This window comes from Hemitrygon akajei, chromosome 5, assembly GCF_048418815.1.
Source record: "Hemitrygon akajei chromosome 5, sHemAka1.3, whole genome shotgun sequence".
Taxonomy (NCBI): Eukaryota; Metazoa; Chordata; class Chondrichthyes; order Myliobatiformes; family Dasyatidae; genus Hemitrygon; species Hemitrygon akajei.
Genome location: NC_133128.1, coordinates 71,628,911 through 72,782,343, shown reverse-complemented (window position 1 = coordinate 72,782,343; position 1,153,433 = coordinate 71,628,911). Strand labels below are relative to the sequence as shown.

General features: G+C 41.6%; 6 protein-coding genes across 26 annotated transcripts; 3 read left to right on the top strand and 3 right to left on the bottom strand.

Annotated features, from left to right (window-relative positions):
• The first annotated feature begins 328,654 nt into the window (after positions 1 to 328,654).
• cnksr2a (connector enhancer of kinase suppressor of Ras 2a) lies at positions 328,655 to 889,561 on the top strand. 9 transcript variants are annotated; one of them, XM_073045754.1, is made up of 25 exons: positions 328,655 to 328,761; positions 478,757 to 478,920; positions 483,977 to 484,179; positions 497,206 to 497,293; positions 555,401 to 555,442; positions 604,628 to 604,747; positions 605,959 to 606,018; positions 647,569 to 647,637; positions 674,789 to 674,935; positions 689,779 to 689,912; positions 696,613 to 696,648; positions 703,607 to 703,818; positions 713,595 to 713,684; positions 727,660 to 727,889; positions 783,315 to 783,360; positions 784,304 to 784,327; positions 786,086 to 786,258; positions 789,824 to 789,897; positions 792,642 to 792,713; positions 807,956 to 808,026; positions 811,879 to 811,979; positions 814,608 to 815,118; positions 867,551 to 867,744; positions 881,422 to 881,654; positions 888,397 to 889,561. In XM_073045754.1, exons 1-24 carry the CDS (start codon positions 328,698 to 328,700, stop codon positions 881,641 to 881,643), a joined length of 3,147 nt encoding a protein of 1,048 aa, XP_072901855.1. In that variant the 5' UTR covers positions 328,655 to 328,697; the 3' UTR covers positions 881,644 to 881,654; positions 888,397 to 889,561. The 9 variants fall into 9 exon arrangements, with proteins under 9 accessions (XP_072901855.1, XP_072901854.1, XP_072901859.1 ...); XM_073045753.1 differs by having other exon boundaries at positions 881,422 to 889,561; XM_073045758.1 differs by lacking the exon at positions 674,789 to 674,935 and having other exon boundaries at positions 881,422 to 889,561.
• Positions 889,562 to 897,240: 7,679 nt separating this feature from the next.
• klhl34 (kelch-like family member 34) lies at positions 897,241 to 900,467 on the bottom strand. Its single transcript, XM_073044587.1, has one exon. It carries the CDS (start codon positions 900,167 to 900,169, stop codon positions 898,343 to 898,345), a length of 1,827 nt encoding a protein of 608 aa, XP_072900688.1. The 5' UTR covers positions 900,170 to 900,467; the 3' UTR covers positions 897,241 to 898,342.
• A 28,168-nt stretch (positions 900,468 to 928,635) lies between these two features.
• Positions 928,636 to 933,382, bottom strand: smpx (small muscle protein X-linked). 3 transcript variants are annotated; one of them, XM_073045751.1, is made up of 5 exons: positions 933,006 to 933,382; positions 931,766 to 931,827; positions 931,510 to 931,596; positions 931,174 to 931,309; positions 928,636 to 929,192 (listed from the first exon to the last, which is right to left on the bottom strand). In XM_073045751.1, exons 2-5 carry the CDS (start codon positions 931,799 to 931,801, stop codon positions 929,179 to 929,181), a joined length of 273 nt encoding a protein of 90 aa, XP_072901852.1. In that variant the 5' UTR covers positions 931,802 to 931,827; positions 933,006 to 933,382; the 3' UTR covers positions 928,636 to 929,178. The 3 variants fall into 3 exon arrangements, with proteins under 3 accessions (XP_072901852.1, XP_072901853.1, XP_072901851.1); XM_073045752.1 differs by lacking the exon at positions 933,006 to 933,382 and adding an exon at positions 932,354 to 932,957; XM_073045750.1 differs by lacking the exons at positions 931,174 to 931,309; positions 933,006 to 933,382 and having other exon boundaries at positions 931,766 to 932,203.
• Positions 933,383 to 976,432: 43,050 nt separating this feature from the next.
• On the top strand, positions 976,433 to 1,005,556 carry gtpbp8 (GTP binding protein 8). 6 transcript variants are annotated; one of them, XM_073045744.1, is made up of 8 exons: positions 976,433 to 976,573; positions 980,240 to 980,632; positions 981,035 to 981,133; positions 989,469 to 989,599; positions 996,477 to 996,576; positions 998,863 to 998,981; positions 1,001,090 to 1,001,232; positions 1,004,802 to 1,005,556. In XM_073045744.1, exons 1-8 carry the CDS (start codon positions 976,520 to 976,522, stop codon positions 1,004,807 to 1,004,809), a joined length of 1,047 nt encoding a protein of 348 aa, XP_072901845.1. In that variant the 5' UTR covers positions 976,433 to 976,519; the 3' UTR covers positions 1,004,810 to 1,005,556. The 6 variants fall into 6 exon arrangements, with proteins under 6 accessions (XP_072901845.1, XP_072901848.1, XP_072901847.1 ...); XM_073045747.1 differs by having other exon boundaries at positions 976,521 to 976,592; XM_073045746.1 differs by lacking the exon at positions 976,433 to 976,573 and adding an exon at positions 977,061 to 977,298 and having other exon boundaries at positions 1,001,120 to 1,001,232.
• Positions 1,005,557 to 1,057,315: 51,759 nt separating this feature from the next.
• zdhhc23b (zDHHC palmitoyltransferase 23b) lies at positions 1,057,316 to 1,084,807 on the top strand. Of its 4 annotated transcripts, none has more exons than XM_073045741.1 (6): positions 1,057,316 to 1,057,464; positions 1,058,994 to 1,059,119; positions 1,065,809 to 1,065,968; positions 1,077,481 to 1,078,179; positions 1,080,028 to 1,080,195; positions 1,084,218 to 1,084,807. In XM_073045741.1, the coding sequence occupies exons 3-6, from the start codon at positions 1,065,832 to 1,065,834 to the stop codon at positions 1,084,483 to 1,084,485; spliced, it is 1,272 nt and encodes a 423-aa protein (XP_072901842.1). In that variant the 5' UTR covers positions 1,057,316 to 1,057,464; positions 1,058,994 to 1,059,119; positions 1,065,809 to 1,065,831; the 3' UTR covers positions 1,084,486 to 1,084,807. The 4 variants fall into 4 exon arrangements, with proteins under 4 accessions (XP_072901842.1, XP_072901841.1, XP_072901843.1 ...); XM_073045740.1 differs by lacking the exon at positions 1,058,994 to 1,059,119 and adding an exon at positions 1,057,604 to 1,057,696; XM_073045742.1 differs by lacking the exon at positions 1,058,994 to 1,059,119 and having other exon boundaries at positions 1,080,115 to 1,080,195.
• Positions 1,084,808 to 1,090,554: 5,747 nt separating this feature from the next.
• Positions 1,090,555 to 1,151,172, bottom strand: ccdc191 (coiled-coil domain containing 191). Of its 3 annotated transcripts, none has more exons than XM_073045737.1 (17): positions 1,150,901 to 1,151,172; positions 1,137,165 to 1,137,203; positions 1,136,898 to 1,137,036; positions 1,134,774 to 1,134,929; positions 1,133,462 to 1,133,640; positions 1,132,932 to 1,133,155; positions 1,131,974 to 1,132,142; positions 1,130,222 to 1,130,412; positions 1,123,584 to 1,123,806; positions 1,109,343 to 1,109,824; positions 1,108,689 to 1,108,792; positions 1,107,685 to 1,107,767; positions 1,105,808 to 1,105,909; positions 1,096,768 to 1,096,911; positions 1,094,418 to 1,094,570; positions 1,090,988 to 1,091,142; positions 1,090,555 to 1,090,886 (listed from the first exon to the last, which is right to left on the bottom strand). In XM_073045737.1, the coding sequence occupies exons 2-17, from the start codon at positions 1,137,195 to 1,137,197 to the stop codon at positions 1,090,754 to 1,090,756; spliced, it is 2,670 nt and encodes an 889-aa protein (XP_072901838.1). In that variant the 5' UTR covers positions 1,137,198 to 1,137,203; positions 1,150,901 to 1,151,172; the 3' UTR covers positions 1,090,555 to 1,090,753. The 3 variants fall into 3 exon arrangements, with proteins under 3 accessions (XP_072901838.1, XP_072901837.1, XP_072901839.1); XM_073045736.1 differs by lacking the exon at positions 1,150,901 to 1,151,172 and adding an exon at positions 1,150,449 to 1,150,585; XM_073045738.1 differs by lacking the exon at positions 1,150,901 to 1,151,172 and having other exon boundaries at positions 1,134,774 to 1,134,924.
• Positions 1,151,173 to 1,153,433: the final 2,261 nt, after the last annotated feature.

Below are 1,153,433 nucleotides of genomic sequence, written 5' to 3'. Positions count from 1 at the left end.
TCCACATGCGCCACGTGTCGCTGCTGTCCTGGAAGTGGCTGTGGATTAGCCGGGTGTGTGCATGCTTTGCCCCTCTGATGGCTCGGGACAGTTTGGCCCTTGCTGTTGTTAAAGCTGCCTTGTCACCTGATCTGAAGGTGGAGCGACGGGTCCTCAGCAGCGCACGCACCTCCGTGATCAGCCATGGCTTCTGGTTAGCGCATGTAGTGATGGTCTTGGACAGAGTAACATCATCAATGCACTTGCTGATGTAGCTGGTCACTGATGCTGTGTACTCCTCTAAGTTGGTAGAGTCGCCATCGGTTGCAGCCTCCCTGAACATGTGCCAGTCAGTGTGCTCAAAGCAATCTTGAAGAGCAGAGATGGCTCCTGCTGGCCAGGTTTTCACCTGCTTCTGAACTGGTCTGGAGCGCCTGACGAGCGGTCTGTATGCTGGGATTAGCATAAGAGATGTGGTCTGAGTAACCGAGGTGGGGGTGGGGCTCTGCCCGGTACGCGTCAGGGATGTTTGTGTAAAACCAAGTCCAACGCGTTTTCCCCCCCTCATTGCAAAGTCCACATACTGATGGAATTTGGGGAGCACTGACTTAAGGTTTGCATGGTTAAAATCACCGGCAACAATAAACAGTCCATCAGGGTGTGCGTTCTGCAGTTCGCTAATGGCCCCGTACAGTTCACAGAGCGTCTCCTTAGCATTAGCGCTGGGGGGAATGTACACACCGAATATAAGAACAGAGGTAAATTCCGGTACTTGTAATCTCCTCAAAGAATTCCAACAAGTTCTTCAAGCAGGATTCTCCCTCAGGGAAACCATGCTGACTTTGTCCTATCTCGTCTTGTGTCACCAAGTACTCCATCACCTTATCCTTAACAATTGACTCTAACATCTTTCCAACCACTGCGATCAGAATAACTGGTCTATAATTTCCTTTCTGCTGCCTTCCTCCTTTGTTAAAGAGTGGAGTGACATTTGCAATTTTCCATTCCTCTGGCACCATGCCAGAGTCCAATGATTCTTGAAAGATTATTGCTAATGTCGCCACAATCTCTAATGCTACCTCTTTCAGAACTCTAGGGTTCAGTTCATCTGGTCCGGGTGACTTATGTACCTTTAGGTCTTTCAGCTTTTTGAGCGTCTTCTCACTTGTAATAGTAACTGCAGTCACTTCTCTTCCCTCACAGCCTTCAACATCTGGCACACTGCTAGCATCTGCCACAGTGAAGACTGATGCAAAATATTCATTTAGTTCATCTGCCACCTCCTTGGTCCTCCGTTATTATTTCTCCTGCCTCATTTTCTAGCGGTCCTATATCCACTCCCATGTCTCTTTTAATTTTTATATACTTGAAAAAGCTTCTACTATCCACTTTGATAATATTTGCTAGCCTGCTTTCATATTTCATCATTTCCCTTCCAATGGTTCTTCTAGTTGATCTCTGTAGGCTTTTAAAAGCTTTCCAATCCTCTATCTTCCCAGTAATTTTTACTTTGTTGTATGCCTTCTCTTTTGTTTTACAGTAGCTTTGACTTCCTTTGTCAGACAGGTTGTACTATTGCGTATTTCTTCATTTTTGGAATACAAATGTCCTGCACCTTCCTCATTTTCCCCAGAAACACACACCATTGCTGCTCTGCTGACATCCCTGCCAGCAGCTCCTTCCAATTTACTTTGTCCAACTCCTCTCTCATACCACTGTAATTTCCCTTACTTCACTGAAATACTGCTATGTCAGACTTTACTTTCTCCCTATCAAGTTAAACTCTATTGTGATCTCTGGTTCCTAAGGGTTCTTTTATCTTAAGCTCCCTAATCACCTCCGGTTCATTACATAACACCCAATCCAGCTGATCTCCTAGTAGGCTCAAAGACAAACTGCTTTAAAGAAAGCCACCTCTTAGGCATTAAACAAACTCACTCTCTTGGATCCATTACCAGCCTAATTTTCCCTATCGACCTGCATGTTAAAATCTCCCATGTCTATCATAATATTGACCTTTCGACACACCTTTTCTATTTCCTGTTGTAACCTGTGGTCCACCTCCCAGCCACTGTTGGGAGGCCTGTATATAACTGCCATCAGGATCCTTTTACCCTTGCAGTTTCTTAGCTCAACCCACAAGGATTCAACATCTTCCAATCCCATGTCACATTTTTCTACTGATTTGATGCCATTCTTTACCAGACCACACCATCCACTCTGACTACCTTCCTATCCCTCTGATAACATGTGTAACCTTGGACATGTAGCTCCCAACTGCAACTATCCTTCCATCATGATTCAGTGATGGCCACAACATCATACCTGGCAATCTAAATAGTGCAACAAGATCGTCCACCTTGTTTCTTATACTCCACGCATTTAGATACCACACCTTGAATACTGTATTTGCTGCTCTTTCTGACTGGGCATCCCTAATGTTCTGATACTCACCCTGTTGGCTGCAAATAAGTCCCATCACCTGCCTGCCTTTCCTGACAATCTGATTGCATGCTATCTTTATAATTTACCATCCATCCTATCCTGAGTCCCATCACTCCAGTTCCCACACCCCTGCCAAATTAGTTTAAACCCTCCCCAACAGCTCTAACAAACCTGCCCATGGGAATATTGGTCCCCCTTGGGTTTGGGTTCATGTGCAACCTGTCACTTTTGAACAGGTCATATCTCCCCCAGAAGAGATCCCAATAATCCAAGAACTTGAAGCCCTGCCCCCTGCACCAGCCTCTCAGCCACACATTTATCTGCTAAATCATCCTGTTTCTACCCTCACTGGTACATGGCACAGGCAGCAATCCAGAAATCACTACCTGGGAGGTCCTGCTTCTCAGCTTTCTACCTAGCTCTCTAAAATTTCTTTTCAGGACCTCTTTGCTTTTCCTTCCCATGTCATTGGTACCATTTCTCCTGACAGTCACCCAGCTACACACCTCTTGTAACTTCGGAGTGACTACTTCCCTGTAACTCCGATTGATGATCTCCTTGTTCTCTCCTGTACAAGCCCAAGGTCATCCATCTGCTGCTCCAGATCTTCAAGGAGCAGCATCTGGATGCACCACGCAGATGTGGTTCTCCAGGAGACTCTGCGTCTCCCAGGACTCCAACATTCATCATGAAGAACACACAACAGCTATTTACTATACTGAGTACAGTACGAACAAAACAAAAAGGAAACCTTAACAGAAGCTTTCCCAGAGCCAACGCTTCCTCTGAGCCCAAGCCTGACGCTTCTACTCTCGTCACTGGTCTACTCCAGACAATGGCCGCTCCACTTGTACCTCCTGTACTGTTATTTAGTTTGCAGTGCTCTGCTTCCACCGCTGATAGGGTCTCTGCAATGGCCAAATGCCCGCAAAGCTCTCTTTTTAAACAAGCGTCAACCCACGAGAAGCCTCTTCACATTACTCTGCTTCCGCCGCTGATAGGACCTCTGCAATAAAAACACGTAAGTACAATACCTAGTATTGTAAACCTAACAGTCACCTCCCAGTATAGTCTAGTACTCCATCAGCCCCACTCTGGCGTGGAAGAGCCAATGAGCTGCTCCCCACGTTTAATTTTATACACCGACTGAGAAATGATCAACCAGGTGAGGAATGTTCACCAGCCCATCAGGAATGTAGGTGCAGCATTCTTCACCAATAACAGTACAAGTGCCACCTTCCTTTGTGAGCAGGTAATCCAAGGCATCAGTTCCTGGGACAGTCTGGTTGTTCCATGCTGAGAAAGGTTATCACAACAGCATTTGAAATGGCAGAGCCATCCCAGGACACTGTTCCTGCTCACACTTGCCCTCCACCTTGCACCTTGTACCTGTACTCAACGTTCCACCTGCACCACACTCTGTCAGGAGGGGAAATCACTTTAAGAGTTAGGACCTTCCAATTCAACAAATGATACTTAGCCCTTAATAATAAATACCAGCCTTTAAATCACTTACTCCACCAGGGCTATTAAGACTCAAGCCCCTTAAGGCTGTTACTATACTCTAGGTTGAGGTTGGCTGGAATAGACTACCCCCCTTCCAGCTCCCGCAAATCAGAATGCCAAAACCCGAGAAGCTGGATAATTTCCCCCAACACGTTGGTCCAGTGTGCAAATTCAAACGCCATTCCCAAGATTGTATCACAGGATCTCCCACCATAAGACAGCATTCACCACTTTGCCACTCTGTAATGCAGGGAGACACAAATGCACCCGCTCCTGATTAGTCACCAGATATTTAGAAAACACAAAAAGAATAGAACTACTGGCATTGCTCCCCAAGTGCTCAATACCTCTGAAATATGGACATCTCATATCCAGAATAAATTTGCCCAAATTTCTACTCAAATTTCATATGGCCACTAGGAAAAATGAGTCATCCCTAAAACCAATTACAAAAACCGTGGGGAAACAAGGAACAAAGTAACAGATTAAACACAAAACACAAATCACAAAGCCCGGCTGTACTCTTCTTCTTTAAAACTTCCAACGGAACAGCAGAAACTTAAAACAGACAGTTAATTTCTCACAGAAAAACAGCACTTAAGAGAGAACAACTGATAAGTAAAAAGCAACAGTGCAGGACCCAACACATTCACTGAGTCTCTTAAAGACAAAGTCCACACACACACACACACACACACACACACACACACACACACACACACACACACACACACACACACACACACACACACACACACACACACACACACACACACACACACACACACACACACACACACCTCACATTTCTCTGCTTTCAAATCATTCGCACTGTATTTTCAGCAAAGAGGGATGCAAGTCGAATGACCCCGATCCGTACAACAATGAGGCGTAAATGCACTAGCCACCCATCCAATTCCCCACTGCTGATGAACGGTTCTTCATCGCAGGGAACCCTGAATGGAATGTGCAGGCTCTGGCAGGGGACAAAAGGAACCCTTTTCTGCAGAGGACTTGAAAGAAGACCCTTCCACCTTCAACAGTCTCCTTTTATTGCTCTTCTGTACAGAACCTCCTCTGCATTGCATAGAGAGAGGGGGTAGGAATCCCATTTACCTGTTCCTCCAGAACCCCAGCTTTAAGCAATGCTAAAAACATTTCTTTATGGGATATGCAGGATCCCCCCACTCCCTGTCTGCTTACCTAACCTCTGTCCCTGGCTACGTGCACCCTTTTCTTCATACTCTAAACCCTGTAATAAATGAATCACTGTACCTATCGGATGACCAACATCTGGCGCGATTAAAGACAACACCACCCCTTTATTGGGAAAACTGTGGCCGTAATGACATGACAGCATCTATCATCAAGGATCCCACCATCCGGGCCTTGCTCTCTTCTTGCTGCTACCATTGAGCAGAAGGAACAGGAGCCCTAGGTTACATGCTACCAGGTTCAGGAGCAGTTATTACCCTTCGACCATCAGCTCCTGAACTAGAGTGGGCAAATTCACTCACCTCAACGCTGGACTGATTACTGAACCCAACCTATGGGCTCACTTTCAAAGAAACTATATTTCATGTTCTCAGAAGAGTCTCAGCCCGAAACATCCACTATCTATTCATTTCCATAGGTGCTGCCTGACCTGCTGAGTTCCGCCAGCACTCTGTGTGTGTTGCTTTGGATTTCCAGCATCTGCAGAATTTCTAGTGTTTACTGTTTATCTATCTATTTATTATTATTATTATTATTATTATTATTATTATTATTATTATTATTATTTTCTGCACTTGCACATTGGTTGCTTGTCAGTCTTTATAGCTTTTCATTGATTTTATTATATATTTGTTCTACTGTGAATGCCTGCAAGAAACTGAATTTCAGGGTGGTACTTGTTGGCTTGATAATAAATTTACTTTGAACTTTGAATTGCCTTTTTCTTGCTCTCTTGCAGCAGCATTCAGTGCCTACACTTTGTCACAATGGCCTTTTATATTAAAAATATTATTTGGAAAAAGAATAATTCCATTCCTTCCATGCAGGCTATGACTCATGTACCCAACTGTACATCCCTAAGCAGCTTTCGTAGCATCTCGGATCTTCAGCTGCAATTTTATCCAGTTTTCCGTTGTGATGCTGTACTCAAGACTCTCTGTGTTTAGCTCATCTATACTTACAGTCTACCTTGCTAGTGAAATCCAACGCTGCCTCCTTTCTGGGTTTTTTTGCTGCTGTCCAGTTCTTCCCACATACCAAATGCTTTCATGCCAGTGGAGAAATTGGATACTGTAAATTTCCCCTTGTAGGTAGATCAGTGGTAAAGTTTGGGGGGAGTTGACCGAAATGGGATGAGTGGAAATTGGTGGTTGGGGGTGGATTCAGAAGGTCTATTTCTGTGCTGTACAACTCTGTGTTTCTCTGACCATTCTAGTAATGAAGGAACAAATTAATTGAATTGTTGTCAAGAGACCACTCCAACTAAACATGAAGAAAGAAGTGCTAAAGAATAATTTTGCTTAGTTTCCAGCCAGAAGGTACTCTTTCATCATCATGAAGTGTTTCGAGAGGCTCGTCATGAGGCACATCAAGACCCTGCTGTCCCCCTCACTGGACCCCCTGCAGTTTGCTTACTGTCCCAACCGTTCAACACCATTGTCATCAACCTCTACCTGGCCCTAACCCACCTGGACAAAAAAAAACACATACGTTTGAATGCTGTTCGTAGACTTCAGTTCAACATTCAACACAATTATCCCTCAGAAACTGATTGGACAGCTGAGCCTACTGGGCCTGAGCACCTCCCTCTGCAACTGGATCCTAGACTTCCTGACTGGGAGACCTCAGTCAGTCCGGATCGGGAGCAGCATCTCCAACACCATCACACTGAGCACAGGGGCTCCCCAGGGCTGTGTGCTCAGTCCACTGCTGTTCACTCTGCTGACCCACGACTGTGCTGCAACACACAGCTCGAACCACATCATCAAGTTCGCCAATGACACGACAGTGGTGGGTCTCATCAGCAAGAACAACGGGTCAGCTTACAGAGAGGAGGTGCGGCGGGTAATGGACTGGTGCAGAGCCAACAACCTGTCTCTGAATGTGAACAAAACAAAAGAGATGGTTGTTGACTTCAGGAGGGCATGGAGCGACCACTCCCCGCTGAACATCGACGGCTCTTCTGTAGAGATCATTAAGAACACCAAATTTCTTGGTGTTCACCTGGTGGGGAATCTCACCTGGTCCCTCAACACCAGCTCCATAACAAAGAAAGCCCAGCAGCGTCTCTACTTTCTGCGAAGGCTGAGGAAAGTCTATCTCCCACCCCCCATCTTCTTCACATTCTACAGGGGTTGTATTGAGAGCATCCTGAACAGCTGCATCACTACCTGATTCAGAATTTGCACCATCTCGGATCACAAGACCTTGCAGCGGATAGTGAGGTCAGCTGCAAAAATTATCGGGGTCTCTCTTCCCACCATCACGGACATTTACACTACACGCTGCATCCCCAAGGCAAACAGCATTATGAAGGACCCCATGCACCCCTCACACAATCTCTTCTCCCTCCTGCCGTCTGGGAAAAGGCTCCGAAGCATTCGGGCTCTTACGACCAGACTATGTAACAGTTTCTTCCCCCAAGCCATCAGACTCCTCAATACCCAGAGCCTGGACTGACACCTTACTGCCCTCTACTGTGCCTATTGTATTGTTTATTATTTATTGTAATGCCTTCAGTGTTTTGTGCACTTTATGCACTTTAGTTCTTTTCTGTGTTGTTTTCACACAGTTCAGTCTAGTTTTTGTACTGTGTCATGTAACACCATGGTCCTGAATAACGTTGTCTCATTTTTTACTGTATCAGCAGTTATGGTCGAAATGACAATAAAAAGTGACTTGACTTGACTTGACTTGACTCTGAGAAAATTAATGTGGAACATTTGTGGAGGTCAGAAAAGAAATAGAAGATAGGAATCTAACTTAGTCTGATTCAGTACCTTACACAGCCAGTAGGACACTGATATTACGGGCTGTGCTCTTACTATGATGAATTTATTCATAATAACTGATAGCCTGATCAAAATAAAAATACCAAAGACTGGAAACACTTGACAAGGATGGTGAATGTTTATGGAGAGAAAATAGTCAGTGCTTCACATTCCAGATCTTTCATCAGAACTAGAAATATTGTAGGTGAACAGCAAAATAAAAGCAAAAGGAAGTGGACAGATGGTATTGTGCAATAAAATGACAGATCTGGAGTGCAATACTGAAGAGGGTGACAGAGGTATTTTTAGATGTAAATCTTTTATAAAGTCAAAGCCTTTTTGAAGAGAAATAATTTGTAGGACTATGAGGAAAGTTGAACTAATTGGATATCTCCATCAAAAAGCCGGTTGAGGCGATGGGCTGAGTCATCTCCTCTTTTGCTATCTGACTCTGTGCACAATATTTTGGCAGATACAAGGAACAGGAAAAGAAAGGCAAAAGTAAGGTCTGTGGGGCAGAGGACAACAGAAGATTAAAGGACATGACTAACTGTGCAAAATGAAAGAAGCGACTGTGGGGAAAATTCTGGAAATAAAATATAGTTGCAGAGGACGTTTGATTGATGAGGATAGCACCTGCAGAGTTGGAGGGACATGTGGAGCCTTTGGCACACTATTCCATTGCTGAAGAAATTGCTTGGGACAGGTCCTCGACTCTTTGCTTTAATTTCCCTCCTGTGCATGCCACAGGAGCCTTCTCTGCTCAGCAGATGTTTTATTCTTCCTTGTCAGGATTTCTACATCTGTAACAATGCTCTGAGTTCTTGTGCTTTGAAAATGAAGGACTCACATGGAGGTATGGGTTAATGTGGTCTGGCTTTGTTTGCTGTGACAACAATCATTCTACCATCAATTAACATTGTATGTATTTACTGCATTTAGTTGCATTCCATTAAATATAAAATTGAGTTAGCAGACACACTAGAGCCCAGTATCCACTCCTTAAGTGTCAGATCCCTTTCAAAGTACTTATTATTAATCTCCTCCACATGTTTTCATTGCAAGGCAGATTTAAAGATTAAACAGATGTTGTAACTACTTTTTCCAAAGCAAGATCCAAACTATTGCAATGTTTGACTGTATTTCATGTTTAATTTATTTTGATTACTTGCTCCACGAGCTTTTTAAATTTAGGTTGCCATCTCTAATTTTCCTTTTGATTTCATGTAGTGTTCGTTTTGAACCTGCTGACAAAGGAGGAATATAATAAGGGAGCCAATGTAATTAATGTCAAATTAGCAGACAGAGTAATAAATCCAGCATTTCACACTGTCACCTTTCTTTGTAAAGCCTTAGCAGCTTCAGTATACACTTAATGGCCACTTGATATTTTGTAAGTGGTTTATTATTATGACATGTACTCTGATAAAGTGCAAAGCCTGCCAACCCCACAGGTCACTCCATGCATAAGTACATTGAGGTAATACAAAAGCAAAACAAAATATAAACTCCATGGCACTTCATTAAGTAACTCCTGTAACTTATAAAGTGGCCACTGAGTGTAGGTTCACAGTTTTCTGCAGCTGTAGCCCATCCACTTCAAGGTTCAATGTGCTGTACATTCAGAGATGTTCTTCTGCGCACCACTTTGTAAAGTGTGGTTATTTAAGTTACCGTTGCCTTCCTGTCAGCTTGAATCATTCTCTCTAATCTCTCTCATTAATGAGGTGTTCTCACCCACCGAACTGCAACTCACTGGATGCTTTTTTTTGTTTTTTTGCCCCACTCTCTGTAAACTCTAGAGGCCGCTGTATGTGAAAATCCCAGGAGATCACCAGTTTCTGACATATTCAAACCACCCTGTCTAGCACCAAAAAAATCAATCGAGATCACATCTCTTTTCCATTTTGATGTTAGGTGCGAACAACAACTGAACCTCTTGACCAAGTCTGCAACCTTTTATGTACAGAGTTACTACAACATGATTGGCTGATTAGATGTTTGCATTAACCAGCAGGTGTACACGTGTACCTAATAAATTGAAGACTGAGTATATGTAAAATTGCTTGTTGATATTCCAGATACTTATGGGTTTTGTGTTCATCTATCAGTTGTATTGTATCCTGCTGCTCTGCTTTGTACTTTATTAACTCTATTGCACCTTTCTTTATGTTTAATGCTCTGCACTTATCCAGTCTGAAGTTCATATTTATAAGGTATCTTTAGAAAATAGTTCTGCTATTTGAATTAATTGCTTTAGCTTTACTGATGAACTGCTCCACCGAGAAACACCTGCAGCAGCCGCAGCCTGTGATGTTGGTGGGCTACTTTCAAAGCCGGCTGTATCTTTTTCAGGTTTCCCAGTGCCTGCCCGCCTGTTCAACAGTACACTACTAGCTGTTCACTTACTGTCACGTCCAGCCCTAGCTCCAGACTCTGTCTCTAAAACTGGATCAGGCTTGCATCCATAGAGAGGTATGGTGTCCTTTATGAGTTTGTATTTTAAAGCAAGATATTGCCACTTAATTGTGCCTGTGTAAGTAATCAGATTGAGTTAAATTGCTGCAGGATCCTGTAATGTGTTGGATCGGCTTCTGGTTACTCTTGGCATATCTGCATTTATCATCATGAATGTGTTGATCTTCTATTATGTATTTTTAAAATTTTTATGTTAACCACCTGGTCCTGTTATTATTATTATTTTCTTTCTCAGCTCAAGCTGTAAAACCTAAAGTATGGGCACAGACAAGCACACTCATTTCTCAATTGCGAGGAACTTCCGTACTATTCTAGTGGTGTTTAGTATTGTAGCTTTCTGGAGATTTACACAGATATTGCTGTGTAGGCCTAATTGCTTAATGCTATAGTGTAGTGACTTTAGGATGATACCAGTTGTAGATATTACTACTGGGACAATGTATACCCTGTTCATGTTCCAAAGTCTTTCAATTTCCCATTTTAATTCAGCAAATTTCTGTTGTTTTTTACTTATTGACCTCTGTATTTTATGTGTGTTTGGAATAGCTATATCTATTAAGCAAGTTGTTCTTCCTTGCAATATTATATCCACACGGTTATTATGGATTGTCCTGCAATGGATCGATTGTAATATACTTTGTAGAACCCTGACTCTAAAACTGGATTAGACTTGTATTTATAGTAGGGTATGATGTCTTTTATAAGTTTGTATTTTAAGGCAAGATTTTGGTGAATGATCTTTGTCTCTTGATTGTGCCTGTGTAAGTAATCAGATTGAGTTAAACTGCTGCAGGATCCTGTAATGTGTTGGATTGTTTCTGGTTTCTCTTGGCACTTTCTACATTTATTGTCTGGAATTTGTTGATCTTTTATTATGCATTTTTGACAATTTTTTGTGTTAACCAGCTGGTCTTCAAGGAACCTCTCTGTTTCTGGAATGAGTTCTCCAAATATGAGCCAGAGGTTCTTTGCTTTCTTCTCGACATCTAGTTTGCTCAGATTGTGGGGATGTCTTCCATGGAGGGTCATGCTCTTCCATTGGTTAACTTTCTCTTCTGTAGTGATAATTTCTTCGTTTTCTGGGTTATGCTTTCATTTAAGTTCAGTGGTGTATATTCTTATCAGAATTGCATATACCCGTGTGGAGTGCTGAATCCTGTTGTTGTTCAAAATATATCCTCAGAAGTTTTATCTGACTGTTGTGTGATTGCTTTATGTCTGTTATTCCTCTTCTTCCTCCTGTCCTAGGTAGTGTTAATTAAGTGTGTTCACGTGTAAAGAGTGCTTTGTGAAACTTGTCATTTCAGTATTTATTTTTCTTTGAAAATTTTCCAGATTAATTTTGGACCAAGATATAAGAATGAGTAAAATAAGTATAGTAGGTGTTTATTGCCTTTGTTATATTTTTACTGTTGAGCTCTGATTGGCTGATTTTCTTAAGCCTTGAAGTAAATTATGTCGAAAGTTTTTCCTTCATTGAGCTATGATCTATTTTCTTTGCTTGTTGATATCCCAAATACTTAGATGTTTCATATTCATCCATCAGTTATATTGCATCCTGCTGCTCTGTTTTATATTCTACTAGCTCAAGTTGCTATTAATATTATTATTTTGTATTTGCACAGTTTCTCTTCTTTTGCAGGTTGGTTGGTTGGTTGTCAGTCTTTGTGTTTAGTTTTTCATTGACTCTACTGTATTTCTTTATTCTACTTTGAATGCTGTCAAGAAAATGAATCTCAAGTTAGCATAAGGTGACAATATATGTACTATGATAATACATTTACTTTGAACTTTGTCCTTATTCAACAACAGATTATTTCAGAACAAAAGGTAGATTTAAATGAATTGCAGATCAAGATGAGAAAGTTCTCTACTGTGTAACTTTTCAGTTTAGCTAGCAGCAAAAAACAAACAGTGCCAACACTGTACTCAAATCCTACATCAATAGAAAGCCTCTGGATAACCTTAAATCGCTTTTCCATCTTCACTTAGATCTCAGCAGAACACTTAGCCTTTTCCACGGCTTGCTCTGAAGAAATTGGGCAAAGCTCTGCCATCTTTGGCAAGCTTGAATCACTTAAACCATCCTGCCAACCCAAAACCCCGGTAGACTGCTCCTCAGTAGTGAAATCTGAAATAAAAATTGAATACCTCTCACTTCCAATGCCTCAGAACATTTCTGGAGATGCATAAGATTAGCTGGTCATCAATACAGAGATTATGAGGAGAGCTGGCCTATAGTTTACAGATTCTGCTGATGCTTGAAGGTTTTACTGGCTGGGACATATGGAGCACATGCCTCAAGGTTCTCTCTTGAAGCTTCTTTTGAACATGGGGAAGGCCAGAATTTTACTGTATGACAATTGTGAAGCTTGGAGCTGTGATCCTGTTACAGGTTATGTTAACAACAGCTAACAGGTTGTTGATAAATTGAACCCAATGGCACCATCAACAAACACTTCTGTTACTTTGCTAAGAATCATTGGGCAATAACTGGCTAATTTGCATTTGTCATTTTTATATATGGTGGCCACTCCTGGACAAGTTTCATGAGTTAGATAGCCAACCAGCGAGGCCAGAGGAATACTAGTTCTGAAGCTCAGCTGAGGTCTTGACAGGACTCACACCCTTGAACTCAGCCATTTCTAGGAATCCTGAATGAATCCAAAAGGTTGAAGACTGACTTTGACGACCACAGGAGAGGACGTGAGCAGATTATCCAGCTAGCATATCTGGCTAACATTATTGCAACATCTTCAGTAATGCCTTTTGCATCCAGATGCTGGATTCCTTCATCAATGAGTATAAGGACTATTGTGTCTCCTGCTTCTCTAATTGATGACTGGACAAGGCAGGATGGCAAACTTTTAACCTGATGTGTTGGTGTGGGACCAACTTGCTCTGTGTAGACCATGCTTATTCTATCATTTCTTTGCCTGCAGTACTGCACTTTTTCACTAATATTGAGGGAGATTTGAATATATATGAACAGACTTTTTTGCGAATAAGGAAGAAAGGAACCAGAACTGTGACATATTCTCAGGCGAAATGATTAGACTGGAAGGAGAAGAAACATTTTAACTCAAAGGACTTTGGCAATTCTTTACAACACAAGGCTATGGATATGTCCTTCAGAATTTGGTAAGTGGTTTATTATGTACTGAGATAAAGTGCAAAGCATGCTAACTCAACGGATCATTCCATGCATAAGTACATCAAGGTAGTACAAAAGCATATAAAAAAGAAATATAAGTTCAGTGGCCACTTTATTAGGTACCCTCTGCACCTAAAGGAGTGGCCACTGAGTGTAATTCCAGGGTCTCCTGCTGCTGCAGCCCATCCACTTCAAGGTTCGACATGTTGCACATTCAGAGATGTTCTTCTGCACCCCACTGTTGTGTCGCGTGATTATTCAAGTTACTGTCGCTTTCCGGTCAGCTTGAACCAGTCTGGCCATTCTCCTCTGACCTCTCTCTCATTAACAAGGGATTTTCACTAACAGAACTACCACTCACTGGATTTTGTTGTTTGTTTTTCACACCGTTCTCTGTGAACTCTAGAGATTGTTGTGCATGAAAATCCCAGGAGATCAGCAGTTTCTGATCTCCTCACAGTCAAGGTCAATGAGCTCACATTCCTTCCCCATTCTGATGTTTGGTCTGAACAACAACTGAACCGCTTGACCATGTCTGCATGCTTTTATGCATTGAGCTGCTGTCACATGATTGGCTCATTAGGTGTTTGCATTAACGAGCAGGTGTGCAGGTGTACCTAATAAAGTGGCCACTGAGCGTAGCTTTACAATTACAGATAAAGTGCAATGCAGGGAGAGAAATAAAGAGCAGGGCCATGCCAATGTATATTTAGAGATCAAGAGTTCATCTGAGTATATAAGGTCTATTCAAGAATCCTCTAACAGTGGGATAGAAGCTGTCCTTGAACTTAATAGTATGTCTTCTCAAGGTTTTGCATCTTGTGTCTGATGGGATGGGGAAGAAGTACTCGAAGTTAATGTGGAGTAAATATCCAGCAGAAAAGCAGAAAAGAGATCGTCTTGCTGAGGCCTATTACTCATACTGGCTGGAGGTGTAGTGGCATCTGCACCAGACTTTGAGTTGAGTGGTCCCTGCATTGAATCTGGCCGGTTCATCTATGATCAGTTGAGCATTGAGCTAGCAAACTGGCCTTGTAAAAAAAACATGTCAAAAATGCTAAGTAAAGAGCAAGATTGCTGCCCGATGTGCCACAAGGCATGGAAAGGAACGATGACTGCATAGAGCATCACTCACAGCACAATTTGCCACCACGGTCACATAGAAAGTAATACCATGTAACATGAGAAATAACAAAAGTACTTTCATTTCACAACCAGGTTTTATAAATGGTGAAAATCACCTCATCATGTTAAATAACATTTTAAATGTGGTTCTACTGTATATTATCCCTGCAAATTTTACAGAAGACTTGCAAGATTCTTGTTACCAGTGAGGAAAACAGCCAGGACACTGCGAATACTGCGACTGAGCTGGAGGTCAGGTCAAAATAAATGTCAGGGAATTGTAAAAAATCAATTTGTTCTGCTAGCCTCCTGTGAGGAGTAGAATTTTATATAGTACATCAGTAAAAATTGAATAATGGACTGTTTCTGTGTGATTGTTGTAAATCATTAAAAAAAATACAGGAACAATCAATGCCTTCCATTTTATAACCTGGCTACAGAGAAATTTCATCTGCTCCCTGAAGAAGGTTCCAGCTCTGAAGTTTACAAAGATTTACCAGGATTTGAACAAGTGTCTTGGTTCAGAGGTCTGTATAAATGGGAAGAGGATAATATCACAATTGTTGCAGGCATTTACGACCTGTAATTCATTTTTTAAAATTACTCTGTCAGAATTTTTATTTCTCTGTCATCCTTCATACAAGTTTCAAACAGTTGACAGGATAGAATACCTCATGGGAGATTCCATGGTTAAGTTTTTTTTTAAACACCTAATATTTTCCTTTCTGCTTCATATCTCAAACTTATCAAAAGATGTGATCAGAAAGAACATGAAGCCCTGGAAAACTGACTTCCCAGGGACCAAGAAACCCTAAAAGCTACCATCCTGTTTGTGCTATCTGCAGTAATCATACAGGAGCTGGGTTTGACAGCAGAAGTACATGTAGGCAACATTTTAAGTAACAGGTAATGCAGGTAAAGGTAGGTCCTATCCTTCATGCAGAGCTTCTATTTAAGCCAAAACCTTTCTTTCAAGAAGGTAGGAATTATTTGGTAAAAATCTTATATTCTTTGTGTCAGGATGACTGATTCACAACTAGGATGAGAAGTGGCAGATGGAGATCAACCGAGATAAGTTTGAGGTCATTCATTTTGGTAGGTCAAATTTGAAGACAGAATATAATATTAATGGTAAGACTCTGTGGACAATCAGAGAGATCTTAGGGTCCATGTCCATAGGACACTCAAAGCTGCTGCGCAGGTCCACAGTGTTGTTAAGAAGGAGTATGGTGTGTTGGCATTCATCAACCATGGGACTGAGTTCAAGGGCTGTGAGGTAATGTTACATCTATATAAGTCATTGGTCAGACCCCACTTGGAGTGCTGTGTTCAGTTCTGGTCACCTCACTACAGGAAAGATGTGGATAATATAGATAGAGTGCAGAGGAGATTTACAAGGATTTTGCCTGGATTGGAGCGTGTACCTTATGAGAATAGGTTGAGTGAACTTGGCCTTTTCTCCTTTGAGCAACGGAGGATAAGAGGTGACCTGATAGAGGTGTATAAGCTGATGAGGGGCATTGATCATGTGGATAGCCAGAGGATTTTTCCCAGGGCTAAAATAGCTAACATGAGGGAGTATAGTTTTAAGGTGCTTGGAAGCAGTTACAAAGGGGATGTCAGTGGTTAAGTATTTTACACAGAAAGTGGTAGGTAGATGGAATGCACTACCGGCGACTATGGTAGACATGGATAGAATAGGATCTTTTAAGAGCCTCTTAGGTAGGCACAAGGAGCTCAGAAAAATAGAGGGCTATGCAGTAGGGAAATTCTAGGCAGGCTCTAGAGTAGGTTACATGGTCGGCACAACATTGTGGGCCGAAGGGCCTGTAATGAGTTGTAGATTTCTATGTTCTATGTTCTAACATAAACTTGCATCACATTCCTGTTTTTCATTCCAGTTTCTGCCTTGGTTTTGCACAAAGGCAAGGGTGGGAAGGAGCAGGAGGCTGCAATGCAAGTGAACCAGGAGATAAATATAAACAGAGGCAATGGCCACAGTGAGAAAGGGATGCAGTCCATAAGCACACAAGGATGATTTGTTCAAATGTGATATCCAGATTATTTTAGAATTTGATGTTCTCATCTTAATGCCTTACAGTATGAGGCAATAATAGGGTTGCCTTGGAGCACAATGCTGTCATTATATGGCTGAGCTCATTTTGCTCGATAATCTGAGAAGTGCTGCTATTTGCTGTTCCTTTCACTACATTGAGTTCAAAGCATCACATTGAAAGGGATAGCAATTTCAGGGAGCAGCCATCACTGGCAGAACTGTTTCACATTTCTTATCACTTCAAAACTGAAGTGATAGCAGGCAACAGAGAGAAAGAAAAGGGAGACAAAGAGAAGACATTATAAAATCTTTTTACTGGGGCTTTTTCTTTCTCACTAGGGACATTGGGTTCCTTAAGGTTATTATAGCTGGGGTTAGTAGTGGTGATAAGATTATTATAGCTGGGATTAGTAGTGGGGATAAGGTTATTCTTGTTGGGGTTGGTAGTGGGGAAAGGTTATTATAGCTGGGGTTGGTAGTGGGGAAAGGTTATTCTTGTTGGGGTTGGTAGTGGGGAAAGGTTATTATAGCTGGGGTTGATAGTGGGGATAAGGTTATTATAGCTGGGGTTGGTAGTGGGGAAAGGTTATTATAGCTGGTGTTGGTAATGGGGATAAGGTTATTATAGCTGGGGTTGGTAGTGGGGAAAGGTTATTCTTGCTGGGGTTGGTAGTGGGGAAAGGTTATTATAGCTGGGGTTGGTAGTGGGGAAAGGTTATTATAGCTGGGGTTGGTAGTGGGGATAAGGTTATTATAGCTGGGGTTGATAGTGGGGATAAGGTTATTATAGCTGGGGTTGGTAGTGGGGAAAGGTTATTATACCAGGTGTTGGTAGTGGGGAAAGGTTATTATAGCTGGGGTTGGTAGTGGGGAAAGGTTATTATAGCTGGGGTTGGTAATGGGGATAAGGTTATTATAGCTGGGGTTGGTAGTGGGGAAAGGTTATTATAGCTGGGGTTGGTAATGAGGATAAGGTTATTATAGCTGGGGTTGGTAGTGGGGAAAGGTTATTATACCAGGTGTTGGTAGTGGGGAAAGGTTATTATAGCTGGGGTTGGTAGTGGGGAAAGGTTATTATACCAGGTGTTGGTAGTGGGGAAAGGTTATTATAGCTGGGGTTGGTAGTGGGGATAAGGTTATTATAGCTGGGGTTGGTAGTGGGGAAAGGTTATTCTTGCTGGGGTTGGTAGTGGGGAAAGGTTATTCTTGCTGGGGTTGGTAGTGGGGAAAGGTTATTATAGCTGGGGTTGGTAGTGGGGAAAGGTTATTCTTGCTGGGGTTGGTAGTGGGGAAAGGTTATTCTTGCTGGGGTTGGTAGTGGGGAAAGGTTATTCTTGCTGGGGTTGGTAGTGGGGAAAGGTTATTATAGCTGGGGTTGGTAGTGGGGAAAGGTTATTATAGCTGGGGTTGATAGTGGGGATAAGGTTATTATAGCTGGGGTTGGTAGTGGGGAAAGGTTATTCTTGCTGGGGTTGGTAGTGGGGAAAGGTTATTCTTGCTGGGGTTGGTAATGGGGATAAGGTTATTATAGCTGGGGTTGGTAGTGGGGAAAGGTTATTATAGCTGGGGTTGATAGTGGGGATAAGGTTATTATAGCTGGGGTTGGTAGTGGGGAAAGGTTATTCTTGCTGGGGTTGGTAGTGGGGAAAGGTTATTATAGCTGGGGTTGATAGTGGGGATAAGGTTATTATAGCTGGGGTTGGTAGTGGGGAAAGGTTATTATAGCTGGGGTTGGTAGTGGGGAAAGGTTATTATAGCTGGGGTTGGTAGTGGGGAAAGGTTATTCTTGTTGGGGTTGGTAGTGGGGAAAGGTTATTATAGCTGGTGTTGGTAGTGGGGATAAGGTTATTATAGCTGGGGTTGGTAGTGGGGATAAGGTTATTATAGCTGGGGTTGGTAGTGGGGAAAGGTTATTATAGCTGGTGTTGGTAGTGGGGATAAGGTTATTATAGCTGGGGTTGGTAGTGGGGATAAGGTTATTATAGCTGGGGTTGGTAGTGGGGAAAGGTTATTATAGCTGGTGTTGGTAATGGGGATAAGGTTATTATAGCTGGAGTTGGTAGTGGGGAAAGGTTATTCTTGTTGGGGTTGGTAGTGGGGAAAGGTTATTCTTGCTGGGGTTGGTAGTGGGGATAAGGTTATTATAGCTGGGGTTGGTAGTGGGGAAAGGTTATTATAGCTGGGGTTGGTAGTGGGAATAAGGTTATTATAGCTGGGGTTGGTAGTGGGGAAAGGTTATTCTTGCTGGGGTTGGTAGTGGGGAAAGGTTATTCTTGCTGGGGTTGGTAGTGGGGAAAGGTTATTATAGCTGGGGTTGGTAGTGGGGAAAGGTTATTATAGCTGGGGTTGGTAGTGGGAATAAGGTTATTATAGCTGGGGTTGGTAGTGGGGAAAGGTTATTCTTGCTGGGGTTGGTAGTGGGGAAAGGTTATTCTTGCTGGGGTTGGTAGTGGGGAAAGGTTATTATAGCTGGGGTTGGTAGTGGGGGTAAGGTTATTATAGCTGGGGTTGGTAGTGGGTACAAGGTTATTCTTGTTGGGGTTGGTAGTGGGGAGAAGATTATTCTCGCTGGGTTTGGTAGTGGGGATAAGGTTATTATAGCTGGGGTTAGTAGTAGGGATAATGTTATTATTGCTGGGGTAGGTAGTGCAGATAAGCTCCCACTACCTATTAAATGCTCCTAATGGGGTACGTTCTCAAATAGCCTCTGACAACCAAGTCCAGCTCCTGGCCTTCATGTATAGCTTAGCTACTAAACCCTGGAGAACCATTTGTACTGCTAGGAGAAGGGACAAAGGTGGGTTACTGGTTGCTTTGGGCAGGTGGAGCTTGTCAGCCCTGGTTGGCAGCTCATCTCGGAGAAGGAAATCTCTGATCTGAAACCTGCACTGTCTTGTGACTATCTCCATTCATGGGGAGCAAACGCTGTGGAAAAATCCAGAGCTGGAGTCCCTAAGGCAATCCTACATTGAGTTTAATGCTGACAACTCCTGCGACCCTGCTGGTGCCAAACTGTATTGGTCTCCGCTGTTCTGTTGGATTCATCAGCTGCATGGAGAGGGGGAGCCTGCTACATGGGCAATATCTTGCTCTCCATATTGGACTGCCCTGGCTTGCGTATCACGTAGAAAGCTAGGACGCAACACCCACGATCGAACCCAACTGAGGGAGAGCAGCAATCAGGCACATTGGAACTTCCTGGGCTCAGCACCAAGTTCAGAACTTTAGAAAGTCAGCATTTTGATCTGCAGATTTCCAGCACTAATAGAATCTTCTTCAAAACTCTGCCAATGTGGCCTTTTGTTCCCGTCCTTTCCCTGCTACCCTGTACTTTTTCATCACTTAACCGTTCATCTCTGCTCCCTTCCCATCACTTCCTTTGCATCTTATCTCCCGATAGTCTATTCCCTCCATTTGCATGTTAGACCCTCCCAAACAAGGGCTGCCAATTAACCTAACTGCACATACTTGGGATGTGAGAGGAAACCAGAGTGCCTGGCGTACACCCACAAGGTCACAAGGAGAACATGCAAACGACACAGACAGCACCGGAGATCAGGATTAAACCCTGGTCGCTAGAGTTCTCATGCTGTGTACTGCCTCACCACCCTCTTGGCATTCTGCAAGATGGGCCCCAGCTCTGCTGTAAAAGATCAGTGTAGTGAGTGTGCTTCCGTTAACAAAACAATTGTCCTGTTTTTGGCCTCCCTAGTATTAGCTAACAGAAACAGAGCCGTCAATCTTTTCCTGACGGCAGTAAACTTCCAGTTAATGGCAATGTATCAAAAGTCACACCACATGACATGCATAATTCTTCAAGGAACACTGCAGCATGGAGCAATTTATGGTCGTCATCAGGATTATTTCCACTTGCTCCAAGTTCAAGGCGAATGGCCAAGTCTACTCTGAGCAGTCAAACTTGCCACTGTACAATATGTGTCACATTTCACTGCCTATGATCATCAGGCTCATGCTTAGAAAACTCTACTCTATACCTGCTTTGCAACAGTACAACAAGGTAAGTTCTTTAAAGGTAAATTTACAATAATCTACCCTGCAATAATGATAAGCTATTATAAAATGTTAGGGAAATAAAACTACTTATTTCATAATCAGAACATAAGAGAATTATTGAGAGGAACCTGCTGAGTTCCTCCAGCATTTTGTGTGTGTTGCATAAGAGAGTTATTTCTCTACAGATTAGCAATGAAACAGTTTTGAATATTTATAGAGCATGGAATTAAACAAAGTGCATCCAAGAATGAAAGCAGGGAAGATGTGACTGAGACATCAGTATTAATGGGTCATGGTAAAAGATTAGAAAATGGCTACTAGTATTGTGTATTTTTAAGATGAATTAAAATCTGTATCCTGAATTAATGTTTCATGCATGAAAATGTTGGTGTACTGTGAATAGAACAATTTTCAATGATAATAGGTGCGCGACAGCTAATTCATGACTGGTCCTTTTTGAAAGGAGTCCTTTGATGTGTCAAGATTGGCAGCTGAGTGCAATGGAGTGGATGTTACAGATGTGATATTGATTTTTTAGGAGTAGTTTGATGCTTGTCAACAGGATCAGAATCAGATTGATTATCACCATCTAATATGATGTGGAATTTGCAGCTGAATGGTGTAAAGACATAATGTTACTACAAATTACTAAATAAATAGTGCAGAAGAAAGGAATAAAGTCGTGTTCATGGGTTCACAAACCATTCAGCAATCTGATGACAGAGGGTAGAAGCTGTTTCTGAATCATCGAATGTGTGCCTTCAGGCTTCTGTACCTCCTCCCTGATGGTGGTAATGAGAAGTGGACATGTTCTAGATGGTGAGGGTCCTTCATGATGGATGATATGCCTCCTCGAGGCACCGCCTCTTGAAGATACCCTCAATGGTGGGTGGTGGGGGCTGTGCCTGTGATGGAGCTAGCTGAGTCTGCAAACCTTAGAGGCTTCTTCCGATCCTCTGCATTAGAGCCTCCCTACCAGGCAGTGATACCACCAGTAATCAGTCAATCAGAGACACCCAGCTCCACATGGAAGCTTACAATCCCCAGAAAGGCACGTGCTTGGTCTGCTCTGTGCTTCCTGTTCCTCTCCAGCAAGTGGAAGGAGAACGAAGCTGTGAGATCAACACTATAAATGGTATCCCTTGTGGAGGCAAATCTTCTTTCACATTCAGTTTTTGAGATGCCGGTGCCACTGGCAAAGATGGGATTTACTGTCCGTCCTAAGTGCCCTTGACAAAACGATGGAGAACCTGTTTCTTGAATCACTTCCTACCTTTCTGGTGAAAATAGCCCATCATGTCACTGAGTATTAAATTGGAAAATTTGGACCCAGCGACAGTAAAGCAACAGAACTATATTTCCAAGCAAGGATGGTACATCACTGGGAGGGAACCATGCAGGGGATCGCATTCCCAGCACCACGTCATTCTCGGTGATCAAGGTTTCTGGTTTGAGAGGTGGCAGAATAACTGCTGTGCAATTTTGTAAGCATGGTGTATCAGTGGGAAGGGTTTTGTAAGAAGGAGGGTTGTCAATCAAGTGAGATGCTGAAAAGCTCTAGTTGGTACCATTTATAGTGTTGATCTCACAGCTTCGTTCTCCTTCCACTTGCTGGAGAGGAACAGGAAGCACAGAGCAGACCAAGCACGTGCCTTTCTGGGGATTGTAAAAACTATGTGTATACCTGTCTGGACACGCCCCTCTGCTGACTGCTCCTGTGGCTCCTCCCACAGACCCCTGTATAAAGGCGATTGGAGGCACTGCTCCTCCCTCAGTCTCCAGGATGTTGTGTGATGGTCTCTTGCTGCTGACAGTGCTTTCTTCCAGCTAATAAAAGCCTATTTCTCGCCTCACGTCTCCGAGAGTTATTGATGGTGCATCAGTAAGGCTCCGATGCATAAATGTTCATGTCTATGATGGTATTGTCAGCCTGTAGGAAGTTAGTCGTTATTCAGCTCTGTTATAACATTTCAGCTACAGGGCTCAGCTATCACTGAAAACGGTGTTACTGAGGCACCCCGTGCTGAAGGTCAGACAGGGGTCCTGATCCTCAAACATCTTAGATAGAAATGGACTCTTGCTTGGAGTCTCTCGCTTCTTCCTTTCTCACTCTTCTGGTAGTTTGGCCTCTTCTCCACACTGATACTGAGTGAGGCTATAAACCACATTGAATACCTCCATTTGCGAACAGATAGCTTGTGCAAAATTCATGACAGAGTCTCTCAGCTCCTGCCACACCTCTGTCTGTAGACTTCACAAAACTTACCCAATTCAAAAATCAGTTACACAGTGTTAACAACATTCAAAATTCAAGATTGTTTAATTTCATTTCTAGTGCACAAAGGTAAAGGAGGCAAAATGATTGATACTCCGGATTTGAAGCTGCACAGAAAAATATAATCAGTTAAAGATCACAATGATAATAAAAACACAATAAATATAAATCCATAAGATAGCTTATATACATTGAATAATTGTATGTCGATAGAGTGACGCTAGGCTCAGGAGTTTCTGTACATAAGGTGACTGACAGGAAATGATGAAGTAGCAGTGGTTGGGGGTGTGGAGGGGTGGGTTAGTGGCTGGAGGTGTTGATCAGCCTTACTGTTTGCAGAAAGTAACAGTTTTTGAGTTTGGCGGTCCTGCCATGGATGTTATATAGCGTCCTCCCTGATGGGAGTAGGACAAACAATCTATGAGCAGGGTGTGTGGGACCATCCTGATGTTCCTGGCCCTCTTCTGTATATATGCCCATGATGGTGAGTAAGCTGGTGCCAGTGATGTGTTGGACAGTTTTGACCATCTGTTGTAGAGCCTTTCTGTCCTGCCACGGTGCAGTTTCCACACTATACAGTGATGCTGCATTTGAAGATGCTCTCTACTGCACATCTGTTGAATGACATGACTATAGATGTGCATAATCCAGTTCTCTTCAGCCTTTTCAAAAACTAGAGGTGTTGGTGAGAATTCATGATTGCGTAGATTCTGTTCAGGGACCATGAGAGGTTGTGTGGGATGTGCACTCCCAGGAATTTGAAACTGCTCACACTTTGCACTGATGTAAAGAGAGGAGTGAGTGATCCGAGTTCTCCTGAAGTCTCCTTTGTCTTGTTGACAATGAGTAAGGCATTATTTGCCTAGCACCAGGCCTCGAGCTCTTCCATCTCCTCTTTGTAGATCGCCTCATCTGTGTTTGTGATGGACCCTACACCTGTGATGTCATCAGCAAAGATGATGATGTGCTTACTTAGATATTTGGCCATGGACTCATGTGTGACCAGAGTGTTCAGCAATGTGCCCAGCACACAGGTCTGGGGAGGGGCACACATGTTATGGTGATGGGGAGGGAGAAGCGGTTGTGCATCCAGTCTATTGGTTAGGAACTATTGTCTGTTGGTTAGGAAGTCCAATGCCAGTAGAGTGGTATAATTAGACCTTTGTCTGTGGGAGAAGAGTATTGAATATCGAACTGACATCTAGAAGCAGCATTCTGACATGTGTCCTTGTTTCCTCGGTGTGTCAGGGCCAGGTGCATGACAGAAGTCTGTCAGTAAGCATATTGCTGAATGTCCAATGTGCCAGGAATGGAGTTTTTGATATGTGCCATACAAACACTTCATTACGATTGGTGTCAGTGCCACCGGCTGGTCGCCGTTTAGTTCTGAAGGTGTAGAGTTCTTTGGAACAGGGATGACGGTGGCTGATTTGAAGCATGTGGGGACAGCAGCCTGGATGAGAGATGTGTTGAAGATGTCAGTGAAAACGTCAGTGAGCTGGTGTGCTCACTCCCAGAATACTCAGCCTGGGTTGTTGCCTGGTTCGACCACCTTACAGGGGTTGACTGTCTGTAGAGTCCTTCTCACGCCTGCTGCTGGTGCAGACGGTGGCTGCTCACCTGGGAGGTGGGAGGTGGATAGCTTCTGTGACCAGCGTGGTGTTGCATCCTTGAAGAATGCATAAAAGCTATTTGGAGCATCGGGGATGATGGTCAATGCTTATCTTCCTTGTGTAGTCTGTAATACCCTTAATGCCCAGACACACATGCTGGGGATCATTATTGGACAGGCTTTACTGATTTTTTTGAGCATGGACAGATTTCGTCCTCTTGGTGCCTAAGATGAGGTTTCTTCTGGCTGGTCTGAGAACTGTTCTGTCTCCGGTCTTGAAGGCAGCGTCCCAGGCTTTCACTAGGGAGTGGATGTCAGTGTTCAGCCAGGGCTTCTAGTTGGGCCATGAGATGACTGCTGTTAAGTAAGGTACTAACATCATCTACACACTTCCTGATGTTTCTGATGACAGATGAGGCATATTCCTTGAGGTCTGTGTCTTCTCTGTTTGTGGTGGCCTCCTTGAACATCTGTCAGTCCATTCAAAACAGTCCTGAAGCATAAATGTCGCCTCTTTAGGCCATACAGTGATGGTCCTCTTGACTGGTTTCTCCATTTTCAGCAGCAGCTGGTACCCTGGGATTATTCTGGTAAGATGGCTTTGCAATTGGATGCGGCAGCTTCTACAGGGCCAACTGAAGGTGATACTGTCTTTTTTAAATGTGTATTTTCGCAATTGCAAGACCCTGCTGGATATTAAGTAGTTAAAGTAATGCAGGTCTACCCCAGTGGTGAGCTGCTTACTGCCAGGGAAACTGGAATCGGTGCAGACCGTGCTGCTGCCTGCAATAGAGAGGAGTTGGTGCACATCCCCTCTTGCCCTCTTCGGCTCCTAGGGCAAGGGGTACTGTGCCTTATGGAACGGTGGAGCATACGTGTGGATGGTCACTCCACACAGCTCAGCTGTGAGCCTCTCACCAGTTTCATCTGGCCGGAGATCCAAAGTTGCGATGGGACTTTGGAGTGTGAAGGTTCCACATCAGCACTGAACAACAACCCTCCCAAAACTTCCAGTTTCAAAGGTTGTCTCCACTCCCAATGTACTCAGGAGCCCTTACTTCCTTCCAATCACCACAGACTCCATCCAGTTGTCTCCAAAACCTTCTGTTGTGGCAGTCCTCGAAGACCCTTGACCACTGGCCCAAGTTCCTTTGCCACCTTACCTCTGGAAGCTGCTAGAGTTAGATGGTGTTCCCTGTTCTCCTGATCTTGTACCAGCCACTGAAACTCATGGGGGTGGGGGAGTTGCGCTGGTGCCACAACATTGGAATCACCCACACAAATTGAAAGAACAGTTCACAGAATGATTTCCTTCACAATACGGGGGTCCATTATCTGATGCATAAAATAGTCATTGCCAGTATAGACAATAGACAATAGGTGCAGAAGTAGACCATTCGGCCCTTTGAGCCTGCACCGCCATTCTGAGATCATGGCTGATCATCTACTATCAATACCCGGTTCCTGCCTTGTCCCCATATCCCTTGATACCTATCTAGCTCCTTCTTGAAAGCATCCAGAGAATTGGTCTCCACTGCCTTCTGAGGCAGTGCATTCCAGACCCCCACAACTCTCTGGGAGAAGAAGTTTTTCCTTAACTCTGTCCTAAATGACCTACCCCTTATTCTCAAACCATGCCCCCTGGTACTGGACTCTCCCAGCATCTGGAACATATTTCCTGCCTCTATTTTGTCCAATCCCTTAATAATCTTATGTGTTTCAATCAGATCCCCTCTCAATCTCCTTAATTCCAGCGTGTACAAGCCCAGTCTCTCTAACCACTCTGCGTAAGACAGTCCGGACATCCCAGGAATTAACCTTGTGAATCTACGCTGCACTTCCTCTATAGCCAGGATGTCCTTCCTTAACCCTGGAGACCAAAACTGTACACAATACTCCAGGTGTGGTCTCACCAGGGCCCTGTACAAATGCAAAAGGATTTCCTTGCGCTTGTACTCAATTCCCTTTGTAATAAAGGCCAACATTCCATTAGCCTTCTTCACTGCCTGCTGCACTTGCTCATTCACCTTCAGTGACTGATGAACAAGGACTCCTAGATCTCTTTGTATTTCTCCCTTACCTAACTCTACATCGTTCAGATAATAATCTGCCTTCCTGTTCTTACTCCCAGTGGATAACCTCACACTTATTCACATTAAACATCATCTGCCAAGTATCTGCCCACTCACTCAGCCTATCCAAGTCACCCTGAATTCTCCTAACATCCTCATCACATGTCACACTGCCACCCAGCTTAGTATCATCAGCAAACTTGCTGATGTTATTCTCAATGCCTTCATCTAAATCGTTGATGTAAATCGTAAACAGCTGTGGTCCCAATACCGAGCCCTGTGGCACCCCACTAGTCACCACCTGCCATTCCGAGAAACACCCATTCACCGTTACCCTTTGCTTTCTATCTGCCAACCAGTTTTTTATCCATGTCAATATTTTCCCCCCAAAGCCATGAGCTCTGATTTTACCCACCAATCTCCTATGTGGGGCCTTATCAAATGCCTTCTGAAAATAGAATAGTAGAGACATAGTAAGCCATATAGTGAAGATTACAGTGTCAATTACTGAGTTTTCAGTCTAAGCAGAATCTAGAGAAATCTCTGATGGCTTTCAAGGTTTCAGATTCCTTGATAAGTGAGTAGTGAGTAACTGCCATTACTGAACTAGTGTAGACAACAATGGCTCTCTGATATACGTACACTAAATCCCTCAGGAGTGCAGGTATTAGTAGCTGGCATTTTGCACGATAAATTTCTCACAGCAATATCTACTATAAGCCTACGGACTCTCACAGCTACCTGGACTATTCCTCTTCTCACCCTGTCTCTTGCAAAAATGCTATCCCCTTCTCGCAATTCCCCTGTCTCCGCTGCATCTGCTCTCAGGATGAGGCTTTTCATTCCAGGACGAAGGAGATGTCTTCCTTTTTTAAAGAAAGGGGCTTCCCTTCCTCCACCATCAACTCTGCTCTCGAACGCATCTCTCCCATTTCACGTACATCTGCTCATCCTCCCGCCACCCAGCTCGGGATAGGGTCCCCCTTGTCCTCACCTACCACCCCACCAGCCTCCTGGTCCAACGTATAATTCTCCGTAACTTCCGCCACCTCCAACGGGATCCCACTACCAAACACATCTTTCCCACCCCCCCTTTCCGCAGGGATCGCTCCCTACGCAACTCCCTTGTCCATTCATTCCCCCCCATCCCTTCCCACCGATCTCCCTCCTGGCACTTATCCTTGTAAGCGGAACAAGTGCTACACCTGCCCTTACACTTCCTCCCTCACCACCATTCAGGGCCCCAGACAGTCCTTCCAGGTGAGGCGACACTTCACCTGTGAGTTGGCTGGTGTGATATACTGCGTCTGGTGCTCCCGAATTCACACCTTATATTCTGTCTGGTATGAATCAATATCCCCCTCCCCCCTCCCCTCTCTCCCCCCCTTCCCCCCCCCCCCACCTCTTTTTCTCTCTCTCCAGCCCTCTCACAATTACTCCTTGCCTGCTCTCCATCTCCCTCTGGTGCTCCCCTCCCCCTTTCTTTCTCCCTAGGCCTCCCGTCCCATGATCCTTTCCCTTCTCCAGCTGTGTATCCCTTTTGCCAATCAACTTTCCAGCTCTTAGCTTCATCCCTCCCCTCCTGTCTTCTCCTATCATTTCAGATCCCTCCCTCCCTCTTTCAAATCTCTTCCATATAGGTTTACAGACACATCCAGAGAAAGTAGAAAGGTACGGTATAAATCCTGGTCTCCTATGCTAACTTCCTCCAGGTCTGATTTCGAGACATCAATAGGCTGTTCTTCTATTCCAGTTACACAAACATTGTCCTCACCAGAGTATAGTCATCCTCTTTCATTATAGAATAGGCGGCTCCTCTGTCCACCAGAAACGGTTTGCATTGTCCATTGACATTCAGGAATATGGTGAGTTCATGAAGGGGAGGGGTAATAAGCAAAGGTGCCTGAATAGATAATCATGCCTGACCATCCTGGGGCCTTTGCGGTCTGCCAGGTCTCCCCCATGGATTATTGATGGTAAAGGCGGCACTGAGGTCCATCTGTGCACGGTGGATTTGCCTGTCTACTGGGGGATAGGCTGTCTCTCACCCAGTGTCCTACTTACCCACAGACAAAACAAACATTTCTTCCTCCCTGGCATCTCCCAGGAGCTCTACCTCTGCCTGTATAACCTCCTCTCCTCTTCCCCAGCCTGGTCTCAGTCCCTGATTCTGCTGGAAAGGTCTTAGTAGGAGGACACGGCTTTTTCCCTTGCACTCCTTTTTTCAATCTTTTGGACCTTTTAATACCAAGATTAATTCTACCAGGGGTTTTGTTTGCTGTCCTGAACAGGCCAGTTTGAGGATTGATTGCAATTTTGGCCAAAGGCCTTTACAATAATAATAATGGTAAGTCCCATAGCCTGCTCTTTTGGCAGTCCAGAATATTGTTCCATTTTCTGTACTATCTTCTGTATAAATTCTTCTACAGACCTCTACCTTGTGTCTCCATAATCTTAGACCAAATAGCCTTTTTAGGAAAGGCAGCATGTAATGCATCGTACGTATTTTTACAAAAATCTTCATTTGGCTTGGTCACTGGCTCATTACAGTGATCTACAGTGAAATTTAATCTTATAACATTCAAATTGTGGTATAACAATGCCTTCACTAAGGTTTCTAAATCCATAATACTAGGTTTGTGACACAAAACAATAGTCTTAAGTTTCTGAATAGCTTTATCCAAACCTGTTTCCAGGTCAGGCAATTCTTCTACAATGGCCCATAATTCTCCTGCACTCAAAGGTCGACAAACACCCGTAAATTTTCCCATCTGCCCCAGCAGGGAAAGGCAAACACTCCAGGAAGTGATCCCAGTTGATCTGGTTGTCCCTCCAGATCCTGGCCCTGGTTGTCTCTCCAGATCCTGACCCTGGTTGTCCCTCCAGATCCTCACCCTGGTTGTCCTTCAAGATCCTGACCCTGGTTGTCCTTCCAGATCCTGGCCCTGGTGTCCCTCCAGATCCTGATCCTGGTTGTCCTTCAAGATCCTGACCCTGGTTGTCTCTCCTGATCCTGTCCCTGGTTGTCTCTCCAGATCCTGGCCCTGGTGTCCCTCCAGATCCTGACCCTGGTTGTCCCTCCAGATCCTGATCCTGGTTATCCTTCAAGATCCTGACCCTGGTTGTCCCTCCAGATCCTGATCCTGGTTGTCCTTCAAGATCCTGACCCTGGTTGTCCTTCCAGATCCTGGCCCTGGTGTCCCTCCAGATCCTGATCCTGGTTGTCCTTCAGGATCCTGACCCTGGTTGTCCTTCCAGATCCTGACCCTTGTTGTCCCTCCAGATCCTGACCCTGGTTGTCCTTCCAGATCCTGACCCTGGTTGTCCCTCCAGATCCTGACCTTGGTTGTCTCTCCAGATCCTGACCCTTGTTGTCTCTCCAGATCCTGACCCTGGTTGTCCTTCCAGATCCTGGCCCTGGTGTCCCTCCAGATCCTGATCCTGGTTGTCCTTCAAGATCCTGACCCTGGTTGTCCTTCCAGATCCTGACCCTGGTTGTCTCTCCAGATCCTGACCCTGGTTGTCTCTCCTGATCCTGTCCCTGGTTGTCTCTCCAGATCCTGGCCCTGATGTCCCTCCAGATCCTGACCCTGGTTGTCCTTCCAGATCCTGACCCTTGTTGTCTCTCCAGATCCTGATCCTGGTTGTCCTTCAGGATCCTGACCCTGGTTGTCCTTCCAGATCCTGACCCCTGTTGTCCTTCAAGATCCTGACCCTGGTTGTCCTTCCAGATCCTGACCCAGGTTGTCCCTCCAGATCCTGACCCTGGTTGTCCTTCCAGATCCTGGCCCTGGTGTCCCTCCAGATCCTGATCCTGGTTGTCCTTCAAGATCCTGACCCTGGTTGTCCTTCCAGATCCTGACCCTGGTTGTCCTTCCAGATCCTGACCCAGGTTGTCCCTCCAGATCCTGACCCTGGTTGTCCTTCCAGATCCTGACCCTGGTTGTCCTTCAAGATCCTGACCATGGTTGTCCCTCCAGATCCTGACCTTGGTTGTCTCTCCAGATCCTGACCCTGGTTGTCCCTCCAGATCCTGACCTTGGTTGTCTCTCCAGATCCTGACCCTGGTTGGCTCTCCAGATCCTGACCCTGGTTGTCTCTCCTGATCCTGACCCTTGGGTGTCCCTCCAGATCCTGACCCTGGTTGTCCTTCAAGATCCTGGCCCTGGTTGTCCCTCCAGATCCTGACCTTGGTTGTCTCTCCAGATCCTGACCCTGGTTGGCTCTCCAGATCCTGACCCTGGTTGTCCCTCCAGATCCTGACCTTGGTTGTCTCTCCAGATCCTGACCCTGGTTGGCTCTCCAGATCCTGACCCTGGTTGTCTCTCCTGATCCTGACCCTTGTTGTCCCTCCAGATCCTGACCCTGGTTGTCCTTCAAGATCCTGGCCCTGGTCGTCCCTCCAGATCCTGATCCTGACCCTGGTTGTCCCTCCAGATCCTGATCCTGGTTGTCCTTCAAGATCCTGACCCTGGTTGTCCTTCCAGATCCTGATCCTGGTTGTCCTTCAGGATCCTGACCCTGGTTGTCCTTCCAGATCCTGACCCTTGTTGTCCTTCAAGATCCTGACCCTGGTTGTCCTTCCAGATCCTGACCCAAGTTGTCCCTCCAGATCCTGACCCTGGTTGTCCCTCCAGATCCTGACCCTGGTTGTCCTTCAAGATCCTGGCCCTGGTTGTCCCTCCAGATCCTGACCTTGGTTGTCTCTCCAGATCCTGACCCTGGTTGGCTCTCCAGATCCTGACCCTGGTTGGCTCTCCATATCCTGACCCTGGTTGTCTCTCCTGATCCTGACCCTTGTTGTCCCTCCAGATCCTGAACCTGGTTGTCCTTCAAGATCCTGGCCCTGGTTGTCCCTCCAGATCCTGATCCTGGTTATCCTTCAAGATCCTGACCCTGGTTGTCCCTCCAGATCCTGATCCTGGTTGTCCTTCAAGATCCTGACCCTGGTTGTCCTTCCAGATCCTGGCCCTGGTGTCCCTCCAGATCCTGATCCTGGTTGTCCTTCAGGATCCTGACCCTGGTTGTCCTTCAAGATCCTGACCCTGGTTGTCCTTCCAGATCCTGACCCAGGTTGTCCCTCCAGATGCTGACCCTGGTTGTCCTTCCAGATCCTGACCCTGGTTGTCCTTCAAGATCCTGACCATGGTTGTCCTTCCAGATCCTGACCCTTGTTGTCCTTCAAGATCCTGACCCTGGTTGTCCTTCCAGATCCTGACCCTGGTTGTCCCTCCAGATCCTGACCCTGGTTGTCCTTCCAGATCCTGACCCTGGTTGTCCCTCCAGATCCTGATCCTGGTTATCCTTCAAGATCCTGACCCTGGTTGTCCCTCCAGATCCTGATCCTGGTTGTCCTTCAGGATCCTGACCCTGGTTGTCCTTCAAGATCCTGACCCTGGTTGTCCTTCCAGATCCTGACCCAGGTTGTTCCTCCAGATCCTGACCCTGGTTGTCCTTCCAGATCCTGACCCTGGTTGTCCTTCAAGATCCTGACCATGGTTGTCCTTCCAGATCCTGACCCTTGTTGTCCTTCAAGACCCTGACCCTGGTTGTCCTTCCAGATCCTGACCCTGGTTGTCCCTCCAGATCCTGACCCTGGTTGTCCTTCCAGATCCTGACCCTGGTTGTCCCTCCAGATCCTGACCTTGGTTGTCTCTCCAGATCCTGACCCTGGTTGGCTCTCCAGATCCTGACCCTGGTTGGCTCTCCAGATCCTGACCCTGGTTGTCTCTCCTGATCCTGACCCTTGTTGTCCCTCCAGATCCTGACCCTGGTTGTCCTTCAAGATCCTGGCCCTGGTTGTCTCTCCAGATCCTGACCCTGGTTGGCTCTCCAGATCCTGACCCTGGTTGTCCCTCCAGATCCTGACCTTGGTTGTCTCTCCAGATCCTGACCCTGGTTGGCTCTCCAGATCCTGACCCTGGTTGTCTCTCCTGATCCTGACCCTTGTTGTCCCTCCAGATCCTGACCCTGGTTGTCCTTCAAGATCCTGGCCCTGGTTGTCCCTCCAGATCCTGACCTTGGTTGTCACTCCAGATCCTGACCCTGGTTGGCTCTCCAGATCCTGACCCTGGTTGTCTCTCCTGATCCTGACCCTGGTTGTCTCTCCAGATCCTGACCCTGGTTGTCCCTCCAGATCCTGACCATGACCAATGGCTGATGCATTGCTTCTTGACTCTGTACCATGCTGAGGCTTAGGGGGATGTGGTTTGGGCCTTCAAGGACACTGGACGTTGAGTTTTTCTGGGTGAAACAGTTGGACCTCAACTGGGATTAGGGCCGATGGACCTGGGTCAAAAACCTCAATGCTGGGTGACATGGCACCAACACCCTGCTTTTGAGGCGGCACAGATGGAGGAGGGGCAAAATCCCTATCATTGTCCTCCTCAGGAGTGTCTGATGCCAAGGCAGCACCCTTTCCTCCTGTTTTCTAAACTGACTAGCAAATATACTACAGTGCTTACTTTTCTCATGACACTTTTCCAAATCCTGCTCCTAATTATCGAACACTGGCCATCTTACATGCTTAATCCCTCCCTTAAAGGGTTCCTTTTCTCCAAAACAATATTTGATTGCTGAATCCTATCCCAGTTAAAGGGCTCTTCTGGTGGGAAGGGTTTGTCAGTAATCCCTGTCCACTTAACCCATTTAGGCAATTCTTTCACTGATACCTTCCCATACTATACTGTATTCAATGCTGGCATCCCTTACTTGGGACAGGGAATGACACCCCTTGTCCCATTATTACCAATTTCTAGTCTCTCGTTCTCCTGCTACTTACTGAATTTTCTTTTTCTTTGGTTCACTGCAGTGCCTTTTAGGGATTAAATTTATGAGCTCGGTGTCCACAAGCCCTACTCTTACTCTTTTTACCAGTACGTCCCTGATGCCAGATTTCAGCTGTCTCTGACACTCTTACCATTCAAATCTAATCATTGATACCCTTGTGTTTCCAATCGCTGTGCTGAAAGATCAGAATCACAGAGGGAAACTGATCCGCTCAAAGGTCAACAGCACAGATGGTAGTGCATAGGATTGGAGTGGGGCACTCGTGGTATTTGGTGCTCCCTGGAAAGGCAAAACAGATTGAAAAGCAAACTGACTTCTTGGAATCTCACTCGGTCCACTCCTGCACCTAAATTGCGATCTTGGTGGAACCTCCAAGTTCTGTCAAGCACCTTTTCACTACATCAGAGTGGATCAGTCTTAAACACATTTAGTTTACTTGCAGCAAGGGTAGACTATCACTGCACAAGAGTTGGTGATGGTCTCCAAAAAAAACAGACAGCATAGACACTCCTTTATATGAAAGTGCAGCAACCCATGCCTCAGTTCAAGGAAACGGTGTATTCTGTCCTTCTGCTTAATCAGCATAGTTGGCATTCTTCCAGTGATGCATATGCTTCTCTGCAGTTTGTCAGGCACTCAGGTTCTATCAGCATAATGTTGCACAAACACTATTAGCAGAGCATTCTGGTACAATACAGGTTCCATTTTGTTACAGATAAAAATGTCATTTTGTTACTACAAGTAAAGTACATTTTCACACATTCAATATATAACTATTATTAAGTAATTAAAAATTTTATCAACATTCATCTCATAAAGCATGCTTTGAAAAGTAATGTAAACATTGTAGCATTTAATATCTTCAGACTGAATGGGAAAAATTCCTTTTGCTTGGTATCTACGGGAATTCCAACTATCTTAAATGTTACATCAAGCCTAATACTGAAAGCCTGCAGCCATCAGTTAGATCAACTTCAACAAGCCTTCCTCCACTGACCCTGTCTGCACTCCCAACTGCCTCGAGAAAGCAGCCAATATGATGAAGGATCCTTCCCCCCCAGTCATTCTCTCTTCTCCTCTTTCCCCACAAGTTACAATGTACCACCAGGTCAAGGACAGGTACTATCCTCACTGTTAGCGGACCTAGAGTTATCAAGTCAAAACATTCATATTGTCTTCAAGTTAATACATTCTATTCATCAAGTACCAAAGACACTCATGTCACCTCTTTGAACAACACATCCATCAACTACTTGAAAGGTTGTTTACAGCTAAGCCTCTCAGTATTTAATAGCAACAGGGCCTGACATTATAGTCTTTCCCCACAAAGCCTTTGTATTGACTGAGCCAAACTTCAGTGTCTTCCTGCAGCCTGGGATCTGCCAGTCAGATCAGCCTTTCTTTCAAAATAAAATTTTAATCATAGATACATGTACAGGAAATACAATATAATGGCAAATCTTTAGTTAGTTAACCTCATTTCCATGCACTGTTCCAATCAGACAGAGTTTGACACACTACATTTCTTCATAGAAGAGTTTCTGCAGGAGAACATCTTTGACCATGTCTATCGGGCACCAGTCAACTAGGACTTCACCAGTTAGCCCCAAGACCTCACTTGGCTATCAGTGAGAGAGGCACTCCGCAACAGATCCATTTTCTACACATTCTCAGTCACACAGACCGCACACTGTCCTTGATAAGATCGCGATAAGGATGGGATGATTGCCTGCCTCTTTATGGACAGTGCATTTGCAAAGAAGATCCAGAAAGGAATGTGGGGTGGATCCTTGTTGAGGTTCATCTCAAACAGCTGCATAACAGAGGATTCTCTGATCTTTGGGTTGTTCTCTTGGAAACCAAGACAGACGTAAGTTGCTGCACAGAAATCATCAGATCAATGAAAGATTCACTTTGGTCAGCCTCTAACTTGATGATGTTCCAGTGCAATGGGATATTAATAAGTGAGTACAACCTCCTGGCCATTCCAGGACACAAGAGTATGTGCTAAGGGACACTTTGACATTTTGGAGCATCCTACAAATGTTCTGAGGAAAGGACTTCAAGCAAGAATCCTGCCATGACTGGAAAGCACCTAGATCCTGTGCAGCTAACAGCTTTACAAGCACTTGATGGATATAATATCAAAGAACCCACATGAGTGACACTCATGTGCACATGTATATTGAAACAACCAGCATAGCACGGTAGCATAGTGGTTAGCACAACGCTTTACCATGCAGGAGTCCCGGGTTCACTGCCTGTAAGGAGTTTGTATATTCTCCCCGTAACCATTTGGATATCCTCCAGGTGCTCCCACAGTCCAAAGACATATCAGTGGTAGGTTAATTGGCCATTTTAAGAGCGTCAAGGCTCAAAGGGCCAGAAGGGCCTATCCCGCACTGTATCTCAATAAATAAATAAGAATTATGATTACTAAACAGAATGCATTGACTTCATGATACAATCAAAGCAACTAAAGTCACAGAGTGAATGAAGCAGAAACAGAAACTCATCTGTTCCTGTTGTGCATCGAGTAACAAGCAATGATCTGGAAATTTAGTAGATGTTTGAAGGGTTACACGTTGATGGGCACTCATGCGATGACCAGGTTTCAATAATACTACTCAGGGCAGGGACCTGATTCAATTAAGTTCAGTCACTTATCTTCTCCTTTTTGGGCATTTCCACACAACTCTTCCCTCTGTGGAGCAACAATCTGCTGGAAGAGCAAGTAACTTTAGCAGGAGGAAAGGTATTGTCGATATTTTAGGTGGAAACACTGCATCAGAACACATGCATCCCGATGCAGAGTTATAACCTGAAGCATCACCAGTTCCTTTCCCCTCACAGATGCTGCTTGACGCTCTGAGCTCTTCCCACAAGCTGTTTGTGCTCCAGATTCCAGCATCTGCAGTCTCTTGTGCCTCCATTGCACTTCCCGGTCTGTGCTGAGTGTCAGTTCCACTACACTCTAGCCTCACCCTGAACTCTGATTGAGCTATGACCTGTTTACAAATGAAGATGAAGAGTAATGACAGCTGATTAGTGTAACACCATGAAAATATCCGTCTGCCCAAAGGCTTTGAAATTTCTCATTTGTCGTGTAATTGCTCCCAGCAGGGATTTTGCAGAAGGTAGCTGGCAGATTAAACTCAAAAGTGGACTTAGTAAAATTTCTAATTAACCATATTAAATAATCATATGATTACAAACAGAGTCATTTGACTTTTAATACTTACAAAATTACAAATCCAAAATTATTCAAAAGGAGATTTTGGCCTGATCATAGATAAAAGTGCAGCAGAAGAGGAGGCCATTTAGCCAATTAAATCTACGCTGACTCCTTGCAGAGTAAATCACTCCCTTCCAATCCCATCATTTCCCCTACAGCTCTGCAAATTATTTTCTTCCATGTCTTTATCCAATACCCTTTTGAAAGTCTGAACAAAGACTACTTCTTCAAAGGTAGCAACTTTCAGATCACAACCACCCTCTCTTGGTTAACTGTGAGACATAATTTCAAAGTAAAAATGCAATGAATTTATTGAAACATAACTTACAGGAGATAAAACATTAATATGAAAAAATTATATTTAGTGTCTAGTTGCTGGAAGATGCAAAGCTAATCATTCCAGTTCATATAATTCTGCATCTCATTATGCAGAGGATCTGTTGTTCTTGGAGTCTAAATGCCCACCAGGCACACCATGTCCAAGGTGTAATAGTTACTTCAGTTGAGCAATAAATCTAGTTGCTTTAACTTGCATTTAAGAAAATCATCTTTACACATACTTAAATGAGTGCTGCAGTAATGGTGGTTATTTACTCCTTCAGCAGAAAGCTGTTGATGTAGCATGAATGAGATGAAAAACATGGCATAAGATTCGAATAATTGTAAAGTCTGACAATTCTGACCACTTAAAATGAGGCTTTGCTGCAGCATCAAAATAACATCAGAGGCCAGGAACAAAATGGGATTAAGGGAATAATCGTTTGTATGGATATCATTTGTTAATAGCTGGCACTCAGTCTATAAAGAGGTAGAACTTGGGTCATCTTTAATCTTGGAACAAAATTTTACTCCAAGGCTAACTTTACTGTGCATTGAAATATGTAATAAATTGAGTCATTTCAGCTAATAAGATTCATAAAATTCCAACATTTTACACTGTCAGGCCAAGAATACGATGAAAACAATTATTCAATGTTAATTGATTAATGAAGATGATACTTGTTTAGTGCATGAAATATTGAAGTTAAGATCTTATCTTTTTTTACATATCGGTCATGTCCTATTTCAGCTGATCACTAACAATGCACAGGAATTGAAGAGTACACTGCATTGCTCCAAAGTAGTTGTCACCAACCGTTTTAAACCCAAGATCCCCTACCTTGACCTTAGTGAAAGGCGAGATCGACCCCAGATCGATTAGTTAGACGCATGTGCACCGAGGCAGAAAAGATTGGAAGTAAAACCCACAACCCGGAAGTCGAAATAATATATAAACACCAGGAGTACCCACCCTTTTTTGCACCGTGGACTGGTTTAATATTGAAAATATTGATAAAGATGACAATAAAGATGAAATAGTGGCATATCTAGATAGCAGTGATAGGATTGGGCCGAGCCAGCATGGATTTACCAAGGGCAAATCATGCTTGACTAATCTATTGGAGTTTTTCGAGGATGTAACCAGGAAGTTAGACAAGGGAGATCCAGTGGATGTAGTGTACCTTGATTTTCAGAAGGCATTTGATAGGGTCCCACATAGGAGATTGGTGGGTAAAATCAGAGCTCATGGCATTGGGGGGAAGATATTGACATGGATAGAAAACTCGTTGGCAGATGGAAAGCAAAGGGTAATGATGAATGGGTGTTTCTCGGAATGGCAGGTGGTGACTAGTGGGGTGCCACAGGGCTCGGTATTGGGACCACAGCTGTTTACGATTTACATCAACGATTTAGATAGATAGATAGATACTTTATTCATCCCCATGGGGAAATTCAACTTTTTTCCAATGTCCCATACACTTGTTGTAGCAAAACTAATTACATACAATACTTAACTCAGTAAAAAATATGATATGCATCTAAATCACTATCTCAAAAAGCATTAATAATAGCTTTTAAAAAGTTCTTAAGTCCTGGCGGTAGAATTGTAAAGCCTAATGGCATTGGGGAGTATTGACCTCTTCATCCTGTCTGAGGAGCATCGCATCGATAGTAACCTGTCGCTGAAACTGCTTCTCTGTCTCTGGATGGTGCTATGTAGAGGATGTTCAGAGTTATCCATAATTGACCGTAGCCTACTCAGCGCCCTTCGCTCAGCTACCGATGTTAAACTCTCCAGTACTTTGCCCACGACAGAGCCCGCCTTCCTTACCAGCTTATTAAGACATGAGGCGTCCCTCTTCTTAATGCTTCCTCCCCAACACGCCACCACAAAGAAGAGGGCACTCTCCACAACTGACCTATAGAACATCTTCAGCATCTCACTACAGACATTGAATGATGCCAAACTTCTAAGGAAGTACAGTCGACTCTGTGCCTTCCTGCACAAGGCATCTGTGTTGGCAGTCCAGTCTAGCTTCTCGTCTAACTGTACTCCCAGACTTTTTAGATGAAAGCATTGAGAATAACATCAGCAAGTTTGCTGATGATACTAAGCTGGGTGGCAGTGTGACATGTGATGAGGATGTTAGGAGAATTCAGGGTGACTTGGATAGGCTGGGTGAGTGGGCAGATACTTGGCAGATGATGTTTAATGTGAATAAGTGTGAGGTTATCCACTTTGAGAGTAAGAACAGGAAGGCAGATTATTATCTGAACGGTGTAGAGTTAGGTAAGGGAGAAATACAAAGAGATCTAGGAGTCCTTGTTCATCAGTCACTGAAGGTGAATGAGCAAGTGCAGCAGGCAGTGAAGAAGGCTAATGGAATGTTGGCCTTTATTACAAAAGGAATTGAGTACAAGAGCAAGGAAATCCTTTTGCATTTGTACAGGGCCCTGGTGAGACCACACCTGGAGTATTGTGTACAGTTTTGGTCTCCAGGGTTAAGGAAGGACATCCTGGCTGTAGAGGAAGGGCACCGTAGATTCACCAGGTTAATTCCTGGGATGTCCGGACTGTCTTATGCAGAGAGGTTAGAGAGACTGGGCTTGTACACACTGGAATTAAGGAGATTGAGAGGGGATCTGATTGAAACATATAAGATTATTAAGGGATTGGACAAGATAGAGACAGGAAATATGTTCCAGATGCTGGGAGAGTCCAGTACCAGAGGGCATGGTTTGAGAATAAGGGGTAGGTCATTTAGGACAGAGTTAAGGAAAAACTTCTTCTCCCAGAGAGTTGTGGGGGTCTGGAATGCACTGCCTCAGAAGGTAGTGGAGGCCAATTCTCTGGATGCTTTCAAGGAGCTAGATAGGTATCTTATGGATAGGGGAATCAAGGGATATGGGGACAATGCAGGAACCGGGTATTGATAGTAGATGATCAGCCATGATCTCAGATTAGCAGTGCAGGCTCGAAGGGCCGAATGGTCTACTTCTGCACCTATTGTCTATTGTCTGTTGTCTATAATATTCTTGTGGACCGGCCGACGGGTGGGGGGGGGGTGGGCGGGGTGGGTTGGTGTTAAACACGACGGGAATACAGCGGTACTTGAAGGTTCCTTATGTCCAGTCTATTTTGCAATTTAGTTTTCGCGGCTCTCAGCACTTAGCTTCTGTCCCGCTTGCTCACGTTTTTTCTACTGAAAAAATTCAGCGGGTTTGTCTTTAAGTGCAGGGTGCTTGGACTCAAGGTGCCGAAGCAGTTTTGAGGGCTTCATTGCCTCATTAGACAGCCTCCCAGCTCGAGCTCCAGCCTCCCGCCCGCCCGCCGCCAGACGCCTTGGCCAGGTGCGGCTGGTTGTGGGTGAGGTGAGAGGACAAGATCAGGCTGGAGGTCCCTGTACCTGGGCCGCGGTGGTTGCCGTTTGGAGAGGGCGACTGACCAAGCAAGGTGCGTCCCCACCCCACCTTGTGGGATCTATCGGCCGATAAAAGTTTGTTTCAGTAGATTGCGGTGAGGTAGCTACTCTGCTAATTACAAAACCCTGAGCCTGAATTAGGTCGTCTGCAAATATCTTAGTACCGGGTTCTCCACGAACGTTCGGTGTGCTGAACAGGTTGAGAGGCCCATCTGTCTGCACTCCAGACCAGTACCAATGGCACTTCCCGCCGGCCGCGCGAGGCCAACCAGTGATCTCTGGCACGAGGGTATCACTGCATTTAGGCGACTGATGACCTCGTGAGTGTTCAAGTTCAACAGTGCATGACAGGGAGGAAAGGTGCAGCTGAAGTACACTGTGTAGTGTGGGGGAAGCAACACGCGTGCACACTGGGCAGAAAGAACAGAACTAAAACCCCACAACCCGGAAACAATCTCCCAACCGTACTTGTGTATTTCTTTTTCTTTTTTTTTTCAGGATCTACTGAGAAAGTCTCAAAGATCGACCAGTCGATCGTGATCGACGGGTTAGTGACCACTACTCCAAAGTTTGTTTTGATCATACAGTAACCACTTAGACTGGAATGGTAGATCCTTTATATTAATTTATTCTGCACAGATATACACCTGAGTCTAAAGCCGGATAGTGTTAGTTATCCCAAAGGCATCCTTCACTTTACTGTGGTATGGTGAAACTGCCATAATCCAGCAAATTTGGTAACTTGGTTATATTGGAGAGGCAAGTTTTTCCGAAATAAAATAGAAATGTTATTTCTATTAATACCTTTTAATTCTCCTTCTCTTAGATCTTGCACAGTGCAGTGATGAATTTTCCAGTGACCCAGATAGATTGAAACGGACCGCAGAGTGGAGGTGACAATGAGTTGAAAGGGAGCCCGGTAACTCGGGGCACAGTGAGTGGAAAGGTGCATGTTAAACATTACCTGGCGAGCCAGGTAACAAAATATTAGGACTCTCAAATAGTTAGACTGCAGGTTATCAATATCTTACTGCAGCTGAAATGCAACTGGAAACTCTGATTGATGCAGCAGGCACGTATCGCAACTGCTCTCAGAATACGCATGCACTGCGTGTGGTCAAATACCAGATGGATTCTGCAGGACTGGAACCCTTTCCAGCTGTTATACAGCTCTGATTTGACATGCAGTTCCCCTTAGTAATAATGAAGTTTGGCACAGGGAGGATCTGTATTTACTGAAGAGTACCTAGTTCACATGCATGTGAATTTACAAATTAAATACCTACAGTATGTGCACACCTTCTAGGTTTCCCTGACCCTCCACAAACAGTAAAAAAAAGGTGATACCCAGGAAAAAGAATCTATACTGGCCAGACATTTCTCATGGTCCCATTTTAATCTCCACATGTCCAACCTGGGCCCTCCACATCCATGATGGTTGGTCTCCAGACTGTTGTTACTGCTTGTGCTCTCAAACTCCTTCATTCTTTTTCCATTCCTTATCAGATCAATCAACGATGTTTCAATTTTGTTGGTTCAGGGTCATTTGACTGACCTGTGTCAAATTTTCTTTGGATGTAGCCCAGGGCTACAAGCAGTACTGCTTTAAGTCCTTTCCTCTAGTCTAATGCCTTAGCTGGTTTACCTTGCATGTCTATCACAGACCGGTTCAAACCAGTCTAACGAGGCCACCCAAACACTGGACCCAGCTAACCAGATCCCAAGCTGTCCCTTCTGCAGACCCGCTATTTTACATAACAAACAGCTTCTTATCTGGGAATGGTCTCAAATTTAGTAGATCATTAGCAGAAACTCCTTGTGTCTACATTCAACTGCTCAAATTTAATTATCCCGGACCAAGAATGAAATCACCTGAGAATTCACAAAAAACTACCAGGGCAGTCTCTCAAAATGGCCACCTCCATTCCTTTCATCACATGGCAAGATCAAAGTCTTTTTACTTAATCTGTTTCTGCCACCCTTGCTTCATTCCTGTTCACTGATTTGTAGACTATAGTTTTTTTCTAGCCAACCTGTAAAATGGTACGTATGAAGCCAATATCATCCTACAAGTATCTGGGAGTACAGTTAGATGAGAAGCTTGACTGGACTGCCAACACAGATGCCTTGTGCAGGAAGGCACAGAGTCGAATGTACTTCCTAAGAAGGTTGGCGTCATTCAATGTCTGTAGTGAGATGCTGAAGATGTTCTATAGGTCAGTTGTGGAGAGCGCCCTCTTCTTTGTGGTGGCGTGTTGGGGAGGAAGCATTAAGAAGAGGGACGCCTCACGTCTTAATAAGCTGGTAAGGAAGGCGGGCTCTGTCATGGGCAAAGTACTGGAGAGTTTAACATCGGTAGCTGAGCGAAGGGCGCTGAGTAGGCTACGGTCAATTATGGATAACTCTGAACATCCTCTACATAGCACCATCCAGAGACAGAGAAGCAGTTTCAGTGACAGGTTATTATCGATGCAATGCTCCTCAGACAGGATGAAGAGGTCAATACTCCCCAATGCCATTAGGCTGTACAATTCTACCGCCAGGACTTAAGAACTTTTTAAAAGCTATTATTAATGCTTTTTGAGACGATGATTTAGATGCATATCATATTTTTTTTTTACTGAGTTAAGTATTGTATGTAATTAGTTTTGCTACAACAAGTGTATGGGACATTGGAAAAAAAAGTTGAATTTCCCCATGGGGATGAATAAAGTATCTATCTATCTATCTATCTATCTATCTACAGCAAGTCAGGATGCAATTCTTCAGCACATGCCATATCACTAACTGGAATATCTAGCGACTTCAGAAGAAAAAAGATCTAGTGCTTTCTCAGTGTATTTGATGAATAAACTCTTCTCAGGCTTCAAGCGGGGTATAAGTATTGATGCACCATCAATAACTCACTCTGAGACATAAGAAGCGAGATATCGGCTTTTATTGACTGGAAGAATGAACAACACTACATCCTGGAGAATGAGGCCGGGCTCAGGCCTCAATCGCCTTTATACAGGGGTCTGTGAGAGGAGCCACAGGAGCAGTCAGCAGGGGTCTGTGGGAGGAGCCACAGGAGCAGTCCAGACAGGTATATGTAGTTCACCACAAGTATCGATTACAATCAATGTTTCGATGACAAACTCTGCCATCTTCTTCAGCAATGATGCCTGGGTAAGTCTAGTCCAGTGGTTGTTATACTCTCATACTGCATCCCTTCTGATTGGTTAGCCCTCATCCAATCAAGTTTCTGGTCTCCCACCTTATTTACAATCAAATTGCTTATAGCCTGACCTTCATATCTGTTAAAATTCTTTTCCTCCAGTTTTATTTCAATGGTTTCCTTTAACGGGAAATCCCAAAAACCTTTGGCGTGGCACAGTAGTTTTGTGTCTTCAAAGTCAATCCTATGGCCTTTGTGAATGCAATGTTCGACTACAGCTGATTTTTCCTGGTAACCCAAACAGATCCACCTGCTGTGCTCCTTGATGCAGGTTTCTATCATCCATCCCGTCTGGCCGATATACGCTGCTCTGCGTTCACAGGGAATCCTGTAAATGCCAGCCGACCTAAGTCCCATGTCACCCTTGACCTGTGTAGCTGTGACTTGAGCTTCCTTACAGATGTGTGGTTGGTAAATGGGATTAAGGGACTAATCGTCTGTATGATTATAATTTAGTATCTAAGCAGGTAGAATTTGGGTTATTGAAATGTCAGTTATAATCGATACCTGTACTGGGCTTGAAGCCCGAGAAGAGTTGAATTTCAGAAGTCTGAAAAACATTACTAACCTCTGATAATCACAGCTAATACCTACAGCAATTCATCAGCAATTGACTGCCAAGCGGTTAATGATTCCTTTAAGTAACTCTTGAAGAGGCCATGTACAGATTAATAATGTGATTTTGCTAATCTACAAATAGTATTTCCACCAGGGATTAACAACACGCTTTGCCACTGTTATATTGGCATGAATTATGTTGCAGTTGTTTCTCTAGGAAAGGACAAATGTTGGAACCCAGATTCTGAACAGTTTCATCAAGTTTACTGAGTTTGTTAATGTGACATCCCAACAAACCTGTAGTGGGCAGTGGGCTACGTGTCTAATGGACATGGGGTTTCAGAAAGGAGCTTTTGATTGATCCAAACAACTAGTCGATTCAAACCAGAATCAGTCGAATAGGTTCAGTAAACATTCAGTATAAAAGGCCTCAAATAACAAAGGGGGTTTGCTTTATTTCTCTGCAACAGAAATTGTGACAATAGAACAAGTTTCAACAAGGAATTACATTTAATAGTACACCAGGTATTCACAGCCAGGAAGCAGCACTGATCAGCTAAATGAACAATTCAGAGAGTAGCATGTTATTTATTTATTTATTCAGTGGTGTAACACAGAATAGGCCTTTGCAGCCCTTCGAGCCTCAGCACCTCAGCATTTCCTGACAACCCAATTAACCATAACCAAATCACAGGGCAACTTACAATGACCAATTAACCTACCTGGTACATCTTTGAACAGTGGGAGAAAACAGGAGCACCTGGGAAAACCCATGTATTTGACAGGGAAGCTCCTTTCAGATGGTGCCAGAATTGAACTCCGAACTCCAACGCTGCTAGCTGTAATAGCGTCGCAGTAACAACTACGCTACCGTGGCAACCATTTAGTTCCAACGTTGTATTGTACTCATTGGACTTAGGACAGAATTTGATTGAATGATTGTACTCAAAATATTTCATGGTAAGTCCATGTATTTTAAACAAATGCACAGCTTCAATGCATGTTGGAAACGTATTCTTTGTCTGATTAATAAAATCAGAGAGCCATCACGGCATAAAAGGAGACTATTAGGCCCATGGGCTATACTAGTTCTGAAAAAAAATAGTTCAGCTTGCCTCAATCTCTTGCTCAGTCTTTTCAAATACATGATTATTTTTCAGCGCAATGGATAAGTAATTCATACCAAATAAAAATGCTGGTAGATGTAGCTGGAGATTTAAAGCAACTGCTGTTAATTTACAAAACAGAACATGATAGAGCGAGTTTGGAATCTAATAAATTATATCTGCTTCACAAAATTATCGTGGATATTCTCATAGATTTTGCACCCATATATACACAAAATAATTTATTGTGAGAAGTGGTATTCGTCATTGCCAATATCTATCACTTTATAATAATATCTGCAGTATATTTCACTGTGAAAACAATGGAAACCCAGAACGTTTTTGTGGCTCACAAGTCTCTTTGCCTTGTTATTTTGTTAGATAAATTGGCAATAACATTACTGATTTACTGAACTCTTTGTTTCAGACTAAACAATTTCAATTTCTTTCTCTCACTCTGTCTCGATCTGTCTCTCCCTCATACTCTATCTTTCTCTCTGCCTTTCTGTACATTTCTATCTCTTTTTCTCTACATCTCTCTCCGTCCCTCTTGCACTTTCCACCTTCCTCTCTCACTCCTCACTCTCCATCTTTCCATCTTTCCATCTCTCTCTCTCTCACTATTTCCTGCAAGAACGAGAGGGACAGCAAAGAAGAATGGGAAGACCCACACCATCCAAGGCAGCAACAAGCTACAGAACTGAGACTGCCATGTGAAAAGGAGGGATGCACAATAGAGGGAGCAGAGGCTGCAGTAGACCCTTTCCACTGAGGCTCTCTTTTATTGACCTTTCTGAAGCTCAAAGCTTCTATCAGCTGAGGTGTTCCCATAGGCAGCAAGATATTTCTGCAGCCTACCAAACAAAGATCTTCACTTTGCTGGATTATTCATTACCAGTGACTCTTTGTGTGCCTTCAGTTTAGTTTAATCTGAACACCTCTTCATGTACACATTAAAACCAGCCCACATTTCCTTATATTTGAACCAGACGTCCCCTGCTTTGGGAAAAACAGGCAAGGAAGTCTGGTTCTACTGTATAAAGGCATCTAGAACCCAGCTCATGAGCAAGAATGAAGTGGCAGTTACCCCTTCAATCATCACAGTGAACAAATGACCTGTGATTGGACAGCACACCACTCCCCAATTCTGTACCACCTTGTCAATTTCAATTAACTCCACGACAACAGACTAAAGAATCTCTCCCTCACCCACATTCTGATCAATGTCCCTTCAATTTTCTACAAATCCTCTCCCCCCAACATTCACCAACTCTATCAATAACTGCACTTCTCCCAGTTCCCCCTACTCTGACAATAATCCTTGCTTCTTCCACCCCCATAGTGTCTTTGCTTCAATCCCCAATACTTCTACTAAACTACATACACCCTTCCTGTCAGACCATGAGGAGATTGAGCAATGTGGTTAAATAATTCCAAAGCAACCATGAGCAAAAACTAAAGGAGGTCCTCCTTTCCATGTTTTCCAAGTCTGATGATTCCCTTTCACTCTCAAAGTAATTTGTAACAATATTTTAGTATGTTACAAAATCCTCCTGGAACAAACAGTGAAATATCCTCCAAAGTGACAGCACCATTAAAAATGTCACTAACCAGAGAGAGGAATTAAAACTCAGTCTATTGTTTTTATCATCTGGGGGTGTCAGTCACTTATTCTTAATTGTATTTGGATCTCCAGAGTGAAACCTCAGAGTGTAGCTTCCTGTGTGGAATTGTGCCAAATGCCTATGTAAATACTTCACTCCATGTTATGCCATGCCCAAGGTAATCTAACTCCACTGAGCCAGGTAGTTATTGTATTGTCAATCCTTGTGTATATTCTCTGATAATTGATTCCACAGTATTGCACGGAATGGGGGAAACAAGTGAGTATAGCATTGCCATTATTTGTTTTGCTCTTACCATCACGAATAGCCAGTAAGGCTGCTTCCCACCTGGAGATCGCTGGGAGTGTAAATTATTGACAGTGTCTCACAAATCTAATTTCTAATCTCTTTGAGAAACTGTAGGAAATATAATTACCCCTGTGAATTTTGGTGTTTTTAATTTGTTGAAGATTTTCACTTGTTTATAGCTATTACTTTAAACCAGGTCATCAATGCTTGAAGAGGACAAACAGTAATCTTGTGAATACTTGGTAAGATTTAATCATTGTGATAGCCTTCTATCGAAGTTGACACTTTTTTTGGTTCACACCATCTCTTTCAAAGCACTGTTATAGTTGTCTTTGCTATTATGCTTCACGTCGGAGGTTGTCCTGCCCTTCCTCTTGGTGCTTCTCTGATCACCATTGAAATGTACAGACCTCATACAAATCTCAGAGAAAATCTTCCACCTCCCTGCAGAAGCCATTTCACCTTATTTTTCTGTAAACTATTATTTTTTATATAGTTTGAACCTCCACATTTGCACACCAAGCTCAAAGTACATAACTTTCTTCACAGGTTTTCTATATCTCTGTCCCTCCATCTAAACCGCAACAGACGTGATGTAGATTTTCTGTTAATTACTTTTCCCAGAAATTCGATGACTTTTCCAAAGTTTCATTTCAAAACGTTTTTCCATTATTCTTCATTTAAAATATTTTGTACAACTTCATTCAACCAGTTAGTTTCTATTTTTCTGCCATTTCTTTAAATCTTTTCCTTCAAACACTACCTTCATCACCTGGATTTCAGACCACATTGGCATTCCCTGATTGCGGTCCCTGAAGCATGCAGAACCTCCACTAATGACCTCGTACCTTGAAATTTCAAAACTAAAGTGACCAATTTCAACCTGGTTGATCGAGTCAGAAATAAATTAGGCATCTACGTAAATGGAATAGTTTTTTTTAGCCCGATTTATGTTCAGTTGAGTTCAGACATCTATGAAAGTAACTTGAGTGTTCTGAGGTTCTCTCCGTTTGTTTTCAAAAAGGAAACTTGTCTTCTTTTGATGGCTTGCTGTCCAGTGGTATGCCTGCAGCGCCTGGAATTCTACATGGAAGAAATTCTGATTTTGTTCAATGGATGGTAAAAGTGCGTGCACATTATAGTTGTTACTATTTGTTTAAAGCATATTGAGAACCTCTGTTTGTTAAGATATGTTAGCTCATTATTATAAATTAAATACTTTATTAATAACACTTTTTCTGGTAAAGTTTACGGTAAAAGATCACCACAAACAGTGGAGAGGCAAGCATCGGCGAGGCTGAGTTGAGGGTTGAGTCCAAGGCGAGGTTGAGGCGTGTTTGAGGCAAAGCCGGGCTGGGCGTAGATGACCAAATTTGCAGTGGAGTAGAGGCAGATCTGAGGTCTGTCCGCCTATTCCGAGAGCGAGGCTTGACCAATCTAGGCACCAGGCTGATTTGGAAAGGTCAGGTAAAAGCCAAACCATGGCAGCGGGGTCCAGACCCGGAGCGTATCGATGAAGCAGGGCCCGGGTCCTAGTGCAAGAAACGACCTGATGTTTCAATGACTTAAACCCCAGGCCAGATGGATTGAAAAGGCAGGGTGTTGTGACAAGAGGTGAAGATCAAGCTGGTTCTACTCGCTGCTCTGTGGCATTTACTCAGCTCTGCGCTGGGCTGAGGCTGTGGTCTGCTCCGGCCACTCCCAGCTTCTCTTTTGTTCTGAATGCTTCTTGCTTACATTTATTGCTTTGTTTTGTTATTTTTCCTCTCTCTCTGCATATTGAGTGTCTGACTGTCTTCTATTGGTAATGGGTTCTTTCGGGTTTCTTGGTTTTGTGGCTGCCCGAAAGGAGATGAATCTCGAGGTTGTATCATGTATACATACTTTGATAATAAATGCACTTTGAACTATGGGTGAACTGGTAAGGTCATCTCCAGGATCCCATTCATTGGTCCTCTGTGGATGACCTCAGCTGCACCCAGACTTGGATCCCTGTCAGGCGCTTGTGGTGTGCCTCCGAAGATTCTCTCATAGGCCAGCTTTAGACTGGCTGATGGCCACCCTAGTTATGCTTGTGCTGGGGAAGGGGTGTGAAACAGTCCTTTAGATGGGAACTGGAGAAATTGAATCAGCAGATGATGTCACAAGGTTAGGAGTGAAATTGGGAGCAGGGGATAGTTTAAGAACAATGCTTACAAGGTGAATGGTCAGTGTCAAAAGGAAGGTCTGAAGGCTGAAACTAAGTAAATTGCTGAAATTTTCCCTGTATGACACTGAATTTGCTGCACTTGTCCAAAGACAAGCATTCCCAAGACAATGTGCTTCAAGTTCTAAAGGATTGGATGCAAGGGGAATATTGTCATCCAGCCATCCCTGACTGACTGGAGGCTGGAATTCCCCAGGAAAATTCCCAGAGTGACCTACAGATTGTTACTATTGTGTGTCACTCAGAAAAAATAAGGTTTTCAAATGCATGAAGGAAATTAAGGTTATGTAATGGAAGAGATACTACCGTAACATTTTTTCTCAAAGTTCCTTTTCTCCATAAGTAAATGTTAAAAAACTAATCACTGTTCCATTCACTTTGGATAAGAATTGTCACATTTAATGACAGATTCAAACCTGCTAAGATTAGTAAGTTTAATTTATGATTTCCATATCAAGTTCCTCTGGTGAAATATTAGTTTATTTTTTCCATTTCTAAATTGAAAGTTGAAACCTCAGTGCAGCAAAAGGTAGAAGCGATTTCTGACATAATTGCTTGCCACATCTATACTAAGTAAATCTATTCAAAATAACTCATCATCTTTGGTACATCAGCACTTTGTCTCCCTTTCTCTTCACCAGCTACACCTCGGACTTCAACTACAACACAGAGTCTTGCCATCTTCAGAAGTTTTCTGATGACTCTGCCATAGTTGGATGCATCAGCAAGGGAGATGAGGCTGAGTACAGGGTGAAGGTGGGAAACTTTGTCACATGGTGCGAGCGGAATCATCTGCAGCTTAATGTGAAAAAGACTAAGGAGCTGGTGGTGGACCTGAGGAGGGCTAAGGCACCGGTGACCCCTGTTTCCATCCAAGGGGTCAGTGTGGACATGATGGAGGATTACAAATAGCTGGGGATACGAACTGACGATAAACTGGACTGGTCAAAGAACACTGAGGCTGTCTACAAGAAGGGTCAGAACCGTCTCTATCTCCTGAGGAGACTGAGGTCCTTTATCATCTGCCTGACGATGCTGAGGATGTTCTACGAGTCTGTGGTGGCCAGTGCTATAATGTTTGCTGTTGTGTGCTGGGACAGCAGGCTGAGGGTTGCAGACACCAACAGAATCAACAAACTTATTCGTAAGGCCAGTGATGTTGTGGGGGTGGAACTGGACTCTCTGATGGTGGTGTCTGAAAGGAGGATGCTGTCCAAGTTGCATGCCATCTTGGACAATGTCACCCATCCACTCAATAATGCACTGGTTAGGCACAGGAGTACATTCAGCCAGAGACTCATTCCACCGAGATGCAACACTGAACGTCATAGGAAGTCATTCCTACCTGTGGCCATCAAACTTTACAACTCCTCCCTTGGAGTGTCAGACACCCTGAGCCAATAGGCTGGTTCTGGACTTATTTCCACTTGGCATGATTAACTTATTATTATTTAATTATTTATGGTTTTATATTGCTATATTTCTTCACTATTCTTGGTGCAGCTGTAATGAAACCCAATTTCCCTCGGGATCAATAAAGTATGTCTGTCTGTCTGTCTAAGATCCACTCTTAATAGTATGAATAATAATATGAACAATATGCATTTTATAAAAAGGTCACTGGGCTTAATCCTGAATTTCTAAACAAACATCAATTTACAATATATTGCTTGACTTTTCAGTGCTTTGTTCCAAGTTGAACAGTTTTTTTAATAAATGGGAATATTAGGCAACATATTTAAAAACTCAAATGAAATGAAATATAATATTCCACAACAGAGTTGTGTGTGTGTGTGTTCGGCTGTATATTCCATACTAGAAAACATAATTCCTTAAGTGTTGTTGTTAATTAGGGGTTAATTGCTGTTATGAAGTCTTAGAGTCATAGAGTACTACAGAACAGAGAATGGCCCCACTACCCAATGAGCTCATGTTGACTTCATTGTCATCAAGCTAGTTCTGATTTCCTGCAATTAGTCCATATCCCTCCAGGCCCCTCCCCTTAAGTGCTTCTTAAATGCTATGATTATATGTCTTTCAACCACTTCCTCTGGCAACTCATTCCATATATGCATCACCTAGTACATCATGGGTAAAGCTCTCCCAACCATTGAGCACATCTACATGTAACATTGTTGTAGGAAAGTGTTTTCCATCCATGATCAGAGCTCCCTACCACCCAGGCCATGCTCTTTCCTCGCTGCTGCCATCAGGTAGAAGGTACAAGAGTCTCAGAACTCACACCACCACATTCAAGAACAGTTACTACCCCTCAGCCACCAGGCTCTTGAACTAAAGGGGTAACTACACTCATTTGCCCTTCCATTGAGATGTTCCCACAACTGATGATCTCACTTTAAGGACTCATTATCTCATTATCTCATATTCTCATCATTTATTGTTATTTCTTTATACTTGCACTTGCACAGTTTGTTCTCTTCTGCACTCTGGTTGATCTTTCATTGATCCCGTTATAGTTACTATTACATAGATTTGCTGAGTATGCCCACAGGAAAATGAATCTCAGGGCTGTATATGGTGACATATAGGTACTTTGATAATAAATTTACTTCGAATTTGAAGAGTCTATGTAAATAAATGTTCCTGCTTTTTTCCTACCCTAGGGAAAAGACTTATCTATGCCTCTCATATCTTTAGACACTTCTGTACGGTACCCCTCATTCTTCTACATTTCAAACAATAAAGACCTAACCTGGCACCCACTCCCTGTAACACAGCCCTCCGGTCTTGGCCACATCCTTGTGAACTTTCTCTGCACTCTTTCTTGTTTAACCACATCTTTCCTTTAACAGAGTGACCAAAACCATACACAGCATCCCACGTGCAGCCTCACCAGCAATTTATACCACTGCAACATAATGTCCCAACAGCCATACCCAATGCCCTGACAAAGTTCAGAGTGACCTGCCTATCTGTGATACTGCTTTCAACAAACTATGCACTTTCCCCTTCTACTCTTAGGCCTCAGGGTTCCACAACACTCCCTTGTGCCCAACCATTCATGGTATTTGTCCTACCCTGGTCTCACTTTCCAGAATTCATCAACGCATGTGTGCTGAAATCCATTTTTCTCTCCTTGGCCCACTTCCATAAACGAACCAGATCCCCCTTTAATCGACAACAACCGTCTTCACTAGCACAACAACTCCCACATTCACGTGAGTCGTATCTTGTTGTTGAGCAAAGTTTACAAATCATCAGATTCTCATTTGTTATTGCTGCATGTCAGAAGAAATCAATAAGAAATTACCTTTTCATTCATTCTATTAATATTAAATACTAAGAAACTTGGAACTTTTAAGTAGGACAACCGTAGTGGGCATCTATTTATGACACAAAGCCTCAGAGGTATACTTTGCAATTATCAGGGAATGTCCTACATAATCAGACTTGGGCATTCGAGTTTAATGGAACTCAAGAATATTTCTTCAACCACATTAGTTCTCCCCACCTCCACAATTTATCTTTCTAACACATTCCACACAGCACAAATCATCTGGTAAAATTTTGGGGAGTAGAACAATAAGGAGAGGAAGAAAAACTGACCCATCATTAAATCTCATCAAAATGGTTTGTTGTCCGTAGACCAGATTGTTAAAGACAATGACCTGATGGCTGAGTTGCATTCTTCTTGAGCATGCCTCTGTTAGAAGTGCTCCCTGTAAACCGGCCCCATGTACTTGTAATTTACAACAACAATACAGTGAAGTCCTGGTCAGAATTGGCTGAGTTAAAGGTATGAGAGTGCTCAGCATCAATGCATCATTCAACCGTGTGTGGAACTGATAACTTGCAGCAAAAATAGGGTTGTTAGGAAAGTTCTCCAGTTGCTAGTGGAACATGATTAAAAATGGGAAATGATTGTTGGAGCCTCAGGACATTGACACTGATATTCCTTGGGACAGGGTCTGAAAGGCCAATGGAACAACAGACACTCATCTATTACCATTTCTCTGACATCACTGTGACATCAGCCAGCCAGTGGTGTAGTGGCATCAGCACCAGTCTTCAAGGCGAGTCGCGGGTTTAAATCGGGCCGGCTCCCTGCTCACTTTCCGCTCGTGCTGGGTTGAGCTTCAAGCTAGCCACTTGGCCTAGTAAAAAACCAGACAAAAAATGCTAAAGAAATGTCAAGGCTGCCACCTGATGTGCCACAAGGTGTGGAAAGGAGCAACAACAATCATGACACCAGACAACGAACTGTTCATTGGGTCTTATGCCTATTCTCAAATTCCGATCGGAAAGAAATTATTCAACATAGAGAACCAGACAAATACTTGTAAATTTATGTAATGTTTGTACCACATGTACCACCTTATTAATACTTTATTTGAAAAATATGTATCTTCCTGACTTTTGAATCCATCACGGAGTAATTGATGGCTCTGGGTCTATACTCTCTGGAATTTAGAAGAATGAGGGGGGATCTCATTGAAACCAATCGAATGTTGTAGAGAGGAAGTTTCCTATAGTGGGTGAGTCTAGGACCAGAGGGCACAGCCTCTGAATAGAGGGACGTCCATTTACAATGGAGATAAGGAGGAATTTCTTTAGCTAGAGGGTAGTGAAAATGTGGAATTTGTTGCCAAGGGTGGCTGTGGAGGCCAAATCACTGGGTGCATTTAAGGCGGAAGTCCTTGGTTAGTCAGGGCATGAAAGGTTACAGGGAGAAGGCAGCTGAATGGGGTTGAGAGGGAAGTAGATCGGCAATGGTGAAGCAGACTTGATGGGCTGAATGGCCAATTTCTGTTCTGTTGTCTACTGCTCTTATGACCTTAATAACTTGTTTGGGGTTGGCTTTAGGATGGTGGTTGTCAATGATCAAATACATAATAAGTAAACAAATTTAGACACTTTGAGTTATGTCTGCTGACCTCTCACAGCCTCTCCATAATCAGTGCTGCAATAATCCACTCATATTCACAGTCAGTAAGCTGAGCTCCAGACAGTCTGCTTGATTGGAGTTTCGTTGATGGTTCTAATAAGTACCTTCTGTTAAAAGCACCATTACAATTCAACATTTTTTTAAAAAATAGCAGCTCATAACCTTACGATCTCTGCAGTCAATGGAGCAATAATGGTATTGTCTTAGAAAGTCAGAAATCCTTCTGACCCGTTATGATATCATCATTCTTTCACAACTTCCAACTTCCTTTAATTTAGCTGTATACAATGCACACGAGCACAGGACTGCAGTTGCTTAAAGGGAAACCATGCAATCTTCTCGGGTCTTGGAGGCAGCAGCCATTCAGAAGGAATGTTTAATGATTGGGAGTAAGCAGTCCAATGACAGTTTTGCTTAAAATGGGGAGAATTATAAATAAAGTTGCAAGAATTGCCTTTCACTTTGGGAATTATTCAAAACAATTTTGCTAAATTCATTGTGTCTGCAAATCAGCATCCCCAGTCATTATTTTTGTTGCTTACCATCTCTGCATGAACTTGAATAACCTTCAGTGAGTTTATGTATTATTTCCCAGTACTTTTCTTCTCCTCTGTTGGGGGGAATGGCTTCGGGCTTGATGCAAATATTACTTCTAGGAAGTGACTATTTCTCCCAAGGAGTAAGACAAGAAATGGTGGTGGGCTACTCATCCACTGTCCTTGTGGAAGAGAAGTCCAGACACCTCCTTGACCAAATGTCAACCACGTCTTCTAATTGCAATCCCAATTTGCATTGATGTATAAAAAGCTAGAATTAATTATTTCTTCTCACAGCCTTAGCTTGACCCAAAGCATTGACTAGCCACTTTTTAAGTGAAACAACTACTGCAATGTAGGAAACAGGACAGTTAATTTGTGAACTGCAAGCTCCTATAAACATCAGGATCAGAATCCTTATCAGTTTTATTATCACTAATGAAATTTGTTTACTTTGATAACAACATTTGCAAATGTTAGTATTGTGCTTCTACTACTAAGGTTTGAATATTTCATTTGGATGTGAACGCTGATATTTGTGAAACACCAGTTCTTCTATTTCCCATTTGAGTACTTACTTCTTGTTTTCAGTTTTGTGGTCAGTTTTTCATCCATCTGCTCTTCATCCCCGATTCTGCATACTGTGATCTATTGATCCTGTATTGATGTTTTTTAATAAGCTGAAATGAGGTAGCTCATCCCAGTGGATAGAAAAGCAAGTAGTTCTTAATTATGTACTAACTTTCATGACCTATAATATTTTACAGGCAATAAAGATTATTGATGTCATCATCACTATTTAATGAACCTGCCTACCAAAGCGTGCAAATTCTCTTATTACACATAGGCCAAGAGATGTGAGTCAAGAAACAGGAACATCTATAGGGAGGTGATCATCTTTGATTTGCACAGCAGAACAGTAATAAGATAAAGATTCAAGATTCAAGTACATTTATTATCAAAGGATGTCTATTATACAACCTTAAGGTTTGCTTGCTCACAGGTAGCCACAAAGCAAGAAATCCGAAAGAACCCAATCAAAGAAAAAAAAGAATGAAAATAAAAATAAAAGACCAACATTCAATGTGTAAAATAAAGGAAAAAAACACAAATCATGCAAACACTACATCAGTTTTTGAATATATATTATTTCTGTTTTTGCATGATTTTTAATCTATTCAATATACATTGTTACGAAAACCCCGTAACCAGGTAACTTACCAGCAAAGATAGATGGATCAGATGAGTCGGATGCTACTATTTTCAAACGTTTTATTCAACAAGGGCACAAACGTATGGTTAATACAAAACATTCAAATCGTCAAAACTCAATCTAAAACACCGGTGTAACCATAATCAATCAGAAATAAGCTCTACAGTTGTCTAGGGGGGTAACACTGAGTCCAACGGAAGTCTTAAGAGTCACTCAGAAGTTTGCAGGCTTTTTCCTTTATAATTTAGAAAAGATGCACACTTGCCCGTCGTCTTGGCAGAGCAAATCCTTGGAATCAGGGGAGCAGACTTCCCCGTTGTTATTTTAAAAGCAGTCTTTCGTCGGTTTTAGCCACAGATTCAAAGTCGGATTCTAGCGTACGTGGCTTCCTTCAAAATGGCGTCCCGCTCCCACGGGAATCGATCTCGTGTCTGCTGGGTGCATCTGCTGGGTGCATCTGCTGGGTGCATCTGAGGGTCCTCCCCTCAGACCCGCCTTTATACTTCTTCACGGGATCGCAGGTATCAATCAAGTTGCAGGTAATGCGATCTCTCTCTCAACCAGCCCACTTTGCCCGAGGGCTTTTCAGGTGGTCTCCATGAGACAATAGTCAAAGTCACTTTTATTCTGCTTCTTGGAAGAACGTGGTCTTTCGCACGTCTCTCTCTCTTGGGTCAGTTGACCCCCCTTAACTAGAGTTCTTGCGATTTTCACAAAGGAGGGGGCCAACGGCATAACAACATATACTGTAATTGATTTACTTATTTATTTATTATTATTATTATTATTATTTTCTTCTTCTATATTATGTATTGCATTGAACTGCTGCTGCTAAGTTAACAAATTTTATGACACATGCCAGTGATAATAAACCGGATTCTGACTCTCAGTTGAAATGAACAAAACAACATTACGAACCAAAACTGAGTCCTCAGGTCCAAACCCCAGAGCAGCACGGAGTAGGCCCAAAGCCTCCCTTATCAGTTCATTATGTAAACCAGCACGGAGTACAGCAGCCAGGGCAGTCTTCATAGCCTCAGCACCATGGAGATGACCATCATGGAGAACAAGTGAACCAGCACGGAGTACAGCAGCCAGGGCAGTCTTCATAGCCTCAGCACCATGGAGATGACCATCATGGAGAACAAGTGAAACAGGCTCTCATCCCGACCAACACACTGACTTTTCAGTCTGTCTGGGCTGGCGTTCAAATTGATCAGACAACAGAACAGTGAAAGGCCCTAGCATCCTGGAGAGAGGAGTGAAGATCGCAGAGTGTGAGCAAGATCGGCTCTTGCCTCCGATTTGTCCGGCATTTAAATTGTCTAAACAGCATATCATACTTAGCACTAGGACCCAGGCACTGCTGCTGCGATGGACTCACCACCCAGCGACTCACTGCAAGCCCAGATTTTGCTGCCCAGTGCGAAGCCATTTTAAGCTCAGCACCCAAAGTGATCCAAACCTCGCACATGGGCCAGTTGTACGGCCACAGAATCTCCTCTGCCTAGGCTCCAACTTCTCCTTTCGCTGCCCAGAGTGATCCAACCTCACTCCTGGGCCAGCTGTATGGGCATCGGAACTCCATCAGTAATGATTCTGCAACACACCCATCTTGGCTCATCCTCCAAACTCTCCTCACCGTCGCTCGCCCCCCCTTTCTCTGTTTGTGATGATAATTTAACCCAATTTACCTGAGAAAAGGTACTTTTAGTGAAGTTTGGAATCGGATTTCTTAGCTTTATGATTACCTGAAGCTGTTACACACATTTGGTAACGTCATCTTAACCAGAACACTAAAGCAATAATATTACTGATGTTAGATAAGGACTAAAAATTAGACAGGATGCCAACAGAATGCATTTACTTTATAAAAGTACAATGTAATCTTTTGCATACAGTTAGCAGAAGGAGTCTCAGTTTAACAACTCAATTGAAAGATAGTGCCTCCAAAAATGCAACACTCTCCTTGTGCTGGACTGCAGCATCAACCAAGGGTTAGATATTCACATCTCCAGTGTGGAATTAGAATTTGCAACCTTCTACCATTTGCTATTGAGCCAAGTTTGGCACCAATAAGTTAAGAAAGCTGCTTTTCAGTAATACCTTATGAATTTCAAATTATTAGGGAGTTAAATGCCCTTGTGGGAGAACCCAGGGCATTAATTATTCTTTCAGTTACATTATTTCCACATTACAATTTTTTTAAGGGAAAATTTGTGCTACTGTGAATCAACCTTATTTCAGTAGAACAAAGGGTGAGCATTACTCAGAATTTCAAACTGTTAGTAAAATACCTTTAGAGGAGAGCCTAGGGTACCAAATATTCTCTTTCAGTTGCATTATTTTGACATTACAGTAATTTTTAAGGGAACTGTTGCATTACTATGAATCAAATGTATTTCAGTGGAACAAAAGGGTTAGAATTACTTTGAAAAAAACATTAATGTATGGCAGTCATTAAAATATGGCCAAGGAAGATCTCTAGGATGATGAATGGCATTGCACTGTGTTCACTGATTTTCTCGGTTTGAAGGCCGTTTGTTGCTTTGGTTTCCTCAGTTGACATATGAGATTCTGCAGACGCTGGAGGTCTTTAGCTACACATGCTCGGCAGGTCAGGCAGCAGCTGTGAAGGGAAAAACCAGTCAACATTTTTGGCTGAGATCCTTCACAGTGCTGTGCGCTTTTGCTTTTCCTTTGTGGATTGCTTAATATGCTCTGATGTGCATAAGAATAAAATCCACACATAAAAGATGAGAGGATCAAATTACAGGCTTGGGGAAAGCTGGCAGATGTGAGATGTAGTAATTTAATCAAGAATCTCCTTGTGAAAACTCTGTTTGGTACAACAAAGATCTTCTGAATTTCAGTTTGAATTCTAACAATATGAACTGTTTTAGTGATCTGCATAATAAAAATAAAACTAGCTATCAAATGCACCTTAAAATAATAAAAATTTGCCTATTTGGACTTTACATCTCAATCAGCATTCAGAACTCTGTCCTTGTCATAATATTGAACCAGCCTTGCACGAGTATGATTAAGCGTATTATTTTTTCACATTTTCAATGCTACCCTGGACAATTACCATGCCAGATTCCTGCATCACTTCCTCTTGTTATCATATCCAAGGGTCAGCACAGGTTGATTCTGAGCTTACATTTTGATCATAGATGTTCTCTTTTCTGCCTTGAACTTGCACTGATCTGTACAAATCTAACTTGCCTCTCTCCTCTATATGATCTCTTTTGGTAAGGTCTGTGGTGAACTACATATACCTGTCTGGACACGCCCCCTGCTGACTGCTCCTGTGGCTCCTCCCACAGACCCCTGTATAAAGGCGATTGAGGCCTGAACCTGGCCTCTCAGTCTCCAGGATGTAGTATGGTGGTCAACCACTGCTTGTTCCTTCTTCCAGTCAATAAAAGCCGATATCTCGCCTTTACGTGTCTCAGAGTGAGTTATTGATGGTGCATCAAGGTCATTGATGGATGAACATTAACTTTCACATTCTTATCAAGGAGTCCCACACCTACCACTTAGCCACCTTTTGAACCTTCTGCCGTTTGTTGTTAAGTTGCTAGTGTGATGTACAAGCATGAATGAGATGTCATTTTCTTTGCCTGTTTCTACAGTTCCCTTCCTAGCTACTGTTTAGCCAGGCTGTTCATAATCTTGGCATCATTTCAGTTTTGTAAATGTAACTTCACTAGAGAGTTCTACCATGTTCTGAATGTTGACTTTCCCAACTCACTCCAGTTCCTGCTGCCCTTGTAACTCCCCCCACCTCGGTGATTATCTTGTTTTCAAATTCATTTCTTGCCATTTCCTCCAATTCCACAAAAAAGGTTCAAAGTTCAAAGTAAATCTGTTATCAAAGTATGTACACCAAATGCAACCTTGAGATACTCCTTCTTGCAAAAGCCCACAGTAGAACAAAAAAGTATAATAGACTCCGCGAAAAACTAAAGGCCGACAAACATCCAATGAGCAAAAGAGGACAAACTGTGCAAATTATATAAAAAAGAAACAAATAATACTGAGAACATGAGCTGCAGAGCCCCTAAAAGTGAGACCACAGGCTGCAGAGTCAGTCGGCGCTGAGGTAAGTGAAGGCCGGTCCAGGAGCCCAGTAGCTGCGGGCCAACAACTCTTCCTGAACTTGGCGTTGTGGGACCCAAGACTCCTGAACCTCCTGCCCGATGGTGGTGGTGAGAAGAGAGGGAGATGGATCAAACAGAGGCAGCTGGAATGGGCTTAGGTGGGGAATTTTTTTCTGGCATGGAGTAGTGATGCTGAGCACCGGTTTGCTTTCCACTCTCGGGCCTCAACGCTTTAATCCGACTTGCAGTCCGCCTGGGAGCGCATAAACATTCCTATTTATGCACTCTGGAATCTCCTCCCCAAACTCATCTGCATTTCCCCCACTTCAATCTCACACTGAGACCAAGATTCTGATCATCTCTTCTGGGGTTTGAAAAGTTTGCACAGAAAGGAGTATACTTTTCACCAAATGATTGTCATTTCTCTCGCACCCTCTCCGCAATCCCCACCCCCCGATTAGAGGGAAGTATATGATTGGTACCATCAGTGTACCTGAAAATGTCTTCATTACCTTTACGGCAGAAGGCTCCACTTTCTCTAGGTCCATACTTTGCTGAATGAGCTGGCATGCCGCCCCTTGAGGAAATGTGGTTAATTGGGGTCATTCACGAATTTCTTGATTTCATTGTGCACAGCAGTAACTTGCACTTGGAGTTTTGTTCCTGCAATTGTGTTAGATAACTGGCAGACAACCAGCCAAATTTAAGTGAACCATTTTTTGATGCAATTATTGTGGTGGAATAGAAGGTGCTCTCAGAAAACCTCTACTGGAAATGCCTTTCCTCACAGTGTTTCAAATACTGGTGTGGTTCCAGGAGCTCAGGGTTATCATCCCCCGTCTCCATTTATGGGGAAATGGAGGGGAAACTTTCTCACACTAAGGGCCCTGAGAGTGTGGAACGAGCTGCCAGCACAAGTGGTGTATGTGAGCTCGATTTCAATGTTTAGTAGAAGTTTGGATAGGTACATGAATAGCAGGGGTATGGAGGGCTACAGTCCTGCTGTAGGTTGATGGAAGTAGGCCGTTTAAATGGTTCAGCACAGACTAGATGGGCTGAAGGACCTGCTTCTATGCTGTACTTTTCTATGACTCTATGACTACACATTGGGATCACATCCGTCTGTCTCTTACCTGCTTAAGAGTCTGTTTAAATACAACGTTGACATGTTTCTTTCCTTTGCATTTCATAGTTGGACATAATTTCCCTGGTAACATAAGGGATATGTTTGAGGCATGAAACTGCATGAGGTAGTTATTTGGGTTGTAAAGAAATTATATATGCGTTACTGTGGTTGATTTTCATTCATTATGTAATGGCATATTTACACTGTTTGAGGAGATTTGGTTTGTCACCAAATTTCTACAGACGTACTGCGGAGAGCATTCTGACAGACCCTTAAACTTTTAAACTTTTCACCTTTCATCATTAAGCCATGACCTCTGGTTGAAGCCCCACCCAACCTCAGTGGAAAAAGACTGCTTGCATTTACCAAATCTATACCCCTCATAATTTTGCATACCCATATCAAATCTCCTCTCAATCTTCTATGTTCCAAGGAATAAAGTTCAACTTGTTCAATCTTTCTTTATAACTCAGGTCCTCCAGACCTGGCAACATCTTTGTAAATTTTCTCTGTACTCTTTCAACATTAATTACATTTTTTCTCTTGGTAGGTGACCAAAACTGCACACAGCACTTCAATTTAGACCTCACCAATGCTTTCTACAACTTCAACATAACATCCCACCTCCTTCCTTCAGTACTTTGATTGATGAAGGCCAATGTACCAAAAGTTTTCTTTATGATTCTATCTACTTGTGACAACACTTTCGATGAATTATGAACCTGTATTCCCAGATCTCTTTGTTCTACCACACACCTCAGTGCACTACCGTTCACTGGGTAAGACCTACCCTGATTGCTCCTCCTGAAGTGCAAAACCTAACACTTGTCTGCATTAAATTCCATCTGTCATTTTCAGTCCATTTTTCCAGCTGGTCCAGATCCTGTCGCAAGCCACGTCAGCCTTCCTTGCTGTCCACTACACCCCAAATCTAGGTGCCATTTGTAAATTTGCTGATCCAGTTAACCACATGATCGTCCAGATCGTTGACGCAGATGATAAACAACAATGGACCCAGCATCGATCCCTGCAGCCTCCACCAGTCTCTGGCGTCTCCCACAAAGCCAATGTCTAATCCAATATACTAGCTCATCTTGAATGCTGAGTGATTGTACCTTCTTGACCAATCTCCCATGTGGGATGTCAAATGCCCTGATAAAGTCCACGTTGACAATACGCACTGTCTCTTCTTCATCCATTTTCATGGTAACTTTCTCAGAAAACTCTATAAGATTGGTTACACATGACCTACCTCTCACAAAGCCATATTGACTGTCCTTAATCAGTCCCTGTCTATCCAAATACTTATATATCCGGTCCCTCTGAATACCTGCCAGCAATTTTCCCACTACTAATGTCAGGCTCACTGCTCTATAATTTCCCAATTTATTTTTAGAGTCTTTCTTGAATAGCAGAACAACATTTCCTCTGGTACCTTAGCTGTCACCAAGGATGATGTAAATACCTCTGCTAGGGCCCCTGCAATTTCTGCACTTGCCTCCTGCAGGGTCCAAGGGAACACCCTGTCAGGCCCTGAGGATTTATCCACCCTAATTTGCCTCGAGACAGTAAACACCTCCTCCTCTGTAATTGGTACAGAGTCAATGAAGTTGATGCTGCTTTGCCTCACTAGACTCTGTGTCCCTGTGTCTATCTCCTGAGCAAAACATTTTTTCAGATCTCCCAGATCTGTTTTGGCTCCACACATGGATTACCATTCTGATCTTCTAGAGGACCAATTTTGTCCGTTGCAATCCTTTCGCTGTTAACATATCTGTAGAATCCCTCAAGATTCTCCTTCACCTTGTCTGCTAGGGCAACCTCATGTCTTCTTTTAGCCCTCCTGATTTCTTTCTTAAGTGTTCTCTTCCATTTCTTATACTCCATAAGCATCCCATTGTTCCCACCTGCTAGGCACCTCCTTACTTTTCTTAACCAAGGCATCAATATCTCATGAAAACCAAGATTCCCTACACTTGTTACCTTTACCATTGATTCTGACAGGCACATACAAGCTTTGTACTCTCAAAATTTCACGCTTGAAGGCCTGCCACTTACCAAGTACACCTTTGCCAGAAAACAGCCTGTCCCAATCCACATTTGCCAGATTGTTTCTGATACCATCAAAATTAGCCTTTCTCCAATTTAGAATCTCAACCCGCAGACCAGACCTATCGTTTTGCATATTTACTTTGAAACTAATGGCATTATGATCACTGGATGCAAAGTATTCACCACACAAACTTTTGACACTTGCCCTGTCTCATTCCCTAATAGCAGATGAAGTGCAGATCAGTAGCACACTCTCTCGTGGGTAAATAAGATCAGTATAGATGGATAAAAAAGGTTAACAAGGGCAAAATGGATGAAAGTGATCATTTCTGTGCTGGATGACTCTGTGTCAATGACCTTTTATTATGTGAATATTAAAACTGTGTGTATTAAAATCCATCATTTGGGCATCAAAATGTTTTATGGCATATGCGATAATTCACTCCATCCCTTCTGATTCAGTTAAGATTACAATTCAGCAGGAAGACTGTGGTGAACTACGTATACCTGTCTGGACACACCCCCCCTGCTGACTGCTCCTGTGGCTCCTCCCACGGACCCCAGTATAAAGGTGATTGGAGACACAGCCCCGGCCTCAGTCTCCAGGATGTAGTGTGGTGGTCAATTGCTGCTTGTTCTTTCTTCCAGCCAATAAAAGCCTATATCTCACCTCACGTCTCCGAGAGTTATTGATGGTGCATCAAAGACATCAACGGATGATTAAAGTGTGACAAGTGATCAAAGAACATAGAACATTCAGTAAATTCACTGCACTTACTGTGATCCCAGCACACAAGTAGAAATGATTACTGATCAATTTTCCCATAATACTAGTTAGTGCATTTGTATTACATTTTTACAAAAGTATCAGATAGTAAACTTATTAGAAAATTATGGCCTATTTACTCATAGAATGGAAGCAATGAGACTGGTTCAAAGCTATATTGTAATGCTGAAGAATTCTTTTAAGACCGGGATCAATTGCACTGTGATGTACCATCAGGGACAAGTACTTATGGACCAGTGCTCATTTTGGATCATCTTGACTAGGATGTACAGGGCACGATTTCTAACTCTGAAGATGACACAACACTCAACTGCTAAGAATGAGGAAAATAACTAGATTCCACGAAGACACTGTTGAAATGGACAGATAAATATCAGATGAAACTGAAAGAACTGCAGAGAAGTACCTTTTGATAAAATGATGATGAATGCAAGCTAAATTGTACCATTTTAACTTAGATGTCAGTAAGACAGGGATTTATAAACATAAATCTTGAAGGAGGCAGGGTAAGTTGAGAAGGCTGATGAGGCTACATTAACTTTATACTTAGAACCAAAGAACACAAAGATATCAAGGAATGCTAATCTAATTAGGTCTCAGGTGCAATACTACTTTTAAATCTGGGCAGATACAAAAACGTAAAGATGTTGGAATCTGAAGCAAAATAAGAGCTACTGGAGGATCTCAACAGGTCAGGTAATCTGCATCTCTGTCAGATCCACCAAGGTTGTCCTCCTCCCCAGATCTTCCTACTCCCCCTCCCAATCCCCCTTACCCATTTTTTTACCCCTCACCCAACTGGCTCCATCTGGCCATTATTCCTCCCCTTTTCTGTCTTCACAGATATACAGGGTGGTGAAGAAGGCAGTTGGTGTTCAGGCCTTCACCAGTCAGAGTATAGAGAATATGAGTTGTATTATCATGTTACATGATGCTGGTGAGGTTACACCTTGAATCTGGTGTACAGTTTTGGTCATTCTTCAATAGGATGGATTTTCAAGCATATGGGCAGGACTCTAGCACCGTAGTTACAGAGAGAGGTGGGCAGGCTAGGACTTTACTCCCTGGAGGCTAGGAGGCTGAGGGGTGATGCAATTGAAGTACTTGCGCCCTCCTTATCCGCGAATTCCGCATGCGCGAATTCAACCAACCGCGAATCGCGAAAACCCGCAAGTGCTTTTACATAGCATTTACACTGTATTAGGTATTATAAGTAATCTAGAGATGATTTAAAATATATGGGAGGATGTGTGTGGGTTACCATGGATCGGGATCGAAAAAAATCGGAAGTTCTATTACTCAGTAAGTCGGAACAGGTACATCCAGTATTATTTAGCGTCAGTTAGTCAAACGTTTGTCTTAGTATATAGCATATATTTTACCTTTCTATGCATATAGAACACTTAAGAACATATCTTTCAGCACCGGACTGGTGAACTTCTTCCCGAGTTCAATTCAGTGACAGACCGCTATCGAGTGCGCTCTCCATCGTGCCGGGTTGATGTGGAGGATCAAAAACCCAAAACCCCAAAACCAAATAATTAAACCACTGCATTGCTTAGTAATCATTGTAGCTTTCATCGGGGCAGAGCCTTTCTCACTTCATCCTTTAAAATTGTTCCGATCGTTGACCAACTGTCGCCTAACGCTTTTCCAATGACCGATGGCATTTCACCTCTTTCCGATCGCTTTATTATTTCCATTTTATTTTCAATCGTGATCGTCATTATTTTTGTGAACAGAAACACTGCAGATTCAGAGTTCTGCCGCTGGGTCCTAAGATCCACCGCATTGAGACAGGTTGAATAAGGGACTTGAGCATCCGTGAATTTTGGTATCCACGGGGGGTCCCGGAACCAATCCCCCGCGGATAAGGAGGCCCGACTGTATATAAAATCTTGAAGGGCATAGAGAGGGTGAATGTAGATGGCCTTTTTCCTAAGGAAAGGAAATCAAAAACTAGAGGGTATAGGTTTAAGGTGAAAGGGAAAAGGAGGAAGTTATGCGGCCAGAGAAAGTAGTTGAGACAGGTACAATAACTGCATTTATAAGATATTTGGACAGGTACGTGGATGGGAAAGGTTTGGAGGGATACAGACTAGACATGGGCAAACAGGACGACCTTAGATGGTTGTTGTGGATGGGTTGTGCCAAAAGGCCTGTTTCCATGCTGTAGTTTTCTATGAATTTACCTGGTTCTACATCGCCTTTCTTATTTATCAGATTCTGCAATTTGTTGTCTCTTCATCATCTCCCAGCCTCTTTCTCTAACTGTTCCTTCCTCTTGCCCCATCAACCCTCCCTCACCTTGTCCCACCTTTCACCTCTCAGCTTCTGCCTCACCCCTCTACCATAACTCTTTATGCTGACTATTTCACCCCTATACTCTCGATCTTAGCTCTCAACCATCTCTTGGCCTCCACAGATGCTGCCTGACCTGCTAAGTTCCTGCAGCAGTTTATTTTGGGTTGATCCTTCAGGAGGGTTCTTAAGAGATTTAATGAAATGTTACCAAAGATAAGGAGATTCAGTTTTGTAACAGAGACACTGGGAGCAATTTTTCAACAGCATGTTTGAAGTCTGAAAGAGTTCTTTTTAAAGATGAATAGCAAATAACCAAAGGCAATATGGGAATTATCATATGTATACAAATTATTTACATGACGTGCGCTAAAATTCATAGCAATCCCTCAGATTTAGTTAGTTTGATTTTATAAATGATTTCATCTGTATTAAGTAGTGGTGAATACATTCAAAAACAATCTTCAAAAAGGAATTTGATAAATCCTTCAAGGAAAACCACGAAAACATAAAATGGGACAAATTAGGTAGCTCTGACAAAAATCCTCGCTAGATCAGGTGGGCCGATTTGAAAATGTATTTCAATTGAAATGAAATGAATTAATATTTGTCCTCAAGTTAGGGAGAATTCTGAACAGGGAAGGAGCTGCTTATATTTGAGAAAATTAGAGCTCGATATTGTTTCCATATGAACTGCCTCGAGAAATATATAGTCTAACATGGTGAAACTCTGTTGCATGTTAGCAATTTAAAATCATGTGCGTGCTGTTTGAGTGAGATAGCAATTGTGGAGGATGAAGTTGAAAGAGATCTTAATTCATTTGTTGCCTCATCACTCATCACACCTGGTGGAAAACAACAGTAAACAAAATTAATGAAGTTTAACAGAGCTAATTGGATAGTATGTTAATTTCCTAAATCAGCTCGTTCAAAAGCCCTGGAGGTTATGTCTATGATTGTGCAATAAAATCATAGACTTACAGAAAATATAATTAGGCTCATCTCTCAGGATTGATTAAGGAGCTAGGGTCAGGTCAAGGTCAGGTGAGAGTAAGCGTTCGGCACAGACTAGAAGGGCCAAGATGGCCTGTTTCTGTGCTGTAATTGTTATATGGTTTAAGGACAGGGATGGGGAGGAGTTAGAGGTCGGGTTCCAGTCTAAACCCCTGCACAATGTGAAGGACATCTGGAATCCAGGCCTCTCCCCCACATTCTGCATTTGAAAAGCAGCATGGTGCATATGTGAAGAACATCTGGAATCCAGGCCATTTCTCCACGTTCTGCATTCAAAGACCAGCATGGTGGACACGTGAAGAAGGTCTGGAGTCCAGGCCTTCACACCACACTCTGTGCTCAAAGGCCAGGATGATGAAGGATATCCACGGCCGTCAGGCCGGCAAGAGCTGCGGACAAGAGCTATGTCTCCCCACGTCAGCGAGTCCACCGAGTCATCAGATCCCAGGATTCGATGCATAAGGGCCGGTGACAGCCCTACGAATGCAAGTCAGCAAGTCTGGAGTTCGGGATCCTGTCATTGATTCGACATGGGGTCGATACCAAAGCTCTGAGTCCACGAGTCAGAAAGCCCACTGTGGAAGCCCGAGGCCTGTCGTTGGTGAGTTCACTGGAGGCTGGAGGCCTGTCCTGCGGTTGGAGGACTGTCTGTGTATGTGAGTGGGAAGGTGGGAGGGAGGAAAGGGTTGCTTTGCTGTTGTTGTTTTGTTGCTTGTTGTCTTTTCTCTTTTGTTACGTTCTGCGTTGTTCTGCAAAGCATTGTGGACATGTTATATTGGTGTTGGAATGTGTGCTGACACCTGCGGCCACTGCCAGAGCATCCCTAGGTTGTGTTGGCTGTTAATATATATACGGCACATTTCACTGATTGTTACAAAGTACATGTGATAAATAAATGAATCTGAAGCCTTGATTGCAAAGGAATCAAACAGGAGAAACTTTTGATATAAATGCCAATACTGGATACATTCTGAAGTTAAGGCAGCTTCTGAGGAGGGAAAAGTTCTTTGGCTTTTCATCATCAAAAATAAACTCTCACATAAGGTACAAATTATATCATGCAAGAAACATAGAAACATAGAAAATAGGTGCAGGAGTAGGCCATTCAGCCCTTCGAGCCTGCACCGCCATTCAGTATGATCATGGCTGATCATCCAACTCAGAACCCTGTACCTGCTTTCTCTCCATACCCCCTGATCCCTTTAGCCACAAGGGCCATATCTAACTTCCTCTTAAATATAGCCAATGAACCGGCCTCAACTGTTTCCTGTGGCAGAGAATTCCACAGATTCACCACTCTCTGTGTGAAGAAGTTTTACCTCATCTCGGTCCTAAAAGGCTTCCCCTTTATCCTTAAACTGTGACCCCTCATTCTGGACTTCCCCAACATCAGAAACAATCTTCCTGCATCTAGCCTGTCCAATCCCTTTAGAATTTTATACGTTTCAATAAGATCCCCATCAATCTGCTAAATTCCAGTGAGTATAATCCTAGTTGATCCAGTCTTTCTTCATATGAAAGTCCTGCCATCCCAAGAGAAACAGCCAACGTGCCAGAGGGCATAAATTCAGAATGGTTCAGGTTAGAGGTTGTGAAATGAAGACATAGAACAAATTTCAAAGCATATTTCATTACGAAGTAGCTGTTCACCAGCTTTAATAAAACACCACTAGGAGCCACCTTGGAGGGCTTTGGGATTATTTTAAGAAAAGCTGAAAGCTACTCTAGTAAACAATATTATTTTGAATGAGAAGTGTCACAGCGTCTTCTGGATCTGAGATTATTTTGTTACTTGCACATATTGAGCATGATTTCATTTTGCTAAGTGCTGAACAGATTTAAAGTAGTTCTCATTAAGTATCTTTTCAACAATGTACTGTTAACAGTAGCTCCTTTTCTTCCCCACTTGTGGTACAACTGGGTCATTCATTCCCAGCAACAGAAATTACTTATCTTTGTAACTACCCCAAGGTCAGGCATCTGTATCTTAATTTATTTGCATGTAATGTAAGAACCCATTTTGCATTTTGCTCCGCCTCATACATCCTTTGTCTTTGGGAAAGAGCTGTCAGTGCCATACAGTAGATGTCTTCATTGGAACGTAGTGTCTGGCAGTGCCCAAATCGTGCCTTCTTTTCCCTTGACCAAACCACAATGCATTTCCACTGTTTCATTTAAAAACTACTACTTCAGTTAAAAGCACTGATGACATACAAGGTTATAGAACAAGTACTGGTAAATAGGCATGAAGATATTGCACTAATATTTTCTGTATCATTTATGATCCATTGAGTAAAGCTAGGTATGCAATCCTCTGCTGAAAGGGGTGCGAGAATGATATGAGACAGCTATGTTGCATTATTGCATCCATAATCTGATAGGTTATTTTATTGTTTGTGTTACGGTACATACCTGACCACGCCAGCTTTCAGGGTTTGGGCACTCCATTTCTCTGGAATATGGAGAGCTGGCACTGTCCCTTTAAAGAGTCAGGCCTACTCCACTAAGAGCTGTGTTTTGGCTCCAGGATTATGATATTTAAAGAGCACCTGAACTCAGTTTTGGTGCTCAATCATCAGCTCAGCTCAGCATTCTCATCTAGCATTCTTGTCAGGAACCCTGTCCTCGTCTCATTCTCATATTGTGTCTCGATTCTAGTCTCAGACACTCCAGCACTTGGGTCCTGACCATCCTTACCTAGGTCTCTCGTCAGAGTTTGTTCGTAATAAAACATATTTATGTCACAAAGGATGAAACAACTACAACTTCCTGTCCTTGTACAAAGAAAATCAACATCTCAGTTTCCATTAGTTAAAAGTGAGTGTTTCTTTGACCGTGCTTCTAATAATTATAGTTAAAGTAACTTTTAATTTCAGAATAGCAATTGTGTACTATTACAGCTCCAAGTTTTCTCATCTTTTTATCCCTCATCTCTTTATCCCCTAACCACCCTTTTATTTTCCATATTCACTCTCTATTATCTTGAATTTCATACTCTAGTGTATCCTTCCTTGTTCAAACATAGCATTGCTCATTAACGAGTCTTGAATCTGAAAGATCAGGGTGACAGACTTGTTGCTTACCTTACTCATACAAGTCCCAGAATCACAATGTTCTTTGGATTCCAGGCAGCTGGACACTAGCAACAGAAGTTTACAGAAATTTTGTGGACAAATACATCTCTAAGAACAACCAACACCATTTAATTGTCACTCCAAACCATACCAGCCATAATCCATTAAAGCAATTTGACTTGCAATGGTTCTAAGATCAGTCAGAGCAGCTCTGGTAACCAGAAATTACTTCCTCAAGTAACTTGCTACCATGAGATTTTTAGATGGAGTTATGCAGACAGAGATAGTTAAGACAGGAGACATTCTTTTTCAACAGCACTTGAAGTAATTTATGTTACAAATTTAAATATATTCTGAACTTCATAGTAATTATAATTTAAATGCAATATATCAAAAATTAAAATGAGCAGTATCAGGAGAAATTCCAGACCCATCAATATTTCATACCCTGCTTGCAATTTGAGCATTATTTCCTTTCATTAAGACAATCTGTTCTCTAATGAGACATGTAGATCCTTGGGCTGCAATTATTTCTAAATTTGATTCATTCTGTAAACTTTATATCTTTTTTTTGATTTTGTGTATTTTGATATCTATATAGTCATTGTATTCTGACATTAGTTAAAAACGATTAACTACTAGAAGATCTGGCCGTTGAATGCAGTTTTAAAATCTGTCAAATAGGAAATGGAAGCTTAAACTTATATCCAAGTAGAAAAGTTCTCAATGCAAGCAAGCTTTTCCACATCACTAGAGCTAGAGGTCATGGGTTAATGGTGAAAGGTGAAATGTTTAAGGGGAACATGAGGGAAAACTTTTTCACTGAGAGTGTGGATCGAGCTGTCGGTGGCTGCAGTCTCAAGTTTAACATTTAAGAGAGTTTGGATAGTACATGGATGAGGGGAGTATGGAAGGCTATAGTCTAGGTGTGGGTCAATGAGACTAGGCATGGACTAGATGGGCTGAAGGTTCTGAGCTGAGGTGCTCTATGACTCTATGACTCATATTCCATGTCCTTGTGATGGGAAAGGAGGCCATTCGGCTTATTGAGACTATGCTGGCTCTTAAAGCAGCCCCATCAATCCCTTTCCCCCATTTAGATATGTCATGCAATGTTGTAATGGACTAAAGAAACCAAGAGGTCACTTGAACTGATCCTTGGCTATCTTACTTGGGAAGGCTGAAGAACACACAAAGCAACCATGTTCTGACAAGAGGAATGGTCCACTTGGAAACTAAGGATGTCAACCTGATTGGCTCTCCCATAGCCATTTCCACGGTGGATTTGTCTTCATGTATGTTTACATTAACAGGAGCCATTCAAAGAGCAGTCATTAAGTGAAATGTGAAAGGATTACCAGCACTCCAAACAGGTCCTCAAGGAGCAAAGAGCAAAAATGGAAAGATGTATTGACTAACACTAAATTAACATTTAAGTAATCGAGGTGATGCTAATCATTTGCATGCGTTTGCTCGGCGATGGTAGCAAAGTGAGTTTTTTTTGCTGGTGGGGGAGGGTGGATAGTTTGCTGCCGCTTATGTGCGGGAGGGGGAACTGGGGGAGACTTTGGGTTTCTCACGTTTAACTGTCATTCATTCTTTGGGGCACTTCTCTGTTTTCGTGGATGTTTGCGAAGAAAGAGCATTTCAAGATGTATATTCGCAAACATGAGGAAATCTGCAGATGCTGGAAATTCAAGCAACACACACAAAATGCTGGTGGAACGCAGCAGGCCAGGCAGCATCTATAGGGAGAAGTACAGTCGACGTTTCGGGCCAAGACCCTTCGTCAGGATTAACTGAAAGAAAAGATAGTAAGAGATTTGAAAGTGGGAGGGGGAGGGGGAGATCCGAAATGATAGAAGAAGACAGGAGGGGGTGGGGTGAAGCTAAGAGCTGGAAAGTTGATTAGCAAAAGGGATGCACAAAAGAAAGGGGGAGGGGAGAACCGGAGGGAGATGGAGAGACTGGGAGACCATTTTGTTGAACATCTACGCACTGTCCGCCAGAGAAAGCAGGATCTCCCAGTGGCCACACATTTTAATTCCATGTCCCATTCCCATTCTAATATGTCTATCCATGGCCGCCTCTACTGTCAAGATGAAGCCACACTCAGGTTGGAGGAACAACACCTTATATTCCGTCTGGGTAGGCTCCAACCTGATGGCATGAACATTGATTTCTCTAACTTCCGTTAATGCCCCTCCTCCCCCTCTTACCCCCATCCCTTATTTATTTATTTATCTATGTATCTATTTGTTTATTTATTTATTTACTTACTTACTTATTCATTGCCCCCCCCTTTTTTCCTCTCTTTTTTCTCTCTCTGCCCCTCTCACAATCACTCCTTGCCTGTTCTCCATCTTTCTCTGGTGCTCCCCTCCCCCTTTCTTTCTCCCTAGGCCTCCCGTCCCATGATCCTCTCACTTCTCCAGCTGTGTATCCCTTTTGCCAATCACCTTTCCAGCTCTTAGCTTCATCCACCCCCCCGCCCCCGGTCTTCTCCTATCATTTTGGATTTCCCCCTCACCCTCGCACTTTCAAATCTCTTACTATCTTTTCTTTCAGTTGGTCCTGATGAAAGGTCTCAGCCCGAAACGTTGACTGTACTTCTTCCCATGGATGCTGCCTGGCCTGCTGCGTTCCACCAGCATTTTGTGTCAGGATGTATATTGCATACATATCTCTGACATTCAACTCGACCTTTGAACCTTTGAACATTGGAAATGTGTAGTTTGTAATATCTGAAGACAACTATGAAAGACATTAAGAATAGTCTTCATTCTATTGTTCAACTTGTTTCAGTGATTATATGGTGACACAGAACGAAGTGGCCTCACACAAAGAAACAAATGGTGAACACTGCTAAACTGAGCTTTTTTTTAACTCAGAACTTGCATACACTAAGTACTACCATTATGACAATTTGCAGCAGAGGACGAAAGAAAATTGATCAGGACAGCTAGAACCATAAGTGTTAGTTTCTTTGTATGACATTTGGACTGAAGCAGATTGGGTTTCTTGATACTAAATTGACTTGCACTAATTTAATCCTTCAAACTTGCTCCAGTGGTGTAATGATGTAGTACAAGTCAAGATAATCCTTTCACTTTCTTTCAATACTTCATAGAAATCATTGATTACGTGGAAATGATGGAGCTTTTCTGGGAAATGACTTTGTAAAAGGGGAGAAGTCCACTTTTCAGACACCTGCAGGTGCTTGGAAGTAGAAATTGATGAAAAGTAGCAGTGTTAGTGACAAAACATTTGAACGATCACATGACTGCACAAATTGAGAAGGAATATTTGCTATTGACGAGACACTGGAAGCAGCATCTGAGTAAATGCACAATTTGTAATTTGGCCAGTGAGAGCGCAGTGTGTTTACAAACTGTGACCTTGAGCTAAAGCATTTATAGACAAAGGAAGAACCACTGAAAGCAAAATGTTAATATTTCTGGCAGATAACATCATAATAAACAGTGTAGATTCAAAATATCTGTGTGTTATAACTGTAATATCAAGGGACACTTGTTAGCAGTTTGCTCATAAGCAAAGCAAGACTATTGGAAACCTTGGGAAACTATTCAGTGCAAAACCTTTTGGATAGAGTTTTAAAGTATACTGAACACCTGAACTAAGAGAAGAAGCTAGCAATCTAGGTGGATGATGGAAAATCAGAACCCAGGTTAAGTTTTCTGTACAATAGTATCCATTAAAGCAGCATACACAAAGTGCTGGAGGAACTCAGCAGGTCAGGCACGGAAATTAATGAACAGTCGACTTTTCAGGCCAAGACCCTTCATCAGGACTGGAAAGAAAGGTGGAAGATGCCAGTATAATAATCTAGGGGAGGGGAAAGAGGACAGGCTAGAAAGTGATGGGTGAAGCCAAGTGGGTGGATGAAGGGAATAAAGTAAGAAGATGGGAGGTGATAGGTGTAAAAGGTAAAGAGCTGGTGAGGAAGGAATCAGATAGGAGAGGAAGAAGAGGAAGGAGAACGGGTACCAGAGGGAGGTAAGGAGAAGAGATAGGAGGCCAGAGTGTGGAATAGAAGAAGAGGGAAGAGAAAAAAAGTACAGGATGGAGAAATCAATGTTTATGCCATCAGGCTGGAGGCTACTTAGACAAAATATGAGGTGTTGCTCCTCCAACCTGAGAGTGGCCTCATTGTGGCAGAAGTTGAGACTATGAACTGACATGTCTGAACAGAAATGGTGATAGGAATTATAATTGGTGGACACCAGGAAATTCTGCTTTTTTGTGGATGGAGCAGAGGTGCTCGACTGCATTAAAGGTTAGAGTGCTAATAGGAATTGACACTCATGCTACAGTACAGTAACAGATGAGAGAGAAGTTGGGGAACATTGGCCACATCAAACAATAAAGCTCAGAGAGTCATTCTCTTCTGATTGCACTTTGGCTATGTAAAGAATCAGGATGATCGGGAGTTGTAAAGCTGGAGGTGAGAAATAGAGAATGTGAAGTGTAGTTTCCTCTTTTAATTGATTGTGCCACATCAAGGATCCAGTTTGATAGATAAAGATGAAGCTGGATTGGAGGGAGATCAACTGTACTTGAAATGCACTCCAAATTATGAAAGCCAAGACTGAGCTGGAGTTAGCTGATATATTGAGTTTCTCAAAGCAGGAACTGTAGCCTGAAAGAAGGTGGTTGGGAATAGCTGAGAAGATTACAAGAAACAGGTATCATTGAACTAGCTGGGTTTTCTGCTTGGGATTTTCCAACCATTCCAGCAGTGAAGACAGATGATACCATAGGAAACATGGTGATTATAGGACCGTAGGTAAGTGATTATAGGTAGGGATGCTCCTTACTTCTGAGTAATTATTCAATTTTGCTTAGCTAGGAGGAAGACAGATCTCCACAATCCTTCACATGTCACATGGTTACCCACAGATCAGGTTGGACCTGAAGTGCTCAACAATAAGTACTCACCATTTGCTATTCCAATGATCCAGGCTTCCATTTGACTCCAAACATTTCCCAGGAAACAAATTCAAACATTAACTGAGCTTCTGTATTATTATAAGAGCTCATCTGGTTATGCTAATGTCCTTCAGAAGAGGAAATCGGTATTTTTGTCTGGTCTGTCTTGTGTGTGATCTTAGACCAACTATGCCCAAGCGATGTCGAAGTCCTGAAACTAAATGAAAACAAGAATAGTCCTCTGTTACATTTCCTGGTGGCACTGGTATTATTCGATCACCCAGTTTGGAGAACGACGAGAGAAACTGAAAGGTTTTGCATTATAGTCCCTATCCAGAACAGGGAGATGATAAAGCTAGACAAAGGTATTTTCATCACCATCTGTGGAGTGACGAAGGTGATATTAAATGAATATAACATTGTTATAATCCCATTGTTCCTCCCTGCTCTAGTAGATGGATAATGACACAAAAATAAAATGGCCTCACACAAAGAAACACATGGTGACAGCGCCAGACTGAGTGTTTTAAATTAGATTTTTGCATGTGTGATGTTATAAAAGGCTGGTTATGCTGATGGCAGTAATTAAACCTAAGGACTCTTTCATTCATGTAGTTCTATTTACAACTTCAGGATATCTGAAAGTTCTTTGTCATCAGTGAAGTGTAAACACTTCTGTAATTGAGGATGGTTCAGTACTAAATAAATGGAGTAGATTAAGCAGTCTTGACACCAGGAACTGAATAAAACAATCATTTCAGGACAAACTTCTCCCACTGTTAAGGGCCATTAAGTTCTCACTGAAGTGTATCTTTCTCAATTGGCTAATGCAATACCAACGGTTTGACAGAGCAGAGTGCAGGTTACGATATTTCATCAAAAGAGAAAATATAAACACATGACCACAGTCTCACTGAAAAGTTGTCCTTAAGACAGTTCCAGTTCAGCAGATAGATATTGAAAAAGCTTATGCCAGGAACTGAAGAGTAAATTACTGCTAGGCTATTTGAAAAAATGATGTTGTTTCTGATGTAGTGCTGCCGGCTATGCACTATATAATAGTGCATTTGGCCAAATCATAAGCATCTCGACTATAATTCTTTTGCAAAAGACTAACCAATAACAAAGCTCTGATTTGTCACTGCAGCAAATATTATTGGTTGACCACTACTCCATTAACCTCCTAATCATTTAACGTAAGAACACAGTTGCATATCATCAAGCAGAAAGTGGCAGAAAATAAACAAGACAATCATTCAAAATGTCACATGGTTATTTCCCATACAAATAATTGTCTAACTATAGTGAATATTCAGGAGTGTATAATTCCTGGTAAAGTTAATATGAATGCCAGAAGATTTTTAATTCAATGGTTAAGGTACCTGGATGAAAATCATTCCTTTGATTAGTTTACCAGGATTTGATGATTGTATATTTTCCCTGTTCCTGCAAATTTGAAGCATCTGATGGTTTTTTCAAATGTGTCTGTTACTATTTTTATTTACTTACTTAAATTGTGAAAGTAGTTATTTTGTTTTTGCATTAAACAGTTACTTAGTTAAAATGTGAAAAAGTAATATTTTTCTTTTTTTTTGGTATAATTATGAACTTACTCCTTTCAGTTAAATAGGAAGAATGCATCCTTATTGCAATGCCTACCATTGGCTTTCCACGTGATGATGTTGCTGCTTTGAGAACCCTACAGTGACTGATGTCTGTGACATCTTCACAATTCTGTTCATATCTATTTATGCGCATAATTTTCTGTTTCTAAGATCACCAGGTTGACTTCTGAGATGCACAACTTTTATCAATTAATATTATGGTCAGTTATTTCATGCAATCTCATTTTTAATATCAGAATAATACCCAACAGATTTTGAGAAGCGCACACGAAGTGCTGGAGGATCTCAGCTGGTCGGGGAACAACCATGGAAATGAATAAATAGTTGACTGTTTATTCTTTTCCAAAAATGCTGCCTGACCTGCTGAGTTCCTCCAACATCTCATCAAAGTTCAAAATAAATTTTATTATCAAAGTACATATATGTCACCATATACAGCCCTGAGATTCATTTTCCTGTGGGCATACTCAGCAAATCTATAGAATAGTAACTATAACAGGAATGAAAGACCACTCGACTAGGGCATTCAATCACACATTCCATGCTTGTTGCCTTGGATTTCCAGCATCTGCAGAATCTCTTGTATTTAAGACTTAACAGATCTTAGGGTATTTCATCTTCAGATCAACATGCAATTGCATTTGTTACACTACTGGCAAGAGGAGCTATTTTATTAAAATGGAAAGATATTTCTTTCCCTACATTAATTGAATGGTTTTTTCAAGCAATGTTATGTCTCAGTTTGGAAAAAATTAGAAGTAGAACTTTTGATCCTCGATTCGATTTTGAAAGAAGATGGGGCTCTTTTGCCAAATATTATCATTTGATTTGAATTAAGCTATATGGTTTCCTTCCAATTTTATTTTTTATATAAATATGAAATGGCAGTTGATGACTCTTTTTTTATATTTAGATGATGGTCAAACGTATTGCTCCAGGGGGTTGATTCCTAATGGTTTTATTTTCCTTTTTTTTGTAGTTAGTGTGTTTTTTTTCCTAGTTAGACAGGGTTCTTTTTTCCCCCTTCTTTTTCCTATATATATAAAAAAAATTCTATTTTTATATTTTACGATCAGCTTTTTTTCTTCAGCTTTATTAATTGTATACATATTAATCTGTTGAAGTTTTGTATCATTTTATAGCTGTAGAAGATTATGTACCAATAAAAAGATTCTAAAAATGAAAAATGAAGACTTAACAGATCTTGTAGGGATCGATGATTTGCCTTGTGAGAGAATCCAGTCATTATTTAAAAATAAGAGTTCACCTATTTAGGACAGAGCTGAGGTGAAACATTCATCTCAGAGGGTTTTGATGTTTGAAATTCTTCCTCATTGGGTAGTGGAAGAAGGGCCTTAGAAAAAGCTTAAGGAAGAGACAGATACTTTGAAAAGTGAAAGGGTGATATATTATCACAGGTAGCTGCGAATACAAATTTGAGATTACAATAAGATTAATAATGTGCATACTAATGGGACAGCAAGCTGAAGGGCCTGAGAGGCCAACTCTTACTTGTAATTTGTACATTCATATTTGTATATTACTACTGCTCCAACTACTCTTGCAACATACATGAAGCCAATATATCTGTATATCTACAAAGACCACTTGAAGCTTTGAAAACTAGAATACCTTTTGTATAAATTTCAGCTATCTAATTTTTTTTACCTGTGATTATACCTGTGCCTGTAACCATGTGGCAATTAATCCATGTTGGTGCTTCCAAATGAAAAAACTGTAAGTTCATGATATCTATAGGCTTAATTAAGATAGGCATTTCAAGTAAATACTGAAGAGGATGTGGACTGCCAGAAGTACGTAATTATATTGTAACCTGTTCTCTGCTGTGAAAGGTCCCAGTGACACGATTTCCTATTGTCAAACCAACAGTTCCCTTAAAGTAGAATATTCACTCTCTCGTTGTTGCTTTGTGTGTGATATGACTGTACAATCTGGCTGCTCTATAGGCCTTCAAGTAACCAGACTCTGTCATTGCAGCTTTATGATTTGGTGGGATATTTCATGAGTGCAATGTTTTCTTTATAACCTAATAACTGTTTGAAAATGAAAATGTTGTCACTGTCTCCTTCATGCTTCTACTGAATATTTATCCCCTGTCAACTTTTGCTTTTAGTCCTAACAACCCTTTTCAAATGTTAAGCAATTCTACTACATCTTCCTTTCTCAATCTCAACAACATAAGTATAGCCTACATGTACAATCCCAGTAAATCAAACCATTCCTGAGACACCATAATTTTCTTTTCACTTGATTATGCAAGGAAATCAAATTCTTCTGCAGATTGTCTCCTTGTGTTTCTACTTCTCGATACAAAGTCCAAGCTCTCCTCCAAATTGCTTTCAACATTTTCTGTTTGCAGACCTCCATTTGTTTTTCAATCTAGACTCATAAATCTTTGTGCTAGTTTAAACTAAGATGTATTTTCATTTTCTATTCTCTTACCAGATACAATTGCTGCATTTAAGAGGCACTCAGACAGACATTTACATAGGCAAGGCAATGGAGAATATTATCCAAAAGGGATCAGTGTCGATGGACTAAAAGGTTGACATGGATATGGTGAGCCAATAAGCCCATTTATGTGTTATATGACTAGCATTATAAATCTACATTAATCCTCTGTTTGTCTGCTTCTTTATGTCTTCCATGACCTTAGTTCCACAGGATGTACACAGATACTTTTAAAATAATGTTTAATGTTCAGTACAAAAAAAAAGTGCTAATCACTTGGGTTTTCATGGAAGGTTGTGTAATTGCATGGTATTGATTACCTGAGCAATATTAACAACTCTAGACAGTCTAATTTCATCATGGGTTAGAAATCCACTGTTTGCTCATGGAAAATAGATCTTGTATTTTGCTGCTGGAGCAGTTTGTTTCTGAATATAGCTACCGATCTGAGTTTAGTAAAAAAAACACTGGATGGGAAGGAGGAGCAATGGTGTGTCAGCTTTGGCCTTCCAGTGGTACTGGTGTAAAGTCCAAACCAAAGACTACCTCAGATTTTATTATCTTGAATCCAGTGCCAATCACCATCTCCAGCTGTATTAGCTTCACACGTTTCTGGCTGTCACGAGCAGAGCTCCAGGTTACTAGGAGGCATTCTGTCCGGGTCACTCTTTTCAAATTGAACAAGAAGGTGCATTTCTGACCACCTGGATGGAACTTCTAAAGTCCCTTTGTAGCAGTTCCCCCTGCCCCCACCAAGTTTCCTTTTCACCTTCTGATGCATGGTTTGTCCAACCCTTGCATTTGGTCACACACTAGTGTGGGGGTACAGCAGTCACTGCTGCTGTCTCAAAGCTTCAGAAACCCAGTTCCAACCCTGAGCTGAGGTACCTGGTACCATCGATGCACAGTTCGCATGTCTCCCTGTGGTCACTCTGGTTTTGACTAGGTTTTCTGCTTTCCTCCAAGAAAAACACATGAATAGACTAATTGGCTACCGTCAGCTCCCACCTGCTCCAGGTTACTGCAAAAGAATCAAAAGGGAAAGATGCTATGAATGTGTGAGAGAATGTTGCAGACCCACAGAGGAATAAGGCAAAGGACTGAGGAACTGATAGGATTAGTCTGTTGGGAGCCAACATCAATTTCATGGGTTGAAAAGTCTCCATGTGTCACAAACAAGAGAAACTCTGCAGATGCTGGAAATCCAAGCAACACACACAAAAATGCTGCCAAAGGATCTTGGCCAGAAAAGTCAACTGTACTCTTTTGTATAAATACTACCTGGCCTGCAGAGTTGCTCCATCATTTTGTGCGTATTTCTTAGGTTTCCATGTCTACTTGAATATGAACATTAAAGTAAGCTGAAACCTATTTCATACCCGCAGGATTTTTTTTTACATGACTCCCTAAGTATTGAAACAAGGGTTTCAAAGATCAAAGCAACCAGGCGGCATCATCCCCAACTCTGCCTGATATTGATCTCCTTGTCACATGTGTACTAGATTAGAATTTGGCAATGGTTAGTTCATTTCTTTCCCATTCATCAGAAATATCATAGGCTTTGCCAAATTATAATCAGAATTCAATTTTACTTCCATTATTTGCTTCCAATGGGAACAATCAATCAGTATCACACAATTTGTTACCTAAGTTACAATTCCTGCAGCCAGTTTGAAATTATCAACATAGCAACTAATCTACCAGTAATATTACTGAAGGATTAGGGTTATGTTCTAAATCACTGAATGTGGGGAAGGAGGATTTGCCATTAAAGAGTCTACAGAACAAAATGGTAATTTTAAACTTCTGTACTAAAAATGGACTGATGGAAATAATTCTTGTCTTTTGTTCCCTGATTGCAGATGAAACACAAAGAACATGCCAGAAAGCGGAAAAAGAAAACTGATGGAACATATGCTGCTCTACAGGAAATGGCCCAGTTCCTTGTTCAACAACAGGAACAGGAGCAAATTCTTGAATGTAAGAATGTAGTTTGCACTGAAGGAAATGGAAACATTAAAAATCCACTAATTTGAATGAGGTGGAAAGATGACATGTACACAAGCTTGAGGGAGTAAGGTTGTTTCTTGAGCTTTACCAAATGGCTGGAATTAGAGAAGCTTTAAACACAAGAGATTCTGCAGATGCTGGAAATGCAGAGCAACACACAGACAATACTGGAGGAATTCAGCAGATCAGGCAGCATCCATGGAAAGGAATAGAGTCGACATTTCGGGCCAAGACCTTCATTCGGACTTAGGGAAGATTAATTGAGTTATTGGTCTGTTGAGGCAATTCACAGAATCCACAAGGAAAGTCATAAAACCTTTTCAAGATCAATAAAGTTTTAAAAATTAGGTTGACTGCATCTCTATCCAATGATTGAAGAAGTATTGTGGTGATATCAAAGCTGCTTGGAAAGTGACCATGGAATTATTGTGAGCATAATTCAGAACCACAGGATTCAAGACTGTCTATTGGTTGCAGGATAGAGTATGGAGTCAGACCAATAAATCTTAGCTCTCATCAAAACACTGGAAAAGTGCAAGTAGTGTGAACTTTCTAGCGGTGCAGAAGATGATATTGAAGTCTGCTATCATCCAACCAACAGCTGCTATTCTTTACACAATCTTTGCCAGGCATTTATAGGGTTCTGTAAGTGGTCACATTGCCCCTAAGAATATTGGCTCAATCTTCAAAAATTAACTTCAGCCTGAATCCCACATTCAAAGACTTCATAGTCCTCAAATCGTTCTTCCAAGATGGTAATGATTTTTGAGTTGCATGTCCAGCTTCTTAAAGGCTATCTGTATCACACCAACCAAGGAATCAGGGTGCTTCAGGGAAGCTCTGCTCTGCTACAACTACTGAAAGTTCAGACGTTGACCTCTCCTCTCTTGTAGTACTTCCAGTGGTTCAAATTTCTTCAGATGTGAAAAGTGCAGTTTGTTTTCACTCTCTTCCACTTTTTTCTTCCTTATTTTCTTCTCAGTTGGCATAACAAAATGAAGATAAAAGAAAAAAAAACTTTTGCTGCTTGAATGATAATGTACTGTGTCTGGCTGGGTTTCATTCTGAGGCTTCAACTTTCTAAGACAATAAAATTAGCTGAGTAAGCTAAAATAACTGTGCAAACTGAGAACCAGAATCTCCTATCAGTGGGAAACAAAGGAATGTAATGTTTTGTGCTTCGTGGAGACCTGGCAAACGGAGGAGATTCTGGATCAGCCATTGAGCCCTCTGGATTCTCCCTGTTCCAGGCAGATAGGTCTGAAAACCTCTCTGGGAAGAGTAAAGGAGGTGGGTTATGCTTCAGGGTCAATAGTGCTTGCTGCAGGCCCCAGAACATGCATGCCCTCAAATCCTTTTGTTCCCCAGATCTGGAGTACCTTGTGCTGCTGTGTAGACCTTACTGGCTGCCTAGAGAGTTCACGGTTGTTGTTATCACAACTGTATATATTCCACCACAGGTTGATACTGACCTGGCTCTCTAGGAAGTACGAGACTGTATGAGACCATCAGCACCCTGGAGACTGCACACCCGGAGGCTGCTTTCATCGTTGATGGAGACTTTAATAGAGCGTCACTGTCTAAAGTCTCTCTGAAGTTTTGTCAACACATCCATGTAAGCACATGGGGAAATAGCATACTTGACCACTGCTACTCTCCGTTCCACAATGCTTACAAAGCGCTCCTCCGCCCACTGTTTGGGAAGTCTGACCACTCCTCCATCTTGGCAGAAGCTGACGAAGGGTCTCGGCCCGAAGCATTGACTGCTTGTTTCAACGGATGCTGCCTGACCTGCTGAGTTCCTCCAGCTTGTTTGTACATGATGATTGGTCACTTATCATCCGGACAGAACTATTCAACATATTTACAACGACCCTCGTCTGCTCTTTCCACTCTCCGTAGCTACTCCTCCTCACAGGCACATGGTTTGTTTCCATAACAATATTTGCCTTCATTTTCATCTTTGACCAAAGACACTCAATGTACAATGTAATCGCAATGGTGTTTTGTCCCCCAGGTTGGAGATTCATTCTGTTGTCTTCACTGAATGATTTTCAGAGGCAGAGTACAAGGCAGGAGGCTACTGACCGGGGATGAATTCAAGGTAGAAAATGTCGTGTCACTTTCTGACCATTCAGTGGGAGCCTGGTCATGTCAACTCTCTGTTAGTTCTGTTTCAGGAGCTATGCACCAGAAATATTCCCTCCATGCTCCCATTCCAAACTAATTTCCCCTTTGGGCACTTCCCCAGGTGGCAGATTGACTCTGCAGATATGTGGGGCAGGTGGAAAATAAAACACCACCTGTGGACCAAAACAGAGTCAAATCCAGGCATGTCTATACCCAGGTTGTGCAGGGCTGTGGTCAGCATCTTTTCTCCACGTTAGGGGCAGCTGAAACCAATACCCAGCTGCAGGTATAAAAAGCAATACCCTTTCACTTTAGAAATGGAGAGATGTCTACGGAATAGAGTGATACAGCTACCACCTGGGATTGCAGGGTGTCAACAGAAACAAAACTAGGAAATTATAATAAGAGTTATTATTATTACAGTATTATTTTTATTTATTTTCAGCTCCAGCTGGTAAAACCTGAGGTACAGGCACAGCCAAGCAAACTCATCTCTCAATTGCTAGGAACTTTCCAACGATTGTAGTGGTGTGTAGTACTGTGACTTTCTGAAGATTTACATAAATACTGCTGTGTAGGCCTCATAGTTTAAAGCTATTGTGTAGTGACTTTGGGATAATACCAGTTGTAGATATTACTTGTGGGGCAATGTGTGGCCTGTTCATACTCCATAGTCTTTCAATTTCCTCTGTTTAATTCAGCAGATTTCTAGTGTTTTGCACTTATTGATTTCTGTAAGTTATGTGTGGTTTGGAATGGCTATATCTGTAAGTAAGTTGTCCTTGCTTGCTTATCCTGTAATATTATACCTGGACAGTTATCATGGATTGTCCTATCTGCAATAATAGATCAATCATAATATTATTTGACTCTAAAACGGGATCAAGCTTGTATTTACAGTAAGGTATGGTATCATTTATGAGTCCATATTTTAAAACAAGATTTTGGTGAATGATGCTTGATTGCACTTGTATAAATAATCAATATGATTTAATCAAGCTGCTTAACTCAATCTAAACAGCTGCAGGAATCTGTAATATGTTGGATTCTTTCTGGCTTCTCTTTGCATTTTCTACATTTATTGTCTGGAATTTGTTGATCTTTATTATGTATTTTTGATATTTTTTGTGTTAATGCATCTAGTCCTGTATTGCCACAAGGAACCTTTTGTTGCTGGGAAGAGGTCTCCAACTCTGAGTCAGGGGTTCAACGCTTCCTTGTTGACTTCTAATTTTAATAATAACAATAATAATGATTATTTTTAATATTTTATTCAAGAAGAGCAATAGCGATAATCATGGGAACTATAGATCAATGAATCTTGCATCAGTGGTGAACAAATTAGTGGAGAGGATTGTTAGAAACATGACTTCTGAGCATATATTAAGGAAAGTCAGCATTGCTTTCTGCGGGGCAGGTCACGCCTCTCAAGTCCGACTGAGTTTTTCAAAGAGGTGACAAAACAAATTGCTGGAGGTAGAATGTTGAATGTGATGTTTATAAATTTCAGTAAGGTATTTGACAAGGTTCCCCATGGTAGGCCCATTTAGAAAGTCACGAGGCATGGTATCCATGGCAACTTGGCTGCATAGGTTTGGAATTGGCTTGCTCACACAAGGTAATAGATGGAACAGAGACTTACTCTGCCTGGTGATCAGTGACCAGTGGTGTTCCGCAGAGATCCCAACTCATTATGATTTTTATAAATAACTTGCATGAAGAAGTGGTAGAGTGCGTTAGACAATTTAGACCATAAGACACAAGGAGCAGAATTAGACTATTCAGCCCACCAAGTCTATTCTACCATTCAAACTTGTCTGATTTATTTTCCCTCTCAGCACCATTCTCTTGCCTTCTCCTTGTAACCTTTGACACTCTTACTAATCAAGAATCTTTGAACCTTCTCTTTAAATATAACCAATGACCTGGTATCCTCAGCTATCTGTGGCAAAGACTTTCACAGATTTGCCACCCTCTGACTAAAGAAATTTCTCCTCGTCTTTGTTCTAACAGATTGGCCTTGTATTCTGAGGCTGTACCTTCTGGTCCTAAACTCTCCCACTATTGGAAAGAACCTCTCCACGTTCGCTTTATCTGAAGCTTTCAATATTTGATAGAACTCACCCTCTCATTCTCTTGAACTTCAGTGAGTACAGGTCCAAAGCCATCAAATGCTCCTCATGCATTAACCCTTGTTTCTGGGATCAGTCTTGGAAGCTTTCTTTGACACTCTCCAATGCCAGAACGTCCTTTCTTGGTTATGGGGCCCAAAACTGCTCACAACATTGCAAATCTGGTCGGGGAAGCCTTTATAAAGTTTCTGTACTACATCCTTGTTTTGATATTCTGGTCCTCCAAAAATGAATGTTCTAGCTGCATTTGCCTGCTTTACTACCGACTCAACCTGCAAGTCAACCTTTAGGGTACCCTGCATCAGGAGTCCCAAGTCCCTTTGCACCTCCAATTTCTAAATTTGCTCTTCGTTTAGAAATAGTCTATATCTTTATTCCTTCTACCAAAGTATATGATCAGACATTTCCCTTCACTAGGGGAGGGGAATTAAGCTAGAATAAGAATGTATGGGGAGGGGAGGAGGACGAGCTAGATGATAGGTGAAGCCATGGTGGGGGGGAAGGGTGGGTTGAAATAAGAAGCTGGGAAGTGGGAAGTGGAAATGGCAAAGGGAATCTAATAGGAGAAGAGAATGGATCATGAGAGAAAGAGAATGAGGAGGGGCACCAGTGAGAGGTGATAAGCAGGTGAGGAAAAGAGGTAAGGGGCCATAGTGGGAAAATTAAGAAGAGGGAAGGGCAGGGAGATAAAATTACCAGACATTGGAGAAATCGATTTTCATGCCATCAGGTTTTAGGCTAACAAATTGGAAGATGACGTGTTGCTTCTCCAAACTTTCCCTATTCCTGTCCCAAAACGTTGGTTCATGGCCTCATTATGGCAGAGGAGGAGGCCACGAACCAACATATCGGAACAGGAATAGGGCTGGCCACCAGGAAATTTCACTTTTTGTAGATGGAGCTGAGGTGATCGACAAATCGGTTCCCCATCTACACTGGGTCTCACTATCAAATAGGAGACCACACCAGGAACGCTGGATACCATAGACAATCCCAACAGATTCACATACGAAGTGTTGCTTCCTTGGAAGGACTGTTTGGGGCCCTGAATAAAGGTTAGGGGGGAGGTGAATGAGCAGCATTCTGCTTGCATAGTTAAGTGCCAGGAGGGATGAATGGACAAGGGAATCATGGTGCGAGCAATCTCTGCAGAAAGTAGAGAGTGTGGGAGAGTTGAAGATGTGTTTGGTGGTAGGGTCCCATTGAAGATGGTGGAAAATGCGGAGAATGATATTTTGGATGCAAACCTTGTCAAAAGCTCTCTGAAAATCCAAGTAAGCATCTTCTGACTCTCCTTAATCTAACTAACCTGATATTTCCTCAACAGATTTGTCAAGCAAGATTTCCCCTAAAGGAAACCATGCTGACTTCAGCCTAGTTGATCACGTGCCTCCAGGTACACTGACCTCATCCTTAACAATGGACTCTAACATCTTGCCAACCACTGAAGTCAGGTTAACTGGACTATAATTTCCTCTCTTTTGCCTCCCTCTCTTAAAGATTGGTTCAAAGTTCAAAGTAAATTTATTATCGAAGAACATATATGTCACCATATTCAACCCTGAGATTCACTTTATTGCAGGCATACTTAATAAATCCAAAACAGAATAATAACAATAATTGAGTCAATGAAAGGCCACACCAACTTTGGCATTCAACCAGAGTGCAAAGGACAACAAACAAACTGTGCTAATAGAAAAAGAAAGAAGTAATAATAAGATTGAAATAATCAATAAATATTGAGAACATGAGATGAAGAGTCTTTGAAAGAGAGTTCACAGATGGTGGGAATATTTGAATGATGGGACGAGTGAAGTTGAGTGAAGCTATCCCCCTTTAGCTCAGGAGCCTGATGGTTGAGGGGTAATAACTGTTCCAGAACCTGGTGGTGTGGGTCCTGTACCTTCTTCTGATGACAGCAGCAAGAAGAGAGGATGTCCTGGGTGGGTCAGTGGGGGGCTTGATGATGGATACTGCTTTCCAAACACAATGTGCTTCGCAAGGATGTGCTCAATGTTGTGGAGGGCTTTGCCTGTGATGGACTGGGCCATATCCATTACTTTTAGTAGGATTTTCTATTCAAGGGCATCGGTGTTTCCATACCAGGCTTTGATGCAGCCAGCCAATGTACTCTCCACCACACATCTATAGAAGTTTGTCCAAGTTTTAGATGTCATGTTAAACCCCAGCAAACTCCTAAGGAAGTAGAGGTGCAGCTGTGTTTTCTTCGTAATTGCACTTACATGCTGGGCCCTGAACAGAATCTCCAAAATAATAACGCCAAAGAATTTGAATTTGCTGACCTTCTCCACCTCTGATCCTCTGATAAGGAATGGCTCATGTTCCTCTGGTTTCTTCCACTTAGGGACAATAATCAGCCCCTTGGTCTTGCTGACATTGAGTGAGAGCTTGTTGTTGTGGCACCACTCAGCCAGATTTTCAATCCGCCTCCTCTATACTGATTCGTCAGCACCTTTTATTCAGCCTACAACACTGGTGTCATCAGCAAACTTGAATATGGCATTGGAGCTGTGCTTAGCCACACAGTCCTTAGTGTAAAACAAATAGAGCAGGTGGCTATGGGGTGCAACACTTATGATTTTCCAGTCCTCCAGAACCACTGCTGAATCTAGATTCTTGAAAGATCACTCTTAATGCCTCCACAATCCTACCTCTTTCAAACCCTGGGGTGTATTCCATTTAGTCCAGGTGACTTAACTTCCTTCAGACCTTTCAGCTTTCCAAACAACTTCTCCTTAATAATAGAGACTACCCTCACTTGTGTCCCCTGTTACTCTGGAGTTTCTGGCATGCTGCTGGTGCCTTCCATGGAGAAGATTGATTCCAAATATTTATTCAGTTCATCCATATTTCTTTGTCCCCCTTTAATACCTCTCCAGCATCATTTTCCAGTGGTCTGATGTCCAGTCTGGCCTCTTTCTTGATTGTGGAGTAGATTAATACAGGTCAGCACAACATCTTGAGACAAATGGCCCGTATTGGGCTGCAACATTCTGTGTTCTAAGCTTACTGTGAAGCCTGGATCTCCCTGGGTAACATGAAAGCACTTGAATCGTGGCGGATTCTGAGAAAAATGAAAAGCAAAGTCTAAAGGCAAAAGTCACAGAAATATAGAAACCATATGGACTTTGTGAAGAGTTTTAACAAGTAGGATCACCTATTAAATCCACCACAGGACTAGAATAATATGCAAGCCATTAACTTGCCTGTGACCTTGGATAGAAACTTTGAATTTAACACCTGGCCAGGATTATGCTGGTCTGAAGTAATTCCCAGCATCTAGCTATTGTGAGCATTGTTTTTCATGCAATTGGAAGTTTCAATATTAAACATAAAATTAGCCAAAATGATTGAAAATGACAGCTTTAATACTGGAGAGAAATCATTTTCCACTTACACAGGATATTCAAGTATAGAAATTGACAATACATAACAAGTTGAAAGACAACCTGTGCCACTGGCTTTATAAGTGGTGAAGCCAGCGGTACATCAGGAAGTAGGATCCAGTACCTCGGCTCCCAGGCTTCAGTGACATGAGATTCATAAATGATAATCAGAGTGATTTCAGGCCAGGTCTTTGACTTCCTGAATTTCACTGGTTAAAGTAAGGAGCCACCTCTGCTACCCTGGTTTAAAGCTTAGCTGAGGACTGAGCTAAGTAGCACAAATGGTGTAAATTTGCTTATCACCGACCACTAACAGCCCACCAGAAGTGCGACAGGGCGAACTGGGAAAGAGGGGTGCACCTCATTTGAGGCTGTACCACTGAAGCAGGATCTTGAGACAGAGGTTCACTTTAGATGTCAGGTGCTGGAAGATGTCTACAACTTGTGACAATCTGACCAGGCTTGCTGACCACTGGCCATCATTCTTAAAATGTTGCCTTTACACTCTGCTGAAAATGTAATGAAGACCTCCTAGCTGGTGGTGCAGGAATGTGCCGATATCTTGCTTGTTTGGGCTGCCGATTATTTCAACTTGATACTTGTCAGTCTTGTATGGCTGGATTTATGACGTCACTTGACTTTGTACAGATGCAAGGTGACATTAAGCACATGCAATGACACTCCCAAAACCCTTCAAATAAGTAGGACTGCTCATCATCTACAAGGGCTTTCACTCAATCCATGCATAAAAGGGTTACGGGCTAAATGCAGGAGCGACTAGCTCAGGTAGATGACTTGGTCATCATGGACTCTGTTTCTACTCTGTATTACTCCAAGTCTACGTAATGTGTGCAACCCTAGAAAGATCCGCACGGAGTTACCAACTAGTTGTCATGCATTTGTCCTGCAATTGTCCTTACTCCTTGATGGTTTCATACCCACAAAAATGATTAAAGATTGAGTGATGGGTAAGGAGTCATGTCCACTACAGACTTGGTTTAGCATGCTGCTCAGAAATGCTAAAGCTGAAATCTGGCAGTGAATACAGAACTATCACCTGTTAATGAACAAGCCCTACCTGGGCCGAAAGTATCTTTCAGAGAGCTGGATAGATCTGGAAGTGCCGTTCAGTGCTCAGCTGTCAAGTGAAGACCCAATGTCATTGACAGTCAAAGAGGGAGGAAGATTTGACCTTTATTTGCTCACTTGCTTGCACAGGAAGCCAGGAATTCCATTACAAATACACAGCTACACCAGCAAGCAGGACTACCCACAGCAGCGCTCCCACCCCTTGTAACACACATGCCTCCATCTCTGAAGGTGTCCAGTCTAGTGAGGTTATCAGAGGATTTTGTCAACACTGACCGATGCTGTGAGCCATTTATTCTACGTAGCTCAAGTGGAAATTGGAATCATTTGAGATGTGGAATCACTACGAGACAGACAAAAGCTCATTTGTTTCAACTTTGCTAACAGTTCTAATATTGCACACTATCTTATTATAGATAAATCAATTACTATTTTGAACCCCAAATGAATAAATGACTAGTATGCAGTACATTTTGCCTTTTTGGCTACTGTACCACCATTGCTTATGGATTATATCAAGGTCATTCCATTGACAATGAGGGCTTTTTTTTTGTAGAGGTTTAAGGTAGTACTTTCAAACCTTGACCTGACCACATTTAAACTGAAAACATTATGCACCCACAAAATGACGAGGTCAGCATGTCATAAAAGATGTATTATAGTACTTGTTAACAAACAAACTCATCAGCTCAGACATTATCTATGGAGAGGAGTAAGCAGCTGACATTTCAGGTCGAGACCATCAGGACTGGAAAAGAAGGGAGCAGGAGCCAGTATAAGAAGGTTGAAGTAGAATTAAGATGGGTGGCCACTGGGAAATCCCATCTGCTGTGGCAGACAAAGCAATCCCCCAATCTACGTCAGGTCTCACTGATGTAGAGGAGGCTGCACTAGGAGCACTGGAAATAGTAGATGACCCCAACAGACTCACAGGTGAAAGTGCTTCCCCACCAGGAAGGGCTGTTGAGACCATGAATGGCAGTGAGGGAGGATGTGAAGAGGCAGTTGAAGCACTCGTCCCGTTTGTCTGTGTTGCTCTGAATTTCCAGTATCTGCAGAATCTATAATGTTTAGTACTTGTCCAGTATCTTTTGAGGCCTGTGTTTAAATCTCTGCAGACCCCAAACTGGGATGCACCCCCAAGGTTGGGAGGGAATTGGCTGGTAGGACCCTCCAGGCCTATCCTCTGCCAATTGACTATTGTTGGTCATTTATCCTGCAAGAGAGAGGAGAACGTGCTGTGAGGGTGGTGCAATGTGTTTGGATGATTGAGTGGCTGAAATGAAGTTACAAAACTTAGAGTGATATAAAAGTGTGCAAGTGGAGCACATGGATGTGAGGTCCAAATCCTGATTGAGATAAACTAATACTAGGCAAATGCCATCATGGCTTGAGCTGTGCGTGAAAAGTACATTCTCTGATCCTGGCTGATATGAGGTTATTAAACTTCTTGCGGCACTGTATTCAAGTCCTCAGGAATTGATGCGGTACTGCAAGAACAACCAGCAAGCAATGGCTCGTCTCCATGCTTGTTGATTGTGTCTTGAGTGGTGTCCTGTCCTCTTCCTCCTCTACCGACAACATTTGTGGTATCAGGTTCTTACCTCGATCTTGACGTACTGCCTGCCTTTGGACCACCTTCAACTGGGGTTTGTCTCTCTTAAAAACAGTAGGGCAAGCAGCACCATGGTTGGAAGTGGCTACATCCTGAAATCATTATAATCAGCTGTACTCTGGGTCTGTACTGCTCATACCAGGCTGAACAGGCCTGTGTTAATTGGAAAGCATGTTCCCTATAATTTCAGGTAGCTGTGCATTCCTAATTTTAGACCCTACTGATTCAATGGTTCAATTCAATATCAAAGAATGGATACAGTATACAACCTGAAATTCTTACTCTTCACAGACATCCACAGAACAGAAGTAAAAACCCAACAGAATGACTGCAGAAAAGTGTTAGAACCCCAGAGACCACCCCCCCGTCCCATGCACGAGCAACAGCAAAAGCACCAACTCTGCCTCTCCCCCTCCCCCCACTTGCTCCAGCAAAAGGTATCAACCCACCCCCCCACCGCCAGCCCCCACCATGTAAGCAACAGCAAAGCCCCCAGAGACCATGATCTGGAGTCCATCAGAAACTACTGGTCTATTCCAACACTTCGACATCTCAGACAGGCTCTCTCTCACCAGCAAGGGAGAAGGAGATATCGCTCCTGCAACAACGAGAGGGTAGGCCTACAGCTTGTTGTTTCGATGTTACAATCTGTTGCGTCGTTTGTCTGAGCTGCCCTGACCTGGAGGACCAACAGATTCTCCCTCACCATTGAGACAGAGAGAGAGAGAGAGAGAGAGAGAGTGAGAGATCGCTCAGGCACAGGGGCCTCTGAGAGCTGTGCACACCGCCCGCTGCCTCGATGCTTCAGTTGGCGACATCGGTGAGGAATCGGGTTGTCCACGGTGCCACACACCAAAGGAGCACTTCTATCAGGCCTGCAGACACCGAAACGTCAGGCTGCTTGGCAACTTTGAAGAGCGGGAACACACCCCACCCTTGAAGAACAGTAACCCAAGCTGCAGCTGTAGATCTGACAGAACATGAGCAACCCTGAAAAGGAAAAAGAGACACGAGAAAAGAAGAAAATAAATTCCAAATGAAAACTAAAATGAACTGCAGTTAGCACTTAGATCAACTGTGATGAAGTGCTTTGAGAGGTTGGTCATGAAACATATCAACTCCTATCTGAGGAGTGGCTTGAATCTGCTTCAATTCGCATCCCATCACAACAGGTCAAAGGTAGATGCCATGATATTGACTCAGGTCTGGAACATCTGGACAGTGAAGCCTTTCATTGACTACAGCTCAGCATTCCACACTATCATCCCCTCAAAACTAATCAATTAGCTCCAAGACCTAGGCCTTGATACTTCATTGTGTAAATAGATCCTTGATTTTCTCACCTGCAGACCCCAGCCAGTACAGATTGGTAACAACATCTCCTCCACATTCTCCATCAGCACAGGTGCACCACAAGGCTGTGTGCTTCGTCCCCTGCTCCACTCGCTTTACACTTACAACTGTGTGGCTAAGTGCAGCTCCAACGCCATATTCAAGTTTGCTGATGACATCATTTGTCGTTGAGCTAATCAAAGGTGGTGAGGAATCGGCATATAGGCGGGAGATTGAAAATCTGGTTGAATGGTGCCACAACAACCTCTCACTCAACATCAGCAAATCCAAAGAGATGATTATTAAATACAGGAGGAAGAAACCAGAGGTCCTTGAGCCAGTCCTCATTAGGAGATCAGATGTGAAGAGCGTCAGAAACTTTTAATTCATTGGCATCATCATATCGGAGGATCTCTCCTGGGACCAACATGTAAAGGCACAACAATGCTTCTACCATCTTAAAAGTTAGATTCAGCATAGCATCTGAAACTTTGACATATTTTTATAAACACGAGTATCCTGACTGGGTGCACACCACAGCAATGCCCAGGACAGAAAGGCCTACACAAGTTGATGGATACAGCTCAGTCCATCACAGGCAAAGTCCTCCCCACCGTCGAGCACACCTATAAGGAGCACTTCCACATGGAAGTAGCATCCATCTTCAAGGACTCCTCCATCCAGGCCATGCTCTCTTCTCACTTCTGCCATCGGCAAGAAAATACAGGAGCCACACACAAGGTTCAGGAACAGTTATTAGCCTTCAACCATTAGGCTCCTGAACCATCATGGATAACTTCACTCACTCAACTCTGTACTGATTCCACATTCTATGGACTTTCTTTCAAGGACACTACATCTCCTGTTCTCTGTCTTATTAATTTACTTTTAACTTTAAATTTATTTACTTACTTTTTTCCCTTGCATTTTGTCTTCTTTTACACATTGGTTGTTTGTCAATCTTTGTATGTAGTTTTTATTTCATTGATTCTATTGCATTTCTGTGAAACCATAAGAAAGTGAATCTCAAGGTAGTATATGCTGATGTATACATACTTCGATAATAAATCTAATTTAAACTTTCACCTTTAAAATAGTAGAAATCTGAATAAAAACAGAAAATGTTGGATAGCTCAGACAGCATCAATGAAAAGGAAAACAGTTAGTGTTTGAGATCTTCCAGCAGAACGTCTGATGAAAGGTCTTGGACTGAAATGGTAAATGGCTCTCTTTCCACAAATTGTGTCTAACCTGCAGAGTGCCTCCAGCATTTTCTGCTTTTGTTCCAACTTAGTCCAGTTTAGCCTCTGTAAAGTTTAATCAAACAAAAGAGGCCACCAAAAGTAAAGAGGGTGCAGCAACAGAGACAAAAATGCTCCGTTTGAAGATAGTGTCCTTGAGGTACTGATCCAAGAATTGAACAGGAAGAGTACCACACCAAGAAAAAATCAGCAATGTACAAAGTACATAGCTAGAGGGAGTAGTTGAATAATTTCAATATTATCTGCACAATTACCATAATAACAGTCGTATAAATGACCTTCCAGGGTCCTAAAACAATACTGTGAAGTATATATCCTCTACAAAGTTCACTCACAGAGTGTGCAGAAAAGTATATAAGATACAAAGAATTCAATACAGGTTATCTAAGAGCTGGAATTGTCCGTTGATATTCTTGAAGCCCAGAGCACAGTTATTCGGCAAAACTTTTAAATAAGTAACAACCTTAAAGGAACAATTATTCATTAAAGACAATATTACAAATTCCTCTTCTTAGGCAGGTTCTCAGGATCGGGGATGACTTGCTTCTAGACCAGTTTTGTGGGCCCTGAGACAGCTAATGAAACCAATTAGGGAACTGCAGAGTCTTCCATAGATAGGATGTTGGTTGCACATAGGGGTCAGGAACATAGGATGGGTATGAGGCAGATAGACGTCAAGAAAGTCAAGAAGGATAATAGTTCTGGATGTATGTTGTAGAGTCTGGATGCAGGTGAGGGAATTCCAGTGAATGTGGTGCATGGACTTAAAAAAATGCTAGAAAATTAGAGAAGATTAATGATGTGGAGTTGCTATTGCTGAAAACCGAATCACATTCAATGAGAAGTCAAAAACAAAGCCATAGGGAACCATTGCAGATCAGTACAATTCCAGCCCAGTATGGTTTGAATAAAATCAACAGTGGTAATAACATCCGGAATGATATCAGTGTCAGTCTTCTGGAATATTGAAGGGGTTGGGTTAACAAATTTGTAAAGTCTGCACTGCAGGTTATCATGGTTTGAGAAAGGTTTGCAGAATTTTAAATTTAATCATTAGAGAGGGTAAAGCTAAAATCCAAATGGTGACAACACACACAAACTGCTGCTGGAACACAGCAGGCCAGGCAGCATCTATAGGGAGAAGCACTGTCGACATATCGGGCCGAGACCCTTCGTCAGGACTAACTGAAAGGAGAGATACTAAGAGATTTGAAAGTAGTGGGGGGAGGGGGAAATGTGAAATGATAGAAGACCATTAGATGTAGCGAAGGAAAAGAGGGGGACGGATTCCCGTATAGACTTGGACCCTGGACTGTTCCACAAAGCCAACAAAAAGGCAGGCATAACTGGGACCCATGCGGGTGCCCATGGCTACACCCTTGGTTTGGAGGAAGTGGGAGAAGCCAAAGGAGAAATTATTGAGAGTAAGAACTAATTCCGCTAGACAGAGGAGAGTGGGGGTAGAGGGGAATTGGTTAGGTCTGGAATCCAAAAAGAAGCGAAGAGCTTTGTCCGGGTGAGGGATGGAGGTATATAGGGACTGGACGTCCATGGTGAAAGTAAGGCGGTGGGGGCCAGGGAACTTAAAATCATTGAAAAAATTCAAAGCGTGGGAAGTGTCATGAACATAGGTGGGAAGAGATTGAACAAGGGGGGATAAGACAGTGTCAAGGTATGCAGAAATGAGTTCGGTGGGGCAGGAGCAAGCTGAGACAATAGGTCTACCTTGACAGGCAGGTTTGTGGATCTTGGGTAGGAGGTAGAAACGGGAAGTGCGGGGTGTGGGAACTATGAGGTTTGTGGCAGTGGATGGGAGATCCCCAGAGCTGATAAGGTTCATTCCAAGACGAAGGAGATGTCTTCCTTCTTTTAAACAAAGGGGCTTCCCTTCTTCCACCATCAACTCTGCTCTCAAATGCATCTCTCCCATTTCCCGTACATCTGCCCTCACCCCATCCGCCCGCCACCCCACTCGGGATAGGGTTCCCCTTGTCCTCACCCACCACCCCACTAGCCTCCAGGTCCAACGTATAATTCTCCGTAACTTACACCACCTCCAACGGGATCCCACTACCAAGCACATCTTTCCCTCCGCCCCTCTTTCTGCTTTCCGCAGGGATCGCTCCCTACGCGACTCCCTTGTCCACTCGTCCCCCCCATCCCTTCCCACCGATCTCCCTCCTGGCAGTTATCCTTGTAAGTGGAACAAGTGCTACACCTGCCCTTACACTTCCACCCTCACCACCATTCAGGGCCCCAGACAGTCCTTCCAGGTGAGGCAACACTTCACCTGTGAGTCGGCTGGTGTGGTATACTGCGTCCGGTGCTCCCGGTGTGGCCTTTTATATATTGGTGAGACCCGACGCAGACTGGGAGACCGTTTCGCTGAACACCTATGCTCGGTCCGCCAGAAAAAGCAGGATCTCCCAGTGGCCATACATTTTAATTCCACATCCCATTCCCATTCTGATATGTCTATACATGGCCTCCTCTACTGTCAAGATGAATCCACACTCAGGTTGGAGGAACAACACCTTATATACCGACTGGGTAGCCTCCAACCTGATGGCATGAACATTGACTTCTCAAACTTCCGTTAATGTCCCTCCTTCCCTTCTTACCCCATCCCTGACATATTTAGTTGTTTGTTTTTTTTTCTCTCTCTCTGCCCATCACTCTGCCTGTTCTCCATCTCCCTCTGGTGCTCCCCCCCCCCTCCTCCTTTCTTTCTCCTGAGGCCTCCCGTCCCATGATCCTTGCCGTCTCCAGCTCTGTATCACTTTTGCCCATCACCTTTCCAGCCCTTAGCTTCATCCCACCCCCTCCGGTCTTCTCCTATCATTTCACATTTCCCCCTCCCCCCACTACTTTCAAATCTCTTAGTATCTCTCCTTTCAGTTAGTCCTGACGAAGGGTCTCGGCCCAAAACATCGACAGCACTTCTCCCTATAGATGCTGCCTGGCCTGCTGTGTTCCACCTGCATTTTGTGTGCGTTGTTTGAATTTCCAGCATCTGCAGATTTCCTCGTGTTTGCTCCAAGTGGGGACCTTGGTTTGTGAGCTGACTTTATTACCTTCCTGCATCAACACTCAAAATGAGATGAACTAAAGATAAACAAAAATAAAACAATGTGCGGATGGGAAAGGTAGATGCTATTAGGACTAATCAGCTGGGTGACAAAGGCAGTCAGAAATTGGGTGGACAAATGCTCAGTTTCCTTGTTGGTAACCTCTATGCCTTTTTTTTTAAATTAGAGTGCAATTGATCAACTATGTTGTTTGAGAAAGGAATGATTCCAAATAGTCTAATCTTGTAGATCATGTTATGCTTACTCTAAAATCTTGCACTCAGAAAAAGATCACAGAACAAATTGCTGGAGGTCAAATGGAAAATGTCACAATCAATTTCCAAATACATTTTGTTACCTGGTGCAACATTTTTGGTCTAGGATTAAAGTGGGCAGTTCCAATCAGACTTCAAAATTTGCTTAGTTTTCAAGCTTCATAATCTTTACCTTTTTAATTAAAACATAAAATATCACTGCAGAGTGTGTTCTCCAAATGCAATGATTGGGAAGTTATTTCAGAATAGGATCCTTCCAAATCTTCAATCACTTCCAAAGCTTTTGGTTTGTGCCTGCCTTTATGCACTATCAGCAATGGTATGAATATAATGAAGCTTTGCTGGATTAAAGTTTGACAGGGAACACTGAATGTGAGCCAATGATTTCCACTGAAAATTTTACTCCACAATGCAGAAATGTCACCACTACAGAAAATTTCAGCCTTAAAGACCAAATACATAGGGTTTTACATCAAAAATCCTTTCCTCAAACTACCACTGAGTGTTTGCAAAAGTAACTAACTATAGTAATCCGAAATTAGTCTGCTGCTGACCAAAGGTTTTCTATGGGTATTGGCATGTTTAATTTCCAAGTTGTCCATGTAATTAACCGAACTGAAAGATGTTTCGTTTGAAGTGGCAAATCTAAATGACTGAGAGAAGAATCCTAACTACAACTGCATTTAGATTGAGATTAAATTATCTTGGTTTAATAAGGAGTTCACTTACCTATAGGGTAGGTTATTTTTATCTCTCATGATCTAAAGAAATCTGTGGAGAAATTGTAAAAGCAAGTGAAACTTTGGTTTAATTGATGCAATAGGTAGATGTGCTCTCCTGCTTTAAAATGAATGCATTAGTCTATGAGGGTAAAAGGAAATTTTAATTATTTTGCCAGAAATATGTCAACATTGAAATAGTGGTTAATGAGTTTTTGGGTATCTTCTGCAACTGTTCCAGTATTATTGTGAACCTTTGAAATGTTTGAATTTAATCCTGATATCTGTAAGAAGGAAGGGGATGGTGAGAGATTGTGTTAGCATGAATAATAGATCCTCTGTAATCATGACTGTTCACAGCAGCTAATGTTAATGTCTTTGAGCTGACCCTGGTTAAGCTTTACTCCAACAAAGAATTGTTAATCTTTAGAGGAAACAGTAGAAAATAGTTTAAATGTGGCATACATTGCTGTGTGGACTGGTCAATGAGAAAAACTTGAACATATTTTAGGTAAAGTTAGATAGAAGAAGGAAAGAAGGTACAGATGAAATAAAGTGTATACAGAGATATTAGAGTATAAACACTGGAGGTCTTGTTGGGCTGAGTTGCCTGGTTTGGTGGTCTGGAATCCTATGCTATCTAACCCTGACGTATGCCGCAGGTCTGCAGAGTTACCCTTCAGGGAATGGATTCTGAAAACATTCCACGGGAATAAAGACTTACATTTATTCAACATCCTCCATCACCTCAGGACACTGAAGTACTTTACAGCCTTGAGAAGTTTTTGATGTACCGTTTTAATGTGGCAACCAATTTCCACACAGCAGCTTCCTAAACTGAAAGAAGAATTTGACAAAAATTTGCAAGATGCATAAAGAAGCGGCAAAAAACAGCAAATATGAAAACAAACCAACCTCAAGACATTGTTAAAAACTGTAAATGCTGGAAATCATTATTTAAATTTATTTAAATTTGCATATGTACAGTTTGTTCTCTTCTGCCCCTGGTTGATCTTTCACTGATTCTATAGATTTGCTGACTATGCCCACAAGAAAATGGATCTCAGGGCTGTATATGGTGACATATATGTACTTCGATAATCGTTATTAATTCAGCCTCGGGTGAAATAGACCTGCCTAAGGAAGGCTGGATAGAAGGCTTGACATGGATCGTAAGGAAAATAGTGTTATTACAGATGATGATATCATTTCAGATGAAATAGCTCAAAGGTCCTGAGGTGACAAAACTGCCCTCATTCATATGATTTGGAATACCATCAGAAGACAGAAAGCTCTCGAGCACTTTATGCAAATGACTGGAAGTTAAATGGAATGGCAGTCTCCTGGGTGTCGAAGGCAGTCGCAGAAGAACACCTGCAAGAGTTTGCTTGCTGTTGTTAAAAAATACATCCAAAACCAGCCAAAGAAAATATGATAAAAAACAGAGGATTAAAATAATTTTAAGAGCAGTCAAGAAAAGGAGGTGTCTCATAAAAGGTAAAAGGTGGAATTGGCAATTAAGAAACTCTATAAGTGAATAATGTTCTTTCACAAGAGAAATAATGGCAACATAGCTTCTGATGGGAACACAGAAGTAGCTCAGGTGGTGAAACCAGTATCAGAAGCAGAAAATAAAACTGAACTTAACAATCATGTAAATCTGTAGTAGATTTGTATAGTATTTCTAAACATATGTAATCAATATTCAAGTACTCCTCACCTCATTGAAATTTGCATTTGAAGTACATATTAACATGAAAAAGACCTCTTCAGATTCTCATTTTTTATATTCCTAATGGTGGTGATAGTATATTAACTAATGAATTAAATTTTTTACTGTTTCAGTCAAGTGCATAAATAATTGATAACCTTGCTATACTCAACAATATTGCTAAGGATATAGTCCGAAGTAACATATTCACTCAAGCAAAGAGGATCAGTAGTTTATCTCCTGTCAATACTTGTAAGTTTAGCTATCTTGGGGTACAACTTAAATTTTGACAATTTCAAAAAGCATTTTAAACAGATTTAAGTGGAGATACTCTCTGCAAAACAAAAACACAAGTAGTCAGTTCCCACAAGCAGGAATGAAAGAAGAGTTGAAAGTCTCATTTGATGATATTCATTGAGAGGTAATTATTTTACAGTACTCCATATCTCCAAGCTGCAAAACAGCATTTCCAGTAGTCCAGTACTCTCTCAGTACAACATAATGTTCTGGAATGGAATTCAAACCCATACTATGCTAACAAAATACAAATAATGCTCTCTAAGAGATTGGTCGGATGCTCTATATTACATCTGCATTGAAATAGGCTTTAAAGAGCCCTTAGGAAATAATGTTGTCCTTAAGAGAGGCAGCAGCTCTCTGGATAGGATTTGGATGATAATCTGCTGTGAAAGCTATTTGTTCACTTGCAATTGTTCAATGGTCTAATTTACTTCTCCCCTGCATCTCATATTTACAGCCTCATCGACTGCAACTACTCCCATTCATATTCACTGATTAAAGGAGCTGATGTCCTTTCCGTACTGTGTCAGTGAGAATCGCAAAGTAGTGTCTGGTCCAGGAATCAGTTGTGGTCACCGGATCCTGAACCCTGGACTCTGTTAGCATACGAGTAAATGTAAGAATTACCTTCGAGGAGTCTTTTAGAACACAGGTGACTGTCATCATCTGGCAGGTAAGTTGAAAAGTAGAGCTGTCATAGACTATATGTATATTTGAACTGCTCTATGGACGATCTGGCATTGGAATCACTCATTCTTTTGCAACTGTTTTCTAATGAAGATCAGCATATGTAACCATTGAGACAGCAATGTCATGCTAAAGTACATATATGCCATCATATACAACCCTGAGATTCAGCTTCTTGACGGCTTGCACAGTAAATCCGAGAAACATGGCAGATGGCGCCCAATGGTGTGGACAAACAACCAATGTGCTAACTGGGCAAATACAAAAGAGAAAAATAAAAATTATAATAAATAAAAAGGCAATAAGTAGCGGGAACATGAGATGAAGAATCCTTGAAAGTGAGTTCACAGGTTGTGGAACCAGTTCAGTGATGGGGCAAGCAAATTTGAGTGAAGTTATCCCCTTTGCTTCAAGAGCCTGATGATTAAGGGGTAACAACTTCTCCTGAAGCTGGTGGTGTGGGTCCTGAGGTTCCTGTACATTTTTCCTGATTGTAACATCAAGAAGAGAGCATGACGGGTGGTGGGGCTCTTGATGATGGATGCTGCTTTCCTACAACAGTGTTCCGTGTAGATGTATTCAACGATGGGGAAGGGTTTACCTGTGATGGACTTGGCCATATCCACTACATTTGTAAGATTTTCCGTTCAAGGGCTTTGATGTTTCCATACCAGACCACAACACGAGATCCACCCATCAGCGTACTTTGACATATCAACAGTTGTTTTTACCTCACTGTGAACACTGCAAACATAAGGTTACCCTGAGCTGGCCATCCTAGTATGGTGATTTCATAGACTTTTGACAATGTCGGGTCATTCCTTGTTTCTCTTTGTATTTCAGAATTTGTTACCAGCAACTGGTCCACCAATGCGGTGTGAAACACCTCTGCTGGGTCACAGAATGAAGACTTCTCTTCTTCATTTGCCAACAGTGGAAGACGTGACAAGCCATCAGCGTTGCTGTGTTGTTTGGTGCCCTTGAACTCTATGTCATAAGAGTGGGCTCCTCGGAAAACTGCCCAACATTGCAACCGGATAGCAGACATCACTGGGATTCCCTTCCTGGGATAGAAGATGGACACAAGGGGCCGGTGATCAGTCACTAGAGTAAACTTTTGTCCAAAAAGGTAGTGGTGGAACTTCTTTAATGCCCAGACTAGACTAAGGGCCTCTCGGCTGATCTGTGTGTAACTGCATTCTGCGCTCATCAGTGATCTTGAAGCAAAGGCAATTGATCCATCTTTCATAGAGTGTGAGAAAATGGCACCAATGCCATAAGGGGATGCATCACACGCCAGTCTGATGGGCAGAGATGGGTCATAATGGGTAAGCAGCTCATCAGATATTATTAGTCTCTTTGTTACCTTGAATGCTCTTTCACATCTTTCTATCCATTCCCACTTTGCTCCTGTCTGTAACAGTGCATTCAACAGGTGCAGCACTGTAGCAATGTTAGGAGAAACCAGTGGTATGACCTGAGTTGTGACACATTTTCCGGTTTGGGTGCCTGTAGTACTGCTTCAATCTTCTATTGTGACTTACGTTAAGCCATGCTTGTTAATGATACATCTATAATATGAGATTTCATTCTAAAAAACCTCACATTTCTCTCCCTCTTTGCGTGTAGTCCATACTCACTCAGCCTGATAAGCACTTTACCAAGGCCCTGAAGGAGCTTTTCATTATTCTTGCCAGTCACAATGATATCATCAAGGTAACATTGTGTTCCAGGGTCTCAATGGAGTACTTGGTCCATTGCTCTTTGCCAAATTGCTGGAGCTGTTGTGGTGCCAAAGAAGAGATGATTATGCTGGACAGTCCCTTGTGAGTGTTGATTGTGAGGAACTTCCTGCTTGACTCCTCAATCTCTATTTGCATATAGGGTTGTGACAAGGAAATCTTTGAAAAACTCTTCCCACTTGCCAAAGATGCAAAAATGTCTTCTATTCATGGCAGGGGACACTCCACAGTACACAGCAGCAAGCTGATGCTCATTTTGAAATTCCAACATATGCCAACAGCTCCAGCCTTCCTCTTCTTGATCACCGGGACTATGGGCATGGCTCAATTGCTCCGCTCAGACTTGGTGAGAATGCCAGATGCCTCCAAGCTCTGAAATTCAGCATCCACTTTAGAATGTAGTGCGTAAGGCGCTGGACCTGCTTTATGGAATCGTGGTGTTGCTGCTTCACTCAATTCAATTCTGGCCTTCATGCCTTTGAGTTTACCGATTCCTTTCTCAAACGCCTTCTCATTAGCATTAAGCAGCTGTGCCAGTCTCCGGTTAGTGCCACCATTTGGGTTGCAGTTGCCTGTTGATGCCACATTGAGAGCTTTGATTGAGTGCCATTCATGTCTGAACAGTACTGGCCCTCCACTGTTCACCACATAAAGCTCTAACTATTGTGTTTTGCCTCCATACGTCACATATACTTTCAGTTTGCGTTTGGGACTTTTAGACCTGTGTAGGTCTTTAGCATCACTAAGGTCTTTTCTAATGGTAGCTTAGAAAACAGTCTGTTGTAGTCAGCCTCTGAAATTATAGACAAAGCTGACCCTGTATTCAGCTCCATTTTCAGTTTTACACCAGACACACCTATTGTGATCCATATTATTTGAGATCTGCTTCAGTAATGCTATGCAGTTCTAGGCATAACAGCTCCTGTGTCAGAATCTGTGCTGTCTGATTCAGTTGCACATTGAATCACATTGTGCATTTGCTTTGTTTTGTGTTTGAAGCTTTTCACTCTGTTTTCTCGTTGGTTGTGCTTTTTGTCTGACTTACACATTCTCTTTACGTAACCTTGTCTGTAGCACTTTCTACAGACTTCTTCTTTGAACAAGCAGTCTTTTGCATCATGGGAGGATTTGCCACATCAATATCATTTTTGGCTTTTTGCACCATTCAGAAACATAACGTATGTTTCACATCCTAAACTCTTTATTTAGTGCTGCTGTATCCTTTGCTATAGTCCCTAACAAAATTTCAGTGGTCAGTGCCCGTTCTAAGGCTAGGTCTCTTCCTGCCTGTAGTCTCTTTTGAGTGTGCTGACTATGCAGGCCACATACAAGTCTGTCCCTCAATGCATTAGAAAGTTCATCCATAAAATCACAGTATTGGGAATGTTTGCGCAGTTCTGTAATGTATTCAGAAATGCTTTCATCCCTTGACCGGTTCCTTTACGAGACCTAAATCTTTCAGCTATTACTAGTGGTTTAGGGCCTAAGTGATTTTGTAAAATTGCAATGATTTCATTGAACGTCTTGCTTGCTGGCTTTTCAAGTGTTACTAGCTTGCATAAGAGCCTGTACGTTTTAGCACCCATTAAGCTAAAAAGAGTGGAGACTTTGTTTTCCCCATCCACGTCGTTCGCATTACATGCCATCACCACGTTAACTTCTCTTTAACTCTGCTAGCTGTGCATCTCTCTCTCTCTGTACTATGCAGTTACTCGTGCATCCACTTGTTAGCTTCTGTGATGGTCTTCTCTGTACTGATAAGCGCTATCCTCTCGCTGTCTCTCTTCCTTCCTTAGAAGTCTGTTATCCCATAACTGTCAGTGCAGTTGGTGATATTCGTTGACATTCTGGTTTGTACCCGTTGCCAATTTGTTGTGTCAATTAATTAAAGGCACACATGCAGATGTGGCTTTAACTGATATTTTGACATTGCAGAGAGAGAGAGTGAAAGAGAGCAGATCAATGTGCATGCGTAGACAACGGGTCACTGCACATAGTTAAATTATCAGTCCATATGTAGTGCTAAGGGAAGTCATTAACCTAAAAGATATAGATTCACGCAGGTTCATATAGGTTGGTATGTTGATGGAGAAGATCCTGAGAGGCAGGATTTATGAACATTTTGGAGAGGCATAATATGATTAGGAATAGTCAGCATGGCTTTGTCAAAGGCAGGTCGTGCCTTACAAGCCTGATTGAATTTTTTGACGATGTGACTAAACACATTGATGAAGGTACAGCAGTAGATGTAGTGTATATGGATTTCAGCAAGGCATTTGATAAGATACCCCATGTAAGGCTTATTGAGTAAATAAGGAGGCATGGGATCCAAGGGGGATATTGCTGTGTGGATCCAAAATTGGCTTGCCCACAGAAGGTAAAGAGTGATTGTAGACAGGTCATATTCTGCATGGAGGTTGGTGACCAGTGGTGTGCCTCAGTGATCTGTTCTGGGATCCTTTCTCTATGTGATTTTTATAAATGACATGGATGACGAAGTAGAGGGATGGGTTAGTAAATTTTCTGATGACACAAAGGTTGGGGGTGTTGTGGATAGTGTGGAGGGCTGTCAGAGTTTACAGCAAGACATTGATAGGATGCAAAACTGGGCTGAGAAGTGGCAGATGGAGTTCAACCCAGATAAGTGTGAGGTGGTTTATTTTGGTAGGTCAAATATGATGGCAGAATATAGTATTAATGTTAAGACTCTTGGCAGTGCTGAAGATCAGAGAGATCTTGGGGTCCAGGTCCATAGAACACTCAAAGCTGCTGTGCAGGTTGATTTTGTGGTTAAGGAGGCATTCAGTGCATTGGCCTTCATCAACCATGGGATTGAGTTTAAGAGTCGAGAGGTAATGTTACAGCTTTATAGGACCCTGGTCAGACCCCACATGGAATACTGTGCTCAGTTCTGGTCACCTCACTACAGGAAGGATGTGGAAGCTATAAAAAGGGTACAGAGGAGATTCACAAGGATGTTGCCTGGATTGGGGAGCATGCCCCATAAGAATGGGTTGCGTGAACTTGGTCTTTTCTCCTTGGAGAGACGGAGGATGAGAGCTGACCTGATAGAGGTGTACAAGATGAGGAGATTGATTGTGTGGATAGTCAGAGGCTCTTTCCCAGGGCTGATATGGCTAACATGAGAGGGCACAGTTTTAAGGTGCGTGTAAGTAAGTACAGAGGAGATGTCAGGAGTAAGTTTTTACTCAGAGTGTTGAGTGCGTGGAATGGGCTGCCAGCGGCAGTGGTGGAGGCAGAAACGATAGGGTCTTTTAAAAGACTCCTGGATAGATACATTGAGCTTAGAAAAATAGAGGGCTATGGGTAACTCTAGGTAATTTCTAAAGTAAGTACATGTTCAGCACAGCATCATGGGCTGAAGGGCTTGTATTGTGCTGTAGGTTTTCTATGTCTCTATGCTTCATACATTACACGTGACAGACACTAGTTCGAAACAATGGTAGTTCCAGAAAGTGTTGAGTATAAAGGATAACGAATAGTACGTTCCCCTTAGCACCAAAACTATTAGTTGTAGACTCTCTGGAGTATTCTGACCATGCCAGGTGCAATCAGCTCTCATCATTGAGATCACAGGCTTTATGAGGAGGATAATTTTAATCCTAGTACCAATCAAGCATTTCAGTCAGGCTACCAGTGAGATCTTCTATGACATATTAGGGGCATTTAAGAAACTCTCAGATAGGCACATGGATGATAGGAAAATAAATTTGGAGGGTAGTCCTTCTACGCTTCAGGCATTATTACTTGAGTATCTTCCACAATGCCTTATACAACTGCAGTTGCAAGGTTTCTGTTACTGAAGCAGAGCTTGATCATTTTCTTTGTTTTGCTTTCCCCTTTCCCAATTACATTCTGGGGAAGTGGCTTTGGTAAACAGGAAGACAAAACCTCTGTGTTTCCCACTACATGGCAGCAACTCTTGGAACTTTCAATAAGATGCAAACAAGAGCCAGAAATGTGATTACAGGGGACTGTCTCCCACTTGATTCCATTGCATAGAAGGAAATATATGCTCTGGTTTATTTAATGTATTTCTTATGTTTTTAATATCTGCCGCATCACCAGGCTCTAGTGTAGATGGAATTGGTTTCAGGAAAAAAATCCTCCATTGAGTAATTGTAAAGGTAAAACTTGTAACATAGTCATACAACGCGGAAAGAAACTTTTTGCCCACGTCCATGTGACCATAAGTATTGTCCTTGATCATTTGCAATCAATGGCTATCCATGAATTGGCTGCTCTTTGCAACTCCACAGATTTAAAACATCCACTTAGGTCTATTGAGAATAGATTTTGGGAAATAAGATTTTAAGGGAACAACTGAGAGTCAATACGCTTGTACATAAAACCAAAGACAAATTTTCCCCAGCCCGTTATTGTCAGAGAAGTTCCTGTATATAAATACATTAAATGTAACAGTATGTACTGTACAGCTGTGTAGGTTCCCATCTTGAGGTTGCTCTTTGACAGCATGGAAATTGGCTACTTGAGCCAAACAGTCCATGTCAATCTTTATGCCGTATGCAGCCCACTTTCCAGCTTCGTTCAACTTGTGAGAGGGTTAAACTTCTACGGTTATAGATCCCAACTATCTACCTGTCTTCAGTGGTTTTGTTTTCATGGTGAGCATGATTGGGAGGTCAAGTAATTATAGGCAGTGGGCTTGCGGTTAAATACTATATACTGAGATATTAAAAAAATAAAACCTCAGTAAAGTTCTTCTATTTCTTGCATAAGGACAAAAACAGGAATAATCAGGGAATGGGCATGTCTGAAATTATAGTACTGTGCAAAAATCTTAGGTAGATGTAAAAAATACTGTAAAGTGAAGTTGCTTTCAAAAATAATGAAATGAGAAGTTTATAAATATGAAAAAATATATATAAAGAACAGTAAACAGTGAAAAACTAAATCAAATCAATTTTTACGTGACCACACTTTGTTTTTAAAACTGCATCAATTCCCTTAGGCACACTAAAAAAATAGGCATCCGTTAGACTCGCGAGACCATGGATTTGCCCCTTGGGAGGTTCCCAGGGTGTAAGGTTGTAGGGTTGTATAGGAGACCGACAGTTGTCCATGTTGCAAGCCTTCCCCTCTCCACGCCACCGATGTTGTCCAAGGGAAGGGCACTAGGACCCAAACAGCTTGGCACCGGTGTCGTCGCAGAGTACTGTGTTGATAAGTGACTTGCTCAAGGACACAACGCGCTGCCTCAGCTGAGGCTCGAACCAGTGACCTTCAGACCTGATGCCTTATCCTCTAGGCCATGCTGTTAGGCACACTGTTGTGCAGTTTTATAAGAAAATCGGCTGCTAGATTGTTGCAAGCATTTTGGAGAACTTGCCACAGTCACACTAACGGAGATGGGAGTAGACTCTCACATGGTGGATTGGATAGTGGACTACTTGACAGATAGGCCTCAGTATGTGCGGTTGGGAGACTGTAGGTCTGACACGGTGGTCAGCAGCACAGGGGCGCCGCAGGGAACCGTACTCTCTCTGGTCCTGTTCACCCTGTACACATCAGACTTCCAATATAACTCGGAGTCCTGCCATGTGCAGAAGTTCGCTGATGACACGGCCATAGTGGGGTGTGTCAGGAATGGACAGGAGGAGGAGTATAGGAAACTGATACAGGACTTTGTGATATGGTGCAACTCAAACTACCTGCGTCTCAATATCACCAAGACCAAAGAGATGGTGGTGGACTTTAGGAGATCTAGGCCTCATATGGAGCCAGTGATCATTAATGGAGAATGTGTGGAGCAGGTTAAGACCTACAAGTATCTGGGAGTACAGTTAGACGAGAAGCTAGACTGGACTGCCAACACAGATGCCTTGTGCAGGAAGGCACAGAATCGACTGTACTTCCTAAGAAGGTTGGCGTCATTCAATGTCTGTAGTGAGATGCTGAAGATGTTCTATAGGTCAGTTGTGGAGAGCGCCCTCTTCTTTGTGGTGGCGTGTTGGGGAGGAAGCATTAAGAAGAGGGACGCCTCACGTCTTAATAAGCTGGTAAGGAAGGCGGGCTCTGTCGTGGGCAAAGTACTGGAGAGTTTAACATCGGTAGCTGAGCGAAGGGCGCTGAGTAGGCTACGGTCAATTATGGATAACTCTGAACATCCTCTACATAGCACCATCCAGAGACAGAGAAGCAGTTTCAGCGACAGGTTACTATCGATGCAATGCTCCTCAGACAGGATGAAGAGGTCAATACTCCCCAATGCCATTAGGCTTTACAATTCTACCGCCAGGACTTAAGAACTTTTTAAAAGCTATTATTAATGCTTTTTGAGATAGTGATTTAGATGCATATCATATTCTTTACTGAGTTAAGTATTGTATGTAATTAGTTTTGCTACAACAAGTGTATGGGACATTGGAAAAAAGTTGAATTTCCCCATGGGGATGAATAAAGTATCTATCTATCTATCTATCTATCTATCTATCTATCTATCTATCTATCTATCTATCTATCTTCTGCAGACTTCAGCTGTCTTGCTTGCTTCCCTCTCTGTAAGTAGTCCCAGAGATTAGGGCTCTGTGAAGGCCATGCCTTCTGAAAGCATATGAAAAATATAAGGGACTTGAGACTTTTGCACAGTACCGTAGATGTCAGAGCAAGGAGAGAAATTCTAATCTTATGCTTTTGTCCAATTGAATGTTAGTAAACTTGGTAGGGTTGGGCATCAAGTTGTGTCATCATATTCACTTTAAATGACCCTCCCAAGTATCATTAACATAAAGATGCTACATTTTCTTAATTGTAAATAACACCTGTGCTTGGATTTCTGATACACATAAACATCTTTCCATGTGTTAATAATGTTACCTCCATCACCATTTGTGCTAAATTAAATAAAATATCATTTTCCAAAGGATATTACAATTTTGAAATGCAAATCAATTTTCAAAACTTGTACTTCTTTGGACCCGATTAGTGTGAATCTTCCAGAGAGATTCCCTGGAGAAAGAGGCAATACTTCAGCTCTGTGAAGAGATAGGAGTGCAATGTAAAATATTGAACACCCCATGTTGTCAGTGACTGTAAATTAATGGTGCTTTCTCAGACTGTGCTCTGCCACTATGCCAGGATTCAGCTTGTCTACTCGCTGGGGCTGGTATTTATTTAAAAGATACCAGCTCCAGGCCAGGATTTGCAATCTATGACAGATCCAATTTACATCGTCAGCTCCCATGTTCCTCTCTGCCCTGGGACGATGAAATTCAATGGACTTTTTCATATTAAGGAAGAAATTAGTAAGACTGTACATTTGCCCAAGATCTTTTCAACATTTTTTTTAAAAATCTGCCATCACTGTCCTGTCTAGCAGCCATCTGATTGTACTAGATTACAATATGTAAAATCAACACTAATTTTAACGGTAAATGATGCTGAATTAGGCTGCATGAGACTCACCAAAATGGTTTGTCATTCCTTGCAGGTGAAAGATTCTCTCCAGTAATAATAAGCTGAGCTCTCTGGAAGGTCAGCATTGAGGCAATGTATTCACATAGGCTTTCTGTGTATGTGATTTCATGTTTCTGACAGTTTTTATGGTATCAGAATCATAAACAGAGATTTCCCATTTCTCTAGTGTTTCCTGTGGGCTCAAGTACCTAAAGGCCACTAAACTAAGTTGGGAAATTCCGTATCCGCAGAGAGGTATTACTTGAAGCATTGTGTACAAATGTGCTGCCTACATTAGATTAAGTCTTTATGTCCACCAGTTTGCCCAGAATCTGGTGAAGAGGATTGTTTTGCTCATTATATACCTCAAGTCATTTCACTGACGTCAGCTAAATGAAAATCCAGAATAGGGCTGGGGACAAAAGACCTTTCTTCATGTGATAAAAAAAGATGTTGTGAAAGACATGACGAGCTGGCAGGGAACTGTAGTATCAACCAAGAATTGAGAACATTATTAAAGGATAATTAATCAAATCAATTTTGATTATTTTTTTTAAATTACAAAGAAGGTTGTCATTTTCATTTTATTTATTTACATTATAATCTGAAATTAAACATGCAAATCCATGTACACATACCCTTTTTTAGACTCTTAAGCCAATAAGTAAAGTTACAAGACTCAAATAAAAGCTCCAAGAGCATAAAACATCATGTTCAATTCTTTCCAGTTATATTCCACAGGTGACCTTTCTGGGGCTCTGGCAACGCAGGAACCATTATATACTGCAAAGATTTGATTATCTGTCCTTTAACAGCAACTCTATTCTCACGAAGCGAGCGAAAAAAGGATTGGTTCTCTCATCTAATTTACAGAATCAGTTGTTCCGTTTACCTGTTAACCCCTTTTGTTCTGGTTGCATGCTTAGTGTTTCGCAGTAATACAAATGTACAAAATGTAGGTGAGAAGCTACTTGGAGTATTGTGTACAGTTTTTCTCCCATCACAATTAAACTGGAAAGACAGTAGAGGAAATTAATGAAGATGCCACTAGGACTTCAGATCCGAGGGAGAAGTAGGGACTACAGTATATTCCTTGGAATGTAGGAGATTGAGGAGTGGAATTCAAGTCAAGTCGCTTTTATTGTCATGTTGACCATAAACTGCTGGTACAGTACACAGTAAAAACGAAACAACGTTCCTCCAGGACCCTGGTGCTACATGAAGCAACACAAAACTACATTAGACTACAGACCTGCACAGGACTGCATAAAGTGCACAAAACAGTGCAGGGCAATACAATAATTAATAAACAAGATAATTGGTACAGTAGAGGACAAATTACAATATAATAATGAATGACGTAGATGTCAGTCTAGACTCTGAGTATTGAGGAGTCTGATGGCTTGGGGGAAGAAACTGTTACACAGTCTGGTCGTGAGAGCCCAAATGCTTCGGTACCTTTTGCCAGATGGCAGGAGGGAGAAGAATTTGTGTGAGGGGTGTGTGGGGTCCTTCACAATACTGTTAGCTTTGCAGGTGCAGGTGCGGTGTAAATGTCTGTAATAGCCGGAAGAGAGACCCCTCTGATCTTCTCAGCTGACCTCACTATCCACTGCAGAGTCTTGCAATCCGAGATGGTGCAATTCCCGAACCAGGCAATGATGCAGCTGCTCAGGATGCTCTCAATACATCCTCTGTAGAATGTGATGAGGATGGGGAGTAGGAGATGGATTTTTCACATAAAGTAGAGATGCTGTTGGGCTTTCTTTGCTGTGGAGCTGGTGTTGAGGGACCAGGTGAGATTCTCCGCCAGGTGAACACCAAGAAATTTGGTGCTGTTAGCAATCTCCTCGATGTTCAGCAGAGAGTGGTCGCTCCGTGCCATCCTGAAGTCAACAACTATCTCTTTTGCTTTTTTCACATTCAGAGACAGGTTGTTGGCTCTGCACCAGTCCGTTAGCCACTGCACCTCCTCTTTGTAAGCTGACTCATCGTTCTTACTGATGAGACCCACCACGGTCATGTCATCGGCAAACTTGATGATGTGGTTCGAGCTGTGTGTTGCAGCACAGTCGTGGGTCAGCAGAGTGAACAGCAGTGGACTGAGCACACAGCCCTGGGGGGCCCCCGTGCTCAGTGTGATGGTGTTGGAGATGCTGCTCCCGATCCGAACTGACTGAGTTCTCCCAGTCAGGAAGTCTAGGATCCAGTTGCAGAGGGAGGTGTTTAGGCCCAATAGGCTCAGCTTTCCAATCAGTTTCTGAGGGAAGATTGTGTTGAATGCTGAACTGAAGTCTATGAACAGCATCTGAACGTATGTGTCTTTTTTGTCCAGATGGGTGAGGGCCAGGTGGAGGGTGGTGGCAATGGCATCATCTGTTGAGTGGTTGGGACAGTATCACAAACTGCAGGGGGCCAGTGATGGGGACAGCATGGTCTTCATGTGCCTCATGATGAGCCTCTTGAAACACTTCATGATGATGGATGTGAGTGTAACGGGACGGTAGTTGTTGAGGCAGGACACTGAAGACTTCTTCGGCACGGGGACGATGGTGGCAGCCTTGAAGCATGTTGGAACAATGGCACTGCTCAGGGAGATGTTGAAGATGTCAGTGAGAACATCTGCCAGATGCTCTGAACATCCTCTGAGTTGTAGAGTTGTATAAAATCATGAGGCCCATTAATAGAGTGAAAACACATAATTTTTTTTCCCAGGAAAGGGAACTAAAAGCTATATAGCATACAATTAACATGAAAGTGGAAAGATTTAAAGGCATCTAAAGCACATCTTTTTCATACAAAGGGTGGTGTATATATGGAAAGAGCTCTCTGAAGAAATAGTTGAAGCAAATACAATATCTTAAAGACATTTGGACAAGTATAGAAGGGTGTGGGCCCAGCACAGGTCAATGGAACTAGCTTAGTGAGCACCATGGATGAGTCGAAACAAAAGACCTGTTTCCACACTGTATTGCTCTGTGAGTCTATGACTTTATAACTTATAGAACTGCTGTCTCACTGTTGCAGGAGCCCATGTTCAGTCCTGACCTCCAGTGCTGCCTGTGTATTCTCCTAATAACCACATTTTCTCTCAGATGCTCCTTCCATATTCCAAGGAGGTACAAGCTGATTGGCTAATTGGCCATGTCAAATTGCCTCTAGTATGTAAGTGAAAGAAAGTGGAGAAAGTTGATGGATATTTGGGGATAGTAAATCAGGATTGGTATAAATGGGTGCTCCATGGTGGGCACGGATTCAGTGGATGAAGGGATCTGTTTCTGTCCCATATGACTTTGTAGCATCCTTAGGATATCTAGCATTAACATGGAGCAGCCCATAAAAAGAATTTGGGCTATAGACTGCAGGTTAAGGTGGAATAAAAAGTGTGCAATTCCACAAAAAGTATTCACGTCGACGACTTTCACATGTAACAAGAGTCAATCCAATCCCCTCAAAAGGGACAGGTATTAACATATTTCAATAAGTACTTAAACATTTTGAGATTTCCTGGTCTTCTTGAAACTCAAAATTGAAAGCAAGGCAAGGTCTCTGTGCGCTTCTTAAAATTCATGAAACGTTAGGCGGATGTTCTGATTACAACGTACACAGTAGTGTAGCCTCGTGGGAGAGGGTTTAGTGAACAGCTCTTTTGCTGGAAATTTTTTAAATGAACTTCCCTAATTTTCTGATTCAGGTCAGAGGGAACGACATATAAATTACCTTAAGCAAAGAGCAAAAGGCCAGTCAGGAGCAGCAACGGCCAGCTGTTGAAAAGCCTCTGGCTGGACATGGTGGACAAAAGCAGAGAAAGGAAACTTCCCCCTGCACCCCCATTTCTGAGCAATTACAGAGCTTTCTCTCTGATTATGTGATAGAATTTGGAAGCAGTCCAAGCTCCAAAATGTCTTTGGACTTGTAACATTTAATACAATTAGAAATATCCTCCTTCAGATTTGGCAGATGAAATGCAAGACCAGTGATGCTCGGATAGTCTCCACATGTTCAATCGAGGCATAGGTCAGTACATTTAAGATAGATTCCACAGGTATGGAGAGCTTCAATGTGCATCAGCCTAGCTCTCCATAATGGCTATGATGCACCACTCTCTGCCTGGTGTTATACAGTGTCGAGGCTTGGACCTGCAAAGCTCAGATCTAACTTAGAGGTTTCAAGAAGGAAAAGGTAGATGAGGCAGAAGGAAGTAATGATGTCACTGAGATGGCAGTACTGGTAGGAGTGCTCGAATTGGGCAAAGTTCAGCTAGTGATATTATTGGATCAATGTTAGAACTTTTGCTCCTCTCACACTTTGCAGTTAATCCACTTCGTGCATTGAATTAGGAATGAGACACAGTGTTCCATCTATGGACATTCTGGCTCAATTCAGCTCTTTACCAGTTTTGTGGAAATTTGTCCCTCCTGCTACTGTCTTTCTCTAACTTGGTCCTAGTTCCACAGCAGCACACAATATATAGGGAGGCATCTTAAAGTGGGAGACAGCTGACTACCCAGGATCTATTATAACGATTCTTCTGTCATTTTCAACATGAAAAATGGATTTTGGCTTTGCTATTGACTACTTACTTTCTCAAGTGCATGTAAAGGCAAGTTCCATATCCCTTAGAGCAAAGTGAAAAATACACTATTGTTGGTGCAACAACCTTGAACTCAACGTCAGTAAGACCAAAGAACGGAAAGGGTAAGGTATGGACTTCAGAAAGGGTAGGATGAGGGAACCCACACTAGTCCTCATTGAGGGATCAGAAGTGGAGAGACAGTGCAGTTTCAAGTTCCTGGGAGGCAATATCTCTGAGAACCTACCAGGACCCACCATATCAATGCAGTTATAAAGAAGGCAAGAAAGTGGTTATATTACATTATGAGTTTGAGGAGATTTGGTATGTCACCTAAAACACTCGCAAATTTCTACAGAGGTAGCATGGACAGCATTCTGATTGGCTGTATCACCGTCTGGTATGGGGGGGAGGTGCTACTGCACAGGATCAAAGTAAGCTGCAGAGAGTTGTAAAATTAGTCAGCTCCATCATGGGCACTGGCCTCCATCGTATCCAGCACATCTTCAAGGAGAAATGCTTCAGAAAGACAGTGACCTTCATTAAAGACCCCATCACCCAGGACGTGCCCTCTTCTCACTGTTACCATCAGGTAGGAGGTACAGAAGCCTGAAGGCACACACTCAGTGATTCAGGAACAGCTTCTTCCCCTCTGCTATCCTATTCCTAAATGGACATTGAACCCTTAAACACTGCCTCACTACTTTTTGATTTCCATTTTTGCACTACTTATTTAATTCTATTATCTTATTATATATATAAATTCACAGTTTTCTCTCTCTATTATCATGTATTTCATTGAACTGCTGCCACAAATTAACAAATTTCATGACATAAGCCAGCAATATTAAACCTGATTCTGACTCATCTTCATCTTTGGGCTTTTCAACCTTCGCAGAACCTTTATCACAGTTCCAGTCTTTGTTATCATAAGCAACAAAGTAAGTGCATCTCATATTTTGAATCCTGTGGATTTTTTTTTATCAAACCTGGATTCCCCATCACAATAATATAGAAGCAACTGCCATTGTACCTTAACTTACATGTTACAATTGAGAAAAGCAGAGATTAAATGAATATTCAAGGGATTTTAAACTTCATGTGTTACCAATCATAACTTAATCTGACAACTCTTCTTGATAGATATCTGTAACTGGACATATAATTCAGTTACTTTCAGTATATGTAACCCTTTTATCAACAGAGACATTCTTGTACACTAGATCTTCATTTGGTTTGTTCCTTTTCTCTTTCTTAATGCTGATATCAGCCAGTCTTGATGCCGATCTCAATGACTCACTGCAAAGCTTTTCTCTCTGATTCACGGCGTAGTTTTGTTTGAGCACATTGTCTTCACTTCTTGCAATGACTCACTTTCCAGCCTAATTTGCAGCAACACACTAGTTCTCAGAATTCACAGGAACTCTCACTTGTTCAAGGACTTAACACAAAGCTTTAGTTTGCAACAGAGACACAACAGTCTTTTTACAGAAGAGCTCAGAACAATGCTTTCATCATTTACAGGGCTTTGCCACAAGAGTCATAACTCTTGCTACAGCTGAGTCACCTCCATTTGCTATTATTTTCCTGTTACTTTTAACAATTCATCATCAACTCACAAAATTCTACTGTGATTCATATGTGATTTTTATGATATTAGTGTCCAAAATACTATGTGCTGTGTTTGAATTATTCTCCTTTTTTGATATCTTAATTAAGGTATCATGTTTGTTTGTACATAGTTCTGGCTATTTTATATTTATATTGCATGATAATATGGAATTAATTATTGATTACTTTGTGATTACTAGTTAACTCCACATCATCATAAAGTGTTTACAGTAAGATAGAATTTTATTCAATACATGTGATAGATACAATTCCAACTTTCTGCAAATGCTTCAATTCCATATCCTTTAAAATAGTGTTAAAATACATTATTGTTCATCATTTTCAATTTTGGGCTACCTAATCTTCACAGAAACTTTATCATAGTTCATGTATTTGTTATTCTAAACTCATGTGAATCCAACTTCAACAGAAATCCATTCTGCAGAGCTTGTAGTAGCTGCTGCTTGTGGCTGGTAGCACCAGATTTAAAAAGCAAGTGGGGCCTGTCAAGTTTGATATCCTTTAGGTTATCAGTTACTTGTTAAGGGCCAATAAAAAGATTGAGAAGTCCTGGGCCAAAGTTGAATGTTGGCAGCCTGATGTTTGCAAGTCTGAGAGTCCAGGTCTGAAGACTAGGAGCCTGGAGAATGCCTGTCCTGCTGCTGGAGGATTGTCTTTCACTCTCTATGTGAGGGACGGGGTCAGTGGGTAAGAGGCTTGCTTTGCTCTTGTTGACATGCTCGGTTGTTATTGCCTACGCTCTGTCCACCAAAAAAAGCAGGATCTCACAGTTTAATTCCACTTCCCATTCCCATTCCGACACATGTATCAATGACCTCCTCCACTGTCGTGAAAAGGCTACATTTCGGTTGGAGGAACACCTTATATTCCATTTGGGTAGCCTCCAACCTGATGACATGAACATCGATTTCTCGAACTTCTGATAATGCCCCCCACCCCACCTCTCCTTCACCTTTTCCCTCTCTCACCTTATCTCCTTGTTTGCCCATCACCTCCCTCTGGTGCTCTTTCTTTTCTTTCTTCCATGGCCTTCTGTCTCTTTCACCAATCAACATCCCCGCTCTTTATTTCATCCCTCCCCCTCCAAGTTTCACCCATCACCTGGTGTTTCTCTCTCCCCTTCCTCCACCTTTTAAATCCTCTCCTCAGCCTTTTTTCTCCAGTCCTGCCGAAGGGTCGACTGTGTTTTTTCCCTACATGCTGCCTGGCCTGTTGAGTTCCTGCTGTGTGTGTTGTGTGCGCTGTTATTGTTGTTGCTTGTGTTGTTTTGCTGAAAATTGTGGGCATGCTATGTTGGCACCAGAACGTGTAGCGACACTTGTGGGCTGCTCCCAGCACAGAAGCAGGCCTTTTGGCCCTTCTTGGCTGTGCCAAACCATTTTTCTGCCTAGTCCCACTGACCTGCACCCGGCCCATATCCCTGCACCATGCCACCTGATTGGCTGATTAAATATTTGCATTAACAAGCAGGTGAACAGGTGTGCTTTGGTGTGCTGGTTGTTAATGCAAATAGTGCGTTTCACTGTATACTCCCATGTACAGGTGATAAACACACTCAGTGGCCACTTCATTAGGTATAGAAGTGGAATCCGGTGAGGTCTCCCATGGCTATAGCCCATCAACTTCAAGGTTCAATGTGTTGTGTGTTCAGAGATGCTCTTATGCACACCACTGTCATATTGCATGCTTATGTGGGTTCCTGTCACCTTCCTGTCAGCTTGAACCAGTCTGGCTGTTCTCCTCTCATCTGCCTCATTAACAAGGCATTTTTGCCCACAGAAATATCGCTTACTGGGCTTCTTGTTTTTTTTACACCATTCCAGAGATGGTTGTGTGTGAAAATCCCAGGAGTTCAGTAGTTTCTGAGATACATAAACCATGCCATCTGGCATCACAATCATTCCACAGATCATATCCCTTCCCTAATTGTGTGCAGTTTTGGTCACCGAATTACAGGAAGGATATTAAGAAGGTTGAAAGAGTGCAGAGAAGGTTTACAAGGATGTTGCCAGGACTTGAGAAACTGAGTTACAGAGAAAGGTTGAATAGGTTAGGACTTTATTCCCTGGAGTGTAGAAGAATGAGGGGAGATTTGATAGAGGTATATAAAGTTATAATGGGTATAGATACAGTGAATGCAAGTAGGCTTTTTCCACTGAGGCTAGGGGAGAAAAAAAAAACAGAGGACATTGGTTAAGGGTGAAGGGGGAAAAGTTTAAAGGGAACATCGGGGGGGGGCTTCTTCACACAGAGCGTGATGGGAGTGTGGAATGAGCTGCCAGATGAAGTGGTAAAGGCAGGCTCACTTTTAACATTTAAGAAAAACTTGGACAGGTACATGGATGAGAGGGGTTTGGAGGGATATGAGCCGGGTGCAGGTCAGTGGGACTAGGCAGAAAAATGGTTTGGTAAAGCCAAGAAGGGCCAAAAAGCCTGTTTCTGTGCTGTAATGTTCCATGGTTTTATGGTTCTAGAGTGTTGTGTGGTATTAACATCAACTGAACCTCTTGACCACATCAGCATGCTTTTATGCATTGAGTTCCTGCCACCTGATTGGCTGATTAAATATTTGCATTAACAAGCAGGTGAACAGGTGCCTCCGATTGTAAATCTGACTCCTAATCTGAGGTTGAAGCAGAGTTGTCATTGAGGGAGCAGCCGACGTGTGAATGGGCAGAGTTAGTGTGAGGAACTGATGCTTTGGCAAGACAGGCAGAGGCGAAGTTCAGGTTTCTCTTCCTTTCTTTATTGGTTCCTAACTACAATAGCAAGAATATATCCTGGGGCATTGTGTGCTCCTTTTGCAAGATGTGGAAGCTCTGGGAGACCAGCTGGGTGACTGTCAGGCTGAATAGATGGATAACCCCTGTGGCCATTCCCCTTGATAACAAACATATCACTTTGGATGCTATTGAGAGAGGGATGACCTACCATGCGAAAGCTGGAATGACCAGGTCTCTGGCACTGAGTCTGACTCTGTGTCTCAGAGAGGAAGGGGGAAGCAGAGGAGAGCGGTGGTGATAGGGGATTCAATAGTTACGAGATTCTGAGGACAGGAAAGAGCCTGGTGGATTTTATGTTGCCCACATACATTTGAGATGTTTAAGAGCCTCCTATATATGCACATGGATGAAAGAGGGACGTAGGGCTATGCAGGAAGGAGGTGTTAGAGTTTAGAGAAGGTTAAAAAGCATTGGCACGTCATGGGCTGAGTGTTCTGTACGATGCTGTATTGTCCTATGTTCCATCTTGTAATTCAATTCAAAACAAATTTTGAACTTCAATACAACTAATTATATAGGATTAAGGACAAATTCTCTGTAGCAAACTGAGACATTAGAATACAAGGTTTTCCACTAGTACAGAAGGAATGGAAATGTTTCACAATATTTGATGAATTTACATTTATTTAATTGAGAAATAAAGCTTCATGAAGTATTCTATTTCTGACTGAATAGGCAGCACTAAAAATAGTATTAATTTAAAAGAAGCAACTAACAACTTGAAAAGAGAACACACAAGACTGGAAGACTGCTGAAGAGAGCAAAGACAGACAATGAGAGTAAACTAGAAAGAACTATTTTTAAGATTGTATGCACTTTAACAACTTCATTGGTGGGAAATAAGTATTAAAAATAAATGTGCATCATTTAGAGGCAAAGGCTGAAGATACTATAAAGGGAAAGGAATTTTATATCTGCCTTCAATGTGCAAGATATGATAAAAATGTGGAAAATATATTGATAGAGACGAAACTGTAATCATTAACACTGATAAAGAAAAAAAAATCCAGAAACATTAAGTGACATATTCCTTGGAAGAGATGGCGTGAATCAGTTTGAAAGAGTGGCTGCAAAAAGGGCATTTGCAATATTAACAACCTGCCAAAACTACCAATAGTATCAGCAAACTGGAAGGTGACAAATGAAACATGTCTTAAGAAAAAAGAAAGCAACAGTTCCCTATAGACATTGTATTGTGTAGTGGGAGAGAGTTCAAAAGAAGCAAGTAGGAGCAGATAGAACATTCTGAATGCCAAAGTTCCCACGGAAACGTTGAATTGTGCATAGTTAGGTACTTGGCTAGGGCCAATAAAAAGAAGTTACGTGCAGGCGGAGCGGCCATTGTGTGAGTGGGCCAGAGAGATCAAGCTTTAGCTCATAGAGGTTTTAATGGGGAGAGTCAGAGGCTGTAGGTGGATTTTTTCTTTAATATTCCTTTCTTTCTTATTACACAGTTAGAGCAGCGGGAATGCCTAAGGGGAAAGTGGAATACTCCTCTTGTGGGATGTGGGAAGGGAGAGAGACCTTCACCGAGTTGTGGCAGAAAGAAGATCATAATTGGTAGCTTAACATCCAAGTATACACATTGTATCCAAAGGACAGGCAGGTATGCAGATGGGATGGGGTGACTCTGCAGTAAAAAATGAAATTACATCATTATGGATTGGAGATGTGGAATCCTTGTAGATAGAATTAAGAAACTGCAAGTGTAAAAAGCCCCTGAAGGGAGTTATATTCAGGCCTCCAAACAGTAGCCAAGACATAGGTACAATTTACAACAGGAGATGAAAAAGGCAAGTAAAGAGTGCAATGTTATGATAGTCACGGGGGATTTCAATATGCAGGTAGATTGGGAAAATCAGGTTGCTGCTGGATCCCAAGAGACAGAGTTTGTAGAATGCCTATGGAATGGCTTTTTAGAGCAGCTTGTGGTCGAACCCATAAGGGGAAAGGCAATTTTGAATTGGGTGTTGTGTAATGAACCAGATTTGATTAGGGAGCTTAAGGTAAAGGAATCCCTAGGAGGCAGTGGTCAGAACATGATAGGATTCACCCTGCTGTTTGAGAGGGAGAAGCTAAGTAACATAATCTGAGTAAAGGGAATTACAGAGGCAAGAGAGAGCTCATCAAAGTGAATTGGAACAAGACACTAGCAGGGATAACAGCAGAAAGTCAATGGCTGGAGTTTCTGGGAGCAACTTGGAAAGTGAAAGATAGACACGTCCCAAAGATGAAGAAGCATTCTAAAGGCAGGCTGATGCAACCGTGGCTGTCAAAGAAAATCAAAAACAACATAAAAGCAAAACAAAGGGCATAGAATATAGTAAAAGTTAGTGAGAAGTTAATGGTTTGAGAAGCTTTTCAAAACCAAAAGAATGCAACTAAAAAAAACCACAAAGAGAAAAAAAGATGAATTATGAAGGTAAACCAATAATATTAAAAAGGATACCACAATTTTTTTTTTAGATATATAAGGAGTAAAAGAGAGGCAAAAGTGGATATCAGACCAGTGGAAAATGACACCGGAGAAGTAGTAATGGGGGACAACTTAATAAGTATCATGTGTCAGTCTTCACTGTGGAAGACAATATGCCAGAAATTCAAGTGTCCGGTGGGGGGTGGGGGGTGGGGGTGGGGAGAAGCGAATATAGTTGCAATTACTAAGGATAAGGTGCTTGGGAAGCTGAAAGTTCTGAAGATAGATAACACCTGCATCAGATGGATTACACCCCAGTGTTCTGAAAGAGTAGTTGAAGAGATTGTAGAGGCATTAGTAATGATCTTTCAAATATCACTAGTTTCTGGGATTGTTCCAGAGAAATGGAAAATAGCAAATGTCACGCCACACTTTAAGAAGGGAGGGAGCAGACTTCTGTGGTTGGGAGGGTGTTGGAGTGGATTATTACGGATGAGGTTTCAGGGTGCTTGGAGGCACGTGATGAAATAGGCCGAATTCAGCATGGTTTCTTTAAGGGAGATCGGAGGTGTTCCACAGGTAGCACTTCTTTTCACATTATATGTCAATGATTTGGATGGCAGAGTTGATGACTTTGTGGCTATGTTTGCAGATGATATGAAGGTAGGTGGAGAAGAAGGTAGTGTTGAGAAAGCAGGGAGTCAGTGAAGGTCTTTGACAGATTGGGAGATTGGCAAAGAAGTGGCAGATGGAATATAATGCAGGGAAGTGCGTAGCCATGCACTTTGGTAGAAGGAATAAAGATATAGACTATTTTCTGAACAGTGAAAACGGCCCTGGGAGTATTCACGGAGGATGCCTTAAAGGTTAACTTGCAGGTTGAGTCTGTGGTTAAAAAAGGGAAATGCAATATTAGCATTTATTTCAAGAGAACTAGAATATAAAAGGAAGGATGTAATGTTGAGCCTCAATAAGGCATTGGTCAGACAGAAGGTGAAGTATTGTGAGCAGTTTTGGGTGCCTTATCTAAGAAAAGAAGTGTGACTTTGGAGAGAGTTCTGACGAGCTTCATGAGAATGATTCCAGGAAAGAAAAAAAAATAACATTTGAAGAGCGTTTGACAGCTCTAGGTCTGTACTTACTGGAGTTTTGAAGAATGAGACCTATTGAATATTGAAAGGGCTAGACAGAGTGGATGTGCAGAGGATGGGAATCTAGGACCAGACAGCACAGTTTCAGAATAGAGGGATATCAATTTAGACAATAAGACCATAAGATGTAGGAGCAGAATTAGGCCATCTGGCCTATTGAGTCTATTCCAGCATTCAATCATGGCTGATCCTTTTTTTTCTCACCTCCTCAACCTAATTTCTCGGGCTTCTCCCCATAAGCTTTGATACCATGTACAATCAAGAACCTATCTATCTCTGCCTTAAATATACCCAACAACCTGTTCTCCACAGCTGCATGTGGTAACAAATTCCACAAATTCACCACCCTCTGGCTAAAGAAATTTCTCCACATCTCTGTTTGAAAGGGCACCTTTATATCCTGAGGCTGTGCCCTCTTGTCCTAGACTCTCCCACCATGAGAAATGTCCTTACCACATCTACTCAGTCTAGGCCTTTCAACATTCGAAAGGTTTCAAAGAGATCGCCCCTCATCCTTCTGAACTCCAGTGAGCACAGACCCAGAGCCATCAAACATTCCTCGTAAGATAACCCTTTAATTCCTGGAATCATCTTTATGAACTTCCTCCAGACCCTCTCCAATGCCAGCACATCTTTTCTAAGATGAGGGGCCCAAAACTGTTCACAATACTCAAGGTGAGGCCTCACCAGTGCCTTATAAAGCCTCAGCATCACATCCTTCTTGTATTTGGATCAGCAATGAGGAGAAATTTCTTTAGCCAGAGGGTAATGAATCTGTGAAATTCTTTGCAACAGACAGCTGTGGATGTCAAATCATTGGGTATATTTAAAATGGTGGTTGATAGGTTCTTATTTAGTGAGGGTGTCAAAGGTTATGGGGAGTAGGCAAGAGAATGAAGTTGAGAGGGATTGTAAATCAGTTATGATGGAATATTAGAGCAACTTGATGGACTGAATGGCCTCATTCCATTCCTATATATCATGGTCTTAATAACTTGGGAATATTAGCCAACAAATTATAGAACAAGGGATCAACAAGCATTAAAAGACTTCCAGAATGTGTTAAGTACAGGGCGTTGAGATGACACGTGCGTTGTTGATTCTCCACTAGAGACCTATTTCACTTTGCCAGATGCCTTGTTACTTGTGTGATAGAAAGAGCCATGAGGTTGTGGGTTAGTAGCCCAACACAGCCTGATCCTTCCATCCAAGTGAGTAGCTGGAGTGGATTCCAGACAATGGAACAAGGCCATAATGATCCATAATCTGTTTGAGAATGTAACTTGGCAGGGTTAGAAACAATGGAATGAGTAGAAATGACACCAAAATACCACATTAGACTTGTTTATAATAAATAGGGTTCCAAAGTATTGAAAAGAAAACATCAGCATTTTGATCAAAGCAATTTGAGCAATTTGATCAAAGGACAGAAAATAGAGAAGAGGAATAGATATTTTCTGCTTTTGTTTGCAAGGCTGCGACCAGCAGTATGCCTCAGATATCGTTACTGGACCTGAATCTGCTTGTACTTTTAATTACTATCTTGGATAAAAGATCAATATGCACTACAAATAAGTTTCCTAATGATACAAAATGGGGAGAGCCACCACATTGATGGTGGTGGACTTTAGGAGATCTAGGCCTCATATGGAGCCAGTGATCATTAATGGAGAATGTGTGGAGCAGGTTAAGACCTACAAGTATCTGGGAGTACAGTTAGACGAGAAGATAGACTGGACTGCCAACACAGATGCCTTGTGCAAGAAGGCACAGAGTCGACTGTACTTCCTTAGAAGGTTGGCGTCATTCAATGTTTGTAGTGAGATGCTGAAGATGTTCTATAGGTCAGTTGTGGAGAGCGCCCTCTTCTTTGTGGTGGCGTGTTGGGGAGGCAGCATTAAGAAGAGGGACACCTCACGTCTTAATAAGCTGGTAAGGAAGGCGAGCTCTGTCGTGGGCAAAGTACTGGAGAGTTTAACATCGGTAGCAGAGCGAAGGGTGCTGAGTAGGCTGCGGTCAATTATGGAAAACCCTGAACATCCTCTACATAGCACCATCCAGAGACAGAGAAGCAGTTTCAGTGACAGGTTGCTATCGATGCAATGCTCCTCAGACAGGATGAAGAGATCAATATTCCCCAATGCCATTCGGCTTTACAATTCAACCGCCAGGAGTAAGATATGTTAAAGTGCCGGGGTTAGGACTCAATGTATTTAAGTAAACTACTTAAGAACTTTTTAAAAGCTATTATTAATGCTTTTTGAGAGGGTGATTTTAGATGCATATCATATTTTTACTGAGTTAAGTATTGTATGTAATTAGTTTTGCTACAATAAGTGTATGGGACATTGGAAAAAATGTTGAATTTCCCCATGGGGATGAATAAAGTATCTATCTATCTATCTATCTATCTATTGGTGTAGACAAGTCAACAAAAGGGCATTAAAATTGAATTTATGGGGCAGTGGGTGGCAGATGCAGTTTACTATGTAAAGATTTATGGAAATGTTCAGCAGGTCAGGCAGCATCTGTAATGAGAAAAACAGTTAATATTTCAAATCAATGACTTTTCATCCCGATTAAAGATCTGAGGAATTCTCATGAAAGATCATTGGGCTGAACTGATGAATTTTTTTCTCATTTAGATGTTGTCTGACCTTCAGAGTGTTTTTAACATTCTTTGTTTTCATTTTCAGTACCAGTATTTGTCTGTTTTTCAATTACTACGGAGGGGAAAACATGGGTTTATTCATTCTGGAACAAGAAGAGGAAAATTGAATGTTTCTTACAGAGTCTGAGGCAAGTAATTTTGGTGTGCATAAGAATACTCAGTATACATGAAAATCAGAACTCGTATATGCCAGGAAACAAACAATTGGCAATGTAATGATATATTGGTCTTTACTACAAGGGGCTTAGAGTTGAAGTGAAATGAAGCCTTGCGCAGGTTGCACAGATCCTTGAGGCCGTACTTGGAATATAGTATGCAGTTTTGGTTTCCACTTTTCAGGAAGGGTACAGTTGTCATGGAGATGGTGCATCCTAGACTTCTGGCTTATCCAAAGAAGAGAGATTAGGTAAGTTGCTTGATTGAGTTTAGAAGAATGGGAAACGTTACCATTGATAGATTTTGAATCTGAGAGGGACTGAGTGCTCAGTTGTTGTGAGGCTGTTTCCTCAGCCGAGGGACTAGAAAGAATGGAGTCAGGACAAGAGGCCAAAAACTTGGCACTGAAATGCGGGAAGTTTTCTTTTCACAGAGAGTTATAAATTTCAAAAATCTGTGCATGTTCACTCACTGAACTTTTTCAAGATTGAGGTCTATAGAGTTTTGGATGCTAAGGAATTTTGGAGATGAAAGAAGGTTCAGGTTACCTGAACAACAGAGTGGTTCAAGGCTATATGATACACTCCAGCTTCTTTTTCAACACTGACTTGCCTAAAGGAAATGGGGTTTATCACAATCTCTTTACCCATAATAACGGAGAGGTTTTTGACAAAAAAAAATTCATTAGTTCTATTACTTACAGAGAATTAGATTTTTATTTCTCTTGCCTAAAGCAAATGGGGTTTACCATGATCAATGTATACATGATAACTGAGAGGCTTTGACAAGAAAATTAATTAGCTGGTCTCATTTCTTACAGAGAATTACATTTTTATTGCTCTGTAATTTGTTGTTCTTTACAGTTATTACTAAGGGAATTGTTTGTCCTAAACATCCAGGGCAATTCATGTTAGACAAAAACTTACTAGACCAGGACGCTTTGAGTCATGCACCAGTGGTGAAAATTCACTCCTGCACCTTTCAGATCATATAAAATATTGGCAGTATTTTGCAAGAAGCACAACCTGATATCGGAGCAGCAAGGTGAATATCAAATGAAGATAAAGTGAATATCAAATTGTGTACAGGAAGAGAAATAAACAGGAACTAAAAATCGATTGGAAGAGAACAATAAAAAAGAAACAAAGTTATAGAAACTGAAAAACTGAAACCTTTGAAAAATCTCAAAAGAATTTAATGCATGCATGGACAAAATTCAAAGGTTTAAATTGTTTCTTTTCTGAGCTGTGATATTGATGGGGATTGCATTAGCAATTATTCTGTGGTTGAAAGATTGCTTAATTGTTAATTATGATGCTGAGCATACTATATTGAGTTTATTTTGTAAATAGTATGAAAGACAAGGGCATCATCTGTGGCAAGACAAGACATAAGAATTAGTAAAACAAGCAGAACATTTGGAGATTTCTATCTCATGCAGTTTTCCTTATACTTTCCATAGAGAAAAGGCATTATTCAACTCACAGACCTCTGTTGATATCCCTGTCCCCGTCCCCCCCCTTACCTCCATCCCTATCTATTATTTTAGTCTGGTTCTCTTTCTCTCTCTTTTTCCCCCCCCTCACTATAATCTCCCCCAAGCCCTACCTTTCTTACTCTTTTATTTCCCATAATTCTCCACCTTCCCCCTAGCCCATTTCCCTCCAGCCTATCACTTCCCAGCTCTCTACTTCATACCTCCCCCCACTTCTTATCCCCCCTCGACCATCCCATGTTACTCACTCCTGATGAAGGGTTTCGGCCCGAAACGTCGTCACTACCTCCTACCATAGATGCTGGGTTCTGCCAGCATTTTGTGTTTTTAATTATTTTATTTCATTTGTTTTTCAGAATGGGGTCTTCCCCGAAGAAATGGAAATGAGCCCCCTCTCAAATCCTTGCAGTGTTTCTGTGAACCTATTCAGTAGAATGTTCCACAATGATGAAGGAACAGTCATAGACTAACTCAGGGTAATAAGCAAATGAAAAGGGAACTTGCAGGTAGTGATGTCTCAATCCACCTACAAACCTTATCCATTTTGATGGCAGAGTTCACATGTTTGGATGGATTCACCTTCATTTCCCATTTTAGTTGAATGACAAAGACCATAAAGATGACTTTTGCCATTTATAATGTTTGGAAAGAATGTTAATGGAGAAGTGAGTCAACTATACACGTTCATGGGGAATCATTTGGTGACAACTATGATGTCGTACTGTAGGATTATATGGCTCCTGAAAATCTTCAGTAGGCATGTCCAAATAACACAAACTTCCTCTTAGAGGTTTTAGGTTGAATCTGATGTCTGAGTTGAGATTACTGACAAAATCATACACTTTGCAATCATCTACCAAACCAATATCACCCCAAGGAAGGGATATAATTATTGATCTTTTAGTATACGTGTGCAGTGTATTGACATTGATAGAACCAAACTACATTGCCATACGCATTTGATAACTAATTACTGCATTTTATGAGCTTTTAGGACTCAAAATTCTCAACTGAAATATTCTGTTATTGGAAGTTCTATGATACAAAAATCTGTATTATGAGTTTTCTCTGCCTCTGTTTTATTCTGAAGAAATTTGAACCAGAGCTATATTCTAAGATTGCCCCAACAGATGATCAATTTATTCAGCTCAATGTTTCCAGCAGTGAAAAAGTATTTCTCCACAGGTACTTAAATTAAATGAACATTTGAAAGTTCTCCCCATAACTGTGTGGGCTTCTCCAGGAGCTCCTGTTACCTGCCACATTCCAAAGACATAAGGTTATGGTTAGTAAGTTGTGGGCATGCTACGTTGGCACCAGAAGTGTGGCGAAAAAAGTTGCATTTTCTAAAAAACACAAGTTTATATTTGAAAGCTATTGCAGAGTCTGTCACAGTCCTGATCGTTATTCCCTAGTTTCCTCTAATTTCCTTTGATTGTGCCATGGTTCTGACCGTTAATTTCCCAATTGCTTCTAATTTTCTATGATGACTGCACACCTGGTTTCCATCAGGACCTGCGGTATAAGAACCCCGGCATTCCAAACCAGGGTTGCCAGATCATTGGTTTTACCTGTGTGGTGATTAACATTTCCCGGCCGCTTAGGACCGTGTATTCCAAGATTTGCTCCAGTTTCAAGGTTTACCTATGAAACTCCGTCTCTCTGTGTCAAGGCTCCGTGTCAAGATCCCTCCTGTTTGATGTTCAACGTTAACGTCCACATAAGCATCCTAACTCAATCTCCGTGCCTGTGTCCTGCTTCATTCGCTCATTGCAACAGAGACATGGATGGCTCTGGCTGGGAGAGCAGCTAGTATGGTACTTCCCTTTCCACTCGTACAAGGATGTTCAGGCCTAGATGCCCCTTGCTGTTTGACTCATTACAGTACAAAGCTGAGTGGATATATCTTTTTTTAAAAATCTATTCACCAGACATTAGCATCACTGGTAATGCTGTCACTTTGAGTAAGGATTTTGGGAAACAAGCTTCTTCTGAACTGAGAAAGCAGTTCAGCAGTTACCATCTTGGCAAGTCTGGAATTATGTATAGACCAGTTTGGAGAAGGAGAGCTGATTCCTTCCTGAAGGACATTAATAGACCAGATAGCTTTTTTAATGATAATCTGGTTGTTACATGGTTATTGTCAATGAAACTGGCATTTAAAGTAAAATTTAGTTAGGATCTTAAGTAGGCCATTTGGTCCATCTGATCATGGGTGTATTTCCAGTTCAACACTATTTTCTTGCCCCATCCCCAAATCCCCTGATTAATTTAACATCCAGAATCTTTCAAACTCTAGGTTGTAAGCAACCAACACCTCAGCCTCCTCAGTACTTTAGGTTAGAGATTTCCAACCTTCTGACTGAAGAGTTTCTTTTCAGTTTTTGACCATAAAAGGCTTTCTCCAACAACTATGTTTAGATTCAAACTTAGGTCTCTGGGTGAATGGTTCGAGTTCATAGCTGTCAGTCCTGAAACACAACCATTGTGTAATCATGCCTCTCAAATTTATTAGGAAGGCCTTCTTCATTATTCTATACTTTACACCTTAACTTGTAAAGCACACATTAATGTTGTGGCTTGTGATTAAAATTATTCACATTGACTTTTTAGGTGGCCATTAAATATTATGATTCAGGTAAGTCAAGTCACATTTTCTAAATACAATGCAAATTATGCAATAACAGGGAGATTTCTAAAGGATGTATGAAGACTTGAATAATAATGGGATGTTTGTTAGTATTTTGTAGGAAATGACTTGTATTCTGTCAAAATTTGCTGCTAATAACCAACTCTTATTGCATCAGATACCATTTCAACTCCCGCAATGGAAAAACAGAAAATCCTCATTATGAATTAAGGAGCTGGATTTTAAGATATTTGTTGGAGAAAGGGTACATATCTGATCTTAATAAGAGCTCACCTGATATCAGTCCCTTCACATTAAAATGATTGCAATCAGGTCAAATAACAAAGAAACTGAATGTGAATATATTTCATTAGCTAACTGAAAAGCAGCATCTAATAAAAGAATAAGAATTTGCTGCCCTTTTTTGGTATATATCCACTTTTATGCATTTGCTGCTGTTTTCTGAAAATCAGTCAAGAATTAAATGGACAATCAAGGATCCAGAGTCCCATGCTACTGATCTGGCAAATTCAATAAAATGCTTGGATTGTCAAGTTCGACAGAATAGTGATTACAGAGTAATTCTACCCCCTTTGAAAAGGTACCAGTATTGTCATCTTGTAGAAAGAGTTATACAATGCTTACAATAAAGTTAAAAACCTTTTAACAGTTTTCCCCAGCAATATATTTTCATTTGTAAATTATTGTACAGCAGCACATTTCCCTCAGTGCTCTGTTTATTTGTCTTTTGAAAGAGTAGTAGTTGTTTGTATCAGATATATGAAGACCAGAATTTACATATGAAAACATTCCAAGAAGAATTTTGGTCACAATGTAAAACACAGGAAAATTTTCTAAATCAGTATATAGAGGTACCAGCTAGAGAGGATGCAATATTAGATGTCCTATTAGGAAATGAGTTAGGACAAGTGATGGAAGTGTATGCAGGGGAACACTTTGGGGCTAGTGATCATAATGTCATTAGTTTCAAATTGGTCATGGATAAAGATAGATCTGGTCCTCGGGTTGAGGTTCTAAACTGGAAAAAGACCAAATTTGAAGAAATGATAAAGGATGTAAAAAGCGTGGATTGGGACAGGTTGTTCTCTGGCAAGGATGTGATTGGTGAGTGGGAGGCCGACAAAGGAGAAATTTTTAGAGTGCAGAGTTTGTATGTTCCTGTCTGGATTAAAGGCAAAGTGAATAAGAATAAGGAACCTTGGTTTTTGAGGGATATTGGAAATCTAATAAAGAAGAAGAGAGAGATGTATGACAGGTATAGGCAACAAGAAGCAAAGTACATAAAACAAGGAGTTTTATGTACTCAGGAAAGTTAGCTTTACAGTATTATTTGAGATCTGTGTCTCCAAGATACCCTTAGGCTGTTTGTGTTAAAAGAATGTCCGAGGAAGCACCAAATGCTTCTGAAGTTACCCGAGTGGCAGAAAAAGTTATAAATGTAGAGAGGAGTTCAGGCTTATTAGGAATGAGTAAAGAACGTCAAGAAATATAGCAGAAACATGACGTGAACTAGAATCCATACTTCTAGCTTCAGTGTCAACAATGGACAATTCATTCATCTGCATTTTTAATGTCTTTTTAGTTTATAGGAATTGTACCTGTGTTTTAGAAGTCCTTTGTGCAATGTGTTTTATAAATGGTTTGTAATTTGAAAATGTTTCAGATAGAAATCCTCTGTGCATTTTAAATGTCATTGAAGAATGTTACCTGGATTTCAGTGGGTATCATTGAAAATAAATGAATTGTATTTTAAAGAATTTTGTTGTCTGGAAATATCTTCTCCTTGGTAGGGAGAGGGGAATTGTTGCTCAAAAAATGGCTTTTAGCAGCTAAACTGGCCATAGGGAATAAACAGGGAAGTAAACTAAACTTTGAAGTTTGGGTAGTTATATTATAATCTCTCTTCAATGAGAGTACCTCTGGCTATTTATATTCCATAGGGTTTACAGTCTTTATTTGAGTTTAGGACTTCACAGCTAGCGAACTCAATACTGTCACAACTTGGTCATACTTTTAGTTTAATTACTTTAAAGTAGTAATTTTTTTAAGCTTGTCAATTGTCAAAACCATTTTTCAATTTTAGTTTATAGATAGATATATACAAAGTAGATACTTTATTAATCCCAGAGGAAATTGCAGTGTCACAGTAGCATTACAAGTGCACATACATGCAAATATTAGAAGAGAAGCAGAAAGAGTAAAAAATAAGTTACCTCAAACAGTCTATCAGGAGGGGGTAATTACTTCCTGGCTATAGGTTGACTCATTATAGAGCCTAATGGCCAAGGGTAAGATCGACCTTGCATAACGCTCTTTGGACCAGCACTGTTATCTTAATCTATTACTAAAAGTGCTCCTCTTTAGCCAAGGAGGCATGCAGAGGGTGAGAAACATTGTCCAGAATTGCCAGGATTTTCCGTAGGGTCCTTTGTTCTACCACAGCTTCCATTGTGTCCAGTTTGACTCTGATAACAGAGCCAGCCTTTCTAATCAGTTTATTGAGCCTGTTGGCATCATCCACGTTGATGCTATTGCCCCAGCATACCATTGCATAGAAGATTGTACTGCCGACAACACACTGGTAGAGGGAGCGACCTGCATACTCTAAAGGACCTCAGTCTCCTCAAGAAGTAGAGGCAACTCTGGCCCTTCTTGCTCACATCCTCTGTATTGCTGCTCCACTCAAGTCTGTCATCCAGATGCACTCCCTAGGTACTTGTAGATCCACACCACATCCATGTCCTCACCATCAATCGTAACAGGGAGCAATGCAGGCTTAGTCTTCCTAAAGTCCATCACCATCTCCTTTGTCTTACTAATTTTAAACATAGAAAACCTATAGCGCGATACAGGCCCTTCGGCCCACAAAGTTGTGCCGAACATGTCCTTACCTTAGAAATTACCCTCTATTTTTCTAAGCTCCATGTTACTATCCAAAAGTCTCTTAAAAGACCCTATCATATCCGCCTCCACCACCGTTACCGGCAGCCCATTCCATGCACTCACCGCTTTCTGACTAAAAAACTTACCCCTGACATCTCCTCTGTACCTACTCCCCAGCACCTTCAACCTGTGTCCTCTTGTGGCAACTATTTCAGCCCTGGGAAAAAGCCTCTGACTATCCACACGATCAATGCCACTCATCATCTTATACACCTCTATCAGGTCACCTCTCATCCTCTGTTGCTTCAAGGAGAAAAGGCCGAGTTCACTCAACCTGTTTACATAAGGCATGCTCCCCAATCCAGGCAATAGAGGATTAATGACAGTTAAGCTGCAGAGGATTTAGTTTGCACCATTTGACAAAGTCCTCCACCTACTCCAACTGTGCTCTGTAGTTAATCCACCATATCTGTATTCTTACTATAGATTATGTTCCTGTGTTGGACTTCGTAGTAATTCCACAGATATTCTTACTGTGATCTCTATTAACTTTGCTTAAAGTATTTAGTGTAGTCCTACATTCATCTTCAATCAAAGTACTTTTACTGAGGTTAATGTACTCATACCGAACTCTCCTTGAACAATCTCTGGAGGTGGGCTTTCAAGCCTGGAAGCACCATTTTGTTTTAAATTAACAGTGCAGGCTGTTCAAACTGACAGTATAAGCCTTTAAAACATCACACGATTATGCCACAAAGCGATAAATCAGCTGCTGGTTAATCTCAACATCACCATATTTCAAGAACATAGCAGAAAAAAATTCAATTGCTTTTTACAAGATTAGATGTTCCCTTGCAATTTTGGGATATTGCACTATTTTTGAAAGCTGCAGCTATTGCATATTGTCAAATTGCCAGAAAGTGACTGATACCATTCTGAGGTTGCTTACCAAGAGAAAAGTAAAGTATACATGGACTGCAAAATATCACAAGGTAGAACTCAATAATTTGAAATAATTTAACAAAAGACTTTAAGTATTTGGTCAATAATTGAATAAAGGCCAGACCTCCATTTCAGCGACGCACCTTAGTCCTCCCAGTTTGTTAATATCATAGTTTTACTGCATTATTAATTTATTGACATAGTGATTTAAAAATGGTTTGTTGATATTATCCCACACCTACTGGATTACAAGCCTCAAAATGTATTTCATCAATTAAGCCTGCTTTTGAGATAAGAAATTCATCCTAAACTTAATTTGTTTCAGGTTCTTAAAATAAAAATATCAGATGCAAGCCTCCTGTGTTACTGAAGTCTATTTATATATTCTAATCATGAGTACAATGCATACTGTGGTTGGTAATTTTAACCACTTGTAGTGACTTAGGTTTTCCCAAATAAGTAAGAAAAATTGCTGTATGAAATTCTAATTGCATTATCTTTCAACTCAATGAATTTCTATACATCTGTTTTAAGATCTTTATAAAATTCATAAACCTGGGAATGATTTGAGTTATGATTAAAATGGAGTTGACAAAATGACAGGAAAAAAATCACAATCAAGTATAACAGCAACGATAAATTCTGCGATATATCTGGAAGATGAATGACATACGATCTATTGAAGGTTTCAGTTCCAACATAAGTTGACAGTCCAATTTGTCCAACTATATATTCATGTGACAAGATCATTTCCTGGCTGTAATAGTTTATAAAATATCACATGCTTGGGGAAGTAGAGTTGATTGGTTAGGAGAGTCTGCTGCGTTCTTTGATATCCTCTGTCTGTAACTGGGCAAGGGATCTGAGACCTGCTTTGGGTGCTTTCCTTAATAGACCAGCAAGTAACAGTAGATGGATGAAAAACCAAATCATAGGGAGATTTGTGAAAGTGCAGTGATACCAATCAGCTATTTAAATATATGTTGTTACTTTCAAATATAGGAAAACAGTTTTACAATTAAAAACAGGAAATCACTGATTAATGTGCCACCTGAGATTAGAGTTTCATTGTCAAACCCACAGTGATGTGAATCAAACTGTAACCATTATATTGTCAAATTGTCCACTGAATAAAAAATAAATTTGTGCAATTTGTAAAATAGGAATATGGTCTGTGCATAAGACAAAGTAAGAATTAGCTCTGCGGAATGAGTCCATCTTCTGACCCCGGAATGATTGGTTGGTAACTTCTTGCCATGATTTCCTTGCTCGGTGTTGTTTGTTGTCCAATTCCAGCCGTCCTGGTTCCCCGTGGAGTGCAGAAGCATGGCCTTCATGATCTCTCTCCTGACTGGGAGAGCCCTGGCCTGGGACAATAAGCATTGGGAATGGAGGTTGGAGATCTGCTCTGGTTTGGAAGAATTCATGAATGTCAAGAAGAGGGTGTTCCATCATCCCTCCGGAGCTAACAGAACCTCGGACCGTCCAATGAATGTGGCCTGACTACACTAATGAGTTTCAGACTTTGGCCGAGGAGCATGGCTAGAATGAGGAGCCTTGGCCACTCTGTACCTCCACAGACTCTGAGGTAAATTAAAGGATGCCCTTGCCTTGGGAGAGCAAGTAGAGGATCAGTCTATCTGCCTCGATAATCGCCTGGCAGAGCATAACTGGGACTATCTCAGGAGGTCAAAGAGAGCTAGCCCGAACCTGGCCTCAATGCATCACAGTTCCACTTCGCAACACTGGACAATGACCAGCCCATCTTCTGAACAAGGTCCTGTTGATCCAAAGCAAATTGACTGCACAGGACTCTCCGCCAATGAGAGCTCCTGGCGTCAGAGTCAAGGTTGTTGTTATTATTGTGGGGAAGCAGGTCACCTGTAGGCCAGATGTCTGAAGTTGCAGCCATCGGAAAAACTCCTAACACCATCTGGTGTGGGAACGACTGTGACGGTAGCTGTGGCTCCCAATGACTGTGACTCCCAACCCTACTGATTCTGGGGTCACACTGAAGGCAGAGGTCTCCTAGAGAAAGAACCAGTGAGAGGTGAATGCCTTTGTGGACTCCAGGGCAGCTGGTAATTTCCTGTACTTGGGGACAGACTGTCAGCTCAACATATTTCTGCAGAAGTTGAGCCAGAGCATGACCACAACTGCCCTAGACGGTCACCCTCTTGGGTCTGGACACATCCTGCAGCAGACATCGGCTTTGGGAATGAAGACAGAGGAACACGTGGAGGACATTTGTTTTCATATCATCAGTTCACAAGACAAAGGAGCAGAAGTAGGCCATTCGGCCCATCGAGTCTGCTCCGCCACTCCACCATGTGCTAAACTATTCTCCCATCTAGTTCCAATTTCTCGCTTTTTCCCCATATCCCTTGATACCCAGACTAACTAAATACCTATCAATCTCCTCCTTAAACACCCTCAATGATTGGGCCTCCACAGCTGTATGTGGCAACAAATTCCATAAATCCACGACCCTCTGGCTAAAAAAAATTCTCTTCTTCTCTGTTTTGAATGGGTACCCTCTAATTCTAAGACTGTGACCTCTTGACCTGACAAGATCACAAGATCAAGTTCTCCTCACATACCCTGATCCTCGGGCACCCTTGGCTATCCAGGCATAACCTTTTGGTGAACTGGGAGAAATGGAGAATCATTGCATGGTCAAGCTTCTGCAAGAGAGAATGTTTACATATGGTGTCTGACTCCCAGACTCTTCCATAACTGGCGGCCGATGAGGAGGCAGACTATTGCTCGGGGTAACCTGAAGCCTTCGGAAGACCCAGCCTTGCCTCCAAGGGCAGACAAGTCAACTCCTGTCTAGTTGGGGTGTGCTGGAACTACAGAGGGAGGGTCTCTAGTTCAGGAGCAATACAAGAATCCTGTCAAGGAGGTACTCAGGGACTCTGGAGCTCCAGCAGTCAAACCTGAGGGAACCAGTCACCAGGACATGTTTAAGGGAAAGGCTCCAAAACATAGAGCCTAGTCCCAGGAGGACACAAACTACTCATAGCACCTCATTGCCATCATCTGAGGATACCATTGAAGATTTGGACTCTGTTTCAACACAAGACCTATGGAAAAGACTCTGTCATCTGCCGAACCACCCCGTTATCTAAGGAGGCTCAGGAGTCATCCTCGGAGGGATGTTCTGGAGTAGTTGCAACTCCCAAGTTGGTCAAAATCCCTTTCACCTACCAGGATTTGTAAGTGGTCTTCAGCAAGGGAATGGCCTCAACTCTTCAACCACACCAACACTATGACCATGCAATAGATCTATTGCCTGGTACCTGCCCTCCACAGGTTCCATTATATGCACTCTCAGACCCGGAGAGAAGTACATAAAGGAGGCTCTTGCCATGGGATTCATTTGGCTGTACTCCTTAAATGGCTAGCTTATCTCTTCTTTGAACAGAAAAAGGACCGGAGCCTGTATCCATGTATTAATTATAGAGGTCTGAATCACGTAACAGACAAGAATCATTCTCCCTTTCCACTCTCGAACACTGCCTTCTAGATTCTCCAAGGGACAAGGGTGTTCTCAAGGGACAAGACTTGTGGAGTGTGTACAATCTGGTCCGCATATAGGACTGTGACAAGCGTTCAGCACACCAGGGCTCCATGAGTACTGGGCCATGCCAGTTGGCCTTGTTAACAGGCCAGCAGTTTTCCAAGCCTTTATAAATGATGTGTTCCAGGATGCTCTCCACAAGTATGCCTTCATCTGCCTGGATGCCATCCTGAAGTCCATGGAGGAGCACGTCACACACATCAGAGATATCTTGAAGAGGCTTCTAGATACGGACTTTATGCCAAGAAGGAGAAATCCAAATTTCATGTAACTACCATTTCACTTTGGATTTTGTCATCTCTAAAGGCAACCTCAAGGTGGACCCTACCAAGACCCAGGAAATCAGAGATCGGCCAAAACCATCCAATGTGAAACAGGTCCAATAATTCCCGGAATTTGTCAACTTGTACAGGAAGTTCACCAGCAACTTCAGCTCAGCAGTAGCTCTGCTGACAGCACCAACTAGAAGATCCACAGGCAACACAAGTGAATCCGCAGATGCTGGAAATAAATAAAAACACAAAATGCTGGCAGAACTCAGCAGGCCAGACAGCATCTATGGGAGGAGGTAGTGACGATGTTTCAGGCCGAAACCCTTCATCAGGAGTGAAGTAACATGGTATGGTCAAGGGGGGATAAGAAGTGGGGGGAGGGATGAAGTAGAGAGCTGGGAAGTGATAGGCTGGAGGGAAATGGGCTAGGGGGAAGGCGGAGAATTATGGGAAATAAAAGAGAAAGAAAGGTAGGGCTTGGGGGAGATTATAGTGAGGGGGGAAAAGGAGAGAGAAAGAGAACCAGACACACGCAGGTTGATGGAGCAATACCTTATCTCCTGCCTAGGTAGCCTCCTACCTGCCGGCATGAACATTCATCTAACAGACCTCCGTTGATACCCCTGCCCCCCTTACCCCATCCCTATCTATAATTTTAGTCTGGTTCTCTTTCTCTCTTCTCTTCCCCCCTCACTATAATCTCCACCATTTCTTTTCTATTATAGGTGGCTCTTCTCACACAAATTCAGATTAACTTTCACTTTACATTTTTGTGCAAAAATGGGAAAAAAGGAACTACATTTCAAATAACATATCATATTTTTCAGAAGCCCTAAAGTGTTGAATGTTTGACAAATTACGTTTTCAAAAGTTGCTCAGCAGATTTACTTTGAAACTATAACTTGTACAGAGACCCCACAAAACAGAATGGTGTTGGTTGAGGTGAGAATGCACCTCAGCAAGAATAACTGGGAGAATTCCCAATTCTCCATCAAATAGTTCGGTAAGAACATGTTGATTAGCTTTTGGCTCAGATTTTCATCAGAAGAACACAGTACTTGTATAGCTGGGTATTGAAATATTGGCTTACACGTCCAAATCCTGGAGTATGACTTGAAATTAGAACTACAGTCAGGGATTTGGTGACCAGTGGTGTGCCTCAGGGATCTGTTCCGGGACTCCTACTCTTCGTGATTTTTATAAATGGCCTGGATGAGGAAGTGGAGGGATGGGTTAGTAAATTTGCTGATGACACAAAGATTGGAGGTGTTGTGGATAGTGTGGAGGGCTGTCAGAGTTTACAACGGGACATTGATAGGATGCAAAACTGGGCTGAGAAGTGGCAGATGGAGTTCAACCCAGATAAGTGTGAGGTGGTTCATTTTGGTAGGTCAAAAATGATTTCAGAATACAGTATTAATGGTAAAACTCTTGCAGTGTGGAGGATCAGAGGGATTTAGGGTCCGAGTCCATAGGACACTCAAAGCTGCTGCGCAGGTTGACTCTGTGGTTAAGAAAGCATACGGTACCTTGGCTTTCTTCAATTGTGGGACTGAGTTTAGGAGCCGAGTGTCATGGACCCTTCTGGCAATTGCCCACCTGGCTATTTTCCTCAGGAATTGGGCCTCAATCACCTCGTTTAGTTCCAATCATTCCCAGGTTCCACTAACTACAAACACCTGCTTTCCATCAGCAACTGCAGTATAAAAATCCTGTGATCACAGCAAGGAGCTGCCAGTTTGTTGACTCTGGTGTGAGTAACCTTGTTTCATGCTTCTGGGGACCACCAGGCCTAGGTCTGGCATTGCTCCTGGATACTGACTCCATGTTTGCTATGTTAATAATGCTTCCTGACTCTGCCTGCATGCCTGTGTCCTGCACTTGGGTTCTGATCAGTTGCTTTGTGCAATAGAGAGGTAATGTTGCAGCTATATGGGACCCTGGTCAGATCCCACTTGGAGTATTGTGCTCAGTTCTGGTTGCCTCACTATAGAAAGGATGTGGAAATCATAGAAAGGGTGTAAAAGAGATTTACAAGGATGTTACCTGGATTGGGGAGCATGTCTATGAGAATATGTTGAGTGAACTTGGCCTTTTCTCCTTGGAACAAGGGAGGATGAGAGGTGACCTAATAAAGGTGTATAAGATGATGAGAGGCATTGATTGTGTGGATAGTCAAAGGCTTTTTTCCCAGGGTTAAAATGGCCAGTACAAGAGGGCACAGGTTTAAGGTGCTTGGAAGTGAGTTCAGAGGAGATGTCAGGGGTAAGTTTTATGCAGAGTGGTGAGTGTGTGGAATGGGTGGCTGGTGATGGAGGTAGATATGATGGTCTTTTAAGAGAGTCCTGAACAGGTATATGGAACTTAGAAAAATAGAGAGGTAATTTCTCAGGCAAGGACATGTTTGGCACAGCTTTGTGGGCTGAAGGGCCTGTATTGTGCTGTAGGTTTTCTATGTTTACAGTATATAATCTTTATAGGTCAAATTTCCATCAGGAGCTTTTCAACAATGTGTGGATGTAAATCTAACCTTATTTACCACCAATTAAAGAAAATCATCTGTTGTGGAAATGAGAATGGGATGGTTCCCATTGCAGGTGATCAGTGCCCAAGTCATGAGTTCTTGGTGCTCTGTTGTAATCAGGTAGTTTACTGACAGTTGTTATAGCCTAGAAGCAATTCATATCCAAAATCTGAGTATTTGACTCCATCAAAAACCTGTAAATGGCAGAATGTTTCAAAAATAAACTGATTTTGATATCTGTTGATACAATTTACAGTACAGATGTCCTGCTGCTGTCTGAGGAGTTTGTACATTCTCCCTGTGACTGTATAGGTTTCCTCTGGTTTCCTCCCACAGTCCAAAGACCTACTGGTTGGTAGGTTAATTGGTCATTATATGTTGTCCCATGGGTGGGCCAGGATTAAATCGGGGTTGCTGGGTGCTGTGGCTCTAAGGGCCTTATCTGCACTGTATTTCAAAATTAAGTAAAATAGTAAAATCTTCAATGCTGCCTGTAAATTTGCCACATAGATGTTTTACCATTCTCGTCTCCTCTGGCAAGGTAATGGCAGTGACGTCATGAATAAAGTTTGAGGTACCGTTGTAGAGAAATGCAAAGGATATGCTATAACAGAAAGGCAGTGCCATCTGCTACCTTCATATCATCCCTGTGCTGTTATCCAGCATCTTACAATGTGAATCTGAAATAAAACTGGTACTAACATGTTAGATTAAGAATTCCTGATTTCTTCAAAATGTTGATTGCATATAGCTTATTATTTGGACATTAAATTTTTGAAGTTACCTACAGGTCAGTGACAAAGTACAGAGTTTTTGCAATAGGCTGAGACTTCCAGCAGGTGGCCTTGTAAAGGAGAGGGACTGTGCAACCATGAAGATTTTGAGGTTGATAGATGGAAATAGCTTAATTGAAGCATCACTTCTGGTGTCCTCCGTTCTTAAAGTTGATCTGTTCTTCTCGTGTGTGAGTGGGTTTCCTCTGGGTGCTCTAGTTTCCTTCCACTGTCCAAAAATGTGCTGTATAGTAGGTAAATCATTATAAATTGTTCCATGATGAGGTTATTGTACCAGCTCTTTGGGCTAGAAAAGTCTATACTGCAACACACAAAATGCTGGAGGAGCTCAGCAGGCCAGGCAGCATCTATGGAAAAGAATAAACAGCTGACATTTTGGGCTGAGAACCTTCATCAGAACTGGAGAAAAAAGATGAGAAGTCAGTAATAAGGTGGCAGGAGGGGAAGAAGAAATGCAAGGTGATAGATGAAACCAGGTGAGGGGGAGAGGTGAAGTAAAGAGCTGGGATGTCGATTGGTGAAAGAGATAAAGGGCTGGAGAAGAGGGCATCTGATGAGAGAAGACAAAAGGCCATGGAGGAAAGGGGAAGGAGCACTAGAGGAGTGAGAGGCAGGTAAGGAGAGAATGTGAGAGGGAAATAAGAATGGGGAATTGTGAAGGGGGGGCCATTACCAGAAGTTCAAGAGAATAATGTTCATGTCATCAGATTGGAGGCTACCCAAGGTGTTGCTCCTCCATCCGGAGTGTGGCCTCGTCACGGTGGTAGAGGAGGCCAAAGACTAACATGTCGGAATGGGAAGTAGAAGTAGAATGGGTGGCCATTGGGCGATCCTGCTTTTTCAGATGAAGGGTTTCAGTCCAAAACGCCAGCTGTTTATCCCTTTCCATAGATGTTGCCTAGCCTGCTGAGTTCCTCCAACGTTTTGTGTGCCGCTTTGATTTCCAGCATCTGCAGATTTTCTGTTGCTTGTGGAAAGTCTTTACTATGTTGTATGACTAAATTAAAAATAAAACAGTGCATCAGCAGCCCTTGGAGAAAAGTCCTGTATTGTTATGACCCTCTTTGCATGCTGTTCCAGAACTGTTGTGGCCCTGCTGGGTTTGTGGTGGACTGGAGTTCCACAGCAACTCTAAGACCACGACTGGCTCTGTTGCCTCCCAGTTGCAATGACCCTGATTCAGTCCTGACCTCCAGTGATCTCAATGTGGGTTTCTTCCTACATTCCAAAGTCATGCACACTGATAGGTTAATTAGCTACTGTATGGAAATGAGTAGAGAATCTGGCAAGAGTTCACAATACTACACCTAGAAAGTGTTACCTCTATGGCAAAAGTAGTTACTCTCACCTCTGTGGATTATGTTTGGATCAATATTGTGATGAGGTCTGGAGATGATCACTCCTGGCAACATGCAAACTGGGCATTGGGGTCTAATGCCACTTGATGATATTATTAATGACATTTCCATCAATTTGTTGATGATTGAAGGTAGACAATTGGATAGTAATTAGTTAGATTGGATGTTCCCAGCTTTATGAAAGGTGCAATGTAAATATTATATACTTTTATGATTTGGAAAGTCCATGAATGAGTAGTTAATTAAAAATATGAGTAAAGAAGATGGAAAGATGCTGTGAAATTGAGGAGAAATTAGATGGGCATAGTTGGATATCAGAGAAGGCAGATGATGGGAAAGAAAACTGGTCAGGAGTGGTTGATGAAGGAAGAAAAAAGCAAGGAGTGACTCAGGGAAGTGGATGGGAGAATGGGTTCATAAGTGAAGATGGATGATTCATGAACTTATAAACCTGAAGCAATATGCTGAAAAGAGACCCAATAGCCAAGAAATTAACAGGGTGCAAATGAATGATGTGTTTAAAAAGAATGAGAAATTGTCTTTTTGGGGAAAAACAGAAGTAAATGGGCTCTGATGTGAGCTCTAGAGAATTGTTTCTTACCTTAAACAAGGTGGCAGGTTATCTTCTAGAAATATACTGTTACATAATCATTCTATGAATAATGTTAAACTCTGTAAATAGAACTGAGCTAGAGGACTTGAATTCCTTTGATTCCTGTGTGCTGGAATTCCTGTGTCCATTTGTGTGCTGAATGCTATTAAATAAAATCAGACTGTAAACAAAATAAGAACAGTGGTTTGAGGGATATGCACAGCTAACGTTTGAGGATTGATTCAAGATTGTTTCCTGTCATTTGCGTACACAAAGGTAATGGAGAACAAAATAATTGTTACTCTGGATCTGATCCAACACAAAATACAATTATAAAAGGACACAATCATAAAAATAAACAAAATAGGCTATATTATATAATTATGTACATTTATTGATTGTCCATAAAGTGACACTAGGCACAGGAGTGTCTGTACAAGAGGTGAATCTGAAAGGAAATGATAAAGTCGTGGTAGGTTAGTGAGTGGAGGTGTGAAATTCCAATGGTCCAATCAGCAGCAGGAGCAGGCCACAGCTGCACGGTTTCTCATAGGTCAGCAATGCTCGTTTAAAAGTTCAGAAAGGACAAATGGGATGGCCATTGTCAGTAGTAGACCAGAGGTGAGAGTAGGAGTGTCAGGCTTTGGCTCAAAGGAGGCTTTGTCTTGAAAGAGGCATTGGCTCTGGATAAGCTTCTGCTGAGGTTCCCTTTTTTTCCTCTTACTGTACCTAGTGTAGTAAATGGCTCTATGTTCTTCATGCTGGATGTTGAAGAAGTGGGAGACTCTGAGTTACCCAGGGAACTACATATACGTGAAGTGCATCCAGCTGCAGCTCCTTGAAGACCATGTTAGAGATCTGGGACAGCAGCGAGATGACCTTCGGCTTGTATGGAAGAGTGAGGAGATCATCGATCAGAGTTACAGGGAAGTAGTCATCCCGAAGTTGCAGGAGGCGAGTAGCTGGGTGACTGTCAGGAGTAATGGTAAGATGAATAGGCAGTTGGTGTGATGCACCATCAATAACTCACGCTGAGACTTAGGAAGCGAGATATCGGCTTTTATTGACTGGAAGAATAAACAGCACTACATCCTGGGGAAAATGAGGGAGAGCAGCAGCCCACAGTCGCCTTTATACAGGGGTCTGTGGGAGGAGCCACAGGAGCAGTCAGCAGGGTCTGTGGGAGGAACCACAGGAGCAGTCAGACAGGTATATCTAGTTCACCACATTGTGCAGATCACCCTTGTGGCCATTCTCCTCAATAGGTATACTGTTTTGGATACTGTTGTGGGGGGCTGACCTCCCAGGGGAATGCTATGGAGACCAGATTACTGGCACTGAGCGTGAGTCCATGGTGCAGAAGGGAAAGAGGGAGAAGAGGAGCCAGTAGTGATAGGGGACTCAATAGTCAGGGATACAGACAGAAGATTCTGTGGATGTGAATGAGTGGTATATTGCCTCCTGGGTGCCAGGATTAGGAATGTCTCAGATCACGTCCACAACATGTTGGACAGGGAGGGAGAGCAGCTAGATGTCTTGGTACATATTGGTACCAATGACATAGGAAGGAAAAGCAAAGAGGTCCTGAAAAGAGAATTTAGAGAGCAAGGTAGAAAGCAGAGAAGCAGGACCTCCCAGGTAGTAATTTCTGGATTGCTGCCTGTGCCATGTGCCAGTGAGGGTAGAAACAAGATGATTTGGCAGATACATGTGTGGCTGAGAAGCTGGTGCAGGGGGCAGGTCTTCAGGTTCTTGGATCATTGAGATCTCTTCTGGAGGAGGTATAACCTGTTCAAAAGTGACGGGCTGCACATGAACCCTAGGGGGACCAATATCCTTGTGGGCAGGTTTGTTAGAGCTGTTGGGGAGAGTTTAAATTAATTTGGCAGGGGTGTGGGAACCAGAGTGAAGGGACTCAGGATATGATGGATGATTAAAAAAAAAACAAAGATAGTGTGCATAAAAACACAAAATGCTGGCAGACCTCAGCAGGCCATGGGAGGAGGTAGTGATGACGTTTCGGGCCGAAACCCTTCATCAGGAGTGAAGTAACATGGGATGGTCGAGGGGGGATAAGAAGTGGGGGGAGGGATAAAGTAGAGAGCTGGGAAGTGATAGGCTGCAGGGAAATGGGCTAGGGGGAAGGTGGAGAATTATGGGAAATAAAAAAGAAAGGTAGGGCTGGGGGGAGATTAGTGAGGGGGAAAAAGAGAGAAAAAGAGAACCAGACTAAAATTATAGATGGGGGTGGGGTAAGGGGGGGTCAAGGGTATCAATGGTGGTCTGAGTTGAATGTTCATGCCGGCAGGTAAGGGGCTACCTAGGCAGGAGATAAGGTATTGCTCCATCAACCTGCGTGTGGCCTCATCTTGATTTTTCAGAGGGGGTAAGGTTGGAATTGGAGCAAGGGGTGGTGAAGTTGAGACGGTTAGATAGTGTGCAGTCAGACTGTTAGGAAGGGCAGGCAGATGATAGGACAAAATTGCAGCCAGCAGGGTGAGTATCAGTGGATTAAGGATGCAGAATCAAAAAAGGATAGGAAATACAGCACTCAGTGTTGTATCTCAATACATGGAGGATAAGAAATAAGGTGGATGATCTTGTTGCACTATTACAGATTGTCAATTATGATGATGTGGTCATCACTGAATCATGTTTGAAGGATGGTTGTAGTTGGAAGCTGAATGTCCAAGGTTACACGTTGTATCGGAGGGACAGGAAGGTAGGCAGAGGGTTTGGTGTGGCTCTGCTGGTAAAGAATGGCATCAAATCAGTAGAAAGATGTGACATAGAACTGGAAGATGTTGAATCCTTGTGGGTTGAGATAAGAAACTGCAAGGGTAAAAGGACCCTGATGGCAGTTATATACAAGCCTCCCAACAGTAGCTTGGATGTGGACCGGAGAATACAAGAAATAGAAAAGACATGTCAAAAGGGCAATATTATGATAGTCATGACAGATTTCAACATGCAGGTTGACTGAGAAAATCAGCATGGAAATAGATCTCAAGAGAGTGAGTTTGCTGAAAATCTATGAGATGGCTTTTTAGAACAGTTTGTCATTGAGCCTACTAGGCGACCAGCTAGCCTGGAATGGGTGTTATGTAATGAACCAGGGGTGATTAGGGAGCTTAAGGTAAAAGAACCTTTAGGAGACAATGATCACAATATGATTGTGTTCAACTTGAAATTTGATAGGGAGAAAGTAAAGTATGATGTGGACGTATTTCAGAGGAGTAAAGGAAATTAGTAGTATGAAAGGGGAGTTGGCCAAAGTAAATTGGAAGGAGCTGCTGGCAGGGATGACAGCAGAGCAACAATGGTGTGCATTTCTGGGGGGAAATGAGGAAAGTGTAGGATAGATGTATTTCAGAAATGAAGAAATACTCAAATGGTAAAAGTCAACTGTGATTGACAAAGGAAGTCAAAGCTAAAGTAAAAGAGGGCATACAACAAAGCAAAAATTAGTGGGAAGATAGAGGATTGGGAATTTTTTTAAATCCTACAGAGTAACTAGAAGAATCATTAGGAAGGAAAAGATGAAATATGAAACCAAGCTAGCAAACAATACCAAAGTGGACAGTAAAAGCTTTTTCAAGTATGTTTTTTTTTAAAAAAAAATGATGAGAGTGGATATGGGACCACTAGAAAACAAGGCCAGAGAAATAACAATGAGGGACAAGGAGATAACAGATGGACTAAATGAGTATTTTGCATCAACTTCACTGTGGAAGACAATAGCAGTGTGCCAGTTGTTGAAGGGTGTGAGGGAAGAGAAATGAGTGCAGTTACTATTACAAGGGAGAAGGTGCTCAATAAATCACTAGGACCAGATTAACTGCACACTAGGTTTCTGAAAGAGGTAGTGCTAGAGATCATGGGGGCATTTAGTAATGATCTTTCAAAAATCATTGAACTCTGACATGGTGCCAGAGGACTGGAAATTTGCAAATGCCACTCCATTCTTTAAGAATGGAGGAAGGCAGCAGAAAAGAAATTATAGAACAGTTAGCCTGAACTCAGTGGTTGGGAAGATGTTGGGATTTAATTGTTAAGGATAAGGTTATGGAGTACTTTGTGACACAGGACAAGATAGGACAAAGTCAACATGGTTTCTTTCAGAGAAAATCTTTCCTAATAAACTTGTTGGCATTCTTTGAGGAGATTACAAGTAGAGTAAATAAAGGGGATGCTATGGGACTTTCAGAAGGCCTTTGAAAAGGTGCTGCACATGATGCTGCTTACCAAGTTAAGAGGCCATGGTATTACAGGAAAGTTACTGGCATGATTAGAGAATTGGCTGTTTGGTAGGAGGCAGCGACTGGGAATAGAAGGATCTTTTCCAGTTGGCTGCCAGTGACTAGTGGTGTTCCGCAGGGGTCGGTGCTGGGACCGCTTCTTTTTATGCTGTATATCAATGATTTAGATGGTGGATTAGTGGCTTTGTTGCCAGGTTTGCAGATGATACGAAGACTGGTGGAGGGGCAGGTAGTGTTGAGGAAACAGGTAGGCTGCAGAAGGACTTGGGTAGATTAGGAGAATGGTCAAGAGAGTGGCAAATGAAATACAATGTTGGAAAATGCATGGTCATGCACTGTGGTAGTAGAAGTAAATGTATGGACAATTTTCTAAATGGAGAAAATCCAAAAATCTGAGATGCAAAGGGACTTGGGAGTCTTGTGCAGAACACCCTAGAGGTTAACATGCAGGTTGAATCGGTGGTAAGGAAGGCACATGCAATGGTAGCATTCATTTCAAGAGGTCTAGCATTAAGAGCAAGGATGTGATGCTGAGGCTTTGTAAGGCACTGGTGAGGCCTTCTTATCTAAGAAAAATTTGAGCTTCTTATCTAAGAAAAGATGTGCTGACATTGGAGAGAGTTCAGAGGATTCCAGGAATGAAAGGGTTATCATCCAGGAATGAAAGGGTTTTCATAGAAGGGTGAAGGGGGAATCTCATTGAAACCATTTGAATGTTGAAAGGCCTAAACAGAGTAGATGTGGAAATGATAATTCCCATGTTTGGGGAGTCGAGGACAAGAAGGCACAGCCTTAAGATTGAGGGGTGTCCTTTTAAGAGAGATGCAGATAAATTTCTTTATCCGGAGGGTGGTGAATTTGTGGAATTTACTACTACAGGCAGGTGTGGAGCCCTGGTCACTGGTGTATTTAAGGCAGAGCTTGATAGGTTCTTGATTGGACATGATATCAAAGATTATGGGGAGAAGGCTGGCGAGTGGGGGCTGAGGAGGGAGAAAAGGATCAGCCGTGATTGAATGGCAGAGCAGATTTGATGGGCCAAATGGCCTAATTCTGTCCTCTGGTCTAATGGCCTTATAAACTTTACTGCTTGGGGAAAGTAACAGTTTTTGAGTCTGGTGGTCCTGTCCTGGATGGTACATAGCCTCCTCCTACTGTGAGTGGGGCAAACAGTCCATGTGCAGAGCAGGTTGGATCCCTCATGGTGTTTCTGTTCCATTTCTGGCACCTTCCTGCATATATAGCCTGGAGCCAGTTGTGTTGGAGTAATGGACAAGTGGAATAAGCAGAGGATTCTTCGATTAGAAGTTCGTACAATTATGGGCGTTATAAGGATCAACAGTGGAACTCCATCTACAGATGAGCACAGGCTGAGAACCTCCCCATACGATCAGAAAGTTTGCCAATGTTTTGGATAAAGCGGACAAAGTGCAATATGGACAAAGAAGTTTGCAATGATTCAATGCTGGGTGGACGTGCGGGCTGTAAGGAGAGTGTAGGGAAACTTCAAAGGGATATCAACAAAATGACAAGGTGCTTGGTGATGGCCCAAGTGCAGAGTGACACGCACAAGTGGGATGAACAGTTCACTGAGCTTTAACAAGAACTGTACAGAATAAAGGGAAAATAATAAACGCTAGGCCAACAGGGCCACTTGTGAAAACTCTCAAGCTGACTAAAAACTAACACTATCACTGTGGCTTAGAAATACTAACGTAACACTAAATTAACACCACTCCTTTACAATGTCAATTTAAATTGAAATCTTCTTTTCCAGAACGTAGGATTAAGGTAAATAGGGAACTTTGCCTTTGTGCTTCGGTCAAGACTCAACAAGACTGAAATGAAAGGAAGGGTGTTACATACAACCACCAAAACAACCCTAACTGGCTAAAATGTGCATGCTCACAAGTGTGTCTTCTGACCTTTTCTCAGCTCCCCACCTGCAAGGGTGCCTGCACTCCGCAGCAGCACCTGTGGTAGTAACACAATGAAGTCACCCACTTCGGTGGGAAAAAATAAAGTAGAAACATTTTTAAAATTAGAAGTCAATTTTATTAATGCTCCGAGATCTGGTGTTCTTGCAAGCAATTAAGAAACCCAACAACAGGTTGATTCTAAATGGATTGGTGGAAGTATTTCAAGGATGGTAGTGGGAGGGTTGGTTTTCAGATTGGAAGCTGTGATTGATATTATGCTGCAAGAAGTAGTGCTGGGTCCCTGCTTTTTGCCATTTATATTAACAGTTTGCTTGAGAGTTTCAGTGGCATGGTTAGTAATTTTAAAAATCATCACCAAAATTGCTGGTGTGATGCACAGTGGAGTAGGTTTCTAAGGTTACAACAGAATTATATCATCTGGGAAAATGGGTAACGGAAAGGCAGGTAGGATTCAACCCAGACAACTGAAAAGTGAGACACTTGAGGAAGTTGTGCTCAGACAGTACTTGCTCAGTAACATGACAGTGTCCTGGGGAGTGTTGTAGAAAACAGACCCCAAGTGGTACAGGTTCAAAGTTGCTGGAAGTGGCAAGGTGATGAAGAAGGCTAGTAGCACGTTTTCCTTAATCGGTAGGGACGTCATCTTACAGCTGTTCAGGATGTTGATGAGAATGCACCTGGTGTATTGTGTGCAATTCCGAATCAGGATCATGTTTATTATCACTGACCTGTCGGTTTGTGGTAGCCCTACAGTGCAAGACAAAAGTTACTGTAAGTTACAATAAAAATATAAATCGTGGTAAAGAGGAATAGCGAAGTAGCGTTCATGATCATTCCCGAATCTATGGCAGAGGAGAAGCTAATCGTAAATCGCTGAGTGTGCATCTTTAGGCTCCTGTACCACCTGTTGGTAGTAACGAGAAGAGGACATGTCCCAAGTCCCAAGTAAAGGAGCCATTAGGAGGTAGTGATCATAACATAAGTTTTTATCTGCAATTTGAGAAGGATAAGGGCAGCTCGGAGGTGTCGGTGTTGCAGTTGAACAGGGGAAACTATGGAGCCATGAGGGAGGAGCTGGCCAAAGTTGACTGGACAGACATCCTAGCAGAAAAGACAGTGGAACAGCAATGGCAGGTATTCTTGGGAATAATGCACAAGGTGCAAAATCAGTTCATCCCCCGGAGAAGGAAGAATTCAAAGGGGAGAGGGGACACAGTGGTTGACAAAGGAAGTCAGAGATTGCATAGCATTAAAAAAAAAGGAAGTATGACAGAGCTAAGGTAAGTGGGAGGACAGATGATTGGGAAGTTTTTAAGGAACAACAGAACTTAACTAAAAAGGCAATACGGGAAGAAAAAATGAGGTACAAACGCAAGCTAGCCAGGAATATAAAGGAGGACAGCAAAAGCTTTTTTAGGTATGTGAAGAGAAAGAAGATAGTTAAGAACAATGTTGGGCCCTTGAAGAATGAATTGGGTGAAATTGTTATGGGAAACAGAGAAATGGCAGAAGAATTTAATAAGTACTTTAGATCTGTCTTCACTAAGGAAGACACAAGCAATCTCCCAGATGTATGGATGGGCCAAGGACATAGGGTAACAGAGGAAATGAAACAGATTGACATTAGGAAGGAAACAGTGATGAGTAGACTGATGGGACTGAAGGCTGACAAATCCCCAGGTCCAGATGGTCTGCATCCTAGGGTACTAAAGGAGGTCGCCCTGGAAATTGTGGATGCATTGGTTATCATTTTCCAATGTTCCTTAGATTCAGGATCAGTTCCCAAGGATTGAAGAATGGCTAATGTTATCCCACTTTTTAAGAAAGGAGGGAGGGAGAAAACAGAACTATCGTCCTGTCAACCTGATATCGGTAGTGGGGAAGATGCTAGAGTCCATTATTAAAGATGAAATAGTGGCATATCTAGATAGCAGTGATAGGATTGGGCCAAGCCAGCATGGATTTACCAAGAGTAAATCATGCTTGACTAATCTATTGGAGTTTTTTGAGGATGTAACCAGGAAGTTAGACAAGGGAGATCCAGTGGATGTAGTGTACCTCGATTTTCAGAAGGCATTTGATAAGGTCCCAGATAGGAGATTGGTGGGTAAAATCAGAGCTCATGGCATTGCGGGGAAGACATTGACATGGATAGAAAACTGGTTGGCAGATAGAAAGCAAAGGGTAGCAGTGAATGGGTGTTTCTCGGAATGGCAGGTGGTGACTAGTGGGGTGCCACAGGGCTCGGTATTGGGACCACAGCTGTTTACAATTTACGTCAACGATTTAGATGAAGGCATTGAGAATAACATCAGCAAATTTGCTGATACTAAGCTGGGTGGCAGTGTGACATGTGATGAGGATGTTAGGAGAATTCAGGGTGACTTGGATAGGCTGGGTGAGTGGGCAGATACTTGGCAGATGATGTTTAATGTGAATAAGTGTGAGGTTATCCACTTTGGGAGTAAGAACAGGAAGGCAGATTATTATCTGAACGGTGTAGAGTTAGGTAAGGGAGAAATACAAAGAGATCTAGGAGTCCTTGTTCATCAGTCACTGAAGGTGAATGAGCAAGTGTAGCAGGCAGTGAAGAAGGCTAATGGAATGTTGGCCTTTATTACAAAGGGAATTGAGTACAAGAGCAAGGAAATCCTTTTGCATTTGTACAGAGCCCTGGTGAGACTACACCTGGAGTATTGTGTACAGTTTTGGTCTCCAGGGTTAAGGAAGGACATCCTGGCTGTAGAGGAAGTGCAGCGTAGATTCACAAGGTTAATTCCTGGGATATCTGGACTGTCTTACGCAGAGAGGTTAGAGAGACTGGGCTTGTACACGCTGGAATTAAGGAGATTGAGAGGGGATCTGATTGAAACATATAAGATTATTAAGGGATTGGACAAGATAGAGGCAGGAAATATGTTCCAGATGCTGGGAGAGTCCAGTACCAGAGGGCATGGTTTGAGAATAAGGGGTAGGTCATTTAGGACAGAGTTAAGGAAAAACTACTTCTCCCAGAGAGTTGTGGGGGTCTGGAATGCACTGCCTCGGAAGGTAGTGGAGGCCAATTCTTTGGATGCTTTCTAGAAGGAACTAGATAGGTATCTTATGGATAGGGGAATCAAGGGATATGGGGACAAGGCAGGAACCGGGTATTGATAGTAGATGATCAGCCATGATCTCAAAATGGCAGTGCAGGCTTGACAGGCCAAATGGTCTACTTCTGCACCTATTGTCTATAAGTGGTGAAGTGCCATCAATGTAGGAAGAATGTGATTAAGCCATCGATGGTGCAGAAAAAAAATCACAAGGACATCGTCAGAAATGGAGGGCTGGAGTTGTTAGGAGACTGGATAGGCTGGGATTGCTTTCCCTTGGAACACAGGAAGCTGAGAGATGGCCTGATGCAAATTTATAAAATCACCAGGGGCACAGATAAGGTGGATGTTCATTGGCTTTTTCCCGTGGTAAAGAAGTCTAAAACCGGGGGACATTGGTTTAAACTGGAAGTGAAATGATTTTAAAGGGATGTGAAGCAAATTGAGGAGGGTGGCAATATGGAAAAAGATGCCAGGGGAAGTGGTGAGAACAATTACAATTTCTGGAGTATATAGATTACTGAATGACAGGAAAGGTTCATGGACAGGAAGGGTTTAGAGAGATATGGGCCAAGGTCTGGCAAATGGGACATGCTCAGGGAGGTACTTTAGTCAGCATGGATGAGTAGGGACAAAGATTGGGCCCTAGTTTGTTTTCACCCCAACAATTCAGGGTGGACGTTCAGTAGTGTTGGCATTCACACTACGCGTTTAAATGAATGAGAGTTGATCATATTTAACAATACAAAGCTGTTCGGGATTCGATAAGATGATGGGACTGCTGTCTTTAAAACCAAGGACCACTCTTTATACAAAAATGCGGAGGTCATGCATTCAGGACTGAAATAAGATGAAATGACTACATCCAAGCGTAATTAATCTTCGGAACTCCCTACTCAACAGAACTGAAGAAGCTCCATTGTCGAACGTATTCAAGAGAGGTCAGTAGATTAATGAATGTTGAGGAAGCAAAGGGTAAAGGAGAGTAGCATGAGTTAAAAGATTATGAAATTATTGAATGGCAGAGCAGGCACAAAAGGTCAAATGACATGCACATGTTGCTATTTCTGATTTTATGCTATAATGCTGTTAATAAGCACAATACCATTGGAATATTCAGCATAAACACACACTTGGTGGAGGCATAGTGTATTCTTGCAGTACGGATTCAAAAGAAACAAGACAAAAGCTGCACATTGCAATCTCAAAACCAGCAGGCAGTTATACTTGCATCCTAGCAAACTCACATGGCCACTTCCCATTTTAAATGTGGATTTGGGAAGGATGGCACCATGTTACATTGGGACTTTTTTTTAATAACCAGATGCACAAACATAATACTAGCTGTCCCATTCCAACCTATCTGATGCAAAATTTATTCGGTCTGGGCCTTTGCATCATTCACTTATCCTTTTCTGCAGAGCAACTTTTCTTTTCACAATGCAAAGACCCTGATATTCAGGAAATGGATTAGCATTTTAATATGTGGATGAATGCTTACCATGAAGTTATAAGCAGAATTTAGCTTATTCGTCTTCAATAGCATTCACAACAACCAAAGAGGCTTGTTACAAAGTCACCTCCAGTCTGCTAATCTCCTTTTACATGGAACAAATATTTTGAAATCCCTTCAGGTCTGTGGAATGCACTTTGGAGAAAGAGTGGTCTAAGTTGCTGCATGAGGTGAAGTGGTGAAGTTTTTGGAAATCTGGAAGCCTGTTGGAATCATCGATTTAACAGATCTGTCCAAATTTCACTGAAGAGCCTTGATCTTATCTAGGAACACCATAACAATAATCACCCACAGAAGATTTCATTGCAGAGTTAAATAAGTGTTTATAAACAATTATAAACTAAACTCACAAATCAGTGTTATTTAAGACAAAATCATACATGATTCAAATGCAGAACATTCCATAAGAGGAGCTGCAAAACAAAGCTAAAGCTTTGCTTTGAAATTGTTGATTTATTATTGATTGTGAGACAATTTCAATCTGTACTGCAAGCACTCACAAGGCTGCATTTCATTGTAGCCACCATAGTCTGATTATGTTATTAGTGCAGTAAAATAAAAATCAATGGTGCTTCAGTGAATGAATTATCCAACTCTCAGCAAAAGGCCTTGCTTAGCCACCAGTTCTGTATGGGCCTAGTTCTGGTTAATGAAGTTTACATGTCAAGTGGTTCAAGTGATGTGATTGCTTTTACAACGTTCACCAGATTATGCACCCTGTTGCTCGGCTGAGCCATTCCATTAATTTGAGTTTAGATTGTAATGTACTTTTCGTCCATTTAAACAGATTCTGCTTATGGCTTGCACATTAAAGCATATCATCTGTGGTAGTGAGTAAGCATACACAACACTTATGTACACAGCTATTAAACTTAAAGCCAAAATTACACTCCATTGTTCATTTGCAAAGGGGAGGAAATGTCAGGGCTGAAGGTGGAGTATGTTCCCACTTTAGTCACACAGTGCCAGCATCAATCACAGACAAGTTAGTCACAGTACTGATGAATACAGAACATTTTACTTTACCTTGCCAATAGTGTTTCACAACTTCAATCTCAAAAACAGAGAGGCTTGAATATTTTACTTCAATTTGCAACTTCTTTTGAATGAGATTACCGGTTTAATACTGAAGTTTACTGTGGAAATTGCATACTTAATCCAATTGCCTCTAGCAAGAAGACAGTATCTTTGTCACAACATGACACACTGCATGAACCAAGCAAAAGATTACAGCCTGCTCACCTAATCTTGGCAGGTATTTCTGGTGCAGCAGATTGTAAATTCAGATTTTGTGCACTGGCTGCCAATATGGACTAATTTGGTCTTGTGCACTTTGCATTGGTGCAGTACACCGATTCACATTATTTTCAGAACTCTACAATGCTTCAAGCAACTCTTTCTTACCTTTCATTCACCACCCCCCCCCCCCCTCACCGCCCCGGTATTTGTTAAACCTGATTTTCCTCCCTCCCTTCCCCCAATCAGAAATAGCGTCACTTTGAGACGCTATTTAACTCATTAAGTTGAAATTTGTTTTAATAGTTAACAACTCTGTCTAACAACTGATCCTTTACAACTAGTTAGCTCACATTCATTACTATTGCATTTTGAGTAGCACATGCACCCTGTCAATAACTCCAATTATTTTAAAACTCTTCAGGTCCAGCATCTTCCCCAAATAAACTAAAAATCATCTTTCATTTCCAAAAATTGCAACAAACAAGCATTTTTTAAAAAAAGTGATAGCAATCTCTCTGCCATCTGAGACCGACCATCATCCAGTAATTCACCTATGTACATCTGAAGCCACAACAGAATGCTCTCTTCACATTCTTGTCTCTCTGGTTTTCTTCTCCCTGTCATCCCCTCCCCCTAACTATCACCTACAGCCTCTGCCTCAACCCCATTCCCTCCATGACTGGATTTGCCGATCAACCCCTCCACATCTGTTGCACCCATCACCTACCAGCTTCTATCCCCTCCGCCACCACTCGCTGATCTACATTGGCAATCTTCCCTTTTTCTCCCCTACTACAGGATCTTGACCTGAACTGTCAGCTTACATCTTTTGCCACAGCAGATGCTGCCTGATTCATTGAGCTTTTCCCCGTGTTCAACTTGTGTGTCTGTTTATGTTCTTTGCCCTGTGTCTGCCTGCCTACATGCTTTCTGCTTCTGTTTATCTGGGAATTTAATATTCTCTAATTCTTCCCCCTTGCCCTTTACATAATAAGCAGGAACAGCTCAGTTTTTGTTTAAAGCTCCTTGGATTTAAGAGGCTCATAACCTCGATTAACAGGAACAGTAGATGGACTTCTCTCAGTCAGCTTCACTTCATCACTTGCAATACCTGACCATTACATTACAAGTGCAGGTGGAATGATATCAATCTGCTGTCACTGTAAAAGAATACACTGTCATCCTCTGTCAGTTCAATCTGGCTCTATGCTTACAGTGTGTGTTGACTTATTGAGCAGCAGACCTAGAAACAGCAGGGATATGGGCAAAATTCCCATCAATTGTTCTCTAGATTCAGCTGAACAATCTATGTAAACTTAAAGAGCCATGGTATGATTGGGAGCTCTGCTGGATAAGTCTTTATCCACAGATGGCTCTGCAGATTTGGTTGGGATCCAAGGAGGAAGCCACACTTTGAAAAGTCTTTCAGCCTGAACAATCTAGAGAGGTCTGAAGACCAGCAGGCAGGCCTCTTAATTAGCATTTTCCTCACTGGCTGTGCTGCAACTGGCCTTCTTTAGAAGACAGACTGCACTCTATAGAATCGTTGTAATGGATTGCACCCAAAATTACAAGATTTCTGAATCCCATCTTCCAAGTTTCAGAACCTGGAGAGATCTCTCAAGAGTGCAACAATTAAGTAAGTTTCCTCTTTACAAAGCCTAGGCTCTCTGGATCTGACCTGCTATGCAAGAAGCCCATGAAACACCCTGGGATCTCCTCATCCACTTCCTTCGACTCCAACCTCCAACTCGATGTGAACTAATTGCAAGCTGCTCCTGAGGTATTGTTTCTGAGCTATTTCTTGTGTGTGCATCTGTCGAAGTGTTGCAGGAAGTACCTACACAATGCTCATTTGAGTTTTGCACAACTCATTCACAGCCTGAACATACAAATGTCTACATGGACTGGTAATGGGAGACAGCTAGGTTGGAATCAATTCTTATCTATTGGTATGATGTCAAATAATACTTGATTTATGAAATATTCCCTCTGGTTAAAGCACTGGAAGATAGCGCCCAGCTCTGTGTGTGTCCTCACTCTTCGTAATTTCCAACCTCCTGATAGCATCAGATTACAGGATCTCCAGGATGCTCCCATCAGTACAATTGGATTCAATGTTGCACTGGAGCAGCTTTAAATTCAGTTCTTTGCAGACTTTTCTTGTGGATAACAATTGTTCCTCCAGCTTCATTGGACATACAGTCTGCCAGCCATCCTGTGATGAGGATGATTAAGCTGGGTTGCTTAATTAAAAGGTCCAATAATTAAAATGTTCACAAGTTAACATTTTCCTTCATGGGGTGAGGAGAAAGGCTAAGGTTGAGTGCACAGATGTATTAATGTTCTATGGTAAATACAGATGGCTTCACAATCCTAGAAGTTCATGCGATAGGAGTGAACCTCTACAGCTAAGACCAGACCATACAGAAGAGAGTTCTTGCTCTTGCATAACTAATCTTTTCTCCTGACATTCCTCAACCTCTATTGGCACCAGAGACAAGTTTTGTTCACTGTTCTCTCACAGCAACACAGTGTCCCATCTGTTACCATGAATCACCCACTTAGCATTTCCATCTCATGATGGTGCACAAAACAAAACTGCTCCACTTTACAGGGTACCATATCATTTTGTTCACTGTTCATACTTCTGTGTCAGCCTTGGAAACTTCACTTTGTGGTGAGCAGAAAGGACTGGCATCCAATGATTTTCTTCCTCGAACAATGTCTGCTTTCATCCTCAAGGAAATGCTACCCTGATTGTGCCAATGAAGCTTCTAGTTTATGGAATTTGTACACTAAAACATGCAGCTCTATACAATTCTAAGCTACTTTGCAATGACCTGGTAAAACACCCTGAAAATGAAGGTAAACAAGAGCAAAGTGAAAAATCAACTCCACTTGTTGAGGGTGAAATGCGCCCTTAAGATTTGTCCTGGAGCACCTGCTTCAGGGGCTGTGCACAATCACACAAAGCTCACAGACAGATCCAACAAGAAGTCTTCATTGGAAAGGGGCTGGAATTTCAAAAAAAAATGTTTTCAGTTTTACATGGTATTGATGAGGCCTAACCTGGAATATTGCATACAGTTTGGTTCTCTCATCAAAGAAAAGATATGGTGATGTTGAAGATAGTATAGGAGAGTCACCAAACTAATTCCAGGGATGACAAGGTTATTGTTAGATATGTGGGTTATGACCAAATGACAAATGTCTGGTGTCACTTGGATTCAGAGCAAGGGTGTTCAGAAATCAAACTTACAAAAATTAGCAAAAATAGTGAAAAAGACTGCCAATATTGACAAAAAGACATCTACCAGAAATCACAGTAATAGCTTTATACTTGTTCTTGTTTGGTGTGAACTCCTGCCAGACCTGTTCTTCCTCCGCTACTGAGGGCAATCACCTTTTTTGTTTACACACACTAGGGCATACCATCTTTCATCACCAACAAAGTTAACTTAAAGCAAATGAATTAGAATGTGATACAGCCCACAATGTAGTTACAATCATATCACAAAATAAACAGAAATGTCTAGCTTAAATACAGTATACAAACAACAGATAGATATTTACACATCTCCATTACTAAAGAAATTGAATATTCCACCTTGTACGCAGGAAAGGCACCATAAAGCCAGCCAGAGCGCATCAGCCCAGTTCAGGACCCATTATGGGAATATAACGGGGGCGGGGGGGAGATATTGAAGTGTGCACAGTCAGCGCAGCAACAGCAGAATGTCAAGAGTGTGAGTGTGTAAGTAAAATAGAGGGCTATGGAGAGGACCTGAGGTCATTGCAGATCAGCCCTGATTATATTAAACAGTGGGGCAGGCTTGAATTGCTGTTCCAATTATTTTGAGTTCTTGTGAAACTGCTGGACACAGTGACAATAACACGACTTCCTGCACAAATATTAACACAATCCAGGCTCTTAGGAAACCTACAGCACAATACAGGCCCTTTGGCCCACAAAGCTGTGCCGAACATGTCCTTACCATAGAAATTACTAGGCTTACCCATAGCCCTCTATTTTTCTAAGCTCCACATACCTATCCAAAAGTCTCTTAAAAGACCCTATCGTATCTGCCTCCACCATCGTTGCCAGCAGCCCATTCCACGCACTCACCACTCTTTGAGTAAAAAAAACTTAACCCTGATATCTCCTCTGTACCTACTCCCCAGCACCTGAAACCTGCTTCCTCGTGTGGCAACCATTTCAGCCCTGGGGAAAAAGCCTCTAACTATCCACATGATCAATGCCTGTCATCATCTTATACATCTCTGTCAGGTCACCTCTCATCCTCCGTCACTCCAAGGAGAAAAGGCCAAGTTCACTCAACCTATTCTCATAAGGCATGCTCCCCAATCCAGGCAACATCCTTGTAAATCTCCTCTGCACCCCTTCTATGGTTTCCACATCCCTCCTGTAGTGAGGCGACCAGAAATGAGCACAGTACTCCAAGTAGGGTCTGACCAGGGTCCTAAATAGCTGCAACATTACCTCTTGGTTCCTAAATTCAATTCCATGATTAATGAAGGCCAATACACTGTATGCCTTCTTAACCACAGAGTCAACCTGTGCAGCTGCTTTGAGTGTCTTATGGACTCGGACCCCAAGATCCCTCTGATCCTCCACACTCCCAAGAGACTTACCATTAATACTATATTCTGCCATCATATTTGACCTACAAAAATGAACCACTTCACACTTATCTGGGTTGAACTCTATCTGCCACTTCTCAGCCTAGTTTTGCATCCTATCAATGTCCAGCTATAACCTCTGACAGCCCTCCACACTATAAATAACACCTCCAACCTTTGTGTCATCAGCAAATTTACTAACCCATCCCTCCATTTCCTCATCCAGGTCATTTATAAAAATCACGAAGAGTAAGGGACCCAGAACAGATCCCTGAGGCACACCACTGGTCACTGACCTTGTTCTGACTCCCAATAAGTGCATTATAGAGTCTCCCTCAGGAAATGTCCTTCCACAAGATTTCTGCTGAGACGATCATTCAATTCCAATACAGATCATTCCTCGGTAACAGAAGCGTTCCATTTTAACAGAGATCCATAAATCAATTGCATTTGCAAGCTGGAAAATACATAAAAACACTCAATAATGGTAACCATACCTCTGTAGTATTGTGATGAATGGCATCACAAACACAAAACTGATAAGAAGGAGCAACTAGTAAAAGTGGGGAGAGAGAGTGAGGAATCTAGTTCTGCCCTTCATAGGAACAAACGTATGCACATATACCAGACTTGTGAATGTGATAATATGGTGGGAGTTCACTCTAAAGTAGGGCTGTCAATAAGTCAGGTATTCATAACCCAGGGATGGCCTGTACACTGTTTATCCTATCATAGGCTGATTTACTGAAGGAGGGCAATAATTGTATTACTATACCTTGATAAAGTTAAGACTAACTCATGAAAGAGAATTTGCTACAACAAGGGCTCTCGGTAGCTATCATAGAGTAGTGGGGTTATACAACACAGAAAATGGTCCTTTGGCCAAATCACGCATCCTGACCGAGATATCTGATGAAGCTCGTCAGACCTGATTGCTTGTGCTGGGTTCATATCGGTCAATATCTATCTACCCAAGCTCTTCTAAACATTGTAAATGTACCTACCTCTGGAAATTCTTTGGCAATTCATTCCACTTAATAAGAAATATGCTCCTTGGACTCCCCTTAAATCTTTGCCCTCTCACCTTATAGAATCAGAGACATCCCAGCACAGAAACCGGCCTCTCAACAAACCCAGTGCACACCAACTATCAGCTGCTTCTTGCGCTAATCCCAGAATCTTTTTATTCTCCCAACATTTCCACCAGTTCATCTCAGATTTTACACTCACCAACACACAAGGGCAAGTTACAGTGGCCAATTAATGGACTAGCCTGCAAGTTTTTGGGACAAAACATGAAATGAGAGCAGGCAGAGGAATCTAACCTGTTCACTGGGAGACATACAAACCTCTCCCAGACAGGACCTGCGGTCAGGATTGAACCTGAGCCCCTGTTACGATGAGACAGTGGCTCTACCAGCTGCTTCACTCTGCCACTGAGCTGTCCTTCCATTCGACCTAATTGTCTCAGCTTGTCGGAATTTTTCCTCCAACTTGCAGGTCCTCCAATTCTAGTGTCAGTGTGATAGAAGTGAACTCTTAATCCAATCCACCCTCCAGTCTGTTTCGAATCCCAATGGTTCAGGTGCTAAATTTCACTGTGGGATGTATAACTGGAATGAAAATTACTTCAGAAGCAAGGACGATTTATTAAGCTTATTTAGTTTTTTTTCTCCTTGGAAAACTGACGACGAGTCCAAATTAAACAGTGAATTATGAATATATTCAAAGGTATATCTTTCATGGCCTCAAGCAATCAGTCATCTATAGGAATCCACAACTTGAGCAAACTTCTGCTTTTTGAACTTCTATGTGAAGCAGGAGTTGTAAGCTATCCTCAATGGAACCATGTAATTCATCATAGTCCGTTACATTACCCTTGCATTAAGTAGGGACAGTCATTCCTTTTATTTCTCTTTGAGGCTCTCCTTGGAATAGTTTTCTTTGATGAATGTGGCAATGGTTTATCAAAATCAATGGTGCTCAGTGTGCAACACACTTCAAATACTGACAATCTGTTTGAACGTCATCACCACTGTTCAAATATCAGAAATCCATTTAGCAGGCCTTCTCTTCAGTTAGTGTAGTTAACACTAGACATCAAGTGCTGCAAGGCTCATTCTGCCCATGCAAGTGTGGCAGGAATAAAACTTTATTCCCATACAGGCCCCAGCCTGCCTGAAATCCCAGTTGGGACCTTTTATGTGACTGGCGTAGGTGGATTATACCTTCAGTGGTCTTTCTCTGACAAGAAGCTGGCTTAATCTTCTAAATATCGTAGCCAAAAGGCAACCTCTGCCATGGAGCCTCTGACCTCTCTGAGAAACTAAGGGGGAACTCTTGTCAGTTCTCTGCTGAGTTTCCAGTGGGAAGTTACTACCCAGTGATCCACCCTTGGTCTGTAGCACTAGCCCAAGTCAATAACAATGAAATTAATTTTAGGGGCAGGCAATAAGGCACTATCGTACAGTAAATGCATGACTGAATGGGGATGAATACCCAGGCAACAGTTTGTGCAAAATTTTAATAGTTGCAGAAAAGCACAGTTACTGATCTGGTTACAGCCACTGGATAAGTCACATTCAAGTGTGGGAAAGTTTACTCACGGCTCTACCATTTGAACTGAAAGAGCTAAATAGGATACAATTCTTCCAGAACTGCAAAAAGTAGGCACAGTGAAACCTCTGTTTCAGGAGGTGCTATAACTTATGACTTGTTAGTGTTGTAATCTTGGTTGACAATAATAAACAATACCGAGATAGAACTATATATTGTCTGGGAACACAAGCACATAAGAAATAAAGACAGCATCAAGTCACCTGGCTTTTCCAGGCTTCTCCATCATTTACTCTTCTCCTTCCACATTTTCCTGTAATACCTCCATATCCTTTGATTCGTTTCATGTCTGGAAATCAATTGATCTCTGTTTTGAATGAACAATACATGGGTTCCACAATCCTTGGAGTGGAGAATTCCAAAGGTCGACTGTCCTATGAGCAAAGAAATTTCTCTTTGATCATAAATAGCATAATCTCATTAGCCACTGGCGCAGTTCCTGAAGACTGGAAGGTGATTTGTTATTTAAAAAGATTTTACTTCAGTGAAGTGTGAGGTAATACATTTTGGAAAGTGAAACCAGCGTAGGACTTACATTATGAACAGTAGGGCATTAGGGAGTATAATGGAACAGAGGGATCCAGGAATGCAAGTGCATAGTTCGTTGAAAGCAATGTTGCAGGTATTCACGGTGGTGAAAAAGGCATTTAACATTCTGACCTTCATCAGTCAAGGGATTGAGAACAGGAGTTGGGGCATTATTTTGCAGGCCTATAAGTCATTGATGAGGCTGCACTTGAGTATTGTGTACAATTTTGCTCACCCTGTTGTAGGAAAGCTATGGCTAAACTGGAAATTGCGCAGAAAAGATTTATGAAGATGTTGCCAGAACTAAGGACCTGATTTATAGGAAGAGATTATCCAAGCTAAGTCTTCATTCCTTGGAACATTGGAGAATGAGAAATGACCTTAGAGAAATGCTTAACATTATGAGAAGCATAGATACAGTAGATGGTAACTGTCTTTCTCCAAGGAAGAGGAGACCAAAACTAAGGAGCTTAGATTTAGGGCAGGGGTCCACAGATTCCTTGGTTAATGGTAGATGTCCAGGGCATAAAAAGGATGGGACACCCCCCAACCCTTATTTAGGGTGAGAAGGAAAAATTTTAAAGGTATCTGAGGGGGGATTTTTCTTTCTTGCAGAGGATGTTGAGTCTGTAGAATGAGCTGCCAGAAGAAGTGGTTGATGCAGGTACAATAGTATCACTTAAGAAGCACAGGGAGAGGTACATGAAGGGGTGGGGCTTAAAGGGATATGGGCCAAACACTGGAAATTGGGACTAGCTGTGCGGACACTATGGTCACATGAACTCGTAAGGCCAAAGGGTCTGTATTTGCTGTATTGCTCCATGACTCCATTACTCTATGATCCTATTCCAAAACTGCATTCCCTGGTCTTAGACTCCTCAGTCAGGGAAAACCTTCTGTCAAAACCTTTAACTTTTTTGCATGTTTCAATGAGATTTTCTTTCATCCTCAAGGAAGTCACAGGGGAAGGTGTATCGATTTAAACAAGTCAACCTGGATATACTTGCATGGGAAGAATGCAGGGGAGATTCATCAGATTGATTCCTGGAATGGTGAACCTACCATTTGAGGATATCACCTTTCCTGTTTTTACTGGAGCTGAGAATGAGAGGGGATCTCACTGAAGCCTATAAAATTCTTATTGAAATAGCACAATGTTTCTTCTTGTAGCAAGGCTAAGAAATGGTGGTGTAACATGAGGGGTCACAATCCCAGGATTGTGATGAACCTGTGGAATTCTCTTCCAGAGAGCATGAAGGAGGTGAAGTCACTATACCTATTTAGAAGGAGAACACTAGATTTCTGGACACAAAGAACATTAAGGCGTATTGGTAGAAAAGAGGAACATAATATTGAGAGAGAGGATCAGCCATTATTTTGTTGAATGGTGGAGCACAGTCACATGGTCAAATAGCCTTTTAATGTTCTGTTTACAACTTTAAGCATACAAGTCCTAATTAAATACACAGGGTGACTAAATGTCAATTCACCCACTTCAGATATTGTTGATGATACCTTAATATCAAAAACAGAGCCTAAAGGGAAGGTCCTACATTTCTATATAATCATAACTTGGAAATATTTATTCCAGCAGCCTCCGAGGGCACATTTCCAAAGTCTGAACGGTGATGACAAGGTTGAAACAAATTATCAGCACTTGAAAAGGATTAGCACATTTGGGGGTAATCCGAGCACCAAACTTTTCTAAACAGACTATACAGAAAGGATCACTTAAATGTTTTCCTTAATTTCTGGTTCCACGATTTCTGAGGATTCCTTGAGAGTTCTAAGTGCATTTCTTCACCATGATTTACTTAAAAGCAGATGAAACCAGTTATTTATTTCTTAAATTTGTGACATCCTTGTCAATAGTATTTGTCTTGCATATCTGCATGCAAAAAAACAGTAGCTGAAGAGCAGAAATATTTTCATATGGTATGGAGGCTACAACAATTGAAGTTACACACACAGAGTGCTGGAGGAACTCAACAGGTCAGACGGCATCTATGGGAAAAGGCAAACAGTCGAAATTTCGGGCCAAGACACTTCAGCGGGACTGGAAAGGAAGGGACGAGAACTCAACAGAAGGGTCTCGGCACAAAACATCAACTGTTCAGTCTTTTCTATAGATGCTGCCTGACTTGCTGAGATCCCCCACTATTTTGTGTGTGTTGCTTTTGATTTATAGCATCTGCAAATTTTTGCTTGTTAATAATTGAAGTTGTTTTCTTTAACCCTTCACAAAGCTGCCCTGTTAATTCCTCAACATGCTTTCAAGTTCCACATTAACCACTGCATAATAATACTTAACAACAGATAAAAATAGCATTTTGAGTCACATTTTAGGATATAAGTACATCTTACTGGGGAGATAGTTTAGTAGCGTGTGTAACAATGCACTAAAAATCCATTAATGCATCTAATTATGACCCACAAACATATACTTAGCTTCCAGATTGGATTAAACGTAAAGAACAAACTGAACCTTGAAGAAGAATATTTTCTGGAAACCTGTAGAGTTTTACATCACATTACAGAGGAGAAAATCATTCAGTCACATCAGTCAGTGGAGTTATTTATGTTCCTCACTCTGTCCATAACTGCTTCAGTCACTTACCTTACAGTATTTTACAATCAACTACTCTGTCCAACTCATTCTTATCCTCATTTATATAAAGAGGCTTTGAGGAAAGAGAAACAGAATAAAGGGTGTAAAGGTAGTAAGGTAGAAGGGCTAAAGTGTGTGTACTTCAATGCAAGAAGCATCAGGAACAAAGGTGATGAACTGAGAGCTTGGATACATACATGGAATTATGGTGTAGTGGCCATTACGGAGACTTGGCTGGCACCAGGACAGAAATGAATTCTCAATATTCCTGGAATTCAGTGCTTTAAAAGGGATAGGGAGGGGGGAAAGGGGAGGAGGATTACTGGTCAGGGATACTATTACAGCTACAGAAAGGGTGGGTAATGTAGCAGGATCCTCTTTTGAGTCAGTATGGGTAGAAGTCAGGAACAGGAAGGAAGCGGTTACTCCATTGGGAGTATTCTATAGGCCCCCTGGTAGCAGCAGAGATACCGAGGAGCAGATTGGGAGGTGGATTTTGGAAAGGTGCAAAAATAACAGGATTGTTATCATGGGTGACTTTAACTTCCCTAATATTGATTGGGACCTGATTAGTTCCAATGGTTTAGACGGGGCAGAGACGGATTCCTGTCACAGTATGTTGACAGACCGACTAAGGGGAATGCCATACTAGATCTAGTATTAGGTAACGAACCGGGTCAGGTCACAGATCTATCAGTGGGTGAGCATCTGGGGAACAGTGACCACCGCTCCCTGGCCTTCAACATTATCATGGAAAAATATAGAATCAGAGAGGACAGGAAAATTTTTAATTGGGGAAGAGCAAATTATGAGGCTATTAGGCTAGAACTTGCGGGTGTGAATTGAGATGGTGTTTTTGCAGGGAATTGTACTATGGACGTGTGGTCGATGTTTAGGGATCTCTTGCAGGATGTTAGGATAAATTTGTCCTGGTGAGGAAGATAAAGAATGGTAGGGTGAAGAAATCATGGGTGACAAGTGAGGTGGAGAATCTAGTCAGATGGAAAAAGGCAGCACATGTAGGGTTTAGGAAGCAAGAATCAGATGGGTCTATTGAGGAATATAGGGTACAAGAAAGGAGCTTAAGAAGAGGCTGAGGAGAGCAAGAAGGGAGCATGAGAAGGCCTTGGCGAGTAGGGTAAAGGAAAAACCCAAGGCATTCTTCAATTATGTGAAGAACAAAAGGTTGGCAGGAGTGAAGATAGGACCAATTAGAGATAAAGGTGGGAAGATGTGCCTGGAGGCTGTGGAAGTGAGCAAGGTCCTCAATGAATACTTCTCTTTGGTATTCACCAATGAGAGGGAACTTGATGATGGTGAGGACAATATGAATGAGGTTGATGTTCTGGAGCATGTTGATATTAAGGGAGAGGAGGTGTTGGAGTTGTTAAAATGCATTAGGACGGATAAGTCCCCAGGGCCTGATGAAATATTCCCCAGGCTGCTCCATGAGGCAAGGGAAGAGATTGCTGAGCCTCTGGCTAGGATCTTTATGTCCTCTTTGTCCACGGGAATGGTACCGGAGGATTGGAGGGAGGCGAATGTTGTCCCCTTGTTCAAAAAAGATAGTAGGGATAGTTTGGGTAATCATAGACCAGTGAACCTTTCATCTGTGGTGGGAAAGCTGTTGGAAAAGGTTCTTAGAGATAGAACCTATGGGCATATAGAGAATCATGGTCTGATCAGGGACAGTCAGCATGGCCTTGTGAAGGGCAGATCGCGTCTAACAAGCCTGATAGAGTTCCTTGAGGAGGTGACCAGGCATATAGATGAAGGTAGTGCAGTGGATGTGATCTACATGGATTTCAGTAAGGCATTTGACAAGGTTCCACATGGTAGTCTTATTCAGAAAGTCGGAAGGCATGAGATCCAGGGAAGTTTGGCCAGGTGGATTCAGAATTGGCTTGCCTGCAGAAAGCAAAGGGTCGTAGTAGAGGGAGTACATTCAGATTGGAGGGTTGTGACTAGTAGTGTCCCACAAGGATCAGTTCTGGGACCTCTACTTTTCATGATTTTTATTAACGACCTGGATGTGGAGGTAGAAGGATGGGTTGGCAAGTTTGCAGATGACACAAAGGTTGGTGGTGTTGTGGATAGTATTGAGGATTGTCGAAGATTGCAGGGAGACATTGATAGAATACAAAAGTGGGCTGAGAAGTGGCAGATGGAGTTCAACCCGGAGAAGTGTGAGGTGGTACACTTTGGAAAGACAAACTCCAAGGCAGAGTACAAAGTAAATGGCAGGATACTTGGGAGTGTGGAGGAGCAGAGGGATCTGGGGGTACAAGTCCACAGATCCTTGGAAGTTGCCTCACAGTTAGATAGGGTCGTTAAGAAAGCTTATGGAGTGTTAGCTTTCATAAGTCAAGGGATAGAGTTTAAGAGTCACGGGGTAATGATGCAGCGCTATATAACTCTGGTTAGGCCACACTTGAAATACTGTGTCCCATTCTAGTCACCTCACTATAGGAAGGATGTGGAAGCATTGGAAAGGGTACAGAGAAGACTTACCAGGATGCTGCCTGGTTTAGGGAGTATGGATTATGATCAGAGATTAAGGGAGCTAGTGCTTCACTTTTTGGAGAGAAGGAGGATGAGAGGAGACATGATAGAGGTATAAAAGATATTAAGAGGAATAGACAGAGTGGACAACCAGCACCTCTTCCCCAGGGCACCACTGCTCAATACAAGAGGACGTGGCTTTAAGGTAAGGGGTGGGAAGTTCAAGGGGGATATTAGAGGAAGAGTTTTTACTCAGAGAGTGGTTGGTGCTTGGAATGCACTGCCTGAGGCAGATACACTAGTGAAATTTAAGAGACTACTGGACAGGTATATGGAGGAATTTAAGGTGGAGGGTTATGTGAGAGGCAAGGTTTAAGGGTCAGCACAACATTGTAGGCCGAACAGCCTGTACTATGCTGTATTATTCTTTGTTATCCAAAATCCAGCATAACCACTGATTACACACCTGAAGCATTTGTCTATGATTGATGGCTGTGTGATCTGCAACCTTCAAATCCCATACTGATTTAAGAAATTATATTTTGCTTTTCCCCAGTCTGTCTAAAATTCTACTTTTGAACAGGAAGGCCTAATTTCTTCTGTGTTACCAGATGGAAATTAAAAAGCAAAATCCATTCACTCAAAGTGCAAGTTTCAGTATTAGTTTCGCAGTTTCAGTCTTTGACTTGACATGGAGACTACTGGACATGGAGAATAACACAAATCATGTGCAATACTAGTCTTTGCATTTCTTGATCAAAATTATACCTGAAGTATGCCAGTCACTGAGCTTGGTCTTAACCAACTCTGACTTGGATTATATGATGTATTAGTTGTTGATAATCACTCAGCCTCCCAAATTCTTCTGTCCTTGTTGGTGACCTCAGGCTCCTTTATACCATTCATTGCTAATCATTTCTCCAATCCACAAACCCCATCTGTCCAGGCATCAGCAGAAGCTACATCAGTAGCCTATCTGGCCTCCATCCTCACTGAATGGCTGCCTCCCCCCACCCCTGCAATCATGCACTGACCACCTCATCATACCCAGTCCCACCCCATTAACTGGATTCACTCCTCATTCCCCATTTGCTTACATCCCCCCAAGGTTTAACCTTCTAGACTTCCCACTTACACCGTGTTATCTGGAAAAGCAGATGGAGTTGGATGGACTTGGGATGGTCTGAGATGCTGAGAGCATCATAGACAAGAGTTTTAGTAATGTGATCATGCATAAGATATAAGCTGCAGACAGTTGGGTGACCACCAGGAGAGGTAAGGGCAAGCAACAGACAGTGCAAGCTCCCTCTACAGCCATTCATCTCAGCAACAAGTACGCCCATTTTAGTACCTTTGGAAAGGATGACCTATCAGACACAGCAGCAGCTTCCTGGTCAGTGGTACAGTTGTCATTCTTAATGTCCAGCAAGGAATGGTCATCAGTCAGAGTAATAGTGATAGACACTTGATGGGGGCGGGGGTGCAGACAGGAGATTCTTTAGCCATGCAACTGATGCCAGGATGGTGTCTTGCCTCCTCATTGCTAGGTCTAAGAATGTCTCGGAGCAGCTACCGGGCATTCTGAAGGGGAAAGCGTGAGCAGCCAAAGGTTAATACTAATTATAATTAATAATAAGTACAATTAATAATAATACATGTTAATACTAATGACATTGGGAGAAAATGAAGGGATTGGGAGGAAGCTAGATGTCAAGGCCAATAAGAACAGGCAAGGTAATATACCCATGGGACAAATGGGTTGAAATATATGGATTTTAATGCTAGGAGTATCGTGGTTAAGGGTGTTTGACAACTGATCCACATGTGTCAAATGTCCTGTTCCTGTGCTGTATATTCTATATTCTATCATTTTGCTTTCTCCACTTTAACCCACCTCATTGAAGCTCTTAGACCATTCCCCACTCACCTAGAAAATAACATAATAAGCAGAATTACCAGTAAGGCAATATCCCAAGAGCCTGCTCTGCCATGGCTGATCCTGTATGTCAAGTCCACTTCATGCCCAGTCCTCAAATGCTCCAAATCTCTTCATGTCTAACAATGTTACCCTGAACTGAAGCATTAATCATGATAGTGGAGAATAAAATGAGTTATGATACATTCAATGTTAATGGAAGCTTGATGGTTGGAATGAAGGGATGATGGATCTATGTCTGTGTGGCACCTTTCCAATACTCAAGGACAGCACCAAAGTTGCACCTATGAACTTAGGCAAGAATAAGAAAGAGCTTGAATGTGAGAACAAGGATTGTTATTTCTACCACTGGACAGACAGGCCAGGATGGCTCAAAATGATGAGTGAGGAAGACCGTGTGCCAGGAAGATGCAGGTCATTTATCTGCTGTACAATCGATCGATTGTGGAAGATTCTATAAGAGGTGCACATTGTTTAGATTTTGCTGATGCTCAGTGGAAGAGAATTTTAAGCCAGCATTTTTTTAATATTGGAAAGTAAGCACAATCATATGGAACCACAGAGAAATGGCCAGATGCTTCGGGCAGGCGGGGCTCGTCAGCCTTGGACGGCAGCCCGCTGAGGAGAAGGAAGTTTCCGATTTTAAATCTCCACTGCCTTGCGGCCACCATGGGAAAGGCTTCGGGAGTAAAACCCAAGGAAGAAATCCGGAGCCGGGGTCCCTAAGGCAGTTTGATGTTGCTTATAACTCCACTCTGGCAACTTCTGCAGCCTCTGGTGTAAGCTGTATCAGTGTTTGCCCTTCCCTTGGACTACGTCAGTGATGTGGAGAACAGGAATCTGCTGCACGAGCAACAGCTGGTTTTTCAAATTTTCCTGACCAGGCTTGCACACTAGAGAGGGCACAGTCCACCAGAGGGGCAAACCCATGATCCCCTGGGATCGACGGCTGACTGCTACTCCATTAATATAGATGGTAAAAATAATTGACCCCAGTATTGAATACCTGTGGCACACCACTGATCACAGACCTCCTGTCAGAGGGCCAACCGTCTATTACTAATCCTTGGTCTCTGTTGCTAAGCCAATGTTGAACTTAATTGGCTACCTCAACCTGAATGTCAAGCAACTTAACCTTGCATACCACCGTCCCACGTAAGATTTTGTCAAAGGCCTTGCTAAAATTGACCACCTACCTACCCTCCTTCTTGACAACTTAAAAACTCTATAAGATTAGTTAGACATGATGTACCACACACAAGCTATGATGACTATCTCTAATCAGACCCTTTCTATCCGAATACTTATGCAACACTCACTTCACCTAGTGGCTTGATCTCGGAGGTGATAACCCCCTGCCCGGCCATACTTAAGAAATCTCGTTTGTGTGGATGCTGCGCGATGTGTCCCCTGTTACAAATCAGGACCCCGAAATAACAAACAGTACACAATATGCAATTAAATGATTAAACTTTATAACTTTGACTTTGACTTTGTGGTTAGTAGAGAAACAAAACATAAGAGAAAAAGGGCACCAATTTTATTAAGTAGTCTGTGCACAATCATTGGAGCTCACTCAGTAGTCTGCCTTCCACCACTCGATCTCCTCCGAGCGTCGCTGACCTTCGGACCCCCACTCGGAGTCCACTCCGTCTAGTGGCCTACTGAATCTCTCCATTCGCGTCTTCTCTCTTCATCCCTTTCTCACCCTCTGGCAAAAGCCCGCGAAACAACAGCTTCCAGACACACAAGAAAGCATAACTTTTCTCCCATTGGAGAGCCACTGAATTCCAAAATCCCGTTATCTCCAGTCACAACCCAAACATTTCAGCTACAGAGAAACCATTACCTCAGTAGTAACATTACAGAGAAGCCATTACACTTATATTCCAATAATTTACCTGTAACAGACATTAGGCTTACAGCCCATAATTTTTACGGCTTATTCATAGAGCGTTTCTTGAACCCCAGAGAAACATCAGCTGTCCTGTGATCCACCAGCACCTCACCTGTGTGTTTTGTTTTGCAATTCCAAAAGGAAAATTTGGGACCCCAGGAGAACATGTCTTAGTTTCATATTTACTTTAAGCGAGGTGCACGCATATGACATGGTGGAGTGATGACATATGCCATTCATGTACTTTTACATATAAACCAAAATGAATTATTTAAGTGAACAAGAATGCTTAATCAAACAATATATTTACAATATTACTCAAGTATTACTGAAATATTAAATACAGAGCTCTTCTCCCTGCTTCGCTCTCAACTCCAACTCAATATAGAATGCATCTCAGCTTATATAGAGTACATATATATAAAACAGTATACAATACTACAGTGCCTATAAAGGTATTCATCCCTTTTGGAAGTTTTCATGCTTTATTGTTTTACAGCATTGAATCACAGTGGATTTAATTCAGCTTTTTTTGACACTAATCAACAGAAAAAGACTCTTTCATGTCAAAGTGAAAAGAGATCTCTACAAACACTCCAAGCAACTCTGGAAAAAGTTTATTGGAAAGCATAAGTCAGGAGATGGTTACAAGAAAATTTCCAAGTCACTGAATATCCCTTGGAGTACAGTTAAGAAATCATCAAGAAATGGAAAGAATATGGTACCGCTGTTAATCAGCCCAGAGCAGGCTGTCCTCAAAAACTGAGTGACTGTGCAAGAAGGGGACTAGTGAGGGATGCACCAAGAGACCTATGACAACTCTGGAGGAGTTACAAGCTTTAGTGGCTAAGATGGGAGAGACTGTGCATACAACAACTGTTGCCCAGGTGCTTCACCAGTTGCAAATTTATGGGAGAGTGGCAAAGAGAAAGCCACTGTTGCCTTTTTTAATTGCTTTCAGTTGACTCTTGCAGGGGATGTGGCATGCAAAAGGTGGATGGATCTCCAAACATATAGTAGTTGTCTTAGCCAATCATAGCCCCACAATGTTATGTCCCCCCTCACTGTTTTTACCACATGCCAGCCCAACATGGCTTGTTGTTTGTTACATTTCACTGTTACCAATGTCATTCCCACAGAAGTTATCTTTTCACCAGTGTATGTTCTCAGTTGGATATCCGCAGTCATCAGATCGGTATCTTTGAAATGCCATTCAAACTCATTTTGTGTAATGACTGAAACAGCTGAACCAGTGTCCAATTCAATCTCAATTAATTTTCCTTTACTTCTTCTGTGAGCCATATTGAATGTTAGCTTTCATATGTAAATCCCAAGGCTACCCAGTCCTGTGTTACTCAGATTTTTCATCAACAGCATGCAGATTAGAGTGCTTTTTTCAAACTGCAACTTGGCTATTTGTCTTTTTCTATTCCCTATGAAGTCTTTTTATATTTGTCTGCCCGGCATGCTCTTTGTATGTGTCCTACTTTATGGCATTTTCTGCAAGATTAATCTTTAAAGTTGCATTGGCTTGGTGTATGGGAGCCCCTGCCACAACTGTGACACAATTTGTTCAGCCAGTCCAGTTTCTGCTTAGATGTTGCAATTTTGTTCACGCTTACTTTCATTCCTGATTGCAACTCAATTGTGATTCTGTCTGTTGCTTCCATTGACACAGATATTTCAACTGCTCTTTTAAATGTAATCTGTGCTTCAGTTTGGAGCCATTTTTGAATGCTTGCTTGTAAGATTCCACAAACTAAGCAATTCCTGAACTTACAGTGCTCAGACAATCTCTTTTATTCAGCCTTGTACTCTGAAATGAACCCCTACTTTTAAATTTATGATTATTATCAACCTGTATTCACTGTTTGTGAATCTGTGAATTTGTCTGTTCCCTGCCCTTTTTTTTAACTGGACCACCTCTCTTTCCTGCTTCTGAAGAGAAACATGCTGTGGTGCTTTTATCTAACTCAAACATGTCGCTGGTCTACAACAGGTAGGTAGCCAGCTCAGGTTCATTTAAAACTTCCTCGTTGACAATGTCATGTTTTGTAACTTTAAAACTTCAAAGTAACTGAAAGAAAAAGCTGGGAGCCCAGGAAAAAGTCTCAGTTTCGGTTTTAATTTAACAAAGGCATCTGAAAATGTTGTGGTGGCATAATTTGCATGCTATTCGCGTAGTTTTACAAATTTAACCTATAATGAATTATTTAAACAAATAAGAATGCTTAATCAAACAATATATTTACAATATTACTGAAAATATTGTGGCGAAGGAAATTTTCAATATCTCTGCCAGGGTCCCTGCAAATTTTGCACTAGCTTCACACAAAATCTGAGGGGACACCTTGTCAAGTCCTAGGGATTTATCGACCGTAATTTGCTTCAAAACAACCAGCACCTCCTCTTCTGGATATGGTCCATGACCTCACTACCCTTTTGCCTCAGTTTATAGACTCTGTCTCCAGAGTAAATAAGCTGAGAAAAAAATCATTTAAGAGCTCCCTTACCTCCTTCATCTCCGTGCATAGATGACCACACTGATCTTCAAGAGGACCAATTTCAATAGGTACATTTAACGTCAGAGAAATGTAGACAATATACATCTTCAAATTCTTCTTCTTTGCAAACATCCATGAAAACAGAGGAGTGCCCCGAATAATGAATGACAGTTAAATGTTAGAACCCCAAAGCACCCCTCAGCAGCAAAGCAACGACCCTCCTCCCCCACCAGCAAAAAACCATCAGCACCCCCACCAAGCACTCAAGCGTGCAGCAAAGCATCAATAAAGACAGAGACTTACGGCCACCCCAAAGACTACTCGTTCACCCGGTATTTGACATACCACAGGCTCGCTCTCTCTAATAAGGGAAAAAGAGGTGACTCCGTTTCACAGCAAGAGGGGAGACATAACAGAAACAACTCACCAGTTTATGGTGTTAAAAGTCTATTGTGTCACTTCTTCCCAGCTCTTTGCCCAGAGAACCTGTTAGCTTTGCCTTTTGTTCTAACAGGAACATAAAGGTTGTATACACTCATTTAAAAAAAAATTTGAAATCCTCCCTGTTACCAAGCATCGTTGCCAGAGATCAGCCTATCCCAATCTAGCCTTATCAGATCTCTTCAAGTACCATCAAAATTAGCCCTTCTCCCATTTAGAATCACAAACTGAGGCCTAGTCCTGTCCTTTGCCATAATTATCTTGAAAGTAAAGGAATTAAGATCACAAGGTCCAAAGTGTTTCCCTCCACACAGTTCTGTCCCCTGCTTCGTCCCACTCCTAAGAGGACATCCAGCATCACATTCTCTCTACTGGGGCTTTACATATTGTTTAAAGAAACCTCTCTGAACATGTTTGACAAACTCTTTATTAACCAACAACTTTATAGTTTACATGTTCCAGTGAGCATGTGGAAAATTTAAATCATGTACTATTATAACTTTATTTTCCTTGCAATTGTCTGCTTTCGCTCCACAAATTTGTTCCTCTAAGTTCAGCTGACTATTAGGAGGTCTATAATATAGTCCCAGTAATGCCACCATCCTTTTTTATAACCTCAGTTCCACTCATATTGCCTCAGTAGACAAGCCTTCCTGTATGTCCTCTCTGAGCACTGCCATGAGATTTTCCCTGATGAGTAATGCCCTTTAATAATACCCACTCTATCATGAACACAATATCAGAACCCTAGAATATTGAGCTGGCAGTCCTGTCCCTCCTGCCACCACTAATGACTACAACATCATAATGCCTCAAGTAGCTCCATGATCTAATGATCACAGAACAATCGTTCCAATATGCTCAACCCATTTGTCCCTGCCTTTGTAAGTTGGGTTAACATATACTTCCCCACAGCCACTCCACTAGTAATGCTGGCACAATAGTTCCCACCGCCATGCAACTCGCGTTTTAAACCCCCAGAGCAAGACTAGCTAACCTCCTGCAAGGATATTGGTCTCTGTCCAGTTCAGGTGCAAACCATCCCAATTACCCTGGAAGAGAACTCAATGTTCCTAAAGTTTGAAGCTCTCTCTCCTACACTGTCTTCTTAGCCACCTGTTAAACTGTATTATCATGCTATTCTTTGCTTCACCAGCATATGACATGGGTACTGAGATCACCACCCTGAAGATCTTATCTTTTAAGATAGTACTTAAGTTTCTGAACTCACCTCATCACCCTTCTTGCCTATGTCATTAGCACTGATGTGAGCAACAACTTCTTGTCGCACTCACTCAACCTTGAGAATGCTGTGGAGTTCATCCAAGATCTCTGACCTGGCAGCTGAGTGGCAACATTACATCTAGGAGTCTCAATCTCATCTTCAAATTCTCCTGTCACGTCCTCTAACCAGTGAATTCTTTATCACTACCACTCTCCTCCTTACCCCCTTCGCTTCTGAGCCACAGACCCAGACTCAGTACCAGATACAGGGCCGTAGGTTGCTCCTGCTATCCCCGCTTCCAAAGCACTACACGATATTGAGGGGAACAACCACAGGTCTACCCTCACTGACTGCCTATCACCTTTCCCTTTCCCAACAGTTATCCAGCTACCTGCAGCCTAGATCTGGGTCCTGAAACTCCAGTTTATGTACTCCTCAGCCTCCAGAATGATGCAGAGTTCAAGCCTGCAGTTCACTACCATTATCGGTAAGGAGATGCATCTGGATGCATTTCTCACAGGGACAATCAACATGGACACTGCAGACTTCCTAACTTCTCACATCCTGCAAGAGGAGTATATCACTGCCCTGAGTGTCTTTTTCATGCTCCAACTGTGCAATACAAAAGATAGAATATAGCAGAACCTCACCTTTGCCTCTGATAATTTCCTCCACCTCTTCATACCCAACTCTCTTAAGCCAAAGCCTCAGATCCCCACTCTAGCACTGGCCAACTCCAACAATGGTCACTCCATTAACCCAAACTTCTTTTTATAGGCTACTGCATATTTGCTGATAAACCAATTGACTTTCAACTAACAATTTCAAATGTACTTCTTTTAGGTAAGGGAAATCTTTTCCAGACATCTTCTGGACACAATCGGATAAGAAACAGATTTTTTTCTCAAGCAGTTCTTCATGTTGTCAAGTACAGAAGGATGACACATAAAGCATTTCAGTTGTTGAGGAGAATAATAAAGGATGGTGTACTTCGGGTGGTTATTCAAAACTTTCTCAATAAGGCAGGCATTAAATTGAGTGACATATTAACAGATACATCATTGATCCAATACACATCCAGGAGGCGGAGTATCCTGTTGATATAGAACAGTAATCACCAGAGAGGCTGTGACAGGTGGAACAATCTATCACAAGCCATGCTTTCTTTTGTTCATTAATGAGACGTGGGAATCACTGTCAAGGCTAGCATCTTTCTCAACATCTTTCATTGCCTTTGAGAAGGTGGCTGTCAACTGGTTACTTGAAGCACTCTGCAGATTCTCATGAGGGTACTCCCACAATGCACTCAGGGAGGAAAGTCGAGAATTTAGATCCAACAGTGATGAAGCAATCACAATATTTCTCCACAAGTCAGGATGACGTGTGACTTGGATGGGAACCTGCAACGATGCCGTATACGGTATCTACTTCCCTTGTCATTCTTAGTGGCAGAGGGGCCAAATTTGAAACAAGTTATTGACGTGGTTAAGTTACTGCTGTGCACTTTGTAGATGTTGCACAGTGCAACAAAGGTGAGCTGCTGGTGGAGGGAGCAAATACTTTAAAAGATGGATGGTCCGCAATCTGGCTGAATGTACTGAACCTACAAACCCTGGAATAAAGTTCTAAAATTATTGAGAGGAAAAATGAAAAATTACAATAAATTAACGTCAAACATGGAGGAAAAAGTGAAAGGGCAATAAAAGATAGAAGGAAGTTCAAAGATAGAAAAAAGTTCAAAAATACAACCAAAATGAAGAGCTGTGAAAGTGGTAAAAATAACAAGATGATAGAGAGAAGAGAAGTGGGAAGAAGAGGAAGATAATAAGTTGGGAACACCCATGAGAATGAGGTTGCCAAAGGGACAGAAAGAGATGAGTGCAAATATTAAATTGGGAATTTGAGATGAGGAGAAATGTCCTCTTTTAGGGGTTAGAATTCTCTATCCCAGAGAATTGGGAAGTATAGGATATATTCACTGATAGAAGTTTGAACAATAAGGAAGTCAAAGGGTATGGCGGAAATGGGAAAGTGGTGCTGAGAATAAGAAAAGGACTCATTGGCTTCCTCGTACTCCTATCTCTTATGTTGTTAATAAATCTAGTAAAGAATCTTGAAGAAATATAATTAACCAAGAGCAGTTAAAATGTGGAACCTGACTCCACATGGAGAGGAAGATAAAAAATACATTGATGAGTTTAAGTAACACACACACAATACTGGTGGAACACAGCAGGCCAGGCAGCATCTATAGGGAGAAGTGCTGTCGACGTTTCGGGCCGAGACCCTTCGTCAGGACTAACTGAAAGGAAAGATAGTAAGAGATTTGAAAGTAGCGGGGGAGGGGAAAATGTGAAATGATAGGAGGAGACCAGAGGGGGTGGGGTGAAGCTGAGAGCCGGAAAGGTGATTGGCGAAAGGGATACAGAGCTGGAGAAGGGAAAGGATCATTGGACAGGAGGTCTAGGGAGAAAAAAAGCTCTCCAGCTCTGTATCCTTTTTGCCAATCACCTTTCCAGCTCTCAGCTTCACCCCACCCCCTCCGGTCTTCTCCTATCATTTCACATTTTCCCCTCCCCCTGCTACTTTCAAATCTCTTACTATCTTTCCTTTCAGTTAGTCCTGACGAAGGTTCTCGGCCCGAAATGTTGACAGTGCTTCTCCTTATAGATGCTGCCTGGCCTGCTGTGTTCCTCCAGCATTTTGTGTGTGTTGCTTAAATTTCCAGCATCTGCAGATTTCCTCGTGTTTGTTGTTGATGAGTTTAAGGTCAGGCAAAAGAGTGAAGGGAGAAATGAATGAAAAAATATGCCAATAGACTGGAGTAGAAAGAGGGATGGTCTCCCTGAACATCACACTGGCAACTACACTTCAACAATGAACTTCCTTGGCTTTAATACAATGTTCTTAGGCACGTCCTCAAATAGTATTCCTCTGTAAATGTAAGTCACTTGCTTTCTGTGAAGCACACATGACCTAAATGGGCCAAAACATCACAGTCTCTGTTAGAAATTCATTGTGACCTTGGAAAGCAAAGTAAGACGTGTGATTACAAATGAAATTACATTAGTAATTAGTTTTTTGAAATAGCACAAATATATGAAAAACTCTTCTTGGGCTTCTAGCCGGGTCTAGGTATCAATTTTAATCGACATTTCAATGAGAAACTCCACCATCTTCATCATGGATGTTGCTTGTCTATTCTGGTGGTATTTATACCCCATCGTCCATCCTCCTGATTGGTTAGTCCTCATCCAATCAGCTTTCCAATATCCTACCTTGTTTACAATCAAATTCCAGTTCTTAATTAGAGCGAGACCTTTGCCTCTGTTAAAATTCTTGTCCTCTAGTTTTATTTCAGTGGCCTCCTTCACCAGGCAATCCCAGAAGTCATTGGTGTGGTACAGTAGTTTAGTGCCGAAGTCCATCCTATGCCCATTGCGAATGTAGTGTTCTGCTACCGCTGATTTCTCTGGGTAACCCAAATGGATACATCTCCTGTGACCCTTGATGTGGGTTTCCACCAAAACGTCAGTTACAATCAATACCTGGCCCGAGCTGGAAGCCCAAGAAGAGTTGTATTATTCATTATATACGCCACAAAAGCTTTAGATCCTTTTACAGCATAAATATATTTTTGATTCTTTTCATTGGCAAAAGGCATATTTAGGAGATGGAGTCTGTGATACTGAGAGACATTTTGCAAGCGCATTTCAAAATTTTAATGATCCTAATGTCATTTTATATTGTGAAATGATGATAAACCAGCTTTCTAAAAAACACAGAGTCAGAGTACACTTTGCAGCAGGATCTGCCGAGCATTTATGGAGGCATGTGATATTAAATTGACACTAAAAATAGGAACCTGAAATAGTCCTCAATGTATTTTAAGTGGAAGAACATTTATGACGAGCTCCAGTCAGCACCATTACTTATTCTCAAATGAAAATGACAATTAATTGGCACAATTACTATAAACTATAATAAGTCGGCTGGAGCTTCCCAAAACCACCCTCAGTGACTCGGTAATGACATTATACAGGTAGCTTCTCATAATTTCCATTATGTACAAGGGCAACGACCTTTTCTCCTGAAAATCCTCCTCCACCCTCTCTTACAACAGAGTGCTGTTTTGTCATCCTACAGAAGGAACCTTAATTGACACACTTGTCAGAAAGTACTTATTGAAAAAATTCTGAAAACTCAACAGAAAATAAGGCAGATGGAATACCAGTCACTGGAATATCCCCCTTTGCTACATTCCCTCAAGCACCTAAATGTCCTTGAAGCCAAAGTTTACCAAGAGGATTTAATTGATGAATGTGGATCTCAGCAGCAGCAGGGGTGAAAATATGATTAGGGGAACATTTCAGCCAAGTGTGTAGGAAGTGTGGCAATGGATGTATCTCGCTTGTCACTCTCATGAGAGTTGCACACTGCAGCATCTGACACACTTTGCCAAATAGATCTTGGTCACACTTCCTTTTTAAATCTTTTCCCAGATTACACATTCTCTGAACTACAATTACCATGATAAACGGTTTTGTGCGTCATCTGCCTGCGTGAATCATTATACCCAGGTAATTATCATGAGAATTATAATTTACATGGAGGCATTAGAAGAATATGTGTGTGGGTGGTGTAAGTGTGAGTACAAAGTGGGAGGGATAGCACATATAGAGATTACACTGTGAATGTGTCAAGCAAGTGACTGTGCTGTCATATCTAGTCTGAGGATGCTTCGAAACATTCCATTTATTCTCTTTTCACTCTTACCATTAATTTCTGTACTTTAACTGCTGCAGAATTATATTATCTGCATCTTTCTCCATGTTTGTATTAAGGTGAGGTTAACACATTGCCTGCACTGGTGTAGCAGCAATTATTTTCATGCAGTCCATTACTTATCTAGTTTATTTAAATGTGAGGGGTATATTGTTAAATAGAGTGGTCCTGGTTACCAAATGGTAACCAGACACTTTATCTTTTGTGCCTCACTTAAACTGGTGACCATGCAGATTATGAACACTGTGGAGAGACAGCAATGCCCTATTGTGTACTGCAGTTGGTGAATCAATATTCTCTCCAGTTAGACTACTTCATGTCATTATGTTTGCTTGATGCAAATGATAGCTATTTCGATCAAATCATTTCCACGCATTCCTAGGCACAGAACAGCTTTTCCACAGATGAGTTCTGCTGTCTTTTACCCAGTATTTTACCAACGGCAGCAACTGTCTGAATTTTATCGCTGCTTTTCTTATCAGTCCTTGCACCTTACAGTTGATCAGTAAGTTACTGTAGTAGCTGGGGCTCAGGATTTTTCACTTCAATGAAGACTAAAATATAGATTCCTACACTGAGTAAATTGCAGAGAGTATTAAAATTAGTCAGCTCCAACATGGGTACTAGCCTCCATAGCATCCAAGACATCTTCAAGGAGTGGTGCCTTAGGAACGTAGCGACTATCATTAAGGACCCCTATCACCCAGGATATGCCCTCTTCTCATTGTTACTGTCAGGAAAGAGGTATGGAAGCCTGAAGGCACACACTCGATGATTCAGGAACAGCTTCTTCCCCTCTGCCATCTGATTTCTAAATGGACATTGAACCCATGAACACTACCTCACTACTTTTTTTTCATTTCTGTTTTTGTACTACTTATTTTAATTTGACTATTTAGTATACATATATACTTACCATAATCCATTTATTTTCTATATGTATCATGTATTGCATTGTACTGCTGGCGCAAAGTTAACAGATTTCACAACATATGCCGGTGATATTAAACCTGATTCTGATTTTGATTCTAAAACTTACTTGATATTGCTGTGAGTTTTTAGATCGGCTATAAGCTGTGTTTACTCTTTTTGCTTTGGTTAGAGGCTGCAGGTTGAAAGTTACAGACCAGCTATATAGAGAGATGGATGTTAGTGTCCAGATTCGAGTCTAGAAATGATACCATCACTTGAATAATAAAATAGCCAGTGTGCCTTTCCATCTATCTGATAGCTGACTAAAATACACAGCTGTTATATCTGGTAAGGTTCCGCCTCACCCCAGCCCTGTGATATTCCATATATGAATTATTAAAGCTGTTAAATATTATTTGTTGCTTTAGAAGTTTGTTGGAGGTGTTATGTGTTAGTGCAGTTGGAAAGGAAACGACCAGGCAGATTGCTGGTATTTATAACAGAAGTGGTGGAATTGGATGTTTTTCTTGAAATGATTGCTTATAGTTTGGAAGATTTTGGATGACATTTTTACTTCTTTAAGATGAAGAACCATTTCATGCTTCTTCCAAACTTTAAATGCTGCAGGAGAGTGCCAAAAATGCACAAAGTGTCCTCTCCACTTCCAAAATTAGCCTTCATCATACGATTGCAAGCAGGAAGAACCATTTGAAACTGCTGGATTTTACCCATGCAACTGAGCAGAAGCCCAGAACTGCAAACCTTCTGCCCGTCATCCTGTGGCTGTGCCATTGAGGCCAAAGGAAGAACTTGAACCACTTCAGATTTCCCAGTGGGAATCGTCCCTGCAGAGTCCGTGACAACACTCCTATAAAGACCTACAACACACACACACACACACACACACACACACACACACACACACACACACACACACACACACACACACACACACACACACACACACACACACACACACACACACACACACACACACACACACACACACACACACACACACACACACACACGACAAGTGGTTGTCCCGAGAATGAGAGTCAATCTCCACTTCATTTAAATTAATCTGTTAATTTTGATGCATTTCAAAGTTCAAAGTACATTTATTATCAGAGTATATATACAGTTTACAACCTTAAGATTCGCCTTCTTGCAGACAACCACAAAACAAAGAAACACCATCAAACCCATTTAAAGAAAAGCCTACACAAGACCGTCAGATGTGCAAGGGAAAAAAAGAATAACTCGAACTAACAGCAAAAAGTGAACAGATAACACACGAAACATTAAACATCAAATGGCCCACAGCCCCGGGCCGCCAAGGCAAGTAAAATCAGTCCAGAAGCCGATGGCCGTGGCCACAGCCACCACATCAGTCAGTCCAGGGCTCTGTTGATGGCTGCAGACCACAGCCGCAGATCCAGTTTTGTGCTGAAATGCCTCGATAAAGTTGCACAGATAGTAAAGCACGTTCAGCGATGAGGGCAGTAAACATCAAACCGTAGCCAGAAGTGAGTCTACAGCCACAAGCTGCAGAGGTTGCAACTTGCGACCCCAGACTCCGGCACCTTCTGCCGACAGCAGCGAGAGGGAGACCGGTGAATCGCAGGTGGACAGCCCCGAACAGCTGCTCATTTTCCGTTCACCGCCTCGTCGATTTTACTCTTGCTCGACGCTTTAATTGCTGTGGGGTAATGAAGCCGAGCACGGGTTTGTATTCCATGGAATCCATGCAGCATATGCCCCCAGCGATGGGCGAAGCAGCACTCCACGCCCGAATCCCCCAGCAGATTGCGGAAGCATCCGATCATTTAGGATCCTTTATTCGGCCCTAAAATACATTCTTAAAAGGGAAGTTACAGACTGCAACCAACCCCCGTTCAGAAGAAGAAGTATATTTAGAAGAAGAAGAATTATTTTAATTCTTTTAAGTGTGCTAAAGTTTTTCTGGAATTTTATTAGTTTAAATAATCTTGAGAATTTGAGTATGTCCTGAACATCCCTCTATTACTCATTTTTACCGGACAGCTCTAATGACCGGTGATGCTGAGAACAGAGTCCCACAGGCGATCAAGAATAAAGCCCTACACTTAAACTCACAGAGACACTGGCCCCTCTTTGCTTAGCTGACACCTTTGCTTTCCCCGCTGCTCACTTGAAGACAGGAGACCCAAGTGGTCATAATGCTTTTCACCAGCCTCTTCACTTTATGAAGTTTTGTTTAACCAAATGTTTTCAACAAATGTATTCCTTTTGTAAGTCAAGGAATAGCTGTATTTGTATTCCCTGTTATTTCTCAAATAAATGACTATCTTTCTACTTAAAGTGATTATAGTTTGTGTGACTTTGCTATGCATAAATAGGCTGCAGAGTTCTGACTGCACTTCAAAAGCACTCCTAAAACATTCAACATACTCCGTTCACAAAAAAAAAACAAGATGCTCTTTCTTTCTGGATCACCATGAAGAAGTGCATGATTGAGCGGTGTCTGAGAAAACATGTCTTGTTCTGGAGATAACTGTTATCATATGCATTATTACACAACATATTAGTCTGGTCCAGAGTCCCTCACATGTACTGTACCCTCATCCTGAGCTGGACGTGGAGAGACACTCCCCGTGACTGTCCTCATTCTCAGCTGAGAAAGCAATCTTGAAAAGGAAACCAAGCTTTTGGTTTTGCTCCTGGAAACTCCAGCAGTCTTTAACAGGAGGCAGAATTTGAAGCTTTGACTGTCCAATTTAACTTCCACTCTCTGCAGGCTAAAATATTCAATTGAAATCAATGATGTTTTCTATCCTGTACCAGGTCTGACCTGGTCAGGATCTGAGAGGTGATTTCCCCCAGTGTAATGACCTATAAAATAACATAAATAATTTCACTTACTTGATGGTTGTTCAGAACCTTTGAGCCCCTGAACTAAAGTGTGGTTTCCAATATCTCTTGCACTCTTGGCACAAGAAAACAGGAGAGAATAAAACAATTGTTCAAACATGGTGAATGTTGACTGGTGGAGCAAGAATAATTCAGATTTCATCAATGTTAATAGTCAAAATGAAAAAGCATCTACAAATATTATTGGTAGTAACTGCAATCTTTCCCCAATATCATGGATCCTGATTGAGGCAACAGTCTGATGTCTTCTGACTGTTTAGCTGAGATAAACATAATGAACTAAACTCATTTCAAAGTCAGTTCAGCTATTGTCTACCAGTGAGAATGATCTTGTGCTCTTATTTTCTACAGTATGTTATTAGTCTGCAATTGTGCAGGGTCTAATATTTGTTTATGTTGCTCAGCCATCACCCTGAGAACACTGTTTATTAAAAAAAATCTTTAATTTGGATGTATTATCTGTTTATCTGCTTGGAGCTGAAAGTACAACTATGACCATTAATAAATGTACAGTTTCACCTTCGGAAGAAAGGCCAAGTAAGATGAAATTATGTGCTTCTCAGACACAGCAGCAGAGTTTTCCACGTCCACAATTTCTAATTCAAATTTCCTATGTGACAACATTTTACTTTGCTGACCCCTCTTATTCAGTCTGAATCATTCATTCCTGAATGCTGACCTGTTGCAATTGATTCAAGACTATTCCACCCTCTTTATCTGCACAAAGATCTACCCAGTGATAAAAGGAACTCACCACCCTACAGTTGGGGTGAGAGCGACTGGCACATTGTATCATCATCTTTGTGGGAGACAACATAACTCTGTCAATTCTCTCTCCTTTAAGTTTCTACTTGTTTTAGTATTTTGAACCACCAGATAAAAATGGGACTAGAATTGAAAAAAGGACACTCTACCTGAGGAGGAATACATGCCCCAAATGGTTATCCTTTCTATTAAATACACCTAACAGATTCTGGCACCAGTACTTTCTCTCTGATAAATATGTGCAGGGTGTCTCTCAAAGACATAGAGTGGAGAGCCCTACAAGCAGCAGTTGAGAATTATTGATCATTGATCATTCTGGAGGTCACAGATGACCATTGTTTTGAATGGGAAATTGCAGCCTTTCAGAATATTACTCCTTTTCCACACAGGTGTGTGGTCAGCCTATTCATTCCAAAGGAAATGCCTCTTAAATAGAAAGACCATCTTATCAGAAAATCACAATCTTACTGATAATTTTCAATGCTAATGAAAGAACGAAGAGTTATTGAAATCGGAACTTTTCTTGCGCATAGCAGAATTTTCACAGAAGCAAACTCAATGGGGCATTGTTCTGGAAGATAAAATAAGCTATATTTTTAAATGGAATAGTTTTTATGATTACTAGGAATATACCCCAGAAAAGTGAATATCATTATTGCGGGATGCTATTTCTCCACTTATCAGTCTGCTGCATTAACTTTTTGTCATGTCACTTTTGCAATATTTCATCTGTTCAGCTAGCTTTAGCCTTTTTCTTGGGGCCTGAAGACATTTCATTTTCTGTTTCCTAACTCCGGCTTTCTTCAGTCAAGTGGGTTAGGACTTTACCTGTTAATCTGCAGAAGGTCGTAGAAACAAACCTGAGTCCTCTGCTTTGCATCTACAGAACAAGAGCAAATGGAGGAAGAACGCTTCAGTCAAAATTCATGCAGTTTCTCGATCGTTTCCATTGATCAAGCATTCACATCAGGCTGAAGAGAAAACAAATGCCTTCCCTCCTGTTATTTCTATTTTCCAGAAAACTTGATTCCCTATTTCTCTGGCAATGTTTCACTGAATGAATCAATTAACACGCAAACTAAGAGTATTGTTTAGCAGGTGTCTATTCTGTGATAGAGTTCCACTTCAGTTGATTTTTCTTTACCATTGCTCCTCGCTACAGGAAATTAACCTTTCTCCTTCCTACTGTGCTACAAACTCCAGGCAATTACACCTGGGCACATGGGAATACCCCTGCAGCAATATTCTGTCTGACAGAACACCCCGGTCACAGTTCCAGTTTGCTGCTTTGTCAGTGTGATATCCTGCTGTGCTTATACTTAAAAACAGTTCTGTTCCTTCACACATGACAATGTGTAAATGCATGTATAAATATAGTGGTGTGGAACTATATGTATATCCCTTGCATGTGACACTATCACTGAACATTTACTGATATTTTACCTGCTTTCTCAAAGGCAATACTTTACTTTCTTCAAAGGAATGCAGGCCTGTTTATTGTCTTTTGCACCAACCTCAAGATGGCACCGAGCTGCAACCTCCATTGATTTACTGTTTTTTGGGTTGATTAAATAATTTTGGAGACAGAGAGTGGAGTTGAGGATCTGGTTAGGATTTAGGGACAGGGATGTGGGGGAATTAGAGAATAGGCCAGAGCCTTAAGCCTGCACTCTACATTCAAAGACCAGTGACGTGGATATGGGATATCTGCAGGCTGCGATGTCAGACCAGCAAACCAGTGTGGATGAACCCTAATACTCCTCAACTCCCCCTCCCCACTCCAGAGTCAGTGAATTATCGGAAGGCTCCAGAGTTGGAGGTCCATGCAGGCCCAAGGAACAAAGTCCAATGACCCCCTTGGCTCATGAAATGGTGAGACTGCAGTCTGAGGCCCAGTGATCAGGGTCCTGTCATCGGCAAGTCCAGCACTCAAGGCCTGGTGTTTGGTAATCAGTCAATGCTGAGGATCTGCGCCCAAGGTTCAAATGGAAACTCGGGAAGCCAAGACCAATTGTCCAGAGCTTGGGGTCTGTGAATCACTGCAAGTCCTCTGCAATAGTTGAAAGCCCAATCTCTGTGTGTTCGAATACAAATCCAAGTCTGCTGGAGGTTGGAGGCCAAAGAAGATGGCCTGTTTGGAGGTGGAATGGAGGAATAGAGCTTGTTTTGTGTTGTTTTGTGGCTTCTTGTGTTCTGCTTTGTTCTGTCAAGCATTGTGGGCATGCTATGTTAGCACTGGAATATGCGGTGACACTTACTGGGTGACCTCAGCACTCTCTTGGCTGGGTTGGATGTTAACACAAGCGATGCATTTCACTGTATATGTCGATGTCTACGTGATGAATAAACTTGAACCTTGAATCTTATGTTTGGTTGTTCACTGGAGGCCACGCATTTTGTGAATTGTGAATTGTTTCTCATTGTTCAACATACAGCTCCTTATAGCAAGGTCGCAGGAAGCTGAGTAATAGGAAATGGGCACATCACGAGAAGCTTCTTCATTATCAAGAAAGAGTCTATTTAGAGCTACACAGGAAGGTTAAATGAGAAATCAGATCCATCAGCACCTGTTTTTCTAATGTACAAACACTTGGTATTTGACATCATTCCACGGGTAGTCATAGCCCTACTGATGTCACTAGTTGCACAATATACCTTTCTTTCCCTACCAACATAAAATGGAGAATTTGAATCCAATGCACAGCCTTCATACAACACTCATGGTAAAACTGGGAGTGCAATGCCCTGTTTAACTGCTGTCTATTTAATGGGATAATCTGGTGACAATGGGACAGCTGACTAGTCAGCTTCAGAACTAAATGCAGCTTGTTGAAACACATTCCAATGTTCATAGATTCTTTTTATAGTGTGTGTTTAGCTACATCAATGGAGAAATGGAATGGTGATACCAATGGTAGCACTCTGTTATTGCAAACTCCGGTATTCCAGTGGGTCCCTCTCAGGTTAGTGGGTGATTCAGGTTGGGGACAGTGGGGAACACATACACAAAATGCTGGAGGAACTCAGCATCTTGTGTGTGTTGCTCGGATCTCCAACATCTGCAGATTTTCTCTTGTTTGTGGTGGGGTGGGGGTAGCGGCAAGACCAGCTTGCTCAAATTCTACATAATGTATCCACAGGTTCAAGTTTCCAAGACTATTATCACTGACATATATCACTTTTTGCAGGAAGTCCTTCAGTCACACCCTCATGCCAGAATTGGAAGTCAAGATCTCCTTGACTCTAAGTCTTCTCTTTCCACATCTTCTGTGTTCCATAATATCCTGCATTAGAGAGGTTAGCCAAGAACTATGTTAATGTGGAAGTGCATCCATAAGCTTTCATTTCATAGAACATAGAACATAGAAATTTACAGCACATTACAGGCCCTTCGGCCCACAATGTTGTGCCGATCATGTAACCTACTCTAGAGCCTGCCTAGAATGTCCCTAGTGCATAGCCCTCTATTTTTCTAAGCTCCATGTAGGCCTTCACCACCACTGCCAGCAGTGCATTCCACATACCCACCACTTTCTGTGTGAAAAACTTACCTCTGACATCCCCTTGCTACCTATTTCCAAGCACCTTAAAATGATATACCCTCAGGTTAGCCTTTTCAGCCCTGGGAAAAAGCCTCTGGCTATCCCCTCATCACCTTATTCACCTCTATCAGGTCATCACCTCTCATCTTCTGTTGCACTAAAGAGAAAAGGCCAAATACACTCTACTGTTTCTCATAAGGTATGCACTCCAATCCAGGCAACAGTGATGACTGGCTAATATTTTGGGCAATGGGATTTGCTCGCATTATGGACTTCCCACAACTGCTCTCCTGCTCATTAATAACCTGAAATATTCATCAACAGGAAAGGCTTCCACTTCCTCAAAGAATTTGGCCTTGTAAGTCACCAGGATATTTTCCTGTTGGTGACTGCCATGTTACTGGCAAACACACATACCTTTTTTTAAATTTCTTGGAGGGTCCACACTGAGACACTTTCCACAACTGGGATGAATCGAAAGAGCCCAGAGTTTCCATCATTTCTCTAATGCCAGTTTCCTGTCCTGTCACAGCTGTGGACCACTATGAGCCAGGATTATTGCGGGGAAACACCGCTGGTTTTCTGAAATAAGATCTGAGTGACTGCGTCAGTCCGAGTCCACCCTACCGTAAATGCCCAAAGGTGTGAAGCCTTCAGCATAACGTACTGTGTGTCACCGAAGGCAGCAGCTTGTTGCTGGAGGAAGAGCAGACTACGTACCTGGAGCCTGAGTGAGATGAGACAAGTCTGGAGAACAACAGGAGCAGGGGTTTGAGGAAGATTAATGTATAGAGTTCCAGCAGAGTCCCATCAGCCTTGCATCCCAGCTGAGCCCATCCAGTTCATCCCAGCAGAACGCTACCTGATTTTCCCCAGCAGAATACTCCCCACCTCATACCTGAAATCACATCAATCACACATGGAACTGGGAACATGCTCTATGCTTTCAAAGTTATAAAAAATGTAGCAACACCATATAGGAATCTCTTGTGCAACAAGACCATAACGAGCAAGCAGAGAATTCCTACATGTGCTTACTTATGTCAGCATTTAATGGGGATAGTCACTCATATTTTCAAACCCTGCCTTTTATAGATGGGGAATTCCAAGACTCTGACATTCACACCTTATTGATTTGTCTTAGACAACAAATATCTCGATTTCTCTGGGAAAGTTTTATTCAGTTTTTGGCTGCAGGTGTAAAGAGTTGGGTTTAAAAAGTCCAAATTTTATAAAAGCATTGCTCACAGATTAAATTGCAGATCAAACTTTCTAAACCAAAAAAGCGCAACAGGAATAATTATTCATCCCATGCTCCGGGAACCACAGAATGTATGAAGATTGTCACTTCAGTTAAAGTTACAGAGTCCCACAACACAGAAACGGGCCTATTGGTCCACTATGTCCTTATCAACTACACTAATATTATATACCCATTGCAACTTGCACTGACATTGTTATGTTTAAGCTGTGCATAATTTATGTTAATTTATGTTTGTCATGTAATGCTCTGTACCGCTGCTACAAAAAGCTAATTTTCAGGACATTTATATTCTGTGTATGCCTGCCTATGAAGATGAAGTTTGCTCTGTTTGGAATCAAATAAAATGCTAAGGCTCACAACACCAAGTTTTTTCTGTTTCTGAAAGGCATCAGGAATGCAATATTTTGAGAGATGAGTTGTGCAAGATCTCTGAAAAATATCATTGTTGAAAAGCAAAACAACAATGCCTTCAGGATTGACTTACTGCCCAAGAAGGAATTTTAGTCTGTCATTATTTATTCAGGGCATGTATTTTTTGATGACATGTATGTTGGTCAGACAAAATGAATGTGGTTAAGTGTGTAACACACACAAAATGCTGGAGGGACTCCAACATTACCTCCAGCATTCTCTGTTCTTTGCTTGGATATCCAGCATCTGCAGATTTTCTCTTGATTGTGGTTAAGTATGTCATGTTGTGTTAGATTAAATAAAATTTATAAACATTGCATTCACCATTGCAAACAAAATTTGACAAAATGTTTCGGTGTAAAACCACCTATGCATTGACATTAAGAACTGTAAGGCACAATTCATAATTACCAGTTAACTATTTCTTAACAGTTATCTCAAGCAGCTTCATTTTAAACATGAACTGAAGCTTCTTCCTCCTATCTGCTCTTGAAGATGTTTGCAATGTTACTAAGATTCTAAAGGGCCTTTTACTGTGCCATAAGACTGTATGACTCTAATTCAAGAATCGTTAACCTGGGGATTCCAGGGGGTCCGTGAACTTGAATGGAGAAAAATTTACGTTTTTATTTTCACCAACCTCTAACTGAAATTTAGCATGGACTTCAATTATGAATGTAGGCAACAAACTACGGTAGCATTAGCAGTACCTGTGGACTTAGTCACCAGTAGATATCACAGGTATTTTCATATCAGATTACAGTTACTGCAAATGCATCATTAAAGAAGCACCTGGAGGAGCCATGCATCAGTTCCCTGTCTGCATTGTATTCTGCTTTGCACATTTGTTATGGTAACGAGTCACATGAGTGGAGTGTGGTAAAAGTGAAGGGAGTAAGTTAAATATTTGTGCTTTGTTTGGGGCAGTTTGCAGGTGGGGGCCGAAGCATGTCATACCCTTTGATGACAGCTTAGTTGCACTTATGCATATTTAAGCACACTTAAATTGCATCACCTCAAACTGTACAGTCGGCCCTCCTTATCCGCGGATTCAACCAACCGCGGATCGGGAAAACCCGGAAGTTCTCTCCAGCACTCATTGTTCGAGCATGTACAGACTACTTTTTTTGTAATTATTCCCTAAACGATACAATATACCAACTATTTACATAGTATTTACATTGTATTAGATATTATAAGTAATCTAGAGATGATTTAAAAGTACAGGCAGTCCCTGGGTTATGAAGGAGTTCTGTTCCTGAGTCCGTCTGTAAAACGGATTTGAAGTCAGAACTGGTACATCTGGTATTATTTAGCGTCAGTTAGTCAAACGTTTGTCTTAGTATATAGTCTATATTTTACCTTTCTATGCATATAAAACTCTTAAGAAATGTATGTATTTCAATAATCAAACCACTGTGTTGCTTAGAAATAATTGTAGCTTTCATCGGGGCAGGGTCTTTCACATTATCCATTAAAATTGTTCCAATTGTTAACCGACTGTAGCCAATGACCGATGGCATTTCACCTCTTTCCGATCGCTTTATTACTTTCACTTTATTTTCTACTGAGATCGTGATTATTTTCATGAACAGAAACACTGCGGATTCAGAGGTGCACTGGGTCATAAGACCACCGCACTGAGACAGGTTAAATAAGGTCTGGGGTTCTGCTGGGTTCTAAGATCCACTGTATTGAGACAGGTTGAATAAGGGACTTGAGCATCCGTGTTTCTTGGTATCCGTGGGAGGTCCCAGAACCAATCCCCGCGGATAAGGCTGTATGTTTTGCTAGTCGCTAATAAAGGATCAAATATATTTCTTTGACTTTTGGAACATCATTACGGGTGCATCATATGAATATAGCAAAGCTGTGGGGGTCACCAGCAGTGGCAATTGCCTTGTTGGAATTGGCCTCAACGATTACTATATCACAAATTTGATGTTTTAATATTTTGATAACTGTATTTCAATATAATTAGTTTCTATTTTAATCATAGGTATTTTATTTTATAGATTTAAACACATTATTCTGAGAAGGGGCTCATAGGCTTCACTGGACCATGGCATAACAAGGAGGGGTCCATGGCATAACAAAGATTAAGCACCTCTGCTCTAACTGAAGCTACCATCTTCTGTCAACTGCAGGGAATATCACAAACTTCAGCTAATGTCTGTATGAGCATGCTCCCAATGGTATGTGACAACCTTTACTACAGATATAACAAAGCTACTTTAGAAAGGAGGGTGTGATGAGGACTACAGAACCGGGTGTATGACACTCATCCTTGGCAATGATAATTGGAATTTCACAGAAAGGGTAACAGGGCATTGTTAGATAGTATGATCAGGAAGGGAAATATTTTGAGAATGTGACTAATAGAGAGATCCAATGGTCGTAATGCATTTGGATTTTCACAAGGCATTTCATGAGATCCAGCAGAAAAAAACTTTCTACATAAAGGGCTCGTGGGATTGTTGGTAGCATATTGTCATGAATAGAGAATTAGCAGAAGGGCAATAAAACTAAATGCTGCTGTTTTCAAGTTAAATGACTTACCAGTGGGAGACCACATGGATTAGGACCGGATGCTCGGTTATTTTCACTTCATATTTAAGTCTCAGGTGAAAAGGCGGAGTGCAGTTTCTCCATGTTTGTTGATGCTGCATAGCTGAGAGGGTGAGTGAGCTGTGGGAAAGCCGTGAAGTGTTTATAAAAGAGGTAGAGACAATTTTTGCCAGCGGGCAATGAACTGCCAGACGGAGTATATGTGGAAAAGTGTGCGATCACTCACTTTGGAAGGAAGGACAGAAAATGAGTTTGACCAAGTGCACCAAGCTGGCAGTGAGTACTAGGATGCCCAGTTACCAGAACTAGTCTTTGGCAGATTTAAGAAGAGCTGTTGTGGTTTCTCGTGCCCCACAAACGACCAGGAGACGCAGAAGATTCTTCAAGAAGGGTTAAACTTTAATTTGCAAATCAAAGCTGAGACAGTCATTGAGCTAGTCGCTGATTGCCCCCCCCCCCCCCCCCCCCCCCCCCCCCGATCCTTTGGACAGCATTCTTTATAGCAATCTCCTGGTCTCCTGGTCCAGTTGCATTAGCATATGCAATCGGTCTATAGTTGCGTATCACACGTACATTCTGCCACTATTGTTTCTACTCATTGACTTAATCATGTTCTAATCTACATCTCTTAGCTACCTCTCATTAACACACCATTGTCTTCTACATTCTTAAGATTTCGTGACTTAATCATGTTCTAATCTACATCTCTTAGCTACCTCTCATTAACACACCATTGTCTTCTACATTCTTAAGATTTCATTCTCCTACTAAATTGGGTACATGCATAGCAAATAGCAAGTTTCAAAACTGACTACATAGTTTTGGTTACACAGCAAAATTTATACTTTTATACTCCAATAGAGCCTGATAGAAAAAGATCTCATGGACCCCTTTGACAAGGCCCTGTACAATGTCAATATCACCCAAGACATGAGCCTCAGAGACTGATCAGTTCAAACCATGCCTCAAGATGGCTGAAATGTGGTTCTCACTGTCTAAGCGGGTGGTGGAAGCAGTTACGTTCACAATGTTCCACAGCGTTTCTAGATGAGCAATTGAATTGTCAAGGCATAGAACACTACAAGCAAACTTCAACTTCATAGGCAGACATACACAGAATATAAATATCCTGAAAATTAGCTTTTTATGGCAGCGGTACAGAGCATTGCATGATAAACATAAATTAACATAAAATTAAATTAACATAAATTGTGCACAACTTAAACACAACAATGTCAGTGCAAGTTGCAATGGGTATATAAGATTAGTGTAGTTGATAAGGACATAGTGGACCAATAGGCCTGTTTCTGTGTTGTGGGACTCTATAACTTTAACTGAAGTGACAACCTTCATACATTCTGTGGTTCCTGGAAGGTGGGAGAAATAATTATTCCTGTTGCACTTTTTTGGTTTAGAAAGTTTGATCAGTAGTTTAATCTGTGAGAAATGCCTTTATAAAATTTGGCCTTTTTCTTAAACCCAACTCTACATCTGCAGCCAAAAACTGAATAAAACTTTCCCAGAGAAATCGAGATATTTGTTGTCTTGACACAAATCAATAAGGTGTGAATGTTTTACAAGAAAACTGCAGTTTCTGGAGCACTATGATTTGTTGTGGAAATTCATAAATTTCATTAATCCTGTGAATATGAGAGCTTTATCAAGAAACTCTCACTTACACCCTGCTGACATATGCTAAATAAATTAAACTGAAATTAAATGGTAAAAAAAACGAAGCCCAAAGTCAGCTCTTCTTTTAACAATTTCATTAGCAGAAATTTTCAATATAAAACTCGAGTGGAAAGCAAAGTTATTCTCTTGTCACTTAAATGTGATTATTATATAAAGCTTGTTGGTAAAAAATTATATAGATTTTTGTTAATGGTCTCTTACTTCTCTAAGACTTTAAGTCAAACTTTAAACTTATATTATGACATTTATATCAGCTCTCAGACTAATTTTCAAATATGATAGGTCTGACGTTTGTTGCACTGCTGAGAAAATTTTACGTGACAAGATACAAATTAAATTGAAATGCCCGATACAATTATATAGTGCCAGGATTTCCAGTGTCTGCAGATGTTTTCTTATAACCATATAACAATTACAGCACAGAAACAGGCCATCTCGGCCCTTCTAGTCCATGCTGAACGCTTACTCTCACCTAGTCCCACTGGGCTGCACTCAGCCCGTAACCCTCCATTCCTTTCCTGTCCAATTTTACTTTAAATGACAATACTAAACCTGCCTCTACCACTTCTACTGGAAGCTCGTTCCACACAGCTACCACTGAGTAAAATTACCCCTCGTGTTACACTTAAACTTTTGCCCCCTAACTCTCAACTCATGTCCTCTTGTTTGAATCTCCCCTACTCTCAATGGAAAAAGCCTATCCATGTCAACTCTATCTATCCCCCTCAATTTTAAATACCTCTATCAAGTCCCCCCTCAACCTTCTACACTCCAAAGAATAAAGACCTAACTTGTTCAACCTTTCACTGCAACTTAGGTGCTGAAACCCAGGTAACATTCTAGTAAATCTTCTCTGTACTCTCTCTATTTTGTTGACATCTCTCCTATAATTCGGTGACCAGAACTGTACACAGTACTCCAAATTCGGCCTTACCAATGCCTTGTACAATTTTAACATTACATCCCAACTCCTATATAAAGGCCAGTATACCAAAAGATTTCTTCACCATCCTAGCCACATGAGATTCCACCTTCAGGGAACTATGCACCATTATACCTAGATCACTCTGTTCTACTGCATTCTTCAATGCCCTACCATTTACCATGTATGTCCTATTTGGATTATTCCTACCAAAATGTAGCACCTCATACTTATCAGCATTAAACTCCATCTGCCATTGTTCAGCCCACTCTTCTAACTGGCCTAAATCTCTCTGCAAGCTTTGAAAACCTACTTCATTATCCACAACGCCACCTGCCTTACCAATGCATACTTACTAATCCAATTTACCACACCATCATCCAGATCATTAATGTATATGACAAACAACATTGGACCCAGTACAGATCCCTGAGGCACACCACTAGTCTCCGGCCTCCAACCTGACAAACAGTTATCCACTACTACTCTCTGGCATCTCCCATCCAGCCACTGTTGAATCCATTTAGATAGATAGATACTTTATTCATCCCCATGGGGAAATTCAACTTTTTTCCAATGTCCCATACACTTGTTGTAGCAAAACTAATTACATACAATACTTAACTCAGTAAAAAAAATATGATATGCATCTAAATCACTATCTCAAAAAGCATTAATAATAGCTTTTAAAAAGTTCTTAAGTCCTGGCGGTAGAATTGTAAAGCCTAATGGCATTGGGGAGTATTGACCTCTTCATCCTGTCTGAGGAGCATTGCATCGATAGTAACCTGTCGCTGAAACTGCTTCTCTGTCTCTGGATGGTGCTATGTAGAGGATGTTCAGAGTTATCCATAATTGACCGTAGCCTACTCAGCGCCCTTCGCTCAGCTACCGATGTTAAACTCTCCAGTGCTTTGCCCACGACAGAGCCCGCCTTCCTTACCAGCTTATTAAGACGTGAGGCGTCCCTCTTCTTAATGCTTCCTCCCCAACACGCCACCACAAAGAAGAGGGCGCTCTCCACAACTGACCTATAGAACATCTTCAGCATCTCACTACAGACATTGAATGACGCCAACCTTCTAAGGAAGTACAGTCGACTCTGTGCCTTCCTGCACAAGGCATCTGTGTTGGCAGTCCAGTCTAGCTTCTCGTCTAACTGTACTCCCAGATACTTGTAGGTCTTAACCTGCTCCACACATTCTCCATTAATGATCACTGGCTCCATATGAGGCCTAGATCTCCTAAAGTCCACCACCATCTCCTTCAATATTAATACTACTTATTCAATATTAATATTACTACTTCAATATTAATACCTAATGATTGAACCTTCCTAACTAACCTTCTGTGCGGAACCTTGTCAAAGGCCTTACTGTAGTCCATATAGACAACATCCACTGCTTTACCCTCATCAACTTTCCTTGTAACCTCTTCAAAAAATTCAATAAGATTTGTCAAACATGACCTTCCACGCACAAATCCATGCTGACTATTCCTAATCAGACGCTGTCTATCCAGATAATTATATATACCATCTCTAAGAATACTTTCCATTAATTTACCCACCACAGATGTCAAACTGACAGGCCTATAAATGCTAGCTTTACTCTTAGAACCCTTTTTAAACAATGGAACCACATGAGCAATACACCAATCCTCCGGCACCATCCCCGTTTCTAATGACATTTGAAATATTTCTGTCAGAGCCCCTGCTATTTCTACACTAACTTCCCTCAATGTCCTAGGGAATATTCTGTCAGGATCTGGAGATTTATCCACTTTTATATTCCTTAAAATCACCAGTACTTCCTCCTCTTTAATCATCATAGTTTCCATAACTTCCCTACTTGTTTCCCTTACCTTACACAATTCAATATCCTTCTTCTTAGTGAATACCAAAGAAAAGAAATTGTTCAAAGTCTCCCCCATCTCTTATGGCTCCACAAATAGCTGTCCACTGATTCTCTAAGGGACCAATTTTATCTCTCACTATCCTTTTGCTATTAATATAACTGTAGAAATCCTTTGGATTTATTTTCACCTTACTTGCCAAAGCAACCTCATATCTTCTTTTAGCTTTTCTAATTTCTTTCTTAAGATTCTTCTTACATTCTTTATATTCCTCGAGCACCTCATTTACTCCATGTTGCCTATATTTATTGTAGATATCTCTCTTTTTCCTAACCAAGTTTCCAATATCCCTTGAAAACCATGGCTCTCTCAAACTTTTAACCTTTCCTTTCAACCTAACAGGAACATAAAGTTTCTGTACCCTCAAAATTTCACCTTTAAATGACTACCACTTCTCTATTACATCCTTCCCATAAAACAAATTGTCCCAATTCACTCCTTCTAAGTCCTTTCGCATCTCCTCAAAGTTAGCCTTTCTCCAATCAAAAATCTCAACCCTGGGTCCAGTCCTATCCTTCTCTGTAATTATATTGAAACTAATGGCATTGTGATCACTGGACCCGAAGTGCTCCCCAACACATACCACCGTCACCTGATCTATTTCATTCTCTAACAGAAGATCCAACACTGCCCCTTCTCTAGTTGGTACGTCTATGTATTGCTGCAAAAAACTATCCTGCACACATTTTACAAACTCCAAACTATCCATCCCTTTTACAGTATGGGCTTCCCAGTCTATGTGTGGAAAATTAAAAACTCCCACAATCACAACCCTGTGCTTACTACAAATATCTGCTATCTCCTTGCAAATTTGCTCCTCCAATTCTCGCTCCCCATTAGGTGGACTATAATACACCCCTATAAGAGTTACTACACCTTTCCCATTCCTCAATTCCACCCAAATAGTCTCCCTAGACGAGCCCTCTAATCTATCCTGCCAGAGCACCACTGTAATATTTTCTCTGGCAAGCAATGCAACACCTCCCCCTCTTGTCCCTCCGATTCTATCACACCTGAAGCAGCAAAATCCAGGAATATTTAGTTGCCAATCACACCCCTCCTGCAACCTTGTTTCAATAATAGCTACAACATCATATTTCCAGGTATCAATCCATGCTCTAAGCTCATCCACCTTTCTTACAATGCTCCTGGTATTAAAATAAATGTATTTAAGAAATTCTCCACCTCTTCCTCTCTGTTTATCTCTAACAGTAAAAAGAACTTTACTGTCTTCTTTTTCTTCCTTCTCCCATACATCTGTTCCTACACTCTGGTTCCCCTCCCCCCTCATATCTAGTTTAAATCCACTGGAGCCTCTCTGGCAAACCTACCTGCAAGAATACTTGTCCCCCTCCAGTTCAGATGTAAACCGTCCCGCCAGAACAGGTCCCACCTTCCCTGGAAAACTGCCCAATTATCTATAAATCCGAAGCCCGCCCTCCTGCACCATGTCTTCAGCCACATGTTGATCTGCACTACCTTACTATTTCTAAACCCACCTGCACGTGGCACTGGTGGCAATCTTGAGATTGCTATCCTGGAGGTCCTGTCCTTTAACTTGGCACCTAGCTTCCTAAACTCACCTTTCAGGACCTCCTCAATCTTCCTACCCACGTTATTGGTCCCTCCATGGACCACGACATCTGGCTGCTCACCCTCCCTCTTGAGAATACTGAGAACTTGATCCGAGATATCGCAGACCCTGGCACCAGGGAGGCGACAAACCATCTGGGATTCTCGATCTCTTCCACAGAACCTCCTATCTGTCCCCCTAACTATCGAATCCCCTATCACTACTGCTCTCCTCTTTTCCCTCCTTCCTTTCTGAGCTGTGGGTCCAGTCTCGGTGCCAGAGACACAACCACTGCAACTTGTCCCTGGTAGGTTGTCCCCACCAACAGTATCCAAAACGGTATACATTCTTGTTTGTAATTCTACAGTGTTGTTGTTCCTCTTTATCAGACCCTGCTTTACAGTAGTAATATTTGCATGAAAATAATAAAGATTATTGATTTAAATCAACTACAGAACTATAAGTTTTGTATCATGAAAACAAAAAAAAATTAACTGGCTATATAGGCTGAGAATCAGTGAGCATAGGGTGAGGGTGAATAGCAGGATTTGAAAAGGATTCCTGGATTAGTATTAAGGTTTATTCTGCTCCTAAATTTGTGTTACGTCTGCATTCCAACAATTAACTGCAGTGTCTGAGTCATACAAAGAAACTATGTGACTCATGATTGCAACCGGGAATCCCATCGGTTGATGCTGCATCTGACTTTTGCAATTGATGTTGATAAGAAATAGACTTACTCATGAGCATGTAAGAATCCAGAGGTACTGTACATGTGGTGAAAACTTCATTAAACATTAGAATGAGGCCATTCTCTCCTTGCTGGGATAGAATCTTTGAGGTACATATTCCATCTAAGATGCAGTCTGGTGCGGCTTAGAGGAGGTTGCTATCAACGTTAAAAGTAAACTTCCAATGCCAGAAAAATTTGCACTTGTGTCATTCAGGAAGATAAATAGAAAATGTATAGAATCATATTTGTATCATATTCTTACAATATAGAAGGAAGCCAATTGGCCCATCGAGTCTATGCCAGTTCACAGAACGTTTCCACTGGTGTTATTCTCTATGGCCTGTTCTAACATACTAGACCATACATATCACTTTCCACTTTTATCATCCCAGTTCTCTTATTGACTATCTATACTACTTGCAGCAGAAAATTTACCTCCAGTGGGTCTTTGAAATGTGTGAGGAAACTGGTGCACCCACATGAAATCCATGTGGTCACAGGGAGAAAATGCAAAGTCCAGACAGATAGAATTGGAAGCCAGAATCAAGCCTGGCTTGCTGGAGCCATGAGTCAACTGCACTATTTGCAGTGTCACTCTGAAGAATGATGTGCTTCAAACCAATACACACAAAATGCTGGAGGAACTCAGCAGGCCAGGCAGCATCTTGGAAAATAGTACAGTCAACGTTTCAGGCTGAAACCCTCCAGCATTTTGAACATGAGGCTCAGATTTCCAGCATCTGCATATTTTCTCTTGTTTGTGCTCCTAACTAATTAGTATGCAACTCAATATGCTGCTTCTTACATCTTACTCACGTATATCAGAGCGCTGGTTTTGGAAGCAACATTCTGAAATATAAGTGTAATATTAAGGCTTTATAAGGACTCATTTGGAGCAGTATTGAGCCCTTTATCTGAGAAAAGATGTTCAGTCATTGGAAAGGGATCAATAGAAGCTCAGAAAAATTATTCCAGGATTGAAAGGCTTATTATATGAGGAGCGTTTGATGGCTCCAGGCCTGTATTCACTGGAGTTCAGAAGAAAAAGGAGAACCTCATTGAAACCTATTGAATGTTGAAAGACCTCAATAAAGTAGATTTGGAGGGGATGCTTCCTATGATGGGAGGGTCTAAGACCAAAGGACACAGCCTTTGTGACTTACATTTAGAGCAGAGATGAAGAAGAATTTATTTAGCCAGAGACTGGTGAATCTGTGGAATTTTTTGCCAGGCAGCTGTAGACCAAGTAATTGGATATACTTAAGGCAGAAGTTGATAGATTCTTGATTAGTCAGCACAAGAAGGGAGAAGGCAGGAGACTGGGGCTGAGAGGGAAATGAATCGGCCGTGATGAAATGGCGGAGTAGACTCAATGGACCAAATGGCCTAATTCTGCTCCTGTACCTAATGGTCTTAACTTGATGTCAACTAAGTCCAAATAAGGGGTCCCATCAGAACAATTTGCAGTAGAAAATGTACAGTACATGTCTTTGAGATGTGTGAGGAAACTGGTGCACCAAGTTAGGGATGTTAGGCTAACTATATGTTAGAGATGGGCTCAGATATAAATAACAGATTTCCATACCCTAATCCTCTCTAACTCACTTTCTTTCTTATGAAGCTGTGTAAAATCCTATTTACAAGTGTTGTCATTATTCCCAGCTGACTATGCAACCACAGATGTGATTTTTTTGTGCCACTGAGGAAGCACTCAGAATAATCAACATGAAGAAACTTACTACGGAGAGAAAGAAAGAACATTAACAAAATGCACACCAGTTCTACTGTGAGCTATAATAAGTTCATCTGGTTCTGCTATACATTATAAATAAGTTCATCCTTCTTGAATCAAGTAATTTTGTTCTTCTCTGATATTTCCTTTCCACAGAGGCCTTTTGGCCCAAAGAGTCTATGCATTTCTCTCAGTGCAATTCCATTAGTTTCAACGTGAAATCCTCTCTCTCCCAAACTCATCATTCCCACCCTGATTCTCCGAGCACTTATCTACACATAAGATGGTTTACAGGAACCAATCAACCTACTGAACAGCGTATCTATAGATGTTGCAGAAGCACCCATAGGAGATCCAAACAGACACAGGAAACAAAACCAAACTGTACACAGACACCACTGGAAGTCAGGAATGAACCAGGATCAGAGCAGATGTGACTCAGTAGCTCTTCCTACCACTATGCCACCCCCTATTATTTTGCCATGCAGAAAACACAATATTTTTCTAAAGGACTAGAAGACATTTTAACTCCCAAGGTGGCCCTCATAATTCCCCTGATGTTCCAAAGCTTGAAAGAGTGGTGAGCATGAGTTGTCATCTCCTGACACCTCCAAAGCTTCTCCAAAACCAGATGAAGAGTCTCCACCTAAATCGACGACTGCCATTTGCCCGCACAGATGCCGCCTGACCCGCAGCATCATGGTTGCTTCTCTACTTCCCAACACCTGAATTCTCTGGTGTCTCCTCTCCAGTATCTGCAAGGCATGTCAGGCGCGTGACGGAATATACTCAGCTTGCTGGACGGATCCCGCTGCAATAGCATTCAAGAAGCTCTACTTTCTGAACAACACAGCAGACGTGATGAGAGTCCACCTCACCATCATTCTGACCCATTCAAGCTTTGCCCATTCAGAATCAGGTTTAATATCACCGGCATTTGTTGTGAAATTTGTTCTTTGTGGCAGCAATACAATGCAATATTTAATGATAAAGAAAAACCTGTGAATTACAGTAAGTATATTTATATTAAATAGTTAAATTAAATAAGTAGTGCCAAATAGAAATTAAAAAGGCAGTGAGGTAGTGTTCACAGGTTCAATGTCCATTCAGAAATTGGATGGCAGAGGGGAAGAAGCTGTTCCTGCATCATTGAGTGTGTGCATTCAGGGCTTCTGTACCTCCTTCCTGATGGTAGCAATGAGAAGAGGGCATGTCTTGGGTGATAAGTGTCCTTAATGATAGATGTCACCTTTTTGAGGCATCGCTCCCTGGACCTCCCATATAGCAGAACTGAACAAAAGTGGCTGATACAAAGTTCTAATTGTTAAGCTGTTCACTTCACAGTGAATGAACAACTGGCAATCCTTTAGATTTCCCTTTTAACACACCGAGAGAAGACGGTGAAACTCTTCAGCTCCCCCACATTAGAGGTTGGCTTGCCTGATTCAAAGAAATCCATTCTTTAAAGTTGAATTGTAGCTTGTTCAGCGCCCTCTCTAGGACCTCAACTTCACTGTTTTCTCTTCAGAGAGGTCTCAATTGCAACACAGTATCCCAGTGCCAGTTTATGTCCAACCTGTAGTAAAAGTAAACAAGGCCTTTTTCAGTGAAATGATTGTGAGCTATTATTTGACTGCCAGTTTATGAAAATAAATGAGCTATTAACAGCCCATATGGGACTGACACCAACACCAGCTCTTCATCATCTTCATGACATTTCAGTGCAACGCCAGTACTTAACCAACCTCCTGGCACACTGTGCTTTGTAGGCAAGAGCCATTACCCTGAAGAATAGACAAGTACACTGCTGCAGAACTAGCTGGGCTGTGCCAAAGTGGACAGAAGTGCCCATGAAGTTAGCACAGATCCAGCCTTCATATATGATAAAGAAGGAAGGCCCTAGTTATCCTAATGCCCCCCACTCAACCTCTTGCACCATCTATGCTGTAAAGTCATTTCAAACCATTTTGCCCATCGAGTCTTTTCCGCCATTCAGTCATGGCTGATTTATTTGCCCTCTCAACCTCATTCTCCTGCCTTCTCCCCATAACCTTTCAATATCCTTACTAATCAAGAACCTATCAACCTCTGCTTTAAATATACCCAATGGCTTAGCCTCCAGTTATTTGGGGCAATGAATTCCATAGATTCACCATCCTCTCACTAAAGAAAGTCTCCTCATCTCTGTTCTAAAGGGACATCCTTTTATTCTGAGGCTGTGCCCCCTGGTCCTAGATTCCAACAGTTTCTGAATGCACCCTCTCCACGTCCACTCTATCTAGGCCTTTCAATATTCAGTAGGTTTCAATGAGATCCCTCCTTATTATTCTAAATCCCTGCAGGTACAGACTCAAAGCCATCAAATGCTCATTATACATTTGGATATCAATGTATCAAATCAAATCCTTTCATTCCCTGGATAATTCTCATAAGTCTCCTCTGGACCCCCTCCAATGCCAGCACAACCTTTCTTAGAAATGAGACCCAAAACTGCTCACAATATTTCAAATGCATTCTGCCCAATGTCTTATAAAAGCCTGAGTGTTACATCCCTGATTTTATATTCCAGTCCTCTTGAAATTAAGGCTAACATTGCATCTGCCTTCCTTACCACCGACTCAACCAGCAAGCTAACCTTTAGAGAATTCTGCACCAGGACTCCCTAGACCCTTTGCACCTCCAACTCCTGAATTTTCTCTCGGCTTAGAAAATAGCTACACCTTTATTGCTTAGCGGTGTTGTGGATAGTGTAGAGGGTTGTTATTCGTTACAGTGAGACATCAGCATGATGCACAGTTGGGTGGAGAAGTGGTAGATGGAGTTCAATCTTGAAAAGTGCAAAGGGATACATTTTTCAAAATCAAACTTGAAAGCAGCATACAGAGTTAATGGCAGAATTCTTAGCACCAACAGAGGGCTCTTGGAGTGCAAGTCCATCCGTTCCTCAAAACTGTCATGCAAGTTGACAGGTTGGTTAAGAAGGCATTGTAGTTTGCCAGCCTTCATTAATCAGAGGATTGGGGTTCAAGAGCTGCAAAGTGATATTGCAGATCTATGAAACTCTTGTTAGACCACACTTGGAATACTGTAAACACAGGTAGGTCACTACCTCCTCCCATAGATGCTGTCTGGCCTGCTGAGTTCTACCAGCATTTTGTGTTTTTTTTAATTTATTTCCAGCATCTGCAGGTTCACTCGTGTAGGTCTGTAGATGCTGGAAATCCAAAGCAACATACACAAAATGCTGGAGGAGCTCAGCAGGACTTCCAGATGAAGAGGCTCGGCCCGAAATGTCGACTGCTTATTTATTTCTGCAGATGCTGCCTGACCTGCTGAGTTCCTTGGAATATTGTGTGTGTTTCTGGTCTCCTCATCATAGAAGGAATGTGGAATCTCCAGGGAGAGTGTAGAGGAGATTTACCATGGGTTAGAGAGCATATCTTATGAGGAAAGGTTGAGCAAACTAGGGCTTTTCTCTTTGGAATGACAGTGGATGGAAGGTAACTTGATGGCAGTGTATAGAATTATGAGAAGCATAGAAAAGCAGACAGCCAGCAGCTTTTTCCCCACAACAGCAACAGTGAATACTGGAAGACATCTGTTAAAGGTGAGTAGAGAAAAGGTCAGGGGAGTTGTCAGAGGTACGTGTTTTTTTTACAGAGTGTTACGGGTGTCAGGAATGCACTGCTAGGGATGGTTGTGGAGCCAGACACCATAAGGACATTAATAGACTCTAAGACAGGTGCACGAATGTAAGAAATGTGGAGAGTTATGGGCTGCATAGGAGGGAGAGTTTAGACTGATTGTGGGGTAGGGTTACAGTGCATTGATAAAGTATTCAGTCCCAAGACTACTTTCACATTTTTACTGTCTCATTTTCTAAATTTAAAATATATTGAAGTAGGATTTTTTGAGCGAATATTCAAAACATTGTACATGATGTCAAATTAAAAGAAAATTTTCAAAACCTGTCAACAATTCACTAAAAATCAAAAACCTAAATTGTAACATAGAGAATTATTCATTCCCTTTGTTATTACTATGCTAATATTCCTCAGGTGTGATATATTATTACCATACCAACTCACCCCATTTGCTGAAGTAGAAAATTGGAGAATCATTTGTTTTCAATGATTTCAGAAGAATAAATATCCATTCTGTCTGTAAGATCCAGTGGTCTGGTAGACTTTCAACAGACCAAACCAAAATGAAGACAAAAGGAAATGATAATAGAGAAGCATAATCTGGGGAAGGATACAAGATCATCTCAAAGGCACCAAACATATTTTGGTACGCAGTGCAGTACATCGTGAAAAAGTGGAATAAACAGCCACACTTCCTAGGTCAGGCTACCCCCCTAAACTTAGTCCCCCAGAAAGAATGGCACTTGTAAGAGAGGCTACTGTGACGCCAACACTGAGATGCAGAAGTCAGTGGCTGCAACAGGAGACAAATTTCATGGCTCAACAATCTCTAAGGCCTTGCACAAAACGGGTATTTTATAGAAGAGTGGCAAGGAAGGAACTCTGGCTAAAAATAAAGCATATCCTTGACTGTAAGGATTTTACAAAATGTTACTTAGAATATACTGTAAAGATGTGGAAGAAAGTCTTGTGGTCAGATGAGGCTGAAGTGGAACTTCTTGGCCTCAACACTAAATTGTGTATGTGATGGAACCTAATACAGCACATCAGCTAATTAACACCATCCCTACTGGAAAGTATGGTGGAATGCTCTTCAGCAGCAGGGAATGCAAATCTGGTCAGGATTGATGGGATGATGAATGTTGCTTAATACAAAGAGATACTGGGTAAAAATGATGGGGTCAGTTGTGCTGTGAGGATTACATTCCTTGACTTCTCTAGTGCCTTTAACACCATCCAGCCCAAGATCTTAAGGCCAAACTAACGGAGATGGGAGTAGACTCTCACATGGTGGATTGGATAGTGGACTACTTGACAGATAGACCTCAGTATGTGCGGTTGGGAGACTGTAGGTCTGACACGGTGGTCAGCAGCACAGGGGCGCCGCAGGGAACCGTACTCTCTCCGGTCCTGTTCACCCTGTACACATCAGACTTCCAATATAACTCGGAGTCCTGCCATGTGCAGAAGTTCGCTGATGACACGGCCATAGTGGGGTGTGTCAGGAATGGACAGGAGGAGGAGTATAGGAAACTGATACAGGACTTTGTGATATGGTGCAACTCAAACTACCTGCGTCTCAATATCACCAAGACCAAGGAGATAGTGGTGGACTTTAGGAGATCTAGGCCTCATATGGAGCCAGTGATCATTAATGGAGAATGTGTGGAGCAGGTTAAGACCTACAAGTATCTGGGAGTACAGTTAGACGAGAAGCTAGACTGGACTGCCAACACAGATGCCTTGTGCAGGAAGGCACAGAGTCGACTGTACTTCCTTAGAAGGTTGGCGTCATTCAATGTCTGTAGTGAGATGCTGAAGATGTTCTATAGGTCAGTTGTGGAGAGCGCCCTCTTCTTTGTGGTGGCGTGTTGGGGAGGAAGCATTAAGAAGAGGGACGCCTCACGTCTTAATAAGCTGGTAAGGAAGGCGGGCTCTGTCGTGGGCAAAGCACTGGAGAGTTTAACATCGGTAGCTGAGCGAAGGGCGCTGAGTAGGCTACGGTCAATTATGGATAACTCTGAACATCCTCTACATAGCACCATCCAGAGACAGAGAAGCAGTTTCAGCGACAGGTTACTATCGATGCAATGCTCCTCAGACAGGATGAAGAGGTCAATACTCCCCAATGCCATTAGGCTTTACAATTCTACCGCCAGGACTTAAGAACTTTTAAAAAGCTATTATTAATGCTTTTGAGATAGTGATTTAGATGCATATCATATTTTTTACTGAGTTAAGTATTGTATGTAATTAGTTTCGCTACAACAAGTGTATGGGACATTGGAAAAAAGTTGAATTTCCCCATGGGGATGAATAAAGTATCTATCTATCTATCTATTTAAAAAACCTGCTAGCCTCTGCAAGAAAGCTTAAACTGGCAAGGAGGTTTGTCTTTCAGCAGGACAATGACCCCAAGCACACTGCCAGAGCAACCAGGGAGTGGCTTCAAATGGAGAAGATTGATGTCCTCGATTGGCCCAGTCATTCCTGACCTTAACCTGATCGAACATCTCTGGAAAGACCTCAAGATTGCTGTCCATCACCACTCCCCAACTAATCTGGCACAGCTTGAGCAACCTTGTAAGGAGGAACAGGCAAATCTTGCTCCATCACATCGTGCAAAACTAATAAAGAATTATCCAAAAAAACTACTCGCTGAAATACCTGTGAGGTGGTTCGACTAAGTACTGAGCAAAGGGGAATGAATATCTCTAATCTGTTGACATTTGACTCTTCGAACTTTTAGTTTTTTATGCTATATATTTTTTCCTGTTAATTATCCTCTACTTAGGCATGTGATTCACAACTATAAAGTCGCAGTTAAATTGATCAAAATCCAGAGTTGTAATTCTCATTTATGTGAACAAAGAGATGGGACTGAATACTTTTTCAAAGCATTGTATATAGTTCGGCATAACATTTTGGGCCATAAGGGCATTGTGCTCTACTGTTCTATGTTCCATGTTCTAGAATCTTTGAGTAAGATCCCTATTATGTATTTAAGATTTCAGTAATATTTGAGTAATGTTGTAGCTAAATTTGATTAAGCATTCTTGTTTGTTTAAATAATTCATTGCAGGTTATATGTATAAATACGTGAATTGCATATGTCATCTTGGTACCAGGTGATACGTGCACGCCTCGCTAAAAGTAAACATCAAGCTAGACTCACATTTCGGACTCTAATGTCTTCCTTTGAATTAATTTGATGATTTGAAGTTACAAAACATAACATTGGCGATGCAATATATTTTTTAAATAACCCAAGATAACTACTGACTGTTAAAGCTCAGTGAGGTATGTTAAGCAAAAAAATACACAGCCCTGTCAAGTTTAGAAAAAGGAGAGCAGTACATGTTCTTTGGAAAGGAAGACATGATCCAGTTTGAAAAAAAAAAGTAGACACGGAATAATCCATAGGTTATTAAAGAGTGGGTACTGGGTGTTAATATCATAAAAAAGCAGAAATGGTTGTATACATTAAAAAAAGATTGATTACACAACAGGTAACTGGCTCATGTATACTGAGTTAATTGAACAGTATTTTGAAGCAAATTAAATACTTAAGAAACAAACACCAATTTTGCTGAGTGCATTGAGTTTAAAGGCATACAGTTTGTTCCGAAGTTTAATTGCTCCAACCAAACCATCAGAAATAAACTTTGCTGATATTGTGAAAGTGATGCAGGAACACTTAGAACCAAAATATTGTTGATTGCAGAATTCTTTAGGTTTCATAAGTGGAATCAAAAGGAGAGGGAGTCCATTTCCATATATGTGGCTGAATTGAAGAGATTGAGCATTGTAGGATCAGTGATGGGCTGAATGATGCACAGAGAGACCACTTAATTTGTGGAATTTTACAAGAAAGCATTCAAAAATGGTTCATAACTGAAGTACAGTTTATATTTATAACAACAGTGGAAAGAGCTGTATCAATGGAAACAGCAGACAGAGACGCAATTGAATTGCAGTCAGGAATGAAAGTGAGCATGAACAAGATTGCAGCACCTAAACAGGAAACTGCCTGACTGAACAAATTGTGTTACCATTGTGGCAGGGGCTCATGTACACCAGACCAATGCAGGTTCAAGGATGGAACTTGCAGAAATTGCAACAAAGTAAGACACTAACAAGAGCATGTGAGACAGACAACAATAAATGGACTGCACAGGGAAGAGAAAAAGCTATAAGGTCAAGTTGCAGTTTCTATAAGCATTGATTTGCATGCTGTTGATGCAAAACCTGATAATGATGAGAATGACACAAGACTGATTAGCCTTGAGATTTATAATATGAAGACTAACAACAGACAAGCCATATGGCTTACATCAGAAGTGAACGGAAAATTAATTAAAATGGGATTGGACACTTCTTGGTTGTTTCAGTCATTCCACACAATGAGTTTGAACAACATTTCAAAGATACTGAACTGAAGCCTGCAGATATCCAACTAAGAATTTATACTGGAGAAAAGTTAACTCCTGTGGGAATGACATTCATAGCATTGAAATACAAAAACTAACAATCCACATTCAGCTTGTGGTAAAAACAAGGGGCCAGCATTGTGGGGGCATAATTGGCCGAGACAACAACAACTTGATAGGAGATCCACTCTCCACTTGCCTGTCTCATTCCCTGCAATGAAGCCAACTGAAAGTGAATTAAGAAAAGTACTGGATGATGCCACAACTATCTCCATGCCAAACACCATGAACTGTTCCCCAGCAGAGGGCAAACAGGTACTGGTGCCAACTACTGTGCCTCTGTTTGGAAAGCAATATTGGAACTAGAAAGGAGCATGCTGCTCAGAGGAATTGCAAAAGTGTTGAAAGCAGTGGTCCGACTACAACAGTTTTTGCCGGCAACGTATCTGAGAAAGCTTCTGATATGATAATCTGGCAGTTACTTGCAAAATATGGTTTGGTTTTAAGCTGGAAGAGAGTTCAAGAAGCTTCAGGAAAGTTGCAAGCATTCAGCCGTTGTGAGTATAAAGAACCAGAATCTACTCTAAGTGCATTAAGGTTATTGCATGAACTTCAAGTGGGAGACATAAAAAGCTGCTTGTATAAGTAGATACAAAGACCAAAGACCTGCTGGATAAATGGAAGGCCAAAAAGAAAGTCATCAATGCAGATATGAAAACAGAGGATTCAGCAAATGATCTTGTGGATGAGAAAACAAAGATCGTAAAGGAGCAATAGAAAGGTCAATCAGAGAACACTCCAGTGAACTAAATGCACCTTCCCAAGATCAAGATGCACAAACTAGAAGAAGAAAAAGGAGGGAGAAGAAATGGTGTCCAGAGCTGTCAGAACCACTTCAATCTGAGAATCAACTCCTACATCCACCATGGAGGAGGTCCCAGAACCTGAGATTGCTTTCACAGCCAGGTCTCGCCTGCCAAGCAGAGTGATCCCCCTTGACAGGAAAGACATTATCCCTCATGAGTAAGAAATCTTCCACAGCAATTAAATCTTTAGGCCTGAATGGAACTACTTAAAATTTACTGTGCTGTGAATGTCTGTATATAGTATTTGTATTATATAGTGTACTGTGTATATAGTTGAGATGCGTTCTATATTGAGTTGAGTTGGAGTTTATAGCCAAGCAAGTAAGTGTGTGTGTGTGTGTGTGTGTGTGTGTGAGCGTGCGTGTGTGCGCGCGCGCCCGCTGCTTTGACGTTATAAAACATAACCAACCTCTCTATTCCTCTTGCGGCAAAGGCCATTATCCTACATACCTGACTAATTGCTTGCTGCACCTACACACTTAACTTTGTATTCCAGGCTGGGAGGTGATCTGCATCACTGCCTTCCCTCTCCACCTTGATCTTGCAGTCTTTTCCATCCACTGTCCCACTTAATCCCTGACTCTCAAATCAAGCTCTATTGACGGCTGTGCTGAGCTTTGGTAATAGCCTGAGTCATGCCAATAGGGCAAAGGAGAAACTCGAAATGACTCAGCATCACAGAGACACACTGAACCCCTTGTTGAGTTCAGTGTGTCTTGACGGTGCTGAATCATTTTAATGGCAAGCGTGATGGAAGGAAGAAACAATATCACTAAAGTCTCTTTACAGCAGTTATCCCAAGCTCTTCCTTTGTTCTGTAGCAATATTTTTTTTTCAATTCTTGCCAAAAGCAAGCCTATGAAAAATATTTTAGAAAGTTTGCGTCTAGTTTGCATCTCTACAGCTAAATCTAGAACTTTTACCCAAAGGAAAAGTCAACGCAGTAAATTGCCCAGCAGTCCAAGCTGTCAGAAAATAATCATCCTTTCACAAACCATGCAAGCTTTACTAACAGGCTCCCAAGGACATTACTTCCACCTGAAACCTTGGTTCTTTCATCAGCCAACAGTTACTATTTCACTATGGTGTACAGAGGAATCTATGTCCTAACTTGACACCTTCCCACTTAACAAGTTCTAGCTCAATACCTCATACAGTGTTGCTAATGCAACCCTCCAGGACTCCAACATTTTCCATTTCTAGCCTCATAAGTGTCAGCAATGTTGATTGTTCTACCATGGGCACCCCTGCTTTTATCTGCCATCTCTTTTAACATGTCCTTGTATGCTGGAGAATTAAATGGTGTTCCCTAATAGCTCTTGTAAGATTCATTTGTACAGCTACATTTTGTGAGATGTTAAACACATACTGTTTTTGCTTCACGGGGTGTTCTAGACCTGTACAAGCTGTCAATTTGCTGAGTTCACTTCAGCCATGTCCAAGTCCAGAAATCCAACATGATCACAGTGTAACATCAAAAGGTCCAGCTGGAGTAAACAGATTATTTTTAGACCGGTCTGTTTCAAATGTGCATTTGTAATTCTGCCAATATTAGAACATCTTTTTGCCATTCTTTTCTGTGGTTTATACCTTTTGGAGCAAATATAATTTTCTTCCTCACCAGATTGAATGTAATATGTTCTCCAAGTTCAGTTCTAAGCTATTTATAGCAATGTTGTAAATTATACTATATTTGAAACAAGGTCTGTCACAGATTCTGTAAACCCTTAAATGCAATTCAACACACCATCAAGAAAAATACTGGAAAACAATTAAAGGGAACTCTTCTTTTCGTGCTTGTCCTCCAGCCCAAAAGACTTCATTTATGAAATGTTTGCAAGCCCATCTCAGAGGAAATGTAGTGTAGTTCATTACATGTCTCCTGACAGTGGCTTACTATAAGTATACTGGTCTTTTGGTACGGTTAATATCTTTACAATCCTGGACAAATAGGCAGAAAGTAAGTGCAGAGTGTGTGGATTGATGATCCTGGACAGGAAGGGAACTCTCGTCTATTTACTCTGCAAAATGTTGAACTACAAGCAAACAGCTGATCCTTGCACTCCTTTATAGTCGATGTTCCATTCTAAGAACAGTTATAAATATATTGACTAAGAGTCATGCCAAAGGAAGACAAACTTGTTCCAACCTTACCTTTTAGTGTGAGCCAGAAGGAAGAATTTGCTGGAGGAAAGTTCCCTGAATCTAATTGAGTCTTTATACAGCACCATGGACTTACAGTACATGATATAATCGGCCTATCTGGGCAGACCAGAACAAGCCTTGAACAACACACAAAATGCTAGGAGTAAACAGTCAGCAACATGGCGTGAGATCCTTCATCTGGACTGGAAAGGAAGATGGAAGAATGTGTAGGGAGGGGAAGAGTACAAGCTGGCAGGTGATTGGTGAAACCAGGTGAGGAGGAATGTGGGTGGGTGTGGGAGGAGGGATGAAGCAAGAAGCTGGGAAGTGACAGGTGGAAAAGGTAAAAGGTTAAAGAAGAAGGAACCTGATAGTAGAGAACAGTGGACCATGGGAGAAAGGGAAGGAGGACACCAGAGGCATGTGATGGGCAGGTGAGGGGAAGGGAAGGGGTAAGAGGGAATCCAGAGCTGTGAATGGAAAAGAGAAAACAGGGAGAGGGAAGAAATGACCAGAAATTGATGTTCAAGCCGTCAGGTTGGAGGCTACCCAGTCAGAATGTGAGATGTTGCTCCTCCAACCTGAGAGTGGATTCATTGTGGCAGTAGAGGAGGCCATAGTCTGACATGTTAGAATGAGAATGGGAAGTAGAATGGGTGGTCACTGGGAAGCCCTGCCTGTTGAGGCAGATGGAGCAAAGGTGCTTTACAATGCAGACCCCACAAATTTAATGAAAGTCCTTTGGACAGATCACAAGAAATGGAGTAATCCTTCAGGTCTAACCAGGCCTACTTTAGAACAAAAAAGGCCTTTTATAAAATCCATGTCTCTTTTTCACTATCATAAATAAAAGGAGGTGGAATTATTTGCCAGACTAAATCACCACAGATAACATTGTAGCTCTGTAAATCTGCCACTAGGAATTATTTCATGGTTTTTAGATGCTAACTCATCTAAAATGATGATCTAATTCTAGGATGCACACAGTAACATACCAGGTATTAAAGCACATTCACATCATAACCAATATAACAGATATCATTGCAAAACAACTCATGAATATGAGGTTATTGGAATTCCATATTTATTTATTTTATTGAGATACCACATGGAATATGCTCTTCCAGCCCTTCAAGCAACACTGCCCAGCAATCCTACAATTTAATCCTAGCCTAATCATGAGACAGTTTATGATGATCAATTAACCTAGCAACCTGTTTGTCTTCGGACTGTAGGAGGAAACCAGAGCACCTGGAGAAAAGCCATGCAAGCACAGAGAGATCATCCAAATTCCTTACAGGCAGCAACGGGAAATGAACCCATGTCGCTCTACTTAAAGCGATGTGCTAATCACTACGCTACTGAGCAACCCCAAATGTAAATGAACTCAAAGCAGAACATTATTTTAATCCATATCTTTGAGAAGCTCTAAATGTTTTCTGCCAGTGGGCAAACTAATGCAAATTCATCTGGAAAACAGAATTTCCACTGTTCTACACTGAGGCATCTGAGATCTGCTGGTGGTAATAGTTTTAACCCCTTCTACACTAACATAACCCATCCCTAGGTTACCATAGGCAACACACACAATATTAGCATATCTATACAAAATAACACTGGGTTTGCAATAATTTGTCAGATCAGAAATAATGTATCCAATATGTGGAAAAGTTCAATATAACCATATAACCATATAACAATTACAGCATGAAAACAGGCCATCTCGGCCCTTCTAGTCCATGCCGACGCTTACTCTCACTTCGTCTCACTGGCCCGCACTCAGCCCATAAACCTCCATTCCTTTCCTGTCCATATACTTTATCCAATTTTATTTTAAATGACAATATCGAACCTGCCTCTACCACTTCTACTGAAAGTTCATTCCACACAGCTACCATTCTCTGAGTAAAGAAATTCCCCCTTGTGTTACCCTTAAACTTTTGCCCCCTAACTCTCAACTCATGTCCTCTTGTCATTTAATCATGTCAACACTGATTAAACGATGAGACTGTTCGAAGAATGTTCTCTATTTCATAGAAGTTTATGGCATGGAAGAAATAGATGAAGACCATTGCCTCTGTTCCATTGTAAAGACTAGAGTCACTACTAAAATATTAGACATATATGCATAACATTTCCCTGCTTACGGTTTTAAGGAACTGTTGATTCTGGCAAAAGCAATGCTAGAGGCCAAAGTCTGTCTGAAGAGAAGGCAGAACAATCAGATAATAACCATTTCAATGCAAACCCACGTGGTATTCTCTTCAGTTACAGCTTATACAGGGACTGATCAAAATACTTTAGTATTTTTGAAATAATATTTGTGTTTGCTCGGAAATTTTCATCAATCGTCATGATATCTTTCTCCATAACCACACTTCTTTTTTAATTAGCTATGCCAGGATGCCAGCATAAAAGGAAGTGGTCTCAACACCAGCCCCTGTGGAACATCACTAGTCACTGGCAGCCAACCAGACAAGGATCCTTTTATTCCCACTCGCTGCCTCCTACTGATCAGCCAAAGCTCTAACCATGCCAGTAACTTTCCTGTAATATCAAGGGCTTTTAACTTGGTAAGCAGCCTCATGTGTGGCACCTTGTCTGACAGATATTCCATCTGGGTAGCCTCCAACCTGATGGCATGAACATTGATTTCTCAAACTTCCGGTAATTGCCCCCTCACCATTTCCCCATTCCTGTTTCCCCCTCACACCTTCTCTACCTACTTGCCCATCATCTCCCTCTGGTACTCCTCCCCGTTCCCTTCCTTCATGGTCTTCTGCACTCTCCTATCAGATTCCCTTTTCTCCAGCTCTTCATCTCTTTCACCAATCAACTTCCCAGCTCTTTACTGCACCCCTCCCCCTCCCGGTCTCACCTATCGCCTACCACCTTCCTCCCCTCCCCGCACCTTCTTACTCTGACTTCTCCCCTTCCTTTCCAGTCCTGATGAAGTGTTTCAGCCTGAAGCATCGACTGTTCACTCTTTTCCATAGATGCTACCTGGCCTGTCGAGCTTCTGCAGCATTTTGTGTGTGTTTGTTTGGATCTCCAGCATCAGTATATTTTCTCTTGTTAGTGATACCATGGGCACAATCAAAGTTGTGCTATCCACTTTCTGCATGACTACCATGGCACATTTTCATTTCCAAAATAGGTCTGGGTAAGAAACTTTTGAAAAGAGCACAGGCCTGTCATACCTTTCACCCCATTCTCCTTTCTCTCTGACACTCACTGAGCCTTTCTGCAGCAGGCCATTTTATTCACAAACACGGCCCTTGCTAGTCATAAATACAAGAGATGCTGCAGATGCTGGGAACACAGAGCAACACGCACAGAAAACGCCGGAGGAACTCAGCAGGTCAGGCAGTATCTATGGAGGGAAAAGCAATCGACGTTTTGGGCCAAGACCCGTTATCAAGTCATGGACTGTCTTCAGTAGCTGGGAGGTAAACCACAGATTACAACAAGCATGTCAAAAGGGCAATCTTATGACAGTCATGGCAGATTTAACATGCAGGCAGCTTGGGAAAATCAGGTTGGTAATGGATCCCAAGAGAGTGAATTTGTTGAATGCCTACGAAAGCAGTTTGCTGTTGAGCCTACTAGGGGATCAGCTACACTGGATTGTGTGTTATGTAATGAACTGGAGACAATTAGGGAGCTTAAGGTAAAGGAACCCTTAGGGTTAGTAATAACAATATGAGTAATATGAGTAATAACAATAACATCATCATCCCCATGCTGAAGAAGTCTTCAGTGTCCTGCCTCAATGACTACCGTCCCGTTGCACTTACATCCATCACCATGAAGTGTTTCGAGAGGCTCGTCATGAGGCACATCAACACCCTGCTGCCCCCCTCACTGGACCCCCTGCAGTTTGAGTACCGTCCCAACCGTTCAACAGATGACGCCATTGCCACCACCCTCCATGTGGCCCTAACCCACCTGGACAAAAAAGACACATACGTTCGGATGCTGTTCATAGACTTCAGTTCAGCATTCAACACAATCATCCCTCAGAAACTGATTGGAAAGCTGAGCCTACTGGGCCTGAACACCTCCCTCTGCAACTGGATCCTAGACTTCCTGACTGGGAGACCTCAGTCAGTCTGGATCGGGAGCAGCATCTCCAACACCATCACACTGAGCACAGGGCCCCCCGAGGGTTGCGTGCTCAGTCCACTGCTGTTCACTCTGCTGACCCACAACTGTGCTGCAACACAAAGCTCGAACCACATCATCAAGTTTGCCGATGACACCACCGTGGTGGGTCTCATCAGCAAGAACGACGAGTCAGCTTATAGAGAGGAGGTGCAGCAGCTAACAGACTGGTGCAGAGCCAACAACCTATCTCTGAATGGTAACAAAACAAAAGAGATGGTTGTTGACTTCAAGAGGGCACGGAGCGACCACTCTTCGCTGAACATCAATGGCTCCTCGGTAGAGATCGTTGAGAGCACCAAATTTCTTGGTGTTCACCTGGCAGAGGATCTCACCTGGTCCCTCAACACCAGCTCCATAGCAAAGAAAGCCCAGCAGCGTCTCTACTTTCTGCGAAGGCTGAGGAAAGTCCATCTCCCACCCCCCATCCTCATCACATTCTACAGGGGTTGTATTGAGAGCATCCTGAGCAGCTGCATCACTGCCTGGTTTGGAAATTGCACCATCTCGGATCGCAAGACCCTGCAGCGGATAGTGAGGTCAGCTGAGAAGATCATTAGGGTCTTTCTTCCTGCCATTTCAGACATTTACAATACACACTGCATCTGCAAAGCAAACTGCATTATGAAGGACCCCACACACCGCTCATACAAACGCTTCTCCCTCCTGCCATCTGGGAAAAGGCTCTGAAGCATTCAGGCTCTCACGACCAGACTATGTAACAGTTTCTTCCCCCAAGCTATCAGACTCCTCAATACCCAGAGTCTGGACTGACACCAACTTACTGCCCTCTACTGTGCCTATTGTCTTGTTTATTATTTATTATAATGCCCACACTGTTTTGTGCACTTTATGCAGTCCTGGGTAGGTCTGTAATCTAGTGTAGCTTTTTTCTGTGTTGTTTTTACATAGTTCGGTGTAGTTTTTGTACTGTTTCATGTAGCACCATGGTCCTGAAAAAAGTTGTCTCGTTTTTACTGTGTACTGTACCAGCATTTATGGTCGAAATGGCAATAAAAAGTGATTTGACTTGACTTGTCTTGATCTGAGTGGGTTCAACTTGGAATCTGATAGCGAGAAAGTAGTTTGACATAGCAGTATTTCAGTGGAGTAAAGGAAATTACAGTCGTATGAGAGAGAAGTTGGTCAAAGTAAATTAGAAAGAGATGTTGGTGAACAAGGAGTCTGCCTCTTTATGGTTTTGTACAGTGTAGATAAAGTTTACGAGAGTGTGTTTTCATTTAGCCAGTTACACTCTAAAGGTGAAAGGTACAAAAGGAAGTGTATGGCCTCAATTTGTCCATTAGGAGAGAAATTATTTCCACAGATGGGGAGTTGAAAATGACCAACAAGCTATTGATTCTCTTATCACACCTTATAGTTTGCCGAATGTAATTCATGTTAAAATTATTAGACACCTTTTTGTTAGTTTGTCAGATTACTCATGAAAATCAACAAGATACTTTGTCAGTTTTGCTACCCTTTGCTCAGAGAACAAAAAGGATAACAATAACTTTTTTGTAGTTTTGTATCTTTTCTATTAATTAATAATTTATTGACAACCTATTAAAAACAGGATTTTGCTTATATTCATTTAATGAGCATAGTTAATATCCTTTATGATAGCTAAATGAATTCACATTCCATGATTGTTATTTGACATTAGTAACTGACAGAGATCAGAAATTCTGGTATCTTACCCACCTTCTCTTCGTACAAGGACTAAGGAAAGTAAATTATATATACACTACCAGGAAAGCAAATTAAGTAGTAACTTCTCAAGTTCGATCATACCTTCTTCAAAATAATTTTGGTCAGTCACATGGTATCATTTCCTCAAAGAGAAGTTGCGTTGATTGGTGCTATAGAAAGGCAGGGATTGATTTGGGTTAGTCAGCATGATTTTGTTGAAAAATATTTTGTCTGACTAATCAGATTTTTTCAAGGAGATGACTGATAGTGATGAGTCCAGTGCAGTTGATACATTAATTTGGTTATTGAGACACAGCATGGAATAGGCTCTTCCAACCCTTTGAGCAATGTTGCCCAACAACCCCCCATATAACCCTAGCCTAACCACCAGACAATTTACCATGACCAACTAACCTACCAACCCATTTGTCATTGGACTGTGGGAGGAAACCACAGCACCCGGAAGAAACCCGCATAGTCACGGGGAGAACGTACAAACTCCTTACAGGCCGCGGCGGGAATTGAACCCAGGGTCACTGGTACTGTAAAGTGTTGAGCTAACCACTACGCTACTGTACCATGCAAAGCTTATAAGGACTTCAGCAAAGCCTTTGACAATATCCCACATGGAGCAATGGTCCAAAAAGTAGGAGCTCATAGCATCCAAAGAAATTTGGAAATTTGGATCACAAAGAAGCTTGGAGATATGAGGCAGAGGGTGATGGATGAAGCTTGCTTTTGGGATGGAAAGCCTGTGACTAGTAGGAATCAGATCTGCTTCAACTATATGCATGAACAATCTGTTTGCAAATGCACAGATTATGAATGTATGTTTGCAGATGAAGCAATGTTTAGTTATGTTTTAGACAACGAGAAGCATCATCCTCAGAACTAGAATCAGATTTATTGTCACTGACATGTGAAATTTGTTATTTTGTGGCAGCAGTACAACGGTGATTGTTGTGAGTCATGTCTGGAGATGACAAGACATAAAAATTACCAGAAGTTACAAAATAAAGAAATAGTACAAAAGATGAATATTGAGGTAATATTCATGGGTTCATGGACTATTTGGAAATCTGATAGCAGAGAGGAAGAAGTTGTTCTTAAATCATTGAGTGTGGGACTTCAGGCTCCTGTGGTTCCTCTCCAATGATAGTAATGTGAAGAGGGTATGTCCTGGATAGTGAGGGTCTTTAATAATGATGGCACCTTCTTGAGGCATCATCTCTTGAAGATGTCCTTGATGGTGGAGAGGATTGTGCCCATGATGGAACTGGCTGAGTCTGTAACTCTCCACAGCCTCTTGTGATAATATGTTTCGGACACTCCATACCAGGCTGTGATGGAACCAGTCAGAATGCTCTCCACTATACAGCTATAGAAATCTTCAAGAGTCCTTGGTAACACAGCTTGAATGCTCTGTGTAATTCTAGTTACCATGTTAGAAGAGGGCATAATTGCATTGAGATGGATGAAAAGGAGTGTCAGTGAGATATTGCCTTAATAGCAATATTTCTCTCTGAGAAGAGCTGCAAAGGCAGTTTTTATCAGATGATGAGATCCATGTTTAATGCCTTGGTTTGGGCAAGCACAAGCTCTCGATCTCTTTCGAACAGTTCTGACAAAGGGCATTGGACCTGAAACATTAACTTTTTCCTCTTTCCTCTGATGCCACATAACCAGCTGAGTGTTTCCAGCATTTTCTTGGGAAGTGTGAGTGAATTAGTCACAACTTTTGTGAGATGAGTCCTAGCAAATTTACATTCACTGTCACTGCACTGTCCAAACTCAAAGGGTTCTTCACCAGAACGTGATTCCACTTGCAAACCCAATGTTCAGGCTCTAAGGAATTGAATTTTCATCCTCCCTAAGTCACACATGAGTGATATGAAGTTAGTTTTACTCTCTGCATGAGTATAGCCTGAACAACACATTAAGCAACAAAAGGAACATAATCTGTCACTAATTGCCTCCATCGTCCATTTCATCTACCCACATACTTCGGCAGATATTCCTTTTGCCCTAACTACCCTGCTGCCTGCCTTCTCTGCAGCTCAAGTCTGATTTACTTTTCTCTCTTTCCCAGTTCTGATGATGCGTCCTTGACCTTACACCTTATTCCTGTTTCTCTTCCCACAGTTACTGCCTGATTTGCTCAGTGTTTCCACCATTTCCTTTTGTCTCATATTGTTCTTGTCCTTGCTTCTATCCCACAGGTAGCATTTCCCAAACTTAGTGGTTAGTATTTTCTTATTGCATTGAAGTCTCCTGGCAAATAAAAAGCATGTGGGACAGTTCTTATTATGATACTCTTTTGAGCTCAAGTTAACCTTAAGGTGATTCCTGAGACTCTGAAAGAAAGCTATGCACTTCATAGTCCACTTCATTGTCCACTTCATGGACAACGTACATATTTAGACCATAAGATCACAAGAGATAGGCACAGAATTAGGCCATCAGCCCATTGAGTCTACTCTGCCATTTTATTATGGCTGATCCATTTTCCCTCTCGACCTTATTCTCTTACTTTCACACCCCGATTAATCAAGAACCTATCAATCTCTGCCATAAATACACCCAATGACCTGACCACCCTCTGGCTCACCTCTGTTCTAAATGGACATCCCTCTACTCTGATGCTGCGTCCTCTGGTCTTAGAATCCCCCACTATAGGAAACGTGCTCTCCTGATCCACTCTATCCAGGCCTTTCAATGTTCAATAGGAGTCAGTGAAATCCCCTTCATTCTTCTAAATTTCAGAGCCATCAAACACTCCTTACACGATAATTCTTTCATTCCCAGAATCATTCCTGTGAACCTCCTCTGGACTCTCTCCAATATCAGCCCATCCTTTCTTAGATAAGGGGCCCCAAACTGCTGACAATCCTCAAAGTGAGGCCTTGTCAATCCTCAGCATTATACCCTTACTTTCTTATTCTAGTCCATTCAAAATGGATGCTAACATTTCATTTGCCTTCCTCACCACTGGCTCAGCCTGCAAGTTAACTTTTAGGGAATCCTGTGTGAGGACTTCCAAGACCCTGTGCACTTCAGAGTTTTGAATTTTCTGCCCGTTTCAAAAATAATCTACACCTTTATTCCTTCTATCAAAATGTACGACCATTCACTTTCCGATACTGTATTCCACCTTCCATTTCTTTGTCCATCCTCCTAATCTGTCTAAATTCTACTTCAGACTCCCTGCTTCCTCAACACTACCAGCCCCTCCTCCTATCTTCGTATCATCTGCAAACTTGGCTACAAAGCCATCAATTCTGTCTTCCAAATCATTGACATAAAATGTAAAAAAAAAGCAGTTCCAATGCCAACCCCTGTGATAACCACTAGTCACTGGCAGCCCAAATCATCCCCTAGATCTGGCCAAACTGTTTACTATTCAAATATTGATGCATACTCCAGGTCTGTGAGATTTTCAAAATGAATCAACCAATGCTAAGTGTTTCTGCAACCATCTAGCTGGCATCAAGCTGATGTGAGATGTTTCCTGTGAAACCGTCTCGTTCCCCTCAGGTTGTATAGAGTCATTTGCTGCTTCCTTAGGCATTATGTGTGCTTTTATTCTCTTCTTTAATACAGCACTGAACACGCTCCTCCAGCGCCACCCAGCAACCCACTACTTAACACTAGCCTAATCACAGGACAATCTGTAATGACCAGTTGACCGCCTAATCGGTAAGTCTTTGGACCGTGGAAGGAAACTGAAGCAGCTGCTGGAACAGTGAGAAGGTACAAACTCCTTACAGACGGAGCCAGAATTGACCACCAATCTCCGATGCCGCAGGCTGTAATAGCACCCTGCTAACCGCTATGCTACCGCGGCACAGAATCGAGGGACAGCATTGGCCAACAAATGTGTTACATGTGTCTTTTTAGACACACGCATCATAGGTTTGCCATCCCTGCAGGAATTATGCCATCTCTTATTTGTATTCAATAACTTATAATTGCAGAAGAGCAGCTGTCTATTGCTCAAGAGCTACCAGCGCCTGTAAATCCGTCCTCCAGCTTATGCCACCTTTTTTAGAAAAGGAAGGATAGAAAAGTTATTAATTCTGATTGTAAAATTTCAATTACAAGCACAAGACAATTTGACCCAGTTCATCTGAAATTTGCTTTGGGCACACTTTCAGTTGTTATTACTTGGTAATCAGTTTTCCCTTATGAATCAACGAAGAGTGGAACTCGGTGTACACTTGTAAGACTCCTTGTTATGGATTTTCAACATCCTAGTTGCACTCTGAGGTGAGTGTGCAACTGAATCCTTGGAAAATATCCGAGTGGAAAAAGATTACCTTTAAACATTTGATCCACATTTCCATGCTGCTCGGCTGTGAAAAGAAAAATTAAATAGCTGTAGAAGCATAACGTAGTTTGCAAATAATACCAATGTAATCAAAAATAATTGATGATTTTTGAAACTGTAGCCTAAGGATTAAATTGCATGCTATTTTTAAGCACTGTGCGATTAAGATGTAGCATAAAATTGTTAGCTAAAGCATTTGGTATCTTATGAGACATAGAGAAATGCAAGCAATTTCCCATGGGAACTGTTCGATCTTCTTTCATACTTGCAGCAAGCTCAGATACATGTATAGCTGTGCAAGCACTTAGTCTGAAACTTACTAGCAGCTGTTTAACAGACATCTCCAGACTGTTCCCATTGGTCCAAAAATGGGGCAATTCCCAAATTTTGGTACTCTTGTGTTCCCTTGTAAATACTTTCCTTAAAGCAAGGGGAAAATCTTACCTCAGAAATATGTTAAATAATTTTATTCTAAGCATTATGGAAGATGTATGAGCCCGTATTTTTTTTTATCATTTCTCTTTAGATGTTGAATTGCAACCTTATTGGTAGCACTTAACTCTGTATCATACACTTCAATGTGCCTGTTTATCTCCTACTACCATCCTTTCATCATCTGAGCTAGCTTTTATATCTGCACCCATCTCCACCTCCTACTTCAGATGCATTTGTTTTATCAGGAGTACTATTTTACTATGTCAACAATCTTAAAATGATTCACCATTGTTTCAGAAATGAATACAACTCATCCTTTGGGGTTTGCTGTTGCAGTACCTTGTCTTTCTTTATTCATCTCATCTATCCAAAATATAGTTTCAATTGTAGACCAACTTCAAAAGAGTTAAACATCACAAGGCACTTCAGGAAACTGTGATCAGTCCAAATTTATACACCGAGTGAGCATCATATTTTTTCAGTCCTACAGACCTCTCCTTTTTTCATTCATTGGGTGTGGTGAAGCCAGCTTTTATCCTGCCTCCTAATTTCCCTAGGAGACAACCATCTGCTTAAACCCTGCCTATCAGTGCAGTGAAGACACAGGTATAAATACAATATAAATGAGGCACCAGCTTCATGAACTGGAGAAAAGCTAAGAACCACGAATTATCAAAATCGGTCTTTTTGACAGTTTATTTTCTACTCTTTGGGACCTGTGTATTATCTAATGTCCATAATATATATATTTTTTCTTTAATGAAGACATCTAACTCTAATACTTTTAAAGCCACACTGTTGTCAGTAATCATGAGTCTCTCTTACAGTCAGACTTTGGCCATAGTTGTATTTTTGACCAAAGCATTTCTTAGCTGAATCCATGTGATCTGTTTTAAAACTCGAGCATTTTTTCAAAATAACTAAAAAAATACGTTAATGGGCACAAGTGTCCTGTTTACTAAAATGACAAGGCTGCACACTGTGTTCATTTTCATAACTTTTTTTGTAATTTATTTTTTTATTGAAGTTCATCATCAAACAAACATTTCCATAAGATGTATTTCAGACGTTGTACATATATATCATATAATCATATATATCACAAATCTCCACAAAGTATTTATCTGAGGTATACACTTATAGAAAAAAGAGGAAAGAAAAAACAAGCAAAAGGAAAGAACTATGTACAAGTAGGGAGTGATCTTTTTTTTTACAACAGATTCAGTGATTTGTGAGAATAAAATCAGGTCTATGAGGCATTATGTAGTTAAACCATTTTTCCCAGTATGAATCAAATTGTTCCAGCTTATGGTTAACAGATGCTGTTATCTTCTCCGTTTTGTAAATGTCCATTGTAATTTCCATCCATGTATTTAAAGTTGGGCTCTCCTGTGATAACCATTTCCTAGTAAGAGTCTTTTTACCAGCCACCAACAACATATTAATTAAGTATTTATCTCTTTTCAACCATTCTTGAGGTATATATCCAAAATATATGGTCTTACTCTCTAAGGGTAATTCACATTTAAAGATGTCTTGTAGGGCATTGTGTATCCCCCTCCAATAGTTTTTGATAACAGAGCAGTCCCAAAAAATATGATAATGATTTGCATTTTGATTTCCACAATTTCTCCAGCAAACAGGGAGGTTACTATCATAATGGGATTTCTGAGAGGGTGTAATAAAATATCTTATCAAGTTTTTCCATCCAAACTCCCTCCATTTCTGTGAACTGGTATCACTTCCATTGATATCTCCATATTGTTGTCCATTCTTCCTCAGATATAATTATCCCTCCTGCCTTCTCCCATTTTGTTTTAATGTATGAAGTCGAATGTGTTTTAAGATTTGACAACCCCTTATACATGCTTGAAATGATTCTACTACCATTATCTGAATTATATGCTTTTCTAAAGAGCTCTATCAAGCATGTATTTGCCTTGGTTACATTTTTAAATGTCTTATTAACATATTGTCGCATCTGTAAATACCAATAAAAATCTTGTTTTTCTAATAAGTGTTTCTCTTTAAGCATTTCAAAACTGAACAGCGTTCCTTCTTTCATTATGTTGCAAAGAACTGTTAGTCCTTTAGCTGTCCAGTCCTTAAATCAAGCGTCCAATTTATTTTGGTGTAAAATCCGAGTCATATGCACACCATTTAAGATAACTCTTAATATTAATGTTGGTAATTAGAACCAGAATCAGAATCAGGTTTATTATCACTGGCACGTGTTGTGAAATTTGTTAACTTAGCAGCAGCATTTCAATGCAATGCATAATCAAGAAGAAGAAGAAAAAATAAATAAAATAATAATAAATAAATTGCTGTATACATATATTGAATACAGATTACAGATCATGCAAAAAACAGAAATAACATATACCGGTATTTAAAAATTTAGTAGTGTTCACAGCTTCAATGTCCATTTAGAAATCGGATGGCAGAGAGGAAGAATTACTGCTGTAAAGAATTAGAAGTATCATATGCACTGGAGGAACAGAGTAGAAGTGAGTGATCATCATAGCCTTTCACACATGGAAGCCAACCTTGTCTTAAAAATGGTAAGAAACTTAACAAATTGGACATTTTTGCTTTGACACTGAATACAGAAGCAACAGTAGGCCATTCTGTCCCTCAGACTGGTTCCACCATTCAATAAGGCCATGAAGCTCATCATTTACCTAACGGACACCTTGATGCGATGACCAACAACACCTTTGACCTCCAATGACTCTGTCTCAAATGAACACACAGTGCCTGAGTCCCCACAGCCCTTCTGGGATGAGAATTCCAAAAAAATCCCCACCCACTGGGTGAAGAGATGTTTTCTTTCACCTGAATGACCAACCCTGTATTATGAAACTGCGACCTGTTTTCCTAAATAATGCACCCTGGAGAAATATTCTCACTGCGCATACCCTGCCACATATTTTGCACATGTTAATGAGATCACCCTTCATTTCTTTAATCTCTATTGACCAAGTCTGCTCAATCTTCTCTATTAGGACAAAATTCCATCCCAGGACCTAGCCTCTCCATTGTGTGTATCTTTCCTTAGTCAGGGAGGCAAGACCTGTACACAATATTCCAAGTACAAGTTCATCAGTGCCTCTCTAGGCTGCAGTACCATGGCATTGTTCTTATTCTTAAATCCTCTTCCAATAAAAGCTGTTGGGCCTCCAATTTGGTTGGTATGCATGTAATTTCAGTGATTTGTGTACAATAAAACCAGCTCCTCTAGTAAATGTCATATTTCAGGCCCTCACCTTTTAAAATATAGAAACATAGAAACATAGAAAACTTACAGCATAATACAGGCCCTTTGGCCCACAAAGCTCTGCCAAACATGTTCTTACCTGAGAAGTTACCCAGGGTTACCCATAGCCCTCTATTTTTCTAAGCTCCATGTACCTATCCAGGAGTCTCTTAAAAGACCCTATTGTTTCCGCCTCCACCACCTCCACAGGCAGCCCTTTCCACGCACTCACCACTCTCTGTGTAAAAGACTTACCCCTGACTTCTTCTTCTCCTTGAAGGAGACTAGTTTTGAAATTGCAGGGACCCTGGCAGATATATTTAAAATGTCAGTATTTACGGGAGAGGTGCCGGAGGATTGGAGGATAGCTCATGTTGTTCCATTGTTTAAAAAAGGCTCTAAAAGTAATCTGGGAAATTATAGGCCAGTAAGTTTGACGTCGGTAGTAGGTAAATTATTGGAAGGAGTACAGAGAGATAGGATCTACAAGTATTTAGATAGACAGGGACTTATTAGGGAGAGTCAACATGGCTTTGTGCGTGGTACGTCATGTTTAACAAATCTATTAGAGTTTTTTGAGAAGGTTACAAGGAAAGTGGATGAAGGGAAGGCAGTGGATGTTGTCTACATGGACTTCAGTAAGGCCTTTGACAAGGTCCCACATGGGAGGTTAGTTAGGAAAATTCAGTCACTAGGTATACATGGTGAGGTAGTAAATTGGATTAGACATTGGTTCAATTGGAGAAGTCAGAGAGTGGTAGTGGAGGATTACTTCTCTGAGTGGAGACCTGTGACCAGTGGTGTGTCACAGGGATCAGTGCTGGGTCCATTGTTATTTGTCATCCGTATCAGTGATCTGGATGATAATGTGGTAAATTGGATCAGCAAATTTGCTGGTGATACAAAGATTGGAGGTGTAGTGGACAGTGAGGAAGGTTTTCAAAGCTTGCAGAGGGATTTGGACCAGCTGGAAAAACTGGGCTGAAAAATGGCAGATGGAGTTTAATACAGCCAAATGTGAGGTATTGCACTTTGGAAGGAAAAACTAAGGTAGAACATACAAGGTAAATGGTAGGGCACTGAGGAGTGCAGTAGAACAGAGGGATCTGGGAATACAGATACAAAATTCCCTAAAAGTGTCATCACAGGTAGATAGGGTAGTAAAGAGAGCTTTTGGTACATTGGCCTTTATAAATCAAAGTATTGAGTATAAGAGTTGGAATGTTATGGTGAGGTTGTATAAGACATTGGTGAGACCGGATTTGTAGTATTGTGAGCAGACACTGAATTACAGGAAGGATATTAATAAGGTTGAAAGAGTGCAGAGAAGGTTTACAAGGATGTTGCCGGGACTTGAGAAACTAAGTTACCGAGAAAGGTTGAATAGGTTAGGACTTTATTCCCTGGAGCGTAGAAGAATGAGGGGAGACTTGATAGAGGTATATAAAATTATGATGGATATAGATAGAGTGAATGCAAGCAGGCTTTTTCCACTGAGGTTAGGGGAGAAAAAAACCAGAGTTCATGGGTTAAGGATGAAGGGGGAAATGTTTAAAGGGAACATTAGGGGGGGCTTCTTCACACAGAGAGTGGTGGGAGTGTGGAATGAGCTGCTAGATGAAGTGGTTAATGTGAGCTCACTTTTAACATTTAAGAAAAGCTTGGACAGGTACATGGATGAGAGGTGTATGGAGAGGTATGGGCCAGGTGCAGGTCAGTGGGACTAGGCAGAAAAATGGTTTGGCACAGCCAAGAAGGGCCAAAAGGCCGGTTTCTGTGCTGTAATAGTCTATGGTTCTATCTCCTCTGTACCTACTTCCAAGCACCTTAAAACTGTGTCCTCTCATGCTGGCCATTTCAGCCCTGGGGAAAAAGCCTCTGACTATCCACACGATCAATGCCTCTCATCATCTTGTACACCTCTATCAGATCACCTCTCATCCTCCGTCACTCCAAGGAGAAAAGGCCAAGTTCACTAAACCTATTCTCATGAGGCATGCTTCCCAATCCAGGCAACATCCTTGGAAATCTCCTCTGCACCCTTTCTATGGTTTCCACATCCTTCCTGTATTGAGGTGACCAGAATTGAGTACAGTACTCCAAGTGGGGTCTGACCAGGGTGCTATATAGCTGCAACATTACTTCTTGGCTCTTAAACTCAATCCCAAGATTGATGAAGGCCAATGCAGAGTATGCCTTCTTAACCACAGAGTCAACCTGTGCAGCAGCTTTGAGTGTCCTATGGGCTCGGACCCCAAGATCCTTCTGATCCTCCACACTATCAAGAGTCTTGCCATTAATGCTATATTCTGCCATCATATTTCACCTACCAAAATGAAACACTTCACACTTATCTGGGTTGAACGCCATCTGCCACTTCTCAACCCAGTTTTGCATCCTATCAATGTCCCGCTGTAACCTCTGACAGCCCTCCACACTATCTACAACACCTCCAACCTTTATGTCATCAGCAAATTTACTAACCCATCCCTCCACTTCCTCATCCAGGTCATTTATAAAAGTCACGAAGAGTAGGGGTGCCAGAACAGATCCCTGAGGCTCACCACTGATCACCGACTTCCATGCAGAATATGACCCATCTACAACCACTCTTTGCCTTCTGTGGGCAAGCCAGTTCTGGATCCACATAGGAATGTCCCCTTGGATCCCATGCCTCCTTACTTTCTCAATAAGCCTTGTATGGGGTAACTTATCAAATGCCTTGCTGAAATCCATATACACTACATCTACTGCTCTACCTTCATCAATGTGTTTAGTCACATCCTCAAAAAATTCAATCAGGCTCGTAAGGCACAGCCTACCTTTGACAAAGTCATGCTGCCTATTCCTAATCATGTTATGCTTCTCCAAATGTTCATAAATCCTGCCTCTCAGGATCTTCTCCATCTTACCAACCACTGAGGAAAGACTCACTGGTCTATAATTTCCTGAGCTATCCCTACTCCCTTTCTTGAATAAGGGAACAACATCTACAACCCTCCAATCCTCCGGAATTTCTCCCGTCCTCATTGATGATGCAAAGATCATCGCCAGAGGCTCAGCAATCTCCTCCCTCGCTTCCCACAGTAGACTGGGGTTCATCCCGTCCAGTCCCAGTGACTTGTCTAATTTGATGCTTTCCAAAAGCTCCAGCACATTCTCTTCCTTAATAGCTACATTCTCAAGTATTTCAGTCCACTGCAAGTCATCCCTACAATTGCCAAGATCCTTTTCCGTAGTGAATACTGAAGCCAAGTAATCGTTAAGTACCTCTGGTTCCATACACACTTTTCCACTGTCACATTTGATTGGTCCTATTCTTTCACGTCTTATCCTTTTGCTCTTCACATACTTGTAGGATGTCTTAGGGTTTTCCTTAATCCTGTCCACCAAGGCCTTCTCATAGCCCCTTCTGGCTCTCCTAATTTCATTTCTTAAGTTCCTTCCTGCTAGCCTTATAATCTTCTAGATCTCTATCATTACCTAGTTTTTTGAACCTTTTGTAAGCTCTTCTTTTCTTCTTGACTAGATTTACAACAGCCTTTGTACACCATGGTTCTTGTACCCTACCATCCTTTCCCTGTCTCATTGGAACGTATCTATGTAGAACCCCACGCAAATATCCCCTGAACATTTGTCACATTTCTCCTGTATGTTTCCCTGAGAACATCTGTTTCCAATTTATGCTTCCAAGTTCCTGCCTGATAGCCTCATATTTCCCCTTAATTCTATTAAATGTTTCCCTAACTTGTCTGTTCTTATCCCTCTCCAATGCTATGGTAAAGGAGATTAAATTGTGATCACTATCTCTAAAATGCTCTTCCACTGAGAGACCTGACACCTGACCAGGTTCATTTCCCAATACCAGATCAAGTACAGCCTCTCCTCTTGTTGGTTTATCTACATATTGTGTCAAGAAATCTTCCTGAACATACCTAACAAACTCCACCCCCTCTAAACCCCTCATTCTAGCGAGATGCCAATCAATATTTGGGAAATTCAAACCTCCCACCACAACAACCCTGTTATTATTACTCCTTTCCAGAATCTGACTCCCTATCTGCTCCTCGATGTCCCTGTTACAATTGGGTGGTCTATAAAAAACACCCAGTAGAGTTATTGACCCCCTTCCGATTCCTAACTTCCACCCACAGAGACTCAGTAGACAATCCCTCCACAGCTTCCTCCTTTTCTGCAGCCGTGACACTATCTCTAATCAACAGTGCCACCCCCCTACCACTTTTGCCTCCCTCCCTGTCCTTTCTGAAACATCTAAAGCCTGGCACTTGAAGTAGCCATTCCTGCCTATGCACCATCCAAGTCTCTGTAATGACCACAACATCATAGCTCCGAAGTGCTGATCCACGCTCTAAGCTCATCTGCTTTGTTCATAATACTCCTCGCATTAAAATAGACACATCTCAAACCATCAGTCTGGGTGCGTCCCTTCTCTATCACCTGCCTATCCTCACTTTCGCACTGTCTCCAAGCTTCTCTATTTGTGAGTCAACCTCCCCTTCCTCCGTCTCTTCAGTTCGGTTCCCACCCCCAGCAATTCTAGTTTAAACTCTCCCCAATAGCCTTAGCAAACCTCCCTGCCAGGATATTGGTCCCTCTGGGATTCAAGTGCAAAATGTCCTTTTTGTACAGGTCACACCTGCCCCAGAAGAGGCCCCAATGATCCAGAAATCTGAATCCCTGCCCCCTGCTCCAATTCATCAGTCACGCATTTATCCTCCACCTCATTCTATTCCTATACTCACTGTCACAGGCAGTAATCCCGAGATTACTACCTTTGAGGCCCTGCTTCCTTCTTAACTCCCCATAGTCTGCTTTAAGGACCTCCTCCCTTTTCCTACCTATGTCATTGGTACCAATATGTATCACAACCTGTGGCTGTTCTCCTTCCCACTTCAAGATATCGTGGACATGATCAGAAACATCCCAGACATTGGCACCTGGGAGGCAAACTACCATTCGCGTTTCTTTCCTGCATCCACAGGATCACCTGCCTGACCCCCTAACTATATAGTCCCCTATCACTGCTGCCATCCTCTTCCTTTCCCTACCCTTCTGAGCCACAGGGCCAGACTCTGTGCCAGAGGTGTGACCACTGTTGCTGCCCCCCACAACAGTATTCAAGCAGGAGGACTTACTGTTAAGGGGGACAGCCACAGAGGTGCTCTCTAGCCTCTGACTCCTGCCCTTCCCTCTCCTGACTGTTACCCACTTAACTGTCTCCCCAGGCCCCAGTGTGACTACTTGCCTATAACTCCTCTCTATCACCTCCTCATTCTCCCTGACAAGACGAAGGTCATCAAGCTGCATCTCCAGTTCCCTAATGCGGTCCCTAAGGAGCTGCAGCTCAATGCACCTGGTGTAGATGTTGCCATCCGGGAGCCAGGAGTCTCCAGGACCTCCCACATCTGACACCGAGCACAGAAAACTGGCCTCACACACATTCTTTCTCTCTGTATTCTAAACAGATAACTTACCTCACCTCGACCTGTTATCGCCAAAGCCCCGTTGAGCCAAATCATTCCTACTCCGTCTCCCTCTACTTTGTCACCCACTCTGTAAAGCTGAATTCTTTTTAAACTCTTCCCGCTGTTCTCACTGGCCGACCTCCACGCACTTGTGTATTCGTGCCCCGTTCAAACAGCTGAAGACGCTCCAGTTTTTTTCAGTGCTTTGTCTAAAGTGCATGACACACCTTTCCACATGACTGCCTGTCATGTCTTCAGGTTCTCATTTAGCTTGTCTGCATCCCCCTGATGCTCCTCACTGTGTACATTCTCACCCAGCTTTATGATGACAATCAGCAAATTTGGATATCTTTCCCTTGGTCCTCTCATCTAGATTTGTGATACAGTTTGTGAACAGTTGGGCCTTCAGGCCCACTTCCTGCAGAGCACCATGAGTCATGCATCTCAGCCTGAAAATTCACTACTCATTACCACACTTTATTCATTTTGTCCCTCAACCAATCCTCAGCTTATACCAGGGTTTTATAATGGCACCTTACCAAAGACCTTCTGAAAATCTAAATGCTTTGCATCCATTAGGTCACCCTTATCCACCCTGCTCATCAGGAAGATCTAACAGCTTTGTCAAAGTCCATTTTCCTTTGATAAATCCATGTTGATTTTCCTACGGTCATTTCCTTCCTGCTCACTTCTCAGCTTACCATGGCCTTAATAATAGATCCCAGCATTCTCCTCTGAGGAGCTCCCATGGGTTAGAGAATTATGAGATGCAGAGGCGGATAGTGAGCCCAATGGGAGGCATTTCCTCAGATGGGCTGGGGCCAGGTGATTTGTGAGCAGGAAAGTGGGCGGTTTGTGAAGTGGTGTACTTTTCCATCACTTCTGCAGGACCTCGTTGACACATGAGCTTGCGTTTCTCAATAGCATCAATGGTGCCTCTTTCACCATGCGTTGCCATGGGCTAGGAGTTCCTGGGAGTCAGGGAGAATGTTGCATTTCTTTTGAGAAGCTTGAGCACAAAATCAAACTTTCTTCTGTGTGCACCTGGTAATGTGTTCCACACAGCGGAACTCCGAATACAGTACCTGCGTTGGGAATCTGGCTTTAGGCATATGAACAACAAGCCCTGCCTGGTGTAGCTGATTGAGTCTTATGTCTGGGAATACAAGAGGATTTTTATTAGTTTGTTTATCCTTCAAGTGAGTTTGGAGAATTTGATGGAATCCAGTGCCTTGAGATACCTGGCACATTTAGTCCTGGTCTGAGAAGGCCAGAAGAGGGCAGGGATCTTTGCTTCCCTGTAGGTGCTGTCTAAACTAACTTTTTTTTTCCCTCCTTATCCAGTTCAATCCAGAGTCCTGAGTGAAATGTGAAACATTTCTCTTTCCACAGAGCCCGAGTGTTTCCAAAATTTTCTGTTTTTATTTCCAATTTTCATTACAGGTCAAATTTTAAAAAGTTGAATTATAGACATGGCCTCTACATGCAAACCTTCTTGGCTGTACCAAGCTTCAGTGCATCCCTCAGCATGTACTCTTGCAGCCTGGAATGTGCCAGTTGACGGCATTCCTCCACAGACATCTTGATGTGCTGGCAAACCACAGTTTCTGGGCAGACCAAAGGGCGTCTTTCACTGAGTTGATGGTCTGTCAGTAGTACTTGATGTTCACCTGCGTGTGTGTCCCTGGGAACAGCCCGAACATAGATCAGGGAGACCTCTGTCATGCACCTGCTTGAGATGAACCACAACACAAGCCTTGCATTTTTCTCCACCCTCTTTGCAAACACACAGTCAGTAGCAGTAAGCATGAGAAATGGCAAAATTTCAGTATTCAGCAAATGGGAAGGAGACATTGATAAGGTAAGAGAGGGCAGGGGGTCTGGGTGCAAGCATGTCATATATGTTCATTACCCTATCTGCATTGATTCTTTCAAGGAACTAAGTACTTGTACCCTTGTTCAATAGCACTCTTCACGGCACTGCCATTCATAGTGAATGTCTTTTTTGATTTAACTTTACAAAACACATTGCTTCATATTTATCTGAATTAAGTTTCATCTGCCATTTTTGTATTTTTGTCCATTTTGTCTCGTCACTCTATACCATACCAACTATTTTGCTTTATTAATCTGTCCTCTCTACACCATGCTGCCTTTTGACGATGAATCCTTAAGACAAAACCGCTTCTCTTATCTCAGGAGCCACCTCTCGGTAAAGGCAAACACTGATGATTTAGCCACTTCCTTTGAAGAGCCAGGACACACTTTGGTCGATTGAGAGAAAGAGTAGTTAACGATTAAGATGCTACTTTGTAAATAATTATTTAAATATTTGACATAGATTGTATTCTATCTCATGTTTTAGTTGAATGTCTAATGCTGTAGCTAGCTTATTCCTCACACCTTTTAGTTAGCTTTATTTGAGTTTAAACTTCAGTTTCAGATTGAACAGAATCTCCTTCAATCTTTATATTGAATTCTATCGTATTATGATCACTTCCCCAAAGGCCCCTTCACTACTAAATTATTTATTAACCTTGCCTAAATACACAGTAGGAGAAAACAAAGTTGTTCCTGCATTGGTTCTTCAGTGTACTGATCCAAAAAGCTTTTCACCATACACACATCGAATTGTCCTCAATAATCTTACTGCAGATTTGGTAAGCCATTTCTGAATATAGACTAAATTCCTCTAATTACTATATTACTATTGCAATATCAGAATCAGGTTTAATATCACAATGCCTGAAATCTGTTGTTACCTTGCACTCAACGTCAGTAAGGCTAAAGAGCAGTTTGTGGACGTCAGAAAGGGTAAGATGAGTGAACATGCACCAGTCTTCATTGAGCAATCAGGAGTGGAGAGTGAGCAATTTTAAGTTCCTGGGTGTTAATATCTCTGGGAACTAATCTGGTCCCAGCATGCCAGTGCAGCTATAAAGAAGGCAAGACAGCGGCCATATTTCATTAGGAGTTTGAGGAGATCTGGTATGTCACCAAGAACACTTGAAAACTTTTTCATGTGTACCATGGAGAGCTTTCTCACTGGTTTCATCACCATCTGGTATGGGGGAACTATAGCATAGGATCAAAGTAAGCTGCAGAGATTTGAAAAATCAGTCAAAATGGATACTAGTCTCCGTTGTATCCAAGACATCTTCAAGGAGTGGTGCCTCAAAAAGGAAACATCCATCATTCAGGACCCCCGCCACCCAGAACATGCCCTCATTTCATTGCTACCATCAGGAGGGAGGTACCATTTAAGAACAGTTTCCTCCCACCCGCCATACAATTTCTGAATGGAAATTGAACCCATAAACATTACTTCACTACTTCTTTATTTGTTTTTGCACTACTTAATTATTTTAAATATTTGATAACACATGCATATACTTAGTGTAATTCGCAGTTTCCCCCCATTTTATCATGTATTGTATTAACTGCAAAGTTAATGAATTTCACTATCATGCTGCTGATATTAAACCTGATTCTGATTCTGCTATGCAGCAGCACATTCCAATACAAAATAATGAAAACTGTAAATGACAGTATGTATATATGAATAACCTCCAAGAGGACCAAAAGCCTGTTGTAGGCTGTGGAAGCTTGCGTGCCTCAATGACCTGGAGTCAGGGCTTTATGCTTCGACTCTCGGTTGGGTCAGCCATGCCAAACAGATCAAAGGATAAAGGTCAGACCAATCGTGATCCACCAGTCCTCCAGGTATGGGGATTCAGCTCAAGGCTATCAACCCTGTTTCCGGAGACAACAATGATGATTCCTTCCACATCTGAGTGCGACGGTATTCCTGAATCTCCACCCAGGTCTTGCACGATGGACGGAGTGAAAACCGAGAGGAAACTACCGACGTGATGAAGGAAGCACTTAACTCTGCCAGAGATGGAGGAATTGCTGCCCCGAGCACCAGCGGTGTCATGGTCAGAATGTAAATGTATAAATAAGCTTAATGAAATGAGTAGTGCAGAAAGTGAAAAGGAAAGTAGTGAAGTAGTGTAAGTAAGAGGAAAAGAAGCTATTCTTGAATCGAGTGTGTGCTTTCAGGCTTCTTTACCTCCTCCCTGATGGTAGCAATGAAAAGAGGGCATGTCCTGGGTAATGGGGGTCTTTAGTGATGGACATCCCCTTTTTGAGGCATCACTTCTTGATAATGTCATGGATGCTGAGGTGGCTAGTGCCCGTGATGGAGCTTATTGAGTTTACAATTTTCTGCAAATTATTTTGCTCCTGTGCAGTGAACTCCCCGTAACCCTCGCCAACCCCCCGCCCATACCAGACAGTGATGCAGCTCTCCACAGTACATCTGCAGAAATTTCTGAGTGTGTTTGGTGACATGCCAAACCTCCTGAAACCCCAAATAAAATACAGCCTCTGCTGTATTTGTAACTGCGTCCGTACGTTGGCCCAGGGTAGATCCGCCGAGATATTGACACCCAGGAACTTGAAATTGCTCACCCTTTCCACTCCTAATCCCTGGATGAGGACTGGTGTGTGCTCCCTCATTTTACTCTTCTGAAGTCCACAATCAATTCTTTGGTCTTACTGACGTAGAGTGAAAGGTTGTTGCTGATACAAGCATCTAACTTCCTGATATATACTATGCCAAAACGTTTCTATTTGAAGGGAGGCTTTCCATATTCAGTTCTGAATATAGGATTTAAATACAAAAGCAATTCTTAAGAAGCATCACATAGCATTTTATGTTGTTTTGAAAAGCAGATTTGTTCATAAAAGTTACTGGATATATGATTTATGTTAAAAATATAAAGAAACTGACTCATAAAGTACATATTCATTTTTCTAATAATCATGATATTTGTTTTACATTGGTTTTATATACCGTATATTACATTTTCCAACTTGAAAATGACCAGTGTAATGTTCCTTGTTGACCAAGTGATTTAAAAGAATAATCCTTTTTCATAAGGCAGCAGATATGCAACAGAATCTCCTTTTGGATACGATTGATGGCCTTTTACTACTGGGACTTGCATTTCAAATTCAGCCAGACTGTTCAGATGAAAGCCTTCTCTGTATGTAGTCTAGAAGGATTAGATGTGGAATATGCTTAAATAGACAGAATCCAGTTCAAAGTAAACAGGATCACAAAATATAAAATTTACACTAAATTAATTGCCTTGCCAACAGCCGCCACATTTTCACAGATGCTGCATGTCCTCCGGTTCTATGTGCAAAAAGCCAATCTTCATGTGTAGCTATTGATAAGAGTACTGGGAGTCCATTTTCCTCTGACCTTTTATGCTCAGGCATTTCTATTTTTTTTTACCTGACATCCACCCACACACATTGTACATTACTGTCATTATGAGGCAACCCAGGAGTAAGAACGGCAGCAGATTATTTTTTTCTTCTTTGGCTCCAGAATAATAAAACCCCTGAGAGAACCTTAACTGTCAACCTGCTAAATTAACAAAATGCAAAACGTTGACCCCGTGACCTTCTTTTCTCTATGTGATTCTTACTCACGCTGGTCAGTATAATTACCAATTAAGCCAAAAATATAACTTCCAGTAACTTTAAATTGGATCTTGACAATGTTTCACAGTTAGAAGGAATCACAATATACACTCTCTTTAAGCACATTTGCAAATTTTTTAGAACTAAATAAGGCACCTGATCTAAGTATAATTCTTATAATCAAAAAAAAGCATTAGACATAACTTTAATTATTATAGTAACTTGAAAATATCTGCTATTCTTCAAAACTACAAACTTCATTTATTTTTAGAGCTTTAAATGTGAAATATATAATGTATCCCAGGAACTGGTATTATGGTATTTTACACAATACTTCAGTAATAGTTATCTTAGTTAAATAAATGGTTAATGCTCTTACTGCTTAATTTCTTCTATGAAGCCCTGTGGCTTTAAAGTATGTAGAATGGCAATTTGTCATTTTTCTCCTCAAATGGTAACTGCTGTTTTATAACCGAGATATTTGCATGTTGTACTTCAGTGTAAGAGAAATAGTCTTCCTCCCACTCATGCCTGCAGTTCCAGGTAAGCTGGTATTGAATGAATGACATATGTACATAAATAGACGGGTGGGAGTTTGCATTTTCACTGGGCTCTGAAGATGTCAAAAGCCCAAAATGAACCTGTGAATTATATCTGGCATTTGCACCCAAAGTGTCTATCTGCTGCTAATTCTGACACTGATATTTTCAGGATATTTCAACAGCTCTCCCTTCCCATTTCTGCTTTTCTGAATTTCAAGGAAGTTGCTGAATCTGAACTATAAGAAAGCATATGCTTTCTCATACACTAAATTGCTGTACAAGGAGACCATTTGGCCCTCTGATTTTGTGCCATTCTATCAGTCCCTTCCCATACTTTACCCCACTTCACCCACTTGTAGCCAACCCTCTCTCTCATCCATGGCAAATAATTCCTCCCCAGATCTCCTGCCACTCACCTGCACTCGGGGGTAATTTATAATGGCCAGTTAAGCTACCTGCACATATTCAAGATGTGAGAGGGAAGCAGTGCACACAGTCACAAGGAGGAAGTGCAAACTTCATTCAGACAGCAAGCTTGCTCAGGATTGAACCTGTGTCACTGGAATAGTGTGGCAGCAGTGCTAGGTGCTGGACCAGCCTCCAAGAGCACAGATTCCATTAGATCCATAATGCCACCCACCTTCCCACATTTACCCCCAAACTAATACAGTGCAACTTACTGTTTTTTGGCATGTTGATTTGGACTATGACACCGCTACAGTAAAATATTTGTTGCAATACTACAAAAATGAAGAAGAGGTGAATCTATGGATGGAGGTTTGCATGTAAGTACACAGTTTAATGCTTCATGCGTGATCTCATAATGACACAGAACAGACACACACACACACACACACACACACACACACACACACACACACACACACACACACACACACACACACACACACACACACACACACACACACACACACACACACACACACACACACACACACACACTACATACTGTATAAGTGAATGAACTTGACCACATCTGTTTTGTTTTGGGATGTACTATCTAGCCGCTCAACTCCAATGCAGTTAAAAGGTTGAATGAAGTGTTTTCCATGCTAAACATGGTTGGTAGTGGAGGCTGCAGGGTGCATTGTAGAGCCAAGTTCATAAAACTCCAAAAAGATTATGCTAGAGAAAAGAGATGGGAAGAATATCTAAGGAAAAAAATTATCAAAGGTAATGACTTGAACAAGTGTGCCAAAATTGAAATAGTAAGGCATGAAGTTGTGGATGGTACAAAACATAGAACATAGAAATTTTCAGCACATTACAGGCCCTTCAGCCCACAATGTTGTGCCAACTATGTAACCTACTCCAGAGACTGCCTTGAAATTCCCTACCTGCATAGCCCTCTATTTTACTAAGGTCCATGTACCTATCTAAGAGTCTCTTAAAAGGCCCTGTTGTATCCGCCTCTACCACCATCACCGGCAGTGCATTCCACACACCCATCACTCTCTGTGTGGAAAAACTTACCTCTGACGTCCCCTCAGCACCTATTTCCGAGCACCTTAAAACTATGCCCCCTCGTGTTAGTAATTTCAGTCCTGGGAAAAAGCCTCTGACTGCCCACATGATCAATGGCCCTCATCATCTTATACATGTCTATCAGGTCACCCCAGAAGGTATAAATAAAATAAAATTACTCCATTGGTCAGTGCACAGTGCTGGACTTCATTTGCTCGACTGGACGTGTCCCTCATCCTAAATTGTTGTGGTTCTTTGGTGGAGAAACGCTCTCTCTCAAACTGCACAGTGTTGTTGCTACACAAGCGAAAGGGCCAGCTGGAATAGTGTTACCTGATATCACTTTGAGACAGAATGGAATCTCACACTGAAACATCACTTTAGCCTGGTCTTAGCAGAAGATTTTATCTTGAAGAAATTGTTGCACTGGGAGCAACTGCTATGGAAATAATTGTTCCCTAAGTTGTTTGCTAACTATTAGGAAGGCTTTGTGGTATTTTTGGTGACTTGTGAATTGTTGTATATAAAAATCTCTCAGCTCTGTATTGCAGAGTGTTGAATAAATTCATGTTGGGTCTGGAGCTCAGAGGAACATGCCTGCTTGTAGGGACAGATGTCTTAACTGCTTCTGCATACAGTACCATGGTTTGGAGCACGGCTGCCTAAAGGAAGTAGCGTCTTAAAGCAGTGACCGTCACAACCACAGACGCTGTGGCAGGCCTGGGTGCTCCTGCAGGCCGGCTGTGGTACAGGGTCAGCAATCACGCTTATAAGTATGTTCCAGCCAATTGGTGTTTCATTGTGATTATACTTGATTGTGATTGTGATTGATCTAGGAATAATGGTGCATAGTTCACTGAAGGTGGAATCCCATGTGGATAGGGTGGTGAAGAAAGCTTTTGGTATGCTGGCCTTTATAAATCAGAGGATTGAGTATAGGAGTTGGGATGTAATGTTAAAATTGTACAAGGCATTGGTGAGGCCAAATTTGGGGTATTGTGTACAGTTCTGGTCACCAAATTATAGGAAAGATGTCAACAAAATAGAGAGAGTACAGAGGAGATTTACTAGAATGTTACCTGGGTTTCAGCACCTAAGTTACAGAGAAAGGTTGAACAAATTAGGTCTTTATTCTTTGGAGCGTAGAAGGTTGAGGGGGGACTTGATAGAGGTATTTAAAATTGAGGGGGATAGATAGAGTTGACGTGGATAGGCTTTTTCCCTTGGGAGTAGGGGAGATTCAAACAAGAGGACATGATTTCAGAGTTAAGGGGCAAAAGTTTAGGAGTAACACGAGGGGGAACTTCTTTACTCAGAGAGTTGTAGCTGTGTGGAATGAGCTTCCAGTAGAAGTGGTAGAGGCAGGTTCGATATTGTCATTAAAAAAAAAATTGGATAGGTATATGGACAGAAAGGAATGAAGGGTTATGGGCTGAGTGCAGGTAAGTGGACTAGGTGAGAGTAAGTGTTCGGCACAGACTAGAAGGGCTGAGATGGCCTGTTTCTGTGCTGTAATTGTTATATGGTTATATACTTAACACCCTTCCTCTCGTTTCAGTCTTGTCAAATCTTGACTAAAAGCACAGCGACGTCATTGCTCCCTGCTTACCTTTGTCCTTGTTCCGGGAAGGGAGACTACCATTTAGATTGACACTGTAATGGAGCGGTATTAATTCAATATTAAGTTACTGCTTCCGAGCCACAGTGTCAGCATTATCTTTCAGTTTGAGAGTTTTAGTTAAAGGCCCTACTGGTCTGGCATTTATTGTTTTTCTGCCTTTAATTCTGCATGATTCATTTTAAAAGCCAGTGAACTGTTCATCGGCTTCAGTGTCTCTCCCTCTGCACCTGGGTCATGCCTGCACAATCCGAAAGTAACTACTAAAATTAATATAACCTGTACCACACGGATGTTTGAAAACCCTTCCCTGATGGAGCCGTTGTCTTGGATTGAACAAGGTATGGATGATGATTTCAGATGATATCTGAAGGTTTACTCATCATTCTATATTCGTTTTCTGCTGAACTTATAGAAAGGACTTCTGAAATATAACAGGAGGCTTCCCGGGGTGTTACAAAACTTGACCAACTTTCTGGATATTTATGACAGAAGTTTGTTAGCAATTCCATTCACAATAAGTGATCCTTTACCTTACTGGAGTAAGTGTGTGCCTGGTCCTGGCTACCTTACTGAGGTGCCACTTGCCGTGGATGAGGAGGAATAAAAAGCAGACACCCCAGCACCTGTCTTCCTGTTTAACATGTCCGACTTGCTGGCAACAAACAAAGCTACTAACATCTTTATTAATCACGTTTTATCAACAATGATCACTACAGTCAGTAGCCTGTAACTTCCATTTTGGAGCTGAGCTTTCCCACCGACTTGTATGACCTGGCATCTTGGCGATGTGAGCTGAAGTCTCGGAGGTGCAGGATAGTTGCGGCGTTACGTGCATGGATCAAATCGAGGCGGCGGGGCCTGGGCCCGGGAGCATGGAATAAGCCAATGTTGGCCTTTGCTGGAGTGGACTTGGATCACTTCAAAGTGGCAGAACCAAGCCGAGGCGAGGCAGGCCCGAAAACGAGGATCAAGCCGATGTCTGACTGATTTAAACGCAGGGCTGAATTGGAAAGATCGGGTACGGGATGGATCGAGGCAGCAGGTCCTGGGCCTGAGGCCGTATTGAAGCATTGGGTCCTGGGTCCAAGAGCGAGGATCATTCCGATGTTTGGCTGATTTAAGTGCAGGGCCAGATCGAAAAGGTCAGGGTGTCAGGGCTGGAGGCCAGGGACAGACTGATGTTCAGCTTGCTGCTCACGAGGTTTACTTGTCTCTGTGCTGAACTGAGGCTGTGGTCTGCAACTGACTGGGGACTCACTTTTGTAAGCTTCAGTTCTGAATGTTATATGCCTTTTTCTTGTGTTTGCACAACTTACTTTTTTATGCATATCGAATGTTTGATAGTCTGCTTTTTTAGTAGGTTCCACTGGGTTTCTTTGTTTTGGGGCTGCCTGTAAGGAGACAAATCTCAAGGTTGTATACAGTATACACAGTTTGAAAACAAATGTACTTTGAAATTTGAAGGAACGGGCAGGATGTCCAACTAACATTGAATGTTCTCCCTCCAGGGCCTCACTTTACATAATTGACATACTGGACGTAATTTCAGTGCACTCCACACCTTCAGCAGAAGTGGATGGGAAATTTCCAAATGATCTGCCTCATGAAAGTTCCATCTGGTCATTATTTGAGTGATAAACTTGCAGATCTTTTGATTTAGCAATTTAGAGTCAAGCAAATGATGATCAACAACTAGAGCAAAAGTCAGGCGGGAGCCTGGCGTGTTTTATGAGTACAGCACTCATTCCTACCCTTTGGTCAAAGTAAATCCACTATGTGCTTAATTCCCAGACCAAAATACACCATTACTGCCACTCCTAGACTAAGTCCGTCCCTCTCTCGCAGTCGCTTTCTGATCAAGGTCAAACACACCAGGAGATGTCCAGTCTGAATGCCCAGGAGATTCAGAATGTGTGCTGAATTGATGGGTGGTGCTTTTGTGCACCCATTATACGTTTGTAATTTCTGAATGCTATTTGCATGTTACACTGTATTTTAAGACAAATAACTATGATGAGACCATATAAAACATTTTAAGGCATTTTAGATTCCATTTATTTATTGGATTTGTTAATATTCATAAATATTTCTTGAAGAGTTGGTTGCTTCAAAAACGTTTGCTTTTGAAGCCATGCACAACCTTGCTGGGGATTCTCAGCGGTATCACTGGAGAAGTGTAGCGAACTGACCAAATGGTGACCTGGCACCTCGTAGATAGTGGAGATTATTGAAAGGGCATCGAATACACCAGATGATTTCCCCTCTGAAATGACTCTTGACACCATCTTTTTAAAAAGGTTCATTCCGAATATTATCAATATCTACGGTACTCTCTGCTGTAACAGAAATATGTTTCCATAAATTCTTTGTGCTACCGGAAAGGATCATACACATCATGGTATATGTCAAGGCTCCCAATGTAGCTTGAGTCCAAGCATAAACACTAGAGTGAATCTGAAGATGCTGGAAATCCAAAGCTACACACGAATTGCTGGAGGAACTCAGCAGGCCAGGCAGCTTCAACGGAAATGAATAAACCGTCGATGTTTTGGGCTGAGATCCTTCATCAGGACAGGAAAGAATTGGGGAAGACACCAGAATAAAAAGGTAGGGGGAGGGCAAGGAGGACTTGTGAGAAGGTGATAGATAAAGCCAGGTGAGTAGGAAAGGTAAAGGGCTAGAGAAGAAAGGATCTGATTGGAGAGGAGAGTGGAGCATGGGAGAAGGAGAGGCACCAAGGGGAGGCGAGGAAAAGAGGTAAGAGGCAAGAGTGGGGAACAGAAGAAGAGGGTAGTGGAGGGGAAAAAATTACCGAAAGGAAAAATCAATGTTCATGCCATCAGGTTGGAGGCTATGAGGTGTTGCTCCTCCACCCTGTGAGTGGCCTCATCATGGTAGGAGAGGAGGCCATGGGCTGGCAGGTCAGGACAGGAATAGGGATAGGAATTAAAATAGTTGGCCTTAGGGAAATTCAGCTTTTGGTGGATGAGGCAGAGGTGTCCGACAAAGCAATCACCCAAATTACGTTGGGTCTCATCAATGTGGAGGAGGCCACATCTGGAGCAGTGGACACAGTAAATGACCATAATAGATTTGCAGATGAAGTGTTGCCTCACCTGGAAGGACTGGTTGGAGCCCTGAATGGAGGTGAGAGAGGAGGTGAATGAACAGGTGTAGCATTTCTGTCACCTGAAGGCATAAGTGCTGTGAGGGAGATTAGTAGGGAGAGGCAAATGAACATGGGAATTATGGAGGGAGTGATCCCGGTGGAAAGCTGAGAGGGAGAAGTTAAAAATATGTTAGGTGGGAGGATTCCATTAAAGATGGCAGAAGTTGTGGAGAATGATGTATTAGATGTGGAAGCTCATGAGGTGGTAGATAAGGACAAGAGGAACTCTATCCCAGTTAAAGAAATGGGAAGATGGAGTGAGCGCGAATGTCTGGGAAATGGTGGAGAGCAGGTGAAGTCCTGAGGTGGAATTTTGACATCACTTCCCCTCTCCATTTAAATTGACACACTAAAAACAATAGGGGCTATTGAATGATCTCAATTGTTAAGGAAATGAACCTCCTGATTTCCTCCCAACTTTGTGGTTAGGGTGATTTGGGATTCTGAAAGCTGGTGGTGGCATCCGTTAGTCACGCGAGACCATGGACCTGCACCTGGAAAGACTACTGGAGTCTCCTCTCTAGGGCACAGGTCTGGGCAAGGTTATATGGAAGACCAGCAGTTACCCATGCTGCAAGTCTCCCCTCTCCATGCCACTGATGTTGTCCAAGGGAAGGGCCAATGCAGCTTGGCACCGGTAACATCGCAGTAGTTGCCAGAATGAGGTGAAAGGCAACGTCGGACTGCCTTAGGGACTCCAGCTCTGGATTTGTCCTCAGGGTTTACTCCCGAAGCCTCTCCCATGAGTGCGTATGGCGGCAAGGCGGTGGAGGTTTGAAATCAGAGTTTTCCCTCTCTTAGATGGACTGCCTTCCCAGGCTGACGAGCTTCATCTACCCAAAGCACTGGTTTTAAGGCACCAGGACCTGCCTTCGCCCCTTCTCCTGTCAGTAGAAACAGTTCCACCAGGTTTACAGGCTAAGCCACACGAGAAGGCCAAGAGTTGGACTTGGTTGTCAGAGGCTATTTGAGGTGTATGCTGTGAAGAGCATTTTTAGGTAGTGTGGAGCTTGTCCCCACTACCACTCCTCGGCTTGACAACCTTGGAACCAGAAGCTGATGGTAGGGTTAGCTTCTTGATGTAGCAGCTCCTGATTGTCTATTGATGTACAGTAGGTTCCCTGAAGAGTGAGAAGTTTCAGCAGTGAAGCTGACTGCTTGTTGTCACCTGGAGATGTGGGTGGGGCCAACATCAGTGGTGGAGGAAGGGAAACCCCGTTCTTTAAAGAAGGAGAACATCTCTTTTGTCCCGGAAAGGAAAACCTCATCCTGGAAACAGATGCGGTGAAGGTGAAGGAACTGAGAAAAGGGAATTGCATTTTTACAGGCAACAGGTTGGGAAGAGTTATAATCAACATAGTTATGGGAATCGGTAGAGTTATAGAAGATTCTGGAAGACTGTTTGTTTTCAGAGATGGAAACAGCGAGATTAAGAAAGGAGAGAGAGGAGTCCGAAATGGACCAAGTAAATTTGAGGGTAAGGTGGATGTTGGAGGCAAAGTTGATGAACTACACAAGCTCCACATGAGTGCATGAAGCAGCACCAATGTAGCTGTCACGGTAGCATAGGAAGAATTGGGGAGCATTACCAAGGAAGATTTGGAACATGCACTGGTCCACATAGTATTCACTCAGGCTTAGGTACCAAGTGTTGCAAATGTTTTAGATTGTGGACATACCCACCAACACTGTAGGGAAAAGACATGATCCAATTTTTATGCTTCGTTTGGGGTCTATTCTTTACATCCTCATTGCAACCTTCCACCATTCATCTGGATGGTGAGAATTGCAGAGGTGTGAACTGCAGTAGAATCTGGTATCCTCATGCATCATTTGCAAGACACGAGCACACAGATACAGCAGGTGAAAGGGAAAACTCACCAGAATATCACTGTTTATTGCAAGAGGAACTGAATATGCATGCGTCAGTTATGAAGATCATCGGCAAAACTACACCTGGAGTATCGTGTGCAGTTTTAGTCTCCTTATTTTGAAAGGAGGCATTGTAAATGCATTGGATGTAAATCTAAGAAGGGTTATTAGAGTTTGTCTTATGAGGAAAGGTAGGACAGACTTCACAGGGCTTAGCTGGGGTGGGTGGGTTGAGAGAAGTCCTTGTTAGAAGCATCTTAACAGGGTTAATGTGGAAAGGGTGCTTCCTTTTTTTGGAGTAATCTAGAACTGGAGGCCGCTGTTTAACATAAGGAGTCACCTTTGTAAAATAGAGTATAGAAACACCCTACGTCACACCACATTCATAACATCCATCCATAATAATCCCATTTGTCTTTTCACATTCCCATTACCAAGCAATCAGCACAAGGAGAGCACATCAGCTCCATTAAGAAGCCACCCGAGGTTAGGATTGAATCCAGATCTTCTGACCGGTGAGACGGCAGAGGTAATATAAAACTGTAAGATGTGGGAGAAGAATTAAGCCACATGAAGTCTTGTATCTTGACAGCTGCCTGTGGCAAAGAATTCCACAGATTCAGCACTCTCTGGCTAAAGAAATTCTCGCTCATCTCCATTCTAAATGGATGCCCCTCTATTCTGAGGCTGTATCCTCAGATCTTAGACTCTCCCACCATAGGAAACGTCCTCTCCACATCCACTCTATCAAAGCCTTTCACCATTTGATAGGTTTTAATTAGGTCACCCCTCATTCTTCTGAATTCTCATGAATACAGACCCAGAGCCATCATATGACAAGCTGGTCAATTCTGGAATAATTTTTGTGAACCGTCTCTGAACCCTCTCCAGTTTCAGCACATCCTTTCTAAGAAAAGGGGCCCAAAACTGCTCACAATACTCCAAGAGAGTCCTCACCAGTGCTTTATAAAGTCTCAAAATTACATCTTTACTTTTATATTCTTGTCCTCTTGAAATGAATGCTAGCATCTCATTTGCTTTTCTCACTACAGGCTTAAGCTGCAAATTAACCTCGAGGGAATTCTGCACAAGCACTCCCAAATCCCTTAACGTCTCAGTTTTTTGTACTTTCTCTCCATTTAGAAAATATTCTACCCTTTTATTTCTTCCACCAAAGTGCATGACCATACATTTCCTGAACTATTCCATCTGCCATTCTTTGACCTAATCTGTCTAAGTCCTTCTGTAGCTTCTTACCTTCCTCAAAACTACCTGCCTCTCCACCTATCTTCATATTGTCTACAAACTTTGCAGCAAAGCCCATCAATTCCATTATCCAAACCATTGAGATATAATGTAAAGAGAATCCGTCCCAACACAGACCCCTATGGAACACCACTAGTTACCTGCATCTTTCCTGTAATGCCATGGGCTCATAGCTTGTTAAGCAGCCTCATGTGTGGCACTAGTCAAGGGCCTTCTGAAAATCTAAGTATACAACATCAAATGATTCTCCTTTGTCTATCCTGCTTGTGATGTCTTCAAAGATTTCTAGCAAATTAGTCAGGCAAGATTTTCCTTTGAGGATACCATGCTGACTACAACCTATTTCATCTTGTGCCTCCAAGTGCCCTGACACCTCATCCTTAACAGTCGACTCCAACATCTTCCCAACCACTGAAGTCAGACTAACTGACCCATAATTCCCCTTCTTCTACCTCTCTCCCTTCTTGATGAGTGGAGTGACATTGCAATTTTCTAGTCTTGCAGAACCATTCCAGAATATAGTGATTCTTGAAAGATCATTAGTCATACCTCCACAATCTCTTCAGCCACCACTTTCAAAACCCTGGGGTGTACACCATCTGGTCCAGGTGGCTTATCTACCTTCAGACCTTTCAGTTTCCTAAGAAACTTCTCTCTAGTAATGATAACTTCACACACTTCATTAGCCCGAACACCTGGAACTTCCACGATACTGTTAGTGTCTCACACAGTGAAGACTATTTAGTTCATCCGCTTTTTCATTATCCCCCTTTATTACCTCTCCAGAATTATTTTCCAGCAGTCCGCTATACACTCTCAGCTCTCTTTTACACTTTATGTATCTGAAGAAACTTTTGCTACCCTTTCTTTGGCTTTTATGTTGGCTTGGTCTTCTCTTGTTAGACACAGTAGTGTCAACTTGCCTTTAGGATACTTCTTCCTTTTTGAAATGTATATAATCCTCTGCCTTCCAAATTGCTTCCAGAAATTCCAACCATTGCTGCTCTGCCGTCATCCCTGCCAGTGTTCTTTTCCAATCAATTCTGGCCAGCTCCTCTCTCACGCCTCTGTAATTCCCTTTACTGCATTATACAACACCCAGTCCAGAGTAGCTGACCCACAGTTGGCTCATCCACGAGCTGCTCTAAAATGCCATCTCATAATCATTCTACAAATTCTAACTCTTAGAATCCAACACTGACCTTATTTTCCCAATCTACCTGAATATTGAAATCCTCCATGACTATTGTCCTTTTGGCATGCATTTTCTACCTCCTGTTGTAATGTCTAGGCCACATACTTAAGACTGTAAACAACTCCCATCAAAGTAATTTTTCCCTTGCAGTTCCTTAGCTCCATCCACAATGTTCAACACTTTCTAACCCTATGTCACCTCTTTTTAATGATTTGGTTTCATGTTTTACCAACAGAGCAATGTTACCTCCGTGCCTTCCTGCCTGTCCTTTTGATACAATGTGTTTCCTTCGACATTAAGTTCCCAGCTATAATCGTCTTTTAGCCATGATTCAGTGATTGCTACAACATCATTCATGCCAATCTGTAACTGTGCTACAAGTTCATCTACCTTATTCCGTATGCTGCACGCATTCAAATACAACACTTTTCACCAGTTTTGATTTTGTCCACCTTTTAGGTTGCAGCTCATCCCGTTGACTGCAATTTTGCCCTGTCAACAGCCTTTCTTCACTACACATTGCCTCTGTTTGTAAACCAGCTACCTCATCTTCAGCACTATCACGCCTATTCCCATCTCCCTGCCAAATTAGTTTAAACTCTCCTGAACAACTCTAGCCAAACTGCCGGCAAGGATATTGGACTGGTGAAGTGAAAGCGAAAATTTGTTTTCAGAAAAAGTTGTGAGTTTTTAAACACTCTTCCTTTAAGCACAATGGAAGCAGAATGTCTGAATGCTTTTAAATCAGAGGCCGATAGATTATTGATAAGAAAAAAGATAAAAGGTATTGATCGAAATATGGAGTTGAAACAATTAAACCAGCCAAGACCTTATCAAATGGTGAAGAGGACTTCTGAGTCCAAATGGTCTACTCTTGCTCCTATCTCCATATGTTTCCATTCCAATTGTTATTTTAAAATTTAAAAAGTCCACTGACCTTTTGAACATGAATATCCGAAGTCTAGTTCTAACAATCCAATCCCTTCACAATTCCATTGGATTCATTCTTAATTCAACCTTTAAAATATCCTCCTCCTGATTTATAGTACATATTCTTAGGCTGTAGCAATATAATGGTCTCATTATATGAAGCCCCAGGTGGAGTTTCCCTCTCTATTTAAATAGAGGTACTAAAAGCAATAGTGCTATGGCAATGAACCTCCTGATTTCCTCCCAACTTTGTTGTTAGGGTGATTTGGGATTAAGAAGCAGATGGCCAGGTTGGCTTAATAACGCAGTGGCTCCTGATTGTCTATTGATGTACAATATGATCCTTGAAGAGTGAGAAGTTTTAGTAGTGAGGCTGACTGCTTGATGTCACCTGACATACCTGGTGATTTGGTTGTGAGCTTGGTACAGTAGGTTATCATGCAGGTTGAAGGGTTTGGGGAAGTAAGGGGCTACCACTTGGAGAGAAGTCCACAATCCATTGGAACGTCCAAGTTGGTGCAGTTAATCATTGATTCTATTATGATTATTTTCTGTTATGGCTGTATTGAGTATGCCCGCAAGAAAACGAATCTCAGGTTATATACAGTGACGTATATGCACTTTGATAATAAATTTTCTTTTAACTTTTGAAATATGAGCATCAAAGATGGCAGGGAGAGAGAATGGTTGAACACTTTGACGGTTATAGAAAATTGTGTTAAACTGGAGACCAAAGCTGTAAGTTGGAGATTTTAACCAGTGGAGACACGAGAGACTACAGATATTGGTCTTAACAAGTGGATGGATTTTTCCTCCCTAAACTGGATGCAGAAGGAAACAAGAATGAATGGAGCATCATTGATTTCTTATTGTCTGACAGAGACAGCAGGAGCATTGGGAGATGGAGGGAGCAAAATATGGAAGTGGCTCAGGATAACAGCCTCCAATAGATCAGCCTGGGTGAGATTATCAGTGAGGAAGGAGCCACTGTTTACAGGAGAGAATAATGGTGATTCAATATCCTGTGGAGATGTTGGGGGCAAACAAGGTTAACCATAGAGAACCTCCTTTCCCACTCAAACTGATTAACTTGGACATAACATTGACAGCCCTTCATTGTCCTAAAATAATAACAGTTCTACATCAGCACCACTCAGATAGGACTAATCTTGCTGCAGTTCACGCAGAATATCAGCTATCCCACAGGGAAACCTGCAGAAGGCAGTTAATTCAATTCTGCCCACATCACCACTTTCCTTTTTTTGAAACAATAGCTTACACATGAAGGAGGGCTATGTGTGGGAAATAACTGTGGTATCCTGCGGCTACAAATCTGCATACTGAAGGAATCGGTACTTTTGCAACAACGGTGGTGAAAACTGGAATTAAAAAATAACAAGCACCAAGAGAAGGATAGCGAGCATGATTTATCTTTATAGAGAAACAGCTGGCGATGAAAAGAAAGCTTCTAGCACGCAACAGAGTGGAGAAAGTTAGGAAAAAGGAATTTAATCGATCGTTCAGCATCTGTTGATGCGATATTGTCCAATTGGGTGTTCAGCACAATTGCATAATATTTCAGATTTGTATCCCTGTTTCTGTCCATTGTTGTAAGATTTCTATTTCAAATATATTCCACACTTTACCTTTCAAAGTGGACATCTAGAAATTGAAGATTAATCTTAAATGATTTTCCAATGCATTTACATACATTTTTCCCCTTAAACAGTGAGCAATGTATCATAATCTGTTTCCATCTTGAGATTGGTTCATGTTGCAGTTTCTATGGAAACAACAGAACAGTTTGTGCTATTGTTGCTATGGAAAAGGAAGTTCAAATTTGTCACAATGATGATGATGATAAGGTATTGGGCATTATGGGTGGTTCCTTTGAACATTGTGATGAAAATATTCTCCCTTCTCTTGCTTAAAATTATTTAAAGGGACCATAGTTAAAATAATAAATATGTTCAATATGAATGCTTCCAAAATGCTTTAAAAATGTTAGAATCATTTTCTCCTGCAAGAGATCAGTTGTTTTTCTCTCAGAAACGGCTCAGTAAATCAGATCTTACTGAAGCTGGTCTTCTCACTGAAATGGCTGCCAACAATCCTTAGGAGGGGCAGCACAGGAGCACAGCAAACCGAGCAGCTGCCTCACTACTCACGAGAGCTGGGTCCAGTCCTGTCCCAACCCCCCCGGTGCTGCCTTTGTGGAGTTCGCACGTTCTCCCTGTGTGAGTTTCCTCCAGCATGCTCTGGTTTCCTCCCATACTCCAAAATATGCCAATTGATAGGTTAATTGGTCAACATAATTATCTGCTGTATATACATAAAAAGTAGAAACTGTGGGGAGGTGATGAACATATGAAGGGAACAAAAAGCGTAAAATTATTAATATATGGTTAGTGTGGAATTTTAAAGCACAAAATTAAAAAGTATAAAATAAAGCTAAATTGGCTTAAAATCAGTACAAAATGTTCATAATAGACAGTGCAAGCACAGAATTTGTTGACCTCTGTTGAAATATCTTAACACAAGTTTTAGTGACCCTACTGGCTATTAAACATGACATTTCTGCTCGTCAGTAATAATCCTGGTGCTGTTGATTTCCGTGGCCTGGTTGAAGAGAGTCGGCCATGAAAACAAGTGGAGAATGATAATTTTCTGTCTGAACAAATGGTTTGAATATTTCATTACTGTTCAGTGCAAGTCAGCACTTGTAAATTTGAGTGTAAATTACTTTTTATTAAACTTATTTATAATGACTTTGCGACAGCCTAAAAATCATTGAGCCTAAATGTTGTTTCAGTTCCCCTTTTTAATTATTGTTGGAGCTATTTAAATTACATACGAAAAAAATCAAAAGTTTAAATGAATATTGTTAAAACCTTTTTGGATTTCTGTTTCACCTTTTCCCCTGATGTCTTTTGGATAATTAACTTTTCCAACTTAATTGGACTGGATATTAAACATAAGTCATAAGGTTAGAAAGTATAGAGGTAAGGATTGTTTAAATCCTCTGGAATTTAACTGCAGGGTTCCTGCAGTCAGTGCACTTCCTCACCCCGAGTGACCGGACAATTGATGCCCTTCTGAAGGGGAAGACAGCTTCAAGAGGCAAATGCTTAAAGCAGCAAAGGATGGAACAAGATGAGATGGAGTTCTAATGGTTGTAACCATGACAGTAGCTTGTGCGGACTGAAGTGATGAAGTTGGTGAGGAGACTGGGATTTAAACATTATAAGGAGAGAATGAGAAAGCTGATGTTTATTCTATTCTCACTGGAACATAACAGTCTGAGGAGTGCCCCTAGAGCCTCTCAAAGTCCCACTGGGAGAGGTGGTAACCAGTGAGGCCGGCCAACAGGGCTCTGGTGAAGCTATACAGTGAGTACAAAGGATTACAGGAATATTGATGAACTCCAACCATACCATCAACTTTAGGCAATGGAGACGGGAGGTCATCAGTGCCCTATGCTCCAGGGAGCTAAGAAGAAGAGTATTGCTAGAAGAGTTTTATAAAATGATGCATGGCATAGGATAGGTAATTAGAAACTTTTTCCCAGGTCAGAGGAGTCTAGAGTCAAAAGACACAGATATAAGGTGAAAGAAGGTAAATTTGAAGGAGATCTGAGGGATAAACCTTTTGCACAGAGAAGGTACCAGAGGTGGTGGAGAAGACAGATACAATTACAAGGCATAAAGGAACTTGGACAGGTACTTTGGCATGAAAGGCATGTGGCAAATGGGATTAGTACAGAAAAGCATCACAGTCAGCATGGACAGGGGAGCCCAACAAGGTCTGTTTCTGTGCTATGATTCAGTGAATTCAGTGGTAAATTAGTTGAATTGAAGGAAACAATCATGCTCCTCACCACCCAGAGACAGTGCTCAAGGGTTTGCCTTTTCTTTCTTGCTTTCAGCTCTCTCTGGTCTCCAAGGGTTTTTGATTACTGTGCACTGGTTCTTAACAATGGGAAGGTTCAACTGAGCCAGATGACCTTTAAATAAGTAAATCATTTCCTGGGCCTAAATCACTGAAACCTTGCCCTTGAAACCACTGTTCTCTTCTGTTCCAGTTTCCCACATGGAAGGCTAGATTTCCTCTTCATTTATTCTGTAAAACATTGTCCCTGATGCCAAGAACACAGCTTGAGCTTCTTCTGAAGACTGAGTGTCTTTCATTTTTGAGACTAGCTGTATGTTTTAATATATTTCCAGGGACACCTTAACTGCTGAAGGTGAGTCTTATCCATGGTTTCTTTTTGTTAACCTTTCGTTCAGGGATCTAACAAAATGCCCACAGAGTGTATCTTTGCCCTTTGTGCTTAATATCCTTGGTCAATAATAGTTCCAATCACTGATTTAAAAGTACCAGTTGATGGAAGATCAATTCAAAAGCTGAAGTGAGTTCTGGATTTCCATTCATCTTGACTAGTCGTCGTACGTCAACAGATTCTCATGTAACATGAATGGAGCACAGAGAACGTGACAACCAGTTCACCACCTGCAACACCACGTGTCCTCTGTCTCTCACTGATGTTGATGACAGGAACTATTCCACACGTCAGCATTTGTTCAGTTAACAAATCCGGCACCAGACCTTAGGAATGAAGACAGAGGTTCCTGTGTGGGCCTGCACAAAATTTGGTTGTGCAGCGTGAAGGGTCAGCAAAGTGCCTCACTAGGATGAAAGTTGACATGATAGGTGGGCACCAATAAGCTTTGCTCTCATTTCCACGAAAGTACAATGCTGTACGGTGAAGTGGAAGATAGTGATGACATGACTGAGGCTCTTGCCAAAGCAGCTCTTAAGTTTTAGAGCTTTGCTGCTAATTCTGGGAGCCACACTGCTCATCACAGACACCTCCCACTCTTCCTGCTGCATTATTTGACTCAGCATCCAAGAACCATGGAAGGACAACAACGCTTTTGATTTAACTGAATTCATAGATGGATTCTCGTCGTCATAATTCTGGAGGCTAAAGCTACAGAAACTCGCAGCTGCAGCTTTCTCTGTTTGAAAAATGTATATCTGTGTAAGGAGCTGCAAGGGTTTATAAATACGAGGGGTGATGGCCTAAGGCAGAAGGAGGCAATTTTAGTAAACCTAGTACATTTATTTTTCAACATAGTCCCCTCCTACATTTACACACTTAGTCCAGTGGTCGTGGACCTCCAGAAAGTGTCCACAGTCGGGGTGATTGATAAGTTTGTGGCCTAAGGTAGAAGGAGATGAGTTATACAGCTCTTGTTACATGCACATGCAGTTCAACTCTTTGAGCGATTATGCAGAAAGTTTGAAGTTAATAACTCATCGGGGTGATTGATAAGTTCGTGGCCTAAGGTAGAAGGAGATGAGTTATTAACTTCAAACTTTCTGCATAATCACTCAAAGAGTTGACCTGCATGTACATGTAATGAGAGCTGTATAACTCATCTCCTTCTACCTTAGACCACAAACTTATCAATCACCCCTTGTATCTGCAACCTTTCCAACCTCCATGTTGTCCATTGGCTGCTGGGAGTTTATCCTGAAAGTTAAAATGATGTCAAATAATAGAAATGCTCAGATATCTTACCCACCTCATTGGTGATGATGAGGAAATGGGGTGTAGGCTGGGAGCTGCTATTGGAAAGTGCAATAGATGTTCCAGATTCACAGTCAACTATACAAGGCCATCTACCCAATCATAATACAGTAGAGTATCACTGCGTTCACAACTAGAATTCACATGGGTATGCTGATTTTTTAAACTTTATTTTTCTGAATTACTTAGTAAAACCTCAAGAAAGCTATGGTCATTCTAAAGTGCTTCACAGACAATTCTTCTGCTTGTTATTTGGTTATATAGAACAATTTACATGATTCAAGGTTTAATTCTTCAAGGCTGTTCTACCACTCATTTCACTAACCACGTATCTACACCTCCTGTACCTAATAAAGTGGCCAATGAGTGTATATTTGAGGCTTTCTGCTGTTGTAGCCTGTGCTTACAGAGATGCTCTTCTGCATACCTCTTCCCTAACACATGGTAAGCTGAGTTACTGTTGCCTTCCTGTCATCCTGAACCGGTCTGGCCATTCTTCTCTGACCTCTCTCATTAACAAGGCTTTTCATCCACAGAACTGCTGCTCACTGGATTTTTTTTGCTTTTCACACTATTCGCTGTAAACTCTAGAGACTGTTGTGTGTGAAAATCCCAAGAGATCAGCAGTTTCAGAATCAGAATCAGGTTTATTATCACCGGCATGTGTCGTGAAATTTGTTAACAGCAGCAACCGTTCAATGCAATACATAATTTAGAAGAGGAAGAAAAAGAAAAAAAAAGATCAATCGATCAATTACAGTATACGTATATTGAATAGATTAAAAATCATGCAAAAAGCAGAAATAATATATATTTTTAAAGTGTTCAGGGGTCCAATGTCCATTTGATATACTCAAATAACCCTTCTGGCACAAACAATCATTCCACTGTCAAAGTCACTTAGATCACATTTCTTCCCCATTCTGATTTTGGTCTGAACAACTGAACCTCCCGACAGTGTCTGCATGTTTTTTAGTCATTGAGTTGCTGCCACATGATTGGTTGACTGGAAATTTGAATTAATGAGCAGCTGTACAGGTGTATCTAATAAAGAGGCCACTGAGTATACCTTTTCCCTATGTGCTTAATATCTTTGGTCAATAATAGTTCCAATCTCTGATTTAAAAGTACCAGTTGATGGAAGAGCAATTGAAAAGCTGAAGTGAGTTCTGGATTCTGACTCATCCTGACTAGTAGAATTGTTTCAAGCTACTATCCTCAAAATTATGGCTCGAGCACATCTCTATATGACATCCTGGACTCCCCATCTGACAGAAGTGTTTTTTCTCTCAATCAGTTTCCCTATAAATAAAAATTTAAATCAAATCATCCCAGAAATTTCTACATCACAGAGAAGACAGCATATCTTATTGAAGTATCTTCTAAGAGTTCATCCCTGGAGTTCTGATGAATCTGTGGTACAGTCCTCTTTGTCCAATACATCCTTTCTGATGTGTCAATCCCAGAACTGTTCACAAAACAGGCCTAACTCCAACTTAGCTTTTTTAACTTTTGTTTAAATCCACAATTCTATTAGTCTCTGATCACGTTCAGTACTTGCCTATTATATTTACTGGTCTATGTAAATGATCCCCCCCCCCCAACTGTTTTTAGCTTTTCACCAATTAGGAAGCTGATTATTTCTTCTTTTTAGGATTACACATACATTCATAATGTATTCCATTTGCTGTCAATCAAGATCAAAGTGTTCAAAGCAGTCACTTTCACTAGCCTTTTGTTTGGCTCTGAGACTTGGAAACGTTAGAGGTAACACTTTAGATGGAACAGGTGTTTTGACATGAGATTTCTGCAGTCACTCATGGGCATTTTGATAGGACAAGGTGACAATCCGGACCAGGCCAGCTTGGTTAGCCTCAGGGCCTGATCCTAAGGGCACTGTTGAAAAGACACGTAATCTACATGGAGACCTCCCATCTGCCACGTCAGCTCCTTTACACAATTCTTGCACAGGGCCACCAAACCCAGGGACATCCAAGAAAATGATGCGAGAATTGTATCAAAGACAGCCTCCAACACAGTGGCATCCTGCAAGAGAGCTGAAGTCCTGCAACAGGACTGAATCACCAGGGCCTGAGAACACAGGAAGGCCTCATTCTGTGCACTATCACTGTGTCTTTCCAGTGGCCCTAACATTCCTGAGTGTGTGCCTTCAGCACCGATCTTAGTGGTCATACCAATGAAAAATATGTAAGGCTCCTTTTCATCGACTACAGCTCTGCCTTTACTACCATCATTCCAAACAAACTGATTCCTAAGCTCCGGAACCTGGGTCTTAGCACTCAGATCTGCAGCTGGATCTTCAACTTCCTCACAGACAGGACCCAGGCTGTAAAAATAGGGGACAAGCTCTCCTCTACAATCACTCTGAGCACCGGTGCCCCACAAGGCTGTGTACTCAGCCCCCTGCTGTACTCACTGTACACCCATGATTGTGTAGCCAAGTTTCCATCAAACTCAATATATAAGTTTGCTGATGACACCACAATTCTAGGCCACGTCTTTGGTAATGATGAGTCTGAGTACAGAGAGGAAATTAAGAACCTGGTGGCATGGTGCGAAGACAATAACCTATCCCCCAACGTCAGCAAGACGAAGGAATTGGTTGTTGACTTCAGAAGGAGTAGTGGACCGCACAACCCCATCTACATTGGTGGTGCGCAGGTGGAACAGGTCAAAAGCTTTAAGTTCCTTGGGGTGAATATCACAAATGACCTGACTTGGTCTAACCAAGCAGAGTCCACTGCCAAGAAGGACCACCAGCGCCTTTACTTCCTGAGAAAGCTGAAGAAATTTGGCCTGTCCCCTAAAACCCTCACTAATTTTTATAGGTGCACCGTAGAAAGCATTCATCTAGGATGCATCACAACCTGGTATGGAAGTTGTCCTGTCCAAGACCGGAAGAAGCTGCAGAAGGTCGTGAACATAGCCCAGCACATCACACAAACCAATCTTCTATCCTTGGACTCAATTTACACCACACGCTGTCGGAGCAGTGCTGCCAGGATAATCAAAGACAAGACCCACCCAGCCAACACACTTTTTGTCCCACTTCCCTCCGGGAGAAGGTTCAGGAGCATGAAGATTCGTACAGCCAGATTTGGGAACAGCTTCTTTCCAACTGTGAGAAGACTGCTGAACAGATCCTGACCCAGATCTGGGCCGTACCTTCCAAATATCTGGACCTGACTTGCACTACCTTACTTTCCCTTTTCTATTTTCTAATTATGATTTATAATTAAAATGTTTATTATACTTACTTTAATTTGTACTTCAGGGAGCGCGAAGCGCAGAAACAAATATCACTGTGATGATTGTACGCTCTAGTATCAATTGTTTGGTGACAATAAAGTATTTGGATTTGTATTTTGTAAATGCACAAATGATATCATCTAACTCAATATTCATCCCATGTTGATCCTTCCCCCCCCCCCCTTTTAGGACCCCATATGCATTCATATTGAAATCTACTGCTTTACTTTTACTTATTTAATTAATCTATTACTGTCTTTGTATCTTAAGCTTCCATCCACACTGCTTACAATCTCTGTCTATCTCACATTCTTGAAAGTACTTGGCAAAGCTCACTGAATCAACGCATCTTATTCAACTTCAAATATCTTGTATGTGGGATCTCTTAAGTGTCTATTTAGAGCAGCAGTTTTGTTTAACAGCTGTCCAGGAAAGGAAGGAACAATAATCTCCTTTTGTCTTTTTGTTCCCGAACTCTGTGACCGTGATCAAGACCTTTTGCCAGGCCTGCTGGAGTCAACTTGAGTTCAGCTACCATATTGATGTCAGCCAGTAGCTCCATGCCACTATTTTGACCTGGAAAAAGTGAATTTCTATAGAAATGATGTGATGGGTGAGCATTTAAAGGGGAACAGCACCTTCTCATACTGCTGAATATGGGGGTGGATGAGATGTTTCCCAGACCCTGGAAGTGTCATGGGCAAAAAAAAGCTGAAGGAAGTTCAATGCCAACTCCAATATTATCTTAACTGGTTCTTGATCAATAAACTTCAGTCCCATACTGAAACAGGTCATAGCTGTTGGTACTTGAACCAACTGAAGTTCAAAGATAGTTCTCTTTTTTTCCTATCTCCCTTTCTTTTCACCATGCCTTTTCTTTTTCCCTCTCCTCTTTTTTTTTCCAAGCTAGCCCACAATCCAGTTCCCTCCCAAGATTTCTACCTACATTCTGCAAGGCTGCCTAAAGCCCTCCCTCAGCATTTGCCTCCACTGGTTGATGTCTAAGTGCCACATACCCTTCCTGTGCCAACTGCCACTCTTTGTACCATGACTGCATGGAAAGCAGAGCACCAATTTAATCCTGTTCCCTCATATCCCACCCGCCCCTCATCCCGTCCTATTTGGCACAAGATCCACCCTGGTGTAGAATGTGTCCTTTGTCGACTCACCAATGTTGAGGTGATGTCTGAGAAGTGGTGTCAGAGAATCACAATTTGGAGAAAACCAGTATTTTTTGTGATTGTAAGTATTACGTATATTGAGTTTTGATCATTTTAATCATAAATCCATTGCAGGCTGAGCTCTAGCTATAGATTCACAGTAAGTACAAGGAACACAATAGAAACAACAAAAGACCAACCCCAGCAGGGTGGACAAACAACCAATGCAAATACAGAATGAAAAAAAATAGTAGTAATACTATATAAATAAGAAATAAATATCAAGAACATGTGATGAAGAGTCCTTGAAAATGAGCCCATAGTTCATTGATGAATTTGAGTAAAGTTGAGTAAAGCTCATTGAATGAACTTGAGTAAAGTCTATAGTTTGATGGAACAGGTCAGTGATGAGGCGAGTGAAGTTGAGTGAAGTCTATTGGTTGATGGAACAGTTCAGTGATGAGATGAGTGAAGTCGAGTGAAGTCTATTGGTTAATGGAACAGTTCAGTGATGAGGTGAGTGAAGTCGAGTGAAGTCTATTGGTTGATGGAACAGTTCAGTGATGAGGTGAGTGAAGTCGAGTGAAGTCTATTGGTTGATGGAACAGTTCAGTGATGAGGTGAGTGAAGCTGAGTGAAGTCTATTGGTTGATGGAACAGTTCAGTGATGAGGTGAGTGAAGTTGAGTGAAGTCTATTGGTTGATGGAACAGTTCAGTGATGAGGTGAGTGAAGTTGAGTGAAGTCCATTGGTTGATTGAACAGTTCGGTGATGGGGCAAGTAAAGTTGAGTGAATTTATCCCCACTGGTTCACCAAATTCCCAGAACCCTTGAATCTTCTTGATTTAAAAAAAAATCTATCAGAATCAGCTTAGACTACATTTAATTGTTTGAAACATTTCCAGCTTCACAGTGAATAAACCTCTGCTAATCTCAGTACAAATTGACCAGTCCCTCATAACAGACAATCGGGTAGGAACTCAGTAGGTTGAGCAGTACCTGTGCTGGGAAAGGAATTGTTGAAACAGTCTCCCTCCCCCCCCCCCCCCCCCACACACACAACATCCTCACACAAACACATACATACATTCACCCTGCCATATACAAAAACAAACACACACACACACACACACACACACACACACACACACACACACACACACACACACACACACACACACACACACACACACACACACACACACACACACACACACACACCATCCCCACACAAATACATACATACACTTCACCCTGCCATACACAAAAACACACACACACACACACACACACACACACACCATCCCCACACAATCACATACATACACCTCACCCTGCCATACACAAACACACACACACACACACACACCATCCCCACACAAACACATACATACACTTCACCCTGCCATACACAAAAACACACACACACCATCCACACACACACACACACACACACACACACACACACACACACACACACACACACACACACACACACACACACACACACACACACACACAGTTCCTCCACCAGGATGTTTATAAGAGGACAAGCTGTTTGGAAAAAAATATAATCATGACGTAATTTGTAGAGAAGCAGCCAACACGGGAGCCTATCATTTCCTACTTTGCGGAAATTCTTTATACTTGGTTACACTTATAGTAATGCACTTAAAAATAGACAAGCAACCAAATGTTCTCACTTTCAGTTCTGAAGTGGTGTTATTTTCTTGTGTTAAAGCACCTTGAAAGAGATGTTCATGTTACTTTAAATGTAAGTATTTGTTATGAGGTTTACAGCACCATCTGTTCACCAGCTACAGAAATCTTCAAGTTAGTCTCCAGCACCAGGACTTCTTTCCAAGGGGAAAGACAAATCCAGATTTGTCTTCATGGCAATCCTCCTCCTCCGATTCTCAAGTTTATGCCCTTTCCATCCGTCCCAAATGGCTTTCAACATTGAAACCATTACATTTCTTGCATTAGCTCAGTCTCCTAGCCTTCAATTATTTCACTTCTGCATCTGCTTCTTCAGATTGCTCCTGATATTTTTTCTGCTTTGTCTTCTTTTCTCTCTCTCTTTCTCTCTCTCCATTGCCCTTTCTTTCTAGATCTATCCTCACTGTCCCTTCCTCCTTCAGATTTTCAACCTTCCCCCTCTATCTTCTTCTCTCTTTTTCTCTCTCTCTTTTCTTAACTCTCTATTTTCCCCTTCTCCTCTTTCTCCCTCTCCCCCTCACTCGCTCTTTCTTCTCCCCAAACCTGTAAATCTCTCACTGCCAATCCTATTCCCCCTCTCCATTCTCTCTCCCTACTTCTCCACCCCTATCCCTCTGCACTCTTTCCTCTCTCTGTCACTAGTCCTAATCAAGTTATTTGAGCAGTGGCCAATCAGAGATCAAATGCCTCAGATGACAGAGCTCACTCAGGATCACCAGCAGAGTAGAAAGGCAATGACTAGTGGCTGTTTGGAGCTTCAAGCAGTGGCCATTCAGAGTTTGGGATTGATTGGCAAGAATGAATTAAAGTGAGGCAGTGGCAAGCGGGGTGGAGCAGCCATCATTGGAGTGGGCAGAGTTAGAGTGTGGATTTTGAGGCTTTTAGCACTTTGAGGTCTCACCATGGAGAGGCCTGAGTGAGAGAGAAGGCAAAAGAGCTATAGGATAGTTCAATGCTCCGCTTGTGGGATGTGGGAAGCAGGAAAACTCCAGAGTCCCAGATGATTACACTCGTGTGAAGTGTCTCCAGCTGCAGCTTCTAACAATCTAAATTAAGGAGTTGCATCCAGCTAATTCGGGAGGCTGAGGCGGTATTAAGTCAGTCATAGGGAGCAGTTGTTGCACCCAAGTTTCAGGACACAGGAAACTGGGTGACAGTCAGGAAGGGGAAAGGGGCCAGCACAGAGTTTCCCTGTGGCCATTCCCCTTCAACAACAGGTATACCACTTTGGATTCTGCTGGAGGGATGACCTAGCAAAATAGTGTCACTGCGGTCAGGTCTCTGGCACTGAGTCTGACTCTGTGACTCAGTAGGGAAGGAGGTCAAGAGGCGAGCTGCGGTGATAGGGGATTCATTAGTCAGGAGAACAGAAGGGAGGTTCTGTGGAGGAGAAGGAGGCGAGATTCCCAGATGGAATGTTGCCTCTCAGGTGCCAGGGTCCGTGATATCTCAGATTGAGACCTTAGCATTCTTCAGTGGGAGGCTGAACAGACATGGTCCATGAAGGTACCAATGATGTGGGTAGGATAAGCAACAAGGTTCTGCAAAGGGAGTTCAAGGAGTTAGGTGCTGGGTTAAAGGGCAGGATCTGCACAGCAATGATCTCAGGATTGCTACCCATGCCACATACTAGTGAGGCCAGAAATAGAAAAATTATATGGTTTAACACGTGGCTAAGGAGTTGTTGTAGGAGAGAGGGCAAAGGACTTTTGGATTATTGGGCTCTCTTCTGGGGAAGATGGGACCTGTGCAGAAGAAATGGCTTGTACCTGAACTGGAAGGAGACTAATCCCCCGAGCAGGAAGGTTTGCTAGTGCTGTGGGGATGGGGGGGGTTAAACTAGAGTTGCAGGGGGATGGGAACCAGAGTGCCAGAACAGATAGTGGAGAGGTTGTAAAGACAGATGGTAAGACCTCAGACAAAGTCAGGAATCAAAAGTTTAAGCATGGTGTGACCAATGTCCTGAGCTGTGTATATTTCAATGCAAGAAGTGTCGTAGGAAAGGCAGATGAGCTCAGGGCATGGATCAATACCTGGAATTATGATATTGTCATCAATTATGAGTCTTGGTTGCAGGAGGGGCAGGACTAGCAGCTCAATATTCCAGGGTTTTAGGCACAACAGTGTGGGAGGACTTAAAGGAAAGGGATGTGTTACTAGTCAGGGAAAATGTCACGGCATTGCTCAGTTAGGACAGACTGGAGAACTCATCTCGTGAGGCATTATGGATGGAACTGAGAATGGGGTCACATTATTAACCATCCAGCAGTCCAGGGGATTTAGAGGAACAAATTTGTGGAAGAGATTGCAGACTGTTGCAAGAAAGAGAATGCTGTGATTGTGGTGATTTTAACTTTCTTTTTCCATACTGTAAAAGGACTAGATGGGATAAAGTTTGTCAAGTGTGTTCAGAAAAGTTTCCTTAATCAGTACGTAGAAGTCTCAGTGAGTGTGTGCGATACTTGATCTGGTACAGTATTGGCGAATAAGACAGGGCAGGTGACAGACTTTTGTGTAGGGGAACACTTTATATCTAGTGATCATAATGTCATTAGTTTCAAAGTAAATATCCAAAAATATTGGTCTGGTCCAGGGCTTAAGATTCTAAATTAGAGGAAGGCCAATTTGATGGTATCAGAAAGGATCTAGCAAGTGTGGATTGGGACAGGCTGCTTTATGACAATGGTGTACTTGGTAAGTGGAAGGCTTCAGAAGTGAAATTTTGAGAGTACATAGCTTGTATGTGCTTGTCAGAGTAAAAAGTAAAGTGTAGGGATTGGTTTTCAAGAGATAGTGAGGCCTTGGTTAAGAAAAGGAAGGAGGTGCATAGCAAGTACCTTATGGAGTATAAGAAATGCAAGAGAACACTTGAGAAAAAAATCGGGGGGCTAGAAGAAGGCATGAGGTTGCCCGAGCAGACAAGGTGAAGGAGAATCCTAAGGGATTCTACAGATATGTTAAGAGCAACAAGACTGCAAGGGACAAACTGGTCCTCTGGAAGATCAGAATGGTAATCCATGTATGGAGCCAAAAGAAAATGGGATAGATCATAAGTGAATTTTTTGCATCTGTACTTACTCAGGAGATGGAGACAGAGTCTACAGAAGTGAGGCGAAATGGCATCAACTTCATGGACCCTGTACAGATTACAGAGGGGGAGATGCTTTCTGCCTTGAGGCACATTAGGGTGGAAATACCTGGGGCTTGACAATGTGTTCAATTTGGACCCTGCTGAAGGCAAGTTCAGAAATTGTCGGAGCCCTAACATAGATATTTAAACCGATTTTAGCAACAGGAGAGATACCTGAGAACTGGAGTATAGCCAATGTTGTTCTGCTGTTTAAGAAGGGCTCTAAAAATAAACCGGTAAGTTATAGGCTTGAGAGCTTGATATCAGTGGTGGGAAAGTTAATGGGAGGTATTCTAAGGGACCAGATATATGAGTATTTAGTTAGACAGGGATAGTCAGCAGAGCTTTATTCGTTGAACCAATCTTATAGAGATTTTGAGGAAGTTATCGGGAGAGTAGTTGAAGGCAAGGCACTGGATGTTGTCTACATGCACTTTAGCAAAACATTTGACAAGGTCCCACATGGGAGGCTGGCCAGAAAGTTTCAGTCACTTGGCATTCAGGATGAGGTAGTAAATTGATTAGACATTGGCTGTATGGGAGAACCCAGAGAATGGTGGTAGATGGTTGCTTCTCTGACTGGAGACCTGTGGCTAGTAGAGTGCTGTAGGGATCAGTGCTGGGTCCATTGTTGTTTGTCATCTGTATCAATAATCTGGATGATAATGTGGTTAACTGGATCAGCAAATTTGCAGAAGTCAGCAAAACTGGGGATGTAGTGGATAGTGAGGAAAGCTATCATGGCTTGCAGAAAAAATGGGCTGAAAAATGGCAGATGGAATTTAATGCAGGCAAGTGTGAGGTGTTGCACTTTGGGAGGGCCAGTCAGGGTAGGTCTTACACAGTGAGTGGTAGGGCACTGAGGAGTGTGGTAGAACAAAGAGCTCTGGGAATACAGGTCCATAGTTCATTGACAGTGGAATCACAGGTAGATAATGTCATAAAGAAAGTTTTTGGCACATTGGCCTTCATAAATCAATGTTCAGATCAGGCCTACTGTGTTCCACCAGCATTTTGTGTGTGTTGTTCAGATCAGGAGATGGGATGCTATATTGAAGTTCTATAAGATGTTGGAGAGGCCTGATTTGAAGTATTATATGCAGTTTTGGTCATCTGTCTAGGGGAAAGATGTAAAAAAAGGTTAAAAGAGTACAGAGAAAATTTACTAGGATGTTGCCAGGTCTGGAGGACCTGAGTTACAAGGAAAGTTAAAATGGGTTAGGACTTTATTCCTCGGAATGTAGAAGATTGAGAGGAAATTTGATAGAGATATCTAAAATTATGAGGGATATAGATAGGGGAAGTGCAAACAGGCTTTTTCCACTGAGTTTAGGTGGTGCTGCAACTAGAGGTCATGTGTTAAGGGTGAAAGATGAAAATTTTAAGAAAAACATGAGGAAACCTTCTTTACTCTTTCATGAGAGTGTGCAACGAGCTATCTACACAAGTGGTGCAAGCGAGCTTGATTTCAACGTTTAAGAGAAGTTTGGATAGGTACATGAATGGTAGGGATATGGAGGGCTTTGGTCCCGGTAGAGTCAATGGGAGAAGGGAATTTAAATGGTTTCAGCCTGGACTAGATGGGCTGAAGGGCCTGTACTTCTCGGAGACTTTTTCCAGTCCCACAGAACCTCTCATTATTGTAATGCTTGCTGACAGCTGTTATTAGCCTTCTTCAGAACTATTCTCATTAATCCTTCTCATGAGACTTCTTATGCTCCACAATCATCTCCACATCTCCCTTTCTTTACAAATTGCTCTAAATTTATCGCCACCCTTCCGCTGCACGTTCAGCTCTCTCACCTGATCTCATCAAATTCTGCCTTGTGCAGGTGGCTGAGTCACAGTGTGGCACTCACCACAACCTACCTCCTGGGCTGTCTGGCACATACAGGTGATTCCGAATAGGTCTTGTCATTAACTTCTGCAGTCCCTCTGCAGCTCATGACTTCAACTTGAATTGCAGCGTATATGTCTCCGCAGAACCAATTGCTATTCATTTCCTTCAAAGTTGCAACTTCAAAGTAAAATTATTATCAAATTATGTATATGTCACCATTCAGAACCCAGAGATTTGATTGCTTTTATTTATTTATTATTGAGAGATTTAGTGTGGAACAGGCCTTTCCAGCCCAGCGAGCTGCACTACCCAGCAACCCATCTATTTAACCCTAGCCTAATCTCAGGACAATTTGCAATGACCAATAAACCTGCTAACTAATATATCTTTGTAATGTGACCAGATACCTGACCACCCAGAGGAGCACCCAGGCATATCACAGGGAGGGCACACAAACTCCTTACAGAATTGAACTCCGACCTCCCACACCCCCAAGCTGTAATAATATCATGCTAACTGCTTTTTCACTGTGGCACCCATTTTCTTACCAACACTCACACAGAAGAAAGAAATACCATGGAATCTGTGAAAAACTACCACAAAGATTGCCAAACAACTAATGTGCAAAAGCAGACAATCTATGCAAATATAAAAATAATAAATAAATAGATAGATAGATAGATAAATAATACTGAGAACGTGAGTTATAGAGACCTTGAAAGGAAATCTGTAGGTTGTGGTATGACTTCAGTGTTGAGGAGGTGAATTTATCCACATTGATTCAGGAGCTGAATGGTTGAGGACAATAACTGTTCCTGAACCCGGTTGTGTGGTTCATCGTACCTTCTTCCTGCTGGCAGTAGCAACAAAAGAGCATGGCCTGGATGGTGGGGAGATTTGATGATCGACGCTGCTTTCCTGTGACAGTAGCAGATGTGCTCAATGGTGGAGAGGGGCATTTCTTTGATGGACTGGGCTGTATCCATCATTTCTTTGTAGTTTTTTCTGTTCTTGGACTTTGATTAAAGATGGCACCAGCATACGTCGACGACTCTCAGCGGGCTGCAGAAAATTGTTCCAGTTCTCCTCTTAAATATTCTTCTTTTGAATTAATTTTGCTGCAATCTAAGCAGGTAAATTTCCACTCAACAACCAACTACAAAATTACATCAACGATCTTCATATCTCACGATCGAAGACTGAATGCACGGAACAGAAGTCGTGAGATCCAGCGGAGCAGCTAAGCACGGCGCCTTTAAGGGTCAATGCCATGGGCGGAAGTGCGACAGAAGAGGTGGAATCCCAAACAAGCTGAAGCGCGAGGGTTGGGGCCTCCACCGTCTTGTTGATGAATGTGCAGTAGCTGGAAAATCAGATCGACGATCTCAGGGCAAGGTTGTTATATCAGGGGCAGCTACTTGTTGCACCGAACTTGGACATCAGTGGACACGGTGATCAGACCAGAAGATTTTACAATTTTCGGAATAGATCAAACCACGCTCTGTTAAGGAAAAATATGGTGGCATGTGCTTTATAGTCAATTCTCTTTGGTGTCCAGACGCGGGGGTTATGTCGACCTCTTGTTCCCTTGACTTAGAATTCCTAATGACCAAACGTGGAGCATTCTATCTGCCTCAGGAATTCCCGTCCATGATCCTGACCGCAAATTCTATACCGTCAGCAACTGATTATAAACAAGCACTTGCAAAACTGAAAGGTGTTGTCTGCAGGCAAGAAACAACACATCCTGACTCATTTCAAATTATAATCATTGACTTCAACCAGAAAACCCTGCCCAATTATCACCAGCATGTAACCTGTTGCACCAGTGGTCCCAACACACTAGACTGCTGCTACTTTAAGGAATGCCAGTCGTTCCTTCCCAAGACCACATTTTAGCAAATTGGACTAATTTGCTGTACTCCTATTACCTGCATACAGACAGAGCCTAAAAAGCAAGGCTCCAGAGATCAAGACAACTAAGAGGTGATCTCAGAAGGCTGAGGAGCAGTTACAGGATTGCCTTGAGTCAGTGAGCCGTGTTCAAACACTCATTTGAGGACCTGAATGACCACGACAGACTTTATTAAAACACCAATGGATGAGTGTGGCCCCTACAAAACCATTCAGGGTTTACCCCAATCCGAAGCCCTGGATGAAACATAAAATCCAGAATTTGCTGAAGTCCAGATCAGAGGCATTCTAGTCTGGAGATCAAGAATGCTACAAGATGTGCAGGTACGATTTCTGAAAAGCCATCTCTCAGGTGGAGTGGAAAGTCCAAACTAGATTGGAATCAATGAGGGGTGCTCGACAGCTGTGACAGGGTTTGAGCGCTATAACCTCCTACAAAGTTAAATCTAGTGACATAGGGGACATCAGGGCTTCACTTCCAGATGAGCTCAATGCCTCCTATGCTCACTTTGACCTCCAGAACAGGGAAGACCCATCGCACGATTGCACTTTGGTTTCAGTATCTGAAGATGATGTGTGGACTGCCTTCAAAAGAGTGAATCCAGGGAAAGCATCCGGTTCGGACAAAGTACCTGGCCGAGTACTGAAGGCCTGTAACGGCCAACTGGCTGGTGTGTTCACTGATATCTTCAACCTTTCGATCTGGCAGGCTGTTGTACCCACCTGCTTCAAATAGGCTTCAATTGTGCTAATGCCCAAGAAGAGAATGGTAACCTGTCTATATGACTGTGGTCCAGTGGCACTTACATCCACCGTGATGAAGTGTTTTGAGAAGCTGGTGTTGAAACATGTCAGCTCCTGTCTGAGTAGCAACCTGGATCCGCTCCAATTTGCCTACTGAAGCAACAGGTCCACAGCAGATGCCATCTCATTGGCTCTTCATGCAACCATGGAACATCTGGACAGCAAAGATGCAAATATCAGGATGTTCTTTACCAATTACAGCTCAGCATTTAATATCTTCATCCCCTCAAAACTAACAACCCCTTGTGCAACTGGATCCTGGATTTCCTCACTTGCAGACCCCAGTCAGCTCGGACTGGCAAAAGCATCTGAGCCAGAATCTCCATCAGCACAGGAGCACCACGGGGATGTGGGCATAGCCCCCTGCTCTACTAACTTTACACTCATGGCTGTGTGACTGAGTACAGCTCCAACACCATACACAGGTTTGCTGATGACACCACTGTTGTGGGCCATATCAGAGGTGGTGATAAATCAGCATACAAGAGGGAGATTGAAAACTTGGCTGAGTGGTGTCATAACAACAACCTCTCACTCAATGTCAGCAAGACCAAGGAACAGATTGTAGACTTCTGAAGAGGGAAACCAGAGGTCCCCGAGCCAGTAATCAGCAGAGGATCAGAGATGGAGAGGGTCAGTAATTTTAAATTCCTGGGTATCATTATCTCAAAGGACCTTTCCTGGACCCATTATATAAATGTAATTGCAAAGAAAGCACAACAGTGCCTCTACTTCCTTAGAGGTCTGCGGAGATTCAGCTTGTCATCAAAAACCTTGACAAACTTCTATAGATGTGTGGTGGGAAGTGTGCTGACTGGTTGCGTTACAGCCTGGTATGGGAACACCAAAGCCTTTGAGCAGAAAATCCTACAAAAGGTAATGCATTCATGGGTAAAGCCCTCCCAACCACTGAGCACACCTACATGAAACACTGTCGTAGAAAAGCAGCATCCACCATCAAAGATCCTCACCAAAAAGGCCATGCTCTTTTCTCCCAACTACCATCAGGTAAAGGTACAAGAGCCTCAGGACTCGCACAACCAGGTTCAAGACAGTTACTACCCCTCAACTATCAGGGTTTTGAACAGAAGAGGACAACTACATTCATTCTGTTTCTGGTGTTCCCACAATCAATTATCTCACTTTAAAGACTCTTTATCTTGCTATTTCATGTTCTCGTTATTTATTTATATTTGCATTTGTACATTTTATTGTCTTCTATGCTCTTGCTCTTTTATTGATCCTGTTTACAGTTACTGTTCTATAGATTTGCTAAACATGCTCACAGGAAAAAGAACTTCAGGGTTGTATGTGGTGACATATATGTACTCTGATAATAAGTTTAACTTTGAACTTGGATGTTTCCAAACCAGTCTGCAATGCAACCAGTCAGGATACTCTGCACTAGGCATCTATAGAAGTTTGTGAAAGCTTTAGTTGACTTGTTGGATCTGCACTGACTTCTAAGAAAGCAGAGGCACTACTGGTTTCTTCTTCCTGTAGTTAATAACCAGTGGATACAAGCCTTGTGATTTTCTTCATGTCTTGCATCAACCTAACATGTTAAAAGCTAGAAGTTGAAAGTCAGATAATGTTGGACTCCTTACTCCTTGTGAAAAGTTTCTTTACGATTATGGGAATATTTTCAGCTACACTGTTTTATTGGGGAGGTAGTAATCTCATGTCAAAAGACTGTAAATTCTCTGAATGTAAGTTGGAGTCTGATATAAATAAACTCAGTAGCCACTTTATTAGATAGGAATAAAGTCTCCATTCTATCCCCCTTGGTTCAGTCCCTTCCCACCAGATCTGTGGCGCTTCTCGTGTTCTCGATCTCCTCAGTAACTGTTAATTCCCTGGCCCTGATCGCCTCACTTTCACCATGGACATCCAGCCCCTTTATATTTCTATCCCCCTTCAAGAAGGCCTAAAGCTTGCCATTTCTTTTTCAATAAAAGAACCAACCAGTTCCCCTCCACCAACCTCCTCCGTCTGGCTGAACAGGTCATCACCCTCAACAAATTTTCGTTCGGCTCCTCTCACTTCCTTCAGACTTGAGAGGTAGCCATGGGCACCTGCCTGGGCCCCAGCTATGCCTGCCTTTTCTTTGGCCATGTAGAACAGACCATGTTCCAAGCCTTCCCTGGTAATGCTCCTCAATTTTTGCTCCGCTAATTGACAATCACATTGGTGCTGATTCATACACCCATGCTCAGCTTGTCAAATTCGTCAAATTTGCATCTAACTTCCACACTTAAAATTACCTGATCATTTCTGACAACTCCCTCCCCTTTCTGTCTCCATCTCTGGAGATATACTGTCGACAGACATCTTTAATAAACTTAATGATTACCACTGTTATCTTGACTATATCTCATCCCACCCCATCTCCAGTAAAAACACTATTCCTTTTTCTCAGTTCCTTCGTCTCCACTGCATCTGTTCCCAGGATGTGACTTTCCTTTCCAGGATTCAGAGATATCATCCTTCAAATAACAGGTTTCCCTTCTTCCATCATAGATGCTATCCTCATCTGCATTTCCTCCACTTCCCAAACATTCACGCTCATGCCATCTTTCCACTACCTTAATGGTGATAGAGTTTGTCTTGTCCCAAAATGAGGCCATCCTCAGAGTGGAGGAGCAACTCTGTATATTCCATCAGGGTAACATCCAACCTGATGGCATGAACATCGATTTCTCCTTCTGGTAAAAAAAAATACCCTCCCACTCCCCTCTTCTTGTAATCCCCACTCTGGCATCTTAACTCTTCTCACTTGTCTATCACCCTTCCCCCAGGTCCATTCCTTCTTCCCTTTCTCCAATGGTCCACTCCTATCAAATCCCTTCTGCTTCAGCCCCTTATCTTTCCTATCCACCTGGCTTCACTTATCATCTTCTCGCTATTCTCCTTCCCCTCCCCTCACCTTTTTATTCTGGCATCTTGCCCTTTCCTTTCCAGTCCTGAAGAAGGGTCTTGGCATGAAACATCAACTGTTCATTCATTTGCCAGAATGTTGCCTTACTTGCAGAGTTTCTCCAGCATTTTGTGTGTGCTACTTTATTAGATACACCTGTACACCTGCTCATTAATACAGATATCTAGTCAGCCAATCATGTGTCACAACTCAATGCATAAAAGGACGGTGACCACATTGTCAACAGGTTCAGTTGCTGTTCAGACCAAACATCAGAATACGGAAGAAATGTGATTGAAGTGACTTTGACAGTGAAGTGATTGTTGGGTGGTTTGATTATCTCAGAAGCTGTGGATCTCCTGGGATTTTCACACACAACTGCCTCTAGGTTTTACAGAAAATGGTGTGGGAAACTGGGAGCTACAACAGTGCTGTGCAGAAGAGCATTTCTGGATGCCCACGATGTTGAACCCTGAAGCGGATGGGCTTCAGTGGCAGAAGACCATGAACATAAACTTAGAAGTTTCCACTGAGTGCAACTGGAATTTCCAGAAGAAGATGACAAATGAGTGAAGATCATTCAAAACATTGCTGTTGACAACGTAAATTGGCCTAACCACTTCAATAAAGTTATTGTAATTATTGCATACAAACAGAGTTCAGCCATGAAAGCCACACAGATCAGCAGCATATTTCAGCCACACGTTGAAGTGGAGGTTCCTTATCTGGTGAATTTTGAAGTACCAAACTCTGAGATGTATGGTTTAACTTCAGATGTTCTCTTAGGCAAACAAGATTCTTTGACAAAATAGGCAGAAAAAGCAACTGCCATTAATTTCTTGTTCCAAAAACTGTCCTTTGAATAATAGATTTTGATGTATGGTTAATGCATATCAAAATATGGGTGGAGTTAGTCTGGTGTTGTGGATTTGATCCTAGCCATGCTTACTGAATAACAGTTCGCAGTTGCTTCTGAACTGGATCATCTGTATCTGCATCATAACAAAAGAGTGCCCCTAACTTGGAGTTATTCTATGGTGATAAGCTTTTTCCAGTTCGCATGTGAAATTACTGGCATGTATACTGTGCTCAACGTAATGGTCAATATTAATCTTTCTGTCATGGTCCAGTCCGTGAAGTCTGCATTCAAGTTCACGGTCTGGTCCATTGCTCCTTATTCCAGGTTTTCCGGTTTTTCCATTGTTCTGTTGGGTGCTCTAATTGAGGCACCTGATTCTCATTTTGGGCTGGCGACATAAATAGCTCCTGGGTTCAGCTTTGCTTGCTGGATTGTTCCCTTGCCTTCCTCCTGAAGCCTTGCTTGTGTCCTTGCCTGTACTGCTGGAGCAAGACTGGAGACTTGTTGTGTCTAGATAAGGAACTGTCTATCATTCTTTGGAACTGCCTCTGTCCATGCCTTTGCTAGGTAGGTCTGGCTGTTTACTGCTACCTTGCGTTGAGAACCGTCTGTGTCCATGCCTTTGTTAGGTAGGTCTAGCTGTTTGCTGCTATCTTGTGTTGGGAGCTGTCTCTCTGTGTTCTATATATGAGTCCTGGCCCTATGTCCTGCTCCCTAGGAGGGGTCCTGACTCTGTGTGGAGCCCTGGCCCTATGTCCTGTTCCCAAGGAGGGGTCCTGACTCTGTGTTAGATGTCTGTGTTTCTGTCTCTCCCAAGACCAAGGCTCTGTGTTCAGGTGTCCCAAGATTGAGTCAAGGCTTTGGGTTCCTGTCCTGTCCATGTGCCTTGTCCTGTGCAGGAGTTCCATGTCTAGTCCTGCAGCCAAGCCTCAAAGAATCCTAGCCATATCCAGTCCTGTAGCCACATCATGTCCTCGCCTAGTTCTGGGGTCTGAGCCTGTGTCAAGACTCAGGTTCTGGGTCCTTGTCCAGTCTCTGGCTTGGAGTCCAAGCCCAGGCTCCTAATTCCCAGTTCCTTGTCCTGCTTTTGTAGCCAAAGTCCTAGCCCAAGTCTGTGCTCCTGCCCCAGCTCCCAGTCTGTGTCCTGTCTCTAACTCTAGTCCAGTTCCTAGTACTGGAACGTGTGTGTGTCTTGCATTTGGGTCTGCTCCTAGTGCCCACCTTATGACACTTTCCCCTTTATTTGTATACTACTTTTAAAGACTTTTGTATTTTCAGAGATGTATTTTGAAGTCTCTTGGGTGTACTGTTTAGTGATATAAGACAATTTGTGTTTAGGGTTAAGTTTCTATAGCTAATGACCTGTTTCAACATTTACCATGTCTCATCCATTGACGTACTGCTCAGGCTCGTCACAGGCAAACACAACTGTCAAGAAGACAGTCCTCCAGATAATGAACACTGAGCTGAACTGGAATATGCCTGGGCTCTTTTGATTTTGGCTTTTGTATTCTGTGTTTCTCAATTGTAATTTTTTTTTGTTGCCATTTGAGTGATTTGTTTTATTTGCACGTGTGCAGGAGGTTCGATGTTTTTCTTTGAATGGGTTCCGTGATTTTTCTTTGTTTCATGGCTGGCTGTGGGCAAATGAATCTCAGGGTTGTGTCCTGCATGCACGCTTCGATAATAAATGTACTTTCAATCTTTGAATCCACTCCCCTATCTCCATTAACAATCATCTCAAATATCTAGAGAGATTCCACAGATGAGGAATAAAGACCCAAGTGAAATATATGAACTAAAAACAGGTTGCTCAAACCTGCTCTGCCACTCAATAAGACTGTGGTTGATGTGACTGTAACTGTACCTCATGTCCATTTGCACCTGGTAACCTTTCAGCACTTTGCCTCTCAAGAATCTTTCTGCCTCTTCTTACATTCAGACTCTGCTTTCTCCTCCCTTTGAATAAGAACTCATGAGCCTGTAAGAGAAAACATTTTATCCTCACCCCTGGGTTAATGTGTGACTCCAATAGGCTCTTCAGTATCTTTAAACAAAGTCTGAAGTTTTGTAAGGCTGTATCTGTGGAAAGAGAAACCAGTTAAAGTTTCGGGTCAGGGACCCTTCCCCAGAATCCATCCTGTTGATTTCATCTACATCCTTGCAATTTTTACACGTAGCTTATGAAAACTGTAGAATTAGATTTAAATGTAGATGTAACTGTAAATGCAGATTAAATTGTTTTCATTATCCTGCAATTTTGGTGTATTTATGTAATCAAGGCTGCCTGAGCCTAGCAGCTTAAGTTAAAATTAACCTAGTATATAAAAAAAAAAATTACTTCCATTACCAAGCCATTCTGCTGCCATAATACAATAAATTTCACACCATATAAGACTGTGATAATAACCCTGAACATGTAGAACTCTTTATTTGCATGATTTGGCATTTAGAATTTACGATTTGGATCAAAGTCATCCTGGCAGTCTATTTCTGAAATAATGCAAAGGTGGCAATTTTTGTATTTGGCACACAATAAAAACAATCAGATTTTATGGAGATTTTATTGACCTAGTCACATCCTTGTTTATGAATGGCATTGATTTGCCCACAACTTTCCATCAACGATATAGCATAAGACATAAAAGATACAATTACAAGGCAAAAAGTGGTGTACCGAAAAGGAAGACTACGACTGAAATAAACAAATTACTGCATTTTTTTAGATCACCATTCTATTTTCAACATTTTATTTATCATAATTCTATGCAATCAGTATATACTTAATAATTTCAAGTGTGATTTCAAAATAAGAATTAAATATGGGTGCTGCTTACATTATGTGGACATGTTATGACACAAAAGATAAAAGTTTACAATTGCTGGAAATCTGAAATAAATCAAACTACTGGAAATTTGTAACAGGTGAAGTAATGTCTGTGCTGGTTAAGTGTTAAAAGCATTTTGAATCAACAACCTTTCATCACACTGGGTTTAAGTTAGTTATTTCAATGAGAGAATATAAGACATGGTATCAACCAATCTAATAAATTGCTTTCTTTATGGAGGTAGGAAAATGACAATATGCAATCAAATACATCTCAATATTCCCATGCTAAAAATGGGATAAGTCAATGCTTCACCACCAAACACAAATTGTTAGCTGGACTTTTCGGCTAAAAATCTACCTGTTCTATGAAGGTTTCCAAATTGGTGCTTTTAAACTTGTACACTTACATGCTGGGTCCATGAGAGGGAAAGCAACCGGAAGTCGTGATACATGTTGGTACCAACAACATAGGCAGGAAGAGGAATGAGGTCCTGAAGTGTGAGTTTCGGGAACTAGGCAGAAGGCTGAAGAACAGGACCTCAAGGGTGGCGTTCTCAGGATTGCTGCCAGTACTACATGATAGTGATGGTAAGAATTGGAGGAGATGGCAGTTGAATGCGTGGCTGAGGAGTTGGTGCAGGGGACAGGGTTTTAGATTTTTGGATCATTGGGATCTCTTCTGGGGAAGGTGGGACCTGTACAGATTGGATGGGCTGCACCTGAACTCAAGGGGGAGCAATATCCTTGCAGGTAGGTTTGCTAGCATGGTTCAGGAGGGTTTAAACTAATTTGCAAGGGGGTCAGGACCCGGAGCAATAGAGCACTGGAAGAAGTGCATGGAGTAAAACCAGATCTATCATATAGAGAGGCTTTGAGGAAAGAGAAGCAGAATAAAGGGTGTAAAGGTAGAAGGGCTAAAGTGCATGTACTTCAATGCAAGAAGCATCAGGAACAAAGGTGATGAACTGAGAGCTTAGATACGTACATGGAATTATGATGTAGTGACTATTACAGAGACTTGGCTGGCACCAGGGCAGGAATGGATTCTCAATATTCCTGGATATCAGTGCTTTTAAAGGGATAGAGGGGGGGGGGGGAAGGATGGCATTACTGGTCAGGGATACTATTACAGCTACAGAAAGGGTGGGTAATGTAGCAAGATCCTCTTTTGAGTCAATATGGGTAGAAGTCAGGAACAGGAAGGGAGCAGTTACTCCACTGGGACTATTCTATAGGCCCCCTGATAGAGGCAGAGATATCAAGGAGCAGATTGGGAGGTGGATTTTGGAAAGGTGCAAAAATAACAGGGTTGTTATCATGAGTGACTTTAACTTCTCTAATATTGATTGTCACCTGATTAGTTCCAATGGTTTAGAAGGGGCAGAGTTTAAGTGTGTCCAGGATGAATTCCTGTCACAATATGTTGACAGGGTGACTAGGGGGATGCCTTACTAGATCTAGGATGAGGTAACAAACCAGGTCAGGTCACAGATCTGTCAGTGGGTGAGCATCTGGGGGACAGTGACCACCGCTCTCTGGCCTTTAGCATTATCATGGAAAAGGATAGAATAAGAGAAGACAGGGCAAATTATGAGGTTATATGGCTAGAATTTGCGGGTGTGAATTGGGATGATGTTTTTGCAGGGAAATGTACTATGGACATGTGGTTGATGTTTAGGGATCTCTTGCAGGATGCTAGGGATAAATTTGTCCCGGTGAGGAAGATAAAGAATGGTAGTGTGAAGGAACCATGGGTGACAAGTGAAGTGGAAAATCTAGTCAGGTGGAAGAAGGCAGCATACATGAAGTTTAGGAAGCAAGGATCAGATGGGTCTATTGAGGAATATAGGGTAGCAAGAAAAGAGCTTAAGAAGGGGTTGAGGAGAGCAAGAAGGGGGCATAAGAAGGCCTTGGCGAGTAGGGTAAAGGAAAACCCCAAGGCATTCTTCAATTATGTGAAGAACAAAAGGTTGACAGGAGTGAAGGTAGGACCAATTAGAGATAAAGGTCGGAAGATGTGCCTGGAGGCTGTGGAAGTGAGCGAGGTCCTCAATGAATACCTCTCTTTGGTATTCACCAATGAGAGGGAACCTGATGACGGTGAGGACAATGAGTGAGGTTGATGTTCTGGAGCATGTTGATATTAAGGGAGAGGAGGTGTTGGAGTTGTTAAAATACATTAGGACGAATAAGTGTCCAGTGCCTGACAGAATATTCCCTAGGCTGCTCCATGAGGCAAGGGAAGAGATTGCTGAACCTCTGGCTAGGATCTTTACGTCCTCGTTATCCACAGGAATGGTACTGGAGAATTGGAGGGAGGCGAATGTTGTCCCCTTGTTCAAAAAAGGTGGTAGAGATAGTCCGGGTAAATATAGACCAGTGAGCCTTGCGTCTGTGTTGGGAAAACTGTTGGAAAAGATTCTTAGAGATGGGATCTATGAGCATTTAGAGAATCATGGTCTGATCAGGGACAGTCAGCATGGCTTTGTGAAGAGCAGATCATGTCTAACAAGCCAGATAGAGTTCTTTGAAGAGGTGACCAGGCATATAGATGAGGGTAGTGCACTGAATGTAATCTACATGGATTTTAGTAAGGCATTTGACAAGGTTCCACATGGTAGGCTTATTCAGAAAGTCAGAAGGCATGGGATCCAGGGAAGTTTGGCCAGGTGGATTCAGAATTGGCTTGCCTGCAGAAAGCAGAGGGTCATGGTGGAGGGAGTACATTCAGATTGGAGGGTTGTGACTAGTGGTGTCTCACAAGGATCGGTTCTGGGACCTCACTTTTTGTGATTTTTTATTAACGACCTACATGTGGGGGTAGAAGGGTGGGTTGGCAAGTTTGCAGATGACACAAAGGTTGGTGGTGTTGTAGATAGTGTAGAGGATTGTCGAAGATTGCAGAGAAACATTGATAGGATGCAGAAGTGGGCTGAGAAGTAGCAGATGGAGTTCAACCCGGAGAAGTATGAGTTAATACACTTTGGAAGGACAAACTCCAAGGCAGAGTACAAAGTAAATGGCAGGATACTTGGGAGTGTGGAGGAGCAGAGGGATCTGATGGTGCATGTCCACAGATCCCTGAATGTTGCCTCACAGGTCGATTGGGTAGTTAAGAAAGCTTATAGGGTGTTAGATATCATAAGTTGAGGGATAGTTTAAGAGCCGCAAGGTAATGATGCAGCTCTATAAAACACTAGTTAGGCCACACTTGGAGTACTGTGCCCAGTTCTGGTCGCCTCAGTATAGGAAGGATGTGGAAGCATTGGAAAGGGTACAGAGGAGGTTTACCAGGATGCTGCCTGATTTAGAGTGTATGCATTATGATCAGAGATTAAGGGAGCTAGGGCTTTACTCTTTGGAGAGGAGGAGGATGAGAGGAGACATGATAGAGGCATACAAAATATTAAGAGGAATAGACAGAGTGGACAGCCAGCGCCTCTTTCCCAGGGCACCACTGCTCAATACAAGAGGACATGGCTTTAAGGTAAGGGGTGGGAAGTTCAAGGGGGATATTAGAGGAAGGTTTTTTACTCAAAGTGGTTGGTGCGTGGAATGCACTGCCTGAGTCAGTGGTGGAGGCAGACACACTAGTGAAATTTAAGAGACTACTAGACAGGTATATGGAGGAATTTAAGGTCACTGGGTTATATGGGAGGCAGGGTTTAGGGTTGATACAACATTGTGGGCCAAAGGGCCTGTACTGTGCTGTACTATTCTATGTTCTATTAGGTCCTTCCTGAACCACCAAAGGTCTTCCTGTAATGGAAGTCAAAATGCTGCACAACATGAAGGGTATCCTGCAGAGGCAGTGTTTCCACGTGCCTGCTGCTTTGATCTCAAAGGCCACGGATTTTGGAGTGCTGCTGATGTAGTGCGGATCAACAACAGCAACATATTCTGCAGATGGTACGGATTGCAGCCTTTGTGTGCTGAGGGAGTAAAGAGTGAATATTTACTACATTGAAGTGGATTCCAATGAAGCTGGCTGTTTGGTCCTCATCAGAATGTACTAGTACTGTTTTTATTGCATATATAGAACAATAGAATGAGGCATATCTTGAGATGAACTGCTGGCAATTACTCCCATTCAGCAGCCTTTTAAAATGAAAGGCAGGCAAGTGGACTTAAATGGCCATGTGTGTATCTTCTTACTGTTAGACTAATTAAGCAAGGTCCTGTGCTGTCGTGCTCGGCTCCCTGTTGAGCCACTATTCTCTGCAACTGAAGATCAACGTTGTTCAGCCAGTTGGACTGCTGAATAGCCAGAGGCACCTAATGCCCCCTGGCCATCAGACCCAAATTACCCTGGCTCAGATCCAGTTTGTACCTTCCACCTGTATTTTATTTTTGCTACTTATTTTATCTGATCCACGTGATTGCTTCTGCTTTAGCTTCCAAATGTGGAACACAGCCAGGAGCTGAGTCGCCTCACCACTTGCTGAACCACCAGGAGTCCAGGCCCACTAACAGTGTTGTCATCTTATGTTGCCTTCCTTGGGCTTTTAATGCTACTTTAAGCGTAATAAGATGATCCCAAATTAGGTAGCAGGTGTATATATATACAAAACAGGCCTCATTAAATGGACATCAAAACTAAAATATTCTGAAGTTGAATGTTCATATATTTCACATTCCAAAATTTGAGGGATATTCTTCGAGAACAAGCATTAAAGGATGCTAACAAACACTGGAACTTCAGGAATTTACTTTGATACATAGAATATAAAATTAACATTGGGAAAATATTTCCATGGAATTCTGTAAGTCTGCCAATACTAACAGCCGGTGAGCCTGAGGACAGGCACTGACTGACGACTAGAGCCACTTAGGCGACCAGCCAGCCAGACAGTCTCAGCCCTGTGAAGAGACTCAGGAAACAACTGGGAACGAACAGCCCCTTGAAGATTGCTCTTGGGGCAGGCTGATGGGAACAATGTATTGCTCCCAAAGGCTAGCGAGGGGCAAGCCATGAGGCATGTCAGTCATCAGAAGATCCTGACCTGTGCAGCCATTTGAAATAAAATACTAATACAACTGATTCTACAGAGTTTTGCTGCTAGCTAAATTCTTGCACAGGTGTAACTGCAGCTGATTACTGAGCTTTGCACTGACAAAGCACAAGGTGTAATGGTAGTTAATAGTATCAATCCCATGCCATATTGTTAGCCACTCCCACATTGGAAGAGTTCACATACTATACAAGCAGGGTTATCAGTAAAGTTCAGTTGTGTATCCTGCTGTGTGCTCTACACCATCCCCCAATAATGAACACAGCACAAGGGTCTTGATTGTTTTAATCAAAATAGGTGGGAAGCAATATGTGGTACGGTCAATGAGCTGAGTAACACAGCTGAAACTCACTGTTTGCTGACATTTGCAGGTTGCACTATTAAATACCACAAACAAAACATCAATACGTTCTACAAAAAACAAACTACAAAAGAATTTACCATGTTTTCCAGTTATGGTTTGGCCGGTTCAATTTCACAATAATGAACAATTTAGTGATTTGCTTCTGTTAAAATAAAACTTATGAAATAGAAGCTAGAGCAGGTCATCTGGCCCTTCGAGCCTGCTTTGTATTTATTGATATACATCACGGAGAAAGCCCCTCCTGCACTTTGAGCCATGATGTCCTGAAATCCCTCCAATTTAATCCTAGCCTGACCAAGGAAAAATTTATAATGACCAATTAACCTACCACTCATACCGAACTTTGGACTGTTAGAGGAAACTGGAGTACAGAGATGGGTTTACTATACAGCGTTAGGATGGATCTACTGAGTCTCTCAAAAGCAGAGGTGGAGGAGTATGCCTCATGATCAGCTCTTCTTGATGCACAAATATATCAGTGCTGTCCCAATTCCGCTCACCAGACCTGAAATATCTAGCAGTTAAATGCTGTCCTTTTTACCTACCATGGGAAATCCCTGGGGTCATTCTGGTAGCAGTTTGCATTCCACCTCAGGCCAATATCAAGCAGGCCTTAGATGATCTGAGCAATGGGGTTAACATGCATGAAACAGAGCATCCTAACCCCTTCACCATCGTTTTGGGAGATTTTAACCAGGCTAGTCTGGAAAAAAAAATCACTAAGCAATTACCATCAACAGATCACTTGCAATACCAGAGGAAACAACACTCTGGATGGACCATTGCTACACCACCATCAAGAATGCCTACTGTGCTATTCCACACCCTCACTTCGGGAAGTCTGATCACCTGGCTGTACTTCTAATCCTGAAGTATAGGCAGAGACTGAAGACTGTAGCACCAGCAATGAGGACCAAGAAAGTTTGGACAAGGGAAGTACAGGAGCACCTACAGGACTGCTTTGAATCGGTGGACTGGACCGTATTCAGGAATTCATCTTCGAGCCTGGATGAGTATGCTGCAGTTTTTACTGACTTCATTAAAACCTGTGTGGATGAGTGTGTGCCTACAAAGACTTGCTGTACATTCTCAAACCAAAAGCTGTGGATGAACCAGGAGGTACATCTGCTGAAGGCTAGATCTGTGGCATTCAAGTCTGGTGACCCAAGCCTGTACCAGAAAACCAGGTATGATTTGCAGAGGGCTATTTCAAGAGATAATTTCAAACGAGGTTGGAGGTGACATCAGATGCACAGCAACTCTGGCAGGGACTGCAAGACATTACTTCCTACAAAGTGAAACCCAATAGTATGAATGGCAGCGATGTTTCACTACCAGATAAACTCAATGCCTTCTATGTCCACTTTGAAAGGGAGAACACAACTACAGCTGTACCTGATGACCCTGTGATCTCTGTCTCAGAGGCCGATGTTAGACTGTCTTTAAAGAGAGTGAACCGTCGCAAGGCAGAAGGTCCCGATGGAGTACCTGGTAAGGCTCTGAAAACCTGTGCCAACCAACTAGTGGGAGTATTCAAGGACATTTTCAACCTCTCACTGCTATGGGCAGAAGTTCCCACTTGCTTCAAAAAGGCAACAATTATACAGGTGCCAAGGAAGAATAATGTGGGCTGCCTTAATGACTATCGCCCAGTAGCACTCACATTGACAGAGATGCAATGCTTTGAGAGGTTGGTCATGACCAGACTGAACTCCTGCCTCAGCAATGACCTGGACCCATTGCCATTTGCCTATCACCACAATAGGTCAGTGACAGATGCAATCTCAATGGCTTTCCACATGGCTTTAGACCACCTGGACAACACAAACACCTATGTCAGGATGCTGTTCATTGACTGTAGCTCAGCATTTAATATCACCATTCCCACAGTCCTGATTGAGAAGTTGAGAAGGGCTTCTGCAGTTGGACCCTCGACTTCCTAACTGGAAGACTACAATCTGTGCGGATTGGTGATAACATATCCTCCTCGCTGACGATTAACACTGGCACACCTCAGGGATGTGTGCTTAGTCCACTGCCCCTCTTTATTTGCATATGACTGTGTAGCTAGGCATAGCTCAAATACCATCTATAAATTTTCTGATGATATAACCATTGTTAGTAGAATCTCAGGTGGTGACGAGAGGGTGTACAGGAGTAAGATATGCCAACTAGTGGAGTGGTGTCGCAGCAACAACCTGGCACTCAACGTCAGTAAGACAAAAGAGCTGATAGTGGACTTCCGGAAGGGTAAGACGAAGGAACACATAACAATCCTCATAGAAATCAGAAGTGGAGAGAGTGAGCAGCTTCAAGTTCCTGGGTGCCAAGATCTCTGAGGATCTAGCCTGGTCCCGACATATTGATGTAGTTATAAAGAAGGCAAGACAGCGGCTATACTTTATTAGGAGTTTGAAGAGATTTGGCATGTCAACAAATACACTCAAAAACTTCTATCATTTTTTTTTTACTGTTCTCTCTTTAATTTTATTTAATTGCGCTTTTAAGTAAAAAAAAACTTCTATCGTTGTACTGTGGAGAGCATTCTGACAGGCTGCATCACTGTCTGGTATAGAGGGGCTACTGCACAGGATCAAAAGAAGCTGCAGAAGCTTGTAAATCTAGTCAGCTCCATCTTGGGTACTAGCCTACAAAGCACCCAGGACATCTTCAGGGAGCAGTGTCTCAGAAAGGCTGTGTCCATTATTAAGGACCTCCAGCACCCAGGGTGTGTCCTTTTCTCACTGTTACCATCAGGGAGGAGGTACAGAAGCCTGAAGGCCCACACTCAGTGATTCAGGAACAGCTTCTTCCCCTCTGCCATCTGATTCCTAAATGGACATTGAAGCTTTGGACACTACTCATTTTTTTAATATACAGTATTTCTGTTTTTGCATTATGTATTGCATTGAAGTGCTGCTGCTAAGATAACAAATTTCACGTCACATGCCAGTGATGATAAACCTGATTCTGATTCTGAAACCCACATGGTCATGGGGAGAACATACAAACTACTGACAGGCAATGATGGGAATTGTACTCGGGTCACCTGTATTGCTATATGTTGTGCTACCCACTACGCTACCACTCTCTACCTCAGCATCATCTTCCAGCGCTATCCTGTATCATCTGATTCCCTTAATATACAGAAATCTGTTTTAAATTAAGCTAACAACTGAGCCTATCTAATTCCAGAGGTTTTCTATATTGGAGTGAAGAAAATTCCCCTCATCTCAGTCCTACGTGCCCACACTTTATTCTGAAATAAAACAACTTGTAAGAACAAAAGAAGTAAAGCAGTTATTTCACCAGACAGCCAATAATTTATGTTCCTGTTATACCATAAAGTATTTTAAAATCCATAATTTTAATTCATCAAATTAAAAATGAAACTGCATGTTTTGGTGTTGGGATAGTATTTTCTGTCCCTCACCAAAGTATGTATTTTCAATGAAACTTTGAAAATATATTAATATTTAAACAGGGAATAGTAAACATCTGTTTATTGATTCAATAAACTCAGCATTCAACACAATCATACCCCTAGTACTAATCAGCAAACTCCAAAACCTGTGCTTGTCTCCCCCCCTCTACAATTGGATCCTTGACTTCCTCACCAGGAGACCAGTCTGTGTGGAATGGAAATAACATCTCCACCTCACTGACAATCAACATCAGTGCTTCTCAAGGATGCATGATTAGTCCACTACTGTACTTTCTCTACACCCACGATTGTGTGGCTAGGCATAGCCCAAACACAATATATAAATTAGCTAATGACATTACTACTGTTGGTCAAAATTTCAGATGACAAGGAGGCATACAAGAGTGGTTCAGTGGTATTGCTGCAACAATCTTGCACACAATGCCAATAAGACTGAGGAACTGATTGTGGGCTTTAGGAAGAGGAAACTGAGGGAACACACACCAATCCTCTGAGAGATCAGTGGTGGAAAGAATGAGCAGTTCCAAGTTCCTGGGTGTCAACATCTCTAAGGATTTATCCTGGGCCCAACATATCAATGGAGCTACAAAAAAAGCGATTAAAACAGCCATTTTTCGAGTTTGAGAATTAGTAGGTCACCAAAGACATTTTAACTGGTTGTATTACCGTCTGGTATGGATGGAATCAGAAAAAGCCGCAGAAAATTGTAAACTCAGCTAGCTCCATCCTTGGCACTAGCCTCCCCAGCATTGAGGACACCTCCAAAAAGCGATGCCTCAAAAAGGAAGCATATATCATTCAGGACCCCCATCATCCAGAACATGCCCTCTTCTCATTGCGACCATCAAGGAGGAGGTACAGGATCCTGAAGTCACAGACTCAACATTTCAATGACAGCTTCTTCCCCTCCGCCATCCGATTTCCAAATAGACAATGAAGGTATGAATGCTACCTATTTAAATTAAATTTAAATTGTGGTTTTTTCAATTTATTTAATAACACCTTAGTGTTTTTTCCTCTCTTTTTGTACTATTTATTTAATTTTTATATATATGCTTATTGCAATTTATAGTTATTATTATGTATTACAATGTACTGCTGCTGCAAAACCACAAATTTTATGACAAATGCCAGTGATACTAATTCTGATTATGAGTATGACTCCTGGACTTAGTTTAACACACAAAGTTTGCCGTTGTCAAAGCACGGTACCTACAAAATTCCAACTGAATCACCTTGAATTTTGTGTATTAGCTTATTACTTATTGCTTGGATGTACTCCTATTCAAAATGCATATTGAAATAACATGCTATGAGTTCTTAGAAGTTAGAGTTGAAAAGGCCACTCCAATCAAAATCAACAGTAATAGATTGGGATAGAGAAGCATCATATTTTCGGGAAAAGGTTTGGATTGCTGATTTTGCTTTTAGGTAGATCAATTACATGCCTCAGTTTTTTTGCAATGATTTGCTTGGCAGGGTCTGGCGCTGAGCTGAGAGAAAGAGTAACAGAAGGAAGAATAGACAAATGATAACATCAGTGAGTCTGACCGTCAACCCCTCTAAACCAGGCTCAGAATATAAATATGCATTTGGGAAAATCGCAAACAGAATTTTTTTGTGCAACGTAAGGAAGGTAATATTTGTGTCAAGAACAAAACTTTGCATTTCTTTACAGGAGGCAACAAGGGTAAAGTAATATTGTTCATTATTTGTACGAGCAACATCAAATTGCCCATAAGTTGATGGTACAAATAAATATATGTCATAGAAAAGAAAATACTGGAATATTTGCATTCCCAGCAGCCCTGTTCCATGGTTACCCACTATTCTGTAAGAGCTCTTTATTGAAACATTGATTGCAACATTAATTCCACAATTTCCATTATCCACAGACAGCATGCTTCCCAGTCAAAAACAAGGAGCCTCCACTGCATGTTGCTAAGCCCACCAGTAAGTTGGCAGTCTCTCTACAACTGGCTCAGATTTTGACTTCACATAACACCCTCAATAACACAGATCTAAGAAGTAAGTCAAATAAATGGCTCAACAATCCTAACACAGCTGTCAGGTTAATTATGCATGCTGGAATGGGAATAAAAGGGAGCAATATTACTCTTATTGTCCATTTTCAAGATCCTTTTAAATCCCTTCTGTTCCACTAATTTGGCAAGTAATCCAGCGTTTCATCTAAACTGCAATGAGATCATCGGGTAATGTAATTGGTGGAAACATATATAATTATAATTCACAGCCACCGGCGTTGAGTAGGGTTCACTTTAAGAGGCTGGTCTGGTGTGATGACGTAATTACATAAGTACTTTTACCGCACTTTGTATTCAGTGTTTAGTCTACAATAAATGAGTTGCTAAGGTTTTTCTTAAACATAAAATGCCACCACACCATTTTTATTTGCAAAAACCTACATGAATAATTCAAAATCACACTTTGAACTCCAATTTAGTGTCAGTATTGGTAGAAACAAGTAAGAGATTATGGAATCAGTAGTTGCTGACCTCATGCTGGGAAATTGCAAACCTCATTTTGCATGACTTCTGCCATAAATATTAAATTAAATGAGCGACTCTGGTAAAATCAGGTTTTGGGGAGTTTAGCACACTGTGCATTCCAAGTTCTTGACGGTATGACCCTATTCAGTACCCGACTGTATAACATAGTCTGATAGAATATGCTGGAATACTACATAGCTTTGATTTCAATCATTTGTACTGAGATAACAGGCTGTACTGTGATTTTCCATAGCACAGAGCCATGTCATCTGCTGTGTCAAAAAAAACGAGTTGAAAAAAAGGGTTGTTTAGTTATTTTTTCAGATAAATTCTGAGAAAGTTTTATCTGATAACTCAATTTTTTGGTGTAGTGAATTCCAGAGGAGAAGATTTCCATAACTGGAACAGCCATAATTCAATGGACACCTATTAACCAGGAAGGAGAACATTTGGCAGTTAGTATAAGATGGTCAGGTCCAATTCTTGGATTGGTGGACCAGGTGAAGGTCACAACTATGTATCTATGATAGGAGTTGTGTTCTGCATATGTCTGAGGGTGGAGTGGTGCTGGCTAGGTTGCCATCTAAATAAGTCCCCAGAGTTAGGCCCCTTTAACTCACACTGAAGCAGCCTTCACTGCTGTTTTATATTGCACATACAAACACAATGAATACACTTTGGTTGGCACTTTCAAATGACCCAATGCTGTAAAAGGCCCTATATAAATGCAATCCCTTTCCTAGGATTAAATGTCCAAAGGTGACAAGATGTGCAGTGATGGCCCAAGTACAGAGGGAAGGACACTGAAGCGGATTGAACAGTTCACCGAATTTTAATAAGAACGGCTGAGAAGCAGTAACTTTATACTAAATTATTTTCGCTGCTTTACATCATCAATTTGTGCTGAAGTCTCCTTTCCCAGAACAAGGACAAAGGTAAGCAGTGAGCATAACGATCACAGTACTTTGGTCAAAACTCGCCAAGAGTGAAACGAAAAGAAGGGAGTTAAATACAACCATAATGAAACACTGGCTGGAATGTGCATGCTCACAGTGTGATTGCTGACCCCATCCAGCTGCTCACATATGAGGGTGCCCAGACATCAGCCGTCCATTTTCCTCCATGAATACTGCCTGACCTGTTGAGTTCCTCCAGTACTTTGTGTGTTGCTCCAGATTCCAAGATCTGCGGTTTCTAATGAACCCTGTGATATCTCAGCAAACTCCTCCAAATCTATTGAAATGATAGCCAAGTTTGTTTCAGAGCAGCATATCCAGCAGTGATTTTGATTACACCCAACTGGCTGCAATGGTTGTGGCACATTGTATTCCTGAAATATGCACTCTACAAGCTCCATCAAAGGAAGAATTAAGGAAAAAAATTCATAGGTATTCTCAAAGTGACCTTGATAAAGTGTAACACCCTTACAGGGGATTAAGTCAAGTCAACTTTTATTGTCATTTCGACCATAACTGCTGGTATAGTGCATAGTAAGAATGAGACAATGTTTTTCAGGACCATGGTGTTACATGACACAGTACAAAAAACTAGATTGAACTACATAATTTAAAAAAAACACAGAAAACTACACTAGACTACAGACCTACACAGGACTGCATAAAATGCACAAAAACAGTGCAGGCATTACAATAAATAATAAACAGGACAGTAGGGCAAGGTGTCAGTCCAGGCTTCGGGTATTGAGGAGTCTGATAGCTTGGGGGAAGAAACTGTTACGTAGTCTGGTCGTGAGAGCCCGAATGCTTTGGAGCCTTTTCCCAGACGGCAGGAGGAAGAAGAGATTGTATGAGGGGTACATGGGGTCCTTCATAATGCTGTTTCATTTTGCGGATGCAGCGTGTAGTGTAAATGTCCGTGATGGTGGGAAGAGAGACCCCGATTATCTTCTCAGCTGACCTCACTATGCGCTGCAGGGTCTTGCAATCCAAGATGGTGCAATTTTCGAACCAGGCAGTGATGCAGCTGCTCAGGATGCTCTCAATACAACCCCTGTAGAATGTGATGAGGATGGGGGGTGGGAGATGAACTTTCCTCAGCCTTCGCAAAAAGTAGAGATGCTGCTGGGCTTTCTTTGCTATGGAGCTGGTGTTGAAGGACCAGGTGAGATTCTCCGTCAGGTGAACACCAAGAAATTCGGTGCTCTTAACGATCTCTACCAAGGAGCCGTCGATGTTCAGCGGGGAGTGGTCACTCCGTGCCCTCCTGAAGTCAATAACCATCTCTTTTGTTTTGTTCACATTAAGAGACAGGTTGTTGGCTCTGCACCAGTCCGTTAGCCGCTGCACCTCCTCTCTGTAAGCTGACTCATCGTTCTTGCTGATGAGACACACCACGGTCGTGTCATCGGTGAACTTGATGATGTGGTTCGAGCTGTGTGTTGCAGCACAGTCGTGGGTCAGCAGAGTGAAGAGCAGCGGACTGAGCACACAGCCCTGGGGAGCCCCTGTGCTCAGTGTGATGGTGTTGAAGATGCTGGTCCCGATCCAGACTGACTGAGATCTCCCAGTCAGGAAGTCTAGGATCCATTTGCAGAGGGAGGTGTTCAGGCCCAATAGGCTCAGCTTTCCAATCAGTTTCTGAGGGATGATTGTGTTGAATGCTGAACTGAAGTCTATGAACAGTATCCGAACGTATGTGTCTTTTTTGTCCAGGTGGGTTAGGGCCAGGTGGAGGGTGGTGGCAATGGCGTCATCTGTTGAGCGGTTGGGACGGTACGCAAACTGCAGGGGCTCCAGCAGGGTCTTTATGTGTCTCATGATGAGCCTCTCGAAGCACTTCATGATGATGGATGTAAGTGCAACAGGACGGTAGTCATTTAGGCAGGACACTGAAGACTTCTTCGGCATGGGGATGATGGTGGCGACCTTGAAGCACGTTGAAATGGTGGCGCTGCTCAGGGAGATGTTGAAGATGTCAGTGAGAACATCTGCTAGCTGGTCTGCACATCCTCTGAGCACTCTACCACTCTGGTCCAGCAGCCTTCCGTGGGTTGACCCTGCACAGGGTTCTTCTCACGTCGGCCACGGAGAGACACAGCACCTGGTCATTTGTAGGAAGGGCAGACTTCCTCACTGCCATGTCATTTTCCGCCTCAAACCGGGCATAGAAGTTATTCAGCGAATCTGGGAGGGAGGCATCACCTGCACAGTCAGGTGATGTTGTCCTGTAATTGGTGATGTCCTGGATGCCCTTCCACATGCGCCGCGTGTCGCCGCTGTCCTGGAAGTGACTGTGGATTAGCTGGGCGTGTCCACGCTTTGCCCCTCTGATGGCTCTGATCCATGACCACTTAAGATGGAAAGAATGCAACTGAGAAAATACTGGACTTGGTTCTCTTCAACTGGAACTTGTAGAGCCCCTCGGTAAAAAGCAGAATGAGCCCATAATGGTGTTAACTATGCTCGCAAGCAACCCAAGCATTCAAGTGCCAACTGTCCCACCCATATTAGGATCTCGAAGTCTTGCAAAGGGATTCTTCAGCCTCCATAGCGCCCTCAGAATTGGATACGGAAATGGGATGAAAATATCATCTACTATGGGGCAACTGCCCAGAAAAATGATCATTTTAACCAGCTGCATAAACTTGGAAAATGGTCAGATGTAGAAGATAGAGGGAGAAGTCTGAGGAAATTATTGTTGGATGGAAATGAGTCCCACAATTGTACATGCTGTTCTCTCAGAAATAAAGCTTTATGGTTTAGTTGAAGCATTCAGTGCTTTCTGATGTTGCACAGAGATGAACAAATTGGATGAATATTACTATGGGCAATGATAGGAATTTTGGATGTCAAATAAGATCTTGCGTCCACTTCTAATCTCTGCATTTAGGAAGAATATGAAGGCCTGAGAAAGAATACAGGAAGTGATTCCACTGGATAAGCTGGGATTCCAAGGAACAAAGTACGTTGAGAGGAGACCTGATAGACATTCACAAATTTACAATAAATGTCATTTGAGATAAACTGAGGAAAGCTGCTCCTATGAACAAGGATCAAGAGACATATTTTTCAAAGTGTTGAGCAAGAGGTGCGAATGCAATGTAGACAGAAGGTACAATGAGGAACGCACTGCCTGGAATGGAATTCCCTTAAGGAATTTGGGTAGTCAGCTGAGAAAAAATAATTTGCAAGCTAGAGAATATGAGCCTAGAAAACAGAATGGGTGGATTGCTTTAAAGAGAGCTGGCATGGACTTGACGGTTCAAGCAAATCCTGCACCATAACAAATCTAAATTTTTATGCTCTGCAGTGCAACTTATTATGTAAGATGAGTTAATCCCCTGATCTGTGATTAATACCTTATCTTTGTTTTGACAGGATAATATGAATCACTCTTAGATTCTCAGTTGTAGTATTTATGGGCATTCTGGAATTATTTTGTCGATTATTCGACTCATTATCTCAACATCTCTAAGCATATGACTCTGTTCTTGGACATTTAATCATCTGAGTTTCATTATACATACACTTACATAATATATTGTAAAACTAATTTTACTTGTGAAAATTTCACATGCAATAATCCTGAACCATGTAGCCAATTAATCAACTTATTTGGCTTACCTAACTACATCTCCTTGCACATTTTTTTATTTTCCTATAGATTTTTAGGCACAGGGCAATGTAATATTTTCAGAAAATTACCCAGATTAATATTGCTAGTACTGTTTGAAGTTCATGTATTAGGTAAAAAAGACATAATGCATTGTCTAATCATTAACTTCACACAGAATTGTTTTTATGAAGTTTGATGGAAAATATCTCGGGGCTCATTATTCGTACTAAAATTGACAAACCTTCATAAGTCAAAATCCAAATTCTCTTATGTTTTAGTTATTCCTGATGAGCTTACATTTTAAACTAATTCTTTTAGTCAAGCTTCTTACTAGGTTCGAAAATCCAAGATGTAACAAGGTGGCAGCAGGCAATATGGATCATCACCATCATGGGCATTCATATATTTAGATATCATAAATGGTTCACATGCATATTTTTTAATGAATTAATCCAGATGTCACTTTGGTGCAAATACCTATCAGAATTATACAGTGCAGACTAATCCTGTTGTTAGTCATGAATTTTAATTGTCTGGCAAAGCTGATTTGACACCAATATTGCCATTTTTTTACTTCAACAATCTAGCTTGCATGACAACAGAGAGGATTACCACTAGCACTCAGTGATGTGATCATCAATTATTTGTAAATTGCTTTAAGTTCTTCTGACTGTTCCTATCAATCATTGGTGCCTTTTAGACTATGACAATGATGTTATTCATGCTGAAGGGCTATTGCTGCTTTTAACACATCTGCATAGAGGACTTGTGCCATTACATCGCCACTTCAGTAGCATTCATGGTCAGTTAACAATATAGTCAGTGCACCTGAAAGATGGATCGAAGGCAGGTACTGTTGCTGAAGCAAAGAGACTGCAGAAAGACTTGGACAGATTAGGAGAATATGGGTAAGGAAGTGGAAGATGGAATATAGTGTGGGAAAGTGTATGGTCATGCACTTTGGTAGACTATTTCTAAACAAAGAGCAAATTCAGAAATCAGAGGAACAAAGGAATTTGGGAGTTCTCATACAAGATTCTCTACAGGTTAACTTGCATGATGAATGAGTGGTAAGGAAGACAAATACAATGTTAACATTCATGTTGGGAGGATTATAATATAAAAGCAAGGATGGGATTCTAAGGCTTTATCAGGCATTGACCAGACCGCACTTAGAATACTGTAAATGGCTTTGGGTCCTTTATCTAAAGAGGAATGTGCTGGCACTGGACAGAGTCCAGAGGAGGTTCATGGGAATGATGAGCTAATGTTTGAGGAGTGTTTGATGGCTCTGGGCCTATACTCACTGCAGTTTAGAAGAAAGATGGGGATTTCATTGAAACCTATTGAATAGAGAAAGGCTTAGACAGAGTAGACTTGAAGAGGATGTTTCCTATAGTGGGGATGTCTAGGGCCAGGGAGTAGTAAATTTGTGGAATTAATTGCTACAGATGGATGTGGAGGACAAGTCGCTGTGTATGCTTAAAATGGAGGCTGATAGGCTCTTGATTAGTAAGAGCGTCAAAGGTTATGGTGTAGGAGAATGATGTTGAGAAGGATTATAAATTACCATGATGGAAAGGCAGAGCAAACCCGATGAGCTGAGAGGCCTAATTCTGCTCCAGTGTTTTATGTTTTATGTCTGCATTATTTCAAAATTGTGTCATAGTTATTGAGTGGTAGAGCACAAAAACTGTCTCTTCAGCCCAGTTGATCTATGCCAACAAAAATTCCCATCTAAGCTACTCCCATATTCCTCTAAACATTTCCTATCCATGGACCTTTTAAATGTTGTTAACGTACCTGCTTCTCTGTCCCCTTTCATGCACAGATCACCCTCCAGTGAAATGCTGTCCCTCACACCCCTTTCATCCAAAACCTACGTCCTCAAGTTCTTGATTCCCAACGTTGGGAAACAAACGGTGCACATTCATCCTATGTCCCTCATGGTTTTATACACATCTATAACAGCATGCTTCATTCTCCTGTGCTCCAAAGAATTACATCCCAGCCTGTTCAACCTCTCTGCATCACTCAGTCCCTTGAGAGCCAGCAATATCCTTGTAGATCTCCACTGTACCTTTTTTCCAGTTTGATGGTATCTTTCCTTAAAAAAAGTGTTATATCACAAGCACATGAATGGAAATTCATTTTATTCTCCAAAGTTACACATCCTGGTCCTGTTCCTATTTGGTAACCTCACAACAAGAGTTCAAAGTAAATTTCTTATCAAAGTACATTTAAGTTACCATTGAGATTACCATGAGATTCATTCTCTTACAGGCGTTTACAGGGAGAAATAGAATTACAACAGAGATTTACCAAAACGCTCTGCGCAAGCAAAGACTGTCCAACACCAGCGGGCAAAAGAGACAAACTGTGCAAACAGGTCATTGAGTCATAGACCACTGCACCACAGAAGCTGGTGCTTCTGCCCATCTAGTCCATGCCAACCCGTTGTTCTACCCTGTCCCATCAACCCACACCTGAACTATAGACCTCCATACCCCTCCCATCATGTACTGTGCTTATCCTAACTTAGAAGTTGCAATCAAACCCACATCCAGCACTTCCACTGGCAGCTCATTCCACCCTCTGAGTGAAAATGTTCCACCTCAGCTTCTCCTTAAATATTTCACCTTTCACGCTTGACCTATGATCTCTAGTTCCAGTCTCACCCAACCTCATTAGAAAAAGCTTGCTTGCATTTACCCTCTCTATCCCCTTCAGAATTCTGTATACCTCGATCGAATCTCCCCTCATTCTCTTACACCCCAGGGAAAAAGTCCCAGCCTATTCAACCTTTTCGTATAATTCTGGTGCTCAAGTCCTGGCAACATCCTTGCAAAATGTTTCTGTACTCTTTCTAATGATTCAGCTTCCACCACTCCTGGAGGCAGAGATCCAGATATTCACTACACCCTCGAAGGAATTTCTTTACACCACAGTCTTAAATGACCAACACTCGAATTTGTAATTATGTCACCTTGTTCATAACTCTCCCACTGTTGGAAACATCTCAACATCTGCTCTGTCACGGAATACGAACCCAACATGTCTAGCCTCTCTTGATAGGACAACTCTTATATCCCATGAATTATGACGTGTCTCTTTTGGCTGATTTGTCTCTTGAGCTAACTGAAGTGGCTGGACGGATATGCTTGAGTATGAGTACCGGGGCTGTACTCTGGGGTGAACTGGTCTCATCTTGAGTGGGGATATCAGTGTCCTGAACTTGGACAGCAGTTGATTGTCAGTGGCCCAGTTGAACCATCAGCTACATACAGAGTGCTCCAATACTGTACCAACCTTATCTGGAGCTGGTCCATTGGACAGACACTCTCCAATTTTCACCTCCAAGTCTGCTCTTGTAAAGCTGAACATGAAAGGATGAGGGTGGAAGGGTCACATTGCTGTTCCTGTTGAAGAGAGTTGATTTCCCAAGTGCCACATCTTTGCTCCTGCAGAACAGCAATCTGCCCGTACAGGAGAAGGTTCGCTGATGTGTAGCTGTTCTCTGTCAAGGACCACTGGTTGCTGGCTGCTCCCCTAGAGCCATAAATAAATGAAAATTAGTGAAACTGAAGGTACTGCAAACCTGAAATAAAAACGAAGTACAGAATAAACTCAGCAGGCCAGGCAGCATCTCTGGAAAGTGAAACCGTGAACACTTCATGTCTGGAACCCTTCATCTGAATTGAGGAGAAACAAGTTTCAGTCTACAGGTTAAGTGTTTCTCTTTCTACAGAAGAAGCCTGACCTGAACTTTTCCAGAAATTTCAGTTTTCTGTTTTTACTTCAATATTTTTAATTGTCTGCACAGTTTTGTGTACATAGTTCAACTGTCTGTAGAGTCTCATTCTTGGAGGAAGCAACTTCAACCACCTCCTACCAGAATGCTACTTTGGCCTCTGCGGCCCTCTGACGTACACAGACCCCTCTCCCTGGTGTGTACCTCAGCCCTTAACGCTTCAATGTGCCTTTCAGGAAATTGTATAATTCTCTCCCTCTGTCATATAGCCTTGAACACCCCCCTGGCAGCCATATTTTGTGATGCCATTGTTCATCAAAGAGCAGTAAGTTATCTGAACAGAATGCATTTGCATTAGGGTCTTCAAAAATCCCTTTGTAACGAATGGACCACTCAATTGCTGTTTCATATTTGTTCTTGACTTATTTAGTATTTTTTAAGGGTGGTGATAATTGGTGCTCACACTAGACATATTATAGGCAAAATCTAGGGGGAGGGCATGTTTCCAAAGAAGATGTAATCTATTTAAGATGGATATGAGGAGGAAATTCTTCTCAGATATTTTTTTGGAATTCTCTACACGCGGTTGTTCGGTATATTCACGATAGAAAAAGGTAGTTTTTGATCTACAACCAGAGTGAAGCGATGTTGGTGAGGTCAGGACTTGACCTCAGCCACGTTCTTACCAAAGAACCAATTGCCTATTTATGTTCCTGTGCATTTTAGCTTCAACCAGAACTAGATAGTCATATTACTCTGATGTCTCCAGGCCAACGACTGGATGGACACTCAAACCATGTCAGTAACTGGTTCAAACAAAATTACTATTCAGACTGCATTCTACGGAATGGACCACAGTTAGCTATGCACTATAATCTCTGTACTGCATTTTGGGAGCTATCCAGTTTTGACCCAGAGTTCCATTACAGCCAAGACTTCAAAGATACATAATATTTCATCTTTACTATGCTTGCTAGGTAATTTACAGTTCTGTGGTATATTAGTATGATATTCACTACTGAGACCAAAGTCTAATTGATAAAGCGTTTGGCTTTCAGGCCTGTTTCATACCTATTTAAAACATTGGAAAGGTTATTTGGCTTGTTAAATCTATGCCAGTTCAAACACAATCCATTTCTCTGTAACCAATTCTCTCCTCACGACTATCCATTAACATGACCCCAATGATTGTTTTACCACCCATGTAGTCTGGCGAGCACGTTATAGTGGCCAATTTTGTTGAGGTGTGCAAGGTTCCTGGAGCCCAACGAGCCCATGGAGTCACAGGTAAAATGTACAAACTGCACCCAGCACCGGAGGTCAGCGTTGAGTCAGGGTCACTGGAAATGCTCAGAATGTCAGGCAGCGCCTGTGGGAAGAAAAAACCAGTGAGCTTTTCAGGTCTGAGACACCTTGTCAGAACTGGAAGACAGAAAAACTAATCAGTTTCCAGTAGCAGAGGTTAGGGAGGGAACAAAGATAATATATCTGTTAGGGTGAGTCCAAACAGGTAAACCTGGCAGATAGAAACACATTCTATGTCTGTGTCATGTAAGGTTCATAGTAGGGCTGTGGGACATGCATAGCAGGCAAGACTATACCAGAGGAGGGGAAATAAACAACAAAATCACACTGGCAGCAATGGTCAATTCTAAAACAGACAGAAAGAAAAAGTGAGTCACTTAATGTTGGAGAATTTGACAGTGGATCTGTAAAGTAGCTGTGTGCCTGGACAGCATATGAGGTGTTTGTCTTCAAGTTTGCTCTCTGCTTTGTTTTAACTGTGTGGTATGTCACAGAGGGAGAATGAGATGGTGAACTAAAGCAACAGGCAATAGGGAGCTTGTCCTGCCAAAGGGTTTCAGCTCAAAACGTTGACTGTACTCTTTTCCTAGACACTGCCTGGCCTGCTGAGTTCCTCCAGCAGTTTGTGGGCGTTGCTCAGATTTCCACTCGTTTGTAATAGGGAACTCAGGGTCGCATCTACAAAATGAATACATGTGCTCCACTAAGAAATCATCCAGTCTGTGGTTGCTGTCTCCAGTGTAGAGAAGACCACAAAGTAAACAATGTACACTAGAGACGAAGACGTTTATGTGAATTATTGCCTCATATGGAAAGACTGCTTAGGTCCCTGGATGGTGGGAAGGGAAGAGGTGAAAGGACAGTGTTATGATGCATCTGGTTTCATGGGAATGCACCATTGGTTGGGAGCTGTAACATACCTGCAGTGCACTGCCCTAAATAACCTCAAGAGCTGAGAGAGGCATCTGCAAATGAGTTTTATTTGTTTTACGGATCAGTCTGACATGAGCAATCTTTCAGCATATGCTGCCAGCTTTCATAGTAATTTTACCTGCTGTTAGCACAGAAATTGACAAATATATCGGTAAAATTTCACAACTAATCATGCTGTGACTCATGATTTTTCGGTTGCTTGTCTATATATCTAGACAGTATGATACAGGATGCTGCAACGTTTCAGAAACCATGATAGTTGCTCCAATGAGGGTGAAAAGGTAACATGCAACTTCCTACTTCCTTTCTGTTCAGAATTTAGGTTTGTAGCTTCACTGAATAAATGGCAATAGTGAAGTCAAACAGTAAGTATCATTCACCATCAGACATAGTGTTGCAGCAAAGGCAGAGGCTTCACTGTGTATGTTAGTGCCTTATTATCCACCCCAATCCAATTGTCAGGTTTCAATATATTCATGGACTCTACGTAAATCTCATCTCAATTCTCAGACATTCCTTGGGACTGAGAACAGCTTGCTTTAACCTTTGTTTTATGGATCTCAGGTAGAGGATAAGGCCAATGTAGTCGCATTTTTCTACCTGGTCCAGATCCCACTCCAAGCCATGGTAGTCTTCCTTGCTGTCCACTGCATCTCCAATCTTGCTGTCCTCCACAAATTTGTTGATCCAGTTATCCGCATTATCATCCAGAGCATTGATGTTGTTGATAAACAACAATGGACTCACCACTGAACCTCTGTGGCACTCCACTAGTTACACCCCTCCAGTCAGAGAAGCAACAAACTACCAATTCTCTGGCTTCTCCCACAAAACCAATGTCTAATCAATTAACTACCTCATCTTGAATGTCAAGCAACTGAACCTTCTTCACTAGCTTCCTATACGGCTCTTTGTCAAATGCATTGCTACTTTCCTGGAAACTTCCTTGAAAAACTCTGTAAGATTGGTTAGACACAACCAAGCATGCACAAAGCCATGCTGACTATCGCTAATCAGTCCATGTTTATCCAAATCCTCATATACCCAGAATCTTAGAATATCTTTCAATAACTTACCTAATACAGATGTCAGGCTCACCAACCTATAATTTCCCGGTTTATTTTTAAAGCCTTTCTTAAACAGTGGAATATTAGCTATCCTCCTCTGGTACTTCACCTGTCACCAAGGATGATTTAAATATTTTTGCTAGGCTCCACCAATTTCTGCACTTGTTCCCCCCAGAAGGTCTGAGGAAACACCTTGTCAGGCCCTGGGGATTTACCCACCCAATTTGCAGCAAACACCTCCTCTTCTGTAATCTGTATAGGGTTTGTGACCTAGCTGATTCTTTGCCTCACTTCTATAGATTCTGTGTCCATCTTGTGAGTAAATACAGATGCAACAGGTCTCCCCCACCTTTTTTGGCTCCACGCATAGATTGCCATTCTTCCCAAGAACCAACTTTGTCCTTTGCAATCCTTTTGCTTTTAGCATATGTGTAGAATTCTCCTTCACCTTGTCTGATCAGGCAATTTCATGCCTTCCTTTAGCCTCCTGATTTCTTTCTTAAGTGTCCTCTTGCATTTCTTATACTCCATATGCACCTCATCTATTCCCACCTTCAGGACAGCAATCTCAGGATTGCTACCAGTGCCATGTGCAGGTGGGTTTAGAAATAGTAAGATAGTGCAGATCAACCCATGGCTTAAGACATGGTGCAGGAGGGAGGGCTTCAGATTTATAGATAATTGGGCAGCTTTCCAGAGAAGGTGGGACCTGTTCCGGTGGGACGGTTTACATCTGAACTGGAGGGGGACAAATATTCTTGCAGGTAGGTTTGCTAGAGAGGCTCCAGTGGATTTAAACTAGATACGAGAGGGGAGGGGAACCAAAGTGTAGGAACAGATGTATGGGAGAAGGATGAAAAAGAAGACAGTAAAGTTCTTTGTACTGTTAGAGATAAACAGAGGAAGAGGTGGAGAATTTCTTAAATGCATTTATTTTAATGCCAGGAGCATTGTAAGAAAGGTGGATGAGCTTAGAGCATGGATTGATACCTGGAAATATGATGTTGTAACTATTAGTGAAAGATGGTTGCAGGAGGGGTGTGATTGGCAACTAAATATTCCTGGATTTTGTTGCTTCAGGTGTGATAGAATCGGAGGGACAAGAGGGGGAGTTGTGTTGCTTGTCAGAGAAAATATTACAGCAGTGCTCTGGCAGGATAGATTAGAGAGCTTGTCTAGGGAGGCTATTTGGGTGGAATTGAGGAACGGGAAAGGTGTAGTAACACATAGGGGTGTATTATAGACCACCTAATGGGGAGCGAGAATTGGAGGAGCAAATTTGCAAGGAAATAGCAGATATTTGTAGTAAGCACAGGGTTGCGATTGTGGGAGATTTTAATTTTCCACACATAGACTGGGAAGCCCATACTGTAAAAGGGATGGATGGTTTGGAGTTTGTAAAATGTGCGCAGGATAGATTTTTGCAGCAATACATAGAGGTACCGACTAGAGAAGGGGCAGTGTTGGATCTTCTGTTAGGGAATGAAATAGGTCAGGTGACAGAGGTATGTGTTGGGGAGCACTTCGGATCCAGTGATCAGAATACCATTAGTTTCGATATAAATATGGAGAAGGATAGGACTGGACCCAGGGTTGAGATTTTTGATTGGAGAAAGGCTAACTTTGAGAAGATGCGAAAGGAGTGGATTGGGACAATTTGTTTTATGGGAAGGATGTAATAGAGAAATGGAGGTCATTTAAAGGTGAAATTGAGGGTACAGAATCTTTATGTTCCTGTTATGTTGAAACGAAAGGTTAAAAGTTTGAGAGCGCCATGGTTTTCAAGGGATATTGGAAACTTGGTTAGGAAAAAGAGAGATATCTACAATAAATATAGGCAACATGGAGTAAATGAGGTGCTTGAGGAATATAAAGAATGTAAGAAGAATCTTAAGAAAGAAATTAGAAAAGCTAAAAGAAGATATGAGGTTGTTTTGGCAAGTAAGGTGAAAATAAATCCAAAGGGTTTCTACAGTTATATTAATAGCAAAAGGATAGTGAGAGATAAAATTGGTCCCTCAGAGAATCAGTGGACAGCTGTTTGTGGAGCCATAAGAGATGGGGGAGATTTTGAACAATTTCTTTTCTTTGGTATTCACTAAGGAGAAGGATATTGAATTGTGTAAGGTAACGGAAACAAGTAGGGAAGTTATGGAAACTATGATGATTAAAGAAGAGGAAGTACTGGCGCTTTTAAGGAATATAAAAGTGGATAAATCTCCGGATCCTGACAGAATATTCCCTAGGACCTTGAAGGAAGTTAGTGTAGAAATAGCAGGGGCCCTGACAGAAATATTTCAAATGTCATTAGAAACAATGATGGTGCTGACGGATTGGTGTATTGCTTATGTGGTTCCATTGTTTAAAAAGGGTTCTAAGAGTAAACCTAGCAATTATTGGCCTGCCAGTTTGATATCAGTGGTGAGTAAATTAATGGAAAGTATTCTTAGAGATGGTATATATAATTATCTGGATAGACAGGGTCTGATTAGGAATAGTCAGCATGGATTTGTGCGTGGAAGGTCATGTTTGACAAATCTTATTGAATTTTTTGAAGAGGTTACAAGGAAAGTTGATGAGGGTAAAGCAGTGGTTGTTGTCTATATGGACTACAGTAAGGCCTTTGACAAGGTTCCGCACAGAAGGTTAGTTAGGAAGGTTCAATCGTTAGGTATTAATATTGAAGTAGTAAAATGGATTCAACAGTGGCTGGATGGGAGATGCCAGAGAGTAGTGGTGGATAACTGTTTGTCAGGTTGGAGGCTGGTGATTAGTGGTGTGCCTCAGGGATCTGTATTGGGTCCAATGTTGTTTGTCATAAACATTAATGATCTGGATGATGGTGTGGTAAATTGGATTAGTAAGTATGCAGATGATACTAAGGTAGGTGGTGGTGTGGATAATGAAGTAGGTTTTCAAAGCTTGCAGAGAGATTTAGGCCAGTTAGAAGAGTGGGCTGGAAGATGGCAGATGGAGTTTAATGCTGATAAGTGTGAGGTGCTATATTTTGGTAGGAATAATCAAAATAGGACATACATGGTAAATGGTAGGGCATTGAAGAATGCAGTAGAACAGAGTGATCTAGGAATAATGGTGCATAGTTCCCCGAAGGTGGAATCTCATGTGGATAGGGTGGTGAAGAAAGCTTTTGGTATGCTGGCCTTTATAAATCAGAGCATTGAGTATAGGAGTTGGGATGTAATGTTAAAATTGTACAAGGCATTGGTAAGGCCGAATTTGGAGTATTGTGTACAGTTCTGGTCACCGAATTATAGGAAAGATGTCAACAAAATAGAGAGAGTACAGAGGAGATTTACTAGAATGTTACCTGGGTTTCAGCACCTAAGTTGCAGGGAAAGGTTGAACAAATTAGGTCTTTATTCTTTGGAGTGTAGAAGGTTGAGGGGGGATTTGATAGAGGTATTTAAAATTGAGGGGGATAGATAGAGTTGACATGGATAGGCTTTTTCCATTGAGAGTAGGGGAGATTCAAACAAGAGGACATGAGTTGAGAGTTGGGGGCAAAAGTTTAGGAGTAACACGAGGGGGAATTTCATTACTCAGAGAGTGGTAGCTGTGTGGAACGAGCTTCCAGTAGAAGTGGTAGAGGCAGGTTTAGTATTGTCATTTAAAGTAAAATTGGATAGGTATATGGACAGGAAAGGAATGGAGGGTTATGGGCTGAGTGCGGCCCAGTGGGATTAGGTGAGAGTAAGCGTTTGGCACGGACTAGAAGGGCCGAGATGGCCTGTTTCTGTGCTGTAATTGTTATATGGTTATATGGTTACCTCCCTATACCTGTTATGCACCTCCCTTTTTTCCGTAACCAAGACGTGAATATCTCTCGAAAACCAAGGTTCTCTAAACCTGTTATCTTTACCTTTTATTCTGACAGGCACATACAAGCTTTGTACTCTCTCAATTTCACTTTTGAAGGTACACCTTTGCAACAAAATAGATTGCCCCAATGCACACTTGCCCATTCCTTTCTGATGCCATCAAAATTGGCCCTTCTCCAATTTAGAATCTCAACCCACGGGTGATTGCTGGAGGATTATGTCCCTTCCCACCTTGGCATTGACATCACTCATGAGGGTTAGGTTGTCTCCATTTAGGATGCCGATATCAAGATTGTAATGGAAGTCCTCATTGGTCCTTACTGAAGTTTCCATAAATGGGTCATATATGCATGGATGAGCAATATAGGTTGTTTCAGTGTTAGTGAGCCAATAGGTCTTAAGGTTTCATTAATTAAGCAGGGGGAGTTACTTAGTCGACTAACATGCTCTTGATGCCGAAGCCCCTTCCATTAAGGTGGAATTCCCCTTCCAGTTTATCTCCCCAGAGAAAGTGTACCCGCCTTGATTTCTAAACTGTACATATTATCCTCTCATGTCTCATTCAATATGATCAAATGATGCCAAAGCATCTGAGTTCCTATCCTTTCATAGGTGGGTGAGCAGTATGAAGATCTGTTGTTGATTGTCCATAAAACTATTTATATTTAGTTCCTGAACTTCATATTGTGGAGTGGAAGTTGTCGTGTAGTTCATTTAATATGGGCTAGTTGTTGCATGCCAACTACAGGTGGCATGGTAGCATAATGGTTAGCACAACGCTTTACAGTACGGGTGACCCAGGTTCAGTTCCCACCACTGCCTGTAACGAATTTATACGTTCTCCCTGTGACCACGTGGGTTTCCTCCAGATGCTCCGGTTTCCTCCCACAGTCCATAGACACACCAGTTGTGTGGTTGGTTGGTCATTGTAAATTGTCCCGTGATTAGGCTAGCAATTAAATTGGGGGATTGCTGGGCAGCATGGCTCAAAGGGCCAGAAGGGCCTATTCCGTGCTGTATCTCAATAACTAAATAAATACATCACTGTATGGGTTTCACAGAGTAAATCCTGTGGGGGACGGGGGTGGGAAACTGCAAGAAGTTATTCCATTCTTCATCAACCTAAACTTCTTAACTATTCTTAAAAAATACAGGGCATGGTATATTTGACTTGGGCAAACTGTTTAGACAGGTTGTTTATTTATTGATGATTTATTGATGTTATACTTTTATCGAGGAACGGAGAAAAAGCAAAATTGCTCTGGTGTTTTGAGAATCATCCAATACAAAATAAGATCCATGTCCAAAACCTCTTGAATGCCCCAGGGATATCCATATTTAATACTTACTGTACTTAAATAACACCCAAATGCTAATATTCACAAAAGAATAAAACACTAGAAAATTAATGTTAAGTGTTTTGAATTTCAATATTTATTTGGTAGCTGCAATAGCACATCAAATACAAGAAGAGAGATTCTTTATAATCATTTCATAAAATTAATAAGTTAATCTTTAATTTTTGAAGAACATCTTCTGGGATATGAGTCAGAATCCTCCAGAGCTATAAACAGCATGTGTGCACTGGAAAACACTATGATACAAAGTTATTTTTGGTATGTTCCATTTTGGAAAAAAAAGTGTTGTATTTAATTCCACTAATCCTGCAGAGTGGGATATTTCCAGGCCAGAAACAGTCTGACTGATTTCTGTTATGTTTAATATAGCACAAAATAACATTCACAAAGAATGAACAAACTGCTGTTCTGCAGAAATACATACTCTACATTGACCTGGATTAAAACCTAATGTTAGGCATCACAATTCCGTTTAGTTCAGATTAATTCTGTGCAATATTATGTTTCTCTCTAATTTACTCACAAAACTATCAAGTAATTTATTGAGAAAAGTACTTTGAATTGATTAAACATCTAGTTAAAAAGCACCACAGAAAGGTAGTTTTCTCTCTTGCTCCTGTTTTAGTAGAGCACTGATATGCGTTACACTATGAAAATGTAGAGATGTCCTCTTAATGTCAGGTATTATTAAAATAAGAATTAGAATTCTGAAATAGGTTTGGTACAGACCAAAATTCATCCAATTGCAGCAGAAGCCGCAAAAGGTTAAAATCTTTAACTTGAGGCAAAAAAATCCTTTAAAATCACATAATAAAAGCAAAACAAACATTTCACTAGTTTTTTTAAGCCCTGGGGATGTCCTTCTTGACTGATGAAGCACTTCAGCACTGTATTCACAGTTATAATGTGTAGAAAATTATGACATCATTCAATATACAGCTGGGTTGCACAAATTAGCTCCTGATACACTGTTTTTAATAATATTAAATGAGGGCTAGATGTTAGTTAGGAAAACTAGAGAGTGTCTTGCTTCAGAGAGTAATATAGGATCTTTCACATCAACTGTCTGATGACAAGCATGGTCTTGATTTAAGAGTTAATCCAATAAACAACACCTCTAATTGCCTATGATACTGTACTATCATCAGAACATGTATGAAATCCATCAATCTACCACAGAAACAAAGAAACACCCACTCCATATTCTGTAATATTTTGCTCTTGTATTTCTGCAAAGACATTATCCTCATGGTCATTGAGAGATTTTAGGCAGTCTCAGTTGACTTGAGATCCATTTGTTTCAAAGAGTTTCTTGACAATTTTCTCAAAAGTTGACCTGAGATGAAAAAAGCTTGTCATGTGACAATCCATGATTGTATCTAGGTATGAAATTCCTCTGTAGTACTATAAAGCATTACGTGTCAACAAACCTTACAATTACTTTTGACAAAAAGATATGAGCCAATGCTCTTTCTCCATTATATGCAATTGTAAAGTCAAAAGTAATAAGAAAATGCCTGATACGATTTGAATCTGAAAGGCAGCTCTGGGCAAACTGCGTTAAATGACAATATTGCTATATTAGCCGAGGCAAGTAAATCTGTTCTTAAGGAATTAACACTTCCCCTGGAATGGTTGTCTTCTATGCCATTGTATCGCTTCATTTGCTCTATTTTCTGACCTTCAAAAGATGTAATGTAAAATTTTGCTGAAGCATATATGTTGTTGCAAGTTATAGATTTTCCTTATCAAGCTGATAATAAAAACCGAAACAAAGTTCATCCGAATGAATTTTGTGCTGGTTAATAAGCTTTTACAAATAATTGAAATCAATTTTCAAATGCCCTCTAACCCTACCATTAGCTGTGAACTTGCATCTCTCTAACATCTCTCCTCTCCCTCATGCACTTTCTGAGTTCATCTTGCCTACAAATCCTGGTTCCTGATCCTTAACCCAGTCCCACCAAATTGACACCTACCATGCTTTCCTTCCTGGTTTCCATTTCTGCAGACATCGTTTGTTTTTCTTTCTTCAGTTAATGTCTTCCTCCCCATTCAAAACTCTGCTCAGCTTAAAAACCAACTCTTAAACTATTTGGCTTTACAAGATACTGATCTCTCTCCAACATCCCTTTTCACTTTTGGTGGTGCAATAGGCTGACATATTCATGTCGATCTTTCCCAGAATTCTTTGTCTGAATTGCTCCTGCCAGCAATCATACTGAAATGGTTCTTGTCAAAGTCACTAAAGGTAATTCGTGTGAGGAGAGAGATTAAGTTGGAGTCTGAGGGACAACTTTTCCCACCCAGAGTGTTATCAGTATATGGAATGAACTGCCAGAGAAAGTCGGTGAGGCAGGTACATTAACAACCTTTAAAAGATACTTGGACAGGTACAAGTTGAGGATATGGAACAAACGTGAGCAAATTGAACTAGCTTAGATGAGAATCCCGGTCAGCCTGGTCAGTTTGACCAAAGGCACTATTTCCATGCTGTTTGTCTCTGTGGCCCATATGACTTAAAAGGCAGTCAGTTCTCCTCCTTCAGCACTATTACAGTTCCGGGCGTCCCAGAGGTCAGAGGTCAATTCTGGCACCATTCTGTAAGGAGTCTCTAAGTCCTCCCTGTGGAATGTGTGGGCATTCTCCAGGTGTTCCTTTTTCCTCTTACAGTCCAAAGATGTTGGTTAACAGCTCATTGTGAAATGTCCCATGTTCGGGTTTGGGATAATCAGGGTTGTGGGGTCGCTGGGGTGATGAGACTTGGTGGGCCGGAAGGGCCACTCTGCACTGTGTCACTAAATAAAAACACCGTCCATCTGAGTGTGACTGCATTTGGTTAGTTCAGTTCTTACCTAACCTGTGATAACCAAAGGATCACTTGCTATGCATTCCCATTCCATATTTCAACTATATTCTGCTTCATTTCCCTATCTATTTCATTCCCTTCAGCATTATCATCCTGCTACCGCATAAATGTTGACAATACCCAGCTCAACCTTATCAGCATATCACATGACCAATCCACCATCCATAAATTATTAGGCAGCTCATTCAGAGCCCAGTAATACATGAGAAGGCATTACTTCCAAATAAATATTCCAGTCAGCTATCTTTCAATTATTTAGCCTCTATACGCTTGCCATCTACTCCATCCACTTCAATAGATGGAGTTCAAATTATGCAAATCTCTTGTTTCAACCACAGAATATGTTTTTGATCATGTATGCCTACTATTCATGTATGTTCCACCTATGTGACTGCCCTTGTCTTGGCTCATCTGCTTTTGAAACCCTTATCAGACCCAAATTACTTTCCCGGCTTCCCTCTTTCTAACGTAAGGTTAGGCAAAACTCGGTTGTCATGCCTTACAGAAGCAAAGCAATTATGAAAAACATCATTTTTGCAAGAATATTTGTTGTACTTTCAATGCTAATTTTATTAGATCAAATTTTGTTTATGTGTGCATAGAAGGAAAGTCCAAGTGCATATTGTGAAAGATTACAAGACCAATGGAAAAAACATGCACATAGTTTCAATATCTGTAGTAAATCAGGGCACATAGAAAGATTTTCCTCAGCAACGCAATCCAAAATTGATCTTACACAAAATAAATTACATTGCTGATCACCTCCAGGTGAAATTCCACCATTGAAAATATCGAGCCAGGACTTCAGCTCACAATCACGCCAGCATTCCTGACATATACTCAGCTTTTAGCTTGCACCTAGTCTGTGAGTAACTCAAGTTTCAGAACTCCCTGGTACAGAATGGAACTCAAACTTTCGCACAACAGCCATGTGGAACACTATCGTGAAAACCCGCATATATCTCTCAATCCTCTGGCTCTTACTCATGATTTGAAAGGACACCATACCATATTCATACTTCATGTTTCTGTGCAACAGAGATAGAGGCTCATTCAGCCCGTCACCTCTATGGTTAGTCTGAGTGATCCATCAATCTTATTCACCCACTTATTTCCCTATAACTTATTTGCTCAAATATGCCTAGTAACACCCATTGATTCACCCAAGAGTGAATAAATTTACCAGATGTTTGGGATCTGGTAGGAAACCAAAGCCCTCAAGAGAATGTGGGTAGTCACATGGACAATGTGCAAACTCCACACAGACAACCCTGGTGGCAGAATCAAGCCTTGGGTCACTGGAGCTGTCAGAGTGGTACCTCGAGTGCTACTTTCAGACAGACTCTCTGTGGAGGTCAAGCTGATGGTGACTCTCAACTTCCTGGCTTTCAGATTTCAATCTGCTGCTCACTAGAGCATTAGGAATGTCACAGATTTTTTGTTTTGTCACAGACATCCCAGTATCTGTTAACAATCCGAAGTTTTTCTTCAGGAGAAAAGATTTCCACTCTCTCAAGATTCTGGTTGAAAAAATTGCTTCATGGTGGATCTCAGGTCCCCTGACAGCTCCAGTGGCTTGAACCTGCACCAATCTGTACTGCCTTCCACTTTCAATATCTGGCCGTGCCCTGAATGATGGATTCTGGGTACAGGGACAACTTTCTAATCCTGGAGTTCAGTCATAGATTCAAACTCCAACTGCATATTGAGACACAACAAGAAACACACAAGACCATGGTGGAGAGTGTCCTGGTCTTATTATATTGAAATTCAATTTCCTTCCTCAGACCAGTACAGCCGATAGTATGCACTCAGTGGATCTGAGGACTTCGTCATAAAATGCTACCTGCTGGACAACTTGGCAAGTCACGGAGAGCAGCCAGCGCCAGAGAAGGGGCAGTGAGGAGAGCTGCAGCCTGAAGGCCATAAACCAGATCAGAGCCAGGAGCGAGAGCAGCAGAAAGGCATGGGACATACTAAGAGAATGTTCCTGCCATCAATGTCATCTCCAAACTGAGTGGAGGAAAGAAATACTGTTCTGCCTTTCAGTAAGAGACCCCTCGCAGGAAGGGTCCCCTTCCAGGCAACCTGCCCAACTAAATGAATCCTGCACACTTTACTTGCCTCCACCAGGGGTGTCTGGATGATGCATAAACCTTACCTCAGGTCCCCCTTGGCAGATCCCCTCTGGAATGGTTATGACGTAACAGTGAATGTGTCTCTTTTGGTTGCTGCTGTTCGTTATCATTCCCTTCATCGTCCTGTCCTTCAGCTCTTTCTGAAGCTCCTGCTGCTCCGGCTCAGGGGAACGGAAGACTCTCCAGAACCCCTGCAGAGATAACACGTATGACTGTTGGGGCAACAAGTTTTGTGGTGTCACATGTGACAATGAAAACGTACTGTATCTGATCATTTCAAAGGGTTTGTAATAGTCGCAGTGAGGTGTTGTTAATGAGAGATGCTGCATAGTCTCTCAGGAAAAGTGGTTTGGGCTTCTGCAGTCCTATTGCACTCAGTTGGTGATAGAAGTCATAGAATATTCCAGCACAGAACCAGGCCCTTTAATCTGCCTAGTCCTATTGCCCTGCACCCAGACCCAAATCATACATGTACATCTTCAAATTTCTCTTAAATGTTGAAATCAACCCTGCATCCACCACTTGTACATGGCAGCTCATTCCACACTTTCACCATCTCCTGAGTGCAGAATACCCCTCTCCCTTGCTTAAACATTTCACCTTTCACTCTTAAACCATGACCTCTTGTTGCAGGCTCACTCAACCTCAGTGGAAATAGTCTGCTTGCATTTACCAATATCAAAGCTCTCCTCAATCTTCTATGTTCTAGGGAATAAAGTCCCAACCTATTCACCATTTCCTTATAACACATGTTCTCAGGTCCTGGCAACAACCTTATTAATTTTCTCTGCAATCTTTCAATCTAATTTACAACTTTCCTGTAGTTAGGTGACCAAAACTGGACACAATACTTGAAATTATGCCTTACCAACATCTTGTACTATATCAACATAACATTCCAACTCCTGTACTCAGTACGTTGATTTATGAAGGCCAAACCTTTCTTTATGACATTATCAACCTGTGGTGTCACTTTCAAGGAATTATGAGCCTGTATTCTCAGATCCCTCTGTTCAACTGCACTTTTCTATTCACTGTGTAAGACCTGCCTTGGTTTGTCTTCTCAAATTTCAACACATCACATTTGTCTGCATTAAGTTCCATCTGCCATTTTTCCAGCTGTCGAGGTCCCACTGCAAGCTTTGATTTTCTTCAAAGTCCACAACACCCCCAATCTTGGTGTCGTTTGCAAATTTGCGGATCGAGTTAACCACATTATCATCCAGATCATTGATACAGGTAACAAACAACAACAGATCCAGCACCGATCCCCTGTGGCACTCCACTAGTCACAAGCCTCCAGTCAGAGGCAGCCATCTACTACCACTCTCTAGCTTCTCCTGCAAAGCCAATGTCTAATACAATTTACTACCCATCAAGAATGTCAAGCAGCTGAACCTTCTTAACCAAGGCCATGTCAAAGGCCTTGCTGAAGTCCATACAGACAACATCCACTGCCTTGCCCTCATCCTTGTAACTTCCTCAGAAAACTCTATAAGATTGGTTAGACATGACATTCCATGCACAAAGCCATGTTGACAGTGCCTAATGCCTAATCCCTGTCTATCCAAATATTTATATATCTGGTCCCTTAGAATACCTTCCAATAACTTGATCACAACTAATGTCAGGCTCATGTTCCTATAATTTCTGGCTTATTCTTAGACCCTTTTTAAAGCAATGGAACTACGTTATCTGTCCTCCAATCCTCCAGCACCACATCTGTGACTTAGGATGTTTTAACTATCGCTACTAGGGCCCCCGCAATTTCTGCAATATTCTCTCATAGTGTCCAAGGGAACATATTATCATGTCCTGGGGATTTATCAGAATTAATTTGCCTCAAGACAGCAAACACTTCCTCCTCTGTAATCTGTATATGGTCCATGACCTCTCTGCTGCTTTCTAAAGTCTCTGTGTCCATCTCCTGAATAAATACAGATGGGGGGAAAAAATCCATTTAAGGTCTTCACCATCTCGTTCAGCTCCATGCATAGATTATCACTCTGATCTTCCAGAGGACAAATTTTGTCTCTTGTTGTCATTTTCCTCTTCATATGTCTGTAGAAGACCTTACAATTCTCGTTCACCTTGTATGCTAGAACAACCTCATGCCTTCTTTTAGCCTTCCTGATTTCCCCTTTAAATGTTCTCTAGCATTTCTTACAACCCTCAGGTACCTCATTTGTTCCTACCTGCCTATGCCTGCTAGGCACCTCCTTTTTCCTAACTGGTGCCTCAATATCCCTTGAAAGCCAAAATTCTGTAACCATATAACCATATAACCATATAACATATAACAATCACAGCACGGAAACAGGCCATTCCGGCCCTCCTAGTCCGTGCCGAACTCTTAATCTCACCTAGTCCCACCTACCCGCACTCAGCCCATAACCCTCCACTCCTTTCCTATCCATATACCTATCCAATTTTACCTTAAATGACACAACTGAACTGGCCTCTACTACTTCTACAGGAAGCTCATTCCACACAGCTATCACTCTCTGAGTAAAGAAATACCCCCTCGTGTTTCCCTTAAACTTTTGCCCCCTAACTCTCAAATCATGTCCTCTCGTTTGAATCTCCCCTACTCTCAATGGAAACAGCCTATTCACGTCAACTCTATCTATCCCTCTCAACATTTTAAATACCTCGATCAAATCCCCCCTCAACCTTCTACGCTCCAATGAATAGAGACCTAACTTGTTCAACCTTTCTCTGTAACTTAAGTGCTGAAACCCAGGTAACATAGAGGGGAGGTGTTTCCAGTTTGTTATATTTGCGTTTATTCTGGCAGGAACATACAAACTCAAAATTTCACTTTTGAAGGCGTCTCATTTACCAGGTACACCTTTACCAGAAATCAACCTATCCCAGTCCACTCTTGCCAGATCCTTTCTGATACCATCAAAATTGACCTTTCTCTGATTTAGAATCTCAACACAAGAACTAGACCTACCCTTTTGTATAATTATCTTGAAACTAATGACATTATGATCACTAGATCCAAAATGTTCCCCTTCACAAACTTCTGTCACCCGCCCAGTCTTATTCCCTAATAGAAGATCTAGTATCACACTCTCTCTACTTGGGACTTTTATGTACTGATTAAGGAAACTTCCATGAACATATTTGATAAACTTTTTCCTATCCAGCACTTTTACAGTATGGGAGTCACAGGCAATATGTGGAAAGTTAAAATCATCTACTATCACAACCTTACTTTTCTTGCAACAGTCTGTGGTCTCCCTATAAATCTGCTCCGCTAAGTCCTGCGTACATTGGGTGGCCTATAATATAGTTCCATTTCTTGTTTCTCAGTTCCACACATGAAGCCTCACTAGATGAGTTCTCCAGTCTGTCCTGACTGAGCACTGCTGTGGCATTTTCCCTGACTGGAAACACCTCCCCTCTAATCCGTCCAGCTCTATCAAGTCTAAAACAAAGGAACCCTGGAAAATTGAGCTGCCAGTCCTGCCCCTCCGGCAAACAAGTCTCACTGATGGCTACTGTTACGTACCCCGTAACTGGGTCACTTACCAGCAAAGATAGAGAGGTCCGTTGAAGTCTGATGGTACTATTTTTAAAAGTTTTTATTTATAAAGGGGCACAAAAGTAAGGTTAATACAAACATTCAGATAATATATGTCGTCAATACTCAATCTAAAGCGCGGGTATAGTAATAATCATCAATAAGAAGTAGCTCTATCGTTTTGTCTAGGGGTAAAAATATTGTCCGATGGAAATATAAAAGTCTCTCAAGTTCATGCAGGCTTTAGCCTTTTTGGGACCGCTGGGTTTTTCCTTGTTGGAGAGAGAGAGAGATTTTGTGAGAAAAGAAACTTGCCCAGTCTTTTAGGACGGAAACCGTTGAATCGGGAACGTTGGTTCCCCGTTGTTATTTCGAAGTCCTTTTCGGTGTTATCAGCCACCCGCTCCCCAGGCCAGGGGAAATGGAACACACGTGGCTTCCGAATAGCTTCCCGTTATCACGGGAGCGATGAGCGATGGTGTCTCCTTCTGGTGCGTCGCTAGGGGACTGCTCCCTGCAGCCCCTCTTTTATCTTGACTTGCAGGGTTGTAGATGTCAATCAGGGTGGGGTGATGCAATCCCCAGTCCACATTGCCCGAGGGGGTGCACGTAGCCCAGCCCACGTTGCCCTGAGAGCTGGCACATATTATTGGATCGCAATCCACAAAGGTGTCTCCAAGAAACAATGGCCAAATCCTTTGCTTTGTCTTGCTGAGGATTCTCTCTCATTTCCTGGGTCCAAGACCCGAATTAATAGCGATCTTGCAATTCTCAAGAAGGAGGGGGCTGGGATCATAACACTACAATGTCATAATCCCACATGCTGATTCATGTCCTAAGCTTCTCCACTTTGCCCACAATACTCAGCACCCCCTCCCCCAAATGATCTGGAGTTCATCCAGTTCCAACTCCAGTTCCTTAACAGGGTCTAAAAGAAGCTGCAACTGCACAGGTCTCCCTGCCTTCGCACCCCACAAGAGGAGCATTCCACTACCCTCCATGGGAATAAAAAAGAAAGGAAGAAACATAATGAAAAAATCTATCTAATTCCTATGCCTCTCCTTACTGAAGCCTCAATGAGCCAAACCCTCATCTCTCTAGTCTAACTCTGGCCACTCCACTTAAACTTAACTTCTTTTTATTGGAATTTTCCAAGTGTCAATTATGGATGATCCAATGTCTCCTCAGAAACTGTGGCATGTGACTGCCCCTGTTTGCTTCTTTTAAACTCTCCGCTTCTTAACACTGTATCTCTCCAAATGTTGGTAACTGTCTCTAAGAATCCTGCCCACTCATCTTTATCATGCAAGAAATCTGTTCAAGAGTCTGTTCATAATAGCATGATGGACGTTGAGATGGGGAGACGGATCATCACATCAAGCCAGGTTTTGTGCTGTCCTTGTGAAAGCTGCTCATATGGTGATGTCTCTATGTTTCAAAGATCATAAAGTTATGTCTGATATTCTACCCATGATAGACAACTTGAGCAATCTCCAGCCAGGCTCTTGTTTGGCTACCTCTGCCTAGTCTCAGGCCCTCTGACACACAATATCTTCTACCCAGCAGGGGCTTCATGAACCACTTCTATGCCCAATGGATTTCTCTCCTTTTCTCTCCCTCCCTCCTGCAACCCTTCTCTCTTCTGTGCCTACGGAAGATGATCAGCCATGATCTCAGAATGGCGGTGCAGGCTCGAAGTACTGAATGGTCTACTTCTGCACCTATTGTCTATTGTCTATACCACTTTCAGGTTGGCATACGGACAGTGCATTTATGGACTGATACCCTTCTCTGACAGCCATGCAGGAAAGTGGTTGCAGCTGCACTGAACTTTACACTGGGAACTGTATAGGTGATGCACACAATGTGCTGGAGGAGCTCAGCAGGTCAGGCAGCATCTATGGATGGGATTAAACCGTCAACGTTTCAGGCTGAGACCTTTCATCAGAACTGTAGAGATGACAGTTCATCACTTCATTATTCCTTTCTGTGCATAAAATACCTAATATTACTGCATACTTTTTTTTCCCACCAACTTCAAGATTTTTTGATGAAAACCCTTGTAGAGCCGGTACAAAAAGTAATAACGGTTCAGCATATCAAAGATAAGTGCAACACAATTTCAAGGCATGTCTGAATTTATAATTGAGAGTAGATACAATTTAACATTGCATCCATCGATCCAATAATCAACCAGAGACGATCTTGTAACTCTAGTTTTCCTTTGATTCCCTCTTAATTAGGAAGTAGAGAGAACATTGCCCTAAGCCTTTAAGTATTTATTGTTGAAACCATATGGAGGAACGTAACAGTTTATACAACTAAATAAGCCATGAGAGCATTTACAAAGATTCCAAGGTATGTAACCAATCTAAATATTCAATTCAGTTTTATACTAAATCTTCAATGTTTATTTCCATAGGAGTTCTCATACTATTTTCATTGCCCCCCCACGCCAATACCAATTAGACAATGACCCCTAATTACATGGTCACTGCACCTTTCTTGCAAAGTGGAAATTGGTATTTTTGCAGTATGAAACCAGACAATAATACTGAAATTATACATTATTGAATTTGCTGCTTGTAAGGTGAGATAGTTAATGAAGGTTCTGTTCTTAAGAACCATGAATTCTTAAAGAATTACAGGGTGTTTAAAATTTTGTTTGAAAATGAATGCAATGATCCAAAGTGATTTTACCCAGATTAGATTGCATCAATAATCATATCTAGGTGAAGCCATGTCCATTGGGAAATTGGTCTAGTTTGTTTTGCACACAATTCATTTATTAGTGCATCAGACCTATTTCCATTGTCAGTAATGCAGAATGATGTCAGGTGTTTCACAAACCATGTTTCCTCCACTGCTGACATAGTAGAGCTTTTGTATGTGACCTACCATCTCCGGTAAGCCCTCGCAGAAAATGTAGGAGCACATTGAACCAAGATTTCCAATGAAACGGCAATTATAAGTTTCTCCTTTCTGACATTGACATCTCGCACACAGCATTTGCCAGCTTCAGTTCTCAGTACTGAGGAAATCTGAAACTAATTACTGGCTGTTCCATCATTGATTGCACGCCTTTTATGTTATGTATATCAGATTTATGTGCTGTGATCTCCATCACCCTGAAACTCGCAGTAACATGGAGCATGAGGGAAGACTATTCTGTGGGTATTGCCCGCATGCAGAACCACATCCTGCCTCTCCTGCACTTTCCTTGTCTCAGTGGCAGACTTTTATGCAGCTGTTTTGCAGCTGCCATTGGGAGAAATCCCTGATATCCTTTGCACTGTCCAGAGCGACACAAAAGTGGCAGCTGGGAGTTTCTCATGTTGCTCCCATTGGGAAAGAAACAAGACCCGCTTTATTACTTGTCCTTCTCTCTTAAGGTGGTTCAAGTATGACCACGCGCTAAGTATTACTACCAATAATTCTTCAGCAAATTTCAGGAGATTTTAGTGTGGGAATGTCCAATTAGAAATTGGTTCGATACATAGCACCTGTTTAGTGAAGCAGGAAAACGCTGAAATGTGACTTCTACACAATAATTGCAGATGGCTAGCTTGTTAATTTGCAAGGTTTTTAATTAGGATATTTTGTAACTTTACACAATGTACAATTTTTTTTAGATATACAGTGTGGAACAAACCTTTTTGGCCCAATGGGCTGACCGCCCAACAACCTTAAGCCTAGTCTAATCATAGGACAATTTTTACAATGATCAATTAATCTACTAACTGGTATGTCTTTGAACTGTGGGAGGAAACCAGAGCATCTGGAGGAAACCCATGCACTCACGGGAAGAATGTACAGAGGACACTCCAAACTCCGAGGCGCCGAGCTGTAATAATGTTGCACTAACTACTTTGCTACCATGGTGCTCCAATATTGGCTAATAATATTTCTGAAGAACGATTTATCTGAAGGCCAAGATTACATTACTTTCTTCTCCCTCCTCCGACTGGGCAGAAAATAAAAAGCCTGAAAGTACTTACCATCAGACTCAAAGATAGCTCCTACCCTGCTGTTAGAAGACTATTCAAAGGTTCCCTAGTACAATAAAATAACTCTTGACTTTACAATCGACCTAGTTATGACCTTGTTCCTTATTGTCTAGCCATAGTGCACTTTCTCTGAAAATGAAGTACTTTATTTTGCACTTTGTTATTATTTTACTTCATGCTCCCTCAGTTGACTGTTGTAATGTATTGATCAGTTTGGATGATATGCACAACAAGCTTTTCGCTGTGCCTCAGTACATGTGTCAGTAATAGATCAATTTACTACTTTATTCCTGCAGAACAGGTGAAGGTACCTGAACTGCTTCTAAGAACTTTTACTCCAGATCATGCACCTAATGCTGATAACACGGAGCAAAGGTACTGCAGTTGTTGGGAATACGAAACAAAGTCGGAAATAGTTGAAAGAAGCTGAAAGAATGGAACAGTCAATATTTCAGATCAAGGATCCTCCATCAGAAAAGGGAAAATGAGAAAATAACTGAGTTTAGAGATGCGGTGGGGGGGAGGAGGAGAATGGGGAGTACAGAGGGAACATCCATGGTAGGATGCAGGACAAAGTTATCAAGGGAACAATTGCTTTATAAAAGAGCAGTTGGATACGAGAAACAAAAGTAAACCAATTGGAACAAAAAGGCACAACAACATCTGTGGAAAGAGAGTAAAAAATTGCTGGATGTTTAGCTACATGGAATTATTATATTCAGTGCTAAGTCCTGATGGCAGCAACTTATCCAGACAAAATTTGAGAAGTTGCTCCATGAGTTTATGTTGGATGTCATTAGGGCAATGGAGGAGGTCAAAGGTAAAGAGGTCAGAGTGGGGTTGGAATGGAGAACTAAATAAACAGGAGACTGGAAGCACGGGGTCATTCCTGCGGCCTGATGAGAATCATTCTGCAAACCAATAATCTAATCTACATTTGGTTTCTCCAAATGGACTGAGTAACCTCTGTTCAGGAACCAAACATAGACTGAAGAATCTAGTGTATTGAATTCAGTGCTCAGTGTGTGGTCTCTTTTACTTTGCTCAGGTTCTGGGTGGGCCATGAACTCAGTAGTGTCTTAAGTGATGCCCGATTTTGAAATTCTGGATATTTCCAACCTTGTCTGGAAAAAAGTAATTGAAAATAAAGTTCACTCAAAATTCCAGGCAAATTTTAAATTTCGCTGTTTACTATCTACAACTGCACCAAGGTAGCATTGCGGTTAGCACAACGCTATTAGAGCTCGGGACATCGGAGTTCAGAGTTCAATCCCAGCATCCTCTGTAAGGAGTCTGTACATCCTCCCCTTGGAATGCATATGTTCTCCGGTTTCCTCCCACAGTCTAAGGACATACTGGGTAGGTCAACTGGTCATTGTAAATTGTCCCAGTGTTAGGCTAGGGTTAAACCGGGGTTGTCTGGGGTTTCTAGGCAGTGCTGCTCGAAGGGGAGGAAGGGCTTATTCTCTAAATAAACGAAGACTGGCTTTTGATGAGTCCTATATGTTGCATACCAACAGCAACTATTTGGACAAAATGCAAGGTTGTTACTTGCAAAACTCTATCTTTCCAAAATGAAGGGAGTTTAAAAAAATAAGTCTACTAAGATAACAGAAAGATAAGGGAGACATGTGGAAAGGATTAGAATCAGTTTTGTTATTACTAACATTACATCATGAAATTTGTTGTTTTGCAGCAGCAGTACAGTGCAATACATAAAATATATGATGAGTTGTAAGAGCTAATAAGATATACACATATAAGATATACACATATAAGACAAAAAAGAGAGAAAAAATAGTGAGGTAGTGTTCATGAGTTCACTGTCTGTTCAGAAATCTGATGGTGGAGGAAAAACACTGTTCCTGGAACAGCATTGTGTATCATCAGCTCCTGTACCTCCTCTCTGGTAGTAATGAGAAGGGGTCATGTCCTAGGTGATAGGAGTCATTAATGATAGATGGTGCCTTTTTGAGGCATCCCCTTTTGAATGCGCCCTCCCTGGGAGGGTGAAGTTAGTGCCCATAATGGAGCTGGCTGAGTTTATCATCCTCTGCAGCTATTTCTGATCCTGCTTGGAGGCCACTCCACATCAGACGGTGATGCAACCAGTTGGAATACTCTCCATGGTACAGCTGTATATATACTTACTGGACTCTTGGTGACATATCAAAGTTCATATCATGCTGTAGGACTTGGAGAGGGGTACTTTAATGTTAAGATGTTGGTGCTGAGTTGTTAACAGAAGGATTTACAGATGATTAGGCTCGTGTTCCATTCTTAATAAGAGCCTCTGGATGGAAAAAAAATGCGATCTTCTTCAAATGCAAAAACAAAATGAAAGCGCGCAATGCACAAACACATGTGCCAAAACCAAATTCCTGAAATTCAAACTAACTTTTTAAAAAGATGCTTCTAAAAACTCTGAGTTTTGGAAGCAGATGAAATACAGAAGGAGGTGGGAGGGATGGGAGCAGAAGAAAGGGCATGTGAAGTGGAGAAAGGGGGAACGGTTAACGGAAACAAGGATGCATGTGGGAAGGTGAGTAAGTAGCAGTATTAAGGAAGGTGAAGGATGCAAGTATGAAAGCAGGGAGTGGGTGTTGCAACTGTGACTGAAAAGAGCAGAAGGTGAAAGCAATTGATGGAGAAAGCGTACTGTTGATAGAGGGCCCAGAAGCGGTGGCTAGAAACAATCCAGGATTTTATCTTGGACAGCACTCGGACATCGTAATCCATGAACTCGTAGGTATCTCTAGAAATGCTATTTTATGATAGTCTGGAATGTTTTTTATATAATCCCTGATGAGGCTCCACATGGAACATTTTCCTGCCTGCATCTAGCAGCATACAGACACCTTATTACAGTGATAGCATAAAATGGGTGCCTGACTCCCCATGAAGATGCAAAGGGTATCATGGCTATTTTAGATTGGGGCTTTCAATGTCTCGTTTGATGCTGATACCAATATATCAACATTTATTTGATTTTCCATTTGCTTTATGTCTGTAAAAGAGCCACAACTCTTTCCAAGGCCGTATCTCTTATCTGGTCTTTTAAAAAAAAAATTGCATCCTGGTGCTTTATTTCATATGCAGGCTGACTCTGCTTGTATTTTAGTGGGCTGCTTATTTACAAAAATGCTGATTCATTCAGCTTCTGTACTCAAACCGATCTGAGATCAATTTCAGCAGCTGCATAGATAAACAAGCTAATAGGTACAGTAATGCAGCTAGAAGAGCTGCTGCCAGACGCGGCAGGAAACCTGGGTTCAATCATAAAACCATAAGATATAGGAGCAGAAGTAGGCCATTTGGCCCATCAAGTCTGCTCTGCCATTCAATCATGGGCTGATCCAATTCTTCCAGTCATCCCTACTCCCCTGCCTTCACCCCATACCCTTTGATGCCCTGGCTAATCAAGGACCTATCTATCTCTGCCTTAAATGCTTGGCCTCCACAGCCATTCGTGGCAACAAATTCCATAGATTTACCACCCTCTGACTAAAGTAATTTCTCCGCATCTCTGTTCTAAATGAACATCCTTCAATCCTGAAGTCATGCCCTTGTCCTAGAGTCCCCTACCATGGGAAATAACTTTGCCATATCTAATCTGTGCAGGCCTTTTAACATTTGGAATGTTTCTATGAGATTCCCCCTCATTCTCCTGAACTCCAGGGAACACAGCAAAAAGCTGCCAGATGTTCCTCATACAGTAACCCTTTCATTCTTGGAATCATTCTTGTGAATCTTCTTCTGAACCCTCTCCAATGTCAGTATATCCTTTCTAAAATAAGGAGCCCAAAACTGCACACAATACTCCAAGTGTGGTCTCACAAGTGCCTTATAGAGCCTCAAAATCACATCCCTGCTCTTATATTCTATACCACTAGATATGAATGGCAACATTGCATTCGCCTTCTTCACCACCAACTCAACCTGGAGGTTAACCTTTAGGGTATCCTGCACAAGGACTCCCAAGTCCCTTTGCATCTCTGCATTTTGAATTCTCTCTGCATCTAAATAATAGACTGCCCGTTTATTTCTTCCACCAAAGTGCATGACCATACACTTTCCATCATTGTATTTCATTTGCCACTTCTTTGCCCATTCCCCTAAACTATCTAAGTCTCTCTGCAGGCTCACTGTTTCCTCAACACTACCCACTCCTTCACCTATCTTTGTATCGTTGGCAAATTTAACCACAAATCCATTAATCTCATAGTCCAAATCATTGACATACATCGTAAAAAACTGTGGTTCCAACACTGACCTCTGTGGAACTCCACTGGTAATCGGCAGCCAGCCAGAATAGGATCCCTTTATTCCCACTCTTAGCAGCCTCATATGTGGCACCTTGTCAAAGGCCTTCTGAAAATCCAAGTACACCATGTCTACTGCATCTCCTTTGTCTAGCCTGCTTGTAATTTCCTCAAAAAATTGCCGTAGGAAAGTCAGGCAGGATTTTCCTTTCAGGAAACCATGCTGGCTTTGGCCTATCTTGTCATGTGCATCCAGGTTCTCTGTAATCTCATCCCTAACAATGATTCCAACAACTTCCCAACCACTGGTGTTAGGCTAACAGATCTAGTTTCCTCTCTGCTGTCTCCCACCCTTCATATATAGCAGAGTAACATTTGCAATTTTCCAGTCATGTGGTACAATGCCAGAATCTATCATTCTTGAAAGATCATTGTTAATGCCTCTGCAATCTCTCCATCTATTTCCTTCAGAACCCGAGGGCGCATTCCATCAGGTGCAGGAGATTTATCCACTCTCAGACCATTAAGCTTCCTGGGCACCTGAGAATCAGTTGTAATTTTCACTGCACCTACTTCACTTCCCTGACATTCTTGGATGTCTGGTATATTACAGATGTCTTCCACTGTAAAGCCTGATTCTGGACCCTAGAGTGCTGCATTGTCTCTCTGTAACACTGAGAGTTTTAGCTAAATGCTCTATTTCGTGCCCTCCCCCAACCTCCCAAGATATGCACAGGGTTATTGACCAGTGTAAATTACCTCAAGTGTGTGGATGAAAAGTATCATCTGAGATAGTTGATAAGAGTGTGGAAGAACACAGAATGGGATTAATGTAGGTTTAGCATCAATAGGTACTTGATGGCTGGAACAGATGAAGAGTTGGGAATGTTTTGCACAGAAAATATAGCACATTGTTCTACACGCATTGGCTTGATAATGATGAACATTTCACCTTTCAGAAGGGGAAATACTCAAATCTCTTGCCATTGATTTACTGTGGATGGTGGAGTGAGGTGGAAAAGGAGTTTTCCATAGTTGGGCGGATTATCTCATATGAGACCTTGGCAAGTGAACCAGGTTTAAAGCATTGGAAGTGGCTGATTAGCTAATTTTGCAGGTTGCACAGAAGTGTTTTACAAATTGGATTTCCAAAGAACAATAAGAAATCTGGAAGATAATTAGGCATTGATTTCAAACTGCATGCTCTGTAATAAAGAGAACTAATTAAACTAATTAAATCAGTAAAAAAGTTATTAGGGATCTCAGGCACAGAACTTCAAAATATTTGTTGATGTGTTCTTCCTATTTGGAAATGCCTACATTTGTATTTTGAACTGCCACTAAAAATGGGTAACCTTCTACCATACCCAGTGACATAACCTTTTAGTTTGGGTATTCTCCGCTTCTCACCCTTTACAATAATACAGTCCAGTCTACATTTTTCTTTGTTTTATTATTTAACTGTAAATTATATTCCATAAATTGAAATGTTATATAAAAGTTAGGCTGCAAATCCATGATATCAATTTAACATCTGCATATACTATTTCAGTGCCCCCTGGACTGTTCACAGCACAATAAATGTTGGTGTTGCATTTTACAAACTGGAGTAAATACCATAACTAGTTAGCTTGAAAAGGGTTTTTCCACTGATTGCTGTTAACATATTCTTTCCAAGTTTTAAAAAATTACTCTAAAATTACATTGTGAAATTAGCATGCCTTTAACATTCAATTTCAAGTAATATACCCTACATGGTATGGGTGAAATATTTTCAAAGCTTGTTTGCAGCTTATTTCATTGCACAGGAGTTCTAGATTGTGTTTTCTAATTTAATTTCTATTGTTTGATTGTAATTAATTCAACATGATCAACATTATTCTTCATTATTCTTTCTAAGCAGCACCCAGGTAAATCATTTCCAAGATGTTTGGAAAATATATTTCTGCAGTCAATTAATTTCTTCGGTTTTGTTCATCTTGAATCAATGCTGCCTCAATTCTCGAGCCCTGTCCTTTGAACTCAGGCAAGATACTTGCCTGTGCATCGACTTGATGTTTTCAAACAGTGGAGAAGAATATAGTTAAGAACCTGAGGTAAAGTGTCTCTTGAAATTACTTTGAGAAGTTTCTACATTTTTAGAGTAAGTTCTAGATCATTTTTCTAATGCTTTGAAGCTTATTTCTGAGTTGTATTTGACAAATATGATTAGAGTTGTATAATGAGTTCAAAACCTGCGCAGTGCACTGATAGGAAATAACTAGCAAGCCCAAATCCATTTGGGAAAAAATATTAATTTTCTTTTTTTCAATATTTTTATTGATTTCTTACAAAAAAGAATACAGAGTACAGGAGGATATATATCATATATCAATTACAATATATGTAGATCACACTTATAGTCTCATTACCCTATATTCATGTAAATTAAATTGAATCATAACATTGAAAGTAATAATTTTATTTTACAAATTTAAACCCACTACCAAGAAAAGGTGTTTGGTAAAGAAAGAAAAAAAGAAAAAAAAAATCCTTTTCATATAGTAAAACATATTATTAGCCTACATCTGTACTTGATAACAAATCAAAGATTTTGAAAATAATTCCAAAAAGGTCCCCACAATGTTAGAAAGTCTTGTCTTGATTCAGAAATTGAACAACGAATCTTCTCTAAATTTAAGCATGACATAATGTCACTTAGCCATTGAGCACGAGTAGGCGGAGCAACACCCTTCCACCTAAGCAACAATGCCCTCCTAGCTGTAAGAGAAATAAAAGCCAAAATGTGCAAATCAGGTGTCTCCAAGATAATATCTTATCCTCCAACAATACCAAATAAAGCAGTCAAAGAGTTTGGTTTAAAATTTACTTTAAAAAGTACAGAAAAAGTTTGAAATACTTCCTTCCAGTATTTTTCAAAACTCGGACATGTCCAGAACATATGAATTAATGAAGCCTCTCCATTGTTACATCTGTCACATTAGGGAGATATATCCGAATAAAAACAAGACAGCTTATCTTTAGTCATGTGGGCCCTAATAATTTTCTGAATATCTCTCCTGAATGGCCCTTTCTGGTGTGTTATGCTTCTGAAAAATGTGGAAGATGTTGTACTGTTGATGAATTTGCAATAGTTGACCAATTAGTATGAAACACACACAAAGTGCTGGAGGAACTCAGTGGCTCGGGCAGCCCGAAATGTCGACTGTTTGCTCCTTTCCATGGATGCTGCCTGACCTTCTGAGTTCCTCCAGCATTTTGTGTGTTGCTTGGATTTCCAGCATCTGCAGATATTCTTGTCAGAATAATTTGTAGTTTTTGTCACAAAAATGCTGGAGTTGCACTTTCTTGAGTTCTTTATTGGCATAAATGTAAACAAGGAATGGTTAAGAACCCAGTGAAAGATTGCTGGAGAGAAAGGGTATGCCAGAAAATACCAAGTCTGCAATCATTCAACATGATGTTACAAATAGAAAAACAAATATCCCTGTTATCTTTCAAATGGATTCAGCAGAAACTATTGAATGAATCATGAAGAATGAATTGGAAAATAATCAAGCATCTTTGATGGAACCTGAAGCAAAAGATCCTCTCAGTTCTTCATGAAAGTGAGATGTTTTACTACAGGAAAGTCTGTATATAAGCTGGAAGTTATTTATATTGTTATTAACAAACATTAACTGCATCTTTTGATTTTCCAGTGGGATGTTTACCTCTAACAGGCAGGACTTCCGTGTACTCTTGTCATACTCAATTAACACTGGTCACAAGCTGGGAGACTATTATCAAGGAGGTTTCTTTGAAAAAAAACATGTTTTTGGCCAGTGTTACTGTGATCCAATTCTCAGAGAGTGAATTGGGATTGTTTGTGGAACATCAAATACAGAAGGCTCAAGTGATACTCTTGCTTGACTACAGAAAATTAATATGTCACTTTTCTTCTTTGAACAAAAAGTTTAAAGTTGCAACGTATGATTGTTTAAAATTGACCAGAATGTGTAATTTGAACTCAATGTACTGCTAATTGTGGATCTAATTTTATTGTGCAATTCATTTTAATCCCACCAAGAAGGCCTTAAAGCTCTCTGCCTCTTGCTTGAGAACAGACCCGACCAGTTCTCCTCCACATCACCTTCCTCCATTTGGCAGAACTGGTCCTCGTACTCAGCAGTTTCTCTTTCGACCCCTCCCACTTGTTCCAAGCTTTCTTCAAACGTACATGGCCCCAGTTATGCCTGCCATTTTGTTGGCCCCATGGAACAGTCCATATTCCAAGCCTTCCTCGGTAACGTCCCCCAACAATTTCTGCGCTACGTTGACATCTGGTCCGAGTTATGCCTGCCGTTTTTTTGGCCCCGTGGAACAGTCTGTGTTCCAAGCCTTCCCTAATAATGCCTCACAACTATTTCTGCGCTACGTTGACATTGAATTGGTGCTACCACATACACCCATGTTGAGATCATCAATTTCATCCAACTTGCTTCAAGTTCCTCCTTCCCTTATATTCACTTGGTCCATTTCTGCCACCTCTCTCCCCTTTCTCGATCTCTCTGTTTCCATTTCCGGAGACAAGCTGTCTACAGACATCCTTTATAAACCTACCGATTTCTATAGCTATCTCGACGATACCTCTTCCCACCCAGTTTCCTGTAAAAATGCCATTCCTTTTCCTCCATTCCTTAATCTCCCACTGCATCTGTCCCCAGGATGAAGCCTTCCTTTCCAGGACATCAGAGATGTCCTCCTTTAAAGAATTGGGTCTTCCTTCCTCCACCATTGAAGCTGACATCACCCGCATCTCCTCCATTTCCTGGACACCTGCGTTCACCCCATCTTTCCGCCATCCTAACAGAGACAGAGTTCCTCTTGTCCTCACCTACCACCCTGTCGGTCTCTGCATACAACACATCATTCTCCGCAAGGTCCGGCACCCTCAACAGAGTCTGACCACCAAACATATCTTTACTTCTTCCTCCCCCCACCATTGTCTGCAAGGATCACTCCCTCTGTGATTCTATTGTCCTTTTGTCCCTCCCCACTGATCTCCTTCCCGGCATTTACCCCTGCAAGTGGCAGAAATGATACACCTGCCCTGTCTCATCTCCATTCAGGGCCCGAACAGTTCTTCCAGGTGAGACAACACTTCATCTGCAAATATGTTGAGGTCATCTACTGATGTGGCCTTGTTTACATTGATGAGACCTGACATAGATTGGGGGACTGCATTGTCAAGCACTTTCACTCCATCCACTGAAAGGATTGCCCAGTGGCCAGCCAACATTTCAATTCCAATCCCCATTCCTATTCTGACATGTCAGTCCATGGCCTCCTCTTTTGTCATGATAAGGCCACTCTCAGAGTGGAGGAGCAACACCTCATATGCCACCTGGGTAGCCTCCAACCTGATAGCATAAACATCGACTTCTCCAATTTCTGGCCATTTTCCCCGTCTTCTTCCTTCAATTCCCCACTCTGCCCCCCCACGTCTTTTCCTCACCTGCCCCTGGTACTCCTCCTCCTTCCCTTTCTCCCCTGAACTACTCTCCTTTCCTATCAGATTCCTTTTTCTTCAGCCCTTTGCTTTTTCCACCCAACACCTCCCAGCTTCTTACTTCAGCTCCCCCCCTCCTCCACCCACCTGGCGTCACCTATCACCTGAGAGTTTGTCCTGCTTTCTACCCTCACCCCGCCCCACCCTCTTATTCTGGCATCTCCCCCTTCCTTTCCAGTCCTGATGAAGGGTCTCGGTCCAAAATGTTGATTATTTATTAATTTCCATAGCTGCTGCCTGACCTGCTGAGTTCCTCCAACAGTTTTGTGTGTGTTGCTCTGAATTTCCAGCATCTGCAGAATCTGCTGAGTTCCCATTAATTTTAAATTTTGTGTATGTTTTCTTCCCAGAAGAATGATGTACTGCAACTTTAACCCATGGGTACTTTCCTAGCTATATATTTTTGAGCAGTGTATTAATTTGCAAACTTTCTATATACCTTCAACTCTGCAGAAGTTCATTCCATTGACCACGGCAGATTTCCTAATCTTTTGCCACCTCCACTCCTTTGCAATTCTTTCTAATTTTTTTCTCTCTCATTTTCCATCTTCCTTTAAGAGACTCTTCAAAATCTATGTATTTGACTATATTCTTGGTTACATCTTCAGGGAGCGGTGTATTGGAAAGGCAGCATCCATTATTAAGGATCCCCTGCATCCAGGACATGCCGTTTTCTCCCTGTTACCATCAGGTAGGAGGTACAGAAGCCTGAAGACACACACTCAGCGATTCAGGAACAGCTTCTTCCCCTCTGCCATCTGATTTCCAAATGGACATTGAACCCATGAACACAACCTCACTAATTAATATACATTATTTCTGTTTTACACTATTTTAATCTATTTAATGTACATATATAGTTACTGTAATTGATTTGTTTTTTCTTCCTATATTATCATGTATTGCATTCAACTGCGACTGCAATATTAACAAATTTCACAACACATGCCGGTGATAATAAACCAGATTCTCAATCCATTTGTGACAGTGCAAGATGTTTGATAAGGAGCATTTGGGACATTTTATTGTGCCACAATCTCAGTTATTGCCACCATACATAGTAAAAATGAACATTTTCAATTAATTTCTTTAACCATGCCAAGGCTAGGTTAGACAGCAGAATTAGCAGTGTGCACCACTAAGTCTGCACTCATTCATGTTATTCATTATCCATGGCAATGCCATTCCTAGCAAGCTGGGTGACATGAGGGCAATTCCACTGGTAACAAAACATGCTGGTTGCATTTTTGTAGTAAGGTCCTGAGATTTTCATCCACACTTATTTTTTTTAATGGCTGTCCTCCACTCGTTGCATTTTTCTAGGAATATTACCCTGCCTTGGTGATGGCACAGGTTGGTAGTGCCACTGTTAAAGAGAGCAAAACGAAAAAAGAATCTATATTTGTATTTCAAATGTGAACTGTTGCGCAAATTTTGCTTCTCCAATATATTGCCAAGCAACATCGTTACTGCTCCGCTACCCACGCTTACCAGTGACTACATCACGCTCAGCCAGCGTGCATTCTCGTGTGGCATTCAATGCAATCGCTCACCTTTGAATTCAGTTAGTGACCCTTTAACACCCCCTCCCCTCCTCACCCTCGTACAATAAACCACCCCAGGCCCCTCGTAACGCACAGCGAAGCTGCACAAACGGGCGCCTGCCGTCACCCCGAGCGCGCGCGCGCAGGAAAAGTGGAGGGGCGCACGTGCGCGCGCGCGGGGAAAGTGGAGGGGCGCACGGGCGCGCGCGCAGGGAAAGTGGAGGGGGCGCACGTGCGCGCGCAGGAAAAGTGGAGGGGCGCACGTGCGCGCGCGCGGGGAAAGTGGAGGGGCGCACGTGCGCGCGCGCGGGGAAAGTGGAGGGGCGCACGTGCGCGCGCGGGCCAGCGGAGAGCGAGCGCCGTCAGCACGCTCAGCCGGTCACACGGTGGAGCAAGGAGCTTGGGGCTTCCGTGACAGACAGAGAGAGAGACAGCGCAGCAGACGACCGACAGGCAGAAAGAGCCGGACAAGACGCTGCATTCCTGCACACTGCACTTAGCACAGTTCACACAGACCTCGACCCACCTCCTTACCACTCCCCCCACCCCACCCCTCCTACCCAGCCTGAAAAGCACTTTCATTCTCTGACAATTAAATGCAAAATATTCTTCCCCCCTTACAAGAACCTGCAAGGACTATTTTGCTGGTGATAATTATTCGCAACAGGCAAACTTACAAGTCTGAGAACGGACGAAGAGGGAGAGGAAGGAGAGAAGCGCTTTGCGGGGAGAAGCGGCGGCTGACAGCCTCAGGGAGAGAGGATTCCACCGGCACGGGGACGGAGGGCAAGTGACAGATCGCTCCGGGCTACGTCCGAGACCAGTCCCGCGTGCCATTTGTATTGTATCTGTCTGTCTCTCCGGGGGACGAAAGTTCTTCATGGCTCTCATCATGGAACCCGTTAGTAAATGGACCCCGAGCCAAGTGGTGGACTGGATGAAAGGTAAACTGCGCGTAACAAGTTGTCTGGGGTGACCAATTGGCTGCTTGCTCGGGCAGGGAGTGAGTTCGGAACTGCGTTGTTGCGTCTCACAAACCCCTTTTCAACCCGCTAGAACAGAACTAGGTATATACTCTTCCATTTCAGGTCATTTGTAGATTTATTATTCGGAAGTTATAAGTGAGCATTGATTGTTTAGCAAAACCTCCAGGAGCGGACAGTGAATATTTGCTGGCAGGACTCTGGAGCCACGTTTTAGCTTGGGATATAACACTTGCTAGTTGCTGTTACCTGTTTTTAAAAAATATAATCGAAGATTCTAATTGCGTCTGCATGATCGTTTATTTTTATCGCTCCGTGGAGCTGCCTGCTTGTGTGATAACCATAGAAACGTGGTTTCACATACTCGATAAGTGTATGAAGGAGAGAAAAGCTCTCTCGATAAACACTCAGATTTCCCCCCAAAATACTGTATCCATCGTCGGCATCAGGCTTAGAAAACTCAGCTCACACTTTCTCATGGAACGTGTATCAACTTTTACTTATCAAATACGCCGTTTCTCCACGCGAATTTGCACAGAAATGCCACGTTAAGGAATATGAAAGCGTTGTTTCCCTTGTGGGTCGTTGTTGACAGAAGATGCCAGGGAAAATTGAGTTACATTTACACGCGTGTACGCTGGCGTTGCAATGTAGCTACTCCTACGAGAGAAGTGTTTCGTGAGTGGGCGGAGGTGGGTGGGTGGGGGATGTTGGTGGAGAAACGTCACCACTTTGGCTTAGTTTGTGGAACTCCCGCCTGTAGTGACAATAGTTTAATTTATCCACATCAAAATCAAAATGCGATTGAGTTATATCCGCAGTGACCCTCCTGCTCTGAATCGGAGACTGTAAACAGCATTGGGAGACTCTCAGAGGTGTTTAGTGAGTCCTGGTTAACTGGTTGGAAGGAGGGATGGTGTGTCAGTTTTATGTTTACCAGTAAATCTAGACATTTAAACGCAAATGGAGAAGTCCTGCTGCTACCTGCGTAGACTGACATTTCGCAGATGGGCATGCTGAGCAGATGGCAGCTGTGCATTCTGGCCCACCTGCTTCACGCTGGATTGAATTACAGTACTTCGGATTTTACAGCAGAGGCACAGGCCATCGCACCCAGCGGATGCAGGTCCGTGCCTCTGTGGCCGGAACGAATCTCCCTCTCACCTAACTCCATGTCACCTCAAGACACTCAGCAGACTGACAAGCACTGAATCCCGACAGAGTATAAATCAAAATAAACCGAGCGGTGAATGTAATGATGAAGTATTAAGTGATTATTAATTTAATTTGATCGTGCAATCGGTATTGTACAAATTGTTAAGCTAGCTGCTCTCTGGCATTTAAAACTGAATACATTTTGATCCTATTTAAATCATTTATTCTCGCAGCAAAACGGGGTGTACAAGGATACATTTAAACGGGAAATTTGCATGCGAATGGAAAGTCACGGCAAATAATCTGTCCACAATTTCCTGACAAATTTACAGGCATAGCATAGAATAATTTCAAGTTTGTGATCCAGGTGTAAGTTATAATTCTGCAACTTTATTCCTATCACTCGCATTTTGTTGATTTTCCCACAATCTCTGCCAAGTATTGAAGTTTTACTTTAGGGCTTTATGTGTACAGTGAGATTGTTTCATCCCCGTGCAGTTTTTTCTTCTGAAGCAAAAGACTGGACTAAACAAATCAACAAACTAGTCGGCAGAGGAATACCTTGTAATGGGCTTGTTGGGGGTGTGTGGGGATTGCCAGAAGATGCGGGTTAGTTTCAACCTGGGTTCTTATTTGTAAAACTTCAGATTAAGAGTCTGTAGCCAGAGCACATGAACCTCACCAGGGGATCTATTCATTGTGCTTAAATCATGCAGCATCTTCAGTGGACTAGTTTTAGGGGTACAGTATTTCTTCCAACAGAGGGCATTTGGTTACATTTTACCTTGACCAATTATGCAAATTATTGAAATACAAATAATTTGGTTCTCAGCTGTCAGGAGGAGCGGCTGCTGGATATTTCGAGAATTTCTAATGGAGGGTTAGAGTTGAGCATTTTGCCTGTCAGCTTTCTTTACATTCTAATATGCTTACTTTGTGTTTACAACATTTTCTGTTAAAGGCTTCAAATCCAAATGCTGAATTTTCCCTAATATATTCATTGCATTAAAAATAAAGTCACATTCTTTTAAAGCAGAATCAAGACCAATTTTGATAAAATATTCAATTGTCTTGAGTGAATATTTGACTGAGAAGTAAATCCGCCACATGAGGTCTCTTTCTGTTTAAACCATCTCGGAACATAGTTTCATGTGCCAAATCAGGTAGTTGTTCAGCCTACCTACTTCATCCTGGCTCTCAGAGCAACGTCATCAACACCCCCCCCCCCCCCACTCCACAACCCATTTCTCTCTCCTCCCACCTTGATTCCCCTACTGTCCACCCACACTTGTCATTTAGAGCGCGGTGTAGATAGAAACTGGAGCACCCAAGGGAGTATGCTAATTCCACATAGAGAGCAGCAGAGGTCAGAAGTGAAACAAGGGTCACTGGAGCTATCAGCCACTGGTAGTTACAGAGATGACCGAGGGAAAATTTGTAGAAAGCTGAACATCTAATTTCCTTGTTGCAGCGGGATTGCTTTCTGTGCCACTGCTGGAATGAGTGTAGTTCAGGTCATCCAGGTGACAACCAGGTTCCGTCCCTGTGAAGGTGCCTGTAGCTCTGTGGCAACTGGCAAATCCAACCTGCTAGTCTCCCAAATGCTTGTCAGTAAATACAGTCCATATGAGAGTTTAGCATTTGTACATTGGGAGGACCTCGTGCAGTTTTACACAACCAGAAAATCCTGTTGATGTTCTAAAAATGCATTGGAGTAAGGGTATTGTTTCAGTCACTCAAAAAAGCAGGATTAGGGTTCATATCTTCCAGCTTATTCCACCAATTAATTTATCAGCGATCCATAATTTAACTAGCCACATAACCTTGATGTCATACTCCCTAACATCTGTGCCTAATAACAACTCATTTGTCTCACCTCATTATGATTGAAGAAACTATCCTAAATGACAGGATTTCTCCACTATATTTTGTGTCTTGGAAGATAATTGAAGACTTAACATTTCATCTGATTTCCAGGAAATAAAATGCAATCTTTAGCTGAGAACTGATGTTAAAATTAGAGATGCAAGTGGTTTTGTTATTAAGCAATTTGTTGGAGTGGAACCAGTGACAAGTATTTTTTTTTCTCAACAAAAGAATAATTTAGTTATGAATATTTTTGGGCACTGAACCAATAATTACTCATTACATGAAGCTTAATACACAATAAATTCCATTGATTTAAGTAACTTTCAGACAATATTTGGGTTCTAATAGCAAAAGAATTGATAAAATGCTAGAAGAATTCAACGGGTCAGGCAGCATCTGTGGAGGCATTTTGTGTCAATCCAGGTGAAGAGACTCGACCTGCATTATTTTCTGTTTAATCCCCTCTACAGGAGCTGCCTGACCTGTCAGTTCCTCCAACAGCTTGATTTTGTGCTCCATATTTCTGCTTCTGCAATCTCGTGTGTCTCCATATGAGTTTCAATAGATGTATTTGGATTGCTGATTTTATGTTTGCATCCTTGCTGACTTTGTTCAAAGAAAAATTATTAATATTGAAAATGTATGCGTTTTCTGTTCTTGGATATCTTGAATCAATAACATTAGATGTGTTGAATCCCATGAGTGCAAGTCATTGAACTATTGAGTTTTGTTGGAAATTGGGAGATGGCCTCCCATTTATCACTGAGCTATGCCGAGTTCAACTTGTTTTGTGGAGTGATGTGGAATAATTGTGGGGGTAAAATTGTGTGCTTGCTACAATGCCAACAGAGGCCTGGAGGATGTGAGATATCTTTGTAATTTTTTTACAGCTCAAATGGGCAATAGAAAAGGATTGGAACAGCAGATTGTGATACTGAGTAGTCTAGATTGGAGCTTTTAGAAGCGAATTATTAGAATAAAGAACTGGAAACCCTTTGCAGTTTTCTAATCATTACAGCTGACATCAAGGTTCAATGTGTGCATCTTACTAAGTAATAGGAAGTGTGGGATATCATTACTTTGCAGTTTAAGAACTGAGTTCACACATTTATATTCTCACAGTATTGTTTGCTTCTGCATTTTCAGTCCGTTTTATGAACTCACTTGTAAGTTTTAGTGAAATACTGCAGATTGTTGCCAGATGTTCTGGTTTTCATTTTGTTAAAAAAATTAAGCAGGTCATGAAGGATTTACTGTTAACAAATAATTGCAATTTACATGGAATGTGCAATGGATTTGAAATTTGTTTTTTAAGATGTCTAAAGACATTTCAAAGCTTTAAAGTAAAGCAAAAAAAAAAACAGGTGGAAATACTCAGCAGGTTAGACAGTGCCTGAGGAGAGATGCTGCCTGACCTGCTGGAGATCTGAAGCATTTTATGTCTTATTTTAAGCTTACTGCATCTGCAGTGTTTTGGATGCAAATAATTTGATTTGGGGTAATGTTCCATAAAACTGAACTTTAGGAGGAGATGAGAAATACTGCACACAAAATACTGGAGGAACTTGGCATCTATGGAACCTGCTGAGTTCCTCCAGCATTTTGTGTGTGTTGCTCTGGATTTCCCACATCTACAGGATCGCCTGTGTTTATCAATTTTAAAAAGGAGCCTTGTTATCCAATCCAAGTCATCATTCCCAGGTCCTCTCAAGGTAGAGGTTCTAACAGATTACTTAGGATATACTAGAATATAGTTTAATAGATTTATTTTGAATTGTTATTTTAGCTATGCATTATTTTAACTCAAAAGTCATATTGAAGTTTGCATGATTGTTATAGTTTGTGTTGAATAACATCTTTATTACATACCAAAATATTATTGCAAGATTTTGCCTACATTTTCAGTTGAGTAAACTTACTACAATTACTTGGTATGTAATTAAGTTTGGAACTGAAAGTCTTCAATTGTACATTGATTTGGTTCAACCCATTGACATATTTCAACTCCACTTGATATATTATTCCTAAGAGACGAACTACAGGAAATAGAAAATGCATGCCAAAAGGGCAATGTTACAATAGTCATGGGGCATTTCAAGATGCAGGTAGATTGGGGAAAATCAGGTTGGTACTGGATCCCAGGAGAGGGTTTTCTAGAATGCCTGTGAGATGGCTTTGTATAATAGCCTGTGGTTGAGCCCACTAGGGGAAAAGCTATTCTGTTGCAATGAACTGGAATTGATCAGAGAGCTTAAGGTAGAAGAAACCTGAGGAGCAAGTGACCATAATGTGATAGAATTCACACTGCAATTTGTGAAGGAGAAGCAAGTCCAATGTATCAGTATTACAGTAGAGTAATGGGAATTATAGAGGCATGAGAGAGGAGCTGGCCAAAATTGATTCAAAAGGAACAATAGACAATAGGTGCAGGAGTAGGCTATTTGGCCCTTTGAGCCGGCAGCACCATTCACTATGGTCATGGCTGATCATCCACAATCAGTACCCAGTCCCTGCCTTCTCCCCATATCCCTTGACTCTGCTATCTTTACGAGCTCTATCTAACTCTTTCTTGAAACCATCCAGAGAATTGGCCTCCACTGCCTTCTGAGGCAGAGCATTCAACAGATCCAGAACTCTCTGGGTGAGAAAGTTTTTCCTCAGCTCCGTTCTAAATGGTCTACCCCTTATTCTAAAACTATGTCCTCTGGTTCTGGACTCCCCCAACATCAGGAACATGTTTCATGCCTCTAGCATGTCCAATCCCTTAATAATCTTATATGTTTCAATCAGATCCCCTCTCATCCTTCTAAATTCCAGTGTATAACACTGGCAAGGATGACGGCAGAGCAGCAATGGCTGCAGTTTCTGGAAGCAATTCAGGTGCAGGTTATATAAATCACAAAGAGGAAGAAGTATTCTAAAGCAAGATGACACAACCATGGCTAACAAGAGAAGTCAAAGCCAACATAAAAGCCAAAGAGAAGGCGTATAATGATAGATAGATAGATACTTTATTCATCCCCATGGGGAAATTCAACTTTTTTTTTCCAATGTCCCATACACTTGTTGTAGCAAAACTAATTACATACAATACTTAACTCAGTAAAAAATATGATATGCATCTAAATCACTATCTCAAAAAGCATTAATAATATCTTTTAAAAAGTTCTTAAGTCCTGGCGGTTGAATTGTAAAGCCTAATGGCATTGGGGAGTTTTGACCTCTTCATCCTGTCTGAGGAGCATTGCATCGATAGTAACCTGTCGCTGAAACTGCTTCTCTGTCTCTGGATGGTGCTATGTAGAGGATGTTCAGAGTTTTCCATAATTGACCGTAGCCTACTCAGCGCCCTTCGCTCAGCTACCGATGTTAAACTCTCCAGCACTTTGCCCACGACAGAGCCCGCCTTCCTTACCAGCTTATTAAGACGTGAGGCGTCCCTCTTCTTAATGCTTCCTCCCCAACACGCCACCACAAAGAAGAGGGCGCTCTCCACAACTGACCTATAGAACATCTTCAGCATCTCACTACAGACATTGAATGACGCCAACCTTCTAAGGAAGTACAGTCGACTCTGTGCCTTCCTGCACAAGGCATCTGTGTTGGCAATCCAGTCTAGCTTCTCGTCTAACTGTACTCCCAGATACTTGTAGGTCTTAACCTGCTCCACACATTCTCCATTAATGATCACTGGCTCCATATGAGGCCTAGATCTCCTAAAGTCCACCACCATCTCCTTGGTCTTGGTGATATTGACGCAGGTAGTTTGAGTTGCACCATATCACAAAGTCCTGTATTAGTTTCCTATACTCCTCCTCCTGTCCATTCCTGACACACCCCACTATGGCCGTGTCATCAGCGAACTTCTGCACATGGCAGGACTCCGAGTTATATTGGAAGTCTGATGTGTACAGGGTGAACAGGACCAGAGAGAGTACGGTTCCCTGCGGCGCTCCTGTGCTGCTGACCACCGTGTCAGACCTACAGTCTCCCAACCGCACATACTGAGGTCTATCTGTCAAGTAGTCCACTATCCAATCCACCATGTGAGAGTCTACTCCCATCTCCGTTAGTTTGTGCCTTAAGATCTTGGGCTGGATGGTGTTAAAGGCACTAGAGAAGTCAAGGAATGTAATCCTCACAGCACAACTGACCCCATCTAGGTGAGAGAGTGATTTGTGCAGCAAATACGTGATAGCATCCTCCACTCCCACCCTCTCCTTATACGCAAACTGAAGAGGATCCTGGGCGTGCCTGGTTTGTGGCCTCAGATTCTGTATTATCAGCCGCTCCATGGTCTTCATCACGTGCGACGTCAAGGCAACAGGTCTGAAGTCATTCAACTCCTTTATCATTTTTATAATGGAGCAAAACTTAAGAGTGTTGTTACAGGATTGGGAAGCTTTTAAAAAACAACAGAATGCAACTAAAAAAAAATCATTAAGAAGCTAAAGATGGAATATGAAAGTAACCTAGCCAATAATATTAAAGAGGTTACCTGAAGTTTCTTCAGATACATAAAGTGTAATAGAGAGGCAAGAGTGGATTTTGGACTGTGGTGAACGATGCTGAAGAGGTAGTAATGGGGGATAAAGAAATGACGGATGAACTGATTAGGTATTTTACATCAACCTTCAATGTGGAAGACATGAGCAGTGTGGTGGAAATTTGAGAGAGTCAGGGGTCAGAGGTGTATGAAATTACCATTGCCAGAGAGAAGGTTCTTGGGAAGACTGAAAGGTCACCTGAGCCAGAACACCCCAGGATTCAGAAAGAGGTGGCTGAAGATATAGTGGAGGCATGAGTAATAATCTTTCAAAAATCACTGGATTCTGGAATGGTTCTGGAAGTCTGGAAAATTGCAGATGACACTCAACCAAGAAGAGAGAGAGGCAGACGAATGGAAATTATAAGCCAGTTACCTTGATTTCAGTGGTTGAGAAGATGTTGGAGATGATTGATAATGATGTGGTTTCAGGGTACTTGGAGGCACATGATAAAATAGGCCATAGTCACCATGGTTTCCTCAAGGGAAAATTTTGCCTGTTGGAGTTCCTTGAATAAATAACAAGCAGGGTAGACAAAAGAGAATCAGTAGATTTCATGCACTTGTATTTTCAGAAGATCTTAGACAAGGTGCTGCACATGAGGCTGTTTAACAAGTTAAATGCCCATGGTATTATAGGAAAGACACTAGCATGGATCCAGTGGCTGATTGGCAGGAGGCAAAGACTGTGAATAAGGGGAGCCTTTTCTGGTTGGCTGCCAGTGGTTAGTGGTGTTCCACAGTGGTTTGTGTCGGGACACTTCTTTTTATGTTATATGACTTGAATGGCGGAATTGATGGCTTTGTTGCAAAGTTTGCAGATTATATGAAAATAGGTGGGAGGGTATGTAGTTTTGAGGAAGTATCGGGGCTGCAGAAGGACTTAGGTAACGAGAATCGAAAAAGAAGTGGCAGTGTTGGGAAGTGTATGGTCATGCATTTTGGTAAAGAAATAAAAGTGTAGACATGTGAAGTTTTATAAAGCACTGATGAGGCCTCACTTGGAGAATTGTGAGCAGTTTGGGGGCCCTAATCTAAGAAAGGTTGCGCTGGCATCGAGTGTTCGAAGGAGGTTCATGAAATGATCCTGGGAATGAAAGGCTTATATGAAGAGCGTTTGATGGCTTTAAGCCTTTACTCAATGGAATCCTGAAGAATGAGGGGTGACCTCGTTGAAACTTATCAAATGTTGAGTGGCCTTGATAGAATGGATGTGGAGAGGATGTTTGCTATGGTGGGAGAATCTAAGATCAGAGGATACTGCCTCAGAGTAGAGGGCCATCCTTTTAGAACAGAAATGAAGAGGAATTTCTTTCTGAAAAGAGGATGCTGACCAAGTTGCATGCCATCTTGGACAATGTCTCCCATCCACTCCATAATGTACTGCTTAGGTACAAGAGTACATTCAGCCAGAGACTCATTCCACTGAAATGCAACACTGAGCATCATAGGAAGTTCTTCCTGCCTGTGGCCATCAAACTTTACAACTCCTCCCTCGGAGTGTCAGACACCCTGAGCCAATAGGCTGGTTCTGGACTAATTTCCACTTGGCATAATTTACTTATTATTATTTAATTATTTATGGTTTATATTGCTATATTTCTACACTATTCTTGGTTGGTGCGACTGTAACGAAACCCAATTTCCCTCGGGATCAATAAAGTATGTCTGTCTGTCTGTCTAGTCAGAGAATGGTGAATCTGTGGAATTCTTTGCCATAGGCGGCTGTGGAGGCTAAATTTTTAGGTATATTTAAGGCAGAGGTTGATAGATTCTTGATTGGTCGGGGTATGAAGGGATACAGGGAGAAGGAAGGAGATTGGAACTGAGAGGAAAGCTGGATCAGCTATGGTGAAATGGCAGAGCAGACTCAATGGGCCAAATCACCTAATTCTGTTCCTATATCTTATGGTCTTATTAATACAAGGTTATTTAGTTTACAAATTAATCATGTTCTGTAAGCTGCACCATACTGATAACCCAATGAATTAAGAATTTGTCTTTTGGTTGTAATTTTTCATTTAATTCCATCAATTTTCCAGCCATCGTTCTGGAATCTCAAGCATTCTGAATACATATTTGCAACAATACTGACAGCTTCACAATACTTCCTAAAAATTAACTCAGACTCTGTGATTTGATAAACATTTTCCATAATAACTATCAAAATTTATATATCTCACCAGATTGACAAAGTTTTGTCTTGTGTAGGAGCATAATCCATTATGAACTGAGGTCTTGCCGTCGAAATAATGGAATTGTTCATGAACAGATTAAAGTTAAGGGAATACTTGATCTTTCTCAACAAACAAATATCTGCACTATGTTGGCTGGTTCTTGGTTCCTTTCTCAAAATTGCTGTTTCAGTGGTGGTACAGCTACTTACAAGTTAAGTCTTATTTTTAATGCAGGTTGTAAAATTGCAGTTATCAAGATGTGCATTGCCAAATCTTCTGGAGGTGACAGCAAATCATTCATGCATGGCATACAATTCCGGCTCCATGTCAAAGATGAAGTAGAATCACTGCTTTCAGGCACTTAAATGTGTAACTTGATTATTGGAAAATCACGGCTGCTTTTGTAAATGCATTTGGCTCTGTAAATGGCCCTAGTGTTGTCACAATTATTGACCAGTCTACTTTGAAAAGCGATTACTTACATGTAACCATTACACATACTCAGTAAATCATGACACAGATCTTTATGTTTGATTATATTACGAATACAAAATGCCATTGTATTGTAGGAGGAATCTATTTTACCTATGCTTAGTGTTTGGTTTATCTCAATTGCAGAAAAATGTTGCCTTTAAAGTTTTGTTTTCAGAAATATATGTGTAAAATTGTGTGATTGTTACATGTACAATAAGAGTCACAAAATAAGGTGAAAGAAGGGGCTGCAGATCTAATGGGAAGTGGAAGTGTTCACAAACTCATGGCTGTAGTATCTCCATTGCTTCCTAGCAGAAAAGCAGAATGTCTCTTTGCAGATAGCTGTTGACAAGTCTACAGTAAAAATATTCATTGAGGTACTCTTTGAGCACTTTATGTGTACTATTACACTGTCATTTCTGAAAATCTATGTCATTTTGAGGAATGGGAGTGACTGCTGTTTCTACAGTTGTGAGGGAGTTTCAGGTCACTGTAACTGTTCTACATGGAAATTGATGGCAAGGAACTGCCAGGAAGTTAGTTTGGATTTGTTTAATGTTGCAAATGTATTCTGTTTCTACGTTTTAATACTGTTCCAACTGTTTAATTGTTTTATTTACTTTAAATGAATCTGGGGTATTTTTGTATGTCATCAGCATTCATAATTCTTCATCGAGGACATGCTTAACTGGATCTCAAAAGTTTTTTTGTGGGTGAGACTGGTTCTGACCAACCTAATGAGCATAAGCACTTGCCACCCTGCAAAGTTTTGTGGCTGAGCTTGGATTGAGGGAGGCTTGTTGCTGAACGAAATTTGCTGGTTTTGTTACATGTAGTAGAATTTTTGATTGAACTAGTTGCTTGCCCTTTTTATAGAAACAGTATGTAGCCCAGGGGAAAGTCAATTAAGACATCACCATTTCTTAAATGCCAAGATTTAACCTAATCCAGTTAGATGGGACACAGTTCTTTCATTGCCTGCTGTATGGAACTGCTGTAAGCAGTCACAACCTAATTGCACATTGAAAACTGACATCAAATTGGCAGTTTCAGCCAAATTGATTGCAACTTTGCTAGATGCTGGAAGGAGGAAAGGGCACAGTGATATTACTACAGAGCCAACTTCTGCTTGAAAACGTTTGGAAAGGGAAGTGAGATACTTGTGAGGCGGCTGATCCCAAATGTTCAATATGTTAGTAACAATGTGGGAATTACATGGGTACTTTATAGATCAAGGAGATTAGAGTACTTTACTGTGATAAAAGAGAGAGTTGCTGTATTTAAAGGTATGGGGCATTTTGTTTTCCATTTGACTTTGTCTCTCTTGTTGCGATGGTACCAAGCACTGACAAAGATTAGTAAAACTGGCATAGCCCAAAAAGGAATGAATGGTAAGAACTGGTGAGTGGCTTCACACCCGGGCACAGCTATCAACCAGCAGCTGGAAAATGGGGATGGGTGGGTATTCAACGGATGAATGGGGAGAGGAATGACTCAGAGAGGGAGATAGTTCAGGGAAGTGGGGCAGTTATAGTGGATTAAAGGAAGAAACAAAGAAATGGGATAGAGAAGGAAAAGAATATGGATGGTGGGGAGGTATGAGGGAATGGTCAGTGAAAGTGAGGGCATATCTGTGTGTGTCTTTTACTGTATTGGTGCATGTGATCGGTGTGTGTGTGTACGTATATATATAGGTATATGTGGTCTATATGTTTGACGCATGTGTTCTGAGTGTGTAATGTAAGTGTGTGTGTGTGCGTGTATACATGGATTTAATAAGTTTTAACAAAAACAGCCTGGTTTCCACTTGTATTCTTGATGTTGAACTAAGATCTCGCTCTGCCCAAACTGAGTGATAACCAGTGTGCAGTCATCACCCCACATTTAAAGATTTCACACACACTGACATCCTCTGCTCTTCGGACCTGGAATAGAAGGAACAGAGTCAACCTCAGTCCTAACATGTAGTCAATGAAGAGAAGAGTGTGAGGGGTTTGATTGTGTTCCTGACTGGATTTCAGTGAACTGTGCACAAACTGAAAACCCGAAAGCCCTTTTCAGGGGTCCTTTCAATTAATTCCTACTTCACGTCAGCCTTGTTACATTTCTCCTTGGCATGTGATATTGAGGCCAATTGTAATGTGCAGTCTGTCATGCTGGTTCAAGTTCAAATGTACATAAATAAGGTTGATGAGATTGACCCGTGGGGGATGATGATGTTGTGACACCCATAGAAGGGCAGGTAAGAGCCTGAAATATTTCCAGGTACAATGTGTACCAGAAAGTTTGGAAAAGGGAAGTGGCGGAATGAAACTGTTGCCGTACAGGAGGATGCCCAAAAACAGTCAGAGATAGAATCAGTCTGTTTAGGTTTGAGGAGATGTGACTCAGAATCAGAAGCAGATTTATTGTCACTGACTTATGTTGTGAAGTTTGTTGTTTTGCGGCAGCAGTACAGAACAAGACGTGAAGACTACTGTGGCTTACAAAACAAATAATGTAAAAGACAAATAATGTGGTTTATGGACCTTTCTGAAATGTGACAGTTGAGGGAAGAAGCCGTTCTTCAAACACTGAGTGTGGTTTTCAAGCTCCTTACCTTCTCCCCGATGGTAGTAATGAGAAGAAGGCATGGACTGGATGCCGACGATCTTTAATGACTGTTGATGCCATTTTGAGGTACTGCTTCTTGAAGATGTCATTGATGGAGGAAGGGTTGTACCCATGATAGAACTGGCTGAGTCTTGAGGTTTGCCCACGTTGATTATCAGTGAGGAGGAGATGTTATTACTGATCTGCACTGACTGTACTGTCCTCAATAAGGCAGTATCCATCATTAAGGACCTTCAGCATCTTGGACATGCCCTCTTCCCATTACTACCATCAGGGAGGAGGTACAGGAGCCTGAAGATACACACATAGTGATTCAGGAACAGCCTCTTCCCCTGCACTATCCGATTTCCTTCTCCATCCCATTTCTTTGTTTCTTTCTTTAATCCACTATAACTGTTCCACATCCCCGAACTGTCTCCCCATTCTCATTTCTCTCCCCATTCATCCCTTGAATACCCACCCATCCCCATTTTCCAGCTGCTGGTTGCTAGCTGTCCCCAGGTGTTAAGCCGCTCACCAGTTCCTACCACTCATTCCCTTTTGGGCTATGCCAGTTTTACTAATCTTTGTCAGTGCTTAGTACCATCACAACAAGAGAGACAAAGTCAAATGGAAAACAAAATGCCCCATACCTTTAAACACAGCAACTCTCTCTTTTATCACAGGAAAGTCCCCTAATCTTCTTGATCTATAAAGGAACATTAACCCATAAACACTACCTCACTTTTTGCTCTGTTTTTGCACAACAAATTAACAAATTTTGCAACATGTTTGAGTGATAATAAACCTGATTCTGATTCAGATGAGGTTGGAAATAAGTGATGTTAAGGAGAAAAATTAGAGGATAAATTGTGGAGATCAATGATTTCAATACAGTATCCAACCTTAGAACAAAATAAAAATACCATAAGGGGCAAAGAAGCAGGTTGTTTGCAAAGTGTGTTCAGGAAATTTTCATAATCCACACATTTCTGGTCTAACAAGAAAGGCTGTGGTGCAGGACTTGAGTTGGGGAAATGAATTGGGTGAAGTGGAGCAAGTGTTTTGGGAGGAACATCCAGCGGAAATAAAAACATCTTATGGTCTGGATTGCTGTGGAAAAGGATGTTGACCATTCCAGGTTAAAGACTTGGAGAAGGGCTGACTTCATTGGATGAGAACTGATCTGCCGAGATAATAGGAATGAAAGTTTAGGAGCCAAAACTGTAAATGAAGTATGAGAGAGATTTAAATGTTTCAGCTACAGTTTTGGTACATTCCTGTGGAGAGGAAGGACAGTGAAATGAAACTTGCAACTCCTCCAATAGCCAAAAAGATAGAAAGTATCTTTCTTTCTATGCTGCCACCAAGTTAACACATTTTACGATATATTTCATTGATATTAAACCCGATTCTGATTATATTCCATACCTCAAATTTTTGGATGCAGCTCTGTGAAATTCACAAGGGCAGATTTCTTTAACCCGAATAGCCATAATACAGGGTTACCTGTACTGGAGTGATTGGCTGCACTTAAAGTTCTTGCCTGTGATGCAGACGGAATGCACCCTGCATTGCAATGGGAAATAAAGCAGAGACACTGGCCATAGTCTTTGTAAATCTCTAGATTCATAGGGATGCCTGAGGGCTGGAAATTTGGGAGATTGTTACAGGTGTATGGATAAATTAAACTGATGTCAACTAGCCAGCTTAATCTCAAGGGTGAGGAGAATTTGACATACAACAATTAGGGATTGAGTAAGCAGCTGTGAGAATGAAATGAAGCAGAGTGGATTTGTTAAAGGTAAATCATGCCTAACACATTTGATAAGAATATTTTGATGAAAGAACAGAGAAGGGTCAATGAGGAAGACACTGTTGCTAGGTTACATATGGGCCTTCAAAAGGTGTTTGATAAAGAACCACAAAATAGGCATATCATTTAGACTGGAGCCTGTGGAATAAATGAAAGACTAGTTAGAAACTGGCGAGGAGACATGAAACAGAGTATTAAGAAAGGTGGATATTTGAACTGGAGGAAATCATACATTGAAGTTCCTCTGGGATCTGTACCAGAATTATTGCTTTTCTTAATATACATAATTGACTTGGTTGTACAGCACACAGTTTCTGAATTGCAGATGGGAGCTTACTGAACAGTGAAGCAATCTGCTGGGAGGATGGGTGAACCGTCAGCAGTCAAAGTATAATGCAGAGAAATGTGAGGTGTCGCAGTTTGGAACAGGAAGAGGCAACAGAAAATAGACTGCAAGAGATACAAGAATGGAGGGATTTGAGAGTATATTGAGAATTTTGTACACTGTATTCAGCAACATGGAGAACAAGAATAAATAAATCATGATGAGTCTCTATAAAACATCGGTTTGGCCACTGTTGGATACTTTTTCCTGTTTTCTGTGGAGCTCTTTAAGATGTATATCAGCTTTAGAGAGGATGCAGAAGAGATATATGAGGTTATTCTGGGATGTGGGACTTTAGTTGTTTGAATTAATAGGGAAATGCTGTAATTGTTTTCCTTAGAAAAAATTTGATAGAAATAATTGAAGTCATAAAAGGGAAAGCCTAATTGCTAAAGAGAGAGCTATTTCTGATTATGGTAGAGTCATGAACCAGAAGGTGCAAATTGTAGGTGATTAACAAAAAAGCCAGAGGTGTCAAGGAGCATTTTCTGTGCAATGTGTGGTTAAGGTCTGGAATGCACTGTCAGGCAGTAGCACAGGCAAATTCATTTGTAGTGTTCAAAAGATAAGTAAACAGAAAAAAATTGCAGTCTTGAAAGAGAAGGTAGCTCGATGGCTTTTACTTACAGTACGCTGAATAGCCTCCTCCTGTGCTATGACCATTCTGTGATTCTGTAAAGTTCATAAATTCTGTGCAATTTGGGAAAGTATATATTCTGTATGAAAAAGCTGTGTTCCACATACCCCAGAGTATATTCAAGCATTCAGTTAATCTGCAAATATTTTCAAATTTTAATTGCATACCTTGGTTATTTGTCCACATTGAATTTTCTTCACCATTGCCCAATGGTCCTGCGTCTGGTGGGAAGAGGTCCATGCTGTGCAGAAGCCTTTATCCAGAGATGAACTGGGTAGCAGTTTGGATTTCACACTCGACGTTACCCTTGTTTGGGCTCTTCATTTCAAAGTTTCTTCTGTCTACTGGTTCTATGAAGTTTGTGCATGATGTGTTCAAACAGGTTTCATCTGGTGTTATTTGGTAATGTGCTGATTGGTCTGAGGGATGGTTGATATAGAGGAAAGGATAAAAGGTTCACAATCACTTTTTCTTTCTGGATCTGACCAGTGAATGTTCAGTGATGTCAGTGCCTGGCATGGCAATGAATACTTTCTACAATACACTATGCTGACTTACAGATATTAACCTACCAATGTGTTCCCAGCCCTGACTTCAGTGTGTACAGATGTGTGGAAGGACAGTGCACATGTAAGCTCGGGATTGGGAAAACATGGGTAGGTTAATATAAAAGATAAAAATGAAACTAACATAGAACTTGTTATCTCCATGGAGACTATATGTCATTGCAATTTGACTATCATTACCAGAGGTTCTAACGTTAACTATTTTCGATGCCTTTTGTTTTGTTATCTGTGAGGGACATGTTCACTTGCAAGTAACAAGAGTGTTTCACACAGAACAGCATCAGGAAGTACCAAGGAATTTGCCCAAAGGATTGATGAAAGGGTTCAGTATTAGAGGAGCATTGATATCTTTGAAGATTGTAGAGCTGATAGAAATTACTGGGATAGGGAACCACAAAGCTATGAAGAAATTTAAGAACAAAAATTAAGTGTTTACAATGGTGTTGCGTAACAGGAGATGGTCAGCAAAGACAGGATACAGAGGAATGGGTCAGTGTGAATGAGAAGATCGGGAGCAAGTTTTGGATGACCATGTGACAGACCAGAGTGTCAGAGAGTGGCCAGATGTTTTTTTTTAGAAATGCCAAGACAAAGAGATAGTAAAGACATGGGTGAGTCTTTCGCAATGGACAGAAAAGTAGAAATAACTGACTTTATTAATGGTAGGAATCCCTGGCCCTTATCTCACTTAAGAGTGAGTGATCTGCCTCAGCTTCCAACAATAGCTCATCCAATCATAACTTTTCTTAATGAATCCAACAATGTAATTTTGAATCAATACTGTGTATGTAAGCTTAAGTTAAATTGTAACTGTATACCAAGTTAAACACAAATTATGGCATTTATAGTAGGTGGTTGAATATATTTAGTAACGCAGAAGATGTTTTACCACAGCTAAAATAATTTGGAAATTCTAGAAATATCTGTGCTACTGCAGAATTGCTTATATGATACATTCTGAGCAAGTTGTCAGTTCAGGTGGAAATATAGATTATTAAGTTTAAATCTCAAATTTTGTTGTTCTGAACTAAAGTTCAACAAAGTTTTTATGAGAGCCGGAAATACTTTTGTGTTTTTTGGAGCTCAATTCCTCACTAGTTTCTGCAAAATATTTTTTCTGCCTATGCTCTGACCATCCATCATTTCAATAATACTTACTTTAATTTGTACTGTTTTAAGATATCTGATCTATCAGGTAGATTTCTTAAAACACGAAGCAACCCAGCAACAAGAGATGAATTACTTAAGTGCTGCTTAGTAACGAGGAGAGCTGTAGGGTGTAGTCTTCATTCCTCCATTTAAATTTTTTCCTTTCTATATAAAAATGTGAATTTTCTGCATGACATTCCTTTGTTTGGAAAGATTATTTTGCATATTTATGCAATAAATACAATAGATATGTCATAACATTTTTATAGAATGGAAGCCAATTTTATCCATTTATTTGCTGAATGTGGACATCTCCTGGAAGTCTAGAATTTGTTACCCAGCCCTAGTTGTGTTCAGTTGCAGTCTTTGTTGAAGAAATTCCAATACAGTTCCAGGATATAGTCCGAGAGATCATGTAACTTAGTAAACTGCTTTTCTAATTCAATTTACAATCCATCAAAACAGTTTTCATGAGTTACCATTTCTCGCCACCCTAAAATGCACTCTTAAATTTATTTAGTAATGAACTCACAAATTCAGAAAAAATTGATAATTTTTTCCGTTAAAAAAGGTGCACTATAAACAATGTTGTCACATCATCTTTTAACATCCATCTCCTCTTGGCTTGAGAAGGTGGGCTGCTACTTCCCTCAATGTTCCTACAAAGTTATCTAAGGGGAGCTTCCAGGATAAATAACCTGGTAACATTGACAGAAGGGTGTATATATTTCCAGGGTAACATGGCCTGTGATTTGGGGGTGTATTGGTGTGTTTCCTTGATATTTCTTGATGGTAAAAGTTATGGACAAGAAGGTCCATGAAATGAGGTGCTGTATTTAATCCTGTTGATCATTTATACCAGAAGAACTGTGCATATTGACTCACTGGCCATTAAAGTCAATATGCACAGTTCTTCTGGTATAAACCTGAAGTGAAGAGTGGCATCTTCAGTCATAGTTTGTGTTGGCTGTCAATGTTGTTGTTGTTCATAATTAGTGAATATTCCATTATATTCTAGCACAATAGGATGTGTATGTTACTATTGGAGCCTTTTCAATTTGTGTACCAGTTAAACAATATTGATATTACCAGCCACTTTACCATCAGGGGAAATTGTAAATTGAGGTAAGGATACTGATCCCCATGGAATAATCAATAGCTCTATTCTGAACCCGCACAAAGCCTTTGTTCATGAGCTGTCAATACCACGGGTATTGGAGTGTATGGAGAAAATCTATAAACAGTCTATGATTTGAACGAAGGATCATGGTATGGAAGGATGGAGGTGGGGTGCAGTGTGATGGGAGAACATGGAGTGTGTTAGCTCCCGGGTGATGTCCAGTTTGAATGGCATGATAGTTAGTAGAGATGATTAGGGATTTGGAGATGTCTGGGAAAGGGGGTGGAATCAATAAGAATGAGGAACATCACATTGGTAGTGAGACTGAGGCCTACTCAGTTGTGGGGTTAAATTTAGTTAAAGTCTGTCCCGAGCCTTATTGGCTCTTCAGGCCGGTGCTTATGCCAGTTTCCGTGGCCTGAAGTGACTGAGAGTACGAGACTCGCCCCCCGGATAGGATGCCAGTCTATCACGAGGTTAACCCCCAGCATTTTGCTGGTACCCATTTTCAGCTGGGCGGACTGGAGCAATGTGTGGTTAAGTGCCTTGCTCAAGGACACAACATGCTGACTCAGTGTGAGGGCTCCATATCATTTGTTAGGGGAGATGCTTAGGGATTGTCTCGGAAAGGGGGGTGGAATCAGCAAGAATTGGGAACATCATACTGGTAGTGAAGGGACTGAGGCCTACACAGTGTTGGAGCTCCATGTCATTTGTAAGCCTTACATAGGGAACAATTTTGTCCCAATGCCACAAGAGTGAATATTGTAAAATAGTCCTGTGCATGCCCAGTTGAACCACAGAGATCCTGAAACAAAAATTCAGCATGTGCTCTTGACTATCAGATTTTAGATGAAATCCCATCAAACAGCAGACAAACAAACTGTTCTCCACCACAGAATTTCTAGGGCAACCTATTCAGAACTGATGCTGCAAGAGGGAAATGTCTATGTAGGGGGCATTTTGGAGAAGTGGGGCTCAATGGCAGAAGTATTGAATCTAATGAGTGGTAAGCTTGAATTAAAAAGTAATACTTTCTTTGTCAATGATTTTTTCCTCCATCATAGGCCATGTTGAATAGAAAAGTCAAGAAATCTTGAACAGACAGTCATAGTCAAAGTAAATTTATTTTCAAAGTACCTTGAGATTAATTTTCTTGCAGGCATTCACAATAGAACAAAGAAATACAATAGAATTAATCTAAAACTCCACACAAAGACTGACAAGCAATCAATGTGCAAATGATAAACTATGCAAATGCAAAAGAAAACAAATACTACTGCTACTAAATAAATAATACTGACAGCATGAGTTCCAGAGTCCTTCAAAGTTAGGTTGTAGAATCAGTTTGTTGTTGAAGAGAGTTAAGTTATCCATCCTAGTTCAGGAGCTTGATGGTTGAAGGGTGATATCTGCTCCTGAACCTGGTGATGTGGGATCTAAGGCTCTTGTACCTCCTTCCTAATGATAGTGGTGAGAAAAGAGCATGGCCTGGATGGTGGGGGTCCTTAATGATAGATGGTGCTTTTTTTTTTGTGGCAGTACTCCTTGTAGACTTGCACAAAGGTGAAGAGAGCTTTTCCCGTAATGCATCCAGTCAGGATGCTCTCCGCTGTGCATCTATAGAAGTTTGTCAAAGTTTTAGATGTCATGTCAAATCTGTGCAAATTTTAAGAAAATAGAGGCGCTGCTGTGCGTTTTTTGTAATGCCACTTACGTGCTGGTCCCAGGACATATCCTCTGAAATGTTAACACCAGGGAATTTAAAGTTACTTACCATCTCTACCTCTGATCCCCTAGTGAGGACTGGCTCATGAACCGCTGCTTTCCTCCTCCTATGGACAATAAACAGCTGTTTGGTTTTGCTGACAATGAGTGTGAAGTTATCCTGGCACCATTCAACCAGATTTCCAATCTCCCTTCAATAGGCTGATTCATCACCATCTTTGATTTGGCCGAAGACAGCAAGCTTAAATATGGCATTGGAGCTCTACTTCGCCTCATAGTCACCAGTATAAAGTGAGTAGAGCAGGGTGCTAAGCACACAGCCTTGTGTACTTGTGCTGAGGATGATTGTGTACTAGCTGGAGTTTCACAGTCAGTTCAGAGCACCACGTTGTCTCATGTTATTAACGCAGCAATGAGGAAGCTTCTGAGTACAAACCTCTGGTTTCTCAAATGTCTGATCTCAGTCAAAGTATTAGTAGGCTCGCTGTTCCTGCCCTAAACTGTAGGGAGAAAAATAATTCTGCAAGGTCTCTCTCTGACTGTCAGGTTTGAATCACTGATGAATAGTAGTAATTGTATGTTTTAAAGGGAAAGATTTTACATTATGGGATTTGGCACCTGAGATAAATACCTGAGATTAGAAATAGTTTTGCATCTTGCAAAATATCATGCTAGATTGAATGGCTAGTTACTAAATATATTTGGGGGAAAAAGCCAAATACTTTGTCATAAAATTCTAATAACCTAAAAATCTGGGACTGTGTGATTTTGGTGGTGCTGGACTGGTAGATATCCAAACTCGGTTGTTACTCTTCATTAATGCATCAAATGACTTTTAATTCATCTTTATTGAATGCCTTGAATAAATCAGAATCAAATATATTATCTCTGACTTGTATGACATTGTCATTTAAGCAGTGCAGTGCGAAGACATAAAACTATTATAAATTACAGAAACAAATGGTGCAAAGAAAAGGAATAATGAAGTAGGATGCATGGCGCTTCATGGACCATTCAGAAATCTGATGGCAGAAGAGAAACTCTTTCTGAATGGTTGAGTGAATCTCCTATACCTTCTCTCTGATGGTAGTAATGAGAAGAAGGCATGTCCTGGGGAGTGAGGGGTCATTGTGATGGATGCCACCTCCTTAAGGGACAGATCTCTTGAGGAGCCCTTGTTGGTGGGGAGGGTTGTGCCCATGATGGAACTGATGGAACGCACCTGTGACCCTGTGTACTTGAGTCGCCATTGCCAAGTCCAGCTTGTGATGCAGTCACTCAGAGCGCTCTCCGTGTATGTCCATGCAGTAGTATCAACAACTTTTCAGTGAAGTACCGGTAGGTGAGTTTAGGCAGCATGTGGAAATAAAACAGTGTGAGTTTAAAAACAGCATGGGAATAGGTCTCGTTATAGTTACAGGGATCGTGAGTTTAAAAACAGGTGAAAATTAGCTCCTAGAGTGTTTTAAAGGAGTGAGGGAGCTGGGTCCCAGTGAGTTTAAAGGCAGTGTAGAAACATCACCAAATAAGTCAGATGTTGAACCACTGGGATTTTCAAACAATTGGAAAGCAGGTATTGGAGTTTTAATGTTCCTTTATTGCATGAGAAAATTACTGACCAGTCAAACGTTGTCAAGCAATTTCTACGCATTTACTTGTGCTTTGCACTGGGAGGTTGCCTTATCAATTTTCGGACTCGAGGCAGTGATTCTTGAGGTGGAGAGTAGAGGTGGTAGACTCTGACGTATTTAGAAACTGTTCACTCCAGCATGGTGGTGTTTGTAGCAGCCACACAAGTGCATGTGACTGACGCTAGTCAGTAACTGTACGGCAACAGTTTCCTGTCCTAGTTAAGTGGCATAGTGTCCTAAATCAATGAAGGGAATCGCAGCCATTTTCTTGATTAATTTTTGTTCTTTAAGGGTTGTCCCATATGAGCAGCTGCCCCAATTAATTGATGATCCAATTATCAGAAGGTGTGTGTGTGTGTGTGTGTGTGTGTGTGTCTATATCTATAGATAATGTATCTGTCCATCTGTGTGTGTATAATAGCTCCTATACCCTTGACTCAATACCTCCTTGTGCAACTGAATCCTCGATTTCCTCATGTGCAGACCCCAGTCAGTTCGGATTGGCAACAACATCTCCTCCACGGCTTCCATCAGCACAGGTGCACCACATGGCTGTGTGCTTAGCCCCCTACTCTGTTCGCTTTGCACTTATGATTGTGTGGCTAAACAGAACTCCAATGCCATAGTCAAGTTTGCTGGTGATGCCACTATTGTAGGCTGAATCAAACGTGATAATGAATCAGCATCTGGGAGGGAGGCTGAAAATCCGGCTGAGTGCTGCCTTAACAACAACTCAATGTCAGCAATACCAAGGAGCTGATTATTGAATTCAGGAGAAGGAGACCAGAGGCCCATGAGCATGTCCTCATTGGATGATCAGAGGTGGAGAGCATCAACAACTTTGAATTTCTTGGTGTCATTACATCAGAGGGCCTGTCCTGGGCCCAGCACAGAAGCACAATTACGAAGAAAGCATGATAGCGCCTTTACTTCCTTAGCAGCTTGTGGAAAATTGGCATGACATCTGAAACCTTGTCAAACTTCTATAGATGTGTAATGGAGAGTATATCGACTGGCTGTATCACGGCCTGGTCTGGAAACACCAATGCACTTGAATGGAAAATCCTACAAAATGTAGTGGATATAACCCAGTCCATCATGGGTAAAGGTTTCCACACCACTGAGCAGATCTGCGTCAAACACTGTCGAAGGAAAGCAGCATCCATCATCGGGGACCCCCTTTTCTTACTGCTGTCATCAGGAAAAAGGTACAGGAGCCTTAGGACTCACACCATCAGGTTCAGGAACAGTTATTACCTCTTAATTATAAGGCTCTTGAACCAATGGGGATAACTTCACTCACACTTCAATTGCCCTATCACTGAAATGTTCCCACAGTTTCACTTTCCATGTCTCTTCATCTCATGGTCTCTGTATTTATTGCTAATTTATTTGTTATTATTATTTTTTACTTCTTGTATTTGCAGTTTGTTGCCTTTTGCACACTGGTTGGATGCCCAGATTGGTGCAGTCTTTCGTTGATTCTGGTTTGGTTATTATTCTGTAGGTTTATTGAGTATACGCACAAGGAAATGAATCTCCGGGTTGTATATGGTGACATGTATGTACTTTGGTAAGCCAGCCAGTGATGTAGTGGCATCCGGACAGGACTTCCAAGGCAAGTGGTTCCAGCTTTGAATTTTCCATCCATGCTGGGATGAGTGTTGAGCTGGCAACATGGTCTCGTAAGAAAACAGACAAATGCTAAAGAAAAGGCGAGGTTGCCACCCATTGTGCCACAAAGCACAAAGAGAATCAAACAATATTTATAATATATATAAGTATGTAGATACAGATGCAGATATATATTCTATTGTATACACATATATTCATTTTTGTTTCTTTTTTATCTGATCGGTTAAGTTAATCATATAATTATATAATATTTTTGTGAATGTGATGTGTGAGCTATAAATGCAACAGTAGAATGGACTTCATGTTTTGCATTTTGAAGTGTTGTAAGCACAATACAATCCACTTAATGCAGACCTTTTAATTACGTGGTTGCCATGGATTTGCATTCAGAGTAGAATCACAGATGCAACAAAATAACACTTCCATGGCTTTTGGCTTTTAGCTGTCTCCTTTAAATGCGATCACTGTACATAAACAGTAAAAATAATCAGTGCAATTTGCATCACAGTAGGAAACTTATTTTAATAAAATAAAGCAAGTACTGTTAGTTACAGAATTAGTGAGAAATAATTCAATCTTAAAAGCAGCTGTATAATTTGTTGTTAGATATGCTCTCATATTTTAAATCTTTTGAGTTAATTGAAGCTTGTCTGTTGTGAATATGCAGCCACTGCATGACTCATTTATCATCTGTGAAGTGTATTTGCATAATTCTTTAAACATTGGTGTGTATGATGCTCTCCTGCCTTTAATGACTATAGTGAGATGCATAGAGGCCGATTTCCAATTATAATCACTGGATAGTTTATTTCCCGGCTACATTAATGAATTCTGAAAGCAAAATTGGTGCTAACGAAAGAATTCACAGAAATGAGTAATATAAGACTCAAAGGGCAAAATTAACCATGTTAGAAGGTTTGAATGGGGGCAGAAATAAAACAAATATAATGAAAATTATAAAGTGAGGAATGTCTGAGTCAGTGATTGATCTTTTTTCCGATGGAAGTACGGGAACTTTGTGAAGAAATGGGAATTCTTGAAACCTTGGAGGCAGTCTGTTTATATTTGCTGATGTCACATTGTGATAGACTTTGTAATTTTAAAATGTGTATTTTACAGTGAAAAATATGAATGAAACCATGGAGTACAAAAATATTATGTGTGGTTTGTTCCTAATTATTATATTGTGGCTGTCTTTCCTGTTTTAATTCATTTGGGTTTGATAAGCCAAATTGTTGGACTTGCATTAATTCTCCTAGTGCCTGCACTGTCACTGTAGCCTCCTGTGCCCATGCTTAAGCTGAGCTGGATGTTAAGGACAGTCCTGTTGGTCCTCCAATTCCCAGATTCCAGTGGTGTGATGTAAGCTGTAGTAAGGTCAACGACTTGTAAAAGGAGATTTTTCCCTTGAAGTGTATCAGACAGTCTTTGACAAAGCTGGGGACAAAGTCTTGAAATTCTTCCATACTCTTAAGTGTTCTTACAGATGTAATTAAAGTAATTAATGGAAAAAAGAAAGATCTGAAAATAAATTGGGAATGAATAAAGTTAACTAAATGCAATTAATTAGACGTATTAAAAGGAAGTCATTTAATTTGACTTTGTTCTTCTTTCTCTCCTAATCCTTGGCTCCACAATCCCCTTTGACATGAATGGGTCTTACATTCTGAGTGTGGTCTGGATGTGAGAGGTGGTGTTTTCCCCAGTGTGGAGTCTAGCAATGGGATGAACTGATGAAGTTGTCCATTCAAATCTTTAAATTCTGGACCTTTACACTGGACAGGGCTTGTGCAAACGCCCAGGAGTTGTAGCAATTTCAGACAGAACCATTAGCTGATCCAAAAGCCATGCTAAGTTTTCCACCTGATCCACATGATAAGTAGACTACTGGTTTTGTCATGTGTAATCAAAATACCCAAAATAAATATTTCATTATTAAATTAGTGTAACTAGCTCAAAATAACTAATTTGTGTGGATTGTTATAAATCTCATGAACATTGCTTTCAGCTTGGGGTACCTTCTGAAAGCCTACAGTGTAATACAGCCTTATTACTATACATAACTATTGCCGCTCAATGTTATTGTAGTAGTTGGAGGTAGCCTATCACAGCTCAAATCTACAACCTCAGACATTACATTAATACCTGTGAAACAGTGAAATTCTTGTACATGTTTGGACCCAAATATGATGTAGTTCATGAAAGTCTCCAGAGACGTTTTAATTACGTGCTTTAATAATTTAATTTGTTTTTATTTATAAGCAAAGGCAATTTGCAAAACTTAATTACCCTTTGGTGGTGAAGTAATATACAGCACCTTGTTCCTTTCAATTGAGATTTAAGGTTTTATTATGAAATGATTAGAACCTGTTTATTTCAATTGGAAGTGTGGTAATTTTCATGAATGATCTTGCCTTTTATTGGTGTAATTATGGAATCTGTAATAAATTACTTAAGTAGCTGGTGTTAGGGAGTCTTCTGGAGTTATGTGAATGTAGTAGATATTAATTCAAACAAGAACCAGTCTTTGATTTTTATTGTAAATTACAAGCAGGAAACTGAAGTTAAAAGCCCACAGATTGAGGTTTGCAAAATGGTAACCATGAGGTATTCGCACATGCATGAGCCAAGCATTAAGACAATGGGGTTGTGTTAATTAGCCTGCATCAAACCAGGCCACATGGGCCATGTGACTTGCACCACTGTGACTTGAATTCAAACTGACAGACCAGACGGATGTTGTCACTTAGCATATAAAACATGGTAACACCGCGGTATAGGCAACCAGGAGTTTCTGTGTACTTAGAGATAGTGCTGACAATGTTAATTTTGGGTGTCTGGCTCTTTGTCTTCAGAATTTTTTAGAATATCTGTTATTTTCCCCCCACCAAAGGCATTTGAAATACAGAGGTGTCTTATCAATTACAATCTTCCATCTTAAATATGTACTTCAAAGGAACCATTTGTCAACCCAAAGTATTGAACCAAATAATGTCATTGTAACTATTGAAATTGTATTAAATCACTTACTGTTACCTTTGATCTTAGGGTATAAAAATGTGATGTATTTTTGGGTTTGTGAGCCTCTACTGAGATTGTATCCATGAGAATGCCTACTTGCTGTGATGGATAATTACTTCTAAATCACCAACTTTAGTGTCTCAACAGTCACAACGGCTGGAATGTTTTACTAATGATCAGTCACAACATTTAGGAGCTCATCTGAGATACCTTTGTGACCCACTGTGTGGCCAGTGACTAGAATCAAAGAACGTGGTGGAGAGATGAACAGGTAGATTCAAAAGTGTGTGTGTGTGTGTGTGTGTGTGTGTGTGTGTGTGTGTGTGTGTGTGTGTGTGTGTGTGTGTGTGTGTGTGTGTGTGTGTGTGTGTGTGTGTGTGTGTGTGACCAGCTATCACCCACTTTTGGGTAGCTTGGTGAGACAGGGACAATAGTTGCAAAAGCTGGTCACTGGCTCCAGTGGGCTGTGTGTATACTCATCTGGGAAACCGTATAGAATGCTTGTGTTTTGAGAACAAGTTTGAAACTTCGGGGTATAGATTTCTATATGAAAGGGAATACAACAGGTATCATGAGTTCAGTGACACAGAAGTGGAAAATTGCAGAGTACATCTCTGTGGTTTCAAGTGTGTACTGTTCAACTTTTATCCATCCCTTATATTTTGCTTGAATTAGCGTAGAGAGCAATGGAAGACCATGATATCTCAGAAGTTGAAAGTGTACGGATAGAAACTACTGGAGACAATTTGATAAGATTATATGGGAGTGTGAAGGACCATCGCAACCGGTATAACGTGGTGAGGAACAGAGCAAAAAACAGCAGTAACATTGCTGATCAAAGGGCTAGCAGTAGAGAGAATTGTCCTCCCACACCCAGGAGACCAAGTTGTGATAAGGGAGCTGCCTGAAAAGGCAGGGTTTCCTCCCAGGAGGATAGGACCAAAGGTAGTGCTTCTGATAGATGACACCAGAATCTGTGTGTAGACCCAGCGAGGCAGCCAGAGGAAATACTGGACACAAGTAAAACTGTATCACTCGCCTTGACCCCCTCATAGGCAGAACATAGGATCAAGTCCGCCCAGTGACAGTGTCATTACAAAGAATCTAAGTGGTGAACACCAGCTTGCTGCTTTACATCTGACCACTCCCAATGGAAGTAGAACCTCAGATGAAAGAGAATGGAGATGTGACTGGAGCAGTCAGAGAGGGCATGACAGCAGGTTGTGAATAATGCGTTAACTATGATGGTAGTGGTACATTGCAATGAAAGCTGGTTTTTGATAGTGTATGATTAGTTATATTGATCAGAGTAGAAGGATATTGGAGAAAATAAATGGGAAGGGATCTGAGTTACAGCAGAGGCATCCAGCTCCACAATCTTGCTGGCAAGGCGGACTGAGAAAGAGAAGGAATTACACATAGTGCGAAGGCAGCCAACTCAGACTGAAATGGGAATGAAAGCAAATGAGCTAGAGGGGGTGCCACCAGGGTGAGGTCCTTCAAATAGTGACCACCCCATTGATCAAAGGGACTGAGAGACTTATTGTCAGATTATTTTGACAATCCACTGTCATGGCATGGAATTTGATCTGTTGTCTGTGAACCTGAAGCGAAGTTACCTTGCTGGTGCCCCTGCACACTGAGCAATTACTGATAGCACTGCTGAATTTTAGCTGTCAGAGAATAAAGGGGTGAAGATAAGGATATGTAAATTGCAATGAGCCAGCTGGGAAGGTGGCATCAAGCACAAAGCTGCATTTTAAAGACTAGTTGACATTGAGATGACAAAAGTATCCAGGGAGAGGATGTGATCAAATTTCTGAGACGTTTTATTGTCATCTCTCCTTAGTCTTATAGATAGCTAGTTAGGGATGATAGTGTAGATGCACGTGCACAGAGCGACATGAGCTGTTAGTTCTTGGGGAAGGGATCTGAAATGAAGGGCATTTTTTTTACTGCCCTGTTTAATTAAATCCTCCTTAAAGTTTGGCCTTCCTGGGACACATTTCTGTCCAGGTGCCAACAGGAGGGTATATTAGGGAGTATTTTGGAGTTGTGAATGTAACAGATACTAATTCAAACAAGAATAAAGTTTCAGCTTTTATTGTAAATTGCAAGCAGTAAACTGAAGTTAAAAGCCCATAAACTGAAAGATTTGGTTTGCAAAATGGTGAACATAGGATGTTTGCATATGAATCAGTCAAATCAAATATTAAGACAATGGGGTTGTGTTAATTGGCCTGCATCAAACCAGGCAACATGGGCTTAGTTATTTGCACCATTGTGACTTGAGTTCAAGCTGGCAGGGCAGACTGATGTTGTCACTTAGTATGTGAAACATGGTCACCGGTATTGGCAATTAAAAGTTTTTGTGTACTCAGTGAGAGCCCTGACAACATTAATTTTTGGTGTCTGGCTGTCTGTCATCAGAAGTTTTTAGTCTGTCTGAGCTAATTATTTTCTCCCAACAAAGGTGTTTGAACTGTCAGAGAAGTCTTATCAATTACAATGTGCTTCCATTTTAAATATGTATCTCAAAGGAAACATTTGTCAACTCAAAAGTATTGAAGTAAACAATGTCATTGTAACTATTAAAATTATATTTAATCACAGACTTTTAACTTTGATTTTAAGGGTATAAAAATGTGACATTACTTTGGGTTATTGAGCCTCTATTGAGAGTGTTTCCATGAGAATGCCTTCTTGCTGTGATAAATGAAGACTTTTGTATCACCAGCTTCAGTCTCTGTCTAGTGATCACAGTCACAACAGTTGGCTTTTCTCACTTATGATCCTGATGACAATAGACAATAGACAGTAGGTGCAGGAGTAGGCCATTCGGCCCTTCTAGCCGGCACCGCCATTCACTGTGATCATGGCTGATCATACACAATCAGTACCCCGTTCCTGCCCTCTCCCCATATCCCTTGACCCCGCTATCTATAAGAGCTCTATCTAACTCTCTCTTGAGTGCATCCAGAGACTTGGCCTCCACTGCCTTCTGGGGCAAAGCATTCCACATATCCACCACTCTCTGGGTGAAAAAGTTTTTCCGCATCTCAGTTCTAAATGGCCTACCCCTTATTCTTAAACTGTGGCCTCTAGTTCTGGACTCACCCATCAGCGGGAACATGCTTCCTGCCTCCAGCGTGTCCAATCCCTTAATAATCTTATATGTTTCAATCAGATCCCCTCTCATCCTTCTAAATTCCAGTGTATACAAGCCCAGTCGCTCCAATCTTTCAACATATGACAGTCCCGCCATTCCGGGAATTAACCTTGTGAACCTATGCTGCACTCCCTCAATAGCAAGAATTGAGGTCTCCTCAAATTTGGAGACCAAAACTGCACACAATACTCCAGGTGGGGTCTCACCAGGGCCGTGTACAGCTGCAGAAGGACCTCTTTATTCCTATACTCAATTCCTCTTGTTATAAAAGCCAGCATGCCATTAGCTTTTTTCACTGCCTGCTGTACCTGCATGCTTGCTTTCATTGACTGATGTACAAGAACACCTAGATCTCGTTGTACTTCCCCTTTTCCTAACTTGACTCAATTTAGATAGTAATTTTCCTTCCTGTTCTTGCCACCAAAGTGGATAACCTCACATTTATCCACATTAAACTGCATCTGCCATACATTTGCCCACTCACCCAACCTGTCCAAGTCACCCTGCATTCTCATAACATCCTCCTGATATTTCACACTGCCACCCAGCTTTGTGTCATCAGCAAATTTGCTAATGTTACTTTTAATCCCTTCATCTAAATCAGGGGTGTCAAACTCATTTTAGGTCACGGGCCGGATTGAGCAAAATGCAGCTTCATGCGGGCCAGATCAGTCGGACGCGTGCGAACGCAGCTTTCGTTGCCTCCGTTTTTTCAGCCTGCTCTCATGTGTCTCAGTCTCTGCTATAACTACAAAGTGTTTCACTTTACAAATTCCATTTCTTATGAAGAAGACTGCCGAGCAAGACTGCCGAATAAACACTAAAAACCCTGAAAACCTGGTACCTGAATAAACTCAGCATTAGCCATATCATACGCCATAGGCGCTTCGAGTACTGGGGCCAGCTTTAATAGTAATTAGATATTATCTCGTGGGCCAAAGATAATTCCACCGCGGGCCGGATTTGGCCCGCGGGCCTCGAGTTTGACATATATGATCTAAATCATTAATGTATATTGTAACAACTGCGGTCCCAACACCGATCCTTACGGTACCCCACTGGTCACAACCTGCCATTCCGAAAGGGACCCATTAATCACTACTCTTTGTTTCCTGTCAGCCAGTCAATTTTCAATCCATGTCAGTACTCTGCCCCCAATACCATGTGCCCTAATTTTGCCCACTAATCTCCTATGTGGGACTTTATCAAAAGCTTTCTGGAAATCCAGGTACACTACATCCACTGGCTCTCCCTTGTCCATTTTTATAGTTACATCCTCAAAAAACTCCAGAAGATTAGTCAAGCATGATTTTCCCTTCATAAATCCATGCTGACTCGGACTGATCCTTCTACTGCAATCCAAATGTGTTGTAATTTCCTCTTTTATAATTGACTCCAGCATCTTTCCCACCACTGACGTCAGGCTAGCCGGTCTATAATTCCCTGTTTTCTCTCTCCCTCCTTTCTTGAAAAATGGGACAACATTAGCCACCCTCCAATCAGCAGAAACTGTTCCTGAATCTATAGAACATTGGAAAATGATTACCAATGTGTCCACGATTTCTAGAGCCACCTCTTTTAGTACCCTGGGGATGCAGACCATCAGGTCCCGGGGACCTATCGGCCTTCAGGCTCTACAGTCTATCCAACACCGTTTCTTGCCTAATATAAATTTCCTTCAGTTCATCCTTTACCCTAGTTCCTTTGGCCACTATTACAGCTGGGAGATTGTTTGTGTCTTCCCTAGTGAAGACAGATCCAAAGTACCTGTTCAACTCATCTGCCATTTCCTTGTTCCCCATAATAAATTCACCCGTTTCTGTCTTCAGTGGCCCAGTTTTGGTCTTAACTATTTTTTTGCTATTCACATACCTAAAGAAGCTTTTACTATCCTCCTTTATATTCTTGGCTAGTTTACCTTCGTACCTCATTTTTTCTTGGCGTATTGCCTTTTTTGTTATCTTCTGTTGCTCTTTAAAAGCTTCCCAGTCCTCCGGTTTCCCATTCATCTTTGCTATGTTATACTTCTCTTTTATTTTTATACTGCCCTGTACTTCCCTCGTCAGCCACGGCCACCCCTTACTCCCCTTAGGATCTTTCTTCCTCTTTGGAATGAACCGATCCTGCACCTTCTGCATTATTCCCAGAAATACCTGCCATTTTTGTTCCACTGTCTTCCCTGCTAGGGTATTGATCCATTGAACTTTGGCCAGCTCCTCCCTCATAGCTCCATAGTTCCCTTTGTTCAACTGTAATACCGACACATCCGATTTTTCCTTCTCCTTCTCAAGTTGTTGGTTAAAACATATCATATTATGGTCACTACCTCCTAATGGTTCCTTTACCTCGAGGTCCCTGATCAAATCCGGTTCATTACACAACATTAAATCTAGAATTACCTTCTCCCTCGTAGGCTCCAGTACAAGCTGTTCTAAGACTCCATCTCGGAGGCACTCCACAAACTCCCTTTCTTGGGGTCCAGTACCATTCTGATTCTCCTAGTCTACCTGCATGTTGAAATCCCCCATGACAACTGTATCATTACCTTTGCGACATGCCAATTTTAACTCTTCATTCAACTTACACCCTACATCCAGAATGCTGTTTGGGGGCCTGTAGATAACTCCCATTAGGATCTTTCTACCCTTAGATGGAAAAACAGTAGCAAAATTATTCTAGACCTTATTCTTCAGGACAAAAATAAATCCATAATACATGTAAAATCAAAATGAAAATTCTTTAAATATTTGTCAGTGTTTGTTGGAAAGTGAACAAGTTAACAAATCCTGATAAAACAAGTGGCAGTAATAAAATTCAAGTAATTCATCATTTACAGTTGGCTACTAAAGGGATAGTTACAGTCTGAACTCTATTCTATGGTAACCTGTTGATTTTTGAGGAATATTAAGCTTCAAAACAATGTCAGCAGGTAGGTGACAGGTAACATTTAATGTAGAATAATGCGAGGTGTTACACTTGCGTAGAAAGAACCAGCAGAGGCAAAAAGCAAACTAGAGGGCAAGTTCCATCAGAGATACTGATGAAAGTGGTAGAGCAGGGTGAGGAAACAGTGAAAAGGCAATGTGTGAGTTTGTGCTTTATAAATTCAGGACAGATTACAAGAGCAATGAAGTTCTGACGCTTTGTGTCTGCTTCCGTCACTGCACAGTAGGAAAGATGGAAAGGCTGCAGATAAGGTGCAGAAGGGATTTACTCAATTTATCTCAAGGCTGAGGGACTTCAGTTATGTAGAGAGACTGGGGAAGCTGGGGTTGTTCTTCTTGGAAAACGATGTAGAGGTTGTGTCTGATGAGGCTACTGAACTTCATGAAGGGCCTGAGGATCATCATCATCATTATGTGCTGTGTCATATGACGTAGCTGATCATGGTCTATGTTCAGGGCAAATCCTACAGAAGTGGTTTGTCATTGCCTCCTTGTGGGCAGTGCCTTTACAAGACAGGTGACCCCAATCATTATCAATGCTCTTCAGAGATTGTCTGCCTGGCGTCAGTAGTCACATAACCAGGACTTGTGATATGCACCGGCTGCTCATACGACCATCCACCATCTGTTCCCATAACTTCATGTGACCCTTATACCTTGCCTAAGGGTGACTTGCAGGCTAGCAGAGGGAAGGAGTGCCTTGCACCTCCTTTGGAGAGACGTATCTCCACCCTGCTGCCCGTGGTCTAAGTGTAGCTGGGAAAAAAATACTTGTTTCTATTGGCAGAAGGAACTAGAGTCATATGGCATTTTTATCAGAATGCTGCGATTATGCAGCAATTATTTAGGATCTGGAATACATTTCTGGGTGGGTAGTGGAATGACATTAAATTCAGAAGGGAATGCATTACTACTTGAAATGGGAAAAACAGGCAGGCTGTGAGGAAAATGGAACAAAGTGAGTTACTCTTGCATGGAATCTGCATGGGTGGAGTGACCATGCGTTGTCGACTTAACTCTAAATATCTCTCAAAGCAGTGGATGGTGAAGTTGGTTTGCCTTTTAATTTATTATGGTATTGATTAAAAGTAAGGAATAATTATCCTGCTTATTTATGTCAGCCCCTCAAGAAATATTAGCCAGTTTATTGCCATGAGCTTCTTTTTCCATTTATAGTCCTCATTAAATGTGTACTCACATGAACTCTTTTTGCAGAAGTATGAATAGCCAGATTGTTTTCTCCCTTCTTTTAGACAGTCATGTTTCTTCAGCAGCTGATCAATTATTGGTATTTGGCTGTTTTATATGATCACAACAGTTTGATGACCAAGTCGTCTTGTATGAACTTTGATTTTTCTCTATCATCTTCCATTTATATTTCTTTCGCTTGCTTTATTCTGACTTACTTCCCTGTTATTACTAAACTCTTGCATTGACCATTCACTATCTCAGTGTATTGATAAGATGAGGTGAATTTTTCATCGAGGAAGCAGAGTGATATGCCTCTGTTTCTGCATTTGTAGTAGTTAATAAATTTTCCACTAAGATGATTTTGGATCATTTAAATGCAAAGTGACTTGCTGCTGCTTCTGAGATGCATAAGATTTCCAATGTTCTCCTTTAACTGCGTGGTATTCTAGGTACCCTGCTGTTGTCAGCAAAACCAATGAGCTGATTGTAGACTTCAGGAGAAGAAACCCACAGGTCCATGAACCAGTCCTCATCGGAGGATCAGAGGTGGAGAGGGTCAGCAACTTTTAAGTTCCAGGCTGTTATTATTTCAGAGGACCTGTCCTGGTCCAGGATGTAAGTGCATTTGTGAAGAAAGCTTGACAGTGCCTCTACTTCCTTAGGAATCTGTGGAGATTTGGCATGACATCTAAAACTTTGACAATCTTCTATAGATGTGTGGTGGAGAGTATATTGACTGGCTGCATCACAGCCTTATATGGAAACACCAATACCTTTTGAGTGGAAAATCATACAAAACATTAGTGGATTTGGCCCAGTACATCATGGGCAAAGCCTTCCCAACCATTGAACACATCTACATGAAATTTTGTTATGGGAAAGCAGCATCCATCATCAGACGTCCTCACCACCCAGGTCACGCTCTCTTCTCACTGTTGCCAACAGATACAAGGTTCAAGATTCTCAGGACTTGCCCCACCTTTGCTTCAGGCTGCTGAACCAAAGTTGATAACTTCACCCAACTTCACTTGCCCCATCATTGAAATGTTCCTACAACTAATGATCTCCCTTTCAACAACTCTTTACCTCATTAACTCATGTTCTGGTTATTTATTTATATCTTCATTTGCACAGTTTGCTGTCTTCTGCACTCTGGTTGATCTTTCATCGATCCTGTTGTAGTTACTAAAATATAGATTTGCTGAGTATGTCCATAGGAAAATGAATCTCAGGGTTGTATATGGTCACACACACACACACACACACACACACACACACACACACACACACACACACACACACACACACACACACACACACACACACACACACACACACACACACACACACACACACACACACACACACACACACACACACACCATACTTTGATAATTTACTTTGTAGTTTTACTTTTCTTTAATATAACCCCATAAAAATATTAACAAAGGTTACTCTTTGACTGAGCTAATTTCTGTTCTAGAACCAAAATTTGTAATGACAGTCTGAAATGGAATGTAATTCAAATTAAATAATTTAGTTTGCTTATATTGGAGCTTTGTATTTCCAGTGTTTGAACATCCTGTGGCATTTAGTGAATCAAATGGAGGGCAAATGAAATGATTAACCATTAACAAACCAAATCAGATTTTTTTTCAGTTGTTAAAGTATCAAACAATAGCAAGGAATATTTTTTAAGTTTCCCTGCCTCAAACTAATAGCAGAAAACAGATATTCTCAAGTACTGATGAGTGGAGATTTGAGCCACTGAATTTATTTTATCGTGATCTGAAAATATACTTCCATAGCTATCATAAAATGCTTAAAAAGTGAACATTTTCCAGATGTGTTTATTTTTTCCATTTATACATTCCAGGAAGATATAATAGCCAAAAGTTGAATAATTATCATTCTGCTTATCAGAGGCAGGATAAACCAAGGAGAGTCAGTGGATGTTGTTTCCTTGGATTGTCAGAAGGCCTTAACAAGGTAGTGCATGAGGCTGCTAAAAAAGATAAGAGCCCATGGTATTACAGGAAAGATACTAACCTGGATAGAAGACTGACTGTCCAGCAGGAGGAGTCCTCTTCTGATTGGCTGCCAGTGACTAGTGATGTCCAGCAGGGGTGGTGTTGGGACCACTCCTTTTTTACGTTATATGTTAATGATTTGGATAATGGAGTTGATGGCTTTGTGGCCAAGGTTGTGGATGATACGAAGATAGGTGGCGGGGCAGGCAGCATTCATTTCGAGAGGACTAGAATATAAAAGCAAGGATGTAATGCTGAGGCTTTACATGGCATTAGTCGGTCTGTATGTGCAGTGTTGTGAGCAGTTTTGGGCTTCTTACTGAAGAAAGTATCTGCTGGCACTGGAGAGGGTCCAGATGAGGTTCATGACGATGATCCTAGGAAGGAAAGTGTTCATGTATGAGGAGTGTTTGATGGCTCTGGGCCTGTACTCACTGGAGTTCAGAAGAATTAAGGGGATTTCATTGAAAGCTATCGAATATTGAAAGGCCTATATAGGGTGAAGGTGCAGAGGATGTTTCCTAAAGTGAGGTAGTCTAGAATCACAGGGCACAGCCTTAGAATACAAGGACATTCCTCGAGAATAGAGTTGAGGAAGAATTTCTTTAGTCAGAGGGTGATGAATCTGTGGAATTCATTGCCACCAGTGCCTGTGGAGGCCAAACCATTGGGTATATTTAAAATGGAGGTTGATAGGTTCTCGATTAATAAGGGTGTCAAAGGTTACAGAAAGAAGGCAGGCGAATGGGGTAGAGATGGATAATAAATCAGTCATGATAGAATGGTGGAACAGACTCGTTGAGCTGAATTGTCTGATTCTGCCCCAATTGTCTTATTGTCTAATATTTGCATTTCCCTGCTATACAATTAGACTCCTTATAGAATAACACAGATCCAGAACTAATTGCTCAGCAAGAATAAGTGCTTCCTCATATCATTTTAAATTAACATGCACATTTTGATTAAATTTGTAGTTTCCCCTTACAAAACATCTTTTTTTCTTGGCTATCTTGTCCGTTTCTTTTGATTCATATATGAATTTTTAAATTTGAAGCTTAATATGTATTTTTTATTAATTTGTCTATATTCTTTATCCTGCCGTCATAGTTTTTAGAGTGTAGTTTTTTTTTGTTCAGCCATGTTAGGAGCTTGCTGTTTCACCTTCCATCATGTCTGAAGAGTCTCTGGCACCCAAGGACCTTCTCAATTGTGATCCTTCCTCATTTTCCTATATTTATTAGAGGTGGCATTTATTAGTCAAGCAACATCCTGAATGAAATTCTATACAGTTTCATCAGCTACATCAGAATTCCTCTACTCAACTTATATACATTAATGCCCCTCTTCCATATGCTAATTATTGTGTCCAAAACTGGCCGTGGGATTTTCATCTGCCTGATCCACTGACCTATCGCATCCAGTACTGGTTTACCCAGTCCTTTGTCCATACACACCACATCCCTATAGTCACTCACCCTCCCAACCACTTTCACCCCCCCCCCATTAAGTTTAAAGTATATTTATTATCAAAGTATGTGTTATTGTTCCAAAATCTTAAATCAAAGTATGTATACATTATACAACTTGATATTTGATTCCTTATAGGCAGCCACAAAACCAGAAACCCAAAAAAGAACATGGAAAAAAATGACAATCAATGTGCAGAGAGAGGGGAAAATAAAACAAATCGTGCAAAAAAAAATAGAAGTAAACAGATAGCATTTAGAACAAAAGTGAGTTGTCAGACATGAAGCCTGGAGCAGCCAAAGCAGGCCCACAACCTCAGCAACACACACAAAATGCTGGAGGAACTCAGCAGGCCAGGCAGCACCTCTAGAAAAGAATAGTCAATTTTTCGGGCTGAAACCCTTCGGCAGGACTGGAGGGGAAAAAAATAGCTGAGGAGTAGATTTGAAAGGGGGGAGGGGAGAGAGAAACAACAGGCGATAGGTGAAACTTGGAGGGGGAGGGATGAAGTAAAGAGCTTGGAAGTTGATTGGTGAAAGAGACAGAAGGCCATAGAAGAAAGAAAAGAGGGCTGGGGGCGGAGCACCAGAGGGAGACGATGGGTGGGCAAGGAGGTAACATGAGAGAGGGACAAGAGGATGGGAAATAATGAAGGGGGTGGAAGGTATTACTAGAAGTTTGAGAAATCGATGTTCATGCCATCAGGTTGGAAGCTACCCAAACAGAATAAAAGGTGTTGTTCCTTCAACCTAAGTGCGGCTTTATCACAACGAGAGGCCATGGATAGAATAGGAATGGGAAGTGGAATTAAAATGGATGGCCACTGAGAGATCATGCTTGTTCTGGCGGACGGAGCACACATGCCCGGCGAAGCAGTCTCTCAATCCGTGTCGGCTCTCACCGATATACAGAGCACCACACCTGGAGCTCCAAACGCAGTATATGACCAACAGACTCACAGATGAAGTGTCACCTCACCTGGAAGAACTATTTGGGGCTCTGAATGGTGGCGAGGGAAGAGGTGTAGCACTTGTTCCACTTGCAAGGATAAATACCAGGAGGAAGATCAGAGAAGAGGGATGAATGGACAAGGGAGTGGTGTAGGGAGCGATCCCTGTGGAAAGCAGTAAGTTGGGGGAGGGAAAGATGTGTTTGGTGGTGGGATCCATTTGGAGGTAGCAGAAGTTTTGGAGAATTATGTGCTGGACGCGGAGGCTGGTGGGGTGGTAGGTGAGGACAAGAGGAACCCTATCCCTTGTAGGGTGGTGGGAGGATGGGTAAGAGCAGATATGCGTGGCAGTTGTACACAGGCCTCCAAACAGCAGCCGGGATGTGGATTACAGATTACAGCAGGAGATAGAAAAGGTGTGGCAGAAGGGCAATGTCGAGATAATCGTTGGGGATTTTAACATGAAAGTGGATTGGGCTGTATTCCCTGGAGTTCAGAAGAATGAGGGGGGATCTCATAGAAACGTTCCGATTGTTAAAATGCCTGAACAGATTAGATATGGCAAAGTTATTTCCCATGGTAAGAGTGTCTAGGACAAGAGGGCCCGATTGAAGGATGTCCATTTAGAACAGATATGCAGAGAAATTACTTTAGTCAGAGGGTGGTAAATCAGTGGAATTTGTTGCCACAAGTGGCTGTGGAGGCCAAGTCATTGGGTGTATTTAAGGCACGGTTAGATAGGTTCTTGATTAGCCAGGGCATCAAAGGGTATTGGGAGGAAAAAGGGGCATGGGGATGACTGGAAGAATTGGATCAGCCCGTGATTGAATTATGGAGTAGACTCGATTGCCTGAATGGCCTATTTCTGCTCCTATAGCTTATGGTCTTAAATGGAAAAGATGCGATTGAGGATAGCATCGATGGTGGAGGAAGGGAAGCCTCTTTCTTTGAAAAAGGAGGACATTTCTTTCGTTCTAGAATGAAAACTCTCATCCTGAGAGCAGGTGCGGTGGAGACGGAGGAATTGAGAGAAGGGGATGGTGTTGTTACAAGTAGCAGGGTGGGATGGGGTATAGCTCACAGAGCTGTGAGAGTCCATGGGTTTATAATAGACATCAGTGGATAATCTCTCTCCGGAGATAGAGACAATGAGAAAGGGAAGGGAGGTGGCACAAATGAACCAGGTGAATTTGAGAGCAGAATGGAAGTTGGAGGCAAAGTGGATGAAGTCAACGTGTTCAGCATGGGTTCAGGAAGCAGCAACAATGCAGTCAACGATGTAGCGTAGGAAACCAGTATAGGCTTGGGACATAGACTGGTCCACGTACCTGACAAACAGGCAGGCATAGCTGGGACCCATGCGAGTGCCCATGGCTACACCTTTTGTTTGAAAGAAGTGGGAGGAGCCAAAGGAAAAGGACAAGGATCTCCCAGTGACCACCCATTTTAATTCCACTTCCCATTCCCATTCTGATATGTCCATCCATGGCCTCCTCCATTGTCATGATGAGGCCACACTTAGGTTGGAGGAACAACACCTTGTATACCGTTTGGGTAGCCTCCAACCTGATGGCGTGAAAATCGATTTCTCAAAGTTCCAGTAATGCCTTCCTCCATTTCACCATTTCCCAACCCCTTGCCCCTCACTCATGTTATCTCCTTGCCCACCCATCACTTCCCTCTGCTGCTCCTCCCCCGCCCTCTTCTTTCTTCCATGGCCTTTTGTCTCTTTCTCCAATCAACTTTCCAGCTCTTTGCTTCATCCCTCCCACCAGGTTTCACCTATCACCTGGCGTTTCCCTTTCTACTCCCCCCACCTTTCAAATCCACTCCTCATTTTTTTTCTCCAGTCCTGCTGAAGGGTTTCGGTCTGAAACGTTGACTGCTCTTTTTTTCATAGATACTGCCTGGTCTGCTGAGTTCCTCCAGCATTTTGTGTGTGTTGTTCGGATTTCCAGCATCTGCAGACTTTCTCTTGTTTGTGATTTTATTTCCACAACCTCAGCCTCAGTTCAAAACCTAGTGGAGTAAATGTTGAGGAGCAGTGAGCAGAATCGGCCCGACCCTCGCCTCCGGACCGAAACCCGGCCTTTTCAATCCATCTGGCCCCACGTTTAAATCGTCTAAACATCAGGTCATTCTTTGCTTTAGGAGCTGTGCCCTGTCGTATCGATACACTCTGGGCCTTGACCCTGCCCAACCCAGACCCAACCTCACTCCTCACTCCTCCTGAGCTTCGTCCACTCTCCTCACTGTCAGTCACCATACCACATCTTCCCTCTAACTCACTGTTTTCGACCTGGTTCACCCTCCCCCACCTTCATCCATTCTCATCCACCCTACCCGACTCTCAGTCAACTTACCCCAGATTTATTTAGATTTTTTTGTGATTAGGTATCATGTTTGGTCAATTCATTCGAGTTCTTAGAAGAAGAAATTGTGCTGAGGTTGAAAGAGAACTGATGGACACACTACAGTTTGATTTCCAGAGAGCAATTGATAAGGTACCACATCAAAAGTTGTAGAAAATAAATGGCCATAGCAGTGGAGATAGGAAATGGGCTGGCACGGTAATGTAGTGGTTAGCGCAATGCTTTACAGTGCGGGTGACCTGGGTTCAATTCCCACTGCTGCCTGTAAGGAGTTTGTACCTTCTCCCAATGACCGGGTGCCCCAGTTTCCCTCCCCCGTTCAAAGACCAACTGGTTGGCCGGTTAATTGGTCATTGTAAATTGTCCTGTGATTAGGCCGGGATTAAATCGGGGAATTGCTGGGCGCTGTGACTCAAGGGGCCTATTCTGTGATGTACCTTAATAAAATGAAACAAAATATTGGCATAGAGAGAGGATTGGTTGGCAAGATGCACCAATTTCTTGATACAGAGATGACTCCTAGGGTTATAATGTTACACGTTTCACTTATGAGTATGATAATAAGATCAGGGACGTTTTTGTTAAACTTCTGATGACTCAGAAACAGATGGGGAGTTAAATTGTGAAGAGGATGTAAGGAAACTACAAAGAGATAGAGATAGGTTAAATAAATGAGTATAGAACTGACAAAATTTGTTTATAATGTTGCAGGACAAATAAAAGATAGTGTCTAAATGGTAGAGCTCTGAGATGCTGTGGGATCTGGGTGTTGCAGGGTTTATTCCACAAAATATTAGTCTGCACACACAGCAAGTAAATGGGAAAGTGACCAGGATGTTTTTTGTTATTTACAAAAATAGGGAGGTTGCACTTCTTTCATAAAGGGTATTGGTGAGATCATATCTGGAACCTCTCATTGGTCTTGGCTTCCTTATTTACACAACAATGTAAATACATTGAAAACAGCTCATTGAAGAGTTTTGGACAGCTACCTGCAATAGGCAGATTGTCATATGTATAACAATAGGTCTGGCCAGGCTTGTATCTACCAGAGTTTAGCCAAGTAAAGGAAGACTTGATTGAAACTTCTAAGATCTTCAGAGGTCTTGGCAGGTTGATTGTGGATTATGTTTACCCTTCAGGAGAATCAAGAATTAGGAGGTCACTATTTGGAAATAAGTCTCTAACCATTTAAGACAGTAATGAGCTGATTTTTTTCTCTCTCTCTCAGAGAACCAGAACTACTTGGCACTCTTCTTCAATTGGCAGTGGATGCAGTCTTTGAATGTTTTTAAAGAAGATATAGAGAAAGGAGTGAAAGGTTATGCAGAAATGTGGAATGAGGTTACATATAGTCAGAGCAGCCATGATATCACTGAATCGTGGAGCATGTGTGAAGGGCCAAATGGCCTACTCCTATTCCGAGTTTGTCTATTTATATGTTTGCCAACTTAAATATACATTAAATTTTAAATTGACAAAAAGTAATATAAATAATTAAAGCACTGAACCATTGGGAAACACGAAACAATTAAATATATCCATATATTTAAGCTAACAAGTAACTGCAATTAATTTTAACAAAGTACATGATATGAAACCTAAACGTTTCCCTGATTGTCATTCCTCATAATTGAAATGAATGAGTTGCTCGGGATCAGCAGTGGAATACCAGCTCACTGCAGAACTCCCCAGGGGTCCAAAGTCAGAACTGAGTTGCAGTGATGAGAGTGGGAACTTCAGTAAGTGCAAGAGTGGCACCCAGAGGTGTTTCAGATCATAAGTATCAGCTTCCTTACAAACACATATTGGCCCCTGGTTTAGTTCCTTCCATCTGTTCGTGATTTCACAAAGTAGTAGTTAAATCCGTTGTTATTAGAACTCTAGATTTCTCCTGTTAGTTTAATAGATCTTATGAGTATTTCATAGAAACATAGAAAAACAATACAGGCCCTTCGGCCCACTAAGTTGTGCAGAACATGTCCCTACCTCAGAAATTACAAGGCTTACCTATAGCCCTCTATTTTTCTAAGCTCCATGTACCTATCCAAAAGTCTCTTAAAAGACCCTATCGTATCCGCCTCCACCACCGTTGCTGGCAGCCTATTCCACGCATTCACCACTCTCTGAGTAAATACTTACCCCTGACACTTCCTCTGTACCTACTCCCCAGCACCTTAAACCTGTGTCCTCCTGTGGCAGCCATCTCAGCCCTGGGAAAAAGCCTCTGACTACCCATACGATCAATGCCCCTCGTCATCTTGTACACCTCTATCAGATCACCTCTCATCCTCTGTTGCTCCAAACCTTTCCCTCAACTAGCTTCTGGGCAATGTATTCTTCTGCTTTGAGTCCCGGTTGCCTTTGTTTTTGCCACTTACGGATTTTAGAACCCTTTGCTCATATCTTATCATTTTATATTCTCAATTGTGAGCTTCCTTCCATTGTTTTGCGCAATGTTTGAAACTGGTACAAATTATGCTTCTGAATCCAAATTATTTCATGTTGCATAGTGTGGCAGGGCTTGCTTTAGATGTGACAATGGAGGTTCCTGTTCACAATTTATTTATTTAGTGATATAGTGCAGAGTAGGCTTTCCCGGACCTTTGACACACACTGCTCCAGCAACTCCCAACAAACAAGATTAACCCGAACCTCATTAACCTATTAACCTAGCTGATATGTCTCTGGACTGTGGGAGGAGACCACAGCACCCGGGGAAAAACCCACACATTCCAGAGGAAGGTCCTACAGACGGCGGCGGAATTGACCTCTGAATTCCGGAACACCCCGGGCTGTGATAGCACTACATTTGCTGTTTCCACCTATTCTACAGTCATCTACCCCGATCACAAAGAAATCTCTCTCACTTTCAGCCAATACTCCACTTATTTTGAAGTCTCACTGGAGTACCCACTATTTTAAACTTGTGTGATTGCCTTTTGAATGCATTGTAATAGATGTCGTTCTGTAAGCTTAGTTAGATACTGCATGGCAGGTTTCGAAGAGACTTGGGACGCAACCTCCACAAAGAATAATAAAGAAACAGTGGAGGTGGTAAGTTACTTACGTTTCCACAGCAATTCCGCTTACTGTAATCCTGAATACCATAATTTAACTGGGCCTTCTTCCTTTGATTTATTCCATTGACCATGGTGTTTTTTTTCTTTTAAAAGCCAATTCATACAGGATATGGCCCACCAAACTTCATTCCCGACTGCTTATGATTAACCTGGGGCAGATGTAGATGAAATTCCACTCCAAGGAAGTATCACACAAGATATAGTGAGATCTCAGCAGCAAGCAGGTTTTAGCCAATGTACCACTGACGCCTTGTACCCCCCCCCCCCCCCACCCCGCCAACGTGGTCTGACCACCTTTGATGGGAGGCAGAGCTGGGAATGGAACTTGATCCCCTATCAAATCCCTCAATAACATGAAAATGAGTTTAAACAGTAAACCTTTCCGTCGTGGCCTTCAGGCTGATGGTCCTCATTGTTCAGTCTCCGGGCTAAATACGGTGCGCAGTGACAGGGCGGTTGTTGGATGAAGCAGCTTCTGTTATTCAGCACATCCCAGACTTACTGTGGGTCAGCTTAATGTCAGGACGACTTGTCATTGTCAGGGTTAAGGCTGAAGCTGCAGGCCACAGCCAACACGATTTGGCCTGCAAGTTTTAAATTACCTGCAGTATGAGTGAGTGTGTGTGAGGCCTCAGACAGCCAGGTTCGACCATGGAGGTTGCATCCTAACTGTCTACATACACAAGCCTGTTTAGTACGACGTGGGGAGCAAGCTGTTGCCCTTGTAGCAAGCACCCCCTCTCCATGCATCTGATAAACCCAGAGGAACTGCAGAGGCCGACCAGCAGCGTTGCAGGAGTTGCCAGTCAACACAGGACTGCCTTAGGGGCTCCAGCTCTGGATTTTCATGGAGGTTCACTCCCGAAGCCTTCCCCAATGAGTGGGTATAGCTGCAAAGCAGTGGAGTTTTGAGATCAGTTTCCCTTCTCCTAGATGAGCTGCCGACCATGGCTGATGAGCCCCATCTGCCTGAAATCTACCGTGTACTTGTAATTAATATCCATGTCTGTTCTTTCTCAGTTAACTATTGTTAACTTCTCTGTTTCTAATAATTAATCATTTCATGGTTTGTAAACAATTTTTCATACATCATTTACTGGAACTTTCTTTGCAACCTGCTTGACTCTCTTGCTTTAATATTTTGTTTTGCTGGTACAGCTGATCCAATCCTAGCTTTATCTTTGGCATTAAATGTCCTCTGGAATCTATTCTGTGCCGAACCATTTAAACTGCCTGCTGCCATTTCCCTACACCAGGATCATAGACTTCCATCCATGCACCTATCCAAACTTCTCTTAAGTGTTGAAATTGAGTTTGCCTGTTGCCTTCCTAAGGTAGTGCCTCATGTAGTTACTGCCGTGGCTGGCGAGGACTGTTCCTGTGCTATATTGGGCAGAACCCACTGCTCTCAAGAGCTTCAAATGTACCTGCATATATGAACACCACTGTGGGAAGGAATTACCAGATACTTGCAGGTTAGTTGGCGATTGATTTCTACCAGCTCTTTGCAATGCTCCTACTCAAGATTCTGGTCACGTTTCAGCATTTTTTTTTAAAGTCGGCTTTGCAGAAGGAGATGTGCCAGGTGCTGAAGAGCTTGCCTTTGCTTTAAGGCTTCTCCACAGTTTTAATTATTCCTCAGCATGGGTTGACCAGGAGTCATTCCCCTTGGAGTACAGCATGAGTTGAAAAATAGAAACCCAGGGCTTGCGGAGCAAGCAGGCTGTTGAGAAACGGAGGAGGAGGGGGCGGGAAGGAGGGCTCTCTGCAGGATACCATATCTATCAAGGATGTTCAGAGAGGAATTCTACCACCTGAAAGATAAGTGGGTGAGATTAAAACCTAAATCAAAACACTTTGGATACTGGAGACGTGAAATCAAGCAGAAAGTGCTGGAAATATCAGAAGGTCATGCAGTATTTCTGGAGAGGGAAATGTAGTTTGTTTTAGGTTAATAGCTTTACATTAAAACCTGGAAACTTTGAAGGTAACCGGGTTTTAGGATGTCATGATATCAGCGATTAAGTTGCTGGGTCTCAAGTCCTGCCACAATGGAGTTTACATTCCATTACTTAAGTAATTGATATTTTAAAAAGAAGCTATCTAAATGGTGTCCATGCAATATTGAACTAGAAACCTCTCTGGTTCACAGTGTCCTGCTGTTGAGTATGTACTGCTCTTACCTGGTTGCAGATGTGCCTCCTGACCTTCAGGAATATAGGCATCCATTTATAACATAGCTGCTAACTTAAAACAAAATAAGGATAAAGTGGATGGACTACATCACTGAAGTCAGATCCAGTAAAGTTGGCCCTAGCCTAGACTCACACCATCCTCCTCACAAGTATCGGGGACTGGTGTCCATATTGGAAGAGCTGCCCCATAGTTTGGTTAAGTTATAACCCAAGATAATTATATTCAAAGACAACAAGCCAGGCTCCTCCACTACAATACTCCATATGTTCCACCACCAGGTGGACCTGCCAGAGATGGTTGTACGGTGGAGAGACGTGGGAGTGAGTGGTCCTGGGAGATGGTACCACAAGTCTCCAACTCATGAAGTCTCTTCGTTTCAAGACAGCTCCTCCTGATTATCACTTATCATTTTCTGCTGATGAAAGAGTGCTCTTTCATGTTGAACAGGGTTTAGAAGAAGCACGGAGATAGTATCAGATTTGGTAGAACAAAACTCACCAAACATTGGAGGCTGGTGAGCATCATCAACTGTACACTGCCACAATGTCTTAACCTCATGGAGCAGCACTGTGGCCATGATAACTTCCCTGTAGCAGTTCACCGCCTCCTTCTCAATAGCAATTCAGGAGGTAGGTAATAGAAGCTGGGTGTACAAGTGATGCGCAGATTTTGAGAAAAGAATAAAGAAAAAAGTAACTTTCTCTAGTGCCTACAAATTCAGCCCCTGTATCCTTGAAAGCCTTTTATTCTTGTCCTTGGAAGTTATGCTCCACATACTTAGTTTCCATTGTCCAACAGTGATGCTATTCACTGATGATAAAAACTTCCTGCTGAATAAATATTATTCATCATTTAAACTGACCCTGTCAAGAAGAACTGAACATTGGTATGTAATTGCAGTAGTTGCTCAGTGTGGGAGTCAGAATGGATTGGGCTGCAAAGTGACAAAATGAGTTCTTAAAAGAATTGATTGCTGGAAGTTTACTTTTTTTAACTTCTCTTTCACAGCAATTCCTTGATTTATGTAAGTGCTGTCTTTTGGAAGTTGCTTTCATTACCTACCTGTTTTTTTCATATTGATCACTTGAATTCTGTTTTTGACTCTTGCTGATGACTGCCCTGCCCTCTGCTCCACTACACCTCCACCAGCACTTCCATTTCCAATTCCATCTCCACCTCCACCTCCACCACCACCTCCACTTCCACCTTGTGGCTGTAGTATCAACCTGGGATATGAAACTCTGGATTTGTCACAGTATGCATTTGCATGAAGTTTTCCACTTATTTCAGTAGAAGTGTTAACCCATTTAAAATAAATGAATTTTTGTCTCCACAGGATTAGCAGAGAAATGAATTTTGAGATTAAATATTTAACCCTTGGCATTGCTTTCAACTAATGTTATGCAGTTGAGGGCATTGCATCATTTTGTCTATTGGTTTATTTTCTAATCTGTGCTGAAACCACAGTGTTTATTAAATTTGAACCTCAGATTCAAACCACGCATCTCATCCAGCTTTAAAGACACTCTTTTCCACCGGCTTTTGCATCCACATCAACCTCTTCACTCATTTATGCAAAATCTGTATATTCTTAAATGATTTCTTCCATGTTCTTCTTGATGGCTGTCTTGTATTGTATAGCAAGTCTTATTTTTTTCCAAAACCCAGCTACCTATATTCTGCCCTTTACTGCATTTGGCATGGCTGTCTACTGCTCCTGATGATCTACACCTTGCACTCAAATGCATTCAATTTCAAATCGTATTATAAAAGCAGGAAGTCCTGGAAATATTCATCAAGTCAGACCACATCTGTGAAATGAAAAAAAAAACAAGAGTTAACGTTTCAGGTTGAAATGCAGCCTGACCTGCTGAATGTTTCCATTCAGTAGCTGCAGATCTTTTGATTTTTGAATACATCTCTATGATTTTATCTGTGTAACTGTTGCCAGCCATGAATCCCACTCACTTCTTGTTGTGCAGCTTCTGCCACTTTACTATTGATGGCGGATCTTGTGTCCTATTGTTGGAGCATCCTGCCCAAACTTTCACCTTTTGTTAGCCTAAAACAAAGAATAGTTATTGTGCAGTCACTCAGCCTGTAAATAAATCCAATTGTGCTGTTAATATCTGTAATTCTGTCATTTACATGTTCCTTCTCTTGACTGGGCTCTGATTCAAAGGCATATTTTCGTTCTCCTGTGCCTTACTAAAGTGGGCTTTATGTGTATATTGTGCCAATACGTTGCTGCATCTGAGTCTGCAGAGCCTCTGGAAAAATGCAACTGGTTTAAGATCTGATTTAAGATGCAAATGTGATAGGGTCTTTTAAGAGACTCCTGGATAAGTACATGGAGCTTAGAAAAATAGAGCGTTATGGGTAACCCGAAGTAATTTCTAAAGTAAGTACATGTTTGGTACAGCATTGTGTGCCAAAAGGCCAGTATTGTGCTGTAGGTTTTCTATGTTTCTATCAACATTACCAAGGCTAATTGAAGCTGCCGACAACAGCTCAGATGTGGGCGATTCATTCAGGAGAGCTAAGATTTTAATAGTTTCTACAATTCATCTACATTCTATATAAATGTTGTCTTTGGAGTTTCATGAATTTGCAAATTCCATGAACGCTCTTGGATACCTGTTATTCCTTTCCTATTCATAAACCAATGAAAAGGATATCCACGCTAAGTTGGATGGCATTTAAAGGCTGCTAATCAGTTATCTTGCACTTACGACTTGACAATACTGTAGTAGAAATCTGAGGGAAGTTTGAAGAGACCAACCACTGAAAAAGCTGTGTGCATTGTTCTTTGAAGTTAGCACATGGCTCATTTCCAAAGTTCAATCTTAAATCTAGATCTAGGAAGCAACATGACACACGGCTGGTGATTTATCGAGTGAAATATAAGCTGTGTTGCAGTGAGGAAGAAAATGGTTGGCCAAATTATCCATGGAATGCCTGCACTTGCTGACTTCTTGTGTGACCTTGAACTAGCTTCTCAGCGAAGCCAGTGGCCTGATGGGTGTTGCTTATATAATCATATATAGTTCCTGGCATACAGCTGCAAGGGTGGGAGTCCCCAGTCTTAACAGCTGTCAAAGTTACTCGGGACATGGAATATTTGTCACTTACTCAGACATTTGAAAAAACTCAGAAGCTAATGAAAAGTAAATGTTCATTTTTTTAAAATCACAAACAAGAGAAAATCTGCAGATGCTGGAAATCCAAGCAGCACCCACAAAATGTGTGTGTGTGTGCGCTTTCATTTTTTATACTATTTTAAAAAGAATTATTTAAAACTCATATCCCTATGAAAAATGCTGAAATGAAAATGAGTAAGTTACATGCCCTTGAGTTTAGCATGATGTTTTTCAGTCACTCCCCTCTATTCATGTTGATGGGTTGATATTCCTGTGCCCGGTCTAACTCTGGGATGCTACATGGCAGACCATCCACTGCAATGACTACAGTAGCTCTAGCTCACCTTCCACTGCTGGACTACACTAGCCACTTTGACATTTGTGAATTCAGACACGCTTGCCCTGTAGTGATAAACTATCAATTAAGCACAAAGGCTCACATGTAGAATAGCTGGCTTCTTAAACTGAAGGGAGTTTTTTTTGTAATGATAACTGGTATATCCACTCAGTGGCCACTTTACTAGGTGCAGGAGAGTACCTAATAAAGTGCCTGCAGGAGTGGAATCCAGTGTAGTCTTCTGCTGCTCTAGTCTATCCACTTTACAGTTCGATGTGTTGTACGTTCAGAGACGCTCTCCTACACACCACTGTTGCAACGAGTTGTTATTTGAGTTCTTGTCGGCTTCCTGTCATCATGAAGCAGTCTGGAAATTCTCCTCTGACTTCTCTCATTAACAAGGTGTTTTCTCCAACTGAACTGCTGCTCACTGGATGTTTTTTAAAAATTTTTATTGCACCATTCTCTGTAAACTCTAGAGAATAACATGCATGAAAATCCAGAGATCAGCAGTGCCTGAGATACTCTAACCACCCCGTCTGGCACCAACAATCACTGCATGGTCAAAGTCACTTAGATCACATTTCTTCCCTATGGTGATAATGACTTGAACAACAACTGAACATCTTGACCATGTCTGCATGCTTTTATACACTGGGTTACTGCCGCATGAATCACTGATTAGATATTTGCATTATTAAGCAGGTGTACCTAATAAAGTGGCCACTGAGTGTATACTCTTAAGAAATAATTATTAATATTTCAGCTTATTGTAACAGTAAATTGAAATGTAAAATAGTATTAGAAAATTCAGTGTACATCCTTTAGATATTTTTCTTTACTTTGGTTTTAAGTTATTTTCTCTCAGGGTCATGTTGGAAAACAAGTTGAGCAAACTGTTACATTTAAGGATATACTTATGTTTGTTAGATTCTGATCTTTACACATGTTTCTAGTGGTGGAGTTAAAACTTTCATATCACCAGATCTCTTTGTGCCTGCTGCAAAACTGGATTAATGAAGGCTTAAGCTAAAGACACCAGCTGCCTTTTTGGCAAAGACTGGTGTAGATATTTTCAATAATGATGACTCACTGAGTTGGCAAGTTAAAATAGATGAAAACTCTATTTTCTGAGGGCAACTGAGGTTTTAGGAGGAATTGATTGACACAAATTTATAGGAATATTTTCAATATGATGTCCAGGCAGAAATAAGAAGCAGTTTGTTTATCCAGCAGTAAAATTTTTGAAAGGCTGAGACTTAATTAAGAAATGAAAGTTATTGGCGTAATTAGAAGAAAAATAAAGTGTTTTTGAGGTAATTCAGAAGAAAGTTTTGGCTTTTAATTCACGACACTTATAAGAAATTAATCGGCTCAACACCATTTATTTAGCAAACAGTTACCTTTATTATTTTGTCCCTAGAGTTAAGTGTTTTGTACTCTTTCATTGGACATGGGCATTGCTGGAACGAATGAGATGGGTAAAGGAGAACTAGTAGTTGTAGAGCATATTTACATTTCTTGAAAGCACTTTATGAGATACCATATTAATATGTCACCTCACAAGGTAGCTGCTCATGGTAATACATGAGCAGGGAGTAAAGGTAACTGGATCAATTGCAGCTATTACATAAGTGGAGCAGGAAGGACGATTGCCTCAGCGGGGTTGCAGCTGTTGGCAAGCTTCATTACTGAGGATGAGGGTGACAGTGATGTCTCTGAGTTTGCTGATGGCACACACAAGGTGAGAAGCAAAGCTGTAAGGCCACAAGAAGTTTACATAGAAATATAGGCCTAGACAATGAATGGCAAATGGAATATTATGTTGGGGATTCTGACAGATAGCACTTTAGAAGGGAAATTAGAAAATCATTTAAATGAATCCAGGTATTTAGAGAGAGGTGGCTGTCTTTGTATATGAAACAATGTTAATGTGCAGCAGGTAATTAGGAAGGCAAGCGGAATGTTTGAGTACAAGAAGGTCAGAGTACAATGCAAGGGTAGTTTCATGCCCTGTACAGGGCTGCAGTAACACCAACTCTAGGAGGCTGTGCACAGAGTGTATTTCCTTTTTAAAGGAAGGATGTACTGTGTAGAGAATGACTCTGAGGAAGAATCAACGTGGTGAACCTAGAGGTTGTCTTCTGAGGAAGGATTGAATAGGTGGGCCTCTAATCTCTGGAGTTTAGAAGAATGAGTGGAGGCACAGAAAATTTTAGATTAGATTTCTTTATGTACATGTACATTGAAACATACAGTGAAATGCATCATTTGCTTTAACAACCAACTCAATCTGAGGATGGGTGAGGTCAGCCCACAAGCATTTGCCATACATCCAGCACCAACATGGTGTGTCCACAGTTTTCAGCAGAAGAGGACACACAACCAACAAAACAAATAAAAACAGCAAAACAAACCCCTTTTCCACTCTCCCCCACCCCACCCACCCACCCACCTACCTCCCAGATTCAAAAGGCCTTGAAAAGTTAGATGCTGGAAACACTATTCTCCTGCTGGAGATGTGGTGGTCAATAACTAGGGGTTGTAATTTCATATTAAAGGATTGGTCATTAAGTCTGAGATGGGGTACTTTTGGAGTTGTGTTGGCACATGACAAGCCAAGATGGTGGTGTCATGTGCTTTTGTGGATTTTCTGGTGTAGTCTGTTTTGTCATGTGCTTTTGTGATATCATTCTGGAGGAACGTTGTCTCATTTTTTAACTGAATTGCATTTGTGGTTTCTAAATGCCAATAAACTGAAACTGAACTGAACTGAGTTATAAAGTGTACTTAAGATTGAGATAGAAATATTTTTGACTAATTTATTGACTAGTAGAACAGGTTTTAGGGTCAAACGGGTACTTTTCTATTTCTTTACTTCCTGTGCTTTCATGCTGGCAAAACCCTCTGCATTTATTAACTTCAGAAATTGGCCAGGAGCCAACTTGAACTATTGCAGTCCCTTTGAAAGTCCCCTCCCACCCCTTCAGTGCTGTTAACTAGGGAGATCCTGGGTTATGATTAATTCACAGTGACGGGAAGGAATAACAAGTTCTTTCCAGTTCAGAGTAGTGTATGATTTGGTGGTGAACTCGGAGGTGATGTTGATCTGTTATTGCCATTCCTCGATGCTGGAGTTTGGGCTTTGAGAATTCTTTTTAGACGAACTGACAGTTTGATGCAGCCACCATTGAAGCAATGGTTGAGGAAGAGAGTGATTACAACGGTCGATGGGCATATAGAGTACTGTGTAAAAGTCGCAGGCACCCTAGATTTTTATATGGTTTCAGATGATAGGGCCTCCACAGAGCCCTGATCTCAACATCATCGAGGCTGAATGGGATTACCTGGAGAGACAGAAGCAAGTGAGACAGTCAACGTCTGCAAAAGAACTATGGCAAGTTCCACAAGAGGCTTGGAACAATCTACCAGCCAATTCGGTTACAAAACTGCAAGACAGTATACCTGAGGGTGGTTACATCAATATTTATCTGATTTATTTTTTTTCTGTTCATTATAGTATATTTTGATATTTAGAAACTTTTTATTTCATTGTTTTGAAAGCATCTTTGCTTTGCAGGATATTTTTTACACGTGCACAATACTGTATCATGCAAGCTGTTTTCTTGGTTAGTGCAGAGCTTTGTAAGAGTGACGGTCACTGGGTAGTAAAAATTCCATTACATTTTCAGTTCTATGCTCAGATGATTTCTTTCCTGTTGTTTTGTTCACTTTAGTTAAAGGTATTCTGTCGTGTTTAGGAAAGTGACAGCTGTCTGTGTAGTTTGAACCATTTTGGATTCCCCAGATGCACACTTGTTCCAAAGTAAAGTTAGATTCACCCATTTACATTTGTATCACAGTTTGCATCAGGCAAGATATTGGCCAAAGCACCGGCGCACATCCAACAGGCACCTACTGGAAATATGTAGAACAGACAAATTGTGCCACTAGACAATTGGCAACTCTGTTTTAATATCACTGCTGCAGTTAGGGAACCTGTCCAGTAATCTCAAAGAACAAAATATTTCACATGACCATCTCATATTTGCCCTTTAGTTGCTATTGATTTCCACTGCTTTTGACTTTAGGATTTTTTTTGCCATTCTTCAGTATTATTAAAGCATGTGCTGAGCTAGTGGCAGAAGGATATGTTGATTTACTGTACTGTACAAATGTCTTTGACAGATACATATAGCTAGACTTCTGCACAGTACTATGTTTGTCAACGTGGAGTGGAGAGCGAGTTTGTAGATCTGGCAGGAACAAAGGATGTTGGGAATGGTGAGGGTGGAGTGCTGCGAGAGGGCTATGGGACAGGTGGCAGAGGAGGAGTGCCAGGGGCAAGGCGTTTGTGTGGGTACTGACACACCCAGCCCTGAAAGACCAGGCAAGGTCATTTGATTCCAAACAACTGGTTTATTGATCATTGCAGTGTGTTTTTGTGGTGTTTCCTGCTTCCTCCCTTCTCTTTCCCCTTTTGCCACCCTTTCCCTGCCCCCTTTCTGCTCTCAGTCCCCAATAGAGACCCATTTCAGAATCAGGTTACTATCACTCATATATGTCATGAAATTTGTTTTTTTTTTGCAGCAGCAGCACATTGCAATATATAATAGTAAATACTACAAATTACAATAAGTATATACAAAAAAAACTAAAATTAAATAAATAGTGCAAAAAGAGAAAAATACTGAGGTAATATTCCTGGATTCATTGTCCATTCAGAGATCTGATGGCAGAGGGGAAGAGGTTGTTCCTGAAACGTTGTGTGCGTGTCTTCAGGTTCCTGTATCATCTCCTTGATGGTAGCAATGAGAAGAGCTGATGGATGGCACCTTTTTTGAGGATTCACTTTTTCAAGGTGCCCTCGATGCTGGGGAGGCTAGAGCCCATGATGGAGCTGACTGAGTTTACAGCTCCCCTTGGCCTTTTCCAATCCTGTGCCATTCTCCCTCTGTACTGAACAGCGATGCAACCGGGTGGAATGGTACATCTGTAGAAATCTGTGAGCAACTTTGCTGACATACCAGTTCTCCTCAGACTCCTAATGAAATATAGCCCATGTCGTGCCTTCTTTGCAATTGCGTCAATATGGTGGGCTCAGGATAGATCCTCAGAGATGTTGACACCCAGCGAACTGCTCACTCTTTCCACTTCTGATCCCTTGATGAGGAGCGATGTGTGATCCCATGGCTTCCCCTTTCTGATACCACAATCAATTCCTTGGTCTTACTGATGTTGAGTGCAAGGTTGTTGCTGTGACATCTCTCAACAAGCTGATTGATCTAATTCCTGTATGCCTCCTTGTCACCATCTGAAATTCTGCCAAAATGAGTATATAGATGGCGTTCGAGCTATGCATAGCGACAGAATCACAGGTGTAGAGAGAGTAGAGCATTGGGCTGAGCACGCATCCTTGAGGTGCACTACTGTTGAATGTCAGCGAGGAGGAGGTGTTATTTCCGATCCCCACAGACTGTGGTCTCCTGCAGAGGAAGTCAGGGATCCAGTTGCAGTGAGAGGTACCGGCTCGGGTTTTGGATCTTGTTGATAAGAACTGGGGTATGATTGTGTTTAATGCTGAGCTGTGGTTATTAAACAGCAGCTTGATGTAAGGAGCTTACTGTCCAGGTGATCTAAGGCTGACTGGGGAGCCAGTGAAATTGCATCTGCTGTAGGCCTTTTGTGGCAACAGGCAAATTGCAGTGGGTCCAAGTCCTCGCTAGGCAGGAACTGATTCCAGCCATGACAAGCCTTTCAAAGCATTTCATCACAGCAGATGTGAATACAACTGGGCAACAGTCATTGAGGCAGTTCACCCTGCTCTCCTTGGGCACTGGTGTGATTGTCACCCTTTTGAACGCACATCATGGAAGACAGTGGCTGTAGTCCTGGCAGTCTGCACTGTGCTTTAATCTGCAGCATTTCAAAAGTGCTATCTCTGCATTTGAATAAGCATGATGAGGGAATGGTTGGCTTCTGGATAATGAAGGCTGATTACACACAGACCTGGCTAGCAAGTCATTTGAAATTTGATGCTTCAGACCGTCAGTGTATAGAAACGATGATCCTTTTGCTTGGACTGCTCTGGAACAACATGGTAGAGAGTTGCTTAAAGATTAGGTATTAGCCCTTTGCATGCAGCTCCATCACAAACAGTGTTGTGGAGAGGGAGGAGAAAAGAAGACAGCAAATTAGTCATATCCTTTCTGATGGGGTGGACAAATAACAATGCATATTATCGTCAAACCCTTAACATCCATCTCATTCCTCATTTATCCCACACTGTACCATTCCTCAACATGCCAAACGTTGGAGTGCCTGCTTGTTCAAAGTTCAGAAACTGATGCTAAATAATTTTTATTGCATTGAGTTACCAACAATTTTTGTCCGTGCAGCCCTGTTTGTGCCACCGAGAGAGCTGGTCCTCTATTCCAATGGCAGCAATATGGAGGAAAGGCAGAGATCAGAGTTGCAATTGGAGGAGAAATTTGGGGCCCTGCTTCCCTAAAACTAGTAGTTTCGGTTTGCGCTGCTTAGCTGTTAGACAATTGGAAACAAATATCATCCAATAATTAATTTTGGACAAGTCTGCTTCATGAATGAAATCAGATTTGTGTTTTTAATTTTTATCTCATAGCCTTACTGAAGCTTCCGATGTTTATGAGCTGTATTGGTGTTGAACTTTGAAAGGAAATAACATGAGCAAATTAAAAGGATATTGTATTTCAATCTGTTTAAGAGTTGTGCTAAAATACAAGAAAATAAGTGGAAGACTTTTGAGGTGAAGGCAAATGGAAAATAAATTTGCTGGTGCAGATTAATTATAGGTTGAGAATGTAAATTGTTATATATAGGAACATTATGTAACAAAAAATTCCAGTTTTTGTGTCTAGATGTGAAGAATTAACAGTAGATTTTACATTTACTATGAACTGGGAGCCTAAGGGGTACATTAATTCATTTACTAATGATTGTCTCAATTTGTTTTGTAGGATTATTCTCCTTATTAGAACAGTGTTTTTTAAAAAAATTAACAGAGAGAGGTGTGATCTTTTCCTTTCTCTTAGGTGCCGGCATACATACATCTGATTTGTTTTTAATTTTACTTCATTTTTTAGGGTCTTGTAAAAAAAAACTTATATCAAACAGCTTCAGTTTACAATCTATATATATCTTTTCTTACTGACATTATTAATAGATTAACATCTTGCAACTAAAACCATGATCAGAAAGATTTGCAGAACCACCATGCTTATAGCTGAACGAACTGTGAAAACTGGCATACACGAATATTTAAATTTCATCCCACTGACAGGTATTTATAGTACAGTGTGGGCTCGAGCATCGTGACTGATCTGTGAATATTATTTACGTACTGTTTGTTCCTATTTGTGAAGGTTAAATCTCAGATTGTCTTGTGCAATTATTTTTTTTAAAGTGAATGATATCACCAACTCAACAAGAGTGACTCATTGCTCCTGCAGGATGACACTCTTTGACATTAGGAGTAATTTGTAGTAGCCAAAGATCCTATTATCTTAATGACCCTGGGGCACATAGGGAAATTTAAATTATGCAAGAGAATAAAAAGGAAAGAGAAGGACAATGGGAACTAAATTTCTAAGGGCTGGGAGTGAGTGTGGGGATTGCACTGTTGGATTAATCCACACTTGATTACACTGCAGGCAATGGGCAAAAAATTGTGAGTGAGCAGGAATAATTCAGCTTCCATTACTTAAACTAGACTGAAATGGAGGGGCTGAGTTTGGGGACATTGCCTGCAGCTGGTGCTAGTATACATTCTCTTCCGCAGAATGCGAATAATTGGGAAATAAACTGCTCCAAGATTTTCTGATTTTTGCATTGGTGTTTTGGATGGACAGTAGGGAGGGTGTGATTACTTAGAGAGGATTTGGTGAATCTCTAGATAAGCTTTGCAAAGGTAATGAGAGAAGATAGCTGTGGCAGTCAATGCCAGGAGTTGGTCCCCAAGGCACTAACTGAACTCGAATTCAAATTCCTGGACATCAACATCGCAGAGGACCTATCCTGGCCTGACACACTGATGCAATCATGAAGAAGGCGTACCAGCACTCTACTTCATTGGGAGTTTAAGGAGATTTGGTACATCACCAAAGATTTCCAAGTTTTTACAGATACATGGAGGAGAGCTTTCTGACTGCAACCTGGTATAGAGGCTTCAATGTGCAGATTTGAAAGAGGCTGTGGACAGTTGTAGACTCAGCCAGCAGCTCCATCATAGGCACAAACCTCCATACCATCAAGGTCATCTTCAAGAGGTGGTGCTTTAAGAAACTGGTGCTCATAATTAAGAACCCTCACCATCCAGGACATATCCTCTTCTCAATACTATCATCAAGTAGAACCTGAAGACCTATACTCAACATTTTAGGAACAGCTTCTTCCCCCTCACCATCAGATTTCTGAACAGTCTATGAACCCATAAGCACTACCTTATTAATCCCTTTACTGTACTGCTGTCACAAGACAACAGATCTCACAGCTAATGTCAGTGATGATAAACCTGATTCTCATTCTGAACTGCCAAAAGAGTAATCCTATTAGTCCCATTCCCTCTCTCACCCTTGGCCACCAACTCCCTCATCCCCAACCCTCTGATTCTTTTAACATACTCAAAGTGATGATTCACAGTGGCTAATTAACCTGAAAGCACATATTTGGGATGCAGAGGGAAATCAGAGTACCCGGAGAAAACTAAAGCAATTAGCCGGAGAATGTAAAAACTGCAAAGACAGCACCTGAAGTCCAGGATTGAACCTAGGACACCCCTCCAGACTTTGCCAAACATCTAAAAGGCCTAACCTCCTTTTGTGTGGCCAGAAACCCTGCAATCTCCAGTAGACCCATGGAGCAGATCTATGGGTCTACTTCAATAAGAACTGGTGTGTGAACACCTCGGTAGTAATGACTCACTGCTCACCGTAGATGGAGTTATCAGTAGTGTAGACCAGGCCCTTCTACTTACCAAGGAGGTTCACTGCCATTGTGATTATTTCTGTTTACATCCCTCCCCCTTGTGCTAATGCTGGGGATGCACAGCAGGAGCTCTACAGCACCATCTGGAACCTTAAAGCCACTCACCTTGATAGGTTCTTCATTGCTGTTGGTGACTTCAAACATGCCAACTTAAAAACAGACCTGCCAAGGTTCTACCAGCATGTCAACTTTGCAACCAGGAGGAGAGAATGTATTAGACTTGGTCTGCACCAACATTTGTGGAGCCTACAAGCTTAACCCCATCCCCTGTCCTCACCTCATATTCAGAGCACATATCCATTTTGTTAATCCCTGCAAATAGAGCTCTGGTTAAATAAGTCAAACCAGTTTACAAGAAGATCAGGGCCTGGATGGAAGATGCCACCTCAGTGCGGCAGGACTGCTTTGAAAGCACAGACTGGAGCATATTCAGGGTGGTGGGCACCTACGATCATCATGTCAATATTGATGGATATGTGGGATTGGTGACTGGCCACATAGGAAAATGCATCGAGGTCATTATGGTGATTAAACATGGCACTGCCAGGGCAAACCAGAAACCATGACTGACTGCAGAGGCTTGTGCACTTCTTAAGGATCGAGATGCTGCCTTCAGAGCAGGGGTTAGGATGGCTTTCGGGTCAGCAAGAGCTGTGCTCTCACATGCCATCAGGAAGGGAGAGCGAGAATACTCACAGACACCTCTGTGACACCAGGGACAACGGCACATGTGGCAAATTACGTAAACCATATTAGATAACAAATCCAGCCAGTGTGTCAATGACAGAGGCTCCTCCCTTCCTAATAGGCTGAGTGCCTTCTATGTACTTATTTGACACAATGAATGATGTGACATGGCAGAAAGTTCCCTCTTCCCCCTGAGGAACAGGTACTCTGTCTGGCTGTAGCTGAGTTGAGAATGACAGTAGTTCAGGTAAACCCACACAGAACTGCAAGTTTGGACAATGTACCTGGTGGGGTGTTGAGGGATTGTGCGTCCTAGCTAACAACTGGCTGTATCAATGCACCTGAATGGAAAATCCTACAAGAAGTAGTGGATGTGACCCAGTCCATCATGGTAAAGCCCTCCCCACCATTAAATACATCTACACATTGTGTTGTCGCAGGAAAGCAGCATCCACCATTAGGGACCCCTATCACCCAGGTCATGCTCCCTTCATGATATTGCCATCAGCGAGAAAGTACAGGAGCCTCAGGACTCTCACCATCAGGTTCAGGAACAGCTATTACCCCTCAACCACCAGGTTCTTGAACCAAAGGGGATAACTTCACTTGCCCCATCAAGGGAATGTTCTCACAACCTATGGACTCTCAAGGACTCTTCTCATATTCTTGATATTTATTGTTTATTTATTTATTTTTGTATTTGCACAGTTTGTTGTCTTTTGCATATTGGTTGTACGACCAGTTGGTGCGGTCTATTATAGTTATTGGATTTACTGGGTATGCTTGCAAGAAAATGAATCTCAGTGTTGTATATGGTGATGTATATGTATTTTGATAATAAATTTACTCTGAACTTTGAACTAAATGGATATCTTTAACATCTCTTTGCAACAGTCCACTGCCCCTGCAGGCTTCAAGGGAGCCACCATCATTCCACTGCCCAAGAATATGATGGTAACTGATCTAAACGATTACCGCCAGCTTCACTGACCTCAACAATCATGAAGCGCTTTGAGTGGCTGCTAATGGATTGTATAAGCTCCCACCTTCCAGCTATACTCGACCCCTTACAATTTGCCTTCCACTCAAACCGGTGCACTGCTGAAGCCATAGCCTCATCCCTCCACTCTGTTCTGTTCCACCTAGAAAATAATGCCAGCTTGTTGTACATTGACTTCAGCTCAGCATTTAACATGATCATCCCTCAGAGGTTGGTTGGTCAACTATCTCTATTGGGACTCAAAACCCCTCTCTATGTGGATCTTGGATTTCTTGATGGAAATACCCCAGTCGCTCCAAGTTGGCAGCAACATCTCAAGCTCTATCATGCTGAGCACCATTGCCCCCACCACCCCCACCCCCACCCCCAGAGCTGTTGCCCAGCCAGCTGCTGTTCACACTGCTGAATCACGACTGCACTGCCAGATCCAGCTCGAAGTGCATTATCAAGTTCGCTGATGATACAACAGTGGTTGACTTCATCAGCAACAATGATGAATTGGCACACAGAGAGGACGTAGAGAGGCTTGTCTAATGGTATGAGAGCAACAACCCGAGTCTCAACATGGAACAGACAGAAGAGATGGTTGTGGACTTCAGGAATTTGCAAGTTGACCACTCTCCATTGCACATCAAAGGCTCTGCCATGGAGCGAGTGAAGGGCACCAGTTCCCCTATCTACCATCAGTCAACTCCATTACTTGTGGACCCACCCATTGCACAATATCTGATGGCTGATGCTTCAGCTTCCACCGCTGCTCAAACAGAAAGAGTGCTATTGCAGTCAAGCACACTGTCTTCAACAAATGACATTGGCTGTGCAGACCTGAGCCAACAGGATAATGACCTCCTCTCTGACAGTGCCTTATTTGGTGTCTGTTCATCAGACTATTGCTGAAGATGAGTGCTCCAGGCCAACGCTCTTTGAGGTTGCTCTGCTCCTCCAACACAAAGACCGGCCTTCCATCCACCCCGGAGAATCACAGATACGCCAAACGACACAGAGAAGCTCTACTCTGAACAGATACAGAAGGGTGCTCGGTTCATGGCTCAGGGGTTATGCTGAGTGGAAGGAGAAGCAGGGAGGTGGATTATAGGGTACAGACCTGGGTTTCATCATGCAGGGACATTAATGCTATCATACAGAGGGAATGTAAAATGAGTAAGAAGGTGTGGTTTAGACTGAATCATTTACGGAATTATAGCTGGATTACTTGGCCTCTGACCACTCAGTAATAGGAGAGGCAACAGACATGGCTTCCTCACTGCTCAGCTGCTCCCTCTTCCTCTTGCGTCGCCTTCTTCAGATGGTGAGCCCGCATTGGTGTAGGACGACAGAAGAGCGGTCAGTTTGGAAACCCACTCAGAACTGAACAATGGAGTGTCCCTGCATCAGTCCATCTGGAAGAAGCATTGTTTCAGGCCAGCTGTAGCAGGTATGTGGTCATATGCAGGTGAAACTTATCACCAATCAGCCTGCTGCTGGTCTGACTCAGTTTTGCCAATAACGTAGGACAAGCAGGTTGCTCAGAATAATGGATTCATGACTGCTTCCCTGTGCTTTAATTAACCGTCCAGATATCCTGATAAGAGCGCTAATTGATGGATGAGTTTGCAAGTAGTGAAATGCACCTGCCTACAGTGCTGTGCTGGAAAGAATGGGTTTGGTTTCTAAGTAACAGCTATTGCTGGTAGGTGAGTGAGTGATGGGTGTTACAGTGAGTTTTGTGCACAGCTATTCGTTCATTACTGGGGCAGGGTGCTTTAGATGTTTTCATTGCTCTGGATCATATGAAGTGTTTCATCTTCCTAGACCAGTCCCAGATCTTGAGGACTTGAGTCTGTCATTCTCTTCCTCTACAGAATTCTCCCACTTCTGCTTAACCAAATGCCTTACTGCTATTCCTTTGGTTGGAGGACTGCTCTTTGCATTGACCAGCAGTGTTTTTTGAACAACATCTGAGAATATGGGGATTCACTCCATCTTCTCTTGCCGCAGTAACCTCCCAGTTATGGAATGATTTCAAACAACATTTGATGCCACAGTTCACCAAATGTTTAAGTCTGCATTTAATTGTTGCTAGCTAGCTCCAACCCTCCATATCAAGGGTTCCCAATGGTATGGCACTGAGCCTTACCAATAACCGAGAGGTCAGAGGACCTCAGGTTGGTGATCCCTGTTCCATATATTGAGATACATGTATTGGTATTAAGGCTGCAACATTAATGATGTGAGTGGTGAATACTAGTCACGATAATGATTGCAAATTTCCCAAGTGACTTACATCGACTCAACCAGGAAAGATAATTACAGATTGGGAGTCCCATATTGATTTTGCAGTGCCATCTAATTTCTGCCTCAATATATATCAGTGTCAATAGTTATCTCTTGTCAGTTTGGAAGAGTGAAGACTAAGCTATACTTAGGGTTACTCAAGGTCATGGATTAAACAATGACAATGAGTTGTGTTCATTAAATTTTAAAGTGAAATTGGCTGAGGGATGTCCACTTTAATCAGCTCTGCTGCTCAAAGTGGATACGCCTCAAATCGATGTATCTTTTTTCGTCTTTGCTTCTTTGATTCAGTCATTGCAAATCTGTGACCTGCATAAATTACCTCTGTCTCTTTGTTCCTCTTACAGCATTCACTTCTCCTAGTTGTTTTGAATCTCTTCGATTTTTTTTTCTCCTAATATTGAGCACCTTCCTCTTTGTCTCTAACACAAGGGATGTTTGCACATGCTGGAAATCCAGAGTAACACACACGCAAAATGCTGGAGAAACTCAGCAGGTCAGAAACGTCTTTATTAAGGCACCCACATCTACTGTGATGAAGTACCTTGGGAGATTGGTCATGGCAAGAATTAACTCCTGCCTAAAAAGGACCTGGACTTGCTGCAATTTGCCTGTTGCCACAGTAGATCAACAGTGGATGCAATCTCACTGGCTCTCCACTGAGCCTTGGATCACCTGGACAATAGCAATATCTATGCCAGGCTGCTTTTATTGATTGTGGCTCAGCATTCAACACAATCATACCATCAGTTCAAATCTGCAAGCTTCAAAACCTGGGCCTCTGTACCTTGTTCTGAAACTGGACCCTTGACTTCCTCACTGGGAGACAATATTCTGTGTGAACTGAAATTAACATCTCCACCTCACTGACAATCAACCTCAAGGATGCACGCTTAGCCCACTGCTCTACCCTCCCTACACCCACAACTGTGTATGGCTGGTCACAGCTCAAGTGCCATCTACACGTTTGCCGATTTTGGCAGAATTTCAGATGGTGATGAGGTGGTGTACAGGAGTGAGATAGATCAGCTGGTTGAGTGATGTCACAATAACAACCTTGCACTCAATATCATTACGACCATGGATTGTAGATTCAGGAATGGGAAGTTGAGGGATCCAGGGATCAGAAGAGGAAAGAGTGAGCAGTTTCAAGCTCCTGGATGTCAACCTCTCTGAAGGTCTGTCCTGGGCTCAAAATATTGTAATTAAAGAGAAGGCACGGCAGTGGCTATACTTCATTTGGAGTTTGAGGAGATTTGGTTTGTCACCAAAGACGCTCACAAAGTTCTACATATGTACCGTGGAGAACATTTGAACTGGTTGCATCATCATCTGCTACGGAGGGGCCACTGTACAGGATTGGGAAAAGCTGTATAAAGTTGTAAACTCAGTCAGCTCCATCATGGGAACTGGCATCCAGGACACCTTCAAAATGTGGTGCCTCAAAAAGGCAGCATCCATCATTGAGAACCTCATCAACCAGGACGTGGCCTCCTCTCATTGCTGTCATCAACGAGGAGTCATAGGAGCCTTAATACCCACACTCAACATTTCAGAAACAGCTTCTTCCACTCTGCCGTCGGATTTCTGAATAGACAATGAAACCATGAACACTATATCAGTATTTTTCGTCTCTCTTTATACAACTTACTTAATTTTTTATATATACTTATTGTATTTTATAGATTATTATTATGTATCATAAAACAAAAAAATCATGACATGTGCCAGTGATATTAAACTGATTCTGATTCAAATGCTGGATTCAGCAGGTCAGGCAGATCTTTATTAAGGCATAATGAGTCGATGTTTCAGGCTTCATCAGGATTGAAAAAGAAGGGGAAAGAAGCCAGAATAGGAAGGTAGGTTGGGGTAGGGGAATGAAATGAGAAGTTGGGAGTTTTCTGTCTTTTGCTCTCTTTTTACCCATTCCGTCTGTCAGCCTCCTCCTCATATACACACTCCACCCACTTCTTCTCCGATATCCCTCACATGCCATATTCTGCCTCCATTTTCTCCTTGCTGTGACCTCACTTGCTTCCTTCCCTTATCCTTTCTTTCTTTCTCTCCTTCTCACTCTTTGCTCCTGTCTCTTTCTACTGTGCTTGTTTTCCTCTCATCTGTTTAGTCTGTATCTGACCTATCCTCACCGTCTCCACCCCTCCCCACCCCCTTTGCCTCTGCTATCATTTGAAAATAGTTATAGTGTCAAAAAGCACTTTGAAGATAGTTCTGAGGTCCAAGCCTGGATTTCTTTGGAAGTCATTTGGAAAATGAAACATAATTGCATTCTAGGCAGAAGAAAGGCACTCAGTAATTGCACACTAATGCATGTTGGAAATTTCCCGCACAGCGCAAATGCTGGTGTTGAGGTTGAGCTGTAATTGTTGATTCTCTTCAGCTGTCAGTGACAACTCTGGGAGAAATATCAACTCAAAACACAGGCTTTTCATTGAGACCTGCGTCCAGTAAAACACTTATGAAAACATTTAAAAATACAAAAGAAAAATCACAAGATGTGTTTTGTGCTTGTTGTGCAAGATATAATTTTCATGTTGTTTAATTTATTGAATATATAACTTCCAGTGGCTAAATATATTTGAGAAAATAAAGGCGGTAGCATAAAGTGGTTTACAAAAATTGTTGAGATAAGGTATGAAAATGTTGAAAGCAACTTGAGAAAATTTATATACTTGCAAAATAAAAACAAGTTGGGGCTTATTGTGGACTTTGTTTACACTGGATTGCAATAATCAACAATTGTTTGTAGACAATACTTAATTATATATTAAAAATGAACAGTATAAATGATACAATTGTCTGTGTTGAAAGCATTGATGACTGTGTAATTTATTTAAAAGCAATATTTTCTCAGCCACGGTTCAGTAGTACCATTCCCATCAGATGCAAGGTCAAGGAAACTCCAGTGCCCAGCTTGGTCAATATAATGGTATCAGCCTGGTAATCTGTGTTATGAACCTCTGACTCAATGTCAGCAAGACCAAGGAGCTGATTATTGGCTTCAGGAGGAGGAGAAGACCAGAGGTCCATGAATCAATCCTCAAAGGGGGATTAGAGATGGAGAGGATCAGCAACTCCTCATTAAATTCCTCGCTGTTATCAATTCAGAGGATCTGTCCTGGGCACATAACTGCAATTACGAATAAAGCACAGCAGCGCCTCCACTTCCTTAGAAGTTTGTGAATATTCAGCATGTCATCTAAAACTTTAACAAACTTCTATGGATGTATAGTGGGGAGTATATTGACTGGCTGCATAACAGCCTTGTATGGAAACACCAAAATCCTGTGGATACAGCCTAGCCCATCACAGATAAAGCCCTCCCTACATCTACGTAGAGCACTGTCACAGGAAAGTACCATCCATCATCAAGGAACCTGCCATCCAGGCCATGCACACTTCTCGCTGTTGCCATCAGGAAGTAGGTACAGGAGCCTCGGGACCCACGCCACTAACTTCAGGAACAGTTATTACCCCTCAGCCAGCAGGCCCTTGAACCAGAGTGGATAACTTCACTCATGCCAGCACTGAGCTATTTCCACAACCTAAAGGCTCACTTCCAAAGACTCTTCATCTCATGTTCTTGTTGTTTATTGTTTGCTTATTCATCCATCCATCTGTCTGTCCATCTATCCGTCCATCCATCCTTGTAGTTTGTTGTCCTTTCCTCATTGGCTGTTTGTCCTTTCTGTTGGGTGCAGTCATTCATTGATTTCATTGTGTTGGATTTACCGTGTATGACCGCAGTGAATCAAATCTCGGTTGTATATGGTGGCATATATGTACATTGATAATAAATTGACATTGAATTTTGAAATAAACATTGACTGGGTAAGAACTCTTCTGTTGTTCTTTAAAGACAGGGAATCTTCTGTGTCCACCCAAAAAGATAGATACACTTTATTCAAAAGATGCTACTGTGGCACTCCCTTAGTGCTACGCCAGAATATTTATTTAGGGTGTTTGCTTGGTCGCTGGCATGGTACTAGAACTCACAACCATCCAAGTGTTTGCTGAAGTTGTAGGACTATCTTTGGGTGCAGTGGGAACCTGATGCCCTTTAATGATGGCACTGATGTAAATTGACAAGCCACGCAAGTTGTGGTTCCTTTATTAGCCTTGGTTCTGGAGAGACCGGTGGAGTTGGGGATTGAAACCTGCATGCACAGAAGTGAGCAGGTGTGGCCAATTAACGTGCTCTGCATTCTGTCCTATCTTCTCGGATGTCGAAAGTGATTGTTCTCTGGATGCACCTCCACTCAATGACACCGCAGTATTAGAGAGCTTGTGGGCGCTGTTCTTTTGATCATACTGCTATGTAATCTTGTAGAATGCAAATGTGTATTGCTGAATTGTGTTCTCCTTTTATTGCCTGTGAAATTGAGATCCAGTTAAAGATATAAACCAGCTGCAATGGTTTTTCTGCTGTTGCAATATTTTCATAGATTAGCAAGATAGAGAACAAAAGAACTTTCAAGCATTTGAGACTTTTTTTAAACAAGCAAAGTTTACGGGGAGATTCTTCATAAACAATTGTGGAGCATTCAAATTTCTTCTCAGAGCCATAAATTTTTAATGTAAGTTATTTCTGACCCACCCACCAGGGTAACATTCTTTCTGCACATGGATTGTCACTGAGTTTCATGTGTCTTTAAGATTATTATTTTCAGAGCACAGTGCGAGAAAGATAGACTTGTAAGTTTGTCTGAAGCTTGGCTGCATGCAATATGAGTGACCTAGTGAAAACAGAATGTTCTCTTTTGGTGCAATACGCTTTCTGTGTATCGTGTGCAGTTAGGAATTAAATCAATGAAGATATTTGGAAATATCTTCAAAGAATGAACATGCATCTTTTTGCCCTTTCATGATTTAATCACCATCTTGTTTCTTGCCTGTCATGTGAGTCGCCAAAGCGAGTTGCTGGTTAGTCATCAGGATTGAAAACTGGCAAGATAACCCCAGCAAACTCCCAGCTTCGCTAAATCAATTGTGTATGTGACTGCTGAAAATACAAATAATGCATCAAAGCTGGTCAAGTCCTTGTTGGGATAGCTCAGATACACATGTCAGAATGCTCATGAGTTGGTTCTTTAACTAACTCTTGTGAGAGGACGTGCAATGTCATATAGTGTTGGAAGCGAGAATGCAGCATAAGCAGCAGAAAAAGAGGTAGCTTTTGGAATATAGTGTGTGCTGCCACTCAGAGTGGCAAATCTCTGGATTTCTCTGTGCTGGGGCGTCGTGGAGGCTAGCTCATTAAAAATATTTAAAATGGAGGTGGATACATTTTTTGAAATATTGGAGGATTGAAGCCTAGGAAATCTGGCATAGAGTAGTTGAGATCATGTTCCTATTGAATGGCAGAGAAGTCTGAGGAACTAAGTGGCCTACTCCTGCTCCTATTTTACAACACTTTGCGTGTTCCTTTCTCGGTCCAGCATGCAACATGGATCCTCATTAAAATCTCATTCACACAACCAAAGTCAATTGCTTCTGATTGACTACCAAGTGCCCCTCCTAGCTGTACCCATTTTTTATGAATGTTGCATATCTCTGATTGTGAAGTGTTTTTTCTTGGTTTTGAAGAGTCTCTACTAATTCAGTCCATCAAATCCCTATTGTTATCCACATGGGATATGTATCATCAGATCCCTATCGTTATCCACATGGGATATGTATCATCAGATCCCTATCGTTATCCACATGGGATATGTATCATCAGATCCCTATCGTTATCCACATGGGATATGTATCATCAGATCCCTATCGTTATCCACATGGGATATGTATCATCAGATCCCTATTGTTATCCACATGGGATATGTATCATCAGACCCCTATCGTTATCCACATGGGATATGTATCATCAGATCCCTATTGTTATCCACATGGGATATGTATCATCAGACCCCTATCGTTATCCACATGGGATATGTATCATCAGATCCCTATCGTTATCCACATGGGATATGTATCATCAGATCCCTATTGTTATCCACATGGGATATGTATCATCAGACCCCTATCGTTATCCACATGGGATATGTATCATCAGACCCCTATCGTTATCCACATGGGATATGTATCATCAGATCCCTATTGTTATCCACATGGGATATGTATCATCAGACCCCTATCGTTATCCACATGGGATATGTATCATCAGATCCCTATCGTTATCCACATGGGATATGTATCATCAGATCCCTATCGTTATCCACATGGGATATGTATAATCAGATCCCTATTGTTATCCACATGGGATATGTATCATCAGACCCCTATCGTTATCCACATGGGATATGTATCATCAGATCCCTATTGTTATCCACATGGGATATGTATCATCAGAGCTGCCAAGCATTGATGACATTTTTATTGAAGGATAAAACAGAGCAAGAACCATCAGTCACAACAGCCTGTTTTTTTATGAAAAACAGTTTGGCTTTGAAGAACTAAGTGGAACTGTTGATTTTTTTTGTTTTGTGATCTTTGAAAAATTGCATGACTCACATGGGAAGTAAATGGACTCTGAATGCCCTCTCTTTAAAGCTAACAGATCTCATTTGCAAAAGTGGTAAGACCACTTTGTAGGTGACAATAGACAATAGGTGCAGGAGTAGGCCATTCAGCCCTTTGAGCCAGCACCGTCATTCAATGTGATCATGGCTGATCATCCACAATCAGTACCCCGTTCCTGCCTTCTCCCCATATCCCTTGACTCCGCTCAAGTTGGTTTCATGTTAGGGAAGGGAAAGGAGAATATTTGCTGCTGCTTAACCCCAGTCAGCCAGTTATGTAAGTGCCTCTGCAAACTGGTGATGAGCCGATGTTCGTCATTACTGATTGTCAAGGCACAAATGTGAAAAACTGTTGATTGCTACCAGACACAAAATGCTTTGGGTGAAACGAGAGTGAAGTGATGAAATCAGGCAGAGTGGAGAAGAGCTGCACAAAAAAGACAGTATGTTCCTCGTTAATTCCCTGTCATGGAGTTGTCATTGCTTAATCCATTTGCAGAGGCAGCTAGGTATTTGTATTTTCAGTATCTAACCTGGAACACAGTACATATTTTGACAATCTACAGTCTAATATTTAGTGAGTACAATGCCACAGTAATTAAAGCTGCCACTTCCATCTGCCCGAGGATCAATCCTGACCTTGTTGTAAGCAAGGATGACTTGAAGCTTTATAAAGCACTGGTGAGGCCTCACTTGGAGTATTGTGAGCAGTTTTGGGCCCCTTATCTAAGAAAGGATGTGCTAACATTGGAGAGGTTTCAAAGGAGTTTCACAAAAATAATTCCTTGATTGAAGGCTTTTCATAGGAAGAGTGTTTAATGACTCTGAGCCTTTACTCACTGGAATACAGAAGAAAAAATGACCTCATTGAAACTTGTCAAATATTTGAAAGGCCTGGATAGAGTGTATGTGTGAGGGAGTCTAGAACCAGAGGGCACAGCTTCAGAATAGAGGGATGTCCATTTAGAACAGAGATGAGTGAGAACTTCTGTAGCCAGAGTGGTGAACCTGTTGGCTGTGGAGGCCAAGTCATTGATTATATTTAAGGCCAAGGCTGATAGATTCTTGATTTGCCAGGGCATGATGGGATAAAGAGAGAAGGCAAGAGATTGGGGCTTAGAGGGAAAATGGATCAGCCATGATGAAATGGCAAAACAGACTTACAGGCCAAATGGCCTAATTCTGCTACTATATCTTATGGTTTTATGGTCTTATAACCCCTGAGAGATCTTGTCCACAGGACAAAGATATTCTGTTAATTGGCTACAGTAAATTGCCCCTAAAGTAACTGGTTGGCAATGGCATTGAGGGAAGGAGTTGATGGGGCTGTAAGAGATAAAATGGTATTAACGTACGTGGGTGTTTTATGATTGGCATGGACTTTGTTATGAGAATGAAGTCACTGGAGAAAAGTACTGGTAGTACAAAGCAGTTTCTTTATTCAACAAAACAAGCTACAGCAGGCATCATATGGAGATGCTTTTGGTTAAAATGTCTGGCAAGCCTAACGTGGGGCTTGATATTTATGTGCCAAACATCAAAGGACAATTCCATACTTACAGTGTATGGATAATACTTTCTTTGAAACTACACACAACCTTCACATTTCCGGATTCACAACCACACCACAGACATCCGAATAAATTTTAATCAGCATTGTCTGGTCTGGGATTCACTGCCTTTAGGAACCCATTGTTCAGAGCTGCACTCCAAATTAAATCCACATTTTCAAACATGAAGACTGGTAGCCAAAGTCAGTTGCTAAATGTATATGTCCTTAATCCAAAGATCGTTCTATCAGGGTTGGAGGGCCAAAGAGTCTGTTTTTACACTCTGTGATTCTATGATGCTATCAGCAGAGAAATCCTGTTTGTAGACTTCAACCCAAAATGTTTCTGCCAAAGGTATTATCAGCTGTGAGAAGGTTACCACTGAAGCTTTTTGATGAAGAGATGTTGAAGTATTCAGCAATTCAAAAAGGAATATTTTCCAATAAATATAGTAAATAAACACTATATTTTTAAATCAGCATAATTTTATTTATTCAGTCTTATTTTCTCTCTTGTTGAAGAAGTTGAGGAATGTAAGTCTTGGAGTTAGATTGTAAGGTCTGAAGGCAAGGTGAAGAATTTTCATTTTGTATCCATCATAATGTTATGAATGGCTATTTCAGCAAAATAAAACTTGTTACTGGTATGATTGTCACACACAAATAGATCATTCTGGTTTATTTTTGATCCCTGTCCTGTATTTGAAAGGACATTTACTTTGTTGTACAGTTTCATATTGTTCTGTTTTTATTTTGCAAACAATTATGGAGATGCTTGATTCCCAAATGAGAAAGTGCTGGAAGTACACAGATTTGCTTCCTTTTTAAAAGTTTGGTTGGTGTTCAGACGAAGGCCTTGGAGGCAATTGCAGTCAGTGTTGAGTGGGTAGCAAGCTTGTGAGGAAGTTTTTCAACTGCTGCCAAAATCAAGGCTGTGTTTTATTATTTTCTCCAATGTGATGCTGTTTTATCAAGCTAAAAATGACAATGAAGAGTTAAAATACAATGTCTCTTTTCAACAGCTTATGAACTGCTTTCTGTCACAGTTTGTAAAAAGTTTGTGTGCTAGATGATACACAAAACCAGTGCTTCAGTAAACCCTGAGTATAATTCTATATTGTTCTTCCAAACAAAATGTCCTCCTTTCATCACCATCAGTCAAACTTCATCTCTGCCTATTTTATTGAAAATCTCAGGTTATTTTGGGTGTCTTATTGCACCTTTCCATAAGCTCAACAAGATTATACAGTGGACGGAAAACACACTGTTGGAGGAACTCAGCTGGTCAGGCAACTTCTGTGAAGGTAAAGAGATGGTCAATGTTACGGGTCAAGAGAGTGCGTGAAGACATTCAAACCATATAGACCAATGAGATGCTAGATTTAATCCCTAGCCTGTATTGAGTTAGGTAAACTTTGGTAGGTTACTATGGTTTACCTCCACTGGAACTTAACAACCAAGAAAAATCAACTGGAGTTCCTTGGGTTCTCGTTTCTTATCATTGAAGCAGTCAAAACGTGGGCATGTAAATACTCAGCCAGAATGCCCTCTCAGATGTTTAGATTCGTGTATGAGTTCTGAAATTGTAGAATGATATAGTGTGGAAAGATGCCACTTGGCTCATTATGACTGTCCTTACATTTCAACAGCGTTACCTAACTAGTCCCATTTCCTCGGCCTTTTCCAGTCAGCCTGAAGTTTATATTTTGAAACGTTTATCCTTTTGTAAGTCATTTTCATATTTGCTACTGCCACCCTTGTCAGGTCAATATTTCCAAAACTAAAAGTCCCTAGGTTCTTTTCCCATCTGTCTTAAATTTTGGAAAATCAAAGGGAAAATAAATAAATTGCAGTTGCTGGGAGTCTGAAACAAAATCAGAAAGGCTAGGACCAGTCATCAGGTTGGGAAAAGAGAAATGGTTGATATTTCATGTCCAAGGCCTTATATCAGAAATGGTAAAAAGAGAAACGGGTTAGTCTTGCTACCAGAGGAGATGGGGGAGAGCGGTCAGTGGAACGAAAATGCAGGAAAGATTCACAAGGATGTTACTGGAACTGGAGTTATAAAGAGAGACTGAGTAGGAGTTATACAGGAGGCTAAGGGGTGACTTAGTGAGGTACTGTATATACTGTTAGATCATGTGGGGCATTGCTAAGATGAATGGACACAAACATCTTCCCGGAGTAGGGGAATCTCAAATGAAAGGGCATAGATTTATGGTGAAAGGGGAAAAATTAAAATGGATGTGAAGGGCAACTTTTTTCACAGAGAGGATAGTAAGTGTGTCGAGAGGAAGTTTAAGATTTTGTACAATTGCAACATTTAAAAGACACTTCAACACTTGCATGGAGAAGAAAATTTTAGAGGGAAATGGGATTAATTTAGGTGGGCAACTTGTTTAACATGGATAATTTGGACTGAAAGCCCTGTTTCTCTGCTGTATAATTATGGCTGTAAAGAAAATAGGGAGATGCAATGAGTTCACATGGCCATTAGAATGAGTGATATTTCTTTCATTGTTATATGTCCTTTATGGCCTTTATGGCTTTATGGCCTTTATAAATCAGAGCATTGAGTACAGAAGTTGGCATGTAATGTTAAAATTGTACAAGGCATTGGTAAGGCCAAATTTGGAATATTGTGTACAGTTCTGGTCACCGAATTATAGGAAAGATATCAATAAATTAGAGAGAGTGCAGAGACGATTTACTAGGATGTTACCTGGGTTTCAGCACTTAAGTTACAGAGAAAGGTTGAACAAGTTAGGTCTCTATTCATTGGAGTGTAGAAGGTTGAGGGGGGATTTGATCGAGGTATTTAAAACTTTGAGAGGGATAGATGGAGTTGACGTGAATAGGCTGTTTCCATTGAGAGTAGGGGAGATTCAAACGAGAGGACATGATTTGAGAGTTAGGGGGCAAAAGTTTAAGGAAAACACGAGGGGGTATTTCTTTACTCAGAGAGTGATAGCTGTGTGGAATGAGCTTCCTGTAGAAGTAGTAGAGGCCAGTTCAGTTGTGTCATTTAAGGTAAAATTGGATAGGTATATGGACAGGAAAGGAGTGGAGGGTTATGGACTGAGTGCGGGTAGGTGGGACTAGGTGAGATTAAGAGTTCGGCACGGACTAAGAGGGCCGAGATGGCCTGTTTCCGTGCTGTGATTGTTATATGGTTATATGTGTTGTTCATAGGGGCTGTGTGATATGTTCAGCAAGCTAGGCTATAATAATGGAAAGAGAAAGGAGACAAGGGAGCTAAAGTACATGTTGGTTCCTTAGGATATGACTGCAGTTCATAGTCAGAAACAGAAATTAGAGGTTGTAAATAATTATTTTGAATAATTGCCTGAAGAGACAGTGGATGCTCTGGTTGTTTTCTACTAAAATTCCTTGCATTCTGGAGAAGCCCTGGAGGAAAAGAAAGGAGGAAGATAAAAGAGACAAAAATTAACAGGCAGTTGGGTCTAAGCTTTGTTATGGGGGTGGGGGTGGTTACTAAAGTAAAATCAGAAAATTATTAACACTGATGGGCTGAATAGCCTTTTCCTTTGCTGCAAGGAAATCTGAAAATAATCTGATTATATGCTTATTTTCTTGGCATTGGCAGAGTTTTAATTTTTGGCAGGGATTTGAAAAGCTGGAGGTTATCAAAAAGACAAGACAATATGCTTTGGTTTTTTCTTTGATAGCTGTTTGGGGATTAAGCTCTGCAAATCTAGCCCTGCATTGTTGTTAGTTGGTTGTGATGTCTTTCTATAACGCTTGAAAACTGAGAAATAATTGATGATGTTCTAAATAATTACATTTGTCATTACAGGTCCAGGGGGGGTGTTTCATAAATCCGTCTTGCTTATCATTTCACTAATGAACACTGTTTTTGGTGTTGCCATGTGAGTTTAAGAAAGAGCAATCTTTAGGTGATATGGAGCGAGATGGTTGAAGCTAAAACAACCAGGATTGAGGTGACAGCGATATTGTTGTGTGAAGATACCAGCTAGGGAAGTTATCTTGCAGAGATGGGAAGAAACAAGTGGTGTGATTAGAATCACATAGTGGAGTGAAGATTATATGCTCTAAACTCCATCCCATAAAAGACAAGTGCAAAAGCAAAATTAAAAAGGCAGATGCCGAAAGTCTGAAATAAAAACTGAAAATGCTGCAAGTATTCAGCAGGTCAGGTAAAATCTGTAGAGAGAGAAACGGAGTTGATGTTTCAGGTTAATAACCTTTAGAACAGACCACACAACAGGTAGAGTGCTGGCTAATTCTACTAAAAGGTGACAGAGCTGAATACAGTTTGATCAGCGGCCATTCTGTGAGTTTGGAGAGAAGGGGACTTCAGAACAGATCACACAACAGATACCGTGCTGGCTAGTTCTATTAAAAGGTGATAGAGTGGCCAATCTGTGAGTTTGGAGAGGAGGGGACTTCAATCAGGTCCACTGCCCGAGGATAAAAGGCAGCAGCAGCAGGTCGCGGCAGCATAATAGAGCTTTGATCAGTGGCCAATTGGACATCGGAAGTTTGGAGAGAAGGGACTTCATTCAGGTCCACTGCCAGAGGATAAAAGGCAGCAGCGGGTCACGGAACTTTGACCGGTCAGTACCCGGGACTGATGAGTGAGAGCAAATTAAAGGAAAGCAGGGGTAAGCACAGTGGCCATTGTCTGAATGGACATAGAGTGGTGATCTTGAGCCTTCAGCTCTTCTAGGATTCAGTCAGAGTTAGCAAAGGAAAGAAAAGATAAAGTTTTCACATTCTCTTTCGATCTGCTGAGCCGGGGACAGCAGGGATGACAGGCAGGGTAGTGAAATGCTCCTCTTGCGGGATGTGGGAAGGCAGGGAGATCTTCAGCGTCCCGGACGACTGCAACTGTGGGAAGTGCATCCAGCTGCAGCTTCTAATAAACCATGTTAAGGAGTTGGAGCTGGAACTGGATGAACTCCAGATCACTCAAGAGGCTGAGGGGATGATAGATAGGACATAGAGAGAGGTGCATTTGAGGTGCAGGACACAGGAAACTGGGTGACAGTCAGAGAGGGGAAAGGGGTTAAGGAGCCAGTGCAGAATACCCTGTGGCCATCCCCCTCAACAATGGGTATATTATTTTGGATGCTGTCGGGGGTGGGGGGGGGCGATAACTCAACAGAGAAAGTCACAGTGATTGTGTCTCTGGCACTGAGTCTGACTCTGTGACTCAGAAGGGAAGTGAGGAGAAGAGGCACGCTGTGGTGATAGGGGATTCATTAGGGGAATAGGCAGAAGGTTCTGTGGGTGAGAACAAGATTCTCGTATGGTATGTTGCCTCCTGGAAGCCTGGATCCAAGATACCTTGGATCGAGTCCTAAGCATTCTTACGTGGGAGGCTAAACAGCCAGAGGTTGTGGTCCATGCAAGTACCAGTGACATGAGTAGGATGAGGGACAAGGTTCTGCTTGGGGAGTTCAGGGAGTTGGGTGCAAAGTTAAAGGGCAGGACCTCCAGGATTGCTTCCTGTGCCACATGCTAATGAGGCCAGAACTAGGAAGATTATATAGTTTAATACATGGGTAAGGAGTTGGTGTAGGAGGGAGGGCATAAGAATTTTGGATCATTGGCTCTCTCCAAGGGAAGGTGGGACCTGTACAGAAGGGACGGTTCAAACCTGAACTGGAGGGGGACTAATCCAAGAGGGAAGGTTTGTTAATGCTGTACTTCGGGGTTTAAATTAGAGTTGCAGGGGGATGGGAACCAGACAGACAGAACAGTTAGTGGAGACGTTGTGGAGGCAGATATTGGAAAGACCTCAGCCAAAGTCAGGAATCATAAGGTTGAACATGGTGTGACTTGTGTCTTGAGCTGCCTATATTTCAATGCAAGAAGTATTGTAGGAAAGGTGGATGATAGTGCTGAAGATGAGGCAGCTGGTTTACAAACAGAGGCAATGTGTAGTGAGGAGAGGCTTTTGACAGGGCAAAATTGCAGTCAACAGGGTGTGTTGCAACGTAAAAGGCGGACAGAATCAAAAAGGGTGAATACTGGACTGAAAGTGTAATTCTGAATGTGCGCAGTATATGGAATAAGGCAGATGAACTTGCAGCAGAGTTGCAGTTTGACATGTATGATGTTGTAGGTGTCACTGAATCGTGGCTGAAAGATTATAGCTGGGAGCATAATGTCCAAGAATAGACATTGTATTGAAAGGAAAGGCAGGTATGCAAAGGGGGGTGGTGTTGCTGTGTTGGCAAAAAATGAAATCAAATCGTTAGAAAGAGGTGACAGGGTTGGAAGGTGTTGAATCACTGTGAGTAAAGCTAAGGAACTGCAAGAGTAAAAAGACCTTGATGGGAGTTGTATACAGACCCCCAAACAGTAATATGGATAGAAAATGCATGTCAAAAGGGCAATGTTACAATAGTCATGAGAAATGTTAATGTGCAGGGGGGTTTCTAGTGTGCCTATGAGAAGGCTTTTTAGAGCAGTTCCTGGTTAAGCCCACTAGAGGATCAGCTATTCTGGATTGGGTGTTCTGCAATGAACCAGAATTGATTAGAGAGCTTAAGGTAAAAGTACATTTAGGGAAAAGTGAACATAATATGATCAAATTCACCCAGAAATTTGAGAAGGAGAAACCAGTATCAGTATTGTGGAGTGAAGGGAATTACAGAGGCATGAGAGAGGAGTTGTCCAGAACTGACTGAAAAGAACACTGGCAGGGATGATGGCAGAATGGCTGGAATTTCTGGAAGCAATTCAGAAGGCACGGGATGTATACATCCCAGAGAGGAAGAAGTATTCGAAAGGCAAGATAGCACAACCATTTACTAACAGGAGAAGTCAAAGCCAAAGAGGGCATATAATAGAGCAAAAATTAGTGGGAAGTTAGAGAACTGGAAAGCTTTCAAATACCAACAGAAAGCAACTAAAAAAGTCATTAAGACATTAAAAATGGAATACAAAAGTAAGGTAGCCAATAACCTTAAAGAGGATACCAAAAGTTTTTTTGGATACATAAAGTGTAAAAGAGAGGCGAGAGTGGATATTGGACCACTGGAAAACAATGCTGGAGAAGTAATAATGGGGGTCAATGAAATAGCGGATGAGCTGAATAAGTATCTTGCATCAGTTTTCACTGGAGAAGAAACTTTTGTATGGTGGAAGTTCCAAGTGTTAGTGGTCATGAAGTGTGTGAAGTAACCATAGCCAGAGAGAAAATTCTTGAGAAGCTGAAAGGTCTGAACCTAGATAAGTCACCTGGACCAGATGGTATACCTCCTAGAATTGTAAAGGGATTGGCTGAAGAGATTGTGGAGGCATTAGTAATGCTCTTTCAAGAATCACTAGATTCTGGAATGGTTCCGGAAGACTGGAAAATTACAAATGTTACTCCACTTTTCAAGAAGGGAGGGAAAGACACAGAAGAACGAAAATTATAGGCCAAATAATCTGACCTCAATAGTTGGGAAGATGTTGGTGTTGATTATTAAGGATGAGGTCTCAGGGTGCTTGGAGGCACATGATAAAATAGGCCATAGTCAGTATGGTTTCCTCAAGGAAAAATCTTGCCTGACAAATCTGTTGGAATTCTTTGAAGAGATGACAAGCAGGATAGACACAAAGGAGAATTGGTTGCTGTTGTGTGCCTGGATTTTCAGAAGGCCTTTGACAAGGTGCCACAGATGAGGTTGCCTAACAAACTATGATCCAGTGGTATTACAAGAAAGATTCTAGCATGGGTAAGGCAGTGGCTGATTGGCATGAGGCAAAGAGTGGGAATAAAGGGAGTCTTTTCTGTTTGACTGTTGGTGACTAGTAGTGTTCCACAGAGGTCTGTGCTCGGACTGATTATTTTTATGTTATATGTCAATGATTTGGATGATGGAATTGATGGGTTTGTTGCAAAGTTTGCAGATGATATGAAGATAGGTGGAGGGGCAGATAGGTTTGAGGAAGTAGAGAGGCCACAGAAGGACTTGGACAGATGAAGAGAATGGTCAAAGAAATGGCAGATGAAATAAGGTGTCAGTAAGTGTATGGTCATGCACTTTGGTAGAAGAAATGAAAGGGTCGACTATTTTCTAAATGGAGAGAAAATGCAAAAAAGTGAGATGCAAATGGACTTGGGAGTCCTTGTGCAGGATTCCCTAAAGGTTAATTTGCGGGCTGAGGCAGTGTAAGGAAAACAAATGCAATGTTAACATTCATTTCAAGATAACTAGAATATAAAAGTGAGGATGTAATGTTGAAACTTTATAAAGCACTAGTGAGGCCTCACTTGGAGTATCGTGAGCAGGTTTGGTCCCCTTATCTTCAACTGTAGAAGGTTCAAAGGAGATTCTCAGAAACAATTCCAGGATTGAATGGCTTGTCATATGAGGAGTGTTTGATGCCCCTGGGCCTATATTCACTAGAATTCAGAAGAATGAAGGGTGACCTCACTGAAACCTGTTACGAACCCCGTAACTGGGTGTCTTACCAGCAAAGATAGGAGTGTCCGTTGGAGTCTGGTGATACTATTTTCAACAGTATTTATTAGTAAAAATACACAAAAATAATATCAATGCAAATATGCAGATAATATACGTCATCAATACTAAACCTAAAAGTGTGGGTATAATAATAATCAATAAGAAATAAGCTCTATCGTTGTCTGGGGATAATGAATTGTCAGATGGAAATATAAAGTTCAGTTCAGTTCATGCAGGCTGTGGTAGTTGTTGGTCGTGGTGTTTCAATTGTTGGAGAGAGAGAGAGAGAGAGAGAGAGAGAGAGAGAGAGAGAGAGCGAGAGAAGTAACAGCTATTGACTTGCCAACTTTCCTTTACGATCTTGATCCATTGATGCGTTGTTGTTGTGGCCATTCACGTATGACCCCTCCGTCCTTTAGCTAGACTGTTCTTCCATGGTGGACTCGTCACCCAGGCAAGGGTGGACACACACACAAGCCCCCACCGGTCTCATAGCGTCTCTCCTGGTGCGTCTGAGGGGTGTTCCCCAGACCTCACTTTTATCCCCACTCAGGGGGTCTCAGGTGTCAATCAGGTTGAGATGATGCAACCCATCAAACCAGCCCACTCTGGTTGCCCCCGAGGGGTTTCAATGAATAGAACAGTACCTAGTACACAAACCTTCTCCAAAAGACAATAGCAGTAATTAATGGTTCCGTTCTCTTTTGTTAGCTGGAGACATTCCACCTTAGCTGTGCCTCTCTCTCATAAATTTGTATGAGCTGTTATCAATAACAACTGTCTTGGCAGCTTTCCTGTGTCTCTCTCATCTCCCTTGATAACAGCATCGGAATATTAGCGATTTGCGATTCTCCAAAGGGGGGGGGGCATTGGCGATTCTGTACCCTTCTGCCCATCAGAGTTGTTCATCATTCGTAACACCCCCATCCTTCTAACAATTTTCACCAAAGGGGAAAATTAACTAATACAGAGTCTTACAGAATTTCAGAATCTAACACAATACAAAAGAGTTTTTCACTACAGAGTAATACAGTTATACATTCAATTTAGCATCTAGATAGTTAGCGATTACATTGTCAATTCCTTTAATATCTTGTACCTTAATAAATTCCTGTAGCATCAGACTCCAATTTAATAACCACCTTTTTTTAATTCCTTTTCTTCAGCAAAAACAAAACTAAAGAGTTGCGATCTTAGCTTAAGTGTATATTACAAAATGTGAACCAATACATGTGTGATTATTCTGTAGTACATTACAAACATTTATGCAAATACTAATCTTTATTTTACTTTTAAACTCAACAGTCAATCTTCCATGATGTTGTCTTTATTATTTACATGCTTTGTCGAAGTCCCTCAAAACCAGATCCTGTTATTTAAAGTGGCATTTTGTCAACCTTCGCCTCTTTTCCACTTAACTCTCACATGGTTAGTTTGCTAACCAGTGTGGAATAGGCTTTCGCATACTCCTCTCATAGGAGTTAACTTATTAACAATGTTTTCCAAACTTAGCCCATCTTCTGAATTTCCACACAATTCTTTATTTTTAAGCAAGTCATTAATTTTATCTTCAGGACCCTTCATTCTATTAATTTTCAGTTTCACATCTGCAAGTGATCCCTCTTTGTTCAAACAACATTTCAAATTCTGCCTCTTCACAGCACACCCTTGAATAACATTAGCGAGTGGGCTACCTTTACATTCTAAATCAAACTGTAATTGATTCACAGGCACCTTGTTAACAAGCCATTGTTCCTTCAGCCTGGTTACTGCTTCTGAAACCAATCCAGACTTTAAATTTTCTTTTTTTTAGGAACTACACTTTTCACTTTCCCTTCAATAATAATATTCAAATGACCAGCTTCCATCTCCTCACTAACTTTTAACACACCTTCTAACACAAACAACTGGGAATTCTCACTTCCCACTGGTACCAAGGTTAACCCTTTCTTCACTGAACCAAGTCCATCTGACCCAAAAGGACTGCATTCCTTTTCAACTAAATCAGATACCTCAGACTTTTCCTGAGTTTCATTACTAGGTTCAGTACCATGTACATCCACATCTTGAACACACTCAGACGGGACATCTGCCTCTTCCAGGCTTTCAATACCCGTCCCCTTTTTAAATTCTAAGTTCCCCTGATCCTCCCAGCTACTTTCTGGGCATCTCCCATCCGGAGTAAACTCAACCCTGCGGGTTAAAACAACCTCATCTGCTAACCCAGCAGACTTCTTCAAGGTAATGGCATCCTTTTCATCTAGGACTGCCCTTATTTCATTATCGGGAACACATTTAAAATTTTCAACTTCTTCTTCAAACAGTTCTGTCAAGCCAGACAGATCATCCATGTCCAACCCTGGACTTTCTAACTGCCTTACCTGTTTCTCATCTTTACTCCGTGCCTCTATACATTCCCTCCTGGCTAAGGGTAGGTCTACCTCCTCTCCTTTACTCTCTTTCACCTCCCTATTCTCTGTTTTACCATCCTCTAACCCCTCTTGGTACAGGGTTGGTAAAAACGTCTCAGCCAAATCGATACTGGACTGATTTAAACTGGTCTCTTTCTCAGCTGCCTTTCTCGACATGCTGCGAGTGATCGCACATGCGGGATAGATCTTGGAATCTAGGGGCGGGACCTCAACACTTACAGGCTTACTCGTCAGCTTCATTGCTGACCAAACCTCACCACCAGTTAAATCGTTACCCAGAAGGACGTCCACGTCAGTTCTCGGAAATTCTGATCGCACCCCTATTTCAACTGGTCCAGATACCAGATCACAATTTATAATGATCCATGCAAAGGCACAGCTTCTGTCCCTTTTCCTATTCCTCTCAAGACTACCTCTCCAGTCTCAGGACCAAAATCTAGTACCTTACTGAGAATCAATGACTGCTCAGTTCCAGTATCTCTCCAGATCTGCACTGGAACTGGTGTTTCTCCCTCTTTCACAGACACGGTCCCTTCTGAAATAAGTTTCTCACACCCCTCTCGTATTTTATCTACCTGGGGCTTTCTCGTCGATTTGCTGATTGACACAATACACTCTGTAGGGACTGCTGCGTTCCCTTTTCCTGTCTCCTTCCTCGGAGCAAAGCACTTAGATGCAATATGACCAACCTTTCCACAATTAAAACAGGTCAAGCCAGGAACCCTCCTGCCAGCTTGCCTTTCTTCCTCCTTACTTTTACCACTAGCTCCCGGCTGAATCTCTGCCTCAGCCAGCGGGCTTTCTCTACTGTTCCCACGGTCTTTCTGGTAACTCTTATTCGAGGAAAACTTTGTCTTGTGGGTTAGGGCATATTCATCTGCGAACCTGGCAAATTCTGATATGGACTTATTCGGCTTCTCGTTCAAATACATCCGGATATCATCCGGAACACAACCTTTAAATTCCTCAATCAGAATTAACTCCCTGAAACAATCGAAATCCTCCTCCACCCTTTCTGCCGCACACCAGCGATCCAAGAGCACACCCTTCTCATAGGCAAACTCTGCATACGTCTGATTCCACACTTTCTTTAAATCTCTGAACTTCTGTCTATATGCCTCAGGGATTAACTCATAGGTCCGAAGGATAACCTGTTTTACTTCCTCGTAATTCTCAGACTCCTCCACAGACAACGCCGCATATGCCCGTTGTGCCTTCCCTTTTAACACACTTTGTAACAACGCCACCCACTGATCTCTGGGCCACTTCTGATTCACTACCACTTTTTTAAAATGCAAGAAATAACTATCAACATCTGTTTCCTCGAACGGAGGTACTAACATTAAACCTCTCCTCTCGGTCTGCCCCTTGGACCCTTCTCTCGTGCTTTAACTTCTCCATGTCCAGCTCATGCTGCCTCTGTTTCTCCTTCTCCTCATACTCCCTCTGTTTTTCAGCTCTTTCCTTCTCCCTTTTCACCTCTAACTCCTGTAGCTGGAGCTCATACTCCCTTTTCTTCTGTTCCGCGTCCAGCCTCAATTTTTCCAACTCTAACTGAGCCGTCCCAATAGCAGGTACCTTTTCAGGGATATTTGCCAATACCTCAGCCGAAAACACATCCTTCTTAATATAATACTGAGTTATGGCCCTCTGCATCTCCCACTTTTTCATTGACGACCTCACCTCTGTGAGATTTAGTCCTTTCGCAATATTTACCAAGTCCGTCTTTGTGGCCTCCTCTAGCGCCTTCAAAGTCGGGTTTTGTGTAAATTCGTCTACGTCCATCTTTGCTGGTTTCCCGTCTGGTTACCCGCGCAACCAGATCCAAGTCTGGACTTAAGCCGGATTCAATGGCCCTCCAATTTGGTAGCAAATCCCGAGACAAGGCCCCAAGTTGTTACGAACCCCGTAACTGGGTGTCTTACCAGCAAAGATAGGAGTGTCCGTTGGAGTCTGGTGATACTATTTTCAACAGTATTTATTAGTAAAAATACACAAAAATAATGTCAATGCAAATATACATATAATATACATCATCAATACTAAACCTAAAAGTGCGGGTATAATAATAATCAATAAGAAATAAGCTCTATCGTTGTCTAGGGGATAATGAATTGTCCGATGGAAATACAAAGTTCAGTTCAGTTCATGCAGGCTGCGGTAGTTGTTGGTCGCACTGTTTCAATTGTTGGAGAGAGAGCGAGAGAGAGAGAGAACAGTAACAGCTATTGACTTGCCAACTTTCCTTTACGATCTTGATCCGTCGATGCGTTGTTGTTGTGGCCATTCACGTATGACCCCTCCGTCCTTTAGCTAGACCGTTCTTCCGTGGCGGACTCGTCACCCAGGCAAGGGTGGACACACACACAAGCCCCCACCGGTCTCGTAGCGTCTCTCCCGGTGCGCCTGAGGGGTGTTCCCCAGACCTTACTTTTATCCCCACTCAGGGGGTCTCAGGTGTCAATCATGTTGGGATGATGCAACCCATCAAACCAGCCCACTCTGGTTGCCCCCTGAGGGGTTTCAATGAATAGAACAGTACCTAGTACACAAACCTTCTCCAAAAGACAATAGCAGTAATCAATGGTTCCATTCTCTTTTGTTAGCTGGAGACATTCCACCTTAGCTGTACCTCTCTCTCATAAATTTGTATGAGCTGTTATCAATAACAACTGTCTTGGCAGCTTTCCTGTGTCTCTCTCATCTCCCTTGATAACAGCATCGGAATAGTAGCGATTTGCGATTCTCCAAAAGGGGGGGCATTGGCGATTCTGTACCCTTCTGCCCATCAGAGTTGTTCATCATTCGTAACAAACCTATCAAATGGTGAAAGCTCTTGTTAGAGTGGATATGGAGAGGATGTTTCCTATGGTGGGATAGTCTAGGACCAGAGGACACAGCCTCAGAATAGAGGGGAAGCCTTTTAGAGTGGAGGTGAGGAATTTCTTGAGCCAGAGAGTGGTAAATCTGTGGAATTCTTTGCCACAGGCAGCTGTGGAGGCCAAGTCTTTGTATATATTTAAGGGAGAGGTTGATAAATTCTTGATTGGTCCGGGCATGAAGGGATATAAGGAGAAGGAAGGGGATTGGGGCTGAGAGGAAAATTGGATCAGCCATAATTCTGCTCTTGTGTCTTATGGTGATCACATTATGCTAACCCTGATTCCCTCTCCACAGGTGCTAGATATTGCCAAGTATTTTCAGTGCTTTTTAGTTTTTTTGTCATATCTCCTGCATCTGTTGAATTTTGCTTCTTCAGTTTCTATGATACATTTTCTGCATTGATTTTTGGTTCTCCATCCTCCTCCTTTTTATTTGCCACTTTCTATTCATCACTTGCAAACAGATCATCAACAGTTAACAAACCTCTACCATCCCCTCTCAAGTAGCACAGTCACCATTGTGTCATTCAGTCTCTCCCGAACACCCCATTATCGCAGTTCTGTTAGAAACCTGAAAAGCCAGTTACCTGAAATTACTGAATTCATTTCCTTGAATATTGCTTGGATGAAGATAAAAGCAAATGCAGACTGGGTGACTGCTTTGCAGAATTTCACTATTCATTCTGCAAAGATGTCCCCGAGCTTTTGATTGGCAGTTGATTTAATTCTTAATCTCACTCTCTCTGACCTTTGTCTCTGATCTTCCTCACTGTTCTAATAGTGCTCAGGTTAAATTTGACAAATAATGTATTATCTTCTAACTTGGAACATCCTAGCCCTTGGGTGCTGGTAGAGTTATACTGGATTCTGGATAAATTCATTTATGTTTTGCCCAAGGTACCTGAGTGTTGCCCTTTCCAAATGCTGTATCTGGTATGTGTCTGCAGGTGTTTCATCCACCAAGGTGAATTAATCAAAAATACTTTAAGGACACAGTCTGGTCGGCTCTGTCAGAATAAAAATTGATAAAAAACCCATGTGCAAAGCTGCTATTCCATTTGTTTTTTGGGATACATTGCTGTGTCCACTTGGAGGAATTCTTCAAGAGTGGAGGGTGGGGAAAAATGTGTAGACCCTCTGTCTCCCCACCTTACCAATGGACAATGCATACAAGCAGACTGAATATTTTAGCATAGAAAAGGATTGTGAGATGTTTCATTTCATTTCATTGTGAGAAGATCCAAGATGGCGGCGCGACGCAGCTTGCAGTGGCCACTCCGGAGCTGATTATCTGTTATTTGTGAAGTGGGGTGCCGTGCGCAATCATAATCGATTGAAAATGGACATGGAAGCACGGAGGAACATCGGGAAATCTCCAGGAAGACCTTTTTCATTGCTGCTGCTGCTGTGAGGTCCGGGACTCTGCTGGGAAGAACAGGCCCCCAGTCCTCGGTCGCGTTGCCGATGGCCATTGGCGGGGCTGTCTTAATACACTCAGCAGAGGATGGTGCTCAGAGAAGCTCTGCCGGAGGGGATGGTCGTCGGCTCGGAGGTTCGACGGACTCAGAGTCCACTGTGGTCATGTTGCTTTTGGTATGTGCTGCGTTTGCGAGGCTGGTTTCAACGGAGCTTCCATTGTGTGCTGCGTCTGCGAGGCTGAGTCGGGCGGCGCCATGGAAGTCCATGGCGGGGGTATTCCCTTCTGCCGCCGGCGTGGGATGGCGAGTCTGTCGGGACCCCTGGGGGCTTGTGGAAACTGTGGTGATTTCTTTTGAACTTACAGTCCTTTAACATCTTGGACTATTTTTACTGTGCCCATAGTCTGTTTTTTTAATCAATTATGCTATTGTTTGCACTGTTGTAACTATATGTTGTAATTATGTGGTTTTGTGCAGGTCTTGTAGCTTTAGTTTTTGGTCTTGTTTTTGTCTGGTGGATTTGGAGCTCCTTTCCAGGGAACGCGCTAAGACGGTAGCGTGATATTAATACGCAGCAGCCTCTCCAGACTCTGGATTGGGGATTGCCAAACGTTACGTGGATTTTCTGGTGTAGTCTGTTTTGTCATGTGCTTTTGTGATATCATTCCGGAGAACGTTGTCTCATTTTTTAACTGCATTGCATTTGTGGTTTCTAAATGACAATAAACTGAATCTGAATTTCTCTCGCCAAACAGATCAATCACAGGGGAAAGAAGTGCTGTATGTTAGGGCCATGCCTCCAGTAGGGCATTTACCTTCAGAAAATTGATACAATATATCATTAGTTCTTTTATGTATCCATACTAGTTAAAATAGAACTATTTTAAACATATAGCATTATGGTGGAAGAACAGTGCAAGCAGTTCCAAAAAGTGATTCAAAGCAACATTAGTAGAGAAAAACCAAATGTTATTTCCTATCAATTGAAGATTATAGAGTAAAAACTGCACAAAGTCAATAAAATTAACTCTAATATAATGAACTATTCATACTATTTCAAAGCTATTAACAGGGGGTCTGGAGCAGAATGTGTGTATCTACATATCTATATATATATATAGAGAGAGATAACTCCAATAACTCCAATCACCCCTCCCCCCCCCCAATCAGTTGGGTCCATCCTGCTCCATGTTGTGTCTCATTCTAATGTCAGAATCACATTTATTATTAGTCACGTTTGAAACTTGTTGTTCTGTGGCACACAGTACAGTGCAATACCTAAAACATTAGCACAAGGTACTATAAGAAATATATTAAAGAAAGTGAAAAAATAGAGCAAAACGCTGAGGTAAAGTTCATGAATTCATGGACCGGTCAGGAATCTGATGGTGGATTAGAAGAAGCTGTGTCTAAGATGTTGAGCGTGTGTCTTGAGGCTCCTGTACCCTCCTCTCTGATGTCATTATCTCATCATGTTTACACTTCTCGTGTCTTCTTCTGGTGTTTACGCCTGTACAATTATCCCATTTGATCTCAAGCTGCCTAATATCCTGCTCTGTGCATCCTCACAACCCCACCCCCCCATCAAAATTGTTTTTTGGTTGCACTCCAATACCTCCTTCAGGTAGAAGTTCTGCTATTTCTGTTCATAATGGTCATTTCAGTCTCTGGCTCCTAATCCTCCCCTCTGTTCACATACCTGGCTCTGCGTGTTCCCATGAAGATGCACCCTCGCTGTTGTTCTTCTCCTTACACACTCTGGAAGGTGCAGAAGAGCGTGGAGGGCAGTGCAGTGGAAACAAAGCAGCAGCAGCCTCAGAAAGCAGGGCAAAAGATCATACAATGGCAGGGTCAAGGCCAGAACATAACTGATATGCTTTCAGTTATTGGTTGTGCTGTTATGATTTCTGTTCCTAGTCCATATGGAGATTAATAGGATGCTAATTGTGAAAGAATTGTTTTGGCTAATTAGTGGCAGTTTCTCACTAATACGAGACATAATTATGGCTAGTGTTTCCAATGTCCTTTTGCATGCCTGGTTTAAACCTAGTAGAAAGTAAGTGCAATTGAGTTATAATCCATTTTGTATTTGACGCCCTATTGTGAGTGAGTTTACAAGAATAATTGGAAATAATTGGTTGTCACGGTAGCGTAGCGGTTAGCATGACACTGTTACAGCTCTGGGTGCTCTGGAGTTCAGAGTTCAATTGCAGCGCCGTAAGGAGTATGTTCTTCCCTGTGGAATGTGTGGGCTTTCTCCGAGTGCTCCGATTTCCTCCCACAGTCCAAAGACGTACCGGGTAGGTTGATCGGTCATTTTGAATTGCCCCATGATTATGTTAGAGTTAATCAGTGTTGTGGGTTTGCTGGGGTGGTGTAATTTGAAGGGAGCCTACTCCGCATTGTATCGTGAAATAAATAAATAGATTGGCTAAGCCTCTTTAGGAAGAAAAGCTAAAGTCCAGTTGTGATTAATGAAACTTTTTCTATGGAAGTTAACATTTGAATTATCTAATTTATAATGTAAAATACTTTGCTTCAAGTAACTTTTAGGTAAATTTAACATGCCAACTGCTTTAATTTGTTTCCCATTACCTCTATTTCTGCGGTAATTGTTTTCAGTCGTTCTTTGTCAATAATGCTTTTTAAATTCTGCTGGCCAATTCAAGAACAAGACTGTAATGCTGCGTAAGAAGATGCAATATGTCTTGAGATCATGTTTTGGTTGATTAGGAATACATTGAAAAATTAATAAACTGTCAACCCACATGATCACACTAATTATCTGTTCATTTGATCATATGACAACTTGAAAACATTGTTTGTCCCACATTTAGTAACTGTTGCTTCTTAAGTGTTGTATTGTCTGACTGTGATGTCAAAAGAATGCTTTCATTAAGTTGCCGACTTCTATCTCACATTGAAGCTCAACAACAAAACCATTTTATCTTGTTACCAGGTATCAGTTTTTATGTCCGTTCATGATGTCAGAAGAATCTAATGGTTGTATGCAGTGACGGTTCCATCTTTCTCTGGGAGGGTGGTCCATTTAGCTACAGTAGATCAGGTAACATTGTGGTCCATGGCATTCATTGTTGTTCATACGCAAATTGTGCAGCAAAAACACCAAACACAGATTTGCATGAAGAGTCAGATGTTCAAAAAAGCTGGATGAACTCAGCAGGTCAGGCAGCATCCGTTGAAAGAAGCAGTCAACGTTTCGGGTCGAGACCCTTCGTCAGGACTAAAGGAGGAGGAGGCAGGGGCCCTATAAAGAAGGTGGGGGGAGGGTGGAAAACCAATCAGAGGAAAGGTCAAGGGGTGGGGGAGGAGAAGCAGGGAGGAGATAGGCAGGAGAGGTGAAGAAGGAATCTAAGGGGAAAGCACTATGGGTAGTAGAAGAAGGCAGAGTCATGAGAGGTGATAGGCAGCTAGAAGAGAAGAAGAAGAGTCAGATGTTGTTGTCTGTGACGTGTCAGTTGCATAAAGTGTGCAAAAGTTGCGTTTTTCTCTAATTCCTCAGTTAATTACATTGAGGTCCAATATTTACCTCAGTACTGTATGTTATGAACTAAACTTATTATAGAAGGTTGGACACATTCATTTCCATTAAGCAACCCTTCAATGTGATATCATGAAGACATAAGAAATAGAAGCAGGAATAGATAATTCAGTTACTGTAGCCAGTCCTTAAGGGCCACTGTTGATCTTTTGCTTCAACTCTAATATATTTTATACATCTTTTAACTCTTTTGTAACCCAATAAACAACTACTGTCAGTCTGAAGAAACTCAAGCACGAGGCCTGCTTGCATTCTTGGTTACAGAGTTTCAAAGATTCACATGAAAAAAAAATCCTCTAATCTTGGTTCTAATTAACAGACTTGTTATTTTAAGGCTGTGACACCTTGTCGTAGACATACAGTCTGGGAAAACATCAACCTAGCATCCGCTTTGTCAATCTCTGAAAAATGTTTGTATATCTCAATATAATCTTTTAACTTCAATCTGCTGACCCTTTGTATCACAAACATATTCTCCATGGAAAAACAGCTGAGAAGCCAAAGCTGTGAATAATATTCCTGGTTTGCTCTCATCAGAGCCTTATACAGTTGAAGCTTAATCTACTCTTGTATTCAGTGCCTCCTGCAATAAAAGTTAAAGTAACACTGGCCACCCTAATTGCTTGCTTTACCTGTATGTTAAATTTACAGTGGTCCATGTTTAAAGTAATTTTAAAGATAATTTTCTACAAAAGTATATTAACTCGCATATTTCTGTATTAATTCACCTGCCATGTCCTTGCCCACTCACATAGTCTATATTCCTTTGAAGCTTCTCTGCATGCTCCTCAAAGATCACCCAGCCAACCTACTTAGTATCATCAGCAAAATTGGATATGTTACATTTAATCTGAATTATTGATGCAGATTCTGAATTTACAGTGCCTCTGCAGCACCCCACCATTTACAGCATCCCAATCCAAAAATGTTTGTTTATTCCTACCATTCCTACTACTTCTAGCCATTTTCCATTCCCACACTGACATGTCTGTAATGGTCTCCTTTACCACTAAGTTGAGGCCAGTTGCATGTTAGAGGAATGTTGCATCATATTCACCTGACAGCATGAACATTGATTACTCCAACTTCTGGTTACCCCACTGATGCACCATCAATAACTCACTCTGAGACATAAAAGCAAGGTATCAGCTTTTATTGACTGGAAGAAGGAACAAGCAGTGAGTGACCACCATACTACATCCTGGAGACTGAGAGGCCGGGCTCAGACCTCCATCACCTTTATACCGGGGTCTGTGGGAGGAGCCACAGGAGCAGTCATCATGGGGCATGTCCAGACCCCTGGACATGTAGTTCACCACACCCACCCATCTGACTTTTATGTTTTCCCTTATCCCACTGGCCTCAATGCCATTTCTTTTTCTCCTGCTCTGCCCATCAACCACATATTCTTCTGTCTGGTTTCCCTCCATACCTCCTTCCCTTTATTCAATGGCACACTGTCCTCTCCTTCCAGTTCTTCAATCCTTTGCCATTTCCCACAATCATCTCCCAGCTTCTTGCATCATTCTCACTCCCCCTCACCACCTGTCTACCTTCTTTCTCTCACCTGGATTCACCCGTCACCCATCAGCTCTTGTTTCATCCCTCCTGCCACCCTTTAATACTGACTATCTCCCTTCCTTCCAGTTTTAAAGAGGGGTGTCTTGATCTGAAACATTGACTATCCATTTCTCTTCATAGATGCTGCTTGATCCGCTGAGTTCCACCAGCATCTTGTGTGTCATTCCAGATTTCCAGCATCAGCAGTTTCTCTTGTGTCTCCTACTCTCAGTTCACCAGCTCATTAACCAGTTCTCCATTCTCACCACTCTATCACCCTAATTCTATATGTACTTTTTTTCTTAATGAACTTCTGTGTGGTACATTAGTGAAGGACTTTTGAAAGTCCAAATACTCAGTCTTCTCAGCATACTCTGGCTTTTGGTATCGAGCTAATATTGGTCTTTATTTTTCTGTTTTCATTTTCCTTTTATTTTATACACTTACTGTCCTCAACTCTGTTGGGAGTGCTTTATGATCTGTGATAGGTACAAGATTTTGGGGTCTTATATGAGCTTTCATTTCCAACAATATCTTCAATACCGCACTTTTTATTAATATATTTCATCTATTCATTCCCCGACATACTGTTCTCTATTACTTTTAGATGACCATTAATTCTTCACAACTACTGGGCAACTCCTCTAACACTAAAAATTAACTTTTATGAGTGAGGAGTCATCACCTTCAGAGTTTAATTGTTGGTGAGCTTTTTCTGTTTTGCTTGTCACATTTTTAATCAAATCCATCTTTCTTTCTGTAATGCCCTGGTTCATTTTTTTTAAACTGTTATGCTGTATGTATTTCACTTTATGCTGCTCTCTGCAAGCTGTTAGTTTTCCGCTTATGTTTGGGTTATTGAAGTTAAAAGATGAGGAGACATGTCTGCCATCCAGTCAGGATGGTCGAATTGAAGGGGAGGTTTCTCTGGTAAGAGACGCTAAGGCTGGGCTTGGGGTTTTTTGTTTTGTGGTCCGAGAGAGATGAGGATAGAAGACGTCGGAGAGAAGAGGTCATAGGATTTGACCTGGAGCAGGACCGTGGTTCGACGAAGCCTGGGGTGAGGTCGATTGAGGATCGATGACTTGGGGAAACCGTGAGCTTCAACTTGTGCACAATTAGACTGTTTCATTAAACTGGGCCCTTTTCTTTTTTTTTTGTTCTTCACTAACCCTATAGTCAAATTAAGAATTATAAAGTTAAATCTTTTAGTTGTACGCGGTGTACTGTCTGTTATTTCATGGCACTTATTAGTCACAGGGTAATGAATTACTCAACATCCACACAAACCGGGGTTTTGGGGAGGTGGGGGGGGGGGGCTCGCGCCTCTATCTCCCACGTTTGGTGGGGCCGGAGATTGTCTTCCCTAGACTCACGCAGCTGAGGAAACCAATTCTATTTAGTTTTGGTTTCTGCACCTAATTTAAATATCAATGTCCATTTCCTCATTGGTCCTTCCCTACTTCCAATTCTTCACAATTCATGAAAGCTTCTTCAGTCTGATTAGTTAAGGAGATATGCAGTTGATGTGTTCACACAGAAGAATGCATTTTGATTTCAGTCTTGCAGTAACTTCGGTGCAAAACATCAAAATTTAAACACACAAGGGTTTGCTGGCAGTAGTAATTTCTGATCCAGTATGTCTTTTTAGATGCTCAGTCACTAGATTCAGTCTGTTTCAACAGATCCCTATTCTGATAAATGATGTATGAATTTAAATTAGCCACAAATCACAGTGACCAGATTGGTTAGCCATTATCTTTGGGATTTGAATAAATAGTGATATGCAAAGTGAAATAATGTATTCAGTGGAAAGTTTCCAAAGGGTTCGACTCCTTTTCTGAGAAGCAGAAACCAGGACCGCTTGTCATTAGTTCAATTTCAACCTTGGACATCAATGTACTAATAACTGGAAATATGTCTGGTGCCTCCCAAAAAAACCTTTATACGAGCTAACTCTGGTCAGTTTGTGCATGCAAGGCTGTGTCTCCACAAACAGATCAGTTTGAGTTGAACATATGCAGCACAATCTTAGAATGACAGGGACAGGAATCCCCTGATTCAATAAACTAACTAATTAGGCTTGGTCAAATAAAATTAAATGGAAATAACTTTTTGAGCCATTGAGTCAGAGAGCCATAAAAAGAAATCCAGTGGTGCAGTAAGCCCATGTTGACCATCAAGCATATCCCAAATTCCATCTAATTCCAACCACCCCTGGATTCAAGCATTCGTACACACACTAAAGAAAATTTTGTGTCCAATTAATCTATCAAATCAGCTTGTCTTTGTCATATGAGAGAAAGCTAGAGTGCCCAGAAGAAACCCATATGATGTCTTTCTACTTTGTTTGCATCAATTCCCAACTGATCACTTTGTTTCAAAAAGATTTTTTTTGCCCCATGCAATGATATTTTTCTTAATTTTTTTTCTTTGATACTGTAGCTTCCTGTAAGTATGATTTCAATGATGGGAGAACTCCACCTTATTGCTTATTGGCTGACTGTAATGGAGTACAGCCACTTGATGACTTGGGGTTCAGGTTGAGCACCAATTCATTTTTGAGGATAGCAACAAGATATTCCAAACAAGTCACAGCTACATCTTTAGATTTCTCTTACGGATGCTTGAAGGACTTGGCCAAAGCAAACCAGAACTTTCAAGAAAACTAGACAATGGGCCAAACTATCTGAGACCCTTTCCACCACCCCTGGGGCCCAGCCTCCTGCACTTCTGTTTGTTCAGATACTGATGGCTGGATAACCTAACACTCCTTATCCTCCATGTCTGGAGCAAAGTATTAATGTAATGGATCTGGTGTGGTCCTGGCCCAACTCTAGTACATTTTGACAGTCTTTGATTACCTGGGATGGGTGCTTGATAGCTTTTTAAATTAAAGAAAAGTTGCTGTTTTTTCTGCTGTCATAATTATATGTGCTGTGTGAGTCTGGTGGTACTGTGTATTGCACCTTGGCTTTAGAGGAATACTGTTTTGTTTGACTCTATGCCTGAGTATGCTTGAATGATAATTAAAATTGAACTTGATGCTGTCAAAAACTTTCCAGTTATTTTTAATATCTTTGATAGATCCAATTAAATTGAAATGGTTATAGAATCACAGAGCTTTTTACAGAATAGAAAACCAACTTCAGTCCAACTCATTCATGGCCTGAGTTGTTTAACTAAGGTAGTCTCATTTGCCTGTGTTTGGCCCCTACCCTTCAATACCTTTTCAACCTACTAACTGTCCAAATGTCCTTTAACTGTCAAAACTGTACCCACCTCTATCACTCCCCCACCACCTCTGCAAAAAAAAGTGCCCTTCAGATTCCCTTTAGATCTTTCCCCTCTCTCTTTAAATCTCTGCCTTCCAGTTTTGGACTACCCTACCCTGGTGAGCACCACAGTAATGAAGCAGCCAGCTCAACACTATTACAGTTCGGTGCATCGAAGTCTGGAGCTCAATCTTGCTGTCCTCTGTAAGGAGTCTTTGTACGTCCTACCGGTGGAATGCATGGGTTTCCCCCATGTCCTCCAATTTTCTCCCACAGTCCAAAGACCTATATTCATTTGTCATTGTAATTTGCCCCATTTAAATCAGGGTTTATCGGGGATAGCTCGGTGGCGTGGCTCGAAAGGCGCACAGTTATCTCCGAATAAATAGCTAAATAAATAAGACTTTAGCTATTCACCTTACCTCTGCCCTTCGTGATTTTAGAAACTTCCATAATGTCACAGTTTCTGCCTCCGGGGAAAAGGTTCCAGCCATTCAAACTGGGTGAATTTAAGCGTATGCTGACTTCTGGTAAGGGAATCCAGTTTGGGAGCAGTTTCATTGTTTCAGTGGTGGCTGCTTTGAGAGAATGAGTTGTGTACAGTGTCAAGAGAAAACTACATATCCAGAAGGATAAGCAATTCAGTAAGTCTTGTGCTGGTATAATGAAGAATTCTCCAATATTCCTGATTCCTAATGTTCTTTTCATCTAAATTTCAGTGTAAATCACATTTTGCAATCTCTGTTCTGTGTTTCACTGCATTAACACTTCTGACACTCTTTCACTGGTCTAATCTTGTCTTCAGAGATTTGCAAATTATCATGAAACATTTAATCTTAATCCGCTTTAGCTCCTGTAAAGTAAGTGTGGCTGAACTGTATATTTTTTCTGAAATATTTCATTGCGTACACTCATCTGGGGTGGTGGTGTTTCCCATCCACTGACAATAATTCTTGATACGTTGTTTTATTTTTATATGATTTTTTCCCCTTCTGTCTATTTTTTATCAATAGAATGTCATGTAGCTAAGAAAGATTTTGCCTTATAGCTCAAATATTGAACTTCTGATGAATGTAGAAGTTGATTAAGATTGATTCCTGGTGCTTGATATCTTGAATTAAATTATTGCTCCATTTCCCTCCAGGTTTCTGCTACATGATAAGGTTTTTCTATTTGAAAACCATTAAATTATATAATAAACCAGTTCTTAGGTAACAGGCCTTCTTATCAAATCATCAAATGACTCTTGCTTCAGGGATGACAGATCAAGAGCTTAAACAAAGTTTGAACACAACCTTAGAAATCTGAGGAAGCTGCAGTTAGAGTAAGGAGTAGTTTCCTTGATTCTTTCCCTCCCTCCCTGTCCTCTGTTTTGAGTTCTGTCTTCAATTGGCTATTATACACTTCAGAAGGAAACCAAGGAAATTAAGATCTGTTGTCAGATCTTGTCATTTATTATTGTAGATAGATTCAGAAGAGTGTAAAGTAGAAGCCTTGTTTACATTTCAGATCCTTGCTTTCAGGGTACCAGAGGCCCTGTGTTTTATTTCTGTAACTGCTTCTGCTTCCATTCTGGCACGTTTCACATCTTCAATACTCCATTTTGAACGTTAAACCTCTCTTACTTCAGTCTTCTGTTAAATTGCTTGTTTACATCTGCCAATTTACCGAGCTTTCAGTCACCTGCCTTCCACTGAAGGTTGATGGCACTTTTGTGCACTAAAGATGTTATATAACTGCAAGTTATTATACAGATGAAAACAGCAGCAATTCACCTTGAACGTGACAATTCAACTGGTGAGGAAAGAGTGCACAGGAATGATGAGCTTTTAATTGTTAGTTTGGTGGTGCTGTGCACATCGTGGTAAATGAGGGAAAGCCACTTTATCAGGTGCTGTTTAATTTAACATAGGGCTCCTGTATGGGAAGAAATGAATGTCCGTCACTGTGCCTTAAGTGAACTCTTAGGCAGATATGTCCTCCAAGAGGACCACAACCTTGTCGTAGGGCTTTGAGGCTTGTGTGCCTCAATGACCCAGAGAGCTGTGTTGGCTGGAGCCTTGTGCTTTGATTCCTGGTAGGGTCACCCATACCGAACAGGTCAAAGGGCAGAGGCCAGACTAAGAGGGAGCCACCAGTCTCTCAGGTGCATGGGCTCAGCTCAGGGCCAACAACCTGACTGGTCAAAAAAAATTGTTATGGAAACAGCAATAAAGAATCTTGTGTATACCTGTGTGTTTTGGTGTTCCTGAGGCTCCACCCTGGTCTTGCATGGCTGACAGTAGTGAAAACCAAGAGAAATCAACTGGCACGAGGAAGGAAGCCCTGAACACCGCCAAGATCAAGACCTAAATTAGGATTAAGAATGTATGAATGTAAGCTAGCACAAATAACCGCAGGAATGCGTTCTTACAGGCTACATATACTGGGCGTCAGTGAAAGCAGATGGACAGACTAGTTGAGGAGTGCTTGCTGGAGTGGAAACCAATCAGCAGTAGGCTGATAAGACTCACATAATCATTGCCATGGGAGATCTAAACGCGGAAGTTGGAAATGGCAGCTCACCCTTCACTAGGGTCATGGGCACGCAGGGATGTGGAGCGATGAATAACAACGGTGAAAGATTGGTTGAATTCAGAACCATGAACAATCTGGACACAGGAGGGATGCTCTTTCCACAGCGTGAACTCCACAAACTAACATGATGCCCACCCGATGGACATGACAAGAGCCAGATTGACCATTTAATGGTTAATGGTATGTGGAGATGATCCTTGCAGGATGTAAAGGTGAAGAGAGGAGCGGATACAGGAAGTGATCACCATCTTGTTGTAGCAGTGATGAAACGCAAGCTGAGAACCACTGGGACCACAACACATGTACATGGAGACAATTTTGATGTTGTAAAGCTCAAGGACACCAGTGTGAGATCTGCCTTCACCATTCAGCTGAAGAACAGGTTCCAGGCCATGCAAGTCCTTGATGAGGATGTGTCAGTAGACAGGATTGGCACAATGTGGAAACTGATTGCCCCAGTCTTCAAAAAGAGCAGTGAGGCTTACCTCGGATACAGAGCCGAAAAGAAGAATAAAGAATGGATACAGCAGGAAACATGAACAGCCATAGAAAAAGATGGAAAATTAAGAAGAAAGTGTCAACACGAATTAGCATACACTGAAGCTAACAAGGAAGTGGAGAGAGTTGTAAGAAAGGAAAAGAGGGTCTACATGGAAGACCTTGCAGTGGAGGCTGAAGCAGCAGCTGGTCAAGGTGAGCAGGGAAATACATATAAGATCTCAAAAGTGGTGTGTGGAAAGTTCCAGGCCAGATCCAGTGGTCCCGTGAGAGATAGGAATGGTCTGCTTTTGACGATTGAGAAAGAACAAAAAGCACGATGGACAGCGTATTTCGGAGAATTACTGAATAGTCCATCACCAGATGAAGAGCCTGACATAGATGAGGCAACAGAGGACCTTGACATCAACACTAATCCTCCCAAGATTGTTGCTGCGATTAAATCATTAAACAGCAGAGCTCCAGGACATGACAATTTGAATGCCAAACTGTTCAAAGCTGAACCAAAAATTGCAGCATCACCCTGTTTACTGTTGAATATTGTAACTCTCTCAGAAGGGCCCGTATACAAACTCAACTTGTTAGCTAACTCTGCTAACAGCCATGTGACTCAGTGGTGAGAAGGCCACCTTTCAAAACAATGTATGTCTAGGGTCGGTATGATATGGGGTTCAACCAAACAAGACTTTGGAAATGCTGATTAACGGAACCTCGATTTGAGTGAATGAATGCTGTGTAAATACTGGCCATACACAATTATCAATCGGCAAGAAATAACAGATCGTACATAGTGTAAAATTGCAAAGAAGTATATTTACTAATTCCAGCTGTAATCAAACAGTTAATAGAGAGAAAAATAAAAGAGAGGAAAAAAAAGGACCATTACAGTTAAACCTGTCTAAGTGTGCACACAAACGTTGGAGCTCATTTTGGTAGTAGAAGGTTGTACAGCTTTACTCACGGCTCTAAATTCTCAACACCTGTGACAAGTAGAACTTCCCTTCTCGGACTCCTTGGTCTCGTGAAGCACTCCTTGTATTAGGGTCATCCTTTAGGATCAGATCCTCCAGGCATCCTCCCAGATCCTCTCCTTTCTGCATCTCCCACCAAAAAAAAACAGAAATCTGATTACCGTCTGTCAGAAGTCTCTTTCTAGAACCTTCTCTCCATCCCACCATCCTGATTGGTTCACCCAACATTCCTAAGTTGAACAAAATCTTTCACTGAAACCAAAACGACAGAAAACTGCTAAAATAAATACCTCTCAGCATGGCAGTGGAATTCTTAACCAGGGCATTACATTATAACCTTGGAACAGGGACAAGTACCCAAGGACTGGACAAAGGGCGATATTGTTAGGGTCCCCAAAAAGGAGTGCTAGGTAATTGCAACAACTGGAGTGACATCACATTTTTGTCTGTGCCCAGCAAGGTTCTTGACAAAGTCATTGTCCAAAGGATCTTGATCAGATCTTCATGCTGTGTAACATCATAGAACAGTGGCAGAGACAACTGTATGTGAATTTTGTGGACATTGAAAGGCTTTTGATAGCCTCTGGTGAACTCTCAGACTACACAGGATTCCTTCCAAAATTTTGTAGCTTATCCAGAGTCTCTTTGCTTATTTTACCTGCACAGTTAGGGACTGAAGTTTGAGCTTTGGAGTCAGGCAAGGTGATGTTAGGGATTTTATTTAACCTGGTGATTGACTGAGTTATGAGGCAAATGATGAAAGATAAGCAGAGAGACATTAGGTGGACTCTATTCTCTATTTTACAAGACCTTGACTTTGTGGATGACCGCACATTACTATCACATACACACCAGCACAAGAGAAAACTCAGTGTCTGTGTATCTTTGGTGCACAGGTTGAACTCAAGAGTCAGCCAGAGAAGGACTGAAACCGTGACCCTCAGTGTAGAGTTTGCTCCTCCCGTCAAGGCACATGGCATCGACTTGCCCAGCACTGACAGAATCACCTACTTGGGCAGCATCATTCAGCAGGATGGTGGAACCAAGCGCAACATCCAGTGCATACTCAGCAAAACTAGAACTCTCTTCAGGTCAATGAGCAACATATGGGAATCAATCAAGTACAACGTCCACACCAATGTGATGCTGGTGTATGACAGACAGCGACCATGTCAAGCTGTCGTTATTCCATGCCATGAGCCTCCAGAAGATCCTCTTCAGTTTCTGGCCAAGGAAGATCTCTAAGCACACTCTACTCTTTTGGTATTACCAAGAGGACATGGCCACAATCATCAAGAGCAAACTTTGGAGAAGGAGTGGGCACTCGATGAGAAGAGAAGCCAACTCCATCATCAAAACAGCATTTCAGTGGACCTCTGAATTTAAGTTAGAACTTTGAACTGAAGGGTGGAGGAAATGCGGGAGACTGAAGACAACTTGGCGCTGTATCGTAGAGGCAGCAATGAGGGCCCTGAACCACACCTGGGGCACAATAGAGAAGATGGCCAAGGACAGACAGTAATGGAGCACCTTCACTGCTGCCCTAAACATCAGCTGCATAATGGGCAGCAAGTAAGTAGACAAGAATGTGGATGCTGCTTTAATTTATAATTGCACAAATATCAGTAGCCATGATGTTTTCTGATTAGCAGTTCTGTAAAATGGTATATATACATTGCTGGCTGAAGTTAATTATCATGCAAATTTCAAAGCATAGCAAGGGGTTAAGATAAAGTTGCTAGAAAAATAATGGGGGAAAGAGATGGAAATATTGTGATATTATACTGTGATATATAAGGCTGAAATGTAATTTTCGTGTTGTCAAAAAATGCTTAACTTTGAAGATTTACTATATGAACTTCATCCACCTACTTTTCCTTTCTCCTCCCATGTACAGTAAGCAATATGTAGGAGGACTGAAAGGATATTCAAATCTGAATGTTTATTGCACACACAATGAATACATAATTCTATTTATACAAGAAATTAAAATAATGCTGTTGTTTGAACTTCAGGTAATTTGATTTTAGTTCTTTCAATTTTAGTTTTCAAAGGTGAAGGATAAGACATAATGTATTGAGATCATTTAATTATTACGATTGAATTTTAAGTTTTATTTTGTTTTTTAGTATGCTTTCTCTCCTTTTCTTCTGATACTATTATGACGAGGAGTCTGAGTGAGATTTCCCTCTCTCACTCACTTATTTCAACCAAATACTTATTTCTTCAGCTTAAATTATGGTTCTTGCTCTCACAGTTGAGAATGATCCTCTCCATAAGCAATCTCTCCGGTAGCATCACAAATACATTAACAGCCACCTTTCCCAGTCTTTTAAACCAAGACATTTTAAAGTCGGGTTGTACCACCCTTTATTCTTAACAGTGTACCCTAGAAAACCATCTGAATGTAGCACTTTACTTCCCTGCAATACATTCCTTTTGGCTGGTTGAACAGTGGATCAGAATGCTTTAACAAGGATTTTTCAACAAACTGAAAAATGATAGCAGAAAAATTATTTTGTAAGGTAACTTTACAAATTAATTCTATTTTAAATATTAAAAGTAAACTTCTATTTCTATTTGGTTAAAAGACAAAAAATAACTCTTGGGCTTTTCATTTGACTTCCTTACACAATATAAACTTGTATCATATTGCCAGGTCTGGCTCATTTGATAAAACACATACTCCCACTTGCAGCATGTAATCAAACAAGTGAAAAACTCAGTGCTAGTGCCCGGAATGCAAATTTATTGCTGGAAGCATAATTTTAATGTCACTAGCTTTGCATCTCAATCTGTTCCTGTAATATTTAGACCTGTAACCCAATTTTATCACCCCTTAGGGTGACAGCTCAATCTGACATTTGCGTATCCATTCCACTATTTCGTCTCTGATCTTCTGAATTTTGTGATTTGGTTGCTGAGAGCAAAATTCTTGGGGCAAGGATGAGGAGAACTATGCCAGAATCTATTGTTACTTGAAAGATCATTACTAATGCTTGCACAATCTCTTCAGCCATCTCTTTCAGAACCCTGGGGTGTAGACCATCTTGTCTAGGTGATTTATCTACTAGTTTCCTAAGCACCTTACCAGTATCCAAAATGGTATACGTATTATTGAAGGGTGTGGCCACAGGGGACTCTGCACTGTCTGCCTATTTCCCTTCCTTCTGACCATCACCTAGTTACCTGCCTCCTGTTCAGTTCCAGTTAATTCAATGTGAAGCCCATTGTCTAAACTATATGGTATAATTTGAGACATTCAAGTCATCACCAGCTTCCTTCGGTGCTATCTAAGTTATTGAAATTGCGAAAAAAGTTTTTGATTAGTTGTAATTTTTTTTTAAAAAACTTAATTATATGCAGCATGAAAGACAAAAAAAAAAATTATCTTTAAATAATATTCGGCTCAAGACGTTGACTACTCTTTTTCATGGAAGCTGCCTGGCCTGCTGATTTCCTCCAGCATTTTGTGTGTGTTGCTCTGACCATAGACACTGCCTGGCCTGCTGAGTTCCTCCAGCATTTTGTGTGTGTTGCTCTGACCATAGACACTGCCCGGCCTGCTGAGTTCCTCCAGCATTTTGTGTGTGTTGCTCTGATTTCCAGCATCTGCAGATTTTGTCTTGTTTGCAAAGTGGTATTTACTGTCTTTTGATATGTTGTGAACACGGTAGAGGTCTTTTGTTATCGATGATACTCCAAACCACAATTAAAACATACTCTTTAAATTCTGAAGCATAAACTCACTCACAGCAAGCAAAACAGATGTAGATTTTAGGCTGTGAGAGAATTGAGCTGAAAAGTTTAGCACCAATGAGGACACCTTTTGCAAACTGGATATTTAATTGGCTGTGAAATAAGCATGCACAATTTTTGAGCTGGAGCTGTGTTGGCCAGCACTTTAAGTCAATCAGCCTATTCTCAGCTTGTGCCTGCGTGGAGAACAGTAAAGAGTGGTGAACGTGATGATAATTTAATGTTGATTTGAGGTCGCTGACCTCACTTCAGAGCTCAGTACACCAGCTGGCATACTTACTTAACCTCACACAGCTGAATATGCGTTCAAGAGCAGGAAGGACACCAAACGGTTCTATTTAAAGGGATTACATATCCATGGATTAGTTACTGCTTGATTTGACTAACTATTGCTTCAGCTGTACAGAGGTTTAGTGCAATGTGTGTTATTTTGTGATTGTTAAAAGGAGTTGTAAAATAGATGCTGAAGAATTTATTCTAATTTCACAACCTCTGTTGCTGGGAAATGTGGATGCATAGGTAGACGTTCCCCAGGGAATGTGACTCGCACACACACAGACACACACAGACACACACACACACACACACACACACACACACACACACACACACACACACACACACACACACACACACACACACACATACACACGAGTGGACAGAACGGGCATTGTCTCAAACTTTGAAGTTAGTATGTGAGGCTCATTTATTCTTATTTAGAGATACGGCGTGGTAAAGAGGTGCTTCTGGCCCAAAGTGCCCACATCCTCCAATTACATCCTTGTGACGAATTAACTATCTTTGAAACGTAGGAGGAAACCAGAGCACCTGGAGGTCCACATGGTGATGGGGAGAGCTCCTTATGGACAGTGGCGGAATTGAATCTGGGTCTCAGGCACTGCAATGGTGTTAGGCTAACCACTACCTTACCGAGCCGTCCTACCATGCTACACTCCTTTTCTGGAGTGATAATGTCCTCATTGAAACCTGCCATCAACATCAGCCATAACTCCACCTTCAAACCAAGATGAGGAGCACATTGGCACTGACTACGTGTTGTGTGAAATCAGGTTCGGTGAATGTGTACACAAGACATTCACTACCAGTAAGTCGGCTCACAATTTATTTACAAGATGAGACAGACACTAAACATTCAGAAAACCCATCAAGCTACTCTCGGTTACAAACACTGAACGCCCGAAGTGGCAGGACAAAACAGATACTAAACATACACACAGTGGCAAAATACTTATCTAAACTGTGCACCTGTGCCCTCTTTACTGCAGCACACCTCCTCTGTTTACTGTTTCCATGGCATTGTCAATCAGCCTGAGAGTGAAAAGAGGTTTCATAGTTACCCATGTTAGATTTAAACTCTTACCTGTGTCATGACATCATCAACTAAACAGCAGCTAGTGGGAGGGGCTACAATGTTCCTGACACTGGCCAACCTCTGCCTCTCACAGGAGAGCAATTACACTTACTGCAGCACTGTGGCAGTGAACTGTATTCATAATTTGTGATTTTCCAACTACTGATGCCATTGAGGAAAATGAAGTATTCTTGTTGTTTAGAGAGCAGCATCAAGAGTAAGTGCATAACTGCAAATCTGTAGACTTCCCAATGATACCACTGTCACTGTTTGTGTATGCATTGATGTTGACTCTAACATATACCATAAACGTCTTCAACTCTTTCAGTGCCCATCACAGATTTGACCACATGCACCATGTAATGTTAATTAATACTGAGAGCGGCCCTGATGCCTTCGTACTAGGGCTATTTGCTGTGTTGCATGCATTTGAGCCTTTTGACCAAGAATTAGTTAGCTTGTGTATGAGGAGGGTTAGCCATTGATCACATAGCTCATGAAACTGATTTGGCAACCAGGCATATATGGACAACATGATGGAATGAAAGCCTTGCTGCCAGACAAAATTTAATATGGTCTGTCTACATTCAATGTCTGCGGTACCTTGTACGAGCCTTACAGTTCTTGAGTTGGTGCAAAGGTTTATGGTGGTTTGCTCCACAGCTTTACCATTTTATGATAACCTCCCCTGCCACCATCCAGGGAGCAATAACATAACAAGGACTAGGAAGAAGGGGAGCAAGTTAGGAAGCAATCTGAAAAGCTGGCACCTGGATCATCTCATCCAGTTGTTCTACCAGCAACCCCAGTTCCTCATTCACCAACAGCCACCATTCCTTCTCATTGTCAATGACTATCATAGTATCTGTATGTCCACAATGCTAAAGCAAAAAAATAAACATCTCAAACCAAATTTATAAATGAAAAATTAGTCATAACTATCAACTGATTTCCTTATGCATGTCATCTTAGTATTTTCACCACCCTAGAATCCCAGTGCCATGCTTGCACTATAATTGGTGTAAATTTATTGCAGATAGCCTTAGAAAACAGATTGGGAGGCCTAGCCTTGCACTGAACCTTCTTCATGGGCAGAATGCGGACTAGGCTAGTTGGAGGAATGGTTTCATGCTGGGACAAAGCAGGTTCACGCTTTAAAGTGTCAATGCCATTTTCCAGCTGCCGCCTTTGCCAAGGAGAGCATTGCTAGACTGCTGCTACACTTGGAAGATTGGAACATGATAGTGATAGCAGTCATAACTTGCCCATCAGAGGTCAGCAATGTTCAGAGGCATCTGCTAATTAATTCTTCTCTAATAGAGCTTAGATAAGAGCCATAAGGTCCTACAATATCCCTTCTGGCTCCATGCCTACTAGAATTCTCTGCACTTCATTTTTTGCACAAAGTCCTCCTTGACACTGGCACTGGGCTTCCAGTTGCTCGACTAATACACAGGTTTTTGATGTATGTTATTCTGGGTGTCCATCAGAACCATGAAAGTGCTCTTCTGTTTATGACTGACTCCTGGGAACTGTAATCTCAGCTCCCCTTTCCCTTCGCTGTGGCCAGTGTATCACATTTCACTGGCTACGGATTGAACCTTTAAGTGACTGTTATTTACACCCAGCGTTTGTGTCTGAATTGATAGCTGCAAGTGTTGTTGCTGATTAACTGGACTGTGAAAAATCGTACTCATTCCTTAATCATCCTTCATTTTACTTGTACACAAGCAGATCAGCATGGTCCCTGTCACCACACACTTCTGAATTCTGAACAGAGAAATACAATTTTTAAACAGAATTGACTAGCAGTAACTAATATTGACTATTAGGTAAACTGTGTACAGGTGTCTCCCGCTTTATGAATGTTCGCTTTACGCCACTTTGCTTTTACAAAAGACCTACATTAGTAACTAGTTCTCGCATTACAAAGAGGATTTTTGCTTTTAAGAAAATTTTCCCCATATAAATTAATAGTTCTTCACTTTATGCCATTTCAGCTCAAGAAAGGTTTCATAGGAAAGCTCTATCTTTGTAAAGGGGGGGGGGTGTGACACCTGTATCTTTGAATTTCTTACTTGCAAGATCAATTGCAATTCACAATACAGGTGTTAAAGTCAATAGGAGCTACAAGCTAACAGCTAATGATACATTGAAATTAGTAATGTAATTGTCCCTCAGTTGGTGTATGTTCCTTGAATCTATCATTACATTTTTAACTTGTCTCTGTAAGCAAAATGGCTCCCCCCCCCCCCCCACACCATCCCGGTGTGCAAAGGGAAACCATGTTCTACAGAGACCTATCACCTACCACTTGTATTTATTCCTCCCCTCCCCTCACCTTCTTCCTCTGATTTCCTGTCCTTTTCTTCCAGTCCTGATGAAGGTTCTCAGCCTGAAATATCAACTGTTAAGTCTTTTCCAGAGACGCTGCCTGGCCTGCTGAGTTTCTCCAGCATTTTGTGTGTGTTTCTTCAGAGACCTTTCTTGCCTGGTCTGTTTGCACGCTGTCTGATATCTATCCTTACCTGGATGTTAATTAACTCTTGCCTTGCTGCAACATCCACACAAGGGTTAAATTGATTGATGCCCCTTCGTCTTCACTGTCTTTCTGCCTTTTCCAGCCCCGTAGAGAAGAATGAGGGAGGTTCGTTCTTAGACCATGTGTATCATGTGAAACAGAATTGTAAACGTAGTAAGGAACAAAAGCTCACAGATTGAAAGAATTCTCTCTAGAGAGTGTGTTTCATTTCCCTTTGGGGATGCCGACAGAATGTATTTTTTAACTGTAGCTACTGTTGTACCTAAGGAACTGCATCAGCAGATTTTCACAAGAGCAGTTTGATCTTGACCTGATGTAGATAAAGAAAATGACAAATAGCTCCACTGTCAACCTTTAGTGTAGAACCACTGGAACTTTTGCAGATGGAGCCTTGGTTTAAAGTCTTATTTGAGATGTGGCATAGTCTTAACAGTGCAGCACTCCCTCAGGATGTCTGTGCTCAAGGCTTTGCCTCAAGATTTATGAGTTCTACCAACAACTTAGACACTTCTGACATGTGCGAGGATACTGTCATCTTCCATCATTTGAACATTCTCATTGGTTGGGCGTATCAGAGCTGTTCACATCAATCTTAGCCACATTGCTTTCCCCAAGATGGGGAGGAAATGCAAGAGTGTTAGTTCTTTATTGCCTTGCTGCTTCCAACACAGCAGTCTTTCGCAAGTTGACCTGGAAGAATGAAGAATGTGCATCACCAAACATGATACACGTGTTTGGGTGATGCTTATGTCATTGTTGAATAGTTTGCAATGTCTGCAAGTCATGAGAGGTGAAGATGAGGCACACAGTAATGAAAACTGTGGGAGAAGTGAATGTCAAGTATTCGTGCTTCCTGATGAAGGCTGCTGGTGGGTGAGTGATGAAAGCTCAGAGCAATGCAGTTGCAAAATGTAAAAGGTGAAACGTGTCTTTACGTGTTGCAATCCACCCCGATATTGATTCCCTGCTGAGATGTTCTGTCACTCAACTGCAAGGGTCAGTGCTGTTGCCTGCTAATTACCCTGGCATTTGAAGATGCATTCACTGACATTGACTGCATGTGTAATGGAGTTGAAAGTCTGATGACACCGATAACTAGCAAGTAGAACAGTATTATTATTTTATGATAGATTGTGTCTTTAGGTTGTGTGAATAACATAGTAGTGTTCCATTTCCAAAAACACTTGCAAAATTGTATAGGTTGGAGAATAGTTTCAAATTCTTGTAAATAAATGTTCAGGCTTCAACAAATGGTTTTTATGTTAGCCAAATGTTATTTATCATTTTGGATGAGTGTTAAATACAAGTTAAAGTGCATCCATGTACTTTTAGTACAATGCAGCCAATTCACTATTTAAATGCAGTGCAGCCCTTCAGAAATCCCTCTCACCACCCTCTCTTTCTTTCCACTTATTCTTGTTTGCTCTCCAGTCACCTTTGTCATTCAATCATTTTCAATCCATCCCTTTTCTTCTCTGTCATATGGCCCTTGTTTCTTCCTCCTTCTCCTTTCTTCCTTTACTTCTTTTATACCAGCCCTTGTTTTTTTCAGTCTCTTACTTCGATCCCTTTCCTCCATTGTCTCCTATTTCTCCCTTCTCTGCTCTCCTGCCCTCTCCCTCCTGTCTTTTTTCCTCACTGGTTTGCAAGTCTGTTATTCTGCCTTCCACTCCCTTCACCTGAGTCTGCCCATCCTCCACCCCCCACACACCTCTGAATCTTTCTTGCTTGTCACCCTCCTTTCTCCCTTCCTTCTCTTTTTTAGTTTCCCCTTTTCATTCCATGCTCCCTTTTTCACATTCAGATTCAGATTAGTTTATCGTCATACACAGTATTCCAGGACATAATTCCATACTTCCTTTTTTCTCCTCCCACTTTCATTCCCATTATCATTTGTTCTTTTTATCTCCCTTTTTGTTTCTTTTTCACAGTTCTTTCTCTCTCTTCCTTCCACCTTTCTCTTTGCTCACTTTTTCTCAGCATCTTCCTCTTCTTTCTCACTTCTGCTTTTCTCCGTCTGTGCCATTGCTGTTTGTACTGCATTTACTTTGTCCAATTTGAAGACTGTACATTATTTTAACTATTTACAACAGTTCAATGGGTCAGCAGATCTGCATGATAAATATGATTCTTTTCAAAATGATCACATAAATAGCATATGTTTATTGACATAAATCCAGGAAGAATAAGGTTGCTGTCTTTGTATCACTGAACAGAAATCCTTCAGTCTAATTTTGCATTCTATTATCTGGTTATTCAGTGATTGTTGCCTTTTGGATTTCTGTATTTTCATGGTTAGATATGGAACAGAGTATTCTAACTTCTGATGATAGATCTTGCTTACATGTGCAGAAGTTTCCCAAAAGAACAGCACAAGATTTTGTGAGAATAGACTGGTGCTTTCATTAACAGTCTCACTGACAAGTGAATAAATTGGAGCCATCTTGAGATTGTAGGAAGGTTGTACACCAAACATGGATTCATGGCTGGATATATTATGCCTTTTCTTCCTTGTGGTTCTTGAGCAGTTTTGAGACTATGTTACCATGGTGACAGGAAGCTCACATTCAATTTGACGTGCTGTAATCTTGGGGTTTTTTAATTTCGTCAGTGGTTAAGACTGGCAATGCATTTTTCTGCATGGCACTTTGTCTCTATGCAAAACCTACTATTAATTGGGCTTCATTATTTCACTTGACGATTGCCTGAACACCTTGTCATTTTCTCCCATGGGTTTTCAGCTTTTATCTGAAGATTGTGACTCTGTGTGGGAAGGACAGTTACTCATCAGAAATTGTACACGTGTCCCAGTTTATCAGGCTCTGGCTGGGCTGCAGGTGACGGTGTTTGTCGAGCTACGAAATGCAGCCGTGAGCATGACACAAACTGTCCCCCAGCTGAGGTCAATTGAATGGCTCCAGCTGTACATTTATTTCCTGAGCAGGAGGCAGTAGCAAGGTTTCAAGATCACCAAATCCACTTGGTTCTCTTACTCCTGTACTCTCAAAAACTATGATGAATTGGTTTGGATTCTGCCTGATTCACTTTGGAGTGCGGGGGGTGGGGGGGGGGGGCATCGCATGTCCATTGTCATCACATTCCTCAATCGACTCTTATCTGTTACCTTGTCAAAATATTCTATCTAATTGATTAAACATGATGTGTTCTTCATATATCCATGCCGGTTGTCCATTTTATTCCAGGTGACTGTCATCTCTGCCTCAGATAAATGTTCCTAAATACCTTTACACCATTGAAGTTAAATTGACTGGCCTGTAGTTGCCGAGCTTTGAATAAGGGAGTATCATTTGCTGTTCTCCAATTTTCTGGTATCACCCCAGAGAGTATTTGGTATGATACCAAAACAGTTCTAAAGGTAGTATGTGGTCACCAGTTGAGATCTTAAGCTGAAATACTGAAAGAGAGACAGAGAAAGAGAGGGAGATTCATTGTTTGAGGCGATGGGTGAGGCTGCAAATGACACCAATGGCTAGGCAAGGAACTATTGTAGAGGCCAAATGTTGCAGTATCTACAATTTCTTCAAATAAAGTTGCTTGCCAGAGTTTTAATGGGTTTGGAGTTGACGAGAACTTACAAAAGTATTTGACTGGATATTGTATTGAAGATAATTTTTGTGAGAGTGTTGTGATTTTTGCTGGACACAAGACATTTGGAGATTGGTGTGGTTGTGCTTCATGTGAAGTGGTGCATTCAGAGATAGCTATAAGGACGTCAGATAGTAACTGGAATTGGTTCATTGTTGTCACATGTACTGAGACGCAGTAAAAAGCTTGCCTTGCATACCATTCATAAAGATCAGATCAGTACATTGAGGTAGATTGAGATAAAAGATATAACAATGCAGAATAAAGTGTAACATCTACAGAAAAGGTGCAGTGCAGGTAAACAGTAAGGTGTAAGCTCATAACGAGTAGATTTTGAGGTCAAGAGTCCATCTTATCTACAACTCTCTGCTGCTCCTTGCGGTCACGTGTAGAGCGGTTGCCTTGCCAAGCTGCTATGGATCGATAAAGGATGATTGGTAAGATTGACCAAATTACTTTAGCCTTCTGAGAACGTACAGGCGTTGGTGATCTTTCTTGGCTGTGACTTCTATGTGGTTGGACCAGGACAGGCTTGTTCACTCTTGGGAACTTGAAGCTCCCTACCACAGCACCGTTCATGTAGACAGGAGCATATGTCCCTCCAAATTGTAATATTAAATTAGGAAGCACACTAAATTGTATGGATGGGAACAGGAATTTACTAAGTGAGTGGTAGAGGGAGTTGGTAGGGTATAGCATGAAATGAATGTGCAGGTTATCAAAATCTTTTATTGATGTTGAAGACGAGGAGTTAGTAAAGAGCAACTGCATTTCAGTCTTCATGTACATAAATAACCAAAACAATGGAAGACACAATAAATCTGATAGGATAATTGTATATTACATTTTATTTTTAACAGATGAGAATCAATAACAAGATGTTCCAAGTGTTACAAAATGTAAATCAGTATCCATCTGGAGTATATTAGTTTTGGCCACTGGATAAATTAATACCTCAGGATAAATTAAGCTATTGGAGGCAAGGATTCATTCTGAGTCCAAAAAGATGAGGAATGATCTAGTTGAGATGTTTGAAAATTTGTAAAAGGTTGGAACTAATCCTTTTTCTTGGACAATCGTAGGTAAGTGTGTAGAGTCTTAAAGATGGAAAATCCTGCACGCAAAGCAAGTCTGACTGAGTATGTGGAGAGAAGAAATAGAGTTAGAAGTTAATGACTTTATATCAGCTGTTATTTCAGATTTCCAATGTCAACCACATTATTGTAATTGTAGAATTAAAACTTACCCGTTCAGAAGTGAAATCACATTTCACACAAATGATAGTGGAAATCTGCAACACCTTCCACCAATGAGCTGTGGAGACTGGTCCTAAGATTTTTAAATCCTTGATCAAAACTTTTAGAAAAAAATCACATATTAAAAATTCCATTTGGTGACTGGGTTTGAAGCGCAAATTTGCTGTGATTTTAATGAATGGTAGAAGAGACCAAGGGGCTGAATGGGATATTGCAGCTCCAATCAGAATGTGTAATATTCCTCCCTTCCCTCAGCTGCCAAACTTCATGGATAGAAATAGTTTTAGAGGGATATGGGGTAATTCGCTTACCACTGAAATAGCTCTAAGGTGTTGGATGCCATCTCCCTTGGCCTTGCATTTATCTTTGGAGCTTCTAGACAGCTAGGACACCTATGTAATAGCATTGCAGCTTTGCCTTCAATGCTATTATTCCAGCATGCATCGCCAAACTCTCGACCCTAGCAGTCAACACCGTCTTCTGCATCTGGTGACTTTCTGACCAACAGACCACAGTCAGTAAGGATAGGCAGCAAAACCTCCACCACCATTATTTTAAACACTGGTGCCCCATAAGGTTGTGTCTTCAACCCTTACTCTACTCCCTGTACATGCATGACTACACGACCAGATTTTGCTCTGTTAAGTATCCTGTAACTGGGTCACTTACCAGCAAAGATAGAGAGGTCCGTTGAAGTCTGATGGTACTATTTTTAACAGTATTTATTGATAAAAATACATAAAATAATATCAAGGCAAACATACAGATAATATACGTCGTCAATACTAAATCTAAAAGCGCGGGTCTAATAGTAATCAATAAGAAATAGCTCTATCGTTGTCTAGGGGATAATGTGTTGTCCGATGGAAATATAAAAGTCACTCAGTTCATTCAAGCTGCAGCTTTTGGGTTGGAGAGAAAGACGGATTAAAACTTGCCCATTCCTTTTATGATGTCAATCCTTCGAGAGTCGTTGGGAGTTGATTTCCCCGTTGTTAGCTAAAAACCGTTCTGCCGTGGTACAGGGCCCACCGATTCCGGGGCAAATGGAAAAGGACGCACGTGGCCTTCCACTGGTTTTTGCTATTACGGGATCGTTAGCGTTTCTTCTGGTGCGTCTGAGGGGCTGTTCCCACAGACCCTCTTTTTATCCTGACTCACAGGGTCTCAGGTGTCAATCAGGTTGGGATGATGCAATCCCTCCACCAACCTCCCCCTCAGTTCATTGCCTGGGGCTTCGATGCATAGTACAGGATGCAATACAAAAGTCCGTCTCCAAGAGACAATAGCCGGTATCAATGGGTCCGCCAATCGGAGGCCAGGACACATTCCAACCCTTTTGTGGATTCTGCATGTCTTTCTCTCATTTCCTGTGTCCCCTGAACTGACTTAATAGTGATCTTGCGATTCTCACAAAGGAGGGGGCTACCCCGCACCCTTCGGCCCCTCAGAGCTGTGGCACATTCGTAACAGCTCGAACTCCATCTACCAGTTGCAGGTGATACCATCATAGTGGGCCATATCTCAAATAACAATCAGTTGGCGTACAGGAAGGAGATAGAGAATTTAGTGACAGGATGTCATGACAACAAGCTCTCCCTCAGTGTCAACAAATAAAAGAGCAGATCATTGACTTCAGGAAGGATGGCAGTGTCCATATTCCTGTCTATATCAATGGTGCTGAAGTTGAGAGGGTTGGAAGTTTCAAGTAGTTTAAAGTTCCCGGGGCTGAACATCACCAAAAGTCTGTCCTGGTCCAACCATTTTGATGTCATAGCCAAGAAAGCTCACCAATGCCTCATCTTCCACAGGAAGCTAAAGAAATTTGGCATGTTCTACCTCAATGCACTATGTAGTGATTTTATCTGTATGAACAGTGTGGACAAACAAACTTTTCACGTGCATCTCAGTACATAAACAAAGTATAAATCAAAACCAAAGCATGAGGTTAACTTAGATGGGCTTCTTGGTTAGCATGCATGACTTGGACTAAAGTATCTGTTTCCATGCTATTTGACTCTACAACTCCACCAATACCTAGGCACAGTGCCAGTTTTAGTGGTTACAATCCAAAGAATCAGAATTTACGCACATATTAAGGATTTCCAACTTCGTTTTTCTGGTCTTGTGTTTTCAGGTTTTGCTTCTCCTTTGGATCAATTACAATTTAAGTTCAGCATTAGGAAGTACGTTCCCAGAAAATTCAGCTCAGTACAACAAACTTTGTTCTTTTTCTGTCTAAATTGCACAGAAACATATTGGAAGGATCTCTGTCCAGTGCTGCTGAGCATATATTTGAATTAGGCCTTAGACTCCACAACAATTTCTCCATTGAAACCTCCTGCTTTGGTGTCTATGCTGATTCTTTCTGTCCATCTATTGCTGAATAACTGTCTGGATGGCCACAATCATTGTCCCTTTCTAAAGCACCCAGGCATGTTCTTTATACTTCTGCTGTTCTGTGAATACGGAAATTGTGGAATCTTGCTTAAAAAACAGCTTTTTAAATGAAAGTATGAAGATAAAACATCTTCCCACATTGTTCAAGCCTTTTACTGGAACAACATTCTTGACCAAAAGTTTTTCTCTTCACCAAGAGGAGAAAGATTTGTTTAATCATTACTTTTTTCTTTGCATTTGTTTTTCATGCTGTAAATGTGCATTAAGTAATGAATGCCTTATGACACCCTTTGTTGGAATGGTAGTCCAGCTGATTAATGCATCTGGCTGTTTAGAGTCGGAGTTATAGAGCACCACAGCACAGAAACATGGCCCTTTAGTCCATGCGCAATTATTTATCTGCCTAGTCCCATTGACCTGCACCTGGACCACAGCCCTTTATGCTGCTCCCATCCATGTAGCTATCCAAATTTCTCTTAAATGTTGAAATTGAACCACTTCCACTGGCAGCTTATTCCACACTCTCACCATACTTTGAGTGAAGAAGACCCACCTTAAGTTCCCCTTAAATATTTCACCTTTTACTCTTAACCCATGACTTCTTGTTCTAGTATCTTCCATTCTCAGTGGAAAAAAACCTGCTTGCATTTACCCTATCTATACCCCTAATAATTTTGTATGCTTCTATCAAAGCTCACCTCATTGTCCTACACTCTAGAGTCCTAACCTAACCAACGTTTCCTGATAACTCATGTACTCAAGTCCTGGTAACATCCTTGTAAATTTTCTCTGCACTCTTTCAATCGTGTTGGCATCTTATTTGTAGGTAGGTGACCAAGATTGCACACAATTCTCCGAATTAGGCCTCAACAGCATCTTGTACAACTTCGACACATCATCCTAACTCTTACACTCAGTACTTTGATTTATGAAGGCCAATGTGCCAGAAGTGTTTTTTGAAAGTGGCCAATACCACTTTCAAAGAATTATGGATCTGTATTCCTAGATCCTTCTGTTCTGCAGTATTCCTCTGTGCCCTACAGTTCACTGTGTAAGGCCTACCCTGGATTATCCTCCCAAAGGTCAACACCTCACATTTGTCTGCTTTAAATTCCATCTGCAATTTCAGCCTCTTTTTCCAGCTGACACAGATCCCACTATAAGAAAGTTCTGATGGTCTTCCTCGCTGTGCACTACACCCCCAATCTTGCTGTCATCGGCAAATTTGCTGATCCATTTTACCACATTATAACCCAGATTGTTGATATACCGTATATGACAAAAAGACAATGGACCTAGCACTGATCCCTGTGGCACACCACTAGTCACAAGCCTCCAGTCAGAGAGGCAACCATCTACTACCACTCTCTGGCTTCTCCAGCAAAGCCAATGTCTAATACAATTTATTACCCCATCTTGAATGCTAGGTGATCCAGCATGGAGTTTGGGGTTGCATGCAGTCTCATCAGGATTCCGAGCAATACATCAACTCATGTCTTTCCTGTCTCTGTTATAGCTTTAGCTAAGGCAGTTTTGATTGTTCGGTTTATCCTTTCTACCATTCTTGACGAGGGTGGTAGGGTACATGGACTCATTGACAAATCTGTAACAGTTGGCACATTTCCTTCATCACTCTCCCTGTGAAATGTGCTGCCTGGTCCCAGTCCACATAGGTTAAACCCCATCATATAACTTCAGTAGTATCTGCATTATCCCATGATATAACTTCATTAGTATCTGCATTACCCCATGATATAACTTCAGTAGTATCTGCATTATCCCATGATATAACTTCAGTAGTGTCTGCATTATCCCATGATATAACTTCAGTAGTATCTGCATTACCCCATGATATAACTTCAGTAGTATCTGCATTATCCCATGATATAACTTCAGTAGTACAGTACTTGCATTACCTCATGATATAACTTCAGTAGTATCTGCATTACCCCATGATATAACTTTCAGTAGTACAGTACTTGCATTACCTCATGATATAACTTCAGTAGTGTCTGCATTACCCCATGATATAACTTCAGTAGTATCTGCATTACCCCATGATATAACTTCAGTAGTATGTGCATTATCCCATGATATAACTTCAGTAGTATCTGCATTACCCCATGATATAACTTCAGTAGTATGTGCATTATCCCATGATATAACTTCAGTAGTATCTGCATTACCCCATGATATAACTTCAGTAGTATCTGCATTACCCCATGATATAACTTCAGTAGTATCTGCATTATCCCATGATATAACTTCAGTAGTATCTGCATTACCTCATGATATAACTTCAGTAGTATCTGCATTACCCCATGATATAACTTCAGTAGTATGTGCATTATCCCATGATATAACTTCAGTAGTATCTGCATTACCCCATGATATAACTTCAGTAGTATCTGCATTACCCCATGATATAACTTCAGTAGTATCTGCATTATCCCATGATATAACTTCAGTAGTATCTGCATTACCCCATGATATAACTTTCAGTAGTACAGTACTTGCATTACCTCATGATATAACTTCAGTAGTGTCTGCATTACCCCATGATATAACTTCAGTAGTATCTGCATTACCCCATGATATAACTTCAGTAGTATGTGCATTATCCCATGATATAACTTCAGTAGTATCTGCATTACCCCATGATATAACTTCAGTAGTATCTGCATTATCCCATGATATAACTTCAGTAGTATCTGCATTATCCCATGATATAACTTCAGTAGTATCTGCATTATCCCATGATATAACTTCAGTAGTATCTGCATTATCCCATGATATAACTTCAGTAGTATCTGCATTACCCCATGATTTAACTTCAGTAGTATCTGCATTACCCCATGATATAACTTCAGTAGTATCTGCATTATCCCATGATATAACTTCAGTAGTATCTACATTACCCCATGATATAACTTCAGTAGTATCTGCATTACCCCATGATATAACTTCAGTAGTATCTGCATTATCCCATGGTTCTCCACCTGAGGAGGATTTCCTGAGCTAAAATCTATGCTGCTGTACTGGCGGTACCATTTCTTGTTGGGAAAGCTGCTACCCCCCCAGTGATCTATGATTACCCGGCAGGAGCTTCTCCCCATGCATTTTGACAGGGGCCAATGAAGTTGACCTAGATGCTTTTTCAGGGCTCCCTCAGCCAGGCTTGTTTGCCAACTGCACCTTTACGCCCTCACCAGGATTATGCTGGGCTCAAATGATACACTGGTGACAGAAGTTTTCAACATCTTTGCTCATCCCTGGCCACCTCAGGGGCTGCCAGAGGGTCATGATATTGCCGTACCTTCCCTGATGCATTATCCCATGATATAACTTCAGTAGTGTCTGCATTATCCCATGATATAACTTCAGTAGTATCTGCATTATCCCATGATATAACTTCAGTAGTACAGTACTTGCATTACCTCATGATATAACTTCAGTAGTATCTGCATTACCCCATGATATAACTTCAGTAGTACAGTACTTGCATTACCTCATGATATAACTTCAGTAGTATCTACATTACCCCATGATATAACTTCAGTAGTATCTGCATTATCCCATGATATAACTTCAGTAGTACAGTACTTGCATTACCTCATGATATAACTTCAGTAGTATCTGCATTACCCCATGATATAACTTCAGTAGTACAGTACTTGCATTACCTCATGATATAACTTCAGTAGTATCTGCATTACCCCATGATATAACTTCAGTAGTATCTGCATTATCCCATGATATAACTTCAGTAGTACAGTACTTGCATTACCTCATGATATAACTTCAGTAGTACCTATATCAGAATGCTATTTATTGACTATAGCTCAGCATTTAACACCATCATTCCTACAGTCCTGATTGAAAAGCTACAGAACCCGGGCTTTCATACCTCCCTCTACAACTGGGTCTTTGACTTCCTCACTGGAAGCCTACAATCTGTGCAGATTAGAAATAGCATCTCCACATCGCTGACAATTAACACTGGTGCTCCACAGGAGATGTGCTTAGCCCACTGCTCAACTCTCACTACACCTATGACTGTGTGGTTAGGCACAGCTCAAATGCCATCTATAAATTTGCTGATGATACAACCATTGTAGGCAGAATCTCAGATAGAGATGAGAGGGCATACAGGAGTGAGATATACCAGCTAGTGGAGTGGTGTTGCAGAAACAACCTTATACTCAATGTTATCAAGACCGTTGAGCTGATTGTGGACCAGGGAGATAAGATAAGGGAACATAAACCAATCCTCATAGAGGGATCAGAAGTGAAGAAAGTGAGCAATTTCAAGTTCCTGGGTGTCATTATCTCTGAGGACCTAACCTGGATGCAACATATTGATGCAGCTACAAAGAAGGCAAGACGGTAGCTATATTTTGTTAGGAGTTTGAGGAGATTAGCTTTGTCAACTAAAACACTCGGAAACTTCTACAAAGTGGCTGCATCACTCTCTGGTATGGGGGCGGGGGGGGGGGGATACTATGCAAGATTGAAGTAAGTTGCAGAAACTTGTAAAATTAGTCAGCTCCGTCGTGGGTACCAGCCTCTGTAGTATCCAAGACATCTTCAAGGAGTGGAGCCTTAGGAAGGCGACGTCCATCATTAACGATCCCCATCACCCAGGACATGCCAGGCAGGAGGGACAGAAGCCTAAAGGCACACACTCAGCGATTCAGGAACAGGGGCCTTCCAATTTCTAAATGAACACTGAATTCATGAACACTACCTCACTACCTTTTTTCTGCGCTTCTTATGTTAACTATTTAATAAACATATACACTTAATGTAACACAGTTATTTTTTCTCTGTCTATTTATCATGCATTTCATTGTAGCGCTGCCATAAAGTTAACAAATTTCACAACATATGCCTGTGATATTAACCTTGTACATGGTACATGGTGGGGCTACTGGGGCTCCCCACTCCCCATGGGTCCAGCTCCCGTCTAGTCTCTCCTCTACTCCCTCTCACCTCCACCTCTTCATATAACTGTACTGAACTGACTCCTGTAGTTTCTTCCTGCAGATTTGCAATTTCAGTTGCCTCTTGTTCTTCTGCTGCCCTCTTTTGTCCTGATGTCTGGTCACTCATTCCTGTTCCGCTCTTTACTTTCCCCTTTCTGTTGAATCTTTACCTTAATCACTGCAGCCTCCGCTGGCAGACTCACTGCTTCCAGCAGTTATTGTAGTGACCGGCCGTGTCAAATATCTACCCCTTTTGAGGTTACAAGTCCTCATTGTGCCCAGGCCAACAGCTAATGAAGAAACACCCCAAAAGCACACCTGCTGCCTGTGTATATATATATTAGCTGTCTGCCCTTGCTGTGCTTCTGTCAGAGGCACCAGATCCCCCACCAGGGCTGAGCAATCTCCTGTCAGTACTCCTTCACCAGCCCATGCCTCCCCATCTGTGTACCTCTGAGCCCCATCTGCAGAAATATCCTCTGTTTCCCCTTCCAGACGTGCTTCCCTCGCACCAATATTCTCCTGCTGCCCTGTTTCCATTTAGCACTCGTGTTCCTCTCCCACTATTAGGATAATGCTTACTATTGTCTTTGAGGATGAGAACTGCCTCCCAAGCTGCCCTTCGGCCGTCGGTGACAGCTCACCGTCTCCCTGTGTTCAGGTGTTCTACAGTGGTATGGGGAGTGTGCAGTACGAGTTGTCCCATCACCACCACAGTTCCCCTCCTCACACTGCCCACGCTGCAGAGTCTAATGTCTTGCAACAGCAGGAGCTTGAATTGTTGAATAATATGCCGCTGGTGTTCTTGTGTCCCCATGGGCCTGCACCACCACTGTATTTTAGTACCCTCCCTTGATTGTACAGTAAAGCTGAAAAGGGCGAGCTGCATCAGGTAACCCTAGCTTTCTTGATATCTGTAAAAGCCTTTCCTCTTATCTGGCTCCCATTTGACTTCCCCCAGAGGGGTCTTCCCTTGCTTTGATTAAGGCCTGGGATCATCGGGGTTCTGAGCCTGATATTGACTTGTCTCTATAGGTGCCATTCCAACAGGCAGAACCTCTCCTGTCTGTAGGTACTTTCCCACTTGTCAACTGCCTGGTCCTTGTACACGTGCTCAGTGGTGGGGAGAGCTTTGATTGTGATGGACTGGGCTGCATCCATCACTTTCTGTAGGCTTTTCCATTCCTGGGCATTGTTGTTTCCATACCAGACTGCAGTGCAACCTGTCAGGATACATTCCCCCGTGTAAGGGACAGTGTCAGGACAGGGCCCCCAGCTTCAGCCATCAGCTTCCCATAATTCAAGCCTTCCATTCCCAGTACTAACTTAGTAACATGTTTTTGTACTCTCTCAAGTTTAATGACATCATTCCTATAGCAGGGTGACCAGAACACTATGCAGCCCTCTAAATGCTGCCTTGTATATCTGCAAAATGATTCCTGTACTCAATATCCTGACTGATGAAGGCAAGCACGGCAAATGTCTTCTTCACCACCCTCTTTCTTGCTTTTCCACTTTCAATGAGCTACGTACTTGTACCTCTAGGTTTTTCTATTGAGCAACACTTTCAATTATTGCACTTCTTGTGCAGGACAACTCTGTACAGCTTGCCTCTCTCTTCATAGCTATAGCCCCACACTAACTTCCATTCATTTGGCTCTAATAAATTCAATTTCTTATTCAATTCCATCCTTAAGTCATTAGTCTATCTTTTCTAATCTCTCTAATTTATCACACCCCATTGGTTACAGAGCACCTACCTGAAAATGGCCCTCTTGCTCCTACTTTTCAGGTGGCTTTTTGCTGAATGGCTTTTGAAAGTCCAAACTCGCTTCATCTTCTGTTTCTATTTCGGTGCACTGGCTGATACCTCCTCAAAGATCTCTAATCAGACGTGATTTCCCTTTTATAAAATCATGCTGACTCTGCTTGATCAGATTGCTTTCTTCCAGTTGTTTTGCTACTAATTGTTTGCAACATCTGTCTACTCACTGATGCTTGGCTACCATCTTTGGGATGTATGCAGAAATCACGCCACTCCCAGTAGAAATCTACATGGTCACGTGGAGAACATGCAGACAGAGGTCAGGATTGAAATGGAATTACTGAAGCTGTGAGAAGCAGCTCTATTCACTGCACCACTGTGCGATCTCTCCTTGAGAGCCAAACATAACTTCCCGTGTCCCCAAATTATCAGCAGAATCTCCAGTGCCTGGCAGTTTGCAATCCAGCATGCTATAGGTTCCCATGTCAAGTTTACAAAATGTTGTTTTAGATGCTTCAGTGGCTGCTATTGGTAGACTTATCAATATGGTCGTCTTACTATTTTATGCTATTTGTTTTGTTTTACAGTTTAATACATTTATTATATAACTCTTGATTGACTGGCATTTTAGCCCTTGTTAAGTCTGACATGTATAGGTCAGTGAGTTTTCACTGCAATAGTATTCCTTACCCTCTTTTCTACATTGAATGGTAATCGATAAGTTTTATTACTAATTGGTTTTACAGTTACTGCTGGCGACACACTGCTCCATGGTCCTTGCTAGGATGTAATTCACATCCAGTTTTCATCATGTAAATAGTAACTGCAACCATGTTACATCAGTGAATCTGCTCTAGAGCTTGGGTTCCCAACCTGGGGTCCATGGACCCCTTGCTTAATGCTATTGATCCATAGCATCAGAATCATTGGGAACCCCTGCTCTAGAAAGTTCCTTTCTCGTTCTTCATTCCCCGTCCTATCAATTCCCGGCATTTAACCCCCATCAATTTTTATGTGCTGTCAAGCCATGCTCTTGAACAAAGATAAAGTTGCTGAAAACCTTTGCAATCTTCACACTGCGCACTAAATCCTTGTGATTGGAACATTAATTAGAAGCTCTGTATTCATATACTTTGAGACATTTGATTCAGAGGAGACTGTATAATACCCATTGCAGAGCTGTTTGAATTATAGCTTGTATTCGTTCAGGAACAGCAAATATCAACAAATGTAAACAGTTGATGTCTAAATCTAACTGTAGTGTTTTATTTTGCATAGTTAAGCAGGTTTTCTTTTTCAACTCTCCATTCTTTGTTGCTTATTTTGTGCCAATCACCCCAAAGTCTATCTGATGTGATGATCTGTCCCTTGGGTTCTGTCAGAACAAAGAATTCTGGAAGCTGGCTGTTTTTTTTAATATATATCTTTAATGTGAGGAATTACATAATGTTCCTGGTGCATTCAAAACACAATTGCAGAGCATGTGGTTGTGGTGCAAGATTGTGGGTGCAGATCAATAACTTCTTTCTTTGAGGCAAAGAATGCTAATAAATTTAGGTATTATTCCAGCAGGTTTACTTGCTGAGAAGTTTTGTGGACCTTGGCCAAGAAATTTAAAAGTACAGCACATGTTTTGAGGGGCTAGCAAATTGTTTTTTTTAAATCTCAAATATATTCAGTATAATTGAAGACAATTGATTTATGGCAGATGTTTGAACATTGAGCTTTGTGATTGAATGCATGGAGGGGTAACATCAGTCAGTCAGGATGGTACATGTGCTTCGAGCTGTCTCAGTCATAGTGGGCTGCTTGTGTTCTGCAAAGAAAGCATTGGGACCATGCACTGCCAAACATAATGCATGAAAAACTAATGGACTTGTTTGGAATGACTGGATTGGCTAAAGTGATGGAACAATTTTGTTTTTCATGGATGGCCTACAACATGTAAAGAGTCAGACAGACATAGAGTCATACAGTTTTAATGCAGGACGTTCAGTCCACACGCTCAAGCTGACCAGTGGCCACCCATTTATGCAAACCCCTTCTTTCAGCACTTGGCCGATAGCCTGCAATACCTTTGAGACTGGAGTGCTCTTAAATTATGTTAGTGACTCTCTCAGACAATGCGCTGCAGGTAATTACCACTCCCTGCGTGGAATAGATCCCCCTCAGATTCTTTCTAAGTATCTTACTCCTACTCTACATCTACGTCCTCTAATTTTATTCACCTATTAGCAGGGAAAAGATGCCCAGGGAACACCTCATAATTTCATATACATCAGTCATGTTCCCTCTTAACTTCTTCCTTTCCAAGGAAAACATACCGAGCCTCTCCGGTCTTTCCACATTATGGAAACACTCTATCCCTTATAAATCTCCTCTGTACCACATCCTTCCTATAGTGTGGTGACCAAAACTCTACCCCGTACTCCAGCTGAAGTCTGACCAATGTTTTATAAAGTTTGAGCATAAACTCCTTGGTCTTAAATTCAGTGCCTGAACTAATGGAGGGCAGTAGTCCATATGCTTTCTTAAACACATTATCTGCCACCTTCAAGGATCTTTGGTCTCCATTCCTCATTACATCCTAGGACCATAACATTCATATTGTATGCCCTGCCATCATTAGAACTCCCAAAATGCATTACCTCAAATTTATCAGAATTAAACTCCACTTGTCATTTCTCAGTCATTTCATCAACACACTGCTATCATCTTATACCCTAGGACTAGATCTACACTGTCAACAACTCCACCACATGCCACCTTCATCCTCATCCAAATTATTCACGTGTTTACAGTCAGCAAGGGACCCTGAACAGATTCCTGTGGAAAACTGCATATGCATTCACTCACAAAAGCAACCCTCTAGTATTGCCTTCTGTATCTTACTGTCATGTCAATGCTGGATCCAATTTGCCAACTTGCCCCGGATTGCTGACTTTTTAGACCTGTCCTCCATGCGGGATCTTGTCAAAGACCTCACTGAAGTCTGCGTAAACCAGATCTACTGCACTGTTTTCACCCATATGTTTTGTAACATCCTCAAAAAATTTAATCATATTGGTCAGACAAGGTCAGCCCTTCCTACACTGACTTTCTCTGATTAGTACCCACATTTTCAAGTAGTTATTGGTCTTGTCCTTCAGAATTATTTCAAATGGCTTCCTCACTCTTGATGTTGGGCTCATAGTCTATAATGGTTAAGCTCTTTCTGTAGCTGTTCTTAAAAAAGGAGTGCATATTTGCCATTCTCCGGTCTGATGTGATCTCAAGTGGTGGGTATGGCCCAGTTTATCATAGGGAAAGCTCTCTCCACCATTGAGCAGATCTACAAGAGAGACTGTCACAAGAAAACATCAACCCCACATCCAGCCCACGCTGTCTTCTCATTGCTACCATGGCAAGCAAGTGCAGGAGCTTTAGGCCCCATGCCATCAGGTTCAGGAACAGTTATTACCCTTCAACCGTCAGGCTCCTGAACCGTGGATAAATTGACTCACCTCAACTATGAACTGGTTCCACAATCAATGGACTCATTTTCAAAGACTTTATAAATCATGTTCTGAGTTTCAGTTATTTACTATTTGTTTTGTTTTGCCTTTGCACACTTTGTCTTCGTCTGCACACTGGCAGTTTGTCAATCTTTATTTCTGTGTTTTTTTCATTGATTCGATTATATTTCTTTGTTCCTTGTGAATGTCTGCAAGAAACTGAATCTCAGGATAGTATATGGTGACGTGTGTGTACTTTGATAAGAAAATTATTTTTGATTTTGGTAGCAAAGATGGTACAACCTCAAACTCTTATCTCTGCTTCCTGACCATTATTCTGAAAGAGAAGTTTGAATGTGAACTGGAAGTGTATGAGATATACTGATTTATCAGCTAGCTGAGTTAATTTGATGTATCTGTTGTTCTCCTGTTCACTTCCTTCCTGGAACTATCATTAATTCTTGTAATGCTATTTCCATCACATTTGTATTCCACTGCAGGGTATTGGACTGTTTATAATACTAACACTGTGAGGCTTTGGAACAGTGGGTCTGTAAATTCCAGTGTTCTTGGGTATTGAGATTTTCATCAGTGCTGGCTGAATCTCTGGTTCTTATCTACTTCCCGGTCCCTGTTGTACCGTCCTCTGCTCCTTGGAAAAATTATAATATGTCTCATTGTTTTGTCTGTAATATAACTCAAGAGAAAGCATCAACCTTGACTACTGTACTTGAGTGGGATCTATGGCACAGGTGAATGAGTGAACCATTCTTTGACAATATGATGATCTGCATAATGAATCATGGACAAAATGCCTTATGGGCTAGATTTTTTTTATGTCTTGTAGGTACAATAGCTGTAATTATAACAGGATATCTGGATTTTACTAAAATTTTACTGTTCCATGAATGTACAGTTGCAACTGTTCATTTCCCATTGAACCACAGCTAAATTCTTGTTATAAAAAAAACAGGGTCCTGTCTTGCCTGAAGTAATTAGTTTAATATACAGTGAATTCTGGTTAATGAGGCCATTGGTTAAACGGGGCAGCCACTTATTTGGGACAACTTTCAAAGAAGAAAAACTGAATCAAGAAAATATCTGGGATTCCCTTTGTTTATTTGGGAAACTATGCTGCTTAATTGGGGCAGGAGACCATTGCCGAACAGTTTCTAACTAGTGTCAGTCGGATGCACTTCTGTGGCCGTTAGTCTCTACATCATGCTTGAATGATCAGCTTTTAAATAGCATCAGTTGCGTGTAATTGGGTTCAAAGAGAAGTGAATTTTGTCACCGATGATGGTTGCTGAGGAATAAGCAGTAAGACAGTTTGAAACTGTTTTCCACGCCATGGTTTCAAGCATTCAGGCGTGGAGATGCCAGATAATAGGCCGGAATGAAAATTAAATGATTTTAGTATTTCAACAAGTTAAGAACTACAAAGTTATCAACAATCATCTCGAATATTACAATGAAAATTAAGATATGGAGGATGCAGTCGTCTTAAAAACTTTGTATGAAGGCAGTCCATCATTTACACTAGATATCTCTGCTTATTTTGTTATTTTTGTTCAATCAAAAGGATACGGCAGATGAATTCCTCTGTTGACAACTATTAGGAGTTAATACACAGTTTTATAGTACTGCAGCGGTATTAGTGGTACTCTGATTTGTTCTGTATTTCATTTAAATATATAAATTGTTACTCAGTTAAACAATAGTTTGTCTTTTTATACATTTTAACTATTTCCATGAAACTTCGGCTAATTGGGGTAGCTGCTTAATTGGGTCAAAATGTATTGGTCATGATGTGTCACAATTAACTGGAATCCACTGTGTGTGTGTCAGTAGGAAATTAGCAATGCCATGAGATGGATTTAAAAATAATAGAATTAGCATTTATGATTTCCATTATGTTTTAAGTAGCTGCAGATCACATCGACAGGTTATACATTTTCATTGTACAAACTGTACCATTAGACCATTAGAAGGTATAGGAGCAGAATTAGGCCATTTGGCCCATCCGGTCTGCTCCACCATTTCATCATGGCTGATCCATTTTCCCTCTCAGCCCCAATCCCCTACCTTCTCCCCGTATCCCTGCATGCTCTGACCAATAAAGAATCTATCAACCTCTGCTTTAAACAGACATAAAGATTTGGCCTCCACAGCTGCCTGTGGCAATGAATTCCACAGATTCAGCACTCCCTGGCTAAAGAAATTCCTCCACACCTCTGTTCTAAAAGGACACCCCTCTATTCTGAGGCTGCCTTACCCTGTACCATAGCTACCTGGCTAAATTCTATGTCTTGATCAAAGAAAGGAAATAACTATTGTACTGGAACTTCAGCTGCCGATTTACCCTCACTTCAGTTTTAGCATTGGGCTAGCTTTATGACCGGTTGGTGTGATGTTCACCTGTCCATGAAAACAGTAAGAAGTGCGCACAAGCAAACATGTAACATTTTCCACAGAAGCCCACTTAAATACATTGCTCACTGAATGCCTCAAATCTTGCTTCAAACATGGCACAGGTCGGTGGAAACTAGCTTGTACAGCAAACAGGGGTAGAGGTTCAAAGCAAATGCAAGTTGCCATAACAACAGCACCTTGTATATAAAGAGTGCTTTCAGCACAACGAAGTCACTTCACTGCAGCACAATCAGAAAATCCGGCTCTGACTCATATGGAAATAATTATTTAAAAATCTATTTATTTTTTGGGGTCTCAGTGGTTCTCTAACTGTTCTTGCAAAGTGGGTGATATTTTAACGCAGTGTTCTCCTTCTCGTGAAGTTATTGCCATGGTGCTGATCAATAGGTAGTTTCAGAATTCAAACCCAGAGATGATCAAGTTCACCCTGATGGATTTTTAAATCAGGATAATGAGCACCTTGGGACAGAGATGATTTTTAGTGAATTTTGTAGATGGATGTTCTGCAGTCGTTGTATGCTGGTGTTGGAGAAAATGTATGAATATTTAGGAGCGTGTGAATCAGGTGGCGATCAAGTGAGCTGCCTAGCACTGGATGATATTTATCTTAAAAGTTGTTCCAGCTGCCCTAATATAAGCAAGTGGACAATTTCCCATCACGTTCCCTACTTGTGCCTTGTTTGTACTGGAAAAAAACATAGGGATATCAATAGGTAAGCCACTCTTAACAGAATGCCCAGCATCTGACTTGCTCCTGCAGCCACAATATTTATGTGGATGATATAGTCGTGTTTTTCATGAGTCCTTGCAGGATATTGATATGGCCAGGAGTAGATAGTCAGACCCTCTCACTTGGTAAGGGTGATCATTCCTTAGAATGTGTGAGAAAGGAGAATAGCCAATGTTGTTCCACTATTTATAAAGGCTCTAAACATAAACAAGGAAATTACAGAATGGTAAGTCTGACCAGTTGTGGGAAAGTGATTGGAAGTTATTCTAAGGGACCAGATATAAAAGTGTTCGGATAGACATGGACTGATTAAGGATAGTCAGCATGGCTTTGTGTGTGGTAGGTCACGTCTAACTAATCTTATAGATTTTGAAGAAGTTACCAGGAAAAGTGGATGAATACAAGGCATTGGATGTTGTCTACATAGACTTCAGTAGGGCATTTGACAAGGTCCCACATGGGAAGTTGGTCAAAAAGGATCCATCGCTCAGCATTCAAGATAAGGTTGTAAATTGGATTAGTAATTGACTTTGTGGGAGAAGCTAGAGAATGGTAGTAGTTGGTTTCCACTCTGAATGGAGGCCTGTGACTAGTGGGGTGCCGTAGTGATCGGTGTAAGGTCCATTGTTGTTGGTCATCTATATCAATGATCTAAATGATAATGCGGTTAACTGGTTGAGCTAGTTTATGGATGGCACCACGACTGGGGTGTATTGGGCAGCAAGAAAGGCTATCATGGCTTACAAGAGGATCTGGACCACATGGAAAAGTGGGCTGAAAAATGGCAGATGGAATTTAACGCAGACAAGTGTGAGGTTTTGCACTTCGGCAACACCAACTAGGATAGGTCTTACAGAGTAAACGTTAGGGCATTGAAGAGTGTGGTAGAACAAAGGGATCTGGGAATACAGGTTCATAATTTGTTGAAAGTAGCATCACAGATTGATAGGGTCATAAAGGTTTTGGCACATTACCTTTGTAAATCAAAGTATTGAGTACAGGAGTTGGGATGTTATGTTGAAGTTGTACAAGACATTAGTGAGGCCTAATTTGGAGTATTGTGTATAGTTTTGAGCACCTCCCTACAAGAAAGATGTAAATAAGGTTGAAAGAGTACAGAGAAAATTTACAAGGATGTTGCTGGGTCTGGAGGACCTGAGTTATATGGAAAGATCAAATAGGTTAGGACTGTATTCTTTGGAGCTTTGAAGACTGAGAAGAGATTTGATAGAGGTATACAGAATTATGAGGGGTATAGGTGGGGCAAGTGCAAGCAGGCCTTTTCAACTGAGGTTGGGTGGGACTACAACCAGAAGTCATGGGTAAAGGGTGAAAGGTGAAAAGTTCAAGGGGAACATGAGGGGAAACTTCTTCCTGAGAGCGTGGAAAAAGCTGCCAGCACAGGTTGTGCATTTGAGCTGAATTTCAACGTTTTAAGCGCAGTTTGGATAGATACATGGATAGAAGGCATTTGGAGGACTTATGGTCCCGGTGCAAATTGGTGGTTTAAATAGTTCTGGCATGGACTAGATGGGCTGAAAGATCAGCTTCTGTGCACTACTTTCTATGACTCTATGTGAAATGATAGTTACTTAACATTTATTATTCCATACCTGGACGGATGCATTCATTACTTTATTTGGTAAGTAAGGCCAATGGAATTGTGCATAGTGTAATCATCAGCAAGTATCCCAAATTATGACAGTATGGAAGGAAGATAGGTGAAGATTGTTGGACCTAGGCTACTACCCTGCAGTAATGCGCATAAAATGCTGTAGGAAAATGGAAGGGAATAAAGAATCAATGTTTTGGGCTGTGCTGTGATGTCCTGGGGCTAACATGGTTGACCTCCAACAATCACCTCCAGCTTCTTTTGCATGAGCCACTGGACTCTTTTAGTTGCCAATTTGAACAGACCGACTTGATGCCATAGATGGACAAATTCTGCCGTGGTGTCAAAGGCACACACCTCACCTCACCTTTAGAAATCAACCCCTTGCTCTGTGTTAGAAACAATCAGTGTTGCGATCTGGAACAAAATGGTCATGGAAGAAACCCAAATGGGCATTGTTGAGCAAATTATTGACAAGTTAGTGAGAAAGTGCCATTTGATAGCAGCCTTGATGATACCTCCTTCAGTTTGATGATTGAGAGGGAACTGAATAGGTAGTAACTAGCCAGATTAGGTTAGTCCTGATCATAGTTACACAAGAGGAATAAATTAGAAGGAAATTGGTGAATTTTCTTGAAAGCCTGTATGAATGGTCATTTGTCAGCAGGAAATAATAAGAGGTTATTTGGCTTAGTTGGTCGAGCTTCCAGCACCACAGTCCCATCAGTCCCATTCCCACTCCTCTTGTTTCCTCGAGGGTAATCCCGAACCCCTGAAGCATTTTCATGTCTGTAAAATTGATTTTGATTCTTTCGCTGCTTGCTAATGTGCAGCATGAGCCAGTGTAACTGATCATATTGTGTGATTGTGCTTCAAATTGGTTGAAGACCACTTTCCAAGTTGGTGGTATCCCAGGTTGTATTAACTTTTCCCCTCTCCCAACAGAACTTGGTTGTAAATACTTATGTCCTGACTTCAGTTCTTGTAAGTTCTGCTCTATGTCTGTTTCATGCAGCACATTTACAATGCCACAGGATGTAATGAAAAATGTCCTTGGTGTGAAGATGGTAAGTGTTTCACAAGGATGTTGCAGTAATCACTATTGACAATATTATGGACAGAGGGATCTATCAAAGATAAGCTTGTGGGGATGAGGATTTAAGAAGTGTCTCAGTGAACACTTGAATCGTCCAAGCAAAGAAAGCATCAGTTTTAGTGTGGAATGTGGGATCAATGGAGAAGGATGCCCACTGGCCATTGTGGACATGGTAGGTCAAATGGCATGAACCCAAGTTTTTATCACTCTAGACGGATTTATCCCTTACGCTAGTTCCTGCTGTAGGTGAAGCCTAGACCTGAAGTGTGCTCCTTTTGGTGATCGATTTTGAAGTCCCCACCCAGAATGCATTCTATATCCTTGCCACTTTGAATGCTTCTTCTAAGCATTGTTCACTATGAGGGAGCATGGATTAATCAGTTGAGTCATAGAGCACTATAGTACAGAAACATCCACTTCAGCCCATCTAGTCCTCCTGGTCACATCAACTGGACCATACCCTCCAGACACCTCCCATCCATGTGTTTATTTAAAGTTCTCTTAAACCCACGTCCTTCACTTCCACTGGTAGCTTGTCCCTCACTTGCACCACCTCCGAGTGAAGAAGTTCCCCTTAAATATTTCACCTTTCACCCTTAACCTATGACCTCTAGATTTCATCTCACCCAATCTCAGTGGAAAAAGCCTTGCTTGCATTTACCCCATCTATATCCGTCATAATTTTGTATACCTCTATCAAATCTCTCCTATTCCCTTACACTCCTGGGAATAAAGACCTAACCTATTCAGCCTTTCCCTGTAACTCAAATCCTCAAGTCCCAGCAACATTCTCGTAAATTTTCTCTGTACTGATTTTATCTTTATTTACATATTTCCGGTAGGTAGGTGACCAAAATTGCATACAATACTCCAAGTTAGGCCTCACCGATGTCTTATACAACCTCAACATAACATGCATCTCCTGTTCTCAGTACTTTGATTTCTGAAGGCCGATGTTCCAAGAGCTTTCTTAATGACCCTATCCACCTGCAAATTCATTTTCATTGAACTATGGACCTGTTTTCCCAGATCCCTTTGTTCTACAGAATTCCTCAGTGCCCTTCTCTTCACTGTGTTGGACCTATCCTGCTCCTTCCTACTAAAGTGCAACACCTTGCACTTGTCTGCATTACATTTGGGAACAGCTTCTTTCCAACTGTGATAAGACTGCTGAACAGATCCTGACCCGGATCTGGGCCGTACCTTCCAAATATCTGGACCTGACTTGCACTACCTTACTTTCCCTTTTCTATTTTCTAATTATGATTTATAATTTAAATTTTTATTATATTTACTTTGATTTGTACAAAGTACTTCAGGGAGCGCGAAGCACAGAAACAAATATCACTGTGATGATTGTACGCTCTAGTATCAATTGTTTGGTGACAATAAAGTATAAAGTATAAGTACATTCCATCTGCCATTTTTCAGCCCGTTTTCCCAGCTGGTCCAGATCCAGCTGCAAACTTTGCTCGTCTTCCTCACTGTTGACTACAACCCAATCTTGGTGTCATCCACAAATTTGTTGGTCCAGTTTACTGTATTATCATGCATATCACTGATATAGATGAAAAACAACAATGGACCCAGCACCGATCCCTGCAGCACACCACTAGTCACAGGCCTCCAGTCAGAGGCAACCATCTACTACCACACTCTGGCATCTCCTGCTAAAACAATGTCTGATCCAATCTACTACTGTACTTCATCCTGAATTCCAAATAACTGAACTTAACTTCACAGATAAACTCTGTAAGGTTGGTTAGACACAAGATACCATGCACAAAGCCACGTGGACTATCCCAAGTCCAGCCCTATCTATCTAAATACTGATATAAGCATGAAAAATTCTGCAGATGCTGGAAATCCAATGCAACTCACACAAAATGCTGGAGGAAATGATTAAACAGTTGACAAATCGGGCCAAGACCCTTTTTCAGTCCTTTAGAATGCCTTCTAGTACTGATGTCAGGCTCACAGGCCTATAATTTTCCAATTTATTCTTAGAGCCTTTCTTGAACAACAGAACATTAGCTATCCTCCATTCCTCTGGCACCTCATCTGTAATTAAGGACATTTTAAATACTTCTGCCAGAGCCCCTGCAGTATTTGCACTAGCATCCCATAAGGTCTAAGGGGACACCTTACAACACCCTAGGGATATATCCAGCTTAATGAGCCTCAAGACAGAAAGCACTTCCTCTTCCGTAATCTGGATACGATCCATCACCTTGCTTTTGTTTTGTCTCGGTTCCATAGACTCTGTGTCCACCTCCTGAGGAAATGGAGATGCAAAAATCAAATCAAGTTTAATAATCATTCAAATCATATATAGATACAGCTGCAAGAGACAGTGTTCCTCTGGGGCCAAGGTGCAAAAGATTCAAAATAACAAACAAACATTCTAAAACAGTGAGTAATGTAATTCAAAATAGTGAGCTAATAAGCACATTTATTTGAAAAAGAAATATATATATAGTCCTAGGCCTTGGGCGATAATGTCCAGCAATCGATGCTACAGTCTCCTGGCAGTGTACAGATGCACGCACACAAGCCTGTCAGTTTACCGCTTGAACGCGGAGGGCAGCTGCGATGGAGAGGCCAGTGCTCAGCCGAGTCCTCGCTACAACTGAGGCTACACAGCTACCATGACGTCTGTCCCCCACTAAACAAGGGCTCCATGCCTGCAGCAACTTACATTATCACCCCTGCCTCTTTTGGCTCCATGCATCAAGTCGACCAATTTTGTTTCTCACTATTCTTTTGCTCTAAATGTTTATGCGGAAGTTCTTGGGATTCTCCATCCCCTTGTCTGCTAAAGTAACAGCATGCCTTCTTTTAGCCTCCTGATTTCCCTTTTTTTGTAATATCTTGGATTTCTTTTACTTCTTGTGCCAGAATCACCAACATATGACATGAAATTTGTTAACGCGGTGGCAGCAGTACATTGCAATACATAATAATATATTAAAATACTGTAAATTACAGTAGGTAATATATGTATATTAAATAGTTAAATTAAATAAGTAGTACAAACACAGAAATAAAAAGCAGTGCAATATTGCTCATGAGTTCAATGTCCATTCAGAAATTGGATGGAAGAGGGGAAGAAGCTGCTCCTGAATCTCTGAGTTCAGGAACTTAATTTGTTCCTTGCTGTCTATTCCTGCTTCACACCTATAAGTTCCAAAACAATATACTTGTCATAGAGGGGAATGGATGTAAGAGTACTCTGCACTGACCGCCTATCCTCTTTCTCTCTCCTGATGGTCATCCAGTTACCTATATCCTGCACATTAGGTGTCACTACCTCCCTGTCAATCAAACACTCAGCTGGAGTTCATCCAGCTCCAGTTTCATTTCCTCATCACAGTCTGTAAGAAGCTACAGCTGGATGCACCTTTTGCAGGTGTGGTCATTAGGTCTCCCAATCTTCCCACGTCCCAGAAGAGGAGCACTTCATTGTCCTGACTGTCATTCCTACTGCTCTACTGTATCTGGGCAATATGAAGGAAAGAAACTTAGCAGAAGCTTACCTTAGTCTTCACTGCATCTCGCCGAAGTCTCTTGAGCAAAAGCTACAGTTTCCCACTCTAACACTGCCCCCTTTCACATTGGCTGCTCTCACAATGGCTGTTCCACTTTAGTCTAACTACTTTTTATTGGCCCTTGCCAATTGCCTGATAACCCAAACCATCTCAAGCTTTGCTGAGAGTCTTGACCGACCCCACTCAATTTTCAAATCGCTTACTTATTCACTGCGTACAACATCTCGTGTAATCTCAACTCAGCTGAGAGATGGTAATTGGTAATTAAGGAGAGCTTTTCTTGCACTATTTCATCTGATGCCATGAGGCTTCACGGGGTCTGGAGTCAACAAGGACCACTCTTTCCTGTAGGGATACTATTGTGCTGCTACCTCTGGGGGGACTGTTCTGCTGGTGGGATTGGGCACACCTAGGCATTGTAAAGGAGGAGTCTGGCTCATTGTCTGTAAGATATGATTTTGTGAGGATGAAAATATCTTAAGTTAGTCACCAGTCCCCAGATAGTCGTGAGAAGGACCGGATAAGATTGACTGGCCTTGAGACTCACTGATTAAGTCAACGAAGTGTAGGCCATCAATTTTATTCTTGCATTATGTGAGTGCTGAGATGAAAGGTAAATAGGCTATTTTAAGCTGCTTAAAAATCAACCATTTTTGTGGATCTTGGGTCACATTTAGATAAGGATATGTGAAGGTACCAGATTTCTTGTAGGTATGAATCAGGTGAAGTTTCCTTACAAACATTTTGAAGATCAGTTGATATTCTTCCAATATTCAGATTATTAATCTGAATTTATATTGTACAGGGATGGGGTTTGAATTTGGGACCCGAGATTGTTACTCAGCCAGTAATTAAAGAACTGTGCAATTATTATAGTGTTAAGATTGGTGGGGTCAGTATGACGGAGAATCTTAAAGGAAGGGCAAGGTTGAGATTGGGAAGTTTACTCGGGAAATTCTGGTGATTTGGGTCCAAGCTAATATTTCCATTTTAAATTGGAGAATCCCAAGAGGAATGCGTAATTCAAGGATTATGTGGCTGAAGGGGGTTATGGAGGAAGGATTGGGCAAGTTATCCCCACGTTTATGAACATTTCAAAATAGAGGTTGTGCTGGACTAGGAGTCAATACCTATTGATGGTCATAGGATTAATGGGTAAAGAGAATGGTGTGAGTTGGATGTAGGTTCACTCTAGAACCCTCTTGCAATTTGAATCATTCCACTACAAATGGTGTCTAAATCCAAAATTCTAATGTCTTTATTGTTCCACCTGGATGTGGCTATGTAATATTTACTTTCAAATTTGAAGACCACTACTCTATTCCAAATGTTGAATCGTAGAACTATAGATTGTGACTACTTTTATTACATTGGCAGTTGATTAGTTGTTCTTGTAGAGTAAGATTTATAAATAGTCTTACAACATGGACTCAGGAAAATGCATTGTATTGTTTTTTTATATAGATACTGGACTGGACATTGGAAGTCAGCTTTTCTTGTGGAGCATAAACGATCATGTTCTTAAGAGTAGTGATCATTCTGGTCCCTGCACCTTTCCAGAAAGATGTTTGAAACATCATTACAATGATGTACACCCAGAAACATGCAGTGCAATGATCCAGCAGGTTGCCTAACTAAATACATTCAACTGAACACATCGCCTGACACTTTGACATACACTAGTGACAAGCTGATATTCGTCCTTAACGGTACATACACCATTGTAGCCAGGTAGCAGCAACATGTACAGGGGCTACATAGGAGAAGGGGAGAGGGAGAAATTTTGTGATGCTGCTCTGGACCAATGGAAGTGCTGATTGTTCATGCTGACACAAACACACAAATTTCTCCTCTAAGCATGCTCCTTCATTGGTAGAAAGGACAGAATGTTAAGCCAATTACACTGAAGTTCATTCTCCTCAGGTGTAATAATGTAAAGATCACACAGAATCCAGCATCCACCTCCATTTAAGTAAATGCAGCAAGGAATGAAAGGTAGACTATTAGCATGTGATGTTGTCTCATACAAGTACATGCAACTCTGTTAAGGGAATTATTCCATACCTAACTGGCAGAGGAGACTTATCCAAACCATGTCAAAACTTCTGTAGATGTGTGGTGGAGAATATATTGTCTGGCTGAATCATGATCTGATAGGGAAACAATGATGCCTTTGAATGGAAAATCCTACAAAAGGTAGTGGATTCGGCCCAATACATTACTGGTAACGCCCACCCAACCACTGAGCATATCTACATGAAATGCTGTCATAGGAAAGCAGCGTCCATCATCAGAGATCCCCACCACCCAGACCATGCTCTCTTCTCACTGCTGCCATCAGGTAGAAGATACAAGAACAAGAGCCTTTGGACTCATACCACCAGGTTCAAGAATAGTTACTACCCCTCAACCGTCAGGTTCTTGAATAACAGAGGATAACTGCACTCACTTGCTCCATCACTGAAACCAATTATCTCACTTTATGGACTTTTTATCTCATTGTCTTATGTTCTTGTTATTTATTGCTATTTATTATGCATGCATTTGCAGTCTATTGCCTCTTGCACTCTGGTTGATCTTTCATTGATCCTGTTGTAGTTACACTTCTATACATTTGCTGAGTATGCCCACAAGAAAATGAATCTCAGGGTTGTATATGGTGACATGTATGTACCTTAATAATAGAATTTACTTTGAACTTTGAAGAGTGAAGGCAATCCACAGTTTGCCAGTTGTGCTCTTTAACCACATTTCATTGTGAGTCTTGCTTCTCCGTTGATTCAGCCACTGCTGACATGTTGTCCTATTGCATCACCATAAATGATCTTGCACAACATATATTCTGATGGGGAATTGAGGATGATGGGGATCTGGCACAGCAGTTGATGCCACCTTATATCAACCACATTATATTGAGTGGTATGGTGAGCTGGAGGGACTGACTGGACTAATGACGAGGGCGAAAGGAAGGAATGAGGTTGCTCCAGTAGGAAAGGGCTTCCACAGGTACATTAAGAGCAAAAGAATGGCAAGGGACAACATGAGTCCTCTTGAAGGACAGTCCATGGAGCTGGAAAAGATGGGGGAGATCCAAAATGGGTTTTCTGCATCTGCATTTACTTGGAATTTGGACACAGAGTCAATAGAACTGAGGCAAAACAATAATAAGGTCATAAACCATATATAAATTACAGAGGAGGTGATGCTTATTGTCTTGAGGAGAATTAAGGTGGATAGATCCCCAGGACTGGAAAAGATTTCCTCTCAAACCTTGTGGGAGGCTGGTGTAGAAATTGCAACGGTCATAACACTGATATTTAAAACTGCCTTAGCTGTGGGAGGGGTTCTGGAGCAGGGGTGCCAACCTGTTTTTATGCCATGGACCCCTACTGAGTGGCCCATAGACCCCAGGTTGGGAACACCTGTAGCTGGAGGATTTGAGGATAGCTAATGTTGTTTCATTGTTTAAGAATGACTCTAAATATAAGGCAGGAAATCGGAGGCTGGGTTGCCTGCCATTAGTAGTGGAAAGTATTCTAAGGGACCAGCTCAATGTATTTAGATAGACAGGGCCTGATTAGGGATAGTCAGAATGACTTTGTGGTAGGTGGTGACTAATCAATCTAATAGAGTTTTTTGAGGAGATTACCAGGAAAGTTGGTGAAGGAAAGGCAGTGGACATTGTCTACATGACATTAGCAAGTTCTTTGACAAGATCCCACATGGGAGATTGGTCAAGCAGGTTGAATCACTTGGTATTCAGGATAAGCTAATAAACTGGAATAGACATTGACGTCCAGGGAGGAGCAGATAGTCATAGTAACCTCTCTGACTGGAGTCCTGTGACTAGTGGTATGCCGCAGCACTAGTGGTAAACAAACTTGTAGAGGGTACTTAGATGGGGGTGTAATGGGACAATGAGGAAGGCTATCAAAGCTTGAAGTGGGAAATGGACCAGCTGGAACAATAACAGACAAGTGTGAGTTGTTATATTTTGAGAGGACTAACCAGGGTGAGTATAACACAGTGAGCAGTAGGGCACTGCAGAGTGCTGTAGATCAGAGAGAGCTGGGAATACAGATCCATACTTCCTTAAAAGTGGCAGCATAGATTGATAGTATTATAAAGAAAGCTTTTGGCACAATGGCCTTCGGAAATCAACGTTGATATGTTATGTTGAAATTGTGCAATATGTTTGTGAGACCTAATCTGGGGTATTGTGTGTAGTTTTGGTCACCGACCTACAGGAATGCATCAATAAGACTAAAAGATTGCAGGGAAAATTTCTAAGGATGTGCTGGAACTTGAGGACCTGAGTTATATGGAAAGGTTGAAGAGATAGAGAATGGGAATATGGGATTAATTTGAATATTGGAAAGCTGGTTCAATGTTAGAGTGGGCACAATTTAACCTGGAAATAATAATCAGCATGATTTAATGCATATTTCCATGATTCCACATAAAAACCAATCAATCCATTTTGATGTATCATTTGTATGCATTTGTTGACTGCATTTCATTCCAGTTCTTTTAGTTAAGACCGCAGTTTAACTTGGAGTATTGAGTTTATGTTGCTGCCAGATTCTAACAGGACAGAGAGATAATATTGTGTATATAGATTCAAAATATTTTTTTTGCTATTTTCTGTATTATCTATTTGTTCTGTAGTTAGATGAAGTGTACTGCTAAAAAGAAAAAGATAGCTGTTCAATTTGATGGATTTTTTGCTGAAATTAATGGTTCCTTGAGTAATTTTTTTTCAAACAATCAAATTCTTTTGCATAGAGTGCTGATTTATGATTGACAGTTATACCTACTTTCCTGTCAGTTTGTGAAACTAGATGTTCCCCACTGATCAGTACTCAACAAACAACATCATAAACTCGACACATAGTAGTTTTGGTTCAATTTGCCAAATGTGGTAGATGGCCTAAAGTGCAATGGCCAATTTGCACTGTGACGCTCTGGAGAGCAATACGTTACTTTCACTCCATTATGAACGTGAACTGGATCCTGAGCCTCCAATCAGAACGATAGGTTGAATAGCCTTGTAAGATTATAATGATGGCAAGTCATAAAAACTGTGCCTCCAATGGCCACCAATGTTAACAAAATTTCAAAATAGTTTTCCAGCTGTAACTGTTTTGTTTTGTTTGGAAATTTGTTATTTGTCAGTGTGATAAGGTTTTTTTTAATTGCAGAAGGATTCAGAAAAGAGTGCTTGTTTAATCTGCATATGGCTGAACTCGCACATAATTATTCTAAATGCTTGCCTGAGCAGTGGGTGTTAAACATAGCACAACAATTTTACTTCCAGTTTGAGGATAAATATTTGCTATTACAAGAGAAGTGTGCATTTATATAGTGCCTCAAAAGAAACTTGGATATCTTTTTAGCTGAGGGACTCATGCCCAAGCTTGGCTTGGTGGGTTGGAAAGGTAGTATTCAGGTGACCCAAACTGGAGGGAACACCAGAGCTCCCACTGCACAAAACAAAACAATTCGGCATGATATTGTCAACTTCAGTAAGAGATGTAAGGCTATGGGAAATGGAAGATTGGCAGTAATGGTAGCATTTACCACCTTGGGCAATGTGAGACGAGAATGAAAGAACCTTTTAACCATGTGTGCTTCATGCTGTCCCTGAGCTGTGAATGCTTGCTTGTGCCAGTTGGTGATGAAAAGTACTTCATTCTTCCCAGCTTGAATACACAAAGTCACTGAAATAAAATTTACGTTCCCTGCGGTCACTGAATGAGGTGATGGGCATGAAGTATGAACAGCAAACAGGAATTAACATACAGAGCTCCTTATTTCAGGCAGAAAGTGTTCCTCTGTTATAGGGGGTTTCAACAGAGGCTTTTCAGTTTGCCTAAAACCTCTGCATTTATGTATTCCCTCACTTTACAGCTGTTGCCAGAGTTGTGTGTATATAACTCCTGCTGTAGTCACAAATCAGTTTATTATTTCTGGATTCTTCTCATAAAACTTCCACTGCAGCACATCTCTCTTTATGCCCTTTTTCAATTATTCAGGTGGTTTTATCTTAAATCAATCAGACTGCTTTACCACCCCCAGCCATTCTCATTTTTGAATATTATGACCTGATATATTCAACTACAACTACTGTTGGTTTTTCAGGTACAATCCAATAATGTCTGCTGTTTCATAGTTTCCAAGTTGAATCTACACTTGTGGATCATTCAATTTGCCATAGGACAGAGGAGTAGAATTAGGCCATTTGGCCCATTGAGTCTGCTCTGCCATTTGATCATAGTTGATCCATTTCCCTCTCAATCCCATTCTCCTGCCTTGTCCCCATAACCTTTGACACCCTGACTAATCAAGAATCTATCAACCTCCACATTAATTACATGCTCTGACCTGGCCACAACAGTTGCCTGTGGCAATGAATTCCACAGATTAAGCACCCTCAGGCTAAAGAAATTCCTTATCTCCGTTCAAAATGGATGTCCCTCTATTCCGAGGCTGTGCCCAGTGGTCCTAGGCACCCCCACTATAGGAAACATCCACTCCACCAAGACCTTTCAACTTTTGATAGGTTTCAATGAATCCCCCCTCTTTTTTCTAAATTCCAGTGTGTATGGCCCAGAGCCATCAAACACTCCTCATATGATAAGTTTTTCATTCTTGGAATCATTTTGATGAACCTCCTCTGGACCCTTTCCAATGTCAGCACATCTTTTCTTAGATAAGGGGCCCAAAACTGCTCTCAATACTCCAAGTGTGTCCTCACCAGTGCCTTATAAAGCCTCAGCATTACATCCTTGTTTTTTTATTCTAGTCCTCTCGAAATGAATACTAACATTGCATTTTCATTGCTCATCAGTGATTTAACCTACACAAGGGAATCCTGCACAAGCACTGCCAATTCCCTTTGTGCCTTAGAATTTTGAATTTTCTCCCTGTTTAGAAAATGGTCTACACTTTTATTCCTTTTACCAAAGAGCATGACCATACACTTTCTGACGCTGTATTCCGTTAGCCACGTCTTTGCCCATTCTCCTATCTAAGTCTTTCTGCAGGCTCCCTGCTTCATCAGCACTACCTGCCCCTTGACCTATCTACATATTGTCCGCAAACTTGGCCACACAGCCATCAATTCCTATATCCAAATCAATGACATACAACATAAGAAGAAGTGATCCCAACACCGAACCCTGCGAAGCACCCAAGTCACCAGCAGCCAATCAGAAAAGGCTCCCTTAATTCCCACTCTCTTCCTCTTGCCAATCAGCCACTGATTTATCCATGCTAGCATCCTCATGCAGCATTTATCAAAGGCCCTCTGAAAATCCAATTACACAATTTTCACAATCCAATTTTCCTTTGTCTATCCTGCTCATTTCCTCAAAGAATTCCAACAGATTTTTCAAGAAAGGTTTTTCCTTAAGGAAATCATGCTGACATTGGCCTATGTTATCATGTTCTTCCAAGCATCTTGAAACCTCGTCCTTAACAATTGACTCCAACAGCTTCCTAACCATTGAGGTCAGGTTAACTGCACTCTCTTTTCTTCTACCTTCTTTCTTTCTTGAAGAATGGAGTGACATTTGCAATTTTCCAGTCCTCTGGAACCAGCCCAGAATCGAGTGATTCTTTAAGGATATTATTTGCCTCCTTGTGGTGAACTACATATACCTGTCTGGACTGCTCCTATGGCTCCTCCCACAGACCCCTGCTGACTGCTCCTGTGGCTCCTCCCACAGACCCCTGTATAAAGGCGATTGAGGCCTGAGCCTGGCCTCATTCTCCAGGATGTAGTGTTGTTCATTCTTCCAGTCAATAAAAGCCGATATCTCGCTTCTTACGTCTCAGAGTGAGTTACTGATGGTGCATCACTCCTCAATCTCATCAGTTATCTCTTTCAAAACACTTGAGTGTAGTCCATCTGGTCCAGATGACTTCATTACTTCAGATCTTCAGCTTCCCAACCACCCCTTCTTAGGAATAGCAACTACATTCACGTCTGCCCCCTGACACTCCTGAACTTTTAGCATGTTGTTAGTGTCTTCCACAGTAAATTTTGATGCAAAATACTTACTCAGTTCATCAGCTATTTCCTTGTCCCCATTGCTACCTCTCTAGGCAACACACACAAAATGCTGGAGGAGCACAGTGGGCCAGGCAGCATCTATGGAAAAGAGTAAGCAGTCAACGTCTCGGTCCGAGACCCTTCATCAGGACTGGAAAAATATGGTGAGAAGTTAGAGCAAGAAAGTGGGAGGAAGGGAGAAAGAAGTACAAGGTTATAGGTGAAACCGGGGGAGAGTTGGGGTGATGTAAAGAACTGGGAAGCTGATTGCTGAAAGAGGAAAAAGGCTGGAGAAGCGGGTGGGGGGAATCTGATAGGAGAGGGTAGAAGACCATGTAGAGAGGGAAGGTTGAGAAGCACTAGAGGGAGATGATGCACAGCTAAGGAGATAAGGGGAGAGAGGGGAATGGGAATAGTGAATGGGGGAGAGGCAATTACTGTAAGTACAAGAATTCAATGTTCCCCCTTCTCCAGCCCTCATATGGACACTTTCCCTATTCAGTAATTTGGTGTTTCTTCTTCTTGTTTAATCCCCTCTTTACCCTGCTGTGGTAAAAACACAATTTCAAAGTGTTATTAGAATATTTTATTTAAATCTTTCTGATTTCCCAACCGCCTGCGCGTGCATGCAGATAAAACCGCTCTCACTCCCTCCCTCCCTCCCTGTAAAGATGACAGAAAATAGTCTGTTTTCCCCTGGAATTATGCCTGTTTTGAATCTAGACAATTTAATTGACATGAACATTATCTCCTACGGGTGAGTGTTTTAAGCTTTGAAGGAAAGCAAAATTTCATATTCACTTTCAGCCTTTGCTTTTGTATAAAGATGCAGAAAAAAAGTTTTCATCATCAGCAGCCATTAATAAACATATTTGACTTGCATAGTTAGTTTTGCAAGATGGAAATGAAGCCTGAAAAAGTTGTTCACTGATAATGACTTCATGTTTTCTCATTTACTCCATTCTCTTCCATCCCAAATTAAAATTGGGGTGCTTCCCTCTTTTAAACTTATCTGTAATTCTTAGTCAAACAATCACTGCACATTGGCCAAAAATACTTTGCTGCAGTTGGTATTTTCTTTCAATCGAGAGTTGCCCTTTAGTAGCAGGGTTATCCTGCAAAACACATTCTTCCTTTTCAACATCCTAGTTCAGTAGGCCGGTGAGCCTCTCTGTGGTTCATTGTTGAAGCCTTGCTAGTTTACAAGCCTTTTTCCCTGCAAGTTGCTGGTAGATTAAGGAGGAAGCAGAGAACGCAGTAAAGAGTTATGTAGTCATTGAATCATACAATGTGGAAATAGGCTACTTGGCTCAACGTGGCCATATTAATTCCATCTCTCAGCACTTTGTCTTCTATCTCTAGACAATTCAGATGCTCATCGGAATACTTCCCAAATGCTGTCAGTGACCTAACTGTCTCAGAGAGCATTCTGGGTACTTATAACAGTCTGGCTGAAGAGGATTCCCTCATATTCCTCTAAATCACTTCTGCTGTACCCTAGGTCTATGTCCTCTGGGATCAAAGTAAACAGGCCAAAGAACTGTGCATCTCCTTAATCCTTCAATCTGCTTGTTAGTAGGGAAAGAAGGTCATGTAAATTAAAGGTGGTATAGTCAATGTCAAGTGAAATTGTGGTTGGATATGAGAGAGAGAAGAATGTAAAAGCAGATTAGACATTGTTCAAATTCATTTTCAATTTGGCTAATGAAGCAATGTGTAACAAGATTCAGACATGAACTTAGAAGTGGCAAATAGCATTCATGTCAGGCCACAAGAGTCTCCAATAAGAATATGTGTCATTATCTGTCATTGGAAATCAATCCCCATAATGCTTCTAACGTAAATTAAAATGGGTTGTTGCTTGCTGGCTATAGATTTTTTAGTGAAGGCATTTGTGGAGTTTGTGGAAGGACGGATGAAACCTATCTTCCCAGGAGAGAATAGAAGGTCCGAGGTCCCTAAACTATTGCCCTTTTTACTGTGGTATAGTAGTACTTGGTCATCTTGGAGGACAACTTGTTAGACCAGTGCAACAGTACCAGAAAGTCATCATATTAACAATTTGATCTTCCAGTACAGCACTCCATTGTTGGATGGTGTCTGTTTGGAAGCTGACACTGTGTGTTGGTTGGATCTGTCTACTGGCTTCAGGCTTTTAAAATGCCCTGCCAGTGTTGGAGCTGGACTCTTCAACCTCCTCGATGCTGAAGTTGAACCATCTGGCATGTCAACCAATAGTGCTTGCTCATCAACCTCCTAAATTCATTTCTCTCACTGTCCTCGTCTCTGGATCATAACTCATTTTGTCCTGTGGGAAATAGGCATCTGGGAAACCCGTGTCCCTGCCATATAAGTCCAGATGGACTTTTGACCTCACAATTTACCTCATCATGGTTTTGCACTTTGTCTGTCTGAAATGCACTTTCTCTGTAACTGTAACACTTTAATCTTCATCCTGTTATTGCTCTCACTTATACTACCTCAGTGCTCTATAAATGGCGTACAAAAGTTTTCACTGTGTTTTGGTACATGTGGCAAAAATAAACCAATTTGATTTACCATGTTTCTGTGCTCCCTTGTCCATCTAAGTTGATGGGTGGTGTAAGTTCAGGAGGTGCTGTTAAAGAAGCCTTGATAAGTGGCATGACGCACTGGAGAAGAGAATGTGAATATTTAAAATGTGGGTGGGAAACTTTGTTTTAAATTGTGTTAGGCTTCTTAAATGAGATTTGAATTGTGTTCATCCAGTCAGGCATATATCACACTCCTGGCTTATACTTTTAAGGTGGTGGAAAGTCTTGGGGGAAACAGGAATTGAGTCAGTCCTGCCCAGTATAGTATAGTTCTGACCTGTTCATTGTGTAGGGGAGTCAGCAATGGTAATATTTTAAAAGTCAAGAGGAGGGATATGGCACCTTTTTGTTGAAGATGACCACTGCTTAGCACATTTACAATGTGGATGTTATTTAATATCAGAATCATGTTTTCCAATTATTGGCCCAGACCCAATTGTTGTCCAGGTCTTGTTCCATGCACACATAAACTACCTCATTACTTGAGCTTTAGGAATGGAATTGAATAGATTGATGCATCAGTAAACATCCCCACTTATGACTGTATGTTGGAATGAAGGTCGTTGATGACAGAGGTGGAGGTGGTTGGTATAGTTCTATGTGTGAGGGCTTTCTGCCCTAGTGTCTTGTAAAAGAAACCATTCACTTTCTCTCCACATTTGCCCCATCTGAGCAGCGTTGGAGGCTGAGAGATGTGATTGTTGCTCCCTCCAGTGATCAGCCATCATTTTAACAAATGAAGGCACAAGAAATGGCAGGTGCTGACCTCTGGAGCAACAAGCCTGATGCTGGAGGAACGCAGCGGGTCAGGCAGCATCTGTGATGGATAGTTGATGTTTCAGTTTGAGACCCTTGAGTCCATTCCGAAATATTGACTGTCCATTTCACTCCACAGATGCCGTCTGACTTGCTGACCTCCTCCACATCTTGTTTGATGCTTGCAACAGATGACTTGTTATTTGTAGAGTGGTTTGTAACACATTTTAGCAGCGGTCATGTATTAGAAATAGAGACCGAAGTTGGCCATTCTGCCCCACTGTCTGCTCTACCATCCAGTAAGATTATGATTGATCATTTATCACAGTGTTCCCCTCCTTGTAATGAGATGCAGAACTAGAATACATTAGCATGGGCCTTTTGCAATGATGCAAGCCATGCATAAGCTTTGGAGCCTGGGAGCAACACCAAAGCCAACTCTCAAACAATTCATCTTGGCTGGTCACTACAATAAAAAGCAATACTATCTGTACAGAAATCTTTCATAAAGCTTCAAAGGTTCAAGCACTTGAGTTTACTTCCACATGGTGACACTGTGCCCATTTTCAATGCTGTCTGATTTCTTCCCACCCACCACCCATTTCATCTAATTAACTGTTTGGCTTTGGCATCATGATTATTTTCAAAGTCAACGATAATTGTCTCTTAATATCACGATGTATTCCAGTTAGAGCAAATTGTGGTTGATTTCGTATCAGACTGCCCTTACAATTTATTTATTGATGGAAAACCATTGCATGATGGTTGTCTACTTTAACACAGGCCTGTCATCCTAATCTTTCCTTACTCAAATCTGAGCAACCGTGGAGACAGAAACAGTGATCGTAACGTAATTGTATGATTGTACATCCTATAAATGTAAATGGTAGTCTTGTGTAAATAATAATAATGAATGCTACAAAAATCAGTATTGCTTCCACATGTAAGGTTGAAAATAATGAAGAATGCTTGAAAATGTTAAGCCTTTCTTTACTTTCATTGTGCTTTTCAACCTGCTTTCTTTATCCACTGGATGCTTAAATCTTGCTTCGTTAAATAATCCTGTATCTATCTGATTTAGAATGATAGATAGATAGATAGATAGATACTTTATTCATCCCCATGGGGAAATTCAACTTTTTTTCCAATGTCCCATACACTTGTTGTAGCAAAACTAATTGCATACAATACTTAACTCAGTAAAAAATATGATATGCATCTAAATCACTATCTCAAAAAGCATTAATAATAACTTTTAAAAAGTTCTTAAGTCCTGGCGGTAGAATTGTAAAGCCTAATGGCATTGGGGAGTATTGACCTCTTCATCCTGTCTGAGGAGCATTGTATCGATAGTAACCTGTCGCTGAAACTGCTTCTCTGTCTCTGGATGGTGCTATGTAGAGGATGTTCAGAGTTATCCATAATTGACCGTAGCCTACTCAGCGCCCTTCGCTCAGCTACCAATGTTAAACTCTCCAGTACTTTGCCCACGACAGAGCCCGCCTTCCTTACCAGCTTATTAAGACGTGAGGCGTCCCTCTTCTTAATGCTTCCTCCCCAACACGCCACCACAAAGAAGAGGGCGCTCTCCACAACTGACCTATAGAACATCTTCAGCATCTCACTACAGACATTGAATGACGCCAACCTTCTTAGGAAGTACAGTCGACTCTGTGCCTTCCTGCACAAGGCATCTGTGTTGGCAGGTTTGTGGCCTCAGATTCTGTATTATCAGCCGCTCCATGGTCTTCATAATGCAGCGGAGACTCTGGATTCTCTGCCGATGTACATTGTGTTATTTCTAGAACTGTTTGCCAATTGTGTTCTTCTTTGGATTACAGCCCTCCTCCTTTTGAAGTTGATGTTTGAGCTATCCTGCTTGAACTTGACTTCAGGCATTCCACTTAACTGTATGCCTTCAGCTGTTTAAATAGCACTTATGCTGCCATTTCATTTTCCCTGTACTCAAGGACAGTGATTTAATAATGTTGCACTAACTTTCAAATAACAGCTTTTGATATAGGCAGCATGTTTGTGCACTCAGTGAATTGTTCATAATGTGTGTGCCAGTTGTCAAAACTAGTTTCCTTCACACTGAGCTGCTTTGCTCTGCTTCACTACCAAAGTACGTAAAAATGTTACCTAACAGGCTGCAATCAAGAATACTGTGTCATTGTGTGATGAGTTGGCTCCTGGAAATACTGTAATAATCTAATAGTCAAATAAACTTAGTAAATTATCTAATCTGATGTGTCTAGAGTGGAAACTAGGGAAAAAATTTTGAGTATCAAATATAAGATATTAAAATTGTATCTATAATTATTGCAATAATTATAGAAATCTATCAAGAAGGACAATGGCAAACATAAAGCTTGTTCACCATGGAAGTCAACAGAATAGATAGTTTCGGACATCAATCAATGTGCAGTACTAACAAGATGAACCTAGATCTGTATGTTCAACTGTAGTAGGGATTCTAGCACTTGGCAAACAGTATCATCCAGCGTTACCATCCCTACCATCAATTCTCTTCAAAAAGATAATGAAAAAGATGGAGGTTTTTTAAACTAATTAATTATGAAATCAGTTGCTAACTAATGCTTTATTAAGTTCTGTGGCATTAAGAGCAGTTGTGTTTGCCAGAGCTTCCTTTCACAATAGTTTTTTTAAAATTCCTATTTGCTTCTAAATGGTTGACATAGCAATTCTGGGTAAATGCCCTTCATTCAGCTGGGTTAGCGAAGAGGCTGCTTTTCCTAACACAGGAAGGGATATGAGAGGTTTGCAGGTTCATCATTTGTGAAGGAAACAATGTGTGGTCATCAGCAAGCATGACAGCCAGATACCAGACTGTATGGAAGCAAAGTCGTTGGGGCTAGTGTATTGGATATATTTAGGATGCATGTAGGCAGGTATATGGATGGCAAATGTTTAGAGGGATAGTGGCCAAATACTAGGAAACAGCATTAGCTTGAACATGCACCTTGATCAGCATGGGCACATATAGGCTGCAGACCACAATCTGTGCCAATCAAAAATAACAACTCCACCTCGCTGACAGTCAACACAGGGATATGTGCTTCACCTACTACTCTACTCTCTCTATATCCATGACTAGGCATAACTCAAATGCCATCTAGACATTTGCTGATGTTACAACCAATGTGGGCAAAATTTCAGATGGTGAAGAGAGGGTGTACGGGAGTAAGATATACCAGCTAGTTGAGTGGTGTAGCAGCAACAACCTTGCGCTCAATGTCAGCAAGACCAGAGAGCTGATTGTGGACTTCAGGAAGGGCAAGATGAGGGAACACAAACCAATTGACGTACCTAGAGGGATCAGAAGTGGAGAGAGTGAGCAATTTCAAGTTCCTGGATATCAATATCTCAGAGGACCTAATTTGGACTCAATTTATTGATGCAGCTATAAAGAAGGCAAGACAGCAGCTATATTTCATTAGGAGCTTGAGGAGATTTGGTTTGTCAACTAAAATACTCGAAAGCTCCTACAAATGTACTGTGGAGAGCATTCTGACTGGCTGCATCACTATCTGGTATGGGGGAGGGGCTACTACACAAGAAACTTGTAAAATTGGTCGACTCTATCATGGGTACCAGCCTCTGTAGTACCCAAAATATCTTCAAGGAGCAGTGCCTTAGGAAGGTGGCGTCCATCATTAAGGATCCCTACCACCCAGGACATGCCCTCTTCACACTGTTATTGTCAGGAAGAAAGTACAGAAGCCTGAAGGCACACAATCAACAATTCAGGAGCAGTTTCTTCCCCTCTGCCATCTGATTTCTAAATGGAAATTGAACCCAAGAACACTACCTCACTACTTTTTTACTTCTGTTTTTTTTTGCACTGCTTATTTTAACTGAACTATTTGGTGCGGTGAGGTGAGGTGAGGTCTCCGTCAGTCAGAGTTGACCACAGATATTGCATCCTAGCGGTCTCGGTATGCAAAACTAGGTGGTACGATATGGAGAGCAAGCTGTTGCCCATGTAGCGAGCTCCCCCTCTCCACGCATCTGATGAACCCAAACCAATGGCAGTGACCGGTACAGTTTGTACCAACGGCGTCGCAGAAGTTGCCAGTCAGCATTGAACTCAACGTAGGACTGCCTTAGGGACTCCAGCTCCAGATTTTTCCCTCGGGGTTTACTCCTGAAGCCTTCCCCATGAGTGGATGTATTGCAAGGCAGCGGAGGTTTGAGATCACAATTTTCCTTCTCCTAGGTGCGCTGCTAATCATGGCTGATGGGCCCCACCTGCCCAAAGTGACATGTTTTAAGGCTCCAGTAACCTGCCTTTGCCCCGTCTCCTGTCAGTAGAAATGGTTCTGCCGGGCTTAGTAGCCAAGCCACACGTGAAGGCTAGGAGCTGGTCTTGGTTGTCCGAGGCTCTTTGAGGCACATGCTATAGGGAGCATTTAATGGATAACTTAACAAACATACGTATATATATTTAATGTAACTTAGTATTTTTCTTTATATTTATTTATCATGTATTTCATTTTACTGCTGCCATAAAGTTAACAAATTTCATGACATATACCGGTGATGTTAAACCTGAATTTGATTCTGATTCCATGCCATACAACTCCATGGCTCTTTGGCATAACCATCCTGGGATGCTGATCCTAAGGAGAAGGGAATCTGCTACAGTGTCAGCCTGACAAACTCGATCTTGTTGATTCCTGAAGGGCGCATTTTGTAGCCCGAATGTCACAAGTCAGATTGTTCAGCCCAGCCATTAAAATGGCAGAGCAGGCTCAAAGTTTTATGGCCTGTTCCTATTTATCATGCTCCAACCAGACATCATAGACATTTTTTTCCTGGCAATAGTGACTGAGAAGAGATTGAGAAAGAAGTGGAGAAAGCAAAGAGCAACATCGTGAGCTCCTTTCTAATCAGCTTCTAACTAGCTGATTGTGTTAAGATTTCAGTGACTGTGCTCCCGATTCCCAATGTACATAACTGAAGTTCACCATCTCTAGATAACACACACAATTTTTCACAAAAGACAACATATTTTTACTGTATAAAGTAAAAGCTTAATAGCTGTTCTTAACATACAGGGCTTTTATCATGTGTCATTGCTGCTGTTTTCGATTGCAATATTTTAATTTAATATGTTCTTGAAAGAAGGGGATTGTAATGCAATATCCAAAGTGTTTCATGATCACTATTTTGACTACAAAATTGAATTGAATTGCTTTTATGATTTACAAGATTCAGTATTGGCAATGTTCTTATGGAGTGGTAGAAAAGGCAGTAGGATCCATTTAGCTTACTCCAGCTTTCAGTTTCTAAAATGTTGGCAGTATTCACACAATTTTATCATTAAGATATTTAAAAAAGATGTTTTCTTACGGGAGTTACAAATGCAAATGACAATTTTGTTATGCAGTGTTTGTATGTTAGCAAACACCTAGAACACAATGCTGGAATGTCAGGCTGGACTTTGTCTTTGCAACCGTCGGGGTGAGAGACTAGAGAGCTGGCACTGAAAGTGACAAGATCCGCACTGAATTGTTGAAAGATTCACTGTGTATTTTTACCCTCAGTTTTGGCATGTGTATTTGAACATCCATATCAACTGCATTGAATATCAAGTTATGACCTGCAAAAGTTAATATTGTTGCTCAATGTTTCAAAACTGATTAGTTGTGGAGCGCATGAAACAATAGGGAAATTAAAACTATAAATGTATTTGCAGGTATTCTCTGCAGTTACACATGGCTCCAAGTTTGGTAATAAATAACTATTCTCCAAGAGCAGTATATCTGATTTAATCTAATCTATTCTGGGACAGTCTGCATATTTAAATTTAGTTTTTACACCAGATTTTTTTCTCTATTCATAATCCATTAGGCCTTGATGATTGTCTCCAGCAATACATCAAGAACTTTGAGAGAGAAAAAATCAGCGGAGATCAACTTCTGCGTATTACTCACCAGGAACTAGATGAGCTTGGCGTCACACGCATTGGCCACCAGGAACTTATCCTAGAGGCAGTAGACCTGTTGTGTGCTTTGGTAAGTGCAACCACTGACTTCATCTTTCCTGTGGTCATCTATTTAAAAAAATAGCATCCCAACTCATCTGTCTTCATTGGAGATAGTATCTTTCCAGAAACAGAATTTTTACTGGGCTGTTGGGGAAGAGTGGGATTGGGACTAATGGTAAAGATTTCTCTTTGAGGTCCAAAATGACTAGATGGTTTACTTTCTTGTTTGTAACATACAGTTGATATCCTGCAATATGTTGCATTATTTTCCATATGCAAAGGACGTTAAGATGTATTTAATGTTCCATTTTCTTCTTTCCTTTTATCCTTGACCTTTCCTTTGGTTGGAGTGAGATGGTAGAACAATTACGGATATCCATTTGATGAAGCTTAAGGCTGCATCGTTTGGTTTATAAATGTATGGGCATCTGGATGTTTTAAATTCTCCAATCATTTTCTATTCTGTTTTTCGAGTGATTATCTTTCAATAGGACTAGTAAGGAGCATAATGAGTTAACAAGATTTTTATATTAACAATCTGTATGGAGGCATGCTAATAAAGAAGGTAAATGTCATGCTAAATGGAGCTTTTGATAATGCTTGTTGAACATAATCATAATTACCAATGCTTTGCAATCCAATTTTTTTGTCATCATTGTACCTTTCCACGGCATTGGTTTTTAGGACACTTTGAGGAAAATTAACCTCCAACAACACTACAGTGGCAAAGTAACCTTTGGAGAAATGTAATATAACAGTGACAGGAAAACTGAATACACAGACCTAGCCTGCTGAATGATAGCTTATCTTCGTGACTAAATTAATTACAGTTGGACTAAGTTATTAAAAAGATTTCATACGTAAAATCATTCATAATAAGTTACATGATTGGACATAACTTAGATAAAGAAACACGGAATGCTGACATACTTTTAGCTTAGTTACATTCTTCTTCATGTCCTGCTTGGAAATGGTGTATAAATTCCCCTGTCTCCAAAAGAATAGATTCCAAAATGTTTATTTACTTGAATATTCACTGTACTTAACCTTGTCTGACTGCTCACTGATTACTTTCAGAGGGAATTAATCCACACACCATCAATTATTTTTAATAGGAAACTGTTCTGCCTTTGCATAATGTTCCTAGTATTGGGCAGGCAGAATTTATCTCAAAGGTAACCAATTAACCGTACTTCACTCTTCACAAATAAGGTTTTATTTCAAATTTGCAGCACCTGCAGTTCCGATGAAGGGTCTCAGCTTGAAATGTCGACTGTTTACTCTGTTCCATAGATGCTGCCTGACCTGCTGAGTTCCTCCAGAGTTTTGTGTGTGTTCCTTTGGATTTTCCACATCTGCAGATTTTCTCATGTGTGTGATTCATGATGAACTACTGGGTTCTGTGCAGTACTTTTTCAAGGCCCTGTGTCTTAAACTTGCAATGATTGACAGCTTTTAGTTTTTTATTCCTCCAACAAGCCTCAGGAAATCATTGCAAGCAGATAATTCACTTGCAGAAAAGCATGAAATGCTGGTCAGACAGCATCTGTGCAAAGCGATGCAGAGTTCTCATTCCAGGTTGAATGCCCTTCATCAAAATTCACTTGGTCTGTGCAGCTTCATTTCTGAAAATCAGAATCAGGTTTAAAATCACTGGCATACTTCCTGAAATTTGTTAACTTAGTGGCAGCAGTACAATGCAAAACGTAGGGAAAAATAAATAACTGAATCAATTACAGTAATTGTGTGTGTATGTGTGTGTGTGTGTGTGTGTGTGTGTGTGTGTAGATATATATACATATACATACACGTACATACACACAAACACACACACACACACACACACGCACGTATGATACGTATATGTATTAAATAGTTAAATATAGTGCAAGAACAGAAATAATAAAAGTGAGGTCGTGTTCACGGGGTCAGTCTGCATTTAAGAATCAGATGGCAGAAGGGAAGAAGTTGTCCGTGAATCACTGAGTGTGTGCCTTCAGGTTTCTGTAGCTCCTTCCTAACGGCAACAGAAAAAAGGTATCATGGGTGATGGGGTTCCTTAATAATGGACGATGCCTTTCTAAGGCATCATTCCTTGAAGGTATCTTGGACACTATGGATGCTAGTACCCAAGATAGAGCTGACTAATTTTACAACTTTCTGTAGCTTCTTTCAATTCTGTGCAGTATGTACCCACCCCCCACCCCCCATACCTGACAGTGATGCAGCCTGTCAGAATGCTCTCCACGGTACATCTGTAGAAGTTTTCAAGTATCTTAGGTGACAATCCAAATTTCCTCAAAATTCTAATGAAATGTAGCTACTGTGTTGTCCTTTTTATAGCTGCATCAATATGTTGGGACCTGGATAGAACCTCAGAGACCTTGACACAAAGGAGCTTGAAATTGCTCACTCTCTCCACTTCTGATCCCTCGTCCTACCCATTCTGAAGTCCAGAATCAGCTCTGTGATCTTACTGATGTTAAGTGGAAGGTTGTGGCTGCGACACCACTCCACTAGCCGATATACCTTGCTCTTGTATGCCCTCTCATCTCCATCTGATATTCTGCCAACAATGGCTGTATCATCAGCAAATTTATAGATGGTGGTTGAGCTGTGCCTAGCCACGCAGTCATGAGTATAGTAGTGGGCTAAGCACACACCCCTGAGGTGTGCCAGTGTTGATCATCAGCGAGGAGGAGATGTTATCAGCAATCCGCACAGATTGTGGTCATCTGGTTAGGAAGTCGAGGATGCAATTCCAGAGGGAAGTACAGAGGTTCTGTAGCTTATTGGTCAGGACTGTAGGAAAGATGGTGTTAAACGTTCAGCTATTGTCAGTGAACAACATCTTACATAGGTGTTTGTATTGCCCATGTTTTCTAAGGCCATGTGAAAATGCACATGGGTGGCCTGGTTGCTTTTTATTTCATTGATGAGGCATCCCCCATGTATATGTAATCATTCCTCCCCAGTAAATGGAAGAAAGATTTCCCAACATCAACCAGGATGGATAAACTATCATTTAATTTTTCACTCATCGCTTGCAGCTACATAAATACACTTTGCGGCCACTTTATTTGCACCACCTGTATCTAATACAGAGTGTATCTTTGTGGCCTACTGCTTCTGTAGCCCACCCCCCTTCAAAACTCTTCTGCACACCACCACTGTATCACACAGTTACTTGAGTCATTGTCCTTCCTGTCAACTTGAACCAGTCCAGCCATCTTCCTCTGTCTGTCTCATTGACAAAGCATTTTCGCCCATAGAATTGGCACTCAGTGGATTTTTTTTTTGTTTTTCACACCATTTTTGGTAAACTTTAGAGACAGTTGTTCATGGAAATCCCAGGAGGTCAGCAGTCTCTGAGATATTCAAACCACCCTGTCTTGCACCAACAATTGTTCCACGGTCGAAGTCACTCGGATCACATTTCCTCCCAAATCTGTTGTTTGGTCTGAACAACAACTGAACCTCTTGACCATGTCTGCATGCTTTATGCATTGAGCTGCTGCCACATGAGCTGATTAGACATTTGCATTAACGGGCAGGCATTCAGCTACAAAGTAGCCACTGAGTGTATAGCTGCTAGATGTTTAGATAAAAAGTAGCAGACTCAGATATACAAAATGAAAATTGTAAGTTCTGACAATGGTATGAATGTTGTAAACTGCCCCAGATCCACACAGTGGAAAGAAAATCAAACATGTACTTAAGCAAGAAAAGTCTGATCTTTTAATATAGTAATATTCTGACATCTTATTCATCTCAATATGAGCTACAGGCAAGAATAAAAATTAGACAGCTTCCTGATTTGATGAGCAATTCATACTTCAGGTTTCCAGGAACAAGCAGGCAGTTCCTTGCATGGGCTCATTATCCAGTAGGGAAACTTAATCAACCCTGATCAAAGTTAATCCTTTTTTTTTGACTCTTCAACTTAATCGTTTATTGCAGTTCTAAGTCTGACAGTTGACCCTAATTGTTACTTAGAGTGGAAAATGTAAAGTGCACAGGATACAGAATTGTCAATGTGATCATTGCATCATTACACACCATTACGGAAATTACTGGCTATATGAATTTTCAGCAAAAAGATTGAGAATAAAAAGGTGAATAATATCACCTGTAATTTCACCTGTTATGACTGCTGTCACTTCCAAATTAATTCCTTGGAAAATGGTTTCATTGGAGAACGAGATTTCATGGGAGCTTTGCTATTTTTGATGAACAGATTTGAAGTTTGAAGAACATGTAGTCCAAACTACTTGGTGTTTGATGTACCTTGGTACAAATACTGAGTATTAACTGCAGTTTCAACACTTAGCGGAGGCATTATACATGTATCTGTTTGTAAAATCTAGTATTATTTTACAAGTGAGGTTAAGAAAACAATGGTCTTGAGGGTTCTCTTATTGCTGTTTATACTGTCCCACACAATGAAATTGTATGTTACATTAAACAGACATGTTTTTAATTTACATAATTTGTGAGGAAAATATCAAATGGCACAAAATAGAGGGTGTAGTGGATTGCTTTTCGTTGAAAGTGTAATATAAATGTGTTTTGTTGCCTGGGGTAAGTACATTTATTCTAGTAGAGAAAGAGAGGAGAAAAGTAACTTAATATCCCAAATCACTTCAAAAAATGGGTATTTATTGCTACAAACAAAGCTGCATTGGATGTGGTTCACAATACTACACTATATTGATCCTTTGACATAAGTTGGGATTTTTGGGGAGGCAAATCATAAATGAAATTCCTGCTTTATAAATTTGGTTTAATAGGTGGATTGTGGAAAGAGTAAAAATAGGATTAATGTCAAGTTAGTATAGATAGGTTGTTGATGACTAGCATAATCTTGATGGTCCAAATGGCCTATTATTGTGTAATATTTCACTTTGACTCTTCATGAGAACTCTAGTCACCCTGAACAAACAAGGTGATATTTTGTTGCTACGCTCACTGCAATATTATGCTTGAATAATACAGGCAAAACATTTTCTGAAATAATTGAACCATTCTTAATTGTCAGGAAGTGACAAATTTATGTACAAAATGCTTTTGTTTTTTTTTTTCAGAACTATGGGCTTGAAACAGAGAACCTTAAAACACTATCTCACAAACTGAATGCATCTGCCAAAAATCTTCAGAATTTTATAACTGGTCGAAGGAGGAGCGGACACTATGATGGAAGGTCCTCCAGGAGGTTACCTAATGATTTCCTGACATCAGTGGTGGATCTTATAGGTGCAGCTAAAAGCTTACTGGCATGGCTGGACAGGTAATTCTTTGAATAGGACCCTTTTTACACTTGGGTGGAAAGACCAAAAATCTGGATGACAGAGAACATGATTATTCTGGAATTATTGAAAGTATAAGTTTCTTTGATACTTAAACATTGCTTATCTCCAATTTCTTACAAGCAGCATTTTTGTCTTTCATTTCATTATTTCGGAGCTTCAGAGGTCCAACAAAACCTATTTAAAGGAGTGGACTCTCAATAAATAATACCTTTAAAAGGGCAAAGTCCTGAGCTATCAAAATGTTTGATCCCAAGATCTTGTTGGGGGAATGTGCTTACAAGGACTTTATGGGAGATTCTTCTGCCTAGATATTGCTTCCTTCAACTCATTGAGCCAAGTCATGCTGCCTGTGGCAGCTGGTCCTGAAGGTAACTTATGGCTTTCAGCGCTCCCAGGTAAATCCCGGATTTGTGTCGGCCCACTGTGAGTCCGGTTCGTACTGAGTGACAGGTGGCGACACATCTGTCGCTCTGCTCCATCATTGCACTCTATTGGCAGAGCCCAGGCATGCTGGGATTCCCCGGCATCCGATGGGGAAATCCATCTCTGGTATGACAGTGGTCAGACCTGACGTATGATCTGAGATCACATTCACTTCAGTGCGGGGGGGTGGGGTGGTTCCTATCCTGGAACCTAGGAGAAACAAGATAAGTCATTTGTTTTGGGGGCATTTTGACATTTTATTTTTTTTTCACCTTTTTTTAATTGTGTTATGAACTTTATTTTAGAAGTTTTTTTGGTTAACTTTAACTTTTAAACTTTTTATTGCTATTGTAAATGTCCTGGAACATCAGATTTAAGTATGATTATGAGGTTGCATGTCTTCCATTTTAAATTTAATCTTGCTGTCTGGAATCCAGGTGTTAAAACAGAGCAATAGAAGGAAATCCACTTGGGAAATGTATTTACACAACCTGCTAGATGCAGTTCACGTGTCACCACTGCTCTAAATGCTTCCGTGCAAGTAACTATAATAATCCATACCTATCCTTCCCTCTGCTAAGGTCCATAAATGCAGCCTTGGATTTCTCAATATTCCCCATTCTTTGCTCCTTCAAAACCAGCCCATTCAATCAGACTGTACTCTTCCCCCTGAGGTCTCTGATCTCTCCCAGGAGACTTGCAATCTGCCCTTCCCTCATTGGCTCTTCAGACACTTCCCTGTGTGTGTTGCAATCTCCCAGTCACTGATGTCTCTTGTCACCTTCCCCAGGTGTCTTACCTCGATTTCTTGTCTCTAAAGCTAAAGATGTTTTGGCACAGTGTAGATCTCATTTGGAAGGTGGTACTGAACAGTATAGACCATCTTGCTGAAACATGCAAACTGCTACTGATCTCATCACGTGGCCTTTCCAATACCTTCTTTTCTCCTCAATATCTGGTGACTAAGGCTTACCTGGACACAGTCTAGCTTCCCTCAGGATGTTACTCCCCATATCCATGAACCAGTCAAAAACATTAAAGAGGACATGCTGTAAAACTGAACGGGGTTTTAGGGAAGCCTCTTCTGGACTTCTTACATGCAAATTTGAATTGAATTGACTTTATTACTTACATCCTTCATATATATGAGTAAGATTCTTTAAGTTACTTCTCCATCTTAAAGTGGCATGTGCAATTTATAGTAATTTATAATAAATAGTATGTATAACAGGACAGCCAATAAAGCATAGAAATACAGTTGTGTCAGCATGGGTTAATCAGTCTGATGGCCTGGTGGAAGAAGCTGTCCTGGAGCCTGTTGGTCCTGGCTTCATTTCCCGTACCATTTCCCGGATGGTAGCAGCTGGAACAGTTTGTTGTTGGTGTGACTCCGGTCCCCAATGATCCTTCAGGCCTTTTTTACACACCTGTCTCTGTAAATACCCTGAATAGTGGGAAGTTCACATCTACAGATGTGCTGGGCTGTCCGCACCACTCTCTGCAGAGTTCTGCGATTAAGGAAAATGCATTTGCCATACCAGGCAGTGATGCAGCCAGTCAGGATGCTCTCAATTGTGCCCCTATAGATTTGGGGGCACATACCAAAATTCTTTAACTGTCTGAGGTGAAAGAGGTGTTCTTGTGCCTTTTTCATCACAAAGCCAGTATGTACAGACCATGTGAGATCCTCGGTGATGTTTATACCATTGTTCACACTTCCTGTCTTCAGGGTGGAATGTTGTAACATTTAAGACAAGGTAATGCTGGGGATATTAATCATCTTTCTGAAAACAAAGGAAGGGGGTTCTTTTGTTAATGTATATTAATGATTATAAAGTACAAGGACAGCAAAAAAGACAAATGTATAAACATCTTGGTGAGCATGACGGTGGAGGACTGGCAAATTTGACTTCATAAAACTTGCCCTTTCTTAACTCGATGATTCAGAGTTTTGAAAATACTGTACCGTGTCTCTGGCTAGAAGATGAGACATAGGCTGGCTCATATATGCACAGACTGAGGTTGGGTGGGACTTCAACTAGAGGTCATTGGTTAAGGGTGAAAGGTGAAAAACTTACATGGAACATGAGGGGAAACTTCTTCGCTCAGAGGGCCATGAGAGCATGTAATAAGCTGCCAGTGCAAATGGTGCATGGGGAACTCCATTTCAATGTTTAGGAGAAGTTTGGGTAGGTGCGTAGATGGGAGTGGTTAGGAGGGATGTGGTCTTGGTACAGGTCGATGGGAGTAGGCGATTTAAATGGTTTGGCGCAGACTAGTTGGGCCAAGGGGCCTGTTTCGGTGCTGTACTTTTCTATAACTCTCTGTCATATCATCATCATCATCATCATCATCATCATCATCAGAGATCACTCGTAGTCGGGTATGATTCTTCTCCTGGTGGTTGATCTGGTCACTTGTGGGTCTTGGGATAACTGAAGAGGTCAATCCATGATCCACAATTCCTATTTCAGTGTTGGCAGGTGCAGGTCATTGAGGTATTGGTGGATGGAGATGGTTGGGCCTTTCCCAGGCTCAGACTCAGTGGCATGGTGGAGGTATTCTTCGAGCTGTGCACTCCCCCCATAGACAGTCCTTCTCCAGCTTCTCCTATCCTGTGTGTGCACACATATGGAATCGAATAAATGATCTTTGTCATCTTGTTATTTCTGAGTCAATGTTGGTTTTTCCATATTATATCAATACTGAACCACAGATCAGGGTTTCAAATAAAGATCAGATGTCGCCACAAAGTCATCACTAACACGTCTCAAAATGAATGAGGCACGTATTCATCTTACAGTTGACTGTCTGGAGCGGACATCTACTGTCAGATATGAAGGAGTCTTTAAGCTGGTGATTGTTCAGCTGTATAATATATTTCTTAACCTGCTAATTATTCAGCGATATCTCGTGATTCTGGGCCACCCAAGAATTTGCTGGAGTTCAGATACACTAGACAGAATTCCACTACGTTCTTTTGTACAGAGCTCCATGTGACGGAATTGCTGGGATATATATATTACACCCCCCCCCCCCCCGCCTCCATGGGGCTCATATGCAAACAGCTCGACAGCTAACTCGGCTAACAGCCACATGACTCAGTGGTGAGAAGGCCTCCTTTCATAAATGATACATGTCTAGGGATGGTTGATGCACCATCAATAACTCACTCTGAGACATAAGAAGCGAGGTATCGGCTTTTATTGACTGGAAGAATGAACAACACTACATCCTGGAGAATGAGGCCGGGCATCAGGCCTCAATCGCCTTTATACAGGGGTCTGTGGGAGGAGCCACAGAAGCAGTCAGCAGGGGTCTGTGGGAGGAGCCACAGGAGCAGTCCAGACAGGTATATGTAGTTCACCACAATGGTATGATTCAGGGTTCAACAAAACAGGAATGTTGTGATTTTCAGATTAAAGAAACCTCGATTTGAGTGGATTCTATGTAAGTACTGCCCATACATAATTGTCGGTCAGCAAGAAATAACAGATCGTACACCACATAAAATTATAATTTCAGCTTTATCAAACAGTTATTAAGAGAAAGAAAAGAAAGAAACAAAAATAAATAAAAGGGCCCATCACAGTTAAACCAGTCTAAATGTGCACATAACCATTGGAAGTCGTCTCTTCCAAAGCTTGGTATAACCATTAGTCATGGCGCCAAGCCCATGATCTGCATGAAAGCCCTTGCCACAGTCTGAACTTCCCTTGAAGTCCATCTTGGCCAGACTGGCTCTCTCTCAGGAGTATGGGCCCTCCTCCCTGCACAAAACACTTCTTACAACGGGGACTCTCCTTCCTATGGGCTTCTGTGGCATCTTCCCTTCTGTCCTGCTCCACAGATCCCAGCAAAATATACCCCAAATCAGACTGCTGTATGTCACAAGTCTCTCTAGAGCTTTTGCCAGATCCCACTGCCTTGATTGGCTGACACAAACATCCCGAAGTTGAACAGCAGGAAACTAAAACATACTACCAGCAGGACACCCTGCTTTTGCAGAAAACGGCTAAAATGGATTGCAGTGGAAATCATAACGAGGGCATTACATAATATACACAGAAGCCCGTGTTTATCTTGATGACACCTACACAAAACTATAAAGTACCGGTGAAGCCTGTGAACGTTAGTGAGCTGCGACACGGAAGCAGATCAACATGTTGGCCTGATTTCCACAGAGCTTACATTTATCTGGACCACTCTGTGGGAGTACAATACATCTGTCTCTTTCCACACATGTCCTTCGTTAAAGCTTACTTTATGAATCCCAACACCTCTTCGATGCTTCTGAGTATTTGTCTGGCCAACGCATTCCCGCCTTCTCCCAAGTCTACTGCTTTCCCATCCAATCTCTTCCCATACCATGATCCACTGGTCTCTCATCTTCCAGTATCATCTCCTATGATTGCCCCTTACTGTAAAATCTTAACTCCATGTCCCTCAGCTTTCTAACCCCACCGATCTCTTTGTGCTGCATTTCTCCACCTGAATTCACCAAACATGCACGTATCTGTAATCTACTCCTAAAAACATCTTCCCTGTGATTGTCAGTCTCCACCGTCGTGCAAGTTCAGAGATGAAAGGCCTTTGTGGGAACCTTCTTGGGCAAAGCCTGTGTTAACACACACATTGTCTTGGATTTTGCATGGATGAAACCATCACTGGTAGCCATCTGGAGTTAACAGAAGCTATTGTTTGATGGAGCTCTAAATACTGCAGGTACTCTTCTGCACTTTGATAATATTCTTTAATGCCACCTTTGTCTGCTGCTGTCATCCACTTGAGGTGTTGTCCTCTTCTCAATTGACTTTCCTGTTTAGTTCTGCTTTCAGCTACCTCACTTAAATTCTTCTTAAATGGTTTCTATAAGCCCTTTATTGTGCTAATTTTCTTGCACCCTGTTCTTTGGATATTGGGGCCACAAAATACTTCCAAGTATTAAGTGTCATTCTTGCATTTTTGAAATGCTGACAGTAGACTTTAGAATCCAGTCTTAGAGATGCACATTAGTCCCAGTTAAAGGATTGTTGCTTGTCAGGCCAGTAGCTGTATTATGCTACCACAGTAAATGTCACAGTGATGAAGCTGCAGTTTTCATGCATTCCCTACCACTTTGGGAAGTGCTTGGTTGAATTTTGAGAGTGGCAAGACTCAACCCAGAGATGGTCACAATCTCCCAACTCAACCTATAAGTGATTTTCAGCCGCAGGGCTCTGTGAGCTAATTTTCTGGCCAGCATTTCAATCTTTATGAGAGTCCAGAAGTGTGGCTTGTTAAAATACTGTAAGTGACTAACAATTCCATTAAGGAACTTAGGGAAACCTCTTCAGCCAAAGTTGCTAAAATGTGGAACTCCTCACAGGCAGTGGTTGGTGTGGATAACACCCATGCACATATGGGGATTCAAACATAAAGTGCTGGGAACAAGCTCTCAATGGGTCAGGCAGCATCGGAGGAAGGAGAAATAGAGTTAATATTTCAGGTTGAAGACCTTTATTAATACGCAGTGGGGGGGGAAAAGACCGATATTAATACCCAACAGGCTCTCCGGACTCTGGATTCAAACATTATGTGGATTTTCTGGTGTAATCTGTTTTGTCATGTGCTTTTGTGATATCGGTTTCTAAATGACAATAAACCAAAATTCAATTCAATTCAATTCAATTTATCAGAACTTTGCACTGAAATGGAAAGTTGATAAAGATATGGGGAGGAAAATGAAGATAGAAGTGCTCGCAGGGTTAGAGAAGAACTGCGTAGGCCAAGACTGAAACAGCGCTGGAAACGTGTACCCAGACTATGAAAACTGTCCTTGTATTGTTCAAGAAGGCTTGCCCTTGCTGGTTTGCAGATGAATTATCTTGAGCTCCACAACAGTCCTAAGCTACTTGCCAATTTAACAACAAATGTTAACTAGAGGCTCTAAGCCTGCAATAAATATAAATGAAGTTGTTTATTCATGAGACAACTGTAAGGTGCCCAGTAGCCACTGTTTTTAAAGTCATGGAACTGGTTGGGCTACATGCACTTTTCAGAATGTTTGCCAGGCACCAGAATGAAGAAAACAATAAAATCTGCAGATGCTGGAAATCCAAGCAACGTACACAAAAAGTGCTGCAGGAACCCAGCAAACCAGGTAGCATCTATGGAAACATTAACGCTTTGGGCCGAGACCCTTCATCAGGACTGGAGAGAAAAAAAGAGAAGTTAGAGCAAAAAGGTGGGTGGAAGGGAGGAAGAAGTACAAAGTGGTAGGTGATTGGTGAAACTGGGAGAGGGGGAGGGGTGAAGTAAAGATCTGGGAAGCTGATAGGTGAAAGAGATACAGGGCTGGAGAAAGAGGAGCCTGATAGGAGAGGACAGAAGGCCATGGAAGAAAGGGAAGGGGAGGAGCACCAGTGGGAGGTGATGGGAAGGTAAGGTGATGAGGTGAGAGAGGGAAACAGGTAGGGGAATGGTGAAGGATTGGGGGCAATTACCAGAAGTTCAAGAAATCGATGTTCATACCAGATTGGAGGCTACCGAGCTGGAATATAAGGTGTTGATGTCCAACCTGAATGCCTGAATGCAGCCTCACCATAGCAGTAGAGGAGACCATAGATTGACATGTCAGAATGGGACTAGGAAGTAGCATTGAAATGGGTGGCCACCAGGAGATCCCTCCTTTTCTGGTGGACTCCTTAGGAACCTTCGTAGCTGCTTGGCAAAGCCGTCTCCCAATCTACGTTTGGTCTCACAGGAGGCCACACCAGGAGCACCGGATACAATAGATGACCTCGGTAGACTCACAGGTGAAGAGTCACCTCACCTGAAAGGACTGTTTGGGGCCCTGAATTGCAGTGAGGGAAGAGTGTAGCACTTGTTCCACTTAAAAGGATAAGTACCAGGAGGGAGATCAGTGGGGAAAATGAGTGGGCAAGGGAGTTGTATAGGGAGTGATCCCTACAGAAAGCGGAGGGACAGGAAGGGAAAGATGTGCGTGGTGATGGGGGATTCCGTTGGAGATGGTGGAAGTTTCAGAGGATTATGTACTGGACATGGAGGTTACTGAGGTGGTAGGTGAAGGCAAGAGGATCTCTATCCCTGGTGGTACGGCAGGAGGATGGGGTGAAGGCAGACTTGTGCAAAATGGATGAGATGCAGTTGAGGTCAGCATTGATGGTGGGGGAAGGAAAGCCCCTTTCTTTGAAGGAGGAGGACATCTCATTAGTTCTGGAATGAAATGCCTCATCCTGAGAGCATATCAGAATCAGAAACAGAATCAGACTTTAATCGCCAAGTACCTGTGCACATACAAGGAATTTACTTCTGGCAGATGTTGTCTCTCTGCTCATAACAATAATAATGATAAATATAAATGAAAATATAGATTATACATACAGGTAGTGCAATCCAAGTAATAGTTAGCCGACAGTTAACTGGCAGTTAACTGTTCAGCAAAGTGACCGTGCAAAGTGCAGTGGACTAGGAAGAACTGAGTGAAGGGGGTGGCATTTTTACAAGTGACAGGGTGGGAAGAGGTATAGTCCAGGTGGCTGTGAGAATCAGTGGGTCTGTAGAAGATATCTGTAGATAAGCTGTCTCCAGAGTTAGACATGGAGAAATTGAGAAAGTGAGGAAAGTACTGGAAATGGACCAGGTAAATTTGAGGGTAGGGTGGAAGTTGGAGACTCCCACTTAGAGTCACCCACCCACTCCCAAATTTCATCATACAGAAAGGACAAGGACAGCTTCTCTACTGGTTAGCTGACAGATATGTTAGAATTGCTTTTGATGTCACAGCTCCTGACATAATGATGGTTAAATTTGCCAAAATAAAAGAAATTATGGATTAATTACTATTCAAACACCTGGGCAATACTATTAGAATTTTTTTTTGCTGATAGTTTGCGGTTTTACATTTTCCTGTTTTCATTATCACTCAATATTTGTGAATTAGTTCTTTTAACCTTCTATTGACCTTTCTGTGATGGATAAACATTTGAGGGAAGGTTGCGGTACAAGCAATGAGGTGACCATAGCTGTCATAGGTAAGTGTTGTGGTATTGATTTAGGTGGACAGAGTAAAAGTATAACACTATCGATGAATGAATATCAAGTAAATGAAATGTGAGAGATTAACCAATTGATTGGTTTCATTGATTAGATGATGACTGCAATTTTCACATGCTATTTTGGCTAGCATATAATAAAATAATATGTACTGGTTATATAAATGGATTCAATTATTGGCATGTCTTGTGTATGAGGAACATGTCTTCCAAAAGGATAATAGTTCCTTAAATATTGTTTATGAAACAGCAATATGCTGTATAATTGTACATCTTCAGTCATACTCGTGTTTGTAATCTTCCTGAAATCCAAGTCTTTTTATGTGTAAGTCTTAGCTGTTCTTTTCCATTATAAATAGCTTATGTTGCATTTCACAAATACATTTGTTCAATAAAATGTAGTTATATGAGAGTGAAAACCTTCAAGTTATCTGGATGCAAGTAAAGGGGGAGGGAAATAGGTATCTTTTGATTGAGAGCTTTCAATTCTGCTCTGATCTCATTAACTTCATTTCCTTGCTCACCTCACCCCCCCCCCCCCACCCATATCTGGAGTGATATTTTCTCTTTAATCTGAATAAGCATGAACTCTTCAATAGTTTAGAAAGTTAGTTTTGAAATATTACTGAATAACCAAAGGAAGTAGTTCGATGATGCGTGAAAACACTTACTAAATGAATATGCAATACTGATTGATCTGTTTGAATGTTTGCACTGAAGTACTGATTTGGGTGCTTGGCACTAATGACATTTTACCCTCGTCATGCAAAGATCACAAAATTGCTTAATACTGGGTGTGCTACAGTGCTGATGTAGCAAACTTATTTTAACCAATTTTCAACCACATAGTTCTGCTTCAATTTGTGTAGATTTGGGCTAAGTGTGTCCAGTCGGAAGATTGGAGACATCGGCTGAGCATTTGATGCTCATGAAGCATCAGGGCACACTAACGTGGTTCACGCTCAGGAGAGGCACAAGAGACTTCAGATGCTAGGGATCTGGAGCAGCTCACAAAAGTGCTGGAAGAACTCTATAGGTCAGGCAGCATCTGTGGAGGGAAATGGACAGTCAATGTCTCGGGTCAAGACTGACTAGGATAAGAAAAGGAGACAGATAGTATAAAATGATGGAGGGAAGTGTGGAACAAGAGCTGGGAGGTGATAGGTGGAAGTGACAATGGGCCAAAGAGCCAAAGGGCACTTTGTCACTTCCACCTATCATCTCCCAGCTTCTTGCATCATTCTCTCTGTGCTCCCTCCCTCATTGGCCTATCATCTCCTCTCACCTGGATTCACCAATCACCTGCCAGTTCTTGCTCTACTCCTTCCCTCTACCTTTTTAACTGTTTATCTCACCTCTAGGTGCAGGGTCTCGAACCAAAGTGTCCCTTCATAGATGCTGCATGACACACTGAGTTCCTCTGACGCCTTTGTATGTTGTTCATACCCAGAGGTGCCTGGGGTCCAGTTTTGTGATTAGTGGGATTTTGTTTGGGAATGGCTGTCAAACCAGGTTGTTCTGGCACCAATACAATATGTGCAATGCAGCTTCGAGTCTCTGATGTAAGCATATAGTGGACAAGTGCCCAAAATTGTCCAGATATGCACAAATAGGAACAGGCCTTGTTTCGCTGTTGTCTCTTTGTTGTATGATGCATTTTGTGTTCTTCTGCTGAGCATTGTGGACATGCTATATTGACACCGGAATATGTAGCAACACTTGCGGGCTGCCCTCAGCACATCCTCATGCATGTCGGTTGTTAATGCAAAGACACACTTCTCAGTATATTTTAATATACAAACGTGTATATGTGATCAAAGATTTATATCTGATCTGTTCTAAGGTAGACTTTTGACACAATTTTCTTGAAGCACTGTATCTTCACAATCCAGTTGTAAGGAGAAGCATCAGGTGCAGCCCAAACTGCCAAAGGTTTTGTGACCAACTGCATGCATGCTGGCAGACAAGTTACTGGCACGTCAACTGCATAATGATTGACCTAGTGAGGATGGCCTCAACTGGCATTTGATTTTACAGCTCATTTTGGTTACAGGAAGCTTTTAAGCATAAAATATCTAGGGAAAATTCCCTCTCTTTCAACATTCAACTCCCTCACCACACCCTTCCCCCATTAAAGCTTGAATCATGCTAAATTTTATTACAAATGATTTCTCCCTAATTCATGGCATTATGCATGTAATTATATTATTTACTCTTTGGGCAATATCTAAATACATTTCTAAAATACATCTAAATCTTCCAGTCTGTAAAGTTATTGAAATATCTTATTTCTCCTTTTGGTTAGCTGTCTTAATTTAAATGAAAGGAGTCTTGAATAATCACCACTTTGTTATACTGGGCAGAGTCCTTTATACATTGTGTTTCTCTGAAAGGGACAACTTCCATTATCTCATACTGTTGAGCAGATTTTGAATCAAGAGTGCCTATTCATTTTTGGTAAAGCTGTTCACAGGGTAACCAAATCTACTTTCAGCAACTGATGACTATTCCCTCAGCCAAAGTTGCAGGCACATTTCTGCTTTGTTGTGAAGAGATTTAATCCATGAAATAAATATTGGATAGTTTGTTAGTAGACTGCCATGTCATCCTTTTGCATAGGAGCGTGTGTAAAATTTAATGTTTAGTTCTTCTTCAAGTTCTCATTCAAAATGAAACCAAGCACACCTACATGTCATTCTCTATTATGCGCCAAAGATCATAAAAAGTAAAGTATTACACAACCTTTCATTTGTATTGCATTTTTAATGCAATATAAACATTCCAATGAGCATCAAAAGGGTGGTAACACAGAGAAAGCTGACGCAGAAAAAGCCACATAATAAGAATATAGGACAGATGACCCAATGCTAAGGTACAGGATTGGCCTTTCAGGTTGTATTAAAAGAGGAAAGAGAAATTCATGCCATTGCAACCATTTCAATGCCGAGTTTTTAAGAGGATGCAACTGTGGAGGAGCTCCGACAGCAGTTTCTGGACTTCGTTGTTCAGCTGTGCATGTGTAGATGCCAGACATTACTGTGAGGTTATTCCCACAGCACTCATATAGCTATAAGCCTCACCATTATTAATGCAGAGACTTCCAGGATACAGGCATTATTGAGGTGCCCGTGGAACTATGATAAACATTAAATTTTAGATGTAGGACTGTCTGACGACAATGTCTTGGGAAATATAATGATAGATTTACTTTGCGATACTAGTGAACATCCGGTAATCTGGGATTCAATTTTTTGGGAATCTGGTTTGCTCATTAGGCTGGAATGTGAGCAGGACATGTGGCCAGAGCTTTGAGTCTGGAACACCACTGGCTTTGGGATCTGGATTGTGGGCACGGTGTTTAGCTGGAACAGGGGTGGGGTCCAAAACTGCAGGAGTCAGGAATGTGTGTCGGCTTGCAGCCAAATCTAGAGCCTGGAGACCCACTCCCCGAAAGTTTACTGAGCTCACTGTAAGATTTCTTATATCATTGTTAAACCAAAGATGAACTAGGAAAGTGTTTGGGTATTAATAGACTTACATCCAGTGGTTCAGAAACTCTGCTCTTCTGGCACTAATGAAGTCCCAAGGGTGTAATGTTATCGGTGTTTCTATGAACTCTCTTTCTGTGAAACTACCGGTAGTTGACAAGTTTCCTCCTGGATTGCCTTCTTGTTGCTCTTTATGTTCCTTGATCTCCCCCTGTTTTAACTTTATTAACATATTAAATGCAACCTTATGAACACAGTTTGGACCACTAGTTCAGCTGGGTCATCAATCAGAGGATTCTTTATATAACAACCAGCTCCATGAAATACAGCAAGGATTCTCTATGAAGTGATGCAACTATCTTTTTCTTCGTGTCGGGTACAGTTTTTTATCCGTCAACATCTAAACATTATATTGATATTCCATTTACTGCTGGCTGTAGGATGTTGCTGTGTGGGGGGAAAAGCTGTCTGATTTGCTTTCTGCATTCAAAATAGCTTATCATGTGGGAAGCACTTGGAGACGTTGCTGAGGAGGAATGTGGCATAAATGGAAAGTATATTTTAACTGACCCTTTGCTGAGTTAAATGCTACCATTCAGCATTAGGGCTCTGTAAGGTCCAGCACCAGTTGACCATTCTACATGTTAAATCCTACACATGCAACCTAAAAAATGTGACAACTTTTGCATTTTATGGTTTGAATAAAATTGGAAAACATATTTATTCCAGTGAATCTTCCTCTTTTTCACTTAAAATAGGTCAGCTGTAGTTTATATTTTAACTAAAGATCTGTATTTTTAAATTGTACCATTTGAATTTACTGTTTCTTGCTACGTTTTTCAGAATGATAGGCTCACTGTTTAATCCTGTGTTCCGACTTGTATTGAAATTTTAATATGTTGATTGTCACTTTAGGCAAAGCCTAATTAATTCTATTATTGAGGTATTGGACTTTGTAAAATAGAGCTGCCTGACCTGCAGTTGTTTTTTGTTATGCATTACATTAATTATATTTACAACTTTACTTTTTTCCCAGATCTCCATTTGCTGCTGTGACAGACTATTCAGTTACTCGAAACAATGTCATTCAGCTCTGCCTGGAACTGACTACTATTGTACAACAAGTAAGGGAAACATAATCCTTTTGAGAAAGTCTGTTGCTTCTTTGTTTCTTCAATGAGCTCTAGTGTCAGTGATTATTTTTGCCATCTTTAGTTTGATTTGAAATGATCAATTTCTGCTGATTTGTGAACCAATAAATAATTAGGTTCAGTACCAACTTTCAAAACCATTATAGTGATAAATAGGCAGATGTGCTACATTAGGTACTTATATTGATGTATTGAACTCTGTAAGCCTTGTTTAATAAAAAGTCAACAGTTTTAAAATAAGCAAGAAGGGAATTATCTCGGTGGAAAAGTTGGAGTTGAAGGCAGAAAATGTATCTGGTTTAAAACAATTATGTGACTGATTTTATGCTGTCTATAAAGTTGTATTCCAATCAATAAAAATGGATTATCAATATTTTGCAGCTGAAGTTATAATCTCTGCAGAACTTTACAGTAAGGATAGGTATGGTCCTTGCTGGAGGGCTTTAAATTGGAGTAGGGCAAATTACGAGGGCATTAGGCAGGAATGAAGAAGCATTAATTAGGAACACCTTGCCTCTAGAGAATCTACATCAGAGGGTGGAGGGTGTTTAAAGATCAGTTGTACAAAGTACAGGAAAGGTATGTTCCTGTTAGAAGGAAGGACAGAGATGGAAAGAGAAGAGAACCTTGGACGTCCAGGGAGATGATGAATTTAGTGAAGAAGAAAAAGGAAAAGTATGTAAATCTTCAGAAGTTAGGATCTAACAAAGTACATGAGGAGCATAAAGAATCAAGAAAAGAACTAACGAAGGGAATAAGGAAAGCCAGGAGGGGCATGAGAAGTCCTTGGCAAGTAGGATTAAAGTGAAATTCCAAGGCATTTTATACATACATCAAGAGCAAGAGGGTAGGACCACTCAAGGATAAAGGGGGAAACATTTGTTTGGGTGCAGTGAATGTGAGTGTGGTACTTAATGTGACTTTACTTCAGTATTTACCAAGAAAAATGATATGGAGGACCAGAAGGTCTGTGCTGAGTATGTGTGTGTAATATGTAGTATGTGTTTTATATATATTTATATACAATAAAAAGGTGTTTGGAGGCCAAGGAGGAGGAAGTGTTGAGCCTCCTAATGAGTATTAAGGTGGATACGTCCCTAGGGCCTGATGGAATTTACCCCAGGTTATTGAAGGAGGCAAGAGACGAGATTGCTGGGCCCTTGACCAGTATCTTTGTGGCCTCTCTAGCCCCAAGCGAGGTCCTGGAGGACTGGAGAGTGTCTAATGTTGTACCTCTATTTAAGCAGGGACAAGGGAAAATCCTTGGGAGTACAGGACGGTGAGTCTTTTGTCTGTTGTAGGGAAACTGCTGGAGACTATTTTTAGGGATAGGATATATGAGCATTTGGAAACCCATGGCCTAATTAGGGAGAGCCAGCATGGCAGGTTGTGCCTTACCAACTTGACTGAGTTTTTGACAAGGTGATGAGAGAGGTTGATGAGGGTAGGGCAGTGGATGTTGTCTACATGGATTTTTATTAAGGCATTTGACAAAGTCCGTCATGGGAGGCTAATCCAGAAGATTAAGGTACATGGCGCCTATGGCGAATTGACATGTTTGGATTCTGAACTGGCTTGTACGTAGAAGACAGAGGATAGTGGTTGAAGGGTCTTGTTTGAGCTGGAGTTCTGCAGGGATCGGTGCTGTGATTTCTGCTGTTTGTGATCTATACAAATGACCTGGATGAAAATGTAAATGGGTGGTTTGTAAGTTTACAGATGATACCCAGATTGGTGGAGTTGTAGATAGTGTAGAAAAATGGCAAGGAATACAGCACGATATAGATCAGTTGCAGAAATGGGCAGAGAAATGGCAGATGGAGTTTAACCCAGATAAATGTCAAATTTTCCACCTTGGTAGGGCAAGATCTTTAACAGTGTTGCTGAGCAGAGATCCTGGGATCCAAGTTCATAGCTTTTTGAAAGCAGCTACACAGGTCGATAAGGTGATTAAGAAGGCTAATGGAATGCTTGCTTTTATTCGTCAAGGCATTGAGTTCAAAAGTCAAGAAGTTATGTTGAAACTTTATGAAACTCTGGATAGACTATATCTGGAATATTGCTCACAATTCTGGTTGCCCCACTATAGGAAGGGTGTTGAGGCTTTGGAGAGGGTTTAGAAATGGTTTACCAGGCTGCTGCCTGGTTTAGAGGGCATGTGCTATCATGAGAGGCAGGATAAACTCGGGTTGTTTTTTTTTTCTGGAATGCCAGAGGCCGAAAGGAGATCTGATGGAGGTTTATAAGATTATGAAAGGCATATATAGAGTGGACAGAGAGTATCAGTTTCCAGGGTTAAAAGGTCTAATATCAGAAGGCATACACTGAAGGTGAGAGGGGATAGTTTCAAAGGGGATGTGAGGGGTAAGTTTTTTACTCAGCAAGTGGTAGATGCCTGGAATGCGCCGCCTGGTATGGTGGTAGAGGCAAATATATGAGAAGCTTTTAAGAGACATTTGGAGGGATATGGACATTGCGTTGGTAAGAGGAATTAGTGTTTGGTTGTTGATTTGCTTTTTAGCTGGTTTAGCAGAACATTGTGGGCTGAATGGCCTGTTCCTGTGCTGTACTGTTCTATGTTTCTACTTCCAGTGTTTAAAAGGGGCTAAATAATTTAACAGTTGAAAATAATAATCAACTACAGTGATTAAAAGCACATATCTATTATTTCCTTATCTAAAGTTTGCTGTTGAAAAATACTGAATAGATACCATGGCACTTGTTGTCTCTGCATTTTCTATTTATGTTTCATTTATATTGATTTCAAGAAATTTTGCTGATTTGAAGGAATCTCAGCTTACAATTACCAATAAAAAATTAATACTGCATTTTCCAAAAAATACTACTACTGAAGTGGTATCTTGATGTTTCACCACTTCAACCAGTGACTTAAAATGTGAGTTTGAAAATAATGAGCTTTCAATGCAATTTAAAGTTATGAAATTTACACACTTAGCTTACTACTAAATTTAAATGAAACTTAATTGAAGAATTATGGGTAATTGAATATTATCATAATTGATATTTTGAACACTGAATTCATATAATACTATTCTAAATGCCCTTTACTCAACTATGTATATATGAAAAATATTTTCATGTTCAAAGCCATTATTTTCTTAACAGAAGAGGGATTACCTTGGATATGTTAAAATGATATACTATTGAATAAAAAATTGACTTTAGGGTCTAGGATTTTGACTTTGCATGAATAGATGCATTAAATAGTTGTAGATCCGGTGATGTACACAGCATCCATTACTGTTGTGAACATATACGTGAAAATTTTGCACATTGTATGTTTTAGAAATGAAAGATAACCCACATCAGAATGCAGAGTGAAACATTAGTCTTATGTCTTGTTGGGCAGAATACCAAAGGATGAAAGTATGAAAATAAGCGTCAGAATTTTCTTCCTAAGATCTCTAACTCTGTGTTATTAAAATACCTCAGGGAACAAGTAAGATTACATTGGGAAGTGCCCAATCAAATTTTTAGAGTAACGTAGAATAACCTGGAAATGTAGTTATCATATTTCACTCCATGGCTAGTACATTTTGAATCTTGTAGCACTGAACACTACACACTCAAATTTCTGGACTTAACATCTGCAGTTTCTGTGCATAATTTGCAATCTCCAAGGAGATGGACAACTTTCATAAGCTACTACACTGTTCAGAGTAAAAGAGAATTGATTATTAACTGAACTGCTTCAGAAGCAAGTAATTGAATAAAACAGGATAGTGTAAGAGCACAAAGTGAACGGTAATGACGGGCTTAAAATTAAATTTACTGACATTATTCTGACATCAGATTTAAAGACTGATTTTTTTAAAAACTGTTTTAGGGTTCTGTATTCCACAGAATAATCCAAACACTTCAGAGGTCTTAAGCCTTATTACACAAGATACAGTGTAGTATCAGAGCAGACTGGTCCTGAGCTCTTTGCAATTGTTAATGTCCCACCTGCTCTCAACTAATTGAATCCAGTATTGTGATTGGATTACTTCATGCTTGTAATGTGGATCTGAAATTTTCAGATGTGAATCAGGGCTGGGGTTTAGAAGCAGAATTAAGTTGGGTACTCAATGTTCAGGAGCATAAAGGTAAAATTGTCCTTATTACGTTACAAGCAATACCAATTATGGCTTCATTAAAATAGAAAGTCCCCTTGTGGATTCTCAACAACTTTTTTTTCTGTTGCATACTTGAACCTGTTAAAAGTTTTATAATTTTATAAAGTTTTTAAAGTTTTATTTTAAGGGCAAAGCATATTTTCATGTAGCTGTGTTTTAATTAATCCCCACTGCCTTCTTGGACACTAATGAATTTTGACATGACATGTAAAACTTTGACAAACTTCTATAGATGTGTAATAAAGAGTATGTTGACTGGCCACATCACAGCTGGTATGGATTCATCAATACCCTTGAATGGAAAATCCTACAAAAAGTAATGGATATGGCCCAGTCTATCACAGGTAAAGGCCTCCCCACCATTGACCATATCCACAAGAAGCGTTGTCATGGGAAAGGAGCATCCATCATCAGGAAACCCCTCCACCCATGTCATGCCCATTTCTCATTGCTGTTATCAGGAAGAAGGTCCAGAAGCCTCAGGACTCACACCGACAGGTTCAGGAATAGTTATTACCCCTCAAATATCAGGCTCTTGAACCAAAGAGGATAACTGCACTTAATTTCACTTGCCCCGTCATTGAAATGTTCCCACAACCAATGGATTCATTTTCAAGGATTCTTCATCTCATGTTCTTGATATTTATTGCTTGTTATTATCATCATCATCATTTCTTTCTTCTTTGCATTTTCACAGTTTGTTGTCTTTTGCACACTACTTGAGTGCCCAAGTTGGTGCGGTCTTTCACTAATTCTACTATGATTATTATTCTATTATGGATTTATTGAGTATGCCTGCAAAAAAATGTATCTCAGGGTTGTATATGGTGATATACATGTACTTTTGATCTTATAAAGGCATATCTAATCCAAATGATATCAACTTCTCCTTTATGAACAGTATTTGAAAGAGCCAAAGCAGAATGAAATTTGGTGATTTGTTTATTGCAGTGATCTATAAATATCAACAAAAGAAGCAACATGCCAAAGGAGTCATGAATAAGTAAACATATAACAACTACTTTAAGCACCAGTACTAAAAATACAGATAGCGTGTATTTATTGCTGTATTACTTTAACGGGTGAGAGGCCCAATAAAGCCAATGATAAAGTGCTTGTCATCCTGGCAGATGGTTGTTGATTTGAGCTCCAAAGTTTTCTGCCACTCAGTCTTGCCAGCCACTTCTTTTGTGTGAATTTCGTCGATTCTAAATGTGTGAGTTGTGTAATGGTACACAAGATTTCCTGACATAAGGCATCTCCGTGTGGGTGCAAGAGTGGGAATCTTAATTAGTAACAGGCTCCAGATCCTGTGAATTCATTGCTTCTTTGTCAAAATAGGTCTTCGTCTATAACTGGATCTTAAATCATAAACAACTGAAGCAAAGCAAAGCAAAGCAGCATTCTGTCAGAGGAACACCTACACTGCTTGATTCATTTTGACAAATTGATGCTCCACTTGCATGTGGTCCACTTGCCTTTCTAATTCTGAGCCATCCCAGAAACAGAGACCCTGAGTGGGGATTAAAATTCAGCCACACTCTGCATCATTCTTTGGGTATTAAAATAATGTGGGAGGTAGGAAGAAAGAACTTCATATCACAGTCTCCCACACTAGATCTCAGCTGTTTTGGCAGCTGGCAGCTTCTAGCTATGCAGGATGCCATTTTGAGTAAGTCTCTGCGTTAGCAACAGAACTCAGAAAATGCTAGAAATACTTAACAAGTCAGTCAACTATAAATATGGGAACCTTCTGTTTTTACATTCATACATAGAAAGAGGCATTTGACTACATTGCAAATCTTTCAAGAGTGCAAGCTTCATGGAAGTGATTCGAGTTCTTACACGCTGCTCATTTGAAGAGTGCCCTTTGCACAATAAAACTGCCCCTTGCATGTACTGTTCTTCAGAAGACTATGTTCCAATGAGAAGACCTTGGCAAACTCCACTCCTCTCCTACCATTTAAGACTGTACTCCTTCCTCATCACCAGCTGGGAGTCTGGCTGTATTGCAGTGTGGCCCTTATTAAGGGCTACTTCCTAAACTCATACTTGGGAAAGAATCTGCTAATCAAGGATCCATCCCTTAAATCACACTATTTCTGAAACTACCCCAGTTCAACAATTGGTGCTAATGCATTTCACATTGTTTTTAATACTGTGGTCATTACTTAACATCAGTAAAATGGCATCCAAGGAATTTCTTGGCCAACATGTCATTTTGTTGTTCTTTGACCTCTGGGTAAGCAAATTAGGAACCTAACAGCAGTTATGGGTGAGCAAATGAATGGAGCTCTTGCTGTGCATTGTCTATTCACTGTTCTGACCCTTGAGTGGCTGAGTCATTGGCTTTTGTGAGATATGAAAGGATACTGGAAATGAGTAAGGGAGTTTTATGTTCCTTGTAGGCAGAAGGAGAAGGATTTCATAGAAATCCTATTCTATTAGGAGAAAGAATGCTTACAGTCTAATTTATTCTCTTGCATTTTTCCTGTCACCACCAAATTTCTTATCACTATCATCACCTTCATTCCCCTTTCCCCCCCAAATCCCAGCCTCAAAGATGCTAACAATTACGACTGGCTGCAGTTCATGTTTGAGTTGAGCACCCATTTAGCAACTCAATGCATTATATATATATATATATAGAGAGAGAGAGAGAGAGAGAGATATATCTATATATAGATAGATAGATATAGTGAGTGTGTGCGTGCGCGCACCATCATGATGTAACTTCAGTGAGGATTCAAATGTATTTGGATTTGTTTTTAGATAGTTCTGCCTACCCAGTGGTAAAACACAATATAAATTGAATCAATCAACACCACATCTTCCCTTTCCTCTGAACCCAGATAAGTGTGAGGTGGTTCATTTTGGTAGGTCAAGTATGATGGCAGAATATAGTATTAATGGTAAGACTCTTGGCAGTGTGGAGGATCAGAGGGATCTTGGGGTCTGAGTCCATAGGATGTTCAAAGCAGCTGTGCAGGTTGACGCTGTGGTTAAGAAGGCATACGATGTATTGGCCTTCATTAATCGTGGAATTGAATTTAGGAGCTGAGAGGTAATGTTGCAGCTACATAGGACCCTGGTCAAACCACACTTGGAGTACTGTGCTCAGTTCTGGTCGCCTCACTACAGGAAGGATGTGGAAACCATAGAAAAGGTGCAGAGGAGATTTACAAGGACGTTGCCTGGATTGGGGAGCATGCCTTATGAAAACAGGTTGAGTGAACTCGGCTTTTTCTCCTTGGAGCAACAGAGGATGAGAAGTGACCTGATAGAGGTGTATAAATGATGAGAGGCATTGATCGTGTGGATAGTCAGAGGCTTTTTCCCAGGGCTGAAATGGTTGGCACAAGAGGACACAGGTTTAAGGTGCTGGGGAGTAGGTACAGAGGATATGTCAGGGGTAAGCTTTTACGCAGAGAGTGGTGAGTGTGTGGAATGGGCTGCCGGCAACAGTGGTGGAGGCAGATACGATAGGGACATTTAAGAGACTTTTAGATAGTCAGGTCAAGTTTGTCATCTCGACCATAAACTGCTGGTACAGTACACAGTAAAGACGAAACAATGTTCCTGTAGGACCCTGGTGCTACATGAAGCAACACAAAACTACACTAGACTATGTGAGACAGCACAAGGCTAACACTAGACTACGTAAAACAACATAAAAACTGCACTAGACTACAGACCTGCACAGGACTACATAAAGTGCACAAAACAGTGCAGGGCAGTACAATAATTAATAAACAAGACAATAGGCACAGTAGAGGACAAATTACAATATAATAATAAATGATGTAGATGTCAGTCTAGACTCTGGGTATTGAGGAGTCTGATGGCTTGGGGGAAAAAACTGTTGCACAGTCTGGTCGTGACAGTCTGAATGCTTCAGTACCTTTTGCCAGATGGCAGGAGGGAAAAGAGTTTGTGTGAGGGGTGCGTGGGTTCCTTCACAATACTGTTTGTTTTGTGGATGCAGCGTGTATTGTAAATGTCTGTAATGGCGGGAAGAGAGACCCGGATGATCTTCTCAGCTGACCTCACTTTTCGCTGCAGGGACTTGAGATCTGAGACACTGTAATTCCCAAACCAGGCAGTGATGCAGCTGCTCAGGATGCTCTTGATACATCCTCTGTAGAATGTGGTGAGGATGGGAAGTGGAAGATGGACTTTTCTCAGCCATCACTGCTGGGTTTTCTTGGCTACGGAGCTGGTGTTGAGGGACCAGGTGAGATTCTTCGCCAGGTGAACACCAAGAAATTTGGTGCTGTTTACAATCTCTACCAAGGAGCCGTTGATGTTCAGCAGGGAGTGCCCTCTTGAAGTCAACAACCATCTCTTTTGTTTTGTTCACATTAAGAGACAGGTTATTGGCTCTGCACCAGTCCGTTAGCCGCTGCACCTTCTCTCTGTAAGCAGACGCATTGTTCTTGCTGATGAGACCCACCACGGTCGTGTCATTGGCGAACTCTATGATGTGGTTCGATGTGTTGCAGCACAGTCGTGGGTCAGCAGTGGACTGAGCACACAACCCTGGGGAGCCCCCGTGCTCAGTGTGATGGTGTTGGAGATGCTGCTCCCGATCCGGTCTGACTGAGGTAGGTCTCCCAGTCAGGAAGTCTAGGTTCCAGTTGCAGAGGGAGGTGTTCAGGCTCAGCTTCCTTATCAGGTGTTGAGGAATGACTGTGTTGAATGCTGAACTGAAGTCTATGAACAGCATTCGAACATATGTGTCTTTTTTGTCCAGGTGGGTGAGGGCCAGGTGGAGGGGGGTGGCAATGGCGTCATCTGTTGAGTGGCTGGGACGGTACGCAAACTGCAGGGGCTCCAGCAGGGTCTTTATGTGTCTCATGATGAGCCTCTCGAAGCACTTCTTGATGATGGATGTGAGTGCAATGGGACGGTAGTCATTGAGGCAAGGACACCGAAGACTTCTTCAGCACGGGGTCAATAGTGGCAGCCTTGAAGCACGTTGGAACGACGGCGCTGCTCAGGGAGATGTTGAAGATGTCAGTGAGAACGGCGGCCAACTGGTCCGGGCATCCTCTGAGCACTCTGCCAGGAATATTGTCTGGTCCAGCAGCCTTCCATGGGTTGACCCTGCATAGAGTTTTCCTCACATCGGCCATGGTAAGACACAGCACCTGGTCATTGGGAGGAGGAGTGCTCTTCCTCGCCACCACGTCATTTTCCACCTCAAAACAAGTGTAGAAGTTGTTCAACGCATCTGGGAGGGAGGCATCACCAGCACAGGCAGGTGATGTTGTCCTGTCGTTGGTGATGTCCTGAATGCCCTTCTACATGCACCGCGTGTCGCCGCTGTCCTGGAAATGGCTGTGGATTCGCTGGGCATGTGCACACTTTGCCTCTCTGATGGCCTGGTACATGGAGCTTAGAAAAATAGAAGGCTATGGGGAAGTCTAGTAATTTTTAAGGTAGGGACAACTTTGTGGGCCGAAGGGCCTGTATTGTGCTGTAGGTTTTCTATGTTTCTATGGAATCAATACTTGCTTTAATATCTTAGTGCCCAACCTTTTATTTTGAGGTAATCAATTAATTTTTCCTCATTGCAACTCATTTTCACGAACAAATTCTAAATCTGCATCAATCTATGGAGCAGATTTCATGGTGGGGATAATTCTGGCTTTGTGAAGGGAACTTTCCAAATACAAACAAGTAACAAGCTTGAATACTGTGTGATCTTCAAAACTGGGAGGTTTAAAATATAAGCCTTTTTAATTCTTAGTACTGATAATTAGTAGTAGTAATTGTGCACCCAGATTTTTTAAAATGTCCCAGTTAAATTGATTAAAACAGCCTCCTGTTGTATCAATATCCAGGGATTATGGTTCAATTACCACTCTATCAGAATGGAAAAATCTTCTATTAGCATTTTAATTTGCACATTTTGATTAGGCTATTTTTCCACACCCCCCACACCTCTTTCTCTGCAATTAGCACAGATTCCCAACTGTAGGATTGCTATAATTTCATAACCTACTAACACTGACTTATGTCTGACACATCACAGATGCCACAAAATTAAATAGTTTCTCAGTTAAATTTGTAACTTACTTGCTATGAGGCCAACTCTGTAACTGATGACTTGTGCCCTTCAAATATTTGTACCTACCTAGAAATTTAAATGAGGAAAGAAATGAGATTTAGGCTACATCCACACTAGACCGGATAATTTTGAAAACGCCGGTTTCGCGTAAAAGTGATAGGCATCCACACTGTGTTTTTGAAAATATCTCTATCCACACTGAAACGCAGATTTCAGCGAATCTCCTCCTACTGGGCATGCGTAGGACACATCTATCGAAAACAAGCGACATGTTTGATGTCGAATCTCACCGTGTAAGTGCGCGTTTGTGTAATTACAGACTAGAAAAACTTAAAACGACGGACAGCTGTTGGTTCTCACACAGGAGAACTTAAAAGTAAAAAAAAACAAATACTGGAGTGTACGGAGGCAACCAATGGAGTTCACAGACAGATTGACCCAGCTGACGATGAACATTGAAAAACTGACTAACTCTGTTGTATTAATAAAGCACCTTGTTAAATGTATAAAACATGTCTGCGTCAGTGTTATCTTGTATTTCCATACAATGTTACATTAGGCTGTTACACATCTATTGTCAGAGAAGTACTTGCAAAAATAGGTAAACCACCTTCATACGAGCAAGGACAGAAAACAGGGCAAAGTGAGTATTCATATTTATTCAGTAAGTTATTGGTCAAAGTACTTGGTGAGTACATTTCTAACTCTTCTGGCTTCAGTCTCATTGCCGTCTGTTCTGAAATTGTTAGGTCGCGTTCAAGAAAACAATGAAATAGCGTGCTGCCGTCTGATGGTGTTTTCAAAAGTCTCCGGTTACCCCATCCACATTGATCTGCCCGAACAGTGTTTTCAAAAATACCCACCCTGGAAAGCGTTTCTGAAAACCTCTGGTTTTGGGGGATGAAAACGCCGTTTTAGTGTGGACGGAGGGTAAAAACGAAGAGAAAAAGCTTCGGTTACGGATTTATCTCACGTAGTGTGGACGTAGTCTTAAAGACCTCACTTGCTTTCTCATGTACGAATATTCATGTGTTTGATACAAGTAGGATTTCCTTTTTTATAACCAACACTTACAGAGAAAGTTAGGAGGGGAGGTGAAGCCGTGTCTTTTCTAAAGTCCTTTAACACACCCAATATTGCCTTTTAATGTCTTCCGATTTTGCTTTACAAGGATATTTATATGATGACTGAATTAGTGGGAGGAGAGTTCAAAGTGGAAGATACCCTCAGATATTCAGAATAAACCTCAATAAAAGGTTTATTTTGCCTCCCCTAGAGATCACTGTGTTCATTTTTGATCGTCTGTGGCTTGAAAGGAAGTCGGGGCCTGAAGGACATGGAGGAGATTTAACCAAGCACCAGAAAATCAAAGTCAGGTGGTATCTGTGTGGAGAAAAGCAACTGATATTTTAGGTCAGTAATCCAACATCAGAACTCTTCAAGGCCATTGACCTTGAAAGGTTAGCTCTGTTTCCCTCTCCACAGATGCTATCTCACCTGCTGAGTATTTTGTATTTCTGTCAGATTCTGCATTTATTTCTGATTTCCAGCGTCTGTCTCCTTCTGCTTTTTAATCAGCAATGTGGTGCCGAAGTTTAGTGGCGATACTGAAGAAACTCAGGTTCTTCATTGTACATTTGAAAAGATAGAAGGAGTTCGGTGTGGTGTTTAAAATCAGAATGGTTTTAATAAAGAAAATATGTTTACAGTGGCAGAACTTTCCTGAACTGGAAGCTCAGGTTTAAGGTAATTAGATAAAGAAAAATGTGTTTAGCTTTATGCGTCCCATATTCATCGAAATATCCTGTAAAATGTGCCATTAACAATAAAGCTGATCTTTAATTAGCCAATGAAACATGAGGAAATAAACTTCTTTAAAGAAGCAGGCTGTCTGGTAACTTGATAACATACCTGGTCAGTTGCTGAGGGATTGTGCAGACCAGTTAAAAGCGGTCATTACAGACATCTTTAACATCTCTTGGCAACGGTCCAGTGTCTCTGCAGTCTTCGATGCAGCCGCCATCATTGCAGTGCCCAAGAGAGTGACAGTAACTGGCCTAGATGATTAGTGCCCAGTGGCATTCACCTCAACAACCATGAAGTGCTTTAAGACGAGAAAATCTGCAGATGCTGGAGTCCAAGCAACATACACAAGATGCTGGAAGAACTCAGCAGGCCAGGGAATATCTATAGAAAAGAGTAACCCGTTGACATTTTGTCCTGAGACCCTTCATCGGGACATGTGAGTCCTGATGAAAGGTTTTGGCCCAAAACATCGACTGTCTGTAGGAGCTGCCGAGCCTGCTGAGATCCTCCAGCATTTTGCATGAAGTGCTTTGAGTGGCTGGTAATGGATCTTATAAAATCCCACCTTCCAGCTATATTGGACCTTTTCCTGCTTCCCTACCACTCAAACCAGTGTACTAATGATGTCATCGCCTTGGCCCTCCGCTCTGTCCTTTCCCGTCTAGAACATGATTCCTCTTACACTAGGATGTTGTTCATTGACTTCAGCTCAGCATTTTGCATGATTATCCCTCAAATGCTGGTGGGTAAACTGTCCTCATTGGGACTCAGCTCCCTTCTATGTAACTGGATCTTTAACTTATTGACAGAAAGATCTTAATCAGTCTGAGTTGGCAGCAACATCTCAAACTCCATCACACTGAGCACTGGTGCCCCCCAGGGTTGTGTGTACTCAGCCTGCTGCCATTCACACTGCTGACTCAGGACTGCACTGCCAGGTTCACCTCAAACCGCATCATCAAGTTCGCTGATGACACGACAGTGGTTGGCCTCATCAGCAACAATGCTGAATCAGCAAACAGAGAGGACATAGAGAGACTTGTCAAATGTTGTGAGAACAACAACCTGAGTCTCAAAATGGTCAAGACAAAAGAGCTGATTGTTGACTTCAGGAAGGCATAGTTCAGCCACTCTCCATTGCACATCAATGGCTCTGCCATTGAGAGAGTGAAGAGCGCAAAGTTCCTTGGTGTGCACATAATGGATGATCTAAACTGGACCCACAACACCTCCTCATTAATAAGGCACAACAGTGTCTATACTTTCTGAAGAGATTGAGGCAAACAAGGCCTGCTGACCTCATTCTAACAGTTTTCTACAGGAGCACCTTCACAAGTGTCCTGCTTGGCTGCATCATTGTGTGGTACAGAAGCTACAGGGCATTTATCTGTAGGACCCTACAGGGTATAGTAAATCCCTCTCCCCCATTATGATTTGTAACTTCGAAACGTTAAACTAATTCAAAGAAACTCACGTGAGTCCAAAAATACATGAGTGTTTGAGTTTGCTTTAAACGGGGTTAAGGATGCAATTAACATATTTTTGCATATAAGCTGTAATGAATTACTTAAACAAGAATGCTTAATAAATCAATAAATGTAGAAGATTACTGAATACTAATACTGAAATATTTAACACACAACACTTCTCCCTGCTTTGTTATAAACCCAACTCAATAGAAGATACATCTCAACTAAATATGCAGTATACTATATAATACAACTACTATATACAGACCCCCACAGTACAGTAAATTTTAAATTGTCCCATTCAGGCCAAAAGTTTCACTGCTGTGGAGGATTGCTTGCTCTTGTGGGATAATGTCCTTCCTGAGAAGGTGGTCACTCTGCTTTGCCAGTGAGACTTGTGGCTGTGAAAACATTCTCAAGTTTCGGGGCCTCCTCCGAGGTGCTTGTATGAATTGAATCTGAGGCTGCAGGAAGTTGTTCTGATGGTTCAGTGTACCTTTTGTCTCCTCTTCTCTCTGGATCTACTTCGATCCCTTTCCTTTTCTTTCTCATGTTCCTTCTCTCCCTTTCTCTTGTTTTCTTCTTTCGAGCTTGCTCATCTTGACCTTGGGAAGATGCACTTCTTCTGGCACACCGAGTGACCATGGCTCTGCCCGTCCTGAGCCGCTCAGTTCACTGGAGTGTTCTCTTATTAATCCTTCTATTGCTCCCTTTAAGATCTGATCTCTCCTCTTGGTTTCCTCATCCACAGCATCATCCGATGAATCCTCTGTTTTTGTATCTCTGTTGACTCCTTTTTTTTGGCCTTCCATCCATTCATCTAGTTGGGCTTTGGTCTTTGTATCTACTTCTACAAGCAGCTTTTTGTCTCCCACTTGAAGTTCATGCAATAACCTGAATGCACGCAGAGTAGATTCTGGTTCTTTATGCTCACAAAAGCCAAATGCTTGCAACTTTCTTGAAACTCCTTGAGCTTTCTTCCAGCTTAAAATATAGCCTCATTTCACAATTAACTGCTTGTTTAACACATCTGAAGCTTTTTCATATGTTAGCTATAAAAAATGTCATGGTCGGACAACTACTTTCATCACTTTCATGCTTCCTCTGAACTGCATGATCCTGCCTTGATCCAACATGATTTCCAACCAGAGGCACAGAGGTGGTATCAACACCTGTTTCTCCTCTGTTGTGCAATAGTTTGTCTTTGGCATGGAGAGAATGTGGCATCATCCAGTATATTTCTTAATTCACTTTCAAATGGCTTCATTGCAGGGGATGTGACATTGTGGATGAATCTGCAATCAAGCTGTAGTTGTTTAAGCCAATCATGTCCACACAGATAAAATGCTGTCGTCAGGACTGACAGTCCTGACGAAGGGTGTCGGCTCGAAATGTCGACAGTGCTTCTCCCTATAGATGCTGCCTGGCCTGCTGCGTCCCACCAGCATTTTGTGTGTGTTGCTTGAATTTCCAGCATCTGCATATTTCCTCATGTTTGCATGTCCACACAGTGCTGGTCCTTCTGTTTTTACCACGTACAAACTCAATGTGGTTTGTTGGTTGTTGTATTTCACTGTCACAAATGCCTTTCCCACAGGAGTGATCTTTTCTCCAATGTAAGTTCTCAGTTAGCTGCAAGCTTCAGTTCAACATCTTTGAAATGCCATTCGGACTCATTTTGTGGAATGACTGGAATAGCTGAACCGGTGTCCAATTCCATTTTAATTAATTTGCTCTTCACTTCTGGCATAAGCCATATTGCTTGTCTATTGTTAGTTTGCACACTGTTAATCTCAAGGCTACACAGTTCTGTGTCACTCTCATCATTATCAGATTTTTCATCCACCACATGCAGATTAATGCTCTTTTTGAAACTGCAACTTGACTTTTTAGCTTTTTCTCTTCCCTGTGCAGTCCATTTACTTTTTGTTTGCCCAACATTCTCCTTGAATGTGTCCTTCTTTGTTGCATTTTCTACAAGTTTGTCATTTGCATCAAAATAATATTCGAATAGCTCAGTATACATGAGCCAATTACCCATGGAGTGATCAAACACGTCAATTTTTCCGATTTAAACAGCGATTTCTGCTTTTTGTGTGTGTGTGTGTGTGTGTGTGTGTGTGTGTGTGTGTGTGTGTATATAATTATCACCTGCTACTCAGTCTTTATTAACCCAGAATTCTTCCGTTTACAAACTTAAAAAAAAATTGGTTGTGTCTTCCCTTCCGAAGACACATGCTGTGCTGTTTCAATGTTGCCCTGTTTTATTTTGAACGCCTTGCTGCAACAGATCAATAGCTGTGTCGGGTTTGCTTAAGAATATCTCATCACCAGTGTTATGTTTTATAATTTCAAATGATTTAACTAATTCAAAGAAACTCATGGGAGTCTGAAAATACTGGTGTAGTTTCAGTTTACTCTGAGTGAGGTGTGCACAAATAACATGGTGGTGTGATGTTGTATGCAATTCATGTATTTTAACAAATAACCTTTAATGAATTATTTAAACGAACAAGATTGTTTAACAAACCTATATGTAATTGTAGCCCCCTGACACGCCTCAGGCTCGCTCAGCTCATTCTCGTCTAGGGGGAGCAGCCTTCGGCCCCGCCAAACTGGGTCATCAGCTTGTGTGGATGCTGTGTGATGTCCCAACCCCGCCAAATAACAGACAGTACACCATATGCAATTAAATGATTACACTTTATAGAGATTACTAGAACTAAGTGATTAATAATGATACAGTATATATGAAGGAAAAGATAATAAAGAAAAGGTGCCAAAACTTATCAAAGTCCAAACCACTTCGTGCATGACTGTTGGAGCTCAATTAACGAAGTCTTCTGACCACCATTCGATCCCCTCAGACCTCCTCGACTCGCAGCTCAGGACCACCCGAAGTGATCAATCAAACACCCCCGGCACGTCTGTCTTCGTCTCCTCTCCTCGCCGAAAATCCTGACCTCGGACCCCCGCTCGGGGTCTGTTTCATCACCAGTTTACAACATTGCGTCCTCTCTCTCTCACCCCCTCGCGCTGACCTCCCCAAAAGCCCACCAACAATAATTTACAGACTCAAAAGAGAGAGAATAACATTAATCCCAATTGGTTAACAAATAAATACAATTCTCGTTATCAGTAATTCTAAATCCGAACAAACTGCGAAAGAAAGCACTTATCGCAACAAAGAAGCATTCCTACTTTTAACAAAACAAAGAAGCCATTTTGATTAACATACGCAGTAACAAAGAAAAGAAAAAAAACCCTTACAGCAGTAAGAAACCCCCTTACATAATATACATACAAGATTAATCCAATATAACTGAAATATTAAATACATAACACCCCTTATTTGTGACATTTACCACAGTGTTGTACACAAAGAGCCCAAAACATTGTTGAGCATCCCGACCACCGATTGCCCAAATTCTCTGACCCACAGCTGTTAGGAGCATCATTACTAGGATTGCCAGACTGATTAACAACTTCTTCCGCCAGGCTGTAAGATTAATGAGTACCCTGCCACCACCAAGGTCTCGTCACTAGGACAGCGAACTGTATACTGTTCTCCTGTTCAGCACACTTCACAAACACTTTGAATGAACCTTGACTAGCTTATTGATTGTAATATTTTATTTTATGTGCTGTAGGTGATATATTTATTGTGGGTGCATCAGGGTTCAGAGGAACATTGTATTTTTTGGTTGTACAATTGCCTATAAAATGTATTTGTCCTCCCTTGGAAGTTTTTGTTTTATTGTTTTACAACATTGAATCACAGTGGATTTAATTTGGCCTTTTTGACACTGATCAACAGAAAAGGACTCAGAAAATGAAAACATTTCTCTATAAAGTGATCTAAATTAATTACAAATATAAAACACAAAATAATTGATTGCGTAAGTGTTCACCCCCTTTAAATAAAGCACAAAATCGTCACTCGTGCAGCCAATTGGTTTTAGAAGTCACGTAATTAGTTAAATGGAGATCACCTGTGTACAGTTAGGGTGTTTCAATTGATCGTAGTGAAAATACACCAAAAACTGGAAAGTCCAACTGCAAAAGAACACTCCAAGCGACTCCACAAAAAGACTGTTGAAAAGCGAAATCAGGAGATGGATGCAAAAAAAATTCCAAGTCACTGAATATCCCTTGGAGTACATTTAAGTCAGTCATCAAGAACTGGAAAGAATATGATACAAGCTGTAAATTTACCTAGAGCAGGACATCCTCAAGAACTGAGTGACCATGCAAGAAGGGGACTAGTGAGGGAGGCCATCAAGAAACCTATGACAATTCTGGAGGAGTTACAAGCTTCAGTGGCTGAGATGGGAGAGACTGTGCATTCAACAACTCTTCCTCAGGTGCGTCACCAGTCACAGCTTTATGGCAGAGTGGCAAAGAGAAAAGCCACTGTTGAAAAAAAAGCTCAGGTGAAACCTGTAGGAAACTCTGAAGTCGGTTGGAAGAAGGTTCTATGGTCTGATGAAACCAAATTTGAGCTTTTTAGCCATCAGACTAAATGCTATGTTTGACATAAGCCAAACACTGCACATCATCAAAATCATGGTGATGGCTGCATCATGCTGTGGGGGTGCTTCATTGCAGCAAGCCTGGGAGGCTTGTGAAGGTAGAAGGTAAAATGAATGCAGCAAAATACAGGGAAATCCTGGAGAAAAACCCAATGCAGACTGTAAGAGAACTGCGACTACGGAGAGGATTTGTCTTCCTGCAAGACAATGACCCCAAACATGAAGCCAAAGCTACACAGGAATGGCTTAAAAACAACAAAGGTAATGTCCTGGAGTGGACAAGTCAGCATCCAGTCCTCAATCCAATTGAGAATTTGTGGCTGGACTCAAAATCACAATCCCCATGCAATCTGACAGAGTTTGAGCAGTTTTGTGAAGAAGAATGGGGGAAAAATTGAAGTGCCCAAATATGCAAAGCTGATAGAGACCTCTCCACACAGACTAAGGCTGGTCTTGGATATTCCCAGAATAGGAAACATCCTTTCCACATCCACTCTAGCAAGGCCTTTCACCATTCAATAGGTTTCAATGAGGGCATTTCTCATTCTTCTAAATTCTTGTGAATACAGGCCCAGAACCATCAGATTCTCTTCATATGACAAGCCATTCAATCCTGGAATCATTTTTGTGAACCTCCTTTGAACCTTCTCCAGTTTCAGCACATCCTTTCTAAGACAAGGGGTCCAAGCCTGCTCACAATACTCCAAGTGAGGCTTCACCAGTGCTTTATAAAGTTTGAACATTACATCTTTGCTTCTATTTTTTTAGTCCTCTTGAACTGAATGCTAACATTGCATTTGCCTTCCTCACCACCATCTCAACCTGCAAATTAACCTTTAGAGAATCCTGCACAAGGCCTCCCAAATCCCATTGCACCTCTGTTTTTTTTTGTATTTTCTCTCCAATTAGAAAATAGTCAGCCCTTTTATTTCTTCTACCAAAGTGCATGATCATACACTTCCTGACACTGTATTCCATCTCTCACTTCTTTGCCCATTCTCCTAATCCATCTGTCCTTCTGTAGCTTCTCTACTTGTCCCTCCACCTATCTTTATATCATCTGCAAACTTTGCAACAAAATCATCAATTCCATTATCCGAATCATTGATATATAACTTGAAAAGAATTGGTCCCAACACAGACCCCTGTGGAACACCACTAGACACTGACAGCCATTCAAAAAAAGTTCCCTTTATTCCCAGTCTTTGCTTCCTGTCAATCAGCTACTGCTTTATCCATGCTAGAATCTTTCCTGTAATATAATGGGCTCATAGCTTGTTAGGCAACCTCATATGTGACACCTTGTCAAATGCCTTCTGAAAATCCAAGTACACAACATTAACTGATTCTCCTTTGTCTATTCTGCTTGTTATTTCCTCAAACAATTCAAACAGATATGTCAGGCAAGATGTTTCCTTGAGGAAACCATGCTGACTATGGCCTATTTTATCATGTGCCTCCAAGTACACTGAGACCTCATCCTTAACAATCAACTCCAACATCTTCCCAACCACTGAGGTCAGACTAACTGGCCTATTGTTTCCTTTCCTCTGCTTCTCTTCCTTCTTGAACACTGGAGTGACATTTGCAATTTTTCTGTCTTCCAGAACCATAGAAGAATCCAGTGATTCTTGAAGGATCATTACTAATGCCTCCACAATCTCTTCAGCCATCTCTCTCAGAACTCTGGTCCAGGTGACTTGTCTACCTTCAGACCTTTCAGTTTCCCAAGAACCTTCTCTCTAGTTATGGTAACTTCACACACTTCATGCCTTTGACACCTTCATACTGATAGTGTCTTCCACAGTGAAGACTGTTGCAAAATACTTATTCAGTTCATCCAGTATTTCATTGTCCCCTATTACTACCTCTCCAGCATCATTTTCCAGAGGTCCACTCTTGCCTCTCTTCTACACTTTTAAGTATCTGAAGAAGCTATGTACAGTCATATGACAATGAAATTGAGGTTGCTATGATTCCCAGGGTACTGCATGAAAGGCTATTGTAAACAGGTTTAACAATAACCAGACACTTGGGTAAATAATTAGTAGCAGAAAGAACTTCCCAAGGAAAGGGGGAAGAGCTCCTTAACAGCATGAATGTAATGGGCTGCATGATCTGTTCCTGTCCTGTGCCACTTTTAGGTTCCATGAAAAGTTTCAATTTTTTAATTTTAATTCTATATGCTCTGAAAAGCCTTGATCTGGTCGACCCTTTGGCTGGTTACAGTTTGATTTCACCAGTTAGTCAAAGCATCGTTAGTTCTGAAAACACAAATGGGGGCATTTGATACTCAGTTACTAGTTTGAGGCAGCATTGGCAAATCATATTAGTTTAACAGCAGGGTGTTATCTGCAATCTGTTATAAATGTTTGAGGTATTTATACTTTATTGCTTTCTTCTGCATAAAGCAAGCATATCAACTGCAAATTGAATTTGGTGAGATGAGTCTAACATAAATGCAGAAATTCCATTCTTCTTTTGGTCCAGTGCATGTATTAAATTAAGTATTGGCCTGTGCTTTACAAAGTATGAAAGATAGATCATAAATTTAGAAATGAACTTAATGTAGATTTGGTTGCCAATTCTAACCCCCCCCCCCCCCCCCCCCCGATCGCACTGAATGATTAGTTTTCAGCATTTTTAATGTTGTTGTAAAATACTATTTGCATTAAGCTGTCTGCTTTGCTCAAGAATAATTGCTTTGAGTGTGGGCGGGAATGACAGTGAGAAAAGATTTTGAAGAATATACAGCTGCATATATAAAGACTTTGGGTTTGTTTACAAGATTGGAAAACAATTTGTTCTTGACCTTTTGGAAAGCTCTAGACAATATTGTATTGCCATAAACTTTTAAAATTGACTACAACAAGAATTGAAACACAATTATCTTTGCATTTAGTACTTTATAAGTATATATAATTTTGTCAGTATTGCCTAATTTACCACTTTCCTCCCTCACAAAACAGTAGTAAGATGCTGAATAATAGACTGCGTTGATGAAATGCATTGAGAGGTTGCAAAAATAGTGTAAGCAAAATCTTCCCAAAAGATTTAAAAGGAGAACACTAATATTTGATTCATGGTAAATCTAGATGTCTGCCTCAAACTGAATGCCACAAATTATAACTACTTATTAACTGGCAAAGCTGAATTTTGTTCCTTTATTTCCCACTATAATTCCACAATGGATCCTCCAAAGATGGGGTGGGTGGGCTGTGGAGGTGACGTTTGCATATTGCCTGATGCAAAGCAAGTGGATACACTTGTGGAGTTGGAGTGCATTTCTTCTATTGGTTAAAAATACTTAACTTTTCCATAAAACTATCCATCCTTGGTTCTTTGTGATCTTACTCAAGGTGTAAAAAAAAAACCTTCTTGATTTTGATGAAACCAGTGATTTGGAAAGCCATTACATCTTCTGAGAGCTTAACAACCCTCCTCATTTAAGCCCAGAAGTGACTGGGCTGAAAGTAGGTTTGGGTTTTTAAAGTTGTAACTTCTCTGGACTTGTGTCTAGAGACTTGGTCTAGTGATCTTGTAACAAAAATTGAAATTCCACATGGCAACTGAGAACTTATTACCACAAGTAACTAAATAAATTTGCAATGAGAAAAAAAATCCTGTTGTCAGTATTTTAATGTCAGCTAAATTGTGACAGGTAAGAAATATCTGTTGGCTAATATCCTTCAAAGAAGAAAATCTGTTTTCCTTTCCCAGTTGGATACATATGTGACTCCAGACTCTTGATAATTTGATTATCTCTCAACTGGCTTCTGAAATGGTCTATTTGGCTAAGCCACTTCCATGTGACTATTGGACTTACAAGTTATTGGAGCTATGTTATCTGCCTGGGCCCCGCATGACTCTGCACACTGCATGAGATGCTCGTCTCCCTGGCTGAATTTCCTTGCTTAGATCTGGGGTTCGAACTAGGAGTTCTCTGGCTGCTGTCTCAGATGGCTGCTTGACTCTGCAGAGAATGAAGATCAAATCTGGCGACTACTTGATCTTTGCGTCTTTTTTCTCACTGGGCTAAACTCTGATTAATCTGGGAAGATTTTTTTTCAATTAAAAGAATCACTTCATATCATGCATTAACAATTAAATGATTAAAAGGTGTAAAGCAATGCAAAAAAGAACACTTTAACACTTTTTCATGTTGCAGTAGTTACATGACAACTCAGCTGGAAAAAATCTGTTTGAGCATGTCAACACTTAACTCATTCGCACAAAATAAATAATAGTGAGTTAAGAAAGAAATTTGTTATTTGTTACATCAGTTACTTCAATTCTATTAGTTTTAAAATAGTTATGGAAAAAGATTGGACTAGCAGAAATTTATTATTAAAATTCATACATGTCACAATATACAACCCTGAGATTCATTTTTGTGTGCATTCACAGTAGATACAAAGAAACATAATAGAGTCAATGAAAGACTGCACACTACAAAGACAAGCAACCAATCAATGGGCAAAAGACAACTGACTGCAAATACAAAAAATATAGTAATAATAAAAGGCAATTAATATCAGGAACTCAAATTGTAGAGTCCTTACAAGTGAGTGCGTAGATTGTGGAATCAGTTCAGTAATGAGGTGAGTGAAGATATTCCCTCTTATTTAAGAGCCTGATAGTTGAAGGGTAATAACTGTTCCTGAAAATAGTGGTGTGGGACCTGAGGCTTCTACATCTCCTTCCTGATGGCAGCTTAGAGAAGAAAGCATGGCCTGGATGGTGGGGGTCCTTAATGATGGCTGCTGCTTTCCTGCAATAGCACTCCTTGTAGATGTGCTCAGTGGCAGGGAGGGCTTTACCTGTGATGGACTGGGCTGTGTCCGCTACATTTTTGTAGTTTTTTTCGTTTAAGGGTCTTGGTGTTTAATACCAGACTGTGAAGCAACCAGTTAGTATACTCCAGCGTGCATCTGTAGAAGCTTGTCAGAGTTCTGGATGACAAGCTGAATCTTCACAAAGTAAGATTCACTCTTCTAAGAAAGTAGAGGTGCTGCCATTGCTTCTTCATAATGGCACATACCTGCTGGACCCAGGACAGACCTTCCGAAATGATAATGCTGAGGAATTTAAATTTGCTGACCCTCTCCAGCTTTGATCCACTGATGTGAACTGGTTCATGGGACTCCGCAGTTTCTTCCTCCTGTAGTCAGCTTGGTTTTGCTGACTTTGGGCGACAGGTTGTTGTGGAACCATTCAGCCAGATTTTTAATCTCCCTCCTATATACTGATTTATCACCACCTTTGATTTGTCCCATGACATTGGTGTCATCAGCAACCATGAATATGGCATTGGAGATGTGCTTAGCCATACAGGCATATATGTCAAATAAGTAGATCAGAGAGCTAGGTACACAGCCTTGTGGTGCACCAGTGCTGATGGTGATTGTGGAAGAGATGCTATTGCCATTCCGAAACGACTGAGGTCTGCAAATGTGGAAATTGCGAATCCAGTTTCACAGGGAGGTATTGAGGCCTAGGTCTTGGAATTTAGTGATAAGGTTGAGGAATGATGGTGTTGAATGCAAAGCTGTAATCAATGAAGAGCAAACTGATGTATGCCTCTTCACTGTTCAGGTGTTCCAGGGTTGAGTGAAGAGCCAATGAGATGGCATCTGCTGTTGACCTGTTGTGATAGTATGGTAGGAAAATTCAAGCAGATCCAAGTCACTCCTCAGGCAGGAGTTGATGCGCTTCATCACCAACCTCTCAAAGCATTTAATTACAGTGGATGTAAGTACTATGGTCACTGAGGCAGATTACCACCTTCTTCTTGGGCACTGGTAGACTTGAAGCTTGCCTGAAGCAGGTGTTAATCTCAGTTTGCTAAAGCAAGAGGTCAAAGATATCAGTAAACATTCCAGTCCTAAACTGGGGCAAAACATGTTTTAACGCCGTTAGCAACCTGCGAAGACTGATTGGGAGAGGCTGTTTTCAGAGGAAGAAATGACTGGGAAGGGGAACCATTCAAAAGTGAGATTAGGAGAGTTCCAGACAGCATATTCCTTTTGGAATGAAGGGCAATGCCAGCAGGATTAGGGAAATTTGAATGAAGAGGAATATTAAGGCACTGATCAGGAGAAAGAAAGGATTTGTTATGTAAAGGCATAATTGAATTCCTTGTATATAAGAAATGTAGAAGGGGAATCAGGAGGGCAATAAGAAATGGCTCCAGGGTCAGACATGAGATAGCTTTGGGAAATAAAGGAAAATCCTAAGAGATTCTATGAATATATGGAGTGCAAATGAAGAACTAGAGAATGAATAGGGCTCCTCAAGGCTCAATATGGTGCCTTTGCTTTTGTTTTTTTTGGATTTTCTGATGGATTTTTGATTTGCTCAGTTTGGTGCTTTGAATAGAGACCAATCAGCATTCGGGATTGATTGGCAAGAACAAATTAAAGTAAGGCCAGGGCAAGCAGGGTGTCTACCACTGGAGTGGTCCAAGTTAGAGTGGGCATTTTTAGGCTTTAACTCTTCAAGGTTTCAGTGAGGAGGGGCATCAGTCAGAGAGGGCAAAAAGCTGAAGGTAAATTTCACGTCCCCCTCCCCCACAGATTATTGTTCTTCCTGCTTAATATTTTCTCAGTTGGAATAGTAGAGAGGCTAGGAAGGATAGTGGAATGCTCTTGCAGGATGTGGGAAGGCAGGGAAACCTCGGTAGCCCTGATGACTACAACTGCGAGAAGTGCATCCAGCCGCAGCTTCTAACACTGCCTGGTAAGGAGTTGGAGCTGGAACCGGATGAACTCCAGATCATTCAGGAGGCTGAGGGGGGTGATAGGTAGGACATATAGAGAGGTAGTTGCACCCAAGGTGCAGGACACAGGAAACTGGATGACAGTAAGGAAGGGGAAAGGGGTTCAACAGTCAGTCCAGTGTACCCCTGTGGCCATCCCCCTCAAAACAGGTACACCACTTTGGATATTGTTGGGAGGGTGCTGGGGCATGGTCTAGCTGAGGTAAATCACAGCAGTTGGGTCTCTGGCACTGAGTCTGCCTCTATGACTCAGAAGGAAAGGGCGGATAAGAGGCAAGCTGTGGTGATAGGGGATTCGGTAGTTAGGGGGAACAGAAAGGAGGTTCTGTGGATGAGAACAAGATACTTGGATGGTATATTGCCTCCCAGATGCCAGGGTTTGGGACATCTCAGGTTGATTCCTCAGTATTCTTAAGTGGGCGGGTGAACAGCTGGGAGACATGGTCCATGTAGGTAGGAAGAGTGATGTGAGATTCTGCAAAGGGTCCTTAAGTTAAAGAGAAGGACCTCCAGGGTTGTGCCACATGATAGTGAGGCCAGAAACAGGAAGATTATACAGTTTAACATGTGGCTAAGGAGTTGGTATAGGAGGGAGAGCTTCAAATGTTTGGATCATTGGGCTCTCTTCCAGGGAAGGTAGGATCTGTACAGAAGAAATGGTTTGTACCTGAACTGAAAGGGAACTAATATCCTGGCTAGTGCTGCCAGGGGTGGGGGGGGGGGGGGGGTGTAGGTGAGGGAGGTTGAAGTGATATGAAAATCAGAGTTTGTAGAGAGGTTGTGGAGACAGATGTTGTTAAGACCTCAGACGAAGTTAGAAATCAAAGGACTAAGCATGGTGTGACTGGTGTCCTGAGTTGCCTATATTTAAATGCAGGAAGTATTGTAGGAAATGCAAATGAGCTCAGGGCACGGATCACCACCCATAATTATGATATTGTAGCCATTACTGAGACTTGGTTACAGGAGGGGTAGCTCAACATTCCAGTGTTCCTGTTGTTTTAGACATGACAGAGTGGGAGGAATTAAAGGAAGAGTGGTGTTACTAGTCAGGGAAAATGGCACGGTGATGCTCAATCAGGACCAATTGGAGAACTTGTCTGGTGATGTGTTATGGGTGGAACTGAGAAATAAGAAGGGGGTGACAATGTTAATGAGGCTATAATCCGTGGGATTTAGAGGAACAGATTTGTAGAGAATTCGCAGATTGTTGCAGGAAACTTAAGGTTGTTATAATAGGTGATTTTAACTTCCCACATACAGGTTTCCCCCACTATCCAAAGGTAGAGCATTCCTATGTAACAGTTTGTAAGCCGGAATGTTCTAAAGTAAGAAGCAATTACCATTTATTTATATGGGAAAAATTTGTGAGTGTTCGCAGACCCAAAAAATAACCTACCAAATCATGCCAAATAACACATAAAACCTAAAATAACAGTAACATATAGTAAAAGCAGGAATTATCTGATAAATACACAGGCTATATAAAGTAGAAATACTTTCCTGCAATCATTGCGAAAATCTCAAGCAAGCGCTCTTGGCAGAAGTACTCTCTCCAGTAACCTTTAAGCTATGAAGCTGCCAAATCATACCAAGCAACCCATAAAAATACACAACCTATATAAAGTAGAAATAATGTATGTACAGTGTAGTTTCACTTACCGGAATCAGGAAGACAGAGAGCACACTGATGATGGTGTGTTATGCTGAGCCGTCAGAGGTTGGGGTGATGGGACACTGGGGTGTCATCTCCTTGTCATCTATTTCCATCAGGGCAGGCAGGTCATCTTCTATGTCTGCCTGCCTCGATGTTGAAGGTTGAGTTTCGTCGTCAGCTGTGGCTGATGTGGAAGGCTTGAAAAGTGACAGTATGCTTGACTGCTTCGCCTCGTGCATTTTTCTATCATACAGTTCTTTGTAAGCACTCAAACCACCCTGCCAACATGCCCTAAACCTACGTACCCTTTCAAAATTAAAGTCATACTTTCCTGCAATCATTGCAGCATTGCCAATCGCAGCGAAAATCTCACGCAGTTGCTTCACGTTCAGTTCCTGGACAACTTCACTTCCGTTTGCTACTGCATTCGGTTTTGATTGTTATCCTTTCCTCTTGCAATTGCATCAGTTCTTCATCTTTCAGTTGTTGGTCACGGGATGCCAAAACCTCTTCAACGTCATCTTCATCAACTTCCACAAGCCAAACTCACCATGTCCTTACTTCGTTCACCATGATCGAAACGCTTTATTATGTCTAGTTTTACGCCAAGTGTAACACCCTTACATGCTCTTTCAGGTTTTTCCGATACCTTAGAACTCATCTTGCTAACGGATGCACAAAATAAATCGACATCAAGCACAGATGCTCACAGGCACGTGTTTAAGCAATGCCGGCTAGAATGCAGTTCCGGGGAGGAGCTTGGCTGCTCGGCGTGCGTGCTGCCTTTTTTGCGCACTGCCTTTTTTCATAACAGCGAAAACACCTTCTGTTAGCAAAAACAGGTAACTAATGTAGGTCTTTCGTAACAGCGAGGTGTCGTAAAGCAAACATTTGAAAAACGGGGAACGCCTGTATTGACTGGGACTGCCATAGTGTAAAAGGACTAGATCGGATGGAGTTTGTCAAAAGTGGTCAGAAAAGTTTCCTTAATCCGTACATAAAAGTCCCAGTGAGAGAGTGTGTAATACTTTATTTGCTATTAGGGAATGAGACAGAGCAGGTGACAGAAGTTTGTGTAGGGGAACACTTTGCATTCAGTGATCACAATGCCATTAGTTTCAAAGTAAATATGCAAAAAGATAGGTTTGGTCTGCGAGTTGAGATCCTAACTTGGGGAAAGGCCAGTTTTGATCATATCAGAAAGGATCTGGCAAGTGTGGATTGGGACAGGCTGTTTTCTGGCAAAGGTGTAGTTGGTAAGTGGGAGGTCTTCAAAAGTGAAATTTTGTAAGTACAAAACTTATATGTTCCTGCCAGAGTAAAAGGTGGAGATAGCAGGTATATGAAACCTTGGTTTTCAAGAGATATTGAGGCCCTGGTTAGGAGTAAAAAGGAGGTGCATAGCAGGTGTAGGCAGGTAGGAACAAATGAGGTGCATATGGAGTGTGAGAAATGGAAGAGAACACAAGAAAAAAATCAGGAGAGCTGAAAGAACACATGAGCTTGCCATAGCTGACAATCCTAGAGTTTTTTGAGGAAGATACCAGGAAAGTGGATGATGTTGTCTATATGGACTTCCGCAAGGCATTTGACAACCAAATGGGAGGTTGGTCAAGAAGGTTCAGTAGCTTGGCATTCAAGATGCGGTAGTAAATAGGATTAGATAGTGTCTTTGTGGGCGAAGCCAGAGAGTGGTAGTAGATAGTTGCCTCTCTGACTGGAGGTCTGTGACTAGTGGAGTCCTGCAGGGAATGGTGCTGGGCCTATTGCTGCTTGTCATCTATATCAATGATCTAGATAATAAGGTGGTTAACTGGATCAGCAAATTTGAAGATGACACAAAGATTGGAGGTATAGTGGAGAGCGAGGAAAGCTATCATGGCTTGCAGAGGGTTCTGAACCAGCTGGAAAAATGGGCTGAAAAATGGCAGGTGGAATCTAATGCAGACGTGGTTGAGGTGTTGTACTCTGGTAGGACCAATCAGCTTAGGTCTTACACAGTGAATGGCAGGGTACTGAGGAGTGCAGAAGAACAAAGGGATCGGAGAATAGAGGTGCATAATTCATTGAAGGTGGTGTCACAGGTAGAAAGGGTTGTAAAGATAGATTTTGGCACATTAGACTTCATAAACCAACACATTAAGTATAGGAGCTGGGACGTTATATTAAAGCTGTATTACACATTGGTGAGGCCTAACTGTGTACAGTTTTGGTCACCTAATAAGGTTGGAGGAGTAGAGAGAAAATTTACAGGGATGTGTTACGTATTCAGGTAACAATAAATATATGTGAGTTAGGCAAGGGTTTTTATAACAAATAACACGTTTATTAAACACTGAAAACAAACCCCCCAAAAGTAAACAAATCACTAACGTAACCGGAAATCAGCTGCTGTGCGGCAGCTTAAACAGTTCTTAAAGCGATGTTGCAAAACACAGTTCTTTAAAGTGGTATTGCCAAAAGTTCAAAATGCTCACAGTCCATTTAAAAAGGAGAGACTTTTCAAGACGATTTAAATTCTCTTTCACGTCGTTTTTCTTCAGTTTCCCCGAAGTCGAACTTTTCCCACGAAGAATTTTATGAAACAAAACGGCTCAAAGGCACTGGCCTTTCCTTTATCACCATTATCAATCCTTTCTGGTATTTCCCAGGGATTAACACGAGAACAGTCAACGAAATCCTTCCGAATGAGGATCACACAAGGTCAAACCCGTTTTACCGTCGAAAATCGATTCTCCTCGATCTTTAACTCCCGAACTCCGATCTTCACTCCCCACTGATTCTTAACTAGCAGTATTGTAAAGAAACTGCTGGCAATGACCTTTTAAACTTTAGGCATTAGATAAAACTTCATCTTTCAACTAAACTGCGTCATCACATTAAATCACGCAGTGGCATGAAGTCAACATGGCAAATCCAGCCACGAACTGCCCCACCTCACAGGGAGGGGTCCTCCTCTTATACCCTGTAAAAAAAAAACCTGTCACATGATCTCTACTGGCGGGAAAATGACGTCACTCCACCATCACAAGACCATTACCTCAAGTCCAGTATAGCTTCAACCCCAGTCACGTGACAAGGGTACCACTGTCACGTGTCACGAGTACGTAACACCTCCCTCCAAAAAAACATTTTTGGTCTGACAAGAACAGAAATTTTAACAATTACTTACAAGAAAAACAAATGTATAAATTTTATAACATACACAATATACAATACCATCACATAACATCTTACAACTCACAATACAGTAGGAGTGTTACAATTGGAAAAAAAAACCACTCCATAAAAAAAATTACATTGTACATTCAACATCGAGATAGACAATCAGCAACCACATTATCTTTACCTTTAATATGAGTTATCACAATATTGTACTCTTGTAACATCAAACTCCAATTTAATAATCTTCTGTTTTTGTTTTTCATCTTACTCAGAAAAACTAACGGATTATGATCAGTGTAAACAATAAGTGGTTTTTGAGTTGTACCAACATATACCTCAAAGTATTCTAAAGCTAAAACAAGAGATAACAATTCTTTCTCTATTGTCGAATAGTTTCTTTGATGCTTATTAAATTTCTTAGAAAAGTAAGCTACTGGATGATCAACCTCATCACCCTCATTCCTTTGCATTAATACTGCTCCCGCAGCCTCATCACTAGCATCTACAGCTAATGAAAAAGGGTTTTCAAAGTCAGGTGCCTTAAGCACAGGTTGTTGACATATCATTGTTTTCAATTTTTCAAATGCTTCTTGACAAGGCACTGTCCACACAAACTTCACATTCTTCTGCAAAAGATTAGTTAATGGAAGGGCAACATTAGCAAAATTCTTACAAAATTTTCGATAATATCCTACCATTCCCAAGAATCTTCTGAGAGTTTTTTTCCCCGTTGGAGTGGGAATCTCTAAAATTGCCCGAACTTTTGCCTGAACAGGAGCTACCTTACCTTGACCCACAACATAACCAAGGTAAGTCACAGTGGCATGTCCAAATTCACTCTTAGCTAAATTAATAGTTAAGTTAGCTTTTGAAAGCCTTTCAAACAATTTCTCCACTGCAATAATGTGTGCTTCCCAAGTATCATTTCCTGTCACTAAATCATCAATATAAGCCACAGTATCTTTCAATCCCTGAATCACAGAGTTAATCATCCTCTGGAAAGTACCTGGGGCATTCTTCATCCCAAATGGAAGAACATTATATTCATATAGTCCAGATGGAGTTACAAATGCAGAAATCTCTCTACCTCTGTCCGTTAATGGAACACACCAATACCCTTTCAATAAATCAATTTTTGTAAGGAAATTTGCTTTTCCAACTTTATCTACACAATCATCTACTCTAGGAATTGGATATGCATCTGTTTTCGTTACAGCATTCACCTTCCTATAGTCCGTACAAAACCTAATACTACCATCTGGTTTTGGCACCATAACACATGGCGAACTCCAATTCGAGTTAGAATGTCTAATAATATCATTCTCTAACATATATTCAATTTCTTTCTCAGCAAGTTCACATTTTTCAATGTTCATCCTATATGAATGTTGTTCAATAGGTTTGGCATCTCCAACATCTACATCATGTGAAGCTATAGTAGTCCTTCTCGGAACATCTGGAAACAAATCCTTATATTTAAAAATTAATTCCTTCATCTGTTGTTTCTGCTCTAGCTGTAAATGTGCTAATTTCTCATCAATATTTTCCAGAATGGTTGAATTTGGTAACATAACAGAAACAATGTTGGATTTAGAATGAAAGTCAGATGAATCACCTATCATGTTCCTAGTTACATCAAACTCATTCTCACTAACCACAACAGTCACAGTATCAGATTGTTTCTCAAAATATGGTTTAATCATATTTATATGGCAAAGTTGTGTTGACCTTCTATGATCTGGAGTTTTTATTACGTAATCCACATCATTGATTTCAGACACAATTTCATAAGGACCATGAAATCTAGCTTGTAAAGGATTTGTCTGCACTGGGAAAAGAACCAACACCTTATCTCCAGGCTTAAACATCCTCATCCAAGCTTCTTTATCATACCAAGTTTTCATTTTCTCCTGAGCCAACTTTAAATTTTCCTTGGCTAAGCTACAAGCTTTATGTAACCTGTCCTTAAATTTCAAAACATAGTCCAACAAATTAGTGTGTACTTCCTTACTAATCCACTGTTCTTTCAATAAAGCTAAAGGTCCTCTAACTCTATGCCCAAACACAAGTTCAAATGGACTGAAACCTAAAGATTCCTGTACTGATTCCCTTACTGCAAACAAAAGTAAATTTATACCCTCATCCCAGTCACTTTCATTTTCCACACAATATGTCCTAATCATATTCTTGAGGGTAGAATGAAACCTCTCCAAGGCACCTTGCGACTCTGGATGGTATTCAGACGAAGTGATTTGCTTAGCTCCCAATTTATAAACTATCTGTTGAAACAATCCAGACATAAAATTACTGCCTTGATCAGTTTGTATTTCCTGAGGTAATCCAAAATAAGTAAAGAATTTTATAAGAGCCTTTGTCACAGTTTTAGCTTTTATATTCCTAAGTGGTACTGCCTCTGGAAACCTAGACGAAGTACACATGATAGTCAACAAATACTGATAACCAGTTTTTGTCTTTGGTAATGGACCAACATAATCTACAATAACTTTAGAAAACAGTTCACCAAATGCTGGAATAGGTTGTAATGGAGCTACTGGTGTAACTTGATTTGGTTTACCCACAATTTGACAAGTATGGCACGTTTTACAAAACATCGCCACATCTTTTCTTAGACCAGGCCAGTAAAAATGTTTTAAAATCTTGTCCACAGTTTTCCTTACCCCTTGATGTCCACCTAAAGGCACACTATGAGCTAAAGTCAAAATCTCATTCCGATAAACTTTAGGGGCAACTACCTGGTAAACAACATTCCATTCCTCACTTGCAGGAATTGTAGGCGACCTCCACTTCCTCATCAACACTCCTTTTTCCAAGTAATATCCTGCTGGCACCTTCTCAATTTCACTATCTAGTAAAGCTTGTTCCCTTAATTTTATAATCTCAGGGTCTCTATTCTGCTCTGCTATCATCTCCTTCTGAGACAGAGATAAATCTTCATAGTCAGACTTACTCCCAGAATCTTGTTCAAACAACGAAGGTAAGAAAGTCTCTGACACATCCTCAAAACTTGAATCCTGAGTTGAACAGTCATGAGTAACAACCTCATTCTGCACATCAATCTTTTTAGCCATAGTTCTAGTCACAACACAGGAAGAATCTGTGTTAGAATTCATCTCTGGTTCCTTAGACTCCATTGTCAAATGCACTTCAGGAAAAACTTGTCCACCTGCCAAGTCATTACCTAACAATAAAGAAATACCCTTCACAGGTAAGCTATGCTGTAATCCTACTTTAACAAATCCTGTAAGTAACCCTGATTTTAAATTTACTTTATGTAAATGTACAGGCATAAAATCACTCTCAACACCTCTTATGTAATTTACCTCACCAGTATCAGTCTCTTCACTAAACTTCAACACACTGTCTAACATCAGTGATTGAGAAGCTCCAGTATCCCTAAGGATTTTTATTGGCACCAGAGTAGATCCTTCTTTCAAGGATACAAACCCTTCAGTTATAAAATGATCATACCCTTTTTAACTTGGTCAGACTCTAACAAAGCCTCATTTGTGTTTACCAAACCCTGTAATTTTACAGGTGCTTCAGTGTGTTGCACACAAGCATCTGGAACTGCTTCCTTCTCTTTCTTTTTCAATCTGAAACAGTTAGCTATTACATGGCCAGGCTTCTTACAATAGTTACAAATAAGACCAAACTGTCTTTCCTTCACAGGTTTTCCTTCCTCCTTACCTTTCTCATTAACATCGGATTTAATTTCTGATTTACCTTGAGTCTCCATATTATTTTTCCTCTTAAAAATTCTGCCCTGAGGAAATTTATTCTTATGGATTAAAACATACTCATCAGCTAATCTAGCACAGTCCTGCAATTTATCAGTATCCCTCTCATTTAAGTAGGTCCTTACTTCAACAGGAATGCTTCTTTTAAATTCCTCCATTAAAATCAGCTCTCTCAATGTATCATAGTCCCCATTTACATTTTTAGAAGAAACCCACCTCTCAAAACACACAGCTTTATCATAGGCAAACTCCACATAAGTCTTTTCCACAGACTTCTTCAAACTTCTGAATCTTTCTCTATATGCTTCTGGGACTAATTCGTACGCTTTGAGAATATGCATTTTCACAATATCATAATCTAATGCTTGCGCAGCAGTTAAAGCTGTGTAAACTTGTTGTGCTTTGTCTTTAATTACACTCTGTAACAACACTGACCATTTATCTCTCGGCCACTCTGACATCCGAGCAATAGTTTCAAAATGTTGAAAATATCTTTCCACTTCTGTTTCACTAAATGGAGGGACCAATTTAATTTCTTGACTAGCAACAAACGGCTTTCTAGAATCAGAAGACTGATTCCCAGACCTTAATTCCTCCATTGCATAATCAAACTCCCTCTTCTTTTGAACAGCTTCTAACTTACAACGCTCCAATTCTGCTTTACTTTGTTCCAACCTCATTTGTTCAATTTGCAACTGCATCTCTAGATTACTTATTGGAAATGACTCTAAAATCGATTCATCAAAAACACCCGAATCCACAAAGTGAGACGCGATTTTTCTCTGTATTACAGCCGTTGACGTAGTCTGCAAAATACCTTTAAGTTGCAATTTACTAGCTATCTCAGATACCTCAGTTTTTTCGCCTTCGTTAATAACTCCGCGCCTGGCGAAGCCAGAAACTCATCAATATTCATCGTTGCCGAATACCACTCACAAGCCAATCAAACAAAAGAATCGAGTATTCCCCGTTTCCAAAACACCGATTCAAAAGTTAACAAGCATTTAAACTCAAACGATCCAATCCCGGATGAGCCCCCATATTTATGTTACGTATTCAGGCAACAATAAATATATGTGAGTTAGGCAAGGGTTTTTATAACAAATAACACGTTTATTAAACACTGAAAACAAACCCCCTAAAAGTAAACAAATCACTAACGTAACCGGAAATCAGCTGCTGTGCGGCAGCTTAAACAGTTCTTAAAGCGATGCAGCTCAAACAGTTCTTAAAGCGATGTTGCAAAACACAGTTCTTTAAAGTGGTATTGCCAAAAGTTCAAAATGCTCACAGTCCATTTAAAAAGGAGAGACTTTTTAAGACGATTTAAATTCTCTTTCACGTCGTTTTTCTTCAGTTTCCCCGAAGTCGAACTTTTCCCACGAAGAATTTTATGAAACAAAACGGCTCAAAGGCACTGACCTTTCCTTTATCACCATTCTCAATCCTTTCTGGTATTTCCCAGGGATTAACACGAGAACAGTCAACGAAATCCTTCCGAATGAGGATCACACAAGGTCGAACCCATTTCACCGTCGAAAATCGATTCTCCTCGATCTTTAACTCCCGAACTCCAATCTTCACTCTCCACTGATTCTTAACTAGCAATATTGTAAAGAAACTGCTGGCAATGACCTTTTAAACTTTAGGCATTAGATAAAACTTCATCTTTCAACTAAACTGCGTCATCACATTAAATCACGCAGTGGCATGAAGTCAACATGGCAAATCCAGCCACGAACTGCCCCACCTCACAGGGAGGGGTCCTCCTCTTATACCCTGTAAAAAAAACCTGTCACATGATCTCTACTGGCGGGAAAATGACGTCACTCCACCATCACAAGACCATTACCTCAAGTCCAGTATAGCTTCAACCCCAGTCACGTGACAAGGGTGCCACTGTCACGTGTCTCGAGTACGTAACAGATGTTACTGAGTCTGGACAACCTGAGATAAGGAATGATAGAATAGGTTAGGATTTTATTCCTTGAAACGTAGAAGATTGAGATTAAATTTGATAGAGGTATACAAAATTATGAGGGGTATAGATAGGGTAAATGCATTCAGGCTTTTTCTACTGAAGTTGGATGGGACTACAACTAAAGGTTATGGGTTCAGGGTGTTATGCTTTTCTATGGCTCTATGACACCTAGCTGCAACCTCAGTTGAGGTCGCAAATCATTTTTACTTGTGTTTTATGCTGTTTTTTGGGGTTTGTGGGAATGATTTTGGAGACAGAAGGGTGTCAGGTTAGGGCTTTCAGGACAGTGATGAGGGAATATTAGAGGACAAACTGAAATGGCTTCCTGGGTTTGCAAATTGGTAAGTCCAGAGTTAGATGCCTGGTATTTGTGGTCCCATCATTAGTGAGCCAAGAGTTCAAGGCCTGATGTTTGGTGATTGGCAGTTCCTATGGTCAACGCTGATGATCAGAAGTCTGGTTATTGAGGCCCATTGCCAGAGCCCCAGATCTGTGAATCTGCTGGGTTAGTCGAAGGCCCAATGGCTCCGGGTCCGTATCTGAATCTGAGTGTGAGTCCATGTCCACTGGAGGATGCAGGGAAACGTTTATGGACTGTCTTGGTGCTGGAGGACAGTGTATGTGTGTGGGAGGGGGGAAAGGGGCTTGTTCTGCTGTTGTTATTTTGTTGTTTGTTGTGTTCTGTGTTGTTCTGGACATTGTGGGCGTATTCTGTTGGAACTGGAATGTCTGCTGACACTTGCAGCCTGCCACCCAGCACACCCTTAGTTAGTTGTTAATGAAAATGACACATTTCATTGCAAGTTTCGATGGACATGCAATAAATAAACTTGGATCTACATGGAGCCATGGGATAGGTGAGGTGTCAAGCAAATAAATAAGTATCCTCTCTGTATTTGCCAGTGAAGAAGATCATTACAGGTAAAGGAATTCAGTGAAGTGAATAGTGATGTATTGTAACATGCCTAAATTACCAAAAAGGAGGTACTGCTAGTCTTAAAGGATACTTAGATTGATATCATTAAACTGGAAAAGATGCAACAAAAGATTTACAAAGGTATTACTAGAATTGGAGGGCTTAAGTTATAAGGAGTAGCTGGATAGACTGGGACCTTTCCTCCTGGAGCAAAGGACTTTGAGGGGTAACTTTATAGAGCTATAGTTATTCATGAGGGGCATATCTGGAATGAACTGTCAGAGGAAGCTGCTGAGGCAGATACAGTTACAATGTTTAAAGACATTTGGAGAGCTGCATACAGTAGATGGGGAAGGCCAAGTAGGATATGGCCAAATACAGGTAAGTATAACTAGCTCAGATGGACATCTTGGTCAGCAATGGTGAGTTTGGCTGAAGAGCCTACCTCTATGCCCAAGACCCATTGTTCAGCAAAATCGGACATCACTTCTCATCCAGCTTAAAGTGAGAATCAGACAATATGGAAAGGATCACTACATGTCTACATGTAGAAAAAATTTCCAGCATCTGCAGATTTTCTCTTGTTTGAGAAAAGTTTTTTACTTTTTTAAATAGATAAGTGTTTAGAAACATTGAAAGCCTACAGCACAATACAGGCCATTAGGCCCACAAAGCTGTACCAAACATGTCCTTACCTTAGAAATTACCTAGGGTTACCCATAGCCCTCTATTTTTCTAAGCTCCATGTATCTATCCAGGGGTCTCTTAAAAGACCCTATCATATCCGCCTCCACCACCATTGCCGGCAGCCCATTCCACGCACTCACCACTCTCTGAGTGAAAAAACCTACCCCTGAGATCTCCTCTGTACCTACTCCCGAGCACCTTAAACCTGTATCCTCTTGTGGCAACCATTTCAGCCCTGGGAAAAAGTCTCTGACTATCCACATGATCAATGCCTCTCATCATCTCACACACATCTTATCAGGTTACCTCTTATCCTCTGTCACTCCAAGGAGAAAAGGCCGAGATCACTCAACCTGTCCTCATAAGGCATGCTCCCCAATCCAGGCAACATCCTTGCAAATATCCTTTGTACACTTTCTATGATTTCCACATCCATCCTGTACTGAAGCGACCAGAACTGAGCACAGTACTCCAAGTGGGGCCTGAACAGGGTCCTATATAGCTGCAACATTACCTCTCGGCTTCTAAATTCAGTCCCATGATTGATGAACACCAATGCACCATACGCCTTCTTAACCACAGAGTCAACCTGAATAGAGGCTTTGAGTGTCCTGTGGACTCGGACCTGAAGATCCCTCTGTTCTTCCACACTGCCAAGAGTCTTACCATTAATAATATATCTTTCCATTATATTTGACCTACCAAAATGAACCACTTCACCCTTATCTGGGTTGAACTCCATCTGCCACTTCTCAACATAGTTTTGCATCCTATCAATGTCCCGCTGTAACTTCTGACAACCCTCCACACTATCCACAACACCCCCAACCTTTGTGTCATCAGCAAATTTACTAACCCATCCCTCCACTTCCTCATCCAGGTCATTTATAAAATATTAAAGAAAAGGGGTCCCAAAACAGATCCCTGAGGCACATCACTGGTCACTGACCTCCATGCAGAATATGATGCATCTACAAGCACTCTTTGCCTTCTGTGGACAAGCCAGTTCTGGATCCACAAAGCAATGTCCCCTTGGATCCCATGCTTCCTTACTTTCTCAATAACCTTTGCGTGGGGTACCTTATCAAATGTCTTGCTGAAATCCATATACGCTGCATCTACTGCTCTACCTTCATCAATGTGTTTAGTCACATCCTCAAAAAATTCAATCAGGCTCATAAGGCACAACCTGCCCCTGACAAAGCCATGTTGACTACTCCTAATCATATTATGCCTCTCCAAATGTTCATAAATCCTGCCTCTCAGGATCTTCTCCATGAACTCACCAACCACAGAAGTAAGACTGACTGGTCTGTTATTTCCTGGGCTATCTCTATTCCCTTTCTTGAATAAGGGAACAATATCCACAACCCTGCAATCCTCCAGAACCTCTCCCGTCCCCGTTAATGATGCAAAGATCATTGCCAGAGGCTCAGCAATCTCCTCCCTCACCTCCCACAGTAACCTGGGATACATCTCATCTGGTCCCGGTGACTTATCCAACTTGAAGCTTCCCAAAAGCTCCAGCACATCCTCTTTCTTAATATCTACATGCTCAAGCTTAGATGTGTGTTCACAAAAAATTAATAGACCTATCAGATGATTATTAGAATACCATGTCGATGTGTATATACCTTTATTCTGTGCCTCAGCCAATAATGGAAATTAATGTTTCAAGATTGTTTGATGTCATTTCCGGTACACATGTGTAAAGAAGAATGAAATAATTATTACTCTGGATCAGATGCAGCACACGAATAAGATGTAGAACACAATAATAAAAAAGCACAATAAACTTAAATACATAATATAGCTTGTATACCTAGATTGTTTGTATGTTCATAAAATGACACTAGGCACAGGAGTGTCGGTACATAAGATGACTCTGACAGAAAATGATAAAGTAATGGTGATAGTGAGAGGTTTATTAGTACACGGAGTGGGTAGAGATGTTGATAATCCTTTCTGCTTGGGTAAAGAGCTGTTTTTGGGTCTTGTTATCCTGGCGTAGGTACTATGTAGCCTTCTCCCTGAAAAGATTGGGACAAACGGTCCACGAGCAGAGTGGCTGGGATTCCATTACTGACCCTTTTTCTATTTATACGTATGTCCTTGATGGTGGCTGGGCTGCTTCCAGTAATACATTTATCTTCTTAAGCAAGTTAATTATTAATCACAGAATTTGTAGGTATCCACTCTAAAGTCCTTCCATTTCTAGAGATTCCTCTGCATCCTACCAGGTTTTGTGTATTCTACACATTTACACCAATTTCATCCTATTGCCACGTTTATGCTGACTTGACCAGTCCAGATGATCTGTAACATTAGTCAACATGCACAAAAATGCTGGAAGAACTCAGCAGGCCAGGCAGCAGTTAATTGATATTTCCCAAAGGTCACAGTTTTCTTCCTCGCTATCAATTTGAAAATTTTGGCAATCAAGCTTCCATATTTGAATCATTCCAAACATATTTTAAAAACATACAAAAGGGTATGGAACCTGACTGGTAATAACATTTCTGCCACAAATACGAAGGTATTATACACTTGAGGATAATGAAGTGGAGAAGGTTATAAATTCAACATTTGCAGATGACCCAAAGTGTAGACATTTAGTAAACAGAGAGTGAGAAAGACGCTGATGAAATGCACTGATACGTCCAAGTTGAAATTTAATTTACAGAAGTATGAAGTGATAGATTTTAATCTGGTGAACGAGGAGTAGTTACAATTGTTTACCACAGCCACTCCCTCTGTTAGCTAGTTTGACAATCCCACCACCCTCTGGGTAACAAAGGTTCTTCTTTCCCAGTATGGTGAATGTTTTGTATTGATAAGATTACTATCAATAGAAAACATTCACTGTGCGATAAGGTTATTAAAACCAATCGTAATTTTAAAGATCTTAAGAGAGGGGGAAAAAAGATAGATGTTCAGCTTTTCCCTACAGAGAGAACATCATGGATCTCCTGTCATTCATATAATCCTCCTTATTGACATCGTATAGGAGCCAGAGCAGAATGTAGGGCGCTAAATGAGGGTTTTTCAATTTTCAATACTGATAATACTTGTGTATTGCTTCTTTTCTCATTCACTCTGCTCCTTTGGGAGTGAAGCTTCATGCATGGTTTGATTTGTTGACATGTGTTGTTACAGAGAAAGTGAATTATGTAGACACAAGACTGCAGGTACTGGAGCCTGCAGAATACAAACTGCTGTCTGAACTCAGTGGGTCAGGAGGCATCTACGAAATGAAATAGAGTCAATGTTTTGCTTTGAGACCTTGCATTCGATTTTATTTGCTCTGCTGCTCCAGTCCAGATGAAAGGACTCAAACTGAAATATCGACTGTTCTTTTCCCTCCATGTATGCTGCCCGACCCATTTGAGTTCCTCCAGAAGTTTTCTTTTAATAGTGAATTTTGTACTCCGCCATTAATAAGTAGTGTGTAGCCTGCTTCTTTCCTGTGATGGGTGATTATCTTTTGTCTCCATCCTTTAATTTCCTTTCTTACTGATGTGTGTATTAATGATTTTCCTGTTATTATCTTTAATACGTGTGGATTCATCGCCTCCCATTCTACTTGTTCCCTCCTCAAAGCATGGTGTATCTGTCATGCTTGCTCCCCAGTTAGGAGTGTTTTTTTGCAGCTTTGTCTCAGTTGCTCACCCTCCCCCACTATTGTATCAGATTTTCTGGATTGTATTATCATTTCCAGTTCCCACATTTTATTCTGAATGCGAGCCATTACTGCAAAAATAATTTAATTCATTTTTAATAACAGTTCTTCTCACTTTACTTCTAGCTATCTTTTTGCATAAGTGTTCTGTATTATTCTCTAGCCAACTATATTTTCTGTAAAGTTCTTCTTTTCTATTTGTTTGGTATTAAAGCTAGTTTCATTTCTGCTCAATTTCCCCCCCCCCCCCTCACCCACCCATGCTGATCCATCAGCAATGTCCACACCCTCTGAGTGAAAAATGACCCCTTAAACAATCCCCATGTTCCATCCCTCTGTACCAATGATGACACTCATCACCTGACCCTACTCATGGAAAAATAAGAACTTCAAACCCAGCATGCCAGAAGTATTTATGTAACTGATCAATACAAAGCAATGCATCTCTAATCTAATCAATTTGCCTGGAGCCTTAGTGTCTTCTGTTTGCTTTTGTTGCCCTACTTCTTATTCTCATAGCCTCTTCCCATAATGCTAGTAGACACACTGACCACGAGCTGCTTAATTGCTTTGAAGGATGACCTTCAATAACACTCTATGTGAATAGTCCAGCTTTTAACTACACCACTTTGCTGTCATGAGCTGTAATCAAAGCAGGTGCTTGACTGGTTACAAGGAGAGCACTTTTCAAAAGGCAGTGGATGGATCATGAATGGTATTATCTGGGGGGGGGGGGGGGGAGACATCAGTTTCATACTCAAAGCTGAGGTCCAGCCTGAGAGTGATGCACCTAGTGATAATCTGGAGAGGAGATTACTGGAGTACTGTGACATTTTCTGAACCCTGCAAGCTCTGAAACAAGAGCCATTTTAGGCAAAGCTTTAAACACGTACCATAGAAGTCTGAGCCTTTACGTATGCTACAATTGAAGTTGAGGACCATTGGGCTTTAAGCATCTCATATATCCACGTACATATTAGAACTAGACTCTTCAGTCTTCATTTTTCACAGGCTTTCAAGCTGATCTGACAACTTGTCAGGAATCAGACATACATACAAATGAGCTTCCATCTGTAAACAGCTCTGTCACAATTCTCATCGACAGTGATTCTCATCAACAGTGACACGAGGGGAAACTTTCTTATGCAGCATGTGGTTGGAATCTGGAATGCACTGCCTAGAGATACATGGAGGGAGTTTCCAAAGTACCTTTACAAGAGAACTGGACAAATATGAAAGTGGAGAAACATTTGAAAGGACGTGAAAAAGATCCAGGAATGGAGCTAGTGAGTTGCTTTGGTAGAGAGATGGCATTGACATGATGGTCTGAAAGTCCCCCTTTCATGTTGTAATAGGTTGGTGAATCTAATTGAATCACATAGAGCAGTGGTTTCCACCCTGGGGTCCATGGACCCCTTGCATAATGGTATTGGTCCATGACATAAAACAGGTTGGGAACCCCTGATCATTCTGGAGCATAACCGGTGTGCAACCTTGCCCTTTGTAGTCCCATCAACTGTTTCTTTCTACTTCCCTTGGCTACAAGCCACTTGCCATTGGCTTACCTGATACAAGTCTTGGTGTACACTCAGTATGGTAAATAGTTGTGTTCTGTTCATAACCATTACAGATGCTAAACTACCCATTACTGTGTGCATAAGCACAGTGTCTTAGCTTGGTGTTGAACTTTAGATCAATTGAGTCTCGATGCTTTGCTGCATGCTTGAGTGCTTGGCGGAGGATGCTGATGCTTTTTTGCTGGGGGGTGGTGTTGTAACCTTAGTACTGCTTGTGGGTAGAAGGGGGAGTTGAGGGGGTTTTTGGGGTTCTAAAGTTTTAACTGTCATTCATTTTTTGGGGCACTCCTCTGTTTTCATGGATGTCTGTGAAGAAAAAGAATTCTATTGTATGCATTTCTCTGACATTAAGTGCACCTATTGAAACCTATTGACTATTTGTCTTCATCAGTTTTCCCCAGCTCATGATCTGGGGGCTGAATTATGAACGGTTATAGGGTTGTAGAACTATGGGGTCATGCAACACAGAAACAGGCCTTTCAGTCCACTACATCCATGCCAGCCATTGAACTTGTCCCGTTTACCCATATGTGTTCCATTGCTGGGTATCAGAAGGTTGAAAGGAAAACTGGGGAGAGAGATAGCAACCCACACAAAATGCTGGAGGAACTCAGCAGGCCAGGCAGCATCTATGGAAAAGTGTACAGTTGACATTTCGGGTCGAGATCCTTCATCAGGACTGGAAAAAAAAAAGATGAGCAGTTAGAGTAGGCTTCTTACTCTGAATAACTTAATATACTTGGTATATGTTGTTTCCCTAGTCTCCTCTGTGTGCATACATCTACTGATGCTTCTAGACACATCATCAGTGATGTTCCTGGAATCATCGGGTGTTTCAGGTCTTTCAACATCATACACCCTCCTCCAGGTGACCCAGCCGGGGCTGATCAGACCCCAACTTGTGTCCAGATGACTAGCTACACATGACTCCATGGCTCCCCTCTCTTGAGCCACAGCCATCTTGAGGCCCTCTCTGCCCCATCGGTGGTACTGTGGATGGCTCTCCTCTTCCTCTCTCCCTCGATGCCCAAATTGCTGAAGGCTCTGGCTAAGGAACGGGCTGCGAAACCCCAACAACCAACTTCCACTGGGAGACACCTCGCTCTCCATCCAGCCTGCTGGCAGGTAATAAGACCATTAGACGTATAACAAAAAGCAAAAACAAAAAAGTAATCTCCTCCCTACAATAGTTATTTGTGATTACATAGAAGAGTTGGGAGAGAGGATGGGAGCTATAAGGAGGATTAAACAAGTATATATTCAGCAGTGTCTGCGTCCAAATTCCATGTCAGCTGTTCAGGTGATGTATAAAAGCCTTTCCTCCAGATAACTGTCTACAACCAGAGTAATGGTCATTATAGTCCAATGCTGTTGGAGTTGTAATGGCCATTAGACTTTGCCATGGAAAAGATATTTTTACACAGCATACTCTTACATGTGACTGGGACTGAATCATCAGACTTTCTTTTGGTTGGAGAACAAGTATTGGCACCACAATGGGGACAATTCTCCTATTCCCCCTGGAAATATCATGGATTCCTTTTAACCACCTAAGACTGAGGCAACTTCAATGCAAAGTACCTTATACACAGAAACATAATACAAGGTGAAGTGTTGCATGCTATAGGAAACAGTGGGAGCAATGTATTTATAAATAACTATTGTAGGGAGGAGATTACAACCGGCTCTTTATTACATGACTTATGGTCTTATTAGAGGACACTAGGGAAACAACAAATACCAAGTGTATTAAAGTTCATGTCATCAATTAGGAGATCACCAGTGGAGATCATCAATACTGCGCCCTGGTCCTCGTCATCTTCGGCTACTTTATCAGTGGCCTTCCTTCCATCGGCAGTTCAGAAGGGGGGACATTCGCTGGTGTGCAGTTTCATTTGAAACGCCACAGGAAAAAATAATCTGTCATTGCCAGTAAAACAGATGGCCCAATGTGGCAAATAATATCCATGACACTTCAATTTCAAATATTAGCCATCCCTACCGAGCAAGATTCAAAACATATGCCCTAGGCATTGCTCTTGGCAAGTCCCTCACCATCAACATCATAAGGGTCAGCATTGATCAGGAGATCAACTGAAATCTGCCACATAGACACAGTGGCTACTCAAGCAGGTTGGGTATCACCTACCGGTCCCCAAGCTTTTCCAGCTCCTGTGAAGTACAAGTACCTACAGATGTAATGATTGCGGCTCCAACGACATTCATGATACTCAGCACCCTCCATGACAAGGTAACCAGTTCCATTGGTAAACCATCCACAACATGCATTTTCATTCCCATCAGCTCACCTTGACTGCAAACTGTAAGACTACTAACTTATTTAAGCTACCCTATATTCGGACAGAAGCTCATAAGTCCAGGATCTCACCCACCGAGAGAAAAAAGAGCACATAGAAACACCACCACCAGCAGTTTCCCCTTTAAATCAGACACAACATGGACTTTGAAATATTATTGCATGTTTTTTTCATCATGCCTGGAACTAAATACTGAAACTGCTAACCCAACCATGCAGTGGCTGTACATCACAGCAATGACAGCTCACCTTCTCTAGGGTAGTTGGGGAAGTACAATGAATGCTGCCCAGATCACATAAGTAATCAGAAGGCAAGTGAGTGTTGATTTCAGAGACTGAGACAGAAGCTCTCATGGCAGTATTTCAAAAAGGAGTAGGGAAGTTCTTCCAGGATGTTGCCCACTATAAGACCATAAGAAATAGCGATGGTGCATGGCACGGTAGTGTAGTGGTTACTGCAACTTTTTACAGTGTCAGCGACCCCTATTCAGGATTCAATTCCCATCACTGTCTGTAAGGAGTTTGTACATTCTCCCTCTGACTGCTTGGGTTTTCCCCAGGTGCTCCTGATTTCCTCCCACATTCCAAAGATGTACAGTAAGCGTTAGGGTTAATGAGTGTGGGCATGCTACGTGGTGCCGGAAGCATGGTGGCACTTGCAGGCTGCCCCAGCACAATCCTCGGACTGTCGGTCATTGATGCAAATGATGCATTTTACTGCGTGATTTGATGTACATGTTACAAATGAAGCTAATATTTATTGTTGTACTTAAGCTTGTTCCTCCTTTGATAATATATTAGCTGATCTGACATTCCTTAACCCACAGTATAGATGGGTTTCATATATCTTGGGAACCTTAAGTTGATATTCTGCTGTTGTGTCATTCACACTCTGACCCATGAGATATGGGTCAATGCTCTTGTGGCTGTCATGAAGATTAGAAAGAACAACAGTTAGAGTTGTACTATTCAAAACCAGAGGGGACAGGAGAAACAAGAGTGAGAGATAGGTAATGGTGCATGGCTCCCATTGACTAGGGATCTGTGATAATTTCACAATCTTTGTAGAAGCTGATCAATAGCAATTTTAAAAAAATGCAAGTTCTGGGGTACACTATATTTTTCAACGTGTAAAAGTGATGTTCCAGGCATCACAGTTCACTGCTTTCAGTATGATGAGAATTATTTACAGATTTTGATCCAGTTCGTTACCTAAAGCCAGCATGCACAGCCATGCCCATCACACATGACAAAATGTGATAAATTAAGGCAAAGCAGCACCTGCATTCGGGCGAAACCTGATAGGAAGTTCCTGCTTTAATTTTCCAGTGAGTGCATCTTCAACAGGAAATCGGCTCAAAGCACTTCAAACTGGACACAAAGAAAACAATCAGAACTAGTCAGTTGTTGCATGATGTATTATCTGAATAGCAAATGGCCTTGTGTGCTGCATTTCTGTGGTTCAACGTCATAACTGGCGATAAGTTCATCACAGTCCCTAAACCGCCTGAGCAGTGAGTCCTTGTATTGGTACTCAAAGTAGACCATTTCTCTAGTTAATCTGCCTGCAGAGATTATGAATTAGGTTATGTTTCATCATCATATAACTTCAGAAAGTGAACATTCAGGTCATCGTAGCATTGTTTTAAACACTGTTGCCTATTCGGGCTGCTTTATGTCATTCTTAGAGCCCAGGATACTGCTTTAATTCTCTGAAGTACAGCAAGTCATCACAATAAAATGTAAACCACACACACAAAATGCTGGAGGAACTCAGCAGGACAGGCAGGACCAAAACGACGACTGTACTTTTTTTTTCCCCATGGATGCTGCCTAGCCTGCTGAGCACCGGAGGTTTCGTGTGCGTTGCTTAGATTTACAGCATCTGCAGATTTTCTCTTGTTTGTGACTATAAAATGTAAACTGGTTCTAAAGAACCCTGAATTCACACAAAAATGAAAAAAAAGTTTGATAAACAAGCCAAGTAACTAATTATTTCTAAAAATATAATGTTTCATCAGAATAATTCCATGTAAATATCTGCTGTATCATCCTTTGTAAAAATAATTTCTTTAAAATGTCTTGTAAGCTATAAATATTCAAATACTAATTTATTAGTTCAGGTTTTTCCATGCAACATGTTTATTTTCTTTTTGTTTATTCTTTAAAACGTTGCTTGTTAACCACCCCAGGAATAATGGAATTTTAACTGCTAAAAAACCAACCTTTTCTCTGGTAAAACATTAGTGTGATGCAGGTTGAAATTACTGTGTCAATTTCTCATTAAAGCTGTTCCGCGAGTTTCTTTGAATAGCTTTCTTTTATATCAAGGCCTAGTTAACAACTGCCTTTCAGAAATTCAGAATTTTCTCATTCATTTCACCATTTCGCCATGTTCTAATTGAGCCTTAATATTTTATATGTAATGGTACAATTCCTTAAGGTTGCTTTAGCCAGGAGTGGTAATGGGGATAAGCTCCCACTACCTATTAAATGCTCCCAATGGTGTGATCTCAAATGTCCTCTGATAACCAAGTCCAACTCCTGGCCTTCACATATGGCTTAGCTACTAAGCCCAGCAGAGCCATTTCTACTGACAGGAGAAGGGGCAAAGGCAGGTTACTGGTGCCTTTAAACCAATGCATCAGTCCATTTATTTTGCATACCACTAAGCTTCTTAAGGTACCCTTAAGTACAGGCTGTTGCCATATTTACTTTTGCTGATGACACCACTGTCTTTGGCTGAACCAAAGGAGGTGATGAATCAGCATATAGGAGGGGGATTGAAATTCTGGCTGAGTGATGCAACAGCAACAACCTGTCAATCAATGTCAACAGGTCTGAGGAGCCGATTATTGATTTCAGGAGGAGCAAACTTGGAGGTCCATGAGCTGGTTCTCAATGGGTGATCTGAGGTGGAGAGGTTTAGCAACTTAAATTCCTCAGTGTTATAATTTCAGAGGATCTGTCCTAGGTCCAGCATGCAAATGCAATTATGAAGAAAGCACCAGAACGCCTCCGCTTCCGTAGAAGATTCGGCATGACTTCCACTGTATCCTGGATAATGGACTACCTGACTGGCAGACCACAGTTTGTGCGGCTTCAGAGCGGTGTGTCAGACATGGTTATAAGCAGCACTGGGGCCCCACAGGGGACTGTATTGACTCCCTTCCTGTATACCTCAGACTTCAGATAAAACAGTAAGTCAGGTCCTCTGCAGAAATTCTCTGATGACTCAGCAATAGTTGAATGTATAAAGGGAGGACGAGAGGATGAACACAGGGTCCTGGTGGAGGACTTTGTCAAATGGTGCAAGCTGTATCATCTGCAGCTCAACATCAGTAAAACAAAGGAGATGGTGATGGACTTTAGGAAGACTGAGCCTGTACTGCTCCTTGTTACTATTGATGGTGAGGACATGGATGTTGTGAAGACCTACAAGTACCTGGGGGTGCACCTGGATGACAGACTTGAGTGGAGCACCAACACAGGTACAAGAAAAGCCAGAGTTGCCTCTACTTCCTGAGGATACTGAGATCCTTTAGAGTATACAGGCCTCTCCTTCACATGTCCTACCAGTCTGTTGTCATCAGTACAGTCTTCTATGTGGCGGTGTGTTGTGGCAATGACATCAATACGGGTGCTGCCAGCAGGCTCAATAAACTGATTAGAAAGGCTCGTTCTGTTATAGGAGTCAAACCGGACACACCAGAGGCTGTGGTAGAACAAAGGACCCTATGGAAAATCCTAGCAATTTCAGACAATATTTCTCACCCTCTGCAAGCCACCTTGGCTGAACAAAGGGGCACTTTTAGAAATAGACAACTGTGCTGCTCCAAACAGCGCTATATAAGGTCATTCTATATAAGGTCATTCTCACCCTTGACCATTAAGCTCCATAATGAGTCAATCCATAGCTGGAGAAGTGATGACTCCTCCGGTTAAGACTGTTTGAGGTAACTTATTTCTTTATTCTTTCTTACTTCTCTTCCAATATTTGTATATCTGTGCATTTATAATGCCACTGTGATGCTGTAATTTCCTTTGGGATCAATAAAGTATCTATCCATCTATTTAAAACTTTGGCAAACTTCTATAGATGCGTGTTGAAGAGAGTATTGACTGGCTGCATCACAGCCCGGTATGGAAACATCAATGCCTTTGAATGGAAAATCCTGCAAAAAGTAGTGGATATGGCCCAGTCTATCATGGGTAAAGCCAATCATCAGGGACCCCCACCACCCAGGACGTGCTCTGTTCTCACTGCTGCCATCAGGAAGAAGTTAAAAGAGCCTCAGAACCCACACCACCAGGTTCAGGACCAATTATTACCTCTCAACCATCGGCTCTTAAACCTTCACTCACCCCAACGCTGTTCCTATAAATTATGGACTCATTTTCAAGAATTCTTCATCTCGTGCTCTCAATTTTTATTGCTTGTTTATTATTATTTGTGTATTTTTTTTTCTTTCTGTACTTGTAGTTTATTGTCATTTGCACATTGGTTGTTTGTCCACCATGTCGTGTGTGGGTTTTCATTGATTCTGTTGTTTCTCTGTATTTACTGTGAATGCCCACATGAAAATCAATCTCAGGTTTATATCTGGTGACATATACATACTTTGAGAGTTAGTGCATACTGTTTATTGACTATCTGAGTGGTTACATTACTTGTGTTTCCAAGGAGAAGGGATATTGATCTTGAGTGGAGGAGCTTCTTTAACCTTTTGCATTTTTAAAATCAGAAGTCGGAAGAGATGAGGCTGAGGAGGACAGTGAGAACAAGAATTAAGTGTGGCACTGTGGCATAATTGGTGGAACGGATACGCTGCCCCCTCGCTCAACCCCAACCACAAGCACTGTTTATGTGGAGATTTCTCTTTCTCCCTTTGACCGCAGGGGTTTTCGCTTTTGTGATAAATCGGTAAATTGTTTTACAATTGTCACGTGTACCAGGGTACAGTGAAAACTTTCGTTTTGCATACCATCCATACAGTTCATCATGTGAGTATTTTAGACCATGAGACATAGGAGCAGAATTAGGCCATTCAGCCCATCGAGTCTGTTCTGCCATTCCATCATGGCTGATCCCAGATCCCACACAATTACATACACCTATAATACAATGTATTACATATACAATTACACATCCCCCCCCCCCACATTCTTCTAAATTCTAATGAGTGCAGGCCCAAAGCTGGCAAGCACTCCTCATGTTAACCACTTCATTCCCAAAATCATCCTCATGAACCTCGTCTGGACCCTCTCCAATGACAACACATCCTTTCGTTGATATGGGGCTCAAAACTGATAACAATACTCCAAGTGCAGACTGACTTGTGTCTCATAAAGTGTCAGCATTATCACCTAGCTTTTATATTCTATTCTCCGTGAAATAAATGCCAACACTGCATTTGCTGCCTTTATCACAGATTCAACCTGTAAATTAACCTTCTGAGAGTCTCGCACGAGAATTCTGCACCTCTGATGTTTGAACCTTCTCCCAATTTTGATAACAGTCCACACTATTGTTCCTTTTACCAAAATGCATTATCGTACATTTCCCAACACTGTATTTCACCTGCCACTTTTTTGCCCATTCTTCCAATTTGTCTAAGTCCTGCAATCGCATTGCTTCCTCAGCACTACCTACCCTTCCACCTATCTTGGTATTGTATCATTTGCAAACTTTACCACAAAGCAATCAATTCCATTGTCCACGTTATTGACAAACAATGTGAAAAGTAGCAGTTCCAATACTGACATGAGGAACACCACTAGTTGCTGGTAGCCAACCAGAAAAGGCCCCTATTACTCTTGCCTGTCAGCCATTCATCTACCGATGTCAGTATCTTTCATGTAATGCCATAGGATTTTATCTTGTTAAACAGCCTCAGGTAAATGACATCCACTGCCTCTTGTTTGTCCATCCTACTTGTTACTTCCTCGAAGAACACTAACAGATTTGTCAGGCAAGATTTCCCTTTACGGAAACCATGCTGACCTTGACTTATTTTATCATTAGTCTCCAAGTGCCCCGGAACCTCATCCTTAATATTAGACTCCAACACTTTCCCAAGCACTGAGGTTAGGCTAACTGGTCTATAATTTCCTTTGCTTTGCCTTCCTCCCCTCTTAAAGAGTGGAGAGACATTTGCAATATACCAGTCCTCCAGGACCATGCCAGAATCAAGTGGTTCTTGAAAGATCATGAGCAATGCATCTGTTATCTTTTCAGCAGCCTCTCTCAGCACTCTGGGATGTAGTCCATCTAGTCCAGGTGACTTAACCACTTTTGAGTTTGCCTGGCACTTTTTCCTTTGTAATAGCAATGGCACACACTTTTGCTCCCTGACACTCACAGACCTCTGGTACATGGCTAGTGTCTTCCACAGCAAATACTGATGTAGAACAAGGGATAAGCAACAACACCATGCAGAACATAGTGTTACATTTTCAAAGAAACCACAGCGCAGGCAGACAATAAGGTGCAAGCCATAATGAGGTAGATTGTCAGGTCCAGAATCCTCCTTATTCCATAAGCAGTCTATTCAAGTGTCTTATAACAGCAAGCTAGAAGCTCTCCTTCAGCCTGATGGTACATGCTTTCATGCTTTTGTATCTGCTGCCTGATGAAAGGGGGAAGAAGACAGAATGTCTGGAGTGGATCGGGTCTTTACGTTGGCTGCTTTACTGAAGCAGCACGAAGTGTAAGTGTGGAGTGGAAGCTGGATTTCATAATGTGCTGAGCTGTTCCCACATCTCTCTGCCATTTCTCGCAGTCCTGGGCAATCCAGTTGCCATACCAAGTCACCATACACCATGCTGCATTTTCTTCCAGTGCGCCAAAGGTTGGGAGAAAAATTGAATGCTAGAGGTTGGTCTGAGTGTGTAGCTGAGTGGTAAAATCTGAGGTTGATGGCAATGTGGGGAGAAGAGGGGCTAACGTGAGAACTTCTGAGAACTGATAAAGATTCAATGGGCTGAAATGTCCTCTGTTGTAAAGGAATATGGAAATGTACAAGTCTGAAGATACCATCTTCTTTTCTCCTCTTTGCTGGAAAATGTGCTGTTAATGTCGAACACTATTTCCTCCATGTGGATGAGTGTACAAAGTCTGAACTTGCCTCCTGTTGTGGATCAGCTGAAAGGAGGAAATGCCTCACCATGTGCTGAACAGCATTTTTGGGAATGCAACAAAATAGTTGACCAAGTGAGCAACATGTAACAGTGGTGTAATGCATGCTCCCGCTTGAAGTGGCAAGTGGAGCATATGAATGCTGATATGAACCCTGATTAATAAAGGTTCCTAACAAGTGTGTAGCAGAATGTTATTAACAGTTGTTCTTCCAATTAATTGATACCAAATCTCCTAATGAACTAACTTGGGAGAAAGAGGGTTGAAATGAAAAATGAAATAGACAATAAATATCAAAACTTAAAATCATATTTTAATTATTCTCACGCCCTGGATTTATTTTAGGTATTTGGGTAGATGGTTAAGCAACACATATTTCAAAATGTATGGATTTGCAAATGATATCATCAGAGATCAGTGTAACACAGCAAATTGCCTTCTGTAGAGGGTGTAGGGATAAACCTAACAGGCAGAGACAAGTTGTGGCTCAGTGGTGAGTAACATTCTAGAAGCAGGAAGGATTAGCAGTCATGAGGACAAATGTGGATTGAGCAAATGTAAATTTTGTCTAACTAAATATTCAGTGAGCAGTAGTTCTATGGTCAAAAATGCATTGTCAGTGAGAGGGGTCAGAGGAGAATGGTCAGATTGGTTCAAGCTGACAGGAAGGCAAAGTAAACTCAAAACAACCAAATGTTACAACAGTGATGCGCAAACGAGCACCTTTGAATGCACAGTACGTCAAATCTTGAAGTGAATAGGCTACAGAGGCAGAAGACTGTGAAATACATTCAGTGGCTGCTTTATCAGGTGCAGGAGGTAACTTATAAAGTAGCCACTAAGTGTATAGATGGGTGGAAAAATGTGAGAAATATGAAGTATAACGTTTGGTAGAAAGGATGAAAACTAGATGCCAAAATTCAAAAAAGAGTTCAGTGGAAAATTAAAGGATATATGTACATAGTTTGTAGAAAGTGGTTAAAGGTATAAACCTGAGAATCTGCAGATGCTGGAAATCCAGAGAAACACACAGAACATGCTGGAGGAACTCAGCAGGTCAGGCAGCATCCGTGAAAATAAATAAACTTGATATTTTGGGCCAAGTCTTTTCAAAAAGAATTGGAAAGTGGGAAAATACCAGAATAAAAAAGGTGGGGGGAGGGGATGGAGGACAAGCTGGAAGGTGATCGATGAGGCCATGTGAGTGGGAAAGGTAAAGGGCTGGGGAAGAAGGAATCTGATAGGAGAGGAGAGTGGATTATGCGAGAAAGGGAAGAAGGAGAGGTACTGGGGGAGTTGATTAGGCAGCTGAGGAGAAGATATAAGAGGCCAGAGTGGGAAACAGAAGAGGGAAGGGAGAGGGGAACAGGAAAACAAGAGAAGAAAGTATACCTGGTGTTCATGCCATCAGGTTGGAGGCTACCTAGATGGAAGTGTAAAAGTGTGTAGGATATATTGCATCTGCAAGGAAGACCTGATGAACTGTTACAAAACACTAGTTCTGTCATAACTGGTGTGATCAGTAAGTTTGCAGGAAAAATAAATGGCAGAATTGGGGATAATGAGGAAGTTTGACATTGAATACAGCAGGATATGTATCAGTTAGGTCTTGGGGTACAAGCTCATACATTCCTGAAAGTGGCAACAGATTTGGATAGGGTGTGAAAGAATGCATACAGTATACTTCCCTTCATCAGCTGGTGCTTTGTGTATGAAAGTTGCTGCTCAATAACACTTTGTTTTACTGCACTTGCTGCACCCTGTACAGTTCTGAAAGGATTTGCATGCACTGGAGAGGGTGCAGAAGATGTTTGCCTGGTTGTTGCCTGGAGAGTATTAGATATATAGAAGTTGAACAAACTTTTATTATTTTCTCTGGGGTGTTGTCGGGTGAGGGGCGACCAGATCAAGGTATATAAAGTTAGGAGAGACATCGATAGGGTCGATATCCTAGGCTGGAAATGTCAAATACAAAAGGGCATAGTTTTAAGGTGAGAAGGAGAAAGTTTAAAAGCGATGTGCGAGGTTACGCAGAGTGGTAAGTGTCTGGACTGTGGATGTGGTAGGAACACATACAATAGCAATGTTTAAGCATGATTTAGACAGGCATGCTTGGGTGGAGCATGGGAGGATGTCAAACCTGTGCAGAGGGGATTTATTTAAATTGCATCATTGCTGGAGCAGGCATCATGGCTCAAAGGACTTGTCTTTGTTCTATGATCAATGTACCATGGACAGTTCTATGTATGATAGATTAGGAACGATGTAAGCTAGTGGTCGCGAACCCGTCGATTGCGATCAACTGGTCGATTTTTGAGACTTTCCCAGTAGATCCCGAAAAATAAAAATAAATACACAAATACTGTTGGGAGATTGTTTCCGGGTTGCGGGGTTTTCGTTCCGTTCTTTCTGCCCAGTGCGCATACGCATAGCTCCCCCGCACTACACAGTGTACTTCAGTGGTCCCCAACCACCGGGCCGCGAGGAAACAATATGAGTCAACTGCACCTTTCCTCATTCCCTGTCACGGCCACTGTTGAACTTGAATGCATGCGAGGTCATCAGTCGCCTAAACGCACGGCCGGCGAGAACCACCAATGCTACTGGCCCGGAGTGCGGCCGGCAAGGACCGTCGACGCTACTGGCCTGGAGCGCGGCCGGCAAGAACCTCCAATGCTACTGGCCTGGAGCGCGGCTGGCAAGAACCTCCAATGCTACTGGCCCGGAGCGCAGCCGGCAAGAACCTCCAATGCTACTGGCCCGGAGCGCAGCCGGCAAGAAACTCCAATGCTACTGGCCCAGACCGCGGCCGGCAAGAACCTCCAATGCTACTGGCCTGGAGCGCGGCCGGCAAGAACCTCCAATGCTACTGGCCCGGACCGTGGCTGGCGAGAACCGCCGATGTTACTGGCCCGGAGTGCGGCTGGCAGGAAGTGCCGATGCTATTGGCCCAGAGCGCGGACAGATGGGCGCCGCCTCTAAACCTGTTTACCACACCGGATGGTCATGGGGAAGCCAGTGCTAAAATATTCACAGACGACCTAATTCAGGCTCAGGGTTTCATAAGTAACAGAGCAGCTACCTCGCTTTGATCTGCTGAAACAAACTTTTGTTGGCCGATAGGCGTCCGGCGGCAGGCGGGCAGAGGCTGAAGTTCAGGCCAGGAGGCTGTCTAATAAGGCAATGAAGCCCTCAAAACTGCTTCCATACCCTGAGTCCAAGCACCCAGCACTTAAAGACGAGCCCACTGAGATTCTTCAGCGGAGAAAACGTGAGCAGCGCGGGACAGCAGCTAAGTGCTGAGAGCCAGGAAAACTAAATTGCGGACTAGACTGGACATAAGGAACCTGCTTCGAGTATCGCTGTATTCCCGTCGTGTTTAACACTGCCCCTCCCCCCCCCCCGTTGGCCGGTCCGCAAGAATATTTTCAATATTAAACCGGTCCGTGGTGCAAAAAAGGGTGGGTACCACTGATGTTTATGCATTATTTCTACTTCCGGGTTGTGGGGTTTTACTTCTGGTCTTTTCTGCCCTGGTGTGCATGTGTGTAACTAATCCATTTGGAGTCGATCTTGCCTTTAACTAAGGCCAAGGTAGGGGCTCTTGGGCTTAAAAAGGTTGGTGACCACTAATGTAAACTATAAAGGAAAGGTGCAGAAGAGATTCAGCAGGGTGATTGTGAGTTTGAGAGTCGACAGCTACATGGAGACTGCAGAATTAGAGTTGCTTTCCTTGGGACAGAGGACGCTCTGAGGGGACCTGGTAAAGTCCTGAATTCAGTGAGATCGTCAAGGTAGATTGAGTTCATACTGGTGGAAGAATCAAGAACCAGAGGACATAAAATAAAAGTGATTGGCAAAAGCACAAGTCATAAAGTCCAACAGCCTGGAAGCAGCTACCCTGGCCCACCAAGTCTGTGCTGACCCTCCATCACCCATCCAAATCAACCCCGCTCTATTCTCCTCATGTTCCTATCAGCAGCCTTCAGATTCAATCCGTACAGTTACTGTATCTACAAGCTATGAGCAATTTGTGATGGCTAATTAACTGAACACTCTGAATGTCTGTTGGGAAGAAATTGTATCATCTGGGAGGGTGATCAGGTCACATCAGAATGTGTGGAAATATAAGACAGCAATTCTATCAGTTGCAGCATTGTGCAGCAACAAAAGGAGTTGTATGTATTTTTACATAGCATATAGAGCCTGGAATGCACTGCCAGCATGGAGACAGATTTATCTGTGGCAGTCAAAGTGTGCTAGGTTAAGTATCTGAAGAGAAATAATTTGTAGCTTATGATGTGAGAATGCAGGGAATCAGACTAGCTGGATTGCTGGTACAGACTTAGTGGCTGAATGGCCTCCTTCTGTGATTGTGGCCTTGAAATTATTCTTGGTGTGACATGCAAACATCAATATTTACAAGTTCGACAGCCAAGCTACGAAAGTTCCCTCCCCTAACAAAGTCAGCATTGAATACTGACAAGAAATTGGATCATAATTTTTTGGCTTTGTTATGCATTCATTGCAAATGAAAAGTCATTTTGTGCATGTTTTGAACTGTTTATACCCAAATCCTGCTGAAATCCCTGCCTGAAATGTTGGATTGGACATCTCTGGATGTGAATCATCCTCATGCAGGTGATAGTTCCTCGTCACTGAATTTGCAACTGTTGATGTCATCCATATACGTGGTGTTGTCTACTTCCATTCCAGTAGGACTTAGATTGAAGTGACGTCGCTCATAAACTCTTCTGTCCACTCACAGTGAAACAAGAAGCAAATTACAGAGGAATTTTGTGTGTGCTAAAGGGTCCCCATTGAGACTTTAATAAGCATTGACTGTTTTATTTGCTAATCTTTACATCACAGGCAGCACTGACTCATATTGCAGTAAATATCTTTGAATTGTGCACCTCAGTGTGTTACCAATGCTCATGGTGGTTTGGGAACTAACCAAGCCACAAGGACTAATTGTACATCTTCACTATGTTTGGTAGAGGTGCCTCTGAGAGGAAACCGATTTCCTATTTCTCATTTCTGTCAGATGTAGGAGCAGAATTAGAGCATTTGGCCTATTGAGTCTGCTCCGCCATTTCATCATGGTTGATCCATTTTCCCTCTCAACCCCAATCTCCTACCTACTCCCCAACCATCCCAGTATCCCTTCAGGTCCTGACCAATCAATAATCTATCAACCTCTGTTTTAAATTTACACGAAGACATGGCCTCCACAACTCCCTGTGGCAATGAATTCCACAGATTCACCACTCCTTGGCTAAAGAAATTCCTCCTCATCTCTGTTCTAAAAAGCAGCTTCTCTATTTTGAGGCTGTGCCCTCTGGTCTTAGACACTCCCAGCATGGGAAACATCCTTTCCACATCCACCTCTGTCAAGGCCTTTCACCATTCGATGGGTTTCAATTAGGTCACCCCTCATTCTTCTGAATTCCAATGAAAACAGGCTTAGAGCCATCAAATTCTCCTCAAATGACAAGCCATTCCCTCACCTCCACCTATATTATTCCCCACTTCCTTTGATTTCCTTCATCTTGGAGGCCAGTTCTGATAAATTGTCAATTTTGTTTCTGGACTCCATTGATTGCACAAGCTTTCTGAAAGTTAATTATTAACATTTTTGGTAGTATTATTGAAATATATTGTTTAATATTTTGTGGGTGTTATTTTATTGCATTGCGCCAACAGCTTGTTATGCCTTCCACTGGGATGTACTGGATATGTGTAATTGAAGCAAGGTGCAAAAGAAGTGAAATATATTAAAATGTCATCTTCAATAAAATATCTATGCATCTATTTGCAAAAGGGGATGTAAATGGGATCTGCAGTAATGTAAAATAAGTCACAGTATTATGTCCTCACTGCCCAATCATTCTCATTGTGACTCGTGAGTTATTCTGTCCTTGGTGACTGTTGATGTACCTGTTCAAAATCATATGTACCAGCATGCATTCTCTATTTAATTAACATTAACCAACAATAAAGACAAGGCAATGATCCTAATGGTATGGCTCTTGAGTTAATCTAAAAAAATTGTAATTGAATGTTTTAATTTTGATGTTCTAAACAAGACTAATCATATGGATGAAGCAAATTTTTTGATTGATACGGTTGCCTCATCAGGAATACTGTGCTGTGTCTCTAATGCTTCTGCTTGGAAGTTCTCAAGAAATAAAAAATGAATATAATTTCTCAGCATTGACTTATTGGAAAATAACATTTTTTGCAATTCAAGTTGTTCAAGTCCATATAATGATAGATCAGATATATTTTACAAATATAGGGAGATGTCTGATCATTATTTACTGTTCTTATTTCCAGAATCTAACTAATCAGTTATTAAGTATTCCATAACAATATATATATAATTATTTTTTTCCTTTTTCTTGGCAGGACTGTACTGTTTATGAAACTGAAAACAAGATTCTTCATGTGGTGAGTTTATTGAATTTTGGCTCAGTAATATTTGAAAAATATTGACAACTTGCATTTTATAGCCTTTTTAATGCGTGACGTTTTTATAGTGTGTGGGAATACAAGAGGAAGAAGAGACTCCCAATGTAGAGGAGAGGGTTTGATAATGCACATTTTACTGGGTTGAAAAGAGGGTTTTCTGTAAGATTTTATGGGAGGACAGAGTTGTAATGGTTTAGAAAAGAACTTTCAAACAACTGGAATAGTGATGACTGAAAAATCGATATAATAACTTGGAGACGGGTCAAGGAGCTGATGGATTTTGGAGGGCACATATAACTGTCAGAATTTGATGTGTGAAGGAGAAAGAAAGCTTTGGAAAGATTTGAAGAAGATAAAGATTTTTTGGGGGTTATAGAAGTGTTCTGAGAATTATACCATGTCCATTTGGGGAAAAGCATTAAGTGTTTTATGCATGAGAGGGCATAGAGATTTTTTGAATAAATTGGATTTGGTGGAGGTAGCTGAAGTCAGAACTGAGAGGAAAGTGTCACTGTAATAGATTATAGGATAGAATACGTATTGGACGCAGATGAGGTGATCAGCTGTCTGTCAGAACTGACCATCTTGTGCAATGACTCTCAGTGTAATCAACATCTGGAACATCCAAAAACTAAGGACAAAACCAGAAAATTGTATCATTTTTCCACGTTTTTATTCCACTGGGTAGTTTCCAGCGTAATGATGTGAATATTGAAATGACCAGATTCGGGTAATTTGTCAACCGCAAAAGGCTGTCTCTCTCCCTCGTTCACCTTTTCCTTCTCCCCTGTCCACTGCCTAGACTTGTCATCCTCTGCAGTCGGCCTCAATCTGCCTGTAGCCACATATCATTCACCTGGCTTTCTTCTAATTTGGTTCACTTTTCCTGTCCTCTTCCTCACCTCTCTTCATCTGTCCCCGTCTCGCCCCTTCCCCGCCCGTCCCGTCTCGCCCCTCCCCTTCCCCGCCCGTCCCCGTCTGTCACAATCTTTTTATGTTTCCACCTTCCACCTACCAGCCTCGGTCTCAGCTCACCCTCTCACTTCAGTAACTTTGTCTGCACGTTGGGACCTGATGCAGGGTCTTGACCACAACCATCACTTTACCTTCACAGATGCTGCTTGACCTGCTGAGTTCATCTAGCTGTTTGTGCTTTTTTTGTTCATAAAGTGTTAGTACTTTGATCGGGTCTGTGTAAATATCATGTCAACTTTTTAATGCCAGTATTTTACCCTGATTGAGTCACATATTGAATGATTGATGTCTAGACATCAGCTGCAGTTGCTCTTTATCTGATTCTTCACTTCTGGGAGATTTTGATAGAAGGAGTTTTCAAGACTGACATGGTTTTTTGGATTTCATGGGATCAAAAGTTACAGGGATGGTGCAAAAAAAATGAATTTGAGGCCAGTGATCATTACAGCTATAATCATCCTGAATGATTGTGTGACAAGGGAGTATGATCGACTCCCCTCATTTCACACCCAGGTGACATTTGTGGAATGGTAATAATTTGGTGTAAGGATACTTATAAATTATTAACAATGATTTTGTCACCTATACACAGCTTGAGTATCTCCTTTTGATCTTAAAGTAAAACATGATACACTTAGTATTCACTTTCCCAAGTATACCTGTACACCTGCTCATTAATGTATCTGATCAGTCAATCATGTCGCAGCAACTCAATGCATAAAATCATGCAGACATGGTCAGGAGGTTCAATTGTTGTTCATACTAAGTATCAGATTTCAGAAAAATGTAATCTAAATAACTTTGACTATGTTAATTATGATTGTTAGTGCTGGACAGGGTGGTTTGAGTACCTTAGAAACTGCTGATCTCCTAGGAATTTCATGCACAACAGAGGTTACAGAGAGTGGTGCAAAGAACCAAAATAAAATCTACTGAGCATCATTTCAGTGGTGGAAAAACACCTCGTTAATGATGGAGGTCAGGAAGTGAATGGTCAGACTGGTTCACACAGAGAAGGAAGGCTGTAGTAGCTCAGGTAACCATGTGTTACAACAGTGGTGCGCAGAAGAGCATCTCTGAATGCACAACACATTGAACCTTGAAGTGGATGGGCTGGGCAGCAGAAGACAATGAACATACGCTCAGTAGCCACTTTATTAGGTGCAGAAGGTACCTAATGAAGTTGCCAGTGAGTGAATGTTTACATTACATTTACATCTGGATGCTTTCGAGAGAATTAGATAGAGTTCTTATAGATAGCGGGGTCAAGGGATATGGGGAGAGGGCAGGAATGGGGTACTGATTGTGTATGATCAACCATGATCACAGTGAATGGCGGTGCTGGCTAGAAGGGCTGAATGGTCTACTACTGCACCTACTGTCTATTGTCTATTATGCACAGCAAACATTATGTTGTTTTCTGACAGTTATGAAAATTCACAGAATAAAAATGGGGGGGGCTTAATTGAACAGAGAATCTGCGCTTGCTGTATGGGTCTTTCTGTAATTAATTTTCATATTCTGCTAACAGATGTTTCACAGAAAACATTATCACTACATTAATTCATTTACATGTTGCTCTATTAGCGGCTTCTTCTTCATCCCTATTGTGGGATCCTAACATTTGATTACAGTAGATTAAAAGCTGTAAAAATTTAACGTGATTTCCTTGTGTTTAAATGTAGTCCTTCAGATATAAAAACAGGTATTGTGATCCTTTTCTTATCCTTTAGACTGCTGTTTAATTACCTGAGTATGCGCACAACAAGAGTGATCCGTTTCTTCATAAAATCTTAATGCGTCTTTCTCTATTCTGAGTTATCTGATATTTAAGACAGACATGACTTACGGTAATCTCCTTGAGGAATATTGTCCCAAGTGGAGAACTTCTGGGGAACTTCATTCAATTAAGAAAGGGTCCCATACTAAATTCTATTGTAAATGGGCTTTGGGAGCTAATATTCTGCTGCAGTTGATGAATATTTTAACATTCGGCAACTACAATTTCTGTCATTAGGCATGATCTATCCAAACAAATCTGGTGACTTAATGGCTTTGTTTAAATTTTACCACTGTCAAATAAATGAGGTTAGTGAGTGCATTTAATATATAGGGAAATCAAAAGATTTCTGTTCCATATCCAGCCAGTTACAAAGAAAGTTCAATACTTTCAACTATCTGCCTTACTTTCTCTTGCCTCTTCTTTAACATGTTAGGGTGCCTCCATTATTTCACAAAGTATTCCATGGGTTTTCCCTCAGAGGTGGGGCTTGGTTCTAGAATTCACAGAAATTTAAAGCAGATTATTAATTAAAACCATAAGGAGGTCAAATATTTGGAAACTGTATACCTTGAACTTTCTCATTTGCAGATCAAACGATTCCAGATTATTTTAGCCTTGTGCTGTAGATCTTTTCAGATGAAAAAGTCATGAGATTCTGCAGATGCTGGAAATCCAGAGTAACAATGAATTTTCAAGAGGACAACCATTTTAATTCCAGTCCTCACTCCTATTCCAACCTGTCGGTACATGGCCACCTCCGCTGCCATGATGAGGCTATTCTCAGGTTGGAGGAGCAATATCTAGTATTTTGTCTGGGTAGCCCCAACCTGATGGCATGAACACAGAATTCTCTAACTTTTGGTAATTTTTCCTCCTCTTCCTTCCCTCTTGATCCATTCCCCATTCTGGCTCCCCTCTCCTCTAATCATCTCCTCATCTGCCTATCACCTTCCCCCAGTGCTCCTCCTCCTTCTCCTTCTTTAATAATCCACTCTCTTCTCCTATCTGATTCCTTCTTATTCAGACCTTTACCTTTTCTGCCTATCACCTCCCAGCTTCTCACTTCATCCTCCATCCCCCACCCACCTGGCTTCACCTATCACCTTCCAGCTTGTATTCTTTCTTTCCCCTCCCCCCACCCCACACCATCTTTTTCTGGTATCTTCTTCCCTTCCTTTCCAGGTCTGATGAAGGGTCTTGGCCCAAAACACCGACTGTCCATAGATGCCACCTGACCTGCTGAGCTCCCTCAACATTTTGTATGTGTAACTCCTTGCAGATGAATATCGGTTCCATGCCATAGTACTTCAATGATTTACAATATAGAGTCTTCCTGGGTTACAGATGACCTGACTCGTGAAAATCTGATTTTGACACAACTTCTCCCATATATTTTAAAGCATTTTCAAGATCGTAATAATAATGTTTCGTGGTATTAAGTAGTTATTGGATTGTGCTGTGTGATTATTAAGTAAAGTTCAAAGCTCATTTATTATCAAAGTATGTGTGCAGTATACAGCCCTGAGATTACCGGTAGTCTTCCCCACAGATAGCCACGATAGAACGAAAACCATAAACCTGTTCAAAGAGAGACATCAAAACCCCACTGAGCAAAAAAAGAATGAACTGCACAGACAGCAAATAAAAGAGCGAAAAACACAGAATATAAAACACCAAGGTCACCAACAAGTTATTGAAAGGGTCCATATTCAGTCCAGACCAGCTGAGTGCTGTGTCTTTGTTATCTGCTGGCATCACCTCCTATAAATAATTACAGGAAGTGTAGGTAAAGCAGTACAGTATGTAAGCTAAAATCCATGGGCATTTCTCATGTATGGAGAAATTGGCTGCCCGACAGTACTCAGGAATGGAACATTTACATTACCCAGGGACTGCCTGTACTCCAAAGACTACCACCTCTCCACAGGATGGGTGCCAACACTTGACCTTTCACCATTTGGCTAAACACTGTTTAAATTGGCTTTCCTCATTGCTACTACTGCTTCTTCAGCATTTTCATATTCTTGAATCCTTTAATAATTCTAGCATCTCTTTGCACACTGTATTTGTTCTTGTGGAACAAGAAAGTGTTACTAGGCATTTTAATGATTTATAATTGCTCTACCTCAAACTGTACATATCTATATTCACACACACTTTGAAACACATCTCTGGTTGCCATCACTTAATGTATTAGATGGTAGAGTCATAAGTTATACCCTGTTTCTATAAATCATTCGGTTGAATTCAGTGGAGATGGAAAGAATTTCTAGGCTCCATCACAAAAAAGAGAAAAGCTCCAGATGCTGGAGATCGAAGCAACACACACAGGAACTCAGCAGGCCAGGCTGTGTCTATGGAAAAGAAACATAGTCAACATTTCGGGCCGAGTCTCCCCACAGCAAGACTGAATGTACAGTGTTTAAATGAGCTATTTTTTAATGTGGAACATCAGATCATTGTTACACCTTGGTTTACATAATGTGTCCCATGAGACTTGTATCCCAATGAGAATATTAGCCCAACTTGCTGGATAATGTCTCCAGCAAAAATGTAAATAAAACACATTTTTGATTGAAATGTTTACATCACTTTGCATGTTATAATCTTGCCTTTTCTTAATTTACTTAGATATTCCAGATTTGTATTCCAGCACAATTTCTCCACCATGTTACACTAACTGAACTTTAGACAGTTTTACAAGTTTGGTCAATTTATCAGCAGCTTTGTTAAGGTACATATCAATATTAGATTTTATGTCATGGGATGCAGGTGCATAGTGTCTCATAACATTAATCACATCAAAATTATAGAGAAGTTGTCTCTGCACCAGCAGCTCTAAAAATAGGTTTCTGTTTAATTTTAATGGTCAATTACTTGCTTAAGTGATCTTTTGTTTCTCAAAATGACAAGAAAATGCATTGCAAAATTACTTCATGTCTGTGAGGAAATGGATTGCTCGATTTCAATCCTTTGTTCCGTTCACAAGCCTCTCATTCACGTCTCCATCTCGTGTTTATTCATCTGTGTATCAATTCATCTTTCTGGGCATTTGTCTATCCATCTACTTGCCCAACTGTTCATCCAGATCGCAGTTCCTCTGCAGTCATCTCTCCAGCAGCCCACCCATGCTTCCATACTCCTGCATATTTGTCATCTTCCCAACACTTCTCCAATTTGTCTCAGTCCAGCCTCTTCACCTACCTGTCTGTTCTTCAGTCCATTTATTACTCTCAACTGTTCATTCACCATCAACATCACAAAGTGCTTTTCCATCCACAATGCCAGTGATTTCCTCAGAAAATTCAACTATACTAGTCATTCAAGATCTGCTTGTCACAGGTCCCTGATAATTCACATTAATCAACATGATTACTGAAGTGCACAATCACTTAGTAACTTTCTCATAAATAATTATTCTTGCCTTTTTTGACTTTTTTTTCCTTCCTCAATAATAGAATGGTATTTGTGCTTTTACAATCCCAAGGCATACTTCGGAAAATTGACATTTACATATGAAGTTTCCTCCTTGCTTCTAAGGCTACGTCCACACTGCATCAGATAAATCCGTAACCGAAGCTTTTTCTCTTCGTTTTTACCCTTCATCTACACTAAAACAGCGTTTTCCTCCCCCAAAACCAGAGCTGTTCAGAAACACTGTCCAAGGTGTGTATTTTTGAAAATGCCAGATTGGCCAGATCAGTGTGGACAGGGTAACCGCAGACTTCTGAAAACACTGTCAGACGGCAGCACGCTATTTCATTGTTTTCTTGAACGCAACCTAACAATTTCAGAACAGGGGGCAATGAAGCTGATGCCAGAAGAGTTAGAAATGTACTCATCAAATACTTTGACCCATAACTTACTGAATAAATAAGTATACTTACTTTGCCCTGTTTGCTGTCCTTGCTTGTATGAAGGTGGTTTACCTATTTCTGCAAGTACTTCTCTGACAATAGATGTGTAACAGCCTAATGTAACATTGTATGGAAATACAAGATAACATTGATGCAGACATGTTTTATACATTTAACAAGGTGCTTTATTAATGCAACAGAGTTAGTCAGTTTTTCAATGTTCGTTGTCAGCTGGGTCAATCTGTCCATGAACTCCCTGTCGGTTGCCTCCGTATGCTCCAGTATTTGTTTTTTTTAGTTTTAAGTTCTCCTGCGCAAAAGCCAACAGCTGTCCGTCGTTTTAAGTTTTTCTAGTCTGTAACTACACAAACGCGCACCTTTACGGCAAGATTCGACACCAAACATGTCACTTGTTTTTGGTAGATGTGTCCTGCACATGCGCAGCAGGAGGAGATTTGCCGAAATCTCCATTTCAATGTGGATAGAGATATTTTTAAAAACGCATAGTGTGGACACCTATCGTTTTTACACGAAACTGGTGTTTTCAAAATTAACCGGTCTAGTGTGGATGTAGCCTCAGTTCCTGGATGGAAACCATCAACTCCTGGAGCTGTTTTTTTTAAAACACTATGTTTCTTACATTATCGTTTTCCCATACTTGTGTCAAATATGATTTATGTCCTTCCTTTTTAAGGCTTCATTTTCTTTTTGTACATATGAGTCTTTAATAAGTTGACATGCCTGGGTCACACGCTTTTATTATATTTATCAAAATGTTTAATTTAGTTTACAGATCTTTTGCATCTTATTTGGGTTCATACTTCCTTTCACTACCTTTCCTTGTATCCTTTTATTCCTTTTGTGAGATCAGTGAAATTTCAACTTTTCATGCAGTACTTTTTGTTTCAATTTAATATAAGCTCTTACTTAATTTGTTGGCCATGGTTTGAGGGAGCTGGGTCTGAAGGCCATCATATTTGGAGTGGCATAGTGGTGCAGGGTGTAGCACCCAACTAACAGCTCTGGAATTCCATCCCAATCATTGGCGTTGACTAAGTGGAGTTACACATTCTTCCTGTGTTATGTGTGTCTTCTCCATGTGCTCAGCTTTCCTGCTTTCATCCCAGAAACATTCTGGTTGGTAGGACCAAATCTGAGGGGAATCTAGGGAAAATAAAGAGGGATTAGTGCAGGATTAGTGTAGATGAGAATGTAATGGTTGATGGAGACATAGGCATGTCGGGACTTGTCTGTGATGCAAGAGACTGCATGGGTTAATTAGCAAGGGCCAATTTTTTTTTAAAGTGGAGTTTGAGCAGGGCAGCCACAGTGACAGAGTGGTCAGGCTTTAGCTCAATAGGCTGGAGTGAGAACAGCTGCAGGCTAGAATTTAAGTTTGAGAAGTTAGAGGCATAATAAGAGTAAGCAGTCTGGTAGTTTAGGTAATGGATTGCTCCGCCTGTAAAGTGTGGGATTTCAGGACACCTAATGGTCTGTCTCCCTGATGGCTAATCTGGAGGAGGTGCACCTAACCTCAGCTCCTGACTGACACGGTCAAGGAACTGGAGCTGGATACCCCCAGTACCAGCCGGTGTAGGCTTCAGATAGTAGATGGGTGTCCACCAGGGGAAGTGAGGGTAGTAAGCAGTCAGTGCAGGGTTACTTTGTGGCCATTCTCCTCAGCAACAAGTTTACCCCTTTGGATACTGCCGATGGGGGATGTCCCATCAGGGCACAGTGACACGGTGTCCAGCTCTGAGGCTCAGCGGGAAGGGTAGAGTCTGGCAGTGCGGTAGTGATAGAAGACTTGATAGTTAGGGGGGTGAACAGGAGATTCTGTGGTTGTGAAGTAGAAGCCAGGATGTTGGGTTGCCTCCCAGGTGTCAGGGTCCAGGATGTCGCAGCGGCTGCAGTAGATTCTCAAGTGGGTATATGAGCAGCCAGAGGTTGTGGTGCTTAGGTAGAAAGGGGGAAAAGGTCCTGTGCAGTGAGTATAGGAGTCAGAGAAGAGACTGAAGAGCTGGACCTCGAAGGTAGTAATCTCTGGATTACTCCCAGTACCACGTGCTAGTCAGAGCAGGAATAGGATGGTACGGATGAATGAGTGGTTGAAGAATTGGTGCAGGGGATAGGGTTTTAGATTGCTGCTCATTGGGATCCCTTTTGGGGAAGGTACGACCTGTGCTAAAAGGAGAGGTTACATCTAAACCCGAGGGGGACCGGTTCCTCGGCGTGGGCTTGCTAGAATTGTTGGGGCGGGTTAAACTAAGTTGTCAGCAGGATGGGAACCTGAGTGATGGGGCTGAGGAAGGGGCAGTTGGTGCACAAGTCAGTGCAGTTAGTACACGAGTCAGTGCAGTTAGTACACGAGTCAGTGCGGTTAGTGCACGGATCAGTGCGGTTGGTACACGAGTCAGTGCGGTTGGTGCACGAGTCAGTGCGGTTGGTGGACAAGTCAGTCAGGTTGGTGCACAAGTCAGTGCGGTTGGTGCACGAGTCAGTGTGGTTAGTGCGTGAGTCAGTCAGGTTGGTGCACAAGTCACTGCGGTTGGTACACGGGTCAGTGCGGTTGGTGCACGGGTCAGTGCGGTTGGTGCACGAGTCAGTGCGGTTGGTACCCGAGTCAGTGCGGTTGGTACACGGGTCATTGCGGTTGGTACACGGGTCATTGCGGTTAGTACACGGGTCAGTGCGGTTGGTACACGGGTCAGTGCGGTTGGTGGACAAGTCAGTCAGGTTGGTGCACGGGTCAGTGCGGTTGGTGGACAAGTCAGTCAGGTTGGTGCACGGGTCAGTGCGGTTGGTACACGGGTCAGTGCGGTTGGTGCACGAGTCAGTGCGGTTGGTACCCGAGTCAGTGCGGTTAGTACACGGGTCATTGCGGTTGGTACACGGGTCATTGCGGTTGGTACACGGGTCATTGCGGTTAGTACACGGGTCAGTGCGGTTGGTACACGGGTCAGTGCGGTTGGTGCACGGGTCAGTGCGGTTGGGACACGGGTCAGTGCGGTTGGTACACGGGTCAGTGCGTTTGGTACACGGGTCAGTGCGGTTGGTGGACGGGTCAGTGCGGTTGGTGCACGGGTCAGTGCGGTTGGGACACGGGTCAGTGCGGTTGGTACACGGGTCAGTGCGTTTGGTACACGGGTCAGTGCGGTTGGTGGACGGGTCAGTGCGGTTGGTGGACGGGTCAGTGCGGTTGGTACATGGGTCAGTGCGGTTGGTGCACGAGTCACTGCGGTTGGTACACGGGTCAGTGCGGTTAGTACACGGGTCAGTGCGGTTGGTACACGGGTCAGTGGTACACGAGTCAGCGCAGTTGGTACACGAGTCAGCGCAGTTGGTACACGAGTCAGTGCGGTTGGTGCACGAGTCAGTGCGGTTGGGACACGAGTCAGTGCGGTTGGGACACGGGTCAGTGCGGTTGGTTCACGGGTCATTGCGGTTGGGACACGAGTCAGTGCGGTTGGTACACGGGTCAGTGCGGTTGGTGCACGGGTCAGTGCGGTTAGTGCACGAGTCAGTGCGGTTGGTACACGGGTCAGTGCGGTTGGGACACGGGTCAGTGCGGTTGGTGCACGAGTCAGTGCGGTTGGGACACGAGTCAGTGCGGTTGGGACACGGGTCAGTGCGGTTGGTGCACGAGTCAGTGCGGTTGGTACACGGGTCAGTGCGGTTGGTGCACGGGTCAGTGCGGTTGGTGCACGGGTCAGTGCGGTTGGGACACGAGTCAGTGCGGTTGGGACACGGGTCAGTGCGGTTGGTTCACGGGTCAGTGCGGTTGGTACACGAGTCAGTGCGGTTGGTGCACGGGTCAGTTCGGTTAGTGCACGAGTCAGTGCGGTTGGTGCACGAGTCAGTGCGGTTGGTACACGGGTCATTGCAGTTGGTACACGAGTCAGTGCGGTTGGTGCACGAGTCAGTGCGGTTGGTACACGGGTCAGTGCGGTTGGTACACGGGTTAGTGCGGTTGGTGCACGGGTCAGTGCGGTTGGTGCACGGGTCAGTGCGGTTGGTACACGGGTTAGTGCGGTTGGTACACGAGTCAGTGCGGTTGGTGGACAAGTCAGTGCGGTTGGTACACGGGTCAGTGCGGTTGGTGCACGGGTCAGTGCGGTTGGTGCACGTGTCAGTGCGGTTGGTACAAGAGTCAGTGCGGTTGGTACACGGGTCAATGCGGTTGGTACACGAGTCAGTGCGGTTGGTGCACGGGTCAGTGCGGTTGGTGCACGGGTCAGTGCGGTTGGGACACGAGTCAGTGCGGTTGGTACACGGGTCAGTGCGGTTGGTGCACGGGTCAGTGCGGTTGGTGGACGGGTCAGTGCGGTTGGTGGACGGGTCAGTGCGGTTTGTGGACGAGTCAGTGCGGTTGGTACACGAGTCAGTGCGGTTGGTGCACGGGTCAGTGCGGTTGGTGCACGAGTCACTGCGGTTGGTACACGGGTCAATGCGGTTAGTACACGAGTCAGTGCGGTTGGTACACGAGTCAGTGCAGTTGGTACACGAGTCAGTGCGGTTGGTACACGAGTCAGTGCGGTTAGTGCACGGGTCATTGCGGTTTGTACACGGGTCAGTGCGGTTGGGACACGGGTCAGTGCGGTTGGTTCACTGGTCAGTGCGGTTGGTACACGAGTCCGTGCGGTTGGTACACGGGTCAGTGCGGTTGGTGCACGTGTCATTGCGGTTGGTACACGGGTCAGTGCGGTTGGTGCACGGGTCAGTGCGGTTAGTGCACGGGTCGGTGCGGTTGGTACACGGGTCAGTGCGGTTGGTACACGGGTCAGTGCGGTTGGGACACGGGTCAGTGCGGTTGGTATACGGGTCAGTGCGGTTGGTGGACGGGTCAGTGCGGTTGGTGGACGGGTCAGTGCGGTTGGTACGCGGGTCAGTGCGGTTGGTACACGGGTCAGTGCGGTTTGTGGACGAGTCAGTGCGGTTGGTACACAGGTCAGTGCGGTTGGTGCACGGGTCAGTGCGGTTGGTGCACGAGTCACTGCGGTTGGTGCACGAGTCAGTGCGGTTGGTACACAGGTCAGTGCGGTTGGTGCACGGGTCAGTGCGGTTGGTACACGAGTCAGTGCGGTTGGTACACGGGTCAGTGCGGTTTGTGGACGAGTCAGTGCGGTTGGTACACAGGTCAGTGCGGTTGGTGCACGGGTCAGTGCGGTTGGTGCACGAGTCAGTGCGGTTGGTACACGGGTCAGTGGTACACGAGTCAGTGCAGTTGGTACACGAGTCAGTGCGGTTGGTACACGAGTCAGTGCGGTTGGTACACGGGTCAGTGCAGTTGGTACACGGGTCAGTGCGGTTGGGACACGGGTCAGTGCGGTTGGTTCACGAGTCAGTGCGGTTGGTACACGAGTCCGTGCGGTTGGTACACGGGTCAGTGCGGTTGGTACACGGGTCAGTGCGGTTGGTGCACGGGTCAGTGCGGTTAGTGCACGGGTCAGTGCGGTTGGTGCACGAGTCAGTGCGGTTGGTACACGGGTCATTGCGGTTGGTACACGAGTCAGTGCGGTTAGTGCACGAGTCAGTGCGGTTGGTGCACGAGTCAGTGCGGTTGGTACACGAGTCAGTGCGGTTGGTGCACGAGTCAGTGCGGTTGGTGCACGGGTCAGTGCGGTTGGTGCACGGGTCAGTGCGGTTGGTACACGGGTCAGTGCGGTTAGTGCACGGGTCAGTGCGGTTGGTGCACGAGTCAGTGCGGTTGGTGCACGGGTCATAGCGGTTGGTGCACGGGTCAGTGCGGTTGGTACACGGGTCAGTGCGGTTGGTACACGAGTCAGTGCGGTTGGTACACAACTCAGTGCGGTTGGTACACGGGTCAGTGCGGTTGGTACACGGGTCAGTGCGGTTGGTGCACGGGTCAGTGCGGTTGGTGGACGAGTCAGTGCGGTTAGTGCACGAGTCAGTGCGGTTGGTACACGAGTCAGTGCGGTTGGTACACGGGTCAGTGCGGTTAGTACACGGGTCATTGCAGTTGGTACACGGGTCAGTGCGGTTGGTACACGAGTCAGTGCGGTTGGTACACGAGTCAGTGCGGTTGGTACACGGGTCAGTGCGGTTGGTGGACGAGTCAGTGCGGTTGGTACACGAGTCAGTGCGGTTGGTACACGGGTCAGTGCGGTTAGTACACGGGTCATTGCAGTTGGTACACGGGTCAGTGCGGTTGGTACACGGGTCAGTGCGGTTGGTACACGGGTCAGTGTGGTTGGTGGACAAGTCAGTGTGGTTGGTACACGGGTCAGTGCGGTTGGTACACGGGTCAGTGCGGTTGGTACACGCGTCAGTGCGGTTGGTGCACGGGTCAGTGCGGTTGGTGCACGGGTCAGTGCGGTTAGTGCGCGAGTCAGTGCGGTTAGTGCGCGAGTCAGTGCGGTTGGTGGACAAGTCAGTGCGGTTGGTGCGTGAGTCAGTGCGGTTGGTGCGTGAGTCAGTGCGGTTGGTGCACGGGTCAGTGCGGTTGGTACACGGGTCAGTGCGGTTGGTGCACGGGTCAGTGCGGTTAGTGCACGAGTCAGTGCGGTTGGTACACGAGTCAATGCGGTTGGTACACGGGTCAGTGCGGTTGGTGCACGGGTCAGTGCGGTTGGTACACGGGTCAGTGCGGTTGGTGCGTGAGTCAGTGCGGTTGGTGCGTGAGTCAGTGCGGTTGGTACACGGGTCAGTGCGGTTGGTGCGTGAGTCAGTGCGGTTGGTGCGTGAGTCAGTGCGGTTGGTACACGGGTCAGTGCGGTTGGTGCGTGAGTCAGTGCGGTTGGTGCACGGGTCAGTGCGGTTGGTACACGGGTCAGTGCGGTTGGTGCGTGAGTCAGTGCGGTTGGTATACAAGTCAGTGCGGTTGGTACACGAGTCAATGCGGTTGGTACACGGGTCAGTGCGGTTGGTACACGGGTCAGTGCGGTTGGTGCACGGGTCAGTGCGGTTGGTACACGGGTCAGTGCGGTTGGTGCGTGAGTCAGTGCGGTTGGTACACGGGTCAGTGCGGTTGCTACACGAGTCATTGCGGTTGCTACACGAGTCAGTGCGGTTGGTGCGTGAGTCAGTGCGGTTGGTGCACGGGTCAGTGCGGTTGGTGCACGAGTCAGTGCGGTTGGTGCGTGAGTCAGTGCGGTTGGTACACGGGTCAGTGCGGTTGCTACACGAGTCATTGCGGTTGGTACACGGGTCAGTGTGGTTGGTGCGTGAGTCAGTGCGGTTGGTACACGGGTCAGTGCGGTTGGTACACTGGTCAGTGCGGTTGGTACACGGGTCAGTGCGGTTGGTGCACGGGTCAGTGCGGTTGGTACACGGGTCAGTGCGGTTGCTACACGAGTCAGTGCGGTTGGTGCACGAGTCAGTGCGGTTGGTGCACGAGTCAGTGCGGTTGGTACACGGGTCAGTGCGGTTGGTACACGGGTCAGTGCGGTTGGTGCACGAGTCAGTGCGGTTGGTGCACGAGTCAGTGCGGTTGGTACCCGAGTCAGTGCGGTTGGTGCACGGGTCAGTGCGGTTGGTGCACGGGTCAGTGCGGTTGGTGCACGGGTCAGTGCGGTTGGTACACGGGTCAGTGCGGTTGGTGCACGAGTCAGTGCGGTTGGTACACGGGTCAGTGCGGTTGGTGCACGAGTCAGTGCGGTTGGTACACGAGTCAGTGCGGTTGGTGCACGGGTCAGTGCGGTTGGTACACGGGTCAGTGCGGTTGGTACACGAGTCAGTGCGGTTGGTGCACGAGTCAGTGCGGTTGGTACACGAGTCAGTGCGGTTGGTGGACAAGTCAGTGCGGTTGGTAGACGAGTCAGTGCGGTTAGTACATGAGTCAATGTGGTTATTACACGAGTCAGTGCAGTTGGGACACGAGTCAGTGCCTTTGTTACATGGATGAGTGCCGCTGGTTCACGGATGAGTGCCGTTGGTGTACGAGTCAGTGCCGTTGGTGTACAATTCAGTGCAGACTGTGAGGAAGGACAGGCAGATGAGAGGTCAAAATTTCAGTCTCTGGGATGAAGTGAAGTGTAACATAGGGGAAAGATCAAAAAGGGTGATGAATACAGGTCTGAAGGTGATATATTTGAATACACAGACCATAGGGAATAAGGTAGATGATCTTGTGGAGCAGTTAGAAATTGACAGGTATGATGTTCTGGGCATCACTGAGAGGTAGCTGAAAGAAAATCATAGTTGGGAGATTCACATCCACGGATGCGTCTTGTATCGAAAGGACAGACAGGTGGGAAGAGGGGGTTGAGTGGCTCTGTTGGTTAAAAAAATGAAATCAAATCCTTAGAAAGAAGTGACATAGGATCAGAAAATGTAGGAACCTTGTGGGTGGAGTTAAGAAACTGCAAGGGTAAAAAGACTCTGATGGGAGTTATATACAGGTATGTTGGGGTAACCAGGTTGGTGCTGAATCCCAAAAGAGGGAATTTGTAGCATTTTGTGAGATGGATTTTGAGTAGCATGTGGTTGAGCCCACTAGGGGAAAGGTGGTTCTGGAATAGGTGTTGTGAAATAAACCAAATTTGATTAGGGAGCTTAAAGCAAAGGACCGATAGGAGACAGTGATCATAATATGACAGACTTCACCCTGCAGTTTGAGAGGGAGAGGCTAAAGTCAAATGTATCAGTCTTAAAGTGAAAGAAAGGGAATTACAGAGGTATGAGAGAGGAGCTGGTCAAAGTTGATTGGAAAGGGACGTGAGTAGGGTTGATGGCAGAACAGCAACAGCTGGAGTTTCAGGGGGGCAATTCATAAGGTGGAGGATAGATACATCCCAAAGATGAAGAAATATTCTAAAGGGAGGATGAGGCAACCATGGCTGACAAGGGTAGTCAAAGAGTGGGCATATAATAGAACAAAAATTAGTGGGAAGTCAGAGGATTGGGAAGCTTTTATAAATGAACAGAAGGTAACGGAGAAGAACATAGGGAGGGAAAAGATGAAATATCAAGGAGAGCTAGCCAGAGATATCAAAGAGGATACCAAAGGTTTTTTTTTGTATATACAAAGACTAAAGGAGAGCCGCAAGTGGATATTTGACTGGTAGAAAATGGTGCTGGAGAGGTATTAATGTGGGACAAAGAAATAGCGGATGAACTTAATTAGTATTTTTCAGTCTTCACTGTGGAAGACAACAGCAGTATGCCTCATATTCTAGAGTGTCAGGGGGCAGACGTGAGTGTTGTTTCTATTACTAGTGAGAAGGTACTTGGGAAGCTGAAAGGTCTGAAGGTAGATAATTCACCTGAACCAGGTGGACAACACTCCAGGGTTCAGGATTTTGGAAGCATTAGTAATAATCTTTCAAGAATCATTAGATTCTGTAGTGGTTCCGGAGGATTAGAAAATTGCAAATGTCTTCTCACTCTTTAAGAAGGGAGGGAGGCAAAAGAAAAGAAATTATAAGCCAGTTAGCCTGACTTCAGTAGTTGGGAAGATATTTGTTGTCTAATATTATGAGGTTTCGGTATACTTTGAGGCGCGTGATAAAGTAGGCTAAGGTCAGCATAGGGGAAATCTTTCTGACAAATCTGTCTTTGAGGAAATAACAGGCAGGCTATACAAAGGTGGGTGTTGCTGATTTGGATTTTCATAAGGTCTTTGACAAGGTGCCACTCATTAAGCTGATTAGAATGATGAGAACTCATGGTATTATAAGAAAGATGCTTGCATGGGTAGAAGATTGGCTAACTGGCAGGAGGCAAAGAGTGGGAATAAATGGAGCCTATTCTGGCTGGCTGCCAGTGACAAGAGGTGTTCTGCAGGTGTTAGTATTGGGACTGCTTTTTATGTTACATGTCAACAATTTGGATGATGGACTTTGCAGATGATACAAAGATAGGTGGAGGAGCAGGAGCCTTCTGAAGAAGGACAAGGACAGACTGGGAGAATGGGCAAAGAAGTGGCAGATGGAATACAGTGTAGGGAAGTGTACGGTCATGCACTTTTATTGAAGGAATAAAGGCATAGACTATTTTCTAAATGGGGTTGAGCAAAATTCCCTAAAGTTAACTTGCAGATTGAGTCAGTGGTAAGGAAGGCAAATGCCATGTTAGCATTCACTCTGAGAGGAATAGTATATAACAGGAAGGATGTGATGCTGAGGCTTTGTAAGGCATTGGTCAGACCGCACTTGGAGTATTGTGAGCAGTTTTGTTCTCTTATCGACAAAATGATGTGCTGGCATTTGAGAAGCTCCAGAGGAAGTCGACGAGAATGATTCCAAGAATGAAAGTGATCATGTATGAGGAGCTTGATGGCCTTGGGCCTGTAGTTGGTGGAGTTTAGAAAAATGAAAGGAGATCTGATTGAATCCTGTGGAATATTGAAAGACCTAGTAGGAGTGGATGTGGAGAGGGTGTTCCTTATAGTTGGTGAGTTTAAGACCAAAGGGCACTGCCTCAGAATAGAGGGATGTCCATTTAGAAATGTGATGAGAAGAAATTTCTTTAGCTGGTGGGTGATGAATTTGTGGATCTTATTACCACAGACGGCTGTGGAGGCCAAGTCATTGACTATATTTAGAGCAGAGGTTGATAGATTCTTGATTAGTCAGGACATCAAAGGTTATGGGGAAAAGGCAGAGGAATGGGATTGAGAGGGATCATATCATCAGTCATGATAGAATGGTGGAGCAGACTCAATGGGCCGAGTGGTCTAACTCTGCCTTTATGTCTTGTGGTCTAAACAAGAAAAGGGAGTGATGGTGATGGGAAACGAGGAAGTGGCTCAACAGCTTATTGTTCCTTATATAGCAGAAACAAAATGTAATTATACTACTGGTTACATAATAAAAGTTCTGTAACTGACATTCTCTGGATGTGGTGACTTGTATCCCTGTGGTCTAAGAAAAGTGGCCGAAGAGACAGCAGACACAATGGCTGCAATCTGTCAAAATACCCTAAATAATGAATGGTTCCAGAAATATAGCACTATTCCTCAAGATACTTCCCATCAAAGTGACACACAACTGTGGCCTCTATCAAGGTTATGTCTCAGATTTGGTCTTTTTTTAAGTTTGTAAGAATGCTTTTGGGGTCAGGGATGGGATTTAGAGGCCGGGTTAGGGACAGAGATGTGGAGGAGTTAGAGTTTAGACCAGAGTCTAAGCCTTCACTGCATGTTTCACTTTGGAAGCCTAGTGATATTGGCATGTGATGAAGGACATCTGCTGTCTAAGCCTCTACTCCACACCTGACGGCCAGTGATGTGGATGTGTGATGAAGGACATCCATTGATGTTGGGCCAGCCAGTGCCATGGACGGGGATCAGTGAAGACGAGAGTTGGTGGCCCACCAGGTCAGCAAGGCTCCCCAGTCCGGTGGATAACAGGTTTTGATGTTCATGTGAGCAGGGGGCAAGAGGTCTGGTGACTCCCAAGGTATGAGTCGACAAGTCTGGGCTCCCATCATCGGTGAGTCCAGGGCTCGAGATCTGGAGTTTGGGGGTACTATCACCAAAGGTCAATCAGATGTGTGAAAGCTGAAGCCTGATGGACATATTGGGAGAGTTGGAGGCCTGTTGACTGCTAATCCACATGCCCATTGGAGTCTAGAGGCCTGGAGCTCTGTCCTGGGTTTGGAGGATCACCTGTGTGGAAAGGAGATTCCACACAGTTGGTTCAAAATGCTTGTTGCATTCTGTTTCTTTGCATTCTGTGCTGTTCTGCAGAACATTGTTGACTTGCTGTGTTGGTGCCAGAATGTGTTGCGCCACTTGCACAGCACAATATTATGGGCCGAAGGGCCTGTTCCTGTGCTGTACTGTTCTATGTAATATGCTGCCTTCAACATTGGCGAGCGCAGGCAAACAGCTTACCAACCGCGGTGAAGTGAGGTTCATGGAATTTGATCAGTGAGCCCTGGCATTTTTTGTGCAGATGGAATCCTTGTTTCCCCATCTTGTCTGGTGCCTTCTAAAACCACAACTGCATGGGCAGACCTGGAACGCTATGTGGTTGGAACAAATCTTTGTTACTTCCAATTATTGACCTTAAACTGTGTTTGAAGAAATGATAACTATAGTCGTAACATTTCCTGATTTACCATGCTAATGACATCCTCAACAAAAATAAAACTAGCCTTGGATCATGTCGGCTCAGCCTAATTATGTCATTTTTTTAAAAAAATAAGTTGCAATCACATCTTTAATTATAGATGCACTATTAACAACTCATGTCAGGGAGCTAATCTGCAGTTCCCTTTTATCTCTACCCCTCTTTTCTTGGGGAAACAGTGTTACATTTTTGGAACCTTTCCAGAATTTTGGGGAGTTTGGTAGATTGCAACCATTGTGTCTGGTGTCTCTCCAGCTACCTCTGGGATATAGGCTGTTGCGGCCAAGGAATTTGTCAGTTGTTACAACTTTTCTTTTCCCCAGTACTGCGATTAGCTTTTGTGTCCTCTACCATAAGCAGAATTACACCTTTTCTCTGCACTCGTGTTAGGGTTTACATATTCCTGTATGTAGTTACTCGTATCTATTTTCCTACTTAGATCAGTGTCTCTTCCAAGTAGACACATTCTTAAAAAGCAGTCTTTAATCAAAACCTATGAATACTCAGAAAAAATTATGAAGCTAGATGTGAACAATTATAATCTGTTTCACTGTTTTATACGACTACATAAAATAATAAAATTATGTTTTTATAGAATTGCAGTTTGATAAGGAGCGTGTTTCTGTTTTCAGAACATGAATTCGGTTATAATGCTTATGAATAAATCTGATTGATGGAACTGAAATTCATATTGAATTATGTCTGAAATTTATTATGATACATTATTTCAATTGTCTCATCTGGAGTCATAATTGAAACAGTGTCTAACTGTTTTATGAACCAGTCTAACAGATCAACTTCTGAAAGTGAAAATAAATGGTGTATTTTATTTTCTTCAAGAAACAAGACAAGAAAGGTATGCCAGCCGGTATCAATCACTGTTTCCCAGCACACCCATCTCTTCCATTCTAGCCTCGGCAACTCAAACAATCTTTAATTGATTTTCTGAAATAGTGGAGCTCAAATTCCCAGGTTCAAGTTGTTCCTGGGTTAAAAGTTTTTAGAGACATCCAAGAGCTGATTTTTTATTTATGCCAGAAAATACACAAAATCACTCTGTACAGTAACTGTACCACCACCATATTGTAATGAATGGTATAGATGAGGGGTAGTTAACATGAACACTTAACCCCTAGCCAGTTACAATATTACCAAATCGGTTTGCCCCACTCTCTGTAGCTGGTTTCAGTGGTTTTGTAGTTTTTCATGTTACATTGTACTGTTGCATAAAAATCAATATAGAAGTGATTTCATAACTATTTCCATAGCAGTTATCAGAAGTGACCTCTCCAGGGGAAGACGTGTAAACTGTTTTTTTTAAATCCAAGACTGGTTCCTGCTTGAATTTCTAATGTTTATGGGAGCCCATTCATTTATATAGTTGGGCATTTGTAATGTGTAGAGGACCTGTAGTAGAATTATAAAAATGCATTCTTTTATGCATATGTATTGAATTTAGGAGATAGTTTAAATAAAAACTGCCTTCATTGTTCATGGTAAGGGAGCCTCCAAGGGGAGTTTCTGGTGTCTGATGGCATATCCATGGACTCCTGCCATGCCTCTGTGAGCTGAATCCTTTGCTTTTGTTAACATTATTAATGTCAGCATCTCAGCATCTGGAAGAACCTTGGATGCAAAACTGGGTAAAGTTGAGCACAATATTGCAACACACCAATGAAGTATCCTCATTGTTGACCCCTCATTTAGGCATAAGTAGTTTTACCTGGTTGTTCTTTTAATCTTATTCCCACAAAACAAAGTAGGGTGATTTATAAAAAAGATTTTAATTTTTTAAATGATTACTTTTTCTTTTCAGGGGGTTGCCACAGTTCACTTAATCACAATAAAAAGGGGGGAGTTGAGCATGAATTTGAGTTTGGATGAAGGTTATAGAATAAGTGGGTTAGAATGAAAATTACTGATAAGGCATAGGGTGTTTTTTTTTAAAGGCATGGAGAAAAATTGCAAAATGGAGCAAGACGTAGCACCCAAACGCAACAGATTGTTGGCTGAACAAGCAGCTGTTGTTGTCGAGACAGACTGAGAAATTTAGGGAAGTGGATGATCTGAGGAATGTGAGGCAGGATGAGGTGACTACAGTAGACACTGGGGAAGTCCTATTTTATGATTTTGAAGGTGGACAGTGCTGCATTTTTTAAAAATTAATGGAACAGGTTTAGGAAACAAATTAGAATACTGGAATTTGAGAGGATAACTTGGCTTCTCAATCAGTTGACATTTTTCATTACTTGACCTAGCCAAGTGTACAGTTTTATGAGCTGGGAGCTTGTTGTGTTTGAGTGGCATGGAGATTACTAGTTCAGTTAAACATCTCTCTGGTATGGATATCCTTGATCTGTTTGCTGCCTTCACACAGTACAGCTGCAGTGATTAATTGCCTCATGTTTGGACATGTATTTCCAGTTTTGCATTACACATTGGACCTCTGACTGTTGTGGATAAACTCTGTTCAGGAGCAGTTATTATCTCTCTATCATCAGGCTCTTGAGCTAAAGGGGATAACTTCACTCAACTTCATTCTCCCCAACACTAAAGTGTTTCCTCAACCTATGTATTCACTTTCATGGACTCTTCATCTCATGTTCTTGATATTTATTGCTTTTTTATTTGTTGTTGTTATTATTATTATCTTTTTTCTTTTTGTATTTGCTGAATTTGTTGCCTTTTGCACATGGGTTGCTTGTCCAATCACAAATGAGAGAAAATCTGTGGATGCTGTAATCCAAGCAACACACACAAATTGGAGGGGGACCTCAGCAGGCCAAGCAGCATCTATGGAAAAGAGTAAACAGTCAACATTTCGGGCCAAGACCCTACGGCAGGCAAGGGTCTCGGCCCCAAACGTCGACTGTACTTTTTTCCATAGATGCTGCCTGGCATGCTGAGCACCCCCAATGTTTTGTGTGTGTTGCTTGGGTTGTTTATCCATCTTGTTTGCAGTCTTCCATTGATTCCATTGTGTTTCTTCGTATTTACTGGGAGTGCCTGCAAGAGAATGAATCACAGGGTCATATATGGTGACATGTATGTACTTTGATAATAAACTTACTTAGAATTTTGATCTTCTGATTGTCCAGTAAAACAGTGCATTTGTACCTGGAACAGAATTCAACTAAATCATCCTTTTGAAAGTATAACTAGCATTAAAAATAACACTGTCAACAAAAAAGTGTTGATTTGAGAGAGTGGAACCGAATGTTGGGAGGAAATCTCGATGGAAAAGCACGTACTCATATGACTTAGGAGTTAGTGTAGCACACTGCCTCTTGAACCTCCTTTGCCATTCAGTAGTATCAAGGCTAATCTCAACTCTGAATTTTACATTACCCAGATAACCTTTAACCTCATCCTTATCTAGGTTGTACTCACCGCAAAGGCTGGCTGTAATTTTTGTTCTGCAATTCAAAGTGCTAATTTTGTGTCTTTTTTTTTGTTAAACTTTGCAAATTCTCTGGTTTTGCCATCTTTCACCATTAATATACCCATGACCATCAGTGGAATGGAGAATGAAGGAGTTGGTCGACCTCATGATATTTTCCAAAAAAAATCAACAGTGAGTTGGAAATTGGGGAATTCAGTGATTATTCCGTGGCCCGATTAGCTAATAGAAAATGGACTCACACAGACGTTGTAAACTGGAGCCAAAATGCAAACCACCGAAAGAATTTGGCAGATTACGCAGCATTTGTAGAGGCAGTGGTCTGGTCAGTGTTCGGGGTGGAGACCCTGCATCGGGACTGAAAATAACTATTTGTGCCAAGCTATTAAATGAAAATAATGAAAAGAAAGTATTCTCTGTTCACTGATTGATCAACATCAAATGTGTGCTTTCAAGTGGATGATTGTCTGAGGAATTGACTCTGTTAAAAGCTTTAATGCTGTTAGTCCGATTTTATTTGCAAAGTAGTTTGACATTTGTGATATCAGCTTGAATATATTACCAAAGATAATGTTACAAGGTTTAGTAAGACCAACAGAGAAAGCTGGTTATTCAGAGTAATGAGGGGGGACATCGTTAAATGTCATTAAGGATTAGTTATCTGGAGTTGCTGTTAAAATCCAAAGTAATTTTATTCATTCCAATGAAATTTAAGAAACTGAAAATTGTAACAAGATAGACTATCCAGAGGAGTGGAAATGAAATATAGTAAGTCATGGAATGATTCCGCAGTTACAGAATTTTATCACACTTGATGTTAAAGAGGAGAAAAAAGATTCTTGGTAAGGTGTGGGAGAGGAATCCTTTCACTGGGAAGCCAACAATGATGACTCAGTACAATAATGGACTTTATTGTAACATACAATAGGTCTCTGTAGCCCTAGTAATGGCTTTATGTGTTTCAGCTGATATTGCATCATCTTTTGAGCAGTTATTCACACTGTTATGAAAGTGGTTTAGTAATTAATGCAGACTGATCGTATAACCACTAAGAAAAGAACTTGCAGTTTGAAAAAGAGTAAAGTTAACAATTCAGATTATTTCCAATATAAATTACAGGTAGTATCTGTTGAAAATTCAAAGTAAATTTATTATCAAAGTACATATATATCACGATATACAACCCTGAGATTTGTTTTCTTGCGGGCATAATCAGTTAATCCAAGAAACATAATAGAATCTATGAAAGACTGCACCCGACAGGATGGACAAACAACCAACGTGCAAAAGACAACAGACAGTGCAAATACAAAAAAAATAATAAATAAGCAATAAATAATGAGAACATGAGATGAAAACTCCTTGATAGTGAGTCCGTAGGTTTTGGGAACAGTTCAGTGATGGGGGCGAGTGAAGTTATCCCCTTTTGTTCAAGAGCCTGATGGTTGATGGATTATAACTGCTCCTGAACCTGGTGTTGCGAGTCCTGAAGCTCCTGTACTTCCTGATGGCAGCAGCGAGAAGAGAGCATGGCCAGGGTGGTGGGGGTCCTTGATGATGAAAGCTGCTTTCCTGCAACTGCGCTCCGTGTAGATGTGCTCAATGATGTTTCAGATTCCTACCCTTTCATCACAAAAGGTTCAATGAAATGTCATCAGTTTTGGTCCTATCATCACGGAAGCTGCCTAAGTAGCTGAAAATTTCCTGTATTCAGATTGAGATGCTGAAAGATCAAGATGATTGGCACAGGGTTAAAAAGATTAGAGAATTAAATACATGGCCTAAAGATTGGTGTGGGAGAAGTGGGCTTGAATTCATGGGAAACTGGCATCAATATTGGGAAAGGAGGAAGCTGTTCCATTGGGACAGGCTCCACCTGAACCGTGATGGGACCTGGATCCTAGCGAATTGCATAACTAAGGTTGTGGATAGGGCTTTAAACTAAATAGTAGGGGGGTGGGTTCAACAGTTTGGAGACGTATAGATAAAGTAAAAGAGCAAAGTGTGGATAAAGATAAAGTAAAAGTTAAAAAAGAGAAAAGTAAGGGTGGAGTGCAGAATAGTCAAGTGCATAAGAAACAAAGTTTACTGGATTTTAAAGGCACAATGAGTGTAAGAACACTATCTGAATGCCCGTAGTATTCGAAACAAGGTCAGTGAACTTGTGGCACAAATCACTACAAGGGGGTATGATTTAGTGGCCATTGTAGAAACATGGTGGCAGAGTGGAGAAGATTGGGAATTAAATATCCGAGGGTATCAGGTAATATTGAAGGATTGGCAGGTAGGTAAGGGAGGTGGGGTAGCTCTCTTAACTAAGGATGAGATCAGGGTGATAGAGAGAGATGTAAGATCTAAGGAGCAGCATCTCCTGGGTAGAGAATAGAAATAACAAAGGCAAAAAAATCACTGGTGGAAGTTGTCAATTGGCCACTGAATAATAACATCACAGTGGCAGAGGCAATAAACAAGGAAATGTCGGAGGCATGTAAGAATGGAACAGCAGTTTTCGTGGGTAACTTTAACGCACATAGATTGGGTGAATTAGGTTGGTGGAGCAGTCTTGAGGAATACTTCACAGAATGCATATGTGATGGCTTTCTTAAACACCATTTTACTGAACCTACAAGGGAACGTGCTATCTTGTATTTGGTCCTGTGCAATGAGACAGATAAAATTAGGGATCTTGTAGTTAGGGATCCTCCTGGAAAGAGTGATCACAGTATGACTGAGTTTCTCATACAAATGGAGGATGCAATAGTTTGATCTAAAACCAGTGTATAATGCCTAAATAAGGGAGACTACAATGGGATGAGGGAGGATTTGGCTAGTGTAGACTGGGAACACAGGCTTTATGGTGGAATAGTTGAGGAACAGTGGAAGAACTTCAAAGAGATTTTTCATGGTGCTCAATGAAAGTATATTCCAATTAAAAGCGAGGACAGTAAGGATAGGGAGAGCCAGTCATGGAAATAAAGGAAGGCCTCAAACTAAAAGCTCATACGTACAAAGTCGCCAAGATTAATGCAAAACTGGAAGATTGGAAAAACTTTAAAAAGCAACAAAGAACTACTAGGCGAGCCATAAAGAAAAGGAAATGAGATTATGAAAATAAACTAGCGCAAAATATAAAAATGGATCGTAAAAGTTTTTATAATTATATAAAGTGGAAAAGGTAAAGTAAATGTAGGTCCCTTGAAGGACGAGAATGGGGAATTGATATTGGGTAATGAGGAAATGACAGAGGCTTTGAATGACTATTTTGTGTCAGTTTTCACGGTAGAGGACACGTCTAACATGCCAAAGAGAGATGATATGGATGGGATGGGAGGTGAGGACCTCGATACAATAGCTATCACTAAAGAGGTAGTGCTGACCAAACTTGTGGGCCTGAAGTCCCCTGGCCTTGATGGAATGCATCCCAGGATACTGAAAGAAATGGCAAAGGTTATAGTTGAGGCTTAGGTGATTATTTACCAAAATTCTCTGAACTCTGGGCAGGTCCAGGTGGATTGCAAAATGGCAAATGTCACACCACTATTCAAAAAGGATGTAGGCAAAAGGGAGTTAACCATACACCACTTAGTTAACATCAGTAGATGGGAAAATGCTTGAAACTACCGTTAAAGAAGAAATAGCGAGGCATCTGGAAAGAAATGGATCCATCAGGCAGACACAGCATGGATTCAGCAAAGGCAGGTCCTGTAGGGGAGATAGGTATATCTATCTATCTATTTATCTCTATCTCTCACCCCCCGCCCCGTCTCCCATCTCAACCACCCCCCCCCCCGCCCCCCCCCCCGGTCTCAACCATCCAGTAAGTGCTGGTTCTGTGGGTGAAAGTGCTTTGTTAATGCGAGAGGTTAGAAGAGAATGGTCAGACCAGTTCAAGTTGACAGGAAGCAGACAGTAACTTAAATAACTCCACATTGCAACAGTGGTGTGCAGAAGAGCATCTCTGAAAGCAAAACATACCAATCCTTGCAATGGATGGGCTACCACAGCAGAAAACCATAAACATACACAGTGGCCACTTCATGAGGCTTAGGAGGTACCTCAAACTGGCCACTAACTGTTAACGTATTCTACCTTGAGATTACTTTTCTTGCAGGCACTTACAGGAACAATATCAAAAATACAGTGGAATTTATGAAAAATCTATACATAAACAATGACTGACAAGCAACCAATGTGCAAAAGGAGACAAATTGTGCAAATACAAAATAATACTGAGACCATGAGTTGTAGGAGTCCTTGAAAGTGAGTCTGTAGGTGGAATAATCAGTGCAGAGCTGAGGTATCCAGGCAAGTTCAGGAGCCTGATTGTTATCAGGTAATAATTGTTCCAGAACCTGATGGTGTGCCTAAGGCTTCTGTACGCCCTGCCCAGTGGTAGTAGTAAGAGGAGAGTATGGTCCGGATGGCTGGGTCCTTGACAGTGGATGCTGCTTTCTCGTGGCAGTGCTCTTTATAAATGTGTTCAATGGCGGGGAGGGTTTTGCCTGTGATCAACTGAGCTATAGCCACCACTTCCTGTAGTCTTATCTGTTCTTAGGCATTAGTGTTTCCATACCAAGCTGTGGTACAACCAGTTAGGATGCTCTGCACTAGAAGTTTCTGGTGACGTACTGAATCTCTGCAATCTTCTCAGAAAGTAGAGTGTAGTTGAGTCACCTTTTTGATTTCACCTATGTGCTGGCTCCAGGACAGATCCTCTAACACGTTAAAGCCAAGGAATTTAAATCTATTGACTCTCTCCACCTCTGATCCCCTAACGAGGACTGGCTCATGGACCCCTTCTTTAGTCACTAATCAACTCATTGGTTTTGCTGACATTGAATGAGAGGCTGTTGTGGTACAATTCAAACAGATTTTCAGTCCCTGTCCTGCATGCCAATTTGTCACCACCTTTGATTCAGCCAACAACAGTGGTCCCGGTACTTAGCCCCTGTGTAGAGCCTGCAACAGGGTCAGCACCCTGTTCTTCATCATAATGTCCACACCCTGGGGATGGCAGTACTGCTGAGTTATGCTGAGCTCCTGATCACCCAGTTTGGAATATCTAATGGTGACGTGGCGCTCATGCTACCTGCCATAGGAGTTCACTTCAGTTACCCTGACGGCAGCTGAGATGGATACGAAGCCTGTATGCAGTGAACTACACTCTGTGACTAACTTCTTGAAACTGTGACTTCAAACAGGCCAACCTCAAAAGTGGTACCACAATACTACCTCATACCTCCTGTCCCACCAGGGTCCCAAACACCCTCAACTATTGCTAAGCTACTATTAAAGAGGCTTACCAAGCCACCCCCATTCTCACTTTGGTAAATCAGACCACGGCTTTGCTCTTACTCCTGCATATCAACAGAGGCTGAAACATGAAGATCTGGTACTGAAAATCTTGCAGTGCGTGCTGGTCTGAAGAAACAGATGAGCTTCTATGTGATTGTTTTGAATCAGTAGACTGGTCCAAGTTCAAAGACTCAATTGCTAGCTTACCATCATAGACTTTAGCAGCAAGAATGTTGAGGACTGTGTACCCAAGAGGACTCGAATGCACCTGAATCTACGGTCACTATCACAGACGCAAGATTAGTCATCCAGAGAGTGAACCCACGGAAAGCATCTGGCATGGATGGTGTCCTTCGATCCTCTGTAGATCAGCTGGCAGGGTATTTGCAGAGGTTTTTAGCTCCCCTGTGCTACAGACTGTGGTTACCATCTGCTTTAAGAAGACCTCTATCAACCCAGTGTTTGAGAAAAACAAGATAACATGCCTTAACAACTACCACCCAGTGGTTCTGACACCATGGAGTGTTTCAAGAGGCTGGTCATGGCATGCATCAACTCCAGCTTTTCAGACAACCTCATCTCACTGCAGTTTGCCAACTTCTGAAGCAGATCCCTGGCCGTACACTCGTCCCCAGAGCAACTGGACAGTCAAGGTACCTACATCAGACCATTGCTTATTGTGATTATTCTAAACACCGGTGATCCACAAGGGTGTATCCTCAGCCCCCTACTCTACTTCCTGTACATTCATGACTGCTTGGCCAGATTCTGCTCGAACTCCATCTACAAGTTTGCAGATATCTTCGTAGTGGGCCGCATCTCAAATAATGAGTTGGAGTACGGGAAGGGAACAGGAAGCTTAGTGACAGGGTGTCATGGCAACAGCCTTTCCTTCAATGTGAGCAAAACAAAAGGGCTAGTCATTGTCTTCAGGAAGGGGTGGTGCACATGCTCCTGTCTTCCTCAATGGTGTTGAGGTTGGGAGGGTTGAGAGCTTCACATTCCAAAGTGTGGGCATCCAACCATGTTGATGTCACAGTCAAGAAAACTCACCAATGCTTTCACTTCCTCAAGAAGCAAAGAAATATGGCATGTTCTTACTGATACTCACATTTTTTATAGCACTCTATCTGGATGCATAGCAGCTTAATATGGCAACAGCTTGCTATGTAACTGCAAGAATCTGTAGAGTTGTGGACATAGCCCGGCACATTGGAATGAAACTCTCCTCTAAGGACTCTGACTGTCTCGGTAAAGCAACATAACCAAAGACCACATCCACCCCCAACACTCTCTCTTCTCCCTTTCCTGTTGCGAAGAAGCAAAAGTTTGAAAGCATCTACTACCAGTCTCAAGGACAGTTAAACCCCACTGTTTAAAAACTCTTACTTTGACCTCCTGTGCGATGAGATGGACTCTTGACCTCACGTTCCACTGTACCTCCTTATGGATTTGCAGTTTATTGTTGAGCTGCGCTGCGGAGCACATTACATGTGGCAACTGGGCTTCAGGCACTGGGACCTGTGTCCTGTCTCTGCACAGCCTGCTGACCATTGACAGGTGGCTAATGTGACTCATAAGCACAAAAGATCCTGCAGATGCTGGAAACCTTGAACAACACACACACAATGTTGCAGGAACTCAGCAGGTCAGGCAGCATCTGTGGAAGGAAGTAATTAGTCAATGTTTTGGGCCGAGGCACTTCATCAGGACTGGAAAAGAAGCGGGTAGAAGCCAGAATAAGGATGTGGGGTGGGGGGGGGGGGGGGGGGGGGAAGGAATACAAGCTATCGGTGATAGGTGAGGCCAGGAGAGGAAGAAATTGGTTATGTGAGGGGTGGGGTATGAAGTGAGAAGCTGGAAGGGACAGGTGGAAGAGGTAAAGGCTAAAGAGAAAGAAATCTAATAGGAGAGAACAGTGGACCGTGGAAGGAAGGGAAGGAGGAGAGAAACCAGAGAGGTGATGGGCAGGAGAGGAGAAGAGAAGATATGAGAGGGTAGCAAGAATGGGGAATGGGAAACAAGATAAGGAGGGATTAGAGATATATTACCAGAAGTTGGAGAAATCAACGTTTACGTCACCAGGTTCACGACTACCCAGACAGGATATGAAGTGCTGCTTCTCCAACCTGAGTTTGGCCTCGTCATTGCAGGAGAGGATGCCTTGAACAGAGATGTCAGGATGGGAATAGAAACTCAAATTGAGATGGGCAACCACCGAGCACCTTCGTAGTGACAAGGGCAGAAGATCAGACACACAGTGTCTGACTTGAGGAAGTTCCCTAAAAGTGATGTCACAGGTATTTCAGGTAGGGAAGGAGGCATTTGGAATATTGGCCTTCATCAGTTAAGGCAATAAATACTGTCTCTGGGGACATTATGTACAAGATATTGGTGCTCCCACACCCAAAATATGGTTACCCCATTATTGGAAATACAAACCCCAAAATCTGTGATTTGTTAATTTATGTGAACCTTTATTTAACTGACAAAAGTACAAAGAAAAGATTTTCAATAGTTTTACTGACTAACTTAATTGTATTTTGTAAATATACACAAATTTAGAATTTGATGGCTGCAATACACTCAACAAAAGTTGGAACAGAGGCATGTTTACCATTGTGTAACATCACCTTTCCTTTTAATAACACTTTTTAATCGTTTTGGAACTGAGGATACTAATTGTAGTAGATTTGCAATTGGAAATTTTGTCCATTCTTGCTTGATATAAGACTTCAGCTGCTCAACAGTCCGTGGTCTCCGTTGTCTGATTCTCCTCTTCATGATGCGCCATACATTTTCAATAGGAGATAGATCTGGACTGGCAGCAGGTCAGTCAAGCACATGCACTCTGTGTCTACAAAGCCACGCTGTTGTAGCCCGTGCAGAATGTGGTCTGGCATTGTCCTGCTGAAATAAGCATGGACGTCCCGGGAGGAGACATCGCCTTGATGGCAACATATGTCTCTCTAAAATCCTAATATACGCCTCAGAGTCAATGGTACCTTCATATACATGCAACTCACCCATGCTGTGGGCACTGTTGCACCCCCATACCATCACAGATGCTGGCTTTTGCACCTTTTGCTGATAACAATCAGGATGGTTGTTTTCATCTTTGGCATGGAGAACTTGACGCCCGTTTTTTCCGAAAGATGGCTGAAATGTGGACTCATCTGACCACAGCACACGGTTCCACAGTCTTTCAGTCCATCTGAGATGAGCTCGGGCCCAGAGAACTTGCCGGCGTTTCTACATAGAGTTGATGTATGGCTTCCTCCTTGCGTAATACAGTTTCAAGTTGCATTTCTGGATGCAGCAACGGACTGTGTTAAGTGACGATGGTTTTCCGAAGTACTCCCGAGCCCAGGTGGCTATAATTGTCACAGTAGCATGACGTTTCTTAGGCAGTGCCACTTGAGGGCTCAAAGATCACACGCAATCAACAGTGGATTCTGACCTTGCCCTTTACGCACTGAGATGTCTCTGAATTCTCTGAATCTTTTCACAATATTATGTACTGTAGATGTTGAAAGACCTAAATTCTCTGCAATCTTGCATTGGGAAATGTTCCTTTTGAACTGACTAACAATTCTCTCACAAATTTTGGCACAAGGGGGTGAGCCACGACCCATCCTTGCTTGCAAAGACTGAGCGTTTGATGGACGCTACTTTTATACCCAGTCATGATACCTCACCTGCTACCAATTAGCCTGCTGAATGTGGAGTCTTCCAAACTGGTGTTACTTGAATATTCTGTGCACTTTTCAATCTTATTTTAACTCTGTCCCAACTTTTGTTGAGTGTGTTGCAGCCATCAAATTCTAAATTTGTGTATATTTATAAAATACAATTAAGTTGGTCAGAAAAACTATTGAAAATTTTTTCTTTGTACTTTTGTCAGTTAAATAAAGGTTCACGTGAATTAACATATCACAGATTTTTGTTTTTATTGCATTTTGGAAAATACCCAACTTTTCTGGAAATGGGGTTTGAATGTCTTTAAGTTGGAAAGAGTGCTAAGATGATTTATAAGAATGTAGCCAGGACTTGAGATATAAGGAGAGGTCGGCCAAGTTAGGATTTATTCTTTGGGATGACCTAATGGAATTTTACAAAATCATGACAGGCACAGATAGGGTGAAGGCACATTTTTTCCCCAAGGTGAAGGGAATGGGAAAAAACTGAGGGTGTACTGTAAGTTTCTGGTGAGAGGTCAAGAAATTAAGTTAAAAGTGACCTGAGGGGGCAACCTGTGCATTCAAAGGGCGGCGCTAAGGAAGTGGTTGATGCAGGTGTGAAACAATATTTAAAAGACAGGTATGTGGACAGGAAAGGTTCACGGTGAATCTTGTGTATATGGGATCTTGGTTGAATGGATGAATTAGGCCAAAAGGACTGTATCTGTGCTTACCCTTTGACTCTGTCACCCCCAATGCACTTCTGTCCCCCAAATTGTACTATGTGTGTGGAAACTATTTGTTTTGAACTGTGGCATTTTATATGTCTTTACAACTGGCTGAGGCTCACTCTTCCTTAACAGTCTTCTTATTATTAAGAATAAACATTTCTTATTATTCTTTGAAGTAGCGAGTAAGAGTGTAACCTAGTTGCAGGGCGGGAGCCATCTGAAAACAGGAGTCTTGTCAGGAGTGAGTTTTATTTGAGCCAATAAAAAGAAGCAAGGTGCAAAAGGAGTGGCTATTGTTAGAGTGACCAGGGTTAGAGTGGTCAGGTCGTGGCTCAATAGGCTTCGGTGAGCACAGGCAAAGGCTAAAGTCATTTGTTTTTGATTGTGGAACTTGGCTTTGAGAGGTTGGAGCCAAGGTATAACAAGCTCAGTGAGAAAAGGCTGAGTGAATGACCCAGGTGAGCGTGGAACTCAAATGTTTCAGAGAGAAGGAACAAGTAAGAACATCTAAACTTTTTTTTGTCTGTAAGTCCTTCATCCTTAGTTCAGTGTTGGCAGGATGGTTAAGGCAGTGGACTGTTCATTCTGTGAGATGTCGGATTTCAAGGTACCTAACTGTCTCCCTGACAACTACATCTGCAAGAAGTGCACCCAACTTCAGCTCCTAGCTGACAATGTGAAGACACTGGAGCTGGATGCTCTTAGGACCGTCCGGGAGGCTGAAAACCTCAAAGATGAAACTTCTACTGAGGTGTCACAGCCAGAGTTCAGATAGTAGATAGATTACCTCCAGAAGTAGGAGGAGTAAGCAGTCAGTGCGGGGTTTCCCTGTGGCCATTCCCTTCAGCAACAGCATTCCCTTTGGGTACTGCTGAGGAGATGACCTATCAGGGCACAGCAGCAGCTGCCAGGCCAGTGGCATTGTGTCCAGCTCTGAGGGTCAGCGGGGAAGGGTCAAGTTAGGCAAAGCGATGGTGATGAAGAGACTTGATAGTTAGGGAGATGAACATGAGATTTCTATGATTGCGAAAGAGGCACCAGAATGGTATGTTACCTTCCAGGTGCTAAGGTGTAGGATGTCTCAGAGTGGCTGCAGAATATTCTCGTGGGGGAGGGTGAACAGACAGAGACCATGGCGCACATTGAAATCAATGACATAGGTAGACGGGGAAGAGAACCGCTGCAGGGAGTATTAGGGGTTAGAAAAGAGGCTGAAGAGCTGGACCTCCAAGGTAATCTCTGGATTCTTCCTGTGCTGGTCAGGTCAGAATGAGTGGCTGAGGAACTAGTGCAGGTTCTTGGATCATTAGAACCTCTTCTGGGTAGGTATGGCCTGTAAACAAGGGACAGATTTGAACCTAAATTGGAGGTGAACCAGTATCCTGGCCAGTAGGTTTGCTAGTGCTACTCGGGAGGGTTTAAACTCGTTTGGCATGGGGATAAGAAGCAGAGCACCATGTCAGAAGGTGCAGGACAGGTATGTTCCAGGTAGAAGGTCAAAATGGCAAGGTAAGAGACCTTGAATGTCAAGGGAGATGATGAATTTAGTCAAGGAGAAAAAGGAAAAAATATATAAATGTTTGGAATGAATGGTTGACATTTCAGGCCGAGATCCTTCATCAGGACTGAGAAGGAAGGGGGAGAATGCTAGAATTAAAAAGGTGTGGGACAAAATGGAGGACAAGCTAAAACAGAGTTTTTTATGCCATGGAACCTTACCATTAACTGAGGGGTCAGTGGACCGTAGGTGGGACCAAAAGAATATAAGGGCAGGGTGGAAGTTTTAGGCATAGGTGTAGCCATGGCCACCTGCATGGGCCCCAGCTTTGACTGCCTCTTCATTGGCTATATAGAACTGTCTATGTTCCAAGTCTTCCTTGGTAATGCATCCCTAATTCTTTCTGTGCTACATTGACGATTGCATTGGTCTAGCTCCATGCACCCAAGCTGAGCTTATCAATTTCAAAAAATTTGCCTCCAATTTCCACCCTGCCCATCAATTCACTTAGTCCACCTATGAGACCTCTCTCCCCTTTCTCAATTGCTCTGTCTCCATCTCTGGAGACAAACTGTATATAGCTATCTTTTATAAATCTACTGATTCTCACAGCTATCTCGACCGTATCTCTTCCAACCCTGCCTCCTGTAAATATACTATTCCCTTCTCTCAGTTCCTCCATCTCCAATGCATCAGTTCCCAGGATGAGGATTTCCTTTACAACAATCAGATATGTCAACCTCCTTCAAAGAATGAGGTTTTCCTTCCTCCACCATTGATGCTGCCCTCCTCCATTTCCCAGTCATCTGTGCTTGACAGGTTTAAGGCATCTTCCCACTGCTCTAACAGGGATATAGTTCCTCTTGTCCTCACCTACCACCCCATGAGCCACCACATCCAGCACATCATTGTCTACAACTTCCACCATCTTCATTCAACGTGATTTTTTCAACAGACACTTCTTTATATCCCCCCCCCCCCACTTTCCACTTTCCGCAGGAGTTGCTCCCTCCATGATTCATTTGTCCATTCATCTTCCCCACTAAGCTCCATCCTGGCACTTACCCCTGCCAGCGACAGAAATACTACACCTGCCCATTCGCCTGCTCCCTCACCTCTATTCAGGCCCCCAAACATTACTTCCAGGTGAGGCAACATTTTACCTGTGAATTTGTAGGGGTCATCCATTGTGTCTGGTACTCCCAATGTGGCCTCTTCTACATTGGTGAGACCAGATGTAGGTTGAAACACCACTTCATCAACCACCTCTGCTCCATCCACCGAAAGCGGAATTTCCGGGCGGCCAACCATTTTAATTCCTATCCCATTTCTGTTCCAACATGTTGGTCCATTGCTTCCCCTTCTGCCACAGTCAGGTCACCTCATATTCTTTCTAGGTTGCCTCCAACTTGATGACATAAATGGCAATTTCTCTGGTGATTGAAACAATGTTTTTTTTTCTTTTCCCCTCCTCCTTCCCTCTTCTTCTATTTCTCACTCTGGCCTTCTGCCTCTCCTCCTTGCCTGCCTATCACTTCTCCCTGGTACCCTTCTTTCTTCCCTTTCTCCCATGGTCCACTCTCTTCTCCTATCAGATTCCTCCTTCCCTAAACCTTTACCTTTCCCACCCACCGGGCTTCCCCTATCACCTTCTAGCTTGTCTTCCTTACGCTCCCCCCACCTCTTTATTCTGTTGTCTTCCTTCTTCCTATCCAGTCCCGAAGAAGGGTCTCGGCCCAAAACATTGACTGTTTATTTCTTTCCTTAGATGCTGTCTGACCTGCTGAGTTTCTCCAGCATTTTGCGTGTGTTATTCTAGATTTCCAGCATCTGATGAATCTCTTGTGTTAAATCTTAGGAAGCTAGAATCAAACAGAGCCCTTGTGTATTATAAAGAAACTAGAAAAGAACTCAAGGGGGAATTCAGAAAGCCGGGAGGGACTATGAAAAGTCCTTGGCAAGTAGGATTAAAGAGAATCCCAAGGTATTCAGTACATACATCATAAGCAAGAGGGTAGGACCACTCAAGGATAAAAGGGGGAACATTTGCTTTGACATGAATGATGTATGAGGTCCTTAAGACTACTTTACTTAGAAATCCCCTGGCATATTAATACTTTTGGCACTGAACTCCCTATCGTCCACTTCCTTCTTCTTGGTAAATACCGATGTACAGGAGGAGATAGTGTGGGTCCCTTAATGCCCCACGTTACTGAGAGAGCCAAGTGAAGAGTTTACTGCAGCCTTGACCAATATCTTTGTGTACTCTGGATATAGGTGAGATCCCAGAGGACTGGTAAGTAGCTAATGTTGTTCCACTATTCAAGAAGCTTGAGTTTCTTCCTGTATCTTGTGGCTGTTTCTTTAGCATTTGTGTTATTTTTTTTAATGAGACTGAGTTGCTAGCTCAACGTTCAACCCAGCTTGGATGGAAAGCGTTCAAGGAGCTGGCCAGTTTCAAACCTGGGACCGCTCACTTTGAAGCACAACGTCACCGCTGGCTTTTCAAGAAGGGGACCAGGGATATCCTGGAAACTATAGACCAGTGAGTTTCATGTCAGTGGTAGAGAAAGTTACTGGACAGAATTCTTAGGGATAGGATTTATGAGCATTTGGAAAACCACAGCCTAATTAGGGAGAGCCAGCATGGTTTTGTGTGGGGTAAGCTGTGTCTTGCTAATTTTGATGAGATGCCGAGGGTGATTGATGGAGATGGAGCTATGGATGTTGACTGCATGGATTTTAGTAAGACATTTGACAAGGTCTCTCATGAGAGGCTCATCCAGATGATTAAGATGGGTGGGATCCATGGTGAATTGACCATTTAGATCCAGTACTAGTTTGCCCATAGAAGACAGAGTGTAGTGATTGAAGGGACTTATTCAAGTTGGAAATCTGTGATTAGTAGTGTACTGGGTCTTCTGCTGTTTGTGATGAATATAAATGACCTGGATGAAAATGTACTGTAGATGGGTATGTTAGTAAGTTTACAGATGACACAAAGACTGTTGATGTTGTGGTGATGGTGATGTCGAAAGTCTGGGAGACCTCCAGTCTCCCAGATAAACACCATCTGCATCAGATGCACCGAGCTGCAGCTCCTGAGAGAATGCATTGAGGAACTGGAGCTGCAGCTCAATGGCCTTCGACTTATACGGGAGAATGAGGAGGTGACAGACAGGAGCTACAGGGAGTTAGTCACCCCAAGGATGCAGGAGACTGGTAACTGGATGACTGTCAGGAGAAGGAGGAGAAATCACAGCCAGTGGCCGTTCCCCTCAATAATAAGCATATAAATTAAGATACTATTGAAGGAGATGACCTATCAGGGCAAGCCACAGTGACTGGGTTTCTGGCTCTGTCTGGTGCTGTGGCTCAGAAGAGCAGAGAGTTGAAGAGGATTGCAGTGTTGATAAGAGATTCCATAGTCAGAGGAACAGAGATGAGATTCTGTAGGCATGATAGAGACACTCGGATGGTATGTTGCCTCCCTGCTGCCAGGGTCAGAGTTGTCTCGAATCGGGTCAATGGCATTCTCAAGAGTGAGGGTGAGCAGCCAGAATTCTTGGTGCATATTGGCACCAATGACATAGGTAGACCAGGAAAGGAGGTCCTGAAGAGAGATTTTAAGGAACTAGGTAGAAAGCTGAGAAACAGGACTCCAGTGTAGTAATCTCTGGATTGCTGTCTCTGCCCTGTGCCAATGAGGATAAGAAACGAATGATTTGGCAAGTGAATGCCTGGCTGAGAAACTGGTGCTGGGAACAGGGGTTAGAGTTGTGAATCATTGGGATCTTTTCTGGAGAAGGCATGACCTATGCAAAATGGATGGGTTACACCTGAACCTGAAGGAGTCAATATCCTTGCAGGCAGGTTGGTTAGAGTTGTTTGGGTGGGAACTGGAGTGATAGTGCTGAATATGAGGTAGTTGGTTTACAAACAAAGGCAATGTGTAATGACTCCCAGCAAGGAGAGGCTGATGATAGGGCAAAATGGCAGTCAACAGGATGAATGGCAATGTAAAAGGTGGACAAAATCGAAAAGGGTGAATACAGGACTGAACTTGTGATATTTGAATGCATGTAGTATATGGATTAAGGTCAATGAACTTGAACCACAGTTACAGATTGGCAAGTATGCTGTTGGAGGCATCACTGAATCATGGGTAGAAGAAGATTATAGCTGGGAGCTTAATGTACAAGGATACATATCATATCATATCATATTATTACTGAGTTAAGTATTGTATGTAATGAGTTTTTGCTACAACAAGTGTATGGGACATTGGAAAAAATGTTGAATTTCCCCATGGGGATGAATAAAGTATCTATCTATCTATCTATCTATCTAAAAGGAGATGCAGGTAGGCAGAGGGGGTGATGTGGCTCTGTTGGTAAAAATGATTTTAAATCATTAGAAAGAGGTGACATATGGTCAGAAGGTGTTGAATTATTGTGGATAGAGCTAAGGAACTGCAAGGGTAAAAAGACCCTGAAGGGTGTTAAATACAGACCCCCAAACAGTATTCAGGATGTGGTTTACAAGTTAAACAGGAGCTAGGAAATGCATGCCAAAAGGGCAATGTTACAGTAGTCATGGGGGATTTCAATATGCAGGTAGATTGGGAAAATCAGATTGATGTGGAATTCCAAGAGGGGGAGTTTCTAGAGCGCTTACAAGATGGCTTTTTAGAGCAGGTCATGGCTTTGCGTACTAAGGGATCAGCTATTCTGTTGTGCAATGAACCGGAATTGATTAGAGAGTTTAAGGTCAAGGAACCCTTCGAGGAAAGTAATCATAATATGATCGAACTCACTCTGAAATTTGAGAAGAGAAGCTGAAGTCAGATCTATCAGTATTACAGTGGAGTAAAGTACAGAGGCATGAGAGAGGGGTTGGCCTGAATTGATTAGAAAAGAACACAGGCAGGGATGACAGGGGAGCAACAATGGCAAGAACTTCTGGATGCAGTTTGGAAGGTTCAAGATATGTACATCCCAAAGAGGAAGAAGTACTCAAAAGGCAAGATGACATGACCATTGCTAACAAGGGAAATCAAAGCCAACATAAAAGCCCAAGAGAGGGCATATAAAAGAGCAGAAATTATTGGGAGGTTAGAGGATTAGGAAGCTTTTAAATACCTACAGAAGGTAGCTAAAAGAGGTAGATATGGAATATAAAAGTAAGCTCGCCAATATTCTTAAAGAGGATACCAAAAGTTTCTTCAGATGCATGAAGTGTAAAAGAGAAGCGAGAGTAGATATCGGACCGCTGGAAAATGATGCTAGAGAGGTAGTAATGGGGGTACAAGGAAATGGCAGACAAACTGAATAAGTATTTTGCATCAGTCTTCACTGTGGAAGACACTAGCAGTATGATGATCTAGGTGTCAGGAGTCATGAAGTGTGTGAAGTTACAGTTAATAGAGAGAAGGTTCTTGGGAAACTGAAAGGTCTGAAGGTAGACAAGTCATCTGGACCAGTTGGTGTATACCCCAGGGTTCTGAAAGAGATGGCTGGAGAGATTGTGGAGGCATTAGTAATGATCTTTCAAGAGTCATTAGATTCTACAATGGTTCCAGAAGACTGAAAAATTGCAAATTCATTCTATTCTTCAAGAAGGGAGAGAAGCAGAAGAAAGGAAATGGTAGACCAGTTAGTCTGATCTCAGTGGTTGGGAAGATATCAGAGCCAATTGTTAAGAATGTTATTTTAGGGTACTTGAAGGCAGGGGATAAAATAAGCCGTAGTCAGCATGGTTTCCTCAAGGGAAAATTTTGCCTGACAATTTTGTTGGAATTCTTGGAAGAAATAACAAGTATGATAGACAAAGGAGAATTGGTTGATGTAATATTTGGATTTTCAGAAAGCCTTTGATAAGGTGCCACACGTGAGGCTGCTTAACCAGCTATGAGCCCATGGTTTTACAGGAAAGATTCTAACATGGATAAAGCAGTGCCTTATTGGCAAGAGGCAAAGCGGGAATAAAATGAGCCTTTTCTGGTTGGATAACGGTAACTAGTGGTGTTCCACAGGGTTCTGTGTTGGTAACGACTCTTTTTACGTTATATGTCAGTGATTTGGATAATGGAATTGATGGCTTTGTTGCAAAGTTTGTGGACAATATGAAGGACTTAGACAGATTAGGAGAATGGGCAAACTATGGGTTGACTATTTTCTAAATGGTGAGAAAATACAAAAATCTGAGGCACAAAGGTACTTGACAGTCCTTGTGCAGGATTCCCTAAAGGTTAATTTGCAGGTTGAGTCTGTGGTGAGAAAGGCAAATGCAATGTTAGCATTCATTCCAAGAGGACTAGAATATAAAAGCAAAGATGTAATGTTGAGACTTTATAAAGCACTGGTGAGGCTTCATCTGGAATATTGTGGGCAGTTTTGGGCCCCTTATCTTAGAAAGGATGTGCTGAAACTGGAGAGGGTTCAAAGATGCCTCATGAAAATGTTTCCAGGATTAAACAACTTGTCATGAAGAGTGTTTGATGGCTCTGGGCCTGTTTTCATTGGAATTCGGAAGAATGAGAGGTCATCTTATTGAAATTTATCAAATGGTGAAAGGCCTTGATAAAGTGTTGATAGAATTGAGACAATGTTTCCTATGGTGGGAGTGTCTAATACCAGAGGTCACAGCCTCAGAATAGAGGGCCATCCTTTTAGAACAGAGATGAGGAGTAATTTATTTTGCCAGAGAATAGTGAATCTTTGGAATTCATTGACATAGACAGCTGTGAAGGCCAAGCTTTATGTATATTTAGAAGTTGGTAGATTCTTGATTGGCATAAAGGGATATGGGGAGGAAGGCAGGAGAAAGGAGCCAAGAGGAAAAATGGATCAGCCATGATGAAATGGCGGAGCAGACTCTACGGGCCAAATGGCCTAGTTCTGATTCTATATCTTATGGTTTTAACATGTTATAGAATATTAAACTGTTATAGAATACAGCAGGATATACTGTATGTCAGTTGCAAATATGGGCAGATAAATGGCAGATGGAATTTAACCCGGTGAAATATGAAGTGTTGCATCTTGGTGGGTTAAACGTAAAGAGACCCTTAACAGTGTTAAGGAGTAAAGGGATCTTGGAGTCCAAGTTCATAGCTCTCTGAAAGTGTCTACATGAGCTGATGGGGTGGTTAAGAAGGCATATGGCACACTAGAGTTCAAAAGTCAGGAAGTTATGTTGCAGCTTTATAAGACTGTAATTAGGCTGCATCCAGAGTATTGCATAGAGTTCTGGTCACCATGTTATAGGAAGTACGTTAAAGGTTTGGAGAGGGTGCAGAAGATGTTTACCAGGATACTGCCTGGATTAGAAGGCATATGCTCTACTGAGAGTTTGGACAAATGGGTTGTTTTCTCTGGAGCTGCAGAGGCCAAGGGAGATCTGATAAAGGTTTATTAGATTATGAGAGGCATATATAGAGGATGCTGACATTTCAACCCTTGTAAAATGATACTGTCTAATACCAGAGAACATGCCCTTAAGGTGAGAGGGGGTAACTTCAAAGGAGATGTGAGGGGCAATTTTTTTTTACAGAGAATGGTGGGTGCCTGCAATGTGCTACCTGGGGTGGTGGTGAAGCAGATATATTAGAGACTTTTAAGAGATGTTTAGATTGGCACATGAATGTGAGGAAAATGGAAGGATATGGACATTGTGTAGGCAGAGGAGATTAGTTGGTGGTTTGATTACTAATTTAATTGGTTTAGCACAAGATTGTGTGCCAGAGCCTGTTCCTGTGCTGTACTGTTCTACTCTCTCCCCTCCTATGTTTCCCCTTCTCCGCCTCTGAACGTATCCCCCTTCCCAGCTTCTCCCTCCTACCTCTTCCTCTTATTTACATTTGGTCCTTTGTCTTCACTTGGTCTTGAGTCATTACATATCAGGATAGTATGTTGCAGTACAAATCTAATCCAGGAAATTTTTGGCAAAAAAAGGCACCAGAATTGAATCTTGCTTCTTTATCCGCCCTGATGAAACATAATATTTAGTGCAGCAATCAGGTTTCGCCACACTCCACATATTGAATGGCAAAACCCTGACATCTTGGTGTGCCGTGGACTCTTTTTTTAACACAGCTGTGACAGATAATCAATTCAGGATTCAGAGTCAGTCAGGAAATGCAAGTTAATTGCCAATGCTACTTGTAATGATTGAAAATTCTCTTGAGTATGGAAGATTAAGGGTTTGATTGAAGTGTTAATGATGAGTGAAAGATTTAATTGGTTTGATTAAAAAGAAACAAACTCCTCTGATGGAAGTCTAAAAGAAGGAGCTGTAATCGTAAAATTAGATGACAGTGAGGTCAGGTAATACTTCCGTGTTCAAAGGATAGTGAAAATCTGGAAATGCATTGCTGCAAAGACTATTAAGGCAAGGTAAACTGAACATATAGAAGCAGCATGACAGATTGTTAATAGGTAAGAGTCTGAAGGAGTCAAGGCGTGTAATTGAATCTGAGATACAGATCAGCTAATTGAATGAAAAGACTCGTGGGACTAAATGGCTCTTCCCACTTTTGTTGATGGTTGTGTTCCAGTAATACTAAAATGTGAACAGTGGTATTGTGGGTTATTGGAAACTACTTAAAGTTGAAGGATTACTTTGACTTCTGAGCAATATACACAAAATGCTGGAGGAACTCAGCAGGTCAGGCAGCATCTGTGGAGAGGAATAAACAGTCGATGTTTTGGACCAAGACCCTACATGAGGACCAGAAAGAAAAGTGGAAGAAGCCAGAATAAGAAGATGGGGGTGTGGAAGCATCTCAAGCTTGTAGGTGATAGGTGAAGCTACAGTGCCTGTAAGAAGTATTCAACCCCCCACCCCCTTAGAAGTTTTCATGTTTCATTGTTTTACAACATTGAATCACAGTGGATTTAGTTTGACATTTTTGACACCGATCAACAGAAAAGACTCTTTCACGTCAAATTGAAAACAAATTTCTACAAATTGGTCTAAATTCCTTACAAATATAAAGCGCAAAATAATTGATTGCAAAACTACTCACCCTCTTCAAGTCAGTATTTAGAAGATGCACCTTTGACTGCAATTACAGCCTTGAGTCTGTGTGGATAGGTCTCGATCAGCTTTGCACATAAGGACACTGCAATTTTTCCCATTCTTTTTTACAGTACTGCTCAAGCTCTGTCAGATTGTATGGGGATCGTGTGTGAACAGCCCATTTCAAGTCCAGTGACAAATTCTCAATTGTATTGAGGTCTGGACTCTGACTTGGTCACTTCTAGACATGAACTTTGTTGTTTTTAAGCCATTCCTGTGCAGCTTTGGCTTTATGATTGGGGTCATTGTCTTGCTGGAAAATAAATCTTCTCTCATGTCACAGTTCACTTACAGACTGCATCAGGTTTTCTTCCAGGATTTCCCTGTATTTTACTGCATTCATTTTATCCTCTCCTTGTGTGGTGCATGGCCAAGTGTTTAAGGCAATGGTCTAGTGTTCTGAAGATCACTAGTTCGAGCCTCAGCTGAGGCAACGTGTTGTGTCCTTGAGCGATGCACTTAACCACACATTGCTCTACGACAACACCGGTGCCAAGCTGTATGGGTCCTAATGCCTTTCCCTTGGACAACATTGGCGGCATGGAGAGGGGAGTCTTGCAGCATGGGCAATTGCAGGTCTTCCATACAACCTTGCCCAGGCCCCAGTCATCATCGAAATTGATGGACAGCCGAAGAAGAGTCTACCTTCACAAGCCTTTCAAGGCCTGAAGCATATCCTCACAGCATGATGTAGCCACCATCATCCATGATGCAGCCATCACCATCTTCATGGTAGGGATGGTGTGTTTTTGATATGCGGTGTTCAGCTTACGCCAAACATTGTGTTTAGTCTGATGGCCAAAAAAACTCAATTTTGGTTTCATCAAACCATAGAACCTTATTCCAGCTGACTTCAGAGTCTCCCACGTGCCTTTTGGCAAACTCTCACCAAGGTTTCATGTGAGCTTTTTTTCAACAGTGGCTTTCTCTTTGCTACTCTCCTATAAAGCCATGACTGGTGAAGCACCCAGGCAACAGTTATTGTATGTACAGTCTCTCCCATCTCAGCCACTGAACTTGTATCTCCTCCAGAGTTGTCCTCAAGGTGGCCTCTCTCACTAGTTCCCTTCTTGAATGGCCACAGTTTCCGAGGACAGCCTGTTCTATGCATATTTACAAATATGCTTCATGGTAGGGATGGTATGTTTTTGACGATTGACTTAACTTTACTCCAAAGTATACTCAGTGACTTGGAAATTTGAAACATATTTGGCCACTTTGCAGCTGCATCCACTACTATTGAGAAATTTGTGCCACTGATTGGTCTGGCAAAATCCACATGAATCCTCTGCCAGGGCAAAGCAGGCCATTCCCAGGGCTGGAGAGGTCTTGCACTTCGGATCTTCTGGACTTGTTGGCATCCCGGACAGTGCGTGGCAAGCTGCTCGATCTGCTGATCTAACCCAGGCCGCCAGACAAAGCTTCGAGCTAATGTTTTCATTTTAACCATGCTAGGTGACTGGCATGCAGCTCCAGCTCTCACCTTGGATGGTACAACAACTCTCAATCCCCACAGAAGGCAACCACCACCAAGGGCAAGTCCACTGGTAAAAATAGGGGAAATGGAATTTCTGATACACGTTCCAGGCAGTTTGGATTGCCATGCACATCAGAGACAAGTTCACGATATTAGCAAAGCTAATTTTGGCTGGTTTGGTTGGAGCGGTCAAACCTCAATGCAAACTGAATGCTTTTCCACTGTTTACATTCGGTAAAACTTGCACTCACTTTTCATTAGCAATTTCATTTGCTTCAAAATACTGCTCAATTCATTCAGTATACATCATCCAGTTATCTGTTAGGCAATCAAATGTGTCTATCTTTCCCATGTAGCCAGCCATGAATTCCGTCTGTTGTTTGCCTTTTTTCTAACTTGTTCTCTTCCCAAGAAACGTGTTGCACTTCAACAGGTGCATTGTCATGTCAGGTTTGTTTTAAAACTACCTTGTTGCCACTGTTACGTTTTGTAACTCTAGAAACTAATCAAAAGGAACACACAGGAGTCTGGGAAAGTGCATCTACTTAGTTTCACTTCCTTTTTTTTAAGTGAGCTGCTCACACAGAAACATAGAAAACCTACAGCACATATGACATAGTAGCATAATGACCCATGCCATTCATGTACTTTATACATATAACCTGCAACCTGAGAGTGGCCTCATTGCCAGAATGGAGAATTAAAATGGGTGGCCACCGGGAAAACCCCACCTTCTCTGGTGGAAGGTGCTCGATGAAGCGGCCCTCCAGTCTTCGCCAGAGGAGGCCGCACTGGGAGTGCCGGGTACAGTAGATAACCGTGACAGACTCTCAGGTGAGGTGTTGCTTCAGTTGGGAGGTCTATTTGGGGCTCTGAGTGGTGGTGAGGGGAGTTGAGTGTAGGGGGATGTGCAGCACTTGTCCTACTTACAGGGGTAATTGCCAGGAGGGAGATCAGTGGGGAGGGAAGAATGGGCAGGGGAGTCATATTAAGTATAATCCCTGTGGAAAATGGTGAGTAGGGTGGGGGGGGGGGGGGGAGAAGGGAAAATGTGGGAGGATCCAGTTGAATATGATGGAAGTCATAGAGAATGATGTGCTGACCTCTGAGATAGTCACAGAGTCAGACTGTAAACAGTTTACAGTGTTGCTTCTCTTCCTGATGGCAATGAACAGTCACTTGGAGATGACAGCCGGTAGCTTGAGCAGCAGCTGAAGACCATCAGTGACTCGGGAAAGTTGGTTCAGACGAAAGTACTGATTAGCACAGACTGGGATTGTTCTGACAGATGCATCTTTCAACCACACTTACAGTTTTGTTGTGAAGCGCTGCAGTCGGGAAATCTCACAGTCAGAGTTTGCCTAGAGTTGACAGCTGTGTTCTGAGAACTGCAGCTTCAGAATTCCAGAGACTAGTGTATATTTATAAAATGAGAAAGGGGAAGTTGAAACAAACAGTGAAGGTATTCATTTGCAAATACCAATCTCTGAGGTGAGCCAGTACTGAGATAGTACCAGCATGTCTTGCATTGTTTATAAGCTTTAAAAAAAAAACTGCTGATATCTGCATTTGTAACTAATTTGGGAAAATTATATTGAATATGGCAATAGGGGGCCCAAGTTTAATTATTTAAAATAAGAAACAATAACGATCCCTCTGAATTTGTAAAACACGTTAATCAATGCTGACTCTCCAAAGTTTAAAGTACATTTATTATTGAAGTATGTATATGTTATGCAACCTTGAGATTCATCTCCTTACAGGCAGACACAAAACAAGAAATCCGAAAGGACCCATTTTAAAAAAAAGTACAACAAACACCCATTGTGCAGAGAGAGAGGGGAAGAAACAAATCATGCAGACAATAAAACTAAACAAATAACATTTAGAACGGAAGTGGGTCCTCAGATGCCACGGCCAGAGCAGGCCCAGAGCCTCAGCCTCAGTTCAGTATAACTCAGAGCAGCAAGCAGAGACAGCCCCAACCTCCCCTCTGGTCCCGACACCCGGCCTTTTCAGTTCATCGGGCCGGCGTTTAAATCCTCCAAACAACAAGTCGTTCCTTGCGCTAGGACCCAGTCACAGTCGTATCGATATGCTCTGGGCCTGGACCCCACCACCACTTTTCAGCCTGTACCTGACCTATCCAAACAACCTGGCGGTTAGACCGCTCAAACCTTGCTCTTGGTTCAGATGGATGGGCCCCGAACCTGCCCCTCCTCCTTTTCTGCTCCGCTTGCTCCAACTCTGTCTCGAACATGCCTCAACCTTGCACACTTTGACCTCGACTCGGCCTCACCTTTGCTCGCCTCTTCATTGTTTGCAGTGATCGTTTACTTTTTACGGAATAAGTGTTATCAATAAAGTCTTTAGTTGCATTTCTTGTTTTGGGAACCACCAGTGAGCTGTCACTGTCTTCAGCGGCGCCATCTTAAATCAGAAGTTTGAACTTCAAACGCGAAAGAATCTTAAGGAAACGGTCTTCACTGTAATTGTTTCCGCGCATATAGTATGAAGTCAGCCGTGATTTTATTTTGCTTAAACTAATGATGGGTTTATTGTCATGAAGCAATGTAGTTTAGGGAGAGTACCTAGAAGGTCACTAAGTAGGTGCCATTTTCCAAATGGAAAAATACTTTTGTTGCTTCTAAGTACTGATACCATCAGGAATTTGTTTATATGAGTTTAATACATCAGTGAAAGAACATTCCAGCTGACATGGAATTTTTTTTAAATGAGCTTCCAAATGTTGAAGAGTACAGTGAAGGAGATTACTCTTTTGCCCCTCCATAGTTGTTCTGGCTCTTCTGAAGAGAAATCCAATTAGAAACACCCTTCATTTGTTTCACCATAATCTTGGCTTTTTTTCCCCCTTCTCGACAGCTTATTCCATTCCTTTCTAAAAGTTATTATTGAAAATCTTTCAAGACATTTGAAATCTAGAAGGCTGATATGTAAAATGATTTAAATTTGTAAAAGGATTTCCCTCATGATACCTTGTGTTGTTTGCAATTACCCTTAAACATGTGCATTGCATAAACAGTTGTTTACGTTTCACCCTTCACCCATAGTACAGCCACTTATATTTTATTGTATTTTTACAGCTCTGTAAAATATTGCGTTAAGGTATATTCAAATTTTTAATGTGGTTAAAGTGAATGGGATGGATAAATTTAAGGAGAAGCTGGACAAGAATGTGAGGGAGAAAGGAACAGAGAGTTGTACTGATAGATTTAGTTGAGGGAAGAAGGAAAGAAACTTTAGTGCATGAGAAATGAAGACAGGCAACATTGAGCTCATTTTGAATGGGAAATAAATTTCAACATTACAATAAGACGTTTTCAGGTGGTCTGAATTTATCTGTGATGTCTTGAAATGCAAGTTCAAACTTTTTTTATTTGTACACCTTGAAATTATAGAACTGTATCAAAAGTTTTCCAAGATTTATCAGTGTATTCTATCATGCATTGCCATGTTTACCAGGCATCACAGACTGGCACGGAGCTCCCAGTGCACAGGATCACAAGAGGCTGTAAAAGGTTGTGGACTCTGCCAGTCCCATCATGGACACAATCCTCACCGCCGTTGAGGATATCTCAAAAAGGCAATGCCACAAGAAGGTGGCATCCATTATTTAAGACTCTTACCATTCAGGACATGCCTTCTCTGTGTTACTACCCTCAGGGAGGAGATACAGAAACACGAAGTCCCTCACTCATCATTTTAAGAAGAGCTTGTTCCAATTTCTGAGCAGTCCATCATTCCATGCACACCACCTCACTATTCATCTTTTCGCACTGTTTATCTATTGTTTGTAACTTCGAACACTGTTCATGTCTTGCACAATATTGCTGCTGCAGAACAATGAATTTCACAGCATATGTAAATGATAATAAAAATGATGCTGATCCTACATAGCCAAAATCCCATATACATTTTACATTAACAAAACCCAAGCGTTCCCATCCTCAGAACAACAAAGATGATCATATGAAGGATGGGAAGTGCTGGGAGCTGATCTTGTTGGATTCTGTGAGCTTATGCACCTTCCTTCCATTCAGTGGACGAATACCTGCTCTTGCCTCATACTTGCACTTTGGAAACCTCTTTTGGAATTCAGCCTATTACAACCATATAACCATATAACAATTACAGCATGGAAACAGGCCATCTTGGCCCTTCTAGTTCATGCTGAGCGCTTACTCTCACCTAATCCCACTGACCTGTACTCAGCCCATAACCCTCCATTCCTTTCCTGTCCATATATAATTTTAATTTAAATGACTATACCAAACCTGCCTCTACCACTTCTACTGGAAGCTTGTTCCACACAGCTACCACTCTCTGAGTAAAGAAATTCCCCCTCGTGTTATCCCTAAACTTTTGCCCCCTAACTCTCAACTCATGTCCTCTTGTTTGAATCTCCCCTACTCTCAATGGAAAAAGTCTATCCACGTCAACTCTATCTATACCCCTCATAATTTTAAATAACTCTATCTAGTCCCCCCTCAACCTTCTACGCTCCGAAGAATAAAGACCTAACTTGTTCAACCTTTCTCTGTAACTTAGGTGCTGAAACCCAGGTAACATTCTAGTAAATCTCCTCTGTACTCTCTCTATTTTGTTGACATCTTTCCTATAATTCGGTGACCAGAACTGTACACAATACTCCAAATTTGGCCTTACCAACGCCTTGTACGATTTTAACATTACATCCCAATTCCTATACTCAATGCTCTGATTTATAAAGGCCAGCATACCAAAAGCTTTCTTCACCACCCTATCCACGTGAGATTCCACCTTCAGGAAACTATGCATCATTATTTCTAGATCACTCTGTTCTACTGCATTCTTCAATGCCCTACCATTTACCATGTATGTCCTATTTTGATTATTCCTACCAAAATATAGCATCTCACATTTATCAACAACACCATAACCTTTAAAATTAGTTAGAACTAAAAATGTTATGAGAACCATTGAGAACTTCATTAGTAAAGGATAATTGATCTTGAAAAGGATTAATTATAAGTTGGATCTATAGCTGGTCACTTTCTGGCATGTTGGGTTCTGATTTACTTGAGTTTATTTAGGATTATCATAGTTTAGTAGTTGCTGTAAGGTGTTTCTTTTGCTTAAGGTATCTGACCCATTATCAGCATGAGGCTCTAAGGAAACATTCTGAGTAACAACCTGCTCTGCAAATGTGGGGACTCCTGACTGGAATGGTTGTTTTCTTATGATTTAAAAGTAAAATAATTCTCATTCAGCAGTTTATTAAATTAATTTGCTTGTCTTCCCGTTGGTTCTTAGAAATGTGCATTTATGTCTTTTTTTTTCTCTCTCTCGTAGTGTAAGACACTGTCAGGAGTCTGTGATCACATTATCTCTCTCTCTTCTGATCCACTGGTTTCACAGTCTGCTCACTTGGAGGTCATTCAGCTGACAAACATCAAACCCAATGAAGGATTGGTAAGGTTCATTTGTCTCCTGAATCAAAGCTCCACTTTTGGAGTTGAAGTTTTTAGCACAAGGCCCTCCAATCCCTAGAATCTGTGACTTATACTCCAGAGCCAATTTACTGTGGTCAATTAAGCTGCAATTCTTTGTGGCATGGGAGGAATCCAGAACACCCAGAGGAATATGTGTGGCCAGAGAGAGAGGAGCAAACTTCACATTGATTGTAGTTTACTGGATACAAAAAAAAAAATTGGCAAATGTACCTGTCTTCTGTGATTTGGATATTAAAGTTATGTTTATACATCATCATGTGGTTTAAAGTTAGAACAAATTTATTTGTTGTGTTTGCATAATAAGATCTCCATTTGTTCTTGAAGCAGTGCCCGTTCTCGATAACAACATCGAAGTATTAGAATGTAGCCATCTTCCTGTTCCTTTCTGAAGATATGTTATTTTGTGGTGCACAATTCTGAACAATTTGCAACCTTACCCTGCATTATTATAATTAAAGATAAACATGAGAATCTTACACTTCAAAGTTATCTGCAAAATCCCGATCATTTTTCCTGCCAACATGCAGGAAGTTCTGTTCCCGCAAATATTAATGTTTGTCTGATATTTGAGCAGGTTCCTTAGAGTTGACAAGGTAAGCAATATCAGTATCATGGTGCTGCAATAAGTGGGACAGGCCTGAACATTGGAACCTCGCATTGTTGGTAAATGAGAAGAGAGTTTTGCTCTGTTTGTAGTCTTTACTACAGCAGAAAGAGGAGAGCCAAATATTCCATGTAATCAGAATGCTTTCTAAAATTTAATTGTTGATAATGTTAAAAGAAAAATATCTCTCTTCTGCCCTTAAGAATATTTAGATGGCAATCAAAGTCCCGTTACTCCTATATCTTTCCTTATAGTATATATTAAATAATTGGAAGTATCATGCTATTGACATTGATAGCATTATCATATAGATGGGTAATGTTACATCCTTTATTGTATCTAATTGCTACTGGCATTGTATTAGTACAATAATATCAAATGAAGATGTATTTATTGTTTAAATGTGAGTTGTTAAAACAGGAATTGTTTAGGAATGTTGAGGCTATCAGTAGTCCTTCCAAATGATCTTAAAGCTTGTTTAGAATCATTTATAATGAAGTGAATGATTAAATTGTTCAGACGACACCTTCTATATTTATTTTTCTTGTCTCTGTCTCTGTTTGTAGGGCATGTACATCAAATCGACATATGATGGTCTACATGTAATCACTGGCACAACTGAAAATGTAAGTTATTTTCCAATGAGCTAATGACTTTTACATTACCGCCAGCAGAAATAATTTAACTAATAATTTGTAATTACGCAGGCACTTGAGGCAGTGCATCAAATGAACAGTAACATGGAGAATGAGAGACCCCAAGACATACAAACAGAATTAGACCATTCTGTGCATCAAGTCTGTTCCGCCATTCAATTATGGCTGTTTTTACTTTCCCTCACATAACCTTCTCACCATAGCCTTTGACACCCTTACCATTTGAGTACCTATCAACCTCCACGTTAAATATTCCCTATCCTCCACAGCAATTCCACAGACTCACCACCATATGGCTAAAGAAATTCCACCTTACATAGAACATAGAATAGTACAGCCGTGTACAGGCCCTTCGCCCCACAATGTTGTGCTGACCCTTAAACCTTGCCTCCCATATAACCCCCCATGTTAGATTCCTCCATATACCTGTCTAGTAGTCTGTTAAGTTTCACTAGTGTATCTGCCTCCATCACTGACTCAGGCAGTGCATTCCTCTGTTCTAAAGAGAAGCTTTTCTATTCTGAGGCTGTGCCCTCCGGTCCTACACTCACCACTATTGTCCCATCATCTTTCCATCTGCTCTCTCTAGATCTTTCAGTATTTGATAGGTTTGAATAACATACCCCCCGATTCTTCTAAGTTCCAGCAAGTACAGGCCCAGAGCATCAAATGCTCCTCGTATATTAATCTTTTCATTGCTGGAATAATTCTCAGAGACAACCTCTGGTCTCTCTCCAATGCCAGCAGATTGTTTCTTAGATATGAGACCCAGAACTGTTCACAATACTCCAAATGGGGTCAGATTAATGTCTTATAAAGCCTCAGCATTACATCCTTGCTTTTATATTCTAATCCTTTTGAAATGCATGCAAACATTGTATTTGGCCTTCCAAACTGCAAGTTATCCTTGAGGGAATCCTGCATTAGAACTGCCAAGTCCCTTAGCATTTCTGATTTCTAAATTCACTCCCCATTTAGAAAATAGTCTTCACCTTTACTTCTTCTATCAACATGCATGAGCATACACTTCCCTACGCTGTAGTCCATGTGCCACTTCTCTGTCAGAGTCCTTCTGTAGACTCCCTTTCACCTGAAGACTATTGATTGATATAAGTAACATACAACGTGAAAAGTAGCACTGACCACTGCGGAACACCACTAGTCACTGGCAGCCAGAAAAGACCCCCTTTATTCTCACTCTTTGCCTCTTACCAGTCAGCCAATCTCTGACCATGCCAGTATCTTTCCTGTATAATCATGGGCTCTTATCCTTTTTTAGCAGCCTCATGTTTGGCCCCTTGTCTAAGGCCTTCTGAAAATCTAAATTAACAATATCCACTGACTCTCCCTTGTCTATCGTGCTTGTTATTTCCTCAAAGAACTCCAACAGATTTGTCAGGCAAGATTTAGCCTTGAGGAAACCATGCTGACTGTGGCCTATTTTATCATGTGCCTCCAAGTGCCCCGAAACCTCATCCTTATCAATGGACTCTAATATCTTCCTAACCACTGCAGTCCGGCTAACTGGCATAATATTACCTGTCTTTTGTCTTCCTCCCTTCTTAAAGCACGGAGTGACATTTGCAATTTTCTGGTCCTCTGGAACCATTCCAAAATCCAGTGATTCTTGAAAGATCATTACTGATGTCTCCACAATCACTCCAGCCACCTCTTTCAGAACCCTGGGGTGTAGTCCATCTGTTCCAGAGACCTGTCTACCTTCAGACCTTTCAGCTTTCCGAGTGCTTTCTCCTTAGTAATAGTGAGTACACTCATTTCTGCCTCCTGACATGCTCGAATTTCTGAAAGCTACTGGTGTCTTCCTTTGCGAAGACAAATGCAAAATACTTAGTTTGTTCGCTATTTCTTTTTCTCTCATTACAGTCTGTCCAGTGTAATTTTTCAATAGTCTGATGTCCAGTTTTGCCTCTCTTATTTTTTATCTATCTGAAAAAAACTTCTGGTATCCTTTTATACTTACCTTCATATTTCACCCTTTTTTTTCCTCATTACCTTTTTAGTTGCTGTCTTATTGTTGTTTGTAAAAACTTCCCAATCCTCTAACTTCCCAATTCTTTTACTTTTATGCTGTCTTTGACTTATCTTCTCAGTCACAGTTGCCTCGTCCTCCTTTTGAAATGCTGCTGCTTTTTTGGGATAAACCAATACTGCATCTTTTACTCCACTGCCATCCCTGCTAGTATCCCCTTCCAATCAGCTTTGTCCAGATTCTTTCTCATATCTCTGTAGTTACTTTTACTCAACTATAGTGCCAATACATCCAGTTTTAGTTTTTCTCTCTCAAAATGTATGATGAGTTCTATCATGCTATATGATCACTGACTCTCAGTGTTCCTTTATCTCCCTAACCAAATCAAGTGGCTTCCCCTTAATGGGCTTGACCTTTAGCTACTCTGAAAAGCCCTCCCGTAGGCATTTTACAAATTCTTTCTCTTTGGATCCAGCACCAAGAGAACTGCACATTGAAATCCTCCATGGTCTTTTTAAGTGCCTTTTCTATCTCCCATTTTAATTTGTACTCCATATCCTGCCTACTGTTTAGTGGCCTTTATACAGTTTCCCCCCGCTATGCGAAGGTAGAGCATTCCTATGAAACCATTTGTAAGCCGAAATGTCATAAAGTGAAGAAGCAATTACCATTAATTTATATGGGAATATTTTTGAGCGTTCCCAGACCCAAAAAATAACCTACCAAATCAAACCAAATAACACATAAAACCTAAAATAACAAACGTATAGTAAAAGCAGGAATGATATGATAAATATACAGCCTATATAAAGTAGAAATATTGTTTGTTCGGTGTAGTTTCACTTATCGAAATTGGGAAGACAGCAAGCCAAACTCGATTTGGAGAAAAAAAAATCGGCACATATGCACATGCACATGTACACGCCTACGCACATTACATGCATATGCACGTACATGCATGCACACACAACTGCCCGCACAAGGCTCCACAGTCATGGTAGTCTTTCTCAGGGTAAACACACGTATAAAGTGGGCACATTTTTTTCGTAGAAGCGAAAATCCTCTTTGGTTAGCGAAATCAGGTACTCATGTAGGTCTTTCGTAACAGCAAGCTGTCGTAAAGAGAATGATCAAAAAACGGGGGCCACCTGTATAACCCCCATCAGGGTCTTTTTACCCTTGCAGTTTTTTAACTCCACCCACAAGGATTCTACATCTTCTGATTCTATGTCACTTCTCTCTAAGGACTTGATTTCAATTTTACCAACAAAGCCACCCCACCCCTTTTGCTGGCCTGCCTGTCCTTTTGGTACTATGTGTATGCTTAGATATTAAGCCAATTTTGAACTGTGCTACAAGATCATCTACCTTATTTTGTGTAGTGCATTCATTTAAATGTAACACTTCCAGTCCTTTATTCACCACACTTCTCTTCAATTTTGTCTCCATGTTTCCTAAATTTAACCTCTTATCCCTTTCTGGACTTTTTATTTTATTCTTTATTCTGGAAGCTTCAGTAACTTCAGAGAGCTGCAGAGGAAATGAGGAATCTTGTATGTCCACTAAGATAACTTGTTAAAACAGCCAGATACAAGGGAAATTCATAAGGATATAGCCAGGATTAGATTGTTTTCTTTGGAACAGAGATGGCTGAAGTGGGGTTTAATTGAGATTTATAATATTATTTGGGTTTTAAAAAAGGGAATATAGGAAAAACTTGATTTGCTTGGCAGAGGCATCGGAAATCAGGAGGCATGCATTTAAAATTATTGGCAGAAAGACTTGAAGGAGGAATCTTAGGTGACAGGATTCTGGACCTTGCTCCCTGAAAGAATAATACAGGCAGAAGTGCCCAGCTCATTTATGAAGTATTTGAATATGCATTAGATGAACCTGCAGGGTTACTGACCCCATGTTGGATGATGGGTTCAGGCTGTTTGGCATATTTAAACCAAGAATGACACAGAATTCCCTCTTATGTGTCAGAAATTTCCTGGAATGATACTAGATTATTGGAAAAAAATAATAATTTCATCATCAGCCATCGCGCAATTTAAATGTTTGGAAGAATTTCTGGTGAGAGTTAATGAGTTGCACCTGCTCTTGCACTGATGGACTTTGCACATTTTTGGATGAAAGAACTGTTAAACAAGAGAGATTATTGTTTTTTTAAGCATCTGAAAAGAGTTTTGCAGGTGTTACCAGTCAACATAGTTACTGATTGATTCCAGTGAAGCCTGCAAAAGGTGAAATTTGTGCTCATTTTGGTTAAGGATGAGGTGAATAAATCTTGAGCACCAAGACAATGCAATTAGGTGCACATTATTCTACCATTGCTTGGCTTCAGATACTGAAACTAATCCTGATCCTAGATTGCAACTGTTCCTGGTGGTAAGAATCCTTTGCATATTGTCCTGTCTAAAGGGAATTGTAGCATTTTCAGTCCTAACCATGTTGTATTTATTTTATAGTCAAACATTCCTCTTTCTAAATTCAGCAAATGGCTTCACTTTAGAATAGATGATACAAAGGGCAAGGCAAAAATGATGTATATTACAAAAGGTGTCGGAATTAAAGCTCCACAGAGGTCTTTTCATTCCAGCTGACCGATTCTGTTGCTTCCTTTAATTGTTATTTGATGAGAAGCTTGAGGACTACATGTCACCTGCACTTTTGGCACGTATTAGCTGTTGCTGTTGAGGAACCAACACATAGCTTAGCCAGGAGAGTGTTAGATGGAAGGTCTAAAGGTCCCTGGTTCAATCCTGTGTTTCAGCACTGAGCTGTACCTTTTACTTTGTAAGGGCGGCATTGATTTACAGTGTAGTGATCACTTTAATGCTGTGATGTAACTGCGTGGATTCCAAAATTCAAAATAAATTTATTGTGGTGGCACGGCGGCATCAGCACCAGACTTCAAGGTGAACCGTCCTGAGTTCCAATCCGGCCGGCTCCTCACATGCTTTCTGTTGGGCAGAGCGTTGAGCTGGCACCTCAGCCTCATTTAAGAAAAGCATTCAGATGCTATGGAAATGGAAAAAATTCCACCCAGTGCACCACAAGGCTCGGAAATGAGCCAACAGAAAAGGGAAACTCTACCCTCAGGGACTATACGTAAGTTGCAAGCAGTTGTTCCACGATGGTTAAAGTCAGTAAATGCAGTTAACATACAGTGCCTATAAAAAGTATTCATTGCCCTTAGAAGTTTTCATGTTTCATTGTTTGACAACATTCAATCACAGTGGATTTAATTTGGCTTTATTTGACCTGATCAACAGAAAAGACTCCTTCGTGTCACAGTGAAAACAAATTTTTACAAATTGGTCTAAATTTATTAGTTAATAAACACAAAATAATTGATTGCATAATTACTCACATCATTCGGTCAGCATTTAGTAGATGCACCTTTGGCAGCAATTACAGCCTTGAGTCTGAGTGGATTGGTCTCTATCACCTTTGTACATCTGGAAAGTGCAATTTTTCCCCATTCTTCTTTACAAAACTGCTCAGGCTCTGTCAGATTGCATGGGGATTGTGAGTGAACAGCTCTTTTCAAATCCAGCCACAACTTTTCAATTGGATTGAGGTCTGGACGCTGACTTTTCCATCCCAGGACATTAACTTTGTTGTTCTTAAACTATTCCTGTGTAGCTTTGGCTTTATACTTGGGATCATTGCCTTGTTGGAAAACAGATTTTCTCCAAGACAGTTCTCTTGCAGATTGCAACAGGTTTTCCTCTAGGATTTCCCTGTATTTTGCTGCATTCATTTTACCCTCTCCCTTCACAAGCCTCCCAGGGCCTGCTGTAGTGGAGCATCCCCACAGCATGATTCAGCCACCACCGTGCTTCACGGTAGGGATGGGTTTTTGTTGATGTGCGGTATTTGGCTTAAGCCAAACATAGCATTGAATCTGATGGCCAAAAAGCTCAATTTTGGTTTCATCAGACCATAAAACCTTCTTCCAGCTGACTTTAGAGTCCCCCACATGCCTTCTGGCAAACTTTAGCCGAGATTTCATGTGAGCTTCTTTCAACAGAAGCTTTCACTTTGCCACTCTCCCATAAAGCTGCAACTGGTGAAGCACCCGGGCAACAGTTGTTGATTGCGCAGTCTCTCCCATCTCAGTCACTGAAGCTTGTAATTCCTCCAGAGTTGCTATAGGTCTCTTGGTGGCCCTACTGACTTGTTCCCTTCTTGAACGGTCACTCAGTTTTTGAGGACGTCGGCTCTAGGCAGATTTACAGCTGTGCCATATTCTTTCCGTATCTTGATGATTGACTCAACTGTACTCCAAGGGATATTCAGTGACTTGGAAATTTTCTTGCACCCATCTCCTGTCTTGTGCTTTTCAATAACCTTTTCACAGAGTTGCTTGGAGTGTTCTTTTGTCTTCATGGTGTAGTTTTTGCCAGGATACTGACTCACCAGCAGTTGGACATTCCAGATACAGGTGTATACTTGACTGTACACAGGTGATCTCTATTTAACTAATTATGTGACTTCTGAAACCATTTGGCTGCACCAATGATGATTTGGTGTGCCATATTAAAGGGTTGGATTAATTTAGATCACTTTGTAGAGTTCTATTCTCACTTTGACTTGAAAGAGTCTTTTTTTCTGTTGAACAATGTCAAAAAGAGCAAAATTAAATCCATTGTGATACAATGCTGTGAAACACTAAAACATGAAAACTTCCGGGAGATGGCGTGGGTTGTGGAGCAAATACTTTTTATCGGCACTGTATCTAGTTGAAATTAATTTTGAAATTTGTTTCCATTTAAGGAACTTCAATAAATTAGACAAAATTGAAATACTTAATTTTAAATTCCAGGATCTAATTGCCCTTGTGAAGGTGGTAATAAGCTACATTCTTGATTGGCTGTGTCGCTGCTAAGCAGGGGAGTTCCAGGATTTGGATTAGCAATGATGAAAGAAGTGGCAATGTGTTTCCATGTCAAGTTGATGTGTGACATGGAGGGCAGCCAGCAGTGCGCCTGACATCCTTGCCTTTCTTAGAATGCGAGTGGTTACAGGCACTGCAGGTGACTGTACAAATAACTGCAGTTCATTTTATAAATTGAACTCATTGCAGCCATTGTGAATCATTGATGGAAGCTCTGAATGTTGGGTGTTGGATGGAATCCTATTCAAGCAGGATGCTTTGCCCTGGATGTTGTTAAGCTTCTTGAATATTGTTGCACCTATATCCATCTAGGCAGGGGCAGATCATCCCATCACACGTTCTTGACTTGTGCTTGTCTTTGAGTTTCAGGCAATGAGTCACTCATTACATGATACCCAACTCTTGTAAAAAGTTGTATCTCAGGTTAGTCATAATCCCTGAGGATGTTTATGGTGAGGTGCTCAGCAAAAGGAATGCACTAAATGTCAAAGGGTTAGGTGCTTATATTCACTCTTTAGAACCGGTCATTTTCTGGTAATTTTACAGTCTGAATGCTATTTACCAATTAACAGCTCATGCTCTAGTCTAAATTTTACTGGATGCAGGAGTAACTTATTTGTTGCTGAGGAATTTCAAGTGGTATTGACATCACACAGTCATAAAAAATATCCTTATGCCTGATCTTATGAAGGAAAGAATAGGTGAAGATGATTGGGCATGGGTCAGTGTCTTGAGGCTATCCTGAGTCTTGGATGACCTCCAACAACAACTGCCATCTATACTTGAGCAAACTATGATTCCAGTCATTGGAGTGTTTTCCCCTTAATGCACAGTGACTTCCACACATCTTGATGCCACACTCTGTCAGAGGCAGCCTTCACATCATTGGCAAGGACTATCATACATAATTAGTTGTTCAGTCGATATTCAGACGAAGGCTCTGATAACTGAAGGGTCCAGGTGAAACTCCAGTTGGGCATTGTTGTGCAGATTATTGGTGGCTGGGTACCTTGATAGCACTGTCAACAATACCCTCCATCACTTTGTGGCTTCTCACTCTGGTGCAAGTTGTAAGTATTAACAAATAGAAATAACTTGATTTGAGACTGAGCATTATGCAGGAACAACAGTATGACTGAAAATAGACCTTTGTGTCAATAGTTGTTTCAATTAATCATGATTACAATGAATGTAAGATTATGCTATAACTTCTACACTTTCCTCCTAACCTCTTTTTTTCTGTGAAATTAAGTAAGAAACATTATATAAAAGTTTTAATGATTTTCTGTCACTTAGAAACCTGTTCACTAGTTCAATAGTGCTTAATTAATCATAGAAGATTGGACAATGAATTTCACTGAAGTGAACCTTCAAATAAGGAAATACATTTGAATTAAACTGTAATGATGAGTGTTAATCAGGTTAGCAAAGGTATCTAACTGCTTTTCCTCTTCATATTGCATAAACTTGCCTTACATGGCCTGGAGGTAAGGAAAAAAATTAAGGTGATTAAAATGATAGAATCTACTGGAGGTAGATTTCAGACAAGGGTAGAGAATTTTAAAATATAAGTCAGTTGCATAGCAGATATAGGATGTACTTTTCTTGAACACAAAAGAAGCATAAAGATCTCCTTGGGCTGCATTTGATCCTAGGATTACTAAAATTTTCAAGCCTAGGATTTGCATGTTATTTGTTTTGCTTTTCATGAAATATGGAATGGAAACAGACTGCTGTATTCATAATCTTTTGGAGTTGAAGTTTGGATAGTGTCAAGGGAGTAAGGCTTAGTGACTTCCACACGCCTGCATTTCTGTGTATGAAATAGAAAGCATTTCTCACTCACTGTAAGGAGTTTTACTTGCAGAATTCTTAATACTATGTCTTATTTACTCCTAATGTATTAGATAGTCAGTAGCTAATTAAATTGCATTTGGTTGCTGGGACCTTTGTTTTTGATGTCAGATTTGCTTCCCGATGAATTGAAGTAATCCAATACAGAGCATTATCATCTAAAGGGGATCCAGTGTAAAGTCAGGAAATTAGTAACTCAAAGAAAATGTGGCATTATTTTGTATTATTATAATAGAAAATTATGGGACTTTTTATACATTGTTAATAAATACTTTCAAAGGTATACACCAGATCCTTGGTCTGTGAGAACCACATAAGGTTGTCATGAATTTGTTCAGGAAATGTGCATCTTTTCTACATGGCAAGTTATTAAGATCCTGAATGCATTCACTGAAATACTAAAAATACTTGGAGTGGGAACATTTGCCTGGGGAAATGGGGCTAATTGGAGAGCTGACAAAAATATATTTTCCTATGCTGAATAAGTAGCAGATACCATTTTTACGCATCCCCAAGGGATAGATGATGGGACATGGGATTTTATTAAGGATTCAGGAAGCAAATCGCATCAGGAAGAGTGCAAACCTGCAGAGAAGAGACTGGTCACTGTCGCTGAACACTTAGGGCAATATAACCCACCTGTATTATTCCCCTCTCAGGCAATTACTTTCTTTTAAATCCTGAAACCTAACATTTGCACGTGAAAGTGATAAAGCTTGTGTTTGTAAAATACCTTTTTAAGATGTTCCAAAGTGCTTTACAGCCAATGAAGCACCTATAGTAGCATAGGAGATGTGGCAGTCAATATCTGCCCAGGAGGTATGCAAGATGTAGTCATGGCTGCATATACAATGTATACTTTAAATTATATCATATTGCCCAGGACATCAGGGTCAATATTCCCACTGTTTGAAATAATATTTTATTTGCAGCAACCCAGAAGAGGAGATAGTTCTCCAGTTTAATTTTTCTTTCAAAATGAGACACCTCCAGCAGTTCAGCACTCCCTTGGCACTGCACTATCATGTCAGTGTAGATTTTGGTGCTCAAACACAGAACCTACTGGTTAAAAGGTGAGTGTGGTACACACTGTGCAACAGATGACTCTCCGAGAGTACAACTGACAGACAGAGCTCTGTGATGACCAACAAATCTCTCCGACTGACATAACATGACATGGCTTAAATACAGTCCTAATGAAGGGTCTCAGCCAGAAATGTCGACTATTTTTTCCTCTTCATAGATGCTGCCTGACCTGCTGAGTTCCTCCAGCATTTTGTGTGTGCTGCACTGTGTAAATAAACTACTTTTTATATGTTAAAAAATTGATCTACTTTTCCAGAACCAGCTTATCACAAATAATGCTCCCAAATTTTATTTGCACCGGCTTCATTCAATCTTTAATTTATGAAAAGAAAATTGTCTACAAAATCACCAGTGTTTCAACTGACAACATCTGGCGTGTGTTAAAATGAGGTTGTACTCTAAAGTATGCTCACATAAGCTGCTAGTGACACTAATTGCTGGACTAACCTTAAAACTTCAGTCTGGGATATTTATAATGGAGGCTAAAAGCTTAGCTCACTGGGTTCCACAACCAGAATCTACTAGGAGAAACTGCAACAGATATTTCATCATTTTTGTTTATATTTTCCATGAATTTACTCTCACCAAGCTGCAGGTTTCTGCCGGGAGAGCTGGTTTGCATGCCTGGAAGTAAAGTCAATATGATAGTTTAGCACAAATAATTTAGGAGAAAAATGTTTTCTTTTCTCTAGGAAAAACATAACAAGGAAAGCTGGGTTCAGTAGTATCTGTTGTTAGGGTGCTACTGTAAGCATTCTTAGGTATTGGAAATGGCTCTGTGCATACACGATTCCAAGATGAGAAACGCTTGCTGCTCAAGTCAGAGTCATGTAATGATACATCACAGATCATGCCTCTGGTTCCACTGAGGCAGTGCATACCCATTCACAGTAATCACACAGTAATCCCATTTATTATTCTCCCATATTTTCATAAACTCCCCTGATTTTACCATTTACCTACATGCCAGGGGCATTTTACAGAGGTCAAGTGTTGTTATATGCACGTGTACATGTTGGTACATTAATCTACCAACCCTCATGTCTTTGGGATGTTGGAGGAGGTGGGAATACCTTGAGGAAGCTCATACGGTTACAGGGAGTACAGGCAAACTCCATATAGGCTGCACCCATGGTTAATATTGAACGTGGATGTTGGCACTGAGAGGCAACAGGCCACATGTTGTGCACTGCCCTGTCCTTTGTTAATGAATGTTTTCCAAAGTAAGCGAATCTTGTTGCCACTCAGTGCCATTTAGTAGCTCAAATAATTGCAAATAAGGCTTCTCCGCCTCATTTGAAAAGACCTTTTGGTTCCTACAGTTGTTTTATGTCTTGTGCTTTTTGTAATTCTACACATTTGGTGAGCTTTTCATTCTTTTAGCAACTTAACAGCTTGTACACAGAGCAATTGCTCCCAGACTTTCTCATCATGATCAGGGCTTTCCTCGGCTTTGAACAAAACTGAGGAAAGGATCTGTGGCCCATACAGAACAGTATGGGCTATAGGAAGTGAAAGGAAGAAAAGTGGCCAATTTTTATGAACTGATTGAGAAGGTTCATATGCAAACCATGCAAAGAAAATAGACCCGTTGCTTAACGAAGCCTGCCGAATAATCACAGGTACACTGCGCCCCACACCCACTAACATCATTTACAGACTTGCAGCCATTGCTCCCCCAGAGATCCGAAGACACTCTACAACAAAAATTGAAAAAGGTAAACAGAACTCAGATCCACGGCACCCACTACATCATCATGTGCCAGTTTCCAACTGCCTAAAACCGAGGAAAAGCTTTGCTACAGTGGAGGAACTACCGCACGGAACATCCCCCCAAACATACAGGGTTGTCCTCTGGCAACAAACAGAAGCCAGAGCCCCACCAAACAATACAGTGCAAGACCCCACAGAAACGTTGCCCGACGGGGCACTGTTTGACGGACGGAAGTGGTGCACTCTCAACAGAGCGAGAGCGGGAGTTTGTAGGACGGGAGACAATATGGTGAGGTGGGGTTTAAAGACCAGAAAATCCTGTGAGTGTGGCGAAAGGGTGCAGAACATTCCACACGTTCTGTGCAACTGCCCGCTCTCACCTGATTTAGCTGACACCGAGCTGCTCAACATCAACCAAACAACACTAGGGTGGCTGGCTGTCTGGTGTGACAAGCTATGATGATGATTGAGAAGGTAGATCTGGAAGCTGAGTTCAAAGCATCTATGCAAACTCACAGGGCAGACAGCTAGGATTGCAGCAGAGGTGTTGGGTTTTGTTTGTCTTTCGGTGAACTTGCTGATTCCCATCGATTCCACGAGTGCTCACAAGGTTGGTATTCATTCAGTCTCGGAAAGGATGACTCTGAACCCTATGCATGTCTCTGTGCAGTCTTTCTGCTAGACATCTCTATGCTCTTTAACATTAAGCACAGATTCTCCCATGCTCCATCAGCTCTACCCCAGTCCTGGTTCCGACTTTCCACTATATTTGGGCTTTTGCTGATGTGTGCAGCCTGCAATCGTTTTAAGAAGAAATAATTGTAATGAAATACCACAAGGTTTTTGGACCACCTGGATTTCAACCAACAGGTCCATCTTAACCAAATATTGTGATCATTTTAGGTTAAAGGAGTAAACTTTCCATTGAACACCACCCAAATAGATTGCTTCCTTGAAAATTAACAATTTTATTTAAAGGTAGTTACCTTTGACCTCCTGCTTAATCAAAATGTAAACTATCTGTTAATTAATGCTAGTTAAGGGAAGAAATTTACCTCTTTACTCAGTTTAGTGATTGCAAACCCACAGTAATTTGATTGTCTTGCTTAACCAGTTAAGAGTCAATCAGTGATGCACCATCAATAACTCACTCTGAGACGTAAAAGCGAGGTATCGGCTTTTATTGACTGGAAGAAGGAACGAGCAGTGAGTGACCACCATACTACATCCTGGAGACTGAGAGGCCGGGCTCAGACCTCCATCACCTTTATACAGGGGTCTGTGGGAGGAGCCACAGGAGCAGTCAGCAGGGGGGGCGTGTCCAGACAGGTATATGTAGTTCACCACAATCAGTTCTGCTAATCTGTTCTGAATCACAATAAAATCAATTAGCATGTTAAGGACACCTCTCAATGGAACTGTAATGCTTTGCTGAGAGTTTCCATATTCCACTTTTATTTTGGAATTACGGTGTCTGTGATATTTTAGTTTTGGGTTGGAGTGGGAGTAAGTAACAGAAACTCTTATCAGCTTGTTTCATTTCAATGTAATTGCAGCAGTGGTGAAGGATCACTAACGGAAACTTTTCAATTTCTGCACTAAATTAAGTACATGAAATTCCTTTCATTGTGACTTCAGTTATTTGTACCAGTCAACAGTGAATGAAATTACTCACAGTTGTGTGCCTGGAGGGTAGGGAGGAAAGGTTTTCAAGATAAGTAACGTTATCATGAGTGTGAATTTATATTATTGTGTGTTGACTTATTATTTTGACCTTTTAGGATAGAGTCTTGCTGACCAGCCACAATATGAGTTGAGTTCTTGAGACCAGGAAGTACAAATGACACAATGACGCAGCTAGTGGAGCTGCTGCCTCACAGATCCAGTGATTGAGGTTCAGTCCTGATCTCGGGTGCTGCCTGTGTGGAGATTCCACATTCTCACTGTGACCGTGTGGGTTTTCTCCGGGTAATCGGTTTTCCTTCCACATCCCAAAGTCATGCAAGCTGGTAGGTTAATGGGCCAGTGTAAGTTGTCCAAGTGTGTAGGTGATGCACCATCAATAACTCTCTGAGAGGTGAGGTGAGATATAGGATTTTATTGGCTGGAAGAAAGAACAAGCAGCAATTGACCACCACACTACATCCTGGAGACTGAGACCGGATTGGGGGGGGGGGGGGGGGGGCGTGTCCAGACAGGTATATGTGGCTCACCACAGTAGGAGAGTGGTACCATTCTAAGGGGGTCAATGGAAATGTGCAAAGTATGGAACAGGATTGGTGTAAGTGAGTATTTGGTGGTCAGTGCAGGCTTGAATGAGCTAAAGGAACAGTTTCTGTGGGCTGAGTGACTCTTTAAGACTTCCAGCAATATTAGACCACACAGTTGCCAGGACAAGGTTCTCGGGAATGGTGCTTTGTTTTCAAGGCAAGGAGTTGGCAGGAATATACTCAAGAAAATAGTGAACACTCAGAGTTAGTACTGACAAGAAATCAAGGTCGAAGCATGATCCACCTAGCACAGTTTGAGAGTTACTTGGTTTTCAAATTACAAGCACAACCAGAGAATCACACCATTCTTGGAGAAGAGCAAATTACTGTGAGATGTTCTGGAGCTCCTTCCCCAAACCTTGTCTCTCCGCCCCACCCCCTGTATTAAACAAGATGCTGGCACAACTCAGTGGGTTGGGCAGCTTCTGCAGCGGAAATGCATAGTTGACGTTTTCGGGTCAAGAACCTTCCCCTTGGGCTCAAAGGCCCTTGTGCCTCTTTGTTTGATACACATTCCACCAATCATTTTAGTTGTTGACTTCATTGCCATTTTTAGTTTTTAGAAGAAACTGCATTTTCTGTTCAGACAAGGTAATCGACCAAATATTCATGGCAGATGGTGCACATGTTCCTTGCAGATAGGAGGTAAGAACTGGTTATGGCAGTTGGTGTTAACTTCATCACAGCCCACCACTTGGTTATGAACAATATTTAAAGGTGGAATATCATATCAGGTGCTCTTACTGGTGTTAGTCTTGCATCTTCAGCATAAAAGGTGCATCATTATGACACATTATGTGACTGTGGTAGCATATTTTCCATTCCCAACAATCTCATTTCTTGTCAGTACTAACTCTGAGAGTTCACCTTAAAACTCAAGATGTACAAACAAGCTGGATGAACTCAGCAGGTCGAGCAGCATCCGTTGAAATGAGCAGTCAACATTTTGGGCTGAGACCCTTCGTCAGGACTGAAGAAGGAGGGGGCAGGGGACCTATAAAGAAGGTGTGGGGAGGGTGGAAGGTGCCAGCTGAAAAAACAATCAGAGGAAAGTTCAAGGGGTGGAGGAGGGGAAGCAGGGAGGGGATAGGCCAGAGAGGTGAAGAAGGAATGAAAGGGGAAAGTACTATGTGTAAGAGAAGAAGGCAGAATCATGAGAGAGGTGATAGGCAGCTAGAAGAGGAGGCAGAGTGAAAGTGGAATGGTGGAAGGGAGAGGGAGGGAATTACCGGAAGTTGGACAATTTGTTGTTCATACCAAGGGGCTGGAGACTACCCAGACAGTATATGAGATGTTGCTCCTCCAACCTGAGTTTGGCCTCATCATGGCAGTAGAGAAGGCCATGTATGGACATATCTGAATGTGAATGTGAAGCAGAGTTGAAGTGGGTGGCAACCGGGAGATCCTGTCTGTTGTGGCGGACGGAGCGGAGGTGCTCGACGAAGCGGTCCCCCAATCTGCGTTGGGTCTCGTCGATGTAGAGGAGGCCGCACTGGGAGCACCGGATGCAATAGATTACCCCAACAGACTCACAAGTGAAGTGTTGCCTCACCTGGAAGGTGAACTGGAAGATTGGGGCACTGAATAGTGGTAAGAGAGGAGCTGTAGGACAGGTGTAGCACTTACACTTGCAGGGATAAGTACCAGGTGGGAGATCTGCGGGGAGGGATGTGGGGACCAGGCAGTCGCGGAGGGAATGATCGCTGCGAAAAGCAGAGAGGGGTAGAGAAGGAAAAATGTGCTTAGTGGTGGGGTCCTGTTGAAGGTGGCGGAAGTTTCGGAGGATAATATGCTGGATCCGGAGGCTGGTGGGGTGGTAGGTGAGGACAAGGGGAACTAGGTCCCTGTTGTGGTGACGGGAGGATGGGGTGAGGGCCGAAGTGCAGGAAATGGAGGAGATGCGGGTGAGGGCATCATCGATGATGGCAGAAGGGAAACCATGATTCTTAAAGAAAGAGGATATTTGAGATGTCCTGGAACGGAAAGCCTTATCCTGGGAGCAGATGCGGCAGAAACGGAGGAACTGGGAATAAGGAATAGCATTTTTACATTTGGCAGGGTGGGAAGAGGTATAGTCGTGGTAGTTATGAGAGTCAGTGGGTTTATAGGAGATGTCAGTGAAAAGTCTGTCTCCAGAGATGGAGACCGAGAGATCGAGAAAGAGGAGAGAAGTGTCCGAGATGGACCAAGTGAATTTGAGGACTGGGTAAAAGTTAGAGGCAAAGTCGATGAAATTGACGAGCTTGAGCATGGGTGCAGGAAGCAGCACCAATGTAGTCGTCAATGTAGTGAAGGAAAAGTTGGGGAGCAGTACCGGCATAGATTTGGAGCATAGATTGTTCCACATAACCCATGAAGAGGCAGACATAGCTGGGGCCCATGCAAGTGCCCATAGCTACACCCTTGGTCTGAAGAAAGTGGGAAGAGCCAAAAGAGAAGTTATTAAGTGTGAATACCAGTTCCACCAACTGGAGGAGTGTGGTTGCGTTGGGGAACTGGTGAGGTCTATTGTCAAGAAAGTAGTGGAGGGTTTTGAGGCCTTCTTGACGGGGAATTGAAGTGAATAAGGATTGGACATCCATGGTGAAAATGAAGCGGTCAGGACTGGGGAACTGGAAGTTATTGAAGAGGTCGACGGCATGGGATGTATCCCAGATGTAAGTAGGGAGGGACTGAACTATGGGCGACAAAATGGAGTCCAGGTAGGCAGATACAAGTTTGGTGGGGCAGGAGCAGGCCGAAACTATAGACCTACCAGGACAGTCAAGCTTGTGGATCTTTGGGAGGAGGTAAAACCAAGCAGTGCGGTGTGTTGGAATTATGAGTTTTTTAGCTGAGGATGGAAAGTCTCAAGAGTTGATAAGGGCAGTGATGGTACGGGAGACAATGGTTTGATGTTTTTTTGGTGGGGTCCTGTTCCAGGGATAAGTAAGAGGAGGTGTCAGAGAGCTGTCGTTTAGCCTCAGTGAGGTAGAGGTCCGTCCGCTAGACTACTACGGCACCACCTTTGTCTGCGGGTTTGATGGTGAGGTTAGGATTAGTGTGAAGAGAGTGGAAGGCAGTGCGTTCAGAGGGAGTGAGGTTGGAACAGGAGAGAGGAGTGGTGAAGTTGAGACAGTTGATGTCTCGGCGACAGTTGGAGATGAAAAGATCGAGTGCCGGTAGAAGGCCCGGTGAGGGTGTCCAGGAGGAGGAGGAGGGTTGAAGACGGGAGAAGGAACCTTAAAACTCAGCCCTCTCGTGCTAGCCATTTCAGCCCTAGGAAAAAGCCTCTGACTATCCACGTGATCAATGTTTCTCATCATCTTATACACCACTATCAGGTCACCTCTCACCATGCGTCACTCCAAGGAGAAAAGGTCGAGTTTACTCAACCCATTCTCATAAGGCATGCTCCCCAATCCAGGCAACATCTTTGTAAATCTCCTCTGCACCCTTTCTATGGTTTCCATGTCCTTCCTGTAGTGAGGCAACCAGAATTGAGCACAGTACTCCAAGTGGGGTCTGATCAGGGTCCTATATAGCTGCAACATTACCTCTCGGCACTTAAACTCAATCCCACGATTGATGAAGACCAATGCACCATATGCCTTCTTAACTACAGAGAACAACCTGTGTAGCAACTTTGAGTGTCCTATGGACTCGAACCCCAAGATCCCTCTGACCCTCCACACTGCCAAGAGTCTTGCCATTAATGCTATATTCTACTGTCATATTTGACCTCTCAAAATGAACCACCTCACAATTATCTGGGTTGAGCTCTATCTGCCACTTCTCAACCCAGTTTTGCATCCTATCAATGCCCCACTGTAACCTTTGACAGCCCTCCACACTATCCACAAAACCCCAACCTTTGTGTCATCAGCAAATTTACTAACCCATCCCTCCACTTCCTCATCCAGGTCATTTATAAAAATCTCAAAGAGTAGGGGTCCCAGAACAGAACCCTGAGGCTCACCACTGGTCACCAGCCTCCATGCAGAATATGACACGTCTACAACCACTCTTTCCCTTCTGTGGGCAAGCCATTTCTGGATCCACAAAGAAATGTCTCCTTGGATCCCTCCTTACTTTCTCAATAAGCCTTGCATGGGATACCTTATCAAATGCCTTGCTCAAATCCATATACACTACATCTACGGCTCTACCTTTATCAATGTGTTTAGTCACATTTTCAAAAAATTCAATCAGGCTCATAAGGCACAACCTGCCTTTGACAAAGCCATGCTGACTATTCATAATCATATTATACCTCTCCAAATGTTCATAAATCCTGCCTCTCAGGATCTTCTCCATCAACTTATCAACCACAGAAGTAAGACTCACTGGTCTATAATTTCATGGGCTATTCCTACTCCCTTTCTTGAATAAGGGAACAACATACACTAACCTCCAATCCTCTAGAACCTCTTCCGTCCTCATTGATGATGCAAAGATCATTGCCAGAGGCTCAGCAATCTCCTCCCTCGCTTCTCACAGTAGCCTGGGGTACATCCGGTCCCGGTGACTTATCCAACTTGATGCTGGAAGCTCCAGCACTTCCTTTTCCTTAATATCTACATGCTCAAGCTTTTCAGTCCACTACAAGTCATCCCTACAATTGCCAAGATCCTTTTCCGTAGTGAATACTGAAGCAAAGTATTCAGTAAGTACCTCTGCCATCTCCTCTGGTTCCATACAGACTTTTCCACTGTCACACTTGATTGGTCTTATTCTCTCACGTCTTATCCTCTTACTCTTCACATTCTTGTAGAATGCATTGGGGTTTTCCTTAATCCTGTCTGTCAAGGCCTTCTCATGGCCCCTTCTGGCTCTCCTAATTTCATTTCTTAAGTTCCTTACTACTAGCCTTATAATCTTCTAGATCTCTATCATTACTTAGTTTTTTGAACCTTTCGTAAGCTCTGCTTTTCTTCTTGACTAGATTTACAACAGCCTTTGTACACCATGGTTCCTGTACCCAACCATCCTTTCCCTGTCTCATTGGAACGTATCTACATAGAAACCCACGCAAATATCCCCTGAACATTTGCCACATTTCTTCCATACGTTTCCGTGAGAACATCTGTTTCCAATTTATGTTTCCAAGTTCCTGCCTGATAGCCTCATATTTCCCCTTACTTCTATTAAACATTTCCCTAACTTGTCTGTTCCTATCTCTCTTCAATGCTATGGTAAAGGAGGTATTGATTTCCCAATACCAAATCAAGTACAGCCTCTCCTCTTGTAGGCTTATCTACATACTGTGTCAAGAAACCTTCCTGAACACACCTAACAAACTCCACCCCCTCTAAACCACTCATTCTTGGGAGATGCCAATCAATATTTGGGAAATTAAAATCTCCCATCACAACAACCCTGTTATTATTACTCCTTTCCAGATTCTGTCTCTCTACCTCCTCCTCGATGTCCCTGTTAATATTGGGTGGTCTATAAAAAACACCCAGTAAAGTTATTGACCCCTTCCTGTTCCTAACCTCCACCTACAGAGACACCGTAGACAATCCCTCCATGTCTTCCTCCTTTTCTGCAGCTGTGACACTATCTCTAATCAAGAGTGCCACGCCCCCACCTCTTTTACCCCCTTCCCTGTCCTTTCTGAAATATCTAAAGCCTGGCACTTGAAGTAGCCATTCCTGCCCCTGCACCATCCAAGTCTCTGTAATGGCCACAACATCATAGCTCCAAGTGCTGATCCATGCTCTAAGCTCATCCGCTTTGTTCATAACACTCCTCGCATTAAAATAGACACATCTCAAACCATCGGTCCGAAGGCGTCTCTTCTCTATCACCTGCCTATCCTCCCCTTCGCACTGTCTCCAAGCTTTCTTTATTTGTGAGTCAACCTCCCCTTCCTCCGTCTCTTCAGTTTGGTTCCCACCCCCCCAGCAATTCTAATTTAAACTCTCCCTGATAGCCTTTGCAAACCTCCCCGCCAGGATACTGGTCCCCCTCAGATTCAAGTGCAACCCGTCCTTTTTGTGCAGGTCACACCTGCCCCAGAAGAGGTCCCAATGATCCAGAAATCTGAATCCTTGCCCCTTTCTCCAACCTCTCAGCCACGCATTTTTCCTCCACCTCATTCTATTCCAGTACTCACTGTCTCATGGCACAGGCAGTAATCCTGAGATTACTACCTTTGAGGTCCTGCTTCTCAACTTCCTTCTTAACTCCCCATAGTCTACTTTCAGGACCTCCTCTCTTTTCCTACCCATATCGTTGGTACCAATATGTACCACGATCTCTGGCTGTTCTCCTTCCACTTCAAAATATCGTGGACGCGATCAGAAACATCGCAGACCCCGGCACCTAGGAGGCAAGCTACCATCCGCGTTTCTTTCCTGCGTCCACAGAATCACCTGTTTGACCCCCTAACTATAGAGTCCCCTATCACTGCTGCCATCTTCTTCCTTTCCCTACCCTTCTGAGCCACAGGGCCAGACTCTGTGCCTGAGGCGCAGCCACTGTTGCTTCCCCCCAGGTAGGCCGTACTCCCGCCCCCCCCGACAGTACTCAAGCAGGAGTACTTGTTGTTAAGGGGGACAGCCACTGGGGTACTCTCTTGTACCTGCTTCTTGCCCTTCCCTCTCCTGACTGTTACCCACTTATCTGTCTCCCCAGGCCCCAGAGTGACTACCTGCCTATAGTTCCTCTCTATCACCTCCTCACTCTCCCTGACCAGATGAAGGTCATCGAGTTGCATCTCCAGTTCCCTAACACAGTCCGAAAGGAGCTGCAGCTCGACGCACCTGGTGCCAATGTGGCTGCCCGGGAGGCAGGGAGTCTCCAGGACCTCCCACATCTGACACTGAACACAAAAAAACAGCCTCTCACACATTCTTTCTGTCTGGATTCTAAACAGATAACCTACCTCGCCTTGACCTGTTATCGCCGAAGCCCCGTTGAGCCAAAGCCTAACACGAGGAAATCTGCAGATGCTGGAAATTCAAACAACACACACAAAATGCTGGTGGAACAGAGCAGGCCAGGCAGCTTCTATAGGGAGAAGCACTGTCGGCATTTCGGGCCGAGACTTGACGTCCGCTCTGTAAAGCTGAATTCTTTTTAAACTCTTCCCGCTGTTCTCACTGGCCAACCTCCACGTGCTTGTGCAGTTGTGCCCCATTCAAACCGCTGAAGAAATAACCATCACCTTTTCAACTCTGCTCGCTCTTAAACTCTTCCCATTGTTCTTGCAATTAGACTATCTAGACTAAATATTTCTTTTTAAAACAATTTTTTCAGAAAAAAATCTGAATTTCTACAATTAATTTACAGTGCTTCTTGCATGATTAAAAAATGGTCATACTCGCAGTGCTATTTTTTTTCAGCAGGCGTTTGTAATTAATTCCCCAGATCTAAAGGAAATGGAAGTTCAGTATCCAGTAAAATAAGGTATCAGTGAAACAGGTCCTTCAGCCTATCAGGTCTGCGTCAGCTATCAAGACCAATTACACTGATCCCAATTTTTCTTTTCAACACATTCCCATTAATTGTCCCTAATTCGACCACTCAACTGCACACTGAGGGCAATTTAAAATGGCCAGTTACCAAATGGTCTGCTCCCAAGTGAAGTCAGAGCACTTGGTGGAAGCATGCATGGAAGAATGTGTCAACTTGGCAGAGACGGTTAATACTCATATTACAGGAAAATTGCTCCACTGAGAATGCTCAGATATAATTAATAACTTTCTCAGTTGTGGGTAAGCACACAGTCAAAAGCTCAGGCCTTTGAGTAAAGTTTTAATGAATGGTTTAACAGATGTCATTAGTAGTTCCATTGGATACTAGCTAGTTTGTATGCATGCTTGTTCTGTAAATCCTTTATTTTGAAAATTTAAAATTGACTCTGAATGCGAATGAAAATTCTGTGTGAACGTGTTCAGATTGGAAAATTTATCTGCTCCACACTGCCCCCAGGAGGCCAGAGCATGGATTAGAAGAGGTACAGACTACCTTATTAACAGAAAATCCTCTCAAAAACTTCATCACACCGAATAAGAATATTATCAATCAGTTTTAAATAATGGTTCATACTTGCATTAGATTTTTGAATGCAAAACTGATGCAATATAACAGTTAATATTAAAATGAGAAGTATTGATGTGCTTAAGTTTCAAAATCTAGAACTGGTAGAAATCACTATAGGACTGAAACCTGGGAAGACTAAAGAGACAATAAATAAATAAAAGTGCCATTTAATTGGTTTTCCTTTAGTTAAATATTATCTTTTAAAACAAATTAAAATAATTCATCGAACAGTTTAAAAGCTGATAATTATTTGTAATGTTTATGTCCACAACACAAAATAATCTGCATTTGAGTTATTGTCCAAAAAGTCAAAAATCCCAATGTACTGCATGTTATTTGCTAAACCTAGTGCAACAAGTTATTTCATAATTGATTTTCTTTTATGACCTGATATTTCGGAATCTAACAGGCAAGCTATACAAGATCTTTACTGAGACAGAAGACCGAGGTTTAGTTATCATAAATATGGCAGCTTATTAGGTTTGTAACATAGGAAATTGGAGCTATGTTAGTTTCCAATTATAAACAAAAGAAACTGCAAGTACTGGAGCCAAATTATAAACTGCTGGAGGAACTCATTAGGTCAGGCGGTATCTGTAGAGGGAAATGGGCAGTTGTTGTTTCTGGTAAAGAGCCTCCATTTGCAGTGGATCAACCCAAAACAGCAACTGTTCAATTCCCTGTCTAGATTCTGCTGCCTGATGCATCGAGTTCCTTCAGCAATTTGTTTTCTGATCTTCAATTGTGATGCCTTTTTTAATTTTAGCAACTCAGCAATGAAATAAGCTAATTGCCCTGTGGTTTCAGAGTATTATTATCAATACATTTCATCTCAGGTGTGTCATTGAATTATTCACCCACTGTTTCTGTAAACATCAGCAGAAACACATTATAAGGCTTAGATAAGCAGCAGAAATCAGAATAGTAATGGTCTGCACTAAATAAGCCACAGGAAATAACTTGAAATTACATGCCAAGTATGATATGCCCAAATTTAAAAAAAACATATTGACAGCATCTTTGAAAACTGAAAGCCATCCTAACATCATGAATCACTTTTGAAGTTTGGTCATTGTTGCTGCAAAGAAGCTTATTTGTGTCCAGTCAGATTCAAGAAACGGTAAAAAAAAAGAGTGACCACTTGATCCATCTGTGATCCAACACCAAAATACTGCAGCTGATAGAAACTTGAGGATAACAACAGAAAATGGTGAAATTCTCTGCAGGTTGGTCTGTATCTGTGAAGCGAGAAACACATCTCTCATCTCCTTTCCCTAAGGATCCAACTGCAGTGTTGTACTCCAGGAGATCTCCTTCACCGTTCAAGTGGAACTGTTATAGTTAACTGCTGAGCTGTCAGTTCAACATCTGGAAGATAGCAAATCCAAATATTCAACATTCTGTCAGTTGTACAATGGGTCATCCTTGATCAGATGCGGGAATGAAGAAGCTTTTCCCATAAAGCCTGCCTTGATGTTTTCCAGCTTTAACACAACATTGTGCTTTCCAATATTTTCAAACTGCAAATTTACTGAACCAGCAAATTGCTTAATAAATGAGAGAGAAAATATTGCATACTTATTTAAAACTGAAAAAAAAGCAACAAATCACCATGGATTGGCTATTAGGATATTATTAACCCGCCACTTTATAAAATTGTTTAAAATTTGTTCATTCTTCTTGAAAGCATAGTGGCATAGAAATTCCACTCTGCCCATAATACTGTGAAACGTAGCTGTAGAGAGGTGTCAGTGATCTCTGGCCTTCCTGCTGGGAATTGTCTGTGAATCAACTGCTCCATCTTTACTTCCTTTGAGCTAAGGAAGAGTTTAGCTGTGAGCTCAATTGAGACATCTGCTCTAGACAGGGTTGGTGGGAGCAGGGAGCAAAGAGAGCGGGAATAGCAACTTCTCTGGGGGGGTGCAGGTGCTCTGAGATATAAGTGTAGTGTTGACAGTGGGAGAGGCAGGTGGTTGGCACTTGGTACTGTCGTAGTTCCAGCAGCTGGAATTGGGCCATACTGAGATGGGAAACTAAGTGTGTTCTGGAGGACAAATGGTAAGATTGACATGATGGTGGGTGAGTGAGAGGACAGTCGTACGACAATTGGTGATGGGGCGAGAGGGGTCTGAATCTGGCATTGTGTTTGGCAAGAGGTAGGAAACAGATGATCAGCAGTAGTTTTTGGAGGAGGATGAAATGTAGAGATCAAAGGCTGTTAGTATGGTGGGAGGAGGGCAGGTGAAAGGGCATAGAAGCTAACAGTGTGTGTGGGAGGAGAACAGATACAAAGAATGAGGGCTGGCTCTATGCTTGGCAGGATAGATAGAGGGAGTGGGAACTGACAATGTGTTTAGGAGTGTATGTACATGGAGTGAGAGCTGGCACTGTTTTTGAAAGGAGGGGAGGTACAGTGAACAGGAGTTGACAATGTGATGGGGGTGGTTTGGGTGTAGGGAGGGAGGATAGGCTGCATGTTTGAAAGGGGGCGTGCACACAGTTCTCAGGAATGGAATCCTTACATAACCCAGTACCTGCTTGTAATGGAACAGCACATCATTGCAATGAAAGCTACATCATTGTAATGCAAGCCACTTTAATGAGCAGGAGGATAAATCCTACTGCCTTGCACTGTGCCCCATCTCAGACCCTGGCCCTATAACCAAAACTATACCCAGTTCCAGACCCAGTCGTAGTGCCAGGTCCAGATCCCAGCGATGGACCCTAACTCACGCTCAGTACTGGGCCCTTTCCCAGTTCCCAGCAATTCATCCTGGCCGGCACACTGCCTTGAGTCCCAGCTGTTTGAACATGAGCCTCTACATTCAGCAGGTCATTCTCCCTAACTTCCACCATCTTCAATGGGATCCCACCACAAAACACACCTTTCCCTCCACTCACTCTCCACTCACCATTTTCCACAGGGATTGGTCTCTGCGTGGCTCAATTGTTCAATTGTTCCTCCCCACTGATCGTCTTCCTGAACTTATCCCTGCAAGTGGAACAAGTGTTAGACCTGCTTCTACGCCTTCTCCCTCACCCACCATTCAAGGCCCCAAATAATCGTTCCATGAGAGGCAAAACTTCACCTGCAAGTCTGATAGGGTCATCTACCATGTCTGGTTCTCCCAGTGCAGCCTCCTCTACAATACTGAGACCCGACGTGAATTGGGGGACCATTTCACCGAGTACCTTACCTCCATTCACCACTAAAGGTAGTATTTCCCTGTGTACCAATTGCAATTCTACTTCTCATTCCCATTCCGTCATATCAGTCCCTGGCCTCCTCTGCTGCTGCAATGAGGCCACTCTCGGGTCGGAGGAACGACACCTCATATTCCATGTGGGTGGCCTCTGACCCACAAGTTCTTCGCTCTTTTTCCATTCGCTATTCTGGCTCCCCTCCTATCCCTTCTCTACTCCTCGCTTGTCCTTCACCTCCCTCTGGTGCCTTCCCTATCTCCCATGGTCCACTCTCCTATCAGAATCCTCCTCCTTCAGCAATTGCCTCTTTCACCTATCACCTCCCAGCTTCTCACTTCATTGCCCCTCACCCACCTAGTTCCACTTATCAGCTGCCATCACGCACTCCTTCTCGTCGTCCCCCACCCTCTTATTCTGACTTCTTCCAGCCCTGCTGAAGGGTCTCAGCTCGAAATATTGACTGCTATTTCCCTCTCCAGATGCTGCTGTATCTGCTGAGTTTCTCCAGCAGTTTTGTGTGTGTTGCTCTGGATTCAAATACCTTAAGTGTAATATACAGAATCTATCAGATTTCATGTCATTAATCACACTGAGGTGCAAGTCAAGTGAGTTGTTTGATGGACAGGCTAATGTACTCAGCCAGTTGCTGCTTCTCACATGGAAGCAACAATCTGTGTTCAAAATTGTAGTAGCTTTTCACAAATCCTTATCTGTCATTAGATGCTGTTGACTTCGCTTGCAGTGAGTTGAAACAATTTGGATAAAGGCTCGTGTGTGTCTGCTTTGTGTATGCCTATTTGCAATTAAATAGCTGATCTATTGGTCATCTTTGCTGCTGGTAGCATTCTCTTTATCCTCAACATGTTTGTTCCTTTGTTATTACATCTCTCTCCTTTGATCCATACTATATCCATTGTGATCCAGGTGAACTTTTATAGAACCAGATCTCTTAAAAAGTTCCCATTCCTGATGAAGGGTCTCAGCCCGAAATGTTGGCTATTCTTTTCTCACAGATGCTGCCTGACCTGCTGAGTTCTTCCAGCGTCGTGTATGTATTCTCTTAAAAAGTCTGATCTGCAATTGGTTAAATATTCCTTCTGAGAATCTGCTCTCGTCTTTCCACTAAGACTTGTACACATTTCAGTCAACATAGAAGAGACTTGCGGAGGTACACAGGACTTTAGGGGGCAATACAGAGTTCAGCCCAAAATAAGTAAAGAGTTGAAGGTTTTTCGATTTGTTTGTAATGGCTTCCTGTGCTGACAGCCTGACTGAGGGCTGAAAGAACCATCTACCATCAAAGAAATGACTATTCAGCTTGAGGCACTGATAAAAACTTGGGTGGAGATGGGGACTAGAGTTCAAGGTGCCAAGAGACTGCAAGGATTGAAAGATCTCAATGGAAGGAACATCAATAAAAGTACAGCCAGAGAAACATGTTGGGAGGGTAGATATGTTATATAGCTATTTTCCAGTTATTTAAAGAAAGGGGCTTCCCTTCGTCAGGAGATGTTTTCTTTTTTTAAAGAAAGGGGCTTCCCTTCATCCACTATCAACTCTGCCCTCCATCGCGTCTCCCGTATTTCACGCACCTCTGCCCTCACCCCATCCTCCCGCCAGCCCACCAGGGATAGAGTCGCCCTGGTCCTCACCTATCACCCTACCAGCCCACAGATCCAACGTATAATCCTCCGTAACTTCCGCCACCTCCTACGGAATCCCACCACCAGCCACATCTTCCCCTCCCCCCCTTTCTGCTTTCTGCAGCGATTGCTCCCTACGTGACTCCCTTGTCCATTCATCACCCCCCCCCCATCCCTCCCCACCGACCTCCCTCCGGGCACTCATCCCTGCAAACGGAAGAAGTGCTGCACCTGCCCCAACACTTCTTCCCTCACCACCATCCCAGGCCCCAGACAGTCCTTTCAGGTGAGACACCACTTCACCTGCGAGTCAACTGGGGTGATATACTGTATCCGGTGCTCCTGATGTGGCCATTTATACGTTGGGGAGACCCGCCACAGACTGGGAGACCGTTTCGCCGAACACCAGCACTCAGTCCTCCAGCAGTGGCGGGATCTCCCTGTGGCCACACACTTAAATTCCACAGACCACTCCCACTCCGACATGTCTGTCCATGGCCTCCTCTACCGTCAAGATGAGGCCACACGCAGATTGATGGAGCAATACCTTATCTCCCGCCTAGGTAGCCTCCTGCCTGCCGGCATGAACATCCAACTCACAGACCTCCGTTGATACCCCTGGCCCCTCCCTTACCCCCATACCTATCTATTATTTTAGTCTGGTTCTCTTTCTCTTTTTTCCCCCCCTCACTACAATCTCCCCCCAGCTCTACCTTTCTTCCTCGTTTATTTCCCATAATTCTCCACCTTCCCCCAGCCCATTTGCCTCCAGCCTATCACTTCCCAGCTCTCTACTTCATCCCTCCCCCCCACTTCTTATCCACTCTCCACCATCCCATGTTACTTCACTCCTGATGAAGGGTTTCAGCCTGAAATGTCGTCACTACCTCCTCCCATAGATGCTGTCTGGCCTGCTGAGTTCTGCCAGCATTTTGTGTTTTTATTTCCAGTTATTGAATTCAGTTATGTTTTCATTGAATTTAAACTATAATGGCTTTCCCAGAGTGGCTTCCTCTACATTGGTGAGACCTGTCGTAAATTGGGGACCACTTACTTCATCAAGCACCTCAGCTCCATACACAAAAAGCAGAATTTCCCAGCGGTCAAAGTTTTAATCCCACTCCCATTCTTACATGTCAGTCCATGGCCTCCTCTTGTGCCAAGGTGAGGCTACCCTCAAAGTGGAGGAGCATCACCTCATGTGTTGTCTGGGTAGCCTGCAACCTGATGGCACGAATATCGATTTCTCCTTTTAGTTCAGCAGATTCCCTTCCCTCTTCTTCTATTTACCATTCTGGCCTCTTACCTCTTCTCGCCTGCCTATCACTTCCTCCTGGATCCTCTCCTCCTTCCCTTTCTGCTATGATCCACTCTCCTCTCCTATCTGAATCCTTCCTCTCTAGCCCTTTATCTTTCTACCCACCTAGCTTTATTTGTCACCTTCTAGTTATCCTCCCCCCCCATCCTTTTATTCTGGTATCTTCCCCTTTCCAGTCCTGAAGAAGAGTCTTGGCCTGCCTTGCTGAGTTCCTCCAGCATTTTGTGTGTGTTGCTTGGGATTTCCAGCATCTGCAGACCTTCTCCTGTGTATAATGGCTTTTCCCACCTAATCTGCTCTTTACCAGGTTTTGCTGGTTGCACTCAAGAAGTTTTTTGGCATGCTTGCCTTCATCACCAAGGTATTGGATGTGGGATATTAGATTACAACTGTACAAGTTGCTGGTGAGACAACAGCTGGAGACGTCTGTGCAGTTCGGGTTCCCAGCAACAGGGAGGATGTCATTAAGCTGGACGGAGCACAGAAAAGAATCCCCTGGATGTTAATCAGACTAGAAAGATGAGATATAAAGAGAGGCTGGATACCTTATCACTTTTTCCCTGGAGTATAGGAGGTTTGAGCTTGATAGAGAGGTGTAGATACGGTGAATGGTCAATGCCTTTTTCTCAGGGAAGAGAGTTTAAAACTAGATGACAGGTTTAAAGCGAGAAAGCGAGGGAAAGATTTAAACGTGAGTAAACTTTTCCACACAGACGGTGGTTGGTATATGGGATGTTTTACCAGAGGATGCTGTAAAGGGAGGAACAAATATGATGTTTAAAAGACATTTATGGATAGAAAATGCTTAGGAGGGTATGAGGCAATTAGGACCAGAACGGATAGGCATCTCAGTCAGCATGGATGAGTTGGGCCAAAGGACCTACTTCTGTGCGGTACAATTCTAATGACTCTGTGACAATATTTGCAGCTGTTCTGGCATCAATCATATTCAAGGAATCTGAGTCAACAGCACCCATAGAATCTTTCAAAATGGGAATTAAGCAACATTTAAAGCGTTTGCACAAAGGCATAGCATAGGATCGAAAATATGTCAAATATGTTGTAAAATTCTAGAATGACTATAAGAAAGCAATTTGCCAACTCTGTGAATTTGCATAAATTACACTGACAGTGATGGGATTAAGCTTCTTTAGCATAAAATTGGCAAAACGCATGAGGATTGCCTCACTTTTGACGTCAAGTTTTTCTACACAAACCACAACGTTTTGGCGTCCAGTCAAACTGTTATTCTTGTATTAATTACCACCTGTGATATAGAAGGCAATTTAGCCAATTGTGTCTCTGCCAAACCTCAGAGCAAACCTATCAATCACGTTCCCCCATTTATTTCCCCATAACCTACTCTCTGTCACATTTTCCCATTAACGTCCTGCTGATATTCACTGCCGACCATACTTGGAGCAACTTAGTTCGAGTTGAAGTTCAGTTTATTGTCATTCCACTGTACACAGATACATCACCAAATGACCCAGTGTTCTTCTGAAACCAAGGTGAACAACACAGTTCATATAAGTCACACACACACACACAACACATAAAGTTAAATTAACAAATAATAAGGTACATTTACGACATAAGTTAAGAAGTAAACAGTATAGCACTACAGGCATTTCATACGTATGAGACCTGGATCGCGGGAGGGAGTTCTGTAGTCTTACAGCCGGGGGCAAAAAGTTGTTTCCCATCCTAATAGTTCTTCCCAGTTGAATGTTCGGAAGCTGAAAGGTCTGAAGATAGATAAGCCACCTGGACCAGATGGACTGTACCCCAGGGTTCTGAACGTAGTGGCTGAAGAGACTGTGAAGGCTTTAGTAATGAGCTTTCAAGAATCACTAGATTCTGGAATGGTTCCAAATTGCAAATATCATTCTACTGTTTAAGAATGGAGGGAGGCAGAAGAAAGGAAATTATAGGCCAGTTAGCCCGACTTCAGGGGTTGGGAAGATGTTGGAGTGCATTATTAGGCATGAGGTTTTGGGGTACTTGGAGGCACATGATAAAATAGGTCAAAGTCAGCATGGTTTCTTTAAGGAGAAGTCTTGCCTGACTGTTGGAATTCTTTGAGAAAATAACAGTTAGGATAGAAGATAGAATAATACAGCACAATACAGGCCCTTCGGCCCACAATGTTGTGCCGACCCTTAAACTCTGCCTCCCATATAACCCCCCGCCTTAAATTCCTCCATATACCTGTCTAGTAGTCCCTTAAATTTCACTAGTGTGTCTGCCTCCACCACTGACTCAGGCAGTGCATTCCACACACCAACCACTCTGAGTAAAAAACCTTCCTCTAATATACCCCTTGAACTTCCCTCCCCTTTCCTTAAAGCCATGTCCTCGTGTATTGAGCAGTGGTGCCCTGGGGAAGAGGCACTGGCTGTCCACTCTATCTATTCCTCTTAGTAATAGGATAGACAAAGGTGAGTCAGTGGATATTGTTTACTTGGATTTTCAGAAGGCTTTTGACAAAGTGTCGCACACGAGGCTGCTTAACAAAATAAGAGCCCATGCATAGTCTTATAGGAAAGATTCTAACATGGAAAGTAGGTTGTCTGACTGGCAGGAGGCAAAGTGTGTGAATGAAGGGGGCTATTTCTGGTTGGCTAGTGGTGTTCTACAGGAGTTGGTGTTGGTCTTCTCCTTTTCACATTTCACCTTAGTTATCTGAGTGGAGGAATTGATGGCTTTGTGGCCAGGTTTGCAGAGGATACAACGAAGGGTGGAGGGGCAAGCAGAGGCTCTACAGAATGACTTGGATAGATTATGAGAATGGGCAGAGAAATGGCAGATGGAATATAGTGTCAGGAAGTGTATGGCCATGCACTTGGTTATAAGGAATAAAGGTATAGTCTACTTACCAAACAGGCAGAAAATTAAATTATCAGAGGTGCAAAGGGTTTTGGAGTCCTTGTGCAAGGTTCCCTAAAGGATAACTTGTAGGTTGGGTCAGTGGTAAAGAGGCAAATGCAATGTTAGCATTCATTTTGAGAGGACTAGTATATTAGACCAAGGATGTAATGCTGGAGCTTTATACAGTATTAGTCAGACTGCATTTGGACTGTTGCAAGCAGTTTTAGGCCCCTTATCTTAGAAAAGGTATACTGGCATTGGAGACGTCCAGGGGAGGTTCATGAGAATGACTTGGGAAATGAAAGGGTTAATGTCCTGTCGAAGGGTTTCAGCCCGAAATATCGACTGTACTCTCTTCCTAGATGCTGCCTGGCCTGCTGAGTTCCTTCAGAATTTTGTGTGTGTTGCTCGGATTTACAGCATCTGCAGCTTTTCTCTTGTATATGAGCAGCGTTTGATGGCTTCGGGCTTGTAATCACTGGGGTTTAGAATATGGGGGGATGGTCTCATTGAACCTATCAAATATTGAACTGCCATACATACCAACACATACAAGAGAGAACTCGGCGCCTATGTAGCTTTAGTGGACAGGTTGGACTCAGAGTCAGCCGGAGAAAGGCTGAGACCATGACCCTCAGTGCGGATCTCCTCCTCCCATCAAGGCACATGGCATCGACTTACTCAGCATTGGCAGATTCATCTCCCTGGACAGCATCATTCGGCAAGATGGTGGGACCAAGGATGACATTCAGTGAAGACTCAACAAAGCTGGAAATGTCTTCAGATCATTGAGCAACATGTGGGGGTCAACCAAGGTGAAGCTGTACCAGAGCTGTGTTCTGTCCATACTCTCATATTGGTCAGAATGCTGGTGCATGACAGAAAACAACCTTGCCAAGCTGTTGTCATTCCACACCATGAGCCTCCGGCAGTTCCACTCATATTTTCTGGCCAAGAAACATCTCCAACCATGCACTACTCCTTCAGTGTCACCAAGGGGACATGGCCACCATCATCATGAGGAAACACTGGAGATGGATGAAACACACGATGAGAAGAGAGGCCAACTCCATCATCAGGACAGCACTTCACTGGACCCTGAAGGGCGGAGGAAATGGGGGAAACCAAAAGCAACTTGGTGCCTTCCCGTAGAGGCAGTAAAGAGAACGCTGAACCATACCTGGAACACAATAGTGAAGATGGCCAAGGACAGACAGAGATGGAGGACTTTCATTGCTGCCCTAAATGCTAGTGTGAGATAGAGTGGATGTTTCCTGTCATGAGTTGGTCTAGGACCAGAGGGCACAGCCTCAGAGGAGAAGGCTGACCATGTAGAACAGAGATACGGAGGATTTTCTTTAGCCAGAGGGGTGAATCTGTGGAATTCATTGCCACAGAATACTGTGGAGGCCAAGTCACTGGGTATGTTTAAAGCGGAGGTTGATAGGTTTTTGATTAACCAGGGCATCAGGGGTTACGAGGAGATAATGATGGCATAGTGGAGCAGACTCAATGGACCAAATAGTCTAAATCTACTCCCATATCTTATGGTATAATGCAACATTATCTCCTGCCTGATGGTAGGGGGTCAAAGAGATTTTCCAGGTGGGTTAGGAGGAAGTGGAGTGCAGAGGCTATGCCATCATCAGCGAACCCATTTGAGCAGTAAGCGAACTAGAATGAGTCTAATGTAGCAGGAAAATGGGATTTAATGCGATCCATAACAGCCATTCAAAGCACTTCGTTATTGTTGAGATCAGTGCCACTGGAGAGTAGTCATTGATGCAGGTTACTGTTGCCCTCTTGGGCAATGGGATGATGGAGGCTGCCTTGAAGCCTGGGGGGGGGGGGACATTGGACTGTTCTGGAGAGATGTTGAAGATGTCTATTCGAACCTCTGTTAAGTGTGCCGCACACTCCCTCAGCTCCTGACCAGGTATGTTATCGGGCTGTGCAGTTTTATGTGGTTTAGCACTGGCTGGGGTCTTGCTGCAGCCAGACTGAATGCCTGCTTCTCAGGGTGGGGAGAGATGAGGGGGGGGGTGGTCCTTCTTTGCTGGCACATCATTCTATGTATCAAACTGAGCATAAAAGACATTCAGCCTATCAAGAAGAAAGGCAAAATAGTCGTTGATGTGCAGGGTGGACTTGTGGTCTATCGTGGTTTGGATGCCCTTCCGCATGCACTTCATGTCTCTGTCATCACAGAAATGGCTGTATATTCTCTGTGAGTAATCCTGCTTTGCCTTCCTGATGGTGCCACAAAGCCAAATTAACTTGGGAATCTGAGTGAGCTTGGAATGTGAGGAAAAAAGATTCAAACACCTGGGGGAGACCTCAGCAGTCACAGGGTCAACATACAACCTCCAGCGGACACCACTGGGGGCCATGTGCTAACCTGGGCCTCAGGAGCTGTGAGACAGCTGCACTCTGCAGCTCCACTGCTGAACTTGCTCTTATACAGAGGTTTAACATAGCAAACTGACCAAAGGCACTTTGTGTTATCTAACAAAATTTGACACAACATCATGAAAGGGCAAATACCAAATGTTTGGTCAAAGGAGTAGGTTGAAAAGTTTGTTTTGTAATTTGTCTGAGAATGGCTCAGCAATTTAACAGAGAAGCACAGTTTTCATGTCAAGGTCTGATTATTGTTAACTAGTGCAACAGAAACATCTACACTTGTCCAGCTTTTTTAAAGCAATGCTGAAACATATCAGCTGAATGCCTACAGTATGCAAAACATTGCAGGAGCCAAGAAGTATTTACCTCATTGACAAAGAGTGTGTTGTGAGTAGAGAAATTGGAACCTACTACATCTTCAGTACCTCCGTTGATGCAGGTGGAAGTGAACTGCCCGGCCAAATTATCTAGTCTCAATCCTTGCTATTTGTGTTTTGAGGTTTTATTTGCACATGCTAGGACCATACTGTGCAGTGCAGTTGGTGCAAAGCCAAAATCAGAATCAAAATCAGCTTTATTGATATATGCAGTACATAGTAGGTAATGCAAAAAGAGAGCAAAAAATGAGGTAGTTTATTGTCCATTCAGAAATCTGATGGCAGAGGGGAAGAAGCTGTTCCTGAAACATTTGAGTCTGTGTCTTCCGGATCTGGTACCACCTCCTCGATGGTAGCCATGAGAAGACGGCATGTCCTGCGTGATGAGGATCCATAATGATGGATGTCACCTTCTTGAGACGGTGCATTTGAAGGTGCCCCCGATGCTGGGGAGGCTAGTGCCCGTGACAGAGCTGGCTGATTTTTCAACTTTCTGCAGCTTTTTCCAGCCTGGTGCAGTGGTCCCTCCGTACCAGATGGTGATACTACCAGTTAGAATGCTCTCCATGGTGCACCTGTAGAAATTTGCAAGGGTCTTTGATGATATAACAAGTCTCCTCAAACTTTAATGAAATATAGCCACCTCTTTGTAACTGCATCAATATGTTGGGCTCAGGATAGATTTTCAGAGATGTTGACATCCAGGAACTTGAAACTAATCACCCTTTCCACTGCTGATCCCTCAATGAGGACTGATGTGTGTTCCCTCGACTTCCCCTTCCTGAAGTCCACAATCAATTCCTTGCTGTTACTGATGTTGAGTGGAAGGTTCCTGTTGTGACACCACTGAACCAGCTGATCCACTTCACACTGGCACACCTCCTCATCACCATCTAAATTCTGCCAAAAATAGTTTTGTCATCAGAAAATTTATAGTTAGTATTTCAGCCTAGCCACATAGTTGTGGTTGTAGAGAGAGTAGAACAAAGGACTAAGCATGGATCCTTGAGGTGCACCAGTGCTGGCTGTCAGCGAGGAGGAGATGTTGCTTCCAATCTGCACTGACTTTGATCCCCTGATGACGAAGTCAAGGATCCAGTTGCAGAGGGAGGTACAGAAGTCCAAGTTTTAGAGCTTGTGGATTAGAACTGAGGGTATGATTGTGTTGAGCACTGGGCTGTAATCAATAAACAGCAGCCTGGTAAACACAAAGTACACTGCAGATGCTGTGGTCAAATCAACACGTACAAACAAGCTGGATGAACTCAGCAGGCCGGGCAGCATCCATAGAAACGAGCAGTCAACATTTCAGGCCGAGACCCTTCATCAGGACTGAAGAAGGAGGGGGCAGGGGCCCTATAAAGAAGGTGGGGGGAGGGTGGAAGGTGCCAGATGAAAAACCAATCAGAGGAAAGATCAAGGGGTGGGGGAGGGGAAGCAGGGAGGGGATAGGTAGGAAAAGTGAAGAAGGAATGTAAGGGGAAAGCACTATGGGTAGTAGAAGAAGGCAGAATCATGAGGGAAGTGATAGGCAGCTGGAAGAGGAGACAGAGTGAAAGTGGGATGGGGGAAGGGAGAGGGAGGGAATTACCGGAAGTTGGAGAATTCGATGTTTATACCAAGGACCCGACGCAGATGTGGGGGACTGCTTCATCGAGCACCTCTGCTCCATCCGCCACAACAGACAGGATCTCCCGGTTGCCACCCACTTCAACTCTGCTTCACTTTCCCATTCTGCTATGTCCCTACATGACCTCCTCTATTGCCATGATGAGGCCAAACTCAGGGTGGAGGAGCAACACCTCATATACCATCTGGGTAGTCTGCAGCCCCTTGGCATGAACCTCGAATTCTCCAACTTCCAGTAATTCCCTCCCTCTCCCTTCCCCCATCCCACTTTCACTCTGCCTCCTCTTCCAGCTGCCTATCACCTCCCTCATGATTCTGCCTTCTTCTACTACCCATAGTGCTTTCCCCTTACATTTCCTTTTCACCTCTCCTGCCTATCCCCTCCCTGCTTCCCCTCCCCCACCCCTTGATCTTTCCTCTGATTGGTTTTGCATCTGGCACCTTCCCCCCCTCCCCCCACCTTCTTTATACGGCCCCTGCCCCCTCCTTCTTCCGTCCTCATGAAGGGTCTCGGCCCGAAACATTGACTGCTCGTTTCCACGGATGCTGCCCGGCCTGCTGAGTTTCTCCAGCCTGGTAAACAGCATTCAGGTGATTCAATGCCAAGTGAGATTGCATCTGTTGTAGACCCATTGTGGTGACAGGCAAACTACAGTGGATCCAGGTCCTTGATTACGCAGCTATTGATTCTGGCCACGATCAAACTTACAAAACATTTCATCACAGTAGCTATGAGTGTAACTGGGTGATAATCATGGAGGATGCTCACCCTGCTCTTCTTGGGCACTGGTATGATTGTTGCCCTTTTGAAGCAGATGAAAACTTCCAGCTGCAGCAGTGAGAGATTGAAGGTGTACTTGAACACTCCCGCCAGTTGGTTGGCACAGGTTTTCAATGTACTACCAGGTACACCATCAAGGCCCGGCACCTTGCAATTGTTTACCCTCTTGAAAGATGTTCTGACGCTGTCCTCCAAGACAGAGATCGCAGGGATTCTCCCAGGCTTAGTTTTATTCTCCCTTTCAAACCATGGAGAAAAGGTGGGAGTGAAGCATCACAGCTATGTTTCACCTTGTAAGGAACGTAATGGCCTGCAAACCCTGTCAGAGCTGATGTGTATCTGATTCTGTCTCTAACTTCCATTGGAATTGCTTTTTCACACTTCCGATCAGCTTCTGTAGGTCATACCTGGACTTACTTATAGTTCTGGATCACTGGTCTCGAATGCCACGGATCTAGCCCTCAGCAGACAATGAATCTCCTGGTTCTTCCACAGCTTTTTGCTTGGATATGTCCAGCATGTTCTCAAAGGCAGACATTCATCCACACAGATGTGGATGAAGTCACTGACAACTGTGGTTTATTCATTCAGACTCAAAGATGAATCCCTAAATATTGTCCAGTCCACTGACTCAAAGTAGTTAAAACAGCTTGGTAATTGAGAGAAAGCTGTTGCAGATTTGTTCAGAAACTTAGAAGAAAAAGTGTCTGCATAAACCAGTAGTTATCACACATTCTATGGTAAGTGTCAAATAGAATTATCTATTACATCCTATGTCCCCCCCCCCCCCCACACACACACACACACAAGCAGGTGGTCCACTTATGAAATGAGATGCTCAAGGAATTGGCTGAAGCAGTTAGATCAGCGACATATAAAAGGCGTTTTGACAGCTACAAGGTTCAATATGGGCCAAATGTCAGCAAATGGGACGAGCTTAGATGTGCGTCTTAGATGGCATTGAACTGTTGGACCATGCGGCCCTTTTTCAAAGCTGTATGACTGAAGTGCAACCAAGCCAAATCATTCTGTTGATCTGCACGATGAATGTACAGCACTACAGTGATGGATCTGTTCTTCACTCAAGCTACTCCTTCTCTGGGTGACACGGAAAAGCCACACCCTCATTGTCATAAATTGAAGCAGCAGCCAGTACAATTTGCAGAATTGGTCCTAAATGTACCTCAGAATGAGTGACCAAGCAGTGATCTGGAATAAAGAGCACCTTAGGACCCATTTGGTGCAGATAAATTGTCCAGTTCTTTCACCAAATGTAACACACACAACCACGCTCACTGTAATGGAAGATAAAGTAATAAATTAAAATGCTGGGAATACTCATCAAATCAAATTAGAAGGTGGACGAGATAGGTTGAGGGATTGCTGTACTCTGATCTATAGTACATCTTTGCACGTGGCAATTGTCACAGAAGTACGGTTGGCTTGCTTACCCTTGACCAATGGCCATTTCAAAGTATCTCAGTTTTGTAAAGCTTGGAAAATGCCAATTGAGAGTTATCATTCCAAAACCTGATGGATGTCAATTATTCCACATTGAGACTACTTGGCCGTATGTGGGGTTTTATTCTAGCAGCTGCAAGCCCGGAGATCCCCAGGCCTACTGTTCAACAATCAGATCTGCGATAGAGGGGTTGTATCTGTGATCAAAGTCACTGGAGAGACACTGAAACTGTGGATATGGAAGTCTTTATTCATTGTGGTAGTCACACAAACTCAAAAGTACATCACATTTTTATACTTTTAAGATCAAAGGTAACAAGGTGATTCAGCCCAATGTATTAGTTACAACGACGATGTTTACTTCAGTACTTTGGGTTGAGAAGTTGTTTCTTTGAGGTACATAGTGACAGTGGAAGCACACTGTTATTGATAAGACACCCCTGAAAGTTCAAATTAACAAAGATATTCTTAAAATATCTGAGGACAGAAAGCAGGCTAAATCTATAGCTGCTTAATTTGATCTAGGCCAATTAGCCCATTGTCGTAATGTTTGGCTGATACATATACAAATATCTTACGGTCACTGCAAAGGTGTGTTTTTAACTTCAATCGAAATGCAATTTACAATATGCATTATGAAATGAGCACTAGTTTTCATTTGAATTAATATCTGATATATTCACATAACTCTGGAATACTCGCTAACAAGCATCCAAAGGGCCAACAAGTTGAAGTTCTGAATTAGCCTGTTAGTTACTGGCAAGGCTTTGACATTAACTTGAGGGCAGTGGTGACCTTCATCATCACTGTCCCTGTGGGTATCTGTGAACCAGGTGCAACAGCACAATTCTCTGCTCCTCTCTGTGGTAAGGTAGCTGAAATTGCTGCAGTGCAGTCTGTATATATCTGCTTTGTCACTTGTACTCCCTAGGCAACTTCCACTGCAATTTGTCTGCAGCTGGTTATAATAGTGTACTCACATGTTGAAAAAAAAATCTAATTCACATGTGCCACTATAATGCTGATTCTTGACTCACTGGTGAATGATGTGATCTGGTACAATGTGTTTACATTTCAGTTCGTAATGCAGATGTGGGGTACTGCTTCTTAGTGCAAACAGCTAATAGCCTAAGGCAAAGGCTCCCAACCTTGCCCTTAACTGTGCTCTCTTCTTGATTTGCTGACTGCCGCCAACAGGTTTTAAAGATTAGTTTTACTTGTCACATGTACATCAAAACATACAATGAAATGCATTGTTTGCTTCAATGTTCCTAGCACAGCTCACAAGTGTCGACAGGCTTCCGATGGCAATATAGTAATACTTACTAGCCTGTATGACTTTTGGGATGTGGGAGGAAACTGGAGCACCTGGAGGAAATCCATGTGGCCACGGAGAGAATGTACAAACTCCTTACATGGAGTAGCGGGAATTGGACTCCACTCTCCAGGGCTGTAAAGCATTATGCTATCTGTTATATTATCTTGCTGCCCACATATACTGTGCATTAACAACTTGTATAACTTTGTAAAATTCAACATTGTTCAATAAAACTGCACCAATTATTTCTGCTAACTTGTGCCTTACCCTGTCTATTCAATCTGCGCTCACCACATCTTTCCACCAACTTAACAGTTATAGAGTTCCTCTTGTTTTTACCTCCCCCCCCCATGTGCCCCCACGTCCTACACATTATCCTTCACAACTTCAGCCATTTCCAAAAGGATCTAGCCACCAAACATATCTTTACCTCCATGATTCCCTTGTCCATTCATCCCTCCCTATTAATCTCCCTCCTGGCATTTATCCCTGCAAGTGGCCAAATGCTCCATCTGCTCATTCGCCTCCTCACTCACCTCCATTCAGGGCCCCAAACAGGTGAGGCAACACTTCACCTGTGAATCTGCTAGGTTGTCTATTGTTTCCAGTGCTCTCGATGTGGCCCCCTCAACATGGGTGAGACCCATCGTAAACTGGGGGACCACTTCGTCGAGCACCTCCGCTCCGTCCACCAAAAGCGGAACTTCCTCGAATCCAAACATTTTAATTCCAATTCCCATTCCCGTTCCAACATGGAGGACCCAGCCTCCTCTTGTGCCATGATGAGGTCACCCTCAGGGTGGAGGAGCAACACCTGATATTCTGTCTGAGTAGCCTCCAACCTGATGGAATGAATAACTGTTTCTCTTTCTGGTATATAAAAAAAATTCTCTCTCCCTGCCCCTTCCCTTCTTCTGTTCCCCACTCTGGCCTCTCACTTCTTCTGACTTGTGTTTTACCTCTCCCTGGGTCCCCTCCTCCTTCCCTTTCTCCTATGCTCCACTCTCCTCTACTATCAGATTCATTCCTTTTCAATCCTTGACCTTTCCCACCCACCTGGCTTCACCCATCACCTTCCAGCTTCCCCTTTCCCCCCCCCCCCCCACCTTCTTATTCTGGCATTTCCCCCTTCCTCTCCAGTCCTGAAGATCGTCTCAGCCCAAAATGTCGACTGTTTATTCACTTCCATGGATGCTGCCTGACCTGCTGAGTTCCTCCAGCATATTGTATGTGTTGCTTTGGATCTCCAGCATCTGCAGACTTCCTCATGCTTACCTTCTCAATGTTCTAACTTTATAAGTACAGAGTAAATCGCTCTAGTACAACTTTAAGTTGCAGGCAAGCATCAAGGATAAGGTCAGGAACAATGTACATAATTCACTTGCTGGCTGAGGAAGAATCCATAATGATTTGCAGAGAAATGGTTTTGCAGGGAGCTTGACACCTCCAGTCTTGGCGAAGGGTCTTGACTGTCTACTCTTTTCCATAGATGGTGCCTGGCCTGCTGAGTTCCTCCAGCATTTTGTGCGTATTACTTTGATTTCCAGCGTCTGCAGGTTTTCTCTTGTCTGAAAACTCCAGCTCCAATTTACTATACATGTGAAACTGTATCACAGGCAGCCTCCTTTTAGTTGACAGGGGAGCACCCATCTGCTCCAGCATCACCCAGTAGCACAGAAGATGTAGAGGAACTGGGCTGTACATTCCAAATTGAGAAGCCATGATATAATTAAAACATTGTTGTGTGCCTATGTTAAATACCTAAGGCCTTATTTGAAAAGGAAAACAAAATTGACAATCCTACACCTATTCCCATATACTTCTCAGTACATACCCCTGATCTCTGTATTCTACAGTTCAGAAACTTCTTGTATAGAGGAAGCCCCCCTCAAGTTTAAGCAGGAGCTGTCTATTGATTCTTAGTGTATTTAATTGAGAATCCTAATCTCAGACATCAAAAGAGGTCCAGATCTTGTATTGCATACACTGTACTTGGAAAAACCATTGGTTATAGATTACCTTTCCAATAATTCAACATTTAGTTGTGTTGTGTTTTACTCCAGTAAAGAGGTTTAATTCATGCATTTGGCTTTTGTTTTGAACTTGGCATCGGGTTAAGCCACGTTGCAAAGAAATGCAGTTTTTCTTTTGGACCTTTACCTGGCGCACAGGTGATGTCACTTAAGGATATAACCTTTCTGAAAATAAGTCTGTCTCCTTCCAAATATTTCTGTGTGTGAATGTACAAACTTTTTGTTGCTGTGGTTGCATTGGTAATACTGTACACTTGAATTACCTCCTGGTATCTTGTGCAGTGTATGTGTTTAAATTGGATAGATCAACTGATCAAATAATATCTGATAGCGTCTTCCTTACAAAATGGGCATGTTGCGATTCAGAATATTGTCCTCACTTCTGCCATGAAAAATCGACATTTAGAAATTAGTTAGGCATTAACTGTATTATTTGGTAAACATCAGTTCAGTAGACACAAAATGTATTAATCATCAATGTATATTATTTCCATTGTGATGCCTGTTAGTCATATGTTTATGTAAAATAAATAGGAGATGTAGAAAACGTAAGTAAATGTTGCATATTTTAATGATGCTTTCTTCTGTGTATCTTCAACTGGGTTTCTTTTTTCTCTCCCTCCTTTTAAAAGTCTCCTGCAGATCGGTGCAAGAAAATCCACGCTGGGGATGAAGTGATTCAGGTCAATCATCAGACTGTGGTACGTGTCACAAAAGGGCTTGATGGGATTTATTTTGGAGGTAGGATTTGCTTTAACAGTTAAGAATGGTACCCAGCTTCTAACAATTGATTTTTGTTAAATTTAACATTCTTTGAAAGCTCTTGCTATTAATCAGTGGATAGCAAATGCCAGGTAATCTTTGTAAGTGGGAAGTGGTTCAGCAAGATATTCTTCCTTTATTGACCATTTGTCTCCTAGACCTATTAATGTAAACAGGAAGTGATTTTTGCCAATATCATTTTGTTCCAAACACTTCTTTACCTCTTCCCCACTCACCGCTTTCCACAGCAATCACTCCTTCCGTGATTCCATGGTTCATTCGTCCTGTTACTTACACCTGCAAGTGGCACAAGTGCTACATTTGTCCATTCACCTCCTCCCTCACCTCCATTCAGGGGGCCAAACAGTCCATCCAGGTGAGGCAGCACTTCACTTGCGAATCTGTTGGAGTCATCTACTGTAATGGCCTCCTCTACCCTGATGAGACCGGACGTAGATTGGAAGACTGCTTCGTTGAGTACCTTTGCTCCATCTTCAAAAAGCAGAATTTCCTGGGGGCCAACCATTTTAATTCCTATCAATCTTCCTGTTCTGACATTACACCATAAGATACAGGAGCTGAAGTGGGCCATTCGGCCCATCGAGTCTGCTCCACCATTCAATAATGGGCTGATCCAATTCTTCCAGTCATCCCCACTCCCCTGACTTCTCCCCATACCCTTTGATGCCCTGGCTAATCGAGAACCTATCTATCTCTGCCTTAAATACACCCAATGACTTGGCCTCCACAGCTGCTCGTGGAACAGATTCCACAGATTTAACACCCTCTGATTGAAGTAATTTCTCCGTGTCTCTGGTCTAAGTGGACGGCCTTCAATCCTGAAGTCATGGTCAGTTCATAGCTTCCTCTTCTGCCATGATGAGGCCACTCTCAGGTTTGAGGAGCAACACCTCATATTCTGACTAGGTAGCCTCCAATCTGATGGCATGAAAATAGATTTCTTCAACTTCCTGTATTGTTTTTCTACCCCTCTCCCTTCCCTCTTCTTCCTTTCCCTACTCCAACCTCCCTCATACCTCACTTGCCTATCACCTCCCTCTGGTGCTGCTCCTCCATCCCTTTCTCTGTTGGTCCACTCTCCTGTCCTATTAGATTCTTTATTCTCCCCATCTTTAGCTTTTCCACCTATCACCTTCCAGCTTGTCTTCCTTCCCCTCACCCCATCTTCTTACCCTGGATCTTCCCCTTCCTTTCCAGTCCCAATGAAGTGTCTCAGCTCAATATGTCGACCATTTGTTCATTTCCATGACCTGCTGACTTCCTCCAGCATTTGTGTGCGTGTTGCTGTGGATTTCCCGCATCTGCAGAATCTCTTGTGTTTATAATTGTTTCCAAGCAAGTCAAATACAAAAACAACCACGTTAATCTAAACTAATAAAGGATTCTGACTTGAAGCAATATCTGTAATGTTGTTAAAAACACCTTGAAATTATATTAATTGATTGAAAAAGGACTGCTTCACTTTTTGAAATAGGCTATTTAGAAAAATAAGACAAACGAATTTTGAAATGTTTCTATCAAAGTTACGATGTCAGATTGGTTGTATTTGCCAACTTGGCTTAGTTTGTGGTTTGTTTCATTTATTCGAATATATTTTATAGAATTAACAGATGTGATCTTATTTAAGTTATAGAAGTGCTCTGACGTAGATGAGCAATGCAGAGAATCGGTCTGCATTGTAAAATCTTGCTTTGATTTCCTCTGTAAGCTGAAGTTCCAGTTGGATTTAGATGCAATACTCAGTGGAGGCTTCAGAGTCAAGAACTGGTTATTGAATAAACTAAGTGATAAGCTGGAAGAATGGGAGTTATCAGGCTCATCAGAGATTATAATTTTCTTTAGTAAAATAAATACTTATATTTATGTATTTAAAAGGGAGAATGTTAGAGCATAAACACAGATTCTGCAGATGCTGGAAATCTTGAGCAGCACACACAAAATGGTGGAGGAACTCAGCAGGTCAATCAGCAGCTACAGAGGGAAATATGCAGTCGATGTTTCAGGCCGAAACCCTTCATGGGTCTTCATGAAGAGGCTCAGCCTGAAATGTTGACTGTTTATTTCCTTTCATAGATATGGCCTGACTTGCTGAGTTCCTCCAGCATTTTTTGTGTATTGCATAAGAGAATGGACAGAAAATGGAATCAGCATTGATTGCAGCAATAAATGGAATCAGTATTGAAAGACTTAGTGCCAGAACAGATGAGAGATGAAATAGTCCCCCTCAATATTGTAATTTCTCTGCGTCTTTGGTTAGCTGGAGGTTTCTGAACTTTAGAGTATATTGCCAGACCTTTCAGTGTACTGTTTATCAAGCTATCTTCTAGTAAACTTTCCATTAAACTTTAATGGATGTTACTGAAGATGGGCGGGAAAATATGAAGAAGAAAGTTGTCTAGGCTATTATTATTCAGCATGACTCAAAATTTCTTCTCTCAATCACTTCAACATGATTACTTCAGTAGGCTGCAGAAATGGTCCTGTCAATGCTCATTTTTGCAATTTCCGTTCTTTGTGGTGTTCTTTGTGCTGGCAGCCTGCCAGCAGTTTTGAATGCAGCTTTACCCCTGGCCACATAGAATTAAATTACTCCTTTAATGAGAATTTGTGGGCTACTTGTTTTAACCTGTTGATGAAATTTCTGAAAAGTGATATGTTTCAAAGGCACCTCCTTCCAGTGATCTTGTGAATGGCTTGTTAGTTCACATCTTCTGAAGAAAAGGATGAAACCCACATTGAGGCCTTACATTTGCAAAATTTTACATTTACATTTCTTCTCACCTGATTATTTCTAATCTATTTGCTATACCACCCTTGTACCTGCAATTCTCCACCACCTCCTCCCCACAGCATTGACTAAGAACCTAGGAAAGATGAACCACAATGCATTGCAACACATTCTAGCATTTTCCAACAATAGTTCCCTTTCCTGTTGCAGACAAGCAATTCTGACCTTGAAATATTGACCTTGTGTGATATTTCTCTGATTCCAACAATTATGTTTCTGAAATGGAGGTTAGGAGAAAATGCACTGTTCTCTCTACAGAGAGAAAATAACATTCTGTTCCTCCTGGGGGTGTGCATTCAGGAATGTGCTGGATGTTATAAAAGCAACAGACTTGGAGGAATATTATTGGTGAAGGATAATGATTGGGTTTTTGATAGGAGGGAGGGAACGTGCAAATGCTTCACGAACATGCTTGAATGGAGTCTGATACTTATTTTCTTAACACTTCATCATAATCCATCTGTTTATGAATTTTAAACCATTTTCATGCCTGTATAAGTTTTCCTGTTTTATCGAATGCATCATAATCTGCACAAGTCAGCGGACTTCATGCATCAGAGTATCAATTGGCTTTAACTGAGTTTAATAGAAGTCTTTTCCATTCAGCATATGTGGTTTTGTTCACTATTTCACAAGCAGTGTTTTTCTGAACTCTCTAGTTTATTTATTGGTTGCTGGATTTTGTAAATTTTCAGTCATTGTGAATGCTCACACTTCATACTTTCTCCCTTGCTCTTGGTTCAAAAGTTGCCCATTTCTGCCCCTTCTGATCGCTCACAATACTTTCATGCAGCTTAGTACAGCTGTGCTGGAAGGAACCAACATAATAATCATGCTTCTCTGCATTGCCTTTGCAAATATCCAATGCCAGGAAACTCATCTCCGGTTGCATGGGCTAATAGTTGTATTCTGCCTCCAACATTTGTTCTGCTGGCTCCACATGAGGAGCAGATAAGTTGGTGTTAGACTATACCCGATGGAAACGGTAACCTACTGAGCTGGGTCAACGACGGTGAAGTGAGAGGTGTGCTGCTAGAGTGGACCTGGTGGCCACTGATGTCATATGCCAACTATATATAAACTGCTTGCTTTATGCTGGGTAGCACATAGTTATTTATTCCGGTAACATTTACAAGTAGGATGAACCAGCATCAAAGCTTTTTGGAGTTTGAGAAATCATCAAAAAGTTTGCACAGCTCCATTAACTAAATGTAAAAGATAGTTAATCACAGACTCTGTGCATCTTCTTAAACTGTGGTCAGCACTGGCTTCGTGCTCAGAGCGCCAATTAAATACCAGGTTCAGCTGGTCTATATTGTTTAGTTTTTAATATGCAGATATTCCAGTTCCATCATGAGGGCCAATGGCAATGTTGGTTTCTGTCTTTACAACCTAGAAGGTCAGAATTTCCAATCTTCGAGTGTGTTGGAGACTTATAAAATGATATTCCATCCTCATTACTCCTCATTCAGGCCATCACAGAATTCTGTCCGTGAGCAGCTTAAATTACCGTCTCGTCCACGTGAGAACCAGAAGTGAGTTATCTGAAAGAGTAATTTGTTTTAATCTACTTGCCAAGTATATAAGACTCCCTTAATGACAAGCATCATGAATCAGCAACAGGAAGATTTTAGCAGCTTTAGTAAATGTGTAATAATAAAGGCAGAATATGTTTCATTATATTGGTCATCCACCAAAACATATTTTGCAAATGACTCCTCTTGTAATTTCCAATCACTCAGTGGTATTTTCTGAAGTCCACAAGAAATAAATACTCTTTGCTTTCAGTGAACTAGTCCTATGAAAAGATGGACAGTGAAACAAAGGGAAAAGCCTGTTCGTCCGTTCATATTTGTCCACAAGAATGAGCCACCTAATGCTTTAGATTATAAATAATGTCTATTCCACCTTTCCATAATTGTCATAGAATCATAGAAACATACAGCACAGGTATGTGTCCTTTTTTTCTATCTCATCCTTGCCACCATGATGCCTTTCGACATTAATCCCATTTGCCTATATTAGCCCCATATACCTCCACACCTTTCCTATCTAAGTACTTCTCCAAAGGCCTTATAAACACTGTAATTGTATCTGCCTCCACACCTTCTCTGGAGCTCACCTAGATAACCACCACTCCCTGTGTGGAAAAACTTGCCCCTGAAATCCCAATTAACTTTCTCCCCCTCACCTCTAACTATTGTCTCCAGCCTAAGACTCACCTGCCCTGGAAAAAAGATTCTGACTATTGATCATATGTAGGCCCCCTGCTTTCCAGTACGAATACACACAGCCAGTCTCGTCACTGTAAATGGAAATCTCTGTAAGTCTAATGTAAATGGATACAGTTATCCATTTCAGGCAAAGTTCTGGTGAGTCTTTTCTGCACACTCTTTCGCTGTAGAGCAGTGACCAGAACTGTCCACAATCATCTAAGTGCGATCTAATCACTGCTTTATACAACTGCACTATGACTTCCCAACTCATACCTGGTGACCCAGCTTAGTTTTTCAAATGCCTTTTTCACTACCCTATCGACCTGATTTGCCACTTTCAGAGAGCTATGAATTTACATCCCAAGGTCCCTGCCATTTATTCTGTATGTCTTGCCAGAATTTGACTCCTGAAATTCATTAACTCACGATCGCCTGGGTTAAGTCCTATCTGTGATTGTTCTACCCAGGTTTCTAGCTGATCTCTTTCTATAAAATAGACAATTTTGGAAATACATCATAGATCACAGTGGTGTAGCGTTTAGCACCACGTTATTACAGCTCAGGGTGTCGGTGGTTGGAGTTCAATTTTGGTGTCCTCTGTAAGAACGTTTGTGCATCTTTCCCATGAAACATGTGAGTTTCCTCCAGATTCACTGGTTTCCTCCCACAGTCTAAAGATATACTGGTTAATAGGTTAAGTGGTCATTGTAAATTGTCCTGTGATTATGGTGGGATTGAAGGGTTGCTCGGTGGCATGGCTTGTTGGGCCAGAAGGCCCTATTCCGTATTGTATCTCTAAATAAATAAAAATCAATACCCACAGACAGTTCCCCCTTCACAGATATTGTTCGTTCTGCTGAAGATTTGCCAGTGTTTCTAGTTAATTTCTGAAAATTGTTTTTTTACCCACTTGAGGTAATTGAATTTGTACACGTGACAACTTTGTATATAGTTCTGCAGAAGCAAAATATATTGGCAAGTTTACTGCAAAAGCTTGAAATGTATTTAAATTGTGAATTAGTTGAGTCCGTGTAAATTACAATTGTGCTGCAAGAAAATTGTTTTCCTTTGTCAGAAGTCTAAGAAGAGATGTGGGACAAGGAAGACACTGCTAACTTACCTAGAGCTTGATAGCTGTTTTGTAGCATCAATTAATGTGCTTGTCTTGTTACTGATGCTAGATTAGATTAAACGGTGAAGTGGTAATTAATTTATTGGATGACAATATGGAACATTAATCCAGACCAGGGGGCGTTCACTTATTATCATTTATTGCAACAGAAAAGAAATGTCACTCCACTCTTTAAGAAAAAGGAGGAAGGCTAAAGGGAGGGCATCATAGGCCAGTTAGACTAACCTCAGTGATTGGGAAAGTGTTGGAGTCCATTATTAAGGCTGAGCTTTTGGGGTACTTGGAGGTTAGTAATAAAATAAGTCCAAGTCAGCATGGGTTCTGTAAAGGGAAATCTTGTGTGACAAATCTGTTAGAGCTCTTCGAGGAAGTAACAAAGCAGAGTGGACAAAGGAGAGGCAATGGATGTCATTTACTTGGATTTTCAGAAGGCATTAGATAAGGTGCCACACATGAGGCTGCTTAGCCATTGGGAATAAAAGGAGCCTTTGCCAGTGATTAGTGATTCCTCAGGGGTCGGTATTGGGATTGCTACATTACACATTGTTTGTCAGTGACTTGGATAATGGAATTGATGGCTTTGTGGCAAAGTTTGCAGATGATATGAAGATAGGTGAAGGGGGAGGTATTACTAAGGAAGTAACATGATTGCAGCAGGACTTAGACAAACTGGAAGAATGGGCGGAAGAAGTGGTAGTTGGAATACAGAGTTGGGAAATATATGATAATGCATTTTGGTAAAAGGACTGGTACTTATTTCAAGGGGAATAAAATATAAAAGAAGGGGATAATGCTGAGCAATCAAATCAGAAACAGGAGAAAATCTGCAGATGCTGAAAATCCAAGCAACGCACACAAAATATGCTGGAGGAACTCAGCAGGCCAGGCAGCATCTATGGAAAAAAGTACAATCAGCGTTTTGTGCCGAAACCCTTCAGCAGGACTGGAGCAAAAAAGAGATGAGGAGTCCGAGCTAGAAGGTGGGGGCAGGGGAGAGAGAAACACCAGATGATTGGTGAAACCAGTGGTGAGGGGAGAGGGGTGAAGTAAAGAACTGGGAAGTTAATTGGTGAAAGAGATACAAGGCTTGAGAAGGGAGAGTCCAATAGGAGAGAACAGAAGGCAGAAGGCCATGGAAGAAAGAAAAGTGAGGAGGCATGCCAGAGGGGGGCAACCGGCAGGCAAGGAGATAAGCTGAGAGAGGGTAAAGGGGATGGGGAATGGTGAGAGGGGGGCTATTACTGGAAGTTGGAGAAATCAATGTTCATGCCATCAGGTTGGAGGCTACCCAGTCAGAATATAAGGAGTTGCTCCTCCAACATTGCAACAGTAGAGGAGGCCATGGAATGACATATCAAAATGGGAATGGAAAGTGGAATTAAAATAGGTGGCACTGGGAGATCACGCTTTTTCTGGTGGACAGTGTGTAGGTGCTCATCAAAACAGTCTCCCGATCTATGTCGGGTCTCACCGATATACAGGAGGCCACACCAGGAGCACAGGACACAGTATACGACCTCAACATGCTCACAGGTGAAGTGTCGCCTCACCTAGAAGGACTGTTTGGGGCCCTGAATGGTATTGAGGGAGGAAGTGTAAGGGCAGGTGTAGCACTTGTTCCACTTGCATGATAAGTGCCAGGAGGGAGATCATTGTGGAGGGACGAATGGACAAGGAAGTCACGTAGGGAGGGCTTCCTGTGGAAAACAGAAAGTTGGGGAGGGTGGGGAAGGGAAAGATGCTTAGTGGTGGATCTTGTTGGAGATGGCAGAAATTCTGGACAACTATGTGCTGGACGCGGAGGCTGATGGGGTGGTAGGTGAGGACTAGAGGAACCCTATCCCTGGTAGGGTGGCAGGAGGATGGGGTAAGAGCAGACATGCGTGAAATGGAAGAGATGTGGTTGACGGCAGCGTCAATGGTGGAGGAAGGGAAGCCTCTTTCTTTGAAGGAGGACATCTCCTTCATTCTGGAATGAAAAGCCTCATCCTGAGAGCAGATGTGGTGGAGATGGAGGAATTGAGAGAAGGGGATGGCATTTTTACAAGTAACAGGTTGAGAAGAGGTATAGTCCATGTAGCCGTGAAATAATGCTGAGGCTTTATAAAACACTAGTCAGGCCGCACTTGAAGTACTATCAACAGTTTTGGACCCATATCTCAGAAAGGATGTGTTGTCATTGGAGGGAGTCCAGAGGAGGTTCATGAGGATGATTCTGGGAATTAAAGGGTTAACATATGAAGACTGTTTGCCAGCTTTGGGCCTGTATTCACTGGAATTTAGAAGAATGTGGCGGGGGGGGGGGGGGGGGGATCTCATTGAACCTACAGAGATAAGTTTGTGACTCTAGGTTCACAACTGACTGCACTTACACGGGAAAATGTTTCACCCACAACTTGCGAAAGTTCTTTGAAAAATTCATGCTGACATGATGGAGTTAATTGTTCAGTTATGATATTATAATTGCTGTGCTGTTGATATGGTGATCAGAAGTCAAGAGTTCATATCTATTCTGACCTGTGCTGTGACATAACTTTCAGTTACTGCTGCTATAAAATTGTAGTATAACATGGGGTTGGGTGTCCAACACAATTCTGTAGACTATATTGCATAGCCTTCCCTGAATTAGATCATTTCACACCACTCTAGTTTGACACTGCTTAAGGTTTAACACCCAAACGGTGACAGATGTGCTTAGGATTTCTAATGCTCTTGGCTTCTGTGAATTTGTGAGTCTCACAGGCACTGATATGAAATGTTTAGAAAAGGCTGTTCTATTGTTGTATCCTATTATCTTATTTTCTTTGTGGCAAGACCACCATCTAATATGTTGTTTAATTTACATAGTTATTGTTTAAGCACATTTAAACAATAAGTATGTAAATTAATTTGCACTCATTTCCCTCCATTTGAATGGAGATGCAGTTTCTTTGGAACGTTTTGGAGCACATTGGGAAAGAGGTATGGAATAGTAAAATCGATTTAAAATAGAGTTTAAAAAATTAAATTATAGGCAGCAGGAGTTAATGCTGGAGGTGAATAGGATTAGTTATTAAGTGACAAATGATCAACAGTATGATTTTGACATTTTTAAATGTGGACTGAGCTTGAGATTTACTCCCCAGGTGTGTATAGAATTATATGATTTTAAACATGATGCCTGCTTCAGGTAAATCATCCCATTGATAAGCAAATAATTTCAGATAATGCTAGTTTTGCATTACTAAATAATTCTCCAAAAGATACTCTTTTTATCCAGTCACTTCTGAATAAAGCTTATCTTTAATATTGTTGGATAGAGCAACTGAATGCTCTCTTCATCTTTCAAGCCTTATTTAGCTGCAACCTCTCAAGCTACTTTAAAATTGTACAAATATAGATCATATTTAAAGACAAGAGTAAGTACTGATTGATAGTTTGCCTGTTTACATTCGTAACTGAAGCTCAAATGTATTATAGACTGAAGGGAGATGTATTTCTACTTCTGTAAGGCCTTGATTGGAAGATTTCTAAATGTGAATAAAGTTTCTTATTCTGCACGAGCACGATTCACTGGAAGAAAAGTTATCAGTGGGTGCACAAGAGAACTGAATCGGTATATTCAGTTAGGAGGCGTGAGGGTCCTTGTGTGGGAATTGAAACATACATGTTGGAAGAGTGAAAGGTCTGTCAGTTGGGTTGAAGTGCATTCTTATAACAAAGTAAGTTAAAGTTTATACTTCACAGTGCCTGTTCTGGAACAGTGTTTACAAATGAAAGCTCTTGATGAGAATGTGAAAGAATGAATGGCATTTCTCTCAAAACACTGCATGACTCATGAATTTGATGTGATACTTTTCTATGGCTTTTGAGATTGAAGCAGCAGAATTGAAATGTAGCTAGAGGTTGAATTTTAAATACAAAAAGGTCTTAAATACATTGCACGAGTGTTATTACTGAATAGCCATGCCAGTGACTTTCTATGGCAGGTACAATTTAAAATGAAAGCAAACATGAAAACGTATTTATCACATGATTGAAGTGTTGTTTAATTGATCCTTAGATTTATTTCATACCTGTTTCAAAAATGAGTGGAGGCATCCGATAGCAAAAAAAAATGCAGACCACAATAGAGTGATTTATGTTTTATATCCAAGAGCTAACATCTTTGTATCAGGTATTAAAAGTGTTGTATTAGCATCAATGCAAGATAAACAAATAATACTTTGCTTGTGAAGGACCTGGTGACAATTCCACAAATGTGAAAAGGACAAGCCAAAACAACCATCTTAGATGCCGTTTAGAGACCAACCAGTGCTGTTTAATGTATCTTGGGGAATGTGTTATAATGTATTTGGTTGGTTGAGGAAAAGGGCATTCAAAGATGAGCAACCATGAAGATAATGATCAGCAAAACATGTTAAATCTAACCCCTCAGTCCTTATCTATCAGTCATTAAAGTATAGCTACTTATGCAAATACTAACTCAAAGTATAGCAATAGCTATGCTCATTATATTATCTAAGGACGATTTTACCCTCTATTTTGACAAAATGCATTTTGACATTATGCAATAACCATTACCAGTATGATGTACATGCTAACTTTTTCACCTAGACAACTCATAAGAACGTAAGACAAAGGAGCAGAATTAGACCATTTGGTCCATCAAGTCTTCTCCACCAATCAATCACAGCTGCTTTATTTTCCCTTTCAACCCCATTCTCCCCTCTTCTCCTCGTAATCTGTGACAAGCTTACAAATCGAGAATCTATCAACCTCTGATTTAAGTAATCCCAATGATTTGGCCTCCACAGCCATCGGTAGCAATGAATTCCACAGATTCATCACATTCTCTGGCAAAAGAAATTCCTCCTCATCGCTGCTCTAAAGGGACGTGCTTATGGGGCTGTTTCCTCTGGTCAAGACACCCACAACTGGAAACGTTCTCTCTACTCTACATAGGCCTTTCAATATTTGGCAGGATTCAATGAGATTCCCCCTCATTCTTATAAACTCCAGTGAGTATAGGCCCAGAACCATCATACGCTCCACTTTCATTAGCTCGCTCCAATGAAAGCATATTCTTTCTTAGATATGGGGCCCAAAACTGCTCACAATTCACCAAATGTGATCTGACCATTGCCTTATAAGGTCTCAGCAACAGCTTCTTGCTTTTATATTCTACACCTTTGTTCCTTCTACCAAAGTGCATGACCATACATTGCCCTACACTGCATTGTATCTGCCACTTCTTTGCCCAATTTCCTAATCTGTCCAAGTCCTTCTGCAGACTCCTTGTTTCCTCAACACTACTTACCCCTCCACCTATCTTCGTATCATCTGCAAACTTGGCCACAAAGCCATCAATCTGTCGCCCAGATCATTGATATGAAGCATGAAAAGTAGCAGACCCAGCACCAACCTTGTCACCAGCAGGCAACCAGAAAAAGCCTTATTTATTCCCATGCTTTGCCTCCTGCCAGTCAGCTAATCTTCTGACCATGTTAATATCTTTCCTGCAATACCTTTAGCTCTTATCTTCTCTAGCAACCTCATATGGAGCATCTTGTCAAAGGCCTTCTGAAAATCCAAGTAAACAACATCCACTGACTCTATTCTGCCTGTCATTTCCTCAAAGAATTCCAACAGATTTGTCAGGCAAGATTTCTCCTTAAAGAAATCATGCTGACTTCAGCCTATTTTATCATGTACGTCCAAGTACCCTGAAACTTCATCCTTAATTATGGACTCAAACGTCCTGCCAACCACTGAAGTCCGGCTAACTGGCCTATGATTTTCTGTCTTTTGCCTCCATCTCTTCCTAAAAAGTGGAGAGACATTTGCGATTTTTCAGTCCACCTGAACCATTCCAGAATCTAGCAATTCTTGAAAGATCATTACTAATGCATACACGATCTCTTCAGCTACCTCTTTCAGAACCCTAGGGTATGGCCCATCTGATACAGGTGACTTATCTACCTTCAGATCTTCCAGCTTCCCAAACACCTCCTCCTTAGTAACAGCCACTGGCATTCTCAAAATATCTGGCATCCTGCTGGTGTCTTCCACAATTAAAACTGACACAAGGTACTTAGTCAGTTAATCTGTCATTTCTTTGTTCCCTATTACTACCACTCCAATCAGAAACAAGAGATGCTTGGACACTGGAAATGCAAACAAAACACACAAAATGCTGGAGGAACTCAGTAGACCAGGCATCATCTATGGAAAAGAGTACAGTTGATGTTTCAGGCTGAGACCCTTTGACAGGACTGGAGAAACAAAGCAGAGGAGTAAATCTAAAAGGTGGGGGCGGAGAGAGAGAAACACAAGGTGATGGGTGAAACCTGAAAGGGGAGGAATGAAGTAAAGAGCTGGGAAGCTGATTGGTGATAAAGACAGAAGGCCATGGAAGAAAGAGAAGGGGAGAGGAGTACCAGAGGGAGGAGATGGGCAGGCAAGGACATAAGATGAAAGAGGGAAAAGGGGAGGGAGAACGGTGAAGAAGGGAGGAGGCATTAATAGAAGTTCAAGAAATCGATGTTCATACCATCAGGTGGGAAACTACCCAAACGGAATATAAGGTGTGGTTCCAACCTAAGAGTGGCCTCATCATGACGGTAATGTGGACACGGATGGACATATTGGAATGAGAATGGGAAGTGGACTTAAAATAGGTGGGCACTGGGTGATCCTGCTTTCTCTGGCAGATGAAGTGTAGATGCTTAATGAAGCAGTCTCACAATCTACGTCGGGTTTCACCAATAAACAAGAGGCCACACCGGGAGCATTGGACACAATATATGACCCCAACAGACTCACAGGTGAAGTGTCGGCTCACCTGGATGGACTGTTTGGGTCCCTGAATGGTAGTGAGGGAGGAGGTGTAGGGGCAGGTGTAGCACTTATCCCACTTGCAAGGATTTTCCAGGAGGGAGATCAGTGGGGAGGGACGAATGGACAAGGGAGTCACGTAGGGAGTGATCCCTGCAGAAACCAGAATGTGAGGGGGAGGGAAAGATGTGTCTGGTAATGGGATCCAGTTGGAGATGGAATTTTCAGAGAATTATGTGCTGGATGCGGAGATAGTGGGGTGGTAGGTGAGGACAAGAGGAACCCTATCCCTGGTAGGATGGTGGGAGGATGGGGTAAGAGCAGACATGCATGAAATGGAGGAGATGCGGTTGATGGCAGCATTGATGGTGGAGAAAGGGAAGCTCCTTTCTTTGAAAAAGGAGGACATCTCCTTCATTCTAGAATGAAAAGCCTCATCCTGAAGGCAAATGCGGAGGAGACAGAGGAGTTGAGAGAAGGGGATGGCGCTTTTACAAGTAACAGGGCGGGGAGAGGTATAGTCCAAGTAGCTGTGAGAATCCATGGGTTTATAGTAGAAATCAGTGGATAGGCTGTCTCCAAAGAAAGAGACAGTGAGACCGAGAAAGAGGAGGGAGATGTCAGAAATGGACCAGGTAAATCTGAGGAGAGGTTGGAGGCAAAGTGGATGAATTTGACAAGTTCAGCATGGGTGCAGAAAGTAGCACCAATGCAGTCGTTGATGTAGTGTAGGAGAAGTGTGAGATGGTCACCATGTAGGCTTGGGACATAGACTGTTCTTCATAGCCAACAAACAGGCAGGTAAGCTGGGACCCATACGGGTGCCATGGCTACACCTTTTGTTTGAAGGAAGTGGGAGGACCCAAAGGAGATATGATTTAGAGTGAAGGCAAGTTCCACTAGGCAGAGGAGAGTGGTAGTGGAGGGGAACTGGTGGGTCTGGTGTCCAGAAATAAATGGAGAGCTTTGAGGCCTTCCTGGTGGGGAATGGAAGTGCATAGGGACTGGACATCCATAGTGAAAATAAGATGATGGGGGCCAGGGAAATTGAAAACGTTGAAAAGATCCAGAGAAGGGACTGAGCGAGAGGGGATAAAACAGAGTCAAGGTATGCAGATATGAGTTCAGTGGTGCAGGAACAAGCTGAGACAATGGGTCTACCTGGACAAGCGTATTTGTGGATCTTGGATAGGAGGTAGAAATGGGGGGGTTGTGGGAACTATAATGTTGGTGGCAGTGGATGGGAGGTCCCTAGAGTCAATAAAGCTGGTAATGGCGTGGAAGACATTGACCTGGTATTCCTTAGTGAGGTCCTTTTGAGGGATAAGTAAGAGGAGTTGTCTGAGATTTGGCAGTGGACCTCAGCAAGGTAGAGGTCAATATGCTAGACTACTACAACATCTCCCTTTTCTGCAGGTTTGATGGTGAGGTTAGGATTGGTGTGGAAGGAGTGGAGAGCAGAGCGTTCGGAAGGTGTACAGTTGGAATTGGAGAGAGGAGTGTTGAAGTCTAGACAGTTGATGTCCCACCAGTATCATTTTCAGTAGTCTGTCATCTTCCTTTTACTCTTCATATATCTGAAAAAACTCTTCAGATCCTCTTTTACATTTCATGTTTTTCCTTGTTATTACTTTTTCAATTGCCTTATGTTGGTTTCAAAAATTTTCCAATCCTCTAGCTTCTCACTAACTTTTGCTATATTGTATGCACTCTTTTGCTTTTATTCTGTCAAAGACTTCCCAAGTCAATCATGGTTGTGTGGCCCTTTACAATGCATCTTCTTTGCGATGAACTGATCCTGTGTCTTTCTCATTTCTACCAGAATCTCCAGCCATTGCTGCTCTGCTGTCATCCCTGCCAGTGTTCCTTCCAATAAATTTTGGCCAGCTCTTGTTTTATGCCTCTGTAGTCAATTCTACTCAACAGTAATACTGATACATCTGATCTTTCTCCTCTCAAACAGCATGTGAAATCTATCAAATTATAATCTCTAGCTCCTAAGGGTTCCTTTACCTTAAGCACCTTAATCAAAAATTGGCTTCATTAAATGGCACCCAATCCAGAAATGCCTTTTCCTTAGTAGGCTTAACCACAAGCTGCTCTAAAAGCTCTCTTGTAGATATTATACAAATTCCTCCTCTTGGGATCCAGCACCAACTTGTATTTCCAAATCCACCTGCTTATTGAAATAGCCCATGACTTTCATAATATTGCCCCTTTTGCATGCCTTTTCTATCTCCCATTGCCATTTGTACCCCACATCCTGGCTACTGTCCAGAGGCCAAAATACAACTTTTACCAGGGTCTTTTTGCCCTTGCACTTTCTCAACTCTACCCACAAGTATTCTGCATTATCCAATGTCACCTCTTTCTAATGACTATTTCATTTCTTGCCATTCAAGACACCCCATAACCTCTGCTCATCTTCGTCTCCTTTCCATAAGACATGTACCCTTGAATGTTAAGCTCCCAGCTGTGATCTTATTTCAACCATGACTCTGTGATGTGCACAATATCAACCAACCAGGCTGGTTAAAGGCCCCAAATGACCAAATCAGCACTCGCCGTCCCACTGCAGTGACACACTAATATATTTTGCTTCTATGAAGGCATCCTGCTTCTAGGTCCAGTGAGCTCCAGTAATGTCCAGACAGTAGATGAGCAGCATGCAGAGGTATATCCCAGCTTCTCAAGTGTCAGTGAAGAGTTAGCATTGTGTTGAAGCTTGGCCACGAGTGTGAGCAAATACAGGTATTCTCTGCTTATAGCAGCTTGACAACTCAATTTCAGTTGACTTTGATACTTACATGTCGTAAGTTGAACAGTTCATGGAAGCACATAGGGGGTATGGGCCTCGGTCTGCAAGACTAGGTCCCCTATCCACTTGCCTTCAATACGTCCTACCCCCTTTCAATAGCAAAGGTACATAATGAGACAACCATCATTATTAATTGCCAGCACAGCCTTTGGTCAGGAAACAAAAAGATTATTTGATGACATAAGTACCACATGTAGAACAGAACTCATGGTCCACTAGGGAGTGGTAATCTAGATGATTCTCAGATCTGGAGTACCATGGAAAGGAAAAGATTTCATCAATGCTGCCTCACCAAACTCCTCCAAATTCACTGGACGGATGGGTTATCTCCTATCTGTTCTCTGGATGAGCTTGAGATTCCCATATTGGCTTCATAGCCATCTTAATATCAACAAACTCGACTGGAAGCAGTCATCCTTGATTCTATGGGATCACTGAAGGAAAGAAGACAGGAAGATCCCTAGCATCTGGCTAATACTATTATCTACATAGAATGTAGAATATTACAGAACAGTACAGGCTCTTTGGCCCACGAAGTTGTGCCGATCTTTTAATCTACTTTAGGACCAATCCAACCCTTTCCTCCCACATACCCCTCCATTTTCTGTCATCCATATGGCAATCTAAGAGTCTATTCAATCTCCCTAATGTATCTGCCTCTACCACCACCTCTGGCAGCATTTTTCACTCGCCCATACTCTGTGTAAAGAGATTACCTTTGATATCCCCCTTTTCTTTCTGCTAATCACCTAAAAACTAGGTCCCCTTGCTTCAGCCCTGGGAAAAACTCTCAGGCTATCCACTCAGTCTATGCCTTTTATCATTTTGTACAGCTCTATCAAGCCACCTCTTAACTTCCTTCTCTCAAAAGCTAAAAATCCTAGTTTACTCAACCTATCTTCATAAAACACATTCTCCAATCCAGGCAGACTCTCCTCTGCACTCTCTCTAAAGCTTCCACATCCTTCTTATAATGAGGCAACCAAAACTGAATACAATATCCCAAGTATGACCTCACCAGGGTTTTATAGAGCTATAACATTACCTCATGGCTCTTGAACTCAATCCCCAGACTGATGAAAGCAAGTACACTACATGCCTTCTTAACCACCCTATCAACTTGGATGAGAATTTTGAAGGATCTAAGGACATGGACCCCAGGATCGCTCTGTTCCTCCACACTGCTAAGAATTCTGTCATGAACTCTGTATTCTGGGTTCAAGATCAACCTTCCAAAGTGAATAAATTCACACTTTTCTGGATTGAACTCTGCATCTTTGCGATAATATGGCTATACTTATGACTACTGTTTATTAATAACTCGGAAGAGTAAATGATTTAGTGCTGTTGCTGTTTGGTAGTTCTTGTGACATAAAGCATGGGTTCAAAGTTCAAATTAAATTTATTATTAACATACATATATGTCACATTATACTACCCTGAGATTCATTTTCTTGTAGTCATTCACAGTAGATACAAAAAAAATAATAGAATCAGTGAAAAAACTGCACACAAAAAATGAGCAGTGTGTAAAAGACAATAAACTGTGCAAATACAAAAAAACTAGTAATAATAAATAATTAATCGATAAATAATGAGAACACAAGTTGTAGAGTCATTAAGAGTGAGTCATTAAATTTTGTATGCAGTTCAGTGTTGGAGTGAGTGAAATTATCCCATCTGGTTCAGGAGCTTGTGGCTGAGGGGTAGTAACTGTTCCTGAACCTCGTGATATGGGACTTGAAGCTCCTGTACCACCTTCCTGATGGCAGCAGTGAGAAGGGAGCATGGCCTAGATGGTGGAGTCCTGCTTTCCTGTGACAATGCTCCATGTACATGTGATCAGTGGTGGGGAGGGCTTTACCTGTGATGGACTGGGCCATACCCACTACTTTTTGTAGGTTCTTCCATTCAAGAGTATTGGTATTCCTATAGCAGGCCATGATACAGCCAGTCAATATACTCTCCCTCACGCATTGATAGAAGTTCGTCAAAGTTTTAGATGACATGCCAAGTGCTACCTTGCTTCTTTAGCAGGTACATGCTGAACCCAGGGCAGATCTTCTGAAATGATAATGCCAAGTAATTTAAAGTTGCTGACCCTCGCCATCTCTGATCCCCCGATGAGGACTGGCTTATGGACCTCTGGTTTCCTCCACCTGTAGTCAATAATCAGCTCTTTGATTTTGCTGACTCTGAGAAGTAGTTGTTGTGGCACCATTGGGCCAGGTTTTTAACCTCCCTCCTATATATTGATCAACCACCACCTTTGAATCAGCGCATAACAGTGGTGTCATCAGCAAAGTTCAATATGGCATTGGAGATGTACTTAGCCTCACAGTAGGGGCTGAACACACAGTCTGTGCTGATACTGGTTGTGGAGGAAATGTTGTGGCCAATCCCAAATGACTGGGGTCTGCATGAGGAAACCAAAGATCCAGTTACACAGGGAGTTACTGATATCTTGGTCTTGGAGCTATCAGGGGATGATAGTGTTGAATGCAGAACTGTAGTCAATGAAGAGCATTCTGATGTCTTCATCTTAACTGTACAGATGTTCCAGGGTCTAGTGAAGAGCCAACAAAATGGCAACTGCTGTTGACTTGTGACAGCAGACAAATTAGAGTGGATTCAATTCGTTCCTTAGGCAAGAGCTGATGTGCTTCATCACCAACCTGTCAAAGCACTTCATCACAGTAAATGCAAGTGCTACTGCACAATAGTCATTGAGGCAGGTTACCACGTTCCTCCTGGGCACCCGTACAACTGAGGCCTGCTTGGAGCAGGTGGGTAGCTCAGACTGCTGAAGCTAGAGGTTAAAGGTATCATGAACACTCCAGGCAATTGTATAACACAGGTCTTCAGTACTCGGCTGGTTACCCCGTCTGCCTTCTGTGGGTTCACTCTCCTGAAGGATGCTCTCATGTTGGCCTCAGAGACTGAAATCAGAGGGTCATCAGGGTCTGTAAGCGCTTGTGAATGCCCCTCTATATTTTGTCAGTCAAAACGAGCATAAAAGGAATTGAGCTCATCTGTGAGCAAAACCTTGTTCAGGCCCATATCTTTAGATCTGGATTTATTGACATTCCATCTATTTGATGAATGTGAAATTACTCTACGGGAGTGCAATACCCAAGATTAAGTGAAGATATGACGACAATTCTTCTCATATGCTTGCAATCCCACTAATAACTTGGGTTAGACTGCTGCAATAAATACAATTTTCGTGAGACTTCAGCTCTCTAATTTGAGTGAAATAAGATTTTGAGGTTAAACATCTAAGCTTACAAATATCCACCCAGGACAAATGTCACAGTAATATGGCAAAAGCAAGCACACTGTCCAAAAGATTACGAAAAGCTACTTTGGAGGTTGCAATGTATTTAAAATACAAATACAGGTTCAGGTACAACATCAGACTTCAGCTGCAATTGGCATGCAATCCCAATTATACAACTTTTTAATTCCATCCATCCCATGGATAATGATCACTAGGTAAGTATTCTTTTGAACCCTCAACAATAAATCTAAGCTCTGTTTACTTAGATTTCAATTCCTCCATATCCTTCCAGCTAGTATAATTATAGAAGCCAACTGGCTGATTTCTATGCGGGGTATATCAATCACTTATAATTTAAACTATTACACCTCTTTCCAAGAGTCTATTTTCTAGTGACTGTTCTACGTTTGAGACCGGTACTTTGTGAAGCTACATCAATCATTTCCACATGTTATTTTTCTCACACAGAACCATCTATATTTGGACACACACTGATATCCCAATGGCAAGCCACATCCCACTTGAAATCTGACAGTTTCAGAGTAATCTTGCTTCAAAATAAAGGAGTCTGGAGACCTGAGTTGATCACATCTCTTTAATCCTAATGTGTCAGCTGTGGGAAAGTTATTAAATATATACCTATATTTATCAAATTCAGCAACCCTGAAAGTTGTCAAAAAATGAATCTTAGTTATGCACTCAGTGGCCATTTTATTAAGAACCTCTTGTACCTAATAAAGTGGCCACTGAGAGTATGTTTGTGGACTTCTGCTGTTGTAGCCAAAACACTTCAAAGTTCAATGTGTTGTGCATTCAGAGATACTGTTCTGCACACCATTCTTCTAACGCGTGGTCAATTGAGTTACTGTCACCTTCCTGTCAGCTTGAACCAGTTTGGCCATACTCCTCTGACCTCTCATTGACAAAGCACTTTCACGCACAGAACTGGATTTATTTATTTTTTTGGTTTTCACATCATTCTCTGTAGGCTCTCCAGGGAACATTGTGCGTGAACATCAACAGTCTCAGTGGTTCCACAGTCAAAGTCATTTAGGTCACCCTTCTGATGTTAGATCTGAGCAACAAAAGAACCTCTTGCCCATGCCTGCATGCGTCTCTGCACTGAGCTGCTGGTTGGCTAAGTAGTAAGGAAAGCAAATGCAACATTACCATTCTTTCGAGAACTAGAATACAAAAACATGGACATAATGATGAAGCTTTATAAGGCACTGGTTAAACCGCACTTGGAGTATTGTGAGCAGTTTTGGGGCCCTTATCTAAAAAAAATGTGCTAGCGTGGGGGAGGGTCCAGAGGAGGTTCATGAAAATGATTCTGGGAAGGAAGGGGTTAACACACAAGTGTTTGATAACTTTGCGCCTGTACTTGCTAGAGTTTAGAAGAGTGAGGCCAATCTCCTTGAACCTACCAAATATTGAAAGGTCTGGATAGAGTAGACGTAGGGAGGATATTTCCTATAGTGGGGGTCTCGGACCAGAGGAACTCAGACTAGAGAGATGCCCATTTACAACAGAGTGATGCACCATCAATAACTCTCGGAGATGGGAGGCGAACAATAGGCTTTTATTAGCTGCAAGAGACCACGATTAGCAGCAAGAGACCACCACACAACATCCTGGAGACTGAGGGAGGAGCAGTGCCTCCAATCGCCTTTATACAGGGGTCTGTGGGAAGAGCCACAGGAGCAGTCAGCAGAGGGGCGTGTCCAGACAGGTATATGTAGTTCACCACACAGAGATTAGGAGGAATTTCTTTAACCAGAATGTCGTGACCCTGTGGAATTCATTGCCACAGATGATTGAGAAGGCCAAGCCATTGAATATATTTAAAGGAAAGTTTGATAGGTTCTTGTTTATTCAGGGCATCAACGGTTATAGAGAGTAGGTAGGAGAATGAGGTTGATAGGGATATTAAATCAGCCATGATGGGATGGAGGAGCAGACTTAACAGGCATAATGGCCTAATTGTACTCTTATGTCTTGTGTTCTTACAGACATTTTATTACAGTACTGAGGAAGCGCTTTGTTGCAAAGTTTATTTTGCTTACTTTGACTTCTACCTATCACCTCCTGGCTTCCTATAATTTTTCCACTCTCACCCCTCCCTTTAACTGTCTATCATCACCCTCTCCTGGATCCACCTGCCACTCACCAGCTTTTGCTCTACCCCTTTCTCCCTGTCTTTTTACACTACTTATCTCCCCTCTTTCCTTCCTATTGTGACGATGGCTCTCAGCCCAAAATGTTGATTCTTTATTCCCTCCATTGATACTGACCAAACTGCTGAGTTCCTTCAGCTTTGTATTGTTCTAGATTTCCAGCATCTGCACTCCCTTGTTTCCTTAACCTTCCATCCTTCTACCAGTGTAAATTAGTTCTTTCCTAACCAATGTTGCTTGTTCAGCTTGGCAACCATTCTCTAACAATGCAACAACAATGAACACAATCCAAAAATAATTTGCCATCTAAAATATACTTGGAAAGTGTTACAAAATTGTTGTAAAATGAAGTTCTTCCTTTCTTTAACACCATGAAAGCAAACTGCAAAAAAATGGAAACCAGTATTAATCGTCCTATTTTTAAAAAAACCTATCATCTGGTGATTGTGAGATCACGTTTGAAGTGTAGCTGTTTTGCTCTGCAACTTTCTTTAGACTTTCTACCCATCCTCCTTTCCTAAAGGTAATAGCTCAAGCATGTGCAGATTCCTGCACACTGCTTACATTGGGGATTATTCCTTACCTGTTTTCGTTGGACTCAGAGAGCTGTGTAACAATGTCATTCCCTCCTGAAGGTCTCCCGCATGCATAAACATGCAGGTTTCTGGCCATACATGGCAGCCATAATGACAAAGTAAGACACACACACACAGAGTTCCTAAATGCTGGGATTTTTCACATTCCTTCAAAGCACTGCATCCTCTGTATTTTCTTCATTGTGACAAGCAAGTGAGTTTCTTTTCATTTCAGTCATTTAAAATAAAATAGATGTGTGTGAAGCATGATGGTTCTATAATCAGAAGAGAAAATGCTGAAGATACTCAGCAGATGAAGCAACTTCTGTGGAGAGAGAGAGATGGTTTATGTCAGGATTCTGGTATTAGTTACTTTCCTATCTTTGATTTTCATTCTTTGTATCACTGAATGAAGCACTGCTGTTCCAATTTTCTCAGCAGTTGGATGTTTTATTTTGATTTGCATCAAAGAAGTTAAATGATGTTGATGTTACTGCAGTGGCTATTGTGTTATATTCTTGCAGAAAGTGATTGCATGAAAGTGGCACCTTTGACATTAATATCAGTGCCCAAAGTGAGATGAAATGGTCAGAATGTCACTTTAAATAACAGGCTGGCTGGTACACATGGTTCTGGAAAGGCACTCCTAATGGGAAAGCCAAGCTTCTTTTGAGTTAGTCTTCCCATCAAAAATGATTCACTTCTGGCATCTCAGCGTTGTTCTCTCACTGGTATTAATAATAACTCATGACAACTCAGCTCTCTCTATTGCTCAGCCGGTACACTGTAGTCATCAGATTTCTTCTCCAGTTTGATCTGTGTGATCTGACAACCAAGGGAAGAGAAATTGATCCTCCCCAGCAACTTCAGTACAGGGGTCTCAAACGACAGTTTTTTGTGAAGATCGGATTGGCAAGGAAAGAGAAGGAAAAATTAATTCTCATGGAATCTTCAGCTCGTGTTGTCATTTTAACACTGTTTATCATCCTGTTAGCAAGGCACTAACATCAGTTAGATGACATCTCCAAGCACTCACGGGGATATCCACAGCCCCGGTGTGAATGACTGCTGGGTTGGCCGCCACCCCATCCTGTCACCTTGATCGATTGATGACTGAACAGCACCAGTAACTGAAAAGCCAACATCACATACCTCAAGGACCCCACAGAGAAAGCTTTTTAGAAACAACAGAATTCAGCTATCCCCAACCAGTGGGAGCCACAGCATGCCTGTGGTGGCTGGATTGTCCTGATGCCCACCATAATTAACATTTCTGAGAAGACTTTTGCTTCTCTAGCAGAAGATGCCAACTGAGTTGAGAAATTAAGTTAATCAGTTATAAAAACAATGTGGACTGGGGACACCGTCAGATCTCAAAATAAGATGAAACTCCTGAAGGGTATGAATGAGGTGGTCCAACAAAACAAACTCTGGATCTAAAGACTGTATGGCAGGTGGAAAATGCGCAAGGGATCCAGGTGACATCTCCAACATGTGTGGCATTCTTCAATATGTCAAGTCCAACCACATCTCAAACAACCAAGGACTCAACATCCTGTAAGAAGAGAGATAGCTTATTAGGACAGGTGAACAATTGGCTTCCATTGGAAGAAGAACTTAAGAAGTCCCCTCCCACGGGGTTCTATCTTCGATAAGTGTTCTTGAATTCACTCCACCAAACATTATCCTCAACAGTCCTGGGATTATCACAGTCTAGAAAGACAAAAAAAAATTAGCATCCAACAGTTGAAAAACAGCAAGGCCTCCAGTGCAGACAAACTCTATGCTAGAGGACTGAAAAATGGGTGCAGATGTATTATTGAAGTGCCAATGACCAACTGCTGCTATATAGTATTTCTCATTGTCCTCATCTGGGAAAAGGAGAGTATTATGGAGGATCTCAGAGACACTGGAAACCTGATCATCTTCTAGTCTCTACAAAAAGGCCTGCCTGCTGTCTGCCACTGGGAAAACCACTGCAATGTTTCTCTTCAATGACTTCCTCCCAGTAACGGAAGAATTCTTTCTGGAAATTTCAAGTGGAATCCATCAGTCAAGAAGCAGAATGGACATAATCTTTACTATGTGACAAATCCAAGAATCCCATCATTGCTGCTTCCCTCAAACCTTCCAAATCCATTGGCTGTACAGTTGAACCAGCATTGCCATTCTCTTCCAGGCCAACATTGCCAGAACTGAGCCAGTTCTGTTGGGCAGAACACACTGTCTGTAAGCCTGGCAGAAATCCCAGAAAGTGCATTTTACGCTGGGTTCAATCAGGACTGGTAGAATGCTTCAAGAATATTTTTATGGCTTCCTTGCAAAAATGTACATGTATACAGCTCATGCATACAAGCAAACACTTGGGAGATCAACAGAATGGATTTGTCAGCTGCTGTGAGGCTGCTGGTATCTTCTACTAAGTGGGAATTCAGTTCCTAGGCACATTTCCAAGTAGTGAACTGTTCAGGTTACAAACAGTTTACAGGAAAATAACCTTATCTTAACCTGGGAAGGGACTGCAGCATCTTCTGTAATGTATGAGAATCCCTGGCCTGCAGCTGCTTTCAAGGGCAAAATTACATCAAGGAAGGGCACTTGGTTCCCTGGGTCTGAACAGAAGAAGCACACAGATACTGTGGACAAACAGCAAAAGGAATGGACACATCCCAAATGGCCCAGCCACCTAACATCTCTGTCAAACTGCAGCTGCTCCATCTGTAACAGTCTGTAGATCCCACACAGAACACACCAGTCACCTCAGGATTCGCAGAACTAGAGTGAAAGCAAGTTATCCTCTACCTAGGGAGACTGGCTCAGAAGAAGTTGATAAGACCTTGGGATCTATGGAAAGGAAGTAGCATATTTGCAATGCAAAGGGGAACTCTTTCCCTCCTTCTGGCCAAAGTTTATGTCTGCTGGAATTTGTTAAAATACAGAGAATTAGTTTCTTTAAGTGCTTACAGGTCACCACATACAATCCTGAGATGCTTTTTCTGCAGGCATACTTAGCAAATCTATGGAACAGAAACTGTAAACATCAGGAACTGTTAACTGTAAACAGACTGTGCAAATGCAGGTATAAATAAATAGCAATAAATAATGAACATGAAATAACAATATTACAGAATCATTAAAGGAGTGCAGCTATCCCCTTTTGTTCAAGAGCCTGATGGTTAAGAAGTAGTAATTGTCCTTGAACCTGGTGGTGCGAGTCCTGAGGCTCCTGTATCTTCTACCTGATGCCAGCAGCGAGGAAAGAACATTCCCTGGATGGTGAGGATCTTTGATGATGGGTGCTGCTTTTCTGCGGCAACATTTCATGTAGGTGTGCTCAGTGGCTGGGAGGGTTTTACCCGTGATTACTAGGCTGAATCCACTGCCTTTTGTAGGATTTTTCACTCAAAGGCTTTGGTGTTCCCACACCAGGCTGTAATTCAGCCAGTCAGCACACTTCCCACCACTCATCAATGGGAGTTTGCCAAGGTTTAGATGACATGTCGAACCTCTGCAGGCGCCTGAGGGAATTGAGGTGCTGTCGTGCTTTCTTTGCAATTACATTTATATGATGGGTCCAGGACAGGTCCTCTGAGATAGTGACCCCCAGGAATTTAAAGTTATTGACCCTCTCCACCTCTGATCCTTCAATGATTACTGGACCTCTGGTTTCCCTCTTCTGATGTTTACAATCTGTTCCTTGGTCTTGCAGTCATTGAGTGAGAGGTTGTTGCTATGACACCACTCAGCCAAGTTTTCAGTCTCCCTCCTGTATGCTGATTCATCACCCCCTTTGATTTGGCCCACGACAGTGGTGTCATCAGCAAACCTGTGTATAGTGTTGGAGCTGTACATAGCCACACAGTCACTGGTGTAAAGCGAGTAGAGCAGAGGGATAAGTACACATCCTTGTGGTGCTCCTGTGCTGATGGAGATTGTGTGGGAGATGTTTTGCCAATCTGAACTGACTGGGGTCTACAAGTGAAGAAATCCAGGATCCAATTGCACAAGGGGTATTGAGACCCAGGTCTTGGAGTTTACTGATTAGTATTGAGGGGGTGATAGTGTTAAATGCCAGGAGATAGCCAGAAGGAACAGCACAAAGGTATTCTGAGGATAAAGAAGAGTTATATACAGAGTCAGCAATAATGTTTAGAAAGGAGTTATAGACATACTTAAAGAAGCACTGTAGGGATATGGGGAATGTTGTGGGTGCAGAGTTAGAAATGATGGAAGCACTGAAGTACCCTTTGACAGTGATAGCACCATCTCAGGGTTGTACCCCTGTGCCTTTTCTTGTGTGGTTGCAGCTTCTTGGTGTCTATTATGATTTAGCAATGACTTTTATTGAAGTGAGTTTTAGGAGCAGGACACAGTGTCCTGATCTGATCACACTGTACCTTCAGTTTTACTGACCAGGGATGAATTTTGGGGGCAACACACACAAAACGCCGGAGGAACTCAGAAGGCCAGGTCGCTTCTATGGAAAAGAGTAAACTGTCGACGTTTTGGGCCGCGACCCTTCATCGGGAGTGGAAATGAAGGGGGAAGATGCCAGAATTAAATGGTGGGGGAGGGGAAGGAGGACAAGCTGGAATGTGCTAGGTGATGCCAGGTGTGTGAAAAAGGTAAAGGGCTAGAGAAGAAGGAATCTGATAGGATTCCTCTTCTGTCTCCTCTCCTACCTTCTTATTCTGGCTTCTTACTGTCTGTAACATTTAACCTAGATTGTTGATATCACTGAAATTCAGGATAACTTACTGCACAATAGCAACTATCCATTCATGAGTAAACATTGTTCACATAGCTAGATCAACTTCTTAAAGGTAGAAATCTTCATTCTTCAGAATAAGAAAATTACCTGATCAATCTGTTTATCTCAAACAAGTTGAGATAATGTGTTTATCTCAAAACAATGTTTAAGTATTTAGCTTGCAGAAATCATGTTTAGCTTTGCATCATCCATAAGATGCACCATTAAAATGTAGGGTTTTCCCATAATAACCATTCTTACTTTGGATGGGCAATTAGAGGATTAGTAAAGTAGACCATTCTTTGATATTGTAAATATGTACAGGAGCTGATTAAATCATTTTGCAGTTCATCTATGTAAGATAAGTGACATGGTACTGACATATTAAAAATGTGTGCTGTTCTTGTTATTTTGTCCTTGTGATTTTCAGTTTAATCTAAAATAACCCTATGTTTTTGTTTTTAACTTTGACCGTAGTTTCATTGAAATCATTTCTGTTCTTACTGTTGGTTTCTAGGTAGGTTGGCAGTTGAAAAACCTGGTAAATGCACTTCGAGAGGATCCCAGTGGGGTTATCTTAACGTTAAAGAAACGGCCTCAGAGCATGCTCACCTCTGCACCTGCTTTGCTTAAGAATATGAGATGGAAACCTCTAGCACTGCAGGTAAAATAAATCTGATCACGGAAACAACAGCAGCTCCTTAATAGATAGCTCCTCAGTTCATAAGATAGCAAAACTTAATTTAGACAGGTAAACACTACCCTATTATGTTTTGTTCACATTGAATATATTTTGTTACCAATATTCTTATTTTAGGGTTGGATTTAAATTAGTGCAGAAATTTTTAAAAAAGTTTTATCCGCTAATTCTTAAATGTAGCTGGCCATAATTGTGTCAATCATCTCTTTCTCTCTATTTGAAACCTCCGGACCAGCCCAAGGTTGACATTCTTTAAAAGTGATCAGTGAGAGTAGCATCGTCAATATTAATAATTTTTCTCGGGACAACGTTGTTTATGTAGTGATTAGCCCTCTAAGGATTTTAACATGGAATCTGCTACTCTCTGTATTTTAAAAAAATGTTTCAGTGTGGAATGAGCAGAACCCGTGTGGTAGCTGGGACCAAATAGAAATGTTGTACATGCTCTGTAAATTCGTTAGTTTCAGATAGTTCTTTGTTAGTAAAAATTAGCAGCCATTATTGACCAGTAGGTTAGTGTGCAACTAAAAGAAATATACTGACAGATAAGCATTTTATGAAGTACAATTTTCACTATTTTATATCCCAGTTTACAGATTGCAACCATATTTAAGTGATGATGACTCTTACCTTTCTGATTTGGATCTACTTCCTGTAACTTAACTGTCTTCTTTATCTGGCTGTGCACACCCCACCCCCTCCACCCCCTCCCCATGGCCAACAAGTAAGTTTTGTTGCCTGTTCAGAAAAGCTTTCAAGTAGTTACACAAAGCAAATCTGGAAGGTTTCAGATGATTACAACAAAGGGATATGTTACCTTGCAGTGACGTCAATGTTTGTCCAGGCTTTAGAACAAATGCAGCTAATTATTATTACATTCTATTTTGGGGTGATAAGCAACCTTTGAATTCCTTGGAGGGCAATTTACTAGAATTAATAGAAGCTGCTTTCTTGGCTAGTGGGGAAAGCTACTGGTCAAATAATTTGATTTTCAGAAAAAAACAAATTTTAGAATAATTCCTTGAGTTACATTAATGAATAAACATTTTTGAATGAATCTTTTTACATTGATTTACCTGGTTCCTTATCCAACCATTTTTATACCATAAGGAAGTTCTATAATTTTTTATATCATGATGTGTTAAGAGGAAGTAGGGTAGGCAACTTATGTGGAGCATTAGTATCAATTCAGACCCATTAGACTAAGTGGTTGTTTCTATATGGTGACATCCAATTTCTGGACAATCTGCAATAAATAATGTTTTCCAGACAGTACTGTGCAAAAGTCCTGGGGGGGGGCGTGTGTGTGTGTGTGTCTATATATATATATACACAAGATGTATAAGATATAGGATTTTTGTACAGTTCTGCATTTGTCAACGTGCTGCAGAGAGGGAGTTTGTAAATCTGGCGGGAGCAAAGGATGTTGGGAATTAAGGAGGGTGAGGCACCTCAGTGGGGGGGGGGGTGCAACAGGTGACAGAGAAGAAATTCCAGGGGTGGGGGCTGGTGCGGGTTCAGACACTCCCGGCTCTGAGACACCAGGCAAGGTAACTTAATTCCAAACAATTGGTTGATTGATCATTCCCACTCCCTCCCCTCTCCCTTCCCCTTTTCCCAACCATGATTCCCTTCTCCCTGCTCCTATCCACCCTCAATCCACAATAGAGAACCATATCAGAATCACGTTTATCATCACTCCAACATGTCATGAAATTTGTACTATGCAAAAGTCTTAGGCATCTTAGTTACATATATATATATGTGCCTAAGGCTTTTGCACAGAACTGTAAATCAAACAAATACTTCAAATATAAATTCTGCCTTCACTGAAATGGTGTCTTTGCTTCAGATGAGTGTGGACTTAAAGGAAGAGTAAAGCTGACAGAACGTGTTAAAATTATCTTAAATCAAATACTCAATTTATCTGGATATATACAGCATGGAAACAGGCCTTTCAATCCAATTTGTAAATGCCAACCAATGTGCCTATCTGAAGTTATATTATATCCTCGTTTCTGTCCAAGTGTCTTTTAAACATTGTACTTGTATCTGTCTTTACCACTTCCTCTGGCAGCTTGTTGTACACACCCATCACTTTCTGTGTGAAAACATGCTTCTCAGGTCCCCTTTAAATCTTTCCCTCCTGACCCTATACCTCTCTACTTTTAGACTCCCCTGCCCTAGGGGATTAAAAAGGTGATCATCTATTAATTTTAGAAACTTCTGTTGTTACTCCTCAGTCCTATTTGTTCCAGGAAAACAACCCCAGCCTTTCCAGTCTCGCTTTATAATTCAACCCCTCCAGTCCTAGTGAATTCTTGTGGGTCTTTTCCTGCTCCCCCTCTAGCTTAATCACATCCTTTCTGTAGTATGCCTCCCAGAAATGCACACATATTCCAGGTGTAGTCTGACCAACAGCTTATACAGCTGTTACATACTGTCCCCAACCCTTGTACTCAGTGTCTCGACCCATGAAGTTAAGCATGCCATACACCTCTTCACTGCCTTGTCTACCTGTGTTGCCATTTTGAGGAAACTATATACAGTATTTATATCTCTAGATCCTTCTGTTTCATAACACTCTCCAGGGCTCAATTGTTCACTATTTACATCTACCCTAGTTTAAATTCCAAAAATATATCATTTCACACTTGTCTCAGCAAAGTTCCATCTGCTTTTCCTTTCCCCACTTTCCCAGTAAGTTCCATCTGCTTTTCCTTTCCCCACTTTCCCAGTAAGTTCCATCTGCCATTCCTTTCCCCACTTTCCCAGTAAGTTCCATCTGCTTTTCCTTTCCCCGTATCCCAGTAAGTTCCATCTGCTACGCCTTTCCCCGTATCCCAGTAAGTTCCATCTGCCACGCCTTTCCCCGTATCCCAGTAAGTTCCATCTGCCACGCCTTTCCCCGTATCCCAGTAAGTTCCATCTGCCACGCCTTTCCCCGTATCCCAGTAAGTTCCATCTGCCACGCCTTTCCCCGTATCCCAGTAAGTTCCATTTGCCACGCCTTTCCCCGTATCCCAGTAAGTTCCATCTGCCACGCCTTTCCCCGTATCCCAGTAAGTTCCATTTGCCACGCCTTTCCCCGTATCCCAGTAAGTTCCATCTGCCACGCCTTTCCCCGTATCCCAGTAAGTTCCATCTGCTTTTCCTTTCCCCGTATCCCAGTAAGTTCCATCTGCCACTCCTTTCCCCACTTTCCCAGTAAGTTCCATCTGCCACGCTTTTCCCCGTATCCCAGTAAGTTCCATCTGCCACGCCTTTCCCCGTATCCCAGTAAGTTCCATCTGCCACGCCTTTCCCCGTATCCCAGTAAGTTCCATTTGCCACGCCTTTCCCCGTATCCCAGTAAGTTCCATCTGCCACTCCTTTCCCCACTTTCCCAGTAAGTTCCATCTGCCACGCTTTTCCCCGTATCCCAGTAAGTTCCATCTGCCACGCCTTTCCCCGTATCCCAGTAAGTTCCATTTGCCACGCCTTTCCCCGTATCCCAGTAAGTTCCATCTGCCACGCCTTTCCCCGTATCCCAGTAAGTTCCATCTGCCACGCCTTTCCCCGTATCCCAGTAAGTTCCATCTGCCACGCCTTTCCCCGTATCCCAGTAAGTTCCATCTGCCACGCCTTTCCCCGTATCCCAGTAAGTTCCATCTGCCACGCCTTTCCCCGTATCCCAGTAAGTTCCATCTGCCACGCCTTTCCCCGTATCCCAGTAAGTTCCATCTGCCACGCCTTTCCCCGTATCCCAGTAAGTTCCATCTGCCACGCCTTTCCCCGTATCCCAGTAAGTTCCATCTGCTTTTCCTTTCCCCGTATCCCAGTAAGTTCCATCTGCTTTTCCTTTCCCCGTATCCCAGTAAGTTCCATCTGCCACTCCTTTCCCCACTTTCCCAGTAAGTTCCATCTGCCACGCTTTTCCCCGTATCCCAGTAAGTTCCATTTGCCACGCCTTTCCCCGTATCCCAGTAAGTTCCATTTGCCACGCCTTTCCCCGTATCCCAGTAAGTTCCATCTGCCACGCCTTTCCCCGTATCCCAGTAAGTTCCATCTGCCACGCCTTTCCCCGTATCCCAGTAAGTTCCATCTGCCACGCCTTTCCCCGTATCCCAGTAAGTTCCATCTGCCACGCCTTTCCCCGTATCCCAGTAAGTTCCATCTGCCACGCCTTTCCCCGTATCCCAGTAAGTTCCATCTGCCACTCCTTTCCCCACTTTCCCAGTAAGTTCCATCTGCCACGCTTTTCCCCGTATCCCAGTAAGTTCCATCTGCTTTTCCTTTCCCCGTATCCCAGTAAGTTCCATCTGCCACTCCTTTCCCCGTATCCCAGTAAGTTCCATTTGCCACGCCTTTCCCCGTATCCCAGTAAGTTCCATTTGCCACGTCTTTCCCCGTATCCCAGTAAGTTCCATCTGCCACTCCTTTCCCCACTTTCCCAGTAAGTTCCATCTGCCACGCCTTTCCCCACTTTCCCAGTAAGTTCCATCTGCCACGCTTTTCCCCGTATCCCAGTAAGTTCCATCTGCTTTTCCTTTCCCCGTATCCCAGTAAGTTCCATCTGCCACTCCTTTCCCCGTATCCCAGTAAGTTCCATTTGCCACTCCTTTCCCCACTTTCCCAGTAAGTTCCATCTGCTTTTCCTTTCCACGCTTTCCCAGTTGATCCCAATCCTGTTTTAACTTTAGAGAACTTCATTCACTGTTTTCTATGCCATCAATTTTGGTGTCATCCAGAAACTTACTTACCTTTGTCACCTACATTCTCAACCAAATCATTATTATATATGGCAAACACCAGCACTAATCCTTGTGTACATCACCGGTCACAGGCCTCCAATCTGGAACCTGCTACAGCCTTCTGACCCCTTCCATCAAGCTGAACTTGTATCTAAACATATCCTGCATTGATGTGATCTAATTTTTGGACCAGCCTATCGTGCAGTTCCAAATGAAATCCTCTAAAAGCCAGATGGCTAATGACAACAGTACATCTCTGCACTGTAGGTAAAAGATATGGGCTGCTGAGGATAGCATACCTCTTAAAGACTTTTAAATTGCAGTGATGGTGTTACTTCAAAGGATTCTGTGCAATGTACACATCTTACTTTAGATCTTAGAGAGCTTAGCTATATGTCAGTAACTAACATTCAAAATATATCTGGTAAGGTGTTTTCAATTAATGTGACATTGTTGGCCAGATTAAGGAATGTTTGTCTGACCAGTGAGAAGAAGAGGATGGGCATCAGATGTGGGCTCTTGAGCCAGGGAGAATAGTCTGCTGGAGTGCATCTGGAGATAAATTGATTGCAAAAAATTTGTAACATAGAAAGGAAGTCCTCAAAAAATAGTTCTGCCTCCTCCCCATCTCCCATGATTTCTTTTTGACATGGATCACAGCAAACTTGCAAATTTAATTGTGAAATATTTCTCATTGAAAGTTCTTCAATTTTTTATGCACTTGAACATGAATTGACTATTGAAATCACAATGGTGAAAAAGGGGAATGTAAAATATTATGTCTGCTGTATTACATGGCACCCATCTCAGATGGTCTATTATAATCTAATTATGTTCTGTACGTCATAACCATAATTAGGTTCAAAACAAATGGCCAGGTGATTCAGGAGAAGGCTTTGTACGTTGCTCTCTGAAAGCTCCTTGCAGAGTTTCAGCAGAGCTCAAAACTGTTAACATGAACATTAGAGTTTATGGGTTTTTTGTATCTTTCTTTGCAAGCAGGACTTCCCTTTGCTTTTGAGCCAACCTTTAATCAATAGTTACAAAAAAAATGTGCAAGGGGTTGTAAAAACTAACTCTTATCTCCCTCAATGAATAAAGATTAATTTGAAAACTGTAGATGAGAGATATTTTCTGTTTTTCATTGACAAGCAAGAAATATATGGCCCTAGTCTTGATTGACTCAAAGACAAAACCTTCCATCCTCTAAATCAGGGGTTTCCAACCTTTTTTATGCCATGGACCCCTACCATTAACTGGAGGGGTCCATAAAATGCAGGTTTGGAACCCCTGCTCTAAATCAATGTTCAACAGATTTTAAGTTTTATCAATATACTTTTGCTATTGGATGACATTGTGTAATTAGGATAGTGTCCTAAATACAACTTAAAACTGGCAACATGGAATGTAAGGACTCTCCTGGACTCATATGGCATCTCTGAGAGACCTCACCGGAGAACAGCCTTGATCGCTGCTGAGCTGGGGCGCTACAACATTGACATTGCTGCCCTGAGTGAGACCAGGCTGCTGGTGAAGTCTCTTTAACAGAGGAAGGGATGGGTTCCACCTTCTTCTGGAAAGGTTTCCCCCCAGGTGGACAACATCTCCACGGAGTAGGATTGGCCATCAAGAACACCTTTCTACCAAATATCACAGAAACACCTGTTGGTATTAGTGAAAGACTAATGACCCTCCGTATCCCCCTGGCAAAGAAACGTTATGCCACACTTCTCAGTGCCTATGCACCAACTTTGCCATCTGAGAATGAGGCCAAGGAATGCTTTTATCAGACATTGGATGAAGCTGTTTTCTGGATCCCTAAGAATGATAAGATCCTTTTGCTTGGGGACTTCAATGCTAGGGTGGGACAGAACAGGATATGGAGTGGAGTGCTAGGTAGGCATGGTATTAGCAAGGTCAATGCAAATGGCATGAGGCTACCTACTCTTTGCTTTGAGCGTAACCTTACCAAAGCCAACACCATCTTCCAGCAGAAGGCAAAATATAAGACCTTGTGGATACACCCTCGCTCTAAACATTGGCACATGATCAACTTCATCATTGTGAGACGTAGTGACATCAAGGATGTTCTCATCACCTGTGCCATGAGAGGTGCAGAGTGCTGGACTGACCACCGTATGATTGTGGCCAAGCTCCATATGAAAGTGTGTCCCCCATGCGACTGCAAAAACGCAATAAAAAGCAGCTAAATTGCAACCGCCTGAGAAACACAGAAGCAAGAATTAAGTTTCGACACATCTTAGCTGAGAAACTAAGCGAGTTGGAACCTTGTCTGAGTTCAGAAAATACCATGGAACAACAGTAGACCTATATCAGCTCTGCGCTTTATGAGGCAGCAGCCCAATCCATCGGTCATAGGAGCAGAAACCACCAAGACTGATTTGACGATAACTCAGATACCATCCACAACTTGCTTAAGGACATGCACAAAGCACACCAGGCAACTTTAGATAACCTTTCATCCATTAGCATCAGACAGCATTGGCAGGCAGCTCGGAGGAAAGTGCAAAAGGCAATGCAGGCCATACAAAATGAGTGGTGGACAGAAAAGGCACATGAAATCCAGTCCTTTGCCGATAATAATGACATGCATAATTTTTACAGTGCTGTCAAAACCATCTACGGCACAATAAATCGATGAGTTACTCCCCTGAAAACAGCAGATGGTCAAACACTTCTGAAGAACAAGAATAACATTCTGCTGAGTTGGGCTGAGCATTTTAACACCCTACTTAATCAGGATTCTGACGCAGACCCCACCATCCTGGATGAACTGCCGGAACTTCCTTCCTTTGGGAGACTTCGGCATAGAGTCTTTCAGAACAGGAGCCTTCGTCCCTCCACAAAGGTCGCTGTATACCAAGTGGTCTGTGTCACCACCCTCTTTTGTAGCTGTGAAGCTTGGGTAACTTACAACCGTCACATCAAGTCCTTGGAGCGCTTCCACATAAGCTGCCTTCAGCACATCCTGGGAATTTCCTGGCGTGAGCGGGTGCCTCACACTGAAATACTTGTAAAGACCAACTGCAGAAGTATTGAGGCCATGATCACCCAGCCTCAGCTGCAGTGGCTGGGGCACGTGATAAGGATGCCCCCATTTCGGCTACCCCGCAGAGTGTTACATGGCCAGCTACATCATGGTCGACGCTCAGCTGGATGGCCAAAGAAGCTCTATAAGGATCAGATGAAGAACGCTTTAAGGAAGTGCAAGATCAGACCTGAGGACCTAGAGGATGTTGCTGCTGACTGTAACACTTGGCGACAGCTGTGTAGGTATAGGGTTCATATTCTGGAGATAAGAACAACCAGAAGACAACAGAAAAGAGCCAGGAGAAATGCAGCCATGGTTGCCATCACTACCACCACTACCACATATACATGTCCCACCTGCAATAGAACTTGTGGGTCCAGGATAGGACTGTATAGTCATCAAAGATCTCACCGTTAAAGGGGTGGACATCGTCATCGGATTCCGATGGACAACCGAAGAAGAAGGGTAGTATCCAATGCCATCCAGTCAAATTCTATTCCAAATAAAATAACTTGATTTGTTTTTCTCTCATCTCTATTATTAACATGTATAATAAGGTTTGATGGTGCCAATTGATTTTCTGATTGGGCATTGCACAAAAAATGTGCCGTATTTAACAAACGACAGGACCAGTTGGAAACCTTGTCCAAACTCTGCGGAGCTGGTTATTGTGGAAATGTAAAGGTCAGTATTTCTACGTGGGTCATGTAATAAAAATTGCACTAATCCTTTATTAAGTTAGTAATTCCATAAGTTGTGAAAAATATGCCCCTGTCCTTAAAGTATTAATCGGTTTGAGCAATTTGACAGTTCATTTCCCTTGGCCACGCTTCATGGTAAAATTGACTTAAAACCTTAAATAAGGAAATTGGTTCTAATACATGGTATTTGTTTTAATAGATCATTCAACATCTGGACAAAGTTGACAGAGCAATGATTAAAGCAGATGTTAATATTTCATATGTTGTAAAGCTGATCCCTTCATCCAAATTAACTCATGGTACTGTCTTCCTCTTCTAGCTTCCTTTGACAGCTCTCCTTCCAGGCTCAGTCAGCCAAGCAAGGAAATTATAAATTATGAAGCCACTGCAGCAATTAATTGAACTTTGAAATAGTGATGTGTTCTGACTACTTTTATATGATTGTTACAGTATTATAATGATTTTCTCTCAGATATAAAGGAGGCAGAAACTGCTGTACTGCCACACAAATCCTCTTGAATATTATATGTTAGCCTGAAAGTGTAACCCTGAGCTGAGCACTTCCCCTCTTACTTTGCTACCAGATTCCCAGTTACTCTGTTTAATGAAACTTCACTGGAAGCTTGAGAAACAGCTCCTCGCCTTTCAATCAAGTAGCTCGGGACTGGCATCTTGCCCCCCACCATTTCAGTCCTGAAGTAGGGTCTCGGCCCGAAACATTGACAGTTTGCTCATTTCTGTAGACGGTGCCTAACCTGCTGAGTTCCTTCAGCATTCTGTGGGTGTAGCTCAGGACTCCCCGTTTGTTTAAACGTTCTTCAGGGGTCCTGTCCGTCATAGTGCTGCATCACCTCCACTCGCTCCTCATTTCTACAATTACCAGCTCATTGTGCCTGCATCAGTGTCATCTTTGTTATTTAATCATTCCTTCCATCAGAGCCCTTCTCTTTTGTCCCTATTTCACCCCCCCCCCCACACCCCTTTCCCTGCTTATGGTGTTTCTGTCCTTGCTGACCGGTTCCAGCATTTTCTGCTGGTGGCTTATATTTCCTGTGACTACTGCACTTTGGTATTGTATGAAAACAATGGACTGTACCAGTGAAATACATTACTTTAGATGATCTTTTTTTAGTATAGTATGACTAAAATTGCATGCACCTCAAAGTGGGGAAAAAGATAGTAAGTAATGTCTAACTCATTCCTTGTCACAATGCTCTTGACAGCTGACTGAGTACTTTAGTGGAAGAAGGGCTTTGTGTTATTTATACAGACTAGTTCAGCTGGTTTTAGCAGAAGGCAGGAGGGTTACACACTGTCTAAATGGGCAGCTAGACTTTGCACACATTTATTTTGGATGTGTGAGCTAGGGGATTCCATTGTATCAATGTAGAATATTACAGCAAAGAGAAAAATTATGAAGCAACTTCACTGTGATTGGGTCACACTTTGCATGGGTCATATTGCTCTGTAGAATGGCGATGAATTTCGGTCAGTATCCAAATTCGAAAAGGCTTAAGAAGTCCAAAGTTGGGAAGGATTCCCCACAGTCTTTTTCCATGTTTTGGTAAGGTCACAAAAAAATGCCTGAATACGGGTTGATGCTGCTCCCATTGTTTTTATTGGAGTTGCTGTGTAGTGAAGATCATGGTCACTGTTCAGGATGGTGGGTTATATTGGTAACTCAGTTTGAGGTGTTTGATTTAGCAGCATTTACCCAGCTTAGCAATTACCTTGCCGACGTTTCATCACCAGTCAAGGTGACATCCTCAGTGCGCAATTAGTGTTTCTTTCTGGGAGTGCTCATATTTTTATAACACCACCCCCCCCCCCTCGCTATTCACTTGCCTCAGTCCTGATTGGCTACCCCTTCAGTTGACCTTTGAGTTCTATTGGCTCATATTTCTTTGAGCCTTAGGGGTATGTAGATGACGTTTATTTCGACATGTTCACTGTGATTCTTGATTGTGATTCAAGATCTACACTGCAATTTGGGAAGCAACTCTTTTTCACTAGGTGGAGGCAATGGAGAAGGACCCTTGTGATGAGTTTTTCTGTGGCAGGCAGTAAGTAGAGCGATGTGCAGCCTTTCAGTCAGCATCATTCTGGTCAATACCCTTAATTCTTTCCATCTGAGGCCTTCTAGACTTGAAGGGAAGACAAATTTTGAGTATTAATCTTCAGTAATGAAAACTATCTCCTGGGAATATGGTTCAAGAACCAATTGCTTTACTCTTGGGCAAAGATAATGGGAGAAATAAAGAACTGCTAAAGTCCCTGTAGAACATGTTGGCGAGACAGTGATACTCTGCACAGATCTTGTCAAGTCAAATGTATCTTTTTGCAGTAATTGGAAAATTTGACATTAAGACAAGTATCTATCCAGAGGCACTGATTTGCTTCCAATTTGACGTCCAGTGCCGGCCTACACATTTATAGCCATGCCAAATACCCTTTTGGAAAGGCACTAGATTCTCTCACACACTGGACATAGGCGGCATATGCTGATTATTATGACAGTAAATGTGAAATGGTGAATTGCACCTGATTCTGTGTTCAACAAGTGCAAATAAATGAGATGTTTGATATCAGGAAGGACATACCCACATCTTTACCATTTAAAGGAGTCATATATTACTTGGAGATTTGGTATTTCTTATGACGGAGTAGGAGGCTCTTTAGCCCATGAAGTCTGGCCTGGCTCTCAGTGCATCTCCAACTTCGACCAATTTTCCCGTCGCCTACACAGGGATTTTTTCGCAGTAAACAATTAACCTACCAACCAGCACGTCTTTGGGATGTCCTAACAGGAGGACTCCACATAATCTTAGAGGGAAAATGAAAAGTCTGCACAAAAAACATTGGAGGCTGGGATCCATTTTGAACTGTGCAGCCACCACACTAATTGCAGTGCCACTGTGCTGCTCCCTATGGACGTCACTGGACGGGCACTGTGTTCTTCATCCAGAGCGAGCATCACAAAGTTGCAAGGTTGCCTGCCGTACACTGAAAGGATGCAGCTTAATCCTCGTCTCAATTTCTCCTCCGGATTGTAGGCCTCGTGAATTTAGCCTCTTCTGCGCACTATGTATCTGGATCTGTAACAATAACGTTTCAATCATTGTAGACCAGCAACATGAACAATTAAATATGCAAAGTAAACTGTGGCACAGCTCAGATGTTGATCTGATATGTAGAAGCTCTCTGGTAAATACAAGACTCACTGACAGTAGCATTGTAGTACTGAAATGTTCCATTTGTGTTCAATATGTCAAGAAACAGCTGAAAAAGTGTTACAGGAAAACTGATGAGGTCTGTGGGTCTGGAGCGGAATGCTCATGATGAGAGCCAAATATAGTATGTATCAATAAATAGGTTGATAGTGTGTACGTGGTGCATAACAACATTATTATTGACACTTCCATCACTTTCCTGACGGCTGAGTGAAGAACATCTCCCATCAAGTAGCTGATAATTCAGAATAGATATTGCATGTGGAAAAGGGCAGCACTGGAGGAGCACTGAATCTCTCAAGGTTACAGAGTCTGCAGGGGAGCTACAGAGCAAGAAAGCTGTGAGACCATGAATGCATTTGTATATTAAACAATTTTAAAATCAAGTAGTGCCATCCTGGAAATGATGTGGATCAGTAAGCTCAAGGTTGATGGGAGAAAATTAGCTAAAGCCGAATCCTAATGCATTCGCAAATCCGTGTGATGACTTCCTTATCATTGAAAATGCTTCACATTATGATTGCCCATGCACTGACGAAGATAAAAGGCACAGGTCAACCAGGAAGATGCCGAAATGATCAAACAAGAAGATATAAGAGTTATGAGGCATCTATTCTGCCGCTTATTTGTCATCGTTAAGACACCAAGTCATGACAAGGGCAACTAGTAATATGCAGCAATCATAGCTAAGAGGAAAAAATCAGCTTTATTTGTCACATGGACATTGAAACATACAGCGAAATGCGTTGTTTGTGTTAACGGGCGACACAGTCTGAATGTGTGCTGGGGGCAGCCCACAAATGTTGCCACGCTTCCAGAGCCAATATAGCCTGCAAAGCATCAAACATAAAAAGAATATGTAAAATTGATGATATGCTTCTGAAGATTGTATGCAAATAGCCCACTTCAATTTGAGACAGTCTGAGCCTGTCAATAATCATTCAAGTCTAACCTGAGTTAAGGTATCCAAACATGAATTACTGCTTCAGTGCACTGACATCTTTCCAGTTTCTGATTGTGGTAGAGGTGAAACGAACATATTAGCCATACTAATCTCTCTGCTAGTTGCTAATATTTACTGAAAAAGGAAGTTGATATTGTTGAGTACAGAATGTTGTAAAGTAGCTGCTGCTAATTGACAGTAGGAGAATTTGCAGTCTTCTTCACCTTGAGGTTTAACTTCTTTATTCATGTGGGTCCTTTGGTGCAAAAGTTGGCCACAGATTCCAGAGAGAATGATGTTCCCAAAGGCATGATGTTGGCAAGTGAGTGTTCTGAATTTCATATGGAAGGATTATGATATTAATTATATAATAATATTATTAACAAGATGATAATAACTAATCGAAATGTCAGTGAAATATCTCAGCACAGAGGGTATTAAATGTTAAGTACAGCTGACCTTGAATTATTTTTTAACTTGAGCTTGCCATAGTGACTTGCAAATGGTGGTGTATTGTTTAGGCAATGAAGCAGATCAGTAGAATCTATAAATCATGGAAATAAATGTCAAAGAAATGTTTTGGTGGCATTTGGAATTGAGACAAATACTTAGAGTTTTCCAGTTTAGGATGTAACTTTCAGATAAACATGACGTTTCCCCCCCCCCCCCCTTCAGTGCAGCTCTAATAAGCATCAGATGATTGAAAGATACTCATGTTGAGTTGTTGCTGGTTTGGAAAAATGTTTCAAATGCTAGATTAAAATTCAAATACTAATTAAAATTAAAATTAAAATTCTCTAGCTTGTGCAGGAACTGGCACTAAATAACATTAAGAATTATAGACTAGTATCAGCAAAGATGCCATATTATTTCTATATCCATACCATCTCTCCATGTATACCATCCCCATATCTATACCATCTCTTCCTTGTCCTACCTCTCTAGCTCTGCATGATTATTTTCTTCCAAGTGCTGATCCAACTCCTTTTTAAAAAGCACAAATGAATCATCCTTCAAAATTGTGTAAGTGATGCATTTGTAATACTAACTACCTGTGAATAATTTTCTTCATATTATCTTTGGTTCCTTTCCGAAGTGGGTGAGTTTCTTTATTGTGGTTTTTAACCCTTATCCAATGAGAAGAATTTCAGTCTGTCTAGTCAATCTAGACCTCTCTAAAATAATCACACAGCTACTGCACCTAATCTCTTTTATCTCCTTTGGGGAGAGCAATTCCAAGTTATTCAGCCTTTCCCTCTAACATCGGTGCCTTATCCAAATAAACTTTCTATTAAATATTTTCTATATTTGCTCCAAAGATTCCCAATACTTCCAAGAACACAGCGATCAGTATTAGATGCAGTTCCCCATCTGCAGCTGAGTCATTTTTTTATGAAGGTATGTTATAACTTGTTTGCCTTAGGATGATGCAGCCAAGGATCCCATGTGTCATTTTTCAGATCACTTTATTGATGTCAGCTTTATCAAATGCACTGCTACATTCAAAGATTTGTTAACAAGAACACTCTAGTTGTTTTGTTTCTGCATCCCTTTAGTTTGTTTCCCACTCCTCCTACCACTTCACACTTTTCTACATGAAATTTCATCAGCCAAATGTTTATCCATTCCACCATGTCCTCTTGAAATCAATTGCTATCTTCCTCTGGCAATTTAGATATCACAGTGTAACACTGTTCCAAACAATGTTTTGTACCTACTTACAAAAAAATTAGTGACACCCTGAATGCAGTATCTTAGAAGGTTTGATAAGTCTTAGACATCTTCTAACCAGAAAGCACATCAAATTCTAGACTTTACATCAGCAAGCAGGAAAAATAGGAGCTCCTGTCCCTAGAAAATGACATGAACTCAGAGCAGTACCATGAGATATACTCGTAAACAGGAATAAGTGAAAGGTGATACATTATGTGTTTCCACTTGTTGATGTAGTTTTATAAAATGGATGATTGGCTAAGTTTGATATCTGAGATTATAGTAATTTTTCCATTGTTTTTCTTGGCACCAGCATTTTATAGCAATAAGACTAACTTTGTCTCCTTCTTTAACAAAGGTTTTTGTTTAATCATTGCTTATAATAACCTTGCTCAGACTCAAGAATTTTATTCTCCATTTTTTTTTTGTCAACAGCCAATCATTCCAAAAAGTCCAACTGGGAGTGTTGCCACACCAACTGGTACTCTCAGTACCCCTACAAAGCGAGACAGTTCTGCGCTGCAGGACCTTTACATTCCTCCTCCTCCGTCAGAGCCATATACTCCCAGGTAAGCATTTGATACCATTGTATGATTTATTTATAGAAGTAAAGAAGAACAATAAATTCCCTTGTTTTGAAATGCTGATAGAGTATATGATGCATTGATGACTCATTCAGTGCAGTTCATTTCTATATATAGCTAACACCTTCACACAGCATGTTCCTGTTCAATTTGGAACTGATTTTCTATAACCTTTGAATGCCTCTCTCACATCAAAAAGTTACACAGTTTGCTGTCATCCAATATAATTTATCAGCTAGATCTTCACTTAAAGAATAGGAAAATTCCATGAATTAGATTGTGAGAAGTGGAATCAATGAGTGGAATATCCATTTATAATTTTAAAAGTCGAAGTGCACATGACACTTCTCTTGCTGTATATCACAGTAAAGCACCCAGACTGAAAGTCTTACAAAGTTAGGCAGCAGTTAATTTTATTCATAAATTACCAAGTTCCAGTCATGAAAATGTACAGCTTCTTTTTAATTTGAACATGATGCATTTTGCGCGAAGAATATAAAGAGCAAAGCTGAAATTCTAATTGTAACGCAAATGGAACAATTTACAGATAGAAGACAAAATGATAGACTCGGTGATAAAACTGAAGAACTGCATTCACTGTTTCATCTTAGTGAGATTTTGTAGATCATCCAATGTCTGCATCAGGTGGTATCAGACATCAGTCGCAAATATCTCTGTGGCACTGAAGTTCCAGTACTTTGTAACTGAATGCCAAATACAACTCACCTCACATTTGGAGTCAACTCCTCTACAGCTGAATCGCAAATTCACTGTGTAAGCAATTGTTTTCTTTTCTCTTGGGTATTTGGTCAGCTGAGAATTATTGGCTGTTCATAGCACATTGCAGGAAAATGAACAAGGCTAACTTTCTATCCATCGCACAATGCCCTACATTTCTTAATACAGGTTGAGTACCCCTTATCCAAAATTCCAAAACCTGAAAACCTCCGAAATCCAAACATCTTTCTAGCGCTGACCAGACGTCACAAATGGAAACTTCCACAAGGTGCTGGGAAGGTTCCCAGGCAATGTGCGGGTCATTGCGCACCACAGACTGTTCTGAGAAGTGATCTCACATCTTTAATGACCAGAAATCAATGAAAAATGGATAAACATTGCATAAAGTGAAAAAATCCGAGTGAACATACACTGCTTAACAGTATTGCTGATCTTGAAACACATAAAAACTGAGAGTTTGTAATTGTGAACATTCAGCAGGCTGGTTGCAAAAATTTAAGAAAAGGCACAGCATTGTATTTTTAAAGATTTTTAAAATTTTAAAGATGAAGCGTCTGCTAATCACAAAGCAACAGAGAAATTCATTGATTACACTGCGAATTTCGAAGATCATCACTGAGATGATCATATAAGATGTTAAGATGATATACACGAAGATCATATAACACCAGAACATGTTTACAATGTACTGTAACCTTTTAATTAAAACCCGGCATTGTAGATGGAGACAGAAAACCTGCTATTGTCTGTTGTTGTTCAACAGCTGATTCAGGCATTCCCCTGAAGCTGCTGTGCTGTTTTTGTTACCCTGCACACATTATATTTTCATTATATTAATGGCATGTAATATTTTTTCTGTTAAGTTCATGTGTGTGATGAACAAATGTAGAACAAAAAACTGCTTAATGGTAGCACATAAATTCAGAGTCAGAAATGACAATGATCTCAAGCTATCTCATTATACGTTACAAAATCCTAAAAAAATCCAAAATCTGAAACACTTCTTGCAACAAGCATTTTGGATAAGAGGTACTAAACCTGTATCAAGATGTCTTTTCATGATCTGTGAAAATCCTGAGTTGTTCAAGTTAGGTTAGGGATCTTTAGTGACCCTATCTTCAAATGCTGATTTCCTAGTCTCTGAAATTCCTTTCCTAAAATCTTTCACCATTCACTGCCTTCCTTTGAAAGTGTTTGATAAGATCTACTGTAATTCTTTTTGTTGTCTATCCAAATAATTCCATTTTTTAAATGTTTGGGGCCAACATTTTTGGCACAGCGCATATGAAATGCATCAATTAACTTTTATGTTAAAGATGTTACATAGAAAATATTTTTTGCAGTTAAACTACAAAATAGAACAAACCTTAATAATAGGATAAGGTTTTAAAATGCCTTGAAGCTTTATCCAAAATAAACACTAACAGCAGTACACAACTGAGAGTTGTAGATTTGTTACAGTAATTAAATCAAAAATTATGCATGAATTATTAATTTTCTTCCATATACAGTGGTACCAGAAAAAAAACAGTTGATAATCTTGGCTTAAAACATATCTTGACAAATGTCCTTTTGGTAGTTATGACTAAATTTATAATTTGAATAAAAAATGCAGAATTACCAATTGATTGTGAAAATCTAGTTAGAAGCCTGTTGTTTTTGTAAAAATATACAGAGTTGAAATTCAAATTCTCTACTTGGTATTATGTCTTGTGTCTCATGGTAACTCCTGAAGCCATTTCATCATAGAACTGTTTGGCTTAGTTACGTCAAAGAGCTGCCAGTGTTGCTTTTGTATTCTGTTGTACTACAAATACCAAATACAGGTTAAGATTTATAAACTAGATTAACCATTTCATAATGTGTTTTATTGCACATCCTCTTGGCAGTCTGTTTCTTGAAGGTATATTCTTTGATATGTCTCACCACAGAAGGAATTTTGACTACCTAAGATAGCAGCATGTTAATGTTCTTGTGCAATGTTTCGCAAATGTGCTGAAAATATCTCAGAGCTCCCTTCCCCCTATTTTTAAGTCAGTATTCAGTGTTGTTGCAAACTCTTCCATGTGTCTGTGAAGTTCATCAAAGTCAGGTTCAAGCTTACTAATGTTCTTTAGCAAATGCTGACAGCATTTCAGCATTGTTTTCTTTAGTAGTGACCTTTGCCCTGTTGTCATGTTGCAATGCTTATCTTAAGCTAGAAATTGGATTCATCCTTTATTCTGTTGCCCTATATTTATAACATTTATTTATAACCTTGTGAAAAACTGTGCAACTGAAATGCATTAGAGGATACGCATTAAGATGGAACTCATAGCTGCTGCGAAGGTCGCATTCAGCTTTATACGGACACTTGTGCTTCTAGGCTCATTAATGAGAGAAGAGCATTAGTACTCAAAGACAGACTCCTTGTGGATGCAGACAACATCTGAATGCGTATAGTGACTACCATCCGAGAAAGGCTGATTCTAGCAGTGTAATATTGAAGAGACAGTACCCAGGATGAATGCCCTGTGTGTTTGAGTGGGCAGGAGATCTGCTGGATCTAATATGGGAAGAGCTGGAATACTTCATCCAGAACAACACGCCAAAGTTCCTAAGGCAGCACCTTCCAGACCCACGACCATTACCATCTAGAAGGACAAGAACAGCAGATACCTGGGAACACCACCACTTCAAAGTCCCTCTCTGAGTCACTCACCATCCTGACTTGGAAACATATCGCCGTTCCTTCATTGTTGCTGGGCCAAAATCAGGGAATTCCCTCCCTAACAGCACTGTGAGTGTACCTACACCTCAGGGACTGCAGCTCGACGCCACCTTCTCAAGGGCAACTAGGGATGGACAATAAATGCTGGCTTAGCAGGAGATGCCCACATCCTGCAGATGAATTTTAAAAAAGCCATTCTGAACTATGGAGCAAGTTGGAAGAAATGTCATGACCTTACTAGACATGTCTCTAGATCAACAAGAAACAAACTGTAAACAACTCTTCCTCTATCCACTCAAATAGAGGCCAAGCTTCCAAAAAGTTGATGATGAAAACCTCAGTCAATGCCCTTCATTGCTTCCCCTTGGTCAAAGACAGTGAGGAAAAGGAGGGCTACTCTGAATGAGAAGGGGGGTTCCTTGATTACAGCACACATTCTGAGTGGAGAAACCCATCCTACAGCTAATTGACTGATGGGGCACCTATCCCCAAGCAACATACAGGCCAAGGAATAAGTGAAATTAGAGGGATTGATGATAAACCAGGCTAAAGTTGGGCACCAGGTGTAGGGAATCTAGTGTAGGAACTTGCCAGATGAAAGACTGAGGATTGTGCTATGACAAGGCTGATGCAAAGCACAATAGCTTGTGAGCTGTCTGGCCTGCCTCGTAGTGGCTGCAGGAACACAGAGGACATCATCTCCAAGTTCTTATCAGAGATTATGTGAAGCCATGGCATTACAAACTCCACTCTAGTGGTCTTGTTTGCTTCTTGCCCAGGGTCTGGTAGGAATCCCGTCACATAGCACTGACTGGGCCAGATGAGTTACACATAAAGACACACAAATTTTTTCAGCTTCCTCACAACCTTGTCCTGATTAGGCGCCAAATCTCACAGCCACTTGGGAGCACCGAACGTTCTAAAGGATGATGTCCTCGCTGAGCGGCAAGATGCCATTTGCAGGCAGAATACAGCTCACACTGTAACCCATCAGCATCTCCATGGTTCTACAGCATTAAGTGGAAGTTGCTCTCCGCTCCCTGTCACCATTTTGCTTCCCATACACGAGCTGTTGTGCATGAGCAGAGATGGGTGATCCTCTAGCACACAGGAACTGCTGTCCACTCTGTTGGAGCAGTGTTGTACTCCTGCATTCAGACATCAATCCAACATGATCAGAGCACTGCTCCAATTGTACTGAGTCATTTATTTTAATTTTATTTTACTGAGCTACAGCGTGGAATAGGCCTTTCTGCCCAGCGATCCCCTCATTCAATCACTGGACAATTTACAATGACCAATTGACCTACCAACCGGTATAGTTTTGGACTGTGGGTGGAAACTGGAGAACCCAGAGGAAACCCACACAGTCATGGGGAGAACGTACAAACTCCTTACAGTGGTGGGAGTTGAACCTAGGTCACCTGTACTGTAGAGCATTGTGCTAACCACTATGCTACTGTGCCACCCCATTTCCAAGGGTAGAAATAAAGATAGTAGGGTTTGGACAGCTTAGGTCTATCCTCTGATCAACTCCAGACCTGGAGTTGATCAGACAGTGGAGCAGTCTCAGTCCCATTGAAATATTTTGTATTCAGTCTCTCCAGAGGTGGTCTTGTTTGTGGGGTCAGGGATCAATTACCTCCTTCATGAGGAACCCTAATCAGCTCCCACATTAGCAGATTACTTGCCCGAGTCCCACAGCCACGCAGGCAGGGTACTCCTTCAATGGCCCAGCATAAACGAAGCCAGCTGAACCAGAACAGAGCTTCTCTGGTGCCTGGACACAAACTGAGACAGAGCACCCAGACCACAGGCACAGAAAGGATGCTGTGACGTTGTGTGACCATGTTAAAAGCCTCCATAAAAGTGTGAATCAGTATTAAATCAGTGTAAATCAGTATTAAATTTCAGCTATGTATTTGAATTTTTCTTTTATCTTGTGTTGCAATAACTGGGTCTGAACACACTAGCTCCAGTCAGATGTGGTGGTAGCTGCTGGTTTTCCTGCAGATGCTGCCAAGCCTGATCCAGGAAGTTTGCTAATGGGAAGCTACCACTGAATGAGTCTGTCAACAGCTAGAATCACAGATTGGAACGAAGGAGAAGAAGGCCATTCAACCTGTCGTATCCATACTAGCTCTGTGTAAGAGCAATCCAGCTAGTTCTACTCCACTGCCATCTTCATTTAGCACTACAAGTTCTTTCCATTCAGATACTTGTTCAGCTCCCCTTTGGAAACTATTATTGAATACATCTCCACTACTGCTCCAGCAATGCATTCCAGACCCTATTGCTCCGCATGTAAAAATAAATCCTCTCCTCCTTTCATATTTAGTTCATTTGCCAATCACCCTCACTCCATGTCTCCTGCTCTTTGCTAGTTTACACTGCCTCCCCAGTCATTAGCTTCTCATGTCACATGTCACCTCTCTGCCCTTTCCACCAGGTAGTTTCTCATGGAAGTCCGTTAATATCCTTCCCAGAGATCACTAGCCTCATCATTTCAATGCTGAATAATGCTCCACTGTTAATGTTGGCACAGAATAGTCCGAGCAACCTGCTCTCCCTATGTCAGCAAAGTGTTTCTTTAAAAACAAGCAACAGAAGCCCCAAGGTAGTCCGTTTGCTCCTGGTGGTAGTCCCTCATCGGTCATCAGTTGCACCTTTGAACTCCTGTTTGTAGCAGGAGTTGATGAGCAGTGACCTCATGTTTGATAGCACGAAAACATCAGCACAAAGACTTGCCTGGCCCACTTTTGCAAGGGGCGTGATTTTGTGGGTGAAGTCAACCGTTGCTCATAAAAAGTATGGAAATCAATCCAATTTCTAGGCTCTTCTGTCCTGCTGTCTGTGAATATCATTTGGTGTCTTGGTCTTGGTTATTGTACTGCTTTTCATCATTTCTATAAGCAACTTTCATGCTTTTTCTGCCTGTTTGGGAGGAAAGGTATAATGAAACACCATTGACGTGGTAATGGCTGAAGTGAAGTTGAGGTGATAGCAAGTGGAAATCACTGCTTGGGCCTTTAAGAGCAAACTGAGCTAAAGTCACCAAGTGGCGGATTATCTCAGCCTTCCTTTTGTACCAATTACGTTTATGTTTGCAGTTACTTCCTTAAACCTTAATTTCACAAAAGAATTTGCAAAATAACTTGTGGGTATATATTTTTAAATGTTCCAGCTGTTGTCTGGGCTGTACTTGTGGGTGCTTTATGCATGTGACTTTTTTTGCAGAAGGCTGGGAAGTTCCAGTATCTCTAGAATTAACAGGTAAGTCCTTGTGAGATGTGTCTGTTCAATCATTGTGATCCAGTTAATCACAGAGCCAAAAATGTAATGTGTTTACAAGATTTTTTTTAAAAAAAGTAAATGCACATGACACCCCAGTTCTTTGAGCCCACAACCAAGTTGTGTTTCTTGGCCGTGTATAACCAGAGGATACGGATGTTTCTTTGTTTGTTTGTTTATTTATTTATTTACATACAGCACAGAATAGACCCTTCCGCCCCTTCGAACCACGATGCCCAGCAATCCCCTGATTAAATCTAACCTTATCACAGGATAATTTACAATGACCAATTAACCTACCAACCAATAGGTCTTTGGACTGTGGGTGGAAACCCACACGGTCACGGGGAGAACATACAAACTCCCTACAGGCAGCGACGGGAATTGAACCCCAGTCTCCTGCAAACCGTTGTGCTAACCACTACACTACCATGCCACCCCATTTGAATTGTTCATGAGCACTTATGGCTGGCTTGTGAATATAAGGTAGAACATAAACTCAATTTTAATGACAGATATGTCACATTTGACACATGGTCAAAATTGTTTGAGGTGAGAGTTTAAAATAAAACTGTTTTTATATGAAAAACAGAGCAAGCTGACACTTTATAAGATTGAGTTGCAAAGTATCCTCACACTAATGAACTTTGATTATGAACAAATTTAAAACTTTCTTTGTAATCCCTCTCTGTTTTAGTGATCGCAATAACAAACTTTAATACAAAGCAAAATGTTTTCATGCCAAATGCTGACATTTCAATTTATTTCCAAACCTGAAACATCACATTGCCGTAATTAATTTTCAGCTGGACAATGTCCCTGGATTGTTTGAACTTTTTCCTTGTTTCTGGATTGTATTCTACTTCAACACTTTGAACAGCAGAAACCAGGCTGTTGCCCTAAAGAATTCTGCTTTCAACTAATTACAGCTTACCTTACGACATCGGACATGTCTTTCTATGAATAAAACCTCTTTTAATGTAGTACATTCTTTTTCTGTGACCAATGCACGTTTCATCTATTTCAGTGTCTATTCTGATGCATACAGCTGAAAATAAATATACTCACATAAGCGGCAGCTTGGCTCTGTCTGGAGTACTTAAGCCTTTTAGCCAGAAGGTTATACGTTCAAATATTAGTCCAGGATCTGAGTTCATAACCTATGCAGGTATATCTCTAAAAATTGTACATATTGTTCAAGAACAGTTTTAAGAAACAAAGATGGGTCATATCACCCTGTAGGCCTTTGGGTCTGTGTTTCTCTGTTCCATGCTAATTTCCATTTTACATAATCTAATAATTCTCACCTTGAGAATGCTGAGTGATTGAGTACCTATCATTCGGGTTAAAGATTCCCAATGGTTTACAGTTCTCTGAGTAAAGTAATTTCTCTTAATCTCAGTTCTTAATGGTTAATCCCTTATTCTCTGTCTAACTCTGGATCCTCTAGCCCAAGAAACTGGCCTTTCAGCATTCACTAGAATAATAGAATTTCATTCTTCTGGTGAATATAGGCAATTCATTCTGAATCTTTTCTTGCTGGATAACCCCAAAAATGAATTTAGTGAAGGTATGTCGTACCTATTTTCTTTCTTACAGATAAAACCCAAACCTTGTGATGAGTGTGGATTTGCTCAATCGTTGAGAAGTTGCTGCAAACCTCATCATGATTTATACTGTAAACACCCCCCTCCCCACACAGTTTGCACTACTCAGCAAGTTGAAGTCTTTTTTAAAGAGGTTTCATCGGCATAAAGCCTCACTCAGCCATTAATACAAAAAACATTAATTGATCTTGCATCTCCTTTTGTTCTTCTGCTTCTGAGCATTATTGAAAATAATCAGCACAGTTAAAGTGAGATGCTTCATAAAATAAGTCATTCCAGAGTTGTCATGGCCCTTAAAATAGATTCAGGAATGCTGCTGCCACTGTTGCTAAGGAACGTAGCTTTTGTAATGATCCGCATAGTACTTGATCACCTCACTTGATAGCTATTCTTATAATTTCTCCTACACTTCACAGACAAATATTTATCTATTTCTTCATTAAACATGCATATTTCCTGCTTTTGCAAGGCTTTTTGTGTACGCATTCAAAAATCTGACCAGTGTGAACGTTTTCCAAAATCTAATTTCACCTGATAGATTTGAAATGTGTGGCTGCTATAATATTCTTAGTTTAAGTGCAGTTTTAAATAGTGTATATTCATCACTTTATCACTCTCCTTCAGCTTTTAGCATATTTGAATTACATGGTTCATCTGTTTTTGAATTTCTGCTTGAAGTTGGAAAGTACGTGACACATTAAGGCAAGCCACAAGCCTTGTCTTCATAAACACCCCTGCACTTGAATTTAATATGCCTATTAGTTGTAAAAAAGGATGCCCAGTAGTTTCCAGTGGACAGACACAACAAGGCCATGACAATAAGTGGTTACCAATTCTGAACTTTGGGCAAACTCACGTAGATCATAAAATATTCTGTTGGAGAATGGGTTGTAGCATTGATGTTTTCTGAAGCATGTTTCAGCTAGCAGTACTAATGGAAGACGTGGCTGTAAAAAAGTCCATTTCCCAAACTTTAATTCACTGCTACATAGGATCGCTGAAGGAAAATAAATGAGCAGAAAACAAATTCAGTTTTGTGTTTCTACTTCTTGTACCGATGAATTAGATCCAGAGCTGTTTCAGATATGGCAGCAAGGTGCCACAGCAGTTGATGTTACTGCCTAACAAAGATTCAATACTGACCTTTGGTTCCATCAGTGTGAAGTCTGCATGTTCTCCTCTTGACAGTGTGGGCTCTATCAGCTAGGTGCTCTGTTTTCCTCCCAACGACATGATGGAAAGTTAATTAACTAATGCATTTGCCACTCAGTGTAAACACATGTCAAAAGTATCAAGGGAAGTTAGTGGCCATGTGAGAGAGAACAGGTTGCAAAGGACAGAGGAAAAGAGGAATGGGACTGCTGAGGTAAATGGTCTTCTTCTGTGCCAAATCAGAGATTAAGTGGGTATTTGAATGCCGCAAGGACAATTAAGAGGCTTTTTTCTTTGTTTCTTCCCTTAAAGATTTAAGTACACAGGTCTCAGAGACTTAAACGATTTTAAAAATAATTCTTCACAGGTTCCCCTGAAATTCTCTCTACTTGAAATCGTGTCCATCCTTTAGTGGTGTTGATAAGTTTAACCTTAACAATGCCACAGACCTAGAGACAGAAAATAGGAACCCAGCAAGTGGACATTTAAACAACTCTTAAGATTTTTGCATCATTCTTGAATTAATATGATGGTAAATAAAATAAACTTGTAACATGAAGGAAATAACCAGTTTATCTTTTTAACCTCACTTTATAATGGCCTTCCCAATAACAAATCATCATAGTTTATGCTCCTGTAAACTAATCCCTCAGGCAATATTACTGTGACTTTACTGGGAAATACCTATTGGCCTAGGCTCCAATCTCATAAGCATTAGTTTATCTTCATTTTGGATGAATTTGAACAGAGAACTCTGAGGACAGTTCTGTCTTAAATAACAGAAGGAAATATTTGACACAAGTATGCTGAAATAGCCATTCGATAAAATTGGTCACGGTAACTTCTCAATTTGCAATCCTTTAATATGTGTGTTTTTTTTTCACTCTGCTGATCGTGGTGTTCAATAATATTTCTGGGATATAATAATCCTCCACTCCATGCACCAGACATTAACATTCAGTATTTTCACTTCAGCCAAATTGAGATTAAAAGCCTCACAAACATTTATGTTCTTCCTTCTGTCTAGGGATTCAAATTGTAAATATTAGTTTGTTGAATAGCAGTGATTACCTTGCTTCAACTTCTGTGTGGAGATAAATCTCACACTGGATAGAACAAGTCATCAAGGAGAGGACATCCTCTAATGCAGCAAAATAAGTTGGCATTGTGTCATAGAAAATTCTTATGTAGCAAATCTATATATCGTACTCCAAATGAAGTGCTAATTGAATTATCTTTATTACTTATGAAAAGAAACACTGTTTACAAAAAATCACTTTTCTCTATTGAAAAGAAATTACCAAGCATTGAGCACAGGAGTTGGGATGTTAAGTCGAAGTTGAAGACCTAATTTTGATTATTGTGTCCAGTTCTGGTCATGTACCTGCAGAAAAGATAGCAATAAGTTTGAAAGAGTGCAGAGAAAATTTTTAAAGATGTTGCCAGGGCTTGAGGACTTCATTGTAGGGAAAGTTTGAATAAGTTATGTCCTATAACACACAGTGTTCTCAACAAAAGAAAAAATTCTCCCCCATTCAGTTTAGATTATGGACAAACATTAATCATCTGAATGTAGGTTACATTCAGCAGGATGTCTTTCATTGGAACCCAGTTATACCAAGAATATTTTGAAATGGCAGATTCCACATTTTTATCTTTGCTGTTAAATACTCCATGGTTTCTAACATTATTCAAATAAGATTGAACTTTGTTGGACTTATTTCCTGAAAATAATCAGTATGTCTATCCATTCCATTTCCAGAGTGCTATCATTTGATTGCAGAAAACAAAGCTAGTTCTCCAAGCACTTCCTTACAAACTCTCACAGTCTTGAAACAATGCCATAAGTACCAAGTAACTCCCTGTTTCAGTGCTACTCATCCAGGATCAATCTGGGTGCCTTAGTTTCTCTGGGATCAGGAGATGAAAAAAACAAACGTTTTTGCTTTAGTGAGTGAAATGTTTAAATGGTTGAATAGCCTGCCAGTGCTGATTGCCTCGCCTACCTACAAAGAAGAAACAGTTGAACAAGGCAAAGGAGGATGCAGCTATTCTTAGCAGCACAGGAGCAATCCTGTGGTGACAGAATATTTAGGCTCAGAGGTGGATTATAAGGCTTTGTACGAGAGCCACCAATGCACTCTTGGGCACAGAATCCCTGCCGGAGCTGCAGCAACACTATCGGCTTCTGATACGCCTGCACAGCTCTCTCTCAGAAGAGAGAAAATTGAAAGGAACAATGTTTTCCTTCAAAACAACTAAATCATGTTGTATTGGTTTGAGATGTACTGCTGCTGCTGATTTATTCTCACAACACTGCTTTAACAGTGATATCAATGGCTGATAGTTAGTACACTGTGCTGCTCTGAAAATGGTATTGTGAGATGACACTGAAACCCTATACAACTTCAATCATACTTAAACATAACATTGCTTTTTCTAACAGTGTAGAAACAATTACAACTCGACCACAGATTATAATTTATTTCCCACCGAGATTAATTTACTTGGACGGTATTTTATAGAAAGCAGTTATATCAACTGTGTGTTTTTTTTAATGGTGCCACTGTAGATTTGCTTGCACAGTATAAATGATGCTGTACCTTTTATGCATTTTTAAAAATATAAGTGTCTTTTTCAAAATGACTGCATTTTGCATGCACTTTAATTATAGTTATTCTGATGACTTTTTCTGATTCAATTTCTTCACCACCATTTCTATCACCCCACAGCCTGACTATCCCCACCAAAAAGAAAGTCTCAGAGTTCTAGATTTCTAAACCCAAATCAACTTCTGTACTTCACTAATCTTAACTTTCATCATAATCATTCCAACATGTCCAAATGTTCTTTTTCACCTGACAATGCTGGACACAAATTAGTTACTGAGTTGTGGATTGTGTGGTTGGTAGCTTTTCCCCCTGACACTTGATTGACAAAGTAGACAGTTTTACATTGGAAGATTCTGGTCTAAAGATACTTATTGACATCTTGAGTGAAGATGTTGTCACTTTTATTTTTGACCTCTGCAGAATTCAAGGAAGCACAAAAAATACATTGCCACAAAGTCCAGTTGATCTTATAAGAAGCTGATTATCTCAGCTGCTTGGTGCTTTATCCATCCTTACTGATTGATCGTGAAGTTAATACATTTGGTTAGTTAGCAATTTGTACCCTTCGACATGATAAATAAAAAGTCCATACTAGATAGAATTTAACGAAAGTCGCAGTTCCTCCTCCCTTTATTTCTCTCTTTTCAGTGATCTTTATCCTTGCACAGTAGTACTGGTCCCTCGAGTTTCATATCTGCAGCCCAGTGATAAATGTTGTTGGGTGAGAATGTGAAATGAGCCACATCACTCACGTTAAATGAAAACGTGGAGTTTCTTTCTCAGGTTGGTGGCAGAAATTGAAATACTGTCATGAGAAACGGTATTGAAAATCCTTGTCCAAATATGGTAGAATTGATTGTGATCTTCCAAGTTTCAAGCCTCATTTCTTAAAAGCAGAATTTTCCCATCAATTATGCTTATTGGTTTAAAGTAGATTACAACACCGGGTGGTATCTTCCCTGGCAGTGGGGAAGCACAGCAATTTCTTCCCAGCAGTTTCAAATCCTATCATTTCTGGTATCCATGGTACCGAGTGGTTTAAGATTTACTGTAAAACTGTGATGAACGTAGCTCAAAGAAAATGCAGGTAGCATTTCCACAGAACAGAATGGCTGTAAAAGGGCACTTATCATAACATGAGCAAATCAAGTCACTGATATTCTTATTACTAAGATAATGACCATCCACTTCTTAGAACTTACCAAATGCCTCCGGTGACATAAATAGGTTTGACATGTCAATGTACTCGGTCTTTTTCCTAAGACGGCCAAGGTTAAAATGCTTAGCAAAAGAAGTATTGTTTGATCCCATATAGAGTTCTTGTTCACTACTGCAAGTGATAAAATAGCTTCCACTGACCACAATTTCCTCATCAATGGCAGGTTTGTAAATAAACAATTGCAAGTGGAAATGCAGCAAAAATATTGTTTGAACCTGAAAACTCAAGGGTATTGGCACCACATGTCATTTTATAGACATTCTTCATTGTGTGTCATTGGTTTGACTTCTGTTTGCATAACCAGAAATATTTTTTAAAGCCATTAAACTCTTCTTTTTTCCAAATAAAAGGGATGAAAAAGGCAACCTTCCCATTGAGGAGCCCAGCAGGCACGTTTTAGGCAAACCAGTGCACAAGGGATCAGAGTCTCCCAATTCTTTCCTGGATCAAGAATATCGGAAACGTTTCACCATGATTGAGGGAGATGCAATGATTCTCAGCTATGATTACGACACAACCAGATCAAGCGTTCCAGGCAGAAGAGAAAATACTCTGACTTATGGTAATTTACCTCCTATTTATTCTTTTTGTTTTCAGTGTGCTTTGTTCTTGAAAACAAAAACATAGGATCCTATAGCCGCTCTAGTGGTCACTCTGCTAGATTCACCTGTACACCTGCCCATTAATGGAAATATCTGATCAGCCAATCATGTGGCAGCAGCTCAATGCATTAAAGCATGCAAGCATGGTTGTTGTTCAGGCCAAACATCAGAATGGGGAATAAATGTGATCTAAGTGATTTTAACTGTGGAATGATTATAGATGCCAGACACAGTGGTTTGAGTATCTCAGAAACTGCTTATCTCCTGAGAATTTCATGCAAAATAGTCTCTGAACTTTTTACAGAAAATAGTGCAAACAGCAAAGATCATCCAAGTGAGTGGCAATTCTGTGGGTAAAAATGCCTTGTTAATGAGAGCGGTCAGAGGAGAATGGGCAGACTGATTCAAGGTGATGGTAACTGAAGTAACCACATATTAAAACAGTGGTGTACAGAAAAGCATCTCTGAATACATGACACATCAAACCTTGAAATGGATGGGCTGCAGCAGCAGAAGATTACACCAGGTTCCACTTCTGTACCTAATAAAATTGCCACTGCGTGTATATCCAGGTGATTTTTCTCAGATGCTCTCAATTAAATTCAGGAAGCAGAGATCACATTTCAGTTTACAAACATATTCCAGTCTCCTCAGCGATTGAAATGCCAGAGCCAGTCCATAAGCTCATCTTCTTTCATGATGAAATTTTCCACATTTCATCTTCTTCACTGACTGATTCAAAGCCACATGTGACCAGATCTTCCCAGACCCAGCCCAACTCCCAGAATGCGCGCTACACATTCTCACTTAGCTAGGCCAGATGCAGAGGACCGATCTCGTTGGCTCACCCTACCCCTTGGTCAGGCAGGCGAAGAGCCTGATTCACTTCTTTATCTCCACAGATTCTATTTCCTCTGTGTCAGTTCACCATTAAAATGCTGAGCTGTTCAGCAGAGCTCCTCTGTGTCCATTTGCACTAATCCTACATTAGTTGCTTTTGTTAATTCTCTCCAAGTCCCCCTCAGATTCTGTCACTCCCCTACATACTAGAGTCACGGGAGGAAACTCATGCCAGCATAGGAAAAATCTGTAAACTCCACAGAAACGGCACATATCTTGCAATTTTCAGAAGTTTTGGGCACAGAGAAACAGCGACACCATTCCGCCTATAATGGCAGCAAATAGCCTGAAGCTGCTAACATGTAGATGATAATTAAGAACATCAAACTATATTTTACAAATTAAAACCACAGGTAACATGATCAAGAGCTTTAGACTAATGTAAAATTAATTTTAGGAGACTTACTTTCCCCCTTGCGCATAGATTCCCATTGGGTCTGAACTCCGTGCTGGAAATCAGAGAGGTGTTGGCTAGTGTTTGGGGTCCACTGTTGGCCCTCATGTCGAGTCCATTACCACACGGTAAACTCCGGACTACATCTCATGTGCCTGCCGTATAGAGCTCACCACGTTCAAATGTCTGAGTGATAGTAATTACCCTGGGATCTGCCATTTGCAGCCAGCAAGTTAACATAGAACATAGAATAGTACAGCACAATACAGGCCCTTCGGCCCACAATGTTGTGCCGACCCTCAAACCCTGCCTCCCGTATAACCCCCCACCTTAAATTCCTCCATATACCTGTCTAGTAGTCTCTTAAACTTCAGGTATATGGAGGAATTTAAGGTGGGGGGTTATACGGGAGGCAGGGTTTGAGGGTCGGCACAACATTGTGGGCCGAAGGGCCTGTGATGTGCTGTACTATTCTATGTTCTATGTTAACTTGCTGGCTGCAAATGGCAGATCCCAGGGTAATTACTATCACTCAGACATTTGAACGTGGTGAGCTCTATACGGCAGGCACATGAGATGTAGTCCGGAGTTTACCGTGTGGTAATGGACTCGACATGAGGGCCAACAGTGGACCCCAGACACTGGCCAACACCTCTCTGATTTCCAGCACGGAGTTCAGACCCAATGGGAATCTATGCGCAAGGGTGAAAGTAAGTCTCCTAAAATTAATTTTACATTAGACTAAAGCTCTTGATCATGTTACCTGTTCCCACTGGTTAGTCACAAGCTCTCAAAAAAGGATTGAGTGATTTACAGGAGACACTACTATTCTTTATCACCAGCAGATCATCACAGCAGTTTTTTTTTTCATTCATAAAACTCAAGAGAGGGGAGCATCAGAATAGGAGGCCTTCCCATCTCTCTTATTTTGCTCTCTGCACTATGTTTCTTACAGCATTTCCAGTGTTTTGATTTCAGATTTCCAATATTTATAGTTGTTTCCTTTGGTGTTTTCAGCTAACAATTCCACTTCTCTCAATGAAGCCCCCTCCACATCAGCCCTTTATTCCTTTATACTGTCCCACTTCTTATACTGGCTTTGTGGATTGTTTCAGCGTCACAAGGTTGCATCACTGAAAGACCCTGACACAGGAGCACTGCTGACCTGATCAATATTTTAATAGTTAATAGACATGGAGGAAATACAATCCGTGGAAATAAAGAAAATGTTGTGCAAATGAGTGAATTTCAGCTTTGAGTTGGAATTCATTTACATGAATTAGCTTGTAATTTCATGGTTTACTTAAGGTGTCATTGAATGACGTGAATTAATCTGTAATTTCATGGTTTACTTACGATGTCTGTCCCAGTAACAAATGATTATGACCTGATAAGAATTTACTAATAGTCTCCTCACCCTATCCATCATGAACCTGAGAGATTCCAAAACCTAGCAACCTCTACTCAGTGGCGGCTTTATTAGCTACACCTCCTCTTTATTGTAAATATCCAATCAGCCAATCACATGGTAGCAATTCAATGCATGTGGACATGGTCAAGAGGCTCATTTGTTGCTCAGACACAACATCGGAATGGAGAAGAAAGGTGATCGAAGTGACTTTGACCATGGAATGATTGTTGCTCCCAGATGGATGGTTTAAGTATCTCAGAAACTGCTGCTCTGAGATTTTCATGCACAACAGTCTCTAGAGTTTACAGAGAATGATGCAAAAAATAAAGAAAGCATCCAGTGAGTAGCAGTTCTGTGGGGGAAAGCATCTTGTTAATGAGAAGTGACAGGAGAATAGCCGGACTAGTTCAAGTTGATAGGAAGGTGACAGTAACTCAAGTAACCACACTTTACAACAGTGGTATGCAAAAGAGCGCCTCTCAAAGCACAGTACATTGAACCTTGAAGTGGTTAGACAAAGATGGCAAACATACACAGGAAGTACCTAATAAAGTGACATCTGAGTGTATATACCATTTTGCACCAGGTTCCTTTTACCCTCCAGCTTATTAATGTACACTGCCTTCCATTTAAGCACTGCCTTATTTTTAAACCTATCTACTGCCGTGCTCCTCCAAGGTAGGGTCACTCTTCCAGGTCTGGATTCCTGACTCTCTTGTTCAATTTCTTTGCTCCACCATTGGTGGCCTTGGCTGTAATCACCATGTATCTATGTCTTGGTGTTCCCTCTACAACCCTCCCCATCTTTCTGTCCACACATATTGGTCATCCATCCTTATATCTCCTTTCGTGGCTCATAGCCAAGTTTTGTTTCTGTAAATCACCTTGAAATGTTTGACGATATAAAGAAATGGTAGAATGCATGTTGTTTTTGACTATAATAGCAGAAAATAACAATTACTGACCAAAATTTCAGTGCAGGTAAAGCTGATAATTTGATTGGTAGTAAATGGTTATTTCCCCTAAGATCTGTACAAGTTAAATAACAAATACTAATGTAAGCTACTATCACTACAATCTGAAGCCTGTAATTTCCCTTTAAGAAGTGTAATTTTGAACCATCTAAATGAACTAGCGATTTTACAGTCTTCTGAAGGCTTCAGCGAGCTTGACTTTCAGGAATGCAGGTACAACATCTTGAAGCAGACAAATTTCAAGCCAGGCTGAAAATTCTATGCTTTAGTCTAGCACAGTCTATGCAATTACCTCTCCCTTGCTTAATGTTAGATAACGTACAGTCACTGGAGAACAAGGCAGAGGACCGGAGGGGAAGATTGCTGTATGGACGGGAAATAAATTATTGCTGCATTCTCTGTTTTGCTGAGACACACACACACTCTGGACACCACGCTACAACCCGAGGGGTTCTCAATCCACCGGATAGACTGAACTGCAGGTCTCAGGAAGGCAAAACACAGATGTCAAACTAGCACTCAATGTATTGAGCACCGTGATGAACAAACAAGGAGCAGCCTAACCTGACACCAGGTCACCACTTCAGTCAGGTTTGCTTGAAGAAAACCATGGCCTAGTTACTTTCAGCACATCACTTGTAGCACCAAGGGACCCAACGCACTCGACCACTGCTACACCATCATCAAAATTGCCCACCATTCCATCCCTAGAGTGTATTTCAGGAAATTTGATGATCTGTCTGCATCTACCTGCATTAGGAATAGTCAGCATGGCTTTGTCAAGGGCAGGTTGTGCCTTACGGGCCTGATTGAATCTTTTGAGGATGTGACTAAACACATTGAAGGAAGAGCAGTAGATGCAGTGTATATGGATTTCAGCAAGGCATTTGATAAGGTACCTCTTGCAAGGCTTATTGAGAAAGTAAGGAGGCATGGGATCCAAGGGGACATTGCTTTGTTGATCCAGAACTGGCTTGTCCACAGAAGGCAAAGAGTGGTTGTAGATGGGTCATATTCTGCATGGAGGTCAGTGACCAGTGGTGTGCCTCAGGGATCTGTTCTGGGACCCCTGCTCTTTGTGATTTTTATAAATGACCTGGATGAGGAAGTGGAGGGATGGGTTAGTAAGTTTGCTGATGACACAAAGGTTGGGGGTGTTGTGGATAGTGTAGGGGGCTGTCAGAGGTTATGGCGTGACATCCATAGAATGCAAAACTGGGCTTAGAAGTGGCAGATAGAGCTCAACCAAGATAAGCGTGAGGTGGTTCAGTTTGGTAGGTCAAATATGATGGTAGAGTATAGTATTAATGGTTAGACACTTGCCAGTGTGGAGGATCAGAGGGATCTTGGGGTCTGAGTCCATAGGATGCTCAAAGCAGCTGCGCAGGTTGACTCTGTGTTTAAGAAGGCATACGGTGTATTGGCCTTCATCAATCGTGGAATTGAATTTAGGAGCCGAGAGGTAATGTTGCAGCTATATAGGACCCTGGTCAGACCCCACTTGGAGTACTGTGCTCAGTTCTGGTCGCCTCACTACAGGAAGGATGTGGAAACCATAGAAAAGGTGCAGAGGAGATTTACAAGGATGCTGCCTGGATTGGGGAGCATGCCTTATGAAAGCAGGTCGAGTGAACTCGGCCTTTTCTCCTTGGAGGGACGGAGGATGGGGGGTGACCTGATAGAGGTGTATAAGATGATGAGAAGCATTCATCGTGTGGATGGTCAGAGGCTTTTTCCCAGGGCTGAAATGGCTGCCACAAGAGGGCACAGGTTTAAGGTGCTGGGCAGTAGGTACAGAGGAGATGTTAGGGGTAAGTTTTTTACACAGAGAGTGGTGAGTGTGTGGAATGGGCTGCCGGCGACAGTGGTGGAGGTGGATACGATAGGGTCTTTTAAGAGACTTTTGGATAGGTACATGGAGCTTAGAAAAATAGAGGTAACCCTAGTAATTTCTATGGTAGGGACATGTTTGGCACAATTTTGTGGGCCGAAAGGCCTGTATTGTGCTGTAGGTTTTCTATGTTTCTATGCACGCAGGCAGAGGCAAAAGTACAAGGCATCAGAGGTAAGGACAACAAAGAGTTAGTCACAGGAGGCAGAGGAGTGGCCACAGGATTACATCAACTCAGTGGACTGGGCCATGTTAAAGGACTAATCAGATGACCCAATAAATGTGTCACAGTTGTTACACACTTTATAAAGACACTTGTGAATAAGTGTGTCCCCACAAAATCATTCAGTCTTCCCCAACCATAAGCCGTGGATGCACCAAGAGATCTGCAGACTGCTGGCATTCAGGTCTAGTGAATTGGGAAAGTACATCATGTCCAGCTCAGACCTCCATTAACCCATCATAATGCAACATGGCAATTCCAGACCAAACCCAAATCACAGAAGGATGCTTGACAGCTGTGGCAAGATTAGAATGCTATCACTTCCTACAAAGCAAAATCAAGCAACGTATATGACAACAAGGCAACCAGACCATTAAACCAGACTTGGAAGCCCTTCTGCAGGATTCCCTAAAGGTTAACTTGCAGATTGAGTCTGTGGTGAGGAAGGCAAATGCCATGTTAACATTCATTTCAAGAGGACTAGAATATAAAAGCAAGGATGTAATGCTGAGGCTTTATAAGCATTGGGTGAACTGCACCAGGAGTACTGTGAGCGGTTTTCTGCCCCTTATCTAAGGAAAGATGTGCTGGATTCAGAGAAGATCCAAAGAAGGTCCATGATAATGATTCTGAAATTAATAGTTTAGCATATGAGGATAATTTAATGGCTCTGAGCCTGTACTCACTGAAGTTCAGAAGAATGAGGAGGGATCTTATTGAAACCCTTTGAACCTTGAAAGACCTAGTTAGAGTGAATGTGGAAAGCATTTTTCCTATGGTGGGAGAGTCTAGGACCAGAAGGCTCAGCCTCAGAATAAAGGGATGTCCATTTAGAACAGAGATGAAGCAAATTTTCTTTAGCCAGAGCGTGGTGAATCTGTGGAATTGTGGAGGCCAAGTCATTGGGGATATTTAAAGCAGAGGTTGATGCATTCTTGCTTAGTCAGGGCATTAAAGGTTATGGGGAGAAGGCAGGAGAACAGGGATGAGAAAGATAATAAATCACCCCTGATGGAATGGCAGACTCAATGGGCTGAATGCCCTAATTCTGTTCCTATGTCTTATGGTTATTACCCTTCAACTATCAATCTCCTGAACCAGCTTGGATAGCTTCTCTCAGCTCAACACAGTTTGTCTTTTGCACATTGTTTTTCAGTCTTTGTGTAGATTTTCGTTGATTCTACTGTATTTATTTGTGCTACTGTGAATACCTGAAAGAAAATAAATCTCAGGGTAGCATATGGTGACATATATGTACTTAGATAATAATTTTTAAAATTATGGACTTCAACCAAGGTCTGCAATTTTGAAACACTCTGATAAGTAGAATGATTTATAATAAAGGTCAAGAAGCAAGGATAGGTTTTCTATTAACAAAGAGCATTTGACATTTTATAATGCACCACAATCAATGTACATAATATTAGTTTTAGTTATCCCCTTGACTTGCCATTTAATAGGATTGTTTCAAGATAAATGAGCTGTATAGAAGTTGACAAGTAGAAAATGAAAATTAAGTGTAGAAAGAAGTGAACTGTAGTTACACACACTTAAGGTTGAGCCCACTAGGGGATCGGCATTGTGGATTGGGTGTTGTACAGTAAACCAGAAATGATGAGGGAGCTTAAGGTAATGGAACCCTTAGGTAACGGTGATCATAACATGATAGAATACACCCTGCAATTTGAGAGGGGGAAGTTAGTCAGATGTATCAATACGACAGTAGAGTATAGGGAATAACAGAGGCACGCGAGAGGAGCTGGCCAAAGTTGATTGCAAGGGGACACTAGGAGGGATGACTGCAGAGCAGCAATCTGGAGTTTCTTGGAGCAATTCAGAAAGTACAGAATAGATGCATCCTAAAAATGAAGAAGTATTCTAAAGGCAGGATGACACAACCGTGGCTGACAAGGGAAGTCAAAGTCAACCTAAAAGCAAAAGAGACGGCATATAATAGAGTAAAAATTAGTGAGAACTTAGAGGTAGGGAATTTTAAAAAAAAACAACAGGAAGGAACCAAAAAAACATAAGGGTGAAAAGAGCATGGATAGAGCACTGGCTGATTGGCAGGAGGCAAAGGGGGGGGGGGGGGGGGGGCGGGGAAGGAGCCTTTTCATATTGGCCGCCGCTGACTAGTGGTGTTCTGCAGGGGTTGATGTTGGGACCGCTTCTTTTTATGTTGTATGTGAATGATTTGAATTACACAATTGATGGCTTAGTGGCCAGGTTTGTGCATGATACAAAGATAGGTGGAGGGGCAGGTGGTGTTGAAGAAGCAAAGGGGCTGCAGAGGACTTAGACAGATTAGGAGAATGGACAAAGTGTTGGTAGATGGAACACAGTGTTGGGAAGTGTATGGTCATGCACTTTGGTAGAAGGAATAAGAGCTTTGACTATTTTCTAAATGAGAAAATTCAAAAGATCTGAGGTGTAAGGATATTTGGGAGTCTATGTGTAGGATTCCCTAAAGGTTAGCTTGCAGATTGGGTCATTGGTAAAGAAGGCAAGTGCAATGAAGCATTAATTTCAAGAGGACTAGAATATGAAATCAAGGATGTAATGCTGAGCTTTATAAGACACTGGTGAGGCCTCACTTGGAGTATTGTGAGCAGTTTTGGGCCCCTTATTTCAAAAAGGATGTGTTGACATCAGAGAGGGTTCAGAGCAGGTTCACAAGAATTATTCCAGGAATGAAAAGGTTGTCATATGAGCATCAATTGATGGCTCTGGGTCTTAACTCGCTGGAATTTTGAAGAATGAGGGGTGATTTCATTGAAACCTATTGAATGTTGAAAGACCTAGATTGAGTGGATGTGAAGATGTTTCCTTTGGTGGGGAGTCTAGGACAACAAGGCATAGTCTCAAAACAGAGGGATGTCCATTTGGAACAGAGATAAGAGGAAGTTTGTTAGCCAAGGTGCGGTAAATCTGTCAAATTCACTACTACAGGCCGCTGTGGAGGCCACATCATTGGGTGCATTTAAGGCAGAGGTTGACAGGTTCTTGATTAGTCAGGACATGAAGGGTTCTAGGGAGAAGGCAGGAGAGTGAAGTTAAGAGGGAAATGGATCAGCCATGATGGAATGGTGGAGCAGACTCAAAGGAGCAGAATTTGGCAATCCTGCCCAATGTCTTATGATCTTAAAAGCAACACACAACTGGAAATATAAACAGTAACTCATAGGAGGACTTCACAGATCAGGTAGCATCTGCAGGGAGAGAAATGTGTTCAACCTGTTGATCTCCCATCAGATATAGTGATAATTCAAGATACAGAGGAAATGAAAGCATGCAAGAGAGAATCATGCAGGACCATGAAACATAACTAGTTAATAAAAAGAAAGGTTCTGAAAGAAGGGGAAATATGCTAAGGGCAGGGAAAAGAAGCAAAAATGGGCTGAGAAGAGGTTGAAATGCATTCGAAAACTATCATCTGGAATTCTTCTCTGAGCTGAAGAGCTGTAGTGTCTGTTAAGAAGGTAACATTGTGACAGTGTAAAAGGCCAAATAAAAAACGCAAGTAGCGTTTTTCTCCATCCCTTACCCTCAGGAGAAGGTAAGGTGAGATTACTTTAATGGAAAATTAAAGTTGCTGAATTTAACTTTAAATACAACAGCATGTAATTATCATATCTTCCAGTTATGACCACACTAAGCTCTGGATCTTAATTGTTTTCAGTGTTTTTGTTTTGCAGTTTTACTCCATTTAACCTCACCTTCCTGCGACAGATACGCCTTCTTTGTTTTTCTTCCCTTCCCAACAGTTCTGTATGTTAAAAACTGTCTTATTGTAAATGTTTCCAGTTGTGATGGTGAATTTGCACAAATTGCTCCCTCTCTAGCCTAACCTCCTGATTACTTCCAAGATTCTATGGTTTTATTTCAGATTTCCTGCAGCTGCAGTATTTAGTATGATTTGGGCACTTTGTTTTGGTGTTTCTAGGCAAACTAAGGCCAATTTCTATGCCAGTCGAATACAGCTGGGTAGGAGAATATGAAGATTCTTACAGACCAAAAAGGGATGGACGAAGAGGCAAGTTATATTTCTTTAATTACTGTGTAATCTCATTGACCTTCTTGTATATCTCTTCAAGGAACTCAAATCAAATATGTACAATGCGATACCCATGCACAAAGCCATGCTGACTATCCCTATTCAACCCCTGTCTTTCCATAAGCTTATATATCATAGCCCTCACAATCCTCTCTAGTAGCTTACCTAACATAGATGTTAGGCTTATTAACCTATAGTTCCCAGGCTTTTCTTTGTAACTCTTCTTAAATAAAACCACAGTGGCATCTGCCCTCCAGTCTTCTGCCACTTTATCCTAATCTCATCTAGGGCTCCCACAATTTTTTCTCTAGCTTTGCAGAATCCTTTCTTAAGGTAATTTTCATTTCTGATGGAGAATAGTTTCTGGACTATTGCAGGAGCAAAAAGTGGCTGTGGGGCTTCATATACTGAATGGATTTTGAGCATGGTATTTGATATTTCAGATGATGTCAGTATATGTGACTGAGCAGCCTGGAAATATTAGTTCATCCAGGCATGATTCTTGCTTTAGTTCTTTGAGATCAGTCAGAAACCATCCTGCCCCAAAAGGAACGAGACCAGAGTGATTAAAGACTGCTGTCTTTTCTTGCCAGAAACATAAACCCTGTAATTCCTGGGGGATCTTGAGGTTGCAGACAGAAGGAGAGGCAACAGTGACCCAGCTGACTTGTGGAGTCTTGACATGCTCAAGTCACTTTGGCTTTGTCTTCAGCCTGCACAGCATACACTGGCCAATTTTAACCAAAAATTGAATCTGTTTGCTAAATATTTCATAAGACTTTGAGTTGGAGAATAAATTGGGCCAGCATCTGCAGCTGCTGGACATGTCTTCCTGCTCTGCATTTTGCATCTTTGATATTCTTCCATGTTCTGTTCTTGGCCTTCTTTGATTCACTCATTGACTGGATAACTTCATTTTCAATTTATTTAAACCAGTTTATGGCCTGGTTTTACTCAATTGGAGACATCCCCACTCCTACCGTCGCAGTTTTGACAAAGTGTCTTTGACCTGAATTGTTGGTTCTTTTTTTCCTCCCACTGATGTGGCCTGACCTGCTGAGTGGTTCCTGTACTTCCTGCTTTTATTGTTGAAGCAGATAGACTCTTTAGATACCCAGAACAAGCGATGCAAGATTGTTAACCATTGTGAATCAGGATGAATGAAAAGTTTACCTTTTGATGCTGTTAGCACCTTACAGTGCTACAATGTAAAGTTGAAATTGACTCAGACACATACATTATCAAATGACCCATTGACAGAAGCCAGCTGTAGTTCCAAAGCTAGATATTTTGTTGGACTTGTGCTTCTGAACAACTTGATCATTAGCTCGTGAGGTCTTGATGGAAGCAGCACTACGAATCAAAGTTTGCATTCTGCACATATGGAGAACAAGTTAAATGCATTCGGACTTAATAATAATTTTCCAGTTCTTTGTTTAACTGTAGCTGGAAACTATATTGTATTGTAAATATTGGGAAATGTGAATCATTTTGGAAAACTGTAAATGCTCCAAGTGTGCAGCATTACACACAGTATGTTGGTTGAGATTAGTCTTTAAGTATTTAGCTGAGGAATTTCAGTCTGCTTTACATTTGCCCATTAAATTGACTGTTAGTAAAATGTATTGATTTCATTTAGAGCAAAGAGACACCGTGATTATATGTTACTGTTATTTCCTATAATTAGGGAGTTTGATTTCATTTCAATTATTTTTTGCACATGTTATTGCAAAGTAGTGATATCTGTACCTGTCATTGATTGAATTCTTCTGTACTCATACCATGGAGAAATACCTAACTCCCTGAAATTAAGAGCATCAAGGAACCACATATATTTTATTTGAAGATCATAAACTGCAGGTGCAGGAGATATAAAGCAAAAACAGAAAATGCAGGAAGCACTCACCAGTCAGGCAGCATCCATGAAAAGGGAAAAGCATCATCATCCTTTCAGTCGGTTCAGATCACTGCTCAAAGCAGCAGAACATGATGGAGAGTTAAGCATCAGGCCGGATTGAAAAGGTCAAGGTGTTGGGGCTCAAGGTGAGGTATGGGCCAGTTAAGATTTCTGCTCCACGACATTTGCTCCACTCTGCGCTGAACTATGAGTCTCAGACTCTCTTTACGGACTTCAGTTCAGAAACGCTATTTGCTCGCGGTTACGTTTTGCGTGATGTTTTTTCTCACTACTGGCTGTTTGATGGTGTTTTTATGGGTTATTTTACTCTTATTTTCTATGAGTTCTTTTTATAGGCTTGATATGGTTTTTATTCTCTGCACATTGAGTGTAAGACAGTTTTTTAAAAATCTAGATATGGGGTGTTTTTTTGGTGTTCTTGTTTCGTGGCTGCTTGTTCGGAGATGAATCTCAAAGTTGTATAATGTATATATACTTTGTACTTCGAACTTTGATCTATTTATTAAGGCAACCACCTCTGAACTGAAGTATCGTACATACATTGCGATAAGATAGCCAACTTACATAGGTTAATAAGGTAACGGCAAAGCCACCAACTTTATGGTGACAGTTGGATTTAACAGTTATTGTACATGAGTCACAAATTAATATATATATACCACAGTACAAATAAGTAAATATATTTACACTAAAAACTTGCATACTAGTAACTTAACAATATCATTCAAGAACTGCTCAGTCAAATTTTTGAAGACTTACGTACATATAAATATTCAATATGCGTTCACATAAATATTCTTAAACCTCTGAGATCTTTCCAACTGTGTTTATGTGTACAACACCCTGCCCCACATCTGCTATGGATGGTGATGGTAGTCATGGTCATCTATCTTACCATATCCTCTCATGGCATTGTGCTAATTCTGTGTCCTGACTTCACTCTGGCTTTCCTCCTGCTCTACACAGACTACTTTCTCCAAATCTTACTGTAACTCCTATGTCTGATCATTGCCAGGTTTATATACCCTGATATCCTGGCTGGTATATTTATTGCTTTGAACTTTCAGAAACTATTGCGTGTTTAATGTTCCTGGCCTCATTTCTGGATTGTGAAATTCATGGCTGCTCTTGGATCCCCTTGTACTCGTGTTACTCTTCATCGATGCTCTGCTTTAAAGCTTTGCCTCGTGACTCACTCTGACAATCTCTTAGAGACAATTCTTATCGGCCATGATCTTTTCCAGAGAGCTTTACAGTTAGCTCTGTACTGCAAAAGTGATTACATGCTGAGCACACGCCACTAGCAATCGGCCCAACCTCTGTCTCCTTTGACTAACTTAACTTGTGTCCAAGACCCTGATGTTGTGTGACCACAATTGTGTGAATTTTTCTTGCAACTTGTCCAATTTCATTTGTTGACTCTTTGGACAAGTTCCATAATCACCAATAACATGATGGAAGGCAAAAATTGAGCTATGTTTTGAGGCAGATACATACTTTGAGCTCCAGTGAGGAAAGCGACATAATTTGAAACTAGAACTAGTTCTACTGTAGACTTAATTTTCCATTGCAGTATTGGGTCTTCTTTATTCCAGGCTGGCTGAACTAGCCGATAACCAAGTGGATTGGCACTTTGCTCCTGTTAGCTAAACAAGGCAGATTCTACACGAAAGTCTTTGAGAAGTACCCTTTTGAAATCGCTGCTAAGTAATGCCATTTGTTGGATAGATTAAAATCACAACTCAGCTCGGGGACCCTAGCTGTCCTTTATGGTGTAGACTCGATTCAAGCCCTTTCTTCCTGAGGATTGTTCTCAATGCTTTCTTTAAGTCCTTCATCCAGATTCCCAATGAGAGTTGGGAACTAACTACCACCAACACTTTAAACAACATGCCCTTTCCAGTTAGTTCCTTGCAATCATCAAATCCTTCTATTTTCTGTGTCATTTGTCAGGTGATGATACAGACCTTACTGCTGCTCATTTTTGTAGTTTTGAGGTAGTTTCTGTCTTTAATTGCTTTATATTATTCAATACCTTTCTCTGAGTAGCTCTTTGGCATTACTTTTGAACCTGACATGGACTTTCTGACTCAATCTCCATTGCCCACTTTTACTGGAGTGGCTTCCCTTACCCTAACCTCACTGTACCAAGCCAGGGCTGGAGCATCTTATTCATCTGTTTTCTCCTGGTCTTTGTCTGCCACATTGGACCTGTTGCTGGTCAGTAAAACCTGGCTGAAGGTGTGCCCATTTCTCTCCATCCCCCACCCCCATTTGTCACCAAATTGCTGAGATGTCAGAAGAGCCATAGAAGGCTACAGCTGAGAAACAGAACTCTCAGCCTACCTTAATCCATGCCAAACAATATGCTGCCTAGTCCTGTAGGCCTCCGTATACCCGCCATTCACATACCTATCCAAATTACGTTGAACCTGCATCTGCCACTTCAGTGGGCAGCTTGTTCCACGCACTGATCACCCTCTCAGAGAAGTTGTTCCCCCTCATGTTTCCCTTAAAGATTTCATCTTTCACCTTTAACCCATAACCTCCAGTTCTAGTCTCACCCAACCTCAGAGGAAAAAGCCTGCTTTCATTTCCCCTGTCTACACCCCTCATCACATTGTATATCTATCAAATCTCCCCTCATCCTTCTACACTAAAGTCCTAACCTTTTCAACCTTTCCCTATAAATCAGGTCTTCAGGTCCTGGCAACATCCTTGTAAATTTTCTCTGCACTGTTTTAAATTTATTGACATCTTTCATGTAGGTAGGTGACCAAAACTACACACAATTCCCCAAATTAGGCCTCACCAACATCTTACATGACATCAACATAACATCTCAACTCCTGTACTCAATATTTGATTTATGAGCACCATAAGCCCACTTTATGGCCCTATCTACTTGTGAGGCCACTTTAAGGAATTATGGGTCTGTATTCCCAGATCCGTCTGACCTACTGTACTCCTCAGTGCTCCTCCACCCATTGTGTCAGTCCTACTCTGGCTTGTCCTACCAATGCAACACCTCAGATTTGTCTGCATTAAATTCCATCTGCCTTATTTCAGCCCATTTTTTCATCTGGTCCGGATCCTGCCACAAGTTTTGGTAGTCTTTCTCACGCGATCATCACAAATGCACTGCTTTGAAGCTGGATTTAAATTCACTCTAGTCTATTCCTCTGTCATCAGCAATTTAGCAAACAGCCTCCCATAACTTCATTCAGCCATTTTGTAATCAAAACATTTTTCAGATTTGCTTCTCTGCCTGTGAGACTATGCATGGCCTGGCATCCTCAGTGTCTGCCAGAATCTCCTTGCCTTTGCAAGCCTATGACAAGTGTTCTGTTTCACTGCAATTTGGGGAGCACAGTAGCAAAGCAGTTAGCATAACGTTTCTACAGCACCAACGACCAAGTTCAATTAGGCTTCTGTCTGTAAGGAATTTGTACATTCTGCCCATAGCTGCTGGGTTTCCTCTGGGTGCTCTGGTTTCCTCCCACAATCCAAAGATGTACATGTTAGCAGATTAATTGATCGCATGGTGTAATTGGGCAGTGCGGGCTGATTAGGCTGGAATGGTCTATTACGATGCTCTATCTGTAAATAACATACCAATAGTCTGTTACGAAGGGGCAAAACAAGGCTACATGATTTCATAGTCATAAAGTCATAGAAAACTACAACACAGAAAAAGGATCTTCGATCCATCTAGTCCGTATCTGCCTAGTCCCATTTATCTGCACCTGTATCAACATCTTAAAAGTTGCAATCAATCCTGCATCCACCACTTCCACTGGCAGCTCGTTCCACATTTACTCCACCATTTCCTCTCTCAATAGCCTTCTGCCTTTTACAGTTATGTAGTTGGAAACTTCCCACCTTTCAGTTCTGTGTGCTTTGTTGCTGACCTGACCTGACAAAGCTACTCTTGCCCTTGCTAGCTATGATAATAATGCTGAAAGACCTGTGCCAACTAACTGGCAGGAGAGTCCAGGGACAACTGTCACTGCAGCAGTCGGAGGTTCTCAGCTGCCCAAGAAGAGCAGGGTGAGCTGCCTCAATGACTATCATCCAGTTGCACTCACATCGACTGTGATGAAATGCTTTGAGAGGCTGGTCATGGCCAGAATCTGCTCCTGTCTAAGCAAGGACCTGGACCCGTTGCATTTTGCCTATCGCCACTACAAGTCTACAGCAGATGCCAGCTCACTGTCTCGCCACTTTGCTTTGGATCACGGGACAACAGTGATACCTATGTCAGGCCTCAATTTATTGATTACAGCCCAGAGTTCAATACCATCAACAAGATCAACAAGCTCAAAGACCTGGATATCTGTACCTTCGTCTGCAACCGAATCTCTGATTTCCTGATCAGGAGATCACAGTCAGTGTGGATCAGAAATAAATCTCCCCCTCACTGACATTCAACACTGGTGCACCTCAAGGATGTGTGCATAGCCCACTGCTCTACTCTCTCTACACCCACGACCATGTGACTAGAAACAACTCAAACATCATCTATAAATTTGCTGAGGACACAACGACTGCTGGCAGAATTTCAGATGGTGACGAGCAGGCATACAGGAGTGATGTCGATCAGCTGGTTGAGCGTTGTTGAAACAACAACCCTGTGCAATGACATCAGTAAGACCAAGGAATTGATTGTGGACCTCAGGAAGGGTAAGGTGAGTCCTCATCGAGGGATCAGCAATGGAAAGGATAAGCAATATCAAGTTCCTGGATGTCAACATCTCTGAGGATCTATCCTGGGCCTAACATAACGATGCAGTTACAAAGAAGGCATGGCGGTGACTGGATTTCATTAGGGAGCTTGAGGGGACTGGGTATGTCATCAAGCATTCTTACAAGTTGCCACAGATGTACTGTAGAGAGCATTCTAACTGTTTGCATCACTGTCTGGTGTGGAGGGGCCATTGCACAAAACTGGAAAAAGCTGGAGAAAGTAGTAAACTCAGCCAGCTCCATCAAGGGCACTAATTGCCCCAGCACTGAGGGCATCTTCTAAAGGTGATGCCTCAACAAGGTGGCATCCATTGTTACGAACCCCCATCACCCAGTACATGCCCTCTTATCATGTCTACCATCAAGGAGGAGGTACAGGAGTCTGAAGACACACATAGTGTTTTAGGAAAAGCTTTTTCTTCTCCACCATCAGATTTCTGAATGGGCAATGAACCCATGTACACTACCTCACTATTTTTTTCCCCTTTTTTGCTCTTTGAACTACTTAATTGATTTATTTAATTCTTATTCTAATGTATAGCTCTTTTTATTATGTATTGCAATCTACTGCTGCCACAAAACAACATATTTCATGAATCAGAATCAGGATCAAGTTTATTATCACCAGCATGAGTCATGAAATTTGTTAACTTAGCAGCAGCAGTACAATGCAATACATGATAATATAGATAGAGAAAAAATAAATCAATTACAGTAAGTGTGTGTGTGTATATATGTAGATTGAATAGTTAGATTAAAAATAGTGCAAAACAGAAATAAAGTATAAAAATAGTGAGGTAGTGTTTATGGGTTCAATGTCCATATAGGAATCATATGGCAGAGGGGAAGAATCTGTTCCTGAATCACTGAGTGTGTGCCTTCAGGCTTCTGTACCTCCTCCCTGACAATAACAATGAGAAGAGACCATGTCCTAGGTGGTGGGGGTCCTTAATAATGGACGCTGCCTTTCTGGGGCACCACTTCTTGAAGATGTGGAGGCTAGTACCTAAGATGGAGCTGACTAATTTTACAAGCTTCCTTCGGTCCTGTGCACAATGTTTGCCAGCGGTATTAAACCTGATTCTGATTCTGAATACTTCATAGATTCTATCATCATTCACACCTTTACAATGAGTTCTCCAACTGTAATCCAACCATTTCTCTTAAGGCAATCATTCTATCCAGGTTTGGCTTAGTCATCCTTGTCTAAACTGCTTCTAATGCATCAACATCCTTTCTTAACTGTGACCAATAGAATACATAGTACTCTGGATGTGACCTGTATAATCTCCCCTGTAATAAACAGTAACATTCTGTTAACTTGCTCAATCTCTTCCTGGACTTGTATGCTAGCCCTTTGCAAATCATGCACTAATATGCAGGGATCACTGCATATCAAACCTCTGCAATCTCTCAACATTTAAATAATATGCACCTTTGTTTAATTTTTCCTGCCAAAAAGGGTACTTTTACGTTTTCTTATATTGTACTCCCTTTGCCAGATTTTCACTCTTAATTTCTCCATATCCTGTTATGCTGTGTCTTCCTCATAACTTACTTCCCCACCTGCTTCAGTATTATCAGCAAAATTTAGCAGCCATGCGTTTGATCCAGGTCATTTATGAAGCTGAAACTCAAGTACTGATATGTGTTCCACACCTCTTGTTACATCTTGTGATCAGAAAAGGGCATAGTTATGCTACATTCTGTGTTTTGTTGGCTAGGTAATTTTATTCATATGAGTGTTATCTCCTACACCATGATCTTATTTTTTTCCACAAAGTACTTTGATGAGTTTGAAAACCTAATTATAGCACATTCACTGCTTCTCTTTGTCTACAGCATATGGTAATTCTTTAAAGAACTACAGTAAACCTGATCAAATATGATGTCCCTTCCATAATGCCAGCCTATCCAGCTGGAATTTTCCTAAATGCGATAATGCAACATCTTTAACAGTATCTTTAATATTTTTGCTATGACCAATTGAGTTCTGGTGCCAACAGCATCTCTGAGATTCTATTGTAAATGACAAACATTTCAACCTGATTTTCAAGCTTTCACTGAGTTCTCTTTTTTTTCTCTGTGTGTACTGTTTTTTTTAATTAATTGGATTAAACTTAAACTGTAGCTTTTGCAATGTGCAACAGCTGGGTATTTAAACTAATTCCAGTTGTAAAATTGTGTTGGTGTGTGGCTTAGTGGATAAGACATCAGTCTAGTGAAGGTCACTGGTTCGAGCCTCAGCTGAGGCAGCATGTTGTGTCCTTGAGCAAGGCACTTAACAACACATTGCTCTGTGATGACACTGGTGCCAAGCTGCTTGGGTCCTAATGCCCTTCCCTTGGACAACATCGGTGGCATGGAGAGGGGAAGGCTTGCAGCTTGGGCAACTGCCGGTCTCCCATACAACCCTGCCCAGACCCATGCCCTGGAAACCTTCCAAGGCGCAAATCCATGGTCTCACGAGACTAATGGATGTACAATCTAGAGAAGACATTAAATTTAGGGAACTGCATGTTAACACTCTTATGGTAAAATAAGAGATATAAGCACTGATTTTGTGAGATATATAAGCCATATCCTTTTACAATTTGTAGCACAGCTCCATTTGGCAACTAAGAATTATTTGAGGAAATGAAGCTGGTGAGCAACTTGCCCAATGTCAGTTGTGACATTCTTGGATGAAACACTCCACATTCCTCTTATAGAGTGGGTACACAAATGTACTGCTCTAACTGCAATCTTCTCTCAAATTCTGTTCTTCAGCGGGAAAACACTGGGAGAAATGTAATTTATTTTGGTGGAAGATTGATTTTTGTATTTGACTCCATTATTAGTTCTTATAGAAGTCATTTCTTGCACTGCAAGTTTTTTTTTTTATCCCTCTTCTGTCAGCATCCGTGCTAGAAAACAACTTTAACAGACACGGGTTATTACATAGTGTCCATTTCCTCAGAACCATAAGCTGTGGCCCTCCCCTGGGAACTCTGAGGGAGGGAGCTGCATTGAGCTTCAATGGTTCTCTCAGTACGTAACCCTGGTAACGTGCCAGTCAGCTATATTTGGTTGTGGGCAGATTATTACACTGGAAGACCAGCCAATTTCAAGCTGAGTGGTATAATTCACTGAGTTGATTAACTTCCAGTGGTAGCCAATGTTCCTCTCCTCCAGGTTGCTGGGAACAGCAGTGCCATGTTGAGCAGTGCTGGATAAAGACCGCTAAAGCAAACTCAAATTGCGAGAGGAACTCAGCAGTTCAGGCAGCATCTGTGGAGGCGGAGGGATAGTCAATGTTTCAGATCAAGACCTAGATCATCTTCATTCTCTCTTGCCTCTAAATACCAGCACATCCTTTTTCAGACCTTCATGCCAAAAGAACACAGAAGAAGACAATACATCCATACACAACCATCTGTAGGACAGCATGTGGTGGGATAGAGACTCTTCAACCATGCACAGAGATTTGACAGGAAGATTCTTTTCACCATTGCCCAAGCAAATTCTTGGTGCTTATTTGAAAGTCCTGCTGATGGGGCATTCTGCCAAATGATTTTCACGGTCTGCTCAGATAACCATATGACAGAACCCATCATCTCCTTTTCCTGCATATCTCAAGGAGTTTCTGTGCAGATGGCCACTGATTGATGTGCTCCCAGGTGTTTTTCAGCAGAAGGATTTCTACAAGAGGAAGATCCAACAGAGCATCACAGTCCACCTGAGCAGAATGGTATGCAGCAAGGTATCAGGTCTATCCTTCTCCATACTGGGGTCAGGTCGACTTCCAACACATAGTAACATTCACTATTTGTACAGCTACAGGTAAAGGTAGCATCAGGATAAGAACTATAGTTGGTACTGTTTCTCATTCTCTGAAGTCTTGTACAAAGCATTCCTTCATTTTGTAGTATGATCTGGACTTTGCATAATGCAAGTGTAACACCGGGAGTATCTTGCAACTGGTAACCAGATTCATTCCCACAGTAAAAGGGGTATACCCACTATCGGTGGACATTGGCTGGATACTTTACCTATTTCTTGGTGCGCGTCCTAGCTCACTGAGCTATATTCTAGCGGCATCAGACTAGACAAAGGGACGCAGGATTGGCCAGACCCATTAAAGAAGAACTGGCCTTCTTCTATTCCAGCTGACGCTAACTCCTGAAGCCAGTTCACACAGTTCACCACTGCGTGGATCAATCAGGAGACAGCAAAGTTGTCCATGTGCAGAAAAAGTGACTCCTTGTACGCCCGTATCTTCTCTGATGGATTCACCAAAGGACTCAGAACAATATGCAAGTGAGACAGAGGAGAGAGGGTAGCCTGGCCTGACTCCAGATTTGATGGCCAAGTTTTCTGTTTCCTACTTGTTAATTTGGTTTGGCTGTGCAACAGATGTCTCTATTAGGCGGTCATATCCAATCACACACCTCTCATCCAAACCCAGTCTTGGAGAGCAAGCTGACCATGATACTCTGTCAATGGACTTCACTAGGTCCAAGCTGACCAGACAAGTGTTGAATTGAATGGAATTGACTTTATTTCTTACATCCTTCACATACACGAGGAGTAAAAATCTTTGTTATGTCCCCATCTGAATGTGCAATTTATAGTAATTTTTAATAAATAGCATGTACAACAGGACAGTCAATATAACATAGAAATACAGTTTTGTTCCCCGCCTCCTGTCCTGCATATCCCTGATGATATCTCCGAGTGGTGTGAGCCTGTCAGCAGTCATCCTGCTGAGTACAGTCCTAGAGCAGAGATTGACTCATCGGATATGCAACCGCTCAACATCATGAACTTTTTGCCTGCTTTCCCTGTTTAGCTCACACAACAGCTTCATGCAGAGAAAATTACTATACAATAATTCCACACTAGAAGCCAGTTGAGACAGGGCATGTTGCAAATCCGATGAGATCAGTGGATACATCTTTAGCAGTCAGATACAGCACTCAAGTTAGCTTAAACTGTAAAGCTGAGACCAGCCAGGAGTAGAAATTACCATTTTTAGTTCAGCTTCTTAAGGAATTTGCAATAAGGACCACTGTATTGAGTTAGGGAGAAAATGAGCCAAATTTCTGCAATCCTGACATTAATGGCAGTCTTCTTCTCTGCTGTAGCTCCATCAGCAAAATATAATTCAGTGACGACTGGTCCTTAGATTGAGCATTTAATGGAAGGAATGAGTTTTTATGAGTGCAGTGGACTATTTATGTGTTCCTATTTTGTTTATTCTCATGCAATGTACATAGCTTGTAACACTTGGATTTAAAAATCCAGATTTCATCACCCTTGAGAAGATGCTTGAGTCACTCCAGTCCAGGTAATGAAGTTGCCCCCCACAGAATTGTTAGCTGAGTGACAACGAAGGAAAGATGAGTTTTTAACTTCACAAATTTCAGCCTGCGCTTCCTTTCACTTCCCTAAGTGGATCAGCATTCATAACTGCTTGCCACCAGATAAAAACCAGTTCCTAATGGGGGAACTGCTGGTTGTGTTGTCACCCACATTATTGTCTGACATCCAAAAGGTCAAGCAACATTAAAGTAATACAGGACACTGATGATCCAAGGTATATTCAGACATCAGATCTCAAACTGAAAATGGTTCTGGCAAAGGTAAGAATATGCAGGCTGTCGAGTGGGATAAATGGTCACTGCTGAGGGAATTTTCTTCACCCAGATGACATCTTCCTCACCCATCTCAGAAGGGAACTTCATTTGAAGAAAGCAAAAAAAAAGATAGGGTAGATTATTACTGCCCACTTTCTTTATATAAAATTGCACTACCACCTACTCAAAGAAAGTAGGGATAGGCAATAAATTTATTGATTTATTTCGAGATACAGTGAAGAATAGGCCTTTTGAGCCCTGTTGCCTAGCAACCCCTGATTTAACCCTAGCCTAATCACAGGACAATTTACAATGACCATTTAACATACTAACCCGTATGTCTTTGGACTGTGGGAGGAAACCAGAGGACCCAAAGAAAACCCTCGTATTCCACGAGGGTACAGACTCCTTACAGATGGCATCAGAATTGAATTCCGAACTCCAACGTCCCACACTGTAATAGCATTGCACTAACAGCTATGCTGCCTTGGTGCCTTAAATATTGGCCTCACCAGCAATGCTTAACTAATTTTTAATCTTTTCAAGGTCAACAGAGAGTAGAGCGAAACAAAATTATACCTACAAGACACATAAGCTTACCATTAAATATGGAACATCTGCCAGTGTGCAAGAAGGTGCAGGAAATTAAAGCTGAGATATTGAACAGTTTGTTCATATATTTCTTGCAATGCTTCCTCATTCAACATTTCTGCAGCCAATCTTGTGTCAGTTCAGGAATGTGTCATTTCTGGCGATCAGATAACCACTCAAAAGTTATATTCACAGGTACAATTTCCCACAGGGTATGATAGCTGGTTCTACCAGCTGATGATCTCTTTTTCCCATTTGGCTGACAGCTATTTTTCTTAATTATTATTTAGGTTTTTCTTTTTTTTACAGTCTCCTTCTCAGCTGCTCCTCAAAAACCTCTGTAGATATTGCACCCCACTTGCAGTGCATTGCTCCCTTTCTGTTGCAGTGTTGTTTTCAGCACTGTAACACTAGAAAAAGTTTAACACATCACTTCTTCACTTATCCTGGTTGAGGAAGCCAGGATGACAGCTTAGAAACTTGTAGCAGTAGGATGACCGCTCCTCCATCAAAGCACAGACATGAAGTTTGGGCAGAATTAGGATCACTGCTGTCACCACCTCCTCTCCCTCCGTAGATGATTGCGCAGAAGGCATTCAGCAAAATTGTGAGCTTTTAATAATATTTATCACCAAGAAGAAAATGCAGATCCCTTACAAGCCTGTGCCTTTCCCAAGAAAATTACAGTAATTCAGATATTTTCTGAAAAAGAGGAGGTAAAAAATTTTCAGGTGGAAAATGAAATAGCTGTTGAAAACAAAACAATATTCTATACACAAAAGAGATTCTGCAGGCAAGTGCTGGAAATGTTGAGCAATACTCACACAAAATTTAAGTCCTGATGAAGGGTCTATGCCAGTAATGTTGACTGTTTATTCCCCTCTATATACGTTTCCTGATCTGCTGAGTTCCTCCAGCACTTTGTGCGTGTTGCAAATTATATTGTATGTCTTCTTATTGTAAAAATAAGCTTGATATCTAACATAATTTCAGAATGCAGCCTGTTTTGTAAAAGAAGTTCATGTACAAGTTAATTGCTGATGACATTGTTGTTTATTGTGCATTATTTCTGTTGATTTAGAAAGCTCGTTAATGAGGTACATGAGTGATGATAAGATCCCTATCATTCAAGAGGAGTATTTAGTTAAAAGAGACACAGGCAAAAGATCCAGAAAGAAGAGTGACAAGTTAGGCAGTCCTAATCATCCCATCAGTCATTATGCCTTGCCAACACCGGTACATCTAGATGCTGTTCGACAGGAGTCCCTGAGCACACCTCTGCCAGAAACCAACACCATCACTCTCTATCACGTAAGTGAATGATAGCTTTATGTTTGTCTCAAGTAATCCCTGACTTGGAAGTTTGCTTTGAAAAGTTCCTCTGTTCACTTAAGTTTGCTCTTTCCCAGTGAATCAATGCTAAGTAGAAATGCAATGACTTACAAAAACTGTCATTTTTTATAGACATTTGGAGGTAATAGAAGTTACGAAATGTATCATGTTTAATTAGTGTTGCCTGACTAAAGCAATAGAAGTGTCATCTATGATAAGTTGTACTTGTGTTTCATATTGCAAAAGAATGACCATGGACAATAAATCTGTGTTCGGTGCCCCCGGCGTGGCCTTTTATATATTAGTGAGACCCGACGCAGACTGGGAGACCGTTTCGCGGAACACCTACGCTCGGTCTGCCAGAGAAAGCAGGATCTCCCAGTGGCCACACATTTTAATTCCACGTCCCATTCTCATTCTGATATGTCTATCCATGGCCTCCTCTACTGTCAAGATGAAGCCACACTCAGGTTGGAGGAACAACACCTTATATACTGGCTGGGTAGCCTCCAACCTGATGGCATGAACATTGACTTCTCTAACTTCTGTTAATGCCCCTCCTCCCCTTCTTACCCCATCCCTGACATATTTAGTTATTTGTTTTTTTCTCTCTCTCTGCCCATCACTCTGCCTGTTCTCCATCTCCCTGTGGTGTTTCCCCCCCCTCCCCCTTTCTCCCGAGGCCTCCCGTCCCATGATCCTTTCCCTTCTCCAGCTCTGTATCACTTTTGCTAATCACCTTTCCAGCTCTTAGCTTCATCCCACCCCCTCTGGTCTTCTCCTATCATTTCGCATTTCCCACTGCCCCTCCTACTTTCAAATCTCTTAGTATCTTTCCTTTCAGTTAGTCTTAACGAAGGGTCTCGGCCCGAAATGTCGACAGCGCTTCTCCCTATAGATGCTGCCTGGCCTGCTGTGATCCACCAGCATTTCATGTGTGTTGTTGGGATTTAGAAACTAATTTCAGACGGTGGTATTAATTCACTGCCAGATAATTTATGAAGTTGCAATAATTAATCTGTTAAATTGGGGTTCATTTTTGCTGAAGATATGTGGATAGTGATGATCCAGGTGAATATTATTCATGATACATTGTAGTTAATTATGGTGTTATTATGCTCAGATAAAAGTATCCTGTAGTATCTGTAATGTTACAGGTATCTCACCGAGTGATTTCATTGATCAGAACATTATTGTTCTGTCACAATAAATATTATTGAGTTGAAATCAAATAATGATTCTGTCCTGACAAATGCAAGGCTGATTGCAGAGGTCCAGAATGATTTATAGTTAATGTGTGTAATTTTCTAGCTCTGGAGTCCTAGTTGTCAGTTTCCTCTGTCTAATTTGCTGCATGGTTAACCCTTACCCATGCTAAGCTCCATAGCCTCCATTCTCTTCTCCACCAAGGTTTGACACAGAACATCGCAAACAGATTCATTTTATCCAAAAGGAGATGGAGCAAGCTGTTCACCTATCTGCATTCCCTGTGTAGTGTATCCCCTGAGTTTAATGTTCCATGATCCATCAAACTTAATGTGAAGAGTTACTACTAACTCCTCTTAGTAATAATTTTGATGTGGTGAACTGTCCAATGACAGAAAGTCAGAGAAAATAGGCTTTCAGCATTTAGCCAATTAAAATCTGATTGTTTTAAAAAGCCTTTACTGAGTCTCTCCTCAGTCCTTCCTGCCCAGTGAAAGGAGTCACAAGGTTTTGCCTGACTTTCCATTCTTTGCATCAGCCATGTAAATTTATACTGTGTTTTCTTTCATGGTGTAGATTTTCCTTTGAAAATAGTCAGTCTACAACTTTAAGTTCCATAGTAACTAAATACTAGTCTAAACTTGCAACTGATATAATTTTCTGCATGCAGCTTGAAGCAGTCCATGCACACACCTGTGCGTATACACACATACACATCTTTGTCTGCCATGCAAATGTACACCACAAAAGTCACCTTCCTGGTTTATTCTCGTAAGATTTGTTCAATGTACAATACCTAAACCATATTCCTCTTGTACTGAACCGTGATCAACCAAAATTGGAAGCAGAAGAGGTTTAGGTCTAGAAATTCATACCCAGATGTAATGTGCTAGTCTGCTCCCTGAAGGAATTGTTTGAAGATAGAAGGACCAGACTTTTCCAGAGCCATGAATCAACAGACAAGCAGAAATTACTTGAAACTCCCACCAGAAAGGACAACATCCATGAAGAGAGAAGCAGGTTTAGCATTTCAGAACTGCATTCTTCCATCAGTGTTGTTAAGTGGTTGGTCTTCTTGGGCATTCCCAGGATTCAGGATGACTCCTATTCTCTAGATTCAGAGATAGCTGATGAAGGCAATACGAGTACTGCAGACTCTTCCACAGTGGGTCAAGGAGTGAAATAGGTGTCGGGGGGTGGGGGTAAGTGCTTTGAGAGCTCATGCCCTTCTTCTACCACTTACGCAGATATGTGCGCTCTCAGTGACTTAGTCTCAATGTTCTCAACGCCATCACAAATACTTCTTCAATACTTGGGCAGCTGTACCCTCGCAGTAATTGGATCCTCAGTTTCCTTAACAGGAGATCTTAGTCAGTGCAGATTGGTAATAACATCTCTTCCTTGTTGTGTGCACAGGCACACCTTAAAGAGGCATCTTTAGCCTACTGCCCTACTCTACACTTGTGACAGTGTGGTTAAACACAGCTCAAACGGCAACTATAAATTTGCCAATGACACCATTGTTGCTTGCAGGATCGCAGATAATGACAAGACAGTTGTGAGATAGATCGGCTGGTTGAGTAGTGTCACAACAAAGACCTCACTCTCAATGTCAGCAAGGCCAAAGGATTAACTGTGGACTCCAGGGTAGGGGATGTCAGGAGAACGCACACCAGAACTCACTGAGGTGAGCACCTTCAAGTTCCTGGGCATCAACATCTCAACACATTGATGCAATCACAAAGAAGACATGCCAGTGGCTCTACTTCATTAGGAATTTAAGGAGAATTAGTATGTCACAAAAGACACTTGAAAATGTCTACAGATGTACAGTGGGGAGCATTCTGCCTGGCTGTATCACAGCCTGGTATGGAGCTTCCCTTGGACAGGATAACAAGAGGCTTCACTGGGTTGTACACTCAGCCAGTTCTATCATGGGGACAGTAATCTCTACCGTCAAGTACATCTTCAAAAGGCAGTACCCCAAGGAGGCAGCATCTGTCGTTACAGACCCTCATCATCCAGGACATGCCCTCTTCCCATGACTGAGGTCCTGCACTCAATATTTAAAGAACAGCCTCTTCTCCTCCGTCATCAAATTTCAGAACAGTCCATCAACCCATGAAAACTACCTTGATATTCGTCTTTATCATTATTTATTTATTTTTATAACTTACACTGTAGTAACTTTTATTCCTTGCACTGTACTGATGTCACATAGCAACAAATTTCACATCTTTCAGCGATAGTAAAGCTGGTTCTGACGATTATTATGATTCCTTCTGTATGTTGAGCAGTCAAGCACCAGAGTCATAGGGGATGTTACGTTTCTTCAAGAAGAATTTGAGACCTTGAGTCTTTTGTTCAGTCAGCCTGGTAATCTCTGTGCATGACAAGATCATGATTGTTTAATACCTTTTCCTGTAAGCAAGAGTCAGAGAACAAAATAATTGTTAGTCTGGATTCGATGCAGCACAAAAGAAAACACAACAGGTAAATAACACAATACTACAAAAAACAATAAATATAAATCCTTAAGCTAGCTTATCTATGTAGATTGATTGTACATCCATAAAATGATGCTAAGCTGTACATAGGTGACCAGAAAATAATAAAGTAGTGGTGGAGTTAGTGAGTGGAGGTGTTATCAATCTTACTACTTGGGGGAAGTGACTCTATTTGAATGCTGGTATGGATGCTGTGCATCCTCCTCCCTGATGAGAGTGGGACAAAGAGTCCATCAGCAGGATGTGTGGGATCCTTCATAACGTTACAGGAACTTTTCCCTAGAAACGTCCTTGATGGCGGTAGGCTGGTGCCAGTGAAGCATTGAACAGTTTTTACTACCCACTGTGGAGCCTTCCTGTCTGCAGCGATGCAGTTTCCATACCAGTGATTCCCTTGTTAGGCTGCTCTCTACTGCACACCTGCTGAATGACACGAATACCGATGTGCAAAGTCCAGCTCTCATCAGCCTCCTCAGAAGGTGTTGGTGAGCTTTCTTGACTGTGTAGGATGTGTTCTGGTACTAGGAGAGATTGTGTGTGATGTACACTCCAGGAGTTTGAAACTTTCCACTGCTGTGCTGCTGATGTGAAGTGGTGCGAGTTCTCCTGCTGATGGAGAGACAAAGACCATCTCTCCTGTCTCTCGACATTAAGAAAGAGGCTATTTGCCTGGCCCCAGGCCTTGAGCTCTTTCACCTCCTCTCTGTTGTTGGTGATGAGCTCCACCCCTGTTGTGTCACCTGACGGTGTGACTGCTCGGCTCCTCAGCCGTGTGAGCGGAGTGTACAGCAATGGGCTCGGCACACGGTCCTGGGGGCACCTGAGTTGGGGATGATGGGGAGGGAGGAGCTTATCCTGACTCTCCGACATCTGTCTGTTAGGAAAGTCAACACTCAGTTGTACGGTGCTGTATTTGGACTGAGGAGTAGAAATTTGTTCACCATGGTCCATGGGACAATAGCATTGAATGCCGAACTGCAATCCAGAATCAGCATTCTAACAAGGGTCCTTGTTTTCTAGGTGTGCCAGGGCTAGGTATATGACAGATAAGGCATCTGTCATAGAGCGGTCCAGTCGGTAATCATATTGGTGAGTGTCCGATGTGGCAACGATGGAGTTTTTGAGATGTGCTATTACCAGCCATTCAAAGCACATCACGATGATTAGTGTCAGTGCCGCTGGGCGGTGGTCACTTAGTTCTGAAGGTGTGGAGTTCTTTGCTACAGGGGTGATGGTGCCTGATTTGAGGCATGTGAGGGCAGCACCCTGGATGAGTGAAGTGTTGACGATGGCCGTGAAGATGTCAGTGAGCTGCTGTGCACATTCCCAGAGTACTCGACCTGGGATGTTGTCTGGCCCGGCTGCCTTATTGGGACTGACTCCCTGCAGGGTCCTTCTCACACCTGCTGCTGGTGCAGACTCACCTGGAAGAGGGGGTAGCTTTTGTGCCGGCATTGTGTTGAGTGGCTCGAAGCCTGTGTACAGGTTGTTTAGAGTAACAGGGAGAGAGGCATCACTGGTACGGTCAACACTGTTTTCCCTTGCCTAGTCAGTAAGGCCCTAGATGCTCAGCCACATGAGCTGGGGATCGTTATCGGACAGGTGTCCCTGAATTTTTTGTGTGTAGATGGTCTTTGCCCTCTTGATGCCTAAGATGAGATTTCTCCTGGTTGCTCTGAGAGGTGTTCTGTCTCCAGACTTGAAAGCAGTGTCCTGGGTTATTAGTAGGGCTCTCAACTCCTATTTATCATTTAATTATCTCTCAATCAGTCTATTTCTTTATACATTGAATTATCTATTTGTTTATGACAGAGCTTGGTATAAATGATCTGAAAGTGAGTACAAGGCAAAGAAACCAGGCTTATTCTGTGATGGGAATCTGGGAAAGGGAAAAGAGCAGCTCTATAATTAGAATGGTGAGCAATGTAATTGAATTAAAATCTTTTGCCAAGGAGCTGCTTCTTATTGGAAACAGAGGAGGTGATAGATAGGCGGCTACAAAGAGCTAGTCATCCGTAAGTTATCTGGGTGACTGTCAGGAGAGGGACAGGGAATAGGCAGCCTGTGCAGAGTACTCCTGTGACCATTCCCCTCATTAATATCACTTTGGATACTGTTGGGGGTGTATGACCTACCGGAGGAGATACAGCAACCAGGTCTCTGGTGCTGAGTCTGGCGCTGTTGCTCAGAAAGGAAGAAGGGAGAAGAGGAGTGCAGTAGTGACTGGGGATTCCGTAGCTAGAGGAGTAGAGATGAGATTCTGTTGTCGCAATAGAGACACCCTGGTGGCATGTTGCCACACAGGTGCCAGAGTCAGGGATGTCTCTGATCAGGTCCACGGTGTTATCAATGGGGTGGATGAGCAGCCAGCAGTCTTGGCACGCATTGACACCAAACATAGGTAGGAAAAGGGAGGAGATCCTGAGGAGGGATTTTAGGAAGCTAGGTAGAAAGCTGAAAAGCAGGACCTCCAGGGTAGTGATCAGTGGATTGTTTCCACGCACCGGCGAGGGTAAGAATAAGCTGGTTTGGCAGATGAATACATGGCTGAGGAACTGGTGCAGGGGGAGAGTTTCAGATTTCTGGATCATTGGGATCTCTTCTCGGGAATGTATGTCCTGCACAAATGGGACAGGTTACACCTGAGCCCGAGGGGGACCGATATCCTTTTGGGTAGGTTTCCTAGAAATGTTGTGGAGGGTATAAACTAATTTGGCAGGGGGGGGGATGGGAACAGGAATGATAGGGCTGATGATGGGACAGTTGGTATACAGGTAGAGGCAGTGTGCAGTGAGACTGTCAGGAAGGACAGGCAGATGATAGGGTAAAATTGCAGTCAGTGGGATGAGCTGTAGTGTAACGGGACAAAATCAAAAAGACTGAAGAATACAGGACTGAAGGTGTTATATTTGAATCCATGCAGTATATGGAATAAGGTAGATGATCTTGTAGCGTAGTTAAAGATTGGCAGGTGTGACCTTGGGCATCATTGAGTCATAGCTGAAAGAAGATTATGGCTGGGAGCTTAACATCCAAGGATACACATTGTATCAAAAGGACGGGCAGGTAGGCCAAGGGGCTGGCATGACACTGCTGCTAAAAAGTGAAATCAAATCCTTAGAAAGGGGTGACATAGGATTAGAAAGTGTAGAATCCATTCTGGTTAGAGCTAAGGAACTGCAATGTTAAAAAGACCCTGGTGGAGGTTAATTATAGGCCTCCGAACAGTAGCCAAGATGTGGGCTACAACTTACAATGTGAGACAGAAAACGCATGTCAAAAGGGCAATGATTTCAACACGCAGGTAGATTGGGAAAATCAGTTTGGTGCTGGATCCCAAGAGAGAGAATTTGTAAAATGCCTACAAGATGGCTTTTATTTTGGAGCAGTTTGTGGTTGAGCCCACTGATCATTTACTTACACCCCTCAACTCGTATTTAGGACTTTCTTTCCCTGAGAACAGACTGATTTTGTGATCTAACATTTTAAACCACACAACAAAAATAGAATAAAAAACAACACCTTTGAAATGTCTGGGTAATCAGACCAACGCACCAGACAATATCCTTGACTGACCATTGATTCATGATTGTTGGTGCCAGATGGGGTAGATTGTTGGTGCTGGATTGGGTGTTGTGAAATGAACCAGACTGATTAGGGAGCTTAAGGTAAAGGAACCCTTGGGAGACAGTGATCACAATATGATAGAATTCACCCGCAATTTGAGAGAGAGAGAGAGGCTAAAGTCAAATGTATCAGGATTACAGTGGAGTAAGTGGAATTACAGAGACATGAACAAGGAGCTGGCCAAAGTTGATTAGAAGGGGGCACTAGCAGAGATGATGCTGGAGCAGCAGTGGCTGGAGTTTCTGAGAGCAATTCAGAAGGTGCAGGATAGATACATCCCAAAGAAGACAAAGTCTTCTAAAGACAGGATGACACAGCCGTGGCTAATAACGGAAGTCAAAGCCAACACAAATGCAAATGTGAGGGCATATAATAGAACAAAAATTAGTGGGAAGTTAGAGGATTGGGAAACTTTAAAAAAACAACAGAAACGATAAGGAAAGGGAGAAAATGAAAGATGAATGTAAGCTAGTCAATAATATCAAAAAGAATACTAAAAGTTTTTCAGATATATAAATAGTAAAATAGAGGTGACAGTAACTATCAGACCACTGGGAAAAAAAAAATGCTGGAGGACAAGAAAATGGCAGATGAATTGAATAAATATTTTGTGTCAGTCTTCACTGTTGAAGACACTAGCAGCATGCCAGAAATTTAAGAGTGTCAGAGGGCAGAATTGAGTGCAGTTGCTATTACCAAGGAGAAGGTACTTAGTAAACAAGTATATAGACTGTATATAGACAAGTCATATGGACCAGATGGACTACACCCCAGGGCTCTGAAAGAGGTGGCTGAAGAGATTGTGGAGGCATTAGTAGTGATTATAAAAGAATCACTAGATTCTGGCATATTCCCAGAAAATTGCAAATGTCACTGAGGGAGGCAACAGAAGAAAATCATAGGCCAGCTAGCCTGACCTGAATAGTTGGGAAGGTGTTGGAGTCGATAGTTAAGGCTGAAGTTTCAAGGTACTTGGATGCACATGGTAAAATAGGCCAAAGTCATCATGGTTTCCTCAAGGGAAAATCTTGTCTGACAAATCTGTTGGAATTCTTTGAAGAAATAATAAGCAGGATAGACAAACAAGAATTGGTTGATGATGTGTACTGTACTTGGATTTTCAGAAGACCTTTGACAAGATATCACACATGAGGCTGCTTACCAAGATAAAAACTCGTAGTTTTACAGGAAAGATACTAGCATGGATACAGCATAGGCTGGTTGACAGGAGGCAAAGAATGAGAATAATGGCAGCATTTTCAGATTGGTTGCCAGTAAATAATGGTGTACTACGGGGGCTGATGTTGCAACCACTTCTTTTTGCATTGTATGTCAATGATTTGCATAATGTAATTGGTGGCTTTATTTGAATTGGCTGGATTTGAAGAGAATAGGAAGATAGGTGGAGGGGCAGGTAGTGTTGTGGAATCAGAGATACTGTGGAAGAACTTTAACAGATTAGGAGAATGGGTGAAGAAGTGGCAGATGAAATACAGTGTCAGGAAGTGTATGGTAGTGCACTTTGGTAGCAGGAATAAAAGCATAGACTAATTTCTAAATGGAGAGAAAAATCAAAAATCCAAGGTGCAAAGGGACTTTGGAATTTCATGCAGAATTCACTAAATGTTAACTTGCAGATTGAGTTGGTGGTGAGGAAGACAAATACAATATTAGCATTCATCTCGAGAAGACTTGAATATAGAAGCAAGGATGTAATGCTGAGGTTTTATAAGGCACTGGTGAAGCCTCATTTGTTATATTGTCAGCAGTTTTGGAACCCTTATCTAAGAAAGGATATGCTAACATTGGAGAGGGCCCAAAGGAGGTTCATGAATTGATTCCGGGAATGAAAGGGTTATCATATAGGGAGCATTTATGGCTCTGGGCTTGTACTAGCTGTAATTTAGAAGAAGGAGGGGGTATCTCATTGAAACCTACTGAATGTTGAAAAGCCTATATAGAGTGGATGTAGAGAAGACGTTTCCTATAATGGGAGAGTCTAGGGCCAGAGGGCACAGTGTCACAATAGAGTCATCCATTTAGAATGGACATGAGGAGGAATGTTTTTTTTAGCCAGAGCATGGTGTTGACAGTTCATCAATGGAACTAGGTTAGGAAACTCACTACGCCACTCATAATTAATCGAAGCTCGCATTTTATTGTCACTGCACAAATAACATAACCATGTTGACCCTGGGCCAACAACTTAGAACATCATTCTGCTGTTCCCCCTGTACCAATACTCATTCAAACAACTTTTCCAATTTGTAACACTGAAATAGGGGATCTCTGTAAGCTAGATGATCAATCCTTTCTTCTCCCAGTCCCTGGCTAGGGGTTCTTCCTTGTTGATGGTGATTCTCTGGAGTTATCACTGAAAAATATCCACTTTTATATTCATTTTTTATCAATTCAAAGGGAGCATTCCAATGTCATTGGCTGTAGGTCATGTGCCTGACCTTTAATACCTTTTTATTGGCTCTTCTCCAGGCCAGCATCCATTACTGCCCTCTTCCTAGCAAGTGACAATCAGTAATTCACGGCTCTTGGTTCTCAATCAGCAAAGAGCTTGATTCATGCAAGACAGGTATTGACTCCAACAGTCACAAACCTGCATCTTGTATCCAACCAAAAAACATCTCATAAATAACTTACTTGGGAATGATCTCCAGTCCAGCAGATTACCTGAAGCATCATTGTGTCTTCTTTAAAATACTGATCAGGCCAAGCAACCAACACATAAAATGGAAGATGTAGAACATTTCCACAACATGGCAGTCTCCATCTCCAAGCACATGGCAGGAACAAGACAATTGATCTGTCTGCTTCCACTGTCCTTGACCTATTCAAGTTCGACATTTTCTTCCAGATTTCAAATCTGCCATGGCTGACAGTGGTGAATCTGTGGAATTCATTGCCATAGGCTGTGCAGGCCAGTTCATTGGGTGTATTTAAGGCAGAGGTTGTTGGATTCTTGATTATTCAGTACATTAGTCAGCACTCAGAGCAGAAAGGTTACAGGAGAAGGCAGGAGAATGGGGTTGAGAGAGAAATGGATCAATCATGATCAAATGGTGGAGCAGACTTGGTGGGACAAGTGGACTAATTCTGCCTCAATGTCTTATGGTCTTATTACGCCTTCCATTTAAAATTTTAAAACCCAGAAGGAAATTGTAGAACCATTCAAAGCATTCATAAAGCACTTTGATCAGATCAGCAAGTCGCCTTTCAAAGCAATAAAAACAGTTATTTGCAGCCTGTGTGCATCTTTTGTGCCTTCTGCTTATTTAAATAATGGCTTACAAGAATATGAGCCAAGGTATATTTTAATGAGGATGATATTATATGCTCTCATTCTATCAAGAAATTGACAACTTTTGTACCTGCATGATTTAACACAGGATTGCAGAATTGTTTTCACTGTTCAACCCTCCCGCATGGTTTGATCTTTTTGGAATCTTCTATATCGAAATCTTGAAAATCAGTATATTAACAAAAACTTTTCCAAAGGTTCACAGTGTTTTTTTGAATGATGCAATAAGTCATAATTTCTGGTTCACAAAGCCACTAGTCCAATCAAATCTTGAGTTTGTGTATTTTGATTGTAATTCTCTTCGTAAATATTTTAAAATACATTGGATTTCATGGTATCATTGCATTGGTATGTAACCCTGTCACTGTACGCTCATAATGATTTGGCTTTTACTCTGAATTCAACCTAACAGCAACATACCTCTCCAATGCATGGGGAATAATGATGAGAAGGCCATTTTCACTAAATAAACATGTCTAGGATAAATATGATTTGGGTTAACTCAAACATAAAAGATTGAATGTTCCTTCTAAGGGAAAACTAAGGCAATTACTTGTATGAACGCCGACACACTCAGCCATTTTTACCCTTCACCAGGAAGCAATAATTTAACTCACACAAGTAAAAACTTAACTTGAAATTGCATTCACAAAATATGTTAAACTATAACAAACAGGATAAAGAAAAGAGCCCATTACATATAGTATAGAGTAGCCTATCACGTGTACATAATCGTTGGAGCTCATTGTTGCATAGTCAATCCAGTTTACTTCACTTTGTTTACTCATGGTACCGAACAGTTCCACCTGAAAACCCAGTCCAAGCGAAACATAGATAAATATCCACACAACGTCCAAGGACAGGGTGTCGAACTTTCTCCAAGGTTGTGTGATAACTAGCTAAGTGAAAGCCAACTGTACATTCTCCGTGAAACAAAAGTCTGCGTAAGGATTTTCCGACAGTGGTATCTCTCCTTCTGAATGGGTTCTGTGAGTGTTTCACCATGTTCTTCTGCAATGTTCATTGTCCATTGCCATTCTCCTTCTTGCTCCCTCTTCGATCCCTCGCTCGCCCCAAAAATGGCTACCCTGTTCCCTCCAGAATGTTCCAGGACATCTTATTGGCCAAAATGTTAACAAGTACAAATCCTATAAGCTGATACAATAAACCTAACTTAATCAACTGAATTATTATTTTAAAACAGCAAAAAAAGTAAGTACCTGATTATATAATGTAATTAAAGGAACACATTGCATTTTGAGAAAATCAGCAGAAAATAAAATACCCATCAGCATAACTTCTAATAAAATAAAGCATGGTTTTAAACCAGGCTGTTACAGTTATAAAGCCAAAGGAAGGCCAATCACCCATCAATTTCAAGTTGGCTCTCGGTAGAGCAATCTTTTCAGTGCCTCTTCCTCCTGTTGTTTTCCCTTAGCCTTGAAATTACTTCCACTAGCAAATTAAATTGGCTCTGTGGGGGGCAGGCCTGACTTACTGTTTTTCCAGCAGTCGAGCAGCAATGAATTGCAGTCTCCAGCTGCAGTTATCGTTTTCCTTTGCAAGCCACAATGTGTTTTGCCCATCATGTTGAATCTTTGTGTCCTAGTTCTTGAACCATCCACTAATAAAAACTATTTCTATTAACCCTGTCTAAGTCGGTAAAGTCCAGGTTTAATTGTCATTCAGCCATGCATGAATACAGCCAAATGAAACAACATTACGCCAGGGCCAAGGTGCAAAACACAGTACCAACAGTAACACATGGCACAAGGAATATATGGCATATATAAGTTATCAGTAAGATAGTCACACAAAAAAAACGTCCGAGACCCTGAGTGCATGAATGTTACAGAGATCTCGGTCGACAACGATACAGCTTGTCTTCTGCCACTTGGGGACAGCACCAACCCCAGCTTGGTCGCCACTCCACACCACCTCCAGTGGAGCACACTGACTCTAACGCTGCGCTCCTGGGCAGCTGCAAACAGGCAACACCGCGGCTCGAGGCCTCGTCCTCGCTGTGAGCAAGGCCACACAGCTCCCCCGCCATGCGCCAATAAATCAGTGAATTAAACTTGCAGCATTCCACATTAACAACGTCCAACAGGGTCTTGCACTCACAAGAAAAGCGAAAAGCACGCCGCCTTCACGCACTGACTCCTCCAATGCCTCTCTGACGCAGGCAGCAGTGTGATCGATGCCAAATCCAGCTCCTTCAGTTTCCCTGCCAATGAGCAACTCGCTGATGGGGTAGACCTACAGGCCTATTAAGTTCCTAATGTCCAGCAGGGTCTTGCAATCATATAAAAAAAATTTGAAAATGACAATGGCACCTTTGGCTGACCCTGTAGAAGCCACTGCGATCAAATGCACCCACAGCTGACCGGGAGTATTTTTTTTACCTTTTGATGATTTTATCAGATTTCCTCCCAACCTTCCTTTCCTCATGGAAAGCAATTTGGCCAATTTCAGTATTTTACTGAAATCCCTCATCTTCAAACCATTCTACTAAATTTCTTCATGCCCTCAAGTATGCAGACAAGCATTGGGAGCTATGCTCCCACTGTGGTTTAGCTATTGATTTTAAGAGTTGAACATCAGTTTGGTTCCTTTAGGCTCCGTGCCATCATTAGTAAGCCCTGGATCTCATTTGCTTTACCACCTCAGTGTCATGTACGATCACTGGTCACCACGGTAGCGCAATGTCAGAGCTTGGAGTTTAGTTCAGTTGTCCTCTGTAAGGAACCTCTGTACATCTTCCCTGCGGAATGCCTGGACTTTCCCCAGGCGTTCCGGTTTGCTCCCCCTATCCAAACGACTTACTGGGTAGGTGTGGTGAACTACATATACCTGTCTGGACACGCCCCCCCCACCCCCGCTGACTGCTCCTGATGTCTCCGAGAGTTATTGATGGTGCATCAGTAGGTAAATTGGACATTGTAAATTGTCCAGACATTAGGCTAGGGTTAGTTGGGGGTTGCTGGGGCGGCCGGAAGGGCCCAGTCCATGCTGTTTCTCTAAACAAAATAAATAAAACTTTAAAGTTTTTATGCATGATTCTAAGTATTGCTGCGTATTCTTCAGAATTACTTTTAAAATGTTTCTTTTCATTTTAACAGGTTTGTGTTTCAGCTGCTATATGCACACTTATTTGCCAGTCTTTTTTCACACTCTTTTAAACATTTAAAATTGATTAAAATATGCTGCCCTTCTGTCCTGTTTGCAGCTGATGAGATTTTTTCAATGTGATTGGCTGCTCCTGCAATTTGCCAGCATCTTCTTTAATGGATGCAGGTATCCTCCAGAACAGATTTCTGACAGAAACCAACTCCTCTATGGAATAAGTCTATTCCAGAAAGATTATCAGATCATTGTGAGTTGACTTCTTTGAAATAACTCATGAGGAAACTTGTTTGCTGCTGAGCGTTAGAGTGATTTTTGGGTTTAGGACATATACATTTAACAATTGACTTTGGCTACCAGTCTTCACGTTTCAAAATGTATTGTGGATTTAATTTGGAGTGCAGCTCTGAACAATGGGTTCCTAAAAGCTGTGAATCCCAGACCAGACAATGCTGATTAAAATTCATCTGGATGTCTGTGGTGTGGTTATGAATCAGAAGATGTGAAGGTTGTATGTAGTTTCAAAGAAAGTAAAGTCCAAACATTGTAAATATGGAGTTGTCCATTGATGTTTGGCACAAAATATATTGAGCCCCACGTTGGGCCAGCAGACCTTTCCATATGATGCCTGCTGTACCTTGTTTTGTCGAATAAAGAAGCTGCTTTGTATCAACCAGTAATTTTTTTCTGTTGACTTTGTTCACAAAACAACACTGATCTCAAAATCCAGGCCCACGTTTTGACGTTAGTAAAGAATTGAGATTTATCAAATTTTTATCGATGCAAGAGATTCCCTGTGATAACAAAATGGCCGCTACCTCAAGTACAAATGGCTGAGGGAGGTAAACATATTACAGACATTATTATTTCTGAAGTATTATATTCCTTTGAAACCATCCACCCTGACTTGAAAACCTGGAACTCAGATAATTACATTCCATTGGTTTGCAGGCAGGTATAAATCTTCTCCACATGGGTTCCCATTAGAATCAGTTTGGATTAATGCATAATTGTGTAAAACAATAAACTTCAGTCAGTGCTAAGAACAACAAAATTGATGAAAAAAATTCTTCAGCAGCTGAACTGTAAATGAAAGAAGCATAACGTTGCAGTGTGCAAGTACGGTATATAGATAGAATGAGTGATTAAATTCTCTCACACTGTGGGATAATAGACCTTTTTGCTTCAGTGATTAGTACATTTTCCTCTTGTTATTTGCTTTGTTTCATATTGCTTATTGCACCTTCAGCAGAAAAAGATGTTGCATTATTTACAACAGCTTTGTTGTATATTTTGTACTGTTTTGTCTCCATTCAGCCTATGCTGACAAGCAGAAAAAAATGCCCAAACTAATGATTGTTGCTTCTTCTCACTTTGAGAATAAGCTGAATGTATGAACTGTACTTACATTGTCCTGGGTGGCACTTTCACAATTACTGCTGCTTAGTAATACTAACGTAGACAGTCATTGTATTCCACTGAAGTTGCAGAAGTGAAGTGCAGAGAAAATGTGATAGAGCCTTAGAAGTAATATTAACCTGCATAATAATGATAAATCTGATGGTAATACAGTACAGAAACAGTCTGCTCTGCCGGTCACACAAAGGCTTTTATTCTGATAAAATCAGAGGCTTGTAATTTGAATAACATCTTGCAACCATGGGATTAATAGAATTTCTTCAATGCCAACACAATTGCAATGAGAGACTGCAGTTCACCAGGCCACACTTAATGTATATGTTATGACAGTAATGATAATCTCTCCTAAGATTTCTCTTTATATTCCAGTCAGTTCCATGTCATGGAGTCGTACAGAGCTACACCAAGGAAACCGGCCCTTGGCTCAGCAAGACCACCCATTCACACTAAGCCTGCATTTATCCCGTATTCTGATCACCTCCCTACAGGTTTCACTGCCCAACTACACATGAGAGACCATTTCCAGTGGCCAATTAACCTCACAACCTTCACTTCTTTTGTCCTGTTGGGTGTGGGTGGACCATGAAGGACATGAGGGAATTAGTGAGCCTGGAGGAAATCCACAATGTCACAGGGAGAACGTGCAAACACCATGTATGCAACACTCAAGGTTAGAAGTGAACCTATGCCTCTGACCCTATCAGACATCAGTTCTACCATGTCACTGTGTAAGGTCGGGGTGAACCTGAGCCTCTGACCCTATCAGACATCAGTTCTACCATGTCACTGTGTAAGGTCAGGGGTGAACCTGAGCCTCTGACCCTATCAGACATCAGTTCTACCATGTCACTGTGTAAGGTCAGGGGTGAACCTGAGCCTCTGACCCTATCAGACATCAGTTCTACCATGTCACTGTGTAAGGTCAGGGGTGAACCTGAGCCTCTGACCCTATCAGACATCAGTTCTACCATGTCACTGTGTAAGGTCAGGGGTGAACCTGAGCCTCTGACCCTATCAGACATCAGTTCTACCATGTCACTGTGTAAGGTCAGGGGTGAACCTGAGCCTCTGACCCTATCAGACATCAGTTCTACCATGTCACTGTGTAAGGTCAGAGGTGAACCTGAGCCTCTGATCCCATCAGGCAGCAGCTCTACTAATTGTGTCACCGTGCAGGAAGCCTTTATGTTCAAACCTGTTGATTCTCTAAATAGGAAAGAACTACCACTATTGGATATAAAATCAACTGAAGGTAGAAGTACAGCAAAAATGTTGAGAGACACTGCTGGGCAACTGATTGCTACAATATAAAATAATATTTTGCTTCCCTCCTTTATAGTATGCCATTAAAAGGGGGTAACACAGAATAAATGAGCCTCCAACTCCTCCACACAGTTATGGAGAATGTAAAAGACCACAGTTTATCAGAAATTTGTTATAAACTGTAAGAAGCTATAACAGACACAAACATTAGATCCTTCAGTTCTCACAGGATACCTAAATGTCCAAGTGGGTTGGTGCTTTAACACTTGTATTCAGCAATGTACCCTGCCTTTGGATAATTATCATTATCAATTAAAGAATTACGTTTGTCCTTTTCTAAGAACAATTTGTTATGTTGCCTACCCTGTTTCATAGTTAAAGCTATTTCCTGCCAGCCAGAGAAGAAATGGAGATGAAGGACAATCAACAACAGAAATGGAACTTAGATTGAGACACTGCTATGGGAATTTCAAGAGCTAGGAAGGAACTAAAATGCAAAATCTCAAAGTTCTTTAAATTAGTACCTAGGGCAAAGTGGTTTAGGGACAAACAGCTTAGAGACTTCATCCTATGGATGAAAGAAAGGTGCTTAGCGGCAGATATTTCAATTCATAGGGTAGTCGTAACAATATTGGGGAAAGAGAAACTCATTCCTTTGAAATGGACTTCATTGAAATCTTTAAATGTTTAAAGGGTTGTACAATTTGGATAAATATCAAAGAGAAACTTCAAGATTAGAAATCAAAGGAAAAACTGAAAAGGTTGTATCAGGAACGGATTAGTAGCAATAAGGTTTCATGACCAACATCACGCTCCTGGTGCAGTATCTGAAAGCCTAAGAAAGGCAAATTCAAATGGAGATTAACTGATTTTAATGAGTAGACAATATTGAGGAGCATGTAACAAAGACAATGCAGTATTTTGATAAATTAGTAAATAGATTTTTTTTGTCACATGTACCGGGGTGCAATGACAAACTTGTCTTGCATACTGTTCATACAGATCAATTCATCACAATGGTGCATTGAAATAGTACAAAGTAAAACAATGGCAGTAAAATAGCAGAATAAAGTGCTACAGAGAAAGTGCAGTGCAGATAGACAATATGGTGCAAGGTCATTACCAAAGTAGACTGAGGTCTCGAGTCCTTCATATCATACAGGGGAATTATTCAATAGTCTATAGTTACAGTGGAATGTAAGTTGTTTGTGAGCCTGGTACTGTGTGCTTTCAGAAGGCTGTTGTATCTTCTGCCCAGTGGAACTGGGAACATTAGAGAATGGCCAGAGTATGTAGGGTCTTTGATTATGCTGGCTGCTTTAGCAAGGTAACGAGAAGAGCCCATGGATGGGGAGGTGGGTTTCCATCATGAGCTGAGCTGTGTCCACAACTCTCTGCAGTGTTTTGTAGCATTGGCCAAATCAGTTGTCACACCAAACCAATGGATCCTGACATTTCAGCTTTGGTTTGTGTGCAGGAAGAGGGGGTGCAGCCTGCTGGTCTGATTTATTGAAGTATGGTGGTGGGGGGGGGGGGGGGTTGCTCATTGTGCACTATTGATGAAAGCTGTCTGGACTCCTGGTGAAACAGAAGATATACAATTAGCATTTTGGTAACACACTCTTGAAATTAGCCTGGTTGAATTCTCCGGGCATAATAAAGATGGTCTCAGGGTATTCCATTTCAAGGCTGTTGATCACAGAGTATAGTGCAGGCATCACGTCCTGTATTTTAATCCAAATATAAAGTAAGCAAACCAAATTGTCTGAAAGATAATTCATGGAATGTATTGGAGTTAGTTTTCTTAAACAGTAGGTTGAGGGAACAGTCAGAGACAAGTAATCGCATGAGTGGCATAGTAGAGTAATGGTCAGCATAATGCCCTTACAGAGCCAGTGATCACTGATTCGGGTTCAGTTCCCACTATTGCCTGTGAGCTGTTTGCATGTTATACCCGTTTCCTCTGGGTGCTCCAGATTCCTCCCACAGTCCAATGGTGAACAGTTAGTGTTAGTGAGTTGTGGGGATGTACCAGAAGTGTGGTGACTCTTGTGGGCTGCCCAGTACAATCCTCGTGATTTGATTTGAGGCAAACAACACATTTCACTGTATGTTCCGATGTTTCAATGTCCATGTTACAAATAAAATTAATCTTATCCAAAAGTAGCTGCTTACATTCCCAAACAGAAACAAAAAGTATGAAAAGAAAACTGAGAAGATTGAGCTTCATCTCCAAGTTGTTCTCTAACCATCAGCTTGTCACTAGGTTAGCAAATTGACAGATAATTTAGAATGATTCTCATGACAGCACCCTAAGCTATTGATTATTTCACATTATACCAGTGCCAAGGAATAATAATGCGAGCTGCCTTAATGACTATCGCCCGGTAGCACTCACATCTACAGTGATGAAATGCTTTGAGAGGTTGGTTATGACTAGACTGAACTCCTGTCTCAGCAAGGACCTGGACCCATTGCAATTTGCCTATTGCCACAATAAGTCAACAGCAGATGCAATCTCAGTGGCTCTCCATATGGCCTTAGACCACCTGGACAACACAAACATCTATGTCAGGATGCTGTTCATCAACTATAGCTCAGCATTTAATACCATTATTCCTACAATCTTGATTGAGAAGTTGCAGAACCTGGGCCTCTGTACCTCCCTCTGCAATTGGATCCTTGACTTCCTAACTGGAAGACCACAATCTGTGCAGATCGGTGATAACATATCCTCCTCGCTGACGATCAACACTGGCACACCTCAGGGGTGTGTGCTTAGCCCACTGCTCTACTCTCTATATACACATGACTATGTGGCTAGGCATAGCTCAAATGCCATCTATAAATTTGTTGATGATACAACTATTGTTGGTAGAATCTCAGGTGGTGACGAGAGGATGTAGAGGAGTGAGATAAGCCAACTAGTAGAATGGTGCCGCAGCAACAACCCAGCACTCAACGTCAGTAAGACAAAAGAGCTAATTGTGGACTTCCGGACAGGTAAGACAAAGGAGCATATACCAATCCTCTTAGAGGGATCAGAAGTAGAGAGAGAGAGCAGCTTCAAGTTCCTGGGTGTCAAGATCTCTGAGGATCTAACCTGGTCCTAACATATTAATGTAGTTACAAAGAAGGCATGACAGCGGCTATACTTCATTAGGAGTTTGAAGAGATTTAGCATGTCAACAAATACACTCAAAAACTTCTATAGTTGTACCATGGAGAGCATTCTGACAGGCTGCATCACTGTCTGGTATAGAGGGGTTACTGCACAGGACCGAAAGAAGCTGCAGAGGGTTGTAGATCTAGTCAGCTCCATCCTGGCCTACAAAGTACCCAGGACATCTTCAGGAGCAGTGTCTCAGAAAGTCAGCGTCCATTCTTAAGGACCTCCAGCACCCGGATCATGCCTTTTTCTCACTGTTACCATCAGGTAGGAGGTACAGAAACCTGAAGGCACACACTCAGCAATTCAGGAACAGCTTCTTCCCCTCTGCCATCCGATTGCTAAATGGACAATGAATCCTTGGACACTACCTCACTTTTTTAATATGCAGTATTTCTGGTTTTTGCACGTTTTTAAAATCTATTCAATATACTACTCAGTAATTCAAAATGTAACTGATTTACTTATATAATATTATTATATTTTTTTCCTCTTCTATATTATACATTGCATTGAACTGCTGCTGCTAACAAATTTCATGTCACATGCCGGTAATAATAAGCCGGATTCTGATTTTTATCTTAGGCCACAAACCAAATTTTATTTTCTCCTGTGCTGTACAATGTAACTGAGTTAATTAATAATCTAAAAATACTGGTGAACCTGGATTATTCCTGTGGGATGGAGCACACTTGCAACAAGCTGGATGTATGTGCTTGGAATTAATAAGGGATGGTGGGAGCAGTGGTAGAGATTAGGAAAGTTATTTTTATGAAGGAAGTTGCATCTATCGATAAAAATCTACTTTGGAGAATGGAAAAGCAGTGTGGGTAAAATCAAGATTATATCAAGAAAGGACATATTACTTAATTATAATAATATACCACTAGCTGCTACCACATTCAGAGAAAATTTAACAAATAAAAGCATTAGTTTATCTGATGGTGCTGCGTTGGAGCTGATCTCCAGGTCATGTGCAAGAGTGGATGCTTCATCTTTCTTCCAAATTGTACCTGGGCGCAGCTGAGATGATTATGTGTACATTTGAAAGAGTGACAGGAATAAACACACATCATAATACCTAGTAACTACAGCACAATGTGATCCTTGTGCATTTTAATAACATGTTTTAATCAGTTAAAGTTAATGGAAATGAACATTTAGGGAGATATAAAATGGAACATTGGTTTGCTGGCTGTGCACATTTGCACAGTCAAAGTTGTTTTGTAGCTGCTGCTGCTATATATTTGAATAAGTGTTAATAGCATGCAAGGTATTGATGGCAGAGACTTGCTCCAGTCCATGTTATAGAGCATTAACTTGAAATTTGTTTCATTAGAAATATACTTAGACATACCTCCAATATTAAAAAGTGAGTTCAGTATTTCAGCACTTAAGTATCCATCAATAAAATCAACTGATTGATTAGCTTTCAGGGTATTTCATTGCAGCCTTGTTGTGCCTTGATACACAAATGTACCTTATGCACATCAATAAAATACTATATCGTTAGTGATATTCCTTACATTTATGGGTTAGTATAACTATCTTTTGATTACAAACAAATCATTTATCATACCATATTTTCATATAAGCCTTTGTTTCAGAAAAACATTATGCAATAAATCTTTTATTTGACCAATATAATAGCTAATTAATTATCAAATACTCAGTGATCAATTAATGTTTACATTTTTTTGGCGAGGCGGCATTGAAGGCTTTCCTTACATTATCTTTTCATAGATTTTTGTGTTCACTGCAGCAAACAAGATATTTTCCAGTAGTTGTTAATAAAGAGAAGAATTTGTTTAACCTTTCCAGTAAATTCCATGAAAATCCCTTTCCCTTCTAGAAAGAACATTCAGTTGTGTTTTTCTTATATTGCATTTTTGACACAGTTTTCAACCATGTGCCCATATAACTGCAAAAATCCTGCAATTTAACTGAACAAAAATGTTCACTTACCCCCATTCTCTGCTGGATTTCAGAAGGGTTAAGGAGGCACTTCCCAGAAACTGTGTAGCAGCATGTGGTGATATCTATGTGTGTAAAGTGCAAATGCAGAGGGAATAATGAACGTGCTTTTTATATTTTAGCATGCAATTACTGTTGTTGTAGGATCAATATTGGTAGTTTGACACGTTGGAATTAGGTGTTTCCTCTCAAGTAAGAACAAAGTTTCTGAAACGTTTAAAATAAATGTGACAATCCTGCCAGGTTGAAATAACTGAAATTCAGACTAAATTGAAATAATCAATAAATTTAATTGAAGAATCTAAAATGAAAGTCAAATATTGAAGTTGGTAAGATAGTGGATCTTATTGAAGCCTCTTAATTTCAGGGATTCTATTGTGCTCTGTGGGAACACATTCATTATAATCTGTTTTACATTTTATTCAAGTTTGAAAAGGAATGGTTGAAAACATTCTCACATTTAGCATAGCTGCACTATGCTTCATTTTCACTTGCCTTAATGTAAATTAAGGTAGCTGAAAGTTAAGGAATCTCTAGTGGTACTTTGCAAATATTTCATCCGCATTCCCCCTCCCCCCGCATTTGTGGTGTATAGTTACATTTTTAATACTTCCTTATGGTTTATCAAACTGTTTAACAATTTTAAGGAGAGACTATACAGAAGGTTGGAACAAACTGACACAAATTCAGGAATGGCAGATAATTTTATTTGTCATACGTGGAGCACAGAGTAGTATAAGATGATTGACAAACAAACATAATGAGGTGTTCTAACAGAGTACGGTAATAAGGAAAAGGAATTCAAGATTGCCTACTGGTTATAATGTGACCATTTCTGGTTATTATGAAGGTGTCAGTAAGATAATCAACTGCTTTTCACCATTTTTGGTTGTGATTAACTATATTATTCTGTCCAATTTTTGTTCATTCTCCCAGCCAAAACTGAAAAGGAAAACAACAACATTGTGGAAAAAAATAGCTAGGAAACCTCTTCCAGCCATGCAGCCTACACTTGTGTGTTCTTCCAGTCACTACCTGTACCTTCCTTCTCTCAACCTGGTACTGATTATTTCTCCCATTAGTGCTTCCCCCATCTATGGTGGGAGATGATGGTAATTTCAATGTAGTCATCATAACCCCGTTTAAACTGTATTAAAGGAGGAGAAGGCACATTGAAAGCAGCCCCATGACTCAGTGACACAGAACGTAACAGGCATTGCTATTTGCTGAACTAACCCAAATTCAGTTTATCATACAGGTTCACCAGACGGAGACACAGGCGAATGATACTGAATACTTTGTTGTCCTAGGGCTCTGGGATACTCAAGAAAAATTTATTCAAAAACAATTAATATTGTTTAGCTGCAAACTAGTTTAATCTTAAACCCATCTTGCAAAAGAGTTTGGTTTCTTTCTCTGTGCATCAATAGCAAAATCTGCAGTTAATGATGAATAATAGGATTCAAAATTTAAAGTGGTATTTCTTGCTCTAGCAAAGAATGTGTGGGGGCTTCTTTGTAATTTTGTAAATGACGGTTAAATTGTCTGTGACCAGTCTCATAATTTGGGATATGCACACTTTGTGTTATCAGCATACTCACCAAATCTGGGTACAAAAAGTCAATTGTATTCTGACCTGGATGCAAATATTTATTATACCTCATCTGTTCCAAACCATTAAATGTTATTAATATTCAGTGTTAAAAGAATTGTTTTCAATTCTCTATTCTTTCTAGATTTATAGAAAGGACAGGACAACTAAAGAATTGCACCATTGGCAATATTATCATAGCACCATCTCACGGAACAAGCAAAGTACTCTGGCAATATCAAGGGGAAATCACTTCTTCAAGCAGATGTGCATCAGGGAGGTAGTGATGTTATCTGCTGAAAACCCAATCACCCAATCAAAGTTGCTGTAAAGTATGTGTCCACTCACACTGCCAGACCACAACATTAATCAATGTATAGTATAGAGATGTTCCATTGAGTCAGGAATGTTGTATTGGCCTGACCATAGACTCTCTCTTACCTCTCCTGTTAGTAGTCATAGAATGGGGCAGTTGCCGCATGCCCTGATAAGAATTTGCAGTTGTCCAAGTGATATGCAAGATCACAACACACACAAAATGCTGGAGGAACTTAGCAGGCCAAGCAGCATCTATGGAAAAGAGAACAGTCGGCGTTTTGGGCCAAGACCTTTCAGTAGGACTGAAGGAAAAAGATGAGGGGTCAGAGTTAGAAGGTGGGGGGAGGGGAGGAAGAAACACAAGGTACTAGATGAAACTGGGAGGGGTGAAGTCTAGAGCTGGGAAGTTGATTGGTGAAAGAGATACAGGGCTGGAGAAGGGGGAATCTAATAGGAAAGGACAGAAGGACAAGGAAGAAAGGGAAGGGGGAGGAGCACCAGAGGGAGCTGATAGGCAGACAAGGAGATGAGGTGAGAGATGGAGATGGGAATGGGGAATGGTGAAGTAGGGGATCATTACTGGAAGATTGAGAAATCAATATTCATGCCATTAGGTTGGAGGCTACCCAGACGGAATATAAGGTGTTGCTCCTCCAATCCCATGGACTGACATGTCGGAATAGGATTGGGAAGTGGAATTAAAATAGGTAGCCACTGGGAGATCACGCTCTCACCTTATCTCCTTCACCTCCCTCTGGTGGTCCTCCCCTTTTCTTTCTTCCATGAACTCCTGTCCTCTCCTATTAGACTCCCCTTTTTCCAGCCCCAGATTTCTTCCACCAATCAACTTCCCAGCTCTTTATTTTACTCTTTCTCTACACCCACCCATCCCGGTTTCACCTATCACCTTGTGTTTATTGCTCCCCTCCCCACACCTTCTTACTCTGACTCTTCATCTTTTTTTTAAATAGTCCTGATGAAGGGTCTCGGCCTGAAACATCGACCGTGCTCTTTTCCATAGAAGCTGCCTGGCCTGCTGAGTTCCTCCAGCATTTTGTGCATGTTGCTTGGATTTCCAGCATCTGCAGATTTTCTCTTGTTTGCAATTGTGAAGGGTTACCAGCAGCTTGGAAGTCCTGTCATTTTGTTTTTAATATCGTCTTTACAGTCTAATAATCAGTGTTATCATTACTGGCTTTGTCATAGCCTTCCAGCAACTGTCATCCCCTGAGTCTGAGTTCCCTTGTCAGGAAGGCTGTATGCAGCTTGATATAGCTCACACGGAGGCAGTGAGACCATGTTGGTTACTTTAATATTCCAGAAATTCTGTCCCGTATAATTCACTGAGAATGCCTATCAGCGATGGCTAGTTAATCAGGCACTTGATTAAAATGTGGCATTCTTGCATAAGCCAGTGTATAATTGGAGTCTGCTGGATTAATGGAGCCACAAGAGACATTTACTGGAATCTGGAGCAATAAAACAAACCTTTGGAGAAACTCAGCAGGTCAGGCAGCATCTGTGGAGGCAAAGGTACAGCCAGATAATTGCCTGTTGCTATGCAGAGACATGCCACACAATTAACCAGTTCTTGACCAGAAACATCAACTATACCTCAGCCTCCACAGATGCTGTCAATGCCTGTAGACCCAAGAGGTACCTCCTGCAGATCGTTTTATTTTGAATTGCTGACATGCTTCTGGGGAACATCCACTGCAGTTCCTTATTGTTTTTACTGAACCATTTTGCATTTGATTCTGAAATTTACCGAAGTTCTTCAGGATATTTTTTTCCTGTTGGATGCTCGGTAGGTCTTTGGAGATGGCGCACTGAAGTTCAGCCGAGATTACCAGCTTTTGGAGAAAGATGTCTAAAGCAAAATTGTGTCATAAAATTATTACCTTTTGCTGAGCAGCTCCAGGATTTGATTCAGAGTTGAATTTGGAGTCATACATACTTCAGATATAAGAGTGAATCTTTATAACTATGGTAGCATGGTAGTGTAATGGTTAGCACAATACCTTACAGTACAGGTGACCCGGGTTCAATTCCCACCACTGCCTGTAAGAAGTTTGTATGTTCTCCCGTTGACAGCGTGGGTTTCCTCCAGGTACTCTGGTTTCCTCCAACAGACCAAAGAAGTGCTGATTGGTAGTTTAATTAGCCATTGTAACTGGTTAATTAGGTTAGGATTAAAGTGGGGGAATAACAGGTGGCGTGGCTCAAAGGGATGGAAGGGCCTATTCTCGATAAATAGAGTTAGTAAGGGTTTCTGAGGTCTCTGTTGGACTGTGCATAAACTAAGTAGTACAGTCAGGAGACCCAGATCCGGTTAGATTACCTGTTGTTCTGAGATAGAGTTTGTTAAGTCTTCATTTAAGCTTGTCAACATGTACTGTTGAAAGGAATACTGCAATGTGTCTAGAGTGTTGTAAAGTGCATTATTGTCCCAAGGAAGCTGTGGAAAACATTGTCAATCTCATCCTTTAAGGTAAATTGGTTTAATATTTTTCTCATCCACCACGTCTTGAGACTGGATTAGATGCCCATACAATAAAGTGTGACCTCATGTATTATACCCGCAATTTATATCAAGAACACAACACAGCTTGGTTATAGCCTAATTTAGGAAATGTTGTGTGTGGTCTGTTCACCTTGAGCTTATTGAAATAAACTAAAAGGAGAGTTTCTCTCCTTGATATAAATGTCCTTTTGGTTAAGATGCTGTGCTTTGGATTCAAACACATGTATTTTAATACTTAAATTAATATCTGTGTGCCAAGGTTAGGTATTATATTTGTTTAAAAGTATTATAGATTACAATTTTTTTTTCATTTCTTATAAGAAAACAACAGATGGCCTCTGAAATTACTTCACAAGGCACCGATTTGGTGTTTGAACAGTGGCCAATCAGCGATCAGGATTAATCAGCAAGAACAAATAAAAATAAAGCAGGGCAAGTGGAGCGGTCGTTGCTGGAGTGGGCAGTGTTAGAGTAACTATTTGAGGTTTTAGCTCTTCAGTGAGGAGAGGCTTAAGTGAGAGAAGGCAGAAAAACAGTGGGTAGATTTTTTTCCCCGAACTTAGTTCTTCTACATATTTGCACGGTTAGAACTGTAGGGGATGTCAGTCAGTATAGTGAATGCACCTCTTGTGGGGTGTGGGACAGCAGGGAGACCTCCAGTGTTCCTGGCGGCTTTGCCTGCAACAAGTGCATCCAGCTGCAGCTTCTAACACTCCAGTAAGGAGATGGATATGGAACTGAATGAACTCCAGATCATTTGGGAGGCTGAGGGGGTGATACACAGGATATATGGAGAGGTAGTTACACCTAAGGGGCAGGACAGAGGAAAGTGGGTGACAGTCAGGAAGAGGAAAGGGGTTAAGCAGACAGTGTGGAGTACCCCTGTGACCACCCCCACCCTCAAAACCGATATATAATTGTAAATACTGTTATGGGGGTTGGTGGGGTATGTGACGTAGCAGAGGAAAGTCACAGCGGTCAGATCTCCGGCACTGAGTCTGACTTTGTGCCTCAGAAATGAAGGGAGTGAAGAGGTACACCGTGGTGAGAGGGGATTCGTTATTTATGGGAACAGAAAGGAGGTTCTGGTGATGAGAACGAGATTCCCGGATGGTATGTTGCCTCCTCGGTGCCAGGGTCCAGACACCTCAGATCGAGTCCTCAGCATTCTTAAGTGGACAGCCAGAGGTCATGGTCCATGTAGGTACCAATGATCTTGATGGGAAAATTGATGAGGTACTGCAAAGGGAGTTCAGGGAGTTGGATGCTAAATTAAAGTACAAGACCTCCAGGGTTGTCATCTCAGGACATACCCGTGCCACATGCTAGTGAGGCCAGAAATAAGAAGAACATACAGTTTAACGTGTGGCTAAGGAGTTGGTGTAGGAGAGAGGGTGTCATATTTTTGGATCATCCAACACCCTTCAATGCTAGAATAGATAGCGGAGAGATTTTGAAGACAGATTTTGTTACGAACTCAGACGAAGTTAGGAAGCAAAAGGTTTTTCTGAGCTGCGTATATAGGAAAGGCGTGTAAGCTCAGGGCATGGGTCAACACGTGGAATAATGACATTGTAGCCATTAGGGAGACTTGGTTGCAGGAGGGGCAGGACTGGCAGCTCAATACTCATGGGTTCTGTTGTTTTAGACATGACAGAGCAGGAGAGGTGGTGTTGCTAGTCAGGGAAAATGCTCCCTAATGATTAATTTGCAGGTTGAATTGGTGGTGAGAAAGGCATATGCAGTATTAGCACTCACTTCAAGAGGCCTAGAATATAAAAGCAGTGATGTAATGCTGAGACTTTATAAAGCCCTGGTGAGGCCTCACTTGGAGTATTGTGAGCAGTTTAGGACCTCTTATCTAAGAAAGGATGCACTGACATTGGAGAGGGTTCAAAGGAGGTTCACAAGAAATGATTCTGGAATTGAAAGGCTTGTCATATAAAAAGCATTTGATGGCTCTGGTCTTGTATTCACTGGAATTCAGAAGAATGAGAGATGACCTAATTGAAACCTATCAAATGGTGAAAGGCCTTGATAGAGTGGATGTGGAGGGTATGTTTCCTATGATGGGGGAGTCTAAGACCAGAGGACACAGCCTCAGAATAGAGGGGCAATCTCTTAGAATGGAGATGAAGAGGAATTTATTTAGCCAGAGAGTAGTGAATCTATGGAATTCATTGCCACAGGCAGCTGTGGAGTCTAAGTCATTGGGTGTATTTAAGGCAGAGGTTAATAGGTTCTTCATTAGTCAGGACACAATGGGACACAGGGAAAAGGCAGGAGATTAGGGCTTTTGGTATAATGGCCTTCATAAATCAAAGTGTTGAGTACAAGCAATGGGATGTTATGTTGAAGTTGTGTAAGATATTGTAGTGTTGTGTGCAGTTTTGGTCACCTGCCTACAGAAAAGATGTAAATAAGGTTGAAAAAGTACAGAGAAAATTTACAAAGATGTTGCCGGGTCTAGAGGACCTGAGTTATAGGGAAAATGGAATAGGTTAGGACCTTACTCTTTGGAACTTGGAAATTGAGGTGAGATTTGATAGAGGTACAGTATATAAAAACATAAGGGGTATAAATAGGGTAGACGTAAGCAGACTTTTTCCACTGGGATTGGGTAGGAGTACAAATGGAGGACATTGGTCAAGGGTGAAAGGTGAGTAGTTTAAGGGGAACATGATGGGAATCTTCTTCATTCATAGGGTGGTGAGAGTGTTTGATGAGCTGCCAACTCAAGTGGTACATATGAGCTTGATTTCAATGTTTAGGAGAAGTTTGCATAGGTACATGGATGGTAGCAGTATGGAGGTCTATGGTCCAGGTACTGGTCGAAGGGACAAGGTAGTTTTAAATGGTTCAACTAGACTATGTTGGCCGAAAGGCCTGTTCCTGTGCTATACTTTTCTATGACTAGGCACAGTAATGGAAATACTGAAATAACTTCTACAAAACTAGAACAGTCCATGTGCATTTGAGTTTAAAGAAATCAAGTTGAATTGTAAAATGTCAAAATTAAATGTAGTATGAGAAACAACTTCGATCCACCCTTTAGGTATAAGTTATATATTTTTGTCTAATATTTTGTACATTAGCTAATGTAGTTTTTGAATTTCAGCAGTTAATTTTCTTATTCTATTTTAAACTTGTGCTAAATTGGAATTGGACATCTAGTGACCTGGGAACATGCCGTTCTTACAAGATGTTTTAAATGAGATTATTCTTGTATTTCACAGCAATCATCATGTATTACTGTAACAAATGTGCATATGCTTTATATCCTGTTTGGGAAACAACCTTTTTTATCATCTATTATTTAAATGCCAGCGGAAATGGACAAGTACGTATATGCAGGAGTTTAACCTAAGTAGGCCACAGCTTTGTTTGATGTAGTGGCATCATTGTCACACCTTGTGACACAAATTGTGCAAGTTTCTGCCTTGGAGCTTTCTTACATCATATCTCTGTTCTTATTGTGCCATTATAGATCTCATGCCTCTGTAGTTCATTTTAATTAGTTTTCAATTCTATCCTTCAGTTGTTTGCCCATTAGGAGTGCTCTGTTTTTTGGGGACATTCACAGATGTGGTGGGGTCAAAAATTAGAAAGTGTTCCTTTAAAGAGCAGTGACATATTTGTGATGCGATGGGATCGATATTTAATAATTTTGTTGTTTGGACAATGCAAAATTAACTTTTGGAAACCTTTAAATAATCAGGGAAGAAGTTTTTAATGTTGCTACCACTTACGAGATTACGGAAGTCTTTTTAAATGAACAATTTGTTACGATACCTAGAACAGACCAAATTAGTACATTGTATAGAATTTAAAATAGAAATTGAGAAGAAGGAGATGATAGAAAGCATAGAAAACAAATATTTTGATCTTTTTCATGTAAAATTATGATTTTAGTAGTCTAGGTTTAATATAATAATAAACTTTCCCTGTCATCTTAAACAAACTGTTAACCAATCTCAACATTATTTTCAGTATACGAGCTCAAAGTTCATGAAGCCTTTTGTCTGGGGTAATGGGCAACAAAATCCGCTTCCATAACACATACTTTGGGGCAGTGAAAATACCAATGTGGCTCCAGTACAATGGCACAAGATACTGCAGGGGCTGGAATCTGTCTAGGTAAGGGGTTCCCAACCTGGGGGCCTTGGACCCCTAGTATTGGTCCATGGCATAAAAAAGGTTGGGAGCCCCTGGTCTAAACGAGGGGTCTCCCACTAGAAGTGTAGAATGACCAGCTTCCTCCATGTGAAGGCAGTGTTGTACAGAAAGCACTCACCACATCAGCACTAGTATTTTGGAGAGCAGTGCCCCAGCAAGCAGCTGAGAATTGGTACATCAGCCAGTTCCCCCTAACACGTTAAAAATCTATGCTGACACTCCATGGTAGCACGGAGGAAGTTCTTCACTGTTGGGGATGCTGCATTCCTTCGGAAGGCTCCCTCAGGTGGATGTAAAAGATCCTGTCTTTCAAAGAGATCGGTAGAATTGCCTCCGATATTCTTTTATCCTACGATGAACTAAAAATAGATTGATGTTTGTTACATTTCTGTTTATTGGAGCGTGCTTTGTATGGATTGCTTTCAACACTCCTAATGCAACTATGATTACGCTTAAGAGTATTTCAGCGACTTTAAAGGGCTTTTGCAATTCATGAAAGAAATATTAAATCTAAAGCATATATACACATTTCCTTTCCTTTATTTAAAAGGATCATAAGCTACTCTCAGAGTAGTTGCTCATTGATTTCTTCTCACTGTTGCTATGATTACAGAGGCATCTGGCACTTTCTTTAGAGCTGTGACAGTCTACATGGAGTGGTGTGGAAGGAACTTGCCTTCAAAGCTTCTTTGCCATCTAATTGGTCTCCAGAGTATTGCCTCTAGAATGGTAGATGGCATTCTCTTGCCATACATCATGGCAAGAGGAATGATCAGAGGGAACACAGAGTAGGACAATCTATTGGTGAAGAGTCCAAAAATGTTCTTGGTAAAGAGGCCACGTTAATTCAAGGTGCTCAGGGAGCAAGTCTCCTATGTGAGGAACAACATAACAAGTATTTCCACTTTCGTCAGGAGGTTCTCGCTGAAATGTATCGTCAGCTACAGCTACAGAGCAAGGGAAAGACCAAGTTCCCAATAACTGTCAAGATGACTATTGCCATGAATTCCAGACCTTGGTCTCCTTTCACATGGTGCATGGAGATATTTGCAATATCTCTGTGTTTGCCATCTACTACTACGCTTGCCAAAGGGCAGCAGACTAGAGCATAATGCATGTTTTGTTAGAATTGTAAACTCCCACAGGGTAAAGGGTATCATCTTTTGCAGGCCTATAACTGTAGGAACTGCATGTCAACTCCAAGCAGCAGAGCGACCAAAAGGCAAAATGCTTCCTCAAACTCAGGGGGAATGCTTTGTGAAAGTAGTGATCACAGCTGTGGTTGCAGTCATGGCCCCTTCATCCTGTGGCTTTTACAGTGTCCTCTACATTTAGCCAGCATAACAAAAGAAACTCCTTGCTGCCAGGTATTCAGTACTCTCCGCTAACATTGTGAGTTGGATGCATACCGTACACACTGCCCCATGAAATGTGGAAGAACAAACCGTAAGCGTGCTGGAGCAACACTTCCCCCTGCCTGACCTATTCAGATGTAACCTGGATTTGTGCTGGCCTGCTGGACGCTGCCTTTGTAAGGACAACATCCTTGTTGCCAGTCTTATGCAAGCAGCTGAGAAAAGAGAAAGAGGCAAACTGGGAAACCTAGTTATGTGAAGACGAACTGTGGACAGCTATCCTAACAGTAAACTGAATTCCAAGGCCCCATTTGTCACCTTGGCTTTCCCCTAACCTATTCCCAGTGCTCATTTTGGCTACTTTGCAAGGTTAAAGCCAAGAAGAAAAATCACATTATGACTAAATTTACAATGCAGAGCATGTCAAATAGCACATAAGTCCCAAACAATCAATTTAGCATTAGTATTCTTCAAGCATAAATACTAAAAGAAAATCATATTTTTCTTTTCTACTTAGCAAAAATTCTGATACAATACATCTCACTAATGGAGTAAAATAAACTATCATGGCCTTCAGGGTGAATTCAGAATTGAAGCTATTCAGTCATAATCTCAAAGATTGTGTCTTTGGACAGTGCCTTTGTTCCACTGTTCCCACTGCAGTAGGCATAATGTGACAAGTGGAAGGATGTTGATTTTCTGTGGAGGAGCTAGATGGTTTTGATGGAATACCTCGAGCAAGTCTGCGTGTAGACCTGTGGATTTTGTCAAAAGAATTGACAGCAACTTGCGTAAAGATAAAGCACTGTAAATGCTAGAAGTAAGAAATGAAATGAAACAGGAGGGTAGGTAGATGGATTCAAAATGAAATTATCATCTAATTTCATTATATACTCTTTACTGTCATTCTATCACTGACCATTAATTTTGTCTCCTCACCCACCTAATTTTCTACATCTTTATACCTTTCTAAATCTGACCTTTCACTTCACTCACCTGACACAATGACTGAATGTCTCTTCACAGATGGCACCTGACCAGCTGTGTATTTCCTGCTTTGTTTCTGCTTTTATAATAGCAGTTAATAATTATAGTGCCGTTAACAGTCCAAAGCTTAATTTCCATGCCATTCTCATCCTCGAGCATGGAAGGGAGTTTGTATATTAAGAGCATCTTTCTAAGGCTCTTGTTTTTCTGATTATATCTAAAATGCTTCACTTGGCCTGCAGACACCAGACAATGTTTGCCAAGATTTGTTTCTGTATAAATACTTCTATCATTAAAAGATGAAGATTCCTTCCAAAATTGAGAAAAGTTCATAAAATTACCAACCAAGTTTACTAACAAAATTCTATTATAAAACATTACTGTAAAATCAAACAAGTGAATAGAGAACATGAGGTGCTACAGATAGCAATATTGAGGTTAGAGTAAAACCAAAAGGTTTGAATCACAGAACATACATTTATTAATGTAAATATATTTACATTAAGAAAAAGAAGACAATTAAGGGATATGTGGATCTACTCAAGGATAAAGGAGAGCTTGAAAAACAAGACCTGCTGGTCTGGGATTATAGCATATATCCCAGAGTACTGAAAGAAGCAAGTGGGGAGATTGCTGGAGCTTTATGTCCTCACTAGCGACAGGCGATGATAGGCCAGCGAGCCTTCCATCATTGGTAGGACAACTATTGGATAGTATACAGAGGGATGAGATTTATGTGCATTTGGAAAAGCATAGCCTGCTTGGGGTCAGTCAGTATGGCTTTAGCTTTGTGTAGGGCAAGTCATAACTTCCAAACTTCATTGAGCTTTTTGAGGAAATGACAAAGGCGCTTGATGAGGGTAAGGCCATGGACATTATCTACGTGAACTTCAGTAAGGCATTTGATAAGGTTCATCATGGTAGGTTGATTTTGAAGGTAAAGATGCATGTAATCCAGGATGAGTTGCAAGTTTGAATTCAGAACTGGCTTGCTCGAAGAATGCAGAGAGTAGGGCTGGAAGACCCCTATTCTGGCTGGAGGTCCACAATCAGCGGTGTTCTACAAGGACCTGTTAGTGATTTGCAGTACTGTATATCAATGACTTGGATGAAAATGTGGGTGGGTGGATTAGCAGGTTGTGGATAACACCAAGGCTGGTGGATTGTGGACAGTGTAAAGGATTATCAAAGATTAAAGTGGGATGTAGATCAGTTTCAGATATGGACAGTGAAGTATGATGTTGTAGTGTTCTCGCACAGATGTAAAACCTCTGAACTAAACACGAAGTATAAACTGGAGTCAATGAGGCGCGATCCCAGTAAGATTAACCGTTTACTGTTCACTCTTCCACATTAACGTATGGTGAAAACTGTTGATAAAACAATACAAAATATATACAGTATTTGTTTCCTTCTTGGCATCACATTTACATCATAAATACTTGGAAAAATAAAACTACAACAAACTATATTACATTAAAGTACAATATACAGTTAGAATCTACCTACGCCATCAACTGGCTTTAAATACACTTCAACACAAACTATCCGCAACTCTTTAAATAACAAAGAACATAAACTTTATCAACCGTCATTACTTTTAACAGAATCAGTGTTAACATTTTTACTTCAACATATCGATTATCTTATGAACTTACGGCGTTGCTTCTATGATGTTTCTAGTGCGTAGAAAGAAAACTTTTCTCGCATTGATCCTGCACACACAAGCCCCCTCCTTCCCGTTTCTCAAAACTGGTATATTCCCACAGGACGCAGCGAAACCGGGTGTGACATCATCGCAAGCTGCGATATTATCACAGACAACGAATTTACTTTCAACAACCTTAACTTTAACTAGAAAACGATTACAAACGAATTACTAAAGTGAAAATATAATAAACTAAACAAATGCCTTAAGGGCAACACAGAGGTGTTGTACCTTGGAAGGTCAAATGAAAGCAAACCAGATACAGTTAATGGTGGACACTTTAACAGCATTGAGGTATGGATGGATCTGGGGTTTACTGAAAGTCACTATGCAGGTGTATAAGGTGGTAAAGAAGCAAATGAGATGCTTACCAGCACTGGAAAGGGTGTTGAGTACACAACTAAGGAAGTCGTGCTGCAACGATATCAAACTTCAGTCAGACCACACTTGGAGTATTGTGTGCAGCTCTGGTCACTCCATTATAGGAAGGTTATGGAGACGGTGGAAATGATGCAGAAGAGGTTACTAGGACGCTGCCTAGATTAGAGTGAATGAGCTAAAGGACAGGTTGGACAATTTTGAGTTGTTCTCCCTAGAGTGTTGGAGGCTGAAGGGAGACATAAGCAAGTGTTTTAAAACAATGGGAGGCATAGATAGGATAGACAGTCAGAATCTTCTCCCCAGGGTAGAAATGTCAAACACTGAGGAACATGCTTCTAAAGCTGGGGGTTGGGGGATGAGGGAGTCCAAAGGCAACGTGAGGGACAGGTTTTATATACAGTGGTTGTTGCCTTGAGTAGGTTACTGGGGAGAGCAATGGAAGCCTGCAGTTTGGTGGTGTTGAAGAGGCTTTTAGATAAAAGCGCAAATATGAAGGGAACGGAGGGATATGGATGATACACAAGAGGAGGACATTTAGTATAAAAGGTCAGCATCAAGGTCAGCACAACATTGTGGGCCAAATGACCTGTCCAGTGCCGTACTTTTCTGTGTTCTGGGTCAGGCGGCAATGGTGTTAAGAGAATCAAAGTTAATATTTCAAAATGATCAACTATTGTCAGAAGCATTCTCTTTGTTGTTATCTGACAGGCTTTTCTTAAAACGATTTTTATTGTTATTTCAAATCTCTTGCAAATTGAATATTTTGCCTTTGTATAGCATAGTTTTTGACTAGTCTAAGTGACAGCATCTTTTATCTGTAGATACTTAGGGTGGTTCATTATTCTGCTTTTGTCTTTCCACAGACACGTAATCCTCCAGATGCCATTACATTACTCTATACTGCTACACCAATTTAAAACAGCATTTGAGTAGATTTGCCCTCATTTTAATTAATATGCAGTTGCCAGATATAGATTGTGAAGTTTTTGAAGGGAATAGGCTATGCACCATGTTGCATTGTTTTGGGTGGGAGGGGAAGTGAGGGGAGGGGGTTTATAAGTCTTGTAGAAAGGCAGCTTTTGTGTGGGCAGACCACGGATCCACAGCAGTTGCTGTTCCTTACTTCACCTGAGAAGCAGTACCAGATAATAAATTATGTAAGGTTGCTCATTATTGGCAAACGTGGATATATTTAGCATGTTTAAGAACAAAATGCAGGCTCTTTTCTGTTGAGAAACAACAGGTGAAGTTGAAATTTAACCCACTGCAAAAACTAGAATTGGTAGAAGAACTGATTTATTGATGTCATGCATACTGAGATAGAGTGAAAAGTTTTTGTTTACGTGCCATCCAGACAGATCCTTTCATACATATTTACCTTGAGGTATTAAAAAGAACAACCGAATGTAGAATAATGTGTTACAGTTACTGAGAAAGTGCAGATAGACGGAAAACATCCCACCACCACTCTCCTCCGAGTCCTTTGAATCACTACCCTCTCCAGCTTCTCACAGAGTGGCCTTAAGTGAGCCTTTACAGCAAGGCAGATTACAAGTCTGAAAGTGGATGTAGCAGGGATGAACTGCAGCACTTGTTCAGCGGTGGAGTAAAAGTGACTTGCAATCAAATAGGAGCCTGTTGGCAATCTAAAATTATCATTATAACATTTACAAAATGCCATTAGGTGCAGGAGAAGTTTCCTCAATGTGATGAGTTTTACCATAGCAAAGAACGATAATGGAAGAAATATGTTCAAATGCAACAATTAGCCGAATGTGCAGGCATGTGCCAGGCGCTGTGTGGTAGCATCCAGCAGCAGGTGGGAAGGTCGATGGCCTTTTAATCTTGCCACCTAAATACCATTTTACTTCAGGGTTTACCATCTGATCAAGGCCAGTGGGCATGATGTGGGCTCATGTCATATGATCGCAATCCTTCTTTCAGAAGATGAGACAGATTGAAACATCTGGCATAGGCTGACAGAGCTGGATGTTTTGCTGTGGAATTGAGAAATGCAACTTCATGTTTGCTCCCTGGAGACGTGAAAGTTGGAATAGGTTCACAGTGGGAGTAGGGCGTTGGCAGGGCTCCTCAGTTCAGTGGCATTACAGCCTAGCAGAGTGACATTAGTACTGGCATTATTCCACTTCCTCACACTTCCTTCTCAATCACCTACAGATCACCTACTCCCAACGTCACAGGAGAAAACTGACCATGAAAGGGAGGAAATTAGTTGGAGCCCTCCGTAGATCCCATAGCTAACAACAGCAGATTAGTCTACTCTGGACATAAGAATGTAAGAGATAGGAGCAGGAGTAGGCCATTTGGCCCATCAAGTCTATTCCACCATTTGATCATGGCTGATTTACTTTCCCTCTCAACCCAATTCTGCTGCCTTCTCCCTGTAACTTTGACATTCTTACTAATCAAGAACCCGTCAGTCTCTACTTTAAATATATATAATGACTTGCTCTTCCCAGCAGCCTGTGGTAATGAATTCCACAGACTTACCAGCCTATGGATAAAGAAATTCCGCCTTATCTCTGTTCTAAAGGAATGTCATTGTATTCTGAGACTCTGCCTTCTGGTCCAAGACTCTCAACTATTTGGAACATCCTCTCCAAGTCCACTGTATCTACGCCTTTCAAAATTCAATATGTCTCAAGGAAATAAAGATCCTCTCCCCACCCCCCATTCTTCTAAATGCAGGCACAGAGACATCAAACACTCCTCAAACATTAACCCATCCATTCCCAGGATCATTTTTGTTAACCTCCTCTGGACCCCCTCCAATGCCAGTACATGCTTTCTTAAATAAGGTGCCAAAACCTGCTCACCGTACTCCAAGTGTGGTTGATAAACAAATAGTGGGAGAGTCTAGGAACAGAAGACACAGCCTCAAAATACAAGGATGTCCATTTAGAACAGGGATAAGGAGGAATTTCATTGCCCAGAAGATGGTGAAACTGTGACTGTCACTGATGGCTGTGAAGGCCAAGTCATTAGATAAATTTAAAGTGGAGGCTGATAGGTTCTTGCTTAGTAAGGGTGACAAGGGTTAAGGGGAGAAGCTGAGAGAATAGGGTTGAGAGGGATAATGTATCAGTCATGACGAGCTTCACTCCAAGTGAGGTAAGGCTGGGTAAGTTCCTTTCAAAGGAGAAAGTTTCAAAAGTTGAGGCAAGTATTGGGTAGGTCATGGCAGCTGAGATCGGCCCCATGGTTTGTTCATCCTGCAACATGTGGGAAATCAGGGATACTTCCAGTGTCCCTGACGACTATGTGTGCAGGAAGTGTGTCCAACTGCAGCTTCTGGCAGACCGCATTGAGCGTCTGGAGCTGCGATTGGGTTCATACTGGAGCATCCGCGATGCTGAGAAAGTCGTGAATAGCACGTTCAGTGAGTTGGTCACACCGCAGGTAAAGGCTACACAGGCAGAAAGGGAAGGGGTGGCCACTAGACAGCGTAGCAGTAGGCAGGTAGTGCAGGAGTCCCCTGAGGTCATCTCCCTCCTAAACAGATATACTGTTTAGGATACTGTTGGGGGAGATGTCTCATCAGGGGAAGGCAGCAGCAGCCGAGTTCATGCCACCATGGGTGGCTCTGCGGCACAGGAGGGAAGGAAAAGGAGTGGGAGAGCTATAGTGATAGGGGATTCGATTGTAAGGGGAATAGATAGGCGTTTCTGTGGCCGCAAACGAGACTCCAAGATGGTATGTTGCCTCCCTGGTGCAAAGGTCAAGGATGTCTCTGAGCGGCTGCAGGACATTCTGGAATGGGAGGGTGAACAGCCAGTGGTCATAGTGCACATAGGTACCAACGATATAGGTAAAAAACGGGATGAGGTCCTACAAGGTGAATTTAGGGATTTAGGAGATAAACTAAAAAGTAGGACCACAAAGGTAATAATCTCTGGATTACTGCCAGTGCCACGTGCTAGTCAGAGTAGAAATAGGAGGATATTTCAGATGAATATGTGGCTTGAAAAATGGTGCAAGGGGGAGGGATTCAAATTTCTGGGGCATTGGAACCAGTTCTGGTGGAGGTGGGATTGGTATAAACAGGACGGTCTGCACCTGGGCTGGACTGGAACCAATGTCCTAGGGGGAGCGTTTGCTACTGCTGTTCAGGAGGCTTTAAACTAATGTGGCAGGGGGATGGGAACAAGTGCAGAGAGACAGTGGGGTGTAAAATGAGGGTAGAAGCAAAAAGTAGTAAGGTGAAAAGTAAAAGTGGCAGGCAGGCAAATCCAGGGCAAAAAGCAAAAAGGGCCACTTTTCAACATAATTGTATAAGGGCTAAGAGTGTTGTAAAAACAAGCCTGAAGGCTTTGTGTGTCAATGCGAGGAGCATTCGTAACAAGGTGGATGAATTGAATGTGCAGATAGTTATTAATGAATAAGATATAGTTGGGATCACAGAGACATGGCTCCAGGGTGACCAAGAATGGGAGCTCAACATCCAGGGATATTCAATATTCAGGAGGGATAGACAGGAAAGAAAAGGAGGTGAGGTAGCATTGCTGATTAGAGAGGAGATTAACGCAATAGAAAGGAAGGACATTAGCCTGGAGGATGTGGAATCAATATAGGTAGAGCTGCATAACACTAAGGGGCAGAAAACGCTGGTGGGAGTTGTGTACAGGCCACCTAACAGTAGTAGTGAGGTTGGGGATGGCATTAAACAGGAAATTAGAAATGCATGCAATAAAGGAACAGTAGTTATAATGAGTGACTTCAATCTACGTTTAGATTGGGTGAACTAAATTGGTAAGGGTGCTGAGGAAGAGGATTTCTTGGAATGTATGCGGGATGGTTTTCTGAACCAACATGTCGAGGAACCAGTTAGAGAGCAGGCCATTCTAGATTGGGTATTGAGCAATGAGGAAGGGTTAGTTAGCAATCTTGTCGTGCGAGGCCCCTTGGGTAAGAGTGACCATAATATGGTGGAATTCTTCATTAAGACGGAGAGTGATATAGTTAATTCAGAAACAAAGGTTCTGAACTTAAAGAAGGGTAACTTTGAAGGTATGAGACGTGAATTAGCTAAGATAGACTGGCAAATGATACTTAAAGGGTTGACGGTGGATATGCAATGGCAAGCATTTAAAGATCGCATGGATGAACTACAACAATTGTTCATCCCAGTTTGGCAAAAGAATAAACCAGGGAAGTTAGTGCACCCGTGGCTGACAAGGGAAATTAGGGATAGTATCAAGTCCAAAGAAGAAACATATAAATTAGCAAAAAAAAGCAGCACACCTGAGGACTGGTAGAAATTCAGAGACCAGCAGAGGAGGACAAAGGGCTTAATTAGGAAAGGGAAAAAAGATTATGAGAGAAAGCTGGCAGGGAACATAAAAACTGACTGTAAAAGCTTTTATAGATACGTGAAAAGAAAAAGTTTGATGGCCACAGGCAAGAATGACTTCCTATGACGCTCAGTGTTGCATCTCAGTGGAATGTACTCCTGTGCCTAACCAGTACATTATGGAGTGGATGGGAGACATTGTCCAAGATGGCATGCAACTTGGACAGCAACCTCTTTTCAGACACCACCGTCAAAGAGTCCAGTTCCACCCCCACAACATCACGGGGCACTACATGTAAGTTAAACTCAGAATAGACAGGTTGAAGTCAGCTGGAACCAACCTTATCCAACTCCACATGTTCTTCTCACGTAAAATTCAGCTCAACCGTTTTCTGGACCAGTCTGTTTGGTTTGCAACAGATCATCATCTTCACTTGAGCTTTGGGTATTTTCAGGGTTGTGAATGTGAAAATAGAAAGTAGATGCTTTTTAATGAAAGTTTGTGTAACTCTCATTTAGATAATTTGTTATCACTTCCTCTTCCTGGTTCCCTACATGTCTATACATTTCACTCCAGATTCAAACGCCAAGTATTGCTTTGAATATTTGGCAAAGACTGTTGCACTTTCCAGAAAAATACGTTTGTTTAACAGCATTCTTTGCTTGTTAAATTACTATACCTGGTTTTTCTTACTTAATTTCCAGGACTCCAGCAGTTTTCTTTATCTTGAACACCTTTCTACGTGCATATCCATCCATTGGGTGGCATAGTGGTGCCATAGTTGGTACTGTTGTTATTCAACTCCTGAGACCTAGTTTTAATCCTGACCCCTGTTGCTTACTATGTGGAGTCTGCATGGTCTCCATGACCATGTGGGTTTCTGCCAGGTGCACTGACTTCAAAGAGATGCCGAGTGGTAGGTTAATTGGCAGCTTTTCTGGCTCCTCCTGCAGGTGGTGGCGGGAGAGTTGATAAATCGGAGGGACGAGGAGTATTTAGATTTGTGTCGATGGTCAGTCCAGATATGATGACTGGTTCCTGTGCTGTATGGCTCTGATTAGGTAACACACTGATAACAGTAGTCTTCATTTCAGCATAACTACCTATTTTAAAGCAGATTGGTTTAAAAAATACAGGAACAGTCGCAAAACTGAAATGGGCAAAGTTTTAAATTAAACTCTTGCAAAAAAAAATTAACAACTCTACAGACTGTAATTAGAGCCTTAAATCCAGACAGGACAAAGACAAGCCTGTCAGGTGATTTGATCCAGAGTTAGAAACATAGAAAACCTACAGCACAATACAGGCCCTTTGGCCCACAAAGCAGTGTCGAACATGTCCTTACTTTAGAACTACCTAGGCTTACCCATAGCACTCTATTTTTCTAAACTCCATGTACCTATCCATGAGTCTCTTAAAAGACCCTATCGTTTCTGCCTCCACCACCGTTGCCAGCAGCCCATTCCATTTACTTACCACTCTCTGCGTAAAAAAACTTACCCCTGACATCTCCTCTGTACCTACTTCCAAGCACCTTAAAACTATGCCCTCTTGTGCTAGCCATTTCAGCCCTGGGAAAAAGCCTCTGACTATCCACATGATCAATGCCTCTCATCATCTTGTACATCTCTATCAGGTCACCTCTCATCCTCTGTAACTCCAAGGAGAAAAGGCCGAGTTCACTCAACCTATTCTTATAAGGCAACACGAGTGAATCTACAGATGCTGGAAATAAATAAAAACACAAAATGCTGGCAGAACTCAGCAGGCCAGACAGCATCTATGGGAGGAGGTAGTGACAATGTTTCGGGCCCCAAAACGTCGTCACTACCTCCTCCCATAGATGCTGTCTGGCCTGCTGAGTTCTGCCAGCATTTTGTGTTTTTATTCTCATAAGGCATGCTCCCCAATCCTGGCAACATCCCTGTAAATCTCCTCTGCACAGTTGCATGAGCTCAACTGCCTTGTTGGTGTCCGCACGTTCCCCCACTTCCCACCATCATTACACCGGAAGTCCTCAACCAGACCCGTCCCATCCCAAACATCTCCCCAGCTTTATATGGTCTGTCCCAGGACAGAGTGCTGAGAAACCTGCTTGGTGATGTCAGTTAGTCTGAGTTAAACAAATTGTCATTGTTACCTCCATTTACAGTAGGTAATGTTCCAGACTCATTTTTCCCCTCACTAATATACATTAGCTTCTGTTTTACCAGGATGCATCGATGTTAGACTTAATCAAATGATGTCAAGAGTTATTGCTCTCTGGAATTTGACCCGATTGTCTACATTTTAAGGTCACTGGGGTCTAGAGCCAGGGCTTTTTGTGGGACTCATACGACAGGAAGTAAGGTACCTGCTCGATCTCATAGTTGACAATTAATAACTAAGAGTCAGGAGATGGGTAGTACCGGTCAAAGTAGATTTTTTCTGCTTTTTGTGGAGTGTATAGGCCCCATATAGCTGGCAGATATGGCAGAAATAGTTTTGGAACATTGTTCAGCACACAAGGCTGAAATTTCAGGAGGTGGGAAGTGGTTGGCCCTGAAGCCTTTGCTGTGTCCAGGGCACTCAAATGTGACTTGAAATTGAGTGCAAATGCAGGCCAAGCCGAAGAATGATATTCCCCTGAGTTTCCCCTGCAGGAAGAGGGTCACGAGTACCTTACACTCAGAATCATTGAAAATGTTAGCTGGTCTCAGACTAAGCGGTGGGCCATTCAGGACTGAGGTGAGAACAAGTTTCTTCACCCAGAGTGTAGTGAAACTGAAGTTCTCAACATAAGTGGGCTGTAGAGGCTGTGACCAAGTCAACTTAAGGTGGAGAGCTGACTCTTGAACCTTTAGCTGTTTACATCCAGAGCATTGCTGTGGGACTGTGCAGACAGTACACTAACAATGAATTGAAAAGCAAGTAACTGCAGTTCCTGTGTGTTTGACAGTCAAACTGTGGTTAAGAGAGCTGTGACAACTTTGGATCCAGTCACCTGACAAATTTACCCATGCTCCATCCAGATTTAAAGCTCAAATCACAGCTGAGTAATTTGTTGGGTTTGTTCATATCTCTTTCAAGTTTAATGCAAAAAATTTCCAAACTTGCCTTTTACTAACCTCATCTATTCCATATATTTTTTAAAAATAAATACAAATTACCTTGGTCATGTGTGCCAGATTATTAGTTACAAGATGACTACAGTACTGTGTTGATGAGCCAAAAAAAAATCTCAGCAGGAATATTTTAATACTGCTCCCACATGTAAATTAGTATTTGATTACCGCTGAAATCTTAAGGAAAAAGTTGCCAACCTATGCATGTAATCTTAATTAGATAGGGCAAAAGGAACAATAGCGAAGAGATTATTAGTTTTATTTTATCAACTGTCCATTGCATGTTTCATTATAGAATAATTGTTGCAAAGTAAAAGAAATAATCTGCTCCTTCATCCAAAAACATAATTGTCTCTTAAATGGTGTGCCTTATAGCTATCTCTCAGAGAAAGGGCAGGCATACAAAGGTACTATGCAGATTTTATATTTAGAAGTGCCAACCATAATAGTTACTGTTTTCCTCTGTGGCAGCATCTTACATGCATAAGTAGGTTTTGTACTTTGAGGTCAAAACCCAAGTTCTCAAGAGGGACGCCCCTGACACACTCCCTGAACTTTCCACCCACTATGCCTACTTCTCTTTTCTGGATGTTTTGACCCAAACAAGCAAACCTTCTGTACCTGCAAGGCAGAGCAGGCTCTGAGGGAGGCTGGAGGATTAATGCTTCTCCTGGCTGGGCCATCAGGAACCACAGTGTTGGGTGTTGGGAAGGTATGGTGGATGAGGGTGACAATCTTAAAATAGGGAGATAGCCATACAGAGGAAATTAAAATCTAAATTCTGCATGTGCTGGAAATCTGGTATAAAACCAAACTTTGTTGGAAACACTCAGTGGCACCTGGGGAATGAGAAGCAGTTAACATTTTGGGTCTGGATCTACCATAGGTACTGGGAAAGGGAGAAAACAAGTTGATTTTCAGTAGCAAAGGTGGAGGAGAGGCATGGAGAGTTAAGGAGCCATCTCTATGAATGTATACAGTTAGAAGTCAGAGACAAGCTGGCTTGATGGCTGCTGGGTCCCTTCTCTCAGAGCCAATCCGTTCGACCGGGGAGGTAAAAACGTTATGTATGAGATTTCAAGTTGCAATGTTCGAAAAAGCTTTAATATGTTTCAACCTAATATACTGCAAGAAATACTTAAGTCTTATTCATCCATCCTGTTTCAACCTGTGGCATCTGATAGGTGAAAGACAAGGCATATCCACAGTGGTTGGTGAGTCTACTTGTGGGTGTGTCAGATAATTTAAAGAGTCTGGTGTACTGGGAACAATGTAAGTGCATTTCCTTGCATATCATTTATCTTTTGCAGCGATAAAAAGTGATCAGCATTCACAGCTCTACGTCAAATGGTGCTGTCTGCGTATTCTCTTTGTGGCCATATGGATTTCCTATGGGTGTTTTGATTTTCCTCCCACATCCCAAAGAAATGTTGATAGCTTAACTGGCTGCTGTCCCTTGGTGTACAGTAATGCTAACAAGAAGAGGTGGGCATGAGTGAGAGAGAATAAAATGCAGAATTACTGAGGGATAAGGAATGGATAAAATGGGCCAATCAGGTGATGATGGTCCTAAAGGCCTCCTTCGTGTTATAAGCATGGGGCCAGGATTCTAAGAAATACTCACATCACTCTGGTTTTTGAGGTAAGCAGCAGATCCTCTCCTTGCATTACCACTTCGGTCAAACATTGAAATCCAACTTCCAGTTCTGGCCACAGTGAGCAGCGGCTATACATTGTGGAACATGCGAGTTTTCTTCACGTTTCTCTGGAGAGCGATTGGTGATTTTGAACAGAAATCATCAGCAAATGTCCCGTGGAGGTAGGGAAAAAAATCAAAATCACCAGAGTGCAATTGACAACAGCTTGATATATAAAATATATCTGGTGTGAAATTCTATTGTTTCCACGAATATTTGCTGCTGCTGAACAGTATTTAGAGCTAGATTTATTTTCTGCTGTGCAGTGTGCAGTAGGAAGCCAAAGTTCAGGATCAGCTGGAGTGGTTCCAACAGTCACACTGTGTAATCAGCCTGTGATATAGGCATAGTTATCAGCATCCTAGCAGCAAGCCACTGCTGTTATAAACCAAAGAAACAATAGTATTTCAGATGTAACTAAGGCATAGCATAGGGGTTTTGTAACCCAAAGCTCTGAAGCATTAAACCAAGGTTTAAACCCTCCCACTAAAACTGGGGAAGTTCCATTAACCACCAACAGCCAGAAATATAAAAAAAACCTTCAAATGCTGGAAATTTGAAATTAAAACAAGAAATACTGGTAGCACTCAGCAGATCAGGCTAAAATGATTTAGACAGAGAAATGCAGTTAATATTACAGGTTTGCCTGAGATGGTAACTGTTTCTCTTTCCATTGATGCTGATTGACCTGATATGTGTTACCAGTATTTACTGTTTCTATAATTAGTCTGGACTTGCAGTTAGTCTCCAAAGTTATCACAGAATTACCAAATTGATGTGAAAACCAGGCTGCTTCATGAATGTCCTGCCATCCTTACCCAATCTAACATACAAATGACCCAAATCCACTAATATCTTAACTGTCTCCTTCGTTCAGGAGCATATAGGAGAGGGCACCAATGCTCACATCCCACGACTGGATACGTTTTTTTAAAAGGCATCATCTGAAGTAATCCCATTTACCTGATCCCTGTCATATTGCTGTTTCTTGGAGCTTTATCAATCATACTGCGTGAGAGGATATTCTAAAATTTCAAACTAAGTCAGACAAGTGTGCCACAGTTACTAAAGAGACAACACCACTGAAGTAATTTTTATATTATTACTGCATTGACAAATTAAGTTCGTTCTTTCATTATGTGCCATGTCACATGACATGGGCAATCACGGTCTTTCCATGACCATGACTGTTCTTGGCAATGAAGTGGTTCACCATTGCCTTCTTCTGTGCAGTGTCTTTACAAGACGGGTGACCCCAACCACTGTCAATCCTCTTCAGAGATTGTCTCACTTGCGTCTGTGGTCACCTAACTAGGATTTGTAATACGTACCAGCTTCTCGTACGGCTGTCCACCTCCTGCTCCCGTGCCTTCACCTGACCCTGATCAGGGGGCTGAGCAGGTACTGCATTTTGCCTAAAAGGTGGCCTGCAGGCTAGCAGAGGGAAGGAGCACCTTCCACCTCCTTTGGTAGAGACGTTTCTCCACCGCACCACCCTGACAAACTAAGAGATGTAGCCTGTCCATTCCTCCCCTATCCCCACTAGGTAGCATTTCTGACAAGCTCCAGTTGTTGGATACAATTCCCGATGGAGATGATATTGTAGTGTGGAGGAGCGGAGGTACAGGACGGTTCTGCTGCTATTTAAAGGCCTGAAGCAGCTTAAACATACCAGCCAAACTAGACTGGGAGTGAAACAAAAATAGATTGTACCAGGAAGTTTCTGGAATATAGAGAAGGACCCTAAACTCCCATAATCACTGTTGGTGTTCTGATGAGCACATTAAGGCAGTGCAGTAAGGCTTTATTTAACATAAGGAGCTACCTCATGCAAGGGACTAGATTTGGAAATAAGGGTCAACACCTTTGCCAGCAATGCTTGTAAAGCAGGGGTTTCCAACCTGGGGTCCGTGGACTCCTCAGTTAATGGTAGTGGTCCATAACATAAAAAATGTTGGGAACCTCTGTTGTAAAGGGTTCAACTTTCTTCTGTCTTATCTAACACTTTGTATCTGGTCCCAGCATATTGATGTAGTCATAAAGAAGGCAAGACAGCAGCTATACTTTATTAGGAGTCTGAAGCAATTTGGCATGTCAACAAATACGCTCAAAAACTTCTATAGTTGTACCTTGGAGAGCATTCTGACGGGCTGCATCACTGTCTGGTATGGAGAGGCTACCGCACAGGACCAAAAGAAGCTGCAGAAGGTTGTAAATCTAGTCAGCTCCATTTTGGGTACTAGCCTACAAAGTACCCAGGACATCTTTGGGAAGCAGCATCTCAGAAAGGCAGCATCCATTATTAAAGACCTCCATCACCCAGGGCATGCCCTTTTCTCACTGTTACCATCAGGTAGGAGGTACAGAAGCCTGAAGGCACACACTCAGTGTTTCAGGAACAGCTTCTTACCCTCTGCCCTCCGATTCCTAAATGGACATTGAAGCTTTGGACACTACCTCACTTTTTTTTAATATACAGTATTTCTGGTTTTGAACATTTTTTTAATAATCTGTTCAATATATGTAATTTATTTACTTGTTTACTTATTATGTTTTATTTTATTTTTTTCTCTCTCTGCTGGATTATGTATTGCATTGAACTGCTGCTGCTAAATTAACAAATTTCACATCACATGCCGGTGATAATAAACCTGATTCTGATCCTGATTATTTATACTCCCTGAGATGAATCTTGGCCCATTAATTTGTAGGTATCTAGATAAATAAGATAAAAAATGGGAGTGGGTGCAGGAAAGTTTCTTGTGTCGATATATGGAGGGTTCTATTTGGAAGGGCCTCATCTTGGGGAACGGGGCAAGGCAAGTAATTGAAGCCCCGTCAGGGAGCACTTTGTCTCCAGTGACAATGAAGCCATTTTGTCTCTAGTTTTAAGATGATGATGGAAAAGGATAGGACAAGTCCACAGGTTAGAGTCCTAAACTGGAGAAGGGTTACATTTGGGAAAACCCGACAGGATCTAGCAGAGGTCAATTTGGATGAGCCTGTGTGAAGGAAAAGGAATGCATTAAATGGCAAGTGGGAGGCATTTAATAGTGACAGCAGGTGTCCAGGAGCAGTACTTTCCTGTTAGGGTGAAGGGTAAACCTGGCAAGTTTAGGGAACCTTGGATGATAAGAGATGTTGAGATTTCAGTCAAGAAAAGTAAGGAAACCAACATTGGATTTAGGAGGTCGGGATCAAGCAAATGATTATAAAAAAGATAAGGAAATTTTAAGTGGGAAATCAGGAGGGCAAAGAGAGGGTATGAGATGGGAAGGTAAGGTTAAGGAAAATTCCAAGAGGTTCTATAACTATATTGAGACAAAAAGGGTAGCTAACAAGAGAGTAGGTTCCTTAGAGAACAGCAAAGCTATCTCTGTCTAGTTCAGTGGGAGGTGCAAGGGATTTTTAATGAATACATGTCCTGAGGAGAAAATCATGGTTGCTCAAGGAAAACAAGTAAAAGCATTTTGGAGGACATTTTGTTACCAGGGAGGAGGAATTTGCCCCCACACAGTGAAATAAGGTGGATAAATCACCAGGACCTGACTAGGTGCATCCACAGATTTTGTGACAAGCTAGAGAGGAAATTAGGTTGGCTCTTGTGGAGATATTTATTTCATTGTTAGCCACTGATGAAGTCCATGAAGTCCTAAAAGTGGCTAATGATAGTCAGTTGTTTAAAAAGGAAGCAAGGGAAAAACTTGTAATCAATAGTGGAAGTTACTGGAGGGAATTTTGAGGGACGGGATCTACCAATATTTAGATGGACAGAGTCTGATTAGGCTTTCTGTGTGGGAAATTGTACTTGGAAAAACATTTTAGAGTTTTTAAAGAGGTAACCAAAAGTGTAGATAAGGGTAAGTTAGTGGATGTTGTCTATTTGGACTTTATCAAGACCTTGGACAAAGTCCTGCATAGTAGGCTGATCTGGAAGGTTAGGTCTCAAGGAAACTAGGGAAGGCTGGTTAGGTAAATTCAAAACTGGCTCAAAGGTAGGAAGCAGAAGGTGGTGGTTGAAGGTTGTTTCTCAGAATAGAACCCTATCCCTGGTGTTCTGGCATGAAGACTGGTGCTGGGACACTGGTTATTCATTATTTGCTGTGTATAAATGATCTGGATGTGGATGCACAAGGCTGGGATCAATAAGTTTGCAGATGACACAGAATTTGGAGGCTTTGTTGATAGGGCAGAAAGATACAGATTACAGGCGCATGCCCTAATTAGTTAGGGAAGCAGGCCAAGGAATGTCAAATGGATTTCAATACAGCTAAGTGTGAGGTGATGCATTTTGGACTGTGAAGCCATGAACAGTTGGGCACTCGGGAGTATAGTAGAACAGCCAGGGCCAAGGAATACAGGTGCATAGTGTGTTGAAAGTGGCATCACAGTTAGACGAGGCAGTGGAAAAGACATTCTGCACGCTGGCCTACATCGTTCAGGGCTTTTAGTTTGGAAGTTATGATGTCATGTTACCATTGAATAAATTGTTGGTGAAGCCACTCTTGAAGTACTGTGTACAATTTTATTTAGAAAAGATGGGAATAAACTGGAAGGAATGCAGAAAAGATTTGCAAGTACGTTGCAGGACTAGAAGGCCTGAGTTATAGGGAGATGTTAGCCGGGCCTATTTGTATTCCTTATAGAAATCTTACAGATATTGTGAGAGATATAGATAAGGTCTTTTCCCCAGGGTAGTGGAGATGGGAACTAAGGGGCATAGATTTAGAGTGCAAGGAGAAGGATTTAAAAGGGACCTGTGTGACAACTTTTCCACACAGAGGGTGGTGAAGATGTGAAACCATTTGCCAGAAGAAGTGGTTGAGGGCAGTAATGTCATTTAAGAAGCAGTTGGCTAAATACTGTACATGGAGGGATGGGGCTTAAAGGGAGATGGGCCGAACTCAGAAAGCTGGGACTAGCAGGGTGGGCAACATGGACTCGTTGAGGCGAAGTGCTTGTATCTCTGCTGTGAGCCAGCTCCTCCATTCATCAAGGTCATGGCTGGTTTTACACCTCAGTGCTGTGTTCCAGCACTTTCACTATACCCATTGATTGCCTTAATATCTGAAAATCTGTTGTCTCTTATGGGTGAACTCAATTATTCAATGAGCCTCCACAGCCTCAGTCTAGAGAATTCCAAAGTACACCGTCTTCTGAGCAAGGAAAGCTTGCTTCAGCTCAGTGAGGGCCTAAACCTCAGCCTTAAACTGTGGCCCCTCTCCTACATTCCTCAGTCAGGGAAACATGCTTCTTGCAACTAACCTGTCAAGTTCTTCAGCAATTTCATAAGCTAACATGAGATTTCCTCTCCTATTAAACACGAGCGAATGTTCCCCTAGTGTTTTCAATCTCTCCTCATGACAAACCCACCACCATTAATGTACACTACTTCGGTAAAAAAAAATCCATCAGGTGTTGCTGCCCTTTTCTCTTATCTGGGATAGTGTTGTACCTAAAAGACAGGCTGACTATGAAGCTATTTATCTCTGTCTATTTTTACCATTTAGTACATATGTAACTGGGGCCTCAAAGGGCCGGTCGGTACCTCATCATTTTTAGCTATACCTACTTCAGCACCTGGCAAGCTCTTCTGGGCTCCTTATGGAACTATCATAATCACCTTGATGGGAACAGTAGAGTGATGACTTCACAAGCCATTGAGGTAGTGTACATTTCTACTGTTTTGACCTTTCAGATCTACTCTGAGTCCATCCCGTTTAGCATATTTGTAGCTACAAAATGGAAGGTCACCACCAGGTGAAACAGAGCAATGTCTCCAGCAAAAATTGTGCGTTAATCATTTCTACCGGTTCTTAATGTCACCTGCCACCAGTAGGCCGAGGTTGAGTAGGTTTATTCTCCCGTGTTGGTTCACTCACCAGCTATTGCAGACCTAGTCTGGGAGATGTGTCCTTCAGGATATGGCCAGCTCAGTCGAAGGTTGTGCTGTCAAGGTGATGGGTATTGCTGAGGTGGACAAAGTATGTTTTGTGCCCCTGAAATGTTTCTTCCAAGTGTTGTTCACCATAGAGGATCATTGATTCACCAGCTGACGGAGGGCAGTTCAATGGTAAATGAGGGAGGTTTCCTCACCCATCACTTCCCTGATTCCATGGGGCTTCATATGGCATAGAATAAATGTTGGGGACTACAAGGGCTGCTCCTTTGTGTCTGTATACTACTATACTGTCACCACTGATGAGACAAGACTTACCCATGGATTGTGATGAAGGAGTCTGGCACACTGTCTATAAAGTATAGTTATATGAAAACAATTATGTCAGGCTTGACTAATCTGTGGGACAGTTATCCTATTTTAGACAACTGGAGAACTTTCATGAGCAGGATTTTCCAAAGTCAACAGACCAGGACCAACTTAGCCATGTCCAGATTCAGAGCCTAGGTTTTTTTTTTCTTTCACTATTTAGCAGTACAACTGAATGGCTTGCATGCCACTTCAAAGGTCATTTAAGAGTCACATGTAGGCCAGGCCAGGTCATGGTTATCTGTGACAATCCAGTAGTTTCCATAGTCTTTGACGAATTGGATTCCAATTTATTAACTTGGCGGGATTTGAATCTGGGTCTCTAGATGGTTAGTCCAGTCTCTGGATTACTCATCTGCTGGCCTCACCACTGCACCTTGATCGCACCTTACAAGCTCGTGAGTCCCTATTTTAATTTTGAATAGAAGTACAAGTTAATTGGAATAATTAAAAGACTTGCAATCAGGTGAGTTGAAAAATGTGTGTATTCATCATTCAAATACAGCAATTAAAAAGCAGTCCTTTAAAATGAGCAGCTAAATATTAAAACATTAAAATTAGCTAATGGTATTTACTGTCGGGTTACAGAGAATTCTATCATATCTAATTATCCTGTAAGCTGTTGAAGTATTTCTTTGAGAAATAAACATACCTGCAGTTTCATTGAACCACTTTATAAGACTATGTGTATGTGAAACAAGTTTTGTGAGGAGGTAATTCAAATCAAAATATGACTTTTTGACCTATCGTTTTGCAAATTTGCTGGTGGTCAGACAAGCCGTCCTGTTGTTGATCAGTTATGTGGTTTGCTTCTGTCAGTGCAGACAAGCTCTTTGAAAAGATGGTAGAAATTCACAAGTTTGCCGATTCTGAAATGTCAGAGCAACAATTAGTGCTCACTTTGCAGTGCAAACCCAAAAATATCAAAAGTAGCTTCATAAATTCATGGTGAGCAGGGGGTGGCTATTTTTATTTCACTGAAATGCCATTTATTGAATAGGTGTTGTGAATATTGTGTGGTGTGGAGTGTTCTTTTATGTATTTTGTACAGCATCTTGGCTCCATATGGAGTTAACAAGCAAAAATTGCTTTGTTTCAATAACAAAGTACTGAACTATTCATTAAAATTGTACAGCATAGGACTACAAACTGTGAAAAGGAAATGAAGGCGTATATGGTTGGAAATGAAATTTTACTGCCTTTTAGAAAAAAATGGATATTTTGAGATGTCAATCAGCATGTTTTATGACTTGAGGAAATAGTGGTGAGCTCCCTTACTTAACAGCTGAAATCCTGATGGAGATACTCCCACAACGTTGGAGCATTGGTGTTCCCATATGTCCGCTGCCTTGTCTTTTTCTGTACAAGAGATTACCAGGTGTGTGAGCTGGCAGGCAAATTGCATGAATGAGTAAGTACAATGCATTTTTGAACTGCAATGCAATGGTAGTGGAAGGAATAAATGTTTAGGGTGGTGGATACGATGTCAGTCAACCAGGCTGCTTTGTCCTGGGTAGCATCTCAAAGTTCGTAGAAGTTGCACTGAACCAGGTCAGAGGAGACCAATCTATCTTTCTGCTATATCTTGTAGATGGTGGGCGGGATTTGTGTTCTCAAGAAATAGCAATCCAAATTGGGAAACCCATCACAAAAAGAAGCTGAGAACCAAAGTATTTATCATAGTACTGAGTTCAACACAAAGGACATAATTGTAAAAAAAATAGCCAATATTAATAATCTGAGATTTTACAGATGTAAAATCAAGGAAAGTAATTTTCCTTAAGAATAAAGTAATTCCTTTTGTTGAGTTCAAGTATATTTCGTATGGGTTTTTGTTGTGGTCAAGTTGAAAGAACTGGAAGCTAGCTTTACTTTTTTTGAATTTCTAGCAACTGAGAAGTGAACAAGAGAATATTAGAGAACAGGAGTAGGTTATTCGGCCTACAAGGTCTGCTTAGAACTCAATGCCGAATTAACCTAAATACCACCTGCCTTGATGTGATACATATCCCCCGTTCCCTGTATTTTCACATGTCTAACCACCTCTTAAACTTCTTTGCTTGGCAGCCTGTTCCCAGCATCGACCACTCGCTGTGTCAGCAAAAATACTTGCCCTGTGCACCTCCTTTGAACTTTCCCTCATCACCTCGTCCTCCAATACTTGACATTTCTGCCCTGGGAGAAAGACTCTGAGCTGTCTACCCTATCTGTGCCTCTCTACCAGGTCTCCCTTCAGCCTCCAGAGCTCGCAAAACAATGCAAATTTATCCGGCCTCCCATTTTGATTGATATTCTAAAATCCAGGTGTGACGTTTTGATAAATCTCTTCTGCGTCCTTTCCAAAGTCTGCACATGCTTCCTGTAATGGGGTGGCCAGAATGCACAGAGTACTATAAGTGCAGCCTTACCAAAGTTTTATGCAGCTGCAGTCTGACTTCCTTAATCTCATAGACAATGCCCTGATGAGTGAAGACAATACTCCACCTTTTCCACCCTATCTACTTGCGCGACAGCTTTCACCCAGCTATGGACTTGGACCCCAAGATCATTCTGCACATCATGCTGTTAGGAGGCCCACTATTAGCTATCTACTTTCCCTTTATCTTCCAAAGTGCCTCACCTCACACTTGCTCAGATTAAAATCTATTTCCCAGCCCATTACTGTAACTGATCTAAATATACTCTGACAGTCCTCTACACTGTTCATAACTCCACCAGTCTTTGTGTTATTTGCAGACTTCCTAACCCACCCATGTACATTTTCCACAAACTGATTCCTGAGGGACACAACTGGTCACACCCCTCTGACTACTATTGGCATGCCAATTCTGGTCCAGACTCTGGACCCGATGCACCTTATCGTCTGGAGTTGCCTGCCATCTGAGACCTTACCAAATGTTGTTCCAAGTGTTGAATAAGACAAGATCCAAAGTGGATAGCCTGCAGTGCTAAAGTACAAGATGAGACTGCTGTCAGGCTGGGCATGCTGGGACCATGCTTGTCGCGGCTGTGGAAAGAGATTCATGGGGTGTCGCAGATTGCCGTGACTTCGTGGAGCACATTGCTGCTAGCCGCACTCAAGATGACACCAGTTGTTTTCCCTGTCATTAAAGAGATTGATCTCAACATAATCACTGTATAATCTCGGCATAACCCATATTAGTAAAGAAAGACAGATATCATATTCTATCTGGCCAGACGGGCACCTGAGAAATTACATTTGTACACCCCACAAAATGCTAGAATATCTGCCATCTTGGAATAACTGAGTAACATTCCCTGTTTTTTTAATTCTGTCTTATTTACAGTTGCAGGTGTTCCCCCCTTTACAAAGGTAGAACGTTCCTATGAAACCTTTCTTAAGCCAATATGGCATAAAGCGAAAAACAGTTAATTTATATGGGAAAAAGTTTCGTAAAAGCGAAAATACTCTTTGTAATCCAAAAACAGGTTACCAATGTAGGTCTTTTGTAAAAGCGAAGTGGCGAAAAGCGAACATTCATAAAGCTGGGGACACCTGTATGCCATTTCATTAACCTGCAAAAAATTTAGAGAATTGATTTTGCTGTAAATGAAGAAATGTTCTTTTCTGAAGGGAAAATGATAGTGTGTTTAACTTGGCAAATTTCTATTGACAATACATCAAACGTCAAAAGGATGGAAATGCCTGTTTTCACTGCTCATCACCATTCACACTGTTCTCAAAGCTTCACCACAGTCTCAGGGTATAAAAGCCAAAGAACTTAATTAATTTGCTAAACGCTGTCTGCTTAGTATTGGTATAAAAAAAAATTGACCATTTGTGCTTAATTTTCCGAGCATGCCATAAAATAAAACCACTGTACATAGAATTCTTTCATTCCACCCTCGTAATTCATAAAGTTCAGAACTGTGGTTTTCGTATTTTTGCTTGTACAGATCAAGAAAAACAGTGGTCATTTGTATGTAGAGGTTTCTGCATGATTCACAATGCAGGCTCTACGCAATGTGCACTTGGTAGCCTTGTGGTTAGACCACGCAGTTATTTTTCCAGTATCAGAGATGTATTTTGTGATTTTAACTCTGAAATTTTCATAATTCACATGCTGTTTTTATGAAATATTTACACCTGAAAGGCCTCAGATGATAAATGTACACAGAATGCAATAAACTTCAGAACAGTAATATTTGATATTCCAAATAGATTAGCATTGTTTTGCCTCAGTTAGCGAGCTGTGTTTCTGGTTTATTTTGCAGTACAGGAAATGCATAGCTAAGCTGAGTTAACTGCCCAAAATAGATGACGATAAAGCCATATTTAGTTGGAAACCAAAAGGAACGTATCTTATAAACCTCAGTTTATAATTTTCACTACTGGTTTTGTGCTTCTTCGATTTCAGACATTTCAGCAATCCCTGGGACAGAAGTCTAAAAAAAGGAACAAAGGTAAAGGATTCTTTTTTACCAGTCTTCCAATTGATTAATCTTGCTTTTCCTGCTCAGTGTTTCATTATTGAGAATAAACTTCATATTAGTGTTTTTCAACTCTGGCCAAATATATTGATTCTTTTTTTTTATATACAGGTAAATCCTACAAAAATTTTTTTTTTAATTTTTATCAGTGACTACGAGCTTCATACAGGCCAGCTCTGCCTTTATTGAAAGTTCCACAACTACTCCAGGTCAGCCATTGCAGTTGCTTACTTCACAGGCTTCTGCCCATTTAAGCTCTTCTAAGTTGGTGGAATGCCTACTTTTATTCTCAACACTCTATGAAATTGAATTTGGGATAGAAGAAAGTTCAAGTCATGAACACATGTAATCATATAAGATATTGCTCCTAACATTGAAGTCTGAGGAATGCCACTATGTACCGAAGCAGACTGAGATGCAGCCATTTAAAGTATTTCTGCCTTCTGTTCACAAGTCCATTTCTTACTGGACTTCCAAAGTTCCTTTCATTCCACGGGTTTTGTTTTACTAACTTCCTATTGGTCAACATTATCTTACACAGTAACGGAATGGTCAAAGATCACTATCGAATGCCTTGTAGCCTAGAAAACCTGTCATGTAGCCCACATTTATTGTGTGCCATGTGTCAGGGTACTTTTTTTTAAGAGACCTAACCATGTATTTTGTGCACTAATGGCTGACTCCCTAATCCTAAGTCTGGCTCAGTGGTGCTGGGTGAAATGTTCTGGTATACTGCCCATCTGATTGCACAGCAGAAGGTGTTCAACACACAAAAGCTGGTCTCAAAGCATGTAGTGCCCATTATGATGTATTTGCATAGGATTGTGTTACAGGTCTAACGTTATAAGTTATGTCCTCAAACATTTCAGCATGGTTTTACCAGAGTATTGAGCCTTAATTTGTGTTTTTTTTACAGGAACACAAGATAACAGAAGCAGAGGTAGGTCACCTGGCCTTTTCAGTGCCAGTTTTCCATCACTCAATCTTTCAAAAAATTATTTAGCTCTTTAAATAGATCCAATGCTCCAGTAGCATTTTGGACTAGAGAATTCTAGAGAGTCACCATCCTTTCTGAGTAAGAATTCCAACATACTTTAATTTTAAATGGCCACCTTCTTTTAACTACATCCCCACATTTGAAACTCTCTCACCAGCAGAAACATTTCAACATTGACCCTGCCCTTCTCTTTTGGGATCTTGTGATAACAAATTTTAACTCTGTAACTTTGAAACTTTCTTTATTTTACCCTTCATTTTTCTAAATTCTGAAGAATACATAACTTTGTGAGCTGTTCATTGTCTTATTGCACGGAATAAGTCAAAGGGAACTCTTCTGAACTGCCTCCAATGTGGATATATCCTTTCTTCATTAAACAGACTAAAGCTGAATATAATTTCCAATTTTGTACTTCCTCTAAGCTCTCCGAATTATTGATCTCTTCCACTGACTCAACCAACCCATGCTGCCCATACCATTTGACCATTTATAAAAATTAGACTTATCTATCATCCTAAATCCTTTTGTTGCATTCTTATAATAAAAAAGAAATGTATCAATCAAATTGTACATGAAGTACTGAATTAATAATCATAAAATCAGTCTGGTCTCCTTTCTGCATGAAAGATATCAATAAGATTGAAAGAGTGCAGAGAAAATTTACAAGGATTGTGTCAGGATTTAAGGACCTGAGTTATAGGGAGAGGTTGAATAGGTTAGGGGCATTATTCCCGCGAGCATAGGAGAATGAGGGGAGATTTGATAGAGGCGTACAAAATTATTTTGGGGTATAGAAATGGTAAATCAAGCAAGCTTTTTCCACTGAGTTTAGGTGAGATTAGAACTAGAGGACTCTAGTTGAGAGTGACAGGTAAAATGCTTAAGGGTAACATGAGGGGAAATGTTTTCACTCAGAGGGTTGTGAGAGGGTGGAACGAGCTCCCAGTGCAAATGATGGGTGCAAGTTTGATTTCAGCTTATAAGAGAAATTTGGTAAGGTACATGGATGGGAAAGGTATAGTCCAGGTGCAGGTTGATGGGACTAGGCAGATTAATAGTTCAGTACACACTAGATGGGCCGAAGGCCCTCTTCCGTGCTGCAGTTTTATGACTCTGTGAGGCTAATGTTGTTTGCGGAGGTAAAAATATTGCCAGCAAACTGGGATCTTTTATATACAGACAATGCCTTAGTTTGGCATTACAAGTGAAACCTGGCACATCAGACAGTGCAGCACTCCACAGCGATGCACTGAAAGAATTGTCTTTTTATGAGCTGAGACCCCGAGTGGAACTTGAACCAAGAGTCATCTGATTTCGCAGAGAAACCCCTTCCACTGAACAAAGCTTGACACTTTAATATGCAGCCGTGCTGTAAAAGTGAACCCCAGAAATAGTTGGTCACTGTCTGAAATTAAAGGGTTGCTCACAATAGACAAATGAGATACTTTTTCTCTCTCAGAGTTCTGTGAGCCTCAGAATCACTGTTCCTCAAAAGGCAACAGAGAGCATGGCTTTGAATATTTTTAAAGCCGAGACAGAGATATTCTTGATAAGCAAAATGGGTGAAACGCATCATAGAAGGGCAAGAGTTGAGTTTACAATCAGCCGAGCCATGGTGTTTTTGCCGTGGTTTATTAGTAGGCTTAGGTGAGGTGCAGCTGAGTTTTTGTCTAATTGATCTCTGTCTCCTGGCAATTTCAGGTACTGTGACAGCCATGAGCAGGAGACGAATTTCTTGCAAGGATCTCGGCCGTGGAGACTGTGAGGGTTGGCTGTGGAAGAAGAAGGACGCCAAGAGCTATTTCTCTCAGAAGTGGAAAAAGTACTGGGTTGTGCTGAAAGATGTCTCACTCTACTGGTACATGAATGAAGAAGTAAGAACCAACTTAAACACAAATCCTCTGATTGTGTCTGTCAGTTTCATTAAACGTATTCTCCACAAAGCCACAGAACATGATAAGCCCAAAGAAGTAATTCTTGTGATGGAAATTAAACTATTGAAAATTTTTATTGAACTGAGGTGTTAATCATCTTAACTGGGATTATACCAGAACTAACAAAATATTAGTCCAACCATGCATCTACTCCACATATCTGTAGAAATTATTCTTAAATGTCAGAAGAATATAACAGGATATCTTTTTTTTAAAGCCTGGTCACATAGATGGTAAGCAAATTAATTTATTGTACAGAGAAATGCACTGGATTTTAAGTATGTCCACTTTTAGAGGGAGATATTAAGTATACAGTTAGTGACTACTTTACTGGGTACCTCCTGTACCTAATATCGTGGGCACTGAGTAAATGCTCATAGTCTTCCGCTGCTGAGGCCCATCCACTTCATGGTGCGACATTTTGTGTGTTCAGAGTCATCTTCTGCGCACCACTGTTGTAATGCGTGGTTATTTGAGTTACTGTCGCTTTCCTGTCAGCTTGAAACAGTCTAATCACAAGCAAGAGAAAATCTGCAAATGCTGGAAATCCAAGCAACGCTCACAAAATGCCTGAGGAACTCAGCAGGCCAGGCATTTATGTCTATGGAAAAGAGCACAGTCGATGTTTCGGGTGAGACCCTTCACTCAGGACTGGAGAGGAAAAGATGAGGAGTCGGAATAAGAGAGTGGGGGGAGGGGAGGAAGAAACTGAGGGGGAGGGGTGAAATAAAGAACCGGGAAGTTGATTGGTGAATGAGGTAAAGGACGGGTGAAGGGGGAATCTGATAGAGGATAGCAGGACATGTAAGAAAGAAAAGGGGAGGGGCATCAGAGGGAGGTGATGGGCAGGCAAGGAGATAAGGTGAGAGAGAGAAAATCGGATGGGGAATGGTGAAGTGGGGGGGCGGGGGCATTACCAGAAGGTCGAGAAATCGATATTCATGCCATCAGGTTCGAGGTTACTCAGATGGAACATAAGGTGTTGTTCCTCCAACCTGAGTGTGGCCTCTTCACAACAGTAGAAGAGGCCATGGATAGACATCTCAGAATGGGAATGGGAAGTGGAATTAAAATGTGTGGCCACTGGGAGATCCTGCTTGTTCTGGCGGACATAGCATAGGTGCTCGGTGAAGCGGTCTCCCAATCTACATCAGGTCTCACCGATATACAGGAAGCAACACTTCACCTGTAAGTCTGTTGAGGTCATACACAGTATCCAGTGCTCCCAGTGTGTCCTCCTGAACGTTGGTGAGACCCAGTGTCGATTGGGAGACTGCCTTACTGAGTACCTACACTCCCTCTGCCAGAAAAAGTGGGGTCTCCCAGCCATCTTTTTTTTTCAGTCCTGATGAAGGGTCTCAGCCCAAAACATCAATTGTACTCTTTTCCACGGAGGCTGCCTGTCCTGCTAGGTCCCTCAAGCATTTTGTATATGTTGTTTGAAACAGTCTGGCCACTCTCCTCTGACCTCTTTCATTAATGAGACATTCTTGCCCACAGAACTACCACTCAGTGGGGGTTTTTTTGTTGTTTTTTCACCATTCTCTGTAAACTCCAGACTGCTGAGCGCAAAAACCCCAGGAGATCAGCACTTTCTGCGATACTCATATCACCCTGTCTGGCACCACGATCGTTCTACGGCCAAAGTAACTCAGATCGCATTTTTCCCTATTGTTTGGTCCCAACAACAACTGACCTTCTTGAGTTGCTGCAGATGATTGGCTGATTAAGTATTTGTATTAACAAGCGGGTGTACTGGTGTAGCCAATAAAGTAGCCACTGAGTGTGTATTATACACATAAAATTGATTTGCTGCTTACATTCTAAGATAGTTATTCACTGCTGGGGTATTTCCAGCTTGCCACCATATGCACGTCTTGCCACTGTGTAGGAGACAAGCGTTATCTAAGTTTCTTTTGTGTGGTTAGTTACCAGGCTCAGCTAGGAAGATGATGTGTGTAAATAAAAAGCTTTTACTCAGAAGAAGAGTGGTCGAAGTCAGAGCAGAGCATGCTGTCTGAAATTTGCACGATTATCAGGCTGCGGAATTGCAGACCTGGTGAGCTCACTGACCTTTCTGACAACCTCAGATACACAGATGTTAACAGGGAAAAAAGTTATGAATGAAAAGAAGACATTTTAAAAATTAAACGCAGGTGACAGAGCAACAAACTTCAGAAGCAATTTTACTTAAGAGTATCTTCACTTTTTATGTTTACTTTGCGATATAGCTGGCACCTGCAAATCTCTTATACTTGTAGGCATTTCTGAGAATCTTATGTGTAAATATTAAAAATATTGATGCACTGGTGAATTGGCATTTTTTTTAATGCTGCCAAATTGTTAATGGTTTCTAGGTGCTTTGCTTCTGCCAAACCACGTCACAAAATGGCAAAGTACACATCATTTGTAGCAGTGAAAACAAATATTCTCAATTGTGGGAGGACTTAAATCCATTGCAGCAACAAGGCAATTTCAATTCCTAAATGGGCGCACTTACAACTTAGTAACTAGCTGGAAAACTACATACATTTTCTATACTATGCAAATATTTTATAATCAGAAGTATGATTGTGTGGTTCTCGTAGAAAGCCAAGTTCCCTTCTAGGTCCTCCATACTAATGACATAATTATGCATGGAAACACCTGGTCATGTGACCACCACACACCAATCACTCAGAAGTAAAACCTGCTTCGCAGATGAGGACCCCTGCTTCAAAAAAACTCAAAGAGAATAGACCAAACCTGTGGAATCCTACAAATGGCTCTTCCTACAGGAGCATCACTTTAAAATATCGACTTCCCTTCACTTCTTCAGATAGATCAGCCTCTCGCTATTCCTACCCTTCCCCTTCCCGCTATACTTCAGCACCAATCGTAAAAGCAAACTCTCCCCCTTCTTCCTCAAGAGGCAAAGGAGTGTTCTTTTGGTGGTTTATACGAGGCTGCGCTCGCCAGGAGCCTGTGCACAAAATGTGACTTGGCCATTCGTGTATCATCAGCTTAACAGGTGGTTCAAGATGAGACATGATATCAAGACCAATGTGTCTTTATAGTTAAGGCATTTATAATGTTGTGAGTATAGCAGCACATGAGGAAATGATGGACATTTACTATGTGTCCCAAGTGTAACATCTGCAGATAAAAAAATTAATTAGAGAACAAAGCAATTGAAGAAGGGAACATGGAAGAGTAATGGTGGAACTGTACCACAGGACAATACATAACTGTAATAAGAAAAGTTAAGTAGTCCTTCCGTTGTCCTGTTTGTCAGATAGAAGCTCAATTCTTGCAGTAACATTGGCAATCTAAATATATCTTCGCATGGTGAATAACTTTGAATGTGAAGTTTTTCATTTGACATTAAGATCCATTTTATTGTTTTTGGCTCAGTTCATTGTAAAACAACTTTTCAGAGAGAACCTTTAGTTCACTGAAAATTTGAGCATCAGAACTTTAAAAATATCAAGTATGTGTCAAAATGTGTGGTTTTAATTTTCTTCAGGACGAGAAGGCGGAGGGATTTATCTGCCTGTCGGAGTTCAAAATTGACAGAGCGAGTGAATGTCGGAAGAAGTAGTAAGTATTCTGGAATGATGGTCTAATGCACTCTTTCACCATTGACTTCAGATGGAAGCAATTCAATTCAATCTCTGACATTGCTGACATATCCCATTAGGCATTCCAACCAACAGGATTAATTGCTATATATTATTCTTTGAGCTCTGCTGATTGGTGTTCTCATGTTTTACAAGCAATTATGTTAAGATATCCCTTCCATTTTATCCCCTCCATCCCTCAGAGTCGCTACTCTGCTCCACTCCTCTGCCTGTTCCCAGTGTTCTGAATCTTGACCTTGTGTCCCAGGACCAGTCGCCCACAACCAGCTTGTACTCATCCATGCCTTTGGCTGTATCTGATCCAGCTCACCATCTCTCCTCCTGAGTTGTTTTTCTGATAACTTTTTGTTACTCGAGTTAATCCAGGCATTTTCAACAAATTTCCTAGAAGATATTTTTACAAAAAAAGACTAGAGATTAATTTAGAGAGAAACACCACTTCATATATTGTTGGGAAATATGGCTTTAACTAACTCTGTAGACATATCTGAGGCCTAGACTTTTGGGATAACATGCAGAGTATTAGACAATGCCATGTACCACAAGGTATTATTTTCCTCAAAGGTGTCAGTTTGTAAATGCCACTGGGCAAACCTAGAAGCCAGCCTAGGTTTGTGAGGCAAGTATTTTATTGCATTGCAGTGCAAGAGCAATGGTCCGGGTGTCATGGGGATCTCTATATATTGATTAGCAAACACTCACAGACTGTAAAAACCGATGGCATTAGTTGCAATGGTATGCCATTTTATGAATTATGAGAAATATTTCTGATTTTAGGTCAATTGTAATTGGATAACAAACGTCTGATTTTAAAGTATGTTACTTAACTACAGATTTTTTAGGACAACACAATTCAAGATGTGCAATGCACTAGAATCCCTTTGTAAACATTTTGACAGGGTGAATGCAGTGTTGAAGGTTTCCAGGTAGATCGAAGCCATTTAGGACTGAGATGAGAAATCTCTTCACCTAGTCTGTGGTGAACCTTGAGATTCTCTTTCCAGAGGTTGGTGCTCACTAAGAAATTGTGCATATTCAGGACAGAGCTAGATTGATAGTCACTTTTTAAAGGAAACAAGGAATGTGTGTAAGGAAGATATACTGGGATAAAAGATGAACCATGATCTTCTTGAATAGGGGAACACAACCAGTGGGCTGAATGGCTTCCAGTAATTCTGTCTCAAATGTTTTAATGTAGACGTTGAAACAAGTTTTGCAAGAGTTCCACCGTAGCATAACTGTTAGTGCGACGCTGATATGCATTTGTCCTACAGATCTTTGTAACTTGTCCTGTGATTCTGCTAGGATTGAACAGGTGAGTTGCTGGACAGTGTGGATCGTTCGGCCAGAAGGGCCTGTCCCGCCCTGTATCTCTAAATAAGATAAAAGCTACACAATCCATCTGAAAATCAACTTTCAAAAATCTCATGCTTGAGCTGAAACATTGAGCATCAGATTTTTACTGGGGCACAGTAGGAAAATTAACCTAATTAGATTTTCGGTTTTGCTCAGTTGATGACTCATGCCTTGAATTAGGTCAGAGTTATGTAAGCTGCTTATTGGTGGCTCCCAATATGCATGCTTCAATGAGCTGGGCGAAAATAAAGTGAGCATGAATCAGGTGTGAAGAATATCTGACATAAGGGTAATCAGTCTTATGATTGATCCTTATAAAGATAACTAAATCATAGGCTAGCAAGAACTGTGTTAATGAGGTGAATTACTTGATGGTGAAAATGAAACATTAAAACATTCATCAGTATGTTCTAGTTATGTTAAATATTAGAGAAATTTTGACCTGTTGAAGAATACTTGCGAATTAGTAACATCAGAAAACTTATTTTGTTGGGCTCTTGTTTTGTGCTTATTTCCCATCACTGCAGTTCAGACAGGCCAGTCCATTGCTTATCAACTATTTTATGACATTTGATTACTTTTGATCTTGCGGTACAATTCTTTAAATGTTTGGGTTCTTCCAAGAAAAGGAATTGTTAAATAAATTAGATTGCCTGGGCAATTAAGATCACACTATCTATCGGTATTTCATGTTGGTAGCTCTTCACGAATCAATCGCTGGAGCCTGTCATCCATTCATTAAAGTTAACGTGAGGGAAGTAAATAGTTTGTGACTCATGTGAAAGAAGGCGACAGTTTGGGTTCAGGCGGTGGAGACACTGTTAGTATTTATGATTTTGTTTATTCCGTCAAACCAATCTGATGCTAAATGAATCAAGCGGTCCCCCATATATTATAGGAACAATTATAGTTTTGAACCATTTCCACAGGTGACCATGCGTAATGTATGAGCCAGATGGGGTCAGCAGGCTTTTTGAGATTGGAGGCAGAATAGCAGACTCTGCCCCAAAATTAAAAATGGAAATCAACGAAGATCTGAATACTGCTTCTTATTCTGTGCTTCCCTATTTTTCATCCTAAAGCACAAAGTATGATTTTGCAACTAATGAGAGCTTTCTTAACCTATAATATTAACTCCCATCAACGTTGTAGCTTGGGCCTGCCAAATATTTACAACAACTTCTGATCTTATTTTTTACAATACCCACAACAATTTAATTTTAATTTCTAATAGTCATTTTCAAAACCTGTGAGTATTTAACTATTTTTATGCAAAAATGATATATGAGAGCTTGTGTGTTTTATTGTGTGCTCCTCTCTCTCTCTCTCTCTCTCTCTCCACAACAGTGCATTCAAAGCATGCCATCCCAAGATTAAAAGCTTTTACTTTGCAGCAGATAATATGGATGATATGAACAGGTACGTACAATAAAGAGCAATGTAATTCAACACAGCTTAAGTGACTTATTTTTGCATTGTTCAAGAACCTGTGTTTACAGTTGTTATAAGTGCTTAAGCAATTTGCCTCTCAGCAAATTCCCACAAGTAAATTCCATCTCCTGCAATTCACAATTTAATTTTAGCCAAAATAACAAAAGATTAACATCTAACCCACTGGAAGAATCCACTTACTAAATGAAATGTGAGGATAGTTTCGTGGAATTAAGAAAGCTTCATCCACTGTGAGCTGGGTGCGTTAAGGTTAACTGGTTATTCTGCTACATTGCAGTTCAGAATAATGTATGGGCAAATCTATGATCAGCCAATGAATATATTTCAAATGTTCAAAGGTTTATTTTAATGTATGCCATATACAACCTGAAATTCTTAGTCTTCTCGAACATCCACGAAACAAGAAATTCTGTAGAGTGAATAATAGAAACATCAAAGCCCCCCCTCCCTTTGCACAAAAAGCAGGAGCACAGGCGTCAACCCTCTCCCTCCCCCCCACTTGCACCAGCAGAAGCCCCGACCCCCCCCAACCCCCACCAGGCAAGCAACAGCAAAAGCCCTCCCAAAGAGACATTGATCCAGGGTCCATCAACAACTGCAGTCCATCACTCAGAGTCTCAGACAGTCTCTCTCTCCCAGTGGGGGAGAAGGAGATTGCTCCTGCAACAATGAGAGTGGAGACCTGCAACTCGCTGTTCCGATGTTACAACCTTCCGCATTGCTTCTCCAAACACCCCATCACGAAGACCAACAGGCTCTCACTCTCCACCAAAAGTGAGAGAGAGAGGGGGATCGCTCGAGCACAGGGGCCTTCTTCCAACAGCAGCTGATGATTAGCAAACACACCGCCTGCTGTCTCACTGTTTCAGTCTCCCACGATTGAAGCAAAATTGGTGAGGAATCGTTCCAGGCTGCTCCTGGAGATAGCGAAGCTTTGGGCCACACAGCCGGTCCAAAAACTGGAATTTCCCATCAGAGCAAATAGTAAACGTTCAAGAGGAAGTAATAATAGTTAACATCCATAAAGTAGTGACAGTTGGATGGGTGGCCTGAACCACTAGTGTAAGTGCTTTCCAACCAGCCAAATGGTTGAGGCTACCAATCCAGCAGAGAGAATGGCTCTAACAGTTACTGCTGTCAAACTGGGAGCCGGTCATATTCAACAGCCCTGAAGGACTGTTGCTATCACTGTAAATATTTTTTCAGCATTTGGCATTTGACACAGGAGATTCAACTACTCAATAACTTAGCAAAGCAAGATGGCTATGGTCAACCCTGTGCCATGTTTGAGCAACTTGAAGCATCCGGCTTGTTGGTCAGAAAGTCAGATCTCTGGATCTAACCCAAAGGTGTTAGATCTACCAATGAACCTTGCTGTATTGCAATCTAAATGCCAAAGAATTCAAATACATACTTGTAAAAGTAGAATATAAACTCCACTCTACAGTATCTCATTCCACACCAAGAACCCTGAACACAGAAGTACTGAGAATTTGAAAATTAATGATTCTTAGCTTTCTTGACAATGTCTGCCACAGAATGAAATTGCTTAGAAGAATAAAGCTGTGCTGACAGACTAAACCGAGGCCCCTTGCCAATGATAATAAATGACCCTCAGACACCATTCATGAGTGAGAAGGGTAAGTATCCTCGCCAGTATTTATTCCTCATCCACCTTTCACATCACTGTACATAAATGGATTGATGTATTTCCGTCGTCACTTCAAATGTACTTCTTGTTGTCTTGAAAGTGCTCTGGGGCATCCAGAGCTCCTGAATAAAATTCATCTCAAGAATAGGCTTCCTTTTGGATATGATGTCAGCATATATGCAGTTCAGGTAATTGAGAGCTCACAGTTGTAATTTAACACTCTGATGCACAGTGAAGGGATTATCTATAGGTCAGAAAGATACAGAGTTAGATACAGACAAAATATTAACAGTTTAAGATGGCAGGTTTAACAGTATAAGTATGCCAAGGGTTTATCAAGTGTAACAAGTTTGTAAAAGTCCAGCAGTTTGGACTACATTTTCAGCTTTTCATAAAATTCTTAAACTTGAACTACATCTTTGGGCACAGTACAAATGGAGAAAGACTGCGGGGTTGTTCCCTGTAGGAGACATTGTAAATATATGTCACAAGTTAATTCAAATCAGTCTTGCCTCTATCAGTCTTGCTTAAAAGGTCAACTATTCAGACATTGGTATCACCTGTGATAATCTCTATAGTGTGTAATACGCTTTCACTTGAAAGCACAAAAACATTGTCTTTTCTCTATCTTATCTCAAACATTGTCTTATCTCTAAGATAAGTGTGATTTCTTGCAACCTGACTATTTTGAGATTGTGCCCTTCAGGACAATGATTCTAATTCTGTCAGATTTTATTTTAAGATTCAACTGAGTGGTATTTAAGATTTGTCTTAATTTTCCAGATAGGTTATCACAGAACTTCTAAGGAAAGCTTGGAAAACTGCCAAAAGGGACAGCATTAGAGAAAAACTCATAATACCATCCATAAATGCTTTTGTACAGAGTTTGATTGCGTGAAGTAGTTTGTTAATAATTCAGTTTGCAAAATTTTAAATAATGTACTTTTTAAAGAAATGGCAATGAAAGACAGGGTGTGATTAGACACATATTTCATTGTTGCCTGAAATATTCAAACCAATGTGCACTAAAGATAACAATTGAAAACAGGTGAATTATTATAATGCCCAGATGGAAATAATCACTTTGACAACTGTCGTTTTATTATAAGTGCAAAGTGAAATAATGTGACAATGTTTTAAATTGCCTCCATTTAGGAGACAAGCATCTTTCTGCCATTTTACTTTATACTAATTCACTTCGGAGTTAGGGTGCTATTTTTAGAATTTGCATGAGGAATCAGTGCAGCTAAATGTATTCTATAACCTATATTAACTATATGTAGAAATATACATGCCATCTCCTTGTTCTTCACTGGCTTTATTCAGTCATTGTAAGCATGGCAACAGTAAGAATTTATGTTGCTTATTCAATATAGTACCATTAATAAGTAAGTGAATCAACTCATATCCTGAGAACTGAACAAATATAATAACTTGCTGATTTTATGGGAATTCAAATGGGGTTCTTTTGCCGTAAGATTAAAGCTATCCAATCAGCTGCCTCACCTCTTTCTCTGGCTAATAAGGTCAAATCTCAAAGCAATCCTTTCTCCAAGCTTACATCTTTTTCTCCAATCATCTGTCAAGGGCATGCCAAGCACATTTTACATGAGACCCTCCTCCTGCTGTCTGAGTTATATTCTAATTTAACTAATGACCATTAACTTCCCTTTCTTGTCCCCATGCTGGGTCATATGGTTTTCTGCCCCTACAACTCTGCCTGGAAACCTCTTCTCATGAATGCTTGGTCCTGTCGTCTTTGTAAACTGCAGCCCTGTCCACAAACTCCCTTTGCTTCCAAAGTCCGAGAAGTTACTGTAACCTCTGGATGCCCCCAACTTTACCCGGATCTAAAGTCATGTTTTAACAAACAATTTGCCGCTTTTCATATGATTATACTTCATATATAGAAGGAGGCCATTCAGCCCAGTTAGTCCGACTCAATTCCTAGCACAATCCCATCAAAGACATTCCTACACTTATTTCTATGGAATCTGTTTACACTCACATGCTCATAATTGCACCCAGATTTTCCCTGCATCCGCTTACACTGCAGGTAGTATACAGTGGCCAATTGAACTGCCAAGCAGCATGTCTTTGGCTGGTGGGAGGAATCAACAGTGAATTATTCAAACTACTCAGGTGGCATCAGTGTGGGGATCGAAGCTGAGGCACCAGCAGCATTTGGTGTGCCACTGCAACAAAGGTAATCTGTTCCCCATTTATTCTCCTTCGTCTATCCTTTAATCTCTGGCGGGCTGAGTCTGCATTCTGTCTACTTGCAATGGGGGAATAAAAGCAGCAGTGGCCTCTCTACCTGGTGCTGCTACAGTACCCTCTAATGTACCTCAAGGCTCTATCCTTGCTGCTCTGATCCTTCTCCCCAATAACAACCACCAAAATCAACTTATTACTTTCCATTTGTGCTCTGAAGACGGCCCATGACCACTTTAGTGACTATACCATTGAATCTGTGCCCAGCGTTTGCAGTTTGGTATCAAACTTGATCACACATGAGCACCATCACCAGCACTGTCTTTTCCCACTTCCTTAACATCACGCTTCTCTGCCCTCACATGTGCTGCTCTTACCACTAGTCTTGAGATACCATGCATGACTGAGGCGCCTCCATAAACTGTGTCCAATTTCGCAGTCCTGTGCTTGTTAACCTGCAGTGCCTCCTGGTTAAGCAATGCCTGATTTTTAAAGATCTCGGCCCATTTTCAAATTCTACACATAGCTTTCCTCTTTTTCTCTCTAATAACTCTTAGCCCTTAGCTGTCTAAGATATCTGCACTCATCCAATTGTGACCCCCCCCAATCATCCATGAATTTGATCTCTCCCTCCAATAGCAACTGTGCTTTCAGTAGCCAAAGCCTAATTCCTATCCTAATCTTTTCATCACCTCCATCTTTATTTCCTCCTTTAAAGTACTCCTTAAAACCTACCCTGTTGAACTGGCCAGGCTTTTAGTTGTCTGGAATTAAGAAAAAAACAAAAAACGCTGGAAAGACTGAGCAGGTCAGAAACCATCTGTAGAAAGAGAAGCATTTCAGTCTGAAGACCCCTCCCTGAAACTGATCAGATGCAGCCTAGCCTTCTGAGTTTCTAACATTCCCCAGACACCACGTTAGCCCATAAATTTGATTTTGAGATTACTGGCAACATTCAATGTGTCAGGCAGTTCTCTATGGATAGAGAAATAATAAACGTTTCAGGTCTGGACCCTTCATCAGATCTGGGAAGAGAGTAAACAAGTTAGTTTTACATAGCAGAGACGGATGAGTGGAACGAAGGGAATTTTTCAGGTAGGCTGAGTCCGGATAACTTATATTTTTTTCTTAATTTCTTAATAATTTTCTTAATTTCTTAGGTAAAAAAAAGTTACCTAAAATAGCAGGGTTTGATATTGACTTCTCTTTTCAAATCATTATTATTATTATTATTATTATTATTATTATTATTATTATTATTATTATTATTATTATCCAAAATACAAGAGTCCATCGATGTACTCTTGATATTGACTTCTGCAGGCTTATTAGAACAAAGGTCAGCAGAACTGAAGTAGTAGCTCTGTTAACATTGTACAGTGAGTCTTGCACTGGTGTAATTTCGCACAGAAGGTGCAATATTGTGGTATCCTGTACCTGTGTTCAGGCTGTCCATATGATAGCTGTTGAACAGAGCAAAAGACAAAAGGATGAATATGTATACAAACAGTCGATAAGCTACATGGTCCCATTGAAATCGCCTCCTCCCCAAAGCAGGAGAAGTTACTGACCACAGTATCAGGTGTGAATTGTTCTTTCCCAAGCCAAGCAAACAGTGGAAATGAAAGAAATTGGACTTTATTTTTCATAACATAGAAAGTGAGAAACCAAACAGGGCAAGTATGTGACAGATTATTTTAAGGAGACTGTCGCTGGGAATTAGAAACAAAGTACTTTCATTCATCGTTGTTGAGAGAGTGCCAAAGCAGTTATGTGGTGATGTAGATCCTCTCGTACACCCATCACTTATCTTCCCAGGAGTACAGCAGGATTCTAATAAAGAAAAATGAATTCAGTCAACCACCCATGGGATAATATATTAAAAATAAAACTACCTCATATTTGACAAGAAATAACTGGATTTAATTCCAAGAAGAGTCCCATAGTTGCAGATCTCAAAGTGTTCCCATAAACTAAGGTAACAGATATGGATATTAAAATGACAGGTGAGAGTCTACAATAAAATTAGAATTCATCAGTGATCTCAGCTGGTAGTTTCAAGTGTTGGGATTGAATCACAGCACCTGACCTCACCTGCAAAAATGGTATTTTGTGAAATTTCTTTCTGCTGAGGCAGAAGGGAGCTGGACAGTGCGCATCTATTCTCACATCTTTCTACAGTGTAGGAGGAGAAGATAGTGGCGCGACGCAGCGTGCGCGGTCTCTCTGGAGAATGGATATCCGTTACATGTTAAGTAGGGATCCGTGCACAATCCTGATTTGATGGAGGCAGACGTGAGAGCGTGGAGGAACATCTGGAGAAACTTCTGAAATGCCCGCTTCGCTGCCGCTGCTACCGTGCGGTCCGGAATCTCCGGAGGAGAAGGCCTCCGAGACCTCGGCTTTGCTTGTTTTGGCAGCCGGGGCGAGGTCAAAGGCGCTCGGCAGAGGATGGCGCTCAGGAGACTGTATCAGAGGGGCTGTTCGGAGGCTCGAAGTTTTCGGACGGACTAAGAGTCTGTTGTCATCGGCTGCTTCCGAGGCATTGTCAGTGCCTGGACGTTTATGGCAGGGAGAGTTCTCCTGTTTGCTGCCTGATATCGGGACGAGATCGAGAATTGAGACTTTTAAACTGCATCCATTGTCTGCGCTTATCGAATTACGGTACTGTTTTGCACTGCTGTAACTAAATGCTATAATTATGTGGTTTTGTCAGTGTGGGTCTTGGTTTGTCCTTTTTTTCATTTTGTGATATCACTCCGGAGGAACAATGTATCATTTCTTAATGCATGCATGCATTTCTAAATGACAATAAACGAGGACTGAGTGTCCTCACAATCTAAATCTAGATGTACAGCGGAGAGAATCCCAACAAGCTGCATCGCTGCACGGTACGGAAACTGCACTGCAGCAGGCGTGAAGTCTCTACAGCGGGCGGTCAAAACTGCCCAGTGCATCTCTGGCACCAGCCTACCTGCCGTCAAGGACCTACAGTATATACAGAAGGGTGCCAGAAAAGGGCCTGTGATATCCGGAAGGATCCCACCCGCCCTGCACATGGACTGTTTGTCCCACTCCCATCAAGGAGGAAGCTACGTAGCATCCATTCAGTAAGATCTAAACGACTGAAAATGGGTGCATCTACACTCAAAAACAGTTACTTTTCCCAAGCAGTAAGGCTCCACCCACTAACCCACTCCTCCACAGCCCCCCACCACCACCACTACTTCATCATCTTCTGTAGTCACCTTATATACAGACACTTAAGTGCCTAGCATCATTTTCTGGACATACGATCAATTTGTGTATATAAGCTATGTTATATTTATTGGGTTTTATTATTATTATTATTGTGTTCTTTATCTTCTTGTGGTTTTTTGTGCTGCATTGGATCCAGAGTAAAGTATTTCATTCTCCCTTACACCTGTGTATTGGAAATGACATTAAACAATCTGGAATCTTGAGCCTATTGTGAATAAGAAGCTTCAAAATGATAGTTAGCTGCACAAGCCCTTTGTAATAAATAAACATCTGCGCACCTCCAGAAGATTTAATGAGCAATTACTTATTTATTGTCTTGATTTCACTGCGTGTGCTCAGTCCTAGGATGAAAATCGAAGACAATTGCAGATGCTATAAATACGAGATAAAATCAGAAAATTGTGGAAGCCCTCAGTAGGTCAGGCAGCATTTGTGGAAAGAACAAGTGTTAGTGTTTCAAGTCAAAGGCCTCTGAAACTTACAGTAACTTAGTTCTTCTTTCCTTGGGTCCTCAGTATTAGGCCCAGAGTTTTAAGAATTTCTTGTCTTTCTCCATCATCAAACCCATCTCTCTGACCAGATTCTGGTCAGGTCGCTAGTCTCCCTTCTTTAACTTATGGCACTTTGTGTCTGAGTACATTAATATGAAGCTATGTATTTGCTATGTTAAAGAGAGATTGAAAAAGTATGTTGTTGATACTGAGTCATCATCATTCAGTAAGATTCAGACAATTCAAAATGGGTGTGTCTACACTTAGGTACCTCCTGTACCTAACGAAGTGGCCACTGACTGTATGGTCATGGTCTGCTGCTGTTGTAGCCCATCCACTTCAAGGTCCGATATGTTGTGCATTCAGAGATGCTCTTCTGCACATCACTGTTGTAACGTGTGGTTATATAAATTACTGCCACCTTCCTGTCAGCTTGAACCAGTCTGCCCACTCTCCTCTGACCTTTCGCATTAACGAGGCATTTTCACCCACAGAAGTGCCACTCACTGGATGCTTCTTTTTTTGTTTATTGCACCATACTCTGTTCACCTTCCTCTGTTCTCAGAAGGCTCTCATCCATTGGCAGATTAGATCTCAAATGTCATCCCATCAAGAGCTGAGCAGGCAAAAATCCACATTCAAGTGGAGTACTTCAGTAGGCTAACAAAGCTTAATAAAAATCACTTCCACTGTCTTTTGCTTTCTGCATCAGCTTCTTCACAATTCCTACCGACTTCTCAACTAATTCATTAGACTGAGGGAAAAATGGACTAGATGTTTTATGAACCAAGCCCTATTCACCAGCAAAATGTTTCATGCATTCACCGTTGAATTATGGACCATTGTCTGTGAAAACTTCACCAGCTACACCATGTCTTGAAAAAACTGATTTCATGCAGTCATTCTGCCCAGACAACACACTTCAGGATACAATGATAGATATTTTTTGTTGTTAGTTATAAAAAGATCAACGCCTACCTTCTGATAAGGTCTATGATGATTCGGATGTGGGTACAGTGGCTCCTTAGGGTTGCTAGGTTGGTATTTAAGGCATATTTGATAAGAAGCCACCAATTCTGCAATCTCTTGATTCATCCTGGGCCAAAACATCATTTCCCCGTGCCCTTCTCTTACATTTTTCAATGCCTAGGTGGCCTTCATGAATTTTATCAAACATTTCTTTACGGAGACTTTTAGGTATAACAATTCTACTACCTTTGTACAATATCCCATCCACAATAGACAGTTCTGATCTGTGGTTCCAATAATCTTGTACTACTGAGGTACAGTCATGCTTATTATCTGGCCATCCATCCATCACCACTTGTATTACCTGACTGAGTATTTTGTCCTTCTCTGTCTCAAGACGCAGCAGTTCCAACTTTTTCTGGGAGCAACAGGTACAGTTTCTATGACCATATCAATGAACACCTGAACATCAATAACATTCCTGACTGTCTTTTGTTGTTGGATCCACAGCTCTGGAAAGTGTGTCAGCCATGTACATGAATTTTCCAGGTGTGTATGACACATTTAACGCATACCTTTGCAATTTGATCATCATTTGCTGAATTCGCAAAGGACAGTCTCTTAAAGGTTTGTTAAACAATGCAACCAATGGCTTATGATCAGTTTCGACATCAATAGATTGCCCTGACACAAACTGATGAAATCTCTCACAAACAAACATAATGCTGAGCAATTCTTTTTCAATTTGGGCATACAGGTGTCCCCCGATTTACAAATGTTTGCTTTACGCCACTTCGCTTTTACAAAAGACCTACATTAGTAACCTGTGTTTGCATTACAAAGAAGATTTTCGCTTTTACAAAAATTTTTCCCATATAAATTAATGGTTCTTCACTTTACGCTATTTCAGCTTAAGAAAGGTTTCATAGGAACACTGTACCTATGTAAAAGAGGGGGACACCTGTACCTTTCTTGATCAGATAATGAATGAGATGCATATGCCACTGGTAGCCATTCCTGATCATGTTTTTGGAGTTATACTGCCCCTAAGCCCACTTGAGATGCATCACTTGAGATTTTGATGGGTCTCTCAGCATCATAAAATTTCAACACAGGTTCTTTTGTGAGCACCTTCTTGAGATTTTGCCATGCCTTCCCTGTTCATGGTTCCAGCTCCATTCATTTCTCTTTTCTGTCAGCTGCCTCAATGGAGCAAGCTGTTCCGAAAGATTGGGTATGAATTTTCCCATGTAGTTGACCATTCCAATAAACCTTTGAACATCCTTTCTACATTGCGGTCTCGGCATGTTCTCAATAGCAGAAACCTTCGATGGAATAGGACGCACACTCTCTTTGCTGATGATATCACCCACAAAGGTAAGTTCAGTCACTCCTAGTTGACATTTGTCTTTATTCAATTTCAGGTAAGCCTTGCGTGTTGCCTCAAAGACTTGTCTGAGTCTGGCATCATGCTCTTGTTTAGATGATCCCCAATTAATATCATCATCCGTGGATGTATCTACATCCTCAATGTGCTCATATAGCATGTGGATGGTTTTATGGTACACTTCAAGAGCTGATGCAATTCCAAATGGAAGCCTAAGAAAATATTATCTGGAAAAAGGAGTGTTAAAGGTACACAATTTTGAACTCAGTTCATCTAATTTGAGTTGCCAGAATCCAGAGGATGCATCTAATTTACTAAAGTACATTGCATTAACAAACTGTGACATAATTTCTTCAAGAGTGGGCAATTTAAAATGCTCTCTTTTAATGGCCCGATTTAAGTCTCTTGGATCTAAACAAATTCTCAGTTTTCCATTTTTCTTATCAACAATGACAAATGATTCAGTTGGTTCATCAATTTTTTTTATGACTCCTAGTCTTTTCATTCTGTCTAGCTCTGTTTTCAGTTGTTGACATAATGCAAAAGGTACTTTTCTGCATGGATGTGTTATGGGTTGCACTGTATTTCAATTTTAATCGAGTTGCTCCTGAAAGACAAACAAGCCCTTTAAACAAGTCTTCATACTCTTTCATCAAGTTATTGTATTCTGACTCAGTGTCGCTATCCAGAACTATAATTCTTTTCACCAAATTAAGTCTTTCACAGGCAGATAAACCCAGAATTGACTGTACATTTTTTGGCATGACCGCAAATGAAAGCATGTGCACAATATTTTTGTGTGATACTTTTGCCACACATGTTCCTTTAACTGAAGTGTCTGCACCTGAATACCCAGTCACTTTTATATTCATCTGATGTAACTTCGGTCTTGGCTTTAAAGCATTAAACTCAGATTCTGCAAGAACATTTGCTTGTGCTCCAGTATCAAGTTTAAACAGAATATTGTTTTGATTCACTTGCAATGGAATAGTCCAATCATTCTTATTTTGTTTATTTTCACAAAGCGCATCGATATAAAATTCCTCACATTCATCTTCAATCACAGCATTTACTTGTTTCATTTTATTTTTCTTCTTTCTACCTTTACAACAGCATGAAAACTGATTAATCTTACCGCAGCCATTGCAAATTTTGCAATCCAAACTCGCATGTTCTACTATGCTTTCTTAACTCAGTAACATATTGATCAATTGTTTCAGCAGCTATCTGCGCACATGTGAAGAATTTATATAGCTCATACATTAAATTACACATAGGTATACAAAATACTTCAAATCTGTCCATTATTGGCTTTAAATTGAAATTACCTCCATCTTCAAAGACAAAATTATTATATACCTCTACTGCATCATTCCCAATTACATGGAGCAGAAGCACAGCTTTGGTTTTTTCTGATTTTTCTTCATAATCAATCGCCGATAAGTACAGTTCAAACTGTTGCTTAAATATCCTCCAATTCTCAACTACATTGCCAGTCAGCTGAAGTTTTGATGGGGGTTGTAACCCTTCCATTTTACCTTTTACAGTTCAAACTTGTGTTCTTCGTTTTTTTTCGATTATCTTTGATTCTCAATTCTCCCATATTATTCTCCCAGAACCACTTCTGATGCCATGTTATGTTTCTTCTGTTTAAATGTACCGTAGGTTAACAATGAAGAATCATATTCTGGAAGAGTTAGAGAACTTTTATTTACAGTAATAAACAACAAGTCTTAATCCAGCCATGTGCTGGAACATTCAGGCAATCCCACACATGCTCAGTGCTCTGTCCAATCATGTACTGGCACATCATTGCACGTGATATCACCACACCTTCAAAATACCACCTCTGCCCTGAAACCCCTGCAATTATTCCTTTTGGATCTGGAGATGATATTGTCTAGAAGGTTCTTTAGAAGTCAACGATGAGGGGCAAACCTTGTGGTTTCAGGTGCTTTATTAGCTATTCATAACAAAGAATAACAATAAAGCACTGTGGCAGGTCACTAACTCTGACTGCAACCAACTATCTCTGACAAAGAACCTCATGGTCTTTGTGTATACTGAAAATCGGTTCATGCGGGACAGAGATGAGAATCTTCTCTGGTAAGAATGGTCTGGGAGACAAGGACAAACTTGATTTATGCCGCTGTGACATCTCAGCTTTACAAAAAAACTACAGAAGTACAGAACCAGTACGACTACAAAATTCCTGAAAATTCCCAAGCATAAATAATGTTTAACTACAAGAAAAATAACATGTTAGACCCAAATCCAATACCCCAAATCCTCAAAAAAAAACATTGGAACCAACATCTCACTCAGAATGTAACCAGAAACAGCAAGAATATAACTGAACAGGAACAGTACCCGCATCGGAGGGAAGGCCAGTCAGTCAAGTTGGCCTCTGGACAAAGAAACTGAATAAAGTCAGTAATATATTGTATGGGTGTCACTAAGATTGAATCTAGTTCTTTGTGATGTTCTCTCCCTCTCATTGTGAAATAGCCACCAATGTTTGTTATCTGTGCTCACATAACATTTGGGCAAGACATTCTGGAAGTTTCAAGGTTTGTGGAACTGCCCCCGTGACAGATTATCATCTTCCAGAGAAGAGATGTGAGCAATTGCCTCAGCAATGATACTGCGTTAGAGAAGGAATGTTCAGCTTCTACAGCAGTTATGGCCACATCAGATACTGCCTGACTGCATTCAGACAGCATGCAGCCAAATGAATGGAAAAGGGAATTTTAAGAAAATTTCCCATAGTATTGACAACTCATTGCCTTTTTTTAATTTGTGGGCTAGAAAATTCAGACAAGCCCACCAGGTCAGACAGCATGCTCTGCACAGAGACACACAGAAGTAAGATTCCTGATCAGTAGATTCAGGTTATGTAGAAATTAGATTGATTAAGCTGAAGAAGAACACTCACTCATTCTTCAGAGGAAACAAAATCAAAGCCGTTCACTTTTCAAGCAATTAGTTGATTTACAGGTAACTCAGGAAGTCATTTGAGCATGTCTACTTCAGTATACAATTTTTCTGTTTACTTTCTTAGTAAAACTGTAAACAGCTAACTAGCTTAGTCTGAAGACTTCAAATGAGAAACTGAGGGATTATGTTTCTGTATCTTCTTATAAGTGAGCTTTCTTCCCCAACTAAATCATTTCCATTTTATACAACATTATTTTATTGATCAGAGATGTTACTTCTCTGTCTCTCTGCATAAAATTATGATGTGACGATGTTTATTAACATTTTGCATCAAAATATATCACATAGAACTTTCCCAGGAATTGTCCTTGATAACTTCAATATTCAATTGGCGGTCATCCAAGGGGGATAGCAGAAATATCAGTTTATACCTTTCCTCTAGTAGCTTTGCTGGAAATACCTTCCTTGCTATGTTCTTTTAGAGATTCCAAGATGGAATTTGTGAGAAGAGACTATGGTGATTAATATTTTTAATGAAACATGCTGTTCGTTTCTTCTCTACGTGGTAAGCAAAATATGTGCAGTATATTTGAGGACTGGAGATGACTACTTCCCAGATTTTATCTTTCTTTTTGACGATAGATAATTGATATCTCTTTCTGCATAAGATACACAGAAATCTGTTCAGTTATTTCATTGATCAGCACAGCTGTGATCATAAATCAAAGTGCTATAATTTATTGACCAATCACATATGTTTTTTGGAATGGTAATATGGATCAAAGTGAACAGTACTAAGGCAAGGTTTAACCAAACAGAAGTCATGCCCTTGATAACACTGGCTTTTATTGTGATAATTGACCAATGAGTTAATGTCCATTTCATAATGATTGTTTTTCTCATTTGTAATTTTTTAATTTGCTTTCATCTAGCTTAAATGTTAGTCTTGATATCTAGTTGGCCAATGGGGAGGTGTCAATGGTGGAATGTTAGAGGGGTATTGAGAAGCAGGCTTCACTGCGTGCTGTACAGAATGAAGCTGCCTCCTGTCAATGGGAAATGAGCTGGAGGAGGCTGTAACCATCAGGGTTGGTAAGGAGATAACAGCTGCCAATGTGGAATGATAGGTGTCACATTGTGTGCAATCCTAGGGGGATGCTTATTCACAAAGGGGAGGTCAGAGGACAAGAAAAGGAACGTAACACCAGGGATCCTGGAAGAAAGATTCCGTAAATACATTAATCCAGTCTTTATTTGCCAGTTTGGTTGAGTGCTGGTAAAAACAAGCAATTGGGGTAACCTTTATCATGCAGCCTTACTAGAAATTTTAACTGAGCACGCCAGCTACTTGGAAGAGGATGTCTGCTGTCTGTCCTATCACTGTGGCTTTAGTGAGATTGCTTTGAGTTTTTCAGTCTTCATATTTCACCCACTAAACCCAACCCAACTCTGCATGTTGCTTTCTTCCATTCTATTTAATATTTGCCTGGGGACATTATGTTTAGCCCTATCGTAGTAGTGAAGCTTTACAGAAATCTCTGTAGTGTTGGTCATGTCAGACTGAAAGTTTAAAAACTGGAACTGTCTACTGGACTTTGGGCACCAGAGGCTGGCCGTGCATTTTCAGCAAAATGGTTTTTGCTGACACACCTGTCATTATTCTCCACGTTGCAGAGAATCTAGACACGTGTGAGCATCTCCCATACATAACTGCTGTGGCACACTTGGCTGTAAAATCCAAGATGCAGAATAGGTCAGGTAATGCGAGAGAAGTCTAATTGTTGGGAATTGTCACAAAGAATTGAAACTGTGACCAGTTCTGCAATAAAATTCAATACAAAATTGAAGAATGTTTTGTGACAAGATATGAATCCCATAGGATTCACAATGATAAGGATGAATGAAATGGGCTGGTATGGGAAAGTGGCTCTGGGGAAAAAGATCAGCCATGATGTTATTAAGTGGTAGAACAGACACAAAGGGCTGAATGGACAACTACAGCTTTTCCCTGTGAAGATATAGAATGACAAATGCCAACAGCAGTTACTGCAAATTATATTGATTTATCCCAAGCAATTGACCGATAAAAGGACCCGCATACAATGATTTTAAAAGCCATTACACACATGATTACAACAACAGTACTGTTAATGATTCTGATTTGTAAGTATATCTTGAAGTTAAAGTGGAGAAGTACCAAACTACTTGCTCTTGTCTCATCTTTGTTTTTTTTTAACTCAGCACTTAAAGAATTTCCAAAGGTTAATCATGTGACTACTGTCTTTTTCCTTATTAACAGGTGGCTGAGCAGACTTGGCTTGGCTACAGTGGGGTATGCAGAGAAAGAACAACGACTCAGACAGGATCAAGGTACAGTAACCAATATAACTACCTGCAGTAATTGTATCCCACATTCAAGTGGATTTTTCGTATACCACTTTCTTATTTGATGCTGTGATAATACTTCAGCTGGTCACCATTACCCTTGCACTTTTGACCACTGCCCGTCTCCCTGTTCATCAACAAATTGATTTTTAAATTTTCATCCATGTTTTCCTGTCCTCCATTGGAATGTAACTTCCTCCGGCCATACAATACTCCATTCATTGTGCGTTCCAGTTTTCATCCATCCTCTTTCTGTAATTACGCATTCAGTAGCTTATGCTGGGAGCTCTAGAATTCTCTCCTTAAATCCTTCCTGCTCTTCTCTCTTCTGAGCCACTTTATGAAACTGACCTTACAATCTTTTGATCATCTGTCCTAATATATAGGGTCTGAATATATAGGGTTCCTACTCTATAATATATAGAGGAGGGAGATATGCCTCTGACAAAGGAGGGGTAAGGCATTCCCTCCCTCCTCTATCCTGAAGGTCATCTTTAAGCAAGGTGTAGCACCTGCTCAGCCCCCCTCCCGATCAGGGTCACGTAAAGCCACAGCAGCAGGTGGTGGACGGCCCTATGCACAGCTGGTACGTATCACGAGTCCTGGATACGTGTCCACTGACACCAGGCAGACAATCTCTGAAGAGTATTGATAATGGCTGGAGTCACCCACCTTGTGAAGACACTGTCCAGAAGAAGACAATGGCAAACCACTTCTCCGGAAAAATTTGCCAAGAACAATCATAGTCAAGACCATGATCACCCACATCATATGACATGGCACATAATGGTGATGGTGGCCATAATATACCCTAGTGTGGCTTGATGCTAAATCGGATTATCAAATGTGTCTATGAAGCATGCCGACTTGCTTTACCATGTTAAAATGCTCTATAAATACAATTTGGCATCGTTGTCATTAATTCTTTTCCGGTGCTACTCTCCACACAATCATACCTTCAACCAATTGAGAATAAAGTTGAGTGAAGCATGTGGTGTCTAGACCAATCCAAGTTTCCTGCCAGATAGTTTAGATTAAAAGTACTCTTTTTCCAAAATTATTCCCACTGATACATATGCTAAGAGGAAGAGAAAAAGGTAACAATTTCTACCAATTGACTAGGAAATGTTTGCTTTTTATTGGTTAGATAAAATTCAGCTGAAACACTACAACAGAATGTGTTGTTTTATGTTCTTAATAATTCGTGCAAACTCAGCACGGTGCCCTATACTTTCTTACAAATACTGATTTTCTTCATTTTTCTAGACATACATATTAAAAATAAACTGATTTGTATTAAAATTATCACTTCATAAATTTGCTGCTATGATTTAACTTAGTAATAAAAGACAGGTGATTTGAATGCTTTAATTTACATAGTGTGGTGAGAATTCATTCTTTCTGTCTGCCAGTTTCAATTCAATATGTTATTGTAACAAAAGTGTATCGAACAGCACTTTAGGCAGAAAAGCTTAAAAATAGGGCGGCTCTGGTCAATTCATTTCCGATAATTATTAGTTTTACAGCCATTTTAGCATCAGTCAACCTGAGTGAATTTAAAGATTGCATCATTTTGCCTGGTGTAATTTACCATCTTATATGCTCCTGTTGGAGTCTTGTCTTTGATATGCAAATACAAGCCTGATGTTGAAATCTTTCTGAACAGAACTTCGGAGAGGAAACTCAAGTGTCAATGTTTTGCCTTTTTCACAGTATTAAGAACTTCTTTTAAAAAACTGGATTCCTGCATCTGATTGACAGGCAAGGTTTCTATGTGGAAAGAGAGCTCCTGGAATATTGTTGGTGGACGGGGCAGTATCGATCCCCTGATGGAAGGGAAATGGGAGGTTGACTTTAACCCTTTATTCCAGAGGTCATTGTATAGCATGGGAAAGGATGTTGCCTGCTGTGGAGTTTGGATAGGAGCATTCCTTTGTTACGAACCCCCGTAACTGGGTCACTTAACAACAAAGATAGAGAGGTCCGTTGAAGTCTGATGGTACTATTTTTAACAGTATTTATTAGTAAAAATACACAAAAATAATATCAATGCAAATATACAGATAATATACATCGTCAATACTAAATCTAAAAGTGCAGGTATAATAATAATCAATAAGAAATAAGCTCTATCGTTGTCTAGGGGATAATGTATTGTCCAATGGAAATATAAAAGTCACTCAGTTCATGCAGGCTGCAGCCTTTGGTTGGAGAGAGAGAGAGATTTTTGAGAAACTTGCCGGCTTTCCTTTTATGAGTTCGATCCGTCAGAGTCTCGTTAGTGTGGCCGTTCACTTGTGGCCTCTCCTTTAGCTAAGCAGTCCTTCCGTGGTGAGCCCGCCAATCCCAGGCAAGGGAAAGGACGCACGCGAGCCCCACTGGCAGTCGCTATTAAACGCTGTCACGGGATTTCTAGCGTCTCTCCAGGTGCGTCTAAAGGGGTTGTTCCCCAGACCCTCTTTTATCCTTACTCACGGGGTCTCAGATGTCAATCAGGTTGGGATGATGCAATCCCTCAACCAGCCCCCTCTGATCATCCCCTGAGGGCCTTCAATGAATAGTACAGTACTCAATACACAATTCTGTCTCCAAGAGACAATGGCCGTTATCAGTGGCTTTGTTTCGCTGAAGCCAGGACACACTCTAAAACCTTGTGGATTCTCTCTCATTTCCTGGGTCCCAGACCCGAATTAATAGCGATCTTGCGATTCTCAAAAAGGAGGGGGCGACTTTGTACCCTTCGGCCCCTCAGAGTTGTGGCACATTCGTAACACCTTCTCCTTCTGGCTCACAAGCGGTGCTGATGACACCGTCTGTTTTAGTGAATGTAGCCACGCCTCCCTTCAGCCGCCAGGTCTCATGAACCTTGGGAAACTCAAGCAAGCGGAGGGAATCCCAGAAAGCAGCAGCACGGTGGGACAGAAGCTGGCGCTGCGGCCTCATGATGCCAGGGGCCCAGCTTTGACCCTCAGGTACAATCTGAGTGGATTTTTGCACTTTCTCCCCCTGAAAATGTGGGTTTCCTCTTGATGCTCTCCTTTCCGCCCACATCTTAAAGATGTACTAGTAGGTTTACTAACTGCTCTTTTATCACCCCTAGTGATAAAAACGAATATTCAAGGGAAAGTTGATGTTCACGTGACAGAAAAGAAGACCCAAGGATAGAGGGGAACAGGGAATGGGACAGATGGCAGCTAGAATGAAACCAATGGGATGTATGGATTTCTCTATCTTATAAGTAAATTAAGATAAAGCAGGTTAAATCTGAAACTCCCACTCTTATTATAATATTAATAAGACATGCAGCTTCCTGGCACCAAAATATTTTGGAGTAGAAAGTTTAAGGTCAGGGTTTACATAGTTTTGAACATGTCATCTGTCAATTGTCATGAATTTCAAAGTCCCAAGGTATTATCTGCATAAAGGTGGCAGGTGTTTTTCACACAGTGCTTAGGGTCTGCACTATACATCCAGCAGAAGCGGTGAAAGTTAAAAGCAAACGGAATCAGAAGGGGCTTGATGGGCTCCTGTGTTTTAGATACAAAGGCACAGGTAAATAGAGAAGGAATGTGAGTAATGGGAATGGTCTCCAGAGGCTAGCATAGATCTCGTGGCTGAATGATCTCCTATTATTATAAGATGGGATTCATATGTAGTGAATATAGTCAGCAAAACCAAAGTGGCAAATGCTGGATTGATTGCATTCCTTGAAAAAGCATCTAAACATTGATGAAACAAACTGCATTAACAAATGTGATATGTATAGGAAATTATAACTTTCACTGTATGATGTTTAAATAACTCATGTAATTAGCAACTAGCTTTTTATCATGATAGATTATTGGAGTGAAAGTGAACAAGAGGATGCAGACACACCATCAACACCCAAGCAAGAGAGCCCACCACCTCCTTATGACACCTACCCTCGACCGCCTTCAGTGAGTTTTTTTTAATTATAGGTTAACGTTGAAGAGTAAACAGTCAAGTCTCTTGCTCCTGCAGATTTACTGGTTGATATCAGTCAATTGCAATTCTCTGTGGTCTCAACAGAAACAGAATTGATCAGTAAGAACAGGAATAATGAATGGTATAAGTTTGGACAAATGTCAATTCACAATTTTTTCCAACTCAATGTCAATAGGACTCAGTTAACATTTGGCAAATGAATTTAAATGGACTGTGTACATTTAGTAAATAAGATAGACCAAACCATTGTAACTGTGGTATATTCCGTGTTATCAGAACCAGGATGCTTAATTCAAAACCATAATTTTAGAATTCTTAATCATTCAGAAATCTTTCATATGCTGGCAGATCTAAATGATCTTTTTTTAAACTGACTGCTTATGAACTTTAAGTTTGTGCACCTTGTCAAAGAAATAAATCGCCAGTATTAATATAACAAAAAGAAATTGTTGAAGGAATGCAGCAGTCAGGCAGCATCTGTGGGGGCATGGGGACAATTGGCATTTTTAGTTGAGACTCTGCATCAGGACACCATTAATCATGTACCAATACATCAAGAATATCTTTGCTGATGCAATACTTTCAATGTCTTTGTCAATTAAGTTTAGTTTTTAAAGCATTTAAATATTTTGATCACTTTGATCCTTCTTCAATTGTCTCTATTTTAATTTCATTTTTTCCTTTAAGGGAGGGCATGTGTTTTCAGTCATAAACATCATTATGAACGTGAGTCCAGGTTATAGACACACTCATCATTGTATATTGTAGGGAAATTGCTGGCAAAATTTTTTAGGGATAGGATACATGAGCATTTGGAAACCCATGGCCTAATCAGGGAGAGCCAGCATGGCTTTATGAGGGCAAGTCATACCTTACCAACCTGACTGAGTGTTTTGTCTACGTGAATATTAGTAAGGTGTTTGAGGAAAATCCCTCATGGGAGGCTAACCCAGAAGATTAAGATGCACAGTGTTTGCGGCAAACTGCCTGTTGGGATTCAGAAGTGGCTTACACATAGAAGACAGAGGGTACTGGTCAAAGGGACTTATTTGAGCTGAAGGTCCATAATTAGTGCTGTTCCGCAGGGATCTGTACTGGGACCTCTGCTCTTTGTGATGTATATAAATGACCTGGGTGAAAATGTAGATGGGTGGGTTAGTAAATTTGCAGATGACACCAAGATTGCTGGAGTTGTGGATAGTGTAGAAGACTGGCAAATATTACAGCACAGTATAGATCAGTTGCAGATATGAGCAAAGAAATGGCAGATGGAGTTTAACCCAGATAAATGTGAGATGTTCATCTTGGTAGGGCAAATTCAAGGAGACAGTACACTGGTCAGTGCAAATTCCTTCACAGTGTTGCTGGGCAGAGAGATCTTGGGATCCAAGTTCAGAGTTCCATGAAAGTAGCTGCACAGGTCAATAAAGTGGTTAAGAAGGCTTATGGAAAGCTTGCTTTCATTAGTCGAGGCATTGAGTTCAAAAGTCAAGAGCTTATGTTGTAATTTTATAAAACTCTGGTTAGGCCACATCTGAAGTATTGCGTACAATTCTGGTCGCCTCACTACAGGAAGGATGTTGAGGCTTTTGAGAGTGTACAGAAGAGGTTTAGCAGGATGCTGCCTGGTTTAGAGGCCGTGTCCTATCATGGGAGGCTGGACAAACTTGGGTTGTTTTCTCTGGAGTGAATGAGGCTGAGGGGAGATCTGTTGGAGTTTTATAAAGATTATGAGAGGCACAGATAGAGAAAACAGGGAGTATCTGATTCCCAGGGTAGAAATGTTTAATACCAGAGGGCATGCATTGAAGGTGAAAGGGAGTAGGTTCAAAGGGGATGTGAGGGGTAAGTTTTTTTACTCAGAGAGTGGTGGATGACTGGTATGGTGGAGACAAGTACATTAGATGCTTTTAAGAGATGTTTAGATGAATATGAAGAAGATGAAGGGATATGGACATTGTGTAAGTAGGAGGGATTCATGTTTTGGATTTTTTAAATTTACTTTTTAGCTGATTCAGCACAACATTATGGGCTGAAGGGCCTGTTCCTGTGTTGTACTGTTCTATGTTGTGTGTTCTATCTTCCATTCACATCAGTGAAGTGATGTCCAGGTGTGATGTAACCATCAGCCAATACCTGTGTAGTTATTTAATGTTTATAGCTAAAGAAGGAAAAATTTCTTTCCCATAATCCATATATTTTACTAATTAAAATAATTAAAAATTGATTTTCTTGTATTTCCCAAAGTCCTTGTTACAGACAAGAGTAACATATTCTGGTTTTGTAAAGCACATAAAACACTTCGTTATAGCAGATGAAATCACATCCTATTTATTTATGTGAGAAAGTTGATGACAAAGACTTGTTCCTCACTCAACTTGTAACTTTCAATCAGCTGCATAAGTAAACGCATTTGCAGACTCCTCCAAGCTCCCAACAAAGGGAATAAAACTCATAATTGAACTAGGATGTGATGAATATCTTTGTGGGTAGTAAAAAAGTTATTGTGAAGCACCGCTCTATTCTTAATAATTTGTAAAACATGAATCAAAATCTTTATTTTTATATTTACTTATTGATCATTATATTATCATTTTAAGGTGAACTGTGCTAGTCCATATCTTGAACCTAAACATAACAGACTGTCTTCAACGGAGACCTCTCATTCACATTCGTCCCATGAGGAATTCCGGCCAGAACCTTCCGCAAGTATAGAATCTCCTGCTCGTAAACCCGGGGCTTGGGAACGGCGCTCCTGGCAGGATCTAATAGAGACTCCATTGACCAGCTCAGGGCTGCACTATCTCCAGACTCTTCCTCTTGAGGATTCTGTGTTTGGTGAAGCAGGCTTACCAACACCAGAACATCGGAGGCAGTCAACTCTACCAGCACAGCGGTGCCAGATCCAGGATCACTATGGACCTTTCCCATTAGCAGAGGGTGAGCGATGGCCAGGGCTCAGTGCTGGAGGGGGAAAGCCACGCAGTTTCACACTACCTCGAGATGGCGGATTCACCCATTCTTGCCAGAACTCCTCAATCTGTCTCCCTGGAGCTCAGGCTGAATTGGTTCAGAAGCAAGAAATCGAAGAGGAAAAACAAGAGGATAAAGGTAAGAGGCATGCTTCACCTTCAACATTTCGGATCAGCAAAAGCACTCCTTTCAATTTCAATTAGGTATCCATTTTAACACTTAGAGGATTTAAAATGATATATGTTTCTACTGAAATGAAAGGTTAATGCAATAGATTTATGATTAAATTCGGTCCTCAGGCAGTGAAGTACCTAGCAGATTAAAGGTGAAATCGCTTAAGGTTTAGCAGAAATGCCACAGACAGTGGATTAGTTCCTCGATATACGCAATTACAAACATCTTCTTAGGTTTATGGTTAGCTGTTGATAATCCATTCTGTTTAGGAGCTGATGGCTGATGCAGGGGAAATCAGACTATAGCAAATACACAAAAATAATTTTATCAAAATCTAGGAGCTAAGCCCAATACTTTTAAACAAAGCCACAATCAATCTAATGCTGTAATTTGATATAATCTAAGGAGTAACAATTTCTTTAATTAGAATCCAATCAGTGAGGCCTGAGGGGAAATAAGATATTGATATGTGTCCTTAATGTCATGTGTATGCCTCCATAAGCACGAGTACCTTGGCAAAGCTGGTAAATGTAAAGGATGCTTGAACCTGCCAACATCCCATAGGCATATTTTCACCGAGCACACACAAACATTAAGCCTTGCTTGCTTGTGTGGGTGAAGTAAAGATGTATACTTACTGTCCAGTAATGAAACATGATCTCCGCAAGTGTAGCTGGCTGTCCTGTGTATAGCTATAGACTTATTAACTCTGCCTCAGTTATGGCCACATTTTTCTGCTTAAACATCAATTTTCATCCCTTTGGAAATATTGCAAAGGTACAAAGAAAGTTGCAGACACTAAAGGTTTTATTAAAACGAGTGTATGATATACTTGGTAACATTTGGAATTTTCTTTTGGATTCTAGTAGAAACTGGGTAACTATTCTCTGTCCATAGTTTTTACTTAGTTCAATCAGCATGGTACTGCCACCCTACTCCCTTCAATTGCATAAATTCAATTCCATAGTTCCATTTAATATCAGTATGTAGACTGTATGCAACCTGAAATTGTTACTCTCTGCAGACCTCCTCACAAAAAAAATAAACCCCCCCCCAAAGAATGAATGACAGAAATGACATAAGAACCCCAAAACTTCCTGCCCCCTCCCATGCGTAAACAGCATCAGCCCTCCCCCACTTATTCTGGCGTGACCATTGACATCCCCAGTGATTCGGTTTTGCTATATCCATATCCAGCTATCAAGTTAATTCATGGAAGTAACTTTCTACTTGTCAAATTTACCCTTTATCCTTTGGAAGCACACCTTAGTTACTTTAAATCAAGAACACAAGTTGATAACGTATAATGCTCAATTGTCCCTTTTGTTTACTGCTGAAAAATGAATTTAGTACATTAACATCGTTAGATGTTTCAACATAATAGCAGCAAAGTCATTAGCATGCAGCATGATTGCAGGATAAAGCCTCAGGTGATGCGCAGGGGTTATTGATGTGACACAAGACTTAGCACTGAAATCATTCCACTGCATGAGCCTGCAGTGCCTCTGCACCTGTTCCAGACCAAGAAGGAATGAAGCAGTCACGACTCGTATATTTTGAAAAAAGTTGGTTTTAAATGGTCTATTAAGTGATAAATACCTCTCAATTATCTCTCAATTTTGGATTGTCTTTCACTTAAAGAACTACTAATATTGCACAAATTGCAGTAATAATAAGCTGTTTTAACTTTATAATTCCCACTCTTTATTTTTTTAAGTAAACAGTTTAAATATGTAACTGCTATGTAACTTATGGTCTGAGTTCTATGTGGAGTTTTTACTCCGATTAGTTGAAGAGTCGTGTTATTCTTTGTCCTGCACACAGGCACCACAGATGCCCTAGAGATGATGTCTTTCAAAATAAAACAATACATTACAAGAATGTCTATGTCACTATAGAAGAACTACTGGGTTAACATTGGAATGGCTGTGTTTTAGAAATTGATACCCCTTTTTAAAAGGTAATAAGGTAGTTGTGGTGGACTATAGAATCCCTGTATAAACTAATTGAATTCTCAATAATCAATCTTAACTAAACATGGCAATTATTTTAGTCAATATCAATACAATAAGAAAGCATTAATGTGAATTAATTTGATGAACCAATTTTCTTAACCGTTTGAGGGAATATCACTCCCAGTAGACTGTGGAATCTCGAATGCTGTACGTAGTCTACTGGAAAGCATTTGAAAACCTTCCTGCAAGTGTTAGTTCAACCCAAAACAGTGCAGACTCATGGTATCATTTAGGGAAGATTAAGTAATGAATCTTTGTTAAATTAGTTGTGTTAAGTTTGGGGAGGAAAATCTGCATGAAATGCTAGATTGTTTAGTGTTAGGAAACTGTTGCTTCTGATTTACATTAGTGACTTGGAATTTTAACAAAATATATGAAACCACTTTGGGAACAAAGCACAGAAACTACAAACATTGTCAGTGGACAAAATGTTACTAGAAAAAATAAGGCATTTGTTTTTTACTTCAATGAAAACATCAAGAGTAGAAAACTTTAATATACTAAATTGTCCGAGGGAACTATGCTCATACGATATTACATGAGACACATTAGGAGGCAATCAAAAGGTTGTTCAAAAACATGGCGCTACCAAAGAGGAAGAGGGAGAGAGATGGAGAGGTTTAAAGGCACTGCTGCAACTGGGGGAGCAGGAATAATTGGAGCATTACAAGAGACCAGACTTGGATGATTTAAGAACTTCAGAAGCATTTTAATGATAAGGCAGGAACAGAGTGAGAGAGGACTGAGGTTGGAAAGGAAAGGTGAGAATTTCAGAAAGGCACCATTGCCGAGTCTGAAATCCATTACCATTTAGTGATCAAAGGCACGATTGGCAAATGAGAGCCGGCTTAAGGTAGAGCAGAGACAGGCTGTTATTGATGAACACACATCTAGAGCAGCTCAAGTTGGGAAGTCAACTAGCACAGATTAGAATAGTTCAGTTTTGAGATTAAAAGGGCTGCATAAAAGTGAGGAAAATGGGCGGCAATGTTTCTCCACAAAGGATGAAGTTGAAAGATCCCTCTGACTATTGGACAATAAGTGGCATATTAGGTAAATGCATTACAGCAATTAGGCCCACTGAAAACAGCAGATTGCAAATCAGAGGAAGTAACAATTAAACGGCGCATTGTAGAAAGCATAAACTATCATGTCAAATTCTGAGCATTGAGATGTAAGGGCTGTCTGATAGCACTGGAGTCACTAGCTGGGTGAGACATTACTCAAGCAATTAATGTTGAGCTGTGGGAAAGGTTTGGACAAAATCTATCTTTTCAAACTTAAAAGTATGCATTAATGATATATTGGAGTACATAGTGGGAAAACATAGCAAATCAGTTTAAATCTAAATTGCCAGAATAGAACAAGGAGATTTGGGCTTCAAGTTAATGCAAGGCAAATTTAAGACTGCTAAGTGTACGTTATAGAATGAATCTCTTGAACAGAGAAGGCAAAAATCCTGGATTCATTTAACAAGCAGATATTATCAGTATTCCTGCAGAAGCTGGAGCCTTTAAATCTATCTTCTGCATTACTTCAAGCTTTTGCAAGCACAACAAAATTAATTCAAAAGTTTATTCAGTTTTATCTTAGTGCATTTAGAAGGGTTAGCGGTATTGCATATTGTCACAGGAATAGAATATTTTTAAGTAGTGACTCTGATTATCATAAATATTGAATTTTTAGAGCTGTATAATTTTAAATTTGTAGAAACTGGCAAGCTTCAGTGTATAATCTCTACCCTACACATCGTTTCTTTGCTAATTCTTTCCACTGTGAGGTACTGCATTCCTAATTTTAGCTGCTCTGTTCCATCCACCACAAATTTAAAAATATGTTGTGGAAGCTGTCATTTGGTTACGTGGAGAATGACAGAAGAACCAAGTGTTTAATGATGTTTTTAATGTAATTTTTTTTAAAGAGGGGACTCAATAAAATTGTTTAGAAAGATCCTGAATTCTTTACATTTTGTTAAACTGTTTGGCAGGCCATTTGCAATTATTTGATATTTTGTGGAGCTTATTTGAATCTGACAGCATTTCATTTCCATATTCTAGGTCCACGTAGTCCTGTTAGCCATAAAGTTTTGGAGAATTTATTCATTTTATTGTTTTATTAGCATATCAGATGTTTTGGAATAGTCCTATGATCGACAGCTTATTAATTCAACTGAAAGAAATGCTTCATCAAATTTTGCTCAAGCATAAAATCTGTATTTTCTAAATTCATACTGATTATAGTCCTTTTTTCATCCAATTAATAACTGATCTGCCTAGATTGTTCTGTAAAGCTTAATTTCTGGTCTCTTTTTTACGAGTTATTTCTACAACTCTGCACATATTTTCAAAAGATCTTATCCATAGCTTAAAACAAGAGTTCCACCACAGAGAACTGGCTCGGCTCAAGCCAGACCCCAGTTGTTCCAGCTGGGAAGCTTTGGTGAGGGTGGGGGGAGTGAGTGAAGGGAGAAAACTATCCTGTTCTCACCCAGCAGAAGATGCTTGCAGCTTGCAGCAGCTAGCAATTCTGTCATGGTGGTCTCCCAAGTGCTCATTAGTAGTGAGAGGGAGGGGCCAGTGGATGATATTTTCAGGTAACCCACACCCCCAGTATACCGTTACCATTCACACCAGTCTGTCTGAGCTCTGCTCATACTTTGACCACCATTTCCATTCCTACCCATTCTCTACCTAGATTCATTACGCTCCCCCATCTTCTCATCACTCACATACCTATCCACCTGGGTTTATTTTACCTTTCCTATCCCTTTCCCTATATCCTCCTGGTTCCATTTGCCCATCGTTGCCCCCTCATCTGGTTCCACTGAATACTCACCAGCCTCGGTCTCACCACTCCCTCTCACATCTCTATACTGACTAACTTGCCTCTGCACTTTCAAACCTGAAACATCAACCAGCCCTTTTCTTAAGCAGATGTTCCGTGAGTTCTCCCACCAGCAGCACACCAAAAAGCTGGAGATCAGGCAGCGTCTATCGAAATACATAAACAGTCAAGGTTTTGGGCTGAGACCCTTCATCAGGACTGGAAATGAAGCCAAAAAAAAAAGTAGAACCCTCTTATTCTGGCTTCTTCTCCCTTCCTTTCCAGTCCTGACGAAGGGTCTCTGCCTGAACTGTTTATTCACTCCAACGCACACAAAATGCTGAAGGGACTCAGCAGGTCAGGCAGCATCTACGGAAATAAACAAGCAGTTGATGTTTCGGGCCAAGACCCTTCTTCAGGACTGGAAAGGAAGGAGAAACACACCTGAATAAAAAAAGTGGGGGAGAGGAAGGAGGACAAGCTAGTGGGTGATGAGTGAAACCAGGTGGGTGGGAAAGATAAAGGACGGGAAAGGAAGGAGTCTGATAGGAGAGGAGAGTGGACCATAGGTGAAAGGGAAGGAGGAGGGGCACCGGGGGAGGTAATAGGCAGGTAAGAAGAGGTAAGAGGCTTGAGTGGTGAATAGAAGAAGAGGGGGAGGAAGATTTTTTACCAGAAAGAGAACTCGATATTCATGCCATCAAGTTGGAGGCTACCCAGACAGAACATAAGCTGTTTCTCCTCCATCCTGAGCGTGGCCTCTTTGTGGCACAAGAGGAGGCCATGGACCCACATGCCAGAACGGGAAGGGGAATCAGAATTAAAATGTTGGGCACTGGGAAGTTCTGTTTTTGGCAGGTGCTCGACGGTTTATTCACTTGCATAGATGCTGCCTGACCAGTTACCTTCCTCCACTGTGTTGTGAGTGTTGCTCTGGATTTCCAACAAATACAAATGTGTATATTATTCAGCTGTACCTTATTAGCAATGATCTGTGTTTGCATTGTCTTTATGTAGAATATTGTCACTAAAGTATGCTAAGTCTGCAGCCAAAATTACAGCCTCAAAGTGGGGCAAGGACTATCTTGCAAAGGAAGATGTGACAATAATGTTTCTGGCTCCCCTCAGACTGGGAGGCATTGGGAGTGGAAGGGGAAGACCCAGGATGAGATTGGAAGATCAGGAAAAGATGTGCAAACATAAGGGGCAGGAATGTGAACCGGTACATACCTCCTGGATCCAGCAGTTCTTATCTTGATTTAGCCAGAGGTTTGTTCATGCATACGAAATCCAGCCATTTGAATTAGACATAAAATGGTTGATTCTGAAGTATGCTTGCTCCTTTTAATGCTAAAATGACCATTCCCCATTGACCATATAATTAGTTGTCCACCCATACCCAATTTCCACTAATACCAAACACAGCTTCGGAGTACCACAGCACAGAACCAGGAGCTTCAGCCCATATGGTCGATGCCAAACTGTTATATTACCTAGTCCCATTGACTCACATCTAGGCCATACCCCTCCCATTCATGTAGTTATTCAAACTTCTCTTACCCACATCCACCACCTCCTCGGGCAGCATGTCCCACAGTCACACCAGCCTGTGTGTGAAGAAGTTTCCCCTCAGGTTCTCCTTAAATATTTCACCTTTCACCCTTAACCTATGAACTATAGTTTTAGTCTCAGTGGAAAACATCTGCTTGCATTTACCCTATCTATACTCCTCATAATTTTGTATATTTGTGTCAAATATTCCCTCATTCTTCTACACTCCAGGGAATAAAGTCCCAACCTTTAAACCGCATAGTTGCCAAGAATTGTTACCCCCTTCCACTCATGAGTACGGCTTTCGAGATGCTCCAAGAAGCGAGAGTATTCGCAAAACTGGACCTGTGGAGTGCCTACAATCTGAACTGTATTAGGGAAGGTGATGTGTGGAAGACTGCATTCAATACACCAATGGGTCACTACAAGAACTTGGTCGTGCCCTTTGGCCTCACCAGCACTCCAGCTATTTTCCAGGCCTTTATAAATGATGTGCTCTGGGATACTCTCCATAAGTATGCCTTTGTCTACTTGGATAATATCCTAATCTTCGCAAGGTCCATGGAGGAGCATATCGCTCATATCAGGGATATTTTAAAGAGACTTCTAGACCGTGGACTTTACGTCAAGTTGGAGAAGTCTGAGTTTCATGTGACAACTGTTTCGTTTTTGGATTTCATCATGTCTGATGGGAATCTCAAGGTCAACCCGACCAAGACCCAGGCAGCCAGAGACTGACCACCACCATCCAGTGTCAAACATGTCCAACGTTTCCTGGGGTTTGCAAACTTCTACCGGAAGTTCATCAGGAACTTCGGCTCAGTGGCAGCTCAGCTGACTCAGTTGTGCTAACTAAGAAATCAGCAAGCCCTTTTGTCTGGACTACAGAGGCTGCTTTTGAAGAGCTTAAACAGCGGTTTACTACAGCTTCCATCTTGTTTTCACCTAAACCACACCTCCCCTTCAACATGGAGATGGACTCCTCAGACATCGGAGCAGCTGCCATCTTTTCTCAATGCCATTGTGTGCATTCTTCTCCAGGTGGTTATCCCCATTAGAAAGGAACTATGACATCGGGAATTGGGAGCTTCTTGCAGTTGTTAGCTCTGAAGGAATGGCGCCACTGGCTAGAGGGGGCCAAGAACCCTTTCATTGTTTGGACTGACCGCAAGAATCAAGAGGCTGAATTCAGGCAGGCCAGGTGGTCTTTGTTATTTAACCGCTTTGACTTTATCCTGACTTTTCGACCAGGCTCAAAGAACAAGAAGCCAGATGCCTTGTCCCGTCAGTTTGACGAACTGGAATAAGAGAAGCAGCTTACCACCGTTTTGCCCCAAGCCAGGGTGGTAGTGCCAGTTCTTTGGGGAAATTGATGCTGTTATTCACAAGGCCCAAGCGCAAGGAGAGATTCCTGAGAATGGTCCTCTGGGTCGGCTGTCCATTCCAAGTTCTGTCCAGTCCCAGGTACTTCAAATTGGACATTCATCGAGAATGACCACTCAGCCAGGTATTGACAGGACCCGCGAGATTATTGGTGGCCCAGAGGATGAAAGAAGTTCAGCAGTACATGCAGGGATGCAAGGTGTGTGCTCTGATCAAGGAACCCCGTAGCCGATCTCAAGGGCTCCTCCACCTGTTCCAGAAAGGCTATGGGCACACGTCTCCATGGACTTTGTCACGGGTCTTCTGCCAGCCAAGAGGAAGTCGGTCATCGGTAATTCTCGATCGGTTTTCGAAAGCCTGCAAGTTCATAGCCTTGGATAGGCTACCATCTGCAGAGGAGACGGCCGAAATTGTCTCGGACCAGGTGATTCCCAGTGGATATAGTCTCAGATCGCCATGCACAATTTGAATCACATTTCTAGAGAATGTTCTACAAACTGATAGAGGCAACAGCAAGCCTTTCCTCTGGGCTTCACCCTCACTCCAACGTTCAAGCGGAGCGGACCAACCAAGATTTAGAACATACCCTGAGATGTCTGGCCTCAGAAAGACCTGATGAGTGGTGTGACCATTTGATGTGGGCAGAGATCACCCACAACACCTTACAACGTTCGGCACACAGGACGTCACCATTCGAGTGCTAGTTTGGTTATCCTCCACCTCTCTTTCCAGAACAGGAAGCCAAGGTTGGGGTCCCTGCAGTCAAAGATCTCATCCAATTCTGCAAGCAAAAATGGATTGGGGCAAGAGATTTTTCTGGCCTCTGCCCGGAAGGTGGAGATCAAGGCAAACCAAAGGAGAAGACAGGGACCTGTTTCGCAGCCTGGGCAACAGGTCTGGTTGTCCACTCATGATTTGCTTCTCCAGATGGAATCCAGAGAATTGCCGTCCAAGTTCATCAGACCCTTGATAAAGTAAACCCAGTGGCTTACACCCTGCAGCTCCCCAAGACCCTGAAGATCAAACCTCCCTTCCACCTCTCTAAATTAAAACCTGTCTGCACCAGTCCCTTAGCCCTACCACTATTGGCCCCGCTGCCAGCCAGCCAGGTTTATTGAGGGGAAACAGGTCAAGGTGTTCGGCAACACCTCGTGGACTGCGAAGGATTTGGACACAAGGAGAGGTGCTGAGTGCCTGAAGGAGACATTTTGGATCCGGCTCTCATCCACAACAACTGTCACCGATTCTCCGAGTGGCCGGGGCCGTCAGGAGTCACACACAACCGTGCCTGCTTCCAAGAGTCAGATTGTCTAACTCTCCACACAGTGACGCAGCATGTTAGAGTGCTCTCAGCTGTAGAAGGTCACAAGTGGAAACGTGTATAGACCAGCTCTCTGTAGCCTTCTCAGAGAGTAGAGGTGTTGCTGATCTTTCCTGACTGTGTGGATTCTGTTCTGTGTGAGACATGCACTCCCAGGAGTTTGGAACTGCTCGCAGTTTCCACTCTTGTGCCACCGATGTGTGCCGGGGTGTAAGTGGAACAGGCCTTCTTGGGGTCAATAACCATCTCCATTGTCTCGTTGGCATTGAGGAAGAGGTTATTTTGCCTGGTGCTGAGCCTCAAGCTCTTTCACTTCCTTTCTATAGGTCATCTCGTGATGAGTCACTGTTGTCATTGGTGAACCTGGCAAAACTTAGTAAAAAAATTTAAAGCCTAACTTCTTCAAAATTTCAGGAGATCAATGACCTACAAGTGTAAAACTCATTGTCCTTACTGTTTTTTAGAATAGAAAGATTAGTTAGCACTGGAGGAAAAAATATAATTTCTCTGAAAGGGAGGTTATTATTTGAATGATAGTATTGAACTTTCTATGATAAGTTTAACGAGCAGTTAAGATGGAAGTTTAAAACAATTAAATGCAATGGAGAAACTACAGAGGTTCAAAGATTTATTCGTTATCAAAACATGTATCCATATACAATTCTGAAATTCGTCTTCTCCAGATAGCCACGAAACAAAGAAAGAGCATGAAAGTTGTTCAGAGAGAAACATCAACCCCCCCCTTACAAAAAAGAACGGCATCCCGTTCATCAACCCCTCCCCCCCACGCACAAAATGGAACAGAAACATCAACCTTCAGAATACTGTCCGTACAGAGCAAATAGCAAGATATCAGGTTGTGGAGGTTCACAATCACACAGTATCTCTTCATTTCCTTTCACCCTGCCCACAAATTTACCTGGTCTATTTCTGACACCTCCCTCCCCTTTCTTGATCTTTCTGTCTCCATCTCTGGAGACAGCCTATCTACTGATATCTACTATAAGCCTACAGACTCTCACAGCTACCTGGACTATTCCTCTTCCCACCGTGTCTCTTGCAAAAATGCTGTCCCCTTCTCACAATTCCTCTGTCTCCGCTGCATCTGCTCTCAGGATGAGGCTTTTCATTCCAGGATGAAGGAGATGTCTTCCTTTTTTAAACAAAGGGGCTTCCCTTCTTCCACCATCAACTCCGCTCTCAAACGCATCTCTCACATTTCCCGCACATCTTCCCTCATCTCATCCGCCCACCACCCCACTCGGGATAAGGTTCCCCTTGTCCTCACCTACACCCCATCAGCCTCCAGATCCAACGTATAATTCTCCGTAACTTCCGCCACATCCAACAGGATCCCACTACCAAACACATCTTTCCCTCCCCCCCCTTTCTGCTTTCCACAGGGATCACTCCCTATGTGACTTCCTTGTCCATTCATTCCCCCCCATCCCTTCCCACCGATCTCCCTACTGGCACTTATCCTTGCAAGCGGAACAAATGCTACACCTGCCCTTACACTTCCTCCCTCACCACCATTCAGGGCCCCAGACAGTCCTTCCAGGTGAGGCGGCACTTCACCTGTGAGTCGGCTGGTGTGGTATACTGCGTCCAGTGCTCCCGGTGTGGCCTTTTATATATTGGTGAGACCGGACGCAGACTGGGAGACTGTTTTGCTGAACACCTACGCTCGGTCCGCCAGAGAAAGCAGGATCTCCCAGTGGCCACACATTTTAATTCCACGTCCCATTCTGATATGTCTATCCATGGCCTCCTCTACTGTCAAGATGAAGCCACACTCAGGTTGGAGGAACAACACCTTATATACCGGCTGGGTAGCCTCCAACCTGATGGCATGAACATTGACTTCTCTAACTTCCATTAATGCCCCTCCTCCCCTTCCTACCCCATCCCTGACATATTTAGTTGTTAGTTTTTTGTCTCTCTCTCTGCCTATCACTCTGCCTGTTCTCCATCTGCCTCTGGTGCTCCCCCCCTCCCCCTTTCTTTCTCTCGAGGCCTCCTGTCCCATGATCCTTTCCCTTCTCCAGCTCTGTATCCCTTTTGCCAATCACATTTCCAGCTCTTAGCTTCACCCCACCCCCTTCGGTCTTCTCCTATCATTTTGCATTTTCCCCTCCCCCTCCTACTTTCAAATCTCTTACTATCTTTCCTTTCAGTTAGTCCTGACGAAGGGTCTCAGCCCGAAACGTCGACAGCGATTCTCCTTATAGATGCTGCCTGGCCTGCTGTGTTCCACCTGCATTTTGTGTGTGTCTCTTCATTTCCTCACAGGCTGAAATGCATATCGTGACTTACATTATGTGTTATAATGCTGCTGTTAGTTTTCTTCCAGTCAACTTGGTTTTTCAATAATTTCTCCCCCTTTCAGTATGTGGATCAGATGTCATTCACCAGAATGTGATCCATGATCACCTGTGGCCCTCTTTTTTTAACCTAGCCCTGAGTTCTAGTGGGCTCAATTAGCTCTGAGAGATATAACAGCTAGGTCTCTGCATCCACCTCCACGATCTTGTTCTTCCAAAGTAGTAGACCTATCCATTGTGGACACGGTGGTATCAATTTATTCAGTGGATCATGGTATCAGGATTGGCAACTGGAAAGATTCCTATAGACATTCGCAGGAATAGGGCATCTAAGAAGGTGGTTAGTTGCATACTGTCCGAGGTTTACGAAACTTGGATCAGCCATCTGGTTGTGGCAGAAGCACTCGTGCATGATAGCATTGGTAAAAGTGGCCCCTGCACTGATTTTGTGGACACAAACCCATATCTTCACATTGAGGAAACCTTTCCTTATGGTGTCTGGCATTACTGTTGTAAAAAATGGGAGAGTCTCATAATATATCTGGCCGGTGACAATGGGCCAGCAACAACAGCAGAAATGTATTCTGCCATAATCTGTAACCTCCTGGTCTGCTCTCTCCTTCATTCCTCTCAGGACAGGAGGTCACTCCTGATTAAGTGAGGAACACAGGATATGTGGGAGCAGCAACAGGAACAGTAAGTAGCCAACTAGTGAAGCTGGCACTCTGGACTATATTTGTGCAGAACACAAATGTTGAAAGGGTTGGACAGAGTAAATGTGGAAAGGCTGTTTCCCTTGGTGGATGAGTCCAGAACAAGAGGTCACAGTCTTAGAATTAGAGGGCACCCATTTAAAACAGATGAGGAGAAATTTGTTTAGCCAGAGGGTCATGGATTTATGGAATTCATTGCTACATACAGCTGTGGAGGCCCAATCATTGAGGGTGTTTAGGGAGGAGATTGATAGGTATCTAATTAGTCAGGGTATCAAAGGATATGGGGAAAAAACCGGAAATTGGAACTAGATGGGAGAATGGTTTAGCTCATGGTGGAGTGGCGGAGCAGACTCGATGGGCCGAATGGCCTACTTCTGCTCCTTTGTCTTGTGATCTTGTGAACATCAAAATCCAGTGTGTAATGGACAGAGCCTATTGATCTAATGAGCAACAGACCTGTTCATCCATTTGAGGATGGTGCTGGACTATTAAATGACTAGAGGGTGTGGAGACACAAAGAGTATCCCTATTCTTAATGATAGCATGTGAACGTGAAACATTTGATCATTGTTTGGGAAGAAGTCTGGCATGGAGCCTTCCCGATCAGTGCAAATCGATGGATACATGAATGCATCAACTACCGACCCCCCCCCCCCCAATAAAGGGTCACAGATCTGAAGTGTTGACTGTTTTCTCTTTTCATAAATGCTCCCTAAACTGTTGTTTTTCTAGCTTTTTCTATTTTATGACCCTAATATTCAGTTATTTACACTTGGCTCCCAGTACACATGACCAAGCTTTCAGAGTAGTTGTTCACCTTGAGAAACTAGAATTATCATTGAACATTTTTCACATATCAATAATTTGTGATGCTAGATATTTTTAGTTGTATTCCCATATTTCGTGGTTATTTTAAAGGATAGAAATAATTTGTACGTATATATGAAAATAATACTGATCTTGCTGGGATATGCTAGCATTGTACAACATGATTATTGGTAGACATTTCATCAACAGCCCTTGCTCTCACTCTCATTAAGCAATTTGGAGATGAAAGAAGAGGTACAAAAGTATCAGTAGTTAGCTAGGGCGCCTAAGATCTTTGCACTGTACTGTATGTGTGAACATGCAATGGAGAGCGGGTTTGTAAATCTGTTGGGAGCAGCGAGGGTGATGCGCTGCGGGAGGGACATGTTGGACAGGTTGCAGAGAGGGAGTGCTGGGGCGGTACAGACACACTCAGCTCTGAGACACCATGCAAGGTCATTGGATTCCGAACAATTGGATTATTGATTATTGTAGAATGTCGCTTTGGTGCTCTTCACTCCTCCCTTCGCCCTTGCCCTTTCCTCAACCATGAGTCCCCTCTCCCTGCCCCCTTCCCACTCTCAGTCCACATCAGAATCAGGTTTATCATCACTCACGTATGTCAGAAAGTTTTTTTTTCTCTCTGTGTGCCAGCAGTACATTGCAATACGTAAAATTACCACAGCACTGTGCAAAGTCTTAGGCACCCTAGCTATATACACATGCCTAAGAGTTTTGCACAGTACTTCAGTTATCTGTCATGTTCTCATTATTTAGACTTAAATAACCACAGCAGTCAAGAGGATAATACATTTATGTTGTTTTCTTATGAGCATAAAATGAATGATAGAATATCAAAGTGCAAATTTACATCATTCCAGAATTGGTGCTATTCGAAAATAGGAGTGGGAGCATCTGCTGTGATTTAAAATAGATTCAAAGTGCTATCGTCTCAAACAACATCTATACACATTATTATTATAGCTGTGTTCTTAACTTGCACTGAAGAACATTAATTGAAATGAAAACACTGATTGCCACTGAATGGAAATATATTTGTCCTCTTAAGAAGCATTTTGGAGCAATTCTTCAAGAGGCGTTGCAGTGAACTTTTGATGCTCTTGGATTGTGTAGAGAGCCAAATCGAGCAATTCTGCTTATCCGTCACTTTAATGAGCACAAAATTGACAAGATTTCACACAGTCTCACTGCCAAAAAAAAAGGCTTTGATTAATGCTTTGTTTGTTTCTCCCAGAGTAGATGTTACAAAGAGACAAGTGGAGGTAATGATAGCAGACGGAGAGAGTGGAGCGGGAGGATCTCCTAAATTTTTAATCAAGTTGGAAGCCAGTGAAATGGGGAAAGTTGATGCAGCAATAATTCTTGATGCATTACCTTAGAGGAATTGAACGACAGGAAAAGAAATTACAGATGTGGTTTATTAGTTGGAATACAGAACTAATAGTGAATGAAACACAGAAACATACAGCACAGAAAAGATGACACAAAGCAGGGTGGCAGTGACAGATGAGGAGGATGTTAGGAGAATGCAGGGTGACTTGGACAGGTTGGGTGAGTGGGCAGATGCAGTTTAATGTGGATAAATGTGAGGTTATCCATTTTGGTGGCAAGAACAGGAAGGTAGATTACTATCTGAATGGTGTCAAGTTAGGAAAAGGGGAAGTACAACAAGATCTAGGTGTCCTTGTTCATCAGTCACTGAAAGTAAGCATGCAGGTACAGCAGGCAGTGAAGAAAGCTAATTGCATGTTGGCCTTCAAAACAAGGGGAGTTGAGTATAGGAGCAAAGAGGTGCTTCTGCAGTTATACAGGGCCCTGGTGAGACCACACCTGGAGTACTGTGTTCAGTTTTGGTCTCCAAATTTGAGGAAGGACATTCTTGCTACTGAGGGAGTGCAGCGTAGGTTCACGAGTTTGATTCCCAGGATGGCAGAACTGTCATATGTTGAAAGATTGGAGCGACTGGGCTTGTATACACTGGAATTTAGAAGGATGAGAAGGGATCTGATTGAAACATATAAGATTATTAAGGGATTGGACATGCTAGAGGCAGGAAACATGTTCCCAGTGTTGGGGGAGTCCAGAACCAGAGGCCACAGTTTAAGAATAAGGGGTAGGCCATTTAGAACAGAGTTCAGGAAAAACTTCTTCACCCAGAGAGTTGTGGATCTATGGAATGCTCTGCCTCAGAAGGCAGTGGAGGCCAATTCTCTGGATGCTTTCAAGAAAGAGTTAGATAGAGCTCTGAAAGATAGCGGAGTCAAGGGAAATGGGGAAGGCAGAAACGGGGTACTGATTGTGAATGATCAGCCATAGTCACATTGAATGGTGGTGCTAGTTATATAGAACAAGCCAGGACAGGTGATAAGAAGCATAGTACAGTTTAGACAGGTACTTGGATAGCAAAGGTGTAGAAAGGATTTGAGCTTAATGTAGAAAATTAGGATTAGCGTCGACAAGCGTCACAGTCAGTATGGACGTAGTGGGCAGAAAGAGTCCTTTTAGACAATAGGTGCTGGAGTAGGCTATCCAAGTACCTGTCTAAACTGTACTATGCTTCTTATTACCTGTCCTGTCTTGTTCTATATAACCATCATCCTCAGTTGAGAAACTTGCCCCACAGGTCTTTAAATCTCCCACCTTAATTTTTTGCCCTCTAATTCCAGATTCCCCTTCGCTGGGAAAAAGGGTCTGCCTATCAATCCTCTCTATGCCCCTTATATTTTCACAAGCACTTTTAAGGTCATCCTTAGCCAGTTCCAATTAGAGTAAACACATTCTGTTCAGTGTGTCCTTCTAACTACGGCAATATCCTGCTGCCACATCCTTCCTCCAGAGAGACAACCAGACTGTGCACAATTCTCCCCAGTGCAGTCTAACAAGGCATTCCAACTCTTATTCTCAATGTCTCAATTTATGAATGGAAGCAAGCTAACTGTCCTTTTTTCTACCCTATCCACCTTTCAGGGAGCTACGAACTTGCACCCAAAGGTCTGCCTGTGCATCAATGTTCCTAAGGTCACAACCTTTTGCTGCATGAGTCATATCAGAATTTGACCTCGCAGAGTGCGTCACCTCTCCTGTCTGGATTAAATTCCATCTGCCACCACTCCATCCAACTTTCCAGCTGATCTATAACCCTCCGAGTCCTTAGAAAACCACCTGGATATCTATGACTGCACTAATTTTTGTGTTATTTGCAAACTTACTCATGAGCCTATGTGTAGAATATGTGTAAGAATAACAGGGTTGTTGTCAAGAAGGATTTCAACTTTCCAAATATAAGGTTTCAAAGATACATTTAATGTCAGAGAAATGTATACAATATACATCCCGAAATGCTTTTTCTTCGCAACCATCCACAAAAGCAGAGGAGTGCCCTAAAGAATGAACGACAGTTAAATGTTAGAACCCCAAAGTCCCCCCCAGCTCCCCTCCCTCCCACGCGTAAGAGGCAGCAAGCAACAATCCCCCTCCCCCCTCCGGCAAAAAAAAGCATTGGCACCCACCACTGAGCACTCAAGCGTGAGCAAAGCAACAGCAAAGACACAGGTTTGCAGTTACCCCAAAGGCTACTTGTTCACCCGGCATTCGACATACCACAGGCTCTCTCTCTCTCCCTAATAAGGGAGAAAGAGATGTCTCCGCTTCACAGCGACAGGGGAGACATAACAAACAACTCGCTAGTTTACGATGTTAAAAGTCGGTTGAGTTGCTTTTTCCCAGCTGTGTGCCCAAAGATCTCTGGGCACACAGCCAGAAATCTTCCATCTCCAACACACACTGATCTCCCATCTCCAACGACATACCAATCTCCTGCAGAGGCACCAAGCTCCGATCCCCGTCTCCAGAGCCACGAAATCTCGGTCCTTCGAAGACGAGCAGAGCTCTTAGGCTGCGCCCTTGCGTGCCAAATAACGGCCATTCGTGAAACCCCGAGAATGGGTCCCACTCCCACAAAGAACCGTAGTCAGCGTGTAACTCCAGGTCAGGGTCTTCAAAAGAACCCTGAAAGGGGAAAATAGAGATATTAAAGATGGAAACAGCTGTTTCTGAAAATGCAAGCAAAGGAGTCGCCGTTAGGTGCCATTAATCCTTCTAAGCTCCTCCCTCTATATCCTTTTTTGGTCTCCTTCTAAGACCAAAAGACATAGGAGCAAATTTAAGCCATTCAGCCCATTGAGTCCGCTCCATCACTTCACCATGGCTAATTCTGGAACCCACTCAACCCCATATGGCCTTCTCCCCATATCCTTTGATGCCCTGACCAGTCAGAAACTATCACCTTCCACCTTAAATATACCCATGAACTTGGCCTCCACCACAGTCTGTGGCACAGCATTCCACAGATTAACCACTCTCAGGCTAAAAAAATTCCTACCTTTCTAAAAGGTAGCCCCTCGATTTTGAGGCTGTACCCTCTAGTTCTGGATACCCCCACCATTAGAAACATCCTCTCCACATCCACCCTATCTAGTCCTTTCAACATTCAGTAGGTTTCAATGAGATCCCCACACGTTCTTGTAAATTCCATTGAGTACAGGTCCAAAGCTGCCAAACTCTTCTCGTATGTTAACCCCTCCGTTCCCAGAATCATCCTTGTGAATCTCCTCTGTACTCTCTCCAATGACATCACGTCCTTTCTGAGATATAGAGCACAAAACTATTGACAATACTCCCAAGTGCAGCCTGACTAGTGTCTTTTAAAGCCTCAGTATTATCTCTTTGCTTTTATTTTCTATTACCCTTGAAATAAAGGCCAACATTGCATGTGCCTTCTTTACCACAGACTCAACCTATAAATTAACCTTCTGGGAGTCTTGCACGAGGACTCCCAAATCCCTCTTCTCCTCATTTAGATAATAGTCCGCACGATTGTTCTGTTTACCAAAATGCATTACCATACATTTCCCAACACTGTATTCCATCTGTCACTTTTTTGCCCAGTCTTCCAAAGTCCTGCTGCAATCACATTGCTTCCTCAGCACTACCTACCCCTCCACCTATCTTTGTATCATCTGCAAACTTTGCCACAAAGCCATCAGTTCCACTATCCAAAGCATTGACAAACAATGTGAAAAGTAGCGGTCCCAATACTGACCTCTGAGGAACACCACTAGTCACTGGCAGCCAACCAGAAAAGGTCTTCTTTATTCCCATTCTCTGCCTCCTCTATCCTGCCAATATCTTTCTTGCAATGCCATAGGATTTTATCTTGTTAAGCAGCCTCATATGTGGCACCTTATCAAATGCCTTCTGAAAATCCAAATAAATGACATCCACTGCCTCTCCTTTGTTACCCTGCTTGTTTCTTCCTTGAAGAACACTTAACAGATTAGTCAGGCAAGATTTCCCTTTTCAGAAACTTACTTTATCATTAGTCTGCAAGTACTTCGAAACTTCATTCTTACTAAAGGACTCCAACACTTTCCCAACCACTGAGGTTAGGCCAATTAGCCTATACTTTCTTTCCTTTTGCCTTCCTCCCTTCTTAAAGAGTGGAGTGACATTTGCAATCTTCCAGTACTCCCGGACCATTCTTGAAAGATCATAACTAATGCATCTGTTATCTCTTCAGCAACCTCTCTCAGTTCTCTGGGATGTAATCCATTTGGTCCAGGTGTCTTTTCCACCTTAAGACCTTTGAGTTTGCCTAGCACTTTCTCCTTTGTAATAGGAATGGCACTCACTTCTGCTCCCTGACACTCACAGACATCTGGCACACTGCTAGTATCTTGCACAGTGAAGACTGATGCAAAGTACCAATGAAGTTCATCTGCCGTTTCTTTGTCCCCCATTACTACCTTACCAGCATCATTTTCCAGTGGTCCAATATCAACTCTCAACTCCCTTTTAATCTTCATATAACGTAAAAAGAAATCTAGTATCCTGCTTTATATTATTTTTAGTTTGCCTTCATATTTCACTTTTCCATTCTTATAGCTTTTTTAGTTGCCTTTTGTTGGATTTTAAAAGCTTCCCAATCATCCAACTTTTCACTCACTGTTGCTATTTTATATGCCCTTTCCTTAGCTTTTATGCAGTGAACTTCCTTTGTCAGCCATGGTTGCCTACCCCTACCATTTGAGAACAACTTCTTCAGTGGGGCATATCTATCTTGTGCCTTGTGAACTATTCCCAGAAACTTCAGCCATCTCTGCCCTGCCATCATCCCCACCAGTATCCTCCTCCAGTCCACTCGGGCAAGCTCCTCTCTCATGCCTCTGTCATTCCATTGTGATACTGATACATGTGACTTACACTTCTCCCTCCCAAATTACAGTATGAATTCAATCACATTATGATCACTGCCTTCTAAGGGTTCCTTTACATTAAACTCCCTAAAAAGACCTGGGTTATTACCAATCTAAGATGACCTTTCCCCGAGTAGACTCAAGCACAAGCTGCTTGAAAAAGCCATCTTGTAGGCTTTCAACAAATTTCTTCTCACAATCCGACACCAACATGATTTACCCAATGCCATTTGCATATTGAAGTCCCCCATTACAATGACTCTTATTACATAACTTTGCCAGCTCCCTTTGCAATCTCAACCCCATATCCTGGCTACTATTTGGAGGCGTATGTATGATTCCCATAATTTTTTTTAACACTTGCAGTCTCTTAACTCCACCCACAAAGGTTTCACATTCATTCACCCTATGTCATCTCTTTCTAAAGATGTAATTCCACCTCTTACCAACACTGCCAATGCCTTCCTGCCTGTCCTTTCGATGCAAAGTATATCCTTTGATGTGAAGCTCCCATCTATGGTCTTCTTTCAGCTATGACTCAGTGATGCCCACACGTCTCTAATTGTGCCATGAGTTTGTCTACCTTATTCTGAATGCTACACACATTTAAATACAGCACCTTCAGTCCTACATTCATCGTCCTTTTCAACCTTGCCTCTGTGGTACAATTTAATTCTTTGCTCTGTGTGCCCAATCATTGGCTTGTCCTTCCTTACATTCATGTCACATCAATTATCTACTTGTAATCCTGCTGGCTCATCTTCAGCTCTATCATGCTGGTTCCCATCCCCCTGCCATGTTAGTTTAAAACACACCCAAAAGTTCTAGTAAACTGGGACCTTCTTAGTTTAAGGGTTTAGATGGGGTTGAATTTGTCAAGTGTATTCAGGAAGTTTTCTCAATTCAATATAGGTTAGGACAAAGTCAGCATGGTTTTCTTCAGGGGAAATGTTGCCTGATGAACCTGTTGGAAACCTTTGAGGAGATTAGACGTAGGATAGATAAAAGGAATACATGTGGATGTTGTATACCGTATTTAGATATTCAGAAGGCCTTTCAGAAAGTATCACACATGAGGCTGCATACTAAGTTAAGAGCCAATGGATTTACAGGAAAGTTACTAGCATGGTTAGAGCATTTGCTAATTGGTAGGAGGCAGTGAGTGAGAATAAAAGGATCCTTTTCCGGTTGGCTGCCAGTGACTAGTGGTGTTCCGCAAGGGTCGGTGTTGGGACCGCTTCTTTTTATGCTGTATATAAATGATATAAATGGAGTCAACAGATGATGCCATTGCCACCACCCTCCACCTGGACCTAACCCATCTGGACAAAAAAGATACATATGTTCGGATGCTGTTCATAGTTCAGCATTCAACACAATCATCCCTCAGAAACTGATTGGAAAGCTGAGCCCACTGGGCCTGAACACCTCCCTCTGCAACTGGATCCTAGACTTCTTGACTGGGAGACCTCAGTCAGTCCGGATTGGGAGCAGCATCTCCAATACCATCACACTGAGCATGGGGGCTCCCCAGGGTTGCGTGCTCAGTCCACTGCTGTTCACTCTGCTGACCCACGACTGTGCTGCAACACACACCTCGAACCACATCATCAAGTTCACCGATGACACGACCGTGGTGGGTCTCATCAGCAAGAACGACAAGTCTGCTTACAGAGAGGAGGTGCAGCGGCTAACGGACTGGTGCAGAGCCAACAACCTGTCTCTTAATGTGAACAAAACAAAAGAGATGGTTGTTGACTTCAGGAGGGCACGGAGCGACCACTCCCCGCTGAACATAGACGGCTCCTCAGTAGAGATCGTAAAGAACACCAAATTTCTTGGTGTTCACCTGGCAGAGAATCTCACCTGGTCCCTCAACACCAGCTCCATAGCAAAGAAAGCCCAGCAGCATCCTACTTTCTGCGAAGGCTGAGGAAAGTCCATCTTCCACCACCCCATCCTCATCACATTCTACAGGGGTTGTATTGAGAGCATCCTGAGCAGCTGCATCACTGCCTGGTTCGGAAATTGCACCATCTCAGATCGCAAGACCCTGCAGCAGATATTGAGGTCAGCTGAGAAGATCATCGGGGTCTCTCTTCCCACCATCACGGACATTTACACTGCACACTGCATCTGCAAAGGAAACAGCATTATGAAAGACCCCATGCACCCCTCATACAATCTCTTCTCCCTCCTGCTGTCTGGGAAAAGGCACCGAAGCATTCGGGCTCTCACAACCAGACTATGTAACAGTTTCTTCCCCCAAGCTATCAGACTCCTCAATACCCAGAGCCTGGACTGACACCTTACCCTATCGTCCTGTTTATTACTTATTGTAATGCCTGCACTGTTTTTGTGCACTTTATGCAGTCCTGTGTAGGTCTGTAGTCTAGTGTAGCTTTCTCTGTGTTGTTTTTTTTACGTAGCTCAGCCTAGTTTTTGTACTGTGTCATGTAACACCATGGTCCTGAAAAATGTTGTCTCATTTTTATTATGTACTGTACCAGCAGTTATGGTCGAAATGACAATAAAAGTGACTTGACTTGACTTGACTTGATTTAGATGATGGAATAGATTTTTTTTGCCAAATTTGCTGATGATATGAAGATTGGTGGAGGAGCAGGTAGTGTTGAGGAAACAGGAACTCTGCAGAAGGACTTAGACAGATTAGGAGAATGGACACGAAAGTGACAAATGAAATACAATGTTTAAAAATGCATGGTCATGCACTTTAGTAGAAGAAATAAGTGTGTGGCCAATTTTTCTAAACGGAGAAAATCCAAAAATCGGAGATGCTAAGGGACTTAGGAGTCCTTGTGCAGACCACCCTAAAGGTTCACTTACAGGTAGAGTCGATGGTAAGGAAGGCAAATGCAATGTTAGAATTCATTTCAAGAGGTCTGGAATACAAGAGCAGGGATGTGATGCTGAGGCTTTAAAAGGCCCTGGTGAGGCCTCACTTTGAGTGTTGTGAACAGTTTTGGGCTCCTCATCTAAGAAAAGATGTGTTGGCATTGGTGAGGGTCCAGAGGAGATTCACAAGGATGATTCCAGGAATGAAAGGGTAATCAAATGAGGAACTTTTTATGACTCTGGGTCTCTAGTCTCTGGAATTTAGAAGGATGAGAGGGGATCTCATTGAAACCTTTTGAACGTTGAAAGGCATAGACAGAGAGGGTACAGCCTCAGGATAGAGGGGCGTCCATTTAAAACAGAGATACGGAGAAATTTCTTTAGCCAAAGGGTGATGAACTTGTGGAATTTGTTAGCACAGGCAGCTGGGGAGGCCAGGTCATTGGGTGTATTTAAGGCAGAGATTGATAGGTTCTTGATTGAACTCAGCATCAAAGCCTACGGGGAGAAGGCCAGGGAGTGGGGCTGAGGAGGGGGAAAGAAAGGATCAGCCATGATTAATTGTCAGAGCAGACTCAATGAGCCAAATGGCCTAATTCTGTTCCTATGTCCTATGGACTATATTCGCATCATTTGCAGTCACTTATCTCATGTGTTATTGATTGTCAGATGATATATTAAATAGCTGCCAGTTTGTTTCTCCAGTGTAATAGAAAGCAGACATGTACTGATATAAATAACAAAGGATCCTAACCCTGTAGTGAATAATATGAGAATAAGCAGGGTGATGTCACAGATAGAGTGACAGAATGTTTATATGAGGTTTGACTATAAGGTTTTTCTACAAACTAATTATGGAATTAAACCAGAAATGTTTCTGAAAATTCATGTGTATCTACATCTCAACTTTGCTCCTCCTTTTCAGATCTTCTATATTATGTGGTGATTGCAGTTACATTTAAGTATACAGAATCAGAGCATACAGAGGTCTCTCAGCTCCTCAAACCAGTCAGTACTATCATAGCTGATCCTTGACTCTGTATCTACTTGCAGAGAGTTTTACCACACCACAGGGTTGAAATGGGAAGCAATGGACCAACTTGCACCCAATTCTGACATTCCAGTCAACCTTGCAATGGCCCCTTCCCATCTGTCCGGGGACTGGTCTCTAAATTGGGAGAACTGTTCCAAAGGATTGTTCAAACAATGTCCTAATACCCTCTGTCGCACAACTCATGACGTACAGTGCCTCGTAACAGCCCCTGAGCACATTGACCTGACTGATCCAGCAGAAATGCAGGCACAATCATATCAAGAAAGGAGAAAATTGCCTGGGTGCTCACAATGTTGACTCTAGATTGTAAGAGCTTTCATTGCATCAGATCAAATGTGCAAGAAAGACACCTATTGGTCGACAGCTACTATAATCCCTCCAATGATGAATCATTTCACCTCTATTCAGAAGAACCGCCAATAGTAGAAAGGGCATGGAATGTGCTTTAGGTGAGACTCCAGTCTTTATCACCAAATGGGGCTTTGTAGCACCACGCCTGGCTCCCTGATGGCTCTGCAGCAGTTAATGACTTAACTAATACAAGGAGAAAATAACTTACCTATGGGGGAATCATTTGTCAATGGTAACACGGGGTACTGAGGGTACCTGCCATTGCTTTAAGCAGGAGTCAATGAGATTGACTCAAAACTGAGCTGACAGCTTAAAGCTGATGGCACGGCTCATTGTGCCAAGTGCTAAAGATCAGACCGCCAGATGTGGCAAGTGATAATTTCCCTCCGGATCTGCGTGAGATCACACCATCAGAGAAGCTCATATTCAGCTTATTCAGTTCACTCTGTACCACAGCAAGGTCCATGGGATAAGACTTGCATCCTGGTTATAGAACCTGGAAACACTGCTGCCCAGATCTACATTTCTCACACAAGGGGCCGTCAGAGAGCGTCCAAGCCAACAATCAGGCTCACTCTGGCAGAGATTGCCAGAGAGGTCTCTGTAAGGACACATGTACAGTCCATAGATCCCTATGCTTTGGCCAGGGTGGCAATGCAAGAAAATACCATGTCTGTCCTGACTGCATCCAGGGCCAAAGAAACATCAGATGAAGTCTCCACTCCTTTCCTAATGCAACAGTGCATAGCAAACTGTAGCAGGTGTCAGAGATCCAGCTACTGAATTAAAAAGTCCCAACACATTCATCCCCTCAGTATAACTCAAGCCCTCCTGTCCTGGGAGCATTCTTGTGAATCCTTCATGCACCTTTAATAGCTTAATGACACCCCTGGTGCCGAATAAGGAGTTAATAAGCAAACTTAGAACATTTGGGATTCCAGATCCTATGGAGCAGACTCAGGATTTGTAGAGAGACGGAATGGAGTTGGAATAAATTAGTGATTTTGGGGTTGGGAGCCTGTTGATAGCGTGGTGCTACAGGGATTGGCGACGTAGCCCCAGCTGTTCAGACTTCTGTGGCAGTGATTTGGACAAAGAGATCAAGGGTGAAAATATCCCAGAGTGATGATCATACATAGGTGTGTGTGTGTGTGTGTGTGTGTGTGTGTGTGTGTGTGTGTGTGTGTGTGTGTGTGTGTGTGTGTGTGTGTGTGTGTGTGTGTGTGTGTGTGTGTGTGTGTGTGTGTGTGTGTGTGTGTATACAGTAATGATGGTACAGAAAGGGTTAAGGGGACATCAGAAGACTAAATGAATGGGCAACAGCAATGTGAACAAATATAAACTCATCCATTTTAATAGAAAAACTATAAGGGCAGAATGTTTTAAATGGTGAGAGAGTGAAAATTGTTGGTCTGAGGCAAGGTGATTGGAGTAGAAGAGTAATGACCTCTTACTGCAATTACGTAGACACAACGTTCTGTCCAGATTTGGTTGTTCTATTGAAGGGAACATATAAGGAGTGCAGTGCAAGTTTCTCAGATCGATTAATCACCCTGAACCTAGCTTAGAAAATGAGAAATGGTGTGATGAAAACTTCTGAAGATCATACAACATGGTAGACACTGGAAATTGTACTTCCAATGGCAAACGTGTCCATAACAGTCATATAATAAGGGATGTGAAAAATCTCTTTACCAAGAGGGATAACCCTAACCCTACCCACCTCGAGCTGTGGGGGCTCAGCTGCTGAATATAATTGAAGCAATCATTTGGTTAACAAGTGATTCAAGGGACAGGGTTTTGGTGCAAGATAAATGGTGGTGAGAGAAAAGGGTAAGCATGGTATTATTGAATGGTGGACTGAGTATAAGGGGCAGAATGTCCCTCATCAGTCTCTTTACCTCATGATCAACAGGCACCTCCAGCAGTATGTACGTTAACTGAGAAATAGCCAATTTTTCCAAGCACAGCTGACTTCTTGCGGAATCATAGCCTGATGTGAAACACAGCCCAGTAATTGGTATGGAGAAGATACTGAAGGAGCCTTCCACTTGATTGGTTCCGTAAGGTTGTTGTAGTCAGAGTTTTGGGCGGCAGGGGGGTTAATGGGGGCAAGCTCCCATTATCTATTAAATGCCCCCAACGGTGTGCGTCTCAAATAGCCTTTGACAACCAAGTCCAGCTCTTGGCCTTCACGTGTGGCTTAGCTACTAAGCCCAGCAGAAACCGTTTCTACTGACAGGAGAAGGGGCAAAGATGGGTTACTGGCACCTTAAAACCAGTCGCTTCAGGAAGATGGGGCTGGTCAGCCATGGTCTGCAGCTCATCTAGGAGAAGGAAAACTCTGATCTCAAACCTCCGCCGTCTTGTGGCTGTAACCATTCATGGGGAAGGCTTTGGGAGTAAACCCCTAGGGCTGTAGACACTAAGGCAGTGCTACATTGAGTTCAATGCTGACTGGCAACTCCTTGACGCTGCTGGTGCCCAACTGTATCAGTCTGTGCTGTTCCTTTGAATTCATCAGCTGCGTGGAGAGGGGGAGCTTGCTACAGGGACAACCATATCGTACTGTCCTGGCTGTGTGTCACATTGACAGCCAGGACGCAACATTCATGGTTGACCCTGACCGGCGGAGAGCCTCCCTGATGTGCTGCAAAGCAAATAGACGACAGCAAACGCTGCATATTTACAGTGACGACACAGCAACTTGGAGAGTCTGTGCACTGTGTATCTAACTGCTTATTCTGATTACATTCATTTACCAACCTCTCATTACAAACAATCCAAGAACAGGAATATCATGAAAAAAATAACATGGTTACCAAGAGATGGCATCCATACTGCTGTGGATTAACTGAGCACCAAAACAAATATAATATTTCTTTTCCACAGACTGTCTCACTGAGGCCCAGCAAATTATGAGATTTGCCTGATTGGGGAAATAGATGACTGAGTAACATGTTTTCAAAATGGGAATCCAAATCTGTTAAGTTTTTAATTTTATGTTTGAATTATTATTTCAAACAGGTAAATTCTGTTGGAACATTTAGTCAAATGTGTTGCTTGAGTTCTGTGGCATTTCCTCACGTAAGTGGTGAGACTGCCACCTGGTGGTGGGTGTGGAGATGTTGTACAGTTAGGGAAATGGTCTTGTTCTTTTAGTTCACCAGACGGAAACTTGCTAGTCAATTAAAATGTTCCATGAGGGTTTGTAAAGAAGCTGTGAATTGACATTTTTTTTCTAATCAACTAGTTTTCACACCTAAGATTAATGCAGCTGGGATTTTCACACTGCTTTTCATTGGGATTTGTTGTGATAATGAAAAACCATACAGTTTTCACAGTTTATATTGTTCCTGTAGCATCATTTTAATCAGCAAAAAGTAGGAATGATTTATTACAAGCTAACCAAGAGTAGTGTAATATAGTACTATCAGTGGTAATTTGTCAGATATTAAAAACTCCCTAATGTAGGAAATATATCATCAGACTGGAATAACTCAACATTCAACTGCATCATACCCTCGGTACTAATCAACAAGCTCCAAATCCTGGGCCTCTGTGTCTGCCTCTACAATTGGACCCTTGATTTCCTCACCAGGGGACCACAGCATGTGAGGATTGGAACTGTCATCCCCTCCTCGCTGACAAAAAACACTGGTGTACCTCAGGAATGTGTGCTTAGCCCACTGCTCTACTCACTCTACACCCATGACTGTGCAGCTGGGCACAGCTCAAATGCCGTCTATAAGCTTGCTGATGACAAGTTTCAGACGGTGACAGGAAGGCAAACAGGAACGAGATAGCTCAGCTTGTTGAGTGGTGTCACAGCAACAACCTTACATTCAATGTGGACTTCAGGAAGGGTAAGGTGAGGGAACACACACCAGTCCTCATTGAGGGATCGGAAGTGGAAATGTGAGCAGGTTCAATTTCCTGGGTGTCAACATCTCTGAGGATCTAACCTGGACCCAACATGTCGCTGCAGCTACAAAGAAGCCACGACAGGGTCTATACTTCATTAGGAGTTTAAGGAGATTTGATTTGTCACCAAAGACACTCACAAATTTCTACAGATGAATCTAGAGAATGTTCTAACGAGCTCCATCACGTCTGGTGTCATGTGGGAAGGGGTGTACAGAATCAAAATAAGATGCAGAAAGTTGTAAACTCAATCAATCCCCAGCATCCAGGCCATCTTCAACGAGTGATCCCTCAAAAACAACACCAGTGCGCCTCAGGGATTTGTGCTTAGCCTACTATTCTACTCTCTACACCCAGGACTGTAGGCACAGCTCAAACACCATCTGTAAATTTGCAGATGACACAACCATTGTTGGCAGGATTTCAGATGGTGATGAGGAAGCATATCGGAGTGAAGTAGGCCAGCTGCTTGAATGACATCGAAACAACAACCTTGCACTCAACATCAGTAAGACCAAGGAATTAATTGTGGACCTGAGGAAGGGGAAATCAATGGAAGACACATCAGTCCTCAGCGAGGGATTACCAGTGGAAAGGGTGAGTAGACTCAAGCTCCTGGGTGTCAGCATCTCTTAAGATCTTTCCTGGGCATAGCATATTGATGCAATTACAAAGAAGGCACAACAGTGGCCATATTTCATTAGGAGTTTGAGGAGACTTCGTATGTCACCAAAGTGTCTGGCAAATTTTTACAGATGTACAATGAGAAGGTTCTAACTGGTTGTAGCACTGTCTGGTATGGAGGGGACTCTGCACAGGATCGGAAAAATCTGCAGGAAGTTCCAACTCAGCCATCTCCATCATGGACACTAGCCTCCCCAGCATCAAGGACATCTTCAAAAGGCGATGCCTCAAAAAGGCAGCATCCATCATTAAGGACCTCTGTCACCCAGGACGTACTGTCTTCTATTTGCTACCATCAAAGTGGAGGTACAGGAGCCTGAAGACAAATACTCAATGTTTTAGGAACAGCTTCTGCCCTTCTGCCATCAGATTTATGAATGGACAATGAACCCATGTACACTACCTATTATTTTCTTTTTCTTTGCTCTCTTTTTGCATTACTTATTTAAATATATATTCTTATTGTAACGTGTAGGTTTTTCTATTATGTATTGCAATGTACTGTGATTGCAAAACAACATAAATCATGACATATGCCAATGATATTAAACCTGACTCTGATTCTGAAAGAGTGCAAAGAAGATTTACGAGGCTTTTTCCAAGACTCGAGGGCCTGAGTTATAGGAAGAGGTTGAGCAGCCTGAACTTTATTCGTCAGAGTATAAAATCTTGAGAGGTGTAGATAGGATGAATGCACAGAGTCTCCCCACCCCCAGGACAGGGAATCTAGAACTGAAGGACACAGGTTTAGGATAGATGTAAAAAGGGACCCAAAAAACACCTTCTTCACACAGAGACTGGTGATTACATGGAAAGAGCTGCTTGGGAAATGGTTGAAGGGAGTATAATAACATTTAAAAGATATTTGTACAGGTACAAGTAGAGGAAAAATGTGAATGGGGATCTTGGTTGACTTGGATGATTGGGTGGAGGGATTTGTTCCCTTTAAGTATTACTGTATGACTCTAAAATGAGTGATACAGCACATTTTGGAACAATAATCTGAGACAGTGTTTTGGTCTACAGAAAAGCTTGCACTTCAGTGTTAAAGTAAAACTTATCCATCAACTTCCTGCCACATCATGTTTCCAAGGAGAATTGCGTAAATCAACACCTTCCACAAGAGAAACATTTTCTTGAGGCCTCCGTTGGTCAGAGTTGAGCATGGATATTGCATCCTTGCTGTCTAGATATGCAAGCCTGGGCAGTACAATATGGAGAGCAAGCTGCTGCCCATGTAGCAAGCTCCCCCTCTCCACACATCTGATGGACCCAAAGGAACAGCAGAGACCATTACAGTTTGGCACCAGCAGTGTTGCAGGATTGCCAGTCAGCATTGAACTCAATGTGGGACCACAAGCTCCGGTTATTTCCGTCACGGTTTACCTCCGAAGCCTTCCCCATGAGTAGGGTATAGTCACAAGGTAGTGAAGGTTTGAAATAAGAGTTTTCCTCCTTCTAGGTGAGCTGCCAACCATGGCTGACAAGCCCCGTCTGCCCAAAGGAAACTATCATCAATGTAATGTCTAACATCATTCTGAAGTAATGTGCAATATCAGTTAACTCTCCACGTTTTTGCACAGTGGAAACAATAAATCATGGGCAATTATTACTCTGATTTCACCACAGGACTAACTAGAAATAACATTGTTACTTTCAACACATCATGCTACTAGCTGGCCAGTCACCCTAGCACAGTACCCCAAAGAGGACGGGTCAGTACATGCAACGGGTCCACAGGCGCATCGGTCACGGGCAGGGCACGGATGTGGCATGGTCACTAAAAGGGTGTTGCACCTTTTGATTATCCAGTGTATGGTGCTTGGCAAGGAGACTGAGTCCGGACTGACAGGGTGAGGAGAAAGAGCCAGCAGTTGTAGGTGGACGATCAGAAGCTAATAAATGTCTAATACCAGAGGGCATGCATTCAAGGGGAGAGGGAGAATGTTCAAAGCAGATGTGTGGGGCAAGTTGTACTCACAGAGAGTGGGTGGTATCTGGAGGACACTGCCCGGGATGGTGGTGGAGGTAGATACGATAGAGGCTCTTAGGCAGACACGAGAATAAGCAGGTTCAGACCTTTTTCAGAGGAGTGTAGGAGAATGAGGGGTGAATGAAGGGTAAAGGAGTATAAACCCATGAGGGGGAATGTGCAGTCGATTTTCTCATGGTTGGAGAATCAAGAACAGGACGGCAAAGAGTGAGAGGAGAAAGATTTACAGTGCCTTGTAAAAGTATTCAGCCCCCAATCCTTGGTTCACATAAATGAGTATTACAGCCAGAGATTTTGATCAACTTAGCTGAGAATTTTATTTGTGAATCACATGCTTCTTTGTTCACAGTACAGCACAAAAGAAATGGGAAATTGTAAAACATTAAAAATTAAATTTCAAATATTGAAATGTCAGCAGTTCAAAAGTATTCTTCCCCTTTTGCTCAGTACTTAGTTGAACCACCTTTCTCAGCTATTACAGCCAATAGTCTTTTTGGATAAGTCTCTATTAGCATTGCACAATGTGATGGGGCAAGATTTGCCCATTCCTCCTTGCAAAATTGCTCAAGGTTAGTTGGGTAGTGGTGGTGGCCATCAGCCTTGAGGTTTTACCAGAGATGTTCGATTGGGTTAAGGTCAGGATTCTGACTGGGCCACTCAAGGACATCAATTTTCTTCATTTGAAACAACTCCATCGTTGCTCTGGCAATGTGTTTTTGGTCATTTTCCTGCTGAAAGAGAAACTTCCTCCTCAGTTTAAGCTTTCTGGCAGAAGCTAGCAGGTTTTATCCAGGATTTCTCCGTATTTAGCAGCATTTACCTTCCCATCAATCCTGACGAGATTTCCAGTCCCTGCTGCTGAAAAGCATCCCCATAGCGTGATGCTACCTCCACCATACTTTACAGTGGGGATGGTGTTACCTGGCTGATGCACAGTATTAGATTCACACTATACATACCACGCGGAGTTGAGGCCAAAAATTTCCACTTTAGTCTCATCCAACCACAAGACCTTCTTCCACACATTTACAGTATCTTCTAAGTGATACATTGCAAAATCTTTACAGGCAATTTTTTTTCAAGCTAGGGCTTCTTCCTTGCCACTCTTCCATAAATACCCTTTTGGTGCAAGGCCTTAGAGATTGTGGAGCCATGGACTTCATCTCCAGTTGCAGCCACCGGCTTCTGCAGCTCCCTCAGAGTGACTGTTGGTGTCACAGTAGCTTCTCTTACAAGTGCCATTCTTCTCCGCAACTAAGTTTAGAGAGGCGGCCTGAACTAGGCAGCATGGCTATTTTTCCCACTTTTCACAATGGACTGCACTGAGCTGTGAGGTATGTTCAGTGCCGATGAGATCGTCCTCTACCCTTCCCCAGATTTGTGCTTCTTTATCATCATTTCCCTGGCTAGCCTTGAATGCACTTTTTCTGTACTCTTCCATGTTCCAACAGCAATTGACCATGCTTTAAAACACCCAAGCATGACTACAGTTCTTTATTCCTCTCCTTCTCATGTTCGTATACAGTATAGGTAAAGACAGAATCAAACATGCTTGAGCTCTCTGCTGTGTTTATTGTAAGTGTCAGTGGCTGTGCTTCCTATTGTAAATGGCAGTCATTTCTGTTCTGACTTGATCCATGTCCTTCAGCATATTCATTCCCCCCAGCCCACCTATAAGCACAGGTGACAACAAAGGAAGCCCTTTTATGCTCTCTTGCCTCTCCTTGGCTTTTCCAGAAGCTGTGAGCTCATTTTCAAGCGTACAGTCCAACAATTGGCTGCTGGTTGTGAATTTCCATGACTTCAAAGTGCTCTTTAATTATAGTCTTAATGATGAAGGGACAGTATCGTTGAATCTGTCCTTGAAAATATTCCGGGGGGTGGCAGAGAGAGAGTTTGTAGTTCACTGAGTGTACAGCCTAGCTTCCAAAAGAACCAACCAATCTCCCCTTCCACTTCCCCAAATCCCTGAAATACTACTTCCGAGAAATAAGTATACAAGCTAATGTTAGATCTGCTTTCACCAGATTTTCATGCTGTATATTTGAGATCTTAATCACGTCATGTAAAAAAAAACTTTGTGTGTTAGCCCTGGGTCAGACGCTATCCACCTTAATCCTGTCTTCTTTGGTTACAGCCAAAGACTGAACAATTTGTCTTAATTTCAGTACCTGAACACTCCTATCAGTTCTCTTTATCACCTTTTCTGCAAGGTGAAACTAAAAAATCAAGGTAAATTTATTATCAATGTACATGAATGTCACCATATACCACCTTAAGATTCATTTTCTTGCAGGCATTCACAATAACAGCAAAGAAACAAAATAGAGTCCATATAAAAATACACACACAACAAAGACAAACAACCAAAGTGCAAAAGGCAACAAACTGTGCAAATACAAAAAGAGAGGAAAAAAACAATAATAATAAATAAATAAGCAATAAATATCAAGAGCATGTGTTGCAGAGTCCTAGAAAGTGAGACTATAGGTTGTTGAATAATTTCAGTGTTGGGGTAAGTGAACTTATCCCCTCTTGATGATGAATGCTGCTTTCCTGTGCACAGTGGTAGGCAGAGCTTTACTTGTGATAGATTGAGCTGTATCGACTACTTTTTGTAGGGTTTTCAATTCAAGAGCATAGGGTTCCCATACCAGGCTGTGATGCAACCAGTCAGTGTACTCTCCACTGTGTGTCTGTAGAAGTTTGTCAGAGCTTTATATGACATTCCAAATCTTCGCAAACGTCTAAGAAAGTAGAGGTACTGCTGCCCCTTCTTTGCAATGGCCATTACGAATTGAACCCAGGACAAAGCCTCTAAAATAATAACACCAAGGAATTTAAAGTTGCTAACCCTCTCCACCTCGGATTCCCAGATGACAGGCTTATGGACCTCCAGTTTCCTCTTCCTGAGATCAATAATCAGCTCATTGATTTTGCTGACATTGATAAAGTAAGCCTTATGCTCTTTGCCAGGATCCAATATGCCTCATTAACTGTTCTGTTTACCTGTACCGTCATCTTCAAAGACGTGAATAATTGTCTCCGTTTTTCTTCAAGTCTCCTTGATTCAAACGTACTGTGAGTACTATTTGTTGAATTATCTTTATATTTCTTCAGTAGAATAACCCCTTCTCACAATTTTATCACGGTTATTGATGAAACTATCAAATTATTGAAAAAGAATCAGATTTTTGTTAGAGATTTGATTTATTCTGAGATTTTTTTTAGATTGATATGGTAGGCCTACAATAGCTTATTTTAAAGAATTATTAGCTCTCAGTATTTGGGCTGTTACCTCCAGTCCTTGGCAAATCTCTGTTCCCTGGCATCCAACTTCATCTCTGTTCCTAGCAGCTCTCTGAGGTCTCACTCAACTATCTTAGGTTATATTTGGTCTAATAAACTCTGGTTCACGTACCAGTGTCATCAGCAAGATCCTCTAAATCCAGGCACATAACAGCCCTCAGTATTCCCCTGCTCCGGTCATGCTACAACTCCAATCCATTTGTTTGCAACCTCTCTAACTTACCTGTTCCAAAGCTCTCCAGCTGGCTTCCCACCACCTTCTACATAAACTTGAAATTATCCAAAATTCTGCTACCTGTCTTCATCCTGGCAGCATCTTCATCATTGTGCCCACTGATCTATATTGATTCCCTGTCAAGCATCGTTCAATTTTAAAGCAACAAACAGTCTGCTGGAAGAATTGAGCAGTGGTTTGCCCAGTGTCTGTGGGAGGAAAAGAACTGTCAGCATTTCGGGTCAAAACCCTGCACCAGGACAGTCACTTTTCTGTTGCTCGTTTCACACTTAACCTCTTAGGCTCTGCAATTTTGTAGCCTGTTGAGTGCTTAACTGTAATTAAAACATCTAATTCTTAAGCAGTGCAGGTATGTAGAAAGGAACTGACAGTTGGCATCTTCTGAGCTTTATTTATCATCCATAAAGCATTCACTGTAATGATGCATGTCGGTAAAGAACCTCAAGTTATGAGGAATCTCTGATCATGCCCAATGCAAGACAGGACAACTCTTTGAATTAGTATAACGCAAAAGGGTAGCAAGCAACAACATCAGTCCACTTGAGGTTCAGTATGGTCATGTATGTGTGAAACTAAAAGAGACGGGAGAAATCTGAATGGATTTTTTTGCATCTCCGTTTACTCAGGAGACGGACACAGGGTCTATAAAACTGAGACAAAATAGCAGTGAGGTCATGGACCATATACAGATTACAGAAGAGGAGGTGATTGCTTCTTGAGGCAAATTAGGTGGAGAAGTCCTCGGGGCTTGACAAGGTGTCCTCTTGGACCTTGTGGAAAATTAGTTCAGAAATTGCAGAGGACCTGATAACATCCTTAGCCATGGATGAGGTGCCTGAAGTTATAGGCCAGTGGGTTTGATGTCAGAAATGGATAAATTATTGGAAGGTATTATAAGGGACTGAATCTATGAGTATTTGGATAGATAGGATGTGATTAGGGATCGTCAACGTGACTTTGTATGTGGTAGGTTATGTCTAACCAATCTTGTAGAGTTTTTTGCTAATGACTTCGATGATAATGTGGTAAACTGGATCAGCAAGTTTGCAGATGACACCAAGATTGAGGATGTAGTGTGCAGCAAGGGAGGCTGTCAGAGCTTGCAGTGGGATCTGGACCAGCTGGAAAAATGAACTGTAAAATGGCAGATGGAATTTAATGTTGACAAGTGTGAGATTTTGCACTGTTGGTGGACAAACCAGAGTAGGACTCGTACAGTGAGTGGTAGGGTACTGAAAAGTGCAGTAAAACAGAGGGACATGGGTATACAAATGAATAATTCCTTGAAAGTGGAGTCACAGGTAGATAAGGTCATACAGAGAGCTTTGGGCACATTGGCCTTCATAAATCAAAGTACTGAGTACAGGAGTTAAGATGTTATGTTGAAGTTGTATAAGTCATTGGTGAGATCAAAGCTAGAGTACTGTGTGAAGTTTTGGTCACCTACCTACAGGAAAGATGTCAATATAATTGAAAGAGTGCAGAGAAAAAGTACAAGGATTCTACTGGGACTATTATGAGGAAAGGTTGAATAGGTTAGGACTTCATTCCCTGGAGCGTGGGAGATTTGATAACGATAGAGAAAATTATAAAGGGTATAGACAAGTTAAATGCAAGCAGGCTTTTCCTACCGAGGTTAGGTGTCATAGGTTAAGAGTGAAAGGTGAAATGTTTAAGGGCAACCTGAGGGGGAACTTCTTCACTCAAAGCTTTGCAAATGTGAAATGAGCTGCCTGAGGAAGTGATGGATGCAGGTTTGATTTCAACATTTAAGAGAAGTTTGGATATGAACATGGATAGGACAGGTACAGGGGACTATGGTCCAAGAGCGGGTCAATGGAACTTGACAGACTAACAGTTTTGCATGAATTGGATAGTGTGAAGGGTCTGTTTCTGTGCTGCAGTGCTCTATTACTCTATGACTATATAATTGAGACCAATTTCTGCACATTTTTCATATGGATTAATATTAGAAATTATTTCTGGGGAGGACAGTGAAGACAAATTCACCTTAAGTTCATTCCATGATAAGAAACACTATTTGAACGAGTGATATACTTCAGCCTCATCTGAATGAAAGGACATCCTTGTGCTGTATGGGAATTGAATATTTCTCAAAAAAGGTCAGCCTCGATGCATCAGCATCTTCAGCTGCTTCACATGGGAAAACAATACAACAGATGTAATAGGAAACTTTGCTAGAATTAATACAAAGGTCACTAATCTCTTAAAGTGGAGCAGGAGAAATTGTGACTTTTTTCCACATGACTGACCTATGAAAGCTGTGCCTTGTAGTTCTGACCTTTTGACGTGCTGCAACAAACTGAACAGTATGTCATAAAGCTCTTCCTCATCTCAGGTTGTAGTGCTGTCGTCCTTTTGATGACTTCAACTGTAACTAAATTTCAGTAATTCTGAGAATTTTCCTCTTTCACCAGTGCTCGTCTCCTCCCCCACTATCCCTACTAATTCAGCAGTAATAACGTTATTCCCTATTTTGGTTGAGAAGGAAGAAAGGATTGAAATAATGTCATTATCAAAAGTTTTTTTTACACATTGTACAAATAACTCAGTGGCAGATATTTTGTTGGCATTTAAGTGATCTCAGTCAGATGCCTTTTTCCAATAGATTTTCAGTCATGCTTTTAAGGAATATGCTGTGCTTTGTCTAATGTTTTTAATATGGCTGTCAGTTGAAGCACCATGCTATTACTGTTGCATTCCATATTTGATTAAAATAATACTTGCCCTGGAGTCGGCTCATAATCTGTCATAATGCCAATCAAGTTGTGCAGTTATGGAGTTGTGTGCCTTATTTGCAACTTAGGAACTGATTCATTAAATAATGCTGAACATGTAAGTACTTATTCAGCACATTACCAGTTATAATTATACATGCTGGAAATGAATTGATCGTTCTTTTGTCACTAAGTAAGTTTATAAAATTGCATGCAGTGCATATAGGCGCTGAACCTCGCGTATTATATATACACATTTTCTGCATTAATTAGCCATCTCCACTCTGATTGCTCTTTGGAATGTGACTTGGTTTGCAATTTACAAAAATACTCCTCTCCAGTTCTAGCAGTAGGAACTGAAATGTAAGAGGAAGGTAGAAAAATATTTATCTTTGCAGGGTTGAATTTCAGACGGGGGAATGTGAGCAATATGCAGACCTGGTCTGGGAATAGAGTGATTGAGCTCATTGCCTTTAGGCTGCAGCAGAGAACAAGTCCAGCAGGATTGCTTTCCACTTGTTGTGGCAGCTGCTGGCGGATGCACTTACGTGGACATCTGATTAAGCTGTAAGTTCCCCACAGTGAAATGAAATATTAGCAATGAGGCCAGAAGAAAATGCTCAGAAGAGCCAGGAAGTAATAAATTAGGGGATGTGGAATCGTTGTGGTAATATGCATTGATATGTTTAGAGATCTGGGTTAGGAGAAGCATCAACTCAATTTGCATTGAGAGGCACCATGTTGTCAGTTCGATCAGACTACCACTAATACTGATGAATAGTCACTTCTGCAAGAAATCTGATGTTGTCAACCTACTTTTTGATTGGTTTCTTTGTGTAGGAGTATCATTGATTTTTTTTGTACTCGCAAAACAAAATTCAAAAGATCTATCTCCATTGTATCTCCATAGAGAGAAGGTAGAAACGAAAACACTGCAACTGTGTCAGCCTGAGGACAGCATTCAGATTATAGAGCGCCTTCAAAAAGTATTCAGCACCCCCCCACAAAAATTCAAAAACCTGCAAACAATTTACTAAAAATTAAAAACTGTGTGTTTGAATAGGTATTCATCCCCTTTGAAATTACTATGCTAATTTTCTTCAGGTGCAATAATATTACTTACTGGTTCACCCAATTTCTTGGAGTAAAAAATTAGAGGAACACCTATTTTGATGACGTTATAAGATTAAGTACCCCCTCTCAAGATTAAGTACCCCCTCTCTCTGTAAGGTCTAACACTACAGAAGATTTTCAAACAACCAAACCAAAGTGAAGACAAAAGAGCATTCATGACATGTCAGGGAAATGATAATAGAGAAGCACATATCTGGTGAAAGGCACAAGACCATCTCAAAGGCACTGAACATATCTCAGAGCTCAGCGGAGTTCATCATGAAACAGTGGAAAAAATATGAAACCACAGCCACACTGCCTGTGTCAGGCGACCCTTCTAAACAGTCGCCAGAGAAGAATGGTACTTGTAAAAGAGGCTACTGTGACACCAACAGTCACTCTGAGTGAACTGCAACTGGAGATGAAGTTCATGGCTCCTCAATCTCTAAGGCCCTGCAAGAAAAGGATATTTATGGAAGAGTGGCAAGGAAGAAGCCCTGGCTAAAAGAAAAATGCATATCGTTGCCCATAAAGACTTTGCAAAGCATCATTTAGAAGATACTGTGAAGATGGGGAAGAATATCTTGTGGTCAGATGAGACTGAAGAGTAACTTTTTGGCCTCAACACGAAGTGGTATGTGTCACATAAATCTAATACTGCTCATCAGCCAAGTTACACCATCCCTACTGGAAAGTTTGGTGGAGGTAACATCATGCTGTGAGGATACTTTTCAACAGCAGGGTCTGGAAGTCTGGTCAGGATTGATGGGAAGATGAATGCTGCTAAATATAGAGAGGTATGGGTAAAATCTTGCTAGCCTCTGCCAGAAAGCTTAAACTGGGAGGAAGTTCATCTTTCAACAGGACAACAACCCAAAGCACACTGCCAGAGCAACCATGGGTGGCTTCAAATGAAGAAACTTGGTGTCCTTGAGTGACCCAGTCAAAGTCCTGACCTTAAGCCAATCGAACGTCTCTGGCAAGACTACCATCGTTCCCCAACTAACCTGGCACAGCTTGAACAATTCTGCAAGAAGGAATGGCCAAATCTTGCTCTGTCAAATTGTGCAAAGTAAATAGAGACATCCAAAAAGATAACTGGCTGTAAGAGCTGCAAGAGGCGGCTCAACTAAGTACTGAGCAAAGGGGGAAAATACTTTTGATCTGCTGACAGTTCAGTTTTTGAAGTTTTTCTTTTTCATGCTTTCCAATATTCCCTGTTTTTGTGCTCTACTGTGAAAAAAACAGCATGTGATTCACAAATAAAAATTCTCAGTTAAGTTGGTCAAAATCCCAAGTTGTAATTCTCATTTAAGTGAACAAAGTGTTGGGGGCTGAATACTTTTACAAGGTACTGTATGTGTTTAATATTCTTATTTTCCATCTCTGTCAATTTTATAAAGGCACTTGTGAAATCGCTAATTTATTGTCACTCACATATGTACGATACAGCCATATGTCATATCAAGCACTTGTTTTCCACAAACCGGTGAGTGTTCACTTGATCAGTATTTGCTAGTTTACCAATATTTATTTTACATGATGAAACACAGGTGCATTTATCTTACGTCCCCTAAAATATATTCTTGCTTTTCATCTGAATTACTTCTTTGCGAATGATACCAAGACCGTTGGGGTTGTGGATAGTGTAGAAGACTGGCAAAGAATACAGTGGAATATAGATCAGTTGCAGATGTAGGCAGAGAAATGGTAGATGGAGTTTAACCCAGATAAAAATGAGATGTTGCCCTCCACAGGACAACTGTTAAGGTCAATATCCTTAACAGTGGTGCTGAGCAGAGAGATCTTGGGATCCAAGTTCATATCTCCTTGAAAGTGGCTACACAGTTTGAGAAAATTGTTATGAAGGCTTAGGAATGATTGCTTTTATTAGTTGAGGCATTGAGTTCAAAAGTCTGACGAGGTTTTATTGCAACTTTGGTTAGGCCACATCCAGACCATTGCATAGAGGTCTGGTTGACCCCACTATAGGAAGAATATTGAGGCTGCAGAAGGGGTTTACCAGGGCATGTACCAATCGAGAGGCTGGATAAACTTGTTGTTTTCTCTGGAGCACCTGAGGCCGAGGGGAGATCTGATAGAGGTTTACAAGATTATGAGAAGCATAGATAGAGTGGACAGAAAGTACCTGTTTACCAGGGTTGAAATGTCTAATACCAGAGGGCCTGCATTGAAGGTGAGAGGAGTTAGGTCCGAAGAAGACGTGACAGGTAAATTTTCCACACAGAGTTGTTAATGCCTAGAATGCTCGGCCTGGTGTGGTGGTAGAGGCAAATACTGTATATTAGAAGCTTTTAAGAGACGTGCGTATAGGCACGTGGATGTAAGGAGGATGGTGGGAAATGGACGTGGTTTAAGTAGGAGGAATTAGTGTTTACATGTTTTTGATTTACTCTTTGGCTGATTTGGCACAACATTGTGGGCTGAATGGCCTCTTCCTGTGCTGTACTCCTGGTAACGGATTCCATAATCTTGCCACTCTCTACTACCTGGAGATAATTTCTACAGACCACTTTTCATGTCATCCTTTAATCTTGTCTTTTCCGGAGAAACCAGTCATTTTTCCTACGAGTATAACCTCTTGCCATAACTTGAGTATCTTGCTTTACTCTGGTGCCTCTTATGCTTTTGTCATTAATGTGAACACAAGTAGTGTTCGTAATACCCAGGGGGATGTGGTCTGTTCAGGTTCATATACTGTATATCAAATATAACTGCTCTTTCAATTCCTTCCCTCTCCAAACAAAATAGACTGAGTTTTTTATAAACATATATAGTTTTTTAGGGTGGCGGGGTGGAAGTACGTCTCTACCAAAGGGGGTGTAAGGCACTCTTTCCCCCCACTAGTCTGCAGATGACCCTTGGGTAAGGTGTAGTACCTGATTAGCTGGCACCCCCTTCCCCAACCCTGATCAGGGTCACGTGAAGCTGTGGGAGGAGGCAGTAGATGGTCGGATGAGAGACTGGTATATATTACAAGTCCTGGTTATGTGATCACTGACCCCAGACAGACAAGGCAGACAAAAGTATATTGATAATGGCTGGGATCACCCCTCTTGTAAAGACACTGCCCAGAAGAAGGCAATGGCAAACCACTTGTGTAGAAAGACTTGCCAAGAACAACTTGGAAAGACCATTATTGCTTATGCCATACAACATGCCGCATAACGAATAATTGTTTTTTATACCTGCACTTCTAATCTTTCTCTTCCTCTGCCCTACTTACATACTTAACACTGAATTTTAAGTTCAAATAATGGGTAGATTGGGGTTATGTCAAGGATAAAAATGTAAAAATTCTGTAACTGGTAGCCACATATCCTCATGGACACATACTTGTAATTTTAACAGGACTATGCTAATTCACTCAGGGAAATTGAGCTTGTCATCGAGAATGAAGCTGCCTCCCTTCATTTTAGTGATCATTCTAAATTTACATTCTTCCAGTAATGAAATCAGGGTAAGTAAAGAGGGGCAAGAAGGCTGAAAGTTAAATAACTGCTTTGAGTGCCTTTTGCAGGAATTATCCTTCCAGGCTAATCAAGCTGCCCAATAAAATTCCATCTTCCCCCTATTCCAACCCTTGACAATTATCCTGTTCCATTCCGCCCACAATCAAAATTGCTCTTCTCCACTGTTTATTCAGGACTCCCACAGCCTCTTTCATCATATATTTTTGCTCTCATAGGCTGTGCTGTTTTGCCATTCAGCTGTCCGTGGGCATGAAGCCCATTGCCAAAAGATAATTAAAAGGAACCCTTTGGCTAAAAACACTTGTAAACCTTTCATCTGGTCTTCCCATCATTGCGATCAACCTGGCTATCACCTCCACACATATCTGGCATCGAATACATTTCCCCCACCTCCACATTCTTCTTACCAAAATATACCAGCTCACTCTTACTTGTAGTGTTCTTTCTTGCATAATTATGCCCACTCTGTCTATTAATTATTCCTGTTTTTGATCTTTGCCCCCATTAGATCCTTCCAACTCCCAAGTCCAAAGGAAGCATTGGATCTTATGTAGTACACAGTTTCCCAGCACATGCTGCAGTTCGCCATTGGATAATTTAAATGATCACTTCTATGATTTTGTTTTTAAGTGAACTTGTTATTCATTTTGTTTTTCATCCCTGAGTGCACATCTTTTACACTTAGTTATAATGTTATGGAATCATTTATTGCATGCTTTTTGGGAAATCCTCAAGAACTATATCTACTGCCTCATCCACATGTAATATATCTGTCACTTCTTCAGATAATTCACTTGGTATGATCAAATATGTCCATCCTTTTGGATTCAATGGTTCCTCATCTAATTCGTTTCCCTTTTCAAATATTTTTAATGTAGCTCATGAAACATTTTTGATCATTTTCCTGCACCATTGCAATCCATCTGATTTTTTTCTATAACTGGTTTGTTTATCAATCACCATCCTTTGTTCCATTTTTATTATCTTTATCTTTTTAATATCTTCTTTTAATGTTATAGCCCCTAAGTTTGTCTCCCTAGAATAATGACTTAAATTTCAATTTAAACAAGTGGTTATGGTACCACTGTGATAAGAAACATGTGCATGAGCTTGAATCCCAGTGTGACAATTAGGAATTTAAAGCATTTTATTTAAATAAATCTGGAAGGAAAAGGCTAGAGTCAGTAATGATGTCCAGCTACATCACTGATAATCTTTGGGAATACCGGCTGTCCCAGGGTAATGAACGAGTTCCTTTTTCACAGTCGTTTCCATGAGTCAATTTTGTCTGGAAGTTGGAAAATGCACAAAAATCACTTCATGTGCTAACTATACGCCCACAGTACTGTAATAAAAGACATTAAAAGCTCAGAAGTCAAAACACAATTGTGAAAAATGAAGAGCCGGTAATAATGAATGTACTGGACTTTTGAATTTAATAATATTATGGGAGCTTTTTCGTATATAGGGGTGTCCATGAATCTGTTGTTCATAACCCAGGTGCAGCTGTAAAATAGATTTTTTATTTCTTGTCTGTTTGTATGTGATTGCATCTAACAGTGTGACTAACTTTTAACTGGCATCTAGAGTGTTCCACCAAGCAGAGTGAAACAACACTACAAAGGTGGAAATCAGCAGCCATATAAAATACATCCTTGTATGGCCCGAAGTTCCTCTCGGTTATATAAGACACCTACTAATTAATAGTTGATTAAAAAAAAACTACTAATTATCACTCCAAACTTTTCTCAAAACCAATCACTACAATCAATAGCCTCTAACTTACCTTCTGGGGTCGAGCTTTTGAACCGCCTGTACAACTTGGCATTCTTGTGCTGAGAACAGAAGTTTGGGAGGGGCAGGATGGTTGTGGCGTGCTGTGTACAGACTGAACTGAGGAGGCAGGGCATGGCCCGAGAGCGGGAAGCAAACCAATGTTTGGCTGCTGAAGTGAGCTTGGAAGCAATTTGGGGCAGGAGAACTGAGGTGAGGTAGAGTTGAGGACCGGGCCCAGGTCCAAGAACAAGGAAGAATCTGAAGTGTCACCGATTTAAGCAAGAAGCTGAATTGGAAAGGTCAGGTTCGGGACGAATGGAGGCGTTGGGTCCCAGCCCAAGAGTTCTATTGAAGCAGCAGGGCCTGGGGCCAAGAGCAAGCAACGGTCCACTGTTGGCGAATTTTAGCTCCGGGACAGATTGAAATGGTCAGGGTTTTAGGGCCAGAGCTGAGAATGGTCTAGTGTACCGGGCCCTGGTGAGACCACACCTGGAGTACTGTGTTCAGTTTTGGTCTCCAAATTTGAGGAAGGACATTCTTGCTATTGAGGGAGTGCAGCGTAGGTTCATGAGTTTGATTCCCGGAATGGCGGGACTGTCATATGTTGAAAGATTGGAGCGACTGGGCTTGTATACACTGGAATTTAGAAGAATGAGAGGGGATCTGATTGAAACATATAAGATTATTAAGGGATTGGACATGCTAGAGGCAGGAAACATGTTCTCGATGTTGGGGGAGTCCAGAACCAGAGGGCACAGTTTAAAAATAAGGGGTAGGCCATTTAGGATGGAGATCAGGAAAAACTATTTCACCCAGAGAGTTGTGGATCTATGGAATGCTCTGCCTCAGAAGGCAGTGGAGGCCAATTCTCTGGATGCTTTCAAGAAAGAGTTAGATAGAGCTCTTAAAGATAGCGGAGTCAAGGGATATGGGGAGAAGGCAGGAACGGGGTACTGATTGTGGATGATCAGCCAGGATCACATTGAATAGCGGTGCTGGCTAGAAGGGCTGAATGGTCCACTCCTGCACCTATTGTCTGTAGCGTTCAGATCACTGCTCAGCACTGAACTGAGACTGTGGCCTGCAACTCACGGGCCCCTGGATCAGCTGCAGTGATGACTGGCTTTGTGGCCTTGGTTTTCAGTTCTGAACGCTATTTGCTTACTTCTTATTGTTTGCACGATTTGCTTTTTTTCCTGTGCATTGGGCGTTTGACAGCCCTTTTCTAATGGGTTCTATTTGGGTTTCTTGGTTCTGTAGCTGCCTGTAAGAAGATGAATCTCAAGCTTGTATAGAGTATTCATACTTTGTAGTTTGAACTTTAAATTTTGAAAACTGTGAGAGGTGAAAAACAACCTTGCTGGAAGCACTCTGTGGGTCAAGCAGTTTCTGTGGAGGCAAAGGAATGGTCAACATTTTGGGCTGAGACCGTGCAACAGGACTGTAAGGGGAGCGGGAAGAGGCTGGAATATAGAAGTGAAAGGGCGTGGTGAAACAGAGGCTGGGAGGAGACAATAGGCTTGTACAGTTTCCAACAGTTACTAGGGAGAAATAGGGTTGATGGGTTGGGGGTGCAGTTAGTGATAGAACTGAAAAGAGGGTCTTTCTAATATTTGGTTGGAGGAAGTTTCACCTCATCTAATACTGAACAGCAGAGAAGCAGCCTGATAATGAAATATGAAATAACCAGAACAGAAAAGCATAAATGCTGGAAGTGTGAGCCACAAGGCTGGAATGGTCAATCGTCTGAAATTGTTGAATTAATTGTTGAGTACTGAAGGATTAATATACCCAGGTGGTAGATGAGGCTGTTCCCCAAGCTTACACTGGGCTTTATTGGAACAACATAGAAGGCAAAGCCAAAGAAGATTGGAGAATTAAAACATCAACTGTCTGCTAACACGCACTCAGCCCTGCAGAGTGAACGTCTTAATGGAACAGTCACCTGATTTATCTTTGGTCTTCCTGATGTAGTGGAGGCCACATCGAGTGCAGTACACTACACTGTTGGATGTAGTGATAAGTCAGTGGTTTACCCAGAATGAGTGCTTGGGGTTCAGGATTACAGGAAGGTTAGTGGAGAGCTGGCATGAGTGAAGACCGGGTAATGGTAGAGCTGAAAGAATAAAACTCGCTGTTCCAAAGGGAATGGTCTTCCTGGAATGCAAAATAGGGAAGGGAAAGAGAATATATCTTCATACATCTTCAAGGAGCAGTGCCTCAGAAAGGCGGCATCCATCATTAAGGACCTCCACCACCCAAGAGATGCTCTCTTTGCATTGTTACCATCAGGTAGGAGGTACAGAAGCCTGAAGGCACACACTCAGCGATTCAGGAACAGCTTCTTCTCCTCTGCCATCTGATTCCCAAATGAAGATTGAACCCATGAACACTACCTGACTACTTTTAAGAGGAAATTTGCAGGACTGCCGAAGGGTTTAGGCCCAATACCTCATAGCTGTACTCTTTTTCATAGATGCTGTCTGACCTGCTGAGTTCCTCCAGCACTTTGTGTGTGTGTACCTCACTACTTTTTTATTTCTGTTTTTGCACTACTTAATTTAACTATTAAATATATTATTTAACTATATATATATATATATATATATATATATATATTCACATACACACACACACACACACACACACACACACACACACACACACACACACACACACACACACACACACACACACACACACACACACACACACACTCACTCTTACTGGAATTCAAGTTTTTGTTTCTATTTTTATTATGTTTATACTGCTGCCGCAAAATTAACAAGTTTCATGACATGCCTGTGATATTGAACCTAATTCTGATTCTGATATAACATATAGTTAGTGTCAGAAATTCTGGAAACAGCTTGAATGATAAGGAATTCCTTTGTTTAGGCTGGGTGTGAGAGATGTGGAAGTAGAACCAACAGATTTGCAGCCCCTGTCAACTGTGCTGGAAAGGAGATCAAGCTAGAAGACAAATCCAAAGCTGAGCAGCAAACCTTTCTTTGTTTATTCCATCAGAATGCCCTATCAACGTTGTTGACAGATTTCTCTGCAGTGGAACATGAGAGTGTTTTTACATCCCGGCACACTGGTTCTTACTGCAGTCCACTTTGCCCCTTATCGTCATCCTTGTTAATCCCAAACCCTGGTTGCTCTCACATTGTCAGGAAATGAGCTGGTGGCCATTGGTGTGTAACCAATCAACACTGTGTATTCAGCATTATTGCATCCTTTCTGCAGGGATGAACTTTCTGAAAGGGAAAAAGCAAAGGTGTAAGTTGATTTGTATGCAATTTCCTGAAGACACTACATTGACTGGCCTAATCTCAACCAATAACGAGGTGGCCTACAGGGAAGAAGTCATCTCTCTGACACAGTGGTGTCAAGAAAACAACCTCTCTCTCAATGTTGCAAAAACAAAGGAGCTGGTTGTGGATTACAGGAGGAATGGAGATGGGCTAACCCCTATTGACATCAATGGGTCTGGGGTGACAGGGTAAACAGCTTTAAGTTCCTTGGCATCCACATCACCGAGGACCTCACGTGGTCCGTACACACCAGCTGTGTGGTGAAAAAGGCACAACAGTGCCTCTTTCACCTCAGAAGTTTGATATGGGCCCCCAAACCCTAAGAACTTTCTACAGAGGCACAGTTGCAAGCATCCTGACAGGCTGCATTACTGCCTGGTATGGGAACTGTACCTCCCTTAATCGCAGGATTCTGCAGAAAGTGGTTCAGACAGCCCAGCACATCTGTAGTAGTGAACTTCCCGTGATTCAAGACGATTACAGAGACAGGTGTGAGAAAAGGACCCGAAGAATCACTGGGGACCCAAGACACCCAATCACAATCTATTCCAGCTGCTACTATCTGGGAAATGGTACTGCAGCATAAAAGCCAGGACCAAGAGGCTCCAGGACAGCTTCTTCCACCAGACCATCAGACTGATTAACTCACGCTGATTTGAGTGTATTTCTATGTTACGTTGACAGTTCTATTTATTATAAATTACTATGATTGCACATTTAGACGGAGCTGTAACAAAGATTTTTACTCCTCATGTATGTGTAGGATGTAAGAAATAAAGTCAATTTAATTCATTTCAATGCAGTAGCGCAAATAAGAGCCCCATGTACCACCTGCAGCTTGTAAAGAGAAGCATGTTGCTTGCAGGGGAACTGAAACCTGGGGATGTGGTACTACTATTGATGGCTATATGTGAGGGCTAATCATTAATGACATGTCCAACTTCTGGCCATAATCTCAGCAACGTAAGGGCAAAGAATGTTCTTTTCTAAGGGAATTACAACGTGTGTGCTCTTCCATTTCACTCATTTATGATGGACCATCTTATCTCGCAAGAGAGGTGATGATCTATCAATATCACATGACAGTTTTCAGGGATGTGACTTGTGATGGATTGGCTCCCTGAAAGTATGCACCAGCTGTGAGATGCATAGAATGTTCGTAAGATTGAGATTAAGGGTTTGAATGTTAGGAATGAGACCTGGTTGATAAAGATTGTTGGGAGATGAGTAACGGTGGTTTAGTGCATGGAGCTGTGTCAAAGATTCAAAGTACATTTATTATCAAAGTATGTTCACAGAATACAACTCTGAGATTCGTCCTCTTGCAGGCAGCCATGAAACAAAGAAACAGCATGGAACCCATTCAAGAAAACCTCAAACACCCAATGCATTTTAAAAAAAACAAATTGCGCAAATGGCAAAAAGTGAGCGAACAGGGCGTAGAGTATAAAACCAGGAGTCCAGTGGGATTCATCTTAGTTCAGTTTACCGTTGTGCCACTAGCCCACTGCAGGTCATAGGGCCGTTCTTTGCCAAAGCGCCCCAGTCCACATCAATCACCCCAATCAAACCACTCAAAGTAAGAGTAACCGGGATCCTGAAAGACACGCAACGTGAGCCCCAGAAGGAGTGCACAGCCTTGCCAGTCATTGCCGTGTGGATCTCAAGTCTCCTGCACTCTCCTCCGGCAGCAGCTAGTGCATTTGGCCACTCTTCTCCCTCTCGCTAGCTGCTGCCGGAGGGAAGTGCGGGAATTCTGGGATCAGCCCTGAAAGGAGCACCAGAGGCAGAGAGTGCAAATCACGGGATGAGGTTTTCGAAGTTGCACTCTCCATTCTGCTAGTTCATCTGAGGTCCTTAAAAATCCTGCGGCAATGCATCAAGGTACTTTGTGCGTGATTCTCAATTGCCCCCTCCTGCTCGCTGCCTTTTGTTCCTGCATCAGGAGGACTCGCTGCCGCCCTTTCTAATACAGGACCCCTCTCCTCCTCCTCCTCCTCCTCCCACAAAGCCTCCACTGCATCTTTTGGATCCACCTTGTGTATTATATATTTCCCAAATCAAATTAACTTACCGCCTAACCACCAGCAATTATTCTAGCCACAACACCCCTCCGAAAGGTGCAAAGTAACAAAAGATAGTGCATCTTTAAATGGTATTACACAGTCTCAGTTCAGGCACTTGACGTTGGCTCAATGCTGAAATCATTATTAGAAGCAAACATAAAGTTAGCACACAACCTGCGTGGCAGTCAGCGGGCTTTGATTAACCATGCATTGCAATCCCTGAGCCCACTTTCAGGCAGAGAATTTGACCTGAAAGACGTCTCCAGGGTGTTCAGCAATGGAGAGGCAGGGTTCAAATCTGCTGGGTACAGCTGCACTTTGGAGATGTGTTATGGCATTTTGCTGAGGAATAATAGTCAACGACAGTCTCTTTCACATCCACCGGATGTTGAAATGTTGCTCGCTGGGTGTGAGCTATTGTATAAAGCACTGGATTCTGCTCACTCCTGGAGAAAGTGCACACATCCTTGTGCTTTTCAGCACCATTACAGGCGATGTTATACTCTTTTCAGACAAGGTTTTATGGAAAGCTTTCCAGAGGTAACTTACAGTTGAACGGAAGGGTTGCTGTAACATTGAATTTAGCAGCTTATTCAACAAAATAAATCACAGTTTCAAAATTTCCCCATAAGTATGCTTTTACACTTTATTTAACAAAAAATTTTTGAGATTTTAGGGGGAAAGAAAAAGGGATTCTGTTTCCTCGAAACCTCCAACCGACTCCTGCACAAAGTATAGGTATTGACAAAATGTTAAGTGTGACCCTTGAAGTTCTGACCTTAAAATCTGGTAATCCACATCCATTATTTCTACACATTGTCTTTACTGTGGTGTAGCTTTTTAATCATTTTAAAATTGATTTGCATCAAATCAGCCTTGATGGTTTCCCACAAATGCTAACCACCCTTTAACATTGAAATAAATGTTAAGACAGAAAGCTTTAACCCCAGCTAAACAATCTTCGAAGTGAATTTCCTCCTTCACAAAATCCACAGAGAATAATTTTGAAGCTGTTATCAATGAGATACTTTGGTACAGTGTTAACTTTAAATCACATATATTTATGCACAGACATTGAAAACATTATACTTTGGCTCTTTTATTAAGAGTTACTTCTAAACAAGTTAGTTGCTTTTCCTAAAGGGCAAAGAATCCTGTTGGTCATGTGCTGGAGCAGTGTCTGAGCCCGAGGGTTATTTTCCACTTTGACAGCACACATCAAGCTGCTCACCACAGTTGTCATGTAATCACCAGAAGTTTAATACTACTCAGGATCAGTACGTGCTTGAGATGATAGATAACTGATGTATGTGTAAGTATCCTAAATTTACACCTCATTAACTCGACATGACCTTGCAGGAGTTGGATTTAACCCATACAAGTTGCATGTAATTTGTCATTAGTCACAGTAGCTGGATGAGAATGGGCCTTAATAACCATTGCTGTTTGGAGCTTTCTGTCCAGCCTTTTGAACGTGGATTCAGTATCAAGTCCCAAAAGCTCAAAATTCCTTCAACCACTCCGGGAAGCATTTACCAGGGTTCCCAGTGCACATAAAAAACATCCTGAGTTTTGACTTGAACCAGATGCGGCTGAAGTCGTTTTTACTGCTTTCACAAAGATAACCATCTCTACCACATTCTGCTTCACTTTCCCACAGCTCCCGCTTTTGGAATGTCTCCAGCATGGTCTCTCTCTTACATTTTCTTCTGCTGATCCAAATTGTCGGCACCTGCACCCTGTGCCCTATCTGTTCCACTTTATTGACTTCGTATTAACTTCTGTCCCTGTGCCTCAAATTCAAACTTATCGCCTTTATTTTTAATCTCTTTGCAGCCATTCTCCACTTGTCACAATATTTAACCCCTCAGACTTCTAAAACTGCCCCTTCTTCAACTCTGGTGTGTTGTGCAACCCTGCATCCTGTCACTAGAATAATTAGCAGCCCTGTAATCAATACCCAGGCCCGTCTCTGGCCCGATTTTTTTCTCCTCTTTTAAGATGTTCCTAGATAGAGTCATAGAAAAGTACAGCAACAGAAAGATAATAGGTTTTGTTTCACATTTTTAGATAGATGGATACTTTATTGATCCCAAAGGAAATTACAGTGTCACAGTAGCATTACAAGCATATACAAATATTAGAAGAGAAGTAAGAAAGAATAAAAAAATAAGTTACATCAACAGTCTAACAGGAGGGGGGGGGGGGGGGGTCATCACTTCCCCAGCTGTAGGTTGACTCATTATAGAGCCTAATGGCCGAGGGTAAGAACGACCTCTTTGTAGCAGTGCAGCTGTCTTAGTCAACCTCCCAGTGTTTTTTTTTCCTTTGGTAGCCCCCCATTTCTGCTTTCTATGCTTTCCTATGAAGTGCCCTGGATTGACTTTCTACATTTAGTGCACCATGTAAATATTGTCAACTGCCTTTAAGTCAAATTTTACACCTTTGTTTTTCTGTTTAAATATTACATTGTTCAATATTAATATTCTGACATATTTTGAAAGAGGGTCAGTACTTTTTAAGAGGAGAACTACTTTAATTGAGTGGTGTTGCTTTTGGAACAGACGATGGGCTGAATGTCCCAATTCAGCTCCTTTCTCTTATGGCCTTTTTCTCCCTGTGAGGTACCTAACGTAACAAGCAAGGTTTCCCTTTGATTGATGGTACTGCATAAAGAGCCAGAATGGGAGTTAATAGGTTAGGAGAAATCTTCTTTAGTTGCATATGGATCATGCGGTCTTCAGCTGAGGAAGAAAGAGAACCGATGTCTCTTCCTCTTGTGGCTTATTATCCCCATTCTTCAACTTATTAAAAAAGTTGAACTAACTGATGCCCAAAGCCTTAGCTAAAAGGAATTGCATAACTAAAACTTCCGAAGACCATTTTACCTTGCTCAATCACTCTGTTCGTACTTCTGTTATCCTGGAGTTCAAAATCACCCTGTTATTTTCTATCACCCATTGTCCACATTCACCGTTTCCACTGTTTTCTTTTGTACTGTTTTGATCTTTTTCAGATTGCTTTTAGGTTTAAAAACACCTCAATAGGCTTCTGGATTCATATATAATTAGCTAAGGTTTTTATACCTGTCACTTAAAGATAGTGATGCACTGACATTATATGGTTATTTACTGCTTTTGAGGTATTCTCCTCATCCTTTATCTGGACCTCTCTACACACTGAAGTTCCCAATTTATTTGTCTGAATGTAACTTCATGTCAGAAATGAGAGTGTTTTGTTCAGAGATTCTGACTGTCCATATCTGATACAGTTATCTTCGTTGCTTTCTACCTATTATTTGTCTCACTAAGAAAGATAAAGATGTCCAGGATTATTCTTCAGATTTTAAGTTCTTAGGGGTATTCACATTTTACCAATGAAGCTATGAGAAAGCACTGAAAAAAATCATAAAACAAGGGTTTCTATGGTAATCACTGATTTAACTAGTCACCCAAGCTGGAGGGGTTGCAATTTGTCATGGCTTTAATATTGAAAACTAAAAATCTTTGTCATGTATATGCTGAATAAATTTTAGCTAGCCAAGTAAGGAGGTAACACACCTCACAGCAATTAGTGCTGCTCCGGACAGCTGTAAAGAACAGGTTTGATCTGTTCAATCTCCGTGTCATGACGTGGGTTTCGTCCCACGTCTCAAAGATTTGTTTAGTCGGTTAATTAGTTAGTGTTTATTACTCCTCAGTGCAAAAAGATTTAAAGAGGATTTGCTGAGCATGTGTGAGAATGACTTAAATGCATACTGGGAAATAAAGGGAGATGGAGTGGTGCTAATGCAATTATCCCCATGGAGCTGGCCTGAAAGTCCTCCTTCTGTTCCATTGCAAGTAAGAGGACCCCTTATTTTTGTGGCAGAGTTTCCTTTCCTGAATCTAACTGCAAAGTGATCATATCCCATGATAATAATAAATCAAACAGTTAATACAATCAGAAAGTGCTGGAAATTCGCACCAGGTCAGACAGCATCTGTGGAGGGAGAAGCAGCGTTATTGCTTCAAGACTTTATTTCCAACACTTCATGTTCTTATTTCAGATTACAGTTTCTTTCATTTTAAACTGCTAAGTTCTTCATGGTAAGCGTTGTAATGCAGAATCAACCCGCTAAGAGGTTCTAGTGTAATTTGGAGTTTGTAGGCTAACACAGCTTAAAATCTCTCTCCTTTTCAACCAGGATTACATCAGGCACTTTCTGAAGTGAGAATGCTGTTCTCAGTCTTTCATTAACCCCAGACTCATCCAAATTAATTCTTTGCCAGAACCGGCGCCAGAGGAAACAGGGGACTCTTTGCAGGATTTGTACAAGGCACTGGAGAACGCCAGTGTGTCTCCTTTAGGAGAGCATCGTCTTTCCACCAAACAGGAGTTCAAGAGGTCTTTCCAAAAGAGATGTGAAAATCCAGTCATAAATGAAAAATTGCACAAGCTTAGAATTCTAAAGAGCACAATTAAGGTACGACATTCCCTTTTTTTTGTAGAAGTTATGATTGTTCAATTTGCAGACCCTTCCCCCATTTAGTTTAATAGTAGTACAAACTGCAGACAATTATTCTTATCACTGACCACTGCATTTAATTGCTTCTTTTATCTTAATTGTTGGGCTAAATTAAACTGGTCAGAATTGACTGCTTTGAGCTGACTTAGCATTTTTTCAGTTCCCCTTTTCTCAGGATCTGGAACATGTTATTGACACCACAATCTATCATACCTCATTGCAGCTCCCTTTATCTGTCCCAAACAGCATTGAGACTGAATTCTTTAGTTACTGACACCATTCATTGTGATAGTGAATGGAAGGCATTGTGCCTGCGCATTCTTCTCTCACATTTGATACAGATGACCAGGCCGTCCTTTATTGCTTTTGTTATAACAGTTCACATCTGTGGTATGGTCCTCATGCGATTCCATGACTATTGCTTTACCAAATGAAACACATCCTGCATCTTCTCCTGCAGTTCCCACTTCTCTTTCACTGGCCTCTCAGCCCTCACCTCAAAATTTACTCCTGGATATAGGACGTCGGTCTAAAGGAAGGTCACCTTCCTCATGTATGTTGGTAATACCTGGGTTTATTACAGTGGTCCTATAATAGGCTGTACAATTGACCCTGTGCTGTTTTAAAATTGACAATGAGCCAGAGATTTTCACAGCCAGCTAGCTTGTTATGATCTGCCACAATTTCCAAATGAGTTTCAATCCCAAAATGAGAAGAGCCTCGTGATGCCTGATTGGTTAATGGCTTCACGTGTAAATGAAATTTGTGGCTTTGCTTCGCCCCGTGTAATACTACGTTTTTGAAGGTGGGAAAGGATTGATACCCTGCAGTGCCACAAATCTGCTCATATGCACTAGGTTCATCTCTGTGGTTCAAAGAATAAATCGAATAGTTTCACTCAGATTAGGGAGAGGTAACTGATTACTCCAGTTTACAGGCAGCTGTGCTTGAATCAGCAACGGTTTATCATGTCCAAGGTACCTTGTGTTTAGCTATATAGGTTTCACTAGATAAAGGTCATTTGGATTTCAAAAGGAATTTGCAGAGCAATGGTAGACACAAGAGGTCAAATAATTTAGCAAAGGATATCTAGCAAGATCATCCAGAATGTCTGACGTTGGCAGGGTTGTGTGGGAATTGAGGCTTGGGAAGAAAAAATACGAATATAGAAGGAGGAGTTGACTATTTGACACTATGAGCCTGCTGCATCCTTCATGGTTGAACCTCTATCTTAGTGCCATTATCCCCATATACCTTAATCCCATGTTGTCCAGAAATCTTGAATAAAGCTAATAAGAGCCTCAACAGCCCCCCAGAGAAGAGAGTTCCAGAGATTCAGGAGAAGTGAAGATCTTTCTCCTCAGCTCATTCCTAAATGCCCTACACCCTTGTTCCAAGACTGACTCCGGGTTCCAGACTGCACCTTCTCTGCAGTCAACCCATTTTGGAAGTTTCATTGAGATCTCCTCTCCTTCTTGTAAACTCTGGAGAATGCAGGTCTTCCCCACTTAGTCTTTTCTTAATAGACAAACTCACCAGTACTGGGACAGTTGAATGAATCTTCACTACTTTCCCACCATGGCAAGTATATCCTTTTATTGGGAAAGAGGCTAATAACATATACAAAATTCCAACAAGGTCTTACCAAGACCCTATATAAAATCAGGAATTCATTTTCACTATTGTTCTCAAATTCCCTTTGCCTTCCTAGTTGTTTACTGCACCTGAGTCTTGGCTTTCAGTAACTTATGAACCAGGACAGCTGGTTCTCTTTGAATGTCAACACTACGTGGTCTCATACCATTTCTGTACCAAAGTGGATAAATTTATTCTTTCCCACATTGTATTGCAACTGCCAAGTGGGTTGTAGAGTCAAGAATAGCTTCAAAGTCAGGATATAAAAATTCCATAGATGGATTTTAAAGATTGATGAAATTTTGGAAATCAGCAAATTTAGTAGATAATGCAAAGTATATTCCATAACGTGGGTAAAAGAACAGAACTTTTCTCTGGAGTTTTACTGTGAGATCAACAAGAGCAACCTGGATTTATACAGCACCTTTAGCATGATAACAGCCCATAAAACCTCAGGCAAAATTATCAAATAAAATTTCAAGTTGAATCAAATAAAAAATGATAAGGAGAGAAACTGAAAGTTTGGTCACTGTTGTAGGTTTTAGAGATTACTTAAGGGAAGAGCTCAAGGGGAGAACTTCGAGACATTAGGATCTGGAGAAATAAAGCGGCATCTGCCAACTATGAATATGCACAGAGCTATTGAAGAGTGTACAGCCCTGTGGAAAGTTACAGAGTTATTAAGGGAAGATGCATTGAGACATTTGAAAGCAAGCATAAAACTTTTTAAATCAGTGCTGGTCAGCAAATGCAAGTGAATATATCTGAGCTTGATAAGGAACAATTTGAGCTCAACTTCATGAAGAATGCTTCTTTAAAAACACAACCAAAAGAACAAAGTCACGTCCAGATATGGCATGTTGTGACTGTGAATGAAGTCACTGGAGGAACACTGAAGTTATGAATATGAAAGTCTTTATTCATCATAACAAACAGATACTCTTCTGGAGACCCTCACAGTAGTCCCACAAACTCAAAAGACCAAAAAGTGATCCAATATAGTTTCAATAGTTATAAATGACATCATTTAATTCAATACTTTGGGTTGACATGCTTCCTTTGAATTGCATATCTACAAAGTTCAAAGTAAATTTATCATCAAAGTACATATTATGTTACTATATATAGCCCTGAGATTCACTTTCTTGTGGGCATACTCAATAAATCTATAATAGAATCCATGAAAGACCACGCTAATTTGAGCATTCAATTGGTGTGCAGAAGACAACAAACAATGCGAATACAAAAAGAAATAATGAATTATATAAATAACTATTGAGAATATGAGAGGAAGAGTCCTTGAAAGTGACTCCATGAGTTCTGGTAACATTTCAAAGATTGGGCAAGTAAAGTTGAGTGAATTTATCCCCTTTGATTCAAGAGCCTGATGGCTGAGAGGTGATAGTTCTTCCTGAACATGGTGGTGTATGTCCTGAGGCTCCTGTACCATCTTACTGATGGCAGCAGCATGTAGAGAGCATGACCTGGATGTTGGGGTGTCACTATTGATGGATGCTGCTGTCCTGCAACAATGCTTTGTGTAGATGTGCTCATTTGTGTGGAGGGCATTATCTAAAATGGACTTGGCCATATCCTTTACTTTTCGTAGGATTTTCCATTGGTGTTTCCCTACCAGGCCGAGATGCAAGCAGTCAATATACTCTCCACCACACATCTATTAGATATCAAGCTGAATCTTCACAAACCCCTAAGGAAGTAGAGGTGCTGCCATACTTTCTTTGTAATTGTACTTATGTGCTGTGCCCAGATCAGGTCCTCTGAAGAAATAAAACCAAGGAAGTTAAAGTTGCTGACCCTCTCCATCTCTGATCCTCCAGTGAAGACTGGCTCATGACCTCTGGTTTTCTCTTTCTGGAGTCAATAATCAGCTCCTTGCTCTTGCTGACATTGAGTGAGAGGTTGCTGCTGTGGCACCATTCAGCCAGATTTTCAATTTCCCTTCTATATGCTGATTCATCATCACCATTGATTCAGCCTACGACAGTGGTGAGGTCAGCAAACTTGACTATGGCATTGGAGCTGTGCTTAGCCTCACAGTCATAAGTGTAAAGTGTGTAGAGGGGGATAAGCACACAGCCTTGTGGTGCACCTGTGCTGATGCAGATTGTGGAAGAGATGTTGTTGTTAATACAAACTGACTGGGTCTGCAAGTGAGGAAGTTGAGAATCCAATTGCACAAGGAGGTATTGAGGCCAAAGTCTTGAAGCTTATTGATTAGCTTTGAGGGGAGCGGTAGTCGATAAAGAGCAGTGGGCGTCACCTCTGAATGTTCAAATAACTTGGCTAGGAAAAACCGATTTCAAACTTACCTGATGTTAAACAATGTTCACAATGTAACAAAGGTGCAAGTTTCTTAAACTCATAGTTGATATAGTGCAATTAACACAACCCCATAGACTTAATATTTGGCTGATGCATATGCAAGCATGAATCAATGATCCATGGTCACCATTTTGCCATCATATTTCTCAGCGTGTAGGCCAACCTGTGCTTTTAGATTCAATGTACTGCTTGCAATTTACAATTTACATTAAGAACTGAAGGCTTTTTAAATTGATATCTGCTATATTCACATACATGTAACTCCAAAATGCTCCCTAACATACCCTCCTCTTGGTGACTGGACAGAAATCTGTTCCAGGAAGGCCAAACTTGAAGGAGGATCTAATTAAGAAGAGCAGCAAAAAATGCTCTTCCCTTCATATCCCTTCCCCAATTCATAACCTATTACATCCCTATGTACCTACATCTGCCATCCCTAATTGGCTATCTACAAGACCAAGCAGTGATGGCAATAAAATATTCCAGAAATTTGATCACATCTGCTGCTTGGACACATTTATCTTCTTCATTTCAATCACTCTTTGAAATGCAGCTTTGTCTCATGTGTGCTTGTTGCTTCCGTCCCCACTGCTTCACTGCACTTTCATTAAATCCTTATCTTCGCCCCTTCGATCTCTGATGACCAAAACTTTCAGACATGACTGTCAGTTGTTACCATGTAACTGTGGTGAATTTCTGTATCATTGGGGAAACCAGATTGGAACTGACGGCATTGAAGATAAGGATTTTAAGCAAAAACAGGAGAGAGTTATCCATTCAAGCTGCAGAAATGAAAATAAAAGATTTTTTGATGATGAGGGAAGTGCAAGGCAGGCAGGCAAGGAATGGTTAAGGCAAAGCAAGTACCCTGGGGATAAGTTATGGAGATCATCTAGTTGAGGAATTAAGGGGAGCAGTTAAAGAGAGAGAAAATTAACAAAATCTGTGTGGTGAGGTCACAGGAACCACCAGGGCTGTGGGCTGCCATTGTCAGCTCTCTATAGGTTCCATGCCAACAGGTTGCACTGTATTGATCCCTTTCCTTCTGTAGCTCTACTCTGTCATTCCTGATACTTTGTTATCTCAGGGTTATAGACTATGCATTCTGAGAGTTCCCCCCTCTTCGTAACTGAGCCTATGACATAGCTGTATCCCTTTTATGTAGAAAGTTAAATATTTTTGCACTATGGTCCATCTTAGGCTTTGATCCTCGGGTTTTCCCACACACAGTCAGACACACACAAACTATTAGGCAAATGAGAATAGATGCAACTTTTGAGAGTCCCAAATAGTATTTTCCACACTACCCAGGTGCACTCATTAGTCATGCTACACTTGTATCGTTGCCCACAGAACGAGTATACATTCACCGCTCTGGCATCCCGAAAGGTTAATGACCATCTTTCACAAATCGTGGCCCTGTCTATCCAACACTGTCTGCTAATCGGGACACACACACACAAACACACACACACACACACACACACACACACACACACACACACACACACACACACACACACACACACACACACACACACACACACACACACACACACACACACACCCGATGCCTTGTGACCCCATGGTCACTGTCAAAACAGATCTAAACCTGGGGTGTCACAATCAGAAATACTCATCCCTTTAGACTTGCAGGCCATGTAATTGGGTCACCAATGTATCCTGAGCGAGCCCCCAAATGTTGTGACTGTGATCGAAATCACCAGAGAGTCACTGCAATTGTGAATGTGAGAGTCTTTATTCATCATGACAAACTGACATTTTTCTGGAGGCTTTCATGGTAGAGTCCCAGAAACACAAAAGTACATCACATTTTGATAACTTTAAGATCAATAGGTGATTCAATATAGTTTCAATAGTTACAATCACATAGAGTGATAGAAAACTACAGCACCAAAACAGGTCCTTCGGCCCATCTGGTCTTTGCTGAACCATTTAAACTGTCTAGTCCCATCAACCTGCACCTGGACCATAGCACTCCATACCTCTCCCATCCATATACCTATCCAAACTTCTTTTAAATGTTGAAGTTAAAATTGCATCCATCACTTGCACTGGCAGCTCATTCCACACGCTTACTACCCTCACCACCCTTTGAGTGAAGAAGTTTCCCCTCATGTTCCCCTTAAACTTTTCACCTTTCACCCTTAACCCATGACCTCTTGTAGAAGACTCGCCCAAACTCAGTGGAAAAGGCTACTTGCACTTACACTATCTATACCCCGCATAATTTTGTATACGTCTATCAAATCTCCTCTCAATCTTCGTTGTTATAGGGAATAAAGTTCTAACCTATTCAATCTTTTCCTCTACTCAGCTCCTCCAGTCCCAGCCATATCCTTGCAGATTTTTGCTCTATACTCTTTCAATCTCATTTTAATCTTTTCTGTAGGCAGGTGACCAAAACTGCACACAATACTCCACAAATTAAGCCTCACCAACATCTTATACAACTTCAACATAACGTCCTATCTCCTGTGCACAATACTGTGATCCATGAAGGCCAATGCACCAAAAACTTTCTTAATGATCCAGCACCTGTGACACCACATTCAATGCATTATGGACCTGTAATCCTACATCCCTTTTTTCTACAGCACTCCTCAGTTTCCTACCGCTCACTGTAAGACCTACCCCAGTTGGTCCTCCCAAAGTGCAACATCTCACATTAAATTCCATCTGCCACTTTCAAACCATTTTTCCAGCTCATCCAGATCCTGCTGCAAGCTTTGATAGTCTTCCTGACTGTCCAGTACATCCCCAGTCTTAGTGTCATCGCGAATTTGCTGATCTAGTTAACCACATTAGCATCCAGATTGTTGATGTAGATGACAAATAACAATGGACCCAGCACCGACTCCTGTGCTGCAGCAGTCCACTGGTCAGAGGTCTCCAGCCAAAGAGACAACCATCTACAACCACTCTGTGGCTTCTCCAGAAAAGCCAATGTCCAATCCAATTTACTACCTCATCTTGAATGCAAAGCAACTGAACTTTCCATGCAGGACCTTGCTAAACTCCATGTAGAGAACATACACTGTCTTGCCTTCGTCAACTTTACTGGTAACTTACTCAAAAAGCTATATAAGATTGGTTAGACACAAACTACCATGTACCAAACTACCTAATTGGTCCCTGTCTATCCAAAATACTCATATATCCAGTCCCTTAGAATACCTTTGAATAACTTTACCCACTCCTGATGACAGGCTCACTGGTCTATAATTTCCTGGTTTATTCTTAGAGCCTCCCTTAAACAGCAGAACAACATTGGCTATCATCCAGTCCTCCGGCACCTCACCTGTTGCTAAGGATGATTTAAATATCACTTTTAGGACCCCAGCAATTCCTGCACTTACCTCCCACAGGGTCTGAGGGAACACCTTGTCAGGCCCTCGCGATTTGTCCACCGTAATATCACACACACACACACACACACACACACACACACACACACACACACACACACACACACACACACACACACACACACACACACACACACACACACACACACACACACACACACACACACACACTCCACTCCACTCCACTCCACTCCACTCCACTCCCTTGGCAATTTTTGCTCAATTCCTGCTAAAACATTGTTTATGTTTACATTTACATTGACATCATTTATTATTATATTGTAATTTGCCCTTTACTGTGTCTATTGTCTTGTTTATTAATTATTTTACTGGCTTGCACTGTGTTTTGCACTTTATATAGTCCCGTGTAGGTCTGAAGTCTAGTGTAGTTTTGTGTTGTTTCATATAGCACCATGGTCCTGAAGGAACGTTGTTTCATTTTTACTATGTACTGTACCAGCAGTTATGGTTGAAATGACAATAAAAGCAACTTGACTTGACTCAAGACAGCAAACACCCCTTCCTCTGTAATCTGTATATGATCCATGACCTCACTTCACTTCACATCTATAGACTTTGTCCATCTCCCGAATAAATTCAGTTGCAAAAAAATCCATTTAAGATCTCCTAGATCTCTTTTGGCTCCACACACAGATTACCATTCTAATCTTCCAGAGGACCAATTTTATCCCTTACAGTTCTTTTACCCTTAACATATCTGTAGAATCCCTTCAGATTTTCCTTCCTTCTAGAGCAACCTCATGTCTTATTTTAGCCCTCCTGATTTCTTTCTAAAGTGTCCACTTACATTTCTTATACTCCTTAAGTACCTCGTTTGTTTCTGCCTGCCTATAGCTGTCATGCATCTCCACTTTTTTCTTAAAAAGAGCCTCAATTTCCCTTGTAAACCAAAGTTCCTTAAACCTGTTATCCTTGCCTTTTATTCTGACAGGCACATACAAGCTTTGTACTTTCAAATTTCACTTTTGAAGATCTCCCACTTACCAAGTACACCTTTGCCAGAAGGCAGCCTGTCCCAATCCACACTTGTCTGATCCTTTCTGATGCCATCAAAATTGGCCTTGCTCCAATTTAGAATCTCAACCCAAGGACCAGGCCGGTGCTTGTCCATAATTAACTTGAAACTAATGGCATTGTGATCACTAGTTGCAAAGTGTTGCCCTACACACTCTTCTGTCACACTCCTGTCTCATTCCCTAATAGCAGATCAAGAATTGCACGCTCTCTCATTGGAACTTCAATGTACCGATTAAGGAAACTTTCCAGAACACATTTGACAAACACTATCCCATCTAGTTCTTTTACAGTATGGGGAACCCAGTCAGTATGTGGAAATTTGAAATCATCTACTATCACAACCTTATGTTTCTTGTGATAGTCTATGATCTCTCTACAAATTTGTTCCTCAAAATCCCGCGGACTGTTGCATGGTCTATTATATAGCCCCATTAACATGGTTATGCCTTTCTTACTGCTCTGTTCCACCCTGTGTTCTCCAATTAGTCCTGACTGAGCAATGGCATAACATTTCTCTGACTACTAATGCCATCCCTCCCCGTTTAATTCTTCTTGCTCTATTACATCTAAAACAATGGAGCTCCCAGAATATGAGCTGCTAGACTTGCCCCTCCTACATCTAAGTCTCACTAAATGCTACAATATCATAATTCCAGGTGTTGATCCATGCCCTGAGCTCATCTGCCTTTCCTGCAATACTTCTTGCATTGAAATATACACAACTCAGAACCTTAGTCCTACCATCTCTGTTCTGGCACTCTGGATCCATCTTTTACTTCAATACTTTGGTTTGACAATGCTTCCTTTGATTTGCATATCTACAGTGGGTGGACCCTCTGAACATTCAAATACCTTGGCTGGGACAAAATAATTACCAAACTTTCTTGAACTTTATTCAGACTAGTTGAAGCAATGTGAATTTCTGCATCGTTGGAGGAACTAGGTTGGAGCTGACAAGTGATGAGAATAAAGATTTTAAGCAAAAGCGGGAGAGAGTTAGCCAGTCAAGCTGTAGAAATGAAAATAAGAGATTTTGATGATCAAGGAAGTGCGAGGAATCTAGAGTTGCCTTAGGGATAAGTGATGGAAGTCATCCAGTTGAATAATTAATGGGATAAGTTAAAGAAAGAGAAAATAAATGAAATTTATGTGGTGAGGTCTGTTAAAGGAACAAACAAAGGAACAATGAGGTGTAAAATATATACCAGCAGGTCAGGCTGTGCCCATATAGAGGGAAAATTTGAACCAGGATGAATTATGGCAGAAAGTGCCAATTCTGATACAGACAAAGAAAATGAATTAACTAAAATTGCAGAATTTGATCACTGCATTTGGAAATCTGCAACATGCCAAGATAGAAGAGGTACACTTCCTCATGGTTACATTGGACCTCCATATAACAGTGCAGTAGGCCACAGACTAGGAGAAGGGTAAATTAGTGGCATGAGGAATTCTGAGTCACTCCTTCAGAATGAACGCAGGGGCTCTGCAGTCAGTGACCCACTCTGCATTCCGTTTCTCCAGCGTCAAGGAGACCTCACTGTGAACACTGAATCTAGCACTTTGAATTGAAAGAAATGCAAATAAGATGCTGTTTCATTTGGAAGGTCCCTGGATGGTGGGAAGGGAAAATGTGAAAGAACAGGTGTGGCATCTGCAGGGATTGCATGAGGAGCCATACGATGGGGAGCGGTTGGTGGGACAGAATGGTGCCTAGCCAATAGAAATACTGAAAGGGGGAAGTGGTGGAATCTTGTTAGAAATTGCAAATGACGATCCCATTGAATGTTGGAGGCTGGTGGCATGGAGAGTGAGGAGCAAGGGAACTCTACCCTTGCTCGGTCCAAACATAGATGTGGGAAATAGACGAGATGTGCTCAAGGGTTCCTTCCACTATAGAAGATGTGAAGCCACTGTTCAGGACACATGAGAGGAAGGTCAGTGGAGATGGAGGAAGTAGAAGAAAGGAGTGGAGTTCTTGTAGGTGACTGTGTTGGAAGAAGTCCAGTCGGGATACCAGAGTAATCTGTAGGCTTGTTATGGGAGTTTATTACCAGCCTATCATTTACGATGGACACAGAAAAATTCAGAAGGGGAAGGGAAGGACCTAAGATAGACTGTGTGAAGGAAATTGGCAGCAACAGTAATGACATTTTTTAGCTCTATTTGAGTGAAGGGAGCAGCACAAATTCAGATGTCAAATAATGTAGGGGAAAGAAAAAACGAGGAAGTGGCCCTGTGTAAAACTGAAAAAAAAAACTGTCCTACATATCTTACTGAAAGACAACTATAGCTAGACCCTATGTGAGCTACCTTTGGTCCTGAGCATTTGAAGAGGTTATTCTATGTGAATATGGAAAGAGTTATAAGAATTCCTCTGGCTCATTCATAAACTTTCATAAAATTAATACTCCCCATCAAAATAAGATATTCACTGATTTCATTTTGAATGTTTAGTTATTTTTTTTCACCTTTATTCCACACTACACTCTGTAACTATCAATTCCTTTGTCATTCTCATTCCTTTAACAGACAATAGAATGATGATTTGCTTTTCTGATTCTAATTATTTTTCTATACAGGTCCCAAGAACCTTTAACATTTACTGAGCATGTTGGTTTGTTTTTATAAAATTTTTTGGCTATTCACTCATCAAAAATAAATTGACATTTCCCTTTTTGTACAGTATTATGATTTTGGTCATTTTTGGTTGTGGTTTATTTGCCCCAGAGTTTTCCCAACAATTAAGTACTTCCTTTGAACAGAGATACAGTGAAGTGAGCTAAGGTCAACAGCTAACTTATTGACTGATATGTGCATTGAACTCAATGAGGAAGATTTGCATTTGTTAGACTTCAACATATCAGGTTGGTTTTGGCTTCCACATCTCACTTGTAACAAGTCCAAAGTGCTGGTACCTCAGGAGATCTCATATCTGGGAACAAAGTACATTGGATGTCTCTCTGCCTCCAGTATCTGGACAAATAATTGCATGGCTTACAATTCGCTTCACTACAATACATTACTGCTAATAAAATAGGTTTAAAAAGACTACAAATGACCTGAAACTTGGTTCACATTTCATCAGCTGAGTTTTTAATCTAAAGCAGATCGGAAAACATATCCACCAACAAATTGCTTATTTGTTTTTTCTGCACTGTCAGTCAAGTAGAAGATAGCTAACTAGAAATAAATGTTCTGTTGACTTGACCTTTTTCACAGAAGCAAATATACCTTTATCTGTGTAAGGTACCCTACTTAACAGAACTTAAAGATAAATTTTGTCCAGTCGCCACCTCATTTTAACTTAGGAACCTTTCAACCCCGTCAATTGCCTCAGGCTGGAAAGTCAATTTGAGTGACAGAGTGTGCTATGTTTATCTTGTCCCCCTCCCCTTCTTATTTCCCAAGCTTTAAAAAATAACTTTCAACCACTAAATAATCCAAGTCATTGTACAGTTATGTTTTTCTAATGCTAATTCTAAATCGGTTTTTTTTTGTAATTCATTGATGACCTGCGTGTGCTGTTCATGAGGCCACTGTTTATTGACCATCCCTCCACACATGTTGCTCCGGTGTGTTTCCAGAAACCAAAACACCAATGAATCAGCTCAAAGTTATATCAAGACCACATAAGAGGAACTAGACCCCACTAAGCCTGCCCTTACATTAGTTACAATCATAGCAGATCTGTGCTGAAAAGCTCTGTGCAAGTTCTTTATAACCCTCAATTTCTCTATCTTTAAATACTTATTTGTCTTCATGTCGAATATAATGATTTGGCTTCCACCACCCTTGGGTAAATAATTCCAGAAATTCATTACCCTCTGAGAGAAGAAATTTCTACACACCTCTTCTTAAATGACGGGCCCTTTGTTTATAACATTCTCACCAGTGAAAGCGTCTCGGCATTTATCCTGTCAAATGCCATTAACATAAGTTCACTCCCCGGGAATTAAGCTCATGCAATTCCTTTGGTCTGGCCCCAGTGCAACCATGGCCTTTTTAAAGAAATTGGGACTAAAACTGTGCTCGGTATTCCAGGTGTGGCCCCAGATGTCCTGTACAAATGTATTCCTAAACTCCAATTCCATCACAATAAATGCTAACATGCTGTTTGCCCTCTTAATTACTTGTTGGACCTATCTGTTAACTTCTTGTGATTCATATACAAGAACACCTAGATCCCTCTGAACTGTACTCATTTACGGTCTCTCTTCATTTAGGTAGTGATCCGCTTTTGATTCCTCTTACCAAAGTGCATGACCTCGTGCTTCCCCACATTAAACTAACATCTTCCAGGTTTTTCCCAAACTATTTGTATCCTGTCGCAGAATCCCAATAGCTTAACACAACATAAGAAGAGATGCTGGTGTCCTGGGAAAACTTGGTGTTCCACTGAATTTCCCACAGCTTAGTCTAGAGGGACCGGTGGAGAGCTGGAGTTGGGATGTGAAGCTTGGGACTGCACCCTGGCTAAGAACCAGGGCTTGGGGAAGGAGGAACCTGCTTCAAGTGTGGAAAGACCATCCAATCCATCGCCGCTTACAGTTGGATGCAATGGAAGCTCCTCCTCATTTTGTTTAGCCCCAGCTCAAAGTTCTCTCTGTGGTAGCAGAAATTTCAGGGTTATGGAGAGGCAATGAGGGAGGGTGTAGGATCCAGGCGATCTGACATCACATGGCGCAGTGAGGGTAGACCAACATCTCGAGGCTGATCAGCTCTTCTTGCCCTAGCAGCAGGGTACATATCTACGAGTGTTCAGACTGGAGTGCTACAGCAAATCAGTGCTCTACAGGGTCCCTGTGAACTAGTTTATGTAGAAAACAGTTTTTTTTGTTAAAAATCACAGTTTTTGTTAGTCTGCAGTCACAAGTAATGTTCTAACAAGTAAAAGCACAAGGTTCCTTCCTGAGGTTTATTTATAAACCAAATGAGTTGTTCTGGGTATCTCCTACAACATTGACATAAATACTGATACAACTTTTTATCATTTAAATTCACCAAGTGCCACAATAGGCTCTCAATCTTTGGTCCTAGTAACAACTGTGTTATTAAGAAATCTGTGATTACCTACGTAGAGCTTTTCATTAAAATTTTGTGATTGCCTGCTGTTCAAACAGTCCAAGTGCAAACACAATTGAAGCATTCCACTTTATGAGCACAAGTGTATAAGATTTCTTTTCTCTCTATTAACATGGCTTTCCTTCTCTATGCTTTTCATCCTCAGGCAAAAGAAGGAGAAGTCGCGATTATAGACAAGATCCTAGACAATCCTAGCTTGACGTCCAAAGAATTCCAAGAATGGAAACAAACCTATGTAGAGCTTTTCATGGAAATCTGTCAGAACAATGGAGCCACAGAATCAGTAAATGGTGCCAGTGAACAAGCTGCACCTACCCCAACACCACCTTTGATGCACACCCACTCATACATTGAAACCCATGTTTGAATAGTTTCTCGGTAGGCCTTGTAATAATTTCAACTGCTTATTTCACACTGGTTGGTAATAATGTGTGTATTTTGTTTGTATGGAGACTCCAGTTTCATTCAGGTGTTTGTTCACTTGGAATTAGATTCTGGGGACTTGAGCAGATTTTTATTTAGTTCGAAGGGGCATTGTTGTCTTTGCAAGCTAATTGGGAATACAATTTCCCTTCTTCTGATTGGATGTTCTAATATAGCCATGGTCATGAAAACATTGCTGTGTGATTTTTATTGTGGTATGTCAATGATGAAAATGACACTATTGTTTTAAATGTCTTCCGTACACTGAACAGCAAATATATATTTTTTTTCAACTGTAATGAATAGAATTGGGTTAGCACAAATAATGAGCCAAAGGGGAAATGGGGCTCATAGATTTGATTTGATTTTTCTTTCATTTTGTCCGTTATATTGCACTTGGTTCTTTGAGCAAAATTGCAGTTGAATAGGAGTGAGGAAGTGAATAAGGATGGCTCTCGTTGTAGCTTTGTGTTCCCTATAGCCCATGTATATCAGGTACTTACACATGGAGGATGAGAGATATTTCTCCAGATGTTGCCGCCACCGGTGAATTGTGTCCCCAGAACACAATAAGGCCAATTTTACTTCTGCTGAACTGGCTGACCACAAAATCGTCTTCACCCCAAATGAAACATGGAGAAGTTTAACATTCTAAGGTGTACGCAGAGCGCAGAAGGCTTTTTCAAGGCTTAGGTGGGAGATAAGTGCTGAGGAAAGGGAAAAGTAAAGTCAAACGAGATCTGACTCAGAAAATTCCTCTTGGCCAACAGGAAGAGAGTGCTCTTCTAGAAGTTTGGGGAAAGGAAAACAATCTGCTCTTTAACCTAATGAGGTTTTCCAAGATTTCTTTCTCACCCTGTCACTTTGAGCCCCAAGGTGCTGATTGTCTGCAATTCCTCACCCTCCCAGAGACACAGGCGGCATCGCGGCACCTGGAGCTCACCGGAAGAATGTCTGTGAAGCCTTTGTTTGGCACTGTGCGGCGACAACGGGTGGTGGAATCCTCACGCTGCCCAGCTGTGCTCAGCCCATCATTTGATAACCCATTGCCTGCACCTGCCCCCACTGATCCCCCAACTCCCAGTCCCCCGTCCTGCACAGTCCATCCTGTTTCCTGCACTCTGCGACCTTCGCTATGAGAACCTTCCTCCTGCCTTGTGATGAGCACCACTGTGGTGTAGTGGTTAGAGCGATGCTATTGCAGTTCAGGGCGTCAGAGTCTGGAGTTCAGTTCCAACATCATCTGTAAGGAGACTGTACGTCCTCCTGGTGGAACGCGTGGGTTTCCTCCAGGTGCTCTGGTTTCCTCCCGCAGTCCAAAGATGTACCAGTTAGTAGATTAATTGGTCATTATAAATTGTCCGGTGATTAGGCTAGGATGAGAACCCAAGGCCTGAAAGGGCCTATTCCCTGCTGTATCTCAATAAATAAGTGCCCTGCCTGCACTCTCCAGACTGCCACCTGCTCCCTACTCATTGCCATCCCCTCGCCCAGCTTATGTGAAAATTGGCCTTAGTGTGCTTAATGAATTTATCAATGAAACTGTCTTCAGGTTGCAATCATCACTAACCGGAAGTATGACTGCAGAATATGAATGTGTGATCCGTATTTAATGAAAAATTGTTCTATTTTTAAAGCGTCATAAAAATCTGTCATTTTTAACAAATTTGTAAAACTTTTGCAAGCTTGCAAAGTGTATTTATCTTTTTCTGACGGTTTCTTAGTTGGGTATTTCGGTTCTATTTGCACTCCCACTCTCTCTGCTCTTTGGTACAACCGGTCCAGTTCACCAACCAAGCCAGCCTTTGACCCTCGGAACTATCTTTTTTGTAACAAAAAATGCTGTTTCCTGGTGGCGACTTATAATCTCACATAACATGATCAGTTGTTTGAGGAGTCATCCAATTCTCATTTCTTTCTGGCAAAATAGTGAAGGCCATTTGGTCCGTCAAGTCTATGACAGCCCTCAGAGCTATCCCAGTAATTAATTTTCCCATAATCAATTGTCTCATTAGATTCCCTACCCCTGATTCTTCTGCAACCAACCTATACGAGGGGCAATTCATGGTGATCAAGTAACCAACACCCAGCCTGATACAGGAAACTCCACACAGACAACAACCAAGGCCAGGATTGAACCCAGGTCACTGGGGCTGTGCAGGGACTTTGCTTCTTGCTGCACCAGTGTATCACCCTACTTCAAGCATGTGCTGTTTTCAAATGGACCGAACGCTGGTAAAATTTCCACCCTGCAGCAGCGAGTTAGCTCCACAACATTGAAACGGAGAGGTACAGCCCCACCATCCATCTCTTCCCCCCCAAGCACAGCATTACACTGAACTCCCAGTGTTGTTAGCACTGCAGAGACAGAGTATGTAACACTTGGAATTAGATTCAAAGTGCCTGAGTACGTCAGGCAAAGTGGGAGTGTGTCCTGCATAATTACAAACAGCATAGGGGTTAATTATCTAACCCTGGAAACAAACCTGTACCTTACAATCACAGTAAAGATTATGGGTTTGTCATCTTAAATTTTTGAACAAACTAAATTCTCTCTTGCCAGCTTGAATGATCTCATTGCAATGAATTTGCATTTAAATAAAGATGACATTACGTTATAGGCATCTAAAGCCCATAAATCTCTCCCTGTGTTAGTCTGCAAATCATAAAGGTCATTTGGTTGCAGTACCACAGATATTGTGGCATCCTTTTTCAAAACATGGTGATTAAAAGCCCCCTTCTGCCTTTCTAGACTGCATGATTATGCATTTGTCATGTTCAATGGGTTTGCCACATTATTACCCTATCCAAAATAGTAAATCCAGTGGCTAAATATAATTTCTTGCTGAATTTAGAAAATACTTACATGAAACATTTTCTGGAGTAGCAGAACAAAGTCAAAGTCCCCTTGTTTCTTGCTGTAAGAAATTTCCTACCATCCAATGTATAATATCGATCCATACAGAAAGGCCATCATAATTCCTAATAATCATTTCAGACAACTGTGTAAGTAGGCTATTAAACCTCATTTCTTCGCAGCATATGGAACAATGCTTTGATTGATCAGTGCATGCTACATTAAAGTCAAACCAAATAGTGAAAGGCCAGAATTTGATGAAAAGCTTAAAATCTGATTAGATCGCAAGAATCCAAAGCTTGTCGACCTGTATTGTAACTGCAGCTGGCTTTTCCTACCATGGCTTTGAGGCGAAGATATTTTAGTTTTAAGTGGATTAAATTGATACTAGTCTGGATTTCAACTGCTTTGCATAAGGAGCAAATTCTGCATGAAGCCACACTGCACTGGCTCAACACTGCAATTAATTGACAACTGTGTCATTATAGTTTTGCATTGCTTTGGATATTTTGCAACCCATTCATTGGTTATTTTGTTTTAGTCTTCACTGAGATAGGGACAACAGCAGTGTTGAATATAACTTTCAGAAGATCTAGTAGGTAGTAGTCAATGGGGCTCTCATTGCCTTAATATGTTAAGCCCTATAATCTTTCAAGTTTTATTATTAATCACAACTAAGAAAAACATTGATGCTAATAGTTCAGCATGATAATACCCGATACTATGTAATTCCAGCACTATTTACGTATGTGCTATGCCTGATGTTATTAAAGACCTTACTAACTCAGTAGCTGCAGCTGACCAAATTGGCTTAACACCCAGTCATCAGTTGACTCTCTGTTTCCACATGTGTCAGTTTCTAACTTTGACCATAGATCTTATTCTACCTACTTTGGAAATCTTCCCAACTGTGACGTGCCTGCACTTCACACAACATCAGAATATCAACTTTAATCCATGTTCTCCCTCCTCAGCACCTTTCCCTTGGACTCAAGACTTAAGACTGAAAATTGTTTAATATGATTTCCTGTACACAAGTGTAAAGGAAAACAAAATAATTCTTACTTTGGCTCTAACGTAGCACAAAAAAAACACAAAATATAAAGAACACAATCATTATATAAAAACACAATAAATATGATTACATAAGATAGCTTCTATTTATAGATTGATTGTAAGTCCATAAAGTGACTCTAGGCTGACATAAGGTGACTAACAGGAAGTAATAAAGTAGTGGTGGAGTTAGTGGGTGATGGTGTTAGTCAGCCTTACTGCCTGGGGGAATTAACTGTTGAGTCTGGTGGTCTTGGCTTGGATGCTACATAATCTCTAGTGATCTGTGGTGAGTGAACATTTAGCCACCTTGTTCCCGTACTTCATTATTTTCCTTCCCGAGACTCTTTCCTTTGCTGCAACCCTTCCCCCATCTGAATTATCTTCAAAAGTATCCTCATAATTTCCCTCTTTGAGTCGCTTTTAACTTCTAAATTATGCATAATCTCCATAGCTTTCCTGAAGTATTCTTCAGAATGTTTTGTTATCGGAATGATTACATGAAAGACTAAGAGGCTTCAGAGTCCACATGTCTGCACCCCTTAGTACCAGAAGTATCTGACCCAGTAGTTTTTGTTTAGTTGAAAGAATATTCCTTGATATCCATATGACAAACGCACTCCAGGGTTACACAAATTATATCCATAGCATATGCGTTTGCAGCAAGGATAAGAAGTCCCATGGAAATGCTGTGGTCAAAGAAATGCCATGTCTAACCCTATATTCTGGGTAGTCTCCAGTTCTTCTACTGAGTCAACCAGTGTGTTACCTTACCAAGGATATCTGTATTGACTAAGAATTCAAAATCTCAGGAACACTAGATTTTCCCATATCTCTCTAATCCTCCCCCTCACTGCTATGATACGACCCTCACAGGGAACAGGTACTTGCACTGGACCCTCCAAGGAATACCACAGAGGCTTTCAATAAATGCACATGAATATGCAGGGAATGGTGGCATGTGGATCTAATGCAGGCAGAAGGATTTAGTTTAATTTGGCATCATGCTCAGCACAAACATCCTGGGGCAAAGGGCCTGTTCCTGTGTTGTATTGTTCAGTGTCCCAAATTCAGCTATCAGGTTGGCATTCATTGCCTTTCAGTCTCAATTTCATTTCAATTGTTCTTGCAGATTGCTGCATGGTGTGTACACGAGTCTACTTGGACAGTAATGAAATTTTAGGGCTTAGTTATTTAATAAGTAGCATTTTAATATATTTGGAAAATAAAATATTGTATAATGGAGGGAACGGGGAGACAGGAAAAAACTACTGTAAAAAACAGAAAATTATAATCATTGTTGTAATGTCACCTACTTTGAAGAAAAGTATTAAATGAGTATCAGTTTGGAATATAATTGATGTTATCTTTAGACAGCAATCTAACAGTGGAGGTTATCTCTATAATGATTTACTTCACAAGAATTGGATTGTTTCCCTAATGCAGCAACAAGCTATTCTGTTGGAATGCTGCCCAAACAATGATATAATGAAAATTATGTCTACACACTGCAAAAATGGACCACTATTGCTGCTGAATTTGAGTCCAGATTTATCCAGTTTTTGCTTTCATTGTTGATTTACTTTCACACTTCCCTTTTTCCATTTGTTTTGCTGTTCCTATATTTCTACCTGTTTTAAGTGTGCCTTTATTTTTTAATTAGCAAGACACTTCCTCTTCAATTCTGTTATTTGAAGCCAACCTTACCAACACGTGGATAAAACAGTTTAAAGACTCCATAACAGTTGTCAGTTATTTTGCATGGGTTTTTTCAACAAAATTCAAACTGACAGAAGCCTTGGTCAACAAGTTGCACTTGCTCAGTGTTTCTATGAACTTAAAGCAGCCGAGTTTGTTTTAGTGATTTGCTTTGTATTTAGTCTCATCAAGGTCATCACCCACCTTTTGCTGGCCTGAGAAAGTTTAGGTGTTTAATGTTTCTTTTCATTCCATTCTGCTTGAGGTTTTATACAACTGAGTGACCTATTAGGCCACCTCTTGAGGGAAGTTGAAAGTTAGTTTTATTGGTTTTAATCAACAGTTACAAATAGACTGAAAGAGAAGTTATTTCTCTAAAGGCATGAGTGAGCCAGCTGGAATTTTTCCAACCATCTGACAACTTCATTGTCAATTTACCACACTTGTGCCTATTGTGAAACCTAATTTGTCATGAAGAATTTTTTTCATATTCATTAAAGGACCCAAGAAACCCCGCAAGTGCAAAAAAAAACACACAAAGTTATTGCAACTGCCAGGAAAAAATAATCGTAGTTTGCACATGAAAATAAAAATTGTAAATGTACCAAAGAACAAAAAAAAAGCACTTTCTGCATAGCTACTTTAATCCAATTTCACGAAAAGGTATAACTGGTGAACATTTTCTTTTTTAATAGCATAATTAAATGACATTCAACGCATTGTGGAGAAGTAATTTGTCTTTGGCCACTCAAGCTAAGTCATTGCTGTCAGTTGTATGCCTTCTGCATATTGATTTTCATTAGCTTCAGTGGAAGTGGATGTGCTGCTGGGGAAAACAACTGGCAGCTGATATTCACAACCTCTTTTATCACTAGCAATGTAATTCTCTCCAATATGGTATTATCATACACTTACACATAGAGAAGGACCACACAGAACCCAAATTGTTCTGTTGTATCAAAGCGAGTTTAAAAAAAAGCAGATTGTGGGCAAAGACTTATTTTAAAAAATAACCAGAATATATGATCCTGATATATATAATGAAAGTTTGTTTGAGTATTTTGATACTGATCTCTGATTGTTCCAAAGATATCGTCTAGGGCTGGCTCTCGAAAAGAAAACTTAAACATGGTCTGAAGGAGGTGGAGCTTGGTTGTCTCTTTAACCTGATGTCAAAAAGACAGTGAATTGTATTAATTATCACAAGCCTTGCTGTTGCTGCTATTGCTGCTGCAAGCCTGTAGTTTATTCTTAAGCATTGTGTGGTTTCAACCCTGCACTGCCACTAATAAAACAAAACAAATGACCACAGATGCAAACGAATATTTTTGCACATTGTATTGCTTAGTCACTTGTGTACGTATGCCAGAACCTATTGCTTGAAATAAGAAAAAAAGACAAAAAATATCATAAATTCTAAAGTTATACACCTGCTTGTCTTAGTGGTTATATCTGCAACAGTAAATGGGAGGGAAAACTTTTATAATGTCGGATAATTCTAAAGATTGTTTTCTCAACCAGAATATGTTCTAAAATGACTAACTCAGAGTATTTCCTAACTCTGTCCACTGCAAGTGAACAGGAAAGTGGCCTTCTTTCAAAACAGTTAATATGAATTCAGTCTATGAAAGGCAGGCGGAAAATAATACCCCTTGGTTTGGATAAGGTTTCAAATCAAGAATGGCATCCAAGAAGACACATTTGTATAAAATGAAAATATATGTACTGCATGGGTACTGACAAATGAATTGTGGTTTTATATAATACTTGTCATTATCGCAAAGATAAATACTTGAGTAAGGACATCAAGTTGTGGCACTTATACCAAGCATTATGCCTCTGTTGTTCTGTACATTGTGACAGATTTTTTTTTTGTAATGGACCAAAAAAATGTATTGATATAAGAAAAAAAGTTATTTCTACTTTGAGTGTAGTTTACAGGCTTTAAAGATGCTGTAGTTAACTTGTTTTGAAGAATAAAATCTGTTGCTGTGCAACAGTTTTATGGTTTGCACTTTACTTAGTAAAGAATTGCATTCAGTGTTTTAAATTTTGGAAGAAATTTCTCAAAGACTGCATTATTTCTAAGTGGCAAGTGTAGCATGGAGTCGTAAAGTAGTCTTGTGATACAAAAATCAACCTTTCAACAATAATGTATGTTATTTGTTGTGTATATTTTATTGTTCTTATCGCTTAAAAGCAAAGATAATTATGAATATGGTCATCAATGGTCAAATAAAGTTCTTGAAATTTTTATTATATATTTTTATTCTTTGTCATCTAATCCATATGAATACCTAGAGTTTAAATGAAACCTGAAACAAAACAGAAAATTCTGGAAATTCTCAGGCAGTGCTGAAAGAAATGGGTTAATATTTTGATCAATGCTTCTCTGCACAGATGCTGAATATTGAATATATTGAATATTTCCAGCACTTGGTTAAGAGTGGAGAAATCCCTGATAGGCTCAAATTGATCTTAATTTTTGATTACGATCTAATGATTGTTTTGAAGATATCCCCTTGGGTTAGCTCTCAAACAGAAAAAGAGGGGATTCAGGATTGAGTCCAGAAGGTATCCAAGATGAAAAATGAGATGCTGTTTCTCAAACTTGCATTTGGTCCTCTTTGTAAGGTCAGAGTGGAATGGCGAGTTAAGTGACAGGTAACAACCTCTGCACTCAACACAGGTGCTCCAAAAAGCAATCTTTGTTTGGTTTATCTAGTGTAGTAGAGACCACATTGTCAACAACAAATACAATGCACTAGGTCGGAAGAAGAGTCACTGCTTTATCTGTTTGTATTGCTTGGGTCCCTGGATGGTTTGAAGGGAAGAGGTAAAAGAATTAAGTATTCGATCATCTATGATTGCAAAGAGAAAGTGCTGCAAGAACTCATAGGAATCGAAGAGTGGACTAAGAAGTCACAAAGAAAATGATTCCTGCAAAATGCTAAAAGAGGAGGAGAAGGGAAGATATGTTTGGTAATGAAATCTCTGAATGTGATACAAATTATTGGGAAAGATCTGTTAAATGCAGAAGTTGGTGAGGTGGAAGGATGGGACCAGCTTGAGGCTGATAAAATCAACATTTGAGCTAATGGAATTACAAAAGCTTCAAAACACATTACCAACCAAGTCCTTAAAAATATTCCAATTTATAAATCAAAACTTCTCTCTACAAACAAATTTGAGGACTTGAGGAGCCAGATCATATTTTCCTTAAAGGAACAGTTTTCCTGAATTGTAAGTAATTTGAAAAACCATTGAATAAAATGTATGCAGTACATAACTTATGCAATGAGTGTTGATCACATGAAACAAATCTGCACAAGGGAAAGTATTCATGCGTAATATATTTTAAACTCAAGATTCTGCAGATGCTGGAAAACCAGCATAACACACACAAAATGCTGGAGGAAGTCTGATCAAGGGTCTCGGCCCAATATGTCAATTGTGCATTCCCCTCCAGAAATTATGCCTGACCTTCCGATTTCTTTCAGCATTTTGTGTCTGTTACTATATATTTTTAAACTGTTATACATCTCCACTTAACCAACAGATTAAATTAAGTTATATACTTGGGGCTATGTTTCAGTTACAAGTCACAGAGCTAAAATTTGACTTGGAAGATTAAAAGAAAAATGAGATTGTGCTCATTGTAGAGAACCATGAACAAGCTTTATAAACTTCTTTAGATAATAGCTTCAATGAAAGTGCTTAAAAACCTGAGGCATGGTAATCATATTATATCAGTTATAAATTTACTATTGTACCTCTGCCACATTATTAATAACTGCTTCCTTGTATCTAGCTTATTTTCCTCCCAAGCATGTTTAAAATCTTAAATTTTGGAAACTTTTGTAAGATAAATAAGTCAATATATAACGTATGAAAGGTAAGTTAAGTCATTAGGCAGACACAAAGAGATCTGATCATATGAATGGCTTGCATAACATAAAGTTATCATCAACCATGGTTGCTCAGTTTTAATATTTAACACAGTATTACAGGTACTGTTGCTTGGATTTCCAGCATCTGCAGATTCTCTCTTGTTTGTGTTTACAGGTATTACGTGTCTCTTCAGGGTTGGATAAGAATGAAAGTGGCGAAGCAAGCCACATGATAACCCCCAACTTTAAAAAAGAGACCAAATTCTAAATCTTGCACCATTGTAAATTCCAGTCCTGAAAAAACCAAATTGCCATGCTAGTCTTGCCAGTCATAACGTGTGCTGACTGCAATTCTCCCTTGGCCTAGCTTACTTCCAGATATCGATACTGATATTCTGAAAACTCAAAAGGCTGTGGCTATTTAAGACAAACTTTTGCAGCCTTGAGGAAGTTCATCAGACACTTTAAATGTTGGCAGTTCTGACCTAATTAAATAGGAAACAAATAGCAGGTGGCAAGAAAAATAAAAATGCAAAGGAACAGAGTGCCAATATAATACAAGTCACTAAATAGTGTAACATCTCACAGAACCCCCATCCCACCACCAGTGACTTTCATAGTCGGCAAAATAGAAATCTGCTCCTTCAGAACGATGCTTTCTTTTGCACTCTCCACTGTTCCTCAAATAAGTCTGAGATATTAGACAAAAGATTGAATTAAATTCAATCCATATTGCAAGGTTTTCCTGAAGTTTTAGAATTGAAGGCAAATCCCTGGAACTGACTAACTGGAATTTGGGGGCGGGGGGAGGGGGGTTAGTTTGCTAAGGTCCAAGAAATGCAGGTACACTGTCACACAATGCTGAATGAGGACAGTGTGAATGAGGTGTCCCTTACCTTTCTTGCATGACTTTTGTATTGTAAATTATTTGTTCCCTACACAGATCTGAGAAGTGGAATTTCTGCTACACTTATCCCTTGATCTTCTGAAGTTCCCCATATGATTTACTTGCTGTTTTTCTCTGACTTGTGCAGGAATTGAAAACTTATGATAGAAAGCATTTAAACCATATTAATTTTAATAATTTTCAGATTAATATTGATGAATATTCTATCAACGTTGTGCTGTGGTTAAAAAAATACAGTCGCAATCTTAGTGGGTGTGGAGAGTTGAATGGCCAGCTTCTGCATTTATTCCTTGTGTTCTGGCATTAACCAAAAATTGGAGCATAGACATTGAGACAATAAGCACCATATCTGTTCTCTTTTATAAATAAATTGGACTTCATGGAGAATAAAACATATTACAGGTTCAAAAGACACAAAATTGTGGTAATTACTCCTCAAATATTTCTTAAAGTACTCTGAAGTTCTGATGAGGCCAAAACACAAAATTAATTAAAATATTCTCACACCCAAACTGTACCAAGCAGGATTTTTTTTTTAATTTGCACTACTTATTTAACATACTATACTTACTGTAATTCACAATTATTTTTCTCTAATATTATGCATTGCATTGTACTGCTGCCACAAAGACAACAAATTTCACAACATATGCCAGTGATGTTAAACCTGATTCTGATTTTTAGTGGAAGGCAATGCTAATTTTGCCAAGACATCTTCTACCCTCCTTGTCAGATTTAACTAGGCTACAGAAGTTATAGCTAAGTCTAACTATACTATTCTTTTACTGTCATAGGTTAATCAATAGGTTCATGATGTTCTCCCTCCTGTCACAATATCAAATCAGATACCAATTGTAATATTACATTGACACGCGGGTTCCGGTCGGCTCACACTCAATGTTTTACTGCAGTTCTTTGTACGGTTAAGAGATTGTTTTATACTTGTTCCAGAAATGTTTTCTTTATTCTGTCCCGAAGTGTGTAGAAAGAAAATAAACATGAACTGTTTGTTTTGGTATTTTTTTCCCCCTAAATGGAAGTGAAACCAAGCTCAATAAAAGCAATTTGCGGTGAATGTTATTTCTTCACTTTGTAAGGTAAGAACCTAATAATTTTAATCTGACCCGGTGTCAATACATTTATGAACCCCCTTCCAGAGTCTGGGAAAATACACGTATTGTTCATAGAAGTGGTGAAATGTGTTTGGGCAGTAGAGTCGCACCGACAGACAGGAGTCACATGACACTAAGCCCATATGACTAGCACTCCGCTACTTAGAGACTACTGAGAATACTAGCCTAACTTTCTAACTACTTTCTAACTACTGAGAATACTAACTTTCAGTATCAGTGAAAAATCTCACTGCATGTTTGAGTATGCAACTATTGTACTCTAAACAATGCAAATAAATCACCTCCGTGTATATAAGAATAAGAAGAAACGGATGCACAAGTGCATTTAGACAGAATACATTGTGCCACTGCAAAAGTAGAAACAAGCATAATGGATTCCACTAATGTTTGCATTTAGTAAGAGACCTGCAGGGTTGAAGTAGTCAAGCTTTGTGGCATTGCTTGTACAGAGTGGACTGACAACACGCACAAAGCGCTGGAGAAGCTCAGCAGGTATCTACGGTGGTAAATAAACAGTCGATGTTTCGGGCTGAGACCCTTCTTCAGGATAGGAATGAAGGGGGAAGACACCAAAATAAAAAGTGTGGGGAGGGGAAGAATGACAAGCAAGAAGGTGACAGGTGGAACCAGGTGGGTGGGAAAGATAAAGGACTGGAGAGGAGTATTGTGGAGTATTGCGTACAGTTCTGGTCACCGAATTAGAGGAAAAATGTCAACAAAATAGAGAGAGTACAGAGGAGATTTACTAGAATGTTACCTGCGTTTCAGCACCTAAGTTACAGCGAAAGGTTGAAGAAATTAGTTCTTAACTCTTTGGAGCATAGAAGGTTGAGGGGGGCTTGATAGAGGTATTTAAAACTATGAGGGGGATAGAGTTGACGTGGATAGGCTTTTTCCATTGAGAGTAGGGGAGATTCAAACAAGAGAACACGAGGAGAGTTAAGGGGCAAAAGTTTAAGGGTAACACGGGGGGGAACTTCTTTACTCAGAGAGTGGTAGCTGTGTGGAACGAGTTTCCAGCAGAAGTAGTAGATACAGGTTCGATATTGTCATTAAAAAAAAATTGGATAGGTATATGGACAGGAAAGGAATGGGGGGTTATGGGCTGAGTGCAGGTCAGTGGGACTAGGTGAGAGTAAGTGTTCAGCATGGACTAGAAGGGCCGAGATGGCCTATTTCCGTACTGTAATTGTTATATGGTATATAGTTATATGGATCTGATAGGAAAGGAGAGTGGACCATAGGAGAAAGGGAGCAACACACACAAAATGCTGGAGGAACTCAGCAGGCCAGGCAGCATCTATGGATAAGAGTACAGTCAATGTTTCGGGCCGAGACCCGTCTTCAGAAACATTAACCATACACTGTTTCCATAGATGCTGCCTGGCCTGCTGAGTTCCTGCAGCATTTTGTATATGTTGCTTGGATTTCCAACATCTGCAGATTTTCTCATTTGTGGTAGGAGAAAGGGAAGGAAGAGGAGATCCGGGGAAGGTGACAGGCAGGTGAGAAGAGGTAAGAGGCCAGAGTGGGGAATAAAAGAAGGGGGAGAGGTAGTTTTTTTTACCGGAAGGAGAAATTGATATTCATGCTATCAGGTTGGAGGCTACCCAAACAGAATACAAGGTGTTGCTCCTCCACCGAGGATGACCTCAGCTTGACACAAGAGGAGGCTGCAGACGAACATGTCAGAACAGGAATGCGAATCGGAATTAAAATGTTTTACCATCGGAAATTTCTGCATTTGGCGAATGGAATAGACATGGTCAATGAAGCAACCCCCAAAATGACTGACTGAGAATTCAGTAGGGGATGAAGTATGAAACAGATATTTTCCATATTAAGTAATCTCAAATGTCATCTTAATGTTTGCATGCTCACATCTGAATTTAAAGGTCAAGTGACACTTAATCACATAAACCACATTAACATTTTAGATCAGGGAGAAATTACTGACATGGCAGTTGCTGGATTAGAAATTGGGCCTTATACCCATTGTATAAACATAAAATATGGCCCATAACCCATACCCAACAGCTTTTGAAAGACATCTAATCTATGGACAGAATATTTTTTTAGATTTTTAGGTTAACCATCTAGAATAGTTTAAGGTATATTACCTTTTCCAATGTGAGGAATATAAATGTTCTGACCCCTTTTTCAATCACTGTAATAACACGTTTTGAGATGTCGCCAATAATATCCACTTTTCTGCACTCTTTACAACTTTGCCAGCCCTTGGTAAGCATCCTCTCTAACCTTGAATCAAGCAGCCCATCATTTGTTTAACAAGCAGGGTGGTCTCCCTGTTAAGACACTTAAGTGTCAATGCCTCATCAAACTTCATAAAGTTAGACATGAGGAAATCTGTAGATGCTGGAAATTCAAGCAACACACACAAAATGCTGGTGGAATGCAGCAGGCCAGGCAGCATCTATAGGGAGAAACCCTGTCAACGTTTCGGGCCTGACGAAGGGTCTCAGCCCGAAACACCGACAGCGCTTCTCCCTATAGATGCTGCCTGGCCTGCTGCGTTTCACCAGCATTTTGTATGTGTTGCTTCATAAAGTTAGACCCTGTTGGGTCATGCATTTTCTAACCAGCACCAATGTTAGTCTCAAAAACAGACAAAAAAATTAGCAATATTTTTGAAAAGACTTCACAACCTTCTGTCTGCTTAAACAGATGGGGAAAAATGATTCATTCAGTGTCCTCTGAAAATTGATTCTTCGATTCTGGTCAGTTTGCTGCCTGTGAAAGCTTCATCTGCATTGGTTGCTCCCAGTTCTTCAATAATAGGTACTATAACTCAAATAGGGTATCTTTCTTTCATAACAGTCAAGTGTTTAAATAATTTTATTCTAAAAATAGTTTGTTCCTATACATACAGTCTGAACATTTACAAGTATTTTTTGTTGTTTTTATAAGGATCTAACATTCAGTGACCTAACTTTATATTTTAATTAATACGGTGTGAAAAATATGACAACTGCATACATCAGCCAATATTTCATGCAGGCTACAGATTCTGGTCTATCCCACAAGTTTAATCTCACAATATTGCTATTAAATACTGTAAGATTGTTGTAATAGCTACCAAGACCCCGCTGTCTGTTTATTAATAATTTTCCAGTCAATCTGAGCAACATTGCTACATGCAGTCTGTCACTGGGTATCCCTGCGTAACTTTAAATGTAACTCAAGTGAAATTTCTTGCTCTTCTTTGTGCAAAGATGTCAAAATGTGCAAAAATACAATCCAAATCAAATGATATGTACATAACAGAGGAACAGCAAAAATAAAACTATACAAATGTAATAGTCATTCCATCAATATCTGATCATTATTAAAATTCCAACTTCTAAATTGAGCATTAAAGCTATTTGATTATAATTGCCCTTTCATTTGCTTATCCTTTAGTATTATGTTAATTATTTTAATATTGCACTCTTCCTGAGGTCCATTAGCATGTTTATCATATTCATAATGTTGGGACATGATTTACAAATGGGAGAAAAATCAAGTCAATCCAAACAAGTTATTTTAAAATGCCTGACATCCAATGGACTTACTCAAAATATATTAACTTTTTAAAAAAATTGCAGATTGTTACCCAACTTATTGAATGACTTTGAAAGACAATTTAATATTACAGGGGAAAAAAGCAGCCATGACCATTGACATTCAGCTGATAGTATTGTCGTTTTTCCAGCAGTCTTCAAATAAAGTACCCTGAAATTAGATACAAAGCTGTAAAGGGCTTGCAAAAGCTTATTATTAATCATAATATTGTCCAAGCTTTCAGTGCTGCTTCTTTCAAGTGGTAATCCAAATAGTGCAACTTCTCTGTAACCCTGGAAAAATTCATTTTTCTACTTATCCAGTTCCTTGTTGAGAATGACTATCGAATCGGCTCCCAACACACTTTAACCTCATTGTTGCAGGTTGTAAATATTCTCATTTCTCTGGGTTCTTTTCGCAGTTATCAAAAAAAAAATCTCTTTTCTAGCCATTGACTTCCCTGAAAGAAAAAAAGAATTTTTCTCAACATTCTGAATTACATACTTTCAGTACTTTTGGACACATCTCTTAAATGTTCCTCTAGCCATCTCTTCAAGAAAGCAATCCAAATATCTCCAGTCCTTTGGCATAACATCACTCATCCCTTTGGTACAGCAGCTCCATGGTAAGCCATCCAAAGCAGGCATAGGGCTGGATGAAAGACATTGCCATGCCAGTCTTACTTGCAGTTTTCTAACCTTTGAGTAAATGATAACAAAAATTTTAAAAATCTCAGGCATGCTGCGGCCAAGTAAATGCACAGGAGTTTTCAATGAATGTGTTTTATAATTAATGAGCAGAAAGGTTGACCTGCATCAGCTTAGTGGTGTTACACTCCCGTCTGTAACAGAAAAAGTGTTTTTGTTTAGATTTGTATTCCACTGCATGAGTTATCTGCTGACGGTTTTCCATGATGCTTTTATTGGAAAATAAGATCACATCTGGCCACTCAATGTAATACACCACTGCTATGGAGAAAGGTTTTGAATTCTTTGCTTGAATTTATCCAGCCAAGCCATTAAAGTCATTCATTCAACTTTCACCCCTGCACTGTAGAAAGAGACCTTAGAATTTCATTCCATATTGGCCACATCCACGCTTAAAGTTAATGGCTGCTGAGAAGTCATCCACTCGGTTTATGTTGTGACTTGTACGTTAAGTTGTGTTCAGTTCAGTGGAGTTAAGTCAATGTTTATCCACCTGAACGTTTTTATTATTGATTTACACTGAATGAGATGAAGGCACCTGCTCATTAGGCTTACACCTTTCTGTATCCACTCAATGGTTTTACAACAGTGAAACAATCTGCTGGTTCACAGGAGCAGACTGCACCCCATTGCCTTGAATGTTTCAGTCACTTTATTAGACGACCTACACCGCACTTTCTCCGTTACTGAAACACTATATTCTGCATTGCTTTCCTATCTATGATACCCTCACGCTTGGAATGATCTGTCTGGTCGGAAGGCAAAGCCCAGCGTCTGGCCGGTGTGGCAGTAGTGGACCAGCCGCCCACTGTAGAGCCATTACTGCAGGCCTGCCTTTCACTGGGCGTCGGGCAGCTCGGGCAGGAGCAGCACCCCGCACTGGGCGGCGTACAGGGGCACGGGCAGCCGGCACACCTCCCTCCAACTGTCGGAGGCCGGGTCGTAGGCCACGGCGCTCGGGGTCGGGACCTCGCGGCCCTGCTGCCACTTCTTGCCGCCCACCAGGTAGACGGTGTCGTCCAGCACGGCCAGCCCGTAGCAGGAGCGGTCGAAGAGCAGAGGGCGGAGGCGCTGCCACTGGGCCCGCGGTGGCTCGTAGCACTCGATGTCGCAGAAGGGCTCGTACATGCCGACGAAGGAGTAGATGCGCTCGCCCACCGTGACCATCTGATGGCCGAAGCGGGCGATGGTCATGGGCGGGCAGCGCTGCCAAGTCGCCCCCGGCTGCGGCGCCAGGCTGTGCATCTCCTTGCAGGCCTCGGCCTGCCCGGCCGGCCGCCCGCCCGACACGTAGATGGTGCCGGCGTGGACGGCGCAGGCGTGGCCGTGCAGCCGCTGCGGCAGCTCGGCCGCTTCCACCCAGCGCCCGCTGCCGCCCAGGTCGAGCAGCTCGGCGGCCGAGAGCGATGCCTCGCCGGCGCCGCAGCGGCCTCCCAGCGCGAAGATGCGTTCGCCCACCACGCAGCAGGCGAACTGCGCCCGCCGCTTCAGCATGTTGGCAGCTCGGCTCCAGCTGTTGGAGCGGGGGTCGTAGCGGAACACGCGGCGGCTGGGCAACTGCTTCGGACCGCTGAGACCCGACTCCCCGGCCTGGTCCCGGGCCCCGGCCTCGTCCAACAGTTCTCCGCCAAGCACGAACAAGAAGTCGCCCAGTACGCACGCACAGTGACCCTGCACCCGCGGGCCGTCAGCCAGTGGTCGCCAGCAGCCCGAGTGGGGATCGAGGGCCGACAGGCCGCAGTACGCCCGGGTCGCCTCGTCGCCCTCTGTCCGCTCTAGCAGCAGCAGCCCGCCGGCGGCTACCAGCTGCCTCTGCCCGCTCCTCAGCGTGCTCTGCCGGCTCTGGCGGACCGGCTGGCGGGCCTCGGCGTGGTGGTAGCGCACGGCCTGCGTGATGAGGCGGCGGGCGCCGGGAGCCTGGCCGGCGGCTCCCTGCCCTCCGTGCAGCAGCAGCCTCTGCAGCTCGGCGCAGGGGACGAGGCCGTAGCGGATGCGGCTCAGCACCGCGTCGGCAAAGCTCCAGCGCTGGGGCTCGGGCTCGGGGCCGCGGCCCAGCCACTCGAGGGCCAGCCCCAGCAGCGCGCGTTCGGGGACCCCGGGCAGCCGCTCGGAGTCGAGCACGGCCAGCAGCGAGTCCGGGTTGAGGTCGGCCAGGCCGCTGCGCTCGACGCCCTGCTCCAGCAGGTGCCACAAGTTGGAGGCGATGTAGAGGTCGGTGCGACGCCGGGCCTCGAACAGAGCGAAGCCCGCTGCCAGGTTGGCCAGGCGGCAGCAGTCGGCCGTGTTGAGGCTGCTGGCCAGGTAGACCGAGCAGAGGCGCAGGGCCTCGGGCACCTGCAGGTAGCTGGCCGCTTCCAGCGTCTGCTCCAGGCTGTCGGGGCACAGCACCAGGCAGGACGTGTAGATGAAGTCGAGCACCCGGCCCAGGCCGCCGGCCGACACCAGCTGGAGCTGCACCACGGCCGCGCCCGCCTCCCGCGTGTGAGCCTTGAACAGGCACCTGAAGTAGTCGCTGGCGCAGGCCAGCAGCGAGCGGTGGGCGCGGAACTCGGTGCCCTCGGCCACCAGCACCACGTCGCACAGCAGCTTCTCATCCCGCAACGCCCGGTAGCGGGACACCACCGTTTCTCCGTGAGAGCTGGACACCGCCAGGAAGTAGCTCATGCTACAGGGCCTGTCAACCCAGTCCGGCCCTTTCTCCTCCTCGACCTCTGCCCCTTCCTTATTCTCTTTTGCACCCTCTCTGCCCCTTCCTTATTCTCCTTTGCACCCTCTCTGCCCCTAACCTACCCTCCTCATATGCTTGCTCTGTCCTCCGCCCTCCCCCAGCCAGTGCACCAAAGAAACTTCGATGCAGTTAAGTCCCAAACAAAAATGTCTGAGTATGCACGCCTTTGAGTTTGCTGGGTTAACCCGCGGGATCCAACTTGCCCTTCATTGTAAGTCGGTGTACCTTCCGAAACAGTATCCTAGAATCAGCTGTTCGCGAGTTTAGGTATCATTAACCCAGCACTGTCCCGCTGGGATTCAGACTCAGTAGCTGAGATCGACAACCCACGTCAAGAGCGGGGTTTCCACTTCGCAGTTCACTCTTTCCGCTAAAGGTCCAGTCCATTCGAGTCTGACTGTGAGATTATTTTCCAGTACTGAATGTGTCCACATCACACATTACCCCTCCGGAAGATCATCATGGAACCTGCTGGTTATGCGAACTGGACTCGCTGTCTGAAGACCAGAGAAAGGGGGTTGGAAAAAGCGTTCTCGTCCTTTTCACTTTAAACGTTGCTGGCTGTTTAATTGAAACGGATGCGGCGCTTGCTCGCAAGTATGTTGCCCTTTGTCACAAGTCGATAGTCTAGCCGGAGGGCCATCCTGGAAGTAGCTACATGAGCTGATATACACGTTTGTATGAAATTTCCAGACTTTGGGTTTAGTAAGAATGTCCTGCTGTCAAATAAACAAAGCCGGGCGATTCCAAATTGCCGCTACACCTTGCTGCGTTCTGGTATGATAATTTCCGCAGGGTGGGCTCGCCACTCACTTACGTGAGCTCCTAAACCATTTGACAAGCCGGTGACCTCTTGTTAAATTATTGACGGTGGGCGCCGAGACCAGTATAGAAACAGCAAATAAAACAAGTCTGCGATCGGGATGTTCCGCTGTGTCCCGCCCACTGCCCTACTTACTACTGAAGCTGTGTCCACTGCACTTGGAGGAACTGCATGTAAGGTGCGGGCGGGAGGGAGTCTGGCGTAGGTAGTGAATACCACCTTGGGCCGATTGCCCTGTGCGTATTTAATGCCAATCTATAACTAAACAGAAGTGGACTGTCTCGTTAGCACAAGCACTTGCAACCGTCGCGAAGGCGCTAATGCGTACTTTCCTTATTCCAATTGATACTGGCGTGCTTCGACGAAGACTATAAACAGTCCTCTGCCACGCTAAGAATGTCCTGTAATCCAAATTATGTGTGGAAAGTCGCTAGAGATTGCTTATGATTCCTTCTACAAATAAACGTAGAAAATGCTGGAAATTCTCAACAGGTCGGATAGCATCTCTGGAGAGAGAAGTAGATTAACTTCATTAGAACATGAAATGAAGGGTGGGAAGAGGTGTCTTTTGCTAGATGTAGGCACGGTCCACAATGTGGCCAATGCTTATTTCGGTATCTAACATCTGATACGCTCCTTGGAACGGTGCCCAGGGAGTTTAATGTTTCTCGTTAATTGAACATATATTTATGAGCAATTCCGTTCGTGGCCATTGAAGAAAAGTTTTCTCTCTAAATCTATCTCTGATCAGACCTTACATCTCACTTCTTCAGGGTTTCTAATATCAAAAGCGCACCAGAGTCTTTGTCGTTAAGTAAGTATATCTCTGTCGTACATAGCGCCCACTCATGTTATGAAGTTTGGTGCAATTCACAATACAATTATGCATGTAGGTCAGATGTTGCTCCCAGGTCACAACTCCACGGAGCCAAAGCTTCCTCACTAAGCTGAAAATTTAGGATGGAGTACCTACATTTTCGCTCTATTCCTTCCTTCTAGTTTTGTTACAATAAGGCTTACATCGGGGAGGAATGAAAACGTGAGTTTTGTTTTCACAGCCGCACTGAAAGTGAAATGGTCGTTCGGTGCCAAAAATAAACCGTTTAAAGCAACGACAACATTGTTTTCAGCGAGCGAGGAAGTCTGGGCGGCAGCTGCAACGATAGCAGGGTAAGAGTAATTTCTTGATTCAGCATCGATTAACCCTGAAATTAGCTACTTTTTTTTTTGTCTTTGTCGGTTAAGACAATTGTAGATAAGGAAGACTCAATGTGTTTTAAGGAAGCCAACACTCGAGTCGTTTTTTAACCATTCTGTGGATATCCTTGTAATGGGTGGATCCGGACTACTTTTCACGGCCATCACTTTATTTCTTTGGACTGGATAAACATTCGAGGATAAAATGAAACCACTGGCCAGATGCCTAGCAACATTTTTGAACGGGAATCATCTAGCGCAGTGCCGCAGTAAAGATCAAAGTTTTGGACCTTACACCCAGATACACACAACACAAGCTCTAGATAAGTTCTGAAGCTTCAAACGTAATACTATAAATCCATGGGCGGCACGCTGTCGCAGACAATAGAGCTGTAACCTCGCAACGCCGGAGACCCGCATTCAATTGTGATCTTGTGTGAAGTTTGGCGCGTTCTCTTTGGGTTTACCCCGGGCGGTTCCTTCCACAAACACCTGCAGTTTGATGCTAGTGGACTCAAATGACCCGAAGGGCCGATTCCCTGCAATAACTCTTATGTCCGGAAGTAAGAACCCCCCCCCCCCACCCCACCCCACCCCCAAACAAACAAAATGAAGTTCATACAACTTGTTAATACCGTTTCAACATTCAGGTTCCTGGGCATCATTATTTGACACGACTTCATTTGGGAGAACGATATCTCCTTCATTAACAAAAAGACTTCCTGTGGCAGTTGGGAAAATTCCATCTGCTCCTGAACATACTGGTGCAATTCTACAGTACATCATCGAGAGTATCCTTACATTAAAGTTCAAAGTTAATTTTATTATCAAAGTACATATATGTCACGATGTACAACCCGGAGATTCATCTTCTTGTGGGCATACTCAACGAATCTATAGAACAATAACTATTACAGAGTCACTGCAAGACCACACAACGAGGGCGTTCAACCAGAGTTCAAACATTTTTTTTATTATTGTTTCTGCTTTTTTGTATTTGCACAGTTTGTTGTCTTCTGCACTCTTTGAATGTCCACGTCATAAATGTAAATGGACGCCTTGATGTTTGAGGTGAGCTCAATGAACCACAGGACGCTATTCCCTTTCCCTGCGATAACTCTCTGACCACAAGAAACAACCCAACCATTTTTGCCTGATTTGGTCTGGCATCCTCTCACCGTACAGTATATGAAAACTACAGTGAACTGTCAGGTCAGCAGAAAACCTACCCTGCAAACTGCCTTTTCCAAAAGCCCTCTTCTAGAAAGCATTATAGAGCTATTAAGACAAAAACTATTTCCCTACCCCACTCTTTATTATCCCAGTCACTGCACTGTAAACACTTTAAACCACTTTTTGTAATGTTGTTTAAATTGTAAATTCAAGCTGATAGTTATCTCATTTTATTCCATATCCATATTTTAATGGCTAACTTTATTTAACATATAATTCTTTATTATTTATAATTGTTGGGTTCCTTAAGGTTGTTAGTGAGGGTTGGTAGTGAGGATAAGCTCCTGCTACCTATTAAATGCATCTCAAATAGCCTCTGACAACCAAATCCAGTTCCTGGCCTTCACGCGTGGCTTAGCTACTAAGCCCGGCAGAACTGTTTCTGCTGACCAGAGAACAGGCAAAGAGCAGGTTATTGGTGCCTTAAAACCAGTCGCTTCGGGCAGATGGGCTTTCAGCTGTGGTTGGCAGCTCATCCAGGAGAAGGGAAACTGATTTCAAGCTTTCACTGCTGTGCGGATATACCCACCCATGGGGAAGGCTTTGGCAGTAAGCCCTGAGGGGGTGAAATCCAGAGCTGGAGTCCCTGAGGCAGTCCTATGTTGAGTTCAATGCTGACTGGCAACTCCTGAGATGCCGCTGATGCCAAACTGTACCAGACTCTGCCGTTCCTTTGGATTCATCGGCTGCGTGGAGAGGGGAAGCTTGCTCTCTATTTCCTGTTGCCTGCCTGCCTTTTGTATCCCGTAGACACAAAATGCTGCAGAAACTCTGCAGGCCAGGCAACATCTATGGAAAAAAGTACAGTGGACGTTTCAGGCCAAGACCCTTCAGGACCAATGAAAGGTCTTGGCCAAAATGCTGCCTAGCCTGCTGAGTTCCACCAGCATTTATTGTGAGTGTTGCTTGGATTTTCAGCATTTTCAGATTTTTGCTTGTTTGTACTTACTAAATATACTAAAAAATTAAAACCAAAATTGTGAGGCTGATAAAGTATTCATCCCCTTTGTAATTAAAATGCTAACTTAGCTCAGGTGCAAAAACTTAGCTTACCAACTCACCCAATTTGGTAATGTCAAAAAATTGGAGGACCGCCTTATTCAATTAATTCATAAGAATAAATCCCCCCTCTTTCTATAAGGCCCAACGATATGATAGACTTCCAACAGACCAAACCAAAATGAAAACAAAAGAGCATTTTAGATAAGTTAGGGAAATGCTAATAGAAAAGCACAAATCTGGCAAAAGGTACAAGACCTTCTCAAAGGCATTGATCATTCTTCTGAGCTCAGTGCAGTCCATTCCTCAATAAGAGGAAAAAAATAAAATCACAGCCACACTGTCAAGATTTAGGGCCCTCTAAACTTAGTCTCCGGAGAAGAATGACACTTGTAAGATGCAAACAGTCGCTCTGAATGAGCTGTAGAATGCAGTGACTGCATCTGGAGATGAAGTTCATGGCTCCAGAATCTCTAAGGCCTTGCACAAAATGGATGTTTATGCAAGAATAGCAAGGAAGAAACCCTGGCTAAAAAAAAATATCCTTCCCCATAAAGACTTTGCAAATTATCATTTAGAAACTATTGTAAAGACATGGAAGAAAGCTTTGTGGTCAGATGAAAATAAATGGAACTTTTTGGCCCCAACCCTTAAATCTGATTTCAATCTATAAGATTTAATGCATAAATCTAATATGACTAATTGGCCAGGTAACACCATCCCTACTGGAAAGTTTGGTGGAGGTAGCATCATGCCATGAGGATACTTTTCAACAGCAGGGACTGGAAGTCTGGTTAGGATTGATGGGAAGATGAACTCTGCTAAGTATACAGAGATACTGGGTAAAAACTTGGTAGCCTCTGCCAGAAAACTTAAACTGGGAGGAAGTTCATCTTTCAACAGGACAACAACCAAAAGCACACTGCCAGAGGGTTTCTTCAAATGAAGAAACCGGATGTCCTTGAGTGGCCCAGTCGAAGTCCTAACCTTAAGCCAATCAAACATCTCTGGCAAGACTACCATTGTTCCCCAACTAACCTGGCACAGCTTGAATGATTCTGCAAGGAGGAATCACCAAATCTTTCTCTGTCAAATTGTGCAAAGCAAATAGAGATATCCAAAAAGATTACTGGCTGTAAAAGCTGCAAGAGGCAGCTCAACTAAGTACTGAGCAAAGGGGGAAAATACTTTTGATCTGCTGACAGTTCCGTTTTTGAAGTTTTTGTTTTTCATGCTTTCCAATATTCCCTGTTTTGAGCTCTACTGTGAAAAAAACAGCATGTGATTCACAAATAAAAATTCTCAGTCAAATTGATCAAAATCCCAAGTTGTAATGTTCATTTAAGTGAACAAAGTGTTGGGGGCTGAATACTTTTACAAGGCACTGTATGTGTTTAATATTTCTATTTCACAACTCTTGTCAATTTTATAAAGGCACTTGTGAATCACTAATTTATTGTCACTAACATATGTACGATACAGCCATATGTCATATAAAGCACTTATTATCCACAAACCTGTGAGTATTTACTTGATCAGTGTTTGCTAGTTTCCAATATTTATTTTGCATTCTAAAACACAGTTGCATTTATCTTTCTTTCCCTTGCTTTTCATCTGAATTACCAAGACTGGTGGGGTTTGTCATATTCCGGTCCATGAAGTCCGTGTTCTGGTTCACGGTCCGGTCCGTGGACTCTGGACTCCGGGTCTTCCAGCTGTCCCTTGTTTCAGTTGGGCTTAATCATAGGCACCTGATGCTTGTCTTGAGGCTGGGAATGTAAGTGGCCCTGGGATCAAGTGTAGGTGCTGGTTTGTCTTGACAGTATCCTGTCCTTGCCTCTGTGGGGTAAGTCAGGCTGTCTTTGCCGTTACCCTGCAGTTGGATCTGTCCCTTCCTGTCCTTGCCTCCATTGGGTAAGCCAGGCTGTCTTTGCCGTTACCCTGAGGCTTGACTATTCCCTTCCCTTCCCCTTCCTTGGCTGGAGCCTCACCTGCTACCTTTCACCTGGAGCCTTGCCTGCATCCTCGCCTATTCTCGCCGTCAAGTTCTACTGCCGGAGCAAGACCAGAGCCTTGCCGTGTCCAGGTAAGGAACTGTCTCTGTGTCCTCACCTTCGCTAGGTAGGTCCAGCTGTTTGCCACTACTTTGTGTTAGGAACTGTCTTGTCGTGTTCAGCTTTCTGTGTGTGATCCCAGCCCTATGTCCTGTTCCCAAGGAGGGGTCCTGGCTTAGTGTTCTGCATTCCTGTCTCCCAAGACCAAGGCTCTGTGTTCCATGTTCCTGTCTCCCAAGAGCAAGGCTCTGTGTTCCGCGTTCCTGTCTCCCAAGACCAAGGCTCTGTGTTCCGCGTTCCTGTCTCCCAAGAGCAAGGCTCTGTGTTCCGCGTTCCTGTCTCCCAAGAGCAAGGCTCTGTGTTCTGCGTTCCTGTCTCCCAAGACCAAGGCTCTGTGTTCTGCGTTCCTGTCTCCCAAGAGCAAGGTTCCTGTCGAGGACAAGACGTGGTCCTGTTCCAGCCCTATGTCCTGTTCCCAAGGAGGGGTCCTGGCTTAGTGTTCTGCATTCCTGTCTCCCAAGACCAAGGCTCTGTGTTCCATGTTCCTGTCTCCCAAGAGCAAGGCTCTGTGTTCCGCGTTCCTGTCTCCCAAGACCAAGGCTCTGTGTTCCGCGTTCCTGTCTCCCAAGAGCAAGGCTCTGTGTTCCGCGTTCCTGTCTCCCAAGAGCAAGGCTCTGTGTTCTGCGTTCCTGTCTCCCAAGACCAAGGCTCTGTGTTCTGCGTTCCTGTCTCCCAAGAGCAAGGTTCCTGTCGAGGACAAGACGTGGTCTGTAGTCTAGTCTAGTTTAGTCTATAGTCTAGGTGTTTTCTTTTTCTGTGTTAATTTTTTACGTAGCTCAGTCTAGTTTTTGTACTGTGTCATGTAATACCATGGTCCTGAAAAACATTGTCTCATTTTTACTATGTACTGTACATAAGCTGTTATATTTGAAATGACAATAAAGGTGACTTGACTGTCTCCCAACACCAATGCTCTGTGTTCCAGTTCCCCGAGTCTGAGCTTCAGGTCCTCATCCAGCCCAGGAGTCCCGCGCCCTGCCCCCATGTCCAGTCCTGTTGCCTTGCCAAATCTTGTCCGAACCTAGTTCCGGAGTCCGAGCCCGAGTCAAGACCCAGGTTCCGGGTCCCTGTCCAGTCTCTGGCTTGGAGTCCTTGTCCAGGTTCCAAGTTCCTAGTTCCTCGTCCAGGTCCTGCTTTCCTAGTCTAGTCCTAGCCCAAGCCCTGTATCCGAGTCTCGTCCAGGGCCTGTGTCTTGTCCAGCATTGTTTCTTCCCCACGTCCCTTGCTTTCTTGACAGGATGAAGAGGTCAATACTCCCCAATGCCATTAGGCTTTACAATTCTACCGCCAGGACTTAAGAACTTTTTAAAAACTATTATTAATGCTTTTTGAGATAGTGATTTAGATGCATATCATATTTTTTACTGAGTTAAGTATTGTATGTAATTAGTTTTGCTACAACAAGTGTATGGGACATTGGAAAAAAAGTTGAATTTCCCCATGGGGATGAATAAAGTATCTATCTATCTATCTATCTATCTATCTATCTATCTATCTATGTGGTTTTGTGTAGGTCTTGTAGCTTTAGGTTTGTCTGATGGGTTTGTAGTTCCTTTCCGGGGAATGTGCTAAGACGGTAGCGCGATATCAATACACAGCAGCCTCTCCGGACTCTGGATTGGGGATTACCAAACGTTATGTGGTTTTTCTTGTGTGGTCTATTTTGTGCTTTTTTTGTTGTGATATAATTCCAGAGAACGTTGTCTCATTTTTTAACTGCATTGTATTTGTGGTTTATAAATGACAATAAACTGAATCTGAATCTGAAGAGTGTTGAGGGTGCAGAAGGGGTTTACCAGGGCATGTGCTATCACAAGAGGCTGGATAAACTTAAGTTGTTTTCTCTGGAGTGCCTGAGGCTGAGGGGAGATCTAATAAAGGTTTACAAGATTATGGGAAGCATAAGTAGAGAATACCTGTTTACCAGGGTTGAAATGTCTAATACCAGAGGGCCTGCATTGAAGGTGAGAGGTGGTAGATTCAAGGGAGATGTGAGAGGTAAATTTTCCACACAGAGTTGTTAATGCCTAGAATACTCAGCCTGGTGCGATGGTAGAGAAAAATATGTTAGAAGCTTTTAAGAGACGTGTGTATAGGCACATGACACACGTCTGGAAATCTGGTCAGGATTGATGGGAAACTGAAAGCTGCTAAATACAGAGACATATGGGATATAAACCTGCTAGCTTCTGCCAGAAAGCTTAAACTTCGAGGAAGTCCATCTTTCAGCAGGACAAAAACCTAAAGTTCACTGCCAGAGCAACCATGGAATGGCTTCAAATGAAGAAAATTGATGTCTTTGATTGTCCCAGCCCTGACCTTAACCCAATCAAACATCTCTGGCAAGACCTCAGGATTGCTGTTCACCATCAATCCCCAACTAACCTGGCACAGCTTGGGAAATTTTGCATTGTGCAAAGACATATCCACAGCTGTGATCGGTTGTTCCACAGGTGATAGAGAAAGGATGCATTCAGCCAAAGGGATTGAGATGTATCTATTTTAATCCAAGGAGTATTATGAACAAAGCGGCTGAGCTTAGAGTGTGCTTCGGTACTTGGAGCTACCATGTTGTGGCCATTACAGAGACTTGGATGGCTCAGAGCCAGGAATGGCTACTTAGAGTGCCAGGCTTTAGATGTTTCAGAAAGGTCAGGGAGGGAGGCAAAAGAAATGGTGACGTGGCACTGTTGATCAGAGATAGTGTCACAGCTGCAGAAAAGGAGGAAGTCATGGAAGGATTGTCTACAGAGTCTCTGTGGGTGGAAGTTAGGAACAGGAAGGGGTCAATAACTCTACTTGGTGTTTTTTTAGACTATTTAATAGTATCAGGGACATCGAGGAGCAGATAGGGAGACAGATTCTGGAAAAGTGCAGGGTTGTCATGGTGGGAGAATTTTTTTTGTAATTTTTTTTATTGAAGTTCATCATCAAACAAACATTTCCATAAGATGTATTTCAGACATTGTACATATATATCATATAATCATATATAATCACAAATCTCCACAAAGTATTTATCTGAGGTATACACTTATAGAAAAGAGTGGAAAGAAAAAACAAGCAAAAGGAAAAAACTATGTACAAGTAGGGAGTGATTTTTTTTTACAACATATTCATTGATTTGTGAGAATAAAATCAGGCCTATGAGGCATTATGTAGTTAAACCATTTTTCCCAGTATGAATCAAATTGTTCCAGCTTATGATTAACAGATGCTGTTACCTTCTCCATTTTCTAAATCTCCATTGTAATTTCCATCCATGTATTTAAAGTTGGGCTCTCCTGTGATAACCATTTCCTAGTAAGAGTCTTTTTACCAGCCACCAACAATATATTCATTAAATATTTATCTCTTTTCAACCATTCTTGAGGTATATATCCAAAATATATGGTCTTACTCTCTAAGGGTAATTCACATTTAAAGATGTTTTGTAGGGCATTGTGTATCCCCCTCCAATAGTTTTTGATAACAGGGCAGTCCCAAAAAATATGATAATGATTTGCATTTTGATTTCCACAATTTCTCCAGTAAACGGAGGTTACTATCATAATGGGATTTCTGAGAGGGTGTAATAAAATATCTTATCAAGTTTTTCCCATCCAAACTCCCTCCATTTCTGTGAACTGGTACACTTCCATTGATACCTCCATATTATTGTCCATTCTTCCTCAGATATAATTATCCCTCCTTCCTTCTCCCATTTTGTTTTAATGTATGAAGTCGAATGTGTTTTAAGATTTGACAACCCCTTGTACATGCTTGAAATGATTTCTGCTACCATTATCTAAATTATATGCTTTTCTAAATAGCTCTATCAAGCATGTACTTGCCTTGGTTACATTTTTAAGCGTCTTATTAACATATTGTTGCATCTGTAAATACCAATTTAAAAAGCTTGTTTTTCTAATAAGTATTTCTCTTTAAGCATTGCAAAACTGAACAGTGTTCCTTCTTTCATTATGTTGCAAAGAACTGTTATTCCTTTAGCTGTCCAGTCCTTAAATCTAGCATCCAATTTATTTGGTGTAAAATCTGAGTCATAAGCACACCATTTAAGAATTGCAATATCTCCCTCTAGATTATATTTTTATAGTAGTTTTCCATATTTTGAGAGTCAATTTCACCTATGGGTTATCAATAGTATTTATGTACCTTTGCAGGTTGTTATCAGCCAAAATTGCTTGTATGGGGATGAGAAGTACCCGCTCCTCAATATTTTTCCATTGAGCGTCAAATGATGGGTTGCACCAACATATCACAGCTCTCAACTGTGCTGCAAAATAGTAATCTCTAAGAGAAGGTAGGCCCCATCTCCCCTTTTTCCTTTGCTAATTGCAAAGTTTTGAGATGATCTCTAGGCCTTTTACCCTGCCAAATATACCTTGATAACATCTTGTTCCATTCATTGAATTGATTTTGATTAATCTCTCTTGGCAGGGTCTGAAAGAGATATAACAGTCTGGGCAGTATATTCATTTTAATAGTCTCAATCCTTGAACTGAGACTGAAAAAAGGAATCAGGTTCCATCTTGCCATATCTTCTTTAATTTTTTATATAAAGGCTGATAATTACATTCTGATAATTTTGCCAAGTCTTTTGGCATAATGATGCCCAAATATTTGAAAGACTCTATGTGCCATGCTCAGCGATATCTACTTTCAATTTCTCTTGGTGGGCTATAGTAATATGAAAGTAATTGGGTTTTATCTATGTTAATCTTGTAGCCTGGATTGCATCAATTTAGGTAAAGAGTATGTTGGTTGCCCTCGATAGATCAAAATGACATCCGCATAACAAGCCAATTTATGCTCTGTCCCTTTAATAGTAATTCCCCTGATACCTTCATTTTGTCTGATGTATTGAGCTAATGGTTCCAGATATAATGCAAAGAGTAGCGGTGACCATGCACAACCCTGTCTCGTGCCCCTTTCTAGGGTAAGACTATTTGATAAATAGCCATTGATTTTAATCCTAGCAGTAGGGTTGTCATATAGTGCCTGTATAGTTTTAATAATTGTGTCTTGGAAACCAAATCTATGTAAAATTCTTTAAAGAAAATTCCAGTTAACCGAATCAAATGCCTTTTCAGCGTCCATGCTTATCACTATTGCTTCAATTTTATTTTTTTGTATATGATCCATAATGTGAAGCGTCCTTCATATATATTGTCTTGTGTCTGGCATTGTCGTATAAAACCTGTCTGATCGTTACGTATCAGTATGGGTAGAAACTCCTCTAATCGTTTGGCCATGATGGAGGTAAATAATCTATAATCTACATTAAGAACGGATATTGGTCTAAGTGACCCACATTCCATTTTATCCTTGCCTTCTTTTGGTATAGCTGAGATTATCACTTCCTTCCAACTGGGTGGCATTTGTACCTTTTTTAGAGCCCAGTTCAGTGTGGGGAGTAAAACAGGAATTAACTCATTTTTAAATTCTTTGTATCACTCTGCCGTATACCCATCTGATCCTGGTGACTTACTTAATTTAAGCCTACTAATTGCAGCTTTTAATTCAACTTCAGTTATGTCAGCAGTCATCATTCTATTTTGTTCTTCGCTTAAAGTGGGTAACTCTAGAGTATTCAAGAAGGTATCAATTTGGGTTATGCTTCCCCCTGGAACTTTGGAATATAGAGTTTTGTAAAACACTTCAAAAGCTTCTTGAATTTCACTTAGCTTATTTTTTTTATCATTTTTGTTCTTGGGTCCCTAATTCTATAAATTATATTTTCTGCTATTTTTTTTTCCGTTTCCATGCCAGTATTTTCATAGATTTCCATCCACTTTCATAATGTCTCTGTTTCAGAAACATTAAATTTTGCCTGATTTCTTGCGTAGCCAAACTATTAATTTCATTCCTAATTCTTTTAATTTCCCCTAATGTATCCTGTGCCAAATTCAATTTGTGTTTTTTCTCTAATTCCTTCAGCCTATTTTGTAATTACTCTAATGTTTTATTCCTTATTTTTTTCTTATATGAAGATATTGCTATAATTTTCACTCTTAAGACCGCCTTCAGAGTATCCCATAAAATGGGAGGTGAAACCTCTCCATTATCATTAAATTCTTAGTAGAGACCAATTTAATTTTTTAATTTGTTCCTTAAAGTACGGATCATTGAGTAGACTTGAATTTAGTTTCCAAATAGTATTCTTTGGTAGTAGGTCAAAATCAACAGATAATTATATAGGTGCATGGTCACTTACATCTATTGTCCCAATTCCACAGGTGTTTATTTTGTCTTTGTCTTTTCCAAATGTTATGAAATAGTCTATTCTTGTATATACAGAATGGGGAGCAGAATAATGAGTGTAATCCCTTCTGTTGGGGAAAAGGTCCCTCCATATATCAATTAAACCAACATCCTCAAAAAGTGTATTGACTTTCTTATGTAAAGATTTTGCTTCATAGGTTTTTCGACTGGAAGAGTCTAAGTTTGGTTGTAATTGTAAATTTAATTCTTCCCCACATATCAGGAGACCTTCTGTTTCCGTTACCAGAATATCAGTAATTTTCTGAAAGAAACCAATATCACTTCCTGGGGTTGTGTATATATTCAATAGAGTAACTGAATTGCCATCTATATTCCCCCTTACCAGAATATATCTGCCCTCTTTATCTCCCATTTCGAATACTTTTTCAAAATTTAGCTTACTTGAGATAATTTATATGAGGAGAAAAACAAATTAGTGAAGCCCATTCTCTTTAGTTTTCTATGCTCATTATCACTTAAATGAGTTTCCTGTAAATATACTACATGGGCTTGTTCTTTTTTCATTTTGGATAAAATTCTATTACATTTGATTGGATTTAATAGCCCATTGACATTAAAAGAAATGAATTTTACTTTGTCCTTAGCCATCTGTATTCATCTGTCAATGTATCATTGAAATTAGCAGAATAAAACTTAATTGATCTACTCCCTGAACAAATAAGAACCACGAAACGCAAATAATATCAAAAATGGCAGTGAACGTGTGATTCCAAGGCTGAGGTCTCTAGTAGATGACCCTGTGTTGAGCTAGAGGAAATGTCTAGCTGTGGGGAATAACCCCTCCTACTTGTGAGTTGAGGGCCCCCATTATAGTATTCATAAAAGTCAGTGAACAAATCCATTACACAGAAAAGATTTTCCTGTGTACTATATATATATATATATATATATATATATATATATATATACACACACACATACATACACACACGTATATATACATAGACACGTGTGTGTGTGTATATATATACACACACACATATATATATACATATATATTAAATACATACACATATATGCACACATATATATTCTCATTTTGGTAGGGAAAAAGGAGTAAGCAAGCGAATAAAGAATAACAACTAAGTAATATAAAATCCACATTATAATAAGTATTTCTCGAGATAGGTATATCACCGTCTACTTTTGCTTCCGTTTAGCTTCTCAACATTTTTAAAGTTAACCAAACCTTATGGCTCTTCTAGAGGGGGTGAGGACTGTCTTTGGAAAACTCCCTGTTTCTTTCTGATATACTTCTCTCGGCTTCCTCCCATCCCCTGCCTTCTCGATTCTCGCACTGTTTCCCAAGCAGAGCGGGATAATTCCTCAGCCAGGCTTTCCCTCGGTTTGATCACGCTGACGAGCAACCTCTGGCCTTCATGTCTGTAGTCGCCTCTTCCACTGTCTGGTACAACCGCGTCCCGTCTTCATAAAACACTCGAAGTTTAGCAGGGTACGGAGTTTGAAATCTAATCCTTTTTTGCTCTAGTACTCGCTTTACTTCAGAGTATTCTTTATGTTTCTGCAGGTCCACGGAGGGGGGTAATCTTGGTTGAAATATATTAATTTATCACCTAAAAACACCCTCTTCTTACCCCAGGCCCTTCGTAGAATCTCCGCCTTGGTACTGTACTGAAGGAATTTAATTATTATTGAGCGTGGCTTATCTCGGGTAGACTTCGGGACTAGCGTGTGATGCGTTCTCTCGATTTCCAGCTCCATAGTCGAGGGAAGCTCCAGCGCGTCCTGCAGCAACTTTCCGACAAACTCCGTCATAGACAAGCCCTCCGCTCCTTCGGGAACATTGTACATTCTGATATTTTTCTGCCATGATCTTCCCTCCAGGTCAAGCAGTTTACCTTCTTGGTGATTTAATATTTTTATCATCTTACTCATTATTCGTTCCACGTTTTGAACGCGATCTTCCACCTTCTCAATTCGAGTCTCTGCCACCACTATTTTTTGATTGACATTGGAGAGCTCTGACTTAATATCATGTAGCTGCTGCTTTATATCTTTCTGGAACTCCCTTATCTCTCTCAGAATTTTGATCATATTCGCTGCTTCGCCTGAACGAGACCCAGTGTCCACCTCGCTAGCACGCAGTCGGGTAGGAGAGCCGCTCGCTGCACTCCTTTCGGCCGCAAGCTCCGCAGTGTCACTTTTTTTATTTCCATTCATCTTCCCCATTCTTGCCCCTCTTTTCAGTTCAACTATTTTCGAAAAACACTATATTTGATGGGTTAATGGGGCTTAATACGCGTTTTTCCGGAGGAGCTAGTGACTTAAACTGCCATTCTCGATGATGATGTCACCAGAAATCCGTCATGGTGGGAGATTTTAATTTCCCAAATATTGATTGACATCTCTCTAGAGCAAGGGCTTTAGATGGGGTGGAGTTTGTTTGGTGTGTCCAGGAAGATTTCTTGACACAATATGTAAATAAGCCTACAGGAGGAGAGGCTGTACTTGAACTGGTATTGGGAAATGAACCTGGTCAGGTGTCAGATCTCTCAGTGGGAAAGCATTTTGGAGATAGTGATCACAATTCTATCTCCTTTACCATAGCATTGGAGAGGGATGGGAACAGACAAGTTAGGAAAGCGTTTAATTGGAGTAAGGGGAAATATGAGGCTATCAGGCAGGAACCTGGAAGCATAAATTGGGAACAGATGTTCTCAGGGAAATGTACGGCAAAAATTTGCATGGGATATTTTGCGTGAGGATATTTGCGTGGAGTTCTACATAAGTACATTCCAATGATGCAGGGAAAGGATGGTGGGGTACAGGAACCATGGTGTACAAAGGCTGTTGTAAATCTAGTCAACAGGAAAAGGAAAGCTTACAAAAGGTTCAAAGAACTAGGTAATGATAGATATCTTAAAGATTATAAGGCTAGCAGGAAGGATCTTAATGAATTTAGGAGAACCAGAAGAGGTCATGAGAAGGCCTTGGCGGACAAGATTAAGGAAAATCCCAAGGCATTCTACAAGTATGTGAAGAGCAAGAGGATAAGACGTGTGGGAATGGGACCAATCAAGTGTGGCAATGGAAAAGTGTGTATAGAACCGGAAGAGATAGCAGAGGTACTTAATGAATACTTTGGTCCAGCATTCACTACAGTAAAGGATCTTGGTGATTGTAGGGATGACTTGCAGCAGACTGCAAAGCTTGAGCATATAGATATTAAGAAAGTGGATGTGCTGGAGCCTTTGGAAAGTATTAAGTTGGACAAGTCACCAGGACCGGATGAGATGTACCCCAGGCTACTGTGGGAGGCAAAGGAGGATATTGCTGAGCCTCTGGCAATGATCTTTGCATCATTGATGGGAATGGGAGAGGTTCCGGAGGATTGGAGGGTTGCGGATGTTGTTCCCATATTCAAGAAAGGGAGTGGGGATAGCCCAGGAAATTACAGAACAGTGAGTCTTACTTCAGTTGTTGGTAAGTTGATGGAAAAGATTATGAGGGGCAGGATTTATGAACATTTGGAGAGGTATTATATGATTAGGAATAGTCAGCATGGCTTTGTCAAAGTAGGCCGTGCCTTACGAGCTGATTGAATTTTTTGAGGATGTGACTAAACACATTGCTGAAGGTAGAGCAGTAGAGAGAATAGATGTAGTGTATATGGATTTCAGCAAGGCATTTGATAAGGTACCCCATGCAAGGCTTATTGAGAAAGTAAGGAGCCATGAGATCCAAGGGGAAATTGCTTTGTGGATCCAGAACTGGCTTGCCCACAGAAGGCAAAGAGTGGTTGTAGATGGGTCATATTCTGCATGGAGGTCTGTCACCAGTGGTGTGCCTCAGGGATCTGTTCTGGGACCCCTGCTCTTTGTGATTTTTATAAATGACCTGGATGAGGAAGTGGAGGGATGGGTTAGTAAGTTTGCTGATGACACAAAGGTTGGGGATGTTGTGGATAGAGAGCTGGCAAATGGAGTTCAACCCGGGGAGGTTGGGTAAGTGTGAAGTGGTTCATTTTGGTAGGTCAAATATTTTGGCAGAATACAATATTAATGGTAAGACTCTTGGCAGTGTGGAGGATCAGAGGGATCTTGGGGTCCAAGTCCAAATGACACTCAGAGGCTTTTTCCCAGCCACAAGAAGACAGATGTTAGGTACAGAGGAGATGTCAGGGGTAAGTTTTTTAGAGTGAGAGAGAGAGAGAGAGAGAGAGTCGGGGCACTGTAATGACAAGCTTTTTGTACTGATCTTTTTGGTGATTGCTCATCATACGGCGTGTCTTGGGCATCTGAAACCTGGCGGAGCCCATCCCTCCCCAGGTTTTCTTGGAGCCAGCTGGATTCGAACTCAGGAGCCTTCGCTCCAAAGTCCAGCACTGATGCCACTACGCCACCAGCTGGCATAGTGTCAAGACAATAAGTTTTCTCACAATGTCAACAAAGCAAGAGAGCTGCTCATTGATTTCAGAAGGGGGTGGAGAAGGGCAGTGCAAATGTTCCAGTCGACATCAACACTGTTGAGTTTGAGAGGGTTCAGAGCTTCAAGTTCCCAGGTGTGAATATCACCGATATATCATCCTAATCCAACCATGTTGAAGTCTTGGCCAAGAAAGCTGACCAATGCCTCCATTTCCTCAGGAGGCTAAAGAATGTCCCTGTCAACTCTTACCAATTTTTATTGATGTGCCATAAAAAGCATTCTAACTGGATGTTCAATGGCTTGGTATGGTAACTGCTCTGCACATGGCTGCAAGAAACTGCAGGTCATGGGCACAGTCCAGCACATCATGGGAACCAACACCCCTCTATGAACTCTGTCACTGCCTCAGTAAAGCAGCCAGAATTATCAAAGACCCCATCCACCCTGCATATTCTATCTTCTCTCCTCCCCATCAAGTAGAAGTTACAAACGTCTGAAAGCACATGCCACAGGGCTAAAAAATGGTTTCTGTTATCAGACTCTTACGTGGACCTCTTGTACAATAAGTGGAACATTGCAGTGCTTTGTAAAAGTATTCAGCCCCCAACCCTTTGTTCACATAAATGAGAACTACAACTTGGGATTTTGATCAATTCAACTGAGAATTTTTACTTGGGAATTACAAGCTTGTTTTTCACAGTGGAGTCGAAAAAACAGGGGTAAGCACGTAAAACTAAAAATTCAAGAACTGAAATGTCAGCAGTTCAAAAGTATTCATCCCTCTTTACTCAGTACTTAGTTGTAACACTTCTCAGGGCTATTACAGCCGCTAGTGCTTTTGGATAAGTCTATTGACTTTGCACAAAGTGATGGACCAAGATTTGCCTATTCCTCCTCGCAACTTTATTTATACCTATATATACGTAACACCGTTAACTCTTGATTTACCTAGTTTAAGTTACTATATGACGTAGTCACTAATAACGTAGTGTTTTGTTAACAGCAAAACCAGACTCCAGGTGTGTTCTATTGTTGCTAATACTTCTACAGGGTTGCATGTGTGTAACATGGCCCACTACAGTGTTCTCATCTGCAAACTTTTAGATTGAGTTAGAACAGACTTGGTCAAAAGTTGGCATAAAATACCTTGCCTGTCTGTAGATCATGAGTTAATTTTGAATGAGTAGAAGGTTTAATGCACTGAAAGAATTATCACTTAATACTTATAAAAAAGGAAACCCTATCCCCTGGAAAGAAGATTATCAGCAGCTATTCAAAATTATCTGAATTAACATACATTTGTTTACCAGTAGAAACAAATTTGCTGCCTCTATCTTATCTATCCCTTTCATAATTTTATATGTTTCTATAAGATCCCCTCTCATCTCTGGAATCAACCTAGTGAATCTCTTCTGCTCCACCTCCAAAGCCAGCATATCCTTCTTCAAGTAAGGAGATCAGAACTGCACACAGAACTCCAGATCTGGCTTCACCAGTACCCTGTACAGTTGCAGCATAACCTCACTGCTCTTAAATTCAATCCCTCTAGTAATGAAGGCCAATATTCCATTGCCTTCTTGATAGCCTGCTGCACCTGCAAACCAAATTTCTGTGATTTATGCACAACCATTCCTAAGTCCTTCTGCACAGCAGCATACTGCAATTTTTTACCATTAAAATAATAATCTAATCTTCCATTTTTCCTTCCAAAGTGGATGACTTCACATTTACTAACATTGTCCTCCATCTGCCAGACTCTTGCGCACTCACTTATCTATATCTATATCTCTCTGTAGACTCTCCATATCCTCTGCACAATTTGTTTTTCCACTCACTTTAGTGTCATCAATAAACTTAGATACACTACACTCGGTCCCCTCTTCCAGATCATTAATTTATATTGTGAACAGTTGTGGGCCCAGCATTGACCCCTGCTGCACACCACTCACCACTTTTGCCAACCAGAGGAACACCCATGTCTCACCCATCCCAACTCTCTGCTTTTTATTGGTTAACCAATTCTCTATCCATGCTAATACACCACCCCCAACTCTGTACATCTTATCTTATGGATAAGTCTTTTATGTGGCACCTTATCGAATGCCTTCTGAAAATCAAGTAAATATCATCCATCTGTTTCCCTCTATCCACTGTGTTTGTTATATCCTCAAAGTTTGTCAAAAAGGGCCTGCCTTTGCTGAATCCATGCTGTGTCTGCATGATGGATCCATTTCTTTCCAGATGCCTCACTATTCTTCTTTAATGATAGCTTCAAGCATTTTCCCAACTACAGAGAACTGAGAGAGAGTAATCTGAATGTCCAAGGTAGAAGATTCAGTTTGCTTCATTTTTGTCAGGTATCACAACCCACCCTCAGCATTAACAGACTTCAGACAAGAATATCATTTATCTGCTTGGAATAATTCTGATCCCTATTTAATTTATGGTAGCTGCAGTATATCAGCTCTTAATTATGCCATTGTGCCCTGAGCCAATGTTACTTGGCAGTGACCATGCATAGAAAGCCATTTAAAGGACTGATCATTGCTAAAATAATTATCCATCATTCATTTCTTAATTGCCCTTAATCATTTTGTTGCTGAAACTCAGATTCTTTAGAAAATTCATGACATTTTGTTAACATGAAGTTTCATAGCCCCAGTTGAAATTACTGGATCTTAAGTTTCCAAAACAAGAGAAAAGCATATGAGATGATTTGAGGTACATAATGCCCATCTCTTGGCCAGTGCACAACTGCATGTGTGGAGAGAGAACATCTCTCACTTTGGCAAATATTAATATTGCAAGGAGCCAATGTTTCCAAAATTTATGGAGTAGAATCCAATGGCACAATCAGATATTTTATCCCCTAGGCAACTATTATTGGATACATTTTCAGAAAAAATTCAATCATACAGTATTTGTTTTGCAATAATAAAGAAGCCATTGGAAGCATGATTAATCATCAATGCAACCTTCTTAATTATATTCTTTGTAACTCTATGTGCAGGTTCTGTTGAATCACCTGGAGATGACCATGGGGCTATGTTTTTGCTGCACTACCTCAACAGAGATTCAGATGCGGAGCTGTGCCATTTACGGATACCAAACACACTATCCTATATATATCTGTACCTTAGTGGTTGTAACCATCTAGTTATGCCAACAATTTGCACGATGATAGTCTGTGCAGTAGATGACATTTCTGCAAATTAATGCCTGCTGAAGAAATATAGATGCAACAAACCTTCAGGGAGGACCACCTTTTTAAGGACACTCAGAGGACAATAAGTGTTGGTCTGACCAATAATACTCACGTCCCAAAATTTGAATAAAACAAGAACTTTTTAAGATTTTAATTTGGCTGTTCTCTTGTTGTTAAGAAGGTGTATAGTGTGTTGGCATTCATCAGCCGTGGGATTGAGTTCAAGAGCCGTGAGGTGATGTTACAGCTATCTGAGACCTTAGTTAGACCCCACTTGGAGTATTGTGTTCAGTTCTGGTCACCTCACCGCAGGAAGGATGTGGATACTATAGAAAGAGTGCAGTGGAGATTTACAAGATGTTGCCTGAATTCGAGGGTGTACCTTATGAGAATAGGTTGAGCGTACTTGGCCTTTTCTCCTTGGAGTGACGGAGAATAAGTGACCTGCTAGAGGTGTATAAGATGATGAGGAGCATTGATCATGTGGATAGTCAGAGGCTTTTCCCCCAGGGCTGAAATGGCTAACACCAGGGAGCATAGTTTTAAGATGCTTGGAAATAGGTACCAAGGGGATGTCAGGGGTAAGTTTTTCACAGCGAGTAGTGGGTGCATGGAATGCACTGCTGGTGGCGGTGGTGGAAGTGGATACAATAGGGTCTTTTGAAAGCCTGTTAGGTAGGTACATGGAGGTTAGAAAAATAGAGGGCTATGCACTAGGGAAATTCTAGACAGTCTCTACAGTAGGTTGCATGGTCGACACGACATTGTGGGCCGAAGGGCCTGTAATGTGCTATAGATTTCTATGTTCTAAAACATTTTGTTTAAGGGATTGCCAATTTAAAAAAAAACTGTTGGGAGTATTGTCTTAAGGCAGAATAAAAGCTGATTCAGGGACTTATGGAAGCCAAAATTCCTACAATGAAAAGAAAGAAAGCAACTAAGAAATGAAAGATGGAAATCTATCTGAACACAATGTTCTAGGTGAGCCACTGGGTCAGACCCCATGGGCATAATTAAGAACCAATACACTGCGTGTGTCATCAGCCCGGCAGGGCCATCGCGACTTGCCGTAGGACGTTCAACTCGTTTTCTCGAGCATCTGTATTTACTAATTTAGCTTAACTAGAGCTGTTACGTCCTTGTGCTTTCGGTTTAAACTTGTCAAGTTAATTGTGACAGACTCATGCTTCCCGCAATCTGTGATTATTCAAAGGAGTCTCTAGTTAGCTCTTTAGTGGAGTCTTCCGGTGTCCCTCAGTCACCTCCCTGAGGCGCTGTTGGTATCCCTTATGTGTAACCGTTTGTTTCCGTCTCTTCATGGGGATTTTGCCGTTCCCCTCTCCTGGGTTGAGCTAGTGACGGTGAGAGTCTACCATTTCTCCGCACTTGGGTCTGTACTTTAATACAGAATTTTTAAACAGTGCATCTAGCATCATTCTTATTGGTCAGTTTTTCCCTAAGTGTATGTGTCCGAAGCTGTGAGCCAAGAATAGCATTTTATCAAATGCCTGCGGATAATTCTTCAATCTATTGAATATATTTTTCTTCACATGGCTGTGAAATTTCAGCCTGAAACCTGAATGACATCTCTCCAATGAATGTAGGCTTGCTCCTGGGTCTAAGGATAACACTACAAAAGAGAGATTAAAACGGGGTCCGTGAAAACGGATTCATTCTGTACAAGTCGTCTTTTGAAGTTCCTGTCTTGTAAAGCCATAACATTGAACTGAAGCTAAGCTTCAGCTTGAATCCCGTTATTTACTCGCTAGCTGATATCCTTGCAAGTGGATTTGCTGGTACTACACCGGAGTTTTAAACTCGAGTTGCAGAACAAGATCAGCAGAGCAGATAGTGGAGTGGCTGTGGGGAAAAGATGTTTTTAAGCCTGGTTAATAAGGCAGGGATCGAACGGTTGAGCATGGAGGGAGTTTGAATTGTGTAGAGTTCAATGCAAGCGGTGTTGTGGGGAAAGACAGATGAGTTTAGATTATGGATCGGCACGTGCAATTATGACATTGCAGGTGTTAGTGAGACTTGGCTGCAGGAGGGGCAGGACTGGCAGCTCAAAGTTCTGAAATCTGTTGTTTCAGACACGACTGAGGGGGAGGGGTGGCATTCGTAGGCATGGAAAATGGCTTGGCAGTGCCCAGACTGGACAGTTTGGAAAGCTCGTCTACTGAGACTTTATGGGTGGAGCTAATCCACGTTAATTGGATTTTATTACAGACCGCCCAATAGTCAGTGGGATATAGAGAAGATCACAGAGATCATATAGAGAGATATGTTTCAGCTACAAGGTGATTTTAACTATTTGTAAATTGACTGGGACTCCCATACTGTAAAAGGGCTGGATGGGATAACCTAGGAGTGTTTCCTTGACGTCCCAACTACAGAGTGTGCTATTGGATCTCACAGGGCAGGTGACAGAAGTGTGTGTAGGGGAACACTTTGGATCTAGTGATTATAATGCCATTCATTTCAAGATAACTGTGGAGAAGGGTAGGACTGGTCCTCTGATAGAGATTCTACATTGATGTCAGGCCAGTTTTGATGGTGCCTGAAAGGATCTGGCACGTGTGGATTGGGACAGGTTGGTTTCTGGCAAAGGTGTGCTTGGTAAGTTAGAAGCCTTCAAAAGTGAAATTTTGAGAGTGCAGAGTTTGAATGTTCCTCTCAGAATAAAAGGCAAGGATAGCACCTTGATTTTTGAGAGATATTGAGACCTTGGTTAAGAAAACATAGAAAACCTACAGCACAATACAGGCCCTTTGGCCCACAAAGCTGTGCCGAACATGTCCCTACCTTAGAACTACCTAGGCTTACCCATAGCCCTGTATTTTTCTAAGCTCCATGTACCTATCCAGGAGTCTCTTAAAAGACCCGATCATTTCCACCTCCACCACTGCCGCCGGCAGCCCATTCCACGCACTCACCACTCTCTGAGTAAAAAACTTACCCCTGACATCTCCTCTGTACCTGTTTCCAAGCACCTTAAAACTATGCCCTCTAGTACTAGCCATTTCAGCTCTGGGAAAAAGCCTCTGACTATCCACATGATCAATGCCTCTCATTGTCTTGTACACCTCTATCAGGTCACCTCTATCCTCCGAAGCTCCAAGAAGAAAAGTCTGAGTTCACTCATCCTATTCTCATAAGGCATGCTCCCCAATCCAGGCAACATCATTGTAAATCTCCTTTGCACCCTTTCTACGGTTTCCACGTCCTTCCTGTAGTGAGGCAACCAGAAATGAGCACAGTACTCCAAGTGGGGACTGACCAGGTTCCTATATAGCTGCAACTTTACCTCTTGGCTCTTAAGAAGAAGGTGCCCAGCATTTATAGGCAGGAAGGAAAAAAAAAAGTACTTGAGGAGTAGGAGAACACTTAAGAGGGAAATCAGGAGGGCTAAACGAAGGCATGAGGTTCCTCTAGCAGACAACGCAAAGGGCTTCTACAGATATATTAAGAGCAAAAGGATAGCAAAGGACAAAATTGGCCCTCTTAAAGATCAGAGAGGTGTTCTATGCGTTGAGTCAAAAGAGATGGGAGAGATCTTAAATAGATTTTTTTTGCATCTGTTAGTTGGGAGATGGACACTCAATAGAAGTGAGGCAATACAACAATGAGGCCATGGACTGTATTGTGATCGCAGAGGAGGAGGTGCTTGCTGTCTTGATATAAATTAGGGTGGACAAGTCCCCAGGGCCTGACAAGGTGTTCCCTTGGACCTTATGGGAGGTTAGTGCAGAAATTGCAGGGGGCCTAGCACAGATATTTAAAATGTCCATAGCTACAGGTGAGGTGCCAGAGGACTGGAGGACAGCTAATGCTGTTCTGTTGTTTAAGAAAGGCTCTTAAAATAAGCCAGGAAATTATAGACCGGTGAGCCAGACGTCATAGTGGGTAAGTTATTGGAAGGTCTTCTAAGAGACTAGGTATCTAAGTATTTAGATAGACAGGGTCTGATTAGGGATAGTCAACATGGCTTTTTGCATGGTAGGTTGTGTCTAACCAATTTTATAGCATTTTTTTGAGGAAGTTAATGAAGGTAAAGCAGTGTATGTTGTCTGCATGGGCCTTAGCAAGGCCTTTGACAAGGTCCCGCATGGTAGTTTGGTCAAGCAGATTAGCTCACTTGGCATTCGGGATGAGGTAGTAAATTGGAAAAGCCAGAGAGTGGTTGTAGGTTGTTGCCCCTCTGACTGGAGGTCTATGATTAGTGCTGTGCCACAGGGGTTGGTGCTGGGCTCATTGTTGTTTTCATCTATATCGATCTGGATGATAATGTGGTAAAATGAATCAGCAAATTTGCAGATGACACCAAGATTTGGGGCGTAGTGGACAGTGAGGAAGGCTAACAGAGCTTGTAGTGGAATTTGGATCAGCTGGAAAAATAGGCTGGCAATAAGCAAGTGTGAGGTGTTGCACTTTGGGAGGACAAATCAGCATAGGACATACACAGTAGGGCACTGAGGAATGCAGTAGAACAAAGAGATCTCAGAATGTAGGTCCATAATTCTTTGAAAGTGCCGTCACAGGTAGTGAGGGTCATACAGAAGTTGGGATGTTATGCTGAAATTGTATAAGACATTGATAAGGCCTAATTTGGAGTATTGTGTTCAGTTTTGGTCACCTATCTACAGGAAAGATATCAACAAGATTGAAAGAGAACAAAGAAAATTTGCAAGGATGTAGCTGGGTATTGAGGACTTGAGTTATAGGGAAAGGTTGAATAGATTAGGACTTTATTCCCTGGAGTGTAGGAAAATGAGGGAAGATCTGATAATAGTATCAAAGTTCTGAAGGGTATAGATAGGGGTTCAGTGAGACTAGAATGAGAATTCATGAGTAAAGGGTGAAGGATGAAATGTTTAAGGGAAACATGAGGGGGAACTTCTTCATTCAGAGGGTGGTGAGACGGTGGAATGAGCTGCCAGTGGAAGTGGTGAACGTGGGTTCCATTTCAACGTTTAAGAGTAATTTGGATATGTGCTTGCATGGGAGGGCTATAGCGGGCTATGGACCTGAGCAGGTCAATCGGACTGGGCAACATAATAGTTTGACAAAAACTAGATGTCCAAATGATTTGTTTCTGTGCTTTAGAGTTTTGTGTCTTTGACTCTAGCTAATAGAACTAATGCATTTAGTACACTCATGTATAAAACTACTCATAAAAATAATTACAAATTTATTTTAAATTAAATATTACATTTAAAATTCCCAATGGTAATTATATTTTTTTAAACTGATGCATTTGTTACTGCAATTAATAATGGAATTTCCTTTCAGTGCTTTTTTTTAATATCAGGTGTGCAATAATAAAACTGGGTTTTATTCACTGATCATGCTATGGGAGATCAGTTAATTCTGGTAAAATCATAATTTATTGTGAATACTTGTCAAAACATTTCACCACTTAAAAGAAGACTTTATAAAATCATTTAAAGGATACATAATTTAATCAAACATCATATTTCAAAAACATTGTCATTTCTATATTCATTCATGGAACATTTGTGAACAGAAGTAGTAAAAATATGTTCAGTCATTTGTACAATTGGAGACCATATATCAATGTATATTAGTCAGGTTTCCTTGATGTGAATGGATGATATCACAAAACTAGTGAAAATGCAATAGAAACTCCTTTTACATTATGCATTGACATCATTGCAGGGAAATTGAAATTGGGTGTAAAATGTGATCTGCTGCCCTGAACGGCCAAAGGCGAGTTATCTCCCTTATAAATCATTGGATTCTTCAAATGACGAAAAATAATCATAGTTCATGCGCAATATATGGTTATTTAATTCCTTGATTGTAATCCATTAACTCTTGACAGAAACATTAAATAATAACAGGATGTGCCAATTTTATTTGTCCATACCCCAAAACAAAGGGCTTGCTTACTTGTGTGATTGTAGATCCCTATAGCATGCTTCAATTAACTATCACTAGCTCAGGACGGAGAGAGCACATTGAAGATTTTTTTTGAAACTGATAGTTTGTCCTCTTAATTATGTTGCTCAGTTTAGTAGTGGTGAGTGTGTAGAATGGGCTGCCAGCAACGGTGGTGGAGGCGGATACGATAGGGTCTTTTAAAAGACACCTGGATAGGTACATGGAGCTTAGTAAAACAGGGGGCTATAGGTAAGCCTAGTAATTTCTAAGGTAGGGACAGGTTTGGCACAACTTTGTGGGCCGAAGGGCCTGTATTGTGCTGTAGGTTTTCTATGTTTCTATGTTTAATCCATAATCATTATCTTGCAACATAAAATGAATATACTGCAAGGTATGTGTAAGAGCATCAAACTATCTTTAGAGCAATAAGTCATTTGAGATGTGACCATAAGACTAAAGTACTAGCAGAAGTTTATCTTCCATTATAACAGTGACTGTGTTCCAAAAATACTTAATCACTGTGGAGTACTCTGGGATCACATGGGTTATTGCAAGTGTTTATATTAATGCAAATCTTTCTTTTAATTTCAGTTGTGCCAATGTTTGCAATGTGTTATGCACAAACCTGAGCAGACAAAAGGCGAATTTCCCAACACACTGAAACTAATATCATAGGCATTTTGTTTAAAAGGAGGAAAACTGAATGCACATAGAAGAATATGGCAATACTTTCCTCAGTTGTGAGTAAGAAAGAACAATCCCAGCTTGCTGGCAGCAATCAGAAAAAGCCCATAAGATCAAGTTAGTGGTTTAATCTTTGCATTTGAGTAATATATATATCCTCCTCTCCCCCTTTCCCCTCCCTCTCCTCCCTCCCCTTCTCCTCCTCCCCTTCTCACCTCTCCACCCTCCTCCCTCTCTCCCACCCCCATCTTCCCCCTCTCCCCTTCTCTGCCTTCCCATTCTCTCCCCAACCCTCCTCTACCCCCCCCCCCCCCCGATGCTGCAGCACCACCCACCAACAACAAGGTTTAATCGATGTAGATTTTGGCTCTAATTCAGGTTTAAGATGTGTTCTGGTCCTGGCAGCTCCTTTCCTTTGTTACTATTGGGTGACTTTTGAAAGATATTTGAATTGGGGCGGGCTGCAGTTAATGAACACCCTCCCGTCATTGAACGGCTCATATTCCAAAGCACCTGTTATCTCTAACCATAACCCAAACACTGCTTCTACAGAAAGACCATTATGCCAGCAGTGAAACCTTTCCCAGGGTGTTACATAATCAATAACTATCGAGAGCATGAGTCCTTGAAAGTGAATCCATAGAATGTGGGAACATTGCAAGGATGGGGAGAGTGAAGTTATCCCTTTTAGTGCAAGAGCTGAGGGATAATAACCTGTTAGTATGAGTCCTGAGGCTCCTGTAACTTCTTCCGACTGGCAGCAGTGAGAAGGGAGCATGTCCTGGGTGGTGGACGTCCTTGAAGATGGATGCTGTTTTTCTGTAACTACATTTCGTGTAGATGTGCTCAATGTGGGGAGGGCTTTTCCCATGATGATCTGGACCATATCGGCTACTTTTTGATGAGAATATGGGGACAATAAAAGAAAGATTGATGCAGGACTAATGTCAAATGGGTGGTGGTGGTCAGCGAGGACTTGACGAGCCAAACAACCTGCTTATGTGTTGATTAAGAATGGATGTTGTTCTTGGTCATCAAAAAATTATTTCTCACTCACCTTTGTTGAAGTCACTGTTTCTGCATCCAGGTACAGTTGGAAGGTTTGTCTACTGCTCACGGTATGTCTGATTGTTCCTCAATGCTTGTATCAGTATCCCATAAACCACAGAATCCTGCTTTGCTTAGATGCTGACCTAGTCTGCTGCACGACCACTCAGGGTAAGGCCCACTGAAAGGGCAGGGTGGTGTGGAACAGAGTAGTCAGTTCACCTACTCTGTTGTGAATCAGCTCTGCTCTGTTTCCACAGGACAGATTCAAGTTAGAAACAGCCCTGAAATCTCTACTGGTGTGTAGAAAGCTCGTGGTTCTCTGTTGAGATTGGGCTAACTATTTTACAATTAGTACTGTGGTTAATGCTCTTAAATAGATTTTATAAATATGCTGACATGAAAAACCTGTTTCAATAACTATTTTGTTATAATCCTCCAATTATTAAGGGCCAGGATGAGTTGTAATCTGACCCATGCACACTCAAAGCATCAGTAAACAAACGAATGCAAACGTAATCACAGTTCAGGTGTTAGTGCATTGTTTATTACTGTTCAGTAGATTTGCAACAAAGAATCTTATAGTGGGCAAGGATTCAGTCCAAACCAGTCAGCACGTTCTTAGACATTGTCATGTATCCTTATTTAAAACATATATATTTATCTAATATTCATATATCAAATTTAGCAAGTCTAGTGGTTTAATAAATTCTAGATAGTTTATAATAAATTTCAAGATTACATTCTGAAGGAAAGTGTCAGAATGAATATGAACACTGATTTGTATCGTACTGGAGGCAATAGTGGTGAAGGGTAGGCTTTGTATAAGTCATTGGTTTATTCTACTAAAGCCTGTACAAAATCTTGGGCACGAGTACCCTACTGCCAGTCTGCATGGGCAGAGGCGGCGCAGAGTGAAAGTCCATGAGAATAGTTAGTGTTCCGAATTTCTTTTACTCAACCTTGGGGACAAATTTGAGCTCACTCTTGGCATCTTGGAGCTGCTTGAGGTTGACAGCCGGTCCTGGTAATTTCACTGCTCCAGGCAGCTCTTTCTTCTCTTCTGACTTATTGCATGTCCCCTGCATTAGATGAAAAGAATTACATAGAAAAATTAACAACTTTACTCCTTACACCAGGGCCAGAAAGCAATTTTGGTCCATTGGTAGCCCCTCACTGTTGACTGAAAGGGTTGTGAATTTGCTGTTGCAACCCTGCAGTAGCATGAGTCATGATTCAATTCTACAGTTAGTACTTCCGTGTAAGAAAGTTATGGCATCAAATCTGTTCCAGTGACTTCCATGTCAGCCCAGAACCATGACAATTCCGCATTGTCAAAAATATCTGATTCTGTTGCAACTTGGTCGTCCAACAGCATTTCAAAGCCGCAAAAGGGAGACTTCCCAAGTAACGTGGACAATACTTAACTCCTTACCTAACATATTGAAACAGGCTATGTTAATTGCTGCTATGTTGTTTTAATTATGTTAAAACAACTGTGGGCAAATTAGTTGCTGTGTTTGCCTCATTGCAATAGTAACTGCCCTTCAAAAAACCTTCTGTAACTTGAAAGCACCTTGGGACATTCTGTGGACAAATGGAAGAGCACTTTGTATATGAACGTCTTTCTTTATGTACAAGGCATGTGTTCCAAAGTTATAAAGGTCAGATTATTCTGTATTATATTGCATGTTCTTATACATTGGTCAGGAATATTGGTGCTTTCAACTTTTGCCAGCCAGATTAGATTAAAGGTCTTAGCTAATGTGTTAAATTCATACAGTGTTAAGAGTGGGAGAGGAGGCATGGCTCCAAAATTCTTTCAAGCTGAGGAATAATTGAGCAAAATAAAATGTCATATCTTGACTTGCATAAATGAGATTGATAGTGCACTATAGTGATTAATTTACTGAATGTTTAATCTAGAAGTTAGGGCTAATAATAGAGTCACAAATCCATACTCCTCAACTTTGGCAATTCATATGCCTGGATTACTAAGCTGGTTAGAATTTGTAATAATAATCATGCAATTACAAGGTTGTTCTTAGAATTCCAACTACTTCACTAATACCCGATAAGGAAAGAATTCTGCTGTCCTTACTGCTCTTCATTAACTTGGTGTAATATTCGAAGCTATATTAAAATTGAAGGCAAAGGGAATAATGGGGAAAACACTCTACTGATAGGAGTCACAAAAGGGATGCTGAACGCTAATTATCTCAGTTCCGGGAAACAATGGCAGGAGTTCCCAGACCAATGTTCTAGTGTTCTATTTATTATTGACCTTCTCTTTGCATCTATTCATTGATGATTTCACTGTGTTCAGTTCCATTGGCATCTCTTTGGATAATGAGGATTATGTGAAATGGATATTATTAAATTATGGACTGTATAAATGCCAAGCAATCTCCATCATCAAAAGAATTAACACCTTTCATTGTCATTGAATGGCATTACGTTGAATTCCCTGACATTGACATCCTGGAGTTCATCATTGACCAGACACATGTGGACAAGACAAATGCTGTAACCCATTTTACAGCCTTAATTAATTTGCCTCCTGCCTGTCCAAAAGCCTTTCTGTCAGTGAAAAGGCATAAGAGTGTGATGGAACAATCTCCAACTGCCTTAATGAGTTATAGTTCAAACAGCAATTAAGAAGCTTAAAACACCCCCAGGCAAACTGGCCATCTATATTGGCGCCACATCCTCTACCACCTAAACATTCACTCCACCGGTGTGAAGGTTAGACACTGTGAGATGCAGTACAGCAATTAACAAAGGCTTTTGTCAAAGCTCTTATCCCTGATTTGTGACCTTTGACACCTAGAAACAAAGGTCTACTAGATGGTAGAGGTCACAAGCAGACACCATCACCAATTTTTCTCTGAGATACAGTATACCCTGCACTGATCTAGAAACAATTTGCCAAACATTCATCATTATTAGACCAAAATACTAGAACCCTTCTGAAGAGCACTGTGGGAATGTCCTAACTAGAGGTACAAGGAAGTGGCTTAACACCACCTTGGTGATTGGTAATTAAAAGAACTCCTGACTTACCAGCATTCCATGAAGGAGCAACTGAAGAAAAGTCATGGCATTGTTTCTGTAATCCTGGCATATTGCCATAAACCACGCCAATTCTTTCAAAACTCTTCACTCCAACTTGAAGCAGATGCCTCCACTTCCCTCTCAGCTGGAAATTAGTTATCCCATGGATTAGTTTGCAGAAAGCAGGGGTGTACTTAACACTCCACCAAATCCCCGAGAGTACACTATCAGTTTGTGGAAAATGCTGTTAATTCTGCCAAATTATACCAATGATTGCATTTCTAAAGGCAGCATTTGTTTGTATCTAAGAGGGTTGTACCTGCAGGAATTCACTTTCTCTCTTACCTCATCAGCTTCTATTGTACATTCTTTTCTTTTACTAGGATGGCCAGCTCCGGGCAGCAAGGCACCCATGGGTATGTTTATGTTGGCCTGCAATTATTCCAGACAAAGCAACCAGTTAAGCATGGACAAGCAATCATGGCAGTCCACAATAACTCCGGATAGGATTCAGCTTCGGATATCACCATCTCACTTTCTCCCTCCCCCCCCCCCCCCCCCCCACTACGCGCAACTTGCTGGCAAGTTTTATCCGTCTCACCTGAATAGACTTGACGTTGGAGCTTCGCTTGGACATCTTGTAAAGAGAGGCCTGGTTTCCCGCTAGAAACGAGAAAAGACAATTAAATCCAAACATTCGGAATGTAGGACTGTACTGTTAGGGTTCTGGAGCTAACACGGTTGCTGCAGCGTTGTTGGAGGCCGAGCTGAAGATTATCTTTCAGTGTTGCTTGGAGACCTCTTACAGGGACACAGCTATAAACATTTGATCCTCTGTTCATTGCAACCTGGCTGAATCTTTAATAGACATCGAAAATACGCTCTCAATACTCTTTGTATGATGCTTCGGAAAGAACAGGGTGTTCGTGGGTGTGAATGCACTTGAATGAAGTTTTGGTTTGTCCAAATCAGTCACAACAACAACAAACAAACACTCAAAGGCACCAAGCCCTCCTGCCGGTTCGTTAATGGAGAACTGTGTGATTTGCGTCTGGAGCTGCAGCAGAAAGGGGAAGGTGTTAGTAAATAGTAGCGTCACATCCAGCGATCCATTGGGGATCAGCAATCAGGTTTCAGGGAGGCGAGGGAGCTAATAATTGCTGAGATGAAACCGTTTGAAATGACTTACTTGTTCCAAACGTGGAAATCTATCGGAGTGGAATAGAAAACCTTCATTTTTTATTCATAATGAGGTATGAGGATGTTGCTGCTAGGACAACTTTAATGCCAAATGTCCTGCAGAAGGCCACGATGGTGAAAGATAATAAATGTGTTAAAATCCTGGAACGTTTCAAGCCGCAGCGCCTAACAAAATAGGACGGAGGTGGGGTGGGGGATACTCTCGAGATTCAAATCCTCAGAGTAAGAATCGGAATACACGGTGGCAAGCACCCGAATGACTCACTCCATCAGAGATGGAAACTCGCAGCAAGCTGACGGGCTTTAGGCTGTAGGCGGGACAGGAATGGTCATCCCGCTTTTATGGGACCGCACGTCACAGCCACTGGACTGGACCTGGCGCAGGCTGCACCGAGAGATAAGTCAGCCCAACAAGGTCATACAAGGCGAGAGTGAGAGAAAGTGACTTTTCATGACAATCCCGGTAACAACGAGCTTCGCGCTCGGTTCCTTTATCGCTGTCTCCGTGCGTCGTTTAAAGTTCTTCCTTTCGGACTGGATTCCCTTGCGCTTTATTAAATCCACTCAAAGACGTACCACCGGGACTTCGACTGCACCAATAGGGAACGGGAGAAAGTGCTTAAAACTTTCCAAAATCTTACCTGTAACTTGGCGGCCGTCTTTTTGACAGATGAGTGGGGATTTTCAGCTTGTTATGCCGAACCTGCAGGTGGGATGCTGGGTGCTGGTAAAACTGGGAATCGAAATAACTGAGGTGTTATTGGACGGGCAGGAGTCGGTTGGGAGCTGGGGGCTGTACATCAGTCCGGCTTAGAAGCAACCAGCGAAAAGATTCCTGACGAGGCTGGCAGTTGTTCCAACTAAAAATAGCGGCTGACGGGCAGAAGCTGCTTTTTTTTTACCATGTTAGTATTTGCCCTTTTAACTGGAAGGGTCAAACCCGAATGGCCGACGTCTCCTGAAACGGGGCGAGTTGTACGCTCTCGGACCTCGTCTATTCAACCTATATTGTTACTCCGTAACTATTTCCTGATGATGAAATTAACATTGCTTCATTTCACATCAAGAATGCTTTGGACGCAATGTATTTTTAAAAATCACATAATCCCTGTTTATATTTAACCATACATAAATGACGCAATTTCAATACGGGGTGAAAATGGTAAATAGGGATAGAATGAGGGCGAGGAAGGATAAATACAAGATCAAACTGCTTCTGAAAGCTCTCAAATAGATCTCAACAGAAGAATGTTCCGACCTAATGTCAAGGTTATTGTTATTGTCAGTACAGTAGATTGAAACACAGCCTCTGGAATCTATACGTGCAACGTAAGCTTACTCTAAGTGAACGGTACCATCCATTTATTGACGTTATTTGAAGCAGGCGTCAGGTTCATTTGATCTCCAAATTGTACAACTACAAGTAGCCAAGTAGAGACATGAAATTAATGAAATCCCATTCACATCCCATCCAATGTAAAAACAACACCTCATAAACAAAACTTAAACGAGTAAATAAATAATTCAGATTCTGTTCATTATTTCTTAAACCATTTGCATATAACAAATAATTACTTTTGGGGAACAGTATTTGGAATTTGAATCCATATACTTGCTGTTTGGGAGACTGAAAGCTGAGAACTCTTTTATTCAACAATCACAGAAGATTAAATTCATACCTACCAATGCTATCATCAAAAATAATTGCTTGTCATCTCCAGACTGTCATTTTCAGAAAGAGTAAATAGCAATTAGATTGATTTACTTAGTTACTTAAAGAAATAATTAAAATCCCACTGTCAATGTGTTTCCAAACAGGAATGGTGCTGCACAGCAGTCAGCACAGGTCTGTGGCCCTGGGTTCAGTTTTAACCTCGGGTGCTGACTGTGTGGCTGGAGATTCCTGCCAATTCAGGTTTCCTCCCAGCTCCCAAAGATGTGCTGGTAGATTAATTGGATACTGAAAATTATTCACAGTGCAGAAAAAAATTGGGGTGGGGGTGGCTTTATCTGCTGTAACAGTATGGGTTACAGCAGCAAAGAAAACCATGTAACTTACCCATTGTTAGCGCAGTAGAAGGGTAATTCAGATAGGTTTACTTCTCTACTTTTGTCTTATTGTTCCACAAATTCTTTCCTTTCAGATAATTATCTAGTTCTTTGTTTTTAGCACAACAATTAGATCTCTCTCCAGTACCTACCCCTGCCAGGGCATTCCACTTGTGCAAACCAATCTTCATCATGTCACATTTGGTTCTTATGCCAATCACCTTCATTCTCTGATCCACCCCCCCCCCCCCACCGTCCTTGACCTTTCTACCAAAGAGAAGAGTTTATCTATACCACTTTATGATTTTAAATCTCTTTCAGTTCTCCTCACAGCTCCTGTTGTTCCAAGGACAATAACTCCTGCTTCTCCAGTCCATCTGTATGAGTGAAATCCTTCCTGGATTATTTGGGTAAATTTCTTCCACACAGTTCCCAAGCCTTCATGCCCTCCCTGAGCTGTGACACTCTGACTGGACATAATAATCCAGTTACTATATTACATTCATCACTGCTGTGTTCTGTGTTGTTCTGCCAGGCATTGTGAGCATGTTATGTTGGCCTCACTTTCTCAATGGCCCCAGCACATCACCAGGTGTGTTGGTTGTTAACACAAATGACGCATTCACTGTATGTTTGGGTGGTAAATAACTCTGAATCTGACTCTGAATTGGGTGACTTCTTTGTCCTTGTACTCTGAAGCCTCTGCTTTTAAAGATAAGGATCTTGTCTGGGTTTGTTTGAACAGTTCTCAACCTGCTCTACCACTTTCACTGAACGTTGTGCATCTGCTCCAGAAATCGCTCTCCACTTGCACCCTTTTTATAATTGTATCTTTCAATTTATATTGCCTCTTCCATTCTCCCAATCAAAATATAACACTTTACATGTTACAGTGGCAGCGTCACTGTCGCCTATACACCGAATGCACCAGCTTTATTTATCTCCTTAAATTCCATCATTACCCTCCTCACGGTTCATTATACCATTGAATCTTATGTCATTTTCAAACGTGGAAGTTGAGTTCACATCACTTATGTATAATGAGAGAACCAGTTGTTTTCGTACCAAAACAAGGTGCTAAACTTGAATGGTAACTTTTCTAACCTTATCACACTGATGTAGAAGTTTGTATTCCCATTATCTTTTACAACTGCATTAGTAGATCAGTTGACTTTCTGTGATCCTTGCAAGTGGAAAACATTTCTTCCATCTCATCTTTATGCTTGCTTCCATCTGATATAAAAAAGAACCTTGATTTTATGTGCTGTTTCCTATTGTTTAGTCAATTTTGTAACCTTGTGGCTACAGCTGATTTTATTCTATGGTATTTAACTTTATTAGATACTGGTTTGAAGTCCATCAACCACATTGACACTCTCCAGTTCTTCGTTAATAGATTCTTATTAAGTGATTTGGACAAGTTTGTGTTCTATCTCTGCTAGTCTTCTCTAATCAATCTGTATATCTCCAAGAGACTGGTAATTTTGCCTGAAATTGCTGATTATAGAAGTTTCCCACCTCTGAGATTCGACTGATAGCATTCCATGGATTTTGAAGGAAGTGGCTATGAAGGTAACAGATGCAAGATTGGTTGATATTGTCCAATTGTCTAAAGATTCCAAATGTTTACCATGAATTAGAAGACAACATAACCCAATTATAAGAAAAGAGGAAGAGAGAAAATGGCAAACTTGGTCTGACTTCAATAATTTGAAAAATGCTGGAATTTATTATTAACATGGTATTTGGAAGACAATGATACGATTGAGCTGTCAATGTGGATATATGAAAGGGAAATTATATTTGATAAATCTGTTGAAATTTGATAAGGCCGAACCAGATGTTATGATGCATTTTCAAAGAGGAAGGCCTGCAATATTTTGACACAGAAGAATTTACTGAAACAAAACTAGAGTACTCAGTATTTGGGGCAATTTACTGACATGGAAGAAGAATTTACAAGTGGATAGAAAGCAGAGGAGCAATAAATGAGCCATGGGAGGCAGCGACTAGTGCAATGTTGCAGGGATTGGTGCTCATTAGCAACCGATTAAATGCATGAGTGAAACAAACATGATAGAATTGTCCACCCTACCCCAGCTGGGGCCAGCCATTCTGTAGTCTTCCACACTATGCAAATAATTCGCAGCACTGATGTGAGGACAGCAGCCTTATCTTCCACCTGGGCATGATGCAGCACTCTGGACTCAAATGCTGAATTCAACAATTTCATGTAGTTCACTTCCTCCATATCAGATTTAGCTTTTTCTGCTGAAATTCTATCTGTAATATTAAATCATGTTGCTTCCTCTCTCTCTTTTTGCAGTCCCTGATCTGTTCAGCTGTTATTTCTGATAGCTTTCACCTGTATTTGACAGTTTTTCAGTCCTTTTATTGGTTACTTCATTAAAAGCTGATCACCACAGCAGACCCGCTCTCACACTATTAGGCATACACACTTGTCCAATCTACTCCTTCCTTTATCCTCCTTCTAACTCAAAACTAACTTATTTTTGCTCTTTCCTAGTTCTAATGCTTGATCTGCTGAGTGCTTTCAAAATTTTCTGTTTTTAATTTCAACCAGCTGCCCATTCCTGATTTTCATTGGCAGATATTTATTAAAAAGGTAAAAATGGAATACGAAAGTAACCGCACCAATAATCTTAAAGAGGATACCAAAGGTTTCTTCAGATACATAAAATGTAAAAGAGAGGTGAGAGTGGATTCAGACTGTGGAAAGCAATGCTGGCAAGGAAATGACAGTTGTCCCGTCCCATGATCCTCTCACTTCTCCAGCTCTGTATCCCTTTTGCCAATCACCTTTCCAGCTCTTGGCTTCACCCCACCCCCTCCGGTCTTCTCCTATCATTTTGAATTTCCCCCTCCCCCCACTACTTTCAAATCTCTTACTATCTTTTATTTCAGTTAGTCCTGACAAAGGGTCTCGGCCCGAAACGTCAACATTGCTTCTTCCTATAGATGCTGCCTGGCCTGCTGCGTTCCACCAGCATTTTGTGTGTGTTGGATGAACTGATGTACTTTGCATCAAGCTTCACTGTGGAAGACTCTAGCAGTATGGTGGGAATTCCATGTGTCGGGGGCATGTAATGGTGTTAAGTTACCATTAATAGGGAGAAGGTTCTTGGGAAACTGAAAGGTCCTAAGGTTGATGAGTCACCTGGACCAGATGGTGTACATCTCAGGGTTCTGAAAAAGGTAGCTGAAGAGATAGTGGATGCATTAGTAATGATCTTTCAAGAATCACTAGATTCTGGAATGGTTCTGGAAGACTGAAAAATTGCAAATGTCACTTCAATCTTCAAGAAGGAAGAGAGGCTGAAGAAAGGAAATCTTAGGCCAGATAGTCACACCTCAGTGGTTGCAAAGATGTTGGTGTCAATTATTAAGGATGAGGTTTCAGTGTACTTGGAGGCTGTGGTGAACTACATATCCGTCTCCGGTGCAATCACCACTGGCAGAGGCACACACTAAAATCGGCCACAGTCAGCATGGTTTTCACAAGGAAACATCTTACCTGACCATTTTATTGGAATTCTTTGAAGAAATAACAAGCAGGGTAGACAAAGGAGAATCAGTTGATATTGTGTACTTAGATTTTCAGAAGGCCTTTGACAAGGTGCTACAGATCAAGCTGCTTAACAAGCTACAAGCTACATGGTATTACAGGGAAAATTCAAGTATGGATAATGCAGTGGCTGATTGGCAGGAGGCAAAGAGTGGAAATAAAGGGAGCATTTTCTGGTTGGCTGCTGGTGACTAGTGGTGTTCCACAGGGATCTGTGTTGGGACTGATTCCTTTTACGTTACATGTTAATGATTTGGATGATGGAATTGGTGGCTATGTTGCAAAGTTCGCAGATTATACAAAGATAGGTGGAGGGGCAGGTAGTTCTGAGGAAGTAGAGAAGCTACAGAAGGACTTCGATAGATGAGCAGAATGCCAAAGTCGTGGTGGGTGGAATATAGTGTTGGAAGTGTATGGTCATGCACTTTGATAGAAGAAATTAAAAGGTTGACTATTTTCTAAGTGGAGAGAAAATACCAAAAACTGAGCCACAAAGGGACTTGGAAGTGTTTGTGCAGGATTCCCTAAAGGTAAGTTTGAAAGTTGAGTCTATGGCGAGGAAGGCAAATGCGATATTAGCATTCATTTCAAGAGGACTAGAATTTAAAAGCAAAGATGTCATGTTGAGACTTTATATTGTGCGTATTATGAGCAGGTATTATATCTCAGAAAGGATGTGTTGTCATTGGAGAGAGTCCAGAGGAGGTTCATGAGGATGATTCTGGGAATTAAGGCGTTAACCTAGGAGGATTGTTTGGCAGCTTTGGGCCTGTACTCACTGAAATTTAGAAGAGTGCAGGGGAATCTCATTGAAACCTATCGAATGTTGAAAGGACTATTTAGGGTGGATGTAGAGAGAATGTTTCTAATGGTGGGGGTATCCAGAACTAGAGGCCACAGCCTCAAAATTGAGGGGGTGACCTTTTAGAACAGAAGTTAGGAGGAATGTTTTTAGCCAAAGAGTAGTAAATCTGTGGATTGCTCTGCCACAGACTGCAATGAAGGCCAAGTCCATGGGTATATTTAAGGCAGAAGATGATCGTTTCCTGATCGGTCAGGGCATCAAAGGATATTGGGAGAAGGCAGGTATATGCGTTTGAGTGGGATCCGGGATCAGCCATGATGGAATGGCGGAGCAGACTCAATGGGCTGAATGGCCTAATTTTGCTCTTATGTCTTATGCTGTTATATTGAAGGGACAGTCAGGGGTGAGGTGGCTTAATTGGTAAAAAATGAAATCAATTCTTTAGAAGGAAGTGACATAGGATCAGAAGATGTGGGCAGAGTTGAGAAATTGCAAGGGTAAAAAGACCCTCGTGGGAGCCAGAAGTTCCATGCCACCAGGATCAAGAACAGCTGCTTCCCTTCAACCATTCAATTCTTGAGCCAATCTACACAATCCTAACCATAATCACTACCTCATGCAGTAACACAATGACTACATGACACTACAGTGGATTTTGTTTTATCTTGTTCTAACTGTGTTCTTTTTTTCATAATTTACATTTTTCTTTTGAATATTGTGTCTCTGATACTGTTTGCCTGTGATGATATTGCAAGTAAGTTTTTCATCATCTACTTGTGGATATGATAATAACTTGACTTTGAACATGAGCAGGATTAGGCGAAACAGCTCTTGGATCTCTCTAGAGCAGCTATGATCTCAAGGTCATGGAAGTCCAGTCTTGGCCTCTATGCCACTCTCATGCTCTCTCATCTGATCCTCTCGCAGTTTACAACTCTGCTAATTCCCTGCTTGAATATCTTCAATTATTTCAATTCCACAGTTCCCTTGGAAAGTGAATTCCAGAGCTTCCTGTCCCTCCGAGAGAAGAAATTCCCCCTCACCTCCATCTTAAATGGGCAACATCTTATTCTGAAACCATGCATTTTGATTCCAGATAACTTCACGTGGGGAAACATCATCTCAGCATCTAGCCTGTTAATTCAATTCTCAGAATGTTTCAGTGAGATCACTCTCATTCTTCTGTGCAGGTCCAACCTGTTCAACCTTCCTTCAAAGGTAAATATCTTCAAACCAAGGAATCAACCTTGAGAATCTTTACTGCTCCAAATCCAGTGCAAAATCTTTCTTTAAATACAGAGATCAGGTTTGTACTCTTAACATTTCAGCTGTGGTCCCACCGGTAATAGCTACATCACAACTTGCCTCACCTTGTACTCCATACACCTTGCAAAAGTGGTTCATATTCTAATTGCCTTCCTATTAGTTGTGGTACCTGCCTGCGAGCTTTTTTTTTGTGAATTTTAAAATACATCCAATGTTGGAGGTCTGAAATAAAATCAGAAAATGTTGGAAACAATAAGTCAGACAGGATCTGTGGAAAGAAAGAAAAAAGTTAATGGGTCAGGTTATCAGAATTGTAAAAGATGATCAAAGAAACTAGTTTTATGTTGCAGAGGGATGGGAGGGAATGTATTGATTATTTCTGATTTGCTCAGGTTTGCTTTGGTGGTAAACTGCTGATGAAGTAGGTAGGTTAATGAGGTCTCTCAGAGAAAGAGAAAACACAAACAAATGGGCACATGGAAGCTCTGGGATGTAGGAGATTCCCAGCTGCCCATTCTGTGCTCCTGGAGAGTCAAACCAAGACAATATCTCAAATCACCAATCACAGCTACATCTTTGATTACTATTGGTAGGTTAATAGGCTATCATCATGTACCCATCAGTATAGATAGGCAGCAAAAAGAATCAAATGGGAGGGGGAGTTAGTAGGCATGTCAAAGAGAATGGGATGGTAGCGTAGAGGTTAGCACAATGCTTTGCAGTACCAGCAATTCCTGCCGCTGTCTATAAGTAGTTTGTACTCTCTCTGGTCTCCACCCACATTCCAAAGACATACAGTGCTAATTGGTAGGTTAATTGGCCATTGTAAATTGTCCTGTGATTAAACTAGGATTAAATTGGGGGATTGCTGGGCAGCATGGCTCAAAGGTTATTACTCCTCAACCACAGGGTCTTGAACCAAAGGAGTTAACTTTACTAAACTTCACTTGCCCCATCATTGAAATGTTCCCACAACCTATAGATTCACTTTCAATGACTCTTCATCTTGTGTTCTTGCTATTTATTGCTCATTTATTCTGATTCCTAAGCTCCAGAACCTGGGTCTTAGCACTTAGATCTGCAGCTGGATCTTCAACTTCCTCACAGACAGGACCCAGGCTGTAAAGATAGGGGACAAGTTCTCCTCTACAATCACTCTGAGCACTGGTGCCCCACAAGGCTGTGTACTCAGCCCCCTGCTGTACTCACTGTACACCCATGATTGTGTAGCCAAGTTTCCATCGAACTCAATATATAAGTTTGCTGATGACACCACAATTGTGTAGGCCGCATCTTGGGTAATGATGAGTCTGAGTACAGAGAGGAAATTAAGAACCTGGTGGCATGGTGCGAAGACAATATCCTATCCCTCAACGTCAGCAAGATGAAGGAATTGGTTGTTGACTTCAGAAGGAGTAGCGGACCACACGACCCCATCTACATCGGTGGTGTGCAGGTGGAACAGGTCAAAAGCTTTAAGTTCCTTGGGGCGAATATCACAAGTGACCTGACTTGGTCTAACCAAGCAGAGTCCACTGCCGAGAAGGCCCACCAGCGCCTTTACTTCCTGAGAAAGCTGAAGAAATTTGGCCTGTCCCCTACAACCCTCACTAATTTTTATAGGTGCACCGTAGAAAGCATTCTTCTAGGGTGCATCACAACGTGGTATGGAAGTTGTCCTGTCCAAGACCGGAAGAAGATGCAGAAGATCATGAACCTAGCCCAGCACATCACACAAACCAATCTTCCATCCTTGGACTCACTTTACACCACACGCTGTCGGAGCAGTGCTGCCAGGATAATCAAGGATAAGTCCCACCCAGCCAACACACTTTTTGTCCCTCTTCTCTCTGGGAGAAGGTTCAGGAGCTTGAAGATTCGTACGGCCAGATTTGGGAACAGCTTCTTTCCACTGTGATAAGACTGCTGAACAGATCCTGACCCGGATCTGGGCCGTACCTTCCAAATATCCGGACCTGACTTGCACTACCTTACTTTCCCTTTTCTATTTTCTAATTATGATTTATAATTTAAATTTTTATTATATTTACTTTGATTTGTACTTCAGGGAGCACGAAGCGCAGAAACAAATATCACTGTGATGATTGTACGCTCTAGTATCAATTGTTCGGTGACAATAAAGTATTAGTATTTGTATTTATTATTACTATTTCTTTTTGTATTTGCACAGTTTGTTGTCTTTTGCACACTGGTTGAATGCCCCAGTTGGTGTGGTCTTCCATTGATTCTATTATTGATTTATTTAATATGCCCGCAAGAAGATGAATCTAATGGTTGTGTATGGTGATATATATGTACTTTGATAATAAATTTACTTTAAATTTCTAACTTTGAATATAAAATATTGTAATAGTTACAACATTGCCTTGTGCAAAACACCACAAACTGACAAACTGATACCTGCTGTGAGCCCCTATTCTCCATGCCTCACTGCTCAAACAGGGCACCAATTGTCTAGAACCCTGGCTGACGAGCCAGTGTTGTGGCCACCATTCTTCTGACATTTAGATGAATTTCATTGTTTTTAAGTATTTTAACTGTTTTTTTGATGATTTAATGTTTTATGATATTTTTGAACATTTAAAAATCTTACCCAAGATTTTAATTTTTAATATTGTTAAAGTGAGGATTTTGTGGCTTCAGCTCTTTGAGACTTCAGCGAGGAAAGGCTTGAGTAAAAGAAGGCAAAAAGATGTAGGTAGATTTTTTTCAGATTATTTATTGCTTCCTTCCTTCCAATTACACAGTTAGAGCAGTAGGGATGCCAGGCAGGATAGTGAATGCTCCTCTTGTGGGATATGGGAAGGCGGGGAGATCTCCAGTGTCCCAGATGACTACACCTCTGAGAAGTACATCCAGCTGCAGCTTCTAACACTCCACATTAAGGAGTTGGAGCTGGAACTGGCTGAGGGAGTGATAGATAGGACATATAGAGAGGTAGTTACACCCAAGGTACAGGACCCTAGGAGCTGGGTGACAATCAGGAAGGTGAAAGGGGTAAAATAGCCAGTGCAGAGTATGCCTGTGGTCATTCTCCTCAGCAATTGGTATACCACTTTGGATACTGTTCGAGGGACGACCCAGCAGCAGAAAGTCACAGTAGTCAGGTCGCTGGCACTGAGTCTGCCTCTGTGACGCAGAAGGGAAGTGGGGGAGAAGAGGTGATAGTGGATTCATTAGTTAGAGGAACAGAAAGGAGGTTTGTGATGCAGAAGGGAAGTGGGGGAGAAGAGGCGATAGTGGATTCATTAGTTAGAGGAACAGAAAGGAGGTTTGTGATGCAGAAGGGAAGTGGGGGAGAAGAGGCGATAGTGGATTCATTAGTTAGAGGAACAGAAAGGAGGTTTGTGATGCAGAAGGGAAGGGGGGGAGAAGAGGTGATAGTGGATTCATTAGAGGAACAGAAAGGAGGTTTGTGATGCAGAAGGGAAGTGGGGGAGAAGAGGTGATAGTGGATTCATTAGTTAGAGGAACAGAAAGGAGGTTTGTGATGCAGAAGGGAAGTGGGGGAGAAGAGGCGATAGTGGATTCATTAGTTAGGGGAACAGAAAGGAGGTTTGTGATGCAGAAGGGAAGTGGGGGAGAAGAGGCGATAGTGGATTCATTAGTTAGAGGAACAGAAAGGAGGTTTGTGATGCAGAAGGGAAGTGGGGGAGAAGAGGCGATAGTGGATTCATTAGTTAGAGGAACAGAAAGGAGGTTTGTGATGCAGAAGGGAAGGGGGGGAGAAGAGGCGAGCTGTAGTGACAGGGGATTCGTTAGTTAGGGGAACAGAAAGGAGGTTCTGTGGAGCAGGCAGAGGTTGCCAAATGGTTTTGTTGCCTCCTGGGTGTCAGGGTCTGGGACATCTTGGATCAAGTGCTCAGCATTATTAACTGGGAGGGAGAGCAGGCCATATAGATACCAATGGAAGAGGGACAAGGTTCTGCAAAGTGAGTTCCGGGAGTTAGGTGCTAAGTTAAAGGACAAGACCTCCAAAGGTCGAAGATTCAACGGTTCAAGGATTCATGTTATTACCAAAGTGTGTACGCAAGATACAACTCTGAGATTTGTCTTCTCCAGATAGCCATAAAATACAGAAAACCATAGAAGTGGTTGAAAGACATCAACCCCCACTGCACAAAAAGAAAAAGAAACAAAAATTCACACACCGCAGGCCCCCCAACCCCTCCCTCACACAAAAACTAGATCACCCACATGGAGAAACAACAAGAAGAACATCAAACCCCCAACCCGCAGCCCACCAATCAGCAACAGGAAAGAATAGGCGAGAACATGATAACAAAGTATAGAGGCGAATGTGAACCACAGTCCAATCCATAAATCTCAGAACTCTGAAAACATCACTGAGAGCATAGGGACCCAGAGGCCCTGAGAGCAGGGACTCCAACCAGGGTCTGAGAGAAGTCTTCCAGGGTTGTGAGCTCAGGATTGCTACCTGTGACATGTGCTTGTGAGTCCAGAAGTAGGAAGATAATACAGTTTAACACGTGGCTCAGGAGTTGGTGTAGGTGGGAGAAGCTTCTGATTTGTGGATCATTGTGCTCCTTTCCAGAGAATGTGGGATCTGTACAGAAGAGACAATATGCAACTAAACCGCAGGGGGACTAATTTCCTAGTTTTGCTCGTATTGCGTGGGGAGGGGCAGGGTTTAAACTAGAGTCGCAGAGGGGTGGGAACTAGAGTGCCAGGATGTATAGTAGAGTGGCTATAGAGACAGATGTAACATCCTCAGACAGTCAAGAATCAAAAGGTTCTGCGAGGAGGGTCTAATGTTCTGAGTTGTGTGTATTTCAATGGAAGAAGTATCGCAGGAAAGGCAGATGAGCTCAGGGCATGGATCAACACCTGGAATTATGATATTGTAGCCATTAGTGAGTCTTGGTTGCAGGAGGGGCAGGACTGGCATCTCAATATTCTGGGGATCTATTATTTTAGACAATTGAGTGGGAGGGATTAAAGGAGGAAGGGTGGCGTTACCAGTCAGGGAAAAGAATCACGGCAGTGCTTAGTCAGGGCAGAATGGCAAACTTGTCTAGTGATGCGTTATGAGCCGAACTGAGGAATACAAAAGGTATTACCATGTTAATGGGGTTATATTATAGATCACCCAACAGTCATGAGATTTGGAGGAACAAATCTGTAAAGAGATCGTAGACTATTGCTCCCTTAATTTCCACTCTTTGCTTCCTGCCAATCAGCCACTGCATTATCCATGTTTGAATTTTCCCTGTAATACCATGGGCTTGTAACTTGTTAAGCAGCTTGATCGGTAGCACCTTGTCAAAGACCTTCTGAAAATCCAAGTACACAACATCAACTGATTCTCCTTTGTCTATCCTGCTTGCTATTTCTTCAAAGAATTCCAACAAAATTGTCAGGTAAGATTTTTCCTTGAGGAAACCATGCTGACTATGGCCGATTTTATCATGTGCCTCCAAGTACCCTGAAACCTCATCCTTAATAATTGACACCAACATCTTTGCAACCACTGAGGTGTGACTATCTGGCCTAAGATTTCCTTTCTTCAGCCTCTCCTCCTTCTTGAAGATTGGCTTTGTGGGAGAAGCTAGAGAGTTGGGTAGATGAATGACTCTTACTGGAGGTCTGTCGATAATAGAGTGCCTCGGGACAGTGCTGGGTCTGTTGTTGTTTGTCGTCTGTATCAACGATCTGGATGATAATGTGGTTAACTGGATCAGAAGATTTGCAGATGACATCAAGATTGGGGATGTAATGGACATGCAAAAGTCTATCAAAGCTTGCAATCGGATCTGGACCAGCTGGAAAAATGGCAGCTGGAATTTAATGCAGACAAGTGCAAGGCATTGCACTTTGGGAGGACCAACCTGGGTAGGTTTTACACAATGAACTGTAGGGCACTGAGGAGTGCAGTAGAACAAAGGGATCTGGGAAAACAGGTCTATAATTCATTGAAAGTGGATCTACAGGTAGTTAAGGTCATTAAGAAAGCTTTTGGAACATTGGCCTTCATAGATCAAAGTATTGAGTACAGGAGATGGAATGTTATATTGAAGTTCAAGACATTGGTGAGGCCGAGAGGGTGTACAGAAGTGAGATATGCCAACTAGTGGAGTGGTGCTGCAGCAACAACCTTGTGCTCAATGTCAGTAAGACGAAAGAGATGATTGTGGACTTCAGGAAGGGTAAGACGAAGGAACACATACCAACCCTTATAGAGAGATCAGAAGTGGAGAGAGTGAGCAGTTTCAAGGGTGTCAAGATCTCTGAGGATCTAACCTGATCCCAACATATCGATGCAGTTATAAAGAAGGCATGCCCTTTTCTCACTGTTATCATCAGGTAGGAGGTACAGAAGCCTGAAGGCACACATTGTGATTCAGGAACAGCTTCTTCCCCTCTGGCATCTGATTTCTAAATAGACATTGAACCTTTGGACTCTACCTCACTTTTTTTTAATATACAGTATTCCTGTTTTTTGCATGATTTTTAATATATTCAATATACATATACTGTAATTGATTTACATAGAACCATAGAACGTTACAGCAGAGAAACAGGCTTTTTGGCCCTTCTTGGCTGTGCCGAACCATTTTTCTGCCTAGTCCCACTGACCTGCACCTGGCCCATATCCCTCCATACCCCTCTCATCCATATACCTGTCCAAGTTTTTCTTAAATGTTAAAAGTGAGCCTGCATTTACCACTTCATCTGGCAGCTCATTCCACACTCCCACCACTCTCTGTGTGAAGAAGCCCCCCCCCCAAATGTTACCTTTAAACTTTTCCCCCTTCACCCTTAACCCATGTCCTCTGGGTTTTTTTTCTCCCCTGGCCTCAGTGGAAAAAGTCTGCTTGCATTCACTCTATCTATACCCATCATAATTTTATATACCTCTATCAAATCTCCCCTTATTTATTAACTTATTTAGTTATTATTATTATTTCAATTTTATTTTTTCTCTACTATATTATGTATTGCATTGTGTATTGCTGCTGCTAAGTTAACAAATTTCACGTCACATGCCGGTGATGATAAACCTGATTCTGTTTCTAATTTGGAGTATTGTGTGCAGTTTTGGTCTCCTACCTACTGGAAAGATGTTGATAAGATTGAAAGAGTACAGAGCAAATTACAAGGATGTTTCCAGGACTGCAGGACCTGAGTTATAAGGAAAGATTGAATAGGTTAGGATTTTATTTCCTAGAATGTAGAAGATGGAGGGGAGATTTGATAGAGGTATACAAAATTATGAGGGATATAGAACGGGTAAATGCAAACAGGCTTTTACCATTGAGGTTCAGTGAGACTAGAACAAGAGGCCATGGGTTAAGGGTGAAAGGCAAAATGTTTAAGGGGAACATGAGAGGAAACTTCTTCACTCAGTGTGGTGAGAGTGTGAAATGATCTGCCTGTGCAAGTGATGGATGTGATTTCGATTTCAACGTTTAAGAGGAGCTTGGACAGTTACGTGGATAGGAGAGGTATGGAGGGCTATGGTCCTGTACAGGACAGTGGGACTAGGCAGTTGAAATGGTTCTTCACAAACTACATGGGCTGAAGTGCTTGTTTCTATGCTGTAGTTTTCTATGACTCTATATTCTTGAGAAAGTATTTAACACTTGGAAGCTTTGCCAGGTTATGTTTTAACTGGCTGTCAATATATTTTGGAGGCAGTTGCCAGCTGGCAAGATGCTACACTGTCCAGGCCTCGCCAATCAGCTCATGACCAATCCTTGTGGAATTTTATGCCAGGAAACCTACTTCAAGTGAGTGAGTTCAGCTGATAGGCAATGTATAGTCATATAGTGCAGAAAGGGGGCCTTCAACCCAGTGAATCCATAGTGATCATCAAATCATTAGTCCAATATTTAATTCTCCGCACCCTCCCATTAGCCCTCTGCAGATCTGTCCGCTCACGCACATGCAAGAAGCAACTAACAGAGGACAGTTAACCTGCTAACCAGCACGTCTCTGGGAAATGGGAGGAAACTGAAGCATCTGTATGAAAAACAGTCCGCCACAGGAATAACCTATAGATACCACCAGAGATTTCAGATTGGTCCTGAGTCACAGAGGCTGTGAGGCTGCAACTCTTTCAGCTGTGACACTGTGCATTTGCCCAAAAACGATGAGCAACCTAACAGAAATTCTGGGCTCTAATCTACAACTGAGCTGCAGTATCTTGACGAATTAAATCCCTCCTGGAAATCCATTAAAGGAAATTGGACAAAGCAAGGGCAAGCCCAGATTCTGTTCTGTTTCCAAGTTTCTTTACTTTGTTCCCAAGTCTTAATATAGACATTAAAATATCCTTAATCTGTACATGGAGAAAAATATTTTTCTTTTATTATGACATTAAATTACATAATTCACAGTGCGCTTTTCTACTGACTCATCATTGTATTTTTCTTGTCTGTTTATATTCAGTACTCTGGCATACTTGCTGAATTAAATTAACTAACTTAAGTATAAACAAGTTATGTTGATGAGTGAAGTTTGAAAGAATACAGACTTCTCAAAATCTCTGAATCCTGGGAATGATAACCAACTGGCTTCCTTTCACCTTTGTTAATACTTTTGTCAATATGACATATGATGGAAGAAGTTGCAGAAAGTCATGGACACAGCTCAGCACGTCACAGAAACCAGCCTCTCCTCCCTGGACTCTTGACTACACTTCTCCCTTGGCAAAGCAGCCAACATAATGAATGTCCTCACCCACCCCAGACATTTTCTCTTCTCCCCCCCAGTCTCACTGGGCAGTAGGTACAAAAGTCTGAAAGCACATACACCACCCCGCTTCTATCCCATCGTTATGGCCATTGAATGGTTCACTATTTGATGCACCATCAATAACTCTGAGACGTGGGTTAAGGTAGGCTTTTATTGGCTGGAAGAAAGCACAAGCAGCAAGTGACCATCACACAACATCCTGGAGACTGAGGAAGGGTCTGTGCCTCCAATCGCCTTTATACCGGGGTCTGTGGGAGGAGCCACAGGACCAGTCAGCGGGGGGCGTGTCCAGACAGGTATATGTAGTTCACCACATTCACCCCCCCCCCTTTGTTTTAAAAGAGAGTCCCCATGGGGCGAAGTTTCTTACAAGTATATTTACAGGTTAAGTCTATCAGGTGGTCGAATCTGTCGCTGCGATCTATGTAGCACCGGCTGTGATTGCACAGGTGCCGGTGGTGATTGCACCGGAGACGGTGGTTGTGCTGGTTCTGGCCTGACTGGAGGCGTCAGCCCATTAGGCGTCAGTGATCCCTCATGCGTGTGCGAGGCGCCCGGTATAGGAGTGTCATGAGGAGTCTGTGTAGGGCTCGGTGTGCGCGGTGTCACCTTGGGTACAGGGTTCATAGTTACCGTGGAGTGTTCAGGGTAGTGGTCCGTTACTCCTGCGGGCGCCAGGTCGTGGACAGAGACCATGTCCTCCTGCCCATCAGGTAAGACCACGTAGGCATATTGGGGGTTCGTATGTAGTAGGTGAACCCTCTCAACCAGCGGGGAGTATTTATTGCTCCTCACATGTTTCCGGAGCAGCAGTGGCCCTGGGGACGTCAGCCAAGCTGGTAGGGTGGTCCCAGTGGCAGACTTCCTGGGAAAAGAAAAGAGGCGCTCATGAGGGGTGGCATTGGTGGACGTACATAACAGAGAGCGGATGGAGTGGAGTGCCTCAGGGAGGACCTCCTGCCATCGAGAGACCGGCAACCCTTTTGACTTAAGGGCTAAAAGTGTGGCCTTCCACACTGTGGCATTCTCCCTCTCCACCTGTCCATTTCCCCGGGGATTATAGCTCGTGGTCCTACTAGTAGCAATACCCCTAGCCCGCAGGTACTGGTGCAGCTCGTCACTCATAAAGGAGGACCCTCTATCACTATGGATATAGCAGGGGTATCCGAACAGAGTGAAGAGCTGGCACAGGGCTTTTATGACAGACGTGGCAGTGGAGTCAGGGCAGGGGATGGCAAAGGGGAACCGTGAGTACTCGTCAATAATGTTGAGAAAGTAGGCATTGCGGTCGGTGGAGGGAAGGGGGGCCTTAAAGTCAACACTCAGTCGCTCAAAGGGGCGGGTGGCCTTGATAAGTTGTGCCTTTTCAGGACGGTAGAGGTGTGGTTTGCACTCAGCGCAGACTTGACAGTCCCTGGTCATCGTCCTGATGTCCTCAAGGGAGTAAGGCAGGTTCCAGGCTTTCACGAAATGGTAAAATCGGGTGACCCCCGGGTGGCAAAGATCTACATGGAGGGCGTATAGCTGGTCGAGCTGCGCGCTGGCACACGCTCCCCGGGATAGGGCATCAGGGGGCTCATTGAGCCTTACAGGCCAGTACAGGATATCATAGTTGTAGGTGGAGAGTTCTATTCTCCACCGCAAAATTTTATCATTTTTGATTTTGCCCCGCTGTTGGTTGCTGAACATGAACGCAACTGAGCGCTGGTCGGTCAGCAAGGTGAACCTTTTGCCGGCAAGATAGTGCCTCCAGTGCCTAATAGCTTCCACTATGGCCGGAGCTTCTTTCTCCACCGCGGAGTGCTGAATTTCAGGGCCTTGAAGGGTACGAGAAAAGAATGCTACTGGCCTGCCTTCCTGATTGAGGGTAGCAGCAAGCGCAAAATCGGAGGCGTCACTCTCTACTTGGAAGGGAATGGTCTCGTCCACCGCATGCATCATTGCTTTGGCAATGTCCCCTTTAATGCAGCTGAAGGCCGCGCGGGCCTCGGCTGAGAGGGGAAATGTGGTAGACTTGACCAGGGGGCGGGCCTTGTCTGCGTAATGGGGGACCCATTGGGCGTAATAGGAAAAGAAGCCCAGACACCGTCTGAGGGCTCTGAGGGTGGTGGGAAGAGGGAGTTCTAACGGGGGGGGCATACGATCGGGATCAGGGCCAATGACCCCATTCTCCACAACATACCCAAGGATAGCGAGTCGGGTGGTTCCAAACACACACTTGTCCCTGTTATAGGTAAGGTTCAGAGCTTTGGCCACTTGGAAAAACCATTGGAGGTTGGTGTTGTGATCCGGCCAGTTGTGACCACAGATGGTGATGTTATCCAGATAGGGAAATGTGGCCTTCAGTTGGCACTGGTCCACCATCCGGTCCATTTCCCTCTGGAAGACAGAGACACCATTCGTGACACCGAAGGGGACGCGCAGGAAGTGACAGAGCCTGCCGCCCGCCTCGAAGGCAGTGTAGGGGCGGTCCTCTGGGCGGATGGGGAGCTGATGGTAAGCGGATTTCAGATCTATTGTCGAGTGCACCTTGTACTGAGCTATCTGGTTGACCATATCCGCGATGCGGGGTAGGGGGTACGCGTCAAGCTGCTTGAACCTATTGATGGTCTGGCTATAGTCCACGACCATCCTATTTTTCTGCCCGGTCTGAACAACAACCACCTGGGCCCTCCAAGGACTTGTGCTTGGCTCAATGATCCCCTTCCTGAGCAGCCGCTGCTCCTCCGACTGAATGAAGGCTCTGTCCCTCCTGCTTTTAGTTGCCACAGGTTTACAGTCGGGGGTCAGGTTGGCGAACAGCGGTGGGGGAGGGATCTTGAGGGTGGAGAGGCTGCAAGTGGTGTCAGAAGCACAGTTGTCGGCATGGTGCTGGGTGGGATGTGTGGGTCGGTGTGTGTGTGTGGTCAGTAGCGGGGTATATGACGAAGTCCCACAAAACTGAGGGTTCCTGACAGTGAGTGGTGGGAGGGGCCCATCATATGCCATAGTCACACTTTCGAGGTGGCTCTGGAAGTCCAGCCCCAATAGCACAGGTGCACACAGTTGAGGCATGACCAGTAGCGCAAAGTCCTGATATTCTGTGCCCTGCACCACCAATGTCGCTACACAACCCCCCCGGATGTCTGTGGAATGCGACCCAGAAGCCAAGGTGACCCTCTGGCTTACCGGCTGTGTCACGAGACTGCAGCATTGCACCGTGTCCGGGTGAATAAAACTCTCAGTGCTGCCCGTGTCAAACAGGCAGCTAGTCCTGTGCCCCTCCACCAGGATGTCCATCATTGACCTTGCAAGCTGGTGTGGGGCGCTTTGGTCGAGGGTTACGGAGGCCAGAGTTGAACCGCCGTCTTGGTGCCCGGTAAACACCCATGGGTCAGAGGTGGGGCGAGGTGGCGCCGACAAAGATGGCCGCCCCTATGCCTCGCACGAGGCGGGCAGGCAAGATGGCGGCCCCCATGCCTCACACGCAGCGCTGCTCGACCCCGCTCATGGTTTAGACTTACAGACCTTGGCGAAATGGCCCTTCTTCCCGCAGCTGGAGCAGGTCGCTTCTCGGGCCGGGCAGCGTTTTTGGGGGTGCTTTTCGAGTCCGCAGAAGTAACACTGTGCGGACTTGCGAGTGGCAGCAGCGGTGGTCGATTCGCTCGTGGGTGGCGGGGTCTGCGGTGTCCACGGAACCGGCGGGGGATCGCGCGGCTGGACAGCATCAGCGTTGTGCAGAGCAGCCTCCAGAGTGTCAGCAGTCTCGATCGCCGAGCGTAAGGTAAGATAGGCATTTTCCAGCAGCCGCTGGCGCACGTACACTGACCTGATCTCCGTAACGAAGGCGTCTCGTACCAGGAACTCCTCATGCTGTTCCGCCGTCAGTCCCTTGCATTCGCAGGCCCGCACGAGTGTCTGTAGGGCTCGAAGAAACTCCCCGCTCGACTTGCCAGTTCACTGCCGCCGCGTCGCTAAGTGATGTCTTGCGTAGATGGTGTTCACCGGCTGCAGGTACTGTCTTTTGAGGGCGTCCAGTGCCCCTTGGTAGGTCAGCAGGTCCCTGATAAGGGAGTAAACTTTCGGGCTGACCTTCGAAAGGAGGATTCTGTGCATAATAGCGGGCTCAGTCACGGGAATCTGTTCCAAGTATGATTGGAAGCATGCAAGCCAGAGTTCAAAGGCAAGAGCTGCTTCTGACTCTTGAGGATCAATGTCCAATTTTTCCGGACGTAAAATGCTTTCCATGTTTTAAAACTTCCAGCCAATAAAATTGATGCACCATCAATAACTCTGAGACGTGGGTTAAGGTAGGCTTTTATTGGCTGGAAGAAAGCACAAGCAGCAAGTGACCATCACACAACATCCTGGAGACTGAGGAAGAGTCTGTGTCTCCAATCGCCTTTATACAGGGGTCTGTGGGAGGAGCCACAGGAGCAGTCAGCAGGGGGGGGGGGGCGGGGGGCATGTCCAGACAGGTATATGTAGTTCACCACACTATTACAATAGGAATAGAAACTAGATCTCATTTTGACCCTACGCTTTATTGCCTATCAGCACTACACTTTCTCTTTAACTGTAACACTTTATTCTGCACTCTAGACCATAAGACGTAGGACCAGAGCTAGGCCATTTGGTCCATCAAGTCTGCTCCACCATTTCATCATGGCTAATCCATTTCCCTCTCAACCCCAATCTCCTACCTTCTTGCCACAACCCTTTGCACCTTGAGTAATCGAGGACCTGTCAATCTCCTCCTTAAATATATCCAATTGCTTGGCCTCCACAGATTCACCACTCCGGCTAAAGAATTTCCTCCTCATCTCCACTGTAAATGGATGTCCCTCTATTTTGAGGCTGTTCCCTCTAGTCCTATACTCACCCACCGTAAGAAACATCCTCTCCACATCCACAGCCTCTGGGCTTTTCCACATTCAATAGGTTTCAATGAGATTCCCCCTCATTCTTCTAAACTCCAGCGAGTGAAGGCCGAGAGCCATCAAATGCTCCTCATAGAGTCATGAAAAAGTACAGTACAGAAACAGGCCCTTCAGCCCATCTAGTCTGTACCAACCCATTTAAGCTGCCTACTCCCAGCAACCTGCACCAGGACCATAGACCCCTATATCCTTGCCATCCACGTACCTATCCAAAATTCTCTTAAATGTTGAAATCAAGCTTGCATGCACCACTTGTGCTGGCAGCTTGTTCCCACTCTCACCACCCTCTGAGTGAAGAGGTTTCCCTTCATGTTCCCCTTCAGTTTTTCATCTTCCACCCTTAAGCCATGCCGTCTGGTTGTAGTCCCACCCAATGTCAGTGGAAAAAACCTGCTTCCATTTACCCTATCTAAACCCCTAATAATTTTGTATACCTTTATCAAATGTCCTCTCAATCTTCTACGTTCGAAGGTATGAAGTCCGAACTATTTTAATCTTTCCTTATAACCCAATTCCTACAGACCCGGCAACATCCTTGTAAACCTTGTAAACTTCCTCTGTACTCTTCCAATTCTATTTACATTTTTCCTGTATAATACTCCATATTAGGACATTGTTACAACTTTCGATATACATCGAAGCTTACAGGGAAATGTATTGTTTGTATCTGGGGTGTGCTGGGGGCAGCCTGCAAATGTTGCCAATACAGCATGCACAAAGCCCACCAACCGTAATCCACGCATCTCCGGAATGTAATAGAAAACCCACGTGACCACGGGGAGCACAGGAAATCCCCAAAGAAGAGGGAACTGGACCCCCCCCCCCAACCCCGATCTTCAGCGGGTGCACTGTAAAGTGTATCACTAACCAAAAAGGTTTCAAAGATCTCAACTGACTTCTGGATTCAAAATCTAAAGTCATTGGGTATTTAAAGTGGAGGTTGATGGGTTCTTGATTAGTCAGGATGTCAAGGGTTACAGGGAGAAAGCAGGAGAATGGAGTTCAGAGGGAAAATAAATCAGCCGTGATGGAATGGCAAAGTGTGGGAATTAAGGGGTCGGATTCGGGTTTAGGGACAGAGATAAGGGAGAGTTCGAGGTCACGGACAGTAAATGAAGAGTCAGGACTGGAGCCAGTGTTCAGGTCAAGATGGTACCGAGTTGATGTCGTGTTAGTTGAATATTTTAGGTTTGTAAGGGTTGTATTGGAACCAGTGTGGGAAGTTATGGGTCAGGTTAGTGATGAGGGTGAAGGAAGAATTAAGGACAGGAACCAGTGATCGGAGTCCAGGTTGGAGGGCTTTGTGCTCGAAGGTCAGTGATCCTGGAGGTTAGGCCAGCAGGTGCTGAGGAGACCAATGAACTCTAGGTTTACAGTCCCGAGTCGACAGTAGGAATCATGAGGGCCCGTGACTCCCCAGGTCACTGGGGTCAAGGCACAAAGGTACAACCTGTGATCAGTGAGTCCTGGGGATGACAGCCAGAGGTTGGCGAAGTCTGGAGAACAAGGCTGAAGGTCAAAGTCCAAGGTTCAGCAAGTCCGGAGGCAGAAGTCGGTGAGTCTGGAGGTACAGGCTCGAAGGCTGAGTCTGTGAGTCTGGGCCAGGGACCGGAGGCCCAGTGGCTACCTGCCCTGGGGTTGGAGGCTTGTCGGTGTGTGAGAGAGAGTGGGAGGTTGGGTGGATGGGAGGGTGGGAAGGGGATTTGTTAAGCTGTCGTTGTTTTGTTCTGTTGTTACGTTGTTGCTGCCTTGCTGTTCTATGAACATTGTGGCCATGCAAGTGATGACACTTGCAGGCTGAGCCCAGCTCATCAAAGTTCAAAGTTTAAACTGCAAAGTAAATGTATTATCAAGGTATGTATATGTCACCATATACAACCCAGAGGTTCATTTTCTTGCAGGCATTCACAGTAAGTACAAACAAACACAACAGGATCAAATAGAATAGTTGGACACCATGGTAGTGTAGCAGTTAACATGAAGTGATGACAGCTCAGGGCTTTGGAGTTCAGAGTTCAGTCCTGCCGTGCCTCTGGAAGGAATCTCTGTATGTCTCCCTGAGCAAGGCGTGGCTTTCCTCCAAGTCCTCCCACAGTCCAAAGGCATACTTGGGTAGGTTAATTCATCATTGTAAGTTGTCTGGTGATGGGATTAGGGTTAAATCGGGGTTGTCGGGGGTTGCAGCTCAAAGAGTTCAAAGGGCCTGTTCCGCATTGAATCTCTGGATAAATAACTAAACAAATGAAAAACTGCGCACAAAAGAAACAACCAATGTGCAAAAGACAAAAAAAATGTGCAAATACAAAAGAAAGAAAGAAAGAAATATATATATATAAATGCCCTTTCCTTGGACAATATCGGTGGTGTGGAGACGGGAGACTTGCATCTTGGGGAACTGCCAGTCTTCCATAAAAAAAACCTTGCCCAGGCTTGCGCCCCGGAAACTTTCCAAGGCGCAAATCCATGGTCTATCGAGACTAATAGAGGCATACCTACCTATATATATATTTCAAGAACTTGAGATGAAGAGTCCTTGAAGGTGAGTCCATAGGTTGTGGAAACAGTTCAGTGTTGGGGGAGGGGGTGAGTGAAGTTATCCCCCCTCCGCCCAGTTTAAATCTGATGGCTGAGAGGTAATAACTGTTCCTGAACCTGCTGGTGTGAGTCCTGAGGCTCCTGATGACATCCTTGGTTCTGCTGGTTGTTAATGCAAATGAATCATTTCACTGTATGTTTCGATGTACATGTGATAAATAAATCTGAATCCAAATCAAACTTTAACATCCATGATGGCTTTGATTTAATATTTATAATAAAAGGATGGGAATTAATATTCTCACCACTCACAAAGTCTTCCTGCCTCTTATTACTTATGGCCCTTTTAGACTTGGCCTGAATCAGCATGAAGTACAAGTGTGGCAAAGTATAATTGCTGATTTGTTAGACACTCTTCCGCTTCAAAATATGACACACTTCAGACTGGGAAAGCATTCATGGCGTGCCGCTTGGAAACAGAAGAAGATGTGTAACATTTTTGGGAGAACGAGAAGCATGGTCAGAGAGGACAGTAAGGGAAGAAGGTCAAGGACAGTGCTGGTGGGTTCAAAACCAACAGATGGGAGAGAGGGAGCATTACCTTTGGAGCCCAACTCTATGGCCAAGAAGAGAAGATGAGAAGCTACAGGAAATATCTCTAAGAGTGACGCCAATGCCCTAGTGCAAGAAGCTGGAAAGACTGGGACACGCGGCCTTGGAGAAAGCTGAATACCAATAAGAGCAGCAATAGTAACTGAGATTGTGGGGTGAAGGAGAGAGAATACCAGCATTAAACTAAATATGGGAAAGAAAGCTGTTAACGTTGTATAGAAAGAAAAGATAGACTACAAGGGGTGATTGATAAGTTTGTGGCCTAAGGTAGAAGGAGTCAATTTTAGAAAGCCTAGCACATTTATTTTTCAACATAGTTCCCTCCTACATTTACACACTTAGTCCAGTGGTCATGGAGCATATGGATCTTGGACCTCCAGAAAGTGTCCACAGATGGTTGATTGATAAGTTTGTGGCCTAAGGTAGAAGGAGATGAGTTATACAGCTCTTGTTACATGTACATGAAGTTCAACTCTTTGAGTGATTTTTCAGAAAGTTTGAAGTTAATAATTCATCTCCTACTTTAGGCCACAAACTTATTAATCACCCCGATGAGTTATTAACTGTTGAGTTATTACCTTCAAATTTTCTGCACAATCACTCAAAGAGTTGAACTACATGTACGTGTAAGGAGAGCTGTATAACTCATCTCCTTCTGCCTTAAGCCATGAACTTATCAATCACCCCTCGTAGAAACAAAACAATTATTCTGCTAGAGAAACAAGCTCCTGGCTTAAGACTAAATAAAGAAAGCCCAGAAAGAGAGGAAAATTCCTATGTATTTAAAATGAATGAGGAAGACCTAGGAAGAAAACCAGTCTGTGTATTGGATCTGAAAGGAACAGAGGTATAAATAAAAACACAAGAGTTTCTGCAGATGCTGGAAATCCGGAGCAACACACACAAAATGCTGGAGGAACTCCACAGGTCAGTTTGCATCTATGGAAATGAATCACAGCCAATATTTTGGGCAAAGACCCGTCATCAGGAGTGGTAATGAAGGGGGAAGTTGCCAGAAAAATAAGTAGGGGGATTGGGGTGAAGGAGGACAGGCTGGAAGGTGATAGGTGAAGCACAGTGGGTGGGGGAGCAGGGATGAAGTAAGAAGCTAGGAGGTTATAAGTGGAAAAGTCAAAGGGCTGGAGAAGACAAGATATCAAAGATGACACCAAAGGTGTTTTTCCCAGTATATAAAGAGTAAAAGAGGCAAGAGTAGATAGTGGACCCCTGGAAAATGACACCGTAGACGTTATGGGGGACAAGGAAATGGTGGATGAACTGAATAAGTACTTTGCATCTATTTTTGCTGTGGAAGACACTAGCAGTATGCTGGAAGTTCAAGAGTGTCGGGGACAGAAGTGAGTGAAGTTGCTATTACTCGGGAGAAGGTGTTTGGGAAACTGAAAGGTCTGAAGGTAGATAAGTCACCTGGTCCAGATGGACTACACCCCAGCGTTCTGAAAGAGGTAGCTGAAGAGATTGTGGAGGCATTAGTAATAATCTTTCAAGAATCAGTAGAGTCTGGCATGGTCCTAGAGGGCTGGAAAATTGCAAATATCACTTTACTCTTCAAGAAGGGAGCGAGGCAGAAGAAAGGCAATTATAGGCCAGTTAGCCTGACTTCAGTAGTTGGGAAGATGTTGAAGTCGGTTGTTGAGAATGTGGTTTCTGGGTGCTTAGAGGCACGTGATAAAATAGGCCAAAGTCAGCAATCTTGCCTGACAAATCTATTGGAATTCTTTAAGGAAATAGCCACCAGGATAGACAGAGGAGAATCTGTGGGTGTTGTGCATTTGGATTTCAGGAGGCCTTTGACAAGGTGTCGGATGTGAGGCTTGTAGCAGAAATAATCTAATTCAAAATCAAAACAATTGCTGCTAGCCTGCGACCGGCACGGGGTTGTTATACTTGCATGACACACCCTGAGCTCCAGTGAAATGATTGTTTCAAAGAGTCAAATTCCTTATTTTGATCCTTTATTAGCAATCTGCTATTAACCTCCCCCAGTCCCAAGCTACAAACTGCCATGAAATAAGCATGAATCCGTAACTTATTCCTTTTGATTCTACCACACCCCCACTCGTGTGACTAGTTACCATAATAAACGTGCAACTCAGAATATCTGGCTCCTACGTTCCAGCTCCCTAATTATTGTACTAGAATAATTACAACTCCATGCTACCAAGACACTGGAGACATGAGGTCTCAACACTTACACAAATGTCTTCTTTTGGTAAGCAGTCTATCGTGGATTGTGTTCTTCTCCCGCCAAACCTCTTGACTGTATTAAGGGAAATGTTTCCTTGAAACACTGCTGCCAAATCTCATCCAAACATAAAATTCAAGTCCCATTACGTGTTACCTCTGGCCGAGCGTAGTCTCTGCCACCATCACGGTCTCCTTTCAATGGTCCATTAACAGTCCAAGCTGGCATTGTTCTGACTGCATGGGGTCCATCAGTAACACTGCAAATCACTTGCAGTAGCTCAGATGCCTTGGGCACATTTATCCCTATCAACAGCTCAATTTTCGACTCAATTTCCAGCAAACGAATTTGCTTCCTGTAGGTGTCTCTGACAAGGAATGTTCCCTTTGTGGAGAGGTGTACATTCCTGTGTATAGGCAGTTCACAATAGTTTTCACTACCCGAGCCAGCCATTTCCAATCCTGAAACAATGTAGTTACTCATAACATTCTCTTAACTCATCGCAAGTAAAAGAATACATGTTCCTTATCCTGTCAGGTTGAGCTTGTTCAAGAGGCTCTCTATGTAGAGCACTGCTGTACTTCCTTGATCTAGGAAAGCATAAGTAACCACTGTTTTGTTACCCTTCTGACACTCCACTTGAACTGAAGCTATAGGAAGTTTACAATCATGATCACCAGCCCCTGTAAGACCATTTGATACCAGGGTGGTAGTCACTGCTGTGCTTGCTTCATTCCTGAATTGTTTCGAATCTGCATACTTTTTAACAGTTGCACTTTCCACAGTAGCCACAGTAGTGGCACAGCTGCTTCCTTTAGCTTGACAACAAGTTTGTGATCTAGTTTTGGTCACACCTTTACTTACTGCCATTGATGTAGCTTTGTATACTTTCCCAAACACTGGGTATGTAATAATCTTTACTTGCCTTTCAATAAAATCAACAACATCAGTGAAGTTAACCTCATGGCTGTGCCTTACTTGCATTTCATACACCGCCGATCTCCATTCTTTTGATGTTCAGGAGGTAATTCATGCAGTTTTAGCTGGCAAGTTCAACTCATGCATGGCCTGCACATCTTCCACAGCATTGCAACTGACTCGAAGAAAAAGATTGAAGTCTTGAAGAGCTTTCACGTCTTCTGTGACCAAGGAAGATCCTATTCCTTGTAGGCTGCAACAATTATCTGCTCACCAAAATGTTCATGTAGTAAAGCTTTGGCCCTCAGTTATCCTTTTTCTGGGCTGACTCCATTGCAACATTTGTCAGGCTCTTTGAGGTAACCTCCAGTGCGCTATTTGAAAAGATAGAGATGGTCATAATCTTCAGTCTTGCCTTCACTGCTATTCCTGAAAGCCCTCGTAAATGAACAATTCTTCAATGGATCACTTTTGAAGATTTGAATTTCCCTCTCAGGCAGAGATGTAATACATTATTGTTATATCACTATGCTTGTTATTTCCTTCTATGTCCTTCTTGCCTCCAGTGTGGCATTTAGACCTTTATCATCTGAAACACGGGTGTCTCCATACTGTATATCAACGTTCTCAGAAGAAACTTGTGTTATTGGATATGGCGTAGATTCAGAGTGCAGGCTAAGGGTGAGCACCTTGAACTATCCCTTAGGCTTCAAACCTGTGGCTCATAGACATTTGATTCTCAAATGTATCCACTTTGACATCCAGTATGCTGGATTTTCTCTACTCCATGTCAACATAGGAACTCTCACCATAGAACTGCACTGCTGGAGTATGCTTAGTGCCCACAGCACTTGCAGTACTTAGCTCTTTAACTCTGGCCATCTTGGCTGCAATTTATTTCTGCAACTTAACCTCCTCCTTCTTCCTTTGAAGCTACTCTGACTGTTCTTCCCTAATTTCTCCAAAGTGGTTTCTGGTTTTTCAGAAATTGTTCATTCTGTTGTCCCTCATCTCTTCAAAGCTGTTCTGCCTTTTCCTCCAAGGCACGCTTATTGCTCAATATCTGTTGTCTTGTGTATAACTCAGCCGCCATTCTAATTTGCACCGGTTTGATATCAGACGCATCAGTTGATCTGCTAGTGGCTGCAGAATATACTTCACACACTTTAGACAAGTTGTCTTCAACTTTAGATGTAGTCACAGCTTATTCTTTGACTTTGTAAATAGTTTAATTTCCCCCAGGGAATTGAGCTTCAATATTGCATGTTTGTTTAATTTCTCTCTTAGTTTCAGGTTCACTGCTTCTAGCTGAACTCATTTTGTCTTCCAAGTACGCAAATGAGACAAACTAATGGCAGTTTGAATTCAGCATTTGAAATGCAATACTTCAATTCTTCAGCATTTCAACAGAATCAATGGTCGGACACTTCAGGCAAGCACCACTGTAGAGCTTTTCAGTCCAACCCAGTCGGACCTGGCAATATTCGACCATTCAAAACTGTGTTTCAAATCCAAACACACAGTGGGAAACAACAAAAAAAGGTTGTTACATGCCACAAGCTGCTCTATGCTGTTGCTTCCAATTTCTCAGGTACATCTGAGTGCTGACGTTGGTTTGGTATAACTTTCAAAATTTTTGCTATAACGCAAAAACTAACACAATCTGGAAACAATTGCTGCTAGCCTGTGACTGCCACAGAGCTATTACACCTGCATGATGCACCCTCAGCTCCAACAAAATGACTGTTCCAAAGAGCCGAATCCCTTATTTTGATCCTTTATTAGCAATTAGCAAATGTACAATCTTGAAGTGATATTACATGGTCAGCAAAGATATGACCTCTGCCAGTCCCAAGCAACCAACTGCCACAACATAAGCAAGGATACGTAACTTATTCCCTTTGCTTTTACCATGCCCTCACTCATGTGACTAGTTAACACAATAAACAGAATAAATGTGCAACGCAGAATACCTGGTTTCCACGGGGTTGCTTAATAAGGTAAGAGCCCATGGTGTTACAAGAAAGACCATTGGCTGAGTGGCAAGAGGCAAAAAGTGGGAATGAAGGGAGCTTTCTCTGATTGGCTACTGGTGAATAGTGGTTAGTGTTAGGACCATTGTATGTCAATGATTTGGGTGATGGAATTATAATTCAATGCATTTAAGATGGTGGTTGATAGGTTCTTGGCTTTGTTGCCAGTTTGTGGATGATGTGCAAACAGGTGAAGGGGCTGATTGTGTTGAGGAAGCAGGGAGTCTGCAGAAAGACAGGAAGATTCAGAGAATGGGCAAAGAAGTGGCAGATGGATTACAGTGTCGGGAAGTATATGATCATGCACTTGGGTAGAAGGAATAAAAGCATAAATTTGGTAGAAGGAATAAAAGCATAAAATATTTTCTAAACAGGGAGAAATTTCAAAAATCCAAGGTGCAAAGGGATTTAGAAGTCCTTCTGTAGGATTCCCTAAAGGGTCATTTGCAGTTTGAGTCGATGACAAGGAATGATTCTAGGAATGAAAGGCTTATCGTACAAGTACAGACTGATGGCTCTGAGTCTGTAAATTCGCTGGAATTTAGAAGAATGAGGGGAACTCATTGAAACCTATTGTGGGGGAGTCTAGTCCCAGAGGGCACAGCCTCAGAATAGAGAGATGTACAATTAGAGCGGAGTGGGGTGGAATTTCTTTAGCCAGAGAGGCAGCTGTGGAGGCCAGGTCATTGGGTGCATTTGGTTGATAGGTTCTTGACTAGTCAAAGGCGTTTAAGGTTAGGGGGAAAACTCCCTAATCAAATCTGGTTCATTACACAACACCTAACCCAAAATTACTTTTCCTTTAGTGAGCTCAACCACAAGCTGCTCTAAAAAGCTAATTCACAGGCTTTCCTAGTCTATCTGCATATTGAAATCTCCCATAATTTTCATAGCATTGCCCTTTTCTATCTCCCATTGTGATTTGTACTGCACATCCTGGCTACTGTTTGGTAGCCTGTATATAACCCCATCGGGGTTTTTTTTACCTTTGCAGTTTCTTAACTCTACCCACAAGGATTCTAAATCTTCCGATCTTATGTCACCCCTAAGGATTTGATTTTTTTTTACCAACAGAGCCATCCCACCCCCTCAGCCTACCTGTCTGTCTTTTCAATACAAGGTGTATTCTTGGATGTTACGCTCCCAACTATGATTTTTTTTCAAGCACAACTCAATGATGGCCACAATGTCATACCTGCCAATCTGTACCATAAATCTGTACAAGATCATCTACCTTATTCTGTACACTGCATGCAATCAAATATAACACCTTCAGTTCTGTGTTCATCTCCCTTTTCGATTTTGCCCCCCCGCTAGACTTCAGCTCATCCCACAGAATGAATTTTGCCCTATCATCTGCCTGTCCTTCCTCATAGTTCTACACACTGCATCAACTTGTATACCAACTGCACCAGCCTCAGCCCTATCACTCCAGTTCCCATCCCCCTACCAAATTAGCAAACACATCAGCAAGGATATTGATTCCCCTCGTGTTAGGTATAACCCGTCCTTTTTGTACTTGTCATCCTTCCCTGAGAAGAAATCCCAATGATCCAGAAACCTGACAACCCTGGCCCTGCACCAGTTCCTTGGCCACACATTCATCTGCCAGATCATCCTATTCTTACCCAGACTGGTGTGTGGCACAGGCAGCAATCCAGAGATCACTATCCTGGAGGTCCTGCTTTTCAGCTTTCTACCAAACTCCTTATATTCTCTCTTCAGGACCTCCTCATTTTTCCTACCACTGTTGTTGGTACCAATGTGCACCATGATCTCCGGCTGCTCACCGATCCCCCTTGAAGGGAGCTGTGGACCCAATCTGGGAGGCAATGTACCATCCAGATGTCTTTTTCATATCCACAGAATCTCAATGTCTGCTTCTTCACCTATGAAATCCCCTGTCATTACTGCATTCTTCTTCTACCCCCTTCTGCCACAGAGCCAGATTCACTGCCAGAGACCTGGTAACTACGTCTTCCCACTGGCAGTTCGTCCCTCTCAATAGTATCCAAAGCTGTATACTTCTTATTGAGGGGAATGGCCACAGGGGTGCTCTGCACTGGCTGCCTATTCCCTTTCCCTCTCCTGACACTCACTCAGCTGTATGCCTTTTGCAACCTAGGAGTGGCTACCTCTCTGTCGCTCCTGTCCATCACCTCCTCATTCTCCTGCATGGACCAAAGTTCATCGAGCTGCAGCTCCAGTTCCTTAACACAGTTCCTAAGGAGCTGGAACACGATGCATTTCATGCAAATGTGTATATCAGGGAGACTGGCGGTCTCCCAGAGTTCCCACATCTCACAAAAAAGAACATACCACAAACCTTAGACTCATTCTCACCTCAGTAGCTATGTACTAATAGACAAAGAAAGAGAGAAATAAAACTTATGTGAAACCTATTTAGATCCTCTGCTTGCTCTTGCCCAAGCCTTTTGAGCCAAAGCCTGGAAACTCTGACAGTGCCCACTCCAACAATGACTGCTCCTACAATGGCTGCTCAGCTTATACTTTTCTTCTATTGGCCTTTGCTGAATGCCTAAGAGATCATTATGAATGAGGCCCACTGAAAAGTCCCGAAAAGCCCCAAGCTCTTTTTAAAACTTGTGCCACCTCAACCAAACAGCGACTGCTCACGATGCTTGCAGACCGCCGAAAATAAAACAATCCCATGGAAAGATGAGTCAAAAAACTTTATTTTTCTCTTACCCAGATGGATATTACATATTTACTTTTTAACATGGGTAACTTTCTATATAATGTGGTTCTTGAGACCATGTAATGTACCTTGTAAATATGTTGTTCACTGCTAATGATTGCATTATACTATCATGATTTACACCTTTGACTGTTATATTAAAACCAAACTGTCTCACTACATACACAAGGAAATCTGCAGATGCTGGAAATTCAAACAACACACACAAAATGCTGGAGGAACACCGCAGGCCAGGCAGCATCTATAGGAGACGCACTGTCAACATCTCGGCCCGAAACATCGACAGTGCTTCTCCTTATAGATGCTGCCTGGACTGCTGCGTTCCACCAGCATTTTGTGTGTGTTGTCTCACTGCAATTTGTTTTTTATGTTATACTATGGTAAAAGACTTACCAGGAGGAGAAAGATAGCTACCCTTGAAGAATGCTATACTCCCGATAACATTTTTACCTATTCTGTGGCGATCTCTTCCAGAACGGTGATGTAATCTTAGAGACTCTGAGGTCTACAGAGTGTTCTATTGTCACAACGTAGAAGCTATTTGAATGTGTTTTGCTACTTGTTTACTATTTGGGTACAGGCACACATTGTGAACACGGCACTTCTACAATGCAACACACTAAGTAGGCTATGGTCAATTATGGAAAACCCTGAACATCCTCTACATAGCACCATCCAGAGACAGAGAAGCAGTTTCAGCGACAGGTTACTGTCGATGCAATGCTCCTCAGACAGGATGAAGAGGTCAATACTCCCCAATGCCATTAGGCTTTACAATTCAACTGCCAGGACCTAAGAACTTTTTTTTTTTTTAAAAGCTATTATTAATGCTTTTTGAGTTAGTGATTTAGATGCATATCATATTATTACTGAGTTAAGTATTGTATGTAATGAGTTTTTGCTACAACAAGTGTATGGGACATTGGAAAAAATGTTGAATTTCCCCATGGGGATGAATAAAGTATCTATCTATCTATCTATCTATCTATCTATCTATCAAGTAGGGTCACTAAGCCTGTGTTACAAGAACAGTTTGTATATTTGGTTGTTAAAATCCCATGGTCTGACAGAATAGACTTGCTCAGTTAAAGTTTTCTGGGAAAGCAGAAAAGTTGGGATGGAGTATCAATTCTTCTCAGTCAGGTCCAATCCTTAACAAAGTAAATGGGAAAGACCTTGGCAATTATACTCTGAATCCAGAATCACTAAAATAGGAAGAAACTTAATCATATGGTATGGTTGCTATGAGAATGCCAAGCTAGAACATAACAATGGGTGTTCAATCCCATGGAAGGAACCCAACCAACCTTTTTGTTCTGACATTTTTCTGGGGGGTTCAGAATTGAAAGTACAGACAGAATCCTCAACAGGAGAACTGTATTTTCTTTACCTGACTGAACATATAGTGGCAGGTTGCCTTTATAAGTATTATGTAACCATCTCACCGGGCTCATATGCAAATGACTCGACAGCTAACTCGGCTAACAGCCACATGACTCAGCGGTGAGAAGGCCACCTTTCATAAACAATATACGTCTAGGGTCGGTATGATTTGGGGTTCAACTGAACAGAAATGTTGTCATGCTCTGACCCAAGGAACCTTGATTTGAGCGAATGCTGTGTAAATTCTGCCCACACACTATCATCGGTCGGCAAGAAATTATAGACCGTACACTAAATAAAATTATAAAGGAAGTATATTTACCAATTTATTTAAAAAATGAAAGGGCCCATCACAGTTGGACCAGTCCAATGTGCATGTAACTGTACTGGAGTATTTGGGGATGTATCACATGCAGGGCCCATGATCCATGTGAAAATTCATGCCACATTTGCAAGCTCCACTTGAAGGCCCATCTCAAACGAATTTGCCCTCTCTCTGGAGTATTGACACTTCCTCCTTGGAGCTATTCATCTGCACAAAGTACTCAGGCAACGGGGACTCTCCTTCCAACGGCATTCTGTGGCATCTTCCCTTCTGTCCCACTCCGCAGCTCCTGGCAAAAAATACCCCAAACTGGATTACTGTCCTTCAGAAAACTCTTCCCCACAGCTCTCTAGAACCTTCCCTCACATCCCACGATCCTGTTTGGCTGACTCACATTCCTAAGTCGGACAACATGGCTCCTTACCTTTAGCCGAGGCCAAAACACACTTTCCAGCCTGGCACACTGCTTTTACAGAGAACTGCTAATATAAACTACCTCACAGCATGGCAATGAAAATCTTAACCAGGGATTTACACTTCCCCCGCTCCAAAAATAGTCATGTCCTCATGACTTTGAAACTGATTAAACCATTATTAGTAACACAGTAATCAAATGAATGTCATGATTTCAGGACCTCCAATCCATTTGCAAATGGAAGAAGCACATCTCACCATTGGGAATGGTCAAAAGACTCTGTTTCCCAGGTGCGTCCACTGCCAGCCTAGCTAGGGGTTTCCTGACTTTCTGAGACCTTCTTATCTCACCTCCAGCTTCTCCAGCTTCAGCCACTCCTTGTGTCCTTTCCTGTCTACCAGAGGGTGCCTCCCCTTGTCTATCTCTCATGACTTCTGGCGGCTCAGGTACCTCTGCTCCGTGACTGAACTTAGCTTCCTTCAGTTTGAGCAGGTGCTGTTGAACACCTTCAACCTCCACTGGTGATAACTGGTGAGACGAGCTCTCTCAGAAAGGTGTGTACCTGGTCACTCTAATAGTGTGGCAAATACCTTTGGAGCAACCAACATCAAATTCATCAGTAGAAGAGACATCTTTGCATTCCAACATCTTTTCAGTTAATCTCCTTTTCCATTCCTTGGGTATCGGTGATCAATCAAAGTTGAATGACTTTGATATCAACTTCCTCAATTCAGGAGACTGTTTCTCTTCCATTTTCCCTGGAAAACTAGACACTACCATCACAAAAAAAAGATGGGCAATTGGCATCCCCCGTCTGAGGATATCATTTCCTCTTGAGGTGCTTATGATAATCACTGTCATCTATTTGCAGAGACAGCTGAAGGTTTCTGCAGTTTAGGTCTCACCAGCACTCCTGCAGTTAAGTATGACTCTTCTTCCAGATCATCAGGATCATCCACCTGGATGGCCAAGGCTTTGGGAATTCCAGTGCATTTGGGGGTTTCTGTCAGTCTAGCTACTCCTCCAGGATGTAACGTGATAGATTTAAACAGGGTGTACCACAAAATTCCTTGTGTCTGCTCATCATCCTGCTTAGGAGGAACTTACACCTTCTGAATCGCAGTTCTGAACACTGGTTGAATAGCCAAGGTTTTCAGAACTCTCCATTTCTGTCCTTGCATGCTCCCAAGAGCCTTCTCACAAAGGAGGTATTTGTTCCCACAGGAATGGAAGCTTCACCCTTTCAACCGGATCGAGACAGACCAACACTGGAGTATCAATAGTCTCAGTTACTCCAACATCTGCTTCCGGAAACTCCAGTAACCATCATATAGATGCTCATCAGTACTAAGCCCTCAAAATCTCAAGGTTGCTGAGCGGCATCAAGGGTAAGTGAGTCAATACCGGTTGTAAAAGGATCTATAAAGCAAAGTAACTTGAGAACCTGTGTCAAAGTATGGCTCTAGCAAAAACACCTTCAATCTATATGGATACATCAGAGCTTGGTCCTGATAAACCTTCAGGAATAGTGGTTTCCACTTTATTATTTCCCTTGATACACTGGTTGGAACGTTCCCTCTTGAAGATGCCAGCCTGTCGCTTTACTTAGTCTCTCCATAGTTTTGCCTCTTTTCCCTTCTGTTTGATTTACTGCTGACTTACTTTTCAAAAAATTTCCTGCCCCTCACAGTCTCACTTGAAATGCCTATCTTCTCCACAGCTGTAACAGAAAATACCGGTCACCTTACGGTCTGAGCCTGAGCACACACCCCTCAGCATCAGCGGCTCCACAGTGGAGAGAGTGGAAAACATCAAGTTCCTTGGGGTGCAGATCTCGGACAATCTCTCCTGGTCCAAGAACACCACTGGGATTGTGAAACGAGCCCAGCAGAGATAGCATTTTTTGAGGAAGCTTAAACAAGCATCACTCCCCACTAACATCTTAACTACATTCTTCAGAGGTGTGGTTGAGAGCGTGCTGACCTTTTGCATCACAACCTGGTACTCCAGCTGCAGTGCTGCCGACAAAAAAGCCTTGCAGAGGGTGGTTAGGGAAGCAGAGAAGGTTATTGGGGTCTCCCTACCTTCTGTCCAAGACCTCTTTCAGAGTCGATGCCTCCAGAAGACACGGTACATCATTAAAGACCCCTCACACCCTCTCCATGAACTGTTTGTTCTTCTGCCATCAGGTAAACGTTACAGGAGCATCAAAACTAAAACCACAAGGCTACTAAACAGCTTCCTCCCACAGGCAGTCAGACTGCTAAATAGCTGCTCTACCTAACTCTGCTTTGGACACTTTTTTACTTGCACTGGACACTTATAACTCATTTTTAACTGACATGTGGCTGTTGTGTTTTACTATTTATTGTTATGTTTATTACCTAGTGATGCGTTTGTTATGTTATGATTGCACTGCTCCTGGGAAACGCTGTCTCAGTCTGCCCTGCATCAGAGCTGAAGTACGGTTAGAATGACAATAAAGTTTTTGAATCTTGAATCTTGTCCAGGGACCCTTTTGAGCAGCAGTGTTTTGTGTCGTAAATCCTATAGGTGGGTCGGGTTTCCCAATAGAACTATGTTTATCTGAAACATTAGCAGGCATCCAGCAACCAATTAGCTTTTGGAAATGCTCCACTTCTCTATCATGTTTTCCTCCTCTCTAACTTCTCTGAGTAACTCAGTAAAAGATGGTGGAAGAGCGTGCAACTTATGGGTCATTCGAATATGTAGGGCGATCACAAACTAGAAAAAAACAGCAGAAGAATGAATAATCGGGTCTCACCTGTGAGTCTGTTGGGGCAATATACTGTGACCAGTGCTCTCGGTGTGGCCTCCTGTATATCGGTGAGACTCGATGTAGATTGGGAGACCGTTTCACCTCCCAGTGGCCACCCATTTTAATTCCACTTCCCATTCCCATTCCAGTATGTCTATCCATGGCCTTCTCTACTGTCACGATGAGACCATACTCAGGTTGGAGGAGCAACACCTTATATGTTGTCAGGGTAGCCTTCAACCTGATGGCGAGAACATTGATTTCTGGAATTTCCGGTAATGCCCCCCCCACCTCACCATTCCCCATCCCCTTTTCCCCCTCTCACCTTATCTCCTTACCTGCCCATCACTTTCCTCTGGGGCTCCTCCCCCTTTTATTTCTTCCATGGCCTTCTATCCCTACCTATCAGACTTCTCCAGCCCTGTATCTCTTTCACCAATCAGTTTCCCAGCTCTTTACTTCATCCCTCCCCCTCCAGGTCTCACCTATCACCTAGTGTTTCTCTCTCCCCTCCCTCCACCTTTTAAATCTACTCCTCAGCTTTTTTCATTAGGGAGCCTAAGGAAAAGGAACCCTTAGGAGGCAGTGATCATAATATAATAGAATTCACCCTACACATTGACACCCTACATAAAGTCAGATAGATCAGAATTACAGTGGAGTAAATGGAATTACAGAAGCACGTGAGAGGAGCTGGCCAAAGTTGATCGGAAGGGCATACTAACAGGGATGACAGAAGCACAGTAATGGCTGGAGCTTCTGGGGGTAATTATTCTAAAGAGTGGATGAAGCACCCATTGCTGACAAGGGAGGTCAAAGACAGCACAGAAGAAAAACCAAGGACATAATAATATAACAAAAATATTGGGAAGTTAGAGGATTGGGAAGCTTTTAAAAACCAACAGAAGGCAACTAAAAAGCCTTAAGTAGAGAAAAGATGAAATATGATGGTCAGCTAGCCAATGGTAGTAAAGAGGATATCAAACGATTTTTCAAATATAGGAAGTGTAAAAGAGAGGGGAGAGTGGATATCAGACTGCTGGAAAATGATGCTGGAGAGGTAAGAATGAGTGACAAAGAAATGGCAAATTAACTTACTAAGTATTTTGCATCAGTCTGCACTGTGGAAGACACTAGCAGTATGCCAGAAATACGAGAATGTCAGGGGGGCAGAAGGGAGAGTAGTTGCTAATACTGAAGAGAAGGTGCTTGGGAAACTGAGATGTCTGAAGTTAGATAAGTCAGCTGGACCAGATGGTGTACACTGCAGGATTCTGAAATAGGTGGCTGAAGAGATTATGGAGGCATTAATAATGATCTTTCAAGAATCACTAGATGCTGGAAAGTTTCCAGAGGACTGGAAGATAGCAAATGTCACTACACTCTTTAATAAGGGAGGGAGGCAGAAGAAAGGAAATTATAGGCCAGTTGGCCTGACATCAATGGTTCGGAAGATGTTGGAGTACATTATTAAAGATTAGATTTTGGGGTACATGGAGGCACATGATAAAGTAGGCCAACATCAGTCTGATTTCCATCAGTGGAAATCTTGCCTGACAAACCTGCTGGATTTGAGGAAATAACGGGTAGGATGGACAAAGGAGAGTCTTTAAATGTTGTTTACTTGGATTTTCAAAAAGCTTTTGACAAGGTGCTACACATGAGGCTGCTTAACAAAAGCCTATGTTACTAAAGGAAAGATACTAACATGGATAGAAGACTGGTTGACTGGCAGAAGGCAAAGAGTGGGAATAGAGGGGGGCCTATTTTGGTTGGCTGCTGGTAACTAGTGGTGTTCCACAGGGGTTGGTATTGGGTCCGCTTCTTTTCCCATTATACGTCAACAATTTGGATGATGGAATTGATGGCTTTGTGGCCAGGTTTAAGGATGACATGAAGATAGGTGGAGTGCAGGTAGTGTTGAGGAAGCAGAGAGGCTGCAGAAGGACATTGGGAGAACGGAGAAAGAAGTAACAGATGGAATAAAGTGCAGGGGAGTGTATGATCATGCATTTTGTTAGAACGAATAAAGGCGTAGACTAATTTCTAAACAGAGAGTATATTCAAAATTCAGAAATGCAAAGGAACATGGAAGTCATTGTGCAGGATTCCCTAAAAGTTAGCTTGCAGGTTGAGTCAGTGGTGAGGAAGGAAAATGCAATGTTATCATTCATTTTGAGGGGATAAGAATATAACAGGAAGGATGTAATGTGGAGGCTTTATAAGGCATTGGTCAGATCTCACTTGCAGTATTGTGAGCAGTTTTGGGCTGCTCGTCTTAGAATGGGTGTGCTGGCACGAGTAGGCTCCTGATGATGTTCAGTAGAATAATTCCAGGAATGAAAGGGTTAAGGTATGCTAGCATTTGATGGCTCTGGGCCTGTACTTGTTGCAGTTTGGAAGAATGAGGAAGGATTTCATTGAAACATATGAAAGGCCTAGATAGAGTGGTGGTTGGAGAGGGTGTTTCCTGCAGTGGGTGCGTCTTGGATCAGAGGGCACAGCCTCAGAATAGATGAACGTATATTTAGAATAGAGATGATGAGGGGTTTCTTTAGCCAGAGGATGGTGAAAGAGTGCCTCAGATGGCTTTGGAGGCCCAGTCATTGGGTACATTTAAAGTGGAGCTTGATGGATTCTTGATTAGTTGGGGTGTCAAAGGTTACAGAGCAAAGGCAGGAGAATGAGGTTGAGAGGGACAATAAATCAATCGTGATAGAATAGTGGAGCAGACTTGATGGGCTGAATGGCCTAATTCTGTTCCTAGGACATTGATCTGATGGTCTAAATTTCCTGCATTCGCATTCCCATTCTCTTTCATTCACAGGTCAGATGTGAGGCAGTAGGTTGTTGTTCAGCTCCCTAATTCTATGTAATGATATTGTTACTGGGCAGACTTGATTCTTTGTTCTGTCTGTGATGGTGGCAAGATGAGTCATATGGTTTATCCTGAGCCCAATATTTGCACTGGCTGTCTTGCCCAGACTGAACACAGGCACAGATATCATTTGTTAGTAACAACACCTGGGAGTGTATCCTGTCTTTTCAGGCAGCTCCCTTACCATTATTTTGGAGGACCATCTTTTCTCCCCCAGGTTCTCCCCAATCAGCACTATGTTACTGCTGTTATGTTTTTTTTAAACCTGGTTACCATGATCCTTCACATCTCCATATAATCCCATTCAATCAGCTCCAGTAGTTTCTTTCACTTCAATTTCTGACATCTCGTGTTCTGTTGCTCTTTTTGGCCAGCAATCTGTCCACTCATTCCCTTTCTGTTTCTTACTCTCCCTTTTCTGGTGTGTCTTTACTTGTCAGGACGCTGGAGCAGGGATCCAATAGCAGAACCAGTACTGTGCACACAGTGATATTAATTGAGTAAGAAATCCCGAGGTGTGAACAAAGTCAGTGTCAAAGTTCAGGCAGAGATCAAAACATCCAGAGAATTCCAAAAACCAGAATTGGGAAACAGGCAGAGTCAATATTTAGAGGGACAGCATACAGATATGAATGCTGGAGAGGCTCAGGAAAATTCACTGGCACAATCCAGTAACAAACAGGTGAAACCACAGGACTGAAATACACTGAGCAATAAACAGAGAGGCAGATGATAGGTGGAGCACAATGAGACACAGGTGGCAGCAATACAGGTAATAATGAGAAACAGATGAGAGATGGAGTACTCAGTAATACAGGGGCCGGGGTAGAGCAGGAACACATGACAATACAAAACCACAGACTGACAGCTAGGGGGAAACACACAAAAAGATAGAGTTCAACTGGAGGTACTGACATTATTTTAATTGCTGCTGCCTCTACCGGCAGCCACACTGCTTTTACAACTTCTTCACTGTGTTTGACCCCTACCTTTGGGACCCCCTGACATGATTCCCATACTTTGTTCCAACTCCTGTCCCTGTTTCTCCCTTCCTGTGGGCCATGTTGTCTGCTCTGTGGATCATACACGTTTGCTGTCTCTGTCTTGTCCATGTTATCTCTCCCTTTCCTGAGTCTGTGATAGCACCTGCCTTACTTAGAGAGTCCATCCCCAGGACAGTACCCCCATTGTTTGGGTACACCCAAAAATCCGCAGGAAACATCCATGACCAAAGGGAGTTGTTTTTTTTTGCCAGGTTCAGTATTATAAACACAGCAGCAGCCACTTGTAAAAATCAAAGTGTTGCTTTTGAATAAGTTCCAACTAATACTCCTGGTTTCCCTTCTTATAAACAGGAGCCAGCCTTCAGTTCTTAATGCAACTGGCAAGCTGCAATCAGTTTGAAGTTACAAACACAACTTAGCAAACCCCACAGACTTGCTGGCCCCATAGCACTTGTGTTATCTGCTGAAGAGGTGCAGTATAAGACAGAGGTTAGTTAACTTGGCTTATTTTAAAATAGGCAGCACTGGCTAAGTTGCTTAGTTCAAGGCCAGATGGATGTCATCATTTAGCATATCAATAGATGAACTATCAATAAGTTGGAAGGCTTATGTGCACAAGCTTCACAGCATTAAATGTGGGTACCTGCGATCTCTTATTTCCAGAAGCTTTCAGACCACTTGTGTTAAAAGGTACAGATATATTTTAAAATCACAGCAGAAGCACGGGGTGAACTAGAAACCATTCCTCTGCCTTCATTTTCTGTGAAGGACAACTGGTTTGTCTGCAAATCAGAGGGTAAGTATTTTTTAGTTTTTAGGAATTGTACCTGTGTTTTGGAAATCCTTTGTGTCTAAGAAATGGTTTGTAATTTGGAAACATTTTATAAGATAGCAATCCTCTGAGTTTTAAATGTGCTTTAAGACTGTCGCTTGAATTTAAATGTCTAACAATAAAAATAAATGAACTGAGATTAAACTGCTTTGATAGCTGGAAAGGTTTTCGCCTTGGTGGGGGGGGGGACACACACTACACAGATGGAGGGTATTGACAGCTAAATGCATCATGGAGAATAAACAGGGAAGTGAACTAGTCTTTAAAAGTGGATAGTTACAGTATAAGCAACACACACAAAATGCTGGTGAAACACAGCAGGCCAGGCAGCATCTATAGGGAGAAGCACTGTCGACGTTTCAGGCCGAGACCCTTCATCAGGACTAACTGAAAGGAAAGATAGTAAGAGATTTGAAAGTAGGAGGGGGAGGGAGAAATGCGAAATGATAGGAGAAGACCTGAGGGGGTGGGGTGAAGCTGAGAGCCGGAGCTTTTGCCAATCACCTTACTCAATGCAAATGTAGATAAGAGGTTCACTTGTTGTTCAGATCAAACATCAGAATTGGGAAGTAAAGTGATCTAAGTGACTTTGACAATGAAATGATTGTTGGTGCCAGACTGGGTGGATTAAGTATCTCAGAAACTGCTGATCTCCTGGGGTTTTCATGCACAACAGTCTCTAGAGTTCACAGAGAATGGTGCAGAGAAAACATCCAGTGAGCAGCAGTTCTGTGGGTGAAAATGCCTTGTTAATGTGAATGGTCAGCTGAGAATGGCCAGAGTGGTTCAAGCTGACAGGAAGGAAACAGTAACACAAATAACAAAGTGTTACAACAGTGGTGTGCAGAAGAGTATCTCTGAATGCACAACATGTTGAACCTCAAAGTGGATGGGCTACAGCAGCAGAAGACCACGAACATACACTCAGTGGCCACTTTATTAGGTACAGGATGTTTCTGAGTGTATTTTCATAAACACATGAAATTCTGAAGATGCTGGAAATCCAAAGGAACATACACAAAATGCTGGAGGAGCTCAGCAGGTCCGGTGGCATTAATAAAAGTGGACAAACCGTTAATGTTTCAGACAGAGACCCTCCTTCAGAACTGGAAAGGAAGGAAGATGCCAGAATAAAAAAGGTCAGGAAAGTGGAGAAAGGATAGCTAGAAGGTGAAGCCAGTTGGGTGAGAAAGGTTAAGAGTTGGAGATGAAGGAATCTGATGAAAGGAGTGGGCCACAGGTGAAAGGGAAGGAAGTGGAGCTCTGGGGGAGATGATAGGCAGGTAGAGAAGAAATAACTGGCCAGAGTGGGGAATAGAAAAAGAGGGGAGGGGGAGGGAGTTTTGTTACTGGAAGGGGAAATTGATATTCATGCCATCGAGTTAGAGGTTGCCCGGACAGTAAAGTGTTGCTGCTCCACGCTGAGGGTGGCCTCACTGAGGATCAAGAGGAGGCACTGAGCGTATTTGTTTAAGCTTCAACGTGTATAATTAAAATAAAATAAGCTGTGTTTAATTAGTTAGTTAGCTGGAAGTATCTCCACTTTGGTACGGGGGTGGGGCACGACTCAAGCAGTCGGCATCGGCAGCTAGATCTCACCGCAGAGACGGGGAAGTAAGCTGGTATTTTTAGAGTAGGTAGGTATAGTATAACCTTCCTCTCGTGAGGATACCCGTAGATATCTCATGTGCATCGGATAGGGGCTTAAAATCTTCTTCTGAGTTCATGGATTGCGGACAGGGCACGTAATACCATCTCGTCCAGATGAGCCGAATGCCTCCTATGTTGCGAAATAATTATAAAATATCACGGGCTTGACGAATTGACAGACACACGTAACTAATATCCATTCTCCAGAAGCAGAGTGGAAATGAGCACATTATTAAGGATCAATATTCTGCCTTGATTCAAAAGTTTTAAACACTATTTCATTATCTACATCAAAATAAATGTAAAATAGTTTTATATCTGATACAGGAACCCAGAGGCCGATGTGGGGCTTATTGTAAATAGGTGTTTGGGAGTGGCAGAGGACAATTTAATTCTGTATTTGATATTTTTCCAGGCAGAAGAGGACTTCTGCTTTAAACACTGGCAAGCTGAAAGGGTTCCCCCGGCCCTTCCACCCGCTCCTCTTGTTTCCAGGGGGACGATGAAGGTTGGGACGCGCAGCGGCCCGGCTGGCTGCTTCCTTGGGCCGCGGGAGGTGAGTGAGGGAAAAGCCGGTGAGTACGGGCTTTCTCAGCGATAATGAGCCAGGCAGCTGACGACCTTCCCCGGAGAAAACGGAGCGCCGCTTCTGCTCGGTGGTTTTGACAGCGTGACCACCCTTCAGCTGTGCGCTCCGGTCGCCCATTTCACCCAAGTTATCCAACTCTCTGTACCTGGCCCCACAAACCAACGTGTATCGTTCGCTTCACCCCCACACCCGCGTTTCGTGCGAACATTGTGTATCTTATCTCTACAGTTCTTTCATGCTTATCCCCCCCCCCCCCCCCCTTATCCTTCCTCTGATTGGTTTTCCACCTGGCGCCTCTAGACCTTCCCCCTCCTCTATCTCTATTACTGGGCTTCGGCCCTCTCTTCCCCCCTATTCCTGATGAAGGGTCTCGGCCCGAAACGTTGGCTACTCTTTTCTCACAGATGTTGCCTGACCTGCTGAGTTCTTCCAGCGTCGTGTACGTATTCTTTGATCCACAGCATCTGCAGTTGTATTTTTGTGTTGTGAATCTTATGTACCCGTTACAACAAGGTTCTCATTACACGGTGCTTCCATGGTCGCCCAGATAGCAATAAACTTGACCTTGCATCGGGATCACGGTCGGCACTGGCATTGTGGACCAGGAGGGCTGTTCTATGGAATTCCTTTTTGTCAATCCCCATTTCAACACGGCATCGTCTCTTACACAGGATGTTAGACAAGTGCCAACGGTACCCATTAACATTATTTTTAAAAAGCTCTCAGTTCCTCTGTCTCCTCCACATCTCTCAGGATGAGGCTTTTCATTCTAGAATGAAGGAGATGTCCTCCTTTTTCAAAGAAAGGGGCTTTCCCTCCTCCACCATCAATGCTGCCCTACGCACATCTGCTCTTATCCCATCCTTCCTTCATGCTACTAGGGATAGGGCCCCTCTTGTCCTCACCTACCACCCCTCCAGCCTTCGCGTCAAGCACGCAATTCTCCACAACTTCCGCCATCTCCAACGGGATCCACCACTAAGCATATCTTTCCCTCTCCCCCACTTGCTATGTGACTCCCCTGTCCATTCATCACTCCCCACTGATCTCTCTCCTGGCACTTATCCTTGCAAATGGAACAAGTGCTACATGGGCCCCTAGACATCCTCCCTCACTACCATTCAGGGCCACAAACAGTCCTTCCAGATGAGTGACACTTCTTGTGAGTCTGTTGTTCGGTGCCTCTGGTGTGGCCTCCTGTATATTAGTGAGACCCAATGTAGATTGGGAGACCGCTTTGCTGACCATCTACGCTCCATTCGCCAGAACAAGCGGGAACTCCCAGTGGCCATCCATTTTAATTCCACTTCCCATTCCGATGTGTCCATCCATGGCCTCCTCCACTGAGTGATAAGGCCAACTTAGGTTGGAGGAACAACGCCTTATATTCTGTTTGTGTAGCTTCAATTTCTCAAACTTACAGTAATGCCTCTCTTCCCCCCCATTTCCCATTCCCCTATCCCTCTCTCTCATATTATCTCCTTGCCCACCCCTCCCCTCCCCCTTTTTTTTCTCTCTTCCTGGCCTTCTGTCTCTCACCAATCAAATTCCTAGCTCTTTGCTTCATCTCTCCCCCTTCAAGTTTCACCTATCGCTTGCTGTTTCCCTCCCCACCTTTTAAATCTACTCTTCAGCTTTTTTTCTCTGGTCCTACCGAAGGTTTTCGGCCTGAAATGTTGACTGTGCTTTTTCCATAGATGCTACCTGGCGTGCTGAGTTCCTCTAGTATTTTGTGTGTGTTGAGAAGCTACCCTGTTATTTTAAGTGTAGGAATGACAGGGGATATGGAACTACAGAGGCCCATTCTTCTTTCAAGACTTTTACATCCAAGTCACTTACTGGTTCCATTGTCGTTTTTTTTATTAATTGATTTTATTTCTCCTAAACAACAACAAAGCTGCAAAAATAAGCAAACTTGCTGGAATAGGTCAGTTGGAAAATTTGATCCAGTTGATAATTTTAACCTAAGATCTTGCTTTCCTGTGGAGCAAAATCTGTGAATAAGTCTATTTTCACAGGTACCGAGATAACAATGATAAACTTTGTTTTGCATACCATCTATACATTTCATTTCATTGTATTGGCTGCTTTACCAAGACAGTGAAAAGCGTAGGCAGTCTCTGGAAGGGAGGTGGTCTTCTGTGATGTGCCGAGCTGTGTCCACAATTCTCTGCAGTTTCTAGCATCTTGGGCAGAGCAGTTGTCATATCAGGCCATAATGCATCGGATAGGATGCTTTCTATAGAGCATCAATAAAAACTGGTGCGGGTCGGAGAGGATATGTCAAATTTCTTCAGCTTTATGAAGAAGTAGAGGCACTGATGAATTTTCTTGGCTGTGATATCTACATGGTTGGACCAAGACAGGCTAATGGGGGTGTTGCTTTCAAACCTCTCAACCTCAGCATCGTTGATGTGCACCATGCCCCCTCCCTAAAGCGAATAGCGAGCTATTTTGTATTACTGATACTGAGGGAAAGGTTCTTGTCATATCACCATGCCACCAAGTCTTTAACTCCTTCCTATCTTGTGCGTTGTTATTTGAAATATAGCCAATTGTGGTGGTGTCATCTGCAAACTTGTTGATGGAGTTAGAATCTGACCAAGAGTCCTGAGTGTATGGTTGGGACTAAAGTAATGGACTGAGTTTGCAGTCTTGTGCTGCGCCAGTACTGAGAATAATTTGGCGGAACTGTTGCTGCTATCCTTGCTGATTGTGGTCTGTTGGTCAGCAAATCGAGGATCCATTGGCAGGGGGTTGTGTTGAGTCCTTGTTCTATGAGTCTAGAGATGGATTTGTTGAAGGTGGAATTGTGGTCAGTAAACAATAGTCTAACATAGGTTTCTTTTACTGTCCAGATGCTCCAGAAATGAGTGGAGTGTCAGGGCGATGGTGCCTGCTATAGACCTATTTAAGTGGGAGGCAACTGCAGTGGGTCATGATTGTCTGGAAGGTTGGTGTATATCATGACCAGCCTCTCGCAGAACTTCATGATGGTTGATGTCAAAGCCACTGGGGGAGTAGTCAGTAGTCATCACCTTATTTTATTCCTAGGTATCGGGATAATACTGGAATCCTTAAAACAGATGGTATTCTGCAGATGAGCAGGTTTAAAAAAGCAAGGTTATAAAGGAAAGGCATGCAGTAATACTCATGCATACACACATCACACAGACAGATTTCCCTTCTCTGGCTGCATCTTCATTCACAGGTGCCATCTCAAAGTTGAGAAAGAATCATTAAGTATCATTAAGAATCATTAAGTGAGCTTTGAAATAGATGATTTTTTAAAGTTGATAATTTATCAGAAAGAGCCCTCTTCTGATGAAAACTAATTGACATGAAAAATTAACTCTAATTTTCTCTTTCTACAAGTATGACATGATGTGCTGAGTTCTTCCAGGAATTCCTGTTTCTTTTATTTAAATTTTCAATATCTGCATCATTTTGCTTTGTTCCATTCTGTTTCAAAATATATAATTTTTATAGAATTATCTCCAGAATCAGTTCTGAGATCAGTGAGGGCAGTTATAACTTGTTTTAGTTCACACTTTGTGAATGTTGCTTTGATTTCTTAACCTATTGGATGTTGCCTGTGTTTTTTTCATTGTGACTTCCAATTTTCTCTTTCAGGTTTATTTCGTATTTATAATACTGCATGAGACTGGAATAATGTGGACTATACGATCGAGTTCACACTGCCTAGCACAAGTGTTGAAAACAAAAGTGGCACAAGAGAGAGCTATTTCACTGTGTCCTATCCACGGAAACATACACAAACTATCTTCTATCCATGAAGTTTCTAAATTAAGTACAAAGAAGCTTATCAGTTTTACTTATCCATTAAAAACCTTGGAACAGTACTTAATGAAGAATGTAAATAAAATGAACTTCCAGATGTTTAATCCAAGTTTTCAGGATATTGCTGCTGCAGAACAATTCTTCAGGCCTTCAAGAAAGCACAGTATAGATTATTTCACTTCTGCTGTCAGGATTGATCATGCACCAGTGATATCTCAACCAGAGGTTAGTGCTACTTTTCCCCATGCTTAACAAAAGTCATATATGAGCTGACTGTCCTGAATTAACAACAATGAAGTATTTTTTCCCCCATTATAATCTAAATCACCAGTTGTGTTCTTAGTTACAGAGAATGGTAAATTCTAACCACACTGCAACCACTTCTCTCTTGTGTTCTCTCTGATTGTGGCTTCCACTGGGAATGCAGATTTGTGGAAATATATCTTCATCAAATTCTTGTACCCTTTTCTCTTGCTGTTTCAACTAATTTTCCAAAATGGATGGATGTTGATTAGGGATTAGAATAATTTTGACTAAAGCCCCTACAATTATGATTGCGGAGCAATCTCCATATCAATACATTTCAAGCCTCTAGTTTATACCTTCTCGATTTTTTTTTTCTTTCAGGTGTGTTTTATAGGAAGAAGCAACGTTGGAAAGTCTTCATTGATAAAATCCTTGTTTTCCTTGGTTCCTGGAATTGAAGTTAGAGTTTCAAAAACTCCTGTGAGTATTTGTAGGCTGAAGGATTACACATTTTTATTTTAAAAATGGCCATGATGTATTCTATTGGTACAAATGCTATGTTGTATTGGTCACCTATGATGAATGTCATGTAGTAGTCTCAGGAATTTTGAAACCTCCATCCCCACATTATCCCCAATCACAAACTGTATTGTTAACCTGATCATACAAAAATCATTGGACCAGGAATTCTTCTATGCAGGGAAAGGGGCATTCAGCTGGCACTGTACAGGGGAGAATGCACTAGTTTTTCTCAAATCATTGAGTGTGAAATTGAGACCAAAACATTGTGTGGAAAAGGACAAGGCTTGCATACTTTGTGAAAATAAGACCTTTACATTTTGGAGAAGTTATCAAGAAATCAGTTATAAATGGTGAGAAGATAACATTTTTGGGTGTTATTCAGACCTAGAGTTTGTAGGTTTGAGAGCATTGGTGGAAGGTACATAAGGAGCTGTGGAGTTCAGCCAAGTTATGATTGAAGGAATTAAAGATGATGGGGATATGATGAATTGACAGATGCATGAGTAAGGTTTCTATGGACATCTGGCTGTGAAGGGGAAAAGTGGAAGTGAGCACTTATTTATTAATTTATTTGCAAGGTTACAGAGTTTTAAATTATACAGTAGTAGACTAGGTAAACTTAGTCCCTTTGATTAAATATCAAACTATAGCTCATCTCTTCTATTGAAGGCTTGTTTTGTAGTAAGCGACTTGCATTATTCACAGGACTTAAGAATAGCCGGAAAAAAACATTCCAAAGTGATATCTTTTCAGACCAGTTCATATCCTTGTTAACTTTAAATAGATCCTTGTGCTTCTTAGTAATTTTAACACCCAAATAAGTAATCAGTAACCAGTCTGAATGGTGATTGTTTATAGATTGGAACTCGCATATTTAATGGAAAAAGCTCACTCTTATTAAGATACAATTTATAACCAGAAAAACTACTAAACATATTATTATATATTATTGCAGGAATGGATTTCTCTGGGTTAGAGATGTATAGTAACAGGTCATCTGCATATCATAATACCTTATGCGTCCCATTCCCATGAATAATACCAGATACCATAGATTTCGCACTACAGAGCGCACCTGATTAAAAGCCGCTGGCTCTAATTTTAGAAAGAAAATCAATTTTGTACTTGTACAAGCCGCACCGGATTTTAGGCCGCAGGTGTCCCACGTTGTAATATGAGATATTTACACAGAAAGATATTACACGTGAGGATTTTTTAACTTTTAATTAAATCCGTATGGTAACATAAACAAATACATATTGCAAATGCTTTTTTTCGAACCGTGCCTCTAACACGGCTACTTTTAAATATACATACGTATCGGTAACACACAAATTACGTTGCGTATACTTTTTTACTGAACAGTGCACGAACAACATTCCAATATCTCCCTAACGACTGGTAAAAAAATATATACTGCAGCCTACCAGGAAAAGTTATTGATCACCTTTAACTTAAAAGCAGCGTTTTCGCTCAGGTCTAATGCGCTCGGCTAATGTGCTCGGGTCTAATGCGCTCGGCTAATGTGCTCGCCCCCACCTTCCCGTTTATCGTAAACCGGTATTTCCCACAAGACGCGGCGAAACCGGATGTGATGTCATAGTATCCCGGGATGTACAGAAAACAAATATACTTAACACTTTTAACTTTAACTAGAAAATACTAACAAATGGATTACTAAGCGAAAATATTATAAACTAAATAACTGCCATAAAGGCAGCACAATGCTTTTCTTCGAGTGTTTTCCATGTTGATGAGGGTGAGTACAAATGACTGATTTACAATAATTTAATTGTGAAAGTGCGCTTGATTTATCGTACAATTTCATTGGACCTCTGTGAACTACTCATTAATTTTTATTGGTCTACTGTTACGAGGCAAAATGTTTTTAGCGGCATGAAAAAAAATCATGCATTAGCCGCACCGTAGTAAAGGCCGCAGTGTTCAAAGCTGTTCAAAGCGTGGGAAAAAAGTAGCGGCTTATAATCCGACATCTACGGTATATTGGGTGAATCACAAAGAGCGACTGCCAAGGGCTCCAAGGCAATATCAAATAGTAAGGGACTTAATGTAAACAACATCAAACTGCCTTAGGGACCCCGGCTCCGGATTTCTTCCTCAGGGTTTACTCCTAAAGCCTTTCCCATGGGTGGGTATGGAGGTTTAACATCAGAGTTTTCCTTCTCCTAGGCGGACTGCTGTCCAAGGCTGACGAGCCCCACCTGCCCAACATCAGGAACTGGTCAACACAGAACATACTGCAGACACTGTGGGGCAGAGATACTGTGGATTTGTTCCCTGAACAAATAGTCCAAACAATCTGGCAGAATGCCCCATCGTCAGATCTGACCAACATACACCAAACACAACACTTGGCTATGGTGAAAGTTGCCCTCCCATTCAGAACCTTTGTGCACAGATGACGTATCGCCCCCTCAGGATGGTTGCAGGAAGGAAGAGATGGCCACCCACTCTTAGTAGACTGGACTTGCTAAGAGGGTTGCAAGGGTGTGTGTCCCAGTTCATCCCCAGTGTCTGTGATCTACAGTTTACTTCCAGGGACATGCACCGAGGGACACGTGCTGCTGGAGGGTCATCAACTCAGTGAAAGATAACCTTCAGTCTGCCAAAACCTTGTTGGTCTTCCAGCAGAGTGAGATGCCTATAAGGGAATGCTGTCAACTGGCATATTTCAGGCTGTAGGAGTACGTGCTGATGAGGGAAGCTTGGTGCAGTCAATACTAATTGTTCTCTGGGGAAGGATCACAGTATACTGCCATATATGGAAGGGCTGAGCTGAGTGAGGAAGCCCCCGAAGAATGAAAGTGGGATCACCCGAGGGTGCCATATAAATGGCAATGGTGTTACATCTGTTCTTCTTTAAGTTTACACTACTAAATGTAACAACTGTGAATTTAGACAGTTTTTTGCACTGTTTCTTTTGTATGTTTTTTTTATTATGAATAAAATTTGCTTTTGAAATTTAAAAAAAAGCTGATCTTGTCTGACCTGTACTATGGTGAATATCCAGTAAATGGCTGTAACCATAAGATTTGCACCTTATTCTTGACTTTCAAAGAACCTTCTGGACAACATCATCTCCAAATCCAGCAATTTGTTGTCATGAATGGAATAGTTGTGTAGTTTATGGACAGGAAGAATCCCAGGCGAATCTGAAAGTTTCTCTAGTGTGCACATTTATTAGAAGGTAAGACCTTCCTCGCTTCTAATTATCAGAAACACCTGGTTCTTGCCTCAATACATTATTTAAAGGAAGTCTAAGAGTGAAGTTAAAACTTGGATCCTCTTACTCTATTTTAAGTGCAGTTAACCAGTACTTTTTAGTTGTGCGTGGTCTATTAATTTGATAATTTGATGTAATCTATTTGGTTTTGTATGGTTGATCAGAATTTTGAGAGTATAATCTATTGATTAGGGCTGTAGGCTCCCATTCATTCAGGCTATAGGCTCCATCGGACTTCCAGTATAACTCGGAGTCCTGCCATGTGCAGAAGTTCGCTGATAACACGGCCATAGTGGGGTGTGTCAGGAATGGACAGGAGGAGGAGTATAGGAAACTGATACAGGACTTTGTGATATGGTGCAACTCAAACTACCTGCGTCTCAATATCACCAAGACCAAGGAGATGGTGGTGGACTTTAGGAGATCTAGGCCTCATATGGAGCCAGTGATCATTAATGGAGAATGTGTGGAGCAGGTTAAGACCTACAAGTATCTGGGAGTACAGTTAGATGAGAAGCTAGACTGGTGCAGATGCCTTGTGCAGGAAGGCACAGAGTCGACTGTACTTCCTTAGAAGGTTGGCGTCATTCAATGTCTGTAGTGAGATGCTGAAGATGTTCTATAGGTCAGTTGTGGAGAGCGCCCTCTTCTTCGTGGTGGCGTGTTGGGGAGGAAGCATTAAGAAGAGGGACGCCTCACGTCTTAATAAGCTGGTAAGGAAGGCGGGCTCTGTCGTGGGCAAAGTACTGGAGAGTTTAACATCGGTAGCTGAGCGAAGGGCGCTGAGTAGGCTACGGTCAATTATGGATAACTCTGAACATCCTCTACATAGCACCATCCAGAGACAGAGAAGCAGTTTCAGCGACAGGTTACTATCGATGCAATGCTCCTCAGACAGGATGAAGAGGTCAATACTCCCCAATGCCATTAGGCTTTACAATTCTACCGCCAGGACTTAAGAACTTTTTAAAAGCTATTATTAATGCTTTTTGAGATAGTGATTTAGATGCATATCATATTTTTTACTGAGTTAAGTATTGTATGTAATTAGTTTTGCTACAACAAGTGTATGGGACATTGGAAAAAAAGTTGAATTTCCCCATGGGGATGAATAAAGTATCTATCTATCTATCTATCTATGTAAGTGGACATTTGCTCTATATCTACAGGCGTAGTAGGAGGAGAATCAAAGTCACAGTCAAATCTTGGGGAAACCTACGGCAGGAAAAGGGGAAGCTGAACCTCCAGGTGTTACATGCGAACAGATGACTGAAATTTTGAGTTCTTATCTAAACAAAATATTCCAACTAGATAACTAGTGTAGAAGTCAATGAAGTATACCATCAATACTGATTCAAATGGAATTTGGCTGTAGTGATATTTAAAAGGCATAGGGTAAGATCCAGGGAATAAAGTCAGCATGATAAAGATTGAAACGTGTATTCAGTGAACAAGGAAAAAAGGAGAGTTGAGACAAATTATGAAGTCAGTATGACAGACAGTAAAAAAAAATCTAAAGAGCAAATCTGTGTTAATTGAACAAATGGAAGATAAAAACAGAAATGTGATCAAGTCGAAGTGAAGTATACAAAGCTCAGAGACAAACTAAGACAGTATGGAGAAGCAGAGTGATGTCCTGTCACCGATCCTTCCCCTTGGGATACACCACCTTACTGGACAGATATCCAAAGCAGCACCTGTATCTGAATTTAAAGAGTAAACACGAGGAAATCTGTAGATGCTGGAAATTCAAACACCACACACAAAATGCTGGAAACGTCGACAGTGCTTCTTCCTATAGATGCTGCCTGGCCTGCTGTGTTCCACCAGCATTTTGTGTGTGTTACCTGTATCTGGAAGTTAAGAGTAATTACAGAATGGATATGATGGGGCTGCTACAGCGACCTCTAGTGATTCAAGTGATGAGAAATGGACTGGCAGCCATGCCTGGACCTTGCTTCATTAAATTAATGACCAAGCAAGTGAAGCTGCACAGGAATGAAGGAAGACAGATGGAACTAAAATCTCTGACTTACAGTCATCTTTGCTTTCAACCATACAGAGTGTATACAGCAAAATCCCTGATCAAGGACTACATCCCTGGATGGAAATTACTGTGTCGTATTGACCCTGAATAGGTGTTACACATCATTGGAAGTATATGTATATTGAATAGATTTTAAAAAAACATGCAAAAAGCAGAAATACTGTATATTTTTTAAAAAAGTGAGGTAGTATCCAAGAGTTAAATTTCCATTTCGGAATTAGATGGCAGAGGGGAAGAAGCTGTTCCTGAATCACTGAGTGTGTTCCTTTAGGCTTCTGTACCTCCTACCTGATGGTAACAGTGAGAAAAGGGCATGCCCTGGGTGCCAGCGGTCCTTAATAATGGACGCTGCCTTTCTGAGACACCGCTCCCTGAAGATGTCCTGGGTACTTTGTAGGCTAGTATCCAAGATGGAGCTGACTAAATTTACAATCCCCTGCAGCTTCTTTTGGTCCTGTGAGGTAGCCCCCCCCCCCCCCCCTGCCGTACCAGACAGTGATGCAGCCTGTCAGAATGCTCTTTACAGTACATTTATAGAAGTTTTTGTGTGTATTTGTTGGCATGCCAAATCTCTTCAGACTCCTAATGAAGTATAGCCACTGTCTTGCCTTCTTTATAAATCACTAACTCCTAGAAGTTGCAAACTGCCAGCTCCATCATGGCACTAACCTTCCCACCATTGAAGACAACTTCAAAAGGTGGCATCCATCATTAAAGATGCCCACCACTCAGGACATGCCCTCTTCTCGTAGCCACCATTGAGGAGGTACAGGAATCTAAAGACGAACACTTCTTCCTCATCGCCATGAGATTTTGAATGGACTATGAAAGGATCTGCACTACCGCACTATTTTTTCTCTTTTTGCACTACTAATTTAATGCATGTCAGTGTATGTATATATTATAAAATATGTAATTTATAGTTTTTTAAATTGTGTATTGCAATGCATTGTTGTCACAAAACAACATATTACTGTGATATTAAATGTGATTTTGATTCAGAAGACATCTAGTGGTCACTAAAAACTCGGCATGATTAAATTTTATGCTTGATGTTGATACTGCAAGATTTTTTTACATCGGAAATTTCAGGTCTGATTCAAAATGTTACATTTAGAATCAAAGGGACAAGCTGTTGAATTGGGATCCGGAGTGTTGTTCTTAACATGTTTATATTTATCTATATTTTATATATTTGTCTTTAAACTTTTAGGAACTTGTATATTTGGTTCTATACTTCTGTAGTTTCTTTGCAAAGGTGAATAGTGACTCAGACTGTACTTGTTCACAGATTTCCTTATCTAAACCAGTTTGCAATATAAAGAGCATGTCTTCCTGTTCTTTGTTATTTCTCTTTACTTACCTTGCTTGCTGGTTCAGGCTGACCTTGATTGACCTGCACTATGGTGAACATTTAATAAGATATCTATAACTGTAAGATTTGCACTTCATTCTTGACTTCCAAAGAACTTTCTAGACATCATCTCCAGATCTAACAGCATGTTCTGTGCAAAAGAACATGGTCACATAAAGCGTTGGTTTTTTTGCTAAAATTTGTTTGCATAGCATGCCAAAATATTGTAATGTCTCCAACTGTATACCTTTTGTCCCACCATTCACCCACATTCTGATATCCTGTGTCACATCCATTTAACACCTCTATCATGCAGTCACCAAATTTGATGCAGTGATTTCTTTTTACCAAGTTTTGATGGATTGCTCAGATATTTTGACCTTTTTCCCTTATTTATTTGCCTATGTCAGCAACATAGTCAGATTCCTGAGAGAGGCTGACAGAACCTTTTTTATTGCCATTCTCAATGCTGCTTTATTGAACTCATTAATTGCTTCTTGCATCTCCTCATTTAGCATGTTCTGAGAATGTGGCTGAGTCAACCAATCTCTACTCTGGGTAAATTATAATGGATTAGGAATCAAGCATTCTGAATTTTACTCCTCAGAGTCAATAAATATTCTCCTTGCTGTATTGCTACAGTATAAATATTATCGTGATTCTACTTCATAACCATAAAACCTTTTATTGTTTGGAGCATAACAGTATGTGTGAATGAAACGTGATTTTGGTTTGAAATCAGGAATCTCTCCAAAGAATTAGTACTTATTGATGTATTAATCTGTACTAGTATCACTTTAAATTTAGTTCTATTACAATAACATTTCTGGTGTTGAGCTTTATCTCTGATACCTGATGTAAGAAAGTAACTGGTTTTGCATTGTCAATTCAATGGAAAGTGTATGGGACAAATAAATCTGTTGAATAGGCTGCACTACCTCATCTGTGATCAAGTAATCATTTTAGCTGTTGAATCATATTTAATTAAATCCACTCTTTCATATTGCTGAACAATTTACACAGCTCCTCTGCTTGTTGCACAGAGAGAAAACCTAAGCTTTACTTTCACTTTTTTTCCTTTTATTCCTTTGTAACTTAGTTTACTTTACCCTACTTCCTTCGTGTTTGGTTTGGCCAGACTTGCTTCATCATTTGGCAAGACCCACGGTGGTCCTTTTCATTTAGAATACTGTTAACAACCTGCAGCTTAAGTTGGAACGCAAATTATTTTTTAGCTGCCATGGGGGGGGGGGGGGGGGGGGGGAAATCTTAGTGGTCTATTGCTCAAGAGCTGAAAATTCTGACCGAATGATTTTCTTTCACTTTTATTGCTGAATAGATTTCAATTGCATTTCTGAACATTTACTACCATGCCAAATTTACTATAATTCAAAATTTAAATATATCTGAAAGTTACCTTGTAATTTATTGTCAAAGTTATTGATTTGTGATTTCCCTTTGTTTCTGAGAACTGGAAGTGAATGTTTTTGCTAATCAAACCATCGCTACAATTTTATTTGTTAAGGAACAATAACATTTCATATGTAACTAATCCTGGAGTGAAAATGTAAGTGTATTTGCAATGCTAATATTTATGGCTGTAATTAACTCCATGATCATAAGTTGTTCTCTTTCCATGGTGTTTTAGGGACATACAAGGAAAATGAATTTTTTTAAAGTGGGAAAAGCGTTTACTGTGGTGGATATGCCTGGTTATGGGTATAAGGCACCATCTGATTTTGTGGAAATGGTGGAGATCTATCTTCAAGCAAGACATAAGTAAGTGTTACTTGGTCTAAGTTTTGTTTCTATTTTCTCTAAATTTTGTAAAATAGGTAAATATGTCTCTACTCTGAGCCATATTACAAATGACTTGCATGTAAGTAGCAGTCGTCATAATTTCGGGATCTGGCAGTGCTTTAAAGCTGCTTTTTGAAGTGTAGTCATTATTATGTTCTCATGAAATTGGTAATCAATTTTCAGAGGAGACCACAACAAAGATATGAAAATGAAAAAGTTTATGTTTTTTTCATTGTGGGTTAAGTTGGTCAGAATACCAGGTAAAATCCTGTGATTTTACACCCATTGGAGAAAAATGAAAACACAGCATTCCCTCAATACTGCAGTGGAATATCAATTCATATTTTTGAGTTCAAGTCTATGAACTGAGAATGGAAGTGACAACCTTTTGGTTCAGTCAAATGTGCTACCAAATAAGCCAGTTCCATGCACTAACAATGCTCATTGGCTACTTTATTATGTACACTGTACACCTGCTCATTAATGTAAATATCTAATCAGCCAATCATCTGGCAGAACCTCAATGTTTAAAAGTATGCAGGCATGGTCAAGTGGTTTAGTTGTTCAGGCCAAGCATCAGAATGGGAAAGAAATGTGATCTAAGTGACTTTGATCGTGGTGCCAGATAAGGTGGTTTGAGTATCTCAGATACTGCTGATCTCCTGGGGTTTTCACACACAACAGTCTCTAGGGTTTTCAGAGAATGGTGGGAAAAACAAAATGCAACCAGTGAGCAGCAGTTCTTTAGGCAAAAATGCCTTGTTAATGAGAGAGGTTAGAGGAGAATGGCCAGACTGGTTCAAGCTTATCAGGAAGGTGACAGTAACTCAAATAACCATGCATTACAATAGTAGTTGCTGAAGAGCCTTTCTGAATGCATAACACGTCGAACCTTGAAGTGAGTGGGCTACAGTAGCAGACGATCACACCGGGTTCCACTCCTGCACCTAATAAAGCAGCCACTGAGTGTACTTAGCTGTGAAGGTGTATCCTCGTTGTCTTTTTGTCCAAATTTCAGGGTACCTTTTAATTAGATGTGGTCTTAATATCCCAATTCTTAATTATAATAATATTAAATGCTTGGAATACTTTACAGATTAGGCAGAATAATTGGACAGAAGATTTTTCTCCCAAATGGGAAGAAATGGGTGATGTATTACTCAAGTTCTAGGGGGAAACTCTGTTTTGGTACAGGTAAGGGAAAAGTAACAAAGGGAAAGTCTGTGACAGGATAACCAGGGAAAAAAACTAAAATACTGGGATTGGTGATGAAAAGGAAAAGGGACTGGTAATAATCATGAGTGTGATTTAATTGCTGTATCAGTGACGTGGTTGCAAGGTGACCAAGGCAGTGAATTCAAATTTGCATAAAAAGGAGACAGGCTAGTGGTGTTAATTCAGGGAGGTGTCGGAATGGGGATGGTGATGTGGAATCAGTTTGGGTGAAAGTAATGAATAATAGAGAAAAGAAGTCTTTTAAGTGGAAGATAATCTACGGGCTCCCAAAGTATTGTCTCTCAGTATGCAAACCATAAGTGGGGAGATATCGACGGCATGTAAAACCAGAACTAAAGTTATTGTGGATGACTTTAATCTGTATATTTATTGGGTAAATCAAAATAGCAAGGGCCAATAGAAGAGGAATTTGTGGATTGGAACAGTATGTTGCAGAATGTTGGAATTGGGCTATTTTAGATTTGACTATGTGTAATGAGATAGGATTAATAAAAGATCTAGTTAAGGATCCAGAGTATGAGGAATTCCAGATAGAGTGTGAGGGCAAAAATCCCTGAACTAAAATCAGTATCTTCAACTTAAGCAAGGTCAGTTAAAATGTAAAAATAGATTTGTCAAGTGTGCAATTAGTAAGTGATTAATGGGTAGGTCAGTGGATGAGCAGTGGCAGATATTTAAACAACTGGTTAACCACATTCCAATCAGAAACATGGATTCCATGAGAAAAATGAGCCATCTATGATGAACAAAGGAGGTCATGGATAATGATAAATTAAAAGCTAGAGCATACAATGTGGCAAGGGCTGGTGGTAGACCAGAGGATTGTGATATTTTAAGAAACCAGTTGTGAAAGACTAAAAAATTAGTAAGGCAAAAATTGATTATGAGAGAACTTATAGGCAACATTAAAACAGAGTTTCAACACGTATGACAAAAAGGGGACAGCTAATGTAGGACCCTTAGAAGAGGGGTCTTGGGAATTAATAACAGGAAACAAGGATATGGCAGGTATTTTAGACATGATCTGTGATGGTCTTCATATTGAAGAACTTTGCCAGTACTGCTAGTTTCACGGAGCATGGAAGAAATCGTAGCAATTCTTAGCGCAAGCTACAAGATATTGCAAAAATTATTTAAGCAGACAAGATTCCATGAACATTCAAAATTCAAAGTAAATTCATTATCAAAGTACATACGGTATATGTCATCATTTATTGCTCTGAGATTCATTTCCCGGGAGACATCATTCTGGAGGAACGTTGTCTCATTTTTTTAACTGCATTGCGTTTGTGGTTTCTAAATGACAATAAACTGAAACTGAACTGAACATTCGTAATAAATAGAAAAAAAACACAATAGAATCAATGGAAAACTACTCACGAAGGTGGACAAGACAATGTGCAAAAGACAACAAATTGTGCAATTACAAAAAGAAAAACAAAATAATACATAAATAATAGATAGATAGATACTTTATTCATACCCATGGGGAAATTCAACATTTTTTCCAGTGTCCCATACACTTATTGTAGCAAAACTAATTACATACAATACTTAACTCAGTATAAATATGATATGCATCTAAAATCACCCTCTCAAAAAACATTAATAAATAGCTTTTAAAAAGTTCTTAAATAGTTTACTAAAATACATTGAATGGTGACTAAGCTCAGTCCTAACCCCAGCACTTTAAATAAAGATAAATAAAGATACTATGACCTTCAACTAGGATATAGATAGGTTCAATGAGTGGCAAAAAGGAGTTGAATGGAATTTTATCTGAAAAAATGTGTAGTTATGCACTGCAATAAGTGAAATCAAAGGCAAACTGTTATCTTAATGGTGAGAGACTGCAAATGAGTGAATAGAGAGCATGATCTCAGTCTAATTGTTTATTGGAACATTCAAGAGAATGGCTTTATACTAGTATTTTCAGTTTAAAGGTTCTCTACCAAAGCTCCTTGTACAACACCACTCGCCATCTGTATGATCCACATTTCCTATATCTTATGAGCTGATTCTCAATTAGATTTCCTGTTAAAACTCATCTTTACCTTCAGTGCGCAAATGCAGTCTTTGACAGCATGACAAAAAAATGTTTGGGCAATCGAGAGTCAAATCTAGCACAGTGCTCATGGACAGTAGTCCATGACTCAAACAATCTGAGCTGGCACCTTTACTGGTATTGAAGAAATAGAACCAAAACTACCTCTGCAAAATCCTCCAAATTCACTAGTACGAAAAATAAACCACACCATCTCCCAGGTCAATCTTACTGCATAGGGCCCAAATTAAACTTGGCCCACTTCAGTAGACAGGCCTGATTGCAAGATCCCAGAACAGTTGTTATCTTAGAATGTAGAAGAGTATAGTACAGTATAGCTCTTTGGTCCATGCTGTTGGGCTGATCTTGTCACTGTAGCCCTTCCCTTACCCCATAGCCCTCCATTTGTCTTTCATCCATCTGCCTATCTTAGTCTCATAGATGTCCAATCTTGCCTGACAAATCTGTTGGAATTTTTTGAGCAGATAACAAGCAGAATAGACAAAGGAGTGTCAGTGGATGTTCAGGAGGAATTTGATATGGTGCTGTACATGAGTCTGCTGAACAAAATAAGTAATATGGGAAAGGTACTAGCACGGATAGAAGTTTGGCTGACTGGCAGGAGACGAAGTGTGAATAAAGAAGGCCTTTTCTGGTTGGCTGCCAGTGACTAGTGGTGTGCAGCAGGGGTTGACGTTGGGACCATTTCTCTTCACGTTGTGTATCAATGATTTGGATGAAGAAATTTATGCCTTTGTGGCCAAATTTGCAGACGATATGAAAATAGGTGGAATGGCAGGTAGTTTTGTGGAAGCAGGGAGTCTGGGAGGCCTTTGAAATATCGAGAGAATGGGTAAAAAAAGAGGCAGATGAAATATAATATAGGGAAGTGCGTGATCATGCAGTTTGGCAGAAGCAATAAAAGTGTAGATTATTTTGTATGTGGGGGAGAAAATTCAGAATTCAAGATGCTGAAGGACTTGTGAGTCCTTGTGCAGGGTTCCCTAAAGATTAGCTTGCAGGTTGAGTCAGTAAGGAAGGCGAATGCAATGTCATTTTGAAAGTACTAGACTATAAAATGATTTTACTTCTTCAGGTTAGGAACTATGATGAATTTGAAGGTAGACAATCATCTTGAATGTTACAAATAAACTGAAGATTTAGAGGATTCAACTGTCAACAGCATTATGTGAAGGCAGTCCGTTAAATGTACTAGGTGTCTGCACTGATTTTGTTCATTTACAGTGAATCGAAAGAACACGGCAGTGTACACTGGGTGTATTCCTCCATTGATAACTATTAGGAACCAATACAATACTGTAGTGCAGTTGGTAGTGTTCTAATTTGTTATGCATTTCATTTAAATACATAATCTGTTACTCATTTAAACAATTTTTTATACCTTTTTATCTATTTCCATGAATCTTAGGCTAATTGGGGCAGCTGCTTAATTGGGCGATGTGACCCACTTTCATTACAAAAGAGTGAACAGAGGACTTGATTCAAGGATGTTTTCAAAGCCTTTCTGAAAAAAAGTATGAAAATCCAATTTACTAAAGGAAATCTCTCTTTCATGACAGCTGAAAATGTAGAAGGAGTTTTAAGGTTTGCATTAAGAACCTTGAGTTCATTCAGCTAGATGACTCAAGGTCCAGCATTACTGACAGAAATATTACACTCACAAAATGCTGGAGGAAGTCAGTAGGTCAGGCAGCATCTGCAGAGAGGAATAAACAGCTGGCATTTTAATTCCTCTCCCCGTTTTCATTCTGACATGTCGGTCTGTGACCTCCTCTATTGCCTCAATAAGGCCACTCTCAAGTTGGCAGAGCACCACCTCATATTCCGTCTGGGTAACCTCCAACCTGTTGGAATGAAAATTTATTTATCTAACATTAAGTAATTTCTCCCCCTTCCCCTTCTCTTTTTCATTTCCCATTCTGGCTCCCCTCTTATCCCTCTCTGCTTATTACTTCCCTTTGGTGCCCCTCCTCCTTCCCTTTCTCCCATTGTTTACTTTCCTCTCCTATCAAATTATTTCTTCAGCTCTTTACCTTTTCTACCTATCACCTCCCAGTTTCTCATTTCATCCCCTGCCCCCCTTCCCTTCCGACTTACCTTCCCCCTCATCTGGTTTACCAATTACCTGCTAGCTTGCACACCTTCCCCTCCTCCACTGCCCTCTGGCTACTTTCATCCTTCCTTTCCAGTCCCGTTGAAGGGTCTCAGCCCACAACATCAAGTCTTTATTCCTCTCCATTAATGCTGCCTGACTTACTGCATTCCTCCAGCATTTTGTGTATGTTACTCTGGATTTCCAATATCTGCAGATTCCCTTGTGTTTAGAAATAATGCACCATCTCCCAAGCTACTCATCTGACACCCTGACAAACATCTTCCCACCTGTGACAGAGTCAGTTGGCCCCACTTTGGCCTCATCACTCACTTCAGAACCTAAGAAATGGAGAGGAAATAAGTCATTCTTAACCCTTGAGGGATCGTTTAAGTGGAAATAAGACATTTCAAATCTAGTGATATGTTTTTAAAGTACATTTAATGTTTCAGTTATAGATAGGATTGCATGGTTGTGTAGTGGTTAGCATAATGTTTTACAGCACCAGTGATATCAAGGTTCAATTCCCACTGCTATTTGTAAAGAGTTTGTACATTCTCCCCATGACTGCGTGGGTTTCCTCCGGGTGCTCCGTTTTCCTCCCGCGTTCCAAAGATGTACAGGTTGGAGTTGATGAGTTGTGGGCATGCTATGTTGGTGCTGGAGCATTTCACTTTGGGCTTTGATGTAATGTGAGAAATGAAGCTAATGTTTAAATCTTTATCTTCTCCATATTTAACATTGAGATAAATGGTCAGAAGAAAAAAGTTGTTCTGATGATATTAGTTGAGGTATAAATGTTCATAAATATGCTCAAAGAGCATCTAGTGAGATAAATATAGAAAACGAAGTTCTGAAGACCTATAAATCTTACTTTGCAAATTTGTTTACTGTTGCCTCAGGACGTGTATTCCAGATACAAGAACCATAGTTTGATGTCTTATTTACATGATAGAATGTCCGCAGATGTGGCGCTTCCTCATTATTGTACTGAAGTATCAGCTTGGCTCTGGAGTGAAGCTTGAACCAAAATCTTCTGACTTGTAGGTGAAGTTGTCCTCACCATGCAAAAACTAGTACTCATTGAATTAGAATCTGGTTGCAGAGTAGGAAATACTGTTTTCCTTGTTTGTTTGGCTTGTGATCTGTGCGTGGAACAATTCCCCACCTAGAATGAAAAAAGTAGAGTTTTGGAATTGGTCAACATAATTAGTTGCCATACTGGAAGGTTGATAAGATCTTTCTGGAAGACAAATTAAGTTGGGTTGAAGTGCCTTCCTCACATTATGCTCATTAGATTTATTTTCCATGTAGCTCTGGAAGCACCTGCTGTTGACAAAAATGAGAAAGCCATTGAATTGTCCAGCACCAAAAATCACCCCTTGGTCGCCATGCTTTTTTTTAAAAAAGAAAGTGAAAATCAAGATGTGAAAATTTTTAAATGCCAGTTGTTCCTTCCACAGCTTAAAGAGAACATTTTTATTATTGGATGGATCAATAGGAATTCAACAAGCAGACCAAATAGCAATTGAAATGTGTGAGGAGTTTGGAATTCCATATGCTGTAAGTAATAATTTTCGGTTGACATTTTTTTACCATATACTACCTTGAGATTTGTTTTCTTGCAGGCATTTACAGGAACAAAAAGAAACAATAGAATTTTATAAAAAACTGTATATAAACAGACTAACAAATGCCAATGTGCAAAAGAAAAAAAACTGTAAATAAAAATAATACTGAGAACGAGTTATAAAGAATCCTTAAAAGTGAGTCTGTAGATCATAGAATCAATTTAGAGTGTTGGTGAATTAAGTTGTCCATGCCATTTCAGGAGTTTGATGTTTGTAGGGTAATAACTGTTCCTGAACCTGGCAGCGTGGGACTTAAGGGTTATATACAGTACCTTCTAGTAGTGAGAAGAGCGCATGTTCTGGATAGTAGAGGTCTTTGCTGATGAATGCTGCTTTCTGGTGGCAGCATTCCTTGTGGAAGTACTCAGTGTAGGGGAGGGCTTCGCCTCATATGGACTGGGCTGTACGTACCATTTCCTAGCTGTTTCTGTACTGGGACATTGGCATTTCTATACTGGACCGTGATGCAGTGAGTTAGGGTACTTTCCGCTGTACATCTACAGAAGTTTGCCAAACCATTTGATGACATATCGAATCTGTGCAAACTTCTAAGAAAGTAGAGGCACTGTTGCTCTTTCCTGTATACATTTGACCCACACAAGTATTTGCTCCATTTCTAATCCCCAACTTTGATTCCTTGATAAAGTCCTACTTATCCGATTAATGTGCAAGTAGGTTTGGGGATAACATACTGAAAATTGATTGATAGATGAGAGTCAGTGAATAGAGAGAAATGTGTATTTTGCGGTGACAGGGTAAGACAAATGGTGTACCACAGAGATCTGTGCTTGGGCTCTCACTATTCTCAAAATATATCAATGGTTATGGATAGGCAATCCATATTCAATATTCCTGAGTAACCTGGCAACATAAGATAGGATTGTGAAATGTGAAAAAAATGCACATAGACAAATTGAGTGGGCAAGTACTAGTTAAATGCCACTATTAATGTGGATAAATGTGATAATATCTAGTTTGATATAAAAATATGTAAATTTATCTATCACACAAGGTTACACTGGCCACATTACTGAATGGTTTACGCAAGAGATAGATGTCCAAGTTCAAAACTCACCAAAGTGTATGAGAAAGAGCAGAATTTTGGCATTGAGATAGAGGATTGGCTGTGATCATATTGAACATGCTCTGTGGGTCAGGTGCCCTTTTGTTAATTTTCTGTGTTTTATTGTGTATTTTATCTAACAACTAGTTGAAATTACTAATCAGTTGGTATCAAGTGAAAAGATTGTCATTTCATTTTTGGAGTCCAAATCCGGCTGTGCCTGATCTTCTATTCAACAGTTATTGCTTCTTTCTGTGTGTGATAGAGTTTCACAATGCAGGCGTGATGAAATGTTTTCAGTGTGTAACTCTTAATATGTGGCATCCACTTGTATTAAACACACCATGTTTTAATACAGCTGCATGTCCTGACCCAGTGCTGGACTATGCATCTGTTTTCAATGATTAGGCCCATAATGTGATCAAGTATTCTACATCAGAAAAGCATTTCACTGTATAAAAATAGTTAATAGATCACAAGCAGAAAATTTTATTTTTTAAACTAAATTCATGCTGAGAGTGGCATAATCCCAGTGCAATAACTAATTCTTAATTGGTTGCTGTCTTTTAATGGGTGAATCTTTTTTTAGACTTTCAGATTATGTTGGAAATTTTTTATGCACAATCTTGTAACTCAGGTTCACAGAATTATAATTGGTGTACAAATGTGGTTGAAACCAAAATGTTTCTTAACTTTACAGCTCAATTTAATTTTGATTGATTGTTATAATCCTTTGTGCATAATAGTTTAACTGCATATGGAATAAACAAAATAAATCCAAGCTGTTAATTGTTTAAAATACCATTTAGAATTAGTAAAATTTAAGTACAGTTTTACAACCAATGTTCTGCAAGTAAGTACATTAATTTGAACTGCTTACTAACTGTTAAAGGGCCATTGAATGGTATTTGTAAGAAAAATTTGATTATGTGGTAAGAGACATGAATATGTTTCTTGATTTTTACTACAAGCCACATAAAAATGCAGATTTGTTTTTACTTGTGCCATAAAATCTCAGAATTGTTTTGCACAGAGCCATTAAAATATACAAATTGGCAATATAATGTGGAATCTTGCAAAGCATGTAAATAATAAGGCTAAACTGCATCCATAAGAGTACCAAATAATTAACTCCCTGCATTATGTTCATTGCAGATAGTATTAACAAAGATTGACAGACCTCAGCAGGGCAATCTGTTGAAGGTGATTATGGACATACAAGAAGTGATAGAGAAGCAGACTTTGGGGTGTTTTCCTCAGCTGTTCCCTGTGAGGTATGTCAGGATTTCAATTAATTTATTTTGAAATTCTGTAGGACATTTTGGAGGGAAGACAGAATCTGAATTAATATCACTAGCATATGTCATGAAATTTGTTGTTTTGTGGCAGCAATTCATTGCACTACACAATATAAAAAACTATATAATAAGAAATATAAAATTAATTAAGTAATGTAATAAGATAGTAAAAAAGAAAAAAAATAATGAGGTAGTGTACATGAGTTCATTATCCATTCAGAAATCTGATGGTGGAGAGAAAGAATCTGTTCCTGAAACATTGAGTGTATGTCTTCAAATTCCTGTCTCTTCTCTCCCCCGCCCCCCACCCCCCATGGTAGCAATGAGAAGAGGGCACGTCCTGGTTGATGAAGGGCCTTAATGATTGATGCTGCCTTTTTGAGGCATCACCTTTTGAAGGTGTCCTTGATGCTGGGGAGGCTCGTGCCCATGATGGAGAGGGCTGAGTTTACAATTGTATACAACTTTTTCCAATCCTGTGCAGTGGCCTGTCAATACCGGATGGTGTTGCAGCCAATTCAAGTGCTCTCCACGGTACATCTGTAGAAATTTGCAAGTGTCTTTGGTGACATACTAGTTCTTCTCAAACTCCGAATAAAATATAGCCGCTGTCATGCTTTCTTTGTAATTGCATCAATATGTTGGGCGCCTGATAGATCTTCAGAGATGTTGACGCCCAGGGACTTGAAACTGCTCACTCTTTCCACCGCTGACCCCTCGATGAGGACTGGTGTGACAACTGGTCAACCTCCCCTTCCTGAAGTCCACAATCAAATCCTTGGTCTTACAGACATTGAGTGCAAGTTTGTTGCAACACCACTGAACCAGCTGATCTATCTCACTCCTGTATACCTCCTCATCACTATCTGAAATTCTCCCACAATTGTGTTGTTGGCAAATTTATAGATGGCATTTGAGCTGCGCCTTGCCACACAGTTGTGGGTGTAGAGAAGAGCAGAGCAGTGGGCTAAGCATGTCTCCTTGAGGTGCGACAGTGTTGATTATCAGTGAGAAGGAGATCTTATTTCTGATCCACACTGACTGGTCTCTCAGTGAGGAAGTCAAGGATCCATTTGCAGAGGGAGGTAGAGGCCCAGACTTTGGAGCATGTTGGTTGGAACTGAGGATATGATTGTGTTGAACACTGAGCTGTAATCAATAAACAGCAGCTTGATGTCGGTATTGCTATTGTCCAGGTGATCCAATGCAAACACCTATGTCAGGTTATTGTTCACACCATCATTCCCAAAATTCTGATTGATAAGTTACAGAACCTGGGCCTCTATACCTCTCTCTACAATTGGATCCTCATCTTCCTAACCAGAAGACCACAATTTGTGCCGGTTGGTGATAATATCTCCTCCTCGCTGACGATCAACATTGGTGCACCTCGGGTGTGTGCTTAGCACACTGCTCTACTCTCTCTATTCCCATGACTGTGTGACTAGGCATAGCTCAAATACCATCTATAAATTTCAGATGAAGATAAGAATTTTGTAGAATCTCAGATGGAAATGAGAGGGCATACAGGAGCGAGATATACCAACTAGTGGAGTGGTGTCGCAGCAACAACCTTACACTCAACATCAGTAAGATGAAAAAGCTGATTGTGGACCAGGAAGGTTGAGACAAAGGAACAACATACCAATCCTCATAGAGCAATCACTGTCAGCTCCATCTTGGGTACTAGCCTACAAAGAACCAAGGATGTCTTCAAGGGGTGGTGTCTCATAAAGGCAGTGTCCATTATTAAGTACCCCCAATACCCAGAGCATGCCCTTTTCTCACTGTTACCATCAGGTAGGAGGTACAGAAGCCTGAAGGCACACACTGTGATTCAGGAACAGCTTTTTCCCCTCTGCCATCTGATTCCTAAATGGACATTGAACCCATGAACACAACCTCACTGTTTTAATATATATTATTTCTGTCTTTTTTGCACGATTTTAATCTATTCGATATACATATACTGTAATTGATTTACTTTATTTTTCTATATTATGTATTGCATTGTACTGCTGCTGTTAAGTTTACAGATTTCACGATACACGCCAGTGATAATAAACCTATTCTGATTCTCTGAGATTGAAGATGTCCTTGAACACTCCTGCCAGATGGTTGCCACACGTTTTCAGTGCCCTACCAGCTACACCATCAGGACCTGATGACTTGCAAGGGTTCGCCCTCTTGAAAGATGTTATGACGTTGGCTTCACGGATTTGCACAGGTGTAGTTCTGGTCTCCCTTTCAAGGCTTACATAGAAGATGTTGAGCTCATCTGGGAGTGAAGCATCACAGCCATTCATGATGTTAAGTTTCACCTTGTAGGAAGTGATGGCCTGTAAATTCTGCCAAAGCTGCCATCCATCCGATTCTGTCTCTAATTTCAATTGGAATTGTTTTCTCACTCTTAAAATCGCTTTCCGTAGGTCATACCTGGACTACTTGTATAGTTCTGGATCACAAGTCTTGAATAACACAGATCTAGCCCTCAGCAAACTACGAATCTCTAGGTTCATCCACAGCTTTTGGTTTGAGTACGTCTAGTTATAATACATAGGAGCAGAATAAGGCCATTTGGCCTGTCAAGACTGCTCCGCCATTAAGTCATGGCTGATCCTTTTTTCCTTCCTCACTCCACTCCCCAGCCTTCTCCCCATAACCATTGATGCCATGTCCAATCAAGAACCAATCAAGCTCTGCCTTAAATATACCCAACAATCTCGACTCCACAGCTGCCTGTGCTAATAAATTCCACAAATTCACTACACTCTGGCGAAAGAAATTTCTCTGCGTCTCTGTTTTAAATGGATGCCCTGTATCCTGAGACTGTGTCCTCTTGTCCTACACTCACCCACCACGGGAAACATCCTTTCCACATCTACTCTGTCTAGGCCTTTCAACATTCGAAAGATTTCAATGAGATCCACCCTTATCCTTCTAAATTCCAGTGAGTACTGACCCAGAGCTATCAAATGTTCCTCATATGATAACCCCTTCATTCCCAGAATCATCCTTGTAAACCTCCTCTGAACCCTCTCCAATCCCAAAACTGTTCACAATACTTAAACCAGTACCTTATAAAGCCTCAGCATCACATCCTTCCTCTTGTACTCTAGACCTCTTGAAGTGAATGCTAACGTTGCATTTGTTTTCCTCACCACCAACACTACTTGCAAGTTAACCTTGAGGGAGTTCTGCACAAGGACTCCCTAGTCACTTTGCATCTCAGATTTTTGGATTTTCTCCCCATTTAGAAAATAGTTTGCACATTTATTTCTACTACCAAAGTGTATGATCATGCATTTTCCAACATTGTATTTCATTTGCCACCTTCTTGCCCATTCTCCTAATCTGTCTAAGTCCTCTGGCAACCTACCTCTTTCCTCAATACTACCTGCCCCTCCACCAATCTTCATATCATCTGCAAACTTGACAGCAAAGCCATCTATTCCATCATCTAAATCATTGATTTTGAACATAAAAAGCAGTAGTCTCAACACCAGCCCCTGCAGAACTCCACTAGTCACTGGCAGCCAACCAGAAAAGGATCCTTTTATTCCCACTCACTGCCTCCTACCAATCAGCTAATGTTCTAACCGTGCCAGTAACTTTCCTGTAATGCCATGGCCTCTTAACTTGGTAAGCAGCCTCACATGTGGCACCTTATCAAAGACTTTCTGGAAGTCTAAATATACAACATCCACTGCATGCCCTTTATCCATCCTACGTGTAATCTCAAAGAATTCCAACCGGTTCATCAGGCAAGATTTTCCCTTCAGGAAACCATGCTGACTTTATCATATCTTGTCTTGTGTCATCAAGTACTGCATATGCTCATCCTTAATAATTGACTCCAACTTCTTCTGCCTTGTAATAGTAACTGCATTCACTTCTCTTCCCTCACACCCTTCAACCTCTGGCACACTGCTAGTGTCTTCCACAGTGAAGACTGATGTAAAATACTCATGTAGTTCATCTGCCATCTCCTCGACCTCTGTTTTATCTCTCCAGCCTCCTTTTCTAGCAGTCCTGTATCCACTCTCATCTCTTTTATTTTTTTACATACTTGAAAAAGCTTTTGTTATCCATTTTGATATGGTTTGCTAGCTTGCTTTCATATTTCATACTTTCTCTCCTAATGATTCTTCTAGTTGTTTTCTGTAGGGTTTTAAAAGCTTTCCAATCCTCTTGTCTTCCCACTAATTTTTGCTTTGTTGTATGCCCTCTCCTTTGCTGTTACATTAGCTTTGACTTTCTTTGTCAGCAATGGTTGTACTATTTTGCCATTTGAATATTTCTTTGTTTTTGGAATATATCTGTCCTGCACCTTCCTCATTTTCCCTAGAAACACACACCATTGCTGCTCTGCTGATATCCCTGCCAGCATCTCCTTCCAGTTTACTTTGGCCAACTCCCCTTTCATACCACGGTAACTTTCTTTACTCCACTGAAATACTGCTATGTCAGACTTTACTTTCTCTGTATCAGATTTCAAGTTGAATTCAATCATATTGTAATCACTGTCTCCTAAGGGTTCTTTTACCTTAAGCTCCCTAATCACCTCTGGTTTATTACATAACCCCCAGTATTGTCCAGTTGACCAACATTGTTTGTTATAAATGGTCAGTTTGTTCTGTTCCCAGATTTCACAGCCTGTTGAAAACTCAGAGCGTGGAGGAGCTCAGCACCAGCTGCTGGGGGAGCTTGGCACCAGCTATGGAAGGAAATGGACAGTTGATGTTTCGGATTGCGACCTTTTGTCAGAACTGATGAAGCTGAGCTTGATGAAGGGTAATAATGCGAAACGTCGACTGTCCATTTCCCTCCAGAAATGCTGCCTGCACCACCAAGTTACTCTAGCTTTGCATCTTGGTCCAGATTTCCAACATCAGCAGTTTCTATTATCTGCATTTCATTGCCTGTTCTCTACTGTACGTTCTATCAGCTCGACAGGTTAATGTTGGTGATTGTATTCCAGCAGAGTGCCCTCTTCCCTTCAACATCATTGTCTGTCTTTCCTCCCTTGTACTTGTTTATGTTTGGTGCATATTGAGTGGAATGACTCAGTATGACCTTAACCACTGCTATTAATTATGGTGCTTGGTGGGAAGCCAGTAGAGAGAGTGTGATTAACCTTGGACAACTCAAACATTTTCTCTATTTGTCTTTTTAAGGGCAAGCCTGAAGCATTCAGTCCCTACCTTTGCCAGTGTCCATACTGCTTTCTCCCCTCGTTAGTTTTTGCAGCGATGCCAGCCATATGAAATGATCTCATTGGTATATTATACATTGTACACTTGTTATCACAAGAACAAGCTATTGTCAACACATTTCTATTCCAAAATGTGTTTTAAAAAAGACATGAAATATTTCTATTCAGTAAGTGGAAACTGAATCACTTTGGACACCAAAGTCAACACATTATATTCTATTTTGCAGGAAAGAGATTTAATTCAAACACGATGCTCTCTTCAGTAATTTTGAAACTCTTCCTGCCAATAATGGAATATCTGCTTGTAATAGGCTAAATCCTTTTTTAACTTGATGAACATAGTTATAACATACGTCAGAGTTTAACCCTAGATAAGAGGGGCTGAGTAATAACAATTTCTTGTTGCATTCACTCCAATTTCTCCATTCTTCTTCCATAGGCAATTATATAATCAGTGATTGGTCTTTTAGATTCTGTCTTAAGACTGAATGGTTGTAAAGTACAGATATCTCTATGTTCAAAGTTTATGAAATGTTACCATTTAGAAGAAAATAATATTGGCATGTTAATTATTTCCACAGTTCTTTGAACTACTCTGGAATTCATCTCCTAAGATGCTTCATTGCACACGTAACGGGAAATCTTCAGATTAATCAGGATGACTCCAATTTATCATCAACAATGAAAAATTATGAAGGGATATGAAAATTGAAAGTCACCGTAACAAATCTGAAGTCGAGCACTGACTTCATTAAACTTACCTGTTGAATTGAGACTGGAAACCTAAGGTCAATTCAGATTTGACCCAATTATGATGCTGTATGTATATTAATAAGAATTATTACAAAATTTATCATCATGTATTATGTGCACAGACTGCATATACGTCTGATGGTAAAATCAGTTGCTTTTGGTCTAAAATCGACCGAGCATTAAAAATCATAGATATCTATGTGTAACTACTCCAATCTGGCTGGTTCAGTTACCATAATTGTAAATAGAAATTATTTTTATGGTGTCCGGTGGGGGCGTGGCTTATTTTAATTTAAAGCCATTTCCATCATAATTGATCAGTTTTAAAACTGCTGTTGCTCTTCCCATTGGTTGGCTGCACCTAGTGTCCAGTTTCAAACACCTTGGGGGCATAAATAGTATTTTATGTGAAAGTCTTGCTCTCTTTCCCTTTGACCCCAGAACTGTCAGGAAGGTAATATCCGTGCGCACTTTTAATGCTGTATGTTTGTGGAATATTTAGTTCTGTAGTTTGTGTAACTTGGGGGAGCAAATGTTTGGTTGAATTTTTTACTGTTTGTAAATAAATGATTAATATACTTAATCACAGTCAGTGTTTTCTGTCTCACTTGGCAGACCTGCGAACTTAATTTACTGTTACATCTGGTTATATGGCAATTACATTATCTTTTCAAATTGCCCTAATATGTTGTTAAAAGGAATAGAGAAGTGATTTTGTACCAGCAACGGTAGCAACTGCAAGCATTGTGCGAGTGTTTCATCTTCAAACATTTCTGTTACTTTTGATTTTATTTTGTTTTTCAAAGTGCATATATGTCAGAATATACATCACCTTATACAATGCTCAGATTCATTGTCTTGCAGGCATACTCAATAAATCTGTAGAATAATAACCATTGCAGAATCAATGAAAGACTGTACCAACGAGCATTCAACCAGTGTGCAAAAGATAGCAAACTGTGCAAATATCGAAAAAAATAATAATAGTAAATAAGTAATAAATATAGAGAACTTAAGATGTAGAGTCCTTGAAAGTAAGTCCATAGGTTCTGGGAACATTTCAATGATTGTGCAAGTAAAGTTGAGTGAAGTTACCCCTTTGGTTTAAGAGCCTGATAATTAAGGTATAATAACTGTTCCTGAAACTGGTGCTGTGAGTCCAGAGGCTCCTGTACCTTCTTCCTGATGGCAGCAATGAGAAGAGAGCACGTCCTGAGTGTGGGTGTCCTGATGATTGATGCTGCTTTCCTGCAGCAGTGTTTTATGTGGATGTACTCAATGGTGGGGGGAGCTTTACCTGTAATGGACTGGGTCGTCTCCTCTACTTTTTGTAGGATTTTCCGTTCAAGGATGTTGTTATTTCCATACCAGTCAATATACTCTCCACCACATACCTATAGAAGTTTGTACAAGTTCTAGATGTCATTTTGAACCTCTGCTAACTACTAAGGAAGTAGAGGTAATGCCATGCTTTCTTTTTCGTAAGAGCCCAGGATAGGTCCTCCAAAATAATAACACCAGGGAGTTTAAAGTTGCTGACCATCTCTACCTCTGATCCTCCGATGAGGACTGGGTCATGGACCTCTGGTTCCCTTCTCCTGAAGTCAATAATCAGTTCTTTGGTCTTGCTGACATTAAGTTAAGAAGTAATTGTTATTGCTCCACTCAGCCAGATTTTCAATCTCCCTCCAATTTGCTGACTCATCACCACCCTTGATTCAGCCTATTTCAGTGGTGTCTTAAGCAAACTTGAAGATAGCATCGGAGCTGTGCTTAGCCACAGTCATAAGTGTAAAGCAAGTAGAGCAGGGGTCTAAGCATAGCCTTGTGGGGCACCTGTGCTGATGGAGATCGTGGAGGTGATGCTGCCATAATGAACTGACTGGGGTCCTCAATTTAGGAAACAGAGGAGCCAATTATAGAAGGAAGTATTGAGGCCAAGGTCTTGGAGCTTATTGATTAGTTTTGAGGGGGTGATGGTATTGAATGCTGAGTTGTAGTCGATAAAGAGCATCCAGATGCTTGCAGCTTTGCTGTTCAGCTGTTCCAGGGTTGAGTGAAGAGCCATTGAAATAGCATCTGTTGTTTCGGTTGGCAAATTGGAACGGATCCAAATCTTTTCTCATAGGAGTTGATATGTTTTATCACCGTCCTCTGAAAACACTTCATCATTGTGCATGTAAGTGCTAAGGGTCATGGAAAAATTCACAACAGCCTTGTATTCTATTCCACCACTATTATTTCTTGGTGGCATTGGTTAGAGCATCAGATATTTTTTGTATAGATCAAGGCAAGCAGATTGTGTTTGCAATAGCTGCACGTGCAGAAGTAGCAACTAGGCAAGGGTTAAAGACAATGTCCAAGCAAAAATAACCCGGGGCAACTTCAGTTACTTGTAGGTTCCACCAAGATGGCTAACCCTTGACTTCATTATACAGGAGAAAGGAATTCAGCCCCAGTAGCCAATCAGTCCTAAATCCAAGGCGGCTCATACTTAAGCAAGAAAATAAGTCTGCCACTAGAATGCAAATCTCCTCCTGTGTGGAGTAGGCAAGGTACGGCAACACTTCAGTCACCAGCAGCAGAAAGCTGCAGCATTAAAAAGGGTTGCCATGGTCCAGATTGGGTCTCGCATGAAGTTGCTGTGATCTAAGTTGGATCCTGTACAAGGATGCCATGGTCCACATGAGGTTGTCATGTCCAGGCTTGAGGCCTGCACAAGGTTGTCGTGTCCAGGTTGGAGTCCCAGAAGAGATTGCTGTGTTCTGGGTTGGAGTCCCACACAAGGTTGCTGAGATCTGGTTTGGAGACCCAGGCGAGGTTACAGTGTTCCAGGTCGGAGTTCCTCATGAGGTTGCTGTGTTCCGGGTTGGAGTTCCACATGAGGTTGCTGTGTTCCAGGTCGGAGTTCCACATGAGGTTGCTGTGTTCCGGGTCGGAGTTCCACATGAGGTTGCTGTGTTCCGGGTCGGAGTTCCACATGAGGTTGCTGAGTTCCGGGTCGGAGTTCCACATGAGGTTGCTGTGTTCCGGGTCGGAGTTCCACATGAGGTTGCTGTGTTCCGGGTCGGAGTTCCACATGAGGTTGCTGTGTTCCGGGTCGGAGTTCCACATGAGGTTGCTGTGTTCCGGGTCGGAGTTCCACATGAGGTTGCTGTGTTCCGGGTTGGAGTTCCACATGAGGTTGCTGTGTTCCGGGTCGGAGTTCCACATGAGGTTGCTGTGTTCCGGGTTGGAGTTCCACATGAGATTGCTGTGTTCCGGGTTGCAGACCCACACGATGTTGCCATGTTCCGAGTCTCGGACGAGATTGATGTGGTCCAGGTTAGAGTCCTGCACAAAGTTGCCATGGTCCAGGTTGGAGTCCTGCACAAAGTTGCCATGGTCCAGGTTGGAGTCCCATACAAAGTTGCTGTGGTCTGGGTGGTATCCCACACAAAGCACAGGAAAATTCGCTAAGTGTATTGTTAAAGAAAAGGATTCATAAACGTGCGTGTGCGTGAATGAAGCATGAAATTTCCGTCCTGATCTCTAAAGGACTCCAGTAGGATGCATGTTGTACCAGAAAGTATTAAGTATGTGGAATGGATTAAGAGGATGTCTGCAGACATGTTGTTAGACAAAAGAAATTGTGAGAAGACTTTAGGGTGCTCTATATTTGTTCAACATAGATGTGAAATGCAACAATGGTTAGATAAATCCTATAAACAAGCACAGAAAGTGAGCAAAAGTTTAAGCAAGGAATAGATACACCAGGCAAAGTCTAAAACTACCTCGGTGTAGGAAAAGAAACAATTAGCACCAGACTCTAAAGATGAGCAAGGTGTGGTAGCCCTGCCTGCCCCAGGCACAGTTTCAACAAGGCCCATGCCAAGTGATGCCTCTTGAGTACTGGATAAGGCTGCATCAGCCCGTGTCCTGCCAGAGGCGGCAATTCCCAAGAGCACCAGGTCAGACAGGCAGTGGAGGGACACAGAGGCAATGAGCGAAATGTTGATTTAAATGTAGCTTGAACTGATGTGGTAGGGGCACTCAGGAGGAGCAGCACCTTACATTCCATCGGGGTAGCCTTCAACCGGATGGCATGAACATCGATTTTGCAAACTTCCTTTGCACTGTAGATTGGCATAAAAAAACAGTATCATACAAAAAGACAATGATGTTAATCAATATGCAGAATGTGTGTTTCAATAGTTTCATTTACTGTCAGAGAAATGTATATAATATACATCCTGCAATTCTTGTTCTTCACAGACATCCACGAAAATGGAAGACACAATAAAAATGTTAGACCCCCAAAGCCACCCCTGCTCTGCCCTCCCATGTGCAAGCAGCACCAAAGCAACAAGCCTCCCCACCCACTGTCATGGACAACGAAACATCAGCACCCTCCACCACCAAGCCAGCAATAGCAAAGCCCCCTGCAGAACAACAAATACTAATCATTCACCTGATATCTCGACGTGCCGCAGGCTCTCTCTCTCTCCCTAATACAGATATGCGTCACTTAACGTCCACAATACATTCTGTGAGATCTGACATTATGTGATTTGGATGTTGTGCGAACTCCATACTATATACTTAGCAAGCCTATATGGAGTACTGTAGTATACCTGTATTGACTAAAGAGCCAACAACTTACACTAAAACTGTGTGCTATACATACATACACTATAATTTTTTATTTCATTTTAAACTTTTTAATTTTTTTTCACTTTTTAAACTTCTATGTAAACACTTTCTTAGCCTATATCACACACAATTTATCAGAGGATCAGGATCATCCACATCACTGTTCTCAACTTGTGATTGTCAAGTGCGACATGCCTAAATCCCAAGCAATAGCATTCACTGGTTTTCCACCTTCATATTGTTTAATAACCTTCTGTTTCACTTCCAAATCAATACTTTCCCTTTGCCTCTTGCTGCTGCTATCACTAGGAGTGGTTTTGCTGCGTTTGGAAGCCGAATGGATGCTAAGCGGCGTGCACCTGTGAAGGGAAAAAGAGGTGTCCCCTTTCACAGTGAGAGGGGAGACATAACAGAACAACTCGCTGATTTATGATAAGGTTTAGTGCTCTGCTTTTTTTTAATAATGATTGAGTGGGCCTTGTTGAAACTATGCCTAGGGTAGGCATCTTGCTCAGCTTTAGACTTTGCCTGTTGTGTCTGTGTATTTTCCCTCTTTAAACTTCTGCTCACTTTTTCTTTGACAGCTTTTCTCCCGATCTGATACTGGGGAAACAATATATAGTGAAATTTTTTAGCAACCACACGAAATGCCAGAGGAACTCAGCAGGCCAGGACAGGAAACAAAAGCTGAGAAGGTGGGGCAGGGGAGGAAGAAGTACAGGTGGTAGGTAATAGGTGAAACTGGGAAGGGGGGAGGGATGAAGTATAGAGCTGGGAAGTTGATTGGTGAAAGAGATAAAGTACTGGAGAAGGGAGAATCTGACAGGAGAGGACAGAAGACCATGGAAGAAAGGGAAGTGGGAGGAGCATCAGAGGGAGGTAATGGGCAGGTAAGGTGAGAGAGGGAAATGGGATTGGTGAAGTAGGGGGGCAATTAGTGGAACTTTGAGTAATTGATGTCCATGCCAGCAGGTTGAAGGCTACCCTGATGGAATAAAAGGTGCAGTTCCTCCTACTGAGTGTGGCCTCATTGTGGCAGTAGAGCAGGCCATGGACTGATGTGTTGGACACAGCTACCTTCCCTCCTGTTCTGCTCCAGAAGCTGAACCTCTCTGCTTTAACAAAAGCCTGCATTCTTGCGGTTGGTGCCCTGAATCTCATTATGCTGTAGGAGTAGCACATAACGATGGACAATTATGAAAGCTAAACATGAGTAAATCTGCAGATGCTGGAAATTCAAACAACACACACAAAATGCTGGTGGAACACAGCAGGCCAGGCAGCATCTATAGGGAGAAGCCTCCAGGTCCAACATATAATTCTCCGTAACTTCCGTTTACACTTTACACTCCGTTTACTTTCCGTTTACACTCTGCACTTGTTCTGTTTACAAGGATAAGTGCCAGGAGGGAGATCGGTGGGAAGGGATGGGGGGGACGAGTGGACAGGGGAGTCGCATGGGGAGCGATCCCTGCGAGGAGCGGGGGGGGGGAGGGAGGGAGAAGTGTGCTTGGTGGTGGGATCCTGTTGGAGGTGGCGGAAGTTATGGAGAATTATACGTTGGACCTGGAGGCTTCTCCCTATAGATGCTGCCTGGCCTGCTGTGTTCCACCAGCATTTTGTGTGAATTATGAAAACTACATCGTTTTCTCACCTCTTCTGAACTTCGATAAAACACAGTGAATTAACCAGGAACTTTTCCTGCTTTTCAATTACTTACTGCAATTGCTGTTATAATCTATGCCGCTCACACTAACAGGGAGGACGAAATATCTGGAGGGAACAAACAAGCTGACTCCTTTGCTAAGGCAGATCTCTATGGCCACATAGCATTCCGGGCTGTCAATACTTTGCAAATTCTGTTGATGAACTAGTACAATTACAAAGTGATGCATCAGAGGATGAAAAGACTAGGTGGACTCAAATGCGCTTTGTGCAAAACTATAAAGGATGGTGGGTGTAATTGAAAATGAGAGATTCTCGAGCATTGCAAGAAAAGTGGCAGCAACTGTATGATTTGCCAAAGACATAATCGAGAATGACACTGCCTGTATCTGCTGCTGCTGGCCTTCCCCTGGAACTCATTTATGCATCTGCAAATGGACTTTATGCAGTTACCTAAATGTATGGGTTGTGATTATGCACTTGTTACTTTGTTTATTTCTGAGAGTAAAAGCTTATCAAACTCAGAGAAATCATGCCATAACTTGATAATTTTTATTTTAAGAATTTATTTCTAGGTTTGGGATTCCTGAGAAATTCTCGTGTGCTAACTGTCCTCACTTTATCTGTAAAGTTATATAGGAGTGGTCAAAAGCCTTGTAGTGTGAATATTATTTCACCTGCCCTTACCACCCTCAATCTTACATGGCAACTGAAAGACAGAATGGGACCCTGAAATGCAGGTTAGCTAAATTGTACAGTGAGACTGAGATAAAGCGGCCAGGGGCACTTCCACTGGCCCTCGTGACAATGCCTGAGCTCCAAACAGCGTAACGCACCTACCTCTGCATGAGATAGTTTTGGGGCAGCCCATGCACTTGAGAGTGAAAAAGATGGACATCCATTTTATGAAAGGAAGCATGTTGCATTACTGTATAGCACTAACATAAGCTCGAAAGGTTTCTGTCAACAGGTACTTAAAGCCAAATGGATTATGCCGGCTGCAGAGAGCCACGCGTACCAGCTGGTAGATTGGATACCGGTGAGACCCTACCGACGAAAGAGTCGCCTGAAGCCCACTGGTAAGGCCCATTCCAGTGTTGTTGACCATATGTACCACTTTAAAGCTGCAAAAAACGCCAACATAGTTACACACCTTACACGTCAAGCCAGCAGTACCACTGGACCAGGCAACAGGCAGCCACGACAGCACTGATAGTCTGAATTCTTGATCTTTGGTACTTGCCTCCTTATGTAATCACTATGCGATATAGGTTTTGGGTAGTCTGGACATCTATTTTCCACCTAAATGCAGAGTATCTCACGACACTAATCTCCTAACACTTTTCTTGCCTTGAATATGCCTTGCATACTAACTGGTCTAGAGAGCGCCTATGCTTTCAGAAGATGGTTTGCCAATGTGCTTATACAACCTGAATCGTAATGAGCTTGATTCTGTCTCATTTTGATAAACTGCAATTGTAAGGGGGCACAGGACTGCACTAATCGTGCGAGTGCAATTGTTTTGAGGGGTTGTATAAGGCCCCTGGTTTGAAGCTGCTTCATGGGAATTGGGGTGAAGTATATTACTGTAACTATCAGGGGACAGGACTAGACTTAGCTAACAGTACGTGCAATGTCTATACTACTGATAGCCCTTTGAATCTTGTTAATGGTACCTCTGGGTATGTGGTCCACAGGCCTATCACTAGCTACCAGGGGTACCCCTTCTAAAATGGGATCTTTGACCCGCACCAAATCCATGGAGGGCTTGTTGTTACCTGGCCGACATAGCACTACAGATGTGCCTCCTGCCTACTCTCCCTCTACATCCGACTGTGTGTGGGGCTGCCATTGAAGGACTGAGCGTTTCTGGATTGTAGTGTTCCTGTTCTGCGACCCTGCCAGACTGGCTGATGAAAGCTTTGACATGGCCTCAGGACTGCTGGAGAAATCAGCTACTAACACAGCCTGAGCGTAACATGACCTGAGCCAAGCTATCAATGACGTTACTGTGCAATGCGGGCAATCCACACCTTGGTCCCCACCAGACTTCCTGTTGTCTAAGAGGTGGTACTTGCCGCTTTATCAGCCAGGAGTGTTGCGCGTACGTCCCTAGTATCAGCAGCCAACTGTCCCTGATGAAACTGCCACGGACTTGCAGTGACTTTGCGTTACTGAAATTTAGTAAGATTTATTTGTTTGTCCACTACAGAACAAAGAGAGGGAAATGGGGAAATTGCAATGAGGCAAGGATTAGAGACAATGTCCGGGTAAGGATAACCTGGAGCAGTTGTAGTGAAGTGAGGACACTGGAGACACCTCTACTCGCTACAGACGAGATGGACTGGGGTAACTGAGGCAGCATGTCTTCAACCCAGATGAGTGAGGCCTGCGTAGTGAGAACTTTCCAGAAGTTCTTCCTAAAACATAGCATCCATTTGGACAATAGGGGATGCAGGAGACAGACAAGATAGGAATAAATGAAGGATGTGAAAGACACCCAACAACTAAAGGACAATTGCTTTATTAACTTAAGAATATCACCGGTTGTCAACTTGAAGTTTTGATTGACTTTAAACACTTCTATTGCAAATGGTGATTGATCTCGCAAGCAAGGAAGTCAAACATACACAATTTACCAAATGGTCAGTATCTGTAACTGATCAGTCAATTTTTAAAAATAGAGTTTTCTGTCCTGGCTTCAGCACAGTGTGGGTGACAGGGGCCATGTTGTTCTCCTTGTGCACAAGTTAAATAAAAAGAACACTTGACTCATAAGAGTGGGCGTGTTCTGGGCCAAGTTGTTTTAATGATTTTATTATCAGAGACGACATGTATTTTTAATCCTTTAGATGAATTGGGATTTTATATTTTGTCATCATAAATACCTACTGATTCTGTCCATCCCTCTTGCCCCTGAAGTCCTTCCTTCTTGCGTTTCCTTGGAAACCCTCCTTAAAGTCTATGTCCTTGACTAGGTTTTCAGTTATCATTTCTAATCTCTTTGTCTTTGCATTTCTTCATTGCTTTGTAAGTACCTTATTACTGCTTACAATGTAGCACCATGTTCATCAGCTGTTCTTGCATTTATATTCAGCAATCTCGCTGGCTGTTCTAGAAGATGACCTTTGTGTTTGGTTCTACAAGGGAATCAGCGGAAAGAATCAAATAGCATTTACTCAACCAAATAACATTTACTCATAAGTATTTATTTGCAATAAAAGGATCTGGAAGTTCATCTTGCAGAATAGCAGGGATACTATAAAGTCAATGTAAATTAATTATCCAAGAACATAAATGTCACCATATACTACATTGAGGTTCATTTCCATGTAGGCATTTGTAGAAGAATAAAGAAGTGCAATAGAATTTATAAGAAACTACATAAATAAGGACTGACAAACTAATGTGCAAAAGAAGGCAAATGGCGCAAATAAAGAAAGTAAAACCGAGGAAGTGAGTCTGTAGATTGCGGAAGCAGTTCAGAGTAGAGGTGAGTGAAGCTCTCCACACTGGTTTAAGAGCCTGATGGTTGTAGGTTGATGACTGTCCTGAATCTGGTGGTGTGGGACCTAAGGGTTCCGTACCTCCTGCCCAATGGTAGTGGTGAGAAGAGAGCATGGCCTGGATGATGGTGGGGGTCCTTGTTGATGGATGCTGCTTTCTTGTGGCAGAAGCAGAAGGTGAACTACCAGCAATCAAACTGATTGCTTATACATTCAAGGGAGTCATTTTATTTCTTCTGTGTGTCTTTGGTTATTTATGGTGGGACAACAGCCATGGGATTATTTTAAATAGGCGAATGCAAGTTCTTTTCATTTATTCCATGAAAACAGACATTACAACTTGAATTTTTTCATTTCTCTTGCCTTAACTGACTGAGGAACTTCAGAAGTTTGTTTTCCTAGTTTGGCAACCAAAATCTTTTTGCTCTTTGAAAGATTGGGAAAGGCATTTTGAGGCTTTTACACATTTAGAATATTACCATTGAATCTGCTGTCATTACCGTATGTTACCGTATTTGATATATAGACAGAAGGACAAATATGCAGAATCTATTTATGGTTGTACTAGATCTTCTGAGCCAGAGCAGATGCCTTCAACGAGTAATATTGAAGGTCCGAATCAATTCAAACTCTTGTTAATATTAGTGATCAGCTCAAGATCCTGCAACTTGAAAAGCAGTCAAATTAAAAATTGAATTTATGTCATCAGGTTAGGCATTTGAAGCAGAGATAAAATCTAAAAGGTATTTCACTTCAAGATGTAATTTTCAATTAAAATTTCACAAATAAAAATTGCCATGACTGTGGTGGTCAAGTCAGGTAACCCTTTCAAGAAATCAGGGAATGATTTCCACAAAGCTTTCGGAGATGCCAAGGGATGATAGGAGTCTGAAACCGAGATCCAGGCTGAGCATCAGTTATGGTAAAGCTTCCATGCTGTACATCTACAAAACAAAGTTGGGCAGTGTTGCCAGCAACAATGCATCCCTTCCGGATGAGCTAATGTACTCTATGCACGTTTTGAACAGAAAGCGATTGAAATGTCACCACTCACCCTGACAGCATCCAGTGCGAAGAACACACAGTCACCATTGTGGATGTAAGATCAGTGTTCCAGAAACTTAACCCATGGAAAGCACCCGGTCCAGATGGTGTCCCTAACTGTGGTAGGGCTTTGGCAGACATTGTTTCACTTCTCCCTATTTCAATCTAAGCTTCCCAGCTGCTGTAAAAAGACCACTATCATCCTGGCATGTAAAAAAAACTCAGATACTGTGCCTTAATGACTGATGTCTGGTGGCTCTCACACTCCTATCATCAATTGCTTGAGGAGGCGGGTGATTGCCTGCTTTAACTCCACCCTCCCAGATGGCCACAACCCACCACATTTTGTCTACTGCCAAAACAGGCCAGGAAGGTGGCATCTGCCACCTACACTCATCCTTTGAGTACCTGAACAGTAAAAGCATCTATGTTAGACTGTTGTTTATTGACTACAGCTCCAACCTCAATACTATAATTCCAAGCAAACTCAGGAGGTTAAAGAAATGTGACCTGTTCCCTTTGACCCTCAGCTATTTCTACTGCTGCATAATAGAAAACATCCTATCCCGATGCACGATAGAAAGCATCCTATCTCGATGCCCGATAGAAAGCATCCTATCCCGATGCACAATAGAAAGCATCCTATCCCGATGCACGATAGAAAGCATCCTATCCCAATGCACGATAGAAAGCATCCTATCCCAATGCACGATAGAAAGCATCCTATCCCAATGCACGATAGAAAGCATCCTTTCCTGATGCACGATAGAAAGCATCCTTTCCCGATGCCCGATAGAAAGCATCCTATCCCGATGCACGATAGAAAGCATCCTATCCCGATGCACGATAGAAAGCATCCTATCCCGATGCACGATAGAAAGCATCCTATCCCGATGCACGATAGAAAGCATCCTATCCCAATGCACCGTGTCTTGTTATGACCACTGCTCTTCCCAAGACCGCAAGAAACTGCAGAGAGTTGCGGAGTCAGTACATCTTGGAAACTAGCCTTCCTCCCATAGACTCTGTACATTTCTCACTTCCTTGGTAAAGCAACCAACATAATCCAAGACTGCACCCACTCTGGATATTTTCCCTTCTCCCCCCTCCCATTAGGCAGAAGATACAAAAGCCTGAAAGCATTTTCCACCACACACAAGGACAGATTATTCCTGCCGATATAAAACACTTCTGTGGTAAAATGAACTCTTATCCTTGCATCTTATTGTCTACCTGCACTGCACTTTCTCTGTAACAGCAACACTTAATTCTGCATTCTTTTATCGCTCTCCCTTGTACTACCTCAATGTGCCTCTGTAATCACACGCTCAATGTGGATGACATGCAAAACAGGGTTTTCCACTGTCCTTCAGTACATGCGACAGTATTAAACCAATTTGCCATTTCTCCCAATACTTGACATGAATAACAAACTCATGAACAAAATCCACAAACAGGTTGTGCATCTTTTGAATTTCAGTTTGAAACCCGTGAAAGCAGAGTGAATATCAGAAATAAGAACAGGAGCTGCCTACCTGGCCCTCAAGTATATTCTGCCATCTGTTAGGGTCAAAGCTGACCTTCTACCTGAATGGTAATTTCTAGCCCTATATCTGTAATGTTTGATCTCTTTATTGTCCAGAAAACTATCCATTTTTTAGCAGAATGAACATTACAACCAAATCTCCTTAGCCCCTGAGGTTAAAAAAAATCAATTATTCACCATGCCAAGTGTGAAGATATTTGACCTATCTCTGTCTTAAATGGTCTACCCTTATTTTGGAATTCTGCCTTCCTGGTCATGGACTACGTAGGGAAAGGAGCATGGGACGGGAGGCCTCAGGAGAAAGAAAGGGGGGGAGCACCAGAGGGAGATGGAGAACAGGCAAACAACTAAATATGTCAGGGATGGGGTAAGAAGGGGAGGAGGGGCATTAATGGAAGTTAGAGAAGTCAATGTTCATGCCATCAGGTTGGAGGCTACCCAGCCGGTGTATATAAGGTGTTGTTCCTCCAACCTGAGTTTGGATTCATTTTGACAATAGAGGCCATGGATAGACATATCAGAATGGGAATGGGACGTGGAATTAAAATGTGTGGCCACTGGGAGATCCTGCTTTCTCTGGCGGACAGAGCGTAGGTGTTCAGTGAAACAGTCTCCCAGTCTGCGTCGGGTCTCACCAATATATAAAAGGTCACACCAGGAGCACCGGACGCAGTATACCACACCAGCCGACTCACAGGTGAAGTGTCGCCTCACCTGGAAGGACTGTCTGGGGCCCTGAATGGTGGTGAGGGAGGAAGTATAAGGGCAGGTGTAGCACTTGTTCCGTTTACAAGGATAAGTTCCAGGAGGGAGTGGGTTAGATTTATAATTGATTCCAAAAGTGAATGTCTATGATACTTCAAAAGATTGTGCTGTGTATGAGGATTTCATAGTCAGTTTGCCAGTTATCCTGGTAAATCCTGTGAGCACATTTATGATGTTCCTTCTCGAGTCCATTGTAATAAAAATATCCCAGCTTCCACCCAACTAAAGCCTCTCATCCTTTGTATTGGGTACACAGAAGCTGAAGATAGACATTTCCATTACCTGTAAGCTGGTATTCATTGCTTCAGGCAAACTTTTAAATTTATTGAATTATGACCTTGCTTTTCATAAACAGTACAGAGAGGTCTATAGAGCATTATTTCTAACTGTTTCAGGGCATTTGTTTGAAATGCAACGTGAGGGTAGTGTTAATCTGTTTGCTTTGCCTTGCCTGAAGAATTATGAGAGACCCATTGCCAAAATAAAAATTATACAATTTTTCACTTCAATATGATTTTAGGCTGTGAAAGCAGATTTGGTATGGTGGTGTGATTTTCACATATTTTGTCATTACAGGCATTGCTTTATCTCCACCTGGTGGTATAAAACGATAAAGTGAGCTCTCCCAGAAGTTAATACAGTATATGTATCTGTTTTAGTTAAAGTAAAAAAAAAATTGATGGTACACAGATCACACTGCATCTTTGGGGAGAGAAATAATGTTTAAAGCTGATATCCTTTCATGAGTTCTGATGACCTGCTGAGTATTTCTGGAATTTGCTATTTTTATTTTAGATTTCTAACTTAATTTTTAACTTTTCCTATTTTTGTAGTGTTAGCAGAGGGTTAAATCTCAGGAAGTGTCTTTATTATGTATTTACTTTATAGGGTCTGGGTGCCACTAGTATTTATTGTCTGTGCCTAAATCTCCTTGGGAAAGTGATGATGAGCTGTTTTCTGGAACTGCTGTTCTTGACAGTTAAGCTACACTTATCGTTACCCCAGAGAACACTGATTTGTTACAGCACTGTTAATCCTGGGAGGTTTGAACACGCATTGGTAGGAGTTTCATGTACTTTTGAAGAGTATTCCAGCCAGGCGGCAGTGCCAGGAACCTGATCCTCCACCAGTGGTCCTGTTGGGATTCATTGCCACGTGGCTCAGTGTGGTGTGAACCATTAATGCTGATGCGGCTGGTGTTGAGCTGGCCTCTTGGTGCTGAAGTAAAGTGGTGCACCCCAGCACGGGAGAGTGCAGGTTATTGCAGGGATTACCGATGGCTTCCCCATGTGTTGGCAAACCACCAGGGTCCTGTGGTATCTCTCAGCACCCTCTGTTGTTTGGGAAGGAAGTTGGACAAGCTCCTCCCCAGAATGGTAACCACAGTCATTGTTGTTGGCCAATTAGCTTGTTAGCATAAAGAAGTCCTGAGCTTGGGAAGAGTCGTCACAGCCAAATACAGCAGAAGGGAGACATCAGCTTCCATCATATCCGGGAAGAGATGATGAGAGCAACACAGGACGTGGACCATCTATTAAAGCGTGCAGGAGCTGCTCCTTGTGCCTAACAATGGACTGTGTTCACAATGTTGGCCTGGGTACAGCTCTCCCCCATCTCTGAACTGAGTTCTCACCCCAGCCTGGCCAACGCAAGTATGGCAGCACTCTACCTGGGCAAAGCGGATCACTTCACACCCAACCATGAGAACATTTGAGCATTTCATTGCAGTAGGACCACCTTATCTATAATCCCCTTTAAAATCAGCTCCAGTAACAAGTTGGCCCCAGCAAAGTGTACACTGCATTCGTACTGAATACTCCCGTATTGTCTTTGGAGAGGGTGTTAAAAGATTTAGATCCAGACCTAATAATGGAAAAATAACATAGTTCCAAGTGAGGAGGGTGTATGAGTTGTAGAGGAGTACTGTATACAAGTGCCAGAATGTCCATATGCCAAAAGCCCTTAATGATGATGGCAGAACCGAAAACCCTCTCAAGGGTAGACCATGAGTAATTAATATATTTTATCAGTGGTATTCACAGCAGCCTTTCCGTGTCAGTGGTGGAAGGAGTGGATGAGGGAGGAGTTGGCTAATGTGGATTGGGAGCACAGGCTATTTGGTAGGACAGTTGAGGAACAGTGGAATACTTTCAAAGAGATTTTTCAACAGAAGGATCTTCCAGTCAAAAGTAAGGACAATAAGTGTGGGGAGAGCCAGCCTTGGATAACTAAGGAAATAAAAGATAATATCAAATGAAAAGCTCGTGTACAAAGTCACAAAGAGTAGTGGGAGACTGGAGGATTGGGAAAATTTTAAAAGGCAACAAAGAACAACTAAACAAGAAATAAGGGGAGATAGAGTATGAAGGTAAATTAGCACAAAATATAAAAACAAATAGTAAAAGTTTTTATGAACATATAAAGTGGAAGAGGGTGGCTAAAGTCAACGTAGGTCCCTTGGAAGACAAGAAGGGGAAATTGATATTGGGTGATAAGGAAATGCCTGAGGCATTGAATGACTAGTTTGTGTCGGTCTTCATGGTGGAGGACATGTCTAATATGCCAAAGAGTGACGTTATGGATGAAATGGGAGGTGAGGACCTTGATAAAATCACTGTCACTAAAGAGATATAGTGATGAGCAAACTAGAGGGCCTGAAAGTAGATAAGTCCCCGGATCCTGATGGGATGCATCCCAGGGTGCTGAAGGGATTGGCGGAGGTTATAGTAGATGCGTTGGTAATCATTTATCAAAACTCTCTAGACTCTGGGCAGATCCAGGCGGATTGGAAGTCAGCAAATGTCATGCCGATTTTTTTAAAAGGATGTAGGCAAAAGACGGGCAACTATAGGCCGGTTAGCTTAACATTTGTAGTCAGGAAAATGCTTGAAGCTGTCATTAAGGAGAAATAGCAAGACATTTAGAAGGGACTGGTTCCACTAGACAGACACAGCATGGATTCAGAAAGGGCAGGTCCTGTTTGACAAACTTACTGGAGTGCTTTAAGGACATGAGTGCAGTGGATAGAGGGGAACAGGTGAATATCATATACTTGGATTTCCATAAGGCGTTCAATAAGAGATTTGTAAATAAGATATGGATATACAGAGTCGGAGGAAGTGTATTGGCATGGATAGTGGATTGGTTAACCAATAGAAGGCAGAGAGTTGGTATAAATGGGTGTTTCTCCGATTGGCAGTTGGTGGTGAGTGGGGTGCCGCAGGGGTCGGTGCTGGGCCCGCAGCTGTTTACCATTTACATTGCTGATTTGGAAGAGGGGACTGACTGTAGCATAGCAAAGTTTGCTGATGACACTAAACTGAGCGGATATGCAAATTATACAGAGGATGTAGAGAGTCTGCAGGGGGATATAGATAGGTTATGTGAGTGGGCCAGGGTCTGGCAGATGGAGTACAACATTGGTAAATACGAGATCATCCACTTTGGAAGGAATAATAGAAACGCAGATTATTATTTAAATGGGGAAAGATTGCAGCATGCTGTTGTGCAGAGAGACTTGGGAGTGCTTGTTCATGAATCGCAAAAAGTTGGCTTGCAGGTACAACAGGTTATTAAGAAGGCAAATGGAATGTTGGCCTTCATTGCTAGAAGGATTGAATTCAAGAGCAGGGAGGTCATGCTGAAACTATACAGGGTACTGGTGAGGCCACACCTGGAGTACTGTGTGTGGTTCTGGTCTCCATTCTTGAGGAAGGATATACTGGCTTTGGAGGCAGTGCAGAGGAGGTTCACCAGGTTGATTCCAGAGATGAAGGGGTTAACCTATGAGGAGCGATTGAGTTGCCTGGGACTACACTCTCTGGAGTTCAGAGAATGAGAGGGGATCTTATAGAAACGTACAAAATTTTGAAAGGGATAGATAAGATAGAAGTAGGAAAATTGTTTCCATTGGTAGGTGAGACTAGAACTAGGGTACATTACTTCAAGATTCAGGGGAGAAGATTTAGGACGGAGATGAGGAGAAACTGTTTTTCCCAGAGAGTGGTGAATCTGTGGAATTCTCTGCCCAGGGAGGCAGTTGAGGCTTCTTTATTAAGTATATTTAAGATACAGCTATTTTTACATAGTAGGGAAATTAAGGGTTATGGGGAAAAGGCAGGTAGATGGAGCTGAGTTTAGGGACAGATCATCCATGATCTTGTTGAATGGCGGGGCAGGCTCGATGGGCTGGATGGCCTACTCCTGCTCCTATTTCTTATGTTCTTATAATAAGGTGGTACCAGTCAGGAATGCTGCTTTGTCTTGGATGGTGTCAGGTTTCTTCGAGCTGCACTGATTCAGATAAGTGAATCCAAGAGTCATGACTTGTGCCCTGTTGATAGTGAAAAGCTTTGGAAGAATCAGAAGTGAGTTATGTGACCTGTTCTTGCACCACTGTATTTAGGTGGCTGAACTAGCTAAGTATCTTGTCAACAGCAGACCCCGATGTTGTTGATCTTGGCAATAGCAGTGCCATAGATTGTGAAAGGTGGGTAGTTCGATGCTCCCCTGTTGCAGATTGCCAGTACCAGCCATTTTGCGTGGGTTTCAGTTGCTAGTTTACAGTCCAGCATGGAACGGAACCACCAGTTTAACACTAGCCTAATCACAGGACAATTTAAAATGACCAATTAATCTACCAACTGGTACACCTTTGGACTGTGGGAGGAAACCAGAGCACCTGGAGGAAACATATACACTCATGGGAAGAACTTACAGACTTTCTTACAGAGGATGCCGGATCTGAACTCCAAACTCTGATGCCCCAATTTGCGCTGATTTCTATGCTATTGTGCTGGCTGTGCTCATCTCATAATGCATACACATTTCGCAGTGTAAACCAAATAATACATTTTTCAACAATTGTTGTAACAGTTAACAAGCAAAAATGTTGGCCTCAAATTCCTTGGCAGCAGTGATCTGCCGAATCTTATAATTCTTCTTCCTTTTAAGTTCACACTTCAAGCAGCAAGTTCAACAATGATATTAACTGCAATGTTGCCAGCGAAACTCCACACAATGTAGGACCTTCTGGTTACAAGTGGTAGCATGCAGCATGGCAGCTCTGTAAATGATTGTTGGTGAAGAGGTCACAGGCCCTGTGAAAAACAGGAAGCAATAGTAAGTGGTTACTTATTTTGCTTTACATTCAGAACAGATAATTAAATGTATAAAGTTTTTACTTCTATTTCTTCCAGTTACTGCAGTTACTTAAATCTTTTTGAAGGGATGTTTAGTGACAGTGCCAAAGACCTTTGATATTGATGATCTGTCCAAAGGCATTCAAGGAGCAGGAATCTCAAAGTGCATTGCTTGCCCTGCTTTGGGGTACAGAAGACCACGGCTATTCTGCTGGATCTTGAGGAGCTTCATGTCACCAGGCACCACTCAAGGAGCTGGCCTATTATTTGGCGAAAACTTACTGAAAACTTCCACGGTGACTTAGAAAGGGAAGGAATAGTAGACTAAAATGCTCCATTTAAGAAATAATGCTTTTGGCAAAATGGATACTATGTGTTCAGATTTTCAGCATGCCATTGTTAAGATGTCATCACAAAACTGGAAAGAAGACAATTGTTATGAAGGGTAAAGTAGCCACTGACTTGGAAAATTAATTATTAAACCATGAGAAAAAGTTAAAAAATCATTTTCATTAATTGGTAACGGAAGGGATGACTCAGCATTTTCAATGTACCAAATAACGTAGGAAGAAAATACACTTTGAAAAAGGATCTAGTGCTTTCCTGGTGTATGTGACGAATAAACTCTTCTTGGGCTTCCAGCTGGGTACAGGTATCGATTTTAACTGAGGTTTTGATGACAAACTCTGTCATCTTCATCAGGGATGATGCCTGGCCATCTATAGTCAGTTGGTATTTATATCCCATAGTCCGTCCCTCCTGATTAGTTAGTCCTCATCTAATCAAGTTTCTGTTGTCCCACCTTGTTTACAATTGAATTCCAGTTCTTGCTGAGAGTGAGACCTTCATTTTTGTTAAAATTCTTTCCCTCTAGTTTTATTTCAATAGCTTCTTTCACCAGGCAGTCCCAAAAGCCATTGGCATGTCACAGTAGTTTTGTGCCATTGAAGTCAATCCTATGGCCATTGTGAATGCAGTGTTCTGATGTGTTCTGGTGCTCCTTGACGCGGGTTTTCACAGTGCGTCCTGCCTGGACATAGAAGAGCAGCGTATATCGACCAGACGGGGCACATGATGGAAACCTGCATCAAGGAGCACAGGAGGTGTATCAGTATGGGTTACCCAGAGGAATCAGTGGTTACAGAACATTGCATTCACAATGGCCATAGGATTGACTTTTATGGTACAAAACTATTGTGCCACGGCAATGGCTTTTGGGATCGCCTGGTGAAAGAAGCCATTGAGGTAAAACTAGAAAATAAGTATTTTAACAAAGACAAAGGTCTTGCTCTCAGTAAGAACTGGAATTCGTTTGTTAACAAGATGAGAGAGCAGAAACCTGATTGGATGAGGACTAACCAATCAGGAGGGATGGACGACAGGGATATATATATATATATACTGCTTGACTAGACGTGCCCAGGCATCATCCATGCTGAAGATTGACATCATGTGCTGTACTATTCTACATTCTATGTTATAACATATACAAAGCAGGTTAGTTTAAGTACCAAACTTTGTATTCAATGATTTCTGCTTTCATAAGGGAAGCCACACCCACACCCACGGTCTGGAAGGCTGACTTGACAGACGTGGGTCAAAGTGGCGAAGCCTTGCAAACAGGTACTGTAGGTTCCTGAATAATGCCCATAGAGCCCTGTGGGCAGGCCAGAACAAGCTCTGTTTATAAAACTTCACTGGGAGCATTCATCAGAGGGCAAAGTTGGGGTTTTGTAATGCAAATGTTTTTTAGAGAAGGGGGAAGGAAAGAGAACAGTGAGGATGAATGTGATACACAATATGTAGATAAGCCTACAAGAAGAGAGGCTGTACTTGATCTGATATTGGGAGATGAACCTGGTCAGGTGTCAGGTCTCTTGGTGGGAGAGCACTTTGGAGATAGTGATCACAATTCCATCTCCTTTGCCATAGCATTGGAGAGGGAGAGGAACAGAAAAGTTAGGGAATTGTTTAATTTGAGTAAGGGGAAATATGAGGCTATCAGGAAGGAACTTGGAACCATAAGTTGGAAACAGATGTTCTCGGGGAAACGTATGGAAGAAATGTGGTAAATATTCAGGGGATAGTTGCGTGGGGTTCTGCGTAGATATGTTCCAATGAGACAGGGAAAGGATGGTTGGGTACAGGAACCATGGTGTACAAAGGCTGTTGTAAATCTAGTCAAGAAGAAAAGAAGAGCTTACGAAAGGTTCAAAAAACTAGGTAATGATAGAGATCTAGAAGATTATAAGGCTAGCAGGAAGGAGCTTAAGAATGATATTAGGAGAGCCAGAAGGGGCCATGAGAAGGCCTTGACAGACAGGATTAAGGAAAACCCCAAGGCATTCTACAAGTACGTGAAGAGTAAGAGGATAAGAAGTGAGAAAATAGGACCAATTAAGTGCGACAGTGGAAAAGTGTGTATGGAACCGGAGGAGATGGCAGAGGTACTTACTGAATACTTTGCTTCAGTATTCACTATGGAAAAGGATCTCGGCAATTGTAGGGATGACTTGCAGCAGACTGAAAAGCTTGAGCATGTAGATATTATGGAAGAGGATGTGCTGGAGCTTTTGGAAATCATCAAGTTGGATAAGTCACCGGGACCGGACGGGATGCACCCCAGGCTACTGTGGGAAGCGAGGGAGGAGATTGCTGAGCCTGTGGCAATGATCTTTGCATCATCAATGAGGATGGGAGAGGTTCCGGAGGATTGGAGGGTTACGGATGTTGTTCCCTTATTCAAGAAAGAGAGTAGAGATAGCCCAGGAAATTATAGACCAGTGAGTCTTACTTCAGTGGTTGGTAAGTTGATGGAGAAGATTCTGAGAGACAGGATTTATGAACATATGGAGAGGCATAATATGATTAGGAATAGTCAGCATGGCTTTGTGAAAGCAGGTTGTGCCTTACGAGCCTCATTGGATTTTTTGATGATGTGACTAAACACATTGATGAAGGCAGAGCCATAGATGTAGTGTATATGGATTTTAGCAAGGGATTAGATAAGGTACCCCACGCAAGGCTTATTGAGAAAGTAAGGAGGCACAGGATCCAAGGGGACATTACTTTGTGGATCCAGAACTGGCTTGCCCACAGAAAGCAAAGAGTGATTGTAGATGGGTCATATTCTGCATGGAGGTCAGTGACCAGTGGTGTGCCTCAGGGATCTGTTCTGGGACCCTTAATCTTTGCGATTTTTATAAATGACCTGGATGAGGAAGTGTAGGGATGGGTTAGTAAATTTGCTGATGATACAAAGGTTGGAGGTGTTGTAGATAGTGTGGAGGGCTGTCAGAGGTTACAGTGGGACATTGATAGGATGCAAAACTGGGCTGAGAAGTGGCAGTTGGAGTTCAATCCAGATAAGTGCGAGGTGGTTCGTTTTGGTAGGTCAAATAGGATGGTAGCATATAACATTAATAGTAAGACAGTGTGAAGGATCAGAGGGATCTTGGGGTCTGAGTCCATAGGACACTCAAAGCTGCTGCGCAGGTTGTCTCTGTGGTTAGGAAGGCATATTGTGCATTGGCCTTCATCAGTCGTGAGACTGAGTTTAAGAGCCAAGAGGTATATAAGAATCCTGGTCACACCCTGCTTAGTTCTGGTTGCCTCACTACAGGAAGGATGTGGAAACTATAGAAAGGGTGCAGAGGAGAATTACAAGGATGTTGCCTGGATTGGGGAGCATGCCTTATGAGAATAGACTGAGTGAAGTCGCCTTTTCTCCTTGGAGCAACGGAGGATGAGAGGTGACCTGATAGAGGTGTATAAGATGATGAGAGGCATTGATTGTGTGGGTAGTCAGAGGCTTTTTCCCAAAGGCTGAAATGGCCAGCACGAGAGGGCATATTTTTAAGGTGCTATGAAATATGTATAGAGGAGATGTCAGGGGTAACTTTTTTACTCAGAGAGTGGTGAGTGTGTGGAATAGGCTGCCGGCAGCGGTGGTGGAGGCGGATACGGTAGGGTCTTTTACGTGATTCCTGGATGGATACATGGAGCTTAGAAAAATAGACGGCTATGGGTAAGCTGAGGTAGTTCTAAGGTAAGTACATGTTCAGCTCAGCTTTGTGGGCAGAAGGGCCTGTATTGTGCTGTAGGTTTCTATGTTTCTAGATCCAGGCAGTCCAATGACACATGCTTTTGTTGCAGCTGAGGGAGGCTGTTGAATCCTTATTAATGGCTGATCTGGTGTAGGTAAGAGGAAGATGAATCCAGTGAGAAGAGAGAAGGCAGCCCATCCTGAACTGAGAAATGTCAACCAAGTGTTTGCTGAAAACCTGAAATAAATGAGAACGCTTGAGGTACTGAACTGGTCATGTAGTATCCATGGAGTTAAGATTACAGACTAACAACAATGGAACAAGGGAGATGGTTCTGACACACTTAGGAAAGGCTGTTTATCTGTAAATTATTGAATTTAGGGTTGAGTCTCGATGGCTGCCATGTGCTTCAGTGGACAATGAGCTGCTATTCCTTATGTTTAAGTTGGCATCATTTGTCAATGTAGGAGGCCAAAGACAAGATGGGAATGGGAATAGAATGCAGATGTAAGTGACAGGCAACTGGAAGCTTTGGGTCATTTGTGGATGAAATGGAGGAGCTCTGGATAAAAGATAGGAATGTGTAAACATAAATGGAGGTAATAAGACCATAAAACATGGGAGCAGAGATATACCATTCGGCCATCGAGTCTGCTCCGCCATTCCATCATGGCTGATTTATTATCCCTCTCAACACCAATCTTCTGCCTTCTCCCTGTAACCTTTGACACCCTTACTAATCGAGAACCTATGAACCTCTGCTACCTGCCCCTCCACCTGCAGTATCCTGAAAAAGTCTTCAGCCCCCAACCCTTTGTTCACATAAATGAGTATTACAACCAAGGTTTTATTCAATTTAACTGAGAATTTTTGTTTGGGAATTTCATGCTCCTTTTCACAGTAAAGCCCAAAAAAAACCCAAAGAAAATTGTGAAGTATTAAAAACTAAAAATTCAAGGACTGAAATGTTAGCAGTTCAAAGGCATTCATCCCCCTTTGCTCAAGACATAGTTGAACCACCTCTCGCAGCCATTACAGCCAGTAATTGTTTTGGATAAGTTTATCTTAGCTTTGCACAATATGATGGGGCAAGATTTTTCCATTCCTCCTTGCTAATATTGCTCGAGCTGTACCAGGTTAGCTGGGGAGTGGTGGTGGACAGCACTCTTGAGGTTTTGACAGAGATGTTCAATTGGGTTAAGGTCAGGACTCTGACTGGGCCATTCAAAGACAAATGTTCTTCACTTGAAGACGATCCATGGTTGCTCTTGCAGTGTCCTTTAGGTGGTTGTCCTGCTGAAAGATGAACCTCCTTCCGAGTTTAAGCTTGCTGGTGGAGGCCAGCAGGCTTTTATCCAGGATCTCTCTGTATTTAGCTGTGTTCAAAGTTAAAAGAAAATTTGTTATCAAAGTACATATATGTCATCATAGACAACCCTGAGATTCATTTTCTTGTGGGCATACTCAATAAATGTATAGAGTAATAGGAATAGCAGAATCAATGAAAGACCACCTAACTTGGGCATTCAACCAGAGTGCAGAAGACAACAAACTGTAAAAATACAAAAAGAAATAAATAATAAATATGGATAACATGAGATGAAAAGTCCTTGAAAGTGAGTCCATAGGTTGCGGAAACATTTCAATGATGCGGCAAGTGAAGTAGACTAAAGTTAACCCCTTTGGTTCAAGAGCCTGATGGTTGAGGGGTAGTAACTGTTCCTGAACCTGGCGGTGTGAGTTCTGAGGCTCCTGTACCTTATTCCTGAGGGCAGCAGCGGGGTGGTGGGGGTCTCTGAAGATCGATGCTGCTTTCTTGTAACAGCACTTCAAGTAGAGTTGGTCAATGGTGGGGAGGGCTTTACCTGTGATGGACTGGGTTGTATCCATTACTTCTTGTAGGATTTTCTGTCCAAGGGCATTGGTGTTTTCATACCAGGCTGTGATGCAGCCTGTCAATATGCTATCCACCACACATCTATAGAAGTTCGTCAAAGTTTTAGATGTCATTCTGCATGTCCACAAACTCCTAAGGAAGTTTGCTGTGCTTTCTTTGCACTTATGTGCTGGGCCCAGGAATAATAACACTTCATTCATCTTCCCATCAATCCTGACCAGATTTCCAGTCCCTGCTGCTGAAAAGCATCCCCATAGCATGATTCTACCTCCACTGTAATTTACATAGGGATGGTATCACTGACTGATGCACAGTATTAGATTTATGTCACACATACCGCTAAAAATAATATTCTTGCCCATAAAGATTTTGCAAAGATACTGTAAAGATGTGGAAGAAGGTGTTGTAGTCAGATGAGACTAAATTGGAGCTTTTTTGCCTCAACACAAAGCGGTACGTGTGGTGTAAACCTAATATTGCGCATCAGCCAGGTAACACCTTCCCTATTTGGTACGGCGCGTAATGTCAGGATTGGTCTCCTTTCGGGTTAACAGGGTCATGGCGTGAACATTCCTGACTTGTTCTAACTGCCTAAAATTGAGGAAAAGCTCTGCTACAGTGGAGGAACTACCACACGGAACATCCCCCCAAGCATACAGGATTGACCTCTGGCAACAAACAGAAGCCAGAACCCCACCAAACAATACAGTGCAAGACCCCACAGAAATGTTGCCCGACGGGGCACTGTTTGACTGACGGAAGTGGTGCACTCTCAACAGAGCGAGAGCGTGAGTTTGTAGGACGGGAGACAATATGGTGAGGTGGGGTTTAAAGACCAGCAAATCCTGTGAGTGTGGCGAAAGGGTGCAGATCATTGAACACGTTCTGCGCAACTGCCCACTCTCTCCTGATTTAGCTGACACTGACCTGCTCAACATCAACCAAACAACACTAGAGTGGCTGGCTGTCTGGTGTGACAAGCTGTGATGATGACCTTCCCTACTGTAAAGTGTGGTGGGGGTAGGGGCTGAATACATTTTCAAGTCATTGTATTTTTGTATCATCTGCAAACTTGGCCACAAAGCCATCAATTCCATCATCCAAATCACTGACATAAGAAACGGTTCTAACACCAACCCCTGCAGACCAGCCAACAACCAACCAGAAGAGGCCCCGATTATTCCCACTATGATAGGGGGAGAACTATTGTTAAGGGAAAAAAAAAGATATCCTCAGGTAATGGAAAGTGTGGCTACCAGAAAAAAAATGATGGAACTGGAGAACTGGGGTAATGGGAAGGAAGGAAGTGTAACTGAGATAAGTTTTTGGAGTACGGGATAATGTGTATTGATCACTAACTGATTCTTTGTGTTGGAAGTATGCCAAGAAAAGGAAGCATCAAAGAATACACCACAAGAAAGAATGTGCAAAGTGGAAATTGATAGCAAGAGTTACAATTTTTTTGTATGTTTGCAGGGAACAGCACCAAAGTATCATCAATATATTGGAATAGTCATCAATGCATCAGAGGAGAAATTTGATAGAGGGGGCCCAAACTGGATTGAGACATGTAAATAGGGATAACTTGAATTCCATATGAGCTCTTGTAATTCTATCTTTGATTTGGAGAAAGTAAGTGAGGTTAAAGAAGTTCATCATATGAACATATGAAGTAGCGGCAAGGATAAGCTCCTTGGTGCTTTGATCCAGTACCACCATTCAATAACATCATGAATGGTCAGACTAAACCCTCAGCTCTGCCTTCCCCTGTGATCTTTTACGGCTTGCTTATCCAAGAATCTATCTATTTGTGCCTGAAAATTATTCAAAGATTCTTCTACCATCCTTTGAAGAAGACAGTTTCAAGGAACGATGCTCCCTTCATTCTCATTTATTTCAGATTTCCACCAGCTGTTGTGTGTTGTGGTGTAGCTTGTTTTTTTCTCTCTTACCTAGAGTCAGCTCCCTGCATTCACATCTGTGGCAGACAGGCCATCTATGATTAGCAGGTATTCACCACCATTCTCAGACAGTACCAAGAGTACCTGTGTCGTCTGGATTCTCTTGAATGACACCCCATCACAAACTTCCCTTTGTCTGCAGTTTATAATAGATTTTTCTCAGTTTCCCACTTTTGATGAAAGGCCATTAATCTGAAACAATAACCTGTTTCTCTTCTCATAGCTATTGTCTGATCTGCTGAGTGTCTTCAACATCATCTCTTTTTCATACTTACAATCATCTGCGCTTTTTGATTTTAGCTGATGGAAACACCCTGGTTTCCTCGGCTGCATAAGTCTAGGGAAGACAATCTCCAGCCCCACCAAACAAGATGAAATATGGAACAGCATAACGTAAAAAATATGAACCAGGGCATTACACTGACATTCAGAACTATTTAAAATCTTTTAGAAGTCAACATTTTTATTTTACCAATGATTTAGAAAAAACTTAAAATCACCTAAGCATTTAAAACAATTAAAACATTAAACTAAACATCATTAAAGTTGTTAGCTTGAGCTTTGTCACCACCACCTCATAATCCTTACATTAATGGACTTATGGAATTGAGCGCTGATTCTCCAAAGGCAGAGGGTAGCCATAGAGTTAATGGTGTAGCTTGGTGAGACATGTTCAGAACTAATGCACTTGCATAGTAATCCCAACACCTATAGTATCTGTTTGGATCTGCTGGCAAAACTCGGCAAAGTCTGTACAAATGATTCTATAATTTGAGGCAGAGATTTATATGCTCAGTTGAAATAATTTTACCAGCATTTACTCCCCATGAGTATGGTGTTAATTTTGCATTCGTAGAATCATAACCATGCAAATTTGCCATCATATTTTGCATTTGGAACAAAATGTAAATCTGTTACAACATACTGGGCCGGTTACATAACCCTACTTGTAAAAATGAAATTTGATTTATCTTTTCTAGTTAGCGATGTGTTGAAACAGATCTGAGGTTGAGTATTATTTCATGGCTGGCAAATGACAATAGACAATAGACAGTAGGTGCAGGAGTAGGCCATTCAGCCCTTCTAGCCAGCACCGCCATTCACTGTGATCATGGCTGATCATACACAATCAGTACCCCGTTCCTGCGCCCTCCCCATATCCCTTGACCCCGCTATCTATAAGAGCTCTATCTAACTCTCTCTTGAATGCATCCAGAGACTTGGCCTCCACTGCCTTCTGGGGCAGAGCATTCCACATATCCACCACTCTCTGGGTGAAAAAGTTTTTCCGCATCTCTGTTCTAAATGGCCTACCCCTTATTCTCAAACTGTGGCCTCTAGTTCTGGACTCACCCATCAGTGGGGACATGCTTCCTGCCTCCAGTGTGTCCAATCCCTTAATAATCTTATATGTTTCAATCAGATCCCCTCTCATCCTTCTAAATTCCAGTGTATACAAGCCCAGTCGCTCCAATCTTTCAACATATGACAGTCCTGCCATTCCGGGAATTAACCTTGTGAACCTACGCTGCACTCCCTCAATAGCAAGAATGTCCTTCCTCAAATTTAGAGACCAAAACTGCACACAATGCTCCAGGTGTGGTCTCACCAGGGCCCTGTACAGCTGCAGAAGGACCTCTTTACTCCTATACTCAATTCCTCGTTATAAAAGCCAGCATGCCATTAGTTAATTAGCATGCCAAATGCTATGTTTCTGGTTTATGCATTTGTCTTGGTGTATTTTGTTTGTTTTTTATTCTTTTCTCTTGCATGTAACAGAGTTCTACAGTATATACACTGGCTTGACTTCAATCTGTTTTCACGTTAGCTCAGTTAAATGCAAATAGCCATTTTACATGTACCTGCCTCCAACGGGGAATACAATTTGTATTAAAGAATATTTTGCAGATTTGTTGCTCCAGGTAGTTGCCACATTTCACTTGGACTCCAAGGATTTCCTGCATTACTTTGCTCCTTTTTAACAACCAGAACACCTGCTTATTCATGTGATGGGAAAATAAAGTACAGCTCAAACTGGAAATCTGGTAAATAATAATAAAATATGAAAATGTACCTTCTGAAGAAAGAAATAGAATAACATTTTAGGCCAAAAATCCTTTATTAGTCCTATCCTAAGTATTCCAGCTGTTTCTCTGTTTCTCTTCACAAGAAAGGTTATCGTTGGCAATAACATTAGATTACAAGAATATAAAATGATGATTTTAGACCATAAGATATAGGAGCAGAATTAAGCAATTTAGCCCATTGAGTGTCCGCCATTTCATCACGGCCAATCCATTTTCCGTCACAACCCCATTCTCCTGACTTCTCTCCATAACCTTTGATGCTATGACTAATTGAGAACCTATCAATCTCTGTCTTAAATGCATCCAATAACCTGGCCTCCACAGCTGCCTGTGGCAATGAATTCCATAGATTCACCACCCTATGGCTAAAGAAATTCCTCTTCATCTCTGTTCTAAATAGTCATCCCTCTCTGATGAGGTTTTGTCCTCTGGTCCTAGACTCCCCCACTACAGGATTCATCCTCAACACATCCACTCTATCTAGGTCTTTCAACATTCGATAGGTTTCAATGGGATTCCCGTCATTCTTCTAAATTCCAGCGAGTTAAGGCCGAGAGCCATCAAACGCTCCTCAGACAATAACCCTTTAATTCATGAAATCATTCTCATGAAACTCTTTTCTTAGATAAGGTGCCCTTATGTTTTGTTCACTATCAAATGGAAATTGAGTGTTTATTCTTATCACAGGATCCAACGGCAACTGTTGTAGAGCTAGCAGTTTTTTATACAAACAAAAATGTTCTCGCCCACGTGTTTCCATGACTACTGATGCAGATCTCCCATCTGGTAACTTCCACTGTAGCAGGAAACTTATGGAGAGATGAGGAAAATGGTATCTTTCATATACAAGGTGACAGAAGTATTATAAGGAAGGGAAGGATGCTGGGACTGGGAACGAGGAATCCAACACATCTCCATACTTCCTAATGATACCTCTTTCTTCCCAAGCAAAACTTGCTTTTGTGTGTTGGCGATAAGCACAAAGGCAGCATTTGCATCTAAGCTTAGAAACAGAAAGGGTGAAATGAGATTCATTGTGCAGGACTCTACCATCTGCTGGTGCTCTATCGTTGAGGGGTAACGAAAAGCTCTGAGCTGGTGGCTGCAGATGAAAAATAACACATTCTAGGCAGAGGATGTTCATAGAATATAATGTGAGTGAGTGAGTGACTGGCTTGACTTTGAAATGCCCCAGCACTGCTCAGTTGTTCAAATCTTCTGGCAGATGCATGTTAATTTTAAATGTTAACACATAAAATGTCCAGGTTCAAAGCTTTGAGTCTGATCATACCATATCTATGGCCAGCAGAGAAATTTTCTTTTGGGAAAGAAAATGGAGCATGTGTTAAAATGTAATTTTTTTACCATGATAAAATTACCATCAGAGGCGATTAAGAAACATACCTAAATTGTGAAATTATTGCTCTTAACATTTTGCACTGTGGACATGAAATGTAATTGTGAAGTGCTTTGTGTCAAAACAACTTCCTAAAAACAATTAACTCTTTCTGAATTACTTTGTCTGCATATATGTCCAAATCATTGGCAGAAAGTTGTCTTGATGTGTTTGGTGTTAACTTTTGATTGCAACGAGGCTCCTTGTTTTGGTATTCCTCCAAAAGGTTTTATACTTGTAGCTTATTACTCCTCAAGAGCATCTGTTTCATACAGTTTCCCATCAGCTTTTTAGTCACATGGAAGTATTACTGGCAGATCTGAAAGATACTAAAAATGGCACCTCAGGAAGTGTTGCATTGTGACTGCTGAGCTCTGTGCGATGATGATTTATTCTAGGTACAATTTTAGCCAGATCATATTCTTCACACTGTGAATGGGAAGGGAATGGTCTCAGAGTGAATCAGGAAAGAGTTGCAGATGAACTAAGTGAAACCCCTTTTTTATCCGGAGTCTCTTGAGATGCCGCTTTTTAGCCTCTGGCTAGCAGCCACCGGACTCAGCGGTGAGAAATCCTCCTTTTTCACAGTCTGTATGTCCAGGGTCAGGTTGACTTGGGTCCCACCAAAACTGGGAAGTTGGGATGTCTTGTCCACCCGAACCCTGATCTGTGTGAATACTGTGTAAACACTTTCCCCATGCAATTGCCCATCGGCAAGAAGTAACAGATCATTCACGCATTAAATTATAGAGAAAGTATATTTACAAATGTCAGCTTTATCGAACAGGAAAAAGAATAAAAAGGGCCCATTACAGTTCACCCAGTCAAAGGTGCACATACTTTGGAGCTTATCTTGAAGTTGGCCTTAACACATGTGCTGGGCCCACGGTCTGTGTAAAAGCACACAGCACCTTCCGAATGTCGTTCGACATCCACCCCGAACGAACGGGCTCCCCCACTGGAGTATTGATCTTTTCTCCTTAAAGCCCTCCATCTGCACAAAGCACCTTGTGCAACAGGGACGGCACCCTCAGCCATCTTCCCTCCTGAATTCTCACAGCTCCCGCACAAAAAGACCTCGACCCACACCAAAAACCTCTCCCGCCAATTCCACCATCCTGATTGGCTGACACAACATTCCTAAGTTGAACAACATCGCTGCTTAACTTTAACTCAAACCCAAACATGCTAAAAGCAGAAGATTGCTCTTACAGAACCACTAGAATGAAATACCTACAGCATAGCAGTAAAAATCCTAACCAGGGCGTTACACAAGATATTCAGCACTTACCCCGAATGAGAAGAACATGCCATTAGTATTAGGGGCAATGCATGCAGGTTGTAGGTAAGTGTCATGAGTGCAAAAAGAAACACAAGTGTCTTTTTGTAATTTATTTTTTTATTGAAGTTCATCAAACAAACATTTCCATAAGATGTATTTCAGACATTGTACATATATATCATAAAATCTCCACAAAGTATTTATCTGGGATATACACTTTTAGAAAAGAGTGGAAAGAAAAAACAAGCAAAAGGAAAGAACTATGTACAAGTAGGGAGTGATCTTTCTTTTTACAACAGATTCATTGATTTGTGAGAATAAAATCAGGCCTATGAGGCATTATGTAGTTAAACCATTTTTCCCAGTATGAATCAAATTGTTCCAGCTTGTGATTAACAGATGCTGTTATCTTCTCCATTTTCTAAATCTCCATTGTAATTTCCATCCATGTATTTAAAGTTGGGCTCTCCTGTGATAACTATTTCCTAGTAAGAGTCTTTTTATCAGCCACCAACAGTATATTCATTAATTATTTATCTCTTTTCAACCATTCTTGAGGTAAATATCCAAAATATATGGTCTTACTCTCCAAGGGTATTTCACATTTAAAGATGTCTTGTAGGGCATTGTGTATCCCCCTCACCAATAGTTGTTGATAACAGGGCAGTCCCAAAAAATATGATAATGATTTGCATTTTGATTTCCACAATTTCTCCAGCAAACAGGGAGGTTACTATCATAATGGGATTTCTGAGAGGGTGTAATAAAATATCTTATCAAGTTTTTCCATCCAAACTCCCTCCATTTCTGTGAACTGGTACACTTCCATTGATATCTCCATATTGTTTAAAACCACAAGTTTTTAAAGAAACTATGCATTATACTCTTCCACTTATGGGCAATGCCCTTACATAAAAATAAGTAGTAGCCTTAGGTAGGGTGCAGTCCAGGCGTGCCACAATAATATCATAAGTAGTATCTTATGTGGACAGAGACTAATATTTACTAGGGTATAATTAATTAAACATTGCTCTATACAAGAGGTTTAAAAATTAAAATATTTGACAAAGTGGAAGAGAGGAACAATTAACGTGTGGCTTTGGATTCAGACAAGAGGGAGTCAAGCTAAGGATATTGGAAACATACTCCTTAAAAAGATTGTTGAAGCAAGGACAACCAGAATTTTTTTAAAACTAGAATTGATATAGATGTATCAGGATCAGTGTTAGGGGAAATGCAGAAAGAACAGTAAGTAGGTTTGAAGTAGATTAGCTCTGCCTTGAGTAGCTTCGAATGTCACCATGTTGCTGCAGTGAGTCTATAAGACGATGCAGTGGGCCTTCAAATTGACAGGGAGGAAAGTGCCTCCCTTCAATGCTAAAGAGACAGGCGATGACCAGCTGCAGAGAGTCATAGAAAAGTGCAGCACAGAAACACGCCCTTCAACCCATCTCATCAGTGCTGAACCATTATAACTGCCTGCTCCCATCGGCCTGCACCAGGGCCATACCCCAACCATCCATCTACCGATCTAAACTTCTCTTAAACGTTGAAACTGAGCTTGCATGCTCCTGGTGTGCTGGCAGCTTATTCCACACCACCCTCTGAGTGAAGGTGTTTCCCCTCATGTCCTTCCTAAAATTTTCACCTTTCACCCTTAACCCGTGACCTCTAGTTGTAGTCCCACCTAACCTCAGTAGAAATATCCTGCTTGCATTTACCCTGTTTTTCTGTGCACAACTACATATCAATTAAGTAAAAGCAAGCACGTGAGAAATGGCGTTAACTGGTGTATTCACATTGCAGCGAGAGAGAGAGAGAGACAGAGAGAACAATGTGCATGTACAGACAACAGATCAAAACGTCGTGTTGGTGGGAGGGGTCATTGCTCTAAAAGAAATAGATCCATACATTATACTTCCTTCCCCTCCCCCCTAGATTAATGCAACATAAAACTGTATATGTACAAAACATTCAATTTCCATTTCATAAACCCATATTCCAAATAAACAGGCTTTCACAATAACAGTCCAAAACTAACTTCACAGTTCTAAAGTTTCAGTCTTTCGGGTGGCGCTGTTTCTTTCAGGATAGCGCTTCTGGGCCTGTGGAATGGCATCTGGTTTGGTCGGTGTCTTGTCTAAGACAATGTTACTGGTTTCCTGTGTCACGTTGCTGTCAGTGACATCATCAGTGAGCGGTAAGTCTGGTGGCTGTAATGTGTCAGTCTTGTTGGATGCAATCGACTCAGCTGTGTTCTTCGGTTGAGCATCCAGTGTCTGGTCCATGTATGATCTCCAACATTCACTGTGTACATCAATGGTCTAGTTCTTGTAGATATCCTACTGGGTATCCATTTGTCTTCATGGTAAACATGTGCTAGGACTTCCTGTCCTACCACAAAGTTCCTCGCTGATTTACTTGACAACTGGCTGAACTGTTTATTCTGCACTTCACTCTGTAAATCATCTTTCAGGAGGTCTATGCAAGATCTCAGGTTCCTGCTCATGAACAGCATTGCAGGTGTTTGATTTGTAATCATATGATCAGAGTTCCAATACACAAAAAGGAAAATGCTGTAGAGGAATGTCCTCCTTGTCCATCACTTTAATGGACTTTTTGAAGGTCTGAATAAACCTTTCAGCTAACCCATTTGTTGCTGGGTGGGGAGGAGCTAACTTAAAATGTCTCTTGCCATTTTTCTTCTTCTGAATTCTTCTGATGTGCATTGTGGTCCATTATCACTTACAATTTGTTCTGGTAAGCCATTTCTGGTGAAGATAGTTCTCAGAGTGGAAATAGTCTTTTCTGAAATGGTTGACTTCATTGGTACAACCACTGGTCACTTTGAATGAGCATCCCCAGCAATCAGAAACATGGAGTCCATGAATGGCCCAGCAAAGTCAATATGTACTCTTTGCCATGGTGCTGACAGCCATTCCCATTGGTGTAGAGGTGCCTGTGGGGGTGCATTTTGAACTTATTGGCATCCAGGAACAGCTTTTGGTCAAGCCTTCAACCTGTTTATCTATTCTTGGCCACCACACAGAGCCCCGGGCGAGACAAGTCATTTTAACCAATACCCTTCTCAAACACCTTCTCATTAGCATTAAGCAGCTGTGTCAGTCTCTGGTTAGTGCCACCATTTGGGCTGCCATCTCCTGTTGATGCCACATTGAGAGCTTTGACTGAGTGCCAGTCTAGTTAGATTTTTCTCAACCATTCACATCCAAAAAGTGCTGGCTCTCCACTTTTCATTGCATAAAGCTCTAACTGTTGTGTTTGGCCTTCATACATCACATTCACTTTCAGTTTGTGTTTGGGTGACACTTTTTTGCCTGTGTAAGTCTTTAGCATCACTGAGGTCTTCTCTATTGGTATCTTAGAAAACAGTCTGTTGTAGTCATCCTCTGGAATTATGGACAAAGCCGACCCTGTATCCAGCTCCATTTTCAGTTTTCCACCAGACACATCTGTTGTGATCCAGATGATTTTGTATCTGCTTCAGTTATACTATACACTTCTAGTCATGACAGGTCACCTTTGTCAGACTCTGTGTTGTCTGATTCTGTTTTACATTCGGAAACTTTATGCATTTGCTTAGTTTTGTGTTTGAGAGTTTCTCTCAGTTGTGCTTTTTGTCGGCCTCGTGCACTCTCTCTACATAACCTTGTCTGTGACACTTTCTACAGACTTTCTCTTTGAACCAACAGTTATTTGCATCATGGGAGGATTTGCCACATCGATAACATCTTTGGCTTTTTGCACCACTCAAGGATGTTTTGTGCATTTCACATTCTAACCTCTTTCTCTGTAGTTCCACTGCATCCTTTGCTGCAGCCTCTAACAATATTGCAATGGTCAATGCCCTTTCTAAATTAGGTCTCTTTCTGATAATAGCCTCTTTTGAATGCTTTGACTATGCATGCCACATACAAGCCTGTCCATTAATACATCAGAAAGTCCATCTCTGAAGTCACAGTACTGGGAAAGTTTGTGCAGTTCTGCAATGTATTCAGAAATACTTTCAACTTTTGACTGGGTCCTTTTGTAAAATCTAAATCCCTGAGCTATTGCCAGCAGTTTGGGGCGCAAGTGATTTTGTAGAATTGTAACAATTTTATTGAAAATCTTGCTTGCTGGCTTATCAGGGGTTACTAGGTTACATAAGAGACTGTACGTCCTTGCACCCATTAAGCTAAGAAGTGCAGGGGCTTTCTTTTGTTGTTCCTCATTGTTTGTGTCACAATACAGTTCCACCCTCTCAATATATGAATCCCAGCCTTCGTCAGTGTTATCAAATCCATCAACTTTCCCAAATGAAGCCATCAGCATGTTATTTTCACTTTAATTCAGCACGTCTCTCACTGCTACTCATGGATCCTTTGTCTTTCTCACGTTGTTTCATCTTGTATCTGCTGGTGCACTTCGTAATATTTTCTGACATTCTGGTTCATACTCGTCACCAATTTGTTGTGTCTGTGCTCAACTACATATCAATTAAACAAAAACACACATGTGGGAGATGGCTTTAACTGGTGTGTTCACATTGCAGTGAGAGAGAGAGAGAGAGAGAGAGAGAACAATGTGCACGTGTGGACAACAGATCAATACAAAGTGCTATGGGGGGGGCTGTCATTGGTCTAAAAGAAATAGACCCATACATTACGCTACCTCTCATAATTTTCTATACCTCTATCAAATCACCTCTCAATTTTCTACATTCCAAGGAATAAAGTCCTAACCTATTCAATCTTTCCTTATAACTCAGGTACTTGCAGCTTGGGCAACTGCTGGTTTTCCATTAAAAAAAACCCTGCCCAAGCTTGCGCACTGGAAACATTCCAAGGCGCAAATCTATGGTCTACCAAGACTAACGGAGGCCTACATAACTCAGGTCTTCCAGACCTGGCAACATCTTGTAAATTTTCTCTGTACTCTTTCAACCTTGTTTACATCTTTCCTGTAGGTAGGTGGCCGTATTTGCACACAATATTCCAAATCGGTTTAAGAGAAGGGGTAAAGATGAGCAACACTCACATTTGCTGTCTCATTGGGTGATTGGACGACTTCTTGCCTGATTCCCAATAACTCAGCCAATGCTCCAGCACCATTGTCCACCTAGTAAACATACTGCACTTTTCTATGCAGGGAACCTAAAGTCATAGAGTCATGTTAATCCAGTTACCTTCCTGAACTAGTCCCATTTGCCTGTGTTTTTGTCTGTATCCCTCAAACCTTTCCTATCCATATGCCTGTCCAAATGTCCTTTAAACATAATTGTAACTTCCTCTGACAGCTTGTTCCATAAACCTGCCACTTTCTGCATGGTAAAGCGTGCCCCTCTCTCTTAAAACTATAGGTGAGCCTCTTCCACCTGGCAAAAAAAGACTGTGACCATTCGCCTTAATAATGCCCCTTGTGATTTGATATAAGGTGACTCCTTAATCCCCTATTCTCCGGGGGGATGAACAGTCAATCCAATCTCTCCTTTTAACTCAAGCCCTCCAGTCGAGGTGAAAAACCTTGTGAGGCTTTCCTGTGGCCTTTTCCAGCTTATTGATGTCCTTCCTGTTGCTAGGCAACCAGAAGTGTAGTTTCGCCAGTGCCTTGTCTGGATGGAACATTACATCCCAAAGAGTGGAAATGCAGAAACTTTCCACTGGCTTTTTCCAGAAAGAATTTGGAAAATATCTGGACAGGAAACATAAAAGCTGAAAGAGCTCAGTGGAAGAACTGTAAAGGAAGTAATGTATGCTGTAAGCAAAATTTTTAAAAATGTACAAATACTATCTTTAAAAAGAAATAAACTCAGTATAATTGTTCTGAGTTGAAAATCTTCTTCCTACCTTCATACCAATTACTTATGAAGGAACAGCCTGGGCTATAGCTTTAGGCCAGTTACCGAGGACCATTCTGACTGCACCACTGTTGTCTTGCACTGAAAATTGACTTGTTCATCACAACGACTGCTATAACAGTATATTATGTTGAACTTAGTTCATCAGGATGTGGCTGCCCATCATCTAGGTGATTGGAGTTTGACTCGCTTCCACTTCATTTCTAAGAAGTAGGATATACGTGTGTAAGAAGTCCCTGAACATGGGATGATGGAACCAGACGTCTTGTTGGAGCTAGCTTTTAATCCAACAACAAGAAGAACAAAATATTTCCACGGATGCGCATAAAGATTGTCCCCAGGTTACAAATGCTTGACCTATGGACAGTCCTAATACAAATGGGCTCATGTAATATTAAATCCATTTGTCCAACACACATAGATGGATTTGTTCCAAATGGATGGCAGAATTAGTTTCTCCTCTTTCTTTCTACTTTTTGTAATTGTTCCTTTTTATCAGTCTTCGCTGCCTCTGATGCCATTTATTGCAAGACTATGGTTACCATATTAAAATACTTCTGTATACTTTCTGATTTACAGACAAAATTGATTTATGGATTGCTGTAAAACCAGAATCCATTCCCTATTGGGGGATGGCCTGTATATACAGATATATATCTCCTTGCACCAACCCTGGTTCTAGCAGCTGCACCAGTTGGAGTCCAGAACTACACCCCACCCAGGACAGTGACAGGTTTAGCTACCCACCCAGTTGTTGCTGGTGTTGTCAGATTGATTTCATGGTGTTCTGTGGGCTACTTGGCGGATTCCCAGTATTTAGTTTCCCAGCCAGTGCAGGCAAATTCTTTGTATCTTAATAGTTTTTTTTTGGAAACTGTGGTCCCCTGTGACTTACAGCTTAGAGTTCAATCAAGTGGTCTACCACTCTGCTGTCCCCGAGAGAATTCCAGCAGAGGACTGCAAGCACCTGTTGTTCCAAACAAGAGTCTGGAGACATGGTCGACTCCATTTCACGCCGACCGAAACGCCGAGGGAGATTGTAAACATCGAGGTGAATGCAGAGGATGTCAGACCGGAAGGCAACAGGTCGCGGGTCAGTGGTCACTCCCCATGACCTCTCCTTGATGCTGACAGAGGATGTTTTTGAAATTCCAATTCATATGTGATTATTGGTGTGAACTGTAACTTATATTGGTCTCCTGTATTTCTTTGTTTTCTTTCTTGTTGACAATTGGCGAGTGGGTGGATTTGTTGCTTTTTTGGGTGAGGGAGGAGTTGGGGATTTGAGACTTTTGGTGTTTTTATGTGTGAGCAATCTGTTAGTTTTTTGTGTGTGGGAGAGGTTTGGGGTTTGATGGTATTGTCGCTGTTTTTTTGCATGGGAGGGGCTTAGGGGTTAGGGGTTTGATGTTTTAGCTGCCTTGTCTGGGCGGGTGACCCGTTCGTTTTTGTGCGAGGGAGGGGTTGGGGAGGGGGGAAATTGGGGGTTTGCGAGTTTTGTTGCTTTCTCTTTTTTGTGGGGGGGGGGGTTTGATGCCTTTTTTTTCAACGACTTTCATGGTTTTTCTGTATTTTATGGCTTTCTGGAGAAGACGAATCTCAGAGTTCTATTCTGCATACATACTTTGATAATAAAATGAACCTTTGAACTTTGGAATTCATCCTGCAGAAGTATCTTGCTCAGCATCCACCTCTATTCTAAACTCACAAAGCCTGTCTCCTACCTTCCTGATGAATTCAGGAGCCCTCTGTCTCCCATGATCCTTTTCAATTCAGGAACACACAGAAAATGCTGGAGGAACTAAGCAAGTAAGGCCGCCTCTATGGAGTCCTAATGAAGCATCTCGGCCCAAGACGTCAACTGTTCATTCCCCCCGCCCCACCCATATGATACCTGACCTGATGAGCTTCTCCAACATTTTGTGTGTGTAGCTCAAGATTTCCAGTATCTGCAGAATCTCTTGTGGCTCAGGCACTCCTCTCAAACTTGGTGGGATTTTGTCTTCATTGTTCCTGAACTCTCAGGGCTTTTGTCTCTCGTAAGCTGAGGGACATCTGTCTCCCACTCTGCACATATGCAGGGTGCACCTGTTTCTTGCACTCTCTTTAACCAGGTGCTTCTGTCTCCCACAGTCTTATATCCTGAAGAGATTCCAGCTACTCATAAACTGGAGTTGCTAAACTTGAGAACGTTAATTATTAAAGGTCTAGAACAGTGGCTGGTAAGCGGTTTTCAATATCTTTCATGCCACTGCATTGTAGCTCCACAGCTATATTTGGAAGTATTAGAATTGAAGTTTCCAATTCTCTGCCCTACTTCTTATACATACAAGGATTAATTGTAGATGATAACAGCATATTATCACATGTGATGAAATATTTTGAGAGGTTGGTCATGACTAGACTGAACTCTTGCCTCAGCAAGGACCTGGACCCATTGCCATTTGCCAATCACCACAATAGGTCAATGGTAGACACAATCTCAATGGCTCTCCACATGGCTTTAGACCACCTGGACAATACAAACACCTACATCAGGATGCTGTTCATCGACTATAGTTCAGCATTTAATACCATCGTTCCCACAATCCTGATTGAGAAGTTGCAGAACCTGGGCCTCTGTACCTCCCTCTGCAATTGGATCTTCGACTTCCTAACCAGAAGACCACAACTTGTGCGGATTGGTGATAACATCTCCTCCTTGCTGACAATCAACACTGGTGCACCTCAGGGGTGTGTGCTTAGCCCACTGCTCTACTCTCTATATACACATGACTGTGTGGCTAGGCATAGCTCAAATACCATCTATAAATTTGCTGATGATACAACCATTGTTGGTAGAATTTAAGGTGGTGATGAGAGGGCGTACAGGAGTGAGATATGCCAACTAGTGGAGTGGTGTCACAACAACAACCTTGCACTCAGCATCAGTAAGACAAGAGAGCTGATTGTGGACTTCAGGAAGGGTAAAACGAAGGAACACATACCAATCCTCATAGAGAGATCAGAAGTGGAGAGAGTGAGCAGTTTCAAGTTCCTGGGTGTCAAGATCTCTGAGGATCTAACCTGGCTCCAATATATCGATGCAGTTATAAAGAAGGCAAGACGGTGGCTATACTTCATAAGGAGTTTGACAAAATTTGGCATGTCAACAAATACAGTACACTCAAAAACTTCTATAGTTGTACCATGGAGAGCATTCTGACAGGCTGCATCACTGTCTAGTATGGTGGGCTACTGCACAGGACTGAAAGAAGCTGCAGAGGGTTATAAATCTAATCAGCTCCATCTTGGGAACTAGCCTACAAAGTACCCAAAAAAATCAACTGAAAATGGATTACTGTAGCAGATCACTTTAAGTAATCTTTAATTGTAACTTATTAGCATTACGTTCTGTAATTAGTTTCTCACTGACTGTTTACATTTTAATATTCTTTTCATTTTATAAGGCAATAAGAATATTGAATTGGGAAATCCATTGCTTCTTGCACCTGGAGAATGGTAACAACTGTCATGTCTGCAATTGCATAGTTTTACATTTATTTCGAATAAAACACTTTGTGTTGTTACACAGAATGTTTCATTGCAATAGAGGAGCTGATATCTGAGAGAAAGGTTAATGTTTATTTATGAGATGTAAGTCATTTGCATACCAGGTAATCAATTTGAATTAATGTAAATATGTCATTCTCACAATATACGCATATAGACACATTTAACATGGGGAGCTAGTTACATTGCACTTACTAGAAGCAAAGCTTTTTTATTTAAATGATACTGTTATTCACAGAACATCTGTACATAAAATACAGTACCACAAATGCACATCTTTCTTTATATTTATTGTTCCATCAGATCAATAGATTCTACTTATAATGCATGAATGCCACTCTTGTTTTCTCTTTAAACAGTATGCCCAAGAAGTGATTGCGAGCCTGTTACATCAGACCCAGTTCTTCCATGTACAGGGGCACCTAGACTATGAGGTGGTCCTTCCCCACTAGGCCTTTGTGGTGACTGCACTAAGCTTCAGTGTCTCCTTCAGCATCTTTTCCTCCACCCTGGAATGTGCTGTATCTAATTATCATATTCCACCTTAGTCACTCTATACCTTTCTTTCATATGCATTCATTAAAACTTCTACTGGATATGTTAAATGCAAGAGATTCCCTGGGGCCTTGACCTGAAATGTTGACTATTTCTTCCCCTCCACGGATACGGCTTGATTGGCTGAGTTCCTCCAGCATTTTGTATGTGTTGCTGAATATGTTAAGCCTCTGGTTTAACTCCTCCGCGTGAAAATTATCTTCACATTCTCACCCTATATTGTTTAAATAAATTCTTTATTTGATCTATTAATTATCATCTTGGTACTTTGTCCCATTTTCTGAAATTAAACAATTTCTTCACATCCTTCTTAATGAAGTCCTTTGTAATTTAAAAGACTTCAAGACTACAGAGGAAAGATACCCAGCCAGCCAGCTAGCCAAACACTTACATTTTCCTCTCTGTTTGCAGCCATCTATCATTCACCTACTACTATCTCCCAACACTAGACACTGGAATAATACAGCACAGTACAGGCCCTTCAGCCCTCTATGTTGTGCCAACCCATATATTCCTTAAAAAAGTACTAAACCCACACTACCCATAACCCTCTATTTTTCTTTCATCCATGTGCCTGTCCAAGAGGCACTTAAATACCCCTAATGTTTTTGGCTCCACCACCGACCCTGGCAAGTCATTCCAGGCACCCACAACCCTCTGTGTAAAAAACTTACCCCTGATGTTTCCCCTAAACTTCCCTCCCTTAACTTTGTACATATGCCCTCTAGTGTTTGCTATTCGTGCCCTGGGAAACAGGTACTGGCTATCCACCCTAGCTATGTCTCTCATAATCTTGTAGACCTCTATCAAGTCCCCTCTCATCCTTCTATGCTCCAAAGAGAAAAGTCCCAGCTCTGCTAACCTTGCCTCATAAGACACATTTTCCAATCCAGGTAACATCCTGGTAAGTCTCCTCTACACCCTCTCCATAGCTTCCACATTCTTCCTATAATGAGGTGACCAGAACTGAACACAATACTCGAAGTGTGGTCTCACCAGAGATTTGTAGGGTTGCAACATGACCTCTCTACTCTTGAATTCAATCCACCTATTAATGAAGCCTAGCATCCCACAGGCCTTATTAACTATCTTATCAACCTGTGCAGCGATCTTGAGGGATGTATGGATTTGAACCCCAAGGTCCCTCTGTTCATCCACACTTTTAAGAAACCGACCATTAACCCTGCACTCAGCTTTCTGGTTTGTCCTTCCAAAATGCATCACCTCACACTTATCTGGATTGAACTCCATCTGCCACTTTTCTGCCCAACTCTGCATCCTGTCTATATCCTCTTGTAACCTTCGACAATCTACAGCTCCATCCACAACTCCTCCAATCTTCATGTCATCCACAGACTTACTCACCCATCATTCCAACTCTACATCCAGGTCATTTATAAAAATCACAAAGAGCAGGGGTCCTAGGACAGATCCTTTTGGCACTCCACTAGTTACCGACCTCCAGGCAGAATACTTTCCTTCCACTACTACCCCCTGCTTTCTTCCTGTAAGCCAATTTTTGATCCAAACAGTCAAGGTTCCACTGATCCCATGCCTCTTGACTTTCTGGATGAGTCTCTCATGGGGAACCTTGTCTACACCACCTCTGCTCCCCTCCCCTACCTAACACTACCTGTCTGTCATCTTTTACCCCACCTCTGTCCACTAATCACCCTGAGTCCTTGCTCACCACTCCCCTTCTCTCCATGTTGGTCACCTCCTCTCCATTCTCAGTCCAGATGCAAGATTTTGACCCAAAACCTTGAAAATTCCCTTCCTTCCACAAATACTGTTCAATTGGCTGAGTTCCTCCAGCAGATTGTTTGCTGTTTCACTTCCTTCCTTATCCTGCCAAACCTGCACAGATCTCTCCAATAAATAAGTATGATTTTTGTAGACTGAGAGCAGAGTAATTCAAAGGAATTGAAACTCTGTCTAAATTTGGCATTAAATCCCTTATTTTTCATTATTTTCCTCCAATGCTGTTTGCACTCGTAATGGTCAAATCAAAGTGCATTACTTCTCTTGGTGATCTATGTCCCTGCACTCCCAGATTCTCTTTGCATTTTTCACCCCACTTAATTTAATACTTCCAAGGAAAAAAAAAGTCTTATTTTACCATCAAAGAAGAGAAAACATATTTTGTTATTGGCAGATTTTGCTCTCCAAGCCTGTTGTCCACCACATTATTCACTATTCCCAACAATTTGGTATTTCTAAAAAAGAAATCTTAATGCTTTTTAATTTTTAGCTCCAAATCACGTAACGAATTGCAGTGCTGCCAACACATATCTCAGCAGACTGCCATTTTCAAATTTCTGCCAGTCCAGGAAATCTTTTTGAAACATTTTTACGGGATGCAGACATCTCCAGCAAAACCAGCCTTTATTTCGCACCTCCAACTGCTTGACAGAAGGTGGTGGTGAACTTTTGGGCTGGTGAAGATGTTTCCACAGTACAGTTGGGTAGAGAGTTCTTGGATTGAGACCCAGTGACACTGAAGGAGCAGCAATCCATTTCCAAGTCACGACAGTGTGTGATTTGGAGTGGAACCTGCAGCTGATGGTGTTCCCCAAATTCCCATTTTTTACTTCCTTCACATATCCTGTTCTTTAAATTCAAAACTATTACATGCTCTATTGAAACTGAACTTTATTTCCCTTCTTCGTTCTTTGTTTTCTCCCCAGGACTTAACCAAACTTAATTAGATTTTCCAGCTTTGCATTGGAAAAACCAAATCCAGTCAGTGGGGATGAGTCTGAGCCTGCACAATTCTATCACTTTAATTCTTTGTCCATCTTTCTTGTCAATGGCTCTATATTTGACCTCTGATATTGCTCCAATGCTGCCCAGCGTAAGTTAAAAGAAACATCACCTCATCTTCAATCTGGTACATTACAGCCATCGTTGCTTAATATTGAATTTAATAATTTCAGGTAACATCCTTTTTTATCCCTTTCTCTCTCTCTCTCTCTCTCTCCACAGATCTGGCTGTACTTTACTGCTTCAATTTGTTCAATTGATTTTTTGTTTCTGTTTCCAGATGATTATACTTATTTTGACAGCTTGGGTCTGAACCTATCAGATATCTCCTCTTTTCTCTCCAATCCTCCACGTCTCTGCAGCTTTACATGTTTCATCATCATCATCATCAGGTGCCATGCCCAGTTTGAGCTTTGTCTGCCATGGCCCACACTCTCCTGTTTCGGGTCAAGTGGATCAATTCATTGGTATTCATTTCCAGTTCTCTGTCTGTTGTCTCCATCATCATTTGTCTTTGCCTTCCTCTTGCTTTCTTCCCTTCAATCTTTCCCGTAATTACCGTGCATTCTAACTTCTCTTTCCTAATCACATGTCCAATGAAGTTACGTTGCCTTTTCATGATCTCATACATTATTTCTCTTTTTGTGCTTGCTCTGCTCATGACATCCTCGTTAGATATTTGTTTTGTCCATGATATTCTTTGCATCCTCCTCAAAAACCACATCTCTACTACTTCAATTTGTTTCCTCATGTTACTAGGTATTGTCCAACATTCTGAACAATATGACATAACTGGATAAACGTAACGTTTCAGTACTCTGAGGTGGGTTGTCATGTCTAGTTTAGTGTTGGTCAGTATACTCTTCATTCTCATAAGGATGTCTTTTGCCATCCCTATTCTTCTTTTGATGTCCATGTCACACCTGTCATCTGATATCACCCAGCTTCCTAAGTAGCAAAAGTTTACATGTTTACTTTCCCATTTTTCTCATTTTAATGAAGGGTGTTTAACACAATCTTTTACCTTCTGAGTACTTCCAGCACTTTCTGTTTTTCTTTCAGATTTCCAAAATCTGTAGTTTTTTTATATGCCATTAAGATATATATGCATGTGATGAAGTGCTTTGAGAGTTTGGTGATAAAACATACCAACTGAAGAAGGACTTGAATCCACTCCAATTTGACCACTGTCACAACAGGTCAACAGCAGATGCATTTCATTGGCTCTTCACTCAACCCTGGAACATCTGGACAGTGAAGATTCAGGCATTAAGATGCTCTTCATTGAGTACATACATTGCATTCAACATTATTATCCTCTCAAAACTAATCAATAAGCTTTAAGTCATTGGCCTGAATACCTCCTTGTGCAACTGGATCCTCGATTTTCTCACTTGCAGATCCTGGTCAGTTCAGATTGGCAATAACATTTTCTCCACAATCTCCATCAGCACAGGTGCACCACAAGGTTGTGTGCTTAGCCCCCTGCTTTACCTGCCTTATACTTATGACTGTGAGATTTAGTACAGCTGCAATGACACATTTAAATTTGCTGGTGACACCACTGTCGTGGGCCAAATCAAAGGTGGTGATAAATCAGCAGAAATGGGGGAGTTTGAAAATCTGGCTGAATGGTACCATGACAACGTTAGTGAAACCAAAGAGCTGATTATTGACTACAGGAGGATCAAAGGTGGAGAGGGTCAGTAACTTTAAGTTCCTCAGTGTTGTCATTTGAGAGGATTTGTCCTGGGTTTAGCATGTAATCACCATTACAAAGAAAGCACAGAAGTGTCTTTAGTTTCTTAGAAGTCTGTGACAATTCCACATGTCATTTAAAATTTTGTAATATTTCTATAGATGCACGATGGAGAGTATACTGACTGGTTTCAGCATGGCCTTGTGTGGAAACACCAATGCTCTTGAACAGAAAATAATTAAATACACTTAGTCTGTTACAGGAAAAACCTTCCTGAATATTGAGCAGATCAACAAAGAGTTCTGTCACAGGAAAGCTGCATCCATCATCAAGGACTCCCAACATCCAGAGCATGCTCTCATCTCATTGCTGCCATCAGGAAGGAGGTACAGGAGTTTAAGTCCCACACCACCACTTTTTACCCCTGAACCACCAGGCTCCAGAACCAGAGTGGATAACTTCACTCACTCCAGCACTTGACTGATTCCACAACAATGTACTCACGTTCCAGGTCTCTACAAGTCATGTTCACTCTATCTATCTATCTATTTATCTATCTTGTTGTCTTTTGCAATTTGGTTGTTTGCCCTTATTTGTTTGTGTGCAGTTTTTCATTGATTCTATTGTGTTTCTTTATATTTACTGTGAATGCCCTCAAAAATGTATCTCAAGATAATATATAGTGATATAAATGTATTTTGATAATAAATTTTCTTTGAACTTTGAACTTTTGAACTTCATGATCTATTGTGCTGTATTGGATAGAACCAGGACAGGCAATGGGGCACTCATGAGATGCTGTATGCCATCATAGCAGCAGAACTGCTTACAGCCATGATATTAAATTGCCTCAGAGATAAACTTGAAAAAGCACCTTAAAAGAGCAGAGATACAGAGAGTGTAAAGGCTTCAGAGTCTGAGACCAAGGCAGGTCAAATTACGGCTGCCTACTCTGGACCAGTTAGATAAGAAGCCAGAATTGGATAAGTGAAAGAATCTAGGACGTTGTAGGGCTTTGAATCATTAAAATCTTTAAAATAAAGATCAGGGAGATGAAATGGGGGAGTAGGTGAGGGAGAGTGAGAGATCATGGTGGCCTATGAAAATGAAATGAAGATTTTAAAACTGAGGTGTTGTCAAAACTGGAGCTTCTAAAGATCAACATAATGAGTGAAGAAGATTTGGATAAGTACAAGATTATGTAAGGTGGTAAACATAAATCGCCTTACATATTTATATAAGATGGTTTACATAATTTGAGGACATCTATCTGGAATAGTAACAGTCGCGTCCACAGATAGATTGGATATGGAGGTTATTGCAAGCATAGATGAATTTTAGCACTGTAGAAATTTCCAGTACAGAAGGAAACAATATGCCTCACTGTGTCTTCGACAAACTATTTTGGTGAATCTCACCTACCGGTTCTCTGCTTTTAGCCCTGTATGTTAAGCACACGTCAATCAGAGCTCATCCATTTACAGGCCCTTTGTGAATGTAATGACGGTTCCATCAGCCACAATCCTTTCATACAGTCAGTTTCAAGCTCCTATTAACTTTTAATTTAAAACATAATTCTGCACTCTCTTCTAATCCTTCCTCACAGATCAATGTTGTCTCATTATGGACTTCCACTGGGGGAAATTAGCCCCTCCCTCTCACACTTTCTAGGCTTGTCATAATTTTAAATACCTTGAGTAACTCTGTAACCTTCCTTATCTTAGAACAAGCAGTCCTAGCCCTAACAATTTAACCTCATAACCAAAAGCTCCAGATCCAAAAACCTTCTTTGAAAGTTCCTGTGCTTTTCCCCTGTTGCTAAGACATTTAGTAGCTCAGCTGGGATCTTTAAGCAGAATGAGCAAGGTCTCTTTGCCCTTACAGTATATTGTACATTTTGAGATTGATCTGGAAATGACTTTATTGGTGTAAGTACTGATGGAGTTATATGAGGATGAACCATTAGCTTTATGGAACAAACTTAGTACAACACGGAAGGAAGCCATTCCAGCTCATTGAGCCAATGCCACTTCAAGGGCATCTTCAGCATTCCTTTTTACTACATCGTATGTAAACCCTTCAACAGTTGTCTTCTTAAAATAATTTTTGAACAAGTTTTCTTACGTGCTTTATTTATTTCAGTCTTGAAGTCAAAGTACATTTCTGTTTGTTACCATATACTAGCCTGAGGTTCATTTTCATGTAGGCATTTACAGGAAGATATATATAAAAGAATTGATGGAAAACTATACATACACAAGGACTGACAAACAACTAATGTGCAAAAGAAGACAAACTGTGCAAGAAAAAGAAGAAATAATACTGAGAGCATGAGGTTTACTCATGTGGTATGGAGTTCTTGAAAATAAGACGGTAGGTTCTGGGATCAATTCAGAGTTATGCTTAGTGAAGTCATCCATGCCGGCTCAGGAGTGTGATGGTTACAGGGTATAAACTGTTCCTGTACCTGGTAGTGTGGGACTTAAAGCTCACGTACCTCTGGTCTGATGGTATCAGCGTGTTGACTACGAGGCGTGGATAGTGGTGGTCCTTGATGATGGATGCTGCTTTCTTGTGGCAGCACTCCTTGTAGATATGTTCAATGGTGGGTTAGGGTACTCCTGTGATTGACTGGGCTATGTCCACCATTTTCTGTAGATTATTCCATTCCAGGCCATTGGTGTTTCCACACAACCAGTCAGGATACTCTCCACTGTGTATCTATAGAAGTTTGTCCAAGTTTTAGGTGACGTGCGGAATCTACGCAAACTTCGAAGAAAGTAGAGGTGTCGTACCTTCTTTGTGATGGCACTTAAACACTGGTCCCAGGACAGATCCCTTGATACGATTACAAGGAATTTAAAGTTACTGACCCTCTCCACCAATGATTCCCTAATGAGGACTAGCTCATGGAGCCCCTGGCTCCTTCATCCTGCAGAGATTCAGGAACAGAGTCTTCCCATCTGCCATCCAATTACTAAATGCTTGTTGAACCCATAAGCACTACATCAATACTTTTTTAAAATTTCTGTTTTTGCAATGCTTATTTTAACTGAACTATTTTAGATACACTAAAATAATTACTGTAATTCACTTTTCTTTCTTCTAAATTGATCATGTATCACATTGTACTGCTGCCGCAAAGTTAAAAAATTTCACAACATGTGCCAGTGACATTAAACCTGATTCTGATTCTGATAGCCAGCTCTTTGGTTTTGGTGATGTTGAGCACGAGGTGGTTGTTGTGGCACCATTCAATTAGCTTCCCAATCGCTCTCTCCCTCTTACATATACTGTATACTCAGTGACCACTTTATTAGATGTAAGTACACTTCATGTACTTAATAAAGTGTCCGTGGTCTTCTGCTGCCCATCCACTTCAAGGTTTGACACGTTATAATTTCAGACATGTTCTTCTGCACACCATTGTTGTAATGCCTGGCTATTTGAGTTATTGTCGCCTTCCTGTCAGCCTAAACCAGTCTAGCCATTCTCTCATTAACAAGGTGTTTTCACCCACAGAACTGTTGCTCACTGTATGTTTTTTTTTTCATTTCTTGCACCATTCTCTGAAGTCAAGAGAAGTCAAAGCCAACATAAAAATCAAAGGGTGGGCATATAATAAAGCAAAAATTAGTGGGAAGTTAGAAGATTGGGAAACTTAAAAACAAATGGAAAGTAACTAAAAAAGTAATTAATAAGGCAAAGATGGAATACGAAAGGAAGCTAGCCATTGATGGCTTTGTGGCAAAGTTGGCAGATGGTACGAAGATAGGTGGAGAGGCAGGTAGTTTTGAGGAAGCAGAGAAGCTACAGAAGGACAGACAGATTATGACAATGGGCAAGAAGTGGCAGCTGGAATACAGTGTCAGGAAGTGTATGGTCATGCACTTTGGTATAAGAAATACTATTTTCTGAATGGGGAGAAAATTCAAAAAACTGAGGTGCAAAGGGACTTAGGAGTCCTTGTGCAGGATTCCTGAAAGGTTAATATGCAAGTTGAGTCTGTGGTAAGAAAGACAAATGTGATGTTAGCATTAATTTCAAGAGGACTAGAGTATAAAAGCAGTGATGTAATGTTGAGGCTTTATAAAGCACTGGTGAGGCCTCACTTGAAGTATTGTGAGCAGTTTTGGGCCCCTTTTCTTAGAAAGGATGTGCTGAAACTGGAGAAGGTTCAAAGGAATTTCATGAAAATGATTCCAGGAGGATATTTCCTATGGTGGGAGAGTCTTGGACCAGAGGACACAGCCTCAGAATAGAGTGGTGCCCTTTTAGAATGGAGGTGAGGAGGTATTTCTTTAGCCAGAGAGTGGTGAATCTATGAAATTCATTGCCACAGGCAGCTGTGGAGGCCAAGTCATTATGTATATTTAAGGCAGAGGTTGACAGATTCTTCATGAAGGAATATGGGGAGAAGGCAGGAGATTGGAGCTGAGAAGGAAAATGAATCAGCCATGATGAAATGCCAGAGCAGACTCGATGGGCCAAATGGCCTAATTCTGCTCCTATATCTTGTCTTATGGTCAGTAGTGTGTACTTGTATAGGCATTATACATTAAAATGTACTTATAGTGAACATTTTAAAAATTATGTCTGTTGCATGTGTTTGTGTTCAAAATGCAATGAGTTTTGTCACTGATAGTTGGTGAGAAATAAGCTGTAAGACAATTCAGAACTCTTTTGCTCACTGTGGTTTCAAGCATTCAAGCTTGGAGATGCCAGAAACAGCCGGGAGTGAAAATGAAATGATTTCACTACTTCAGCAAGTTAGAAACTACAACGAATTTGAAGGTGTTGACAATCATCTTGAGAAAAAAATGTTACAATGAAAATAAAGATTTGGAGGATGCAATCGTAATAGGCATTGTATGAAGGCAGTCTATTATCTGCACTGGGTGTCTGCACTGATTTTGTTCATTTACAGTTAAACAAAACAACATACATTTGGATCTCTTTATTGCTTCTTTTTATTAAGGACTCTCCCACCCCCACCGATGACCCCTTCTCCTCCTCTTCATGGACACCCCGTTCTGGTCTTCTGCCTGCTCTGGATCTCCTTATTGCTTCTTTTTATTCCTGACGAAGGGTCTCGGCCCGAAACGCCAACTGTACTTCTTCCTATAGATGCAGCCCGGCCTGCTGCATTCCACCAGCATTTTGTGTGTGTTGCTTGAATTTCTAGCATCTGCAGATTTCCTCGCGTTTGCGTTTTTAAATACAGCATATCCTGGATAAATTGGTCCGTTGGTAATTATTAGGAAAAAATACAGTTTTATAGTACTGTATAGTATTGGCGGAGTTCTAATTTGTTCCATATTTTATTTAAATACATAATTTGTTCCTCAGTTAAATGGTAGTTTTTTCATATACCCTTTTAACCATTTCTGTAAAGCTTTGACTATTGGGGCAGCTGCTTAATTGGCCAAAATGTATTGGTTCTGATGTGTTCCAATTAACCAGAATCCACTGTATGTACACATGGGTGTGTGGATATATATATAGTGTGTGTGTGTGTGTGTGTGTGTGTGTGTGTGTGTGTGTGTGTGTGTGTGTGTGTGTGTGTGTGTGTGTGTGTGTGTGTGTGTGTGTGTGTGTGTTAATATAAGAATGAAGGGCATTAATAAAACTATTAATAAAAGTAATATAAATTAATATATTTATTCTTTCTGTTTTACTTTTATTAATAATAAAACAACCAATACATGCAAATCTGTAACAGGACTCACCACTTTCCTTAAAAATGTCTATAATTATCATTACTAAATCAGTAATCAATGATAATCTGTGCTCGAAATTGTTATGACTCACATGAGAATATTTTAGAAAGATTTTGCTAATTTGAGCACTTGCTCTCATAAAGGCTCACCCCTTCTGGGATAAAAACTACCATGGGGAGAATATGCAAAACACGACACTGAAAGCAGGTCCCTTGGGCTGTGAGGCATCTGCAGTAAACACTACATACTGCAGAAGTTCTGGCATAATGATTCCCACATCATAGAAGTAATCACACTGAACCATTCTAAACTGCAAGCAGAAGGTGCCATGTAAATGCAGTATTTTACATTTCTTCTTCTCTTCATGGTTTGAGGATGGTGGCAGTGAATTGAATTTGAGGAAGTTGAGTTGCTTTTCCGTTGGGGCGGCATGGTAGTGTTGTGGTTAGCATTACACGCTACGGTAGCAGTGACCCAGGTTCATTTCCCACCACTGTCTGTAAGTTTGTACGTTCTCCCCGTGACTTTGGGTGCTCCGCTTTCTTCCCACAGTCCAAAGACGTGCCAGTAGGTAGGTTAATTGGTCATTGTAAATTGTCCTGTTATTGGGCTGGTGTTAAATCAGGAATTGCTGGGCTGGAAGGGCCTATTCTGCGCTGTATCTCAATAAATAAATCTTCCCAATTTTAATTTTGAGTGAATCAAGAGTGCACGTGTGAAATCTGATCTTAACACTTCCAATGATGTCATTGGACTGGGAAAGAAATAGAAGTGGATGTAGAGCAGATCCTCTGGGAGATCAAGAACTATTGGTAGCAAAGGAAAGCAGTTTTTTGAACTGGAATCTTATTACAGTAATTAAATGTATAGCCAAAGCCATGCCAAAGAGATGGACAATGGAGAAAAGGCATTGGTTAGAGGATACAGCAGTCAATCGTCTTGCAGGGTGTTGATATGTGGGGTGGAATATGTAAGGATAATTTACTATTTACTACGATGAGTAAAATTCTTAAACAATATATACAATGTGTGACTAGAAACCAGAATGTCGCATAGAACAACTAAAGACAATTCAGCAAATCTCCCGTTGCTGTACCTGTATTTTGCACTTTGAACTGCAATGAACTGGAAACCGAGAGGGCGCGGCCGTTGTCACGTCACCGAAACGCGCGCGATGGGGCGGGGCCGGGCGCGGGAGCGGGAGCTGGAGCGCGCGCGGCGGCCGGGGACGCGCAGGGCGCCTCGGCGCTGCGTGTGAGCGAGCGCAACAAGGAAGGTAGCGAGACGCGGAAGTGAGCCGGACCTGTTGCCCCGATGCCTGTAGCCGTCGCGAAAAGTGAGTGAAGGTCGCGGAGAGGAAGCCACTGGCTACAGGTACTGTACTTCCACTCGGTGTGCGGCGTTTCAGCAGTATTCCAACTTAAAACGCCCAGCACAAATCAAGTTCACCGAGTGCCAGTTGACTTTATTGTAACCTGATTTGTACAGTGCGTTTCTCTCCCCGTCTGTGTAGGCATTATCATAGGGCTGGGTTTCGAACCGTGAGCAAGTGCCGTGTGATGACTGTGCAGATTTGAATTTGTTTCAGGTAGATGTACTGTTTCAGGTAAGAATGCCGTTTAAAAAGTGCAGGCAATCGTTTTGATGACGGATATTATAGTTACAGGGAAACGTAAAACGGTACCGTCGGGTCAGGAGGATTTGTGCACATTCTTCCTCACAGTTGTAATAACTAAGTGCTCAGAATAAACCCGTCTTCAGAACAGCCAGAATTCCCTTTCCCTTGGAAATACAGTACATGTAATAATAGATGTGGAGACAATAAATGCTGGTAGAGAATTGATGAATAATAAATCCGTTGGAATTTCCTAATGTAGTGAAAAAATTGGTAAACTTGTAAGATTTAATCATTTCTTTGAAACGAAACAGACTGGAATATTTTGACCTATGGTGTTATAGTGTGAGAGCAAAAAGGGAACTGATTGATACAAGCCCACAGAGGGTGATATCAAAAGCTTAATAGCATTTTTTTTTGGCAGTAGTGTATTAGTAAATAAATGATGTGGAGGATATGTTAAGAGGTTCCTGCATATCAAAAGCTTTTGATTTAGTTACAGGGAGGAAGTGGCTATTTACAGGAGAGGTTGCAGCTATATTCAGGGAAAGGTAGGTTGAAATGTGCATTACAACATGTTAATACACATTTGTAACTGGAATTTCATTAGATTTTCTAAGGAGTCAAGCAGCTGTTTGGTAATACAACTGACCATTTGTAAGTGTAGATTATAGTTACCCCCTGAGCAGTAGGTGTGTTTAGCAGCGCAGAGGGAGGAAGTGCCTACTTTCTACAGTAATACAAAAAAAAATAAAACAAGGTATGAATTAACTTTGGATTTAGATAAGAGAAAATAATGAATAAATTAATTGAAGTTAAAGTGTAAGATGAATATACAGGACACAGTGTCTTCTCTCAAGGTTATTAAAAGAAATAAAAACCATAAGACATAGGAGCAGAACTTTAGGCCCATCAAGTCTGCCTCCGCCATTCAATCAGTGCTGATCCTTTTTATCTCCTCCTCAACCTCAGTTCCCAACCTTCTCCATGCTTGGATAAGGTTGGATATGCAGGGTCTCCAGGTAAGTTAAACAGTGGATGAAAAAAAATGGGGAAATATCACGTTATCCACTTTGTTAATGCTATAGAATAACAGAATACAATATAAATACAGCAATGCACCCTTGCATACGAAACGAAGGGAGTTAGCAATTCAATGCAGCAAGTAATTATAAGGCAGGTTGAAATGTTGGCCTTCGTTGCAAGGTGTAGGAAAGTTTTTCAACCCCTAAACAGGGTAACGGTAGGTCTTTATCTGTAATAATTTATTGTTTTGTTCCACTTACAGTACCCCAAGAAGGGTAACTTTGCTTTGGAGACAGGTCAGCTAAGGTTTTCTTGGTTGATTCCTGGGTTGTCTTAAGGGGAAAGTATTGAATAATCACTTCTAGTCTCATTGGAGTTTGACTTTGTGGTAAGTGAAGTTTATGGAATTCTTAAAATTTAATTTTTTGGCCGAAGGGTCATGAGCAATTAATGGTTTATTCACCATTTCTAACTTCCCTTGCGAAGGTGCTACCTTCTGGAGTTGCTGCCATCGGTATGGAGGGGATTGGAGTTTCAGGGCTTGCCCTGCATAAAGAAGTCTCAAGGAAAGTTGTCCAAATCAGGACAGAGTAAAGCTTGGAAGAGATGATGTTCCTATGAATTTCCATCAGGATGGAGATGAGTTTTAGTTTGTGAGTTGTAGTGGATCTGCAGCTTGAATACATAGCAGTCACAGTGCTCTGAGGATGGAGGAGTGTTTGTTTAAGCGTGTGGGTGCATTACCCATTCAGGAGACTGCTTCATCTTCGCTTTAATCTTGACTGTTGTTGGAGCTGCATCACCTATTCTGCAAACAGTCAGTATTGAAAGATACTTATGATTTCTGTTCTTGTAGAGTGTGAAAATGATTTGGAAGTGAACCATGCTCTTGTTGCCGTGGTATTTATGTGGCTGGGTTATTTTAGTTTGTGACCTTCCAGGATTTTAATGGTGCCAGAACATGTAAAAGTAATGACATTAAATGTCAAGGAGATGTGTTTTCTCTTGCTAGAGAAAGTCGTTGTGAATCTAACTTGCTATATTCCAGCTTAGGCCTGAATATTGTCTTGGACCTTCAGAGTGTATTTTCCAAGGTAAGACATGAGGCTGTTTGCAGAAATAAGGACATGGATTTGTTGATAGATGGGGGAGACCAGTGGCTGCAGAAGTTGGAATCTGCAGTAAGGAAAAAAGCTGCTGGAAGAACTCACTGAGTCAGGCGACATCTATAGTGATCTGTTGTGAAAATATGGAACTCGCTCTGGGATATCCATCATCAAGTCTTTGTGCTTTGGTATTCTTTTTGCATTAGAACAGATGTGTTCTGCATCACTTTCACTAGTGAATCTTGTTATTCACAAGAGTTCATGGCGATGCAGAAAACATTCCACCCTTATTTTTTTAACTTTTCACCGTGGGATCAACACTGAACCCTCTTTAGTCACTGAATGGATTTCCTTGTTAAGTAGGCTCTCCGACAATGAGATTATGGATGCTCGAATCCTGCAGTGAAGTTCTGGGCAGGGATGATTGAAGCCACCTTCCACTGCCCCAGAAACAGCAACTGTCTTCCCGTGTGTGAAGTACAACTTCACGGTTGGAGCATTTTCCATGTTGATGCCCATTTGATTTCAGTTGCTCTGGAGCTTTTTGATGCCACTCTTGATCAAAAATGCCCCCTCGATGTCATGGCAGCCACTCTTCCCTCACCTTTGTCATTCAACTCTTTGATCCATGGCAGCGATGAGTCTGGGCCCAGGAAGTCCTGATGAAACCCCAGGTCGGCAGTGGTGAGCAGGTTAATGCTCCTTGACAACTTTGTCAACAATGTCACTGTGCTGATGTTTGAGAGCTGACTGATTGGACAGTAATTATTTAAATGTAATTTGCCTTGCTTACTGTGAGCAAGTTATAAGTGGGCAGCTTTTCATGCTGAGTCCTGGCGAAGGGTCTCGACCCGAAACGTCGACAGTGCTTCGTCCTATAGATGCTGCCTGGCCTGCTACGTTCCACCAGCATTTTGTGTGTGTTGCTAGTTTTTCACGCTGCTCAGTATGAACCAGTGTTATATCTGTGGATGCAGTGGCTTTAATATAGTGCTGCAGAAATAAGATTTGATCTTATCTTGGATTTGGGGAAAAAAACTACCAACCATCCCCAGATAATGGATGGATGTTCTTTGGCTGATTTTTGTCTATAGGTTGGAAAACACACAAATCACTCAATATTGTAATGATATCTTCACAGTATTGTAATGAATGGTAGCAAAAGTAGTTAAAGACTGATAAGAATGAAAAATAATTAAAAGTAGAAGATGAATTTTCTTATTTGTTGGAGTAAATGCAAAGTATATTCATTAGACTTTTAAATTTAATACTATGGACCTCACTTGGGTTGTTGGGGTGTTCATAGGTTGGGCATTTGTAACTATGGACTTATGCAGTTGAAAAGATGGAAATTAAATGCCCAAGATTAAAGTTGGAAGTTAAAGTGGGGGAAGAAAGAAACATTGTGGTAGTGTCACATGGGATGCACTACCCTAAGGAATACCTTTTTCTTTCATTCCACCTTGTGTATTGTCCCCAGAACCATTGTGAAGTGTATGTGTTTTATGTCATTTTAAAATGTGTAGCCTGAATGCTTTGCTGCAAGCCAGGATCCATTGTAAATTCTTGGCAGGCTTCACCTCGCAGTGATTGCATTTGTATCCGGTCATCAAGGCATGTCTTTGAACTTCTGAGAGTTCATCTGGCATAGTATCAAACATCTGACAGCACAAGGCTACTTATCTGAACATTTTAAAGGATTAATTTCATCTTGGAACTCAAGGGTAGGACGCTTTCCATCTTGTTTTATGTGGAATTTCACAGCATTTGAAGGGTCATTCAGAAATCGAGAAATATCAAGACTGATGAATAGAACGTTTGTAATTTCCACATTATGTGCATAAATCTTCAGTGTGTTCATTTGGCCCTTGGCAAGCTGCTATCTGGTTCAAGTGACTAGCTTGCAGCTTGGCTGTCATTTAGGATCATTCTGGTATCTATATTTAGACCAGATATTTAAGGGGGAAAAACATCCTTTATCAGCTGGAAGAAAATGCTGGAGGTAGACAACAGGTCAAGCAACATTTGTGAAAAGCGAGACTGTTAATATTTCAAATCAAAGATCTTTGGTTAGAACTGGGAAAGAGAGCAGGTAACAGGTTAGTTTTAGGTTGTGGAGAGGACAGGGCTGATTTGAATAAGATAGCATGAATATTCTGATACCAGCTGGGTTTGTTCATATACACACCAGTTAAAAAAGGTATTTTCAACAGGAATATAACTATATTATGTACATAGAATTATCTTTATTCTTTTTTTAAATTTTGTAGTTTGATATTTTCCCAATATTATGTACATTTTATTTCTGTATTTATTTTTGCTCTCCACTCTGAGACTGGAGGTACAGACAGCTCTGAGTAACATTTTAATTCATGTAAAATTCTATTCTTTTGAGGATAATGTATCTGTTTTATCTGCTAAACTTTGTTGTCTAACCAGTAACACTTTTAAATATTACACAACTATTGTTTTTTCCTCTAACTCTTGGTAGTGGAAGATTGATTCGTAGCTTCTAAATCAGACTTGTTAAATAACGTGTAATTTTTCAGCAAGGTGGAAGTATCAAAGGATATGCGGAGTAGGGATAATTTGACAGCTTTTTAACATGATTCCCAAAATAAAAATTGCAGGAAGCATTATTCACGATAAAGCAGAAAAAGCCTATTTGTTTAGGTCAAACAACAGAATGTAAGACTTGATATATTGAGCAGGCAGTTATAAATACATTTAGAAAGCTTACTAAGAGATCCATCAATTAGTGTTTATGAATTGTACAGGTAACCTTCTTTGTCCAGTTTGCTGGTTTAAATTGCAATCTAAAATGCTCTATTTGTGTTTGACCTATGTCCTGAATGAACTATGATTAGTGGAAAAGCTTATCAGTCTACTACTCACTACTCACATATAACGTTAAGGTGCTAAACAATTATTATTGAGGCTGAAAGTAGAACTCTAAGGGACTTGTAAATTAAATCTTCTCACAACAGACCCAGTGATTGAACAGAAGTTAATGCTGCTATATAGTAGCTGTCAGAATAATTGTGAAAGATTAGCAAATGATTTTCATAAACTAATTCTAGATGTCTTTGATTACATGTGGCCATTATTTCTGCTTTTTACACTATATCTATATATGTTATTTTCATGGCTTTTCACTGTACTACAAATTTCACTTCATTTATGTCACTGATAAAAATTCTGATGCTGATAAACAGTTGGCTGAAAATGAATTCAAGTTATGGGTTTAAACCATTAAAATAAAACCCTAATATATTTTAAGTCAGCCTAACTCTGGCTGCTGTGATATGATTGCTTGTATATTTATTTGCACACAGGTAGGCTGACATTTGTGTCATGTTTGAGTCTCCTTGGCCTCCATATCCTTCCTTCTCTCAGTTGAATGTTGAAAGGCCTAAACCAAGTAGATGTGGAAAGGATATTTCTCATGGTGGGGGAGTCTAGGACAAGAGGGCACAGCATCAGGATAGAGGGGTGTCCATTTAAAACAGAGATGCGGAGAAATTTCTTTAGCCAGAGGGTGGTGAATTTGTTACCACAGACAGCTGTTAAGGCCAGGTTGTTGGGTGTATTTAAAGCACAGCTTGATAGGTTCTTGACTGGATATGGCTTCAAAGGTGTTGGGAAGACAGCCGGAGAGTGGAGCTGAGGAGGAGAAAAAAGGATCAGCTATGATTGAATGGTGGAGCAGACTCAATGGGCTAAATGCCCTAATTCTGCTCCTGTGTCTTAGGGTCTTGTGATTATTCAACATCCTTATAATTGTGTCTTTAGTATTTGCATCATATTCTCTCTGCAGTAGAGATTTCTGTGTTCTCACCACTTGCTAATTGGACTGGTATGTGGACAGGATTGACTTGGAGGGATATGGGCTAAACTAGGATAGATGGGACCAGATGAGAATCTTGGTTATCATGGACCATTTGGACTGAAGGGCCAATTTCCATGCTGTATGATGACATTTAAATAAATTTCTTCAGAATTCCCTTTTGGACTTTTTGTATTTATGACCCTAGTTATGGTCTGTTTTCATTCACTTGATTAAAACCTCTCATCATTTTAAAGATCTCCATTAGGTCACCTTCAGTAAACTTTTCTCAAGTGGAAAGAGGCTCCAACTCTTCACTTGTCCAATTATATACAGAACATCCCTCTCTCATTTTCAGTTTCATCTTTATAAATCATTTCTGATCTTCTGACACTTTTTATATTCTGGCAACTAGAACTAAACGGGGTTCTTGTTGCAGATTTAGTACAACTTTCCTATTTCTATCTCCTTGCCAACCAGTGACTGGCACGTTTAAATTCCTATATCCCATTGCTCCTCCACCCTACCTAGACTTGCACCTTTTCAAGTAAGAAGTAACCACTGTTTTCCTGCCACAATGTACAAACTTATAAATGTGTGTTGAATTTAATATGCCAATTAGTTGCCAGTCTTGTATTAATCAGTATCCTCCTGCAGCTTGTTGCAGGCTTCTTCTGCATTGGCTGTTTCCCTGCCTCCAATTCAGGTTCATCAGCAAATTTAAAAGATTTTTTTATTTGCATTTGTTTCGTGTATAGTATTTGATCACTCAAATCAGTGGTCAGTGGTGGAGCAGGTTTGTATAGTAATTGTCAAAATAAATGTTATAACATTAACTAGGGTCTGTGTAAGGACAGTGAAACATTCTAAATCCTTGAACCAACTGTCTTTAACTTCAATACCAAATTGCGTGGAAGGAGTTCTGCATTCCTTGGCCCCTCATCAGGTTGGTTAGGTTTCTGTGTTTATAGGGTCAGACCGGATGGGTAAGTTCAGTATGCTCTTTGAAACTTTGCTTTTAATATCGTGCTTCAGTAATTTTGTGAGATGTGTAGCCAGAGATTTCCAGTAAGGTTTGGAACATGGCACCATCATGTGTTAATCTATGAACACCAATTTATTAGATTTGCTTTGTAGAGAACTCCAACTGTCCTGTATTTGGTCAAGTGTGGATGGTTATTTTACAGAGTCAGGCTTCAGATTGTTCTTCATCCATATTTAGTTTCCAAATAAAGAATGATTATTTTTCCTTGGCTGTGGTATCATCGTGACATTATTTTGACCACTTGTGCCCTTATAATCCCACTTTCTTTACTGTGATGGTCAAGACCCTATTTCAAAACATTTTTCAGAACAATACATTTTTGGAAACAGGCTACATCAAAAGTGGATAGTTTTATGTAACGTTTTTTGATATTTAGAAGGCATTTTAATAGGTATTTGGATAGGAAAGGTGTGGAAGGGTACAGGACTAATGTGGGCAAATGATTTAGCATGGATAGTTATCACACAGATGATGTGTGCAGGAACAACCTATTTCTGAGCTGATGAATTTATGATATAATTTGTCTATCATATGATATGTTTCTGTGCCAGTATGTTGTGATGTGTTACATGGGATAGAATTGTATTATGTAGAATTCTGCTCCCATGTATAAAACTTCACAGATGAAGGATTGATCAATGTCCAGGAGATCCCAGCAACCTGCTGCTTTTCTAAGTAACAAGGAACATCTTACTCTGCCAAGGACAGTGTAATAAACCCCTGGAAACCTGTTTCCTGCCTTGATCCAATGATCCAATACCTCGGCTCGGAAGGTAACTTGAGAATGTCAAGGAGTACTCTGACTCCGATTTAAGAACTGTGCTAGATTTCAATTATGTACATTCAACGATTTGCAACATGGGTATCAGTATGTCTTGTGACCAGGAAAAAAAAACGTGAATTTGTTTCTGTTTCTTCAATTCTTTCAATTGTTAACATAGTTTGAAAGAAAATGTGGGGAAAGAAACTAAAATATGGTGTGCACATTCAAGCAAGTTGTTTTGTACCCAAATATGATAATAACAAAAGCAGATTAATCAGAGTGGGGACTAGCCATTGTAGACTTGTTAACTCTGTATCTATGGTTTTTGTAACTTTAGGTTTGTAGGGGAAGTAAACAATCATGAAGAAGAAACGTTCTAAGATGTCTGATGAGGACGGCAGTCTTTGCTGTTGTGAATACATTAACCGCCATGGACAGAAAACTCACATACTGGCCAGTTGTTGTGACTGTGAGGATCTGGATGAAGCCTGCGACAGGTCAGAGATAATCTTGCTGTAATGTGTCAGTTTTTTATTATTAGCTGGTGGATTATACTTCACCAAAGTGAGCAGATTGAGCCTTCTCACTGCTTTCTGATGAGAGGTCTAAAAGTTCCTGTGGAAAATAACTATAATTTTTTTTGTTAATTTGCCTATGAGTTCAGAATTAGACAATTATTTTTTTTTGCTTTGGTCAAGTAATTTGCCATGTTCTTTCATTTGAAAGATACAGATATATAGTAATACAGTACAAATGAGTAATTCTCTTCTTGAAAAAGTCTGTTCTAAAATGTAAAATGAAATTTCCCAGTTCTGAGTTTATTGGTCTGTTATTATCTTAAAGGATCTGAAGTCGAGCTTGTACCTAGGTTTAGCTGTTGGAAAAATCTAGATGTGGCATAATATTTTAGTATCAAATTATTGTCTTGTTATGCAGTGTTAATTGCATTCAGCTCACGATCTGCAGCAAAGACATTATTCCTTCCAGAAGAAAAGAAGTTGAAACAGGATGTCATCTTAAGATAACACGACTGAATAATTTTAAAAAGTTAAGCAGTCTTGGAGTTGATGGAATCTTCCTCTTGCGATAGTGTTAATGAAGTTATCCAGGCTTCAATTCTGCCCTGGATCCTCAGCATTACAGGATGCTGAATTTACTGGTGAGGCATTACTTGAAGTATTGTGAGCAGCTGTGGGCCCATTATTTAAGGAAGGATGTGCTGACATTGGAAATGGTGCAGAGAAGGTTCGTGAGGATTATTCTGGGGATGAAAGGCTTATCATATGAGGAGCAATCGAAAGCCTGGGGCTTTACTTGCTGGAACTTAGAAGATGAGGGGGAACCTCATTTGACATCTATTGAATGTTGTGAGGCCTAGATAAAGTGGATGTGGAGAGGGTGTTTCCTTTGGTAAGGAAGTCTTGGAACGGAGGGCACAGCCTCAGAATAGAAGGATGTCCATTTAGAATGGAGATGAAGAATTTCTTTAGCCAGAGGGTGGTGAACTTGTGGAAGGGTTGATAAATTGATTAGTCAGGGTGTGAAAAGTTGTGGGAAGAAGGCAGGAGTATGGGATTGAGAGGGAACTGGATCAGCTATAATGAAATAGCAGAGCAGACTCAGCAGGTCGAATGGCTTTATTCTGCTCCTACCTCTTATGGTCTTTATTTCACAGATGGCAAATTACTGTAATGCTACAGTAAAAGGAAATCAGTGGAGCTCATCTTCATTCTTGCCTAACAAACTTGGGATGGCGGTGGGGGGGGGGGGGGGGGGGAAGTAATAAATAATGTTATGCGTTGTAACTTCAAAACACGAAAACTAATTGCACTAAAAAGACAGGAGTCTCGAAATATGAGTTTAACTTTGCTTTTTATTTTAAGTGGGGTGTGCATGCATCATGAAGTATGGAATTCAAATATTTATACATATGACTATAATAAATAATACAAACAACAAAGAATGTCTAATCAAGCAATATATTTACATGATTACTCAAATATTACTGAAATATTAAATACACAACACTCCTAATTCTTAATTATAAACTCCAACTGAATAGAGAATGTGCCTCAACTATATACACAGTATACTATATAATACAACTACTATATACAGACATTCACGGCATAGTAAATTTTTAATTGTCTCATTCAGGCCTAAAGATTTCATCGCTGTGGAGGATTTCTTACTCTTGTGGGATAATGCCTTTCCTGACAAGGTGGTCACTCTGCTTGGCCAGTGAGTCTTCTGACCATGAAAACAATCTCAGGTTCTGAGACCTCCTCCATGGTGGTTGTAGAAGTTGAGTCTGAGACTGCAGGAAGTGATTCTGACATCTCTGGACACCTCTCTTCTTCCTTTTTCTTCTTCTAGTTTGTGCATCTTGATCTTGGGAAGGTCCATTCAGTTCACTGGAGTATTCTTTTATTAATTCTTCTATTGCTCCTTTATGATCTGATCTCTCTTCTTGGCTTCCTCATCCACAACATCATCTCACCAACCCTTAGTTTTTGTATTTCAACTGACTCCTTTCTTTTTGGCCTTCCATTCATCCAGTTGGCCTTTGAGTCTTTGCATCTACTTTTTCAAGCAGCCTTTTGTCTCCCATTTGAAGTTCACGCAATAACCTTAATGCACGCAGAGTAGATGCTGTCTCTTTATAGTCACTAAAGCTGAATGCTTACAATTTTTCTGAAGCTCCTTGAACTCTCTTCCAGCTGAAAACCAAGCCACATTTTGCAAGTAACTGCCTGATGAACATATTCGAAGCTTTCTCAGATATGCCTACAGATATGTTGTAGTTGGACCAAGGCTTTTGTCACTTTGATAATTCCTCTGAGCAGCATGGTCCTTCCTTGATCCAATGTGCTTTCCAACCAGAGGCACAGAGGTTGGCACCAACACCTGTTTGCCCTCTGTTGGGGAGCACTTCATGGGGTTCGGCATGGAGACAGTTGTGATATCACCCAGAACTTTTCTGAATTTGATTTCACTTGACTCTATTGCAGGGGATGTGGCATGCAAATTGTGGATGGTTCTCTAATAAATTGTAGTTGTCTCAACCAATCATGTCCCCACAATGCTAGCCTTCCTGTTTTTACCACATACAAGCCCAATGTGGCTTGTTGTTTGCTGTATTTCATTGTTACCAATGTCATTCCCACAGGAGTTATCTTTTCTCCAGTATAAGTTCTGAGCTAGATATCTGCAGGCTTCAGTTCAGTATCTTTGCAATGCCTTTCAAACTTATCCTGTGGAATGACTGAAACAGCCAAGCCACTGTCCAGTTCTATTTTAATTAATTTGCCGTTCAGTTCTCGTGTAAGCCACATTGCTTGCTATTGTTAGTTTTCACATTGTAAATCTCAAGGTTACCCAGTAGCGTGTCGCTATCGTCATTATCGGATGTTTCACCAGTAGCATGCAGATTAATGCTCTTTTTGAAACTGCAACTTGACTTTATCTTTTCCTCTTCTCTGTGCAGTCCGTTTATTTTTGTCTGTCCAACATGCTCTTTGTATGTGTCCTACTTTGTTGCATTTTCTGCAAATGTTGCCTTTAAATCTTCATATGTCTGGTGTATGTGAACCTCTGCCACAACGGTAAACAATGTACTCAGCCAGGTTGGCCTCCATCTAGCTAGATGCTGCAATTTAGTTCACACTCACTTCCATTCCTGACTGCAACTCAATCGTGTGTCTGCAGTTTCCATTTATACAGCAATTTTGTGTTCTTTTAAATAAGTTGTGCGTCAGTTAGGAGCCATTTTTGAATGCTTTCTTGTAAGATTCGATAAACTAAATGATCTCTCAGTGCATAAAGAAGCCCATAATTAAAATGACAATGCTCAGACAGTCCTTTCAATTCAGCTATGTACACTGAAATGGACTGCCCTTCCTTTTGATTCTGCTTATGAAATCTAAAGCTATCTGCAGTCACCAGTGGTTTTGGTTCTGAACGTTCCTGCATTGGGTGCACGATATCAGCAAAGCTCATTTTGGCTGGTTTGGTTGGAGCACTTAAGCAAATTGTATGCTTTTAAACCCAATGCATTCAGCAAAATTGGCATTTGTTTCTCATTGGCAATTTCAGATGATTCAAAATGCTATTCAGTTAGCTCAGAATACATGAGGCAGTTATCCATTGAGCAATCAGAAGCATCCATCTCTCCAGTGTAGCTGGCCATATCTGCTCTTTTTTATTTATGATTATCACCCAGTACTCGCTGTTTTTGAACCCATGAATTCTTCTGTTATCTCCCTTTTTCTTTTAAACTCAACTGTTAATGCATATACTGTGTTTTTTTTAAACTTGACCACACCTCGCTGTGTTTCTTTTTAACATGAGAGTTCTGTGCTTCAACACATTGATAGCCATCTGGGTTCACTTTAGAAATACCTTGTAACCACAGATGTGTTTTCTAATTTCAAAACATAAAAAAGCTAACTGCAATAAAAAGATAGGTGTCTGAAATGTGAGTCAACTTCATTTTTTTTTCTTTAAGTGAGATGCACACGTATCATGTAGTAGCATCGTGATGTATGCAATTCACATATTTATACATGTAACCATACTGAATTATATAAACAAAGAAAGATTAATCAAACAATATATTATTCAAATAATACTGAAATATTAAATAGACAACAGTTGTCTCTCTGTGTACAGCCAACTTGCTTTAACATGCCCATATCTCCAGGTGATTCTAATTGCAAGCACTGATATTGTGTATTTTTAGCTTTCAGCTATGAACTTTGTCCTTTCATGCTTCATTGAATCTGGGACATATTCTCCATAGACATCTCAAACTATGCCCACATTTTTCCTTGCACAATGGGTATGAATATTGGCTTGGTACTTGCAATACAGTGAAATGTTTAATGCCCTTGACTGTCCTGCTAATAAGTCTGATAGAAGAGTACAGCTTGAGAGCAGGTTACCTCTTTTCCCCATCATGTCGTGCCGACCATAATAACCGTGAGATAATCAATCTTCTGAGTGACTTTAAAATAATACTGAGCTGTGGAATCTTCTCCCTGCAAACTGCTTTTCTAGCTTTTGCACATAAGAATAAATTTGCAGCCTATGGATTTTCATTTAAAATTGTTAATCTGTTTTGCTTTCAAAGTCGGTTGTAAAATTTAACACAGCCCTGAACTCCTTACAAGATGGACAGAATGATGAATGTCCTGAACTAGGATGGAAGGTATCCTTGTTGAAGATATTTAGATCATTTGTGATTGAATATTACTTGATGCAGAAGGGGCTAATGGCTTCATTGTTGCTGTGAAGTGCCACACTCCATGTTCTGCTTTGTAAATTGGATTTTTGGATGAAGAAATTGAAATTGAGAAGAAAAATCAGTTTATACTGATCTGCAGAATCATTTGCTTTTAAAATGCAATTTAAAATGTTACTGTTTCTAATAATGTAAGAACTAACCATTTTATATTGTCTATGGCAGTAGTTTTTGGTGCAAAACGATGTAACTAAAGAATCTCATTTTATTCTAATGCATTGCCAAGTCCATTAAAAAGCCACAGTTCAAATAGGATTACTGATATTATTTTAATATAATTTCAATTATCAATATGTGAAGTAAAATTCCAGGAAACCAGATGGTTTATGTGAATATTGATCTTCTTTGTATATTACCATATCAGAGAATGTGTTTGTATTAAAAATACATTAACATGTTTCTTTTAAGTATGCTGATTGCATTTACATTTTAATAAATAATGACCGTTAATTTGTGTTCATGCATTAGTGGAAATCTATAGTGGATAATTCAGTCTGTTGTCTTCTTTATGGTTTTGAAGCATTTGTCTGATTTAAAAATGTCTGTGAATTCTCTTTGATTTGCGTGACAGCCTTACTTAGAGGTAAGGTTTGTAAATTGTTCAAGTTTAACACCCACAGTTATCGCAAATCCTCTTCAAATGCTTTGCGTGGAGCATATTTTAAGCGTGTTCAACTTCCTGAATGATTACTGGCAAAACACCGTTTTGAGTTTAGCACATGGAACTTTTGTTTTAAAAGTTTATGAATAGTAGTCTTTGTGTCATGTAAAACATAGAAACATAGAAAATAGGTGCAGGAGTAGGCCATTCGGCCCTTGGAGCCTGCACCACCATTCAGTATGATCATGGCTGATCATCCAACTCAGAACCCTGTACCTGCTTTCTCTCCATACCCCCCGATCCCTTTAGCCACAAGGGCCATATCTAACTTCTTCTTAAATATAGCCAATGAACTGGCCTCAACTGTTTCCTGTGGCAGAGAATTCCACAGATTCACCACTCTCTGTGTGAAGAAGTTTTTCCTCATCTCGATCCTAAAAGGCTTCCCCTTTATCCTTAAACTGTGACCCCTCGTTCTGGACTTCCCCAACATCGGAAACAATCTTCCTGTATCTAGCCTGTCCAATCCCTTTAGAATTTTATATGTTTCAATAAGATCCCCCCTCAATCTTACAAATTCCAGTGAGTATAACCCTAGTCGATCCAGTCTTTCTTCATATGAAAGTCCTGCCATCCCAGGAATCAATCTGGTGAACCTTCTCTGTACTCCCTCTATGGCAAGAATGTCTTTCCTCAGATTAGGGGACCAAAACTGCACACAATATTCTAGGTGCAGTCTCACCAAGGCCTTGTACAACTGCAGTAGAACCTCCCTGCTCCTGTACTCAAATCCTTTTGCTATGAATGCCAACATACCATTTGCCTTTTTCACCTCCTGCTGTATCTGCATGCCCACCTTCAATGACTGGTGTACAATGACATCCAGGTCTCGTGGCACCTCCCCTTTTCCTAATCGGCCACCGTTCAGATAATAATCTGTTTTCCTGTTCTTGCAACCAAAGTGGATAACCTCACATTTATCCACATTAAATTGCATCTGCCATGAATTTGCCCACTCACCTAACCTATCCAAGTCACCCTGCATCCTCTTAGCATCCTCTTCACAGCTAACACCGCTGCCCACTTCGTGTCATCCGCAAACTTGGAGATGCTGCATTTAATTCCCTCGTCTAAATCATTAATATATATTGTAAACAACTGGGGTCCCAGCACTGAGCCTTGCGGTACCCCACTAGTCACTGCCTGCCATTCTGAAAAGGTCCTGTTTACTCCCACTCTTTGCTTCCTGTCTGCCAACCAATTCTCTATCCACATCAATACCATACCCCCAATACCGTGTGCTTTAAGTTTGCACACTAATCTCCTGTGTGGGACTTTGTCAAAAGCCTTTTGAAAATCTAAATATACCACATCCACTGGCTCTCCCCTATTCACTCTACTAGTTACATCTTCAAAAAATTCTATAAGATTCGTCAGACATGATTTTCCTTTCACAAATCCATGCTGACTTTGTCCGATGATTTCACCTCTTTCCAAATGTGCTGTTACCACATCTTTGATAACCGACTCTAACATTTTCCCCACCACCGATGTCAGACTCATAATTCCCTGGTTTCTCTCTCCCTCCTTTTTTAAAAAGTGGGGTTACATTAGCCACCCTCCAATCCTCAGGAACTAATCCAGAATCTAAGGAGTTTTGAAAAATTATCACTAATGCATCCACTATTTCTTGGGCTACTTCCTTAAGCACTCTGGGATGCAGACCATCTGGCCCTGGGGATTTGGGGGTTTATCTGTACTTTCAATCACAAGCAAATGTTTGATGTTAGTCCTAGAGGGGATAAACTACTTTAAGTTTAGCTCTAGCCTAGCAGAGAATTCTTTGCTTTTTGGTTCTAGCTTAGCAGAAAATTCTTTTTTGCTATAAAACCTTTAAAAATCCAGTATTGCAATAGGAATAGAGTTACTCCTCTCAATTTGTTTCACCTTTGGAGCATGACCGGCCTGTATTTCAATTCCATTTCATCATTTGCAGTTTCAATGGATGTGGGATTTTCTCCCTGTTGAGGAACGAGTTCCTGATTTCTACTGAAAATGTATAGAAAACCATTGATTCTGATTTGTCTACTGAATACCCTGGCTCTTATTTTATGATGATTTAATTTCTTCCACCAGAGGAACCAATATCTTTGCATATATATTTATTGAATCCCAAATGCAGTACCTAATCGATCTGAAATCTGCAAGTAAAGCCCAGTCTTATGTAAACAAATTCAAAAATAAAATTCCAAGCAATGTAGTTTATGTTGTGGAAGTCAACTAGTGTGTCTAAGCTGCAGAATCTGGGAACAAACCCATCTGCAGTATGTGATGCCAGGTTTGGTTCAGAACCGGAACTGAGGGGGAGGAATACCTGGACGGTTTGTTCAGTCATAGGAGAAAGTTTTGGGATCTGAATGAGTTTGCTGTAAAAGATGGTGAAAGGAGAAAGAAAGGACCTGGTTGAGATGGATGATGCAAACCCAAAGAAACTAATGCTATCCACTGAGGATAATGCACTCATAATGGATGGGGTGATGATCTACCATAAAGATGGCAAGAATGTGAATTCTAGCCACATCTGATGGTGGGAGGAGGGGTTGAGGAGAGAAGTAAGGAGATGAGTGGGAAAGGGGAATTGACCATAAAACATAGGAGCAAAATTGGGCAATTTGGTTCACTCTCAACCCCATTCTCTTGCCCTCTCCCTATAACCTTTGCCCTTATCAAAAGAACCTATTAATCTCTGTTTTAAATGTTTTCGATTAATTGACCCCGCAGCCATCTGTGACAATGAAGTCCATTGATTAACCACCATCTGGTTAAGAGAAAAAAAATTCTCCTTATCTCTGGTCTAAAGGAACATCCTTTTGTTCTGAAGCTATGCCCTGTGGTCCTAGATTCCCCCACAAGAGGAAACATTCTCTCCACATCCACTCTATCTAGGCATTTCAGTATTCAATGGGTTTTAATGAAATATCTCCTTATACTTTTAAACTCCAGAGCAACCAAACGCTCCTCATATGTTAATCCTTTCATTCCTGGAATCATTTCCATGAACCTCTTGGATCTTCACCAATGTTAGCGCATTCTTTCTTGGATAAGGGGCCCAAAACTGCTCACAGTACTCCGAGTGCAGTCTGACCTATGCCTTAAAGCCTCGGCATTATTTTTCTAATACTCCTGAAATGAATGCTAACATTGTATTTGTTTTCCTTGCCACCAATTCAACTTGCAAATTAACCTTTAGGTAATCCTGCACAAGGGTTTCCAAGTCCTTTTTGCACCTCTTATTTCAGAATTCTCTCCCCATTTAGAAAATAGTCTGTGCTATTCCTTCTGCCGGAGTGCATGGCCATGCACTTCCCTACTTTTTTCCATCTGCTGCTTCTTGGTCCATTCTCCTAATCTGTCCAAATCCTCCTTCAGACTCCCCGGATCCACAACACTACTGGCCCCTCCACCTACCTTTGTATTGTCCACAAATTTTGCCACAAAGCCATCAATTCTGTCATCCAGATCATTGACATATAAAGTAAAAAGAAGCGGTCCCAACACCGACCCCTGTGGGACATCACTACTCACTGGCAGGCCCCCTCCTGCTAGATGGTCAGTCTTCTATCCATGTTCATATCTTTCCTGTAACACTATGGGCTCTTATCTTTTATTAGCAGCCTCATTTGGCACCATGTCAAAGGCCTTCTGAAAATCCAATTAAGCAATATTCACTGACTCTCCTTTGTCTATCCTGCCTGTTATTTCCTCCAAGAATTCCAATAGATCTGTCAGGCAAGATTTCCCCTTGAGGAAAGCATTTTGACTTTGGCCTATTTTATCATGTGCCTCCAGGTACTCTAAAACTTCATCCTTAATATTGGGCTTCAGCATCTTATCAGCCACTAATGGACTATACTTTCCTGTCTTTAGTGTCTCTGCCCTATAGAGTGGAATGACAGCTGCAATTTTCTAGCCCTCTGGAACCATTCCAGAATCTAGTATTTCTTGAAAGGTCATTACTAATGCCTCCACAGTCTCTTCAGCTACATCTTTCAGAACCCTGAGGTGCAGTCCATCTGGTCCAGATGATTTACCTACTTTTCAGCTTCCCAAGCACCTTCTCCCTAGTAATAACAACTACACTCACTTTTGCCCATGACACTCTCGAATTTCTGGCATACTGCTGGTGTCTTCTACATTGAAGACTGATGCAAAAATACTTAAGTTCATCTGCATTTTCTTTGTCCCCCATTACTACCTCTCCAGCATCATTTTCTAGCTGTCTCCCCTTTCCAATCTCTCCTTTGATTTTACTCTTTGGATATCTGAAAGTACCTTTGGTATCCTCTTACATTACTGACCAGCCTAACTTCATATTTAATCTCTTCTCTCTCGCTGCTTTTTTTTGTTGGTTTTTGAAAGCTTCCCAATCCTCTAACTCCCCACTAATCTTTACAACATTATATGCCCTCTTTTGCTTTTATGCTGTCTTTGGCTTCCCTAGTCAGCCATAGTTGCCTCATCCTCCCTTTAGAATACTTCTCTTTTGGGATGCATCTATTCTACACCTGAATTGCTCCCAGAAATTCCAGCTGTTGCTGTTCTGACATCATTCCTGCTAGTGTTCCCTTCCAATCAACTTAGGCTAGCTCCTCTCTTGTGCCTCTGTAATTCTCTTTACTGCATTATAATACCAATACATCTAATTTTAGCTTCTCTCACATAGACTGCAGGGTGAATTCTGTCATATTATGATCATTGGCTCTTGATGTTTCCTTTACCTTCAGCTCCCTAATCACATCTGGTTTATTACATGGCACCCAATCCAGAATCGCCTTTTCCTTAGGGTTCAACCACAATTTCCTCTAAAAGGCATCTTGTAGGCGTTCTACACATTCGTCCTCTTGTAATCCAGCACCAACCTGATTTTCCTCTATTTACCTGCATATTGAAATCCCCATGACTAGCATAACATTGCCCTTTTTACATTTCTTTTCTATCTGCTTTTGTAATTTGTACTCCACATCCTAGTTACTGCTCGGAGACCTGTATACAACTCCTATCAGGGTATTTTTATTCTTGCACTTTCTTAACTCTACCACAAGAATTCTACATCTTCCAATCCTGTGTCATCTCCTTCTAAGGATTTGATTACATTTGTTGCCAATATCCACCTCTGCCTACTTTTTGATACAATAGGTATCCTTGGATGTTAAGCTCACAAATACTATCTTCTTTCAGCTACGACTCAGTGGTGCCCACAGTGTCATTTCTAATTTTGCTATAAGATCATCTATCTTATTCCTTATACTTCCTGCATTCAAATATACTTTCATCACCCTTTTCAATTTTGCCCTAAAATTTGCCTGTCTTTTTTGTCTCAGTACACAGTGCATTTACTTGTATACCAGCTGTTTTAAAAGAAGTTGGTTGGTGGAGAGTGTGGGGACAAGAGGCATTATTACTACAATGATAGTTTATATTTTTGAACATTTTTTCAACAAGAACATAAATTCCTTAAATTCTTTTAAAATCATTGATTTCCAATTAATATGGAGAATATTGCAAAAATCCACATTCTCATAGGAAAACAAGTCAATTACTGGTAAGAACTTGAAGGATATTCCATCTTTTAACAGCACATCTGGGTACTGCAGACATTTCTGTCAGTTGACAATGAATAGTGACGGGTCCTTAACAACGACAGGCACCAGCTTGATGCAATGTGTTACCTACACTTTTTAGTTATTTTCAGATTAAGCAGCTGCAATTGCAGTGCACGTAAAATAATTTGAAGCCCAAAAATATTAATTTTGTTTTGAAAACCACCTTGCATGAGGTGCTCTTTGCTGTTTGCTCAGTATTCCTGGGAGATCTTCAGGCTATTTCAAACTTCTACTCAAAGCAATGATTTGTTAATACTTCGTTATAACTGAAAATGTCCATGAAATGTGTACCGTCTGGTTCCTCATTATAATCCATCGTTTTCCAGATAGTTGGGTGAGCTTCCATTGAACATTTTTTTCCACTTTAAGACTGCTTAAGTCCTTTCGTATTAAAGGAAACAAATAGCTTTAGAATAATTCCAATGCTGTGTTTTCACTTTCAGGTATTTGAAAGGTAAATCCGTCAGTTCCCAGAATATTAAACAAATATCAGACACAGTTTCTGATCGCCTGCGGATCCCATGGTTGTTGGGCACTGGTGCCAAGAAGATTGATATCACAATTTTGCCGCCTCTTGTTTTCCTCCCGATCTTCCTTCACGTTGCAGCTCTTCACTTCTTCTTGGCACTCATCATTCTGACGGCCTTACCAATATTGGTGCTCTGGTACTATTATGTCACTCACCAGAAGAAGGGGCACACGCTGTTTTTTCTAAGTCTTGGTCTCTTTTCCCTGGGTTACATGTACTATTTGTTTCTGACTGAAGTTATACCTAGAGGAGACATAAGCTCTGTGCACGTGATTGTGATCACGAGTGGTTTGGCCCTGACACTAACGAGTTTAGCACAGACCAAGAAGGGCCCAGGCTACCTCCGAACAGATCATGGAAGTGTTCCAATCAAAAAGTTTCAGAGAAATGACATTTCATTGCACAACGTGAATGGCACAAGCCAAATTCAGCCTGTAGGCCAGGACACATCCTCAAAGGTGAATCTTTCTGTTCCTAATGGCAAGTTGCAAATGGATCAAACTGAATTCAAAAAGAACTGGTGCACAGTGTGCAAGATTTTAAAACCACCTCGTTCAGGACACTGCCGAATTTGTGCATCCTGCGTTCAAAGACTGGATCATCACTGTGTTTGGTAGGTGCAATGTTGATTTAGATAGAGCTTTAAGTTCATTTTGGCCTGCCATATATTGAAAGGGATGTGGAATAACTACAGGAAAGTTGACCTCTGTTGCAAGTGAGAGTGTTTTTAAAGTGTGGTAGGAATGGTGGGATGGGGTAAGGGAAAGCCAAGGAATAAGTTACAAGAATCACCAGATTTAATGTTGTAAGCGATTCTGTGGAATTATCTCTTTCTGTAAAGAATCAGAATCCAGTTTATTATCACTGGCATATGACGTGAAATTTGTTAACTTAGCAACAGCAGTTCAATGCAATACATAATCTAGCAGAGAGAGAAAAAATAATAAATTAACAAGTAAATCAATTACGTATATTGAATAGATTTTTAAAAATGTGCAAAAACAGAAATACTGTATTTTTTTTTAAGTGAGGTAGTGTCCAAAGATTCAGTGTCCATTTAGGAATCAGATGGCAGAGGGGAAGAAGCTGTTCCTGAATCACTAAGTGTGTGCCTTCAGGCTTCTGTACCTCCTACCTGATGGTAACAGTGAGAAAAGGGCATGCCCTGGGTGCTGGAGGTCCTTGATAATGGGCGCTGCCTTTCTGAGACACCACTCCCTAAAGATGTCCTGGGTACTTTGTAGGCTGGTACCCAAGGTGGAGCTGACTAAATTTACAATCCCCTGCAATTTCTTTTGGTTCTGTGCAGTAGCCTCTCCATACCAGACAGTGATGCAGCCTGTCAGAATGCTCTCCATCTATAGAAGTTTTTGAGTGTATTTGTTGACATGCCAAATCTCTTCAGACTCCTATTAAAGTATAGCCGCTGTCTTGCCTTCTTTATAAGTACATTGATATGTTGGGACCAGGTTAGATCCTCAGAGATCTTGACACCCAGTAACTTGAAGCTGCTCACTCTCTCCACTTCTGATCCCTCTATGAGGATCGGTATGTGTTCCTTTGTCTTACCCTTCCTGAACTCCACAATCAGCTCTTTCGTCTTACTGACGTTGAGTACCAGGTTGTTGCTGTGACAACACTCCACTAGTTGGCATATCTCACTCCTGTACATCCTCTCGTCACCACCTGAGATTCTACTAACAATGGTTGTATTATCAGCAAATTTATAGATGGTACTTGAGCTATGCCTAGCCACACAGTCAAGTGTATATAGAGAGTAGGGCAGTGGACTAAGCACACACCCCTGAGGTGTGCCAGTGTTTATTGTCAGCAAGGAGGATATGTTATCACCGATCTTGCCAGATTGTGTGATTTTTTTTTCAGCTAAGCAGCCTGCAGAAGGGTTAAACCATTCTTGCTAGTAAGAGGACAAACTTTGGAAGTTTATTTTGCTTCTCTCTCTCTCTCTCTCTCACACATGACATCTTGGGGTAAAGGTTGACAAGGCTGTTCATATTCCACACTATTGACCGCCATTTGAATGCACTATTGATTATATGTTGCTAAGTGAAGACTTGAGGAGAGGGAATTTGAGAACAGTATCAACTTTCCTGCGCTCATATCATCGAATGAAATTGTGTAGCTCTTGTAAAAGTCTGGAATTCTTGCTTATCCTGAAACTTTAATTGGACACAATTGAGCCGAAAAGCAAGTAATTAGCTCTCATTTACAAACATCGTGAACTGGACTTGTGTGTGAGGAGTTAATGAAAGTTGTCTGGTCAGGTGTGTTTTTGCTGTGATTTTTTTTTCCCTCCCTCCTTTCACCGGCATTTTCAGTTAATCCCTGTCTCTCTGTAGCAAGCATTTGTCGTTTATAGTTTGGGAGAAATCGGTTCAGTTTGGGTTGCATGACATTTTACTCAAAACCATTTTATTTATTTATCTTGTTCTGTTTCCAGGATTAACAGTTGTGTAGGTCAAGGCAATCACCGTGCATTTATTCTGACCCTGTTTCTTTTCCTCCTCACTTCTCTGTATGGAATTAGTCTGACACTGACCACTATATGCAGAGGACAAAGCATTTTCACAGCTCTGTTCTATTGTCCTGGAGTCTACAAAGAGCACAGGTAAGAAAAGGGATCATCACGTCTATGGTTTTCTCGATTTAACAAAGCTCATTTGGATTAAAAACTAAATTCATAAATAGAATGGAATGTGTAAACTATTCTACATAATTTTATTTCACAGATTGGGTTCATATGTTGCAGCGGTTTCAACACACTTGATTTTATTCTTAAGAACCCATTGTTTTCCAAATTACAGCAGTTCATTTTGGTATAACTTCATTGGATCCCCTGACCCATCCTCAATGCCAGTCAGCGTTTTCTAGCTATTAGTGATGTTTCAAGCTAATCACCTTCTGTGTGAAGAAATACTTCCCGGCTTCCATCTAAAATTTGCTCATGACTTTGAACCTGTGTCATTTTTGTGTTGTTAAAATGCAACAAAAAGATCTATCCTTATTTTATCCTATTTAATATTTTGTACTTTTCTATAAAGTTTAATTTAAAAGATTTCCCTTGGAGCTCTATCGTTTAAAATTTGAAATTCAAGGCTCCCACGTTATCTGAGGTTTGGGAGCCCATCTGAACACAGTGACAAGAGGTCAGCCCTGATGCCACTTGGTCTTGTCAATCAGTTGAGATGCAAAGACCAGAAATATATGCAATACAATAATAATTTCACCAAACCACGTGCAGCCTCTCCGTGTGGCTTCTTGGGTAGGGAAGAGTATTTCTGGCTTATTTATTGCCTTGCATTGTGTAGACGAGGAGAATTTGCCACTACTCTTCCACCAGCTGGCTTGCTGAGAGCTTTATAACCTCACAAGGAGTCCATCTGCTTTTGAGTTTTGTGTCCAATCTGCAGTATTTTGTAATCAGCCACAATAAAGTTCATTTCACCCTGGTCAGTCCGGTCAAGATTGCTTAGCAGTGTTCAGCTGACACCCTTTTGTTCCCAGTCCTGTCTGATTTGGCTAATTTCAATGACCACTTTCATAGCATTTCTTAGAAATATGTGTAAATATCATCCAAACAAAATACCTTGAATAAATTATTTTAAATCCAAAAGATACTGATTGCGTGTTAATAACAGCACAGATCTTCCAATCGGAAACTGCCTTTTCTGTGGTGAAGGAATGGGAGTTGTGTGTCTCTATTAATCTTCAGCTGTGCTTTCAATTGGGGAATGACGTGTTCACTGCTCAGTGAGCAGCTGAACAATAGAAATGAGAATAATCTTACGTTGACTGCTGAGTTAACCCATCTCCCTTGGTCACTAGAAGTGACATCCAAGCTTGGCTAAGTCAACAGTGAATCTCCAGAACTACTGGCTGTAGGAGATGGTGGAAACAGAAAATATAGATTTATAGAAATGTAAATTGGATGGGCTTCATTAAAATTTGTATTTAGAGTCATTTCGGGTAAGCCTGGGTCCAAACTGCATCTTTGCTCATTTTCTCTCCTTGTCTGGTCTGTTGTTGATTTTATTGCCATTGGTTGAGTAGTTGGAACCTATTATTCTAACAATGATATACCAGATGTTTTTGACTCATAATTGCTGTGTCCCTGGGTTAGGCAGGGAGAAGTTTTCCAGTGTTCCTGGTCATAATTTAGTGATCTCCTAGCTGTCACTGCGGAGAGTGGAGAATGGGAGCAGCGGGATTGGACTCATTTGCACCTCTGAATGGTAGTTAATGTGTGGACAACATTTCTGGAAGTTGATGAACTGATGAATTACAGGCACCTATGCAATTGTAATTCAGTCAGAGTTGTAGAAGAACAGGAAAAGCTGAAAGATGAGAAAGGAATAGCAATAAATAAAGACATTAGTATTCTAAATATAGGCATTGCTTATAAGGCAAGCTCCTATTTTTAAACATCCTTCTGCATAATTGTATTGTTTAATATCAGCTCATTTGAACTGTTGTATTTTTAGTAGTGTTAGTGATTTTATTTTGTACTGAACAAAACAGATATTGTCAGTGCTAAGAATAGGGCTTTTATCCACTTCATGTACCATTTTAAGCTCCCATCTCTTATCTCTGTCTAGATTGCTAAATGGTAGCAAATGGATTTATGATGTAGGTATATACCAGCAAAGAATTTACTTCTCAGTGTTATTGCAGGCTGAAGAGAGATTTGGAATGAGCATAACTGATATGGGCTGGGCTGAGCTGGGGAAAGGAGATAAACTTTGGACTTGACAGTGAATTAACCACTGTTATCTTCTCTCCTGGTCTGTGCCTGTTGGAAATGATTTTAAAACATATTGAGGTAAAATTATATTGTTTCAATAGTGTGTGAGGGGGAAATAACCTTTCACGTCTACTAAATCTCCTTCTTGTATGCTGATTCGTTACTGCCCATGATTCAGCCATCAGTGCTGTTGTCAGCAAACTTACACATGGCATTGGAGCTGTGCTGAGCCACACAGTTGTAAGTATAAAGTGAGTGGTGCACCTGTGATTGTGGATGATCTGCTGTTGCCAATCTGAACTGACTGAGATCTACATGTAAGGAAATTGAGGATCCAGTTGCACAAGGAGGTATTGAGGCCCCAGCATACATTGATCAGCTCCAAGTCACAGCCCGCCTACTATTTGTCTTGTTCTTTAATTAATGCATCATCCATGCAAATACAATTACCTCGACGTACTACCTGGGGTGACAACCCTTCTTGTGTCATCTTTTCAATTCCTCTCAACAATCCAAATTCACACTAGCCATTCTTTCACTTCTAAAATACTCTCCAACTTGTGTTCCCAAACAAAAATATGCTCTATTTATTCTAATATGACAGTAGCCTTGGACATGATGTTGATCAGAAACCCACTGACACGGACTCAGGACAGATAGCATTTACAAGGTTCCCTGTGAATGCAGAGCAGTGTAAATGAGCTAGGCAGGACGTGCAGTGGAAACCTGCATCAAGGAGCACAGGAGGTTTATCCATTTGGTTTACATGGAGAAACGTAGCAGAACATTGCATTTGCAATAGGCATAGGATTGACCTCGGCACAAAACTACAGTGCCGCACCAATGCCTTTTGGGATCGCCTGGTGAAGGAAGCCATTGAAATAAAATTGAAAAAAAGAATTTAAACAAAGACGAAGGTCTCGCTCCAAGTAAGAACTGGAATTCAGTTGTTAACGAGATGGGACAGTGGAAACCTGATTGGATGAGAACTAACCAAACAGGAGGGCTGATGACACGGGTATAAATACCACTGGACTAGACATGCCCTGGCATTATCCCTGATGAAGGTGGGAGTTTCTCATCGAAACTTTGGTTAGAATTGATACCTGTACCCAGCTGGAAGCTCGAGAAGAGTTTATTCATCAAATACACTGGGAAAGCAATATATTCTTTGTTTTTAAACTCAAAAAATAAATTAGCACAACAGTATTTGGGAATCTTAAAGTGTAACTTAAATTCCCAGTACTCTCCAAAATGAAACGGAAGAGATTCACTTAATTTTTTTGACCTCCTTGTATAAAGGGAGTATATTTTTGTTCAGGAATGTATGTTGGAGAATATTTAAGAGTTGAAAGAATGACTGGTGTGAATTTGGATTGTTGAGAGGAATTGAAAAGATGACATTAAGAAGTGTTGTCACCCCAGGTAGTATTTTGAGGTAATAGCATTTGCATGGATGATGTATTAATAGTAGGCAGGTTGCTACTTGGAGTCATCAGTGTATGCCACGGCCTCAACTGTGCTCTGTTGTTAATAGCTTACATAAGTTCGCAAAATTTAACCAAGATTTTCTTGTAATGACTCCCCAGGTGGGAAAATCAATTGTGAAGAGGCCACGGACTTTAAAAAGAATTTGGACAAGTTAAATGTAGGAAGAAAGGTGACTTGAGTATAATGTGAGGAATTGTGTTTTTTATTCACAATTTCCCATGTTTTGAATGGATGGGAAATATTGTCCTTGTTTTTGAAATTCAGAAGTATTGGAGCATTGTGCCTAGATTCTGGAATGAATCTGTGTTTACGATAGCATCTGCAGGTTTCTTTGTTTGCCATGAGTATATTTATATATAATTTTTGTGATGTTGTGAATTCTGCTTTATCTTTCACAGTATTGCACTGTCATTCACCTGTATCTGGTATTGCACAATAGTCACTGCTGGAATGGGTTACCTTTTCCTCATCCAACTCATCAACATCAGTTACAACATCACGGAGCGAGAAGCACGCTTTGCTTTGAGAGACAAAACTGGAGACAAATATCTCTGTGGGCTAATCATAAAAACTGATGAGTACAACCGAGGGCTCATTAACAACTGGAAAGAATTCCTTCAACTTCAGTCTAATCATCTAAAGCCAAGATATGAAGATATAGTGTAAATGTTTCTGTTATTTTAATTAAGTTGTTGAGTCATAGATAAACGTTTATGACCCAATATGTGCCTGATACTTTATTTCTAGATCTACCTGAATGAAACAGTAACCTTCAAAACAAATTAGTTGTAAATGTGTCAAAAATAATGTCCCACACTGAAGATATTAGAACATTTTCCTTGGTGCATTGCAGTGGGGAGCTTGGTTTCGACGTGTAGGATATTGCTTATCCACAAATCCTTTTTTTGTAACAATAAAATCACAGTCGATGTATCTTTTACTGCCTGTGTATGTGTGTATATATTAAAAACAAACTATTTTCTTTTAACCAGAGTTTGTTATTTGTTTGGAAGAACCCATCAGGAAATTTCAGGAGTGCAAAAAGCAAGTTGACTGTAGGACTCTAAGATGATGCATAATGTAAGGAAAATTAATGCAAGTAATATGTTTTAAGGATAACATTTAGGAATTAATAAAGTTCTTGGTGAAATTAAATAGGGATTTTGAAAATTTCTTCCCAGGGTGTGAACATGGCTGGCAAGGCAAGCATTTGTCATAAATTCTTACGTACCCTAAATTGTGGAGCAGGTTCAGAGTCAAATCACATTGGTGGGCCTGGAACGCTGTGTAAAGGGGGGCATGTTTTCTTCCTTTAAGGGCATTAGTGAACCAAATGGCTTTTATGAGAATCTAACAGGTTCATGATAGCCAGAACTGTTAATTAATTATTTAAATTCCATAACTATGTAGGATTCTAATTTGTCTTTCTGGAGCAGTGGTCAAGAATCTATTCATTTATCTACAGCACCATCCCTTTCTAAGTTGATAATGGGTGTGATAAATTGATTTTGTCACTGCTTTGCATTTACCTGAGTTGAACTTGTTGGTGGTTTTGATTTTGCAGAAATTGAGTTGCTGTGTGTGTGAAGCCTGCCTAATTTTCAGAAGCTGTAACTGAACTGTTAATTTAAGGTTGTTCACATGATGTTACTTTTGAAATTATGCATGATTTGCATTTAGAATCTGTGTTCTGTGATTTCATTTTGTAGAATTAGTTAAATGACTGGAACACTATGTACTAAAAACCTGAAATAGAAATGGAACATTGGATGAGGCAGGCAAAGTAAAGATAATGTTGAGGACATTGAGAGTTTGATGAAAGGCCATCAATCTGAAATATTAACCGTGCATCTCCCGTGAAGCTCCCTGACCAGCTAAATGTTTCCAGCATTTTCTTTTGGGTATAATACCATCAATACTGAATTTATATCAATATTTGCTTAGGCGCATTGGACAATTTATTGATTTTTAAAGTCAAAGGAAAGAATAGCCATTGTTTGATGTTAAGTATTTTATACCATTTTTATCGTGTGTGTTTGTGTACATATTTTAAATCAGTTATTTTTACAGAACATGTTTAAAAAGTTTGAGGCTTAATACTGAGGCATACAGTAACACTATTACATTTTAGTTACACTAGTTATTTTTTGGCTCTGGAAAAAATTATAACTTTCAGAAATAATTATAAATAGCTGAAGAACCACTTTGAAAAGGGATAGCACAATGAGTTTGTTGTGCAGTTATGTTATAGAAATAGTTTGATATTCCCACTGCAACTCTATGTATGTGGATGTAATCCAGTGGTCACTGATCTAATCAAATGTTGATTAAAATTCCATTAATATAGACCTTTAATACTTCCAATCTCAAAGATCAGGTTGATGATTTAAATTGTGAATAGGCAATTGTTATTCCAAGATTTTCTGAATTTTTTTTCTGTGTTAATTACCATTTATCTTGTGCTTTGTTCTCCTTCATTATGGTGATACCCGTGAAACAAATTACTCTGATGTTATGTCACAGACCTAAAACCAGAAAAACCATGCCAAAACAGAAACCACTAAAGCGCTAAAATTAATGCAGTTTCTATAGTCCCCCCCCAATGTTTGCATTACTTTCAAATATGGTGTAGCTATCCCTCAAATAAGAATTAGTGCAAGTGACGGGAATATTGCAGTCACTGACAATTATTTCCGAGCAATGGTCATCTCTCAAGTGGAAGTACTTGACATTAATTATAATTTTTAAATGTCAAGTACTGACTTCTCCAAAAAGGTGATAAAGCTTATGGTGCATTTATACCCTTTTCTATTCTATTTTTAGGGTGCTTCACCTCAAATGTGATAACTAGCCATTATAGTTTAAACTGCATAAAATTAATTACTCAATTAATTTTAAGGATGCCAGATGGTTTTTAAACTTTTTTTGGTAAAGGGAGACATTTCTAAATACGAGGCTAGACTGTGTTAGGAAAAAGTGTGTCATCTATCTTGTGTTCAAGTTTCTCATTGTAATTGGAGATCTCTAATACAACTCTCCACATTTATAATACATGGAGTCCTTGGAACTTATTTCAAAAGAAATATTTTGTGCATTAACATTTGTTAAACTTTATTTAATTTGGTTGAAAATATTTTTTCACTGTGGCTCATCCAGCAAAGATGGAGTGAGTAAGTCGATCCAATCCTTGGCCTGCTGTAAATTTGAGTTCAGATTGCATCTGTGATCAAGAAAGATAAATCAGCCCTTTGCAAGAACTGTACATATCAAAATCTGCAGGTGACTGGGTTCATGATGAATGACCATTTGTGTGAGGTCACAGAGGTTCAACTGTGGTGTCTGGAAGTGAGAAACCCCAGTGGCTTGGAAGAGAACGAACAAATATTGAAGGTAATTGAGTATTTGCTCAACAAAGGAAAGTTTGAAGATGCATGTTCATGGCAAAGAGAATATTTTACTTCAAATGTTAACTATGTTAGATGAAGTATTCTAGTATTAGAAAATTCTGTATATTAAAATGGACAGTGGACTTGGATGGCATTTATTGATAAATTTATGTCATTGTATGTGTAATTGTTTTGAGATTCTTGAAATTTTGTGCTTTCAACAGAATTACATGAAGGGCTATGTAATCAAATTTACACTTGTATGCATGTCTATTGTAGAAGAATTTTGAATTTATTTCTAGTATATTGTGCAAAATGACTTGCAGATGTATAATTTGAAATGTGCAGAATTTAATGGATGCTAGTTTGTTAACTTGAAATTTTATAAAATGTGGATAATATTCCTGAGTTTAGCTAATTTTTAGTGTAAGGTTGTGTCTTGCCCTTTTTTGTATTTGAATGCAGTTTGAACCATCTTGGAAACATCAACTATGTTCATGTATCAAAACTGTACTCAAAAAAATGGAACTTTCCTGCTCCGCCCAGACCCAGCACTAATTGAAGTAATTGGTCACCAAAAATCAAGGAGGTTTGACTCTCAAAAGAACTATTAAATACCAGTTCATAAAGTCCATTCAAAGAACTAAAAATGGTCCTGAATTTTAAAAAAGGTTTAAATTTTTTTTTTTATCATCTTGGTGCATTTTTAATTAGTACGTGAAAATGATGAGTTGCAAATTTGTGGTAACCATTGCAGGATCATAACTATGCAACTAACATCTTGATGAAAGTTAGCATAAGTGGTTGTGATTTTCTTTTACAGCTATAGACTAATATAGCACAGAAACAGGCCCTTCAGCCCAACTGGTCTGTGCTAACCACAGCATCCTTCCTACTAGTCCCAGTTCCTACATGACCCTCCAAGCCCCACCCCTCCATGTACTTATTTAACTGCTTGTGAAATGCTGCAGTTGTATCTGCCTCAACCACTTCCTCTGGCAGCTCATTCCAGGTGCCCATTATTCTGTTACAAAGAACCAACGTGTCAGGTCCCTAATATCTTTAGAAAAGCCAATGACTGTCAACCTTACCCTTACTCATGATTTTATAAACTGAGGTCACCCCTCATTCTCCTGTGCTCCAGAGAATGAAAGATCCAGTGTGGCCAATTCCTCCCTTTAACTCGGTCTGTCCAGTCCAGGCAGCATCTTTCTTGTGCACCCTCTGAGATGCATTTATTTATCACATACATCCATGATATTCACTTTAGTAACACTAAGGAGAAATAGACAATAATCTCAACCATTTCCTATAGTCTCTAAGAAAATCCAGTCCTAGTCACTTTTTTTTACTGGTATCCATCTCATACTCACTTTGTCCTCCTGATTACCCCTCTTGCACTTGCTCAAACTTTTTATATTTGTTGAGGGATTAATTTGTACCCAGCTGCTGAAATACAATGTATACTACTTTTTCCTTACCGGTGCCTCAATTTCTTTTGTCAGCCATGGTTCCCTGAACTTGGTATGTCTACTCTTCATCTTCATCATAACAGGAACATACTGCCCCCTGGACTCTTATAAAAGCCTTCCACTTGCCAATTGTTCTTTTCCCTTTAAATAAAGGTGCCTTGTTGATCTCACTAGTAGATCATACCTAATGCCCTCAAAGTGCTCCCACTTCAAATCAGGACACTAACCTTTGGACCACATCTATAATTTTCCATAACTTTTAAAATTAACTGAGCTCACTGGACCCAAGTATTCCCCAACTGCCTGCCTTGCTCCCTAGGAAGAGGTTCAGTATTGCTACTGCCTGAGTCGTCTTTTTTTTAAATATATTGCATGAGGAAACTTCTGGATGCACCAGTGGTTCTGCCCTATCCTGGCCTAGTCAATACCAGGAAATTTAAAATCTCCCTCTAGTACTACCCTACTATTCTCTGAACTATGTACAGTTCCTGCTATTTATTCTATATAACCCTGTCAAGGTGACCTCTCCCTTAGTACCATCCAAATGGCCTTGTTAGACGATCCCTTGAGAAGATCCTCTCAGCACTGTTGTAGTATCATCCTTCTGTCACAACTGAATATTAGTATCCTGGTCATTGAGCTGCCAGTCTTGCCCTTCTCTCAGTCATATTTACGTTCTGGCCTCAATCCCTCAAAGCAATCCATGCCCTCAGTTTGTCTGCTTTACCTGCCAGGCTATGTGAATTGAAATAGATGCAATTTAAACCTATCGGCCTTTTTACAGTAACATGGTGATCCTGATTTCTAGGCTTGCACGCTGGTCGCTGAACATACTAGTCTTCTCACTGAGTCCTGCCTCCTTGCTAATCTGTAAGATTTAACATGGTTTTCATCATTAGTATTTCCAAATGACATTTCATTGAAGCATTAATCTGAGATTATTGATTTCTTAAAACTGAAGGCTCAAAAGTGGATTTACTTTACTCTGAGACAACCAAATACCGTAATGGTATTTATTATATCTGTGTACCCAATATCCATAGATTTGGAGGTTTATTGTTTATTACTGGTTAAGAAAAATGGTAATCTATTTGCAAAATGCATACGGAGGGCTTAACTGGCTGGTCTCCTTGCAGAATGGAAATTCTTTGGACATGAACTCAATTTTAATATGTCCTCCAAGAGTAGATCGTGAGTTTATCACTAGTCAAGATAAGTTTTACCATCCTTGAAGCTACAGTATGTTTAAGATTTCTTGCTTTTATATGAGGCTTGACTTCATTTCCCATTCCATCATTCAATAACCAAGAGGAAAAGTTATTAAGTTTGTATAAACAGCAGTATAGAAACAATATCAGCATTTTGACAACTTAAAAAAAACTTTTTTTAAATAGAAAAGGCAAAATGGATTTGTGAAAATTTTGATTACTAATGTATAATACATTTTTGAAGTCCTTTACCACAAAATAGTTGGCTGATGGTATTTAAAAAAATTAGGTAGTTATAATTAGACTGTGAATCCCTTTTCAATGAGAATAAGTAAACAGTGTTTGAGTTTTTACCGTGTGTAGGGTTGATATTCAACATTTTGAAAGTAAGCAAATTATCTTTAAATACCAATTCCATATTACTCTTTTACATGTATAGCCTTGTGAAATTATGTGTTTAGTGGAGAGGGGAATATTATCTTTGACATAGAACTGCTGTTGAAGTAATGATATCGTTGATAAAATAATGAATATATTCAGAAATAACAGCATAGACAAGTTGTATGATTCCAATTTAGTTCGTGGGTGTGTCTTCAATTTCATATAGCCAAAGATCAATATGCAAAACTTGTTTCTCAAAAATTTAATGTCCTGATGCTAACATTTAAAAAAAATAAACCAATAAAGAGACTGTTTAAAATTGTACTTTGCTAATTAAATTAGAATTTATTTACAAAATGCAGAGATCATGACACACTGTCCTTTCCTTGCAGAATAGAGGATCTTTTAGACACCAATTCAACATTATTGTGTCCACTAAGGGTGGATCAGGAGGTTTTTATTTCCTTATAGAATTTTAAAATATTCACTATGTCAGGAAATCAGGAAGTATTTCAGCAACTTTCTTCCTGAGCTCGTTAATACGTTGTTCCTTTTTCTTCTCCTCCCTGATGACCATCGGCAAGGTCTTCCAAGCCATGAAAGCTGACTTGGCTATCCTCCTGTAGGTAAGAAATACAATAGAACAGTTTCACAGTAAGGTTTAAATTAAGGTATTTTAGTTATTCTAACAGACTATCAATGGAAAAGATGTAGATAGTACCTCTGATTATGTTCTGTTCCAATTCTTTCCTTTTCCCATGATGCAGTCTTTTCTATCATTACATAGTCACACCAGGCAAGAAATGTGGATCTTCTTAGAACTGTCAGATAGTGTTGATTTGCTCTCACTTCCATAATGTTGGTATATTCATTATACTGTATTAGAATATCATATCAATGGGGGGGGGGGGGAGAAGAGTACAATAGAATAAATGTATCATCCAATAGGATTTATGGTTGGTCTTTTATCCCTGCACCATTTTCTTGCTTAAAAAATTGGATCTCCCTTAATCCCCTTTAAAATCTGAAAATCTCTATCTTTTGCATATACTCAATGACTGAGTCTCCCCAGCTCTACTGAGATGTGAATTTCAAAGATTCAACACCTTCTTTTGAACACTTATAATAAGAATTCTAACACAAGGAAGTTGTCTGAGTCTTTAAGCTATCTCATTAGTTTCATTCCCCTCTGTTTCCCTGGAGTCTTGCAATTCTTTTTCTTTCATACTTTCCCTCTGTTCTTTTACCCCCTTTGTATAGGGAAGTGGCAATTTACCATAGCTTACCTTACTAGTATATCCTGGGGATGTACAACAGCACTTTTTCCCATTGTTTTGTTAATTCAGTATTGTTTAAAGTAGCTACTCTAAATAACATTAAGATCTACGCCATTCTTTTAGCAGCCCGAGCTCTGAAATATGCTGTCCTATTGGATTTCATGTGGAGCCCAACGGTGGGTGAAGTGTCTCAGCTCTAGCCACCCACCTGCATGACTGTGAGGATCTGTACTTTAACCCATACCCTGAAACCCTGTGTTTAATGTCTCAACAGATTTGCTTTTACATGAAGTACCTAGGCTAAAATATCAAAGGATATTTTGTTCATGACAATAAGTAAATCACTTGAATGATATTAAATCCCTAACTCTGCCTGGAAAGTCAATCACTTTTGTATGCTGTGGAAGAAATGGCCTGTTACTTGTTTGAAATACTTCCTCCTCCACCCACACTTTTACTTTCACCTGTGATATTTAAATATTTTACATTGAACTTATTTTCAGACGATTCAAGTTGGAAAGTTGGCCATCATCTTGCTGCCTTCTACCTAGCCTGATGTGAAATTTATAGTGATGAATTGGCTACTGAAGCAACACTTCCAGATTTTACTCAGGCTTCATTTATTTGATCTCCAGCAAAGTAAACATCTGTTTATTTGCACATCAGTTATTAGGTACTGTAAACCTCTATTAATTTGGCACACTCAGGACTTGGGTTCTAGGCCAGCAGATTTTTAATGGACTATTGGATGCTATTCCTTTAATTCACTTTCATTTTGATGTTACGCAGTAGATTAATAGCTTCCAGTCTATGCAATAAAGGAACCGTAGACCCCAGTAAATGGAACGAGCTCAGAAAACAGCATCCAGTAAGGCAAAAGCCAAACCTGGAGGGATTACTGGATCTTTACTGTAGTTGTTTGTTTTCTTGAAGAGCTGTTACTAAATGGTGAGGTGAGAGGTTTTGGGGTTTTATTAAATTAGTACAATCTTACCACCATATGGATCACTTCATTTATGCGCACTGCTCTTTTACAAGCTAATGGCTAAAATTCAACTGTTATTCCCTGCATTTTATTAATCTTAATGTTGCTCATACAGCTCCTCTATCTTGTGTGCAAATCTGGACATGTGAACAAGCACTTGGTGTGGATCTGCTGGAGTCTCCACTGTGTGGAAATGAAACCTTGCCATAACCTGAAGAGGACTAGTACCTGGAATCACTTTCCTCCTTCAGATTGCATTTCTTTGTTTCAGAATACAGCAAGGAACAGGGCATCTGACCCACAATGTTGTACTGAACTGAGTAATTCAATGCCCATCTAAGTTAATCCTTCTGCCTACACATTGTCCATATCCTTCCATTTCATTCCCTGCACTTACACGTGGCTGTCCAAGGAGCTCCTGGATGCCTCTCGTGTATCTCCTCCTCCACTGGCAACACATTCCAGGCACCCACCACTGTTTGCTCTCCCCACCCACCTTAAAGGATGCCCTCTGCTATTAGACAATTCAACCCTGGGAGAAAGATACCAGCTGTGTATCCACCCCTTTGATATTCTAGAGAAAACATCATGTTTGCCCAGCCTCTCCTTACAATAACTGAGTCAGCATCTTGGTAAACCCTTTCAAAAGCCTCCCCATTCTTCCTATAATGGGAGAACTGAAAGCAGTGCACCAAATATTATAAAACTGCAACATAACTTACTGACTCTTGAACTCAGTTCTTCAATTACTAAAAGCAAGCATACCTTATGCCTTCTTTACCACTTTATCAACCTGTGTAGCCACTTTAAATAATAATGTAGTAGTATCCCCTTGTATCTGACCTCAAAGTGCAAAGCTTCACATTTTGCTTGGTTATACTCTCCCTGCCATTTCTCTAAACATACCTGCTAATAATCTATATCCTGCAGTGTCCTTTGCCAGTCTTCTATGCTGTCTACATCACCAATGATAACACAAACAGTAGAGGGCTGATAACAGATCCCAGTGAAACAGCACTTGTCACAGAGTTTCACCTAAAACAAGTCCATTAACCACTACACTGTCTTCTAAAGGGAAGCCAATTGTGAATCCAAATGGCCAATTCACCATGGATCCCATGTTTCTTAATATTCTAGACGAGCCTCCTGCAAGGGCCCTTATAAAATGGCTTACTCAAGACCATGTAGACAACATCCACAGCTGCTTTCAACAATCACCTCCGTCACCTGCTTGAAAAACCCAATCAAGTTAGTAAGACAAACTTGCCTTGCACAAAGCCACATTGACTGTACCTAATTAGGATTTATGAGCATTTAGAAAACCATGGCCTATCCCTTAGAATCCTCTCCATATCTCCTTTACCACCGACACAAGACTCACCAGTGTGTGGTTGCCATTTCCCTTTTAATAATGGAACAACAGTAGTTACTCACCAGTCTTCCAAACCTCTCGACATTCAAGGTTCCTTTACCTTGCCATCCTTGTCCTTCCTCCTTACTGAAACACAGCAGTCCTGTACCCTGTGCAGTTGGTCTTTAAACACCCCAAAAATGTCAGATGTGTCCAAAAGCAGCCATTCCCAATTAACTTACTCTAATTCCTAACATTCTAATAATTCGCTGTGCTCCGTAATAACACTTTCACGAGATTGGTACTTATCCATATTTATAGCTATCTCTAAATTTAAGGAGTTTTGATCACTGTTCCCTGACTGAGATCAGTTAGCTGGCCAGATTCATTAACCAGTTATTGGTATTAGAGTTCTTAAGAAGTCATTGAAAACTGTTTAAATCTTGAAAGATAGCTGAATTAAAATTTCAAATGTTAAGCAAATTCAAAACAGTTAAGCTATCAAATAGTCAATGAAAGAACTGAAGGTAACACCCACCTTTAGCCAATTGTTCCAACACCTTTTAAGAAGAATCTCATTGTAAACTTTTTCAGCTTTGGATTTCTTTTCAGATAGTGACTCTGTTACATTCTGGTGCCAGGTACATAGGCACTGCCTTAGGAGTGAAGAGGTATGGTGATCTTCTGCAAGCTTATTAAAATAAAATGACAGCATGAAATAACTAATGGTGTGAATAACTGTATGATCTATTTGTATGACCATTTCTAAAGACAAACTACCACAAAAATTGCCCTTGGTAATAGATATAACAACTCTCCCTTTTGCCCAAAGAATGTGCTGTAAAGGAATGTTATTGCAATCATCATGATTTGACTGATACAAATGAAATAATTCAACACTTTATGCAAATAGCTTAAAAAACCAATTGGTCACATATTCAAGATAGCACATGTTAACATTGTTGAGCAAGAGATTTCAACACAAGCTTAAAAATAATTTTAAGAAAGCACTCTCCAGTGGGATCAGAGACCATTTGATTCAGAGGTGAACTATTTGCCAATTTTGCAATTTATTATCAACAGATACAAGCTGCAGCTTTGAATCAGATGTTTGTTTGTTAGAAACTACATCCTTTTAAACAGAGATTTTTTGAGATAGCAGATGTTGAAACTGTTTTTGTAGAATATTATTCAGAAATAAAATTAAAAAGCTTCTCTCAGGGGACAGTTAACTCCTTAAAGAGTTCTATTGATTTCTTTATCCCTGTAGCACCCACCCTATCTTGTGCCATTTTCCAGCATGGCATTGAACTGATATTTCACAAAAAATGCACAAAAATTTTACTTGAATCACATTAAATTCATAGGACCACAGAATTAGTACAATTCCAAAGCAACGATACAGGAGATGCATCAACTTTATATTCAAAGAATATTTTGATGTTAAATCCCTCTACAATTAATCTTAGTTTACCATAATGAACCTGACTTTTAGGCGTCATTATACCAAAATATTAGCTGTTATAACATACAACAATTCACAGTGCAAAGTATGTCAGAAGCCATAGCTGAATCTAACCTCAATATAGGCAAACAATTTTTTTTCATAGAAACATACAGCAACAGAAACAGGATCTCATGATCCACCTCAGGACCATATTTCTGCACTTTGATTCAAGCAGCTATCTTTGCCTTTCCTCAGTATATTTTCCTTCATAATTAATGGTTAGAAAAGACAATTTTTGAGAGCTGTTTCCAATTTCACATCACAATACGTACACATTGTATTCAAACAGCCTGGTTGGACAAATTAACCAGTGAATTCCTCTGTCAAGTGATTTGAAACAATGAAGAGGTCAAAAGGATAAACTAACTCCCAAATCCAGACTGTGGGTAGGCAAACAATATTTTCTTTCTCCTTACCTATCCTACTTTTTCCTTCCAGAATCACAATAGCTGGAGATCCAGATTAGAAAACTTACACTTAAAGTAATACAAAAGGTTGGAATTCTGAAACAGGACAATGCTGAAATTAAATAATGTTTAAGGCAACAGCTGTTATGAAGGAGACAATTAATGTTCCATCTACAACATTTCCAGTGCTTTTTCATGCATCTTGCATATTTCACTGATGTGTAGGCCTCCGTTAGTCTCAATAGACCATGGATTTGCGCCTTAGTAAGTTTTCAGGGCACAAGCCTGGGCAGGGTTTTTTTTTAAGGAAGACTGGCAGTTACCCAAGCTGCAAGTCTCCCCTCTCCACGCCACCAATGTTGTCCAAGAGAAGGGCATTATGACCCATACAGCTTGGCACCGGTGTCATCGCAGAGCAATGTGTGGTTAAGTACCTTGCTCAAGGACACACACGCAGCCTCAGCCAAGGCTCGAATTAGCGACATTCAGATCACTAGACAAACACCCTAACCACTGATGTACTCTGCAACTGACAATAAAACAGATCGTCATATTTCCTACAAATCAAAGTGCAATTATTTACTAAATTTAAAAATGCTTTGCACATGAAATCCACCCATCTAAAAGCACTCCATCCAGCAACATCACCACCAATCATCTCTTTACTTATACAGCAATATCAAAGTTCACATCTCCACTATTGTTTTGGAAGTTCTTGCCAAACATTGGCTACACTTATGAACAACGATTGTTATCAATCTTAAAATTGAAATTTATTTTCTTTTTCATCCCATAATTTATCCAAAAATAACATACAAGACTTAATTTTTCTGCCATTTGCTAACTTGGATTCTTATGCTAAGCTCACCTCGTACACATCAGGATGAAGTGCAAGAACTTCTAGTCTTTCCTCACATTTAGCATTTTCTGCACTTGAATCTCCCTGCATCACGGTTGTGACTAACACAACTTACCTTCGTGTTTTGCTTGGAGATTTCGAGCAGCTTTCGCCAAGGCTTCAGACCTCGTTTATTCAAAAGAAAATCCTGATAGTGCTTTTCTGCTGCAGACTTGATTTGTCTTTGTTTTTCCAACCACGCCTGCTTCTCAATTTCTTTCTGAAATGACATTAGGAAAATAAGACACTCAGTGTATAACTTTTCGGGTCGAGACCCTTCATCAGGACCTAAAACGTTGACTGCTCATTTCAACGGATGCTGCCCGACCTGCTGAGTTCATCCAGCTTGTTTGTACGTCTTGATTTGACCACAGCATCTGCAGTATACTTTGTGTTTACAGTGTATAACTTGCAGTCTATTATTTATGCACGATATTGTAGTTAATGTTGATCTGTGGTTTTTCTTAAAAGATTCAAAGTTATTTATGCTTATAAAGAAGTAAATTGATTTGGATTTCTAGTCAGTGGAAGATGGATAACATTTGCTGTGAACTTCAAAGGAAGTTGTCACAAATGCTTAGCAGGGTCCATGTTCTCAATGTGAGTTGCTGCCCCACATTTTCTATAGTAGATTTGTGAATGGAGCAAGACTGAAGTCATTACTTTCAGATAGCAAATGATATTGACCTGGTTCCAACTGGTTGTTGGCCAGTGACTCTGCAGTTAATGGCTGGGTGATTGCACTTTGCATGTCAACGCATTCTAGACTTACACATCTACACACTGCAGCACAGAACAGGCTCGTGATCCAAGTCTGGGGATTGATCTTAATTATACTGAAGTGTGGGCTGTATGAACTTGGTACTTTCTCCCTCAGATTTTATGCATCACTATCGACGTTTCTGTTGTAAACCAACTTATTTGCAAGGTCTAACCAGTTTGGAAGGAAAAGATAAATAAGGCCAACTATTTTTCTTTTCCCCGCTATTTAAATTAATTAAACAGTTTTCATTAAGCATTTTAAAACATCCAATTGGGAAAAAATGCATCCCAATTGTTTCTAAGTATTTCTGCTGATCAGAGACACTTCAAAGCAATGGAAATGGCTGCCATGACACTAGGAGCAGAAAACGTCTGTAATGGGTAAATGAAATGGGCAGACTAGCAAAGGCTGCTGAGAACACAATTCAAGCCACTGTTTAAACTTCAGCTATGAAATATTACTGCATTAAACAAACTTTATTTCAAATGCAACACCTCATTGAGGATCTAAATTATTGAAAAAAATTAATGCAGTATTTTATTCATTACTCTTATCAAATGGGCAGTTTTAACTGGATGGAAATCAAATAGAACAAGTATAAATTAATTATATCTGTGGCAACCTGATTCCCTGCCACAGTCTTTGGCAATAATTCAACTTTATCTTCATTCAACCAAACTCACAGATAAAAAAAAGTGAGATTTTGGTTAATCCTGTTTATTTTGGAAGGGTATTTATATTCTGGCACTCATGATCATATCAATTACCTTGCTCCAAGTTACTTAACACCATGATCTTCCCTGCTGTGTCAGAAATATCAATTAATTTAAACAAAGAAAAATACTATTTATCTAGTCGTCTGCAGCCTCATTTTGAATGACTTCACTACCTACCATCTCCCTTTTTAGACCATTAAACTCAATTGGCCTTGTAATTCTTACAGTTTGCTGATCAAACTCTGGACCATTGGTCAAATTTAGTTTCATTGAAACACAGAAAATGACAGAAGTAATTTGGCCATTCAAATCTGTTCAACAATTTAATCTAATCAAGTTTGATCACCAATCTTTGTCCCTATATCCCTAATTCCCTTTAACCCAGAGATTCCCAAACTTTTATGGGTTACCGCCACCTTGGCACCCAGACCAGATCCACATGACTCCTTCCCTCTTTTTAGCCATTACATAAAAACTATAAAGAATTTTGATTTATGACGCACACTGAATGACAACAGGAACTGTAAATTCGAAACAGTGGCAAATAATTGAAAAAAGCAAATATCTAAAAATAATTTTTTTATTTAATTATAGTAGAAACAATTTTTGTCATCCATTTTAGAGTGTATATTAGTAGTCCAACTATTCACTGCTGCATTGCTTTTTCATCTTTCAATGAAATGTATGGACTTGGTGCAGTGATATCAGCTTCTCAACATCAGGACGAATGTCACTCAGAAGCAGTCTCAGATCCCCACGTTCAGTAATTTGCAGTCTGTTTTGTTACTTTGAAAGAAGTTGGGCTACTTCACTGAAACTGCACTCCACTAAATACGATGTTAGAAAGTCAATAAAGAATATTTTGACCTTTTTCCACAGCAGAGGATAGCATTTAGAGATTTCTTTCTGCAACTACAATTCTTGATATAATTTTTGAACCTCAGTCATTTTGTAGTGAGGCAAGTTCTTACTCCATCCTTACTGTTAATTCCTCATTACAAGTGTTCAGGGATATATTTATTATCCAATCTGGAATTTGGATCGCAAGAAGATCCTGAAATCTGAGAGACTCCCTTAGCTTCAGCATAGCTATGGAAAAGGATAAAAACAGACAAAATGGGAAAGTGCTTAACTGGGGAAGGGCTAACTATGAAGGGACGAGGCAGGAACTAGCAAGAGTAAATTGGAAACAGATGTTCAAGGATGAAAGCACAGAAGTAATGTGGAGGAAGTTTAGGAACCACTTGTGCTGGGTTCAGGATAGGTGTGTCCCACTAAGGCAAGGAAAAAATGGTAGGAAAAGGGAACTGTGGCTGACGAAACACGTGAGGCAACTTGTCAAGAGGAAGAAGGAAGCATATGTTAGATACAAGAAGCAGGAAGCAGGAGGGGCACATGAGAAATATAGGGTAGCCAGGAAGGAGCTAAAGAAAGGACTTAGGAGAGCTCGAAGGGGGCATGAGAAGGCCTTGGCATGTAGGATTAAGGAGAACCCCAAGGCGTTCTATGCATATGTGAAGAACAGAAGGATGATAAGAATGAAGATGGGACTGCTAAAGGATAAGGAAGGCAACATGTGCCTGGAGGCAGAGGAGGTTGGGGAGGTCTTAAATGAATATTTTGCTTCAGTATTCACAAGTGAAAAGGACCTTGATCAGGGTGTCAAAATAGAACAAGCATGTGTGCTGGACAATGTGGAGATTAAGGAAAAACAAGTGTTGGATCTTCTTAAAGACATCAAGATTGGTAAGTCCCCAGGGCCAGATGTGATATACCCCAGGTTGCTGTGGGAAGTGAGAGAAGAGATTGCTGGAGCAGTAGTTATGATCTTTGAATCCTCTTTGGCTGCAGGGGAGGTACCGGAGGATTGGAGAATGGCAAATGAAGTACCCTTGTTTAAAAAAGGTAATAGGGAAAATCCTGGGAATTACAGACTGTTGAGTCTTACATTGGTGGACTGCAAATTATTGGAAAGGATTCTTAAGGATAGGATCTACGAGCATTTGGAGAAGTACAGTCAAGGATAGTCAACATGGCTTTGTGAAGGGAGGGTCATGCCTCACGAGCCTAATTGAGTTTTTTGAAGAGGTAACAAAAGAAATTGATGAGAGTAGGGTGGTAGATGTGATCTACGTGGATTTTAGTAAGGCATTTGACAAGGTCCCCCACGAGAGACTCATCCAGAAAGTCATGAGGCATGGGATCAGTGGAACCTTGACTGTTTGGATCAAAAATTGGCTTACAGGAAGAAAGCAGGGGGTAGTAGTGGAAGGAAAGTATTCTGCCTGGAGGTCAGTGACAAGTGGAGTACCGCAAGGATCTGTCCTGGGACTCCTGCTCTTTGTGAGTTTTATAAATGACCTGGATGAAGAGGCGGAAGGATGGGTGAGTAAGTTTGCAGATGACACAAAGATTGGAGGAGTTGTGGATGGAGCTGTAGGTTGTCGAAGGTTACAAGAGGATATAGAGAGGATGCAGGGTTGGGCAGAAAAGTGGCAGATGGAGTTCAATCCAGATAAGTGTGAGGTGATGCATTTTGCAAGGACAAACCAGAAGGCTTAGTACAGGGTAATGGTCGGTTACTTAAAAGTGTGGATGAACAGAGGGACCTTGGGGTTCAAATCCATATATCCCTCAAGGTTGCTGCACAGGTTGTTAGGATAGTTATGAAGGCCTATGGGGTGCTAGATTTCTTTAATAGGGGATTGAGTTCAAGAGCAGAGAGGTCATGTTACAACTCTACAAATCTCTGGTGAGACCACACTTAAGAGTATTGTGTTCAATTCTGGTCACCTCATTAAGGGAAGGTTGTGGAAGCTATGGAGAGGGTGCAGAGGAGATCTACCAAGATGTTGCCTGGATTGGAAAACAAGTCTTATGAGGCAAGGTTAGCAGAGCTGGGACTTTTCTCTTTGGAGCATAGAAGAATGAGAGATGACTTGATCGAGGTCTACAAGATTATGAGAGGCATAGATAGGGTGGATAGCCAGTACCTGTTTCTCAGGGCACGAATAGGAAACACCAGAGGGTATATGTACAAAGTTAAGGGAGGGAAGTTTAGGGGAGGCATCAGGGGTAAGTTTTTTTTACACAGAGGGTTGTGGGTGCCTGGAATGACTTGCCAGGGATGGTGGTGGAGGCTAAAACATTAGGGGTATTTAAGAGCCTCTTGGACAGGCACATGGATGAAAGAAAAATAGAGGGTTACTGGGTAATGTGGGTTTAATACTTTTTTTTAGGAATATATGGGTTGGCAGAACATCAAGGGCCAAAGGGCCTGTACTGTGCTGTAGTATTCTAGTGTCGCTTTGACATGTCTTCATGCAGCTCACCCAGGTGGGCACAATATGCTTGAAGATAATCATCTGGTATTATTTCATTCTCTTCCAACTCAGGCTCAGAAATTGAAAAAGGTTACAACAGCCTATGTTGCACATAAATAGGGTTAACTTAGACAGAAATGTGGAGATTACTGATTTGACTTTGATAAGATTCATATCACTTCCTCGCAATTGAAGATTGATTTCATTAAATTTTGTGAATAATTCTGATAAATAAGCAACACCATGCCTAATATTCTTGAGTAGATTATGGAATGAAGCATTTGAGTCTTCAAAAGCACATTAAGCATCTTGGGCAGTTTCATTTCGAGAGCCATCTAACTTCTGTGTGCAACAGCAAATGTTCAAACTGTTCATCATTCTCAATACAAACCTCTCAAAATTGAGAGAATGGGACTTGATTCTATTTACCTCTGTGATAGCAGTATTTAATTATTTTAGGCTTTTCATGACAAGATGTAGTCTGTGAATTACATGGTGAATGGTAAATGTTAGGCACAGTAATGACCCCATGGTAGTGTCCTGTCATTGATGGTGCCCTAAATGTTGCATAAGCAAAAATGTCGGTGAGTGGAATACCCTTCTGTTTGAAAAATTACTCAACAACCCGAAATATTCACTCCCACTTCATATCTGTTTCTAGTTCCCTTACAAATAATAACGCTTGAACAATGGAGGAGGTACCTAATAAATTGGCCACTTAATGTATGCGTATATTAAATCTGCATTGCTGCAACTGGCTTCCATGGTAAAGATTTCTGTAGTTTATCAGTCTTTGGGTGAATAAATTTCTCCTTATCTGTCTCTTCTTGATTAGCCAGGGCATCAAAGGGTATGGAGTGAAGGCAGGGGAGTGGGGATGACTGGAAGAATTGGATGAGCCCATGATTGAATAATGGAGCACACTCAATGGGCTGAATGGCCTTCTGCTCCTATATCTTATGGTTTTATAGTCTTAAATGGTCTGCCTGCACCATATCCTTGAGGTGTGCCCTGGATTTTTGATTTCTGCAACATCAGGAACATCTAGTTGTCCAATCCTGTCAGAATCTTGTATGTTTCATGAGGTTTTATCTCATTCTCAACTCTAGGAACTGGAAGCCCAATCTTTCTAATCTCTCCCTATATGCAAATCCTGCCACCCCAAGAATCGGTCCAATGACTATTGACTTCAGTCCCTCCTTGGCAGCATCTTTCTTGTGATGAGACTGACATTTTTGCACAAATCTCAAGGTGCTGTCTTGCTGTAGCTCTGTACAATTTTAACAAAAAATTTATACAGAGCCTTGGCGGGACCTCTAAAATGAAGAGTGACAAACCAGACCCCTCTGAAATGCCTGCTGCACCTGTATGTTTACTTTCATGAACTTAAGAGGCACCCAAACCTCATTACAGCACTCTCTTTACTAATCTGTCGCTGTTGGGATAATAACCTGCCCCCATTTGCCACCAAAATAAACAATCTCACATTTATCCACATGATAGTACATCTGCTATGCGTTTGCTCATTCATTGTCTATTGTCTATTGTCATTCAGCCTATCCAAATCACAATGGAGCATCTCCACATCCACATCACAGCTTACACTCCCACCCAGCTTTACACTGTTTACATATTTGGAGACAGCATTTCATTGTTCATCTTAGTCATTAAGGACAACTCTTAAAGAACAAAAACTAATCGAGAGAAGAGCCGGGATTCCGTCCATTTATTTGGGACATAATGCAGCTTAACTGGGGCAGGAGACTGTTGCCAAACACTTTCTATAACCAACATCAGTAACATCCATGTTTTGTGGCCATTAGACACCACACAGTGGACAGTTTTAACTAGCGTCATTTGTGTATTTATATTCAAAATGCAGTGATTTTTGTCACTGATAGCTGGCGAGTAATAAATGGTAAGTGGTGTTGTCAACAAACTTAAATGCAGCATTGGAGCTGTACTTAGCTGCAGAATTGTACAAAGAGAGTAAAGCGGGGAGCTAAGTACGCAGCCTTATGGCACACCTGTGTTTGACTGATCCTGTCACTATTTTATAAATACTCCACTACTGCATCTTAAATGTCGTCAAGCTAGCTGCTCTACAATTCCCTGTTTTTCAAATACCGGTAGTAAGGTTATATGTTACAAGGCTATAATCCATAGAATATTGGAAAATAACTACCAATGCATCCAGTATTTTGATGGTCACTTCCTCAAGTACTCTGTCATGCAGTTTTATGATTTAATATTGATTATAGTTAGAGAGTTTAATGTAGAGGCTTTAATGTAAATACAATTGATTTACCAAAACACTTTTGATACTGTTATATTGAATTTGGTAGATACTTTACTCTAAAGAGCAATAAACAAAGATGTATCTCAAAATGCTTACACTACATAAAGGATTCTGTTTAATTGCAGTGTAATAGGGAACCATGTCTAACAATTCACCAGATTGCTAACAGACTGCTAACAAGCTGTTCAGTCCACCTCATCCGTGCAGACCATAAATAATGCATCCACTCAATCCCTTTAATCAGCAGTTGGCTTTCAATGCCTTGGTGATTCAAATGCAGGTTCAGATACATGTTGCATGAACTGAGTCTTATTAGTTCTGTTGGCCAGTGAATGAAATGAGCACAAAGCCAGGAAAACACATGCCTATCCGTCTATTGTAGGCACCTACAGTATGTATCCCACATTTCAAAGATCCAATGGTAACAGTGCATTACTTCTAACTTAGAACTACTTTCTCCTCTTTACAAACACAAACTTGAATGAGGTACATGGCTCCTCTCCTTCAATTTATGCACAAATTGAGTTGATATAAATAAAACTCAAACATTTTAATTTGGGATAAATAATGTTTACAATAATTGTTTTATAAATGGATCCTGAATAATTGGCCCTTTGGTTTATTGGGGCAGCCATTTATTTGGGACATCACTTAAAGAAAATAACCAGGATTTACTTTGTTTATTTGGAACACTATGCCACTTAATTGGGGCAGGAGGCAAACAGTTGCCAAACAGTTTCTAACTAGCGTCAGTCACACATTTCAATAGCTGTTAGACACTACACTGTGCTTACAACAGTAAGTTTTTAAAAAGCGTCAGTTTCATGTTTTTGTGTTCAAGCAGCAGTGACTTCTGTTACTGATAGTTGACAACAAATAAGCAGTAAGACAATTCAGAACTGGTTTGCGCACTGTGGTTTCAAGCATTCAGGCTTGGACATGCCAGAACTGCCTGGGAGTGAAAACGAAATGGCTTCACTACTTCAGCAAGTTAGAAACTACGAAGGTATTGACAATCATCTCGAATATTACAAAGAAAATGAAGAATTTGGAGGATGCAATCATCTAAAACATTGTATATATTATCTGTACGAGGTGTCTGTGCTGATTTTGTTCATTGTGAGGTGAGGGCCTCCATCGGTCAGACTTGACCATGGATATTATGTCCCAGCTGTCTAGATAGGCAAGCCTGGGCAGTACAATATGAAGGGCAAGCTGTTGTCCATGCAGCAAGCTCCCCCTCTCCACACAATTGATGAAGCCAAAGGAACTGCAGAGACTGATACAATTTGGCAGGAGTTGCCAGTCAGCATTGAACTCAACATAGGACTGCCTTATGGACTCCAGTTCCAGATGTTCTCTTGGGGTTTACTCCTGAAGCACTTCCCCATGAGTGGGTATAGCTGCAAGGCAGCGGAGGTTTGAGATCAGTTTTCCTTCTCCTAGATAAGCTGCCAACAATGGCTGATGAGCCCCATCTACCTGAAGCGACTGGTTTTAAGGTGCCAGTAACCCGCCTTTGCCCCTTCGCCTGTCAGTAGAAATGGTTCTGCTGGGCTTAGTAGCTAAGCCACACATGAAGGCCAGGAACTGGAATTGGTTGTCAGAGGCTATTTGAGGTGTACACCATTGGGAGCATTTAATAGGTAGTGGGAGTTAGTCCCCATTAACACCCCCCGGCTATAACAACCTTATGTGTTCAACAGAATATGGCAGACAAACTCCTCCATCGATAACTATTAAGAACTAATAAATAGTTTTAGAGTATTTTAGAGGAATTGGTAGTGTTCTAATTTAAATACATAATTCATTACTAAGTTAAGTGGTAGTTAGTCTATTTGTTAAACCTTTTGACTATTCCATGAAACTTGGGCCGATTAATTGAGCCAAATTGTACCGTTCCCAATTAACCAGAATCCACTGTATTCAAAATCCAAACAGGAAAAAATGAATACTTAGTAAATTGTCAACAACTTCCAAGCTATACTGTTTAGCATCAGTTTGCAAATTTGTACCTGTCTCTGTAATCTTTTCTCCTCACGCTTCTTTTCTAACAATGCTTGTTTCTCAGCATCCTGCTGCATTCGTCGTTCTTCCTCTTCAGCTCTCAAGTGTGCCTTGAGGCAAACATAAATACAAAATGTTTTTCAATACCACACAATCGAGAGCAATTCAAACATTATTCCACACAGAAATGTTATTTTAAAATGTCACAATTTAATGCTGCTGTTGTCACTTGTAGTGTTTGAGGAAGTAACTGGCAGGATAGACAAAGGAGAGTCAGTGGATGTTGTTTACTTGGATGTTCAGAAGGCCTTTGACAAGGTGCCACACGAGGTAGAAACCCCTGGTATTACAAAAAAGAAACTAGCATGGATAGAAGACTGGCTGATTGGCTGGAAGTAAAGAGTGGGGATAAAGGAGGCCTTTTCTGGTTGACCGGTGACCTATAGTGTTCTGCAAGGGTAGGTGTTGAGTCTGCAACTTTTCACTGATCTGGATGTTACTGGCTTTGTGGCCAAGTTTGCAACAATACAAAGATAGGTGGTAGGGGCAGGTACTGCTGAGGAAGCAGAGAGTCTGCAAAAGGATGATTATGAGAATGGGCAAAGTAGTGGCAGATGGAATACCATGCAGGGAAGGGGATGGTCATGCACTTTGGTAGAAGGAATGAAGATGTAGACTATTTTCTAAATGGGGAGAAAATTCAAAAGTCAAAAGTGCAAAGGGACTTGGGAGTCCTCGTGCAGGATTCCTTAGAGGTTAATTTGCAAATTGAGTGGATAATGAGGAAGGTGAATGCAATGTTGACATTCATTTGCAGAGGACTAGAATATAAAAGCATGGATGAAATTCTGAGACTTTATAATGTGTTGACCAGACCACATTTTAAGTATTGTGAGGAGTTTTGGGGTGCATTAGCTAAGGAAGGATGTGCTGGCATTGAAGAGGGTCTTGAGGAGGTTTAAAAAGAATGACCCAGGAATGAAAAGGTTAACATATGAGGAGTGTTTGATGACTGGGGGTCTGTACTCACTGGAATTTATAAGAATGAGGGGAGACCTTATTGAAACCTAATGTATTTTGAAAGGCCTAAACATTGACTGGAGATGAGGAAGATGTTTTCAATAGTGGTTGAGTCGAGGACTAGGGGGTACGGCCCCAGAATAGAAGGGTTTCCCTTTAGAACAGAGAAGAGGAGGAATTTCTTTAACCAGAGAGTGCTGAATCTGTGGAATTCATTGGCATGGATGGCTGTGGAGGCCAAGTCTTCAGGTATATTTAAAGAGGAGATGATGGGTTCTTGATTAATAAGGTTACAGGGAGAAGGCAGAAGGATGTGGTTGAGAGTGAAAATAAATGATCGAGTGGCGGAGCAGACCAGATTTCTGCTCCTATGTCTTACAGTTTAGCACATGATGTGAATGAGAGAAAATGTGAGAATCCCAACCATCACTACAGGAGAGCAAGCGGGAGAAAGTTGGGGGATCTAATATCTGAGGTGCTTATTTTCTTCCTAGTCTGTTTTTATTAAATACAGCATCAAAACACTAAATTAATAAGTGTGAACATTTTCTTGACTTTCTCGTTAGTTAGAAAGTGAATTTAGAGAGAAAGTGTAGAAAATACTACATTTACACAGCACCTTTCAATGTCCCAGGCCACCTCAAAAAGTAGTTAATTGTGTATTTTTAAAAAGTAGACAATGCCGTAACAAGGGGAAATGTGCCATTTTGCTTCCAGCAAGCATCTGAAAAGTTCCCATAGAATAATGAAGAGATAATCTGCTTAAGGGTTAAATATCATCCAGAACTCAGGCCAGCTTGATGTCATTAAGCAGTGGATTACATTAAATGATAAAGCAGGAAAATAAAACAATCTTTAAACCCACAAGTTTCTCTTCTTCCCTTTTTCTTTTGAGCTCTTCCACTTCTTTTCTTTTTGCCAGGCGCTGCCTTGCTCGCTCCTCCATTGCTGAGAAAATATTCAAATTGCTTTTTAAAAGAATTAGCAAGCAAATGGATAGCTTTGTATTAATTATTCAATGGTCACCAGTATAACTGGTCATTTCACGCAATACAATTTCTAGGATCATATAAGAAAGCATCACTAATTTCGTGCGCAGTATTAATTTGTCTTTGTCAAAAAATACTAAAATTATAGGAAGATCATACAAGTATAGTTCATTTGCTGATTAGTGCACCTTTTGAACACAAATCCTAATCCACCAGAGATGCCTCCTAACTTGCCCTCTCCCCATCAACATTGCCTTTTAAGTGTATAATGCCCATACTGTATATATAGCCACTCATTGGAAGAGATTATTCAAAGACCAAATAATAGCTAAACCAAATACCATACAAAGCTCAATGCCCACTCTTATCACCAACTATGAATGTGCTTGTCCACTATTATAAGACCATAAGATACTGTATATGATCAGAATTAGGCCATCTGGTCCATCGAGTCTGCTCTGCCACTTTGTCATGGCTGATCCAATTTTCCTCTCAGGCCCAATCCCCTGCCTTCTCGCCGTATCCCTTCATGCCCAGACCAATCAAGATTCTATCAACCTCTACCTTGAATATATATATATATATATAAAGACAGCATTCAGGGGTAGAAACTAAAAATGCCTACTCTTTCACTTGGTTTCCTGTAAGGATATCAATTTTAAATGGACCGATAACTAACTCATGAAAATATGTGCCTACTGGTCAACTTAATAACCCCAAGTATACACAAATAAGATGAAAGCAGAGAACAAAAGGTTTGATTACACCCTAATTGCACAACCAGCTTTATAGGGGAAATGGAGCAGCAACACACAAACAAAATAGACAGTAATGTTACGTGAACCACCAAATAACCAGCAATAAAAGCATGACTGCATACCTTTGACGATTGGGTGAGGTGAAATCAAGTTATGATTGGTTTTGCTACAATTGGTACTGCTTGTGGGACAATTGGATTCCTCAGCTAATGAAGGACAATTTAATCTGTAGGAGAATAAAATCAAATAACATTGTCAATGTCAGTGTTTATAACTGCACAAATTCTTCTCAGCCTCTTTATAAAATCTTATTAGATGATCAGGAATTTAAGAAAAGGACTTATTTTCAGAGGTCATTTCTTGCAAGATTTAGCTTGTTTCCCCTCCTTTTGGAATGTGGGTATTGCTAATCTCTAACTATCCTTGAGATGGTGTTAGTAAGCCAACTTGAACTGCTATTATGAATTACCTACAATATTGTACAATTTACAGGATTTATACCCAGCGATAATGAAGGAATTACAAAACCTTTCCAGGATCACACATCAGCGGGAATGAGCAAGAATGGCAGATTTCTTAACCAGATTTAAGCGAACCACTTGGGATTTTTTGACAATCCCATAGCTTCATACTCATTATTAATTACAAAATACATTTCAAAATCAATTACAAATACATTTGTAATTACAAAATACTTTGTTTTGATTAACCAAACTCAAATTCCACAATATCACCGAGTCTTTTGAAAAAAAAAAATAAGAGGAATGTAACATTACTTGAATTTATGCTCAGTAGCGTCTTTCATTTCAAGTTGCACATTTCCAGCGGGTCTTCTACCATGAGTATGCGGCTCAACGTGCATCTTTTGTGTTGCATTAACAATTGCAGTGGTGATGGCCGAAGCTAATTTTGCCTCTTGCTGTAGGATTGTTAACTGTTGCTTCTCCTGCAGTTCTTCAATGATGTACTGTTTTTCCTGAAGTAGCTTTTTTTGATCCTCAATGACTTGCTGTTGGAATGCATGGCGATGTTTAAAGTTGTCCTGAATTACCTTCCCAGTACTGCCAAAATTGGGCTCATGAAGTTCAAGATCCCCACCTGAGATTTTACTCATATTTTGCAGATGTGTTATATCCTCGGAGTTTAGTGCTGCATGCTGGCGGGTAACCTGCCAAGCAAATTTTGGTCCTGCAGCTATAAGTTGGTGAGCTTTGCTGTCATCTGTCATTGGCGAAGGATCTTGTTTCTTCATCGCCACCTGAGATTTCGTTTTGAAATAATGTAAATTATAAACTTCTACAATAAATTTAATAATATCAGTCTTCAAACATTTTTAAATAGAATACTTCTGTATAAATTCCATCCAGTTCTCAAAGTAGATGAGGACAAAAAAAATTAAGATAAATAATAAATAAAATACCCCGATGTCACGTTATTCTGTACTTGCAGTCAAAGACAAACAAAACTGAAGCATCAGTAGGCAGATGGGCCCTTTGATTCTCATGCTCTCTTCTCATACCCTATGATACCTTTACTTTTTAAATGTCTTTCTGGTTTGAATATATTCAATGACTTCATCTCCATAGTTCTCTGATCGGAGAATTCCAAAGAGCCACAACTCTCTTGAATTCCTCCTAATCTCTATCTGAACGCTCCGTTATTTTGACATCTATTTTGGACTCCCTCACAGTTGGGAAACAGCCTCTGAGCATCTACCTTGTGAATCCCCCTCAGAATTTTACAGTCTTCAATAAGATCAGTTTTAAATTCCAACGCACATAGGCTCATCCTTTCCTCGAGGTATTCCTGCACGGCATGCACACCCTTCTTTAAGAACAGACCAATACTAAAAACACTAGTGTTTGATGAAGTTCCATCAAATGTTCTCATTTTAATTGTCGTACCTGTATGATTAGTTTATGTTTCATATACCCTGAATCCTTTTATTACTGGAACATTTTGTCCACTCTGTTTAAATAACAATTTGTTTTTGCATTCTTACTTCCAAAGTGGATACCCTCACAGTTTCACATGATTATTGCATCTGCCTGATTCCTGATACTCGCTGAACCTATCTATGTCCCTTCTGTAGGCTTGGAATCCTCCTCGCAGCTTCCAACTTACACTGCTTCAACCACTCCCACTTTAACCTCTGTGTCTGTGGCCTCTTGCAGCAATTTTCCAAGGAAGTGTAACACAGAAGGGAGTATAGCCCTGTAAAGTGAGTATAGGTGGTTAAGGAAGAAGATAAAAGCAGGATATTGTGGTTAGTAATCTCTGTATTACTTCCCATGCAAGTCCTCATCAGTGTAACCATAGGACAATGCAGCAAATGAATGCATGGTTGAAAAATTGGTGTAGGCAGCAGGGATTCAAGTTTTTTGGCCCATTAAGATCTCTTCTGGGGCAAATGGTGGGAAAGGGAACAGTGGTCTGGCAGTCAGATTTGTAAGTGTTGGCTACTAAGGTGGGTTTGAACTAGTTTGGTGGGGACTGGGAGCATGGAAACAAATGACAGGCTGGAATGTTCTGTAGAAGTTAGTGACAGCAGGTCAAACAGACGTGACAGGCAGGACAAAGAAAACACCACAGCAGCTATATTTCATTACGAGTTTGAGGAGATTTAGTATGTCACCGAAGAGACTCAAAAATTTCTACAGGTTCTGTCGAGAGCATTCTAACTGGCTGCATCACCATTTAGTATGGGGGGGGGGGGGGCTACTGCACAGAATTAAAATAAGCTGCAGAGAGCTGTAAACTTAGCTCCATCATGGGCACTAGCCTCCATAGTATCCAGGACACCTTCAAGGAGCCATGCCTCAAAAAGACAGCATCAATCATTACGGACCCCCATCACCCAGGTCATGTCGTTCTCATTGTTACCATCAAAGAGGTACAGAAGCCTGAAAGCTCAAGCTCAACGACTCAGGGACAGCTGCTTGCCCTCTGCCATCCAATGTTTGATGGACATTGAACCCATAAACACCACACCACTAATTCTTTGTTTTTATTTTTGCACTACTTACTTAATTAATTAAATATATATACATATATATATATATATATATATATATATAGTATAGCTTTGTACTGCTGCCACAAAGACAATAAATTCCACAGCATATGCTGGTGATATTAAAACTGATTCTGATTCTAACACTGGCAGTGAGAGGATTACCTATTGGATTATGTTGTATTTATTTCAATGCAAGAGGTCTGACCTTAGGCAGGTGACCTTAGGGCTTGCATATTATAGCCATTACTGAAACGTGGTTACGGGAGGAACAGAACTGACAGCTCAATGTTTCAGGATACAGGTGCATTAGGTGGGACAGCAGCAGCCAAAGATGAAAATACTGAAGGGTCTGTGAGGTATGATGGGTGGAACTGAAAAATAAGAAGGGGATGATCACCCTTTTGGAATTGAACTCTAGCAGCCCAAATAGTCAACAGGAATTAGAGGAACATATATGCAGGCAGACTGTGCAGAGTTGCAGAATAATACGGTTGCCATAGTAGAGGATCTTAACTGTTCTACCAAATACTGGGACTGCCATATTGTTAAGGGCTTAGATGGGGTGGAATCTATTAAGTGTGTTTACGAAAGTTAGGAAAGCTTTCCTACCACTGATAGGAGGCTCACTGGCCAATATTAGCCTGGATTTTCCCATTTCACTTCTTGAAAAAGGCACATTTACTACCCCCAATCTTTCAGGACCTTACTGGCTGCTAGTAAAGAAGCTAAGTTCATTGTCAAAGCCACAGTGATCTCCTCATTTGCTGGTGGGTGGTTGGGTGGGTGAGGGAGGGGGATGAAGTGAGAAGCTCGAAGGTGATAGGTATTAAAGTTAAAGGGCTGACAAAGAAGAAATCTCATAGGAAAGGAGAGTGGACCATGGGAGAAAGGGAAGGAGGAAGGACACCAGAAGGAGGCAATGGGCAGGTGAAAAGGGAAGGTGCAAGAGGGGACCAAGATGGGGATCTGAAAAAGAGAGAAGGGGAAGGGGAAGGGGTGAGAAGTTGATGGAAGTTGGAGAAATCAATGTTCATGCCATTAGGTTCAAAGCTAACCAGAAGGAATATGAGGTATTGCTTCTCCATCTTGAGTTTGGCCTTGGCAGTAGAGGAGGCCATGAATTGACATGTCAGAATGGGAGTGGGATACAGAATTAACATTTTGTGGTTACTGGGACATCCCACCTGTTGTGGCAGAAGGAGAGAAGGTGCTTGACGAAGTGGTCACCAAACAATCCTTCCAGGTGAAGCAATACTTCATCTGCAAGTCTGCTGGGGTTATCTACAGTATGTGGTGCTCCTAATGTGGCCTCCTTTACTTCTGTGAGGACTGATGTAGATTGGGGGGCTGCTCTGACTGGAGGTTTGTATGCTAAGTGTTTGGTCAGAGGTAGCGTGGTAAAGTGGATCAGCAAATTACAGATGACACCAAGATTGAGGGCTAGTGGACACCAATGAAAACTAATCAAAATTTGCAACAGGGTCTGGACCAAACGGGAAACTGGGCTGTAAAGTTAACAGATGCAATTTAATGCAGTCAAGTATGAGGGGTTGCACTTTGGGAGGACAAACTAGGGTAGAACTTACACAGTGTACAGTACAACACTGAGGAGTGCAGTAGAACAAAGGGTTCTTGGAATACAGCAATAACTCCTTGAGAATGGCGTTCACAGGTTGATAGGGTCATAAAGGGGGCTTTTGAAACACTGGCCTTCATAAGTAGAGTATTGAATACAGGAGTTGGGATGTTATGTTGAAGTTGTGTAAGACTTGGTGAGGCCAATTTAGAGTATTGTGTGCAGCTTTGATCACCTATCTACAGGAAAGATATTAATAATATTAAAAGAGCACAGAGAAAATTTACAAGAATATTGCTGGAACTTCAAGACCTGAGTTACAGGAAAAAGCTGAATAGGTTAGAACTTGATTCCCTGAAGTGTTGGAGAATGAGTCAGTATAAGTGGCTGAAGCAGCTACAAATGCAATATTTAAGAGGCGTTTGGATAGGGTCATGGAGGGGAGGGGCTTTGGAGGGTTATGAGCCGAATGCAAGCAACTGGCAATAGCGGGGAGGAAGCTGTGGTCAGCGTGGACCTGTAGGGGTAAAGGATTTGTTTCCATCCTGCAGTACTCTGAAACCATGCTACCTACATTCTCATCTACATCATTACAATTAAAAAAATAATGTTTTCACTATCTACAATATCACCTATTCTAGTATCAACTCGAAACTTGTTAGCCATGTCATAAGATCATAAGACATAGGAGCAGAATTAGGCCATTTGGCCGATGGAGTCTTCTCCGCCATTCAATTATGGCTGATCATTCTTTTCCCCTCCTCAGCCCCACTCCCTAGCCATCTCCCCATAATGATACCATGCCCATTCAAGAACTGGTCAAGTTCTGCCTTAAATGCAATCAACAACCTGGCCTCCACAGCTGCCTGTGGTAATAAATTCAACAAATTCACCACCGTCTGACTAAAGAAATTTTTCTGCATTTCTTTTTTAAATGGACGCCCCTCTATCCTGAGGCTGTGCCCTCTTGTCCTGGACTCCCCCACCATGGGAAACATGCTTTCAACATCTACTCTGTCTAGGCCTTTCAACATTCGAAAGATTTCAATGAGGCCCCCCCCATCCTTATAAATTCCAGCGAGTACAGACCCAGAGCTAACAAACTTTCCTCGTATGATAACCCTTTCATTCCCAGAATCATACTTGTAAACCTCCTCTGAACCCTCTCCAATGCCAGCACATCTTTTCTTGTACCTTCACATTCAAAATCGTTTATAAATATTATAAACAGCAATAGACGCAACACTAACCTCTACAGTATACCACCAGTCACAGGCCTTCAGTCTGATGAACAGTCCCCTGGGCTTCTATTCCTCTTCTCCTACCATCAAGCCCATTTTGGATCCAGTTTAGTTAACTCACTCTGGATCCCATGTGATCTAACTTTCCAGACAGGCCACCATGTAGTATCTTATCAGAGGCTTCGCTAAAATCCATGTGGACATCTACTACACTTCCTTCATCTATCTTCCTGATCACCATGTTAAAAAATTCAAAGAAATTCATGAGACACAATTTCCCACCTACAAAGTCATGCTGTCTGTTCTCAGTCATCCCTTGCCTTACTGAAAGAATGTAGATTCTGTCTCTCAGAATCCTCTTTAATAATTTGCCACTAATGTTAGGCCCACTGGTCTGTAGTTCCCAGGATTTTTTTCTTGACCCTTCTGAAATGCAGGCATGCTGAATAAATTTTTGCAGCAGTCTTCACCAAGGAAGGAATCCCTAGAATAACACATGCACTAACTTTAAATAACATACAAAAATCCCAATTACAAGGGATATTAAAGAAGCCAAAGGCAGACAGGTCTCTGGGACCCAATGGATTGCACACTTGAATTTTAAAGAACGTGGCTGCAGAGACTGTGGACCCCATTGATTGAAATTTTTCACAACCTGGTGTACTCCAGGAGGGTACCAAAAAACTGGATAACAATTAATGTGACTTCCTTGGTCAAAAATGGAGAAAGACTGGTTAGATTAACAGCTATTATTGACAAAATGCTGCAGTCAATAATCAATGAGGAAATAGCTATTCATTTTGGAAAGATAAACACAGTGGATTCTGGTTAATTGGGACACACAGGGACAAATACATTTAGACCAATTAAGCATCTGCCACAATTAGCTGAAGTTTAATGGAAATAGTTAATAAGGTATAAAAAGACAACAGAGTAACAAATAATGTATTTAAGTGAAATATAGAACAAATTAGAACACTATCAATACTACTGCAGTATGATAAAAATGTATTAGTTTCTAATGCATCAATGGGGGGGTGGGGGGGGGAGTTCATCTACAACGCATTCTTCTGACTGTAACTGAACAAAATCAGTGCAAACACCTAGTGCACATAATGGACTGCCCTCCTACAATTTAAAAATAGGGAGGGATTCAGCAGGCCAGGCAGCAGTTATGGAAAAAAGTACAGTTGACAATTAAAAATAGGGAATTTTGTTGCAATTAAACAGAAAGTTGGTGATGTCTCACTTGGGGTAATACGTATAGTTTTGTTTCTTTACCTAAAATAAATAGTAACCTTGGAGGCAGTATGAAGGAGATTCGCCTGGCTGATTCTGGGATGAGAGAGATGTCTACCAAAAGCAAATAAATAGTTTGGGCTTGCTTCCTTTGGAGTTTAAAAGAATGAGAGTGACCATAGTCAAATTTATAATATCTTAAAGGGGCTTGACCGAGTAGGCATTGTCCCACTATTGAAAATAAGCCAGTCTTGACCAAGAGAAATACCAAAAGATAAGGGGTTGCTAATTTAAAATTGAGGTACTAAGAAATTTCATCTGCAGAGTGTGATGAATCTCTAGAATTTTCTGCCTGGTAGGTGGTGGAAGCTGGTTCAATAGAAGTACTTAAAATGGAGATGGAAAATATCTGATAGATTAAGGCAGTGTGATTGGAGAAATGGCACTGTAGAGGAGTTGAAGCCAGAACAGGCGTCCATGATATTAAAAAGCAGGACAAGCTTGAACAGCCTGATGGACTACACCTGTTCTTACTTTGTCTTCTTGTGAACTAATGGCAAAAGGTATGTAAGCTTGGGGCATCTTGTTTTAAACGGTCCAATTTAGGAGTAGTTGTGTTGCCTAGAGCAAACTGAATGGGTATGATCATCATTCTTCTCCTTCACTGAGGAGTAAATATGGTTTATTATTTACTTCCATGTTAGTTACATTAAAGAGCACAAACAGCTTGTGTACTTAAGCACTGGCCATTAATTGTGCTTGATGATACAAGAATTAATAATGGTGACTTGCTGCTAATTATTTGATACATGAGTTTAAGTGACAGTTGTTTAGTATTTCTATCCATTAGAATGCAAAATTCTTGGCTCAAGATCCTTTCAGTTTGTTGTGTGGAATATAAAACATATAGTCCATGGGCCAGGACCCCAAATTTGGGCCACCAGTACTATCTGGGGGGAATAATTCTTATAGTGATTTTTGGCAAGGTATACACCCCTAGTGCTAGAAAATATGTGATAGCATTGCAGCAGTGGTATCTTGCAATGGTAACCTCCATGCCATAAGAACCATGATCCCATGATGCTCTGCCTATGATAAGATGAATTATGCCAGGTACCTGTCCCCTTACTTTGCTCAGATGATGAACCTCCCAGATAAGAATCTTTCTGTTTATGAGGCCTTCAAGACAGGCCAATTCTCAGTGCAGCTGTCAAGTAACAACCTCTTTGAGCTGATCCCTGTGGACCAGGCTATAGAAGCCACAGTGAACAAAGACACACAGACTCCTGGAGGCACATCACGGTTCAGCCTGAATGCTGGAGCTATCAAGAGTTACCACATAACAGCTGAGCACTGCAGTGCATTCCTGGGACAGTCAAGGGAGATGGTGCAAGGCAACAAATCAGAGCTTTGTCATGCAGAGCTACCGTGGTCAAGAATCCAGAAAGATGAGGAAGCAGTTTCAGCAGTGGTTAGCCTCATACATGAATGGGTCAACCCATTTGCAGAGAAGCAGGACCTCATTAGCATCTCTACTGCAAAGGCAGCCCCCAAGGTCATTGCCTCCGACCTGATGAAGGCATATGAGATTGGTGAGCAATGCTACGCAACCTTCAAGGATGAGAGACTAGAGGAAGACCCACCAGCAAAGAAATTCCATGACCCAATGAAAACCAACAAGCTGAAAACATTCAGTGATATGTGTAAGAAGAGAGATGAAATCAAATGGGAGAGCGATCATCTTGAAAGCAGACAGGTCTTTGTTTGGACACATCATAGTGATGGCACAAGGGCGCAGTCTACATATGGAAGATATCCTTTCTCATCCCCTTGGACCATTGCCCCGGGCCCTGTCCACACAAGAGAAAGACAAATAAAGCTACTTTAGCCACAACCTTGCAGAAAAATGTAGCAGTAGAAGAGCAACTCCCAGGAAACTCTGCTACAGTGGTTGATGGAATGAACTTGGTCCAAAGAGTGAAAGGTGATCAAGTTACTTTCAGAGATGTTGCCACAACAATTCTGGGTATGGCTCGGAGGGAAGGCAGTCAGAGTAGCAGAATAGATGTTGTGTTCGATACATACAAGGAGAACTCTATCAAGAATAGTGAAAGATCTCTACGGGGTGAAGAGACTGGTCATGAGTTGCAAGGTATCACAGGCACACAGATGGTGAGGCAGTGGAGGAGCTTCCTGACCAAAGTCAGTAACAAAAATAGTCTCATTAGCTCCATAGTCCATGAATGGAGGAAGGCGGAGTACAGAGCAAAGCTACAGGAGAAGATTCTGTCTGCAACTGTGATTGACAACTGTTACAGAATCACATCTCAAGACAGCGAGGAGGTGTCAGCTCTTCAGTGTCAACAAGAAGCAGATGGCCGCCTACTTCTCCATCCTCCAAGAGAGGGATACCAATCTGTGATCTGCTCAGAAGACACAGATGTGGGGAACATCACGTGATGACGTAGGATCGAGACGCTGGAACCCAGCTCTCCCGTAAAAAGTTAATAAATCAATGTCTAAATGAAGAAAAGTTAGTCAATACTTTCTAAAAGTTACTTATAAACTACTCCGGATTGTGTCAAGCTATGCCTCAAGGAAGGAAGATGAAGAAAACTAATACCGGGAAGACTACGCAAGTTGGAACAAGAACAAGGCCCATGTCTACCGAGGAACCGCGGTCTCAGGTACATTACACCACCGGCGATACGGAACAGGAGACTGCGGCAACATCGGCCATTGCTAAAGGAAAAAACCATCGTGAACTGCGCAAACACGAAGGATGGAGCATGCGCAAACGGGAGCAACAAGAACTACAAAGCCCAGCTACCACTGCAACTGAAAGTGATAGCGAATCGGAGGGAGAGTCAGATCTTCCAGAAAGATCAGATGAAGAGGGAGTTAAAAGTCCTTCTAGAAATATAGAAAAAACTTTGAGGCAAATAATGCGTAAATTAGACACATTAAAAGTAATTAAAAATAATCAAAAAATACTCGAAAAAAAAATGACCAATATGGAGATTATGCTTGATAAACTGACAAAGAGACAGGAAAAAATGGAAAAAAGAATTACGGACTTGGAAACTACAACGGAGGACATGGTTGAAAGAATGGACAAAATGGAAAATGAAAATACTGCTTGGACATCAGAAAGAAAACAATTTATGGAAAAAATTGATAAGCTTGAAAATTTCAGTAGACGAAATAATATTAAAATTGTTGGACTTAAAGAAGATATGGAAGGAGAAGATCCAATAAATTTTTTTCAAAAATGGATCCCTGAAAAATTGGAAATGGAAAGAGAAACTCCAATTGAGATCGAAAGGGCTCATAGATCCTTAAGGTCAAGACCTCGAGCTGATCAAAACCCACGATCAATTTTGATAAAATGCTTACGATACCAAGACAAAGAAAAGATCCTGAAGGCCGCTGCCCAAAGTGCCAAAAATAGAAACGGGCCACTGATGATAGCAGGGAAACCAGTTCTTTTTTATCCTGATATAAGTTACAACCTGTTGAAGAGAAAGAAGGAATTTAACCCAGCGAAAAAAGCCTTATGGGAAAAGGGTTATAAATTTACAATGCGGAACAGGAGACTGCGGCAACATCGGCCATTGCTAAAGGAAAAAACCATCGTTTTTTCCCACAACACTGATAATTTTTTTGGAGGAGGGAAATTTTTTTTTTTCCGATTATCGAAAAGCGGAGGAGTTTGTACAAGAACTTCCATCTATTCGCTAATTACACATAGAGGCTTCCGAACGTAATGGATTAAAGATGAAGATAAACCCAATGAACAGAAGTGATGGACATTTATGGATATTATAGAAGAGAAAAGCAAAATTTTAGAAATACTAAATGAGAATAGTATTTTTTTTTTCTCTTCTTATACATATACTTTTTTATGTTGCGGGGGGGCTGGGGAACTTTGGATCGGTTACTGCGGGATTCACGTGTGTAAGCATGGCGGTTGCCATGACCAGTACAGCAGAGGGGGGTAATGTTGTGTTTTTTTCCCACAACATTAGTAGGGGGGTATTTTGTTTTTTTTCTTTATATTTTAATTTTCTTCTATCTTTTTGCCTGGATGATTGGTGGGGACACACATAGCAACATGGAGATTTTATAAAGATTTCCCAGGATACCACGAAAGTTGAAAGATTAGGTATTATTATAGATTGGAGTAATATAATAAAAAAATAATGACTAATCTACTAAATTTTTAAAGTTTTAATGGAAATAATTGGTTACTTGGGGAAAGAAATAAATATATATACTAAAGTTATTACGAACTCCATGGAGCATGTGGGGATCTTCCAATGTCCAGGCATTCCTTTTTTTTTCTTTCTTTCTTATTTTTTTAATAGGGATGTTAGGGGGGAGGGGGGCTGGGTACCACTTTTTTTTCATACACATTTATTCTGTAACTATTTGAAAACAATAAAAAAAAGTTTTAAAAAAAAGACACAGATGTCTTTAGCATTTTGTGACAAGATTGAGGCCCCGTTGTTCCAGAAGTGCGGCACCAGAACCTGTAAAAGGCTAGTAAACATCAGGAAGGTTGCTCCCACTGTTGGCATAGAGGTTTGTAGGGCTTCATTGGGTTGCACGCTTATACAGGATGTGACACTGTAAGCACTTTTGCAGGCAAAGGGAAGACAAGTGCCCTAAAACTTCTGACCAGCAACAGGGAAACTCAGGACATATTCTTAGAGTTGGGTCAGGAATGGGACCTCTCCCCAGAACTGATGGACAAACTAGAGGCATTTACATGTCTTCTGTATACCCCAAAAGCATTGACCACCAAGGTCAATGAGCTCAGATATCACCTTTTCTGTGCCAAAAAAGGTGAAATTGAAAGTCATCAACTCCCACCATGCAGGGACTGCTTAACAAAACATGCACAGCAAGCCAACTACCAGGCTGGTATATGGAGAAGAGGTTTGGAGAAGGACCCACAAGTGCCAAGCCCTGTTGGCAGAGGATGGAAGATGGAGAGAGAAGAAGAAGCTGAACTGCTGGTGGCACACTGGATGGAAAGGCCAGCCAGCACCCGATGCTGTCCTGGATTTACTGGCCTGTAACTGTCCAAAAAAAAGTTCACTCCCAAGATGTATGTGTGTTGCAAATGGCCTCAAGTGTACTGACATGTGTAGACTGGCAGACTGTGAGAACCAGGCATCCACCTCAGAGAGTGTGGCAAGTTCAGATGAAGATGTGGAAGACTTGGAAAATTATGATTACTAATAGGTTATGAAAGTATGGAAAACAAAGTATGGAAAGCAGTCTTTGATTAAATATATTAACTTTACAACCAAATGGGGCCTAGGTTATGGCCGTGTGGAACCCCACATTTGAATTATTGTACTGTAATTCTATATGCTATGACAAAAGCTTAAGATTGTTTTGATTTGATACAACAATATGGAAAATATCATGACATTGATAAAAGTCCAGAAATCTCTCCAAATGAGGTTTTTTTTACCTTTTGGGGGCTGGAGTAACATTTTCTGCTGTACTGATGTTAATATGGAATATATACAAAAAGTGATTACTTATTTGAATTCAATAAAATCTCTACAAATCTATGTGAATATATGTGTCTTAGGGTTTTTATTGACTTTTCCAAAATAAACAACAGAAAAGTATTTTTCTAAAAATAAAATGATTCACTCTACTGAAATTGGGCATTGTACTGCGAGTGCCACCAATGACATAGTTTTCAATGTAGAATTTTATAACAACATTTGATGAAAAGTGCTTGAACTCAGCTATCATTGTGACAAATTTCAATGTTGAGGGATCACTGATGACAAAATACCACTAGGTTGAATATATATGTTGTACTTTATATTGGCCACTTTTCAGAAATGCTTATTTTAGGGTAGTGTTATAAAATGCATGATCGCACACATAAAGCTACCACTGGTGCAATGCTATCACATATTTTCTAACTCTAGAGATGTATACCTTGTCAAAAATCACTTTGAGCATTATTCCTCTCAGATGGTACTGACCAACCCTACTGGCTCATGGACAAATACAGGTTTTTATGTAAATAGCCGCATAACAAGTTAACTGGCAGTTATTTAATTTTATCAGTTATTTGGCCAAGTATAAACTGCAATTCTACTTCATTTTTAAAGAAACATTATACACTTAACCACTTTGATCACATTACACAAAAATAGACTGTCTTTTTGTTTGCGTTCTTTCTTTTAAAAATTGTAAATTTATATAATTTTTGTAAATGCTGCTTATATGATGCTCTGTTCAAAGTTCGAGGTAAATTTATTATCAAAAAGTGCATATACAGTGGCATGCAAAAGTTTGGACACCTCTGGTCAAAATTGCTGTTACTGTGAATTGTTAAGTGAGTAAAAGATGAACTGATCTCCAAAAGTCATGAAGTTAATGATGAAACATTCTTTTCAACATTTTAAGCAAGATTAGTGTATTATTTTTGTCTTGTACAATTTTAGAGTGGAAAAAAAAGGAAAGTAGCACCATGAAAAGTTTGGGCATCCCAAGAGATTTGAGCTCTCAGATTTTCACAGTCATCGTTAGGAAAGGCCAGGTGATGCAAATTTCAAATCTTTATAAATACCCTGACTCCTCAAACCTTGTCCCAACAATCAGCACCATGGACTCCTCTACGCAGCTGCCTAGCTCTCTGAAAATTAAAATAATGCCCACAAAGCAGGAGAAGGCTAGAAGATAGCAAAGCATTTTCAGGTAGCTGTTTCCTCAGTTTGTAATGTAATTAAGAAATGGCAGTTAACAGGAATGGTGGAAGTCAAGTTGAGGTCTGGAAGACTGAGAGAACTGCTCGTAGGATTGCTAGAAAGGCAAATCAAAACCTCAGTTTAGATGCAAAAGACCTTCAGAAAGAATTAGCAGACTCTGGAGTGGTGGTGCACTGTTCTACTGTGCAGCACCTGCACAAATATGACCTTCATGGAAAAGTCATCAGAAGAAAACCTTCCCTGTGTCCTCACCACAAAATTCATCGTCAGAAGTTTGCAAAGGAACATCTAAACAAGCCTGATGCATTTTGGAAACAAGTCCTGTGGACTGATGAAGTTAAAACAGAACTTTTTGGTCACAATATGTTTGGAGAAAAAAGGGTGACGAATTGAAAGACTCTTAGCTGGCTACAGAAAGCGTTTACAAGCTATGATACTTCCAAAGGGGATGTTACTAAGTACTGACCATGCAGGGTGCCCAAACTTTTGCTTTGGGCCCTTTTCCATTTTTGTTGTTTTGAAACTGTAAAAGATAGAAATAAAAAAGTAATCTTGCTTAAAATATTAAAGAAATATGTCATCTTTAACCTTGTGCCTTTTGGAAATCAGGTCATCTTTTACTCGCTTAGCTATTCACAGAAACAGAAATTTTGACCGGGGTGCCCAAATTTTTGCATGCCACTATATGTCACCGTATACAACCCCGTGAGTCATTTTCTTGTGGGCGTACTCAATAAATCCAATAACCATAACCAATGAAAGACCGCATCAACTGTGTGTATAATCAGTGTACAAAAGCAAAAAGAAAAAAGGAATAATAATAACAAATAAGCAATAAATATCAAGAATATGAGGTAAGAGTCCTTGAAAGTGAGTCCATAGGTTGTGGGAACATTTCAGTGATGGGGGCAAGTGAAGTTGAGTGAAGTTATCTGCTCTGGTTCAAGAGCCTGATGGTTGAGGGGTAATATCTGTTCCTGAACCTGGTAGTGCGAGTCCTGAGGCTCCTGTACCTTCATTGTGATGGCAGCAGCGAGAAGAGAGCATGACTTAGTGCTATATGCCTCTGATGCTGCTGCAAGTAATTTTTTCATTGTAACATTGCATATGACAATAAACTCCACGTTGATATCCAGTTCAAGTTGTATCAAAACTCTGCACATCTATGAAATTTAAATGATCAATTCAACCCCACTTACCACAACTTGCTGCATCTCACATTCAATTCTTGATGCTCTGGGAACTGCTGACAATTTCCCAGAAGAGGCCGAATTCAATAGTGCTGCCATTTTTTGCTTGGTCTCCTCTTTTTGTGCCTCCAATTCTCTTTTTTCTTTTTCTGCTTTGCACCATAACAGCCAATGAGTGAAGCAGTACCTGAGCCTGTATTTCCGATTACATTCTGTTGCAAGCTGTTTCTTCCTGAGTACAGAAATGGTGCTTTAGTTGTATTAATTTCAAAAGTATTTAATATAGTTACAGAAACAAAATAACTGTATATGTACCATAATTAATATGTCGTCTTATCACCAAATCATTTGGAGACATCCTAAGGACAATTGAGATAGTTGTCAATATACTACTAAAAAGAAACAGACTCTTATATTTTGCTCTTCAAAAAGATAGCAATTCAGGTTATTTAATAATTTGGAGAATGATCTCCGCAATATTTTCCAACTATAAATTCACATAGCCACAGCTTCCAATAGGAGCCAAATTTTCCGCTGCACTTACTCTCTAACCCCACCCACCCCTGCCCTCTGCTCACTTAGGACCAATCTTAACACTATCATCAAATCTGATGAAGGCAGCTTTACTACAGTTTAGCAAACCAACCTCTGCTTCAGAAAGGCTGAAATGCTAGTTCTCCATCTCTCACTTATTCCTCCTCTTGAACCATGAGTCCAGCATGATCAGACCACTGCATGACCTCTCTATCTTGAGAGATCCTCCCTCCATAGCCTCCAGACTCAACTCTCAACTGTACAAACCCGTTAACTATTACTTTCATATGAACACTGTGCTGGTGAACCTGTCCGCACTGAACAGAACTTATTTCTTCCAATCTTGGTTCTGTTCCTTTTCTTTTTGTCCAATATCATGTCCATGATGCAGTTGACACCGGTCCCTCAACTTTTTCTTTTCCATTTCTCCTTCTCCTGCTTTTACCCATTTTCCAACCATCTATGAACCTCCATATGCAACAGATCAGCCTCCTCTGCAATGTCTGCCATCTTCAATGATATACTGCCAGACAGGTGTTCTACTCCTCCTTTCTTATCACCATTCCGAACAGGCTGTCCTCTCCTCAAGTCAGTGCTTCAATTTTCCATCTGTACAAATACTAACATTATATGACACGTTACCATTCAAAGGCTGGAGATGATGTGATATTTATCCTTTCATTCTTCCCTTCATCCAGGGATTCAAATGCTCCTTCCAGGTAACAGAGTGATGACTTTTGCTTCTAATTCAGGTTACTGGGTTAAGTACTCACAATGTGAGCATTGCAGAAGATCCCCATTCTGCCCCTAAGCTCAACAACGAGCATGGCATTTTAGTTCTTTGACCCTTCGCCCCTGGCCTTTTTCACTGCTCTAATGGATCCTACATAAACTCAAAGAGCAGCACTCAGGCCTCAGTTAGAGTCGAACTACTTCAGACTTTCCATTTATCTTTAGAACTGTCTTCAGGAGGTCACCAGGTTCCATTCCTGAGAACGGTTTGTCACCTAAGTTGGAAATGACCAGTGTCATGTGGGAGAAAGCACAGTACAGTACTAGCCGTGATGGGAGAGTGAGCAGGAGCAGGAAGAGCAGCCAGCCTCACTGAGTGAGCAGGTGAGTCTGCTTGGTGCTTCCAGCTCTGCTCTGCTCAACTCTGTCCTGGAGAGACGGCACATGGAAATACCCTGTTCCAATCTGGCAGGAACTGCCTCCAGCCCTGCAGCAGCTAGCAAATCCATCCCCATGCATCATGGTCTTCTGAATGCTTATTTGGATGTACAGTGCCTATAGGTCAAGTGCTCATAACCTGACAGAGGACCTGTAGTTCTGAAAAGAGATCATTAACTACAAATTAATTTGAGATTTTTTGCCAGATCTCTGGCATATTCTTTTGTTTCAAAAAGATTTCCAAAACACAGTTCCAGCGCAGTGTTGTTAATTTTCTCATTTTCATTCGCCCCTTTACTTTTGCCCTCAACATGGCAATTAACTAGCCACTTTCTTTCTCTTTTATCCAACATCTCTAGGTATAATTCACTTTCTCTTAGTCTGCAACCAATATAAGAAAATCTTTACCCTCTCCACCCTCTTCCTTCAATGCACTTTGAGATCTGTTGAATCCCCACTTTTCCCAACTCAGGCCTGCCATCTCTTACTCTCTCGTTCTACAAATGCTGCCTGATCTGACCTGCTGAATATTTCCAATGTTTCATCTCTTCTTATTTCTGTCTACCAGCAGTTGCGGATTTTTTTTTCCCATTCTGGTCAATGGTTAACTGATCAAGTCACAATTCCCACGCTTAAAAACTGCAGAGTCAATTTGAAACTGAATAACATTATTTCTGAGTTGAGAATCCAATACTTCAAAGAATACAACTATTAACCTGACAGTCAATTGCTACTGTAAGCTAACTCTTCATAGCTTGGTATGCAATTAATAAATGTTCAAAATAACAGATAAATGCTTGACATTTATTTAACAGCAAAAGGGATATATCAATGTTAGGTTCTGCCTCCTGTTCATCATCAGGACATAAACATCAATGTTACCATAATGGAAAAAGAAATGTTAAGTGAGTTGCTTGCCATAAAGTCATAGCAGGCTTCAGAAACAAAATAAATCAAAGGGGGTCAATAGATGCTCCTGATCCTAATGAATGAAAAGTGAATGACAAACAGTGCAAATCATATAGACTCTATTAACAATTCCAATGCAAATCATTTACTCTAATGAAATAAATTAAAAAATCAATTACTTTAGTTTGGCAACTGTATCAAATATTGGGACAAAGCTAGAGGAATCTAAGTCATAGCAGGAATAAATGGTGGAGGGAGGGGTGGGATCTAGTGAAATCACACTGGACATGAAACACATTTCATGATGCCAGTGAACAAAGTTGGAATGGAATGGCAGGACAATGAGTGTTGGAAATCCACAGCAAAGAGCAGAGTCATTAGGGTACCGTCTTGTGTAGAACATTCTCTAGAGGTATTCCAGTTGCTTCTTCCCATCCTTACACAGGGCAATTAAAATATACATACCATCTCTGGAAAAAATCTCCAACAGACATCCTGTCTAGCTGTCTGAAACTTTGAGTCACAATCTCAAAATAAAGATCCACTCCAGATAGAGATGAGAAAGAAAATCTCCAACTACAGGGTGATGATTTTTTGGAATTCTCCACTCTGGTGGCCTGTAGTATCTTAAGCACCAAGTACAGTGGATTCCAGTTAATTGAGACATATCAGGACCAGTACATTTTAGCCCAAATTAGCTGAAGTTTCATGTAAATAGTTAAGAAGATATTAAAAAGACTAACTAATTTTAACTGAGTAACAAATGATGTATCTAAATTAAATACAGAACAAATTAGAACACTACCAATACGCTACAGTAGTAAAAACCTATGTATTAGTTCCTAACAGTTATCAGAGGAATTCATCTAGTGTATGCTGCTGTCGTCTTTTGATTGACTGTAAATGAGAACAATCTGCACAGACACTGGTGCAGATAATCGACTGCCTTCATACAATGCTTTTGACGATTGTATCTCCCAAATCTTCACTTTCATTGTAACATTCAAGATGGTTGTCAATACCTTCAAATTCTTCATTGTTCCTAACTTGAAGAAGTGAGATCATTTAATTTTCACTCCCAGCTTGAAACTGCAGTGAGCAAAACAGTTCAGACATGTGGAGGGTGTTTAAAGAACAATTACAGTGTAGAGAAAAGGTGTGTTCCTATTAGAAGGAAGGACATGGATGGAAAGATAAGACAGCCTTGGATGTCCAGAAGAGTGATAAATGTAGTCAAGAAGAAAAAAGAAAAGAATGTAAAGCTTTGGAAGTTAGGATCCAAATGAAATATGTGAAGAGTATAAAAAAGCCAGAAAAGAACTAGAGGAGGGAATTAGGAAAGCTGGGAAGGGTCATGAAAAATCCTTGGCAAGTAGGATTAAAGTGAATCCCAAAGCATTCTATACACATCAAGAGCAAAAGGATAACAAGGGAGAGGGTGGGACCACTCAAGGATAAAGGGAGGAACATTTGCTTGGATGTGGTGAATGTGAGTGAGGTGCTTAATGAGTACTTTGCTTCAGTATTTACCAAAGAAAAGGATATTGAGGACCAGAAGATCAGTGCTGAGGGTATAAATATGTTAGGGCATTTAGAGGTCAATGAGGAGGAAGTATTGAGCCTCCTAATGGGCATTAAGGGTGGGTAAATCCACAAGGCCTGATGTGTTTACCCTAGGTTATTGAAGAAGGCAAGAGAAGAGATTTCTGGGGCCTTGACCAGTATCTTTGTCTCCTCTCTAGGCACAGGCAAGGCCCCAGAGGACTGGTAAATGTTTAATGTTGTTCCTGTATTTAAGAAGGGAACAAGGGAAAATCATGGAAACTATAGTCCAGTGAGAATCACGTCAGTTGTAGGGTAATTGCTGGAGAAAATTCCTCAAGATAGGATAAATGAGCATTTGGAAACCCATGGCCTAATTAAAGAGAGCTAGCATGGCTTTGACTAGGCAGGTTGTGTCTTACCAACTTGACTGAGTTTTTTGACAAGGCGAATAAAAAGATTGACGAGGGTAGGGCAGTGGATGTGGCTACATGGATTTTAGAAAGGCATTTGACAAAGTCCCCCACGGAGGCTAATCCAGGCGATTAAGATGCATGGGGTCTGTGGCGAGTTGACTGTTTGAATTCAGAACTGGTTTGCGCATAAAAGACAGAGGACAGTGGTTGAAGGGACTTATTCAAGCTGGAGATCTGTAATTAGTGGAGTTCCACAGGGATCTGTGTTGGGACCTCTGCTGTTTGAAATGTATAAATGACCTGGATGAAAATGGAGATGGGTGAATGTAGATGGATGGATGAAAACGTAGTAAGGTTGCGGGTGATACCAAGATTGGTGGAGCTGTGGATAATGTAAAAGACTGGCAAAGAATACAGTACGATATAGATCAGTTGCAAATACAGGCAGAGAAATAGCAGAAGGAGTTTAACCCGGACAAACGTGAGGTGTTGCACTTGGATACAGCTAGGTTGTTTCCTCTGCAGCAGCAGAGGCTGAGGGGAGATCTGATAGACAGACACATGAATGTGAGGAAGATGGAGGGATATGGACCTTGTGTAGGTAGGAGGGATTAGTGTTTGGGTGTTTTTGATTTGATTTTTAGCTGGTTCAGCACAACATTGTGGGCCGAAGGGCCTGTTCCTGTGTTGTATTGCACTGTTCTGTGTTCTATATCTTAATGCTCATTTCTCACCAACTATCAGTGGCAAAAATCACTGCTTTTGAACATAAATACATGCAATTGACTCTGTTTATAAACTGTTCACTCTAAGCACGGTGCCGTGTCTAATGGCTACGCAAGTGCATGTGACTGATGCTGGTTAGAAACTGTCCACAATTAAGCAGCAATGCATTGCAAATAAATAAAGGGAATCCCGGCTATTTTCTTGATTAGTTTTTGTTCTCTAAGAGTTGTCCCAAATAAGTGGCTGCCCTTAATAGCTGATGGCCCAATTAACTGCAATCCACTGTATATTTAAGAGATCATTTGGCAGATTTTTAGATATTAAACAAATCAAGTAATATGTAGTTAGTGCAGGGTATGGCACATAAAATATATTTCATAATCATATCATATCTTTAGCCTGAGCATACATAAGGGGCCAAATGGATGACTCGTGCTTACATTTCATATGTTCTGATAATATAGAACAGCAGATTAGTCTAGAGTTTTTAATATCACCACATAATATACCTACTGAACTAACAGGTAAGTTCGTAGAACCTGCTCGGTCTGGCAACTCAGACATTTTCATTATGTTAAAATCTATAAAAAGTTGAACAGATTTCATGAAAATGTCACTATGTTGGTTTTCTGCTAATGTAAAAGTAGACTTTAACATGAACTAGCTTTTCCTACACATTATTTCCAGGTTCATCCATGATCTTTTGGGTATGTTCCTTGAAGCAGCCATTAGTTTTAATGCTTTGGCAATGTTGCAACTTTGCACCTGAGTGATAACTACCTCATTTTGTGCATATGTCAAGCAGGGAGAGTGCAAACTTCTCCTATTTAGTCAAGTGGCCTGATCTAATAGCCAGTCCTGTGATAAGTAATGCAGAACAGTATTTATTCAGCAATCCCAAACTGCCTAAAGACACGTCCCTTCAGTTACTCATAAGAGCAGGAAACCAGTAATGACACTAGTCAGAGCAGATGCTCCTTGCATTCATATTGTAATGTTACAATTTTAAGTACATTACAGCAAAAAGAAATTCCTGCAGATTTCAATTAATAAATTGGGAAAATAAAATACACATTAATAAAAAACCTAGTATAACAATAATGACATATTTCAACATTTACTTTGGCTTAAGTTCCTAAGAGATACAAACAATCCTTAAGAGTTTGAAAATTCTTGTACAAGAGCAGTGCTCAAAAAGGATCAACATGTACGATTATAAACATTATGCAGTTTTGTTTAATTGGGCTTTCTTGCAAAATATTCATACTCATATGCCCTCTGAAGAATGAAGAAGTGAGTTTCTGAACTATACGTATTTCATTTTAGTATGACTCTCTACCTACTGCTTACCTTTTTTCCTCCCGCAGTTCCATCTCAGTGCGTTGTACTTCTTGCTGCAACTTTTTTCCCCATGTATATGTTCTCCAGGCCTGAAACATTCGAAGCTGGCTTTTCCAATCAAATAAAGCTTTTGCTTTGCCCATTTTGATCCTGCATTCCAGAACCAGTTTATACCAGACTGAAAAATGTTTCTGCAAACACTGGTTTTAAATGGTAAATATTAGTCCACAGACATGTTTAACCAGGTTTAAAAAAAATGACTGAGCTCTAATCAGATCACTATATTTCATAAGGGGATTGACTTTAGGTAGATATTTAAGGACACAATACCATTAGAGGTTAAAATACTATGTTCAGTCATACCATTGAGAAGAATATATCTAGTGAGAACAACAACTTTGACTTCATCAATCAGCACTTCATGTTGAAAGTTAAGGACTACCATTTGGTTGAGTTACCCAGAGTGAACTGTAAACTCCTGGGATTTCAACCTAAATAAGCCTTACATGGCTGGTAACTAAATAGTGAAAGGCGACTCGCGCTTTGACTCTGAATCCTGTAAGTATCCCAAGTTATAATTACCTCATGTTATGACCCCAGCCCCCTCCTTTGTGAGAATCGCAAGAGAGAGAGAAGCCTTAAGGTTTGGAATGTGATCTGGCCTCTCAGCCAGACAAAAGCCACGGACATGGCCATTGTCTTTGGAGACACCTTTGTGGAATAAGGGACTGGACTACGTGCAAACCCTCAGGGCAACGTGGGCTGGGTGATGGGGAAAGATTGCCTCACCCCACCCTGATTGACATCTACAACCCTGCCAGTCCAGATAAAAGGTGGGCTGCCGAGACGGCCCCTCAGACGCACCAAGGAGACACACGAAGAAGACACGATAGCGCTTCCCGTCGGAGCGGGAAGCCATTTTGAAGGAAGCCACTTGCGTTAGATTCCAGATTGGGAGTCTGTGGCTAAAACCAAAGGAAAACCGTTTTAACTAACAACCAGGATTTGCTTCGCAAAGACGACGGGCAAGTGTTCCTTTTTCTCACCAATCCTCTCTCTCCAACACGTGAAATGCCAGCGGTTCCCAAACGGAAAAGCCTGCAGATTTATGAGTGACTTTTATATTCCATTGGGACTCAGTATTATCCCCTAGACAACGATAGAGCTTATTTCTGATTGATTATTACTATACCTGTGCTTTAGATTGAGTTTTGATGATGTATATGATCTGAATGTTTTGTATTAACCATACGTTTGTGCCCCTTTATAAATAAAAACGTTTGAAAATAGTACCATCAGACTTCAGCAGACCTCTCTATCTTTGCTGGTAAGTCACCCGGTTACTGGGAACATAACACTCATAATACACACACAGAAACAACATTAAACCTATACTATGTGGGGCACAGAAAATCATATAGCTCTGAGGGTAGGAATATAAAATGTTAGACAATAATCTAATTTTGTGCTGGAAAGGAGAGCTGGTGTAAAGGTGTGAATAGAGTAAACTCTCACTTAGTTGATGTGAACAGTGTTAGAAGTTTTTGTATAGATGAATTAGTTCACTGACTAGTCTTGGGTAAAATGGTCATCTATAGAAGAATGTACAGTAAACAGATTAACCCTAGATGAATGCACAGACTTATAACTTCAGTTAACTGGAACTATTATAATGTTGTAATAATGCAACTTAGCTCTAGGCAACCTAGCATTGCTAAGATGTATCATAACTTTTTTTTGATGTTAATGATTTTATCTCACCCGTAACTGGCAAGATTTAATCCTGGCATCAATCTCCTCCATTTTCAGAAGATTCTCAATCTCAGAACGTTCCTGATTCTTCTGCACTTGCAATTCCATCAGTGCCTGCTTGGCTTTCTCCTGAAGCAGGGCTTTCTGCCTTTTCTCTTTCTTTTGATGCTCTCGTTCACTGAGAATGAATTTTAAAGAGGTAACCTTTATGAGACATTAGCTTGATCATATCTTATGAAAGCTTCTCTACAATGTTTTGACACTTTTTCTTAAGCTGATAATTCCAAACTACAGACAGTACCAAGGCTGAATGGCCTCCTTTCGTACCGAAATAATTCTATGATTCAGTGCCAGGTTTTTTGTGAGTGACCGCATTAATGCATGCTTTAATTCTTAATGTGCTGCGAGATATACCTTCAAGTTCACGTTGGAAAATGACTTAAAAGTTCCCATGTTTTCTAGGTCCTATCTCAGTGAAATTTTAGCCTTGTAGCAAGCTACATGTACATCAAGGAAATCTTTTTCTAAAAGAAAATTGAAGTTCTGGAATTAGTTTCCTGTCTTTAAGTCCCTAAGATAGCAGAAGACAGAAAATCAGAAGCAAAATAACTACACCTTCATCCTAATTCTTTGTGCTCATTTCTCACACGACTACATTAATTTCTATGTTCCGTTTAGTTTAGTTGGCCATTTGATTATTAATTGGCTCAGCACAACACCGTGGGCAAAGGGCCTGTTCCTGTGCTGTGTTGTTCTATGTTCCAATTTCTGTTCTTCATCAGTAACCCTTATCGAGATAGTCTGAGGGGTAGGTTTGAGAGGGAAATATAACAACCTAATGGTTAGAATTAATCAGCAAAACCAAATCAATTTCAGGATTTTTAAGATTTCATCTTCTTTCCTTCTCAAAATACTCTAAAAGTTATTTAAAGTCTATCAGTTGTTACTTGACAGATTGCCTACGTACAGCCACTTTGCTTCTTCCATTATGTGTCTTTTCTCCATCATTTCTTTCCGTAACTTCACCATCTCTTTTTTAATGTGCTCTTCCTCTTTCTTAGCCTGTAAATCTTTCTTTCTATTTTCCTCCTGAAGCAGTTCATGAGCTTTAGCATGAGCAAATTTCTTTATGGCTCTCTCCTGCTTCTGTTGCTCCAACTGAGCCTGTCTTTTAAGACGATTTTCTTTTACCTTTAAAATACAAATTGGCATCGTTAGTTTCTCTGAATCCACATTCAACTCAAGAAAGTTCAAGAGATTTTTATTAAAACATTTTTAGTTGCTAAGTCTAACTTGAAATCAAAAACTCAAGTCACCAAAAAGATTCAGAGACAACAGGTTCATAAAGAATATGGAAATTAATACCATAAATATGAGTAGTAAACAAGCTCATCTATTTAGTATGCAAATCATTCTGGCTACAGATTTATTTTGCTACATAGTGAACATAAATACAAAATTATGACTGAAGTACTCTCCCGGCAACCTGGTACATACTTGTCGGTGTCTTGCCTCCATGCTTAAACGTGGGTCTTTTTGCTTTTTCTGCTGATTTTCCTCTTCTATCCCAAGATTATCAAGGATACCATACTCCTCCAATTTCTTTTCTAGCAGCTGCTGTAGGAAAGCCTGTGTTGCAGCACTCTCTTTCTCCTCTTCCAAGTAATTGTACAAATCTGGAGCAACAGAATAGACAGATATATTCACTAACTTTGGATGAGGAGATGATTGTTTCATAAAGGTCTCTTTTAAAACATAAATGAACATTCCTTTAGACATTTTCTATTAATCTTTGCTGTTTGTTGCTTCTCCTCTTCCTTCCGTTTGCAAAAATGCCTTATTATGATGGCTTCTTTTTAGAAAGTGCATCTGCACAGTTGAATTATTCTCATCAGGAGCAATACATTTCATGTCCCAAATGTGTTTATTCAGGCTATTTTTTTCAAGAATCAAGATTATTTAATGTCATTTCCTGTACACAAGTGTAAAGAGAACAAAATAATTGTTACTCTGGATCCGATGCAGCACAAAATATAAAAAACACAACAGCAATAATAAAAAGAACACAATAATCATAAATACATAAGATAGCTTATAAACATACACTGACTGTATACAAAGACTGTCCATAAAGGGACACCAGGCTGAAGGAAAATAATAAAGCAGTGGTGGAGTTAGTGGGTGGAGGTGTTCATCAGACTTACTGTTTGGGGAAATAACCACTTTTGAGTTGGACGGTCCTGGTGTGGATACTACGTAGCCTCCAACCTGTTAGGAGTGGGACACACAGTCCAAGAGCAGAGTGGGTGAGATCCTTCATGATGTTACTGGCCCTTTTCGCGAGCAGGCTGATTCCAGTGATGCAATGGGCAGTTCTAACAACCCATTGGAGAGGCTTCCTGTCCGCCACAGAGCAGTTTCTGTACCAAGCACTGATACAGCCTCACAACAAGTATAAAGAAGATTACGATTACCAAGAATGGTTAGCAATCTTGTCCATGCCCCTAACTTTAATTGGTATAATGTTGGAACACAACAGTCCATTGCTTTCAGAAGAGTTTTTCTTTTACAACAGTCCTGATCATATTCCATTTTTGTGTTTACAATATTTAGTTAATTATAATAAAAACTGTCCCTTTATGTTAATTCATATCACCTCTGATGGCTTTACTTTTGCCAGTGAAAGCTAATATTAAAGTTTTGCGCACGTTACCTAAGAAATGTCATCTATACACATGAAGCATTCACTTCAAGTTAAATTTTTCTGTCTGATAAATTGAAGTTCAAAATTAAACAAAGAAATCCTCACCATCAAATTTTTCATATTCAGGCATTTTGGAGATCATCTCTGATGAACATACAAATGACTCTGAACTGTTCATATCATCTTGTAGTTCTCCAGTTTCTTCACATTCTAACTCCAATCTTAGCTTGGAATTCATCCATTCCTGTAGTAACTCCTGAGCTACATAGAAAGGGAAACTGTAAACAGCATTTTACGATGGACATCTATACACCTAACACAGGGCTCTCTCCACAAATAATTTACCCGTGATTTTAAAATGATTTAACTTAAACCCTAAAAGCAGAACTCAATACTCTGTTATAATCCAAGTATTTCTGGCAAATGGAATTTTATTCTGTCAAATTGGGGCCTCAGCTAGAAAAAAAATAGGAAAATGTGGACAAAGGCAATCTTTAGAATAATGTAAATGAAAAAAAGCACAAGTCATATGAATCACAATTTTACTGAAAATAAAATTTTCCAAGATTCACTAGATGTGGTTTCATCAAATTTTAATAGCTAGTGAAATATGCACCAAATGTAATGTAGGTATGCAAATATTTCAATAATTTTGACAAAAAAAATCTTTAAGTTGCATATTGTGGCAAACAGTAGATGCTTTGGTTGTCATTTCCAAATCTGATTATTATGAAACAGGGCATTCAGACTGGAAGGGTGGAGCAAATGTAACCTTATTATTTAAAAGCAAAATGCGAGAGAAAACGGGAACGAGTTACCAGCTAGCCTTACAGTACTAGGGAAAATGAGAGTTCATTATAGGCAACCCCCACAATATAGGTATTTTTAGGGCAAAAATACAGAAATTTGCCCTTACAGATATTCACAAATCACTACACAAAAATTTGAAATACTGGAAAAAAATTCACTCTCACAGAACTTATGTCAAGTAAATAAAATTAATACAAAACTTTTTTAAAGCAGCTGGTTTCTTGACACATGCATAGGTGATGCAAGTTTGCATTACGGAAAATTACCATACCTCATTTCTAGAAACTTCCCACTTGCAGTCTTTACCTACAAACAGTCTTTTCCAATGAACTTCTGGAAGTTCCAAATGCCTTTAAGATTTGCCTTGCCCCAATTTAGGACCTTAACTTGCAAACCAGTCCTAACCAAGCAGAGTCCACTGCCAAGAAGGCTCACCAGCATCTTTAATTCCTGAGGAAGCTGAAGAAATTTGGCCTGTCCCCTAAAACCCTCACTAATTTTTATAGGTGCACAGTAGAAAGCATTCATCTAGGATGCATCACAAGCTGCTATGGAAGTTGTCCTGTCCAAGACCGGAAGAAGCTGCAGAAGGTCGTGAACATAGCTCAGCACATCACACAAACCAATCTTCCATCCTTGGACTCACTTTACACCGCACGTTGTCGGAGCAGTGCTGCCAGGATAATCAAGGACACGACCCACCCTACCAACACACTTTTTGTCCCTCTTCCCTCCGGGAGAAGGTTCAGGAGCATGAAGATTCGTACAGCCAGATTTGGGAACAGCTTCTTTCCAACTGTGATAAGACTGCTGAACAGATCCTGACCCGGATCTGGGCCGTACCTTCCAAATATCCGGACCTGACTTGCACTACCTTACTTTCCCTTTTCTATTTTCTAATTATGATTTATAATTTAAATTTGTATTATATTTACTTTGATTTGTACTTCAGGGAGTGTGAAGCGCAGAATCAAATACCACTGTGATGATTGTACGCTCTAGTATCAATTGTTTGGTGACAAGTATTAAGTAGTTCCAAGTGGGATATGTTGGTGGCAGTTGTTCGGCGACTTCTTCAAGTTGACGTGATTGAAATCTCCCACAATGACAGGAAAGCATCTGGGTGCACAGTTTTATTCTTGTTGATTACTGTATGTTGCTCGGTTCCTCCAGTGCCCGCCTACACCGCTATGAGGATGATGGCAGAAACCTTCCTTAGCAGATAAAATGGACAATCCAGATGTTCCAGGTTGGTCAGCAGACTGAGGCAGAACTGCCACATTAGGGCACCACCTAATCTGACCCTTAAGTGCAAACCCACAATGCTGGAAACTGCAAGAAATACTTTATACAACACACTTTCTGTGATTTATCCCTACAGTGAGAGAATCGTCAAGGTACAATCACTGAGACTTTTACCTTCAGCATAGGCGTTATCATGGTCACGAAGCTGATCAACTGTCTCCATTGTCATAACGTAGCCACCGACCTTTGGAGTTTGCAACTTTTTTGAAGGAAATACTTCTGCTACAGCACATTCAGATGCCTGTTCAACTCTCTATCAAAAATTAATAAATATTTAAATAATGTTAAATAACATCATCTGCATAAATTCCACTTTGCCACTCCCATCCCAACAAACTCTGTGCTAACAACGTATTCATGAATTCAGTTACCCATACTTACTTTAATCCAGTCTTGAATATCATCATGATTCATGCTTTGCTGTGAGGGAAAATCACAGTATTGTTAACAACTTTAAAAAAAAATTAACAGATGATGTATATATACAGCCAATCAAATACATTTTAGCTCCTTTGTAACTGAATTTAACAATGGAAAATTTCATTTAGGATATAAATATTAATATTAATGAAGATATTTGACACATAACCCATGTCAAATATAAACATATTAAATATGTATTCACAAGATGAAGCAGTTAGGTTAATTGATCACATGGGTGTAAATAGGTTGTACGGTCTTGTTGGGATAGAAGGGCCTGTTACCATGCTATATTACTAAATAAAACTAGATTTTAAGATCAAGATTTCTAAATGTGGAGAACCTTGTAAAAAATGCACAAGCTTGGTTCAATTTTGATTTAGTGTAGGTGAGCAACAATCTAGTTTTCCATCTTCTGCGTGGCAGCTCTTAAAGAAATCTTAATCTCCTTTTGGTTAGGCTTCATTCCTCACATAACTGGCTAAATTGCTTGAGATGTTCTTCATTATTAAATGAGTATATACATAATCTGTATATGCTGCCCACCACCTCACCTCTGCTTCTTCCCCAAAACTACAATTTTATTCATTCAATTGTATGTGTTTTGTTTTAAACTAGTTGATGGATTTATTTTCAGAGTATATTCAGGAACTTCTGGTTAGAAGGATGGCCTAGCACCTGCAAATTAAACGCTGAAAGAATTTGCTTTGCCTGAGCAAATTTAAGCAAAATTTCAAATTGGTACTACAATAATGGGACAAGACTAAATTGCTGCTTTCTCTACAAGGAGGACTTGGAAAACTAGAGAAAACACAGGAAGAACATACTACTTCCCAAACAGCCCACTCAATCCATCCCACCCCAAAGTCTGCAGATCCAACACTGACCTTATCAGTCACCTCAAAATTGTAGTTGAAACAGGGAGACTGCACAAGAAACAACACATGCTGGGATTTGCAGCAAACTCAAATAGCTGGAGGAATTCAGCATGTCAGGCAGCATCTGCAGAGGGAAATGGACATTTGGAACTTTGGGTTGAGACGAATGGTTTGAGTCCAGAAGAGGGTTTTGAACTGAAACACTAATTTTCCATCTCCCTCTACAGTAGGGATGTTGTATAACATGCTGAATTCCTTCAGCAGCTCATTTCTGATTGTAATGGAAGCATGTCCTCTCCACCCAAGGGACTGCAGTTCACACACACTCCCAATCACATTCATGGGACAAATGTACAATTCTACTTAAATGCCAATTGGCATGGGCCCCTCAGATATAACTGGTTTATTTTACTGCTAATTCAGTCATGGCTGCAGCCCTTAGTACTGCTGCAGGATTAGGGCTAGCAGTAGATCAATGCCAGCAGCTGAACTGTTCCAGAGGCTACAAAGTTCAGAATGACAATGATTTTGGCCTCCATAGGCAGAGTAGTTTAGGAACTGGACCATGCTGGAAGTGGAAGTCAAGGGAACACGCAACAATCCTCATTGAGGACTGGTGGTCAACATCTCTGAGGACCTATCCAGGGTCCACATATTGATGCAATTATGAAGGAGGCATGACAACAGCTATATTTCATGAGTAGTTTGAGGAGAATTGGTATGTCACAAAAGACACTGACAAGTTTCTACAAATGTACCATGGAGAGCTTCGAACTGATTGAAGCACCATCTCGTATGAAGGGGCCACTGCACAGGATCAGAAAAAGCTGCAGGAAGTTGTAAGCTCTTCCAGCTCCATCATGGACACGAGCCTCCCCAGCATCCAGGACACCGTCAAATGGCGATGACACAAAAAGACAGCATCCATTATTAAGGACCTCCCATCACCTAATCTGCTAATTAAATTTGCCGACGACACTACATTGATTGGCCTTATCTCAAACAATAACGAGGTAGCCTACAGGGAAGAAGTCATCTCACTGACACAGTGGTGTCAAGAAAACAATCTCTCCCTCAATGTTGCAAAAACAAAGGAGCTGGTTGTGGATTACAGGAGAATGGCGATGGGCTAACCCCTATTGACATCAATGGATCTAGGGTTAAGAAGGTAAACAGCTTTAAGTACCTCAGCATCCACATCACCGAGGACCTCACATGGTCTGTACACACTAGCTGTGTGATGAAAAAGGCACACAGCGCCTCTTTCACCTCAGACAGTTGAAGAAGTATGGTATGGGCCCCCAAATCCTAAGAACTTTCTACAGGGGCACAATTGAGAGCATCCTGACTGGCTGCATCACTGCCTGGTATGGGAACTGTACTTCCTTCAATTGCAGGACTCTGTAGAGAGAAGTGCAGACAGCCCAGCACATCTGTAGTTGTGAACTTCCTATGATTCAGGACATTTACAAGGACAGGTGTGTAAAAAGGGCCAGTAGGATCATTGGGGACCTAAGTCACCCTAACCATAATCTATTCCAGCTGCTATCATCCAGGAAGTGGTACTGCAGCATAAAAGCCAGGACCAAAAGGCTCTCGGACAGCTTCTTCCACCAGGCCATCAGACTGATGAACTCACCCTGATTTGAGTGTACTCTATATTACATTGACTGTTCTATTTATTATAAATTACTATGATTGCACATTTAGATGGAGACGTAACGTTAAGATTTTTACTCCTCATGTAGATAGATAGATAGATAGATAGATAGATACTTTATTCATCCCCATGGGGAAATTCAACTTTTTTTCCAATGTCCCATACACTTGTTGTAGCAAAACTAATTACATACAATACTTAACTCAGTAAAAAATATGATATGCATCTAAATCACTGTCTCAAAAAGCATTAATAATAGCTTTTAAAAAGTTCTTAAGTCCTGGCGGTTGAATTGTAAAGCCTAATGGCATTGGGGAGTATTGACCTCTTCATCCTGTCTGAGGAGCATTGCCTGTCGCTGAAACTGCTTCTGTCTCTGGATGGTGCTATGTAGAGGATGTTCAGAGTTATCCATAATTGACCGTAGCCTACTCAGCGCCCTTCGCTCAGCTACCGATGTTAAACTCTCCAGTACTTTGCCCACGACAGAGCCCGCCTTCCTTACCAGCTTATTAAGACGTGAGGCGTCCCTCTTCTTAATGCTTCCTCCCCAACACGCCACCACAAAGAAGAGGGCGCTCTCCACAACTGACCTATAGAACATCTTCAGCATCTCACTACAGACATTGAATGACGCCAACCTTCTAAGGAAGTACAGTCGACTCTGTGCCTTCCTGCACAAGGCATCTGTGTTGGCTGTCCAGTCTAGCTTCTCGTCTAACTGTACTCCCAGATACTTGTAGGTCTTAACCTGCTCCACACATTCTCCATTAATGATCACTGGCTCCATATGAGGCCTAGATCTCCTAAAGTCCACCACCATCTCCTTGGTCTTGGTGATATTGAGACGCAGGTAGTTTGAGTTGCACCATATCACAAAGTCCTGTATCAGTTTCCTATACTCCTCCTCCTGTCCATTCCTGACACACCCCACTATGGCCGTGTCATCAGCGAACTTCTGCACATGGCAGGACTCCGAGTTATATTGGAAGTCCGATGTGTACAGGGTGAACAGGACCGGAGAGAGCACGGTCCCCTGCGGCGCTCCTGTGCTGCTGACCACTGTGTCAGACCTACAGTCTCCCAACCGCACATACTGAGGTCTATCTGTCAAGTAGTCCACTATCCAATCCACCATGTGAGAGTCTACTCCCATCTCCGTTAGTTTGTGCCTTAAGATCTTGGGCTGGATGGTGTTAAAGGCACTAGAGAAGGATGTGAAGGATGTAAGAAATAAAATCAATTCAATTCACCTAGGGGACATGAAGTCTTCTCATTACTACCATCAAGGAGGTGGTAGTGGAGCCTGAAGACACACACTTTTGCAATACTTATTAATTTTTAAAATATATGTACTTATTGTGATTTATAGTTTTTAATATTATGTATTCCAATGTACTGCTGGAGCAAAACAACTAATTTCTTGACATGGCTTGTCCCATACTCCTCTAAACCAGTGGCTTCCAAAATGGGCAATATCATCCCCCCCCACCCCCTGAGGGCACTGGGAGTTTCTAGGAGGGCAATAAAGATAAAAGGAGTGCTGGGGTTGGGTGCTCAGTAGCAAAGGGGGCAGCTGAGGGATTACATGCTTAAATTAAGACATTAATTACTAACTTTAAGCATTTGATTCTCAGTGCTCCATGACTGATTACAATGATCACATAATCAGCTCATCTCTTGCTAACCCACCGTTCTCTTCGACTTTGCTTGAAATGGTGAAAACCACTGTGACACTACTGTATTTGGCTTATCATGGGAAACCTGGACTGAAGAGATCGTGTTATTCCTGGACCCAGCTGTGCATTATTGCCACTCACTACTGCAGTATATATGTTAGCTAGTACAATTCCCAAATTCTAATCATGCAGAGACAATTTCTGTGAATTAGAGCATGGCATTTAAAGTACAGAGTCTGCCCTTTTGAATGGCCTTGACAGCATTTATCTAGCCCACGGCCCAATCGAGACATCACTTCCCCACTTTATATACCTTCAGGCAGAGTCACACTTTGTCTAAGCTATGGTGACCCCATTACTTTCCCCTTTATTGATTGCAGCGCTTGAGGTTGGACTTAAGCAATAGTGGTTGACCATGCTCATTAATCCACAATGAAAATGGCAGAAGCAAACCAAACAGAAAAGTGCAGACAGTATAGTGTGGAGTATCTGAAATATGGATTTACATCAGCACCAAGCAACCAACAGCAGACAATGTGGCTGTTGTGTGAAAAAGTTTTTTCAAATGAGACAATGAAATCGCCCAGGCCCCTTCAACACTTGAAGAGAATACACTGTGATAAAGCAAAGAAGATTTTGGTTTATCTTCAGACAATTCATGAAGATTTTCAGAAAAGGAAAACACTTTAAAACATTTTTGCTAGCACTTCACAACAAAACACAGATGGCCTACATGCTTCATACAACATTTCATTGCTTATTGCTAAATCTGGAAAGCTCCATACAATTGAAGGACTGATTCTGCCAGCAGTAAGGCAGGTTCTGAGTATGGTTTTACATAAAATCAGCAAGACCAAATAATTAAAGTGATTCATCTTGGTGAACACTCTCTTCAAGGACAAACATATGAAATGTCTGCACATGTTGTGCAACTTACATAACACAACAGAATTTGCTCTGCAGCTGGATGAGTCAACTTTGCTAGGCAACAAATCTTTGTTGGTTCAAGAGCTGTTATTTACAGATATGAAAGAAAATGGCGCCAGTGAACAGTACTACCAAGGGTGACATCTTCAAGACAGGTCACAAAGCAATCCTTTTCACTTCTTTTAATTTCAGATACAGTTCTGCTACTGTTGGAGCCTGTTATCTACATTCTGGCAGTGTGTTTTCAGGTCGAACAAGCAATCTGACATTTTACTTTCTCCAAGAGAGTACCACGAGGCTGAGAGCAAAGCATGGGCCCTGGAGACGGGTCACGAGCCCGTGATCGACTCCATCTCTTGCTGATTAAAGCACCCGAGAAGACTGAAATCCAGGCAGGTGCAAAGACCAGAGGAGGGTGCCTGTGTGTGACAGCCGCTCTCTCAATGCTCCCGAGAGAAGGTCGCTGCATTTGTATGATCTCTCTTTCTCTCCTAATGCTGTTGGATTGATTTGATTGGCGTGGATTGTGGACTCCAATTCATATTTATGATGTGTTCCAGATTTAGGTCCCTCTTTGTTTTTGTAGCTTATTTGGGTGATTTTGAATCGGGGCAGCCTGCAGATAATGAGCACCAAACTGAAATGAAATATGCTTTTTGATGTTGTGTTTTACTTCCTGTGTTTTTGCTCGTTTTTTTGGTTCCCATTTGCATGATTTTTTTGCGAGTGGGGGGGAAGGGTCAGTTTGATGTTTTCTTTGAATGGGTTCCATGGTTTTTCTTTGTTCTATGGCTGTACCTGGGAAGTCAAATCTCAGGGTTGTATACTGCATACATACTTCGATAATAAATGTACTCTGAATCCTTTGAATCCAAAGGTGAGTCAATATTTTGCATTGTTGAGCAATATTTCAAAGAGAAGGACACTCCACTCACCAACATTCTAGCCATGCAACAGATGGGGCACAATCAATGACAGGATACTCCTGTGGGTTATCACTTTCTTGGAATAAAAACTGGAACTGTTACAAACCCCGTAACTGGGTTACTTACCAGCAAAGATACAGATGTCCATTGGAGTCTGATGATACTATTTTTAACAGTATTTATTAGTAAAAATACACAAAAATATCAATGCAAATATACAGATAATATACGTCGTCAATACTAAACCTAAAAGTGCGGATATAATAATAATCAATAAGAAATAAGCTCTATCGTTGTCATGGGGATAATGAATTGTCCGATGGAAATATAAAGTTCGCTGCAGTTCACACAGGCTGCCGTCGTTTGTTTGTCGCTGTGTTGCAATTGTTGGGGAGAGAGAGTGAAAGAGAAAAAACTTGCCGACTTTCCTTTATGATTTCGATCCGTCGGTGTCTCGTTGTTGTGGCCGTTCAAGTGTGACCTCTCCTTTAGCTAAACCGTTCTTCCGTGATGAGCCCGCCACCCAGGCAAGGGAGGACACACACGAGCTCTCACCAGCTTCACTATAAAACGCTGTCACTGGATTTCTAGCATTTCTCCTGGTGTGTCTAAAGGGGTGTTCCCCAGACCCGTCTTTTATCCTCACTCACGGGGTCTCAGATGTCAATCAGGTTGGGATGATGCAATCCCTCAACCAGACCACTCTGGTTGTCCCCTGAGGGGTTTCAATGAATAGTACAGTACGCAATACACAATTCCTTCTCCAAGAGACAATAGCAGTAATCAGTGGTTCTGTTCCGCTTATGTCAGGAGACATTCCACCGGGTTGTGTATTCTGTGTCTCTCTCTCTCGTTTCCTGGGTATGATGTGTATCTCTCTCATTTCCTGGGTCTCAGACCCGAAATAATAGCAATCCTGTCATTCTCAAAAAGGAGGGGGCGACTTTGCACTCTTCGGCCCCCTCAGAGTTGCTCCATATTTGTAACACCCCCATCCTTCTAAGGATTTTTACCACAGGTAAAAATTAACTAATACAGAGTCTTACAGGATTTCAGAATCTAACACAATACAAAAGAGTTTTTTTTCACTACAGAGTAATAGTTATACATTCAATTCAGCATCTAAACAGTTAGCGATTACATTGTCACTTCCTTTAATATCTTAATATCTTGTACCTTAATAAATTCCTGTAGCATCAGACTCCGATTTAATAACCACCTATTTTTATTCCTTTTCTTCAGCAAAACAAAACTAAAGAGTTATGATCTTAGCTTACATGTATATTACAAAAGTTTATGCAAATACTAATCTTTATTTTACTTTCAAACTTAACAGTCAATCTTCCATGGTGTTGTCTTTATTATTTACATGCTTTGTCAAAATCCCTTAAAACTGGATCCTGTTATTTAAAGTGGCATCCCGTCAACTCTCGCCCCTTTTCCAGTTAACTCCCACGTGGTTAGCGTGCGTACCAGTGTGGAATAGGCTTTTGCATGCTCCTTTCATAGGAGTTATTTTATCAACAATGTTTTCCAAACTTAGCCCATTTTCTGAACTTCCACACAATTCTTTATTTTTAAGCAAGTCGTTAGTTTTATCTTCAGGACTCTTCATTCTATTAGTTTTCAGTTTAATATCTGCAAGCGATCCCTCTTTGTCCAAACAACATTTCAAATTCTGCCTCTTCACAGCACACCCTTGAATAACATTAGCGCGTGGGGCACCTTTACATTCCAAATCAAACTGTAATTGATTCGCAGGCACCGTGTTAACAAGCCATTGTCCCTTCAGCCTGGTTACTGCTTCTGACACCAATCCAGACTTTAAATTTTCTTCATTCAATTTAGGAACTACACTTTTCCCTTTCCCTTCAATAATAATATCCACATCACCACCTTTTATCTCCTCACTAACTTTTAACACTCCTTCGAACACAAACTGGGAATTCTCACTTCCCACTAGTACCAAGGTTAACCCTTTCTTCACTGAACCAAGTCCATCTGACCCACAAGGACTGCATTCCTTTTTAACTGAATCAAATACCTCAGACTTTTCCTGAGTTCCATTACTAGGTTCAGTACCACGTGCATCCACATCTTGAACACACTCAAACGGGATATCTGCCTCTTCCAGGCTTTCAATACCCGTACCCTTTACAAATTCTAAATTCTCCTGATCCTCCCAGCTACTCTCTGGGCAACTCCCTTCCGGAGTAAACTCAACCCTGCGGGCTGAAACAACCTCATCTGCCAACCCAGCAGACTCCTTCAAGGTAATGGCATCCTTTTCATCTAGGACTGCCCTCATTTCATTATCGGGAACACATTTAAAATTTTCAACTTCTTCCAACAGTTCTGTCAAGCCAGACAGATCATCCATGTCCAACCCTGGACCTTCTAACAGCCTTATCTGTTTCTCATTTTTACTCCGTGCCTCTATAAATTTCCTCCTGGCTAAGGGCAGGTCTACCCCCTCTCCTTTACTCTCTTTCACCTCCCTACTCTCCGTTTTACCATTCCCCAACCCCTCTTGGTACAGGGTCGGTAAAAACATCTCAGCCAAATCGATACTGGCCTGATTTAAACTGGTCTCTTTCTCAGCTGTCTTTCTCGACATGCTGCGAGTGATCGCGCATGCGGGATAGATCTTGGAATCTAGGGGCAGGACCTCAACACTTACAGGCTTGCTCGTCAGCTTCATTGCTGACCAAACCTCACCACCAGTTAAATCGTTACCCAGAAGGACGTCCACGTCAGTTCTCGGAAATTCTGATCGCACCCCTATTTCAACTGGTCCAGATACCAGCTCACAATTTATAATGATCCTATGCAAAGGCACAGCTTCTGTCCCTTTTCCTATGCCTCTCAAAGCTACCTCTCCCGTCTCAGGACCAAAATCTAATACCTTACTGAGAATCAATGACTGCTCAGCTCCAGTATCTCTCCAGATCCACACTGGAACTGGTGTTTCTCCCTCTTTCACAGACACGGTCCCATCTGAAATAAATTTCTCACGCCCCTCTCGTATTCTATCTACCTGGGGCTTTCTCGTCGATTTACAGATCAACACAATACACCCTGTAGGGACTGCTGTTTTCCCTTTTCCTGTCTCCTTCCTCGGAGCAAAGCACTTAGATGCAATATGACCCACCTTTCCACAATTAAAACAGGTCAAGCCAGGAACTCTCCTGCCATCTTGCCTTTCTTCCTCCTTACTTTTACCACTAGCTCCCGGCTGAATTTCTGCCTCAGCCAGCGGGCTTTCTCTACCGTTCCCACGGTCTTTCTGGTAACTCTTATTCGAGGAAAACTTTGTCTTGTGGGTTAGGGCATATTCATCTGCGAACCTGGCAAATTCAGATATGGACTTATTCGGCTTCTTGTTCAAATACATCCAGATATCATCCGAAACACAACCTTTAAATTCCTCAATCAGAATTAACTCCGAGACGCCGAAAATCCTCTTCCACCATTTCTGCCGCACACCAACGATCCAAGAGCACACCCTTCTCATAGGCAAACTCTGCATACGTCTGATTCCACACTTTCTTTAAATCTCTGAACTTTTGTCTATAGGCCTCAGGTACCAATTCATAGGCCCGAAGAATGGCCTCTTTTACTTCCTCATAATTCCCATACTCCTCCTCCTCCACAGATAACGCCACATATGCTCATTGTGCCTTCCCTTTTAACACACTTTGTAACAACGCCACCTGCTGATCTCTGGGCCACTTCTGACTCACTGCCACCTTTTCAAAATGCAAGAAATAACTATCAACATCCGTCTCCTCGAACGGAGGTACTAACCTAAACTCCCTACTAACATTAAACCTCTCCTCTCAGTCTGGCCCTTGAGCTCTTCGCTCTTGCCTTAACTTCTCCATGTCCAGCTCATGTTTCGTCTGTTTCTCCTTCTCCTCATACTCCCTCTGCTTCTCAGCTCTTTCCTTCTCCTTTTCAGCTGCTTCCAGCTGTTTTAACTTAATTTCATGCTCCCTCTGTTTTTCAGCTCTTTCCTTCTCCCTTTTCACCTCTAACTCCTTTAGCTGGAGCTCATACTCCCTTTTCCTCTGTTCCACGTCCAGCCTCAATTTCTCCAACTCTAACTGAGCCGTCCCACTAGCTGGTACCTTTTCAGGGATATTTTCCAATACCTCAGCTGAAAGCACATTCTTCACAATATAATACTGAGTTATGGCCCTCCGCACCTCCCACTTTTTCAGTGACAACCTCACCTCTGCGAGATTTAGTCCTTTCACAATATTTATCAAGTCCAACTTTGTGGCAGCCTCTAGCGCCTCCGGAGTCGGGTTTTTTATAAATTCGTCTACATCCATCTGTGCTGGTTTCCCGCGCAACCAGATCCAAGTTTGGACTTAAACGCCCGATTTACTGGCCCTCCAATTTGGTATCAAATCCCGGACGAGCCCCCAAGTTGTTACAAACCCCGTAACTGGGTTCCTTACCAGCAAAGATAGAGACGTCCGTTGGAGTCTGATGATACTATTTTTAACAGTATTTATTAGTAAAAATACACAAAAATAATATCAATGCAAATATACAGATAATATACGTCGTCAATACTAAACCTAAAAGTGCAGGTATAATAATAATCAATAAGAAATAAGCTCTATCGTTGTCATGGGGATAATGAATTGTCCGATGGAAATATAAAGTTCGCTGCAGTTCACACAGGCTGCCGTCATTTGTTTGTCGCTGTGTTGCAATTGTTGGGGAGAGAGAGTGAAAGAGAAAAAACTTGCCGACTTTCCTTTATGATTTCGATCCGTCGGTGTCTCGTTGTTGTGGCCGTTCAAGTGTGACCTCTCCTTTAGCTAAACCGTTCTTCCGTGATGAGCCCGCAACCCAGGCAAGGGAGGACACACACGAGCTCTCACCAGCTTCACTATAAAACGCTGTCACTGGATTTCTAGCATTTCTCCTGGTGTGTCTAAAGGGGTGTTCCCCAGACCCGTCTTTTATCCTCACTCACGGGGTCTCAGATGTCAATCAGGTTGGGATGATGCAATCCCTCAACCAGACCACTCTGGTTGTCCCCTGAGGGGTTTCAATGAATAGTACAGTATTCAATACACAATTCCTTCTCCAAGAGACAATAGCAGTAATCAGTGGTTCCGTTCCGCTTATGTCAGGAGACATTCCACCGGGTTGTGTATTCTGTGTCTCTCTCTCTCGTTTCCTGGGTATGATGTGTATCTCTCTCATTTCCTGGGTCTCAGACCCGAAATAATAGCAATCCTGCAATTCTCAAAAAGGAGGGGGTGACTTTGCACCCTTCGGCCCCCTCAGAGTTGCTCCACATTCGTAACAGAACTAACATAATTACCATTCACCATGTAATTCACAGATATGTTGTTGCGAAAACCCCAAGTGTTTGGTTGTACAGATTATTAAATGCTGTTATCACAGTGGTAAATTAAATCAAGTCCCAAGATGTCAAATTCCCAATTATTTCATTTTATATTGAGAATGATGAACAGTTTGAACACTTGCTGTTGCACACAAAAGCCAAATGAGTTTCAAAAGGAAACTGACCAGACACTTTTATGCACTTTTTGACCAAGTTAACCCTATTTAAGTACAACACTGGCCATCATTACCTTTTCCAATTTCTGAGCCTGATTTGGAAGAGAAAGAAATAATACGAGATGATGATCTTTCAAGTATACTTCGTCCACCCGAGTGAGTGGCATAAATACATTATCAGAGAGATTTCAGGATCTACCTTCAATCCAATTTCCAGCTTTGGTAATACATCCATTCCTGAACACTTGAGATGAGGAATTAACAGGAAGGATGGAGGAAGAACTGCTCTCTCTACAAGATGACTTTGAGCTGAAGTGAGGTTGAAAAACTCATATCAGGACTTTTGGTTGCAGAAAAAATCTGAGCTCCATCCTGCACTGTGGAGAAAGGTCGAGAATTTCTTTATTGCTTTTCCAACATTTTTAGTGGGGTGCAGTTTCAGTGCAGTAGCCCAACTTCTTTCAAAGTAATAAAGCAGACTGCAATTTACTGAACATGGGGATCTGAGACTCCTCAGTGACATTCAGCCTGTTGTTGAGAAGCTGATATCACTGCACCAAGCCCATCCATCTCATTGAAAGGTGACAAAGCAATGAAAAGCAGTAGTTGGACTACTAATGTAAACTCTAAAATTACTGTTTTAAATCTATTTTACTGTAATTAAAGACAATTTTATTTGTAATTTTAAATAGAAGTGATTAGTTTTTGCAATTATTTGTCACTGCTTTGAATTTGCAGTTCCTATTTTCTTTCACTGTGCATCACAATTCAAAATTCTTTATAGTTATAATGTAATGGCTGGAAAGCGGGATGGGATGTGGTCAAGGGGGCAGCAATGCGAAAAAGGTTGGGAACCACTGCTCTAAACATTTCCAGTTATTCCTGAACTATGGTGTTTTTGTAACTTAATTATAAAATATCAGTTTTCCATTTGGCAGTGCTGAGAAAGGTAGCACTTGGTAATCTACTTTCCAGGCTTATAGCAAACTGCTGGAGAAACTCAGCAGGTCAGACCACATCTGTGGAGAAAGTTTTCAGCTAACATTTCTTGTCAAGTCTCATCATCTGAATATCTGGTCCAGATGGAAAGTTTTGACCCATAATGTCAACTGGTTACTTTCTTCCACAGATGCTTCCTGACCTGCAGCAGTTTGCCTCTGGAGTTACGATATATCACTTTGACTGGTTTCACTTTATCCATTCTACCAGTCACATTCTTAAAGAGCAAGAAGCATTTTCTCTTTCACAAATTCATTTCACATTTTCAAGTTGGAATTGTTTATTTCCATCATTTGTTTTCTATGAATTCTATTATACCATCGTTAAATGTGGTTTTTCCCTACTAGGCTAACAGTAGTTTCATGTTTTCTTTCTGTGTCATTCTTGAATAGTGGGGTCTTGCTACTCCTTACAGAATCCATCATATAAACAGGACTTGGATGGAATGAACAAGCAAGAGAAAGCAGCGGAGAATGTGTTAAAAGGACTGTGGAAAGGCCATTAGAAGCAACGAGAAAGACGAAAGACAGAACAGTAACAGGCAGTGACGGATGAGGAAACTATGACAGCGGACTCGTTTGTAGAAATCCCTCCCCAGTTAACTTTCCAAACCTCGGTCGCTCAGCTACCTTTGATCCTTTTTGGTGCTTGGTGAACCGCTTCCAGCGGAAAAGCCCAGACGTATTATGCTTCAACTCCTCGACCTCTCCCAACATCTTCGGTCGTTTATTTTAAACAACTTAGCTTGGAAAGAGCACCCCCCCCCCCCCCCGCTGTTGATCAGTCAGTTGGAAGCGCGGGATACTGGGACTTGTAGTTTCCCTGCACGGTGGGACCTGTTGACATCAGGTAACAGAAACCATTCCCAAACTACAACTCCCAACATGCAGTACGTGCAAACACGCCTCCTCGCTGCTTATCACTATGACAACGACGAACGGCTACAATGAAACATCAAACTTGAAACATAAATATTAAGTTCAAAACCGGAGACCGTTCGTGACAATCAAGGAATTCAAAAATTATAACGGAGTATCAGAGGTTTATAACAATGAACGTCCATGTTCATGAATGTTCCTACCTTGCTATTAACATTACATCCCTTCGAAGACTTCCACAGGTTGAACGAGTCCACTCTGAACCTTTTAATTTGCCCACTGGTGCATTATGATGGATACTTTGGTGCAGTTTCCTCTTCTTCGAACGGAGAAGTGTAGTCAATTTGTAGCCTTCCTTCAATTTAAGTTATCTTTTGAGGCATTCCCTCAAAATCATGGATGACGTCTAGATCTCCTGGCACAATGCATAACCTCCAGGGTCAGCATTTGGTGGGACAGCTGGTGCTTGATTGTGCAGGAAAGCATGTAATTTGGGAGTTGGCTTACTCCTTTCATCATTCATGAAAAACAATGTTCTGAAGGATCAATAAAAACACAAAATGCTGGCAGAACTCAGCAGGCCAGACAGCATCTATGGTCGTCACTACCTCCTCCCATAGATGCTGTCTGGCCTGCTGAGTTCTGCCAGCATTTTGTGTTTTTATTTATTTCCAGTATCTGCAGATTCACTGGTGTTGCTTCTGAAGGATCTTGATTGTATGTATCCAGTTTTTTTCACATGCTGCTTTTCCTCGAGCATTCTGATGCAGTGAAGGACAACAATGTTAAGCTACATCGTTGGTCCATATCATAACAGAGAAGTGCACTCAAATCAGATAAGTGGTGCATATTTCCACTTCTCATGCTGAGCTTTTATTGTCAGACAGCACTGTTGAGGTTGGAGAACCCATACCCATTATGTCCGTTGTCTCTCTCCAGTACAATTGTGGCTTGAATGCATGCCGGTATTGAAAACATAGAATGGAAGAAACTGAGGACTCTGAAACAATGATGAGACTTTTAGATTAGAATGTTATGATTTCAAGCCCCAGCAGGGGCATGAGCACAAAAGTCAGAGAAATACTTTAAAACAGTACTGAAGGTGCACTAATAATAAGTACCTTATTGATCCCAAGTGGGAAATCATTTAATTACAGCAACAACATCTAAAAACACATTTAGCAATAATAATAATAACTAATAATGGCATACAGAATAATATTTTGCCAATGTGCAATGATAAAGTATGAAATAATAAAACAGAGTCTTTTGTAGTATGATGGGTGTTCTCCTGTCATGCAGAGATGAACTGTTGTATATGGTTATTGCATTTGGTAGGAAAGGTTTTCTGTAATGATCTTTGTGACAGCGGAGCTGAGTGAGTCTGTTGAAAAGGGTCTCTGCCATTCATTCAGTAGGTCATGGAGAGGACGTGCCTGATTGTCCCTAATTGATATGTCCGGGTTGTAGCCAAAGACGGATTCAGCCTTTTTGATGAGTTTATTTAGTCTTGTTACATCACCAGCACTGATGCTGCTCCCCCACCATAAAGCTGCAAAGAAGACGGCACTTGCTACACAGTCAGAGATGCCAAGATTTAAAATTGACCAGACTTTTCCTATCTTATCCATTATTTACTCAGTCATCAAAAACACAAAATAGAAGATTGTCAATACCTCTAGTTGAACTGTCTTTTTGTGTGTTTCCCCCTAGACATCAGTCTGTGGTTTTGTATTGCCATGTGCTCTTGTTTGTTTTCATGCCCCATGTGCTCCTGTCCCCGCTCCTGCTCTACTCCGGCCCCTGTATTACTGAGTACTGCATCTCTCACCTGTTTCTCATTATTACCTGTTTTGCTGCCACTTCTGTCTCATTGTGCTCCACCTATCATTTGCCTCTCTGTTTATTGCTCAGTGTATTTTAGTCCTGTGTTTTCAGCTGTTTATTGCCAGATTGTGCCAGTTAGTTTTCCTGAGCCTCTCCAGTATTTGTATCTGACCTCTATCCATCTGAGTATTGGCTCTGCTTGTTTCCAGATTCTGGTTTTTGGATTTCTCTGGAATTTTTCATCTCTGCCTGAACTTTGACACTGACTTTGTTGCCTTTCCCCCACCCCTGGATTTGCTACTCAGTAAATATCACAGTGCACACAGTACGTGGTCTGCGATTGGGTACCTGCTTCAGTGTCCTGACAAAGATGTAATAATAATTTTTATTTGTCTCTGTAGCCTTTAATCTGTGTTTTTATCCTGCTTTACAAATGCGTTTAGAATTCAAATCACTTTGGAATGGTATGAAATATTATTTACAGTTGATCTATATTTAATATTCACACAGAACTTAAACAAATGAATAAATCAAGAATTATTTACAATGGTGTGGTTGTTGGACTTACCATTCTCACAAACATCATCAATCAGAATTTCATAGCATAGTAAATAGATATTAACTCAAAACAAACATACTGCAGACACTGGAAACATGAACAAATAAAAACAGAAACACCTCTCCAGTCAGACAAGATCTAGCAAAGAGAAACAAAAAAAATCCAAAGCAATTATGATTGAACAACATGTTATTTTTGATGGACATTATTCCTTGATGCTGGAGCCAACTCTCTGAAAGAGCTGTTCACTTGTTAGTTGCTTTTGATTTCTCACTTACAGCTTTCGATTCCAAATATTTTTCACTGTCCCTCTTAAAATCTCTGATGAATATATTATTTTTCTTTTAGGA

Excerpts from the sequence above, each read along its gene's own strand:
- cnksr2a (XM_073045754.1), top strand. The coding sequence starts at position 328,698 with ATGGCTCTCATCATGGAACCCGTTAGTAAATGGACCCCGAGCCAAGTG. Across the intron at positions 784,328-786,085 it reads ACAAGATAACAGAAGCAGAG|GTACTGTGACAGCCATGAGC; the intron begins GTAGGTCACCTG and ends TGGCAATTTCAG. Across the intron at positions 786,259-789,823 it reads ACTGGTACATGAATGAAGAA|GACGAGAAGGCGGAGGGATT; the intron begins GTAAGAACCAAC and ends AATTTTCTTCAG.
- klhl34 (XM_073044587.1), bottom strand. The coding sequence starts at position 900,169 with ATGAGCTACTTCCTGGCGGTGTCCAGCTCTCACGGAGAAACGGTGGTG.
- smpx (XM_073045750.1), bottom strand. The coding sequence starts at position 931,861 with ATGTTTGGATTTAATTGTCTTTTCTCGTTTCTAGCGGGAAACCAGGCC. Across the intron at positions 931,597-931,765 it reads CCAACGTCAAGTCTATTCAG|GCCAACATAAACATACCCAT; the intron begins GTGAGACGGATA and ends GAATAATTGCAG. Across the intron at positions 929,193-931,509 it reads GTACAATAGAAGCTGATGAG|GGGACATGCAATAAGTCAGA; the intron begins GTAAGAGAGAAA and ends CATCTAATGCAG.
- gtpbp8 (XM_073045743.1), top strand. The coding sequence starts at position 977,224 with ATGGAATTCCTTTTTGTCAATCCCCATTTCAACACGGCATCGTCTCTT. Across the intron at positions 989,600-996,476 it reads TATCTTCAAGCAAGACATAA|CTTAAAGAGAACATTTTTAT; the intron begins GTAAGTGTTACT and ends TTCCTTCCACAG. Across the intron at positions 996,577-998,862 it reads AGTTTGGAATTCCATATGCT|ATAGTATTAACAAAGATTGA; the intron begins GTAAGTAATAAT and ends TGTTCATTGCAG.
- zdhhc23b (XM_073045739.1), top strand. The coding sequence starts at position 1,065,832 with ATGAAGAAGAAACGTTCTAAGATGTCTGATGAGGACGGCAGTCTTTGC. Across the intron at positions 1,078,180-1,080,027 it reads CTGGATCATCACTGTGTTTG|GATTAACAGTTGTGTAGGTC; the intron begins GTAGGTGCAATG and ends TTCTGTTTCCAG. Across the intron at positions 1,080,196-1,084,217 it reads GGAGTCTACAAAGAGCACAG|TATTGCACTGTCATTCACCT; the intron begins GTAAGAAAAGGG and ends TATCTTTCACAG.
- ccdc191 (XM_073045736.1), bottom strand. The coding sequence starts at position 1,150,535 with ATGTTGGGAGAGGTCGAGGAGTTGAAGCATAATACGTCTGGGCTTTTC. Across the intron at positions 1,132,143-1,132,931 it reads ATGGAAGAAGCAAAGTGGCT|TGAACGAGAGCATCAAAAGA; the intron begins GTACGTAGGCAA and ends ATTCATTCTCAG. Across the intron at positions 1,123,807-1,130,221 it reads GAACTGCGGGAGGAAAAAAG|GAAGAAACAGCTTGCAACAG; the intron begins GTAAGCAGTAGG and ends TTCTGTACTCAG.